This window comes from Tursiops truncatus, chromosome 3 (assembly GCF_011762595.2).
Source record: "Tursiops truncatus isolate mTurTru1 chromosome 3, mTurTru1.mat.Y, whole genome shotgun sequence".
NCBI classification, from domain to species: domain Eukaryota; kingdom Metazoa; phylum Chordata; class Mammalia; order Artiodactyla; family Delphinidae; genus Tursiops; species Tursiops truncatus.
In genome coordinates this window covers 137,516,103-138,605,643 of record NC_047036.1, presented here as the reverse complement: position 1 = coordinate 138,605,643, position 1,089,541 = coordinate 137,516,103, and the positions used below count along the sequence as shown (strand labels likewise).

At 36.9% G+C, this 1,089,541-nt stretch overlaps 2 protein-coding genes, 3 long non-coding RNA genes and 1 other non-coding gene across 9 annotated transcripts; 4 read left to right on the top strand and 2 right to left on the bottom strand.

Moving 5' to 3' along the window:
• The first annotated feature begins 1,039 nt into the window (after nucleotides 1-1,039).
• LOC141278355 (uncharacterized) lies at nucleotides 1,040-46,884 on the top strand. The gene is made up of 7 exons (XR_012330942.1): nucleotides 1,040-1,218; nucleotides 2,339-2,392; nucleotides 2,780-2,863; nucleotides 31,049-31,148; nucleotides 32,876-32,963; nucleotides 33,341-40,057; nucleotides 44,173-46,884. It is a non-coding gene; the product is annotated as an uncharacterized lncRNA (long non-coding RNA).
• Nucleotides 46,885-326,857: 279,973 nt separating this feature from the next.
• Nucleotides 326,858-738,679, top strand: LOC141278354 (uncharacterized). The gene is made up of 10 exons (XR_012330939.1): nucleotides 326,858-326,917; nucleotides 344,672-344,794; nucleotides 356,088-356,209; nucleotides 373,260-373,327; nucleotides 466,015-466,126; nucleotides 587,400-587,469; nucleotides 732,536-732,691; nucleotides 734,251-734,460; nucleotides 736,486-736,652; nucleotides 738,066-738,679. It is a non-coding gene; the product is annotated as an uncharacterized lncRNA (long non-coding RNA).
• On the top strand, nucleotides 497,326-497,489 carry LOC117312009 (U1 spliceosomal RNA). The gene has a single exon (XR_004526187.1). It is a non-coding gene; the product is annotated as a U1 spliceosomal RNA (small nuclear RNA).
• GABRG2 (gamma-aminobutyric acid type A receptor subunit gamma2) lies at nucleotides 732,683-854,902 on the bottom strand. 4 transcript variants are annotated; one of them, XM_033853537.2, is made up of 11 exons: nucleotides 854,796-854,902; nucleotides 826,474-826,625; nucleotides 824,707-824,774; nucleotides 822,200-822,420; nucleotides 819,857-819,939; nucleotides 817,133-817,270; nucleotides 770,239-770,280; nucleotides 743,537-743,689; nucleotides 738,003-738,208; nucleotides 735,949-735,972; nucleotides 732,683-734,520 (listed from the first exon to the last, which is right to left on the bottom strand). In XM_033853537.2, exons 1-11 carry the CDS (start codon nucleotides 854,900-854,902, stop codon nucleotides 734,245-734,247), a joined length of 1,470 nt encoding a protein of 489 aa, XP_033709428.1. In that variant the 3' UTR covers nucleotides 732,683-734,244. The 4 variants fall into 4 exon arrangements, with proteins under 4 accessions (XP_033709428.1, XP_019800927.1, XP_033709430.1 ...); XM_019945368.3 differs by lacking the exon at nucleotides 770,239-770,280; XM_033853539.2 differs by lacking the exon at nucleotides 770,239-770,280 and having other exon boundaries at nucleotides 826,474-826,616.
• Nucleotides 854,903-973,756: 118,854 nt separating this feature from the next.
• Nucleotides 973,757-1,028,914, bottom strand: GABRA1 (gamma-aminobutyric acid type A receptor subunit alpha1). Its single transcript, XM_004310638.4, has 9 exons — nucleotides 1,028,841-1,028,914; nucleotides 1,025,393-1,025,505; nucleotides 1,012,742-1,012,809; nucleotides 1,005,223-1,005,443; nucleotides 1,002,081-1,002,163; nucleotides 994,312-994,455; nucleotides 984,161-984,313; nucleotides 979,073-979,275; nucleotides 973,757-974,090 (listed from the first exon to the last, which is right to left on the bottom strand). The coding sequence occupies exons 1-9, from the start codon at nucleotides 1,028,912-1,028,914 to the stop codon at nucleotides 973,779-973,781; spliced, it is 1,371 nt and encodes a 456-aa protein (XP_004310686.1). The 3' UTR covers nucleotides 973,757-973,778.
• Nucleotides 984,183-1,012,148, top strand: LOC141278225 (uncharacterized). Its single transcript, XR_012330573.1, has 3 exons — nucleotides 984,183-984,242; nucleotides 1,008,958-1,009,054; nucleotides 1,012,068-1,012,148. It is a non-coding gene; the product is annotated as an uncharacterized lncRNA (long non-coding RNA).
• Nucleotides 1,028,915-1,089,541: the final 60,627 nt, after the last annotated feature.

The following is a 1,089,541-nucleotide window of genomic DNA, read 5'->3' as shown; positions in this document are numbered from 1 at the left end:
ATTTAAGTTACATGTAAAAACAGCTCACTTATAGCTCACAGTCTGTGGGTGAGGGAGCTGAAGCCAGAGAGGCCAAGTAACATGTTCACAGTGCTGAGAAGCGGCATCATCGCTTCTCACCGGGAAGAGTATTGCTAAGCTAGGCCTCCTTGTTCATTCTGTCCCACCTACTGTTAGTTCCCCATCCAGCAGTGAGTTTGAACTTAAAAATCTAAGTCAGATGATGACACACACACTTACTCAAACTTCCTAGAGGCTTCCGATCACACTCAGTAACACCCATATCCCGTGAGCCTCTCTCTTGCTGTCTTGCCTACCTCATCCTCTGCATGGCTAATTTAGTCGTTACAATGGTTATCTCTTGTCCCTTAGACCCACCAAGACTGACCCTCTTGAGAACATTTGTGCTGGCTGCTCTCTCTTCTGGGAATACTCTTCTGTTAGGTCTTTAAATGGCTTACTTCCTCATCTTCATTCATTTCTGTCATTCAGATGCTTTCTCCTTGAAGAAGCCTTCCCTAATCACTACATATTATAGTCCCCCCTCTCTCCATCACCCCCCATTTTTTATTTTGGATCTATGTAACTCTTCTTTATAAAAGGAGATACTCTATTCTGTTTGTTTGCCATTTGTTTGTCTGTCTTCCCTAATGGAATGTAAGCCCCGTAAGGGTAGAGATTTTGTCTTGCTTCCTGCTGTACGCCTAGTGCCTAGAAAAATGACTGGCACATAGTATGAGCTCAATAAAATCTGTTGAATAAATGTATCAATAACAGCCCATGCTGTCTCACCTCAAATCACATGCTATTTTTATTATACCTTAATCAGAGTATTTGTATGGTTATAGATCATTTTAGACATGTATCAATTAATTAGTGATTAGAACATGTTTTTCATAATTCTTTCATAATTCTTCATAAAAACTAGAACATCAAACTGTATTTCTTTTTTTCTTTTTTTTTTTTTTTTGCGGTATGCGGGCCTCTCACTGTTGTGGCCTCTCCCGTTGCAGAGCATAGGCTCCAGATGCGCAGGCTCAGCGGCCATGGCTCACGGGCCTAGCCACTCCGCGGCATGTGGGATCTTCCCGGACCGGGGCACGAACCTGTGTCCCCTGCATCGGCAGGCGGACTCTCAACCACTGCGCCACCAGGGAAGCCCCCAAACTGTATTTCTTAAGCAGCTGTACCTCTGGAAAGAAGAAAGTAAAGATTCATGTATGTTAATATTCTAATTATTTTCAGAGTTTACTTCAAGAGGAGGGAACATTATACTGACCAGAAATTCAGTTTAACTTGTCTATGAAGATTTATCACAATTAAGTTTTTCCTACTGCTTAAGCCCTGCTATTAATTAAAACAGGTGATTATGTTATAAACTATTTATAATGTGTTATAGCTATTAATAAGCTGTAAGTATTTAAAGCATCATTAGTATGAAAGTGCTTAGAGATAGAAAAGTTTACTGTGTCATTACAGTAAATTATGCAGTCCTTTAAAGGACTGCATAATTTCAGTGATGTGTTAGTGATTCCTGGGTATAATGTCAAGTGACTGAAATGTTGGTAGGTGGGCAATGAGAAATGAGTTTGAAGCTGATGAGTTATTATCGCTTCATCTTTTGCCCTTTTTTTGGTCTTAATATTCAAAATTCAGTTTGAGTTACCTCCTTAGATAACTGATAAATTTTACCTCCTTTCTCAGTGGTATATATTCCGTTTTCATTATTCTTAAGTTTCAATTCCTAGACTTAATAATTAAAAAATGATAGCTACCATCTAGAGAGCATTTATAATGTGCCAGATATGGTGCCAAGTTCTTTGCACACTCTCACATACAATCCTCTTAGCAAGCTTTTTTTTCCTTTGTTTTTCTTTAGACTTTTAATTTTGAAATATTAGTTTGACTCATTAGAAGTTGTAAAATAATATAGTGAGTTCTTGTGTATCCATCACCCCCTGTCCCTCAGTATAATTGCTTACATAACCATAGTACATTGTCAAAACCAGGAAATTGACATTAATAAACTATTAACTTGAATCCAGACTATATTCAGATTACATCGGTTTTACATGCATTTTTTGGTATACAGTTTTATGAAATTTTACCATATGCATCTATTCATGTAACCATTATCACAATCAAGATACAGAGTTCCATCATTGCAAAGAAATTTCCTCAAGTTATCCCATAATAGTCACACATCCCAACTAAACAATCTGATAACCACTGATCTCTTTTCAATTGCTATAACTTTATTACTTTAAGCATATTATATAATTAGAACTGTCAGCAACCTGTTAAAGCAGGTACTGTTATTTTCTTCATTTTAACCTAGGACACGAAGATGCCAAGAGTCTGGGAGGATGCCGTGTTAAAAATCAGCTGGCCAGTAAGAAACGGGCTGGGATTCTAACACAGGCTTATCTGACTCCAAAGCCTATGCTCTTATCTATGCTGCTCATTTTTCTTCACCTACTTTGTAACTGATAAATGCCTAGGTCCTAATGATATTAAAATTATTATTTACAGGAGTTATAGACAAGTTTCCCTTTGAAAATTTTTGTTATTTTTCCAAGTGAAATAGTCTTTAATGAGTTAGTTTAGATATCTCTATTTGAGTAGAGTAGAACATTATAGAATGTATGGCAGTAAATGGATCTTTCAATGGAATGGAGCTTATCTTGGAGGACGTCTACTCTAGCACATTACCTGGCCCTTTCTTAATGTTGTATGCAAAGGAAATTTTGACCATTTTGATGTTACTTATACCTTCCAGTTGAAAGATTTGCCAAATTGGAGGATTCACAGGGGACCATAAAGGAAAGTAAATCAAAGATGGTTACAAATGCAGCAGCGTTAGGTGAGTCACTAAATACAAATTTTGAAAAATGGAATAGACAAATATCTATACTAGGTAGTTTAAATCAGATTGAAAACTGGTGTATTGTGTATTAAATATGGCCTACAGGTGTTTTTATTTAGTCTGTGTAGTGTTTGAAAAACATCATTTTGAAATAGTTACAAATATCTAAAAATGGAAAGTTTTAATACAAACTCTGAGTTTCTGGCTTCTTTTGGAAAATGAAATAATCTGGGACATTGATTCTGCACTAAAGCTGAAGCTAAGTCATTACTTTCTCCTCTATGTTGGATATATTCTTTTCAGTGTGCTTTAGTCCTGCATTTGAGTTTGTGACATCTGGTCAGGAGACCGAGTGAGGTGATCTCTTGAGATCTCTTCTGGTTCTACAGTTTTAAAATTCTTTTTTTTAAAATTAATTAATTAAGTAAGTAAGTAAGTAATTTTGGCTGTATTGAGTCTTCATTGCTGTGCATCAGCTTTCTCTCTAGTTGTGGTGAGCTGGGGCTACTCTTCGTTGTGGTGCATGGGCTTCTCATTGTGGTGGCTTCTCTTGTTGTGGAGCATGGGCTCTAGGTGCACGGGCTTCAGTAGTTGTGGCACGCAGGCTTAGTTGCTCCACAGCATGTGGGATCTTCCCGGACCAGGGCTCGAACCCGTGTCCCCTGCATTGGCAGGCAGATTCTTAACCACTGTGCTACCAGGGAAGTCCCAACAATTTTAAAATTCTTGAATTAGAATTTTAATTACTCTCCCTAGAAAAGCATTTTCTATACTTTGCTCTGTAGAACAATGCTTCTACAAGATGATAGCAGATGACAAGGACTTGAGGATCAAATAAAATTGGAAATGCTGAGTACTTTATTCCACTTTGGAAATTCATAATCATATTTATATGTTAATAAAGGCTCTGAGAAATTGACAATTATAAGGCCTGTTTAGCCTTGTCTAACTCAGTATTTCCTATATTTATTTGACTATATAAATACCTTGTGTGTATATATATAAATGCATGTCTTATGTATGTATATAGGTATGTGTGTATGTGTTTTTGTATACACACCATCACTTCTTAGAACAACTGTTTTTATTAAAAAGTTCTTTTGGCAACTGCTTATTAAGATTAGAAATGTTTGAGGGCTTTCCTGGTGGCTCAGTGGTTAAGAATCCGCCTGCCAGTGCAGGGGACATGGGTTCAAGCCCTGGTCCGCGAAGATCCCACGTGCTGCGGAGCAACTAAGCCCGTGTGCTACAACTACTGAGCCTGCACTCTGGAGCCCGTGAGCCACGACTACTGAGCCTGGGTGCCCCAACTACTGAAACCTGCACACCTAGAGCCCGTGCTCCTCAACAAGAGAAGCCACTGCAATGAAAAGCCCGTGCACCACAACGAAGAGTAGCCCCCCACTCACTGCAACTAGAGAAAGCCTGCGCACAGCAACAGACACCCAATGCAGTCCAAAATAAATAAATAAAATAAATAAATTTATTAAAAAATGATTAGAAATGTTTGAGCCTTCAGTTAACATCCAAAATAATTGAGTTTTTGGAAATAAAAGTCTTAAATTTTCATTCCACTTCTCTGAAATCAGCATGGCATACCCATTAATGCTGACTGAAACAAACACTCAGTTGAAAATGGGAAAAAGGTTAAAAATAAAATCCAAGATCTTTGAAGACTTGTGAAATTGGAGACATCAATGGAATACTCTATGGTTAGCATATTTCAAATGAGAGAGGAAATAGCATCCTTTTGCAGAAAAACACTGCCAGATTGTGGTTTCAGTTTTTGCTTTATTTACTGTTAGTAGGTTCTGAATTCAGTAGATTATTAGTGGTGATTTGCAAACTGGCCCCCATACATGGAGGGCAAGGAGAGACCAGAGAAAGAGGCAGACCACTCCAGATTGGTAGGTGGCAGTTTCACCGAGCAAGGGGACTTACATACAAAGCTTGTCTTGGGCAGCTGCAAAATGAGACCTTCGCATGCACCCACCAGAATCTTAAGTTTATGTAGAAGCCCTAACGGGATTCATTCATGTATATCGTCCAGATGGTCTCAACAACACATTACTCTCATAAGGCTGTGTCCTTGAAAACAGTTCCTACTTGGGAAGAGTGGGCAAAACATACATTCCAAGGACACAGGAGGGGGTGAGGAGCCTCCAGTTCCCTGAGTCCAGATCAAGGGTCAACTGGAGGTCACATCCTCTTGATGATTTCCTTCAAAAATCAGCCAGGCTGATGTTTGAAGATGCATGCATGATTGTCCAAGGAGGAGCATTTATCACTTCACTGCATCCTTCATTCTTTCAGCAAATATATATCTACAATGTTCGACAGGCTAGGTGTAAATTAGTGAGTAAAACAAAGCCCAGCCCTCACAGAGCTCACAATGTTATGGGGAAAATGAGAAATAAGCTAGTAAACAAGGCAATCAACATCTAATTACCTGTTGCCCCAAGTACTGTGAAGAAAGCAAAGACTAGGCTGCTGAGTAGGGAATAAGGGTGAGGGGAGAAGATGTTTCTCTTCCAGTTGAGTGACTCTGAAGGACTCTTTGAGAAGATGTCATTTATGCTGAGTCCAGAATATGAAAAGGAACAAAAAAGGATAAGCAGAAAGAATAAAATTCCAAGTGAAAGGGACAGCACGTGCAAAAATCCCAAAGTGGGAAAGACCTCAGAATATTTGACCAGCTCCTGACATGGCCCTGTGACTTGGTGACAGTGAGTACATGACAGTGAGTACATGGTGAGTGACGATGTGGGGTAGGTGGGAGAAGTAGGCAGAGCTCAGCCTGCAGGGATTCACCTTTGACCATGAAAAGGGGTTTGGGTTTAATTTGAAGTTCATCTGGAAGCTAGTGAAAGGTTTTAATCAGGTAAATGACACGATGATGTTTATGTTTTTCTAATATTGCTATGGCTACTATTTTTTTTTTTTTTTTTTTTTGCAGTACGCGGGCCTTTCGTTGCTGTGGCCTCTCCCGTTGTGGAGCACAGGCTCCGGACGCGCAGGCCCAGTGGCCATGGCTCATGGGCCCAGCCGCTCCGTGGCATGTGGGATCCTCCCGGACCGGGGCACAAACCCGTGTCCCCTGCATCGGCAGGCGAACTCTCAACCACTGCGCCACCAGGGAAGCCCTATGGCTGCTATTAATTTGGGTAGGGGATGAATTTAGACGCAGGGAGATTAGACAGGGGGTAAGGTAGTTATGCAGAAGAGGATTGATGGTGATTTTGACAGTGCTAGTGGTAGCAGAGTTGGAGACTACTGTATGGATTCCGTTCATATTTTAGATATGATAGCAATAGGATTTGCTGACAAATTCTATGTGAGATGTAAAAGAGTAGGATGACTCTTATGTTTCTGACTTAAGCAGCTGGGTAGCTTGAACACAGTTTAATGTCATAGGGAAACCTAAAGGGTGGACAGCTTTGGAGGAAGAAGGTAGCAATCCATAATCAAATTTTAGAGCATTCTGCGGAATAGCCTAGTGGAAGAGTCAACTGGAGTGGGTATGAACCTGGAAGTCAGAGGAGAGGTAGAAGCTATGGTTTATATTTTGGGGCACCTCTACATTTGTTTCAATGTTTGAGAAACTAACAAACAGAATCTGATCACATATAGGAACCATTTCCTGCGAAGTTTTGGTTTCCTGGAGGCAAGTCCATTTGTACATCTAATTTTACTTATATGTCAGATTTAAAAAACTGTATTTTCCTCATTCATGTCTAGTAGTATTTCCAAAATCTAAAATTTAGGGAGTCTGATTCTTGACATTTCATGGATATAGTCCCAGAAGCAGGGAGAAGAGCCAGTTAATGGTACTCACAACTGGACAGTTCGCCACCCACTCTTGGTTGAAGTCAAGTTACCCTGAATAACTAAAGGCTGATATCGCCTATGGAAGAGATTCACCCTTGGATGTAACTCTGGGACCCCATTTTTTCTTAGTTTCCTTTTTCAATCCATTGATGGGCAGGTGGTGATGACTCAGTAATATTAAAATGTAAGCTTCATCTTTCACTTTTCTTGCTTATTTAGAATAATGACACTTGGATTAATCTACATGATAGAGAAGAGACTCATTTTAATAGAGGAACTCACGGGAGGTAAAAATGAAAAGTGTGGTTTGAGGAAGAGAGTCCTGGTCTAAGACACACTGTGATCCAGATGCCAGAACTGCTATTAACTGTTTATGATTTGGGGATATATTTATTTTCTCCCTTTAGTGTGTGGGGCTTAAACAAACATTTGAGGAAAATCTAAACTGAAGTGAGTTTTAAAATAAGTAGAATTACCTGACGTTCCAGTTTATATGGCTTTGTTTCCAGTGCTGTAAATATCATTGAGCTACTGTTTTTCTGGTTGGTGTATGGTTACAAGATCCCAAAGATCAAATGCTTTTTTGTATATTTATGGCATTGTTAGATGTAAGATAAAAACTATTCATTTGATGTATATGTTCTGTTTCTGTTGAAAAAATTAGAAAGAGGTGTTTTTTCTCTTTGCTTCATCAACCTACAAGTAAGCAGTTGTCTTATTTCTGAGATTCTATTGACAGCTCTGTGCCTTCTTTCCATTTAATTTTATTTGCCATTATGTCCCACTAAGTAATTAACTCTGCATTTTAGAAAATTTAGAGGGTAAAGAGAGCTATTTCAGAACACTGTTGAATAGTTTTCTTATTTATAATAGTTCAAGCTGTGTTAAGCTTTATCACAGGCTTTTAAAATGTGAGACCCACTTGCATGTTTGTGTCTGGATGGAAATTAACATCTGAGAGAAAAACAAAATTATCTCTAAGGGATTGAGAAATCAAGGCAATGGAAAATACAAAACAAAGCAAAAAAGCAACACCAAAAGCTACTGTCTTGACAATTTATTTATATCAAAATAACATGAATATTGACATAAACTTTCAAAGGAGAAATTGTTTTGCAGTTACACATTAGGTTTAATATATGGAAAATCAAGCTCCTCATGGGTCTCTTCTAACAGTAACTTCTCTCCCCAGGCAATCCCAAGTATGGCCAGGGCCTCAGGTAACAAATATATGTGACTATTCCCTTCTGTGAGCTATTGGCTTCCTTTTCCAAACGTTTACTGAGCAGCTCCACTTGAATGTCTCAAATGCATGTCCAAAGTGAAATAATCTTCCCTTATCTATATTTGCTCATTCTCTAATATTTATCTAAAATGTATCCAAATATAACTCTATATAACTCTCTCTGTCTCTGTCTCTCTCTGTCTCTCTCTGTCTCTGTCTCTCTCTGTCTCTCTCTCTGTCTCTCTCTCTCTGTCTCTCTCTCTCTGTCTCTCTCTCTCTCTCTCTCTCTCTCTCTCTATATATATATATATATATAGTTTGTTTGTTTGTTTTTTAACATGTTCTATGGTCCAGAAGTGGAAGGGGCAGTATCTGCATGGATACTCCCTCTCCCGTAGTCATCATCAAATCCTGCCAATTTAAATCAATTCATCTATTTTTTAACTCTGTGTCTAGTGCAAGCTACCATTTTTGCTCCAGTGTGCTATACATGGCCTCAGGGTACTTCTTATACCTACTCTGCACTTTTCTAAACTAATCTCTGCAAGATAGGCATAGTAGTCTTTTCAAAACACACAAAGTTTTCTTGCCACAGATACTCCTTTCTTAAAACCTTTCAATGGATTTTTATTGATCTTATTTATCTATTGAATAAATTCAACATATAACATTGTGTAAATTTAAGGCATACAATGTGCTACTTTGATACATGTATATATATTGTAATGTGATTGCCATTGTGGTATTTCTAGCATTATATAATTATAGTGTAATAATTGTCTATATTTATTACACTGTGCATTAGGTCTCCATGGCTTATTTACTACTGGTTACAAATTTGTACCCTTGAACAACATCAATCTTATTTTAAGGACTACAGGTTATAATATGGCCTTTAAGGCCCAGAATGACCCACCCCCTGCTTGCCTTTTCAGACTTACCTCCTGCTAGTTTTCCCATCTTATGTCTACATTTCAACTCTATTTCCTTTTTTTAATTAATTGAAAGTATTTCTTAGTACATTCTCATTTATCTTTCATTCGTCATCTCAACCTCACTTTTTCTATGAAGCTTATTACCAATCTCCCAGATAAGACCAAATCATCATTTATATCCATTTCTTCTTCCAGAACTTCTTGAAACATGCTCCATATATTTGTTTTGGGTTGGCCAAAAAGTTCGTTCAGTTTTAAGTAAAAATAAAAGATACATTTTTTCATTTTCACCAAGAACTTTATTGAGCAATGTATTCATTAACCGAACGAACTTTTTGGCCAAGCCAATATAATATTTTAGTTAATATCCTTTAACTACACGAGTCTACCAGTTTCAAAATGGGAGAGATTTTAATCTTTTATTTTCAACTTTGTATCTTTTACATTTAGAACAGTGCCTAGCACATAGCAGACACATAGTAGATAAGTATTGGCACTCTAACAGCATGTCATGGACCCATATTGGGATCTGTAGTAGATTCTGTCAGTTGTGTCACCTCAGCATACCCTAGGACAACTGCACATAGATCCCTTATATGCCCAGAGCCTTCTGTGCTTCTTTGCCCAAGGACTTTCTCTGGCTGCAGGAGTATGGCAACCAAGGGGAAGGCCAGAAGTGCTAGAGAGTTAATATCCTGGAGTGACTTTCAACCCAGTGAGGAATGGGAATCTTAGTGTGTGTTCCACAGAGACTCTCAGAGGGTCTTTAGCAGGATTGATATCCAGTTGTCTACAGTAGTAACTTGCTTATTTGTGAACCCTGTATTAACTTTTCCTCCCTTCCCTCTCTCGTTTTTCTGTTCCTTCAAAGTGCTTCCTGGTATCACCTTCTAAATAAACTATTTGCACCCATATCATTGTTTATGGAGACACTCAAGCTAAGACAGGGCCAGCGCGTTGCAAAACTCCAGAGGCGCTGTTCATGTTGTATCCTGTCCTTCAGTGGGTGCCATTTACATTACGGTATCTAAACAACAACTGTGGAAGAAATATTTAAGGAATAGACTTTGATAATAACTAAATCTTAGTTTAAATCTTTCAGCTAGTGTTTATTGGATGCTTTCTGTGTTCTAGGAGTAGAAGAGAGGGAAAGATGGAAGAAAATTAAATGGTATGTCTTTGACTTCATTGAATTTATTGTTTATTGAATACAAAACAGTTTGGAATACAATATGAGACTTTCTATATCCAAGTGCTGATTTTGCCTAAAAGATTTTGATCTGTTCCTAATCACAACATTTGTGACACCAAATGTTACGGGGGTTTTTTCCCCACACCAACCAATTCTCCAACTTTCCAGACACCAACTGAGTGTCTTACAATTCAATTCAATTCTGACACTAACTACCATGTGTTAACACAGACCCCAGAGGTTAAAGGCTCAGTGCTACAAGACTACCTCTTATTTCACATGTCCGTTGCAAGTTCTGGGCCTCCCATCCTTCTGGCCAACTGACTATGAGTTGAGGGTCCCCATGAACCCCTCCTCATGTTCAGTAATTTGCTAGAATGGATCACAGAACTCAGGAAGACGCTCCATTTATTATCACTGGTTTACTATATTAAAAGGATCAGTCATGTTTTGTTTCAAGGAAAATTATACTCAGAGACTGAGATTGTTTTTGCCAACAGTTTATTTAACACAGGTTTACTGTGGAAATTGTAATAATTTCACAAGCCAACAGCATACAGGATAATGTCTCTTAATAAGCCAGTAAAGATGTAACATACTCCAAACCGATGACAGATTAATCACAGTATTGTTCCAGACAAGGGGAGATGAAAGAAATAAAGTTCAGATTTAGTTGAGGTGAACCGTTTCTACAAATTGCTTCTTGGGAGAGTGGGCTTAACCAACCGTGAGCTGACATCCAGCTGCCAGTGAAACAAAGGTCCCCCGTTGCTAGAGCACGTTGCTAGGGAACAATGGCCTTGATGCTGGTGGGCAAGATGATTCTCTTCTTGCAGCTACCGCACTGCCAGTAAAAGAGTCGCCTTTACTCCAGCGGGAGCTGTGCCCCACGGTCTTCGGAGAGCTAATTTAGACCATCAAAGGTTAGCATTGCCTAGATGAACGATCTCGGTTAGTGCTCGTAAACTTTTGGTATTTACAGTCTAAATGTTCCTCCCCATAGTTGCTTCTCCCTATGTTCTTACTAATAAGGCCCCAGCAGGGCCCCTCAGGAGCTGAGCTTCTGAGTGCTTACTGGAAACCACAGATGTGGATAATGACCTCCTGACACACAATTTCACTTTTATATCAAGACAAACACTTCATTCTTAAAAACAACTTTACTCTTAAAAACAACTTCATTTTTGTCATAAACAAGTGGATTTGAAATCCTATCAAAACAATCCACAGCAATCCACATGAACAGGTGTACAGAGTGAGGTCTGGAAGGGTCCTGAGTACAGGAGCTTCTTCCCTGTAGAATTGGGGTGCACCACCACTGTCCCGGCACTGGATGCATTCCCCAACCAAGAAGCTCTCTGAAACCTGTAGTTTAAGGACTTTACAGAAGTCTCTTGACACAGACATGATTGATTAAATCATTGGCCATTGGTGATTAGCTCAAATTCTAGCCTTTCTCCCTATCCCACAGATGGGGAAGGTATGGAAAGTTCCCACCTTCAAATCATGATTGGTCTTTCTGGTGATCAGCCCCCATCCTGAAAGTATCTAGGGGCCCTCAGCACCAGTCATGTCACTAGCACACAAAAGACACATCACTCTGGAGATCCTAAGGCTTCTAGGAGATTTGTGCCAGGAATCTGGGACAAAGACCAAGTGTATATCCCCTGTGGTACCACAGAGATGAATACCTGAGAGACTCAGACCAGAGGTTGGTAGAGTTTGTCTCTTTGAAGCATTGTCTGATGGAACCTGTGAGTAAAGGTGAGGGAGGATTTTGATCAGGTAGGATGTGGAACACCTTAATTCCATTTCATCTTAAGTGACATAAGTAGGAGTATATAATGCAACTTAAAAAAAAAAAATCGGGCTTCCCTGGTGGCGCAGTGGTTGAGAGTCCGCCTGACGATGCAGGGGACACGGGTTCATGCCCCGGTCCGGGAAGATCCCACATTGCCGCGGAGTGGCTGGGCCCGTGAGCCATGGCCGCTGGGCCTGCGCGTCTGGAGCCTGTGCTCCGCAACGGGAGAGGCCACAACAGTGAGAGGCTCGCGTACCACAAAAAAAGAACCCCCCCCCCAAAAAATCGAGGTAACATTGGTTTATAACATTGTATAAGTTTCATAGCCTGCCCATGCACATGAATTTTGTTCTTACCAAAGCAGTGGAGATGCTTCATCAAACTAACTTCACTTCTGGTTATGTGCTCATTCTATCAACACTCTCCCTCTTTCAGATTACTGTTGAGTAAGGAAGGACCAAAAGGAAAAGGAACTATGAGTTACCCCATAGTTCTCTTTTCTTCTGAGTCATTATTTTCAGCATAAGTGGTTGCCTAATACAGGAAAGTAACAGTAAAAAATGAATACAATTGGGTTTTCTGGTCATTTGTGTTTCCTAGAATGCTATTGCTTTTTTCTCCATTGAAGCAAACCTGATTCACGTGGAAAGTGTGGTTTTCAGGGGCCTCAATTACTCAGTTTTAGTAAAAATTCTTAGTGTTTGCTTTTAATCTTCATAACTCTACAGACTGGAATGTTGTATTCATGGGACCTCCAGAATGTGATATACAAATTTTATATGTGAATGGAGTGACCAGGAATGGTGCATATTGTATGTATTTTCTCTGCGCACATGTATATTCTATTGTCTCATGGGCTTTATTTACAAAACACAAATTCAAAGAGAAAGTTATTAGCACTTTGAAACAGAGACTGAAGAGCATTAAACCCAGTGTGAGGCCCTTATAAGTGCAGGGCCCTGTACACCTTCACAGCTCACATGCCTGTAAAGCTGGCCCTGCAAGGGCACGGGAAATACTCTGTTTCAATCTCAGTCACTTGCTTACCACTGGAGTTGTGAGTCATAATCAAAGTAACAGACTCAGAGTGGAAAAGGAAATGATTCTTTAAGAGAAGGGGAGAATGGACTGTGGAAAGATAAATGCAGCAGATGTTCACCATGGGAATAGAAGACAAGGGGGAATTGTCTGTGCTATTTTCTGCATCCATAAAATACCAAAGGGTTGTCCAGCCCAAGGGTAAGTGGAAAGTTTTTTCTCCAGAGTACCTTTTTATTTCTTGCTTGCTTTATGTGAAATTTATCTCTGCTAGGAACACAGAATCTAATCTGTTTACATCTATTTTTAGAACCTATGCTATCCAGTACTTGTGAATAATATTAAGTTGATAATCCCAGGATTGTCTGTAAATGGAGATTACCATGGCTATAATGTGAGACTCCAAAGGAAATTGTCTTCAGAATGTTCCTGATGGCACTTGTTGGGATGGAAAGTTGATTCCATGTGCATGAATTGTTTTATCACATGATTCTGTGAGTGTGTCCCTTTTATCTGTCCAAGCCCAGGATGAGAGGAAATGGTCTACTTATTTGTATTCCTAATAATAATATAAAGAATAATATCTGAAACATAATTCATGCTTACCAAATATTTGCTGACTATTGAATGAGTGCCATTATTACATGGTTGCTATTCTTTAGTTTTTATTCACAGGGCTTGTATTTTCCAGAGTTAAGAGACTATGATATGAAATTCATTTGGACATGCTTCTTTTTTTTTTTAACATCTTTATTGGAGTAAAATTGCTTTACAGTGGTGTGTTAGCTTCTGCTTTATAACAAAGTGAATCAGCTGTACATGTACATATATCCCCATATCTCCCCTCCCTCTTGAGTCTCCCTCGCACCCTCCCTATCCCACCCCTCTAGGTGGTCACAAAGCACCTAGCTGATCTCCCTGTGTGCTGCTTCCCACTAGCTATCTGTTTTACATTTGGTAGTGTATATATGTCCATGCCACTCTCTCACTTCATCCCAGTTTACCCTTCCCCCTCCCCGTGTCCTGTCTTACAACTTGGTAGGATCCCTGTGTTTATTATGCTATTAATTCCCCTTGCTTTTCCAAGAGTTGTTATTGGTAAAATCACAGGGAAAACCTTTAAAGAATCTGTCTAAAGAAGGGGCAGGGAAAGGAAGGGAAGAAGTCTTAAAACTGTATATCAGTCCATGGCAAACTGTGTAGGAAAGTAACCCAAATATAGAAATCAGGGTGGCTCTGGAGGGAGATGGTGGCTCAGTCCTTGGAGTTCTTATGAGATAAAGTTAGGGAAGTGCCTTGAAGCATATACCAGCACAAAATGAATCTTCATTGGACATGCTTCTTTTTTAATGGTATCATGTTGTTCTGAGTAATTTGCCCAGGTCTCCACTGTACAGGGCTCAACTTGCAGCAGTGCCTCAGAGGACTTTCCTGATTTTGGGGAGGTCGTTTTGGGAAAGTCAAAATATTCCATGGTGCACTTACTGCATTGAGTGAAAAAAGGAGTTAGAAAAAAGATTGGCCACGCTGACTTCCTTATACTTCCTCACCCCAGTGTCTTTGCCTTTTTCTTCCCTCTGCCTGGAATTCTCTTTCCCCAAATATGCAAATGGCTTACAACTCACCTCACTGAGATCTTTACTCAAATGTTATCATCTTGGTAAGCCTTTCCCTGACTATTCTATTTAAAATTGAAACTTGCTCCCCACCATGGCAATTCTATGCACCTTCACTGTTTATTATTCTCCAAAGCACTTATCATCGTCTGACACAGAATATATATTATTAATTTTTATGTGTCTGTCTCTGGACACTAGAAAGTAAGCCCAGGAGAGCAAGGGCTTGTTCTATATTATTTACTGCTGTATCCTCAGCATCTAGAATAGTTAATAGCACATATTACATCTAAGGAATGTTTGTTAATGATATTGCCACTGAATTGGAGAAGTTCATGGCCCACTGTAAAGTGTGTGACAGCCCATAAAGGGCCATGGACCACACTTTGAGAATAACTGTCTGATAAGACACCAGTTTATTAGTATATTGAGAAATATTTTTCTGAGGCCCCTTGGATTTGTATCTTTTCCCTCTTTCTTTTAGATTTTGCAAAATCCTCTGTCACTGAAGGTTATCTGATCAGTCATGCTCATGTGGAAGTGTCAGCACATGTGTTGGTCTTGTCAGGTGCACAGTCATTTTTATAATTTAATTAGGACTGAATGGGTAAGCATCTGCTGAAAATAAAAGCAGATTAAAAGATTGAGTTGTGACTGAATAGAGTATTCCTAATCACTTAAAAAGATCATACTTTTCCTTTATAATTCAACTTCAGCGTCAACTTAGTAAGTTTAATTTACTTTCTGATTTGTTCTGGTTTTTCCTTTCAGCATATCTTCACATGTGGTAGGCTGAAATCAGTTTAGCCCTACAGAGCTGGGCTTAGAATAATGACATTGCTGCAAAAGGCACCAATGGGTTAGCTAAGGATAGTTCATGAAGTGGAACAACTCAGGTGGGAGGGGCAATTTCTACCAATAACTAGCAGGTATGGAGCACTTACTCTATACTAAATACCTTGATAAGTGCATGTGTAGACATGTATTTTGTCAGTTAATCCACACAACAATCCTATGATATTACTGTTATTCTCATGTTACTAATGAGAAACGGAGGCACATGGAGGTCAAATTGTTTACAGTTGAAACAGCCGGTGATTACTGAATCTGACATTCAGTTGTGTCTGCTTGGACTCAAAGCTCATGCTCTCACCACTGTCTGCTGGACTGCCTTAGGTAATTTAAACTTTCAAGCAACATAAAGAAGTAGAATTCATTGATTGGTTAATTAATTCTCCAATGGGTGGTTGAAGCTGCCTATATTTACATTTATTGAGTGTTTTGTACTTTTCAAAATGTTTCCATATTCTCTCTTGTGTCTTCATCTCTGTTTCTGTCTCTCTGTCTCTGTCTTTCTTTCTCTGCATCTCTCTCATCTCTCTCTCCTCTACTTTTTCCTTTTTTTTTTTTTTTTTTTTTTTTTTAAACTAGGAGCTACTTGTTTGTTTGGATTTGATGATTGAAAAGACCAGTGTATAATTGCTGTCTGAGATGGAGCTGGAATGAATGGATACTTTTCAGGTCTGTCTCTTTTCTCTCCACAGTAAATTGGTTGAAATGAGACAGCATTACTTTATTAATAAAAATTTGGTGATAATTGGGACAGGAGCTAGGCTATGTTAAAATGAAAAATACCTTTTGATATGCAAATGCTTTCTTTCTTAGGAAAATTAATCACATACATTTGATTTCAGGGGAATATTTAAATGACTTTGGGCAATCGTCCTCAAGGACCTTAAAGCCCTTCACATACTTAGTTAAAAAAGCAGAACATAGGCCCTCACTGAGCATTTGGTTCGACTACTTCGTTTTGCAGATTTGAAAACTGAAGCACCAAAAGCTGACTTCTACAAGATCACAGTTTAAAAATTGGCTGAGTGAGATTTGAATCCAGATTTCCTGGTTTCTTGTCTAGAGATCATTCTTCCAAATCACAAGGATATAAAATACACAAACAATACTTGCAAATCCATATATTGTTCAACAAAATAGCATGACAGCTGAATTGAATTATTGCATCAAATTCTAAAAACTAAGGTAGCGTTTCTCTTATGATTTCCATAATCCAGAACTTCCCCTAATTTGCGTGGTACTTTATCCTTGTTTTGTTTGAAAATGTGGGTATTTAGTTTACTGCCTCTACTCCTCCTCCTGCTGTGGCTATTACTACTACTACCATTACAAGTTATCTTTATTGAGTGCCTACTCTGTGCTAGGCACTGCACTGTGACGAATACTTTATAGGTTTATCAGTCAGGGCAGTCAGGAAAACAGGCATTATTCTAAGTATTTTGTGAAGAGAGGAATTTAATACAGGTGATTAGTTGATTACAAAATTATTGGATGGGCTTGAAGAGTGAAGGTCAGGAAAAGTCACTGACTTTCTGTTGGCTCTAGATTTTTAGAGGATCAAGAGGTTGCTGCTTTTGCCATGTTAGGAAAAGACAACTTGTAGCATGAAGATAGGTAATGCTGAGGTGTGGGTGGGGATGGGGGTGGGAAATATCCAGAGGCCTCTGTGAAGCATTATGTATGCCAGAGGTCACACGATTACCTGCTACTACCAAAGGAAGAGTAATGTACTGTAGCTGTCTTGTCTTCCAAAACTCACCCGAATTGTAGAAACTAAACTATATCTAGAATCACATTGGCAAAGGAGTCTGAGAAATATAGTTCCTAAGATTCTAGCCTCTGTTATAAAGGGAGAAGACTAGAAGAGGGTGAAAAGTCTGCTAAATCTCTACATTTAACTCATAGCAGAATAGTTGTTGTCTCCTTTTATTCTTTAAGGATTATACATGAGGAAACCTGAGACTTGGAAATTTTAAGGAACTTGTGTAAGTAGCCCCTGGATTACATAATAGGCTGACTGACACATGTTTAGTATAGCAGAGATAACCCCTGAAAGATAAAAAGTAATGAAATAATGTGTTATTTGACATTTTAAAAAGAGGCATTGAGGCAGTAATCCAGGGACTTATATATATAATTTTATATATAATTACATATTTTTATAATTTCAGATATATAAATATATGTATATTGATATTTTCTTTCCTTTTTATTTTTGAAATATAAAACTGGTGAGGATGTGGTAAGAAGAACATCGAGCTTAAAGTCACACAGTTAATCAGTGGGAGAAGCAGGATTTAAGGTCTCTGGAAGTCTGACTCCAGAGCCTGCTTCTTTGCAACAAAACCAACTCTGTTGGGCTTTCCTGGTGGCGCAGTGGTTGAGAGTCCGCCTGCCGATGCAGGGGACACGGGTTCGTGCCCCGGTCCGGGAGGATCCCACGTTCCGCGGAGCGGAACAAAAACAAAAACAACTATGTTGAGTCACTGAGGGGAGCTCCACTTAGTATGATTATTTGTTAATTGGCATATACTTTAATAACTTCTCCTTTGCTTGTCCTGGATCTGAAAGATATATTTTACTTACTGTCACCCTATTTTAGAAGGAAAAGAATAAAGGTTGTATTATATTTTAGACCTATTGCTTTAAGCTAGAAAGCAAACAGTCAGGGCTTGTGCTCTATAAGGAAATAAAGATCCCAAAGTAAATAGTCTTGACTTTTAGGGTGAAGAGGAACCAAGAAAACATGAGGATGAGGGAGTGCAGGTTTCTTTGTTATATAAACCTGGCAGCCACCCAGCTCTGAAGAGAGGAAACTGAGGGGGCTGCACGTTATGATGGGAAGAGGTGGCAAGCACTGAGTGAGCAGGCAGTACCCTGGGGTTTTAATCCCAACTACCCTTGTCCCTTCTGGGAGTTAACTCAGATTGTAAGTATAATAAACAAATGTGAAACACAGAATTTCATTTAGGTGGTTGCTGAGATTTCTTTCTGCTCTGAAATTCAGACTTTGCAGTCTGTGAAGCATTATCATAGTATAAAGTTTACTCTTGCTTGCCAGGAACTGCTGACATTTTCCTTACACCTTTGAGATTTTGAAAGTTTAATAAGTTTGAAATTCATGGTCACGTGATGCAATTTTGAGGTAACTTATTTAAGCACAGATTTTTCACATTTCTAAGTATATTTTAGTCAGGCAAATTTGTCATTTTTAAACATTTCTCTATCTGTTGCGTATATTTTTAGTCCCAGGAGACAACTCTCAAGTTATTTAAAGGAAAAGATTTTTGCAGATAATTGCTAAATTTGCAAGTTTATTAGATGCATCTCAGCCTCAGACCGAAGAAAACTAATTAGGATCTACGTTGGAAAAATAGCTATGTCTGCTCAATATCTGATTATTTTGAAGTTCAAAGCTTCAAAGTACTTTTATTTAAACTGAACTGCTTTTGTGTTTTTCTCCATTTTAGTTTAAAAATTGATAGGCTGGAAAACCTAACTGTTTTAACCAACTCCCACTGAAGTGATTAATTTGAGGTATAGATTATTCTCATCCAAATTGAATTAATATAGTAGAAGAAATAGATCACTTTTTTGTTGATTACTTTTAATTGGTTCCAGTTTAATAAGCAAACATTACTTTAATGAAGTTTCTGGGTTTATTATGGTAGGAGGCTGTTCACTCCAGTTCCAGTATTAACTTGTCACCTTAGGGCATAGCTGCTTTATATTAGTACCTTTTCTTGTCTTTTAGGAATGGACTAGAAGTTTACTGTTATCGATTGTGTCAATTCTTATCCTGGGTAGAGGATGCATGGGGTACTGCATAGAGAACTATTTGAGTCTCTGTATATGCTCAATGAGTAAGTGGATTGCGATAGAAAAACCTTTGTCTATCCCAAGAGAAGGGAGAGAATGAGAGTGTACTGGGGAAGCAATGGCTATAAGAAGTAACAGGTAGCAGTCATTCGCTGTCACTGGTGTTATACACTGGGAGAAGCATGGCCCTGGAGACAGAGGGAATTCGGCTCTAGAATCCTGAATCAGCAGCTGCACGTATTTTGTAGGACAAGACACCTCATCTCTCTGCATCTCAGCCTCCTCATGTAAGAAATAAAGGTTTGACCCTGGTGATTTTGCCAGCTCTGAGAGTCCATGATCCTCTTTTGTTCAGTTGATTTGACAATTGACCACTGTCCATTCAGTCTTTGGCAGTTCATTTCAAGCCCATCTTTTTGAAAGTTTTGGTTAGAAAATAAGAACAAGCCTTCCTAGGAATCGAGAGTCATTCAGGGAGACAGTCTTATTCTTTAATAATACCAATTCTGTCCACTTCAGGTTTGTCAAGTCCTCTATTCAGAGGACTATTCAAGTCCTCTGCCCATTTTAAAATCAGATTTTTTTCTTTGCTATTGAGTTATATGAGTTCCTTATATATTTTGGATATTAACCCCTTATCAAATATATGGTTTGCATACATGTGCTCCATTCCATAGGTTGCCTTTTCATTTTGTTGATTGTTTCTTTTGCTGTGCAGAAGCTGTTTAATTTGATATAATCCCACTTGGTGATTTTGCTTTTGTTGCTTGTGCTTTTAGTTTCACATCCAAAAATATCATTGCCAAGACCTATGGCAAGGAGCATTTCGCTGTATTTTCTACCAGGAATTTTACCAGTTCAGACCTTATATTTAAGTCTTTAATGCATTGCATTTTTGTGAATGGTGTAATATAGGGGTCCAGTTTCATTCTCTTGCATGTGACTATCCATTTTTTTCCAACATCATTTATCGAAGAGACTATTCTTTCCCCATCGAGTATTCTTGCTTCCCTTGTCAAAAATTATATGAGCACATGTGCAAGGGTTTCAATCTGCATCCTTGATTCTATTTCATTGGTCTATGTGTCTATTTTTATTCCAGTATCATACTGTTTTGATTACTATAGCTTTATAATATAGTTTGAAATCAGGAAGTATCGTACCTCTAGCTTTGTTTTTTCTCAAGATTACTTTGGCTGTACAGGGTCATTTGTGGTTACATACAATTTTAGAGTTGTTTTTTCCATATCTGTGAAAAATGCTATTGGAAACTTGTTAGGGATTGCACTGAATCTGTAGATTGCTTTGGGTAGTATGGACATTTTAACAATGTTAGTTAGTTCTGACCTATGAAAACAGGATCTCTCTCCATTTATTTGTGGCTTCTTTAATTTCTTCATGAATGTATTATAGTTTTCAGTGTCTAGATCTTTCACTTGGTTAAATTTATTTCTAAGTTTTCATTGTTTTTGACTTTGTTGTAAATGGGATTGTTTTCTTTATCTTTTTTTCAGATAGTTCATTGTTAGTATATACCAATGCAATTGATTTTTTTTTTTTTTTCTTTTAACATCTTTATTGGAGTATAATTGCTTTACAATGGTATGTTAGTTTCAGCTTCACAACAAAATGAATCAGTTATATATATACATATATTCCCATATCTCTTCCCGCTTGCGTCTCCCTCCCTCCCACCCTCCCTATCCCACCCCTCCAGGCGGTCACAAAGCACCGAGCTGATCTCCCTGTGCTATGCGGCTGCTTCCCACTAGCTATCTACCTTACGTTTGGTAGTGTATATATGTCCATGCCTCTTTATCGCTTTGTCACCGTTTACACTTCCCCCTCCCCATAGCCTCAAGTCCATTCTCTAGTAAGTCTGTGTCTTTATTCCTGTTTCACCCCTAGGTTTTTCATGACATTTTTTTTTTTTTTTAATTCCATATATATGTGTTAGCATACGGTATTTGTCTCTCTCTTTCTGACTTACTTCACTCTGTATGACAGACTCTAGGTCTATCCACCTCATTACAAATAGCTCAATTTCGTCTCTTTTTATGGCTGAGTAATATTCCATTGTATATATGTGCCACATCTTCTTTATCCATTCATCCGATGATGGACACTTAGGTTGTTTCCATCTCTGGGCTATTGTAAATAGAGCTGCAATGAACATTTTGGTACATGACTCTTTTTGAATTATGGTTTTCTCAGGGTATATGCCCAGTAGTGGGATTGCTGGGTCATATGGTAGTTCTATTTGTAGCTTTTTAAGGAACCTCCATACTGTTCTCCACAGTGGCTGTATCAATTTACATTCCCACCAACAGTGTAAGAGGGTTCCCTTTTCTCCACACCCTCTCCAGCATTTATTGTTTCTAGATTTTTTGATGATAGCCATTCTGACTGGTGTGAGATGATATCTCATTGTAGTTTTGATTTGCATTTCTCTCATGATTAGTGATGTTGAGCATTCTTTCATGTGTTTGTTGGCAGTCTGTATATCTTCTTTGGAGAAATGTCTATTTAGGTCTTCTGCCCATTTTTGGATTGGGTTGTTTGTTTTTTTGTTATTAAGCTGCATGAGCTGCTTATAAATTTTGGAGATCAATCCTTTGTCAGTTGCTTCATTTGCAAATATTTTCTCCCATTCTGAGGGTTGTCTTTTGGTCTTCTTTATGGTTTCCTTTGCTGCGCAAAAGCTTTTAAGTTTCATTAGGTCCCATTTGTTTACTCTTGTTTTTATTTCCATTACTCTAGGAGGTGGGTCAGAAAGAATCTTGCTGTGATTTATGTCATAGAGTGTTCTGCCTATGTTTTCCTCTAAGAGTTTGATAGTTTCTGGCCTTACATTTAGGTCTTTAATCCATTTAGAGCTTATTTTTGTGTATGGTGTTAGGGAGTGATCTAACTTCATACTTTTACATGTAGCTGTCCAGTTTTCCCAGCACCACTTATTGAAGAGGCTGTCCTTTCTCCACGGTACATTTCTGCCTCCTTTGTCAAAGATAAGGTGACCATATGTGCGTGGGTTTATCTCTGGGCTTTCTATCCTGTTCCATTGATCTATCTTTCTGTTTTTGTGCCAGTACCATACCGTTTTGATAACTGTAGCTTTGTAGTATAGTCTGAAGTCTGGGAGCCTGATTCCTCCAGTTCCTTCTTTCGTTCTCAAGATTGCTTTGGCTATTCGGGGTCTTTTGTGTTTCCATACAAATTGCAAAATTTTTTGTTCTAGTTCTGTGAAAAATGCCAGTGGTAGTTTGATAGGGATTGCATTGAATCTATAGATTGCTTTTGGTAGTAGAGTCATTTTCACAATGTTGATTCTTCCAATCCAAGAACATGGTATATCTCTCCATCTATTTGTATCATCTTTAATTTCTTTCATCAATGTCTTATAATTTTCTGCATACAGATCTTTTGTCTCCTTAGGTAGGTTTATTCCTAGATATTTTATTCTTTTTGTTGCAATGGTAAATGGGAGTGTTTTCTTGATTTCACTTTCAGATTTTTCATCATTAGTATATAGGAATGCCAGAGATTTCTGTGCATTAATTTTGTATCCTGCCACTTTACCAAATTCATTGATTAGCTCTAGTAGTTTTCTGGTAGCATCTTTAGGGTTCTCTATGTATAGGATCATGTCATCTGCAAACAGTGACAGCTTTACTTCTTCTTTTCCGATTTGGATTCCTTTTATTTCCTTTTCTTCTCTGATTGCTGTGGCTAAAACTTCCAAAACTATGTTGAATAAGAGTGGTGAGAGTGGGCAACCTTGTCTTGTTCCTGATCTTAGTGGAAATGCTTTCAGTTTTTCACCATTGAGGATGATGTTTGCTGTGGGCTTGTCATATATGGCCTTTATTATGTTGAGGAAAGTTCCCTCTATGCCTACTTTCTGCAGGGTTTTTATCATAAATGGGTGTTGAATTTTGTCGAAAGCTTTCTCTGCATCTATTGAGATGATCATATGGTTTTTCTCCTTCAGTTTGTTAATATGGTTTATCACATTGATAGATTTGCGTATATTGAAGAATCCTTGCATTCCTGGAATAAACCCCGCTTGATCATGGTGTATGATCCTTTTAATGTGCTGTTGGATTCTATTTGCTAGTATTTTGTTGAGGATTTTTGCATCTATGTTCATCAGTGATATTGGCCTGTAGTTTTCTTTCTTTGTGACATCCTTGTCTGGTTTTGGTATCAAGGTGATGGTGGCCTCGTAGAAGGAGTTTGGGAGTGTTCCTCCCTCTGCTATATTTTGGAAGAGTTTGAGAAGGATAGGTGTTAGCTCTTCTCTAAATGTTTGATAGAATTCGCCTGTGAAGCCATCTGGTCCTGGGCTTTTCTTTGTTGGAAGATTTTTAATCACAGTTTCAATTTCAGTGCTTGTGATTGGTCTGTTCATATTTTCTATTTCTTCCTGATTCAGTCTTGGCAGGTTGTGCATTTCTAAGAATTTGTCCATTTCTTCCAGATTGTCCATTTTATTGGCATAGAGTTGTTTGTAGTAATCTCTCATGATCTCTTTTATTTCTGCAGTGTCAGTTGTTACCTCTCCTTTTTCATTTCTAATTCTATTGATTTGAGTCTTCTCCCTTTTTTTCTTAATGAGTCTGGCTAGTGGTTTATCTATTTTGTTTACCTTCTCAAAGAACCAGCTTTTAGTTTTATTGATCTTTGCTATTGTTTCCTTCATTTCTTTTTCATTTATTTCTGATCTGATTTTTATGATTTCTTTCCTTCTGCTAGCTTTGGGGTTTTCTTGTTCTTCTTTCTCTAATTGCTTGAGGTGCAAGGTTAGGTTGTTTATTCGAGATGTTTCCTGCTTCTTAAGGTGGGCTTGTATTGCTATAAACTTCCCCCTTAGAACTGCTTTTGCTGCATCCCACAGGTTTTGGGTCGTTGTGTCTCCATTGTCATTTGTTTCTAGGTATTTTTTGATTTCCTCTTTGATTTCTTCAGTGATCACTTCATTATTAAGTAGTGTATTGTTTAGCCTCCATGTGTTTGTATTTTTTACAGATCTTTTCCTGTAATTGATATCTAGTCTCATGGCGTTGTGGTCAGAAAAGATACTTGATACAATTTCAATTTTCTTAAATTTACCAAGGCTTGATTTGTGACCCAAGATATGATCTATCCTGGAGAATGTTCCATGAGCACTTGAGAAAAATGTGTATTCTGTTGTTTTTGGATGGAATGTCCTATAAATATCAATTAACTCCATCTCGTTTAATGTATCATTTAAAGCTTGTGTTTCCTTATTTATTTTCATTTTGGATGTTCTGTCCATTGGTGAAAGTGGGGTGTTAAAGTCCCCTACTATGAATGTGTTACTGTCGATTTCCCCTTTTATGGTTGTCAGTATTTGCCTTATGTATTGAGGTGCACCTATGTTGGGTGCATAAATATTTACAATTGTTATATCTTCCTCTTGGATCGATCCCTTGATCATTATGTAGTGTCCTTCTTTGTCTCTTCTAATAGTCTTTGTTTTAAAGTCTATTTTGTCTGATATGAGAATTGCTACTCCAGCTTTCTTTTGGTTTCCATTTGCATGAAATATCTTTTTCCATCCCCTCACTTTCAGTCTGTATGTGTCTCTAGGTCTGAAGTGGGTCTCTTGTAGACAGCAAATATATGGGTCTTGTTTTTGTATCCATTCAGCCAATCTGTGTCTTTGGTGGGAGCATTTAGTCCATTTACATTTAAGGTAATTATCGATACGTGTGTTTCTATTCCCATTTTCTTAATTGTTTTGGGTTCGTTATTGTAGGTCCTTTCCTTCTTTTGTGTTTCTTGCCTAGAGAAGTTCCTTTAGCAGTTGTTGTAGAGCTGGTTTGGTGGTGCTGAACTCTCTCAGCTTTTGCTTGTCTGTAAAGGTTTTAATTTCTCCATCAAATCTGAATGAGATCCTTGCTGGGTAGAGTAATCTTGGTTGCAGGTTTTTCTCCTTCAACACTTTCAATATGTCCTGCCACTCCCTTCTGGCTTGCAGAGTTTCTGCTGAAAGATCAGCTGTTAACCTTATGGGGATTCCCTTGTGTGTTATTTGTTGTTTTTCCCTTGCTGCTTTTAATATGTTTTCTTTGTATTTAATTTTTGACAATTTGATTAATATGTGTCTTGGCGTATTTCTCCTTGGATTTATCCTGTATGGGACTCTCTGTGCTTCCTGGACTTGATTAACGATTTCTTTTCCCATATTAGGGAAGTTTTCAACTATAATCTCTTCAAATATTTTCTCCGTCCCTTTCTTTTTCTCTTCTTCTTCTGGAACCCCTATAATTCGAATGTTGGTGCGTTTAATGTTGTCCCAGAGGTCTCTGAGACTGTCCTCAGTTCTTTTCATTCTTTTTTCTTTATTCTGCTCTGCAGTAGTTATTTCCACTATTTTATCTTCCAGGTTACTTATCCGTTCTTCTGCCTCAGTTATTCTGCTATTGATCCCATCTAGAGTACTTTTAATTTCATTTATTGTGTTGTTCATCGTTGCTTGCTTCATCTTTAGTTCTTCTAGGTCCTTGTTAACTGATTCTTGCAATTTGTCCATTCTATTGTCCATTCTATCTCCAAGATTTCGGATCAACCTTACTATCATTATTCTGAATTCTTTTTCAGGTAGACTGCCTATTTCCTCTTCATTTGTTAGGTCTGGTGGGTTTTTATCTTGCTCCTTCATCTGCTGTGTGTTTTTCTGTCTTTTCATTTTGCTTATCTTACTGTGTTTGGGGTCTCCTTTTTTGCAGGCTGAAGGTTCGTAGTTCCTGTTGTTTTTTGTGTCTGTCCCCAGTGGCTAAGGTTGGTTCGGTGGGTTGTGTAGGCTTCCTGGTGGAGGGTACTAGTGCCTGTGTTCTGGTGTATGAGGCTGGATCTTGTCTTTCTGGTGGGCAGGTCCACGTCTGGTGGTGTGTTTTGGGGTGTCTGTAGACTTACTATGATTTTGGGCAGCCTCTCTGCTAATGGGTGGGGTTGTGTTCCTGTCTTGCTAGTTGTTTGGCATAGGATGTCCAGCACTGTAGGTTGCTGGTCGTTGAGTGAAGCTGGGTGCTGGCGTTGAGATGGAGATCTCTCGGAGATTTTTGCTGTTTGATATTATGTGCAGCTGGGAGGCCTCTTGTGGACCCGTGTCCTGAAGTTGGCTCTCCCACCTCAGAGGCACAGCACTGAGTCCTGGCTGCAGCACCAAGAGCCTTTCATCCACAGGGCTCCTTAATTTGGGATGATTCGTTGTCTATTCAGGTATTCCACAGATGCAGGGTATATCAAGTTGATTGTGGAGCTTTAATCCGCTGCTTCTGAGGCTGCTGGGAGAGATTTCCCTTTCTCTTCTTTGTTCTGACAGTTCCCAGGGGCTCAGCTTTGGATTTGGCCCCGCCTGTGCGTGTAGGTCGCCGGAGGGCGTCTGTTCTTTGCTCAGACAGGACGAGGTTAAAGGAGCTGCTGATTCGGAGGCTCTGGCTCACACAGGCCGGGGGGTAGGGAGGGTCACGGAGTGCGGGGCGGGCCTGCAGCGGCAGAGGCCGGCGTGACGCTGCAGCCTGAGGCGCGCCGTGCGCTCTCCCGGGGAGCCGTCCCTGGATCCCGGGACCCTGGCAGTGGCGGGCTGCACAGGCTCCCCGGAAGGGCGTGTGGCTAGTGACCTGTGTTCGCACACAGGCCTCCTGGCGGCGGCAGCAGCGGCCTTAGCGTCCCATGTCCGTCTCTGGGCTCCGCACTGTTAGCCGCGGCTCGCGCCCGTCCCTGGAGCTCTCTCAGGCAGCGTTCTTAATCCCCTCTCCTCGTGCACCAGGAAACAAAGAGGGACGTAAAAGTCTCTTGCCTCTTCGGCAGGTCCAGACCCCTCCCCGGACTCTCTCCCGGCCAGCCGCGGCGCACCAACGCCCTGCAGGCTGTGTTCACGCCGCCAACCTCAGTCCTCTCCCGGCGCTCCGACAAAAACCGGAGCCTCAGCTCCCAGTCCCGCCGCCCCGGCGGGCGAGCAGACAAGCCTCTCGGCTGGTGAGTGCCGGTCGGCCCGATCCTCTGCGCTGGAATCTGTCCGCTTTGCCCTCCGCACCCCTGTTGCTGTGCTCTCCTCCGCGGCTCCCAAGCTCCCCCACTCCGCCTCCCGAAGTCTCCACCCGCGAAGGGGCTTCCTAGTGTGTGGACACTTTTCCTCCTTCACAGCTCTCTCCCGCTGGTGCAGGACCCGTCCCTATCCTTTTGTCTCTGTTTAGTTTTTTCTTTTGCCCGAACCAGGTACGTGGGGGGTTCCTTGCCTTTTGGGAGGTCTGAGGTCTTCTGCCAGCGTTCAGTAGGTGTTCTGTAGGAGTTGTTCCACGCGTAGATGTATTTCTCGCAATTGATTTTTGTATGTTGATTTTCTATCCTGAAACTTTACTGAATTTGTTTATCAGGTCTAACAGTTTTTTTGGTAGTTTCTATAGCATTTTCTATATACAAGATCATGTCGTTAGCAAACTAAGACAATTTATTTCTTCCTCTCCAGTTTGGATGCCTTTTGCCTTTTATTCTTTTTCTTGCCTAATTGCTCTGGCTAGGACTTTCTGTACTATGTTGAATAGGAGTAGTGAGAGTAGGCACCCTTATCTTGCTCCTGATATTAGAGCAAAAGCTTTCAACCTTTCCCTGTTGAGTATGATGTTAACTGTGGGCTTATCATATAACGACCTTTATTATGTTGAGGTACATTCCTTCTATACCTAATTTGCTGAGAGTTTTTATCATGAAATGATGAATTTTGTCAGATGCTTTCTCTGCATCTATTGAGATCATATGATGTTAATCTTTCATTTTATTAATATGGTGTATCACATTTATTGATTTTTGTATGTTGAGCCACACTTTCATCTCAGGGATAAATCCCACTTGATCATGGCATAAAATTCTTTTATTTATTTTATTTTAATAAATTTATTAATTAATTTATTTTTGGCTGCATTGGGTCTTCGTGGCTGCACGCGGGCTTTTCTCTAGTTGCGGAGAGCGGGGGCTACTCTTTGTTGTGGTGCGTGGGCTTCTCATTGAAGTGGCTTCTCTTCTTGTGGAACATGGGCTCTAGGTGCGTGGGCTTCAGTAGTTGTGGCACGTGGGCTCTAGAGCACAGGCTCAGTAGTTGTGGTGTGTGGACTTAGTTGCTCTGCGTCATGTGGGATCTTCCTGGGCCAGGGCTCGAAACTGTGTTCCCTGCATTGGCAGGCAGATTCTTAACCAATGTGCCACCATGGAAGTCCTAAAATTCTTTTAATGTGATGTTGAATTTGGTTACTTAGTGTTTTTTGGAGAATTTTTGCATCTATATTCATTAGGGATATTGGCCTGTAGTTTTCTTTTCTTGTAGTATCCATATCTGTCTTTTTTTTTTTTTTTTGCAGTATATGGGCCTCTCACTGTCATGGCCTCTCCCGTTGTGGAGCACAGGCTCTGGACATGCAGGCCCAGCGGCCATGGCCCACGGACCCAGCCGCTCCGCGGCATGTGGGATCCTCCCAGACCGGGGTACAAACCCGTGTCCCCTGCATTGGCAGGCGGACCCTCAACCACTGTGCCACCAGGGAAGCCCCATATCTGTCTTTGGTATAAAGTAATGCTAGCCTAGAAAACTGAGATTGGAAATGTTGCCTCCTCTTCAATTTTTTGGAAGAGTTTGAGAATGATTGGCATTCATTCTTATTTAAATGTTTGGTAGAACTTATCGGGGAAACCATCTGGTCCTGGGATATTCCTTGTTGGGAGGTTTTAGATTACTGCTTCAATCTCTTTACTGGTTACTGACCTGTCAGATTTTCTATTTCTTCATGGTTCAGGGTTAGTAGGTTGTTTGTTACTAAAAATTTAATTAATTTCTTCTAGGTTGTCCAATTTGTTGGCATATAATCATTCATAGTAGCCTCTTATGATCCTTTGTGTTTTATCAGTTGTACTGTTGCCTTTTTCATTTATAATTTTACTTGTTTGAGTACTCATTTTTTTCTTGGTGATACTAGCTAAAGGTTTGTCAAATTTGTTTATTTTTTCAAAGAGTCAGCTGTTAGTTTCATTGATCATTTCTTAGTTTCATTGATCATTTCTGTGTTTTTCATTCTCTATTTCATTTATTTTTGTTCTGATCTTTTTTTATGTCCTCCTTCTTCTAACTTTGAGGTTAGTTTATTCTTCTTTATCTAGTTTCTTAAGGTGTAAAGTTAGGTTGTTTGAGATCTTTCTTTTTTCTTAATATAGGCATTTATTGCTATAAACGTCCCTTTTAGCACTGCTTTTGCTTCATCCCATAAGTTTTAGTATATTTTTTCATTTTTATCCATTTCAAGGTATTTTTTGATTTCCCTTTTGATTTCTTGTGACCCATTGGTTGTTCAGTGGCATCTTGTTTAATTTCCACATTTTAATAAATTTTCCCATTTTTCCCCTGTTATTGATGTCTAGTTTCATTCCATTGTGGTCAGAAAATATATTTGGTATAATTTCAGTGTTTTTAAATTTTTTGATATTTGTTTTGTTACCTAACATATGACCTATCCTGGATAATATGCCATGTGTGTTTGAGAAAACTGTATTTTGCTGCTGTTGGATGGAATGTCTGTATATATTTGTAGGGTCTGTTTTGTCTAAAGTATAGTTCAAATTTAATGTTTCCTTATTGATTTTCTGTCTGGATTAATCTATCCATTTTTGAAGTGGGATGTTGAAGTAACCTACTATTATTATTATATTATTGTCTATTACTCCTTCAGATCTGTTAATATTTGCTTAATATATTTAAGTGCTCTGATGTTGGATGCATATATACTTACAATTGTTATATTATCTTAATGAATTGACCCTTTATCATTATATAATGACCTTCTTTGTCTCTTGTTACTATTTTTTACTTGAAGTCTATTAATTTTGTCTGCTATAAGTATAGCTACCCCGCTGTCTTTTGGTATCCATTTGTGTGGGATAACATTTTCCATCCCTTCACTTTGAGCTTATGTGTGTCCTTGAAGCTGAAGTAAGTCTCTTGTGGGCAGCATATGGTTGGGTCTTATTTTGTCTCCATTCAGCCATTTACATTTAAAGTAATTATTGATATGTAAGTACTTACTGTTGCCATCTCATTAATTGTTTTCTTGCTGTTTTGTAATTCCTTTATTCCTTTGTTCCTCTCTTGCTGTCTTCCTTTGTAAATTAATTATTTTCCATGGCAGTATATTTTAATGTCTTTCTCTATCTTGCATGTATTTACTAGAGGTTTTTGCTTTGTGGTTACCCTGAGGCTTACCTCAAATATCTTATAGTTATAACGGTCTGTTTTAAGCTGATAACAGCTAAACTTCAATTGCATATGAAAAGTCTACTGTTTCATTTCCCCCTCCACATTTTATATTTTTGATGTTACACTTTACATCTTTTTATATTGTGTATCCATTAATAAGTTATCGTAACTATAGCTATTTTTATTACTTTTGTTCTTAAACCTTTATATTAGCGTTAAGTGGTTAATATACCACCATATTACAGTATTAGTGTATTCTGAATTTGATTATATATTGCCTTCACTAGTATGCTATTTATTTTCATAAGTTTTCATGTTACTAGTTGGTATCCTTTCATTTCATCTTCAAGAATTGCTTTCAGTGTTTCTTGTGAGGTAGGTGTTAGGAAATTCTTTATCTCATCTTCATTTCTGAAGGATAACTTCGCTGGGTATTCTTGGGATGGCAGTTTTTTTTCTTTCACCACTTTGAATATATCTTCCCATTCTTTCTTGGTCTGTAATGTCTCTGCTGAGAAATCTGCTAATAACCTTATGGAGGTTTCCTTGTATGAAAAAAATTTGATTTTTCTTGCTGCTTTTTAAACTCTCTTTTTGACTTTGATTTTAGGCAATTTTCTTATGCTGTGTCTTGGAGAAGATTATTTTGAATTGAAGTTTTAACATGACCTATATGCTCCATGAACTTGAATATCCGAATCTCTCCTCAGGTTTGGGAAGCTTTCAGCCATTATTTCTTTCTTATCCTTTTCTCTCCTCTCATTTCCCGCTCCCTGCGTGAGATAAAAATGCAATAGTATTTTGGTAAGTCTGTAACTTTTTATATTTTAAATGTACCTCATAGGATGTCACTTCCTGTATCACATTATGATTATTTTTGTTTACATATCTGTATTATTTCCTGCTGGGCTATAAGCTGTTCCTGAGCTGGAAATAAATTGTCATCTCTCTAGTGCCTGATGTGATGTTTGTGTTATACGTAGTGCTAATTAAATGTTTGAATCAATGAATCTTTGAGTTTTATGCGAGCAGAGCAATGCTGTCATAGTGAACTAGGCTTACAGAGCTGGGTTGCCTTCAAACAGAAAGTTAAACTGCCTTTTGGGTGTTTACATGCAACATTTAACCTGATACATAGTGGTGTGATGTCCAGGATAGGGTCTCTGGAATCAGAACGTCTAGCAATGAATCTTGGCTCTACCACTTACAAGTTGTGACCTTGGGAAGGTTATTTAACTTCTTTATCCCTCAGTTTCCTTATCTGTAAAATGTGGGTAATAATAAAATCAAGCTCATAGCGTTCCTGTGGGTTGAATGAGGACATACTTGTAAAAGGACATGGACTATATATATACTGCTTTAAAAAGGTCAGCATTATTACCATTGAATAATTTTAATATAATTTTATTCTTAATTGGCATATTTAAAATATTCCTTCCCTTTTTCCTTTCCTTCTACTAGAATATTTTTAACCTTAGTTCTCAGCCTTAATTTCTATAGATTTGATTATTTTTCTCCTAATATTTGTGTGTGTATGTCTTTTCCCTCAGCAGTGAGCAGAATCATTGTTTCTCAGAGAGCACACTCTTAGCTTGGATCTTGGCTTGAGAAGTAATTATTTTGTCATTACCTCCCATTGCTCTGAATTTGCCATCTGTTGGCAACATCATTGAAATGATCCAAGTCTTCTGTAATCTGGCAGTAGTTAATTAATTAATTATTATTATTATTTTTTTGCTTTAATGCCAGCTTAAGTTCTGTCTCTCAGATGGGGAATTTGGCTAATATTAGAAGTAAGCCTGACTATTTGGCGTTTATATAGAACATCTATAGTTTGCAATTTGGAAAGACAGCTATTTTACTTTTTAAAATCCTATTAAATATGAGAGGAAAGACTAACTTAAAAAGAAAAGAATGGCAGAAAGTTGTTTTAATTTTGGTTTATGCTATTATTTGTATTAACTCAGAACTATGCAAAGAATGGCCCATCTTTGTAATTTCTACATTGGGTATGGCAGTGGTCTTTGAACACTGAGATGTTTTAAAGATAATCTGTGCCTTAGAAACTTTATCATACAGACCATCTAGTTTCAGATTCTAAGCCAATTTCCCCATAGGTCTTCCAATTGCTCGATGTTCTTTTACAACTGTCATTCTCAAGAGCTATTCATCAGGCTGAGTTTGCATCCCCGGAATCACTGTTCCTTGGGGTCTTCCGTGTCACATGAGGAATGTCTTTACCACTGCCACATCCGTCTTTCTTTTGCAATTTGTATTTATCTTTCATGTGGATCTATTCCAAACCTCCCGTAAATCTTAGTAGAGTGCCTCTTAGCCTCTGAATTCTCTTTATCATCATGGAAGCATATTCTTGAAAGGATTCCAGGAGGGCAGTTATAATGAGTGATCCTCTCATTTTTCTCATTCTTTCTTTCAGACCTGCCAGAGAAATTGCTTATTTCACAGAAGGATGGTGCTGGCTGAAACATGCTTTCTTGAAATGGAGGGATTACTGCCTTCCACAGGTTCCCCTGAAGATGTATTTTATTTGCATTTTAATTCTTAGAGCTAAAAGGCACGAGCATGAACTATTGAGGATATTAACTCGGAAACTTTATCTGCATTGTTTCTGTTTGCATGCTGTATAGTGTGTTACATAGGACTCTATCAACAAAAATATATACTCCTGGCTATAAATTAGGTTTGACTATTCATTTGATAAAAGCTACACCTATCCTTTTGATAATAAATAAATACACAATAGATTGATAATGTCTAGTGTTGGTGAAAGTATGGGGAAGCAGTTACAGTCATTCTTACATATAGTGGTGATTGCTGCAACATTTTGGGAAGGTAATCTGGCAGCATGTAGCAATATTTTAAAATCCTTTTTTTCTTTTAGGAATTCATTTAATGAAAACCTATTGAGCACAGACTATGGAGCAGCAACCATTCTAGTTACCGGGGATACGGCAGTGGCAAAATGAAGTCCTTAACCTCATGGATCATGCTTTTATTTGGAGTGGGAATGGAGACAGAAAATAAACAAACAACTAAGTACAAAGTATGTCAGATGGGGACTAATGCTCTGGACAAAATAAAGTAGGGTAAGGGGGAATAAGAATACCTGCTTCTTTTGGGGAGGCGTGTCATTTATTTTATATAAAGTGGTCATGAAAGGCCCCACTGAGAAAGTGACAGTTGAGTAGTAATTTGAAGGAAGTGAGAGAAATAAGGACATCTGGAGACCTGAGCAACAGAGTTCCTAGTAGGGGCAACAGTGAATATAAGAAATTCTAAGGTGGAGGCTTCTTATTGGATCAATGGACTAGTGCTGAGGCCAGTGTGTCTTTTGTAAACATTGATAATGGCATTTTATTATTCAAATTTCTGAAATGTTTATGTTTTCAAATCTATCAGCCTCTTTCTTTACAGTTTTGAACTTTGAAAATATGTTTAGAATGACCTTCCATGTGCTCACAATTATGAAAAAAAATACGGTTGGCCCTCTGTATCTGCAGGTTCTGTATCCATGGATTCGACCAACTGTGGATTAAAAATGTATTGTAAAAAAATTCCAGAAAGTTCCAAAAGCGAAACTTGAGTTTGTACCATGCCTGCAGCTATTTACATAGCATTTACATTTTATTTACAACTATTTACATAGCATTTACATTGCAATAGGTATTATAAGTAATTTAGAGATGATTTAAAGTATATGGGAGTTGTGCGTAGGTTATGTATGAAAATGCTATGCCATTTTATATGCGGGGCTTGAGCACCGTCCAATTTTGGTATCTGTGGGGGATCCTGGAACCAATCCCCCATACATACTGAAGGATGACTGTAGTTTTTTCTTTTAAACTCTACTGATAAGTGTGTTCACACTTAGAACTTTTTGAAACTAGATGTTAACTATGAAAATGATCATGCAGTGATTGTACATCACTACAGTATGTATCCTAAAATCATCTATGTTTATGTTGACAGATTCTTTGCTTGATTGACCAAACTTTAGTTAGGCTCCTGAACCTTCTCCTGGACTCACCTGTATACTTCCTTGTAAAATCCAGTTTTAACAAGAACCCTGCCAAGTCAGTTTAGCAAGAGACCCCCATCCTCAATATCTGATCACCCTCTATATCTGATCAGGTTCTTCATCCTTCACCACCCCCAGATGATGCCTAATTACCCTGGCCTATCTTCAGCAAAGAACCCTGTTAGGTCAGTTTAGGTGAAATTCTCCTTATCCCTGGTGTTCCTCTTAATAATTTTCCATCCACTACCCTCCCTCCCCTTCCACTCCTGGGCTGTATATTCCCACTTGCCCTGTATTTGCAATTAATCCAGGTTTGGTACTGAGTCACTTTTACCTTATTGCGATAGTCCTGAGTAAAACTTGTTTTTGCTGCTTTAACTACTGCCCAGCTCTTGTTTTTATTCGAGAATGTTTAGTCTGCAGTGGAGCATCTGAGTCAGTCTAGAGTTTTGTAGGTTTCTTAATATTAGGAAGATCATTAGCTATTATAAAGTTAGAAATCTTTGTGTGAGTAGGTGACTATGTTTTTCTTTTTGTATTAGTATGAATAAGCATTTAATATGGTTATAATAGCATATAACTCAATGTCTTTTTTTGAGAAAATACTAATCATGAATTATTATGATGGATCAGTGTTGGATGATATTATTTTCTGTGGTTACCTTAAATATATAGTTAAAAATGCCTGTCAATGCAAAAGATCAAATTTGACTATACTCTACCCAGTGATGAATGGCAAATATGCTGAAAACTTAGGTTAACCCAGAATTATTTACTTTCTTCAAGATTCCAGTTATTAAAACTTGCAAATACAACACTAGATTAAACTTTCATTTTTTGTTTCTGGCTTGGTCTAGGTACATATGGAGTCCTCCTTTTGGAATGTAAGTCTTATGTATGACTTGCTTTGAGGAAGAGATGCTCGTTAGTATTAAAATTTGTATATGAACAGTTAAATGTTATACTATTGATGGGTTATATATCTTTTATTGTTACTAATTATATTGCCCTTAGAACCTTTGAAAAATCTGTTGATAACTTCCATTTCTAACAGGAATCATGTTATTCATAGGGCCTCAGCTAAAGGGATACTAATATATATATTAGAGGTGCATTCAGTGTTGGAATTGTGTGACCTCTTATACCATAATCATTAAAACCCAGGACTTCTTCATATACTGCCTTAAACGGGATTCTGGGATCCTTCTATGTATACTGGTCTAATTTCCTCAATGACATTAGAAGTTCCTTGAGGAGATTACACGTGGGAAAATAGCACAACAAGTTTTTAAGTGAAGTAGGGAGGTAAACATTACAATTTTGACCCATAATTTCAGAGTAAAATATGATCATTATCAGCTAGCAGTCATGTTTTTCCATTTCTGGTCAAATTAGGTGTCCACTGTTTCTCTAACATTTGCAGAAAATTGGTTCAATAGTCTGTACATGAATTATTCCCCTTTCTGGTATGAATAAACATGCAATGGAAAATATTAATTAAAGCAAGTCTGGTTATTCAAACAATGCATTATTTAGGAAAGATCTCTAATATTTAATGCTAATTTTCTTTCTTGTATGTGAACAATCTCCACGATTTTTTGTTGTTTAAATTTATAAGTGATTAATCAAAAGCACAAATAGATATAGGAATCTTAAGATCTAATATCCTCATTCATAACAACTCTTTAGTAGTGGTCCCTAAAAGATATCAAATACTTATTGTTTTACAAAGCCTGGTGGTAACATTCTCTGTGTTGCCTAAGGGTAGCAGTTCTTCAACTGAATGTTTTTACTATGACATTTTTTATTTCTTGTTGTGATGTACATTAAGGTTAATATAACTTGTGTTCTTAAAGCGATTCCTTCAAAAGGAAATGTCGTGAGCTAGAAGTTCATCTTCAAACCCAATGGCAAGGACAGCTCTTTAAAGTGATTTTAATGAATTATCAATTTTATTCTGATACACTACAGTGCCTATAAATACCTACATATTTTCTGGGAATGCATGCATGAAACTATACACACGTTGTCCTTTGTTAGAATGCAAAGCATTGATGTCTGTCTTTAAAAACTATTTTCAATTTCATTTGGAGATGGCCAAGTTTTAATTAAATAAAAATGTCAGGAATAATGAATAAAGATGGAAAAATGAGATAAAAATTCATCAACCTGGCAGACCTTGCTGATTTGGCATTAAAGAAGTTGTATTTAAGATCTAGTTTTAACAACATTCTTCAGTAATGTGACACAGTAAAGGAATATTCTTCACGGACTACTTTACTTCTAATTTGCTAAATAATGCATTTCTAATTGCTAAAATAATAGTCAGTGAAGGGACTTCCCTGGTGACGCAGTGGTTAAGAATCCGCCTGCCAATGCAGGGGACACGGGTTCTAGCCTTGGTCCGGGAAGATCCCACATGCCGCAGAGCAACTAAGCCCGTGCGCCACAACTACTGAGCTCTAAAGCCCACGAGCCACAACTACTGAAGCCCACGTGCCACAACTACTGAAGACCGTGTGCCACAACTACTGAAGCCTGCGTACCTGGAACCCATGCCCCGCAACAAGAGAAGCCTCTGCAATGAGAAGCCCTCACACCGCAACGAAGAGTAGCCCCCGCTTACCGCAACTAGAGAAAGCCCGCGAGCAGCAACAAAGACCCAACGGAGCCAAAAAAAAAAAAAAGGTCATTAAATTGTTAAATTGCATTATATTACTGAAGTACAACATATATTTAAAATATAGCTTTTTAACTGAATACTTAAAATTTTTGACTCACAGTAATTGTGGTGGTTTTAAAATGTGTCCCCCAAACCTTTGGCACGCCTGTCTATAAAATGTGGAGCCTAATTTCCCTCCTCTTGACTATGGGCTGTACTTGGTGACTTTCCTCTAATGAATCAAATGTGGTGGAAGTCATGGTGTGTCACTTTCAAGGGTGGTTGTAAAATATACTGAAGCTTCTTTCTTTCTTTTGAATCACTTGGAAAGTGGAAGTTGCCTGTCTTGTGAGGACACTCAAGCAGCCCTAAGGAGAGATCCTTGTAATGAGGAACTGAGTCCTTCTGCCAAGAAACAGTACTGACTTGCCAGCTACTTGAATGAACCACCTTGGGAGGAAATCCTCCAGCCCATTCAAACCTTCAGAAAACTGAGCCGTGGCTAACATCATGGCTGCAACCTCCTGTGACACTCCAAGCCAGGATCACTGGGCTAAGTAGTTCTTACATTTCAATCCATAGAAACTGGGAGGTGATGCATATTTTTTGCTCTTTTAAGCCACTAAGTTTTAAGGTAATTTGTTAGCCTTAACCCTTTAATACTTTGAAATCAGCCTGATAGAGTTTTTGGTTTAACTAGAGTGTCTATAAAGCTGTATTTCAGGATGCTTTTCTTCCAGTAGTTTTAAATTATCCTCTGGACATTTACTTTTAGTAGTAACTTTAGAAACCTTTTGAGTCTCTGTACAATAGGTAATTAAAGGCAAGCAAAAGTAGATACTTTAAGATTAAAAAAAAAACAAACCTTTTGGTCATATTTATTCTTGAAACAATGATTTTTAAAAGTCTTAAATGTTAACCTAGATGTAAACTAGATGTTTGTTAAACAGGCTTTTATTGACCTGTAAGATTTGGAAAAGATTACTTGAAACTTCATTTCATATATAACAGTATGACCACCTCTCCAGGATTTGCATGGTTCCCAAAGGGCTTACTTTCTTAAAATCACTGCTGCCTTTCAAATTCTCCATTAATTAATTAATTCATTCATGCATTCATTCCTTCAACCAACAAATATTTATTAAGCACCTACTACATGCCAGATACTATTTAAGGTCCTTGAGATGAGTGATGAATAAAGTCATCATCTTCTGATGAATAAGGTCAGTTTGGGGATGGTCTGTCCATTCTGCCTCTGTCTCTGTTTCACACCACATGAACCAAGAAGCAGCCTTCTTAGCCTTCCCCCTCACTTTTCACCAAACCATTTATTTAAGGAATTTGTGTCCAGGTTTTCCTGAATTTTTGAGTAGATGGAGAGTTTTACCCTGAAGAAACACATAGAACTTAAAATTCACAGTAAGACATGCCTGTTTTTAGAAGTCCTGTAGCTATTTCCAGAATTTGAGTTTCAGGCTCCCTGGTTGTGTTTCCTCACCCTCTTCGTGCCTCCTTCTCTCTTCTTTGTTCTCACACCTTCCCCACTTTTGATTCTCTGTGTATACGATAGGTAATTAAAGGCAACCAAAAGAGGATACTTTATCTCTTTTTCTCCAGTGCGGAGAATTTTAAATATTTCTTCTGTTGTGCTTGTTTTTGCCAACCTATCACCACTTTCACTTTTCCCGAACTCGCTTTTGTTTCATTGCATTCCCTACACAAACTTGGTTCCCTCCACAAAAAGAAATGTGGTGCTACCTGTTAAAGAAATAATTTTCACACTGCTCCAAGTATTTTTTCCCTGAAGTGAAACATTGATGAATAACATCCAACGAACGGTCGAACTAGTGGTAAAAGTAGTTCAAAGATTATTTGCTGTGCAGCCACATATATACTCTGTAAATCTTTATTTACCAGTGAATTAGGGACACAATGATAATCACGTAGTCCAAGAAGGCTATTATTTCCAGAGAAATAAAAAAAACTTTTTTTCAATCTTTAATTTAAACCCCAAATTGGCTTTTTTCAACCTGTGTTCTGTTGTTTGACACAGCAGTTCCATCCAGACCATAGTTAATCTTAACATTAGGATCATTATTCCATTAAAAGTCTAGGCTATAAATCATACTTTTTTATGTGAGAAAAATACCAGGAAGAATAGTGAGATTGAGAAATGTATGTTTTGGGAAAAGTCATTATAAAATCTTTGCTTATTTTTCTTCTTGCTTTGGATATGCACAGATTCTTTACCTTTTAGAGGGTTTAATTATGGAATATCTTTGAAAGCTATAAAAACACAATGTTTTAACTTTCAAGTTAGGAGTATAGAACACAGGTTTATCATACTACTATTGTTATCCCTAAACAAACAAAAAACTTGTAAAGATGTAGATTTTATAATGGATTTGGTTTCCCTATCAAGTGAAGCATATATATGTATATATTTGTATATGTGTGTATATATATATATAGTATTGTGTTGCATTGTATGGTATGGTATGATATGGCATGGTATGGTATGGTCTGGTATGGTATTGCATTGTATTAGTATAGCATTGCTTACCACTTCTGACAATATTCTGCTATTGATGTTGGCAGAGACAAAATCCGAGAACAATATAATTTTTTTTTTCTAAATCTGAAAACCTTGAAAAAGATTCACCTTTGACAAAATACAAGGTCTAGTAATTAAGCTATTTCTTTCCCTTCCCTTCTCTTCCGTTCCCATCCCCTTTCTCTGTTTCTTCTTCTCTTTTCTCTTTTCATATTATAGGCTGGAGAACTTGAAAATACATCAAGCCAGATGAATTACTATGTGGGACCATAGCATGTGCCCAGGCAGATGTAGAGACTATTATCTATTTCCTCCCTCAAACAGGGATCCATCAGTTGTCTTCTCTTAGAAGTACTTAGAGAATGTAAGTCTGGTTTAAAAATTGCTTTATGTTTTATCAATCTAAATTTTCTCTATAAAGATTGAGGTTTGTTTTGTATCTTTTTTCTAAGCTGCTCAAAGAAAACATAAATATGAGTAGAGAAATATAAACATATAAAATACAATTAACTTTTAAGTTTGATGTTAAGCATGACATTTATGCTATTCAGGAAATATTTTTATTTATCTATCAAATATATATGTTGCATTAGCTGCTCTCTAAGATTTCTTGTAGTTTTTAAGCTGTAAGAGTTTGTGATACTAAGTATCACTTTACTTTGTGTTAAAGTGTGGCATTATTTAAAGTAAAATTATCAGTGAGCATAACTGGTGCAGTCCATGGCTAACTCAACACCCCCTGGTAATAAAACTTACCCTTCAATTCTCCAAAGAAACAAAATTTCAAAACCAGTTTAGTGGACATGTGTTGATATCTTCTTTTATAACCCTCTCCTCAATCCCTTTTGAAAACACTTGCCAGTTTCTCTTGTGGGCATCTAGTGGTGAAGCCAAAAACCTAGGTAAACTAAGCCAGTCAGATCAGTTCATTTCATTGATTGTATGCTTTGGTTCTGGGGTTGCCATCCCATTCTCATGTCACCTTAGTTCTAATAGAAGTGAAATTCAGGGTTTTGCTGAGAATTCAGGAGTAAAGATATTCTCTTTTCCTGCTACATGTGGATAAGGAAGCATGTATACCATGCATTAGCAGCCATCTTGAGATCATAAAATACGCTGGTTTTAGGAATATGTAAACATCTTGGCATGCAGAGTGAGATATGGGACGCACACACACATACATACACACATTCACATGCACACACAACTTTTGTGATACCGTTGAGCCTAAACTTTCTGGGTATTTCTTTTATTGGTGACCAAAGCCAATGTTTAGCTTTTTAAGTGTGCTAGCTAAAGTAAGTTCAGGGAATTAATCACAATTATATGGGGGGAAAGCAACTACATGATGGAACAAAATTAGGAGAGGTCCTTAAATCACTGTGAAGGATCCTCAGCTGGTTAAATAAATGGTGATATAATGTGAAAAGTATGAGCTTTGGAGGAAGGTAAACTTTAGTTTAAATCCTGACTCATTTACTTAGCATTTACTTAGCATTAGCTAACATTTATTGACCATTTACTGTGTACTGAGTGCTTCTTTTTATCTCATGTAATCCTTTTAATGATTCTTTTACAGGTACTATTTTTAATCTCCATTTTACAAATGAGAAAACTGAGGATTAGAGAAGCTAAGGACATAGTTGTTATGTGGCATAGTTCGGTTTCAAACCCAGGTGTGCACTATCCAGAATCTTCATTTTTTTACTTATCCACAGGTGTATTTTATTTGGCCTATGTATTATATTTTTAAATTGTTTGAGCCAGCATTTAAAAATTAAAGGACTTCATGTAAAAATCCAGACTTGCATCTTCCCTTGAAAAATGTGTCCATATCCTAGGGGAACTATCAACTAGAGAGTTACTCTGTCTCCTCCATTTAGTCAAGACATGACCTCTATAGTTTGCCATAATATCTATCCTTCTATATTGTTGTCCTGACTGCAAAGCTGGGACAATAAGCAGTGACCATTTCTTTCACATTGTTGCCTTTCTTATAATAGAGAAAATGTACCTTCAAAAATGAAGGATGGATCTAGAGGGTGGGGATTTTCAAGGAAAAGGAGACAGTGTTCTCTTTTTCTTCTTTCAGATTTATTGAGATATAATTGATATATAACATTGTCTAAGTTTAAGATGTACGTGTTGATTTGATACACTTATATCCTACAAAAGGATTAACACCATAGCATTAGCTAACACCTCCATCATGTCACATAATTACCCTTTCTTTTTTTGTGGTGAGAACATTTAAAATTATAGTCAATAATACTGTATTGTATACTTGAAAGTTGCTGTACTCTTAATTCTAGAGGCAAAGAAAATTTTTCTTGTTTAATATGCAAGTGCCACACCTAATTTATTCGTTTGTCTTACCTGCTTGGCTCCTGTGAACATTTGAGTTTGTGAAACTTGCACTAAACAATACTTTTTTTTTTTCTGTGTAATTTGGGAGTCTCTTCTTCAAGCCTTCTTTTCCTCATTTTAAGAATGGAGATTTTATGACAGGATTAAATGAGATAACCTATTTAAACATCTTAGCTTAATACCGGTTCTGGTGGTTGCTCAGAAAAAGAAGCCTTAGCTTCTCTAATCATTCTTTTTCAGGTATGAATGTGGCCTACATTACTGTAATACAGTTGTTAACACAGTATTTTTTTTTTAACATCTTTATTGGAGTATAGTTGCTTTACAATGGTGTGTTAGTTTCTGCTTTATAACAAAGTGAATCAGTTATACATATACACACATTCCCATATCTCCTCCCTCTTGCATCTCCCTCCCTCCCACCCTCCCTATCCCCCGCCTCTAGGTGGTCACAAAGCACCGAGCTGATCTCTCTGTGCTATGCGGCTGCTTCCCACTAGCTATCTATTTTACGTTTGGTAGTGTATATATGTCCATGCCACTCTCTCACTTTGTCACAGCTTACCCTTCCCCCTCCCCATATCCTCAAATCCATTCTCTAGTAGAAAAACAAATACCGTATGCTAACACATATATATGGAATCTAAGAAAAAAAAAAAAAGGTCATGAAGAACCTAGGGGCAAGACGGGAATAAAAACACAGTATTTTATTTTTTTTACCTTAATGGCTTTGCTGTCTATATCATTTGCAAACTATTATCTACTTGGTCTTTTGCCTCGTGGACCTGTGGATAGTGCCTTTTGAATTTGAGGGCTGTAAAGGGAAAATGAATTAGTGCCATGTGGATGAGATTTCAGTGGGCTGAAACTTCGCATGGTATGAGAGAAATCAAGTAGCGGTGTCTGTTTCCTCAAACTGCTATCCAAGAGAGAAGGTTTATGACAGAAAGAGGCCAAATTGCACATCTAGAATAAAATAGGTACTGACTGTCAAGAAAAAGAGGCACTTTAATTGGTGATGGTACTGTCAAATTTCCCAGAAGCTGTCACCATGGGAGTGACCCCTCCAGAGGAATGTTAGGACAAATGAGGGAAGAAAAATATATCCTTCTCAGTGCCTTGCCCTTTTGGAGCCATTCAGTATGCCAGGTAAAATAAGAGTTTCATGTCAATCCCAATATCTATCTGCCTTTAACTTTGGAGAAAAATAAATATTATTTATAGTCATCAACATATCCTGGAATTTAGCCCATCATTGAAAGGATTGAATTTTAAACATTTAAAGCAATAAAAAGTAATACTGTTTAATTTAACCCTTTTACTGTACAGTGACTTCTCTGAATTTTTCCAGCTGGTTAACTAGATACTGGAAACCAAGTCTTTTAACTTTCAGGGTAGTGGTCTTTTCACTGTACTATGCCTGTGATTGTGGTTCTTTTGTGAGCTGATGCTTAAAGGACACTGTTAACATTCAAAAAAAATATAGTGAGAGTGGATGCCTATCCATGATCCTCTCAGCCCCCTTAACTTATTGAGGTCTGCTTCCTTTTGGGGAGCAGGTAATTGCTCTCTCCACCCACATGGATTAGAGGGAGCTGCTATATTTGTACAATATGACCCTTGCTCTTTAACCACAACCAATTTGTTGAATGGTAGGTCTATAAATCAAAGCAGTCAAATCAATCCTTTCCATGAAAATTTGGAATTGGGACTTTGAAAAAATAAGATTGACCTCTTTTTGATTGGCTGAATTTGTAACATATAAATTCAGTAGCCTGTGGCTACTCTATTAACTAAAAAACAGAAAGCTAGTTGAAATGAAGAAGACATTAAATTAATTGCAGAGGGAAGCAGCAATGAGAGGGGGAGAAGGAGGACTCCTTGCGTTCCCCATTTCCAGTCTTGTGCTCCATGAGATATCACTGTAATCTCCTAGTGGAGTCCCTCTTCTATTTAAAGTAGTTCAAGGGGGTTCTCTCTAAATATCTTTCATTTTTTTATAATCAGAGTCCAAAATTCTCATTTGATATTTTGTATCTTTATATTTGGGGTTTTCTTTTTTTTTTCTTGCGGTACGCGGACCTCTCACTGTTGTGGCCTCTCTCGTTGCAGAGCACAGGTTCCCGGCGCGCAGGCTCCGGACGTGCACGCGCAGGCTCCGGACGCGCACGCGCAGGCTCAGCACGCACACGCGCAGGCTCCGCGGCCGTGGCTCACGGGCCCAGCCGCTCCGCGGCATGTGGGATTTTCCCGGACCGGGGCACGAACCCGTGTCCCGTGCATCGGCAGGCGGACTCTCAACCACTGCGCCACTAGGGAAGCCCTGATATTTGGGGTTTTCTTGATGGCAAGTTGCATCTTGTTTCTTCTTATCAGTGGACGGTATATAATAGTATATACCACTTACAAAGCACTTTGTGTGCCAGGCACCATCGTAGGCACATTATAAACATTATCCCTAAGCCTTAGCCTACAAATAAGGAAATAATATGGACATTTTAGAAGTGCCATTTAGAATGATTAAGTAACTTGCCCAAGATTCCTCATCTCATAAGTGACAGAGCAAACTTTATACCTATTTCTTTATTTATTCCTTGAAAAACATCTCATTAAATGCCTACTATCTTCCAAGTATTCCAAAGGCACCGAATATGCATAAATGAGCCAGACAAGGTCTCAGCTCTCATGGTTCTACATTTTAATGGAAGATGCAGGCAGTAAACAGACAAGTAAGTATAAATATAAAGCAGTGGTAAAGGATATAGTGAATACAATATGAGATGGGGTAAAAATGAGAGAATGGGGACTATTTTACGTTAAAATTGTCAGAAAAGTACCCTTTGAAAAAAGGACCTAAATGGAGAAAAGAGTAAGCCAAGAAAAGACCTGCCGGAAATGCTTTCCAGGTAGAAGCAACAGCAGGTGCAAAAAAACTCTTGCTAATAGATAAATTAATCAATGGAATGTTAGAAATCCTAGAAATATATCCATATATCCAAATATTTCATGTTTATATATGAAAACATTATATTACAGAAGTGCTGTACTGATGATTTGAAAAAAGGTGGGCTTAGCAATAAAAAAGTTAATGGGCACACGTTTGTTTATGTGGAAAGATATGAAATTGAATCCCACTTCTACAGACCCACACACAAACATCAATTCTTGGTGACATTAATTATAAAAGATGTAATTACATATTTTTAGAGAAACATATTCTTTTTTTTTTTTTTTTTGCGGTACGCGGGCCTCTCACTGTCGTGGCCCCTCCCGTTGCGGAGCACAGGCTCCGGACACGCAGGCCCAGCGGCCATGGCTCACGGGTCCACCCGCTCCGCGGCATGTGGGATCTTGCCGGACCGAGGCACGAACCCGCGTCCCCCGCATCGGCAGGCGGACTCTCAACCACTGCGCCACCAGGGAAGCCCGAGAAACATATTCTTTATTATATTCTTAAACACGACACAAACCGTCAAATTATACAGGAGAAAATTACTAACTTTACATTAAAGGTAAGACCTTACATTTATCAAAAGACTAAATCATGAAAGTGCAAACTAAAAACAATGATGTATTTGTAATACTTATGACTCTCATAGGATTAATATCCAGACTGTCTTGTACACGATGTTCTAATGATGAATACATAGGTGATGATGATGATGACACAAAAACATCTTAAATAGTTCTTTCCATATAGTTATTAGATTTTCACACAAAGACACGCACACATACACAACAGATAGGTTTATTAAGTGTACAACATGATGATTATTTACTACATTAAGTAGAAATGGATCATCATAAACGTCTTCATCTTTGTCGCCTTCACGTTTAGTAGGCTAAGGAGGAAGAGAAGGAAGGGTTGGTTTTGCTAAGGAGTCACAGAGGCAGAAGAGGTGGGGGAGGTGAAGGGAGAAAAGAGGGGCAGGCACACTCGGCAAACTTTATGGAAATACACTGTAATTTCTGTCTGACTTTCTAATTTCTCTGAAGTTTTTTATATGGTGCCAATCCTTTGCTGGAATTAAACTCTCCAGCTTTATATACTTTGCCCTCCTTTTGCTTTAAGTTGTCATATATTGACTTCACTTTTTCTCCAATCCTATTAGGGTCTACAGGTATCCTTTCTTATAACAATCCTGCACCCACATAGAAGCTGCATTGTTAATAAGAGATTAAAAGTTATTTTGCAAAATACAAGGTTTTCGTGCCTGCTGGTATAGCTGCAGGGATGGCTTCATGAATTTGCTTTTCTTTTTTTACAATGGTCCTTACACAGGATTCACTTATCTTGAAATGGCGGCAACAACAGCTGCAGACCTCAATTTACGGTACATAGCAAGCAATTCAGACTTTTCCTGTAATGTCATGACCTTTCTCTGCTTCTTCGGAGCACTTCCAGCACCACTAGTAGCACTTTGCATGGGTTTCATGGTGTTATTCAAGGTTTAAGGTATTTCACTAAATACGATGGAAAACACGCGAGAACTGCGAGAGCTCATGTTCCCGCGAGATGAGATTTTACGGGCGAGACGCACGGGCTCAGGTGGAGATGATTGGCGTCTCTGGCGTTTGAAGCTGATGCAGCACTCGAGCTCCCCGCAGTAGCAACAGGAGGTGGCTGTGAAATTATAACAGGACTACGGTATGTACTACCGTTAATTTTATGCAGTTATGACTTAATTCTTCAACTTTACATTTGTTTACATTTTTCTTGTCTGTAAGTGGCGCCATGTACAGTTTGTATACATAAGTTTTGGTAAATTTTAACTTTTTATGATAGATTTCTGTATATTTTATAGTAGTAAATGATAAAATAGACTAGTATCTACATATAATTTATGAATTTATGACGTACCTAACTTTTTCTTAATTTTTTCGATATTTCTAGACTACTAGGTTCATCTGCGAGTTTTTTCAAATTGTTGCAAATCTCCAAAAATTTTCCAGTATGTTTATTTTTAAAAAATCCCTGTATAAGTGGACCCCTGTTGTTCAAGGGTCAACTGTATAATCACGTGGGAAACGTTAGTATTATCTAGGAGAAAAGCAGATGCATGTACCTTAAGAACAGCAATTGTATAAGGTATTGTACGCTCACACCTTGGATAAACTCTTACACATTTCTAAGTGATAAGATACGTGTATTTATCACAGCTTTTTTTCTTAATAGCGGAAACAGTCCAACTTCCATCATTAAAAACAGTAGATAAGCAAATTTGGTTTGTGCCTACAGTGGTTTACTATTTAGTAATGAAACGTAGATGGATTTTAAAAACAATGCGGCTCAATCAATAAATAAAAGTGGTGGAAAGATCTACCTAAACCTTAAAAACATGCATGAGCAAGCTTTTCAACTAGGGACATCTGTTTGTAGGGCAAGTCGAAGGAAAACCAAATGATGATTAAAAGAAATTTAGTACAGCTGTTACCTCTCAGCGGGGTATGGAGGGCCTCTGTTCAGGGAGGAACATGCAGAGATCTTCAAAATACCCATAAGGGTCTCTTCCTTAAGCTAGGTTCTGGGTGCTAGGTGTTGTTTTTATCATTATTTAAACCATACATCTAACAAACTTTAAGCATTATAGGTGCTATTTTCTATGCACAAAATAGTTCACAATTGAAAAATAAATAAAACATAAATACACCATAACACTATACTTCCACAATGCAAACAGAAAGCAATCATTTTCCCATGCTAGTACAATTCAGATTGATTCTCTTTATTTCTTCCTTTAAGCATCCCTAAAATTCTTTCACAGGAAACCAGTTTATTCCTCATTTATCATTTTATACCCTGTTTCTCGGCTTTAAAATTTGGTGAAAGAAATACCAATTTCATGTTTGGATATGGGTAATCAAATGTGCAGTTGAGTAAGTAAAATGTAAATTGTTATTGTCAAATACTGTTTTGCACTTCTTTATGTACCAAAGACAACTTGTTTTCTTATTAGATGCTTTGAAAGCCCTTCAGAACTTTGATAAGTAGCAATCTGTAAAGAAGAGTTTGAGCTTTTAATTTATTTTTTTCTATAGAGATGAACTAGAAAAAAATTCTTACTATAAGTGCATGAAATTGAAGGCTGGAAGAAGAGATGTGTAGTAAAGGAAGACAATAGAAATTTACGTGCATAGTATTCTATTTTCTCCCTAAATATTGTTCTCTGTTCTTCATGGCTGGCTTCTTATTCTTTGATAATACTGCCCAAGCATTTTGATCGATTAAGAAAGAACTTCTGATCCACCTATACAAAGGTAGTAACCTTCAACTAATGCCACTTTTAATTTCCCAGTAATTGTAATTTATAGTTGATATAGGAAGAAGACCAAAGATAAGGACCATTTAGGGAAAAGGCTTATTTTTCTGTCTCTGAAAGGTGCCACATGTAATATAAAGAGTAGTAAAGATTGAAGCTAGTTGGGCTCTAGGAACAAAGTTCCTTCTACTGAGTATCTTTTTTCCCTTATTTCTTACTGTGGCTCAGGTCAGAGTATCTAATTCTTTCCAGTACTAAATCCTCTATTTAAAAATATAATAAAGGGCTTCCCTGGTGGCGCAGTGGTTGAGAGTCCGCCTGCGGATTCAGGGGACACGGGTTCATGCCCCGGTCCAGGATGATCCCATGTGCCGTGGAGCGGCTGGGCCCGTGAGCCATGGCCGCTGAGCCTGCGCGTCCGGAGCCTGTGCTCCGCAACGGGAGAGGCCACAACAGTGAGAGGCCCGCGTACCACAAAAAAAAAAATATATATATATATATATATACATATAAAAAATAAAATTGTACTTTAAAAACAGTGGTATATTGGTTCAAATCTTTAAATTTCCTTCAGTGCATCAGACAGCTAGAATTAAATCATTAAAAATACCTGTATGCCAAGACATGGACATGAACTGCAGAAGCTCTGAGTTATAAATCAAACTTTTGGAACTATGTAGCACTTTTTCTGTAGAGTTAACCTATATTTTTCTTTCAAGAATTGGGGGGGATTATCTTCCCCCCATTTGCTTTAGAAGCACAGCACTCAGGGATGTAGAGGGACTTTGGGGGCTTGTGCATTATCACATTTGGTCTTCGCTCTTCATATCAATTATGGTTCTTTAGTCGAAAGCAAATAAACTCGGATAAGCCTAAGCAAAGTAGATATTTGTTAAAAGGATATAGAGTAGTTCGGAGAATTGTTGAACAATTGTGTAAAGATTGTAAACTTTATAAATGACTACAGTTGCTCTGAAAATTCAGGGAGCAGAAATGGATGGTCCTTATAGGGTACTTCTTTTGGATGAATGAACTTGAACTTTTTAATCTGTGGGTTTTTCTGCTTAAAATTCAAGTTCCAGGAAGAGAGCATCTGGCATCCTGCTCACCCTTGGCCAGGAGTTGAGGGGATCTTGATCTATTTTCCTGCTAAATTTATATTCAAAGAAAAATCAGGGTCCTGTGACACGCGCACACACACACACACACACACACACACACACACACACACACACACAGGAATTGATGCTGGTATAGCAGTAAACTACAAACAAAACAAAACAAATTATGGAAACATATTGCCACAGCATTAATAGTAGGGACACATTGCCTAGCAGAGCTCTTTTGCTTCTCTCCTACTTTTACGATGACATACATCATTTCAGTGGACAACCCATTTACAATATTAGAAATGGGGGATGTTAGTAACTTTCCAACTAAAATAGGCTGCAAAGGAGGCAAAAGTAGAAGAATTACGATCAGTCTGGAAAGCATTAGTGAATATAGCAATCTGGACTAGAGGGATTCTTAGAATTAAATGACTAAGTCTGCAGTTTGTTCTTCAGTAAATGGATGTTTATGCCAAGGGAATGGTGGTTTCACTGTATTTTATTACGCTCTACTATTCTCTCAAATTAATAAAAAGTTCCTTTGCCTTTGTTGACCAGAAAACACACATAATTTGGTGGGCTCAGGTAAAGAATATGCCCTGGGATCCAATGAGGTGACATTAATAGCAGGTTAGGGAACTGAGTTACCCATGTTGTATAAACAAAAGGCTTCCTTAGATTTCTTATCTGGTAGCAGAGAGCTATGTGACCGAGTTTCCAATAACAATAAGGTGTTACCTCTGTCTGGGATTTGGGCTCATAAACCTTCCCCCTGGAGAAATTGGGAATGCATATTGCCCATTTATAGTATAGTGGCTCTACTTTATGATACCATTATCTTCTAAAATATGAGCACTCCTGTTCATTAAATTACTCCTTAATGTTTATTGTCTAATCAAACTGGATGAAATTAAAGTCAAATTGATTTTCATTTTAATTTGTGGGAGGCATTATCAAGATTTTTATGGGAGAGTTTCTTAAAGAAACAATGAGTTGCTCTTGAGTTTGAGGTTTAAATTTGCAGAGTCTCAAGAACCAGTGGATACTCACTTGTGCTGAACATTGTAAATTGTTCAATATTTATCTTCTCTTTCTTCATTAGTAACATTTCCATGAATTGTGGAGATAGGGAAGGGAAGCAATGTGCCCTGCTCAAGAAACGAAAAACAAAACCAAAGTCCTGCAATGCCCAGTCTTCCTGGCAGATAAAAATGACTGATGTGTAAGCAGGAGTCATTTATTTGGTAGAGACTCCAGGAAAAAATTTGTAAAGGGAGCAACTTGGTGACAAGATGCACGCTGTCTGTCCTTCCCCCTTTTCCCATCTTCCACCCTTCTCTGGGAACATTATGGTTGCAGTGGCATATTCTCTGTTTCCATTGAGACAACCTTGAGAATGAAAGGCACATGCTAAAGACGATGTGACAGTAAGATGGAAGAGGCTTAGGACAATGAGAATATTGTCCATCTTTCATATCAGCCCTGGTTGTCCTACTTCTTCTGGGCTTCCATATTGAGAAAATAAAACTGTATCTTGCTCAAACAACTGTTATTTGAGGCCTGTTTTAGCAGCTGAATACAATTCCAAATTCATGTGATGCTTTTAATAGTTTTATGTTCTTGGTCTGCTTTCCAAACTAAACCATTTTAAGCTCATGGGAAGATTGTGGGAAGGCCAAACTAGAGAGAGCAAAAATGAGAAGTAAGAAGGTGTAGAAGTAAACGAGGCAAAGAAATGCAGAGCAAGGGCAGAGATTATAAAAAACAATTAAGAATTTTAAAAGTACCCCCAGGGAGCTTCTACGTTGATTAATACTGTAACCATATGAGTAACTCTGGTAGCACATGTTAAATATACAATACAGTACCGTTAGCTATAGGTACTATGCTCTATATAGTAGATCTCCAGAACTTATTTTGCATGGCTGAAACTTTGTAACCTTTGAGCATCACCTCCTCATTTCCCTTCCCCTCAGCCCCAACAACCACCATTATATTGTCTGCTTCTATGAGTTTGACTATTTTAGATTCCACGTGTAAGTAATATCATGTAGTATTTGTCTTCGTGTCTAACTTCTTTCACTTAGCACAATGTGCTCCAGGGCTACCCATGTAGATCTTATGTTACGTGTTCTTACCAGACACAGAAAATAAAAATAGCAATATTAATAGTAACAAAGGGAGTGAGAAGCAAGTTTGGGAGGTGATGGATATGTCTGTGGCCTTGATGGTGGTGATGGTTCCATGCATGTATTCTTATCTCCAAACTCATAGATTTGTATACATTAAATATGTAGAGATTTTTACATGTTAATCATACCTTAATAAAATCGTTAAAAAAACGAAGCAGATAGGCTTCACTTCTTCATATCTAGGTTGACTCTAGTGTGGAGAACTCATCTCTTTCCGTCATGTGTGGGTTTTTAAATAGCAGATGTTTGTTCTTAAATCCTTCTTAGAACAGGAATGGTGCCAATAAATGTATAAATTAATATCTAAAAAGTAACTAAATGAACATATATAAACTGTCTTGTAAAAGGCATATCTTGTTTCTGCCAGGCCAGTATCTAGTTTCCTGTCTTTTAGTAGCTGCAGCCTGATTTTGAGGAGTACCTGCCCCTACCACAGTCTAAGATTTGGATGAGACTGACCTCTATCTTGGCACCATGGTTAGGCAAACAACCCAGGCGTGGACATATTTCACCCCCTTCCACGATGACTGGTACAGGAATCATCAATGTGACATGAGTCAGACCAGTAGAATGTAATCTAGTAAAGGCTGGGGCAGAGGAGCTTCTGTTTTGCTACCTGTGCAGAACGAGGAATCTTGGAGCAGCCTGTGACATCTCAGGAGAGAGCCTGCCTGAAGATGATGCCAACACAGGAAAGCAGACTTGAGAGACAGAGAGGAACAGATTTCTGACTACATCACTTTCAATAAGTTCTCCAAGTGATTTTGTGCAGGTCGTCCAAGGCTCAACTTTGGAAAACATTGTTTTATGCTTCAGCCTTACTAAAAAGGCTACCTAGAGAAATACCCTAAACAAATCAGAGACCTATTTTCCTAACATCCCTGTTACTTGCTTATTTCTTGTGTATGTTAAACTCATATTTCCATTGCTTGAGATTTATTGTGCTTGTTAATTTCAGGTGTACAGCATAGTGATTCAGTATATTTGCAGATTATACTCCATTATAAGTTATTACAAGATAATTCCCTGTGCTATACAGTATATCCTTGTTGCTTATCTGTTTTATACCTAGTGGTTTGTATCTGTTAATCTCATGCCCCTAATTTGTTCCTCCCTGCTTCCCTTTTCCCTTTGGTAACCACAGGTTTGTTTTCTATGTCTGTGAGTCTGTTTCTGTTTTGCATATACATTTATTTGCATTATTTTTTAGATTCCACATGTAAGTGATATCATACAGTATTTGTCTTTCTCTGTCTGACTCTCCGGTTTCTTTATCACATCGGTCTCGGTGTTGACAACTTTATTTATCTTCTCCTTCTACCTATGGGAAAAGGGCCAAAGCTGATGAGACTGGGAGCTGGAGCTAGTGACTGGGTGAAAAAGACTGAGGATTCATCTTTTCTCAGAATCTGTTACCCTGGTTACTGCACTTTAACCTAGGCATTTGTTCCTAGAAAACAGAAAAAGATTTTGCCACATTCATAGAAGCCCCAAATTCCAAAACACCATCCAGTAATCCCCCAAAGTACTATAACCTATGTTGAACTAACACACAGAAACAATCTCTTTTTCCCTAGATGCACATTCTGTGGCAATATTTTCTCAGAAACTGTACCTTGGTGGGCCATTCTGCTCTGCTACTTTAGCTATTAAGCCTACAGTACGGCTTTGTTAGCACCAAAATATGTTTTCATATTATAATCATTGCTGTAATAAATGGGATAACAGAGAGTATCTATTGAGTAAGGCTTCAGTGGACCCACAGGAGTTGTCTATGATATAAAAAACGAAAATGAATTCAAGACTGTAAAACACAAAACTTCCTTTCCCAGCAGCAGTATGCCAACCTGTAAACTGCAGTCATAGGTGTTTTCCACAATCAAAAGTCTAATGCCAATCCCTGTCGTTATTCCGGCTTCCTAAACGGAAGTATTTCTTCTGTAAACAACCAAAAGTTTGATTCCAAAGATAACCTTTTCTCCTAGAGGGAAATATCACAATCCTATGCTTTCTGAAGAACAGTGTAAAACTTGTATCTTATTTTGTGCTCCCATTTTAAGTCATATATGATTTCTGTTAAGGTACTCTGTCTGACTTTTTAAGAACATATATTTTGTTAATTTAATAGCATTCTGGGTGAGCAGGCTAGTAAAATATTGGGGACCAGAAATTTAAAAAATGTAAGATCACAAAAGTTAAGAAATTGAATTGCCACTTGTTTTCAATTTACTTACCTGAGAAAATAGTATTTGCTATTATCTAGTACAAAATAATATTGCAGACTAAATTTAATATTTCTACATGAAATTATTTGAAGATGTTAGAATATGTTCTCTTAGGAAAAACAACGTGGTAAGTTATGTGAATGGGTAAATCCACATGCAGATATTTTTCTCCTTTCTGCCTTGTGTTTCTTTCAGTTCAAGGAAAATGCCCAGAGTACAAGATAACTCCCAAACCACGCCTAAGTCTTCACTTGCCTTCTGTTTATTCAATCAATCACTCGATTATATAGCAAGTATTTGAAGGACCTCCCTCCTTCCCCTCCTCCCTCCCTCCCTCCATTCTTTCCTTATTTCCTTGAATATTTAAGTTCTATTCTCTTAGCAAATATCAATTATATACTATAGTGTTATCAACTGTAGTCACCATGTTTTACATAAGATCCTCAGACTTCATTTTATAGCTGAAAATCTGTACCCGTTTACTAACCTCCACCTATTTCCTCCACTTTCCGGTCCTTGGCAGCCAGTTTACGCTGTTTCTGTGAGTTTGGCTTTTTTATGTGCCACATGCAAGTGAGGTCATACAGTATTTGTCTTTCTCTGTCTGACATTTCATTTAGCGTAATGTTCTCAAAGTTCATCCAGGTTGCTGCAAACAGCAGGATTTCCTGCTTTCTCTTGGCAGAATAGTATTTCATTGTGTACCTCTTTATCTGTTCATCCATTGACAGATATTTCGGTTAATTCCATATCTTGGCTATTGTGAATAATGCTGTAATGAACATGGGAGTGCAGATATCTCTTTTATATCCTGTTTTCATTTTCTTTGGATAAATTCCCAGAAGTGAAATTGCTGGATTGTGTGGTAGTTCTATTTTTAATTTTTTGAGGAACCTCCATATTATTGTCCATAGTGGCTGCACCAATTATATTCCCATCAAGAGTGCACGAGGGTTCCCTTTTCTCCACATCCTTGGCAATACTTGTTATTTCTTGTCTTTTTTTAAAAAATTTATTTATCGTATTTATTTTATTTTCTTGGCTGTGTTGGGTCTTGCTGCGCGCGGGCTTTCTCTAGTTGCAGTGAGTGGGGGCTGCTCTTCATTGCGGTGCGCGGGCTTCTCATTGTGGTGGCTTCTGTTGTAACAGAGCACGGGCTCTTGGTGCACGGGCTTCAGTTGTTGTGGCATGCGGGCTCAGTAGTTGTGGCTCACGGTCTCTAGAGTGCAGACTCAGTAGTTGTGGTGCACGGGCTTAGTTGCTCCACAGCATATGGGATCTTCCTGGAGCAGGTCTCGAACCCGTGTCCCCTGCATTGGCAGGTGGATTCTTGATCACTGTGCTGCCAGGGAAGCCCTATTTCTTGTCTTTTTGATAATAGCCGTTCTAAAGGGTGTGAGGTGTTATCATATTGTGGTTTTAATTTGCATTTCTTTGATGATGACTGATGTTGAGCACCTTTTCCTGTACCTGCTGGACATTTGTATGTCTTCTTTGGAAATATGTTTATTCAGATCTTCTGCCCATTTTTAATCATTTTGTTGTTGTTGTAAAGTTGTATGAATTCTTTATATACTTTGGATTTATTTATTCCTTACCATATGATTTGCAAATATTTTCTCCCGTTCCATAGGTTGCCTTTTCATTCTGTTGATGGTTTCCTTTGTTGTGCAGAAGCTTTTTTAGTTTGATATAGTCTCACTTGTTGATTTTTGCTTTTGTTGCCTTTGGTTTTGTTGTCAAATCCCAAAAGTCATCACTAAGACCAATGTCAAGGCTTTTACCCCATGTATTTTCTTCCAGGAAGTTTATGGTTTCAGGTCTTATGTTCATGCTTGTTATGCATTTTGAGTTGATTTTTGTGCATCATGCAAGATAGGGGTCCAGTTTCATTCTGTTGCATTGAGGATCTATTTTAGAAGGCATCAGAATCTCCTCAAGTGATTATAAATGAAAATTATCAGGCCTCATTCTCTGAACATCTCTCTCAGTAGATTAAGGATTTGGTATAAAAAAAATTTCAATTTTACCAGGTTTTGCAAGTACTTCTGATTCAGTCCTATAAGCCACACTAAGGAAAATATTGCCTTCCTGTATGCTATGTGTCCTAATGTCAGATGTGGTTGAAATGATCATACTATTTAAATCAGGGCTGGGTGCAGCAAGCAAGGAACCCAAGGTACAAAATTTAGGGAGGCATCCTTGCCATAACCCTGAGCTTGACCTACAGATTCAGGTAACCCAGCACTTTTTGTGAATTGTTGAATCCCCATCCCCACGCTGCGTCCAGGTGGAGGCTTGCATTTCATCATGACTTTGGCTCTCTGCCTTCTCAGAGAGAGCTAATAAAGTTCAGCTGATTGTCACGTAGATGGGCATTATGTAACTCCCTGTAATACCATATTTACTTTCAGATCATCAGTGAGTTAATTGAACAAATGGCAGAGATCCTGCCAAAATCTGAGGCCTTGTCCTCTGCCCTTGCAAGTAGTTTAAGTGTAATTTCATTTAAATAGTCCAAAAGCTTTTAAATAAATACAATTTGGCAGATAAATGATATTTGGGGAAGGTAAGAACAGAAGCTGTATGAAAGGGCCAAATTAAGTGAATAAATATTTCTCATAGAAGTAAGTCATATTAATTTGTGCTTTTCAAAGGTATTACTGTCCATACTTGCATTTACCTGTCAAGATGTTTATATTTATCTAACACATATTCTTTAGGGTATGTTGATCCTAGATGTAAGCAAAACATGACAGTGATGTGGCCTGTAAGCAGAGGGGCTCTGGATGTGACCAAGTGGAATAATGCTGTATTCCTCCTACAGATGACATTGCAGTTATTAATTGCTGAGTGCATTAGAATATACGTGAACCTCATACATCAGGGGTGTTTGTTTTACTCTTGAAGTTTTTCAGTTCAAAAAAGGTCAAAGATCTATTTCCTGACCAAAGAGAGTCAGCCATCTTCAGGTTTGCTCTGTACTATGTATTAAGTTTAAATCTTCCTGTTATAATAAGCTAGTTGGGAACAGACCTACACTCTTAAATCTCTGATGCCGAGACTTTTCTTAACTCTGTTTCTGAGGATGTTGTCGGCCTCTCAGCATTTCAGTTGTTGCTAATCTTATTCAGCATCCCACATAGTTAGAGTTGCTACACATTCTAACTGTTCAGTCATCTCTTCCCTCCTTTTTGAAACATGCTAACAGACTATGAAATGGAGGTGGGCTCCCTGTGCTCTTGCTTTGAGTCTAAAGGAAGTTAAATATAAAAACCCAGGAAGTGTCTGAATACACCTCCCTTTCAATGTGATCTTCAGTTAGTATATTTCCCTTGAGGTTGGCAGAGAAATGTGAATACAATTTTTGTTTAAAACTATCCAATTTCAACTTAAAATTTAAAGTCTTAAAATGTTCCTCTACTGATCCAGTGGGTGCCCTAGATTATAGAGGAATGGAGAGAGAGAGAGAGAGAGGAAGAAAAAACTTGGCTGAATCATTTGCTGTCTTGTGATATTTCATGTCGTATGCTGCTCATCTTACTAGAAACGAATATATGTTAATTCAGATATTCAGATCTAAGAAGAGGGTATGACATGGGACAAACTAAGCTAGGTTGAAGACACCTACAGATATGTTGAGCTTTGGAAAACATCTGGATTTTGGAATGTTGGTCCAAACCTGTTTGCTTTCAGAGGGTCTCTCATAGGTGTGAAGAAAAAAACTTCCATTGTGATTTTTATTATTTTCTAATTTAGCAAAAGAGTAGAATTCATATCCCTAGTTTAACTCAAACCTGGGAATTTGCCTCTAATGCGTAGCCCAGTTTGTGAGCTTGACCTTTTCTAGAGTTTTTGGAAATGCAGGTGAGTAGAGAAGCTTGAGCTTATGAACTCCTGATTGTCAACAGTGTCTTCTTTCTTTTCCTCACATTTGAGAATTTTCTGTAATCAGTTGTGACACTGGCTCCATAAAGCTTCTGTAAAAGTGCAAATAATTTTCCAATAAGGCACTGAACATTAAAACACCTGTCAGTACTTTATATTTGTAGTAGGGACCTAGTTTTAATGGAATATTGATAAAAGTCTCAACATTTGAGAACTTCCAAGAAAGGAGGGAAAACGGCATGCTGTCCAGGGGGGTCCTGGGTAAACTTAGGCACAGGCAGAATTAGGGCATCGAGCTCAGAGACAGGAGGACTGCCTCAGATATTGCTTATTTTAGTTTTCCTTGGGGCTGCCCACACAAAATTTTCGGTTAGTGACTCATCGAATTTCACCTCTCCTAAATGGATGCTATTTTCGCTATCTTAAGAGGTTCAACAAGCCTTTTCCACCAGAGAATATATTTCTGATAAGCAGAAGTCCTTAAGCAATTTTGTACCATGGACCTCTTACGGAACATGGTAAAGCCTGTGGACCTCTTTTTTGAATTATTAAAGGTAAAAAATAGAACACCTACGATTAAAGGAAACCTATTATGTTTAAATACAATCCTCAGAATAAAAACAAACTTGTGACATAGTAACATGTATACTTCTTCAACACAATAATAGGATTTATTATTACCTAATTATTACCATAATTTTGAAGTAGTGGTGAACATTAATATATTGAACTATTTGCAACAACTGCAGTGTAATACAAAAATATCTTGATTTTTCCTGATAGAACCATAGATTCTGCTAACAGTACTGGAATTTGTTGTCTGCATTCATGATTGAAGGAAAAGCTAAATCAGGTACAGGTTAGTGAGAAACGAAGGATATAATTTTTTTTTAACATCTTTATTGGAGTATAATTGCTTTACAATGGTGTGTTAGTTTCTGCTTTATAACAGAGTGAATCAGTGATACATATGTCCCCATATCTCTTCCCTCTTGGCGTCTCCCTCCCTCCCTCCCTACCCCACACCTCTAGGTGGTCACAAAGCACCGAGCTGATCTCCCTGTGCTATATGGCTGCTTCCCAGTAGCTATATGTTTTACATTTGGCAGTGTATATATGTCCATGCCACTGTCTCACTTCACCCAGCTTACCCTTCCCCCTCCCCGTGGACTGCCTGACTTTAATCCATGGTCTCCTTGGTGGCCTGTTGTTCTCCAGGTTAGACATTCTTGTTACATAGGTTAAGAAAAGATATATCAGATGACTTCTTATGTGTCAAATAGTTTTGATGCATTTCTCATGACATAAGTTATAACACTGAAAAATTATCCTTGAAATGATATTTCTGTAGGGAAATTGGGACTAGATTTTGTTCTTTTTGCTTTTTTTATTATTATGAAACGAAGTGTTCCCTTGGCATGCCCATCTCAATTAAATGCATTTAATAAAATCCCTGTGGTATTGGTATACTCTGACATTGCTGGGGAAGGGTGTCTATTTATAAAAATAATGTTGTTAGACTGAAGAACTAAATAAGAGGATCTGATGAATCAGAAATAACAAATTTCTGTGGGAATAGGGATTTTTTTTAAGAGTAGATGAATCAATAGCATTTTACCTTAAGATGTTATTAATCTCTCTCAGTCAAGACCAGAACAGCAAGCCATTGCAAATTGATCACAGGACAAAAATTGGCACCAAGCTCCTTAGCTTCCACTTGAGCATGCTACATGGCTCATTTCATGAGTAATGAAAATAATGATGATAATGTCATCTGTGAGAATACCGTCCAAAATGTAGGAGAGAAAGAAACCAAATGGGGAAAAAACATACTTGTTTCTAACTGTGTTTAAAGTTCTTGGAATTTGAATTTCCATAGTTAAACAAAGCTATCTTCAATAGCAAACCAAGCATAACATTCCTAATATCCAAGTCATGTTTCGTTTCTGTTTTCTGAAAATTTACATTTGCAGGGAACACAAGAAGAAGAAACCAAAGGAAGTCATAATTCCACATCAGGGTTATGACTCAAATGTTGACAGAGGTCAGGCAGGAAACATACAAGCCTATAACAGGCCAGGTACAAAATAGAGGAAGGGCTCATAAGATGACCATAGGTCACAGGGAGTGGGGTTAAGTGAAAAGAAAATTGTGTAGCCAATGAGATTTTCATCTCGAACTATGAGAAAGATGGTCATGCCTGGATTCATAAATTTTTGGGTCTTCCATAGGTACAAACCAATGCCCTTGATTCTTCCCTTTTTCAGTTATGGATTCTTGGAAAGAGGTTTCGGGAGCCAGACACACTGGCCATGGTTTGAAAGAATGGATGGAGAAAGGAAAGTGTACTTTCTTAAAAAAAGCAAAATTCAGTATTCTAATGGTATGCTCCACTGTACTCTGGCAACATTTAATTAATTGATCTTTTGTTTTGGTACATTCTTACCACTGATACTTCTACCTTGACTCATTATGTAACAATAGAGTTTCATGCAATAATTTATTCATTGGTTTATCCCAAAAGATTATGTATATATAGATACGGCTACAAAATAAAGCAAAGATAATAGTTTATTTAGCCTCAAGTCTGTGGAGTTTCTCTGATTTGAACTGGGTTTGGCTGATTTGGCTATCTTGGTTGATGTCAGCTGGGCTCACTGTGTCTCTGCACTCAGAGCAGGTCAGCTGGGTAGCTCTGCTCATCTTGGCTGGCCTCACTCACATGTTTGAGGATCAGCTGCCTATTACCTAATCTAGGATGGCCTTGTCTGGGATGACTTGAGCAACTCAGCTTTGTTCCTCATATTCCCTCTTCCAACAGGCAAGCCTGAGCTTGTTCTTCCCATGTTATTGGCAGAGAGCAAGGCATAAGCATTTTTTTAAAGATTATCATTGAGTTGCTGTGCTAATATTCCATTGACCAAAGTTAGTACCAAAGTCAGATTCAGGAGTAAGGGAATAAATTCAAATCAAAACCACAATGAGATACCATTTCACACTCATTAGTTGCGTTGTAATCAGAAAGGAAGAAAATAACAAGTGTTGGCAAGGAAGTGAGCATAGCTGGCAGGAATGTAAAATGGTGTATCCCCTGGGGAAAATGGTATGGTCATTCCTCAAAAGATTAAATGTAAAATTCCACATCTGGGTCTGTATCCAAAAGAATTGAAGAAAAGACCCCAAACAGATATCTTCATACCCATGTTCATAACAACACTATTCACAGTAGCTCAAAAGTGGAAGCAAGCCAAGTGTCCACTGATAAATGAGTGGATACACAAAATGTGGTATACACACACACATAATGGAATATTATTCTATCTTAAAAGGAAGGAAATTTTGACTATGCTATAAAATGGATGAACTTTTATGATATTAATCTAAGTGAAATAAGTCATAAAAGGACAAATAGATTCCACATATATGAGGTTCCTAGAATCATCAAAATTGTGTAGACAAAATAGAATGATAGTTGCCAGGGGCTGGAGATAGGAATGGGGAATTAGTGTTTAATGGGTACAGAATTTCAGTTTGCGAAGATGAAGAAGTTCTGGAGGTGGATGGTGGTGATAATTGCACAATGTGAATGTACTTAATGTCTTTGAACTGTACACTTAAAAATGGTTATGATGGTAGATTTTATGCTATGTATATTTTACCACAATAAAAAAATATGTAAAAAGAGAGAATAGATTCAATCTCATTAGTAATTATTACTGCAAAGACATGTAGCAAAATAGGCATGGATGCACAGAAAAGCAAATAATTGGGGACATTCAACCAATCAGTCTACTGCCGAGGGGATTTTAAAGGCAGTAACATTTTTTTTCAAAGCACAGTGAATCATTGTAAAACTTAATTTTCTTCAGATGACTTTGACCTTCGTAACAGATTTAAAAAATTGTGGTGAGGTGTTATATTCATCTTAGCAGAGCACTTTGTATGTAACAGGGACTTGAATTTTGGAACTGAGTTCAAGAATATCAGTGACAGGACACCCAGTCTCCTTACCACACAAAATACTAGTTACAGTGACAAACTCGAGCTGTAGGAAAGGAGTCAAACCCCATTTATTATGCTTTGCTCTGCTGCATATAATCAACTAAGCAATCAAAATCTTCTGTATCAAATGGATAACATTAAGATATGTAAAAAAATTAAGTGCCAAACACTTTATTCAACTTCACTTACCTTTCAGCAGTTACATAAAGATAGAAATCTAGAGTTGCTGCCATAGCATTGTTATATGTCATCGTGATTTAAACTTAGAGTATTTCAGTATTAATTAAAATTCTGTGCTATTATTCATTATTTCCTTCATAATCTATGCTATTTCCAATTTTCTGGTAATGGAAATGCATATGGTACCCATCAGCAAGTCATCTATCTGCCCAGTATTTGCACATTAGCATCATTAAGTATTTCCAATTTATTGAAATTCCTGTGCATGTTCTTTTTGAAATATTGGCTAATGACTCCATTCAGAAGGGACATTTGTGTGAGTTCTAATTTCACTTAGAGAAAACTAAACATCACATAGTGTATATTTTTAAAACCACAGTACAAATAATGGTAATAATAGTAGTAGTAGTAGTTACAGTAACAGTAATCCTTTTGAGTGCTTTATGTGTTTATTATTAATTTAGGAGGGATAAAAATCATGAAAGTAAAGTAAGATCAAAGTCATTCCTTATAATGTGAAACACATGTTGAATTACTTTAAAATTTAAGATTTCTTATAACTTCTCAGGGCAGATACAATGGATACTATGCCCATCTCACAGATGACAAAATGAAACTTACAATTTAAGTGACATTTCCAAGGTTACCTTGTTTAGTGATGGAGTCAGAACAAGATTCTAAAATCACTTCCCTCTAGAACTGTGATGTTCATTACAGCAACCACCTGCCACATTTGGCTGTTGAGCACTTGGCATGTGAAAACTCTGAATTGAGATGTGCTTTGAGAGTAAAATAAACACTGGATTTCAAAGACAGTACTAGAGAAGGAACGTAAAATAGCTCAGTAATAATTTTATATTGACAGCACATTGGAGTGGTGAGACTTGGGATATATTGGGTTAAATAAAACGTATTAAAGTAATTTCACTTTTTAAAAATTCTTCTAATATGGCCCCTAGAGAACTTAAACATTTTATATGTGGCTCTCATTCAATTTCTCAAGGACAGTGCTGTCGTAGAACTTTTTTTCTACTGATTTGGGCTAAGCATCTGAGTATGGGGTATGAATTATGTGTCTAAGTTCATATTGTGTGAGTCACAATTTAAGAATCAGGTTTGATATGAGTATTTCTATGTTGGTATAAACATCATTACTGGGTATTGTTCAATGAGTTCATAAATGTCATAATGAAAAAGTTAAATGTATTGCCTAGAACTTATAAGTTCTAATAAATAGGGTTCCTTGCTTTTTATCACAGATTTGTTAAGTTCCTTGAGGTTATGCATTTTAACATCTTCATTTTTGGTCATCATCTTTAATATGCAATGTCTAAGTGTTTAGTAGTAGTCAGAAAGCTTATCTGAGAGGAAAGAGCGTTCTGATTTCTCACCAATTGGGTTTTCTCCAATGCTTAGCTCAAAGCAGTAGAGAAAAATAAAGTTCTAGAATAGCACTGTCCACGAGAAATGTGAAAGCCACATATAAAATTTTAAATTTTCTAGTAAACCATTAAAAGAGTAAAATAAAGTGAAATTAATTTTATAATATATTTTATTTGATGCAGTATATCCAAAGGATATATTCAGTCTTTTAAGAGTAGCAATCTTTTAAGCAAAGCTGTCCATGTCTCCTCACTTCTTGTAACCCACCTATGCCTTTCTACTGTTCTCAGGTTCATTAAAATTCTTACCATGGTAGAGTTCTTGCCATGATTTATCCATCCTATGTGCTCACTCGCTCTCAGTCTCTTGCTCCACTCTGTTCCCACGACCAGGCCTAAGCTGTCTTCGTTCCTGTCCTCCAACACTCTAGCATCCTCTCACTTAGCCCAGGGACCTACCTGTGTGATGCTTCCTCCCTCTGGAACGCTGTTCTCTTTTTGCCTAGTTAATTCCTGTTAATCCTCCAGCTCTCAGAACAAGACTGTCATTTCCTTGTGGACTATTTCCTTGACTTCCAAATGTAGATCAGTCATTTTTCATTATATGCGCTCATAACATTTTGTTTCTTTACTTTGGGTAAATTATTTGAATTTAGAATGATACATCCATTAACATGCCTATTTCATCCATATCTCTATGCCCTGGTGGACTCTGAGATCCTTGAGGGCAGGCTCCATGTCTGTTTATTTTCAGTATTGTATCCCCAAGGCATAGTCCTTAACACATAGTAGGTACTCAATAAATATTAGTTTAATGAAGGAACAAGCAAATGCATATATCAGTAAATGAACTAATAGACAGTCTTTGGTGTATGCATAATGCTCCCTTTATTATACAACTCTTGGTATATAATTTAAAAGAGTCCCTTGACATTTTACTAGCTATTTTATCTTCCCTATTTGCTTTTCAAAGTATTTCAGTTTCCAGCTAAAAATAAGATTCTCTATTATAGTGTATCTTTGAATATTTGAACATTGTCAGTAATATTGCTTAACATTAACCATCATTAGTTACTTGGTTCACACAACATCCTTAAGAAGGAAATACTGATATTTCTACTTTGGGGAAGAAAAATTAAATTATAGGAAGGGTAGATAACTGCTCAAACTTAAGGGGACAATAATAAATATGGAAATGGTGTGTGTGTGTATGTGTGTGGAGAAAGAGAGATTGAGAGAGAATGATCAACCAGGGCTAGATTTTGAAATACTGCCATTTTTGGTGTCAGTTTTCACATGTGTGGGATTTTTATACTTTTTAAATGCTACTGTTGCCTTAAAAAATATAGACAATATAATCTTAACTTTCAATTATAGCAGAATGTTTTTACCCCTATGAAAAGAGGAAAATCATAGGAAAACTTTAATTTTAACTACAGATTACCAAGGAAAACTCTCAGAGACGCTATCCTGGGGTCACAGTAGCATATATGTTGATCATCTATTCTATCTAAAATTCTGAAGAATGAGAACTGATGTCCGAATGATGACTTAATGACCCAGAGGGATCCAGAGAGATCCTTTATTAAAGAAACATTAAATTATGTCTGGTAAGCATTATGAAATAAAAATGTAGACCTTTCCCTTTCAGAAGATTTTTTATCAGAAAGTTAAAAATGTTTGAAATTGTTTATGGTTTTCTAGTTGGTAATAAAATGTACTACACTAGACTAATAATTTTCAAAGTGTGGTACCTGACCAGGAAATGGACATCACTCTGGAACTTGTTAGAAATGCTAATTCTCGAGCCCCAATTCAAATCCACAGAATCAGAAATTCTCAAACCAGGAATTTGTGTTTTAATTTCTCTATATGATTCTGATGCACTTTAATATTTGAGAACAACTGAACTAGACTATTATATTTAAGGAAAATACTTAGTGGCAAAACATTATTGAGCCATGCCATAACAAAGGGAAAATTATAAATATTAGAAAACTTCTCTAAAAAACAGAAGTATGTGAAATTTTTCATTTCAAAAGTCTCTCTTAAATTTCTGTTTCAAGTTCCAAGTCCTCAAACATTTTTATAAGAGTAGAGGTTTTTAACTATAGGAAATATTTGGAACATATATGATTAGGGATAACAAATAGGCAAATTTGTTGGCAAATAAGTTCTCTGAAAAAAGCCCACATTTGTAGTATTTTCTGATTTTCATGGTGTATATTTTCCCAGCATGGCCAATTTCTAGCCTCTAATATAGTGTCACTGAAAATAGAGTTGGGGAGAAATGCTCAGAATAGGCCTTCTATTTCTCTGAACAGAGGGGGAGACTCTTTAGAAAGGTTTATCTTTTCTAGTCCTCTCATTTTTGGAACATTTCTTTTTACTGCATATTCTTTTCTGCCTTGTTAAAAAGAAGACACACAGGTTCTTAGATTCTTGACATTAAGAATTCTTATGTAAGAATAATTTAAAAAAATTTTTTTTAATTTAATTATAACTTGATTATAATATCCTTTTTCACAAGTAATGTGCTGAATTCTCAACAATTTATGCATAGAGGTGTCCTTTACAATGGGAAACGTTTGGAACATATGCAGTCTAGGTCAGATTTTATATAGATATGCCAATTATTCTGTTTTACTTAGGGACTCTTTGGTAACTGGAGTCAATCTTCAATAATTTCATCCTCTAGCAAAACCAAAAACCTTGAGTAATTAAGAATCAACATTTCAATTTTTCAAAACATTATTGAACATAATTATAATTGAAAATGGTGCCAGTGAGTAAAAACAAACATTGAAAGTGAGGACATCTTTTTTCAGAGCTGGTAAGAAACAAATCTGGTGTGTTGTTATTGGTGGTGAGGACTCCGTAAACAAATCTGGCTGGTTATTATTTCTAGTGTAGGCTGCTGTCCTGGATTTCAAAATATTTCAATTCCTCTTTGGGTCTTTCTGCTCTTTTTAAATTCCGTACTCCTGCCAGATTAATCTTAGTAAAAGTCTGTTTTGTGTCTGCTGCTCCTGTGCTCAGAAAGTTTTAATATCTCCCACTGCCTACAATATAAAGCCCAACACTTTAGCTTGGTACTCATGCTCTTTGACTATTTGGTCCCTTCCTAACTTTCCATCTTAATTTTCTAATACCGCTTTACATGAACTCATGTACTTTGCCAACTCTGCAGTATCATGTTTTTCCTGATGCCTGCAATATGTTCTCTTTGTCATGACTGGAAATACTATGTATACTTTATGACCCAGGGCAAATCTCGTATTCTTTCCGAAATTTTGTCATCCTTCCCACTACTGTAGGTGAACAGTGGGGTACAGTAGTTGGAGTCACTGCCTGGGTTTGAACACTTAACAGCTATGTTATCTTGTGCACATCACCCAAAACTCTCAGCATGTCTTCATCTGTAAAGTGAGTTTAATAATAATTATCTTATAGAGTTGCATTATAAGGATTAAATGAGAGAAGACCTGTAAAGCGTTTAGCAAAGTGCCTGGAAAGAAATACTACCTTTGACTTATTTTCTCTTTTGAACTCAAAAGCTATGTCTAACCTCTTGTTTGGTCCTTATGTGCTTTCTTGTAGTATAGATTTTGTGTATACTATTGTACTGCCAATATATTTTAAGAATCTTGGCCATGGGGACCGACCTTTTGACATCTCTGTAGGACCTAACACATGCCTTGCATATAATAGATGCTGAGTAAATAGCTGATGAATCGATAAATGGAAGAGGGCAAGAAAAACTCATTTGGGTACTGGGAAAAGAGGGTCCTGGTCTCAGCTCTGCTTACATACTGTTTATTAACTAATTTTTTTGAGCTTCTGAGTCTTCATTCCAGAGGAAGAACTACTAGATAATCTCCATGGCGTTTTTCAACACCAATGTGTAATTATCTGGGATATGGTTTAAGCCTACTCATGTAAATATAGACCGTTTTTAATAATTATTTATTAATGCCTCTGTTGAAAAAAATGTTTTGTTTTGTTTTTAAGTCCCCAGCAGTGAGATCATCATCAGTTCATGGCACATAGTTATCCTTCATCTGTGGGAAAATCATTTTAGAAATTGTATAACCGGACTCTCCCTTCAGCTTATACACTCTGTGGATTAAAGATTTAAATGTAAAAAATAAAATTGTAAAACCAACAGAAGAAAACATAAGGGACCTTTGTGACATTGGGTGGAATATATTTTTTGATTCGCAAAGGAAAAATCCTAAAGGGAAAAATGATGGATTTAACTATATCACTACTTTATATCTTACTTTTTCCCCCAGGCTATGCAAAAGTATTTAGAGTTAACATGCCCCAAACTGCCCTGAATTCTTCTATCGAATTGTTAATACAAACGAAACAACAACAAAACAAGAACAAGCTTTCCTTGGTATTTCTTTCATCCTCACCTTCAATATCCAATCATTCAAAAGGTTCTGTTGGGCTTCCCTGGTGGCGCAGTGGTTGAGAGTCCGCTTGCCGATGCAGGGGACACGGGTTTGTGCCCCGGTCCGGGAGGATCCCACGTGCTGCGGAGCGGGCTTGCTGAGCCTGTGCGTCCGGAGCCTGTGCTCTGCAATGGGAGAAGCTACAACAGTGAGAGGCCTGTGTACCGCAAAAAAAAATAAAGTAAAAATGTTCTGTTGTTTTTGCCATCAGAAATTTCTCTTGTGCCTTTCCATTTCTAACCATCTCTGCTGATAATACTAGTCAAGGTTACCATCATCTCTCTTTTTTTTTTTTTTTTTTGTGGTACGCGGGCCTCTCACTGTTGTAGCCTCTCCTGTTGCGGAGCACAGGCTCCGGATGCGCAGGCTCAGTGGCCATGGCTCACCGGCCTAGCCGCTCTGCGGCATGTGGGATCTTCCCGGACCGGGGCACGGACCCGTGTCCTCTGCATCGGCAGGCGGCCTCTCCCCATCATCATCTCTCTTTTGTATTATAATCTCAATATTTTCTCCGAACTATTTTTGAGTTTTGAGTTAGGCTCACCCCTTATCAACTTATTTATTTACGTAGCTCAAGCTAGTTTGAAATGTGTTTTGCTACTTGCAATCAGAATATTTCTTATAATAAAAGAATCAGACTTTTGAAAATAGCATCATTCTTAACAGCTGAAATGAATTTTAGAATGGATTTCTTATCCAACCCACTCATTTCATAGAAAATTTCTTATTAGCTGTGATTTCTTTGTGAGTCACTAAGAAGTCACATAACATGTAGGTTCCTTCACACTAAGGGCTTTATTTTTCTCTCTCAGCAACAATGTCTGGGTTTTTTTTTCCCCACCCTTTCTTTCTCAGCAAGGACCAGCATTATTCAATGTACAACTTTCTATAATATCAGTCCAGTTTTTATAATTCTTAATAGTTTTAGTGGACTGTGGGCCAAAAGTAATAAAGTACTTACCATATGCTCTGCAGTAAATGAGCTAGTGATTTCATTTCCTCATTATATCAAATTAATTGGATTATCAAGTGCAGCATAATTTTTTCTGACCCATATTTTTAAAGAATTATTTTTTTCATTAAATCTTAACATCAGAAAGCAAACTAAAGAGTGTAGACCAATACTAGTTGAACTGCTTTCAAAATATGGAATATCTGCACATTTGGAAATGTTTAGGAAATTTAACTTCCAGTTTCCATTTCAATGTCTATGGCAACAAATAATAATTCACCGTATATTACTCCAAAGCATCATCAAGAATAAAACAGCAAAACATGGAGTATTTCTGTAGAATTGCCATCTACATGGAAATATAGGGAATGATATTTTAAATGTGTACTGCTGTTGGAAAGTACTATTTCTACCTCATCTGGTTTACATTATTTTTAGTTAGTTTGTTTAGTCATAGAGAAGCTTCTTTGATTTTCCTTTATGAAGGCATCTGGGAAACCCTCCCAGTAAAAATTCTGAGAGAATTTTTTTGTTTTAGATTTTTTAGAAAAATTCCTGAAATTATTTAGATTTGCCTCTTTAATGTGGTACTTAAATTTTTCCATATTTGTTTGCATTTTGTTTTCAATTAATCATATATTCTTTACGTCAGACATCATGGTCGACAACAATTATAAACACACTGGACCTATAGTCAGAAATCCCAGGTGAAGTCCCAATTCTGTCATTGTCTATATGAACTCGGGTGAGTAGCAACCTCCCTTGGGTCTGTTTTCCAGAGAGCTACTTCACTGTATTATTATGCAGGTTAAATGAAATGTAGTGAAATACCCTTTGCAAGCCATAGAGAAGTATAGAGATGTAAGTTGTGTTTATTTTTCTTCTGCAAATGCCTCAACACAGTGCAGAAAATAGAAAAAGAGATTAGATATTTATTAAAGGAACACAGGATTTTTTGAAGATTGATGAAAATTAGAAAGAAGTGACTGTGTTCTAAAGAATTCATTGAGTTCCTAAAGTACTAAGACATTATTTAAATCAATTAATTTCCCCTATCAGGTGGTCATAGAGCATGGACATTAAGAACAGAATGTGGTTAAGTTTGGGGTATTATCTTCAGAGAATTCCAACATCTGTACCCAAACTCTGTCTAGGTTGTTGTGAAGACTTTATTGAAATATTGGGTAATTCTCACTTCTTTCTCTTCTTACAGGAATATGATTTTAATCTGACATACTGTGGTCTAAACTGAGCACAACACAATATATACAATGTCCCAAGTTTCATGCAAATTAAAAAAATTAGCTATCTGTTCTGAGAAAGCAGATTAATTAAAAGACAATAATTTTCCCAGGACATTTACTCAAAGGCACAAGTCATATCCATTTAAGTACTTATTTATCTTCCTGATTTAAGGAACTCAGCCAAAATAATTTCCATCCAGAGCTCAAAAGGACATCTGCTAACTGAATTTAGAGCTCTATGATAAGAAAGTAGCTAAGTAACAGATAAACAAAAAAGGAAGCTAAGATTATTTTTCTTTTATGGTGAATAATAGTAATGTTAACCATTGGAAATAATTGGAAATGATTCCAACTTCAGAAACCAACTCATTTTAGAACCTAGATAGGGCACACAGAAATAATATACTTAGCAAATTCGGCTTCCTATACCTTCCCATAATGCATTTATAATCTATATATCCCATTTGTTAGGTAATGTTGCAAGTTTCGTTTGAGACTTTATATAGAATAAACCATATTATCCAAGGGAGACAAGTGAAAAGAAATCATCACATTACTTTTATGTAGAACCAAATTTATTAAAAAAAAACACACACACACATACAGTAGGAGTATAGCATATATTTCCTAATACAGAGATGAAATACTTTCTTATTTAAATCTAAACAGATTCAAATTTTGTAAAACAATCAAAATTACTTATTGTCATATTATGGAAAATCTAAACAGTGCTTGCAAAATATCACCTTCTCTAAAGTATGACTCAGTATTGCTTGAGAGATTCGTCAGTCAAAACATGATTTGATTCTGTGCTGGTTTGTGCTCAATGTGATTTCAGAACCTGAAAGTAAATAATTAGAATGTGCCTTATCTCACTAAGCCAGTGGGAGAGGTTCATTATGAATCCAGCAACAGACTTATGGTCCTGTGGTCATGCATCAAAAAGAAGAGCTGAGATTGTGTTCAGACCTTCAGAAAGTTTAGTCATCCATCTTTGTAGTTTCAGCACCGTGAACAGTACACTTTCCTACAGTGGTGAGGGGGAAGGGACTGAAAATTCAGTTAGAGCTATAGTAACCTTAAAGGAACTCTTTTTCTATATTATCAAACTAACTTACTGGAGAGTGAGTGAAAATGTACAAAAATCTATCAGACTAGTAATTAGATATTCGAGATTGCTTTAGGATCTTGATGTAGATTTAGTTTGTAGGCAACTTTTTTACTTAGTAGTCAAAGGATTTGCCCTATACGTTGTCCAACTCTTTTCCACTCTTCCAATTTCCAACAACTTCTGCTAATTTTCTGTTTGTTGGAATGTATAATGTTGAGCAAAAGAAAGATAAAAACAGTCTCCTTTACTGACAGCCATGGGAAAAAAAATCTTCTTCTACATGTATAATTATTGATATAAATGAGCGTTCAGCCATGTATTTATTTTCATCTCTATTTATCATGTGTCCAGAGATAGCATTTCTATTGAAACCGTATTTCTGAGATCAATGAAGGTTAGTGTCAATTCTTATTAAGCTGGCCATTCATTCAGTCATTCAGCAAATATCTGTTGGGCCTAAATTCTGAACTAAACCCTCTTCTATGTACTGGAGTTAAAAGAAGTAAATAAAACTGATGCAATCCCTGCCACTCATGGGCAAGTCTAGTGAAGAGCAGGCATTACAAAAAAAAACTATAGCATACAAATTATACATCTTAAATTGAGATAAATATGATGCAAAAAAAGATACCATTAAAGTACATAGTAGCTGGGGATAAACTCTTTGTCAGGTTTGATATTGGTCAGGGAAGACTCACATGAAAAGATGCCTTGATTTCTTGCCAGAATGTCAAAAATAACCTCTAAAATGGATTTCACACACTCACTCTATTTCCCATCCAAACTGTGTCCCACACTGTAGTCAGAGTTATCTTTGCCATTTGTTAAGATGACCATGCTTGTCTCCTCATTGACTGTCTTCAGTGGTTTCATGGCTTCCCGTTAGTCTTAAGAATAAAATCTTAAGATTAAAATCCTTGCTAGGAATGATCAGGAACTGTAATGACTATCTCTCTTTATATTTGGAATCCCATTTCTTCTATACCCCCTGTATTTCTCAGGCATACTTTCTCCATACTGGGGGCAAAGGTCCCCATGAAGCTCATGTTTATGCCATTCTAATGGTTCTCAATCTCAGTTCCCCAAATTACATGGACTAGGGGAGAGAAATCTTCCAAAAGAAAGAGATGAACAATGGATAAAATAACACGTATTCTCTCTAGTCATATAATTAGAATAAAATTATTCTGCATATAGTATAATTTTCCAGCTGTCAACTAATGTTCTTTTTATTTAAACAAGTATATAAAGCAATTTGCTACAGTAAATTCCCACATAATGAAATAATTTAAAAGTCTCTTGGAGATATTTGGATACAGGTCGAAAGTTTGTGAGGTAAATTATTTTATGCTCTCTGTATTCTGGTTCTAGAAAATGACTGGATTTAAATGTTGATATTTTGAGTTCATTTAGTAATATTAAATATAGTTAACATTATTGATTTCCTACCATTTTCCAGGCACTTTGTTAGTTTGTGGTACCTCTCATAACTTTCTTGCTCCTGTTGTTGTTATTCCTTAATTTTTGATGGGAACCTATGGAGAATTTCATGCTTACTGAGGTAACACAAAAGCACTGCTTTTTAAAGCATGTGAGTTTTTGTTTATTGACAATGGAGTATTGCAACATAAAAGGTGGATTGGGCAAACTCTATCATAAAGCTGCTTTTCTTCTTGTATAGCTTCTGTCTAGTTCTTTTATTAGTGTCCAGGAGGCTCAAAATCCTAGGCCAAAATCATATCTCTAATATCAAGATTATGACATGTGTAACAGATTGGGCATAGGAAAGTGTAAATCATTTGAAGGCTATAGATTTAGCTGCCCACTTGGAACAATAAATTATGTGTATGTACTGGGCCATTGGTGTATAACTGGACAAAGTATGAAGTTGATTTCAAGCTGGAAGGGTTATGAATCAAATGATATTAATGGTATAGCATGGATAGGTACCCTGGGGTAGATATCTTGGGATTATTGAGTAGGTAGTATGTTCTCTATTAGACAAGGTAGGTATGTCCCCTAAGAAATTCTCATTGAGAAGTTGAGAATTTATTCAGTTATTCACCTCTAAATCATATATGGCTAATGTTAAATTGACAATTATGCTAATATTTGTTTTGTTTTATTGTGTTTTGTTTAAGTGCATAAATTTGTAATTTCCAACAGAACTATGTCACTTTTCATGTCTTTATTATCTTTTATTTTTATACTTATTTCTTTTTTTTTTTTTTTTTTTTTTTTTTTTTATACTTATTTCTTTAGGTGAGATCCTGAGATACTTAAATTGGTCATCCAACAATTGAAGTTCTGTAATAGTAAAACTGTGGAAATCCTGTGTAATTATTACTCTATTCTTTGTGACAGGGTTTTTACTTTATATCAACATTAACAAAATACCCTGATTTAGAATCAGCATGAAGTAATGCATAAGCTTTCCCCTGTCTTTCAGTATCTTAGTGGCTTAAATTGATGTCTTACTGAAAGTCAAACTTTCTAAAAGAAGAGACACTTTCAATAGGGAAAATCCCCCAAATTCTCTTCTTTCAATCAAGTTTCATCCTGTGACACTTACCTAGGTTAGCTTGGAACATGTCACTATTATCTACATTTGTAGAGTGTCAGGCTGTTAATGTCCTAAATATTTTGACAAGCACCATCTAGTTTAACTTTCATAATTACCCCCTGAGATAAGTACAATCATTATTTTTAGGTGAGGTATGTGAATCTGGATTCTACAATAGAACAGTTTGTTAAAATGAAGCTGGGACTCAGAATTTCTTCTGTTTGACCAGACTTCACACTCTTAGTACTACATTAGAAATCAAAGAACAACTCATTTTAGGTGGCCCCAGGCTGCTTCTAGATATTACTTTACGGCACTGGCTTTTTATTAAAATTTTGTTTTGGTTGTTCAGTTTCTTTTGCCAAATTGCCAAGTACACAAAATGCCCCATAATGTACTGTATAGTAACTTGGCTTGTCCATTTAAGTATAGATAAAATTCTCAGAGCCTGTCCTAGATACACCTCCAGAATGTCAGTGTGGATTTAGAATTATACTGGAAAGAATGACTGAAGAGTTTTTCTTCCGTAGCCTTTATGAATGTATTCCTGGGATGAAGAACTTAATCAGGTGTCTGAAAAATGGAAAGATTTCAAAGTTTTTGTCAGTTTTCATATTCATTGACTTTTGTGGAGTTTGTAATGAGATCTGAGTATGTTTTTTTGTGACTTTAAGATGTTTCTTTTTGATTTATATCAGGGTTTCTCAACCTCAGTACTACTGACATTTTGGATAGACAATTCTTTATTACGGGAGACTGGCCTCTGCATTGTAGGATGTTTCAAAGCATCCCTGACCTCTGTCCATTAGAGGTCAACATCAGCACCCTGTTGTGGCAAACAGAAATGTCTCTAGGCATTTCCAAATGTTCTGTGAGAGAGGGCAAGATTGCCCCTATTTGATAACCACTGATCTATAGGTATACACTTCGCAGAGATGCAAAACGTCCTTATTTTATGGAATGTAAACAAATGCCAGTGCTTTTTAAAGTAATGAGTATCCTGATTTCATTGTTGTTAAAGGGGGACTCCTAATTGATCACTGTTGTGTGCTTTTTACTTACTGTTAGATACATTGATTGCATTACTCTCAAGCCAATTATTATCATTTAAAATCCTCAGAAAGGTCTTTGCTGTGTAAGTGTTCAAAGATCCCATATGAGGTGAAATGGCAGATCTTTTTATCTGAGCACTCAATAAAGGAAGTATTTCAGAGGAAGTAGCAGCTATATAAGCTATTTTTTCCTATTAAATCTACCGTTTCCTACAATCTCAGACTCTTGAGTTGAGGCAGAGTTGCCAGCTTGTAGTAGCCTCATTTTTCAAAGAAATTTTATTTCCTTGTCTTACCACTGGGCCTCGGTTGAAGCTATTCTGGGCCACTCCTCTAATTTCCAAACATCAGATCTCAAAGATAAGGATTTCAGGTATGACTCCTTTCCCTCCTTCAGGTTCTAGCCTCCTTAGGCATACTAGTCTATTCGTTCTGAGAAACCAACCTGGAATATGAAGGAGTGAAGATTTGCTAAGGTACTCAAGAATGTAACAACTGACTCCCACTTCTTTATACTGGCATAACTAAGTCATTAAAATGACCTTTTGCAGAACCAAAATTCTCTTCAAGGTGACTTTTCCATCCATTTCCATATTTTAAAGTAGATGTCAGCTTCTCTTTCCAAAAGACAAGTGATCTCTTAAGCTAAATGGTAAGGAGTTTTAGTTACCAGTTTTTATACCACACAGTGATGCAGTGTCCTTGCAAAAAAGCAATCTGCTTTTTCGATCAGTTGCAAAATTCAGTGGCCACAAACAGGGAAGGGGGCAGGAAAGAAAACCCCACAGGCATAGTTGTCCTTGTTTGAGGATGCCATTAAGAAGCCTATTCTGGTTCATGGCCAGATACTTCCTGGCTGCCTTTGTGGAAAGCCAATCCACTCGTTTATGTTTGGTGATGCAAAGAGCTATTTTTGTTGTTGAGTGCAGTTGCCTCCACTTAGGAGTACTTAAAATGAGCACACATTCTTTCTGCAAAATTATTCCATTTTCATTTTATTAAATGATTTATTGGATGGCTCCCAAAATGATTACCTAGAAATGTCAGGTAAAGGTTAATTCAATACCATGGAGCAGGGTAGTATAAGACTTGTGTGGCATGAGGTTGATAATACCATTTGTTTCAGGAAAGAAAATGGAATGATTTAGTATAACACCATGGGTACCTGACATTATTTTTCAATTTATCTGTGGTAAATAAATACATTTTGAACGTCTTTTCCATTTCATAAAAAGTGGGAATGTTTTTGAAAGACTGGCCTCACATTGCTATTTGAAAATAAGTGCTAGAATAACTTAGGAATATTTTCATTTCTGCTGAAACATTATCTCCAAATGAAGTTATGATATGGAAGAAAAGTTAGATATGGGGAGGCAGGTGAAGTAAATTTTTGCAGACATATTATTACATAGTATTTTTGAGCATATAGAAGCTCTCAGTCAGAAAATGGGGGCTTGATTCCTGGCTGCAGTACCAGTTTATTGAATATATGATGTTGGGGAAATCACTCAACTTCTTAAGCTTTAGTTTCCTCATTTATAACGTGAATAATGCAGAACACAGTTCTTTGCACACAAGGAACTATTCCTTTATTCTACCTATTCCCTTATTCAAGAACTATTTATGAAGCACCAAATGTGTGCTAGGAATGTTTTTTTCCCCAACTTTATTGAGATATAATTTCATACAACATTGTGTAAGTTTAAGGTGTACAGTGTAATGATTTGCTACTCATATATTGCAAAATGTATATATTGCAAAACCCAACTAACAGTAGGGTCAGTTAGCATCTTCATCACCTCACATAATTACCGTTTCATTTTTGTGTTGAGAATGTTTAGATCTACTTGCTCAGCACATTTCAAGTGTATAATACAGTATTACTAACTATAATCACCATTCTGCATATTAAATTCCAAAATATATTCATCTTAGAACTGGAAATTTGTATCTTTTGACTAACATCTTTCATTTCTCCCACTCCCTAGTCCCTGGCAACCATCATTCTACACTGTTTTTGTGAGTTTATCTTTTTTAGATTCTACATATAAGTGATATCATACAGTATTTGTCTTTCTCTGTCTGACTTATTTCACTTAGCATAATGCCCTCAAGGTCCATCCAAGTTGTCCCAAAGCCATGATCTCCTTCTTTCTTATGGCAGAATTGTATTCCATTATATATATACATTTATATATATATGTAAATATATATATGTACATGTATATAGGTATGTGTATATATATATACACTACCCCTTCTTTATCCATTCATCCATAGATGGATGCTTAGGTTGTTTCCATATCTTGGCTGTGTAGTAATGCTACAGTGAACATAGGAGTGCAGATATGTCTTCAAGAGAGTGATTTCATATTCTTTGGATATATACCCAGAAGTGAAATGCCTGGATCATGTGGTAGTTCTCTTTTAAATTTTGAAGAACCTTCATACTGGTTTTCTTAGTGGCTGTGCCAATTTACATTCCCACCAGTAGTGCATGAATGTTCCCTTTCTCCCCATCTAATACTTGTTATTACTTGTCTTTTTGATAATAGCCATTCTCACAGATGTAACACCCTTGATTAAATTTATTCATAAGTATTTTATTATTTTTGATGCTATTGTGAATAGGATTGTTTCCTTTATTTTTCAGATATTTTGTTGTTAATGCATAGAAACACAACTCATTTCTCTGTGTTGAATTTCTGTCTTCCAACTCTACTCATTTATTTAACAGGTTTTGGTGGAGTCTTTAGGATTTTATATACTATATGATACATCATCAGCAAGCAAACATTTTACTTCTTCCTTTCTGATCTGGAGGCCTTTTATTTCTTTCTCTTGCTTGATCACTCTGGTGAAGGTGAAGACTTTAGTATTATACTGAATAAGAATGGTGAGAGTGGGCATCCTTGTCTTTTTCCTCATCTGAGAGTAAAAATTTTCAACTAAAAGCTTTTGAGTGTCATGTCAGCTATAAGTTTGTCATATGTGCCCTTTATTATGTTGAGGTACATTTCTTTTATACCCACTTTGCTGAGAGTTTTTATCATGAAACGTTGAATTTTGTCAAGTGCTTTTTCTGCATCTATTGAAATGACCATATGATTTTTGTTTTTGTTTCTGTTAATGTGATATATCACATTTATTGATCTGCATATGTTGAACCATCCTTGCATCCCTGGAATCAATCCCACTTGATCATGGTGTGTGATCTATTTAATGCTATGTTGAATTCAGTTTGCTCATATTTTGCTGAGAATGTTTGCATCTGTATTAATCAGGGATATTGACCTGTAGTTTCTTTTTTTTCCTTCTGGTAGCATCCTTATCTGGCTTTGGTATCAAGTAATGCTAGCCTAATAAAATGAGATTGGAAATGTTGCCATCTCTTTAATTTTTTGGAAGAGTTTGAGAAGAATGAGCATTAATTCTTATTTAAATGTTTGGTAAAATTTATTGGGGAAACTATCCTGGAATTTTCTTTGTTGGGAGATTTTTTTTTTTTTGCGGTATGCAGGCCTCTCACTGTTGTGGCCTCTCCCATTGCGGAGCACAGGCTCCGGACGCACAGGCTCAGCGGCCATGGCTCATGGGCCCAGCCGCTCCGTGGCATGTGGGATCTTCCCGGACCGGGGCACGAACCCGTGTTCCCTGCATCGGCAGGCGGACTCTCAACCACTGCGCCACCAGGGAAGCCCTGTTGGGAGATTTTTGATTACTGATTTAATCCTTACTCATTATTTGCTGTTCATATTTTCTGTTTATTCATGATTCAGTTATGGTAGGTTGTACAATTCTAGGAATTTATTCATTTCTTCTAGGTTGCCAAATATGTTGGTGTATAATTGTTTATAGTAAGTCTCTTATGATTCTTTATATTTCTGTGGTATCAGTTGTAATGTCCCTTCTTTCATTTCTGATTTTATTTGGGTCTTTTCATTCTTTTTTCTTGGTGAATCTAGCTAAAGGTTTGTCAGTTTTATCTTTTCAAAAAGCCAGCTGTTACTTTCACTGATCTTTTCTGTTGTCTTTTTTAGTCTCTACTTCATTTCTTTTTGCTCTGATCTTTGTTATTTCTTTCTTCTACTAACTTTGGGTTTCATTTGTTCTTTTTCTAGTTCCTTGAGGTATAAAGTTATTTTGTTTACTTGAAATCTGTCTTGCTTCTTTTGTAGGCGTTTATTACTAAAACTCTCTCAGCACTGCTTTTGCAGCATCCCATGTATTTTGGTATGTTTTGTTTTCATTTTCATTTGTTTCAATATTTCTTTATTTCCCTTTTGATTTTATTCTTTGATTCATTGGTTGTTAAGTGTGTTGTTTAATTTCCACATGTTTGTGAATTTTCCAACTTTCCTCTTGTTATTGATTTTTAGTTTTATTACTATTATGTTTGGAAAACATACTTAGTATGATTTCGGTCTTCTTAAATTGGCCAAGACTTGTTACCTATCACATAACGTATCCTGAAGAATATGTTCCATGTGTGCTTGAGAAGAATGTGTACTCTGCTGCTGTTTGATGCATGTTCTGTACATGCCTGTTAGGTCCGTTTGGTCTAAAGTATAGTTCAAGTCCAAGGTTTCCTTTTGATTTTTTGTTCCTGCTCACCTTTGAAAGTGGGTACTGAAGTCCTCTATTATTGTATTGTTGTCTATGTCTCCCTTCAGATCTGTTAGTATTTGCTTAATATATTTAGATGTTTGGATGTTGGGTACATATATTATTTATGATTGTTATATCTTCTTGATGAATTGACTTCTTTGTCATTATATAGTAACCCTCTTTGTCTCTAGTTATAATTTTTGGTTTAAAATCTACTTTGTCTGAAACATGTATAGCCATCCCTACTCTCTTTTGGTTTCCACTTTCATGGAATATCTTTCTCTGTACCTTCACTTTGAGCCTAAGTGTGTCCTTAAAGCTGAAGTGAGCGTTTTGTAGGCAGCATATAGTTGGGTCTTGTTTTTTAAATCAACCAGCCACTCTATGTGTTTTGTTTGCAGAACTTATTCCATTTACATTAAGATTAATTATTGATAGATAAAGACTGACTAATGCCATCTTATTAATTGTTTTCTGGCGTTTTTATAGTTCCATTCTTCCTTTCTCTCTCCAGCTGCTTTCCTTTGTGAATTGATAATTTTTAATAGTGATATACTTTAATTCCCTTCTATTCTTCTTTTGTGAATCTACTGTAGGTTTTTGTTGTGTGATCATCATGAGGCTTACATTAAACTTCTTATAAATATCTACTTTATGTTGATAACAAGTTAACTATTTTTGCATACAAAACTCTACTTTTTTAATCCTCCTTTCCATTTATGTCTTTGATGCCGTAATTCACCTCTTTTTATATTGTATGTTCAGTAACAAATTATTGTAGCCATAGTTACTTTGAATACTATTGTCCTTTAACCTTTATGCTAGAATTAAGCTGTTAACACATCACAATATCACAGTATAATAGTATTCTGAATTTGACTACATTTTACATTTACCTTTACTGATGTGTTTTATATTTTCATATGTTGTCATGTTACTAGTTAGCATCCTTTCATTTCAGCTTGAAGAATTCCTTTCAGTATTTCTCATAAGGCAGGTCTAGTGGTGATGAACTCCCTTCAGTTTTTATTTGTCTGAGAAAGTCTTCATCTCTTCTTCATTTCTGAAGGACAACTTTGCTGGGTAAAGTATTCTTGTTTGGCAGTTTTTTCTTTTAGCACTTTGAATATATTATCCCACTCTCTCCTGGCTTAAATGGTTTTTGCTGAGAAATCCACTGATAGCCTAATGGGGGTTCCCTTGTAAATTGCAACTTCTTTTCTCTTACTACTTTTAAGAAACTCTCCTTGTCTTTGATATTTGACAGTTTTATTATAACATGTCTTAGAGAAGATCTCTTGTCCTATCTTGTAATTCACAGATCATTTTTTCTGCTTGATCTAGTCTGCTGTTGATTCTGTCTGTTGCATTTTTTATTTTATTCCTTGTGTTCTTCAGCTCCAGAATTGTTGTTTGGTTCTTTTTTATGATTTCTGTCTCTTTGTTAAATTTTTTATTTTGTTCTCATATTGTTTTACTGATTTTGTTGAATTGTCTTTCTGTGTTTTCTTGTAGCTTAGTGATCTTCCTTCAAACAGTTATTTTCAATATCTTATCTCCATATCTTTGAGGTTGGTTACTGGATGATTATTTTGATCTTTTGTTGGTCATATTTTCTTGATTTTTTTCATGTTCCTTGTAGTCTTCTGTTGCTGTCTTATTTACATTTTAGTCACGTCCTCCTCCTGTCTTTACTAAACTGCCCTTGGGAAATAAATATCTTCCATCAGCCCTACTAAGGAAATATGAGGCTTTCTCAGACCTTCTGTGGATATAACTGCTCCATGCTTCTTGTTCCCTCTTGTAGCAGAATATGTAAGAGTGCATGGTTCCTCTCCACCCCAAAAAGCACCAGGCCAAATGCTGACAGCCTTCCTGTTGCTTTCTCAAGGGCCAAACTCAAGCTCAAATTTATGATCTGTCTCTAGCTCACAGATTCAGGTCAGCTTTCTGCATGTGCTCATTAGCCATCTTCCAAACCTGGCTCTGCCATCATCTGGAGCAGGCACAGAGAGCTAGCTGCAGGGTGGGGATATGTGTTGGCAAGGCACCCAGAGCACCGAGGATACCCATGGGTTAATTGGGGGTATCTGTAGGTGAGGCATCCCCAGTGTCTCATGGACAGGCTTCTTGGTGTAGTTTATGATGTAGTTGGTAGGATCTATGTCTCTTTAAAGCCATCTGAGAGTCCTGTCTGCAGCTCTCTCCTTTTTCCCTCTCCTACTCATGCAGCTCATGACCTAGTACCTGGGATGGGGCGAGAGAGAAATGGGATTATGGCAACATCTCATATAGCTGGGAAAGCTGGATACTCACCTACATGTGCTCAGTTTTCCTTGTGGGAGCAATCCTGGGCCTAGGAGGTCTCATTTGGCACACTGAGCTGTGGCACACTGAGCTGTGCCACCCTGGGGGAGGCATGACATGGGTAAAGGGAAACTTTTCCTCCAGTCTTCAATGCATCTAAACTCATTTTTTTTTTTCTCCAACAGTGTGCTGGAACTTTTTCGGAAACTTGGACTTCTTCAAGGACTCTCTTATCTGCATGATTGTCCAAGACAGTGTTCTCCAGGGCCTCCTGGACCATGGCTGAGAGTGGCTGGAGCCAGTTCACACACCCTGCAGTGTCCACAGTCAGGACCAAGGTCTGTATGCCTATTATCTAATGTATGGGTGAGCGAGACTCTTCCTGGGTTCTTTGGTGTATGGTGCTAGATCCCACAGCTCCCCCAAAGGCACTTTTGTCTGTGGATGGATGCCAAATTGTTTTTGTTGATGGGCTGGATACAACGAGGGATGTCTTATTCAGCCATGTTGCTGATGTCACTTGCCCAGGAACGGTTTTAAGTTCTGGGAATAAAGGGGTGAGCCAAGGCACACTCATTCTGCCTTCATGGAACCTATAAGTTGGGGAGTTTGTGAGCTTAGTTGAGAAGACAGCTATGAATTAAATAACTACACAAATATGTGTAACATTTTAACTGTGACAAGTGATATGAAATAAAGCAATACAGTGTTATAGCTCTGAGGTATTTTCTGAGTCTGAAAGAACAGGAAAACTTCCTTGAGAAGTGACATCAGAGTTAGATCTCAAAGATGAGTAGAAGTTAGCTAAGGGAAGATGGGGAGAGAGAGAGGAGAGGTTTCGTCACGTGGAGAGTAAGACGTGCAAAGGCCCTGTGTCAGCAGGGAGCAGGAGGCTTCTGAGGAACGGAGTATAGGCCAGTGTGGCTGGAGCCCAGGGAACAAGAGGGATGAGTGATGTGTGATGAGGCTGGAGACGCTAGCAGGCGTCAGAACATGTAGGGCCTTTTAGACCATGTTACAGAGTCTGATTTCTTTTTTAATTGAGATTTTTGAGAAACTGCAGAAGGGTTTTAAGAAGGATAAGGTGTTGGTGGTGTTGACATGAGTATGTTTGCATTTTGAATTGTGGTCACAGCATGAAGATAGGGGAGGTAGGTGTGGATGCTCAGAGACCTAAGTGAGGAGGCTACTGCTGTCCACCAGGTGAGGGCTGATGGCACCTCGGATTAGAGAGAGGGGAGTGGAGAGGGCAAGAAGTTCGTGACTTGCAAAGCTAAACTCAGTATACATTCGCCATGATGATTGTCGTTGTTATTGCTATGGTTCTTTCGCCATATGATCAGACTACTGACATTCTTCCTTTTGAGTTGGAGCCAATAGCTTTTCCTTGATTAGAAAAACTTGATGATGGTGGGAAGCCCTGTTTTCTAGATGTTTATTCTTTGATGACCGTCACATTTAAGGGAAAGTTTTCATGCAGTCCATTGAACCCATCTGATAGGCTCTGAGAGGTCCAACAGCAGATCTCAGGTTGTTTCTAGCGTCTCCGGATTCTAAGTTTTCCAAAGAACAGTGGACCCCTGCCAGGGAGGACCCTGGGTCAGCCTGTTGGCCTTCCTAACCTTGACATGGTTTAGTTCCCGGTTCCCTATCATTTTTGGTGAAGAAGTGTGGATCTTAAATTTCTCATTTTCTCCTGTGTTACTTGAAGGGTAAAACATTTTATACTCTAAATTTAGCTGTGAACCCAGAACTGCTCTAAAAAGCAAAGTCTAGTATTTAAAAAAATGTATTCCACATAATTGCAATCTGATGGGTGGCAATAACTGTCTCTACTCTGGAATACCTGGCTCCTTTTAATCCTCGTTTTTAGTTCTAACAGTTAGTATGTGAACTTGAACTCATCTCCCCCTGCCCCGGCCCCCCACACTTGTACTCAAGTTTTGGACTAAAAAGTTGAAGATACAAGTATCTAGACACTCATAAAGATATTTTGAGGTTAAAACATTGTATGCATTTCCATAAACATTCAAGTACCAACTATTTATTTATTCAACAAATATGTATTAAGCACATACTAAGTGCTTAGAAATGTTTAGGGATGAAAACACAAAATAGAGTTGTTCTTGTGGAACTTGCATTCTGATTATAGATGGATAGGGATGGGGTTTAGACTGCAATACCTCTCTGAAATTCATACAAGCAGGGCCATGTCCTGGGCCTTACATTAAGAGGATCACACTTTGGCCCTACCCAGCACATCTCTCCATACTGGCCATGGTGTCCGAATGGCCAAGGGAAGCTGCTGACTTGCCTCTCTTTTGAGATCATAAACCAGGTAACTTGGATTCCCTGCCCAAACCACCCTGAGCCGACTTGTAGAGAGTGCACAAGCCTGTTTCAGGAATCCCTTCTAGTATGACACTGTTGTACTCCCTTCTGTCTCAGGAGTGGCCAGGGCCTTGTTACTTGTCTGGGAGGAGGAACTGTAGATGAGACATGGCTGAATGGTGTGTTTTGTCTGTTAATATGAGGCTTTTTTTCTGAGTGGGACAATGTGAAACGGTGGGAAGGGAAAGGGGTTGGGCCATGAGCCAGGGTTTGCCCCCCTCTCCCAGGCTGCATATTCTGACATAGTACATCAAGCAGTCTGAGCATTCTAAATTTGAACTGGGCCTTTCATTATTAAACCTTTTTATCAAAGGTAGGAAGATAGAATATATTTTATTTAGCAGGTTTTTTTTAGCTTGGTTTATAACTTTTAAATGTTTAAACATATGTCAGTGGGTGTTGAAAATCTTAGGGGTGGGCTTGTTGAACAGACGGCTAATCAATAGGTAAGCAAATACTTGAAGACAATATTTTAGACAGTGATAAATGTGTGAAGTAAGAGGGAGTTGAGAGTGAATTCAGGAGTAGCTGCTCCTTTAGATTGGATGTTGACAGTAGGTCTCTTCAAACATGGGGCAGAGAACTGAGTTGAATAAGAAGGTGCTCATTAGAAAAACCTTGGAGTAGTACATTCTGTCAAAGGAAAAGGCCGATGCAAAGGCTCTAAAGAAGAGAGGTACTTGGTGCACCCAAGGAATAGAAAGGCCAGTGTGGTTCACATATAGTAGGTCCAGGTTCCTAGCATGAGTTGGCATTGAAGAGGTCTGCAGGGGCCAGAACCCTATATAAGGCCTTGAAGATCATAGTTTGGAATATGGATTAATTTCCAGTGCAGTGAAAGCAGTGGAACAATTTATACAAGGGAGTGGCATGATCTGATTTAAATTTTACAATAACTCTGGCCACTCAGTGATGAACTTGTAGGAACAGGAATGGAAGCAGGAAAGCCATATAAAAGGCTATTGCAGTGGTCCAGTTTAATACTGATGGTGGCTTGGATAATGTTTCAGACCATGGTAGGCATTCAGTGTGAAAATAATTTGGCAGAACGTGTACTTAGAACTGTTATTTTAAGTTCTATGAAACTTCTAGCAGCTAATCACTTGTTCAGTTCATTTTGTGACAATTCCTTTTGTGATCACTCAGCAAACTCACTTTTTTCAATAGTTCTCCTCTTTAATATGGAACACCTATGATCCTAAGAGCATTGGAAAATCAAAACAAATTATTTTAAACATTTGACAGTGGAACATAGGGAACTGCAGTAGAGGCTTAGGCTGGGTTTTGTGATGGTTCACGTGTTAACAGCTGATAATGGAAAATGATTAGTAAGGAACAGGAAAGGGTATGAGGAAATAGCGCAGTTAAATTTATTCTAATTTCATTGTCAGACAGCATGAAAGCTGAAATACTTGGCTTACTAATAAAACTGTGGTATAACATGCAAGGCCTTTGCATAAGGAATGACTAAGCAATGTTTTCAGCTTTGCTATTGAATTATTAAAACACAGAGTGGAATTTACAAGGCCAGAAAATTTGCTTTATCCAACAAGTAATTCCTGAAAGCTTGCTGTGTGCAGACACTGAACCAGGGGATCTTGAGTAAGCGTTAGGATTTGACTACTAGAAGACCACAGTTTGGTAAAGTCTTTGCATTTTAAATCTTAACCTGTTTTTCCCATATTTAGAAAACTTATAGTTGAAAAAAATTACCCACTCTATCTTATTTAATATTTTTTTCAGATTGCAAACTTTGAGAAAAGGGAGCCTGTGAATTTTACTAGGCTTTTCTTTAACACAGCCCCATTCCATGGATGTCTTTCATAGTTGGTGAAAATGTTCCTAGCCCTGGATTCTTTGTCTTTAGAATAAATTACTCCCTAGGTTATTTTAATGTTCTGGTAATGCAGTTAACCTGCCTCTTGCTTCTCTTTGTCCAAAGTAGCCAGTTACCATTAAATTAGATCTTGATTCTGTGATTGGATGGCAAAGCACTTAGATATAAAGGAATGATGTCTGCCATAGTAGGTGTCATTTTAAAATAACAAAGTATATATATACTTTTTGCACAGTGTCAGTTTCACTGTGCTTATGTATCCTGTTAGAAACTGAGAATCTGTTTGCTTTGAAATCATTTTTTACTCGACTTTTATAGACTTCCACAAAAGTTGCATTTGCAAATTGCTTTTACAAATGCAACTTCCCGAAGCCCACAGTGTCACTAATAATATTAATGATAACTAAGCCTTATTCAGTATTTATTAGTAGGCCAGTGAAGGGATTTATATACATTATTTTATATAATTTTCACAATAACCTATAACATAAGCATAACAAAGGTTTTGTAAAAATATCTTCCTTTTACAAAACTGGCATTGTTTGTTCACTCCCATTTTGAATAATCTCCACGTGAATGTAAACTCTAGGAAGCCAGGGGTTACATCTGCCTGTTTCTCTATTATACGCCAGTAGTTTGCATGACACCTGATCCACAACCAATGATTAATAAATATTTAACTGCCTTCTTTTTTTTTCTTAACATCTTTATTGGAGTATAAATGCTTTACAATGGTGTGTTAGTTTCTGCTTTATAACCAAGTGAATCAGCTATCCATATACATATATCCACGTATCTCCTCCCTCTTGCATCAATGGCAGCCAGAGGTTAAGTGGCTTGCCCAAGGTGTTAAAGCTAGTGTCATCCTATCTTACTCCAAAGAGTGTGTTCTTAGTGTGCTTGATACAGTTTCAAGGAAGAGTTCATTGGCCTGCTGGGTTGGATGTTAGGAATTCCTTACATCATTTAGATTTATCTCACTATGGTACAGCTCAAGGTCTGCTACACTTGGTATTAACGCATTTGGGAAAATTTTATTCTCAGATAAATAGCCTCAGGCTCCTATTATACACTAATGGCATACTTTGAACTTTTTTTTTTTTTTAATTCATTCATTCATTTATTTTGGCTGTGTTGGGTCTTTGTTGCTGTGCGCGGGCTTTCTCTATTTGCGGCAAGCAGTGACTACTCTTTGTTGTGGTGCACGGGCTCTAGGTGCGCAGGCTTCAGTAGTTGTGGCACGCAGGCTCAGCAGTTGTGGCTCACGGGCTCTAGAGCATAGGCTCAGTAGTCGTGGCGCACGGGCTTAGGTGCTCCGCAGCATGTGGGATCTTCCCGGACCAGGGCTTGAACTCATGTCCCCTGCATTGGCAGGCGGATTCTTAACCACTGCGCCACCAGGGAAGTCCAGAAGCTTGTCCTTCTTACCATAGTGATGTTTTCCCATCATGTTCCAATTCAGTTCTAAAGGAAGTAACTGAACAATGAGTGTAAAGTTCCTCTTTCTCATATTACCCATATAAAGTTATTAAGTTTTTCTTAGGCTCTAATTAAAGTCCTCCTGTCCCAACCTCAGTGAGTTTAGAAATAGCAAATTCTCCTTTCCAGGCAAATTATTAATCCTGACGTCATTGTTTAAACAGCAAGTTTTGGGTTGATTTCACATTTCCTGCTGAATTGAATTCCAACTTCTCTGATGGGCTTCCTTTTCTCACACTTTTCCAAACCTTGAAATCCAATTATATCTTCTGGTCTCACTCCCAGAAAATTCTACTGATACTCTATAAGGCAGGGAGACTGGAGGGCTGGCTCTACATTTAACATACTCTGGGATCCTCTAGATCTGTACCTTTGTGTGAACTGGTATTACCACCACCATGCCTTTCTTCCTGCATCTTTGTTTATATGAAGCTTGCTCTCTCCCTTGGGCAGAACAGAGGCAAACTCTCCTTTTGCAACTTGTGTCTTCCTTATGGCTGTCTCCTGTGGACCAGACTGTGAGATACAATACATCCCCTCAAGGTCTGGGCCTTTCATGACAGGAACTGAGGCTCCATCTCTTTGAGGGCCCAAAGCAATGCCCACTTCATAGCGTGAACAGAAGGGTACACGGCAGAGTGTTCTGTTTTCTTCCTCATTCTCCCCCCACACCCTTTGTTCTTTCTTTGAAACCACTTTCTATCCCAAAGGGTCAGGATCCTGAGTATCAGTTGAGGAGGATTTCGATTTTTTTGGATTGGAGCATCTACATAAAAACAAAATTTCTTTTGCTAATATTAAACATCCCTTTACTCTGCCCTAGTGAAGAACTTCCTCCAAGGAAAGGGTCAGGGGGAAGGAGAAAAATGAGTTCTTCAAATGTAAACTCTGTGGTTATTGTTATAATGTGTGAGAGGGTATAGATATAATCCATTACCCAAAAGAAAATGGTACATACTAATTCTTGATTTTTCCATTAAATAATTTGTCAGTACATCTTGACTAGGCACCATGGAGTTCACTTCTTTGTCTGATAGTCTCCCTTTTTTCAGTGTGTTAGTCCTTTTGTTTTCTTCCACCTCCCTGAGGGTCTTAGTTCCATATTGGGGAGGTACTTCCAGGTTTTCCCCCCGTGTGTTGCAGGAGTAGGTTCTTAATAGTCTCTAGGGTGAAACAAAGACAAACACATCGTTCTTTGGATAATAAAGAATTTTTCACAAAATAATTTTGATGAAAGATCTAGAATGTAAGATCCATAAAAATACATGTGCTCTGTGGGCTGGACCTTATTAGCTCATTATGGGATTATCAGTACTTAGTGTTCAGGACTTACTTGTTAAATGTATGAATAAATAAATGTGTTAGAGTTCTAAGACATCTTTGCCCCTCTTCTCTGTTTATAGTACTGAATGAGGGGTGAGAGTGGAGGAGGTTGCAAAACAAGGAAGTCTGGGACAGGGAGAGAAGTCCTCATCCTGCTGCAAATAAAAATGAGAGGAACTGAATTTTTAATGCTTCTTTAGTGTTGCCAAACCCCTCTGTTAGGGACCTCTCTTATTTTTCCTTCAAATAGAGCATGCGGAATTTAACCTGTCACAGTGTCATTTTGAAAGGCTTTACTTCTTGAGGACGAGGAACTCAAGCTTTGCCCCGTCTGTTTTGTTTATGGTAAATTTAATAGCAAGATACAAGCAGTACCACAGAGACTTAACCTACCGGCAGTTTGAACCTCCTGATCACCATCCTTGGTTAATTTTTTATTCAGAGAACTCTCAGTAAAATTTTCCTGTCTTGTGATGAGGTCCATGAAACGTTTTTTCTTTGGGCTTCTTGAAATCATAGCTGAAAGCTCAGCCGATGTAAAACATTTCCATTATCTGATTTGAATTTTTCAGTACCCCACCTGACTTTGCTCTAAACCCCATAGCTCAGATGCTTTAGTGACGAAGTATATTGTATTGTGCATATGTCCCAGGACAGAAAGGGGAACTTTCAAATTGTTCTGAGAACATGTGGAGGGAAACAGAAGTTTGGCCTTCACCAGTAGAAGCTAAGATCAACCAATCCATGTAGCTTCCCATGTATATTCAAAGAGCTTTTGCAAATTTTCCTAATACATTTACCTGTTTCTTTTTGTTGAAGCTATTACATAGTTGAGTTGCAGCTGAAATATTCCTTCCAAGAAATAATGTCTGATCTCATTTTTTTCCTCCTCTGTATCTTATTGTTTTCTCCCTTCTGTGATTTATGCCTTGAACTTGAGAAAATTTCTGTCTATGTTTTATCTTCCCTACTATGTTCCAAGCTACTTAAGAACAGGGAATACTTCTGTTATAGTTTTTAAATGTCTCCAGTACATAGATATATATTGAGGGCCATTATTTTTTTTTTCTGGGCCTAATTTGGGTGACTCAGCACACCAGTGAATGCAGGGCTAGGAGGTGAAAAATTTGCCTTGAGGAGGAGAGTCATAGGTAAGGCTATACATTTACCAGGGTTGGAGATCTGATCCTTTTGGTCCAGGTGCTCTGGACTCAAAGAACGACCTTGCGTAAACTCAGGACTCCCCCGTCCCAAAGCTAATGGGGAGTGTACAATATTCCTTAGTCTGCTCTTTGTCTGAAAGCACAAAGTCTGGTGTGTATGTGTGTGTGTGTGTGTGTATGTGTATGTGAGTGTGTTGTGTTAAAGGACTTGAAACAGCCGTATCTAGGCACGAGTGGGACTCAGAGCTGGCCGTAACCACTAGCCATTAGCTGTCCTTCCCAAACAGGCTATTAATGGCTCTAGAACTCTGCTCTGTACCTGCATTTCAAACTAAAGGCACACTCTCGTGATAGGCCAGAAGGACTTCCATCATTTGGCCCTTATTTTTCACTTTACCTGTTCCTTGGACCAGTTTCGCTTCTACATATAACACCCCAGAAATATTGGCTTGCTTTCTGTTCCCTGGCACGTCGAGGTATTTCCCGCTCTGAATCTTCAGACGGACCTGTGATTTTTTTCCGGTACTGCTACTCATTTCCTCTTCCCCATCCTGTTCATGCTTTACCTGGCTCACTCCTCTGTCTTTTAGATCTCAGTTCAAATGCGATTTCTTAGAGAGGATGTCCTTGCCACCCACATCTAAATCATGCAAATTTTATTCCACCTGTTATTCCTATTTATAGTTTTTCCTTTATTTTACACTCTCACAATGTAAAACTGTGCCAATTCGTTTTAGATAAAATTCCTCACTAAGGTCAAGAACTGAGATTAGCTGCTATATTGACAAAGTCCTGCATGATACTTGGTATGTTGTAAATGTCGCTAAATAGTTTTTTAAGTGTGTGAACTACCAAGGAAGACTAAGGAAAGATTGGAGCCTAAACTATACAGGCCAGAGGAAGGGGTTGTTTGTTCTCGGTATAAAATTTAAATGATGCATCTAAAAGAAATTTATGCAGAGAGTTTTCTCTTGTCTGTAAACATCGATGTATGTTTTTTACAGAGATCGGGTGGAGTAATTTAAAAATGATAAATGTGTCCAGATTTTCTCCGTGCTGCTTATTCACTCTGGTGTGCTATCCCTGCCACTGTCACTTCCTTTTTTACTCCCTTTTCACATTCCCCCTCTTTTAATTTGGTACATTCCGTTTATCTTCTAGATCACAGTTTAAACTTGCATATGCTCAGGGAGACATTCCCTACCCCTAAATTAGGCTAAATCCTTTGCTATATACTCTTAAAGCGCTCTAAAAAGCCCTTGACTGGCTCCTGAGAGATAACATTTAAGCCCTTGGAATATCCTGCCTGATAAGAGTATCTTTGTACACCTGAGGCCTTGGGCCACAGCAGATACTTTATGCTAACAGTGAGATTCACAGGGTGGCCTTGAGCAGTATTGTGTCAGCTTGACCTCTAAAGGGGCAGGAGAGGTCACTGAGTAACCAGTGTCAGTGTTTCCTACCTATGTGATTGACCTCCAATAATAGACCCTGGACAGCAGGCTTAGGTGAGCTCCTTGGTTGGCAATATTTAATGCCTGTTGCCGCACATCATTGCTAGAGAATTAAGTGCTGTTTGTATGACTCCACTGGGAGAGGACCACGAGGAGCTTGTGCCTAATTTCTGCTGAATTCTGCTGTATGAGCCTTTTTCCTTTGCAGGTATCAATCTGTATCCTTTTGCTGTAATAAACCATACCATGAATATAACAGCTTTTCTGAATTCTGAGAGTACTTCTAGTGAATCATTGAAACTGAGAGTGGTATGGGGACCCCAAACATAGTCAGTTACTTGTCTAACATGCCAGACATCTATTAGGGGCAAGATTTACAGTGATGAATGAAGTAGACATGAGTCCTTTCTTCATGGGTGTATCAGCTGATGTTGGAGAACCCAAATTACAAACAAATAAGTGGACAAATAGATAAATACAAATAAAAAGTAAGTCCTATGAACAAACGAGCAGAATAAAATAATAGTGTGGTAGGAGAGTCTGTGCTTTTTTGCCACATACAAACTCTGTAAGAGGGACTGTGTGTGCATTTAAGTTAACCATTTATCTTCAAAGTGTAACAGGTTCCTGGCAGAGAATAGACACTCAATAAATGCTTGTAAACTTAAATCAAATACCTACTCCCTTTCCCACAGCTGTCCTTTTCCTTGCTGAAATTTTCCTGAGCAAAGTAAATTAAATTTAGGATGGTAAAATGTACAGAGCATAGCTAGATTACATAGTAAGCACGGTGTGTGTGTGTGTGTGTGGGTGGGTGGGTGGGTGTTGTGTGTGTGTTTGTGTGTGTGTTTCCTCTTATAGAGAGAAGCCTAAGCTGACTTTTGAGAATGAAAATCTCTAGTTTGCTGATTTGGGTTTTGAAAATTTTGTTGTTACTTCTGACTAATCATAAGTAAATAACTTTATATGGGAAAATCCATTTACTGATTTAAGAATAAATTCAATATGAAGATAACTGCAAGTGTTTCATTGCATGAGTATTATGTAGTGTTAAACATGCAAAATACTTATTGAGCTTTGAAGACTACATAAGGCAACATCAGATTTTCCTTTGAATCCTAATATCTAACATGTACTGTATGTTGAGTAATTTCTACATCTTAAACTCTGTGTTAAGAGATGAAGAGATTTTATGAAATCATCATCTTTCTAACAGGTTGAAACATACCACTTCTTTATTCCTCTAAGATGTTTTTTTCAGCGCTGGGTTCTGGATATTCTCATCTGTGTTTATTGTGCATATTTCAGAGCTGAGGCAAGTGTAAACGCTGATCGTGTTTGTTTATCGATCCTTTCTCAAGGAACTAGGCTATACTGCATTCCTTCAGATATCTTTCTGTGATAGTGGGCCACGTTAGAAGTTACCAAATAAATGGTGCCATGTGGAAATTTAAATACTGTAACAGTAGTGATAGAATGTATTGTTTGGCAGTTGAAATATTATGATGGAACATTCTCCCTGGTTGTGTCGCTTGACCAAAGATGAATTTCTCCTTCCTTTTAGAAGTGCTAACACTAAATGCAAGGATATGTAATGGAGGTGGCAGTGGTGGTCAAGTATGTCTGTGGGTGTGTGTCAAAGGACATTAGTGATGGATTAACCAGAGATACGTGAGAGTTTTTTTTTTTTTTTTTGCGGTACGCGGGCCTCTCACTGTTGTGGCCTCTCCCGTTGTGGAGCACAGGCTCAGCGGCCATGGCTCACGGGCCCAGCCGCTCCGCGGCATGTGGGATCTTCCCGGACCGGGGCACGAACTTCTGCATCAGCAGGCGGACTGTCAACCACTACGCCACCAGGGAAGCCCCTTTTTGTGTGATATTTCAATTACTGATATCTTTACAAGTAAACCTTTGAAGGAAGAGAAATGTAAAGTAAAATTGAAGTATCAGGGGCTAAGTTGAGCCATTGGGTAATGGCTTGTTTCTAGAGGATCACATTAATCAGCCAATTCAGGAAAAGAAAAAAATCCATCAACAATTTGTAGAAATGGTAAGGTGGCTTTTTGAAATGACTGTTCGCGTCCAATAGATATTTAGAAGGCCATACCAGTAGCCTTCTGTCAAGTCAGCACGGTTACGTATGGTGAGTATAATAGTTTTGAGAGTATTATCAAATTAACTGATTTAGCAGTCTCAGGAGTGAATTCTGAACTTTCTGACTATGTTTCTGCAATGAGGAACAAGTTTCTGCAGGCATCCCAGCCTAGGGCATTAGAGAAGCTGGGGCAGGAAGTGAGAGGGTCCCAGTCCAGTTTGGAGGTGAAGGGCCGTGACTCTATCGATGACTGGATTAAGAGGTTAGGCAGAGAGGATTTGAAACAATGCCCAGCATGTCCAGTTCTGATCTTACAGTAATTTTATAGAAAAGAACAGTTTTCCTTCCTCTGTGGCTTGGTGTCAGTTTACCATGAGCAGAGTATCTGCTGACCTTTGACACCAAAGTAGAAATATAAGTTTTCTATTACAAACTGATATACAGTAAGTCCCCTACATATGAATGAGTTCCATTCCAGGAGCGCATTTTTTAAGTCCAATTTGTTTGTTAAGTCCAACGAAGTTAGGCTAGGTACCCAACTAACACAATCGGCTACATAGTACTGTACTGTAATAGGTTTATAATACTTTTCACACAAATAATACATTAAAAAAACAAACACAAAAATAAAACACTTTAAATCTTACAGTACGGTACCTTGAAAAGTACAGTAGTACAGTACAGCAGCTGGCATACAGGGGCTGGCATCAAGTGAACAGGCAAGAAGAGTTACGTCATGGAGGAGGGAGAGGAGGTGGGAGATGGTAGAGCTGAAGGATCGTCAGCAATAGGAGACAGAGGGCAAGCTGCAATGTCACTTACGCCTGACACTGATGGGATGCATGTTCGTACCTTTGAAAGTTTGCAACTTGATGGTTCGTATGTAGGGGACTTAACTGTGTTGCTTTGTTTCTAGAATTTATTCACTAAGCTTCTGAATACTATGAAAAAGACATTCTGGAGGGAGGTAAAACTTAAATGGTTAAAAACATTTTCTTATGTATTTAAGCCAGGAAATACAGAGAATACCATAGTATAGAATTTATTATAGGTGGTGGGGAAAGCTTTAAAATAGAAAAAAACCAAACCAAAACACACATAAATGGATAATTCCTGCTCTTTATACACCAGAATTCTTTTCATTGCAGGACCCAGAAACCCAGAAAAGACTAGTTTAAGGAAGGGAAATATATTGTGTCATATATCTGGGAAATCCAGGATGTAGGATTGATCTACTCGCATTTTAGTCCAACTGCTTAACTAATGTTATTAGTATTTTTCTTTTCCTTCCTCCATCTCTCAGTTTTGATACCTTCTATGTTGGTCACATGCTGTGCTTTTCAAATGGCCTTTCTTTATGTAGCCAGGGAAAATGATGGCCAGCAGCTCTAGCTTCACGTTGGCCTTAATGCTTTTATTTCACATAACATTTATTTTATTTCTTAATAAAACAAAATGTTTACTATTAAAGGTGGACAGATAAGTCCAGCTACAATTTAGTATCTACCAATAAAAATATAGATCATAAGAACTCTTCTTCCACGCTATCCTAGACTTACACCTACGACCTTGAGCATAATGATTGACAGACTTGTGTCACATGAACACTCTGACTTCACAGGTTCATGAAAATCACATGGACTAAAGGAGGGATGTTGAGATAAAACAATATATATGCACTACAGGTGCTGAGCTTTAAGAATTTTAGGCTGTATTAGGAGAGAAAATATATGCCTAGTGAGTATGCTTTGTTCGATTAATGGAAAATTAAGTTCATCTATATGGGAATGAAGTTATATATTGAACTAACCAAGGCTGCGAGGGTTACATTAGGGATGCTTCCTAGAATATCATAAGAATATTAAATATTAAAGTATAAAAAGATGCTACTCTAATGCCTTTATTTTACAACAAAGAACAACTGAGATTCAGAGAAAAGAAGTAACTGTTTCAAGGGTATATATAAAATATTGTTGGCATGCATGTTGAGGAGGGGTGGGAAAGCGTAAAGGGAGGAGCCAGTAAACAGATTTGTGGAAGTGAGTGAGATTAACTTTGCATTTCATGAGGCTCATAAAATGGAGAAGGACTAATTAATAAAATACATACTTGATGCTTAAAATTTACAAAACTTCAGTATCAAGTTTTTGAATTTTTAAAAAATTTAGTTCAAACAATGTTTTTCTCATTGTAGAAGCAGTAAAGACATGCTGTAGAAAGTTATAAATGATATAAATATAAAATATATAAGTATATCATAATTATCCCAGTTGTAGTTAATGAATTATTTATATAGTATATAGTAAATAAAATATGTACAGACACTGAGATATATGCACTATATAAAAATATATTTTCCCACTGAACAGTTTTTTCCCAGTTATTTTACTATTGTGAACAGTATTTCAAGCACACTTCTGTAAGTAAATCTCTGTGTAAGTTCTTAATTATTGCTTAAGAAAATTTTATGAAAGAGTTTCTAAGACAGAGTCTAATTATTTAAGAATCTTGTTTTTATTTTTAAGTAAAATTGGAAGTAAAGTATCTTTATAGCCTTTTTTTTTTTTTTTTTTTTTTTTGCAGAAAAGCAAAGAAAAAGAAAAGCCAGTTCATTTAATTCCTTACTCTTTTAAAAGCAAGACATATCTTTAGCAGCAGTGGTCCTGTAACATTTATGTCTTGTTCAAGGGTAATCAACTGAAATGGATGTCTCTGAAATTAATATCCCATCAAGAGCACATTTCATAGCAGGTCTTAAGGATTTCAGTGCAGCTAATGACCTTTTACATTTGTCAAAATTTATTTATGATTTTGAAAAGTAGAAACAGTTGTATGTTCAACCAGTGAAATAGGAAGTCTAGTATTTAATAGATATTGAATAAGACACTGAAATCTTCTGTAACATGGATTTTTCAGATTGCTATGCAGTAATCAAAATACTGCTCATAGTTACTTCAGTTAATATTTTAAATAATTGTATTTAAGCAATTGCTGGATGTTGGAATGTTTTAAAAATTCAGTGCCTGGCACATTGCTTTATAAATAATAGGTTTTTAATACTTATTTAAATGAATGAGTGAATGAATGAATGTAGTCTTTCCCAATTTTACATTAACAAGTTATGTACATTATATATAATTCTTATTCAAAAGTCATAGGTTGAGGGAGTAAATTCAAATATAATAGGTTTAAAACTATAAATATTGATTATTCTGATAGCAGATAATCAAAGAGGCAATTGACCTATGGTATATCCAAATTTGCTGCTTCTTAGCAGCAAATGTATATGTATACGTATACATATATATGTATATATACATTTTTTGACACATAAAATAACCAAATGAAAGGTGTAGGATCATGCCTACTGAAAAAAGCCATTGGTAACTCATTTTATATTGTCTTTCTGAGTCCTGTTTGAGATAGTCAATTAGGTGCAATGTCAGCAGAGCCTCTTGCTTGGGAATCCGAGAAGTTTTAAAATAATTTTCTTAGGAGCATGAAACTATCAACCACAGAAGGCCATAAAAGTCTGAGAAGGCCATATGGAAAGTGACCTGACCTGTGAGAGTAATCTAATACCAACTCTTACTGTTTGGAAAACAGGCACAATTGTTTTAAGGAGAATGAAAGACCCCTGGAGACGCATGTAAATTTATTTTTTTCATTTGAGTCTATTTTCAGGCCTAATAACTTGTATTTAGAACTGTTTTTAAATGCCAATTAGCTTTATTAAATTGGCATGTGGCTTCTGGGAGTCTGAAATGAGAAACAGTTAAAAATGCCAGTGAGCTTTACCCAGAGAGCTCAAGTTTCAGGACCATGGACAACTCATATCCCCCCTCAACCAGCCTGTTCACAAGTGTCCTCTTGTTGGCAAAAGAGGCGCATAAGGTTGTGTTGCTGGAGTGGTATCAGTGCTCTAAGTGAAGAGAAATGCTTCATGGTTTGTGCTTTGTCCACGTTGGATTGACACAGCCTCTGCATATATATATATATATATATATATACACACACACACACACATATATATATATACACACATATATATACACACACACACTCTTTGGGCAGAACACATTTGAATATTTTGAGACTTTTTAATATGTTTATATTCCACAATGAAAGACATCATTTACTCAACAAATGTTTGTTAAATATCCACTGTATGAAAGGCATGGAGATAAGCAGAGATGAATGAAATAGATGTGGCTTCTTTCATTTCGACTTGGTCACTGAGTACTGTGTTATTCAGATAGTGACTGTTTCTTCTTTCTCTCAAGATACAATATTTCTTAAAGGCAGAGTGTCTGCTCTATAATATTCAGTCCTTTATAATATTTGAATTGTTAGAATGCTCTGTTTTAAAATAGGCTATAAGTATATGAAAGTAATATTGTAGAGTCAAAAGCTCAAGATTTAGAGCCAGACTTGAGTACGAATTAACTAATGCTATTTGGTAATTATGCACTATGTTTGGGAATAACACTTATCCTCTTTGAACCTTAATTTCCTCACCTGTAAAATGAAGATAATGATGCTTATTTTGCGGTGTTGTAAGAAATAGATAACATACCTATGTCTTCTCAATATATGATAATTCCTTGAACTAACTTTATTAATTTGAATGAATAATGTCATATAGATATTTTTACTTTCAGGGGAGGTCTTCTTCTGGGACTTTCAAAATTTTAAGTGTATTTGAGAGATAATATTTCTTTACAGATTTTATAAAAATTAAAACATAAAATAAATACTTTGTAATAATAATAAGGAAAATTACCCATGCTTTTGCAATCCAGTTTAAGGTAACTGATGTTGACAGTTTTGTAAACACTTTTTCATACTTTTTCTAGTATTAAAATAAGGCTGTACATAATTATAGAGGGATTTTGTTCATCTTTTAAATTAGGATTATTCTCTAATTTCCTTTTTCACTTAACAATGTAACTTGGAAAGTTTTCATATTTATATACATAATTTTTTCCATAGCTGCATTATGTACTACAATTATGGAACTTATTCATATGTTCCTCTCTTAGAGAATAAAGGGTTTTCCTTTGCTATTTCAAATGCTGCTGCTATACATCATAATAAGATCATATTAAATACTTTCCCATTTTGTCAAAACAAAATTAAGTCACTAAAGCTGGGAGGAGTGTGAGAAAGTGTCTTTAATGTGCTAATGCTGATGGCCATGATATTAACAACACCCTCATTTTCAGCAATGACCATTAGAGTTAATGATGTTTCTGAATTACAGTGAGTTTTTGGTAGACGAATGCATGCACGAGTAGATAGCGTAATCAGTACCTAGAGTTTATTAATCAAATTCATAGACACTGTTTTAAAAACTAATGACAAGAGTCAGGCTTTTAATTCTTAAGGATATCATTAAGTATGGTTGTTTGGAGTGAGTGTTGATGAATGCTCTTTATTAACTGAGTTTATTTAAGGATACATATGCGCAAGTACATATAATTACTGTCATACTAAGTGATATATAAGTGCCAATTGATATTTTTATGTATTATGTATGCTCTAATATTTTTATTTATCTTGTTTTGCCCTTTAATTTCATAATGTATTATTGAAATTTTTAAGATTTAGCAATAAAGATTTTGTTCGACACCTGTGGCAGACATCTATTTGACAGTCCCGTGGATGTAAAGATGAGACTGGGATAACAAGAGGCTGGATTCAGAGAGCCTCACTCTGACTCTTAGTCTCTACAAGTTACTCATCCTTTATGACTTTACAGACCAGGAAGGAACTTTAGGAATTTTTTTAACAGCTTTATTGACGTACAGTTGACATATGATAAACTATACATATTTAAAGAGCACAGTTTGAGGGCTTCCCTGGTGGCGCAGTGGTTGAGAGTCCGCCTGCTGATGCAGGGGACACGGGTTTGTGCCCCGGTCCGGGAAGATCCCACATGCCGCGGAGCGGCTGGGCCCGTGAGCCATGGCCGCTAAGCCTGTGCGTCCGGAGCCTGTGCTCTGCAACAGGAAAGGCCACGATAGTGAGAGGCCCGCATACTGGGGGAAAAAAAAAAAAAAAAAAGAGACCACAATTTGAGAATGTTCTATATATATATGAAAATATCACTGCAGCAATGATAATGAAAGTTTATTTGTGCATCTCTGTACCGTCTCCCTTACCCACTCCCTGACCCTCTTATCTCAGGTAACCACTAATCCGCTTTCCTTGACTATAGATTAGTTTGCATTACCTATAATTTTATATAAATGAAATAATACAGTATATAATCATTTCATCTGTTTTTTTAAAAATCTGCATAATTATTTTGAGTTTCTTTATCCTTTTCCATGTATCAGGAATTAATTCCTTTATTTTGCTAGGTAGTATTCCATTGTATGCCTGTATCCCAGTTTGTTTATCCTTTCATCTTGTGATGGACAATGGCTTGTTTCCAGCTTTTGGCTGTTACAAATAAATCTGCTGTGATCATCTGCATACTTATCTTTGCATGAATATGTTTTCAATTCTCTTGGATTGGATTGGAATATCTGGATTACATGGTGGACACGTTTCACTTTTCCAGAAACTATCAGATTATTTTGACTAGGTTGACCCATTTTACATTCCCTCCAGTTTTGTATGAGAATTCCAGTTTCTCCACATCCTTGCCAACATTTGATGCTGTCTTTTTAATTTCAGCCAATTTAATAAGTGTGTAGTGATATTTACTGTTGATCAATAATTAAGACCTGCTGGATTCACCACTGAGTTTAAGTTCGATTTAAAGATCAGAATATTCTAATGGCATTTAAAGTAGTCCAAGACATAGATAAAGATGAATTGTTTCCCAATTTATTTTGTGAAAACTAAAATTGCTTTAATAACTATAAATACATAGACATCTCGTATAAAGAAGAAACTAGAGACCACTTTCATTCTAAATGTTGAGCAGAGTTCTTGATAAAATATTAGCAAATGGTTCAGAAATGTGTCAAAGAATAATAGACTGTTAAAAAGTAGTTTATTTAAGGAATGCACGTTTATTTTAATATCTAGAAATATTATTGTACATTGTACTAACACATTAAGGTAGACAATTATATCAGTATGTATGAAATGTATCTGACAAAATTCAATGTTATTTCTTCACATGCAACTCCTATATATAAGTAATTTATCCAAAAAATATACTAATAAAATATGATACAGACCTTTCTTCCAAAGACTAAAGTATGTAGACATTTGCAATTAGATCATGGTAGTTGTTGAGAACAATATATAGTGGGTTTGAGGTGTTTTAATGAATTGAATAATTTTTCACATTTGTCAAATATTTGAAATTCTAAAAAGGTAAAATTTGTAGAGTTTTAATTTAACATTAAATTAATACTGTTAAAAATAAAGCCGTTTGAATTCAATTAGAACAAGATAGGCATGTTTATTATCAACGTTATTATTCATTGACTTAAAAGTTCGTAAAAGTTAGTAACTCTTGCATAAACATTGGAAAAACTAGAATAAAATTCTGTCTTTTTTCTGATGTGTTGTATTTCTATAAAATGCAAGAAACCAAGAAAAAATATAAAAACTTACAGATTTCAACAAAAATTGGGTACTATGAATGGGGAGAAGAAATATCATAAACAAACCCATTTTTTCCTACTGCAGCAATACTTAGAATAATATAGTTAAATCTGCACTGGAAATAATCAACTGCAGCAAAAGTACGCTGAAAAGTACATAGTAATAGATTCAGGAAAAAAATGACATAAGATTTATGTGTGAAAATAATTTTGAAAGTCATAAAACAAAATCTTAGTGAATGGATAAGAAAGTCATTCTTTTTTTAAATTTAATTTTTATTTTATATTGGGATATAGTTGATTTGCAATGTTGTGTTAGTTTCAGTTATACAGCAAAGTAATCCAATTATACATATACATACATACATTCTTTTTCAGATTCTTTTCCCACATAGGTTATTACAGAATATTGAGTAGAGTTCCCTGTGCTATACAGTTGGTCCTTGTTGATTATCTGTTTTACTTTTAGTAGTGTGTATATGTTAATCCCAAACTCTTAATTTATCTCCCACCCACCTTTCCCCTTTAGTAACCATAAGTTTGTCTTCTAAGTCTGTGAATCTGTTTCTGTTTTGTAAATAAGTTCATTTGTATCATCTTTTTAGATTCCCCATATAAGCGATATCATCTGATATTTGTCTGTCTTACTTCACTTAGTATGATAATCTCTAGGTCCATCCATGTTGCTGCAAGTGGCATTATTTCATTAAAATCATATTCTTAACCGGGAAGGCTTCTTATGAAAAGATGAATAGTCCTCAGATTTACATAAATTAAATCCAATTCCTATTAGAGTACCACATGGATTTTTACTGGTATAAGATAATCTTAAAATTTATATGGAACCATAAATGCTGGCAAATACCCAAAGAACAACGAGAGGATAATATAAAGTCACTGCAACCAATTCAGTGTGGTAGTAGTATGTGGAAAAGGCAAATAAATTAGTGGACAAGAATATATCCCAGAATATTTGAGAAAGGAGACATATGATATACATACGATAAACTACCGTATGATATAAATGATAGCTTAACTCACTATGGGAATAGGATAGTGATGATATTGTCAAAACAGCTCTAGAATAAAATGATATTGGACCCTCCATCTCCAACTACATTTAAAAGTGTAGTCTATATGGATTAAAACTTTAAATTTAAACAATTGGACAATAAAAATGTTGCAAGATATATAGGAGACTATATCTATAATCTCACGGTGGAAAAACCTTCTGAATCAAGGGTAAAAATGCAAAACTAAAGAAAAGCAACAGGAAAAAAGGTAAAAAACAATTAAATTATAAAACAAAAATATTTTTGGTATTATAAATACATATAAATATATTGTAGATATGTAACAATAAAATTCAAAATTAAAACCCAAACAAGAACAACTTCTTAAAATCTTAGTAATGGAATGGATATGGGAAGAGGATAGTCTCATACTTTGCTGTTGAAATGTAAAAAGCTACAGCTTTTGTTCTTGGTGATACTTATTTAAATTCAAACATATATAATTTTGACCCAACTCTGTTGATTTTAGAAGTCAGTCTCATTGATTGATGCATATAAATGTATCTTTATGTAAGGACATATGTACAAGGATACAGCAACATTATTCAGAGTGGCAAAGAGTGAAAAAAATAAATGTCCATTAATAGGGTTATGGCTGAAAAAATGTTTGAGTTGTTTAATGCAATATCATACATGATTGACAAAAAGAAACTAAAGCTTTATTGTCTGAATAGAAAAAAAAATCCCTCAAATTATTGTTTCATGAGGAAAAAAAGGTACAGAAATGTGTATTATATGATCTTATTTTAATAGCATAATGACCAACACTTCTCCCTCCCCCATATTTCATGCATACATTTGTATTCATATTTCAGAAACCTGAGTCATTCTTTTTAGAAACATATGTTCAGAGTCTACTATATACCACACATTATTCTAAGGGCTGGGCTGAAGGTAAACTGTACAGGAAAGTCTCTGCTCTTTTAAAGTGTGTATTCAGGGGAGAGAATGACAAAAAAAAAAGAAGATTCAAAGAATAAGGCAGGGATTAGATAAGTGCCTTGTTAGGTAAAGAGTTTGGACTTTATTCTCAATGCAATGTGAAGTCAGTATGGGGTTTTGTTCAGCTTAGTGACACGCAGTGATACTCTGTTTCAGAAGATTACTCTGGCTACTACTTGCAAATGGTCTGGAGAAGGGGCAAGAATAAAGGCAGTGATCTATTTCAGAGACTGCTGCAGTTTGCTGAGCAAGAGATGGTGGTGGTTTGGACTAGCATGGTAACAGTGAAGGTGGAGAGAAGTAGGCACTTCGGAGTTATATTTTACAGGTAGAACAAACAGCTTGCTGGAGGATTGCATGGAGAGAATGAGGGAAGGCAAAGAATCTGGGACAATTTGTAGATTTTAAAATCTGTGCCATAGAGTAGATGGTAGCCCTTTTTTACCCCAATGGAAAAAACAAATTGTTAGAGGAGTTTATTTGACTTTTGGAGGTAATAGTTGACTTTTGGAAGCATGAAGTTTAAAATGTTCATTAGATGCCTATTCAAGTGGAAAGATCAAACTAGCAGTTGAATGAATGGATATGGAGTACAGTGGAGAGCACCAAGCTAGAGAAATAAACTTTAGAGACAATAGTAGCACATAATTGGTATTCAGAGATTTAAGACTGGATGAGAGGACCCAAAGGGAGAGTGTAAATAAAGAAAATGACACATGCCTGAGCTCTCGCTGTTGATACCACATCAAAGTTTGTTAAAACTTTAAGCTTTTATGGTGTTGAATGTGGATGATTCACTATAAAAAGGGGAGTTCAGTTAAAGTGTGTTAAGGGAGGCATATTAATTATTGATAAATTCCATGTAGATGATTACTTGGTCTTCTGAATAATTAAGGACATGGTTCAGGGCATGCAATTCCTTTTAAGGCTAAGACTAATCCTGTCATCCTATGGTATTGTTCTTGGTGTTTATCCATAATGAATGTAATAATTACCTCGTGGTGATAAAAGACCTGCATAAATTTAAAATACTGATACTTCCTAGCATGGAGAAGTTTTAGAGATTGAATTTTTTTCAGGCCATATGACAATTTAGAGAAATTTGGAAAATTGGAAAAATATTTGGAATTTTAGTGAGAAGATTCTCAAAGATAGAAGACATGTTACTTTCAATGGGGAATTGCCCAGAATGAGAAATGAAACATGATTTTTTTCCCCCAGAATAGCTGGACTGATTTTCTTTAGCAGCATGAAAAATACATGGATTTCTTTGCCTCTGGATTGACAGCTCTCTTAGCCTAACTGTTGTGTCAGAGTTAAAGTTGTTGTGCAAACCACACAGAAATTCTTCCCATGGGATCCAGAAAAGGGTTTATTTCGAGATTTAGGGATTTCCAAGCATGGCTGTAATTGGAAAAGCCATGGCTCTGGCTCTTGGGAGAAAAGCAAACATAGGAGACAGGTTTTGAAGATCAGGTAGAAATTTAATTGAGATATAAAATGTTCATCTGAGCAACCTTTGTGAGGAAAGTGTTTTTGAGAACCTGACCTTTCAAAGTGTGGCTATCCTTTTCCCCAAAGTTGTTGCTTTTCTTTTAAATATATTTATTAATAAGTAAGAACTTGAGTGGTAAGATGACTACATGATAATTTATTCTTTACTAATTCAGAAATTCAGAGCCAGTAGTAATTTGAATTTAGCTCAATTTAGGAAACGGTATCTTCCTGAAGGTTACTTGTGGAGATAAGGCTTAATCTTAGAGAACAATTTTGTTCAGAATCTTAAAGCCCTAAATTGGCACATAGTTATCTACTGAAAATTAATAGAATAAATTCCAAGTTATTATTGTTTCTTCACCAAGGAAGTGATAAGACATCTATTAGGTAGTCCTTTTCTATTCTACTTAATAGTAAGCACTACAAATAATAAAACTATTTTTAAAAATTCTACATATGGACATTTTAAAATCAGAACTTTAAAAATGTACTTGAGAGACAATAAAATCTCATCATACTATTAATAGAAATATTTTTTTTAATGGAACAAATTTAGGAACCTTATTCAAAAAAGTATCTCTAGAGATCATGGCATTTGGAAGAGTTATCTCTTCTTGTTTATTTCTTGAATAAATGTTTAGCTGTAAGTCCCTGCTGAAACTTATGGGCAACAAGACTCTTTCCTCCTTAAAGTATTTCAAGATCTTACTTTCATTTTAAATTCTGACATTTTTGGAACATTCAATCCTTTTGCAGTGATGATGCACATTGGATTCTATGTTTCATGTAGCTGTGTAAAAGACCTGATAAGAATCTTAAATGTGGCTAAATTTTGACAGGCCTAGTATATTTCATACCACTCTTCTCCTTGATATTTAACTAAGTTGTGAAGAGTAAGATAAACTGTGTTCCTGATTTGCTAGAAAATACTTAACTGAGAATACAACTGAGATATGGAGATTTAATTTTGCTTAATTTTAATTCAACATATACTTTATATATTTTGCCTATGAATTTCCAGGATTTTGAAATAAAACTTAAAGTAATGTTTTTGATAATGTATTTTATAATTTGAGAAAAAAGGTACCACCCTATGCCCTCCCCCCCCAAAAAAAAATAAATGAGGGAGGTTGATATTTTGGCTAAAAAATTTTATTTCTGAAGTTCTTGAAGACATATATAGAGAAAAGTAGCCATGAATCTTGGATGTTTAGTCTAAGGTTCAGGTAATTTTGAAATCTTAGGATTCAGAATCAATACTTCTAAACCTAGTTCTGATATAAACTGTAAAGCATTCTCCCTCGCCTATGCAGACATTGCTAATCAAGCATGACACTGTGCACCACCTCTAGAACTCCCACAGTCCTTTTGAATGCAGTCCTCCAGGAAGCTACTTTAATATTAGACGTGATACACGAGATTAAATCTGTTTGCCTATTCCTAAGGCACACACATAGAATTTTTTAAACTCATAAAAGTATAAAAATAAAGGTAATGGTTAAAAATGAAAATTACCTCAGTGAAAAGGATTATGAAAGAAGATTTGAAGATAAATTATAGGCTTGATACAATATGACTAACAACTTCCTTAGGTGTCACTGAGAGGCTATGATATAGTTTGCCTACTTCTATTCTGCATTTTTCAGGGTAGAAGAGATTTTACACATTATCTAATGTAATTCTCATTAATTCAAAAGAGGAGAAAACTGGCAGAGAGATGTTAAATGAGTCAGACAGTGTCATAAAGCCAGTTAACAACAAATTTGATTCCAGTACCCAAGTATAAACAGTCAACTGCAGTAATTCCATTCTGCCCATCTTCCTGAAGCCTGGACTACATATCCCTCTTCATTCCTGCCCTCCCTCCCGCTTGAGCACACAACCTAGAAGAACTTGAGAATGAACTAGACATCTAAATAGAACCATAGTGGGAGTGTTGCCCAGACTTTACCAATTCACATACAACTGCATGATTTTTGTCTTATCTGTGCTCTATCCTTCCTCAGACTTAGACTTAAACATAGTTCACAGATGCATTTTGTTTGTTTTAGCGTAATATTTTAGAAACATTTTCAAAACTATAAAAAATCAAAAGATTGGACAGCTTTGAACCTAAATTCTCAAACGCAGTGGTAAGATAGGACTGGGGAATAGCTGACACCTTTGGTGAGATATGGGGTCTTCACTTTGCCAAAGTCCAAATGCTTCCCTCTTGTCTCTGACACTAGCATTGAACATTATTTACCATTCATCATCATATTTGTATAGTATATAAATTTTTACCTTCACTGTATCTCTGTCAAAAGATTGATGACGCCAGGCAGCCGGAGAGACCAGACTCTGCTTCCAGTCTGCAGAGAAGGGGTTAATGCCTTTTACCAGCCTGCTACCTTTGCCAGGGCTGTAACTGCCCACGCTGTGGAGAGAGGAATTGAGAAAGGGAGGCGGGGGCCTTTGTGGTTTCGGCCAGAGCACAGAGTGGGCTGGGTGGTTCTCATCCCCACCAGGCTTCCCAGCCCTGTGGGCATCTTCTAATTGTCTGGGGAGCTTTTACCACACACCACTGCCCACTGGGACAATTGAAATTTGAATGTGGAGGCCAGATTAAATAATAGTTCTGTGTCAGTGTTCAACTTCTCGATTTTGATAACTGCCCTATCCATAGGTAAGAGAAAATTCTTGTTCTTAGGGAGTAATATTTAGGGCTAAAGGGATACCATATCTCTAACTTATTTTCAAAGGGTTCAGAAATACACACACACACATACACATACAAATACACATATAGAGAGAAACAGAACAATAAAACAAGTGAGGTAAAATGTAAATAATTGGTAAATGTGGGCAAAGAGTATGTGGGTATACTTTGGATCTTTCTTCCAACTTTTCTGTAAATTTGAAATAAAATGCTAAAAAAAAAAAAAAAAAGATTGATGACAAAAATGTAGACCAAGATGGCCATGTGCTTTTTCTCCAACTGGGTTCACTTTACTCCTTGACTTTACCTGTATGGACCCTGAAAGACATTTGTGTTTACAATGCTCAGACAGACTATAATACACTCACGTGACTACAGTATGTATTAAAAATTTAGATTTAAAAGTATAAGACTACATGATCTTTCCTAAATTATCAATGTTGAAGTAAATAAATAACAAATTAGTTAGCCATTTCCATTACTCATATTATTGTTGTCAGGTACATAATTATTTTCTGTATAGCATTTGTACACCTAAGAAATGACTAAAAAAATACCTCTTCTTTTGAAGTTCAGTATTTATTATAAATTTGGCAATCTTTGTAACACTGCTAAATGTCACAAGATTTAGAAACACATGGCAAAGTAGTTTCTGAGCAGCAGATGAATTCTATAGCCCAAAGATTAGAATTGCAATTAAGCCTGTGACGATTGGTGATGCAGTTTTTTCCAGCAATATAGGAAATCCTTGGCTAAATCATTTTTCCCTTCTCAGAATGACCTGGCAGGCTGTACTGTGGACATCAGACACCTCTTTCCTCAACTGATTCCATTCATTATGAACATTTTCATATGAATTCTAGACAAACTTGGCAAGTGATGGATTGATATCCCAGCTATGGCTTATTAAAACTGTAGGGAAGCACTCTGTTCTTTCTATTTCCTGACTTCTATGTAACTTTGGTGTTGATTTACACAGCATCTCATTTATTTCCAAGGAAATAATCTGATTAATTGATTCTTTTATGTTTTAAGAGCCAAAGATTTTACCTTTACATCCAAATATGAAGAAATCTAATTACAAAAATGGTCAGTGTCTCTCTTCATCCCTTTTTCATAAATGATAGCATAGCTTATTTCCTTATCTAATCATCCAGCCTTCACTGTGGCACATTTGGGCTATTGTCTAAATTTTTCTCTGACAAAGATTTCTGATATGAACTTCATTAAAGAAATAACAATGCTATAATTCCATCAAAAAAGAGAATCCCAGAAATGTTTTGGAAGTATGCGGATGTTACCAATGAATGTATGAATGAGCCCTCCCCCTCTCCCATTTGGAGCAAAGATGAAAAGATGGCACACATCTTCCTATTTTTTCTTCCTGCTGCTTTTTTTTCTTTTTTCCTACTCAGTGAGTGAGGGAAAAAAAAAAAAAAGCCACAGGAACAATCACATTTTTCAGCTATCTTTTTAGATTCTATTGTCAGCTGTCCTTGGTGGGTTAGAGATCATTCTTTTTAAGAGGTACCCTCCAAAAGCTCATCTCCTGTTTCCTGTGCAGGATGAAATACCGAGCAGAATTCTGTAAAGGACGACTATTGGTTGTGGGACTTTATTATTGCCACTGCCTCCCTTTCTATGTGCTACTTTTACTCTTTTCTCCTCCTTTTGTCCTTTACTCCACAGTCTTTTGTTGTTTGCAACCTAGCTATCTTCTTTAGTCCTTACAGAATTATCACATAATTATGGGTTTTAATCTCAGCCCCTCTGGTTATAGCTCTGTGACCTATTGTAAATTGTTTATTTTCTTTGAGTTCCTGCTTTCTCTTTTGAAAATAGGATGGCTAATAGTTATTTTTATGCTATTATTCACTTTAGCCTAATGCCTGGCATATAATAATTATTCAATTATAATACATAATTATGAAAGTCTTTTATGGATTTCCTGGAATTAAGAGATAGGGGGATTGCTAAATACTGAAGAAATACTTTCACTCCTGTGAGAATTGTACCTAAAAGGGAAGTGTACTTTGTTCAGTTTCATTCCTGAAAAGGATTTTGGTCAGTTGATATATAGTTCTCTAAATTTCTGCTCAGTCCAAATCCACCTTTAATCAGAAATTTGGTGAGCATGGTATTTTCAGAACTAGAAGAAAATAAAATGGGATGACCTAAGGACATGAAATAAATGCCCTAGGGACAGGTAGTACTCTTCTCTGACTTCCTTTATTTCTAAATCTCTTGTACTTCGAGGCTTTTTTTTTTCCCCAAAAACATGAATTTTACAGGAAACACAGAAAGAGATTAAAAATGAGAATAAGTGAGAGATTGGATAACAAGAACTAAATTGTCAAAAAATAAAAATAAAGAGCCAAATTGTCACAGTGATCAATTATGAACTCTACTTAACCTTTTATTTTGTTGGTTTGTATGGTCTCAGTATTTTTGAGCCAACACGTAAAAATCAGTATATTTTACATAGATATTTGCATTTTTGGTTCATCTTCAAAATCAGATCTGTTTTGCCTTCTGAGACTGATATGTGTTGATTTCTAAATTTTAACATAAAGGCTGGCACTGTTATACGTTATAGGTGCTCAGTAGATAGTTAAACGCATTAAGGAGTGATTATACTAAACAAAGAATATGGCGTGATTGTGATTGAGTGAGTCATGCCCATGGGCCTTTAGGTTGCCAACAGAGGATACAGGAGAGAAAGCCAGTGGAATGATCTGTTTTTTTCCATCTTGAAATAGCTTTGCAAAATGATTCATATATACTAATCTTTAAGAAATGCCTGTTAGACATCCTGGACAATTTTTTCCCCAAAACATTACATGGGAACACAATAAGCTCCTGCTGTCTATCATCTTTAACTTCTCTTGCTCTTCTCGAATTGCATTCTTGTAATTTCAAGTGGCAATCAGCTAGTCAAATCCAGTGATATCCTCTTAACTCTTCTGCCCTTTGACTTTTTGCAGTATTTGATACCTTTTGTCCTCCTATTTTTTCGATTCTCCTCACTGGAATTTTGCTAATGTTTATTGAGAATTTACTTTGTCCTGGGCACTATTCTAGCCTTGAATAACTTATTTAACCTTTGTGAAAACCTCATGAAAGTATTTATTATTACCAATTTAAAGATGGGCAAATTTGCCCGTGATCACTCAGCTAGAACATGGGAGAAAAAGAATTTGATTCCAGACACTGAGCTCAGAGCACACCTTCTCATCACTGTTAAGATGATGACAACATAATGACCAGGGTCTTCTCAGACCACTTCTCTGTGTCCCTTTGTCAGTTTGGCTGGCTGGTTCTGTTTTACTATCTGCCCCTTTCCTTAGTAATGATAACAACCACAAAACAAAACAGTGATTGCCCTCGTTCTATTTTATCCTTTCAAATTAGTGTTCTTTGATCACATCCCATGAATTGTGGAACAAAGGGTAATTCTCACTGATTGTTTTTTTTTTTAGCAATTGAGATTATTTACTTCTTGCTTCAAAAGAAGTTTAGGAGAGTGTTTTTAAATATCTGAGGGTCTGGATATAGTTTTTACTTTTGATTTCTGTTGCTTTTTAAAGTTGTAGTTGATTTACAACGTTGTTAGTTTCAGGTGTATAGCAAAGTGATTCAGTTATATATATATATATATTCTTTTTCAGATTCTTTTCCACTATAGGTTATTACAAGATATTGAGTATAGTTCCCTGTGCTGTACAGTAGGTCCTTTTTGTTTATGTATTTTATATATAGTATCTATTAATCCCAAACTCTTTTTTTTTTTTTTTGCGGTACGCTGCCAGCGTCACTGTTGTGGCCTCTCCCGTTGCGGAGCACAGGCTCCAGACACACAGGCTCAGTGCCCATGGCTCACGGGCCCAGCCACTCCACGGCATGTGGGATCTTCCCGGACCGGGGCACGAACCCGTGTCCCCTGCATCAGCAGGCAGACTCTCAACCACTGCGCCACCAGGGAAGCCCCTCCAAACCCTTAATTTATCCTTCCCCCTACGCTTTCCCTTTGGTAACCCTAAATTTGTTTTCAGTGTCTGCGAGTCTGTTTTGTAAATAAGTATCTATTGCTTTTTAAAATTAGATTATAGTCATTGAATGTCATTTGTATGCTTTTCATTTTAAAAAAAATTAATTTTTTCCTTGTGGCCAAACGTATGATCAAAATTTGATTACTATTTCATGGATATTTGAAAAGGAAATGCACTATTTTTTTTCCAGAGTACAGAGTTCAATTCTTATTACTTTTCTTTTATTCATCTCTCTTATGTCACTTTTGATTATTTTATTCACATAAAGAATGAGAACTGTGTTAAAACACCTTGCTACTTATACCTGTTTGTCTCTGCATACCCAGATGTTTTGACCCTAAGTGTTGTGTTACTATAGTAGTTTGCCCATAGGTAAACCACAGTTACATCTTCACTGTATATTGTACTCTTCACCCTTATAAGGATGTGCTCTACTTAATGTGTAATATTAACTGTTATTTCAACTTTTAAAACAATATAGTAACTCCTGCATATTTAACCATGCATCATGTATTATTTAATCCCAGCAGGAAGCCTCAAATGCCTGACACATAGCTGGTACTCTAATATTTGTTGTGTAAAGAAGTGAATACAAATTAGTTTACTGGGTTACATATATGGTTCCTCAGTCTGTTGTTTCACCCAAAGACAGGCACAAGGGCAAAATTATAGAAAAATTCTCTGAAGTTAATTTATAGAAAACATCTCTAACATAGCCCACAGTTTGTCACTAGAAGATTATCTAAACTTTTCAAAAATCAATATTTTGGGTCAGTATTTCTTCTGTTTTCACAAATAATTTTTGTTTGAAGTATAGTTTATTTTATCTTCCCGAATTCAACAGGCTTAAGGTGTTAAAAAAAAATTGGTCTTGCTTTATAATGTGTTAAAAAGTGTCCATTATAGCAGTATTGTCTCAAGTGGGAGGTAAGATCATTATTTATATTGAACTTTACTTCTTTAGATTTCCAGTTTTTTACTATTTAAAACAAAGTTTCAATCAGTATTGCTCTTATATGCAATGTTATTTGTCTAAAGCACTCATATAGTAAGAGTCCATCAAATATGCCTCTTTCCATAAACCTGGGAATATTCTTTATTGATCAGCTTGATCAAGGTATATTGGTATCTCTGGATATTGCTATCAAATGATGAGGTAAGACTTTTAGAAAAGACTCCTTTTACCTCATTTCAAAAGAAAATGAAAAATCTCTTGGGATGTTGTCCCTTCCAGATTTTTGATATCTTTTTAAAAATTTTTATTTTATTTATTTATTTTTTTATACAGCAGGTTCTTATTGGTTATCTATTTTATACATATTAGTGTATATATGTCAACCCAATTTCCCAGTTCATCCCACGACCACCACCACCCCCTTTCCCCCCTTGATGTTGATACATTTGTTCTCTACATCTGTGTCTCTATTTATGCCTTGCAAACCAGTTCATCTTTACCATTTTTCTAGATTCCACATATATGCATTAATATATAATATTTGTTTTTCTCTTTCTGACTTACTTCACTCTGTATGACAGTCTCTAGGTCCATCCACGTCTCTACAAATGACCCAGTTTCGTTCCTTTTTATGGCTGGGTAATATTCCATTGTATATATATACCACATCTTTATCCATTCGTCTGTTACTGGGCATTTAGGTTGCTTCCATGACCTGACTATTGTAAATAGTGCTGCAGTGCACATTGGGATGCATGTGTCTTTTTGAATTATGGTTTTCTCTGGGTATATGCACAGTAGTGGGATTGCTGGGTCATATGGTAATTCTATTTTTAGTTTTTTAAGGAACCTCCATACTGTTCTCCATAGTGGCTCTATCAATTTACATTCCCACCAACAGTGCAAGAGGGTTCCCTTTTCTCCACACCCTCTCCAGCATTTGTTGTTTGTAGATTTTCTGATGATGCCCATTCTAACTGGTGTGAGGCAATACCTCATTGTAGTTTTGATTTGCATTTCTCTAATAATTAGTGATGGTGAGCAGGTTTTCATGTGCCTCTTGGCCATCTGTATGTCTTCTTTGGAGAAATGTCTATTTAGGTCTTCTGCCCAATTTTTGATTGGGTTGTTTTTTTTTTTTTGCAGTACGCGGGCCTCTCACTGTTGTGGCCTCTCCCGTTGTGGAGCACAGGCTCCGGACGCACAGGCTCAGCAGCCATGGCTCACGGGCCCACCTGCTCCGCGGCATGTGGGATCTTCCCGGATTGGGGCATGAACATGTGTCCCCTGCATCAGCAGGTGGACTCTCAACCACTGTGCCACCAGGGAAGCGCAGTTTTTTTTTTTTTTTTTTTTAATATTGAGCTGCATGAGCTGTTTATATATTTTGGAGATTACTCCTTTGTCCATTGATTCATTTGCAAATACTTTCTCCCATTCTGAGGGTTGTCTTTTTGTCTTGTTTATAGTTTCCTTTGCTGTGCAAAAGCTTTGAAGTTTCATTAGGTCCCATTTGTTTATTTTTGTTTTTATTTCCATTACTCTAGGAGGTGGGTCAAAAAACATCTTGCTGTGATTTATGTCAAAGAGTGTTCTTCCTGTGTTTTCCTTTGGTAGTTTTATAGTGTCTGGTCTTACATTTAGGTCTTTAATCCATTTTGAGTTTATTTTTGTGTATAAACTGTTAGGTGTTAGGGAGTGTTCTAATTTCATTCTTTTACATGTAGCTGTCCAGTTTTCTCAGCACCACTTAATGAAGAGACTGTCTTTTCTCCATTGTATATCCTTGCCTCCTTTGTCATAGATTAGTTGACCATAGGTGCATGGGTTTATCTCTGGGCTTTCTATCCTGTTCCATTGATCTATATTTCTGTTCTTGTGCCAGTACCATATTGTCTTGATTACTATAGCTTTGTAGTATAGTCTGAAGTCAGGGAGTCTGATTCCTCCAGCTTTGTCTTTTTCCCTCAAGACCGCTTTGGCTATTCGGAGTCTTTTTCATCTCTGTACAAATTTTAAGATTTTTTGTTCTAGTTCTGTAAAAAATGCCATTGGTAATTTGAGATTTTTGATATCTTGATATGTGTTTTTTCCCTTATGCATGAAATCAAATATTAATTAATGGATATAAATAGCGTTGATTTAAAATGTAATTATAAGTATTACAATTTTCTGATAAATTTGAATATATGTTAAAATAAAACAGAAATCTCCCTCAAGTACTTACAATGGAACAGTTGACCACCACACATATAATTACTTTTATACCTATAGTTATTTTTAGTTTAAAATTATTCCAGTTAATCCAGGGATTGACATACCTACTTTACCACCCAAGAAGATCAGAATGATTATATTAGACTCACTGAGGTTGTGAATGGAACTTAGTAGTGATCGATTTAGTGGATGTGAGATATATGTGGGTCTTCATGGTCCTTCTACTCTAAACACCTGTCAGAGATAGTCTTTCCTTCTTATTTCAAGGACTTTCTAAATCTTACAAGGTTCAAAGAGTTAAATGAGTTCCAGTTTATTTCTAGTCATTTCCCATCAAACTGATATGTGTTCAAATTGCTCACATAGTTGCAATTATTTTTCTTGTGGTAGGAACTTTTAAGATCTACTGTTTTATCAACTTTCTAACATACAATACAGTATTGTTAATTATAGTCACCATGCTGTATCTTACATACCCCAGCCCCCTGCCTTTGGTAACCACCAATCTGTTCCCTGTTTCTATGAGTTTGCTTTTTTTTAGATTTCACATATAAGAGATCATACAGTATGTCTTTCTCTAATTTACTTCGCTTCAAATTGTTTTTAAGTGTCATTATACAACCTTACTTACAAAATTTTGTTATAACTAGGGCCTGGTTTGGTTTGCCTAAACAGGAGGCTTCTGGTCAGTGTGGTTCCCTATGGCCCCATTTTTTGGTGTGTACATTCATTAATGATTAAGAGCCTCAATGTTAGATGTTAGAGAGACATCTCCACACTCTCCTCCTTAATGCCGTTCTAGTGTCACAGCATCTAACTTTTATTTTTATATTTGTAGAAGCATATTATATCTCTAAAATTCCTGCAGACGTAGTTAACACTTTTTTTGGATAAAGTGTGCTCAGTGTGGGCTCAAGGTTGTGATCCAGTGCTGACAATCCGTATTTTTTTCACAAGGACCAAATTCATTTGAGAAAAGAGGATAATCACATTTAGGCCAAATATAATCGTTCAAATGCAGTTTTAATGAAAAGGAGCTGTGGCCCAGTCTCCCCTGACTCAGGCAGTGGAACTATGGGATGAGTTTAAAGATTTACAAAATCTTTTCTATTTGCCTCGCTCTGTCTTTCTCTGTCTCTCTCTGTGTGCACATATGTACATTAATATATGTGTGCATATCTTTATTTATCGCTATATAAATATGCATATATTTATATGTATGTATGTATATATACTTATCTATCTATATATCTAGATATATAAACTTATTTAACATCAAACGTATATAATAGATATATATAGAGAGAGAGATAAATAAAAATTCTGATACCTTCATTGAATGACAGTTTTGTTAAGTAACCCAGGAAGTGAAGCCTGAGTTTGGAGTATTGTAGAGTTAAACAATGCATTTTGCCACTAGTGATTTTTATTATTGGATTCTTATATCTCTTGTATATATTCTTTTCCTTCCCTATAAAATGAACAGGCACATGAAGGAAAGAATCATGCTTAGAGCAAATGCTCAATAAATATGGCTGCTCTTATTATTCCCTGTCTTGTGATATTCTGGAAGGTACCCAGAACATGGAACACAGATTTAAACTCCTCTTCTTCCTTTCAGTATTCTGTTTCTTTGAGCCAGTTTCACCTCAGAATACTCTGGCTTCTGTCACTTTGCGTGACAGTTGAACCAAAGACGATTTACTCTTTGTAAAATAAAAGTAAATTGTCATGTTTTCTCTTTTCCCCTTTTAATTTCACCCCAAATTTATAGCTGAGAGTGTAATAGTGTTTCTAAGGTGATGTTCTCAGTGTGTACTGAGCAAAACTGAATATGCAAACATTCACATTTGTTCTGGTCAGCCCTTCTGTTGGATTTGGAGTGATCATTTTTGCATACAGAAACATCAGACTTGGCATTACTTGATCTCTTACTATAGCTCATTGGTAATTACCTGCTAGTGTTCTGTTGCATACACAGTTAAGAAAGGAATGAAATAAAACTAGCTTGGAAGAAGTAATCATCAGGAGTCCCTCTAACATTTGATTCAAAGCTGTTCAGCCCATACCCATAGGAGGAAAAGATTCCAGGTTTGATTTTAGCACCTTGAAGTGACACTAACATACTGACAACCACACAGGGCAGACACTCACTGTTTTAGCTTTTCCTTGTAGATTTTGTAATGTTAAGCTTAGATATGTAATGTCTGTAAAGTTGTTGGATAAAAGGAAGCTTTTGCAAAAGTATTTGAGCCAATGTTTTAGAAATGCACTGAAATTTTAGATACTCCCATATAATTTATAACATGGTATAAAAATGGATTCTAGTTTTAAACAATTTGTTATGACTAAAATCTGAATACCGGATGATATATTAAACTTACAGCCATGGATGCCTAGTTAACGTGCCATTCTAACAGAACAAAGAGAAATCTACACAGCACTGTTCTCACTAAATTTGAGCCATTAAAGACTGAAAGATTGACAAGAAGTGTGCAGCTCACCTTGTTTGCTTGTTATAATGTAAGCCAGAGCTGTTCGTTGGGTGATATGCTCAGCTGGTTAAGCTGGAGCCATCTTTAGATCTGTATTACACAAAACCTAGAAAGAGCTAAGGTATAATTCTCAAAACCAAGTATACAAAACCTACATTTTAAGCTGCATAAGGGAATTCGGCTTTACAGTATTGACTTCTAATAGACCCCTTGGCACTCAGATTATTATATTGAGATCTTAAAAGCAACATGGCACCTCATTTTAAACAGGCCACTAGCTTGTTCCATACACTGGACATAGAAAGATTCTTTATTTATTTCGGGAAGATATTCAAAATCAGTCTGTCCTCTCTCTATGATAAGTCCTCCTTTAAATTCAATTAACAAGACCTAAATAGCCCATAAATGACTGACATGAGAATTATTAACCACATTTTAATTGCTAAAGGCATCATAGATTTTGGATGGGAACATTTTCAAAGCTGTTATCCAGTGCTTGATGCTCCCATCATATTTTTGGGGGGTTAAGTTAACAATTTTATTCTCTGTAGGAGGAAATTTTCTGAGGTTCACTTACAATGGATCAAGAAACATCTGCAATATGGTGCAGCTAGATTAGTAAACCTGTAATTTAGGACTGAAAATATCGATTTCATTTTTCTCCTCTTGTACTTTCTGCTTTCTTTTTTAATAGTTTCTTACTCATTATTTTTAATTTAGGCAAGGTTACAGACACTGAAGGGTGGAGTAAACTGCTATCTTCAGAGACAGCATTCCAGGGTGAACGTATTTCCTCTCCGCTGCAATTATTTACGTTTAAACAATATTTTGTCCTCCAGAAAGATTTCAAATTCATGCAAAGATAATTAGGAGTTATATGCATTCTGTTTTCTCTGTAAACTTTATCATACAGAGATTTATACTAAACCATTTTTAATTGCTTTGGGCTATAGCACAGCTTTTAAATGTAGTCAAACCACCCAGAGACAATATTTTAAAGATCTTTTAGCTTGAACTAGCAAAACATAAATGAGAAACATTACTGGGTATGATTAGGAGTGCATCTGATTAAAAGAAGGAAAACAGAGAGGGAAAGAAGAAAATAAACGTAATAAAGAGAGAAGAATTCAGTGGTTGAATAAAGCCATATATACAAAAATAAAACACGATTTGACTGGAAATCAGGGGACTTAAAATAACAACCTTACACTAGTGAATTTTCCTGTCTCGGTCTCAGTTTCTTCAGGTGTAAAAGCCCAGATTAGGCAATTTTGTTGGTTACTTCTAGCTTCATTTCTGTGATAACAAAAGGTAACTAGTGCTGGAAGAGGTAGGTGCCCTGGAGGGTCATTTTTGTTCTTAGAGAAAAAGAAAGCTGTTGAGCAAAGACATTTTTTAGAGCCAAAGAAATATAGACCGTTAACCATTCCACTTTTGTATGTAATTTTGATATAGAATACAAAAGAAGAGTTTTTATATGTACTAAATTCTAAGATAGTGGATCTCAAAGTGGAATCCATCTCTTTAAATGTCTCCTGCCACTCCCTTCTGGCTTGCAGAGTTTCTGCTGAAAATCAGGTGTTAACCTTATGGAGATTCCCTTGTATGTTATTTGTTGTTTTTCCCTTGCTGCTTTTATTATGTTTTCTTTGTATTTAATTTTTGATAATTTGATTAATACGTCTTCGCATGTTTTTCCTTGGATTTATCCTGTACGGGACTCTCTGTGCTTCCTGGACCTGATTGACTGTTTCCTCTCCCATGTTAGGGAAGTTTCCAACTATAATTTCTTCAAATATTTTATCAGACCCTTTCTTTTCTCTTCTTCTTCTGGGACCCCTATAATTCAAATGTTGGTGCGTTTAATGTTGTCCCAGAAGTCTCTGAGACTGTCCTCAATTCTTTTCATTCTTTTTTCTTTATTCTGCTGTCAGTTATTTTCACCATTTTATCTTCCAGCTCACTTATCCATTCTTCTGCCTCAGTGATTCTGCTATTGATTCCTTCTAGAGTATTTTTAATTTCAGTTATTGTGTTGTTCATCACTATTTGTTTGCTCTTTAGTTCTTCTAGATCCTTGTTGAATGTTTCTTCTATTTTCTCTATTCTGTTTCCAAGATTTTGGATCATCTTCACTATCATTACCATGAATTCTTTTTCAAGTAGGTTGCCTATTTCATCTTCATTTATTTGGCCTTGTAGGTTTTTACCTTGCTCCTTCATCTGTAACAAATTTTTTTGTCATTTTGTATTATTTTTTTATGGGTGGGGCTGTATTCCTCTCTTACTGGTTGTTTGGCCTGAGGCGTCCCACACTGGAGTTTGCAGGCAGTTGGAAAGAGCCTGGTCTTGGTGCTCAGATGAGGACCTCAGGGACGCCTCACTCCGATTAATATTCCCTGGGGTCTGAGGTTCTCTGTTAGTCCAGAGGTTTGGACTCAGACATCCCACCACAGGAGCTTAGGCCTGACCTCAGGCCTGGGAACCAAGATCCCACAAGCCAAGTGGCATGGCAAAAAAAAAAAAAAAAAAAGGAGCAATATAATTACAAAGAATAAAAAGCAAAATAAAATTAGATAAAAAATATATTAGGAAAAATAAAATAAAATTGAAACAACTACAACCAGATAAAATAAAACCACAAGGGAAAAAAAAAAACTCTTGGCTATAGGGGATGGAGTTTAGGCAGGTGTGGAACTTAGGCAAGGGCGGGGTTTAGGGAGTGGCGGGACCTAGGCGGGTTGGGGGTGACCTCTGAGCATGGGATGGGGCCTAGGTGTGATGACGTTCAAGTGTGGGGCGTTCAAGAGGCCCACTGTGGGCGGGGCCTCTTCTTAGGACCTTTGTGCAGAAGGGTAGAGGCAGCACATCGAAAGGAGGGTCTCCGGAGTATGTAGTTCTGGAGTTTGGAGGTAAGGCCCTGGGTTAGGGTGTGTGGGTGGGGTTTAGGCCTAGCGCAGTTGGAGGGGGTCTCTGAGGGGGCCTCTGAGTGTAGAGTTAGGGCCCTGGGTGGGGGTGTAGCGGCGAGGCTTGGGTTCTGCACGGCAGGGGGGAGGCTCTGAGGTCAGAGGATTAGGCCCAGGAGCCCAACAGTTTCCCCGCTGCCTAAATGGACAGGGAAAGCCCTGGCCACATTCCCTTCCGTTCCATCACGCCCCTCCCCCCACGGTCTCCCACAGGGTCTCCCCTGTCCCCTCTGGACCCCTAGCCATGGGTGGGTCCCGCTGGATGTAGGAATTCCACCGTTCCCCCAGCCACCCCTCAGAGGTGCCAGTCCTGTAGGTCTGGACTTTACTTTTGCTCCCCCTTCCTTCTCTCCCATTCCCTCAGGACCCAGGTGGCTGGAGGGTGCCTCGGTGGACAGAGGACCAAGCCCAGGATCTCATCAGGCTCCCAGGGGCCCAAGTGGGCAGGAGAAACCTGGCCACGCTCCCTTTTGATCCTCTGCCCTCCCAACTGTCCCCCAATTTACCCCTTTGAGCGTGGGATCCCTTCCCCTCCCTGCCAGCTGCCCCTCAGGAGCATCAGTCCCATCCCACCTCCACTCCTTCTCCCTCTTCACTCCTCCCATGCCCCATGTCCTACCCAGTTGCTGGGGTTCCTCCCGTCCCCTTAGGTGTCCATGGTCACCCACCGATGCCTGGTAGGGGCCCTAGTTGTGCGGAGATGCGAATTCTGCGTCCTTCTAGTCTGCCATCTTGACTCCACCCTCCCAACTATGTCCTTAACTGATTTTCTACCTGCTGCATCTGTCCATTTCTGATAGAAGGGTGTTGAAGTCTCCAGCTATGAAAGTGGATTCGTCTTTATATCCTTACAGTTCAACTAGTTTTTGCATCATATAGTTTGGTGCTCTGTTGTTAGGTTTATCTGCATTAAGGATGTTTATGTCTTCTTGGAGAGTTAATCCCTTTATAATTATACAGTGCCCTTCTTTATCCCTGATAATGTTCCTTGCTTTGAAGTCTTTTCCATCTGGAATTAATATAGGCAGACCTTGGAGATATTGTGGGTTCAGTGCCAGTCTACCACAATAAAGTGAGTCACATGAATTTTTTTGGTTTCCCAGTGCATATAAAAGTTATGTTTATACTCTACTGTACTCTATTACGTGGGCAATAGCATTATGACTTTAAAAAGTACATATCTTACTTTAAAAATACTTTATTGCTAAAAAAAAATTGCTAACCATTATCTGACAATGCAGTGTTGCCACAATACTTCAATTTGTAAAAACACGCAATATCCGTGAGGTGCGATAAGGCAAAGGGCAATAAAATAATGTATACCTGTATAGCTACTCCTAGTATTTTTTAATTAGTGTTGGGATTTTATATTTTCCTCCATCTATTTACTTTTAATATTTATGTACCTTTATATTTATAGTCTTGTGGGTTTCTTGTAGACAGTATACAGTTGGTCTTATTTTTTGACCAACTGATAATCTATCTTTTAATTAGTGCATTTAGACCATTGATGTTCAAAGTGACTATTGGTATAGTTGGATTAACATCTACCATATTTGTTACTATTGTCTATTTGTTGCCCTTGTTCTTTGTTCTTATTTTTGTCTTTCACTCTTTTCCTGCCTTTTGTGGTTTTAATTGAACATTTTATGTGATTCCATTTTCACTCTTTCCTTAGCATACCAGTTATACTTCTTTTTTCCTTTGTTTTCCTTAAAGTTTGCCATATACATTTACAACTAGTCTAAATCCACTTTCAAATAACACTGTACCATTTCACAGGTATATAATAACAAAATCATCCTAATTTCTCCCTCCTGTCCCTTATATCATTGCTGTCATTGTTTCTTTCCTCTGGCTTCTTTAGGGACTTTATGTTCGATTTTCTGTAACTTGATAATGATATGTCTATGTGTCATTTGTTTGTTTGTTTGTTTTCAGGGGTAGCATTTACATGCTTGATGTTCTCTGAGCTCCTGGATCAGTGGTTTGGTGTCTGACACTAGTTTGGGGAATTTCTCAGTCATTATTGCTTCAGATATTTCTTCTGTTTCTCTCTCTTTCTTCTTCTGGTATTCTCTTTACATAAATGTTACACCTTTTGTAGTTGTCCCACAGTATTTGAATATTCTGTTCTGTTTTTATCAGTATTTGTTCTCTTTGCTTTTCAGTTTTCAAGGTTTCTAATGACATATCCTCAAACTCAGAGATTCTTTCCTCAGCTGTGTCCAGTCTGTGAATAAACCCATCAAAGGCATTCTTTATTCATGTTATGATGTTTTTGATCTCTAGCATTTCTTTTTCGTTCTTTCTTAAGACTTCCACCTCTCTGCTTACATTGCACATCTGTTCTTGCATGCTGTCTACTTTATCCATTAGAGACCTGAGCATATTAAGCATGGTTGTTTTAAATTCCTGGTCTAATAATTCCAACATCCCTGCCGTATCTGCTTGCTATCTCCTCAAATTGTGGATTTTGCCTTTTAGTATACCTTGTAATTTTTTCTTGCTAGCTGGACATAATGTACCAGGTAAAAGGAACTGCTGTATATAGGCCTTCAGTAATGTGGCAGTAAGGTGCCAGGGCAGGAAAAGAAATTGGTAATGCGATGATTAGGTCTCAGTCTTTTAGTGAGCCAGTGCCTCTGGACTGTGATGACAAGTGTTTCTCGTTTTTCTTTGTTTTGTTTTTTTTTTTTTGATCCCCTCTTAGGTGGGAAAGGATGGCTAGAGTGGCCTGGAATTTGATATTTCCTTTCTTTCACTGTGGAAAGCTTGAGGGGGCTGGAGTTGGGCTTTCCCTTCCCCAGGTCAGTGAGGCCTTGTTAACAAGAAGAGTGCTCTACATATCTCAAAATTATTCCTTTTCCCCTCCCCATGCCTGAAACACAACTAGATTTTTTTTCTGATATTTACTAAGAACCTCTTTGAGTTCCCTGTGGTAAGTCTCACAATATTCCAGGGCCCCTTTATGCCTGGGTTCCCCTGGAGTTCTAACTCTCAGAGTTGTCCACATTGAGCCTCCAGCAGTTCATCAATTACAGTTCAGGTTTCCCTGCCCCAGTTCTACTTTCTGCTCTTGAGTCTCTGTTCCACTAAGCCACTACTCTTTATATTTGCCTGTCTGTCTCTCCATCCTTGGGGCCAGCAGTTTGTTCTGTGTCCTTCCCTCTGTTTGACATCCAAGGAGAGTTGTAGATGTCTTAGTTTGTTGAGCTTCTTACTTGTTGTTAAGATGAGTAGTGACTTCCAAGCTCCTTATATGTGGAATCAGAAGTGTTTTTTTTTAAACCATGAGTAGCTCAGTAAAGAATATAACAACTGCTAGTACAATTTGCTGCCACTGAATTGATTTGTACTAAGGCACCAGCAATTTTACCTGTTATTGCTTTTTGTATAATTATGGCAAATTTCAAACACTAAAATAGCAAATTATGTGTTAGTATTACTATAAAAAGTTTTGACCCTGTGAATTCCTGAAGGAATCTCAGTATTCCCTAGGAGTCCTTGGGAAAGGGAAAAACTTAAAACCAAGATTACTACCCAGCAATGATCTCATTTGGATTTGAAGGAGAAATTAAAACCTTTACAGACAAGCAAAAGCTAAGAGAATTCAGCACCACCAAACCAGCTTTACAAAAAATGCTAAAGGAACTTCTCTAGGCAGGAAACACAAGAAAAGGAAGAGACCTACAATAACAAACCCAAAACAATTAAAAAAATGGGAATAGGAACATACATATTGATAACTACCTTAAATGTAAAGGGATTAAATGCTCCAACCAAAAGACATAGACTGGCTGAATGGATACAAAAGCAAGACCCATATATATGCTGTCTACAAGAGACCCACTTCAGACCTAGGGACATACAGACTGAAAGTGAGGGGATGGAAAAAGATATTCCATGCATATGAATATCAAAAGAAAGCTAGAGCAGCAATTCTCATATCAGACAAAATAGACTTCAAAATAAAGACTATTACAAGAAACAAAGAAGGACACTACATAATGAACAAGGGATCAATCCAAGAAGAAGTTATAACAATTGTAAATATTTATGCACGCAACATAGGAGCACCTCAATGCATAAGGCAAATGGTAACAGCCATAAAAGGCGAAATAGACAGTGACACAATTATAGTGGGGGATTTTAACACCCCACTTACACCAATAGATCATCCAGACAAAAAATAAGGAAACACAAGCTTTACATGACACAATAGACCAGATAGAGTTAACTGATATTTTTAAGACATTCCACCTGAAAGTGGAAGAATACACTTTCTTGTCAAGTGCACATGGAACATTCTCCAGAATAGATCACATTTTGGGTCACAAATCAAGCCTTGGAAAATCTAAGAAAATTGAAATTGTATCAAGCATCTTTTCTGACCATAATGCTATGAGATTAGAAGTCACAGGAAGAAAAGTAAAAAACACAAACACATGGAGGCTAAACAGTGCACTGCTAAATAATCAAGATATCTCTGAAGAAAGAAAAGAGAAAATAAAAAAATATCTAGAAACAAATGACAACGAAAATATGATGATCCAAAACCTATGGGACACAGCTAAAGCAGTTCTAAGAGGGAAATTCATAGCAATTCAAGCTCACCTCAAGAAACAAGAAAAATCTCAAACAGTCTAACCTTACACCTAAAGCAACTAGAAAAAGAACAAAGAAAACCCAAAATTAGTAGAAGGAAAGAAATCATAAAGATCAGAGAAGAAATAAGTGTAATAGAAACAAAGAAAACAATAGCAAAAGATCAATAAAATTAAAACCTGGTTCTTTGAGAAGATAAACAAAATTGATAAACATTTAGTGAGACTCATCAAGAAAAAAAGGGAGAGGATGCAACTCAATAAAATTAGAAATGAAAAAGGGGAGATTATAATCAACACCCCAGAAATACAAAAGATCATAAGAAACTACTACAAGCAACTCTATGCCAATAAAATGGACAATCTGAAAGAAACTGACAAATTCTTGGAAAAGTACAACCTTCCGAGACTGAACCAGGAAGAAATAGAAAATATGAACAGACCAATCACAACCACTGAAATTGAAACTGTAATTAAAAATCTTCCAACAAACAAAAGTCAAAGACCAGATGGCTTCACAGGTGAATTCTATCAAACATTTAGAGAAGAATCAACACCTGTCCTTCTCAAACTCTTCCAAAAAATTGCAGAGGGAGAAACACTCCCAAACTCGTTTTGTGAGGCCACCATCACCCTGATACCAAAACCAGACAATGATATCACACAAAAATAGAAAATTGTAGACCAATATCACTGATGAACATAGATGCAAAAATCGTCAACAAAATACTAGCAGACAGAATCCAACAACACATTAAAAGTATCATACACTGTGATCAAGTGGGATTTATCCCAGGGATGCAAGGGTTCTTCAATATACACAAAACAATCAATGTGATACACAGTATTAACAAATTAAAGTATAAAAACCATATGATCATCTCAATATATGCAGAAAAACCTTTTGACAAAACTCAACACCCATTTATGATAAAAACTCTCCAGAAAGTGGTCATAGAGGGAACCTACCTCAACATAATAAAAGCCATATATGACAAACCTACAGCAAACATCATTCTCGGTGGTGAAAAACTGAAAACATTTCCACTAAGATTAGGAACAAGACAAGGATGTCCACTCTCATCACTATTATTCAACATAATATTGGAAGTCCTAGCCACAGCAATCAGAGAAGAAAAAGAAAGAAAAGGAATACAAATTGGAAAAGAAGAAGTAAAACTGTCACTGTTTGCCAACAACATGACGCCATGCATAGAAAATCCTAAAGATGCCACCAGAAAACTACTAGAACTAATCAGTGAATTTGGTAAGGTTGCAGGATACAAAATTAATGCACAGAAGTCTCTTGCATTCCTATGCAATAACAATGAAATATCAGAAAGAGAAATTAAGGAAAAAATCCCATTTACCATCGCAACAAAGAGAATAAAATACCTAGGAATAAACCTACCTAAGGCGGCAAAAGACCTGTACTCAGAAAAGTATAAAACACTGATGAAAGAAATCAAAGGTAACGTAAACAGATGGGGATATATACCGTGCTTCTGGATTGGAAGAATCAATACTGTGAAAACGACTATACTACCCAAAGCAATTTACAGGTTCAGTGCAATCCCTATCCAATTAGCAATGGCATTTTTTGCCTAATTAGAAGAAGAAATTTACAATTTGTATGGAAACACAAAAGAGTCCGAATAGCCAAAGCAATCTTGAGAAAGAAAAACAGAACTGGAGGAATCAGGCTTCCTGACTTCAAACTATACTAGAAAGCTACAGTAATCAAGACAGTATGGTACTGGCACAAGAACAGAAATATAGATCAATGGAACAAGATAGAAAGCCCAGAGATAAACCCACACACATATGGTCACCTTATCTTTGATAAAGGAGGCAAGAATATACAATGGAGAAAAGACACCTTCTTCAATAAGTGGTGCTGGGAAAAATGGACAGCTACATGTAAAAGAATGAAATTAGAACACACCCTAACACCATACACAAAAATGAACTCAAAATGGATTAAAGACCTAAATGTAAGGCCAGACACTGTAAAACTTTTAGAGGAAAACATAGGCAGAACACTAGATGACATACATCACAGCAAGATACTTTTTGATTCACCTTCTAGAGTAAGGGAAATAAAAACAAAAATAAACAAATGGGACCTAATGAAACTTCAAAGCTTTTGCACAGCAAAGGAAACCATAAACAAGATGAAAAGGCAACCCTCAGAATGGGAGAAAACATTTGCAAATGAAGCAACTGACAAAGGATTTATCTCCAAAATATACAACGGAGTTGGCTCAATTTCACAAAAACAAACAACCCCATCCAAAGATGGGCAGAAGACCTAAATAGACGTTTGTCCAAAGAAGACATACAGATGGCCAACAAATGCATGAAAAGATGCTCAACATCACTAATCATTAACGAGATGCAAATCAAGACCACAGTGAGGTATCACCTCACACAGGTCAGAATGGCCATCATCAAAAAATCGACGAACAATAAATGCTGGAGGGGGTGTGGGGAAAAGGGAACCCTCTTGCACTGTTGGTGGGAATGTAAATTGATACAGCCACTATGGAGAACAGTAGGGAGGTTCTTTAAAAAACTAAAAATATAACTACCATATGACCCAGCAATCCCACTAGTGGGCATATACCCTGAGAAAACCATAATTCAGAGACATGTACCACAGTGTTCATTGCGGCACTATTTACAATAGCCAGGACATGGAAGCAACCTAAATGTCCATCAACAGATGACTGGATAGAGAAGATGTGGCACATACATACAATGCAATATTACTTGGCCATAGAAAGGAATGACATTGACTTATTTGTAGTGAGGTGGATGGACGTAGAATGTGTCATACAGAGTGAAGTAAGTTAGAAGGAGAAAAACAAATACTATATGCCAATGCATATATATGCAATTTAAAAAAGGAGTACTGATGTACCTAGTAGTGGGGCAGGAATAAAGACGCAGATGTAGAGAACAGACTTGAGGGCACAGGGGGGATGGGGAAGCTGGGATGAAGTGAGAGAGTAGCATTGATGTATACTACCAAATGTAAAATGGATGGCTAGTGGTAAGCTGCTGCGTAGCACAGGGAGATCAGCTTGGTGCTTTGTGATGACCTAGAGGGGTGGGATAGGGAGGGTGGGAGGGAGGCTCAAGAGGGAAGGAATATGGGTATATATGTATACATATAGTTGATTCACTTTGTTGTACAGCAGAAACTAACACAACATTGTAAAGCATTTATACTCCAATAAATATGTGGGGAAAAAAAAGGACATAGTTGAACTTTAACGACACCAGCAATGAACTGGATATAATTGACATCTGTAGACTACTTTGTCAAACAACAGCAGAGTGCACATTCTACTCAAACTCATATGGACTGTTCATCAAGTTAGATGAAATTCTGGGCCATAAGACACACGTTAATAAATTTAAAAGAATAGAAATCAGAGAGTATCTGCTCTCAAACTGTAATGGAACAAATTTTTAGTCACTGACTGAAAGATAACCGGAAATTTCTAAAATACATGGAGAGTAAACAACACAGTTCTGAATAACACATGGGTGTCAAAGAAGAAATTTCAAGGAAAAAAGATTTTGAACTAAATGAAAATGAAAACAAACCTTACCAAATTTGTGCGATGCAGTAAAAACAGCACTGAGAGAGAAATTTATGACAGTGAACACATATATTATAAAAGAAGAAAAATCTAGAATCAATAATCTAATTTTCTTCCTTTGGAAACTAGAAGTGGAAAAACAAATTAGATCTAAAGTAAGCAGCAAGCAAGAAAGAAGTGTTTCTACAGAAATGAATGAAATTGAAACCAGAAAACCAATAGAGAAGATAAATGAAGCCAAAAGCTTGTTCTTCACAAAGACCCATAACATGATAAACCTCTAGCCAGGCTAACTAAGAAAAAAGAGAGCAGACACAAATTACTAAGACATGAAAGGAGGAACATCATTATAGCACTTATGAACATTAAAAGGATAATTAAAGGAATACTATGAACAACTCTTTGCTCACATTTTGATAGACTAGCTGAAATGAACCAATTCTTAGAAAACACAATTTGCCAGAACTCACACAAGACAAAATAGACAAACTTAATAAGCCTATCCTATTAAATAAATTAAATCAATAATTAATAACCTTCCAAAATAGCACTGGGCTCAGATGGGTTTACTGGTGAATTCTACTAAACATTCAAGAAAAAAATTATACCAATTCTTTACAATATCGTTCAGAGAATGGAAGCAGGTGGTATACTTCTTAAATCATTCTGTGAGACCCGTTTTAACCTAATACCAAAATCAGGCAAAGACATTATAAGAAAAGAAAATTCCAGACCAGTATCTCTCATGAACGTAAATACAAAACTATGAAAGTAGTAAAAAAGATCGGTGATTTCCAGGGCCTGACTGTGGGAGGAGGGATGTTCGGAGGGACACAGAGGATATTTAGGGCAGTGAAAATACTCTGTATCATACTATAAGAATGGATACATGTCATTACACATAGGTCCATACTCACAGAATGTATTAACACCAAGAGTAAATCCTGGGGTGAACTGTGGACTTTGACTGATTATGATGTATCAGTGTAGTTCATCAATGGTAATAGAAGTGCCACTCTGGTGGAAGATGCTGATAATGGTGGCGGTGCGTAGGGAGCCCTGTGCATGTGTCAGGGAGTATATGGGAAGTCTCATCACCTTCCTCTTAATTATGCTGTGAACCTAAAACTGCTTTAAAAAGTAAAATCTTAAAAAAACAAAGTTCAGTTTACATCCGTAAGGAACCCCCAAAAAAATAATTTTAATAAATCTCAGCCTTGGAGTACACATCTTTTTAACATTCTGTGTGACAAAATCAGATGTGCACATAAAGCACGTCCGCTGTCTTCCGAAGTAGTTGTTTGAGTTGCAGGCAGAACTAGCTGTTTTTCACATGAGGTACCATTTTTCAAACTGTCTTATCTGTGAGAGGCTGAGTTTCCTACACATACTTTAACCATCACAACAAATCACAACAGATTGAATTCAGAGGAAAATAGAACTCTGGTGTCTTCTATCAAGCCAGACATTGATAAGTTTTGCAAAAATGGGAACTAATGATACAGTTCCCACTAAGTTATTTTAAAATTACTTTTATTATTTTTATAAAAATATGCTCTTCATGTGAACATGTTATATAGGTTATTTAAATGAATTAAACAAATATTTTTAAATTTCTCAGTTTTTGTTTTGAAATCTGCTAAATATAAATAGATAAAATCCACATAAGCAAAGGCCTTTAGTGGTCTTCAGTAATTTTTAAGGATGTAGAGGGATTGTGAGACCAAAAAATGTAAGAATAGCTCTTCTATGTCGTCTCCTGAAAATTAATAGCAGCACATCTGATTGCATTTTTTTTTCCTGAAGATGCCTTTTCTGCAGTAAAAGTTTACCAGTTTCTCAGGACAAAATATGAGAAAGAACCATCTTTTGGAAGAGCCATGCCTTAACTTCTGTCAGAGTCCTGGAGCTTCCCAGAAGCCAGTATTTTAGGTTTGAGGACAAGGGAAAATGCTAGAATTATGCCACTGACCTTGGAACACATTTTTGAAACACCCAGAATCTCTAATTCTTCCTTTGGTTTTATTTTTTCATCCTGCTTTAAAATCATGAAAACACCTGGAGGATTTTTAATAGGGTTGTGTATAGTGAAAATGATTAAGGTGGCATATTGGGAGGTAGAGATTATTTCCTTTGGTCCTTCATCAATTCAAAAAAGTTCAAGGAGGCCTTCACAGGAAGTATATGAGCCAGTGGATAAGTTTGCTAAGGCATCAATTCATCTTAGCTCCTGAAATAACATTGAAACAATAATAAAAGGTAAAATCAACCAGTGGAAATAGGTGTAATGGATTGTGTAAATGAAGCATAACATGCATTATTAGAGGTGACTACATGTGAACTGCACTTAGGCCAGACCTTACTGCTAATTTCCCAAGTTATACCGGGGAGTTGAATGAAAGGCAGTAGATTATCAGACTGCTCTGAGCTGGGCAGGACTCTGTGAGTGAATAGTGATTTATTGGTTTGTATGCCATTCCATACCTCCTGGGAGGAAATTCTGGTTGGCAGTACATCACAAATTATAAACTTATCCTCTCCGCAGCCAAATCTTCCTTTCTTCCTCTTCTGTTTTTGCAGAGTACTTTATGATGTGCTAAACTAAACTGCACTGGGTGTTCCCTTGATGGAGCTTGAACAATCCCTCACGGATGTTTCCAGTGTAACTGTGGAAGTAGATAAAAAGTCAATTTGTAATATGCATGGGGTGCTTCTGAATGTCAGGCTCTGAACTAGGCTCTGTGGCGGAGAACGCAAGAAGCCAGAAGAAACTAGTTTCTCCCCGGTAGGGGCTTGCAGCCCACTAGGACATCATTGATGCAGCAAAACATGAGAAAGTCTAGAATTTATAAATTCTTCCAAAGCAGACTACACGACTATCAGAGGGGAAGTCACAGAGTAGTAATTGGTAGCCTGAGTATAACACAAAGACTGCAATGACATGTTTTTAAAAAGCCTTTAAAAATACTATAAAGTATTTTAAATATATTGCTCACACAGTGATGTGGTAGTCCTCTCTGTTATCACTGTGCACATTTAAATGTTAATATTTGGCTTTACTTCCTTCAAAATCTTGTCCCTCTCTGAGCATGTGTTCTTGGTTCTTTTGTAAAAATAGGGTCCTACAGTATGTGATGACACTCTACAATCTCTCAACCCCATACATGGTCCTCTTCATTTCTCTCCCATCTCTGTGAATGCAACACCTTCTACTAGTAGATTCTAGTTATATAAGCAGGACATGGAGTCATTTAAAAAATCTTTTTCCTCTGTCCTCATATCTAGTCCACCCCAATCCTGGTGATTTTATTACTAAAATATCTCTCAGGTCTAGAGAGTTATTTTCAGCTATACTACAACTGTGGCTGTCAATGGTCACCTTACCACCACGTTTCACTCGCGCTGCTACAATGACCTTCCAACTGCTCTAATTCCCATCCACACTTTGCCCTCCAAACTATTCTCTATGACTCTAGTGATCTTTGTGAACTGCACATTTGATCCTTAAACCATGCAGTGGCTTCCCTTTACACTTCAGATGAAGATAAATCTATCATAGATTTAAGACCCTGCAGCATCTTACTTTTTTAGCAACATCTTGCATCAGTCACACTGTGCCTCAAGGCGGCTGTGTGTAGTTGTGTATGTTGCGTACTGTACAGCTCCAGGAAGCATTTGACACATTTTAGTCTGTGTGAAGAAGGCCCCTAGCTTTTGCAGTATCATGGTCCATACATCCATGTGAGGTAGCATTGCTCCCTCCACTCCTTTGGCTCTCCAACTCTACTGGCCCTCTTTTGTGTTCTGCAATGTATCCTCTCTTTCTTTTTTTATCATAAGGCGTTTTTCTCCTGTTCTTACTTCCTCTTAGAATGTTCTTCTATCCCCTCTTTACCAAGTTAACCTCAAGCCATGCTTCAAATCTCTGCTTAGTCTTTGGACCTTCACTTGAGTCATGTATCCTTATTATACTTAGTAATAGGTCCATGTAAGCTGTCCTTTATATCATGTAATTATTTGACTAATATTTGTCACTTTCACCAGCCTGTGAAATGTGGGCAGTGTGTGCCATTTGTTCATCATCATATGACAAATAAGTGACACATAAAAGGAGCCTCTTAAATGTTATCAGTGGGTGAATTTATGATGTTTGTACCTCTCTTTTCCACATATCGATTTATTATATATGCTCTTGTACAGAATGCCTTTGCTAGTTGCATATTAGTTCACAATACACATATTCCATAGCTAGCTAATCTCATTTGTTGGACATATTCATTGTTTCCAGTATTCCAGTATTCACATTCCTTCATTTTATCTTATTAGTCATCAGTTGGATTGGGAGAGAGGGCTTGTGCAGAGATAAGAATGTTTTTTAGATGGAAAGAAAAGCATGTTAAATGATATAGTTAGGAGGTAACAAGAGTTAGTAGGGAGGTGGGCTTGGCAGAGTCAGAAGCAGCTTTGACATGTAATCAAAAGTAAGTTTCTTATGAAGAGGAAATGAGAAAAATTACTATTAGTTGAAAGCCTTGAAGTTTGGAGTGAAGTGTTTGGCTCCTGCCGTATTGCTAAGTTTGACTAAATTGCTTGGTTTGGGATGAGTATAATGAGTGCAGAAGCTCCTTATTTAATAAAAAGAGACAATATTTTTTACCTCTTTTCCCTTTTCCCACACTAATTATGTAATATCATCTTGCTTTTTCACCTCTAATTTCCCATTTTGGCCAATTTAGGGCTACCAAGACATACTGAGAACATCAAAGAAGCAACTGTAGCATACTTAGTCAATATACAAATAAGGTTTGGGATCCTATCAGCCAAACATCAAATGCCAACACTATCATTGGTGAGTGAGAGTATTGATGTGGTGAAGATCAGAGTTGTATCAGTTGGTCAAAGAGAATTCAGAGTATCAGGATTTAATGACCATCTACAAACATTGGATTGATGAAAATAGAGGAAGCAAGACTCCTTGGTGTTTGATGGGAAAATATCAGACGGAGACTCATGCCTCCGTGAAGTGAAAGTTAATAGTGAAAGCTACAGAGGACAGCTTAGGATAGGGAAGTAGTTCTCTTGCCACCAGTTGTTTCAGTCTTTTGAACTTACCTGTGTTATTATAGGAAAGAGTGCTCTGGATAGCAGTGGTAATTAAAAGAATATTCTTTTGAGGGGTGTCTGAATAAATTTGGCTACATGTTGAAAAAACTCAACTACAACTGCTTTAATCAATAAAGAAATTCCTTGCCGTCATAACTAGAAAGTCTGAGGTAAGGTAGTTTGCAGGGGATGTCTGTTCAGTGGCTCAATGATATCATCCAGGACCCTTTCCTTTCCATCTCTCTGTTCTACAATCCCATTTCAAAATGGTGGCAGCAGTTCCACCACATCTAGACAGGATAAGAAGATACAGTATATCTTTCTATGCAGTCAGTAAAAAAAGAGGAGGTATTTCAGAGTCCCATCCAACAGATTCCTACGCATGTATGAAGAGCATTATATGACCAGTCTGTTCTTGAGCCAATTATTGGAAAAGGGATGAGCTTATCATTATTAGCTTAGAGGAATGATTAGGGGTAGAGATGACATGGGATAGTCAAACACAGTAAGCAATATAGCAAGCAGCATATGTTATTGAAGTAATAAAAAGTTGTTAAAGTATTTGAATTCTGATTAATGAAGATGATTTATGGTAGGGTTGATAAGAATTTGTATATCTAGATTTCTTTATTGAAAGAGATGTGGCTTGAATTTTATGAATTTTCATAACATAGGTATTTTGGCAGTGTTATTTATATAATTATTTCCAATTTTTTTTCCTCATAATGTGTTTCTTCAAATATAATCTATTAAATCACTGAGGAAAGATTCTCATTCATTCATTTATTTATTCATTATCGGTTCTGGAGATAGAATACTGTAAAAGACAGAGAAAATTCTGTCTTCTTGGAGTTTATACTTACTGACAAGAGGTGGAAAATTAAAAAGCAAAAAAATATGTAAAAAATATAATTTCCAATATTAATAGTTGTCTTTCAAAACTGAAAAATCTCCGTATCACACAAGACACTCAAGTAACTACTTCTTCTGACAGGCATTTTAGTAAAAGTACATATCAATTGTAATTAAATCAAATTACCACCTTGATCAGCATTTGGTCGTGAAGAACCTGTGGCCCACCAGCACTTCATAGTACATGGATTGAGAACCACTAGCTGGATGACCTTGGGCCAATTATTTAACCTTTCTCTATGGTCCAGTTGCCTTGTCTTTAAGGTAGAGTCATATTCCCTATTTTAAGGCATTTCTGGATGATTAAATGAGATGATGTCTGTAAAAAGTTTAGAACAGTGCCTGGCACATGTAAGTGGAGTGTGTGTATAAAATAAATAAAATTAAATTAATAAAATAAATGCATCTTATGAAACAGGAGGTAAAATGTGCTTCTGCCTTAATTCCTTTCCATCGTATTAGGTGGTTAGAAATGGCTTTAGTGTATTTAGTTCAATATTCTCATATTAAATGAGAGGAAATGAAGCTGAGAGAATGGGCAGTATTTCAGCCAGAATTAGGCCTGAGGTCTTTCTCATGCCTATCCAGTGCTCTTTCCAGTATTTTATTCTGTCATGATTTCCATGCACACATTTGTAAGTATATACATCCTCGGGAATTCAGAAACCTGCCTCTGTCTGAGGGTTACTTCTTCAGGACCTGTAAGCTCCTCTTTCCTGGAGTTGTAGTCACTACTTCACTTTTACCCTGGGGTCTGGATAAGGCGTTCGTTTGGTAAGAAGTGGGTGTTTTCAAAGCCAAGATACTGTGGTTAACTCAATGGGCAGTTCACGTAGTGGTGCTTTTGGTTAAAGTCCTAATTAGCCTTCTGTAGCTAATGAGTTTGGGGGTTATAAATCATTCATAATATAAATCTCATTATTATGAATGATAGGGCCAGTGCTTAAAATTTGCCAGTGTTGCACTAAGACATAATTATTTATGAAGAGGCCTTGCCCCAGAAATGGAAATCATAATAATTAGATTTAACCTTTCTGTGGCTTATGTATTTTTTTTTCCCCCAGGGAAACAGATGTTTAGAGGGTACTAATTACTAGTAGTGGAAAGTTTCCTACCCAGACAAATCAGAAAGTCAGGAGGCTAACTCCACCACTTAGCTGTGAGCCTTCAGAAAAGAAGCAATACCAGAGGCTTTCTGTCTGTTAATGGCAGATTTGTGCTACATAATGTCACCAGCTGAGAATCCTCAGAGCTTTGTTTCTTCAGAAAACAATGGATGTTTTTTTAAGGTGCTTTTCTTTTTTGTTTTTAATTGAAGTATAGTTGATTTACAGTGTTGTGTTAATTTCTGCTGTACAGCAAAGTGATTCAGTTATACATATATATACTTTTTTTTTTTTTTTTTTTTTGCGGTACGCGGGCCTCTCACTGTTATGGCCTCTTCTGTTGCGGAGCACAGGCTCTGGCCGCACAGGCTCAGAGGCCATGGCTCACGGGCCCAGCCACTCTGCGGCATGTGGGATCTTCCTGGACTGGGGAACGAACCTGTGTCCCCTGCATCGGCAGGCAGACTCTCAACCACTGCGCCACCAGGGAAGCCCAATACATTCTTCTTATATGCTTTTCCATTATGGTTTATCAGAGGATATTGAATATAGTTCCCTGTGCTATACAGCAGGACCTTGTTGTTTATCCATTCTGTATGTAATAGTTTCCATCTGCTAACCCCAAGCTTCTAGTCCGTCCCTCCCCTATTCCTCTGCCCCCTCCCCCTTGGCAGCCACAAGTCTGATCTCTATGTCTGTTGAGTCTGTTTATGTTTTATAGATTGGTTCATTTGTGTCATATTTTAGATTCTACATATAAGTGATATGGTATTTGTCTATCTCTTTTTGACTTACTTCACTTAGTATGATACTCTCTAGTTGCATCCATGTTGCTGCAAGTAGCATTATTTTGTCCTTTTTTATGTATTCCATTGTATAAATGTACCACATCTTCTTTATGCATTCATCTGTTGATGGACATTTAGGTTGTTTCCATGTCTTGGCTTTTGTGAATAGTGCTGCTATAAAGATAGGGGTGCATATATCTTTTTGAATTACGGTTTTGTATGGACATATGCCCAGGAGTAGGATTGCTGGATCATGTGGCAACTCTAATTTTAGTTTTTTGAGGGACCTCTTTGCTTTTTTCCAAAGTGGCTGCACCAACTTACATTCCCACCAACAGTACAGGAGGGTTCCCTTTTCTTCACATAAGGTGCTTTTCATAAATGGTAAAATCGATATAACAAACGCATTTCCAAGAGATTATTAATTTGGTTGAAACTGGACCATGAATAATGTTATATCAGGAAAAGAATGTGGAAATTACCCCTTTTGGTCAAGATCCTGAGCTTTATGGTCAAGTATGGGCTGGCCCAAGAGTTCTACAGCTAGTGGCACATCACCAACTGACACATGGGTATTCAATTCCTCAGAGTTATATCCAGTTTTCTTGAATCAAGTAGTATAACATGCATTCATTAAACTTAATGAAAATTTAATTAAAAATCCTGTTTCTAAGATTAAAAGATATTGCTGGGGGTCTTTGTGGCTAAAGATGTTGTTTTTGGATTTTAATATAATAATACAATTAAATTAGAACTGCGATGATTAGAGACTGTCTAAATTAATTTGGTCTAGTGCTAGACCCAACTCTTTATTTTAGATGAGGACACCAAGGTAGTGTGATAGGTTACGTGAGGTGAAATGCTAGATGCTTGTTAGTGGCAGAGCTGAAACTAGGACATAGATCTCCTGGCTTCTAGTTCAGTATGCTTCCAGCTACACCTTAAAGCCATCAGGTTGTCTTCAGCTAGTCAAAATATTCATCCTGCTGCTAATCTCCCACAAACCCTTGCCTCACATCTCCCATCTTCCCTGTAACGCGGCTTTCTCCCCATCTAGCCCAGCTGAGGAAGGATGCACTGGCAATTTTATAGAAACATTTTCAAGTATTAATATTGCCCCTAAAAAAAGAGGTGTGCAATACATAGGTCTTTGTGCTTCTTAGTCACACTGCATGCTTTTATCATTGGTACCCTAGCATGATGGGTGTGAATATGGCTTCTGAAGTCTGACTGCTTAGGTTCAAATCTCACTGCCCTCATTTGTAATCTATGTGACCTTGAGTAAGCAACTCTGCTTCAGTGTTCTCATGTAAAAAAACCCTGAGGTTATTAATGGTAAAAACCTCACATATTTTTGTTAACATTAAGTAAACTGATATTCAGAAAGCATTTAGGAAAGTGCCTGGTACACAGTATGCACTTAGTAAAAGGTAGCTACTATTTTTTATAGTATTAGGCAGAAACAAATCAATGTGTAAAATAATATGGATTAAAAATGCATTAAACTTCCAAGTACAATGCATAAATAAGCCCTTATATTCATTAGTCATCACGACAACCCAAAATTGGACATTAGCCCAATTTTATACACAATAGCACCAAGATCCAGAATGATTATATCACTTGCTCAAAGCTCCACAACTGGTTACTGACGGCGGCTTCCATAACTCAGATTGTTGGTACGTTTGAAGCTCAAGCTTTTGCCTTTCTATTGATCCAGATTCCAGAGGCCAGTGATGGTCCACTAGGTTTTCTGTGAATTTTTTTTAAAGCTTTTTTTCTCTAAAAAAAAATCATAATTGATTGACAAGTAGTGCTAGCTGAGTAGGGTTTCCAGAGGTAAGGCTCAAAAAGGCTAAGGTTGTATTGTGTCAGGTTATAATACAATCCATAAGGTTGTATTATAAGGCTTCAGAGGATTCTCAGCTTCGGAGGATTCTCAGCACTGGAAGACACCTGGCCAAAGGGATGGCAGGAGATAGGTCTGAATTAAAAGGGCAACCACTTCCACCTCCTGACTCAGGCCATTCTTTAAGGTCCACACTGACAGGGTTGCTCACCAATAACGATCACCCACAGAATGACACCATCTGGCAAATGTCAGAGGAGAGGGGACAGGAGGAACAGCTGCTGGACTTCAGCTGCAGTCATCTGCCTGTGTTGCCAGTGACTTGAAAATGATTGGGCAGGGAGGGTTGATGCTTCCAGCTGAGTGAATATGCTGTCATGCCCAGTTCCATCTTTTTTTAGATTTTAATAGAGATACTCACTCCTTCAAAGATTCCTGACATCCTCATGTATTCTTTTGTATGTGGAAGTTAGATTGATGCCTGTAATTCCAGATGTTTTGAAATTGAACACATGGTTTCTTCAGCTCAACCTCTTTACTCCCCAAAATCAGAAGTGTCCCTGTTTCAACAAATAATACTCTAATCTACCAAGGTGGGCAAACCAGAAATATGTGTGTTATCTTTGATACCTTGTCTTCTACCCTTTATGACTCAGACTAAGTTGGGTCCTTTTTTTGTGCTCTCATAATACTGTGTGAATTTTGGTTCATAGAATTTATTGAAGTTTGTGATCATTGATTTATATTGTGACTATTTCATGAATATATATATGTATGTATATATATATATATATATATATATATAACTTCACTGGCCTGAAAGCTCCATGAGAGTAGGAATCATGTCTATGTTTACTCATCAGTGCTTACATACTTGTTTATGCTATAACTCAGTGTTTATTACATAGTAAGGGCTCTAAAATTAATTGCTTAACAAGTCTTGAACAAATCTTCACTTTCCTTGCTTCATTATTTTCAATGCCTTGTCTTTAGAAAAGGATTTGCTAATAATGGCAACAATAAAATGGGAATCAGCCAACCCTGGAAATGGTAAGATCGCCATCACTGGTTTTCACCATCATCTGGATGGTCTTCTGTCATCTTGAATTTAGAGGAGTTTGGATTAGGTGATCTTTAGGTCCACCCCCAACACCGTGGCTTATTATTCCATTGTGCTCACTAAGGCCTTATAGATTGGTATAGTGATACCCTCTTTGCATTGGGGTGTCAAGAAACTTGGATTTCAGTGCAGATCTCAGTGACCTTGAACAACTCACTTCTATTATCTGCAACCCTGTTTCCTCATCTTAAAGTGGAGTGCATTAGTAAGGATGGGTTAAATTATTCAGAAGTAACAAGTAACCATAGTAACTCAAAATTTAATACAGTAAAGTTACCTTTTCACTTATTTTGCATGTCCCATGGGGTTGGACAGAGAGGTCTGCTCCACAGTCACTTGGGCAAGGAGATGGAGGCTTCTCTCTTTTGCAGTTGAGCCATTGTGAACATGCGTCTTCCCCACTTGCCATCTCACCTCATCAATAGAAGAGAGAGAGTTGGGAATTGTGTATGAGCTTGTTACTGCCTCACCCTAGAAGTGATATCTTTCATTGGCAAGGATCAGTCCTTGGTCCCCTCTAACTGTAAGAAAGCTGAGAAATAGAGGAGAACAGATGAAATATTTGGAGTGTGTGACTTTGTCTTTCACATGAGGGGATTTTGATTTTTTGTTTTATTTGCTTAACCAGTGGAAGCATTTCTTTTAATGAAATACATAAATATGTAAAGCAAATAAGAGTGAAACTGTACTAATGGAAGCAGTGCTGGAGAGGCCTGGGTCTCTGCCTGCTTGCCCTGTGCTTTATAAAAACCATTTCATGTAATTATACCCAAAGCACTTCCATTGACCTGCAATGGCTTTGTTGTGCATAGTGTGAAAACTTCCTGGCTGGCTGGCCTCTAAGGTCACCTTTACCTTTTAAAATTCTATTTGTAAATGATGAATTCTTCAAATTTGTTATGCAACTGTATATACATGTTAAAAGCCTGTAGACGATTCTTAAGGATTTTAAACATCTTATTATTTTAATTGAAAACATGGATGTCCTACTACTAAAAAAGATGTCCTCCCATAGTCCCTAACAAAATTATTTTTTATTTGCCTCTAGGTCTTGTCTATATTCCTTATATATATATTACATAGTTGCATTTATGTGGAATTTTTGTATTTTTTTATTTCACATTTTTTCATACATTTATTTCAATTCTATTTGGCCTTTGTAATAATTATTTTTATAAATAGAATATTATTAACTAAAGCAATCCTAAATGCAGTAATGTAAGTCGTTAACTCAGTATATTGAAATGTGTTAGTCCTCAGAAAAATGGCAGTAATAATTAATAACAGGTTGAATTTTTAAGAGGAATTTAGAAGTTAGAAGAGAATTGTCCAAAGGAAATTAGATGAGTAGTACTCACTGTATGAATCAAATGTATTATCTGAGCTAAAATCAGAATTATGTTAATATTGCTGAAAGTATACTATGTATTGTGCATTGTCTAAGCATTGTCCATTAGTTTCTCACTTAATCCTCACAACAACCCCTATGAGCAATAGGTAAAATTTTTTTGTAAGTCATTTTACAGAGGAGAAAACTGTAGCTCAGTTTGTTTAGCAGTCTGTCCTGAGTTAACTGACTAGATAGTGCTTTATCCTGGAGTCCAATCCAGGTCTGTCTCCCAAGCCTAGACCCTTGCCTCCCATTAAATGAGATGTTTAAAGCAATGCTGTATACCTGACACTAATATATTGTAAATCAACTATACTTCAATAAAAATATAAAATAAAACTTTAAAAAAAAGAAGTGAAAAAAAGGCAGTTGTCTATGGTGAGGGCAAATTGGTGAAGAGGTATTGCAATTCTATTGCCGTGGCCTTCCCCAGTCCTACTCATTGTTTTCCTTTTTAAATTATCAGCGTTTAAAATTACATTGAAATTTAGCTTGAAGATTTAAAATATAAATAAAACGTCAAGGAAGACTTTTAATGCAAACCTACTTTAATATAGTTCCATGGTTCATTTTACCATAGGATTAATGAGAATATACAAGTAACAAATTACTCTTCGGGTTAATATTAATTCTGTCTCTTGACCCAGTGAAAAATATCTATTAGATTATATAAATCAAACCCAGTAAGAAAATGACGTATTTAAACTGCCTTCAAACCAGCGTACATAATAGTAATGACTCTAATAGTGTTGCAAAAGAGAGAAAGGTTACAAACAAATGTTGATTATTAATTATTCAAATATTAGCAAAGTCCATTCTGAAGGATCTTGACCTCTATGTAGTACTAACAAATGCATGTAGGAGCAAAGACCAAATATCCATAAAACCAAATATCCATTTTCTTTTTAATGATATTTTTATCTTCATGCCAGTTCACTTAAGAAAGAACATTTTATTTTAAAAGATACAGCACAATATTGGTCTCGTTAGTAACATGTATCTCCTAAAGTAGAGATTACAAATTATGTCCCCAAGTCAAGATGTGGACCACAGACATGTTTTGTCTGGCCCAAGTGGTGTTAGTAATTACTTGTCAACATTTTAAATTTGGGCTTGTGGTAGGCAGAGTAATGGCTCCACAAAGACGTCCATGTCTTATTCCTTAGACTGTGTATATTTCCTTACACAGCATAAGAGACTTTGCAGATATAATTAAGATTATGGACCAGACCTTAAAATAAAGAGTTTAGCCTGGATTGTCCAGGTGAGCCCTATCTAATCACAATAACCCTTAAAAACAAAGAACTTCCTCCAGATGAAAGGCAGAGAGATGTGACAGCAGGGAATACCTGAGGTAGTCAAAGCTTTAGAAAAAACCCTCAACTCATTGCTACAGGAGGGAGGCCACATGGAAAGCACGAGAAAGGATGTGGGCAGCCTCTAGCAGCAAAGACCGGCAAAGAAATAGGGACTTCGCTTCTACAACCACAAGGAATTGAATTTGGCCAAATTTGCATGAGCTTGGAAGCCAATTTATCATTAGAAGCTCTGGAAAGTAACTTAAATTTGCTGACGCCTTGATTGTAGCCTTGAGAAACTCTAAGCAGTGGACCCAGTTGAGTTATGCTATAACTGCATTTCTGACCTCCAGAACTGTGGGATAATAAAAGAGTGTTTTAAGTCCCTAAAATTTGTGGAAATTTTTTATGGCAGTGAAAGGAAACTAATACTGAGATATTTCACATAGAAATTCATGTGTCTAAGTATATTTTTTGGCCACACTGGATTAGAGTTGAGTAGTAGAGGCCCCATTTGGTTGAAACCTGGGACTCTTATTTATACAAGTTATCACCTGGCCCGCTTTACTCATTTGCCCTTTTGACACTTGTGTTTTAAACACTGATCTGTAGGGACTTCCCTGGCAGTCCAGTGGTTAAGACTCCACACTCCCATTGCAGGAGGCATGGGTTTCATCCCTGGTTAGGGAACTAAGATCCCTCATGGTCTAGCCAAAAAAAAAAAAAAAAAAAAAAAAATTGGGAATCAAACACCGATCTGAAAGTTAAAAGGGACACAACTGGATAGGCATGGGTAGCTTGGGGATTTTTCTATCCCTCTTCCAATGACCTTGACTTCAGCAGTCCGAAATTTTGCCTAATATGCTGTTTCACATTAGACACCACTCTGTCCCTCACTTCCATCTCTCTTTGTTTCTTTCTTCATTTTTAATAGAGCTTAGTGGATCCAACAAAGTTGATTGCAGTAGAAACATCATCCTTCGTTTTCACAAATGTTTTTCAGGAACAAATGTCAGCACGTAATTGTTTTATCAAGTTTTACTCGTAGCCTCAGTTGCTGTTGAATTTCCTTCCTCCATTTATTGAACCACATTGGACAGATGTTTTTACTGCAGAATCCAAGTAAAGGCACTGCTCCAATATTTTAAATTTAATTACAGTTGCTACATATAAGGACAGGGCACTAGATTATTTAGAAAGAGTAAATAAATCTTGTTCTTGGTGTAGAATTATTTTGCACTTGAAAGAAACAAGTCTAAACCATGAAACAAACATCTGCTTGAGCAATAGTTAAAGGAATTCCAAGCCCTCCATATTTGTATGCTTCTTGTTCCCATGATTAGAAATTTCAATAAAGCTTGATCATCACTTACATATTCTCATAATACCCCATTATCTCTCTTTTATCACATTCTATAACTGAAATTTAATGTTTATTTATTTAGTAATTTATTTAATCTCCTCTTTTTTTTTTAATTTATTTATTTTTGGCTGCATTGGGTCTTCATCATTGTGCACGGGCTTTCTCTAGTTGCGGTGAGTGGGGGCTACTCTTCTTTGTGGTGTGCGGGCTTCTCACTGGGTGGCTTCTCTTGTTGCGGAGCACAGGCTCTAGATGCGTGGGCTTCAGTAGTTGTGGTGCACAGGCTCAGTAGTTGTGGCTCGTGGGCTTAGTTGCTCTGCAGCAAGTGAGATCTTCCTGGGCCAGGGCTTGAACCCGTGTCCCCTGCATTGGCAGGTGGATTCTTAACGCTGCACCACCAGGGAAGTCCTAGTCTCTCTTTTCTGCTATACATATAAGCTTTCTGATGGCAAAGTCTCTATATCTTTTTTTTTTTTTTTTTTTGCGGTACGCTGGCCTCTCACTGTTGTGGCCTCTTCTGTTGCAGAGCGCAGGCTCCGGACGCACAGGCTCAGTGGTCATGGCTCACGGGCCCAGCCGCTCTGCGGCATGTGGGATTTTCCCAGACCGGGGCACGAACCCGTGTCCCCTGCATCGGCAGGTGGACTCTCAACCACTGCGCCACCAGGGAAGCCCCCAAAGTCTCTATGTCTTGATTCCATTTTATATTATTTTAACCTTTCATTAATTCTTTGTTGAATGAAAGATATATTCGTTAGTTATCATTTGTATGGGTGGAATTGGGTGGGCAGTATCTAATTCTGAATCCTAACATTACAAAGCATTAGAGACAAAACATTTAAGTGTAGCATGATTCAGAAACCATTTGTTCAAGTTGAAAGAATTTAACTTCCCACATCTATCCACATTAGGGTAATGCCTTGCCAGAGAACTGAGTCTGTTCCATATCCTGTTAAATAGTAGCCTGATGGTGTCACGTATAGGATGCCAGGAAAGTAAAGGAATAAAAGTAATTAATGATGGCCTACAAGCTGTCTTGTTGTGGGTGCCAAGTATCCAGTAGTCTCTAAACAGTGCTCCTCAGAATCTTCAAGTAGTCAGTTTGACTGGTAGTTTGGACTCATTTGACGATCTTTCTTGCTGCTGTTTGCAAAAACTTTGGACCTTTTTCCAGCCTCACTGTGTCTCTGCCATCTTAATTTCTATATGCCTTGAATCTCTGTTCATCTCATATTTTATCTACCAATCTGTTTCATTGGGTTGCAGTTTTGTTTCTTATCTTCCACACAATCTGATGTTGCTCATGACCACATATGTCATTTCATTTTCACCTCAGAGTAGAGCAGCCTACAGCTTGAGACAGATGCTTTTCCTCTAACAAGAGTTCTCAAAGTTAATCCTAGAAGAAGTCAATTTCTAGGGCTTGAAGAACTGCTAATATCCCTCTTTTTCAGGATGGAAAGAACAGTTGAAAAAATGTCACCTAAGAGCTTTTCTCTTAAAATTAATATTCACATATTGATACTGATACATTAATTTTCCAATTTAAAAAATAATGCATATTTATTATAAAATTTAAATAATTGAGATTATAGAAAATTGCTTCTTTTCCTCTACTCCTTACTTAATTCTACTCCCCAGATATAACCATTTTTGATGTTTGGCACATTTCAAGCGTGTTTTTCTTATCCAGGCTCTGAATTTGATCTGATCCAGGGTAGAGCTCAAGTTCTACCATTGCCTTACTGAGTGAAGATAAGCAAGTCACTTAATCTTTCTGAGCTTTAGTTTCTTCATTTTTAATTTTAAAATAGAATTTCTAATGGTACCTACTTAATAGGCTTAATATAAGGATTTAGTGAGGTAATGCACATAAAATGCTGAGGTAATGCACATAAAAAGTTTGGTATTCTTCACAGCAACTGGTATTAATGGGGTATTGCTATTCACTTTCTTTACGACATTTTACTAAAACTATGTTAATGGATATCTTTCCATGTCAATACATAAACATCAAAGTCCTCTTTATAAGTGACCTCAGAATATTCTAATAGATGGATGTACCATGATTTTCCTAATGATGAAAAATTCTCTTAATCTATGTTTCTATTCAAGTTGTTTGATTATTTCTTATAAATGTAAGATTGAGGTCATTAAGAAATCTCCCTAGACCAACCCTCAGTACTTAGCTATTGCCACTCAGAGGCTCTGATGTCCATTACCCACCTGACTGAATTAACTGTGATTCCAATTTAGATGATATCTTATTGAACACTAGTACCAAATTAGGGATTTAAAATGCCTATCAATAAACCCCTTTGGTTACTAACAATTATGAAGTCTGAAGGGAAGACAGTTAACTGGCTAAATTAAACATTGCGTGTTATTTGAAAACATTTGATATTTGTTTTATTTGATATAATAAAATAATATATAATAATAATATCAAATAATAATAATATCAAATAATATCATTTGATATTATTCCCCAAGAAAAAAGTAAACAGTTTATATCATCTGCCTTCTCTAAATGTCAGAGTTACCATAAAATTTTATGGCAAATTCACATCCACTTTCTAGAGTAATTGCTGATTAGTAGGTATCCATCCAGTTGAATAGGTTATGTTAATACATGTCAGTTTATACATACTTGAGCTATAAATTTTATTTATTTATTTTTTTTGTGGTACGCGGGCCTCTCACCGTTGTGGTCTTTCCCGTTGCGGAGCACAGGCTCCGGATGCACAGGCTCAGCAGCCATGGCTCACAGGCCCAGCTGCTCCGCGGCATGTGGGATCTTCCCGGACCGGGGCACGAACCCGCGTCCCCTGCATCGGCAGGCAGACTCTCAACCACTGCGCCACTAGGGAAGCCTCTAAATTTTATTTTTTATAAAAATCATTTGAAAGTATGAACTGATATTAGCAGGTTTCTGGTTAGATTTAGACCTAGGTAGTGACATAGTAACAGATCTGAAGACTAGAACGTTTCTGGAATCTGTATAGGATGAAACTTCCCTGAGAAGTCTCTTTGCCTAAGGTCAATAAGTAAATACATTTATAAGCAAGAAATTGTAGAAATAAATTTATAGGTGAGCAATGATGGGATAAGAGAGAATGGAATTTTGAGTGAAGGAAGCTGTAATTTGCCAAAATAGCAGAATAGCTGCATTTTTGTCACCAGTGGTAGTGTCTTGCCTTTCTTTCTCCTATTGCCTACCTACTCTATTCGTGAAATTATAGGGACCTTAGTTCATTTTTATTATACAGATTTTAAAAGGCAACTTAAACTTCTCTGATAAAGATTAGAGAATGAGTAATTTTCATCTTGAGAATATATTATAGATCTCGGCTTCTAAGTTTATCCTAATTTTAAAGTTTAAAGTCAATTTTTGGATAGAGCAGCAGTTCTAATTAGAGAAATAACAAAGAAAGTATTTTAAAGCTTCAACCAGAAATCCCTGTTCTGGATAAAATGTCAATTTGGATGAAAGAAAATTGTCTTTAATGGTCAATGAAATCCTAAGAGTCAGGGTATTGAGGGAAATATTACAGATTCTCAATGGTTCATTGGCTCTAGAGTCACTTGCCACTGATACTTGGATTGCTGGTTTGTAACCAAATAGAGATAGCCTCACTTTCTTGTTGTTTTTTTCCTAAGAAGGCATCTGGAATACTTTCACGGAAAATGTCTCCTAGTATCAAAAATATTACTAACCGACTTTCCGATATCAAAAAGATTACTATAGAATGTAAAGGAATTGTAGAAAAAACCCAACTTTGGCTAACTTAAAGTCTTTAAACTTCCTCATTTTAGAATTTCTTTGTCCAATCACTGCAAGCCAAGTTGTTCCTAGTCTAGGTTTTCCTAGGGCTCTGTATCCTTTCTGGTTCTTTTTGGCTTTTTGTCTTGGTTCAGGCTATGTTTTTCTCCCAGAGACTTAAATTTCTAATGAAGAAAAGTCATGGACTTATCATTTCATTCATTCAGTACATATGTCCTGAATGCCTACCACATACTAGGCACTCTTCTGGGTGTCTGGGAATAAAACAGATAAAGATCCTTATCTTCATGAAGCTTACATTCTTATAACGGAAGAGCAGTAATAAATAATAAACACAATAAATAAATTACATGGCATGTTGGAAGGTGGTAAGCGTCATGGAGACAAAAGGAAAAAGTAGAGCAAGAACTGGGAATTGAGAGTGTGGGAGGCAGGCTGTAACTTCAAATGTGGTGGCTGGGATGGTCCTCCTTGAAAAGGCGACATATGAGCAAAGATGTGAAAAAGGTGTGAGGTTAGCTGTGTAAATATTGGGGAAGAGCATTCCAGGCAGAGGAAACAGCTGATATGAAGATTTTCAGGTGAGAATGTGCCTGCAACATTCAAGAAACAGCACGGAGGCTACCATAGCTGGCAGAGAGTGAAAGAGGAGGAGAGAGAAGGAGGTGAAGTCAGAGGTGAGGTGAGGCTGCTGTGGCTTTGGAGAGGCTGTAGGTGAGCAGATCACAGAAGGCCTTGAAGTTCCCTTTAAGGAGTTTTGCTTGGACTCTGAGTGAGGAGGCACCTTGGCAAGATTTTGAGCAGAGGAATGCCAGGATCTGCCCCCCGTTTCAAAGGGGTCACTCTGGCTGCTGTGCTGAGAATACCTTCTACCTTCTTTTATATCCAGTCTTACGCTGCATTTTAGGATCTAATTTTTTGCATATATCTATAATCAATTTTACCTCTGGGCACTTCACAATATATGGTTAAAAATGTGTTGACTTCTTTATATTTTAAAATAGTGAAGTCAGTCGGAACAATGATAAGTATAATTTCTTATCCCCAAATCCAAATATAAATTGAATAATTTAAGAAAACTTTCTGACTACTTACTACCACTCTTTATTTCAGATGCCTCAGGCAAGTTTTGCAGATTCTACCCTGTTTTTACTGTTCCTAATCAACTCCTACTAAGATTTTAGGAGTTAATTAATTCTTAACAGTTTTCTGCAACTTACTCTGAGTACTAGTTTTAACTGATAGATTTTTTTTAAATGCTAGGTGTTTTTTATTAAGAGAATTCATGTAGTAGAATTTTGTGTGACCCCATCTGCTCTTAATTCAGGTCAAAGTTTTATATAAATCCAATCGCCTGGTTTGAAACCCTGCTGCAAAAAAATATTGATTAAGCAAAGGTAAATAGGTCTATTCACAGGTTCCTTGCTTTGACCAGTAGGTTAATTTTTTTCACTCTTTTTCCCCTCTAGTTTTTAATTTTCAGAAGAATTCTTACAGAAACAGACCCATTGAAAATATAAGATTGTCTAAAATAGGATTATGATAACTTACAAATGTAGATACAACTTTCTTCAAAGCACTACTTAATACAATCTCACTTTTTATTGCTGGAAACATTATCCTTTTGAGTTATAAAAAATCACTTAAGGTTCAAATTAATGCAAACTTAATTTGATTGCACAGTCTCCCTAGAAAACTGATTTTTGTCCTGAAGCAGTAAACTATATGGCATGGTATAAGTGCTGTGGAATGTTGATGGTATGTGGAATACCCCATGAGTACCTCATGGGCAGTATATATGCCCATGAATACCATTTTTAATACCAACCAATTTGTGTTCAAAGTATCCAATAATATTCTCAGAGTTTTCACAGTATAATAGCTTAATCAGCAACTCTGAACTCCAGTAAACTTACTAACAAGGAATACTAAGGATACTAATGTTGTAGTCTTCAGATGTTTTAAGTATAAGATATGGTCTAATATCTAGAAGAAATAGTTTTAAGAAACTTCTGAGTCACGAGAAATAAAATACAAGTTCAAATGAGCAATGTGTTAAGAAGACACATGAACGGCAGTTTCTCAGTTATTTCATTCCAGGTTTCCCCTGCTTTGTGGAATAAAGCTGGCAAAGAAGAAACTAGAGAAAATGACTGTTGTTTCATAATTAGTTTTCATGAGAAAATTTGATGTCTCCTGATAGGTAAATTTCTCAACACACAATGTATTTATTTAACAAATATTTACCATATTCCTGTCATATTCTAGACATTGTATTAAGTACTGAGGAAATGGTGGTGAATGAGATGTTTGTTCACCACCTTCGAGGAGGGAGGAAAAGAGAGATTAAAAATAAAGAGACAGATGAGTTAAATAATTGCACATTCTAGTAAGAGCCATGAAGGAAACAAATAAAGGACTTAGGTGGTGATTAAGGAGAAGCTATTTTTGGTAGGGTGGTGAGGGAAAACTTGTCTTTGTCTGGCATCAAACTAAACCCTACAGGAGGAAAACAAACTGGTTACGTGAAGGGGAATGGGCTAAGATATAAGAAGAGGGAAAGGGAAAAGCATGCCAGGCAGAAGAATTAGAGACAGCCTATGCAAAACCCAAAGGAAAAATGAGATTGGTCTATTGCAGGATCAGGGGCTCCTAGAAAAAACTGATCAAGGAGTAGAGCCAGTCAGGGTGAAGATGGAGAGAAGCCCGTGATAAATCATAAAGGGTTTTGCAGAGTGTGGTAAACAGTGTGCACTGGGAATCCAATGGAGGGTTTAATCGTAATCATGACAATCTTATTCATATTTTTTAAGTTTATTCTGACTGTTGGAGAGAGAGAATGGATTTTGGTTTGGGTGAAAAAGGAATGGAAGCTGTCTACTGGAATAGTCCAGGCAAGAGCTGACATGGACTTTGACTAGAAAGTAGCAGTAATGATGGGGAGAAGTGAATGTATTCAAGACATTTTAGAGGTGGACTGTTATGACTATTAGGGATTGGATGTTGAGGGTGGGTAGAAAGAAAGGAGGAATCGGGAATTTCTGGTTTTAGCACCTGGATGAATTGTGACACTAGAAGAATAACTTTGAGGGGGCAAATCAAGTCACCCTGATTTTGGACATGTTGAGGTTGAAATGGCTGTAAGACATCTAAGTGAAAATAGGCATATAGATCCACACTTCAGAATAAAAGTATGGGCTAGATTTGAAAGTGTTAGTTTAAAAGAAATAATTGGCTGCCTCAATGGAGGACTTAGTTTGGGCTGCCTTAACAAAATGCCACGGACTGTGGGGCTTAAAAAAGAAACATTTATTTATCAGAGTTCTGGAGGCTGGCAAGATCAAGATCAAGGTGCTGGCTGACTTGGTTCCTGGTAAGAGCTCTATTGCAGATAGCTGCTTTCTCGCTGTTTTCTTACACAGTGGGGAGATCTCTCTCTCTCTTTCTCTCTCATTCACACACACCTCTCATCTCTTTTATAAGGGCACTTATCCCACCATGAGGGCTCCACCCTCCAGACCTTATTTCCTCCCAAATGCCCCACATCCAAACATCATTACATTAGGGATTAGGGCTTCAAAAGTGAATTTGGGGGAGCACAAACATTCAGTTTAGAGCAAGGGTTAAGTTGGCATTTACGTACAGAGATTTGCCTCCTTGGAGTGTTGTCTAGCTCCTTCCTGTGACCTTGCAGTTCCAGCTTTACCCTCTAACCTCTCTTCTCTAGGGATCATAGGATTGCTTCCTCCACTGCCCCAAATTCACCTTTGGAGCCGTGACTGACTCAGACCCATACTCTTTGCTTTTACTATACTATTTAATGCTCTGCTTTCTTGAGCCTTCTTTCTTGAGGTAGTGGTGGTATTGAAATATCACATCATTTTCCTATGATATAATAAAAAATGTGGAAAGGTCTTTAAAGACTATTTTATCATAATAACACCCTCACCCCCACCAGCACCCACACCTGTTAATAGATAAGAAAATAAGCAAAGAGAGAGTAAAGCAGTTTCCTCAAGTTCTAATATCTGGTAAGGGTCAAGCAGAGTCTTAAATTCAAGTCAGCTGACACCAGCATCTATATGTTTTTTAAACCTTCAGAATTTTTCTTATTTAGTTTTTGTCTCTGAAATAGGTTTTCACAGATTAATTTAAAATAATGGTTATGTGATATTGAAACAAGTAATCTAAAACATTTGATTTTCTAAGCTCTGCTGTAAGTTAAATTCCTCTTTCCTTTGTATAAGTAAAGGATGCCTTGAGAACTTAAATAAAATCATAATATTTTAGACGTAGAACTCCTTTAGAGATCAATCCTAATTGAGGCCCAGAGAAATTATGTATCTTCCCCAAGGTCATGCAGCTTGCTGGAATAGCCCATGCTGGAAACTTTTCTAAAGTTTAGAGCTTTCCTCCCCAACCTTCTAAAGTAATAAGCAGTAACTTTTATCAAGCTACTCCATGCATAAATTACTGATGATTCATTGTCAGATGTTTAGTCCTATTTTATCAACCTTTTCAGAATATTAATTTTCTTTTCTGTTAGTGACTTGACACAAAGAAGATTTTCAGTTTATATGGCATAAAATGCTCTTTATGCTGGAACATTTGTCAAAATAATTTTGGACTTATTTACTGAACACTTATTCTGTGGACAGTTTGGACAAGAAAATCATTAAACACAAGCTCCTTCCCAAAGGGTTCTTCATAATGGTGAGAGAACATATAGAGAAGAAGAATATGAAAGGTTTTAATTAGTTATTAAATTTGTTCTTACAGATTATAAGCAGTAGTAGAGTATATCAGAGATGAGTTAGATTAACATGAACTAATTAAGACATGAGAGAAAAGTCAGAACTGAAATAGGTTAAGAATTATACTTTTCGGTAAAAGAGGATGATGCCTGTAAATTTAGGTTTGCAGGTATAATTTACATTAATTTTATTCATCTTTAAATGATTGGTTCAGTGCGATGTATGTCCACCTATCACATTTCAGTGATTCCCTGTTGTTCAAATGTTATCAGACTACCTATCTAGTTAATGCAGCTCAGCTTACTCATCAAAATTTACTTGGAATAAAAATAGCTAATTTAAATGTTATCACATCTAAAATGAAAAATTGGAAGTTTTAAATATTGTGTGTAATTATGCAACTCTCTCACTAATCTTTAAATGTTATCGATCCCTGTTTAATCTAAACCTGGTCTGATTTTGAAGCTAGATTCCTCTGGGGCTCTCTGTCCCTTTTCAGAAGTCAGCCTATATATCTATTTTTATACTTGTAAAACAACTGTGGGGTATAATGGAAAGTATGCTGGTTGGAAACACATGGCTTCTCATGCAGATTAAATCACTGACTTCCTGTGTGATGGTGAGCAAGTCTCCCAGCATTTTATATCATTTTATAAAATGAGGGGTTATACTCAATATTCCGTAAGAGCATTTCCATGTCTGCAGATTCATGAATATGATAATACCTTTTTCCAACTACACAACTTTTTGGTTTCAATTGCTTAATTACAAGGGCAAAAACAAAAATGTATTTATGAGGCTCTTATTCTTTCTCTTGTAGGAATTTGACTAGTCGTTATAAGATACGATTCCCTAGCAAAAGCTTGGCAATTATACTAGTTTGAAACAACTTTTAGGAAATGGGCCTATCCATTTCCACAAACCATAACATTCAAAAACAACAGAATGTTTTGTGAATGTCATTTTCCTGGTTTTAATAATGTACTATGACTTGATATTAACATCGGGGGAAACTGAGTGAAGGCTATATAGTAGCCCTCTTGATAGAAAATTTCACATATCGATGTATGGAAAAGTCATTCTGACTTATACATGATTTAACTTAAACTTTATGCTAACTATCAAAAGAACAGCCTGTTTCATGGCTTCTTAAACATGCATTGTACATCTGCTTTAACCATTAAAGAAAAAAATGTATTCAAAATTCTAAATGGTTCAGCTGTGGTTCAGGCACGCAGAATGGAGCTGGGTGGCTACTGTACACATGCTTTCAGACATGTTCCTGCATCACTGAGAACTTGAATTTTCTGAACTCTATTAGACTCAAGGACATCACCAGCTGTTTTCAAAACATTATCTGCTAGCTGCCACTAGCTGCAAACCTATGGTCTCAAGGTCTCCCCTTGAAACGATGCAACCATTTCAGACCCCAACTAATCCTTGCTTAACAAGCACCCCTACTTCTTGCCGGCTCCAGTTAAAATTCTTGACAAACAACTTATGTAATTTTTCAGTTTTTGCCTTTTTAAGCCTCCCGCATTTTGTACTCCGGCAGAACACATTTCAAGTGCTTCTGAATCTGTATCTCCCAGGCTGTAGTCCTCAGTTGGGCTCAAATAAAACTCTTTTCTATTACTATTATAGATTGTTTACTTATTATTTTCAATAATACTCTGTACTGTATTTGCAACTTGTACTGAGTCTAAAATTATTGCCCAAAGGTGTTTTTTTTTTAAACATCTTTATTGGAGTATAGTTGCTTTACAATGGGGTGTTAGTTTCTGCTTTATAACAAAGTGAATCAGTTATACATATACATATGTTCCCATATCTCTTCCCTCTTGCATCTCCCTCCCTCCCACCCTCCCTATCCCACCCCTCCAGGCTGTCACAAAGCACCGAGTGGATCTCCCTGTGCTATGCAGCTGCTTCCCACTAGCTATCTATTTTACGTTTGGTAGTGTGTATATGTCCATGCCACTCTTCCACTTTGTCCCAGCTTACCCTTCCCTCTCCACGTACGCTAAAGTCCATTCTCTAGTAGGTCTGTGTCTTTATTCTCGTCTTGCCCCTAGGTTCTTCATGACATTTTTTTTTAGATTCCATATATATGTGTTAGCATACGGTATTTTTTTTCTCTTTCTGACATACTTCACTCTGTATGACAGACTCTAGGTCCATCCACCTCACTACAAATAACTCAATTTCATTTCTTTTTATGGCTGAGTAATATTCCATTGTATATATGTGCCACACCTTCTTTATCCATTCATCTGTTGATGGACACTTAGGTTGCTTCCATGTCCTGGCTATTGTAACTTGAGCTGCAATGAACATTTTGGTGCATGACTCTTTTTGAATTATGGTTTTCTCAGGGGATATGCCCAGTAGTGGGATTGCTGAGTCGTATGGTCATTCTATTTTTAGTTTTTAAGGAACCTCCATACTGTTCTCCATAGTGTATCAATTTACATTCCCACCAACAGTGCAGGAGGGTTCCCTTTTCTCCACACCCTTTCCAGCATTTATTTTTTCTATTTTTTATTTTATTTTTTGCGGTACACGAGCCTCTCACTATTGTGGCCTCTCTCTCACTGTTGTGGCCTCTCCCATTGCAGAGCACAGGCTCTGGACACGCAGGCTCAGCGGCCATGGCTCACGGGCCCAGCCGCTCCGCAGCATGTGGGATCTTCCCGGACTGGGGCACAAACCCGTGTCCCCTCCATCAGCAGGCGGACTCTCAACCACTGCGCCATCAGGGAAGCCCTCCAGCATTTATGGTTTGTAGATTTTTTGAGGATGGCCGTTCTGACCGGTGTGAGATGATATCTCATTGTAGTTTTGATTTGCATTTCTCTAATGATTAATGATGTTGAGCATTCTTTCATGTGTTTGTTGGCAGTCTGTATATCTTCTTTGGAGAAATGTCTATTTAGGTCTTCTGCCCATTTTTGGATTGGGTTGTTTTTTTTTTTTTTTTTTTTATATTGAGCTGCATGAGCTGCTTGTAAATTTTGGAGATTAATCCTTTGTCATTTGCTTCATTTGCAAATATTTTCTCCCATTCTGAGGGTTGTGTTTTCATCTTGTCTATGGTTTCCTTTACTATGCAAAAGTTTTTAAGTTTCATTAGGTCCCACTTGTTTATTTTTATTTTTATTTCCATTTCTCTAGGAGGTAGGTCAAAAGGATCTTGCTGTGACTTATGTCATAGAGTGTTCTATCTATGTTTTCCTCTAAGAGTTTGATAGTGTCTGGCCTTACATTTAGGTCTTTAATCCATTTTGAGTTTATTTTTGTGTATGGTGTTAGGGAGTGTTCTAATTTCAGTCTTTTACATGTACCTGTCCGGTTTTCCCAGCACCACTTATTGAAGAGGTTGTCTTTTTTCCATCGTATATTCTTGCCTCCTTTATCAAAGATAAGGTGACCATATGTGCGTGTGTTTATCTCTGGGCTTTCTATCTTGTTCCATAGATCTATATTTCTTTTTTTGTGCCAGTACCATACTGTCTTGATTACTGTATATTTGTAGTATAGTCTAAAGTCAGGGAGCCTGATTCCTCCAGCTCCATTTTTTGTTCTCAAGATTGCTTTGGCTATTTGGGGTCTTTTGTGTTTCCATAGAAATTGTGAAATTTTTTGTTCTAGTTCTGTGAAAAATGCCTCTGGTAGTTTGATAGGGATTGCATTGAATCTGTAGAATGATTTGGGTAGTAGAGTCATTTTCACAATGTTGATTCTTCCAATCCAAGAACATGGCATATCTCTCCATCTATTGGTATCATCTTTAATTTCTTTCATCAGTGTCATAACTTTCTGCATACAGCTCTTTCGTCTCCTTAGGTAGGTTTATTCTTAGATATTTTATTATTTTTCTTGCAATGGTAAATGGGAGTGTTTTCTTAATTTCACTTTCAGATTTTTCATCGTTAGTGTATAGGAATGCAAGAGATTTCTGTGCATTAATTTAGTGTCCTGCTACTTTACCAAATTCATTGATTAGCTCTAGTAGTTTTCTGGTAGCATCTTTAGGATTCTCTGTGTATAATATCATGTCATCTACAAACAATGACAGCTTTACTTCTTCTTTTCCAATTTGGATTCCTTTTATTTCTTTTTCTTCTCTGATTGCTGTGGCTAAAACTTCCAAAACTGTGTTTAGTAAGAGTGGTGAGAGTGGGCAACCTTGTCTTGTTCCTCGTCTTAGTGGAAATGGTTTCAGTTTTTCACCATTGAGGACGATGTTGGCTGTGGGTTTGTCATATATGGCCTTTATTATGTTGAGGAAAGTTCCCTCTGTGCCTACTTTCTGGAGGGTTTTATCATAAATGGGTGTTGAATTTTGTCAGAAGCTTTCTCTGAATCTATTGAGACGATCATATGGTTTTTCTCCTTCAGTTTGTTAATATGGTGTATCATATTGATTGATTTGCATATATTGAAGAATCCTTGCATTTCTGGGATAAACTCCACATGATCATGGTATATGATCCTTTTAATGTGCTCTTGGATTCTGTTTGCTAGTATTTTGTTGAGGATTTTTGCATCTCTATTCATCAGTGTTATTGGCCTGTAGTTTTCTTTCTTTGTGACATCTTTGGTTTTGCTATGAGGGTGATGGTGGCCTCGTAGAATGAGTTTGGGTGTGTTCCTCCCTTTGCTGTATTTCGGAAGAGTTTGAGAAGGATAGGTGTTAGCTGTTCTCTAAATGTTTGATAGAATTCGCCTGTGAAGCCATCTGGTCCTGGTCTTTTGTTTGTTGGAAGATTTTTAATCACAGTTTCAATTTCATTGCTTGTGATTGGTTTGTTCCTATTTTCTATTTCTTCCTGGTTCAGTCTCGGAAGGTTGTGCATTTCTAAGAATTTGTCCATTTCTTCCAGGTTGTCCATTTTATTGGCATAAAGTTGCTTGTAGTAATCTGTCACGATCCTTTGTATTTCTGCAGTGTTAGTTGTTACTTCTCCTTTTTCATTTCTAATTGTATTGATTTGAGTCTTCTCCCTTTTTTTCCTGATGAGTCTGGCTAATGGTTTATCAATTTTGTTTATCTTCTCAAAGAACCAGCTTTTAGTTTTATTGATCTCTGCTATCATTTCCTTCATTTCTTTTCATTTATTTCTGATCTGATCTTTATGATTTCTTTACTTCTGCTAACTTTGGGATTTTTTTGTTTTTCTTTCTCTAATTGCTTTAGGTGTCAGCTTAGGTTGTTTATTTGAGGTGTTTTTTGTTTCTTAAAGTAGGATTTTATTGCTATAAACTTCCCTTTTAGAACTGTTCTTGCTGCATCCCATGGGTTTTGAGTCATCGTGTTTTCATTGTCATTTGTTTCTAGGTATTTTTTGATTTTCTCTTTGATTTCTTCAGTGATCTCTTGGTTATTAAGTAGTGTATTGTTTAGCCTCCATGTGTTTTTATTTTTTACAATTTTTTTCCTGTAATTGATATGTAGTCTCATAGTATTGTGGTAGGAAAAGATACTTTATACGATTTCAATTTTGTTAAATTTACCAAGGCTTGATTTGTGACCCAAGATATGATCTATCCTGGAGAATGTTCCATGAGCACTTGAGAAGAATGTGTGTTCTGTTGTTTTTGGATGGAATGTCCTATAAATATCAATTAAGTCCATCTTGTTTAATGTATCATTTAAAACTTACGTTTCCATATTTATTTTCATTTTGGATGATTTCTCCATTGGTGAAAGTGGGGTGTTAAAGTCCTCTACTATGATTGTATTACTGTTGATTTTGCCTTTTATGGCTGTTAGTATTTGCCTTATGTGTTGAGGTGCTGCTATGTTGGGTGCATAAATATTTACAATTGTTATATCTTCTTCTTGGATTGATCCCTTGATCACTGTGTAGTGTCCTTCTTTGTCTCTTGTAATAGTCTTTGTTTTAAAGTCTATATTGTCTGATATGAGAATTGCTATTCCAGCTTTCTTTTGATTTCCATTTGCATGGAATATCTTTTTCCATCCTTTCACTTTCAGTCTGTATGTGTCCCTAGGTCTGAAGTGGGTCTCATGTAGACAGTATATATACTGGTCTTGTTTTTGTATCCATTCAGACAGTCTCTGTCTTTTGGTTGGAGCATTTAATACCTTTACATTTAAGATAATTATCGATATGTATGTTCCTATTACCATTTTGTTAATTGTTTTGGACTTGTTTTAGGTTTTCCAAAGTTTTTTTTTTTTTTTTTTTTAAGAATCATGAATGACAGAGGAATTTAATTTTAAAATTACCTTCAGTAAACTTGACTAGAATTAGTTTTAATCTCACTACTTTCTATATGCTTTTAGTTATTTCATCCCCATCACTTTTATAGAGTAAGGAAACACTAAAACTGAGTTACTAGGATATGAATCTGAGATGTGCTTTCCTTTTCCTTCTGCTCCCAAGTACTTATTGGACATCTACTATGTGGTTGTATGTAGTGAGATGAGGAAAGACTCTGGAATCAGGTGGTTTAGAATTAAACTCTGGTTTGACTGTAATTCAGTTCCCCCTTTTGGAAAAGTTGGTATGATAATAATACACATCTCACAGGGCTGTTGTGCAAATCAAATGAGGCACTACATGTAAAATCCCCTAGGAAAGTGTTTGGCATTTAGCCAGCTGTTTTTACAGTGAGCCAGGCAATACCATGCATATAAAGGAAGGACTTTTCTCAGTCTAGGGAACCAGACTAGACCACACTCTGCATTTAAGTGCTAATCCTTATGCTGCTCTCTGAGGATGAGCATAAAGAGGGAAAAGAAAGATGAAACTAATGCAGTGAGAGTGATCAGTGAAAGTATTATGGGGGAGATTGGATTAAGCAAATGTTATGTAATCTTGACAACAAAACAGATCTCAGTTACTTAAATCTTGCCTATTATCCTTATCCTAATCTACAGAGATAATATCATTTGTAAATTGCCTAAAGTATTTTGATTGTTAAAGTCCTTCTATAGAAAAAGTGCTATCATTGTATTCACAAACTATAGCTAACTCCCAAGTGTTTGAATGGGTGTTTCTGCTAGAAACTCCACACTTAGCTGTGGGAAATTAAAATGACTGATAATTAAATTTATAATAAACCTTGAAGACAGAGATCCACAGTTTGAGCAGTGAGAGAATTTTTCTAACAGCAGAATATTTATTTCTGGTGAAGGAAAGTTGATTCGTCATACTCTACTTATGTGGTTCTTATGTCATTCTTTGAACTTGTAAAGTTGAACTGGAAATTTATAAAAATTTACTTTCAATTCACTCTTTTGCCTTAGATAATTTTTAGGTGGCTGTAGATATATAAAGGAGAAATTAATTTTTCTTTTCAATGGATTTGGATAGCTCTGTTTACAGGAATTCTTTTTAGACTTTTATCTTCATTATGTGGCCCTTATAAAACATACATTTACTTAAATCAGTGATTATTTTTTGACGGAAATGTTCAATTTCATGTAAGTAAATAGGTAGTAATTGTGGTATTAAAAGTACCTGGGTTTGATCTAAGTGTCCCTGTTGTTTTTTGGCTTTCCTATGTAAACTGCTGTAAGTAAAAATAAAGCTATGCTTGGGCATGGAAAGAGAGATGAAGTAATTCACCCTGTGTAGCTGTGAGTTTGATTAATAACAGTGCACAGTCACAAATGAGACTATCAGTTTCATGTGCTCGCTGTCAGAACAATAAACTCCAGGTTATTATTGCTTGTAATTCAAGCAAGATTTCATTTTCAGAGGACATGAATGGATATTTTACAATGGCATTAAAGTAGTTTTTGGTGGTATGAATTTGTTTTTATTGTGCTATGGGACTTCCACTGATATACTTTCTCAGATTACTATACTGAAAATTTTCTTTAGATGCAGCTTAATAGCTATATTTTTATTGAGCCCTTTTTATTTTCCAGACACTGTAATAGTATTTCATGTTCTTGCTTGGGGTCATACAACTACAGTAGGCCCTCCATATCTGCAGTTCCGTATCTGTGGATTCAGCCAACCACAGACCAACAATATTTCTTAAAAATCCAAAAAGTTCCCTAAAGCAACTATTTACATAACATTTACATCCTATTTACAACTGTTTACATAGCATTTACATTGTGTTAAGTATGATAAGTAATCTACAGATGACTTAAAGTATATGGGAAGATGAATGTAGGTTATATATGGGACTTTAGTGTCTGCTCATTTTGGTATTTGGTGGCTGGGGTGCTGGAACTAATCCTCCATGGATACTGAGAGATAACTATAGTAACTGTGGAACTAGAAAATTTGTATTAATACCTAAACTGTAATCCCATGCTATTATTCTGATACTTCAAAGGCAAATAATTAAAGAGTTATATTTTCTGTAAGACCAAAACTAAATCTTTTCAGAGGCATAGTTTATAAGTATTCATATTTTAAGCTACCTTTGAAAATAAATTATGATAAATATATAGTTTTGATCACATTTTATTAAGGAATATGTCAATGTATGTAATTGCACATTATTTAGTTTTTAAAGGATATTTATTTTAAAACTAATAATATGTATTTAGTAGAATGTTCACTATGAAAAAAAGATGAGAAATAGAGGAAAAATAAATAGGAGAGTGGCATTCTCTTAAAATTTTGACATATTTTCTCCATTCCTTTTTTTCTCCCTTCCTCCTTTCTTTCCTTCCAGTTTTAAAAAGTGCACTAAGTTCTTATTTTGTGCCCATGCCTGTACTAAGAGTTGGAGGTTCCAGAAGTAAACAAGACAGAAGTAACCCTTTTCCTCATGGATGGAATAGATGTATGAATACATTTTTAAAATAGTCTGCCACTTAAGTTTCTAGGACATATTTGGGTTTTAGTTTTCTCTTTTATTATTATAGTTTTATATTAAGCAATTCTTTTCATGTGCTGAATAATTGTGTGTCAAGTTGACTGGGCCACAGCGCCCAGATATTTGGTCAAACATTGCAGTTGTTTTTGTGAAGATGTGTTTGGATGAGATTAGCATTGAAATCGGTGGACTTTTGATGACTTTTGCTCTAATAATGTGGATGGGCCTCATGCAATCAGTTGAAGAGGAGTCAGTCCTCCTCTTCCAATCAGTCCCCCGAGGAAGAGGGATTCTGCCAACAGATGGCCTTCAGACTCGAATTGCAACATCAGCTCTTCCCTGGGTCTCTAGCCTGCTGGCTCACCCTGCAGATTGTGGACATGCCAGCATCCATAATTGCATGAGATCTCTATTTCTATATCTGTATCTATATCTACATCCTGCTGGTTCTGTTTCTCTGGAGAACCCTGATGAATACACTTTGTAATTCATTTTTCTTGATTTTGTGTGAGAAAGTACTATCTCACTCTAATATTTAGTAAGTTATCCACTAATAGTTTCTATTTTTCATATTAGGGCTAATTTATTTTTTTTTACATTCATCTATGTTATTGCATTTAAATAATTAATGTAAAATTCATTTGTATGTGTGTGCATACATGCATGTGTATGTAAGAGAGAAAGGGTTTCAACTTCATTTTCTTCCAAATAATTGATTATATCAGGACTACTTATTTTTGAATGCTTAAACACACACACACACACACACACACACACACACACGATCACTTGTAACATTTCTAAGCATACTAAAAAGTACAATAAAGAAAGTTAAAAAGAAATCTCAGTAGCTAAAAACAACTTTCATAACTGTTAGTGAACATTTTAGTAGTTGTTTCTCCTTTGTGCATATTGATCTACCAAAATAGAAGGAAGAGAAGGATGAAAGGGGTAAAACAAAACAAAGAGAACTATAAGGAAAAAAGAAGAAACTATTTTAAATATAATTTAATTATACAGGCCATATTTTTAAATTAAAATTTCATTTTAATTAAATTTTCTTAAAAAAGAATCTGAAGAAAAACAGAATTAGTTCCTGTATCAGTCAGGTGTCTCCAGAGAAGCAGAACCAGTGGTAGATAGATAGGTGAGAGAGAAAAACAGAAACAGATGGGGAGGGGTTTCAAGGAACAGGTTTACACAGTTTTGGGTGCTGGCAGGTCTGGTATCTGTAGGGCAGGTGGGGAGGCTGGAAACTCAGTCAGGAATTGATGTTCCAGGCTTGAGGCAGAATTTCTTTTGTTTTGGGAAATCTCAGTCTTTGCTCATAAGGCCTTCAGTTGATTGGATGAAGGGTCATTGAAGGTAAGCTCCAGATCATTGATGGTATTTTCCTTAAAGTCAGTTGTTTATAGATGTGAACTACATCTATAAAATATTTTCACAGCAACACTGAGATCAGTGTTGTTTAAATAACGAGGTACTATAGTCTATTTAAGTTGACACAGTTGACACTTTAATGTGTTCCTAAAAGATCACACTAAACTTAAGAAAAAGATTATAAAAAGTTATAGGTTGAAATTCTTAGGTATTTGTACTATGTATTTTTATTTAGATATTTTCTGTTCCCTTTCATAAAAGATATTTTATTGTCCCAGTTTCATTTTCCTCATTTCTGCCTAGTCTACTTTCCCTCGATTCATCTTAGTTATATTATTATTATCTTGTTAGGGTTTATATCTATAAATATATATGTTAATGTTTGTAACCATAATTCCCACAGCTTTAAAAACTTGATTCTGTATTCAAATTGACTTATTTTTTTTCAGTTCCTCTATTCCTTAATTATTTATTTTAACCTATGTCTTCGTTGGATTTCATACTCAAGTGAGTTTTTTTGGCTTGTTTTATTTTCTAAGATAGCCTCTGTTTCCTAGTTTCTCGCATACTCATGCATATTTGTCTGGGAATAATATTCTTTCCCTCATCATATCTTATACATTGTGATAGTTTCCTGTGGCTGCTATAACAAATTACCACAAAGTTGATGACAAAATAACAGAGATTTATTCTCTCACAGGTCTGGAGACTAGAAGCCTGAAGTCTAGCAAGGCAGCAATCCCACCGGGGGTTTAGGGAAGAATCTGTTCCTTGCCTCTTTCAGCTTCTGATGGCTGCCTTAGCCTTCTTTGTTTCGTGATTATATCATTCTGCTGCCTGACTCTTGTCGTGGCCTCTGTATGTCTGTGTGAAAGCTCCCTCTGTCTCTGTTTTACAAGGACACTTAAGGATGGCATTTAGAACCCACCTGGATAATCCTGGGTAACCTCATCTCGAAATCTTAATTTAGTCAAATCTTGCAAACACCTTTTTTCTAAACAAGGTAACATTTACAAATTCCAGGGTTTAGAACTTGATATCTTTGGGTGACCATTATTCAACCTACTACACACATTAACTCACTTTATTTTGGCATTGAGCGTTGCCATAGAGTAGTCTGAGGTAAATCAGTTTTTCACTAGTACATTATTCAGTTTTCTTGCTTAGATGCATATGAGATTCATTCCTTATTTTTGATGTTCAGTAATGTCTCAATATATCACTGGAATACTGTATCAATATATGGGATGCTCTTTTAATCTACATCTCATTGTCTTTTCTTTAGTTCAAGGAGAGTTTTATCTCATCCCGAATATTTTTTTCTTTTGCATTTTGGGACTCTTCTTTGGATATGATTTGTGTATTCTCCACATTTATCATTTGCTCTGTGCATTTTCGTGCATACATCTTGTGGTGGTTTGTTTCTGGTTACTGTTTATTCCTTAAGAAGGCTGGCTCCTTCCTAAGAATAAAGTGAGGAGGGGTGTGTGCAAACTGGCACAGTCCATGGCTCTAACATGGTTCTGTTGCCTTATACCATTTATCACCATATCTGTTAACCCTATTATATTTCCCCTAATATTTTGTTGTTGAAGCAAAATCTTTGAAAGATCCCCGATCTATCTGTTGTAGTCCTAGACAACACTTTCTATATCTCCTTAACTGTACTTTTCTTCTTCTAGGAGGCTTGGTTATAGAGTGGAGCTTCCTAAGGTTGTAAAATTCCTTTATCCACCATTGAGATTTTTTTTTTTTTTTTTTTTTTTTTTTTTTTGTGGTATGCGGGCCTCTCACTGCTGTGGCCTCTCCTGTTGTGGAGGACAGGCTCCGGACGCGCAGGCCCAGTGGCCATGGCTCACGGGCCCAGCTGCTCCGTGGCACGTGGGATCCTCCCAGACCGGGGCAGGAACCCGTGTCCCCTGCATCAGCAGGCGGACTCTCAACCACTGCGTCACCAGGGAAACCCCACCATTGAGATTTTAAAAAATCATATTGTCTGCATGAGTTTTACATAGTATTTTTCTTTAGATCAACTTACTTCTGTAATTTAATTAATCTCAGGAAGAGATCTTATACCACTATGGTGAATTAAACTCTAGGATCATTTGCCATAAGGAGTAACAGTAAATTAATACAGTGAAAACACATTGCTTCTAAAGGCCTGCCTACCCTTTGTGAGATGAGTGTAACACATTTTAATGATAAAGAAATATTGTTATCAAACAAAGACAATCTTTGAGCCTACTCGGAAAAATTGAAAAGAATTGAGGGAGGAATAACTATGACTCAACTGGAGCAGTTGCATTGTTTAGCCATTTTATTATATTTTCATGTAAAATTTGAAGACAGGTTTCCTCTACTAAAAAGATTTAAATTCACTATTCTAGATTATACCTACAACTTTGAAAGATGGAAAAATACTGAAGCAAAAGTATGCTAAATTCCTCAGTTTTCCCAAAGATAGTCACTGAATGCTATCTCTTTCTGGCAGTATTTTAAAAATAAAAGTATGTAGAGATATATTTTTTTAAAACCTAAAAGAAACCATCAAATTTCAGAATATATATAAATATAAATACATATATATACATATGCATTTAACTTACTAAAAGTCAAAGATTTTTATTTGAATAAAAAAAGCCATCTGCAATATATTTCATTGTTATATATTATTACTTACAGCAGATATACCTAAAACCAAAATTATGTGAAGTTTAAAAAATAAAAAAATTGTCAAAGTATAATGGGCAAAAACAAATAAAGCAAAGGCATTAAATCCAGCAGTTATGCTTCTATGTGTTTATTCAACTGATTTGAAAACCTGCCCACACAAAAACATACATTCAGGGAACACTGGGGCGAACTGGAAAAACTTCCAATGGAGAAGATGAAACAATTTGAGACAGAAAATAAAGAAGTATTGCATTATAACCCAAAGTATAAATTAAACATCTATGAATCCATACTGATATAATTAATTGATTGAAAAAAATAAATTGGACAGAATACACAAATCCCCTGTGAAGAACTGTTTCAAATAACCTATATGAGAATGCACTCTTAAGGAGTATAACCTCCAACTTTTTACATGTGAGCTATGTATAGTGACTTCCTTCCAAAGGGTATAGTATGGAGATGGCAGAATAAAGAGTCACTTTACAGTGCAGAAACCTGGCAAACAGTGTCTCAACCAGGTGACCAAGGTTAACACCCACAGGTGTAAATCATCTTATAGTATCTATTCTTAATATGATATGGTGAAAATGGCACTTTACCTCTGTAATCTTCTCTAAATTCCATAACTCTACTCCAGTCATGAGAAATATATCAGATAAATCCCAGCTGTAGAACATTCTACAAACTACCTGATCAAAATTACTGAAAACTGTCAAGGTCATCAAAAGGTAAGAAAACTCTTAGCCAAGAGGAGATGAAGAGACATGATGACTTAATCTAATATGGTATCTTAGATGGAATCCTAGAACAGGAAAAGGATATTATGTAGAAACTTAGGAAATATGAATAAAGTATCCAGTTCTTTTTCATCTTTCTACTTGCTGACTACTATATGTATTAGCTTTTTCGCAAGTTGGCTTCCCTCCGTGTTACAAGATAGCCAACAGCAGAATCGGTATAACATACATTCTTGTTTACAAACATCAAGAGAAAGAAAGAGAAGCCTCTTATTCAAGCATGGAATATAAGATTATCCTTTCTGTGGAGTTGGGCAAACCATTAGGAATATGCACATAAATGCTCTCTCAGGCTTTTGACAAAGGATGAAAATAAAAGCAAGGCTTTAGAAAACTTGAAATATGAATTAATAGGCTATATGTGGTATATAAATACAAATTTTTTTGTGTTACAGAGAGTACAGGAATTTTTTTATAAATGTTGACTATTGTTGGGGAGGGGGAAATTTCCCTCTCTACCCTTCTTGAGTTCTTATGGCTGGACTAATAATAACATTGACACAGGACAGATTAACAGGAGAAAAAGAAGCAAATTCATGCCAGTGGAGGTCTTAATAGAAATGGGATCTAAGAAGTGGCCAAAGCAGGCAGTTTTTATACTTTTTAGAAAAAGAAACAATAAATTGGAGAGAAATTGACAGGACAAAGAAACTTAAGTTTGAGTGGTTAATTAGTAAGGAATTTAAGCCAAATTTGGGCTTGGGTAGTAAATTAGTGAAGAAGTAACAAAGTTAGTTTATACAGGCTTCTTGGCCCTGAATTCCCTGTCTCTGGTGATGAGGATGTCTTTCCACCTCTTGTTACAGGAAGGGTACCTTTCACACTGGAGATTTACTTCCTGCTTTCAGGGAGATATAGAGGAGGGTCAGAGTGTCCTCTTGCATCGGCCATTTCTTAAATAGCTATAATTCAAAATAATCAATACTCTGCTGAGGTATTTTTGGGTAGACTGCCCTGGGTCCTAACACTATTCACATTCTAGGTCACCAGAATAAGTTCAATGAATTTTCCAAAGTAGAAGCCATACAGTTTACATTTACCATTATCAATACCATATGCTAAATATGAATTTTTAAATAGAAAGCACTAAGACATTTGAAATTAAAAAAAAAGAATCTAAACACTCAACATAAGGTAGACATAAAGCTCAAATTATATACCATTTAGTAAACAATGTCAAAGAAATCATTATAAAAATTGTATGTCATGCTACAAAAATCAGGTGAATGTACATTCTTAACGCTGTTTATTGTTAAATAAGAAAAAGAAAAGAATTTAATTTTAGAAATTAACAAAACTATAGTAAAATAAACAGAAGATGTTAGTAAATCTAGAAGGAGGAACTTGTAGAAAACAGAAAAGCAATAAATAAATTCCAAATAAAAGGTAAATTCCACATATACACAATTCAACATTAGAAATATGACTAGCAATCCAGAGAAAATTGGAAATTCATGAGAATAGTATATATGTTATATGTATTAAATATTTCAAAAGCTCTGAAATGGACTATTTTCTAGGAAAATTTAAATATAAAAAATAATTCAAGAATAGACTCATGATTATGAAAGGAATTATGAAAAAATTTCACAAAAATTATGTTTTCTACAAAGTCATTAATGGCCTTCACTTTGCTGAATCCATTGGTGAGAGCTTCTAGAATAGCACTATCCAATAGAAATATAAAGTGAGTTACACATGTAATTTAAAACTTTATAATGTGTTAAAAAAAAGTAGAGAAATGAAATTAATTTTAATTATATATTTTATTGAAATCCATGTATCTAAAATATTATTTTAATCCATATAAAATTATTAATAAGATATTTGACACTCCTTTTTCATGTTAAACCATTAAAATCAGTGTTTAATGCAACACATCTCATTTTGGACTGGCCATATTTTAAGTGTTTAATAGATTTATGGCTATTGCACTGGGCTCTGTAGTTCTCATGTTTAAGTAGCATTGCTTTTGCTTAGAGGGAATGTGACCAGATCTTGTGGAAGTGAAGAGTTTTCATTTTTCATTAAGCAGCCTTGGCAAGCATGGTTGCATCTGGCTGTAGTTTTATTTATGTTAAGAGAATGAAACAGATGTACACTATTTTTTTTTAGAAAATTGGATGGTTGAACATAAATGAGGATGATTTTAAGAAACCTGTAACAAATTAGTTGAAGTATGTTTCTAAGTCTCTTTTCATTAGGGAGAGATAGGGAGAGAACTGTTTTCCAGTGTCCACTTTGGCTCTTGGAAACCATGTGACTTTAAGAAAGAAGCATACTTTTTTAATGTCCAGTTCAAAAATTAGAAGACTCTTGCAATGTAAAGTTTGGGCAAGACCAGATTTCAAAATTCTATCACTCTTGCACCAGTTGGGTACCTTATACATAAGTTAATGGTGTAATTTCAATGAATAACAAAATAATATTGAATTCCACTTAGAGATCAAAGGCTCTGAGCTCTTTCTTTGCTAAAAAAACGGTTAGAAAGTTTAAAAGAAGTCTGAAAGACATACTAGTATTGATCTGAACATTTATCCTTGACTAATCAGAAAATAAAGAGAAAGAGAAAGGGAGCATAATACATTTATTTATTAATGCCTGTCAGTTTGTACCACCTATAATTATGTTACACTCCTCAAAACTAACTTTTTTTTCTGTTAATCTACTTATCCTTATAATAATAATTATTTTGTTAATCTGTCTTTTGACCTCTTGCTTGGCTTGTATCTTTGTCCCTTGCTTTTTAAATTTGGACCTTTCAGCTTCGACCAGTATTTTTGTTCTTTAATTGTTTCTTTTTCTATAATATCGTTATTTTTATTCTTTTCCCATCTTTTGTTTCTTCCTTTATTTTTAAAATTTCTTTTCTCCTCTTTCCCCCTCTCTACCACCGTAACCTTCCCTCCCTCCCTACCTCCCTCCCTCCCTTCCTAACTTCTTTCCTTCCTTCCTTCCTCCTTTTTCTTGTTCTATAATTCATCCTAGGAATTACATGTTGTCTAAAACTGAAGGCAGAGTCTGACAACTGAAGTGTGTAAGTGCTTTAGTATTCAATGAATGGGCCACAAATGTGCTTGGGTGACTCAGGAGTGGTCATTGGTGGGAGAGGCTAGGATAGCTGAAAATACTCTTGGTCACTTACCTCAGTGTGCTACATAAAATTACCATTATTTAAGTATACCATGAAATATTTGAGAAGCATTGCCTAAGACTACACCAGTTAAATTTAAATAAATTGTGTCAAAAATCAGAATAAACAACTTCTGTCATGAGTTTTGAAGGTTAGACTATAATATTTTTCAGTGAAAAAGGATATAAAAGATGAATGGTAACAGTAGTTCAGGACAAATGCAGCAACAAAGAATAACTTCCAATTTTCAAGTTTCTTAGATAATTTCCTTAATTTTTTGAAATTTATAACTTACCTTTAAGATTCTGCCAGAGGTAGAATGGCAGTCACATTCTACTTAGTCAAAGTGCAACTGAAAATGGAAATACAATTAATACTGCCACCCAAGTGTTAGCCTATCACTGAGGCATGGAAGCCTACCAATGGGAATTATAATCACACAAGACTAATTATCAGGACTTTGTATTTCTACATAGAGAATGAGGACAATTTTGGGAAAATGCTTTGTTTCTGTTTTTGACTTAGGTTCATGGAAATTGCCATTTTTCCTTCCAGCTGCGTTCTTGGTTCATATTTAAATTTGACCCTTAGTGGCAATATTGAATGTCTCTGGTCTTAGTACCTTATTTCAAATTTATGTCACATATTTTCAAAGTTTTAAACGATACTGGTGTTTTCCCAGCATGACCCTTTGACTCTCTGGAATGTTACATTTATATAAGATTAATAATGGTTTGAAGGAGGTAACTATTTCAGAAGAAGGTGGCACGGAAATTGAATTTAGACATATGTAGACAATGCTGTCTAGAATATATGACGATTTTAAACAGCAATTCTCAAACAGTATTCAATGGCCCTTTCAGAAGGGCAAAGGATACTGCAGACCATATGCTAACTACCTGTATTTACTGATCAGAGTAAAAACAACACCCTCTGAACTGTGAAAACAAATACTGAGAATGATGCTGGTTTTAGCAAAACATCAGTGGGGGGGCTTAACATCTTTTTGTTAAATATTGAAAGTAAGTTATTCAGATCAGAATAGAAAGTGTAAATCTCATTATCCAGAAATCTAGATTATCTAGACAATCCTCATGGACCATTACTCATATAGGAAGGACAGTAGATTTGTTTTTCATTTGTGTTTTTGGACTATCACTGAGCTGGGCTTGGATGTAAAGTGTTGGTCTAGGTTTGAAGATTGGTGATGATGCTAACTCATTAGGATCATGCTGGCTTTTGTTTAATTTAATTTTAATCAGGATCTGAGCATAACCACAGGTATGCAGTAGTTCAGGATATAAACATAGGGAGCTCTGCAAGTAGCCAACACCCTCCTGGTTCCTAGGAGAGATAAGCTTAAAGTTCCGGGACCAGCGCAGCCCATGTGGAGGTAGAAACTCTTCAGGGCAGAGGAGCTCTGAGGCCTGGTTCACTGCAAGGGGAGATGCCAGCATGCAAGAGTCCACTGACTACTGTAGAAGAACATGCTAATGCAGTGGTTCTGAAACTTAACATCAGAATCAACTGGAGGCCTTGTTGAAGCATAGATTACTGGGCCCATAATCTAGAGTTTCTGATTTAGTAGATCTGAGACAGGTCTGAGAACAGCATTTCTGTCAGGTTCTCAGGTAGTGCTCCTATTGCTGGTGCAGGGACTACATACTAAAAACCATAGTTCACGATCGACCTATTTTCATTTTTCTTCCTCGCTTTGTCATCAAATCTACAACCTGAGTATAGCCTACCAGTAGGTACCTGGGAGTAAGCCATAAAAACTGATGTGTACATTCTGGAAAAAGTCATTAGATTTGAATTGGTCCTACCAGAATTAAGCAGAGGATAATTCAGACCCAAGTCCACTTCTCTCTCAATTTCACAAGCAGAGTCAAGCAGTTTGATAAGCAGGATTTAGAAATGCTATTGGCCATGACAGTTTTTAGGAATATAAATAGCAGACTCTTCTAATCTTTGCTCGTGAATATTGATATGCATCAGAAACTTTAGAGGGTCAACCAACTTGTCACTGAATTCATTGTTACAGTGAATCAGTAAAGGTACTTACAGAAGCAGCAGTAATTGCAACATTGAAGATTGCCCAGTTTAGGATTTTTTGTTGTTGTTTATCAAAACAAGGCCTGATCTCATGATCTGCATTTAATATGGTGGTGGTGAAGCCTTAATTCAGTAAGGGGACTGAGTTAAGTTTGTTTAGCCCTAATGTTAAAAATAATTAGCAAATAGTTATTGTGAAAGTTGTTTTTTTTTTTTTTTTTTTTTTGCTGTACGCGGGCCTCTCACTGCTGTGGCCTCTCCCGCCGCGGAGCACAGGCTCCGGACGCGCAGGCCTAGTGGCCATGGCCCGCGGGCCCAGCCGCTCTGCGGCACGTGGGATCCTCCCGGACCGGGACACGAACCCGCGCCCCCTGCATCGGCAGGCGGACTCCCAACCACTGTGCCACTAGGCAAGCACGTGCAAGTATTTTTGATCAAGAGAAAATTCTGTGTAAGGAATTTTAACTGTAGGAAAGCAGTTAAAGATGAACTTTTTCTGAAAGGATTAAAATCTAGTTTAACACATAAATCAAACTTAAACCTCTTTTAAAAAGGTAGACAATGTCTTGACAGTATATTTCAATGAGCAAGGACTTAAGGGTATCTGATAAATCCCTGCAAGATCTAAAATACACAGATTCAGGTATTTCTTTCTAGAGTTCTCAGGGGTGGCTTCTTAAATTCATTTCTAATTAGAATTTTAATTAATCTGAACATATCATGCCCCTTCTTTGAGTTATTCTTAGTATGGATCAAATTAGAAATGCCAGCAATTCCTTGAGATTTCTAATTCCAGTTTCAAGCAAGAGTAGTCTAATCTGTAGAGGTATTCAAAACAATTTGCTAAGAAACAGCCAAACTCTTAGCTATTAATTATTTGAATTAATTCTTTCAAAAGTCATGCCTTTGAAGAAAAACTTGATCAATTGATGATTTAAAAAAATTCTTTAGTGTGCAATTTGATCTATTTTTGTAAAATTTAAGAAATCTTCAAGGAATTTTGAACTCTTATGTAAGTTTCAGGACATGTTTCTCAAATCTTTTTTCTGTTCAGGATCCAATGATATTCCTAAAAATGGACATAAGTTTTTTTTACTAAAATTTGAAAGAAAAAAAGAAACAATCCCATTTACATGTGATACGAGGGGGTTCATTAAAAATGAACTGTATTTTGTATAAGATAATTCCTACAATGAGAAATATAAGTAACTATCAGTAGTTTCATGTTTTATCCCTGTTAGAGCCATTCAGTTTGTGGAATAATGTTGACTGACTTAATGACTCATTTATTTATGAAAAAATATTATTGAGTGTCCATCACTGCCTAAATCTAGGAAGAAGGTACTAAAAGAGATAGACATGGCTCCTCCCCTCATAAAACACAGATCATAGGGGGAAATAACAGCCAATAAGCAAATACAAAAAAGTAAATTAATTAACAGTTACAAATTATGATAAATGCTCTGATGGAAGCAGTGCAGTGGATATCAAAGAGAAAAAATGGAGATCAGCAGTAATTTAGAAAAATGGCTAAAAAAGTCTGCTTTGGAGGATCAAATTCAATGCAGAGAAAAAGAAGAGTATGAATAAAGACAGGAAAAAAAAGTGCTTTAGGCTGTGCTGCATCTTCTTAATCTGAGGTTGTTAAACTTTGCCTCTGATGCTCTGAATTGATTCAAGTTTATCCATTGTGTTCCTCTGCTTTACAGTACTAACATTTGATGTAAAGCTAGCAGAATTAGGGGCCCAAGTCTCTACTACAGTAAACTTTTTCCACCTGAAACACCACAGGTTTCAACAGTTTATATGAGATACATGCTGGTGGAACATGAATCTTACTGTTTACTACCGGATACCACACAAAAGTGAAATCGTAGGCATGAAGCTGATAGTTTACCTTTCTGAGATTCTGCTGCTAGTTCTTTATTCCAAACAGAGCTCCCATGGCTTATCTTGTTTCCTATACTTTTCTACTAAAAGATACAGTTTTCAGGAGTGTAGAGGTTGTATTTATTATTATAAATTATTTTGAAAATTTATAACATTACTACATGCACAGTGCAGAAAGAAAGCCATGCAAGTATATAAATGTTAAAATCTCCCTCTATTATAATATTAATTATATAATTAATATTTATTTACAGTTAATCAGTTATTTTAATCAGTTAAAATTAATAGTTATATAATTATAACTACTAATTAGTTTGTGTTATTCTTCTAGACCAATTATGTTGTGCATATACATACACACTGAAGATATGCATTCAATTATATGTATGTATTCTGTTTTATTTAATTAGATTACACTAAGTCTTGCATTACAGTAAGCACTCCAAAAATTCCCAGTCTTAAAACAGTGGTTTGGTTTTCTTATACACATGACATGTCCAAGATGGGTTGGCAGAGATCTGCTCTTTGTAGCTGCAGAGACCCAAGTTCATGGAGAAGCTACCATGTGGGATCTTGCCAGTTGCAGTGCCAGAAGGGGCGTCCAGGTGGAGAGCAGTAGGGTAAGGGAACCCAGGAGAACTGCTCTGCCACATGGCTCAGAGTCTCATAGAACTCTTAATGTCTCAAACCAGCAATTAAATGCTTTGTCCCAGACGTGACCCATGTCACTTCCACTCACAACTCATTGTCTAGAACTAGTTGTCTGTTTCCACTGAACTGTGAAAGGCCAGGAACTGCAATCATACTCAGTCTAGAAGATGGAGATTAAGAAATATTTCAACAGTTCTAGTGATGACCACAGTTTTCCTTCATTTACTTCTTTCTTTCAAGAATATGCCATGAACATTCTCACTTTTTACATATATATATATACCTATTTTTATACTTAATTTTTCTTAACCTATTAAATCACATTTAGGTAAATACAACATTAAAGGTAGTCACTTCTGTTATTCTTGTTGCCTTTGTTAAGGAAGACATATCTGAAAGAATTTGTGTAATTCTGAAAGCTTAGAGACTGACTCAGACTAGACAAAAAATTTATTTGGTTGTTATGTTGAAAGGAGAAATCAAGGAGGGAGAGTTTCTTCAAATTAAACTGACATTGAATACCAATTTGATACTAACGAACTTTAGATGCTCATTCAGATGTGTATTCAGCTGTCAGCTTAATCAGGTGTTGTCACTTAAGTATGGGTGGCCAAATTCAAAGTATGAGGTAATAAAGGGAAGGTCTGTCTGCTAGTTAGAAAACACAGATTTCACACACTAAGAATTCATCAGGGTTTTATTTCATAATGTAAAACTCTCATTGAAGTATTTACAGATGATGTACAGGCTCACCTTGGTCGTACATGAGAGATTTTAATGGATAGACAATGGTCCCTTGTACTTGACAACTATTCATTGGATACCTACTATATGCTAGGCATTGTTCTAGCCACTGGGGATACAGTTGCAGATTAAAAAAATACCCATTACTTTTATTTTTTTTTTCGCAAAGATATTAAACTCTGAAATACTTAGTTTTGTTATTCATCTTTTGCTGTAGCAAAAACAACCCCAGTACCACGGTGACATATACCAATATGTATTTCTTGTTTATGTTATGTGGCTCTATGAAGGCTTTGATTCTGTTTAGATTGCTTGAGCTCCATATATCTTCTCTAGAATCCAAGCTGAAAGAATAGGTGACCACTGAACATTCAGTTCTCATGGTATTTGTCTCAGAGCAAGAAATTCAACACAAAATGACATAACTGCTGTTCAAGCTTTTGCCCAAGTGCAACAGTAGTCACATCCATTCACATTTCTTTGACTAAAGCAAGTCACATAATTAAGGCTGAGATTGATGGGGCAGGTAACTATAATCTGCCTGCAAGGAAGCATGGGAGGGGTGCAGAGGAAGCAAAAAATTGTGAGCAATTTAATTTGTTTACTGTTTAATACAATTCACCCCGGTAGTAAATATTTTTCTAGTAGTTACTTTTTGTTCTACTTGGTGTCACTATTTCAGCAGTATTATACACATAAACAATAATATAGGAATTCATTTCCACAAATGCTTCTCATTACTTTTTAAAAAGCTTTTTTAAAAAAAGCTTAAAGACCTAAATGTAACCTGAAACCATAAAATTCCTAAGGGGGAACATAGGCAGAACACTCTTTGACATAAGTTGTAGCAATAATTTTTTGATCTGTCTCCTAAGGCAAAAGAAATAAAAGGGAAGATAAACAAAGTGACCTAATTAAACTTAAAAAAAACCTTTTTCATGGCAAAAGAAACGATCAACAAAATGAAAAGACAACCTACAAATGGGAGAAAATATTTGCAAATGATATGACCAGTAAGGGGTTAATATCCAAAATATATAAACAGATCATACAACTTAATTTATATAAAAAAATACCCAAACAACCCAATTGAAAAATGGGCAGAAGACCTGAGTAGACATTTTTCCAAAGAAAATATACAGATGACCAACAGGTACATGAAAAGGTGCTCAACGTTGCCAATCAAGAGAGAAATGCAAATGAAAAGCACAATGAGATATCACCGCACACCTGTCAGAATGGCAATCATCAAAAGACCACAGATAACGTTGGCAAGGATTTGGAGAAAAGGGAACCCGCATACACTCACTGTTGGTGGAAATGTAAATTGGTGCAGCCACGATGGAAAACAGTATGGAGGTTCCTCAGAAAATTAAAAAAAGAACTACTATATGATCCAGCAATCCTACTACTGAGTATATATCCAAAGAAGACAAAAACACTAATTCAAAAAGATACATGCACCCCAAGGTTTGCATTATTTACAGTAGCCAGGATATGGAAGCAACCTAAGGGTCCATCAATGGTAAAGAAGACGTGGTGTATATACATACAATGGAATACTACTCAGCCATAGAAAATAATGAAATTCTGCCATTTGCAACAACATGGATGGACCTAGAGAGTATTATGCTTAGTGAAATAAGTCAGCAGTGAAAGACAAATACTCTGTTACCATTTATATTTGGAATATAAAAAATAAAACGAATGCATATAACTAAACAGAAACTGACCCACAGGTATAGAGAACAAAGTAGTTGTTACCACTGGGGAGAGGCAAGTGGGGGCAAGATAGGGGTATGAGATTAAGACATCCAAACTATGTATAAAATAGATAAGCAGCAAAGATATGTTGTATAGCACTGGGGAATATAGCCATTAGTTTGTAAAAACTTTAAATGGAATATAATCTACAAAAATATTGAATCACTGTGTTGTACACCTGAAACTAAAATGATATTGTAAATCAACCATACTTCAATTTAAAATTTGAGGACATTGAGAGGTCAATTTTAATAGGAACTTTCTCACCACTGATTTATTCACTGATTCAACAAATTTATTGAGTGTCTGCAATGTCCCAAGCATTGTTCTAAGCACTAAGGTTTCAGAAATGAATGAAACAGATAAGCTCATAGGGAGAATATTCTTGTTGGGGAAGAGATACAATTTAAAAAATGAATAATTAAATATATAACAGATGATGATGGATACTATAAGGATAATAAAGATGAATAAGAATTTTGAGAGAGCATGGCTGCAACAGTTTTAGATAGGGTGACCAAGGATATTCTGGTGAAGTGATAGTTGAACAAAGACCTGAATGAAATGAGGGAACAAGACATGTGGCTATCTAGGAGAGGGAATAGCAAGTGTAAAAATCTGGGGGCATGATCATGCTGATAGCGTTTAAGGAGGAACAGAAATGTGTCTGGATTACAGTAAGGGGAGACAAGTCAGATTCTAGGTCTGAGAATAGTGCAATGCAGTATCACAGTGGGCTTTACCAGCCATGGTAAGAAATGGTTGTTTTATTTTGAATAAGATGGGAAATCATTAGGAAGGTTTGAGCAGATCCTGTTGCTCTACTAAATTCAGATGTCATCATTTAGTTTTCTTTCAGTTCAGAATATTTGTTTAGCTTGCAAATGATGTGTTCTCTTTTCAGAACCTTGTTTTGTGCTTTTCTTAAATATGTTGATGTGCTCTTGTGCTCTTTTTAGGTTTGGTCATGTTGTTATCTTTCTCCTTCAGAATCTCTAGTATCTGTAAGGGCTCATTTTGCTTGTCCATTTCCTCTTTCATGCCGATAGAGTGCCACTGAGCTTGTGGTAATTTTCCTTTGTATGCCAGTTGCTTGGTACCTTAAATGTTGGCATCCCATGAGTGAGGTAAGTTGCAGGACTCTGAGGGCTTGGTCTCCAAGGAAAACAGGCCTATTTTGGCAATCTATATCCTGTCTCAGGCCTCTCTGTTGCTGTTCTCCTGGTCCAGAGAGACAGTCCGTCTCCGTGAGGAGGAAGACGAAGTTGTAACCTCACATTTACCCTCCTAGACTCTGCCTACCTTTTCTTCTCAGTAGGGGCTTGTTTAGCAAAAGTGAACAGGTGAGAACTGAGAGGCTAACCAAGGTGGCAGTCATTCAAGCCACCATCTTCCAAGAATCCTTGTGCTGTGGAAATAATTGTATTTCCAAGGAACTTTCCTAACTGCTAGATTAAACTAATACTTCTCAATCATTTGAATATACCAAAAAATTACTTTTAAAATGCCATTTTCATTTTACATGTTTATTTTGTAAACATGAAGAACTCAAGGAGTGGGACTTCCTTGGTGGTCCAGTGGGTAAGACTCCGTGCTCCCAACGCAGGGGGCCCAGGTTCGATCCCTGGTAGGGGAACTAGATCCAGCATGCTGCAATTGAGACCCAGTGCAGCCAAAATAAATAAACAAATAAATATTAAAGGAGTATAATCATTAGTGATTAAAATGTCTGTTAGAACAACGCTATTTGCTTCTAGTTTGATTACTACTGAAAATATACTGTTCAATTTCTTGAAAATAATCAGCTCCATGCTGACTTTGCAAATGTCCAGGCAATGTGTTTCTAGTTAGTTGTGGGTATGACTTCAGAGTGGATTCTTTTTGTAACAGCAAACAGTTATGCCAAATGACTTGCTCAAAATGGGTATGAAAGGATGTAAAACATTTATAACACATCAGGGACAAGGTATTAAGTAAACCTGCCCTAGCTGGAAGCTTATGAAGCATATTTTATGAATTCAGTTTAATTAAAAAGATAGAAACAGTTGTGCAAATAGTGGGAATCATTCTTCTTGAGCTTTTGAAACACCTGAGTGAAGAAATGGCAGGTGAAAACTTTAAAGAGAGAAAAATGTGTAGCTCATTGTGTGACCAATGGAAAAGCATAGATTTTTTTAGTAATTTTTTAATTTCACTGTCAAAAATTTAAAGACAATCAATTATGAAGAAGGTGACAAAACTTATCAACCATAAACTTCTTCGGGAAATAGTACTATTAACAGTTCAGAGGGTTTCTTTCCAGTTTATATATGCCTGTGTACATGTGTGTATATATAAAACATACATAGTTGATTTTTATTCATTTGACATTTTATGTAATATTTTTGTTTTGCATTTCAAATTATATCCTGATTACTTTTTCATAATTACAAATACTTAACCTATAGTAAAATATTAAAACATGGTTGGAGGCCAAATCTGAAGTGTTAGAAAATATGGAGCATGTTGATCTTAGAATTATCTCTCACAAGATTGAATTAGAAAATTCCACCTGCACCGTCATGTATTTAAGAGTAATAGTGTGGCTTGGTGTGTTTGTTTCTTTTGATGTGGTCATTATACAAATGGCTTTTTCTTTGTATTTGAAGGTGAGTCTATCTATACGAATCACTAACTAGATAAGGTGAACACTTAAGGATAGTCAAAATAATGCATTCCCTGAGTCATGAAAGTGTTTATTTTTGAGGTAAATGGAATTCATAAAAGAAGTAATTTCCATGGCACCAGTGAATTAAGATCAGTAAGTCCATACTTATTTTCTTAAAAGGATCATGGTTTACATTTTGTTAATTTATGCCTACTTTTTCAAATAGCACGTTATTATGCAAATTTTATTTTACAGGTGTAATTAAAATATTGAATAATTTATTCTATTTCATTACATGAAAACTTAGGGCATTAATAATATGTTGCGAATATTTATGCTAAAGTATGAAGCTAGACCATATAGTTGTTAGGCTGAAATTTTCCAACTGCATTTTTTTCCCCATTTCAACATGTTTTTCTCTTAATCCCTAAGGGAACTTGTTAAACAAAGTGCAGGTTTTATTGCAAAAATAGCTCCACAGTGACTAAGGATATACTCTTGAACATTCTGGCTAATACTCAATCATTTCTTTCTCAATACAATAAAGATTCTATTACTATACAGATATGTACAGTTCTAATTTGATTAGATGTATTTTACTTTATTTGTGGTTGACAAAAATGAATATATTCAAGTTGTGAATCCATATAAATGGAAGACTGTGATTTTAAAATTATTAATGCTGTGAGGTTGATACAATGACGGTTATTAAGAAGATCTGGAGGGCAAGCTTCTAGACAGGTTTTTTTTTAAAATTTTTTTTTTTTGCGGTACGTGGGCCTCTCACTGTTGTGGCCTCTCCTGTTGTGGAGCACAGGCTCCGGATCGTGCAGGCTCAGCGGCCATGGCTCATGGGCCCAGCCGCTCCACAGCATGTGGGATCTTCCCGGACCGGGGCATGAACCCATGTCCCCTGCATTGGCAGGCGGACTCTCAACCACTGCGCCACCAGGGAAGCCCTAGACAAGTATTCTTAAATGTAGTTATCCAGTTCACTTAATTTTTTTGTGCTAAAACTCAGTTTTAAAAAAGGTAAACCCATGATTCTCTTAAAAATATACAATGAACACATATTCAGAATTTTATTTGCTTCATTAATTAGTGAGGGAACCAATAAGATGTTAAAACCAGTTTAAAAAAAAATTGAAGAACTGATGTGTGTGTGATTCTATGTGTGTGTGTGTACATGCATGCACATACAGGAATGTAAAAATGAAGTTGCTAATAGATGTAAAACTGGTTAACATCATATAGGACGATAAAACAGTGTCATGTTGATCTATTCTACAAGGTATAAATAATTGATTCTCCACCAGATGATCTTCATTTGCATTGTTATGGGTAAGGATAATTTGCATTCCTATCAGATTTCTTCAAGTTATCTTCTGCCACTAGAGAGATGTAAAATAATCTACTCAATAGAAAGTTAGATGTTCAACTAATAGAATCAGATAATTCCCAGAGGGCATGCTAGAAAACATGGACATACTCCTTAAAGACACCCAGTGATCTCTTGCCCATTAATTTCCAAGTTTTGAAAAATTTTTCCTGACATTTGTGATTTAATTGTGCTTTGGAGGAATAAAATTTCAATGACCTAGTTTTCCAGATTTGCTTTTCAAGGTAGAACAACAAAACAATAATGGGTGAGAGAACAATATTTTTTAAAAGGTCATTAAATCCATCTTCAAATTTCTAACCAATAGCTAGGAATTCTTGGTTAAATATGCCCAAAATTTATATAATATATTTTAATTTTAATATATTTAATTTATATAATTAATATTAATGCTTGGTAAATATTTTAAGTATCATGTGACTCAATACAAATGCAACACAATGCTTGATGGTCTTTTAATACCATTGACCAACTTGTATTTCTGATTTGAGAGGCTGTGTTCTGAATTCCTAGCCCAGACACTTTGGCTTTGTTGAGCAACTGTGGAGAAATGAGTTAAATGTATGTGTGCATGTGGGTGTGGTGGGAAGGTTATACACATCTGGTGTAAAAAATGACCCATGTTTCATTGATATTGACCCTCAACTTTTGTCACCTTGTGTATTTTTCAATGTTATAGATTTCACAGCCGTTTTATCTCCATCTTTCTAATCACTAGATTAACAAAATTATTTTTGCTACAGTGTAATTTGTAGTCTTTCCCTTCTGATGTATACCTTTCAGAAGATAAGTGTACATTCCAAAGAAAATAGAATCTATTAGTTTACAACATTTATCACTTTTCTTTTTTCAGTTTCTAAATATACGTAAAAAGAGCCATGTGTCATTATAGCAGTCTTATCTGAGAGTAAGCAGTGCATTTTACCTTTTACCTTAAGATTAAGCCTCTCATCTACTGCAAATTCTTTAGGACTTTGTGCATTCGTCTTTGCCTCTCTATGCAACCCCTTTATTTAAAAGCCCTTTTGTTTAAAGCACACTGTTTGCTCCTCCATCTCTGAACAAAAATAAAATGATACATCAACAAAAAACCTGCCCTCATGCTTATTATTGCTTTCAGCTGCCTCCATTTTGTCACTCCCTTCCATCCTTCTGGAATTTCTAGGTAAAGTCGTATATAATTATTTTTGCCACATCATCACCTCATTTCTACTCTTCAGCCAGCTGACACCTGGCTTGTATTTCTACTACACAGAGAGTCGTGCAAAGTCCAGGGGCTTATTTTCTAATTGCTAAATCCTATGACCTATTTTAGTTTGTCCTTAGACCTTTTCTTCAGTTTTTCTTGACCAAGTCCTCCTGTCTTTCTTCCTTGATGTAATCTTGTCGTGGCTTCAAGAAAACTGTTCTGCTTTGCCATTAGCCACTCCCCTGACCTCCGTGCCCTTAGATTTCCTCTAAAATTTGACCCCTTCTCACTTTCCTTCACTTCTTAGACTTTGACACTCCCTGAAATTTTATCCTTGATTCTCTGCTTTTTCTTCCTCTTCTCCCTGGGTGATAACATTAGCTTCAAGATTTCAAGTACCGTACCATCTAGAGCAGTTAATTTCCAACTACATGATTCCTGCACCTGATCTCTCTCCTGAGATCCACTTCTGTATTTGTAACATAATGTTTGCATTTCCAGTAGATGTTTCTTAGGAAATTCAAACTTGAAATGTCCAAAATAGAATTCACTGTCTTGATATTAATTCCTTATTTCTATTTCCTATCTTGGTTAATGACATTGCTATTAACTTTAAATCTATACAACAAAGACTGCTGTCATTCTTAACTTCTGTCTTTCCATTCATTTCCCAACATAATTAATTATAAAGTTTATTGATTAGGCCCCTTAATGTTATCCCTACTATACTATAACTGTTCAAACTGCTGTCTCTTGTCTGAACCATTGAAAATATCAAAATCTGGTAACAAATCTCTCTTTAGCTCTATTAGCTGCCTCATCCTTTGCATTCTATGCTCTTGTAACATGGAATTTTTCACAGTTCTTATATCACCCATGAGTTTCAAAACTCCAATCCTTTTCTCAGTCTGTGCTCTTTCCATAGATTGTCTTCTCATATTCTCAGTATTGCAAACTTATTCCTCAAGACTAAGTTGAAATGCTACTTTCTCTGTGGACAGTCTCTTGAATGTCCCAGGTAGATCAGGCATGATTCCTCTGAGCATGGTTCTGTTACAGGACTGTGCAATCCGTATGTGTGCCTCGCTTCCCCACTGTGTGAGTGCGGCTTACTTATCCTTGTATTCTCAGCTCCTTTTGCATGTCTTAGCCCGTGGTTGATTCTCATAAATGCCTTTTGACTGAATGGGAAACATTATTTTAGAGTGAAAGATTTGCCATTATTGAGAGATTATGGAATAACTTCTCAGTGTAACTTCCTCTCACTCTTACTCTTAGAAGGGGTCTTGGAGATCTTTTCAAGTGAACAAATGTGTTTTCTGTGTGGGAACATAAAGCTAGTCAAAACTGACTCATTCCTAAGGGTTTGTTCTTCAGAAATGACAGAATGTTCTTTAGGGTCTTGGGTTTTTGTAAACATAAATCATTTCAATGCTTTAGGCCACATGTCCTTTGTGGTTGTGCATAAAATTCCTCGTTGTGAGCTAACACTTGTGCTCTGCTTCACGGTTGCTACATATTTCAAAGTTTGAAAAATATCAGCGCTAATGGCACAGCGTTTCTAAATTTTAATTTTGACTCATCAAATGCTGCCATTGATAATCACAAATACCACATACCTGAAGAAAGCGATTTTAATTTACCATAACTTTTGACAAAAAGTATGAGGATAAGAAATATGACTTGCTTCTTTATGAAACTCTGACATATATACTGTAACAGTTATGGTTTAAATGGTTTTCCTGTGTCCCGTATGACCACATGGTCCACAGGAAAGGTTGGCCATTTGGCAAAACTGACTTGTCAGGAGGAGACATGCATATTTTGATAAGATAATCTTATGATCCAAGGTCAGTGAGCAGTTGATGAGCTATGTGCAAGTTTATATCTCTTTTTATCTTGTAGCTACACATCAGTATTGCATATTTTGGAAATATAATTCTTCACGCAGAAAAATGTTCCATGTGGCAACTTCAAAGACAACCTGCTGAGAAACCAAGAGAATATTTAATAATGTTCATGAGCAATGAGGCATGAATGATCAAATGAAGGTCTTCCTAGTTATCTATTGATTATTCTATCATGGCAGGTAACTTCAAAACCACACACAGTCTTTTGAACATTACCTCCATCTCCTAATATTTCTCCCTATCATTAGAAGAAAATTACTTTTCTTGACCTTCCATAACAGGCAAATGTATTTGGTATAATTTATTGATCTTATAATATAATATTCTAGCGAGGGTAAATGGGACTCATTAGGTTCAAATGAGTTATAATTGTAGGAAACGTAAAGGTAACTCTTTAATCCTCCTATACTTGATACGGAAAAAAAAAATCCATTTCTTATAGAAGGGACTTCCAGAACACTATCAGGACTTAGAGTTTAAATTGAAAGTGAGTTTTTATTTTATACTCTTTAACATCATAAGGGGAGTGTGCCATTTGGCAAATATACCTTAATATACAGGAAACTAGTAAATATATAGGAAACTAGTAGCTAGGTTTCACCTTAGCTTACCAGTCCTCATGGTTACCTCCATTTCCTAATTGACAAAAGAATTCTAAAAATTAGCTTCGAAACAGAAGAGGAAAACATACATGCTCAATAAACCCTATTCACATGTGGTAATAGTCTTCAAAAATGGCAATAGCCATAAAGGCAATAAATAAATGATTTAGTTTGAAATTAGAAGGGACAGCAAAAGCACAATCTACTACCTTGCTAATCCTTGTGGGAAATTATTCCATTTACTGACTGTAGCTATTACATATACACTGAATGAGGTCAATTTAAAATTGTTTAATTTGATAAGGAAAATTTCTATATAAGCCCAAAATAATGAACATGTAATTAAAAATATATTACAAAAAGATGAAGGATATTGTTGTTGTTCCTTGGTGTTCATTTTCCATGTGGGAAATCTGATTATATGCTGGAGCCTTTTTCCATTGTACTAAATTCTGGTCAGTAAACATTTCATGCAATACCCTTAAAATTGTTTAACACCTTGTCTCCCACTGCAGTTGCTTTGTTGAGTTCACAGATATGTACTTGTCTCTTTTTACATCATAAGGCAGCAAAAGCAAAAGCTGCTCTAAGAAATAAAATTGGTTTATTTTCATAGTTAACAATTTAATTAATTAAACTGCTTGTTTATTGCTTATTGGGCTTTAAAGAAAGAGCTGAGTGCTATAGTAGAAAATAAAGAGGACATGTCTTACAAGGCTGAGACTGGACAAGATAACTTATATACATGTGTAAATGAATAGCTGTTATATTGGTTCACAGGGCTTATGATTTATGATATATGCACATTTATAAAATAATAAATCAGTATATAGAAATAGTCTTCTTGTATTTGCTTTGATTCATTGCAACAATGTCTTTATTTTTTTTCACAGCATTTACAAAACATAACCTAGGTGAGAGCTATAAGAATTGTTTCTCTTTTTCTGTAGTACCTTACTTACCCTGAGATTTATCAGTTTTAAAAAGTTAATAAAAATAACCCTTTCTTACATTTATGCTGCATCCTTCTAAAAGCTTTATGATTCACCATTGTGCTCATTTCCATGGCAACCGTTTAAGTCAGGTTTCTCAAAACTAAATATTATAAAGGAAAATAGAAAATCCAGATGAAGCTTTGGAGTTTTCTTACCTGGGAAGATCAGTTATGTCCAACATGTGTTCCAAAGGTCAATACTTTGATGAAACTCTTTTTAGACCAAAGAGACGGTCGATGTTATGTTCTTAGCTTTCTCAAGAAAAATGGTATCTATCTTTCAAAAAACTAAGGTCTGAGGAAAACAACAGTTTCGTGACACTTTCCTAGCCCCTGCCCTATAACCAACTGCTCTTTAGTCATAGGAAATATTTATAAATGTTTGTAGATTCAAGATATTTTCAGAATTTCTTAGTTCAAGCAGGTAAATGAAATTGGGAGATTAATGAGTGTTTATTCATTCTACATATATTTGTTGAGTGCCTATCGTGTCATATACTATTCTTGGCACTGAAGATGAAGCAATGAACAAGAAGGATAGGTTTTCTGTTTCATTGTGGTTATATTTTAGCAGGAGGAGAAAAAAATATTAAAAAGTAACAGTGATAAGACCTATGAAGAAAATGGTACCAGGTAATTTGGTTTGAAGAGGGAACATGAACATTTGGTATTAAGAGAACATGGCATTTCAGAGACATTGAATATAAACTGCAGGTAAAAATTTTCCTAGTGCTTCATGAATTTCTGGAACTGTAAGCAATACCTGTAAGACACAATAAACCCTCTCACCCCTAGGCAACGACTCATCTCCTTTCTGTCTATAAATTTGCCTAATTGGGATTTTTTTTTTTTAAATAAAAAACCTCACATCTGTATACAAAAGTTATGCACTTGTTGAAAATTTAAAGTAATAGTGAAGTACATATATATGTATATGCAGGAAATAGGTGCGTGTGTGTGTGTGTATTCAGGAAATACATATCTGTGGGAAGTATTTATATATCTGTAGGAATCAGGACATTTCCAAATAAACTGGCACATCAACAATTGACAAACATGATTTAGATTTTTTTTTAGTATTGGATTAATGAGTAATTAAAATAATGAAATAAACTATTGAGTTTTTAATAGTAAACACATTTTAAATGTTAAGTAATAATAAATTTAAAGAAAAGTTAATAAAGTTAACTTAGTTCAAGAAACAGTGAGACTTTTATTAGTTTAGTTTGAAAATTACGTTTTCCCCTGAGTGAATTTAAATGAGCTTCATTGGCTGTTAAAAGCCATTAATCAAGCTTTTAGTTGTATTTGGAGAGTATTTGGCATCATTCAGGTAGCCTTTGTGTAAATTATGTAGTTTCTGCATCTGTGCTTTTTCTGTTTTAGCTAATGAAGGCCAGCATTCATGAATAGTGAATTTGAAGGTGATCTACTGTTTTCTCCTAATGAGTTAATATTTGATTTCTCAACATTAATTTTTCTTTAAACCTCAGGTAATTATGGTTAGTGGAAAAAACTCATGTTTTTTCTTTTCTCTTGTGGATCATAAAAAGCAATCCCTGTTACTGTCACTGATATGATTGTTGTTTGCTTGCTGTAATCTGAATTTTGAAGAGACTCTTCACTTTTATCTGCGGAGTGAGATGTGTGAAGTTGTAGGTAACAAGTGGCAGGGATGACACTGAATGAAGGTGCAAATACAGACAAACATAAGAAATCTTTATGATTTGTCCTCCTTTAATTTGATAGTTTTTATAGTGCTTTAGCTGCCCATTTTGATTTTACTGTTTGAGCAAGGGAAAGGTAGTTAACAACCTCAGCAGGCAGAAGAGATGAATAGGGAAACACAATCTCAGTATTTATATTAGGGAATATCCCAAAGAACTTATTATCCTGCTTTCACTAATTCTATTGAGCTGAGAATTACCTTATTATCACTTTATATTGTCACTCAAGGAGAGGCTTTTGTAGAAATTATTCCCAGTCAACTGCCAGTTACCACCCACATGCTAGTCATCCCCTTGCCCTACATATAATGCCTCAGAACAGGTGGTGCCTGCTCTCGGAAACAGACTGACTCCACGGGTTAAATTAAACGTGCCTCAAGATTCCAGTTGTCTCTGCCTGTAATTCAGTAGGTGGCAGTCTTTTCATTTTGACTAAAGCTAGGACCTGAATTACACACAGACTTAGAGAGAGGAGGCAAGGCTGATATTAGGCATAGAGAAAGTGTCCATGGTGGTATGATTTGGGGAATTGAAACATCTTCTTTGCCTGGAAATTGTTTTCTGAACAGGCACTCACATTGCCTGGTCAGTTAGTTGTTGCTCCTGAAGAGCCTTTTAAAAATGGTTCTATTCATTAGAGCCATTGGAATGACTTTGTATCAGAAAAAAAAAAAAAAAAAAGTCAAGTGTGTTTGTGTGTAGAGAGGGAGCATGCAGTGGTGTGAAAGAGGAGAAGAGAAGATTTGGGATTCTGGGTCCTTGTCCTTGGGTAAGGATACCAAGTGATGGTGAAAGTAGGCAATGGAAAGAGGAAATGATCCACATTTTCATGCTTCCTCACACCCATATTGTCTGTGTCTATACCTAAGAAGACACACTCTGCTCATGTTTAGGGAAGAATGAACTTTATTTTAAATATCTGCTCGATGTGTGATCTTTTAATCAGGAGTTCTCGTACCTTCTAATCCTTAGTATATGCTTAAAAAGCAATGTTTGCTCTGTAACTCTAATGTTTATAAATGGTACTAAACTATAACATCTTCCTAAATAACATTTCTGGATTTGTATATTAATAAAGTAACAACTTAGCCTTCCATAGTCATTGCAAAACAATTGTAAAAATTTTTTCTTGTGTGTATTATTTTTTTGTTGCTTAACTTTTAGTCACACACACATCCCACCAACAATAAAAGTATAGCTGAAGACTTACCATGTAGTACGTTGAAATGATAATATTTTTGAGCATGGAAATGATTCTAGGTATTGTCTATTAATATTAGAACATCAAATAAAATATTGAATCTAAAATATTTTTGAGCACTTGAGTTAGAGCTTACAAATTACATATTTCACATTCATGCTTTTGACACACATAAAAAACCTTTTTGAAAAGTGTTAACGAGAACTTCTCTAGGCTGTTATTACTTTGGTAAAATCAGCGTTTTGGGAGTCCAGTCATTTGACCACCTGGAAATATATATAGCCCATCTCAACATCATAAGAATTATGACTGAATGCCTGGCTGCAATCCAGATACATTGTCCATCTATCCATTCAGTCATCCATCCATGCACATATCCATCTATCCAGTTATTCATTCGACATTCATTGAAAGCCTAGTAGCTATACAGAGTGATGAACATGGCAGAAAGGACCCCAGTTCTCCTACAGCCGATATCTTACTGGGAAAAAATGAACAAACTACAAGTAAATAAATACATAAACTAGATAAATTCCATGGTTTCAAAGCGACATATACCTGGATGTATATGGATATATATCTGGATATATGATAGGCATACATGTTGGTATTTTTGGAAGGGCAATCAGGGAATTCTCCCTGTGGAGAAAACCAAGCTGAGATCCAATTGTTGAAAAAGAGCTCCCTTCAAAAAACAATGGGAAAACATTCTAGGCAGAGGGAACAACATGTGAAAAGATGTTGAGGTGGAAATAAGCTAGAAGTCTATTTATTCATTCACTCAACAAATACCTACTACTGCATGCTCAAGATGTGCCAGGCACCCCCATTGTGGGGGACTGCATTTTGCCAATGGCATTTCAATTGTGTCTTTTTCTAACAAAGGTAGATCTAAAGTGCAGATGAGAATCATGCCACGCTAGGTCAAATTCTGACTGCCAATGGTTATTTATACGACTTTGGAGAAGTTACTGATTTATCTAAGTCTCAGTTTCCCCTCTGTAAAATGAGGATACTAATAATTCCTATCCCATAGGATATTTGTGGGGTTAGGTGAGTCAATTTTTATATGAACTATATAGATATAGTTGGAGTAGTGCCTCGCACATAGTGAGTCCTCAGTAAATGTCATCTACTATTTTAGTGCCTACTGATTTAATTTACTTTTTTTTAATGTCTTTATAGGAGTATAATTGCTTTACAATGGTGTGTTAGTTTCTGCTTTATAACAAAATGAATCAGTTATACATATACATGTGTTCCCAAATCTCTTCCCTCTTGTGTCTCCCTCCCTCCCACCCCTCTAGGTGGTCACAAAGCACCGAGCTGATCTCCCTGTGCTATGCGGCTGCTTCCCACTAGCTATCTATTTTACGTTTGGTAGTGTATACCTGTCCATGCCACTCTCTCACTCTGTCACAGCTTACCCTTCCCCCTCCCCATATCCTCAAGTCCGTTCTCTGGTAGGTCTGTATCTTTATTCCCGTCTTGCCCCTAGGTTCTTCATGACCAATTTTTTCTTTTCTTAGTTTCCATATATATGTGTTAGCATACGGTATTTGTTTTTCTCTGTCTGACTTACTGCACTCTGTATGACAGACTCTAGGTCCATCCACCTCTCTACAAATAATTCAGTTTCGTTTTTTTTATGGCTGAGTAATATTCCACTGTATATATGTGCCACATCTTCTTTATCCATTCATCTGTTCATGGACACTTAGGTTTCTTCCATGTCCTGGCTATTGTAAATAGAGCTGCAATGAATATTTTGGTGCATGACTCTTTTTGAACTATGGTTTTCTCAGGGTATATGCCCAGTAGTGGGATTGCTGGATCATATGGTAGTTCTATTTGTAGTTTTTTAAGGAACCTCCGTACTGTTCTCCATAGTGGCTGCACCAGTTCACATTCCCACCAGCAGTGCAAGAGTGTTCCCTTTTCTCCACACCCTCTCCAGCATTTATTGTTCGTAGATTTTTTGATGATGGCCATTCTGACTGGTGTGAGGTGATACCGCATTGTAGTTTTGATTTGCATTTCTCTAATGATTAATGATGTTGAGCATTCTTTCATGTGTTTGTTGGCAGTCTGTATATCTTCTTTGGAGAAATGTTTATTTAGGTCTTCGGCCCATTTTTGGATTGGGTTGTTTGTTTTTTTTGTTATTGAGCTGCATGAGCTACTTGTAAATTTTGGAGATTAATCCTTTGTCAGTTGCTTCATTTGCAAATATTTTCTCCCATTCTGAGGGTTGTCTTCTCTTCTTGTTTATGGTTTCCTTAGCTGTGCAAAAGCTTTGAAGTTTCATTAGGTCCCATTTGTTTATTTTTGTTTTTATTTCCATTTCTCTAGGAGGTGGGTCAAAAAGGATCTTGCTGTGATTGAGGTCATAGAGTGTTCTGCCTATGTTTTCCTCTAAGAGTTAGATAGTTTCTGGCCTTACATTTAGGTCTTTAATCCATTTTGGTTTATTTTTGTGTATGTATGGTGTTAGGGAGTGTTCTAATTTCATACTTTTACATGTAGCTGTCCAGTTTTCCCAGCACCACTTATTGAAGAGGCTGTCTTTTCTGCATTGTATATGCTTGCCTCCTTTATCAAAGATAAGGTGACATATGTGCATGGGTTTATCTCTGAGCTTTCTATCCTGTTCCATTAATCTATATTTCTGTTTTTGTGCTAGTATCATACTGTCTTGATTATTGTAGCTCTGTAGTATAGTCTGAAGTTAGGGAGCCTGATTCCTCCAGCTCCATTTTTCTTTCTCAAGATTGCTTTGGCTATTCAGGGTCTTTTGTGTTTCCATACAAATTGTGAAACTTTTTGTTCCAGTTCTGTGAAAAATGCCATGGGTAGTTAGATAGGGATTGCATTGAATCTGTAGATTGCTTTGGGTAGTAGAGTCATTTTCACAATGTTGATTCTTCCAATCCAAGAACATGGTATATCTCTCCATCTATTTGTATCATCTTTAATTTCTTTCATCAGCATCTTATAATATTCTGCATACAGGTCTTTTTTCTCCTTAGGTAGGTTTATTCCTAGATATTATATTCTTCTTGTTGCAATGGAAATGGGAGTGTTTTCTTAATTTCGCTTTCAGATTTTTCATTATTAGTATATAGGAATTCTAGAGATTTGTGTGCATTAATTTTGTGTCATGATAATTTACCAAGTTCATTGATTAGCTCTAGTACTTTTCTGGTAGCATCTTTAGGATTCCCTATGTATAGTATGTCATCTGCAAACAGTGACAGCTTTACTTCTTTTCCAATTTGGATTTCTTTTATCTATTTTTCTTTTCTGATTGCTATGGCTTAAACTTCCAAAACTATGTTTAATAATAGTGGTGAGAGTGGGCAACCTTGTCTTGTTCCTGATCTTAGTGGAAATGGTTTCAGTTTTTCACCATTGAGGACGATGTTGGCTGTGGGTTTGTCATGTATGGCCTTTATTATGTTGAGGAAAGTTCCCTCTATGCCTACTTTCTGGAGGGTTTTATCATAAATGAGTGTTGAATTTCGTTGAAAGCTTTCTCTGCATCTATTGAGACAATCATATGGTTTTCTCCTTCAATTTGTTAATATAGTGTATCATATTGATTGATTTGCGTATATTGAAGAATCCTTGCATTCCTGGGATAATCCCCACTTGATCATGGTGTATGATCCTTTTAATGAGCTCTTGAATTCTGTTTGCTAGTATTTTGTTGAGGATTTTTGCATCTCTATACATCAGTGATATTGGTCTGTAGTTTTCTTCCTTTGTGACATCCTTGTCTAGTTTGGTATCAAGGTGATGGTGGCCTCGTAGAATGAGTTTGGGAGTGTTCCTCCCTCTGCTATATTTTGGAAGAGTTTAAGAAGGATAGGTGTTAGCTCTTCTCTAAATGTTTGATAGAATTCCCCTGTGAAGCCATCTGGTCCTGGGCTTTTGTTTGTTGGAAGATTTTTAATCACAGTTTCAATTTCAGTGCTTGTGATTGGTCTGTTCATATTTTCTATTTCTTCCTGGATCAGTCTCGGCAGGTTGTGCATTTCTAAGAATTTGTCCATTTCTTCCAGGTTGTCCATTTTATTGGCATAGAGTTGCTTGTAGTAATCTGTCATGATCCTTTGTATTTCTGCAGTGTCAGTTGTTACTTCATCTTTTTCATTTCTAATTGTATTGGTTTGAGTCTTCTCCCTTTTTTTCTTGATGAGTCTGGCTAATGGCTTATCAATTTTGTTTATCTTCTCAAAGAACCAGCTTTTAGTTTTATTGATCTCTGCTATCATTTCCTTCATTTCTTTTCATTTATTTGTGATCTGATCTTTATGATTTCTTTCCTTCTGCTAAATTTGTTTTTTTTTTTTTTGTTTTACTTTCTCTCATTGCTTTAGGTATAAGCTTAGGTTGTGTATTTGAGATGTTTCTTGTTTCTTAAGGTAGGATTGTATTGCTATAAACTTCCCTTTTAGAACTGCTTTTGCTGCATCCTATAGGTTTTGGGTTGTCATGTTTTCATTGTCATTTGTTTCTAGGTATTTTTTGATTTCCTCTTTCATTTCTTGAGTGGTCTCTTGGTTATTAAGTAGTGTATTGTTTAGCCTCCATGTGATTATATTTTTTACAGATTTTGTGCTGTAATTGATATCTAGTCTTATAGTGTTGTGGTCAGAAAAGATAGTTGATATGATTTCAATTTTTAAAAATTTACCAAGGCTTGACTTGTGACCTAAGATATGATCTATCCTGGAGAATGTTCCATGAGCACTTGAGAAGAATGTGTATTGTGTTGTTTTTGGATGGAATGTCCTCTAAATATCAATGACGTCCATCTTGTTTAATATATCATTTAAAGCTTGTGTTTCCTTATTTATTTTCATTTTGGATGATCTGTCCATTGGTGAAAGAAGAATGTTAAAGTCCCCTACAATGATTGTGTTACTGTTGATTTCCCCTTTTCTGGCTGTTAGTATTTGCCTTATGTATTGAGGTACTACTGTGTTGGGTGCATAAGTGTTTACAATTGTTATATCTTCTCCTTGGATCAATCCCTTGGTCATTATATATTGTACTTCTTTGTCTCTTGTCATGGTCTTGATTTTAAAGTCTATTTTGTCTGATATGAGAATTGCTACTTCAGCTTTCTTTTGATTTCCATTTGCATGGAATATCTTTTTCCATCCCTTAACTTTCAGTCTGTATGTATCCCTAGGTCTGAAGTGGGTCTCTTGTAGACAGCATATATATGGGTCTTGTTTTTGTATCCATTCAGCCAGTCTGTGTCTTTTGGTTGGAGCATTTATTCCATTTACATTTAAGGTAATTATCGATATGTATGTTTCTGTGACCATTTTCTTAATTGTTTTGGGTTTGTTATTGTAGATGTTTTCCTTCTCTTGTGTTTCCTGCCTAGAGAAGTTCCTTTGGCATTTTTTGTAAAGCTGGTTTGGTGTGCTGAATTCTCTTACCTTTTGCTTGTCTGTAAAGGTTTTAATTTCTCCATCAAATCTGAATGTGATCCTTGCTTGGTAGAGTAATTTTGGTTGTAGGTTTTTCTCCTTCATCACTTTAAATATGTCCTGCCACTCCCTTCTGGCTTGCAGAGTTTCTGCTGAAAGATCAGCTGTTAACCTTATGGGGGTTCCCTTGTTTGTTATTTTTCCCTTGCTGCTTTTTATATTTATTCTTTGTATTTAATTTTTGATAGTTTGATTAATATGTGTCCTGGCATTTTTTTTCTTGGATTTATCCTGTATGGGACTCTCTGTGCTTCCTGGATTTGACTATTTTCTTTCCCATATTAGGGAAGTTTTCAACTATCCTCTCTTCAAATATTTTGTCAGTCCCTTTCTTTTTCTCTTCTGGGAACCCTATAATTTGAATGTTGGTGTATTTAATGTTTTCCCAGAGGTCTCTGAGACTGCCCTCAATTCTTTTCATTCTTTTTTTTTTATGCTGCTCTGCAGTAGTTATTTCCATTATTTTATATTCCTGGTCACTTATCTGTTCTTCTGCCTCAGTTATTCTAGTATTGATTTCGTCTAGAAAATTTTAAATTTCATTTATTGTGTTGTTCATCACTGTTTGTTTGCTCTTTAGTTCTTCTAGATCCTTGTTAAATGTTTTTTGTATTTTCTCTATTCTGTTTCCAAGATTTGGATCGTCTTTACTATCATTATTCTGAATTCTTTTTTGGGTAGACTGCCTATTTCCTCTTCATTTGTTAGGTCTGGTGGGTTTTTGCATTGCTCCTTTATCTGCTGTGTGTTTCTTTGTCTTCTCATTTTGCTAAATTTACTGTGTTTGGGGTCTGCTTTTCGCAGGCTGCAGGTTCGTAGTTTGCGTTGTTTTTGGTTTTTATCCCCAGTGGCTAAGGTTGGTTCAGTGGGTTGTGTAGGCTACCTGGTGGAGGGGACTAGTGCCTGTGTTCTGGTGGATGAGGCTGGATCTTGTGTTTCTGGTGGGCAGGTCCACATCTGGTGGTGTGTTTTGGGGTGTCTGTGGCCTTATTATGATTTTAGGCTGCCTCTCTGCTAGTGGATGGGGTTGTGTTCCTTTCTTGCTAGTTGTTTGGCATAGGGTGTCCAGCACTGTAGCTTGCTGGTCTTTGAGTGAAGCTGGGTGCTGGTGTTGAGATGGAGATCTCTGGGCGATTTTTGCCGTTTGATATTACGTGGAGCTGGGAGGTCTTTTGTGGACCAGTGTCCTGAACTTTTCCGCCCCCCCACCAGATGCACAGCCCTGACGCATGGCTGGAGTACCAAGAGCAGCGTTTCATCCACAGAGCTCAGAATAAAAGGGAGAAAAAAATAGAAAGAAAGAAAGAAACAAGATAAGGTAAAATAAAATAAAGTAAAATAAAATAAAGTTATTGAACTAAAAAATAATTATTAAGAAAGAAAAATTTTAAAGTAATAAAAAAAAAAACCCAAAATGGACAGACAGAACCCTAGGACAAATGGTAAAAGCAAAGAAAGCTATGCAGACAAAATCACACACAGAAGCATACACATACACACTCAGAAAAAGAGAAAAATGGATAAAAAAATATATATCTTTGCACCCAAAGTCCACCTCCTCAATTTTGGATGATTGGTTGTCTATTCAGGTATTCCACGGATGCAGGGTATATCAAGTTGATTGTGTAGATTTAATCCTGTGCTCCTGAGCTGCTGGGAAAAATTTCCCTTTCTCTTCTTTGTTTGCATAGCCTCTAGGGTCCAGCTTTGGATTTGGCCCCACCTCTGGGTGTAGGTCTCCTGAGGGCGTTTGTTCTTCGCTCAGACAGGACGGGGTTAAAGGAGCCGCTGATTCGGTAGCTCTGGCTTACTCACACTGTGGGGAGGTATGGGTACGGATGAGGGGCGAGCCTGCGGCGGCAGAGGCTGGCGTGACGTTGCAGCAGCCTGAGGCGCGCTGTGCGTTCTCCCCGGGAAGTTGTCCCTGGATCCCAGGACCCTGGCAGTGGCGGTCCGCACAGGCTCCCAGGAGGGGAGGTATGGATAGTGACCTGTGCTTGCACACAGGCTTCTTGGTGGCGGCAACAGCAGGCTTAGCGTCCCATGCCCGTCTTTGAGGTCCGCGCTGATAGCCACGGCTCGCGCCCATCTCTGGAGCTCCTTTAAGCGGCGCTCTTACTGCCCTCTCCTCACGCACCAGGAAACAGAGGCAAGAAAAAGTCTCTTGCCTTTTCAAAGACTCCACATTTTTTTCCGGACTCCCTCCTGGCTAGCTGTGGCGCTCTAGCCCCTTCAGGCTGTGTTCACGCAGCCAACCCCAGTCCTTTCCCTGGGATCCAACCGAAGCCTGAGCCTCAACTCCCAGCCACGCCCATCCCGGAGGGTGAGCAGACAAGCCTCTAAGGCTGGTGAGTGCTGGTGGGCCCTGATCCTCTGTGCGGGAATCTCTCCGCTTTGCCCTCCACACCCCTGTTACTGTGCTCTCCCTGTGGCCCCGAAGCTCCCCCCTCCGCCACCCGTAGTCTCTGCCTGCGAAGCGGCTTCCTAGTGTGTGGAAACCTTTCCTCCTTCACAGCTCCCTCCCACTGGTGCAGGTCCCGTCCCTATTCTTTTGTCTCTGTTTTTAATTTTTTCTTTTGCCCTACCCATGTACGTGGGGAGTTTCTTGCCTTTTGGGAGGTCTGCGGTCTTCTGCCAACGTTCAGTAGGTGTTCTGTAGGAGTTGTTACACATGTAGATGTATTTCTGATGTATATGTGGGGAGGAAGTTGATCTCGGCGTCTTACTCTTCCACCATCTTGAAGCTCCTCCCGTAATTTACTTTTGAAATACTCATACATTTTCTGTATAGTAAATAGCTTAAACATTTTTTTATAGGAGTTCTGTTTTGAAATTTGGCCTTTTTTTTCCCTCTGAAAATAGTCAGAACATTGGACCATATGCAGTTTATTCTGAATTCTCCGTGATTCCCCAAACAGCACCACTAACCTAAACCATGTTTGAAAAGCAGTTCCTCTGTACTTGAAAAATCAAACCACTTAAAAGCAGCTTTCTCTTCACCTTTCCTTACTCCAGTTAATTTTTATATTAACACTGCTCCTTCTAATTCAATTGCAGTTCACGCTGACACGGAGTTGAATATTTCTACTTTCTTTGACAGGTAGGAATCATACCATACCTACCTTACTGTTTTGGGGAATTGAAGAGTTAATGAGATAATAATATGTAATTTTACTGACACATAGAAAACATGTTAACTATTGTTATTTTGTCTCAATATTGTGGTTCTATCTCCTTGTTCTTATTTGGACTTTTAAGCATTCCTGTTTGTACATGCCGAAATAGGTTTTTTGGTTTGGTTGTTTTTTTGATTTTGTAATAACATTTTGGGTATTTTTCTCTCAGTGATTTTCTTAAGCTTGTTCTTGTTCTTCTTTGCTTTTATTGCCCTTGTCCTCATACGTATCTACAACTACATTCTGGAACATGGTAGAGAATGAGTTTATTTTGAATGAATGGATGAATGAATGATACTTTTTGCATCTTTAAAAAACTGGATTTATTAATGAGACCTTTATATAATCCTATTAATTTAATTAGCTTCTTTCTCCTTTTTTAAATCATTTATCTAGTGCCTGGAATAGAGTTGGTGTGTGGTATGTGTTCAATATTTGTTGAAGCAATGAATTAATATGTTATGGTGTTTTCAAAATTTAGTTTTGAATGGAATAGTTTATGAGCTTGTATTCATAAGAGAAAATGCATACAATATTTTAACTTTGAAATGTCTGTTTATCTTAAAACTGGTGACTTTTGTAAAATAACAGAAAGAGTTTGTCTACTGTGGATATGACTCATATTGTATATATAAATGCAAATATGATATGGTTTATATTCCTCTTAGATGCTCATCTTTTTTTTTTTTTTTAAAGAAACCAGAGCTATATTATGTCTTCTGTGATTTCAAAATGCAATCCAGTAGGTGAATTAGCCTTTTTATCGTTTACAAGTTGTTTAATTCAGGGAAGTAAATTTATTAAATTTTAGTAAACAAATATTTATTTATATGACTCTGGAGCCAAATACTCCACCTTTAAATTGTAATTTTGACATTTACTAGCTGTATGACCTTGAGTAATTGGCTTAATTTCTTTGTATATTGATTTCCTTTTTTATAAAGTGGGAATGATATTAGCATAATCTTATTGGTTTGCTGTGTGGGTTAAATGAATTAATCTATGTCATTTGCTGAGAGCAGTGCCTTGTATATAGTTAGCAATATTTAAGCGTGTTAGCACGATTACTAGTATTTCTGTTAATACTGTACACCAAACACTATACTTGGTTCTGGATTCAGGAGATCTTTGGCAAATATGCGTGATAAAACTGTATGCAAGAAGCAGAAAGAAAGCAGTACTTTAATTAGCAAATGTTCCCTTTCAGCTGACAAAGAGGCACAATTCTTCTGTGGTTCTGCTTTGTTTCTCTTAGGTGTGAAAAATAAATGACAGTCCCGCTGAGTCTGATGAGCTGTTTATGATACCTGAAGTCATATGTTGGCTTCTATATGTGATGAAAAGAATTGAATGTTAGTTTATATAAAATTCAGATAATTTTTTTTACTAGAATTCTATAATATTTCAAAGCAGTCTCAAATTTTTAGGAAAGTACAAATAACTTTTTGTCACTCTAACATTTGAGAGGAGGTGATCTGACCTGATGTCTCCTGACCCCCTGCTGGTTTAATGTGTGTATATTGTATTTATTTAATATATTACTTTAGAATTTTTCCTATGATATCTGTGGTTTTGAAATTTGTCCTTTATCCTCTTGAACCAACCAGAATGTTGACCTACATGCAGTACATTCCCAATTCTCTTATAGCATCACAATAAACTACCAAGATCAGGAAACTAACACAGATACATTACCATCATTTAATCCTATTCGAGTTATACCATTGTCCTGATAATATATTTTATAGCAAAATAATCCATTTCAGAACTTTATACTACATATGGTTGTCATGGATCTTTATTCTCCTGAACTATGGAAGTTTTTTTTTTCCAATTTTTATCTTGACATTCAAGACCTTGACCCATTAAAGATAAGCCTAGTTATTTTTTTCAGATGTTCTTCAATTTGTGTTTGTCTTTTGCTTACTCATGATTATATTAAATTCTGCATTTTTAGGAGCAATATTGCAAATTGATTGTATGTCTGATGCATCCTGTCACATGGCACACAGTTTTGATCTGTGGTGTTACTAATGCTGTTTGCTTTGATTACTTAATTAAGGGGGTGTCTACCAGTCACTGTTTTCTCTTTTGAAATTAATAAGTATCTGTGGACCTTACTATTTAACCACTACTTATCAAATTATGGACTCATGGTTTCCTACTTTTGTCAATGCTTTGTAATCCATTAATTTGATTATTTATTTTGATACCCAAGTTTGCTTCAGATCTAGTCAACAAGAGTTCCTCCAAGGTGTTCTTTATGTCCCTTTGACATGGTCTAATCATTTCTTAAATACTTACCTGCTTTAGGCACGCAAAAACTTGTCTTTGGCTCATTCTACTTTTTGTGCCTCAGCTCTGGAAACAGTCATTTCTACAAAGGGTCCTATGTCCTTTTGGTGAAGCATGATATTTGGTGAAGACCTGGGCATTAGGTATATTTATTGCTAGGGTGTCATTCGTCCTAGACCATCGCTTTGAACACAATATGCATTGCACGCATAGGTGTATATACACTTACTTTTATGTTTGTTTGTATATCTATCTGTATATGTTGAAAACCATGAATTCACACCATATTCCCAATTGCAGTCCCCCACCACATGGGTCATAATAGAGTTCTCCTTTTGCGTATTTGTAACTCCATTTTCTGACAGTAGGAAGACTGGCTTGCATCATCCTTATATATTTATTTATATGACCAATACCCTCTATACAGCCAATCTTCTACTACCATTGCCACCCCTTCTGTGTGCTGATGCCCCCTTCACTGTGCTGGGCTCTGACTCCCCACTCCTGGATGCCTGCTCACACTATGTAGCCACCCTTCTTCTCACCCTGCATGGGCTCCCACCATGCTGGACCACACCCTCATGGGGATGCTTTGCTTTCCTTTCATCAAGTGGTGCCATAAACTCCTGACTACACCTTCCCTCCCTCCACTCTATGGATGACATTCCCATCCCACGTGATCCTATGCAGACCCTGGCACTCCGTACCAGGTCGCCCCTTTTCAGATTTGCCTTCCTTGTCTTGCACAGGACAGGCTCTGATACTCTGCCTGAGGTCCCCCATCTATGGCAATACTTCAGCCTGTCCTTCTCTGGACCAACGCATTCTTCCTCTCCCAGTGTGTGAATACCTACTTTGCTTTGCTGTACTTAATGGATATAAGAATTAACTATTAAGGAAGCTAAGAAAATGGAAGGGAAGGGAGAGGGTGGAAAAGGAAGGGAAAGAACAAGCCAGATATAATTAGCCAGATTATAATTAATTATAATGAATCATTTTAGAAGGATGCAAAAGAAACATTGCTTGTGGCTGCAAATGAAAGTTGAATTAGTTTATATTGGTTCTTAATAGCATTGGTTGGTTTACCAACATGCATACCTCCCACTCCCACATCCCTAATTCTCCCTTCTTTGATTAATTTTGTGTTACCTAGAAAGAGAATTAGGTCAGTATCTGTAGTGTCAGGGTGTGTCTTTTGGGGGTCTCAGTTTAGGGTGCATGTAGCTTAGTATAGAAAAAGGAAACTTCAAATAGTAATCAGAAGATCAGGGTTGCCCCTTTCTCTGGGTGGTCTGAAGCAATCATCTCATCTTCCAGTCATAATTCTCCTTACTTATAAAGTGAAACGGGCTGATAATCTTTGAGACCTCATGGAAAACTGGGACTGTATTAATAAATAAGTGTGCAATGTAGTAATTCAATAAATATTTACTGCATGACATTGGGATTGGTTCTTTAATCAATATATTTTATTATTTGATTCCATGTATGTAAAATGTTCAGATGAGAAAGATCAAAGAAATAGTAAACAGATTAGTGGTTTTCAGGGACTGCAGGGAGGGGGCAAAGGGAATAACTGCTAATGTGTATGGGGTTTCTTTTGGGGATGATTGTAATATTCTGGAATTAGATAATGGTAATGGTTGCACAACTTTGTAAAATATACTAAAAAAATCCCAAACTGTAAACTTTAAAAGAGTGAAAGTTATGATATGTAAAGTACATTTCAGTAAATGTGTCATTTAATGTATTCTATAATGGGAAAGTTGTGGTATAACATGGCAGGGTTTGGGCACTAAAACCAGTTATATATATAAGCATCTTTCACACCTTAGAAATATGTGGGTTGAACCATTATATGTTGGTTACTATAAAAAAGCAAAAGTAGCCACAATTGGAATTGAGCCAGTTGTAAAAATTCTGAAATTTTGGAGAAGATGCAATCAAAGGAAATGTAGTTCACATGGCTAAAAAGACCAATAAGGGCAAGAAATATCAGCATCACTTATAACAGTGAACATCAGAAAGAGCTCAGATATTGGCCATTGGAGACATTAGATCAGCTGTGTTACATCAAGTGCTGGAATGCTAAGCAGCCTTAGAGACTAGGAAACGAGACATTGACATGAGAGAAAATGTATGACTATAAATATATTTTGAAAAAAACAACATAAACTGGGTGAAAAATAGCAGTTGTAATAGCCACAATGTAATTCTTCAAATATGTAAATACACACAGAATGAAAATGTTAGGATCTGTATCCTTTGAAATATTGATATATTGCTATCCTTTCTTTTTGGGGTAGTGAGATTATGTATAGTTTTAAACATATATGGTCTTAAATATTTTCCAAGTGATAACATAAATAGCTTTTATGCTTACAGAGATAAAAATGTATGTTTTTGGGAAAAAATGGGATTCTGATAGTGAGATACGGATAATACTAAAATGAAATATTAACTGAAATGCTTCATTTATCAATATGCATTGAAAGTGATCTTGCCATCTCTCTTTACAGGTATTTAGTATTGTTGGCCTTACAGCTAAGTGCTAGTAGCATAGTCATTAAGTATTGTGACAATCAGAAATACTCCCCTCACCACATTTCTGAATACCCTGTGAGAGGGATAGTTACATTCCTATTTAAAAATAACTAGGTAGCCATACGTATTCATTTGGCTACATTTAGGTAGCCATATGTATTCATGGGTATTTTGCCCTCATTTTCCTTCTTCCATCACAGACTTTCTTTTGGGGTCATTTCCTTCTTTTTAAAGTATATTAATAGAAATTTTTGTAGTAAAGTTCTGTAAAATTGATCACATTTTTGTTTATCGAGAAATGTTTTTATTTTACCCTTGTCCTTGAAAACTAGTTTTGCTGGGAATACAGTTTTAGGATGACTTCCCCCCCTCCCCTCCACCTCAGCTGTTTGGACATATTATGCCATTGTATTCTTGTTTTCATTATTGCTCTTAGAAGGTCTGCTGTTACTCTATTTTTGTTCCTGCTCGATTAACCTTTTTTATTCTACTTAAGTTTAATATTTTATTTGTTTTTTGTGCTCTTTAGTGTCACTACAGTAGGTCTAATATTGGATCTCATTTAATTTATACTGTTTAGTTTATAATTTACCTTTATCTCCATCCTCAGTTCTGAAAAATTCGTAGCCATTATTTTTTCAATACCTCTTCCCCTCCACTCTTCTATTCTTTCCTGATAGAACACTGATTATATATGTTTGACCTTATTCTGTTCTATATATTCTCTTAATAACTCCTTCATATTTCTTATCTTGTCTCTCAATGCTTTACTTTGAGTAATTTATTTAAATATATATTTTGTGCAGTTATTTTCTCTTTAGTTGGTTCCTAGTCAACTCTTTGTCCACTTATTGTTTTTTGTTCCAATAATTATATTTTTAAGTGATAGAAATTCCCTTTGAATTTGTATTTTAGATATGACTGGTCATTCTTAATAGCCTCCTGTTGCTTGTCATTCCATCCTCTAAAATATGTTTCTGTATTAGCTATTATCTATTCATTTTGACAATTCTAAAATCTTAAAATCTTGGGAGCGTCTGCCCGTTGTTTATTTTTGGTTTTGGTGTCAATCTCATGCAGACTTTTGTTTTCTTGTACATCATTTTTTAATGTTAGTTTATATGCTGAGGTTAATCTGTGAGAATCCCAAGTGTCTAAACTAGGGACAATTTTTATTTTCAGAGAGGATTCATAATTGTTCTTCTGATTGCCAGGAATTTGTCACACCCTTGGATCACTGTAATTCTCTGAAAGGGAGTCTCTGGGTCTACATCTTTCTCTTGTAGGACTTAAAACTCGGTCTTATATTTGTCCTGGAATTGGCATTGCCTACCTCTTGGCTCTTGCATTATTTATGGCTCTCAGGTATCAGCTTTCTCTTCCTCTCTTCCCCTCCTGCTTGGGAAATGCCTTTAATTTTTTCAAGGGTCTAGTTATATGCTAGTTACAAATCAATTCAGAGAATCTAGTCCATTAAGGTATTGAAAGCAGAAAGCTCCTCATACCTTTATGACTAGAGAAGTTTCTATTTATCCTCCATGTTGCTAATTAAAAATGTTGCATCTTCTTTTCGCTTGAAATCTAAATTCTAAACTGTTGTGGTATAGTTAGCTTTTCTAATTAGTCCTTTTCTTGTCTGTTTCTCTTTTTACATATTTGAATTCAGGAAAAGTTTTTTTTTTTTTTTAATGAATACACTGCTGCTTAAAAAGATTCATATCATTTCCCATAAGTCAAATCTTGCAAATACGATTATGAGAGGGTCATGAATCCCTCTTTCTAACTACTCTCAATTAGTTTGTTATGCATGTTTTTGTTCTGCTGTGATTTTTAAAAAAAAAGCCTTTATTTTTCCCAGTTGACTTGTGAAGAGAATCATTGTTAAAGAAATACAATTCTAATACCTGAAACATGTAGAATAAATGTGAGAAAGCAGAGATTAGTTGGGGTACAATGATGCTTTACTTAGATTTATTTAGGTGAGTGTGGTACTATTGATTAAATTGGTGTCCTTAAATATTATTTACAAGAAGAAAGTAAGCGCTGGAAAGGTCCAGATTAAATGATTAAGTTGATGGCAATATCACCAGCATATGGAGAATTCCACTTTATCTTGAGATGAAATTGCTCTGAAATATTTAAAGCAAAGTATCTGCTCAAATTAATTTGCTTCCATCACACCTTTCTCCTAGCTGCAAAAATAAATGTTAATCTCTGAGCATTTTGCTTCTCATCTGAAGTTTTTATATATATAAAAAAATTAAACAGCCTGCTTAGATTGCATTCTTGCCTTCAGCTGTGATCTCCCAAGAGTACATCTAAAGACCATTGGAAGCCTCAATTCTTTTTGGATTGAGGTTAAAAATAGGTTTTCACATGAGAAAGAAAAAATGGTGGATAGGGTTTAGAAAGGGGACATAAAAATCTTAACTGTTAGGACTTGATTATCCAATCCTAGAAACATCCTCTGAACTGTGAAGGAGGTAGATATAAGAGAAACAAATTGAGATCTTATTTCACGGAGTATATGTCAAATTCTCTGATTTTATTTGTACCCATGTTGTTTCCTCTATTAGACTGGGAGACTTTGTGGGCAGGGGTCTGTTCTTACACATCTTGTCATACACGTCTGCCACAGTACAAAAGGTGTCAAAGACGAATGGATGAAGACGATGTGGCACATATATACAATGCAATGTTACTCAAACAATGCAATGTTACTCAACCGTAAAAAGGAATGAAATTGAGTTATTTGTAGTGAGGTGGATGGACCTAGAGTCTGTCATACAGAGTGAAGTAAGTCAGAAAGGGAAATAAAATACTGTATGCTAACACACATATATGGAATCTAGAAAATTGGTACTGATGAACCTAGGGGCAGGGCAGGAATAAAGATGCAGACGTTGAGAACAGACTTGAGGACACGGAGGGGGAAGGGTAAGCTGGGACGAAGTGAGAGAGTGGCATGGACATATATACACTACCAAATTAAAAATAGATAGCTAGTGGGAAGCAGCCACATAGCACAGGGAGATCTGCTCGGTGCTTTGTGACCACCTAGAGGGGTGGGATAGCGAGGGTGGGAGGGAGACTCAAGAGGGAGGGGATATGGGGATATATGTATACGTATAGCTGATTCACTTTGTTATAAAGCAGAAACTAACACACCATTGCAAAGCAATTATACTCCAATAAAGATGTATTAAAATAATAAATAAACATAGTGGCCAAGTTAAAAAAAAAGCGTCAATATATGTCCATAGAGCTGAGTTGAATTGAAATTGACTTTCTCAGAAGGTTAACTGGGGAAAATGAAGAATTTAGAGGTTTTCCAAAAAAAAGTTATTTGTGGTATCTCTCTAGCAGAGGACTAATGTAAGCCAGGGGCTGCTTTTTGGGAGTCCTATGCTGGTCAAAGTTTGGGTAGTTATCTCTTGTCTATTAAAGTAGCATCCTGATTGGTCTGTTTGCTTCCAGTTTTGATGTGCTACAATTCATTTTATACAGAGCCACCAGAGTTGTAATATTAAAACATAAATCATCCCCAGTTTCAAAACTCTTCAGTGCTTTCTCTTAGCACGATCTGTGGGGGCCCTGCATTGTCTTCTCCCTGCAGTTATAGCTGATGCCACCTGGCTCTCTCTCTCGAACTATATGCCTCAGCCACACTGGCTCCTCGCTGTTCTTTCAACAGCTCCTGTGGACCTACTTTTCCTTCTTACTGTCAAGTTCTCTCCTAGACTTTTCACGTGTTAATAATAGAATAAATGTTCATCTTTTAACTCCTTCAATCTCAGATCCAAATGTAATCTGAGAGAGACCTTTCATATTCTAAAGTAGGCCTAACCCAGATTCTTTCTATACATCACCCTGATTTATTTGCTTTGTAACATTTGTCACAATTTTGATAATTTTGCTCTTACTACATTTTACTTTTTTTTTTTTTTTTTTGTGGTACGCGGGCCTCTCACTGTTGTGGCCTCTCCCGTTGCGGAGCACAGACTCTGGACGCGCAGGCTCAGTGGCCATGGCTCACGGGCCCAGCCGCTCCGCGGCATGTGGGATCCTCCCAGACCAGGGCACGAACCCGCGTCCCCTGCCTCGGCAGGCAGACTCTCAACCACTGAGCCACCAGGAAAGCCCAACATTTTACTTGTTTTGACTTTTTTGTCTCTTGACCCTAGACTAATGTCCCTGATGACAGAGGCTTTATTCTTTGGTTCTTTTGTGCATCTCCAGCACTTACTAAAGTTACCTGAATATAGTAGACACTCAGTAAAAGTTTATGAAGGACTGAATATATGAATAATGTATGTAAGCCTAAGTTCTTAAGTTTAATGTCATAAGGCATTTCCCCCTTGGTTACAATTATGTATGATTCCTTTAACCATCCCACTGGAGCTGCTAGTTAGAAGAGATATGGGTCCTCTTTATACAGTCTTGAAGTCAGGGGCAGATTTTGAAACACACACATGACTAAATGGGATGCAGTGAAATGATAAATGCTAAGTAATGTGGAATTTAGGACCAAAGGGACCTTTTGCTATTGAGTGTCATTACTTCTAGGGCCTCTCAGAAGATAGAGCTAGAAAATACATGTGTGAATACCCACCTGTGTGTGCACACATAACATGTATTTATGTATATAATCATATAGTGCAATGTCCATCTGTATCAATGTTACACTAAACACGAATTCACCCTGATGTCTCTGACTTTTATCCAGTACCACATGGATTATTCTAGTCTTCTTCCCTTGAGTATCTGTAACTTTTCACTCCAACAGTGGGAATCCTAGCTCCTTCTGTCATCCATTTACTTATTTGTTCAATCCCAGTACACTCGTCCTGTGATTTTAGAATTGTTAATCCCTATCCCTATGGGAAACCACTTTAGCAACTGCAGTGCATAGCGTGCTTGCCTGCAATTCCTTTTGTCTTTAGTTTTACAGTCTAACATTGTTTCCCGTGTTACTTAGGGCAGCACTTTTCCTCACACCCACTTCAGAGGTGTGTCATACATTTTTACACAGTTAGATACTTTTGCCAGTGTCCGCATTGCATCTTGGGCTCCTCAATCTCCTAATTGATTTTTTTATATTTGTATATATTAAGGTTCATTCTTTGTGCTGTAAGAATCTATGAGTATTGATAAATGCATAGTGTCATGTATCCAACATTACATTGCTATACAGAATAATTTCACAGCCCTAAAATATCCCTTATTCTTCACCTCTTCAAACACCTGGAAACTACTGACCTTTTTACCATTTCTATAGTTTTGCCTTTCCCAGAGTGCCATACAAATGGAAATGTATAGAATGTAGACTTTTTAGACTGGCTTCTTTCACTTAGCGATATGTATGCAAGATTCGTCATTGTCTTTGCATGGTTGAATAGCTCATTCCTTATTGCTGGAAGCATTCCATTGTATGGACATATCAAGTTTGCCTGTCCTTTCACCTATTGAAGGACATCTTGGTTGCTTCCTATTTTTGATGATTATGAATAAAGCTGCTATAAACATTCATGTGAAAGTTTTGTGTGGACATAAATGTCAACTCATTTGGGTAAATCCTAAAAGCCTGATTGCTAGGTAGTATGGTAAGGCTTTACTTAGCTTTATAAGAAACTGCTAAACTTCCAAAGTGGCTGTACCATTTACGTTCTCACCAGCAATGAATAAGAGTTCCTGTTGCTCCATGCAAATTGGTAGTGTTAGCGTTTTGGATTTTAGTCATTATAATAGGCATGTAGAGGTAACCAGTTATTGTTTTACTTTGCGTTTTCCTAATGACAAATGATGTTGGACATTTTTTTTCATATGCTTATTTACTATCTCTATATCTTCTTTGGGGAAGTGTCTGTTCAGAAATGTTGGGTATTTTTAAATTGTCTTGGCTATTTTAAAGTTTGTTTTATTGTTGAGTTTTACGAGTTCTATGCATATTTTAGATACAAGCCCTTTACCAGATTTGATTTTCAAATATTTTCTCTCAATCTTTGGCTTGTCTTTATATTCTTTCAACAGTGTCTTTCACAGAACAGTGTTCAATTTTAATGAAGTCCAACTTATCAAATATCTTTCAGGAATTATGCCTTGGTGCTCTGCCTAAGAACTCATCACTAAACCTGAGGTCACACACATTTTCTCCTGATGGTTATTTTTCAGAGTACAAATAATTTGTAGTGCAGGAAGCTCCTGTGATAACTATAATAAATGATTTTTTTAAAAAAAATTATCACCCAAATCTTTATGTTTTATTAATAAGCAAGATGATGATTTTTAGTTTTGTACAAGAGATGATCATGAAATACTGCTTACCTAATGTACAGAAATAAAATCAAAGGCATTTAAAGGCATTTGTAAAATATTTCCAATTGCAATGCTAGCCAATTAAGGATTAATTTTCTTTCATTACTCTTAGACCTGCACAGATAATTGGTCAGTTCCTCCTGCTTTGTGTGTAGATAATTCCCTTTATCATTAAGTGGAATTTTATGTGTAAGAAACATTTAAACTTTATAGGGAGAAACCATTATCAGCTATCCAGTAGGCCGAATTCTCTCAACCAGTAGATGTCATTCTCCCTCTATTTTAATGTGAATTTCTAACCGCTACCTTTAGTTATGTGTTTTGACGACAGGTGAGGAAACCCGTTTCATTTTGGTCTGATCATTGTTATATTATAGTTCTCTTGATCATTGTTCCAAGTTAGTATCTTTTCCCTTCCATGATAGGAAGAGTGCCAGAGTGTGAAATTGGGACAGTTTGACAGAAGTGGCAGTTGATAAGCTTCTGTCTTTCAGTCATTTAGCCCTTGGTGTGGAATATTTATCTAGTTATTCATTCAATTCACGGTAAAACGTTGATTAACCTGAAATGGAGAGACATTCTGTTATCTGTCTTTCAGAGTTAGGGCATTCCATGATGTTTTTTGGGGTAAGGATAAACAGGAAATAGCTGTTTATAATTTGAGTAAGGTTCCAAAAAAGCAGTCAGGAAATGCAAGGACCTTGTTTCCTTCGAGTGTTATACAGCCCTTCGGATGCAGACAGCTGTAGATGTTGTCTCTCCCTTGAGAGGACCATGGCTCACCAAGTCCCAGTTAATTGCCTCTGCTTCTCGCTCTCATCACACTCCATAACTACTATAGGGGTGCATGTATAATCCTGCAATATCTATGTCTGTTTACTGTACTCATTAAAGAGTGTTTGGAAGGTGGACACACCACCCCTGCATTAACCCACATTAATTTAATGAGTAAATATTTACGGATATCTGATTGTTTCAAGCACATTTTAGGCCATGGAAACACCATGGTGAATGCCAGAGTGATTGCTTGTAGGACACTGAGGGGCAGGGAGAGTCTGGACAAGAAAATAGCCAATGACTGTCCAAGATAAAAATGTTACAAAAGAACTAAATAGAGAGCATTGTGGAAGCATATGGAAAGGACGTCTTTCACTCTTGGAGCATCAAGTTAGGTTTTCCAGAAAATATAGTGCCTAAGCAGAGTTCTTAAGTATAATCAGAAATAGCCAGGAGGAAGGCGCTAGGGTGGAATAGCAAAAGACAAAACAGAATTTCAGGAAAAGTGCATTTACTTTCTTCATTATTTTATTCCCTGTACTTAGAACCGTAAATGGTAGATACATTATAATTGTATGAATGAGTAGGTAAATTTCAAGAATCCAAGGTTGAGTTGAAGAGGCTAAACTCTCCTAAACATAGAAAAATTAATATGCCTGCTATTTTAAATAGCCTCATAGTCATATTAGCAAGAGAAGAGAAGAAAAAAACACTTTTCCCCAACTACTGGATTCTCTAGAAGACATAATCATTTTGGAGAATATATTTTCAAGATGTATTATTCTCAGTGAATGGCCATAATGGTAAATGTAGTTCTCATGTGCATTTTTAAATTTTGGAAAATATGGAGTCTAAATACATGTACTTTGAAATAAGATTATGTTTGTTAAACCTAAGTCATGCCATTTATTAAGCTTTTAAGCCCCTAATAACGATTCACTTGATTTTCTCTATAACTTACAAAAAACAGGAAAAAATGATTATTTTACTTGAGTACGTATTTTTATACTTCCACTGTTCATAAATGTCATGAATTATCTATCAATTTGGATAGGTATTTAGCATGGTTCACCCCATTTTTGTTGTGTGTCTCCAATCAACTATCTAAAATGAATACCAAACATCCTTAGTGCTAGTAAAATGTATTTTAATAAATGCATACGTTTATAGTTCTCAGATTTCATAAGTTTAAAAGATTTATGTAGGGCTTCCCTGGTGGCGCAGTGGTTGAGAGTCTGCCTGCCAATGCAGGGGACACGGGTTCGTGCCCCGGTCCGGGAAGATCCCACATGCTGCGGAGCGGCTGGGCCCATGAGCCATGGCCGCTGAGCCTGCGCGTCTGGGCCCTGTGCTCCGCAATGGGAGAGGCCACAACAGTGAGAGGCCCACGTACCGCCAAAAAAAAAAATTGTGTAGTTGTTGAAAAGTTTGGAAGAAAATAGGAATTATTTCCTCAAGAAATGGAGTAAAGGGTTTGAGTACAGGTATGCGTCTGAGGTGTTTATGTAGTAGGAAAATTTTAAAGTATGAAACCTTATTCTTTAAAAATAGTGTGATAAAATATCACAGTATATATTGGAATACTTGGAATAATCAGTGACTTTCAAATATATTTTTTACAGCTCTTTCACAAGTGGTCCAGTTACAACGGCAATTTTGACCACCATGAGCTCTCATGCATCTCACCCCTTGATATGGGTGTCCCAAAGTCTTCTCTAATAAAAGAGATCAGAATCCCTTGAAAGGGCAGTGCTGGAAGAAAATAGAGCTAACTTAAAGAGTCTCCATTGGCCAAGAAATCTGAGCACAGTTTCAGTAAAAATGACAGCAGCAAAAACCATCATAGCTATTATGGCTGATTGAAATAATTTTAGTTTGTTAAGGTTACTGTGTTCATAATGATAATTAGAAAAGAAAATACAGAGTATAAAAAAGTTAGTGTTAAAAAGGTTCAATAAGCATGACTTGTGGATGTACCAGCGGTTCTTTAGAGCTGGCATTCATTGTTTTGCAGCTGGCATCTGTTTTGATGAACTGGCATTTGAACTCTTCCAGTTGTTAACTTTTAAATAGCACTCCTTGTTTCAAATTTATATTCATGAGTCAGGATATATACACACACACATGCATAAACACACGTGTGTGTATGTGTGTATATATACATATGTAAAAAAATTATTATATTCATTAGGTATTTGTCTACATATTACATCTAACAAAATTATTTTCTAACTGTATAAGCAGTGAAGCATGAACATAGGGAGTTGTAAATTAAGACAAGTAGTCCTTGAAATCTAAGAACTCTATTGTATGGCAAGGAATGATAAGTTCGTACACAATTATCAAGTAACAAAAGTTATACAGCCTGTTCCTGGATAATAAATTAGCAAATTTCTCAAAAAAGACAGCTAACTACATAGACTCAATCTCTTACTTTCTAGGATATGAAACCTCTACATGGCCCTGCTAATTATAATATTATGTTAATAAGGGATGCATCAACTTTTAAATAATTCTAACAAGTCAGGTCAATATGGCAAACTGACAGAACAATGGATTATGTAATGCAAACTCTATTTTTATTTATTTATTTATTTTTAAAATTAAATTTTATTGGAGTATGGTTCCTTTACAATGTTGTGTTAGCCTCACTGCATGACAAAATGAATCAGCCATACCCATACAGATATCCCCTCCCTTTTGGACTTCCCTCCCATTTAGGTTACCATAGTGCATTAGGTACAGTTCCCTGTGCTATACAGTATGTTCCTATCAGTTGTCTATTTTATACATAGTATCAATAATGTATATGTGTCATGCGAACTTTAAAAGTGGGACTTTAAAAGTTCATCTCACCGTTACAGAAGGCTTTCACAGTCATTTTCCTGATGGACATTTCAAACTAAGCCTATCTATTATTGTAGGGTGACGTAAAACTATTTCAAAATAGTTCACTAATTTCTTAAACCTTTGGTGTTAATTTTAGAATAGATTTGTCTAAGTATAGAGCTAACTTGTATGATACTTGTATTGCTGTGGTTTGTCTGCTTTACATGGTTTGAAGCATCCAAAAGCAGCAGGTACACAGTGGCAGGCAGAATAATGCCACACTCCCCTGACAGTGTCGTTTCCTAATCCTCAGAACCCGTAAATGTGTTACCTTACATGGAAAAGGGGACTTTGCAGATGTGATTAAGGTAAGGACCTTGAGATTGGGGCAATATCCTGGATTATCTGGATGAGCTCAAACTAATCATGAGTCCTTAAGATCAGAGAACATTTTTCTACTGTGGTCAGAGGGACATGTGACCATGTAACAGGAGCCAGAGAGATGCAGTATTGTTGGTTCTGAAGATGACCATGGGACAAGTAATGTGGGGGGCCTCTAAAAGCTGGAAATGGTGAGGAAACAGATTCTCCCTGATAGACTCCAGAGAAGAACACAGAGTTACTGACACATTGATTTTAGCTCAGTGAAACCTGTGTCAGGGTTCTGGCTGTCAAAATGGAAAGAGTATATCTGTGTTGTTTTCAACATTACAGTAATTTGCTGCAGCAAAAAAATATATATCAAATGTGCCATATAGTTTAAATTGTTTAATGGAGTTTATTTAATTATGATTATATCCAATGATAAAATGCTTAGATACAGTTTACCTCTAAAGTTTTAATTTGGTAGATATTTATTATTTAGTGGATACTTATGATTTATTATTAGACATATAATGTGCCTAATTATCATGAGTTCTAGGTGAAGATATTAACAAACAGAATGTTATTAAGTTGTTTGCTTATTATTTTTTGCCTTTAACAAGGAGCTGCAAGAAACAGATAACTCAGAAAATTGTTGGTCATTGTATAAGCATGAATAAAGGGGGAAGGAGAGAGTTTAGAATTTCAGGGTTGGAAGGGGACTGATTGGAAATTGAGTCTCATTTCCATTGGGTAGAAGATAACACAGAGATGGGCTTTGCACTACAAATGCAAGTTAGAACTCATATGGTTTCTTTTGGCCTATGAATTGCGAGGGGAAGGGACATATGCAGTCTGTCAAATTCTCTCCTTCCTGGAGCTGTGATCATGGGAGCCTGTGTCATGATGGTGCTTCCATCAGCCTGAGTCCTGGAAACATGCCATTAGGCAGGGGCCCCTTGCCAATATAGAGCGTGATCTACCCGAACCTGATGGGTAGTCAACTTTGCTAACAGTTCAGGAAAAACTCCTAGAAGTAAGTTTTTATGGTTATAATTGTTATAATATAAGCCATAATTCCATCCTTGAACAAATCACTGCTGTCAAAAGAATAACATATGCTGAGTAGTTTAGGCACAGGTTATGGGACTTGCTGGAAGATGAGGCATGTCATCAGATCACCAAGTTTGGGGTGAAGGAAAGGAGTTGGTTTTCACAAATCTAGCATTTAATGGATGTTCTGTTTATAGAAGTGGTTGAATAGAGAAGGGACAGTAAAATTCATACTTATCTGATCCACTAGTAATTCCACGTCATCAGTGTCATCTATACCTAGCTCCTTGATAGTTCTGTTTTCTTCGGATTTATACCAGTACTCTTCAAACATTTTTTTTTTCTTACATGAGAAAAATTGAATTGACTTTCAGTCACTGTCAATGCGACAAACTAACCCAAGTCAAAACTGAATTCTCAAATTAAAACTCATCAGTTTAGATGATATGCTGTAATAATAAATACTGATGGTTCCCACTATTTCATAAACTCTACAATGTAGAAGAATCTCAGAGAAAGACTGTAGCACTGTACCACCTTCAAAATACAGAATATATATTGGGCTTCTTATAAAATTTCTAAACATTTCAACTACTCCAAAAAGCCAGTTCCTCACCACCTCTTAGTTTATACTAACTCTAAAAACTCCAGTTAGTTTGCATATTATAACTGTGAAAAATACTGTCCTTGGAATTAATTTTCTTATTTACTGTAGTGGTAATTATGGATTGCATGCTCAAACTTCACACTTCTAGAAAAATATTGTACTTAACAAAACCCCCAGGATTAATGTATAAATGCACTTTTTTGATCTATTTCAGCCTGACTCTGAAATTATCTGTGTTTGGAATTTACCTTTGAGATGTTATAATAAGAGCTTCGATGTGACTTTAAAATAAACAAAAGGCTATCCAAACAAGTTGATTTTATTGCATTGGTTTTAGCAGTGAACTGTATAATTTGTTTTCCTGCCAACAATATTTTGTTTGGTTAGGCTTGCTGAAGGAAGAACAGAGTAAAATCCTTTTTTGAGTAGAGGAATATTTAAAGGATCGAGAGGCTTCTTTAACAGCTAACCTTAAATATGGCTTTCATCTGTAACCTGCACAGCCAACTGTACAACTACCTTGCTTTTATAATCCAAAGAGGCCAGAGGATTTGGACAGCTTTGCACCAACGCCTTGGCCGATAGAGAATGGAGTCTAAATGCTCCTGAATTATAGCTGCTCTCCAAACTGTATTTTAAAATGCATCCAGTAGGTTTAAATTTTACACTAGCCTTCTCACTAACAACTTGATCTTCAGTTCTCCCCTGCTTAGCTCCATTCTCTGTATTACAGCTAAAACCAGCATGGCATCGTCACACTTCTGCTTAAAACATTTTGGTGGTTCTTCATTGCCCATGGAATAAAGTTTTAGATCTTTTGGTCTTCTGTGTCCTAGTCTCTATCTACTTCTCAGCCACTTGCTGCTGAAATGATACCACATTATTGTGAATTCTTTACATACCTTGTGTGGTTTCTCTCCTCTGTATTTGCTCCTGCGCCTTCTGTCTGGAATGCCCTTCTCACCCTTTTTTCAATTAGTCTCATTCTAATTCTTCCTTCAAGATTCAGGTCAAATGCCATAACCTCCAAGTATTTCCTCTGAGCCCTTTCTTTGTGCTCTTACAGCAGAAGAACTGTACTTATCGTCTTGTGTTGAGATTATCTATTTGTATTTCCCTCTTTGGATAAACTCCTCGAAGAACCTGACTGTTGAGAGTGTATCCTCTATAACCCAGCTCTGTTCCCCAGCCACTCCTCCTCCTCATGCCCCACTCCTGCCCACAGGCATCTACTCATTTCCTAGCATAGAGCCTGGATATAAAAAGTGCTCAGTGGGGGCTTCCCTGGTGGCAGAGTGGTTGAGAGTCCGCCTGCCGAAGCAGGGGATGCGGGTTCGTTCCCCAGTCCGGGAAGATCCCACGTGCCGCGGAGCGGCTGGGCCCGTGAGCCGTGGCCGCTGAGCCTTCGTGTCCGGAGCCTGTGCTCTGCAACGGGAGAGGCCACAACAGTGAGAGGCCTGCGTACCGCAAAAAAAAAAAAAAAAAAATGTGCTCAGTGGGAATTCCCTGGCAGTCCAGTGGTTAGGACTCTGCACTTTCATTGCCAAGGGAGGGTGCGGGTTCAATCCCTGGTCAGGGAACTAATATCCTGCAAGACGCCACGTGGACAAAAAAAAAAAAAAAAAAAATTGCTCAGTAAATATTTGTTGAACTGAATGAAATAGATTTGCCTTAAAACATCCTAGAAGAGTAAGTAAAGCACTAGAATTCAAGTACTGATTTAGTCAGTTCAAAAAGAAATGCAAGACCAGCATTAATGAAGTTAGACTCATGGATTTGATGCTTATCCAAATCCAGACTCATGGATTTGATGCTTATCCAAATCCATTTTCTAACTGTATCTGGCTGACTGTCTATGTCTTAGAATATTCCTGACCAACAATGTATTTTCAGTTTTCTATAATGGCCAAGCTTCTATTCTTTTAACCCTCAGTTTAAGTATTATCTCTTTGGGAAATCTCACATTCTGCAGTTATCTTTTCACACTTTTTTCTTGCCTTTGTACCTCACTGCGTAAATAACTCTGGTACTTATAATATCATATTGTAATTGCTTATTCATCTGTCTCTCTGCACTTTCTTTAATTCAGTGCTCCTTGAGGGCAGGATTTTCTTTTTTCTTTGTTATCCCCACACCCCCTTCCATCCATTGATTAATACAAGGCTAAAAATTGGATGTTGGATAACCACTTAGTCTCACTGTGCTGGTGTCAGCCACTGTCTCAGAACTGTGCTCCATGGGTGATAAGGAAGATTGAGATTTCGAGCACAACTGACAAGTTACCTCCAGCTAGAGGGACAAAAAGTCTAAGTATATGATGCCTTCAAGGACAGCAAGCATTAGACTCTCACACCAACTTCCAGCACATGCTCTGTAGGGTCTAGAGACCTAGTTTTAAACCTCGCTTCACCACTTTAGTGGCCTTGAGTAATTTATTTGATATGTATTTCTCATCTGTAAAATGGATTTCATTCATAAAGTTTAGTCTGGCCTCTTTTGGCTAGAGGTGTCAGAAATCCAAATCCAACTCCATTGACTAGAAAAGGAATTGACTGGTCACGTAACTGAAACCCAAGTGTAGTTCTGGCTTTAGGCATAGTTTGGTGCGGAGGTTTCAAAAGATGTTGCTGAGACAGTGTTTCTCTTTTCACCTGTTGGCTTGGTTGTTCTTTGCTCAGCTTCGTTTCATACTTTCTCTGGATCAGGCAGGAAGGCCTCTGCCATCTCCACTTACATCTCCACAATAGAAAGCCCAGAGGAATTGCTGCTCACAGAGGCCTTGGCAGATGTGACTGGATCTGCTTGGGTTATGACTGTGGTCAGGCAAATGAAGGCATTCTCGATGGCCAGTTTGGGGTTCGTGCTCCCTCCCTTTGTTTGAAGAAGGTAGGGCAGCGTGACTGAACACACCCAGAGGACAGAGTATAGGAAGGATATTCCACAAGAACTATAGAAAAGGAGGAGCCATGCTACACTGACACTATTTTTTATTCAAACAACTATTCATTATGCTCATCTCTCAAAAAATTGTTATAGGAATTAGAGATAATTGATGTAAAGTGTTCAGCTCACAATTTAGCACATAGCAAACACTCAAAAAAAGGTGACTGTTATTACCATTAGTTAATTGAACCAAAGACATTTTGTTGCATACTTAATAATCCCATACCTGCTATTCATTTACAGTGAAAAATTTCTAAAGGGATGATTGGCAGATTGACTTCTAGACATATCTAGATAATGTAATTGTTTCAAAATACCTTTTACCATTCAGATATGAGGACATTAATCAGCTTTATTTCTTTGAGAACATTAAAATAGCAGCAACAGTAATAACAACAACAAAAATTTTAAAACCTGGTCTTCTCTTTGCACCTAGAAACTTCCAGGTATTATTTTTTACTTCCAGAGCAGTAAAAGAATGAAGCCTCAGTATTTTGATGCAAAAAATGATTTTTAAAAAAAATTAATTTATTTTATTTTTGGCTGCATTGGGTCTTTGTGGCTGTGCAGGCTTTTTCTAGTTGTGGCGAGCAGGGGCTACTCTGTTGCCATGCGCGAGCTTCTCACTGCGGTGGCTTCTCTTGTGGAGCATGAGCTCTAGGCGTGTGGGCTTCAGTAGTTGTGGTGCACGGAGTTCAGTAGTTGTGGCTTGTGGGCTCTAGAGCGCAGGCTCAGTAGTTGTGGCACATGGGCTTAGTTGCTCTGCGGCCTGTGGGATCTTCCCGGACCGGGGCTCAAACCCGTGTCCCCTGTGTTGGCAGGCGGATTCTTAACCACTGCACCACCAGGGAAGCCCTTTGGTGTAAAAATGATTCTTACTATGAAACCCTACCATCTTTGAAGCAACCTCTCCTTATAGTATCCTCACAAGAATTTAATCCTCTGTGGAAAGGTCATATGGCTGAAAATCAAGATGGCAGTCAGTTGTGCCCAAGCATCATGAGAAGATGCTCCTCTGAAGAGGCTTTTGCATTTGTCCCATTGCTGGCTTTAATCAGTGCCCTAGAGATAAAGAAGAATCTGAAAGACCTGCTGGCTTCAATGAAATATAAATTCTGGGACAAGGTGGAGATCTTGGAGCTGGTTCAGAAAGCTCGGGCCCCCTGCCCAACAAAGAAACAACCTACCAGTCAGGAGAGCATATTTTTAAAACGGGCTCCTGCTTCCATCTGTGACTTTGAGCTTGATATTTAACATGTCTGGTTGTTAGTCTCCACATTTCTAAAATGAGACAGGCTAACTACTAGGGTCAGAAAAATAAATAATGCTTTTAAATATGTACTCTGATCTTTCCCTAGAGGCCTTCAGAAAACTCTGGATACCTCTTAAGTAATTCATTCATTAAACAAAGAATTGAAATAATGCTGCATTTTTTGCTTCATAAAGTTAGACAAGGCAGTTGCTACTAGAACTCATAATTCAGAAATCCTAATACAGAGCTAATAATAACAAATTATGAGGAACTTCCTGCCAGGACATTAAAACTTTTTGTCAATTTTAATCAGTGTTTAATCCTTTGAATTGTGTTATAAGTTACAGAGCAGAATCCTGCTCTTCTTTCAGCTTTCTTTTTCCCATGTGCTACACTTCCTGCTCTATCCTTAAAAGAGAAACAGAGAGGATGAGAGTAATAGTTAGAAATTAGACTATATTATAAATGGATGAACAGGAACGTGGGCCCCTTGGGAGACCTTGAAGATATTGGATGTTTTCCTACTGTGCACAGAATGGATCAACGTTAGTAATCTGGATATTGCAGATGGACCCCCAAAGGCCAGAGGACTTTGAGACATCTGGGTTACACTAAGAAGACTTTCTTTTATGACTGATGTATCTATATAAATGGTATTTCATCCCTACTCACTTTGATGCCTCCCTTGACGATTTCCAGGCAACTGTTCTTTGCATCGCTAAAGGATGTGGGACTATTGCTGCAATTTCCTAGAACCTGGGCTTCCTCTGTGGATTTGAGCCCTGTGATTCAGCACTATGGGGGTTTGTGTTATAAGCCTGTCTGGAAGAATATGCCCATTACAAAGTCCTACACCGTATAAACATGCTTGAATGATACTGGCCCCTTATTTTAGCCTTACAAAGGATCACAGCTGAAGGGAGGAAAATCAACCCAAGCAACCCTGTCTTTTGCCTCTTCTCAGACATGTTTCTTACACTGTCTTTTTTTTTTTTCCAGTTCTGGTTTCTGCTGTTCGGTTTGATATTCTGATAAGCACAGACTCAAGAGGGAACAGAACTGTAGGGCTGCTTTCTTTGATGCATATTAAAGTCACCTCTGTGAAAAATATCTAGAAAGCGCTGAGGTACCAGAAAATAGGAAATTATAACACACAACTTACTAAGTCTACCAGCACTATAGTATATCTTTATGGTAAGCTATTGATCGCTTGGTTTTAGAGATACCATGCTGAATCTGTGGCTCAGTTTGTGGCATTGACTAAAAGCAAATCTCCATAAGACACTGAACAGTTGGTTGTTCCAATTGCCATTTTCCCCCTGTATTTTAAAGTACAAAAACATGCCCAGACCTAGTTTGCATTTTTGCCTGGAACCGCTGTTTATAATTCGAGTGATTCAACACAAGTCATTGGAGCTGAATGTGTCATGTCATGCAATAAAAATTAAAATATACCTTATTGTTTTATGGGAACATGCAGTTCCAAAAAAAAAAAAAAAAAAACCTGGGGTAAAAAATACCAATTTATGATTTAAACAACGAGATGCTTATTTAGTGAATAGAACATGTTAGTTCAGGGATCAGTAAAAAGATAGGCAGATGGTGCTGTCAGGGCTTTACGACATTTTGATGGTCTCAGTGCCCATGAAGTTAAAGAGGATTTTATTAATATTGTCCTACTTTTAGTATAGCCATACCATCTCAGTGATGATATCTATAAAGCCCACTTTGAATCAGAAACCTGGTCAAGGGGATCTGATGCCTTTTTTCATTCATTTGGAGACAAATCCTTACCAGCTTCCACAACCATCAAACTAGAGGTACTAGAGATTCATTTTCTTTTCTGACTTTAAACACATATATTCAAGTTTCACTTTTTCTCCCTCCCTGTTTTCCTCAAGGTATTTTCCTTAGGACATTTAGTCTGGGTTGATGTTGTGGTAGTCCATAAAAAACATGATAGAAATGTGAATTAGGGAGATTGAATAGGCACATGATGGGTATTTATACACCTGGAATTTGGATAAAGAGATAAGAGGAAATCAAAGCCGGTTACAAAGTTTTGAGCCCAGGTCCAGTATTTTTCTAATACTAGAAGTACCTCTCAGGCAAAGAACTTGAAATGACTTACAGGGGAAGATAATGAACTTGGTTTTGGATATGTTGCAGTAACCTCTAAAATTAAAACATATGACAAAGAATAATAATGGTAATAGTACCTTATGTACATTTATTTGTACCATAAACTGCTAAGTTCTATGTACATATTAATTAATCATTACAACTTTTATGAGTAGATGATGTTAATTCCATTTAAGAGAACAGGAAACTGAGAATCAGAGAACTTAACTGACTCTCCCAAGCTCACACAGCTAGAAATACACAGAACCTTAGTTTAAATCAGGTCTGTCTGACTATCCTGTTACATACTGTCTCAGTGAAATAGAAGAGCATAAAATAGCATAACTATTTGTTAATAGATCTTTTTTGGAGTATAATTGCTTCACAATACTGTGTTAGTTTCTGTTGTACAACAGAGTGAATCAGTCATATGTATACATATGTCCCCTTATCCCCTCCCTCTTGCATCTCCCTCCCACCCTCCCTATCCCATCTCTCTAGGTCATCGCAAAGCACCGAACTGATCTCCCTGTGCTGTGCTGCTGCTTCCCACTAGCTAACTATTTTATATTCGGTAGTGTGTATATGTTGATACTACTCTCCCTTGACCATTGATCCAAGGTTGAATTTTCAGTTCTCCTGTATAATGCCATTCCAACATTTTGATTCTATCTACTTTTAAATTTGCTCTTTTCCTGATAGATTTACATTGATTTTGAATTAGTGGTCCTTAGAACCTGAACTAGTAATAGTCTGCCTTTGAAATTCTGTTGTCAGTCAAGATGAACTTAGTTGTACTGTTGTTGAGATGCAGACGACTAAGTGACTATCAAAAACACTTTGTCCTTTTCTGTGTCAATAGAAGCATTGTATGGTGGCTGCCCAGACAGGAACTACACTTCCCAGCCCCTTTGGCCTTTCTACAGGGACATGCACCTAGTTTTCATTAATGTGAGTGGACTTGCTGTGTGCCTTTTCTGGTTTATGGCCTTTAAAAAAGCTGGTGTGGGTCTTTATCCCCTTCATCTAGTGGGGTATGGGCACTAACAAGGTTCTGGAGATGTAAGAATGGAAGAACTATGGACCCAGATGACTGTGCAGAGAAGAGCCACCTGCCAACATCACCTGTTTTGCACTGAGGCAGAAATAAGCAGCTACTATGTCTGAGACATTAGAGTTTTGGACCTCTTTTTAGAGTATTCTAGTCTAACATTACTAACATTTCTATTATCAACAAAATGGGTCCTCTTTTATAATAGTAATAGTGGAATATAATTCTATATTATCTTCTATAAGACATGTTCAGACACCTAGTGTCTCTTCCAAGCTACCTGGCATCTTAAGTTCTTTTGTGGCCTGGATTTAGGCTTGGGTTGTGAACTGTGCCCTGCATCCTCAGGTCAGACTTCTTTCTGTTTGAAAGTGCAGAAGAAATTTTGATTGCGCTCTTATTTATCATATAATGGTCCATGGCGTGATGAATGAATGTTTATTGAAGTCTTGACATATGCTTAATCACTGAGCCTGAGATGGGCTTTTTAGTGGATCCATCGGAAGGAAAACACACTTCTTTTTACAAATGTCCCCGAATACTATGCAGCCTATTTTTTCACAACCAGATAATTTTGTTCTATTCAAATTCCTATCAGTCTTTGAAATTTAATTTTTCATATGCAGAAAAGTTATCTTGCCGCTACAGATGTCTCTGAGAGAGAAGCTTATGGTCAGGCAAATCCTGAAAGGAATTCTACAGGAAGACTTGGGTTAGAAAGTCTGTCACTTAGAGGAGTCTGTGGACAATATTCACCCTCTTTTACTTTGTGTACTTCAGAAGGGCAGTCTCTGATTCTGGCATTTTGAATACATGTTAAGAGAAGTATTTTCAAGCAAGTTCTCCAGAGGTCAGGAGAAAACTTTCACTTCAGCTTTTATTTGAATTGTATCATCTCTTCCTTTTTGTTGCTGTTGTCCAGCAGTTACACTCCCCAGTTCTGGCTGTGTGTCTAGGGTCTTCAGTTATTGCCGTCTTCAGGCAATGCCAGAGAGTAGTGTTTGAAGAACAAGCTTTGAAAGCTTAAAAAATTAATCTACCTAAAAGCTGGACCAAAAGCTTTTGCTAGAGAACAACTTTCACTTTAAAAACCAATTACTAAGCTCTCAGAGCAGAGCAGAAGCAAAAAGCAGAGCAGGCAAGAAGGGCAGTTGTTATAAGGAAACCCAGCTCCTTTTCCTTGAGCCTCTGAAGGTTTTCTCATTCATTTCTCTGTCACTTCTTAGCAAGGCAGTCTCACCACTGGACCAGGACCTGGAAAGATTCCACCTATATTTTGCATCAGTATGCTTTATGATTTTATTTTTTCTGTAAGAAGTAGGTGGTTTATTTTTTTTTATGATAACTAGAGTTAGATTAAGTTGGGTTCAAATTCCAGCCCTGAGGTTTTCTAGCTCCATGGTCTTGAGTCTCAGTTGACTCACCTGTAAATTATAGGTAATAATATTTATTACAGTTACTGTGAGAAGTAAATGAGTTGCTGCACGAGAAGGGCTCCACTCAATTTTTTGCTTTTGTAAATGTTGAGTAAATATCAGCCCTTCCTGTGTTCTTCGGGGGTGGTTGTTGATGGTAGAGGTATACCTTTGTGAATTCCCTGTTCCCTTCTGATTAATGCCCTCTTCTCCTTTAGAAGTTGTAATGTATTTAATCCAGTTTTGTACTGAATATCACGGATAACATTTTATATCGTTAGTATGGCTCTCTCAAGCTCTTCTGTGATACATACTGTTTCATAGTTAGCTGGAAGATCCCATTTCCACTCACATCCAAGCTGTTTGGAAGGGGGCATTACTATAATATACATTTGATTGAAAATGATAAATGTTTCTTAAATGGTCGCAATTGAATACCTTGGTTTTCTTCCAATTTTTACAGCAGTTACAGCTGTAAAAGTAGCAAGGAAAGTTCAGTTAAATAAAAATCCTGGTGTATATTTTGTGAGGTAGTTAAAACTTTTACATTACTGAGAGCAAAAATAGTGTGATTGTCCAGGACGTGGTGTGAACCCAGAACCAGACTGTTCTGGATTTTAATCCTGCCTCTGACCATTCATAGTTGTGTGACCTTTTCAGATGACTTGTGATTCTTTGTGACTCCATATTTTCATCTATGAAATGGGCATAAAAATAATATTTACCTCTTAGGACTCTTGTGAGAATGAAATTATTTAATGTATGTAAAGTGCTTAGAATAGTACATGAGTCATAATAAAGTTTTTATGTTTTGGTTGCTGTTTTGTTACTGTTGTTGTTACTGTTGTTCTTTCAGATTTCACTGCTGTATAGCTTGAGGAGGAGTTAGCTACAGTGTTTGTAGAGTCATTTGCTTGTAGTATAAACTTTAAATAATGTGTGTTTCACATGGCATTGGGGCGCCATTTAGTTTTTAAAGGCATAGGGAATAGTGAGATCAGTGATCTCCATTTAAAATATATCACTCTCTTGGGACTTTCCTGGTGGTCCAGTGGTTAAGACTCCACACTTACAATGCAGGGGACCCTGGGTTCGATCCCTGGTCAGGGAACTAGATTGTGCATGCTGCAACTAAAAGAGCCTGCATGCTGCAACTAAAGATCCTACGTGCCACAACTAAGACCCGGTGCAGCCAAATAAATAAATTATTTAAAAAAATAAAAGTAAAATGTATCACTTTCCCTGGGGCAGCCCAGAGTAGGCTCGGGCAGACTTACTAGGAGACTGTCAAAACTCTGAGCATGAAAAAAAGTAGTATGTACTAGGCTAGAGCTGATGAATATGACAAGAGTGGATAGAATGAAAGATATTTAAGTGGTAAAGTTTACATAATTTTGTGATTAAATGGATACAGAGGTCAAAGGAAATGGAGATTTCAAGAATAACATTTAGGTTTCTCAGTAGCACAACAAGATGAGTCAAGAATCCAATGACTGTGTAGAGAAATGAACAAAAATAGGTGTAGAGATGACATGGTCATAAGTTTTATTTTGGACACATAGAGTTTGAGGTGCTCTAGGATATGCAAAGGAAATGTCAAATGATCAGTTGGACACAGTGGGTTGGTTCTCTGAGGAGAGACCTGGGGTTATTGTGAGCTCTCACCATATACATTTCTATTAAAGCCATGGGATCTCTGAGGCATAGAAGCTTGAGTGAAAGGAAGAGGTGAATTAGGACTCTGCCTTGAGAAACACCACCATTCTATGGCCAGGTAGTGAAGAAGAAGAGAGGAAGGGAGAAAGGGAGAGAGGGAGGGAGGAGAGAAAGGGGGGAGAGAGAGAGATTTCCCAGAAAGGAAGGAAAATTGGGAGACTGTTATGCACAGAAGCCAAGGAAGGAGAGGGACTGATGGAAATCAGTTTGGAGTAGAGTAAGGAGTGAAAGGAAAGTGAATAAATGACCCAACAAGAATAGATGTCTCTCCAAGAAACTTGGGTTATGAAGGGGAGAAGAGAGACAGGACAGGGTTCAGACAAATGTAAGGGGCCAGATAAAATTTTTAATTAATTAATTAGTATTCTTAAAAGGGGGTAGCTTGTGTATTTAAAGGCAATGGAAAGAATCTAATTAAAACAGAGAGAGAGTTTAAAGATTTTGGAGAGATGATTATAGAGAGGGTAAGACTCTTGCAAAAAATGTCAGGGGTGAGTACAAGAAATAGGTACAGAAGGGAGTAACTCTAGAGCAGTAGTTATTGACTGTGAGTGATTTAACCCATAACTTCCTCTTCCACCCCTCAGGGCATTTGGGAAATTCTGGATATATCTTTGATTGTCACAAGTGGGAAAGTGGTGCTACTGGCATTTAGTAAGTTGAGGCCATGGATGGTGCTAAACATCCTACAACATACAAGACAGTCCCCACAACAAAGAATTATTCCATTCAAAATGTCAGTAGTGTTGATGATGAGTAAGCATGTTTAGAAGAACAGACCTTCAGTGTAAGAAAAGAGCAGAGGAATAGAGTGGAGCAAGAAGTGGGCATATTTTTACATCCAGTATTTATCACATAGTGACTACCCAATAAATATTAGCCACGGTTAATTAAACTATGTCTCTAGTGATGTCTACTTCCTAGTAACATGGGAATAATGAGCAGTTTTAAAAAATGGAATTAGCTGAATTCATTACAGAGTTACTATAATTTGTTTTTATAATATGAAATGTGAATATTATAGGTGCTCTTGACCCCCGACATTGAATTCTACCTCCTTTTAAATTATAAAATTTTATAGACAACATCTGTGACTAAGTAAATACAATTAAATTTGAGCCACTTGATAGGAATAAATTAGATTCATTTTTCTTAAATATTGCGCAAAGCTGTCTGATGATTTTTATAGAATTATGACATAGTGGATAAAAACTGAGGTCCAAGAAGCCTTAACCACCAGTTCTAAGCATCTACTAGCTAAATGATTCTAAGTACAGTATGTTACTTAACCACTGTGGGCTTTATCATCTTTACCTATACCATGGGAATAGGACCATTCTTCTTACTAGTGGCTGTAGACATCAGTGACTGTTGTCTGCACAGCATCCATCACAGGGCTGAAATAGCAAATTTTAGTGATTGTTGCTGCTGATAATGGTTTCATTTAGGCTTACTAAGCACATAATAAAATAAAATTCATGGAGACTTCCGGGAAGATGGCAGAAGAGTAAGACGCGGAGATCACCTTCCTCTCCACAGATACACCAGAAATACATCTACGCGTGGAGCAACTCCTACAAAACACCTACTGAACGCTGGCAGAAGACCTCAGACCTCCCAAAAGGCAAGGAACCCCCCACGTACCTGGTTAGGGCAAAAGAAAAAACTAAACAGAGACAAAAGGATAGGGACGGGTCCTGCACCAGCGGGAGAGAGCTGTGAAGGAGGAAAAGTGTCCACACACTAGGAAGCCCCTTCGCGGGTGGAGACTTCGGGAGGCGGAGTGGGGGAGCTTGGGAGCCGCGGAGGAGAGCACAGCAACAGGGGTGCGGAGGGCAAAGCGGACAGATTCCAGCGCAGAGGATCGGGCCGACCGGCACTCACCAGCCGAGAGGCTTGTCTGCTCGCCCGCCGGGGCGGGCGGGACTGGGAGCTGAGGCTCCGGCTTTTGTCGGAGCGCCGGGAGAGGACTGAGGTTGGCGGCGTGAACACAGCCTGCAGGGCGTTGGTGCGCCGCGGCTGGCCGGGAGAGAGTCCGGGGAGGGGTCTGGACCTGCCGAAGAGGCAAGAGACTTTTACGTCCCTCTTTGTTTCCTGGTGCACGAGGAGAGGGGATTAAGAACGCTGCTTGAGAGAGCTCCAGGGACGGGCGCGAGCCGCGGCTAAGAGTGCAGAGCCCAGAGACGGACATGGGACGCTAAGGCCGCTGCTGCCGCCGCCAGGAGGCCTGTGTGCGAACACGGGTCGCTGGCCACACGCCCTTCCGGGGAGCCTGTGCAGCCCGCCACTGCCAGGGTCCCGGGATCCAGGGACGGCTCCCCGGGAGAGCGCACGGCGCGCCTCAGGCTGCAGCGTCACGCCGGCCTCTGCCGCTGCAGGCCCGCCCCGCACTCCGTGACCCTCCCTACCCCCCGGCCTGGGTGAGCCAGAGCCTCCGAATCAGCGGCTCCTTTAACCTCGTCCTGTCTGAGCAAAGAACAGACGCCCTCCGGCGACCTACACGCACAGGCGGGGCCAAATCCAAAGCTGAGCCCCTGGGAACTGTCAGAACAAAGAAGAGAAAGGGAAATCTCTCCCAGCAGCCTCAGAAGCAGCGGATTAAAGCTCCACAATCAACTTGATATACCCTGCATCTGTGGAATACCTGAATAGACAACGAATCATCCCAAATTAAGGAGCCCTGTGGATGAAAGGCTCTTGGTGCTGCAGCCAGGACTCAGTGCTGTGCCTCTGAGGTGGGAGAGCCAACTTCAGGACACTGGTCCACAAGAGGCCTCCCAGCTGCACATAATATCAAACAGCAAAAATCTCCGAGAGATCTCCATCTCAACGCCAGCACCCAGCTTCACTCAACGACCAGCAAGCTACAGTGCTGGACATCCTATGCCAAACAACTAGCAAGACAGGAACACAACCCCACCCATTAGCAGAGAGGCTGCCCAAAATCATAGTAAGTCTACAGACACCCCAAAACACACCACCAGACGTGGACCTGCCCACCAGAAAGACAAGATCCAGCCTCATCCACCAGAACACAGGCACTAGTCCCCTCCACCAGGAAGCCTACACAACCCACTGAACCAACCTTAGCCACTGGGGACAGACACCAAAAACAACAGGAACTACGAACCTTCAGCCTGCAAAAAAGGAGACCCCAAACACAGTAAGATAAGCAAAATGAAAAGACAGAAAAACACACAGCAGATGAAGGAGCAAGATAAAAACCCACCAGACCTAACAAATGAAGAGGAAATAGGCAGTCTACCTGAAAAAGAATTCAGAATAATGATAGTAAGGTTGATCCGAAATCTTGGAGATAGAATGGACAATAGAATGGACAAATTGCAAGAATCAGTTAACAAGGACCTAGAAGAACTAAAGATGAAGCAAGCAACGATGAACAACACAATAAATGAAATTAAAAGTACTCTAGATGGGATCAATAGCAGAATAACTGAGGCAGAAGAACGGATAAGTGACCTGGAAGATAAAATAGTGGAAATAACTACTGCAGAGCAGAATAAAGAAAAAAGAATGAAAAGAACTGAGGACAGCCTCAGAGACCTCTGGGACAACATTAAACGCACCAACATTCGAATTATAGGGGTTCCAGAAGAAGAAGAGAAAAAGAAAGGGACTGAGAAAATATTTGAAGAGATTATAGTTGAAAACTTCCCTAATATGGGAAAAGAAATCGTTAATCAAGTCCAGGAAGCACAGAGAGTCCCATACAGGATAAATCCAAGGAGAAATACGCCAAGACACATATTAATCAAACTGTCAAAAATTAAATACAAAGAAAACATATTAAAAGCAGCAAGGGAAAAACAACAAATAACACACAAGGGAATCCCCATAAGGTTAACAGCTGATCTTTCAGCAGAAACTCTGCAAGCCAGAAGGGACTGGCAGGACATATTGAAAGTGTTGAAGGAGAAAAACCTGCAACCAAGATTACTCTACCCAGCAAGGATCTCATTCAGATTTGATGGAGAAATTAAAACCTTTACAGACAAGCAAAAGCTGAGAGAGTTCAGCACCACCAAACCAGCTCTACAACAACTGCTAAAGGAACTTCTCTAGGCAAGAAACACAAAAGAAGGAAAGGACCTACAATAACGAACCCAAAACAATTAAGAAAATGGGAATAGGAACACACATATCAATAATTACCTTAAATGTAAATGGACTAAATGCTCCCACCAAAAGACACAGATTGGCTGAATGGATACAAAAACAAGACCCATATATTTGCTGTCTACAAGAGACCCACTTCAGACCTAGAGACACATACAGACTGAAAGTAAGGGGATGGAAAAAGGTATTTCATGCAAATGGAAACCAAAAGAAAGCTGGAGTAGCAATTCTCATATCAGACAAAATAGACTTTAAAACAAAGACTATTAGAAGAGACAAAGAAGGACACTACATAATGATCAAGGGATCGATCCAAGAGGAAGATATAACAATTGTAAATATTTATGCACCCAACATAGGTGCACCTCAATACATAAGGCAAATACTGACAACCATAAAAGGGGAAATCGACAGTAACACATTCATAGTAGGGGACTTTAACACCCCACTTTCACCAATGGACAGATCATCCAAAATGAAAATAAATAAGGAAACACAAGCTTTAAATGATACATTAAACGAGATGGAGTTAATTGATATTTATAGGACATTCCATCCAAAAACAACAGAATACACATTTTTCTCAAGTGCTCATGGAACATTCTCCAGGATAGATCATATCTTGGGTCACAAATCAAGCCTTGGTAAATTTAAGAAAATTGAAATTGTATCAAGTATCTTTTCTGACCACAACGCCATGAGACTAGATATCAATTACAGGAAAAGATCTGTAAAAAATACAAACACATGGAGGCTAAACAATACACTACTTAATAATGAAGTGATCACTGAAGAAATCAAAGAGGAAATCAAAAAATACCTAGAAACAAATGACAATGGAGACACAACGACCCAAAACCTGTGGGATGCAGCAAAAGCAGTTCTAAGGGGGAAGTTTATAGCAATACAAGCCCACCTTAAGAAGCAGGAAACATCTCGAATAAACAACCTAACCTTGCACCTCAAGCAATTAGAGAAAGAAGAACAAAAAAACCCCAAAGCTAGCAGAAGGAAAGAAATCATAAAAATCAGATCAGAAATAAATGAAAAAGAAATGAAGGAAACAATAGCAAAGATCAATAAAACTAAAAGCTGGTTCTTTGAGAAGATAAACAAAATAGATAAACCACTAGCCAGACTCATTAAGAAAAAAAGGGAGAAGACTCAAATCAATAGAATTAGAAATGAAAAAGGAGAGGTAACAACTGACACTGCAGAAATAAAAGAGATCATGAGAGATTACTACAAGCAACTCTATGCCAATAAAATGGACAATCTGGAAGAAATGGACAAATTCTTAGAAATGCACAACCTGCCAAGACTGAATCAGGAAGAAATAGAAAATATGAACAGACCAATCACAAGCACTGAAATTGAAACTGTGATTAAAAATCTTCCAACAAAGAAAAGCCCAGGACCAGATGGCTTCACAGGCGAATTCTATCAAACATTTAGAGAAGAGCTAACACCTATCCTTCTCAAACTCTTCCAAAATATAGCAGAGGGAGGAACACTCCCAAACTCCTTCTACGAGGCCACCATCACCTTGATACCAAAACCAGACAAGGATGTCACAAAGAAAGAAAACTACAGGCCAATATCACTGATGAACATAGATGCAAAAATCCTCAACAAAATACTAGCAAACAGAATCCAACAGCACATTAAAAGGATCATACACCATGATCAAGTGGGGTTTATTCCAGGAATGCAAGGATTCTTCAATATACGCAAATCTATCAATGTGATAAACCATATTAACAAACTGAAGGAGAAAAACCATATGATCATCTCAATAGATGCAGAGAAAGCTTTTGACAAAATTCAACACCCATTTATGATAAAAACCCTGCAGAAAGTAGGCATAGAGGGAACTTTCCTCAACATAATAAAGGCCATATATGACAAGCCCACAGCAAACATCATCCTCAATGGTGAAAAACTGAAAGCATTTCCACTAAGATCAGGAACAAGACAAGGTTGCCCACTCTCACCACTCTTATTCAACATAGTTTTGGAAGTTTTAGCCACAGCAATCAGAGAAGAAAAGGAAATAAAAGGAATCCAAATCGGAAAAGAAGAAGTAAAGCTGTCACTGTTTGCAGATGACATGATCCTATACATAGAGAACCCTAAAGATGCTACCAGAAAACTACTAGAGCTAATCAATGAATTTGGTAAAGTGGCAGGATACAAAATTAATGCACAGAAATCTCTGGCATTCCTATATACTAATGACGAAAAATCTGAAAGTGAAATCAAGAAAACACTCCCATTTACCATTGCAACAAAAAGAACAAAATATCTAGGAATAAACCTACCTAAGGAGACAAAAGATCTGTATGCAGAAAATTATAAGACACTGATGAAAGAAATTAAAGATGATACAAATAGATGGAGACATATACCATGTTCTTGGATTGGAAGAATCAACATTGTGAAAATGACTCTACTACCGAAAGCAATCTATAGATTCAATGCAATCCCTATCAAACTACCACTGGCATTTTTCACAGAACTAGAACAAAAAATTTTGCAATTTGTATGGAAACACAAAAGACCCCGAATAGCCAAAGCAATCTTGAGAACGAAAGAAGGAACTGGAGGAATCAGGCTCCCAGACTTCAGACTATACTACAAAGCTACAGTTATCAAAACGGTATGGTACTGGCACAAAAACAGAAAGATAGATCAATGGAACAGGATAGAAAGCCCAGAGATAAACCCACGCACATATGGTCAACTTATCTTTGACAAAGGAGGCAGAAATGTACCGTGGAGAAAGGACAGCCTATTCAATAAGTGGTGCTGGGAAAACTGGACAGCTACATGTAAAAGTATGAAGTTAGATCACTCCCTAACACCATACACAAAAATAAGCTCAAAATGGATTAAAGACCTAAATGTAAGGCCAGAAACTATCAAACTCTTAGAGGAAAACATAGGCAGAACACTCTATGACATAAATCACAGCAAGATTCTTTCTGACCCACCTCCTAGAGTAATGGAAATAAAAACAAGAGTAAACAAATGGGACCTAATGAAACTTAAAAGCTTTTGCGCAGCAAAGGAAACCATAAAGAAGACCAAAAGACAACCCTCAGAATGGGAGAAAATATTTGCAAATGAAGCAACTGACAAAGGATTGATCTCCAAAATTTATAAGCAGCTCATGCAGCTTAATAACAAAAAAACAAACAACCCAATCCAAAAATGGGCAGAAGACCTAAATAGACATTTCTCCAAAGAAGATATACAGAGTGCCAACAAACACATGAAAGAATGCTCAACATCACTAATCATGAGAGAAATGCAAATCAAAACTACAATGAGATATCATCTCACACCAGTCAGAATGGCCATCATCAAAAAATCTAGAAACAATAAATGCTGGAGAGGGTGTGGAGAAAAGGGAACCCTCTTACACTGTTGGTGGGAATGTAAATTGATACAGCCACTGTGGAGAACAGTATGGAGGTTCCTTAAAAAGCTACAAATAGAACTACCATATGACCCAGCAATCCCACTACTGGGCATATACCCTGAGAAAACCATAATTCAAAAAGAGTCATGTACCAAAATGTTCATTGCAGCTCTATTTACAATAGCCCAGAGATGGAAACAACCTAAGTGTCCATCATCGGATGAATGGATAAAGAAGATGTGGCACATATATACAATGGAATATTACTCAGCCATAAAAAGAGACGAAATTGAGCTATTTGTAATGAGGTGGATAGACCTAGAGTCTGTCATACAGAGTGAAGTAAGTCAGAAAGAGAGAGACAAATACCGTATGCTAACACATATATATGGAATTTAAAAAAAAAAAAAAAAATGTCATGAAAAACCTAGGGGTGAAACAGGAATAAAGACACAGACTTACTAGAGAATGGACTTGAGGCTATGGGGAGGGGGAAGTGTAAATGGTGACAAAGCGATAAAGAGGCATGGACATATATACACTACCAAACGTAAGGTAGATAGCTAGTGGGAAGCAGCCGCATAGCACAGGGAGATCAGCTCGGTGCTTTGTGACCGCCTGGAGGGGTGGGATAGGGAGGGTGGGAGGGAGGGAGACGCAAGCGGGAAGAGATATGGGAATATATGTATATATATAACTGATTCATTTTGTTGTGAAGCTGAAACTAACATACCATTGTAAAGCAATTATACTCCAATAAAGATGTTAAAAAAAATAAAATAAAATAAAATAAAATTCATCAGTCAAAATGCTCACTGTGCATATTGGGCATGTAAAACTGTTTTTAGGTGTTCTTGGTAAATAAATAAATATTCCCCCAATCCTTATTTCCACATCAAGTTTAAAAGATTGTAAATCTGGGAATTCCCTGATGGTCCAGTGGTTAGGACTCCATACTTCCACCACAGGGGGCATGGGTTTGATCCCTTGTTGGGGAACTAAGATCCTGCAAGCGGCGAGGCCTGGCCAAAAACTAAATAAGTAAAAGATTGTAAATCTGAAAGACAGAAATTGGTTATTCACCTCTGATTTATGTAAAACTAAGTTTTCCTTGTTTTAATACTTCTTCTGTTATGATAAACTCGTATACTGATGTGTAGCAACACCCAGAAACTATTGGCAGTGAGCAGTTATATTTTCTACAAAGTAAAATAAAACAGAACCTCACAGATTTTCAGCTTGATTCCTGTTAAATGGGTCTTGGCAGTTTGTTTGGTTTCCTTTTTGCGATAAGAAGGGCAAAACAACAAGAATCCCCACGTGCAGGCCTGGTCTCAAATCAGTATTGAAAATACACCTGCAGTCAGGCAGCAAGGCTAGAGTCACATAAAGACAAAAACAGAGAGGCATGGGTATAAGCCTGTACTGATGTTCTGGGCCTCTGTTGCAATCTGCCTTTTCAGTCTTATCCTGATCAATGCCTAAATGTGAAGAGCAGTGTAGTGCCTGTTTATTTTATTCCCCTCTCTCCCATTTGATAATAGCATCCCCTTTTCCTTTTGGGGAATCACCTTTGCCCTATGCAGTTTTGTTGGAATTACCAGTTAAAGCATTGTGCCATCTCTGGGCGTAATGTCCCAAATAAGACCAATTGGATGTGTTCCTCTGAGAATTCGAGCAGATTCCCTGAACTGTTGTCCTTTTTTGAGTCTGGCTCACTAGTATTATCTTTGAATCTATACATAACAACCTTCTAGTTAATTTCTTAACGTCTGTAGTTATTCAGTGTTGATTTCTGTTGATTACAACCAACAAAATCCTAACTGACATAGGCAGTACTAATACTGGAGGCTGGATAAACAGTCTTGGGACCAGGAAATGACTGAATAACTATAGTTGTTTAGCAACTAAGGGTCAGTGAGAAGAGCTGTATATCATTCTTATATTCTAGATGAGAATGTCTATGTATGTCTTTAACAAATTCCGGTGTGTGGTTTTATTTCCATTACTGCATGAATATCTTACTTCCTGACAAACCTTTTCCATTTTTCTAAGACTCTTTTGCTTGGATCAGAACATGATTCAATCAAATAAGACACACTTTTGTTGAATGAACACATTTATTCCTAATGCTTTGAGTTTGCAGTTGCCAAAAAGGAAATCAATCCAACCCATTCATACAAATAGATTGGGCTGCATTCTCCCATCTTTCATCATTGTGTTCAAGGTAGAGCTATGCTTTTATTTCAAGAATGAACAAATTTCGAGGAAAGATAACTTGTTACTGAAGAATTCCTATATAATCAGAAGCCTTAGAGGCAAATAATAATTATAATTCGGACTCAAGAGATTGGAGCCACTTCAATAATGGTACTCATCAGATTTTTTGCTTCTCTTCTCTTGACTATTTAGGAGCAACAATTGCTTAATGTCCTGATGGACATACCCAACGTAAACATGGTGATTATTCCTGGCACGATGTCATCCTTGCAGATCACCAGATTGAAGGCTCCAATTGCTTGCCTTGTCTCATCTAAGCAAAAACAAATCTTTCCCAAGATGCAATAACACACGGTTAGGATGTACAAAAAAAAAAAAGTGGGCTGATAGTCTATCTGCAAATTACTTCTAGAAAGCAAAAATGTATTATTCTTTGGTTTGTCCTAACAAACTTTCTTTTATTAATAGCAGACTATGAAGATCCATGCCAGGCTAACTGCAGAGGGGATTATAAAATGGTTTATTGTTCTCTCCAAGGAAATAGGTATGCAAATATAGCAGAACTAGATATGAATAAACAATATGGTAGGCTCAGTTTTTATTGTTAAGTCCACCTCTGAGAATAGAAAATTTTGGTTCTTTGTAACTTGTAAAGGAGGATCACTTTCCTATCGAAACCTAGGTATGTTTATAAGGTTTTTTCACTATATTTTACTTCATGTAGTAGTCTTTTGTTAATAGGAAAAAGCAAAAACAACAGAGAATTAGGATTACTAGAGACATCAATGTACAATTCAACACCATTTTTATATACATGAATATATTTGAAAGGCCAGAATGATAGGATCTGGATATTGGAAAGAGAATCAGTTGTATAATATAAAAGTATACAACCAAGAGACAGAACACTTAGAATCTAGATCTAGCTTTGCCACAACTTAACTATAATGGCTTTAAGTCAATATCCACTGCAGTTTTCTATCTGTAAGATAGCTGAACATTAGACCTGGAATTTCACCTAGTTGACTCGGAGTCAGATCTAGTACAGGCAAATGTTTGTTTCATCATCAGGGAATTTTTATAAATTGAATGTGATGCATTTCGTCAGGGGAGAGTCTGCAGTTCTCCACAAACTCTGTCACTCTCTGATGTCTTATATTTCTATTACCTGCCTGGTCCTTGAAGACAGTTGGTTCTGTGTTCCCTTCAGGAGATGTTCCCTTAGGATAGTTATGTTCTCAAAATCTTATGATTCTGACTCTGTAGGTTTGGAGTGGGTCAACTAGCCCTGTTGGAGCTTACTTAGTATAAGTGAATAGCAAAAAGATTGGGGAGCCAAATTATACATTTAATTTTATCCTATAGTCAAATATGATTTTAGAATGAATTTCTGATTTCCCCAGATATGTCTAAAAAATGTGTTTATTTATATGTAACCTCAGATAAATATATGTGTACTATACATATACAAGAGGTTTTCAGTATAGCTCATGGAAAGTTATGCATTCTGAAAACTGATTTAAATTTATGCCATCAGTTTCAGTCTGAACGGGCTATAGAGTTAAATGAAACAAACAAACTCAAGTCACTAAATATTGAGTCATAACTTATTTCATGAAACAGTTTTCATTTTGATCATATGTCTCAATATTGTTTTCCTAGTATTACCTCTAAATAAAATCAGTTTTTCTCCTTTCAAGTTATTTCTGAGCAGAAAGTTCTTTGCAGTTTATTTTCAAAACAAAAGCAACTCATGCCTCCACTAATAGAAATGATAGGTAAGTTGCATATTCACGTTGAAAAGTATGTTTTTAGTCATGCATTTGACAACAGCATCTAAGTCATAAGCATTCACTGTGAAAATGGTGAATAAGAACTAATTGGTTTTCCCCCTCTCCTTTTACCACTTAGACCCATCATCTTCAGAGTAATGGCATATTAGCATATTACTCAACGATATTTCATTGGAGGAACCTGTTTCTATGAATGACAATGTCTCTCCTTTGCATAATGTTGTTAATTTTAAAGTTACTATTATATTCACTATTTTCTTTTATTGTCAGAACACAAACATTTATTAAGCATGTACTGTTTGCAAATCACCATATACAGTGCTAATAACATGGAGGCATGTGATAGTGATACTGCCCCATGAGTCTTAAAAATATAGTTAGGAAAGCCAGCGTAAAAGTAAAAGCAATAACACAAGTTAGAGAATTCACACAAAATGCTGTAGATACTGTTGCTTATCTAAGTACTGCTTACATTTTCTCTCATGAACAAGGGAGCCAGTCTTCACACTACCATAAAAACGCATCCTTGGATATTTTCCTTTGAGTAACCTTTCTGACTTAGCCATGAAAAAAAATGAAATTTTTGCATATTTTTTGCATTATCTTCTGTTGGAATATTCCTCTTTCTGCCCCCACCCCCAGGACCAGGGTCATTAAAAACAGGGAGGTGCCAGATGCCACTCCCTGGTTCCAAAGGAGGGACACTATGGAAGGGGCATGTTGTGGGCAGTGCAGAGGTCTGTTGTTAATGCTGGAACCTGGTATAGCTCTTTACTCCCAAAATGAGAGCCTGCTGTCACTGGGTCTAGGGAAAGTTCCATCTCATAATAGAGCTGCAGTCGACATTGGTAACCTGACTCACCTCGCAAACTGCTGCATGTGGCTTGTCTCTGAACTCCTGGCACACACCTCCAGTCCTCCTCCTGCCACTTCTCCTTTGCCACTTGTCACATGTATGGAAAAGTGCAAGGTCCTTTAGATCTTCTGATTCAAAACTTCCATCTTCTTAATAAGTACACAATTCCAGCAGGACAACACTGTTGACATTCTATTTCTAACTTTTAATGCGTCCAAATCACAATCCCAGACCTGCATACAGAAGCATAGCATTTTCAGTCTCTTCTGAATGTGCTGATGTCCTGGCAATAACTCTGTTTTTCTTTTCTGGTAGCTCTCAGATGCTGAACTGAAAATAATTTCATGCAGTGGGAAAGAGCACTGGATATATTCACAATTTTTTTTTTTTCTCGTTACGCGGGCCTCTCACTGCTGTGGCCTCTCCCGTTGCGGAGCACAGGCTCCGTACGCACAGGCTCAGCAGCCATGGCTCACGGGCCCAGCCGCTCCGCAGCCTATGGGATCTTCCCGGACCAGAGCACAAACCCGTGTCCCCTGCATCGGCAGGCGGACTCTCAACCGCTGTGACATCAGGGAAGCCCCTATATTCACAATTTTAAAGTAATTAGTTGGAAGAGACTTTGGAGCATATCTAGTACTATCTTCTGTATAGCACACTAACAGTTGATTGATTACCTAACCTATGCCTGAACCCTTCTAGTGACAGAAAGTTCATTACATTGCAGCTTTGTGTTTTCACTTATGGACAGCCCTAATTGCTAGGCATATTTCAACTCAGATTTCTTTTTTTCATGTAGTGTTCTACTGACAACACTTCTGAAACCTTACTTGTCCTGGGTAGTCATCCCTGATTGTTTGAAAGTTTGTTCTTATGACAGATTCCAAACACTTCACTTAATCCTACTTAGGAGACTCTCAATGTTCTGAGCAATGTCTACTTGATGTGACCAGTACAGTGTGTGGTACCCTGTCTGTCCCTTGAGCTAGACAATAGTTGTATTTTGTAGTCTTGGATTTCATTAGCCTTTTAGCAACCAGTTAATTGAGATGTCCCTTCGTAAGCGATTGTAATCTTATTTTAACATTTCTTCTATCCTGTATTTGGACAGTTGATTTATTTTGAGGAATTGACTTTTTGAACTTAAATGCCAAACTTTACATTTACCTACTATCTCATTTTAACCCTACAATGATCTTGGGAGATAGGGAGAAACTATATTAGTTTCATTTTTATTGATAAAAATAGTGTCTCACAAAGAACCTTTCCTAAACTCAAATAGCAAGTTAGTGGTAAAGTTAAGTACCAGAACATATGCGTTTTTGATGTGGTGAGAAAATGTCCAACATTGACTAATGACTTAAAAATGCATTTATGTGGTAACCTCTGTTGGTAACACATAGTTGAGAAAAGAAGTAAAACTTCTGATATTTAATCTATTTCACTCTTTTGATTTCATCCTTATCAGAGATTCCTTCATGTTTCTATGTACCTTCTTAATTATCGGTAGAATTCTTTTCTATCCAATTGCACAAATCAGTCATGTAACAAAAAAGATCTGTATTTGTTCTTGCTTTATCCCATAGAGATATAGGCATTGCATTTTAGATCCGCATGGTTCTTCCCAAATCTACAGCTATAACATGTGCTTGTCTTACTAAACTGAACATTTGCTCAGTTTGAATCTCAATTTCGACTGTTTGTATCCAGTGTTTAAATGAGAATTCTCTGGTGACCAAGCTGGGAATTAATGCACATTTTAGCTTTTACTTAAGAGGCACAATTAGAAGATGAGAAAATAGAGTTTCAGTGACTTGAGAGTAGCACCTCCTTTTTTCCAGAAGAATCCCTAAATATTTTGCTTAGTTGTCTCTTCTGCAGATATTTCTGTATTAAATGGTACATTCCTCTGAGCCATCTGTTTATCACTCTCAAAGCAACAGTGCAGTCACTTTTTTAAGGACATGAAATAGCTGGAAAATGCTTACCTGAAAATATATTCTTTCTTTACACTATCATGTGTAACCCTGATGTGATGGCTTATTACGCATTTCCATATAGAGATTGGTGTGGGCAGGTGTTACTGACACATTTGCCAATTCCAGCCTAGAGCTACAAAATTCCTTGTCCAAGGACACAGAATCGACACTCAGTATTAATGTTCAAAAAATGCCAGAGACAGTTCTGTTCTCTCACTCATTCCATTTGGTCTAATTGAGCTTCGCTAACCTTTTCTCTTTGACAGAACAACTTTGAATGCATGTCAGGAGAGAGCTTTATAAATATTTATAGAATAAAACAGTTTGTTTGGATATGAAATGAGTGTAGAGACAGGAATTAAATCCAGTCAAACTCTAACTTTCCGGTGTGGAAAATGTGTGCTGGGAGAATGCCCAACATCAAATATTAAATAATAACCAATTTTGCTTTTAGTGTTCAACTTAATGTAGTGTTATATTGAACTTGCATTTGCCCATTATTTGTAAAAATTTTCTGGAGGGATAGGTTTTATTTATTATTCACTCATTTACTCATTAATTCACTTATTCATTTGTCTGTATGGTCATTCATTCCTCAAATTTCTAAGAATGATTTAAGGTCATTTAAAGAAATATATATGACATATTTTAAATTGTACTCAAGATATCCAAGCAAAGCAAGAAAAATATGATAAATACAGGGATGGTATCTAAAACAAAATTACACTCTATAAGGCATGAACATTTGCATCAGGAGGATTTTAATATAATAAACGCAAAATCGTTTATTAGAAGAAGCACAACATCTTTCTGGATGTCAGACTAGAGTGAAGGTTTTCCTCTGGGTATTGTAAGATATAAGAAAAAAAAAATCTCTGATAACTCCCACATGATAAACACAACTTATAACTATGCCTTATACTTTTATTATTTATGCATGATAATTGGAGGTGGGGCATCTGTGTACTTTGTGTTTTTTTCAAATGAGTGGTCTGTTTTGGCATTGCTGGTGATAATATATGTCTTCAGTGGTACCTCATCTCCTTGTCGCTGTGCATTTTAAAATGCATGCCCTTGTCCCTTGCCGTTGTTTCCCCCACTCCCTCTTGCACAAGACTTCATCTCCTTACTGTTCCTCTGCACACCTCTTGATAAGATCCACATTGTCCAATCAATGAATGGTAATCTACAAGAAAAATTCCTCCTTTTCCCCAGAACTATCTTTCATCCATTGTTCCTGAAAATGGCTGCATTTTGGCCAGCCTCCTCATGCTAATGCCCTATAACACAAGTTAGATACTCCTTAAAATCCTTCTGCCAGGCATTTTCTAATAAAAGCTCATGCAAATGATTCTGTGTTTGGCTTTCTTCCTTACCTAGAGCAGGGGTGACTGGTGCTTAGTAAATGGTCAAAAATCTTTGTGGAATGAAACAGACCTTTAAAGAATCGGATAAAAATGATTCTAAATCTAAAATGATTTAGATGGTTTAAATCAGCAGCCCATCTGAATACTTTGTTATGTCTATTTTCCAGTCAACTCCAGTAACTAAGAAGAGTTTTTCTCTCATATTCCTAAGTTATCAAGTTTAAAATTCTTTGCCGGTAATTTATTTCTTTTTTACATGTAGATTTGTGTTATGAAGTTGAATGGCTGAATCAAAATATTTCCTTATGAGCGTAGAGTTATTAAATAGGCAAAGGGCTGGCTAGTCAATTTAATTTTCTGGTAAGATACCATATCTCTCTTCCAGTAAATCATGTAGGAGCTAGACTCTAAAAATGTGAAGAGTTTATATATTTTATTGTCCTACTTGACATGGATCAGAATGAGTCATCACAAATCATTCTTTTTATGGTGTTGCATCCTATAAGACATAGACTTCCCAGAACTATATAAAGGTTAAAATACCAAGTCAGAGCTTGCTTGTTATATCATATGGGTATTAATAGATATAGGGGTGAGGAGAGAGGAATAATTTTCTGAGAGTTTAGAGTTGTGAATTTCTGTACTCACTCACTTCCAAAAATTGTTCATTCATTCCTTAGACAGGAGCAGTGATGGGCTTTCGGGGAAGAAGATTTCAGAGTTGAATAGAATATAGTCTCTTGTTTCAAGGGTGTCACAGTGTCATGGGACAGAAAGTATTGTTTCAAGTTCTAAAATCAGGAAGTATACAATATTGTAGGCACATAAATCTATGAGGTGGAGTGCCAATGCCCTCATCGTATTATCTGAGTGTTAAAGATTGACAAGTCATAGTTTACAAGTTAGAGAGAAAGGAAAATAATTCCAGAAATAGGGAAAACAAATTTCAAGGGCACAGAGACATTGAAGAGAATACTACCCTGAAATCTAGTGGTGGGAGAAAGAAATGAGTATTTAAAAATTATAAAAAAAAAACAAAACACAATGGAGCTTACTTAACAGTAATAGTGCACTTTCATGGGCTATATGTTCCATATTACCCAAATGATAATATTTGATGAACTTGACAATTTTATCCTTTCATTAATGTTACAGGTTTAAAGTTTAAAAAATAAAAATATATTTCTTGGAAGGTTAAATAATTTTTCTTCTAAAATGGCCATTGCTTTGCTTAATATTTAATCATGATAATTATTTTGATCTCTCTGTTTTCATCAGATATCATTAATGTAAAGTTTTAGATTGTTCCTCAAATTGGAGGGTTAATAATGGTTGATAAAACCTGAGAAAACCACTTTGCTAAGAATTCATATGTGAGGAATGAGTGGAGTGAATAGGTATAGTGGGAAGAGGCAATTTGCTAGAAAGAGAAGCAGAGGAATCTTTTTTTTTAATGTTTCTTTATTTATCTAGCTGCACCGGGTCTTAGTTGCGGCACGCGGGATCTTTAATTGCAGCATGTGATCTCTTAGTTGCGACATGCCTGTGGGATCTAGTTCCCCGACCAGGGATTGAACCTGGGTCCCCTGCATTGGGCTCGTGGAGTCTTAGCCACTGGACCACCAGGGAAGTCCCCAGAGGAATCATTTATGCTTTAAAATGAATCTTTTGAGTATTCCATTATTTAGAGGTTCATTTTTGTAAATAAAGCCCTTTTAAAAATACAAGAATAGTGAATTCCCTGGCGGTCCAGTGGTTAGGACTCCTTGATTCCACTGCAGGGGGCTCAGGTTCGATCCCTGGTCAGGAAAATAAGATCCTGCATGCCACACAGTGTGGCCAAAAAATAAAAACAAACAAACCAAAAACAAGGGTAACAACATTCTTTTTTTTAAGAAAATAGAGCAGTTAAAATAATAAACTTGGAATCTTGGAGTGAAAATACCCAGATCATATTCTGGCTTCAACATTTACTAATTTCATGGGAGAAGAAGTGCCGTTCTCTCCGAAACATTTTTTTTTTTTTTCTGTTTCCCTAGAGAGAGAAATCTAATTCCTCAGAGTCTGGATCAGTGGTTGGACCACTGTTATTAGTAATTAGGGTCTTTTTTCTACTGCAGCTCTTTTTCCTACTTTCTCCTCCTTATCTAAAGGACCTGTGTGAGACCAAGGCCCACACTACAAGGGAGGGTCAGTTACCCATCCTGTATCTCTGTGCTTCCTCTCAGAGCATTCCTCAAGCATTGGGGAATCATCATCGCTGGGTTCCATTCTTTGACTAGAGAAGGCTGTTTAGGGCTTGGGTGTAAGCTGTGTGTTTGATCTGGGTTACAAGAAAGTCTCACATTTGGGTATCACTGTTAGCCCACCTAATACTAAAGTGATGTTTTGGGTTCCCATTTATTAGTGAAGTACATATTTATCTGCCTTAGCAATTATATAGAAGAAGAGGGTGTTTGGTGGAAAGGAATTGTGGGGCTCTTAGGTTCTTATTCAAATTCCATCAACTAGTACTTCAAACCCTACCTTGATTACTAATATTAGCATTTGAGGATTAGATATCCAGACACTTAAAAAACGACACTATCTAAACTTGGACTTGTTAAATAATTTGTCACATCTTTTAAAAAATATATATTTATTTATTTATTTGGCTGCTCCAGGTCTTAGTTGCAGCATATGGGATCTTTAGTTGCAGCATGAGGGAACTTTAGTTGCGGCATGTGAACTCTTAGTTGTGGCATGAAGGATCTAGTTCCCTGATCAGGGATCGAACCTGGGCCCCCTGCATTGGGAGCACAGAGCCTTAGCCACTGGGCCACCAGAGAAGTCCCTATCACATCTTTAAAATAGGATTAACTCTAGGTCAAAGGGTTTAAGGAGTAAAATGAGCTACTATACTTTGATCATCACCTGTTGGCATATAGTAAGGGCATAATAATTTTTTATTTATTAGACTCTAAGCAATTTGAGGGAAGGAAATTATTCACCATGGTTTCTTCAGTACTTACCATATTGTCAGCTTATTGTGTGTGTGTGAACACTTAAATGTGTGTTTGTATACTTCTTAATGAATATGAGAGTGTTAAATATGAGAGTGTTAAAATTTTTTTACGGTGTCAAGTAATAAGATAATCATCTATTTTACATTCTGGGATATATCTTCTGATTGATATGGGAAGAGAAACAGAAGAGACATTTTATGGAGTAAAACAAAGAGATCTTAGTATTAGAGTACAATTTGACAGCTCTGGGCAGCAAAGGATAATGGGTATCTGAAGAATTTGAGGAGAAGAGTCAAAAGGTAGGATACCCATTTATGACATAGTTTTAGATATAATTTCAATTTAATGTTTTCAACCCACATTTGTGTGCATTTATGTGTGTACATATTATATGTATTATATACTATAAACGTGTATGTTATACAACTGTAAATACCACTTGAAAGTTAAATAATTATCAAATAATAATAACATGATATATTAAAATTATTTTCCCAAATCAGAATGCCAACAGGCTTGATTAGACTAGACTACATAACTGGAGTAATATTTAAAGCATAGTTCATAAAGTACAATCTATAAGTTTATTTTAAATCAGTAGCTATATCTATGGATAAATCATACTCATAAACAGGATATTTACTGTCAGAATCTTTTAGTCTGATCTGTGACTTTTCCAGTGAAGTGGCAGAGTAAACTGTCGCAAACATTCTTTGTCATCTGCTTACAAATTGGTTGCTTGAGCTACTTAATTTTTCTATTCCTAAATGAAAGACAGAAGGAATAAAACAAGTACAGGAGAAAAATTATATGTGATTCTATTTTTAATCTTCATTATTTTTTTGGTCACATTGTCATTAAAGATGCTCCCAGTCAAGAGAGTTTTGCTTCAAATATGTAATTGTGAACAGTAATTGTGAACAAGTAACTCCAAAGATTTTGGAATATTGCTTTATGTACAATTTGATTAAAATTTTAATTATTTCCTTGTTCTTTAAAATGGTCAGTTTAAAATGGTCACTCAGCTATTTCCTTTTCAGAATGCAAATTTTAGGACTTTTTCATTACTTTTTTTTAATTTTTGGTATCCTGAGGCCCCACCTGATAAGTGAGTTATTTGAAAATTTATTCAGCAGCTTCCTCTCTATTAGTCTGTTGTCAAGAGCATTTGCAGTAGTCACCTTTCCAGATTTCTGCGTAGGACATTGACAACTGTGTATATACCTCCTCCCTTCTCCCCCACCAGTGTCGATAAATGATAGGTCATAAATGACCTAAACTAACTCAATCAGATTATTTCTCAAGATAATTTGGAATTACTGTGTAGTGAGAGAACTAACATTAATTTGGAAGCTGTGGGGCTGCTTTGTGACCTTGGAAGCAGGGAAACTAGTTTTAGGGAGAAAAGAATAAAGCAAATGCATGGGGAAAAAAAAGAAGAGAAGCTGTGTAGAGAGAACAAGAAGGTGAAGGAGAATGAGAAAGAGAGAAAGAGAAGCAGACAGGTACCAATGCGTACTAATTAATGAGTCTTCATCTCAAACAAATAATTAGAATGCATTCATTCTTTATTTTCTTCATTTGTTTAACATTTATTTTTGTTACTGTGTGGCAGACACTGTTAAGATTCTGATGATAAAGTGGTAAACATGGGACTCTGAAGTCTCTTTTTCATGGAGATTTTATTCTAGAGAGACTGATCCTTCATGAGTAAACAACATATTAATTTAGGGTTATAGTGAATAATATGAACTGATACAGAGAGTAATGAAGGGTTAACTTGCGGGGAGTGACAAAAGCAAAGTCCTCTGTGATGAGGTGACATTTTTAGAGCCTGGAATAAGCAACTAACACCACTCATTTTCTGTTTTCCCATTTCTTCTCCTAGAGTTTCAAGCTCATTAATGATGTGATCATAGTTACTGTAGGTAGTAGCATGATCACATGTTTTGCTACTGGTAAGAGAGATTAATATCTTTTCAACGTTCAATTTCACTTCCCTGGCTGTCCTAGCACTTGACTCCTAAGCAGATGCCACATGTTTTGCTTTTTGTCTTCGTTAGAGAAGCTCCTGCCCATTCCTGGTACCAATCTTATCAATTTTTAGAGTAATTAACAGATCCCAAAATCATTTCACTGTCTCATGCAGTTTGGGCAGATCTCCAAAGCAACTCTCCTCCAAACGGTGACTGAAGAATCCACATACCTTCCATCTTCTAGCTACTATCTGGAACACGTGGCCTTCAAGGTCACTACAGCAGAGGAAGAGAGAGATGAAGGAGGCACACCAACTCCTAATTATCTTAGACTGGAAGTGATACTGATTATTGCCATTCAAACTTATTTAGCTTGAACTAATTCCATGGTTTCAACCTAACAGCACTGGGACTGGGAATGTGAAGGGGAATGGGGATGTTTATTGAACATTAACAATTACTTCTATAAGGGACATGTTTTGAAAATAGAACTACAGGCCGTAGTGATGAATGGACTATAAGGGTGGGAGAAAAAAGGGTTCAACCTATGTAATTGGGGGAAAGGTAGGGCAGGGTTATTGACAGTACAAACCTGACTTTAACTCAGAAGTGTGCTTTATTTATCTATATCCATAACTGTTACTGCTTGGTAACACTATTTGTACTTGATTTAGTAATATGATGATATATCTGTTTTATAAAGTTATTTTTAGTTCATAAAGTACTTATTTTTTGTACACTGGATTTTCAGCTTCTCAGGTATGTATAACATATGTAACCTCTATATAGAACCTATATATATAACATATATCCAGGGTTGAGAACCTCTGGTATTGGCCCTTACAGACCACTGTAGCAAAAAACGAACAAACAAACAAAACCCAAAAACCAAACAACAACAAGAACAAAACTGGGCTTTTCTTTGAGAAGAGAAATTATGGGATGGTTTTTGGGAGAGGAGTGACATGATTGGTGTTTTAACATAACTGCTTTGGCTGCTTTATTAAAAAACAGATTGCATGGTATCTACAGCAACAAGACTAGTAATATTCGCAAGAGTGTAGGTAATGAAAAGAAGGGAACAGGACTAGAAAGGGAGTCCTGGGGCACACTAGATTAGAGAAATGACAAAAGAGAGTAAGAAATAGTGGCCAATCAAGTAGATGAAAAATCCGCCTATGGTGTCTTATAATCTACGTGAGTAACGTGTTTCAGGGAGTATGAGGAATAAAGTGTGTGTCCCAAAAGAATGGATTCTCTGGCAGACCCACTCTGAGACCAGTTGCAGTATATGCCATGTTTATTAGGGAACGCTGGTAGGAGGAAAACCTGTGGGAGGAAGAGGAAGAAAGCAGCATGGGGCAGAGAGAGAGATGGAGCTGCAGTGATCTGGTGACAGCTTAGCTTGATCCCACAGAAGTAAAATGACTCATCATAGTTGTCCCCTGTTAAATGGAAATTGTTGGACTTTTAATGCCCTACCACAATTAGTCATTAAATACGTGTTTCCCTGGGAAGGGTGTAACCTTGAGCCAGGTGACTCTTTGCAGCTGAGGCAATTCCTTAAGGGTCTGACAACCGCAGGCTGTTGACTGACATCCTTCTTAATGGCTGAGGCAACAAGTCCTTTCTTGAGTGGTGCATCTTTGTGCCCACTATAATCCACTCTTTGCACTCAGATTCCAACTTGGATTTGATCTGAAAGAGTCCACTTATATGCAGAGTTTTTCAGTAAGTACAGTACCAGTATTTTCATTTTACAGATCTTTAAATTAACTAAATATGGGGAAAATTTTGTGTTCGATTAGAGATCACAGTGCATGGAATCAAAAGAACTGGGGTTTGAGTCTTGATTCTATCCATACTGTTTCAGCTTCCTGCCCTTGTGTGTGTCCTTTATCAATTCCTTTGTTTTTGAGGCAGAGATATCAGTACGTGGACTTTTGACTGTGTGTGTGTTGGGTGGGTTGGTGCCTATGTGTGTGTGTGTGTGTGTGTGTGTGTGTATGTATATATTTGCATTTGTTGTTTGTTTTGTTTTACTTTAATTTCAGAGAGCAGATCCTCCATGGTTCTGATTGGTTTTGGGGTCACAATGAATGCTCATTTTCTTTCTCCTCTGCTGTATATTCCAGATTTCTCTCAACAACAGTTAGCATCTCTGGTGATTTCAGGGCTTGTCTGGTAGCATGGCCCAGAGCCTCATTTCTGGTCACCATGCTCTTCTCAAATTGTTACTTCACTTGTTGATTTATCATGAAAACTTGGCAAGAGAGTATCAAGTGGCACCTAAGTGTATCACTGGAGTGCCAGAAATACTCCTTCTTGCCCTCATTGCATAACAGTAACCCTATCAGGATGGTGACTCTTTGATGTCTGGTCTCTGGACATAAGGAGCCCCAAATGCTTAGGCAGCATCTATAGTTTATAATTCAAAGGGACTCTTGCTTGGTCCCCTAGCCTTATTTAGTTACTAAGACCTCTAATTCTGCAGTACCTAGAGTTTTGGGGAGAGAAATTACAAATCCCTCAAGTGACAATTAAATCCTAGGTCTGTTTCTTAACTTTCTCTGGCTTGCTGCAGGAGGTGAGAGCTTAGTTGTATACCACCAAAGAGGCTCTCTGGCTCTCACACTTGGCTTTCAACTGCCTGTTAATTGCTCTTAGCTTTTATTGTCTTTTTCTAGCTCCATCAGTGGAGCTTAGTAATAGCCACTTAATTCCATTATCATTATAGTTACTATTTCCCCATATTTTTCAAATGCCTGATGCAGTGTGTTAGCTCTTGCCTTCCCCTGAACTAGCACATCATTACAATTCACTACCAGTGAAAATTGTAGCAATTGGGACATTTTGTTTTACTAGCGTCTATTTGTGTTATACCTATCACCAATGATGTGACTAGGCAGACAGTGACTAATCCAGCTACAAAAATCCATTCTATTGCCTAATTTTTTTGTACCACTCCTGTTACATACTACTGCATGTTGAACTTTCTGGGAATTGGACCATGAGATGGGTTTAGTGTGCCGGCCATTTATTAGGGTGGGATCCTGGGCAAGGTGGCTTTATACAGCTGAGGCAAACTATGAAGGACTGACCCTTGTAGGACATTTGGTCCTGCCCAAATCATCTATAAGATATTTGGTCCATAAGACATTTGGTCTATGGCAAAAGGTCTTTGAAATTTGGTGCTGTCCAAAACGTCTGTGAGCATATTTAGTTAATGCCACTGGGTTTTGGACAGGACCAAATATTAAGGACCTTTTGGCATGGACCAAATGTCTTATGGACGTTTTGAACATGACCGAATGTCTACTAACTGAACTGACAGATGAAGATGGTGGGCCACCACTACTCCTAGCAGCTGGGGTAAGATCACTCAGCAATGTAGAAATCATTAGCGAATATTGAATATGCTTTTCTGATAATATTTTATTGTCATTCTTTTCAAAAATTCAAATCAAAACCAACTTGACTTCTGTTGGAGTCATATTATATTAGGAAAGATACAGATTAAGTTGCTTTAACTAAGAAACCCTACTATTAAAGTGCCTGGAACTTTATTTCGTTTTCATGTAACAGTCCAGTGCAGTCATCTACCATGTTTGCTTTATGTAACCAAGGAATATCCTTTAATTCTCACCATCCATCAACCTGTAGGAAGGAGCAAAGCCTAGAGGATACACATCCACTCCTTTTAAAGGCAATATCCAGGCATTGCACACTTAATTTCTTCTCATATTCCAATGGCCAGAACTTTAGCATATGGCCACACCCAGATGCAAGGGTTGCTGGGAAATGTAGTTTAGCTGGGTGGCCACATCCTCATCCAAAACTTTATGAGAAGGGGGGAAGTTATTCAGGAACAACTTAAAATCAGTCACACCTGTACCATGCAAAATAATCTCCACAGGTAGAAACTTACATTCAGCCTTCCATGAGCTTTTACCTATTTTAAGAGTAACTCAAAATAAAAATTCTCTGTGATAGACCTCACATTCACACTAAGCAGTCTAACCTAGAGCTTACAGTAACCACTGTGTTACTACTATTCTATAGCAACATTTTGATGGCAGTGTTTGGTTTTCTAAGTTTTCTCCATCTTCTATCCTGAGTTTTATGTATTCCTGGTTATTTCAGATATTTATAGTGTTTGTCTCTGAGTCACCCCTTTATTTCCTCTGATTCCATTGTAAGGCTTTGACACAGTGTAAATGTAAGCAATATTTAGAGATAGGTATATAGACTGAAAGAGTTTGTATTGAAGTTAGTTACCACTTTTGCATTTTTATCAAGTTTAAAGTCCCAGAAAAGTCAAAAACAAGAGACATCTACATATTGGTTTGGCATAGTATCATTGCTATCTGAGCAAAAGATGAGGACAAATAATACCTGAAATAATGTCTGAAGGTTATGTTTGAAAATTTGGTTTAAAAATTCTGGGACAGTCTTTTTTTCCTTCAGATTTTATCTTTTGACGTCTGGGACTAAATTGGCATCAAAGTTAGTGAAAACAGATTCGTCCTGTAAGATATTTTGGCAAAATTTATCAGGCAATTTAAAATGTTTATTCCTTGATTTGGTAATTTCCATTTTGGGAACTTCAAAGATTTGACACTAAACATGAGAAAATCCACGCATAAAAATATTTATATCAATATAGTTTATAATAGTAAAACTGAAAAGAAACTAAATGTTCAATTAGAAGAGAATTGTTGAATAAAAATATTCATTTGATAGAAAATTGACAACTATTAAAAATAACATGAAAAATATTCATAATATTAAGTGAAAAAATCAGGATACTGATTAGCTAGCACATATTCTACATTTACTATATGTTAGGTGCTTTTCTAAGTACATTAAATGTGTTAACTCTGAATTGTCATAAAATCCCTGTGAAGAAGACCCTGATAGTATCCCTATTATGCAGATGAGGAAGTCTAGACACAGAAGGTTTATAGAATCTTGATCAAGGTCATAAAGAAAGTAAATGACAAAGATGAGATTTGAACCCAGGCTCTGAAGCTTCAGAACCCATATTCTTAACTGACAGGAGATGTTGCCTTATATGTAGAATATAGTGACTATGCCTGGTGGGGTAAAATTCTATTTTGTCTGCTTGAGGAAAGCATTGATTGATGTGACTTGAAATTTGTCTTGGAATTAATGGGTTCATTTCCCTAAGGTGCCAGGGAGGTTTTTGAAGAGAAAGAATCAAGACCTAACTCCTTTCTCCTAAACCAGTTGGACTGAGGTGGCCCTGAATGATGCTCTGGGATCAGGGAAGAGCAATTATGACTCCAGAGATAAACTTTGAATAAAAGCAGAAAAGTACAGAATGACCATGTGGGCTCTCCACTGCTCTAAAGCTATAGGTCAAAAGGGAATGGTGTGCTTCTATGGGTGATACAGGGATGAATGATATAGGGATATGCCCTCTGCTAGCCAGGCTTGTGCCCTGCAAAGTGGTTTTTGTGACTGAATCCAGTTATAATCCTGGGATCCAAGACTAATGGTAGTGCAAAGATGTTTATCTTTAGCTCCCATCACACTGATGGAAAGTTCATCCTGTCTCCCATCTTGAAGAAGCCCTGTGATCTGCCTGGAGGGTAATAACTTCTTCAAAAGAAGGCTGAGGGCCAAGCATTAGCGTTGGAAACATACAGGATTATGATGTATTTCAACATCCACAGTGGTGACTCTGCCTTTGTCCACTTTTCAATTCAACCCCAGGCATCTGTTTTGGGAACTGTTTGGACCAGACTAATCAGCTCTGGTCGTTATTCTGGAACCTTTCATCTTCAAGGTAGTACATACATATTCTGGCTCAAGTAAGAAAATGAGGGTAAACAGGACTTGTCCTTTGGATGAGAGAATTGCAGGTGAAGTTGTGTGTGTATGTATGTGTGTAAACATGGCCTGATTCCAGCTTAAGTATTGTGCTTTGGAACCAAACTGTAAAGATAAACAGTATGGTTACAAGAGATGATTGATGCTTTGCAAAACAAACAAAAATTATACATGAGGAGGAAAGATGGGAGGAAGTACAGCAAAACAGTAACATTAATTGTTTTATGATAGTGTTTTTTTTCTTTTTCTCTGTTTTATTGGACATTTTTGAACATAAAAGTAGAGAGAGTAGTGTAATAAACCATGTGTTTCTATTACTCATCCTGAGTGATTTTCAACATTTTGCCATGTTTGGTCATCTTTCTCCCAACTATTGTGGGGAGGATGGTGGATCATTTTAAAGTAAACCCCACACATTCAACTGAGGACATTTCTTTTTTTTTTTTTTTTTTTTTTTGCGGTACGCGGGCCTCTCACTATTGTGGCCTCTCCCGTTGCGGAGCACAGGCTCCGGACGCGCAGGCTCAGCAGCCATGGCTCATGGGCCCAGCCGCTCCGCGGCATGTGGGATCTTTCCAGACCGGGGCAAGAACCCGTGTCCCCTGCATCGGCACGCGGACTCTCAACCACTGTGCCACCAGGGAAGCCCAGGACATTTCTTTTTATGTCTAGCTGTCCCTCACATTTTTATTTGTTAGTTTATATTTTGTACTAAAACTCATTTTTTTGTTTAAGTCCAGTATAATATGTTTACTGTGGAGAGTTTGGAAAATAGAGAAAAGTATTAGGAAAACAAACCATCTGTAACCCAACTTTCAAGACGTAACCACTGCTAACATATGACCATGCTGAATTTATATTTTTATACCCTATTTTTTTCATGTCTTATATCTTCAAAGATATTTTATGGAAATATATGATGGTGGTTCTTGAGGTATTAAAAATGTTGTCTATGTTCAACCTTTTCTTTAAGGAATAAGCGTTACTTTTCTAATGAAAATAAAGGTAACAATTCTTTATCATTTTATCTATAACTATTGTCGGGGAAAGACATGTTTCCTTAGGTTCTCTTCAAACAATTAATATCTCTTAAACATATTTATTTGTTTCAGTGTAACATTTAAAAGCATATGTATAGCTGATTCACTTTGTTATAAAGCAGAAACTAAACATTGTAAAGCAATTATACTCCAGTAAAGATGTTAAAAACAAAAACAAGAAAAAAAGTATTTCTTCATCAATTCATTGTACCTTTTGAAGAAGAATCAACGTTTACGGAAGCAATTTTACTTGCTAACTACATAGAGGGGACATGATTTCAGCATTTCACTTGAATAATGCACTGCCTTCTAAACAGATAACATAAGGACCTTAGGGAGACACCAAGGATATGCATTTACGATCTGTGTACACAGTGAAATCTCAAGGAACTCAGCCCTTTACACACTTCATCTCAAAATGCCCAGATCAACCATGCATTAAAATTGAGTGGTTTAGGGAAATGCTCACCAATGTCATCTTTATAACCTCTTACAGGGAGCAAGGTTAATTCTATAAAGTTGTTCCCTGCATTTTAATACCTCTTTAGTCTGCACTTTGGGCATGTGAAAATTAAATTAAGGGAAACAAATTAAATTGCCGAATTCTATCATATGTTAATTTTTTTTTTTTTTTTTACATTTCTCTAAAACTAAAATGATTTACGTTTTGATTTGAAGGTTGCTTGGGTTGCTTTACTGTAGAAGGTCACCGAGACAAGTTTATTCATCCCGACAGCAGTCCATGACTCCAACCAGCATACTGGTTCCTTTTTAGAGAGGTGTCTTGCAGATGTCAGTAAATGCCTTGCTTTTCCTAATGCTGATTTCATGGGTCTGGGTAAGAATAATAGAAGGCAAGGTGCATGATAAATCTCAGTAAACAAATCAGGGTGTATGTTACCTTTGGGAAGTTCAGATACTTAGTAGTAAACCTCTATTACTCTTTGGAGTGGCCCAATCAGGATAACTGTGTACTGCTGTTCATATGGTACACTCCAAGGGGGTGCCATTCACTGTACTATCTTGTCAATGGCACCTTTTAAAGTTACGTAACACATCAGGAAAAAAATTCTGTCACAGTGGTATCATGGAAAAAACATTGTTCTGAGAGCAGGAAGAGTGCGATTCCTTACCTGACTTTGCTAGTGTTGAGCCATTATCTTGTCAAACATTGTAAAGAATAAAAGCATAATTTCCTCATCTGGCTAATCAATTTATATCAGTAATGGGTGTTATACTTTAGTGACTATTTTTACGTTTTGTTTAAGATCATATTGACAAGAATTAGACACCTAAAATGATAGCAACTGGCATTTTAAAAATAATGTCTTTGTAAATAGTGCTGCTGCAGACACTGGGCCAAGACGTGGAAACAACCTAAATGTCCATAGACAGATGAATGGATAAAGGAGATGTGGTACCTATATACAGTGGAATACTACTCAGCCATAAAAACAATGAAATATTGCCATTTGCAGCAACATGATGGACCTAGAGATTATCACACTAAGTGATGTAAGTCAGAGAAAGACAAATAACATATGCTATCACTTACACGTGGAATGTAAAAAAAAAATGATACAAATAAACTTATTTACAAAACAGAAATAGGCTCACAGATGTAGAAAACAAACTTATGGTTACCAAAGTGGAAAGGGGAGGGATAGATTAGGAATTTGGGATTAACATATACACACAATTATTTATAACTTAGGTAAACAACAAGGACCTACTGTATAGCACAGGGAACTATACTCAGTATCTTGTAGTAACCTATAATGGAAAAGAATCTGGAAAAGAATACGTGTGTGTGTGTGTGTGTGTGTGTGTGTGTGTATATATAGGTAGGTAGATAGATATCTGAATCACTTTCCTGTACACTTGAAACTAATACAACATTGTAAATTAACTATACTTCAATTAAAAAAAGAATACACCAAAGGAATCACAACAGGAAAAAAATAGCTTTGAGATATAATTCAACTATTTAAAGTGGAAAATTCAGTAGTTTTTAACGTATTCACAGAATTGTGCAACAAACAACATGGTTTTAGAACATTTTCATCACCCCAAAAACAAACTTCACATCCATTAGCAGTCAATCCCCATTTCCCTCCAACTTCCCCTATTCCCATATTCTAGTCTTGGGAAACCACTAATGAACTTTTTTGTCGCTATAGATTTGCTTATTCTAGACATTTCATATAAATGGTATCAAGCAATGTGTAGTCTTTTGTGACTGACTTCTTTCATTTAGCATAATATTTTTAAGGTTTGTCCACGTTGTACCAATACTTCATTCCTTTTTATTGCTGAATAATATTTCACTATATGCATATACCACCTTTGCTTATCAAATGGTCAGGTGGACAGGCATTTGGGTTTTCCTCATTCTTTGACTATTATCAATAATGCTGCTGTGAACATTTTTGTGCAAGTTTGTGTGTGTGTGAGAACAGATGTCTTTATTTCATTTGGGTATGTAGCAAGGAGTGGAATTGCTAGGTCAAATGATAAAATCTGTGTTTAACATTTTGAGATTTTAGGTTGTTTTCCAGTGTGGCTGTACCATTTTACAATCGCACCAGCAGTGTATGATGGTTCCAATTTTCCACGTCCTAAGAACAGTTGTTATTATCTGCCTCTTTGATTACAGCTATCCTAGTGGGTGTAGAGTGGCATCTCATTGTGTTTTGATTTGCATTTCCCCAGTGGCTAACGTGCTTATTGGGCAGTTGTATTTCTTCTTTGGAGAAATGTCTATTCAGCAATCCATTTTAATTGAGTGTTTCTCAAATAATAATTTCTTAGTGGAAACTTGAGAGTTCTCAAATTCTTAATAAGTGAGATATACTAGACTTTTTAAATCCTAAGTTTAATCTGTCATTTTGTGTGATGTGTATAATCTGAAGAGGGTACACAGCCCATAGTATCTCTCCCCACCAGACTATATACTCCAAGAAGACAAATACATTCTGTTTTAGTTATTAGCGAGTTTTTAGCAGCTAGTACTGGACTTTTAATATGAGAGATAATAAAATTTATTTGATGGATAAATGAATGGAGACATCTCTTGTTCAAAAACACCAACCTATTCTGCTCACCTGGGCTGGTTTATATGACCTCTTCTATCCCCACTAGGTCAGGTTTATCCTGAAATTATTAAAAGTAACAGTAAAATCTTAATCACCTGCAACTTAAAAATTATTATAATTAACCAAAAATATACTTGATTCAAGAGAATATCACCCCTATGAAGAAAAGAACATGATTCAGATCATATCTTCGGGTCTTTCCAAGTAGGGCATTGTGATATAATAAGAAATATATATTTGATCTTTGTCCTTGGTTCTTAGCACAGAACAACTAATATAATAAAATAAAATAATATTTGCTTTTTTTCCCCTCAGTTCCTGAAATAGCTCCAAAGTGATAAGGTAAAAGGAGCATCTTTTGTTATTCATAACAAGTCCTTTTCAACTACACCTGCACTTATTTTAATGAGATGACTTTTGGAAAGTACCTAGGATAGGAAGCTGATTACTGTGATTAGAGAGCTGGCACTTTTGGCCCCAACCCCCAATCCCTGGGGAGGGGAGAGGAGCTGGAGATTGTTAATCACCAGTGGCCGATAATTTAATCGCTCATGCCTATTTAGTAAAAACTTCATTAAAAACCGTAACCAAAGAGGTTTGAAGAGTTTCTCGGTTAGTGAACAAGAATGTATCCAAGTGCCAGTAGGGTGGTACACTCCAAACTTCATGGGGAAAGAAGCTCCTGTGCTTGGGACCCTTCTGGACCTCATCCTATGTATCTCTTCATCTGGCTGTTCATTTGTATCCATTAATGTATCCTTCATAGTAAATTGGTAATAATGAGTCAGCTGTTTCCCTGGGTTCTGTTAACCATTCCAGAGAATAATTGAACCTGAGGAGAAAGTCATGGGAACCTCCAATTTATAGCTGCTCATGCAGAAGTACAGTAAGTCCCCTACATACGAACCTTCAAGTTGCGAACTTTCAAAGATGCAAACGTGCCTCTGGTTCTAGCATGGAACCAGAACCTGTGCCATCAACGTCAAGCATCAGTGACATTGCAACTTGCCCTCCGTCTCCTATTGCTGATGAACATTCAGCTCCACCATCTCCCCACCTTCTCTCCCTCCTCCAGTCAGTAACTCTTCTTGCCTGTTCACTCGATGCCAGCCCCAGTATCCCAGCTGTTGTACTCTACTACTGTACTTTTCAAGGTACTGTACTGTAAGATTAAAAATGTTTATTTTTTTTGTGTTTGTTTTTTATCTATTATTTGTGTGAAAAGTACTGTAAACCTATTACAATACAGTACTATGTAGCCAATTCTGTTAGTTGGGTACCTAGGCTAACTTTGTTGGACTTACGAACAAATTGGACTTATGAACGTGTTCTCAGAATGGAACTTGTTCGTATGTAGGGGACTCACTGTATCGGTGACAACCAGGGCCTTGCAATTGGCATCTAAAGGTGGGGGCAGTCTTGTGGGCTTGATCCCTTAAACTGTGCTGTCTGTATTAACATCAGAAGGATCCCAAGCACAGTAGCCATTTTGGCAGATGTGAGGTGATATGTCATTGTTGTATTGATTTCATTTCCCTGATGATTAGAGATACTGAGCATCTTTTCATGTGCCTTCCTTCTTTTGTAATATCTTTTCTATATAAAGTTCTAAAATGCTCATATTTAGCATAACAATGGATATAACAGATTTTCTTTCTTCTGGTTCATATATGTTTACTATTTATTTTATATTATCGTGTATTTTTTTTTCCACTTTGTTTTTCATTGGTTGGACCAAGCTGCTTTTTTTTCCCCCAATCTCTTTTGCTATTTTGGAGTTTAATTGTTCTTTCTGTTTCTCTAATATCTACCTACGTTTGTTAATGGCAAAATACATGTATCATTTTATGAAAGTAATTTATAAATAATTCTCATAATAAACTATGTTTTTCAATTCCAAGAAGAGACACTGAGAATAGTCTACATCTGTATCCTACTACATTTTAATGTTTTATTTATTTTTCCTGAGATATCTTAGTACTTTTAGTTCCAGATTATTGTTTTTTATCTTTTTTAAAAAAATATTTTTTAAAATTTATTTTTGGCTGCATTTGGTCTTTGTTGCTGTGCGTGGGCTTACTCTAGTTGCGGCGAGTGGGGGTTACTCTTTGTTGGGCGTGGGTTTCTCATTGCAGTGGCTTCTCTTGTTGCAGAGCATGGGCTCTAGGAGCGTTGGCTCAGTAGTTGTGGCACACGGGCTCAGAAATTGTGGCACGTGTAGGCTCAGTAGTTGGCGCCAGGGTTTAGTTGCTCCACTGCATGTGGAATCTTCTTGGACCAGGGCTTGAACCCGTGTTGCCTGCATTAGCAGGTGGGTTCTTCCTCTATTTTGGGGGGGGGGGAGTTTCACAGTTTGACTTTTAATTTTTTTTTTATATCTTTATTGGAGTATAATTGCTTTACAATGGTGTGTTAGTTTCTGCTTTATAACAAAGTGAATCAGTTATACACATACATATGTTCCCATATCTCTTCCCTCTTGCATCTCCCTCCCTCCCATCCTCCCTATCCCACCCCTATAGGTGGTCACAAAGCACCGAGCTGATCTTCCTGTGCTATGTGGCTGCTTCCCACTAACTATCTGTTTTACCTTTGGTAGTGTATATATGTCCATGCCACTCTCTCGCTTCGTCCCAGCTTACCCTTCCCCCTCCCCATATCCTCAAGTCCATTCTCTAGTAGGTCTGTGTCTTTATTCCTGTCTTACCCCTAGGTTCTTCATGACATTTTTTTCCTTAAATTCCATATATATGTGTTAGCATACAGTATTTGTCTTTCTCTTTCTGACTTACTTCACTCTGTATGACAGACTCTAGGTCCATCCACCTCACTACAAATAGCTCAATTTCGTTTCTTTCTATGGCTGAGTAATATTTCATTGTATATATGTGTCACATCTTCTTTATCAATTCATCCGATGATGGACATTTAGGTTGTTTCCATCTCTGGGCTATTGTAAATAGAGCTGCAATGACCATTTTGGTACATGACTCTTTTTGAATTATGGTTTTCTCAGGGTATATGCCCAGTAGTGGGATTGCTGGGTCATATGGTAGTTGTATTTGTAGTTTTTTAAGGAACCTGTATACTGTTCTCCATAGTGGCTGTACCAATTCACATTCCCACCAGCAGTGCAAGAGTGTTCCCTTTTCTCCACACCCTCTCCAGCATTTATTGTTTCTAGATTTTTTGATGATGGCCATTCTGACTGGTGTGAGATGATATCTCATTGTAGTTTTGATTTGCATTTCTCTAATGATTAATGATGTTGAGCATTCTTTCATGTGTTTGTTGGCAGTCTGTATATCTTCTTTGGAGAAATGTCTGTTTAGGTCTTCTGCCCATTTTTGGATTGGGTTGTTTGTTTTTTTGTTATTGAGCTGCTTGTAAATTTTGGAGATTAATCCCTTGTCAGTTTCGTTTGCAAATATTTTCTCCCATTTTGAGGGTTGTCTTCTCTTCTTGTTTATGGTTTCCTTAGCTGTGCAAAAGCTTTGAAGTTTCATTAGGTCCCATTTGTTTATTTTTGTTTTTATTTCCATTTCTCTAGGAGGTGGGTCAAAAAGGACATTGCTGGGGCTTCCCTGGTGGCGCAGTGGTTGAGAGTCCGCCTGCCGATGCAGGGGACACGGGTTCGTGCCCCAGTCCGGGAAGATCTCACATGACGTGGAGTGGCTAGGCCCGTGAGCCATGGCCGCTGAGCCTGCGTGTCCGGAGCCTGTGCTCCGCAACGGGAGAGGCCACAACAGTGAGAGGCCCGTGTACCGCAAAAAAAAAAAAAAAAAAAAAAGGATCTTGCTGTGATTTATGTCATAGAGTGTTCTAGCAGGTGGATTCTTAACCACTGCGCCACCAGGGAAGTTCCAGATTATTGTTATGTTTTCCCCAGTAGTATTTCTTTTCTATGCCAAGAATCCTTACTTGGCTCTTAAATTACATACCCTCAACCACTATATTATTATCCATTTAGATTCAACTGTGTATACTGCAAAGTTCATTGTTCTATTTTCTTTCAATTTTTTATCTTACTTTGAGGTCTCTGCCCTAACACTTGTATTTTCGGTTATATTTTTTTCCTGAATTTTTCTCAGAAAATTTTCTTTAATTTACTTAATGATATTTTATTCCTGGACTACCTATTATTTTTAGCTAGTACTCTCAGAGTCATCATGCAAGTCTTGCTTCCCATCTCTTCTATTATTATTTTTTGTATTATGTCTTTCTCTTAATCTTACAGACCTCTAAGTTGGATTTCAAAAATGCTTATTCGGTTCCTCATCAATTTGTCCTTGAATTTTAAGTTGTATATCACTTTCTTTCATGTAAGCTTTTTTTGTGCTAATTTTGAATGTCTTTAATTCCTCTTATTGTTTTTTTCTGTTACTCAAGTTACTATCTTTTTCCCCAGTAGTTCTGTTTCACTGAGTCTCTCATTCTGTTTTTTTCTGCTTATGTTTTCCTTATCTAGTGGCCTTTTTTTTTTCCCTCTGTGTTTGCTTCTTGGTGCTGAGGTTGAATTTCTGGAGCATGTTGAGTCCTGACCATCTGCAGTATCTATCCAGTTAGTCTTGGTTGAGCTAGTGAGCCAGGCAGCAACTTGTAAGGCTCCTTCTCGAGTCTAGATCCCTGAGGGAAGCTTCTCTGCTTACCAACTTCATTATTGCTAAAGCTGGTGTTCCTCATCTGTGAGAGAAGAGATGTTTTCATGCAACATTTACTCCTTTTTAGGTCCTCTGATCCAGAGTCACATCCAACTTCCAAGACACATTACTTATGCAGGGGCAGTATGTCAGTATTTCTTCACCATGTTTGGTTAGATACCCATTTTAGAGGTCTCTCCAGACCATTACCAGACTCTCACTTCTTCCTTATCTCTTCTTGAGAACTCAGCATGGCCAGAGGACTTGACTCTTTTCAAAAACCAGCTTAATTTGGGAGATGATCTGTTGGATTACACTTCATGAGCAAGGGAACCAGAGCCAATTTCAGTTTGTCATTTTATAAGAATCTCCTTCTATCCATCAGTTCTTCAGAAGTTATTACCCATATAGGAACTGAAATGTGTTTTCCATTCTTATACTTATTCTTTGTTTCTGAGAACCAGTGAGCTACATCCATCATTAGGTATCTTTTGCAGTGAAAAACAACAGTAAATTTTCTGCTTTTGAGTAGAGTTAAAGTCTGAGAGAAAAGTCTTTTTTTTTTTTTTTCATTTACTTGAAATACCAACATGATTATACTGTTGATAGCATAACCTGTAGTCATTGAAGAGAAAAACTAGCTTCAGAATGGTAAGACACATATAAGTCAGTGTATTCACATGACTACCATATTTATAGAGTAAGTTAGCTACTGAATGTCTGATTTGGATCAGTTCCTATGTCAGAGATGATTGTTTGTAGGTAACACCAGCTGTTGCAAATAAGTAGGTGCTGGAAGGAATTCATCTTCTCGAGAAGCATGAATTTATTGAATACCTGTACAAAGAATTGTATTGTCTTGAGAGATTATGTTGGAGAAGGGATGGGCAAAGAGGAGAGTGAAAGCAGTAAGAGTTTAGACCCTACTCCTGAGGACCTCACACATCTAAGTATATAGAATATATTATATCTGTATAATGAAGATTGTATTAGAAACCTGTACATGAATGGATGATTACAAAAAGACACACTTAAAGATATATATTGAGAGACCATCTATTGAATCCTTGTAGTGTAGAAGAAAGATCAGAAAACTGTGGGCTTAAATGCCAATTTGCCTACTTACTAGATGAGTAATCTTGAGTCTTAAAAATAGGAATATAGTTAGGGAGAAATAAGATGGTTCTGTTTCAGAAATTTAATTTTAGAATTATGTATACCAGAATGCAGAATTAAAGCTGTATAACTTCTATCTTCCTATTCACAATCACTGGAAAGGCACATTAGTTATAACATCACTTAAATAACAAAAATAGCTAACATATATTGAGCCCTAACCATGGATCAAGCATTGTGCTAAATACTTTACATGTATTATCTCATTTTACCCTCACAACAGTCTTATGTGTTACATACTATTATTATCACTGTTTTACACATGGGAAAATTTAGGATTAGACAAGTGAGTGTGTATGAGTGTATGTGCCTGGATATGGGCATGGACAGTAGAGATATGTGTGTGTGTGTGGTTGTATGTTAAATTGTTTTGCAAAGCTTGCCTCAGACACTTTTTCTTTTCTTTTTAAACTAGTTCAGTATGATGAAAATTGACAGTGCAAAAAATCTTGGCTCTTATTGGAATTGGTAAACTGGCTTCCCTTTTGAGTTTTATAGTTGTGTTCACTCTGATGTCAATTTATGATTCTCTTAATGCTAAAGTCAAATCATAGGATATATATCTAAACTTAGCACAACTTGAAAAAGATGAAACTAGAAACTAGTACGTATTACTGATCTCAGGTAAGACAATCAGCACTTGTCTGCCCAGTACTATTGCCTAAAGCCCAGGTTACATTTCATTCCTGCTGCTTTAGGGCCTCCTATATATTTCATTCCAATTAAAGCATCAAAACAAAACAAAACAAAACTAATGAGATGTTGATAAAAAATAGATTCTTGACAGCATTTAAGGGTCACTTAACATTTATGTGATTTATAATCAAATATTAGACTATCTCTTATACTGTTGGTTCCTCACTTTGCAATTTCCTATGTTCCTGTACTAAAGATTACCAAGAACAAGCTTTATGATGCCTAAATAGTGATATAATTGAATTGCCGTGTACACTAATGAAATTAATTTAGAAAAATATTTTCTAACCTTTAGATTTTAAAATAACAAAACACTTTTCAAAAAAATAGCATCTTATTTGGAATTAGCTGGTGGATTTAAAACAAATTCTTCAACACCCTTTCCACCAAAAGGAGGAGTCTAAGTCTTCCTGCTTTGACTGTGGGCTGGCCTTACAGACTCTCTTCTAACAAATAGAATATGGCAATAATGATTGTGAGTAACTAGGTCAAAAATGACATTGGGGTTCTCTTTCTTCTCTATCTCTTGGATCACCACTCTGGGAGAAGTTAACTACTGTGTCATGAAGATGCTCAACAGTGTTATGGAGAGTTCCACACAGTGAGCAACTGAGGCCTCCAGCTAACAGCTGTGTGAATGAGTCATCTTGGAAACATGACTGTAGCATTAGGCAGGAACTTAACTGCAACCTCATGAATGACCCTGAACCATAACCACATAGCTAAGCTAGCTCCCACATTACTGACTCTAAAAACTGTGGGAACACATAAATATTTTTTAAGTAATTACATTTAGGGATAAATTTGTTACACGGCAATGATTAACTAATAAAAGGACCAATATATAAAATAGTTTTAAGTGGGACTGCTACTTTTGAAGATTTTTATTTAGGAACCAGGAGAAACTTGTCTCCCTAGGGCTACTTCTGTTTCTCCAGCTCAGGTCTGTGAAACACCTTAGCATGGATATAATGACTTAACAGAGCATTAGATTGTGGCCCATTGGTATAGAAGCCTCTTCTGTGTTCTTGAGATGATGATTCAATTTGATTTAATTTGCTAAATCAGAAATATCTTCCTATAATGAAAGGAAAGAAGAGGTTTGATCTACAACATCCTAACTTTCCCTAACTCAATACACCAGGATAGAAATTACCTGCAGACTGAAGGTAGATAGTATTCCCTTCCCAGTGTGTGAACATGGAGAAAAGCTCTCTGATATTCTGCATACTGTGTGTGCATATACTAGATGCATGCATGTGTGTGTGTGTGCATATCCTGGAATTATATTTATTTATCCTTAAAACTCTTAGTTATGATCTATGAAGGCTATTTTGGTGTAGCAAGACCAAAATTCAATACTGGGTATGCCACGGTTCAGTCATATGAACTCTGGAAAATTATTCATCTCTTTGGGGCTCAGTTTTCTTAACTGTAAAGTAAGGATAATAGTCATATCTCAAAGAATTTATATTCTTGGTAATATATATGTGTATGTCCTAGTACAGTTCCTATAACAAAGTAGGCACTTAAAAAATGATTCTTGTTTTCCTCTTGTCCACTGCTTTTCACTTTTTCCTTAATGCAGAAATATCAACTTAAATAGCAGTTCATATTCTTCTCTCTCTTCCCTCCCCCAACTTTCTCTCTCCTTCTCTTTCTCTCTCTTCTATTTTGCTATAAAAATAAAGCAGATTAAAGCTCATATAAATTAGAATTATGTATTATACATGTAGAAACCACATTAGCTGAGATTTTTGCCATAAGTTTTCTTTCTTTTCCATGGTTCATTATTTCTATTTCTGTTTTAATGTGCTTTATTGTATATGTGAGATTTTCTTTTTTTGGATAAGCTGACTACAGTCCTTTTTGACAGTAGGCAAGGCATATAAATAAATAATAATGGTTTTTAAAAACTATGGTTTTTTAGGTTGGAAAGGCTGTTATATTAATCAAAAAAAATTGTAACTCAAAAACTCTGAGCATTCAAGATCCTTTTTGCTGTGATGTTTTCTTGAACATACTCACTGGCTGAGAATGGAACTTATGAATGCCTTCCAAGGACTCTCAAGTCTGTAACAGTAATACATTTATATATTTAAAACTTTTTCTTTCTCTAAATATTGAGGACTATACGAAACTTTCTATTGATCTTTTGGTTGATGCTGGGGAAAATATTATAGAAATAAAAATACATAGAAACAGAGATGATGATATTTATGAGAAACAGGTGAATTCAAGGCAAAAGGCATTAGATAAATAAAACAGGAATATTTGACATAGTTTAAGTACAAGTCACTGAAAAGTTATAAAAATGATATATAATCATAATACAAATAATATAACCCTAGTATCAAAGTATATAAAGCATCAGTTGTTAAAGAGAAAAAGATAATTTGATAACATACATTAATTTATTCAGTCATTAAAATATATTCTGAATACTTTGGCTGTTTGTACTAGTCATTGGGGACATAGCAAGAAAAAAAAACAAAAAAAGTCATTGTATTCAAGGAGTTCACATTCTGCTTTATAGAGAATAACCACATACCAAACGTATATCCAGTGGGTCAGATGAGGATATGTAATTTGAAGGAAAATAAGGCATAGTAAAGAGTGATGGGATAGGGCTATTTTATATCAGGTGGTTAGGGAAGACCTCTGCAAAGATTTGATATTTGAGTACAGATCTCAAAGAAGCACACAAGCCATGCTGATATCTCAGGCAATAGCTTTTCAGGAAGAGGACACAGCAAATGAAAATCCCGAAGTAAGAGCAACAGGAGGCCTGATTGATTAGAGTAGATAGAGCCAGTATGAAATCAGAGCAAACAAGAGGCCAGATATCCCACCTTTTATTTCTCTGGGAGAAATAAAATGGAAAAAAAAAAAAAAAATGATGGGCTCCCCTATAATCTCTGTTATAATTTCTTATCAATCAATGAAGTTATTGCTGTTAGCTAAAAGCATGGATCAGTACACTATGGTTTGTTGAGATAACTCAATAAACATAAAGAACATGTTTATAAACATAAATTTATAAACATAAATTGTTCTATATGTTCAATAAACATATAGAACAATTTAACACAAATGTTCAACAAGTACATGCTTAGTAGGATACAAGCTGCAGTAGTTAACTGTTGTTACTCACAACTAATAAGTATATTATTTTGCTTGAGGTAGGAGTATTGACAATATTTAAATATTGACAATATTTGGAAACTTATTGTATAGCTGAAGGTTCTCATGATAATGACAAATGACAGTTATATCACAATTTCCACTCAAAGGTTTTGACACAAAGTATGCCACAAACCTTTTAAATGACATAAATATGTCACACACAAGTAGAAACAGCTACTTATCGTGTAAAAAGCAGGAGGCAACTTGTAAAAGGCCTCAAGAATGTACATATGTAGGAAAGTTCTACACTTAAGAAAATAAATTCGTAAACTTCTTAAATGAAAAAAACATCTTCTCAAAGCCTCTTAGATAGCCTCATCCACCAGAGGGCAGACAGCAGAAATAAGAAGAACTACAGTCCTGCAGCCTGTGGAATGAAAACCACATTCACAGAAAGACAAAATGAAAAGACAGAGGGCTGTGTACCAGATGGAGGAACAAGATAAAACCCCAGAAAAATAATTAAATGAAGTGGAGATAGGCAACCTTCCAGAAAAATAATTCAGAATAATGATAGTGAAGATGATCCAGGACCTCAGAGAAAGAATAGAGGCAAAGATTGAGAAGATGCAAGAAATGTTTAACAAAGACCTAGAAGAATTAAAGAACAAATACCTAGAAGAATGAAAGAAGAAACAGAGATGAACAATACAATAATTGAAATGAAATATACACTAGAAGGAATCAATAGGAGAATAACTGAGGCAAAAGAACAGATAAATGACTGGGAAGACAGAATGGTGGAATTCACTGCCAAGAGAATAAAGAAAAAAGAATGAAAAGAAATGAAGACAATCTAAGAGACCACTGGGACAATATTAAACGCACCAACATTCACATTATAGGGGTCCCAGAAGGAGAAGAGAGAGAGAAAGGACCTGAGAAGAGATTATAGTCAAAAACTTCCCTAACATGGGAAAGGAAATAGCCACCCAAGTCCAGGAAGCGCAGAGAGTCCTAGGCAGGCTAAACCCTAGGAGAAACACGCCGAAACACGTAGTAATCAAATTGACAAAAATTAAAGATAAAGAAAAATTATTAAAAGCAAAAAGGGAAAAATGACAACATACAAGGGGACTCCTGTAAGGTTAACAGCTGGTTTCTCAGCAGAAATTCTACAAGCCAGAGGGAGTGGCACTATATATTTAAAGTGATGAAAGGGAAGAACCTACAACCAAGATAACTCTACCTGGCAAGGATCTCATTCAGATTTGAGGGAGAAATCAAAAGCTTTACAGACAAGCAAAAGCTAAGAGAATTCAGCACCACCAAACCAGTTCTACAACAAATGCTGAAGGAACTCCTTTAGGTGGGAAACACAGGAGAAGGAAAGGACCTACAAAAACAAACTAAAAATAATTAAATTCTAATAGGAACATACATATCGATAATCACCTTAAATATGAATGGATTAAATGCTCCAACCAAAAGACACAGGCTCCCTGAATGGATACAAATACAAGAACTGTATATATTCTGTCTACAAGACACCCACTTCAGACCTAGGAACACATACAGACTGAAAGTGAGGGGATGGAAAAAGCTATTCCATGCATTGAAATCCAAAGAAAGCTGGAGTAGCAATCCTCATATCAGATAAAATAGACTTTAAAATAAGGAATGTTACAAGAGACAAAGAAGGACACTACATAATGATCAAGGGATCAATCCAAGAAGAAGATATAACAATTATAAATATATATGCACCCAACATAGGAGCACCTCAATACATAAGGCAATTGCTAACAGCTATAAAAGAGGAAATCAACAGTAACACGATAATAGTGGGGTTAACACCTCACACCACTGGAAACATCATCTAGACAGAAAATTAATAAGGAAACACAAGCTTTAAATGACACAATAGACCAGATAGATTTAATTGGCATTAATAAGACATTTCATCCAAAAACAGCAGATTACACTTTCTTCTCAAGTGCACATGGAACATTCTCCAGGATAGATCACATCTTGGGTCACAAATCAAGCCTCAGTAAATTTAAGAAAATTGAAATCATATCAAGCATCTTTTCTGACCACAACACTATGAGATTAGAAATCAGTTACAAGGAAAAAAAATGTAAAAAACACAAACACATGGAGGCTAAACAGTGCACTATGAAATAACTAAGATATCACTGAAGAAATCAAAGAGGAAGTCAAAAAATACCTAGAGACAAATGACAATGAAAACATGATGATCTAAAACCTATGGGATGCAGCAAAAGCAGTTCTAAGAGGAAAGTTTATAGCAATACAGTCCTACCTCAAGAAACAAAAAAACATCTCAAATAAACAACCTAACCTTACACCTAAAGAAATTAGAGAAAGAAGGACAAAAAAATTCCCAAAGTTAGCAGAAGGAAAGAAATCATAAAGATCAGAGCAGAAATTAATGAAAAATAAAGAAAGAAATCAATAGCAAGGATCAATAAAACTAAAAGCTGGTTCTTTGAGAAAACTGATAAACCTTTAGCTAGATTCATCAAGAAAAAGAGGGAGAGGACTCAAATCAGTAAAATTAGAAATGAAAAAGGAGAAGTTACAATGGACACCACAGAAATACAAAGCATCATAAGAGACTACTACAGTCAACTCTATGCCAATAAAACGGACAACCTGAAAGAAATGGACAAATTCTTAGAAAGGTATAACCTTCCAAGACTGAACCAGGAAGAAGTAATGAAATTGAAACTGTGATTAAAAATCTTTCAAAAAACAGAAGTCCAGGACCAGATGGCTTCACAGGTGAATTCTACCAAACATTTAGAGAAGAGCTAACACCCAATCTTCTCAAACTATTTCAAAAACTTGCAGAGGAAGGAACACTCCCAAACTCATTCTACGAGACCACCATCAACCTGATACCAAAACCAGACAAATATATTACAAAAAAACAAAATTACAGACCAGTATCACTGATGAATATAGATGCAAAAATCCTGAACAAAATACTAGCAAACAGAAGCCAACAACACTTTAAAAGGATCATACACCATGATCAAGTGGATTTATCCCAGGGATGCAAGTATTCTTCAGTATATGCAAATCAATCACTGTGATACACTATATTAATAAATCGAAGAATAAAAACCATATGATCATCTCAGTAGATGCAGAAAAAGCTTTTGACCAAATTCAACATTGATTTATGATAAAAACTCTTCAGAAAGTGGGCATAGAGGGAACCTACCTCAACATAATAAAGCCCATATATGACAAACCCACAGCAAACATCATCTTAATGGTGAAAAACTGAAAGCATTTCTTCTAAGATCAGGAACAAGACAGTGATGTCCACTGTAACCACTATTATTCAACATAGTTTTGGAAGTTTTAGCCACGGCAATCAGTGAAGAAAAATAAATAAAAGGAATACAAATTGTAAAAGAAGTAAAATTGTTACTGTTTGCAGATGGCATGATACTATACATAGAAAATCCTAAAGATGCCGCCAGAAAACTACTAGAGCTAATCAGTGAATTTGGTAAAGTGGCATGATACAAATTTAATGGCAGAAGTCTCTTGCATTCCTATACACTAACCATGAAAGATCAGAAAGAGAAATTAAGGAAACAATCCCATTCACTATTGCAACAAAAAGAATAAAATACCTAGGAATAAACCTATTTAAGGAGGTAAAAGACCTGTACTCAGAAAACTATGAGGCACTGATGAAAGAAATCAAAGTTGACACAAACAGATGGAGAGATATACCATGTTCTTGGTTTGGAAGAATCAATATTGTGAAAATGACTCTACTACCCAAAGCAATCTACAGATTCAATGCAATCCCTATCAAATTACCAACAGCAATTTTTACAGAAGTAGAACAAAAAATCTTAAAATTTGTATGGAGACACAAAAGACCCCAAATAGCCAAAGCAATCTTGAGGGAAAAAAACAGAGCTGGAGGAATCAGACTCCCTGACTTGGGACTATACTACAAAGATACAGTAATCAAGACAGTATGGTACTGGCACAAAAACAGAAATATAGATCAATGGAACAGAATAAAAACCCCAGAGATAAACCCATGAACCTATGGTCAACTACTCTATGACAGTGGAGGCAATGATATACAATGGAGAAAAGACAGGCTCTTCAGTAAGTGGTGCTGGGAAAACTGTACAGCTACATGTAAAATAATGAAACTAGAAAACCCTTTAATGCCATACACAAAAATAAACCCCAAATTGATTAAAGACCCAAATGTAAGACTGGACTCTAAAACATAGGAAGAATGCTCTTTGACATAAATCACAGCAAAATCTTTTTTGACCCACCTCCTAGAATAATGGAAATAAAAACAAAAATAAACAAATGGGATTTAATTAAACTTAAAAGCTTTTGCACAGCAAAGGAAACTATAAAGAAGACAAAAAGACAACCCTCAGAATGGGAGAAAATATTTGCAAACAAGTCAATGGACAATGGATTAATCTCCAAAATATATAAACAGCTCATGCAGTTCAATATTTAAAAAACAACCCAATCAAAAAATGGGAAGAAGACAGAAATAGGCATTTCTCAAAGAAGACATACAGATGGCCAATAGGCACATGACAACCTGCTCAACATCACTAATTATTAGAGAAATGCAAACTGAAACTACAGTGAGGTATCACCTCACACCAGTTAGAATGGACATCATCAGAAAATCTACAAACAACTATTGCTGGAGAGAGTGTGGCTAAAAGGGAACGGTCTTACCCTGTTGGTGGGCATGTAAATTGATAGAGCCACTGTGGAGAACAATATGGAGGTTCGTTAAAAAATGAAAAATAGAATTACCATATTACCCAGCAATCCAACTACTTGGCGTATATCCAGAGAGAACCATAATTCAAAAAGATACATGCACCCCAATGTTCATTGCGGGACTATTTACAATAGCTAGGTCATGGAAGCAACCAAAATGCCCATCAACAGACAAATGGATAGAGAAGATGTGGTACACGTATACAATGGAATATTACTCAGCCATAAAAAGGAACGAAATTGGGTCATTTGTAGAGACGGGGATGGACCTAGAGACTGTCATACAGAGTGAAGTAAGTAAGATAGAGAAAAACAAATATTGTGTATTAACACATATATTAACAATCTGGAAAAATGGTACAGATGAACCAGTTTGCAAGGCAGAAATAGACACACAGATGTAGAGAACAAACGTAAAGGATACCAAGTGGGTAAAGTGGGGGTGTGGTGGGATGAACTGGGAGATTGAGATTGACATATATACCCTAATATGTATAAAATAGATAACTAATATGAACCTGCTGTATTAAAAAATGAAATAAAATTTAAAAAAAATCATCTTCTGCAAAATGTCATTCAAATCTCCTTAGTTTTTATAACTATAAGTGTTTTGGCCTTATTTAGAAAAGGTCACTAAGGGCTTTTTTTACTTACATTCATCAAATATAAGAATGTCAAATATAATTCTTTGTATAAAAGTAGATATTCAGTAAATTTTTGTTTAGAGAATATGTAAATGGTAATAGGCTTTGGTGTCATGGATCCTTTATATTATCAATTCTTAAACCTTGATGTGTACATCTGCATTATAATCATAAAATAGCCATTGATGATTGTGATAAAGGGACCCTTAAAGGAACTCTTAAAAAAACCTGGAGAACTCTTTATCTAGAATAGTATTTGTCCTTTTCATCTTCCCAATAATTTTTTCTCAATATAAAATTTCTCTTTCCTTAATTATATACTATTCTGAATTAAAGGGGAGAATTACAGAGTTTAGCATTGTGTGCCATGCTATGTGTTGACATAAACAAAGTTTATTGTTTTTTAATTTTAAGTTAGAACAATTTATTAAAAGGGTTATGAAACTTCTTTTGAGGATTCAAAAAGATGGGCCATAATAATAGGACAGTGATTTGTGAGAGTACAGTTTCTGAGTTTTACATGATATACTAAGGTATGAAAGTAAATTGTGAGACTAAGCACAGTTTCTGTTTTAATTGACTGGTATGGAAAAGTTTTAATTTCATGAAGATACTCATTAAATTTAAAAAACACTACAAAATATGATTTTAAAAAGTACTTGCTAGTAACCCCCTAAGTAATCCAGTTTCTCTGCTAAAACAGTATAAACAAATACTGTGTAACTTTCAATAGAAAAGATGATATAAAAGTAATAGGTGTAGCTACTAGGGCACTTGCTACTTCTACCACCTTTTGTCCATTGTATCTTTTTTTTTTGAGATATGTGGGCCTCTCACTGTTGTGGCCTCTCCCGTTGCAGAGCATAGGCTCTGGACACGCAGGCTCAACAGCCATGGCTCAAGGGCCCAGCCGCTCCACGGCATTGGGATCTTCCCGGACTGGGGCACGAACCCGTGTCCCCTGCATCGGCTGGCAGACTCTGAACCACTGCGCCACCAGGGAAGCCCCATTGTATCTTATTGTTAAAAAAGAAAAAGACCAAATCATGTAAGGCTTAATATATCATGGTGAGGCCTTTTGATACTATTCTATGGAATGTGTAAAACCCTGGGATATTTTAAATAGATGGGTCATATAATCTTATTTATACTGTAGAAGAAAGACTAGTCTGCAAGGGGCAAGCACTGAAGTGTGAAGAACAGGTGAGAAATGATAATTTGGACCAGGATGATAGCAATGAAGGTTTGCAGAACTAATAAGATTCTGGGTATATTTTGAAGGATTGTATTTTCTGATGAATTCAGTATGAGATAAGAGAGTAAATTAAACATTAAGAATGATTTGAGGACTTTGGTTTGAGCAAATGAAGGAATGTAGGGCCATTTACTGAGATTGGGGAAAACGTTGGTTTGAGAGAACAGCTTAAGAATTCCACTTATATGATTAGGTTGAGATGTTTATTAGACAATCATATGGAGATGTTGAGTAGTTGGTAGAGTATATGAATCTTGAATTATGGGTGAAGTCTAACTTGGATATGTGAATATTGAGTTGGCAGTGTGCATTATAGTATGTTAAAAGCTGGAAGAGATTGTTTAGGGAATGTAGAAAGAGAATAGGTCTAAAGCCTGACCTTGGACCCTTTAATAGTTACAAGAGGAACTAAAGGAAGGAAGAGCAATGGAGTAGAAGGATAATAAGAGATGAAGTGAAGAAAGTTCTTTAAGAAGGAAGGATTTAGAAAATGCCAAATATTACTGATAAATCAAGTAAGATAAGGATTGATCATTGACCACTGGATTTGTCATTATGGGAGTCTCATAAAGTAATATCCAAAATATCCAGGCTTCAGTAGGAAATAACTTGTCATACCAAGAAGCAGGAAGATTGCACACTGAAGGGGCATAAAAATCAACATATAGAAACACCAAGATGACAGGGATATTAGAACTGTCTGAAAGATTTTAAAGCAGCCATCATAAACATACTTCAGTGAGAAATTATGAACATATTTGAAACAAATGAACAAATAGAAAGTCTCAGCAAAATAAATAGAAAGTCTTAGCAAAGAAATAGTTCTGTCAGAGGAAGTAAACAGATTTTAGAACTGAAAAATACAGCAACCAAAATCAGTCAGTTGATGGGCTCAAGAACAGAGTAGAGGGGGAAAGAAGGAAGAATCAGTGAACAAGAAGATAGAACAATAGAACTTATCCAATTAACAACAGAAAGAAAAAAGAGTGAAAAAAATGAACATAGCCTCAGGAACCTGTTGGACTATAACAAAAGATCTAACTTTTTTGTCTTTGATGTCTCAGTAGAAGAGAAAAAATAGAACTGAGATAAAGAAGTACTTGAAGTACTGAAAAGTACTTGAATGGCTGAAAACTTCCAAAGTATAGCAAGATGTAAACATACAAATTCAAGATTCTAAGCAAACTCTAAATAGAATAACCTTAGGAAATCTACATCATGACATATCATGGTAAAACTTTTGTCAACTAAAGACAAAGAAAAATCTTGAAAGCAGAAAGAGAAAGAAATGATGCCTCGCCTATAGAGGAACATATTCAAATGACAATGAATTTTAATTGAAAACCATAGAGGACAGAAGGAAGTGACCCACCATATTTGAAGTGCTGAAAGAAAATAACTGTCAACCAGGAATCTTATACCAAATGGAAATATCCTTCAGAAATAAAGGGGAAATCAAGACATTTTCAAATAAGGAAAAACAAAAAGAACTTGTTTCCAGCAGACATACCCTAATGAACGGCTAAAAGGAGTTCTCTAAACAAAGTAATGGTAAAAGGTGAAATGTTGAAACATCATTTCAACACGGTAAGCAAAAATATGGAAAAATACTTCTCTTGAATTTTCTAAATTTTTGATGGTTGAAGTGAAAATTATAAAACCATCAGATTTGGTTCTACATGTATGCAGAGGAAATATTTACAAAAATTTTAAATGGAGTTTAAGGGGACTGAAAGGGAGGTAAAGTATATATACTATACTTGTAAAATGTTGACAGTAGTAGTCTGTGATAAACTGTGTAAATGTATAATGTAATATCTAAAGCAAGTTATACAAAGTTATAACTTATACAAAGTTATACAAGTTATACAAGTTACAAAGTTACAAGTTATACAAGTTATACAAGTTACAAAGTTATACAAAGTTATACAAGTTATACAAAGACATACACTCAAAACCAGTGTATAGATATGCTAACGCACATATATGGAATCTAAAAAAATGGTACCAATGAACCTAGTGGCAGGGAAGAAATAAATATGCAGACAGAGAACGGACTTGAGGACACAGGGTGGGAAGGGGAAGCTGGGACGAAGTGAGAGAGTATCATCCAAATATAAAATGGATGACTAGTGGGAAGCTGCTGCATAGCACAGGGAGATCAGCTCAGTGCTTTGTGATGACCTAGAGGGGTGGGAGGGAGGCTTAAGAGGGATATGGGGATATATGTATGCATATAGCTGATTCACTTTGTTGTATAGCAGCAACTAACACAACATTTACTCCAATAAAGATTAAAAAAAACCAGTATAGATCAAAATTGAATTCCAAAGAAATATGTTTAAGTATTCCATAAGATGACGGAAAAAAGAGAAAAATGAAAAATATTGAGATAAAACAAAAGTAAAATGGCATAGTTAAGCCCTAAAATATTAAAATTAAATTAATATAAATGATTTAAAAAATCAGTTAAAATACAAAGATTGAAAGAGTAGACTTAAGAAAACACCACTGCCAACACAACAATAAAAAATAACCCAATTATTTGTTGTCTAGAAGAACCTCACCTTAAATGTAAGGATATAGTCCAGTTGAAAGTAAAGGGATAGAAAAATATACAAAAAGATTCATTAAAATAAAGCAGGATATTAGTATAAGATATTAATATCATATAAAGTAGACTTCAGAACAAAGAGAATTTCCAGAGACATAGAAAGTCATTATATAGTGATAAAAGTGTTAGTCCTTCAGAAGACATAACAATCCTAAATACGTATCCACAAAATAACAAAGCTACAAAATATGTAAAATAAAAACTGAAAGGAGAAATAACTGACCTGAAAGGATAAGTAGACGAATCCATAAATATAGTTGAACTTTAACAGTCTTCTCTCAATAATTGATTAGAGTAATAGAAAATTAGCAGGGATATAGAAAAACTCAAAAGTACTATTAACAAACAGGATCTAATAGATATTTATAAAATATTCCACCCAACAATAGCAGAATACACATTTCTTTCCTAGTGCCAATGGAATGTATACCAATGTGGGCCATATCTTGGTCCTTATAAAAAATCCTGAGCAAATTTTAAAAAATTGAAATCATACAAATTGTACTCTCTGACTAAAATAAAATTAAACTAGAAATCATAATAAAATATATCAGGAAAATCTCCAAACACTTGAAAATTAAACAGTACACCTCTAGACAATCTGTGAGTAAAAGAGGAAGTATCAAATGAAATATAAAAAACATACTTAACTGAATGAAAAGGAAAATACAACATATCAAAATTGATGGGGCTAAATGGCTAAAACAGTGCTGATAGGAAAATTTATAGCACTAAATACATATATTTGAAATGAAGAAAAATCTCAAATCAGTAATTTATGCTTCTATGTCAAAAATCTAGGAAAAGAAGAGCAAATATACCCAAAACAAGCAGAAGGAAGAAAATAATAAACATAAGAGCAGAAAGCAATTAAGTTGAAAACAGAAGCAATAGAGTACACCTATAAGAGATTTAGCTCTGAGAAAAGATCAGTAAAATTGACAAAATTCTAGCCAGACTGACGAAGAAAATATAAGAAAAGAAAGAAAGTACAATTTAGCAATAGCAGAAATGAAATAGGGGGTGTAACTACAGACCTGCAGACAACAAAAAACCTAAACGGGTATGTTGCAAACAACTCTTCACACGGAAATTTGATGACTCAGATGAGATAGGCAAATTTCTCAAAAAGTACAAACTAATACAAATCACCCAGTATGAAGTAGTAATTTGAATAGCCCTATAACTATTAAGGGAATTGAATTTGTAAGTAAAAACTTCCCCAAAAAGAAATCCTCAGGGGCACAAGGTTTCACTGGAGGATTCTACCAAACATTGAAAGAAGAATTAACACGAGTTTTGCACAAATGCTTCCAAAAAATAGACGAGGGAACACTTATTAAGTCATTTTATAAAGCAGTTATTACCCTGATACCAATATCAGAAAAAGACAGTGCAAAAATAGAAATAGAGTATAGACGGATATCCCTCATTAATAAGATGCAGAACTCCAGAACATATTATCAAACAGAACTGAACAATACGTGAAAAGAATTATATACCATTACCAAGTTGGGTTCATTCCAGGGATGCAAGATTGGTTCAGTATTTTAAAAAATCAGTGTAACACATCATAATAACAATCACAGAACAAATCACACAATTTAAGTATTTGAGAAAGTTTAACACTCATTCATCACAAAAATCTCTCAGAAAAATAGGAATAGAGGGGAACTTCCTCAACTTGATAAAGAGCATCTAAAAAACCCCCCACAAAAAACATATATAATATTTTACTTAATGGTGAAAGACTACATACTTTTCACCTAAAGATTGGTAACAAAGCAAATATGTCAGCACTCCCACTCAACATATTGCTGGAAGTTCTAGCCAGTGCAATAGGTGAGAAATGGATATAAAATGCATAGATTGGAAATGAAGATCTCAAACTTCCCCTATTTGCAGATGACATAGTTTTCTACTAGGAAAGCTCCTAGAACTAATAAGTCAATTCATTACGATCACAAGATACAATTTAAAAAATCAATTTAAATACAATTTAATATGTATTTCTATATATTAGCAATGAATTTGAGACACTGAAGTTAAAAACACAGAGCTGCTTATAATCACTCAAAAAATTAAAGTACTTAAATGTAAGCCAGTCAGAACATGTACAAGAATTGTATGCTGCAAACTATAAAATGCTGATAAAAAGAATTCAGAGAAGAATTAAATACATTCACAGATGTACCATGTTCATCAAAAGAAGACTCAACGAATAATGATATCAGTTCTGCCTAAATGGATGTACAGATTTAACACAATTTCTAGCAAATTCTCAGTGGCACTTTTTATATAGACAAAATTATTCTGAAATTTAATAGACAGCAGATGTGGAATAGCTAAAACAATTTTGAAAAAGAATAGAGGGGGAAGCATCAGTCTACTTACTTTCAAAGACTTATGATCCAAACTATACGATATTGGCAGAGATAGACAGAGAGACCAATTGAACAGACTAGAAACAGAGAAATGGACCACACAGATACATCCAACTAACTGTTGACAAGGGAGTAAATTAATTCAGTGGAGAAAAACCTTTTCCACAAATGGTGCTGGAGCACATACGTAGCATAAACAAAAAAGCGAGCTCCAACTTAAGTCTCACACAGTATGCAAACGTTGAGTTAACATTGATCGTGAATTTAAATGTAGCACATAGTGCTGTAAAACTTTTAGAAGAAAAGTTAGGATGAAATCTTCAGGATTTAGAGCTAGTCAAAGTGTTCTATCACTTGACATGATACATAAAATAAAAATTTGGTAAATTGGACTTGATCACAATTAAAAACTTTGGCTCTGTGAAACGCTGTTAAGAAGATGAAAAAGACTAGCTACAGCCTGGGAGAAAATTTGGCAAACTGCATATCTGACAAAGGACTAGAATCTAGAGTATATAAAGTTCTCTCAAAGCTCAGCAGTATTTTTGTTTGATTGTTTTTTATATTACACATACAAGTGAAGTCATACAGTATTTGTCATTCTACATCTGACTTATTTCACTTAGCATAATACCCTCAAGGTCCATCCATGTTATCATAAATGGTAAGATTTCATCTTTTTGATGGCTGAATAGTATATATATGGAACTTATGTTATAAATCAATGTTACCTCAATTAAAAAGCCAGACAGTAAAAAGAAACCCCAAAACATTCCTATTCCAAAATAAGCAAAAGATGTGAAGAAGATATATACAGATGGCAAACAAGTTCATGAAAAGAAAATCAGTATCATTTTTATTAGGAAAATTAAAACCACAATGAGATCTCACTATACACTTAATCAGTATGTCCAAAATAAAAAATAATAACACCACCAAATGCTGGCAAGAACGCTAAGAAACTAGATCACTTATACATCACTTTTCGAAATGTTAAATGGTACACCTATTCTGGAAAACAATTTGACAGTTTCTTGTATAACTAAACAAGCAACTACTATATGACTTATCAGTTGCATTCCTGGGCATTTATCACAGAAAAATGAAAACACATTCACACAGAAGTCTGTATGTGAATATTTATAGTAGCTTTATTCATACTATCTAAAAACTGGAAATAATCCAGTTGTCCTTCAATGAATGAATGGTTAAACACTTGTGGAACAATAACTCAGCAATAAAAAGGAACAAACTCTTGATAAATGCAACAACCTGGATGAATCTCCAGAGAATTATGCTGTGTAAAATAAACCAGTCCCCAAAGATTACATATTGTATGATTCTCTTTATATAACTTTTTTGAAATGACAAAATTACAGACACAGAGTACAGATTAGCAGCTGCCAGGGACTGAAGAGAGGCTAGGACTGTCAATAAAGTGGGTTTGGTTGTAAAAGGTAACATGAGGGATACTTGGTGACATGTTCTGTAACTTTATAGTATCAGTGCCAATATCCTAAATGGGATACTGTACTATAGTTTTACAAGATGTTACCATTGGGTGAAACTGAATAAAGGTACACAGGAGCTTCTTATAGTATTTCTTAACACTATAGTTTGTGGATTAAAATTGCCTCAAAATAAAAGGTTTAATTATAAAACAAACAAAAAATAGTGTATCCTTTCATATTTGCTATAGACTGATGTTTAAATAGTCTTGTGTAGCTCAAAATAAAGTCATCCATCTTCCTAAGTGATAAGTAGGAATTGACTAAATAAATATTTAACAATAATGTGTAAAGCTCAGGCACTTTTTGTAAATCATGCACCAAACTTCAATCTGCTCCACAGCTGTAAGCCTATGTATTACAGCTCCAATCATGGAGTTGAGAACTCAGTGTAGTGCTAAGAGAGATTCTAGTTAGCATGACGACTAAAAGCTAAAAGTGCAGCCACCAAATTGAAGCCACCAAAGTAGCCCTGAAGACATGTTATACTCAATATGCATGACTACTGCTGACTTAAGTAATTATGAATTCTACAGAAATATAGAAAATTTAATGTATATTATTTTGCCTTGAGTAAATGGGATCTGGATTATCAAAGTGTGGTTTCATATTTTTATTTTATAGAAGAGTATTTACGTTTTGTGCTTCCAGTGACGTTGAAGGCAGCACAATAATTTATGCAAAAGGCTTTGGTCATGACTTTTGAAGTTGTATGGATAGAGCCTCCCTGTATTTGTAATCCTGATAATTCATTATTAAGACTGGCAAAATAATTTCTATATAAAGATTTTCTATGAACACGCTTCTTATAGTTATGTTAGGGCTCTCTTGAGTCTTTAGTCACTAATATATTCTGATATATGGTCAGATTCTCAAAAGAGTTATCACTTCTCAAACTTGCATGTCCAGTGGCAGAGCTACCTATTCTGTGTCATATGGGACTTCAGTAATGGCTTGTTGGCTCCTGTGGACTCTGCATCAGCAAAAATTACTTCTTAAAACAGCTTCTCAAACTAAGTAGCAGGTTTGCTAATACCTTGCTTTCCTGCCCAGTATTTTATGTTTTTCAGTGGTGAGATCTTTGCTGCAATTAAATTTCAAATCCTTTTTCCTGCTAAGAGCCTTCCTGGGCACTGACCATTTGGGGTTCCAACTGTCAAGCAACTTCTCTTTTTGTTACACTTTGCTGGCATTATTTGCTCTTGAGTTCACTTGCTAAGCACAAGCCACACCCACCCTAGGCTTCTCTTAGTCTCTTGGGTCTTGCCTGCTCTGTGGCTAATGGCACCTTAGTCTTGACAGAAACTAGGTCTTGACTACCCAAGGCTATGCAGCGTTATTCTTGTTTAGGTGCTGAATCGGGTGGTGCAAGTCAGGCATTGCATATTTTGAGATCAACTGAAATTTTAAGAGGAGGATTAAAGTATACAAATTATAGTGTGTTATATTTATGTTGGAATGAGTGAGGGCTCAATAATTATTTGCTGACTGGAATATTTTTTATATTTTAATATTGACCCAAGAGCTCCACTATACCTATGTCAAATTGTACAAATCAAGTATTGCAAATGAAGGCAGAGGCACAGTATAAAGGATGGATGGGGAAAATCTGACATCCAACCAACCAAAGCCATAACTTTTAATGAATTGCCTTTTTAACAAGCTTCCCTGCTAATTACTGTCACAGAATCATATTAGCATAGAGCAGTCTCTGTTTCTGATTTATTTGTTGTTTTAAGGCCACACATCTTTTGTTTTCCTTGCTTTGGCTTAACTCTGTGACTTCTAATATGATTTATACATTATTATAATCAATAAAATTTTGAAACAGTGGGGGTTATGATCTGAGTGTTTCTACAATAATGATTTTCATTTTAAAGTAAAAAATGCAGGTCCAAGGATAATGAAATATGAAAAAAGTTTTTTATTTCTTTGGAGACTTAGGCAATCATTTTATTTGAAATTGGCAGTTTCAAAAAACAATTTTTGCATCGTTTTGAGTACAGAAGTGCTTTAAGTTAGATTTTTTCCATTTAATTGTATTCTGTTTGATCTAGATATGTCAGCTAAACACAAAAATCCCCATTGGATCCTATTGTTACCATAGCAACCACATTGCAGTTTCCAATATCTGTGTAATGAAGTGCTGACACGTTTTCAGCACAAGGTGTTAAGTGGAGGTTCGTTTCACTAATTAGGTGGCAAAAATAATTAATTCCTTCATGATTAATGATATCACAAATTATGCAGTAGACAAACCTGAAAACTTTCTTAACTAGTACTTTGTTGCTTAGAGGGAAAGGTAAAAATGATAAAAGTCATTTTTCAATTCTTTTGGTTAACTAGTAAGAAAGGCCTAAGTTCCTGGGACCATCTTACTCCCCATTAATAGATATGCTCTGTGCTTTGCTTAGATTTTAAAGTCGTTAGCCTTGTTAACATTTTATATGATTTAGTATCAAAAGAATGACAGTTTGATGTTTGCTTGGATGGTAGAGGACAGAAATGGATTGTAATTGTTTCGTAATCTTATTGCCATCTGAAGTTTACTGGTCTTTCAGAAGCCTGTGCTTTCTCTTATCTAAATGAGCTTCTCTTTATTAAGTATGTTTTCGATGAATGGGACATCTTGGGTAATTGAGTTAATTAGTTAATAGGATGACTACTATACCTCTAGGATGAATCGAATACCATTCTTGTCCTTTAGAGGTTTATAATCAAGGTGAATTCATAAGATATACAGACATGGTGATAGTTTTTCCAAAATCCTTCCAAATATCATATAGACCAAGGCTTCCTAATTCAGAGCAAATGGGAAAAACTACATAACAGTTCCCATACTTGGGCACCCTTAGTTTAGGGACTTACAAGTGACCAGGACTATTGGTTTAGTGGGTTGTCCTTAGATAATGGGTCCTCCATTCTTCAGAAAAATTGGGAGAGTTGTCCTTTCTATGCTACTTCCTGGTCCTCCAGAATGTAAACTTCTTTTTTCTTTGGTTACTCAGAACCCTTCACTCTTTCCGCAAATCCTGCCTTTATAAAAGCACGGAGTCCATGATCTAGAAAGAAAGTAAAAAGAAAGCATAGGGATAAACGCTTTGTCTAGTACTCAAGGGGAGGCACAGTCACTTTCTAGTCAAGAATGTATACTGATGTCAGCATCTTTTTTGAGTCTTTGTTTCTACTTTGGCATAGGCTGGGTAATGCAGAAGGCTGTTGTCAGGATATACCTGAGCTACAACCATGACACACATCTATGAAGCAACCAACATAGCACGTAACACATAATATATAAAGAATAAAAGGTATCTATTGTTAAAAATAATAGTGATCATGATGAAATGATAATAGGACAAGCTATATATGCTGAAATTTTATGCGATTGGCTATGCATAGTGAAATAATAGAGGACAGATCGTGCATAGGCAAATGACACAGGGCAGGTTATACATGGTTTAGGAATTCAGAGAAGGAAGAGATTACTTCAGAATGTACTGATTGCATAAATTGTTATAGAGAAAAGGGGCATTCCTGTGAGTATAGGAGAGCTGAGGAGGATACTTTTGAGGTTGTCATGCCCTGGGAAATTAAAACAGGAATGAGCAATGTTTGTATAAAGGGTAGTATCAAATAAAGCAACAATATGGTTGATCTGGGAGGTTGCATGTGAGGTTGTTTAGGCCATTTCCTTTCCTCTAGATGGCGAAGGGTGAGAGCCTAGAGCAACTTGGCTACAATATCTTCCATCCCAAGATTAAGTTGTACTGCCTATCTAGATGGATGAGATCCTCTTTTATTCCTTCCTAGGAGTCTTACTTGAAGCTGTGGGATTGTATGAAAAAGGATGACCTTACCAAATACAAGAGAACCATTTTTTGGTCAAAGTTTAGTGTCCAGAGCAGACCATGATTACGCCAATGACCCTAAACCTAGTGGAGTTCTTAGGTATTATCGGGTCTGTGAGTTACTTTTCGTGTCCTGAGTCCCTACTGGAAACCACATATTACCCACTGTCAGTTTATAAATGCATAACATTTATAAAACTAAAATCTAACAGTTCTTCACTCTAGCTCATAATGATCTAAATTGTGTGGTGTCATATATGTCCTCATGGTTCAAAAAATTCATAGTACATGGAGTTTGAAAGATATTTTATAAAAATATCCATGATGTAGAAAAGAAATTAAAAGGGAAACATAGTGATACAGTTTGGAGACTTACTGATTTATTAATTCCCTCATTCATTCGAACATTTATTCTGCAAAAAATTTTGAGCCACTACTCTGTGCCAGGCATTTTGCCCACCATTGGGAACTCAATAATAAATAAGGCAAAGGAAGGGCCTTGCTATCAATGAGCTTGGAGTCAGCCTTGCCAGACAAATGACTCATTACTGTATTTTAGAATCATTCAGCTTTATGCATGCTTACCAAGGCTGAAACTGCCATGGATTTATCTCTGAAGGGAAGAGGAATAAATTCATTGAAAACTTTGTGTCAGTAATCATTCGTTTTAGACACAGTGTTAAGCAGCATTAAGATCCATTGTCTGAGTTCCCACTAGATGCTTTATTTACCTAAGAGTTAGCACTTCTGTATTTTCAATGAAAGTATCCCCCAAAGAAATCCAAGTGGGTAGAAATTAAATCTCATTTACTTTAAAGAATTGTCATAAATAATTGTGTGAGTGTGTGTGTGTGTGTGTGTGTGTGTGTGTGTGTGTTTCTGCTTATGCATTCCTGGGCCTCACAGCTGCTTTGACATGGTTACTCTAATAAAAGAGACAGACAATCGCTGGGACAGCGAGGCTACAAAAGCCACACAGAAAATTGCGTAATTAGTCTTCAACTATACAGTGTACCTTGTTGAAAACGGTGCTGTGAACCCATAGGAATCTGCATTAGAGATCAGCAAATTCTTCAGGCTTAAAAAAACTCACCCTCTTTTCTCCTATGCTTTGTCTTCTCTTCTTTTCTCAAAATTAGTGTGACAAGTACTTAGATGTGAACATTTAAAAATACCTTTTATCATTTCATTTAATCTGCTTAATTTCAAGAGCAAGTTTTCAAAAATTTAATTGCCTATTGTTACAGCTCTAACATAGCAAAAAAACAAGGAGACAGTGGACTGCCAGTGCTTTACAAGCCCTTCGGAGAGATTCCTAGTCTTCCCCATGTCACCATGCCGTTGTACTTACCCAAAGAGCTCAGTATTGGTTAGAATGATTTCAAAAACAACTATTGAGCTTCCCTGGTGGCACAGTGGTTGAGAGTCCACCTGCCGATGCAGGGGATGCGGGTTCGTGCCCCGGTCTGGGAAGATCCCACATGCCACGGAGCGGCTGGGCCTGTGAGCCACGGCCACTGAGCCTGTGCGTCCAGAGTCTGTGCTCCGCAACGGGAGAGGCCACAACAGTGAGAGGCCCGCGTACCACAAACAAACAAACAAACAAACAAAAAACTATTTTAAAACTTCATTAGTAGCGGCTTCCATGTTACATGCAGTTATTCTGCTTACATGGTGACAAGTCTGGGGGGAAGTGGTTCCAGGGTTGATGGGTCAGTGGCAGTTGTTGGTGCAGCGTCCCTGTGATTGTCTTGGCCCTTCCTTCTTGATTGGAAGTTGGAGGCAGCAGAGCTCTGCCTGAGGAACTTATAGGACAGATTCTCATGCAGGAAGTAGGATGGGTGGTTGTCAAAGGATTTCTCTTGCGTGCCTCTTTTCAAGGAGGAAAATCTTTCCCTGGAGCACAAAATAGATTCACCCTGCTTGTCATTGGCCAGAATTGAATTAATGTCTATCGCAAGACCAATTGTAGGTAACAGAAATATAATTTTAATGACTTGCTTCAACCAGTTATAATTTATTTCCCAGGGAGAACACCTGGTTGCCCAAACAAAATTGGGATCTGTTAGCAAGGAAGAAAGGGGAAATAGCTTTTGTGGGGACAATTAAGAATGTCTGCTGTTTGGTTCTGATCTAAACAAACGTCTGTCTTTAGTTGTCATATTTTTAATTCTTTACTGTTACGCTACACCATTAGCAAATTATATTTGTACAGTTTCATATCTTTGCAAGGAATTAACATCTGGGTTATGTTGTTTGTTCTTCAAAACCACCCAGAGAGGAAAGAAGTGAGTATCTTTACCAGCGCCTTGTGATGAATAAACTGAAGTTTAGCTGGATGAGGCAACTTGTCCAGAGCTGCAGGGGTTAAAAATAAAAACAACAATAATGAAAAACATGGTCAGAATTTTAATCTAAATCTTCTGCAAGCCTATCCTCCTTTTTAAGCTATTCTGTTGGTTTGTTCTTTAATTGTAACAAAAGTTGCATTGTCTCCACAGTAACTATGCCTGTGTGCCTGTGAATAGCCTAGGAAGTGCTTGGCTTTCTCTTCACCTCATGCTACCAGAGTGTTATGAGATTATAAACAAGGAGATTTATTTTCCCATAAGACCATGAGCCCTTCATTAATTATTTGAGAATAATTCACTAAGCAGCAGCTCTACCAAAAACTGTGTTATGAGGTTAATATAGCAGACAAAACATTCCTTGTCACTGGAATTTGGAATCTGAGAAAGATGACAGAATGTTAAACATGCTTTCACATTAAAGTGTCACGCATGCTCTGAGGGAGGAGTAGACGGTGTGTTGAAAGCACATAGTCAAAGGATCAAATCAAGTCACTGGGAAGGGTAAATACAGTAGTTGCTCAATAAACATTTTAATGCCTTTTTTTTTTTTTTTGCGGCCTCTCACTGCCGTGACCTCTCCCGTTGCAGAGCACAGGCTCCAGACGCGCAGGCTCAGCGGCCATGGCTCACGGGCCCAGCCGCTCCGCGGCATGTGGGATCCTCCCGGACCGGGGCATGAACCCGTGTCCCCTGCATCGGCAGGCTGACTCTCAACCACTGTGCCGCCAGGGAAGCCCTTAATGCCTTTTTTAAAAGAGCTTTATTGAGATATAATTCACATTGCATGCAATTCACCTATTTAAAGTATACAGTTCAGTGATTTTTAATATATTCTCAGAGGTGTACATCCATCACAACAACCAATGTTAGAACATTTTTATTACCTCCCCCAAAACCCCACACCCCTTCGCACACACCCCTGCAATCCTCATATTCCCTCTTCCCCAACCATAGGCAGTTACAAATCTACTTTTTGCTTCTATAGGTATGCTTATTTTGGACGTTTTATATAAATGGAATCATACAATAGGTGCTCCTTTGTAGCTGAATTTTCTTACTTAGCATAAAGTTTCAAAATTCATCCATATAGTAGCATGTATCATTCTTTTTTATTGCCAAATAGTACTCCATTGTGTGGCTATAACACATTTTATTTATCCGTTCATCATTTGATGGATATTTGGTTATTTCCACTTTTTTGGTTATGAATGATGATGCTGTGAACATTCATGCACAAGTCTCTGTGTGGTGTTGAGTTGTAATAGTCCCTTATCATATGCAGGATTTGCAAAATTTTTCTCCTAGTCCATAAGTTGTCTTTTCACTTTCTTTTTGGTGTCCTTTGAAGAAAAACTGTTTTAATTTTGATGATGTCTATTTATCTATTTTATTTTGTTGTTGCTGGTGTATAATTCAAGGTCATGAAGATTTATGCCTACATTTTCTTCTAAGTTTTATTTTTTTATAGCTTCTAAGATTTTTACTGCCTTTTAAAATAGTTCTCACATTTAGGTCTTTGATTACATTTTGAGCTAATTTTTGTATATGATGTGAGTTGAATGCCTTTTGAAAAGTTGAGATTCTTCTTCAGGTTAGTGAGTGTTCTTCAAAATGTGTCTGAGATCCAATAACAGCAGCATCACCTGGAAGCTTGTTAGAAATGCAAATACGCAGGTTTCTACTCCCAACCTATTGAGTCAGAATCTCTGGGGGTATAGCCCCAGAATTTGCATTTTCTCAGATTCTTAGGTGATTCTTACACATTCTAAAGTTTGAAAAGTACTACCTTACAGAGTTGCAAACAACGTTACTATCCAATCGTACTAACCACCTCTTCAGCTTCACCATAGGAAGGTATCACTTTAGTGGAAATCAGCAGTCCTCCTTCCATTTTAAAATGGCAGATAGCAATTTTCTGCATGTCAAACTGTTTCAAAGAAGAAGAGCTCAGAGATCACCTTGTCCAAAAATTACATTTTACATAGGAGAGTGCTAACATGCAAAGTCTGTATTTTCATATGGCTCAAATGTATACTCAAGTAAAACCTTTCTGTGGACTAACAAAAGCCTGTGACCTCTAATTTTGTGGTCTCTGATTTATAACACACACATTCCAGGTTTTAAAAATTTCCTTTCAAATATTTTGGGACATAAACAGAGAAAAATAGTATTCCTTGGTGAAATGTCTGTTTTGAGAAAAACAGTTATTTTATAAATCGTTTTTAATCTGAAAACTACTAACACATGGTAATGCAAAATATATACAGTTCTAGGCCTATCATAGCTTAGCACTAGCTTCTGTAATGTGGTTAGCTATTTATTTTAGGCTTTTCTGATATATTTCTATTTAGCAAGCATCAGAGCAGTAAATCAAACTCAAGAAAGACAATTTCAAGAGTGTAATTTTGGCTGCATACTTTTAAAGGATAAAAATATTCAAAGTATTGAAGAAAATTCAACTAATGCATGAAATACAGAATACATGGGATTCTTTAAATAAGTGATTAAAAATATCCTTTGCTCTGAAGACATATATCATTTGGTGACTCTTAAAATAAATCTGTGAGGCTAGATGGTTCTGAATACTCTCCTTTTTCTCTATGTCCACCATATGCAAACTCCCACACATACTCACATGCATACTAGAAGTAAGCCAAGTGAACCACTCTACTTTCCTGTGTATCTAGGACATATCCCTGGTCCATTATATAATACTACAAAAATACTGAGTCACCAGGTCACTGTTTACAAGTATATTTGGTCTTAATAGTTGGAACTTTCGGACATAAAGATTAATATAACTTCAGGTTAAGCAGAAAGCTCTGAGTAGATTGGTAATCATGTCATGGTCTTTGGGGAAATTTCAAATCTTCTCTACTCTTTTAGAGAGAAATGAAAATCATTAATGCACAAATGGAAAAACTCTGGCGTATGTGAAAGACTTTTCCTCCCACTGCCAAAGATAAATAGCACAGTACAGTTGTTCCTACCAAGCATAGATTTAATCTCAAAATTGTCACTTGTATGATTTACATTTATGATATAAACGTTTGTGACCCTCTATGGGGATGTATTTAAGAATTTGAACTATGTAGCCACATACACCTGTGTTCAAATACTGGCTCTACAATTTACTAGCTGTGCCACTCTGGGCAGGTAACAATTCTTTCTAAGCCTTAGTCATACCATTTGTAAAATTGAAATAACATGGATACCTAAATTATGTTATTTTGAGGACAAAGTGCAATGATGCAAATATAGTGTCTAGCATTTAAATTATTAGTATTAGCGTCTTTGTTCCATGTTTTCCAAGAAAAACAGTTGAGAAGAAGCTTATTTGAGGAAATATAGGAAGTAAAGAGTTGTGGAAATTTTAAAATTTAAACTAGTTTTATTTAACATATATAATTTGATAGAGACACCATTTAAAAGCATTAAGATGCCAAAGAGAAATGAGATATGTTACCATATTTTATGTTGCTTTGTTATTGTTTTTATAGGAAATCTGTTTTGTGGAGATGTTAGATCCAAGGTCAACCAGTTTGTTATGACATACTATTACAGGGCTTAATTTGTTTACTGAATGGAGAATATCAACAAAAAAATTCCCACCTAGAAAAATATAAGAAAAATGTGAACACATGAAGAGTGACATAATATTTGTCAGTGTTTTTGCAGAAAACCATGAATTTATGCATCCAGTTAAGCCAATTAAACACGTGAACCCATATTGTCACTTTAAGGGTAATCATAGAAGATGTAAAGGTGAGGACCTAAAAGATAACCAAGTTTTAAATGAAACCTCCAGAGAACGTATCCCCTCTGATGACTGTATCTTGCTTTTATGGTGCTAGGTGATATGGGGTCCATAATTAATTTCCCATTTGAACCAAATTGAAGATTTCTCTAAGCTACATTTATTTATGTAAATCTGGTCCCAAGTACTCATAGAATTAGTCATTCCTAGGTCACAGTTGACTCCATAGCTCTCAATTGATTTCTATTTTCCAGTGCCTAACCTGTAGAGAATGGCATTAGCTTGGCAGTTAAGACATTTTTTGTCTCTTCTTTCCCTCCTGGATCCTAATGAGAGAAACATCTAGAAATCCCAGGAGAATTGGAGGAAGAGAAGGTCTTTAATGCGGTTTGGCCGATGACTTTCTCTTTTTAAGAGTGCCATTTCCCATGAGCAAAACACAAAAAGAAAATTGTACTTAAAAAATAGTGTTCCATGGGATGTGTGGAAAAGTTTGGAAATCCACTTGGGCCCTGCAGGAAATTAAAGAGCAGGAAAAACTGGACCAAAGAGATTAAGACAATTTTTAGATTACAAACACTTTCTGGGAAAGAATTCAAACCAATTCAAATGAGCAGCACAGAGGAGAACAAGGGAGGATTCAAGGACGACTGGGTAAAACTAAATTGCAAGGTTAGGTTAATTGGTATGGGCAGGAAGGCTTCATATCAGGTTTAAGCAGTGAGTGTGTCTAAATAATGCTGAGAAAATTGAGTTAGAGAGTGTACACACAGCACTTAGGAACCGTGATGATTGCATTTCTGCTTAAACCAGAGATCTAGCTAACAGAAATCATTTCCCTATTTATTTATATGTGCAGGAGGGAAAGGACATCTAGAATTAAATCTGAAGGCAAGCTCATGAGCCTGAGTTTGGTTGTCTGCAACTGTAACAAAATGATGCTAGTTGCAGATCTTTTTTAGAGCTACTTTACTTACTTAGCTTCTCATTTATGTCAAATAAAATGTAAACAGTGAAAGTACATAAGTTCAATTGTAGAAGGGTAGGGATGCAAACATAATGAGTTTTCTAAAATTTTGTATGTAATGGTGATTGCAGTCAAAGTTGATTTTATTAATATTTGTTTAATTTTATTTTTATCTTTTTTAAAGGGTACATATTTGCTAAATGAAAGCTTTAAACTTCACATTTTTTAACCTTAAAAAATGGGATGATCTTACTTGGAAAAGAGAATACTGAGATATTTTCATACAGTCATTCTCATGCTATTAAAAAAGGAGATGGAAAGGCAGGGGGTTTAAGATAATCAATTAGCATTTGCAAACCTAGCATCAATATTCTTTTCCATCCTTTTTACCCACACGTACAATTACTTTTCCTGAATGTCTGTCACTGTATGAGTAGTCAATACCATGCTTTAAATCCAACAGTATAACAGTCAGGGCTCTTGAGTTTTTTAATTTCTTTATTGCAAGCAACTGAAACCATCTCTAGCTGTCCTGAGAGGAAAAAAATATTTAATAAAAAGATCTTTGGAATTCACAGAGGAGAATAAAGGCTGGAGAACCAGGTTTGTAAAGTGTGCATGTGGGCAGGAGGGATAGAAAGAAAGCTGGTTTGACAGTAGGAAGCATATACCATGCTTAAAGAGGCAGGTGCTTGTACTCTTTACCTCACAATCAAGTGAATAAGAGTAGATTTGGGAACTTGTGATTGGTGACCTAGTCCGTGTACTTGCATACAACTGTAAGCAAAGTGGACAGAATAAGGATTAACGATTCTGTAGCTCTCCCCGACCAGCCTTCTACAGAGGGATGTGATGTAAAGTATCCCACCTATTATATTTGCAATGAAGGGTTCCCCTCGAGGAGGAAGGGCATGGAGCGTTGGACACACACACACTCACACACACAGAAATGTACATACATACCCTGAAACAGTTAGTGCTCAGAAAACACTTACTTGTTTATTTATTGCAATTAATATTGGTAAGACTAAATAAATCTAATTTAGCAAAACAGTCATCTGGTATGGTTTACTAATAAAGGTTTGTTAAAGCTAGTCACAGCTTAGGGAGCTTTGGAATCTGTTTTCTATGAATTTTAAATTGGCACAAAATAAATAGTGTTTCTGGTAAAAGCGTCTTTTGAAAAGGCTGGGGAAGAATCATAATTCACAAAAATGTCATGTTTTAAAGAATTTGTTAGTATTAACATGACCTTTAAAACTGTATCTCATAATAAACCAAGTACAAGTATAGAGAACCAAGTCAGTTACACCCACCGTCCAGACTCAGAACCAGGCTTTGTTTTAAGGTAAGATAGAGAATACAAAGGTGTATTCTGGGTAACTTGACTATTTACATTTCTAGCCGATATCTGAAACAAAATGGAAGTAGTATCAACAAACAATAAATATTGATGTGTGACTTTTATGTTCTTTCTCTTTTTCATTGACACTCACTTATAATAGATGTCTGTCTCCAATATTACTCATCATCCAGAGTTTTGGAGGACATTACCACAATTAGATATTTAAGCTCTCTTTAGCTCCATATTATCTATAGCAAAAGAAAGAGTGGGAAATGGAAGAATTAAAAAAATGCATGGTGTGGCCAAATGAATAATTTAGGCTGGATGCAATGTTTAACTTTGACTTTTTGTTGTTTTTGTCGCTCTTGTTTGAAATTACTTTCAAGTCTTCCTTAAGAACATACAGAGTTTAATTTTACTCTTCTAAATGAAAAACTTTATTTTTCATTAAAGGAAAAATATGCATGGTTTTCCATGTAGCTCTGAATTTATTTCACTGGAATGCAATTAAAAATCATTACACTAATTTCTTATGCAAATGTGTCAAAACTGACAATTTTTATTTTGCTTATAACTCATTGAACACTTTAGTCATGTAAATAGAAATAAATAGTGACTTGATAGCAAAACAAAGTATGAATTAAATTGGCAATTTCCAAATGCATAGTTAAATTCTTTCAAATGAAATTCCTTGTATGAATGACAAAACTACATCAGGGGCAAGGCTGTATTCTACCCTCTCAGAATCTAAGCCCTGGATTGCAGTAAATCAGGTCCCCTGTGAAGTGCTCTTAGCTCCTTCAGAGTCTCCATTAGCACATTTGATGTTGTCTGTACTGTTCAGTGTTCTTGGTTGAAAGCAACTAAATCAGACTTTAGCTGAGTAAACAGAAAAAGAATTTATTATAAGGATATTGAGAGTTCATAGAATTGTTGGGGTGCTGGAAAACAAGACTCAAAGGTATGCAGCCAGAAACCATGTCTAAAACGGAACCATAGAGCTTGTTTGTTAATAGAACTGGCAATTTTGATGGGATTTATTATTTTCAGAAACTGTTACTGTCGCTATAAAGAGAGAGATCCTTACCACCCTTGCTGATCCAGTCACTAAGCCTGATGCACTGTTAAGGCTACATCTAGGTTACATGTCTCTGTCATAGCATTGACACCTAGGGAAATGAGTATCCAGTATTTTCCAGCTTTTATGGTTGGAGATACTCATTCATAAAGTGAGGAACTCCCCAAACGTGAGAAAGAAGTTCAGTATTCCAAAAAATGCAATACAGAATTTATCACCCTCAGGGAATTCACAGGAAGACACAAAGTACACTATAACTGTAGACAAAATGTTTTATAGCATGCTTCAAAGAACCTGAAGAAACTTCTCTTATCAGCCTTTCTCATTACCTAAACACCTGGAAGGTGTATATTAAACCCAGATTTGGAAGAAGGACACTACTAAGCTCATATCACCATTAATCTTCAATAAAATGTAAATTCTTTCCCTTAGTTGATAGAATAAAATGTATGACAATTACATATTGAAGGATGGAGAAGTAGAGTAGTCAAAATTCTAAAGATTGCTCACTCCCCAGATAAACATGCCTTAATTTTACAACTAAATATTAATCCAAGTTGTTGAGCGTTTTCATCACTAAAATGTTTTGAATTTTATTGAATAAAATTTATTGAATTTTTCTGCATCTATTAAGATAATTATATGATTTTTATCCTTCATTCTGTTAATGTCTTGTATCACATTTATTGATTTGTGTATGTTGAACCATCCTTGCATCCCACTTGATTATGGTGTATGATCCTCTCTATGTCCTGTTGAATTTGGTTTGCTAGTATTTTGTTGAGGATTTTTGCATTTATATTCATCAGGAATATTGGCCTGTAGTTTTCTTTTCTTTGCCTAGCTTTAGTGTCAGGATAATGCTGACCTTGTAAAATTAGTTTGGAAGTTTCTTTGATTTTTTGGAAGAGTTTGAGAAGGAATGGCATTAATTCTTCTTTAAACGTTTGGTAGACTTCACCAGTGAAACCATCTAGTCCTGGGTGCTTTTTTATTAGGAAGTTTGTTGTTGTTTAAGTTTTATTTCTTTATTTTTTTTAATGTTTATTGAAATATAGTTAATTTACAGTGTTGTATTAGTTTCAGATGTACAGCAAAGTATATATATATATGTGTGTGTGTATATATATATATCTATATATATGTGTATATATAGATAGATATATATTCTTTTTTAGATTCTTTTCCATTATGGGTTATTACAGGAAACTTAGTATAGTTCCCTGTGCTCTACAGCAGGTCCTTGTTGGTTATCTATTTTATATACAGTCGTGTGTATATTTTAATCCCAAACTTCTGTCCCTCCTCCACATTTTCCCTTTGGTAACCATAAGTTTGTTTTCTATGTTTGTGAGTCTGTTTTGTAAATAAGTTCATTTGTATCATTATTTTAGATTCCACATATAAGTGATATCATGTGGTATTGGTCTTTCTCTGTTTGACTTCACTTAGTATGAAAATCTCTAGGCCCATCCATGTTGCTGCAAATGGCATTATTTTATTATTTTTATGGCTGAGTAATATTTCATTGTGTATATGTACCACATCTTCTTTATCTATTTCTCTGTTGATGGACACTTAGGTTGCTTCCATGTCTTAGCTATTGTAAACAGTGCTGCTATGAACATTGGGGTGCATGTATCTTTTCAATTTAGAGTGTTCTCCGGATATATGTCCAGGAGTGGGATTGCAGGATTGATCATACGGTAACTGTATTTTTAGTTTTTTTAAGGAAACTTCATACTGTTTTCCACAGTGTCTGCACCCATTTACATTCTCACCAACAGTGTAGGGGGGTTCCTTTTTCTCCACACCCTCTCCAGCATTTATTATTTGTAGACTTTTTGATGATGGTCCTTTAGATTACTGATTCAGTGTCTGTACTGCTTTTTGATCTGTTCAGATTATTTTCTATTTCTTCATGATTCAGTGTTGGTAGGTTATATGTTTCCAGGAATTTATTCATTTCTTCTATGTTTTCCAATTTGTTGGTGTATAATTGTTCACGGTCTCTTATGATTCTTTGTATTTCTGTGGCATCAGCTGTAATGCTTTCTCTTTCATTTCTAATTTTATTTGAGTTTTCCCTCTTTTTTCTTATGTAGTTTACTTAAAAGTTTGTCAATTTTATTTATCTTTTCAAAAACCGAGTTCTTCCTTTCGTTGATCTTTTCTATTGCTTTTCTAGGTATAGAAGGAATGTATTTCAACATATTAAAGGGCATACATGACAAAGTCACAGCTAACATCACACTCAACAATAAAAAAACTAAAAGACTTTCAAGATTAGAAACAGGACATGGGTGCCCACTCTTGCCACTTCTATTCAACATAGTACTCAGAGTATTAGCCAGAGCAATTAGGCAAGACAGTTAAATAAAAGGCACTCAAATTGGAAAGGAAAAAAATAAAATTGTCTCTTTTTACAGATGACAGACCTTATATGTAGAAAACCCTAAATTTCACCAGATAAACTTAAAACTAATGAATAAATTTGGTAAAGTTACAGAATGGAAAATAAACATACTAAAATCAATTGCTAGTCTCAATACAAACAAGAACCTATCAGAAAAGGAAATTAAGAAAACCATCCATTTAAAATAGCATCAAAAGAATAAAATAGGGGTAAACTTAACCAAGAGGTTAAAAGACTTATACACTGAAAAGTATAAAACATTGATGCAAGAAGTTAAAGAAGGCACAGATAAATGGAAAGACATACCATGTTCATGGATTATGCAAAAGAATGAGACGGGATTTCTATTTTATACCATATACAAAAATCAACTCAGAATGGATTAAACACTTAAACATAAGATCTGCATTGTAAAACTCCTGGAAGAAAATACAGGGAAAAACTTGTTAACACTGGTGTTGGATATAACAACAGACACAAATATAAACAAGTGGGACTATGTCAAGCTAAAAAGTTTCCTAGAGAAAACAATCAACAGAGTGAAAAGACAACCTGTAGAATTTGAGAAAATATCAGATAAAGGGTTAACATCCAAAATATCTAAGTAGCTTCTACAACTCAAAAGCAAAATACAAACAAACAAAAACCCTAACAAGTAATGCAATTAAAAACTGGACAAAGGACCTGATTACACAGTTATCCAAAGAAGACATATAAATGACTACTAGGTATGTGAAAAGCTGCTCCACATAACTAATTATCAGAGAAATGCAAATCAAAACCACAATGTGTACCACCTCACACCTGTTAGGATGGCCATTATCAAAAGTACAAAAGATAACAAGGGTTGGAGAGGATGTGGGGAAATTGGAGCCATTGTACACTATTGGTGGGAATGTAAAAAACTACAGCCACTGAAGAAAACAGTATGGAGGTTCCTCAACAAACTAAAAATAGAATTACCATGTTATCCAGCAATTCTACTTCTGGGTATATATTCAAAAGAATTGAAATCAGGTTATCAAAGGGATATCTGTACTCCCATATTCATTGCAACATTATTCACAATAGCTAAGATATGAAAATAACCCAAATGTCCATTTACAGGTAAATGGATAAAGATAATGTGATATATACATACAGTGAAATATTCACTTTAAAAAAGAAGCAAACCCTTGCCATTATGAACCTGGAGAACATTACACTAGGTAAAGTAAGACAGTCACAGAAGAACAAGTACTACATGATTCCACTTATATGAGGTGTCTAAAATAGACAAACTCATAGAAACAGAATGGTGGAATGGTAGAATGGTGGTTGCCAGGAGCTGAGAGCATCAGGAAATGGAATTTGTTGCTCGATGGTTGTAAAGTTTCAGTTATCTAAGATGAATAAGTTCTAGAGAGCTGCTGTACGATATAGTGCCCATAATAAACAGTATAGTATTGTGTACTTAAAAAAAATTGTTAAGAGGGTAGATCCCGGGTAAAAGTGTTCTTACTACAACAAAAACGAAAACAAAACACAACACAATAGCAAGAAACAACATGGTGACACAAAGAAACTTTTGGAGGTGATGGATATGTTTAGTACCTTGAATGTGGTGATGGTGTCATGGGTGTATGTATATGCCCAAACTCATCAAATTGTATACATTAACTATGTGTAGGTTTTTTGTATATCAGTTATATGTCAATAAAACTATTTTAAAAAGTTATCTAGGTACTGCTGTGAACAAACTTTACAGAAGGAATTTGTCTACTAACCCACTGACCTTAATATAAAGAGATTATCCTGGTGGGCCTGATGCAGTCACATGAATCCGGAAAGCAGAAGAGGAAGGCAGAGAAGAAATGAAGTTAAAGGGTAGGTCAGAGAGATTCAGAGCATGAAAACTAAATGTGCTGTTGGCTTTGAAGATGGAGATAGAGAGCTATGAGCCAAGGAATGGGGATCTGAACCATCAGAAGTTGAGAAGGACCCCCAGACAACAGCTAGTCAGGAAGTGGGGACCTCAGTCATACAATCACAAGGAACTGAATTTGACCAACAGCTGGATAACATTGGAAGCAGATTTATCCCCAGGGGATCCAAAAACTGTCTCAGTCCTGCTCACACATGAATTCAGCCTGGTGAAACGTGGAGCAGAAAACCAGCTGAACCAGGGATAGCCCAGACTTCTGATCTTCAGAACTGTAATATGACAAATTTGTGTTGTTTCAAGCCACTAAGCATATGGTAATTTGTTTTGAAATAGAAAGCTACTACAAGGTAATAAGAAAAGATGAGGATAGAGAGTGATAGCTGGACTTCTGTTACAAAAAAATGAGCCATATGGATAAAGACAGCATCCTAGCATCAAGTGCTAGGATGTGTAGGGATTGAGAGGAATAGGAAACAGAATTTGGAGAGAAAAAGAGGACCATAAAAAGCAATTTGAAGGCTACTGAAGACACATTTGATCTTTGTTTGATTGGCTATTCTTGTTTTTAAGTAGTTTTCACCCTAAACAAGCTTCTCCTGATAGAATAATATTACTATCATTTACAGATCAAAAGATACTTATTTTCTCTCTGCAAGAAGGACCAATAAATGGGGCTTCCCTGGTGGCACAGTGGTTGAGAGTCCACCTGCCGATGCAGGGGACGCGGGTTCGTGCCCTGGTCCGGGAGGATCCCACATGCCGCGGAGCGGCTGGGCCCGTGAGCCATGGCCGCTGGGCCTGCGCGTCCGGAGCCTGTGCTCTGCAACGGGAGAGGCCACAACAGTGAGAGGCCCGCGTACCGCAAAAAAAAAAAAAAAAAAAAGAAAAGGACCAATAAAAATGAAGGACAGTTTGGAATTTCTGCTGATTGGTCTAGGGGATGAAATATGTTGCACTGACCCATAAACCTTAAAATATACTAAGAACTCTTTATTTTTTAGAATTTTTCTCTCAATGAATATGCAGGCATAGGCATAAAAAGTAAGCCAATATCATATATTCAGTATTTACATAGAAAAAAATCCCTCATTTCCCAAAACTGAATTATTTTTTTTAACAATGCCAACATTTGCTTTTCTTTATTCTTCTACAAATACAAACATATGAAGGTTTTGTTTTAAAAACAGAAACAAAATACTTACAGATGGGTGAGTTATTTCCAAATAGACTTTTTTTTTTACTTGTGATAAGAAAATAAAGACTTCTGGGCCAATAAATGTAACACTGTCAAAAGTTTATTGTCCAGTTTAATATATGACTAAATTGAGATTTTGGGATGTTGGGGGTAAGTTAGTTTAGGGTACCTGGGGTTGACAACAGCTAAGCTAGTTGGAACCAGGGAGAGAGGGTCAAGATGTACCAGCTTTGTTCCCACATATTCCTTGGTCTAGAGGTAGGATTTTGGTACAATAATGTATTTTTATTCATATCAGCTTTTGACTCATCACCTGAGGCTGCATGTCAAGGGCTGCAAAACACTAGAAAAACTAGTCACTTAAAATTGATGAACTAGGAACTGTATATGTTAGAAACGAAAACAAATGAACAACAGAAATGGTCCTCTAAACAAACAAACTTGGATACTCTCTTGCAATAATTGAAAATACAAAGTAATTTAAAAAATACAGGGACTTTATTGACTCTCATAATTTGAAAATCTAGGAGTAAATGTGGCCTTAGTTTGTTTTGTATTACTGGTTCTAAGATGTCATCAAGGTCTGAGTTGTCAACCACATATGAAGTCTTGTTTGTCATGATAGAAATATGAATGTAGCAGTCCTAGCTGTCAAACAAACCATATCACACTATTCAAAAAGAGAGACATAACGGCTTCTGGTATCATTTTTCAAAAGTGTAAGGAAAGAAATTTCTATCTCCAGAAAATACCCACTTTTTTTTTCTTTGGCCCCAGCTGAGTCACATTCACATTTCTTGCTTTCTCCCTGGTTTAGGCCTAGGTTAGATGAACCAATAGAATCTCGAACTGGGGGATGGAGTCCATCTCCACAAACCACATGGCTCTCACACAATGGATATTGGAGTCACCATCAATGCCCATCTAGAAATCGTTGATTTTCATCTAGAAATCGTTGACTTCTTCCTTTATCCCTTAGACAAGATTCACTCCCATAATATTTTGTATATCTCTCTTTATAGCAATTATTATACTTTATAGAATTGCTTGTTTTATTTTCTATCTCTTCTACTGAACTTTTCTCTGAAGTTTTACTGTGAAAAATTTCCAGTGTACAGAAAAATGAAACAATTACAGATTGAGCATCTATATTAACTCTACCACCTAGATTTCATAATGAATATTTTGCTATCTTTATGTTAATATATCTATCCAACTCTTCCTCCCTCAATGTATTCATTATTCCAGTTTAGTATCTATGGCTGGATTTTAATACCCTTGAAGGAAAATGAGCTGTTGTCTTGTTCAATATTATAACCTCTACATACTAGTATGGTATCTGAAACATAGAAGGAGCTCCATAAAGACTGAGGAAGGAGAAAGTGAAGGAAGGGAGGGAATAAAAAAAGGAAGAGAGAGAAATAAGGAAGCAAGGAGGAAGAAAGGGTATCTTTTGTGGAAAGAGAGCTTATTTTTGGCTTAACCAGAGCAACTTGTACCACTATAGGACATGACCTAATTTAAGAGTTCACAAAACAGTACCTAATGCCAAAGTCAGCATGAAATTCAAACTGTGTCTTTGGAAATGATTACAAAACTAGAGATGTTAGTATTTTGTCAGTAATGGGGTGTGTGATCAGAATTCTGCATATTTATGTTGGCTGCATGGATTGGTGGCATATGACCATTGAATGTGACTTAAAAGTATTCATATCTGTTTTCTTATAGCCAGGCATTATTCATAACATAGTTCACGAAGTAATTTTGGAGGGATTAAACTTGAAATGTTCATAACTGTATAATTAATTATACTCATCCTTGGTTACATTTGCTAATTAATGTCAATTTATGAGCATGGACGGTACCTGGTGCAGTCAGCCACACAGCAGGAGGTGTGAGAGTGATGGGGGTTTGTGTATGGCATTGAATTCAAGTAGTCTTGTTTGCAGTTTGTTCTGAAAAGCTCAGACAGGCAGCCTATCATGGTCAGTGGGGGTGGCTTTTGGCCTTTAGTTTCCCAGGCTGTAGGTAGAGTAAGAAATCATTTGGGGATAAAGGGTGTGGTCAGTTCAAGTGTGGTAAAACACATGTGGAGAAGTGACAATATCAGCAGGACAGCAGAAGGAGGCTGCATCTGGCAGGGTGCAGAGGTAAACAGCCAATAGCATTTACAGAGGACAACCGTAATACCCTATAAGAAATATGGTAGGGACCATTGGAAAAACACCAATAATCAACTTCAGGGTTAGGATCTGGGACATCTGCTTCTAGAGACTCAGAAATGGCATGGTTCCCAACACATAGGAGATAGACATGCTTAACTTTATCCCTTTTCTTATGTCTCAAGTGGCTGGAAAACTAAGGAGGCATAACTTATACAAGTAAAATGCCTTTTTAAAAAAGAAAGTCACAAAAGATGTTTCTGTTGGGATGGTAAAAACTGATCTATGTGTATGATATAAAGTCAGCATTATGTTGTGAAATAGGTTTTAGTGATTAAAGTAGTCCAGACAATAAAGCTTTGCTATTTATGTGGGTCATGTCTTCCAACTGGTTACATATAAATGCACTGTAATATTATCAATAAAGCTGAGGAGCACACAGAGAATATTTTATTATCCTCATTTTATAGATGAGAACATTGACAACCAGAGAGGAAAAAGTCACAGGTGTTTAGAACCCAGTCTATTGATTCAACTTCACCTTTATGCATTGTCTCTTATTTGACTGTTATCTCCTTGCCTTGTTAGGAAGCTATGTCTTTTAAGTTAATGCTGTACTTTCACAATCAAAAAGAATTATAAATTCTCTTTTGGAGTTAACTCTAGAATAAGTGGATATATTTAACTGTGTTATATTGTGTTCACGTAGAAATTTTGAGGACTAAGGCTAGAAATCCATTTCATACAACTTCTATACTGTGCCTAATTGCCTTCTATCATAGAGAAGAGATGTCCTATAGGAAGATGATTTTTAGTCTGAAATAAATAATCCTCTCAATTTTGCGTGTTGTCACATCTTGGTGAATATTTTTTTCCCTTTGTGTCAAAATATACTAGCAAGACTCTTTTGGGTACAAGTCCTAAAAACTCAGCTCACACAGATTATACAACATAAAAAATTTATAGGCTCAGGAAATAAAAATCTACCTGGAAAGATCAAAACTTCTGGCACAGTTGGACCAAGGAATTTCAAAATGTCTTTACGACTCTTTCTCTACCTTTTCTTGGATCTGCTGTCCTAGAAGTTGACCTTAGTCTCTGGCAAGCTGTCCTGTAAAGTAGGAGAAGGACCACCAGGAGATCCAGGCTCACATTTTACCAGCTTAGTAACTCTATGTGAAAGGTACTCTCTTTCCCAATTCAAACAAACAAAAGAAAGTTCTAGACTTGAGTTCAGTGGCCTGTATCAGGTCATTTGGCCATATTTAAACCTCTGACTAGCCATATGCTAATCTCTCAGTCCTTGGACTAGTCTCAGACCCCTTTAAATCACATTGTCTGAGCATGAGGTGGGATGACCCACTAGAAAAAAAATCAAGGTATCAGTTAGCAGAAAGGAAAAATAGATGCTGGGCATACTCAAACAATGAAGTCGTTCCTTCAAGTTTAAATAAAGTGGTGTGTTTTTTGATGTATTTGTAGGAGAAAAAAAGTAATTTTACAAGATATGCTTCCTTGAGAGATGTAAGTTGATAATACTTACATGATGTTAATGAGCTATTCATATTTGATATGTCAAAATAGAAAAATATTTGTTGAGTAACAGTACCGATCATAGTATTCCAAAGCCTAGTCTTCCTTTAAAGGTTGTAAATAAAGAATAAGTATTAACACACTGGTTAATTAATGTTATGTCCTCGCTTTTATTGGCAAATGAAAAATAAGTTTAAAGGGAAGTTTATTTAAATTCCTGTCTTTTATTTCTGCTGGTCATTATACTTAATTTTCAGAATATATATATTCCTTGCCAAAATATACTCTATAAAGTTCTGGAAGCTTTTGATTTTTTTTTAACATTTCATTTTTCACTTTCACCATGCTGAGAAAACAATTCAGAAAGGACATGTCTGTAAGAGTTGACACCTTGATATTCTGTATTCACAGACTAAAAGTGTTATGCAAACAGAAGAGCTCTGGGTGAAAATTAGTTTCCTACAGTCCAGTCAGGTTGATGGGCCACGCTGAGGCATAATTGAACAGGGGCCATCAAAATTGATGGGTTAGCATTTGTGCCTTAGAATCAAAGAGAATTGGGTTGAGTCACAGCTTCATTATTTACTAGCTGTGTGACCTTGAACAGTTTGCCTCACCAGTCCTCAGTTTCCTCATCTTTGAAGTTAAAATCAAAGGTCTTCTTCCAAAAATTGTCAGGATTATATGAAATTAAGCAACTGAAACATTCATTATAGTTCCTGGTACAAAATAAGTATTCAGTTTGTCATTTTTTATTTTCTTATTGGAACACACTAAGTAATGACTTCTAAACCATAGTGATTCAGGGCATAACCTTTCCAGCTGGCTGTTTGAAACTGTTTTATTTGCTCTGTCAGTGGACTACCTTCTCATTAATGAAGACATTTGGAAATACACCATTCAGTCCTAATTCAAGTGAATTAGATTTTCATCAGCTTCAGTGTGCACATGACTGTAATTAACAAGTAAAATGAACACATACCATTTAAAATTCATTAAAGTGTGGGAGAAAAATTCCATTTGATCACACGTAGAATTCTGTATTCATGTTTACTCACTTAGTGGAAGACATTTGGGGAGAAGCACTTACTTGCTAATGTGTTAGCACATCGCAAATGAAACTGCTTGTAACCTCCTGCTGCCATCATTATGAAATGTAGACAACATTAATTGAAATATCTGAGTGCTTAATGTCACAAACCTGTGAGCCAGGCGTGAAAATCCTTTGTATATTTTATTATTTGTTTTCTCCATTATGACTATTAGAACATTAGGTTTTCATTTATTGCTTGTTCTGTTTTGATAATTATTACAGTAAATGGTTTCTCTAAAATATGCCTAGGAGATACCCATGAAAGAGTTAATATCCCAATCTGTGCCAAGTGAACACAAGGAAATTAGCTGTTTGCAATAAAGGTTCAAAACTAGACAACCTCAACTCCATCTTCAAAGGACTGACATTGTGAGATTGAGTGGAATCCTATAATGTTTTGAAAAAGGGAGGAAGAAAAGGCTGTTCCTTCACTGGGTGTGGGGGAGAGAGGGATTTGCTCATAGTGTTTGGGACAACATGATGCTAATTAGTTTTTGTCACTTACTGAAATGGTGGCTTAAAAAGCCCACAGGGCCTTTTTTGGTAAGTACTTTCCTGAACTCAGCCTTCTTTATTCTGTTTGCCTTGTATTATTTTTTAACATATGCCAAAGAAAGAAAATGAAGGAATATTGCACCGGTACAAAAGCCACTTTGTAAACTCAAATATACAAACTGATTTTGAAGGCCTTGTCACTTAATAAAATAAAATAAAATGATTTAGCAAAATGACTACTGAGCTATTATGCCATCTTTTTATTTTTTCATTAAAAATCACACACAAATATTTATGAGCCTCTGATGAGCTTGTCCCTGTTCTAGTATCTGGAAACCTGGAAAGAAGAGCACCTCTGCCGCAAAGCTGTATACAATCTTCTAGAAGATTATGTTGATTTAATGATTTCTCAACAATAGAAGCATTGGTGTATTAGCAGTATGTTAAAAATTGTTCCTTAAATCCAAAGGCTAGATTACAACCTCATTGATCCATAGGATATAAGAGCTAATAAAGCTTTAATTAAGTAGTCCAAAAGATTCTATAACTTTATTTTTTTATAGTGGAACCCATTTTGACAACATTTTATTAAGAAAATGTTCAAATATAGAGAAAAATTGAAATAACTTCATAGTGAACACCATATTCACACATGTAGATTCTACTATTAAAATTTTAACTATATTTTTATCACATATCTATCAATGTATACAGAAACATACATTTTAAAATTTAATCTTACATGGAACCCCAATATTTCCTAAAATCAACTCAAGGATGCTCTTGTCACACTAGATCTTAACGTCCAGAGGTCCACTTGCTCTAGTTAGCCCTTCCCTGAGGGGACCCCTGTGTCGGTTCCTTTGTACACAATTTGACAACCAATGATCAAGTCAAACCTCATTATTATGCAGATAAAAATCCCCTGAGATGTAGAAACTTGAAGTCTCTAATGTAATGCTACCTTCTAAGCTGTTGCCAGAGCTGGAACTAGAATTTAATTTTCTGTCTTTGCTGCAGATGTAATCATTTTTTTAAAAATCACATCATGTTGTTTAAACAGATGTCAGGATAGTCTAATCAAGCTGTATATTTTATATTCTTGAAGAATGACAACATGTGTGGTGCTGGTTAGAATGAGTGTGGAATAGCTTAGCCCATGTGATGCAGGGACAATAACTATTGTTGAGACATTGGTCAGGATTATATTTAGGCCACAGGGCATTGGTAATGCAGAGAGTCATCAGAAAATTAAATCTTACCATAGACCCAAGTTATTATACAAATCCTCTTAAGTAACATTTCTTTACTTGCTGTTAGACTCATTGCTTTACTCGTGCATTCATTCAGAGAGCTCCTCTTTGGTATTTTTATTCCTTTCAGTTACATAGCATTTGGATATTTCCTTTAATACGGGGCCTTAATATTTGCAGTTTCCTCTACTGGAGTATTTAGCCTCTAGCTTTTTCAGTGGTTAGCTTCTGCTTAGCCTATAGGCATCAAGTTAAATAGCACTTCCCCAGAAATGTCTTCCCAGGCCGACTTAAGGTAGTCTGGATTGCTATAAAACACATCATTGTATATATTTCCCTCACAGCACTTATTATCATATGTAATGATCCGGATTTTTGTCTTGGTTATTTATTTTCTATTAGTTTATTTTCTGCATGAGGGCAGGACCAGAAAAAAAAAAAAAAAGCCTGGCTTATAGTAAATGTTCACTCAAACATTTATTTGAGTATATTTAAACATTCACTATGTGTCAGGCATGGTTTAGACTCCAGAATACTACAATGAAAAAATAGACAAAGTCCTTGCTTTTTAAACTTAATATTTTCATGAGGGAAGACAAATAGTACACAACAATGGGTAGATAAATAAAAGAATCAGGAAAATATAAAATAAAAATTTTAAAATGTAGGAAGTGGATAGAGAGTGATGGAAGGTGCTTTTTTTGATATGGTGGTCAGATAAAGTCTCTTTGGGGAGATGATATTGCAACAGAGATGAATTAAGTGAGGGGGTACGTCATTGAGACGTCTGGGAGAAGAGCCTTCCAGGCAGAAGGTAGAGCATGTACAAGATATCTGAAGTAGTATTGTTTTGGGCATGTACAAATAACAGAAAAAAAAAGTTTAAGCCTGGAGAAAATCATAGGAGATAGGACATTTGGGGACCAGGTAAAACTTACAAATTGTATTTGCAAAGAGAGGCTTTTACTTCTCTTTAGCATGAGGCAGTGATGGGTGATTTGACACATATTGTACAGTAATGACTATGGCTAACATTTGGAGAGGAGAATGATGCTAGGAGTGGAGGTGTCGAACAGGGGAACTAGTTAGAAGGTTGATGCCGTGGCCCAGGTGAGAGGTAATTGTCCCACAGGTTGGAGCAGTAGAATCTGTAGGGGAGGTTGGGGCAGGATGGATTCTGAAGGGAGTAACGGCAAGATTTGCCAAAAGTGAATGCCAGATTTTTATCCTGAGAATTGGAAGAATGTTACTGTCATTTATTGAGGTTGGGAAGATTGAGGAAGAAGCAGGGGAGAAACATCAAGTGTTTGTTTTGGGACATGTTAAATTTGAGGTTCCTATTATGTATTCACAAGGATAAATTAAGGAGGCAGATGGATATAGGAGTCAAGTTCAGAAGAAAGCCAAGCCCGAAGAAATTAAATTGTGAGTCATCAATATAAAGATGGCATATAAACAGTGAGGTCACCGAGAGATTGAGTGTACCTAGGTAAAATAAGATATCCAAGGACAGACCCTTGCGCACTCTATTATTTAGAGTTTGGGAAGAAAATAAAAATTCAGCAAAGAAGACAGTGAGCTAGGAAGTAGGATGAGGTATGAGGAAAGGAAAATACAGGGTATCATATAAATCAAATGACAGTATTTCTAGAAGAAAGGAGTGATCATCTACATTAAATGCTAGTTAATAGATTAATAAAAGAACTAAAAATTGGCCATTGTATTTCTTCACATAGAGGTCATTACTGACCTTCAGAAGAATGGATTGGATGATTGGAGTAGATTGAAAGAATGTGAACAGATAATAAATAGAGACAGCATTTCAAAGAGTTGTGCTGTAAAATGGAGAAGATAAATGGGTGCTAACTAAAAAGGAATGCAGAGTAAGAGCTTATTGTTAAATGCAGAATTATCATAACAAATTTTTTGATGATGGAAATGATCCAGTGAAAAAGATACTAGTGATGAATGAGATAGAGCAGACAACTGGAGAGAAAATGTTCTGTAGTGAGCAAGAGGCATGGTTCAAATAAATGGAGAAAGACCAGTTCATTATCACAGCAAGGAAAGAGTGGGACAAGTGATTGGAGCATTTTGTAAGAGCGTGATTTACATGGTAAATTTGGAATCTAAATTGATTACGGAGGGAAATGCGAATATAAGGGAGAAGGGTCAGCAGATCAGAAGTCTCTATGTGGTTGAGGAACTGGTGATTTCAGCCTATTTGAGGGAAATGAGATTTCAGAGTTACGGTTAATTAAAAAAAAAAAAGATTTCAGAGGCAGGGGAACTATTGGTAATGAGAAAGGTCTAGAGTACAGCTTCTTTCTCAACTCGAACGTATTGTAGAATCCCTCAGGAAATTTGTCTGTTTACTTATTTATTTATCCATCCATTTATGTATTCTTTCCTTGCCTGCCTGCCTGCCTTCATTTCTTTATTTTAAAGCGAACTGTTGCCTGGCCCCATTCCCTGAAATTATGACATTAATTGGTCTGGGCTGTGGAACCAGAACACTGAAATTTAAAAAAGGTTCCCAGGTGCTGTTGATACAGAGAACTACTGGTTTATGACACTGGTTTGCACCCCTAGCTACTCATGGGAATCACTCATTGTCATTTGAAGTGAGCAAATTACGGTATTGGTTGAACTGTTTCTTTGGATTGTGAAATCGCAAATAAAAATGATAGGAATAGAAGATGCAAGAAAGTATTTGAGCAAGGTGCTAAAACCTTGAAGGAATGAGATGGCACCACAGGTTGGGAAGCATGGTGCGCTATGACAGTAAGAACTGGGGGCTCATTAGGGAGAAGGAAGGAATGATGATTTGAATGCAGCAGTGTGAGGCAGGGTGATCAGTTACCCCACCTCTAGGTCTAGGATATGGCAGCTGAAGCAGCCACCAATCGAGAGAACTTCAGGGGACCCCAAGGGAAAGCTCGATACCTGTTACTCCTAGAAGGTGAAGAAGATGTTACTGAAGTGTTTTACGTTTCCTGGGATGTGACAACCAAACCACTGCAGTGTTCAATGAATCTTTGTGAAGTGAAAAAGTTTTTTTTTTTTTTCCGGATCATTGTTGTATGTATACAAGGACCATATGATGCTGGATTAAAAATAATTATTTGGACATCTCTTTACCTTATTTGTTTAATTAGAATTTATATTGTGAAATATCAACAGATGCTTTTATTAGCTCTGGGTTCACGCGAAGGAGTTCATCTAATGGCAGGTCCACATGAAGATGTAGGAGTCCTGTTGTATTGAAAGAATCCTTACATAGAGGTTTTATCCATTAGGAAGTGCTAATACATAGGTCAAGCTATTAGCTTTCATGTAAAAATGTTATTTGAAGTTATAAATATTTACCATGACAAATTTTATTTATAATCTCTGATTAAAAATGTAATGTATTACTTCACAAGTGCATTATGGCTTCAGTGATTCTTCATATTGTGAACCATGGACCAGTGGCATCACCTGAGAACTTGGAAGAAATAAAAATTCTCAGGCCCCATCCCAGATTGACTAAATCAGAAAATTTGGGAATGGGATTGAGAAATTTGTGTTTTAGTAAGTCTTCCAGGTGATTTTGTTGCATACTAAAGTTTGAGATCCTCTGCTCTACGTAATGTTCCCAGTTAATCCATGGAGACTTTCAACAATAACAACACAAAAGAATGTGTGGGGCTTCCCTAGTGGCGCAGTGGTTGAGAGTCCGCCTGCCGATGCAGGGGACATGGGTTTCTTCCCCGGTCCGGGAAGATCCCACATGCCGCGGAGGGGCTGGGCCCGTGAGCCATGGCCGCTGAGCCTGTGTGTCCGGAGCCTGTGCTCCGCAATGGGAGAGGCCACAACAGTGAGAGGCCTGCATACCGCAAAAAAAAAAAAAAAAAAGATTGTGTGATTTACACAGTAAACGCTATTAGGCTTGATTGAAGTTTTATGAAAATTACTAAATATACCAAATATTTTGTTGCCATGGAGATAAGGCAGTCAGAAGAGTTTCTGAATTTGGGGTGAGGGGCAATAGCCTATAAGGGTTGCTACTATTTCTTTCCTAAAGTTTTATGCCTAGTTGGGTAATTCAGTCAATTTACAAAAAAAACTAAGGAAATTGGGTAATATTATAGTTTAGGAACCTTCAGTAGTCCTCAACCCTCTATTTCATCATGAAAAATAGAAAGTCTTGATTCTTTTAGTAGTTACTGTAGTTATCTGCTGTACCTCAGTTTCATAGAGCAGGGATCCCAAACTTGAATGCGTTCACGAACAAGGTTGATAACTTGATTGCAGCCGGTTGAATGGAATCTTCACTTCTATACAGAGAGTTGTTTTCTTCCACTTACACTGGAATAGGCAGGCCTTTCAGTTTATCATGAATTTTGCCACTTTTGACAGACATGGGAACAAATAGTACATCTCATTCTTTCTGATTCTAGGAGAACAGCAATGCAAGCACAGCGATGACTATGAACAGACCCTCCATCTCAGTGTTATGAAGCATAAAGAGAGAAAGGGATTGTGGCAACTTAACTGCTGTATTGTCTTAATGACAGGAAGGGAGCCCAAGAGGTGGGGAGGAGCTTCTGCTCAATACCTACCAAACGTGGCCATATGTGAATGTGAAGTTGACAGCGTTTTAGCTCCTACTCTCCCCACAAAGAGAGACCAGAGATTAAATTTTCCATCTAAAATTTGTTTAAAAAAACATTTTTGTGTGTGGTAAGGGCACGTAATACAAGATCTACCCTGTTAATAAAATTTTAAATGCACAATACCATATTGTTAACTACACGCACACTGCTGTACAGCAGATCTCTAGAACTCGTTCATCTTGTGTAACTGAAACTTTAAACCCAATGAATAGCAACTCCCCATTTCCCTCCTCCCAGCCATAGGCAACCACCGTTCCACTCAATGTTTCTGAGTTTGGCTCTTTTAAATACCTCATATTTGTGGAATCATGCACTATTTGTCCTTTCATGACTCAGTTATTTAACTTAACATAATGTCCTCCAGGCTCATCTATGTTGCTGCAAATGGCAGGATTATCTTCTATTTTAGGGCTGAATAATATTCCATTGTATGTATATACCACATTTTCTTTATCCATTCATTTGTTGACAGGTATTTGTGTTGTGTCCACATTTTGGCTATTATGAATAAGCTGCAATAAGTATAGGAGGGCACATATATCTTTGAGATTCTGATTTCAGTTCTTTTGGAAATATACCCAGAAGGGGGTTGCTGGGTATATTCTGTTTTTTAATTTAAAGTAATAGTAATTCTGTTTTTAATTTAAAGTGGCCCAACAGGACCCACAGTCTTTGGCACTTGGTAAACTCTATGTAGAGACTTTTTTTAAGGTAGAAAGTGAACTCTCAGTATCTTCTTGTTTGTCTTGGAGAAAAGAATGTGGATACAGGAGGTTGAGGAGTTTTTTCCATACCTTGTATATTTCTGAATCAGAACTATCTAATATCCCTAATCACACAAAAATAAGGGGGCATCTTATTCAAGCATGTTAATCTTTCCCTGGTTTCTTAACCAGCTGATTTTAGAGGTTGTATCACTCTAGTACAACCAGAAAATGGTTTTAGTCAACATCTGATTAAGCTTTAAAAGCTTCAAGGTGACACTCAAAAAATCTGGTCTATGTACTTAAAGTAGCTTAATAATGAAAAGCTTTTACAAAATTCTTTTTTTTCCTGTCTTTTATCCTTACTCTCTACCTCCCTTTCTTTTTCATGACAGACATTCATTCTAACATGTTTAATGAGTTTCTTTTGGTTTATTTGTGTTCCTGCTAAATAGGTGGTGTTGCTTTATATGCATTATTTTTGATTCATATAAAAGTAATTGGGGGCTTCCCTGGTGGCACAGTGGCTAGGAGTCCACCTGCCAATGCAGGGGACGCGGGTTCATGCCCCGGTCCGGGAAGATCCCACATGCTGCGGAGTGGCTGGGCCCGTGAGCCATGGCCGCTGAGCCTGCGCATCCGGAGCCTGTGCTCCGCAACGGGAGAGGCCACCACAGTGAGAGGCCCGTGTACCGCATTAAAAAAAAAAAAAAAAAGTAATTGGGTTACATTAAAAAATTTTGGCATTGTAAATTACTGTATTATCTCCAACTATGTTTGTCTATAAAGTGACAAACTGCAGTTATTTAAACAAAAAAAAGATTTCCACCTTATTGAGGTGCAGTGAAGCTTAAACAATTAATCTTTATAAGAAGTTTTGACATTTTTCAATATATTTATGGTCTTTAAAGAAAACTTTAATTTCTTCCATAACTTTCCCTTTCTTCAGAAAAGCATAATTGAATAAGCCCCAAATTTTTAGAAATCAGCTATTTTTCAAGTTTCTCTTTTTTGATTTTAGGGTGAACATGTCTAGACTGCTAAATATATTAAATGCATATATTCAGGGTAAAAAATTCACATAAGGGATTTTTTTCCTTTAAAGTCTCGTAAAATAGGTCACTCAAATATTTGGATCTATGTACTAAAATGACAGGCAATAAGTTTAAAGATAAAGTAGAATTTAAATTTAATGTTCACTTGCTCTTAATTATTAATTTTAGTTCACTCATTCATTTCATAAGTGAAAATACTTAGGTATAAAAATAGACATATTGTCAGACCATGATGCCTAATGGATAATTATTACTCTGGAGGTATAATGAAAGATTTCCCCTGTGTCTTTACATGAACATTTTCTCTCAGTGACAGCACATATTCTGTCTTTAGCATTCCGTTTCTTGACTGTCATTTTTGGTGTCTTTTTTTTCCCCTCTGGTTCTAAAACACTCTGTCAAACGTGGTTTCCCAAAAAAAGGACATGATCTTCTAGAAATAGAGAGGAGTATAGTAAAAAAGGGAAATGAAGCATAATAGGAAATAAGGCAACACTGAAACATAAAATTGTAGAATAAGCTCACTTTTGAATATGGATATAAATATACTGGATGAGTTATTCTCAGAGGGAATTTAACAGTATAAGACACAATTCTTTGTGACTTAGTTGGTTTTACCTCAGGAATGTAAGGTTGGTTTAACATCTGTGTGTTGAATCACATCAATAAACAGAGCAAAATTATCTTGGTGTTACTAAACATCATTAGAGAAAATTAAATACACATTCCTGAAAACACACATAAACATATTAAACTCCCTCTAGAAGGATTTTTAAGGTTAATAAGTTGTTTTCTCTATTAAATCAAATGAAAACATTAAATATAACAAACACTAGAGATATTCCTACAAATATAAGAACTAAATAAAGATCCCTACTATTAACATATTATGCAATATTGTTTTAAAAATGCTAGCCTATATAATGAGACAAGAAAATTAATAAGTAAACATATTGTGAAGGAGCTAAATATCATCTTTTGTGATGATAAAATTAGTGTCAGTGTGATTTTCATCTAGATGAATACATCCTTTCTCAAGTGTATTCCTAAGATGATGACAGGTAAAAGAATGAGGCAATGAAGAAATGGAACTGCATGATTTTTTTTTTTTTTTTTTTTTGAACTGCATGATTTTAACTGCTGAATTGGCCAGGTATACTGGAAAAGATAATTTGATACTACCCCAGGTGCTCACTTTAAATGTTTTTATTTTATTTTAATTAATTTAATTTTTTAGCCTTCTTTCTCTCATAGTCTCACTTTGAGGAACTAATTGTTCCAAATTCTTCCACACAGTCTCCCCCAAGTGATTCTGAATAGATTACATTTGGCTTTGTAACTACTTAATTGCCATGACTCTATGAGGGTGGTGAGTGGGATATTGCAAGGAAATTGTGAGTGTACATGTGCGTCTCAGCCTTAACTGAAAACTTAACCCCATGGTTAACCTCTGTGTCTTCAGCTTTCCTTATTCTTGTGTTTCAAATAGTGCATTGCATTCTAATATTCTGAAGGATTCTCCCTCTTTTATTTTTCCTCAAGATCTTGGTAGCATGCACACAGCCCCCAGATTTCATGGATTTTACGTTCTCTTTCTTCTGCCTATCCCCAAGTACTTTCCATTTGCTTCTAAAACACATTCCTATTTAGATAAATATTTCCCTATCAAGAACAAAGAGACTCAGTGTACTGTATTATCTACCTCCTTCAAGCCCAGAGACTTCACATTACATTTCCTGTTCTTCTAGCTTGATATCATTTCCCTTTGAATATCATGGCTTTGTACAGAATGAATGAAACTATGACTTGACAAAAACACTTAATACAACTCCAGACAATGTGAAATGGAAACTTTTTAGTTGGCATTGTAAATGTATCAATATTATAACATATATTTATTTGTCTAAACATATTGAAATAGGTTTAAATAAACTTTCTGTCCCTTTCTCTGGGGGGAAAATAGAGGAAGGCGGACAAAGAGTACAAACTTCTAGTTATAAGATGAATAAGTTCTGGGGATGTAATGTACAGCATGGTGATTATAGTTAACAGTACTGGGTTGTATATTTGAAAGTTACTAAGAGTATATTTTGAAAGTTCTGACCATAACGCCCCCCCCCCCAAATTTTAACTATGTGAAGTGATGTATGTGTTAACTAACCTTATTGTGGTAACCATTTTACAATATATACATATTTAAAATTACTATATTTGTACACCTTAAACTCACACATTGTTATCTGTCAGCATATCTCAATAAAGCTAGAAAAATGTTGCTGAAATTGGTTAACATGGTAAGCAATGGTAATAAGTAACATCAGATTTAAGAACTTCTTTACGTAGAAATTCAAGACTGATAGTTTTTTTTTTTTTTAATGATAAAGTGAAGAGTGAAAGAGACAGAGGTGGGAATGGTAGATGAATCAAGTTCTAAGAGATAATTGTAAGAGAAGAACACTTCTATTTCTAAACAAGAAGAGAAGTAAAAAGTAGATCTTAAAGGAAGATGTATTAAGAAGAAAGGAGCAATAGGAAGAGTAGCTTGTCAATTCAACTATAATGTTACACAAAAATAGTAGTCGATTTAAGATACACACACACTCATATACACATTTGTACATTCTGAGTTTAGTCATAGATTCAAGCAAGTGATATCATTGTGTTCTCTATAGAGATGTTCAAGGTTCAAGTTGTTCTTTGTTGTACTCTAGGACTCCGTGAATATCCAAAGATGTGCTAGGAAGGAGAGAGAAAGAGAGAGAGAGACAGAGACAGAGAGACAGAAAAGAAAGAAACAGAAGGGTTGAGAGTAAGCGAGTTTTCTCTGCATCAAGAGTAGTTCTTTCTTCTTACACACTGAGTTGCTTGTAGAATAGTTACTTTGAAAATAGTTATCATTTCAAAAAGTGATGGGATAACCATTGTTCATTGTTCTTGGTTAATAGTTTCCAGGAAGGTCATCAGGAGCTGGTAGTTGATTCAGAGGATAAGAAAAAACCCTAATATAATAATATAGAACTATGATAAAGGTTCAGACATGTTATCACTGACAGTTCTTTCTGATACTTGCGGGTCTGGAATAATATGAAATGGAGTCATACGAAGAAATATTTAGAACCCGGTCAAGGAAGATTATTATCATCCTATTATCAGGAATTAAAGGAGAGAGACCAAGAGAAGATCTTAAAAGATGATGCCTCTTTGGCTCATTGTCATGGCATTAGCAAAGAGTGTACTTTTCACCCAATAAGGAGAAATAGCTCAGTTCCTCTGGTCCACAGTGGCCTCCCTACAATGGACTCCATTAAGCCAGTGGTTAATAAAGACCAGAACTGTGATCAGATGCACAGATACTGCCTTTGGTAGCTGTGAAATGATGCAGTATCTCACTGTCTCTAGCACTATTTTACGCTCACATTAGGATCACTGAATAAATGAATTTGGGCAGTCATTCAGGTCCTAAAGCAGAAGTCTTAATCTAGCAGCTCATTAGCTAGGTCTGGCCTGAAAGTTTAGTGTGACACACAAAATATATTTTAAATATGTGAATTCATTACCGGCATTTAAAAGTCAAGAAATTCACAGTCTACATTTTTTTCTTCCTGTGGAAAAAAAATGTCAAAATACTGCAGTACCAGACCCTATTCCTACCTGGCAGGCATCAACTATAGGTTAGAAGTTGCTGTTACCTGTCTGAATCTGCAGACTTTGAAGAGAGTGACCTCTGACTTTATGAGTGGCCCTAGTTGTGTTTCTGTCCTGAGACAGAAGTAAATTGAATCTGAGTATGACTGACTATTTTTCTATACCGGGAAATCTCAAGAAGTGCCCTTGGGCAATTCTGTACTTAGGCAGGAACAATTCTTTGTACAAAAATAAGTTATGACTAGAAGTGCTCACATATGCTTCACTGAGAGAATCAGAAAGTATACTGCATGAAATGTCTCCTGGATTTTTTTTTTTCTTTTTGCTCAAAAACTGCAGTAGCTTTCCTGCAGAGAATAATCACTTAAGTAGCATCGTTGTGATTATGCCTTGACTGTTTTTAATAATTGTATCTCAAGACAGATGAACAAGGGTTTGAAAGTAAGAAAATAGTTGGAAATCCAGTTGTAATGGGATATTAATGTTCTGTGCTGGTGGCCTGAAACTCTGAGAACATTTGTTACCAAGAGATACATTAAAACTAAAACCCTAATAGAAACTGGAAAAAAAGAATAGAGTAGCAATAAAAAGTGCTTCTTACACTAGGCCTTTACTTAGAAAAATTTACAAAGATCACTTTTGTTTAACACAGTGGCATTGGAGTTTTCTGCACTGGTTAGATCTCCTGATGAAGGGCGTTAAGGTGGGAATAAAGCTATTAAGCCATTAATCTTAAATAGCCCAGTGGGACAGCTATCAGAAAATCTAATTACCTGGCCTGAGACCAAATATTAGGGTACGTGCAACTTAGGCTAAATCTACAGCCACAAATTATTTTGACAGATTCAACCAGGTGAGTCAGCTTCATCAAAAACACAGTCAAATCACCTTTCAAGTTGTCTGCTAAAGAGCACCAAACTATTTTGAATGGAAATGGGGAAATAGTGTTGATAATGCTAATAGCCGGTGTTTACTGAAAAATGCGCTAAGCACTTTGCGTATGTTATCTTATTTAATAGTATCAACCACCCAATGACATAGGTTCACCACCCAATGACATAGGTTCTTGTATTATTCCCATTTGAAAGATGAGAAACCAAAGTTTAGAAAAACTAAATAAATTGTCTCAGCTCATGTGGATAGTCAGAAAGAGATAAATCTGATTTCGAACTTATATATAAGTGTATGTGTGTGTGTAATATTTTGCTCTGTCATGTAGACATAGCCTGTGGTACTTACCTACAGTTGAGTTAATAAATTTTAGAATTTTTAAATCATTGCTAATAAAATACTTTTTCCAAGTATGGGTTTTAGTCACCAACCACCATCACACAGAATGTGAAAAAGGTAATGAACTTTGCATGTTTGCTCAGCAAACTTTTAAAGTAACTTTGACTTCTCACCCTAGTAGTAGAAAATAGCTCACCTCATAGCACTGACCTCATCTGCTGTTGCTAACTTATTTTTATCCAAAACAAATGTTAAGATCTTTTCTTATCAATGTAAGCATCTTACTTTTGCTGACACTGAGTTCTTCAATAGGCATTTTGCAAAGTGAGGCTTATTTGCATTCAACCAGACATCACTCTGCAAGGTGTAATTTGAATTTCTGATCATGAGTATAATTTTCCATTTACTTTGTTGCAACATAGAACATAGTACTGATATTACTTTAACTTTAATATAGGGCATAATTTAAAAAACCAATCCAAATTTCTATCTGAGTCTTGTGAACTGCTTTTTTTTTAATAGGCATTCAGTTCTATTATTTACTAGCTGCAGAATTAAAATAATTTATTCTCAAATCAGACAGACTTGTGTTTATACCTCAGTCTTGATACTTACAAAATGTATCACATTAGGCAAGCAACCTAAATATGCTGAACTTCAGATTTCTTATCTGTAGAATAAGCACACTAACGGATTCATAGCAAAGGGATTTTGTGAGGATTAAATGAAATAATACACAAAAAGTACTTTTCCTAATAGTTGGCACATAGAAAATACTGAACACAGTCAGTTTGTTTTCTCTTTTTTTTCAGCTGCAATTTTAATTTTCCTCTTGTTGTCTTGATTATTCAATCATTACTTCTAGTTATTTTCACATTTTATATTAGAGAGGATTATTTTATGGACATAGACATGAATTCTGGAATTGGTCAGGGGACTTTGGCAGAGGAATCAGGTAACAGATCTCCTTGAGCAGGGGAGAGTTCGTGGAGGATAAAAGGGGCAATGGAGCCTCTGATCATCCCCAAGAATTATACCATTTGCACTGGCACTTTCATGGAATATTACTGATAATTGATGATATGGTATATTTCAGTTTACATGTGACTAAAAATTAAAAAACAAAAACAAAAAACAGGAGCTGACCTGGGTATGATGACACTGGTGATTTAGTTCCAGAGCCCATAGTTCTACTAGTGGTGGGTATTACAATGAATGATCATTAGTCAGGGTGGTATTAGTCAGTCAGATGGTCAGGAAGAAAGCACAGAAACTCCCGTATGAACAAATATGAATGTGTTTCAGTTTTGGAAGATATCTAAGTGGACTTCAGAGAAGGTACTTGTCTTGGGTATAGAATTAAGTAGGGTTACTTTGAGGTGCATGAATCTAGAAGAAATTTGCTTTGAGAGACATGAGTCCTGAAAACTAAGTAGTCTGGATAGAAGAAAGATTCATCACAATGAAAGCAGGCTAGGTTCAATACTGGAGTAGATAGGACATGAGAATAAATCTCAGAAACATCTTCTATTGTTTCCTGCTCTTCCATCCATTATAATGTACATGACTTTATGCAATTAATATGACAAAAATAACAAAGTTGTTTGTAAAAGTTGATATTAAGTCTACATCTAGTTTACATAGGAAAACTTGAAAAGTGTTGTTACTACCATTATTGAAAATTATGAGGTAATTAGGAGTGTAGACACTGAAACCCGAATGTCTGAGTTTAAACCTTGTGCCACTACTTACTAGCTATGTGACTTTTAAAAAAAAAAAATTATTTTTTGGCTGCATCAGGTCGTAGTTGTTGCACGCGGGATCTTTCGTTGCGGCGCGCAGGCTTCTCTCTAGTTGTGGCATGCAGGCTTCTCTCTAGTTGTGGCACGTGAACTCCAGAGTGAGTGGGCTCAGTAGTTGCGGTGCGCGGGCTTAGTTGCCCCGTGGCATGTGGAATCTTAGTTCCCTGACCAGGGATCGAATCAGCATCCCTTGCATTGCAAGACGGATTCTTAACCACTGGACCACCAGGGAAGTCCCTTTTTTACTTCTTTGTATCTGTTTCATCTATAACGTAGGGATAATCAGACTACCTACTTCATAGGCTTTCTGAGAGGATTAAGTGAGTTAATACATATAACATGGCTTAGAACAGAACCCAAGTGCCCTGTATTGACTTAATGTTAGCTATTACATCACTAAGTAAAATAGTGGAAGTCATTCTTTATATTGCCATTTTTATTAATGTTATGAGATAATATGTACCATATATTAAAAATTCCCCAGTTATTTATTCCTAAGACTAGAGCTAAGAACATAGCAGAGAGATGCTCAGGATGTGTTGTTTGGGTTAGTTAAGACCCATCTGAATGGTTATAATTTGAATCATACCTAGTAAGGAAATTTAATTTTTTTATTTAATGTGCATCTTATATATAGTCCTATTTATGACAGAATAGTCCATTTTTTGGAGATTTGTGAGATACATTAAAATGAATCTATTCTTCTGGTTTGCTGAGAAGGTCCCGAGTACTAGAAATAATTTTTAAATATACAACTGACAAATTTTGAGCCACATCATCATGATGATCAATCCAATCAGTGTTTCATTCTGATGACAGTGGCAGAGAGGCACTGTGAAGGCAGGTAGCAGAAACCAAAATAAGAAAACAGTATCCTGTGCTGAGCCAGTCAAGTAACTCCAAGTATCACTGAAACTGATTTGATCCCAAATTCACTCCAAAAATGCAGCATGCATTTTTTAAACAGTCATACAAATAACCCATTTGCATACAGTGACCTTTCTGATGGAAATCATATTTAAAATTTGCAATGAAAACATGTCCTTACTTGTCATATTATAGCTTAATTTTAAGATGAAGAGTAGCGTACATTAAAATGTTTGGTGCTTCCTGCCTGTTATCCTACTGTTAGCAGATAAGAAGAGTTATTATGATGATATTTATTGGGTGTTCACCATAGACTAGTCACCATACTAAATCTCACCTGTTATTATTCATTTAAACGTCCCAATAATGCTATAAATTATGCACATTTATTATCTTCAGTTATCCTTAGGAGACTGTGGCTTAAATTAGTTATTTATCCAAGGGTACCCAGCTAATATGTGGCAGACCAGGTTTGAACTCAGGGCTCCATTCTCAACCTCTGTAATCCTGCCCATATATGGTATGATGGATAGTAAGCCTATTCATTGAAATTTAGTGAGAAACATGGTTTTTTCCAACATCTGAATATAAGGTATCATCTAATAGTTCTAAGCATATGGGATGCTCAACTCTGACAATATACGAGAGTTTTAAGTGGTTTAGAGCAGTGGTCCCCAGCCTTTTTGGCACCAGGGACCGGTTTCATGGAAGACAATTTTTCCACATATGGGGGCGGGGGCTGTGTGTGTGTGTGTGTGTGTGTGTGTGTGTGTGTGTGTGTGGCATGGTTAGTTCAGGTGGTGATGGGGAGCGATGGGAAGCAGCAGATGAAGCTTGCTTGCTTGCTTCCTTCCTTCCTCCCTCCCTCCTTCCTACCTTCCTTCATCACCTTGAGGAAAGGGAAAAAATGCTGTCCCTGCATCAGATCTCCTTATGGATTACCATCATGCCAGGCTCCTTTTAAGTCTCATGTCATGTCCCTTGCTCATTGCCTTTTCCTGACATTTTGCAAGCATCAAGGCTGGCCCTTGAGATCATTTACTCTGACTCACCTGGTTTGATTTCCTTCACAGTAGCTCTAAACCCAACAGAATTTCCCTTTCCTGTCTGTTTTTTTTTTTTTTTTCATGCAAAGCCTTACCTTCTTGATCACATTGTGTTCTCTTTTCTTTCATCTTTGCAATGATGAAGCGTCACCGGAAAATGGAGGAGACTGAATAATTGCTGCATAAGCTTCCTAGTGCATGGAAAAACATTGAAGTCATTATTGTAAGGTGCATTGTGAATTTTAAGGACTGTATGATATCTCATTCCTCCTCTAATTATCTCCAGCAAATAGTAACATGGGTAATGAGAATTGGAATTCTGGCCACAGGCAAGATATTAATGTGAACTTGAACTTTCATTTAAATAGTGATTAATAAAATGGTATTCTAAAGGGAAATTAAGCATTTAGTCAATGTAAAAAAGTTAATATACCAAGCAATTTTAAGATGTGTATTTTAATAGATGCCAAATTAAAGTTTGATTTAAAGCTGCCAGAAACATTTCTCTGTGTAAAGATTATTTAAATAAATTCAACAATATGCATTATTTTTTCCACAAAAAAAAGGCACAATAAAGATCACATTTTTTTTTATTTGTAAAGGCAAATTCTTACCATTATGTTTTAAATTTCCATTGCAATTTTTTTTTTCTTGAAAGCTTCTCTGAGGAAAATCTGATGAAGCTGTGATAAAAATTACTGCTTAAATTACACATGAAAGAGTTGGAAACTTTTCAAAATTTGAATAAGAACTATTTTATGATTCTAATACAGTTCTCTGACCTGTATTTTATTTTGTTTCTCTAAGTGATAGCATTTATTCTTATATAATTTCCAAAGCTGTTATCTGATTAGCTCTATTGAAAGTAATGTCTTTATAGATAGTGATGCCTGATTTTTAGGATTTAAGATACATGATGTCAGTTGGAGGAAATAAAAGAGATATGCCTTTGGGATTTAGTATTTATCATCTTTTTGGAAAATTCTCATTGCTCTGCATTAGCCAATGATATGAAACAAAATGTGAAGTGGAAGTCATAAGGTCTGCTGTAGTATTACAGGTTGATTTGTGCTAATTACAGCATAAATGCCACATTGGTTTTCAGCAATTCATTTGCTAGACAGTTCTTCAAGCAGCCCGAGAAAGAAGCTAGAGACAGTTTCGGCAGTGCTGAGACTCTTTAATTAAACTATGGCTGATGCCCCATAACCTCTCTTCAGAGCCTGAGGGAATAATAATGTTTATTTACAAGGCACCTCTTACCCTAAGGCTTTCAGCTCTCCTAGAAAGGAAAACCAGGCATTCCGTTGGAATTTATAACACTTTTGTGCAAGTGTGAATTTCATTGATTAACGTATTCCAGATTCCATTTTGTCTTTGATACCCATCAAAATAATTCTTTCTATAAAAATGTAGTGAGGAAAAAAATAGGACCCTTTCCGTTCCTGACTAGCTCTCACCCAAGCTCTCTTCATATGACTATATAATTACAAATCTGATTTGGTAAACTAAAAATGCTCTTGAGAGAATTTAATTAATTTTCCCTAGTTTTTAATCCCATTTCTTGCATATTCAACTATTTATATGTAACTATATATTTTTTTCTCTCATCCAACTCCCCAAACTTACTTCGTGAATATTCAGTGGCTTATTAGAAGGCATATAATAAAGAATGAATACACTTAAAGCCAGGCTAAAAATTGAGGCAAAATAAGATATAGAAATAACATAGAGCCAGGTATTAAAATACTGTGTAAAATAAATGCTCTTTAACCTCACACACGACTTCACCAGAGAATATACATATATGGCAAATAAGCAGATGAAAAGATATTCAACACCATTAGCCATTAGGGAAGTAAAAATTAAAACCACAATGCAATGCCATTTCATACTCATTAAAACATCTAACATAGCCAATATCCGGTACCTGTGAGAATGTAGAGCAACTGACACTTTCACATGCTGGTGGGAATACAAAATGTCACCAAAAAACAGTTTGGCAGTTTTTTACATAGTTAAACATACACTTTACTTATGACCCAGTGATTCGTTTCTTGGTGTTTACCCTAGACAAATGAGGTTATAATCACACAAAACCCTGTACATGAATGTTTATAGCAGCCCTATTTGTGATTGCCAGAAAATGGAAAAATCCAAATGTTCTTGAATGAGCGAATAGGTAAACTGTGGGATATCCATACAGTGGAATACTATTCAGAAATAAAGAGGATGGACTACTGATGCATACGAAATCATGCGTGTATCTCAAAGGCATTATGCTGAGTGAAAGAAGCCAGTCCTCAAAGGTTCTGTAATGGATGGTTTCGTTTAGACAACTTTCTGGAAGAAAGCAAAACTATAGTGATGGAGAAGAGATTACTGGCTGCTAGAGGCCAGGGTGGAGGTAGAGTATGATTGCAAAGTGAGGTAGCATGAGAAAGGTTTCTGGGTCGTGAAATTGTTCTGTATATTGATTACGGTGATGTTTACACAGATATTTACTTTAAAATACATAGAAATATATGCCAAAAAGTCAATTTTATTACATGATAATTTAATAAATGAAATGATACAAAGAACACTCACACATTTAGAAGAATTAAGCCACAGTTTTCCCTCTGAGTTCTCCCTTGAGCAGAGAATATAATACCTATAGATAAAATCAAGCTAGCTACTCAGGGTCATATTTATTCCTAATAGAATAATATAATACATATATCCAATATAATAAAATGTCTCTTTTACTAACCTGCAGTATAAATCAGCAGTGAATCAAATTATGCCTCCTGCATGTCTGACCATACCTTTTTTGATCTTCTTCATGCCTCTGTTTCCTCTCTTTGCTTTTAAAGTATAGGTATTCTCCAAGTTGTATCTTCATCATAATTTCTTCTAACCCAGCATCACCTCCCATGGAAATCTCTTTCAGTCCAGTTGCTTGACCTAAAAACTCCTTAATGAAGATGACTTCTAGATCTGTACCTGCAGTCCTAATGTCTTTTTATCTCTATTTACAGTTCTTTGTGTAATATCTTCTTTTAAATATCCCACTAGTCCAAAAAAATCAAATCCAAAACAATTTAATTAGTAGCTTTTCTGAAATCTAAGATTCTTCTGAAATCATTGATTGTTAAAGCTAGAAATACTATCTTTTTATCCACCTCCTTATACTCTCCCTCATAAAACTGGTCACTAAATTTATTCTGATTCTTTAAATTATACATTTTTTTCCATCACACAAACCTAAATTAGAGGTTTGATCATGGGTACTTTGCAATGTTACATAGCCTTCTCTATGGTCTCTCTGACTCCCATCTGTTATTTCTGTGATTCATTTTTGTACTTTTGTTAGCATTTGTTGCTTTATAAAACTTTTTAAAATTTTCCTCCTGCACCATCTTGAATAGAAATCTTATTTTCAGAGAAAAGGAAATCCAAATTTCATATGATATTCTTAACTGTCAATAATTTAAATCTCCCTAATTTTTGTAATATCTTCCAGCACTGCTAGTATATCACCACTACTATCTACTTACCCACTGTCCACCTGGAATGTAGCCACATTCTATGTCTTGTTCCTTGAAACCATCGTAGTTCTGATCATCTAGTTCACTTTCTATGGCCAATGCCCAGTATGTGTTTGTCTCCTCTGCCTGTTAGAATTCTGTGATTCCTTCATATCTCTACTCTTACACCATATCTTTCTTTAAAGACTTCCCCAATTCAGCAATTTGGAATTCATCTTAGACTCCTTTGAGCTTTCATAGAATGGTTATTTTGCTTTGTTTTGTTATGCATGCATATAATTGCTATTGAGATGATAACATTCTTAAGAGAAGCAATCATATATTAATCACATTTTCTTGCCTTAAATCCTTTCCGGAATGAGGTGCAGAACATGTACATATATAAAGAAATGGTCTTTGCTTTCTTGTTAGATCTGGAACAGTGCCCCTCACACATAAGATATACGATAGATATTTCCTCTATGAATAAATGGATGAATGAATAGCAGGCAGATTAAGCAGGCTAGGGAGTGTTGGAAATGTTATCCTGTACATTACAATTATAGGAAGATTATCATTAGCAATAACGTATTATTACAAATACCATTCTGCATGATCAGGTAATGTCAACATTTATTTATTGTACACCTGCACATACCACCCAAGGCCAAATTATTTTCATGCTATCATTCAACTGCTCAAAATTCAGTATCTGCCTAGGTACGTTAATGATTGAATTTAAAGGTTTGTACAATAAAGTCTGGAAGTATAGCATCAGATGTCACTAGTGTTTATCTATGAGTATAGGATTTGGGGGTCTTTTGTTCTCTTCCTTGAACGTTTCTATGTTGCACAGTTATATTTAAATGTGTATGTATTATTTTATTGAAATTAATAAGTTAATTTTAATAAATCTTGATAGTATATCATATTGTGTCCTGAAGTATACATGCCAAAATAAAAACTTTTACTAATGGATTTTGGATTTCCAAAGAAAAACTACAAATGTTTTACCTTCCAGAGAATGCTCTAGGTGATCTATAAATATATTGGAGACAGATATATACGATTGCTTTGTAAAAGACATTTCACTCGATTTCACCCTGTTCAAGGACCTTATTATTCAGTTTTTAACAATAGAGGGCAGTAGAATAATGGCTCATAAATTTATTTTAGGCAAGACTAACCAAATCCCTCATTCTAACCTCTAGAAAAATGATCAAAATAGTTCTAACATGTTTATAAAAGAAGAAAAGTTAGTGTCATGATTTATGCTTTTTATTTGCCCAAAATAATGTTTTTCTTTTCTTTCTTTCTTTCTTTCTTTTTTTTTTTTTTTTCTGAGAGAGAGGAAAAGGCAGCGTGGAGGTGTTCAGAACCTGGCAGTCTTTCTTTGACCTTGTGTTAACTTTCCTGGGCTTTGAAGTTTCCATCAGAGCTCTAATAAGCAATATTTATGTGGTCCATTGATGTTGTCACATAGAGTATGTCTATTCACAAACAAGTTTAGAGAAAAAGAAGAACAATCTGCTTAATCTAGCTACTAAGTACTGAATGATTGTTGACAAAGGTAACAACACCTTAAGTGACTGAATTAAACCATTTGTGTTCAAATGTGCTTATTCATATGGGTTATGTAAAAATCAGCTACTGCAAACTAAGTATCCTCAGGTGCTGAGAGTGACAGTGCAAACCCAGGGAAATTCTGATTAAAGAGGCATCTACCGGTGCCATGTGGAGCCGTATGGAGCCTACATTACAAAAAAAAATCAGTATTATGATCCTGTCTTTATTTAGAATTTTGATGTTTTGTCCGTCATGGATTTTCTTATGTTAATTTTAGTTTAAAACATTCACTAAAATATTACTTATTTTGATTAGTGTTTTATTTTTTGGCATCTCCTTGAAATCTGTCCCTAAGGAGGGGATCTCATTCCCCTCATCCTAATCCCAGCCCTGATAGCTACTCAAACCAAAATATTGTTCACTCACATCAACATAAGAAAAATTGGTATGAGGTGGGATGCTAGAAATGGAAATAGAAGTTTCAGAGAAAGTATCATGAGAGTCCTGGTGTGGAGAATTCTTAGTCTGGTACATAATGAAATGTATATCAATAAATTATGCTTCCAGCCTATTTGGAAGGCCTCTCTCACTACTTCAAGAACAAGTATGCACTACTACCTTGATCACGTAATTTCTTTAGATTATGGAGTGCACTGGTTTAATTGCTTATTCCAGAGAGAAAAACAAACTAAAGAGGATCATGTTAGATCTATAAACACAATCCACAATTCATATTTTCCTTTAGTCCTCTTCTCCCCTCTTCAGAACATGGTTCACCGTCTCAGACCATGTCTGTCCTAAGAAAAATGATATTAGTTCTCAAAGTATTGGATCTTCTGGAAAAACTCCAACTACCCTAGCCTCACACAGCCTGGTGCTGTGCCATCTGCCTTTCCCATGTGTTTTCTAAACAGAGCAACATGAGAAATAAAGAAGGGAAGCGGGAAGGGGGAAGGGGGAAGGGAGAAATAGTTATCAACTTAAAATAGTCTTGGCCAGGAGTGGCAGTGGAGTGAATTCTAGCCAGTCTTGGACTTAACAGAAGTCCCTTAGAGTTCAAATTGCACACATCAGAAAGATTATTTTTCAGTGAAGTGAGAGAAAAAATTTCTCTGCTCAAATAAGTTGTGTAACTGCTGTGTCCTCTAGGAGAATCATATTAAAGGCTCAGAAAAGTCCTGCAGATTCTCCCTGAAGGACTAACCCAGCATTTTCCAAGCATGTTTGACACTGAAAGAAACTTCTCTTTTTAAATATAACACTAACACAAAAGTTTCACAGAATTAATATTCTGAGAAGTGCAATTTAGGGAATGTTGACCTATATTCAGAATACAGAGTTATCAATATACCTTGGCACAGGTTTAGGGAATGGTTCTTAATAATGTTAGAAATAGTAATAATAATTAACAGTAACTAACATTTGTAGAGTATTAGTGTTTTTCTCTGGGTTGGGGCCTGTAAAGAACAGACAACTGGTTTACTTTTCCTTCCCTTCATTGTTTGTCAAAATGTTAACATTTTTAAAAATTTGCACATCACAAGTTAGAAAATATTTGACTTATATACCAAAATATATATGTGCAAAATATTTGTGATGGATGCCTGGGGAGTATGTGGGCATTTTAAAGCTAATAGAAATGCCTTCTTCATGACCTAAATTTGTATTGTACTGGACCACTTTCTCTTAGTTCTGAACATTTATATCTTCATATCATAGTTGTTATAAACCTCTTATCTTCCCCACTAGATTTATATAGTTCCATGAAAGCAAGATATTTCTGTTTCAAATGCATTGGATTATTACTACTATATTCCCTGAAGCTCTTCTTAATACCTGATACAATGTAGGCCTGCAGAAAGTACTTATTAAGCAAACAAATTTCTAGAACCTTGTTTCCTAAAATTTTAGACATTATGATATCTTTTAGATGATGATTTGCTTATTCATTAGGTATCCTCGTTGCATTTATTCAAATAGAAACCTGCGATGCAGAAGGATGATTCAATAGATCTAAAAGTCAATTTTACATTTATTAAAAGGAGTTTGTGCAGGAAGAGATTATCTTTTATTGTTTCCCATGCCTCAGAAAGAGATTGGTTTTAACTTTGATAAATAAAACCTAAAGGTATCTATTTTTTTGCAATTTGAGAATCTTAGAGCATATCCCATATTATTGATACAAGTGACCAAGAAGTAGTCAGGCTGTGCGCCAAATGGCAGAATTATCCTTTTACTTGCCTCAGACACAATTTGTTTTTCTGAAAAATCAAGGAATATGAGGTCATAATGTGATTGGTTGAATATTTCAGTATATCTGTCAGACATCAGTTTGTATGTTTAAAGTATGATGGTTGAGTCTTTGGAACCTTCTAGTTGGTGGGACCTTGAAGTTTTATCTGTAGACACTATCTCTGGACCTATGAGAGGGGTCACAAAGATCCTTGCCAATACAGTGACATAATGATTTTGAGATTCTGAAGCTACAACTTTGGAGGCTATTGAGATTTTCCTTTTTTTTTTTTGTACACATTTTAATTTCTCAACTTTATTTTATACAAAGGAACCACTACAAGATGACCTTTGCATTAGATTTTATGTAATATTCACATATCTTTGTCCATTAAAAATTAATGAATTCACTATTCAGAATCTCCCATTCCAAATTGTAGAAAACCTAGACATATGATGTAATTATAAATTATGACTCAGAACTTACTGTCTTAGCTATTGTTCTAAAGCACATGACATTTTGTGGGAACTATCTTTAAGCTCTTTTGTCTTGGTCTCAGAGCCCTGTGATATACACACTTTCAATTTGAAGCACCACAATTGGAGTGCCTCTCCTCTGTCCTGCTCCAAACACCCTCCCTATCTTGCTCCCTCCTAACAGTTTTCTTTGACTGTATTTTTTTTTCATCTTCCAAAATAAGTTGTATTCTCATTTATGTTTGGAAGCATTTTATTACTGAATTCCCCAATGTATTTCACTTCTCAATTAACCAAGACTACTAGCTGTTCTTTTTTGTTTGTTTGTTTCCATAAAGGCCATTTGGGTAAGTGGCTTTACCACCTCAGCACTTCATTCCTCCTTTACCTTCTAGGTACCCTTATGTGGACAGTGCCCAGTGGAGCATTACTTCTGTGGTTTCAGCAATGCTGCAATTATCATGTGTTGATACCTGTGCAAGAGCTTCAGCTTAGCTCATTATTGTGAACATTAATAAGTTGGTGTGTGTGCATGCATGTGTCAAGGTTTTCCTTTTTTAACTCACTATTATCACCAAGTGTCTATCACTTTTGATGATATTTTCTCTTGATGTGAGAAAGTATAAGCCTTGGGGGTTTCGTATGTTTTATTTTTTTTTTTCCTGATAAGTGACCTCATCTCACTCAAGTTAGCTTGGTTGCATGAATACATACATACACACACACACACACACACACACACACACACACTCACTATAAATGTGTGAAATAAACCAGCTCACAATTCCACTCACGGATGTTAACCTACGTTGAATGTTCATTTTTTGAAAATAATTCTTAGTCCTATTTTCAAGAGGCAATTCAGCTGTTTTAATTTATAGTTCATTAAATTTTGCTAGAAAGGAGCAAGAGAGTCATTATAAATATAAACTGCCTCATAACTATATTGACCCAACATCTAACAGCATCTATTGACCTCCTTGCAGTGTAAATTTAATTAAAATAGCATTAGACAGAACAAAGTTAACTTCAGATAATAAACAGAGCAAATGGCTATAATAAATACAATTACCTATTACTGTTGTTTTACGTCATCAAAAGACTTGCATCAATATTTTCTGAAAGATAAGTGCCTATAAAATTCAGGTGTAAAATATTTCCCCATGAACTTTTAATGTTTCCTTATTTTCAAGATAAGAGTTGTGTTTTTAAATTTTTATTTAAAGGCTGAACTTCTTTAGTGTTATTTACAAAAAAGATACTTTAATGATTAAATAAATCTGCATAACAGATGAATAAAAATAGGCCACTTGAGAAGATTTGAATTAAATTCCTTAAATTTGAAAAAGGCAGAAAAATCTGTTTTTAAACTTTCTAACAAGAGAGAATAAAAAATAAATGTAGTTAGCATAGAAAGTATGTGTGGGTATAATCGTTGGGTATGAAATAAATACATTTAACAACTCAGCTAATTTGTGCTCCCTAAGGGCAACACTAAAGCAATTTGACATAGCTGCAACATTACATCAACAAATGAATATAGCCAGAATTTAAGAGAAAAGGGGTATATGGAAAGCTTTTGATGTTGATAAGTTTTGGTGTCTTTACCTTGATGATAGAACATAGCCTTCTGGGGTTATTTTAGTTCTGGGGTTATTTAGTTGCCATAGTTCTTTTAGTTCATAAGCAATTCTGGAAAAATTCCAAAGTAAGTAAATTAAAACATGTATAATGTCACTTCTTCTGGGTTTGAGCATTTCAGACTAGTGCTTTTGCTATTGCATAAAGTTTTGTTTATTTATTTTAGTTGAATATAGATAATTACATATCAGAATGCAAAAAGGTAGGCAGTTTGGCCATTTGGTTGTAACTATTATAGAAGTGAACTAAATTTCACCTTTCAGAACAGAATGCAAAACTCTTAGAGGAAAAGTAGCCTATTAAGTGTCTTAAAACGGTTCTTTTCACAGTTATTTTGGACAGCTGCAAACAGGAGAGATGAGTCATCATGTGGAGCTCTTGAGGTCATGGGAGGATTCCAGATACCCTTATCCAGTACACACTCAAAACATCCCAAGGTAGGGAACATATTCAATTTGGAAACATACTAGTATTATCAAAATATTTCTTTAACTATGTAAATTAAAACAGAAGTTACAGTATTAATCATTACATAGCATTATAAAACTAAAGGTTTCAACATGGTGGAGAGTGGAATAAGAAACCAAGGGTCTCTAGGAGAGGTTGGATCAGTGATAGAAACCTCCCAATGTTAAGAGAAGTCATACTGTCTTCCATAGGTAGTTATGTCTGTTTTAACTGCTGAAAATCCAATGCCTATTATGGTGACTGACACAGAGTAAGCACTCAAAAAATGTTTGCTTTTTGACACCGTAACCTGCCATAATAAAATGGGATCATGGGCTAATGATCTCATGGATTCTCCTCCATGATATTTTGGTCGTGTTCCACATTTGCCAGGAGCAAGCTAAAACAATGGTTGGCAAGGTATAAAAGGAAAAGGCTGGATCCAGAACATGGACCTGGAGAAACTGAAGGAGGAAATAATAGTTAAAACACCTTCAATTTCCAAGTAAAACTCTTTGTCCGGGAGACTGGACCTCTGTTATTTTCTTCTTTTCAGTTCAGAAACAGACCCTGAATAAGCTTCACTTGCTCATTGACAATTAAAACAACAATGATTATTACAAGAACATAGTGAGAATTATCTCTGATTCTAACGCATAATATGTAGAATGAGCTCCTAAATCAGGTGGTATGACATACAGAAATCTTTCTATAATTGGATAGCTTTTTAGGCTTTCCTTCTAACTCCAGCTCCTGGGAAAGAGAACTGAAGAGTGCATAGAGCAGATATGAATAACATTTTGAAAATCTTACACATCTGGAGTTACTACCTTGCAAGCTTCTCAACTGCTTTTATTTACTTTTTTAATGATTGTTTAAAATATCTTATTAAATTTAAAACCCAGCATGTAACTGTTTCTCCATATATTATTCAGATGCTTATTTTTGAAAATATTCTTCATAATATATAATGCACAATAATTATATTCCTTACATTTATTCTGTAATTATTTATTTTATAAAAAAAGTATATAAATTAACTTGTTCGTATCCAAATTTAAAAATAAAATTAATGTAAATGTAATGTGCATGCCAGTAAAATGAGATGTTCTTAGCTGTTAATAGAAAATAAAACCACATGGAAAACGAACTTTTTCACTTAGAAATACATAACATATAGCTCGCTTAGTGGGATGAGTATTTTTCTTCCGTGATGTTCCAAGTCATGTTAGCTGTTTGACCTCACTGGTTTGTTTTGAGCTTTACTGAAAGAAAGAAAGAAGGAGAGAACAGCAAACTCTGAATTTAGATACAGACTCCTCTCAGACATCTCTCCTTTAAAATAGAAAATGGCATGGGATTCTCATGCTTTATTCTACCTAGTTCTAAACTCACTTAGTATACCTTTAAATTGACCTCTCTCTTTTTTTATTATTATTATTATATTGAGGGAATCAACCTTTCACGGGCAATGTGAACTGGAAATTCAAATGAATTCAGTTGAATTCATCCTTAAGCCTTCTCTAACAGTGTTCTTTTAAAGGATCATTACCTGTTTCGAGTGCTTAATGACATCTGAAAGAACGTCCTTTAAAAATGTGCCCAGATTCAAATAGCTTGGAAGATTAGATTATGTCTCAGCTCAGCTACTTACTTGTGCAACTTTAGGCAAGTCAGTTTACTCTTCTCTGCCTTGGTTTCATCATGCAGCTGCGAAATGATTCTTGAGCCACAAGTATGATGGCTAGATGAGACTATATTTTGGAAAGTACTTTCTAAGCTCCGAAGATGTACACATGTATGACAGATACTCTTATTCATCTACTCAACAGACATCCCACCTCTCTTCTTTGCTAAAAGAATTTTAATTATGTTGTGCAAAGCAATGTACCCAGCCCCAGGAAATAACTTCTTATTGATCTAATCTAGTCATGGATAGATACTAATTTCTCAGCCTTGCTTGCACTGAAGGGTTTCCATGTTACTCTCTTCTGGCTGAATAAACAGAACAGGAAGTCTGCTAGCATGGGAAAGATCTTTGCTCTCTAATGTGAGGTGAGAGAAGATAAGGTCCTTACTTTCCTAGTTAACCATTGCTTTCTGTCTTTGAATGAAGACATACAGTCCAAAGTCAATACCCTTACTAAGAAAGGGAGAGAAGTTAGTTGAAAGCGGTTGGGTCTTAGGTGAAGTCATTGAGGACCTGAAGAAAACCCAGCAATTTCCAACATCTACAATTAGTTTTAAGTGAGAAAGACAAAACTATATTAGGTTAATACATATTACTTGAGATTTCTGTTACCTACTGCCAAATGCCTAAGACAGGTATTATTATGAATAGCCTTGTAGCCACTTTGGGAATGAGAAAATGGAAGCAAGATAGGTAGCTAGGGAATTTTAACCAAGAGTGCATGAATCTCTGGGTTCTATGAACTCTGTGGAATTGTGTGCTAACCTGTGTGTGCATATGTATACACTTCAGGAAATTGTTGAATTAATATTCAAATAGGTATGTGATCCAAAATATCTTCTCCCACCTGCTATATTGGTTGTGCCGGCACATGGAAGACACTCAATAAGTATTTGATGACTAAACGAATGAATAAATGAATAATGTCAACATTTTGCCTTTTATGTTCTGGATAGTTGCTAAAACCTTGAGATTTCAGGAGTGCCAACTCATGCTCCCACTCCTCAAAAAGCCTGCATTCTCAAAGAAAAACAAGGAATAGAAAAGATTTCTCTTTTTTGTAGTGGTACTTGATGAGGTAGATTTGTGCAAGGATGCTGTAGAAGCAGGGCCCTGTGCCCCCACAAAAAAAGCACAACATACTTCATATACCCCAGACTTTTTCAGTGGTAAGAGGAAATCCACTCCAGAGAAATGACAAGAGTGTAAATTTTGTTGAACTATGAAGAAGAGTCCAATACACAATGTAGCAGGTTGAATAATGTTCCCCCCAAATTTATGCACATCAGGAATCTCGTAATGTGGCCTTATTTGTAATTAGTTAAGATGAGATCATATTGGGTCCTAGAAGAAGTCGTAATTTCAATGACTGGTGTACTTACAAAGAGAAGAGAGGACACATAGAGAAACACACAGGAAAGAGGGCCATTAGAGAGGCAGGGATCAGAGTAATGCAGCTACAGGCCAAGCAATGCTGAGGATTACTGGCAACTACCAGAGCTAGAAGAGAGGAATAAAACAGATTTTCAAAGGCTCCAGAAGGAACTAACCCTGCTGGTGTCTTGATTTCAGACTTCTTCACTCCTGAACTGTGAAAGAATAAATTTCTGCTGTTTTAGGCCATTTAGTTTGCGGTAATTTGTTATGGCAGCCCTAGGAAACCAATACAGATGTAGAGCCAACAGGAAGGCTCGGTAAAGTCCTCAAAAAGAAAAAAATTATGAGCTCAATTTAGAAAGTATTTCAAGATTTTTATATTACTTCATTCAAATTTAAAACAAAAAAATCCACAATACAGTATCTCAAACCACTTCATATACTCTAGGCTTTTTTAATGGTTATAAGAAATCCACACTAGAGTCAAAACCCAAAAACCAAAACAAATACTGCCAGAGTCTGAGCTTTGTTAAACTACAAGGAAGAGCTGAATACCAAGTGTTTCCATTCTTGCTGTTGAAGTACAAATTCAAGACTCAAGCTGATAACATTTATTAAAAAGCAAATTTTGTGCCTACTGTTGTCTAGAACCAGTCCTCCAGTATAATTTTGACTCTTCTGAGTAGTTCAGCGGTGAGAGGGGGCTTGAAAGATTTGCACTTTTAAAATAAAATAAAATTGGGGCAATAATTATTGATATTTCTAAGCATTTTTCAAGAAATAGATGTATATACATCGCAGTGGATGTTTTTCTTCTGGTCAGCATTCATTACTCTCTCTTCTGGTAACCTCATTTTGATTTCCCTTTGTGGAACCACCATTCTCTCATGTTCACTAGACATGGTTTGGGGAATTCTGGTGTGTGCACATGCAAATAAGACAAATCTGGAACTTTTGCTGGAACTACCAGGAGAGAGACACTATTTTATGCTAAGGTTGCTAAAATTGATGAGCTAGGTGAGGCTAAGGGACAACCTGGCAATTCCTGGAAGTGGAGGAGTAAGAAGAAATGAAAAAGGGGCTCTCTTCTTTATCAAACATCTCTCATATCACAGGCAGTATGTGAAGTGTTTTACACAGAGTGTTTCATGTAATCTCACATAAATCCTGTAAAGCCAATGTTATCTCCCCCGTTTTCAGAGGAGACTTAAAGAGGTTAAGTGACTTGTCTAAGATTACAGAGTGTCAAAGCAAGAATTTGAACTCGGGTCTGTGAGATATGGAAATGGGTTATATTTACCATTTCTTTCCAATCTGAGTATTCTCCTATCTTAAGAGTATACATATAAGTTTATGTACATGTTAAGGTTATCATGATGGGCTGAGATAAAATTACATATTATACAGTGGTTTTATATCATATTTTAGCAACTCCATCAATCCTGATAAGAAATCTGCTCTCTGGTCACAGAATGCTTTTGACCATGGCCAAACTGGTGACCAAGAAATATCTCCCTCTGTGGTGTTGCTGAGCCAAGTGGACACTGCTAGTCATCTTCCATGTAAGATTAATTGTGTAGCATAGAAGCTTATGACAACCACATTTGCGTTAAATGGAAGCACCATCCATTCACTTGCTCAGGCCAAAAATGGGGTTCATCCTTAACCACCCTTCTTCTCTCATTGCCCGTAGCCATTAACAAGTTATGTCTACTTTACATCCAAAATATATCCTGGATCAATATTTCCCCATCTCCTCTGTCACCATTCTAGTCACGTTACCATTTTCTGTTAGTACCACAAAGTTGTTTTCGTGATCTTTTAAAAACAGAAATCAGAAGGTATCACTTGCCTGCTTAAAGTGCTTCAAATGGCTCTGTACTGCAATTAGAATAAATTCCTAGCTTCGTACCATGCCTATGAGACTCTAGTATCTTCCTTCTACCTACACCTAAACTCATTCCCTACTATTGTCCTCTCTCCTGCACTCTAGCAGCCCTAACCTTTACAAAAATATATTATTTCTTAAGCACACTGAGGCTATTTCTGCTTCAGGGATTTTACATACTGTTTTGTCTTCTTGAAATCCTCTACTTCTGTGTCTTTGCACAACTAATGCCTACTCATCATTTAGTTGTCATCTCAGTCACCCCCCCTTACAGAGGACTTTTTGAGCATCCTACCTAAAGTAGCACCTTATGTTAGTCACTTTTCTCCCATTAGCCCGTTTTAATTTCTTCATAGAATTTGTAACTAATTGAAATTATCTTATTTATGCATTTATTTACATTTTTATCTTATCTTCCTTACCTTCCACTTACTCAAGCTCTGTAACTTAAAGCCCCATGAAAGGCAGGGACTGTTTCTGCCTTGTGCATACAATAGTGTCTGGCATGCAGTATGTGCCCAGTAATAATTGTTGAATGAATGAACCAGAGTTGGAATAAAAATTAATGAACCCAGTATGAAAAGTTGTCATAAATCCATTTATTAGTATTTATTTTTCTGCTTTTATGTATTTATTTTTCTGCTTTGGATACAAGTGGGCAACCAGCCAACTGCGGGAGCTGCAAAGCCACTTCTACAAAGTGGACATGTTATTGGATGGGAAAAAGACAATTAACTGTCATACTTGTGTAGTCCTCCCTCCTTGAACCCAAGCATTCAATATGAAAATCAAACAAGAAAGCTTTGTGTTTGAAAATGAATTCCCTGCAGTAGAGGTTAGCATGTTTTTGACATTTGTACCCAAATTCACTTTCCCAGAAATGAACAACCACCAAGGGTGAAGGATAAAGGGTAGTGTAATTTCCATCAATAGCAGACACCATACTTAATTTTATTTTTGGCTCAGAAACTCTGGTCAATTTTAGAACAATGCATCAGATAGAAAGTATACCCTGCCACCAAAAGCGTATATAGAGGAGAGAAATAAATGTTTTATAAAGCCTAATATGCTGGGTTGTACCTTGCTATTTCCATAATGTCAGAGCACAATATTTCTCTATTTGTGGACTACAAATAAAACATTTCTTCCATCAGCAAAATGAGATTATTCATTGTAAACAGGGATCATGTTCATGGAGACAAATAGCTCGAAGTAAATTATAGGTAAATGAATCTGTTATAGGTTAATAAACTACCAGTCTGTTGGTTGTAGTACAATATTTACCCCAACTACTTGTGGAGTTTTCCACAGAAATAATATTCATGAGGCAATTAGATACATGGTTATACCAGTGCTGCCCAGTAGAAGTTTCGGTGATGCTGGAAATGTTCTATATCTGTGTTGTCCAAAATGGCAACCACTACACACATGTGCTTATTGAGCACTTGAAATGTGGCTAGTATGGCTGAGGAACTGAATTTTAAATTTTATTTATCTTTAATTAATTTTAATTTAAATAGCCACATGTAGCTACTGGCTTTCATGTTGGACAGCACGAGTAGATAACAATATCCTTAACGGAACTAACTATACATAGAGATCTGGACAGTATGAATTAAACTATCCAGAGAAATTCAGCGCCTAGCCAAAGATGAGGCAGTTACCTTTCCCATAAAGCATTTTCCTTTTCACTGGTCTTCAAACCATTTTCTACCTTGGTAAGACCTGTGAGATAATCAGGTGCACTGAAGTGGCAGTAGGGAGAGTTTGGGGACAGGAGGTCCTTTTAAGATTAGTGGAGTCATAGACTAGGGTACATTTACATGATGTACTAACTTTAGAATCTAACCTCTCACACGAGCTAATAAATCTCTTAAAATAACTTGAGATAAGGGCGTAATGTTAAAACTGGTTAAACTGATGTGTAAGGACAAACACTTTGCAATCCCCACTCACCCCAGCTTACCTCTACAGATTTCATCATTGCATTTAAAGCAGAGAGGTATATAGAATTTCTTTTGTTCTTTCCTTAGTTCAATGTTTCTCAAATTTTAGTGTGCAATTTTCTGGATTAAATGGGGTACACAGAATTTTGTGTACTGTATTTTCCAGGTAATTTCAGGGCAATTTTTACATAATTGATATTGTCTTCTGTACTGACTTAACTAACTCCCGTGTGACTCGTCTACCTCTCTCAGCGCTTAATCCTAGCTCTTTTATATAAAATTATTTTCACCCAAGGTTGTGAAGCAGATCAATTCAGTATTGCTTCAATTACATTTAAAGCTTTTAAAACATTCATACCTACAGTTGCCTAAATTTTCTAAGTATTTGCAAGCTCAAAGGCCTAATTGCTAAGAGCAGAGTTCGAAACAATCTAATACATTTCAAGCATCTGAATACTGAATGGTAATACCTATTTCTACATTTTTTTCATCTTTTCCAGGCCAACGGAAGCTTTACATTTTTAGAATCTTTTCAGAGTTAGAGTCAACTCATGAAAAAATATTGTTTGAGATTTTAATTATAGGAAACTAAATATTCCCTTTTCCACTCTTAGAATTTTCTAGATAGGTTTCTTAATATCTTCTTACCTCGAAATCATATTAGATAGCTTCAGATTGTCCAACAATTAATGTCTTTATGTAAGTTAGTAAATTCCTGAGTATCATCCTAGAAACTGTTGTGGAAACAAAAAGATATCTAATAGTATTATCAATATGCAGGTATTTTACAACATAGTTGTGGTCACAAGATAATCATAGGTGAAATAAATGTGAGTGAGTAATATTTTAGAGCTTGTTTTATAAGTTACTATTTTACAAGTCAACTTGTGTCAAAGTATTTAAATCAGTGGTTTCTGACAAGCATTGCATGTTGTGTAAAACCTATCACAGGTTGGCAACTAAATTGTGATCAACACATAAAATAGATTTGGTGCTTCTGAAACACACACGCACACACACAGGGTTTATGTTTTTCACGGGGAATGTTTTATTTTTATTCTTAGAGATGGAAGTTTATCAGGAACCTGTATTTAGGAGAAATACCTGGGTAATTTATTAAGCAAGAATAGCCCAAGTCTTACCATCTTTATGAAACCAACAGTAATATTACAGTCCTATGTATTTAACGATGTCGGCATTTGAAAAATTTGACACTGAGTCTTAAATTCTGTAATAGTGCCCTATGCAAATGTGCTCACTGTTTAACAAAAGCAAATCCTTCTTTATGTCTAGCTTCTATGAGACTGTAAGACGGGCAAGAGAAGGGACATAGTTCCTCACGTTCCTGCAGAATTCCAAGAAGAGTGAGCAAGTGATACAAATTGGGTCTTCCGTGTCCTTCTTTAAATTCCTTAGCTACCCTTTCAACTCATTTTCAAATAAAATTGAGTTTGCTCTCCTAATTTCTTAGTTTAGGTCCTTTTCCTGATTGCTTCACAATTCACTTCTGCAACTGTTTATTGAGTACAGCCACCTTGCTGGGTACTTAAAAACAGTCCTTGCCCTGAAAACGTTCATCATGTAGTGAGTAATGTTATCCTCCCACTTATTCTTCTACAGTCTTATTTATCTTCTTTCCAACTTTGAGTTATAAGACTATCATAAATATTTATTGAGCACTTAGTAGAAGCTCAATAAATATTTATTTGAATAAAAGAAAACATAAATGTGCAGGGCACTGTGCTAGGCCCTGCATTTTAAAAGATCAGTGACTGGCTGAGTGTGAAGTGGAAACCTGGAGCTACAAAGCATATTAAGGAGCAAAAAACTAATTTTGTATTTGCTATAATATCAGAAAATATCATTTCCCCCTCCTTCCTAAAAAAGATGTCATCGTAAATCTAATTGAATGGAGCTTGGCTATGCTTTCAACAATCCTACTTTTAGTCAGAAGAGAGGCTATATATCAGGTTATCAGGTTTAGCATCTAGAAATCAGATTGAACAAAATAATCACATCAGCATCTCCCATGTTCTTTTGGCCCAGATAACTGTTGCACAGTAAGGCATCCCTCAGTGTGGCCCTACTTGTGCAGAATTACTGCTCCTTGAGATAGATTTAACCTTGATTGCTGGGATAAGTGCACTGTTCAGCTGTTCCAAGGGAAATGCTCTTCCAAGGGAACAGGAGCAACAATGGCCTCTCTGTTGGCCAAGGTAGTAGAAGATAAAGAGGACTTTATGGATTTTTTATATCTTTGGCATTTTTTTAGGCTAGGGGAAAATCCAGGTTCTCAATGAAAGAGAATGCTGTGGAATACAGACAAGTATGTTTCAGATATACCTACCCTTTTCCTACCTCTAAATAATCCCACAATATTTCATTTCTACAACTGTCCCATACATCTTTATTGAACTGTAATAAGGAGTCAAGCTTTGGGGATACAATCCTTCTTCTCAAGGAGTTCCTATTGTGCATGGAAGAAAATCACATGGAGCAGCATTACTGGTACCATAATTCAGATTCATGTAACTCAAAGGTGGAACTAGGCAACCCCTAGCAACTCTCTCATAGTCATTTGCATCCACTGACTTACATAAGGATAATCACTCAAATTGTGTCAATGACTAGGGTTCAAGCAGAACCCTAGTTTAACTGTTGTACTGTGGACTGGGAAGAGGGGAGACAATGGGATTCATATGGCAGAGGAGACATAAGAGAATATGTGGTCTGACTTAACTAGATTTCACAGCAGAACAGTGTCTTCAGAAGCAAGCAGATTTTTGGACGTGTTATGGTGACTAATACTGCTCTGATCAAGAAAAATGATAAATGTTTTTTCATCTTGTGGGGGAAGTAGAGTTTGTTCATTAAAAGATCTTAATCATTTAGGGACATGTTGGCGCCCTGAGCGCTTCACTGTGGGTAACTCATGGGGAGCATCTTTGTTTAAGTAGAGATTGTTGAATTGTTGTGGAATACAGGAATCGAAGCATGAAGGAGGTGCATTAGCAGCATCAAAATCCAGAAATTATTTTTAAGTGAATATAAGTGCATGGAAACTTCAAAATTACTTTGGACAGATTTTTAAAGGAATTCTGTATCCCGTGAGTAGAAAAGGGGGTTTGGAGCCAATAGAAATTGAGTAGGATGTTCAAGAGCTAATGGGATGTGGGGATGTTAGGATAATATAGGAAAAATAAAGTATGACAGTTAATTGGTTGCATCCTTGTCTTCACGTTCATACCTGTGAGTTCCTTTATTGTGAATTAGGCTCATCTGGGCCACTCAGGCCCCACTGTCTTCATTAGTAGTCTAATGACATTAGACATTCATTTTTGGCAGATGTGCTATAAATAATCTGAATCACTCCTGACCCACACCAAGAAACACAAAATATCCAAACACAGACCAATGGGATAAGACTTCAGATCCTGGAAGAGAATTTGGGGAATAATGAACAGGAAGACAACAGATACAAGTGACAGTGTTATACGAAGGAGAATCATGATAAAGGAAAGAGAGAGAAAGAGAGAGAGAGAACTAAAAAAAGGTTTTCTAAATGAATAATTCACTCGGCTCAGAAAAATTACATCCAGAAAACACCTTGGTCTGATAACAAATTCATGGTAGATGGGAAAAAACCCAACAAGAATAACAAGTAAAAGTTAATATTCTAATTTCTTTCAGTGATAGGATAAATTTACTATTTAACATATTTCACATGTCCTCCAAGAATATAGTGCTTTGTTTTCAAGTAGCATTTTGAGAAATATTTGGAAAATATCTGAAAGTATTAAGAAAAAATAAAAGCGACTATAATATTAAAGAATGTGTTTCTGCTATACAAATTTCTTGGTTCTTGAGGACCTACCAGGTTTTCCCCCAGTGGTCCTAAACTGAGGAATGCTTGTGCTTACTCTATCCTCTGTGGAGATATGGACTTTTTCATCTTTGTATATTAGCCACTTAATGCATCTTGGAAAATTAGTAAGCATTTCTTATTCAACAAACAGTTGATGAGAAAGTTTGCTACTAAAACTTTTTGGTACATCTATGTCTATTATTCTTAGAAACTCAGGGAAAAAATACTTAAATCCCCTTCACTGTAAACTTGAAATTACTACTTTGGATATGTGTGTGTGTGCACACGTGTACTTTCTAGGGTACTGAATCTCAATCCTAGCAGCACATTGGTAGCACCTAGGGGGCTTTGAGATAATACCAGGGTCTGGGGCTTATCTCCAGAAAACCTTAACTTTTTGTTTGTTTGTTTGGGTTGGGGTCTAGGCATGAGTAGTCTTAAAAAGCCTCCTCATTTTTTTCCCCCAAATACAGGACTTTATTAATAAAGTAATCATTATTATGATTTTTGGGAAAAAAAGTTTAAAAATGTTCAGTCTTCATGTTAATGTAGGTTAGGCCACCCAAAAGACAAAGCAAAGATAACATTAAGTCATGGTCCAGGGTTATACTTATGAGAAACAAATACAAGACTTATGGGACTTGATATGTAAAAACAACCAAAGTAAACTGTATTTCAAATTTGTTTATATAAAAACATGTTAAAGATCACTTTAAAATAGTGTCCATCTTTCCTTTAAATGGGAACAGACTAATCTGCAATCATGTACAAATATGATAAACTCAACTAACAGCTTGCTGAAGCTTTTAATACAAATCCTTGCTTCTTTATGCAACTCAACAAAATAATATAAAGTGAAGTCATTAGAAAAATATGGACCTTTCTGAATCTATATTGCATTTTTAATTTAAGTTGGAAAATACAATTCAGATCATATGAAACACGTGAATTTCAGATTTACATATTAGCTGTATCTTACAGAATATTAGATACGGTCTTTATTTTGGCTGAAATGCAAAAATATGGTTAATTTCTCAATAACAGACTAGTTAAAAATACTTTCCATTGACAGCAGTGCTAGTCCTAGAACAAAACGTAAGCAAAACATATTTGTAAGTCATTTGTCTTTTCAGTGCCCCAAATATGCAGATCCTAACACTAAGCCCTTAAAATGCATCTGCTTTAAAGATGACTGAAGGAAAATCTTACATGACTGAAAATCTGAAAATCCTACAAACGGTCAAAATCTGCTTTTAATAGAAATAAAATTCAAGTAAACATTGCATATTTGATTTAAACTAAGTTAAATTGACTTATGGCACGTTGGATCATGACCACTAAATATGTAAAAGGATTTTAAAAAATCATCCATATGCAAAGATGAAACTATACTGTGTAAGCAGTGCAAGTTTAGTGACCACTAAGATGTAGCTGCTCTTTGGTCTGGCACAGTGACAGTGGTCAGAGGCCTCAGGTACTGAATATTCAAGTAAGTTTGTACCCAGGTAAAACCAAGCTTCCTGTGTAATTTGTTTTTAATGGCAATGGCAAGACCTGAAATTCAACTTTATTTTCCTTAAATATTATCACAACTGTTCAAGTGTTTGAAGGAACAAAGACAGTACTAATAAATTTTGACAGGGCTTCATTTTGACCGTTTCTCCCCAAAGGTTGGCAGCACTAATCAATACCAGATGAAATACCAAAGAGGTAGCCTTTCCCTGATTCCCATTACCACTTATAGGCCCTTGCCAAACAGTCTTTAATATGTACGACTAAACTAAGCCAAATAGTATTTAGAACGTGGCAAATGTTGGCCATAAATTAATTAAACCAAAGGTAACTAAATTAAAAGCCTTCAGCTGAAAATTCCTGAAAAGATGTCTACTATGCTATTAAGATGATGTTAACAGATACTGAAAGAACTGAAAAAGACAAAAACACCACAAAAGCACCCATATAGGTTAAAGGGAAAATTAAGTTTCCTCAGTTGTTAATGAGGTGCATGCAAATCCTTTGACCTGAATGTAGAAATACCCACAAGAAGTACCAGGAGGACATTTCTGAAAGCAGTCACTTACGTTTAAACATCTACTATTGAGAAACACTGTTTTAGGGGAAAACAGTTTTCATTTAGCTTGCAATCCTTAAAACTTTCCTAGTGTTGATGAATTATATTTCTCTACACTTTACATTGTCAGAGACAAGGTAGAAAGAAGTCTCTGTATGATGAATGCCTATCTTAAACACATGCTATTTGTATGGAAGAATCTTTAAAGCCTATGAACATGGTCCACACTTAGTTCCCATGGGTCAGTGTCAGAATAGTCCTTAAGTATGTCTGTCTCAATCATTATTACCATGTGTTAGCTTGAAAAGTTATTGGAACGTAAGTTGGTTCCCATGAAATGTATCTTGATTTGACTATATTAAAGATTCATGTTTTAAAAAGTGATATTTCCATTTTATAATCAAGAAACTGAACGTAAAGCATATTGACTAGTGGCTAAATAATTCATCTGTTTAGACCCCACAAGGATTCACTAGAACTGCTTTAAGACCTACTTTGCTGGAGAGGAGCTAGCTTCATAGTGACATAAACCAATAGGGGAGGCTGATACTGGGAGTGAATGTAGAATGTTAAGTAGAAAAGCAGATGGGTAATATAGGTGAGAACAGAAATTAAATGTCACAAAGCAAAACTTTCTAAGTTTAGAAACAGAAGCATTTACATTTAATATGATTTCTGCTTATGATTCTTAAATACTTTCCCTAATCACTTGTCTCTTAATACCTGATTGCACTTGACTTTTTAGTGCACCTTGGCTGATTAGCAAACTGGCTTCATCAGGAGGAAAATATGTGTGTTTTTCCGAGGAGAGGAGTTGCAAGAGCCTCTGAGAAAAAGAAAATATTGTTGCCGTGTTAATTTTCATGATAGAATGGATGAAAAACAGTGTGGACCAACATGGTCAAATTCTTCTTAGGATTCAGTTGCCTCACTCCTTCCTGTTCTGCTGGGATTCCAAAGGTTTCTCAGTGACCTTTTCAATTTATTCTATTGGGATACTAGCCATTTATGAAAAAAACACTTTGAAAGTAGCTTTCTACTGTAGCAGCAGGAATTCTAATCCCACTCAAGGTGTATAAAGTTCATGAAACTCTGCAGAGAAGGAGAGCACTATTTCAGGAGAAGGAAGTCTCCCTGAAGAATCCCAAGCAATCTACCAATGTTTAATGAGCCTTTTACTGTGTTTTAAATAAACTCTGCTACTTTATTACTCTTAATCACAAATATGCATTAAAATTTATTTAAAAAGTCACAGGGGATGCCCTGGATTAGAAGCAAGTTTTGAAGTTTAATAGACTGTGAGTTCCTTTATTGCACTAAAAATATTAAAATATAACATCTTTAAGGATCTAAATATTTGCTCATAGGGTGTAGTCCAGAAATAGATTTTCAAATATTTCATGTGTTTGTAACTACTTTGTTTTTCAAACATTTAGAGGCATTGTGTAGCTGGATTATTTTAGAGAAATCTCTGAAGGTGTATTTATATACGGGAAAAGATATCCCTACACACACCACGCATAAACACACACACACGTACCATGATACCATAGGGAGTTCTTCAATGTCCTGTAAAGTTCAAGAGAGTTGTTTTGTTGTTGTTGTCGTCGTGGTTGTTTTCTCCATGTTTTAGCAGTAAAATGATCTCTTCTGCAGTGGGTAGAGGAATAATCTGACAAATGGGAGGAGTTAGTGCATCAGGAATATTATGACAAAAGAAGGTAGCCAACCTTAAATTTGAGTTTACGGTCAACTCACAAACACTTATCATTGCTTTCCAATGGTGAACTGTCACACTGGCGCCCACGTAACATTTCTCTGCCTAGAGATCTGTTTTCTCTTTCCTGTAGAATATCACAAATTGCTTCATCAAAAATTCCATTAGCCCTGTGCATCTAGCATAGCTCTTATTGTACTGTAAACTTAGTTGCCTTTCCTATTTTTATTAGTAGTGACTTGAGTTGAACAACCTAATTTGATTTAATTTTCAATTCCCAATTTATATTACGTATTATCTGATACATTATAGGCAAGTACAACATAGGCTTACTGGTGTGAAAGCCGATTATTCTGTCTTCGTATTTGCAAGGAAAAGAAACTATGGATGATTTTAGTACAGAATAAATTTATCCAAGGATATCTGTAAGTTACAGGCCAGATATCCAATTATAAATTCTCTCCCTTGCTGCATATCTTCATTACGTATAATCTTTGGGGGACTTTTAAACAAAGTAACCTATGCTCAACCAGCCAAGAGATGGACATGAAACCCAAACTCAGGTTTTTCTCCTGAGAAATTGAATCCTGAGCAGTTCATGGAAGGATGGCCTAAAGTGATTATCCAATTGTTTCTGCTCCCTAGTTCCTCAAGCTTCTCTTGTGCCTGCCCTTTATGAAGTCTGGTGCTTCATATTTTTTTCTTTTTTATAATTCCCTATGTAAGTTTACTTTACCTCGCCAGAGTTGCTTTCTACTCATAGTTACCCAACTACCCTTTCCAAATGTAGATACACTACATAAATATAAACCATGATGAAGAAAAATATCACTGGTTTCTTAATCCCTTTGCTTCAACAAACAAAAAAAATGATAAACAAGTGAATACATGGATTACTTTTGCATGATCACACAAAGCATTTTCATTCTGAAAGGTGACCTTTTATTTGTGAAAAACATAATCTTTTTGTTTTGCTCATCTGTGAATCTGGCTGACCTGATGCTGATGATTTTTTACTTTAGTTGATGTTAACTTTAAGTTCCTGGAAAATTACTACATGGGCTACTGAATTGTACTCTTGATAATCTAGGCCAAGTCTGTTTTTGAACAACTGTCTGATATATGATAAGCTCGGTGAGTCATTTAAAAAGAGGCAGCTGCTTAGAGTAAAACTAAACCAAAATTTGCTACAGTAAGGCCAAGTCTCCACATTCAAAAGCAAAGTGGAAGATCATTACAATAATTTATGTAGTTTATGTAGAACTTATTTTAAAAATATGGGATTGTGCTTTGTTTTCTCTGCCTTAATGTGCCATGAGGGATAAAATAAGACCTGTCACTATATTTCTCTGATTGTGAACGTGGAGGGTTAGATTAACTCAAAATCAAAAGAAACTTTCAGTTTCCAAATTAGTAGAGTTGGCTACTACCATATGTTCTAATTTCCTTTCAAGGAACACATTTCCTGCCATACTGAGTCTCATTTCTCTATTTCTGTGGACAGGTAGTTTCATGTGTATAGTGCCTCCTAGAATCCAGTAACATGAATTAGCATGAAAAGAATGTTGGCTAGTTTGTTTTTTTGTTTTGTTTTGTTTTGTTTTTTGTGGTACACGGGCCTCTCACTGCTGTGGCCTCTTCCGTTGCGGAGTGCAGGCTCAGCGGCCATGGCTCACGGGCCTAGCCGCTCCGCGGCATGTGGGATCTTCCTGGACCGGGGCACAAACCCGTGTCCCCTGCATCGGCAGGTGGACTCTTAACCACTGCGCCACCAGGGAAGCCCTGTTGGCTAGTTTTGTAATGCATTTTACTTTTGTCTGTGAAGCCTGTGAGGTTTAATTTACATTCCCCTCAAAGTAGGTGGAATTGTAGTCATTATACAACGATTTCTGTATCTGTCCTAAGTTTTCTGATTTTCTTTGTGGCTTCCTTGGCTGCCTGAGGCTGGAATATGCCAGATTCATTTTGTTTCTAGGAAATGTCCCAGTCTCTTTCTCTCTCACTCTTCTTGGGAGTTCTTGTTCCTAGACTAGTTGGTGTGTTTGTTTTGTTTGCCCTAGAGCGAAAGCATGATATACTGCATTACCTATCAAACTAATTATACAGTGTTTAAAGCCTTCAGAAGAAATACCTTTAAAATATAGATGAGGACTATTATTAGGCCATTTAAAAAGTCCATTTTCCTGAATGTGAGCCATTATTTAGTCAGTTTGTTAAAGCATGAATTCCAGTATATGGTTGATGGATTGTTAGTGATTGTTTGGCTCTCTTCCATCTGCCCAAAGAAAGATATATGAAGAAAGTGAAAATGTCTGTGATACTTTTAAAAAGTTATTTAAGTGGGAATAGCTTATAAATTTACCAAACTCTAAGGTCATTTTCGGATGGCTGTAAGTCCATGTCATTTTTATTCCATCTGTCATGAAATGTCCTTTGGATTGAATGTGGAAGATACTTATGGCTTTAAGCCATGTAGTAGCAATATCTTCAGTATTCTTTTTGAGCATTGGTTAAGACAGCAATGGAATTAATGAACTTTTCACAAATTAATTGTACATTGTATACTGTATAATTTATTTGTGGATTGGACTATGAGATAGTTGTATAAAGAGCTAATTAATTATCTGCTGAATTTATCTGTGCTTGAATGCTTTAATTCAGAATCCAAATATTTTTCCCTAGAGAGTAAAGTATATTTCTAAAATCAGTCAAATACTTGTATTTACAGAGGACATCTGCCTATTTGTATTGTTAATAGAGTAAGTTCCTCAGATATATTTTTAAGGATCTGTTGAAGGTTTCATTCCTGATTGTCCACTGAAGAAATATTTCCACATATTTATTTTGAATATACTGAATAGAGAGTTAGTGAAGAAACACAAGATACACATAAAATATGGAGGAATTACAGAGTTGAATTTTCTCATCGGAAACAGAAAATAAGTGGGTGAAGAAAGATGGATGATAGTTGGAAAGACAGAGTAGGTAAAAACAGAAAGAGAGAAGGTTTTTGTGTGGTGTGTGTATGTATTTTCATAGTAATTTATAAAGTCAAAAAAATCATGCAATTTGGAACTCTTCCCTACTTCTTTTTCTATAAAAAGATGTGTCTGTGCATAAATTATGAAAGTATGATGAGAAAGTGGCATGTCTGCTTACCTAGATTGTCTTTATTTTCTGTTCTTTTAAGAGAAGAGGTAAAACGATCCAGTGCATAATGTGCCAACATCCGATTCCAGAATCCTTCAGGAATTTTGAAGACAAAGAAGACAAGGAAGGGATGATTACCTGAGCTGAGCTATATAATATTTAGGTATGTGAAGATTTACTATTGCTCGTGGCAATGCCATGCTTTGTATTTTTCAATACAAGGAGAAAGGTAAGCTAGTTTCTGTATATCTCCATCTCGTGTCCTTTGTGCCTAATTATCTATTAGCAATTTTTTTCTCTCTTAGGTCTGAAACCTCTCTTTCTGCCAACTTCTTCCTAAAAGAAAAATTTAAAGGTGCTCACATATCTGTCAACTTAAACAAATACATATTCATATTCATATGTAATTTTCCCAATCTAATACCTCTTATTCACCAAACATTTAACACATGGTAATTTGTCTTCTGTGCTTACCACTCCATTGAAAATGATCTCAAAAACCAAGATATGAACCATTCTCCAAATGTTAAATGCAGTGACCACTTTTCAGGCCTTATTTGACTTCTCTACACTGTTTGTCACTGTTAAGAACAACTACTTCCTCCTTGAAACACATTCTCTTGGCTCCTGTGACACTCGACTTGCTGTTCTTCTATCTCCTGCTGTGGATAATGCTTTGTTTCCTTTGACCCTGTTAGGGCCCTTTGGCCATGTTAGTCTTTCCCTGTAGTCTGCATGAAGCCTGCTTTTCCCCAGTCTCTACACTTTCTAGGAAACTCCTTTACTCTCATGGCCTCAAACTCCAAGATTATGCAGATGATTCACAAATCTTCATCTCTAGGACTCCAGAGCCAAATCCCTAGTATTTACTCTCGGATATCTTTCTCTAAAATTTTACTTCCCTGCTTCCCGAGCCCCTCAAACCTGCTGCTCCTTTCGTATTTTCTCTTTCAGTAAGATTGTCTCATGCATACAGTTGGTGACAACTTGTACACATCCTTTGGTCTTATGTGGTACCTCGTCTTGGAACCTTTGCTGAGCCCCTGAATTTGAGTTATGTGCTCTCCTATGTGCTCCTATACACCCACACCAGCCTTTGCTGTCTAGTCTTATTTATCATGAAGCATGGTCTGCCTACCTCACTAGACATAAAACTGTGTGAGGGTCAGGACTTTATGGTGTTGTTCACAGACTTCTATTACCCATGATAGTGTAAGAACCTACCACATAGTGGACTTCAAATATTTCCTCAATGAATGAATGAAAGAGAAACAAGAGATGGACCATTTACGGCAAGCCAGAAGGAAATCAGTCTTATCAATAGCAATGGGCCTTTTCCAGATGTTGATTGACATGTAGTATGTGAATTTCAGATCCTGCCAAAAAAGCATGGTCATCAAGTATAGTTTTACTTGCCACATTTTCTTAATTGCATACATTGGAACACAAATAAAAGTGACTAAAACTGAAACCAAACTCAATTAAGCAAAATAAGAGGCTTTATTGCCTCTAGTCACTGAAAAACTCCAGGTAGTACAGTAGTAGCTGGATCGAGGGGCTCATGTGATATCAAGAGCCATTTCTCTCTCTGTCTTTTAGCTTCCTTTTGTGTTGGCTTCACACTCAGGCAAATCACTCTCCAAGCTCTAGGTCTAATTTAGAGTCTCTCTTCTTTATGGCAACAAATGTTTTGGAATTGAACTTCATTAGTCTGAGTTGGATTGTTTCTGTACCTGAACTAGGGGATCATTTATGCTCTGATTTACAAGCCTTGGTCACATACTATCTCCTTGAACAAGAGGTACTGTCAGATAAATTAAGTTACATGAACTGAGGGTGGGGGAGATGATTCTCAAATAAAACACATTCTATTACCAGTAGCAGCGGGAATGGATTCTGAGCAGGCAAAACTGGAAAATTAGGTACTTGAAAATGGTGGTACCAGCTATGTTCTTGATTATAATGTCCTATACGGGGGAAATTTTAAAATCTCCTAAAGCTGATGCATACTTTTTTTTTTATACAGCAGGTTCTTATTAGTCATCAATTTTATACACATCAGTGTATACATGTCCATCCCAATCACCCAGTTCATCACACCACCACCCACACCCCCTACCGCTTTCCCTCCTTGGTGTCCATACGTTTGTTCTCTACGTCTTTGTCTCAATTTCTGCCCGGCAAACCGGTTCATCGGTACCATTTTTCTAGGTTCTACATATATGCGCTAATACACGATATTTGTTTTTCTCTTTCTGACTTACTTCACTCTGTATGACAGTCTCTAGATCCATCCACATCTCTACAAATGACCCAATTTTGTTCCTTTTTATGGCTGAGAAATATTCCATTGTATATATGTACCACATCTTCTTTATCCGTTCGTCTGTCGATGGGCATTTAGGTTGCTTCCATGACCTGGCTATTGTAAATAGTGCTGCAACGAACATTGGGGTGCATGTGTCTTTTTACTTTATGGTTTCCTCTGGGTATATGCCCAGTAGTGAGATTGCTGGATCATATCGTAATTCTATTTTTAGTTTTTTAAGGAACCTCCATACTGTTCTCCATATGGCTGTATCAGTTTACATTCCCACCAACAGTGCAAGAGGGTTCCCTTTTCTCCACACCCTCTCCAGCATTTGTTGTTTGTAGATTTTCTGATGATGCCCATTCTAACTGGTGTGAAGTGATATCTCATTGTAGTTTTGATTTGCATTTCTCTAATAATTAGTGATGTTGAGCAGCTTTTCATGTGCTTCATGGCCATCTGTATGACTTCCTTGGAGAAATGTCTATTTAGGTCTTCTGCCCATTTTTGGATTGAGTTGTTTGTTTTTTCAATATTGAGCTGCATGAGCTGTTTATATATTTTGGAGATTAATCAGTTGTCCGTGGATTCATTTGCAAATATTTTCTCCCATTCTGAGGGTGTCTTTTTGTCTTTTTTATGGTTTCCTTTGCTGTGCAAAAGCTTTGAAGTTTGATTAGGTCCCATTTGTTTATTTTTGTTTTTATTTATATTACTCTAAGAGGTGGATCAAAAAAGATCCTGCTGTGATTTATGTCAAAGAGTGTTCTTCCTATGTTTTCCTCTAAGAGTTTATAGTGTCTGGTCTTACATTTAGGTCTCTAATCCATTTTGAGTTTATTTTTGTGTACACTGTTAGGGAGTGTTCTAATTTCATTCTTTTACATGTAGCTGTCCAGTTTTCCCAATACCACCTATTGAAGAGACTGTCTTTTCTCCATTGTATATCCTTGCCTCCTTTGTCATAGATTAGTTGACCATAGGTGCATGGGTTTATCTCTGGGATTTCTATCCTGATCCAGTGATCCATGTTTCTGTTTTTGTGCCAGTACCATATTGTCTTGATTATTGTAGCTTTGTAGTATAGTCTGAAGTCAGGGAGTCTGATTCCTACACCTCTGTTTTTTTCCCTCAAGACTGCTTTGGCTATTTGGGGTCTTTTGTGTCTCCATACAAATTTTAAGATTTTTTGTTCTCGTTCCGTAAAAAAGGCCATTGGTAATTTGATAGGGATTGCATTGAATCTGTAGATTGGTTTGGGTAGTATAGTCATTTTCACAATATTGATTCTTCCAATCCAAGAACATGGTATATCTCTCCATCGGTTGGTATCATCTTTAATTTCTTTCATCAATGTCTTATAGTTTTCTGCATACAGGTCTTTTGTCGCCACAGGTAGGTATATTCTTAGGTATTTTATTCTTTTTGTTGTAGGGGTAAATGGGAGTGTTTCCTTAATTTCTCTTTCAGATTTTTCATCATTAGTGTATAGGAATGCCAGAGATTTCTGTGCATTAATTTTGCATCCTGCAGCTTTACCAAATTCATTGATTAGCTCTAGTAGTTTTCCGGTGGCATCTTTAGGATTTTCTATGTGTAGTATCATGTCATCTGCAAACAGTGACAGTTTTACTTCTTCTTTTCCAATTTGTATTTCTTTTTCTTCTCTGATTGCTGTGGCCAGGACTTCCAAAACTATGTTGAATAATAGTGGTGAGAGTGGACATCCTTGTGTTTTTCCTGATCTTAGAGGAAATGCTTTCAGTTTTTCACCATTGAGAATGATGTTTGCTGTGGGTTTGTCGTATATGGCCTTTATTATGTTGAGGTAGGTTTGCTCTGTGCCCACTTTCTGGAGAGTTTTTATCATAAATGGGTGCTGAATTTTGTCAAAAGCTTTTCCTGCATCTGTTGAGATGATCATATGGTTTTTATTCTTCAGTTTGTTAATATGGTTTATCACATTGATTGATTTGCATATACTGAAGAATCCTTGCATCCCTGGGCTAAATCCCACTTGATCATGGTGTATGATGGTTTTAATGTGTTGTTGCATTCTCTTGCTAGTATTTTGTAGAGGATTTTTGCATCTGTATTCATCAGTGATATTGGTCTGTAATTTTCTTTTTTTGTAGTATCCTTGTCTGGTTTTGGTATCAGGGTGATGGTGGCCTTATAGAATGAGTTTGGGAGTGTTTCTTCCTCTGCAGTTTTTTGAAAGAGTTTGAGAAGAATGGGTGTTAGCTCTTCTCTAAATGTTTGATAGAATTCACTTGTGAAGCCATTTGGTACTGGACTTTTGTTTGTTGGAAGATTTTTAATCAGAGTTTCAATTTCATTACTTATGATTGGTCTGTTCATATTTTCTATTTCTTCCTGGTTCAATCTTGGAAGGATATACCTTTCTAAGAATTTGCCCATTTCTTCCAGGTTGTCCATTTTATTGGCATAGAGTTGCTTGGAGTAGTCTCTTACGACGCTTTTATTTCTGCGGTGTCTGTTGTAACTTTTCCTGTTTCGTTTCTAATTTTGTTGATATGAGTCCTCTCCCTCTTCTTCTTGATGAGTCTGGCTAATGGTTTATCAATATGGTTTATCTTCTCAAAGAACCAGCTTTTACTTTATTGATCTTTGATATTGTTTTCTTTGTTTCTGCTTCATTTATTTCTGCTCTGATCTTTATGATTTCTTTCCTTCTGCTAACTTTGGGTTTTGTTTGTTCTTCTTTCTCTAGCTCCTTTAGGGGTAACGTTATATTGTTTACTTGAGATTTTTCTTGTTTCTTGAGGTAGGCTTGTATAGCTATAAACTTCCCTCTTAGAACTGCTTTTGCTGCATCCCATAGGTTTTGGATCATCGTGTTTTCATTGTCATTTGTCTCTAGGTATTTTTTGATTTACTCTTTGATTTCTTCAGTGATCTCTTGGTTATTTAGTAACGTATTGTTTAGCCTTCATGTGTTTGTGTTTTTTACGTTTTTTTTCCCTGTAATTAATTTCTAATCTCATAGCATTGTGGTCGGTGATTTCAATTTTCTTAACTGTACTGTGGCTTGATTTGTGACCAAAGATGTGATCAATCCTGGAGAATGTTCTGTTTGCACTTGAGAAGAAAGTGTAATCTGCTGTTTTTGGATGGAATGTCCTATAAATACGAATTAAATCTATCTGGTCTATTGTGTCATTTAAAGCGTCTGTTTCCTTATTTATTTTCATTTTGGATGATCTGTCCATTGGTGTAAGTGAGGTGTTAAAGTCCCCCACTGTTATTGTGTTACTGTTGATTTCCCCTTTTATAGCTGTTAGCAGTTGCCTTATGTATTGAGGTGCTCCTATGTTGGGTGTGTATATATTTATAATTGTTATATGTTTTTCTTGGATTGATGCCTTGATCATTATGTAGTGTCCTTCCTTGTCTCTTGTAACATTCTTTATTTTAATGTCTCTTTTATCTGATATGAGTATAGCTGCTCCAGCTTTCTTTTGATTTCCATTTGCATGGAATATCTTTTTCCATCCCCTCATTTTCAGTCTGTATGTGTCCCTAGGTCTGATTGGGTCTCTGTTAGACAGCATATAGATGGGTCTTGTTTTTGTATCCATTCAGCAATCCTGTGTCTTTTGGTTGGAGCATTTAATCCATTCACGTTTAAGGTAATTATTGTTATGTATGTTCCTATGACCATTTTCTTAATTATTTTGGGGTTTTTTTGTAGGTCCTTTTCTTCTCTTGTGTTTCCCACTTAGAGAAGTTCCTTTAGCACTTGTTGTAAAGCTGGTTTGGTGGTGCTGAATTCTCTTAACTTTTGCTTGTCTGTAAAGCTTTTGATATCTCCATCGAATCTGAATGAGATCCTTGCCAGGTAGAGTAATCTTGGTTGTAGGCTCTTCCCTTTCATCACTTTAAGTATATCATGCCACTCCCTTCTGGCTTGTAGAGCTTCTGCTGAGAAATCAGCTGTTAACCTTATGGGAGTTCCCTTGTATGTTGTCATTTTTCCCTTGCTGCTTTCAATAATTTTTCTTTGTCTTTAAGTTTTGCCAGTTTGATTATTATGTGTATTGGCATGTTTCTCCTTGGGTTTATCCTGTATGGGACTCTCTGCATTTCCTGGACTTGGGTGGCTATTTCCTTTCCCATGTTAGGGAAGTTTTCAACTATAATCTCTTCAAATATTTTGTCAGGTCCTTTCTCTCTCTGTTCCCCTTCTGGAACCCCGTATATTGCGAATGTTGTTGCATTTAATGTTGTCCCAGAGTTCTCTTAGTCTGTCTTCATTTCTTTTCATTCCTTTTTCTTTATTCTGTTCCGTGGCAGTGAATTCCACCATTCTGTCTTCCAGGTCACTTATCCGTTCTTCTGCCTCAGTTATTCTGCTATTGATTCCTTCTAGTGTAGTTTTCATTTCAGTTATTGTATTGTTCATCTCTATTTGTTTGTTCTTTAATTCTTCTAGCTCTTTGTTAAACATTTCTTGCATCTTCTCGATCTTTGCCTTCATTCTTTTTCCAAGGTCCTGGATCATCTTCACTATCGTTATTCTGAATTATTTTTCTGGAAGGTTGCCTGTCTCCAATTCATTTAGTTTTTTCTCTGGGGTTTTATGTTGTTCCTTTTTCTGGTACATAGCCCTCTCCCTTTTCATCTTGTCTATCTTTCTGTGAGTGTGTTTTTTGTTCTACCAGCTGCAGTATTGTAGTTCTTCTTGCTTCCACTCTTTGCCCTCTGGTGCTTACCTTTTTATAAACAAAGAAAATATAAGCTTTTGGGTTTTTAATTGTTTTCCCATTGTGTATAACTTTATATTCCAATGCCAGTAAACTCGTCATTTTAATAATGATGGCATCTATAATTTCTATCTGAATGTTTGAAGAAACCAAGTACTATTAATTAAAAGTTAAAAAAAAATTTAATCACTTTTGTAGCTTGCCATGGCCCATAAACCTTGAATTTTCCTCCCTTCTTCCAGTATTTTTCAACTGAGCACTGACATATCTATAAAAAGAATGATCACATTTACAAAGCTACATGCTGAAAGCATAGTGGTACCTGAAGGTCCAGTGTGTAATCATTTCTGAAAGTCACAAAGCACATTAAGTGAAATTTCCCTCCTGGATTGGGGGTGTCTACATATGTAGCTTAGGAAATGTAAAGCCAGCTACAAGGTATTTCTCCCATCTCAAGGCAAAAGCAATTAGTATGCCAAGAAGTACGTGTCCTTCTAGGTCATTTTAGTTGCAAAGCTGTCTTTTTAAAGATAAACTGGGCTTTCTTGTGAAAAGAGACAGCAACATTCCTTTTAGTTTCTGATAGAGACACACACAGGCACACAGATACAGACACACACACAAGCAAACTTGGAAGTTAGAAAAGCAACACAATTCGTAACATTTCTGAATCCCTGGATTATCATTTGTTCTGAGATATCTTTTTCTCACTAACTGTAAATTGATATCTGTGTTTGGAAATGTAATTGTGAAACACCACTATAAAAGTGCACTGTGCTTAGGCTGTAATTTGTAGGACATCTAGGCTAATGAACATGTATCATTCCAGCCTTTGAAAACATGCTGTTTAGAAAAGGAATAGTATCTTCATTTCTTAGACTCTTTATGGTTTCCAAAAAGAGTCAACCCCAGATTGTCTTTGTTACTGTGGATTTATAATAAGGACACAGAGAAAGGAAAGTAGCAGGGGAAACAGCCTTAGTACCTTAACATTTCTTCTGGATCTCACACTTCCCATGTAGCATAGGTGGTCGCATGGAAAGGTGGAAGCTGAGCTCAGCATTATTCAAAGAATTCAGTCTGAGCTCCAGTAACCTGCTTCTTCCTGGGCACCTGGAATTTATACTTCCTGGAGTGTCAATCTTATTAGGGTAATGTGCCATCTCAGAGAGCATCAACTTTCCTCATATCCAGGTCTTCACAGAGTGACTTTGGCTTGGGCACTAGTCACTGTTCCCACCAAAGAAAGCCGGGGATATTTTGTTGATGCTGCACACATGACATGAGCAATACTGTTCAAGAGAAACCACTTGGAACTGCTTTCTTTCAAGAAGCATACTGTGCAAGATTATAAGCTTTGAACTTAACTCAAAATTACTCAACTTTTTCCCAAAATTACAACTTACAATACATTTTGGGGTCTCAGAGTATTAATTAGGGTTGGCTAGGTTATGCTGTGGTAACAAATAAGGCCCCCAAATTTAGTGGTTTAACACAACAAAGATGTATTTCTTGCTCATTTAATCTGATGCAGATCAGTGACTCGAGGGTAGCTTAATGCCACATATAACTCATCTTCCCAGCATGATTCAATCTTGTGACATCATCATCTCAACAGATAGCTTCCAGGGGAAGAAAGAGCTAAGCAAACTCACACCCATTCTAAATATTTGGATTAGCACCAATCAATTCCAAACATAGTCCATGGTCCAGAACTAGTTACATTCCTGTTTCCTACAGGAACATTGGGAATTGTGGAGAAGTGTATTCAGTGAGTATGCAATTTTTCTTTCACACTCAGTTTCTTATCTGTAAAATGGGCATGCTCACAATAATGCATAGGATTATTACAAATTAGTGCTATGTAGTAATCTAGGACTACTGTATAACAAATTAAGTTATAAATCTAATGTGCTTAGCACATGTTTGTTATAGAGCAAGTACTAAAGAAATATTTATCCTCATTGTTATTTTTCTCTCAGAAAAGGAGCTATTGGTGTAGTCATTACTTATATTTTCATAGACTCTTTCTATAGTACAGCTTTCAAGATGACCTCAAAACATTTTCATGAACTTTAGATATGTTTTGTTTTCTTTCCTCTGTCTTGTCTTCTTAGTCACTGAACTGAAACCCCATAGTGAGATTTTGACAGTAGTTTGAAACACTTCAACATTAGATTGAATTATAATAATAACTGAGAACATATTTTTTTCAAGTTGGAACTTACTTTACGACTACAGGTACACACATATTAGGAATGGCTCTAGTTGTTGGGGGTCAGAATACATTTAACCAAAACTTCATGCTCTTTCCACAGATTAAGGAGCCAAATTCGAATTCATTCAAGGCAACATGTTTATTTTGTGCATATAATTGTACTATGGGAGCTAAGGATGACTCAGATATATCTGTGGTTTTACCATCTTAAACTATTGATGAATACATAGAACAAACATATGCATAATCATAATACATGTAGATTAAGCTCTAAGTATCAGCAAGAAAATATAATACCCAGTCAGGCAGCTGGGGAAGGTGACCTGAGAGAGGAAAGGTTTTGAGATGATATCACTGGGTATGGAGTATTTTAGAACGTGGAGATGAGGGGAAAGGCAAAATAGGCAGAAAGAAAAACACAAGCAAGAGGAGAGCAGGTCCTAGTCTGTAAGTAAAGAATGCTGTGAAGGGCACTTTAAAAAATAGATCAAGCTCGTGTATAATACTAGGGGACCTTGAAGGCTGTAATCACAAATACTGTTAACCTACTCAATAAAGTGGATCTGCAAAAGGTTTATTTAATTTTTCCACATTATAGTCAGGTTATAGATAGATAAAATTTTCCCTGCATTCTTTAGTCACTAGGAAATTTTTCTTGAATTGGGCATCTGTTCCAATATAAAAAATATGAAACTTTGTATCTTTAAAAACTTATTTGACCTTGTGTCACTGTCTTTCTTTTTTTTTCACTGTCTTTCTTTTGAATACTTTTTCAATTAACTTTTAATCCATTTGAAACCTGATAAAAGAGATGAAAGAATATTCCCCAATATAGATAGTAACAGCTGATATGTATATAAGTTAATGCAGTAGATTTCCATTCTTAGACTTTTAGGAGCTTTGGAGGAGTGAGAGAAAAAGTCAAATAGAGAATATTTTTTTGAAAACTGTCAAGGTTTTCCACGTAGAAGTTGAAAAATATTTTTTAAAAATTAATAGAAGGCTTGATCCTTTTCATGTGTAAGAAAGTTTTCAGAAAGATTGCTTTACTTGTCGGATCTATCAGAGAGAAAGACTATGTAGATAGTATATTCGGCCTTTATAGTTGGAAAAATGAGGGGATTAAGTAGAACAGGAAAATAGTTTGAAATTATATTTGAATGATGTGTTCAATGTTCACTTGTGGAGAATACCATCACTAGAAACATCTTTGTTAGAACTGGAGAAACGAGGCCACAGAAAGGATGCTTTTCAAAATAACTTTATTTAATTAATATGTTCTCCTTTGTCATTAAGCCACTTGGGAAAAATCAGTTATAGATTCATTTAATAATTACCTTTTTAAAAAATGTTCTGGTTGACTAATGTTTTTAATTAACTATTGATTATTCATAGCAGTGTCCTGCAACAAATCATAAAGTGTGTATTTTTAAAATCAAGTAGTAACATAAATTATAAGAAAGTCTTGTTATATTTGCATCTGCCAAAAAAATAGGCAACTTAGGATAATTGTTGTCCTTTAATCTGTTTACACATGTTTATAGGTGCCTGGAATAAGTGCTCAGATGAAAACATTATATCTAAATGTGTCAGGCTTTACACACTGATACGATGCTGTAGGAACATAAGCAAACAGGATTTTTTGGTTCATTTTTTTGGAGTGGGTTATTTTCTGCTATTTATTTGTCAGAGGCCTATAATAAAATTATATTTTTGGCTTCATTTCAGTACAAAACTAGAAATAGTGATTGCTTCAGAGTCACTTAAAGGCATCTTCCTTAGAAACATCATGCTCTGGCCATTTTGCAAAATTATGTCCGAGAAATGAAATGATTCCCAGCATTCTTGAATATGTGAAGGAATTTCTACTATTTTAAGTTAAACAATGTCAAATTCTATTGGTGACCAGTGTAAATGCAAACCTAAAGATGGTGTGGTTGAGAGAAATCAACCAGCATACTATATATTATTAGGTAGTATCTATGGAATGGCTTTTTTGTAATTTATTTCATGTTCTTAATAATTTTTAAAACTTTATTTTAAGCCAAATGTAGGATGTACCTACAATCTGAGATATTTTATATTAATAATTGTCAACCTGAAGTCAATGCAAACATTTCTTTTTTCTGAAAGTGACTGTGTAATGGGAAAGGGTACATTAATTCCTATCTCTTATTCTTTTCTTTGGTTCTATATCTAGGAAACCAATGCACTTCCCAGACTAGAGACTTGGCTTCCCAGAATGGAGCTTTAAAGAAAGAAGGAAGCCTGAAGAATAAACAGTAAGTGCAGGGGGATGCCATCAAAGATGTGAACTATTTGGTGAGTTCAAGATGTATAGTATCAAAACCAAGATGAAAGAATGGGATAAGGACCCACACACATTTTTATTATGTTTGATATTATTTTTAACAATAGCAGCATATTGAATTTTGCTATGTTTTACTCAATTTCTGATTCTTATAACAATCTATATTAAGTTGAATTGAAACGACTCCTTTATTTTCACATGTTGTTGCTTCTTTTTCTAGAAGTTCTAATTCTTTTCATTAAGTTATAGGTCAATTCTTATTCAGTGCTATACAGTTTAAATTACTGTAGGTTTATAATGTATTTACTTTTCAGTGAATATAGGCTGTAGTGCACTCTCTCTATTTCTTCTCTTCCTTTTCATAGAGCCTCTTTCACTCACCTGCCTATTCCAAAGCCTGATACCCAAGGTATGACAAATCTCTTATATTCACAGTAAGCCACTGTGATACACATTCCCACCCAGACAGCTCCCATTTGAGTGCTGTGAGGAAGCCCCATCTCTCTGACCATCTACACCTTTTCGCTTCATTATTTCTTACACCTGGTCCAACATTGATGCCTCTTCAAACCCTTTCCTTCTCCCATAATTCTCAGCTCAGGATGGGAATGTCTTGTTCCAATAGGTGTGAGTGATTAATTGAGAGGAACAAAAATTCATTAGAAAATTAAGCTAGATGAAGCTAGAAAAGGGGTAGAGAGCAGAAATATTTTATCTAAGTAATAGGGAAGCAAACATGAAAAATGGAACTCAAAGCAGACTAAGTTTCATGTCTGTGTGAATGACATATTTATGACTATGGTCTTCATGCCCAGTAATTATCATAAGGAACAATGTCAGAAAAGTCCTTAAATCTCCTCTTTTCGTGTGTAAATAACAACCTCTGTTTTCATCTAAATGCAATAACCAGTAGATACTCATGAAAACCAGCCAAATATACTTTTCTCTCAGATATCATACACATATATTCCTTTTTCTTCCAAAACAGCATTTTCTTATGAAGCCACATTAGTTGTTGACATAGTCTGTGTAGCATTTCTTCATAGGAAGAAGTTATTTGAAATTTTGCTGGTAGGCTTCCCCAGGTTTGTGCAAAGAATTACCATGCTTGTGCCTGTAGGCAGTTTTTCCTGTCTAATATATTTTATTCAAAACAATGATTTCCAAAAACTTATTTGCATATCAGAATTCTCTAGGGAGTTTTATAAAAGCTGGACAAACAGCTCTCTAAGCCTAGTGAGTCAGAATATCTGGGCTGGGAACTGTAGGTTGCATTTTTACCAAACGGGCAGGTTTATTTCCCTGAATCTGGAAAGCACTGTTTTGAATATTTTCTGGATATGCATACACTGAACATCTTAGATGAACAGATCTTAAATCTGGCCAGTTTTCATAATCACCTTGGGAGCATTTAAACACTTATAGTGACAGGTCCCATCCACAAAAATGTGATTATGTAGATCTTAAGATGGGCAACCAGAATCTATATTTTACAAAAGCACCTCAGATAATTCTTATCAGAGCCATACTTGGGAATGACTTTCTAAAAACACATTAATATCAGCCTCATCTTTAGTATTCTACAGTTTTGGAAATATCTGAATGTTTGCAATCGTCTGATTTTTTTTAAGTCTACCAGAGTTAATATATTTGACTTCTTAAATACCTAAACATGGAACTACCCTTAATTATTTTTAGACTCCTTAAAAATTAAGTTATTAAACTCTAGTTTTTTAAAAAATATGCTAAAGTTTTACTGAGATATTCAGTAAATTTTGGATATTACTCATATGTATATGTATACAAATGAAATATCTAAAGTGGGTCCCCTCCTTAGTTACCATATTGTCTTATTCAATCCCTTATAAAACATCAATTTTAAAAATTTGTTTATTTTATCTTCTGTTAATAGACTGTTAGCTCCACAAAGATAAGAACTCTCTATGCTACATTCACCACTGCACTCCTAGGGCCTAGAATAATGGTTGGTACATAATAGGGGTTCAGTACATATCTGTTTAATAGATAGGGTATTATATACGTATATGCTATTTGTGTATATATTGTTTATGTAAGCCATATGTCCATATGTGAGGTTGACATATTACCCAATTATGTGCACACACAATCCAGGTGTAATATCTTAGATGCTAATAAAAGTGCATTTTATTAGTCATGAAAGTTCTTTTATTCAAAGGCATAGGAATCTCCTCTAAATCCCAAATAAAAAGGGAGTAATAGTCTTGAATAGATAGCCTCATCCCTTTCATTTGAAAGGGACCTGGAGGTTTTGATTTGGATATTCCATTAATATTTCTTTTCAGGAGGGGTCATGCCACTCAGGTGTTGTGAATCACTCTCACTTAATGTAGGTGAAAAGCCGCTGAATCATACTGAAGTCACATTGCCCCATGAGGAATGTGTCAACTATTTGCCTTCATTCACATAATGAAAAGTGTAGTTAATGATATTGTCACATTGAAAAACTTTAGAATCAAGTGGCTAAAAATACTTTCTTACCATATAAGGGAGTGAGGACACTAAAAGCTTACCTTTAAAACTATTTTTAAAGGATGAGGCTATTATAATTGCATCTTTTCTGTCTGGGTAATAGCCTTTTCAAGTGAAGAGTGCATTTCAGAGGTGTTCAACATAGCCGTTGCTTGGATCCTCAGCCAGGCTGTAATGCTGAGTGTGGTGCCTGGGAGTCTGGTGGATGTATGGCATATTCATTATGTTGTTCATTTATACATTCATTCTTTCAACAACATTCAATCTAGTATTCTTTGTATTCCAGGAACTGTGTTAAGTACCCTCTAGAAGGTGAGAGAGAATAATAATGATGGCTTCATAGTACATATGTTACATAGTACATAGTATAATGTTATATATGCTATGATAGTGGTATATATGCAGACTGCTCTGGAAATAAGAACAAGGACATCTACAGGCAGATGTCATCAAGGATAGCTCCCTGGAGTTCCAAGTACTTATGCTGAGTCTGGAGGATGCGTTGCATTTATCCATTCCACAGATATTTATTGAGTGAGTTTTATGGAACTAGGCTACACTCTGAATATACTATGAGGGAACAAGACAGGCATGAACACTGCCAGTCATGAACTCACAGCCTGTGAGGGGAGGCAGACATAAAACAAATAACCTCCAAGTAAAAATACGTGATAAGTGAGGAAAATTTAATAAGACAGCATTGCAGATAGACCAAAATCTTGATAAATTGCTCAGGGAAAACCTCTCTTGGAGAAAATCATATTTGAGATGACATCTTAAGTGGAGTAGAAGTTAGCTAAGCAAAGACAGAGAAGAGCATACCAGGTAGCAAAAGCAAGATTCCCTTTATTTTACTCAAAGAGTTTTGCTCTAAAAAAACCCCCCCAAAACCCCCCAAACAAACAGAAAACTAGAAAAGAATTGTTAAAGCATTACCTTCACTGAACATTTTGCTTGTAGAAAAATTTCAGAATACCGTGCATAGTTACAAAAAAAATGAAGACTAAATTTTTTTGTAACAATGCATGTTGACAGATGTTAACTAGACTTATTGTGACCATTTTGTAACATATACAAATACCAAATCATTCTGTACTATACCTCAAACATAGTGTTATATGTCAATTATTCCTCAATTTAAAAAGGTATAAAAAATTTCAGAACACGACCAAAAGTGATGGTTTGGAAACTCCTAGGAAAAGAGCCTGAAATATCTTTTTCTTTTTTTTCCCTTTTTTGATTTCTTTCTCTTTCAAATTTTTTTCTTGAAAGAGAATAGAAGGTATTTTAGAAATAGTCATCAGAATGTTTGAATTTTATTTTGTTGTTGTTTTTAAGTTATACAGTAACTTCTGATTTCATGGTTTTATTGCTTTTGGGTTTTTTGAATTTTCAAATGTCAGCTTATACTTGGCTCATTGCAGCCGTGGAACACTGTAAAATACACAAAGACCCAATGTGGAGTTACTGCCTTTCTAACTTTTCATTCTCCAACAAACTTTGCTGTTTTTTGCCATCTGGCCATAATAACTCACTCTTGTCAGATTGTATTCCTCTCTGCCCGTCTCCATTTTCAGTACATTTCTATTCTCATTCAATATTGGTTATGCTGCAATATAGCACATTCATGAGATCTCGGCTTCTGGTCTCCAGTGATGCAAATGCTTTCTCATGTGCCATGAGGCAAAGGCTTTCGTTTGGTTTTAATCTAACAGGGCAATGGGTACATCAAAGTCTCAGAACCTTTACTCCAAGACTTCCTTGAGGAACTGACATTTAAATGGAGAATTAATGGAGTTGGTCATGCAATAAGAGTGAGAAAGAGTGAATAAGGGAGAGAGAGGAATTCCACGAAGTAAGAACTGGCATGTACAAAGACTCAGAGAATTAAAACACTGTAATCTATTCAAGGAACTACTCTTAGCTGTGTGAGCTACAGTGAAGTGTAAATATACAGAGGAAAAAGGAAGGTTTTAACAATTTTTTTTATTATTTAGAGAGAGAAAATGGAACAAAGGTAAAGGGAACATTTGTGGCTTTGATCTCTCCAGCACCCCTTCCTGCTTTGCCCAGCGATAGTGTCTTAATCCAGTTTCCAAGGCATTCAGCCTTCCCTTTAGCCCCACTGGTTTGAGTAAGAACTCAATCCACCTCTGGATCTAAGCATGCTTAACAATCTGCTAGTTATATCTCCTTCACCAAAGTGACTGGTTCAGGGATTGACTTATTTACCCAATCAGGGTAAGCAACCTTAATTCTAGAACCTTTGCCCAAACTCTTGGGAAGAGAGTCTCTCTCTTTCAAATGGGATGGGAGGTAGAAACTATAAAGGGTGGCATGGAGAAGGCCAAACATAGTAAATCCAATAGGGAGAAATACAGATCTTAAAGATGAAGAGAAAACTACCAGCACATAAAGACATTGTTTGAACCTCTGGGCACAGTCATATCCCAGGCTACATGCCTTTCAGTTACAGGAGCTACATCAAGTAAGCTTTATATAAAGTAAGCTTGAGTTGGATGTCTGTTGTTGCAATGAAAGCATCCTGAATAATATACAGTTTAATGGGGGAAGCTTTACTTTGCCTGAATCTAAGACATCAGATGATGTTAATCTGGGGCTCCTCAGATTAATTTCAACAGCACTCCACAGGTAGCTTTAGTTGTAATGAACCAAGTTAAGAGTTTTACATTATATTTGACTTACCGTTTTTTTAGTTATAACAGGAAAATACTCCCATTTATCAGCTTCCTAGTATTTTTTTTTCTATCTAGAACTTATGTCACCTCAGAACAAATGTATATCCTATATTGGAATGTCATTTCTGTCCCAAAATAATGTGTAGTAAACTTTTAAAAAATTACTTGCTGGGAAAAAATTTATTTCAGTCACATGCTGTCCCACAATAGGTGTTTTTATTTTTAGCATTATCTTTTTTCGTTATTTTCTAAACATTCTTATGTCCTTCAACTTATATTCCAGAATGTTAAGCAATTTTTGCATCTTTCTAAAGCCATTGGAGATTTAACTCCCTCAAATGATTGCCTAGAGCCTACATAATCTCCCTTAAATCTTCCAGGTTATTTGATCTGCCATTTCAAATGGTTTCATCAGCAATTTTTTTTGTGCTTTATCGGTCTGATAAACTAACTGGAACAGAAATGGAGGTACTAATGTAGTCAAAATAAGGAGGCTTAGTGAAGCAGGGCCTATACTGAGAGTTAATAGACATGTTTAAAGAGATTTTTTGAAAAAGCTTCTGTATTACATTCACAAATGAAACAAACGAATGTTTCTATATATTCACAATCTAATCCAGATACACAATTCATCTCATTTCCCTTAATTCCACACATAGTTTGAGATATACAGGAGAATCCTAAACCCAAATGTTATGTGCATTTCTTAGAGGTACAGTAGAGTTGGTACATTTGAGGTAATGAGAGTTGCTTTGCATACAAGACATGCTAAAACGGGTTGATGAAAAGGGGGACTCTGACACAAAGACCACCCTGTCAAAAGATCCTTGTTTCTTAGAGGGACATTTGGACAAATGGCCAAGACAACAGGCCAAAGTCAGGCTTTGAAAATGACAAGGAAATGTGTCAGTTGATGGGGGAGAATATAGGGTTATTTATTAAGAGACTGTACTTAAAAGAATAAAAAAATTGAAAAGAAAAAAGAGACTGGGCTTAGTTGACAGTCATGTAAATTGAATCTTGACTCCATAACTGAGTGGTCTTGGTCAAGGGATTTCACTTTGAACTTGGACAAGCAACTTCTGAGAGCCTCAATTCTCTTATCCTGGCAAGTGGTTTAACTGCAGGTGTCAGTTTCTTCATGTGTATGAAGACTAATTGATGAAATTAACATTATCGAACTGTTGTGAAATGCAATGAGATAATTCATATAGGGCTCTCAGCAGAGCATCTGACATATAATAATAACTCTGCAAATGTTAAATATTATCATGATTAGGATTAAGATGGTGATAGCTAATTGTGATTTAGAATTCCGAGGGTTAAGAGAATGTGAAGAATGAGACCCTGTTACTCAGGGAAGAACTAGCACTTGCATAAATCTAATTAGACAAAACTTTAGGGCAGGGGCTTAGTCCTAGAAAGACATTATGGTTGTCGAATAGTTCTGCTGTCAGCAAAGTAGGGATAATACAAAGATGCTAGGCCAATATGGATGGGTTTTTGAGAAAGACAAATATTAAAACTTTCTGTGTCTATTCTAGTGCCTACAACAAATTGAGGTTATCAGGAAATTCAAATCAGGCCATCAGTAGATCCAGCTGTGACCACTGGAATTGGCAGAGACAGGGAAATAAAATTAAATAATTCATGTAAAGCACTTGGCACAATGCTCCATAAACAGGATTTGTAATTCTTGTGTTTTCCTTGAAATATTTTCTACTCTTGACATCCCTGATAACAAAGGTTGCCAGATTTAGCAAATAAAAAATAAAGGATTCTCAGTTACATTTGTATTTCAGATAAGTGATGAATAATTTTTAGTATTTCTCCGATAGTGCATATACTTAGGAGCTTTACTAATCGATAATCCACACTTTTTTCCCTGCTATACCTTCTCAGTCTTCTCTGGTGGCTTCTTCTTTTTTTTTTTTTTTATTGGAGTATAATTGCTTTACAATGGTGTGTTAGTTTCAGCTTCACAACCAAATGAATCAGTTATATATATACATATGTTCCCATATCTCTTCCCACTTGCGTCTCCCTCCCTCCCTCTGGTGGCTTCTTGAGTTACATGGACCTTTTATGCTACATGAGAAACTTCTTACTACCTTGTAAGGTTTGCATATTGTATTCTCTTTGCCTAGAAAAGATCATTCTTCTACTGTTGGCCTGGCCATATGATTCTCATCTTTTAAGTCTTGGAACACTCAGATTAAACCCCAGACTAGGTTCAATTCTTTATTGTGCATTTTCGCAATACACTTTGTAATGCATATTACGCTTACATTTAAAGGATGTCTGTTTCCCTTTCTAAACTAAACTCCATGGGTAAAGAATTATATTTGACCAAATCTCTACTGAGCTGCTCAAACACAGCACAGGAAACCCACTCAATAAACATTTGTAGAATATGGAGGGAAAAATAATTGTTGTTATTATTATTTATCTTTTAAAAACAGTTTTATTGAGGTATAATTTACATACAGTAATCAGTAAACTCCATATTTAAAATGTACAGCTGACACATGTACACACCCATTAATCATCACCATAAAGTAGTAAACATATCCATTACCCCAGAAAGTTTTCTCATGCCCTTCTGTAATCCCTCCCTCCTCCCCTTCCCAGTGCCCGAACTCAGCTTCTTTTTACCTATAGATTAGTTTTATTTTCTAGAGTTTTAAGTAAAAGAGATCATCATACAGTATTACTTTTTAAAATCTGATTTCTTTCGCTCAGCATAATTATTTTGAGAGCCATCTGTGTTGTTGTATGTAATATCAGCCTATTTTGGTCAAGAAGGTTCATTTAACTGTTAAAAAAGATGGAAGTTCCAGTGATTCATGATAATTTTCTTCTCCTAACAGGAGAAAGCTCAAAATTGTTCTTTTCTAGAGTATTCCTAGGGAAATATTGCCCAGCACTAAAAAAGAATTAACCATTGATACATACAACAACACAGATGATTCTCAAAATAATTATGCTGAATGAAAGAAGCCAGAGTATGCTAATTTTTAGCAAGCATTAGCCTTTGCTTTGCATGGCAGATCTATTCAGTGTATTTCAAAGACACTAAGAAGCCCCCTCCTATGACACACTAATAAGATACTAATCAACAGTAAATTTGTATTGGGTAGCGGTCAGTTCTAGTTTCTAGTGTAATAACAAACATTTAATGAGCACCTGCAATGTCCCAGGTGTTTTTGAGGTGCTTAAAATATCTAATTTTATCCATAGCCTACTCTAATCATATCAGTACTAGCTCAGAGATTACTAATTAATGATCCAGAATGATAGCTGCTTAATTTTATATTTGGCAGGTTACTGATATTTGGAACAAATTAATTATTAACAAAGGACATCACTCTGTATAGGTAGGACCATTCAAGAATGAAGTAACAAAACAGTTTTTTGGTTTTTTTTAACATCTTTATTAGAGTATAATTGCTTTACAATGGTTTGTTAGTTTCTGCTTTATAACAAAGTGAATCAGTTATACATATGTTCCCATATCTCTTCCCTCTTGCATCTCCTTCCCTCCCACCCTCCCTATCCCACCCTCCCTATCCCACCCCTTTAGGTGGTCACAAAGCACTGAGCTGATCTCCCTGTGCTATGCGGCTGCTTCCCACTAGCTATTTGACATTTGGTAGTGTATATATGTCAATGCCACTCTCTCACTTTGTCCCAGCTTACCCTTCCCGCCCCCCGTATCCTCAAGTCCATTCTCTAGTAGGTCTGCATCTTTATTCCCGTCTTGACCCTAGGTTCTTCTGACCTTTTTTTTTTTCTTTTCTTTTTTTAGATTCCATATATATGTGTTAGCGTACGGTATTTGTTTTTCTCTTTCTGACTTACCTCACTCTGTATGACAGTCTCTAGGTCCATCCACCTCACTACAAATAACTCAGTTTTGTTCCTTTTATGGCTGAGTAATATTCCATTGTATATATGTGCCATATCTTCTTTATCCATTCATCTGTTGATGGACACTTAGGTTGCTTCCATGTCCTGGCTATTGTAGATAGAGCTGCAATGAACATTGCGGTACATGACTCTTTTTGAATTAGGTTTTTCTCAGGGTATATGCCCAGTAGTGGGATTGCTGGGTCATATGGTAGTTCTATTTTCAGTTTTTTAAGGAACCTCCATACTGTTCTCCATAGTGGCTGTATCAATTTATATTCCAACCAACAGTGCAAGAGGGTTCCCTTTTCTCCACACCCTCTCCAGCATTTATTGTTTGTAGATTTTTTGATGAGTAAAGGAAGTTAATGGAAGAACAAAGAGACAATGTCATAAGGCACAAGTATTTGATATTTTCTTTTCCAATATAGGGAGTTAATTTCTGTCTAGCTAATGAATATTACAATTATTAAAATCAAATCATGCTTTTTATTGACTGGAAATTTCTACTTATTATCTTTTGTTTTACTTAGCCATTAAAAAAATGACTGTAATAACTCATCCCACCTGAAATATTACAATTTTCTAAATATTTCTTCCATTTTACATATTTTAAAATGCCAGTATAGGGCTTCCCTGGTGGCGCAGTGGTTGAGAGTCCACCTGCTGATGCAGGGGACACGGGTTCGTGCCCCGGTACGGGAAGATCCCACATGCTGCGGAGCGGCTGGGCCCGTGAGCCATGGCCACTGAGCCTGCGTGTCCGGGGCCTGTGCTCTGCAACGGGAGAGGCCACAACCATGAGAGGCCCGCGTACCGCAAAAAAAAAAAAAAAAAAAAAAAAAATGCCAGTATATATTTAAGAACCGCTGAAGTCTTATAGATAACTTAGATACAAATTATTTGTTGTAAGTAGCTTCCATAATGAGTAATCTAACCCTTGCTATGTGGATTTTTATTCAGTTTCTGCAAGTGATATTTCCTACCCTTGTTTCAAATGCTTGGGATACATCCTTTTTGAGGCTTTCAACTCCCTGTTCACAGATTACAAAGTGTTTTGAATTATTCAAAGACGAGAAATTATTAAATGAAGGTATAGTTAAGACGTTATCATAGTTACTGGACTATTTAACATGCTTTCATAAGAAAATCAAGGCCACACACACACTGTCAAATTTTATATTATTTATTTTATTTTTAATACACTCTTAGTACAAGTTTAATGTATTTACATAAAAGTGTATAAATCACAACTGTATAACTTAAGAATTATCACAGTGTGAACATACTTTTGTAATGTACCCTACAGATCAAAAAGTAAAATATTTCCAACATACCAAAAGATACTCTCAGGTTTCCATATCACTATCTCTACCGTACTCATCAAAGAGGAAAACTTTTCTTGTAACATTTTAGTTTAGTGTGGCTTTATGAATTCCAACGTTTGTTCAAGCCATTATGTGTTTGGTTTCAATATATCGCTGAACAATCTATGTGGCTTTCTAGTTCTGTGTCTTATTCTCTCCATGCCTCTTGCTTCTCATTTCAGCATTAAAAATTGTAACCATCTCTGAAGATCTTCACATGTTTCCTGCTCCACAGAGTCAACCCTTTTTGTCCTTTCCATACAATCATAAATGAAAGTGACCACTCCTATTCTAAAATTCAATGAAGACAGTCTTTCTCTTATGACAGGATTACATTCTAGTTGCATTAAAATTAATTTTATACATGTTTAACCAGCGCTGCTAGCTTGAAAACAACATGAAGGCAGGGACTCTAATTTATTTTGTATTAGCACAATGACTTTTAATTCGTATACAAGCAATACATATTTTCTGAATAAAAAATAATTATTTTATAATTACAATCTCAGGTGAACTCTTTTTACATTCCATGAATAAGGGTTTTTGATCAACTCATCCCTAAAGACAGTTCCTTTAAGAACTGAGCTGACCTCCATGTACTAAGTTGAAATGGCTTCTTAGTATTTTTGGAATACTATAAAACAGAAAACAGAGGTTCAAAATTTGTCAAAGTTAAGAAAAATGGTTGATGTGATTATAGAGCCCCTTCAATTGGAAGGCTATATCAAGGAATTAGTGTCAGCTGGGCTTCTACTCATAAAAGTTCACTCTTCATATTAACCCATCTGTTGATTCACATAGTAGGCTTGCTGTTGATGACATTCTGATTGTGCCATGGGAAAAATCAGTGAAAAAGCTTAAGGTAATTTAAAAGAAACCAGATTTTAGTTGAATCAGCTAAATATCTGTATCTTCTCTCCATGTTCCTCCCCCCACTTCAGAGCATTAAAATATTTTTATTACAGGAAAGTTTTGTGGGAGGGTTATGGGTAACCAAACCAAAGACCAAACCAAAGATGATTTGGTCTTTTGTTAGGTATCTTTAACAAGTCAGAAACTACTGCTCTAAAAGCTTTCATAGATGCTGTTCTTTTTCAGAAAGTGGAGTCTCAGTTCTTAGAACTACCCTTTAGGGTAGCCGCTTTATGTTAAATTATTTAAAAGTAGAGGTTATAGAGTTTCAGTTATGCTGTACAATAAAAATGCCAACATTTCATGAGATTTAGAAGAAGCATCTGTAAATAAATTGGTAAATTTTTATGTAAAACTAAGTGAAAATTGAAAAAAATCTAGCACCTTAAGCATCATTGTGACAGTTACACAGGAGCAAAACAATGACACATGATCTGTGAGGGTATATGCATTCCTAATAGTGTGCTACAGCCAGAAGGTGCAGTGACTGTTAATCTGTGGCTGCTTAGATAATGTTGTTTCCAGTTCTTCAAATTTTGCAAACAAAACTCTCATCCTCCTTTACACAGAGGAAATGTGTAACCTTCCACAGTCACTTAACCTTTCTATGTTTTCTCATCTTGAAAATGATAATGTCATAATCAACACAGCTCCCGTTTGAGGCAATGTATATTTTCTTCCTCACTTTTGAAGACGTTTTATATAAAGCAGTATGAGCTCTGCCAAGCATGCTGTGGTATAATGAGAATTTTTTATTAGAAGTCATAGTGAGAGGCTAGTTGGCTGACTTAGAGCACAAGACATAGAACTTGGATTGAAGGCTGCATTCCTATGTGAGCAGACACATATCCAGTTCTGTGAAACTTGATCTGTTCTCTGATCTCAGAAAGCCTTTTTAAAAATGACTGTCAAGGGTAAAGAAAAAAAATGATGAGGAATGACAGAGATTTTAAAAAGAATACTGAAAGGAAGGTCTTTGAATCACCCTCTACTTTGTCTGCCTAAGCTCTTTGCTTTGTCATATTTCAGAGCTATGCTTATAGAAAATCAATTTGGCGTTAATTACTTATATTTAAAATAATAGTTAAAAAAATCCAAGCTACGACAAAAAAAATCATAATGTGTTTGACTAATAGTTCATCTTTTCTGAGACTTTGAAGCCCTTTATAAATTGCCCTTATAGGAGGGCAGGATTTTAGTGGGATATACCTCTGAAGTTCTTGATATTCATATATAAATCTGAATTTTAAGAAAAACATATTATTTTTATAGATAAAAATTTGAAGAAAACATATGTACTTTCACTTGTTAAACTACTTCTGTTTCAGTTCTAGAAAATGGATCTGAATAAACAATCCTCCCTAAGTTTGATATCAGAGCTAGTTTAATTGGTACTGATTGACAATAAGGGACAGTTGTCAAGAGTGACTTTGAGGTCAGTAGGCCTGAGTGTGAGTTTTGGTTTTACTTACTTGGTACATTACCAAAGCTTCAATGTAATTTTCTGTAAGGTGAGAGTACAGTGGATATCTGTTGTTTTAGTCAGCACAACTCCATTTAGCTCTCTTCCAATGACAGCTTCCTGAGTTTCTTCTGTGAACTAACCTCCCTTAGATTCAATGCTCATGTTTCAGAGGATGCTGAACCTGCGGTGTGGCTTCGAGGTAGGCAGATGATTTAGGCACAATCACAGAATATCAATGAGCAAGCAACATCCCAGGATCTTAGTTGGAATTACTGGAAAATCTACTAGGATGGCAAATCCAGAGGTGTGGTTAAATGTTTTTTTAAAGAATTTGCTTCCAAATAAAGTCAGCAGAATGGAAAACAAAACAACTGGAGAGTAAAGAGAATTCATGCAATATTGTTTGGGCATCTGAATCTTGCTGTGCCGGAAGCCAAATCCCCTCCTTACAATTTCAGTTTCATGAACAAATAAATCTCATTTATTATCATCATTATTATTATTATTATGAAAAGAGTGTGTTGAATACACAGAGTAAGATTTGTAATATTTATATTCTTCTTGTAGGAATTTTGTGCATATAAAGTATGTTTTTGCCATAGTGACTGGCGGGTAGGCACTCAGTGTGATTTGTTTGTGTGTTACCTGAGTCAATCTGAATCAATGGCTGAACCTCACTGACACTATAAACTGAAGATTGAGGGACCATGACAGTCTTCTACAGAATATTCTCCTAGCACTGATGAGCAACTTTGTGAAACAGAACAGACGAGTTTGAAAAAGCTAGAACCAATTATCTTGAGCAACTTCCCTGGGATGCCTTTATGGAGCACATTCCATGTATCAGACATGTATTCATGCTCTTAGCCACCATCCATGCTCCTATCTAAAGTCAGACTCCCCCTTGACAATATCAATACCAAGACTATGGGACAAATGGCATAAAATTCATAAAAGGATATTAACCAATGTAAATAATATATATTTTAAAAAATCTGGATCACACAAGAACTAGAGACACTGAATCACATCTATTTAAAGATTTTCACCTGTATCTTTGGAAGGAGAAACTGAAAAATTATCTAATTTCACTATTTGAGTCCAGCCATTCTTAAAATTTTTTTTAACTTCCATCATTTCCAGAAACTTCTACATTTAGGGTACCTTTAAATTTTATTATATGCAGATCTGGACCAGGAGGCAGAGATCCTATCTGAGTATTTCAGATCACTATTCTGGTTTCCAGAGTGGGCACACCTGAATAAGCAGCACACCTTGAAGAATGTTACCTTAAAATTCTCAGCCATCTGGATCTATTACACTGTAGATATCTGCATGCAGAAAGAGTCTGGGCATCTATCCCAGTGTTCCTGTGCAGTACTCCTTTAACATGGAGAATTTGACTTCAGAAATGGCACAAAAAAATTGCATTCTTAAGAGTCTTATAATAGAGCTGTTAACATATTAGCAATCTGTTAGCAGTCTGGACTGTCATGAGCAAGAACCTACGCACAATATGAGCCATCGTTTATTTTTGACCACAACGAGAATGTACAACATTTATTTTAGTAAACTGAGACATAAAAAAAACAGGTTGAGATGCACCAAATGGGGTACTGAGAGACAACAAAACGTTGTTGGTGCTTTATAAGGACAGAGGACAGACTAGGAGCTTGCAATTTGTTTTTAATTCTCACACATATAGTCAAGCCATTCCCTTGGTCACTCTAGGAGAAATATCAATTACTGTGTTACCTTTTTTTAGTGGTGATTGGTCAACGCCATTATTTACAATCCACAGGAATTGTTTTCCAGAGAGATACTCCATTGGTAACATGCCACAGTATGCTTTTAGCTGGTTGCTAAACACCAAGTTATTTTATTCCTCTTTAGGGATAGGGAGGTATGAGTCTACACGTACTGGTACATGATTCTGGCAAGACATTTTAAATGGGAAACTATTTAGGGTGAATGTATGCGTACCAGGGTGAAAATTGGGATGCTCCTGCAGAATATAACACACATTATCTGACCTCTGGAAGTTAATATTCTGAACGGGAAAAGCCCATAGTCTTATTATACATAATGCACATACAACTATGGAGGTGCTATGTACACTTAATTTTTGAATTTTGGTCTTCCTCTTGGAATCAGAGGAGGAAAATTACTGATTGAAAATCAGAGGCAAAAGAAAACAGAATCAGGGTTTTGGTGTGAAAGCAGAGGCTTGATGTACAGTGCACAGATTGCACTTGCATAAGGATTACATATTTTAAGTGGATTTTTCCAAACTCAAAATATAATGTAATCTTTGCAGAAGAATGTCCATCACAATTGGGAAGCAATTTCAGGCATAGTACCTTACTTGATAGAGAAGTGGGATGAGAGAAAGGGGCATCATTAGTACAACAGAATACTGTGCAAGGTGAGAACTGTAGCAGTAGAGCTGTGATCTTCATGCAGGACAGGTAATTTTCCTGTTCGCTTTTCACTTCATAGCTTAAGTAAGAAAATAAGTTACTCTTTTTCCTTTCTTCTGCAAGTTTCTTTTTTGCAGACGTCCATAGCCCACAACCATACATGACTCTTTTCCTGAGAATCAGCTATTGATCCTCTTCTGTCTGACTGATACGAAACTTGGATAAACTAGCCTTGTTAGGATGAGTCCTGAAGAGACAGGACAGGTAGGGGGAGTGCTGTTGGTTCACAAATGGGCCCCCCATATGCGAGGGCAAGGAGATAGTGAAGAAAGAGGGCGACCACTCCACATTGATAGGTGGCCACGTAAGCCAGCTGCCTGATGCACATAGACGCCAATACTATGGCACAGGCTTTTGAGAGAAGAAAAAGCTTTATTGCAAGGTCGGCTGGCAAGGAGACAGGAAGCAAGGCTCATACCTGTCCAGCTTTTATAAATCAGGGGAGGACAGCTGGTATGCTAGAGTCCTGGTGGTGCAGGTTCTGACTGGAACATGGCCATTTATGAAAAAGCGTGGGAAAAGGGCTTCAGCAGCACAACCTCCTGAACAACGGACCCGTCCTCTTTGAAAGGGTCCCGGCGTTCAGCTTCCGGTCATGCCCTGATTCTTTGGTTCCGTGGGAGGGGGAAGTTTGGTTCCGGGTGTTGAGGTCAAAAGTTTCTCCTCTGCGCATGCTTCGGCGGTGTGAGTTTCGGTTTTGTTCTGTTACCGCTGAAAAACAGCTCAGTATCTTGTTAGAATCAGGACAGGGCCAGTGGCGGGGGCTGGTTCTGCGGTTAGAGCAGGTTTACTAAGCAAGGGAACTTACATATGACGCTTGTTTTGGGCGGCCGCAAAACGAGGACATCTCCGCACCCACCTGGCAGAGTCTTAAAAGTTTATAGAGGCCTGAGTGGAGGTAAGTCGCCTTACTTTCCAGATGGTCCGAACAGCACGTTACTCTCTCAAGGCTACGTCCTTGAAACAGCTCCTTGTGTGGGAATGATGGTCAGAATATACATTCCAAGGACAAGGGAGTGGGTGAGGAGCCTCCAACTAGCTTGAGGGTCAACCAGAGGTCACAGCCTCTCGATAGCCTCCTCCAACAAGTGTTTCTTATGATTGCAAGTTCACTCAGCCTGAGGACAAGTATGCAGTTTCATGGAGTACAGGGGCTAGAGTTCAAAAGAACGTACTTGTGAGTTTTAGAAACATGTAGCAGGTATCTAGACTGCAGTACTGAACTCTGCAGTTATAGAAGAAGGAATGGTGACCTTAAATGGTGAACTGGTGAGTAACTTCTGGCATCGAGACAGTTTTAGCAAGCTGTTTGTTGCGTGAAAGGGATAAGTTAATTTAAAAGGCATAAGGTATAACTGCTTTTAAGAGTGTTAGAAACACAGCTGTGAGTAAGGAAATACCATACTTGCTCGTGGTGCTTACAATCTCAGTCCAGTTCTTATTGATAAGATATTTGTTTCTCTCAGGAAATGATGTGGACGTGAAGTTGATTATAGTGGCACAGGTATCAGGTTAAGTGCTTGTTTTAAATAGGTCAAAGTATAACAATTTGCAGTAAAGGACTTCAGTTTGGTCTTTTCCAAATTTATCATGAAAATACTCTGATCACACGTTTTCAGCAATATGTAGATTTTTAGATTGTATAAAATGATTAATATTCTTGAACTACATTTAATTTTCTGGAGATAAACTGAAAAGATGACTGTTTCAATTGGCAGGACTGGTTGCTCATTCATCTCTCTTGTCAACATTTGGAAAAAAGAAAAAGAAGAAAAGACTCCTAAAGGTACTTTGTAGAAATGGATCTCTCTGCCTCAATATGGTCAGTAGCCACAGGTTTACTTAACTATGGCTATTGACCCAATTAAACCAATTAAACTACCCTTATGGTTCTTGTTTCACTAGGAATTTCTCTCCACTTAATATTTCACCTCTCTGTAGCACCTCTGCTACTTACATTACCTCTATTGACTTGCTTATTTGACTGTTTGCACCTTTGGCAGCTACTAAGATAATTTCCAGAGAGAACCACAATTTTTTATTATAAAAATATAATTCAGAGAAATATTAGTTTTTAAAACATGTAAGAAAATACAATATTTTAAGGAATAAATTTGTTATTAACAATATTAGTTGTAATATCCAGTTTCAGAATATCAAAAACAAGAACTATTCCTGTCATACTAAGTCATGCAGTTCATACAAATAGTGAGTTTTGAAGAGTATGATTTTGCATTTTGCAGCTTGTCAAAAGCATTTCTCAGTCTGTTGGAGAAGCTGGTATTAAACCTTTCAGCAAGAAGACTGTTTCCACTATTGCCCGTTTATATACAACTGCTTAACTGGCTTTCCTTTGTTTAGACGTCTTTGAGAGCCACTGTTTTAGAAGGAACTAAGAGGAATAACTTAGCAATTATGTGAGAAACTGGAATTAGTCCGGTGAACCTTGTGAAAAAACTTATTTAATGGGAGTCCCAGAGGATAGAAAATAGAAATGCCTTGTTCCTAAGTCATATACCAGCTTTTCTTGGTTAAGGCATAGGTATTAATAAGAGTCTCCTCTGAGTATAGGAAACATCCACTTCATTGAACTGATATAATAAGATTCACATCGGGTATGGCTATGGGGAACTATGTATGAATATATCTTACCACTTACCAGCTGCATAATCTTGGTTAAATTACTTAATTTTTTTGTGCTAAAGATGCTTCAACTGGAAAACGGGTATATAAAACGGTATCTACTTAATTGGGTCATTATGCCGATTAAATGAGTTAATATTGTAAAGCACTGAAACACCACCAACATTTTAGAAGCACCTCATTGTTTTTGTGCTGTACAAAAACAATTACAAGGGTACCAGGATGAAACAATACAGTGTCTCAATGCTTAGTGCACACTAGTTTTCATTAAATATCAAATTCCTACTCCCCATTTTCCCATATGGGAAAAGAAATGGAGTAGACAGTTCTCTTCGAAATGAATGAGAAATTTTAGAGTGTGTCATTGGTTGTCACACTCACTGCCTAGGTTCAAATCCTGACGACTGTGTACTTGTTGTGTGATTTTAGGTAAGGGCCTTAAACCACACTGTGCTTCGTTTTTCTCGTTTGTGAAATAACACATGGTACGTACCACATAGAGTTTGCTATGAGGATTAAATAAAATAATGGCTGATAAGGGCTTATCCATTACAATGCCATTGTAAATTTTCAATGATGATGTTTTTATTATTGTTAGTATGTTACATGTAGACAGTTGAATAAAATATTAAATCAATATACTACAGAAGGGTAACATTTTTCACCCAAGTTGGACTGGTTAGTCAATTTTATGTCTTTTGATTTAAGGAATGGTTTCCCAACATTTTTTCCTTATTGGCACACCTATGAATTTAGTGAATAGTGTTGAAAGAATTAAGTAAAACGGATATGAAAATAATCTAATAAGTAAATTATTTCTTCCCTGATCATCTGAAGACTAATATCACTGTATTTAAATATATAAAATTGGGTATTTTATTACCCAGGTGATTTTCCTACTATTTGAAATTTTTACTTGTCCTGATATGAGGTATATCAAAGTGAGATTCTAAAATTTTGCTCTCAGACTGCAGAGCTGGTGAAGAAGAGCTGTGAAAAGAAAAATGGAGCAAGGTAGAGATATTCAAGACATGAAATGTCCCCAGGGGGTCTTAACAGAGTCTGGGCTGGAAAAGGGTTTTGTAGTTCTACTTTCATGAAAAATATGGGTTGGAAAGTAGTAGAAAACCTGTCCTTCCTCCTCCACTGATTTCCATTTCAGTATTGAAGTATCTCAGTTCCCTGGAAAATAAAGTCTGGTTGCAGATGATAGATGGCTTTCCAAAGGCAATATTGCTCTTCAGCACCACCTGAAATAGCAGGTGGGACTTCTATGGTGGTTTTGCCTGAAGGGCAATGCTAAATCCTGAGAAATAGAGAAGCCCTTTGAAGAAAAGCACCCCAGGCTCTATTCCACAAGCTTGCTTTGATGATAGATGAATTATAATGGCAATTACTGTATTTAATTCCAAAACTTAGAGAAACACCTCCTTTCTTTCAAGCTTTGCTATAGTATGCAACGTTTTTTCAAAGATACTCAAACCCATTTGTTGTTTGCCTCAGGTTTTGCATGTATGGCTCACCCTTCTAGAACTCTAAAGTAGGTCTTTCTGATATGCACTCACCTGAGGTATGCAGGTGTGCTTCCTACCACCTAATCGTTCTGTCCTCCAAACCAAAGGGTGTCATCCTTCTCTAATGTTCTGGACCGCTGAAAATTGGATGCTTTATTTTCAAACACAAACGAAATGTGGCTCTTTTTGTATTTCTCTCCACAGGGAGGCCATTTCATTAATGTGTTCAGCTCTTCTGAGGGCTCAGATTGTTTGGGTGGATGCTTTGAAATGTTTGGTCATTATAATTCAGTCACCCAAGGCCTTTCATTTAAAAACTTTATTTATGGAATAGTTTTGATGCCATAGGAACAAAATTAAGCAAGCTGTCTGCTCTCATTGGGAAATATTGCAAATGCTTATTATGCATACTGGGAAGAATCCAGGGGCAAGAAAATGAGCCATACTAGGTCAGAATAATTTATTATGCTGTTGTTAATGTCTTCTTAGTTGTTGAGGGGTTATTAATTTTTATTAAATACCAAGAAATGGGTCGCTGAAATTATTGAATTCCAGTTGTTTTGGTGAAAGATATATAAGATGAAAATTAAATAGTAGCTAACAGTTTTTGACAGCTGATTGTAAGGGAGGAAAAATAAATTTTTGTCTGCTCTTTTGAATTTTTAGCTGAGACCCCTGTAATAAAAGACTTATTAACAAGAGAAAAACAAACAGAAGTTTATTAACATGTATATCTCATGTACATGTGGGAGATACCCAGGGAAAAATTAGTAACTCCCTGAAGTGGCTTAGAATTCATGATTAAATACCATCTTAATAGGGAAAAGGGAGGGGAAATATAGGCCTCTTAGAGGAGAGTGAATGATTTTTAGGAAGGGTTGAATGGGGTCTTACAAGAATAGATGGGAGGTATGACAGTTTGAGACAAAGTTTGGCTGTGGTGTCAATGTCTAGTCTCATCTCTTGTGATAACAGTCTATCTTTCTTGGCTGGTGAAACTCTAGAGGAGGGCATCTGTGACACCTGAGTTTCTTTCGGAGGATATGTCTTTAGGAAGATAAGGGCAGTTCAGAGAAAGCCTCCCCCTGCATTTGCGGCTGAATTGCTAGTGCTTCCAGTTCAAAATAATCAGCATACCAAAGTGGCATATTTTGGGGTAGTATGTCCTGAACTCCTGCAGTCATGTTTTGGGGTTGTATATTCTGCTCCCTTTCACTGATCATTGGTAAGATTCTGTGTTTAGGACTCTATTTAAAATCCTTCATTTAATTTTCACAGTGATCTGTGATCTAGGGTTTTGATGAAGATGCAATGAGATAGTGCCTATAAGGTACTTGGAATTAATGGTTTCTGACACACAGTAATTATGCAATGAATGGTAGTGTTATTCCTTTTATTATTTCTTGCTACTATTATATGAAACTTAAACATACATGAACATAAAATATATGATCATAAATATCTGCAGTAGTTGCAATGACAACCCCCCCCCCAAAAAAAAGTTCAAACACATTTGAATGATGATTGCATTTGAAATAGAAATTGACTGAAGGGAAGTATTTTTGACCAGGACCTTTCAGTTGTATTCACTTATATTCATTATGTACTAATCTGTATGGCTAGAAACTTGAGAACTTTTTTAAAAAGTGGTCTTAAAAAGCATGTAATAGAATTGGGAAGATGTCAAGCTTGCAAAACAATTACAGAATAATAGATAATGTTGTGTGATCAAATGCTAAACAGTAAGATACAGGCGATATGACTGAAAATACAGTTTGGAAAAGTATTCTTGAAGAGAAAAAGCTTGCTTGGGTCTTCAGGTTTGATGAGAATTTAGGTGATTTTATTTTAAAGAGAAAAAAGAAAGAAAATCAAACATGAGTAATACTGAAGTGTTCTTTCTCTCCACGGTGAACAGTGGGATGAGTTCTTTTAGATGCTTAACACTATCTAAAAGTGATTATATAATCTCTCACCAAAAGTACTCTGCAAATGTATGGCCCATCACAAGTATAACTCCATACTTTTCATCTTAGAACCTAACACTCTACATCTTGACTCCAGCCAAAGGCCCTTAGCTAGGCCTAAAACAAGTGTTCCATGCCTAGGCATCAAGAAGGCTGAAGCTGGCCTCTCATTCACACACACACACACACACAAACCTTGAGTATTGGTTGAAGACAACCCACCTTCTAAGAGTTGAACTGATGTGCTGAAACCTCAAGTGAAAGATCAAGGCTGAGATGTTAGGCTGGAGTAAATCTGCTAACTTCAGTAGCATTCGAGGCCTGTCTCTTGCGTTTCTCTCACTCTCCTTCCCTTTCCCTTCCCCTCTGTGTCATAGTTATTTATTTATTAATATTTTATAACTTAGTTTCAAAAATAAATTGAGGCCACCATACAAAAAGTACTCATATGTTCTTGGAATCTTGTCAATAATATGTAACATCTGTAAGATGATGAAACAGGAGGTGGGATTTCTATCCAAGAGTGTTCTCTGGACATAATCTGTGTTTTCCCTTTTTTCTGTGCTTTTCTTCTCATGGATCCCTTTTTCTTTGTCCTAATTCCTGGAACCTATGCATATGCTAGGTTAGCTGGCAAAATGGAATTGAGGTTGCAGATAGAATTAAGTTTGCCAATCAGTTGACCTTAAAATAGGGATAATATCTTGGGTTATCCAGGGGACCCCAATATAATCACAAAGGTAGTTAACTGGAGGAAAGATACAGAAGAAGACAGGCATAGAGAGATGTGACTGTAGAAGAAAGCCATAGAGAGATGCAAAGCTGATGACTTTGAAGGTGGAGGAAGAGATCATGAACCAAGGAATGTGGGCAGCGTCTAGAAGCTGGAATAGGCAAGAAAATGGATTCTCCCCTAGAAAGGCATGCAACCCTAACTACATCTTGAATTTACAGTTGGACTTCTATAGAATTGTAAAATAATCAAATGTTTTAAGCCACTAAATTTGTGATAATTCGTTACAGCAACAATAGGAAACTAATATTCCTTCATAAATTCAAATACATGGTGTAGATTCCATGATGATAGGAGCTCTGTCATGAAGTTCTGTGGCTTTCACAATTGTTGGGACTATGATATATATATAGAAGAAATTTAGTGAATACCTGTTGGGTTGGTAATGAGTAGATGTCTCCCCATGGAAAAATGACAATCTATATGTTATACTGGGTTGAAGGATTATGCTGACCAGTGTATATGCGGACAGGTTGATCTATACTTACTAGGGAATGTTCCTGAGATATATTTGTAAGGAATGGTAGTAGGATATAGCTGAAATCTAGCAAAGAAGGATGAAGGTGGGATCAAGTACTGCTGCAGCAGATTAAGCACTAGACAAGAGGACTGAAGTAGGATCTTCCAAGGCAGAACAAGTGTATTAGAAATAGAGAGCAGGAGAAGAAGAAGGAGGCTGTCTGGTACTGGTAGCTTCCTGGTGGTAGAGGCTATGTATAGGAGTAGTCTTGCTTAAGGTGGGGTGGAAACTGATTGATTTGAACGTGATAGGGGATTCTGAATTACATTCATTCACTGAGATTGCCTTGTTGTTGTTGTGTTAATTGACTAAGGTCTTAAAAGCTTTAATGCATGAACTTCGGAATGAACCAGACTGAGTTCTATTTCTGGGTCTTTTATGTGCTGTTTGAGCCTCAGTTTCCTCCTTTGTAAAATCACGGTAACAATTATAACTATGTGATAAAGTTGTCAGGAGGATGATACAATTTTTACACATGTAAAAATCTTAAGTGTCTGGAATCTAGTAAACATCAATAAATGGTAACTTTCATTATTATGATAATAATTATATAATACTTAAAAATTTGGGAAGACGAAGCCTCTGATGTTTGGCTCACTGATGCTTCTGTCAATTGTGCTAAGAAGTGCCCTATTTTCCTAGAGGTTCTACAGTTGGCAAATACTGCATTTTATTCCAGTGTGGGCTTATAGAGCATTCTACTTAATGTTACAGAAAGATTTGTTAATTGTAGCTGTCACAGCTGGATGTTTATTACATGTAAGCATTTCATCAACAAGAACAGGAATTTCAAAACACATGCAAGCATTCTCTTATATAATTAGGACGTGTAAGTTATTGACATTTCTGTTCCACATGGCTTACAAACTCATGATATTTATGGGTTATATATATTGTATATATGTGTATGTATATGTATATATATGTACGTATATGTACATATAACATCTTACAGAAAAACCCAAACGAACCTTTTGGCCAACCGAATATATATGTATATATATGTACGCACACACACACTAAGTTCTGTAGGGTTCAAAAGTAACATAATGTAACCTATGATAATTAAAAGGCACATGTTCATGTTAGATATATGAAATGATTGTTGAGAACTAGACTATATGTAATAAATTGCTAATTTTGTGCAGTAGAAAATAGCCTGTTAACAACCAAATTCTAATCTTGTGATTGAAAATAATATTAAAGAGAGCTCAGTTAGAGAGGCGGAGGGTGACTAGAATAAGAAGGCTTCATGAGGAGCTGGACTTTATTTGGGCTTTGAAGCACAAATTGGTAGAGAGCAATGGAGGTGGCAGTTTCAGAAAGGAGAAATGATATGAGAAAAGGATTATAGGAAGCATGACAGTATTGAAAAATGGGAGACGATAATAACCATCCGTCTCCAAGGGGAGCTGGGTAGAGGAGACATCTGGAAATGTGTTTAATTCCTGGAAATTTTGTTCCGGCTCCCTAACTACCCCAAATAAGGACAGGGCTGGCATGAAGTAAATGGCCTGCAAAACATAGTGCTATTACCTTTGTCATAACTTTACCTTGGCTTTTTCCTTTGTCTTAAATCTGAAATTTATGGGTACTTTATTTAAACTTGCAGAGAAAAAGAAATGAGAACAAATGAATTAAGATAATTAGGTTTAATCTTAAACCAACTATGCCTTCTCGGATCTTCTCTAAAGATGTTCAGGTTCCTTCTTTACTAATTGGCCCTATTATATATAATTTGACTGTTCAGAGGTTTTTTGTTGGAGAAGGCAAATAAATGAAGAGCAAACTGCAGATGTTCAAGTATCAAGCCTCATTAATTAGATACATGTTAACTAATTCTAAAGACCACGTGCTGTGCCTCAAGGGATTGATGGAGAGGTTAAAGAGGTTTTATTTTATGTCAGTCTATCCTGTTTTCTTAAGTTTTATGCTAGGCCCAAACAATATCATTCTGTAAATATTCCAATGTGGGATGGATAAAACATCACCATTTTCTCAAACTTAGTCATTTGCCTATCCAGTTGAAGTTTTAAAATATACACTTTTTCTTGTATCATCTTAATTATTTTTTGCCATATTTACATGTAAAAAGCTTGTCAGTTATTCAAGATTTCTCCTTAAATAAATTTTTGGTTTATTAAATAAATATCTTAGAGGAGGACTTTATGCCAAGAATAGGAGTGGAAAGCCAGTACTGTTTGCTCTGAATAGAAAATGTGTATTCAGCGGTAAAATAAAGCCAAAATATTATTCAATCCTATATTCAATCCTGTAAATATGGTTGTTCCCTGAAAATTCTGAGTGAGAAGCTGTCACTCTTAGTTAAAAAGCAAGATTTGTAAAAGGAAGAATGACAGTAAGCATGACTTGAATTTCTCATGATGGGATTCAGTATTATTTAATGCTGTGTCCAGGCACTGTGTAAAGCCGTTTGGCTCACCGCTGGCACTGTGAGAGACGGTAGTGAAAAGAGGATGGCCAGAGTGATATGAGCATGTTGTTTCCCAACTGGGCAGCGGCACAGTTCTGTTTTGCATATGCCACAAGCAGTGTAGTGACTTGAAATCCCTGTTTTCCACTCTGACATCGATAGTTTACACTAAGTAATTTTTATAAGATTATTATTATAATATCTCACTATCATTTTAATACTCCATAGCATTTTAACCTTACTAAAACTAGTCCATTCATTTACTCATTGAGACATTAAACAAATATTCCTTGAGTGTCTATCAGGTGCCAGACTCTTTTCTATGTACCAGAGATTCAGTAGATAAACAAAACAGACAAAAAGAAATCCCATAAATAGGTAGGTAGATAAATAGATAGACAGACGTAGATAGTGATCGGTGTTGTAAAGGAATGTAACCTAGGAAAAAGGGGCAGGAAAGGGATCAGTGAAAGGGTGATATTGGATCTAAGGCCTGAATGACATGAAGAGTAGAATTGATACATGGATGTTAAATATCTTGGAGAAGAATATTCCAGGCAGAGAAAGAGTGAACATAAAACCCAGGTATCAAGACACGGCACAGTTGTCAGTGCTGCTAGTGTAGAGTGATAGAGGGAGGAAAGGGGAAGAGATAAAGTCAGAAAGGTTATGAGCGGCTAGATCATGTAGGGTTGTGGAAGGCACTGCATGGATTTTGGCTTTTCCTCTGAGTGAAATAGTAGTTACGTGGCGTTTAGGAGTATTGTCCAAGTTACATTTTAAATGATCTTCAGACTGCTGTGTAACTGAAGATGGGCAAACAATTAGATAGCTGTTGCAATGATTCGGGCAAGAGATACTGTTGATTTGGACCAGAGTGGAACTATCAGTGATGAGTTTTCTGAATATATTGGAAAGTAGAGACAACAGGATTTGCTGGTTGTTTTAAAATCAGGAATAAATCCAAAGGTTTTGGCCTTAGAAACGGAAGGGATGGCATTCCCATTAACTGAGATGGGTAAGATTATGAAAGGAGCATATTTTGGTGGGGTGGTAGGGTGAAATTAGCTTGGAATGTAGTTCTGAAATATCTGTTATTGAACATCTAAGTGGAGAGACGTCAGATAAATAACTAAACATTTAAAAATGAAGTTCATAGAAGGAGTTCGGATTGGAATAATCACTTTGTGAGGAGATATATTATAGATTGGATTTAATACAGTGAGCTTAGATGAAATCAGCAAGATAATGGGCATTGACAAGATTAGAAAAGAAAATTTAGAACTGAGCTTTGCTTAGTGGTTGAGAATATGAGGTGAGAAGAGCAAAGAAGATAGAAGAGTGACAGTAAGGTAGGGAGAAAAGCAGCAGTATGTAGTGTTCTGAAAGCCAAGCAAAGAGAGTTATTTAATAAGGATGGATGAAATGTTAAATGTGCAGAAAGTTCAACAATGATGATGTCTGAGGCTTAAATATTCTCTTTGATAATATGAAGGTCATTGGTCGCTTTGACAACAGCAGTTATAATGGAGGATTGGAGACAGTAGAATGATTTGGTGGAGAGACATAGGATAAAAGGAGTATATAGGACTTTCGGAGAGTTTTGATGTAAATGTGAATGGAATATTGGTGTTACTTGAAAGGGGAAGTGAGGTCAAGAGAGGGCTTGTTTATGTGATGGCAGAAATTGCAATGTGTGTGTAAGCTAAGAGAAACCATCTGCAAGAGAGAGAAGAAATAGTGTCAAGATGATGAGAGGAAATTTCAGGATCTGTGTTCTTGAATAGGCAAAAGAATATGGGATCTAGTGCCTAAATGGAGGGATCAGCTTTTCATAAGAATATGGACAGCTCATCTGTAAAAACAGGAGGGAACAGGAGGAGTATGTGGGCTCAGGTGTTCTTTGTCCCACCATTGTGAGTCATTCTTCCATTTTGTACAAATTCTATAAATTTCAGTGGTCTTTTTATGGTTTCTCTACCCTAGAATACCTTACAAGACACAGATCAATTTTTTTTAGAAGCTTTCTTCAATAACAGTTGCTCATACTTTGTTGAACTCTAATAATATTTAGTAATTAATACAACATATTTCAGTATTTAACATAGAATGCCTTCTTTTGTCTTCTGTTTCTACATTAAAAGCTGAAGATCTCTGTAGTGTATTCACACAGTCACCTTGTAAGCTCATATGCATTTTTTATTCAAATATTATTTTATTGTCGAATTCACAAGGATAAATTTTTGACACGTTTTTAATGACAGAAGATAATGCTGATGAAACAGATAACTTGAAACAGTATTGGTAGTAGTTTATGCCACAGTTGTTCTGGAAAACAATCATGAGCTTTTCTTTAGCATCTTTATTGGAGTATAATTGCTTTACAATGGTGTGTTAGTTTCTGCTTTATAACAAAGTGAATCAGCTTTACATACACATATATCCCCTTATCCCCTCCCACTTGCATCTCCCTCCCACCCTCCCTATCCCACCCCTCTAGGTGGTCACAAAGCACCGAGCTGATCTCCCTGTGCTACGTGGCTGCTTCCCACTAGTTATCTATTTTACATTTGGTAGTGTGTATATGTCCCTGCCACTCTCTTACTTCGTCCCAGCTTACCCTTCCTCCTCCCCATGTCCTCAAGTCTATTCTCTACATCTACGTCCTTATTCCTGTCTTGCCCCTAGGTCCTTCAGAACCTTTTTTTTTTTAAGATTCCATATATATCTGTTAGCATATGGTATTCGTTTTTCTGACTTACTTCACTCTGTATCACAGACTCTAGATCCATCCACCTCACTACAAATAACTCAATTTCGAATCTTTTTATGGCTGAGTAATATTCCATTGTATATATGTGCCACATCTTCTTTACCCATTCATCTGTCGATGGACACTTAGATTGCTGCCATGTCCTGGCTATTGTAAATACAGCTGCAGTGAACATTTTGGTACATGCTTGTTTTTGAATCACGGTTTTCTCAGGGTATATGCCCAGTAGTGAGATTGCTGAGTCGTATGGCAATTCTGTTTTTAGTTTTTGAAGGAACCTCCATACTGTTTTCCATAGTGACTGTATCAATTTACATTCCCACCAACAGTGCAAGAGGGTTCCCTTTTCTCCACACCCTCTCCAGCATTTATTGTGTGTAGATTTTTTGATGATGGCCATTCTGACTGGTGTGAGGTGATATCTCACTGTAGTTTTGATTTGCATTTCTCTAATGATTAGTGATGTTGAGCATCCTTTCATGTGTTTGTTGGCAATCTGTATATCTTTTTTGGAGAAATGTCTATTTAGGTCTTCTGCCCATTTTTGGATTGGGTTGTTTGTTTTTTTGATATTGAGCTGCATGAGCTGCCTGTAAATTTTGGAGATTAATCCTTTGTTAGTTGCATCATTTGCAAATATTTTCTCACATTCTGAGGGTTTTCTTTGCATCTTGCTTATGGTTTTCCTTTGCTATGCAAAAGTCTTTAAGTTTCATTAGGTCCTATTTGTTTATTTTATTTCCATTTCTCTAGCAGGTGGATCAGAAAGGATCTTGCTGTGATTTATGTCATAGAGTTTTCTGGCTATGTTTTCCTCTAAGAGTTTGATAGTGTCTGGCCTTACATTTAGGTCTTTATTCCATGTTGAGTTTATTTTTGTGTATGATATTAGGGAGTGTTCTGATTTCCTTCTTTTACATGTAGCTGTCCAGTTTTCCCAGCACCACTTATTGAAGAGGCTGTCTCCATTGTATATTCTTGCCTCCTTTATCAAAAATAAGGTGACCATAGATGCATGAGTTTATCTCTGGGCTTTCTGTCCTGTTCCATTGATCTATATTTCTGTTTTTGTGCCAGTACCATACTGTCTTGATTACTTTAGCTTTGTAGTATTGTCTGAAATCAGGGAGCCTGATTCCTCCAGCTCCGTTTTTCTTTCTCAAGATTGCTTTGGCCATTCAGAGGCTTTTGCATTTCCATACAAATGGTGAAATATTTTGTTCTAGTTTGTTAGGCATTGCATTGAATCTGTAGATTGCTTTGGGTAGTATAGTCATTTTCACAAGTTGATTCTTCCAATCCAAGAACATGGTATATCTCTCCATCGGTTGGTATCATCTTTAATTTCTTTCATCAGTGTCTTATAGTTTTTTGCATACAGGTCTTTTGTCTCCTTAGGTAGGTTTATTCCTAGATATTTTATTCTTTTTGTTGCAATGGTAAATGGGAGTGTTTTCTTAATTTCTCTTTCAGATTTTTCATCATTAGTAAATAGGAATGCAAGAGATTTCTGTGCATTAATTTTGTATCCTGCTACTTTACCATATTCATTGATTAGCTCTAGTAGTTTTCTGGTAGCATCTTTAGGATTCTCTGTGTATGTACTATGTATGTATGTATCATGTCATCTGCAGGTAGTGAAAGCTTTATTTCTTCTCTTCTGATTTGGATTCCTTTTATTTCTTTTTCTTCTCTGATTTCTGTGGCTAAAACGTGCAAAACTATGTTGAATAATAGTGGTGAGAATGGACAGCCTTGTCTTATTCCTGATCTTAGAGGAAATGGTTTCAGTTTTTCACTATTGAGAATGATTTAGGCTGTGGGTTTGTCATATATGGCCTTTATTATGTTGAGGTAAGTTCCCTCTATGCCTACTTTCTGGAGGGTTTTTATCATAAGCGGGTGTTAAATTTCGTCAAAAGCTTTGAAATCATTTCTTTGTCAATGACAGTGAAAGCTTGTAACATAGAAAATGGTATCAAATGGTGCCTTTAAATATACTACACAGAATACCTAAAAATAAATGAATGCTTTATTGAGTGTATTTAATATATTGACACTAAAGAGAAGTTCTTAAATATGTACATGAGTCACTATGAATGTTTGGAATCTTAGGTTTGAAGAATGAAGGAATTATTTTTACTATGCAGCTGCTTCTGAAGAGAGCCTGGCTGTATTTGAAAAACAGCAGCTTAAACAAGAGATATAGGTGTTCTTAGATGACCTGAATGCTGCCTGTGGAAGGAAGTTTATATTTGTTATGTCTGTTTTGCTAGTTTTTAAAACTTCATAAATGGGGATTTTGTGTATTTCCATGTTGTATCCTTTTTACATAATTATCTCTTTTTTAATTTTCATAATAGGAACACTGCCATAGAAATTCATTCTGGATAAAGGAAAGGATTTCAAATGTTAGGGAAATGGTGGGGTCAGCAGCTGTCATATTAGGACATTTTGTATGCTCTTCTGCTAAGATTTTGCTTGAGATACGGGCATGAAGGGCCCATGAGTTTCTCCTAACTCAAGTATGAGTTGCAAGCATGAGTAGAGAGCCTGCTGCCTAGGAGGCCTCTCTCTCCTGAGAGAGGCTACCATTGTGTGGGGGCAGGGAGTATATGGGAAATCTCTACTTCGCTCTCAATTTTGTAGTAAGCCTAAAATTGATCTTAAAATATACAGTCTTAAAATAAAAAATAAGTTATATATAACAAACTCAAAAGATATACACTAACTCATCTTTCTTTCCTCATCTTCTGTAACAGACATAAAATAATACGTATAACAATATATGTTGGGCTTGTAATATAATTAGACATACTATGTATTGTATAATAGCACAAAAAGAGGGAAGAGAAGGTAGAGCAGTATGGGAGTAATGCTTCTATATTTCACTAGAATTAAGTTAGTATACATTTGAAGTAGATTCTGGTAAGTCTTATAAGATTAGGAACTACTAGAAAACAACTTGAAAAACATAGTGAAAAAGGGGCTTCCCTGGTGGCACAGTGGTTGAGAGCCTGCCTGCCGATGCAGGGGACATGGGTTTGAGCCCTGGTCTGGGAGAATCCCACATGCCACGGAGCAGCTGGGCCCATGCCACAACTACTGAGCCTGTGCGTCTGGAGCCGTGCTCCGCAACGAACGGCTGCAACAGTGAGAGGCCCGTGCAGCGTGATGAAGAGTGGACCCCGCTCGCCACAACTGGAGAAAGCCCTTGCACAGAAACGAAGACCCAACACAGCCAAAAATAAATAAATAAAAATAGTGAAAAAAATCTTTAAAGGAATTAAAATATTACAATCAAAAATATTCACTTAATGCAAAAGAAAGTAATAAAGGAGAAATAGAGGAAGAAAAAAGCAGTAAAACATATGAAAATAAGTAAAAAGGTAATAAAAATTCAAGTATATAAATAGCATTAAATGTGAATGGATTAACTAATATAAGAGGAAGATATTAACAGACTGGATTAAAAAGAAAAAGGAAAACACATTCAACTGTGGGCTATCTAGAGACTAAAAAATATAAATAGGTTGAATGTAAAGGGTGGAAAAGGATATGCAAACTGAAACCCTAAGAATACTGGAGTGCCTATACTAACATTGGTCAAACTTGACTTGAAAAGCTATTTAAAAAAAAAGGTTACCAGTTATAAAAGACAATATTGTGTAATGCAAAACAGGTCAATCTGTCAGTAGGCTGTAATAATTCTCACCATTTATGCAGTAGATAATAGAGTCTCAAAACACGTGAGGAGAATTGAGGAGCGAAATGGACAATTTAACAATAATGGTCAGAGATTTAAATGTCCCACTTTCAATAAAGCATAGTATATCTAGACAGAAAACCAATGAGGAAAGTAAAGGACTTGAACAACATTATACACAAACTAGACCTAACATATAATTCCACCAAACAACAGAATACATATTCTTCTCAAGTCCACGTGGTCCATTCTTTGGGATAGGTCATATGGTAGGCTACAAACAAGTCTTAATAAATTTTAAAATATTGAAATCATAAAAAGGTTGTCTGGGCCACAGTGGAATGACAATAGAAATCAGTAATAGGAAACCTGGAAAGCTCACAAACATGGAAATTATATAACCAATGGGTGAAAGAAGAAATCACGAGGGAAATTAGAAAATACCTTGACACTAATGAAAATAAATACACAATACACCAAAACATATGGGTTGCCCAAAGCAGTGCTTAGAGGGAAACATGGCAGTAAATGCTTAACATTAAAAAAAGAAGAAAAATCTCAAATAAAAAACTGAATTTTCAACCTTAGGATACTGAAAAAAGAAGGGAGAACTAAACCCAAAGCAAGTAGAAGAAATGAAATAATAAGGATTGGAATGAAAATTAATGATGAGAAAAATATAGAGAAAAGTCAACAAAATAAGAAGTTGGTTCTTGGAAAAGATCAACAAAATTGACAGACTTTTAGCTAAACTGAGAAAGGAAAAACTCAAATTGCTAAAATCAGAAGTGAAAGTGGGGGACATTACTACCAACTTCACAGAAGTAAAAATAGTTATAACAGAATATCATGAACAAATGTGGGCCAACAAATTATATAACCTAGATGAAATAGATAAATCCCTAGAAAGATAAAAAATACCAAACCCAAAGAGCAAGTTTCCAGGAGGCCTTTTAGTGTCTGTCTGCCAGTTCTGCAGAATCTTTAAACAGACCACTTAGTGACCAAAGTTCAGTAAATGTATAATTAAATATTACCTCATCAGCAGAGCACGGGCCCCTGATGGCTATTTGCTGGTGCTAATCTAGACCATTGGTGAATGTGTAATAGTGAAAAGAAAGGAGGGTATACTTAAAATGGCCTGAAATATATCAATTGAGTCATCTTCTTTGCCTGATATGTATGGTATTTCTTTTCAACCAAATATATTTTAGCTAATAATGATGGTTTTTAGCTAAGTTGCAAGTGGTTCACATTGTACTATTACTTTTAATAATTTCAGAATAAAACTAGTCTGGGGAGAATAAAAAAGAACAAATAAGCCGCAGGCAAATGGAATAGCGCGGTGTTTTGTGTGTGTATTTTTTTTTTTTTTTACAGAGATGTCTCCATTTCTCCATCAAATAATTTTGAGTATCCACCATATTAAAGGAACTTTATTAGTTACTAACATCGCAATTATGATAAAAACAGACTGTTCTTTTCTTGTTAGATTTTACAGTCTGGTAGGGAGTGATACTGGGGACATATGCCCTCTTCAGGTTACATATATCATAATGATGATAAGATATTAATGATGCAATGAAAAACCTGATATTTCTCAAATTTATTTAGAATTTGGGTACTTTCAGGTTTCTATAAAAATTATCGTTTTGAGAGATGCTTCATTAAATATTGATTTCTCAATAGATATTTTTCTAAAGAATATATACTAATGGCCAATCAATACATGAAAAGTTGCTCAACATCATTAGCCATCATGGAAATGGAAATCAAAATCACAATGAAATATCACTTTAACTGCTAACATGGCTATAATAAAAAAGATAGATAATAACAAGTATTGTTGAGGATGTGAAGAAATTGAAACCATCACATACTACTGGTAGGAATGTGGAATGATACAGTCACATTGGAAAAGAGTCTGACAGTGCTGCAAAATGTTAACTGTAGAGTTACTATTTGACCCAGCAGTTCTACTCCTAGCTATATACTCAAGATAAATAAAAGCATATGTTCACTCAAAAACTTGTATATGAGTTTTAATACCATCATTATTCATAATAGACAAAAAGTGGACACAGCCTGAAGGTCCATCAACTGATGAATAGAAAAAGAAAATGTGGTATATCCATACAATGGAATATTAAGGGATAAAGAGAAATGAAATACTGATGCATGCTACAACGTGGATTAACCTTGAAAACATCCTAAGTTAATTAAATCATTCACAAAGGACCACATACTGTGTGCTTTCATTTATATGAAATGTCCAGAATAGACAAATATATAGAGACAAAGGTAATTAGTGGTTCCTTATGGGTAGAGGAGATGAAAGGATTAAGGGGTAAATGGTAAGGTGTAAAGGGTTTATTTTTGGGGTAATAAAAAGAGTCTAAAATTGGTTGTGATAAAAATCACAAAACTGTGCATTGGACTGGAAGAGTCATTGGGTTGTATATTTTATTTTTATTTTTTAAATTTAATTTTTATTTTATATTGGAGTATAGGTGAGTTATAATGTGTTAGTTTCAAGTATACAGCTAAGTGATTCAGTTATATATACATATATCTATTCCTTTTCAGATTCTTTTCCCATATATATTGTTCCAGAATATTGAGTAGAGTTCCCTGTGCTGTACACTAGGCCCTTGTTGATTATTTTATATAAAATAGTGTGTATATATTAATCCCCAATTCCTAATTTATCCCTCCCACCCACATTTCTTCTTTGGTAACCGTAAGTTTGTTTTCGAAGTCTGTGAGTTTGTTTCTGTTTCGTAAATAAGTTTGTTTGTATCATTTTTTTTAGATTCCATATGTAAGTGATATCATATGGTATTTGTCTTCCTCTGTCTGACTTACTTCACTTATTTTGATAATCTCTAGGTCCATCCATGATGCTACAAATGGCATTATTTCCTTCTTTTATATGGCTGAGTAATATTCCATTGTATATATGTACCACATCTTGTTTATCCATTCCTCTGTCAGTGGAGATTTAAGTTGTCTCTACGTCTCAACTATTGTAAATAGTGCTGCGATGAACACTGGGGTTCACGTGTCTTTTCGAATTGTGGTTTTCTCTGGATATATGCCCAGGAATGGCATTGCTGGATTATATAGTAGTTCTATTTCTACTTTTCAAAGGAAGCTACATACTGTTCTCCAGGATCGTTGTACCAATTTACATTCCCACTGACAGGGTATGAGGGTTCCCTTTTTTCCCACACCCTCTATGTCATTTATTGTTTGTAGACTTTTTGATGATGGCCATTCTGACCTGTGTGAGATGATACCTCATTGTAGTTTTGATTTGCATTTCTCTAATAATTAGTGATGTTGAGCATCTTTTCATGTGCTTCTTGGCCATCTGTATGTCTTCTTTGGAGAAATGTCTATTCAGATCTTTTGATTTGGTTGTTTGGTTTTTTTTGATCTAGAGCTGCATGAGCTGTTTGTGTATTTTGGAGGTTAATCCCTTGTCAGTTGCTTTATTTGCAAATATTTTCTCCCATTCTGTGGGTTGTCTTTTTGTTTTGTTTACGGTTTTCCTTTGCTGTGCAAAAGCTTTTAAGTTTCATTAGGTCCCATTTGTTTATTTTTGTTTTTATTTTTATTACTCTAGGATGTGAATCCAAAAAGGTATTGGTATGATTTATGTCAAAGCGTGTTCTGCCTGTGTTTTCCTCTAAGAGTTTTATAGTATCTGGCCTTACATTTAGGTCTTTAATCCATTTTGGGTTTATTTTTGTGTGTGGTGTTAGGAAGTGTTCTAATTTCATTGTTTTACGTGTAGCTGTCCAGTTTTCCCAGCACCACTTATTGAAGAGGCCGTCTTTTCTCCATTGTATACTCTTCCCTTCTTTATCAAAGATAAGGTTACCATATGTGCGTGGGTTTATCTCTGGGCTTTCTATCCTGTTCCATTGATCTATATTTCTGTTTTTGTGCCCGTACCATATTGTCTTGATTACTGTAGCTTTGTACTGTAGTCTTAAGCCTGGGAGTCTGATTCCTCCATCTCCATTTTTCTTTCTCAAGATTGCTTTGGCTATTCGGGGTCTTTCGTGTTTCCATACAAATTAGAAAATTTTTTGTTCCAGTTCTGTGAAAAATGCCGTTGGTATTTGATAGAGATTGCATTGAATCTGTAGATTGCCTTGGGTAGTATAGTCATTTTGACAATATTGATTCTTCTAATCCAAGAGTATGGTATATCTTTCTATCTGTTTGTGTCATCTTCGACTTATTTCATCAGTGTTTTATAGTTTTCTGCATACAGGTCTTTTGTCTCCTTAGGTAGGTTTATTCCTAGGTATTTTATTCTTTTTGATGTGATGGTAAATGGGATTGTTTGCTTAATTCCTCTTTCTGATCTTTCATTGTTAATGCATAGAAATGCAAGAGATTTCTGTGTATTAATTTTGTGTCTTGCAACCTTACTGAATTCATTGATGAGCTCTAGTAGTTTTCTGGTAGTGCCTTTAGGGTTTTCTATGTATAGTATCATGTTATCTGCAAAGAGTGACAATTTTACTTCTTTTCCAAGATGCATTCCTTTTATTTCTTTTTCTTCTCTGATTACCGTGGCTAGGGCTTCTAAAACTATGTTGAATAAAAGTGGCTAGATTGGACATCCTTGTCTTTTTCCTGATCTTAGAGGAAATACTTTCAGCTTTTCACTGTTGAGAATGATGTTACCTGTGTGTTCGTCATATATGGCCTTTATTATTGAGGTAGGTTCCCTCTATGCCCACTTTCTGGAGAGAGTTTTTATCATAAATGGGTGTTGAATTTTGTCAAAAGCTTTTTCTACATCTATTGAGATGATCACATGTTTTTTATTCTTCATTTTATGAATAAATGTGTATCACACTGATTGATTTGTGAATATTGATAAATCCTTGCATCTCTGGGATAAATCCCACTTGATCATGGTGTATGATCATTTTAATGTATTTTTGGATTTGGTTTTGGGTTGTATCTTTTGAATGGGTGAATTGTGTGGATATGTGAAATATATCCCAATAAAGACATTTTAAAAAATAAGCAAAGAAGAGAAATTTTATATACCAGAAAGAAGAAAGAATTCAAAGCCAGAATCATGAGCAGCAATTGACATTATATAGCCCACCAGAGTAGCAGAAAAATTATTAGATTGCAGGAGTTGAGGCTTCAACAGGCAAATGAAAATAAGAAAGTGGCCTCAGCCTTGTGCATTGCGGGGAACAATTTCTGAGATCCCTGCCTAAGTTGAAAGTTGAAGTACTGTCCATTCTATGAGATAGTTTAGAAAATTTCCTCTCCCTGGGATGGGGATGAGGTACAGAAGGCCACATTTAGAAACAGGACCTCCAATCTTATGTATCATGAGGGTAGCAAGTCAGATTTCAGCACTATTCACATTAAAGCATTGCAGGTGGAGAAATTAACAGGTAAACTCACCCAGAACCGATAATCCCAGGAACCCTGTAGAGACAATGCAGAATCACTTCTCATAAATCTGTTGCCTTCAGATTTCAGCACATGAACAACTTTTGTGTGAAAAAAATCTTTTAAAACTAAATAAATGCCTCTTACTGAACATCACTTTACTGTTAGAAAGTGTAAAACACATGAAAGGTGACAAATTAAGAGGTTCCCAAATGGTTACTGGAGATTTCAAATGCCAACAACCAAAGGTGACGTGTCACATGGAAGTAATATAAAATTCTGTAGTTGTTTTCCTGAAGTGATTTTATGACTTCTTTACCCTATAGGTCATGGGAAATGACCTATTTGATTCACGTGCTCCTGGACGTGGCACAAATTGACCCTTTTTCCATTCTCCACTGCCCTCACTCAGTTCTTCAGCATTTACTATCTAGTCTTGGTTCTTATTTGTTGCCTATAATCTATCACTTCCCTAGAACTTGGCTTAAGTTCTACTTGGTAATTTCCTACATTTTAATAGCTGTCTGATGCTTCCTATTCAACCTTTCAAAGCCTACTTTCTGCTCTCAGCGTTACCTGATCCTTCCAAGAGACATATTTTTTTCCTCTCAGAATGTTATGACTCTTCTGTTACTCATCTGTTACTTAGAACTTACCATAGTGCACTCCCTTTGGAGTCCTATTCATGTCTATCCACTCTGTAAATTACAAATTTCTGAAAGTAGTTCTTAACCATTTTTATATTCTTTTCCACAACTTCTACACCCCATGTACACCATAAAGATCTGCCACAAATCAAGACAAAAACAACATTAAAAGTGTAGGCATGAAAATACAAGTGCTTGAAAAAAGACAGTTTAAAAATTTTATAGTCCTTTATCTAACTAAGGTTCCCCACCATTGTCAGGAAGACTTGTAATATCAACAATGAATACCTTGTTGCGTTTAGCAAACTGAGAGAAATTCGGAAAAATCTGCTGCAGACAGATAACAAAAGCAGTAATAGTAAGCTAACAGACACTGTGCTACGCTTTGTCTCATGTGAATCTCACAGTATTTCAGCTTTCCCTCTTATAAATGAGATTGGTTAGCTAGCTCACCCATGGTTAACTAGCTCACCCATGGTTTTTCAGCTAAACAGGGCTGGGTACCAGATTTGAACCCAGGTCTTTCTGATTTGTAAACTACTTCAGAAAGTCATGATTTTGCTGGCATATTTACCATTGCAGAAAAACCCAGGGTTATGTATGATGTGACGCAAATGTCTGCGTGTGTTTCTGATTCCTTGTCTGGGTCAGTTTACCTTCACAAATCAAAACAGTGATGACTCTCAGATGAGCTCAGTAGCTCAGAATGTATTGTGACATACAGTATTTCTAGATTCTCTCCCCTTCATCTACCTAGGATCACACCAAGTTATTTGATATTGCATTAGCTATCAGAGATTTTGGCAGCTTCATCATTATTATACACATGTCCTTTTATGCAATAATAAGGTGAGAAAATTATGATTACAGGATGTCTTCAGTAATAGACACTTGAAAACTAAGTTGTCTATCAAGTATGTCATATCCCTAATTAAAAATATTCATGGATTTATGGAAGAATGTTTGCTGATAACTAAGACATTCTTCTACCTTCCCTGGCATGTGTTAATCATAACTCCTGGTGTATGTTCAAAAAATAATGGAAAAAGTTATTTTTTTAAAAAAGGCGAATAAAAAGCTAATAGGTGGATAACAAAATGTTTGTCAAAAATATATTTATAAACCATGGAGCATAGTTTAATCCACTCTGTGATATAGTGAGAAGATGTGTACATTGGCACTAGAAAATCAAGTTTAAATTCCAGCTTTAGTAGCTGTGTAATCCAGAGGAAGTCACTCAATTGCCTGAGCTCTCTCTTTTTTTAAATTAATCTATTTAATTAATAGATAATTATATTTGCTTCAGCATGTTTTTCATTGAAATTAAATGAGTTAAATTAAGGAAAAAAACATAGTTCAATATCTGAAGTAATAAATATTAATTACATTTGTTAAAATCTTTGATGGTGTCTTTTTAAGAGTTCATCAGCAAAAATAGCCATTTACTAATATTAATGCTTATGAAATACTTTAAATATATAACATGTAATTTATATATAAGATAAATATCCATATAATGACAAATATATCATTACAAATAACATATATACCCATGTATAATAATAACAGACACACACATACGTAATCACCTTAAAGAGGTAAGGAGACATTTTAATTTAGTTGTTAAATGTACAGCCTTTAGAACCAGACAGTTGGATATAAAAATGGCTCTCCCACCTACCAACTTTGTGACTTTGGGTAAGTCACCCAAACTTTTAAAGGCTTAATTTCCTCCTCTATAAAATGGGCATATTAATAGAACTTGCTTCATTGTGTTTTCCTGAAAAATTGAATGATGTATGTTTAAAATAGTGCTTTGTACATCATGGATACTCAATAGATGTTAGGCATTTCTATTATCTTCAGTTAACCAATGAGAAAACAGAGTTTCAATTAAGTATCCTGCCTATGTCCCCACAGGTATAAATTAGCAGAATCAGAATTTGAATTTGCTTCTGTACAACTCTAAGACTCATAGTCTTTTCTGCAACATGCAACAGTTCCCATTCAGCTGATTTATCTTCCCTGATCATGGAGTTTTCTCTTTGTACCATCATAGTCTGATTCCTACAATGACTATCTTCTAGTACAAAGTATTTTAATTATGGATCACCAATAAAAAAGAAATCCAAAGTAAATCTAAAAAAATCCAACCCAAATCTAAAAATCCAAATATTAGACCAGTATTGCAGAGGTATAAGTGGTAGAGCTGAATTTGAACCCATTGCTGCCTCTCTGTGGGAGTGCACCTTTAGGGCATTGCTGTTATCAAGCCCAAGTACTTTAGGCAAGAAGTAAGTGCTTTGCAACCCAGTCACATCCGGTTTTAATACTGGTGCATTTTTTTCCTCCTAACTGACATTTACTTCAAAAACAAATAGAGAATCAATGGCCTTTGAAATAAAGGGTAGTCATTGTTCTTTACGCTGGACATAATGCTTATTTAATATTGACATAATGGAGACAGAATAATGTAGGGTAGACAGTTGTTATTGCAAAGGATCCAGAGTGTATTTGTGTATGTCAAATGAGGCTTCAACTGTGTGGGCTCCATGTGGCCACTTGGGAATAAGCCTTGACATAAACTGATGAAGTGGGAGGATTGTTTCCGTGTGTTCTCTCCACCTCTAGTGAGAAATGTTTTCATGTCATCACCCAGACTTTATGTGGTGGTTGTTATTTGCATTCCTCACAGAGATATCTTTTCTGTACATCTCTTAAGACCTTAGTAAAAAGTAAATAACAATAAGAAAATAAAACACTGTGTGATATATCCTCAATTCTGAAGATCCAGTGGCATGGAAAAGAAAATATGATTTGCTTCTCAGAACACCAAAGACTCTATCAGACAGCTGACTGGAGATGACTCATAAACTCTGACTATCCCCAAAGGGAAGAAAATCAGTTTGTCAAAATGACAACTAGATAGGCCATGTGCTGTTCTGTGCTATGTTTTCTATGCCATAGCTCTTCAGTTTCCTAATCAAAATCTCTTTGGCTTGTTGCCCTCTGCTCTGAAAATTCTGGTTCTATTCATACCTACAGGTTATCCATTCTGAGACACAGAGCTGATAAAGAAAATGAAGAGTCAGTAGATAAACCAGTGACTGAAAACTCCTGTAAATATCTGGAGGATGAGATAGAATATGGAGGATAGCATAAATATCTTATTCTCACACTTTACAATGTGGGTGCCAAAATATGGGTATTAAAAGTTTAGGCTCTGGATCCTTTTTTTTTTTTCCTCACTAGCTCTGTGTCCATAGACAGCTTAACCTGTTAATTCCTTCAGTTTTCTAATCTCTAAAATTAATAATTAAGATGCATAACCAATCAGGTTTTTTGAGGATTAAATAAAGTAATATATTTAAAATTCTCAAAATAGTTTTTGGTGTTAAAAAGGCCATCAGTGAATGCTAGCTGTTATTTTTTTTTAACATCTTTATTGATGTATAATTGCTTTACAATGGTCTGTTAGTTTCTGATTTATAACAGAGTGAATCAGGTATACATATACATATACCCCCATGTCCTCTCCCTCTTGCGTCTCCCTCCCACCCTCCCTATCCTACCCCTCTAGGTGGTCACAAAGCACCGAGCTGATCTCCCTGTGCTATGTGGCTGTTTTCCACTAGCTAATCTATTTTACATTTGGTAGTGTATATATGTCCGTAATGCTAGCTGTTATAATTATAAATGTATCATTTGACTGCCACAAAAGTCATGTGAGATTGGCACATTAAGCAGCATTAGACCTAATTCATAGATGAAGAAAATACGTCCTAGATGGTCAAATGAACATAGGCTACTTACGGCATGTCAAAATGACATGAGAAGGTTGGCAAACCCTCTTCCTCAAAAGTAAAAATATAGTTGGACAAAATTGCCAGAAACAACCATTTTGGTTCTCTGGGATTCAGCCAAATGCATACAGCAAATGGAAATGCATTTTTTTTTCATGAGGAACTACTAACTTTCAGATAAAGAATAGTGGGTGTCTGCAGCATTCTTGCCTGGAGCTGCTCCCATCTATTGATACCTGCCCTGCAGCTTAGTAGGCAGGGTGATTCTATCAGAAAGGGACAATCTGGGAAATCAGCAGCATTGATGCTGGAGAAGGAGCAATTAATTTAGAGTACAAGGCAAAAACCCTGCATCCAGCAGAGAAAAGCAAAGACCTGAAGATATCCTAGACCGAGATTGCAGTCCCAGTTGGGGTAAGTGGCAGAGCCAAAGACTAAACAGGGATTTAACAGGAAAATCTGGAAGGTGAGATAGCCATAGACAACCTTTATATGCTCTCTAAGTATGCCTGGATTTGAACAGAGGCTGTGCACTTTTGTATCAAACACTGGATATAGTTCAAGATATCAAAATATTGCCAACAGAAGGAGGCTGCACACACATGCAAAGGACACATGAGAGGTTCTAGCAAAAAGAAAATAGGGAGAGATTGAAAAATGTATAACATTGAGTGTGCTACTAAAACTACACACAGACCCATCAATCAATCCTGTATTGCACAATACTGAGAACAAATACCTCCTTAAATTTCCCTCTCAAGGGTCCTTACTGGTCTCACCTTAGTCCTGGCCCTGCAATGCAGAAACACAGGCTACTCCTGCTAGCCATGTTTAAAATAATAATAACAACACCAACAATAATAAAACTTAACTAAGCCAAGATCTCAGCTAACACACATTGTGAGAAAGAAAGATTTTATTAATAATGTCCAACCACATTACTAAATACACAAAAAAGAACAATAACCTTCAGAGGGAGGGGGGAATAAAAATCAGAAACAATAGTTACTACAAGATATTATCTAGAATATCCCTTTCAAAGACTTCCTTTACTATTTCTTATAAACCAAGTCTGTTAGCAGTTGATTCTATTAGTCTTCGGTTATGTATGAATGTCTTTGTTTCACCTTCAATTCCGAAGGGTAATATTGCTAGATACAGAATTCTTTTTTTTTTAAACATCTTTATTGGAGTATAATTGCTTTACAATGGTGTGTTAGTTTCTGCTTTATAACAAAGTGAATCAGTTATACATATACATATGTTCCTATATCTCTTCCCTATTGCGTCTCGCTCCCTCCCACCCTCCCTATCCCACCCCTCTAGGTGGTCACAAAGCACCAAGCTGATCTCCCTGTGCTATGTGGCGGCTTCCCACTAGCTATCTACCTTACGTTTGGTAGTGTATATATGTTCATGCCACTCTCTCACTTTGTCACAGCTTACCCTTCCCCCTCCCCATATCCTCAAGTCCATGCTCTAGTAGGTCTGTGTCTTTATTCCTGTCTTACCCCTAGATTCCATATATATGTGTTAGCATACGGTATTTGTTTTTCCTTTTCTGACTTACTTCACTCTGTATGACAGACTCTAGGTCCATCCACTTCACTACAAATAACTCAATTTCGTTTCTTTTTATGGCTGAGTAATATTCCATTGTATATATGTGCCACATCTTCTTTACCCATTTATCTGTTGATTGCTTCCAAGGTTGCTTCCATGTCCTGGCTATTGTAAATAGAGCTGCAATGAACATTTTGGTACATGACTCTTTTTGAATTATGGTTTTCTCAGGGTATATGCCCAGTAGTGAGATTGCTGGGTCGTATGGTACTTGTATTTGTAGTTTTTTAAGGATCCTCCGTACTGTTCTCCATAGTGGCTATATCAATTTACATTCCCACCAACAGTGCAAGACTGTTCCCTTTTCTCCACACCCTCTCCAGCATTTATTGTTTCTAGATTTTTTGATGATGGCCATTCTGACTGGTGTGAGATGATATCTCATTATAGGTTTTTTTTTTTTTTTTTTTTTTTTTGGTACGTGGGCCTCTCACTGTTGTGGCCTCTCCTGTTGCGGAGCACGGGCTCCGGACGTGCAGGCTCAGCGGCCATGGCTCAAGGGCCTAGCCACTCCGCGGCATGTGGGATCCTCGTGGACCGGGGCACGAATCCGTGTCCCCTGCATTGGCAGGCAGACTCTCAACGACTGCGCCATCAGGGAAGCCCCTCATTGTAGTTTTGATTTGCATTTCTCTAATGATTAATGATGTTGAGCATTCTTTCAGGTGTTTGTTGGCAATCTGTATATCTTCTTTGGAGAAATGTCTGTTTAGGTCTTCTGCCCATTTTTGGATTGGGTTGTTTGTTTTTTAGTTATTGAGCTGCATGAGCTGCTTGTAAATTTTGGAGATTAATCCTTTGTCTGTTGCTTCATTTGCAAATATTTTCTCCCATTCTGAGGGTAGTCTTTTGGTCTTGTTTATGGTTTCCTTTGCTGTGCAAACGCTTTTAAGTTTCATTAGGTCCCATTTGTTTATTTTTGTTTTTATTTCCATTTCTCTAGGAGGTGAGTCCAAAAGGATCTTGCTGTGATTTATGTCATAGAGCGTTCTGCCTATGTTTTCCTCTAAGAGTTTGATAGTGTCTGGTCTTACATTTAGGTCATTATTCCATTTTGAGCTTATTTTTGTGTATGGTGTTAGGGAGTGTTCTAATTTCATACTTTTACATGTACCTGTCCAGTTTTCCCAGCACCACTTATTGAAGAGGCTGTCTTTTTTCCATTGTATATTCGTGCCTCCTTTATCAAAGATAAGGTCACCATATATGCGTGGGTTTAACTCTGGGCTTTCTATCCTATTCCATTGATCTGTATTTCTGTTTGTGTGCCAGTGCCATAGTGTCTTGATTACTGTAGCTTTGTAGTATAGTCTGAAGTCAGGGAGCCTGATTCTTCCAGCTCCATTTTTCGTTCTCAAGATTGCTTTGGCTATTCGGGGTCTTTTGTGTTTCCATACAAATGGTGCAATTTTTTGTTTTAGTTCTATGAAAAATTCCAGTGGTAGCTTGATAGGGATTGCATTGAATCTGTAGATTGCTTTGGGTAGTAGAGTCATTTTCACAGTGTTGATTCTTCCAATCCAAGAACATGGTATATCTCTCCATCTATTTGTATCATCTTTAATTTCTTTCATCAGTGTCTTATAATTTTCTGCATACAGGTCTTTTGTCTCCTTAGGTAGGTTTATTCCTAGATATTTTATTCTTTTTGTTGCAGTGGTAAATGGGAGTGTTTTCTTAATTTCACTTTCAGATTTTTCATCATTAGTGTATAGGAATGCCAGAGATTTCTGTGCATTAATTTTGTATCCTGCTACTTTACCAAATTCATTGATTAGCTCTAGTAGTTTTCTGGTAGCGACTTTAGGATTCTCTATGTATAATATCATGTCATCTGCAAACAGTGACAGCTTTACTTCTTCTTTTCCGACTTGGATTCCTTTTATTTCTTTTTATTCTCTGATTGCTGTGGCTAAAACTTCCAAAACTATGTTGAATAAGAGTGGTGAGAGTGGGCAACCTTGTCTTGTTCCTGATCTTAGTGGAAATGCTTTCAGTTTTTCACCATTGAAGACGATGTTGGCTGTGGGTTTGTCATATATGGCATTTATTACGTTGAGGAAAGTTCCCTCTATGCCTACTTTCTGCAGGGTTTTTATCATAAATGGGTGTTGAATTTTGTCGAAAGCTTTCTCTGCATCTATTGAGATGATCATATGGTTTTTCTCCTTCAATTTGTTAATATAGTGTATCACATTGATTGATTTGAGTATATTGAAGAATCTTTGCATTCCTGGAATAAACCCCACTTGATCATGGTGTATGATCCTTTTAATGTGCTGTTGGATTCTGTATGCTAGTATTTTGTTGAGGATTTTTGCATCTATGTTCATAGTGATATTGGCCTGTTGTTTTCTTTCTTTGTGACATCCTTGTCTGGTTTTGGTATCAGGGTGATGGTGGCCTTGTAGAATGAGTTTGGGAGTGTTCCTCCCTCTGCCATATTTTGGAAGAGTTTGAGAAGGATAGGTGTTAGCTCTTCTCTAAATGTTTGATACAATTCTCCTGTGAAGGCATTTGGTCTTGGGCTTTTGTTTGTTGGAAGATTTTTAATCACAGTTTCAATTTCAGTGCTTGTGATTGGTCTGTTCATATTTTCTATTTCTTCCTGGTTCAGTCTCGGCGGGTTGTGCATTTCTAAGAATTTGTCCATTTCTTCCAGGTTGTCCATTTTATTGGCATAGAGTTGCTTGTAATAATCTCTCATCATCCTTTGTATTTCTGCAGTGTCAGTTTTTACTTCTCCTTTTTCATTTCTAATTCTATTGATTTGAGTCTTCTCCCTTTTTTTCTTGATGAGTCAGGCTAATGGTTTATCAATTTTGTTTATCTTCTCAAAGAACCAGCTTTTAGTTTTATTGATCTTTGCTATCGTTTCCTTCATTTCTTTTTCATTTATTTCTGATCTGATCTTTCTGATTTCTTTCCTTCTGCTAACTTTGGGGTTTTTTTATTCTTCTTTCTCTAATTGCTTTAGGTGCAAGGTTAGGTTGTTTATGCGAGCTGTTTCCTGCTTCTTAAGGTAGGATTGTATTGCTATAAACTTCCCTCTTAGAACTGCTTTTGCTGCATCCCATATGTTTTGGATCGTCGTGTCTCCATTGTCATTTGTTTCTAGGTATTTTTTGATTTCCTCTTTGATTTCTTCAGTGATCATTTCGTTATTAAGTAGTGTATTGTTTAGCCTCCATGTGTTTGTATTTTTTACAGATCTTTTCCTGTAATTGATATCTAGTCTCACAGCATTGTGGTCGGAAAAGATACTTGATACAATTTCAATTTTCTTAAATTTACCAAGGCTTGGTGTGTGACCCAAGATATGATCTATCCTGGAGAATGTTCCATGAACACTTGAGAAAAATGTGTAGTCTGTTGTTTTTGGATGGAATGTCCTATAAATATCAATGTAGTGCATCTTGTTTAATGTATCATTTAAAGCTTGTGTTTCCGTTTTTATTTTCATTTTGGATGATCTATCCATTGGTGAAAGTGGGGTGTTCAGTTCCCCTACTATGATTGTATTACTGTCGATTTCCCATTTTATGGCTGTTAATATTTGCCTTATGTATTGAGGTGCTCCTATGTTGGTTGCATAAATATTTACAATTGTTATATCTTCTTCTTGGATCGATCCCTTGATCATTATGTAGTGTCCTTCTTTGTCTCTTGTAATAGTCTTTATTTTAAAGTCTATTTTGTCTGATGTAAGCATTGCTGCTCTGGCTTTCTTTTGATTTCTATTTGCATGGAATGCAAATAGACCTTTTCTGTTTGCATGGAATGCAAATAGACCTTTTCGATCACCTCACTTTCAGTCTGTATGTGTCTTTAGATCTGAAGTGAGTCTCTTGTAGGCATCATATATATGGTTCTTGTTTTTGTATCCATTTTGCCAGTCTGTGTCTTTTGGTTGGAGCATTTAGTCTATTTACATTTTAGGTAGTAATTGATATGTATCTTCTTATTGCCATTTTGTTAATTGTTTTGGATTTGTTTTTGTAGGTCTTTTTTCCCCTTTCTTCTTCTGTTCTCTTGTGATTTGATGACTATCTTTAGTGTTATGTTTGGATTCCTTTTTCATTCTTGTGTATATATATATCTATTATAGATTTTAAGCTTGCAGGTGCCTTCAGGTTTTTTTATAGGTGTATATATATAGATATATATACATATAAAGTATATCTATATTTTATAGGTATATGTGTGTATATAGGTTTAAGTTGCTGATCTTTTTATTTCAAATGGATATTAAAAACCCTGCATTTGTACTCTTCTCCCCTCACAATTACAGTTTTTGATATCATATTTTACATGTAATTGTTTTATGTACCCCTTGACTGCTTATAATGGATACAGATGATTTTACTGCTTTTGTCTTTTAAGCTCCCTAGTAGCTTTGTGTGTGGATGATTTCCTACCTTTACTGTATGTTTACCTTTACTGGTGAGCTTTTCTGCTTCTCACTCTGTGCATCCATTCTCCTCTAGAGTTCTTGGATCATCTTTAAGATCGCTATCCAGAACTCTTTCTTGGGTAGATTGCCTGCCTCCACTTCACTTAGTTCTTCTTCCAGGGCTTTATGTTGTCCTTTCATCTGGAACATGTTCCTCTTCCAACTCATTTTGTCTAAGTTACTATTTGTATTTTTATGTATGTGGTAGGTTAGTTATGTTTCTTAACATTGGGTAATTGGCCCTCTGTAGGAGGTGTCCTGTGTATCCCAGCAGTATACTCCCCTCTCATCACCCAAGCTATATGCTCTAGATGTTCCCCCTAAGAGGGCTGCATGGGTCCTTCTGTTATGGTGGGAGGACTATGTGGGCAGTGTTGTAGGCTTGGTTGGCCCCTAGTCTCGTTGGTTGCCAGGCCCTGCCTTGTGTGAATGCTACTTCCTGCTGTTTAGGGGGGCCTGGTCCTGAGGCACTGGTTGTGGAATCCTAGAGGGCCCTGGGGCTAGTGCTGGCTCCCTGATGGGTGAAGACAGGGTCCTGAAGACTTGTGTGTGTTGCCCATCCACTGGCAGGTGAAGCCAGATCCTAAGCTCAGTCTCAATATACTGGCAGGCCGTGCTAGTCTCTGGAGTCCAGCTGTAGTATCCAGGAATCCCAGATCTCATTTCAGATTGTTGGTGGTGAGAGGCTTGTTCCTGACACAGTTGGGTATGGGGTCCATGGATTCCTGAAGGTTGTGTTGGCCTGATATTGAGCAGGGCCAGGCCCCAGCTGCTCCCAGGGTAGGGTCTGAACTGTATTGAGGGATCATAGTTTTCTTACTTCTGGTGTCTGTCCCCTGGTGGGTTAGGCTGGTCTAGAGGCTTATGCAGGCTTCCTGGTGAGAGGGGCTGGTGCCTGTCCACCGGTGGGTAGAGCTGGGTCTTGGCCTTCTTGTGGCCTGTGCTGTGTCTAGGGGTGAGTCCAGAGGCGTCTGTGAACTCTTTACTCTTTAGGCCGCCTGTCTGCTGATGGGTTGTGCTGTGTCCCTGCCCAGTTAGTTGTTTGGCCTGAGATATCCCAGCACTGGCGCCTGGGCTTTCAGGTGGTTCCGGGTCTTGGAGCTAATGAGCCAAGATCTCAGTCACCAGCAGCAGCCGTGTTTATGAGGCTGAATGTTCCCTAGTATGTATACCACCAGTGTCTGTGTCCCTAGGGTGAGCCACAGCCTCTACCACCCTGCCTCTCCATGAGACTTTCCATGCCCAGCAGGTAGGTTTGGCCCAGCCTCCTATCACATTACTGTTTTTGCTGTGGGTCCTGGTGCATGTGAACTTTGTGTGCACCCTTTAAGAGTGAAGTCTCTATTTCCCCAAGTCCTGTGGGGCTCCTGCAGTTAAGCCCCACTAGCCTTCAAAGCCAAATGCTCTGGGGGCTCATCTTCCTGTTCCAAACCCTTAGGCTGAGGAGCCTGACATGGGATTCAGAACTCCCACTCCTGTGGGAGAATCTCTGCAATAGAATTACTCTCCAGTTTGTGGATTACCCACCTGGGGGGTATGGGATTTGATTATATCACGAGTCTGCCCCCCTACCTGTCCTATTGTGGTCCCTTCTTTATGTCTTTAGTTGTAGATCTTTTGTGGTAGGTTCCAGTCATTTTCATTGGTGATTGTTCTGCAGATAGTTGTGATTTTGGTGTACACATGAGAGGAGGTGAGCTCTGGGTCTTTCTACTCTGCCAGTTTTGCTGCTCTAACCCATTTTTTGAAAAAATGTAGCTTGTCTTTAAACATTTATTTCAGATGAATAATGGAAGGCAATTACATTTACCCTAAATAAAAATTAAGTAGAAATAAATGTTCTCTTCATAGAAAAATCTGTGGCAAAAGTATGTACTGGAGAAGAGACAGATACTGTCTGTGCCTCACCACCTGCCCTAGGACTGCCTGCATCATCCTTTTAGATCAGTTATAGCCCCACTATTCAAAGTGTCTCCTGTGAACCAATCCCACTCCACCAACTCTGTTAAGAAGTTGCAGCAAATACAGAAATTTAGAAACAATGTTTAGAAACCTTAAAATATTTTGGACATTGCCTTGACATCTATTGCCTGATCAAAAATCTTGTATTTTCTGTGTTTTCCTTTGTATTTTGTTTTACTATTAATTTACTATTAATTCTTAATTATATTAATAATATAACTAATAATTATAATTATTAATATATTAAAATTATATTTCTCAATTCAATCCACATGCAATGAATTGAAAATTAAAAATAAACTGAAAATCACTGATCTTTTATTAGATAATTTGAAAAGTGAGAGAGTGCATGTATAGTAAAAAGTCTTTTTTGTGGCATTAGAAATTCTTTTCCTTTTATTAACAGTACCATGTTTTTTTTAACATATACAATATGCCAAATGTATTATTAGATTGTTTTCAGAACATGAAGAATAGATATGGAACAGATTTATGGAATTATTTATAATTCCTTATGGGATAGATTTGATTACTAATACGTGCTTTGTCATGGTCATTTTTATCTGCTTTGGGAACTATCTGGAAGAGAATCAGACATGAAAGTGTGGAATGAAAACTGTCAATAACATTACCTTGAAATCTCCTCTGGCCAGGCACCTTATCGCCCTCTGCTTCTGACTATCATTTCACAGTACTAGTTTGAAAGGAGGAGCAAATCCGTATCATGTCAGAATGCTTTAAGTCTCTTGACATCCACCTGCCAGGTTTCCATATTGAACACTATATGCAATAGAAATAGAGACAGCTATGTTTCCCAAGAGAGTTTAGAAGTCAAGAGGAGAGAGAGAAAGATGTTCATCCTGGTGGTATAAAGTGTTTTTAAATAATAATAAAATTTAAAAGTACTGTAATAGTAGTATAATTACATATGTCAATATATTCAAGCACCTCTTTTAGGTTTCTAATATGTATAGCAACTGCCCTCCTGCTTTCTGAAAGCCAAATTTCTGAACAGGTTCTTCCTCGTCTGTAATTGTAAAGGCCTTTTAATATGAGATAAGCTAATACACAATATCAAGGAAAGATACCAGGCAAAAAATGTTAAATGATTTGTAAGTTCATCTCATATCTATCTATTCTGAATATAAATGGCACAAAAGACAGATGTGGAGAAAGATACAGAGCAGAAGACAAAATGTTGCTGTTAAAAGCACAAAGACAAAAAGCATAAATAGGAACAAAAATCATTAAGTATCTGACAGTCTATTTTTCTTCTTAAATAGGCGGTAGAATGCTTAATTAAAGACATAGATTCTTGGTGTATGTGCCTTACAGAGAGGGCTTCCATTTCTCTGTCCCTAGACACATAACCACCACTTCTTTACAGAGGACAGTGTATGTCCATAATACAAATGCTGCCAAGCAGAACATTAAAAGAGTTTGTTGAAATATCTGCCAGAAAGATAATTTAGTTTAGGCTTTAAAGTTTTAAGCAGTGCATGAGGTATAACGGTAACAATCTCTACTCCCTTTTAAAACAAAAGTAAGGGGAAAAAACCCCACCTTTTACTGAAACCCTCTAAAGCTACCAGAATTATTTGTAAACTATACAATATGCTGTTGTACTTGTTATGATTGAAAACAAGGAAAAAGAAAGGGGGAAAAATAAGGAAGAAATGCTGTAAACCAAGTCACAACACAACCGCATACTGATTAGAAACCAAAGACTTGTTTCAAACAAACTCCATTTAAATCACCTTCTTATCCTGTGGGGGCTGCTTTCAGTGGGTCATCTTATATGACCCCCAAATTATTACTTGTCAAGAAAAGCAGACAGATGCCTACATATAAGGGTGTCTGATTTCTACTGAGCTTAGCATGGCAATTGAGAGTTAATGTACAACAGTATAAGAAAATAAAAGATGAAATCCATGCTCCATGTTGTTCCGCAGCCGTGAGTTGAGAGAACATCTCCTTACTCCAGTCAGTCACCAGTTCCCCAAAAGGCCAACCAGAAGCATAGGGAAGTTTGGCACATAAATGACAATACTATGGAGACTTTTTCTATAATTACATGTCCTACCCAAAGAATCATGCCACCACATGAGGAAAAGCTTGCCTTTTGCTCAGGAAACAACCATACTTACAGGTGTAATGATAGTAGGTGACACTGATTCACAAACCCATTTTGAATACATTCATAAGAACAATACCGTTGAAATAAGTATGTGGATAAAATTCATACCTTCTTTGTACACTATTCTGGTTATGTAAATTGAGAAAGTTTGGAGTATTGCCTATTTATTGCTGTGTAACACATTATCTGAAATTTGGCATGTTGCAAACAACAAATTTTTTTTTTATTTCACACAGTTTCTTAGGTTCAGGAATCTGAGACCAGCTTAGCTGAGTCATTCTGGCTCAGCTACTCTCATGAGCCTGCAGTTAAGCTGTTCACTGAGGCTGCAGACTCTCTGAAGGGTCTGGGCCACTTCCAAACTCACTTACCTGGTCATTGGCAGGAGGCTTCATTTCTTTACCATGTGGAGCTCTTATTAGGGCTGCTTATAACAAAGCTTCTTCCATAGAATGGAAGAGAGGAAAAGAGGGAGAGAAGGAGAGAGTCGGGGGAGGGGAGAGTAGGTGGGGAGAGAGGTAGGGGAGAGGGAAGGAGAGAGACCACATTTTGGAGGTCATTTGGAATGCTGGTTACCAGAGTCTGCCCTCTGGCTCAAATGGTTCAATTTCCCCCCACATGTAGAATACACTCACACCCTCCCATTCTTCCCCCCATCCCCACCTACATCTCATTCCATCACAGCATCAGATAGACCTCTAGTGTCAACTCATCTAAATCAAGTCCAGGTGTAGATGAGTTTCCTCACATGCAGTTTTTTACTTGCTATTCCTGGAGTAAAGTTCCTTCAGACTTGCAGGCCTGTGGAATAAAGAGACAACTGCCCCTATACATCTAACATACAAGTATGCTTAAGGCAGTGGATGACCACTATAGACATTCCTGTCCCAGAAAAGAGACGATGAGAAACACAAAAGAGTTACAGATTTATAGCAATTCTAAATTCACCCAGGTAAATGCAGGATGTTCTTCCTGGAAATGATTCTACAAAGCCTTCACTCCGCTCTCAGAGCTCTTGGTGCTTTTTGGTAGGTTATGCTTTTGTCCTCCAAATCGCCCTTCTTTGGCCATGAAAGGCAGCACAGGCTTGTAGCTAAGTAGATTCCTCAACCTATTTCTGGCTTTTAAAAGTTTGGAGTTCCAAAGGTTTTTTTTTTTTTTTTTTAATTTTGTAATTTTTTTGTTCCTTTTGCTCTGAGCTGGAGCATCTATGACTCTGCATACATGATTCTCTTAAAGGTTTTATGCATCTCCTGTGACTGTCAGTGGGGTTCATTTCATTAGACAGCAGTCATGCGCACAAATGTCTTCTGGATAAAAACTTCTTTACCTTAACCCTTTTCTAAGGTATAACACCCTTAAGAATCTTAGAAGCCCTGTTGTTTTGTTTAATACTTTTTGAAGTATAGTTTATTTACAGTGTTGTGTTAGTTTAAGGTGTACAGCAAAGTGATTCAGTTATATAGACTTTTTCAGATTCCTTTACATTATAGGTTATTAAAGATGTCGAATATAGTTTCCTGTGCTATATAGTAGGTCTTGTTTATCTATTTTATATATAGTAGTGTGTATCTGTTAATCCCAAATTCTTAATTTATGCCTTCCCAACCCCCTTTCCCCTTTGGTAGCCATAAGATTGTTTTCTATGTCTGTGAGTCTGTCTGTGAGTCTGTTTCTGTTTTGTAAATAAGTTCATTTGTATCACTTTTTTTAGATTCCACAAATAAGTGGTATCATATATTTGTCTTTGTCTGACTTAGTATGATAATCTCTAGGTCCATTCATGTTGCTGCAAATGGCATTATTTCATTCTTTTTTATGGCTGAGTAATATTCCATTGTGTATATGCGCCACATCTTTATCCATTCATCTATTGATGTTCATTTAGGTTGTTAGAAGCCCTGTCTTTGATTGAGAGAATCTGTGAGTCACATCATTAGACAGCATTTTGTAAGACTACAGATCTAAACAAAACTATAAGTAAAACTGGCTTAATATGAAAGAGGACTCCAGCTAACAACTGAAGAATACACATTCCACTTAAATACCCATGGAAGAATTATGAAGACAGACCACACTCTGGGCAATAAAGACAGCCCCAGCAAATTTAGAAGAAGTAAATTCACATGAAGTGGGGACTTCTACTTCAGGATATAGACGCAGTTTTTCCCTACTCCTCCTGCTAAGTACAGGTAAAAAGCCTGGACATTATGGATATAAAGCAATGTAAGAAGACTCTGAAAGGAGGAAAGAAGGCAGACTGACTAGGCCTCCAGTTCAAGGAACTGCCATTCTCTGAGTTTTCCTTTGCTTCAGCATCACAGATTGGAATGCTGGAAAAGACAGCAATCTAGCAATGCCCATGAGTGAGGACAAAAAACTCCAAGAAATGCCTTGTGTCTGCAGCTAAAAGCCAGAAAAGGGTCAGCCTAGCAAGAAAGAAAATAATTAGATAATAATTGCCCTGCTTCAGCCACAGGCCACAGAAAAATCTGCAGCCCCTCTCCCAGTGCTGTCAGTGGGAGCCTAGACCAGCCTTTACCAGACTAAAATGAAGCAGCCCTCTCCTTCCAGCCTGGGTGGTGTCAGAGAAGACTGACAGACTTCAGAAACAGACTTTCTTCCTAGCTTGTGTCCAGATCACAAGGGGAGCCTGGATTTCCACCCCCATGTAGTGGTACATGTCTTCCTCCACATTGTATTGGTGTCAGGGAAGGCCATGAGGGAAGCCAGGACTTTTACAACCTTCCAGGGGTACCAACTCCCTTGACAGGGAGTAGTGAGGGCAGAGTGGGTAGTGAGGGCAGAGTGCTAGTGGGAGTCTGAACCCCCCACCTCTGCCCAGCTGTAATGAGGCAGGAAGAATCCTGAACAGGGTGTGGACAGAGGCCACGTGGGGAACACAGACAGGCTTCAGGTGAGGCTCGATCCAGTGGCTCAAGTAGATTGTCCAGGATGGTTTTCATTCTCCATTTCTTCATTCTACTCTGGTTGGCCCCATTCTTCGTAGGCTTTCACTTTATGACAGTGAACTAGCAACTACCAGCTCCCAGGGCTACATACACTCATATTCAAGCCTGTATCTGGTCAAAAGTAAAAAGCCTACTTCCCAATATTCCCAACAAAGATCATGAGATTGAGTCTTCCTAAGGCATTTTGTATGAACTGAGTCATGAATCACAGTAGGAAAGGAGTGTGAGACATGCTTAAGGACTTAAGCCACTCACTACCCCTGTTATCCAGATAAAATTTAGGATATTGTTGCAAAAGAGACAGTGAGTGGGTACTAGGAAAGCAATTAACAAAACCACACTCAAACATATAAACTCAGTTTTGGAAATAACACATATGATATCTATTTTTTGGGTTTTTTTTTTTTTTTTTTTTGCTGTTTTAAACAAGGTTGCATTAAATATCTTCATGTGTAAAGCTGTTTTAAAGCACAACCCAATTGGAGTTACAATTTCAGTAAAAAGGAAAAAAAAACACTTTCTGTTTGCCTTTAAGAACTCATGGGGGGGGAAGGGAAGCAATTTCAAATATGAAAAAAAATACGTCACCTGATGTTATATGAACAGAACAGATGGTAAGTGTAATGTGTAATTTTAACACATTTCAGGTTTCTGCATCATGTTAGGTATTAAAACGTATCCTCCCATCTTCCTCAAGTGCATTGATTTTAAGCTTCTTAAATTCTCAACCACATAGAGTATGGTTTACAATATAAAATAGAAAAGTTAAGCACTCAGCTTTATCTCTGATTTCAGTGAGATAAAAGCACACACACAGTCACCTCGTCACTGTAAATACTTCAGGCAGTGGGCCTGATACTGCTTAACATTTTCTGATGCTTCTGTTCAATGCTCCAGTTTCCTATTTTGAAATATCCCTGCTAATTTATGAGCTTACCATGGAATGCTACAGAAGTAACAACAACAGATGCTTCAGTATGTCTATTTTGTCAGGAGTATCAGGACCTCCAAAAGGCTATTTACAAACTATATTTTACTTTCATTTCCACAAGAAGATGGCAATTCCTTTTTGTTTTTGTTTTTGTTTTTTTGCGATACGCGGGCCTCTCACTGTTGTGGCCTCTCCCGTTGTGGAGCACAGGCTCCGGACGCGCAGGCTCAGCGGCCATGGCTCGTGGGCCCAGCCGTTCCGCGGCATGTGGGATCTTCCCGGACCGGGGCACGAACCCGTGTCCCCTGCATCGGCAGGCGGACTCTCAACCACTGCGACACCAGGGAAGCCCGGCAATTCCTTTTTAAATGCAAAATACGTATTAAACCAAAAAGGGAGAAAATGGAAGGTTTAGCATCTTAGTTGATGTCATTTTGATTTTCTGATGAAGGATGAACATTTCTGTTGATTCTGTCTACCAATGGTGTTATTTCGCTTTTCTTTCTCTTTAGCCCATGTTAGGTCACTCTTTTGCACCACTTGAGGTTAAAATATTGAGAGTTTTCAATTTATTATTACATTTTAAGATACACTAGTGCCAAGAATGAGAGCACCTTTCCCTCACTGCAAAATTTGTTTAGAAGTTTTTCACAGTGGTTGCAGTTGTTTAAATGTTCAATGTAATTTTTGCCCCATTTAGGAGCTGACCGAAGTAGCATAGCTAATTTGAATAATTATAGTATCCTTCTCTAGATTTTAAGTGGAATCCCACCTACGGTCTCTCTTATCTTCAGGACAACCCTTGGGACAGGGAGTTATAACATCTTCATCTTAACCAGTAGAGAAACTGAGCAGTTTCTGCCTTTGTCTATTCATGTCTCTGGTACTGGTAGAGTGAGATCTAGACTTCAGGCAAGTCCTGTTTTTACTAGATCTGCCTTTGGCTAGTCCATATTTATTTGCATTGATCCTGTATTTTAAATTTTCTTTTCTTACTGTTTTTTTTATTGCATTTCAGAACTTTTTTCCTTTCTTATTAATCCTCCTTCTGGAGTATTTTTTAAAGGAAGTTCATTTAATAAGGGCAGATTTATGGGAAACTCTGTTTTTAGTAATTTGAAGTTGTCCTTATTTTATCCTTATTCTTGAAAGAATTTACCTAAATTGAATATAGAATACTGACAGTTATTTTTTCTCAATAAGTTAAAGTTATTGTTTGATTCTCTTTTTTTAATTTTTTTTTACATCTTTATTAGAGTATAATTGCTTTACAACGATGTGTTAGTTTCTGCTTTATAACAAAGTGAATCAGTTTTACATATGTTCCCATATCTCTTCCGTCTTGCATCTCCCTCCCTCCCACCCTCCCTATCCCACCCCTTTAGGTGGTCACAAAGCACTGAGCTGATCTCCCTGTGCTATGCAGCTGCTTCCCACTAGCTGTCTACCTTACATTTGGTAGTATATATGTCCATGCCTCTCTTTCGCTTTGTCACAGCTTACCCTTCCCCCTCCCAATTGTTTCATTCTCTTTTGACTTAGCTATTGCTATTGGCGAATCAGCCAAATATTGTTCCTTTGCTCTTTTTTTAAATTTGGCAAATTCTTCTATCTGATTCCTTTGGAGAACTTTTTTTATGTGTTTGTGTTTTGCAAAATTCCCTGTAATATGTCTAAGTGTGAAATGTTTTTTTTTTTTTTAATTTAGACTGCTATTCATTGACAATCCAGAATCTATCGGGTTAACTATAGAATAGAATCAGCAAAGGCAAGGGCACGTGGGGTGAAGTCTAGGAGACACCAGACACAAAGATTCTCATCCTAGAGAAGACCCATGGGGATGCACTTAATTCTCTTAGCAAGGATGTGTGACAACATATGCAAAATATTGTCAGCCAGGAAATCTCACCCCAGCCTTGGTTACCAGGGTTTTTATTGAGGGTCAGTATTGTAGGTATCCAGCATCCTCATGTCTGACCAACCTCAAGCTACTCAGACATTAGCTCCCTTAGAGCAAATTCATGTATTCACCATAATCAAACTGTTGGGATAAACTTCAGTGGTCAAATAGGTACATCACGGTCTAATACCTCAGGCATAGAAAAATATTCTTATCAGGCAGCATATTCCAAGGGCTCAGAGATTATCTCCCAGGAGATACTAATGGGTCAAGGGAGGTAGGAGGTTCCAGAAACTTGCTAAGATAGGAGACATTCCACAAGAAAAAATAAGCTGTAGAAAATCCTTATTCATCAGATGGTCACTGTTTTCTTCAGCATGAAATCTTGATTGCACGTATTTCCGGCTGTATTGACATTAAAAATTCCCTAAGGGACCTGTTGGGAGTAACTAAGTGACTATACAGGCCTGGGTGGTTACTACACGTGAATACTGAATGCACACATCCATAGAACACCACATTCACTCTTGAGGCAAGGAAAGTAAAATAATAGGAAGTGTATATGTGATAGGCATTGTTCTAGACAATGAACCCAATGAAGAAAACAAGTTAAAGACCTGTCCTCTTAAGATTTACATGTACCAACGGAAACAACAATATACAAACAAATACAGTCATTTCAGTTGGTGTTAAATGCTTCTAAGAAAAACAGTAATTGAAGCAATAAAGCACTAGGTTTCATATAAGCCATCAAAATTTCTCATTTTAACCTAGTATATGTCTGGAAGGCTTAAGGAAAGGTAGAAAGATTATCAGTTCCTAGAAAAACTTATCTATGAGCTTATTAGTTTCTTGTGCTGTAACATCTAAAATGGGTCTCACTGGACTGAAATGAAGACATGTTCCTTCTGGAGGCTCTAGGGGCCAGTCTGTTTTCTTAGCTTTTGCAGTTTTTAAAGGCTGCCTGCATTCTTTCATATCTAGCTGCTTTCTGTCTTCAAAGCTAGTGATGACCAGTCGAGTCTTTCTCATGCTGAATCACTTTAACACTGGCTCTTCTGTCTCCCTCTTCCACCTTTTCAGACCCTTGGATTACAGAGGACCCACCTAGATAATCCTATTTTAAGGTCAGCTAATTAGCAACCTTAATTCCATCTGCAACCTTAATTCCCCCTTACCAGGTACCATAACATATTTACAGGTTTTGGGGATTCACATATGGATGTCTTTAAGTGGGGGGGGGGGAGGGGGGCGATTGGAGGTGGTGGTCATTATTCTGCATACCACAGTGAGCTACCTTTACTTGAATACAGAAGAAGCACTCTGTCCAAATATCATAATTTTTTTGTATTTGAAAGTTTTTTCCTTTATTTTAACGTGTTAAATTCAACATTGTTGAAATTAAAATTGCCGTCTTTTGGGTGTATATTTTTTAATAGGTAAATACCATTCCTAATGTTAATAATTCACATGAGCATGCAGACAATTTCACAAACCCATGTGGGTTTGCAAAATGTTAACAAATATAGAGAATAAGTAAAGTTCAGAATAGAGTTTGCAAAACCATTGTTTACTATATGCAAGAAATTCATTATGCAAAGCTTTATTATGTATGACTCACATCATAGGTAAAGACAGAAATAAAATGGGAATATCCTCTACTGTGTTATATGCTAAAATAGCTAAGGGAAAAAGGCAGGTAATAAAAGTTGCTTCCATTAGAAGTAGATATTCTAAAGGATACTACTCAGGGGGCAGCGTAGTGAGGGCAAGTCAAATTTGGTTAATTTGTATCTGTGGTCAGGCATATTGGATAGATATAACATTCTACCATGTGCAATAATTTACAGTCATGATTCTTACAGTACATTTTTTTTAACCTTCTAACTGAAATACAAAATCTGTATAATATGCTATTCATCTGATCTATTGGTGGTGGAGTACCCAAGTATCACTTCATGCCAAGCAATTGAGTAAAAGTAAGATTCATCTGGCAAATTTCCAGTGTTCATGGGCAGGTACAGAAGACACATGGAGCACATAAAGAATATAACTTGAGAAAACCAAGGGTAAAACATTTTAAACTGGAAATGAAGTCCTCAGCGATCTCACTTCCTAATCATTCCTGAAAGTGCATATACTACTTATTATGTCATGTGGTTTTTTTTATGGTGATGAAGGTGGGAAAAGATGGTCCGGTTCATTCAGCATGCTAGAGGGTCGTGTATTTTAGTACCTAACACTGGAAATACAAGGCAAGGAATTATTGGTCAAATTTGGCACCTTCAGATCTCTGTTCTGGGGAGAAAATGTCCAGAAAATCTACCTTTTGTTCAGTGGATCCACCCTTGTTTTGTGTCTTGTTTCTTTAATAAAAATAGTTGGGAGCTAACGTTAGATAAGAACCGTGAAAGATTGTGAGGATCAAAATGTATGTTTTTGTGCTAGGGTGAGAATATCTATAGCCTAGCTCTGCAAATGTGACAAGAGTCGTGGTATCAATTCAATCTCAGAAGAAATTAAAACGAGTACTGTCCTCTTGTGTTGCCAGAGGACTCAAGATTTCCCAGGAGAGTCAATGATAGTCATAGCAGGAGTTATTGCTTTGGACATTGTTACAACCATCTAGGATCCATTTCACCTGTGGCTGTGACCTTTAGGTCCTAAGGAACACAGTTTAAGACAAATATTATTTGTCTGGCAGAATATTACGAGGATTTTATTGCTCATATGATGTACTCTGTGTCATTGAAACGAAGCAAAAATCTGGTCTTTGTTTAACTCAAAAGAAATGCATTTGCAGTATTTCATGAACTCTAAAATTACAGTTATGTTTCAGGTCCCCTGAAATCTACTTCATCTCTCTAAACATAATCCCACAACAACCCATATCCTCAGGATGGGGAAGGAGAAATGATGGTTGGGTAGAAGAGAACTTACTAAAGGATATGCTTTTTACTGCAATTTATGTGCTCTTTTATGAAATAACTTGCCTTTTTCTTTAATGTTTCAAACAGGTCAAGGCCAGACGGTTTTGACTGTCCTAATCCAAACAGAAAATATCTTTAATTCTAGGGTTTATACAGACAAAAGAGAAAAAAGTAATTATTTACCATCCTCTATACCCTTGTTTACAAAGGGCTTTTGCTGGGTCTTGGGGATTTTTTTGTTATGGTATTATTCTACCTCAGTTTAGCTGAGAATGAAAAGAACAAAGAGAAGTCATTATCCCAGGGAGATTTTTAAGTTTCCTGAAGTCACTTGAAATACTAATTTAATAGTAAACATAAAGAGTCATTCAGTGCCTGGGAGGACATTTCCAGTAACATCATGGAGGCACTAAGGGGAAAAAGCAGAAGCACTGGACTAGGGTGAGAGGAACAGGATTCCAGCACAGTGCATGCTGGTCATTAAGTTTGCCATAGGCAGTACCTTCTCTTTGGGTCTCAGATTCCTTCTATCCAAAAATAGAGAATTGAAGGCTCAGGGATGACCTAGGAGAGTAGGTGGAGCGTTATATTGATCTGTTTTACAAATTAAGCTTCCATCTGGGAGTGACACTCCTAAACCAAGGCTTGAAAGCTGGATTTCATGATTTTATCTGTTGTCTCTGAAACTGCTTTGGTTTCATGAAGTAAGATTTCTATGCATTAGTTTCACTCATTCATTCATTATTCAACAAATATTTATTGAAAACATACTCTGTGCCAATTAATATTTAGCAATCAAGGAATAAACAATGGTTCTCTTCCATCTGGCTGTGGTGTTGATTTAATTAGGTTCTTGTTTTCTCCCAGTCTCAGGCATTCCTTACATTGAAATGTTGCTGATTATTGATGACTGGCAAATTTTGAATGTAGAAGGAGAGCTAACCTTATGCTTCGGCAGATTAAATTGTGATCTCTGTGGTATGATTTGGGCAGCACAAAGAATTCTGAAATAATCAGCCCACTGCCCTTTTCCTGATGCCTAAAATTTCATCAGTAAAGAGGCATGACCTTTTACTCTTTTCATCTGTAAAAGTGGGAGTTCTAAAGGGAGGAATAACATATAACATCGTAAATATTCAATGCACATTTATTGTAACCTATTTTGGGTTAGGCATAGTTTATTTTTTAACATGACAACAAAGAATTCTGAAGGAGAGAAACTGCAGAAGGGAAGTGAAAAGACATTTATCTACTAATTTAATGCCTTAATATTTTTTGAGAGTGCATTTTATATAAGATACTATATCATGTATTGTGGTCTCTGAGGGGTACTCCTTTTCCCTGGCCAGGTCATGAATAAAATGAGAAATAAAACAAAATATAATATGGATGAAGATGCTTATTTAGAGACTTCGAGCCAAAAGATATGTATTTAATAATATTAAACCATTAAACATTAAAAAAAAACCTGAAAAAAATTATTCATCCTTCACCTAACCCTAATTATAAAGCTTATTCTAGAAAACACTGGGCCAAGAAAATAATTGTAACATGAAATAACTCTGTTTTTGACAGTACAGCAGTCCCAGCCCCCAGATGAAAATTAAGGAAGCTATTAAATTTAATTGAATTTTTATATAATTTAATCAAATATTTGAGAAAAATAATTGGTCAGTATAGAATTATGTAACTAGATAAGTTACCTTTCAAGAATGAAGATGAACTAAAGACATTGTTAGATGAACAAAAATTGAGAATGTTTAACAACATTCTCAGTAAGGGAACTAACACGAAGATGAAAGTGAGAGTTGCATGGAGGAAAAATGTATATAGAAATTGGTGAACATGGGATAAAGATAAACAAATAGTTTTTTGGTGAAACAATATACGCTTACTTCAGAGATATTGCAGGTTTTGTTCCAGACCACTGCAATAAAGTGAATATCACAATACAGCTAGTCATGTGAAATTTTTGGTTTTCCAGTGCATATGAAAGTTGTGATTATGCTATACCGTAGTCTGTTAAATGTGCAATGTGTACATACTTTAATTTAAAAAACAAAAATAAACAATTACAGTAGTAACACCAAAGATCAATAATCACAGATCACCCTTACAAATATAATAATAACAAAAAAGTTTAAAATATTGCAAGAATTACCAAAATGTGGCACAGAGACAGGAAGTGAGCAAATGCTGTTGGAAAATGTGCACCAATAGACTTGTTCGATACAGGGATACCACGGACCTTCAATTTGTAATAAATACAATATCTGTGAAGCACAATAAAGTGAAGCACAATAAAATGAGATATGTCTGTACTTACAATCGTTAATTTGTGGTGTAAACAATGAAGTATTTAAAATATTGGGTGAAAATAACATACAAGTTGGCATAGAGGCAGAGTTAAAGCATTAACTAAATCTCATTTGTATAGAATATAAAGAAACTGAGGAACTTTAGAATTTGTGAAGTATATCTGTAAAGTTTTTGAAGTTAAACACTCAAAAATCCTATTTTAAAACTTCCAAGTTAGTAAAGGATAAAAATGGGAACAAGTTAAAAAATCTATTGAAGGCAAGAAGATTAGGGGAAATATGGAGAAAGTCCAACAACAAAACAGCAACAAAAACCCCCACAAAATATATTAGAAACAAATTGGATCACCCATAATCAAAACAGTTGTAAAGAAAATAGATTCAGTAACTAAAAGAGAAAAATTATCACTTTGGATTAAAAATCAAACTTACGTTGTTTATGAGAGATTCATCTAAAACATAAAGACAGAATACTGAATGTATAAGGATGGAGAAGAAATCTTACAGGAAAATGATAAAGTTTGAATAACTATTAATATAGAAAAAGAAGAAAACTTACCCGGAAAAAAGCATCACTAGAAATGCAAGTAGTCATAACATAATAAAGGTGCAATTCCCAAGGGAAACATAATTTTATCTTGCTTGATCCTAATGAAATAGCTTCAAAAACACAAAGAGAATAGTCAATAAAACTACAGGAATAGTTGAAAAATTGAGAATTGTGATGGGCCATTTTATTACATCACTCAGTTATAGGTCAAGCAAATAAAAAGTGTAAAGATACAGAAAATCTGATCATAAAAAATCTTGACAGAATGTGCATCTATAGAACTCTTAACCCAGCATATATCAGTAGTTCATTCTTTGTAATTACTGAAAAGTATTCCACTATATGAATATAACAACACTTTTGAAATCAATTCTCATTTCCCAGGCTTGACCCTTTTGATATATCATGTTCTCATGATTTTTATTTCTCTTGCAATGTAAAGAGATTCTCAGGGTGTTCTGCTGCATGAGATTGTAGAGAAAGGCCAAAGGGATTCTGCTTCTTCAGATATCCACAGCATCTCCATTGAACCTACCATATCCTTGTGGCATTTTTCAAGGGTATGCAATAATTTCTTAGCAGAGAAGAAGTGTTGATGTTGTTTTTCCTTCCCCATCCATTAAAATACTCATCTTTTATAGCCCTCTACAAAATGAGTCTATTCAGGGTGGTGAAACCTACTCTGTATGATACTATAATGATGGGTTACATGCCATTATACATTTGTCCAAACTTACAGAATGTACATCATCAAGAGTTAACCCTAATGTAAATTATAGACATTGGGTGATTATGATGTGTAAATGTAGGTTCATCAGTTGTAACAAATGTACCACTCTGGTGAGGGTGTTAATAATGGGGGAGGCCATGCATGTATGGGGGTGGGAGGTGTATGGGAAATCTCTGTACCTTCCTCTCTTCTTCTGTGAACCTAAAACTGCTCTGAAAAAATTATGTCTGTTTAAAAGACATTCAGTTTATGCAAAAGATAATGGTTGTCAGTTGTTGCTAGGCATATGTGGTTCCCTCTGAAGTCTCTTTCAGCCTGTATGTATCTCAGTGCTGACAGGATGCTGTGAGGGATGCAGGAAGAAAATCCATCCAGAAGCATTTGCTATTAGACATATGGAGTATTTAGGATTTTTTTCCTCCAAAGACACACAGCAGTGTTAGCACTGTATTTATTTGCCTCTGAAACAGCAATTGAGCACATTGTTCTTCTTTCTTCAGAGACCGTTTAGGTGCACACTGAGTTGTTGGTAATGAGTATCTTAAAACCTTATGGAGTCACATTAGCCCATCTTTACAGAGCAGTAATACTGCATGCTTAATCATGAGAAGCATTTGGACAATGATCTTCACAAAGTGAAATACCCAAACCTGGCATGAGGAGGTGTGTGGTGTTCAAGTTTATTTTGGTTTTTTGTTCAGAATTATGACAACTTAAACACTGTTGTGGTGACCATTTGTGTTTGCTTCTTCTCCAATTTAAAGATTGTTTTTGCAAAGGCAGGGAATGGTAATAGGTGCTAAGGGATGAACTTTTGGGACTGACTTGAGTTCTGGGTTAAAACAGATTCTGTGGGTGGATCCAGACTCAACAGGATTAAATGTTCTATGATCAACTAGTGATGGCTGCTTCTGGTTGGATAAAGATACCTGTGGCATATGTGAGTAATCTTAGTCGCTTTTGTTAGAACCAACTTCTGCTTAAGTCAAAATCAGAACGATCGGAAAAGTCTACAAAATGTTTTTCCGTCTGTTTGAAATTAAATCTCTTGGTTTGAAGACAGGTTACATTATATATTAATTATAATTTTAGAATTGGATTTTTCAATTGTTCTCATTCATTAAAATCAATCATTTTTATGATTTATTCCCTGGCCAGGGGTTAAGACTCCATGCTTCCAAAGCAGGGGGCACAGGTTCGATCCCTGGTTGCGGAGCTAAGATCCCACATGCCACTTGGTGTGGCCAAAAAAAAAAAAAAAAAAAATCAATTATTTAAAAAATAAATTTATTTATTTTTTATTTTTGACTGTGTTGGGTCTCCGTTGCTGTGCACAGGCTTTCTCTAGTTGTGGCGAGCGGGGGCTACTCTTTGTTGTGGAGTGCGGGCTTCTCATTGCGGTGGCTTCTCTTGTTGAGGAGGACGGGCTCTAGGTGCATAGGCTTCAGTAGTTGTGGCATATGGGCTTAGTAGTTGTGGCTCACGGCTCTAGAGTCCAGGCTCAGTAGTGGTGGCGCACTGGCTTAGTTGCTCCGCGGCATGTGGGATCTTCCCGGATCAGGGCTCGAACCCGTGTCCCCTGCACTGGCAGGTGGATTCTTAACCACTGTGCCACCAGGGAAGTCCAAAAAGTCAATCATTTTTACATGTTGAATATAATGTTTCTTGTGGAGGAGTACAAATTTATTATATAGGTGCAAATTTAACTTGAATGTCATGATTTATTTCTAGCAAAACAATATTGTAGCTCAACTGCCTGGAGTTCAAACCTTATTAATAACATGTATCTCAAAATGTGTAATATGCAAAAATCTTTCTCAAAGTCTTTATTTTAATTTCAAGTGACTCTAAATCCAGGAAAGGAAAAAAGACGAGTTGAAACTAAAGCCAAAAGGCAATATTGTCATGGACTATTTTAATGCCCTTACCAAGCTGATAGACTTGTGTTTGAGACTCGCTCTAACAATACCTTATATGCTGTAAACTACATGGGATTTTATTTTTATTTTTTTGTGTGTGTGTTTTTTTGCGGTACGCGGGCCTCTCACTGTTGTGGCCCCTCCCGTTGCGGAGCACAGGCTCGGGATGCACAGGCTCAGCGGCCATGGCTTACGGGCCCAGCCGCTCCGCGGCATGTGGGTTCCTCCCAGACCAGGGCATGAACCCGTGTCCCCTGCATCGGCAGGCGGACTCTCAATCACTGCGCCACCAGGGAAGCCCAGCTACATGGGATTTTATCTATGGATTTGGGAAGACTAATTGACCTTGGAAGTAATTGTCTCACTGGAGGAGAAGGTAGTGAAAACTAAAACTTCAGCCACTTAACCATCCCTTTCAGCTAAGTCCCTTGTTGATCAGTGAGGAAAAATAAAGCGACCTGCTCCATCTCCTAAGAACTATCTTGCTATTGTCAACACTCCAGCGTTTCTCATTTGAGACTCAAATTAATTTAAGTTCCTTACATGCTCTGTGCTATCTGCCTATATTACCATAAATTATTTCCATGAGAAATGTGGAATTGAAAAACAGAAAGCACTGGGTGTTTTCATGCAAAAGAAATGAATCTTACCCAGAGGAAATAATGCCCCCACTTCACTCTGGTGCACAGGCTTGTATATTCAGAATCTTTGTCAACACCTCATGTGGCGGCCATTATATTATTGTGATACAGTTGCTACAAATGATTAAATGCATTGCTAATCTAATATGAAAGCAAAAGGCCTATAGGCCTCCTACCTCAGAGCATTTAACCAACATCTTTTAGTACTAAGCATTTTTTTTCTTTTTTGTTCCATTGAACTTACATACATATACGCTTTTCTCTTTTGTTTGTTTGAGTTTTTGTTTTGTTTTGTTTTCGGCCATGCCACACGGTATGTGGGATCTTAGTTCCCTGATCAGGGATCGAACCCATGGCACCTGCAGTGGAAGCGTGGAGTCTTAACCACTGGACCACCAGGGAAGTCCCAGCATCTGTGCTTTTCTCTCATAATCATCTATAAACACACTGACCTTAAGCTCATCTCCAAATGCGTATGCAAATATTTTGTATTAAATTTCTAATAACTAGTTACTCTGTTAGATGCTTTCCAGCTCAGTAAACTCCTGAGGTTGTTTTCCTCATTTAATTGATGATTAGTTTAGATAAAATAAACACAACCAATTTCCATCATCTACTGAGAACTTGCTATGTGACAGGCTCTATGTGAGGCACATTATGTGCATCATCTCCTTGAAATCTCACAGTGAACTCACATGAGAGATTCTGGTATTATTCCAATATATAATGAAGTAACCTAGATTTTCCAAGGGTCATGCAGCTTGTACTAGTGGAACAAAAAGTTAAACACAGGTTCATCTGAGTCCAACTCTAGCTCCCATTTCTCTTTTACATATTCAGATCTCTCCTATCCTTCAAGACTCAAAATGAATCTCATATCCATCCATAAAGCCTTCCCTAACATTCTGAGGTGGTGTTAGTTCTGGGACTTACAGAGAGCTTACAGCTGGCACTCTGAACCTTATCGTACCACTCCTGGCTTGTTCAGATTTCCATCTTGAATATGTCTGCTTCGGCATGTACCATTAGAAAAGCCCTTCTCACTGCTTTGCCCTTTCTGTCAGAGAATTAAAGTATGTAGCCACTTAGCCTGATTGTCAATACATTCTCCACCTCATTGCCTTTTAAAATCATTTTAATAAACACAACTTGAGGTGGAAAATAATAGCAACCTCATCAAGTTATTATTGCAACTGGAAAAATAATTCCTCCCAACAGGATACCAACTGTTCAGTTTCCCACTTTAGGCATTATCTTTCCTGTTCCAGAAAATATACACGATGTACACTGTGGGTTGTCTTAGTTACCTTTTTTTTTTTTTTTAAGTGGGCATGAAGGACAGTGAAATCCAATTTTATGGAATATTATTTCGGTAGATGAACAAAATGAGAGTGAATGATAGCTAGTAAAGAAAGATGAAATGATCATGAGATTTTTATATAATTTTAGATGATGTTCAGAATATCATCTGAATTAGGTTCAATCATTATTCAAATCTAAAATATTTCTGTGTAAAATTAATAAGTAAATTTCTTTCCTCCCTCCTCTGGGATTTATGAACTAAGAATGAGCCCAGATAATTTATACATTCTGGTAATATTTATTGCTTTCATTCATTCACTCATTCATTCATACTATATTACTGTGTTTCATTAATATATAGATATTGCCACAAAATAAATATACATTGAATTTCAAAACTGTACTGTAGTTAATAAATCTGAATAGTGACATAATTCATGAGTGCATATCTCAGACCCTGATTTTTGGTGTGAGGGAAGTAGCAAATTCCATTATCTTTGTCTGCACACCATTTCACTGACCATGTGAAAAGATGCAAATTCAGACGTCGTGTTTTGTTTTCAAGATTCCATGGAACCAGTTGGATGGATCTTTTGTCTACTGCATTATTTACTATACAAAATTTAGTAACAGAATTAAAATTTAATAGCTCCTTTTGTTAAATTCTTCCTATATGACAGACACCGTGCTGTATGCATTGCATACATTATCTTTTATAATCCTCAAAACAGCTTAATGTGGTAGTTATTGATTTTACATCTGTTTTAAAAATAAGGAACCTAAAAGAGGGTGAGACTACTTTAGCTAAGGTGAAACGTGGCTAAAGAAGGGGTAGAGTTTGTATTTGACTCCACGTCCATTGCACACAGAGGTCAATGATAAATTTACAACGTACTGAGGCATAACTGTGCCTAATTTACTGTAGCTAAACAACCTTTCTGGCTTTGCTTCAGTGAAGCCCTCCTTCTTGCTTTTCTGCCATGGTGCTTACTCAAAAGGCAGAACAATAAATTGTGACTCTGTAGTTTTTGATAGAAGGAGAAGAGATCAATACTCCTCTTGCTTTCTAAATTTTAAGTCATGTTGAGGTCACCATGCTCAGTCACTCTCCTCTCTATTTCCACTTTGAATCTGGTCTAGAAAATAGGACTGTTATTTCTGAAAATCATTAACCTTGCTGTGCTTTCTCCCTTCTTCCCACACCTTTAGGGCTTAACCACAACTATTATGGAAACCAAGGCAAATATTTTCTCATTTATTTTAAAACTCGTAATTAGAAGTACATTAAAAGTTCAGTTATCTATTTTTGGTATTGAAGTTGAAGAGATTAGTTATTGTATTCAACTAAAACTATTTAGGAAGTCAGGAGGTCAGCTTCATAATCTAGAATTAGAATAAATCGATGTCCTTGATGATACACTCTATCGTATTTAGAATTGTTCTGCCTATTAAAGGCACAGGTATTCCTCCAGCAGCGTCAGTGTTGTAGAACTGATAGTTACACAGGCAGAAGTGGTTTCACACACAACTGACTTGGCAAAGAGTTCTGTTCCATATCACAATATACCTTCTAAGAAATGAGTCTGTTTATCTGTTACTGGCTCTGTTACCACACCGATCCAAGCCACTCTCTTGCCTGGGTAATACAGTGGCCTGATTAATGTGCTACCTGTTTCTACCCTTTTCTAACTATTATATTTTCTTGGCTCAGCAGTCTGAGTGATCCTATTAAAATACAAGTCAGGTTAAAGTCAACGTTCAACACAAATTATCCCTTGGCTCCCCATTTCATTCATAGAACAGTCCACATCCACACAGTGACCCACAAGGTCCCTCATCATCTGTCCCTTTAATCCCCCCTCTGATCTCGACTCCTGTGATTCTCTCCTTCTACTCTACTCCTAGAAACTTCTAGGCGATTTCTTCACTAGTACCCAATTCTTCACTATTACCCAATTAGGCCAGACGTGTTTCTGCCTCAGGGCATTTGCATTTTCTGTTCCCTCTGCATGGAATGCTCTTCCTCCAGATATCCACCTGGATAAGCGCAGGACTCCTTGAAGTTTCTGTTCACTTAATATCTTCTCAGAAGTCCCACCTTAACAACCTTCTTTAAAACTGCAAGACCCCCACCACTCCTGACCTCTCACAGCATACTCTAATTTTTCTGCCATAATACTTACCATTTTTATGAATGATGTACGTATAATAATTTACTTGTTAGGTTGTGAGTTCCAGAAGGTAAAATATCTTTTTCATCTGTGTTCATTGATGTATCTTGAGCATTTAGGAAAAGGCATTATACTCAGTATTTGTTGATTCAGTTAATTAAGTTAAGAAAAGTCTTGATAGATCTTAACCAATTTATATAAGATGGCCTGACTTACAACATGTACCATAGCACATACACATGTGCATTTCAGGTGTACCAATCAAAGAGATAAACATTTATTTTTGGATAGCTTTGGTATCCAACCTAGCTACTTTGAATACAGACTACTAGGTTCCAGATGCATAACTTCATATATTTAATTAAGTACAGTTAAAAAGTTTATTAGTATTAAATGAATGTGGTGTATGTATATAAAAAAACACACACACATATGAAGTTAATTATAATTATCCTATGACATTTATCTTTCTCTAAAACATCTGTAATATAGCAATGCTTACTTTACAGGACAATACACCTGTTTAGTAATAGTAAATAGTTAAATTTCATAATGCTAACTAACCAGTGTCCTTTAGGGTACCAATATATCCATAGCATAATTACCATACCCTGGCTTGATTTCTTTCTGGCATCTTGCTGCTGCACAGATGTTAGCAAGGAAGCAACTGTCTTTGGTTGAGGATTCTTGATAAAGTTGATAGTCTTTAAACCTGGAAAAACTCCAAGTCATGCTAGCATCTGCCTTTAGAAATGATATGAATATGGAATCCATTTTACAACATTGTTAACTTCTTTCTGGAAAGCAAAATATTGCCATTCTCTGGCATTTGCTTAATGATAACATAATATTCTCAGGTATCCATAATATCTGTACTACATGTAGCCACCATTTCTTTCTTGATTATAACTTCAAACTACTTCCTTTAAACCCTTGGGTTTCTTAAGCAGTGCAGGGAAGATGAAAACAGAGGCCATTGCAATAACAGCAACAACAAACACAATGACAACAACAAAAGAGGAGAAAAAAAGTGACCATAATGCAGGAGCAAGATAACTATAATAATAATAAAAGATAACTGTGTGAATGCCTAGAGAACATCACTGTTCTTTTCTCAGGCAACCTATTAGAAGTCTTCCCGCTTCCTAACATTTCTGAGGCATCTCTTTGGAGAAGATGGCCTGTTACAGAGAGCACTGTACTCCTAACTGGGCAAACCATTCCATCTATCTGTAATGCTGTACTGATGCTTTATCTTACAAACAACCAAAGATATGAGAACATAAAATAAGATCTGGGAGGAAAAAATATGATAGTATAAAAAAGAGAAGGCACAAAAATACAAGCTGGGCAATTTATTTGGTTCCAAAATATACTCACAATATGAAAAAGCTTTATAATAGACTGGGTTTGGTGGTGGCCCTCAGGCCCTGATAGAAGTAAATGCTCTCCAGAGACCTCACCTTCAACCTTTGCCTTGAAAAATTGTCACAGATTATTTCTAGGGAAAACAAATATTTCTAGGGAAATCGCAATGAAAAAATAATGAAACACATAGGAAAAGGTGCTGGAAGTAAGAAATTACCAAAATAACTGTATTGGTGTCCTACCATTGCTAATTACCACAATCTTGGTAGCTTAAAACAATATACACTTATTATCTTATAGTTGTGGAGGTCAAGCATCCTAAAAATAAAGGGGTCAGTAGGACTGTATTCCTTCAGGAGGCTCTCAAGGAGAATCTCTTTCCTTGCCTTTTCCAACATGTAGAGGCTCGCCCACGTTCATTAGATCACGGACCCCTCCTCATATTACTTCCATCTCTCTCCCATCATTATATCTTCTCTTCTGACTGACCATCCTGCCTTCCCATGATAAGGACCCCTTGTGATTACACTGGGCCCACACCAATAATCCAGGATGATCTCCTCCTCTCAAAACTTTAATCATGTCTGTAAAGTTCCTTTTGTCATATTTGTAAGGCACATATTCACAGTTTCAGGGAAAAGGGTGTGAATATTTTGGGGAGTCCATTACTCTACCTTCTACAATAATATGTGGGGATAACAAACTCTCAGACTTCAGATATTGGGATTACCAAAACAGCTATTATAAAATTAGGCTTTTTTTTTTTATGTTTAAAGAAATAGAAGACAGACTAGAAAAATGTGTGTATGGGACAAGAAACCATAAAAATGACCTGGCACATTTTAAAGAGTATCAAATAGGACTTCTAGAAATGAAATGGAGTAAATTAATGTTTTAAAAGTGGATGAGTTCAATAGCATACATAAAAATATACAGTTAGTAAGATTATTTCAAAATATTTTCTAAAAAATTTCAAATTTTCAAAATGCATAGAGAAGTGTTTCATTTTCTGGATGAAATTATCACAGGTGTTCATTTTACAACGTTCTTTAGAGTCTCCATGTATGATTTTGAGCTATTCTATATGTAAGAAATATGGAATGTTAAAATATATCAGTAAAAGTTTTGTGTAATTGATTAGACCCAAACAGAAGATAAACTTGAATGATGAAGTAGATGAGATCTCACAGTATCAAATAAATAAAAGATAAATTATGAAATTGAGGTGATACAGAATATACATATGGGAGATTTAATATCAGCTAATAGAAGTTCCAGAAGGCCTGAACAAAGTTTAGGGGATTAATATTCTTAGAAACCAAAAGGGACTCAAGTAGTAAATATGGGACAACCGTCTCCAAATACATCTATAAATTTGTTACAATTTTAGGTATAAAATAAATTTACCATAGAGTAAAAGAGAATAGAGTTCAGAAATCTGTACAAATGAGATTGAGTATATGATAAAAGTCATGCTGATCATCAGTGGGTAAAGAATGAACTTTGATAATTACTGTTAGGACATCTAAGTTTTCAATAAAAACATCTTTTAGATTTTCTACTTTATCCAAACTATACTCTATTTGGAGCCAGAATATAAGTGTAAATCAACAGTGATAATTATTATGAAAGAATAATAAGAAAACAAAAGACAATATTTGCTCAATCTTAGGGTACTCACGCCTTGCCAAACTGAGATAAAAATAATGTATTCATAAATATAGCTCTTTTCTGATTTGATAACATAAAACATTGAAAACTTATTTGGAAAAAGTAATCATAAATGATTCAGCAAATATTTTTAGATGCCTAACATGTACAAACTAGTGTTCTAGCTTTTGGAGATACCTAGGGAATAAAAACAGACAAAAATTCCTACTCTTGTGAATCTTAAATTTTAGTAGAAAAGACAGAAAATAAAAAAGAAAGAATATATATGGTCTGTTAGAAGTTCCTAAGTGCTATGATAAAAAAAATAGAGTATAGGAAGCCTGATCTGGCTTGGCTTTGGCAGGAGTGGAAGTGTACTGAAATTATTTACAGTGTTACGTGTAGGCCTTAATAAGAGGTGACATATGAGCTTATGAGCAAAGACCTAGAGAACGTAGAGGGTGAGCATCTAGGGAAAAGCATTGTTGGCAAAGGGAGGAGCCACTTCAAAACCTGTATGTTCAAAGTACATTTAGGAGGCCAGGTGTTTGAAACAAAGCAAGTGTGCGGCGGGGGGAGTAAGAAATGGAATAAAATTAAACAAAGTGAAGAGACAAGTGAGTTGTCGGGGGAAAATATTTGCAACATTTATAGCAAGAAAAGTATTGATAGTTGTAAAAAGAGCTCCAACACATAAATAAGAAAACAGCAAACATCCGATAAGCATATCACTAAAGATGCAAATTAGCCAATAAAAATATTAACCTCTCTGGTGGTGAATGTTATCAGGGAAATAACAATAAAGTAAATAAAAATTATTAGTTATTAATTATGGTTAGGGGCACTTTTCTAAACACTTAATTAACTCATATGCTTCTCATAACAACCTCGTAAAATTGTATCCTCATTTTAGAGATGCGCACATTGCTACACAGAAAAGTAGTCTGACCAAGTTCACACAGTTTGATAGTGATGGATTATTCAGGTATTGTGACTCCAAGACCCACTATCTAAACATAAGATTGGTTTTTACTGTTCATCAGTGAAATGGAAAAACTAAATAAAATTATGTTATCTCCTATTGGTAAAATGTGGAGAAATAGGAAACTTCATCGTGACTGACTTAAAAATGATATATAACTTAGCTTGAACATTTACAGTGAATTGGACATCATATTACTAATCCTAACATCATCTTTATGAAACTTATAAGGTTAAATATCTCTCACAGAGTAACCCAGCTTAACACTGGTGGAGCTTGGATATGAATGACATTGACAACCCCCTTTCTTTTAAACAATATGCTTCAATTCCAATATTGTTGGGAATAGAGATTTTCTATAGTGTTTTTGTAAAGTAATTTCAGAGCACGTATCAAAATTTAATATGTGCATAACCTTTGACCTAGTAATTCTACTTCTAGGAACATTTTAATATATTTGCACAGATAAATAAGAACAAAATGTTTATTTTATTTATATATATATACTTTTTTTTTGGTATAAATGAATAGCAACTAAAAGTCCAGCAGTAAGGGAATTGCTCAATAGTTTATGGTAAATCAGTAATATGTAATACTACAGTGCCAAAAAGGAAAATGAAATAGAGTTGTATATTCTGGAGGGGAAAGTGGAATATGATTATTATGTTTTAAAGTAATTTTCAGGATAATATGCTACATCATAATGCTATTTATGTTAAAATAACCTTTAAATGTGTTAAATTTATAAAATGAATATAAGTTAAATGAATACATACTTAAATTATAAGCATGTGATATGCACAGATATATATGTTTTATATATTATCATTTATTTGCATATATCTAAAATATGGTTAATTAAAATGTATTAAAATACATATTTAGAAACATATTCAGTATTATATGTTATGAACAGATTATTGAGATATTAAATTGCCGTAAAAAATAGTAATTTAAAGTATAAGATTCTGTTTTTAGTATATTCATAGGATTGTGCAACCATCATAACCTGTTTACAGAGCATTTTATCTACCCCAAAAGAAATTCCATACCCAATAGCAGTCATTCCCATAACCCCATTCCCTGTACCACAAACCATGTAGCACAAGGCAACTACTAATCTCCTTTTTTTCCTCTAGATATGCTCATTCTAAACATTTCATGTAAATAGAATCATGTAATTTGTAGCCTTTTGTGACTGGCTTCTTTCATTCAGCATAATTTTAGGGTTCATCCATGTTATAAGATAATTAAGTTCTACATTTTATTTATGATTAATATTAAATTGCATAGATATACAACTATTTATCCATTCATCAATTCATAGACATTTGGGTTATTTCCACCTTCATGAATATTATATAGGTTATTTTTGGCTATTATGAATAAAGCTGCTGTGAACTTGTATACAAGTTTTTGTGTGGGCTAATGATTTATTTCTCTTGGTCATATACTTCAGAGTGGAATTGCTGGGACATACAGTATTTCTATATTTAATAATTTTATAAACTATTTTCCAAAGGGGCTGCACCATTTAAAATTTGACCCGCAACCTATTGTTATTTTTCCACATTCTTGTCAACACTTGCTGTTTTATATCTTAAGTGTAGCCATCCTAGTTTGTATAAAAGATATCTCAGTGTGGTTTTGATTTCATTCTCCTAACGATTAATGATGTTGAACATTGCTTTGTGTGCTTATTGGCATTTCTGTATTGTATCTGGGGAAATGTCCGTTTAGATCCTTTGACCATTTTTAAATTTCATTTTTGTCTGTTTATCATTGAGTTCTAAGACACAAGATCCTTATCAGATACATGATTTGCAAATAGTTTCTTCCATTCTGTGGACTGTTTTTTGCACTTTTTCAATGGTATAGTTTGTAGTGCAAGTTTTTAATTTTGTTAGAGTCTAATCTATCTGTATGTCCTTTTGCCACTTGTGCTTTTGGTGTTGTATCTAAGAAACCATTGCTTAACCTAAAGTAAAAAAAGAGATGTTTACTGTATGTTTTCCTCCAAGATTTATATATTTTAAGCTCTTATTTCAGTCTATGAGCCACTTAAAGTTAATTTTTGCATATAATGTGAGGTGTGGTTTCAGCTTCATTCTTTGGCAAGTGGATATCCAGTTGTTCCAGTACAGTTTATGAAAAGACTATTCTTTCCCCATTTACTTGTCTTGGCCCTCTTGTCTAAAATCAATTAGCCACTGATCTATAAGTCTATCTTTATGCCAGTACTTCATTGTTTTATTATCACAGATTTATAGTAAGTTTCAAAATTGGGAAATGTGAGTCCTCCACCTTCTTTTTCAAGAACGTTTTGATTGTTTTTCACCCCTCACATTTTCATGTGAACTTTAGGATCAACTTGTCAGTGTCTGCAAAAAAGCCAGCTAGGATTTTGTTACCAAGTGTGTTGAATTTGTAGATCAATTTGAATACCATTGCTATCTTAAAATATTGAGTCTTCTGACACAGGAGAGTTTGTAGAGTTTTTTTTTTGTTTTGTTTTTTGTTTTTTTTTTATCATGAAGGGATTCTGGATTTTTGTCAGGTGTTTTCTGTATTTACTGAGATGATCACATAGTTTTTGTCCTTTATTCAGTTGGTATAGTTTGTTATTTTAATTGACTCTGAGTGTAAAACTAGACATACACTATGGAGTTTCCTTAAAAACTAAAAATAGAGCTACCATATTATCCAGCAAACCCACTCCTGGGTATATATCCAGAAAAAAATGAAAACTCTAATTTGAAAAGATACATGCACCCCAGTGTTCATTGTAGCACTGTTTACAGTAGTCAAGACATGGAAGCAACCGAAATGTCCATCAGCAGAGGAATGGATAAGATGATGTGGTACATATATACAATGGAATATTAGCCATAAAAAGGAATGAAATGTTGCCATTTGCAGCAACACGGATGGACCTAGAAAATATTACACCTAGTGAAATAAGTCAGATGTAGAAAGACAAATACTATATGATATCACTTATAAGTGAAATCTGAAAAGTAATTCAAATGAACCTATTTACAAAACAGAAACAGACTCACAGACATGAAAAACAAACTGTGGTTACCAAAGGGGAGAGAGAGGGGCAGAGGGACAAATTAGGAGTATGGGATTAACAGATACAAACTACTAAATCCTATATAACAAGGATTCACTGTTCAGCATAGGAAATTATGGAATATAATCAGTAAAAAAAAGTAACTGAATCACTATGCCGTACACCTAAAACTAATACAATATTGTAAATCAACTATACTCCAATTAAACAAACAAACAAAAAAACCCTAACCATACATTCTTGGGATAAATTCTATTTGGTCTTGATGTATAATTCTTTTTATATATTACTGGATTTATTTTGCAAATTTTTTTGTAGCATCTTTACATCTATACTTACTTTGTCTTTTTTCCTTAAGTTCTTTGAGCATGCTGATAATATGGAGCCCTTCAAGGTTAGATTTTACTGCCTTCTCCCTGTGTATGGGACGTGTTTATGTTCTTTGCATGTCTCTTAACTTTACATTGAAAAGTGTACCTTGTAGATAATGTACTGTAGCAACTATGGATACACATCCCCTACAGGAGGGAGGGAGGGTCATTGTCGCTATTTGACTGGTTATTATTTAAATTTGTTTAGTGACAAATTCTGTGAAGTCTGTTTACCCTGCAGTGTGCAGCCTCCAGTATCCTTGCTCAGGTGTTTTTTTCTTTGCTTTAATCTTTTGGTTTGGCTACTTAGAGGTCAGCCATGATTAGCTTAAGCCATTTATTGGTCACAGACTATGCTTAAGTCCCCTCAGCCAGTAAGATTTTTACCCTTTAATACTGGATATGTGTGTAGTTAATAGGCTACTACCACTGTTCAAGGTGTTTACATTCTTATGACCTGCATTCGGCCTGGAACTAGTAACTTGGTGGTTACCTCTCTAATCAGTCATGGAGAGGGTGAAGCATTGATCATTGATACTTGTCCAGACTGCCAGTAGTAAGTATAATTTATTTTTATACCTGGATTCCTAGGAATCACACTTGGGTCAGAGAAACTTATTTGCCAGCCAGGATCTGGTCAGAAGTTGAATTTAAGCCCTTTGTGCCAATGAGCTATGTTCCCTGGGTTGATGGGTCTGTGTGGGCCTTGGAGAGTGCTTTCAAGTGAGCCCCATGTCCTGCTCTGATCACTCCTGAGTAGGTACAGCTTAGTGCATGAGCACAGACTTCCTGAACCCCAGGGTTGACTGTGATTCCAGAAGTACTCTTCTTGGGTATTTCCTTATGGGGGAGGGGAGATGGTGAATCCTGTGTTCTTGGCTGCACCAGTTTGCAGTGGTGTTTTTGCACGCTGGGTTGGCCGGGGGAGAAAGGGAGTGGATCATGATTCAAATGGTAGACTCTCACTGTTCATACTGAGGTTTTTCTTGTGAATATTTTTTCATTTGCTCTATGCTATTAGGAAAATTTCCATAGACTTTAAATGATTGCTTTTTATAATTTTCAACAATAAAATTTTTGTTTTCCTGGGAAGAATGTCCTCAGAGCTCCACACACTGCCTTTCCAGAGGACCTACCTCCTATATGTCTTTGCATATGCAAGTCATGTGCTGAAATGCTTTTATAATGTATAGGCACCCACATACGTTTACAAATGAATAGGAAAAGATCTGGCAGCCTCCACACACACTAATATGAGCAGAATAGAAAATTGGGTATGGCTGGCTAAGTGCAGACTTTAATCTTTACTTTAACAGTTATTTCTGTTGATATACTTCTGTCACTCTCCTGCTTTATACACCTTAAGTTCCTGCCAGTCAAAATATTAATTACCTAAATGTTGGTATTCTAGGTTCTTCATAGTCTGTCTCCAAATTATTTGCCTGATGTGTCCCTTACTCTCCTATTAAAATCCTACTTATTATTCAGGGCTCATCTGCAATACTCCCCTGCCCATGATTCATTCCTGATCACTCCTCCGTACTCCACATGCGTTTTTATACGACTGTATGGGATAGATACATGGTTCAGTTAACATGTTTTTTCCTGCTAGAGTTTAGTGCCTTCAGAGCAGACACTATGTCTTAATCTTTTGCCCCTATCAATTTACACAGAAACTGTCACATAGTAGGAACTCATTGGAAATATGTCACTGTTTAATGAATATATTTCACCATAATATGTGGCAACAGAAATCTCTTGTTTAAGGCTGTAGTTATGGACATTAAACATTAAGTGTAATTAGGAATTTGTGTTCCATGCGGTACTTGGTGAAAACACATGGCGCTGAAGTCTCTGACTACAGGGCATGAAGTATACGCAACTGAGGATGGGAAAGGAATAATCTAAAGTTCTGGCTCCCAGAAAAGGAAGTACAAGGAGACTAATGTTTTCTGATGGTCTTTTCTGCTCCATGCAGCACACTAAGCACTTCGCATAAATTAACGTACTATTAAAAAAAATAATAACCCTGAGACTTAGGTATTATTCCATTCTATAGGATGACAATTTGGGGCACAGACTTGGTAAATGACTTAGCATTACAAAACCAGTAGCTGCTGGAGCCAGGACTCAAACTCAGGCCTGACCCAGAGCTTGGCATTCCTGAATTTTAATTTCAGTCTTTGTAATAAAACTATTTTAATTATCACATAACTGGCAGTGATCTTTAGCTTCTGTTTTCCCTGTTTGGGGGCATCTTAGAAATCAGTGGCATACTGGACAGACTGCATCTTTCTCTCTCAACAGATACTGTCACACGTGCATGGACACGGTCAGGGGTGTGACCTATAACACCTACTGGCTGTAAGTAAGACCAGCAAGTCAGCCTGTCACTTTCTCCAGAAGCAGCCTTTCAGATGTCTCTGGGTAGGAGAGACAGAGGGTGTTGCCAACTAGCTAATAGGCAGACCGACCTTTGAGAAACCCTGCCGGATAATGATCTCGAAGCCGAAACCATTTGTCCATACTTGCATATTAAGTGCAGCAGGTTATCTCTGAATTTTCCCCTTCCCTCCCTCTACAGTAACAGATAGATGGTGGCTGTTTGGATAGTGCCTCATCTTGTTCATTGCAGCTCCTCAGTTATACTGGATGCTATGAAAAAGCAGTGTTATGCAGGGGGCAAAGTGTATGTAAACTCATTATAAAGATTCCCTGGTAATTGGAAATTACTTGTTCGCTTTCAGCAAGTAACTGGAATTCAGCCTAATAGGCCAGTGGTTTGTTTCTTAGTGCTGGATATCACATAAGCAGTACATCAGCATGCTCTGCAAGGACAGATTTCTAGAGCTGGAATGAGTTCTAATGATCTTCTTCATAGAACTTACATAGCCCAGTTTTACAGACATGTGGCTACTTGGTAAAAAGCCTTGTGGTCAATTCGACCCACTAAGTTTTTTTTCTAAGACTTCTCTAGGGAAATTCCTTTAATATGTGGCTTCCTGTCGTTCCCAGGGCCAACAAATCATGTCCTATCACTGCAGGCAACAGAGTTTTAACATGGGTCTTGGAACCAGGCAAACCTTGACTCAAATCCTGTCTCCCTATTATTAACAGCATGACCTTGGTTACCTTGCTGATGACCTCTAGACTTTGGTGTCCTCGTTCGTAAAATGGGAGTAGTAACAACTAGTTCCTTGGTTTGTCATAGTGATTAGGTGAAATGATGAAGGTAAAAAAAAAAAATTCAAAAACCAGAACACTTGGTTGTGGTGCTATCTGAAGTGCTGTTTTGAGAAACTTCAGAAATGAGTCTTGGGCTTAGCATGGGAGAGACTCCTGTTGATGTTTCTGTGAACATAGGAGGGGGGATGGCAGCACAATTTGCAGTCTCATATTTCTCACCTTTGCGTCTTACTATGTCATTGTCATTAGTTTCTCCAGCCCCAGGTTGGAGAAAAATAATTTGAATAAAATGATATAGTTCTACCAATACAGGATATTTCTTTCTACAGAGGCCGGATTTAAAAAATTATAATTTAGAGTAAAAGAAATATAAATTTATGTAAGCAAGAGATTTCTGATAATTGAATCTATTTGCTCATGGGAATAAAGTCCTGAGAGGTCTAGAATTATTTAGGAATTTTAACAGAATAATAAATATTGAGCCATATCTCTACAGTCTAAGAAATTAGTCTGGGGCAAAAGAAACAGAGCATTGAGTCTAAATTAAAAGGTAAGGAGGGTTTGGGGGGGACATTTTAAGTTATATTTTTATTTCATAGTATAATGCATTTCAGTGAGTTATTTTTATCATTGCTGCAGTTATAATTACTGTTATTTCAGGCAGTTAGTAAGTCAGAAAGGAAATATCTTGGGCACTGAGGATCAGCAAAGAGGGAGCGGGGGACAGAGAGAGAGAGAGAAAGGTAGAGAGAGAGATTTAAGAGAGAGAGAGAGAGAAGTAGGGAGGGAGAGAGAGAGCAGAAAGAAGAAAGAAGGGAGGGAAACAGTTCCTTCAAGGAACTGATAGCCTTGAGGGCCTGCTTTAAAATGTTTTATTTAGGTAATAATTTAAAAATCATTGCAAATAGTAGAGCCATTTTAGATGTGGAAGGCAACTGCCAGTGCACACTATTTGTTTCTTAAAATTTAATCTGCCTACGTATCATCTAGACTTGGTATTAAAATTTGGATTTTGACTTAATGAGTCAGGTTGGGGCCCAGATTATGTATTTCTAACAAGTTTCAAGGTGATATTTGATGCTCCCGGAAGCACACTGGGTGAGTCACGAACATCATATGGGCCCAGCCTTACCAACAATGAAGAGTTCATTCTGAGGCAATTTAGGACCCCGTGGAGACAACTGAGAATATTTACAGTGGCAGTTCTGAAATACGGCTGCACATTGGAATCTTCTAGGGCCGCGGTCCCCAAGCTTTCTGGCACCAGGGACCGGTTTCGTGGAAGACAGTTTTTCCACAGACGGGGGGTGGGGGTGGGAGGATGGTGCAGGTGGTAGTGTGAGCAACGGGGAGCGATGGGGAGCTGCAGATGAAGCTTCGCTCTCTCACCCACCGCTCACCTCCTGCTGTGTGGCCTGGCGCTTGGGGACCCCTGCTTTAGGGAGCTTTAAAATATTATTGATGTCTGGATTTCATCCTACCCCCATCCACATCCCCCAGAGATTTTAATGTAATTGATTGTTGTGGAGTATGATCTGGGCATCAGGATTTTTAAAAGGTCCCCAGATTTATTGTCTCGGTTACTGCTGTGACAAATTACCGCAAGCTTAGCGGCTTAAGAAACACAAATTTACGCATTTATTATCTGACAGTTCTGTAGATCATAAATTTGACAGGGATCTCACTGGGCTAAGATTAAGGTGTCAGAAGGATGCATTCCTTGCTGGAGTCTCCAGGGGAAATCTATTTTTCTGTCATTTCCAGCTTCTGGAGGTTGCTTGCTTTCCATGGCTGGTGGCCCACTTTTAAACTAGTAAAGTGGCCCAAATCTTCCTTTTGCTGCCATCTCTCTGGTTTTCTCTACAAATGATCTTCTGGGTACAGGATCTTATGATTACCTTTGGTCCAGACAGATACTCCAGGATAATCTGTTTTAAGGTTAGCTAATTAGCAATCTTAATTCCATCTTCCACTTTAATATCCCTTTACACGTAAACTCTCATATTCACAGTTTCCAAGGTTTAGTACATAGACATCTTTGGGAGCCATTATTCTGCTTACCACACCATGTGACTCTAATGTGCAGCCGGGGATAGAAACTAAAATAGAACATCTCGTCTCTTAAATCAGACGAGAGAGAAATAAAAATGATCTAGAGGCATTAGAAGGGAGGTAGACTTAACCTTTTACACTTGTCATATATCCCTTGCTTTAATAATATATGTGTATTTCTTCTTGCCTGAAGAAATAAAATCTCCTCTTTAATACATTATCATAGTTCCTGTTAGATATACAGGATATAAGATGAACTGAGGAGGAAAAGATCCTAAGGAAGGAAAATGGGTGATGATGGGAGAATCTTCAAAAAGCAATTTGGTATTTGTGAATTATTCACACACTGTGGATTGAACCTTTCCATGGTATTCTTCACGTTTATGATCTTCACCCTTTTCTATGCCTCTAGCCACTGCCTCGTTTTAGATGTCTGATAAAGATCTTAAATGCCAATATCTGGGCACCGAAGACCACACGATGGCACATAAGCTTTAATGTGACAATTCAAAGGTAAAGGGGATACTAAAAGAGTAGAATCACCTTATTATTAATGTGAACCCCATTATAATGCAAGTATAGTTGTTTTGAGTAATCTTATCCTTCAAAATTCAAAATAGCATGGTTTGACAGTTAAATGTGATAGGAGAAGTAACTACATTATAATGAAAGTAATCAATGTCTCAAATCTGCCTATTTGCATGCCAAATGAATGAATAAAAATCTAGGCTGGGGAAAAGGGAAAAATATTTTAAAATTCCAAATACAAGGGATCAGAATTATTTATGTACAAAGAGTTAAATATCTGATATCACATAATTAGCATATGAATTCCTTCTTTCCAATTCTCATTTTACATTAAGTACAACTTTCTGGAAGCCCAAACAGTAGACCAGGTAATTGGTTATGCTTGACGTGAATATATAAAGATAATACATAAAACACCCAAGGGAAGCAGATTATCACAATAAACCCTAGTTTAGAAAATTACTTTTTTCAGAAATCCTTTCTTACCCCAAGCCTGGGTTAATTGGTTCTCATATATAATTCTGACAGAATCTCTACTGCCTCCATCAAAGCCTTTGTCATTACTATTTGGTAATTGTCTTTATATTAATCTTCATCCCTACCAAATGTTGAGACATAGAAGCATAGAAATCTCATGGGCTTCCTCATCGATATATCTATTATGTTTGGCACATAGAGATCAGTCAATTAAAATTTGAATGAACAAGCAAATTCATATTCCAAAGCTACTTAACTGAAGCCACAGATAAAATCTCCAGACTTAGATTGAAAATAATAACTTTGTTTTAATTCAGAAACATTGTCAAGGGCATATTCTAGTGGCTGGAAATACAAACTGCAGTAAGATCAGATCCTTGCTCTTCAGAAACTCACAATCTCAGGCAAGGGACGGATACCTAGACAGAAAATTATAACATGCTCTGGTAAGTGCTGTGGTAGAGATGAGCACAGCATGCTCTGAATGGAGGAAGGAAGGGACCCAACATATTTTACAGGGGCAAAGAAATACTTCAAGACAGACCTCCTGGAAAAGTTGACTTTAAAGATGAACTCTCAATTCCTATTATAATTATAGTTACAATAGGAGTTAATCATGTGGGTTGAAGGAGTGTATTTCAGACATAGAAGATACAAACCATCTGGAGAGGGGGAAGAATAGATATAGTGAGGGGTACAAATAGGAGATCGGATGCTCTGGAAGGTACTTAGTTTAATGAACTGAACTGGCCTAGGGGGATACCAAGCCAAGCATCTTTTCTGCTGTCAGGGATAGGTCATACTGTACCCATGTATATTGTATTATATCAATAGTTATGTAGCATCCATTATAATGTAGTTATTCCTCTCTCTTATTACACAACTGTCATACTACCCTATTTTGAATTTTGAAAAATAAGACTATTCAAAACAACTATATTTACATCATAATTGGGTCTATAGTAAATTTCACTGAGTGAAATCATATTAAAATATTTTAAATGATTCTTTCAAAGTGTGTGTCCTCAGACCAGGCACAGCAGCAGCATCTGGGAACTTGTTAGAACTGAAATTTCTTGTGACCCATCCCACAGCTACTGAATCAGAGAGTTTAAGGGTAGGGCTGAAAAACTTGTGTTATAATATGTTCTCCGGGTGATTTTTGTACATGCTCAACTTTGACAACCACTGTATTAAATGAACGCTAGAGCAGCTTTGTAGGAAATTTTGCTAATTTGTTGTTATTAATGCTGTTAGTGGTGGTGATGGAGGTGGTAGGTACAGTGTTATGAAAAGGCTCTGTCTTGGTGAATCCTCTTTGGATTTTAGACATTGGTATCTTTAATGTGAGGACTTTTTGTATTTGTTTTCCTGTATTCTTTAGAGAATCCAGGACTTTCTCCTCATATCCTTTTAATCACCTATGTTCTAGAATGATGGAAAGTGAAAGTCTCATAATGTTCTGGGGATAGGAATTGCTCTATTCCAATGTTAGAGAGTTCAAATTAAGACAGTAGTGTAATATTTTCTTAGAATTTGTGAAATCTTCTCCATTGTGACTCTGCAGTTTTGATAAGAAAGGAGAAAACAATTTTGAGCTAGCCTAGATGCATTGGAGATTTATTTTGCTTGCAAATAGAAACTACTTGAATTTTACATTTTAATTATCAGTTAGTTGATAAGTACTTTAATTACCCAGTTGTTATTCAGAACCACCATTGGTTCTTACATTACTAATTAAAGATTAGTTTGGAAACACCTGTCAGTGTCTTCAAACGTCTGAAGAATGAAATAAAATATATATTTTTCTTCGACTTTTATTCTGCTTAGAAGAATTAATCAGAGGCAACTTTCCTTTTTATAAAGCTTCCTACAGACTGTTGACATCACTGCCACTGGTATAGGTAGTGACTTTGAAGATTTGTGGTAGGTGAAGTTCTGGATTTCTAAAACTATATTGGGAACTCTGCTAGCACAACTGTGCACACTGAAACAGAGTTTCAGAGAAAATTCCCTTTATCCCAGCAGGAATCGCCATGCCATGGAAAAGTTTCACTGAATAAACAAGTTAACCAGAAAGTTCTGTTGAACATACACTACATTTTTCAAGCATTGCAGTTAAATGAAATTCTCTAGTGCTTCCTATTTCACACTAAGTGGGAAAGAATGTCAAGTTTGACTATTTTAATCACCTAATTCTTATTAAGACTAGACTGGTACCATCCCATTAGAATATTGTCCAATATTCATTAAAATGGTATGGATTTGCAATATTTCTAAATCATTTCTTTTCAAAGTACATTCTTCAGAACAGTAGTTCTCCGTGTGTGTGTGTGTGTGTGTGTGTGTTGTGGATAGGGGTGCAGAGGTATGGGGATAGTTTTGAGATAGAATACGTTTGGTTAATGCACCATACAATAGATCCCTGTTGGAGATACATAAGAAATAATAACATTTTGAAGACTTTAATACGTTCTGAAATTTGTTTAATAGAAGCATCTAACACTTTTTTGAATATGAGTCCTTTAACTCTAAAAGTAACTGCTATAAGCACATCTTTTAAAATGTCCTTCTAAAAAGTTTTCCATTAAAGTTGATGGGTTTATTTTTATCATTTTGTTTGTTTGTTTTATACTGCAGGTTTTTATTAGTCATCAATTTTATACACATCAGTGTATACATGTCAATCCCAATCGCCCAATTCAGCACACCACCATCCACACCCCACCACGGTTTTCCCCTTTTGATATCCATACATTAGTTCTCTATATCTGTGTCTCAACTTCTGCCCTGCAAACCAGTTCATCAGTACCATTTTTCTAAGTTCCACATACATATGTTAATATACGATATTTGTTTTTCTCTTTCTGACTTACTTCACTCTGTATGACAGTCTCTACATCTATCCACGTCTCAACAAATGACTCAATTTCGTTCCTTTTTATGGCTGAGTATTATTTCATTGTATATATGTACAACATCTTCTTTATCCATTCGTCTGTTGATGGGCATTTAGGTTGCTTCCATGATCTGGCTATTGTAAATAGTGCTGCAATGAACATTGGGGTGCATGTGTCTTTGTAAATTATGGTTTTCTCTGTGTATATGCCCAGTAGTGGGATTGCTATATCATATGGTAATTCTATTTTTAGTTTTTTAAGGAACCTCCATACTGTTCTCCATATGGCTGTATCAATTTACATTCCCACCAACAGTGCAAGAGGGTTCCCTTTTCTCCACACCCTCTCCAGCATTTGTTGTTTGTAGATTTTCTGATGATGCCCATTCTAACTGGTGTGAGGTGATACCTCATTGTAGTTTTGATTTGCATTTCTCTAATAATTAGGGATGTTGAGCAGCTTTTCATGTGCTTCTTGGCCATCTGTATGTCTTCTTTGGAGAAATGTCTATTTAGGTCTTCTTCCCATTTTTGGATTGGGCTGTTTGTTTCTTTAATATTGAGCTGCATGAGCTGTTTCTATATTTTGGAGATTAATCCTTTGTCCTTTGATTTGTTTGCAGATATTTTCTCCCATTTTCAGGGTTGTCTTTTCGTCTTGTTTCCTTTGCTGTACAAAAGCTCTGAAGTTTCATTAGGTCCCATTTGTTTATTTTTGTTTTTATTTCCATTACTCTAGGAGGTGGATCAAAAAAGATCTTGCTGTGATTTATGTCAAATAGTGTTCTTCCTATGTTTTCCTCTAAGAGTTTTATAGTGTCTGGTCATACATTTAGGTCTCAAATCCATTTTGAGTTTATTTTTGTGTATGGTGTTAGGGAGTGTTCTAACTTCATTGTTTTACATGTAGCTGTCCAGTTTTCCCAGCACCACTTATTGAAGAGGCTGTCTTTTCTCCATTGTATATCTTTGCCTCTATGTCATAGATTAGTTGACCATAGGTGCATGGGTTTATCTCTGGGATTTCTATCCTGATCCAGTGATCCATGTTTCTGTTTTTGTGCCAGTACCATATTGTCTTGATTACTGTAGCTTTGTAGTATAGTCTGAAGTCAAGGAGTCTGATTCTTCCAGCTCCATTTTTTTCCCTCAAGACTGCTTTGGCTCTTCGGGGTCTTTTGTGTCTCCATACAAATTTTAAGATGATTTATTCTAGTTCCCTAAAAAATGCCATTGGTAATTTGATAGGGATTGCATTGAATCTGTAGATTGCTTTGGATAGTATAGTCATTTTCACAGTATTCTTCCAATCCAAGAACATGATATATCTCTCCATCTGTTGGTATCATCTTTATTTTCTTTCATCAGAGTCTTATAGTTTTCTGCATACAGGTCTTTTGTCTACCTAGGTAGGTTTATTCCTAAGTATTTTATTCTTTTTCTTGCAATGATAAATGGGAGTGTTTCCATAATTTCTCTTTCAGATTTATCATCATTAGTGTATAGGAATGCAAGAGATTTCTGTGCATTAATTTTGTGTCCTGCAAATTTACCAAATTCATTGACTAGCTCTAGTAGTTTTCTGGTGGCATTTTTAGGATTCTCTATGTATAGTATCATGTCATCTGCAAACAGTGACAGTTTTACTTCTTTCCAATTTGTATTCCTTTTATTTCTTTTTCTTCTGATTGCCGTGGCTAGGACTTCCAAAACTATGTGGAATTATAGTGGTGAGAATGGACATCCTTGTCTCGTTTCTGATCTTAGAAGAAATGCTTTCAGTTTTTCACCATTGAGAATGATGTTTGCTGTGGGTTTGTCGTATATGGCCTTTATTATGTTGAGGTAGGTTCCCTCTATGCCCACTTTCTGGAGAGTTTTTATCATAAATGGGTGCTGAATTTTGTCAAAAGCTTTTTCTTCATCTATTGAGATGAACATATGGTTTTTATTCTTCAGTTTGTTAATATGGTGTATCACATTGATTGATTTGCATATATTGAAGAATCCTTGCATCCCTGGGTTAAATCTCACTTGATCATGGTGTATGATGCTTTTAATGTGTTGTTGGATTCTGTTTGCTAGTATTTTGTTGAGGATTTTTGCATCTATATTCATCAGTGATATTGGCCTATAGTTTTCTTTTTTTGTAGTATCTTTGTCTGGTTTTGGTATCAGGGTGATGGTGGCCTCAGAATGAGTTTGAGAGTGTTCCTTCCTGTGCAATTTTTTGGAAGAGTTTGAGAAGGATGGGTGTTAGCTCTTCTCTAAATGTTGGATAGAATTCCCCTGTGAAGCCATCTGGTCCTGGACTTTTGTTTGTTGGAAGATTTTTAATCACAGTTTCAATTTCATTACTTGTGATTGGTCTGTTCGTATTTTCTGTTTCTTCCTGGTTCAGTCTTGGAAGGTTATACCTTTCCAAGAATTTGTCCATTTCTTCCAGTTTGTCCATTTCATTAGCGTAGAGTTGCTTGTAGTAGTCTCTTAGGATGCTTTGTATTTCTGCGGTGTCTGTTGTAACTTCTCCTTTTTCATTTCTAATTTTATTGATTTGAGTCCTCTCCCTCTTTATGGGCCTGGCTAATGGTTTATCAATTTTCTTTGTCTTCTCAACGAACCAGCTTTTAGTTTTATTGATCTTTGCTATTGTTTTCTTTGTTTCTATTTCATTTATTTCTGCTCTAATCTTTATGATCTTTCCTTCTGCTAACTTTGGGTTTTGTTTGTTCTTCTTTCTCTAGTTCCTTTAGGTGTAAGGTTAGATTGTTTGCTTGAGATTTTTCTTATTTCTTGAGGTAGGCTTGTATAGCTATAAACATCCCTCTTAGAACTGCTTTTGCTGCATCCCATAGGTTTTGGATCATTGTGTTTTCATTGTCCTTTGTCTCTAGTTTTTTTTTGATTTCCTCTTTGATTTCTTCAGTGATCTCTAGGTTATTTAGTAACGTATTGTTTAGCCTCCATGTGTTTGTGTGTTTTACATCTTTTTCCCTGTAATTGATTTCTAATCTCATAGCGTTGTGGTCAGAAAAGATGCTTGATATGATATCAGTTTTCTTAAATTTGCTGAAGCTTGATTTGTGACCCAGGATATGATCTATCCTGGAGAATGTTTCGTGGGCACTTGAGAAGAAAGTGCAATCTGCTGTTTTTGGATGGAATGTCCTTTAAATATGAATTAAATCTATCTGGTCTTTTGTGTCATTTAAAGCTTCCATTATTTATTTTCATTTTGGATGATCTGTCCATTGGTGTAAGTGAGGTGTTAAAGTCCCCCACTGTTATTGTGTTACTGTCGATTTCCTCTTTTATAGCTGTTAGCAGTTGCCATATGTATTGAGGTGCTCCTATGTTGGGTGCATATATATTTATAATTGTTATATCTTCTTCTTGGATCAATCCCTTGATCATTATGTAGTGTCCTTCCTTGTCTCTTGTAACATTCTTTATTTTAAAGTCTATTTTATCTGATATGAGTATTGCTACTCCAGCTTTCTTTTGATTTCCATTTGCATGAAATATCTTTTTCCATCCCCTCACTTTCAGTCTGTATGTGTCCATAGGTCTGAAGTGGGTCTCTTGTAGACAGCATATAGATGGGTCTTGTTTTTGTATCCATTCAGCAAGCCTGTGCCTTTGGGTTGGAGCATGTAATCCATTCACTTTTAAGGTAATTATCGATATGTATGTTCCTATGACCATTTTCTTAATTGTTTTGGGTTTTTTGGTAGGTCCTGTTCTTCTCTTGTGTTTCCCTCTTAGAGAAGTTCCCGTAGCATTTGTTGTAGAGCTCGTTTGGTGGTGCTGAATTCTCTTAGCTTTTGCTTGTCTGTAAAGCTTTTGATTTCTCCATCGAATCTGAATGAGATCCTTGCCTGGTAGAGTAATGTTGGTTTTAGGTTCTTCCCTTTCATCACTTTAAGTGTATCACGCCACTCCCTTCTGGCTTGTAGAGTTTCTCCTGTGAAATCAGCTGTTAACCCTATGGGAGTTCCCTTGTATATTATTTGTTATTTTTCCCTTGCTGCTTTCAATAATTTTTCTTTGTCTTTAATTTTTGCCAATTTGATTACTGTGTGTCTTGGCTTGTTTCTCCTTGGGTTTATCCTGTATTGGACTCACTCCCCTTCCTGGACTTGGGTGGCTATTTTCTTTCCCATGTTAGGGAAGTTTTCGACTATAATCTCTTCAAATATATTCTCGGGTCCTTTCTCTCTCTCTTCTCCTTCTGGGACCCCTATAATGTGAATGTTATTGCGTTTCTTGTTGTTCCGAGGTCTCTTAGGCTGTCTTCATTTCTTTTCATGCTTTTTTCTTTAGTCTGGTCCACAGCAGTGATTTCCAGCATTCTGTGTTCCAGGTCACTTATCCGTTCTTCTGCCTCAGTTATTTTGCTATTGATTCCTTCTAGTGTAGTTTTCATTTCAGTTATTGTATTGTTCATCTCTATTTGTTTGTTCTTTAATTCTTCTAGGTCTTTGTTAAACATTTCTTGCATCTTCTTGATCTTTGCCTCCATTCTTTTTCCAGGGTCCTGGATCATCTTCACTATCATTAGTCTGAATTCTTTTTCTGGAAGATTGCCTATCTCTACTTCATTTAGTTGTTTTTCTGGGGATTTATGTTGTTCCTTCATCTGGTATATAGCCCTCGGCCTTTTCATCTTGTCTATCTTTCTGTGAATGTGGTTTTTGTTCCACAGACTGCAGGATTGTAGTTCTTCTTGCTTCTGCTGTCTGCCCTCTGGTGGATGAGGCTATCTAAGAGGCTTGATGGGAGGGACCGGTGGTGATTTTTTTTTTATCATTATTAATAGAAAAGTCATTTTCAAATTCAGGTCTAAAGACTAATTAGATGAGGTTATCAAGTAGAATAAATATTTTACTTTTCTTCTCCATAAAATTCCTTTAAAATATTTTGATATAAAATATACTGTCCACACCAAAGAACAACTGTTCCCATTCCTATATAAATTTCTGTTTGCCATATACAGCACACTATGTTAGTGTGCTCTTGTATATAAAAGGTAGGATTGTGCCTTGGTCTAAACAGCAGAAACATACATGAGAGATTATCTTGCTGTGAGACCATACTATATTTCAATAATTTTTGAGCCATTATATTTATAGTGTAACACTTACAAACTGGGAAGCATGGCAAAGGACACTGATAATTTAGCAAACATTTATTATCTACTATGTTCCAGCAACTGTACTGGCCCCTGGGTTTACAGTGGTTCTTGCTCTCATGGGGCTTATGGTAGAGCTCTTACTTAATTAAGCTATCTTTCTTAGGGTTGACTAGCTCAGAATTTCCTTTATTTAATCTAATATTAAGAACATAAGGAAGTATAACTGTATTTATTGATCATGTACTTTTATGTCAGAACTAGTTTAATTCCATAAACAATCTTGTGAGATATATAATCCTATTCTACTTATAGCTATGGAAATAAAAGCTATGAGAATTTAAGATATAAATAATCAGAGTAGAAACAGATTTTGAATCCAGGTTGTTCCAGTTTGTAGTTTTCTCCACTAAATTATACTGCTCGTATTGCCAAACACTGTGTAAGTTTTTACTTAGAAAAGAATAGCTATTTCTGAAGGAAAAAAATAGAAATTCTGTGTTATCTGTTCAGGTATCTAAGATAGAGCTCTAGGACCCATAAAGTCAGAATTTGGCTGTGTTTTCACTCTATTCCTAACTTGCTCTGTGACCCAAGGCAGATTTCTTTTATTTCTTTAAATTTTTGTCCCACTTAAAAAACATTATATAAATATGAAAAAAAGGCACAAATCATATGTGTTACAACTTGATGCCCTTTTAGAACATGAACACATCTGTATAAACAACACGCAGATCATTACAAGCCCCTTAGAAGCTCCTCCCACCCAATCTTGTACTCCCCTCTGATTACTGCTCATGCCAAGGATAATTACTCTCCTAACTTATAGCAGCAGAAATTAGATGTCTGTGTAAGTGAAAGCATACAATATGCATTCTTTAGTGTTTGGCATATTTCACTCAACCTTATGCTTGGGAGATACGTCCATAATTTTGTATGTGATGAGATTCATTCTCACTGTTGTAAAGATGCTGTAATTTATTTATCCATCCTGATATTAATGGGTTTTGGGGGTAATTTCTAGTTTGGGTAAATTATGAAGAGTGCTCTTTGAGCCATCTCACGTATGTCTTTTGGAAAATATTTCTGCTGTTATATATTAAAAGAGTGAAATTGTTAGGTCATAGGATTCCATGTATTTGCTTTGGTAAGTATGTTTTTACCAATGTGCACTCCCATCCAAAGTGTTTAAGAACTCTTCTTGTTCCACATCTCCACTGATACTTGGCATTTTCCTTAATATTTTTTTCCTCTTAGTTATTTTAGTGTGCACATACTCATTGTGATTTTCTCATTTAATTTTATTTAATTGGAATTTTCCTCATAAATAATGAAGATAAATCTTTTCCCATCTGTTTGTTACCCCTCTGAATGTGCTTTCTGTGAACTATTTGTCTTTGACTTATATACCCATTGGGCTGTCTTTTTCTTATTGATATTTAGGAAAAATATTTAATATATTTTGAATACAATTATAAATATCTCTCCCACTCTGTACGTACACTCTTTAAATATGAAATAAAGCATCTGTCCTACTTTTTGAGACTAATTTTGAAGGAATACAAAGTACTTGAAATTGAGTCAAAAATCACTTGACAAGGTATTATGAAATAAGTATCAGAGGATTGATGTTACATAGAATTTCATGACTGCCTTGTCAGAAGTCTCTATTGTTTAGAAGTCTAATATTTCATATTGGTCCTCAATAGGCATTTATCACTGAGCATCTCAAATGTCAGGTAGAAATCATGCCTCTCAGAAATTTACCCCAAGTTTGAGCTGCCAGTCACAAGTAATGAGGCCAGCTATTAATTCAACCTTAAAATTCATCTTTAGAACTGAAGCAATTCATTCTTTGATATGAAGTTGCCATAAGGAGTACATTTCACTCCTTATTATCTTTCCATGTTTTAATTTGGAAAGATTGTCTAATGTCTTTTTTTCCCTGTGGTTTAGTTTTCATTTTTGGCATTTTGTTTTCCTGTTAATATCCACTGAATAGGATGATCTACCTGTACGCCCTTGCTACCAGCTTAAGGATTTCACTGGAAACCTATTCTGAAGGAAATATCCTAAGCAAATATATGAAAAGTAACATCGTATTTACTTTACAAGCACAATTTCATATATAACATTATATTAGTTAAGATCAATTAGGAACCTATTTGTTTTATCTCATTACTAGCCTAACACGAGAGTCTTTTTAAAATGTAAGTGCCACCAAGCTATTAATTTCCTTGAATCTGAGTACTATGATGATAAGACAGTGGTGCTGTGGTTGAGATAGTTTTGTGAAACTTTATAAACCTATGCTGTGAGTCTTTCTTTAGAGCCTTCAGATTCTATGGCAGCAAAAATTTTATGTGGATCACATCATTCATTTGCAAATAGCTTTTCTGGAATTACGTGACTCAAACTCAGTAAGATTTTGCTTTCACCTACATGAAAAAAATCTTCATATTTAGCCTAAATCCAGGTAGACTATATATGAGTTACTATTTTAAATGTCTTGTGCATTTTTATTGTTTTAAAAATGTATTAGTTTTAAATGGTCAGGCAACATGCTCAATGTCATGTATCATAAATAATTTTGTCATCTTTGTATGAGGATTTTTTCTCAGATGAACGTTTTCAACAGGGAAATACAAAATCTGGGCGAGTAAAGCTACTTCTCTTTTTTAGAGAAACATATTTTTTAAAATAATATAGAATGAAAGCAGAATATTTGTAAAACAGAAGTTAAAACCTAAGAAAAAATACAAATATCCATAAACTCACATTTAGCAATAACCAGTAATAATATTTTGATTTGTATTTTCCCTTCATTTTTATGTTTATCTAAATTTATACATACCCCCATAGGCACACATATGCATACACAGATACAAGACTTTAAAACAATGTTTAGTGAGTTAAAAAAATGAGTTAATACAGTTATAACTTTAAAACAATTTGGAAAAGTTTACCACTATATCCAATAGTATGCTGAAGCTGGCTTCTAGTGGCTCTTGAGACCCTATAGTTTGCATTTTTTCCCTCCAACTCTGAATTTAGTGATGTCGTGTTGATAGACTGAAATCATGCATGGTGGTAGTGTTTATGCCATGGAAATAGACATGTGCTACAGATGAGAGAGCTGGTTATTAAGCATTCACCATCACATCATACTTCCTCATGTAATCAAGTTTTCTATGACATTTATACTTTTTTTAAAACATCTTTATTGGAGTATAATTGCTTTACAATGGTGTGTTAGTTTCTGCTCCGTAACAAAGTGAATCAGCTATACATACACATATATCCCCATATCCCCTCCCTCTTGCATCACCCTCCCACCCTCCCTATCCCACCCCTCTAGGTGGTCACAAAGCACCGAGATGATCTCCCTGTGCTATGTGGCTGCTTCCCACTAGCTATCTATTTTACATTTGGTAGTGTATATATAGGACATTTATACTTTACTTTCTTCTCTTGTCATAGGAATGGGAGGTAACAATGACAGCATGTGATTAAAGTAGGAGAGAACAAGAAGGGAATTTTGAAATTTTTATGGGAGGAAAATAAACTGAGCAGAAGTCATAAAATGTTGCAGTGAAAAGTCTTTTGAGCCAGTTAATCCTGAGGTTTTTAATGTTCTCTGAGTTTGATCAATAAGAGATTCATACTTTAGCACTTGGTTATCTTTGCTTTCTGCAGTTCTCTCAAAGCTTCATGGCTATTATTTATATCTCACCAAGACTGTAAAGTCTTGGTTCTGCTTATTTTATGTTTCCTTCCTAGCATAATACCCAATATATATTTGTTGCTCTATAAATTTCTGTATGTAAACAAATAGCTTCATTTAAATAAAACCATATTTTATCAAGTGAAAGGTAAGACAACATCAGGAAATGAGGAAAAAAACAGTGCTCTGGAGTTTGATACTTGGTTCAGCTAGCTGGGATCAGATAAATTTTAGGATGCATGACATTGAAAGTAAGAGTAAACCAACATCATGTTCTTAAAAAGTGGAAGTATTTGAGTATTTACTCAATACTCAGAAAAGAGTATTTGGGTATATAGTTATATTTTCTTTTATGCCCCCAAAGATATAAAAGTTCATATGATGTCATAAGTACCTGTTCAATCTCTCATTCTGCCTCTCTTCATATGTAAATGCACTCTCCCTATGGATTTGAAAGATAGTTTTCAGCAGGTTCAAGAAATGACCCATCCCTAGTTAAGATTCAGAATGAAGAGTATCTTACTTGTCCCAATCGCAATAAAAATTTCTAAAATTAAAAATTCATTGTGATCACACTGGCTTACATCCTAATCACACCCTTGAATCAGTTCTGATAGACATGGGGATGAGCCTAGGTTTAGGTCTACATGTAAAGCCCTACTCAGACAACTGGACATAACCCTAAAGGAAGTCTAAAGTTTTAAGAAAGGAGATTGGGTGTAAAATCGAATTGTCTACTCAAGTAATAAGTCCTATAGCTTCTCTGTACTTCAGGTTTCTCATCTTTAAAGTAGAAGTAATGAAACTCAAAAGGATTTTAAAGTGTCTATCTAGCACAGTGGCCAGACCAACGTAGTGGTCAATTAAAATTATTTCTGGGGCTTCCCTGGTGGCGCAGTGGTTGAGAGTCTGGTTGCCGATGCAGGGGACACGGGTTTGTGCCCCGGTCCAGGAAGATCCCACATGCCGCATAGCGGCTAGGCCCGTGAGCCATGGCTGCTGAGCCTGCGCGTCTGGAGCCTGTGCTCTGCAACGGGAGAGGCCAAAAAAGTGAGAGGCCCGCGTACCACAAAAAAAAAAAAAAAAAATTATTTCCATCTCCCAATCAGATGCTGTGTGAAACAACTGTCAAAATTTTACTAATTGATTTAACAAACAGAATATTAAGAAATTGAATCCAGTGAGATAATGATGGAATAATGTATCATGACTAAGTATTTTTTTTTAACTTTTTATTTTATATTGGAGTATAGGTGATTAACAATGTTGTGGGGTATTTTTCACATAATGAAAATTTACAAGTTGGCTGGGCTTAAGCCATGCTGCAGTAACAAACTGCAAAAACCTTAGGGGTATAATACAACAGAAGTGTCTTCATTGCTAAGATCAGTCTGATACAGGTCAAGTGTTTTCTCTCCCAAATAGTAATTCAGAAACCCAAGCTATTTGCATCCTGTGGCCGTAGTTCACCCTGGCTTTATCCGGCCAGCAGTAATAGACATGAAATGTAAGTGTGACTTAGAGATAACCTGGAGGATCAGTTAGTATGTGTTATGACCATGTCTGGAATATTATGAATCATTTATGCCCATAGTCCATTTGCCAGAAATTAGTCATGTGGCCTCAACTGCAAGGAAGGCTGGGAAATAGACTTCCTTGTGTCCAAGAAGAAGAAATGATATGGTGAGTGTCTAGCCAGTCTCTATCATAGTCCCCTGTACATCCTTCTAAATCCTATCCAAACCAAATCCCTTCCTTCCATATATGTAAATAGTTACCCCTTCACAATGATGACAGCTCCAAATTCTACCCAGGCCCTGAACCATGCTGCTCAGTCCTCTTCATAAGGTCTGGGTTTAGTTAGTGGCCTAGGGACTGGTAACCTATGAAATAAAGATAAATAAAAATGAAACTGATCTGCCCTCCACGTCATATATTTCAATATAAAATGGTGAAACTGGGTGAGGATAATGACAATAAATCTTTCCATTCAAAAACTGGAAGAATGAGAAGAATAAAGCAGTCATTGGTCCATGGAAATTTGAATAGCCTAACTCCTGCTCTAGAAGATTAGATACTGAAGGACAGATAACAAAGCCTGCTTAAGTTTCAAATACTCAACGGCTTTTTAAGCTTCAGGTATATAGTTTATCTGGCAATACAGTTCCCTCAACTAGACAGTAGCTTTCCGATATATTTAAATCTACTAAGCTTCATATAAGGAAACTATACCCAGAGATCTTTCCTAGACACAATTCTCATATCCAGTTTATTTCTGTGCTTTCTCACTCCCATGCCTCTCCTCTTTCTCAAATTGAATGGGAAGACACAGTCCCTAATTTGATGTGTTCTCCGAGTCACTGAAACCCCTCAGTCTTTTAATCGCATTCCTTACATTTGTAGTCTGAGAAACTCTCTGTTCCTGTACTCCTCATTCACTTTCATCTCTGTTTGAAAACTGACCCATTCTTTCCTGGGAGTTTTCTTCATTCCTGCAATATCTTCCCAAATGGGCACAATAAAAACTAACACCAAATATTTGCATTCTAGTCTCAGTTCTCTTTGTTTAGAACTGCTCTGTGGGGCAAAGAAGTGTTGATCTGTGGCAACACTTTTACCAAAGCTTTGACTGTGAATACCATTGATGGACATATTTGCAACTTCTGATATTGATTCTTTTAAACGACTGCTGACCAACTGATAAGCAAATGCTATTTAATTCAGGCTTTTCTGAAAGCAACACTACATCTCGTGCCAAATTTTCTGTTAGTCAGAGTAGGCAGTCAGTGGTGGAGTTGTAAATTCTGAAGGCTTAGTGGCTTATCAGGGAGCTTATTTCTTACATTGAAATCTGAGGCAGGCCAGGGGGCTGTCTTCCAAGTGGTGATGCTAGAACCCAAGCTGCTTACGTGTTATGTCTCCATCATGTTGAGGCCCAGGGTCAGCCTCATGTCATCCACCAGGTTGACAGGGCAGGGGGGTGTGGGGATTTGGTGGCGGTGGGAGAGGAATTGGATGAGACCTTCTGCTCCTAGACCTGGAAGCAGCACATTATCACTTCTTTCCATGTTCTCTTGGCCTGAACCAGCCATATAACCTAAGAACAAAAGAGGCTGGGAAATGTGGTCTTTCTCTGTTTCCATGAGACAAAATGGGACCAGTGAGCATCTAGCCAGTCTTTTCAATAACAAGAAAGAAAGACCATTCTCAAAAAATCAGTTCAACTAATACTATTCAATGATAGTATGCCGAATAGGAATTCTAGAACAAGCAAATTTGTGTGTGTGTGCATGTGTATGAGAGTATGCACATGCATATGAGCATTCATGCATCTGAGTAGGTATTGTGGACATTTAATTCCTTGGCAGTTGCTGATCTTGTCACTGGCTACCTCTGCAATGTTGTTATTCCAAAAGAGGAGACTTGATTCCAGCATAGACAAACAGATACGGCTTTCAAAGTTGTTCAGCAGCCACAGGCTAAAGCCTTTAGCTACATAATTTCACAGAGTCATCAGTAATCTTTATGCTTGCCATGCCTGCGATTGTCAAGCAGAACTTCTGAGGGTGAGATAACAGTCTTATTACATGGAAATACCCGGGGATGCAAAGAAAGAAGCAAGGGAATTTCCAATGATGTCTTCAATGCTCCTGGAGCACCTGCTGTTCTTTTTCTGTTTACTGAGTAAGAATTCTCTAGTCTAGGCTATAGGGTTCCTTCTTTGTCCTTTTTGACAGGGCTCAGTCTTTTATTTTTAAAAGTGTGTTTCCTTTTAAAATAAAGAATAAAAGAGATGCATCTCTGGTTTAAAAAGTCATCAGTTAATAAGTGACGATGAAGCGCCTTTGTCACTCAGCTATTAGTCACATATTTTCTCATGTTTAACAAAAATGGAATTTTCCCCATTAGTTATTAGTGACATTTAACAAAAATAATTATCCCCTTATACGGTTGTATTAGCAGTTGAAAGTTCTATTTTAGCCCTTTTCTATGAAACCAGCAGGATGGAGTCTTAATTTCTTAGGATGAACCAGTTTGTCTTAACCTTGCCAAATAGAGCAAACTCGCTTGCGTTTCATTAATAAAGTAAGCACCTGTGTTGTTGAGAGCAGCAGTGTGGTGGTTCTGTCCACCTTTATTTTCTTCTCCATAACACAAAGCTTCCACAGTTCTGAATCATCACATCGGTGCCTGTTCCTAGATAGAGTAACAGTTGGGTAGATCACCCTAAATCAGTTCTCACTTGTCCTAATGGTTCAGAGTTGGCAGACCAGTGATTGAATCCTAGCTCTGTCTCGTACAGGCAGCCAGAATAACCTTGGGTCAATCTCATTACCTCTCTAAGCTAAGGATTTTTCATTTATGAAATGGGGTTAATAACAGTATCACACCTGCAGTATAATAAATACTCAGTGATATTAACTTACATTATTCAACACATGTTTTCCTTCTAATCTCATGTAGTTCAGTGACAGACTTAAGACTTAAGTTTATTTGAAAGAACCAACTACAGATTTATTTGTAAAGTGCTTACTCTTTACCAGCCCTGGAACATGAGAGAAAAACAGTCTCTGCCTTTTAAAAACTTGCAGACCAGTGGAGAAGATGGGTGGGTAACCAGATGATTGCAATATGGTAATTCATGATGTTGAAGTAGAACAAAGGAGTTGATGATTCATCTTGTTAGTGTAGGTCTGAGAAAACGGCAAAGAGGAGGAAGAAAATACATGAGATGTTGAAGGATGAGTAGGGGTTCACTAGGTGACTGAGGCAAGGACATCTTAAGCATTGTGCATGGGGCTTGTGCATGGGGCTGGTGGTATGACAGAGGGAGATGCTGGGGAGTTATAAGTAATTCACTGTAACATTGTCCATAGACTGTGCGTGTGTATCAGAGTAGCAGGAGATGAAACCCCTTGTGCCATTTAATATACCAAAGTGGTAACGTTGAAGGACTTTAACCTTGAGTGAAATCTAATTTGCCGAAGTTTACTGGCAGCTTTTCTTAGGGAAATCTCCCTTATCTTTAATCCAGGTAAGCAGAAAAAACAAGGGGATGACAAAGGCAGAAAGCTAATCTCCAGTCCTCAGAATCTAGTTTTTGGAATGAAACATGCATTGATAGATTTATTTACATAGTAAATATATTTGAGAACATACTGTGGGTGAAAGAATTCACTTAGTACAGTGAAAAACAGGCATCATTCCTGTGCTTGAATACTTCTTATGATCATAGTTTCAATTTTACTATGTACTGTCTTATAACATGTTATAGCCTAATTTTTAAATTATATGTAATATAGTGTATATACAAACATATATTCATATATAAATTACAAATGTGTATATAATATATATAATGTTTATATCCATATACATGTATATAAATATAAATTTCTATCATCTATTTTTTATCTATCTATCTCTCTGACTAGATATTAAGTTCCCCAACAGCAAGGACTGTGTATAACACTCTTTTGCTTGCCCAACAGTAAATATTCCACAAAAATTGTTAAATATATAAATTTATGAGTTGCGAATAATCACATAGTTAGGAGAGAATGTTTGTCTCTTTCAACCCTGCCATGTCTTTTCCTTGGTTTCTGCCCAGGATTTCTTGTATTATATTTTACACTTTCCATTATTATTATCTCCTTGCTGTCTAAGAGTCTAATTATGTTGGGCTCGGGGAAGCATAACGATTTAGTAAACATAATATTGATGATACTAACTTTTACTGAGTGCCAACTATATGTTATATTTCCTTGTTTATTAATTTTACACAATAGTCTTACAAGGAATTATTGCTATCTTTTTATAGATTACATATCTTCAACCCAGAGAGGTATGCAATTTACCCAAGACCACACAGCTAATATGCTGCAGGAACCAGGATTCTAATCTATGATAAACTATCTCAGAAACTTTCTTAGTGTATTATTCCAGAGTTTACAAAGCACTTATGTGCCTTATTTCATTTGAACCTCACAACTTCTTGCTGTGGTATATAGTTACCAGATTTTACAGAGGAAAGAACTGAGACTCAGAGAGGAACAGTGACTTCCTTATGGCATAGAATTGAAAGATGGTAGAAATTTCATTCTATCCACATTTTCTTTTTAGCTACACTCTGGTTATTCCACAAAGCTCTGTTGGATAGACTACTTTACTACTAGAATGTTATAGGCAACTCTGGATATTTGAGTAAATCAAACTGGCCATACAGTTTTAAGGGGAAAAAAATGTAAATAAGTTCTTCACATCAAAACAGAAATTTATATTAAGGTTAAATAGTTTTAATAAAAACATTTTTTATTTTAATAGACTCTTCTCATTTAAATACAAATCCATTATAACCATCCACACAGCCCTTTAATGAGAAGCAAATTAAGTTGTTTGAAAACAAACTCGGTAAGCTGTGTTTTTCCATTGACCAGTGGCAGAAGGAAGAGAAAGTGATTGTGGCCGGCATTTGGCTGACTAAAGCTAATGGCATTCAGTCTTGTGAAATGGATATTAATGATTCTACAGTGTTTAACTTGGTTTGCTCTTGATGGATTTTCCACTTCTGAATTAATGTCTGTCTACTCTTGATTAATTTATAGTGATTGTACTTTGAGGCAGTTAATTAATTTCTTTCTAAAGTCAAATAGCATTCACTGTGATGAAGGCAGTCATTTTGATTTCTCAGAAAAATAGTCCCTAAGTGCCTCAAGTATAGATCTCACAAAGTTAGTAGGAAAAGTTTTTCATTCAGGAAGCCTCCACCAAAGCCAGAGAAGCCTTGTCATAAATCTCATTTAGAATCTTATCCTGTAACTCCACAGACAGAGCTATTTGAGGTATATGTGGTAGTGTCTGAAACCAAAACCTTTCCCTAGCTTGTGTATAAAATATTTTTTAAAATGTCTTCGGAAACCTTCAAGATGGTAGAGGAGTAAGATGTGGAGATCACCTTCCTCCCCACAGATACATCAGAAATACGTCTACACGTGGAACAACTCCTACAGAACACCTACTGAACGCTGGCAGAAGACCTCAGACTTCCCAAAAGGCAAGAAACTCCCCATGTACCTGGGTAGGGCAAAAGAAAAAAGAGAGAACGGAGACAAAAGAATAGAGATGGGACATGCACCTTGGGGAGGGAGCTGTGAAGGAGGAAAAGCTTCCACACGCTAGGAAGACCCTTCACTGGCAGAGATGGTCGGTGGGCAAGGGGGAAGCTTCGGAGCCACGGGGGACAGCACAGCCACAGGGGTGCAGAGGGCAAAGCGGAGAGATTCCCGCACAGAGGATGGGTGCCGACCAGCACTCACCAGCCTGAGAGACTTGTCTGCTTACCCGCCGGGAAGGGTGGGAGCTGGGAGCTGAGGCTCGGACTTCGGTCGGATCGCAGGGAGAGGACTGGGGTTGGCTGCGTGAACACAGCCTGTAGGGCTAGTGTGCCACAACTAGCCGGGACGGAGTCTGGGAAAAATTCTGGACCTGCCTAAGAGGCAAGAGACCGTTGTTTTGGGGTGTGCGAGGAGAGGAGATTCAGAGCACTGCCTAAATGAGCTCCAGACACAGGTGCGAGCCGCGGCTATCAGCATAGACACCGGAGACGGGCGTGAAATGCTAAGGCTGCTGCTGCAGCCAGCAAAAAGCCTGTGTGCAAGCACAGGTCACTATCCACACCTCTCCTCCCGGGAGCCTGTGCAGCCTGCTACTGCCAGGGTCCCGTGATCCAGGGACAACTTTCCCAGGAGAATACACAGTGCACCTCAGGCTGTTGCAATGTCATGATGGCTTCTGCCACCACAGGCTCGCCCTGCATTCCATACCCCTCCCTCCCAGCCACCCCCAGCCTGAGTGAGCCAGAGCCCCCCTAATCAGCTGCTACTTTAACCCTGTCCTGCCAGGGTGGGGAACAGACGCCCTCAGGCAACCTACATGCAGAGGCAGGGCCAAATCCAAAGCTGAACCCCAGGAGCTGTGTGAACAAAGAAGAGAAAGGGAAATCTCTCCCAGCAGCCTCAGGGGCAGCCTGTTAAATCTCCACAGTCAACGTGACGTACCCTGCATCTCTGGAATACCTGAATAGACAATGAGTCATCCCAAAATTGAGGCGGTGGACTTTGGGAGCAACTGTAGAATTGGGGTTTCCCTTCTGCTTCTAATTAGTTTCTGTTTTATTTTGATCTTAGTTTAGTATTCAGAGCTTATTATCATTGGTAGATTTCCTTATTGATTTGGTTGCACTCTTCCTTTCTTTAATATATAAATACTTTTTTTTCCGTTTTCTCTTTTTGTAAGTGTGTATGTGTATGCTTCTTTGTATGACGTTGTCTGTATAGCTTTGCTTTTACAATTTGTCCTAGGGTTCTGTCTGTCCGTTTTTTTTTGTTTCTTTGTTTGTTATCATTGGTGGATTTGTATTTTGGTTTGGTTGCTCTCTTCTTTCTTTTGTTGATTTCTTTTATTATTACTTAAAAATTTTAATTTTAATAATGTTTTTTATGTTTTATTTTAATAACTTTAGGTTTTTATTTTATTTATTTTTCTTTCTTTCTTTTTCTCTCCTTGGTAAATTGTAAGAAAATTGAAATCATATCAAGTATCTTTTCCAACCACAATGCTATGAGACTGCATATCAATTACAGGAAAATATCTGTACAAAATTCAAAGACATGGGGGCTAAACAAATACACTACAAAATAACCAAGAGATCACTAAAGAAATCAAAGAGGAAATCAAAAAATACCTAGAAACAATTGACAATGAAAACACGATGACCCAAAACCCATGGGATGCAGCAAAATCAGTTCTAAGAGGGAAGTTTATAGCAATATAATCCTACCTTAAGAAACAGGAAACATCTTGAATAAACAACCTAACCTTGCACCTAAAGCAATTAGAGAAAGAACAAAACAACCCCAAGGTTAGCAGAAGAAAAGAAATCATAAAATTCAGATCATAAATAAATGAAAAAGAATTGAAGGAAACGATAGCAAAGATCAATAAAACTACAAGGTAGTTCTTTGAGAAGATAAACAAAATTGATAAACTATTAGCCAGACTCATCAAAAAGAAAAGGGAGAAGATTCAAATCAGCAGAATTAGAAATGAAAAAGGAGAAGTTATAACTGGCACTGCATCAATACAAAGGATCATGAGAGATTACTACAAGTAACTATATGCCAACAAAATGGACAACCTGAGAGAAATGAACAAATTCTTAGAAATGCATAACCTTCCAACACTGAACCAGGGAGAAATAGAAAATAAAAACAGATCAATCACAAGCACTGAAATTGTAACTGATTAAAAATCTTCCAAGAAACAAAAGCCCAGGACCAGATGGTTTCACAGGTGAATTCTATCAAACATTTAGAGAAGAGCTACCACCTATTCTCCTCAAACTCTTCCAAAATATAGCAGAGGGAGGAACACTCCCAAACTCATTCTACGAGGCCACCACCACCCTGATACCAAAAGCAGACGAAGATGTCACAAAGAAAGAAAACTAGAGGCCAGTATGTCTGATGAACATAGATGTAAAAATCCTCAACAAAATACTAGCAAACAGAATCCAACAGCACATTAAAAGACTCATACACCACGATCAAGTGAGATTTATCCTAGGAATACAAGGATTCTTCAATATACGCAAATCAATGAATGTGATAAACCATATTAACAAATTGAAGAGGAAAAACCATATGATCATCTCAGTAGATGCAGAAAGAGCTTTCGACAAAATTCAACACCCAGTTATGAGAAAAACCCTCCAGAAAGTAGGCATAGAATGAGCTCACCTCACCGTCAACATAATAAAGGCCACATATAATGACAGCCAATGTCATTCTGAATGGTGAATAACTGAAACCATTTCCTCTAAGATCAGGAACAAGACATGGTTGTCCACTCTTACCACTGTTATTGAACACAATTTTGTAAGTTTTAGCCACAGCAATCAGAGAATAAAAAGAAATAAAAGGTATCCAAATTGGAGAAGAAGAAGTAAAACTGTCACTGTTTGCAGATGATATGATAGTATACGCAGAGAATCCTAAAGATGCTACCAGAGAACTACTAGAGCTAATCAATGACTTTGGTAAAGCAACAGGATACAAAATTAATGCACAGAAATCTCTGGCATTCCTATACACTAATGATGGAAAATCTGAAAGAGAAATTAAGGAAACACTCCCATTTACCACTGCAACGAAATGAATAAAATACCTAGGAATAAACCTACCTAAGGAGACAAAAAACCTATATGCAGAAAACTGTAAGACACTGATGAAAGAAATTAAAGATGATACTAACAGATGGAGAGATATACCATGTTCTTGGATTGGAAGAATCAACATTGTGAAAATGACTGTACTACCCAAAGCAATCTACAGGTTCAATGCAATCCCTGTCAAACTACCAATGACATTTTTCACAGAACTAGAACAAAAAATTGCACCATTTGTATGGAATCACAAAAGACCCTGAATAGCCAAAGCAATCTTGAGAAAGAAAAATGGAGCTGGAGGAATCACAGTCCTGGATTGCAGACTATACTACAAATCTACAGTAATCAAGACAGTATAGTACTGGCACAAAAACAGAAATATAGATCAATGAAACAGGATAGAAAGCCCAGAGATAGTCCTATACACATATGGTCACTTTATTTTTGATAAAGGAGGAAAGAAGATATAATGGAGAAAAGACAGCCTCTTCAATAAGTGACGCTGGGAAAACTGGACAGCTACATGTAAAAGAATGAAATTAGAACACTCCCTAACACCATACACAAAAATAAACTCAGAGTGGATTAAAGACCTAAATGTAAGGCCAGACACTACAAAACTCTTAGTGCAAAACATAGACAGAACACTCTATGACATATATCACAACAAGATCCTTTTTGACCCATCTCCTAAAGAAATGGAAATAAAAATAAACAAATGGGACCTAATGAAACTTAAAAGCTTTTGCACAGCAAAGGAAACCATAAACAAGATCAAAGGACAGCCCTCAGAATGGGAGAAGATATTTGCAAATGAAGCGAGTGTCAAAGGATTAATCTCCAAAATTTACAAACAGCACATGCAGCTCAATATCAAAAAAACAAACCACCCAATCCAAAAATGGGTAGAAGACCTAAATAGACATTTCTCCAAAGAACATATACAGATTGCCAACAAACATATGAAAGGATGCTCAACATCCAGTAATCGTTAGGGAAATGCAAATCAAAACTACGGTGAGGTATCACCTCACACCAGTCAGAATGGCCATCATCAAAAAATCTACAAACAATAAATGCTGGAGAGGGTGTGGAGAAAAGGGAACCCTCTTGCACTGTTGGTGGGAATGTAAATTGATACAGCCAATATGGAGAACAGTATGGAGGTTCCTTAAAAAACTAAACATAGAACTACCCTGTGACCCAGGAATCTCACTACTGTGCATATACCCTGAGAAAACCATAATTCAAAAAGAGTCATGTACCACAATGTTCATTGCATCTCTATTTACAATAGCCAGGACACAGAAACAACCTAAGTGTCCATCGACAGATGAATGGATAAAGAAGACGTGGCACATATATACAGTGGAATATTACTCAGCCATAAAAAGAAACAAAATTGAGTTAATTGTAGTGAGGTGGATGGACCTAGAGTCTGTCATACAGAGTGAAGTAAGTCAGAAAGAGAAAAACAATTACCGTATGCTAACATATATATATGGAATCTAAATATATATATATATATATATATAAAAATATATATATGTATATGGTTGTGAAGAACCTAGGGGCAGGACAGGAATAAAGCAGACATAGAGAATGGACTTGGGGAGGACATGGGGAGGGGGAAGGGTAAGCTGGGACGATATGAGAGAGGGGCATGAACTTATATACACTACGAAATGTAAAATAGATAACTAGTGGGAAGCAGCCACATAGCACAGGGAGATGAGGTCGGTGCTTTGTGACCACCTAGAGGGGTGGGATAGGGAGGGTGAGAGTGAGACGCAAGGGACAGGAAATGTGGGGTTATATGTATATGTATAACTGATTCTCTTTGTTATAGAGCGGAAACTAACACGCCATTGTAAAGCAATTATACTCCAATAAAGATGTTTAAAAATAAAAATAAATAAATAAATAAAAATAAAAAGTGTTGTAAATTGTTTGCTTGAGGACATGACAGTGTAGGTGAAAGTGTTTTAAAGTACTTTAAGATTTTTCCCGGGAGAGAGAAAATAAGATATTATAAAGAGAACAGTGAATGTAAAACCATTTAAGTCCAGATATTTTTTCTAATACTAATTGAGTCTCTGATCTAACCTCTTCTGTAAGTAAAATAGGCATTATATATCTGCCCTACAGATTTAAAATATTTTGCATGAATCATGTGACCTTTAAAGAGTATATTATAAAATTTAGGTGTGCAATATAATTTTCACTATTTTCCTGGGCAACAGTTCTTAACTGTTGAGTTGTGAATATTCCCTTGCTCCTTCCAAAAATCAGTTTATTTGAAGCAGTGTAGGAGTTGAAGGTCATTCCCAGTTCTATCATTCCACTGTTGTGCATGTTATTAGACAATAAGCAAACGATGGATCCTTTCAGATCTTAAGTTCATTGTCTATTAAGAAGATATTAATTTGTCTTTTAAAATTGTAACTTCTCTTGTAAGCGTATTTTCATAGGATTTTAAACAATAAATGCTGACATTCCATTGCTTAGCAAAGCTGTACTGACCAATGATTTAGGACTTCAGATTTGGAGTTCTCCAGACCTAGGATCATATCCGTGGCCCTCTGTTATCATGTGTAAATCCTTGGGCAAATTCCTAAATTTGCTGGGTTTAAGTGTCCTAATCTGTAAAATGTGGCTGGCAATGGTAACTTCCTTGTACCACTGTTGAAAGGATTCAATAAAGTATTGAATGTCAAGGAGCCAGCATAATTCCTTGCCTCACACTGCTCAATTAATGATAATACTTCATATAACACAGTTTCTAAAAATATTTGTTTATTTATTTGGCTGCAGTGGGTCTTAGTTGTGGCACACTGAATCTAGTTTCCTAACCAGGGATCGAACCCAGGCCCCCAGCATTGGGAGCGAGGAGTCTTAACTACTGGGCACCAGGGAAGTCCCAATAGAGTTTATTTTTGTAGAGAATCACTTTTCAGATAATTTCAGTAAACTTAACCCTCCAAGTTGTCTAAAAGCCAGTTGAGGCTCAGCACTCACCGGTTCTGATCACAAAGTAGCTGAAGGCATTGGCCTTGTAGTTCTCACTGTAAGGTGTCTGTGGACTGCACATCCCACTTTCTGATTTGTTGTGTACGTCAAACCTTGTGTCAGATATCACCATCTATATACATTCCATTGGGAGAATTGTGGGGTGTTTTTTCCCCTAGATACCTAAATATGTCTGGCACTGTCCTTGGTACTGTGCAAGGACACAGTATTAAGTTATGTGGGGCATAACTTAATAGTGGCATAATTTTACAAATGGAGAAAGTTAAAGAAGTTAAATGATTGTCCAAGGTCACACAGCTGGTAGGTGGCAGAGTTAGTGTTCAAACCAAAGGCTGTTTATTCCAGCCCTGCACAACTTAACTTGATTGTGCATCTGAAAACAGTCAGTTTCATAAACATATACATTAGATAGCTTTCTGGAAATACGTTTACCCAAATGTTAACTGGGATTATGATATTTTGGAGGTAGGATTTCAAATGAAATTTGGTTTCTTCCTTGTACTTCTAAAATACTTGTAAATGCTTTTTCCAATGAGTATATGTCTACTTTTACAAAATAATAAATTTTAACTGACTAGTTCATAGTGAGATTTCATGTCATTTCAGGTGATCTACAGGAACAGAAAAAGCTATTCACTCATTTGAGACTGGTTTTCAGCCTTACTGTCAAGCTGGGCAGATAACTATTGTTTGTGCAAATAGAATTCTGTTTTTAGAAAGGGTGACTCATTATAAAGCTGCATGATTTGTCTGTCCCCACAGTCTGAAAATAAATGTGGAAGGACAACAATAGAAAGAAGCCACAATGCAACACTTGTTTTGGCTTCAAACTTTGAAAGCTCTCTTGGCTGACATTAACAGTAGTTTCATTTTCTTTTTTAAGTTGACAGAGGTTGCTTTGTAATTAACTTACATACCCAGAAATTTCTAGGGCCCCCAAACTGTGGGCTCTGTGAAAGCAGATGGTGAAAATATGTCTCTTTTTTTTCTTTCTGACAGTAAAGTCTCTGAGATGTCTCCAGTGCTATCCTTCCAAGAAACTGCCCATTTCCAAATTTAGCCTATTGGGGAGCAGCAAAAAGAGAATGGGATTCAGAGTCAGAAGACCCAGGTATGAGTCTTGGCTTTATCACTAATTAGTTGTGCCTTTGGTCATATGTTATAATTTCTCTGCACATCAAATTCTTCATTATTTATTTATTCATTTAACAAATATTTATTGAATTCATGTTACGTGCCAATTATTTTTTACGTGCTGGGGATACAATGCTGATAAAAAAAAATCAGTATAGTTCATGATCTCTTACAGTCTCCATTCTACTGATATAGGAAAGACTTGGTCAAATATTCACAATGAGGAACACAAATCTGCAAAGTATAATAAATTTTCCAAAGAGAACATTCCTATAATGGTACTTGTGGGAGGGGAAGAGTTTGAGGAAGAGTTCTCTGAGAAGGTTATGCTTAGCTGAGATTGCAAGAAAATGAAAACCAACTAGGTAGAAGGGTTGGGGGAGAGGGAAAGGGAGTAGGAGAGGAAAGAGTATTCTCCGCAAAGGTAAAAGGCATGCACATGCCCTGTGGGAGGAGGGAGTGTGGCCTATTGAAGAAACTGTGTATAGCTGAGAGCTCAGTGCAGGTAGAAGAGTGATACAGGTAAGGATGGACAGGTAAGGAGGTGAGGAAGGGACAGTGGTGCTCGTCAAATGTTCATTTACTCACATGTTCCATACCCCTCCTCCCTTTCGGTTGGGTGAGCTGTATGAATAATGTCACATTTGTGCTGAGGGATTAAAGTCCATGCAAAATTACCTCGTTCCTCTTCCCATCCTGTGATGAATGAGGACACCTTGTATTGATATGGCAAAGCCTCCAAAGCTAAACGGCCCGGATGTAACTCACTGTCTGGAGGACAAGTGATCTGGAGGGACGAATAATTTGCAGACTTCGAGTAAATAAAAAATAATAATTTGCTATGTTAGGCCACTGACATTTTGGGGTTGTTTTTTACTGTAGCACACCATAGCCTAACCTGACTATTACAGATGGTCTCTGGCTCCTTGGGGCCTTACAGATCAAATGAATAATTTGGATCACTTTTCTGAGACCAATGGGGAAGTACTGAATTATATTAAAAAGAGCAGAAATTCTTAGGTATTTTTCTTTGAGAAAAATCATTCCATAATAACTACTTGAAGGAATGATGAGGAAAGTGAGGTTAAGAGAGTTCTGATAACTATAAACTAAGAATCATAGCTGATCTTATCCTCGCGAAATATTGAAGAGTCCAAATAAGAAAAATTCAATCTGGAATTCTGCCAAATGTGAACCATCAAACAAATACTTTGGATTTTTGTCTTGAATCTATTGTCTGTGCTGCTGCTTTCCCTTAGCCCTAGAAGCCAGCATCTTTGATCAATTGCTGTTTTCTGTGCGGTTGTAATCCACATACTGAAAAGTAATTCTGTGTAATTGGTTAGGCTGTTCTGCCCTGCCGTCAATAGCAATTTGGTATTTATGGATTTGAGAGTGGAACATTGCTTAATGGGAAAGTCCTTGAATGTTTCAGAATCGAGTTTTCAATCTCCACCTTTGTTGAGATGCCAATATGTGTTACTTTAACTCAATCAGAAATAAGATATTCCCATTTCTTTGTCTTTTGCTAATCGGTGAAAGTTTGGATTGATAAATGTATTTAGAACCTGGCTGAGTAACATAGTAAATTCTAGATAATGAGATTTTATGATATTTGTTTTGACGCTATTTCTACAGAGCAAATAACGAAGAATCTTGATTCTATGCTCTGTGAAGTTAATAAAGACAGAGGGACATTTAATCAACAATGTACAAAAAATAGTACACATTATGTTTTAGATGCTCTGTTGGGGGGAATAGGCTAACTAGAAGCAGACACAGCCCCAATCCTCCCTGAGTTCACAGTCTAGTAAGGAGATTGTACAACTGTAGCTATCTTCTTTGGTCAAATTTGCTTTTATCAATGAGGGAAAGGTAACCTAACTTGTTACTGTTTATTAACCACCTAATAGATAGTAGAGCTTCTACTAGGGCATTTTCAATCATTATTTAAATTTTAATACTTCTCATGTAATTTTTATAATAACAACACAAATTTTCCTCTGTGTGCTAGACAATGTGTTAAGAGTTTTGTATACATTATTTCAGTGACTCCTTACTACAGCCCTGGGAAAAAGGGGTTATTAACCAGAGACATGCCTTGATGACCTCAGTTACATGTGATATGCATCCCATCTCCATGCTCTTCTTCTGCTACCATGCATAGCATCCCTTTAGGATTATCTCCTCCAAAGTAACTAGTTAAGATGACTTTTAGACTTATATCTAAAACTGTATTCAACAGAATGCTGTGTAGCAGAATGTTATTGGTGTTTTGGAAAATAAGCTTCCATAAGTGTACCCAAAAGAAGTCTGGGTACAAGGTACAAAGTTACAAATATCTTTTTACCACATCCCTTTATAGAGATTCTTTTTGTTTTGCGTACTTCCAGAAGAAGATACGGTATGCAGCATTTTCTAAAGTTATCTGATTGAAGTTGTTTGTTTCATGGGGCATCTCATAGATACTGTTTTCTTCAGAAAACACATTAGTGTGTGCTGTCCAGCACACTCTTCTGTCTCCTGAACTTGCTTCATGCTCACCATAAAAGGATCAGAGATCAGAATAGTACTGTCCATTGTAGTTGAGGAGAGGCCAGAAAATCCCTGAGGGGAGAGAAGAGCTCTTTTATTGTTTCCTCCTTGGTCCAGCGTAGTACCTGCGTGACATCTTCCATAGGTGTAAGGGTATTTTAAAACCATCGAAGACTTAACTACTCCCTTTATATCAACTAGGGTTGCAGCAGCAGCAGAAACCATCTATAGCTGCTTAACACAGAAAGCAAATGCACTGAAAGGAACTGAAAGGACATTAAAGAGCTTAGGGAATTACTGAGGAGGCTGAAGAATAAGGTTTGGGACTGTATGTCCTGGGTCAGTGCAGATCTGCGGGAGCACTGTGGTCATGAAATCCTGGTCCCTGAAGCTTGTCATACTGGTCCCCAAGCTCAGCACACTCTGCATTGCCAGCCACATGGCTGTCACTGATTCCTTGGGAAGCCAGTCCCCCTACATTTACCACTGGAACAGCGGAATCCCTCCTGGTTCATGTGGCTCTAGGGTCAGTTCATCCAGTTGGTGAGGTTAGCTCTTGTACCTGATTCATGGCTACAAAAGGAGGCTTCACAAAATAACCGTACCATATTCATCTTTCATAAGGTAGGAGACAGTTTTTGCCTTGCAATGCACACAGTTCAGAAAATAAGACAGCTAAAATGAATGTATTGACAAATTTATCATTTTCTATATAATTTTCCAAATTAAAATACACAGTTATGTTGTCTTAGTGAACTGTACGTGACCTTGTAATTTTTATGCCCATTTTTGAGAGTAACAGGTAAGGGCAGTACTTAGATCAAGATCTGGAGCATGATATGTACTCAATAAACATTTGATAAATGAGTATCCATAAAGTTCAAATACATACCCAGGGCCATATTGTAGTAACAGAGTTGGGATATAAATGTAAGTCTTTTTTCTAGTCTTTGGTTTTTTGATCTCCTCATATAAACACTATTATACTATTTATAAGTAGTATTTTTCTACTACTTACAGAAGAATTAAAGATGCCATTGTGTTCTAGGCATGTGAAAAAATGCTAGAGTTCTCAGTTAGATATGAGCTTATATGGGTAGCATGATTTTTCTTCCCATTTTTATTACTAGCCCCAATTCAACAAGAATGAATGAATCATTTGTTTTATCACATGGTTTGCACAGTTAGTTTTCTGGATGTAGAGGATAGGAAGCAAAGAAACCCTTTGGATTCCATGATAATTAGCACAGAATATCATTTGTTGAACACTGTATGCATAGTATTTGGCTTTTAGATTTAAAGAGTGGCCACACTCTAGGAAAGGTAAGCGTTACCTAGAGGGCTCAGATTGGCATTCCTAACTTAAGCTACCTGAAAAATAAACATAAGTTGGTTGCCCAGAAAGTTTTCTACATTTCAGATTTTAAAAATTTCCTCAAGTTCTTGTAAGTGGCCCTGATGGAAAGTAATCTATAATAAAGAAATTAAAAATAAAAAAACAACTGTGGTATTCTGAATCATTCATCCATGAGGAAAAATTCAAGGCTCTAATTTTAAATGATGCAACAGAAAAAATGCCCATGTGGGAGACATAGTGCAGGTGATAAGGAACGGCTCCGGGACGGCTGGGAAGGCTGGTGGGGAAGGTGACTGGGGGGGTCCCGTCATCCACGGCAGGCCCACCTTCCCTGAGCGTCACAGACCCCGGCATCTTATCATCTCAGCCCACATTTAGTAAATGAAAACCGCAGCAAGGAAACAGCTGGCTCTGTTTGTGAACTCAAATCTCACTGAAACTCAGGAACACTCTCCCTCAGGCTCTTGCTAGCAACTCACCAATATTCCTCTCCCGAAGCCCTCTCCTGAGTCCCAGTGCTGGCATCTGTGAGTCACATCTGAGCGCCAAAGACTTTCTAGGGAGAAAGAAATAACTATTACCAAATTTGATCCAGAGTAACGATGTGGATGAATTAGTATCACTTCAGTTACTCTCAGTTTTCTTTCTTTCTTTTGCTTAACTCTGGATATTGAGTTTTATTTTCCTTGACAATTAAACTTTTAAAAAATTTATATACTTTTTATGTAGTAGGAGCTGGGTTTTATGTGCATTATTTCATTTAATCCATATGATAGCAAAGCAGGTTAGGATTATTATCTTCACTACACAGATAAGGAAACATGCCTGGTGAGTTATAGTGACATAATCTAGGTCACACAGCTAATAAACTCAGAAAGCAGAATTTGAATCCAGCTCCAGGTGCCTCCAAAGGGATTGAACCCAGGTCTGACTAATTTCAGACATCAATTTATACTGTCCCACTGTAATAATAATGACTATTTATTGAGTGATTCTCTATCTATCTAGTTTATTTATATATGTAACTACTGTTGATTGAGAGATGAAGAATGGAAGGGAAAGATAAGGAAGGCTAATCACTAATATGTGTAATATGCTGTTTTCCTGCCTGGGAGGTCCTTCTCACATTCATTGCTGAGTAATTCCTGTTTACCCTTAATGACTCGAAGCTAGATATCACTAACCCTATTTTCAGTAGATGCCCCTTTTCTCTGTACTTCCATTTATTCCAGCACTTATCATAATTAATTGCCATTTAATATATATTAGTTTATAAACTCCTTAAACTATCATCTTCTGGGGAATTATGACTGTATTTCCCCCCTGCCACCCCTTTCTCAGCAAGTGACAAAATACCCAGCCTCTTGAGTAAAGAACAAATTAACTGGTCACAGACTTGGTTATCACACAGGGATTCCAGGATTTGGGTCCCTCATTTTGAGGATGTATTTATATACACTAGTTTGCCACATGAGAAATAGCAATCTCTGGACTGCTATATGGAAATGGCCTTTCGTGTCCCAACCCCCCACCCCTGGCCTGCACCCCCAGACACTGTTATTTTAATTGAATTTTGAAGGTTTAAGTAAGTTCTAATACTCTTTACCATTCTATAATGATTGCAAGCCAACATGCACATTTACGATACTTTCCTAGCCTGTAAGTATTTGAGTCTGCTACTCCTGCTCTAGATATTCCTCCATTAACTTCACTATAAATTTGTGTATTATACATCTAATAGGTTAGCCCCTTTAGTTTAATGAGAATTTGGATTCAGTCCCAGAATCAGTTATTCCATGTCCTTGTGTTATTTTCCTAAACCATCAGTATTATAAATGCATGAATTTCCTCCATACCATTCCATCCTCAATAGTGAAAAATAATAGCAATGACAGAACAAGCAAACATTAACTGAAAGTATCTGCCATACTGACAGTGGCCTCCCCTCTTTAAAGACGCCATTATACTGTTTGAAATTAACTGTCTCCTGAGTAAATATACCCAAGGTTAGATTATCAAAACATATCACTTCTAATGATCAATATTCCTTAGAAATGGGCATGCTGCTTATACTTAATTAAATGAGTTTGACTATGTTTCCTCCAGCTTGCTTGTGAGTTACTAATTAGTGATATTATTCATGTTTCAAAACAATTAAATCAATGTGTTCTTTAGACCAATGCTCAGGATTCTTGTTTTGTTGTTGTTGTTCAAGATCTCCAAAGTATGACTCATGTATAATGTCTTGAATTTTGAAGCATTGTCCAAAATAATCATTATGATTCATGTCATGTAACCAGTAAGGAATGATTATTTCTTCTTCCTCTCTATCACCTAGAGAGGGCAGGCAGATAAAATGTATTACTTCTTTGAAAAACTCATGTATGATGGAATAGAATAATACTGAGGCTGATGTTCATTTACAGCTATGCTTGCAATAGTAACAGATCCTTCAAAAGTCCACATGGGAAGAAATTCTCATTGGACCCCATTTGTTGGGGAAGAGAGACATTGGAAAGATGAAAGAATTGCCCTGTGTTTCTTACTTTTCCTTAGTCATTCTGACTCATTGGTTTATAGTTGGACTGGAACCAGTACATAATATAATATATAAAAATTATATGGTGTATTAAGGCTTAAATAACAACTGGTGGGGGAAAGCATTTACCTAGGCATCTTCAAAGAGGATCATGATGATACAAAGACATTTTAAAATTAACTTTGGGAAATTATGGAATGATTTTAGGACAGTGATAATTGACATAATCACATACTTATTATGTGCCTACTGAATATGAGTTACAGTGTTAACCACTCTAGGCCTCTCTTGGAATAAAACTGGCACTAACACCAAAAGTGCCCTTTCTGGCTTCAAGGAGTTTATAGTAGCTTACCTGTATATATATATTTTATATATTTTGTATATTTCATTAAAATATTGGTTTTATTTGTTTTCTAGTTACAAAAGTAATATGTCTTACAGCACAAACTATTAGTAATTATAAGTGTAGCCCATTTTTATAAGTGTACACTATATTTTATTTATGTGATTCCCCTGTTGTTTGATATGATGTTATCATTAATCTTTCTGTTTTGTTAGAATAAACAATGATGTGATGGACATCCACTGAAAGTAAAAGTGTTGAGTGAAAAACCAAGCATGTTATAAAAATTCTCGTACATATTGGCTAAAGTATGTTCCAACATAGACTCTACCAATTTTAAATTTAAATCTATCTTGAATTCACTTTGGTATTTTTTTTTTGACACAAGGATCTTACTGTTTTTTTAATAGTCAGAAAATTAACCTAGAACCATTAGCAAGTTCATCTTTCCCTTGGCAATCTGAAGTGTCACCTTTATACTAATTTAAATCTTATACTTACTTGAATCTAAATTTTCTATTTTGTTTCATTAATCAACCTGTCTATTCTTGTTGTAGGACCACATTGTTTTAATTATTACAGTTTCAAGACCAGTTAATATTGAATAAATTACTTCATACATTAAAATCACATTTTTAATTTATTTCTTGGTCAGATTCTTATCCAGATGATAGAGGAGGTCAAAAGTGATATGATAAGGACATTTTTAATTCACACCTGCTGTAACACCTTCCAAATATAGCAATCTCACTTCTTGTGAGAATGTCACCCAATACATTCTAAATGTATGCAGACTATTTTTCATAATGTACAGAAACTTTAAGCCTTGGCAAAAAGCTTCCTGTAGTCTATTTCTTGAAGATAATAAAAGTGAGAAGAATAGTAAAATCTTATGCAAGTTTTTATCCAACATCTTTTAATTTTGTTGGAAACACAAAGGCTGTGTGACACAGTAGGTGAGTGGGTAGCAGTTAAGTTTCAGCTTACCAACTTACTAGTGTGTAACTTTGGTTAAACTTCTTAACCTTGTGAAGTTAAGTAAAAGTGGGGATATGAATAGTTTTTAATCTCCTATCATTTTTCCAACTGGGCACTCAAAAAAGGTAGATATTATTGTTATTATTACGTGCATTCGAATTCTCAAGTTGTCACAAATAAGAAAAATACAGGTTAGAGGAAGGCAGCTAGCTTTCTGAATATTTAGGATGGGTTTGATGGTGATAGACTCATATTAGAAGAAAGTCAGAAAGCCATCAACAGAAAGAAAAATAAGGAAATAATTTGTTTTTCAAGCTTTATATATATTTTCTATTTTTAAAAAAATCCATTGTATAAAGCAGTTTTAAGGTTGTGTGTGTTTCTGACTGTGTGTTCTAACAGAAAAAAAAATACTTACAGTGGTTTGATTCTGTGAAAAAAGAACATAATGCTTAAGTGTGGGGAGTGACTATGCCTGAAGTTTAAAGAACATGGAACCGACATTTCTGACACATTTAAGATATGTCGTATTTTTTTATATCAAATTTCAGATTTATTTCTGTATTCCAGAGGTTCCTTCCGTGATGGTGATTCAGCTCTAGTTAAGCTATGGTGCAATATTTTATTTATTTATTTATTTAAGGATATGTCGTATTTTGACCTAAACCTTTACATTTAGAATCCTTTGTGCAACTTTTCCAATAATGTGTGTATTATGTTAAAATGAAAGAAAGAAAGAAGAAGGAAGGAAGGAAGGAAGGAAGAAAGAAAAGAAAGAAAGAGGAGGGAGGGAGGGAAGAAGAAAAGGAGTGTTTGTGTATTTATCTGCCCTGGTGAGTCAGGCTGGCCAGGGTTCCAAGTGCAGGCCTCAGCTCCTGGTCCAGGCTGCTGTATTGACAGGAGCTGAGACTTGGCCACTGCCCTACTTTGTCAAGGAGACTTCAAATCACAGTCCCCTGAGCCTTGCGAGAGTGGAGAAAGCAGCTGAGCAGCATGCTCTGCTTGTGGTGTGAAAAATAAACCCTTGACCAAAGGCACAGGCTGCAAACTCACAAACAACCCCACCCCCAGCTTGGCGGAGCTGCTGTCAGCTCTCATGAGCTCTTCTGACTCTGAGATTCCTGGGCTCTAACGATTGTTCTGTCCCCTCAGTCCTCCCAGCTCCTCCTACAGTTGGCTCCCTTTCCTGTGAGATGAGCTGTCACAGCTGGCCGATCAGACTGCCACCCAATCAGCTACTCCTTTTACTCAGACCCCTGACTGACCTTGTTCTGTCTTTGCCTTTCCCATTCTTCTGATCCTCCGGCAGTTGAATCTCCTACCCCTGCTGTCTGATCCCACCGCTTGTCTAGTCAGCACGTTAGACAGTTTGATTAGCTGCCCCTTCCCCTCACCCTGCCAGCTCTTCCTGCTGCTAGCAGCTGTGCACAGGGCCTGCGAGTAACTCACTATCAGTTCCTTCTGACCCTCCATTAGTGCTGCTGGCTGATCAACTTAATATATTTCTCAGCAACTCTCTGATCTACTGCTGTCTCCCTCTGCTGTAGTCCTCTGATGAGCCTCCTGAAGTCTTCCCTCTCTGTCACCTATGTGATTCTCTTGCTGTTAATTGAACCGTCTCGTGTCCTGTGGCAGGCGCTTTTTCATTAGCCCTTTGAGGCTAGGGTTACCTGGGTGGCTACCTATGGCAAGTAGTAACACTTGAGTGCAGGCAGAGTTCAAGCACCCATGTCACAGCTTCCCCCAAATCCCAACAGCTGGTGTTGCTGTGTTTGACTCCTTGTATCTAGTGAGCTGCATCAGCAGTTCCATCATTCTTCATGGGACAACCTGACTTTTAGGATTTTGCGACTAATTTTTGAGGTGTTTCCTGAGCATCATCTTCTTCCTCATTTTCCCTCTGAGTAATACTTTGTTATAGTCACAGTTCCTGACTGAGAATCTATGAGGATTATTTGAATAAGAGGGGTGATACGATCTGCTTTACATGCTGAAACCATTTTGTTGCTGGATGAAGAACTGTGGAAGCAGGGAAACTAGTTAGAAGGCTATTATCTTGTTCCTAAAAATGAAGGTGGCTTGGATTAGAGGGGAGCTGTAAAAGGGATGAGAGATGGTCAGATTTGGGATATGTTTTGAAAGTAGAGACCGTAGAACTCACTGCTGGATTATGTGTGGTTGTGAAAAAAAGAGGAATCTAGAAAGTGTTTACTAAGTGAATAAATTGAATGAAAATTTGCTGGAGGGACCTTTTCAAGGTTTAGTACAAGTACTTTGCACAGAGCACACTGTCTGGCACATATTAAATTTCCAATAAGTGATAGGAATTATTTTTATTTTTATTATTATCATTACTCTACAAGCACATTTTAAACGCTAAATAGGTGAATGTATCAGGTAGTATTCTTGGTTCTATAATAAATATAAATTTCAGAAAGACAACTTCCCTCATAATGGTTTGTCCATAGGTGATTAGTAGCTCTCCCTTGCTTTTGTCTATGTTTCTTTCTTAATAATTTACATTTTAGCAAACTTACCTCATATGTCTTATCTGTTCCACTTTTGATCTTCATTTTACCCTAGACTTGTTTCTGAATTCACCATCTTCCTTATTTCTGCTCTTTTCATTCACTTTTATTCTTTATGGAAGCTTGAGTCCATATGGAGTCCTCTTCTGCAACATTTTATGTTCTTTCAACCAATTTGATAAATCAGTTATGTTACATTAATTTTGTAAAATATCATAAATCTGTTGAAAAGAATAAAGTGGATTAATGTGGACTAACAACAGTGATTTTCCAAGTTAAAAAAAAGAGCAAGTTATAGAAAAAATACAAAGTAGTGTCAACTGGAAAAAAGTGCACAACCTAGTTGAGAATTATTTTTTATTATTTGGTGGACATACTGAGGACTTAAGCCTGGGAAACAGTCTCTTAGATAGCTCTAAGGGACTGTTCCAAAGAAGTAAGAGAAGAGCCAGGATATGTAGGAGTTTTTGCAAAAGAAACCAGGACTGTTAATTAAAGAAAAACAGACATCTCAGCTTACTGAATTTAGCCCTTTTCTGTATATGGTAAGATGAAAGAGTCTGGGCTCACTGAAATCATTTCTTTCATATGCACTTTAGGTATCTAGGGCCAATATCCTGTTTTCTCCATCCTGAATCCCCTCAAGATGTACCATCTGAGGTAGGGCAGGATGGCTTTATGGCCCCAACATCCTTTGTTTACTGATATGACAGGTGACAATCTTTGTCCATAGTAGCATAAACTTGAATAATATGTTATAAAATAAAAGAATACTATTTTATTTTATGAGAGATATAACTCTCATATCTAAAACAGTAGGCTAGATTACACTTTGCAGATCAACAAACTAGAGATCTCAATAGATTAAAACAAGAATTTAGTTTTCCCTCATGCCTTAAGTCCACCAAAGAGTAGAAGGGAACTCTACTTAATGCTGTCTTCACTACAGGACCCAGGACATTGGGGCCTGGGGTTAATGGAAATGTTCACTTTTAAACTATATACTTTTCCTCAATATGACATTTAACAAGGGATACACAATATTCAGGAACTACTATGTAAATTAAAAAAATATTTCTCTGAGAATGGAGCAAGGATAACATATAAAAGTTATATGAAAAGGCTTTTATATTATGAATAATTTTTCTTCTTTACATTTGTTTTCTTAATTAAAAATTATATTATTTTAGAAGATAATTCAATGCTTTCACATTATGCTGAATGCTTGTGGAACATTAGCTGTTCATGAAGCCTATTTTTTTTTCCCCTATAAAGCTTTTGCCCTTTCATTGAGTAATGGGGAAGAAGGTTGATTGAGTTAGTTTGCAAGCAAGCAAGCATCCCTTCAAAAGAAGGGAAAACATAAAAAAGAATTTTTTTTTAGTATCTAGCAAAAGATTTCTCTACTCCACTTCTTCTGCAAAAGGGCCCTACTATAGATAGCTAAAGCTAATGTCTGTAAAGATGAGAGGAATTATTTTCCAGTGCTTTCTGTTAGTAAAGGCTGTGATGTCTGGAAATTACTAATGGCCAAAGTCTTTGCAGAAATTATTAGCTGTCCAGAAGCATCTGGAAAATATAGGAACCCTGAGAGGGACAGAGTTTATTTTCTGGGAAACTCTGAAAGCCTCATTAAAATGGATCTAAAAGTGCCATGGCAGAAACAAGGTATCACTGGGATTTTCTGTCTTCATCCATTTTTTTCCAAGTCATCCGAGGTAGACTGGCAAAGATGAGAAACTGTATCTTGTTCTGTACTTCTAATTCCCTGTCCCTCCTTTTTTCTTTTTCCTGTTGCCTGACTACATCTATTTGCTCACCTTCTCTCTTAACTCTTTAAAAGCGGAAAGGTAATAATTATCTTATTGTCTCTGAACTTTATTTTCATATTCAGGAGATGCTCCTTGCTGATTATTTACATACTGCTGATTTTTTTTTAAACTTCATAATATTTACTACTTAACAGATGAGAGGGAATTTCATTATGGGTTCTGGGGTAGAAATTGTTTTCTTATTTTAACATATTACCTTTCTTCATATAACCCAGAAGTCCGGCTTATCATTGATTTTTCAGCAAGTTACATGACAATATTTATCTTAGACCAATTAATATTTCAAGAAAAATATATTGAACTGTATGTGCTGTACAATGTTGAGCTAGGTTCTGAGGGCACAAAGAACAATAAGATGGGGCTTCTGAATTTGGAATGATAGCATCTGAGTAGAGAAATATAGAAAATAAACTAAGTGTAAAAAAAATATGGTAAATTTTCAAATAAAGTAGCATGTAATGGAGACATAGAAGGGAGGCCACCTTGTGGAAGTTCAGGTAAGCCTTTTACGTACCTGAACCTAGAACTGGGTGTTAAAAGACAAAAGGGTTTTAGACAGAAAGCATCACCCAGAATTATTGGACCCTAAACCTAAATCTTGACATCTACTTATCTTCCCCAGGTCCACCCACAAACAAACAAAAAAACACTGAATACCTTTCTGACATTTTTTGCCATAATAACTCTCATTACTCCTTTCAAATCTTTACTGTTGACTCTTTCTTCAGAATTAGTTGTTAGAAGCTTCTCACTGTGAAAGCTACTCTAAGAAGTCCAGTTTACATTTATCTTTCAAATTCCATTGGTATTTAGAAAACGTCTTTTTGAAACTTAAAACAATTTCAGAGGGACCAGGAGGAAGCATCTGTTTCACACTTGATTCTTTAACATCACAAGTTCATTGTTAACTCTAGCACACTGACCATTAGAGAAAGTAGGTAAAAAATACACTTTCTACACGGGACTGTAGAGATAAACCTGCTGAGTCTGTGAAAACACAGTGGGAAGCTCTCCATCGATTTAGTCAAGGCTTCTATGTCATAACAGTTATTTGAGGTTGAAAATACCCCACAGAGTTGTGTCAGAAGTGACTCAGAAGGATTCAGTTGGGCAAAGAAATTGGGGAAGTAGTATTTTCCACACATTACAATGTCCTTTTATTGATCAGTCAAGTAGTTCATCAAATAGATATTGATAAACTAAGTGTTGATTTACCAGTATCTGGTCTAAATGCATTGAACCAGAGAGACAAATTCTGGTTCTTATGAGACCTATATGTTAGTCATTGATGCCAATGAGCAAGTTAAACTGACAAAGAACAAGATAAATAAACAAACAAATAAATAAATAAACAAGTAAATAAATAAATGGCATAGCTTTGGAAGATTATTATAAAATGATCTATGTGTAAAATGGAGAAAAGATTTTCTTACTGTCATGTCTAAGTATAGTGAATATTGGCTTTTCAAAAAAGTACCTCTATAGTCTTCACCCCCTTTTTCCTTTAGAGGAGGAATTTGCATTTCAAGTAGCTTTGGTGCAAGGTTGTACTAACATGCTCTAGAACTAAAACTAAAAGGATCAGACTGTCTCTTACCTCACCTGCGAGAACCAGGGCATAGAAATGTGAATTAGCTTAGCTAATTGCATACTCCTGCCCAGAATTTTGAATCTTGATCAAATGATGCAAAGATGCTGTAGGATACTTCTAGAAATCATTCACTGCATCAGCTACAGAGGGGTACCCAAACTTTTCTTTTTAAAAAGAAAAAGTTGGGGGAACCTTCAAGTTGGCAGAGGAGTAAGATGTGGAGATCACCTTCCTCACCACAGATACATCAAAAATACATCTACATGTGGAACAACTCCTACAGCACACCTACTGAACTCTGGCAGAAGATCTCAGACTTCCCAAAAGGCAAGAAATTCCCCATGTACCTGTGTAGGGTAAAAGAAAAAAGGAAAAACAGAGAAAAAAGAATAGGGACAGGACTTGCACCTCTGGGAGGGAGCTGTGAAGGAGGAAAAGTTTCCACACACTAGGAAGCCCCTTCACTGGTGGAGACGGGGGGTGGGCAGGGGAAAGCTTCAGAGCCACGGAGGAGAGCACAGCAAGAGGGGTGCAGAGGGCAAAGCAGAGAGATTCCTGCACAGAAGATTGCTGCCGACCACCACTCACCAGCCTGAGGCTTGTCTGCTCACCTACTGGGGCGGGCAGGGGCTGGGAGCTGAGGCTTGGGCTTCGGAGGTCAAATCCCAGGGAGAGGACTGGGGTTGGCTGCGTGAACACAGCCTGAGGGGGCTAGTGCTCCACAGCTAGCCAGGAGGGAGTCCGGGAAAAAGTCTGGAACTGTCTAAGAGGCAAGAGACCACTGTTTCAGGGTGTGCAAGGCAAGGGGATTCAGTGCACCACCTAAAAGAGCTCCAGAGATGGGTGCGAACCGCGGCTATCAGCATAGACACCAGAGAGGGGCATGAAATGCTAAGGCTGCTGCTGCAACCAGCAAAAAGCCTGTGTGCAAGCACAGGTCACTATCCACACCTCCCCTCACAGGAGCCTGTACAGCCTGCCACTGCCAGGGTCCCATGATCCAAGGACAACTCCCCCGGGAGAACACACAGTGCACCTCAGGCTGTTGCAACGTCACGATGGCCTCTGCCACCACAGAGGCTCGCCCTGTGCTCGCCCTGCATTCCGTACCCCTCTCTCCTACCCGCCCCCAGCCTGAGTGAGCCAGAGCCCCCCTAATCAGCTGCTACTTTAACCCTGGCCTGCCTGGGAACACATGCCCTCAGGTAGCCTACACACAGAGGCAGGACCAAATCCAAAGCTGAACCCCAGGAGCTGTGTGAACAAAGAAGAGAAAGGGAAATCTCTCCCAGCAGCCTCAGGAGCAGAGGATTAAATCTCCACAATCAACTTGATGTACCCTGCATCTGTGGAATACCTGAACAGACAATGAATGCATCATCCCAAAATTGAGGCGGTGGACTTTGGGAGCAACTGTAGAATTGGGGTTTGCTTTCTGCTTCTAATTCGTTTCTGGTTTTATGTTGATCTTAGTTTAGTATTTACAGCTTATTGTCACTGGTAGCATTGTTTACTGATTTGGTTGCCCACTTCCTTTTTTTAAAAAAAATATATATATATATATTTTTTTCCTTTTTCTTTTATTGTGAGTGTGTATGTGTATGCTTCCTTGTGTGATTTTGCCTGTATAGCTTTGCTTTTACATTTGTCCTAGGGTTCTGTCTGGCCATTTTTTTTTTTTTTTTTTTTAAAGTATAGAGTTTAGCACTTGTTATCATTGGTGGATTTGTTTTTTGGTTTGGTTGCTCTCTTCTTTCTTTCCTTCCATTTATTTTTCTTTTTTCTTTTTAATTTTTTATATTTAATAATAATTATTTTATTTTAATAACTATTTTACTTTTTCTTTCTTTCTTTTCTTTTCTCCTTTTTTCCTTTATTTTTTCTTTTTTTTTTTAACATCTTTATTGGGGTATAATTGCTTTACAATGGTGTGTTAGTTTCTGCTTTATAGCAAAGTGAATCAGTTATACATATGTTCCCATATCTCTTCCCTCTTGCGTCTCCCTCCCTCCCACCCCTCCAGCTGGTCACAAAGCACCGAGCTGATAACCCCGTGCCATGCCTCCCTTTTTTTCTGAGTCGTGTGGCTGACAGGGTCTTGGTGCTCTGGCCAGGTGTGAGGCCTAAGCTTATGAGGTGGGAGAGCTGAGTTCAGGACATTGGTCAACCAGAAACCCCCCAGCCCCAGATAATATCAAACATTGACAGCTCTCCCAGAGATGTCCATCTCAATGCTAAGACCCAGCTTCACTCAACGACCAGCGAGCTACAGTGCTGGACACCCTATGCCAAACAACTAGCAAGACAAGAACACAACCCCACCCATTAGCAGAGAGGCTACCTAAAATCATAAAAAGGTCACAGACACCCCAAAACACGCCACTGGATGTGGTTCTGCCCACCAGAAAGGCAAGATCCAACCTCACCAACCAGAACACAGGCACTAGTCCCCTCCACCAGGAAGCCTACAAAACCCCCTTAACCAACCTTACCCACTGGGGGCAGACACCAAAATCAACGTGAACTATGAACTGGCAGCCTGCAAACTGGAGACCCCAAACAAAGTAAGTTAAGCAAAATGAGAAGACAGAGAAATACGCAGCAGATGAAAAAGCAAGTTAAAATCCCACCAGACCAAACAAATGAGGAAATAGGCAGTCTACCTGAAAAAGAATTCAGAGTAATGATAGTAAATATGATCCAAATTCTTGAAAATAGAATGGAGAAAACACAAGAAACATATAACAAGGACCTAGAAAAACTAAAGAGCAAACAAACAATGATGAAGGACGTAATAAATGAAATTAAAAATTAATTGGAAGGAATCAATAGCAGAATAACTGAGGCAGAAGAAGGGATAAGTGACTTGGAAGATAAAACAATGGAAATAACTACTGCAGAGCAGAATAATGAAAAAAGAATGAAAAGAATTGAGGACAGTCTCAGAGACATCTGGGACAACATTAAATGCACCAACATTCGAATTTTAAGGGTCCCAGAAGAAGAGAAAAAAAAAGGGACTGAGGAAATATTTGAAGAGATTATAGTTGAAAACTTCCCTGATAAAGGAAAGGAAATTGTCAGTCAAGTCCAGAAAGCACAGAAAGTCCCATATAGCACAAATCCAAGGAGAAACACACCAAGACACATATTAATCAAACTATCAAAGATTAAATACAAAGAAAAAATATTAAAAGCAGCAAGGGAAAAACAACAAATAACATACAAGGGAATCCCCATAAGGTTAACAGCTGATCTTTCAGCAGAAACTCTGCAAGCCAGAAGGCAGTGGCAGGATGTATTTAAAGTGATGAAAGGGAAAAACCTACAACCAAGATTACCCAGCAAGTATCTCATTCAGATTCGACGGAAAAATTAAAACCTTTACAGACAAGCAAAAGCTAAGAGAATTCAGCACCACCAAACCAGCATTACAACAAATGCTAAAGGAACTTCTCTAGGCAGGAAACACAAGAGAAGGAAAAGACCTACAAAAACAAACCCAAAACAATTAAGAAAATGGTAATAGGAAAATACATATTGATAACTACCTTAAATGTAAATGGATTAAAGGCTCCAGCCAAACAACATAGACTGGCTGAATGAATACAAAAACAAAACCCATATATATGCTGTCTACAAGAGACCCACTTCAGACCTATGGACACATACAGACTGAAAGTGAGGGGATGGAAAAAGATATTCCATGCAAATGGAAATCAAAAGAAAGCTGGAGTAGCAATTCCCATATCAGACAAAATAGACTTTAAAATAAAGACTATTACAAGAGACAAAGAAGTACACTACACAGTGATCAAGGGATCAATCCAAGAAGAGGATATAACAATTGTAAATATTTATGCACCCAACATAGGAGCACCTCAATACATAAGGCAGATACTAACAGCCATAAAAGGGGAAGTTGATGGTAACACAATCATAGTAGGGGACTTTGTAACACCCCACTTCCACCAATGGACAGGTAATCCAAAATGAAAATAAATAAGGAAACACAAGCTTTAAATGATACATTAAACAAGATGGACTTAATTGATATTTATAGGACATTCCATCAAAAAACAACAGAATACACATTCTTCTCAAGTGCTCCTGGAACATTCTCCAGGACAGATCATATCTTGGGTCACAAATCAAGCCTTGGTAAAGTTAAGAAAATTGAAATTGTATCAAGTATCTTTTCTGACCACAATGGTATGAAACTAGATATCAATTACAGGAAAAATGTAAAAAATACAAACACATGGAGGCTAAACAATACACTACTAAATAACCAAGAGATCACTGAAGAAATCAAAGAGGAAATCAGAAAATACCTAGAAACAAATGACAATGAAAACACGACAACCGAATACCTATGGGATGCAGCAAAATCAGTTCTAAGAGAGAAGTTTATAGCAATACAATCCTACCTCAAGAATAAAGAAACGTCTCAAACAACCTAACCTTACACCTAATGCAGTTAGAGAAAGAAGAACAAAAAAAACCCAAAGTTAGTTAGCAGAAGGAAAGAAATTATACAGATCAGATCAGAAATAAATGAAAAATAAATGAAGGAAGTGATAGCAAAAATCAATAAAACTAAAAGCTCATTCTATGAAAAGACAAAATTGATAAACCATTAGCCAGACTCATCAAGAAAAAATGGAGGAAGACTCAATTCAGTAGAATTAGAAATGGAAAAGGAGAGGTAACAACTGACACTGCAGAAATACAAAGGATCATGAGAGATTACCACAAACAACTATATGCCAATAAAATGGACAACCTGGAAGAAATGAACACATTCTTAGAAAAGCAAAACCTTCCAAGACGGAACCAGGAAGAAATAGAAAATATAAACAGACCAATCACAAGGACTGAAATTGAGATTGTGATTAAAAATCTTCCAACAAACAGAAGTTCCAGACCAGATGGCTTCACAGGTGAATTCTATCAAGAATTTCAGAAGAGCTAACACCTATCCTTCTGAAACTCTTCCAGAATTTAGCAGAGGGAGAAACACCCGAAACTCATTCTATGAGGCCACCATCACCCTGATACCAAAACCAGACAAAGATGTCACAAAGAAAGAAAACTACAGGCCAATAATCACTGATGAATATAAATGCAAAACTCCTCCACAAAATACTAGCAAACAGAATCCAACAATACATTAAAAGGATCATACACCATGATCAAGTGGGGTTTATCCCAGAAATGGAAGGATTCTTCAGTATATGCAAATCAATCAATGTGAAAACCATAATTACAAATTGAAGGATAAAAACCATACGATCAACTCAATAGATGCAGAAAAAGCTTTCAACAAAATTCAACACCCATTTTTGATAGAAACCCTGCAGAAAGTAGGCATAGAGGGAACTTACCTCAGCATAGTAAAGGCCATATATGACAACCCCACAGCCAACATCATTCTCAATGGTGAAAAATTGAAACCATTTCCTCTAAGATCAGGAACATGACATGGTTGCCCACTCTCACCACTATTATTCAACATAATTTTGAAAGTTTTAGCTACAGCAATCAGAGAAGGAAAAGAAATAAAAGGTATCCAAACTGGGAAAGAAGAAGTAAAACTGTCACTGTTTGCAGATGACATATTAGTATACATAGAGAATCCTAAAGATGATATCAGAAAACTGCTAGAGCTAATCATTGAATTTGGTAAAGTAGCAGGATACAAAATTAATGCACACAAATCTCTTGCATTCCTATACACTAATGATGAAAAATCTGAAAGAGAAAATAAGGAAACATTCAATTTACCATTGCAACAAAAAACATAAAATACCTAGGCATAAACCTACCTAACGAGACAAAACCTATATGCAGATAACTATAAGACACTGATGAAAGAAATTAAAGTTGATACAAATAGATGGAGAAATATACCATGTTGTTAGATTGGAAGAATCAACATTGTGAAAATGACTATACTACCCAAAGCAATCTACAGATTCATTGCAATCCGTATCAAACTGCCAATGGCATTTTTCACACAACTAGAACGAAAAATTTCACAATTTGTATGGAAACACAAAACACCCCAAATAGCCAAAGCAATCTTGAGAAAGAAAAATGGAGCTGGAGGAATCAGGCTCCCTTACTTCAGACTCTACTACAAAGCTACAGTAATGAACACAGTATGGTACTGGCACAAAAACAGAAATTTAGATTAATGGAACAGGATAGAAAGCCCAGAGATAAACCCACGCACATATGGTCACCTTATCTTTGGTAGAGGAGGCAAGAACATTCAGTGGAGAAAGACAGCCTCTTCAATAAGTGGTGCTGGGAAAACTGTACAGCTACATGTAAAAGAATGAAATTAGAACACTCCCATACACCAAAATAAATGCAAAATGGATTAAAGACTTAAATGTAAGGCCAGACACTATAAAACTCTTAGAGGAAATCATAGGCAGAACGCTTTATGATATAAATCACAGCAAGATCCTTTTTGACCCACCTCCTAGAGAAATGGAAATAAAAACAAAAATAAACAAATGAGACCTAATGAAACTTAAAAGCTTTTGAACAGCAAAGGAAACCATAAACAACACAAAAAGACAGTCCTTGAATGGGAGCAAATATTTGCTAACAAAGCAACTGACAAATGATTAATCTCCAAAATACACAAGCAGCTTATATGGCTCAATATCAAAAAAACAAACAACCCAATCCAACAATGGGAAGAAGACCTAAATAGACATTTCTCCAAAGAATATATGCAGATTGCCAACACACACATGAAATGAAGCTCACCATCACTAATTATTCAAGAAATGCAAATCAAAACTACAATGAGGTATCACCTCACACCAGTCAGAATGGCCATCATTTAAAAATCTACAAGCAGTAGATGCTGGAGAGGGTGTTGGGTAAGGGGAACCCTCTTGCACTTTTGGTGTGAATGCTAATTGATACTGCCACTATGGAGAACAGTATGGAGGTTCCTTAAAAAAACTAGGAATAGAACTACCATATGACCCAGCATTCCCACTACTGGGCATATACCCTGAGAAAACCATAATTCAAAGAGTCATGTACCACAATATTCATTGCCGCTCTATTTACAATAGCCAGGACATGGAAGCAACCTAAGTGTCCATTGACAGATGAATGGATAAAGAAGATGCGGCACATATATACAATGGAATATTACTCAGCCATAAGAAGAAATGAAGTTATTTGTAGTGAGGTGAATGGAGCTAGAGTCTGTCATACAGAGTGAAGTAAATCAGAAAGAGAAAAACAAATACCATATGCTAAAACATATATATGGATTCTGAAAAAAAAATGCTTCTGAAGAACCTAGGGGCAGGACAGGAATAAAATCACAGACATAGAGAATGGACATGAGGACACAGGGAAGGGGAAGGGGAAGCTGGGACGAAGTGAGAGAGTGGCATGGACATATATACACTGCCAAATGTAAAATGGATTGCTAATGGGAAGCAGCCACATAGCACTTTGAGATCAGTTCGGTGCTTTGTATCCACCTAGAAGGGTGGATTAGGGAGTGTGGGAGGGAGACCCAAGAGGGAGGATATATGGGGATATATGTATACATATAGCTGATTCACTTTGTTATATAGCAGAAACTAACACACCATTGTAAAGCAATTATACTCCAATAAAGATGAAAAAAAGAAAAATTAAAGTTTAATATTTTAAAAAATAAATAAACTTTTTAAACAAAGAAAGAAAGAAAAAGCCATGTTTTCTGTTCAGTAGCTGTCCACCCTAACATGAACCTTTGTTTTCTAAGTCTGAGTCTCCAAACTTCCAGTGCTCTATGGAGTCATCGTATTACTCAAATAGATATCCATCCACTTGCTTGCAGCTACCAGAGTTGGTTTCTGTTGCTGACAGTAAATGTAACTTAACTAATAAACTAGGTCATGTACTTCTACCATTTAAAATGTATCTGTCATACAAATATATTTCTGATGGTCTGATGGTTGGAATTACCTCCAGTTAGCTCTGCTGTATTTCACATACCTGTGTCTCCCTCAAAAACCTAGACATTATATCTCCCTCAAAAGCCTATCTTATTTACTGAGAAAAATAATTTAGATAGCAGAGAGTTTTTCACATGGGATCTTGAAGATGTATTTCATTTCCCTCAACGGTCATGATGATAATGCCTTGCTCTTCTTTCTATAATCTATAATTAAGGAGGTAGACATTTTGGGGGTTTCTCTGAGAAGTAACTTGGTTGTTCCTACATCTTCAGCAGTTTTTTAAACTACTTGTAAAGGAACTATGTATATAGAGATGAACAAAAATATATTTAGATGATGTCTTAATATCATCCCATACTTAGAACTTTGGATTTTATATTATACTGTGTGTTATATAGTATCAGTATTTATAATGTATTATATAATATATATTTTATAATTAAAATGGATAATGATTATTTCATATAATTATATTATGTACTTCTATATTAACATTATAATACAAGGCTATACATATTGTCACTATTAAGTAGTTTGTGTTCTGTGGACAATAGAGCCTTTAAATTTTCCTTTATCATATATAGTTAGAAAGCAATTATTGAATGCCACCATTGTATTCCTTGTCTTCAATATAAGTGCTGTAGAAAGAATATAAAAATAAAATAGAAGACCCAAGCAATATGCTTAAGGAATTTAAGTGTTTTTCAATGTGTTTTAGAAAGGAAGAAAGAGAGAAAGAGAGAAGGAAAGAAAGAGAGAGAGAAGGAGGGAGGGAGGAACATCTTGCATGTGAATCTATTAAATGTGTGTGTGTGTACACATACACAATTACATACATGTAATGTATATATTCACATATATATTCAGTGATTTTAAACACTATAATTTAAAAAATTTGTGTTGCTTCTGGACCAACAATCTTTACAGTAGAAAATGTGTTTTGACCTTTTAGAAAACATTTGCAATACCATGATACATACTTTAGTTTGAAGTACTGCAAATGTCATTTTCTTGTGGTTATTTGAAGGAAGGGGGGTAGTTTCTAGAAAAAGAAAGGCATTTTATGAGATTAAGTAGAAAATGAATAGAGTCTCTTTTTTTTAGCTAGAATGCTTACCTTTAATTTCCTGATTCCTTCTCAGTTCGTTCATACACAAAGAAAAAAAGTCATAAATTGAAAATGGATGGTTCATCTGCAGTGAAATGTGGTCTTTGTGATTGTTGATAAATAAGCAAGTTAACTCACAGGATTTCATCCACTATGCTGGAGGAAGTATTATTGAGAGTACAGTGAAATGGAATTTTGTGGGATGGGATATGACTGATATACTCCATTGAGTTTATTTTGATTGAAGCCCAAAGTACTGAATAATTGTTGATCTTTGTCTTGTTTGTAATTTAGAAACAATAATAACAAATGAAGAATTCTTATAAGTATCTGATTAAACAATGATGGCAGTTGCCAAACCCAGTGAATGTCAAATATGATTCCGTTTTGCTCCATCAAGGGCCTACTATGGATAAAACAAAGTGTTTATTCTGGGAATAGACCATTTGAGTCACCCAGTTGACTGATGTAAGATATTCCATTGACTTTAAGAAGTGTTCCCTGGTGGTGCAGTGGTTGAGAGTCCGCCTGCCGATGCAGGGGACACGGGTTCGTGCCCCGGTCCGGGAAGATCCCACATGCTGCAGAGCGGCTGGGCCCGTGAGCCATGGCCGCTGAGCCTGCGCGTCCGGAGCCTGTGCTCCGCAACGGGAGAGGCCACAACAGTGAGAGGCCCACGTACCGCAAAGAAAAAAAAAAAAAAGAAATGTTGGGTATTGCAATTTTATTATTGGTATTCCTGTTGCAGGGCATTTATGATTCTCATTATGTTTTACTTTAATCAGTGTTAGCCCAGTGGCTTTTTCTTTTAGGCTCTAAACAAATATTTGTTTAATGAATTAACCAACGTATATTGAAATTAGTTCCTATTTCCTGAGGACATATCAAGAGGAAACACTGGTAAAAGGAAGAGGCAGCCCTTGAGTAAATGAGAATCTGGGAAAGTTACCCTGGTATAGTGGGATGGTAAAAAAATAGCATGCAACTTGATGAACATATTCTTGAATGCTTGAATTGGTTACCTGATCAAAATATGAATTTCAATTTTACTGTTGGATTCAGTCCTAAGACAGACCTAGACCTTGAATGTTTTAGGGTGTGGAGAGGTGGGTTTTTACTCTGGCTGTATTCTGCTCTTTCCATGTGACATAAAGCCACACGGTAAACTCTCCGATTCTGAGTAATTTTCTATCTTAGGCCTGGTGGAGGGAGAGAAGCATTAAAAATGGTACTTATCAAAGGAGTCATGACTCAAAAGTAATAGTAAAACCAGCCAGCTCATATTGAGAGACTTAAAATGAAATTACTTCCACGGTAGTACCATTCATATACTCAGCATATAATCCCAAAGTGTCCTTTTAACAGCAGAATTATATAGCACAGGCAAGGCACTGCTTATAAGGGAAAATGTTGGAGGGATTTAGTCATGATTCTTTTCTCAAGAGTAAAGAAGTCTATATAAAATATCCATGTAATCGAGAAAATATATTTTGGCAATGTTTTTTTCATAAGATATTTTTTTCATCATATTTTTTTTTCATCATATTTTTTTCATCATATTTTTTCATAAAATATTTTTTCATCATTTTTTTTTCATAAAATAGTAACCAGTGGGCAACATCACCCCACATATGCTAGTTTGAAGGTAAAAACCAAAGATAGCCAAAGCTTTAGAATGATGTGAGGTAGCATATACTGTATATAAGAAAGTACCTACATATAATTTGCATTTTAATATTTGTTTCCTCATTCTTCCTAGCTCATTTTCAGTAGGCATGCCTACAAGTAGGGCTGTACTGATTGTTTGTGGCTGCCCAGTGTCTTCTGATGGTGCTGGTGCCATAACAGTTGCTCAGTTTTTGACTGTCACTTCTGCTGTCTTCCATCCATGCATCTGTTGATGGTTTACTATGTGCACGCAGCATAGTTGGTGCTGGATTTACAGTGGTTAACAAATAGATACCAGACAGAGTCGTAGTCCTCACGGAGCTCATGATATGATGTGACAAAAACTGTACAATTGACAATTTTAGTAGCTTTTGTTTACCGTTCACAGCCCCTCTATTATGTCAGCACAGTGATTTACTTCAGTCTACTACTGAGGATACTAAGGCACTAAAAAGTTTTAAAAACTTAGCCACGGTCACACTTGTTTCTGTTTATTAAAGATTTGCCTATTGCTGAAAATTTTTTAAATAGGACATTAATATTACTTTCTATATTATAATAACCTGATAATCTAATATTGCATTTAGAAGCCTTCCAGATTCAAATCCAAAAGTCTTACTCCAACCGACTTATTCATGGAGGTTATGGTCACCCAGGCTGGCGGGGACAGGGACTGCACCTCTAAATGATGGCTCAGAACCTAATTTCTCTCACCCTTGAGCTCTCAGCTCTCTCTCACTGATCCACACCGAGAGGTTCTTTCCCTGTGATCACATAATGGCAGACAGAGGTACCAGGGCAGAATCTTTCCAACTTCAGCTCCAGAGCAAAGATCTTTTCTGGTATTCTTAGCAAAGATCCTAGTAGTTAATCTGCCCTTTTTAAACTGTCCTGACTTAAACCAGCATGTTCTCACCCTGATTCATGTGAACTGAAAGGATGTGCATGGGGGAGCATCATCCCCATACAAAAACTGAGGATGTTTGTAGAAGCAGAATACCTTCCACATGGGCAAACATAAATGAAACACTACACGCATGATGGACCTGATGTTCATCTGCTCTCCAGCTGGCCTCACTCCCCTTCCAGGCAAGTCCTGTCTAGAAGTCCTGACCAGCTCCCAAGTCTCAAGAGTAGCCAAATCAGGGCAGTAGAGAGGGAAGACACACTTGAAACTTTAGACCACAGGAAGTTATGATCAAGTGCACCATCACTTTAAGTGGCAGGGATTAAAGCAGTGCTGAAGCTTCCTCCTTGTATCCTCTCAGGCATTACCAGTGTCATGCACAATTGCCCTTACTTCCTGCTGAGGATTCTTTCTGGCAGCCAGAGCCTGCTCTCCCCAGGCTGCTGCAAGCTTGAATGGCCAGAGAATTAACGCTTAGCTAGTGATCCCTGATAAGATGACTCTGAGACACGGGTGCCATGCTGGCCCCCAGCTTCATCCTAGTGGGGACTGAGATCCAGTTAGTTGACATGAAAACGTGAACTTTGTGGGCTCTCTTTCCTTCTCTGTCTCATTTCCCTGTTCCTCTGTCAGGGTCTTCCAGGGTCACCTCCCAAATAAACCACCTGTCCTTGAACCGTTGTCTTGGGATCTGCAAATAATCACATAGACAGTGATCACATAGGATCCAGCCTTTTAAATACATTCTCAAAATACTTTTCTTTAATTGTCATAATCTTCTTGTAAAAGTATAAAAAGCAAGGGGGAGAGGGATGCGTAATGTCCTTCCCAGACATCCACTTAAAATGTTTCCTGTAACAAATACAAATGACATACCTTCATTATTGTATATTCTATAGATAGAAAATGTAAATAGTATGATCAGATAAAAATATAAAAATAGAGTTTCCAATCCTGTTTTCCTTTCATAGTTAATTATTGTGATTCCTCCCATAAAAAGGATATAAGGAGAGAGAGAAAAGAGAAAAATAGAGAAAAAGGAGAAATTACAAAAATTTTTATATTGAGCTGGCTACTAAATAAGTGAAATAAGTTTCTTTAAACCCTGCTGCAAACAATAATTCTATCTTTGAGTACTTTTTTTAAGTAACATAACAGGTACTTTATGCACAGGTATTTAAATGATGTCATTTTGGCCACTGATATGCCATGGATTAATTCAATTAACTCACTACTAAAGATCTACTTGAAGTCTGCTTAGTGAGTACTACTGAAATTCTAATCATAACACTCATGGGGATAATTTTATTCTCCAAGTAGCAAAAATGTTTATAAAATGAGCTAAATAAAAAGATAAAAAATGGGCAGCTAATTTTTGAATATTTCTAATTATCAGGTTAAATTTGTATTCAACACGTTTTTCTTAAGTAATGGTATAAAATCTAGAATATGACCGTATAATTAATCATTTGTTCTTTAAATGTAAGCATTATTCAGAAAATTAGTAACTATGATAAAAAATCCAAACCTTTTACTAATTTTAGTGAAAAACAAATTTTAATAAAACAGTATAATATACTAAATATAAAAGCATATAAAAGCTGAATATAGTTTTTGGTATGGTTATTCTTTAGCATTTTTTTCAAAACAAAACATTTGTTTCATTTGATGTTGATAATTAATTTACCTGAATTGTAATTTACTAAGATAAATTGATATATAAGAAAATAGTACCTAAGAAAACTGTTTTCTTAAGCAGAGAGAGAAATTCACACACACACACACACACACACACACACACACACACACACAAAATATTGGAATCAATATATATTTTTTAAATAGGTGAAAAAGCATCCATACATCCTCTGACATTTTCTTCTATGCTCAGATTATCATGGATGACTGTATTATTTATTATGTATTTTTTCTTATCTCATTATTCATTTATTTGAAAAGGTAATAGATGCTCATAGTCTATAATTTGAAAACAAAAAAGTCATTCAATAAAAAAAGAAGTTCCTCTCACATTTTTGCTCCCTGGCCCTCCAGTACCACTATCCACTGACTACTAACTTTCCTAGTTTCTTGAATACCCTGCCAGTAGTCTGTGCATATATATAAGAACATAGAGATACATGGCCTCTAGCATGTAACACAACTGTAACCTACTATAAACATTTTTCTTCACCTTGCTCTTATATATTTTGGCAATTCTGTATCACTCAGTGGAAATTACCTAGTCCTTTTAAGCTACTGCATAGCTTAATGTTGCATGAACATACATTACTTATTTGACTAGGTCCTTGTTTATGAATATTTTTTGTTATTTTCCGTTCTTTTCTATCACCGAGCTACCATATTGAAATTCTTCGATACACATCCATGGGTAAATCTTTTGGATACATTTGTAGGAATAGAATTTCTGATGCAGGCATATGCATTTCAAATTTTTAAAAATGTCATTTAGTTGTGTTCCATGGTGGTTGGAACCATTTATGTTCCATAGTAATCAAAGGTAAATGTGCCTTTTTCACCTATATCCTATCTGATATGGTTATTTATTAAACTTTCTTAGCTTTGTCAATCAGGCAGTTTAAAAATGTCAACTTTTGGATTTCAATTTGGATTTCTTACATTATGAGTAAGGCTGAACATTTTTCTCAAAGGTTTAAAATTACTTACATTACTTTTCTTTGAGCTGTATTCTTGCCATATACTCATTTTTTCCTACTGAATGTTTTATATTTTTATTGTTTTGTAAGAGCAACTTATACATTAAGGAGATAAATCCTTCAATATTTGGTGGAAAATAATTTCTTCCAATTTGTCCAGTGTTTTTGGCTTTTTAGTCTGTATGTCTGTATATATATCTTTTCCCAAGTAGAGAAATGTTTTCCCCGTGTATTCGAGTTTATTGATAACTTTTGAAAGTAGTTTTTGAGCCATATTTAGAAAAACTTTCCCACTCTGAGATGTTTAAGAAAAAAAATATCCAGTGTTTTGTGTTTTTTTCTTTACCTTTAAATCTTTGATTTGACTGATACTGATTTTCATAGAAGGAATGAGGTAAAGAATTAATTTCATACTCTATAGATGGGCTCTTCAGATAGTAAGGTGGGCCTATGATTAATGGGAAGAAATAGCACATTGTCAGAGATGCTCACACAATATAGAAATAAAAAAAGATTCCCTCCCATGTCATGAGTGGACACAGCACTTCTCACAGGAGCCTTCTCTGTCCCTCAGAGTCTTGAAGATGTCAGGCAGCTGTGGGTGATTTCCTGCTCAACTTACTAGGGCCTGCTGGGCCTGGAAAGCTGAGTTATTGCCCTAACAAAGCCACCGTTTACTTGTGGCCTTCATTATCAGTCCAAGAAAATTTATGAAAATATGTAGAGACATCCAAGTTCCTGTATAAGCTCTGTGTCAGGAGGTCCCTATTCTCACCAGGGGGAGAAAAGGGAGTTCAAGTACCCAGGTGTTCTGAAAACTAACTCATCATTCTAAAAATCCACTTTTCAGTTTCCCATCTTCCTCAATGGAATATGTTGACTGTAACTTTTTCCAATTATTTGAAATGACTTGAATCAAATGCAAAATTTCTGTGTATCTTTAAATTGATTGTGAACTCTTTTCTGTTTCTTTTTTTTTTTTTTTAATCTTGTTCTGCTTCCGGACCAGACTACTTTAACTATGGTAGCTTTCTATTATATTTTCCAAACAATATTGCTAGGCTTTCCTCCTTATTCTTCTTTTTTTAGGAGTCTTCATCCTGTGCCTGTATATTTGTGTATGTGTGTAGATTTTTTAAAGATAGACTAAAGATGCTAATCTCAATATTGTATATAAGAAAACTGAATATCAAAGAAAATGACTTACACCAATTCATATAACTGATAAGTGCCAGAACAGGGATTTGAACTCAGTTTGTCTTATTCCCAAATCTAAACAGTGAGTCTTTACATAAATAATAATGCCAGAGATCCTAGGATTTTGAGGGAATTTTCTAAACAAACTTCCTGCAGTGCAGTGAGAGCAGATATGGGGCAGGGCACAAGGTGAAGTTTAAGTTTTTGTGGAGAGCTGACTATGGAGAAGCTTTTATTATGGGAAAGAACTGCCAAAAAAGGAGCTGTCAATCTTGATAAAACCCCATCATATGGGTGAGAAGGTGTGGTGTCCTAGACCAAGGCTCATTAAAATTGGAGGGCAATTGAGGAAGTCAAAGTAAATGATGTAGTGCTTGATTTCAGCAGTTTGTAATCTTAATAATGAAACTGACATTAGTCCAACTCTGTTATATGTATAGTTCACATGTAGACATATGTATGCATGTGTGTGTATAATATATACACACAGTCAAGTGACTTCATTATTTATTTTTGAAAATATTAGAAAGTGAATAGTAGGTTGGGTGAAGTTATAGAATAGAATAGAAAAATCAAGCAACCATTCACAGAGGAAATAACTATGTATGTAATTCAGTACAACCATAAATCCTGCTCTGTGTAATCCCAGGTGATCTCATAAGAAATTGGATTTTGCTATGGAGAAATCCTCACTCACTTTCCACAACACACTGTGTTTAGGTGTGTGGCTTAGAGTAGGATGTAGGAGACTTGAACATTTAAAATGTTAGGGGTGATAAGGACCTGGGAGAGAGGTACCAGCAGGGTAGGCACTCCATGGGTAGATGAGGGGACTTGATAGACCTCAGGGCAGAACACCTCAAAGGACATGGAAGACAAACAGTTACTAAGAGAGGTTGTTAAATTATTTACCATGGGATGTGCTAGCACTACCCTCTTGCTTTGTCACTCTTATGATATATTTAATTGAGGATATATTGCTCAGTCGTGTGTGTGTGTGTTTGTTTTTTTGTGGAAGTGGGGTTTGGGGGTAAACTTCAAGTTGGGACTGGGTTCTATGTCTGGGTTGATCCAAAGAAAGACCAGATTTTGTAGGGCAGCTGGAGTTAAAAGAAGAAATTCTGAGAGTAAAGACATGGAGATGAGCAAAAATTCCTGCAAAAACTCCAGTCTTTGACGACCTTGAAAATGATGGGGTCATTTCCAAGAACTCAAGGAGTAAAGCTGCACCCAGCTAATATTTGGCTGTATGTGGAAGAAACAGTAGATCCTATTAAGGTTCGTAATCCATACTATTGTATCAGATCAGAAAGGTACAATTCTGGCCTCTTTACCGAATCACCTTTCCCTCCTTAGACGCCCTTCTGAGGGTTCAGGAGCAGACTCCATAACCAAGGTTTCCCAGTTCCTTGGAACAAATCATTAAGAAGTTCATGAGGAAGAAGTAATCACAAAGCAGATGCTGCCCACCATGGATAGTACTATTGCTAACCCATACCTGTGGATGCAAAAGGGCAGGTAGTTCTGAGATGGTCCCACTTTGATACTGGCCATAGACTTGCAGAGGCACATCAGACTGGGGAACAGAGGAAACATATTTTTCAGTCCTCTCTCCCTGCACCCAAAATAAAATCTGGCACAGTGTAGCTGAACTACACAGGTGGAGGAAAGATAGGGCACACTCAATAGGCAAGAGTATAAATCCCTAAGTTTTAATTCCTGAGAAAGAGTTAGAGCGCTGATTTAGACCCAAAAGAACAAAAAGGGCTCATATTAGGAAAGCATTCAGAAGTGGATTCTGGGTTGGGGACCTCCCTTGCCAGAGTGAAGTTAAGCTTCACTCTGGTGCCCAGGACAGAGACCTTCTTGAGAAAGACACCTCAGATCCTTCCCCATAAGGAACAGGATCTTCAAAAAAGTAAACCCCATACTTACCTGGCAGGGGAAATACCATGATCACGAAGGTGGTTTTCCCAGGGCAAGGCTTATCCATTGCACTCCGGATGTGCTGACCCCTGTGATTTCCCCAAATGTGGGAAACTCGACTGCATAATTTGTGGTAGTGGGGGACTGCGTTTGCACTTTCCCCTAAGGAAAAAAAAAAAAAAAGTAAACCCAGGCAAAGGATGAGACATTTGTTACAGTGGATTTGTCTCCGGAGAAAGAAAAGTCAATAGGTCACTCAAAACAAACTAGTACCAACCTCTGAGCAGAGCCCAGGCAGGCCCTGATCCAAACAGTCTGGTCTTGCGATAGTGGAGATACTGAAGGCCAGGATCAATGCCAGTCATGAACCTGACCTTACAGAATGGACTGGGTCTAAGTTGTGGACTTCATGTAAGGGAACGTAGTCAACACAAAAAAGTCCTTCAGGCCCAGGTGGGACCCATAGGTAAATATTGCTGTGATTGCAGGCCCCCTTCCTTCCTAACGCAAAGCTGAGAGACAAAGGCCAGTCCTCAGAACTAAACAGGTTCTGCGAGCATGAAAATCCTGAGGGAGCAGCAAGCAGGTCAGATACAAGTGCAGACTTCCTACCAGTGTTGAAGATGTCAAGAACCAGTAACTGTGCCCTTCCATGCCTCCCAGAGAGCCTTGGATGTTAGGTTCCTCAGGTTTCCTATGTCACTGCTCTGGGCAGTGTCTTCTGGGTTGTGTCACATATAGTTTGTCTGTTTTACCCTCCAACAGAAAAAAAATCCTTTCAAAGAGAAAATTTAGACCATAAAAACAAAATATTTTATGCTAGCAAATTCTATAAGAATGGACTTGAGGACACGGGGAAGGGGAAGCTGGGATGAAGTGAGAGAGTGGCATGGACATATACACACTACCAAATGTAAAATAGCTAGCTAGTGGGAAGCAGCCGCATAGCACAGGGAGATCAGCTTGGTGCTTTGTGACCACCTAGAGGGGTGGGATAGGGCGGGTGGGAGGAAGACGCAAGAGGGAGGTGATATGGGGATATATGTATACATATAGCTGATTCACTTTGTTATACAGCAGAAACTAAAACAACATTTTAAAGCGATTATACTCTAATAAAGATGTTAAAATAAAATTTAAAGAAAAAGTGTGGTCCCTGTTTAACCTAACCCCCAATATTTTCCTTTGTAATAGATTTGTTTCTTCTAATAGGAGGATGGTGTCTTCTGTTTCTGCCACACTTTAGGGTTGAAGTTTATGGCATCCAAGTAGCTCAGGCAAAAAGAAGAAAGGTGCTAGTTTCAGCTGCTGTTGAATTTCTGCTTTGGCTGCTAAGAGGAGACGCTGCTCATGGAGGGAGGGTGACAAGGACGTTGAACACCCCACTACCGTGCTGGTTCTATTATTTGCACCTTCTCAGATATCCTATTTTTTTAAAATACATGGTATATTCATAATATATAATTTGTTACTAGTGAAAACATACAAATGGACAAATTACTATAAAAACCTTCAAGTCTTTTGAAATTAAAAAAATAATAAACCTGAGTCCCAGGTCCTGGCTTAAGAATCCCTTCTCCTGTTCCCCGGTTTCTGAACTCTATGTAGCTTCAGATAACAAGATTAAAGTTTAATAGGATGCAACGTTCCCCAAAAAGACTCCTGGAAAACTGAGAGGAAAGTAGCCTCACATATCAGGAAAGGGAACATTGCAAATATAGGAAGGCTAAGAATTGAATTCTGAAGATGGGGGAGAAATTCATGTTCCTGATTCTCTTGGTGGGGATAGCTGGCATCTACACCCAAGGCCTGTCTTCCCTTCCTGAGGAAGGGTTATTCTGAACTGCTGTTAGTTATTTACAATTTACAGGGCTGTACAATAGCTCTAATAGAAACAGAATCCGATAACACAGAAAGATTTGTTTCAGTTGAAGAATAGATGTTTTCCGTTGAAGAATAGATTTTTTCCCTATAGTCTTCTCCCTTATGATAGAAAAAGAAAAACCATAGAAAGATGTTTTTGTTTGGTCACAAAATAAGGCTACCAGCTGTATTGGGTTTAACCTGGTTATTTGCATAAGAGCAGAAAAAGCGCAAACTTACCATGTAGGCCTTCTTAAGCTTGCTATGCCGGATGTTTTCGTGAAGAACCTCATATTGGACTGTAAAATCCTTTAAAAGTTTTTTATTTTTTACTATTTGAAGCTAGGACACAAACTCAAGAAATTCTTTCTTCAGATTTCACCTATTTTATATATATATACATGCATATATATATATATAAATTATTTGGGCACATACCTCTCTTTTGGAGGACCCCAATATCCAGTGTTACTGGCCTGCCTGGAAGTAACCTTGCTTACATCCTGTAAGCCAGATAGATACCAGACCACTTTTCCTGGGCAAGCTTTGTAAGAATTGGTTCCATAAAGCACCTTAAAGCGGCTGGGCAAACCCGATTATATGAGCATCGTTCTTAAACAGGACATTCCAGACAAGTCTTTGGTTGCATAACCAACATTTTCAATTATATCCTGGGAAAAAAGAGGACAGATTTTTAAAGAACCTATGGAAATAACTATACTACCATGAAAAGTAAAGAGATGGCAATTAGAGTTTCTGAATTTCTGGGTGTCAGTGAAAATGTATCTTAATTTTAAAAGTTTCACTTCAGCCTACCAGTGCAGTCTATTAAAATATTAAATCATTAGGACTTACAGATAGCTCCAAATTAAAGGCTTTATATGTGTTTGTATGTATAATAGATAACACAGGATATATATTAAATTTCATATTTGTTAATATATATTAAAATGTCAACAATATTTTTTAAAACCCACCATCATCCCTCATCAATTCATTTAGTCCTATGTAATTAATTCTTGTTGCAATGGATTTGGGTTAGCAGTCTCATGAATTCCATCACTTTTTAACTGCAGAGTTCTGGAAATTCTTATTCAGCATCCTTGTATGGTGTTAATGTTGTCTACAGGATGCCATCAGAAGCCTGTACTCAAAAGTCTATTCTTCCAAGTTCAAAATACCTGGAACAGTCCTTTTTCACAGAACTCTGGGACAGTCCTTTGAGTACAACAGGAACTCTAGCTTATAGCTACAGAACATTCAGAGAAGGATTGAAGTAAAACATATTCTATCTGTAGATGACAAAGATTTTAAATGGCTGGGGTTAGTTTATTACTGATAATTTTCAAAAGTGAAAAGTCTGATGACAGTTCATAACAAGAATAATATATGACAAGGAAATTAGACTGATGCTGTGGCATGTGGGGGGAAAAAAAACCAGATAATCAGGTCAGTCCAAAATAAGTTTTAGACAAAATGTCTTCTAAGCTTAATGATTAAGGATATTTTCAAAGGATTCAAGGAACATTACATCTGTTATAAAAATGAATACACAATTTTTATAAAGAAATATCTTGATACATAACATAATAATTCCAAAAGTTTAAAATATATATGTATACTATATATCAAGTCTTTAGTAAGAATATATCAACACCATATAGCATATAGAGACTATTAAGAAGTTCATTGTATCTGAAGTCTTAATATTGATATTAAACAACAAAACAACAACAGAACTCAATGTTGTTAAAATCGATGTTTATGGTTAACTGAAAATCACTAGAAGATGCTAGAACCAAATTAAAGAAATGAGCTTACAGCCATATAAATATTTTAAATAATAACTTATGCCTGCTAACACCATACTGTTTGCCTAATGTCATCAGGCAAGCCACCACCAGGACTCTGCTACATAGAGGAAAATGTGACAGAACTATTTCTTACTATGTTTTTTCAGTGTTTCTTAGGTTAAAACCTATTATAAAAAGCAAGGACATTGACTAATATCTGGAGATGTCTTATGAAACATGCCATCTCTATAATAGTTATATTGATAACATTTTAACTATATAAATTTAACCTATGGAAGACTGAGCAGCTTTCCCATTTGACGGTGCTTTCGAAGAGACTCATAAATAGTAATAAATCAAAAACACTATTTTTAGAGCTTCTCTTTTCATAAGAAGAAAAAATAAATCTGCTATTTTATAGGGTACCTCTATAGGAAATCTCAAAGATATTTTTAGGTGTAAAAGATAGCCTGAAAATTGTACTTTATTTTACATTTAAGATTTGAATTTAGGAAACTAAAATCAAATTTTTTAGGTGATTTGGAAATTTAATTTAGAACCGTAAGTGCCTGAGAAATTGTAATTGGCTACCCATTTGAAAATAATAATAAAAAAATAAACATATACAGTAATGTGATTGTAAATAATCTTAGGTCCTTCAAAATTGAGGAACCTTTATTTTTCTTAAACAAAAGACAATAAAATCAATATAAATCAAAGAAAATTATTCCAATGCGATACAGAATCTGTGCTATCATGTCAGATTGCAAAGAAAAGGAAAATAACTTTTCATACTGTTGGTTAAGGCAATAAACAGCAAACCAAGGAGGCAAGCCCATAAAAGTTGAGCAAGTTTCCTAAGATTTTAACACATAGATTTTCAGACTCATGTAGTACAGTAAGGCAAATAAAATTAATTTCCCAGTCTTGTCTGTTATTATGCTCTTTTGTATTCTGGAACAAACTTTAACTTAGGGCAGATCTCAGGGTGTGTGTGAGCTCAGAACTAACTTTATAATATCACTAATCTTATTAGTATCAGTAATTTATCATTGCTATCTTCAAATCAATAAATAAGCATTTAGTGAACTTCTTAGTTTCAATTTTCAGTACTAATTGGTAAATATCATTAATTATAACCCACCTACACATAAAAAGAAGAATTCTTTGGGATTCTCAGTAAGTTTGAAAAATGTAAAGAGATTTAGAGGGCAACAACAAAAAATTCTGAACCCAGTGTAGGATTACTTTGTTCAGGGGAAGAGATGAAGTGGATAATTAAGAATGTCTTGTCATACACTTTTATTTTAGAAGGCTTGCAGAGCTAATAAATACATGTAACACAACTTTCTCTATCTACTAACAACTGTATACAACTTCTTAAAATGGCAGAGATGGCAAAATAGCAAAAGAATCAAATATTCAGTAGCAGACTCAAAGATGCCTCTGTATAGTATATAAAAATAAGCAAAAGCGTATAAACAAAATTATACTTAGAGATCAACCTTTTAGTATTCTGTTCTTACTTAGACATGATCTAGGCATCTAATGAATATCCATTCACTTAATTTAATATCAGTTCCAGGTTTAAGTCACCTAAAGATCTTGGAAGTTTTATTCAAGGTGACATACCATAAAAACAATTGCTGTTGAAATAAAGTTTTTTGAATAATGATTTAATTCAGCAAAACACAGATTTACGCCTTTCAGTATCTTCAACATTAATTTGGTGTTATTTTAGCTTATTTGATCTGAAAATCTTTATAAATTTAGAAAAGCATACCTCAGTAGAATGTTTAAAAGTTTGTATCACATTTAACACTGATAACTCAGAGAAGACATAGCTGTTTTATTATACCAAAATTGTTAACTAATCGCATATGCCAAAGATTTACCTAAATTATATGAATTCGGACTCTTTAAATGTTTTTAAAAAATATTTCCTTAATCTAGCATATTTAAAGCATTAGAAATCAAACTTCCTTATTTTCTTGGGAGTTTAGAAATATTTTATTTATATATGTCCTTATTAACCTCTACAAGCCAATTGGTAACAATGCTCTTGTTACTAAAAAGACTTTGTAATGTAATATATTCCTACCATCTAGCAGTAAATGGAATACCTATATTCAATATTTTTATATATAAAATAGAAAGTGTTAAATACCCACAAAATAAGAGACGAAAGCTTTTCTGAATCACTGACATACAGGCATAGAAACAGAGATAAAGAGAGCTTACATCTTTAAATCTAAAATGTCAGCTGTGGGTCAATAGTAAAGACTGGAATACAAAAACTCACTGGTCCAGCTATTAAAGAGCTGTTCTCTTCCTGATGGGCATGAAATTCTCAATCGGTTTGAGCTCAAAACTGACATCTCAGTGGAAGACCTCCAAAGTTGTTAAAAGTGATTTTCAAAAAAAGAGTAAAATTTTGACTGTCATACAAATGTAAAATGAACACACGTTAAAGATTTTATTTCACTCATAGTAAAGGAACCAGACATATGTTATAGCCTATTTAAAGGTGAATTCAAAAGAACAGAAACACTTATAGATCAGGAATATTAAAATAAATGAGCAAATGGACACAATATTATTTTTTCCCCAGGTGTGGGGTACAGGTAGGGAGAATAGGGGGTTGGTCTCTCCACTCTAAACAACTCATTTGCATGTCTACAGACAAGATTTATTTTATATTTTGTATTGTTATCAGTGATCCATAACTTATAGAGTCATAAAATAACTCCTATAGAATCAGAATCAGGAAATGTTGAAGAGTATGCTACAATATATGTATAGTTTTCCACTGAAGCACAATTTTTTTCCTACAACATATTCAAGTAGTACTCAGGTCCCTCTGGCTTGGGCTAGATCTCTGAATCTCTCACTCTTCACAAGACAGTCTATGTGTTAAGGGTTTTGGGAAAGGAGACCCTTTTTCCCCTGAAAATAATTGCTTTTTTTTAACATTTTTAAAGATAGTAGCCAGAATCTTTAGATTCAGAGCTGGGTGATCTTTGGATGAGGTTATGCTTTTGGAAGGTATTGGTATGTGGTACAGGGGTGGCTTAGGTAAAGCATTAAAAAAGGGGAGGCACAGCTTAAGGATCTTTACTAGCTGTGGGAAGAAACTTTAAACTGGACCTTTTTCTGTGGAGTCTCTGTCCAGTGCCTGGCTTTATGACTTTTATCGCAAGGGAAAGGAAACACCCAGACATCAATGTTGGAAATATGTAGCTTGAGGAAATTACTGATGTACAGTAACAAAGAAAAATTGAGACATAATGAGGAAAATGTTATGAGTAGAGTGAGTGAGGAGTTATGAACAAGAATAAGGAGGGGAAACGCTCAACCAGCTGGTTGGAAGGAGCGGGAATGTCCTCATCTTCCCTAATCAATTCTCTCAACTTGGTTCTTCATGAGGTTGATGTAGGCATGATGGGTTCCCTCCAGAGATACCATAGGTGAGCTCTGCACTTTTTGCTGAAGGTACTGTGATTATGGGGCTTGCCTAGGATCCTACTCATCCCTTTGAAGCGACAGCTATCAAAGGCACCAAATGCTATTTCATCTTCATCCAGATCACCTATTGAAGGCCCTACCGTAGTGGTTGCAGACAAAGAAGAATTTAAGAGGGTGGAAACCACCAAAGAAAGGGGCAGAGTTGGTGAAGGGGTCCTCATAAATAGTGTGGTAAAGAAAGACCCTGAAGCCTCCTGGCATACCATTGCCAGTCTTCACGCCTAGAGGGTTGGACAAGTTAGGGGCAGTGTGGCTCATGTTGACTTCATTGCAGTATTTTTACCCTACCCTAGCACCTGAGTGATTGGCTTAGAAAAGTAACGTTGGTTCTAATAACTAAGTATTTGCTTAGTTCTTGTCCCCAAAGTCTTCCTTGTAGTTTAGTTTAAGTAACTTTACTGCTTGTCTTCTGCTCCAAATCTCCTGAACTGTATACCTGTTTTGTCCCATCTGTAATTCCTTTACAAATTCTGGAGTTCTATTTCTAAATAATAACCATAATGATTGGTTCACAACCATCTGTTTCCAGACTTTTCTAATGTGTTGAGCTAGCAAGTGCTGGTACTGGGATTCCAGAGTCTGCATTCTTAAATACAACAATCTGACTATGATATTTCAATCTCCATGCTGTCTACTCTGCAGATAAAAGAGGAGAGAAAACTAGCACAGAATGAGCATCTGTTCTGTAGTTACTATAAGGTTTGATAAAACTTCCTCTAGTTACTGGTATACCTTATGACAGTTGACATTTCCATTTTAAAATACAAATTATTATGAATCAACTTATGTGAGAAACTCTATAACTTTCAATAATTAAAGTATACTGATTTTGCCTCCAGACAGTAGTGATGTATGCTTTTGTCTAAGTCAGTGAAAATATTGTTTTAGTCACTATGTCAGATGATTATTAATAAGAATAATCACCTAACCAAAATAGATTGGCTATAAATATGAAGCATCAAAAAATTCTATGCAAACACCTTTCTGGATTCCACTCCTAAGTTGTCACAGTGCTGCTTTGCTTCCAAATTGCCATCCACAAATTTTACTTAATATATTAAATCATTAGTTAATTAGTTAATCAGTTAACTGGTCACTAACTTCTAATGTGAATAAAAGTTGTACTTTTATTCTGGGAGAAAGGTAAGAGAATAGCCAGTTACTATACTGATAAGTTACCTTTCTAAGTATTAAGTGATGAGTCACAAGATGTTTCAGTTGTTAAAAGTAGAAATGAAGGGTTGGATGTATTTTTCCATTGGAAATGAACACTGAAATTTGATATAACTCACATCAATAATATGTACACATTTTTACACCTGTCTCTGTCAAAATTAATCGTATATAAGATTATTATTGTTGAATTAGGGCTGAAAAAATGAGGTGGGAATAGTCGTAAGGGTTTGGAGTGAGCTTTCTTAGATTACAACTCAGAATAATAGTGTCGTCCAAAGTTTCAGGATACAGAGGTAGGCCAGTATCACAGCACAGGAAAAATTAAGAATTCTATCATTGACTGTTCAGCACTGTCTCAACCACACATGAAACCTAAGATTTCAAATAGCAGGATTCAGGGGAGGATTGAAAGCTCTTTCCCAAGGGAAGCCTGGTCATAGAAAGAGCCCCGTGGAGGCAGCCTGAGACACTGACATTGGATCATGGATAAGTTCACCAGTGGTGGAGAGGCAGTCCAGGCAAAGGGCACCTCAGGGGCAAGAGCAGTGACACAGGAATTAAGGCCGCATGGTCTGCAACATCCAGGAAGCCAGTCGTGCCAAACTGAGGTCAACTTTGCTTAATATATAGAAGTGAGAAGATTACTGCTTTGGGACAGCAAGCATTGGTTTGGGTTCCTGCTCTGTCTCTTTGGGCCAGTGATCTACCTAATTGAGCTTCAGTTTCTTCATTTGTAAAATGAAGATATTGATTGTATGATCCACAAAATGTTGTTTTCAGATTCTATTCAAACATAATCCCCAATTATTTTTCGTACAAAATGTTAATTATAGGGAGAAGAAACAAGCCAGTAGAATTCAGAATGAATTAGAACATATAACCTACTAAAGGTCACGTAAAACAAGGGATTTATCTTAGGATGTCTACTAGTTTTTCTTGCTTCAAGATTCCTACATTACCTATCTTAGTAATTCTTTTATTTCTTCATATATACAATTATAAACATGGCTTAATCTTCAGTTCCTTAAAGTCTCAACTGAAAACTACCTACGTCTCAATGACCTTCCTTGGTTGACCACCTCCTATTAAACAGGGCATCCAACTCTTAGCCTCCTCATTAAGATTTATTTTACTTTATAGTATATGACACCAACTAAAAATTTATGTGTTTGGTTATTGTTCCTCTTATCCCACTAAAATATTAACTCCCTCAGGGGAAAGACTTTCCCTGTTATTTTTCACTGTCACATCCCTTTTGCTTAGTTACTGCCAAATAATAGGGTATTCAAGAAATACTCATTAGTCTCCATGGGTTTGAGAAATCAAATGTTATCATATGGTCCACTTTAGAATAATTGACGTGAACATTCAAAATATGTTTTAATTAATTGAAATGTGCATAGATAAGCTATTTATCCAGTACTAATGGAGACAGCTTCCTCCAAGAAGTATCCTTAAAAATAAATATTTTTTGTGAAAAAGAAAGTTATCACATTTATGAAATTATATACAAGGATTTTATCAGTCCTTTCTTGAAATTCCCTCATTATTTATATAGAAACAGCCTTATCAACCTACTCATCATGTCATTTTTAAACAACAAAAATGATGTTCTTAAACATAAAACCAATTTCACCTTTCCTTAAAGGTAAATATTAATAACAAACATGTATTGGAGACTAAATTATTAAGCTTTTTGGTGTTCTCCCAGTTTTTGCACAAGATAAATTAACTTCTTTTCTCTGTGGAATATTGCTGCCTAGAGTTAGGCATGCTCCTTTCTTTTCCAAGATGGTAAGTATAAATAATGTGCTCTGGCTATACATTTCTCCACTCCCCAATGTTTGTTTGACTTCTACAACTTAATGCGCTTCTCTGCAGTATTTCTAAGTGTAATTTGAAATCAAACTCTTCAGTTTTATTACTTTTCATACAGAATGAATAATTTTTATATTGATGGCATTTCTTTCTTTCTTTTCCTTCCTTCCTTCCTTCTTTCTTCCCTCCATTCCTTCCTTCCTCATTTCTCATGTTGAGTTGGAAGCAAATGAAAAGCAGATTGCAGATATATATAGATATAAATACATAAATGATGTGAAAACCTTTTGGTAAGAAAGAAAAACAAAAAACAGGAGACAATAGAGTGTTCCTGGAAACAGAATTGATCAAGGTAGACAAATATGGATAAGCACTAAGTTTGTGAGAGTGATTGTCCCTGGAGGGAGAGGAAGGGTAATAAGATGACAAGAAGTGCAAACAGGATGTGTATCTCATCTTTAATAATTTATTTTAGATAAACAGGTAAGGAGAGAGGGGGTTGGAGAGGGAGAGAGATAGGGAGATATATGTGAAACAAATGTGAGAAAATATGTACAGTTGATGGTGGTTTCATGTATATTTTTTATTTCTATCCTTTGTACTTCTCTGCAATTTAAATGTCTTTTCTAAGTTAAAAATGGAAGTCATATTTTTATATTTATTGAGATGGAAAGATTAAAGAATAGAGAAAAAGATTTCAGTACTGAAAAATGACTTCTCGCCTTCCCAATCACCTTCTCCTCTCTATCAGTCACTTCGTATCTCCATTTTTTAAAAGTCCATGAAAAAAGAAAAAAAAAAAGTCCAGAAATATTTACCAAAGTATTAATAACATTATTAATGAAACCATGAAATAGTTTCTTTCCCCTATTGTAATTGTCCTCTATAAAATATTTTGGCCATAAAAATGAAAAAAAAAATAAAACTGCCAAAGAATATGAATGCCTTATAAAATTTGAATGCTACACTGCTATGTAGCAGTGTAGTTATTGGTAGGCTTTTATTACATAAGTATATCCTCTGATAACCAAATATTATGTACAGAAACCCTTGGATCTAAACAATGCTTTGATCCTTCCTCATGTGCATTGGTGTCAATTACAAAGAGGTTCCACTCTATTTGTTTTTGTCACATGCACCACAAGAAGTATGACCCATAATCAGGACTTACTGAAGGAAGAAAGATCAGAACTTTGTCCTCTCTTCTTTGAAGGAGTATATGCTTACTAGGTCTTCCATTGCCTTGAAAATCTTTATACCCTGAAGTATGACCCATTACAGTGTCTGGGATGAGACCAACCAGATCAGCACTGTTCCTCTGTAAGGGATTTATTAATTAAACAAAGTCCCCTAGGTGCAGGGATTCAGTGAGGAATAGGATGTATGTGGTCTTTTCCCTGAAGGATTTATATTAAATTGGACCGGAAGAGGGATGAATCCCTTAAATAGGTCAACAAATACATAAGAGTTTCAGATTGTGAAAGTAGCCATAAAGAAAACAGTAATAGGTTAGAGAATGATGGGATGTGGGTAAAAGATAATTCAGGTTTTAATTAGGTTGTTTCTTTAGGTAGTTCGGTCAGAGAAAAAGTTTCTGAGGAGGTGACATTTGAAATTAGAACAGCATGTTAATTAAGAGAGAGTACGCTAACACATATATATGGAATCTAAAAAAAAAAAAGGTTCTGAAGAACCTAGGGGTAGGACAGGAATAAAGACACAAGCGTAGAGAATGGACTTGAGGACATGGGGAGGGGGAAGGGGAAGGTGAGACGAAGTGAGAGAGTGGCATGGACATATATGCACTACCAAACGTAAAATAGATAGCTAGTGGGAAGCAGCTGCATAGCACAGGGAGATCAGCTCGGTGCTCTGTGACCACCTAGAGGGGTGGGATAGGGAGGGTGGGAGGAAGACGCAAGAGGGAGGGTATATGGGGATATATGTATATGTGTAGCCGATTCACTTCGTTATAAAGCAGAAACTAACACACCATTATAAAACAATTATACTTCAGTAAAGATGTTACAAAAATATATATATATATATATATATATATATATATATATATGTTGGTGTAAATGAAAACTCATGCTTTCCCATTTTAATATCCCAAAGATAACTTTGCACATTTATTTTAATAAATCATATTCAGTAACTTGCTTTCTTTATTCAGCAATAAATCATGAGTACCGTTCCATGTTAAAAAAAAAAAAGAGAGAGAGAGTAGAATATTACAGGCAAAGAACATAGCCAAGTGTAAACACCTCACCTGAGCATCAAGCATGGAGATTTTTTTTTTTGCGGTACGCGGGCCTCTCACTGTTGCGGCTTCTCCCGTTGCGGAGCACAGGCTCCGGACGCGCAGGCTCAGCGGCCATGGCTTATGGGCCCAGCCGCTCCGCGGCATGTGGGATCTTCCCGGACCGGGGCACGAACCTGTGTCCCCTGCATCGGCAGGTGGACTCTCAACCATTGCGCCACCAGGGAAGCCCAAGCATGGAGATTTTGAAGAAGAGAAAGAAGGCCAGTATGGATGGGTGTAATGAAGGAGCTGCAGTGGTAACTGATGGGAAATGAGTTCAGTAGGACTGGAACTGATCAGTGGGGCCCTTTAGGGTGTTTGGGTTTCATTCTGAAAGTAATGTGAGGTCTCTGATATATGAAGGACATCTGATTTATGTTTTTGAAAAGATGACTCTGGGTGCTGTGTGAAGAATGGATTTGGAGTGGGTAGAAGGGTGATATAAGCAGAATTAGATAAAAATGACAGAAATAATCTTTATGAGATAGATTGCACTGCACACTCTCATTTCTCTAGTGTAATCAGGAAAACATCTCAAGTTAATTGAAATTATTGACTGGTTGAGAACTTTAATATATTTTAAATGAGTTATTTCTCTTTTACTAAAAAAATTTTGAAAATGAAATTTTATATAGCATTGTAATTAAGTTTTATTGGGTCGAAAGTTACCTTAAAATCTGGTCTTGAAGTTGAATTTCCTGTACAAAGCAGTGAAAAAATTCAGAGTGAAGTGGAAAAATGTCAGTTTTCTGAATGTGAATGGAATTATTATGTTTAAAAAGATCAGTGAGGCATTGCTATTTGAGCGGAGGAATATTTTGAAAAAATGTGATTTCTGTTTAGTAGGTGTGTGAATTGGAGTAGCTTATTATATCTTTTTTGCTTCTCACTGTAAATGAAAAAGTCAGACAAAGAAAACACTGTGCTTTCCAGTTTATGAAAAATACCTAGAAAACAATAAGCATGTCTGTTTGTGTTATATAAGTGCTTATAATGTGTCAGGTCCTGAACTAGGTATATAAGCATGACTTCACCAAATTCTTAGAACAATCCTATGAAAAAATATTGTTTCTCTGCATTAGGAGTGGAAACCTGAAACTTATTGAGTCAAATTAATTTGCTTAAATTCACATAGTTTATGAATGATGGACATAGCTTTATCCTAGGCAGAAAAAAAATTACTATTAAAAGAAAACTTTAAAACAAACTAATTATCAATAATTATAAGCAATTCAATATTTGCCTTAGAATTCATGTCTTTTGATCAGAATTGTATAATTCCAGTAGTCTCTTTTGCTAGTTTGAAGGAAAATAGAGATCAGTTTGGTGTATCTAAAAAAGTAAAGAGCTAAAAAAGACTGATGACTAAAAAAGAAAAGAAAGGCAGAAAGAACAATTGGAAAAAATAGACATAAAAAGACTATAGATATATAAAAGACTAGGTTTTATTCCAAGTGTTTCTGCAAATATTCTACAGTTGCACTGCCCAATTTGGTAACCACCAAATACATGTGACTACTGAACACTTAAAATGTAGCTATTCCAAATTACTTGTGCTGGAAGTGTAAAACACACTGGATTTTAAATACTTAGTTTCCAAAAAAGTAAATATCTTATTAATAGTTTATAGTGATTACATATTGAAATGATATTGTTATATATTGTGCTAGATAAAACATATTATTAAATTTAATTTTACCTGTTTTTTATATATTATTTAATGTGGCTACTAGAAATGTAAAATAACATATGTTGCTCACATTTGTGGCTAACATTATATTTCTGTAGGATAGCACTGGTCTAGAGAATTTACTGTGTTCCATTCAGAGTCTGAGAATCTGGTAATATCAATAGAAAAAATGCTTTTCTCTTACCTTTTCAAAGAGGAGATATTTACTAGGTGAGCTTAAGAAAAAAGTGCTTAAAAAGTTCCAGGGGATTGATTTTCATTTCCTTCATTTCCCATGACACTAAGTAAATTTTATTTTATTTTATTTTTTGAATTTTATTTATTTTTTTTATACAGCAGGTTCTTATTAGTTATCTATTTTATACATATTAGTGTATATATTGTCAGTCCCAATCTTCCAATTCATCCCACCACCAACACCCCTGCTTTCCTCCCTTGGTGTCCATACATTTGTTCTCTACATCTGTGTCTCTGTTTCTGCCTTGCAAACCGGTTCATCTGTACCATTTTTCTAGATTCCACGTATATGCGTTAATATGCAATATTTGTTTTTCTCTTTCTGACTTACTTCACTCTGTATGACAGTCTCTAGGTCCATCCACATCTCTACAAATGACCCAATTTCCTTCCTTTTTGTGGCTGAGTAATATGTATGTTGTACGTATGTACCACATCTTCTTTATCCATTTGTCTGTCAGTGGTCATTTAGGTTGCTTCCATGACCTGGCTATTGTAAATAGTGCTGCAATGAACATTGGGGTGCATATGTCTATTTTTTTTTTAACATCTTTATTGGAGTATAATTGCTTTACAATGTTGTGTTAGTTTCTTCTGTATAGCAAAGTGAATCATCTATATGTATACATATATCCCGATATCCCCTCACTCTTGCATCTCCCTCGCACCCTCCCTATCCCACCCCTCTAGGTGGTCACAAAGCACTGAGCTGATCTCCCTGTGCTATGTGGCTGCTTCCCACTAGCTAGCTGTCTGTTTTACATTTGGTAGTGTATATATGTAAATGCTACTCTCTCACTTCGTCCCAGCTTCCCCTTCCCCGTGTTCTCAAGTCCATTCTCTATGTCTGCCTCTTTATTCCTGTCCTGTCCCTAGGTTCATCAGAACCTTTTTTTTTATTCCATATATATGTGTTAGCGTACAGTATTTGTTTTTCTCTTTCTGACTTACTTCACTCTGTATGACAGACTCTGTATGAGTCCATCCACCTCACTATAAATAACTCAATTTTATTTCTTTTTTATGGCTGAGTAGTACTCCATTGTATATATGTGCCACATCATTTTTATCCATTCATCTGTCAGTGCACACTTAGGTTGCTTCCATGTCCTGGCTATTGTAAATAGTGCTGCATTGAACATTGTGGAACATGCTGCTTTTTGAAGTATGGTTTTCTCAGGGTATATGCCCAGTAGTTGGATTGCTGGGTCATATGGTAATTCAATTTTTAGTTCTTTAAGGAACCTCCATACTGTTCTCCATAGTGGCTGTATCAATTTACATTCCCACCAACAGTGCAAGAGAGTTTCCTTTTCTCCATGCCCTCTCCAGCATTTGTTTTTTCTAGATTTTCTGATGATGCCCATTCTAATTGGTGTGAGGTGATACCTCATTGTAGTTTTGATTTGCATTTCTCTAATAATTAGTGATGTTGAGCAGCTTTTCATGTGCTTCTTGCCATCTGTATGTCTTCTTTGGAGAAATGTCTATTTAGGTCTCTGCCCATTTTTGGATTGGGTTGTTTGTTTTTTAATATTGAGCTGTATGAGCTGTTTATATATTTTGGGGATTAATCCTTTGTCCATTGATTTATCTGCAAATATTTTCTCCCATTCTGAAAGTTGTCTTTTCATCTTGTTTATAGTTTCCTTTGCTGTGCAAAGGCTTTTAAGTTTTACTAGGTCCCATTTGTTCACTTTCCCATGAAACTAAATAAATTGTATTTTAGTAATATCATGAGGCAAAAATGATTTTTATAAGGGTGAATCTTTATGGTATTTAAAGGTGAATGGGTATCCATCCATTTTCACTTCAAGGTCAAAGATCACTCTTGAAAGAGAAAACGTAATTGCTTAGGTTGGAAGAGTTCTCGAGCTTAAGAGCTTAAAAAACTCATTTTGCTGAGAAGTATAGAACTGAGACCTTGAAACACTAAGAAAAAAAACTGAGGGGTTGCCTTTCTCACAACATTGCCAAATTAGAAAATTGATCTTGTTTCTCTTAGGAATTGTATGGAAACTTGGTCAAATAGGGCTCCTTCTAAGTGGTATCTCTATTACCTAACACATTATTTTTTATTCACTGATCAAATCTATATATTGGCGTCAACACCTTTCTTGGTGAACCCAGACTTTGGAGAGAAAAAATTTTAGTTTATGTCTCTGCTTCAGGAAATTAATGTTGTATTTCCAGCAGTGAGGATTACTGAGTTTCAGTAACATTAGAATCTGGTAGTACTTATTCACCATGCCTCATTTCATCTTCAGATCAGTTCAAAGTAGGTTTGCCTTGGAGAAAAATATGTGGAGTCTTTAGGAGTGACAAATATGCTGTTGAGGGATATTAATCAGATGCAATTTAAAAGACATTTGTGTCTGGTCTTAAAGTCTTTGGTCTGGAACAAATGGCAGTCAGAATCACTCAGTCTGAAGTGTTGGAAAATGATAAGGAGTTTGTGTGAGTGACCAGACAGCTGTTGTATGTGAATTTCTTGTGCATCTGTCATTTAAAAGGGGGGCATACTTTTAATTTCTGTTAAATTCACACTTGTATACAGTTTACATTTCAAAGGTGAATTTTTAATCAATGAGAATAAAACACCTCGGCAGCATTTAGACAATTCCAAAACCTTGAAGAATCATATTTTTTTTTCATTTCTCAGTCGTTTACTACACAGTTTTGGATCTTTAGTCTGTTTTTGGCAAACTAAATCTCAGAAATAAAAAAGATCATTATAGAACTAGCCATTCCAACTCCTTCAAATTTTCAGATCATCTGAAAGTTTTATCAAATATTAAACATGAAATAAAAGTTATCCTCTAGGAACTTTGTAGGAGTGGGTAGTTTCAAGATATTTTACTGGTGAAAAGAAGATAGTTGAGGAGTTGGATACAGATTCAGACACACATTTTGTATGTTTTCAGAATTATTCAGTTCAAAACTCTGTTATTAGAACATATTCTAGCTCTTATAAAGTATAAGGTAAGGTATTTTATTCATTATAAATATGTAGAATATTTAAAAGAAAAGATAAAGAGAATAGCTGTGCAATTTGGGGGTTAGCAAAATTTTTTTTTAATTGGATAAAGGTGCTAAAAAGAAAAAAATAGAATACCGTAAATTTAGAAATTTTACTCATCAAGAAACACCACTAAGAGAGGGAAAAATGTAAATTATTTGGTAAGAGAATATGTTTATAACACATATCTCAAATAAAAGATTTGCATCCAGAATACATTTAAAAATCTTAAAAATTAATAACAAAAAGACAGATAACCTCACATAAAATTGGGCAGTTGTCTTGAATAGTCACTTCTCAAAAGAAGATACCCAAATGGCCAGAAAATACGTAAAAGATTCTTCAACTCCACTAGTTATCAGGGAAATGAAAATTAAAATGGCAAAAAATACCACAACACACCACTAGAAGAGCAAAATTTAAAAGGACAAATGCTAAGTTATCTGATGAATTATAGAAACTCAAAGTGCCTGTACAGTGCTGTTTGGACTGTAAAATTACTGAACCATTTGAGAAGCTCTTCTGCATTATCTGCTAAATCAGAACATGTTCATACCATCAAAACCATCAGTTTGACTATGTATCCACTGAAGTGTGTGCATATGTTCACCATGAAACTGGAAGTGACCCAAATGTGTTTCTAAGTAGCATGAATAAATGAATTATAGTATATACATACATTGGCATATTATCCAGCTAAGAGAATGAGTGAATTATAATTACATAATACAACATGGGTAAATCTCATAAGCATTAGATTGAGTGGGAAATGTCAGTCACACATACACAAGAGCCTACCGTATGATATCATTTCATAAGTGGCATATAATAAATTTGATACACAGAAAAATAGATATCTCTATATAAAAATCAATTTTACATGAACTGTGAATCAAATTGTAAAATATTTCTAGAAGGAAGCATAACAGAAAATTTTCATTACCTAGAGATAGACAAATATTTCCTAAGTAGGTCTCCAAAAGTCACGAACATAAAGGAAAAAACATCATAATTGGACTATCTTTTAAGCAAAGAATTCTTGTTAATTAAGAGACATCATGAAGAAAGTGAAAGTCATGAGACTAGTGAGAGAAAAAATTGTGATACTTTTATGCAAGGAAGGACATATATTTGGAAAAATATACCTATATATCCTACAGTCAATAAGAAGGCGGCAAATAATGCAGTAGAATATCTGGACAGACTTGATAGATATTTCAGAGAAGAAGGTATCCAAATATTCAATAAACATATGAAACTGTGCTCAACAGCGTTAGTCATTAGGAAATGCAAATAAAACCATTATGAGATACCCCTACATATTCACCAGATTTCCTAAAATGAAAAGACTGGCAACTGCAAGCATTGGTGAGAATGTGGAATAATTAGGAACTCTCAACACACTAATGGTGGAAGTATCAATTAGTAAGATTAGTACAACCACTCTGGTGATATCTTCTTAAATACAACATATGCGAAGCCTGCAACCTTGCAGTTCTACTCCTACATATGTGCCTAGTAGAAGTACTTTTTAATAATGCTGGAAGTGGCCCTAATGTTCATCATGAGTAGCATGGTACATCAATTTTGATAAATACGTACAGTGAAATACTGCATAGGAATGAGAATTAATATAATATACCTCTATACTACAGCATGATGAAAATCATAAAAAAGTACATTCTGTATGCTTCCATTTACATACATTTTAAATCAGGCAAAATTGTGTGTTAAAAGTCAACTTAGAGGTTATTTTGGGAGTAGGAGTTGAGATTACGAGTGGTATGAAGAGGACTCTGGACTGCAGGTAATGGTAATGTTCTGGTTTTTTAATGTCTTCACAGTTGTGTTCTCTTTGTGAAATTCCATAAGCTATATATCTATTATTTGTGCATGTTTTATTAGGTATGTCATGCTTCAATAAAAATGTACTTAAAATATATGAAATATTCAATAATTTAAGGCAACATATTTCTATAGCAACCAAATTATAACATATAAATTGATGTCTCCAAATGCAAAATTGAGGAAATGAGGTTGATAACTGGGGAGGCTCCACATGAATGGGGGCAGGAGGTATATGGGAAATATCTTTACCTTCTGCTAAAACCGCCCTAAAAGATAAAGTCTATTACAAAATAATAAATACAATGATAAATGTTTGAATTTAAGCACACTTAGAAATCATGGCTAAGATGAGTGTCACTGAGATTATCTGAGTTCATTTACACAGAGGAAAAATTTTCTGAAATTATTGTTTATTCATGTGTTCCTCTGTGATTCCATTAATATCCATATTGATGTAATTATGGCCTTATCTGTCCCAGGCACAGATTATGAAGTGAACTTGGCTCCTCACTAAATGTTCTAGTTTTCTATTGCTGCAAACAAACCTCTCCAAGACAGCAATTGGGTGCTGATTGTTGGCTAGGAACTCAATCATTTCTGGGAGCCAGGAGCCCAGTTTCTCTCCACAAGGGACTCTTCATGTGGCCTGAGATTCCTCATGTTATGATGGCAGAGTTCCAAGGGTGAACATCCTGAGAAAGAACCAGGCAGAAATCCTATCTTTGTATGGTTTGAATGTCATAGAGTCTTACTTCTGCCTTACTCTATTACTCAAGGCAGTCAGAAAGCCCAGCCTAGATTCATGTGAAGGTGAAATGGATGCCGTCTCTTGATGGGGAAAGTGGCACAGTTTTGGAAGAACATGTGAGACAGGCTATTTGTTGTAGTGCTTTTTGGAAAATACAGCTTTGTACAAGGTAGCTTGCAAGGCTTTTATTATCTGGTTCCTGTCTACTTCTTAAACTCATCATTTACTCTGTAATGTCCTTATTTCTGTTTTTATAACTTATCAAAATCAATTTAATCTCAGGGACTTTACACTTGCTATTTTAATACCATTTTTTGTTTGTTTGTTTGTTTGCTTGCTTGGAGGGAGAGCTGTGGGGAGGTGGTATGTTCCATCTCATAGCTCTGACCACCTCATTCTCATAATTCAAATCCTCAAATATCCTCAATTATCAGCAGCTTGAAGTGGTCTACTCTGACCACCCTAGCTAAAAGAGACTCCCAAGCACTCTTTTTAATTGCTCATCATTTTATTTTCTTCATGGATCTTTAAAATTTTTTTTTTTTTTTTTTGCGGTATGCGGGCCTCTCACTGTTGTGGCCTCTCCCGTTGCAGAGCACAGGCTCCGGATGCGCAAGCTCAGCGGCCATGGCTCACGGGCCCAGCCGCTCCACGGCATGTGGGATCTTCCCGGACCGGGGCACGAACCCGTGTCCCCTGCATCGGCAGGCGGACTCTCAACCACTGTGCCACCAGGGAAGCCTGGATCTTTTAAATTTTAATGGAAAATACTTGTTCACTTTTGTGGTATCTGTTTCCCTATAACAAAAACTACCAAGCTTATATTATTCACTACTATATCCTCAGCACTTAGAATAGTGTCTATACACAGTTGGTATCTAATAAGAATTTTTTAATAAAAGATAACTAAATTACTGATGAGTAAGAAATAGTGCTCACCAAAAGCTTGGAGCATGATAAATGACGTAGTCACATAAATAGTTTTAATACAATATGATGAGCTCCATAATGTACCTAAGAACTAAATCTGCGAGATTACAGAGAATAGGCAAAATCACTCTGTCAGAGTGAGTAGGTCAAAGAACTAGAAAGTTCACAAAAAAATAAGCATTTGAGTGGGGTCTTTAAGTGAGTATAGCATTTCAATAGGCTGAGATAGGTAAACATTTTTACTCATAAATTGTTTTCAAACTCATTGATAAAAATAGGATCATGATAAGTTTAACCATCTCTGTTATTCTGGTTCTTAAAATCATTCTATGTTTATTTCAGTTTCAGCATTTCACAAGGTATTTAAATATTAATTATGATCCAGATGTATGTTAGCACAAGGTGAGATATAGGTAATAATATGCTCAACTAAAACAAGCCTGGTATATGGTAGTATACTACCCATATGCTAAATCAGAGATCTGCAAAGTACAGCCTCAAAACCAAATCATACTTACTGCCTGTTTTATAAATAAAGTTTTATTGGAACACAGCTACTTACGTTCAATTACATAATGTCCATGACTGCATCGGTGCTACAACTGCAAAGCTGAGTAGTTGTAACAGAAACTGCACGGCCCACAAAGTCTAAACTATTTACTCACTGGTCCCTTAAGGAAAGGTTGCCAATCCCTGTGTTAAATGAATGATACATGGAGTTATAATGAATAAATATGAGGAATTATCTCTTTAATAGAGAAAATTTTACATTTACACAACCATACTGTCACCCCCTGTCTACTGAATATGAACCTATATGAGGCTTATTCTGGACCCTTGATAATCATGGAATAAAAAAGCTCATAGAACCATCTGGAACCAAAGTTGTGATCTTGGCATCATTTATGATGGACTAAGACACTGAGTTGATACCAGATATCGTATCTAGCAATCATGAATTAGTGTTCTCAATCATGATACCTCTATGTAGTCACTTTATCCATCTTATTATCTTAGCACCTAGACCAAAGCACTGACAATTCTTGCCTTTATTAGAATGTTCTATTTAATGATCTCTTAACTGCTACCCTTCCAATACAATCTCAACACAGAAACCAGAATTTTTTTTTATTACACAAATTGGTAGAAATTAATCCTTTGCCTAAAGCTTGCCAAAGCCTTCCTAAAATTTTTTTAATAAATCTAACTTTCACTGTCAAGGCTATGAATGTGCAGTTAGATCTTTAGCTCTTAGCCTCATTTGATTCCACCTCACTGTTACTAAATCGTAACCACAAAACTCTCTATCCATTCCTTAAAATGCTCAACTTTTTCATGCCCCAGGGTCTAGATTCAGGCTGTTCCCTCTGCCTAGAATAGTCTTACTACCACACAATTACCACAGTTACTGGCTCTATTTTATCCTTCCAATCTTTGCTCAAATGTTACCTCCTCACAGAAACTTCCTGAACTCCTTAAGTAGCCCCAACTTCTATCTTCTGTTACATTATATTATTCATTTCTGATATAAAACTAATCAAAAGGTATGTCTGTCTATTTAATTTTATTGTCTGTCTCCCCTACTAGATGGTTAGCTTTATGAGGGAAGAGACTGTCTGCTTTGCTTATCACTTTATCCCCAGAGTTTAGTACGGATTCTGGAATAATAATCACCCAGTAGATTGAGTAAATAAATGAACACATATACATATAGCCGTTATGTATATGATGGCTATGACAGATAATTATTCTACAAATATGAATAAATTCCCATATACATTTAGCGCCTGTTCATAATATTAAAATAATATACTGACTTTAATTTGAGAGCTGTTATTAAGCAAGTGGGAATCAGAGTAAATTAAAATAGAGATTTAATGGCAGCAACCGCTTCATAGAAAAGACTCTCATGATTTTAGGATACTCTGAATGCCACTTTTTTTAATTTATCCATTAAGCAAACACTAATTTACCCAGGCAGGTTTTGTTCAAGGCTTCAGAGACAGAGGTTACTAAGTCATGGTCCTGGTCCTTGAAAAACTCACAAAAATGTCACAGAAAATGACCTGTATAAAAATCAGATACAAATAAGTATGTCCAATACAATGTGGTAAGAGGTACATACAAAGTACTATTACGGCTCATTAGAAAACACTAACATTTAGGCCATTGGTAATCAGAAAGGGCTTGGCTGTGTATGTGACATTTAAGAAAGGGCTTAAAATATGAGTAGGAGTTTGGTCGATTAAGGAGGAGATAGGCATCCCAAGAAGAGGAAACAATACATGCAAAAAGCAAGATGCTGGTGAAAAAAATGGTATAGGGTAGCTGGGTAATAGTCTTGACTTCATGCAAGACAATGAGTAAGTCTAATTTAAATTAATTTGAGCCTAGAATGTGAAGAGCTTTATACAAGATGCTAATAAATTTGGACAATTTTCTTAAGCTCTCCGAAAGTTTAATAGACCCGTTTCTTTTTTTTTAAATTTTATTGAATATAGGTGATTACAATGTTGTGTTAATTTCTTCTGTACACCAAAGTGACTCAGTTATACTTATATATATACATATATATATACATTCTTTTTCATATTCTTTTCCATTATGGTTTGTCACAAGATATTGACTATAGTTCCCTGTGCTATACAATAGAAACTTGTTGTTTATCCATCCCGTATATAATAGTGTGCCTCTGCTAATCCCAAACTCCAAATCCTTCCCCCCCACCCCCTCCCCCTTGGCAACCACAAGTCTTTTCTCTATGAGCCTATTTTTGTTTCATAGATGTGTGATTTGTGTCATATTTTAGATTCCACATATAAGTGATATCATGTGGTATTTGTCTTTCTCTTTCTGACTTACTTCACTTAGTATGATAATCTCTAGGTCCATTCACATTTGCTGCAAATGGCACTATTTCATTCTTTTTTATGGTTGAGTAATATTCCAGTGTGTGTGTGTGTGTGTGTGTGTGTGTGTGTGTGTGTGTGTGTGTGTACACCACATCTCTTTACACGTTCATCTGTCAGTGGACGTTTAGGTTGTTTCCATTAGACCCACTTCTTTACCCATCATTAGTATTGAAGGTGAATTGATTATGGTGGGACTACAGGAGACCAGTTAAGAAGATGTTGTATTCATTCAGGGAAGTAGTAAGGAACTGGATTAGCTTTGTAGCAGACATAATGGAGAAGGTGAATGAAATAAAGATTTATTTATTTAAGAGGTAGGAGTAACAAGATTTGATGAATAAGAATGTGGTATTGAAACATAGTAAACAGTCTAGACCAAGGATCAAAAATTTTTCTGTATATAGTCAGATGGTAAATATTTTAGGCTTTATGGGACATATGCCCTATTGCAACTATTCAACTCTGCCATTGTGCATGAAAGAAGTAATAAACTATAAGTATAGGAATAGGTATGGCTATGTTCCAGTAAAACTTTATTTACCAAAAAAAAAGGCACCAAGTTGGATTTAGCTTGCTAGAGTAGTTTGTTGACTCCTGGACTAAACAGAGTTTCAGGTTTTGATCTTTGACAACTTATTGGACAATAATGTTAAATTCATAAATATCACTCTTTTACAAGTCTTATGGATATTTGGGTAGAATCATAGCAATTCAGAATTTCAAGTTTTAGAGGACAGAATTATGGATAATATATTCTGGATCCTTATGTGGTGAAGAAAATGGTACAGGGTAGCTGGATAATGGGGTACCTTGAGTTTATGCAAGGTGTTGGAAAGTTTATTTCTTAATAATCATTGTTATGTAAATAAGTTTATTTCTGTTCATCTTATCTGCAAACAGTTAAAACTTTAAAAGAAGTAGATGACTAATATTAATGTACCTTTACTCTAAGAAATATGCAGTCAAAGAGACACCTCATGAAACACAATGCATGCATAAAAGTATTCATCTCTTCCTGCTAGTGGATTCCAAGGGTGTTATCTTAACACAGATCATCTACCATATTGAGAAAAATGTATACAACTATGAATGTCAGATAGTTCCAGGGACCCTGAACACATGGTTTCTACATAGTCAATTAATCTTCAAATGGCCTATTATGTAACACAAATTATTAATAGAAAAATCTCCTGTAGGTGAAAGATTTGCAAGATCACTATTTTAATTATGTTTAAAATCTCTCTTCCCCTTTCACAGTAATAAAGAACCATTGCTCAAAGGAGAGTTTTACCTTCTGGGTTTTCTGGAATTGGAATTTCTGTTAGGGCCCCATACAGTTTTTTTTATCTTTAACAAGTCTAATAAAAAGACGGCCATTATAAATAAGCATTTGCCACCTTCACTTATATCTCCCAGTAAAGTAACAGATGGTTTCATATTCAACAAAACAATTCATGCCAAAGACAAAAACAATGGGCTATCCATTTCATTTCATACCTCAAAACTTAACAGAGGTTAATACTTGCAGATTACACCAAGGTATATTTTTCAGACCATGTTTGTCTGGTTCACAATTAACTGGATGAAAAATTGCTGGTTTTAGCAAGAGCCAGTGCCCATCAGCCCAGTTGAGTAGGACCTAGTGCCATGGTTCAACCCCTAGGGCTTTACTCAGCTCTACAGTCATTTTCTATACCACTGCCTTTAGCAATTTATTGCACCAACAAATGAATCTCATTCTCAATCTGAGACGCCACAACAGCATCAGTGTTCCTCTTAGTAAAAATTAATTTTGTACCTATGTCTCTTTGACTAGGTTGGTATCAACACCTTTGTATATGGAAGGTCTCTGTTGCTATACCTCTACAGTGATTTTATAAAAGCCTCTGGGTCTGTGAGCTATTAGGTGCCTAAAACAGGATCCGACACCTATTAAACATTCAATGAGGAGTTTTGTAATAAATGAATGAGTGACATGAATAAAATCATGTTTCATTTTTTATCTACTTTATGAATAGTATATATACTTTAGTTTGTAGATGTATACACCTCAGTCATAATTCTTCTATAATATAGGAACTGAATTGGAGTCCTCAACTGTGGTTTAAAATCATAGATTCTAGTCCAAGCTCTTTTTATTGATCATACTTCTGCCAACATATTTTTTTCTCCTTCTGGATCTGTTTCTTTAGTTTTAAAAAGAGGTCTAAATCATACTGTTAACAAAAATTCTGGAAGAAAGATTTTGCAGATATTTGCAATCAAATGAATTGAGGGGACTTTAGAAGGTTCAACGTTTGGAACGCTAGTCTTGATTTGTTTTTTATTCTTTTTTAAAAACTTTATTGGAGTATAGTTGATTTATACTTCACTGTACAGTAGAAGCTAACAACATTGTAAAACAACTCTACACCAATTAAAAAAGAAAACAAACATGGTTACCAGGGGTTAAAGAGGTATAAGTTGGAAGATTGGGATTGACATATACACACTACTATATATAAAATAGATAATTAATAAGAACCTGCTGTATAGCACAGGGAACTCTACTCAGTACTCTGTAATGGCCAATATGGGAAAAGAACCTAGTCTTGATTTTAATTATATACTTTTGCAGTTATAAAAAATAGAGGAGAATTTGTTGCAATTTATGTATTATTTTTCATTGTCCAGGGGAATAGCATAGCAAGACTTTTTCTATAAATGGGATTATCAATATGAGCATGGAGAGTCTTGGGAAATAGTGAGTTCTTTGTCCCTGCACTGTATGCAATTACAGGATGGATGAGCATCTGAGAGGTATTCTGTAATGGAGGGTTTTTTTGGGGGTTTTTTTGGTTTTTTTTTTTGCGGTACACTGGCCTCTCACTGTTGTGGCCTCTCCCGTTGCAGAGCACAGGCTCTGGACGCGCAGGCTCAGCGGCCATGACTCACGGGCCTAGCCGCTCCGTGGCATGTGGGATCTTCCCGGACCAGGGCACGAACCTGTGTCCCCTGCATCGGCAGGCGGACTCTCAACCACTGCACCACCAGGGAAGCCCTGTTTTTGACATTGCTCAGTTTTTGACATTGCTCAGTAAATTGACTTTTAAAACCCTTCTAACTCTGATCATATATTTCAGAAACTTGCACAATCCAAAATCTTTATTGGTGCCAAGAAATCTTGATTTTAAAATGGAAAAAAAAATGTTTATCTGTGTTATTTATTTATTTTCATCCTATGAATATATCTTCAAATATGTGAATGTTTAGCACCGTGCAGACAAAATTAAAATGCCATCTCTAAGCATTCAGGCATTTTTTATTGAAATGCATGTAATTTCATCTCTGAAATAGCAAGATGCCAATCCCAAAATAGTTTTAATATTGACTCAGATTTAACACAAATCAAATTTTTTTAAATAAATTTTTCATTTTATTATAGCTGTTTTCCTCTTTTATATAGTTAAAGGTTTAATAGTCAATTTATAATTTTTAAGCTTGACTGCTAAATATTAGTGAAACTTCTTTAGTGTAGCTAGACCTATATTTTGTCTGTATTAAGAAAAATATTTTAACAAATTTAAGAAAAAAAGATGTCATTCATTGTCAGATTCATCACATATGTTGATATTTCAGTACGTGTGAGTGTTATGAGTCATCATTTTACAGTGAAATGTCCAGAAACAAATGGCCCTAATAGTCATTAAGAAGAGAAAGATAGGACTTCCCTGGTGGTGCAGTGATTAGGAATCCGTCTGCCAATGCAGCGGACACGGGTTCGAGCCCTGGTCCCGGAAGATTCCACATGCCACAGAGCAACTAAGCCCGTGTGCCACAACTACTGAGCCTGCGTTCTAGAGCCCGTGAACCACAACTACTGAAACCCATGCACCTAGAGCCCGTGCTCCACAACAAGAGAAGCCACCACGATGAGAAGACCGTGCACTGCAACGAAGAGCCCCTGCTCACCGCAACTAGAGAAAAGCCCACGTGCAGCAACAAAGATTCAATGAAGCCAAAAACAAACAAATAAATAAATAGATTAAAAAAAAGAAGAGAAAGATAGTTGGGCATTATGAGAAAACCAATATAAACTGAAACTTATCTAGAAAGTTCTTAGATAGTTCTTTTGAAAATTGTGTTCATTTTACTATTTTAGTCCTCCGTTGGATTTAGCTCAATCCTTGTTGCTTCTGTATTATAATTTCTAAATTGGAAACAGTCTGTGTAAATAAAATATAAGCCATCTTTTAAGTAATAAATATCACTAAACCTTTCTCTTCCTATCATCTTAAAATATACATTTCAACTGAATGATGATTCATCAATATATAATCCTACAGCAATATTCTCATTTTACATATAGCTAATAATTACTGTTTTTATAGACCCTCCAATGATCTCCACCTTGGGCCAATAACGGAATAGTATTTTCTACCTATTGAAGTGTCAGTGTCCATTGGTATTTCTATCTTCATAAGACCTCCTCTTGGCTTTAGGATCCCAGAGTGCTCAATAATAATGTAGTGTCTAATAAGTACCAGATGCATTCTAAGTACTGAGGACACAGCAATTAACAAGCCAGACAAAATTCTGTCTTCCTTGGCGCTTACATCCATGTGTGTGTATGGCTGGGTATGGGGGTGGGCTGGGTTGGCAAATTCTGTAATAAACCCACACAAACACACAGATCAGATTGTGAAACTTTAAATGAAAACAAAGCCTGATAAAAGGAAGCAATGGGGGTGGAGGAGCTGTGACATTAGAGAGAGTGATTGAGAAGTTCTCTCTTTAAAGATAAAATTTATGCAGAGATCTTGTGGTAGATTGAGTTATGGGTCCCAGTCCCAATTCTTCACTTATCCCTATATCCACACCCTATGTCATATAACTTTGTAGCTCCTGCCACCAAAGGAGGAGGCCACTACCCTGCTTCTTTTAGATTTGGTGATGTGACTTGCTTTGATCAATGGGATGTTAGCAGCTATGAAGAAAACAAAGGCTTGAAATGTGCTTATGCAGTGAAGCATACTGTTTTGTGGCTCTACCATTTGCATGAGAACATTTCTTATAGATAACTATTGTCCCTTCACTACAGAATGGATATATATGAAATGTACATGGGCTCAACCCACAGTGGTACCCTCCAGTCCTGGGGTCCACAGCTTGAAGCAGAAACCACAGACAAGCCCATTTTAGTTCATTTGACCCCCAGAAAATCCACACACACATGATTGAGAATAAAATAATGCTGTTTAAGCCTCTGAGTTTTGCAACAATTTATTATCCAGTAATCACTTTTATATAGATCTGGAAGAAATTGGAGAGGAATAATGCAGGTCACTAGTTAATAATTATCCAGGCAGAAGGAACAGCGAGAACAGAATGTCCTGAGGAGGGGGGTGTGTGAGTTGCATTCAAAGTATCAAGGAGATTCTTTTCCCATATAGGTCATTACAGAGTGTTGAGTAGAGTTCCCTGTGCTATACGGTAGGTTCTTATTAGTTATCTATTTATATATAGTAGTGTGTATACGGCAATCCCAATTTCCCAATCCCACAACATTGTAAATCAACTATACTCCAATAAAAACTAATTTAAAAAATAAGTCTTATGAATAATCTGACAAAAAGACAAAACAAACAAACAAAAAACCCAAATTAACTTACATACAAAACAGAAATAGAATCACAGACATAGAAAACAAAGTTATCGTTACCAAAGGGGAAAAATGGGTGTGTGAGGGATAGATTAGGAGTTTGGGATTAACAGATACACACTATTATATATAAAATAGATCACCAACAGAACCTACTATATAGCACAGGGAAATATACTCAATATTTTTTAATAACACATAAGGGAAAACAATCTGAAAAAGAATATTTATAACTGAATCACTTTGCTGTACACCTGCAACTAACACAATATTTTAAATTAACTATGCTTCAATTTTTAAAAAGTGAAGGGCAGAAAACAAGTAGCAAGGAGGATTGTGGCTGTAGTAAAGTGAGCAATAGATTATTTTTGTTGTTGTTGTTATTATCATCAGTGCCCTCTAGCCAGAGACCTCCAGGAACATACCTGTAGCTGAGGAAGTTGGGCTTATTATTCATTTCAGCAAGGGAGAATACACATCATGGGGAACCGTGCACTAACTGTCTCAGTAAGAGGGTGTTAGAAAGAGCCTGTATAGGATTTGAGCTTTGGTCACGTAACTGGGGGAAGGTCTAAAGTAATGCGAGGTCTCTCTAGATTGGATGCTGCCAGAAACGGAGGGCAATTCTGTGGTTGAATAGCTCAAGTATCATCTATAGTGAGGGAAGACGAGAAAGAGGAAAGGTTGTGACTAGTAAAGAAGTAATGTTTATTTATGGGTGGTCTATAGACATCGTTTTTATTGTGCTTAGACACAATTACTAAGTGGTATCATTTTATCATAGTTTCAGTGTAACCTTGTGAGAGGATGGTATTTTGTGAGAATGTTTGTGTCTGATAGAATAACATGGCCTAGCTGTGCATGTCAGGCCAACTTCTGAATGTCAGAAGCTGCGTTTTTTTTCACTCTCTCTCATCACTATCATTATCAAAGATAGCACCAGGATTCTGACACCAGTCCCATAGGAAAGTCTTTCATAAGAAAGATTAAAACAGTATCAGTTGTCTACTACCACTACAATTAAATACAAAGAGATCAGGCAGCTACACACACACACACACACACACACACACACACACACACACACACGCATGCACGCATACAAACAAAATAAGATGACCTTATCAGTTTTATAGTATCTTGAAATATCTACATATCAAAGAAAATGATTAGATGACCACAAAACAAGCCCCACTTCCTCATGTTCCGTAAACTCTCATTAAATGAAGGTATATGTGAACTATTATCTTTCAGGTGCTGAGTATTCAGTGAATAAAATAAAGGCTTTTCTCATATAGGGTTCAGAGTCTGTTTATACATTAAAATAAATTAGGTACTGTCCTGTGACTGGGAAGCAAGTATCTGTGTTGGTTCACAGTAAATCTGTGTACAAAGAGCATGGGAAATAAAAATTGTATATCAGTGCCATTATTAAGTTATATTTATTTTAATAGAGCATCTCAAATATGGATTACATGCCTCAACAATGGAAACTAATAATTAGCCAGACAAATAATAGAAAAATTCATCAATTTTCCAATATTGCAGTAGTCAATAGCTGTGGGAAAAGCATACACAATAGAAAAAGAAATCTGATTTTTAAATTAAACTGAATGATTAGAATCAAGCCTGTAGGTAAAATACATGGGTTATTTTGTTAATGCACTAGTTAAAATATGACTGCCTCTTTCTCAAAGTAGGAGAGTACTCAGCAGCCATTCCATAAGACTTTGTTTCCTTTAACTCGGAAATGTAGAGGTTATAGTACTCTGTTACATTTATAAGTATTCTTACACAAAATTTTTCAATTCAGATTTTTATTTTCTTCCCATTTTAATTAGCTATAACAATACTAAAACAAGCCAGAACTTATTAAATCATTTGTAATAACAAGAAAATAAATGGGATGAGTGAAGGCAGACTCAGGCAGCTAATTCAGTGGACGTGGCTTCAGATTCCAGTCACAATGCTTTGTACTCAAATCGTCAGCTTTACTATTCAGCTTTGTCTAGGAAAGAATAAATATAAACAAAATGCCCTCCCCGCTACAGAAAGCCAATATACATGTTACCCAACTCATATTTATTTCTGCTAGTAAGTCTTAATCTGTTGGGCTATAGTAAGAATAATAATTAGAACTCTTAGATTTTGAATATAAAATAATTTGTTCTTGAAAACTTCCTGTATGTCTTCAGAAAATGGAGACCTAATTCATATGTATTCCCTACTTGCCAAGTTAACTTTATTGATAGGGATGGTATTACTAGAACTTAGGAACAGGCATAGAGAAAGATACACCCCTGCTCTTTTTTAAATCTGTGAAGATATGCTAAAATCCAATAGCTGGAAGCTTCTTTGAGTTCCTCCCTCCCTCCCTCCCTCCCTTCCTTCCTTCCTTCCTTCCTTCCTTCCTTCCTTTTTCCCTCCCTCCCTCCTTCCCTCCCTTTCTCCATCCCTTTCCTCCTTTAAATTATGCTCAAAATTTTCAGATTGCCTTTTTGACATAGAACTGTTGGATTTCTGGCTTCTCAGGAGGAATTGAAATGTGTCCTTCCCAGACCTGTGTTTCTGCATGGCTACTGTCAGCCAGAGCTGAGTGCCAGCTGCTCCTTCCACTCTTGACAGCTTTGCTCATTTATGTTCCCGTCACTTCTTCCAGATTTCGCTTTTTGATGTCTGATCCCATCTAATACCTTGCCTCAGAGAATTAAATTATTCAAGAGAGATACATGCTTTCTTCATTTTTTCCACCATCTTCTCTTTCCTCAGGGTCTTCAAGTTCCACATCTTCTATAAAGTAAATGCCTTTTGGTAATTTGAGTACATTTTCTCCAAATATGATTTACATGATTATAGAGAATACCATCTGAGTCATAATATCCTTCTTGCATTAAAGACAGATAGATGCTTGGTCACATAATTCCTTTTAAACCTGTGCTTTTTCTTCCCCTTCCTTTAAATGTAGGTAATCATGATTTTACCCATCCTCTAATGGGCTATGGTGTTTAGTGAAATAATAGTGAGTAGGAAGTGTATTGCTGTTCAGCTAAGGGAATTGTTTATTTTAATACCATACGTGGGGAATAGATTAACTTGTTCTACAATGAAGTTTCCAACCCCTTAAAGTTCAGCGAGAGAGTGCACAGGAGTCACTACTCACATGGTAAAGTAGAAAACGTTGCCATAAGTGTTTATATTACAGCTGCTATGATTACCACTAAGAGCCCCAAAAGTCAAGACAAGGTCTAGAAGTAGCAAGAGGGCTTCATGCCCGAGGAAAAATTCAGATGATTCAAAAGTTCCAGGCAAATAGTTAAAATGACAAAAAATCATATCAGAATATGTGGTTAAACATTGCCAGGGCTACTTTCTTTTTTATATTATACATGTAACATATTTATAATTTCTAAGTAAATTTATCAAAGTTATGCTTGCCTATGTTTAAACAAGTCACATAGTTCTAAATTTTTATTTTGGAATTAGTATTCCTCCAACCACTCCTATCCCCATTTTTGACCTCTAGAAAAACATTTTTTTCCTTTTTGTGTGAGAGAGACCATTACGTTTTGAAATAACATATATGTAGGTTGCTTCTTCTTGTTTTTTTCCAGTTAGGGATGTCTTTCTCAGTGCAGAAAATGAATATTTAGCTCCCTTTCTTTCCATCTTCATCTCTACCATACACACATACACTTCTACTTCTCTATTAGTATTACAGTTACACCATCATTTTATTTAGGTCAACATCATTTGTTTAGGTCAATCTCTTACAGACATTTTTCTTGTGCTTTTTATGTGTCAGACATTTTCCACAAACTTTACAAATATTTATTTAATCCTCACAACATTATTTCCTAGTCTAGGAGGTAAGTACTATTTCATGTATATTCTACAGAAGGGAAACTGAGGCACAGAGGGGATGAGTAAGAATAAGTGGTGTTCTGTTCGTCAACTACAGTCTCAAAGATTGAACTTCAGGCCCAAGGAGTTTGGCTTCAGAGGCCATGTTTTAACTACTACGTTATGTTGTCCCTCAGTTGTCAGTGTTTATATTATGGTCAAGAAGCTGTTATTCTCAGCTAACCTATTCAATAAATGAGTATATTTTTTCCCAAACTTAATAACTATTTTCCCTAAATATGAAAATACCTTCTAAGAGTCTTTTCTGGCTTTGGTGTGCATTTCTATTTATTTTTGTCTGCCTTTCATGTTAGATGCTTTCTTTAGCTATCTGGTGATACCTGGTTCATATTTAAGAGTAGGGGAACTAAAACCCCCATTGGAATTTCTGCCATTATGGAAGGAGACGCTTTATGCTTATCAACTGTCATCTTTATTGTAAGTTAGTCTGAATGGGTTATTTCCTTGGAGAACCTCCAATGTCAGTGACTCTTTGGATTGTTTTTATATCCAAAGTGTGTGGGAGAGTAAAGTGATAATCCCTAGTGAAGAGACTGCCAGTCTCCTGCACGATGAGCATCATATCCCCTTCCAGAAGGCTGGCAGTATTCTGCTGGAGAGTGGGAGAACTGATTCCCTATTGCATAGATATGGGCACGGGACTGGGGAGTCAAATTACTTCTTAAACAGATTTTTAAACAGTCTCTTGTTTATAAACCCACTTACCTTATGCAGTCAATGGCTAAGCCATTTAAACTCTTTTATGCAAATTGGGAATGCCTTTCCCATTTCTATTTTAAGATTAAGTTTTTTTGGAACTGCTATTAATAAGTCAGACACTATTGATTTCCAACTTTCTATTGTCTTGTATTCTGCACTGTCTCTGAAGATGTATATACCTTTGTACACATTCTCATGCTCTGTCACTTAGGAAAGAGATCAGATAAACGGCATGTTCACTTTGCCAAATTTAATCAGGTGTCCATTTTTTGTTTCTTTCCAGAAAGATTTGTGGGTGAATGTGACCTAAATTCAGCTCCAAATATGAGTTGTAAGCAATATAGAAAATAATTAGTGCTTGACTAAAATAGCATTCTTTGTTTTCTACTTCTGAATTATATTGGGAGAACATGGCTCAACTTTTGCCATTTATAGGCAAGAAACAGTCTATCTTTGTAGAGAAAACTGCCTTTCAATCTGGAAATAGGCCTTTTAAAAAAGAAATCGCACCCAATTTCTATTTAATAAATCAATAAAATATAGTTGGAGGGTGTATCAGCACAGCAGTGAGAATCATCAATAAAACAAAAATATATTGTACGTGTATCTGGCCACTTTCTTCTGAATTGTACTACTTTTTGGCATTGAACACTCTTTGGCATCCTTGAAAATCGGGTTTCTAATTTTCTCTTGATCTGGTGTAAAATATTGTGTGTGCCTTCTTCCCTTACCTATTAATGTGAGACAGTTATTTAAGAGCATGGATGGTCTTGGGTGTACTGGGCGTCTTTTTTCTGTGTTAAGATATGACCAACACCAAGATCAGAATATATCAGTAAAGGGGAAATTGCTTGAATATTTACAATACAAATTACAATGAGTTGACAGTGATTATCCATGGTATAGCTACTCTCACCTACTTGTGATTTTCAAAAGCCTTTCAGAAAAGGTTAAAACCTTCACAGCCCTGTGTGTTAGTTCCGGCAGCTATAGCAGAATACCATAGACTGGGTGGCTTATAAATAACAGAAATGTATTTCTCACAGTTCTGGAGGCTGGGAAGTCCAAGATCAAGGCACTGACAGATTTTGTGTCTGATGCAGGTCTGCTTCCTGGTTCATAGAAGGCTGTCTTCTTTCTGTGTTTTCACATGACAGAAGGGGCAAGGGAACTCTCTTGGGTATCTTTTATAAGGACACTGATCTCATTTATGAAGTTCCACCCTCATGATTTAATCATCTCCCAAAGGCCCCAGCTCCAACTTTAAGCTCACTGGGGGCTGGGATTTCAACATATGAATTTTGGAGGTACATAAACATTCAATCTATAGTACCTGGAAAATCTTAATGTAAAGACTTAAGAGATAAGGAAGTTCCCTTAGTCCAAACTTCCAGAAAAAAGTTGGAGGTGCCCCATGTTTTGAATCATGTGTTTCACATGTAACTACCAGATTGAAAGTGATTCAAGAAAGCAAACACCCTTTGGCAGGGCCTAGTGAGAGGCAGTAAAATGAATTGGAAAGAGTGCTAGAGATAGTCTATCTTTTCCACTTAGGTGAATCCTTGGGCAAGTTATTTCATGTCCCTAAGCCTCAGGTGTCTTCATTTGTAAATGAAAGACAAAATAAAACAAAACAACAACTGGCCTACTAAATAAAACCACTATAAAGATTAAAAGATATAACAGATACACAGGGGCTCAATTGATATTATCTCTACCTATTGCTCAGATAATCTTTATAAGATTCTCATCAGCCCTACATTATCTAGACAAGGCCGATTAGGATGGAATAAACATATGTATGTTTATATCTCCTTAATACTGAATTTTGGAAAACTGGTATTAATGGTGTTATTATGGCATATGGTCTTTCTTGCATATTGGATCTACCTATCAATCAGTCCATCCACCCATCCATCCATCCTTTATCTATAGATATCTATTTAGCATGAAATTTGTACTGCGTCTATGGTAGGTTCTTTCATAGAAGAATAAATAATAGTATTATTAGCAATAGCTTTTTAAAATTAAATTCCCACAGTATGTCAGAATTTGTGCTGAGTGTTTTATATGAATTTAATTCTCACTACTACCCTATGAGATATGTATTATTATTTTTCCTCATTTTATAATTTCAAGGTTTAATCCTTACAATCAAGAAACTTTCAGTCTGAAACACAACAGATTTTTACGCTAATGCCAACAATAAAGAGTAATAATAAAGTCAAAGAGAAATTATTGAAACACTATGATACTTTGGAGGAGAGAAAAGTTACATGCACATTTTCAAATATAAATTACTCATCTTAAGAGAATTAGAATATTTTAAAATACCAATAGCAACATTCTGCTGACTATAATTTAATCTTTCTGTAATGATTTAGAAGTTACTTCATTTGGCTAGATCATCATTATAAATGGTTCAGACCTAAGAAAAACTTTCAGTTCTTCAGATTCCAGGCTGTTGTCAATGGGACTGATCCAGGACCAGAATAACTACACATTTCAATTGATTATACTTACATCGAATATCCTGTGTTAACAAAAAACAAATTTATTTTGCCTGAACAGAATATACCATGTTCTGATAATATCTAAAGTACTGTTTTTGGAAAGATTAGTTAAGACAATGATCTTATAAACATGTGTAAAATTAATCAGATTCAGTAAAATGTTATCAAACTTGAGAGACAAAGGAAAAACTTGAGATACAGAAAAAAACAAAAGAATGTCATTGCATTCAAAGACCTTAGATTTTTCTTCTAAGAAAATAATACTGTGTTTCATAATTGCCAAATATGTTTGACATTCAAAACTCTTTCTGTAAGGGCTCATAGGAGGGAAAGTTCACCATGAATAGGAATATTACTACAGATTATACAGAAGACATGGGACTTGGACGAAATTAGAAATAAAGGCCAGGCTAAGAAGGAAGAGGCAGTGGCATGCATGGAAAATGAAAAGTCTAAGCAAATGAGCAGGAGGTGAGAACGTTTGACATTTATGTAGTCACTGCACAAGATTACATCAAGGCTCAACTCTATGCCAAGGATATTGTTGTGTGCTAGAGATGGAAATATAGAAATGAAGAAGTCTGTGGTCCCAAGACTTTTGGTTTTAAAGAGAAACTCAATATGCATGCCTAACAAATAACAAAGCAATGTTGTATAGGATGGTACAAAGTGTCACATGAAAGATAAAAGAGGGCCTGGGACTTGAAAGTGACAAGTGGGGAGGGGCAGGGTGGTACATAATAGTTTAAATGGGTGGTTAATGAAAACCATTGTGTCAAAGAGATATTTGAGTTGAGACCAGAAGGAACTGAGGAAATGAGTGAAGACTAAAGTAGATATTCAAGAAAAGATCAGTGCAGGGCTTCCCTGGTGGCGCAGTGGTTGAGAATCCGCCTGCCAGTGCAGGGGACACGGGTTCAATCCCTGGTCCGGGAAGATCCCACATGCAGCAGAGCAACTGAGCCCGTGTGCCACAACTGCTGAGCCCGTGTGCTACAACTACTGAAGCCTGCACACCTAGAGCCCGTGCTCCACAACAAAGAGAAGCCACCGCAATGAAGTGTAGCTCCCACTCGCCACAACTAGAGAAAGCCCATGTGCAGCAATGAAGACCCAACACGGCCAAAACTAACTAAATAAATAAATAAATTTTTTAAAAAAACAAAAAAGAAAAGAGCAGTGCAGGCGAAAAGAACAGTAAATGCAAAGATCCTGAGGTGGAAGTATATTTGGTATATTGAAGAAAACAAAAAGGCCAGTGTGGTTAGTATAGAATAAAGTAGGGTAGAAAGGTAAGTCATGGAGAGGGGGTAGGGAGTGGAGACTGATGACAAAGGGCCTCGTGAGCTATGATAAAGGTAATTTGTTTTTTATGAGTGACAAAGGAAACTATTAGAGGGTTTTGTGCAGAGGAAAGTCATGCTATGGCTTATAATTTTTAAAAAGTCACTTTGATACTGTGTTAAAAATAGATGGTCAGGAAGTAAGAGCAAAGTCGATGTTGAGGCAGAGTGAAGAATAAAGGGCCATCTTGCCTTGAACTGGGTAGGCTTGAGATGTGAGACACGCTTTGAAGGGTAAATTGAAGTCAAATTTTAAAGGCTTTGAATTGTCCATCTAAAGATTTTTCTATTTTATTCTGTAGTCAACTTATTAAATGTTATCACCGAAACATATAACCATATACAGAGGAAGCCAAAGAGACAACATTGATGAGTTTGCAGGAAGGGAGATCACTAGAGACTAGGGTGATGAGGAAAAGACTGACAGATAGCACACAGACACCCTCCAGACCTCAAACTGCATCTGGCTCCTTGAGCAGCTTATTACCATTGCCCACAGTACCCTGAGAAAATGTTGTGGCCAAAGCCCAGAACGCAGCCAGCCTCACTGGTTGGAGAGTTGCTCCACCGTTAATCTTTCTGACTGGGCATGTGCAGAGGATGGATGGTCGCAGAGCCTTAGGAAAGCTGTTCTGAAGAGAGCTGGATCAGAACAACTGCAGGCCAGAAAAGCAGGAGACTTACTTTTGTCATTCCCTAACATTCAATGAAACTGGCTGAGATCCAGGTATGTAAATCTGGGAAATGGTGGGGTCCCAGGACAAGTCTTAGGTACAGGACATAGAAGAGGCTGTTCCTAGGCTAAGACACGGGCAAATCCAAATCTGAAGAGGCAGAATTGTGACTGAAACTACAAGTCAAATTGTCCTGGATACCAGAGCCTACCTGCGTCCAGCAGCCATGTCCTTTTAGGTCCCCTGCATAGTGACATGCACATGAGGGAAGCAAGCAAAAAAAAAAAAAAAAAAAAAAAGTTCGATTTGAAAATCTAATACTATTTTATAAACTTCATGGTGTTCCCCATGTCATAAAAGTCAGGTGATGTCCTGGTATTACCCAGACCCAGGGAAGGAGGCTTCACAGGTTATATAAAACCCAATATTATAATGTTTTCCCACTTTCCTTCTAATTTTGTCACTCCAATACTTGCTTCTTTATAATTAATATCAGACCTCACACATATTAGGCCTCTACCACATTAACTTCTTAATACTCCTCAATTGACAATATTTTATTTTTTCTGTGGTATGAACAAAATGCATTATTCTTTGTATAGACTCAGAGAACATTAGAACTTGTATATTTCAATACTTGTACTCACAGGGAAGATGAGGAGAAAAGGAACCAAAGATCTATTTGGCATCATTATGTAACAGATATATTACAACCCTAAGTGGTGGGAGTTATTTCCATTTTACACAGGAAGGACAGTGAAAATTAGGGATATTAAATAATTATCCAAAGCCATGACATGTTAGAAAATTGGAATTTAAAGAGTGGTTTGATTGTCTTCAAATCCCATACTCCATTTCTCTTTTTCTCTCCTTCCTCCCTCCTTTCCTTCCTTCCTTCCTTCCTTCTCTTAACCATTTAATCAACCAATATTTATTGATGCTCTGCCTTATAGTAGCCATAATATTAAGCATTGGTGATATAATTATGAATAATTTATATCCTCAAGTAGCACAGAATTTTGAAGAGGATACAGAAGGTAAGCAGACATCTAGAATATACTGTGATAAGGGCTACAGTAAGAGAAGAAAAGAGTTCTATGGGGGGGAGAGTCCATCAAGAGCAGCTTTCAAGAGGAAGACATTTCAGCTAAGACTTGAGTGAGGAGTAGAAGATATTAAGAGAAATAGAGTGTGAGGCTGTTTCAGGTAGAGGACACAGCACATGTGAAACTCTGTATACAAGAGAGATAACAGCTGCGGTGGATGCTGTGATGCATGACACACATTCTTGGAGAATGAAGAATTTTGTCCCCTGGCTGCTAGAAATGCTGCCAGCAGACAGATCTCAGCAGACAGCTGTCTTTAGGAAGTGCTTTTATTAGAGAGAACTGCCTTGTTTAAGGTCACACCTTTTTCCTAGACCAGACTGCATGCAGTGACTGATCAACTGGGAATATAATAAGCTAACCACCACTCTCCAACTCAAAGCAATTATGAAGGACAGTCCTATCTTCAGAGCTCTCCATGGGGTTAGCTGCAGCCTTCATTAAGATTGCATTGCAGTTCAATTTATCCATCTGTCCAATCCTGCTTCCTTCCCTTACCTTGCATGGGTATTAATCCCAAGAGATCCAAACAAACCTCTTAACCTCAGAGTCTGCTTTCTAGGGAATTCAGTCTGTGACAGTGGCATCACTGAGGTTTTATAAATAGTTAAATATGACTTGTGCTGGAATTGGATAGGATGAGATTTGGATAAAAGTCGAAAAGAATTACAAGAAATGCAACCAGAAAAGTGATGATGTTTCTGATTTTGAAGAATGATAGTGACTGTGTAACCTCTCAAGGAACAGTACCTACCAACAGCTGACCTCTGGAATGGGAAGCTCTTTGAAACATGACCAAAATTCTCTCCACCACTCTGCAGTCTAATTTTGTGTCACACATTCTTGTCATGCATAGCACTTATCAAAACTACAATTTTTAAGTTGGTAATTGGTAAATAGTTCAGTCAACTGCGAACTCAGTGGGAGCAGGGTATGAGTCCGTCTTGTACACTGCTATAGCCTTCGGGGCTTAGCACAGCATTGGGCATGCTGAAAGAGTTCAATATAAATTTGTTAAATCACTAAATGAATTTTGGCTCACACCCAGCCAAGGGCAGTATATAATTTTGAAAAGAACTCCTTCTTGCCAAGGGTGTGGGACTTCACTCTTGGAGAGTTAAAACATGTAAGCCATCAAGATCATTGAAAACAAATGCCATCTTATATCTGCATTAAAGCAATCAAATTCCACTTTCTCAGTGACAATGCCCTTGTAAAATTCACTGGGTAGCTATATTTTTTACTTGTATCCTGAGAGGCACTGAATAGTTATGTTATTAGGAATTTATCAAAACTGGAAGTTAGTCTATTGAAGGTCCTGGGTTGATGAAGTGTATCTATATTTTGAGGGCCTATGTCTAGCTATCAATATATTTTATTAAAACAGCCTTAAATCCAAGCCTTTCACTCAATAGAAATCATGGGATTTCTAGTAGCAATTGTGGGTTATAAATTCTCTGATCTTGTGAGAAAGTGGAAACCTTATTCTGAAGGTGACACTACAGTTTTTAATTGCAGATAAGATGAACCTGAGAGTACTGACGAATGTTTGCTCTTAGGCTCTGTAGAGTCCATTATTGAAAGTCTGAGTCTCCTAGAAACGTGACTGTTTTGCTGCAAGAAGTTCCTTTAACGCAAGCACTTGGAGCATCTGGAGTGGGCAGGTGATCACCTCAACACTGCGAGTTTATTAGGAAGAGCTAACCTGCCAAAAATGCAGAGAAGACACAAGAATTCTGTCTCAAAAAGAATTTCTCTATCCTCAACATTATTTACGTATTTTTCCCCCTGGGATCACACAGATTCATAATAATTGCCTCAGATAGGCTCTCTGTTAACTGGATTCTTGGTTCATGAAATGAATCTTTGAAAAAGCAAAATCATAAAGCCAGTGAAGATATGTTTCCATGACTTTGTGTAAGAAAGCTGATTTCACAGTGTGAGAATTGAGAATATGGCAGAGGTCAAAAGTAATACAAAAAAGTGTCAATCATTGTGCAGAATATGAGATTTTGCCCTACTTGCCGTCTAACAAGTAAGCCTATCATATTTTTACAGATCATGGCAGAAAACACAAGACTCCTAGGTCAGAGATAAAAGACTATTCCTCATGGCACAGCAGGTGGTATGAGTTTCAATATTGACATCAGTTCCCTTTGTCCCTGCCTCCCTAGTTCCCTTAGAGTGATGCAGAGGAGGACCCAAATGGATGCAGTACATCCAGTGAGTTTGCGTCACTGCTGAGAAACTAAGTTTAGGAAACACCAGTCTTATAAGAGGGCAAACACTGCTGGCAAACGTTCCCAACTTTTGCCACAAAGGGAGATTGCATTTTTATTATTCTGATCTAGAAATACATCTGCCCTCTACTCTGCAAGGAGATACTTTCCCTATGTTTCAGTGCTGTTTTCTGTACAAATACCCTTAAAATAATTTGGAGTGGAAGGTGTCAATGCCTCTTCACATAACATGCAGATCCAAGAGAGACAAGGAGAAGTTTCTCCTAACAAAAGGGCTATAAGCTTAAGTGCCTTCTATTTTTAAAATGAGTATGTATATTTTTTATAGTTTATGTATTATATGTAAGGGTTTCTACTTTATTATATTATTACTGTATTTTAAGAAAGGCATTGGCACTGTTAAACTCAGCTATATCAAATAGGGAAACAAGGAGCTACAGAGAAGAATACAGATAGAATTCAAGAGCCCTAAGTTCTAACATCCCCACTTCACCTTTAATAGTGAAATGATTATGCAAGTAATGGAAATACTACTCCAGTTTGATAAACACTTACCCACTTATGTACTGGGTAAGCATTTACAAGCGCTATGTAATTTAATACAGTAACTATAAGAAATGCAATACTTTATCTGTATTTAAAATAAACAGTGAGTTAATGAGCTCAAAAGTTAAGTACACCATTGATATTTTATGATCGTTTGTCAAGGTTTCAATCTTTTAAACTCACTGCAAGAGACAACATAGATGACATACTTGTATGAGAACATAGAGATAAAATTGTTGTTAAGTTAATAAAAGCTTAATGACAGTTTGTGATGTCCCAGCTCAAAGTCCCTCACCCTCTACCACTCAAGAAAGTGTAACGTAAGGAATTGAAAGTGACTTTCTTATGAAGATAATTTTGAATCCACCTAATTAAGTCATTCACAAAATGTGTTACTTTATAAGAAGTAGCAAATTGTCTCTGGAACACATTAGAACTGAATGTGGTATTATCAGTGAGTTGTAATTTTATAATAATTAAGTCCTTCCCCCAGTGAGTAATGAGGTATAAAATATAATAACATAGAACCATTATTAGGTAGGTACATATGTGTTTATAATTGTTTGGTATACACATTAAATATCATAGGCCTCTCATGAGTAAGGACCTTCTGACAGGGTGGTGTACAAGGCTAACCTTTGATTTAATTGTGGGGGGATAGAAACGAGAAAGAGGTAACAATTCCAGAATACAAAGCTTCCTGTTGATATAAATGCAAACATGCCAGATAGCTCTTCTTCACACATTTTCTCTTATTTCTCTTTCTCTCTTCAACCCTCTTTCTCCTCTTCCATTCCTGGAATTACAATATTATTACGAGGCAGAATTAGTCTTAAAGCCAGTAGTTGCGGCAGAGTGGGGTATTGGAGACTGAGCAGAGGCAGGAGCCTGTCCATGTAGGAGTGCTACACAGTATGAAGTTTTAGTGCCCAAACAGGGTCAGGAGACCATTCAGGCCGGTCCGAGGTGGTGACAGTGATGGGGATGGTTATATACAGGGTTATTTGATTAAATGATATACATGTAGAAGATAATGGAAGCCAGGCTTCTCATTGTCAGAGAATGGAAGTACAAATATGGAAAGGAGAAAAGTGGAACAAACTCTGTTGCGTTGAATTGGAATTTGAGGTATCAGTGTGAATTTATAGTTTTAATAGACAAAATGTAATAAGGAATGGGATATTTACAGAATTTGAAAGTACCTTCCCACGAAATACATAAAAGTCACAAATATAATATTATAGTGCTTTTATAGTGGAAAAATTGTAGCTTTTATAGTAGAAAAGCCTGGCACTATCTTAGTCATATACTCAAAGCATACGTCATCTGTGATGGGGCAAATTAAATTTGTTACTTGATACAGTGCAATGAGAAGAACACAGCATCACTTCTGTGCTAATCTTCACAAAGAGGCAGACTTAATACTGATGAAGAGGAAATATCACGCAGCCTCAAATCAAGAGACACTCTAGAAAACACCTGGTCTGTAATCACCCATAATGACAAATTCATAAAAGTTAATGAAAGATTGGGGATCGACTGCAAAGTAAAGAAGCCTGAAGAGACCTGAAGACGCCTAACAAAAGGCAATCAATGCATGATTCTGAACTGAATTCTTGTGCCACTAAGGGTGGTGTTATTGGGACACTGGCAAAACTTGAATGGGATCTAAGTATTATGGTAGTAATGTATCTGTTATTTTTCTAGGTTGATGGATGTGTGGGGTTGTGAAGGGGGATGTCCTGGTTTGTAGTCAGTACACACTAAAAGGATGATGGAGTGGTATGGCATCAGGTTGACAACTTGATCTTAAATTGTTCAGGGAAAAAAAAATGTACCTTATATTCTACTTGCAACTTTTCTGTACATCAAGTTGTCTTTCTTTTTCAGTTCTGATCACTTAAAAAAATTTTTTTATTGAAGTATAGTTGATTTATAGTTAGTTTCAGATGGACAGCAAAGTGATTCAGCTGTGCATACATATATCTATTTTTTTCAGATTCTCTTCCCTTATACATTATTACAAAATGTTGAGTACAGTTCCCTGTGCTACACAGTAGGTCCTTGTTATCCATTTTGTATATAGTACTGCATATATGTTAATCCCAAACTCCTTATTTATGCCCCTCCCATTCCCCTTTGGTAACCATAAGTTTGTTTTCTATGTCTATGGGTCTGTTTCTGTTTTGTATATAAGTTCATTTGTATATATTTTTCTTTTAAATTTTACATATAAGAGATATTATATGATATTTGTCTTTCTCTCTCTGGCTTACTTCACTCAGCATGATAATCTCTAGGTCCATCCATGTTGCTGCAAATGGTATCATTTCTTTCTTTTTTATGGCTGAGTAGTATTCCATTGTGTAAATATACCACATCAAATACAGTTAAACCTCCTTGAACCACACTGGTTTGAACTATGCAGGTCCACTTATACTTGGAACTTTTTCAGAAAATACGTACCACAGTACTACATGATCCAAGGTTGGTTGAATCTGTGGATGTGGAACCACAGATACAGAGGGCTGACTACAAAGTTATACGTGGACTTTCAACTGTGCAGGCATTGGCACCCCTAACCCACGTGGTGTTCAAGGGTCAAATATATATGTATATAAGTTAACAATAATAAATAAATAAATCAAATAAACATGTGAGATACTGTTCCCACCTATTATGGACTAACAGCAGGAACTATCTGTAGTGGACGCAGACACAGGGTCATTTTAGTCATTAGGCAAAAAAGAGGATGTTTAGGACCTAGGAAAATATCTAAGACCTGAAAAACAGACAAAATTATCGACTTGAAATTTAAGCCATGATATAAAAATTAATGAACGTTTAAGTAAGCATATTATTATGTCAACCTCATTAACTGCTAGATTTAGTATTTATAAAGTTTTCACTACATTTGAAAGCAACTTGCAGGTTCAATTTCTCACAGTGAATGATCCCCCAGGCTTATGCAATAATTGCTAAAAAAGTCAGTCAACCATAAATGAAATGAGTTTCTCAGCGCTAAGCAAATTCAAAAGTAAAAATAACAAAAATCCTTTCAAATTTTCAGAGCAGAAAATAGATTTGATGTGGGATGGAGGTGTATTTTAATAGCTTTCATATTGTATTTGGTAGGGTCTCCAAAGGCAAAAATATGGCCTTCTCAAAACCATATGGAAGACAGTTTGATACCTGTTAATCAGAAAACATGACTGTTGATCAAGAAGGGAAATTCTAACATCTTGCTTTGAAGAACCTGACAAAAATATAAGAGAGATGGGATTTTTAGAATGAACAGTCTCCTTAAAAGAGCAGATAATCCAACACTATCCAGGTGACTGCCACATAAAAATAACTCACTTTCCTTAATCTACTACTTCCTTATCAGCCATCACAATTGTCAGTGCCCTTTGGCCAAAGACCAACAGGAACATGCCTGTAGTTGAATTAGTGGTTTGATTACTTATTGAAACCAGGGAGAATACACACTATAGGGAACCTTTAGGTGTCTAAGTAAGATGATGCTAGAAATAACCTATTAAAGGATTTGGGCTTTGATTGGGTAATATGGGGGAGGGTCTAAAAAAGCAGGGATTTGCTCTAAATTTGGTCTATCAGAAAGTGGGAGAAACTCTATGATTAAACATTTCCAATCCTATTTACAGATAAAGGAGACTAGCAAGAGGACAGGAGATCTAATTGTAAAGAAAGAGCAGTCCCTCATTTTGGCCAAGAGTGAGAGATGTATGATATTGTGAATTGTACAATGACTGTGTTTTTCTATCACTTTATGATGGTCTCAGAATGATCTTCTCTGATGCTGATTTTCTGTGAAACATTTTATGTTCAAGTGGAGAGAAACATGGTCCAGGTGTAAGCATCAGGCCCACTTGTAGTAACACTGGGGCCAACCTGTGAGCATCACACAAGTTTCCAGATGTCAGTCTTTTGTCTCACGATTCTGGGCAGGACTTATTTGTTTCAAAGGTAAATACTTTGCACAGGGAATGTAGGCAATATTTTATAATAACTTTAAATGGATTATAACATAAAAATATTGAATCACTATGTTGTATACCCAAAACGAATGTAACATTGTAAATGAACTATAGTTCAATTTTTTTTTAAAAAGTAAATATTTTATAGCACAAGCTTCCAGTCTCTTCCCTTTTCACTATTCATCTTATCATTACTTCTGCTTTTAGGGACATTTTGGAAGAATTGGAATGCAGTGGACAAAAGCATAGGGTCTGTAGGCATATGACTGTCTTCGTTGGAAATGAGGATCTGCCTCCTCTTGGTTCTATAAATTTGAGCAACTTACTTCACATTGCTAAGCCTCAGGTCCTTTATCTGTGAAATGGGATTTGTAAGATTGCTTAAACGATATTAGGTATGTGAAGTGCTTATCATAGTATCTGACAGTGGATGTAAAGTAAAAGCTCTTACAATCACTCTCGCTGGAAGCTCACTAGTAATTGTGACCCGGATCAACTCCTTCACTGTGTGGTGAATTTATCAGTGTCCTGCTAAACCCCCAATCCAACCTCAACTCAATCATTCAACAAATATCTATTAATCTCCTACTGTTTTAGGCCCTGAGAATATAGTCTTGAATTTTTAGAGACCTTACTTTCTAATTGGGGAGACTAGCTAAGAAATAAGATGTTTGTACAGTAATAAAAGAATGTCTATAGTGGCTGTTTAAGAATATTTGGTCAGGAAAGTCCTTTAGAAGTAGGTGGACATTTAAATAAGCAAAAGTAGGGATAATGGGAAGAAATCAGCTACACAAATATCTAGGGAAACAGCTTGCCAGAGGGAGGAGCTGGCACAAGGGACTTAAGATACCAAAGAGATAGACCTATCAATAATCTCCAAAAATGCTGCCATTTGATCTTGCCTTGCATAAAAATGGAATTTGAACTAGTCATTAAGAGCCTTGAGCAGTGGAATTGATAGCATAACAAGAGATGTACTCAATTCTAGGATTTTATCAGTTGTTCAAGGTATCGCTGATGTAGTAATAGGTTTTCTTAGAAAGAGTAGAATCATGGCTCCAATAATTGTACACATTCATTTATAAGACATTCCACTCAGAGAAACCTCAAAACGTGAGGGGGAAAATTTCTTTGAACCAAAGAATTGCTACCATTTATTGAGTACTTACTGTGTGCCAGTCACTGGGTGAAATGCTTCAGTGTCATTTCATGTAATCCTCACAGCACCAATATGGAATAAGTACTCTTATTATCCTTATTTTTTAGTGAAAAAGCTGAGCCCAGAAAAGTTAAAAAACTTGCCCAAGGTCACACACTTGATGAGTGACAGACAATTCAAACTCAGATTTGTCTCATCTCAAAGTCTTTTCCTTCAAACACTGTGTGACCAGAGCAAGACTTTTACCCTCTCTGGGCTTCAGTTTGCAATCGGTAGGATGAGTCATTTTATTTATTCACACACACACATATACACACAGACACAGACACACACACACACATTTCTATTATTGAAGTATAGTTGTGCAATATTATATGTTACAGGTGTACAATATAGTGATTCATAATTTTTAAAGGTAATACCCCATTTATAGTTATATAAAATATTGGCTGTATTCCCTGTGTTGTACAATATATCCTTGTAGCTTATTTTTTTTTTTTTTTTCAAGCAAACTACATATATATATATATACATATATATATATATAACTTATATGAGAATTGCTACTCCAGCTTTCTTTTGGTTTCCATTTGCATGAAATACCTTTTTCCATCCCCTTACTTTCAGTCTGTATGTGTCTCTAGGTCTGAAGTGGGTCTCTTGTAGACAGCAAATATATGGGTCTTGTTTTTGTATCCATTCAGCCAATCTGTGTCTTTTGGTGGGAGCATTTAGTCCATTTACATTTAAGGTAATTATCGATATGTGTGTTCCCATTCCCATTTTCTTAATTGTTTTGGGTTTGTTATTGTAGGTCTTTTCCTTCTTTTGTGTTTCTTGCCTAGAGAAGTTCCTTTAGCAGTTGTTGTAGAGCTGGTTTGGTGGTGCTGAACTCTCTCAGCTTTTGCTTGTCTGTAAAGGTTTTAATTTCTCCATCAAATCTGAATGAGATCCTTGCTGGGTAGAGTAATCTTGGTTGCAGGTTTTTCTCCTTCAACACTTTCAATATGTCCTGCCACTCCCTTCTGGCTTGCAGAGTTTCTGCTGAAAGATCAGCTGTTAACCTTATGGGGATTCCCTTGTGTGTTATTTGTTGTTTTTCCCTTGCTGCTTTTAATATGTTTTCTTTGTATTTAATTTTTGACAGTTTGATTAATATGTGTCTTGGCGTATTTCTCCTTGGATTTATCCTGTATGGGACTCTCTGTGCTTCCTGGACTTGATTAACTATTTCCTTTCCCATATTAGGGAAGTTTTCAACTATAATCTCTTCAAATATTTTCTCAGTCCCTTTCTTTTTCTCTTCTTCTTCTGGAACCCCTATAATTCGAATGTTGGTGCGTTTAATGTTGTCCCAGAGATCTCTGAGACTGTCCTCAGTTCTTTTCATTCTTTTTTCTTTATTCTGCTCTGCAGTAGTTATTTCCACTATTTTATCTTCCAGGTCACTTATCCGTTCTTCTGCCTCAGTTATTCTGCTACTGATCCCATCTAGAGTACTTTTAATTTCATTTATTGTGTTGTTCATCGTTGCTTGTTTCATCTTTAGTTCTTCTAGGTCCTTGTTAACTGATTCTTGCATTTTGTCCATTCTATTGTCCATTCTATCTCCAAGATTTCGGATCAACCTTACTATCATTATTCTGAATTCTTTTTCCGGTAGACTGCCTATTTCCTCTTCATTTGTTAGGTCTGGTGGGTTTTTATCTTGCTCCTTCATCTGCTGTGTGTTTTTCTGTCTTTTCATTTTGCTTATCTTACTGTGTTTGTGGTCTCCTTTTTTGCAGGCTGAAGGTTCGTAGTTCCTGTTGTTTTTTGTGTCTGTCCCCAGTGGCTAAGGTTGGTTCAGTGGGTTGTGTCGGCTTCCTGGTGGAGGGTACTAGTGCCTGTGTTCTGGTGGATGAGGCTGGATCTTGTCTTTCTGGTGGGCAGGTCCACGTCTGGTGGTGTGTTTTGGGGTGTCTGTAGACTTATGATTTGGGGCAGCCTCTCTGCTAATGGGTGGGGTTGTGTTCCTGTCTTGCTAGTTGTTTGGCATAGGATGTCCAGCACTGTAGCTTGCTGGTCGTTGAGTGAAACTGGGTGCTGGCGTTGAGATGGAGATCTCTCGGAGATTTTTGCTGTTTGATATTATGTGCAGCTGGGAGGCCTCTTGTGGACCAATGTCCTGAAGTTGGCTCTCCCTCCTCAGAGGCACAGCACTGACTCCTGGCTGCTACACCAAGAGCCTTTCATCCACACGGCTCAGAATAAAAGGGAGGAAAAAGTAGAAAGAAAGAATTAGTTGAAGTAGAAAGAGAGAAAGAAAGAAAGGGAGGGAAGGAGGGAGGGGGGAAGGAAGGAAGGAGGGAAGAAAGGTAAAAAGAAAGGAGATAAAGTAAAATAAAATAAAGTAAGATAAAATATAATAAAGTTATTAAAATAAAAATATAATTAAGAGAAAAAAAATTAAACAAAAAAAACACACGGATAGAACCCTAGGACAAATGGTGGAAGCAAAGCTATACAGACAGAATCTCACACAGAAGCATATACATACACACTCACAAAAAGAGGAAAAGGGGAAAAAATCATACATCTTGCTCTCAAAGTCTGCCTCAATTTGGGATGATTCGTTGTCTAAGGAGGGAAGGAAGGAAAGAAAGAAGATAAATTAAAATAAAGTTATTAAAATAAAAAATAATTATTAAGAAAAATTTTTTTAAAAATGGTCAGAACCGTAGGACGAATGGTGGAAGCAAAGCTATACCGACAAAATCTCACACAGAAGCATACACATTTATTATTTTTTCCCCTTTTCCTCTTTTTGTGAGTGTGTACTCACAAAAAGTACACAAAAAGGGAAAAAATAATAAATCTTGCTCTCAAAGTCCACCTCCTTAATTTGGGATGATTCGTTGTCTATTCATGTATGCCACAGCTGCAGGGTACATCAAGTTGATTGTGGAGCTTTAATCCGCTGCTTCTGAGGCTGCTGGGAGAGATTTCCCTTTCTCTTCTTTGTTCTCACAGCTCCCAGGGGCTCAGCTTTGGATTTGGCCCCGCCTGTGCGTGTAGGTCGCCGGAGGGCGTCTGTTCTTTGCTCAGACAGGACGGGGTTAAAGGAGCCGCTGATTCGGAGGCTCTGGCTCACTCAGGCCCGGGGGGTAGGGAGGGTCACGGAGTGTGGGGCGGGCCTGCAGCGGCAGAGGCCGGCGTGACGTTGCAGCCTGAGGCGCGCCGTGCGTTCTCCCGGGGGAGTTGTCCCTGGATCCCGGGACCCTGGCAGTGGCGGGCTGCACAGGCTCCCCGGAAGGGTGTGTGGCTAGTGACCTGTGTTCGCGCACACGCCTCCTGGTGGCGGCAGCAGCGGCCTTAGCGTCTCATGTCTGTCTCTGGGCTCCGCACTTTTAGCCGCGGCTCGCGCCCGTCCCTGGAGCTCTCTCAAGCAGCGTTCTTAATCCCCCCTCCTCGTGCACCAGGAAACAAAGAGGGACGTAAAAGTCTCTTGCCTCTTCGGCAGGTCCAGACTTTTCCCCGGACTCTCTCCCGGCTAGCCGCGGTGCACTAATGCCCTGCAGGCTGTGTTCACGCCGCCAACCTCAGTCCTCTCCCGGCGCTCCGACAAAAACCGGAGCCTCAGCTCCCAGTCCCGCCCGCCCCGGCGGGCGAGCAGACAAGCCTCTCGGCTGGTGAGTTCCGGTCGGCCCGATCCTCTGCGCTGGACTCTGTCCGCTTTGCCCTCCGCACCCCTGTTGCTGTGCTCTCCTCCGCGGCTCCCAAGCTCCCCCACTCCGCCTCCCGAAGTCTCTACCCGCGAAGGGGCTTCCTAGTGTGTGGACACTTTTCCTCCTTCACAGCTCTCTCCCGCTGGTGCAGGACCCGTCCCTATCCTTTTGTCTCTGTTTAGTTTTTTCTTTTGCCCTAACCAGGTACGTGGGGGGTTCCTTGCCTTTTGGGAGGTCTGAGGTCTTCTGCCAGCGTTCAGTAGGTGCTCCGTAGGAGTTGTTCCACGCGTAGATGTATTTCTGGTGTATCTGTGGGGAGGAAGGTGATCTCCGCGTCTTACTCTTCCGCCATCTTCCCGGAAGTCCAGCCTTGTAGCTTATTTTATACCTAGTAGTTTGTACCTCTTACTCCCCTACCACTATATTTTCCCTCCCTCCTTCCCTCTCCCCACGGTAATCGCCAGTTTGTTCTCTATATCTGTGAGTTTGCTTCTTTCATGTTATATTCACTAGTTTGTTGTATTTTTTAGATTCCACATGTGACATCATACAGTATTTGTCTTTCTCTGTCTGACTTATTTCACTTAGCCTAATACCCTCTAAGTCCATCCATATTGTTGCAAATGGCAAAATTTCATTCTTTTTTTGGCTGAGTAGTATTCCATTGTATATATCCTCCACATCTTCTTTACCTATTTATCTGTTGATGGACACTTAGGTTGCTTCCATGTCTTGGCAATGTAAATAATGCTGCAGTGGGCCTTGGGATTGAGGTGCATGTATCTTTTCAAATTAGTGTTTCTGTGTTTTTGTTTTGTTTTGTTTTGTTTTTTAATATACCCAGGCGTGGAATTGCTTGGTCATATGGTAGTTCTGTTTTGGTTTTTTGAACCTCCATATGTTTTTCCAGCGGCTGCACCAATTTACATTCCCACCGACAGTGTACGAGGGTTCCCTTTCTTCCTTACCAACATTTGTTACTTGTGTTAGCATGAATCATATTAAGTAGACATGAAGTCCCTCCAGCATTAATGCCTATGAATGTTTAAAGTATACTAATTCATAGACTGTAACCAACCATCCCTTGGAAAACTCAACAATATTTGCTTGTGAACACCATTTATACAAGTTGATTATTCTCAAACTTTAGCAGTTCTCAAACTGAAGCCTGTATCAGAGCCAGTTGTAGGGCTTCATTCAGTAGGTCTGGAAGGGGGCCTGAGAGTTTTCATGTCTAACTGGTTCCCACTTGATGCTGATGTTGCTGGTCTGGGAACCCACTTTGAGAAGCACTGGTATAAATACACGACCAGCAAACCAGGCGAAATATGTATTTGTCGTTTCAAAAGTGATACATATTTGTTATGTGAATGACCTGTTTGGGATTAAGATTGGAGACTTGTTTTTATTAAAAGTTTCCAGAATAAATGCCCTATTTCTTAGTGTTATTTAAAAACTTACTAAGTTTTTTTTTTACACCTTGTATAATGGGAGAGCCTGGACTCTAAGCTAAATTATCTGACTTGAGAGGAGACCTTTCACCACACGGTTAAGTGTAAATACTGCATTTAATTTTTTTTATGTAATTTTTTTTTCAGCACAGGTCTCATACCCACATTTACTCTTCCCTTAACACTCAGAGTGATCATTCCTTAAAATATGTAACTGTTTTCAAAATATGTAGCTTCTCTGCTTAAAAATGTTTGGTGGCTTCCAATTACCCTTAGGATGAGGTACAAATTTTTTACCATACCTTGAATGATCAATCATTTACTTAATAACCAAGCATCAACTACACAGGATGTCTTTCAAGTTTTAGTCTCGCCAAGGTTCCTTCTTTCTTTGCGCGGACATGTGCACAAAGCTGGCCATTCGGTTAGCCTGTAAAACCCCCCTCCCTTGTCCTCATCACTACTCATTTTTTCCTAGCAAGTTTCTACTGATCCCCCATGTAAGTGTTTAAATGCCCTTTCTGTAGAGAATGATTTTTCTGATAGCCAGTCCTTGCCCTCATGAGGTTAATCTCTCAAAAATCCTTTGTTTCTTCAAAGGACTGAAAGAATCCATAGTCACATATTTCATTGAATAGTTTGTTTCATATAACTGGCTCCCCCTGCAGTTAACTTTTTAAATTCCTCCAGGACATTCAACACATCTGCATCACTCAGTGGTGAAACCCTAGTGTGTAGCATAGTGCCTGGCACACAGGAGACACAAAAATACATATTTCTTGAATGACTAAATGAGTGAACTAATGAACCAAGAAACAAACCATACCTTATGGACATGTGTAAATCCTGGGAACATTCCTTTTGGTTTAACAGAAGCTACAGACCTAACATTTTTAATAATTTTGTTGTGATAATGTGGATTTATATTTAATGCCTTAAGTTTGATTGAATATTGAAATAACATCTGGAGATTTTTGAACTCTTGAGATAGAGCAGTGTCTACACACATTTGTCCTATAAATGAGGCTGTTCTTCAGTCTTCTCCCCAGAGCAGGGTGACATAACAAAGGCATGCTGTCTGGCTGTAGCAAGGTTGCAACATCTACAGAGACTGCTCTATTAAATGCTGTCTCTCCACTAATCAGAAAAAGATGTCCTGAAAGCTTCCAAGATGAATTCCAAATTCCTTCTTTTTCTGTTAGCATGGAGAAGAACTGGTGAAATTGAAGAACAGTCACTTCTTTTAAAGACCTCCCTTATCTCCTTTGGTGAAACAATCAATAGGGACAAGGATCAATGAAACAATGAAAATGTTTACTTGCATAAATGTGTATGTATGTGATCCTTGTTATTAGAAAAAACATTTTAGAGAACATGGACAGGACTGTGACCTGGGTGATTTTGCCTGGACATAACGAACCCAGTGCTCTAGAAAATCTTGGCGTCTGTAGCTTTTGTGACAGAATTCACAATATTATTCTTCCCAGAGATTAGTTGGATGCCACTCAAAGTTGTTGATTTCCATTTGGTGAATAAAATGAACACAAGGTGAGAGGTCTCTGGATACCACAGATGCAGAAAGAATCTAAGGCATTCTTATTAAAAGGTGAAAATCAAAAACCAGTGGGTGGTATTGGCATACTTATTGCTTGAAAGGGGAAAATCTGCTTCTCTTCTCAAATTTGGCTAAGGCAGTTAGTTACCTTGACTGCATCAGGGTTAACATAAGGCAAAACATTTGAATCCGTCCATTGTTTGAGTCCTTCTCATTTTCTAGGTTTTCAACTAAAATAATGGAAGCCCAAAGCCCTGTTTTTCACCTTATCACACTGTACTTTCTTCTGTCTCCTGTCTTGATCACATAGCAAAAATTATTCCCCAGCGTGGCCATTCTTGATGATTCTGTTTATCTCAGCTAAGTCCCCCTTCACCATTATTTTCTGTTTCAACCACTTGTATTTACTTTATGGTATGTATCACAATTTGTTTATTATTTATTTTTCTATTTCTTCTTTTTTTTTAAATCTTATAAGGGTAGGAACCATGTTCATTTTTTTCCCTTCCTCTCTTTATATCTACAATTCCTAAAAGAGTACCAAGCGTTTAAAAGTGCTCAAAAAATATTGGATGAATTGATTATCTGATTAAATGGTTTATTTATTTCTTCATGAATATTGGGTATCTATCATCTGACTGATTAAACATGTTAATTTGATTCTTATTAAACTTGTAGAAAACTGAGACTTAAAGAAATTACATGACTTGCCCACAATCTTTCAGCTAGTAAAGGGACAGAGATAGAATTTGAATCCAGAATTTTTTATTTCACATTACTGTTCTAAAAGTATTTTGCTTACTCTTCCTGGTATCCTGAGGAAGAGTGAAAGAGCAGGAAACTACCATTTCTTGATCCTCTCCAGGGAGTTGTCCACATTATCTTACGTGTTGCTTCAAAGAATCCTGTGAGGAAAGTATTGTTATTCTCCTTTTCTACATCCATTTATTTCAGTTTCAGCTGAGCAACACATTAGCCCATGAGGTTTTTTGTTTTTTGTTTTTAATAGATTTTTATTGGAGTATAATTGCTTCACAATACTGTGTTAGTTTCTGTAGTATACCAAAGTGAATCAGCCATATGCATACATATGTCCCCATATCCCCTCCCTCTTGAACCTCCCTCCCATGCTCCCTGTCCCACCCCTCTAGGTCATCACAAAGCACCAAGCTGATCTCCCTGTGCTGTGCTGCTGCTTCCCACTAGCTAACTATTTTATATTCGGTAGTGTATATATGTCGATGCTACTCTCGCTTCCCTCCAGCTTCTCCCTCCCACCCCGTTTCCTCAAGTCCATTCTCTATGTCTGTTCTTTATTCCTGTCCTGCAACTAGGTTCATCAGCCCATGAGGTTTTAAAACATGCATAAAAATCCTATTTCTCATTTCATAAGCTCTGGTTTGAGACAGTGTCTCTATTTTTTTTTAATTAAACAAATGATTCTAATGTGTAGTTAAGCTTGAAATATTTTTCTGTATGTGAACAAAAGAGGCTATTAGAGATTAAATCATTCAAGGTTACATTAATAAATGGTAAATGTAGCACTTGAATGTCAGCCTCCAAAACCCATCTTTTTTTTCCTGCTACTATAGCATTATGTATTTTCTCTTTCCTATTAAAATTGATTGTAAAGTACCCAATAGTTTCACCCTATAACCAACTCTTTTAGTCCTCTCATAGAATTTTTTTTAACTCTTTATTTTATTTTGGAGTATAGTTGATTAACAATGTTGTGATAGTTTCAGATGTACAGGAAAGTGATTCAATTATACATATACATGTATCTATTATTTTTCAAATTCTTTTCCCATTTACATTGTTACATAATATTGAGCAGAGTTCCCTGTGCTATACAGTAGGTCCTTGTTGGTTATCCATTTTAAATGTAGTAGTGTGTACATGTCAATCCCAAATTCCCTAACTATGCCTTCCCCCTACCCTTCCCCCTGGTAACCATAAGTTCGTTCTCTAAGTCTGTGAGTCTGTTTCTGTTTTGTAAGTAAGTTCATGTGTATCATTTCTTTTTAGATTCTGCTTATAAGCGATATCATATCTTTTTCTCTCTGACTTAACTTCACTCAGTATAACAATCTCTAGGTCCATCCATGTTGCTGCGGATGGCATTATTTCATTCTTTTTAATGGCTGAGTAATATTCCATTGTATATATGTACCACATCTTCTTTATCAATTCATCTGTCGATGGACCTTCAGGTTGCTTCTATGTCTTGGCTATTGTAAAGAGTGCTGCGATGAACATTAGGGTGCATGTATCCTTTCAGACCATGTTTTTCTCTGGATGTATGCCCAGGAGTGGGATTGCAGAAACATAACGTAGCTCTATTTTCAGTTTTTTAAGGAACCTCCATACTGTTCTCCATAGTGGCTATACCAATTTACATTCCCACCAACAGTGTAGGAGGGTTCCCTTCTCTCCACACCCTCTCCAGCATATATCGTTTGTGGATTTTTTGATGATACCCATTTTGACTGGTGTGAGGTGGTAGCATTTCTCTAATAACTGCTGATGTTGAACATCTTTTCATGTGCCTCTTGGCCATCTGTATGTCTTCTTTGGAGAAATGTTTATTTCGGTCTCTGCCCGTTTTTTGAATGGGTTGTTTAAGCTGCATGCCCTGTTTGTAAATTTTGGAGACTAATCCCATGTCGGTCACATCATTTGCAAATATTTTCTCCCAGTCTGTGGGTTGTCTTTTCATTTTGTGTGTGGTTTCCTTTGCTGTGCAAAAGCTTTTGGATTTAATTAGGTCCCATTTGTTTATTTTTGTTTTTCTTTCCATTACTCTGGGAGGCAGATTGAAAACAATATTGCTGTGATTTATGTCAAAGAGTGCCCTGCTTATGTTCTTCTCTAAGAGTTTTATAGTGTCCCATCTTTAATCCATTTGAGCTTATTTTTGGGTCTGGTGTTAAAGAATGTTCTAATTTCATTTTTTTAAAGAGTAACTGTCCAGATTGCCCAGCACCATTTGTTGAAGAGACTGTATTTCCAGCATTGTATAGTCTTGCCTCCTTTGTCATAGAAATTAATTGACCATAGGTGTGTGGGTTCATTTCTGGGCTTTCTGTCCTATTCCATTGATCTTTATGTCTGTTTTTGTGCCAGTACCATACTGTTTTGATGACTACAGCTTTGTACTATAGTCTGAAGTCAGGGAGCCTGACTCCTCCAACTTTGTTTTTCTTTCTCAAGATTCCTTTGGCTATTCAGGGTCTTTTGTGTCTCCATACAAATTTTAAGATATTTTGTCCTAGTTCTGTGAAAAATGCCATTGCTAATTTGATAGGGATTGCATTGAATCTGTAGACTGCCTTGGGTAGTATAGTCATTTTGACAGTATGGATTCTTCCAATCCAAGAACATGGTATGTCTTTAGATCTGTTTGTGTCATCTTCCATTTCTTTCATCAGCATCTTATAGTTTTTGGAATGCCAAGCTTTTGTCTCCTTTGGTAGGTTTATTCCTAGGTATTTTATTCCTTTTGATATGATGGTAAATGGGGTTGTTTCTTGAATTTGTCTTTCTAATCTTTCATTGTTTGTATATAGAAATGAAACAGATTTCTGTGTATTAATTTTGTAACCTGCAACTTTACCAAATTCATTGATGAGTTCAAGTAGTTTTCTGGTATCATCTTAAGGATTTTCTATGTATAGTATCATGCCATCTGCAAACAGTGATAGTTTTACTTCTTCTTTTCCAATTTGGATTCTTTTTATTTCTTTTTCTTCTCTGATGCCATACCTAGGACTTGCAAAACTACATTGAATAAAATGGTGAGAGTGGACATACTGGTTCCTGATCTTAGAGGAAATGCTTTCAGGTTTTGACCATTGAGTATGGTGTTAGGTGTACGTTTGTCATATTTGGCCTTTATTATGTTGAGGTAGGTTCCCTCTATGCCCACTTTCTGTAGAGTTTTTATCATAAATGGGTGTTGTCTTTTATCAAAAGCTTTTTCTGCATCTATTGAGATGATCCTATGGTTTTTATTCTTCAGTTTGTTGATGTGGTGTATCACACTGATTGATTTACAGATATTGAAAAATCCTTGCATTCCTGGGATAAATCCCACTTGGTCATGGTGTATGATCTTCTTAATGTATTGTTGGATTCGGATTGCTGGTATTTTGCTGAGGATTTTTGGATCTATGTTTATTGGTGATATTGGTCTGTGATTTTCTTTTTTTGTGATATCTTTGTCTGGTTTTGGTATCAGGGTGCTGGTGGCCTCCTAGAATGAGTTTGGATGTTTTCCTTCCTCCGAAAGTTTTTGGAATAGTTTCAGAAGGATAGGTGTTAGCTCTTCTCTAAATGATAGAATTCACCTGTGAAACTGTCTGGTCCTGGACTTTTGTTTGTTGGGAGTTTTTTAATCACAGCTTCAAGTTCAGTGCATGTGATTGGTCTGTTCATATTTTCTATTTCTTCCTGGTTTAGTCTTGGGTGATTGTATTGGACAAATTTCTAAGAATTTGTCCATTTCTTCCATGTTGTCCGTTTTATTGGCATATGGTTGTTTGTAGTAATCTCTAATGATCCTTTGTATTTCTGCTGTGTCAGTTGTAACTTCTCTTTTATCATTTCTAATTTTATTGATTTGAGTCCTCTCTCTTTACTTCCTGATAAGTCTGGCTAAAGGTTTATCAATTTTGTTTATCTTTTTTTTCATAGTTAGTTATTATTTTGTTTACTTCTTTTCCAAGAAAGATATATTTCTGTTTCTGTGTAGCATCAGCTTATACATAAACTTGATTCCTAGGTAGACTAAGTAATTGAATAATATTATGCAATCTTTCATAATATTAATAGTTATTGATGAGTGCTTACTAAGGTACTCTGCCAAGTACTTCACGTGCATTAGCCTATTTTATCCTCACAACAACTCTGTGCAGTAAGATTTTATATATATATATCTTTATCGAAGTATAATTGCTTTACAATGTTCTGTTAGTTTCTGCTGTACAACAAAGTGATTCAGCTATATGTGTACATATATCCCCATATCCACTCCCTCTTGAGCATCCCTCCCACCCTCCCTATTCCACCCCTCTAGGTGGTCACAGAGCACCAAGCTGATCTCCCTGTTCTATGCGGCTGCTTCCCACTAGGTGTCTGTTTTACATTTGGTAGTGTATATATGTCCATGCCACTCTCTCACTTTGTCCCAGCTTCCCCTTCCCACCCTGTGTCCTCAAGTCCATTCTCTACGTCTGTGTCTTTATTCCTGCCCTGCCACTAGGTTCATCATTACTGTAGTTTTAGATTCCATATACGTGCGTTAGCATATGGTATTTGTTTTTCTCTTTCTGACTTGTTTCACTCTGTATGACAGACTCTAGGTCCATCCACCTCATTACAAATAACTCAGTTTTGTTTCTTTTTATGGCTGAGTAATATTCCATTGTATATATGTGCCACATCTTCTTTACCCATTCATCTGTCCATGGACACTTAGATTGCTGCCATGTCCTGGCTATTGTAAATACTGTTGCAGTGAACATTGTGGTACCTGTATCTTTTTTTTTTTTAACATCTTTATTGGAGTAAAATTGCTTTACAATGGTGTGTTAGTTTCTGCTTTATAACAAAGTGAATCAGTTATACATATACATATGTTCCCATATCTCTTCCCTCTTGCATCTCCCTCCCTCCCACCCTTCCTAACTAAGTGGTCACAAAGCACCGAGCTGATCTCCCTGTGCTATGCGGCTGCTTCCCACTAGCTATCTATTTTACCTTTGGTAGTGTATATATGTCCATGCCACTCTCTCACTTTGTCACAGCTTACCGTTCCCCCTCCCCATATCCTTAAGTCCATTCTCTAGTAGGTCTGTGTCTTTATTCCCGTCTTACCCCTAGATTCTTCATGACATTTTTTTTTCTTAGATTCCATATATATGTGTTAGCATACGGTATTTGTCTTTCTCTTTCTGACTTACTTCACTCTGTATGACAGACTCTAGGTCCATCCACCTCACTACAAATAACTCAATTTTGTTTCTTTTTATGGCTGAGTAATATTCCATTGTATATATGTGCCACATCTTCTTTATCCATTCATCCGATGATGGACACTTAGGTTGCTTCCATGTCCTTGCTATTGTAAATAGAGCTGCAATGAACATTTTGGTACATGACTCTTTTTGAATTATGGTTTTCTCAGGGTATAGGCCCAGTAGTGGGATTGCTGGGTCATATGGTAGTTCTATTTGTAGTTTTTTAAGGAACCTCCATACTGTTCTCCATAGTGGCTGTACCAATTCACATTCCCACCAGCAGTGCAAGAGTGATCCCTTTTCTCCACACTCTCTCCAGCATTTATCGTTTGTAGATTTTTTTGATGATGGCCATTCTCACTGGTGTGAGGTGATACCTCATTGTCATTTTGATTTGCATTTCTCTAATGATTAGTGATGTTGAGCATCTTTTCACTTGCTTGTTGGCAATATGTATGTCTTCTTGGAAGAAATGTCTATTTAGGTCTTCTGCCCATTTTTCGATTGGTTGTTTGTTTTTTTGGTATTGAGCTGCATGAGCTGCTTGTAAGTTTTGGAATTAACTCTTTGTCAGTTGCTTCACTTACAAATATGTTCTCCCATTCTGAGGGTTGTCTTTTTGTCTTGTTTAAGGTTTCCTTGCTGTGCAAAAGCTTTTAAGCTTCATTAGGTCCCATTTGTTTATTTTTGTTTTTATTTCCATTTCTCTAGGAGGTGGGTCAAAAAGGATCTTGCTGTGATTTATGTCATAGTGTTCTGCCTATGTTTTCCTCTAAGAGTTTTATAGTGTCTGGCCTTACATTTAGGTCTTTAATCCATTTTGAGTTTATTTTTGTGTATGATGTTAGGAAGCGTTCTAATTTGATTCTTTTACATGTAGCTGTTCAGTTTTCCCAGCACCACTTATTGAAGAGGCTGTCTTTTCTCCATTGTATATTTTGCCTCCTTTTTCAAAGATAAGGTGACCATATGTGTGTGGGTTCATCTCTGGGCTTTCTATCCTGTTCCATTGATCTGTATTTCTGTTTTTGTGCCAGTACCATACTGTTTTGATTACTGTAACTTTGTAGTATAGTTGTTTATCTTTTCACAGAAACATCTTATTGTTTCATTGATCTTTGCTATTGTTTTGTTTGTCTCTGTTTCATTTATTTCTGCTCTTCATGATTTCTTTCTTTCTCCTCACTTTAGGTTTTGTTTGCTCTTCTTTCTCTAGTTGCTTTAGGTGTAAGGTTAGGCTGTTTATTTGAGATTTTTCTTGTTTCCTAAGGTAAGATTGTATTGCTGTAAACTTTCCACTTAGTACTGCTTTTGCTGTATCCCATAGGTTTTGGATCATTGTGCTTTTCTTTTCATTTGTCTCTAGGTATTTTTTAATTTCCTCTTTGATTTCTTCAGTGATCCATTCGTTGTTCAGTAGCATATTGTTTAGACTCCATGTGTTTGCGTTTTTACAGTTTTTTTCTTGTACTTGATTTCTAATCTCATAGCGTTGTGATCAGAAAAGATGCTTGATGCAATTTCAATTTTCTTAAATTTACTGAGGCTCACTTTATGGCCCAGCATGTTGTCCATCCTGGAGAATGTTCCATGTGCACTTGAGAAGAATGTGTATTCTGTTGCTTTTGGATGGAATGCTCTATAAATATCAATCAATTTCTTCTTTTATGGCTGTTAGTATTTGCCTTATGTATTCAGGTGCTCCTATGTTGGGTGCATATATATTTGCAAATGTTATATTTTCTTCTTGGATTGACCCCTTGATCATTATGTAGTGTCCTTCTTTTTCTCTTGTAACAGTCTTTATTTTAAAGTCTATTTTGTCTTATATGAGTATTGCTACTCCAGCTTTCTTTTCATTTCCGTTTGCATGGAGTACCTGCTTCCATCCCCTCACTTTCATTCTGTAGGTGTCCCTAGGTCTGAAGTGGGTCTCTTATAGACCCCATATATATGGGTGTTGTTTTTGTATCCATCCAGCCAGTCTGTGCGTTTTGGTTGGAGCATTTAATCCATTCACATTTAAGGTAATTAACGATATGTATTTTCCTATTACCATTTCTTAATTGTTTTGCGTTTGTTTTTGTACGTCTTTTTTCTTCTCTTCCTCTTTTGTTATTTTCTCTTGTGTTTGAAAACCATCTTTAGTGTATTGTTTGGGTTGCTTTTCTTTTTGTGGTTTTTGTGTTTTTGTGTATATATTGTAGTTTTTGTGTTTGCTATTTCCATGATTTTTGGTATAGCATTCTGTATGTGTACAAAGTTGTTTTAAGTTGCTGGTCTCTTCCCCACCTAGAGGAGCTCCTTTTAGCATTTGTTGCAAAGCTGCTCTGGTGGTGCTGAATTCTCTTAGCTTTTGCTTTTCTGTAAAGCTTTTGATTTCTCTATCAGATCTGAATGAGAGCCTTCCTGGTTAGAGTATTCTTGGTTGTAGGTTCTTCCCTTTCATGACTTTAAATATATCATACCCCTCCCTCTGGCTTCCAGAGTTTCTGCTAAGAAATCAGCTGGTAACCTTATGGGAGTTCCCTTGTGTGTTATTTGTTGTTTTTCCCTTGTTGCTTTTAATAATTTTTCTTTGCCTTTAATTTTTGTCAGTTTGATTACTGTGTGTCTTGGCATGTTCCTCCTTGGGTTTATCCTGCCTGGGACTCTCTGCTTTTCCTGGTCTTGGGTGACTGTTTTCTTTCCCGTGTTAGGGAGTTTTTCAGCTATTATCCCTTCAAATATTTTCTCAATCTTTTCTCTCTCTCTTTTCCTTCTGGGACCCCTATTATGAGAATGTTTGTGCATTTAATGTTGTCCCAGAGGTGTCTTAGACTGTCTTCATTTTCTTTTTCATTTTTGTTCTTTATTCTGTTCTGCAGCAGTGATTTCCCCCGTTGTGTCTTTCAGGTCACTTATCCATTCTTTTCCCTCAGATATTCTGCTATTGATTCCTTCTAGCATATTTTTCATTTCAGTTATTACATTGTTCACCTCTGTTTTTTTGTTCTTTAGTTCTTATCGTTCTTTGTTGAACATTTCTTGCATCTTCCCAATCCTGCCTCCATTCTTTCTCTGAGATCCTGGATCATCTTCACTATTATTATTCTGAATTGTTTTCCAGAAGGTTGCCTATTTTCACTTCACTTAGTTGTTTTTCTGGAGTTTTATCTTGTTCCTTCATCTGAGATATAATACTCTGCCTTTTCATTTTGTCTAACTTTCTCTGATTGTGGTTTTCTTTCCCCAGGCTGGAAGATTATAGTTCTTCTTGCTTCTGCTGTCTGTCCTCTGGTGATGAGGCTGTCTAAGAGGCTTGTGCAAGCTTCCTGATGGGAGGGAGTGGTGGTAGATAGAGCTGGGTCTTGTCCCTGTAGTTGGGCACGGCCATGCTCAGTAAAACTTTATTCCACTTGTCTGCTGATGGGTGGGGCTGTGTTCCCTCCCTGTTGGTTGTTTGGCCTGAGGCGACCCTGCACTGGAGCCTACAGGCTGTTTAGTGGGGCTAATGGTGGCCTTTGGGAGGGCTCACACCAAGGAGTACTTCCCAGAACTTCTGCTGCTAGTGTCTGAGTCCCTGCAGTGAGCCACAGCCACCCCCCGCCTCTGCAGGAGACCCTCCAATACTAGCAGGTCAGGTAGGTCTGGACCAGTCTCTTACGGGGCCACTGCTTTTTTCCTCTGGGTCCTGGTATGCATGAGACTTTATGTGCCCTCCAAGAGTAGAGTTTCTGCTTCCCCCAGTCCTGTGGAAGTCGTGCATTCAAATCCTGCTGGCCTTCAAAGCTGGATTCTCTGAGGACTCCTCCTCCTGTTGCTGCACCCTCAGGCTGGGAAGCCCAGTGTGGGGCTCAGAACATTCACTCCGGTGGGAGAACTTCTGTGGTATAATTGTTTTCCAGTTTGTGGGTCACCACCTGGCAGGTTTTGGATTTGATGCTATTGCGATTGCACCCCTCCTGCCATCTTGCTGTGGCCTCTCCTTTGTCTTTGGGTATCTTTTTTGGTATGTTCCAACAGTTTTCCATCGATGGGTGCTCTGCAGTTAGTTGTGATTCCAGTGCTTTCACAAGAAGGGGTGAGCACATGTCCTTCTACTCCACATCTTGAGCTGCTCATAGAATCTTATTTAGAGAAGCAGTTCTTTTGCAGTGATTCTTAACCACACAGGTTTCTGTATTCCATGCGTGGACATGTAAATAAACCCATATTAATAACTTTTGACTTATATGTTCAAATACTCATAAATTCAATTTTCCATGAGAGGATATAAAGCAATTTTTAGTTGATTAGAATGTTCAAATGAGTATTAAAATCTTCAAATTCATATTCCTTTATTCTTTCAATATTTATTTACTGAACATTTATGAATTTCGAGGTAGTGTACTAAGTGCAGAAGGTCTTGAATAGTATAGAGTTATGAATAGTAATGAATAAGATTAACTCTCACCCACTCCTTAAATGGATTTAGTATTATAGTGGAGAGACATGCACATTTAAGTAAAATTGTATTGAGCACTGCAGAGAGATGGAGGGTGCCAAAAGTTATACAGCAAAGGATTCTGGAGAATTACGACAATGTATATGAGCCATTTATTGTATTTACTGGGAGAAGGGATGGAAATGGGAGGAAGGAGAAAGAATTGTGAAAGTGATACCATGATTCAGGTTTCCACAACTGTGTATAGATGGTGGTAATTTACTGAGCTGGGTGACAGTGGAAGAATGCCATATTTCTGTGGCAAAATGGAGAAAATGTTAAGGAGAGATGTGTATATATTGAGTTTAGGATGTCTTTAAGATATCCAAGTGACAATATAAGTAGCCTTCTGGAGTTCCATGATCTAGAGCATAGAGAAAGGGACTGGGATATATAAATGCACAGGTAGTCAACAGAAGTGACAGAAGGAGAAAAGCTCACAGAAGGGCAGAATACTGAGTGATTAAAGTCAAAATCTTCAGACTGGGCTTCCCTGGTGGCGCAGTGGTTGAGAGTCCACCTGCCGAGGCAAGGGATGTGGGTTCGTGCCCCGGTCCGGGAGGATCCCACATGCCACGGAGCGGCTGGGCCCGTGAGCCATGTCCGCTGCACCTGCACGTCTGGAGCCTGTGCTCCGCAACGGGAGAGGCCACAGCAGTGAGAGGCCCGCGTACCGCAAAAAAAAAAAAAAAAATCTTCAGACTAAGCCTTCAGGAATTCCAGAATTAAAAAGCCTGATGGAAGAGGAAGATCCAGGACAAGAGATTGAAGGAATACACATAGAAGTAGGAAGATGAACATGAAAGGATGGTATTGTGATACACAAGGGAAGAATTTTTCAAGATGGTGGAAATTTTCTACTATGTTGAAGTTCTGAGAGTTAAGAAAACGAGAACTGAAAAGTAGAGTAGCAGTTCCTCAGTGATCTTTGTAAGAGCCCTGTGGCTTAGGGGCTGAAAACAAAGCCAAACTGCAATAAGTTGATGAGTGAGTAGCAAGTGAGGAAAGCAGGAAGATACAGAAATCCAGAGTGCAGATGGAATGATTTGCTTTAGATATAAGAGACACGTTCTTTTTTGTAGGAGGAAAAGTTGAGGAGAGATGCCAGATTCATTTTCAGTAATTTGTAAGTATGGGATCAAAAAGAAAATTTCCTGTCTGATGGCTTCTACTTTCTCTGTGTAGAAGGATATGTGATTTTTCTGCGAGTGATGGTGTATTATCAGATAGCTATTGCTGAGTAGCAAACAATCTCAAATCTTTGGGGCTTAAAATGGCAACCATTTATTATTCTTCATGAGTCTATGGAACCTAGCTGATCTGGCTAGGTCCCATTGATTTTGTCTGGGCTTGATCATGTGGCTGCAGTCAATTGCCAGGTTGGCTGCAGGCTAGTTGATCTAGGATGACTTTAGCTGAGACAACTCATTTCCCCTCCATGTTCTCTGATCCTACAGAAGGTTGGTCCAGGCTGTTCTAATGGTGGTAGCAGCATTCTAGGAAAGCATATTGTTATGCACTAAATGTATGTGTCCCCCCAACTCTCCTGGAATTTGTACGTTGGATCCCTAACCCCCAGTGTGACTGTCTTTGCAGATTATAGACATAATTAAGGTTAAATGAGGTCATAAGGTTAGACTATGATATCATAGGATTATAGTGTCCTTATAAGAAAAGATATCAGAGAACTTCTTCTCTCTTTCTTCACTATGTGAAGACACAGCAAAAAGGTGGCTGTCTTCAAGCCAGGAAGAGAGCCTTCAACAGAACCTGATCATGCTGGCATCCTGCTTTCAGACTTCCAGCCTCTAGTACTGTGAGAAATAAAATTTCTTTTGTTTAAGCCACTCAGTCTATGGTATTTTGTTATAGCAACCCAAGCAGTCTAATATAAAAATAAAAAACCCACATATATCCTTTTGCAAGCCTCTGTTTGCTACTACCCCATTGGCCAAAGCAAGTTGTATGCCCACCTCCAGATTCCAAGTGGGAAAGATCCTCAAAATTACAGAGAGGACATTCATTGGAGCCATTATACAACAAATCCAACAGAGAAGGAAAAATGGATATAGATGTTTGAGTAGAATGGGCAGCGTTTAATTCATTCATTGTGGATCACAGAAAAACTTACTGATAAGAGGTATACATTAGTGATTTTTAGTTTGTAATGAGTCATACTAATCAAATTTGTGGTATGACTTTTTTTTTCCAGGAATGCTTAATGACCCAGGTATATTAGTCAGATGGAGCTGCCATTTAAAAAATACCATAAACTGGGTAGCTTAAGCAACAGAAATTTATTTTCTCACAGTTCTGGAGGCTGGAAGTCAGAGATCAGAATGCCAGTGTGATCGAACTCTGGTGAGATCTTTGTCCTAGCTTTCAGACAGCCACCTTCTCATTGTGCGTTCACATGGCCTTTCCTCAGTGTATACACATGGAGAGAGAGAATGTCTCTCTTCCTCTCCTTATGCCAGTCCTGTTGGATAAGGACCCCATGCTTATAACCTCATTTAACCCTAATTGCGTCCTAAAAGCTCCATCTCTAAATGCAATCATGTTGGGGTTAAGGCTTCACCATATGAATTTGGAGGGGAAATGATACAGTCCATAACATCAGAGTACAGAAAATAGAAGACATGTTGTTGTTTATTGTGGGTTTTTTGTTTTTTTCCCAAGGGTTTTTTTCTATGATGGTGAAAGTACAGAGGTACAATGGAATTAATGTTATTGATTAGAGAACATTTAAAATACAAACTGAAAATGGAGGCAGTGGTGGATTAATCAAGCTGAAAAGACCTACAATAGGCTATTAGAATTAATGATTTGAGAAGTAGAGTGGCTTCAGGGATGACAAGACTCAGGGTGTATTCATGGACATGGATCATGGAGGAGTTGAGAAAATACTGGAGATGAGGAGGTAATGGAACTGAGAAGCAAGTATGTGGAAAGGTTGTACATGTGTGTACAGAGATGTACATGTACAGGGTATCATACACCCTGATGGCAGGGACCTGGTGGGAGAAAGCCCATGAGGGATAGCATTGTCTTTAATAAATAAAAGAAATGACTCGTAGGGATGTGGATAACACTGACTAGGACATTTCCCACACCTTAATTTTTCTAGATAATCAATCATGAGATGAACATACTATCTTAAAAATTATTTATGTGAATAATTATCTTACAATTTATAGGGTACAGCTCCCATAGTAGTATCTGTACAGTGCAGCAGAGACAAAATACAAAGGCAGCTCAGTTAGACACTTTTGGTCCTAATTGTTTTCTGAGTAAATGTGTGGTTTTAGAAGTACTCAGAGAAAAGAGATATATCAGCTCTTACCTCCAAATTTAAAGCCACATTCAGATAATCAACCAAAGGAAAAGACAAGATTCAGGTTGCTTGTCTTGCTATTATATCGTTTTTTATAACCTTTCAGCTGACAGATGGCCCCTGAATTTCTTTCCCCCCCCCACCCTTCTGCTTTGCTAAGTCGGTCTTCCATTCTCACATCCCTGAGATCTGGAGGGGCTCAGCTGTCTGAGTTATTTTTTGTGTGTTTATATGGCACCTCTCACTGCAGTCTTTTGGAAGAAGGTTAACCATCTTCAAGAAAGATGTCCTCAGTTTCTTCCCCGGCTGAAAAATGCTAAATACAGGAGCAGCCAAGGATAAGGGTAAAATCCTCTGGCCAGACCTTACCCTACACCCTCTCTATCTTTCTTTTCATATTTTTCAGTTGGAAATTATAGGACTTTTAAGTGACATGGTTTCTGATGGAACTTTCAAGATATTCTACCTCTTTTTATTTCTTTATCTACAGTTGCACAAAGAAAAAAAAGAGGCTGAGGTTCTGGTTACAACATAACATTTCTCTATTTGGGAGGACTTTTCAAAAGGCCTTGGGCAGAAATCAGTGTACCTTCTCCCCATTAATAAAACCATTATGAGGACCTCTGTATAACTCACTGTGTCATACCTGTTTCCTCTACTAGACTATGAGCCCTTTTGGGCAGAGTGCTAATCATCTTAATCTTGAAATGACCCACAATGGCCCAGTACTTGGCAACTCATAATAGTAGGCATTTATCGAATGTTATTATGTTCCAAAAACTATCTAAATACTATTATTCATTCATTTAACTCTCTCTAAAAACAAAAAGATAGGTACTGTATCTCAGTTTCACCAATGCCAAATTTAAGGCATATTGAGGTAGAGCTAACTAATCCACGTGGCACAGCCCTTAAGAAGTAGGACCAGAACTCAAACCCAAAGAGTCTAATTCCAGAATCTATTCTATTCACTACACTATCATTCAACAAATATTTATTTAGCATGAGCCATGTTCTATGTCCTGTGCTAATCACTGAAAATCTTCCAGAATCTTGTGATACTTGTACTTATGGGGTTAGACGTACAAAGTGATTTATGTAAAAGAAAGTACAGATTGATATTGGGAGAGATTATGAGTTAGGACTTTTTTTTCTAGCTGCAAACAATGAGACATCAAATTGACACTAGCTTAATTCCTAAGGATATTTACTGTTTACTTAAGAAGAAATTCAGAAGTAGGTGGTGTCAAGGTTACTTTTTTGGCACAGAGTGTCATCAGTGACCCAGTCTCCTTTGATCTTTCTGTTCTGCCTCCCTTGGTGCAACTGTGATTTTCCTTTCATCGTTTTAAGATGGCACCTCAGCTTTGAATAAACATCACAACTGCAATTACATTCACAGCCAGAAACTAGGAAGGGTATCTTTTTTGTCATTTCCAGCTAATGTTTCCTTTATGTCTCATTAGTTTGGCAACTGATAAAGGGGCTAGCACTTCTGTGATTAGATTAGATAGATCATGATAGGTATCCACAGCAAAACATGGTTGTCTTAATTAGAAAGAAAGGGGAGGGTGGATGTTGAATAGATTCAATCATATTACCATTGAAAAACCCCAAAACCCTAGTTGGATTTAACAATTATTGGAGAGTTGGGAATAGCTTCCTTTGAAAGAAATGACATCTCTCTAAGGTAGTAGAAACTGTTCAGTAAGAATACATGTTGAGGGAGAGAATTCTAGGCAAAAGGATTGTGTAAAAAGCCCAGAGTCAAGAGAAAGCTTAGCATTCTTGAGAGTATTAAGAAGTCTGGAGGTATTAAGAGTGCCTGGACTAAAAACAATTAAAGAGAAGTCATAGGGAAGAGCCTCAATTTGCAGTCAGGTGTCATACTCTAGAGGACCTTATAAGTCACTTTAGGATTGGGAATTTTATATTAAACAGAATGGAAAGCCATTTAAAGTCTCAGAAAATAATTACTGAATAAATGTTGCATAAGTAACTAAAGATAATATTAGTAATATTTATAGTATTTTTTGAGGCATATCATAAGAGATTTCAATATCTGTATTACTATTTTTTTTTCAAAACACGTATTTCTACCAGCCCTCTTAAAACACATTTTATTCTGTGGCCCTTATGTAATATGGTATGATAAACAGTTATAATTTGTAGGGAAATTGTAAAGGAAATTTATGGAGGAAAGAGACCAAGGCTACTTTAAAGGTAGCTCTCTCTCATTTTTTTTTCTGATTTCCTGCTAAAATCCAGTAGTAAAACCTTAATCCATTGGAAAGTTAGAGGGAAAAGGAGCTCTGATGTGGCCCATGCAAGTCAGCCTACTGGGGCAGAGAGCAGGATGGGAAGGATGGGACAGAACTGGAGCTAGATTGAGGACTTGAGACAAGTGTGCCTTAAAACACTTGTGCTCTAGGTGCTTTTCTAATCCCATTCTTGTCCTAGCCCTGGGATTTGAGGGCAAATCTGGATTTTTAGCTACTTGTAGCCAGAAATATCCTCACTAATGGAAACCGTTTAGCATACTTGAGTTTGAATAGTTTATAGTTACATGCCTTCAGTTAAGTTACTCCACCCCCCTATACCTTAACTGTCCTCTTGGATAAAATGCAGTTGCTCTGAAGGGTCATATGGAACAACTTAGGTAAAATGCTTTGGATGGTAGGTAGGTAGAACGCTATCACTGTAATGCTCAGAAAATAGTAGAGAGTATTAGCATTATGCTGATGATGGATTGGAATTCAAGTTTTACTCACACTTGTTATGTCTTTGTCTTCCTTGAAACTTGATGTCTTTCCAAGGGGTGTAGGTCACAATGGGAATTTTAAGCCACTAAAGCAAGTAGTGAGGAGAGATACTTTGGAATTGAGACGATGTTGTATGGGTTTTCATCAGTATTGCCTTGAGATATGACATATCCAGTTTCAGTCAGTATGTATGGAAGCAGTGTTCTGGTTACTTAGAATGATTCAAAGAATATGAACATATTTTCCATCATTGGGAGCTTACAGGCAAATTATAAATACTAAGAATATTATCCTATGAAATAAAGCTGTGTTCTCGGAATTTAAATTTTCTTTGAATTCTTCACAAGGCCAAAATGAGGAGTTGTAAAGCATAAAATGATTAATGTCAGCCTACACCAAAATCAAAGTTCAAGATTTATAACATTTTCCAAATGAATAGGAGAATCTGGGGTTATTTAATGCACAATATAAGATGCAGCCTGTTAAACAATTTTAGAAAAGAAATTAAAGGCTGTACTATAATATACATAAAAATTCCATAATGATCTATCACAGTGCTTTGGCATCAGAAAGAAATCCATGATACTTAAGTTAGCTAAGAGTGCAGAGTTGGTGGAAAATGAACACTGTTACCATGGCAACGAGATTTGAGATTCACAAGGTGGGTTTTAACCTAAGGCTCCTGTCTTCAGAATGAATACATGCAAGTAATTAGATACCTAAATTGCTGAGACAGCATGTGAGAAACACAAGCATATTTAAGGAAAAATATCTCTCCCAAATATAAATCATCATCAGTTGTAAACAGAATCAGAATAATACGAGACTGCACTGAGCAGTGACTTCCATTTTATACTGTTCCATGTTGAGGTGTGGGTTCTTTCTTTTTATCTAGAGCAAAAATATTCCTTTTTGAAATTGTTATTGAACTGCATAAAATGTGACCATACAGAGAGTTTCCTTATCTATATAGTGAAAGCCTTAGAATATATGATGTTTCAGTGTCCTAATTAGAGGGATGCTGTTGGTTTAGAATTCCAGACTTTTTAGCAGTAGTTTGAAGAGGCCTCTTTCATTCTTCCTCAGTAGATTTAAATGTTCTTCCCTCAGTTGTTTGGCATGTGTCTTAGGCGTGGGATAACTTGGGGCAAGTGTGAAATACCTGTTCAAACTAGATTAAGCTAGGAAATAAAATACACTTATTAGAAGAATTCAGCTGTTAGCATATGGATTTCAAGGCAAGGAAGTTCTGTCACATCTTAATTATGGCTGGGATTAGAACTGGAAAGTCATCTGCAACTTTGCAGCCTCTCTCTCTTACCATTATCATGTCTCTTCTCTAGTTTCCTCTCTACGTTTGCTTTATTCTTTTCTCTCTGTTGCCAACTTTTCTTTTTCTGCTCTATATGCATATGGGGCCAACATGGTTGTCCCATACTAAGATCTGCACTACACCCCAATTCAGGTACCCAGTAGATGTTGTCTTGGGCAATGATTTCCAAATATTTCTTTGTGAGATCTGGAGCTATGATTTCCCTGCGTGAGGCCAGACAGCCACAGATAAAAAGAGTTAACCGATCAGCTCTCTTTGTTGCTAGAATACTTGGGCTCCAGGAACCAGCAAAGCACCTCACATACTCCTTAGGCCCAGTGCTGCAGACAAGGCATGCATGTGGCCATTCACTCCTGCTTAGAACACTGGCTACTCTTGCTTGTGGCCACTGCATGTTAAAACAAAATAGAATGACCTGTGGTCAGTGAATTCTATTGATGCAGATCATTCCAGGAACTCCCTAAAAGGATACTGAAATGTAAAAGTGATCTCCTAAGATACCACTCTGCCAAAATAGAAGTCATAGCTGTGTTCAAGAATGGGCAATAAGCTCACCTCCACCCCAGGTTAAGAAAATTATTGACACCCATGATGCTCAACAGTTGTAACTCCATCAGTGAGCTGTTGTTGTGCCTGTAGCTGCATTTAATGAGAACAATTATAAGAATGGAAATAATCAACTCCTGAAAACATCTAGACTATTTTGAATATGTTTTACTATTATTACAGATTTTCTGTGGGGTTTCAGGAGTCAAATGAAACTGCTACTGATAAGCTCAACTGTGTACAGCTCTAAGGAGGGTGCTTCACTGGAGAATATCTACAAGACTGTGTATCTGACCTTTATGGCTGGAGAAGGAGGCTCCCCCTTTTCTGTTGTCATGTGGGTCTCATGGGAGTGTCTCTTATTGACAAATATTAAACCAGAGCCCTATTGGCAAGTAGATCTGAACCACAGGCCCATGCAACTACTCATGCCCTAAGGACCTAATTAAACTGCATTTTAAATATTCCACTTCAACTGGGTGTTACAGTGCTGCTGTGAATTTCTGCCCTATGGCTTATTGATTATGATAGGCAGCTCAGATTGCAGAGTCACGTGATGTTCCACAGTTATAGGTTCACACTATCAAAGTCCAAGAGCAAACCAGAAGCTTTTTTTTTTTGCAAAAGGAAAATAGAAATTTGCAGAACTCATGACTTTGCCTCAATACCTACCAGTGTGTACTGTGTTGTTCTTATTAGAACTTGCCAGAGGGTCTATAGAGCATACACGGTTGTCACCTACACTTGCGGCATCATTGCATTTACTGAGTCTTACAGACAAAGGTGAAGAGCAACTCGTTCTGTAGAGCAGGCCAGCTGCAGGGTCTTTGTTAAAACAAACATGAAAAGAATCACAGGCAAATATGATCAAAAACTAATGTTATTCTAGTGCATTTAAAATTTTAACAAAATGCTTAATTTCCTAGAAAATTTTATAATTTACCAAAACTTACTTCAGAAGTAGAAAGCCCAAAGTAGACCCATTTTAATTAAAGCAATAGAATTATTTGTTTAAAAACAATTTAAGAATATTGAAAAACAAATCAGGTCTATGTCCAGAGGTTTTATAGGTGATCATCTTCTAAATCATTTTCATCTTTTAAAAAATTAATCTATTCAAAGGAGTATTCTAGTTCATTTGTGAAATTATAATATTCTTTATATGAAAACTAGATAAGCATGGCATGATAGAGAAAAGTTATATGGCAATGTCAGATAACATATTGAGAAACACAAAAGCAAAACACTAATAAACAGAATTTAGTAGTGTATTAAAATACACTGGGTAAAGTGATGATTATCCCATAAAAATTTATTAGTAAATTCACTTCATGTGGAACGGCTTCAAGATGTCTTTTCAAATCTGGTCTTTCTTCTATTGACTTGAATTTGTACCTGGGATGTAGCAACTTACCTAGCAACTACACTTCCCAGCCTTCTTGCACTTAAGTGGTCAGTGTTTGCCAGTAGATTATGGGCTGATATGATTGGGCCAAGGTCTGTAGCAAAGTCATAGGGGATGCTGGAGCAAACTTGATTTCAAGAAATCAATGTGTGCAGATGGTTTTGCTAGTCTGGACTGCTTAACTTGGACTATTGCATGATGGAGGAAAATTACTAGTATTGATATGTATGTGACTAGGCACATACACACATATATACATGTATTTACTAAAATAACTTTAAATTATTTAAATCTTAACATATAAGTTTAAGATTTTTTTTAACATTTTATTTTTTAAAATTTTTAACGTCTTTATTGCAGTATAATTGCTTTACAATGGTGTGTTAGTTTCTGCTATACAACAGAGTGAATCAGCTATACATATACATACATCCCCATATCTCCTCCCTCTTCCATCTCCCTCACACCCTCCCTATGCCACCACTCTAGGTGGTCACATAGCGCTGAGCTGATCTCCCTGTGCTATGCAGCTGCTTCCTACTAGCTATCTGTTTTACATCTGGTAGTGTATATATGTCCATGCCACTCTCTCACTTCGTCCCAGCTTACCCTTCCCCCTCCCCGTGTCCTCAAGTCCATTCTCTATGTCTGCGTCTTTATTCCTGTCCTGCCCCTGGGATCTTTGGAACCTTTTTTTTCTTTTTTTTTTAGAGTCCATATATATGTGTTAGCATACGTATTTGTTTTTCTCTTTCTGACTTACTTCATTCTGTATGACAGTCTCTAGGTCCATCCACCTCACTACAAATAACTCAATTTCATTTCTTTTTATGGCTGAGTAATATTCCATTGTATATATGTGCCACATCATCTTTATCCATTCATCTGCCAATGGACACTTAGATTGCTGCTATGTCCTGGCTGCAATGAATATTTTGGTACATGACACTTTTTGAATGATGGTTTTCTCAGGGTATATGCCCAGTAGTGGTATTGCTGGGTCATATGGTAGTTCTATTTGTAGTTTTTTAAGGAACCTCCATACTGTTCTCCATAGTGGCTATATCAATTTACATTCCCACCAACAGGGCAAGAGTGATCTCTTTTCTCCACACCCTCTCCAGCATTTATTGTTTATAGATTTTTTGATGATGGCCATTCTGACTGGTGTGAGGTGATGCCTCATTGTAGTTTTGATTTGCATTTCAATAATGACTAGCGATGTTGGGCATCCTTTCATGTATTTGTTGGCAATCTGTATATCTTCTTTGGAGAAATGTCTATTTAGGTCTTCTGCCCATTTTTGGATTGGGTTGTTTGTTTTTTTGATATTGAGCTGTATGAGCTGCTTGTATATTTTGGTTATTAACCCTTTATCAGTTGCTTCATTTGCAAATATTTTCTCCCATTCTCAGGGTTTTCTTTTCGTCTTTTGGTTTCCTTTGCTGTGCAAAATCTTTTAAGTTTCATTAGGTCCCATTTGTTTATTTTTGTTTTTATTTCCATTTCTCTAGGAGATGGGTCACAAAGGATCTTGCTGTGATTTATGTCAAAGAGTGTTCTGCCTGTTTTCCTTTAAAAGTTTTATAGTGTCTGGCCTTACATTTAAGTCTTTAATCCATTTTGAGTTTATTTTTGTGTATGGTGTTAGGGAGTGTTCTCATTTCATTCTTTTACATGTAGCTCTCCAGTTTTTGCAACACCACTTCTTGAAGAGGCTGTCTTTTCTCCATTGTATATTCGTGCCTCCATTATCGAAAATAAAGTGACCATAGGTGTGTGGGTTTACCTCTGGGCTTTCTATCTTGTTCCACTGATCTGTGTTTCTCTTTTTCTGCCGTACCGTACTGTATTGATTACTGTAGCTTTGTAGTATAATCTGAAGTCAGGGAGCCTGATTCCTCCAGCTCTGTTTTTCTTTCTCAATATTGCTTTGGCTATTCGAGGTCTTTTGTGTTTCCATACAAATTGTGAATTTTTTTGTTCTAGTTCTGTGAAAAATGCCATTGGTAGTTTGATAGGGATTGCATTGAATCTGTAGATTGCTTTGGGTAGTATAGTCATTTTCACAATGTTAATTCTTCCAATACAAGAACATGGTGTATCTCTCCATCTGTTTGTATCATCTTTAATTTCTTTTATCACTGTCTTATAGTTTCCCACATACAGTTCTTTTGTCTCCTTAGGTAGGTTTATTCCTAGGTATTTTATTCTTTTTGTTGCAGTGGTAAACGGGAGTGTTTCCTTAATTTCTCTTTCAGATTTTTCATCATTAGTGTATAGGAATGCAAGAGATGTCTGTGCATTAATTTGGTATCCTGCTACTGTACCAAATTCATTGATTAGCTCTAGTAGTTTTCTGGTAGCATCTTTGGGATTCTCTATGTATAGTGTCATGTCATCTGCAAACAGTGACAGTTTTACTTCTTCTTTTCTGATTTGGATACCTTTTATTTATTTTTCTTCTCTGATTGCTGTGGCTAAAACTTCCAAAACTATGTTGAATAATAGTGGTGAGAGTGGGCAACCTTGTCTTGTTCCTGATCTTACTGGAAATGGTTTCAGTTTTTCACCACTGAGGACAATGTTGGCTGTGCGTTTGTCATATATGGCCTTTATTATGTTGAGGAAAGTTCCCTCTGTGCCTACTTTTGGAGGGTTTTTATCATAAATGGGTGTTGAATTTTGTCAAAAACTTTTTCTGCACCTATTGAGATGATCATATGGTTTTTCTCCTTCAGTTTGTTACTGTGATTTATCACATTGATTGATGTGCATATATTGAGGAATCCTTGCATTCCTGGGATAAACCCCACTTGATCATGGTGTATGATCCTTTTAATGTGCTGTTGGATTCCTTTTGCTAGTATTTTGTTGAGGATTTTTACATCTATGTTCCTCAGTGATATTGGCTTGTAGTTTTCTTTTTTGCTGACATCTTTGTCTGGTTTTGGTATCAGGGTGATGGTGGCCTCATAGAATGAGTTTGGGAGTGTTTCTCCCTCTGCTATATTTTGGAAGAGTTTGAGAAGGATAGGTGTTAGCTCTTCTCTAAATGTTTGATAGAATTCGCCTGTGAAGCCATCTGGTCCTGGGCTTTTGTTTGTTGGAAGATTTTTAATCAGTTACAATTTCAGTGCTTGTGATTGGTCTCTTTATATTTTCTGTTTCTTCCTGGTTCAGTCTCAGAAGGTTGTGGTTTTCTCAGAATTTGTCCATTTCTTCCAGGTTGTCCATTTTATTGGCATATACTTGCTTGTCGTAATCTCTCATGATCCTATGTATTTCTGCAGTGTCAGTTGGTACTTCTCCTTTTTCATTTCTAATTCTATTGATTTGAGTCTTCCTTTTTTTCTTGATGAGTCTGGCTAAAGGTTTTCAATTTTGTTTATCTTTTCAAAGAACCAGCTTTTATTTTTATTGATTTTTGCTATCGTTTCCTTCATTTCCTTTTCATTATTTCTGATCTGATCTTTATGATTTCTCCTAACTTCAGGGGATTTTTTGTTCTTCTTTCTCTAGTTGCCTTAGGTTTACGGTTAGGTTGTTTATCTGAGATTTCTCTTCTTTCTTGAGGTAGGATTGTATTGCTATAATCTTCCCTCTTAGAACTGGTTTTGCTGCATCCCATAGGTTTTGGGTCGTCGTGTTTTCATTGTCGTTTGTTTCTTGGTATTTTTTGATTTCCTCTGATTTCTTCAGTGATCTCTTGGTATTTACTTGTGTATTGTTTAGCCTCCATGTGTTGCTGATTTTTACAGATTTTTTCCTGTAATTGATGTCTAATCTCATAGCGTTGTGCTCAGAAAAGATACTTGATATGATTTCAGTTTTCTTAAATTTACCAAGGCTTGATTTGTGACCCAAGATATGATCTATCCTGGAGAATGTTCCATGAGCAGTTGAGAAGAAAGTGTAATCTGCTGTTTTTGGATGGAATGTGCTATAAATATCAGTTAAGTCCATCTTGTTTATGTGTCATTTAAAGTTTGTGTTTCCATACTTATTTTCATTTTGGATGATCTGTCCATTGGTGATAGTGGGGTGTTAAAGTCCCCTACTGGGATTGTGTTACTGTCCATTTCCCCTTTTATGGCTGTTAGCATTTGCCTTATGTATTGGGGTGCTCCTATGTTGGGTGAATAAATATTTACAATTGTTATATCTTCTTCTTGGATCGATCCCTTGATCATTATGTAGTGTCCTTCTTTGTCTCTTGTAATAGTCTTTATTTTAAAGTCTATTTTGTCTGATATGAGAATTGCTACTCCAGCTTTCTTTTGATTTCCATTTGCATGGAATATCTTTTTCCATCACCTCACTTTCAGTTTGTATGTATCCCTAGGTCTGAAGTGGGTCTGTTGTAGACAGCATGTATACGGGTCTTGTTTTTGTATCCATTCAGCCAGTCTGTGTCTTTTGGTTTGAGCATTTAATCCATTTACATTTAAGGTAATTATCGATATGTATGTTCCTATTCCCATTTTCTTAATTTTTTGGGGTTTGTTATTGTAGGTCTTTTCCTTCTCTTGTGTTTCCTGCCTAGAGAAGTTCTTTTAGCATTTGTTGTAGAGCTGGTTTTGTGGTACTGAATTCTCTTTGCTTTTGCTTTTCTGTAAAGGTTTTAATTTCTCCATTGAATCTAAAAGAGATCCTTGCTGGGTAGAGTAATCTTGGTTGTAGGTTTTTGCCTTTCATCACTTTAAATATGTCCTGCCAGTCCCTTCTGGCTTGCAGAGTTTCTGCTGAAAGATCAGCTGTTAACCTTATGGGGATTCCCTTGTATGTTAATTGTTGCTTTTCCCTTGCTGCTTTTAATATTTTTTTCTTTGTATTTAATTTTTGATAGTTTGATTAATATGTGTCTTGGCATGTTTCTCCTTGGATTTATCCTGTATGTAACTCTCTGCACTTCCTGGACTTTATTGACTATTTCTTAACCCATATTAGGGAAATTTTCAACTATAATCTCTTCACATATTTTCTCAGTCCCTTTTTTTTTCTGGGACCCCTGTAATTCGAATGTTGGTGCATCTAATGTTGTCTCAGAGGTCTCTGAGATTTTCCTCATTTCTTTACATTCTTTTTTGTTTATTCTGCTGTGTGGTACTTATTTATACTATTTAATCTTCCAGGTCACGTATCCGTTCTTCTTCCTCAGTTATTCTGCTATTTTTAATTTCATTTATTGTGTTGTCCATCCTTGTTTGTTTGCTCTTCAGTTCTTCTAGGTCCTTGTTTAAAGTTTCTTGTATTTTCTCCATTCTATTTCCAAGATTTTGGATTACCTTTACTATCATTACTCTGAATTCTTTTTCAGGTAGACTGCCTATTTCCTCTTCATTTGTTTGTTCAGGTGGATTTTTACCTTGTTCCTTCATCTGCTTTGTATTTTTCTGTCTTCTCATTTTGCTTAATTTACTGTGTTTGGGGTTTCTGTTTCACAGGCTTCAGGTTCGTATTTCCCATTGTTTTTGGTGTCTGCTCCCAGTGGGTACGATTGGTTCAGTGGCTTGTGTAGGCTTCCTGTTGAGGGGACTGGTGCCTGTGTTCTGGTGGATGAGGCTGGTTCTTGTCTTTCTGGTGGGCAGGACCACGTCCGCTGGTGTGTTTTGGGGTGTCTGTGACCTTTTTATGATTTTAGGCAGCCTCTCTGCTAATGGGTGGGGTTGTGCTCCTGTCTTGCTAGTTGTTTGGCATAGAGTGTCTAGTGCTGTAGCTTGCTGGTCATTGAGTGGAGCTGGGTCTTAGCGTTGAGATGAAGAATTCTGGGAGAGATTTCGCCATTTGATATTACGTGCAGCCAGGAGATCTCTGGTGAACCAATGTCCTGAACTCAGCTCTCCCACCTCAGAGGGAGAAACACTTAACACAGAGGTAGTTATGGAAAAGTGATAGTCAACAGACCTTTTCAGAAAGATCACCTTTACCAAAGGTCCACATTCAGAAGTTGAGAATCTGGGTATGTATTTTCTCAAAATCATACATGCCTGTATATCCCCTACAAGTCTGTGTATCCTCAGGGGCAACTTCCCCTATTTGAAGATTGACTTCTAGACTAGGGCAGTGCTTCGGGTATTGTGATGTGTAGATCATGTGCCCTAGAAATACCTAGGATGTTTGTTAAAAGTGAAGATATTGGAGATCTAGCTCCAAATTCCATCCATTAATTGTAGAGCTGAGGCCATAGAATCAAGTTTAATGCTGTCCAGGTAATCCTGATACCGGTGGTCTCTTCTAGTCCAAACACAAAAAACCAATATACAAAGAAACCACAATCTCTTTCCTACCTCTCAATACACATAAAAGGAAATTCAGTTCATAACTCCCAGCAATATTTCTCAAACATTCCATTCTTTCTTCCCAACTCCCTCATACTCAGACTAACTCTGTTCCTTTTATTCACCACTGACATCTTCCGCCACCCAGCAATTTCACCAAACAATAAACATACCGGCCCCACCCACCTCCCATTCCTGGTTATGTGGATTGACCTCGCAGTGTCCTTCTCTTTCTCCTCTCAACTCTCTCCATTTTCATCTCTCATTTCTATGATAGTGCATCACAAATGCCCAAGACTCATGAGGACAAAAGTACATTTGCCTCCATGGGCAGACAACATGCAGTCTTTCTGATGCAGAGTGTAGTAGATTTGATGCCTTTCTGCCAGCTCCAGAAACCTCAGTGACTGAGAACAGCATCGTGGAAGAAACCGTTCACAGATTCTCAGAGTGACATGAACCAAAAAATTAATATATGAAAATTCACAGGATCACTATACCTTTCTAACTGCCCTGTATAAGTTAACTCCATGAACTTATGAGAGAGGTGTTTTTTGTTGCTCAAGTTACAAGACTTTCTTCTTTTTGATCAGAGCAATGTGCAGAGAGAAATAAAGGAAATTCAGTTTGGAAAACTGGGTTCATTTCTATGTGAATTGACAGAGCTTTCTCCTGAAGAGGAAAATAGACACACAAAGTCTTGCAGACTGTGTTCTCTAGATTCCATGTCTAGTGTGAGAGGAAAGGAAAGGGGAGAAAGCAGGATGGGGCAAAGGGAGAAAACTAATTCCATGCAGGTCTGACAAGGCCTCAAGGAACCCCACTGGGATGAATCTCTAGGGTATATATGGACAGAGTTATCCCACTTTGGGATGAAGTGTCTGGGGCAGGTCTTTTATATCCCCACTTCTCTCAAACACCAGATGTGAGCTGCCCTGGGAAAGGTGAGAGCTGGGAAGAAGAGATTGCTCTCTAAAGCTGAGGAGTCCCCCGAAAGAGCCTGCAGCTGAAGACTGCCTGCTGACTACCCTCCCCCAACTTGTCGGCAAGCACTTCCATGAAGGGGGATTTGGTCTATGTACCTCCAGGCTCATCTTGAAAAGGATCTGTAGAATGAAAGGAGAGGGACAGAGAGAAAGCCTGGAGTGGTTCTGAAAATGGAGATATGGGAGCAATTTTGAAAAGGGCATGAGAAAAGGAAAAAGTAGCAGTTATGCTGGAATGCCTTTGATTTAGGAAAGATAGATGGTAAAACCGAATGCTGGGATCTTATGGACTCTATTCGATTTAATCTCCCATCAGCATTTTTTTTTTTTTAGAGAGACTTAAGTAAACATTTAAATTCCTTTCAGTTCCTTTTGGATCTGTGATAATGAGCATAGGCTAAATTCTAGCTTTCTATTGGTAACAAATGGATTGTCACTCCCTTGCTTAAAACTCTTCAGTGACTTTTCATGACCCTCATAATGTAATCCCTCCTTCCTAAAATGCCAAACAAGGTCTGTAGTTTTCACCTTTTGTCCGTTTTTACATTCCCTACTTCATTCTCCTTCTCTGTCCTCTCTAGCCATAATGAATGCTTAGCTCGCATTCTCTCTTCCTCCTAGCTTTGCACACATGCCTTTTTTTCTGTTTGAGTCACTTCTCACTTAGTTTCCTCATCTTCCAGGTTTCAACTTAAATCCCACCTCCTCAGGGAGCCTTTCCTGACCCCCAATACCCCAATTATACTCTCCATCACAGCTGTATTTTGTCTTCCAAAACATTCATAATACTCCAAAGTATTTATTTATCTCAGTTCCTACATTCTCTGAGCAGCTGAAAATTTTATGAGGGCAGGGAGGCATCTCTTTTGCTTATCACTTTATCTTAAGTGCTTTATGTGAGAAAGGATGTTTTTTAATGTTAGGGTTTTTAGTCATAAGCAAGTGCACATGGTAGAGGATTCTAAAAAGAACTGCCTGAAGTATTGAAACAGAACTGAATTTTTGGTACTTTAGGTTGGACTGGAATATGAGTAATTACTATTATAATAACTATGATCATAGTTAACACTTCAGTGATGCTTACTCCATGTTAGGTATTATTTTAATTCTCACAACAATCTGAGAGAGTCTGGTTATGTGAAATGATTATAACAATTCATTACATCTATATTTCGTCAGATGCAGGAACTAAACAACAGATTTTTTAATTTCACACACTGTGTAAGTATTACAGGCCAAAGATATGAACCCTGGCTCCCAACCCAATGCTCTTAAGTAATATTCCATTATACCATTTTATATTTGAGTTTGCCATACATAATAACAAGAGAAGGGGACCATATTTCCTCCCTATCAGGATTGTTTTAGTTAAGAAACTAGAGGGTATATATTTCTGTGTTTTTTCCTGCTGAAAAATGGACTCCCCTCTTCATTGCTCTTATATCAGATATCTGAATGTGCATTTAACAGTTACCCTGGTCAGCTGTTAGCTGACCTCCTCTTATTCACAAAGAGAATCTGCAGAGAGTATGGATAATTTAACAATGGCTTTTAAAGTTAGATACTGTCGAGATTGAATGCATGGGCTATAGCAGAGATTGACCTGGGTTCAGCTGTCATCTACTTTTGGGCACAATCTTTTGAACATATTTTCTCAGTTGTAGATAAAGATAATAATAATAGTACTATCACACTTTCAAGGTTACTTGAAGAATAAGCATAGTACTTGTCATTTACTTCAAATGGCAGAGAGAAAAAGCCTGTTTTCTCTACTGTCATCCAAAACGTTTCCATGCTACCTGTTGTAACAGCTTCGAACTGCTTGTTATAATCTAATGGTAGCTAGTTTTATTTATGTATACTCATCTGGATAATGGAATTTGAGCAAAATTTATCTGATTGATCATTTCTATGGTTGTAGTGACTTATAAGTTTATGGTTCAAGATGATGGTAACTAAGCAGCGCAGTTGCTAATACTTTCATGCCCAAGGTAAAAGTAACCAAGGTCATCATAACCCTGCTTGATATTCATACCTAGCTGGATGTAAATTCAGTGTGGAACTTTGGGATTTCACCAGGTCCTGATTAGTGTTTTTAAAATACTTCTGGTATTTTTCTGCTGTAAGCCCTGTGTTGTTTCCTTAGTGCTGATCTAGCCTAAGGCCAGCCAATCTCCAGTCAGAGCCCACAGCACACACTGCTCATCATCAAGTTTCTCTTTCCAGCTGAGCCTTAATGGGTCCTCCAAATCCTCCCAAGCAGCCAAACAACTGATTGGAGTTGGCCAGAAAACTACCTATCATCCCAGGAATGGGAATTCAGAGAAGTGATGTTAGTAAAGGCTAGAAGAATTAGATGAGGCTTATGATGGAGATCAGACTTCAGGCTTGAATTATGAAGACAGGGGATAACGGAAGAATTCATTTCAGTATTCTGATCCTAGTCTGTACCACCATCTAACATTTATGTTTTAAAATACGCCATTCTATTTTCTGGATGCCTATCCACATCTCCAGCAGCAAGTGCATAAGACGTGTTTTATACTAAATTATTATTCGTGTGTTCTCACCCTAGCCAATTCAATTTTATTTTTCATCCCGACCACAGATGGGTTTGCTCATTACCAAGGATGAGAAAAAGAGGGAACGTACATGGCTTGTTCCTACTAATTTCTAGTGGTCTTTCATGCAGCTAGCTCATATTTGCAACACTTGGGAAAAACAGATAAGAGCAGCAAATAAAGAAGTTGACAACATAAGGGACATTGGCAGTGATTAATATTGGAGATTTTAATTCTGTGCTTCTTAATATTTTAAGGGTCTCATTTCTTTTGGAAATGTTCATGAAGGCTATTGATTCTCGTGCCAAGAAAGACATGCCTATTAAGACATTTAAAGTGTGTATATGATCTCACAGACCACTAGGGGCATCCATGGATCATAACATAATAACCTCTGTGTTAGATGGTGGCTTCCCAGAATAAGACATCCTATTACTACTCGCCAGCAGTTGAACAAGGGCGTGATTTTTCCGGAAACATAGCACCTTGTAATGCAGGGGCCCCCAACCCCTGGACCATGGACCTGTACTGGTCCACACCCTTTTAGGAACCAGGCTTCACATCAGGAGATGAGTGGCCGGCAAGTGAGCAAAGCTTTGTCTGCCGCTCCCCATCGCTTGCATTACCGCCTGAAACATCTCTCCCCCAACGCTCCCCCATGCTACTGTCCATGAAAACTTGTCTTCCACAAAACCAGTTCCTGCTGCCAAAAATGTGGGGGACCACTGTTGTAATGCATGTTGGATGTTACATGAGCCAGAGCTTCCTCAAACTTCTATTCATCATTTTAGACCACTGTTCTCCCATTTCAGCTACTTGCATTCTACTTTCATGATTTTACATATATCTGTATAAAATGAAAATTTTAAATAGTTTAATATTTTTCTTTAAATTAATTTTCTAACAAATTATTTTCTGTAAACTTTATATTCCTACAGTGAATGTAAAGTAGATATAACGTCCATATAGATTTTCATTCCCATAATGATCTTAAGAGAAATTATTATCACTGTTTTATAGATGTGGATACTGAGGTCAGAACATTGAAGCAAGTTGGGTAATAAGTGGAACAAGTAAGATTCAGGTACAGATCTAACTGGCTTTAAAGCCTCTGCTCTCAGCCACTGAGTTTATTACTTCTTTTGTTTTCAGTAGGCTATAAGATGAGATGTATAAATGAAGACATTTAAGGAATCTGGACAGATTGCACTAATAATTTGGCTATAAATTGACTTTCCCTCATAAAAAAGTTAGCAAAAGATCTCATAAGCATTTATATAAACACCTGAGCTTACATAAGAATTTTTACTCTTTCTTGCTTTCCTTTCTTATTACAAGAAAAATACTTGTATTGCAAGAAATTTAAAAACCACTCTCCAAAATATTATCTGGAGATAACCACTAATAACATTTTTATTTCACTGGGTTTCTTTTCCATCCATAGAGGGAGCTGCTATAATCCTATTTCATAAATTTGAAGTTCAAATTAGAGTCAAAATGCTTTTTTATTCACATTATAATTATTCTTAGCATTATGCTGTATGACTCCTGCAATCACAAAGGGAAGTTCCATTGCTAAAATGTAAATACATAACTAAGAAGAAAATATAGGTAGAGGAATGACATCAACGAGATGGCAGTATGAGAATTTGTAGAGCTCATCCCCTCTCAGAAACATCAATTTGGACAACTATCCATGCGTGAAGATACCCGTATAAGAGCTAAGGGTTCCAGGTGAGAGATTACAGCATCTAGATGGAGCACAGAAATAGGAAAAGATGCACTGAAGAAGGTAGGAAAGACAGTTTCATATCACCCCCGTTACCCCTCCCACAAGCCTGGACAGCCCAGTATGGAGAGAGACACCTCCTCCATGGGGGAGAGTGAAGTAAGCACCTGACCTCATTGGGGATCCCACACCAGGTCCACGGCAACACCACGCAGACTTGTTGCAGTCCCAGGATCTCAGTCTACTGCAGTACTAGGTTGGCTTTCATGGTGCCTCGCATGGCCCAGGTTCCTGGTGGGGTCCCATGAGCCTAAGATTTCAGTCCAGCACAGCACCAAAGCAGCCCCCCAAACCTAGGCTCCAGGTAGGTTATTTGGAAACAAGCTCCGGGTCCAACCTAGCACCAGGCCAGTTTTTCCATGAGCTTAGCTTCCCAGCCAGATCACATGTACCTAGACCTACAGATAAAAAGATGTTCAGCATCACTAATGATCAGAGAAATGCAAACCAAAACCACAATGAAACATCACCTCGTATTTGTTAAAATGACTGGGGCTTCCCTGGTGGTGCAGTGGTTAAGAATCACCTGCCAAGGCAGGGGACACGGGTTCGAGCCCTGGTCCGGGAATATCCCACATGCCGCAGAGTAACTAAGCCCGTGCACCGCAACTACTGAGCCTGCGCTCTAGAGCCTGCGAGCCACAACTACTGAAGCCCGCACCTAGAGCCCGTGCCCCGCAACAAGAGAAGCCACTGCAATGAGAAGCCTGCGCACCGCAGCGAAGACCCAACACAGCCAAAAATAAATAAAAGTTTTTAAAAAATGGCTATTATCAAAAAGACAAGCCATGACAAATGTCAGTGAGGAGTGGAGAAAAAGGAACTCTTGTACAGTGTTGATGGGAATGTAAATTGGTGCAGACACTATGGCAGACAATATGGAGGTTCCTCAAAAAAAACCAAAAATAGAACTAACATGTAATCCAGAAATTTCACTTCTGGGTATACATCCAAATAAATGAAATCACCACCCTCTTGAAGAGATATCTACACTCCCATGTTCATCGCAACATTATTCACAATAACCAAGACATGAAAACCACCTAAGTATCCATCAGTGGGTGAAGAAGATGTGGTATATGCATACAATGAAATATTATTCAGCCATAAAAATGAAGGAACTTCTGCCTTTTACAACAACATGCATGGACCTTGAGTGCACTGTAGTAAGTAAAGTAGGTTATACAGAGAAAGACAAATACTGTATGATCTCGCTTACATGTAGAAGCCAAAAAAAGAGCTGAATTCATAGAAACAGAGTAGAATGGTGGTTGCCATGTCTTGGGGGGAGGGGTGAGAAAACTGGAGAGATGTTGGGACAAACAAAGGGTATAAACATCCAGTAATAAGATGAAAAGTTCTGCAGATCTAAGGTGTAGCATGGTGACTATAGTTAACAGTACTGTATTTGAAATTTACTAAGAAAGTAAATCTTAAATGTTCTGACCACACACAACAAAAAATTATGTGAGGCATTGCAAGTGCTAAGTAACCTTGTGGTAATCATTTCATAATTATATGTGTATACCTAATTATACAGTGACAATATAATGTGTCAATTATATTTCAGTAAAGCTTGAAAATATATATAAAGATTTGAAAAGAAAAAATGTATACAATAAAATTACTTAATTTTCATATGGTACTTTCTCATCAGTACATTGTCAACTAAACAAAAATTGAATTATACTTTTAACTTTCAGACCCTTAGCCTGTTTTTTTAATTTCATATTTTGTATGGAATTTTTCAGCTTTCTCATAAAATTAACTACTAGATGTAAATCTTGAAAACATCTTTGACTATTTCCCCAGGTTATGACCCAGAGGTCCATTTCTTGATCAAAAGGAATACTTATTTTAAAACCTTTTGATATAAGTGATGGGTCTGTTTGTTTATCTGTTTATTTATTGGCAACAACCTTTTCCTTTGGAATACATTCTTGTGAAAACGTTGGTTAAGGTTTCTTGCTCTGGCTTAGAAAAATAATGGACATGTGACTCAGGGCAGGTCAATCAAATGCTACCTCTTTGAAAATGAAGAGTATAGTCAAAAAAACTAAAAATACTTTGACCTGGTTCATTTCATTTCAGCCTCCCTAAGAGTTATCCATTAGCTCATGCTTCATGTACTTCCTCCCAGTGTTTTTCTACCTCTGTCTGAACCTGCTCCCTTCAGTTCTAAGAACTCTGAGGTATCCTGCTAATGAAGTCCTATCTGCTCCAGTTGGCTAGTCAGTTTCTAATGCCTCAAACAAGAATTCTAAAGAACAACATTCTTGTTTGTAAATTTCTCTCCAAAAAGATCAAACCAATTTCCATTTGCATCAGTAATATATGAAAGTGTTAAGGTAAGATTCTGAAAGAAATGGAGAATACCCAAATGACAAACTGGAACTGACTGTGTTTTCTTTAAAATTTGCTTGATCAGAAGCAACATTCTCTCTTCTTTCATCGAAACTAAGTAATTCCTGTCTTGCAGTTAACATCACAGTGAATGAATGAAATCTCAACCTCAAAATTAGAACTCATTTTGTGATGGGGGCATAGTAGTTTCTTCAACAAACACAAATGTGTTTTGCTGTACTCTGTGGAGACTTTCTTTTTAACAGTATGCTTGAATCTCCTTTGGAGTTACTTTGAAACTTGTCCAGTCTTGCCAACAAGTGATTATCAATTAGATGTTTCTGTGAATAAACATCCAATTTACTGCAGTGATTTGCAGATACAATTTTACCCCTTTCTGTGCATCTGTTTTTATTTAACAGCATATAGCAATAATGAATATATAAGCATAAAAATAGCCAGGTATGTATTATTTTAAGTGGTAATTAGGAAGCAAATCACCTGTGGAACTCATGGGATGATTGTTAGGGTCTATTAGGCTTGCATAATCCCATTTACATTTGGAGTTAAATTTAAACATAGAGCAAAGGATTAAAAGCCAAAAGAAAACACAGGTATTTAAGTATGAAGATGATATGGTTACTTAACTGACACTGAGGCTGAAGACAGTTGTTAAAAACAAATTAAGATATTCCCTTTCTGGAGAATGGAGGCAGAGAAAGAAACCTTTAATTAAGGCGTGGGTGTGGGTGGGGGGAGGGGGGGAGGGATTCTTCAACAGCTGTAAACCCCTAAAAATAAACAAGTTGACTGATTCAACTCAAAACAGAGCAGATGGTGTTCAATAAAGGGAATATATAGTTACAATTATGAAGAGTAGGTATGCTCTCATAATTATCGGTAGAAAAAAAGCGTATATCAGTTTGAAATGTTGGCAGTAATCAGGCAGGAAGAGTTTGCTACCATTTCAGTTGAAAACATTTTGAGCTATGGAATCAATTATCTACTGTGATCATTCCATTGAATGCATTCAATGGAGAAGGACTACGTGAGAAGGGATATGCATGTAGGTTTTGGCCTCAGAATACCTAGGTTCAATTATCAGCAAGTTAGCTAATCATTTCAAGTCTTAGTTTCCTAAAATGTAAAGTGGCAATGAATACAATTGACTTCAGTGTATTTTTGTGAAGTTTAAATGTGCACAGTGGTCTACCATGTAATAAGTAGTCCAGAATGGAAAACTCCCATTATAACAATCATGTACTATTTTCTCTCATGCCATTGTATTTGTATTTGACAAAATTGGATTGCTATGAATTAAAATATATGTTTCAAACCAAGCTATCTACTAATTTATATCAGGGTTTCTTATTAGTGACACTAATGACATTTTGGACAGTTCTTTATTGTGGAAGGTTTATCTTACGCACTTTAAGATGTTTACCAGCATCCCTGGCCTCTATCCACTAGATGCCAGTAACTGCCTCCCCCAAATGCACAGCCATGACAGTCAAAACTGTCTCCAGAAATTGCCAAGTGCCCACTGAATGAGAGCCACTAAACAAAATCAAAATGCTTAGATGATGGTTTCGGGAGAGTATTTCAATGATATTTTTATTTTAATGACCATGTGTATGTGTTCACTACCTTAGATGAATATTTACTAAAATTTACTAGTAAATTAAAGAAACTGACTAAATTATGATATGACAGTAAACACCCATGGACACAATCAGTCATCTTTGAGGTATTGCTGTGTTTGAAGCCAAAGTGGAGAGTCCAAGGTGCACCGTATGCTTAAGTCCTTTCCATTCTCATCTTTCATTACAGCTGAGATAGAACATAGATGAGAACACAGATGAGATGAGCACAGTGAGATGAGCACTAAGAACCAACTGAGGTAAATTTTAAGTGTTTCTATGTGTAAGTGAAATGCTAACTGTCTATCATGGAACCAAAACCAGTGGTTGTTTAGTAACATCATTTTGTATTAATATATTTTCAGTTACTGAACTTCTCTTTCTGGAAGTCACCTCTGCGCCAAGTATTGGGCTAGGGGTTGACAATACAGAGACATATTCACCAAAGTCTTTGATCGATAGTGTAATAAGGGATTCATCTATGTATCTTGCTTCACTATATCCGCAGGTACATTGAGGACTGCAAGACACATTAAATACATGTAAGATATTTATATAATACATAAGTGAATAAGTAAAAAGCAAAAGAAGAATTTCTGTGTCCACCCTTAGTCTGTCTCCTACCTGATCAAAGCATTCTGGCCATCTCTTAAATTCCTGTAATATAGGTTTTCAGATAAAATTTACAATGCCCAGTTAAATTTGATTCCAGATAAACAACGTTTTGTTTTTGTTTTTACTGTATGTCCTGTACAACATATGAAACATACTTATATTGAAAAAAATTATAGTTTATCTGAAGTTCAGGTTTAATTGTGCATCCTTTATTTTTATTTGCCGATACTGGCAACCCTACCTAAAATTCTTCAGTAAATTTTCTCTGTCCTTAAGCTTTCCCTCTTCCTAGAATGTTTTCCCCTTCCATTGCAGCCTTCCTTTTTAAAAATTTACTTTTCCTTGTCATTTCATATTAATCCTTCAAGTCTTAGCATAAATACTGCATACCCAAGAAAATCTTTACTGCCTCACCACACCAAATTGGACTCTCTATATTATATGGCATCATAGCACCTTGTTCTTCATAATATATTTGATAATTATAATCAAATTATTATATGTGCATTTATTGGATTGCTGTGTTTCTTTCTAGCTAGATTTTAAACTCCTTGCCAGCAGGATCAGGATCTGTGTTTTTCAATTATTAGGAGCAGTCTCAGTATCAGTTATTACGAGCTCAAGAAGTATCTGTGGAATAAATAATTAGATGTGTTCATCTGGAAGAGATCTACTATTGGCTTGACATATTTCTATGTCAAGTGCTTATCAGATGTGATGGGGTTTTTTCTCTTCTAGCATCATAGTGAAGGTAGCCAAAATGGAGCTGAAAATCTATGTTGGATGATCAGATGCAAATTTGAAAAGGGAAAGGATACTCAAAAAAATATTTCTCCCTCTTTCATGTCACTCTGTATACATGAGCCAACACCAACAAAAAATAGGAAATATTTATTGAGCATTTATTACATGTGAGGCACTGTTCAAGAAACTGGAGCCATAGTTGTGAACAACAGAGTCAAACTGCCTTTCCTCTCTGGAAGAGACACAGGCATTTAAAGTAGTGCGTGTGTGCACGTGAGGGAGATGATTTCAGGAAGTGATATAAGCAAGAAAGACTATTAGAGTATGATAAAGGTAGATGATGCCTATTTTAAATAGCATGGTCAGGAACAACCTCTCTAGACGTAACACTTGAATAGACTCTTGAATGAATTTCGAAAATGAATGGAGATCTTCTTGCTGAAGAAACAACAAATAAATGTGTTCAGGAATAGGAATAAATTTGACACTTTTGAAGATGAATAGGGAGGCTTATATATCTAAAGTTCAGAGGGAGAGTGAGAGAGTGGTAGGCCATGATGAAGGGGAATTCTGTAGGAGCAGAGCATGTAGGGTCTATAGAGCATGAAAACCAGTCTGATGGTATTTTACAAAGTGACAGGGAGCCATTTGAGTCTTTTGATCACAGAGTCATGGTTGGCCATTTCCTAGTTTCCTGCCTCTTTCCCATTTGACAGAAGACTGTGTGTGATTGTGGGTTGGTGTCTGTCTTGCATTCATTAAGGATATTTAGAGTCTAATTGGATATAAATATGGTTCCACAGTGTTAGTGAACTTCATTTTTTAGCTACACTTGGCAAAAACATAGGAGACAATGCTAAGGTATTTAGAATTTAGAACCAAAGAGGTGTATTTATACCTAAATAGATGACTGGGTAAGTACTCTCCTTCACACCTGGATGTGAGCCTTCCTTATTTTCATAAGAGAAACCAACCAAGATGAGAATGCTGTTACTTCAGGCAGTGCCTTTGTAGACTAAACTTTGTCCTTCAGACACAGTGCTCACGTTAATTAGAACAGAACAGTAGGGAATATTAAAAGCTTAGGATAATGTGTAGGTTTACATCACCAAAATGCATCAAAGTGAATATTTGACAAGTTTCTCTTTATAACTGAATTGTCTTTTTTATTTAAGGGAGCACGTTAAATACAAAGTAAAAGCTCTATTTTTCTAATTTTGTCTACTGAAAATATTAATCTAGATTTTACCAGTCAATATAAAGGAACTTCACCAATTAAAATGAAACTGTTATTGAAGCCCCTGCTATTTGCTTAACTTTGTGCTAAATTTTGAGGAAAATCTTTCCATGCATCCAGCTGTTACTTCTGCCTGGAATTTTCTCTTTCTGATCCCTTCTCTAAGTTTTATCCTAAGAAACTGTATTTGTTTTTTAGGACCCAGATTAAGTATCTATTAATATGACCACACTGGGCAAAATTAATTGCCCATGTTTTATATTTTCACAACTCTTCGTCTGTAGAACTGATTACATCTTCCTGAATTCATCAATTCACAGATCTGTCACCTCCACTTGATTGAGAGCTTCTCTAGAGTTTGGATTTGAATGCATCCTCTCTATATCCTCAAATATTAACCTGGGTTTGGCATGTGATGTATTCTCAGTAAACAGCTGCTCAGTGAAGATCTGTGGAGGTAACACAGTAAAGATATAGTCCTTTTTTTCAAGGAGCTTCTGTCATATCTGAGGATGAAATGCTAATGAAATAATGAGAAAAACAGTAAGGTACCAAACTTCCTGGTTGTAGACCTTCAGAAAAGAGATAATAGTTGTTGCAGAAAAACTTCATGAAGGAAGTCAACTTGAGTGGTGGTCTCAAATATAGAAGGTAGAGGAGATTTAACAAGTACTGGTGAAGCTTGTTGTAATAATTGGTATATACATGCAATGTAACTGAACCAACAAGAAATGGCTCTGGTCCTGGGTAGAATAACAATTCATAGAGAAGGTATCTACTTAATTCAGGGTTCTACTAATTACACAAGGGCTCTTTACAGAATGTGTTGGGGGAAAAAATGGACTCCACAAAACACTGCATAGGTATTCCAACAAATAGTTTAAGTTAGGCTAAATTAATTAAATGGGCACTAGCAGTTATTCAGCAGATTAATTTTTCTTAGTGAACAAAAGCAAAAAAGTCCTTGGAGAGAAAGCTAGTTTCAGAGCAGGACAAAGAAGTGACTTCTTACCATCTGATTCCTTTTCTTTCTTGCATGGTAACAGCCGTGCTTAGGCAGCCTAGATAATACCAGTGTACCAAAAATTAGATAAAGGGCTAAAGAAATCAATTAGTACACATTTATATAATATCTTCTATTCATCTAGATTGGGTCCAGGGTTTTCGATTACTCAAAGCATAATGCTTGTTTCATGTTCACAGAGAATTCCCAGTCTCGGGAGATGAATGAACACACGTGAAGTGAGAACAAGGCAGTGTTTATTATTGTGCTAGTTTGTATACTGACTAAATTGGCTGATCAAATTCTAGACGCTAAAGTTTTCTCAGAACAGATAATATGGATTAGTCTTTTAGAGAATGAGATGATGATGTGTCAGGTGTATGTGGGTTCCTAGAAAAACTAGCTTTGGCTAGAGCTAAGGGTAGATTGTGCTGTGGACATAATTTATATGTACAGGATTGGATTAAATAATGTGGAATGAAATTTTGGATGCTCTTTAAAAATAGGAAGACAAGAACTGATCTCCTTAAATGGCCGATATTACTTTTATACTCATGAAGAAAACTTGATTTGGGGTAGGTATAATTAGATTGGAACATTTTAAAAAATGTTTGAACTAACCATTTGTGGAAGAGAAAAGAGGGAAAATTATTTTTATTGACTTTTTTCTTTCTCCTTTTATTTTTTTTTCTTTTTTATCTCCTGTTTCTTTTTTTCCTGCTTTTTCTTCTTTGCCTCCTCCTAACCCTTCTCCTAGCTTGCTTTACTTTCCTCTGAAAAGTGATGATCAGAGCAAAAATATGTGAGATCTGAATATCAGTCTCAATTGCCTGCATGATAGATTTATATCAAATTACTCAGGTCAAAGATATTTAATGTGCCTTAGACACAGTGGTAAATTAGATTTTGAGCACATTGTATAACATATTGGTAACTGAAAAAATATTTTTGAAGAGCATTTTCTTCTTCAAGAAAATTCACTTTTTGTTTTAATTTGTTATAAAATTGAGAGCTTCGGCATACGGTCACTTCACTACTGTAGCATAGTTGTAAAGTGCATTGCCTTCTTACTGCTCACTTCTCTAGAAGGCTTAGCTGGCAATTGTCAAACAGCCAGAGGAAGAAGATGATTCTCATTACCATAGAAATGGCAACTGGTCAAGAAGAAAGTCTAAATCAGTGTTGTTGCCATGACATGTTGTAGTGAGGATTCATAGGGTGCACTTTTCATGGGCAGATGAATATGTGTCTGCTGAAGACTGGCCCTAAGGATGGCTGACGTCAGTCCAGCACCTGCCCTTCTGCAACATGCTGGGCCCTTTTATTACTGGAAATAACTCCGCTGAGTAGTCTGGGCTTGCTGGGGATAGAGCAGCCACTGTGTTCTTTTCCTCCTTCCCTAAGAACACAAATGACTGTGTTTACGAGAGGGGTCTGAGTGGAAAGCAGATTTCTCACTTTGCTTCTTTTTTCCATTGGGTTACATCCACACAAGAATGTGGGCAAAGTTAGCCCATGATCTACAACACTCTGAAGTGTTTAGTGAATTTAAAGAATTCATTTAGAACTTTAGTACATGAAAATAAAAAGGATGTGGTTGGAGGCACTTGGAATGATACATGTCCTTCCTATTATGGTTCCTGGTAAATCAGTGAGGGTCACCATCATCGAAGCTAATTTTACATGTAAGGTTCAGTGCCTAGGGCCATAGAGCTTTGAAAGGCTTCTGAAAATATTGAAATAATGTATAAAATCTACATACGCATAGATACAAACAGAAAAATTTAAATTAATAACTGCTTAATTGTTTACAAATTGTTTTATGACAACTAGACAACTGCAGTTCATTGCAATTCTTATATAGATATTAAAATAGTGAAGTATAATCAAACCCAATAAGATTCAAATCATAAGAAAAATGAATAATTTATCTTATAATAAAGTCAAAATTATAAAAATTAGAACACTTCAATTTCATTTATTATAATTATTCATGATATTTATTGGGTTTGTGGGTATATTTTAATATGCCTAATACAACACTGGGTATGGACTCCAAAAGAAGAAATATATGAACTATGAAGGTCCTAAAATGGACCTACCATCATCTATTTGCATAGAAATTTTGAGTTTTCTCTTTGCTGTGTCACTCATCTATTGACTTCTTTTCATTCCCATGCCACTTCATCATTATTTATCATCTGAATCACCCCAACTTTTTAGTAATAGTACCTCTTGCCTCCAGTTGTGCCTTTCTCTTATCAATCATGCCCGCTGCAGCTTAGCATCATTCTCCATCCAGCTCTGACCTTGTTCTCCCTTCTCAGTGTCTCCCAGTGCTTGCAGAGTAAAATCCAACTTTTTTAACATGATAAAAAATAACCTCCTGCTGTGATTTATGTCATAGAGCGTTCTGCCTATGTTTTCCTCTAAGAGTTTGATAGTTTCTGGCCTTACATTTAGGTCTTTAATACATTTTGAGCTTATTTTTGTGTATGGTGTTAGGGATTGATCTAATCTCATACTTTTACATGTACCTGTCCAGTTTTCCCAGCACCACTTATTGAAGAGGCTGTCCTTTCTCCACTGTACATTCCTGCCTCCTTTATCAAAGATAAGGTGACCATATGTGCGTGGGTTTATCTCTGGGCTTTCTATCCTGTTCCATTAATCTATCTTTCTGTTTTTGTGCCAGTACCATACTGTCTTGATTACTGTGGCTTTGTAGTATAGTCTGAAGTCAGGGAGCCTGATTCCTCCAGCTCTGTTTTTCACTCTCAAGATTGCTTTGGCTATTTGGGGTCTTTTGTGTTTCCACAGGCACTATGGAGAACAGTATGGAGGTTCCTTAAAAAACTACAAATAGAACTACCATATGACCCAGCAATCCCACTACTGGGCATATACCCTGAGAAAACCATAGTTCAAAAAGAGTCATGCACCAAAATGTTCATTGCAGCTCTATTTACAATAGCCAGGAGATGGAAACAACCTAAGTGTCCATCATCAGATGAATGGATAAAGAAGATGTGGCACATATATACAATGGAATATTGCTCAGCCATAAAAAGAAACGAAATTGAGCTATTTGTAATGAGGTGGATGGACCTAGAGTCTGTCATACAGAGTGAAGTAAGTCAGAAAGAGAAAGACAAATACCGTATGCTAACACATATATATGGAATCTAAGAAAAACAAAAAATGTCATGAAGAACCTAGGGGCAAGACAGGAATAAAGACACAGACCTACTAGAGAATGGACTTGAGGATATGGGGAGGGGAAGGGTAAGCTGTGACAAAGCGAGAGAGTGGCATGGACATATATACACTACCAAAGGTAAAATAGATAGCTAGTGGGAAGCAGCCGCATAGCACAGGGAGATCAGCTTGGTGCTTTGTGACCACCTAGAGGGGTGGGATAGGGAGGGTGGGAGGGAGGGAGACACAAGAGGGAAGAGATATGGGAACATATGTATATGTGTAACTGATTCACTTTGTTATAAAGCAGAAACTAACACACCATTGTAAAGTAATTATACTCCAATAAAGATTAAAAAAAAAAAAAGCTTAAAAAAAAAATAACCTCCTGATTATGGCCCAAATAACTCACCTCCCCAGACTCATGTGTCTCAATCCCAAACATTGTCTTCTCTTCTTTTCCATAGACACTTTACCTTTTATTCATATTGAGTAAATAGTTTCTTATGTAATGAATACTTTTTGTTTTCTTTGGGCTTTTGCATGTATTGTTCTCTCTACTGGAAACTTATCCCTCACCACAATAGTGCACAGTGGATCTCCTCATCATTGACATCTTAGAAATCATTTGTTCTCCTTGTCAAGATAAATTGGGTGGTTATTCTATCAGCTCCCAAATCTCCCTTTTCGCTCCTTGAACCTTCCACTCTCCAGCCATAATACTCTACTGATTTTTCCCTTTCCAAGTTATACTCAGGCCTCCTTCTCTGTGTTCCTTTCACATTGTTTTCCTCTTTGGAATTCCCTAGCTCATTCTTTTACTATTCAACTCATATGCATTCTCCAAGGTCTTTAAACCATACTACCTCCAAGAAGGTGTCTCTGGTTACTACTCCCCACTGTAAAAAATTTCATTCTCAGAACACATAGCATAATTATCTCTTTAATTTACTCAACATTTAGCATATATGTCTCTGAAACATCACTGGTGTCTTGTTATATATGATTATTCAGTTGTAGTATAAATAGTTCTGATATGAAAAGAATCAGTTGCAAGTTCTTTTAGGGCAAAAAGTATATATACGCCCAGTTAGCACCTAGCAGAATAGTCTGTTTACATATCAGAGGCTTGGTAAAAATTAAAATAATTAATTGAATGAATAAGTAGATAAATGACAAAATAATGATTTTGTTGAATGAATAATAGTGGCAAATGGGAAGGGGTGATTTTATCAGTTGAGAAAAAATTGTGAAAAGTTATTTAAAAATCAGATTATACTAGCCTTTAATAAATGTGGCTTTGAGAAATCACTAGTGGTAACTTGCTATGAATTCTTGACCAAAATAAAATTTTGAGAATTTTATTGAGAATCTTCTCAGGGAAGAAGTATTGCATACGTCAGATCAGTGTTCTGTGCACGTCTCCATATTCTCTTAGTTTGCACACTATTTTTATGAGTTTAGACTTCGTTTACATCTAAAACTGAAGGAATTAATATAATGCAACATCTGCTGATAGATTATTTAATTTGCCAGTATTTTAACCTCAGAACAAAATATTGTGGTGATTACCACCTGTTTTTGTGTTTCAGTCTGTAAAATAGTGTTGTAACCTTTAGCCTTCATGTTTTATGAAGATGTTAAATAGCATACTGCTGTGTTAAACATACCAAACCGTTAATTAGCATCTTCTTGATGAGATAGAACATAGTAAATATGGGATAGCGCATAGACATTGTGATTATATATGCTAACTAATATAATTTATTTTGGGGTTAACATTTAAAAATATTAAAAATAATAAGAGAAATTAAGATCTGAGAGGGAAGTCACAAAACTCTGTTGTAGCTCTTATACTAACCCAGCCTGAGGCTGTATTTCCACATGATTTCAAAAAACAACGTGAGCAGTAAGAAACAGAAAACAGAAACAGAACCATAAAAAAGAAAATAGGTCAGCAGGTTTCCATTTCTGTGTTTTTGATGTTTTGTTTTGTCTTCACTACAGAAAAAATAGCTGAGTGCCTGAATTGTTCATTTTGCTGCCAGTTTTGTTGATAAGATGTTCCATAGCTTTTTGAATCTTAGAAATCAGCTTACTGGAGACTTTGTCTACTGTCTGTAAACAGTGTACTGTCTACTATCCAAACAGCAATCAGTAGCTGCCCACCGAACATTCTTACTTATTCCATCCATACTATATGGCTGTGCTGGCATGTGGCTGGTTAGCTAGAAGCTACAATTCCCTGCATCTAGATGGGACCATATGACTAGTTCTTACCAATGGAATATGAGCTGTAGTGATGTGTTTTAATTCTGGACTAAGTTGATTAACAAAATTGGGCATGTCTTCTCCATACTCTTGTTCATCCTCCATCTTATTGCTGGATGCATCTCAAGCTCCTAGAGATGGTGGAGCCATAAGATTGAAGGAGTCCCTGAATTACCCAACTGAGAAAGGCTACTCACTGACCAGGAGTATCTGCACAGGAGTTATGTGAGCAAACGATACACTTACATGTGTAAGTTACTAAAATGTGGCAGTGTATTTGTTACAGTAACTAGAATTATCATGTGACCATTAACAGTAGCATTGAGATCTTGATGGTGCCCTGGCTATTCACGATTAGATTTTTTGCTGCCAAATTTGATTGCATACTCCAAAGAAGTCTTAACAAATGCAATTCTAGAGTTAACATTCTTTTTAATCATCTGTCTATTCCTGTAAAAAAATACATATTCAGTGCTTTTGATGATAAAGTGCTATCAGTGCAGAAGTAAATAATTTAGGCAGTGCATCTGTTTCCAAGGGAAAACAAATATTGCCCAATTATTTACAATTACAGTAATTGCTATAAGGGAAACAAAAAACAGGAGCTATAAACAGGTAAACTCGATGTCCTACTCTAGTCGGGATGGGAGGGGTGATCAGGTAAAGATTCTGAGAAGATGATATTTAAGCTGTTTAGAAGTGGGCCAGTTAAAGAGGGGTAATAGAGAAGGGAGACAAGAGAGAACAGAATGTGAGAAGGCCTTGAAACATGAAAAGGCTTGGTGCTTTGGAATTTTGTGGCCATGCCAAGATATTTTGTGTATTTAAGTAGTATGGTATCCCCTTGTCATAAGCATTATGTTGGCACTCAGTCAGAAAGCAGCTAGTATGTATGAATCTGTTGTTATGGACACAGCCGAATCCTTGGTAGAATAGGGGAGGTAAACATCTATAATGAAGGGTCCTGACACTCAAAGTGATACAGTCTGGCATGGAGTCAGTATGAACACTCACATAACAAAGAATAACACAGATATCACATAATCAGATCAGATTTCCTGTTTATTGCTAGCATACACAAACAGAGCTAAGGTGACTACTCTCCTGGATTTATGTACAGAATCTGGGACAAAAAACATTAAGTTTCTTCCATTGGGGTAACTAAGCGGAAATGCTGTGACCTTTGATTACCCATTGGTTGATGACCATGTAAAAGAGGCCACCACGCAGAGAGAAGCAGAGCGGAGAGTTGGGGGATCAGGAGTGTAGGCAAGATGAGGGTCCTGCGTCAACGCCTGGATCCAGCTGTACCTAATGCGATCTCATCCTTAATTCTCTCCTTCCTTCTCCTCCTTATCCATGTTCCTCTTCCTTTTCTTCATCCTCTTCTTCTTTTGATTTTTTTTTCGGGTGAACTTTATTTATACCTTTTCTTCTTTAATTGGGTTTGAGTGTGTCAACTGAAAGCATACCCAGAAAAATAATGCCAGGTTCCACAGAGACCTATAAATCAGAAGAAGGAGCTTAGTAGTTGCAATTAGGCATAGAAAGTAAAGTTAGTTGCCACCTAAAGTCAAATTTAAGTATAAAATCATGCCATTCAAGGGGATGTTCCTCATATATGAAGTCATTTTAGTGACTGTATCCCAGAAAAAGTTTTAGGATTAATATGACATACTTTATAAAAGTTGCTGAAGCATAGCAATGCATCAAAGAAAAGCTTTGACTTATTAATAGTTACCTAAAACTGTATGTATCTTTCAATTAAAAACTCAGTAAAATATAAGAGCTGAGGCATTTGTTCCATAAAATATAAATGAATTACAGTCAAAAGCTTTCATTCTTTCCCACTTTTTTTAATGACCTACATACTGTAAACCAAAAATATATTCCTCCTGGAACCTAAGTCAAATGGACAGTAGTTTGACCAATTTATGTGGCATTTTACAGCTAACTTTTAATTACGACTCAAGGAGCGGTCCTGAAAGGTTGAAGTCTAATGTATGGAGCCTTAGGCCATACCATAATAGGTTCCTACAGGAAAAGCCACATTTTGCTCAAAGAAAGAATCATAGTGAATAACATTTCACACAAATTCAAACATAAGAATGCAAAATTGAAACACTAATACCTCAAATGTGGGTGATGCCAAGCATTTTTCATAGTATAATCACAGTAACAGGGGAACAAGTTTTCCTGGCTAAATGAGGCTCCTTTTCCTATTGCCTGTGAAGTACTGACTTTCAGAGTTTTCAGTACACTTTACGCTAAATCTCTTTGGGATATAATTCCCATCAAAATCACTCATTCAGAAATTAGATATATTGTGTATCAAAGGTATTACTACAAGAGATTATAGGCTGCTCTACTCAGAAAATTTAGCCCCGTTGGTGAATTTCACTGGAACTACCTCAGCAGCCATAGGATGAAAAACACACTATAAAAGGCTTTATCTTTAGGGAATCTGCCTCACCTCCACATTTCAGCCTTGCCAACAACTCTTTTCTGGACTTATTCCCAAACTTTGGCCTCAGATCTAGATTTTTTTTTTTGCCTGTCTTCTCGGACTTTATCTGTAGAATAAACTTTTCTAAGTCAAGACACCCTCATGTTGTAGGCTTTTTTATATATCTTAGTCCACACTGGATACCCTTCCCCATTCTTGTCTCATAGAACCCTAACTTGGGCCCATATTTTTCAAAGAGGAAAGCTTGAACAATTCTAGATTACTCCTAGAGACAGAAAACAAACCAAAACTGACCTAGGTGAAAAAAATAGGTGACTTGCATAACTTAAGAATACAAGGGCAAAGTAGAGTGATTTTTTCCAGGAAGGTCCAGAATCAGGATCTCAAGTGATGTCACCAGAACTCATTTTCTCTCCGTGTTGTGATTTTCCTTCATTTCGGACCCATTCAGTCAGTCTCTTCCCATGTGGAAAACACCAACACTATCAGACTTACATGTGGTCCTCTGAGTAGTTAGTCCCAGCATAAGAGAAAGTTTCACTTTCCTAAGTTCCAGAAAATCCAAGGATTCCTGGCTGACTTTGGTCATGTTTCCATTCTGCTGTGGCCAGAAGAGAGAACATGCTGATTGGCCAAGGCTGGATAATATACTCATAATTGGAGCCCAAAGACTGATAATAAGAAATGGGTGAATCCAAAAATTAAGGTCAGTGTGCTATTATCAAAGGAAGGAAGGGTAGATGTTGATCAGGCAAACAGATCAAAACAAATGTCCTTTATAGACCCACTGCCATAATATAAGGCACACCTAGCTTCTCCTGTGATCAAGGCGTCATTTCTTTCTAGTACTTACTATATTTGATCCCAACTAGAAATTGCAGTGATTGCAAAGATTACAAATTGCAATGATTTGTAGGGCTCAGTCTTTTTCTTACTGCAGTCTCTATGGACCTGTGATGATTAATCCACGTCCAAATGTATCTCTAAAGGAGTTACGGTGATTGTATAGTCAATCCCAAGAGAAGCATGTCTAGTTTAAACAGCCCAAATAATCACAGTGCCATTTCCCCAAATTCAAGGAGCCTATCCCTCAGCAGTGAACTGAAGCCAAACTCCTCCTGGGAGACTAAATGCAGAAAAGGAATTGCTTTTGTTCGGTTTCTCACAAACATTAATTACCATTCTTTGATGTGCCTCAGATGCTCCTTGACAGTGAGATGATCTACTTGTGTCAAAAAGCCATTCATTTCCATCTGTAATGAAGCTTGTCTTTGTCCTGGGTAAATACAGACTGGTTACGAGGGTCACATTATTTGAAAATGTGTTACCTGCCTTCAAGAGACAGATATTGATATGAAGTGATCTTTCTTTTTTCCTCAGAAGACAATTTGATAAATTTCAGGCATATATTTAGAGCACTTGTTGGCTTCTAATGGAATGAACTGGGGACACAAATTATGGCTTGGACTTCTATTACAGGATGTTAAGGGAACTAGTAGGTACATAATATATGAGTTTCATAAGATGAGCAAGCTGTGTCTTATCCATAATTGTACTTATGATAATAGTGCCTGGCATATAACAGGCACTCACAAAATATTGGTGGGGCTTCCCTGGTGGCACAGTGGTTGAGAGTCCGCCTGCCGATGCAGGGGACACGGGTTCGTGCCCCGGTCCGGGAAGATCCCACATGCCGCGGAGCGGCTGGGCCCGTGAGCCATGGCCGCTGAACCTGCGCGTCCGGAGCCTGTGCTCCGCAACGGGAGAGGCCACAGCAGTGAGAGGCCCGCGTATCGCAAAAAAAAACCAAACAAACAAACAGAAAAAATATTGGTGAACAAATAGATTACAGGATAAAATAAAATTCTGAAGCAGTCCAATTCTAAGTCATATTTAATCTGGTGAAAAATTAATTGAAACTCAATCCTCTTTGAAATTCAGTACAACACGGGAAAAATAAACAGGTCACATAGCTAGAAGATCAATAAGTTGAACCCAGGTACCTTTGATTCCAGAGTCTACTCTTTTTTGTCTTTCATTCACTTTGTCAGCACAGCAGATTTTATGCCTGAGGGGCATGGACTCCAGGAATAAACTCTTGGGTTAATTTCCAGAATTCCACCACTCACTACCATGTGACTTTTGGAGGAGCTGCTTAATCTCTCTGTGTTTCAGTTTCAGCAACTGGAAACTGGGACTATTATGTGACAACTTAAAAACATATTTTTTAGGTGATTAAAAGAGTTCCTGACCGTAGAAAAGTCTACACATTTTCTTGTTAAATAAGTTCCAGAAACAAGTGCAATTTTTAGTCAAAACAAAAAAATTCAACAAAAGCAACCAGTGTTTTAAACAAAGGTCATTTTTATCAGAAGTTACCCCATATTTATTTTATTAGATCATACTCTAAATCAATGTCAAAGCCAAGAATATAGAGAAGACTTCATGATACCTGTAGCCTTATTTATAAACATGCTGGAAATGTCAGAGGGCTTTAGTATACATGGATACACCTGGTCATGAATTCCATCCATTCTGATGATAGCTTATTTCAATTACTTTATAGAGTTCCCTGGGGTGGTTCTCTGCCTTCTTTGCACACTCTTAATTCCAATATAGATCTCTACCACACTTCTTTGATATTGATGGTTTCCTGAGTAGAGCAAAATTTGAGTGCAGTCGTATTATTTCCACAAATATTTGTTGGTTTTGCAAAGCATTTTAAAATTGAAACCAGGTATTCCTATATATAGGGTTCAGTTATCACCAGAAATTTCTCATTGGTCACTCTTCTCTGCTTCTTCCAGCCTTTCTTCGGCTCCTCTTATCCTCAAGATGCCACTCAGATTTTCCAACTTCTCTGTTTTAGCCACTTGCCTGTTCCCATAGTTTCTATGCCGAATAATTTAGATCTTTGTCCCTTACTTGACTTTGGACCTTTCTTTGCATTTTTGAAGATTGATTAATGTACTCACATAAGACAAGGGCAGTGTGCTTTGAATTCTACACTTTATATCTGCAGAGGGTTTGACAGTTCATTCTTTCTTTAGTTTCAAGCAACCCAGGCTGGTTCTGCTTAATTAAATGAATGGAATTTACTGGAAGGATATGAACTAGTTCTATTTTAAAAAAAAATTACAAAATGAAATCTCCAATAGGACAGGATCTGGGAAGTCGGGACTAATGGAGAGTCTCAGCTATCTTCTGTTTTCTATCTCTCCTCCAGGCTCACATTCCATGGAGAGGATATTATTTGTCCTAGTTTACAAGAAGTATTCATTTTTCTCCTGAGAGAAGTACACAGTCTTTGACAGTTCCACCTAGATTGTATCTAATGAGGAAAGTGTGGTTCCCCAGATAAAATCAGAGTTTTCTTATTAGAAGGTGGAGAAATGGAAGCTGGGCAAAAAAGCTGATATGTGCTACACTCTGAGTTTAGTTACTTAACATAAACCATTAACAGTTTTAGGTCACATTATGTTGGATATATTAAAATATGACATTTACTATAATAAAAAATGTATATAGGTTGAATAGATTCAAAATAACTTTTGATTTTTATGGCTCAGGTTTTCTATAAGCCAAACTGAAATTTCTGGAATAAGTACAGGAAAAAAACAAAGATTGCTAAGGAAACAAAAATTCAATATAGCAGATTTACTCTAGATACTTAAAAGCATTAGGAAATTTTAAAAACAGCAATTTTCATTATGTCACATTATTCCTGAGATTCAAATAATAAAAGACCGAAATATTTGAGGATTATCATCTGTAAAAGGAAAGAACAATCCCAATTTTTTTCCCTAGTTTTCTAGTGGAATTGTTATGATGAGAATATCATCCATTTTAAATGATTTCAACTACTTTCCATGGACTGAAAAAACAAAAAACCAAAAATACAACGTAGCATATATATTTTCCCAAAGGCATAAATTAGAGGAGGCTTCATCTAAACATCTGCTGTCTGGTTTATTTTCTGCCTTGACCTAACAAGTAGGTATGAGATTGTTAACTGATTTGGAATGTATATAGTTACCATCTACCATTCCCAAATGACTACAGTATCAATGCTTAGCTGCCATTTCATTGTAGCTTAATGTTTCCACTAATTCAATTAATGAGAAAGTGGTATGTGCTAATCTAAGAGATACAAAGATAAAATACCTATTTTTCCCCAAGGAGTTTATAATTTAACAAAAATATACAGTAAACAAAAATGGCAATATAACATAAGAAATATTCTAATGGGTTGTATAGGTTAAAAGAAAAAAATGTTTATACTTTTTTTTTTATTGGGTACTTAGGGGGAAGAGAACAAAGTTCTATGAGGCAGAGCTGAGGACAGTTTTTAAGAGATTAGACTGGGGATTGGTTAGCATGAGATCAATATAAAATTTTTGCCTATAAAATTAAGCTCAAAGTGATTATTTACACTAAATAATTAAGATAACTCATTGCTCAAAATCTTTGAGTATTTAATCAGAGCTTCACTGTATATAGGAGTTTCTGAAGGAGCAAATACTAAAACAACTGCTTAGTAGGACTAATGATAAGTAATGTGTCTAATTTTAGGCTTAGCGTTTTAGAAAATAAAAATACAAGATATCCAGTTAAATCTGAATTTCAGATATATGATGAATAATTGATTTAGTATAACCATGTGCCATGTAATACTTGGGACATATTTATACTAAAAAATATTCCTAGTTATATTTGAAATGCAAATTTAAGTAGGTATTTTCTAGTATATCTAGCGATCGTAGCCAGGCTGAAAAAAAAAAAAAAAAGAATAGCTTTGAGATGTGAAAATGAAGCAAAGACTGAGAGGAAATGGTAACCAATGTGTATATCTCGGTGGGGGTTGGGGAAGTATTACATAGCCAAGAGATGTTTTTCATCAAAGCAGTATTATTATCTGAAGACTTTATGATTTTTTAGTTACTTAAGTACAATGGGATATTTTATGCCACGCTTTATATAAATACCCTCTGTCTCTGAGAAACTTCAGGAAAAGTAACTTTCTGTCTATAGGTTTGAAAAAACATCCCAACTACGGCTTGGCATTAATCAAAATCCAAACTAACATAAATACCAAATTCTTCTATGACTCTATTGATTGTTTAGTCTTGGAAAGATTGCATTGTTTTATGTGGACTAAAATTCTGGTTGCATTAATTGTAAAACAGTTATGACCTTAGGAATCATATTATAATTCTCATAGAGCTTGAAATTGGTAATCAAAATCCTAAAAGTTTTTTTTTTGATATATTTTGGAAAGTTCATAGACTTGTCATCCTGGTCAGAACAGATTTACTCTTGTACATGATTCCTTAATTTAAACAAGCTTTATACTGATGTCTTCAGTAATGAAATGAATGCAAGGAACTAACAGAAACTCTTCTGTGGCACTTTAATCTATATAGTATCATTCCTTTAGATAGAAATCATAACCTAAGAAACTCCCTCTGATATCCTGAAAATTAATCTGTGCATGGACTATATGAGCAAAGAGGACTGCAGAAAAATAACCATTACATTTGTTTCACCCAATTCTTAACTGAGAAGCTCTTAAAAATCAGGAAAGACTGAAAACATTGTTTTTGTATAAGATTTCTTCTTAAGGGGCGGGAGCCTCCATTTATACATTCTGTTTGGGTAAAGCAGTTCACTTCTACTCGCTTATGTTTAGCCCTTAACAATACTATGGAAGAATGTAAAGGTCATTTTTCATGCCTTGAAAACTGCTGCATAAGATGAAAATATGAAACCATAGAGCATATGAAACATATTTTCATAGAAAATATGAAAAAAAAACTTTCCTAGAAAAATATGAGTATGTAGAATAAGATCTCCTTGCTATCATTTTTATGTATTTCTAAATATTTAAATAGTTCCTTATATACTATTTTAAATCAATACAATAATCACTATAAATGACATACCTCCAAATTCACATCAGAAAACCTTTAGCAAAACAATTATATTACAGTCACCATTGAAAGCAGTAATTATTTTCTTTTTCTTCCATAATTCTTTTAAAGAGAGTATGAGAGAAAGCCAAAGGAAATAAAATCATAAAACAACTTATTGTAGAGCCATGGCATTTTTGAACTAAAAAGAAACTCATGAATAATCCTTCCAGTTCTTCATTCAAAAACATATATTGAGTCCTGTCATAGCTTGAGCTGCTACAGAAAAATACCATAGACTGAGTAACTTTAACAGCAGGCATTTATTGCTCACAGTTCTGGAGGCTGGGGAATCCAAGATCAAGGTGCTGGCAGATTTGATTCTTGGTGAGGGCTCTCTTCCTGTCTTACAAATGGCTGCCATCTTGCTCTGTGCTCACATGACTTCTCAGTGAGCATGTAGAGAGAGACAACAAGATGTCTGGTCTCTTCCTACGAGAGCGCTAGTCCTATTATGAGGATCTCTCCTTATTACCTCATCTAAAACTAATTATCACCCAAAGGACCTACCTCCACATACTATCACATTGTGGGATAGGGCTTCAATATATAAATTTGGGGGGGACTTAGACATTCAGCCCATAATAGGTGCCCACATAAGCAAGGAATTATTCTGTATACTAGATATACAGTACTAAACAAATCAGATAAAAAATTCAGTCCTCTACATACTGTATGATTTCAATTACATGACATTTGGGGAAAGACAAAATTGTAACAGTGATAAAACAATCCCAGTGGTTGCCAGGGCTTTGGAGACAGAGGATTGAATTGATGAAGCACAGGGAATTTTTTAGAGTGTTGAGACTGTTCCATATGATACCGTGATAGTGGAAACATGACATTATGCATTTGCCAAAACCCATAGAAATTTGCAGTACAAGGAGTAAATCTTAATGCATATAAGTTAAAACAAAATCATTTAAGACATTGAGATTTCTCGAATAGAATGTGGAATGTGACCAAATAATCCAACTGTGTTACGTATTTTATGAAACAATCTCACTGTAGAAATTGGAGGGGAGAACAACTACCGACCCAAGTAAATTTAGAAATGACTGAAGTCTGTAAGAATAAAGGCAAAAGAAACTTTACATAAGTACTGTTCTCTAGTTGATGAAATAGTTTCCCATGGGAGTATGAGTTAACAATTGTGATATGGTATACCTGTATACCAGAACTGAACAATTAAATAAATGGATGCCAGAGATTGAGGGGCAGGTTTCTCACTGTTGTAATGGAAGTTTACAGATCAGCATTGGGAAGAGGCTAGAATAATCTATGTGGTAACATATTAGAGAATGCTCCAGTAAGAAGCAGCAAGCTTTACACCCAGATTGTGTTTCTAATACCACTATGCAATAAAAGGAACCACTGTTTCTTAAAGAAGTTGTTGATTCTAAGACTGAGATGGAAGAAATACAGAATGAGCCTGAAACATCTTGTATTGCCAGAAAGCAAAGAAATGCTTTTTCTAAAAAATTGGTAGTATGTTCAAGGGAAGCAGAAGCCAACTAAAAGAGCTACCAATGACAGAAGCTGAGCTAAATAAATAAATAAAGTATTGGATTATAACCCAAAGCATAAAATAAATATCAATGGATCTATGTAGGTATAAATAAGTAATTGAGTAAATAAATAAATGGAGGGGATAGGTGTAGATAAATCTCCTGAGTAGAAGAATCCCAAATAATTTTTGTAGATACTCCACTGAAGGAGGTGGAACATAACTCCTTTCTCCGTAAATGTGGGCCCTGCATAATGACTTCTTTCCCAAGTGTACAGTATGGAAAGGAAGAAAAAAAGTAACTTTGCAATGGAGAAACCTAACAAATGCTACTTGGGCCAGCTGATCAAGGTCAACATCAACAGTGATACGTCATATTAGTAGTATCTACCCATCATATGATATGATGAGAATAGCTTTTACCTGTGATCCTCCTTTCCAAATCCATAACCCTAGTCCAATCAAGAGAAAAATATCAGAAATCTCAACTGAGGGCTATGCAACCAAATACTTTACCAGTATTCCTCAAAAATGTTAAGATTATCAGAGACAAGGAAAGTTTGAGAAACTGTCATAGCCAAGAGGAGCCGAAGGAGACATGAGGGCTAAATGTAATGTGATATTCTGGGTGAGATCTGGAACAGAAAAAGATCATTAGGTAAAAACTAAGACAATTAGAATAAAGTGTGGATTTTAGTTAATAATATGTATTAATATTGATTCATTAATTGTAACAGATGTGCCATATTAATGTTTAATGTTAATAGTAGGAAAATTGGGTGAGGGGTATATGGATGTCTTCTGTACTTACTACCTTTAAAATTTTTCTGTAAACCTTAACTGTTCTAAAAAACAGAATTTATTTTTTTTTAATTTCCGCGCTTGTGAAGGTTATATGTTTGTGGAAAGAGATGGAAACATAAATAAAAATAAAATATATGATATGAGAGTTGGTGATAAATCCTGTAAAGAAAAATAGTGTGACAAGGAACGGAAAATATTGGCCAGAGTGGCAGTGAAGGATTTGCCTCATTGCTTATCCACAGATCTCTGTGGGGATAGAGCCAGGGGTTGAGCGATGACCTGGATATAACAGGCTTCTAGTAGTGAATGATGTAAATAAGATAAGAGGAATGATAAGTCCTGGGAAATCTCAAGGCAAATATTATTAGTGACACTCTAGAAGGGGAAGGAGAAGTAAAAGTCTTTACCAGGAAAATACAGAATCGTCTGGGGACTCCTTCATTCCAGTCGACAATGTGGAACCAAGGGAAGAGGTGATTTGGAGCGTGTAGAGTGTTGAGACTCTTATTTTAAATGGAGAAGATCAGTGCAATTTGCTCCTTTTATAGATGAGAAATCTGAGACTGAAGAACTCAAAATAATCATCTCTTGCTCCCGTACCACGATAGTAACAAATTTTGGACCAGCACCCAAGTTTCTAGATTTCTAAACCAAAACACTTTCTTGTACCCCAGATGCTTCCCCTTGTTGATGATGGTGAAATACACCAGAGGCATTTGCCCTTTGAGAATATTCAAATAAAGGAAATAAATATAAATACTTATAATAAATAAATATAAAATAAATACATTTGTTATGGCATAAATGATCAATAAGATCATACTTTGATTTATGTATTTTACTTGGGTTTCTGTTTTGAATATTAATTATTGAGAAAATTTTTGGTCTGAAGTGGTAAATACAGCCCTGACTTCAACTTATGAGTCTCAACTTGTGGAGTTAGCCAATTTAATTTTTGCTTCCTAGAATTTAACTTTTGCTTCCTAGACCGCTCAGATTCCATTTAGATTGGCTTATTGGTATTTAAAATTAGCTTCTCCATATATGTTAGGTTCTGCCATCCTTATGTAATAGCCACTTGAATATAAATAAACTCAAAAGTAAATAGAAGTTAGCTGATTCAAATGAAAATCATTTAATTGGGATATAGTCAAGATTTAAAAAACATATTGAGAACCTATTTTATGGTTGAGATTGAGTTGCATTCACACATGGCACCACTTTGATCCTTAGCACAAATACTTTACCCATAGTAAACATTGAATTAGTATCTGTTGTAGGAATGAATTGATTTTCTATGACATGTCCTTGTTCTGAAGCCTATTATGTGATAAATAAACCAATCCATTTTGTCAGTTCTAGAGTTCTTTTAGCAAGATGAGTTCCCAAGGGAAAAGTAGAGATGAGTGTGTATATATAACATTTCTGTAAGTATGTTTTATTTTAAATTAGAAAAAGAGAAGGAAATAAAAAAACTTTGGTATGAAAGAAGTCAAAATGAATAGAAGGAAACTGAATGAGGAAGCTTGAAGAATAGAATTATTTGTTTAGATAAGAATAAAGCAGAAGAAAAATATCTGCACCAGCTTTCCTGGTTTTGAAAATGCCATGTAGTGAAATTTACTTAATATTTTATCATGGGCTAAATCTACAATCTTAGATTTATTATTCTGAACATCATTTTCAATTGAATGGAGTATATAAGGTGTAATAGGTATAAAGAAAAAATTATAGAATAGTTTAAAATGCAAGTGAAGATGCCAGGAAAGTTATGCTTTGTGAGTTGTGTGTATGTGTGCTTTCTTATTCATGCTGTATTCACTACTTACCTTGTGTCTGAATTTCCTCTAAAAATAGACTGCCAAAAATCAACTTTCTGTCAGATTTGCAGTCTAGTTTTATGTGACTCAAGTTTTATTGAATATTCATGACAACTTAATAATTAACAAGATATATTTAGAAATCTGTTTTCCTTTTATTTAGATACTCCTTACACACTTATTCCTATAATCCATGAAGAAGAAAACTAAGTTTTTATTACACAAAGTCATGAGGCATGATTAATAACATAGTTGACAATATCAGCATTCAGAAGGTTTCAAATATCTTGAAGAAAAATATTGACCATCTCTTCCCCCAACCCCCCTACCCACAAACAAATGTTAAACAAAAACACACATATAATATTAGATGGGGGAAATTTGGCTTGACAGAAATCCATAGTAATAAAGCACAGGCTTTTAGATGATGATAACCTCAGTAAATATTGACAGTGTGAAATGATTCTGAAAACTCCTAATACAACCTTGGGATGAATAGAATAAACAGAGCAAAAAAGAGGACTATCCCATTGTGCTTCATGCTAATGGACACAGTGTCTAATTTTTTATAAGAGCTCTTTAAAAAGGATGTTGATCAACCAAACTGCTAAGAAAACTGGAGACGTTCTAGTAAAGAATGTCTTTTATTTAGAGGATATTTAGAGGCTAAAACCGTTCTTCAAATCATGGCTGTGTGTTAAGAGAAATTAAATTTTATTAACTACTAAAGCAAATGTGATGGGATACAACAAGAAATTTGGCTTCAACCTAAGAACTTTATGTCATTTTGTTAGTCTTCGGATGGTATAGTTTGCAATATAAATTAATGAGATCCATCACTTAAAGAAGACTCACTGTTAAAAATATTTTCAAGAGTATCTTACTCTGAACAACCCTATATCAACTCGAGCCTTCATGGCTTTTTATACGACTCCTCGCAACAATTGCCTTTATCCCCATGCTCTGAGGAATATATTCCTGAGTGTTCTCATTTATTTTCAAGAGCAATACATGCAGTCTATTCATTCCTAATGTTTTCTCTTGTTTTGGTGGATCAAGTGACCAACTGAATATGGGGCTAATTAAAAAAGCACAATGTATGGACCCCAGGACTAGATTATCAAACCAATGGTAGCATTAAATATGCTTAGTATGGAAGGTAGATTTTAAATTTTAATTAGAAGCAGAGGCTATGGTACCTCTGTTTTCTGACAATTGTCTAAGCTACAATTAAAATAAAAAGTCATTTTACACACGCCTCTTAATAAAAATGTTTGCTGGTCAACACTACCTCCAATTGCTGTATCCCGCTGTTATGAAAATTGAATGTTGTTGTACATGCAGTTTGTCCCAAAGTTTATAATTGTCACCATTTCATCACGGCTGATTATAAACTGCTTGTTGTGCCTAACAGCAGAGTGCAAGGATGACACTAATTAGAGCATTACTTTTAGGGTAGAAACAAGGAAAGAAATCATTGTAATGTAAGGCACAACACACATTTGGTAGCAGAGGGTCATTTCACATTCCTAACAGATGCTGTTTTTTTCTGAATTTCTTAATGCAAGTGAACAGTCCTTTGAAAGTTGTTGCTAGGTTGGAAAAGAAAAGAGGCCTTAAAATAAATCTCTGTGTTATTCAGTAAACCTAAATTCAGCTATGGAAATATAGAAGACTCATCTACATGTTTTACATAACAAAACAACTGCAGCATCAATATGTATGTATATGTATAAAGAGATAGATAGGTAGATAGATAGATAAAGAGTCACAAACCTTTCGTATATTGAATAAGCAGACCACAAGAAATAATAATAATAATATAAGTTAAAACCAAGGCAATAGAGAGACGTGGAAGTGAGGCTTAAAAACATATTTGCAGAGATTATGTTGGGAAAAGCAGTTCTAAAGATAGAAATCTGGAAATTACTTCCTTTGGGAAAAGTACTTAGCACCTTTTGCAAAATATAATAATTCTCTAACTTTTTAATCAAAAGAATTTTCTCTTCTAGCTGACAAAGAATTGTGAGGACTACTACTTCCAGTTCCTAACCAAGGCACAGTGAATTTAATGATTGTCATTCCAATGTAGTGTGATTTTTTTTCTCCTCTGAGAAAAACTGAAATTCTAGGTGTCAACACATCATCAAGTCTGCCTTGCAGGAAACTAGGTGCTGGCCTGAGCTATGCAATAAATAAACAGCTGCCATATTCAATTGATTCTTAAGAGAACCAAAAGAAGACTTTACAAATAAAGATGGCCATGCATGTAAGCGACATCATGAACATAGGGCTATTCACATGAAAAATGGGACCAAAAGCATAAAGGAAAGAACTTTTCCTCTTACTGGTTTAGAAAAAGGACTGAAATTTCTATCTTTGCATGATACCCAGAAATTTATCCTCAGTGGGTCATTAGCTTCTGTAATAATATAAGAATGAAATAAGGGCTTCCCTGGTGGCACAGTGGTTGAGAGCCTGCCTGCCGATGCAGGGGACATGGGTTCGTGCCCCGGTCCAGGAAGATCCCACATGCCGCGGAGCGGCTGGGCCCGTGAGCCATGGCCGCTGAGCCTGCGCGTCCGGAGCCTGTGCTTTGCGACAGGAGAGGCCACAACAGTGACAGGCCCGCGTACCGCAAAAAAAAAAAAAAAAAAAGAATGACATAATTTGGTAGACAGAAAAATACAGCCCAAATATTTTGTGCCTTCTGCAATGCAGAGGTGGATTCAATTTCCCCATGTCGAGTTGGGACTGGTCTTGTGATTTGCTTTAACCAACAGACTATGGCAAAGTGGTATTATGGACCCAATAGTCTAGACCTCAGTTGGTCTAGCATTCAGTTTCATCCTTTTTGGATGTTGCCGTGAGGCACCATATAAAGAAGTTGGTCTAGAATACTGGAGGGTGAAAGGCATGAGGAAGGGACTTGGGTTTCCTTGGTCATCAGCCAGATCAATGCCAGACAAGTCATTGATGCCATCTTGGGTCTTCTAGTCCAGCCAGCTCTTGAGCAGTATGTAGTCACGTGTGTGAGCACAGACAAAATCAGCAGAGAAGCCATCACGCTAAGGAACGAAATACAAAATAATAAAATGTTGTTTTAAGCCACAAGTTTATTACACAGCAATAGATAATTGAAATATAAATGGTTTATAAGATTAAGTTAGAGGTCATTTCAGAATTCTTTGAAAGTGGCTTATCAGATAATTATAACAATATCAGTAATAACAATTTCTCTTTTTTCATAGATATACATTTGATGAACAAAGTTAGATGTGTTGTTTTCTGAGCACACCCAATATGTACTAGTTTGTTGATGCCAGAAAACTGATAATAATAGCAACTGCATTTTTCATTTATTTGCTTTTATTGTATAGATTAACACAGTAAAATTGACCTTTATTTTGGTGAGCAGTTCTATACATTTTAAAATCAGGATACAGAACAGTTCCATTACCCCCCAAATGTCCTTTCTGCTATCCTTTTATACTTAAAACCCCATTCTTTCCCCCTGGAAATCACTGATTTATTTTCAGTTACTATAATTTTGTGTTTTCAGGAATGTCATTTAAATGGACTCATACTCTGTATAAGCTTTTGAGGCAGATTTCTTCCATATTCTGCATGATATTCATCTTTAAGCTCCATCCGAGTTTCTGTGTGTAACAGTCATTCCTTTTTATTCCATTGTATGCATGTACCACAATTTCTTTATCCTTGTACTTGATTAATAACATTTGTGTTATTCCAGTTTTTGATGCTTATGAAAGAGTAGCTATAAGCCTTTGTGTACAGGATGTTCAGTTAACATTAGTTTTTATTTCTCTATGATACATACCCAGGAATGAATTGCTAGGTCATACAGTAAGTGTATTTTTAACTTAATAAGAAACTTCCAAACCATTTTCCAAATTATTTGCGCCATTATCCATCCCCACCAGCAATGTGAGAGAATTCTCAGAGCTTTGCATCCTTGCCAGGATTTGCTATAGTCAATATTATTTCATTTTAGCTATTATAGTCAGTATATAGTGGAATCTAATCATGGTTTTAATTTGTATTACCCTATGGCCAGTGATGTTTAACATCATTCATGTGTTCATTTGCCTAGGTATACTTTCTTCGGTGATTCAAAAACTTTGAGGAATTTCTTCTTGGGTTTTGGGGGGTTTTTTTTCTTCCTTTCATTAGTACTATAGTAAAGTTGCAATGGAGAACACTGTTAGAAGAGCGTGATAACCAGCTTAAAAGATTTCTCCAAAGCCCCCCACCATCTGCTAGTCACACTTTTGGGTGGTTACCTCATAGTGGTTTGTATGACCAATAGCTATAGTTTGCTGACCCCTCATCTTTTTGATTGTTTCCATCTGCACTTGAACAGAAGTTTATTCTGCTTTTGCTGGAGTGTCCTATAAATGTCAATTAAGTCTAATTAATCCATAGTGTTGTTACACTCTTCTATATCCTTGCTGATCTTATGTCTACCAGTTCCCTATAATACTGAGAGGAAAGTGTTGAAGTTTTCTCCTATAATTTTTATTCAAGATGTTTTCTGTTTTGTAAGGTAGGATTGTATTGCTATAAACTTCCCTCTTAGAACTGCTTTTGCTGCATCCCATAGATTTTGGGTCGTCGTGCCTCCATTGTCATTTGTTTCTAGATATTTTTTTATTTACTCTTTGATTTCTTCAGTGATCACTTCGTTATTAAGTAGTGTATTGTTTAGCCTCCATGTGTTTGTATTTTTTACAGATTTTTTCCTGTAATTGATATCTAGCCTCATAGCGTTGTGGTCGGAAAAGATACTTGATACGATTTCAATTTTCTTAAATTTACCAAGGCTTGATTTGTGACCTAAGATACGATCTATCCTGGAGAATGTTCCATGAACACTTGAGAAAAATGTGTATTCTGTTGTTTTTGGATGGAATGTCCTATAAATATCAATTAAGTCCATCTTGTTTAATGTATCATTTAAAGCTTGTGTCTCCTTATTTATTTTCATTTTGGATGATCTGTCCATTGGTGAAAGTGGGGTGTTACAAAGTCCCCTACTATGAATGTGTTACTGTTGATTTCCCCTTTTCTGGCTGTTAGTATTTGCCTTATGTATTGAGGTGCTCCTGTGTTGGGTGCATAAATATTTACAATTGTTATATCTTCTTCTTGGATCGATCCCTTGATCATTATGTAGTGTCCTTCTTTGTCTCTTGTAATAGTCTTTATTTTAAAGTCTATTTTATCTGATATGAGAATTGCTACTCCAGCTTTCTTTTGGTTTCCATTTGCATGAAATATCTTTTTCCATCCCCTCACTTTCAATCTGTATGTGTCTCTAGGTCTGAAGTGGGTCTCTTGTAGACAGCAAATATATGGGTCTTGTTTTTATATCCATTCAGCCAATCTGTGTCTTTTGGTGGGAGCATTTAGTCCATTTACATTTAAGGTAATTATCGATATGTATGTTCCTATTCCCATTTTCTTAATTGTTTTGGGTTCGTTATTGTAGGTGTTTTCCTTCTCTTGTGTTTCTTGCCTAGAGAAGTTCCTTTAGCATTTGTTGTAAAGCTGGTTTGGTGGTGCTGAACTCTCTCAGCTTTTGCTTGTCTGTAAAGGTTTTAATTTCTCCATCAAATCTGAATGAGATCCTTGCTGGGTAGAGTAATCTTGGTTTCAGGTTTTTCTCCTTCATCACTTTAAATATGTCCTGCCAGTCCCTTCTGGCTTGCAGAGTTTCTGCTGAAAGATCAGCTGTTAACCTTATGGGGATTCCCTTGTGTGTTATTTGTTGTTTTTCCCTTGCTGCTTTTAATATGTTTTCTTTGTATTTAATTTTTGACAGTTTGATTAATATGTGTCTTGGCATATTTCTCCTTGGATTTATCCTGTATGGGACTCTCTGTGCTTCCTGGACTTGATTAACTGTTTCCTCTCCCATATTAGGGAAGTTTTCAACGATAATCTCTTCAAATATTTTCTCGGTCCCTTTCTTTTTCTCTTCTTCTTCTGGAACCCCTATAATTTGAATGTTGGTGCATTTGATGTTGTCCCAGAATTCTCTGAGACTGTCCTCAGTTCTTTTCATTCTTTTTTCTTTATTCTGCTCTGCAGTAGTTATTTCCATTATTTTATCTTCCAGGTCACTTATCCGTTCTTCTGCCTCAGTTATTCTGCTGTTGATCCCATCTAGAGTATTTTTAATTTCATTTACTGTGTTGTTCATCATTGTTTGTTTCATCTTTAGTTCTTCTAGGTCCTTGTTAAATGTTTCATGCATTTTCTCCATTCTATTTCCAAGATTTTGGGTCATCTTTACTATCATTATTCTGAATTATTTTTCAGGTAGACTGCCTATTTCCTCTTCATTTGTGAGGTCTGGTGGGTTTTTATCTTGCTCCTTCATCTGCTGTGTGTTTTTCTGTCTTCTCATTTTGCTTATCTTACTGTGTTTGGGGTCTCCTTTTTGCAGCCTGCAGGTTCGTAGTTCCCGTTGTTTTTGGTGTCTGTCCCCAGTGGCTAAGGTTGGTTCAGTGAGTTGTGTAGGCTTCCTGGTGGAGGGGACTAGTGCCTGTGTTCCGCTGGATGAGGCTGGATCTTGTCTTTCTGGTGGGCATGTCCACGTCTGGTGGTGTGTTTTGGGGTGTCTGTGGACTTACTATGATTTTAGGCAGCCTCTCTGCTAATGGGTGGGATTGTGTCCCTGTCTTGCTAGTTGTTTGGCATAGGGACCAGCACTGTAGCTTGCTGGTCGTTGAGTGAAGCTGGTTGTTGGTGTTGAGATGGAGATCCCTGGGAGATTTTCGCCATTTGATATTACGTGGAGCTGGGAGGTCTCTTGTGGACCAGTGTCCTGAAGTTGGCTCTCCCACCTCAGAGGCACAGCACTGACTCCTGGCTGCTACACCAAGAGCCTTTCATCCACACGGCTCAGAATAAAAGGGAGGAAAAAGTAGAAAGAAAGAATTAGTTGAAGTAGAAAGAGAGAAAGAAAGAAAGGAGGGAGGGAAGGAGGGAGGGGGGAAGGAAGGAAGGAGGGAAGAAAGGTAAAAAGAAAGGAGATAAAGTAAAATAAAATAAAGTAAGATAAAATATAATAAAGTTATTAAAATAAAAAAATAATTAAGAGAAAAAAAATTAAACAAAAAAAACACACGGATAGAACCCTAGGACAAATGGTGGAAGCAAAGCTATACAGACAGAATCTCACACAGAAGCATATACATACACACTCACAAAAAGAGGAAAAGGGGAAAAAATCATACATCTTGCTCTCAAAGTCTGCCTCAATTTGGGATGATTCGTTGTCTAAGGAGGGAAGGAAGGAAAGAAAGAAGATAAATTAAAATAAAGTTATTAAAATAAAAAATAATTATTAAGAAAAATTTTTTTAAAAATGGTCAGAACCGTAGGACGAATGGTGGAAGCAAAGCTATACCGACAAAATCTCACACAGAAGCATACACATTTATTATTTTTTCCCCTTTTCCTCTTTTTGTGAGTGTGTACTCACAAAAAGTACACAAAAAGGGAAAAAATAATAAACCTTGCTCTCAAAGTCCACCTCCTTAATTTGGGATGATTCGTTGTCTATTCATGTATGCCACAGCTGCAGGGTACATCAAGTTGATTGTGGAGCTTTAATCCTCTGCTCCTGAGGCTGCTGGGAGAGATTTCCCTTTCTCTTCTTTGTTCTCACAGCTCCCAGGGGCTCAGCTTTGGATTTGGCCCTGCCTCTGCGTGTAGGTCACCGGAGGCGTCTGTTCTTCGCTCAGACAGGATGGGGTTAAAGGAGCCGCTGATGCGGGGGCTCTGGCTCACTCAGGCCGGGGGGAGGGAGGGGCACGGAGTGCGGGGCGAGCCTGTGGAGGCAGAGGCCGTTGTGACGTTGCACCAGCCTGAGGCGCACCGTGTGTTCTCCCGGAGGAGTTGACCCTGGATCCCGTGACCCTGGCAGTGGTGGGCTGCACAGGCTCCCCGGAAGGGAGGTGTGGAGAGTGATCTGTGCTCGCACACAGGCTTTTTGGTGGCGGCAGCAGCAGCCTTAGCGTCTCATGCCCATCTCTGGAGTACGCGCTTTTAGCCGCGGCTCGCGCCCGTCTCTGGAGCTCCTTTAAGCAGCGCTGTTAATCCCCTCTCCTCACATACCAGGAAACAAAGAGGTAAGAAAAAGCCTCTTGCCGCTTCGGCAGGTCCAGACGTTTCCCTGGATTCCCTCCTGGCTAGCCGTGGCACACTAACCCCCTGCAGGCTGTGTTAACACCGCCAACCCCAGTCCTCTCCCGGCGCTCCGACTGAAGCCCCAACCTCAACTCTCAGCCCCTCCCGCCCCGGCGGGTGAGCAGACAAGCCTCTCGGGCTGGTGAGAGCTGGTCGGCCCTGATCCTCTGTGCGGGAATCTCTCCGCTTTGCCCTCCGCACCCCTGTGGCTGTGCCCTCCTCCGCATCTCCGAAGCTTCCCCCTCTGCCACCCGAAGTCTCTGCCCGCGAAGGAGCTTCCTAGTGTGTGGAAACCTTTCCTCCTTCACAGCTCCTTCCCACTGGTGCAGGTCCCGTCCCTATTCTTTTGTCTCTGTTTAATCTTTTTTCTTTTGCCCTACCCAGGTACGTGGGGAGTTTCTTGCCTTTTGGGAGGTCTGAGGTCTTCTGCCAGCGTTCAGTAGGTGTTCTGTAGGAGTTGTTCCACGTGTAGATGTATTTCTGGTGTATCTATGGGGAGGAAGGTGATCTCCGCATCTTACTCTTCGGCCATCTTCTCGGAAGCCTGGCTCTCCTATAATTTTGTGTTTGTATATTTCTTCTTTTAGTCAAACTTTGCTCCGTATATTTTAAAATCCTGTTGTTAGCTGCAATTACATTTAAGGATTTTTTTTTTGGGGGGGTCTTCTTGGTTAATTAACCCTCTTTCCTCTTATCATTGGGTAATATCCCTCTTTATCCCTGGTATTTTTCTTTGCTCTGACAATTACAGTTTGATATCTAGAGTCACTCCAACTTCCTTTTGATTAGTATTTATACAGTATATCTTTTTTCATTCTTTTACCTTTAACTCATTTACATAATTATATTTGAAATGAGTTTCTTGTGAACATAATACTTGAATATTTTAAAATCCATCTCTGTCTTTTAATTGGTATGAATTAACATTTTGTAGTTTAATGAAATTATTGATCCACTGTACTACATGTTATTGTGAACTAAATTGTGTTCTCCTCAAAATTCAGATTTTGAAGCCTTAGTTCCCAATGTGGCTGTATTTGGAGACAGGACCTATAATAGAAGAAGGTAATAAAGGTTAAGTGAGGTCATAAGGGTAAGACTGTAATCCACTAGGGCTAGTGTCTTTATAAGAAGAGGAAGGGACCCCAGATCTCTTTCTCCCTCTCCATGTGAGCACAAAGGAAAGGCCATGTGAGGACACAGCAAGAATGCAGATGTCTACAAGCCAGGAAGAGAGCTCTCAATAGAAGCTGAATTTGCCAGCACTTTGATCATGAACTTCTAGTCCACAAACTGTTAGAAAATAAATGTCTGTTGTTTAAGCCACTCAGTTTGTGGTATTTTGTTATGGCAGCCTAGGGAGACTAAGGTCTACCATTTTATTATTTGTTTCCTCCTGTTTGCTTGTTTTTTAAAAAAAATCCCTGTTTCTTGTTGTTCATCTTCCCTTTGGGTTATTTAAACATCTTTTAGTACTTTATTTTGATGTGTCTGTTGTTTTTTTGACTGAAACTCTTTCTGTATCTTTTTAAGATAGGGATTACAGTATACATATTTTATAGCCTGTCTATGGTGTCAGTGTTTTACAACTTGAAGTTGAATGTAAAAATCACCATATAGGTCTTTTTACACCTCTTTATTTCATGGTTTTCTTATGTGTGAATGTCTATGTACATTAAAAACCCCAACCATTATTCTGACACTGAATGGTGTGCTGCCAGTCAATTCTCATACTAACCACCAGGAGTTAACATCAGACTCCACTGGTTTAAAGACATGATCTCCAATAAGATTGCTTCTACTTCAGAGACCACTACATTTCAGGATTCCCCAGGCCACTGACACTTCTAACGAGCTGTGAATTCAAGGGTTCCCATGACCTCCTCAGGTTAAATAATTCACTAAAATGACTCACAAAATTCAGGAAAGTGCTATACTTAAAATTACAGTGCTATTAGAAAGGGCACAAATTAGAACCAGACAAATGAAGAGACACATAGGGTTAGGTTTGAAAGAGACCCAGGCACAGAGCTTCTATACCCTCTCCCCAGGAAATCAAGGCAAGTTATGCAGTGTGTTCACCAACCAGGAAGCTCCATCAAACTTTGATGTTCAGAGTTTTTATTGATGTTTTATCACATAGGTATAATAGATTGAACCACTGGCCATGTGATTGAACTCAGTCTCCAATATCTTTGCCCTTCCCAGAGGTCAGACTGGCTCAAAGGCTCAATCCTCTAACCACATGGTTGGTCTTTCAGACGTTGCCAGTATAATTCTCAAACTGTCTAGGGGCTTGTCATCTCATTTTCAGAAGCAATGAAAATGTAATCCAAAGGGTAATCCAAAGGGGCTCGTGAATGACAAAGACACTCCTATTACACAGGAAATTCTAAGGGTTTTAGGAGTCTAGTGCCAGGAACCTGGGACAAAGACTAGGCAAATTCTTATACAATAATCTTATATTTTTTGTTTCAACCATCACATATACTGTACAAATCTCAAAAGGAAAAGAATAGGCTAATATATTTACTCAAATATTTACCATTTTTGTTGCTTTTCTTCATTCCTCTCGTTCCAAGTTTGTTTTGTTTTGTTTTTCCTGGTATTATTACCTTTATATCTTAAGACTTTCCTTTAATTATGCTTTACAGCAGTTTCATTGGAAATAAATTATCTTAGTTTTCCTTCATCTGATATGTCTTATTTTGCCATCGTTTGTAAATATTTTTACAATTTTATAATTGCTGTTTCACTATATATAACATGTCCTTTCTCTAGCTGTCTTCAAGAATTGTTCTTTATCTTTGGCTATATGCAGTTTGATTATAAAGTCACAGGAATAGGTTTCTTTGAGTTTATTCTGTTTTGAATGTCTGTGCTTCTTTGGATCTTTGAGTTTATACTGTTTTGAATGTCTGTGCTTCTTTGGATCTGTAAGTTTGTATCTTTCTCCACTGAAGGAGAGTTTTCAGCAGTAATTCTTTAAAATATTATTTCCAGTGCTACACTCTTTCTCCTATCCCTCTGGAACTTTAATGACACATATTTTAGATCTCTTGTTATTGTCCAATAAGTCCTTATTTTTCTTTTAATTTTTCTGTTCCCCAGATAATAATTGAATGATGTTGAATAATTTCTATTGTTCTGTATTAAAATCCACTATAATCTCCATCCTGCAACTGAGTCATCCAGTGAATTTTATGTACTGAGATTTTTATTTCTAAGATTTACTTTTTGTTTTTTTCTTTATATCTTCAAATTTGTTTTGCTCTGATTTTCTACTTTTTAAATTTTGTTTCAATCATGTTCACAGTTCTAGCAAGTTCACAGCTTGCTAGACTATTTTTTCCAGTTTTATTAAGAAATAATTGACATGCATAACTGTATAAGATTAAGGCATAAAGCATGATGGTTTCATCCACATAGATTGTGAAATGATTACCATAACAGGTTCAGCTAACATTCATCTTCTCATATAGGTACAGGAAAAAGTGAAAGCAAAAAAAGGGAACAATTTTTCTCCTTGTGATGAGAACTCTTAGGATTTACTCTCTCAACAACTGTCCCATACAGCTGACAGCTGTGTTCACTGTAGTCATCATGTTGTTCAGAATCCTTCAGTATCCCTAGTACTTATTTATCTTATGGCTGGAAGTTTGTTCCTTTGGACCAAATTCCTTCAATTCCCTCACCCCCACCCCCACCCCCATCTCTAGTAACTACAGTCTGATCTCTTTTTCTATGAGTTTGGGTTTTTTTTAGCTTTTGGTGTTGTTTTTTTTTTTCTTTTTTTTTTTTCAGGTCCCATATACAAGTGAAACCATACAGTATTTGTCTTTTCTGTCTGACTTATTTCAGTTAGCATAATGCCTTCACAGTCCATCATGTTGTTGCAAATGGTAGGATTTCCTCATTTTTTAATGGCTGAATAATATTCCAACGTTTGTGAATGTGTGGGTATATGTGTGTGTGTGTGTGTGACAACTTCTTTATCCATTCACCCATCAGTGGACACTTAAGTTCTTTCAGTGTCTTGGCTATTGTAAATAGTGCTGCTGTGAATGTGGGAGTACTGATATAATTTTGAGTATTTTCATTTCCTTTGGATTGAAGTGGAATTGCTGGATCATTTGGTAGTTCTGTTTTTAATTTTTTGAGTATCCTCCATACTGTTTTCAATAGTGGCTAATTTACAATCCCACCAACAGTGCATAAGGATTCCCTTTTCTCCACATCCATGTCAGCAGTTGTTATCTCTTCTCTTTCTGATGATGGCTCTAATAAGCATGAGGTGATACCCCACTGTGGTTTTAATTTGTATTTCTCTAATGACCAGTGATGTTGAGCGTCTTTTCATGTACCTGTTGGCCCTTTGTATATCTTCTTTAGAGAAATGTCTATTCAGATTATGTGCCTATTTTTTAATTGGGTTATTTGGGGGTTCTTCTCTTGAGTTGTATGAGTTCTTTATATATTTTGGATATTAACTCCTAATCAGATATATGGTTTGCAAATATTTTTTCCTATTCCATAGGTTTTCTTTTGCTGGGTAGAACTCTTTTATTTTGATGTAGTCCCACTTGTTTATTTTTTATTTTGTTGCTTGTGCTTTAGGTATCATATCCAAAAAATCACTACCAAGACCCATGTCAAGAGGCTTTCTTACTGTGTTTTCTTCTAGGAGTTTCAGGTCTCAAATTAGAGTCTTTAATCCATTTTGAGGTAATTTTTGTAAGCGGTGTAAGATATGGATCTAGTTTTATTCTCTTACATGTGAATATCTAATTATCCCAGCACCATTTATTGAAAAAGACTGTCTTTACTGATTATTCTTGGCCCCTTTGTCAAATATTAGCTGACTGTATATCCTTGGGTTTATTTCTGGGCACTTGATTCAGTTCTATTGGTCTATTTGTCTTTTTTTTTAATGCCAGGACCATAGTGTTTTGATGATAAGAGGTTTGTTTTGTAGCTTGAAATCAGGAAGTGTGGTGCCTCCTGCTTTGTTCTTTCTCGGGTTTTCTTTGGCTATTACGGTCTTTCGTGGTTTCATATAAATTTTAGGAGTGTTTTTCTACTTCTTTAAAAATTGTAAAAAATGCCATTGGAATCTTGATAGTAATTGCATTGACTCTATAGATGGCTTTTAATAGTATTGACATTTCAATTTCTTTAAAATATTTGTCAGGTAATTTCAACATTTGTGACATATTATCATTGTTATCTGTTGATTGTCTTTTTCCTTTTGATTTGAGGTTTTTCTAGTTATCTGTATGCCAAGTAAGTTTGGATTAAATACTAAACATGTGGAATATTATCATATGAGACTGAGACTTCACTAATTTCTAAATGTGATATATTTGTTTTAGCAGGTAATAGACCAGTTTAGATTCAACTGTAATTTCCAACTTGTGGTTTTCAAAGCCATTGCAGTACTATTCTGATCTGTCCTGGGCATATATCACCCAGTCACCAGTCTTGGACCTGGGCAGTGGTCTGTTAATTCAGTTCTTAGTATCTTTAGTATGCTAAATAATGTCAGATTTGTGTGTGCAGCTTGGGGTGAGCATAGGAGATGACAGAAACCTTTCTTGGGCTACTTTCCCAAGTTCCTGCCTCTCTTCAACCATCCTAATATTTTCTCTTTCCCTGGGGCTCCTGTTTTTGGTCCTGTGACCAAAAAGCTGAGGCTGTATTTACCTTGTTCCTCCATATACTTTATCAACTGATCTCATGTGGGGGCCAACCAACAGATGAGAGGGAATAAAAGCAACAAAGGATAGACGCCATACTCTTAAAGCCATAACTCTGCTGATCCAAGGGGACAATTTCCCTAAACCAAAGTTTTAGTTTGTGTGGTTACTGCTGTCTACAGCTGTTGAGGGCTGGGTTGTAGGAGAAAAGAGAGCAGGAAAAACCAAAGGGATGTATTTCCACAATCTTCTGAGGGTTAAACTTCCTTTTCCACTATGGAACCAGAGCTAGAGGATTTTAACTAGAGTTTTCTCTCTCTGTGCCTCAGTGCCCACTTCTGGCACATTGAATTCAGGCTGGGGGTTGCCAGAAGGGAAAAAAAAAAGTAGACTCATGGATATGTCAGTTGTATTCAAAATTTGATCTTCCTTTCCAATCTCTCTGCTACTGTCTACTTTCACAGCAGTCAAATAGCTGTTCATGCTTTCTGTCCAGGTTTTATAGCTATATTTAGTGGGAGAAAGAGAATGGAGTAAGCTTATTTTATCTTACTCAGAGCCTGAGCCTAGTCTCCTTGATAACAAATAGAGTGGATTTCATGTGACAGGTCCTATGCTAAGTGATTTATATAGATGATCTCTTTATCTCTGACAGTAGGCCACTGAGGTTGGTTCAGTTTTACCGATGATGAAACTGAGTATTTGAGAGGCCAAATAACTTGCTCATGGTCCCACTGCTACTAAGAGCTCTCTGTGCTCAGACTCCAGGCTTATTGAGTTATAGAGCATAAAGCACTTTCCTGGAATAATTTCATCTGGGGCAATGACCCAAATTGAGGATGGGATCTTGGATATAAAGAAATTTGTGTGAAAGCTCTGAGTAGGACTTGAAGAAAATTACGTAAGTAACATTGAAGACTAATTTGCCTCTTTCATTATTTTACTTGGCTCTAATCCTGCTGTCAAAGTCTTTCCAAGGTTAGAACTGTGGTTTTTCCTTGCAGTGAGAAAATGTGCTCTAAGACTTCTTAAAGCTCGAGAAGGCTGAGGGCAAAAAACCTGCAGCAAAGATTTTTAAAACAGAACATTGAGATGGAGAAAAGCAATGAAAGACCTCCCTGATCACTCTGTCTTTAGCTTTTACAATAGCTACATATTTAAGTCTGAAGAAATGTTACTGACATTTAGCAACCCAGGATCTTGTTCTAGTATGTATATGATGTTTAAAAGCTCTTAAAAAGCATTTTATTCAGTTGATAAAACTTTATCATCTGGAACTTTTTTAGACATCTGAGATTTCCTCAAGGAAGTATTTTGCTAAGAAAATACCGAGGGGAGGCCAGAGGCCCAAGAAATGAAAAGTTAACATAAGTTGAGAGATAATTAAAAGATGAATACGTTTTAAGATAATCTGATCTTGACTTGGGACCTAGGGATATCTGTCATCATTTGACATCATGAAGTATGCAGTTTCAAATATAGTTCTGTGATGTTATTTGTTCAGTGCAGTTCCTTTTTTTTTTTCCTCCTTTGTAAGCAAAGAAACCTGCAAATAACAGCAGCAAACTGAAGCAAAGGAAAAAATTGCCCAGATGCAGCAGCTGTATGGTAGGAACCTGTAAACAACAAGTTTATAATCTAATTCCAAGCTCTCCCACTGGACTGTAGAGTTAGATGTGACTATTTTTGGAGTCCACCTGTTCGCTTTATTCAATTTGTTAGTTCAACAATGTTGTTGAAAGTAAGGTGAAGTCCTGTGACAGAGACTGTGGTCACACAGCAAAAAATGAATTTTCTTAAGCTGTTTGGAAATAGTTACACCTCCTAATTAAAGCTTCCCAAAGCAAGGTCATTGGTATTGGAGCCATTAAATGAGGGAGTATGATGGAAAGATCACCATAGCTCATAAATCAACATCTGTGATTTCTAACTCAGAGATGACTTACGTAGTCAAAATACATTCAACTTTGTTATAACTATTCACACATTTTTAACTGGATGGTAATTGTATTAGTTTGTTAGGGCTACCATAACAAAGTGCCACAGAGTAGATGGCCTAAATGATAGAATTTATATTCTCATAATTCTGGAGAAAATCTGAGATCAAGGTGTCGGCACAGTTGGTTTCTCTGCTGCTCCCACTCTCTTTAGCTTGTGTATGGCTATCTTTTCCCCGTGTCTTCCCCTGGTTTTCTCTCTAAAACCATCTGTGTCCTAATGTCCCCTTCTTATAAAGATACTGGTCATCTCAGACTATGGCCCATTTTAACTTAATTGCACCTTTAAAGACCTTATCTCCAAATACAGTCACATTCTCAGGTACGAGGGTGAGGACTTCAGCATATTAATTTTGAGGAGACACAATTCAGCCCATAAATAGATATTTAGATTTCATAAATTATTGTATATAAATATACACATATTGATAGATATGTAATCATATACACCCATATGTGTATATGTATGCATATGTACATATGTACATATGATATGCACGTGTATGTGTGTGTGTAACTCAGTAGAGAATAAAAAACACTGTACTAAATTGCTTTCTTTTAAAATTGGAAGATGTGGGTACATATAACTTACATTTACACAAAGTAACAATGGGTTAAGTCATTTTTACTTGGTTTTAAAACTTCTCTTAGCTCTAGCCAATTTTTCTCACAAGCTATGGCATTTAGAAAGACAGGTAGAGAAGCCTGTGACTCTGTTGTGCCTGAGGACATCTGCTCCTGTGTCAGCATAGCCTCCACACCCAGATTGCATCAGTTATTTAGGTTTCCTACCTGGCCTTTAGGCAGCTGAGTTTATAACAGATGCTCTGACCACTTACAGACCATGTCACTTCTGCCAACTAGCCTGATTTCAGACTTTCTCTTCCTGGAGGGAATGAATGGTGTTTTTGATTTATTGCCTAACAGAAGTTTCTGAGGGCATGGCTTAGTTAAAATTTATAGCTCAACCTCAAGTAAAAAAGATTCAGTATCCTTGATGTTTGCTTGTTTGGCTAGTTATCCCTGAAAGCATATCTTCACACATAGACTGGATCTAAGTGTTTGATATAGCTGTATCAATGCAGCTGTCAATTAAAACTGCCTATATAAAAACAATTGAAAAGTAAAATTTTAAGCCAAACTCCTGTGGTTTTCTAACTTATATTATACCATTTAATTAGCTATTTCATTTATTTATTTTTAAATAAATTGACCAAAGTTGTATGCATAACTAGCTATGTTTTTGGAAGGAAATGAAAAATACCAGTAAAAGCAGGTTGTTTCTGTGTTACATAATTTTGAAAAAGCTATTTAGGTGATTGAATTTTTTCACTCCTCCCTGAATTGGTACTATGGGATAAATATGACCACAGTTACTTACGCAGTTTACGTTCTGTGAAAGCTGGAAATTCACGAGTACTATGACCAATTATGAACAGATTCAGATAATTCTCAAAAGAAGAGGCTTTCGAAGTTTTAACTCACATGAACAGTCAAATAATAATAAAGGTCCCTCATTTTAACCTCAAAAAATATTTATGATGTTGCTAATTTAGTGGAATTCTAGGTTTGATCTGCCTTGGATGAATTTCATAGAGACAGAATTTATTCGTCAAGTGATTCACACGCCAGGATACATCATTCTAGGGTTCCTCGGGTGGTAAACTACTTGTGCATTTTAAACAGTCAAATGATGCATACACAGCTCAGGTGCTCTCAGAGCTGGTGAAAAATGAAAATATTAAATGATAAATGAGTGTATTACATCAGATATTTTCTTTTCTACCTACCATCTTTCCTTTCTGATTTTAATCTGTTATTGTTATTGTTATTACTTTCTGATAATCTTTCAGCAAATACTAGATGGCCAGTCAGCCCCCGTTCTCCCTTTTATTCGGCATCTGTTGCTAGTATCTAACATTTGCATTTTGACAGAATTATCTGGGAGAAAATCCAGTGGAGATTCTATTTATCCTGCCTGAGCATGGCTTGCATTTTACCAGCATCCACTCCTACTTTTGTTTATTAAGTTTTCTCACCCTAGTCATGCAGATTGGCCTGTGAGATATAGTTAGGCAGGCAGCAAAGCCAAGCCTTTAGTTTGGTTTTCTAGTTGTCACTTCCAGTGGGCCCACAAAATGCTCCAAAGATGCCAGTTTAATTCTGCAATGACCTATGCTGCCTGTCTTATTTGAGGACTCACCTCTCTGAAAACTTCCCATGACTTTGGGATATAGGGATGATTACCATGGCCTAAGATAGCTTCACCTTATGCCTGTACCTCTTGAGCAAGCTGAAAGTCAAGTCTGTTTCCTTTCTTATTGTGCCACTGAGCAGAAAGCTGCCAGTCCACCATGCTACTGTGACTGACTAAAGCCCAGGGCAAGTGTGTTTTGTTAGAAATGGTATCAGGAGATGGGGTATGGAATAAGAACCAGATCTTGTTTGAAAGAAAGCATTTCTTAGTGATGTTGACATGGGCCCAGAGGCTCTGACAAAGAACAGAAACGTGACCTTCATGATTTGGTAGGCAGCCTGGCATCTGTCTTGGCACACTCTAGAAAGATGCCCTGAAGAAGTACAAACCCTAAACTTCCCCCTAGGACTGGCTGGAAATACAAGTCTTCACCACTGACTTTATGCTAGGTGGTCACCCCATTTTATTTTTGCCGATTAATTAACATCCAACTTAATTGCCAACTTGCCATTCCTAAATTCATTCACAACCTTAGACTATTTGATTTTTCCTCCAATCCCCCAGAGTTTTAACCTCCCAATGGCTCCAGCCCCAGATGACAGTTCTTTCTCTCCCTTATCCCTACATTTTTTTGTGTGAAGCTGGTGGTTTGAAATGAAAGGTGATCTTGAAAAGAAAAAACAAGCTTCTTTACAGTCTCAGCAGCATCTCCAGTCAGCTCTTCGGTTCTGATTCAAGGTGACTGCTTTTTGTGTTGCATTTCTTATCTTAACATTCTGTTTCAGGAGCTGCCAGAACATTCATTTCATTTTTAAAATGAATGCAGAAATTCCCAAAGCCTCTACAGGACCATTGAGGCTTACTAATTAGATTCATTAAACAGTACTCAAGAGCAAAGGGAATTTGTCTCTTACTCTGTGTTTCCCCCCTCCCCCCTCAAGATTACCTCTCCCCACCACTTTATTAAATAGTATGTTGTACTTAATGGTCCCTTTGGCTAAAACATCGGTTCACAAAGTGTTGGCTCATTAGACTTTGTGTCAGTGCCACTTGGTTAGTGTCAGTGTTTCTCGTCCTATGGCTGCATCTGGTATGCTGTTATTCAGGGAGTTATAAAGTAGTCAAAAAATATGATTGGCATGATGTCTAATTCTGGAGCTATAAATGTACTAGAGGAAATAGCATAGAAAACCTTCTTGAGGATTCCTTTTATTTTAAACAAGAGTAAAAAATTCTATTACTGTATTGGCTTTTAAAAATTCACGTAAAGTAAAATTCACCTTATTGTACATTTCTGAGTTTTTAACACATCCTAGACTTATGTAACAAAAACACAGTCAGGACACAAAATAATTCCAACTCCTCAAAGAATTCCCTTGTCTCTTGACAAAGTCTGAGTCCAGGAGATCCAATCATAGAGGGACCCCCATGCTTTCTTTAGTTTTACCTCCAGAAACTTTACCAGGTTCTCATAGTGAATGTTGGAAAAAAATCCCCTCATACCTCCATGCTTCTGGCAGGGAGAGAGGAAATCTGACCATTTTGAAATATGCCGAGAATTCTGTTCTTCTTAACAAGGCCTGCCTCAGGAGAAGCTAGTTAGCCAGAGGCTGCGGTGCTTGAGTTTTATCAGAGCCACACCTACCTTGGGGAAGAGAAATACCCAACTCCAGCCCACTCTAACCATCCTGTCCCACCTAAGGTGGAGAGAATTGAAAAAACTGAGAAGCACTGGTGAGCCTCACAGTCCAGGGGCACCGGCCCACCAAACTGAGACCTGATCATGGAACTGTAGAACACTTCCTCTCCCTGGACACCTTACCACTACATTACAAAGGCTTATTTACTGAAGTTCCTTTTACCTAGTACAGCTTTCAACGAAAAATTACAAGACATACTGAAAGGCAAAATATGCAGTTAGAGGAGACAGAGAAAGCATCAGAACCAGATTCCGACATGTCAGGGATGTTGGATTTATCAGAATGAGAATTAAAACAGCTAGGATTAATAATGCTAAGGGTTCTAATAGATAAAGTAGATAGTATGCAAAAACAGATGGTCAATATAAGCAGGGTGATAGAATTCTAAGAAAAAAAAAAAAGAATGCTGGAGATCAAAAAACTCTGTAACAGAAATGAACACTGCTTTTAATGGACTTATTCATAGCCTGAACATGGCTGAGGGAAGAATCTCTGAGCTTGAGGATATGACAATAGAAACTTCCAAAACTGAAAAGCAAAGAGAAGAGTCTTAAAGAAGAAAGAAAGAGCAGAATGTCCAAGGACTATTTGACAGCTACAAAAGATGTAGCATATGCATAATAGGAATATCAGAAGGAGAAAACAGAGAGAAAGGAACAGAAGCAATTTGAAGCAATAATGACTGAGAATTTCCCCAAATTAATGTCTGACATCAAAGCATAGATTCAGGAAACTCAGAGAATACCAACCAGGAAGAAGGCCAATAATAATAATACAGTCAGGTATATCATATTCAAAGTTTAGAAAGCCAAAGAGAGTGAAAAAATCTTGAAAGAAGGAAAGAACATCTTTTCTATAGAGGAGCAAAGATAAGTATTACATCTGACTTCTCAGAAACTATGCAAGCAAGAAGAGAGTGGAATGAAATATTTAAAGTGTTATGATTAATGATCAAACTATTTTCCTGAGTAGCTGTACCATTTTCCTGCCAGCAGTACACTTCCAGTTGCTCCACTTACTAACCAGCATTCGGTATTATCAGTGTTTTTCATTATAGCCATTCTAACAGGTGTGTAACAGTATGGCATTATGGTATTTATTTGCATTTCATTAATGATTAATAATATTCAGCATCTTTTCACATGCTCATTTGCAACCCATATATCTTCTTGTTAAAGTGGCTGTTTAAATCTTTTTGCCCATGTTTTGATTGGGTTGTTTGTTTCCTTATTCTTGATTTGTACAAGTTACTTACATATTCTGAATATCAAGTCCTTTGTTGAACATGTGAGTTGAAATATGTTTAAGAATTTTTTGCCTAACTGAAGGACACATAATCTATTTTTTTCCTACATTTTCTTCTAAGAGTTTTAAAGCCTTACATTTTACAGTTTATTCTACAATCCATTTTGCATCAGGCATGGGTTGTGATACTTTCTTTTCTTTTTTCTTTTTTTTTTTTGTAAACAAATGTCCAAATGTTGAAGCAGTATTTGTTAAAAATACTCTCCTTTCTCTATTGAATTGCCATTCCTCTTTGTTAAAAAATCAATTAATCATATTTATGTAGGTTCCCCCCCCCTAGATTTTCTATTCTGTTCATTGATCTATGTTACTGTTCTTTTTCCAGTAACATACAGTCTTGATTGCTATAGCTTTACAGTAATTTTTTTGGCTGACTCTTTGGCCTTTTCATATAAATATTGAAACTAGTTTGTATATGCCTACAAAAAATCCTGTAGGAATTTTGATTGGGTTTGACATCTTAATTATGTTGAATCTTGCAATCAATGAACACCATATATTTCTTCACATTTTGGATCTTATTTGATCTTTCATCAGCATTTTATAGTTTTCAACATATACTATGCATATGTTGTTAGATTTATACCTAAGTAATTCATTTCGGGGGAACTTATGAACGGAACTCTTAAAAATATCTGTATCTAACTGTTGATAGTATGTAAAAATATTATTGATTTTATTATGTTCACATTATATTCTGTGATTTGCTAAATTCACTTATAAGTAGTAGGAGCTCTTCTACAAATTATTTAGGATTTTCTACATAGAAAATCTTGTCTTTTATGAATAGGGACAGTTTCATTTCTTTCGTTCCATTTCAATGCTTTTTATTTCTTTTCCTTGTTTCACTGTGATTAATAGAATTTCTGCATAATGTTGAATAGGAGTGGTGAGAATGAACATCCTTGCCTTGGTCTTAACCTTAAGGGGAAGCATTCAGTCTTTCACTATTAAGTATAATGTTTTAGGTTTTATGTAGCTGCCATTTATCGAGTAAAGGAAGTTTCCTGCTTTGCTGAATTTTTTTAAAATCATGAATGGATATTGATTTTTGGCAAATGCTTTATTTCATGTACTGTGCTTTTTCTTTTGAAGCCTGTTGATACGGTGGATTATATTGATTGATTTTCCAATATTGATTTTTAATACTGCATTCCTGAGATTAATCTCACTTGGTCATGATGTTTTATGTTTTTTATGTATTGCTAGACTGAACTGCTAATATTTTGTTGAGGATTTTAGTATCTATGTTTATGATTAATACTGTAATGTGATTTTATTTTCTTGTACTGTTTTTGTCTGGTTTTGGTATGAGGACAATCCTGGCATCATAAAATGAGTTAGTGTTTCCTTTTCTGTTTTCTGAAAGATATTATGTAAGATTTGTGTTATTTTTTTCTTTAAACGTCTGGTAGAATTCACCAGTGAAACCATCTAGACTTAACATTTTCTTTCATAATGGGTTCTAACCATGAATTCAATCTCTTTATTAGATTTAGGACTATGTATATTATCTCTGTCTTCTCAAGAGAGTTTTCTCAGTTTATGTTTTTCAAAAAAGTGCTCCATTTTCCTCATTTTGTCTATTTATGTTGATAGTGTTTTCTGTGGAGTGAATGGTTGTATCTCTCCCAACTCTTACACTGAAACCCTAATTCCAGTGTGATAGTATTTGGAGGTGCAGCCTTTGGGAAATAATTAGGTCACGAGGGTAGAACCTTCAGGAATGGAATTATTGCCTTATAAGAAGAGATCATGGAGCTAATTAGCTCTTTCTCCATTATGTGATAAAGCAGCCATCGTAAACTAGAAAGAGGGTCTTTGCCAAGAATCCGACCATACCGGCCCCTGATATGGGACGTCCAGCCTTCAGAACTGTGACAAATAAATGTATGTTGTTGATAAGCTACAAAGTACATTTTTTTTTTTTTTTTTTTTTTTTTTTTGGTGATACGCGGGCCTCTCACTGTTGTGGCCTCTCCCGTTGCGGAGCACAGGCTCTGGACGTGCAGGCTCAGCGGCCATGGCTCACGGGCTCAGCCGCTCCACGGCATGTGGGATCCTCCTGGACCGGGACACAAACACGTGTCCCCTGCATTGGCAGGCGGACTGTCAACCACTGCGCCACCAGGGAAGCCCAAAGTACATATTTTTGATGTTTGATATATTTTATAGCAGCCTGAGTTGACTAAAACAGTGTTATTCATAGTATTCCCTCATTAAATTTTAGTGTCTGTAGAGTTTATAGAGATATTCCTTCTTTCATTCCTGATACTAAAACTTTATGTTTACTAATTTTCTTGGTCACTGGATAGAGTTTCTCAGTTTTATTGGTGTTTACAGAGAATCAACTTTTGACTTCATTTTCTCTATTGTTTTTCTGTTTTCAGTTTCTTTGATATCTGCTCATATCTTTTATTAACTTTTTATACATACTTTGGGTTTATATTGCTCTTTCTTTCCTAGATCCTTGAGGTATAAAATTAGTGATTTGAGACCTTTATTCTTTTTTCCAGTATATGCATTTAATGCTATAAATTTCTATAACTCCTGACTTTGGTGCATTCCACAAATTTTGATATATTTCACTTTCATTCAGTTCAAAATATATTTGAATTTATCCTGAGACTTCCTCCTTAGCCAAGTGATTATTTAGAAGTATGTTGTTTAATTTTCAAGTATGAAGGGGTTGTCCAAATATATTTCTGTTGCTGATTTCTAATTAAATTCCATTATGGTAACAAGATAAAGTTTGCATGATTTCCTTTTTTGGTTAATTTGTTAATATTTTTTTCTGTGACCTAGAACGTGTTCTATTTTGGTGAGTATTTCATATGCATATGAAAAGAATGTGTATTCTCATTTGTTGGGTTGAGGGTTCTATAAATGTCAGTTAGGTCAAGGTAATTGAAGATTAAAGCTTCTAATTCTGATCTCACTTCTGATCACCAACTGAAAGGTTCTGGACCCAATTCCAGCATTTGCAGGGGTGGGTTTTTTTCCCATACCAAACAATTTTCCAGATACCAGCTGGGTGTCCTACAATTCAACTTAATTCTGACACTATCTAACTGAAGATAGTATCAGATCTCCCATGTTAAGAGCTCAGTCCTATGAGACTGCCCCCCACCAACTTCAGATGCCAATTGAAAGTCCAGGTCCAGGTTATAGATTGGAAGTTCCAATGACTTTCTCCTCAGATTCAGTTAATTTGCTAGAGCAGCTTCCAGAACTCAGAGAAACATTTTACTTACTAGATTACTGGTTTATTATGAAAGGATATAACTCAGGAACAGCCAGATGGAAGGAATACATAGGGCAAAGTATGGGGAAAGGGCACTGAGCTTCCATGCCCTCCCTGAGCACACCAGTCTTCCCAAATCTCCATGTGTTTACGCACCGGAAGCTCTGCAGATTCTCTCCTTTTGGTTTTTTAGGAGGCCTCATTGCATAGGCATGATTTGATTAAATCATTGGCTCTTGGCAACTGATTCATTCTCCAGCCCTTCTCACTTCTCCAGAGGTCAGGAGTATGGGACTTAAAGTTCCAACCCACTAATCACATGGTTGGTTCTCCTGGCAGTCAGCCCTCATCCCTAAGTATGGTCTAAAAGTCATCTTATTAATATAAAAAAAGACACTTTTTTTGTATTTATCAACTTTATTCTAATTTTAGAGTCCTGAGAAATTTATGACATTGAAAAATTAGGTGCTCAGGCCACTGTCTCCCACTACCCAGCCCCATTCATCAGAGTGGTAGTTTGTTGTGATTGTTGTTGTTTCTAATTTTATTGGAGTATAGTTGATTTACAATGTTGTGTTAGTTTCAGGTTACAGCAAAGTAATTCAGTTATACATATACATATATTCATCCTTTTTTAGATTCTTTTCTCATATAGGTTATCACAGAATATTGGGTAAAGTTCCCTGTGCTATACAGTAGGTCCCCGTTGGTCATCTGTCTTACATACAGTAGTGTGCATTTGTTTATCCCAAGCTCCTGATTTATCCATCCCCCCAACAATTCCCCTTTGGTAACCATAAGTTTGTTTTCAATATCTATAAGTTTACTTCTGTTTTATAAATAAGTTCATTTGTATCTTTTTAACAAAAGACAATTTTATTGCTCTCAACACTTAGGAAATTCCAAGGGTTTTAGGAGCTCTGTGACAGAACAAGAGACAAAGTCCAAGTATATACTTCTTATTATATATCACAGAGGTATAGTTCAAATCTTCTATTACCTTGATGATTTTCTATCTCTTTGTTCTATCAACTACATTGAAGGGGATGTTGATTTCTCCAATACATACACATGTATTTTGGAATTCTTTTGTTAGGTGCATACAATTTATGATTATTATATTTTCTTGGTGAAATGTTCTTTTTTATTACTAGATAATGTCCCTCTTTATCCCTGGTAACTTTCCTTCCTGTAGCCACTCTAACTTTCTTTTAATTAGTATTTGCATGGTATAACTTTTTCCATTTTTTTTTTTTTACTTTATAACATTATATTTAAACTGAGTTTCAGATAAACAGCATATATTTGGGTATTTTTTAAACCAATCTGATTATCTTTGTCTTTAAATTAGTCATCTTAGATCATTTACATTTAATGTAATATTAATGTTTGGATTTAGACTACCCTTTTATTATTTTTTTCTGTTTGCTTAATCTGTTGTTTCTCTTTTTCTTGCCTTATTTAGATTTTGTGAATAATTAGAATTCCATTTTAATGTATCTATTGAATTCTTCACTATATATTTTTTACATTTATTTTACTGATTGCTGTAGGGTTTTTATAACTTGTCACATTTCACATAGAATCAATATTTTACCTCTTCAAGTGAAATGTGGAGCCCTTAAAACCTTTTAATCCCTTTACTCTACCCTTCTTATGTTGTAATTGTCATATGTATTATATCTGGATAAATTGAAAACCCCACCAGCCAATTTTAAATATATATTTTCACTGTCATGCATACTTTAAATAATTTAAGAGGAGAAAGATGGCTTATTATATTTACATATATATTTACCATTTCTTTTCTCTTATTTCCTATTTTTCAGTTTTTCTTCTGGCATCATTTCCCTTTTGCCTAAAAAGCTGTCTTTAACATTTCCTTGAGAGTAGTGTTGCTAGAGATAACTTATTTTAGTTTTCCTTTATCTGAGAATGTGTTTATTTTATCATCATTCCTCAGTATGTTTGCTGGATACAGAATTTTTGGTTAGCTTTCAAAATTGTTGTTTGTTTTCAGCACTTAAAAAAACATGTTCAACTGTCTGCTGGCTTCCATAGTTTGTAATAAGAAATCAACAGTCCTTAGAGTTACTGTTTCCCTTACATATCACATGTAATTTTTCTGGCCGTTTTAAAGTTTTTTTTTTCTTCATCTTTGATTTTAAGCATTTTAATTAGGATGTGTTTGTAGTTTTCTATGAGAAAACTATCTCGTAGTTTTCTATGAGATTATTGTATTTGCAGCTCATGGAGGTTCTTAAATCTGCAGATATTTTCTATTTCACCAAATTTGGGGAGTTTTTCAGGCATTATTTTTTAATTTCAGGGAGTGACACAAACCTCCCCTATTCTTATGAGACTACAATGACAAGAACATTAGACTTTTGGGTATTATTCCATGGGTCTCTGGGGCTTTGATCATTATTTTTTTCAATTTTTTTTTGCCTCCCTTTTGTTCAGATTGGATTATTTCTCTTAGTTTACATTCAAGTACACTGTTTCCTCTATAATTTTCAATATGTTATTGAGTCCATCCAGTAATTTATTTTTAATTTGATTGTTGTGGTTTTCACTTTTAGAATAACATATTACTCTAATGAAATTGTCAAGGTTTTCATTGGTTTCAAGACTTTGTACTCCTAATTCACAAAGGTTGGTTATAGTAATTGCTTTAAAATCTTCATCTGATCATTCCAAGATATGTCTGTGTGTTTCACATTGACGCGTTCCCATTTTCCTTGAATGCTGTTGAGATGTTCATGTCTCTTTGTATGTTGATTAATTTTGTATTATGACCCAGTTATTTGATATATTATTTTCTGAGTCTCTGGGTCACATTAAAATCCTCTAGAGAATACCGACTTCTTTGTTTTAACAAATAATTAGTCTTACTTGGTTTAGGCTTCACTTCCTCTTCTGTCTTATGTGGGCTTTGGTTCTAATGTCAGTTCAGTTTTTAAAGCCTTTGTTTTTCTATTTGGATCAAGCCTGCTTATGTCATATCCAGGGACATGTCTGGAACCTGGATACTGGCCTACACCATAGGGCAGTTCTCACATCATTAGTTTGGAGATCATTTCCATAGATGCACAGCTACAATTTCACGTATAACACTTCTTCCTTATCTTCTTATCAAACTTTCTCTTCTCCATAATTTCCCCACTTCACTGTCTTTCAGAGCCTACCCTTCTTTTTCTCTGGCCAAAAGGCAAGATTTTAAATCCCCACATTGTTTTAAATCTCCTGAAATGTATTCTTCTCCAGGGCAAATAAATGGACCTAGTTGCTGTGACCAATTCCACAGCCTAGGATTGAAGCTTGGGGACTGAGTTTGGTATCCAGGGAAGGCAGAGCTAGGAGAGAAAAATAAAAAAGAATATATCCACCATTCTCTCTGTTCCAGAGATTTCCTCTCCCACTCCTCTGATCAGAAAAAAAGGGTTTTCCATGGCTACACTCTTTATGCAGTTGCCAATTCATCAAGACTGTGAGTCCAAGAAACATGATAGAGGGATAAAAAGAAGATGAGGGAGCTGGCCACTGTGTCAGCTTTTCTTCACATTTTGATTTTCCTTTCCAATCCACCAGCTATTATTTACTTTTTAGAATCCTTGTTTTTATGGGCTAAATTGTTTTATGCACTTTATCCAATGTTTTAAATTGTATTAGATGGAAGAGATAGGATGTTTACTGTATCTTCACCATACCAGAATCCTGTTGTATTGGCATTTGAAAATATAGTTTAAAAAACAATCTTCTTTTCCTAGAAAGTTTGAGAATTAACTCTAAACTAAGGAGAGAAGCAGAGACAGAGAATGCTTATCTCAGTTACCACATCTATATGAAGATGGGTGGAATTAATTGATCTTAGTTGATCTCAGTGATCTTTTGGTTTTATGTTGTATTTTATATTAATGCTAAATGAGGTTAAGGATCACAGGGTGAGTTGCAAACATAAAATTAAAGTGCCATTACCTGGATTTCAAAGATATCCTTTTACTTCACCACCGGCATAGCCTTATCTCACCACACAGATTATTTCTCCAGTATAGTATAGTATTTCTCACACAGTTTCTTCTGTGTTCAATTCTGAAAGAGAAGGGCCAGTTCCAATAAGTTTTCAAGCAGGAATACCTATTTTCCTACCATGGAAACTAGTCAGCTCTTTTTTTTTCCAGTTTATTGGGACTTCCAGATGAGATTGTGTGAGGGTTGCCAGTTACCAACACAGAAAACACCCCCTAATAATTCCACATTTGAGGGAGCTGCAGGAGGCTGGTGTCCATCTAGCATTTTATATCATAGCATATGTGAATTGCTATGTGGCAGATGTGTGCACATATGAGACTCAATTCAGTAGAACATTTCTACAATTTCCTTCAAGGGGTGAAAAATGAATTTAAAAAAGCAAAGATGCCTAGCAATTGTTAAACCAAGTCTCTAAAAATAGCAACCCAGTTTTTTTCTCCAAATGCTTCCAAATGCTTTAATTGGAAAATCTTACTGAAAATGTTTTAAAGACAGCTTCTCTCCCTTAAAATGTAATATGTATCCTATGCACTTAAGTTAAAAAAATCCTTAGTTATTAATCTATTTAAGTGAAAAATTTTCACTTATGAAAATTAAGTGACTTACAAAGAGTTTGCAAGAAAGATGATCCAAAAAACTTTGGTGTTGAGCTGGAAGCAACCTTGACATTCTTTTCCAGATCATCATGTTATATATTCTATGTGAGATTCACAGAATGACATGGCTTGGTATTCATATTATTAACTTATCGGTATGATCATTTTTAAAAGCAACATTCATGAAGCACTTACCATATGCTGGGAACTGAGTTAACCTTTACGTACATTTAATTCTCACAATAACTATATGTACTACACACTGTCGTTATTTCCATTTTTAAGAAAAGTGAGTGAAGCTTGGAGAAGTAAAGTAAATTGCCCAAAGATTCATAGATAGAAAGCAGCAAAGCCAGGGTGTACATACAGTCCTGCAGAACTTTAATGTGCATACTCTAAACCACTACAGAATACTTTGAATTAATACAACGAGGTTAAAGGCTAATAATATATTTAATTATTGACCTACCAATAAAATGTCTTTGAACTTAAACCAGGTTCTCAGTGCTAAAGGCCTAGAAGGCCTGGACATTGAGAGAATTTTAAGCAGGTTAATAGTTGATATAATTTGAGTTAGAGACATCCTTCAGTAACCTTTATATCATAAATACCAGGCAGTTGACAACTGCACCTATGAATAGGTTCCATCTTGGTACCATTGCTGTGTCAAATCCCCAAAACTGTGTGACATTGCACAAGGAAGCTATCCCAAATCACCATAGTTATTTATATGAATACAAATCGGTAGTACCTGGGTGATTGAGATGATACATATTAAGTCCAGGATTTATCAAAGTGTGAATTATACCTTAGCATTGTGATGATCAGTAAATTCAATTTAGTAGATGGTGCCAACCTTGAAAAATCTAGGGAGAGAGAGAGAGAAAGTAATGAGAGAATAGAAAATATCAACATGCATTGTCAGTTATTGTTTTATAAAATATTTATTTCTATTATAAATACTAGTATTCAGTCAATACACACTAGCATTTGCTGAACCATTTGTTAACAATAATGAAATATTTGTCTATAGTTAGTAAAAAGTCAGGAGCTCTGTGGATCCTGGTGCCCTCTGTCCCAGGGACACAGTAACATTTTGGGTCCTCCCATTAGAACTCTTCAGAGTCCAACAGCTAAAGAGATTTCCTGATGCCTTAGGATCTTCTAGCATTACCACCACTGTCTATTTTGATTGATCAGTGACCATGCCAAAATAATTGTTTAATATTTCATATACATATCCCCTTTTGTGTATATATATATGTATATTTGGGTACTGAGTTGCGATTTGAAATGTATATTTTATTAATGATCATAGCAAAAAATTTAACCCCCCCAAATTAGTCAATATAATCTATGTCAGTAATTTTAAATCAGGAACAATTTTACTCTTGAAGGATATTTGGCAGTGTCTGGAAACATTTTTGAAATATCACAAAAGAAGATGGGAGAGTGGAGGAGAGGAGTCTTATTAGCAGCTAGTGGGTAAAGGACCGACAATGCTGCTAAATATCCTATAATGCAATAAACAGCCTCTCAAAGAATTATCTGGCCCCAAATGTAAATAGGGTCGAGGTTGGGAAATTATAGTCTATCTGGTACCATACAGAGATGAGGTCTTCCATTTTCTTGTATATAACATTCTATAATTGTCATTCTAAACCCATTATCATAAGTAGGTTTTAATTTTCTGTGTGTTCTAAATTATCTCGCTTGAGCAAGCTGTTTACTCTGAGATTTGGAGAATTCTGCTGTTCATTTTCATGTAGTTTTTAATTTTATTTTCTGTTGTATCTGGATTGTAAAATGCCTTTTTTCTTGTTTGAGTTTTGATTTGCAGGATGATTCCCACAAAATTATGGTTATTACAATCTGAATAGTTTCAGAGCGATTTTCATCACCTGGATGAGGAATGAAATTTTGTTTTCCTGATGAGAACTATGAATAACGAAGCCAAGGCCACTCCTTGGTCTATTGCTGGGTTTATAGGCTATGGCTGAATGAACATTCACAAATTGGCAGTAGATTATTTCTTATACTATGCAAATTATAATGGTGGGTTTAGGATAACTGTTGCAAAGCTATTTTATTGAGTTGTACAGTCTCCAATTAAACATGTTTTGTAGTATATTTTTTTCAGAATGTGATTGATGTGAGCAGCAAATTTTAAAAAGAAAATTAATTTCTGATATCTCTATTATTTTTTATATTAGTTTGTATTGCTGACATATTTAACTTAAAAAAATAAAAATAATATATGTGTTTCACCCAAATATGAAATATTTCAGACCTAAAACACTACTAAATTTCTAGGTATTTAATACTCTACCAGTTGAAACATTACACTTATTTTGCAAATATAGGCTTATACTATAAAACATGTTCTGAACCTTACTTTTTGGTAAATAAATCTTAGAGTTTGTTCCATATAAGCATGTATTTTTCTTCCTTTCATATTTTGATCATATCACAATTTAACCATAAGTTGAGGATAGCAGGAATATACTATAATAGATCATAATTTAACTTAATATATCATGTCTCTTATGGTTATTTGGCACTCTCTCGCTCCCTCTGTCTCTCCTATTACAAACAATGATGTCATAAACATCATCTTATTTATTTTTTTTGAATTTTATTTTATTATTGTATACAGCAGGTTCTTACTAGTTACCTATTTTATATATATTAGTGTATGTATGTCAATCCCAGTCTCACAATTCATCCCACTACCATCATCCCCACTACCCCACTTTCCCCCTTTAGTGTCCATACATTTGTTCTCTACATCTGTGTCTCTACTTGTGCCTTGCAAACTGGTTCATCTGTACCATTTTTCTAGATTCCACATAGATGCATTAATAATACGATAGTTGTTTTTCTCATTCTGACTTACTTTACTCTGTATGACAGCCTCTAGGTCCGTCCACGTCTCTACAAATGACCCAGTTTCGTTCCTTTTTATGGCTGAGTAATATTCCATTGTATATATGTACCACATCTTCTTTATCCATTCATCTGTCAATGGGCATTCAGGTTGGTTCCATGATCTGGCTATTATAAATAGTGCTGCAGTGAACACTGGGGTGCATGTGACTTTTTGAATTATGGTTTTCTCTAAGTATATGCCCAGTAGTGGGACTGTTGGCTCATAGGGTAATTCTGTTTTTAGTTTTTGAAGGAACCTCCATACTGTTCTCCATAATGACTGTATCAATTTACATTCCCACCAACAGTGCAGGAGGGTTCGCTTTTCTCCACAGCCTCTGCAGCATTTGTTGTTTGTGGATTTTCTGATGATGCCCATTCTAACCGGTGTGAGGTGATACCTCACTGTAGTTTTGATTTCTCTAATAATTACTGATATTGAGCAGCTTATCATGTGCCTTGTAGCCATCTGTATGTCTTGTTTGAATAAATGTCTATTTAGGTCTTCTGCCCATTTTTGGATTGGGTTGTTTGTTTTTTTAATATTGAGGTGCATGACCTGTTTATATATTTTGGAGATTAATCCTTTGTCCATTGATTCATTTGCAAATATTTTCTCCCATTCTGAGGGTTGTCTTTTTGTCTTGTTTATGGTTTCCTTTGCTGTGCAAAAGCTTTGAAGTTTCATTAGGTCCCATTTGTTTATTTTAGTTTTTATGTCTGCTACTCTAGGAGGTGGATCATAAAATATCGTGCTGTGATTTATGTCAAAGAGTGTTCTTCCTATGTTTTCCTCTAAGAGTTTTATAGTGTCCAGTCTTACATTTAGGTCTTTAATGCATTTTTTTTTTCCCGGTATGTGGGCCTCTCACTGCTGTGGCCTCTCCCGCTGTGGAGCACAGGCTCCCGACGCGCAGGCCCAGCAGGCATGGCTCACGGGCCTAGCCGCTCCATGGCATGTGGGATCCTCCTGTACCGGGTCACGAACATGTGTCCCCTGCATCGGCAGGCAGACTCTTAACCACTGCACCACCAGGGAAGCCCTTAAATGCATTTTGAGTTTATTTTTGTGTATGGTGTTAGGGAGTGTTCTAATTTCATTCTTTTAAATGTAGCTGTCAAGTTTTCCCAACACCACTTATTGAAGGTACTGTCTTTTCTCCATTGTATATCCTTGCCTCTTTGTCATAGATTAGTTGACCACAGGTGTGTGGCTTTCTATTCTGTTCCACTGATCTATATTTCTGTTTCTGTGCCAGTACCATATTGTCTTGATTACTGTAGCTTTGTGGTATAGTCTGAAGTCAGGGAGCCTGATTCCTCCAGCTCCTTTTTTTTCCCCTCAAGATTGCTTTGGCTATTTGGGGTCTTTCGTGTGTCCATACAAATTTTAAGATTTTTTGTTCTAGTTCTATAAAAAATGCCATTGGTAATTTGATAGGGATTGTATTGAATCTCTAGATTTCTTTGGGTAGTATAGTCATTTTCACAGTATTGATTCTTCCAATCCAAGAACATGGTATATCTCTCCATCTCTTTGTGCCATCTTTGATTTCTTTCATCAGTGTCTTATAGTTTTCAGAGTACAGATCTTTTGCCTCTTTAGGCACGACTCTTGTCATGTTCCTGATCTTAGAGGAAATGCTTTCAGGTTTTCACCATTGAGAATGATGTTTGCTGTGAGTTTGTCATATATGGCCTTTATTATGTTGAGGTAGGTTCCCTCTATGCCCACTTTCTGGAGAGTTTTTATCATAAATGGGTGTTGAATTTTGTCAAAAGCTTTTTCTGCGTCTATTGAGATGATCATTTGGTTTTTAGTCTTCAATTTGTTAATATGGTGTATCACGTTGATTGATTTGAGTATATTGAAGAATCCTTGCATCCCTGGGATAAATCCCACTTGATCATGGTGTATGATCTTTTTAATGTGTTGTTGGATTTTGTTTGCTAGTATTTTGTTGAGGATTTTCACACCTATATTCATGAGGCATATTGGTCTGTAATTTTCTTTTTTTGTAGTATCTTTGTGTGGTTTCAGTATCAGGATGATGGTGGCCTCACAAAATGAGTTTGGGAGTGTTCCTTCCTCTGCAATTTTTTGGAAGAGTTTGAGAAGGATGGGTGTTAGCTCTTCTCTGAATGTTTGATAGAATTCACCTGTGAAGCCTTCTAGTCCTGGACTTTTGTTTGTTGGAAGATTTTTAATCACAGTTTCAATTTCATTATTAATGATTGGTATGTTCATATTTTCTTTTTTTTAACAACTTTATTGGAGTATAATTGCTTTACAGTGGTGTGTTGATTTCTGCATTACGTCGTGTTTTCATTGTCATTTGCTTCTATGTATTTTTAGATTTCCTCTTTGATTTCTTCAGTGATCTCTTTGTTATTTATTAGTGTATTGTTTAGCCTCCATTTGTTTGTATTTTTTTACAGATGTTTTCCCATAATTGCTGTCTAGTCTCATAGCACTGTGGTCAGAAATGATACTTGATATGATTTCAATTTTCTTAAATTTACCAAAGCTTGACTTGTGACCCAAGATACGATTTATCCTGGAGAATGTTCCCTGAGCACTTCAGCAGTGTATTCTCTTGTTTTGGGATGGAATGTCCTATAATATCAATTAAGTCCATCTTGTTTAATGTATCATTTAAAGCTTGTGTTTCCTTATTTATTTTCATTTTGGATGATCTGTCCATTGGTGAAAGTTGGTTATTAAATTCCCCTACTATGATTATGTTACGGTCGATTTCCCCTTTTATGGCTGTTAACATTTGCCTTATGTATGGAGGTGCTCCTGTGTTGGGTGCCTATATATTTATAATTGTTGTATCTTCTTTGTGGATTGATCCCTTGATCATTATGTAGTCTCTTTCCTTGTCTCTTGTAACATTCTTTATTTTAAAGTCTGTTTTATCTGATATGAGGATTGGTACTCCAGCTTTCTTTTGATTTCCATTTTCATGGCATATCTTTTTCCATCTCCTCACTTTCAGTCTGTATGTGTCCCTAGGTCTGAAGTTGGTGTCTTGTGACAGAATGTATATGGGTCTTGTTTTTGTATCCATTCAGTGAGCCTGTGTCTTTTGGTTGGAACATTTAGTCCATTCACATTTAAGGTAATTTTGATATTTATGTTTCTATTACCATTTTCTTAATTGTTTTGGTTTTGTTTATGTAGGTCCCTTCTTCTCTTGTGTTTCCCACATAGGGAAGTTCCTTTAGCATTTGTTGTAGAGCTGGCTTGGTGGTGCTGAACTCTCTTAGCTTTTGCTTGTCTGTAAAGGTTTTGGTTTCTCCACTGAATCTGAATGAGATCCTTGCTGGGTAGAGTAATCTTGGTTGTAGGTTCTTCCCTTTCATCACTTTAAATATATCGTGCCATTCCCTTCTGGCTTGCAGAGTTTCTGCTGAGAAGTCAACTGTTAACCTTATGGGAGTTCCCTTGTATGTTATTTGTCATTTTTCCCCTGTTGCTTTTAATAATTTTTCTTTGTCTTTAAGTTTTTTCCATTTGATTAGTATGTGTTTTTGCGTGTTTCTCCTTGGGTTTATCTTGCATGGGACTTTCTGCCCTTCCTTGGACTTGGGTGGTTATTTCCTTTCCCATGTTAGGAAAGTTTTTGACCATAATCTCTTCAGATATTTTCTTGGGTCCTTTCTCTGTCTGTTCTCCTTCTGGGACCCCTCTAATGCGAATGTTGGTGCATTTAATGTTGTCCCTGAGGTCTCTTAGGCTGTCTTCATTTCTCTTCATTCTTTTGTCTTTATTCTGTTCCGTGGCAGTGAATTCCACCATTTTATCTTCCAGGTTACTTATCCGTTCTTCTGCCTCAGTTATTCTATTATTATTTCCTTCTAGTTTATTTTTCATTTCTGTTATTGTATTGTTCATCTCTGTTTGTTTGTTCTCTAATTCTTCCAGGTTTTTTTCTTTAAGCCTTTTACCTCTTTGTTAATCATTTCTTGCATCTTCTCAATCTTTGCCTCTATTCTTTTTCTGAGGTCCTGGATCATCTTCACTATCATTATTCTGAATTCCTTTTCTGGAAGGTTGCCTATCTCCACTTCATTTAGTTGTTTTTCTGGGGTTTTATCTTGTTCCTTCATCTGGTACATAGTCCTCTGCCTTTTCCTTTTGTCTGTCCTTCTGTGAATGTGGTTTTTGTTCCACAGGCTGCAGGATTGTAACTCTTCTTGCTTCTGCTTTTTGCCCTCCGGTGGATGAGGCTATCTGAGAGTCTTGTGCAAGCTTCCTGATGGGAAGGACTGGTGGTGGGTATAAGTGGTTGTTGCTTTGGTGGGCAGAGCTCATTAAAACTCCAATCTGATTGTCTGCTGATGTGTGAGGCTGAGTCTGTCTCTGTTGATTGTTTAGCCTGAGGCAACCCAGTACTGGAGGATACAGGCTCTTTGGTGGGGCTAATGGTGGACTCCATGAGGGCTCATGCCAAACAGTACTTCGCAGAACTTCTGCTGCCAGTGTCCTTGTCCCCACAGTGAACCACACCCACCCCCTACCTCTGCGGGAGACCCTCCAGCACTAGCAGGTAGGTCTGGTTCTGTCTCCTATGAGGTCACTGCTCCTTCACCCTGGGTCCTGACGCACACATCACTTTGTGTGTGCCCTCCAACAGTGGAGTCTCTGTTTCCTGCAGTCCTGTTGAAGTTGTACAATCAAATCCCACTAGCTTTAAAAGTCTGATTCTCTGGGAATTCCTCTTCCCATTGCCAGACTTCCAGGTTGGGAAGCCTGACATGGGGCTCAGAACCTTATTCCAGTGTGTGGACTTCTATGGTATAGTTGTTCTCCAGTCTGTGAGTTACCACCATCCAGTGGTTATGGGATTTGATTTTATTGCGATTGTGCCCCTCCTACCATCTCATTGCGGCTTCTCCTTTGTCTTTGGATGTGGGGTATCTTTTTTGGTGAATTCCAGTGTCTTCCAGTCGATGATTGTTCAGCAGTTAGTTGTGATTCCAGTGCTCTTACAAGAGGGAGTGAGCGCAAGTCCTTTTACTCCTCCATCTTGAACCAATCTCCCCATTAAACATCATTTTACATTTATACTTTCATATTTGTTCAGGTATTTTTGTAGAATTGGTTTTTAATATGTGGAATGGAATATGTATTTTCAATTTGGTTGAAGTTGTCAAACTGATAAAATCTGATTTTTGACACCTAGTTTATTAAAATGTTAATAATACTGAAGAAGAAACAACTGTGTGAGGTTGAGATAAAGAAAAGGTTGACAATAGATTCCTTTCTTTTTAGGTCTAGGAGACAAATTCAGGCTTAGATAGGATAAATAATAGCAGTCGAAAACATAAAATTTCTCTTTAGATGCTTCTTGTTGTTTTAATCTTTAAAATGTTATGATCCTATCGTTTCTAAGTTTTCTAGTGTGTTTTCATTTCTTTAAATCTTGTTCTAACCTGTATTTTCTTTTTGAATAGGTACTTGAGATTTTTGTTCACTATTTCATTAACAATTATTAAGTAGAAAAAGGATAATTTACTATAATGATATGCTAAAAGTTAAGATTCATTTATTTGAAGATAATTTATATTTAAATTCAGCTATCATACCATAACCTGGGCACCACTGTTTTCTAGTTGGCAGCTTGGTCAAATTACATAAATAATATGTAGGAGGGAATAATCTCATGTGTGCCAGAATATTAAGTGATAGCACACAAAATAGTATTTTCTTTTCAAATTTCAGTGGTGCACACAATCTAACAATTTACTTTTGATTTCATCAAATGTTGCTCATTATAATTTTTTTTAAATAAAATTAGTTTTGCAGTTTGGGATGTAGGAGTCATGTTTATTAGAAACTAAACTATGATAACAAGGAAATAAGATTGATGTCTTTTTTTCCCTTCTTATTTGACTCAGATATTTGATAATGTCTTGATAATTATGTTTAGTCCCAATTTGTTAAAAGACTATAAATCTATTGACAAATTTATCAGCCTAAATCAAACATACCAAGCAAGTTGGGGATAAAAGTCAGAGTTGTATTCCTTCTAACCATTAATGAGAGCTACAAATATGTTGAGACACAAGGAAACACAAATTCTCTTTCAAAGCCAAGGGTACTGAAAAATGACTCTCTGATGTTTATCAGAGTGTATTTTATTCATTTTTTTCTTGGTGTCACAGGAGCAGTCTGTTGGTTTTGCAGGATTTGTGAATAACGTTTGGATTGTTTTTTATTGTCCTAAAATTGTTATATTTCTTTTTTAGACATTTTTTTTTCTTTTTCTATAGCATTCTAGTTTTACCTCTGTGCTTTAAGGAGTTGGTTGCTGTTCCTTAGCAGCTCTTTAAAATAATCTGTTTATATTTATTGCAGCAGTCCAAAGTTTTTCTTCTTTATCTTCCAGTACTTCCTTTTGTATTGTTTCTTTGTATTGAAATCCCTCAGAGGGCAACAACTTTGTTGCTCTACTTTTTCTACTTTGCACCTACTCTCCAGTCCTTTGCCAATTGGCACTTCACTAATTGTATTTCCACTGGGCATTATGAACTGTTCACATTTCTAAAAGAGAAAAAGGATAAATTAAGATGTATGACTTCTAAAATTAATGTTGTGAACTGGCACCTTGATGATTCTGAAAATAGAAATTAAGTTAAAACCACAAGGAATATAATATAATTTCTTTAGGAGAGTGTGCTTTTCTTTTTTTTAAAAGACTTTATTTTTTGGAGAAGTTTTAGGTTCAAAGCAAAATTGAGTGGAAGATGGACTTCCCTGGTGGTCCAGTGGTTAAGATTCCAGACTTCTACTGCAGGGGGTGTGGGTTCAATCCCTGGTCGGGGAAGTTCCGCATGCCGTGGGGTGCGGCCAAAAAAAAAAAATTGAGTGGAAGATGCAGAGATCTCCCACACCCTCTGCCCCCACTCAATCATAACCTCCCCGCATTACCAACATCCCCCACATTTGTTACAATTGGTGAACCTACACGGAAACATCATTGTCATCCAAAGTCCACGGTTTACATTACAGTTCATTCTTGGTGTTGTCCAGTCTATGAATTTGGAAAGATATATAATGACATGCATCCATCATTATAGATGGATTCCTCCATGCTAAGCCTACTCCTTCCTCACTCCCCAAAACCCTTAGCAACTACTGATCTTTTTTTTTTTTTAATGTCTCTATGGTTTGTCTTTTCCAGTATGTCATATAGTTGGAATCATACAGTATTGTAGCCTTTTCGTACTGGCTTCCTTCATTTAGCAATATGAATGTAAGTTCCCAGCATGCCTTTTCATGGCTTGATAGCTTATTTCTTTATAGTGGTGAATAATATTCCATTTTCTGGATGTATCACAATTTATTTATCCATTCACCTACTGAAGGGCATCTTGGTTGCTTCCAGGTTTTGGCAGTTATGAAAAAGCTACTATAATTATCTGTGTGCAAGTTTTTATGTGGACATGATGTGCAGCATGTTTTCATATGCTTATTTGCCATATGATACCTTCTTTGATATTTGACCACTTTTTAATTGGTTTGTTTGTTATTTTTGAGTTTTAAAAGTTCATTGTATATTTTGGGTAACAGTCCTTTATCAGATGTGTCTTTTGCAAATATATTCTGCCAGTCTGTGGCTTTCTTTTCCTTTTCTTGATACCACACAGTTTTGATACTGTAGCTTTGTGATAAATTTGAAATCAGGCTTTGTGAGTTCTCCAACTTTGTTCTCCTTTTTCACAATTGATCTGATGTGATTTTTTTAGAAGAGTGTGATTTTTTTAAGGTGATAATTGCAACTTTAATTATTTTACTGTCATATGCAATTAAAATATTGACTATTAAACATGACTTGGACTGTGCAGTTTTCAGTGGAGAAGGACGCTTTGACATAAAGTGGAAAAGAGAGTGGCATAAGGTATATCCTAAATAATAATTAAAATGAAGATGTTTGCTTGCAGAAGCTGTTTACTTTATTTTAATTTTCTGCTAATGTTACTAAAATATTCATAAGGTAGTATTCACTGTAATAAGATAAAGCTCTACTTAATATAACCTTGAGAATTATTAAGATTTTAGCAAACATGAAGTCTTCATTTCTAATAGGAAACATTGATAACTGAAAGAGACAGGTGATTTTATGTAAGAATTGACAAATAGAATATTACCTGAAATTCGCCAGAAGCAAGTGAGAGAATAGGTTAAAAAGAAACAGGCATAGTATAACCTAGTTATTGTTTAGGGAACATTGCTTTTGTCTTGAAAAGAGTTTCTTTTAAGAATCATGCAAGTCACTTATGAAATAAATCTATGTAATCATTGTGTTTAGAGAAACTGTGGTGTTCCCTATTTTTTGCTTTTAGAGGGGATTTTTTTTATAACTCTCTAGGGCAAAGGAAGGAGTCCTGGTGTCAGGCTCAAAACTCAACTCCCCAAGCAGGCTGTAGCTGCAAACAGTGGGTAGAAAAGTGTTCAAGGATAAAGCAAGTGTCAAAAAAATCAAAAGATGCCCAATCAAAGACAACAGCCAGTAGAAGTGAAAAAGATTTTTATGTCAGGAATCTGGAACCCAGGATAGTCAAAGTGAGTGTGGGTTTGAGAGAATGAGCAAGTAGTGCAGGCAGAACACCAAGAAATACACATATCTGTATTTTAGATTCCTCCCTATCTGAGGGCACTTTTCACATGAGATACAAAGCCAGTTCAGACAATAACCCTAGAAGTAAGGCATCGCTTCTAAATTTCACAATTGATCAATCTAGGAATCTTCCATTCTCTGTTAGAATAGAATAATACAAGACGCATGTGAGTCATAGGTCTACCACTTGCCTCTAACTTAAATCTCTTTAACCCCCAGTTTACTCATCTATGAATAGAATCCAAATGGTAGACTCACCTTATGAAGTTTTAGGAAAATTAAATGATAGTATGTTTCCATAGACTTTAGCCTTTCATCTGACGTATAAGAAGCACTTGATGAACTTTAGCTCTTTTGCAGTCCTACCATATGCTTAGCTATGTTCCAAGTGTAACTGCCATGAGTGGGGGAGGGGAGGAAAATCAAAATACATTTATTTATGACCCAATTAATTTAATTGTGGGGCAAGTTTCTACCGTATTCTAGCCTTTAAATATACAAAACTAACCAAAATAAAGTTCCTATTCTCTATGAACTTTGGAGGGTCCCAGATTCTAGTTGGAGAAGGGACAATATTAAGTATGAATGGGATAACCTCTCCTCTCAGTGTGGGCAATCCAATGCCACACCTGTAACATAGTCAATGTTCAGTAAACATTTATCGGCATATAATGAAGAATGCCTGACTAATACATATACAGACACACAACCAATAGCCAAAAAGGTATAGGTAAGCAACATAGGGATAAAAATAACAGAGTATATAGAGCTGAACTGAGTTAGGAAGTAAGAAGAATGAGCCATTCAAGATACGTGATTTGAACTGGCTGTGAAGTAGTATGAAAAATATAAGAAGAGATTATTGTGATCCTGTAATGCCTACAAAACCCTGCTAACTTTGGGGGATAAGAAATTAAGTTAGACAGCAGTTTCTGCCCTTAAGGTGCCTAAAGAGACAGATATAAAAACAAAAATTTGAAATACAGTGGATCAGTGACATATTATACATATCCATTGCTATTTATCTCTCACATTTATTACAATGTCTAGTACATTGTAGATATATAACGATTTTTGATGCATGAATACATAAATTAAGATTTTTTTTTAAAAAACTAACCAAACTAAGTAACTAAAAAGCAGTGAGAAATGCCTAACCCTGCCTGCTAGGATTAGGAAAGAATTCACAAAGGAGGTAATATTTCACCTGGGCTTGGTGATCAGCAGTGACTCCCTGCATACCCTGATGGGTCAGAAGATTGAGTAGTACTGTGTGCTATCTTTCACCTTATCTCTAAGTGGTGGGTTGAGTAAGGTAGGCCACTAAGAAGAAGGCATGATTCCTGCCCCTAAATATCTTACTTAAGATAGGTTTCATTCTCCTTTAAACTTTAAGCAGTTAAGACTTGTAAAATAATCACCTTCTTTCCTGCTAAGATGGAAGATCAGTTTATTGATTGTCTTGGTGTAGCACAGCGTGTTGGTTTGTTTTCTGCTGCTACAGTCTTTCTCCCTGGTTAACTATAATTGAAATTGTAAATTGTCATTTTGCCACCAGGAATCGGAGTTTAATCTCAGAGTTTATTAGGAATCATCTCCTTTAGGCTCCAGGATATATTTAACAATAGGCAGTGGAATCAGTTATTCAGCCTCCACAGAGCTGTGCTTGATAACTTGTCATCCAGCTGAGGCTTTGTGGTTAGGAAGATTTGTGCTTAGGGATGCTCCTGTTTCCAAACCCTGTCCTTTTCTTCAAGTAGATGACTTGGAAGGCTGCCCCTTTCTCAAGTAACATCTCCTGGTTTAGATACTTAATACATTATTCATTTGTCCCTGATTTACTTTATCTGAGTGTCATAATCATAATGTCATAATCCTTGATCATAATCAAATTTTAATTCCCTCATATTCTTACTGATAAACATGTACGACGATTACAAAAGAAAACTTGAGTGCAAAATATACCTTCATTAGGTATGATGACAAAGTTTCTCACCTAAAGACTTTCAACAGGAATACCTCAAACCACTAACAATCTGCACTCTTAGCATTATCCACAATCAGGTTGTGTAATACCAGGTGTTCGTGGATTTATTTTCTCTGTTGAGGATAGTAGGATGAAGTTGCTAGCGCAGAGTCACAAGGATGAGAATCCATGTCCTGAAGATATTATACTGAACCCCCAAACGACTACCAGGCCAGACTCAAACTCACCCAATGCCATACTTTCCAAATTTATGCAACTCATCATTCACAGTTTCCCAGAGCTGGGCTGATTTTGTGTTTCTTGTTATGTCTTTCTGTGCTTGGCTTTTCTAGCCTCTGTATTTAGTTGGAAATTCCTCATGGATCCAGAAGGCTCCTGTTACTGATTCCAACCAGGAAAGATCAAATGGGCCCTGCTTAATCTTTACCTGTCTAGGAATAGCTTAATATCCTGCCTGTCTCTGAAATCCTGACACTATTGGTTGTTGGTGGCATATCAAATGAGTTAATTTGCAGGGATTTGTTGATTGTGGTAGAAGAACGGTGCCAATGACTGTTCCCAAGACAAGGGGCGGGAGAGGGTTTAGAGGCAGCTGAATATCCAATGAAGGGAAAACCCTCTCATTTAATGAAATAAGAAATTTCATCTGTAATTTGTATTTTTAATAAAAAGTTAATTAACATTTGAGGGGAAAAAGTACTTTCAAGAGGTAAATGAGAGTACAGCAAGATGACGATGGAAATGATAATGATGATCCAGATTATGTACTAAGACTTATGGTTTGAGTCAAGGTTTTTTATTTTCCTCCCTCCCTTCCCTCCCATCCTCCCGTCCATCCTTTCTTCCTTCCTTCCTTCTTTTTTAAACTTTGGAGATATATAATATTTCACACACTGTGTGGAAAGGTAGAGAAAGATGTAATCTTAAAAAAAAAAAAAAATCTCCACTCGGGGGGGAAACAACCCTGAATATCTTAAAAGTTCTTCATGGTAAAGTTATTACCTCTTATTATTGCTGATGTATCTGCTGGTCATGTGTCCCTTTAGAAACACTGACCACATTTATCACTTATTTAATTTTCTGAACTGAACTTTTCCCTGCCTCTACTTATACATTATAAGCAACTTAATTTGTATCTTCTCCTAGATACATGTTCCTGAGCTTCTTACATGTTTGTTTAGTATCCCATGGCAGATCTACAAATATTTGAAATATATTTTTGCTAAGAATAATTAAAATTTATATTTTTATTATTTATTATCATGGAATAATAAAAAATTAATGAGGCCCCTCAGTTATCTCAGAAACTCCATTTTCAGTTAGGTAAGATCAATTAATTTGGCTTACTCTTGAGCTGAGTTACTCCTTGTAGGAAAATTATCCAAAATTTGAAAAAAATCAACATGTTGATTATGTGACTCCAATATGGTGCTAGATTATTTTCTAGTAAGCTCATATGAATGATATTTGATGCTCTCAGAAAATATAACTTTGGCTAATGGTCAGAGCTTGGATGTTTTACAGCCCTCTTAAGTTAGCCATTAACTTGTAGAAACTGGTATCAAATGATGATTTTTTTCTCCTATCTAATAGAGATAATAATCCCAAAGATGATGGTTTATTGTTTTGTAGGATATTTTCCAATACAGCAGTCTTATTTGGGCAGTCTTTTCCCCACTAAACACGTATGCCAGTTTCTCAAATCCTTTCTACATGATCTCTTAACATTCTGCTGGTTCTCTCATTAATGACACAAATTAAATTTTGGCATATGCTCACTCGCTGCTTGTATGAAAATTATGTGTTTAACAATTTGAAAATTGTCCTTTCCTCTCTAATATCTTGAGACATTCTGGTTGAGTACACAAAGTTTTTCAAAGAAAATAACCAGTACACATAAAAGACAAAGTCTCCATATTTATATTCTCACATTCACTTGGAGAAGCTATGATAGAGGGGTTAGCATGATTTTTTAAAAGTATTGTTTAGGGCTTCCCTGGTGGCGCAGTGGTTGAGAGTCCGCCTGCCGATGCAGGGCACATGGGTTCGTGCCCTGATCCGGGAAGATCCCACATGCTGCGGAGGGGCTGGGCCCGTGAGCCATGGCCGCTGAGCCTGCGCGTCTGGAGCCTGTGCTCCGCAGCAGGAGAGGCCACAACACTGAGAGGACCGCGTACCGCAAAAAAAAAAAAAAAAAAAAAAAAGTATTGTTTAGTATGAATTTAATATATTGACGGATCTGTTTGTTCAGATCTTTGGTCATATTTAGGTAATTTAGATAAAAATTCTCTGGCTTCTAGATCACTTAGGTCCAGACAGCCGTATGTGCATATTCATATGCACATCTATCACTACCTGGCACCTGTGCATTGTAAATATTTTATAAATATTAGGGTTTTTTAAATTATGAAATAGTGGTAAAAGTAGCTATTGCGTTCTTCTTCTATGATCTCTCAGAAGAACCTTGATTTTAGTTGAGAGAAAGAACAGTTTCTTCCCCTGTTAAAATCTTCCATGTAACAGATCAGAAACAAATGACTTGCTGACTCCCTAATTTGAAGGGCATATAAGTCCCAGTCCTGTGGGACCGGCTGAGTCAAAGGTGTTGGGCACATACAAATCACCTCTTTCTTTGTCTCCCTATAACCATATAGGCCAACCTGTTAAGTCACTTGTGAATTATGAGAGAAATGAGCTCATTAATCATCATTAGACTTTTTTTTATTTAATTTTTATTTTATATTGGAGTATAGTTGACTTACAATGTTGTGTTAGTTTCAGGTATAGAGCAAAGTGATTCAGTTATGCATATACATATATACATTCTTTTTCCGATTCTTTTCCCTTGTAGGTTATTACAGAATACTGACTATAGTTCCCTGTGCTATACAGTAGGTCCTTGTTGGTTATCTGTTTTATATATGGTACTGTGTATATGTTAATCACAACCTCTCCCAGCACTTCTATGGAGAGGATCTGTTGACAGGCACATTCTTGGCTCAGCTAACTCAACCATTGTCATAAACATAGTGTCCCTGATTATAGCTACTGTATCCTGAGGCAGGGGAACCAACTAAAGAAACACCAGCAAGCCATGGTAGCATTGTCAAGGACAGAAAAATTATGTCAAGTGGGCAGTTGAGAGACAAATATTCCTACTTACTTCCAGCGAGTTCCATGGTTATTAGAAGAGTGGCAAGTTTTACTTCTCTTCCTTTCTTCTGTTCACTAATGTTTTCTTTACTTCATTACTCAGGAGTCATTCAATTTTAAATTATATATCTACCTCAAAGCAGTTTAAAGCAAAAAAAAAAAAAAGTTTGTTGTGGTCATTGAACAGTCCAAAGGCAAACTGATCTGACACACCGGGGTTCATGAGTGCAGTGTCAACAAAGTTCTCTCTTTCTTTGTCTCTTAGCTCTGCTTTTTCTGCTTGCTTTAATTCGCAGATACATTCTTTTCATATGTCACTAATGTGCCTACAGGTAGCCAGCAACTTCCATTATCCTTATAGCTCTTTATCTGAAAAAGGTACCATCTTTACTGGTAGCTGGGGAGAAGGTTTCAGGAATAACTCTGATTGGTCCAGTGTGAGAAATGCAGCCATCCTAGAAGCTATAAATGTGGCCAGAGGACTGAGGCTCTCTGATAAGCCAGTACTATATACTTTACCCAGATCATACTTATGGAGAATAAAATTCTAGAAAACAGTCTGTGCAGACTATGATAGATAACACCAAAAAAGATTTCAGTAGTAATTTTTTAACATGTTTATTGCAGTATAATTGCTTTACATTGTTCTGTTAGTTTCTGCTGTATAACAAAGTGAATCAGCTGTGTACTTATATCCTCATTTCTCCTCTCTCTTGCGTCTCCCTCCCACCCCTCAAGGTGGTCACAAAACACCAAGCTGATCTTCCCTGTGCTATGCAGCTGCTTCCCACCAGCTATCTGTTTTACATTTGGTATTGTATATATGTCAGTGCCACTCTCTCACTTCATCCCAGCTTACCCTTCCCCCTCCCTGTGTCCTTAAATTCATTCTCTACGTCTGGGTCTTTATTCCTGTCCTGCCTCTAGGTTTTTCAGAACCTTTTTTTTTTACATTCCATATATATGTGTTACCATACGGTATTTGTTTTTCTCTTTCTGACTTACTTCACAGATCTAGGTCTGACAGATTCTAGGTCCATCCAGCTCACTACAAATAACTCAATTTCATTTGTTTTTATGGCTGAGTAATATTCCATTGTATATATGTGCCACACCTTCTTGATCCATTCATCTGTCATTAGACATTTGGGTTGCTTCCATATCCTGGGTATTGTAAATAGTGCTGCAATGAACATTGGGGTGTATGTGTCTTTTTGATTTATGGTTTTCTCTGGGTATATGCTCAGTAGTGGGATTACTGGATCATATGGTAGTTCTATTTTTAGTTTTTTAAGGAATCACCATACTCTTCTCCATAAGGACTGTATCAATTTACATTCCTACCAACAGTGCAAGAGGGTTCCCTTTTCTCCACACCCTCTCCAGCATTTGTTGTGTGTAGATTTTCTGATGATGCCCATTCTAACTGGTGTGAGGTGATACCTCATTGTACTTTTGATTTGCATTTCTCTAATAATTAGTGATGGTGAGCAGCTTTTCATGTGCTTCTTGGCCATCTGTATGTCTTCTTTGGAGAAATGTCTATTTAGGTCTTCTGCCCATTTTTAGATTGGGTTGTTTGTTTCTTTAATATTGAGCTGCATGAGCTGTTTATATATTTTGGAGATTAATCCTTTGTCAGTTGCTTCTGCTAACTTTGGGTTTTGTTTGTTCTTCTTTCTCTAGTTCCTTTAGGTGTAAGTTTAGATTGTTTATTTGAGATATTTCTTATTTCTTGAGTTAGGCTTGTATAGCTATAAACTTCCCTCTTAGAACTGCTTTCGCTTCATCCCTTAGGTTTTGGATTGTCGTGTTTTCTTTGTCATTTGTCTCTAGGTATTTTTTTATTTCTTTAGTGATCTCTTGGTTATTTAATAACATATTGTTTAGCCTCCATGTGTTTGTGCTTTTTCCGTTTTTTTCCCTGTAATTCATTTCAGTCTCATAGCGTTGTAGTCAGAAAAGATGCTTGATATGATTTCAGTTTTCTGAAATTAACTGAGGCTTGTGTTGTGACCCAAGATGTGATGTATCCTGGAGAATGTTCCATGCACACTTGAGGAGAAAGTGTAATCTGCTGTTTTGGGATGGAATGTCCTATAAATATCAATTAAATCTGGTCTATTGTGTCATTTAAAGCTTCTGTTTCCTTATTTATTTTCATTTTGGATGATCTGACCATTGGTGTAAGTAAGGTGTTAAAGTCCCCCACTATTGTTGTGTTACTGTCGATTTCCTCTTTTATAGCTGTTAGCAGTTGCCTTATTTATTGAGATGCCCCTATGTTGGGTGCATATATATTTATAATTGTTATATCTTCTTCTTGGATTGATCCCTTGATCATTATTTAGTGTCCTTCCTTGTCTCTTGTAACATTCTTTATTTGAAAGTCTATTTTATCTTATATGAGTATTGCTACTCCAGCTTTCTTTTGATTTCCATTTGCATGGAATATCTTTTTCCATCCCCTCACTTTCAGGCTATATGTGTCCCTAGGTCTGAAGTGAGTCTCTTGTAAACGGCATACGTATGGGTCTTGTTTTTGTATCCATTCATCAAGCCTGTGCCTTTGGGTTGGAGTGTTTAATCCATTCATGTTTAAGGTAATTATCAATATGTATGTTCCTATGACCATTTTCTTAGTTGTTTTGGGTTTGATTTTGTAGGTCCTTTTCTTCTCTTGTGTTTCCCACTTAGAGAAGTTCCTTTAGCATTTGTTGTAGAGCTGGTTTGGTGGTGCTGAATTCTCTTAGCTTTTGCTTGTCTGTAAAGCTTGTGATTTCTCCATAGAATCTGAATTAGATCCTTGCCGAGTAGAGTAATCTTGGTTGTAGGTTCTTCCCTTTCATCACTTTAAGTATATCATGCCACTCCCTTCTGGCTTGTAGAGTTTCTGCTGAGAAGTCAGCTGTTAACCTTATGGGAGTTCCCTTGTATGTTATTTGTTCCTTTTCCCTTGCTTGTTTTAATATTTTTTCTTTGTATTTAATTTTTGAGTTTGATTAATATGTGTCTTGGCATGTTCCTCTTTGGATTTATCCTGTATGAGGCTCTGTGTGCTTCCTGGACTTTATTGACTATTTCCTTTCCCATATTAGGGAAGTTTTCAACTATAGTCCCTTCAAATATTTTTCAGTCCCTTTCTTTTTCTCTCCTTCTTCTGGGACCTGTATAATTCGAATGTGGATGCATTTAATCTTGTCCTGGAGGTCTCTGGGACTGTCCTCAATTCTTTTCATTCTTTTTTCTTTATTCTGCTCTGCGGTAGTTATTTCCACTATTTTATCTTCCAGGTCACTTATCCTTTCTTCTGCCTCAGTTATTCTGCTATTGATTCCTTCTAGAGAATTTTTAATTTCATTTATTGTGTTGTTCATTATTGTTTGTTTGCTCTTTATTTCTTCTAGGTCCTTATTAAATGCTTCTTGTATTTTCTCCATTCTATTTCCAAGATTTTGGATCATCTTTACTATCATTACTCTGAACTCTTTTTCAGGTAGACTGCCTATTTCCTCTTCATTTGTTAGGTCTGGTGGGTTTTTACTTTGCTCCTTCATGTGCTATTTCTCTGTCTTCTCATTTTGCTTAACTTACTGCGTTCGGGGTCTCCTTTTTTGCAGGCTGCATGTTCGTAGTTCCCGTTGTTTTTGCTGTCTGCCCCCACTGGCTAAGGTTGGTTCAGTGGGTTGTGTAGGCTTCCTGGTAGATGGGACTGGTGCCTGTGTTCTGGTGGATGACGGTGGATCTTATCTTTCTGGTGGGCAGGACCACATCCAGTGGAGTGTTTTGGGGTGTCTGTGAACTTATTATGATTTTAGTCAGCCTCTCTGCTGATGAGTGGGTTTGTGTTCCTGTCTTGCTAGTTGTTTGGCATGGGGTGTCCAGCACTGGAACTTGCTGGTCATTGAGTGGACCTGGGTGTCAGTGTTGACACGGGAGAGCTCTCGCCGATTGATATTACATGGGTCTCGGAGGTCTCCGGTGGTCCAGTGTCCTGAACTTGGCTGTTCCACCTCAGAGTGTCAGGCTTGACATCTGGCCAGCGCACCAAGATACAGCCACACGGCTCAGAAGACACCAGAGCTACGCGGCTTAGAAGAAAAGGGAAAAAAAAAGAAAGAAAAAATAAATAAATAAAATACAATAAAATAAAGTTATTAAAATAAAAAAATTAAAGTAAAATAAGAAAAATAAAAAAGTAATTAAAATATAAAAGAAGAGAGCAACCAAACCAATAAAGAAATCCACCAATGATAAGTGCTAAAAACTAAACTAAGATAAATATAAAACTCAGAAACTGGTCAGTTGCATACAGCAAACTCCAAGTGTACAGTTGCTCCCAAAGTCCTCCTCCTCAATTTTGGGATGATTCGTTGTATATTCAGGTATTCCACAGATGCAGGGTACATCAAGTTGATTGTGGAGATTTAATCCACTGCTCCTGAGGCTGCTGGGAGAGATTTCCCCTTCTCTTCTTTGTTTGCACAGCTCCCGGGGCTCAGCTTTGGATTTGGCCCTGCCTTTGCATGTAGGTCGCCCTCTGGCATCTGTTCTTAGCCCAGACAGGAGGCAGTCAAAGGAATGGCTGATTCAGGAGCTCTGGCTCACTCAGGCTGGGGGAAGGGTTGGGTATGGAATGGGGGGCTAGCCTGCAGGGGCAGAAGCCGACGTGACGTTGCAACAACCTAGTGCATGTCATGTGTTCTCCGGGGAAGTTGTCCTGGATGACGGGATCCTGGCAGTGGCGGGCTTCACAGGCTCCCAGGAGGGAAGGTGTGGATGGTGACCTGTGCTTGCACTCTGGCTTCTTGGTGGCTGCCACAGCAGCGTTAGCGTTTCATGCCCGTCTCTGGTGTCTGCACTGATAGCCTCGGCTTGCGCCCATCTCTGGAGCTCTTCTAGGCAGTGCTCTGAATCCCCTCTCCTCACGCACCCCGAAACAATGGTCTCTTGCCTCTTAGGCAGGTCCAGACTTTTTCCCGGACTCCCTCCCGGCTAGCTGTGGCGCAGTAGCCCCCTTCAGGCTGTGTTCACAAGCCAACCCCAGTCCTCTCCCTAGGATCTGACCTCTGAAGCCTGAGCCTCAGCTCCCAGCTCCAGCCCGCCCCGGCGGGTGAGCTGACAAGCCTCTCAGGGTGGTGAGTGCCGGTCGGCACCGATCCTCCATGGGGGAATCTCTCCACTTTGCCCTCTGCACCCCTGTGGCTGCGCTCTCCTCCGTGGCTCCGAAGCTTCCCCCACCACCCACCTCCCATCTCTGCCAGTGAAGGGCCTTCCTAGTGTGTGGAAGCTTTTCCTCCTTCACAGTTCCCTCCCAGAGGTGCAGGTCCCATCCCTATTTTTTTGTCTCTGTTTTTTCTTTTTTCTTTTGCCCTACCCAGGTATGTGGGGAGTTTTTTGCCTTTGGGGAAGCCTGAGGTCTTCTGCCAGCCTTCAGTAGGTGTTCTGTAGGAGTTGTTCCACATGTAGATGTATTTCTGATGTATTTGTGGGGAGGAAGGTGATCTCCACATCTTACTCCTCCACCATCTTGAAGCTCTTTGTGGACTGAAATGATGTAGACACTGTTTTTACACTGTCTCAACTACATATGCAAGGCTGCCTCTCACACATACAATGTCTTTGAGAGATTAGGGGGAAAAAAGCCATTTATCTGCCTCTTTAGTGCATATGAATTAGAAAAAGACACTTCGTCTTGGTTTATACAGGCCCATGAAAAATAGGTTGGCCAGGAGTTTGAGGACTGAATTTCATCCCTCATTTGGTTCCTTTTCCATACAATCAGAGAATCTACAAAAGTTTGTGTAAGTGAGTCTGATTGGCTAATAATAATGATACCAAAAACTTGTCCTCTTTGTACCAGTGCTGAATCGAATCTCGGAGACAGAGTTTTGGGTGAAGTAGAAAAGAATAGCTTTATTGCTTTGCCAGGCAAAGAGGGACACAGTGGGCTCCTACCGTCAAAAACTGTGTGTCCCTTGGTACTTCCCTGGTGGCACAGTGGTTGGGAATCTGCCTGCCAATGCAGGGGACATGGGTTCAATCCCTGCTCCGGGAGGATCCCACATGCCACGGAGCAACTAAGCCTGTGCGCCACAACTACTGAGCCTGCACTCTAGAGCCCAGGAGCCACAACTACTGAGCCCAGCTGCCACAACTACTGAAGCCCAGGTTCCTAGAGCCCATGCTCTGCAACAAGAGAAGCCATCACAATGGGAAGCCCACGCACCACAAAAAAGAGTAGCCCCTGCTCACTGCAACGAGAGGAAGCCCACGTGCAGCAACAAAAACCCAATGCAGCCAAAAATAAATAAATTTAAAACAAATAAATTAAAAAAAAGAAAACAACTGTGTGTCCCAACCCAGGGAGCATTTGGTGAGGAGTTTTATAGCAACAGTTCAAGGCTGGGGGGTTGCTGATAAAGCTCAGGGTGTGTGAGGCCACTAATCTGGCCTCAGGTGGTCTCCTGATAAGCCTCTCAGGTTCCCGAGGCTATCAAACTGTGACCTTCTCTGGAATGAAGAATGCTTCATCCAGTAATTAATGTCTTCCATTTGTTGGGGGTTTTAGTTTTGTACAAGAGCTCAAAAATATTATGTATCTCCCTTGATTTGGAACCAGGACCCTGCCCCAAGTCTACACTATTGTTTCTTGACTGCTCCTGGCTTGTCTCTGCATCCCCTCCCTTCTCTGATTAGTAACTGTTTGAACCGGCCCTTTGGAACTCAGGGAAGGTCATGGAAGCTGAAGCCTATTTCCTACAAACAAGAAATGGGGAACAAGGAAAGGCGTCTGTGCCCAGGAGCCCCACAAGGTCCTGCTTAGTTTCAGTAACACATTACTTGTTTGTGTGAAGGATCTATGCCTGTTTGCCCTATTTGATGTCATAAGAATAACAAAACAGTTTTGTGTCGTAAAGAATTTAATCTTAATTCTTTAATCTTAATTCTTTAAAGAATTTAAGAGATATCTGAATTTTGCCCTAAGTTTCTGGGAGGTAATCTCTTAAACCCTTGGAGACTTTTGTTTGCCTGGAGGCAGTGTCATTCCAGATAGTCTAAAGGTGTGATTTAGGGTGGGGGGTTTTGGGTCACATGATATCAGCTCAACCTCTGGAGGGCCTGGAGAATGAGATCAACCATGTCAGAGGTCAATCTTACTTGCATGATGGAGCCCCAGTAAAAATTCTAGACTCCGAGCTCCGGTGAGCATCCCTGGTTGGCAACATAATGTGCATATTGTCACACGTCCATACTTGGAAAGTAATACTATCCATGACTCCATGGGGAAAGAAAAACTAGAGAAGCTCTACATTTGGAACTTCCTTGGAGTGTGTACTGTGGTTCTCTTCTCTTACTAATTTTAATCTGTATCTTTTAGCTGTGATAAATTGTAACTGTGAGCATAACAACTTTGAACCTCAAAGGGTCATCTCTGGGGCTCCCAAACTTGCAAATGGTGTCGAAAATATTGAGTCCTGTGAACTGCACTCTCTCTAACTTAACAGCATTTTACTTAGAAAATGGCCCCACAGGCTTTTTTTTTTTTTTTTTTTGTGGTACGTGGGCCTCTCACCATCGCAGCCTCTCCCGTTGCAGAGCACAGGCACCGGACGCACAGGCTCAGCAGCCATGGCCCACGGGCCCAGCCGCTTCACGGCATGTGGGATCCTCCCGGACTGGGGCACGAACCCGTGTCCCCTGCATCAGCAGATGGACTCCCACCCACTGCGCCACCAGGGAAGCCCACCACAGGCATTTTTGTGGCTTATTTGCTTCAGTCCTTCTCTATCTCTTATGATGCCCCATTCTCTAAACTTCACACACATAGAAGCATACATATATATTTTCTATGAATTAGCTTAATGTTAGCTTTTATAATAAGTAAACCCCCAAATATGTAATGGTTTTAACACATGAGGAGTTTACTTCCCATTTTTTAAAAATTTCAAAATGTTATCAGTGACCTGAATTTTGTCCTTCTTCAGCATGCAGCTTCCTGTAGTATCTCTATGCTCATTTATTGAGGAAGAGGAGTGGGGATATTTGGGAAATTTTTTGTGGTCCAGGCCTGGAAGGAGCACTTGTCACTTCTGATCACGTAACACTGAGCAGAACTTAAGCTGGTGCTCACACCTAACTGGAAGGTAGTCTGGGGCATGAAGAGCATCTGTGTGCCCACAAAAAAGAGGAAGTGGATGGGTGAACAGCTAGCAACTATCTGCCTCACACATTCATATTTTCTCTTCTGCAATCCCCTCAGGTCCCTCAGGCTATCAGTCGTTAATAGGATAAATGGGTTAATGATTATGTGTTAATTGGTGATTATGCCTTAATCCTATATTACACATTGGTAACACTATAATGTCTCAACCCATAGAAGTGAACATTTTTAGAAATTTGGGCCACCCAAGTTTTGTGATCCCTCTGTCTCCAAGCTGAGGACAGTCCTGTCATTCTGCTCATAAGAATGAAACTTTAAATATAAAGAGTATCATCAACATGATGAAAAATGTACAACATGGGAGTTGCGAGTTTAAGATTTTTTCAGGGTCTTACTGAGGACTATAGCCTGGGAGTCAGCCATTCAGCAGCTCTGAATAAACTGCTCTGAAGAGATAGGGGAGGAACCAGTATCTATATGGCCTCTTTTTTGGCTGGGAGATACGTGCAGTCAAGAATACATCTTGGTAAAAAAAATTACTGTTAATCACAAAGAACAGATATCTCAAGTTAATGATTTTAGTGCTTTTCTGTGTATGGCTAGATGCAAGAATCAGGGGTCATTGAAATTCTTCCTGAGATATGCATCTAATTCCTTAGGGGCCCATTTATCTAAAGCACAGAGTACCTCATCCTGTGGTTTTTCATCCTAAAGTCCTTTCAGGACACATTGTCCATAGGCTCTTGCAGTGGATTGCCACTTAACTGTTGTGTAACTGGTTGATGAGTGAGCCTCCTTGCTTATTTGCTTTTGTGTTAACAGTATGGTAATAACTCACTTTCATTGAGTGCCCACAATGGGAAAGGCATTGTTTGAAGAGCTGTGCCTGCATTATTTCATTTAATCTTCACAACAACCCTAAATAATAGGTATTATCTAGGAATTGTTAGGGCTGGAACACCTGTCAGTGTAGTTTGACCCAAAAACCTAGCCACTATAACTATACAATTTATCATTTCATTGTCATTAAGTGGCCTATGGGAACTCAGCTACTCCAACTTTTCTGCAAGTTAGAGAAATTCTGTATTTTTGTTGTGAATGCATACCATAGGGGATCAGATTTTGCCACCCCAAAATATGTCTTTTTGCCATGAGAATTCATTTAGGTTGATTATTTTTAAGACACAAATCAGGAAGTCGTTTATTTTTTTTAAACCTCCCCTTAGCTGCCTAAAGAACTTAGATAAAGGTTCTGTTTCTGGAATAGAGCTATCATCAGAGATATCTGCAAAGAATATTGGCTAGGTATGGTGCAGGAAACTCAGCAGGGCCTAGAAATCAGATTCCACTCTGTGTCCTATTGTCTCTGCACAGCCCAGCAAATCTTTATTTACCAAACATTTGCTTTTCCGTCTCCATGTGCATTGCCTTCCTCCTCTTGGAGGTCCCAAACCACTACCGCTCTTTTGTCTTTAGCTGTAGATGGTGTTTATGTTGAGGGCTTTGGCCATTTTGGTGAGTTACTCAGTTTTCCTGAGTCTCTTCCATGTGTACGTGTTATTAAGTTTTTTGTTTGATTTTCTCCTGTTAATCTGCCTCACATCAATTTAATTCTTAGACCAGCCAGAGGAACCTAGAAGGGTAGAGGAAAATGTCTTCCTCCCCAACAATTAGGCACAGTATCAACTACCGCCTCAGGTTCCATTCCTTTTTATTGTCTTTTCTCTCCTTCATATCCTGAATCCTTTCAGTTCCCCTGCCTCAAGCGCCACCTGCTCTTCTGAAAATGAAATGTGGCATTGACCACTTATATTTGCTATGCTCAGCCGTGTCCTGGAAAACAAATATAAAATGACAGCTCCACTCCACACTATCTCTGAGTTTCACACTTCTGTCTCCTTTTGCAAATCTGGGGACAGTTCAGAATTCCGGTAAGAAAAGTTGTTGATGGAAAATGCTGCTTCCATTTTCTGACCTTTAGAAGACTCCCAAAGTACCTATCTCTTGAGGAACAAAAAATGCAAAATAAAGCAACCACACTGTTCCCTAGAGAGAAAGAAGAATATTATTATGCCTAGTCTATCATCATTATCATCACCCAAATAGTGTTTGCTGAGCTTCCAGAAGCACGAGGCAGTGGGGTGGTTAAATTGGCATCTTCTCCTCCTCCCAAGAGCTTGCAATTTAAATAGAAACAGAGCAGCAAAGGCAAACATATACAAGGTCGGGCTGAGACAAACACCAACACGTTAGCATACTCATTAAAACAGAATAGCACTTATTATAATTCAGTAAGAATGGGAGGTGGCAAGATGCAATATAAAAATGTGCTAAACTAGGAGTCAAGGGGCTTTGCAGCAGGCTGGGGATATGGGTTTGGGCACATCACCTTACCAACCCTAAGGTTGAAATGCTTCTTAGGAAGTCTTGGGAAGGTGAACCAAATACAGACTAACATGGAAGTTTCTAAAATGGAAACTTCTAAAATGGAAGAAACTGAGGTTAGGAAAAGCAAGTTCTTGCTTGGCCATCATTTTTGGTTAGAAAAAGCAGAGGCCAAACAAAACTATGGACATAGGGAATTGTAAGTAATGGAATTACAGAAAGCCTCAGGGAAATGGGAAAGTGAGCAAACTATTCTTCCTGTGTCTTCCTCCCTTAGGTTGTAAGGTTCATCTTTTGACTCATATGTATAATTTAATATGTAAACATATATATTCAGCAAATATTTATTAGAGTGCCTACTATTTGCCAGGCACAGTTTTATGTACTTAGGATCCCATGGTATGCATAAGTATAGTTGGATTTTCTGTTCTTTATAAGTGCCTGACTTAACGCTTTGATTACTGAGACATCCACTTCAAAGATGGCTGTCTCAAACTCATTGCCAGCCATAGCACTAGATAAAGAGCCAGGCCACACACTCCCTCCTTATCCCCTCCCACTCCACCTCTGGCTCTTTCGTTTTAGAGATCTTGGTAGGTTTTGGTAACTAACCATTTGGGCCATCTTTTTTTTTTTCTCTTCCTGCTCTTTAAATTCCACTCTCATGTTTTAAATTCATCAATAGTGAGCCCACAAAACCCTAGGACCCCACTCTCAATTCCAATAAAAGTAGAACCCCAGACTCTCTTTCTCTCTCTCTGTACACATGACCTCGCTATGTGGCCCCAGGTGTGCCATGTATTGATCATTTCCAGGACTTGTAAGTAATAACCCTTTTTTCCAAAGTTTTCTAATGGATTGCTGAAGGGTGTCTTGAAATCATAATAAGAATCACAGGAGCCAGTCCAGCCACAACGTTGGTTACAGATAGGCTGAGAGGGGCACAAAACAATGAGCAGTTAAGTTTCCCCTTTTTGTGGAGCTGCTGTTCTAGGAAATGGGGAGAGACAAATGATAAGCAATTAAACACACAAGAAAATATCAGCTAAAAGGGAGTGTCAAATAGAGAATTAAAGCAGGATGGTGTTATAATGAGTTATTAGATTACTTCTTATATTCAAGGGTCAGGGGCAACCTCTTTGTGCATTTAGTATTTAAGGTAAGAGCTAAATATTAGCTAGGAAGATGTTGAAGATGAGGGAGAAATAGAAATCACCTGGGAATGAAATCCCTGAGATGATAATAGAGTTTCTCATTTCCACAAAGCAACAACCCCTACAGGGACTCTTAGTTTCTGTCCCAGTATACTAGGCCACCTGATTAGCTAATCTGTATCTCACTTCCAAACTAAAAAGAAAAAGAAAAAATTAAAAAGAAGATCTGATTATGCTAGATTGGCTACAGTATAGCTGGGTCTTTGCATTTCCAAATAAACATGTGAAGAACATGTGGCTTCCTACTGTTTATCTGTAACACATTTGTACTTTATCGCAAGCATCCACACCCTAGTTAGTGAGGGGCAGAGGGCAGACTAAAAGACAACTGCGTTTGTACAGCCAATATATTCTCTTTGGTACAATGATTTATATACAGTATTTTAAACAAGACAAGGATCAGTTTTGGAACTAGGCCTGAATTCAGATTAAACACTGACCAGAATAATTGTGCAGTACAATCATCAACAATTTGTAATATTTCCCTACCCCAACTTCTTGAACAAATAATATTACAAGTACGAGCAAATGACATGAGTTCTAGGGTGATACTTTCAGCTCTTGAGAATGTTGAAATGTCCTCAGGTTACGAATTCTTAGTTATTTTGTTTGACCCCCAATTCCAAAAGGTCTTACATGTGTTACTCAAAATCCATCCCTCTATCACCACCAGTGACGCCTTTTGTATCTTCAGTTGCTTGTGGAGATCGTGTTTTTTAACATGACTATGGTATGTGATCAGAATCACTGTCTCTAAGAAACAAAAGGCTCAGAATTCCATCTGTTCTTCTTTCTAAATGTCAGAGCAAAATATTAACTATTTCTTTCATTATTGTGAATATTGCTATAACAATTTATTTTCCTACCATCAACTTGGATGCTTTGGACTCACCAGGAAGAGTGTCAAGCACATGGAAATGTGAAAGAGGAACACACAATAATATATTTTAGAATACCACCCTCTTTATGTAGTAAACTCTTCCTGTTTCTATCAGGAATGGCCTGAGTGGGGGAACTTACTGTTTTAGATTACTCTTTCCAGGCAGTATAAAGGCAGAGCTTTGAAACGGGGATACTTGTGGGGAGAGCATGGGCATATAAAGCTTACTGTGTTTTTTTTATATGGCCTAATGTAGCTGAGTGATTAGAAAATTCATAATCCTAGAAATCATCACATCTTGTGCTAGATTTTGCTATTAAAATTTGAATTCTCCCAAGAAAATTTTATTGACTATGAGAAACCTGGGCTCATCCCTATGTTTATTAATATAAAGTGGTCTCTAACTGGGAGTTGGTAATTAATCAAGAGGTGTCCAGGACAGGATCAGTTTGGAGGGAAAAGAATCCATTGGAGGGGTAGAAGCTGAACAGCTGACATTCAGACATTAAAGGACTCTGCTCACTTCACAATTGGGAACTGAGCCAACCCTGCACCAAACTCGGGAATTCTGAGCAGTAACCTTCCTGTTGGTATGAGAAAGTTATAAGTAGCAAGAGTCTTCCTCCAGAGAAATTAGACTCCAGGGGCCATCTGATAAGAAGTGTAGAATGTAAGTCCCTAGGGTAGGCAGGAGCAGGCCAATTAGCATCTCATTTTCTACCAGGGCTAATTAAGCCATTGCCTGCTGCACTCTGCCTCACCACCCTCTGTCTCAGAACCACGGTGCCTCTTGAGCCTGAGGCTTGAAGATTGTGCTTTACCCTCTGCTTCTCTTCAGCTGGAGTCACTTTCCCCCTTGGAATTAATGGAATGAGACAGGTTCAGTAGTGCTAGGAACTTGTGGGTGAGAGAATCCTTTCCTAAGGGTACTGGTTCCATCAGAGGTGCAGAAATTCAACTGAGAATGGAACAAGAAAGGATACTAAAGGCAAATTTGATGTTTAATTTCAGGAGACCACATCATCCTCTGATGGCAATAATAACTAAGGTTTATTGAATGCTTAATATGAACTAAACACCGCACTGGCGTTTTACGTTCATTATTTTATTTAACCTTCACAACCATCTCATGAGATAGGAATTTCCACCGTTTCACAGATCAGAATGTGTTCACAGAGCTAGAAAATTGTAGCCTGAATTCAAACCCAAATCAGGGGAGCCCAGAGCCAGTGCTCCATCCATTACAGTATAGGATCTTGGAACAGTTATATATTAAAAGCCCTTTCTCTCAATTCTCTTTAATCTCAGAGACATTGGCTCTTTTTTTCCTAATCAGTTTCCAGCTAATGATAAATAGATTAAATTTAGGAACTAGTAAATCCACTCTATCAAGCCCTTTTATATATACATCAAATTATATATAATATATTTGATATAGATCAGGTTATTATTACATATTATATTTTATATATTATGTATTTGATATATCTTGTTGGGGAGGGGGAAGTTTCCCTCTCTACTCTTCTTTAGTTGTTATGGCTGGACTAACAATAAAATTGACACAAGAGAGATTAACAGGAGAAAAAGAGACAAATTTTAATTCATGTGCATGGAGGTCTCTTAGAAATGGGACTTAAGAAGTGACCAAAGCAGGCAGCTTTCATACTTTTTAGACCAAGAAACAGTAAATTTGTGAGGAATTGACAGGACAAAGAAACTTAGGCTTTGTCTGCTTAATTAGTGAAGAATATAAATAGAGTTTGGGCTTGGGGTAGTAAATTAAAGAAGTGACAGAGACTTGTTTATACAAGCCTGTTTGGCTCCTATCTCTGATGATAAGGGTGCCCTTTTTCCCCCAGATGCAGGGAGTGCACTTTTCATGTGAGAGGTTTATTGCCTGTTTTTAAGGGAAACAGAGGAGGCTCAGAGCTTCCTTCTTGCATCACCGCTTCTCAAGCAACTTTAAGTCAAAATAATCATATGCACTAAAAATAACCCCAAATAATCAATATGCCATTGTGGCATATTTTGGGGCTGCCCACCATGAGCCTCAACTATCCCTCTGTATATAGTTATACACACAGACACACCATACACACACACACATATATAGTTTATATATAGGTATGTATAAACTATATATATTATATGTATGTAAATTTTTCCTGTCACTACATTTTTAGGAGTAAGAGGTGAGAAGATCACAGCCACAACAACAAATACAATTTTCAAAATAGGAAAAGTCAGCTCATTTAAGTTCTCACCTATTTCTTTAGGATAATACAGTTCTAACTCATGTTCTTAATGTTGACACTAAGGCCTTCCCAGGTATTTAATCATCAAAGATAATATTAGATTACCTAGAAGAAATTCATTATGAGAAGTCTATGGTTTATAAAGATTTTCAATTATTATTATTGAAAGACATTTATAGCTATCTCGTCAATACTCTTATAATCTAATTACCATACTCCATTTATAAATCGTTCTAGGAAATAAAAGTCTTACTGTATATAATTTGAATGATGTATTTAAAAGTTCTTCCTCTTCCCCTCAATAAAACGTGTGTGAATACACACATACATGCATATATAAATGTGTGTGTAATAATGAACAGCTCTAACTCTAGAGAGCATCAGATCTCAGCATAAATCTCAGCTCTAATACTTACTTGCTATGTAAACTTGAGAAAATTACTGAAACTCTCTAAGCCTCACTTTCCAAAAGCTGTTAGAGTTGCTAGAAGCATCAAATAAAATAACTGTATGCAAAGCACTAAGCCTAGCACATGGCTCACGATAAGCAAACCCTGAGTAGTTGCTGTTATTATTTTAATTTTCTTCTGGAATCACAGCTTGTTCCACTTGTCCATCTTATTCTTGTTACAAGAAGCTGGAAGGGATTACAAAGGTTTCTGACCTTTTTAAAAAAATTTCATTGGTGCTGATATCATTTCTCATTTCTTCCTTTCTTCACCAGCTCTCTGCTTGTAGGGCCAACAACTTTTCGTATTGAGTATAAAGAAAAAAAATTAGGTATGGGTGTATTAACTATGTCTTTCATTTTCTATATTCTGACGCTTTGACATCAGGGGCCTGGTGACGCTGGAGGGACTGTCTGTCCAGGGTCAGCCAATCCCTAGACACAGTAAACCACTCCCCCAAGAGCACACTTCAGACGCACACCAGCTAGTCCAGAGCCGACGTCCTCAACCACCTCTCTCACGGGGCTCTCGCATTCTGCGGCCCTATCCACTTGCCCCTGTCACCCCAGGGTCAGGTACCACAAAACTAGGGACAGCCCCTATGCCCCAGATCCCGCTGAAATTATTCAAGCTAGCCAGTCCTGAGCACGCTTACCCTGCCTCGCCCATTCTTTCCCATAGAAACCACTGTGAAGGCTCGTGCTCACATTTCCCCCTCTCCCTTTCCTCCTGACCAACCCCACTGCTTCCCTAGTGGCACCCACAGAGTGTGACATTTTCATGGGATCTGTGAGTGTAACAAACTCTTTTCTTTTTTTTTTTAATGATTTTTCATTGTGGTAAAAGTCACATCACATAAAACATACTATTTTAACCAGATTTAACTGTACAGTTCAGGGGCACTAACTACATTCACATCATTGTGCAACTCTCACCATCATCCATCTCACAAATTTTTCACCTACTTAAACTGAAACTCTGTCCCCATTAAACACTAACCCCCCATTCCCCCTCCCCGCCACCCCAAACCCCGGGCCCTGGCATTTACCAGTGTACTTTCTGACTCTATGAATTTGACTATTCTAGGTACTTTATATAAGTGGAATCAAACAGTCTTTGTCTGCACGTAATGTATATTGGACTGCATTTTTAAGGTTAACTTAATATATGTCCTGTAAACAGATTATACCTTCTTTTTTTTTCCCCCTGTGCTCTATAGTAGGTCCTCACCAGTGATCCATTTCATACATAGTAGTGTACATACATAAATCTCAACCTCCCAATCCATCCCACCCCCCACTTACCCCCTTGGTCCATACATTTGTTCTCTGTGTCTGTGTTTCTGCTTTGCAAATAGGTTCATCAGTACCATTTTTCTAAATTCCACATATGTGTGTTAATATATGATGTTTGTTTTTCTCTTTCTGACTTACTTCACTCTCTATGACAGTCTCTAGGTCCATCCACATCTCTATAAATGGTACAATTTCATTCCTTTTTATGGCTGAATAATATTCCATTGTATATATGTACCACATCTTGATCCATTCGTCTGTCAGTGGACATTTAGGTTGCTTCCATGTCCTGGCTATTGTAACTAGTGTTGCAGTGAACATTGGGGTGCATTTATCTTTTGGAATTATGGTTTTCTCTGGGTATATGCCCAGGAGTGGGATTGCTGGGTCATATGGTAGTTCTATTTTTAGTTTTTTAAGGAACCTTCACACTGTTCTCCATAGTGACTGTACCAATTTACATTCCTACCAACAGTGTAAGAGGGTCCCCTTTTCTCCACACCCTCTCCAGCATTTATTGTTTGTAAATTTTTTTTAATGATGGCCATTCTGACCTGTGTGAGGTAGTACCTCATTGTAGTTTTGATTTGCATTTCTCTAATAATCAGTGATGTTGAGCATCTTTTCATGTGCCTCTTGGCCATCTGTATGTCTTCTTTGGAGGAAAGTCTATTTAGGTCTTCCACCCATTTTTTGATTGGGTTGTTTGTTTCTTTGATGTTGAGCTGCATGAGCTGTTTGTATATTTTGGAGATTAATCCCTGTCAGTTGCTTCATTTGCATATATTTTCTCCCATTCTATGGTTGTCCTTTCATCTTGTATATGGTTTCCTTTGCTGTGAAAAAGCTTTTAAGTTTCAGTAGGTCCCATTTGTTTATTTTTGTTTTTATTTTCATTACTCTAGGAGGTGGGTCAAAAATATCTTGCTGTGGTTTATGTCAAAGAGTGTTCTTCCTAAGTTTTCCTCTAAGAATTTTACAGTGTTTGGCCTTATATTTAAGTCTTTAATCCATTTTGAGTTTACTTTTGTGTATGGTATTAGGAAATGTTCTAATTTCATTCTTTTACATGTAGCTGCCCAGTTTTCCCAGCACCACTTATTGAAAAGACTGTTCTCCATTGTATATTCTTGCCTCCTTTGTCATAGATTAGGTGACCGTAGGTGTGTGGGTTTATCTCTGGGCTTTCTATCCTGTTCCATTTATCTATATTTCTGTTTTTGTGCCAGTACCATACTGTCTTGATTACTGTAGCTTTGTAGTATAGCCTGAAGTCAGGGAGCTTGATTCCTCCAGCTCCGTTTTTCTTTCTCAAGATTGCTTTGGCTGTTCGGGGTCTTTTATGTTTCCATACAAATTGTGAAATTTTTTATTCTAATTCTGTGAAAATGCTATTGGTAATTTGATAGAGATTGTATTGAATCTGTAGATTGATTTGGATAGTATAGTCATTTTCACAATATTGATTCTTCCATTCCAGGAACATGGTATATCTCTCCATCTGTTTGTGTCTTCTTTGATTTCTTTCTTCATTGTCTTATAGTTTTCTGGGTACAGGTCTTTTGCCTCCTTCAGTAGGTTTATTCCTAGGTATTTTATTCTTTTTGTTGTAATGGTAACTGGGATTGTTTCCTTAAATTCTCTTTCTGTTCTTTCATTGTTACTATATAGGAATGCAAGAGATTTCTGTGCATTAATTTTGTATCCTTCAACTTGACCAAATTCATTGATTAGTTCTAGCAGTCTTCTGGTGGCATCTTTAGGGTTATCTATGTATAGTATCATGTCATTTGCAGTGACAGTTTTATTTCTTCTTTTCCAATTTATATTCCTTTTGTTTCGTTTTCTTCTCTGATTGCTGTGGCTAGGACTTCCAAAACTATGTTGAATAATAGTGGTGAGAGTGGACATCCTTGTCTTGTTCCTGATCTTAGAGGAAATGCTTTCAGGTTTTCACCATTGAGAATGATGTTTGCTGTGAGTTTGTCATATATGGCCTTTATTATGTTGAGGTAGGTTCCCTCTGTGCCCACTTTCTGGAGAGTTTGTATCATAAATCAGGGTTGAATTTTGTCAAAAGCTTTTTCTGCATCTATTGAGCTGATCATATGGTTTTTATTCTTTAATTTGTTAATATGGTGTATCACAATGATTGTTTTGTATATATTGAAGAATCCTTGCATCCCTGGGATAAACCCCACTTGATCATGGTGTATGATCCTTTTAATGTGTTGTTGGATTCTGTTTGCTAGTAGTTCGTTGAGGACTTTTACATCTATGTTCAGCAGTCATATTGGTCTGTAATTTTCTTTTTTTGTGATATCTTTGTGTGGTTTCTGTAGCAGGGTGATGGTGGCCTCGTAGAATGAACTTGGGAGTATTCCTTACTCTGCAATTTTTTGGAAGAGTTTGGGAAGGATGGGTGTTAGCTCTTCTAGAAATGTTTGATAGAATTCACCTGTGAAGCCATCTGGTCCTGGGCTTTTGTTTGTTGGAAGATTGTTAATCACAGTTTCATTACTTGTGATTGGTCTGTTCGTATTTTCTATTTCTTCCTGGTTCAGTCTTGGAAGGTTGTACCTTTCTAAGAATTTGTCCATTTCTTCCATATTATCCATTTTATTGGGATATAGTTGCTTGTAGTAGTCTCATATGATCCTTTGCATTTCTGCTGTGTCATTTGTAATTTCTCCTTTTTCATTTCTAATTTTATTGATTTGAGTCCTCTCCCTCAAACTCTCTTTTCAATGGCAGGCGTCTCTTGATCTCTTGGCCTCACATTACCTAAAAAATGCTAAACCCTATATTTAAAAACAATGATTAATTCCAGATTTAGTAACAAATAAGGCTGTCTCTTTCATTTGACTATAGAGGCCTTGAGAATAGAGACCATGTCTACACCAACCAATTGATGCTTAGGACATATTTGTTACATATATCTAAACATATCTAAAATTCACTGATATATATCTTTATTTGGAGAAAATGTCTGCATTTGTGAAACCTGAATTAATATATACTCATTGTATGTCCCCTAGCTTGTTCCCAACAGGACTTTGTTTGCCATTTAAATGCATATAAACATGCTTATTAGATATACCAATGGGGAAAACATGACCCAGATTTAAAGGACAGTCCTGGGACTTAGGAACAGTGCCTTAATATATTGAAGAAAAGGTTTAAGGTTAGGTGTCCTTAACTTTTTAATGGAGGACAGAAGAGGCATCATATTCTATCAGACACAATGCTCTTGGCAAGCTTCCCTTCTGGAGGCTTCTTTCTACTAAGGCGGTGTGATTTTTTTTTTTTTTTTTTTTTTGCTACAATAATGTGCATGTGATTAGGAAGCCTCTGGCAAGAGGCAAGTATTTCAGATGAATCCGTGGCTCAAGGAATACCAGGGATTTAGGAAGGCAGTGGAATTTGCCTTTTTGGGGTAGCAAACAGTCTGGAAATAGCCTCTATAGAACTTTTTGGGAATTACTGCAACTGGGGATCCTTTGAAATATTAAAGACTAAATCTAAAACATCTTTCTGCTTTATTATCATCTGCTCTGACAGGCTGAAAATAATATCAAATGAACTTATTTTGCCCGTGCTAATTCTGTTTCTGCTTTGAAGTGCTTTATTTACAACCTGTACTCAATAAATACATGTCTAACACATGAATCTAAGTTTAGCTGCATCTTTTCTAGTAAACTCACATAGGAGATGCCTGATTCATTAACCTTTTCTTGCTAAGAAATTGAAACGTTTCTGGAGAAGACAAACATATATATATACATATATATATACACACATATACATACACACATATATGTATATATGCATAGATATTTTAAATTATTTTCTGCAATGCTCAATGCCTTTTACAGATAACATCTTTAATATAGCTTACAGATCCTCATTTACATATTCACACTTAAATAAATTGTTTTTAAAATTTCACATATACATCAGGACATTTCCATAAAACTCTAAACTTCACTTAAAATAAGATTCTATTATAGGGAAAAATTACAAAAGACTGGAAATGGGCCAAAAGATTATTGAGTGTCATGTGTATCATTCCTCTCCAGGTTATCTCTGCTTTTCATTTTTTTTTTTTTTGAGCTGTTTTACAGGTCTATAAGTTGTAGAAAACTGATAATTATGCATAGATTCTTATCTATAACAATGTATATTGTGTCCAGTGGAGATTCAGTTGATTATTGATTATTGCCATGTGCAGATTGACCAGTTGTGCCTGTTCTGCATCTGTTAAGCACATTCATTTCAGCATTCGTGATAGGCCAATACAGTCACCTTCCTATCAGATTTTCTTTTCTTCTGAAAATCTAAAGTAACATCCTACTCATTCTCTCCTTGATTAACGAGTTAAGTGTAAGCTTTGACATGTTCATTTTATATCTATGTGTCTAGACCCTCTTTTGAAAACAGATCTTTGAGCACTAGTACTATAAAAAAAACAAAAATGAAATAAAAATTCCTGGGGAGGAGTTTAGATAAATACAAAGGCATATCCCATAGTACTCATGCCTAGGTAATGGCTAATTTGATAGAGGTGTGACCTCTCCTTAGGCTCAACTCAGGAGTATTTTCTAGTACTAGATAATGAAGCTTTTTCATTCTTCCAAGGGAAGTCTGTTCCCTCAATAGTTTCTTTTTCTAAATGACTTTCTGGAGCTGAGCCCCTACAGCTTCCTTCCAAGGTGGCAGCAGTTTCTTTGATGCCCCTTGAGTTACTTCCTCCCAACCCTCTGAACAATTTCCAAAATTACCTTGCATTTAGAGGATCCAGTCTAGAAAAAGAATACCCTGCCTTGCATTGTCTTGTGCACAACACCCTGATACTTCAGCAGGTAAAGCAAAAATTATGAAATCAGTTCCTCCAGCATATTAGCTTTAGAGATGGAACATCATGGCTTTTGTTTCTTTTTTATGTAATCTTTTAAACTGCTGTTGTATTCCACACAGTTGTGCTGTGAGTGCCTATGACGATCATTAATGCCTTATGAAGTGGTGCACTATTTGTTCAATGAAATTCAAAATGTGTTCTGAACAACTTCAAATGAGAGGTGACTGACTGCCTGGATCCCTGACAAATATCTCTGTCTCTGGCTGGTTAAATGGGCAGTGAACTAGACAGCTATCCCTGGGCAGAATAAACTATATTTCTGTAAAAGAAGATGTACTTTTACCTTAAATAGATTTAAATAATTGAAGGAAATTTAAAACTGAATAGGTTAAGAGGGAGTTGTAACAATGACTGCTGAAATTATGTCCCAAATAATGCAACATATTTATTATATTCTGGAGGGGAAATAGTGGACTTTGTTTGGCATTGGATAATCTTAGATTTAGTTTATAAGCACTCCACTGACTATCTGTGATAGATGGACATGTTTCTAACTACTTTAAGCATCAGATTATTCATCTGTAAAATTAAAATAACAACATTCCTGAAATTCTATGAGGGTGAATTTATATAAGGCATGAAAATGCTTGCTTAACATAGTGTTGACATATACTAAATGTACAATGAACACTAGCTATTTTATTAATTAAAACTTTAGAGCTTAAATTGAAGTCTCTGATTAGGTGCCTCCATTGATTTCCAATGCCCAGTGTGATGCCTTGAATGTAGTAGACACTTAATATCAATAGTACTTTGCTGAATGAATGACTTATTCCATTCCTGAATATAAGAATGAATTCTATTCCTGAGTATTAAAGGGTTAAGCAATGATGGTGAATGACATTGAAAGAAGAAAGGAGGAAAATGAGACAAAGCACAAGTGTGAAAAGCAAACCAATAGGTTCCTATTGAGTCTGGGGGCCGATTTTCCCCAGTTATCCTTTCAGGGTAATTGCATGTGTCAGAAGGAGTCCTTTTAGAGAGAAGATATAAATGGAAGCAAGAAGTGGGTGAAAGAGAAAGGAAGGAGTGAGATACAAAGCAATTTTATTTTCTGGGTGAAATACTAAAACAAACAAAATGACTAAATTATTACAGGCTGTAATTGGAGCAACCTTTGTGACTTACAAGTTCATTGGGTAAAAGTTCTACACATTAGAGCTGACAGAGTTAACTACCTGCAAATTCTTCTTCTGTCTATTGGGTTTGTTCAGTGATAGTCTCATGTTCCAATCCTAATGAGAATACAGGTAGGACTTTAAAAAGAGTGTTATCAAATTAAAAGGCAAAAAAAGCAAATGACTTAAATGTACAGGAATCAGAACCTTGTGTCATGAGTAAAAGTTGACAAAGTAACAGATATTTATTTAGCTTGAAGAAGAAAAGACCCAGGATGATATAACTTTCTCTAAATACTTGAGGTTCTTAAGGAGTAAAACTTGATTGTACTTATTCAATGAGACTCCTGGGAGGTAATTGAGAACCATGGATGCAATTTATGAACAGAGGATTTTCTAAGAATGAACGCTACCTAGTATTGTAATAAGCCTCCTCGGGGCTTAGTAGATTTCTTCTCATCAGAGATTCAAGCAGAAGCTGGACCATCATATCTTAGGGATATTACGGGGTTGGAGTGGATACACTTTGAAGGCCCTTCCAACTCCAAGATTTTGTGTTCTGTGATTGCTTAGTTCCAGCGGATGTCAAAATTCCAGACCCCAGGCTGGTTGTGCGTGCATCAGAAAACTCTGAGACATTCAGAGCCCAGAATTTCTTCTGTTTCCATGAAACAACAGAATATGTGGTCCAAACTTACATTCCTCTCACTTCATTCTTCATGACTTAAATGGGGAGAAAGTATCTATTACACTGTCTGGATTCCTCACTGAGAAACTCTCATCTCACTGGGATACTTTCTGAATAGGAAGCATTGACTTTTCCTTTCTCAGAATCACCCAGAGATTCATTCAGCATGTTCCCATGCTGGCTTTCCCTTTTCCCCATGTATGACATCAGTCAATTTTTACATTTAGACACATTCCAGGCTACACGATAGGAGTTTCTGAGTTCCAGTAACAATAGGAGGTTACAAGGCATTAACTACTGGTGAGTAATGAGACAAATTGGGGGCACATGGTAAAATGCAGAGTGATAGACGCGAGAGAGAGAGCCCTGACTCTAGATATTGAAGGAAACAGCATCAGACACTTCAATTTTCTAAACTTTAGCTTCTTTTTCTGTACCATGGGATTAATTGCCTTTGCCTTGCTTTTCTTTCTTTCCTTTTTAAATTTTTATTGAGTTATAATTTACATACCATACAATTCACTTGCTTTACTCGTACAATTCAATGATTTTTGGTATATTTACAGAGTTCTGTAATTATCACCACAGGCATAGAGGTTTTTTTTTTTTTTTTTTGGGCCCTACAGTATGTGGGATCTCAGCTCCCCAACCAAGGATTGAACCTGCACCCGCCGCACTAGAAGTGCGGAGTCCTAACCGCTGGACCGCCAAGGAAGTTCCTGCCTTGCTTTTCTTAATGAATAGTTTTGATGCTTAAACAAGCCAGTCTATTTGAAAACTTCCTATAAATTATTGCTAAAATATGAAAATTGTCGAATATAATGATGTTTGGAAAATCAAATCAATGAATGAATGCATTCTGTTGAGCACACATATACTGTACCTTAAAGTCATATATGTTTAATATCCTTGTTATTTTTTTTTGAGTTGGGCTTGTTAAGAGGTTTGCGTCAGAACTTCACTCAAATCTAGGCCTGCTTTTCTATGCTGTTAGGAAAATCCCTTAAACTTTCTGAGCCATAGTCTTTTTAAAATAAATTTATTTATTTATTTGTTTATTTCTTTTTGGCTATGTTGAATTGTTGCTGCACGCAGCCTTTCTTTAGTTGAGGAGAGCCAGGGCTACTCTTCGTTGCAGTGCGCAGGCTTCTCATTGCAGTGGCTTCTCCTTGGGGTGGCTTCTCTTGCTGTGGAGCATGGGCTCTAGGCGCGTGGACTTCAGTAGTTGCAGCACACGGGCTCAGTAGTTGTGGTGCACAGGCTTAGTTGCTCTGCGGCATGTGGGATCTTCCTGGACCAGGGATCAAACCTGTGACCCCTGCACTGGCAGGTGGATTCTTAACCACTGCACCACCAGGGAAATCCCTGAGTCATAGTCTTCTTACCTGTAATAAGGAGAGATTTGCTGTTGCTTTATAACACATTCTTAACAGTTAAGAAAGTCAGTAATGTGAAAGCAGTTAGCACAGTGCCTGGCATATTATAAGCCTTCAGACAATAATTGTTAAACTTGAATCTGAGGTTTTAGCAGCAGTACATGTCATTTGTAGCAGTACTTGGCTTAACTCCTTTAAAAAGGCAGTTTTTTCACATCCTCAGAGGCGAGATAAAGCACATTATTACTTTATTCTTCCTAGTGATCACTAAGGTCCTAAGTTTTCAGCTGCTGGCTTTTGTTTAGCAGGTAAATGGTAAGAAGACTTCCTAGAAGCACAATTAATGCACAAGGTAGCTTGTTGTGTTAGCAGTTTTCAGAAGACAGAGAAACTGTCTCTTCTACCTGGCCCCTTGTAGACACAGTGCCATAATTAGTAAAGTAAATAGGTTTCCTCTGTCCCCTTCCCACTTGTGTCTCTTAATATGCATTGTTTTCAGGGAAGACCCTGGCAAGCATCAGGCTTTAGAAAGCAATGATAAAAGGTGACCATAGCAATGAAAATAATGGCAGGAAGTAAAACTGTACTCCATTCTGTTGGTAGAGAGGATGGCTGACCTCTTGTTCCCTCCACTTTGCCTTTTTAAAGAATATTACAGTCTGGCAGGGAGAGAACTTTCACTACTAACAGTAATGGCATTATTGTTCCCTTGAGATGTTTTGGTCCTTTGGAATTCTTCTCTTTCTTTCATGGGGCAGGTAGCCAAATAAAGCAGCCTGCTTGGTTCTCCATTATATGTTCATTGCCCATGACCTGGCCCTAGTAAAAATGCAATTTCTATGGAATGAATGAATGAATGAAATGGAAATGATTTATCTCAAAACACATGCTGCAAGAAGCAGAAAACTTGTTCCAGATGGGCTCCAATAGCTACTGTTCACGATAAGTTCAGTGTTACTGAGTGGAACTTCCTGTGAGATTCTACTACAAAAAAAAAATATGGAACCTATGCAAAGTATATATTACAGCCCACACAAAGAAATACCCTGAAGAATCAGAGAAAAAATTTTGTATCTGAGAAAAATTTTGTGTAAAAACAAGAGGGGATTATAAAAGCTGTCTAATCTATGAAATTAAAGCAAGCAGATGTGAAGTGGGGAAAATCTAAAATTAGAAAAATACATTTGATGAACAACACAATTACTAAATTAAAAATAAAGATAGAGAAAAATCAAACAAGTATAGAGGACAAAAATGAGATATTCACTGAGATCCACAGTATAAAAATAAAGTGATATAATAGTTGAAAGACATTAATATATACAGCACTTGCAGTTTCTATGTATGAGGATGACTCAATTTTGGGGGTAGAGTGGGTGGTGTTGGAAAGAATGCACAGAGAAGAAATATTCAATGAAATGTACAGCATACTCAAAATTTTCCTTAGAGGAAGATTTGAACATACAGATCAATAAAGTTCACAAAGTGTAAAAAATTCGCACCTAGATATGTTATTTTAATTTTATTTAAAATTTAAGAATAAAGAAAATGTAACCTTTAGATATCAAGGGGGAAAATGTTGCCTACATAGGAAAGAAAACGGCTGTCTTAGAATTTTCCTCTATAGCATGAAAGACTCAAAGGCAATGCAATGATGTTGAGGGTTTTGACGAAAAAGAATTTTGGCTTAAAAAGTCTATATTGACTTAAGTTGTCATCTGTATGCAAACAGAGAGATAGATGATAGATAGATGATAGAGAACACATATGTGTGTATGTATTTTCAGAAATCTTGGGGATAAATTAAAAATCTATGTCTGTCATAAATCCTTTATAATGGAAATACACACACATGCATACACAGCCTGAAAATTACATTTAAAAATTTAAGATTAGGTAAGCGACGGTATAAGATAACTAATAATGTTCAATAAAGCAAGTTATTCAAAGTGTAATGTTATAAAACTGAATCTTCTCTGGATACAGTTGTTTTCCATTCAAGAGGGGAATGGAGAAGGAAGGCTCATTTTGACTTCAAGCTTAAGCCACCTTCTCCAATATTCAGAAGCCCTTTGTTTAGTGAGTTAGAGAGTATTGCTCCAGATTAATAAAGTAAAATTCTGTTTCCGATTTGGATATTCATCCTTGATTATATGCTCCCCTAATTTTACAGCCGCAGGGAGCAGAAAGATTGAGTTGTGGCCCCTTTAACCGCTAATACGCAATTGTTATGGGACTGTTCTCTTGAAATCGTTAAGTACAGTGTCATTACTGAGTTAAGCCCCGCTTCATTTCACTTCCAGTGTTAAGAATAAATCACCACCATTTTTTTAAAAAGAGTATTTAATTATGCCTTTTGAAAAGACAGCCTTCTCAGCCTTGCTGAGACTCTAGGGGTCTTGTCACAGGAGAGTCTCCTTTGAAAGGTAAGAGACATTGAAAATTCTATATTGACCCAGCTCTGGGAGCTTTATGGAAAGATCATTAGTGACAAGAGTGACAAGGGTAAAAGGGCTTTAAGCATTTATTTAAAGTAAAAGATTGCTGGGAATTCCCTGAAGGTCCACTGGTTACGACTCCTTGCTTCCACTGCTGGGGGCCTGAGTTCCATCCCTGGTCAGGGAACTAAGATCCCACAAACCGAGTGGTGTGGCCTTAAAAGAATAAAAAAGAAAAGGAAAAGATTACTATGAGAAAGAATTTTTCCACTACTGTATATACTCTTTAACTGGGCTATTTTTAAGAGGTTACAAAACAGCCAGGCAACTTTTCCACGTTTTGCATTCATAGCAATACTATGAATGGCTACAGAGTGCGAGGTTTCAATCTTCCTTGGTTGTGTAAAGAAATTTCTAGTTATATTCAAAGAGCTAAATAAATAGGGAGAGATATACAAATTTCAGACTCCTGAGAAAGCAGTTACTTCTGGGCTTTGAAGAGAATTGCTTTTCGGTGAGGAAGAGAGAAAAGGGGAGGGGAGAGGGAAGAGAAAGGTGGTGGGAAAATAATTGCAAGTCCTATTACTAAAGCTATATGACATACCTTTAATTTACTACCAGTCTATCCTTGGCCAAAATCCAAAATAAATGTTTTAAAGCAGGGTTTTATTTAACACTATGACAACCAAAATTTACCAAACAGAATACACTGGAAAAAAAAAATGTGAATGGAGAATAATTATACTTCATTTTATGTAATTTATCCTGTTAGTTTTAAAGGGGATCCTGAGACTCTTGTACATAAGTTTTCTCATAAACTTGAAGATTACAGCTTCCAGTAATTTAATTTAGCGTCTGCTAGATTTAATTACGGTTGAGCAGTGCTGAACTCCCTGGCAAATGATGATAACACCTTTCAGATGCTGAAATCACTGGCAGAATTGCTCAACTCCTTTAATCAGATGCGTGTCCTCGTTGTTCATCCAGCACCTTGTCATCATCACGCTCTTTGGAGTAACCCCATTCTTCCCTTAATGAGATCAAACTATAGCCATTGTTTAAGGTTCATATCAAGTACTTTTCCTCCATGAAACTGTCTCCTACATCTCCATCCCACATGGACTTTCACATTCTCTTATTTCTTTGTTGTAGATATAATTAAATTGACGTGATTAAACCATTAACTGACTCCTATTAACGCAGGAGGGTTATCCTTGTATCCTGACCTTGAACTTAACCAATGCTACTCGAGAACTACTTTATCTTAGTGATCAATTATTTCCTTTTGTATTCTTTATTACCTGTGTTTTTCTTTGAAATATATATATAATATAAATAAAAAATATGTATACATTTATATTTATATATTGAATTTAGCCCACTACTGGCACAGAAGTTTATAGTTCCCATCTCCTTTTTCCATTCTCCTTTTCCTTTCTTTTGCCCTTAATGAACAAAGTTGCTAATTCATATATTTCAGTTCTGGGTAAATTGGGTTCTTGACAGGCACTTAAAGTATATTTACAGATTAAAAGCTGAATGAAAAAGAGTAATGGTATTCTCTCTAGAACAGTGGATCTTTTTAAAAAAATTCCCTGGGAAAGAATAATTGTTCTATTTTCACGATAGACTTTATTTAAAGAGAAAAACAGAAGAACAAATGGTCAGCCCGAATTAGTATTATAGCTTGTGTCAAGAAGGTAGAGTCTAGAAGGCTATGGCTTTCTTTCTCACTCTGTCAAGCTAAACCATGTAATAAATGCATTTCTATAGGCTAATTTACATCTGTGGTCAAGGGAAATCAATATAGCTAAGAATACACTTTGGAATGTTAAAGAATTAAAATACTTCTGGAGGTTTTTAGTATTACTTTTCCCTTTAATAAATTGTTATGTTTAGATAAAATCTGGAATAGAGACTGTCCTTAGTAACAGGATTCCCTTGTCTCCCCATTGAGCAACCTGCTTTTATGGAACAAATAATTTGTTAAGCTGCTTGTAGTGAGAACAGAGGCCCTGAGTTTGTTCAAGTAATAATGATGGTGGTCACAAAAGTGCCTTTTTTAAAGGGTAAATGGTTACAGGGCTTTGACTTAGTGGGTAAGTCATCAGGGGCTGGAGCAGAGTTGCTTGAAGAGGGGGTTATTGGTTGCAGAGAAAAGAGCTGGCAAGGAGGAAGGGAGACTGTTGTGGCTGAAAGCAAAAGACAGAATTACAAAGTGAACAAACATATCTACTCTGTATTTTTAGTAAGTGGTCAAAAATATAACATATGCATCTTTTAGATAACCTCCTTAACAAACCTTTTCCCGGCTCTGCCTATAATCAGTCTTGGAGGGATTTGAAACTTACATCCAAAGAAGTCTCTGATACAGGAAAACCATGACTCCTGCAGTCTTCTTTATGTCTGTTTTTCTTTTTTTTAATTTTTAAATATTTATTTATCAAACAATCCATACATTGTTAGTATAGACATCGTGCAAGGTTAAAAGATATTCAAACATCAAGATCCACATTCAGGGCTTCCCTGGTGGTGCAGTGGTTGATAGTCCGTCTGCCGATGCAGGGAACGCGGGTTCGTGCCCCGGTCCAGGAGGGTCCCACGTGCCACGGAGCGGCTGGGCCCGTGAGCCATGGCCGCTGGTCCTGTGTGTCCGGAGCCTGTGCTCCGCAGCGGGAGAGCCCACGGCAGTGAGAGGCCCGCGTAAGTTCTAGGGGCTGGAAGTCTGGCGTCAAGGTGCCAGCGTGGTTGGGCTCTGGTGAGAGCTCTCTTCTTGGCTTGCAGCTGGTTGCTTTCTTGTTGTGTCCTCACATAGCAGAGAAAGAGAAAGAGAAAGAGAAAGAGGAAGAGGAGTGTGAGGGAGAGGGGGAGGGGGCGGGGGAGGGGGAGGGGGAGGATGTCTGGTTTTCAAGGATGTAAAAAAATGCTACCACTTCAAGGTCAGTTCAGGCAAAAGCAGAAGCTGACAGTGGGAGCACACCCAATGCTAACAATAGTTTGTCAAGGTTCAAGGCAAAAAGTACAACACAGATGAAAATTTTTATAGGGTATCTTCTCATGAGTACCCCCCGCCCCAGGACTTTTACCTACTCTCCTGCCTTCGTTTCCCTTGTGGAAGATAGATATTTTCTTTATGTTATTATACCACAACGTGGGGTGCTGTCGATGATTATTATAATTACTATTATGGTACTATTACTATGTACTGGGTAGTTTTATAAACATTTTCCATGTATTCAAATAGATCCCTACTATTATTTATATCATCTGGAGTATCCATCCATGGGGTTTGGTCTTACAGCAGGACCTATTCCTCACCCCTCCCCTGTCCACCAGAAAATCTGTGGAACACACACATACACATCAGCAGCAACAGCCACCATCCAGAAATACATTTCCCAAAGACAGAGTCAGGTTATTCATTCCAAAATAATACCATGGCAGGATTCACATAGATACTTAAGTGAGCTTTGGCACCTTAGGTCCTGCAGACAGACGTAGCTATTGAGACAGGCAGCAGACTTTCATTAGTACTACCCAGGAAATTCACAACCTGGAAGTTAATATTGCAGATAGAAATATTACACAAGAGGAAATAAGCTATAAAAATGAATCTTTGTTTTATATCTTAACAGCTGCAATATAACTATATTCCTGTGAAGAGCTAAAATGTAAAATGATTAAAAAGTGAGAGCAAACATCTCCCTGTTTCAAAATTTTGTCCATAATTTTCCTTCCTTGAGTGCTTTCAGTTATTCATTCATTGAATATTTTCTAAATCTTTGCAATAAACACAAATAAATAAAATAAAAGAAAATAATTGAATGTCTTCTAATGGGAGTTCATAGTTAAATGAGGCCTGATCTTATTTAAATCTCCTGAATGATATAGTGGCTTTTCAATAAAGAGAACATCTCTGCCCTAGGATAAGCTTTGCTTACTTTATCATGATAGAAAGGAGATAAGACATGGTAAAGATGTAAGACTACAAGATGAAAAGGATATGAACCTGTTATAACAGTAGATGACATAGAACAAATACAAAGTAAATGTTAATACACTAGGGACAATACATTGAAATCAGCTTATGATCTGGACAGGAACTAAATCCTCAGTGTGGAAAATGGAAAATATTGGCCACCTTCTCTTACAGTAGCTAGAATATCCCTTCAAAGTCAATTCATCTGGTTAATATTTCCTAGAACCAAAGGGGGAGCATCTGACCTGTTCGTTGAAATCTATCATTGACTGTTTAATGTGGGACTGGCAATATGTACCTTGAAACTGGACTAGGAACCAGTGGATGAAAATCAAACTTAGGATCTCAGAGTTATCCAACAGAAAATTACTCCTGGCTCTAGTCCTAGTATTTTCCTTGGCTTCTATTATTCTTCAACCATTGAATATCTCCATTTAAAACTACCTGGCTTTAGTCCTCAAACATAGGTTGTGAATATATAATATCTAGCAATAATATTAGCTATGCTAGATCAGGTTTATAGGGCTATCAAACATTTCCTGATGGTTAATTTTATTGTTTGGTGAAGTCTATGGTATTGTTGCTCTAACATAATTCTACAGAAGAGGGATTAAAATAGACTCGCCTCATCCAATGATACCTCTGGTGGTGATGAATAGGTCAGCTAAGATGCCTGCAGTGTAGTGTAGAGAATTATAAAGGCATAATAGAACCCGCTTCAACACACACACACACACGCACACACACACACACACAGAATTCTTTAATTATTGAAATTCCTTCATAAAATTTTTGGTAAAGAATTTTATAAGCAATGCAGTTTGAAAGGTTGGAAAATAATTAAGTGGATGCATGTTAATTTTTTCCCTTTTTGATTCATGAATTACATGATGCTGGATAGCCTTCTATGTCCTCCAGATCATCTTCCCTATTATATAGCCTGCTTCTCTGCCTCCCAAAGGCTAACCTTTATTTATTCCTTGTTCTCTTCCATTGGATTGCAAATGGAAATATAGATAGAGGGCATTCAGGGTATTTATTCACCCAACTCTGTGGTTTCTCCTTGACCTAGCTGCCTCCTTTAACTAAAGGTCAAATCTCCTCTCCAGGTGGCCATCTCCACATGACACTCTTTAAGAATTTCTATAATTACTCTGTCCACTCACCCCTTCAGGGGTGCAAACAGCCCTGGTATTGACACGGCCGCATCTTTGGAAATAGCCCTTTATTAAACTCCCTTGAGTAATCCAATTCGAATATGCCATCTGTTTCCTGCTGGCACCCTGACTGATATACACATGACCAGATCTCAAAACTTAGTAACACTAGGTAGCTTCTGATGATTGAATAGCTTTATTTTAATAATTCAGAAACTAATTCCAAGAGGTTCTTTCTATTTCACAAGTCACAACCAATAGAGCAAGATCTGCTAAACTTCATGGATTGCTCTTCCCATCAGATACTGTCATCATGTTCCTCTTATTTTGTTTTTACAGGATTTTCCAAAAGTATCTCCCTGTAAAATAAAAAAGAATTGAATAGCCCACTTCAAGCCTTTTGTACCATCCACAGGCCTCAAATACCAACCTTCACAATTGAATTTCTTTCCCTTCCTTCTTTAGAATTGGTTTCAATGTCTTCACCTTTGAGAAGCCATGCCAGATTGTACAGTGTTGAGATCTGTGCCACTTTTCTGTGTTCCTTTAATATTTTATAGTTACTAGGATATAACATATATTAAAAATGTTGAAATTGCTTATATAATTGGTATCTATATCCATATATATAATATGAGATCCTTGAAGACAGGAACCCTGTCTTGTTCATTTGTGCATCCATTACATCTACCCCAGTACCAGCACATAGTAGGCACTCGATACAGCAGTCCTTTCTTGTCTGTGGGGGATATGTTCCAAGATTCCCTGTGGACTCCTGATACCAGGGATAGTATCAAACTCTATATATACACTATTTTTTTTCCTATACATATTATAAAGTTTGATTTATAAGTTAGGCACAGTAAGAGAACATCCAAATTGCCAGAATCAATACTCTTGTGCTTTGTGGCCATTATTAAGTAAAATAAGGGTTACTTGAACACAAGCCTTATGGTACTGTGATAGTAGATCTGATAACCAAGAAGGCTACTAAGTGACTAATAAGTAGAATACTCTAGAGAAAGAAAAGGATGATTCTCATCCCAGGCAGGATGGAGTGGGAGGACTTGAAATATCATCATGTTACTCAAAATGGTGTGCAATTTAAAACTGATAAATTGTTTATTTCTGGAATTTTCCATTAATATTTTTGGACCATGGTTGACTGCAGGTAACTGAAACCACAGAAACTGAAACCACAGATAAGTGGGAACTACAGTACTGTGGGATAGAGCTACGACCATAGTAAAGTTGGATTCGGTTCACCTAGCATTATGCCTACAACCCAAACAACTCCCCTAGATTTGAAAAGACACAATGGGGATTATAGAACAGCCCAATTCTCTGTAATCTTTAACTCCCCATGACTTATATAATGATCACATATTAGGCAGTGTGATGCCTATGTGTTGAGCGCTCAGCGTTAACATTATGAATACAGTTCATTAAGGTGTTGTTGAAGTAACAAGGAAAATACAAAGATTAATATTTTTTAATATGATGATAATTTTATTGTTACTGTTCCAGAAAGTATATCAATACACCTCGATCTTTTCTACACCAGTATTTCATTAGGGACATATTTTATTTTCAAATCTTCACACAATGTATTAGATGCATTTAATCCTTAATGGGATTTCTTCCTTCAGTAGCTCAACAGTTCATTTTGGCATGCACTTGTAAAATCCCTCTCTATTATTCAATTCACTTTACAAGAAAGCTAAAGAGCATGTGCTCTAAAAAATAATATTTTGCATTTATATAATTTATTTTAAGAAATAGTTTATAGTAATTTGGACCTTGAAATTTTTCATGACATAAGTCCTTATGTACCCAAGGAATGGTTAAAAAATACATAAATATATGTATTTTTTTGCAATGAATAAAACGTAAGTGGAATAAATAAAGGAATGAATGAATGAGATTTATAGGTGAAAATTTGAAACAGCCGAATCATAGCAAGTTTACGTCATATAATTTGCCAGGTTATACAGGAACAGAGTGAGACACTGAAATATTCTTCCATGAATGTTTAGACACCTCTTGAGTCTGCTACAGTATAAGCTGTGATAATTCCATACCGTGTAAGTATTTCCAGCTATAAAAATACACTAGAAAAAGCTTAGCATTTTATAGTGTTCTCCAAGACAGTAGATACTATAGTAATGGTATATTCACATTTACAAACATTTAGTAAAGAAAAAATACTGTAGCAGGTACTGTGTGGTACAAAGATAAAATGACACAGTCCTACTGTTAAAGTAGAATAATCATGCCTAACAAATAACAGTGTTTTAATAAATACTTTTTTGAATAAATGAATAAAAATGCAAAGAAATATCATTAATAACTAAAATATATGTCACATCTATGGGCCTAGCATTATACATATATTTGTTTTAATTTTCTTCTTAGAAATTTCTAAAGTAGGTATTATTATTTCAGTTTCACCAATTAGGAGGCTAAAATTGAAGAGGCTATTAATTCTATTCAAGGCATAAAAATTGGAAGCCATAGTACCGTGATCTGAACTCATGTTAATCTGAGCTCAAAGTCTGTGCTTTTTCCATGAAACAAACCACCTGTCGAGTGCTAGAAAGAAACCATATACAATGAGAGAGGTCCTAATACCTACCAAATAATAGATGCAAGTAATTGTTATCCAAAGGACATGTTACGTGCTATTCAACAGTTTGATGGAATAAGAGCTCAGGACTCTGAGGTATAAAAACAAGAATAATGAAAAACAGCAAATTGCCTCTCACTGTCTTACTATCTCCTGGATGTTAGGCTTTCTGATGCCAATTCAGCTTGATCACAGGTATTAAAAATAGAAATAATGATTATTTAACCCCTGCTGTTAGCCATATTGTGTATTCTGTTTATCTCTTTATTTGCATTACCTCATTTTATTTTTAGACATCACATAAGTTAGCTTCTACAGTATCTAAACATGTGATAAGACCATCCATATTTAGGAAAATTAAGTACTAGTACATGGTAATAGCACTCATAAATGGCAGATTAGACTGAAAACCAGGTCCATCGAAGTCCACCGACATACATACACTACCAAATGTAAAATAGTTAGCTAGTGGGAAGCAGCAGCATAGCACAGGGAGATCAGCTCCGTGCTTTGCGAAGACCTAGAGGGGTGGGATGGGTGGGTGGGAGGGAGATGCAAGAGGGAGGGGATATGGGGATATATGTATGCATATGGCTGATTCACTTTGTTGTACAACAGAAACTAACACAGTTATTGTGAAGCAATTATACTCTGATAAAGATCTCTTAAAAATAATAAAAAATAAAATAAATAAAAAGCCAAAAAGAAAAGTCCATCATCATATTTTTATGCTATAATGTTTACTCTCTAGGTTTCTCTGAACAACTCTCTCCTTCACACCATGATAGGCTTGGCTTTGGTTTCTTTCAAACGTCATTTGTTTGTGTACAACTTTCATAATTTTTGTATGTATCATCAATACTGCAACTAGTCAGCACTAACACTTACATAGTGCCTACAATATTCTGTTCTGCACATTTATTTGTATTAACAATTTTAATCCTCCAGTAATCCTATAGGTAAATATTATCATCTGTTTTATACTTAAACAAGTTCATTTCTAAAGAAGTTAAGTGACAGAATTTATATTGTAGTCTGACCTGAGTTTAAGTTCTTAAATGTTATACAATATTACTTCTCAATATTATCAAATTACTAAATAGTTTTCTTAAATAGATTCACTATGCATACATTTATTTTAAAAAATCTTTATTCATTGTCACTATAAATACTAGTTAAATGTTTTCCTAATACTTTTTTTTAAAATTGAAGTACAGTTGATTTACAATATCATGCTAGTTTCAGGTATTCAGCATAGCAATTCAGTCATATATATATTTATATTTATATTTATTCTTCTTCAGATTCTCTTCCCTTATAGGTTCTTGCAAAATATTGAGTAGAGTTCCCTGTGCTCTACAGTAAGTTCTTGCTGGTTATCTGTTTTATATATAGTAGTGTGTTTGTGTTAATCCCAAACTCCTAATTTATCCCTCCCCCACACTCCCCTTTCTCCTTTGGTAACCATAAATTTGTTTTCTTTGTCTGTTAGTCTCTTTCTGTTTTAGAAATAAGTTCATTTATATCATTTATTTTTCGTTCCACATGTAAGTGATATTGTATGATATTTATCTTCCTCTGACTGGCTTACTTCAATTAGTATGATAATCTCCAGGTCCATCCATGTTGCTGCAAATGGCATTATTTCATTTTTTTATGGATAAGTAATATTCCATTGTATATATGTTACCACATCTTCTTTTACACTCATCTGTTGATAGACATTTAGGTTGCTTCCATGTCTTGGCTATTGTAAATAGTGCTGCAGTGAACACTGGGGTGCATGTATCTTTTCAAATTATACTTTTCTCTGGATATATGCCCCGGAGTGGGATTTCAGGATCATATGGTAGCTCTCTTTTTAGTTCTTAAAGGAACCTCCATACTGTTCTCCGTAGTGACTACACCAATTTAAATTCCCACCAACAGTGTAGAAGGGTTCCTTTTTCTCCACATCCTTTCCAGCATTTCTTATTTGTAGGCTTTTTGACGATGAGCATTCCAACCTGTGTGAGGTGATACCTCATTGTAGTTTTGATTTGCGTTTCTCTAATCATTAGTGACGTTGAACATCTTTTCATGTGCCTCCTGGCCATGCTGTATATCTTCTTCGGATAAATATCTATTTAGGTCTTCTGCCCACATTTTGATTGGGTTGTCTTTTTGTTATTGAGCTGTATGAGCTGTTTGTATATTTTGGGTATTACATCCTTGTCAGTCACATCGTTTGCAAATATTTTCTCTCATTTTGTAGGTTGTCTTTTCGTTTTATGTTTTCCTTTGCTGTGCAAAAGCTTATAAGTTTAATTAGGTCCCATTTGTTTATTTTTGTTTTTATTTCCTTTATTCTAGGAGATGGATCCAGAAAGATATTGCTGCAATTTGTGTCAAAGAGTGTCCTGCCTATGTTTTCCTCTAGGAGTTTTATAGTATTCGGTCTTACATTTAGGTCTTTAATCCATTTTGAGTTTATTTTTGTATATGGTGTTAGAGAATGTTCTGATTTCATTGTTTTACATGTAGCTGTCTTGTTTTCCTAGCACCACTTATTGAAGAAACTGTCTTTTCTCCATTGTATATTCTTGCCTCCTTTGTCATGGATTAATTGACCATAGATACTTGGGTTTATCTCTGGGCTTTCTATCCTGTTACATTGATCCATGTGTCTTTTTTTGGTGCCATTCCCGTACAGTTTTGATTACTGTGGTTTTGTAGTGTAGTCTAAAATCAGGGAGCCTGATTCCTCCAGCTCTATTTTTCTTTCTCAAGATTGCTTTGGCTGTTCAGGGTCTTTTGTGTTTCCATACAGATTTAAAAATTTTTTTTTCTAGTTCTGTAAAAACTGCAATTGGTAATTTGATAGGGATTGCACTGAATCAGTAGATCACCTTGGGTAATATAGTCATTTTGACAATATTGTTTCTTCTAATCCAAGAACATTATATATATTGCCATCTGTTTGTGTCATCTTTGACTTATTTCATCAGCATCTTATATAGTTTTCAGAGTACAGGTCCTTGGCTTCCTTAAGTAAGTTTATTCCTAGGTATTTTATTCTTTTTTGATGCTATGGTAAATGGAATTGTTTCCTTAATTTCTCTTTCTGGTCTTTCCTTGTTAGTGTATATAAATGCAGCAGATTTCTGGGAATTCCCTGGCAGTCCAGTGGTTGGGACCCCATGCTTTCACTGCTAAGGGCATGAGTTCAATCCCTGATCAGGGAACTAAGTTCCTGCAAGCCATGCAGTATGGCCAAAAAAAAAAAAAAGCAGAAAAAATGAAACATTTCTGTGTATTAATTTTGTATCTTTTCCAGTTTTTTTTTTTTTTTTTTTTTTTTTTTGCGGTACGTGGGCCTCTCACCACCGCAGCCTCTCCTGCTGCGGAGCACAGGCTCCGGATGCGCAGGCTCAGCGGCCATGGCCCATGGGCTCAGCCGCTCTGCAGCACGTGGGACCACTCCCGGACTGGGGCATGAACCCATGCCCCCCGCATCGGCAGGTGTACTCTCAACCACTGCGCTACCAGGGAAGCCCCTTCTTTTCCAGTTTTGATTCCTTTTATTTCTTTTCCTTCTCTGGTTTCTGTGACTAGGACTTCCTAAATTATGTTGAATAAAACTGGTGAGGGCTTCACTGGTGGCGCAGTGGTTGAGAGTCCTCTTGCCGTTGCAGGGGACACGGGTTCGTGCCCCGGTCCGGGAAGATCCCACATGCCATGGAGCGGCTCGGCCCGTGAGCCATGGCCGTGGAACCTGCGCGTCCGGAGCCTGTGCTCCGCAACGGGAGAGGGCACAACAGCGAGAGGCCCGCGTACCAAGAAAAAAAAAAAAAAAAAAAACTGGTGAGAGTGGACATCCGTGTCTTGTTCCTGATCTTAGAGGAATGCTTTCAGCTTTCCACCATTGAGTATGATATTAGCTGTGGGTTTGTCATCTATGGCCTTTATTATGTTGTTAGGTTCCCTCTATGCCTACTTTCTGGAGAGTTTTTATCATAAATGATATGTTGAATTTTATCAGAGCTTTTTCTGTATCTATTGAGATGATATGGGTTTTGTTCCTCAATTTGTTAATATGGTGTATCACACTGATTGATTTGGAAATACTGGAAAATCCTTGCATCTGGGATAAATCCCACTAGGTCATGGTGTATGATCATTTTAATGTAATGTTGGATTCAGTTTGCTAGTATTTTGTTGAGGATTTTTGTGTCTATTTTCATCACTGATACTGGCCTGTAATTTTCTTTTCTTCTAGTAGCTTTGTCTGGTGTTGATATCAGGTGATGGTGGCTTCATAGAATGAGTTTGAAAGTGTTCCTTTCTCTGCAATTTTTTGGGATAGTTTCAGAAGGATACGTGTTAACTCTTGTCTAAATGTTTGGTAGAATTCACCTGTGAAGCCGTGTGGTCCTGGGCTTTTGTTCATTGGGAGTTTTTTAATCATGGAATCAATTGCAGTATTTGTAAGTGGTCTGTTTGTATTTTCTGTTTCTTCCTGGTTTAGTCTTGTGAAACTGTACCTTTCTAAGAATTTGTCCATTTCTTCTAGGTTGTCCAATTTATTAGCAAGTTGCTTATAGTAGTCTCTTAGTGTGAGTAATTTTTATCATGAGACTCTTGCTTCAACACGTATATAATGACAAATATTTAATTTATATCACCTTTAAATTGAAATTTCATAAATAGATTTTTGTTAAACAGCCATAGAAGCATGAATCCATAAAACTCATCCACCTACCCCTAAGTAGGGTGTTAGTCAACAAAACAGTTATTGGTTTTACCTCTGCTGGATCATCTCAACATGTATGCAATATTAGCTTTCGTTTTCTCTCTACCTCACATATTACTCATGACACAAATTAGATGCTAGAATTATAATTCTGATCTATAACAAGCAACATCAATCTTATGGAATATTTTGTGCTATAGATATGAAGGTACAAATATCATATACCAGTAGACATTAATCAATATAACTGCAGTAACGACTATTTAGATGACAGTTTTCTCCTCATGATTTCTTTCTTAGTCTCATTTACAGCAAGGATAGCAAATGGGTTTCAACTCTTATTTCAATGCTGATTACTTTGTAGGGGGTAAGCTCATTTCCTCTTGTGCATTGCTCCTAAAACCAGTGTTTCCAACTGTGCCCAGAACATGGTGCTCAAGAAACGCTCAGGAAATGCTTATTGAATGGATGAAAGGTGCTAGATAGAGAATTGTCTTGACAAAGATTTTTTTTGCCCATTCTCTAACCTCAGTGTTAAAGAGTGATACTACCTTTTTATACCGGCAGAAATAGTGAAATTTACCTCACACATCTGTCAAGCTTGTAGAGCAATGCTTCTTCAACACATATGTAGAAGCATATTACTTGGGGATCCTATTAAAATGTAGATTCTGAACCAGTAGGCATGGAGCCCCAAATCTGTTGATTTAACAAGTTACCATGGGCTCCCAATGTTGCTGGTTTTCAGGCAACACTTGAGTATCATGGAGCTAGACTGAACAGTAGTCCCTGTTAAAACCCAGATTGTCCCACCCACAGAGATTCTGACTCACTAAATCTTCAGTGGAGCCTGATAATTTGCATTTCTAAGAAGATAGGAGCAGATGCTGATGCTCCTTTTTCCCTTGCTACACTTTGAGAACCACGGATCCAGAATATGTCCGTAAGAAGGGGTGCAATCTCCTCCCCCCACCATCCCCCAATAATGATACATGAACCAACAGGTTTTAAGGCATATTAAGTCTCCTAATTTTATGACTCAACTTGGGTTATTTCCAATTGCTGGTACTTCCTTTCTCAGCATTCCAGAAAGAGCCCTGGACTACCATCCATTTAAAAGATTTCTAAAAAAGCAATAACATTTGCAAAATAACTTCTTGTATATGTGTTGAGGGATGAAGAGAGAAATTATTTTCTCTCTAGCTGACACATTTAGATATTATAGAAATTCTCTGGGGTTTTAAGCTGAACCATCTGTCCCTCTAAAGAGAAAAACAATCTGATATCTATAGATACGTGTCAGTCACAGCTCAAGACTCTTTTCCTCTGCTTAGGGAGCTTTAAATTAAACAAACAGAACAGAGTCATAAGCATGATTGTAACTGGCATTTATCCATAATGAGCTATCTATAGCAGAGTTGAGGAGGTATTGACTTACCTTTTAGAAAGTTTCATTTATCACTCTTCTATGAACTGTGAAATCGTTTTCAGAATTTGGTGCATCTAGCGCTGTGGTTTATCATTTATCATCATGATACTGGGAAAACAAAGACCACATTCTGCCATTTGAGTCCCTAGAGAAAATATTAAAGAGAAAAGAAGAATCTGATGATTTCTGGGAATGTAATTTGCATAGGCCAAGGAGAAAATACTTTAAGTTCAAAGTCCAGGAAGCAAAACGTTCATCATTATTTACACTTTCATGGCTACATTCTGATATCTTCAAAATTTAAGTATTTGTGAATTAAAATGTATTCTTCAACATATCTGTAGGAGAGGAAGGGGAAGAGCCTTTTGCACTTATAATTTGTGGTCTCACAATTAAAATAAGCTGCTGATTAGAATTGCTTGTTAGATGACTGAGAACAATGATAATTTCATGGGTTTTTATCCATGAAATACTTGTTGGTGAAACATTCTCTTGTATTTACAATGCACAGATTTTCATATACTTAATGCCTGTCTTGGTTAACCTTGCCTAGCATCAGAACCAGGGCAAGACCAATTAACAACTTTCCTTTAGAATTCAGTTTTCCTTTCTAGTGCAGAATAACAATTAATTTTTAAACAAATCACACATATTTATTGATCAGTTATGTTCATTTGTACCTGCTCTATTTCTTTTACAGTAAGGATGCAGATTCAGGCAGTGTTTCTTATGCTAATGCCTGTGATACAGTCTAGGGCTTTGCTTATATTCTCAGATAGTACAGGAAAAAAAAAAAAAAATCAATGGTGCTAGATTTTAATCCGAGGTTTGGCAAGTGGTAAGTGTGTAACACTGGGCAAGTCACTTAAAATTTCTGTCTTCACCCATAAAATGGGAGCACCAAAACTTATCTCACAGTGTTGTTGCGAAGACTAAATCCGGTTGTTTATTAATGCCTGTAGCATGGTACTTGACACTTATAAACCCTCACTAAATTATAATTGTTATTGTCGTTGCAACATTATTTTTTCTCATAAAGGCATATACAACTCCAACAGATGAATTCTATAAGAAAAGCACTGTAAAGAAAACTTAATAGAAGCTTTTAGAAACTCAGGGTCTTCAAAACGTTGCTCTGATTTGAAAAGCAACAGGCACTCTTCCCTCACAGCATGTCACAGTGTATTGTTATATTCCTATGCACAAAACTGCATATTTTTCTAAAATCTATTTTGAAGTATGATACATATAAGAAATCAAATGATCTCTTGCTTTCTCTATAGTTTTATTGTGACACAAGACAGGTACTAGTAAGGGACATTACTTTAAAAATACAAGTTTAGATGTAGAACTAATCTCATTGTTTTTAATTATTTTTGAAATGAATGTTTTTTGTGTTTTGTTTTTTTAACATCTTTACTGGAGTATAATTGCTTTACAATGGTGTGTTAGTTTCTGCTTTATAACAAAGTGAATCAGTTATAAATATACATATGTCCCCATATCTCTTCCCTCTTGCATCTCCCCACCTCCCACCCTCCCTATCCCACTCCTCTAGGTGGTCACAAAGCACCAAGCTCATCTCCCTGTGCTATGCGGCTGCTTCCCACTAGCTATCTATTTTACGTTTGGTAGTGTATATATGTCCATGTCACTGTCTCATTTTTCCCCAACTTACCCTTCCCCCTTCCCGTATCCTCAAGTCCATTCTCTAGTAGGTCTGCATCTTTATTCCCGTCTTGCCCCTAGGTTCTTCTGATCATATTTTTCTTTTTTTTTATTAGATTCCATATATATGTGTTAGCATATGGTATTTGTTTTTCTCTTTCTGACTTACTTCACTCTGTATGACAGTGTCTAGGTCCATCCACCTCACTACAAATAACTCAGTTTCGTTTCTTTTTATGGCTGAGTAATATTCCATTGTATATATGTGCCACATCTTCTTCTTCTTTTTTTTTTTTTTTGTGGTGTGCGGGCCTCTCACTGTTGTGGCCTCTCCCATTGCAGAGCACAGGCTCCGGACGCACAGGCCCAGAGGCCATGGCTCACGGGCCTAGCTGCTCCGCAGCATGTGGGATCTTCCTGGACCGGGGCACGAACCCGTGTCCCCTGTATCGGCAGGCGGACTTTCAACCACTGTGCCACCAGGGAAGCCCTGCCACATCTTCTTTATCCATTCATCTGTTGATGGACACTTAAGTTGCTTCCATGTCCTGGCTATTGTAAATAGAGCTGCAATGAACATTTTGGTACATGACTCTTTTTGATGAATGTTTTTTTATTTCAAGATTTCTATGCTTTATTCCATCTTTTATGTTGGATGATTTTATATCTCCTTTTTAGCTGACATAATTAATGGAACATCCTATAATAATAAAGCATAAAGAAATGACATTTTGGGTGGAGTTTCAGAAATAAATCATAAATGTTAGAAGTGAACAACTTATAGAGCACTACTTTGGTCAGTGAAGTTATTTGATAACACCTTAGGTTTTTTCTTTCTTGAATTCCTTGAGATTATTTTCACTGAAAAAGAGAACTTTGAGGAAAATATACCTGTGGTTTTTGAGAAGTGCTTTTCTGATTTTTTTTTCTCTTTGCTCAGAAAAATTGGGTATGGTCTATAATTAATAGTATATTTTATCAAATCTTTCCAAAAGCCTCTTGGAAATGTTGTAGCTTGGAAATCATGAGAACAGCAATTGAAAATGGTGCCCCACTACTTATATAAAATAAAACTGTCTGCCCCTAATACAGATAGATACAGTTTTGTCTATGTGAATTACTTGTAGAAATTTACAGAAGAGAAAGTTAGAAGAAAATATGGATAGCTGAGAAATGTATTAAAATTTTAATATGAACTCTTTTAAAATGAGAACTTATATCAAGAAATACCACAATCCTCTTTAAAATCAACTAGTTTTTCTTGTAAATATGGCTCAGGAAAATAATAACTAATAATTTTAGTTATTATTTGATAAAAATAATAATTAAAATATAAGCCTAATAGTAAATATTTACTTTCCATTAGGATGTTAAAACATTTTAAGAGACTATCTTCCTCATGCTAACAACCACAGCAACAAAACTAGAGAAGCTACAAAGTCATCATTAAAAAAAGAAATCAAAGAACTGAGAATTCAAAACAGCAATAGTAAAAAGGTGTATGAACACAAGTTCAGAACACAAGTTCAGAAAGTGATGAATCCCTCTAAAGAGGGAAGAGCCTGCAGTTGCTTTGATTTCTGGTAGAGAGAGAGGAGGATAAGAAATCTTTCAGAGAGAGGCATGTGGAGAAATCTGCATTTAATAAACATTTAATGGCCATTTGTGGGCTGGTTGGATAGATGAGAATACTGAGGAGTTTCAGCCAGTGAGCTACTTGCATCCTTCAGCTAACTTTCTTTCTACAAGCCACCTCCTTAGTCAAAGGCTGAGGCAGGACAAGAGAGTTAAGGGAGGTCCCTCCACTCCCACCCCGCCCCGCCAAACCCAGAGGTGCTTTTCCAAGTGTAAGGCAGTGGCTTACTGAAGCTGAGCACGGCTGGAGAGCTGAGAACAACCCCCCGGGATGCAGTAGGCTATCATCAAATGCCAGGTATAGCTGCCAAAGGCTGGGAAGAGGGCAGGAAAGCTGAGATAAATCCAAGGCACTCCAAATCTTACCTGAGTGTATTGCTGAAACCCCACTGAACCCCCTGCAATCTTGGTGTTTACTGAGAACGTTGCAGTGGAGCTTTAAAGGGTTACATGTAGGGCAGCCAAGGACGATAGATTCCCAAAGGCAGAAAAACTCCCAGGAATTAACCTGGACATCAAAGAGAATTCCCCTGTGGCCCAAAGAGCTGATAGCCAGACTGAAATCAGGAAGTGATTTTCCACAGTTTGCTGGCATTCAGCTCCCAAGCTTTGATGAAGAAAACATCATTCCTTACTCAGATAGCTGAAGTCACTGGTGAAACAAATAAATCAAACTGCAGCAAAGTCTGGATCGAGATGAAATAAATTTAAACTCAGCTGCATTATTAGAAACCTTACAGAAACAGGGGTGTACCCTTTTCTAGGCTGAATATTACTTTTTTAAATATACTAGGTACTTTTATATCCAATGTCTGATACACAATAAAAGTTACTAGACATGAAGAAACAAGATGTAACCCATGGTGAAGAGAGGAAATAGTAAATTTAAACAGATGCAGAGATGGTCTAGATTTTTGAATTTTCACACAGGGAGTTTTAAAAACTATAATAAATACATTAATGGATTTAATTGAAATTATGTGCAGTGTTTATGAACAAATGGAATATATCATCAAAGAGATGCAAACTATAAAAATAAACCAAATGAAGAAATTGATTGATAGATTTAACAGCACCCCTAGAAGCAATGGGGGAAACAATCAGTGAACTGAGAGGCAAATCTATAGAAATAATCCAACTGAAATACGAGAGGAGTACCAAAAATAAATTTGTGTAATGAAAGAGCTAAAAAACTGGATATTTGATTTTAAAAATGAACCTTAACCCCTTTTCTCTATATATACAAAAAATAATTTGAGTTAGATAATAGACATAAATATAAAACCAGAATAAAATCTCTGAATGAAAATTTGAGAGAATATCTTCACAGTGTTGGAACAAGCATATATTCCTCAGACAGGGCAGAAAAGTATTAACCATACAAGTAAAAGTGATAAATTGTATTCATCAAAATAAAAAAGTCTGCCCATCAAAGGACACCAGTAGGAAAATGAGTAAACAAGCCACACACTGGGAAAAATGTTTGTAATACATACACCTGGCAAAGGACTCACAGTCATATTTTTTAAAAAACTTCAGCATATAAATAATAAAAAGGCAAACAATCCAATTATAAATGGACAGAAGTCTTGGATACTTCTAAAGAAAGATAAACAGATAGCCAATAAACTTGTTCAAGGTGCTCAAAATCATTAATCATTAGGAAAACAAAATTAAGACTACAAAAAGATATTTCACAAACCCTGGAATGGCTAATATAAATACTAAAATACCAAATTTTGACTAGAATGTGGAACAAGTGAAATCCCCATTCTTAATCAGGAATCATTGAGCACAAAATAACAGTAATAATAGCATAGTAGTATGATAATACCATTCGAGTGAACAAGTGGTTTATTTGATGAGCACACTAAGCAACTTTATTGACAGAACAAAAAAATCCAGTCATCACATACAATGACAGGAATTTCTGCTTCTGAGTCTTGCTATGAGACTTCCTAATTCTCCATAGTTTACTTGTAAATCAGCTTTTTCTAGCTTTCATGGCTTATCTGAGCTTCTAAAATTGCTGTTTATGCATGGGTTTGTTCTGACAAGGCACAGATTCTGGCCTATACTGTTCATTGTCTTCTAGTTTAAGCCCACATCATTTAATTTCCTTGGTCCTCTAGTGTCCAGTCTGAAACAGGAGAGAGAATCTGTTGTGCTCTGCTCAGTTGTGGTCAAAGGGATAGGATTATCTCATGTAAGTAAGTGTAATACTGAGGCCCATCTATTCATATGGTAGATGGTAATTTCAAAGAAGGGATCATGAGCTAAACAAGAAAACTTAAATGTATTTATTGCAAATTTTGACCTCATAAAGTTGCTACATGTACTCAATAGGAAAATGTACATAAGATGCAAAGCAGAGTACCTAACACATAGTAAGAAAACAATAGCTCTTTTTATTATCATAGTAATTATTTTAAAATGTAAGAGGGCATATAGCATGGTGTGAACATTTTTAAGTTCACAGTATTTACTTATTCTTTTTTTCCTCTTTCACTAAAATAGAAGGATAACTATACAACGCAAAGAACACTATGTCCTTATGTCAACTTGACCTCTATTTTTTATAGCATCATTTGAAGGGTGGAATATTTCAAAATAGAGCCATATCATTTAATTTAGATATGTCTTACTAATGTCAAATGTGTTGCGTATATAATACAGCAATTAATCTAGAATAAAAAGAAAGTATACGACTCTCTAGAAATATAGTTCTGATCTGTGTTACCATTGTTAAAAGACAACTGAGGCACATTACAAATTTTCAAGAGTTTATTTGAACACACATCAGTCAGAATCTGCCAGTGGCAAACAGAAGATGGTTAGGAGCGTTCCATCTGACAGGAACTAGAGGAGAGGTTTGAAAGAGAAGATGCAGAAGCAAAGCAAGGAAATTATTGATTGGCTATAGCTTAAGCAGTTACCTTATTCGGGAAAGCCTAGGTAGCCATGATTTTGTGATTGGCTGTTCTTTCATTTTCTTGGATTCTGGTGCATTGACTCTGGCTTAGGTTTTGGTTTGCTTAGTAGGCTACCAAGGTATTAGAGCCACCCCAGTCTAATAGGTTCCTCCTTTAATCACTTTAACACCAGCTTCTCTTTGATTTATATGAAACTCATTCTATGTTAATAGTGCATTCATAGCGATGGAGAAGATGGTATATAGCTGGACTGCAGAAAGTATTTTGTCTCTTAGACAATAATTTTCTTGAGGGATGGCATATTTTGATCCTTACTTTATCTCAGCATTTAGTAAAATGCTGGTAGAGTGTAGGTACACATTAACTATTTGTTGTTATATAAATTGAAGACATTGCATTTTCCTTTGTCCTGCTCCACCTATTCTATATATTGGACATTTGAAGAATACCTCATGATATAGAAAGTGTGATTTTGAGAAACTTATGATGAGTTATCTCACACTTGCCCCTATTAGTTTGTGTGGATAAAAATTATTTAATGTATTTTATTCAATGTTAATGGAATAGTAAATGGGAAAAATGAGATTACAAATAGATCTTTTGACTATATACTGAATGTTCTTTTCAGAGTTATAAAGGTGCATGAAAATTAATTAAAATGGTTCCTATTTTCACCAAAAGAAAAGTCTGCCCTGAAATTTTTTTTTTTAATATATTTATTTATTTGACTGTGTTGGATCTTCGTTTCTGTGCGAGGGCTTTCCCTAGTTGCGGCGAGTGGGGGCCACTCTTCATCATGGTGCGCGGGTTTCTCACTGTCGCGGCCTCTCTTGTTGCAGAGCACAGGCTCCAGACGCTCAGGCTCAGTAGTTGTGGCTCATGGGCCCAGTTGCCCCGCGGCATATGGGATCTTCCCAGATTAGGGCTCGAACCCGTGTTCCCTGCATTGGCAGGTAGATTCTCAACCACGGCGCCACCAAGGAAGCCCTGAAATTTTAACTAACTTCCCAAGAGACCCCGTAAAGTGACATTAATTCTAAGAAAACGCATGGGAATAGAAATTCTTTATTTTTGTGCATTTTTTTATTGAAGAACAGTTGATTTACAATGTTGTGTTAGTTTCATGTATACAGCAAAGTGATTCAGTTATGTGTACACACACACACAGATATATATATTCTTTTTCAGATTCTTTTCCATTATAGGTTATTACAAGATATTGAATATAGTTCCCTGTGCTATACAGTAGGTCGTTGTTGGAAGTAGAAATTCTTGATTTGAAACTCTTTATTAATATAAAAATATGCTCACTAAAGGACCAACCCACTGCATGCAACATTTTAGAAGAGCTAAATTAAACATTACTGAGCTGTAGGTTTGCTTTGATAAGTATATATTTACTATTTCTGTCATATATTTTCTCTAATTAGTATAACTGTTACGTCATTCTGCAGATAGCAGGGAAAATGTTCTTTGGAACAGTTTTCACTGAATCATTCCTCTTCTCAGAAGTATTCAGTGACACACTGTCTTAAAAAAGAAAAGAAAAAAAAAACTAACAAATCAAATCATCTCGTGTATTAAGCCCAACATTCAAGGTCCTTCTTCACTTACTCTATTTCTCAACCTGTCTCTTCTCACCTCTTATGATATCCTTTATTCCCACAGAGCTTATATACTTTGACCTACATATTTTGTGAATATACTCTTCTTCCTCTACTCTGTTACATGCTCACTCTTTAACACCTGCTGAAATCTTTCCCAATTTGGCATGAATTTCTTGATTAACCTTTGCAGCAGCCTTCATTGTTTCTACAGCTTAGAATTCTACTCCCTTCTTGGAAAACCTATAATCTGATTGCCAGTGTGGAATTGGGCTCTTTCATATTCTGAATCAACTTATTTCTAGTTAATCTGGTAACACTAAATGTGGTGATTGGGAGTGATACTTAGTCTGAGACCTGAATGATTAAAAAGTATCAGTTCCACAGAGAACTGAAAAGATCATTCCATGCAGAGAAAAAGGCCAGGGCAAAGGCTTAGAGGCAGGAATGGACTTTGCATTTTTGAGCAACTGAAAGAAGACATAGTAGGTGAAGTACAGTGAATGATTGGGGAATGGTGGGAGTTGGGGTTGAAGTTTGCAGGTGAGATCCTAATAGAACCTTATATGCATGTTAAATGTTTGAATTTTATGTTATGGGGGAAGCTATTGGAAGATTTTAGGTAGAAAACGTATATGATCAGCTGTATATGAAAAATATCAATTTGATATTGAGGGGAGAATGTGGTAAAGTGTATTATGGTGTAAGCCTACTCACAGGCCATGAGCAAGCCCTCTCCTGCAATCTTCAGCTGTCAAATGAGGATAACAGCTTCACTAAGTAAGAAATAAATATGGTCTTTTATGAGAAATGTTTAGGCAAGAATGTGATGGAAAAGCAATGATATTAGAAAAGATCTTGGAATTTATAGAAAAAAATCTAAGGTAATGGAAAGAACCTATCTTGTCTAGTCAAGGTATCAAAAGAGTGAAGATTAACAGGAATAAGTTATTCAGAATAACAGGAATAAAGGAACAAAGGAGCAAAATATTTTCTTCTGAGCAAAATTCCTAACTCATGGGTTTCCCTTGTCCTTGTTAAACATTTATGCCAGTGCCCTGGTGACCTTGTACAACACAGGCCACCTGGGTAAGATTCAATCACAAATGACATTAGGTTTATCAGAATGCCCTGTGAGTCTTACGAAACAGGGAGAGATAAGCAGTGTTGTGAGGGGCTAATTCAAGGCAATTTCTCACTGACTTCCGTGTCTTGAGAGAAGCTTTCCCAGGGCAGTTTCTATCTGTCTCCCTAATTCTTATAGGACGAGGGGCTTTCTGCCTTGTCCCCTCGTAGGGTATAGCTGCTGTTGATAAAACGACTTTGTTCCTATGTGGAATTGGTTCCTCAGAAACAGCCTGGTTCCTAACTCGTTTGCGTGTCACCTGGTCCCTTTTGCTTTAATGTCGTCTTGTGACATGGGGAGCTGACATCATTGCTGATCTTGTTCTCACTGTCTATGTAAGTCATAAACTATGTGAATCTATCTGGGCTTCTATTTTCTTTACTTGTCACATCTGTCGGCCTTCTTGACAAATTTGGCTTCCAGTCTTGGGCTGGTAAGGGCATGATGCTCTTTTGGAAGAATGACAACTGGAGTCCTGTGGACTGGCTGGTTAAGTGTGGTAACCTGGTAGGTCGGAGTGGACATGGTTGCTGAAGTGTTCAGTAACAACAGAGACAACTAGTTTTGGATCATCATCCTTGAGATGACTGATGAATTGCCTTCATGGTTAGAATCAGGTATAAAGCAGCAGGATCATGGGAAGCTAAAGAGAGTGTACGGTGGTTGTCAGTCACCATCTGCACCACTGGCAAATGGAGGTCACTTTCCTCCAACTCGTAGTTGTGTCAAAAGATGAAATATTTGGGAATTCCCTGGCAGTCCACTGGTTAAGACTCTGCACTTCCATTGCAGGGGGTACAGGTTTGATCCCTGGTCTGGGAAGTAAGATCCCGCAAGCCATGTGGCTCGGCCAAAAATTTTTTTTAAAAAAAGATGAAATGCTTGCTGGTGATCAAGGGCAATTGGTTACTCACAGAAGGAGAGAAATTAGAGTTCTATCTGGTTAAAAGCCTAATGAGATCATAGAAATGTGACTTATCTGGTTAGCATGTTAGGGAGCTATACAAGGGTTGCTGGATAAGAAGGAATGGAATTCATTTAGGTGGTTAACAATCAACCCGGTGCTCCAAGCCACCCTGGCCACAGTTGCCTTGCTTGATGACATGGGCCCAGGGGAAAGAACATGTAAAGACTGATCAGGACTTACTGCAATGGGTCTTTATATCCATATGAAACAGTGGCCTGGCCAGGATGAGTTTTTAATCTTCTGAAAAGCACCCATGGAAGACTTAGGAGAAGCTCTACCTTCTCTTAGAGACCCTGTAACCCCAACCTGGATTAGTAATGGAGATAATGAGCACCCAGGTGCAAAATAGTCACCTGGGCCAGACAGATCAGTTTCTGCAATCAGCACCACCATGCTGTTGGGGAAAATGAACTGTCCTATTGTGTCCTGGGAATAAGCTCTAGAAAACTGTTCAGCTACTAGGAAATAAGCTACTGGAAAAGCTTGGACAAATGTCAAGAAAAGTGACCTGCAGGCTATGGGAGAGAAAAGGAAATTAATTAAAAGTCCAACCGGTAGGGCCATGTGAATCTGGCTATTACATCAGTCCCTAAGAAGATGAATGATTTGCCCCCAGATGATATCACCCTTCACTTTCAGGCCATGAGAGGGACACACAACTTGAAGATCTGGGCACTAGCAGAGGAGAATCCCTATTTAGTTGTGCCATTTGCTATGGACAAATAAGAGGTGAGCTAGGAGGATCTCAACCCCCTTGCTGAGGTCTCTGCTGTTTGGACTGGTATTGACACAATAACATTGATGCTACCTCTCTACCTAGATTTTACCCTCTTCAGGAACAAACAGGACTAGGGTAGGGACTAAGGTTACCTAAAGAGGACTGGAGGTCTGATTCACTGGTCAGGATGTATTGAGAATTTTACAGCAACCAAGGTTGCCAAAACTTTTCACCCTCTAGTTCTGGGAAGCACCCATGGGTGTGATTTTTTTAAAAAATAACTGGGTTTGGAAAAATTCTCAAATTTAGCAATATACTGATTAAATATCTGGGTGAATCCTTTTGGGCCAGTGTACAATTAGTAACTGCTAATACTGAGTATATTGTGGGATTTAGATGTGTTAAAGATGTTCTCATGAAAACTGTTCTCATTGGGGAAATACCATGATGAGAACAGTGGTAGTAGGAAGATTGCCTAACTGGGAGTCCATCAGTCTTCCTCTGCCTAGTCATGTCTTACTGTGAAGCAGTGTAGGATACTAGAGGGGCAAGGGTAGGAGGACTTCATGGCACTGATCAAGGTGGTAGTGGAGACAGAGTTGCTTAAAGAAATATTATCAGCTTGTAAGAACCTTGTGTGGCCAGTGAAAAAATTCCGTAGTACACGCTGCCTCTCTATGGACTACTGCAAGGTCTATGTGGCAGTAGTCCCTCTTGTCTTTGCAATTCCAGACATAACAGTCTGAGTCCATTGCACTGACTGAAGGTGTTAGTATACAGTGGTACACATTGCTAACACCCTCCTAAGCACCCCAGTACTTAGAGATGATCAAAACCAATTTTGGTTTTCATGGCTTGTGTCACAACATAATGTTACTGTGCTGCTTTAAGGCTATCTAAACTCCCCCATGATTTGTCTCTGGTAGTTAGGCAGAGACTAGGAAGAACTAGGATACTACTGCTACTACTGGTACCATCATATCGATGACACTATTCTGATTGGAAAGACAGACTGCCTTAGATAAGATGTTTCAATATCTGAGTAACTAGGGCTGGAAGACTAACCCTGGCAAATTAGAGTCTGGTCACCCTAACAAAGTTCCTAGGAAACATATGGACTAATATTCAGAGGACAATCCCTGAACCAGTTAAAAAAGACCTGTTGACCTTAAAAATTCACAAACAAAAAGAAGGCACAGCATCTAATAGGCCTATTCGGGTATGGGAGTTATTTTATACGTCACGTGAAGATGCTGCTCAGCCAGTTACATGAGAACACCGGAATGACAGCCGCTTCCGAGAGAGGCTGTGGCCAACACCAGGCCCTAGGATCTGTCCACCAAGCCGTACAGACTCTATTGAGAGTCTGAGATATAAATGTCTGTGACTGATAATTATGTGGATTGCAGCTTATGGCAAAAAGTTGTTCCCACTAAGGCAACGATGCCCCCTGGGTTTTTGGACACAGTAGTTCCTCTGTGCCTGGCAAACCTCATTGGGTGGCAGTTACTGATTTGTTATTGGGTGTTGTTGGACGCTGAGAGACTAACTAAGCAACAGCAGATTGGTAGCTTGATATCCTGTCCTGGGATGGGTCCACATGAAAGCACCAGCAAAAAGGGTATTGACCAGTAAGCATGTTTTTTAAATGGAAATAGTATATCCAGGAAAGAGGTAAACCAAGGATTAAACAAAGCTACATTAGAAAGTGCCTCGTCACCCCCAGATGGGACCATCTCAAATGTGGGGTCCTTTTATTCTCTGTGCATCCTCCTCCACTTCTGTGCCTCTCCTGTATCCCTCCCTGCCTAGGAATTTGGAGGTATCCTTCCGGGCCTGCCTTTGCTGGCCGCCAGTGCCCACAACCCCCATTGAAGTAAATCTCTCCTCTGTCCTATGATCTCAGGGTCCTATTCTTTGTTAACTGGTGTGTTTGCTTAATTCATGTCAATTTTCATGGTAATGGATGTTAAGAAGTCTAACGTATTACCCCATCTTTCAACTTTGTGCCTCATTAGAGCTTTTAGGACGAAAGTAGTTACTAACGTGGTAAATGTTAGACCTAGTGACAAAATAGTAAAGGGAAATTTTTCCTGTCCCACAGAGGGATGGTATCTTTCTCTGTCCCATACATGTTTGCCATGATACAGCTGGGTATGTAGTGATAGAGAGGAAACTGCAGAGAAAGGCAACACCAGCAGAGCCCGGGAAATGCAAATGCATGGTGCTGGGCTCCACCCCACCGCTCCTGAGCCAGAGCACCTGGTACAGAGGCATCTCCCCCCGCCACTCTGTTTTAAAGAACACTTCAGGGGATTCTGATGCTTTTTCAAGGTTGAGAATCCCTGGAATAAATTCATAGACTGATTTGGACAAGGTGTTTCTAACTATTGATAATTTGTTTTTATTTTGTGTTGCTTTTGACTGTAGTCAAGGACTATTTTTCCAGCAAATAGAGGAGAAATTCCAGGAAGAAATGCAAGTTTTAAGGCTCAGAATTTTCCACAGTGCTGTGAGTCACCACGCCTAAAAAATCTTCATAGTTTTTTCTTCTTGTTTCAAATAGGAGTGTTGTGTTCACTTTGAGAGTCAGCTGTGTGGCCTCAGAAGCCTGGTTTCTGGCATGGACTCCAGGTACCTGCCGTGAGATAGTAGTTGCTTCTCATCTCCATCTCCCATTCTCCCTCTCTCCCACATCCCCTTTCAACACTAACCTATTCTAAAATATCTTTAAGGTAGCAGTTATATGACTTGAGTTCACACCAAGCGTCTGTGTGTCCCCACTTACATATACAATGGAAGGGTCAATATTTATTTTACCTCTCGCACAGGTTTTTCAGGAAGGTGAAATAAAATCACATATGTAAGGTTATTTATAAACTGTGAAGTGCTTTGCAATCATAAGATAGGAATAGTAATAGTATGATTCTTAGCTAGACGTTTTTTAACTACCAGAAAGCACAATTCTTGCTTGGTCAATTGTGTAAATTTTGTAAGGAGACTTGATTAAAATAATAGTTTCTACTGTGAATGTTTTCATATTGAGAGAGAGAGAAAGAGGGAAGAAAGGAAGGAAAGAGGAAGAGAGAGGGGGGAATAACGTATTGCAAAAAAAAAAAAAAAAAGGCATTTATTTTCTTATTTAAATAACCTATTTAGTTTCCCCTCTGACTGTGAGAATAGGAGCTAAAGCCTTCACAAGTATTTAACCTGGAAAGGTGTCTCTGGTTTCCATCTCTTCCTACGTACAACATTAATTTCCTCTGGGTTAGTCTAACAAACACCAGTTGGGAAAGGCAAGGATGAACAAATAAAGGACTGAAAAACAATGTCGTACTTTGGGGGTTGCATGATCGTTAGTGAAACCACACAAGAAAATGGAAACTGGTCTCTGTGGACTCTTAAATTCATCTTAGTGCTCACCAGGGTAGGGCCTTTGTACAGGCATACTTGGCTGTTGGGTCAGATATTTCAACACTATTAACTGAGTCAGAATATAACTGATCCTGGCCCTGGCAAGTGGAAGGGTGAGGGACAGTTAGTTACTGCCAGAGCCAAAACTGTGATCCTGACTCCCCCTCGGCCCCCAGAATTGAGCCCATCTGTGATGATTTCAAAAATATGTCATCGAATTCTTTGATACTCCTCCCTTGAATTGGTCTTGACTTAGTGTTTACTTCTAAAAAATAGAATAAAGTGGAATTAATGGTATAAGCCTCTGAGATAAGCCATAAAAGCACTGGGACTTCAGCTCTCTCTCTTTGGATCACTTTCTCTGGGGGAAGCAAGCAGCCATGTTCTAAGCAGCCCAGTAGAAAAGCCCACATGACAGGGAACTAAAACCTCTGGAAAATAGCTGGTGAGAACTGCATGCTTGCCAACAACAAGTTGAGCCACGAGATTTTAAAAATTTGTTATTTTAAACTACTTATTTGGGGAATATTTGTTACACAGCAATAGATAGCTGAGACAATATATCTTGATACAACTAAATGATTGTTTAGGTCTTTTGCTTTTAATTGATCCCCAGATGACTGCGGAGGTATTTCATGTAGGGAATAGGGATGGACACTTGATCATATTCAATTCAAGAGCTTTTTCTACAAAGTGTTTCTACTAAAACATTTGAATCTTCAAAACTAGCTTTTTATTAACCAAGACTTTAAGACGTTATTCTTTTAGAGCAGTTTTAGATTCACAGCCAAATTGAGAGGAAGGTACAGAGATTTCCCATATCCCCCTGCCCCCCACACATGCATAGCCTCCCCCATTATCAGTACCCCCACCAGACTGGTACATTCATTACAATTGATGAACCTCCATTGGCACATCATAATCACCCAAAGTCCATAGTTTAGGGTTCACTCTTGGTGTTGTACGGTCTATGAGTTTGGACAAATGTATAAAGACATGTGTCTGTTATAACAGTATTATCCTAAGTAGTTTCACTGCCTTAAAAATCCTCTGTGCTCTGCCTTTTTATCCTTCCCATAGACCACCACCCTTTTTTACTAGCTCCACTGATATTTTCACTAACTCTGTAGTTTTGTATTTTCCAGAATATCTTAAGTTGGAATCATGCAGTATAGCACTTTCAAATTAGCTTCTTTTACTTGCTAATAATATGCATTTAAGGTTCCTCCATGTCTTTTCTTGGTTTAATAACTCATTTCCTTTTAGCACTGAATAATACTCCATTATCTGTATATACTGCATATTATTTATTCATTCACGTACTGAAAGACATTTTGCTTGCTTCCACATTTTGGCAATTATCAATACAAATAAAGCTGCTATAAACATCCATATGCAGGTTTTCATGTGGATATAACTTTTCAATGCCTTTGACTTTTCAGTACTGTAATTTTTCAATACCAAAGAATATGATTACTAGATCATATAGTAAGAGTGTGTTTAGTTTTGTAAGAAACTACCATACTGTCTTCCAAGGTAGCTGTACCATCTTGCATTTCCACCTGTGATGAATGAGAGCTCCTGTTGCTCTACCTCCTGGCCAGCTTTTGGTGTTGTCAGGATTCTGGATTTTGGCCACACTAATAAGTATGTAGTGGTATCACATTGTTGTTTTAATTTTCATTTCCCTGATGACATATGATATAGAGTATCTTTTCATGTGCTTATTTGGCATCTGTGAATCTTCTCTGGTGAGGTGTCTGTTAAGGTTTTTGTCCCATTTTATAATTGGTTGTTATTTTCTTATTGTTGAGTTTTAAGTGTTCTTTGTATACTTTGGCTAACAGACCTTTATGATGTGTCTTTTGTCAATATTTTTTCTCAGTCTGTGGCTTGTCTTTCCATTTTCTTGAAAACTAAGACTTTAAAAAAAAAGAAAGAATTTCTTGACTCATGTGTCATAGCCAAAACTTGACCCTGGGAGCTCATCCTTACCTTGCTACAGCAAAGATTTTTCTGAGCACTTGTTATGTAGTGGGCATGGTTGTAAGCACTCAGGATTTGACTGAACAATACAGCTACCCTCCTCCATTCAGCATTGGTCATCAGGTCTGATTTTCCTTTACCTGATCACTGAATTCCTAGAATTTTCAAAACTATCCTGGCATAAAATTTGTATCAAATCCCTTCCCAGTTTCCTTTATCCTCCCATTATAAGAAAATAGTCTGCAAGAGAGGAGAGAGGTCATATTTGTGTTAGTTAGGGAATATGGGTATCAGATAATGAGGGAAATTACAAAATTGCTTTCTTGTAAGAATGTTTATTTTTTTCTGGATACAGATGAAATAACACTTATGTGCTTATTTTATTACAAAAGCAATACATATTCCTCTTGAAAAACACAATAAGTACAAAATCAAATATTACGTATAATCACACCAAAGATGGTAATAATTACAAGTTTTTTTCTAACCACTGTCCCTCTGTGTATCTTTCCTTCTCAATGTGTGTGTCTGTGTCATGTATGTGTATGCATAGGTGTAGATTAAATATTCTGGTGAATCCTTGTATTGATGTAGTGCTTTATGTTTTAAACATTGTTTTAAATCATCTCTAATTGCTCAGTAAATAGTTGTTGGACTGTGAAGCCTTTGGAGGCAAAGAATGCATCTTACACATTTTCTATGTCTATCAGGGCACCTAATGTGTATATGGATCTAATAATTGTTGCAAGTATTATTTCCATTTTATATAAAGTAAAATGATTCAAGGAGAAAGCAAAGGGCATATTCAAGTCATACTGTTAACTCTCAGTAGATTCTGGAGCAAGAGCTACTATAACTGCAGTAAAGCTTCCTCTTTTCTTTGAAGGCACATGACTGCCTCTGGGAAGGTAAACTGCTCTCTTGGGAAATGGATTAGTGGGGAGAATAACCAGACCTTGGAGACCAGAGTGCAGTTGCCCTCTGAGCCTGGCTTTCCCTTTAGTTTTGAAAACCACACTGTTTTACCCACAGTTGATCAAAGACCAGGTCCTGCCAGAAGTGAAAGATGATGGGAGAAAGACCACACCATCAGAGTCTGCTAAAAGTGTGGCTTCTGTAAGACTATACTGCTTTTCATTTCCAAAGTGCTGTCCGCAGACAGTATGGAGCAGAACAATTTTGAATTTTTAATGTTTCCTTCACACAAAGCTATTTCGGAAATCGTTTCAATGCTGCTTGCTCATTCATTCACACCAGACAGAAATTCTGTCAGAACTTGTCACTTTTATTTAAGGAAGTCCCTGACATAGAGCAGCTTTATTCTAATCATGCTCACATTCGATTTGACAGTTGCACAATATCTTGTGTGTCCACCGTACGTGCTCAGAGAGATCATTTATCACTAAACATTTCTCTTTTGGCAACTCTGATAGATTCACACCTTCTTTTAGCCCAATATCTGGGGAGTAAAAAAGCCTATATTAAAAATATCATAGTTTTCATGTTCTCTGTAGATAGTGTGAGATGACATATTATAGAAACAAACACAATTTATTTGTTGCAGCTGCGGGAGCAGCGGGGGCAGCGGGATGCCAATGGAAACTAGTAGAAAAGACGTAGTGCTAACAAAGAATTGAATCCTGAACTTTCTGATTTTCTCTTTGAATCCTATTTTCCCAAAGGAATAAATTACGTTCCAATGAAACTAGTTGGTTTCATTGGAGTTTATAAAGCATATTAAAATGCAAGTTTAAATGTTATATTAATACATAAACTGAATCTCCTAGTCATATCTAGCCTTAAAAAGACTCAAGGTCAGAGGTGGACATTACTGAATAATCTGCTTCAATTGGTGCTGCATTAAAAACACTGTCACAGTAATTATTAGTATTTCTCATTTCTTGAATGTGTAGTATGGCTCAAGCATTCTATTTGCTTTATATACATTATTTCATTTAATCTTTGCATGCACTCTATAAGGCATTATTATCTCTATCTTGCAGAAAAGGAGAATGAGCCTCAGAGCAGACAAGTGTTTCATTCAAGGTCATTCTAAAAAAAGGTCATTTCAGGGAGATGGTCATCTACGAATTTTCTATATAGACAATTAGGTAATTCCATAAGTATATTTTGAGAGCTGGGACACAAATGTGTGCCTCGTTATGGGCTAGAGGAGTGATTGGGGAAAATAATCCAAATGGACTTCCACTAGCAGCCTTTCACAAAGTGTCTGTCAGCAACACACTTCAATAGATAAGGAAACTAAAATGAGTGATTCCCCATATATTGCAGCCCCTACTTTGCACATGGTGGTGCATGTGTGTTACCACTCTCGACATCCAAACCAAATTTTGGGTGGGGGTCCATCCTGTCTCTGAGGGAATAACCAGATTATCTTGTATGTTTTTTATTATAAAATGGGGATAATAACATCTCTTTTGAAAAGTTATCAAGAAAGGAAATAGGAGTCTAATGCATTGTCTGAAAGTTCTACTTCTTACTGCAAAGAAACATGGGCACATGCAAGATCCCTGGGGTGCCAGCTGATACTTTCATAAAAATAAATTATAAAGAAACTGGCAAAGGAAATTGAATACTTAAAAACATTAACATGAGAAAATTAGCAGCACATAGTAGGACTCAACAATTACAGACTATTACTATTTCTATGTTAATGCCATAGAATAGTAAAATAGTAAGAATAATAGGCAAGCTTCCAAATTATGTCTACGTATAAATCATTGATAAAGCTTTAACATAAAACTTATTTTCAAACTCTAGTAGTTGATATAGACCTTTCATTAAGTGGAAATGAAATGATTCCAATGATTAAGAATCTACATGAAGCTTTCTTGATAAGAAAACCACTAGAGTGAACTGAAGGAAGAATAACAGAACCAGAATTCCCACAGCTGGAAAACTCAATTCCTATATCTCTCTTATATCTCTTTCTTCACACCCTTGGGAAAATTGTCACAAGCATCTAAATTAAACAATGTCTTTTAATAGTTATCTCTTTGGAAGTAACGTATTAATGGTGTAAGACGTATTAATGGTGCATGATAGTTGACTGAGGAAATTCACATCAATCCATTTAAAAAGTAGGCACTGTAAATTGTGATTTTACAAGGAGTAGTTTGGTAATGTTTACAGATTTCACCCAATGGATCATCCTGTTGTTGTATAGTTTATAATGCCAGGTAATATATTTTATGCTGTATAGCTTTAAAAAGCTAGCAGATAGGCAAGAAAGCAGGTAAACTGTCTTAAGAATTTTAATAACCTTATTTTTATTTCTCTAATTCAGTTAATATGCTCTGGTTTATTTGTGACAGATATATACAAAATCATTGAATATATGGTTAATTAAAAACCAAGAACATTGATTGCACACATCAAAAAGTACCTTGCTTTCCCACACTCTCCTTCTCTGAAATTGCTTTTCTCAATGGAATTACCTTTAATCAATCAATTTGAGGACTTGAATCTTTGGTGTGGCAGTAGTTGGACTGAATGAATGCAATTGTCTTCAAGAAAAGCTAACCCTTGGTGCCATACTTGCAAAATTGAGGGATAGGCCTCTGAAATACGTGGTTTCTTGGAGCTGGTATGCAAAATCCCAAAGTAATCAATCTGTATCTTCTGGAAGTGTCAATTCCACTCAAATAGTTTTGGAAATATTAATAAATAAAAGAGCCACAAGGAGATAAATTCACCAGAATGACTAAAATTAAAAGAAATGACACCAATGGATGTTTCAGTGAGGTGGAACAACTGAACCATTGTTGATGGACTGGTAAATATTGCAGTATATTTGGAAAATGTTCTGGTGATTTCTTATAAAATTAAACAAATATCTACCCTATGAGCTAGCAAGTTCATTATTAGATATTTACCCAAGATAAATGAAAGCATATACCCAAAAGTTACTTGAAAAACAACGTTCATGTTAGCTTTATTTGTAAAGCCTTAAACTAGAAAAGAATATTAATTTTCCATCAGAGAAGAAAGAATAAAGACATTTTACTATATTTGTAGAAGAGGATAGTACTCAGAAATATAAACACCTCTAATGTATGCAATAACATGGATGAATCTTAAAAGCATTATCCACAAGAAAGAAGTCTTACTCAAAAGAATACAGATAGTATGCTTCCATTTTTATGACATTCTAGAACAAGTGAAAGTCAACTAAGGTGGAAAGATTACAATAGTGATTGCCTCTTCGGAGATGACAGATGGAATTTCCTGGGAAGGGATATGAGGGAACTCTCTGTGGGTAATGATAATGTCATATCCTTTTGCACTACATAGGCATAGTCATTTGTCAACAGTCATATAATGGTACACTTGGATTTGTGTATTTCACTGTATAGAAATTTTACTCTTAAAAAAGAGAATGGGTTAAGAAAGTGGCAGACAGATGGATAATATATGAAAAAACAAATACATCAAAATATATACATATTTACACTGTTACATTAACACAGGAAGATAATTGGTCTTTCTAGCGTTAAAAACAAAAAACCTAGGTCGTATGTAAATGCTTATATACAGTTTGATTTTAATGTTGTAACACTGCAAATACTAGATTTTTATGTCGCTTGTATATGAGAACATACTATATTCCTCAGTTGTATAAACCCATTAAATTCTGGTTCTGGCACAGTTCTAGCTACAAACCTCTTAAAATTCTGGATAGCATAAATCACATTATTTTGCAGGCAAGGTTGGACTTACACAAGGAGAGGAAAATCCATAGTGTCAGACATGAAGTGTACACAACACCCAAGTAGCAAGAGGGGAGTAAAGACTATGGTTATCCATCGTTTTCATCTAGGGATTTAGGATTTAACAATGACTCAGGAACAAGAGACAAGTCTTTGGTCTGAATGGGAACTAAGACCCCTGTTTAAAGCCATGTCACATGATGGGTTATTCTTCCTACCTGCTTGGGACCCTGTACAGAAAATGTGTGCATCCCTGAATGATCTTAGATGATCTTCCCCCCTGAGTCTCAGTTTTCTTATTTATAAAATGTGTATTGTAGTTATTAGTTGTTGGGCAGTTTTTATCAAAAGAGGAATCTACTATATTGGAGGACTGAAACACACTAGGTTTGATAGGTAGTCATGGAATAATAAATCAGTACACTCAAGAAAGCTTAGGAAGAGAAACAAAATAAGAGAAGGCTAAATAATATTTGAACCCTTATAACCACAAGAGTGAGGTAAAACAGAGTGCAAACAAAAAGCTGGTTCTTTTGAGTGGCTGACATTTTATAAGCATCCAATCATAGCACCTGCCTCTGTGAGTTTTTTGTTCTCAGATATTTTAGTCTCCTATTTTGTGCCTCTTGAATTTCCTATCGGTTTCTAAAATTATCTTGTTTGTTTATTTATCATTATTTGTTTTCCCCATCCTATCATGCCTGCTAAAACCTGTCAACGAAAGATGAAGGTCCAAAGTCTTTATGGCCTCAAGACCCTTCCTCGTCTAACCAGTGGTTGACTTCCTTCCTTGCTTACTCCCTCCAGCCACACTGCTCCTAAACTAGCCTCAGTCAGGAATTGTGTTCTTTGTTCCCTCTGCTTAAAATACTCTTTCCATGAATATATTGCAAGACTCCCACTCCTGCTCAATTCAGGTTTCTACTCAAATGTCACTCATCAAACAGGACATTCTGCCCACACCAGCTCATATAATATCTCCCTTACCTTTCAGTACAGTTTTCCAAGTTAATACAGCCAATGCATTTGCAAGTGTTCTATTAATCTATGAGAGGAGAAAACTTACCTTTTTTTGTTTTCGCTTGATAAGACCTAATTAACTATGTAGTTCTGGCTCTGGGTATGATTATGGAAACTGATATATGCACATCTAACCATATAGATATTTCCAATTTTTCTGATAATAAAAGACAAATGCTCATTGTCTAATATTAAAACCGTACATACAGGGAGAAAGAATAAAGTGAAAATTCACCTTCTAACTGTTCCTCCTCCCTTCCACTCACCCACCTGCCCTCCCTTCTTCTCCTCTTCCTCTCTCCCACATGCCCTTCCTCTCTTTCTTCCTCATACCCTAAACATGACATGTGCCGAGATCAACAGTCTCAAGAATTTAGTGTAAACCCTTCCATGTTTTTAAAATATGTATTTATGATGCAATGTATCTGTGTATATATGGGCATATATGTGTACACCTTTTTTACATATGGAATATAAGTGCAAAGTGCAACTTTGTGACTTTTATATGTATCTATAAATAGATAGATATAATTTTACAGAGTGCTTTTTCCACTTAGCAATATATTGTGGATTTTTTTATATCAATGAGCTTAGATCCACATCTTTATTTTAGCTGCTGCATAGTAACACATTACATGGAAGTATGATGCTTATAATAATCAGTTTCTTCTTAATGGCTGCTTTCAAGTTTATATTATTAACATAAATGCAGCAATGCATACATTATATATTTATATATCCTTTATAAATTTGTGTGGACATTATGTTATGCTGTGGTAGACCAATAAATAAGACGGATCAGATAGAGATTCTGAAAATATATATGTATTGTGTAGCAGTAATAGCACATATTTTAATGTGGGAAGTAATTGGTTAGTGAATAATTTTTGTTGGATTAAGTAGTTAAGCATATGAATTAAATTAAATCCTTTAAATCATATAAAATAAATTCTAATAGGAATAAATAATTTAAAAATAATTAAAAGTACAGAGCTATTACAATAAAATATATAAATATAGTTTTTATCCACTGTTTAGGGAAGACTTTCTGAAGAAAAAGTACACAAACCTAATTACAATGAATTAAAAACTTCTGTAAGTGATAGACAGCATAAAGTTTAAAAAACAGTGGGCAGACTTGAAAGAAGATACTTAGAACATCTACTCATCTACAGCAAAGGCTAAATATGCAGACCACACACACACAAAAAAAGCCTACAAATGAATAAGATCAAACAAAGAAAAAAGAATGAAAGGAGAGATAGGAAGAAAAATGTATGATGGATGTGAATAGGTGATTTACAAAAGAGATTTGGATGATCCCAAGCACAAGGAAAGATTTTGAACCTCATGAATATAAGAGAAATGCAATTTAAAACAAAGCACAATTTCACACCCAATAGATTAGAAAAACTATTAAAAATTTTAAAGTAATATGTATCAACAGGAGTATGAAAACCATTATTCTCTCATGTTCTTTCTGGTGAAAGTCTAATGATGCAGCTACTTTGGAGAGAAGTGGTAGTAGATAGGACAGCTAGGAACAGGATGAACACAACTACCCAGCATTTCTTTCGAATTATATACACTGAAGGTTCTCCTTTGATTTGTTTGAGTTGAAAAAAAATGCACAGAGGGCTTCCCTGGTGGCACAGTGGTTGAGAATCTGCCTGCCAATGCAGGGGACACGGGTTCGAGCCCTGGTCTGGGAAGATCCCACATGCCACGGAGCAACTAGGCCCATGAGCCACAACTACTGAGCCTGCGCGTCTGGAGCCTGTGCTCCGCAACAAGAGAGGCCACGACAGTGAGAGGCCCGTGCACCGCGATGAAGAATGGCCCCTGCTTGCCACAACTAGAGAAAGCCCTCGCACAGAAACGAAGACCCAACACAGCCAAAAATAAAAAAATAAATAAATTAATTAAAAGAAGGCTCAACGTTAAAAAAAATGCACATAAATTTAGAGTATTTACAGAATCCCTGAAATCTATCCATTAATATTCTAGAGTGTTCATTAACTTCTGTGCCAATGACCCCTGGTATGTAATTTCCTTGTTTGAAAACTAACAGCATCCTATAATAATTATCCAATAACTAACAAAGCCCTTATAGGAGACTGAGAACAATTTAAACATCGTGTATATATATGTATATGTATATATGTGTGTGTGTATGTATATATATATATATATACATACACACACACACACACACACATATATATATATATAAAATCTTCCAATGAAGATGTATGTGAAGCTAACCATGATGGCACAGGAAAGGCATGTGCCGCATCAGGCATATATGATATCAACCCCCATCTCCAATCCCCTTTTCCTTTCTTAGAGCATACAATGCCATGCTCTTAGGTGATTTTTCACGGACATGAATCCTTATCCAATGACATTTCAATGAATCGTTTTTAACTTGCTAAAATTGGCACATGAGGTATGTAGTGGTTTGAATGGACGTTCAATAAGCCTCCAATAAATGTCCATGTTCTGGAACCTGTGAATATGATCATTTTTGGAAAAATGGTCTTTACACATGTAAGTAAATTAGGGATCTCAAGATAAGATTATCTTGGGTTTTCCAGGAGGAACCAAAAATCCAATGCAAATTGTTCTTATAAGAGACACATAGAGAAGAGAAAGCCATGTGAAGACAGAAGCAGAGATTGGAGTTATGCAGCCACAAAATCAAGAAAATCCTGGAGCCACCAGAAGCTGGAAGAGACAAGAAAGAATTCTACCCTAGAGCCTTTGGAGGGAGCATGGACTTGCCGACACCTTGATTTTAGACTTCTGGCCTCATGAACTGTGAGAGAACTAATTTCTGTCATTTTAAGCCAGGAATCTAATACAAGGTGAAAACGATTCAACTTCTCAGGGCTAAGTGCTCCCAGGTACTTAGGTTAAGTGATTGGACAGGAAGTCTGTCTCCTAGATGCTGGTTAACTCTGCTTCAGGCCGTAGTAACTAACCCCATCCAGTCAACTAGCCTTGACAAATTTGAGTACAATGCAAAGCATTTACAACTAGAGAAGATTCTAGAATTTCCATATAAATCAGTGAGTTATTTTGGCAAGCACATTTGCTAGTTATGTTTTAGACCATAATTTACCAATGACTAACTTTGTAACTTTTGTCAAGTTACTTAAATCTGTGGGTCTCCATTTCTTCATCTGTAAAATATAGAGGTGATATAAGGGAGAATAAATTATAGCAGAAATCAAGGAAATTAGAACGTTTATGGAGAAAAATTCACTTTTTTTCTCTGGCTCTGTTTATTCTTCTGTACCAACAAATTTGCTTGGTGAGACCAGAATTATCCTTAGTTATGAGATACCATTCTAAGCAATTATACCTTCCTAAACTATTTAAAAATTAAATTAAATTAAAAAATAAAATCATTTGAGAGGTATGACTTTCAGTTATATAACTGTTTACTTCTACTCACTGGTGATGTTCACAGATCTTCCTGTTTCTCCCAATCATTTACTGGAGAATTAAGCATCTGACTGACAGCCGTGCTCCTCATCCTAAATCTTAAAAAAATCCTCAGTTTCTTCAACATCTGTATGGATCACTCATCCAATAACATAACCTGAGTCCTTCAAACATATAAATTCTCAAGACCTTTGACCTTCAGTCAGTGTCAATAACCTGGACTTTGCTATGATCAGCATCTCTTTCCTCTCATCTCCCTGGTCTATTGTTTCATCTCTTTCTTTGACCTATTCTTTAATGCCAAGTAGGTCACTGCTTCCCAAATGCTTCTTCATGAATTGGAAGTACTTCTATTTCATAAAAATTACTTAGGATGTTGTTAAAAGTATAATGTTAGGTCAAATAATTCAGCGATTCTGATTCTATAGATCTGGATTGGTGTCTGTGAATCTGTGTAATGTAGATTTATTCTGTGACTTTTCACCATCTCCATCAATATTTACTGCATTCGCTCTCCTTCCTGGATCTTATGATACATCAGTTGTATAGTATCTTTTTGACAAGCCACGTTCACACCGCATCACATCTGCACCAATTTTTTTGTTGTTGTTCTTTCTTTAGTCATGAAATTAACGGTGTTTTCCTTCACCTATGCACCAGATCCCATTGTATTCAGTCTCTTTAAGAGTCTGGGTCATTAGTGATACAATTTATTTTCTTAATCTTCAACCTTTTCTTTTCTATGACTCCTTCCCAACAGTATTTAAACCTGTAAAATTCTCTCCCATCTTTAAAAGATAAAGCTTTCCCTTCACCTCTTTTAGACTCCCTGGAGCTATTTTCTTCTCTCTCTTCTTCCCTCCAAAACCCAGTGTCTTAAAGAAGTTGTCTCCAATTGCTATCTCTATTTTTATAGCTTCCATTTGTGCTTCAGACAACTACAGTCTGACTTCTGCCACCTCCACTCAGCTGAAATTGTTGTAGACAAAATCACTGTTGACTTCTTTGCTACTAAATTCAATGGAAACTTCTCAATCCTAGGTTTAGCTAACTTTTGTGCAGAATCCGATCTGTTTGTGAACAGATCACATCACACTGAACTTTAGAGGCGTTGAGGTTCCTGTGACACCGCACCTTTCTTGCTGTGTCCTTCTGGGCCTCCTCACAAGAATTTCCTTTTATTTTCCTCACGGTTACATGTTCTTTTTTTCCCCCTTTTCATTCTAAACCTTTTCCCTCAGTTATCTTCTCCATTTCCTGATCTTCACGTACTGTTTTATATTCTAATAATTTACACTCTATTTTTGGCTCATTTCTTTCTTCTTGGCTCCAATCTAAGTACCTCAGATCCACGTATCTACTACATTATCACCACTCAGATGCTAATACTACTATTAAATGTAAAGGTCATAATAATCGAGAAATAACTACTGAACAGGCTCTCTGCTAAACCCATTTCACAAATTATCTCATTGTAAGATGTTCCCATTTTAAGATGAATAAACTGAGGCTTGGAGATATTTAATAAATTACTCAATGCATACAACTAGAATCCAAATGTGCTCGATTCCTAATTCCATACTGTTAGCCATTTTTAATACTGCTTCTAATGATAAATATGCAAAGGTTTCTCCACAAAAACTCAAACCCAACAGATCCTAAACTGAAATCTTCCATTTGGTTTACTATCGCAATGATTTTCCAATCTCCGTCCATTTACACAAGCAAGAAACAGGACTTTTTACCTTATAGACCATATCTAATAAATCACAAATTTTCTAACTTTTACTTCCTTAATACCTTAAAAATACAGCACATTCTACCTATCCCCATGGTTCAAAACACTATTAACCTTCCCCTGAATCAGCGTAGCGCTTCCTAGCTGGTGTCCCTGCTTCAGGTCATGACCCCTCCAGTCCATTTTTCACAATGCAGTCTGAGTGATTTTCTAAAGTCAAATCCAATCATGTCACTTCCTTGCGTACTTAAAGCCTGTCAATGCCATTCCACTGCCCTCAGGATAAAGTTCACTCTCCTTACTAGGGGTTGCAAGGTCATTTGTGACCTAGTGTCTGTTTAAATCTATTTCTTCTTCTCTATCCAACTACTCACTTTTTTCTAAGCTCCAACCATTGGACACCATTTGTAGATCCCTAAGCGGGCTGCCCTTTCTTTCAGTTCTAAGATTTTAAAAAGATTTTTTTCTCCTGCCTAAAAATTTTATCCTTCCTCCATTCAGTGGGTTAATTGTAACCCATCCTTCATGCTTCAGTCTAGAGAGAGTTTTCTCTTATAAACCAGCTCTCTCCCACCAAGATCTCCCTATGTGCTTCCAGAGTGCATGGTCATTTTACTGATCACACAGTTCATTACACTGCATTGTCATTACCCATTTTCTTACCTGACTTTGTTACTACACTTTATGTCCCTTCAAGAGTAGGTATCATGGGCTTCCCTGGTGGCACAGTGGTTGAGAGTCCGCCTGCCAATGCAGGGGACACGGGTTCGTGCCCCGGTCCGCCATGGCCGCTGAGCCTGAGCGTCCGGAGCCTGTGCTCCGCAGCGGGAGAGGCCACAACAGTGAGAGGCCCGCGTACCGAAAAAAAAAAAAAAAAAAAAGAGTAGGCATCATGACTTTATTTTGGCCAAGCTTTCCCCAGAAGAAGAGCCTGAGAGAAGGATTATTCAAGGGCAGATAATTTTGGAGGTGATATCAGGAAACTGGAGGCAGAGTAAGGAAGTGAAACAGGGAAGGGAAGTAGTCAGTGAAGAGCCCAAGTGCATTACCGCTCTGGGTAAGTGGAGTTTAATATGTCGAGGCATTCTGGGAGCCAGTGTAAAATCTGTGCCTCAGAGTTGTTAGGACAGAGTTGGCATATTCACGTACTATCCAGGTTGTGCTGAAAGTTACACTTTTAGCCCTGGGTAGCCCCTTCATCCCAGACTAGTCAGTCACCCTATCACCAGCTCTCATCAGGTAATGGTTGAAGGCAGCTAAGGGGAGGGCAGGGGACTGGAAGAGAATATATTAACTTCCTGACACTTGTAACCTACTGTGTAGACAGCAAAATTAACTCCAATAACCCAAGGCAAAGAAATTTAGGAGCTGGCAGTTGAAGGTTGGGCAAGTATACATTGGATATGGGTCTCTGCACCACTTGCTGCAGGTTTACTGTTCTAGACCTAATGCTTCACAGTGTCTCATACACAGTAGGTACTCAGAAATATTTATTAAATAAGGGAACAATTTTTTTTCTGAAAAAGGAAGAAGTGAGTTTCTGTGACTTTATTGTTCTACCCTCAGCATGGAACATCATTTCTAGCACTTAGTAAATGCTTAACAAATATTTTGAATGAATGAATGAATGAATAATTGAATAAAAGTCTCACTGTATGAAGGAGATGATCTTGAAGGTCCTTGTAAGGTGTGAGATTCTATAATACTAAAAAACAATCAATATGCATATTCTACCATGTCCTGTAAACATGTCACTTAATTATCTCTGTGTGGGTATTGTGGAAAGCAAAGCACACTATTTAATCATTCCTAACCAGTCCACATTAGGGAAGAGGAATGTTGCAGTATTCTTCCATCAGCCTCACAGCACAGTGGCTGTGATGAATTGGAGGAGGGCCACCGTGACCCAGTTTGGGGGCCCCATCACTGTAGAAACATTTAAAATCACACTGTGGGGTGGTGGAACACAGGTTAACTATTGCCACATGGGCCCCTCTAATGATGGAAATATAAAGAGAACTCTAATCTCCAGAGCTATTACCTTGGTGCTTCCCTTGAGCACTTTCTGTATTTTTCAAAGAGAAAAGAATGAAAGTGGAGGTGCGGGTGTGGGACGGGCTGTCTTCAAATAGTTTCCTGAAATGCCGTCTGAAACAAGAAGGGCTTGGAGGAGAGGACAGGGAATGTGTTTGAGCAATAGCAGAAAGTAAATGCACTCTACTTCTGGTTTTCAGAACATATAACAGTTAAAAAAAAACTTTTTATCTTGTGTATGTGTAATTTGTTTATGTGTGTATGAATAGTGTACGTACCACGGCAGTCTGCTTTGCCAAGTAGAATTCCTTGTTCTCTAAGAAAGTTCTTTTCTAAGCTGACTACATATAATGTACTTTTAAAATCCAGATTTTTATCATAGCAATTTTTAAATTTAAAAACATCCCTTTTCTGATTGTAGGATTAATTCATGTGAACAACTGAGGATTTTAGAAAACTGAGAATGGGATTAAAAAAAAAAACTCCAATGCTCTAAACATCATTTTTTCTTAAAACTTTCTGTCTGTCATCTATCTGTCTTTCTAACAAATTCATAAGTTATCTTTATGATTTTCTCATTTAAAATACACTAGGTGGCCAACTCAAAATTTACTTTGAAGGACCCAGTGTTAGGATCCCAGAGAAGTTGCAGGTCATGATTTGCTTTGAACATGCGTGACTTTCATGGCTCATTCTCAGACGGGTGGCAAAAGACTCGATGATTCTCATGGGACAGCTCTCTCTGAAAGCTGACTCTCAAAGTGACTGAGATTTAGACACAGCTAGAGGGCCATGTGACTCTGGTCAGGGGAGATAAGCCTGCAGGTACTGAGACTGTGAATAGAGAAAACTACTTCAGGTCACGTGTCACAAAGACAATCAATTTTTATGTGCCTAATTCTTGGTTGGCAAATGTATATAGCACAAATCAGGGTGAATAGCATTAAGGATTTCCTCATTTGCTAAGGGTTCATAATCTCAAACTAAGAGATGAAGGCTACTGTATGGATATGGATATACATATAGGTATATTTTCGCAATTGGATTATTTTGTTCATACATCTTATAGCATATTTTTCAACTAAAATATTATTTTAATTTTTTCTACATGTAGTTGTATAGTTAAAATTTGTGACCAATCTAAGAAATGCATTTTGTAAAGTGAACTAGTATAAATCTAAATAAACATAATAACAGGTCTGCTGATACTCAAGAAGCTACATCCATTCGCTTCATTCTTTTTCGAAGGAAGTGTTAGTACTCACGATGTTTATGTGAAATTTCATACATAGCTTATATATTCAATAATATAAGATATAAAAGGTAAACCTGGAGTTCATATGGTCCAAATCCCTCATTAGAAAATTCTGAGCCTGCTATTCCGCCCTCCCACCCCAGGTCATAATGCTTGTTAGTTGTAAAAATAGAGCTGGAATAAAATTGATTTGATTTTCTATCAAGGTCCTTTATATTGTGCCCCATGGCAACTTCCCATATATATATATATAGGATCTGGGATGGGGTAAGAATTCTGTAATCAGATCTTTAGTTATACATTAATAATTCTCACCACCTACTGAATTTCAAATTTAATACTTTTTCGGCATTATACTGTAAACTCTATAAGGACAAGGCCCGTGCCATGATAGCTCCGAAGCACAGTGCAGTGTTTGGCATATGGTAGGTGCTCAGCATACTTACTGAATTGAATCACATGTTCATTACCTTACAAAGGGATCAAGTCGTTTTGGGGAAAAAAAAAAAACAAAGTGAAAGAGTGAAAGGGGAGAGACAAGAGTCAGTAGAGGCTTAGAACAGGAAAGGGACTAAATTGAAGTACCGAGTAGAATTGCCCTATTCTTCTGTTCAGCAGGGTTCAAATCCGGTCCTAATGAGGACTTACTTCTTCCCGTGACTTTCAAAAGAGTGGGGGCACTTCCCTGGGAGGAAATCATAGTCTTGTACTCTGTTGGACACTGGGTTCAAAGCATCTACTGAATTTATCCGTTTGCCAAATGGTTCAGGTGTAATCACTTTCAGTTAAGTTATGCCAGTTAAGTTTTAATTGTCCTATAGTCATTTTGTTTACAGAAATAGGACTCTGGCTTTGCTATTTTTAGCGCCTTGAACCCAGTATAGAATTGTACCCTTGGGTTCCCACTGACTCAGAAGCCTTGTCTCCTTCTAAACTGAGCAATAGTAGATGAGAAATACTGGATCAGAAGGTCCACCCTCTGTTAAAACATCTCCAGGCTGCTTTGGACTGCAAATCACTGCCTGACTTGGCATCCTTGCCATGGGGCTCACCAGAGGGCCATGGCTATTAGCCCACATTAACTCCCAGAAAGCAGTTTTCTGAAGGTGTTTGCTTGACTCTTATAAAGCCAATTGGAAAATTATTTGTGCTGAGTAGAACACATGGTATAAAATATATGGGTCTCTAGAATTCCACTGTGATTCCTTTTAAAGATTACTTTTTTCATAGAATAGGAATCCATTGAAATGACCTAAATTTCACCTTTATCATCAGAGTGTTATGACAGCTAGGATGCAAAGAGGCTGTGCTACATGTGCTAATGTTGGGAGAGATTTGCCGGATAGTTCCCATCCATTTCTCTAGATTCATTCTCCACCATCCTCACTATGTGGTACGCCTACTACATTGACCTCTCTGGCCCGAGCTATCTGGGTGGGTTTCCTTGCCTTCTAATACTATCCATTTGGTTTGACCAATGGGATGCTTTATGAGGAGAAGAGAGAATGCTGGGTAATATCCTCACCCTCCCTCCCTACCTGACCACTATTTGGCAGTGGCTATATCATCTATCTAAATCCACAGCTCCTGTTGGGTGGCTTCTGTTGCACAGTATTTTCTAGGTTCCATTACTGCTCCTCCTTTTTGCACTTTTCAGGACTAGAGGGGTGTAATAGGCAGAATAATTGTCCCCCAAAGATGCTCATGTTCCAATCGTCGGAACCTGTGAATATACCTCACTTAGTAAAAGGGATTTTGCAGGTGTGATTACGTTACGGATCTGGTGATGAATATCCAGGATTATGTGGGTGGGCCCAGTGTAATCCCAATGGTTCGTGTAAGTGGGAGGCCAGAGATAGAATTGGAGATATGATGAAGGAAACAGAGGTTGGACCGATGTGATTGCTGGCTTTGAAGATGGAGGAGGGTCACTAGCCAAGGAATGCAGAAAGCCTCTAGAAACTTGTAAAAGCAAAGAGCAGATTCTCCCTTAGAGCATCCAGCAGAAAGTCAGCTCAGAAGACACTTCTGTTTTAGACAGTTAGACTTCCAACGTTCAGACGTGATGATGAATTTGTGCTGTTTTAAGTCACTAAGTTCGTGGTAATTTGGTACAGTGGCAATAGGACACTAATTCAGGCAATAATGACTTTCCACTGTTGTTAGACCCATGGTACTACATCATCCTTTTATTGGTGGGTCTTAACCTTGCCCACATCTTTGCAACTAACCCCTTCATTAATTTTTCTTCACTTATCCGTCTGAGTGTACCATCTGGTTTCTGCCCGGACTCTGTTAAATGCTTATACCGTTTTATTCATTAAAGCCACTTTTAGGTATTTATTCTATAGAAATGCTGGGAGATATGTACAGTAACTGAGATATATACAGATATTGATTATTTATAACCACAAAAATAAGCAGAATAGGGACTGGCTAAATAAATTATACTATAGCTGTGTGATATAATAGAATGCCAGAAAACATTTTTGTTACATATATTCACACACATGCATAATTGTGTGAAAAATCAGGCTACAAAACATACCTATGTATTTTACCTATGCCTGTATCTGGTCTACACCTTTATCTATGTATCATTTATCTATATATCATCTGCCTGTTTAAATATATAGAGAAAGAAAACTGAAAAAGGAGAAAAAGATAAATGATGCTTTTAGTGGTTAACTGTTGCTAGTGGATAAAGGATAATATTTCTTCTTTGTGCATTTTCATATTTTTCAAATTTTCTACAAGGCTTTCATTAGTAGTCAGAAAGACAGTTTTAAAGCAGTAATGGGTCCTCCTCACATGCGGTAGAATGCTTTGTATTACAGAGGAAATCTTTTCTGGGTCACCCACAGTTAGAACAATTTCTTGTACATACAACTATTTTGTGCAGCTTCATTATAGTTACTTGTATTCTTGTCTGACTCCTCTGTCATATTGTGGGTATTTTGAAGCAGATAATATCCTAAAATGCATGTCTTCCTGCACACTCACAGTGCCCTATGTGAAACTTGCAATATGTGTTTACTGAAAGCTTTATATTGAATTGAATTTATAGATGCTTAATCAAAACTTCTTTGACGGGGGTCTTATTTACAGACCCGTAAAAAATACAAGTAACAGGAAAGAAACCTAGGAGGCAAATTTGTATAGCAAATTTGTATATACAGAGGATAAAAAACCTGATTTAAGATGCAAATGGATAGTGAATTATTTATATCATATTCTTGTCACAGAATGGTTCATTTAAAATTGGTTTACTAAGAGGATTAGATGAATGTAAGTACTTAGCTGAGGTAAACATTAGGATTAGACTATTCAAAAATCAGATCAAGTACTGGAGGAGGTGAAAGAAAATAGCCTATCGTACTTTAGCCACACTGGAAAGACTTCATGGACCAGGTTGAATCCTTAATTGGTGACTCTTCAGTATGTTGAGCGACAAAGGTATTCTAGGAATATGGCACTATTTTGGAGAAGACTCGAGGAAATAGGACAGATGAGTCAAGACAGCTATGTGGCGATATGGAAGAGTTTAGGAGAGCCTGAATGTTAGATGATAATCAATAATATCATACCATAATAAACAGCAGAGGAGTGATAGAATTAAGATATGTCAGAAGGAGAAGAGACTAAACCCTTTCATTCACATGTGAGAGACTGAGTCTCCCAAGATAGGAATATTTGGAAAATCTTCAGATATGACCTAAAGTCTCTATCCCTGGTCCAGTGACATTTTTTTTCTCTTTATATGGGAAGAGTCCTCAGTAACGATTGAGTCCTCATGTTCATTTCATTAAGGATTTTTAACACTTAGCTACAAAATAATGTATTTGACTTAGTTATATTGCAAAAAAATACTATATTAAGATAGAGCTACATATTTATTGATAATGTTTCACATGTTTATTTAGCAATCATCTTATTGGGGATTTTTAAGGGAAATCATCATGTTTAATTTTCAAAAGATATCTACATGTTTATCTTCATGCATACCACGTATAGTGATTTAAATGATACACTGTTCCATTTGGGAATAGTTATTTATTGATACTTAGCTCTATAATTTTCTTTATGTACATGAACTTCCTAAGTATGGTGTGATGCCAGTAAAGATGTTTATTGTACTGCATTCCTACAGTGGAAAAATGTAGTAATTAACTTCATAAATGATAATCGTTATTCTTAAGCAAAGTAGACTATGAGCCTTGTGCCCTTTGTTTTCTGACATTCCGTATCTGTGCTGAAGAAAATGACTGACAATCCAGTAATTCCTTGGTATTGCTTCAGTCATTCCATATAATAAAACTATGGGTTATAAACCATTATTATCCCCATTTTCCAGATGAAGAAACCGAGGCAGAGAAAAGTTGGATAGTAAGTCTTGGCAGGGCCAGGATTTGAACCTGTGTAATCTGGAGTAAGAGCCTCTGCTTTTCCATTTTGTTATACAAACAATAATAAGGAAAAGCCTTTTTTTAAAAAAATCCTGAATAGAGAGAAAGTCACAACTGGATTTTGTAATTGGCCTATGGTTCCTAACCTCAGACCAAGTAATAATAGAGCGTTCCTACCACTTTTCTGATAGAGTTGAAAGAACGAGCCTGTAGAGACTAGCTATAGGAAACTCTGGTTTTCTGTTGCTCCAAGCTCAGAGGGACAAAGGCCAACTCTGGGTCTACAATTTTTCAGATGATTGGAGATCCCTTCTTTGCAACAGAATTCTGAAAGCAGTGGGTAGCACTGAAAAGTGATTGCTCATTACATTAGAGAATAAAATAAATGTAAAATCTATCAACTTATCTCTGTTGCTACATATTTTAAAATTTATCTCATTGCAATTAAAGTGAAGTCAAGATCAGAGAAAGAAGGCGTCTTCAAATTTGGCAGATCCGAAAGAAAAAAGCATTAACAGGAAGATAATAATGTATTCCACAATTTTACTTCCAAATCCTAAAACACTGTGAGGGGCAGTAGAAAGAGTAATACTTGGGTGGCTTCCTGGGTTTGTCATTAACTGGCTGTGTGACCTTTGGCAACTCAGTGAGCATTAAAAATATTTAGCAGAGCTATTGGTCTAGGTCATCCTCTCTTTCTTCTACATGTTTAACAAAAATCCATAGTGACAGTCATAGAGAGAACAATTTTTGACATAATCCCCAATGACCGCATCATTTGGTTAAATTTAATTTGACCTTCATTAGAGACAAAACTTGCTGCTACTAGTCAGAATAATATTGAGACTTTAAAAAAGGATGAAGGCCATCCAATGAATATGTACTTAGCTAAACATAAGGTCAAGGAGTTAGACAGAAGACAAGACCAAAGTGAAAACTAATTTTTTTACGTGTCTGGAAGGTGAGAAATAGATGTTTAAATTGGACGCAGGAAGCCACGAGGGGCCAAGCGAATGACAGCTAGAGGAAGGTTACGGCAGCTGTGTTTGTAAAGGGTTATGCTAACTCTGTTCTTCTGAGAATTTCAAAGGACTTCAAGAAAATAAGATACTGGCTCCCTATATTTTTAATTTTGGGGGCTACAGAGAAGTGTTCTTTGGCTATGAAAATAATCTATGAGACTTCTTTCAATAAGAGATTTGTATTTTCAGCCTATAGTTTAAAGGAAGGTTTGCAATTCAAGTACTCTAAAAATGAAACATCATGCTACAGAGCCACATGTAAGACATATGAAGAGTGCTGGATGCTTTTAGAGAGCTGATCTGATGGGAGTGGGAGGCAGCAGAGTGCTGGTGTTGCCACATGGGGTGGCCTTATTATACCTAATTTACAGCTGGTAAAATGGAGGCTTATAAAGGCTGAATTGACAGTTGTCAAACAACTGGTCAGTGGTAGAGTTGGGATCCCAATGATGTCTGACACCAGTGTCCATATTCTTAACCACGCCGAAGTTTTAGGCACAGAAGTCTTGAGCTTCACCCACTTCATACCTTTTCTGTCTTGTATCTCTACTCCACACCCCAAACACATCTCTTAATTTCTTTGAAGTGAGGAGCATTATCATGCAAAACATGATCACACTGCTCACAGATACAATTCACATAAAGGGAAGGAAGTGTTGGAGAATGAGACAGGGAAGAGGGGGTCACACTCTTCAAGACAAACAAGTCCAACCAGACACTGACCTGACACCATAGATTAGAATGCAGCATTTTTATTGTAAAAGTCCACATATTAAGCAATTCCCTTTGTGAAAAGGTTTTCAAATACATAGACCAGGAGCAGCTGATAATTAAGAATTAGATCATGTATAATATATAGTCATGTTGCCAATACTATGCACACATTGGAAAGCTAGCTTTTTTGAGTGTCCCCATTAACGGAATACATTTCAAGTCGACAATAGTAACATGTTTCTCGTCATTGAAAATTTGCCAACAACTCTCCCAAAGAGTCAACATTTAATATGTTAACAATTCAAAACAAGAAAATAATTCTATTTACATGTGTTTGAGGTTATATACTAGAGCACTGATACAGTAAAGGTTTGTAAAATTGGCAGCTAAATGTATTTCAAGATTCATCCAGATGACTTGATCATGACTTTACATGGTTTTCTATTAACAATGCCACTTTCTCTTCTTTTCTACTCTTTTTAGATTATCTATAGCTATGATTGAATTCTGACTTAGAGCAATGATTGCCAAAAGGAAGAACTTGCAAAGGGTGCTGTTTTAGAAAAATAAGGATTCAGGATGAATACATGAACATGGAGCTCAACTCATTATGTTTGAAGTCTGGGACCACCACTTCATGTGAGTACAATATCCTTGAATGAGGACACAGTCATAGGCTCAACCTCCATGTAAGTCTTTCATTTGTTCTTTCATTTTTTTAAATGTAAACTTCAGTACATTTTGGTTTTCACAGAGCGTAGATTACTCCATTCTGAACACCAGTCAGGTATGACTCCTGCTTATGTCTGTCATGTGTCCTCAGTGAAGGGGTGGATGGGTCAGAGCTGACTCCCCTCCAAACCTGGAACAATAATACACAGGTTCTAATTATGCCCTACTAGACTCATTTCTGTACATAAATGGAGGATGTCAATATTGTTCTAAAAGGAGTATGGACTTTGCCTAAAGTAAATGTTTGATAAGGAACAAAAATAGCCAAAATTCTTTGGATCCTTCTGTTTACTTCTACAAGATCAAAGAGCACTGCCTAATGCCTATGTGAGAAGATGAATCACTGGTTCCAGACCAGCTCAGAGAGATTCACCAGAAGCATATAAAGCCAGTTCACTTCCAACCACATTTATTGAGCGCCAGCTATGTGCCAAGCACTATGCAAGGTGCTGAGGACCCAAAGAGGAAATGACAAGGATTCTGCCCACAAGGCATTCACAGTCACTAGAAGCAGATCTTGAAATGGAGAGTAAGTTCTGTTATGACCTATCATCCTAAAAGGAAGAAACAAAGTAGCAGCGAGCACACACATTTACTTTATTCTCTATGAAACTGGGCATATTTCGAGGTGGCAGATGTCAATCATCCAGTCTGTATTTTACTTAAGGTGTTTCAATATGTCGTACGAGGAAAACATAAGATGTTTGAATCTTCATGCATGAGGGAGAAGGTAGAGAAAATTCCTCCCTCCAATTCCAAACCCTAAACCCTTATAATTACATTCATGATTCTTTTACAGCCCAAAGACACAGAATAAAATACTTTATGATGTTAACTTCAATCCATTTGTTTTGGCTCTAGAGAGATGCATGCATTAAACTTGAAGCATTCTACGTTACTGAAATATTTACATCATTGTACATGTGATGTGGAGGAAATTTTCCTCATATCTTGGGCTGGAGATGAAATCGATTTCTAGTGTAGGCTCCTATATTTAAAGCAGGTTGTGATTTTTCTCAGATAAGGGAGATCTCCTATTGGGATCAAATTTACCACAACTTGACCCCAGATGAACAGAGGATACAGTTTGGGATCTTTTGCATCTAATTGTATTTTGAATTGAGTAAGGATACCACCACTGTAAATAGTCATGGCTTTCACTATTGCAATTCCTGTTGTGGAAAACAAAATCTTGTTTGGTTTCAATGTTCCTGCTCTAATTTCACTTGGCCTTGCAGGTTTGAGACACAGCGAACAGTATAGCTCAAATTACACTTATTTACCACAGGAGAGTTGGGTGCAAACCATATGACATGAATACAATTTACCAGGTTAGAACACAGAAACAAATTCAGAGTATTATAAACCACTCAGGGGATTATATAAGTGGACTTAGAAAGGACATTCTCTCTCCATGAGATTTAGTGAGTAAGACCCACATCAGTAACACCCATACCTCTTCACAGGTAAAGGTAGGAAACCCAGTAAACCAGATTGAACAAGCAGAAGGCAGTGGGGAAGAAGATCCGCGCATAGGAGTCCATCTTGGCGATACGGATGTGTATCCTCCCATGTCTCCAAGCTCCTGTTCGGCAGTCTTCGAAACAGCAGAAAAAACTGGCACAGTCCTTGCCGTCCAGACACTCATACCCATATTCTTCATCTCTCTCTTGAAGGTGTGTGGCATTATTCATTTGAATGGTTGCTGATCGTGGGCGGATATCAATGGTAGGGGCCTGAGATAAGGGTAGGGAAGGAGAGGGATCAGAGTTAGTTATACTTGCTAAATCCTAGACCATTTCTCCACAGTGTCAACCAATGTGAATGATGAATCTGAAAATGAGTACTCAGGGAATTGCTATGACATCATGATCTACAATGGTAAAATTGAACTTAGAAGGATAGCACATTTGCAGAGTTCAAATTTTGAGCTTAAGCAGTGCAGCTGAAAATAATACCACCAAGCTAATAGCTATAGCAAGAAGATTGAACACCAAAAGAACTCAAAGTTTAAAGATTTAAATCACACAGCTACATGGAATCTTATTCTAGTAAATATTAGATGTGAGGTTGGTTACATGAAGGCATTTAATGGTGTTGCACATGAGTAGAACAGAGAAATAAAAACGCGTCAATTTTGAAATCAAATTTTCTGTCATGCTCATCTATATAGGCAAATACTATAACCCCATTACACTGAGCAAATGTATTGAATGCTTTTAATAGAAAATGTCAAGATATATATAAATGTAGAAGTTTCCTGAGTTTATACCACAATGGTATGACTTACTTATGTTTTAATGGAATATATAAGTACTTTGTCTAACGTTCACCATTTAGAAGCTTCAGAATGTCAGCAATATTAACCTACATGTGAGTGAAAAATTCTTTTAAATGTTACTAGCTATCAAACTCTGTCTGGCATGAGAAGAAACTAGTACCAATTAACTAAATGTTAATCTAATCTTTTCTGCTGCACCAATTACAAAATTGCTAGAAAACTCAAACATTTATTTAATGTTAATTTGGATGAGTTAGTTTTAGGGTAATATAAATCCAAATCGTATTGTCTGTGAATCAGCTATCAGAATCCAGCTGAGAATAGAAATCTCATTAAATATTGCATGGTAGAGCCAAAGGCCCCTGGATCACCCTGGAAGGGAGGGATGGGTGTTTTAACTTAAAGCATTTCAGAAAGACTGTATTATTTTTATAGAACTGACAGAGTTCAGGTCAGTGGAGATTATTGCATGTACTTATTGAAAAACAATCCTTTGTTGAATTAGGATTTACAGAGTCAAATTTTAGGGCATACATGGTATATATGGGACATGGTAGGTACAACCAGTGAAACTGGATTCCATTTTTATCTGAGAGGAGAGGGTAAGTCTTGGCTTTGACGTTTAAAGAGGCCCACGTTACTAATGACATCTCATAGAGCTTACAGATATTTTTAGCCTCACGTTAGGTCAAAACCTCTGAATTAATGTAGGGTTGCTGAATCAATTCTAGAAATCTATAGAACTTTCTCCATCTTAAATGTGTTACCTCTAGTGGAATGCTAAAATGTCTGCTCATAAAAAATAAATAAAACACCATGTAAGCATTAATAGTCAAATTCAGCAGTTGCATGCAGTGAATTTCCATTCCAAAAAACATTATACCTTGAAGGAAAACATCCGAAGAAGCTTTGGGTTTGTAGACAGAAAAGAGAATCACATTTTTTTAATGAAAAAAGGAAGAAAAAAAAAAAGAGAGACAAAATAAGATAAATTAAAAATACATTTTGAAAGCATAGCAAGTGAAATGAACTGAAATTGTAAACAAAGAAGGACAGTTCTGAGCTTGGAATAAAGCATATGCCTAAAGTTGGACAATGAAATTTGGTGATTGATTGCTAGTGAAATCTCCAGTAGATTAATCCACAGTGATCTAACTGCAAAGGCCAGTATTGTTCACGTGTGAGGAAGCTTTCTATTGCCCGTTTTCCCTGATCAGAAATACTGATTTCATTTTCTAATTATCATCAAGGAGGCCTTACTAGGAGAGCCCTGACACAATGAACCCAAGGGCATATTAAATGGGAAACTGAAATTTCAGCTTCTCATTCACAGCTTGGGCTCTTGATAGTTCTGATAAATCATCTAATTGGCTTAAAAGGGGGAAATGCATGAAGTTCTCAGGTAATTTCATTTTTGCAGGTTCTTCAATTCCCTTTCTCCTCTGCCTTCTTTTCTTCTGCCATCTCATGACCCTGGCTTAAGGAATCCAAGTGTTTTGTATCTCTGCAACAAAATCCACTCCACAATAGAGAGGACCAGAGGGCTTTGTCCTCAGCCAGTCCTCACATCCCTGTTTCTACTGCCAGGTAATAATGCTGAGTGTCTGTAGAACCATCTTTGGGGGGAAAATGAAATAGCAAGTGAAGGAGGGGAAGAAAACAAAAAACAACACAACAAGGAAAATAAACTAAGGATAGAGAACATGCAAAGGTAAAGAGAGGCAATACAGACAGAGAAAGAAAGGGCTGCATAAAGTATAGTGAATATTTGGGCAATTAAAGATAACAGTTTCTTTTGCATTAATCATCAAGAATAATGATGCTTCTTCACCTGTTATATAATGTCTTACATTCAAATAAACACGTGCAATTTGTAGAATTTCACCTGGGTTTCTGGAGATGCATCAGGATGCAGTCTAGCATTAGCTAGATTCTGTGGTTATAATTCAGCTCCCCAAAGCCTGTGGGTCAGAAAGCTGGCCACTATCATGACCCTCATAGCCCTTAGAGCAGAAGACCAGGAAAGGCTATAAATTCAGGAGTTCCTTTGCCCCCAGTATTGTAAGGAAATGGACTAATTTTCATGGGGCCTCCTATGAACCAAACACTGTGTTTAAGTGGGCAAATGGGTAGCTACATGCTCTTTTCAACATCCATAATAAAAGACAGTTGCTTTAGGCATTTATATTTATGCTTCATCAACTCTATTTAAAGTTAGGTGGCAAGGTGAAGCCATCCTACCTGTTTCCAAGTCACTGAACTCAATCCAGGTTGGTAACTGCGTAAATCATCAACATCAACCACCATCATCAACTATAATTGCAAAGTACTGTGTAATGTTTTTTACATCCATTACCCCATTTATTCCTCACAGCAGCCTCATAAGATATGTCTTTTTTGTAATACTCATTTTATATATGAGAAAATAAAGGGAGGCTAAAAAAATACATTTTAACTATAAAACCAATAGAAGTCCTCTGGCAATGCACACACATACACACACACACACATTATTTGCAGCAGTGTGGTGATCCCTGAAACTTTAAGAACCTTGTGGCTTCCTATTAGAAATCATTGGATGAAAAATTTAAGTTAAAACATCAATAATTTAAAAATATTAGTTAAGAGGCAGAAAGATGAAAATCAATGAAACCTAAAATAACAAGCTACTAGAAGATGAATGCATTGTTCAGCCATGGTTATACTTCCAATGAAATAGAGAGAGCAAGAGTCTGCCTTAGTGAATCAGGTCTCTCCCAAGTAACTGATGACCTTAATGAATCCTTATGGCCTGGCCAAACCCACACAGTCCCTTTTCATCTTGCAGCCCAAAGTGTGGATAGACTGCAGACAGGCTAAGCAAGACCAAACCAAAACAAAACCAGGTGATCTCTGTGCATACAAATGTCAAAGGTCCCAATAAGAAATGATACATACAGGGTTTTTCTTCTTTTTGTCTTTGTCCTTGCTTGGTTTCCGGTTGCTGACAAAATAATGCAGGGTGCCGTACTCCACCAAAGCAGAGAAGACAAAGATGAAGCAAACAGATACGAAGAGATCCATTGCCGTGACATAGGAGACCTTGGGGAGCGACTTCCGGGCAATGGTGCTGAGGGTAGTCATCGTCAAGACAGTGGTAATGCCTGCAGGAAGACACAACAAAACAGATCATGTGACCACACCAGCAAGGGGGATAACTGTCACTAATAAAACCAGACGTGTTTTGTGACTTCTGAGGAGCAACCTCAGTATTGGGAAAGGAGGTGTAACTCAGATTCATTCACTCAGTTCACAGATGTGTATTGCCCGCCTGCTACATATCATCTACCGTATGTGCTGAGAAACGTGCTGAAAATGTGCTGAGAAATAAAATAGACATGGTCCCTGCCCACATGTTCCTCGTATTTCAGCGAAAGACACCACCATGGATCAAGTAAGCAAAGAAAAGTATAATTACAAATTATGGTATGTGCCATGCAGAAGAGCAGGGATGATCAGAACTTACTTAGATGGAAGGCCTCTTTGAGGAGGTGATATTTGAGGCGAAGCTTAAAAAATTAGAAGAAACCAACCTTTTGGCTATTAGCACTAAATAAATTAAAGGGAGGCTCTGAGGAAGGGAAACCTTACCTGTTTTTGAATTTTTAAACTACCTGGCTTCTGGGGATGGGTGGGGAAATCATGGTGATGCTGGGGAAATCGAAGTTCAATCATGCAGAGCATGCACAGGAGTTTGCATTTTATTCAGAGTGCAAGGAGAAGTCATTTAAAAGTATTAAACAGAGGAGGTGCGTTGTGTACGACTGACATGTTCTGATGGATAAATTCTTTAGAGGCTATTTGTGATGAAAATAGGTATCTCAGAAGTAATATCATAACTAATATTTACTGAAAACTTCCTCATGCCAGGCACTCTGATAAGCATTTTATGTGCATTCTCCCTTTGAATCTTTACAGCAGATATTTTCATTTTGATTTTATAGTTGAGGAAAAGGAGGCTAAAGGACCAGTGCCATGCGGTAAAGTAGCAGAAGGATTTAAACACAAAAATTAAATGTCTGATTTCAAAACACTTCTTTTCCCCCTTGTGCAACAGTGCCCAAGCAAACAAGTCCTCCCCCATAACTGTTTAATAACAAAGAACAAAATTAAGACAACCTATATGTATCTACAGGGGAAGGGTCAGGGGCTTACCTTCTGTAACAGCTATGTTAATTATAATAAAGGCAACACAGATTCAGTATCTGCATAGGTTATAGCTCCAGTTATAGGAACTTAAGTCACTTCAACAGTCTAAATTTCTGCATCTGTTAGTGATCGTGGAGTCATCCATCTCCCTGTCTAGTCTATATACTTTGTGACAACAGATAAGAAATATATCTTGATGTCCATTGTAATCCCATAGTGAGTATAGTGCTAGGACTCAATAAATATCAAATGAATAAATAAAACAATTGAAGAATAGTGTATATATGAAAGACTAGAGACTCAACCTACATTTGAAAGTAGGAATCCACATTGATGACTTGGGGGAGATAGATACTGTTCTGTGCAATTAAAACTAACACTTAAGAATCTCTTCCTTTGTCCAAGTACTATGTTAAGTACTTGTATAATTAATTATCCCACAAAATCCTCACAATGACGTAAGCACTGTTATCCTTGTTTTGTTTTGTTTTGTTGCAGGTGAAAAAACCTGAGTACAGAAGGAATAAACTAGTTAAGTGATAGAGATGACATACAAGCCTAGCAAGTCTGACTTTAAACGCAATGCTCTGAACCACATTGTTGTATTTCCTCTCTATAAATAGGTCCATAATATGCAGGATGTTTTTGTTCTTAAGGCAGGTGGGTTAAAACTTTCAAGTGCACATACGAGTTATATACATGCTTACTTTCAAACACTTTCCAATTTTGTTACGGGTTTTCATGGTCTATTTTTGTTCTGGGAGCTATTGTAAATTCCTAATTTGGGATATGATGTAGATATGTGGGTCTTCCATGTTGTCATGACGGAAACGTAAGAATGGGCAAGTTTCTCAATTACAAACTGGGGATGGTAGTGACTGGGGGAGCTCCCTAAGGCTCTTGGGAAGACTCAATTAAATAAGGCACATAGAGTGACAATTCCTAGTAAAGTCTCAATAAATAGAAGGTGTTATTATCATTTATTTTAGAGAAGAAAGATCTGCTTCTCAAACTAAAAAAAAGCTTCACTTAGGTTGTCTATACGTTAATTCATGTAGAAGTTTTTGATTATACCTAATCACAGCTGATGTTTTTGTGGGGGAATTTCAAAACTAAATTGGCACTTTGGTCTTCACATTCAGGCCTCAAACCACATATGACCTATGAGAAGTGAAAAATGTCAGTATTCACAGTAGATACCATGGATAAGTTCACTTAAGACAATATGGCCTGTCTCATATTATTAAGTTCACTTAAGACAGTGTGGCCTGTCTCATATTATTAGGCTACATGGAAGTTCATCACAGCCATGTAAAAGAAGAATCTTAAAAAAATGCTTCAAGATATTTTCAGGTCTGCCTGGAGCCACAGAGAAGAGAACAATGAAGAATAGACAAATGGTAGTTTTAAGTGATTTGCCAACCAACAACAAGATCGCCTGATGTGGTTTTTTCGTTTGTTTTTAATGTGTTTAAGCCTAGTTTTGCTAAGCAAAGAAGTTAGAGTTCTCTTACCTGAGATACATGAAAAAGATCCATAGCTTCTTTCCATTCCTCCAGCTTTGGCATGAAGTAAGCTCTTCAGGCATGTTACCTTACCTCATAACTTGGGTGAAAAATACCAATTCGTATTGTCCTTGTTTCATCCATCATCCTTACATCATGGTTAAACCTCACCAGCTACCACTTGTGTACCAAACTATACTCAAGTGTTGTAAGTTCCAAAACGAATATTCCCCATTCTGTGGTGATCTGAGTTTAGAAAGCAGTCAGTCTCTGAGCCACATGGGTATATTTATCTCACTCATCAAATAACTTGGCTCTCTAACTGTTCAATGGCAATAAACTTGAAGTTCACAGGTGTTTAATGTCATCTGGTTCAACTCTTGATTGTAAACACTGGAAAAGGCAATTGGACTCAGTGAAATCTAGGTCAGTGTTCTTAAACCTGATCACACATTAGAATCACCTGGGAAATTTTGTTTTTCTTTTAATCCTGACACCCAGCCCATGCTGTCAACAAATTAAATAAGCGTCTCTTCAGGTTGGACTATGGCAGCTGTACTCTTGAAGGCCCCCTACTGAGTTAAATGTACAGTTAAATCTAAGAAGCACTGATCTAAAGATGTGAGACAGCAAAGCTAAAACAGAGAAACCAGCTCAGCTCAGCACCCTACCTTTTCCCACGACTGGCCTTCAACAAGGTCTCACCCAGAGCGAATCTAGGTGTCCATCAGCCAAGGTACAGATCTACTATCTACTGGCTGTGTGACCTTGTAAATGTCATTTAACCTTACAGCACCTCTGCTTCCTTAGCTCTAAAAGTGTGATAATAACCTTTATTATCATTACAACTTCTATGTGAGGCTGTTGTGAAGAGTAGAAAAAGCATGGGGACCATGTTGAAGACGCCTGACTTATAGTAAATGATCAACAAATAAGAGGAGCACCTACCTGCTATTTGCTTGGGGACCCGTCCCTTGTTCCTCAGCCCACTCACCTTGATCCCTTCTCCCACCATGGTCTTGTGCCAGTGAGCACTCATTGAATAAGTCGTGGAAATGAGCTACTAGAGTGGTCTTAAGAGGGATTTTGACTAGCAGGAACTAGACTTCAAGGGAATAGATTGATCTAAAATCCTTCCCTTAAAATATTTTTGGAATGGGTAGATTGGAATGCATCAGTGCATTTTTTCCATCCATTCATAAGTGCATACATTCCTTGAATAATCACTGAGGTACCAGCCATGTGCCAGGCACTATACTGGGAGTGAAAAAGACATTTACATTCTGATGTAACAGACATATAAGCATGTAATGCAGTACAATACTCACAATCACAGGTAATAGTCCTTAAGTAATAGACTCAGCACATTTTGGGTTTGTCTTAGCATGTAGCATTAGACAGGACATTATAATTGTTAAGTACAGCCTGTAACATAAAGTACCTCATATAACAGAAAAACTCAAAATAACTTTATTTTGAAACAGATGGGAGACTAAATTAGGTTTGGAGGAGAACAAAAATGCAAATGATGTCTTTTTTTCCCAGTAATCATTTCTGCCCTCAGTTTTAATAACGTGGTACAGATCACTTTGTCAGAAAAGACTATAAATGCTAACATTTCTGAGGCCCTACTATGCCTTGTGAACTTTGCATGGAACACCTAATTTCACCTAATAAAACCCCACAGTTAGGTACGGGAAATGATATATGTTTCACATGTGAGTAAAATGTGATTTGTAGAGACTAAAGGGTATATCCAAGGCCATACCATATGTGTGGGTTGAAATCCAGATTCTCTGGACTTCAAAATCCAAGCTCTTCACTATTACATGATACTGCCTCTCTAGTCAAAGAGTGAGCAAGAAATATGGTTCTAGTTTTCATACAGATGATAAAAGAGGACAGTGGTTTTATAATTCATTTTTCAGTAATTTAAGTCTTTAGGAAATTTTATGTAGTATGAGAATTTTATTCATGGGCCTAGACTCCAATGTCCCTGTGAGTCTGTGGCTTTGTCGTAATCTACGTGAGTCCTCTTTCCTTGTGTGAGGAAAAAGATGTGAAACTCCAAGGCAGATATCACCATATACAAGAGATCGAGCAAACTGCAAATAATATTGAAAGTGGAGAGAGGGGTCCCAGAATTTCACAGGTAATTATGTTTTCCCCAAAATAATCTTTTCAATGGTTCTTCTGTAAGGAGCCAATTACTGTGTATGTGTGTCTTCAAATGTCACAATAATTATGCACGTTGAAATTAATCTGTAGCCAGTGGTGTGCTAGTAAATGTGTAACAATTGATTCTCTAGAGAAAAGGTGCCCCTGAGTTTTAGTGTTTGCCTATTTCCATGTTGTTAATATTTTCACCATGGTTGATTTCACTACCAATGTGGCATCACTGAACACAACGTGGGGAAAAGATAAACACAATCAGCTCTCATGAACTGGTGTGAGCAGCTCTAGTGTACTACTGCCCCGAGATCAAAACAAAAATATCTAGTGAAAAGAAAAGGTTTCTTTTTTCCCCCCGAAGTTAATTTAAATTACTTAAAAACTTACTGAAGAAAGCCTATGGAGGTAATTTAGCAAAACAAAACTAGGAAACTTTATACACTGCTTCTTTTTTGTAATATGCTAGTTTTCTTTAAAATGAAACAAATGGCATTTCTATGTAATTGATGACTGAATTAAAAGCAAGTCAGTTTTTAAAGGGGAATAAAGATTAGTCATATTTGGTACTTACCTTGGGACAGTACAACACAAAGAACTGTGTCTCACCTAAAGAAGTTCTGGCTGGAACAGCATCCTTATTGATCCAGAAAGACACCCAGGATAGGACAACGATGAGTGTGCAGGGGATGTAGGTCTGGATGGTGAAGTATCCCATTCTTCTGCTCAGGTCAAAATAGACAGTCATGACCACGTAATCCCCTGGAACAGAACAAAGATAGACCATGAAAACCCTTAACAAAATTGTAAAGTGTTTGAAAGTAAGCATGTATATAACTCGTATGTGCACTTGAAAGTTTTAACCCACCTGCCTTAAGAACAGAAACAACAAAAAGCAAACCCCAACCTGTACTGAATTCTGATCCTTTTAGAAGCAATGTGATTACTGACGGAAGGAAACATTTTTGAGCACATCGCTCATATTTTCTTCTTTCGTGTGATTTTTGACATTGCCTTCTCTGCCTACTTAATACACACAATGTGAAATTTTTTGTTTGGTGGAGAGGGAAAGAAACAGTGTTTCTGCTCTGTGCCTTTCTCGCCTGCCTGCGGTGAATCCTAAGGTTTGTAACAATTTCCTCTTGCTCTCAGGACCTTTCTCCATACAAACCAGAGAGAAGTATCCTGGTACTTGGTACTAATAAATGACTATTTTACTCAGTTTATAACCACATTTCTGTGCTGAGTCATTTTCTCATATGTCCGTTGAATCCTGTGATTTTCCTTCATAACAGTTAACTTCAGTTTGTAATTTCTTATTCATTCGTGTGGTTATTTTTGTAATATCTGTCCCACCTATTAGACTTTATCTTCATGAGTCCACAGACTGTGCCTCCTCTAGCCCATCATTGCCCTATCAGTACTTAGCATCCTGCTTGATTCCAAATAGGCATTCAACATTTGTTGAGTAAATGATTAAATGAATGAATATATTTAAATATAGAGAAAGAAACAAAAATCAAGAAGTTGTATTCTGGAACATTTGGGTTACGAAGGAGTTTATGTAAATAATACAGAGAGTAATCAAGGAATCCAAGAACGACCGTACAGCTATGCATGAGAACAATGTAATGTGACATAATCCCAAGTCTCTGATTCGTTAAAATCATGATGCATGCATTGTTTTTAAAATTCCATGTCTTTCATTTTGTATGATTCCAAGTGAAATTTTACAAAATTTTAATTTTTGAAGTTAGAAAATATACTATAGAGACATATCCCAGTTACTATATATTTATGCTTCTTTATAGTACTGTTTGAGAACATCAGTTTCAAAGACTATATACGCTCTCCCAATGTGAGGCAAAACATGAGACCACTTTTCAAATGTTGCTTCTTTTTCCTTTACTAAATTGTGATTTGTCCTAAAACGCATGGACAATGAAATCCAAATCATGTGTTTTAGTTGAATTACTTGGCTTCATGTCTGTGTTTCTCTACTTACTTAGATGATTTAGATCTGATTCGAAAATAAGGCGCTTTAGAAGCTTCATGGGGAGAAGACTGACTTAGCTGGGTGAATTTTCACTACCTAGTCCACTTCTTCCTTCCCCCTCTCAAGCTTCACTCCACACCCTTCTAAGCTGCTGAGATAGAAAACCCTTCACTGGGTACTCGTCAAGGGAGTAAAGACTCCTCTAACCCTGCAGTGTTTCCTAAGTGGGGTTATGAATACATCCTAATACTGCCCTTCGGTGGACTGATGGACTGTCACTTGTCTAATTCAGTATCCTGGTTAAGGCAACATTAGTGACCCAGACACTAATTAGGGAATTAGGCTCCCATGGGAATATTGGTTCCCTGTCCAAGAGCAGTGATTAGCCATTATTCAGCAATTATCCCTGAAAAGTTAAAGGTAGGAATTTTCTTATTGAGCATAACTAGATTTTGGTTAGTTCCCTGAGATGATGCTTCTCTGTGTTGATTTATTTGGACTTAAGCTATTTAAAGTCATAGCATTTCATAAATTTGTTTGGTCTTTGTTTTGTTCTAATTTAGAATATAACAGACGCAGGCGATGATTGAGGAATAAAGACATTTAACTTGAGATGATCCCTATTAATATCTATCTTTTTCTTTCCTGTTTCTTTGATCACAATACCAGAGGCGAATTCAAGTTTCTTATTCTACATAGGAAACACAAAGAAAGAGACGTTTTCTTTTTAAATACTAATATTCAGGGGCACTTTTTCTCCCTATTTTCCAAGCCCTTGAGAATACTCTGCGTATTTTAAACATGTTTTTAAATGAAACTTTATGAATTATAGTATTTTAGATAAATCTAGACAATTTTAGTAACTCCTTTTTTACTCCTTATCATGTAAGTGAATGAGAATCTACACTTTGGCATTAATGATCTGACTCTTTTTAAAGGTGAACTTTAATTTTGCCTCAAGTGAACAGATAATTATCTCAATTTAATTCTCCACTTCCCTTCAGGTCAGAATCTAAACTTCTACAGCCTATTTATCTATCAATTTCTATTTTAAGGTAATAGCTTCTGAGCATCTTTCATCTTTGCCAGCAAATCCAAAGCTTTTCTGTCACTAGATTATGGATTCAAACTTGGGAACAGGCCATTTAAAAGCAAGGCAGCTTCACAGTGACAGCCTGATGCCTGTCATATCTAAGGCTCTATCACTTTCTGTATTTTTAAAAACTCTCTGGCTGAGAACCCTATAAAATCAAATCTCTTGAAAGTGCCACATCAGTGATTTCCCCAAGCCCAAAAGGATTAAAGTCAAAGGTGGTTATTTCAGCCACTTCAAATTTATTCTATTGATTTATTCTAACATATGATATTTAAAGTCATAGCATTTTATAAATTAGTTTGGTTCCCTGTTTTTGTCTTAATTTAGAACACACAGAGGCTATGACTGAGTAGAGAAGAGATATAAGTTGAATAACACCCATTAATGTTCAGTTTTTATTTTTTGTAAGATTCTTATGTCTAGTTTTAGGAAGACAGCAACATTAGTGAATAATGAACTTCAGTTATTATTTTTTTAGTTGTGATGTTAACCATTTGAAAGCTTTAAAATTCAGATTTGTTGGAGTGGTTAGGCTCTTATTTCATACATGAAGCTGTCTCCTCTTAAAAACTTAAAGAGTCCATGATAGAGACATCTTCCCCTCCAGTGAATGCCTGAAATAATAACTATTTTCTGTTTACCAGGAAGGAGGACCTACTATGTGCAGACACTGGGCTGTATGGTTTGCAAATATTATCTTTAAACCTCCTAAACGTTTTGTCAGGATGCTGAAAAAACTAAAACTACTTTGTTCCTCTTCCAAGTTTCTTACTCTACTTAAATATAGTTGAATAGAGTATATATTCCCCACCAGGTTAAATTGAAGGCATAATTAGTGTTAATATTCTCTTCCTTACATTCCTTTCTCTAGTTTCTTTTTTATTTGTCAACAAATATTTTAATCATTTTTATGCAAAGAGCACTATGTAAGGTAATGTGGAGATACAGACCGATGGAGTCTCACAGACTGATTCTAAATTAAATGGATTAAATGAGAACAAGATTATTTTGTCTCTTACTACAACTCAGAGAGACAGAGAGAGAGATGTATTGAGACAATGCAATAGATCTTCCTTTATCACTCCTCATTGAATCTGAGGCATAATTCCACAGGGCTGGTTTTGACCACAGGCAGGCAGGAGAGTTTGTTGGCTACAACTTCATTTAGGAAAAGTGTTTTCTGAAATTAGATCTGTACCTCACCTAACACACAACAATAAATTTAAGATCTACTGAAGATTCAGATTTAAGCATGAATATAAATACTACTTAAGGAAAAAATATAATAGAACATCTTCACAACCTTAGTGTGGAAAAGGCTTTGTCAAGTACACCATAAAACAAACATAAAGGAGAAAAAAATTACAGGTTTACCATGTAAAACTTAGAACTTCTGTATTATAGGTATTTTTCCTTTAAATCATTTTAGAAGGCAAAATACCACATTTGAATAAAATATTTCCCAAATAAATAAGAAATCAAAGGCTAATATCACTTATACATAAGTAATGCTCTTAATTATTGAGAAAGAGACCCACATTTTTAGCTAGGCTGAAAAAAATGAATGGACAATTCATAGATACTAAATACAAGAAAAGATTCTCAACTTCAGTAGTGATCAGTGAAATGCAAAGTAAAATCATAGTATTTCATTCTTAGCCTATCATATCAGGGAAAAAAATAAACTGGTAATTTCTAGTACTGACAAAACATGGACAGAGAACAGAGCTACACACTCTTGGTAGGGGTGTACACTGACGTAAGCTGGAAGGTAACCTGGAAGCACATAATATATTTTACTTCTAGATATTTGGAATAAACACTGCAAAAAAAAAAGTTTATTAAATATTGCCTTTCGATTGGCACCAAGTTGTTTTCAAGATTTGCTCCGTGCCCAAAAGTATGAGCAGAATACCCAGTCCTTGGGCAGAATCCCAATCCCTGACCTTATGCACCTAGAGCATTGTGGGAGAGGAAAGGCTTTCAAATTCAATCAGCTGCTAACGTCTACGCATGTCACTCCCAAGTGTTTCTGCATCTGTCACTCACTAACCATTCCCAGTCATGGCTTAGGCTCTCAGCTCTTCTGGAATTACATTCAACGTTTTTCTGGCAACTAGGTCCTTGGAGGTCAAGAGAGGGCAAAATAGCTAAACTGTAATCCTTGCCATGAGGGAGTCCTCAGGCTAAGAAAGACATATGAATATAGTGTCACTACTCCAAGGCACAAGGACTCTAATAAAACACACAGATGCTAATTTATCTTACATACCCTGATTAGATGAAGTTTCTGGCAAGCACATTTTTGAAAGTTCTGCTTAAATGTCAATCTTCCCAAACCTTTAGAGATCCATGCTTCTCTTCACAGAAAGTCCAAACTCCTTAGTGTGGCATGCAAGGCTGTCTGTAATTTGAGTTTAATCTAGGTTTCTCTCCCTCTCATTATTCCCTTCATGTTCTCTAAGCCCTAGACAAAGTAAATATTTTCATTTCATGCTTCTATGATTTTCCTGTCTTTATTCTTCCTGGCATCATATCTCTCCCAGATTCCCAACTTATCTCTTCAATCCTTTTCCTCATTCCAACCTTCCAGCTGCCCCCAACACCAGCACACCCTGCACACATATACCCCGTACTGTGACTAGACCTGTGCTAAGTGGTAGCCATCTTAAGTAAAATTGAAAACTCAAAAAAATTTTAAGTTCTATTTCCTCAGTTGATCAAGCCACACTTCAAGTGCTTAACAGCTATTTATATATTTATATATAAAATTATAAAAGTTACTAAATTATAGAAAGCTCAGTTGGACAGTGCTGGTCTAAGCTAATCCTTCTAGAATGCATTTATGCTCATGCCATTCCCTTCAAGTTTTTCAGAATAAAATCCATTCTACTCAACACGTGATTCTAGTCCATTTTGCCCTGGTCCACAATGAACCATCCCAGCTGTGTCTCACACCATTTATAATCTCTCCACTTTATGCCCACCCAACCTGATTTACCTTCTGCTGTCCCGAGGGGTCCTGTTCATTCTTTTGTCCTCATTTGCCTATGTTGCCTCCAATTTCTGAAATACTTTCCACACCTCCAATCATGTCATATACAAATACCTCCAAACCCTTCCACTATTGTCCACTGATATCAGGACACATTAAAAGTCTTTAACTTGTCCTGTAAGACTTTGTGTCGTCTTTTCCCTGACTATTCTCCAGCTTCATCTTAAATAGTATTTCTTTACACTCCAGCTGGGGTTCTTGCAGTTCCTTAAATGCTCTCTGCTACCTCTCACGTTAGGGTCTTTTCACATGCTGATTCCCTCAGCTCAAAGTCTAATATCCCCATCTCTACTTAACTCCATTCTTTCTTCAGATGCCGATTAATGTATCCCATCATCAGAGAAGCCATTATTCGATCAGATGTTCTCAGTAAGATCTCATAGCACCACATGACTCTCATAGAGCTGATCTTAATTGGAAGTATATGATTGCTATGAATATTGAATTACATTTTAGACTATAATTAACCCATGGGCTCCATGACAGAAGTAGCTATAGCTATTTAGCTCACTATTTCATTCTCAGCATCTAGTACAGTGCCTGGTACACAGAAGGAATTCAACAATTATTTGTTAAATGAATAAATGCTGTAGCTCAGATGGCCATGAAAAAGAATTCCGGATGAACTATACACCCAAAGCATTTAAGACCAAGGCAGAGATCAACATGGGCTTTTAAAATATTAAACGTTACTTTAGAAATTATTGCTTCTGGAAATATTTTTTACTGGATACCTTGCTGAACTTAATCCCCAAAGATGTGGATATAAGGACACAGTGAGCTGTTAGTAGTCTTAGCTGCTTGCCAAGAAGAAAAAAAAGAAAAATCAGCTGCATCAGAGTGGCTACACCATTCTGGCTTATTAAAGAATCGATTGGTGATTTGAGCGTCTCAGCTAGATGCAATTAGGGAAGGAAGAGGACAAGGGCTGAAAAAGCCATCACAGTCTTCCACATTAAGTCTAATACGTGTGCTTTCATTTCAAAACTCCACCATTATTATTTCATCTGTTGTTTATTCAAGCTCATATGGTAATGAAAAAAGAACAAAATAGCAATTGGGGAGAATACAATGAAAAATAAAAAGTGTAATTTATAATTATTTTCCAGGCTAAATCTATCTTTTCAAAACTCCCTGTGACTGTCTGCACTGAGGAAAGGGAGCACAGATTTGTCTTGAAGAACAGGAGCTGCTTCAAGTTAGAAGCCAAGGTGGAGTCCAGAATTCCTGCAAGGGTGACTTGTTGGGGTTTAGCTGTTAGAAAAGGGGGAGTGAGGGAAGCAGGCAAGGGCAGCAGAAAAAAGCTAAGCATGGATTTGCTTCAGCCTGAGGAGGAGAGCTTCCAGGAGGTTCTGGAACAAACTGCGCCAGAGTTAGTCCCACCCTGAGGCCAGAGCAGCAGTCATTTGTACTCCACAGGCTAAGGTGGGGTGGTCTTAATCTCCTAGTTCATATGGCTCTAGGCTGGTCAAAGGCAGTTCTCCAGAGAAGCGGACAGTCATGAACTGCTAGCAGCCAACCCTTGCAGCACCCGAGCAATGGGCGCACCAGCTCAGAAAAGGTAATGGGAAGGAGGGGATATCAAAGTGTCCACTGCAAGGACTGTGGTGTCAGGCTGGGTTCTAAAGGTCTAGTCCTGTCACTCACTGGTTGTATGATTTTAGGCAAGTGCCTTAACTCTCTTCCTTATCTGTAAAGTAGGGATGATAAGAGAATATACCTCATAGGGTTATCATGACCATAAAAAGAGTTAAGATATATGACGTGCCTGGTAAATTCCTGGCACACAGTAAAAGGCCTATTAATGTCAGTTATGATTACAAAGTAGTGTAATCTGTGGAATATAATTAACACCATTCTGGCACATACAAGCATAGAAGTGCTACTAAACATTCAAAAGAGAAAGTTAGAAAGTTAGAAAGTATAAACTTAGCGTTTATACAATCAAGTCTATCCTCTTCAAGGTTCAACAATTGAGACCCATTGAAAAAGAGAGGTGTTTTATCCAAGGACACAGAATGGCAGACCCAAGACTCCCGCCTCCCAAACCAGTACTCTTTTTGTAGTAAACAGCCTGCCCATTTTGAGCCAGTGGTAAGGATCATGGAGAAAAAGCAAAAAAGCAGAGAGTTGAGCAATTACTGAATGGGGTTAATATAGAAAGCTGGTATGGATGACTGGGGGCCCCAATCATAACAAGAAAAATTCCTCTCATTTGTTCTTAAACCTTATATAATAGACCTGTTACTTTTAGGAGGATTGAAATTCATTTGTCTAGAATGCCAGCCTAACAACCATTCTAGAATTTTCCTCTTGGAGAACAGCTCTAGATGAAAGGAAACTCAATATTGGCAAAGCCTCCAGATAGTGGTTTTCTCTAGGTTCAAACAGGACCTAGGTATTTGCTAAGATCTCAGTTCTCTGCACTCTTTTCTAGAACACTCTTTTCTTTTTTTTTTTTTTTTTTTTTTTGCGGTACGTGGGCCTCTCACTGCTGTGGCCTCTCCCACTGCGGAGCACAGGCTCCAGACGTGCAGGCCCAGCGGCCACGGCTCATGGACCCAGCCGCTCCGCGACATGTGGGATCCTCCTGGACCGGGGCACGAACCCGTGTCCCCTGCATCGGCAGGAGGACTCTCAACCACTGCGCCACCAGGGAAACCCTAGAACGCTCTTTGTATTAGTGTAATGGCTTCTCTTCCTTACCCTCTGAAAAAGCCACCACTGATTCTTAGCTCAACGAGGCTTTTGTAATTTTGAGCCCATCATCAAATTCCCACACTGTAGCAAATGAATCCACCTTGGGATTTATATAAATAAAACAACTCTGGCTCAGAAATCTAAAGGTGAAGATACAAATGAATGCATTTGCTACTTTGATCCATTCAAAAGAAACGCAACGTCCCAGTGTATTTAAACTTAACTCTTACAAACATCTGACTAGATACTAAAACGTGTTTTACATAGGGCAGAGTAGTTCACTGTAGTGGAAAATATACAGGATCCAGTCTGAGAATTCAGGTATTAGTGATGTCATTAACAAGGTGCAGGGATTTGGGTAAATTGTTCAAATTCTCCCAGTAAAATAGGGATAATCACACCTATCACTAGGGCTGTGGTGAAAAACCCTATTTTCTAATGGTAGGGAACGTGTTTTGTCACCTTTCAGAGACAGTGTATAGATGAGTGGTACATGCAGCTTCCTGTTCAGTGATTTTTGTTGTTGTTGTTGTTAGCGTCTGTTAAAAGGCTACCTGCAACTGTCAGGAACAATAGTTAAGAAGTCAGCCTTGTTCTTGTTTATATGAACATATCATTTTAATATAGTTCACAAATTTATGTCACAAAAATTGCATATTCTTTTCTGTTCAACTTGGACTCTGAAGTACAGACTAATTACACAGCAACATGGCTTGGTATTGAAAGGTAACAAAATATCCTTTTATGTGTGGTTACTCCTTATGTAGCATATTACAGTGATACCACCAGATCTCACAATGTTGTTCTTTGAGAAGTCTCATTTCAGGTAAAATTTTAAAATGTGAATTCATATTCCACTTAGTTCTCCTGGCTTCAAGTTGCTGACTGGAAATATTTTTAATAGCTCAGAAAAGAGATACCAATAAGAAACACACACCATACTAGAGTAATATCTGTCTGTCAACTTTGATAAGAAAATTAGACTGGCTTAATGGAGGTATCAGTGAAAATCTGAGAAATCCTGAGAAAGATAGCAGTCATTTACTTCCAGTCAACCTGAGGTACATGCTAGCTGGGGAAGGACTTTATGCTCCTTGTAATTAGAAATTTCAATTGATTTGTCACAGTTATCATCCCAGGGCTACAGAAAAGTGACCAATATGTTATATTTTGCCATTCTGGCATAGAAATGATGAGACTGTACTCCTTAGGAGACGAGTAGAAATCCCAAGCATCATCTTTGGAAAGAAGCAAGACTTCCCAGTAGGAAAAGGCATGGTTCATAGTTCAGCCCCCGGAAAATGAAGTCTTTAGGCATAAGCGGCCACAGGTTTTCATCATCTCTCATTTTTTCCTGACCTATTAAATAGGAATTCCCACCCTTTCAGAAGTACCGGATAGAAAACATTGCCTGCTGACTTCTTCCCAATTTATTCATTCTGTGTTATCTGATTGATGAAATTGGCACAGTTAGCCAATTTCCTTTCTTGTGTTTCCTTACTAGATGGATCTGACAGTCACTTGTGTCTGTTCTCCATTTGGTTAGCTCTCCTGAGTCAAACCATGGACTCATTTTTAGAGGTTAATCTAGAGCTTTATCTCACTTAGTCCCTGCTACAGGGACTCAGTGGGAGCCAGCCAGTTAAGCAAGTATGTTGGTCCTGCACACCCAACTCTCCTTTGAGTTGGTTAATACCAAAGATTAGATTTGGATGAGCTACAGTAAGAATCCCAACTCTGACTACAAATTTATCCTCTAAACCAATGCTACCAGCAATGAAGATGATATTTGAACTCTGTTGAATTTATGAATGCATCTCACAAATGGTTTCAAAGTCAGGAGACAAAGAGAAATATTATTAGTAATTGTACCTCAAAACCCAGAAAACTCTTCTGGAGAAATAAGCATATTAGCAAAAATACTTTATTTTCTCATTTTTTTTTCACTCTTTCAATGGGCCTGGCATAACTTTGCCTTTGAAGGCAGACGTGCTTAGTCTAACCCAGGCACTGACATTTGCTTAAAGAAAAGACACCACAGAGGTTGCGAAACCTAATGTTACCAGAACACCAAGCTTTCTAAAGTGACTTTGAAAGCAGCTGGAAAAAGAACATCTGAATTCAGGCAACTGCAGGCAATCATTGCAAAAGGTCAGATCACAAAATGTTCCCAAAGATGTCAAATCACTCCTAGGGATACTCTGCACAATTGTAGGCTTAAAAACTTGATCTCACTTGCTCTTTGCTCTATGCCCAAGCACTCCATTTTAAAGGTTTGTTTTTTGTTTGTTTGTCTTGTTTCATTTTGTTTTCCTTCCTGCTGGAATTCTTTCACCCAGGAAGTTGTGCATTTTGTGATATTCAAGGTAGTTTTTAAGATGTCTCTCAAAAGTCATTACTACCGTAGAATATATCAACTACATCATAAAATATATCTACTACATCATAAATTGTATCTACTACATAGAGTTGGTTCTAGAAAAGCACTGCGACTCACAGTCAGTGCGTGGGTTCTAATTCCTGTCTGGCTATGATCTTGTTGTGTGATCTTGGGTAAACCTCTTTCTCCTCTTTTGTCTTCTTTACAAAATATGACTAATTTAATTAGATAACAGACCTTGTGGAAATCCTATACCAAATGTTAAGTATTATTTTAATATTGAAAAATTATTATTAGTGATGTTATTTAAATCTGCATATTTGAAATATATGTCCAGATTTCACCAATGGGAGTTTTAAAATCTATTAAAAAAAAAAGAAGGAATGAGACATTTAACCAAAAAAAAGAAAAAAACACTAGCTATTTCTTAGTTGGACACTCATTTGCTCCATAACCTTGAGCAGATTATTTAATGTCTGTTGTCTCGGTTTTCTCACATGGAAAAATGCAGATGATAGTCACCCTTACATCACAGAGTTGTGATGAGGATTAAGTAGAATGATTCCTGTAGAGTGTTTATAACATAGACTGAGACACAGTAGGTGCTTAATATGTGTTCCTGAATGTTATGACCATTTTTTTCCTTTTTAAATGTCTTTACATAAGTCAGACATATGTATGACCTTGAGAATTTAGTTGTATATAGAGCTTTTCATATTGATTTATATTTACAATAAATATTTCTGTTTTTCTCCACCTGTCAGAAAATCAAAAGCTTAATCTCATTTTTTCCTCCTCTGGTTTTAAACCTAAAGATTCTATAGCTCTACACCTGACAGGACCTCACCTTTTGCTCTGTAACGGCCACTTGGGGTAAAAGAAAAGAGAGCAGAATAATCCATTCTCTTCCTTCCCCTGAGAAGACTCCATTACAGACAAAAGCATGAGAAGGCCACAGTGCAGCCGTGAGAGCAGAAGCCTCCCTATTTGTGGGCAGCAGGCCTTGTGCTTGAGGTGTGAGTCTTTGCAGACTCAAGAGTCCACCTCAGAGCTGGTGAGACGACATCTGTCCTGCCTCTGCTTCACTGGTAGCACAATCGCTTCCTTCTATCCACCAAAACACCCCTGTAGTGGACTTGCTTGTGTAATAAATGAAAACAATATGAAAACTTGAAAAATGTAGGCAACCACATCCACTTTCAGATTACATTTGGGATTCAGACCTCAGGGCTGTCTTGGTTTTCAATTTATATGTCCAAGAATAAATTCTAGCATCATTGTGTTTGCCACATAGAGTGTTGTGTCTCTTCCATTATGTACAGGACAGTCTAGACCAGGGGGTTGATGCCCAGCATTCTCTGTCCACAGGGAAGATGAGGATTTTGTTTCTGAGCAACATGGGCCTCTATGAGCAGCTGTTCTGCGAGGACGATTGTGTGAGTTGTAGTATGCAGCATTTGCTATCTGACTTCTGCTATGGCAGGAGTGATGTAGGAGATTATCAAAAGCCTTCCAAATCCATGTGTTGTTTTTTTTTTTTTGAGTTGGCACTTGCTTTATTTTCGCAGATGGTATTCTGTGTCTAATCAGCGTCAAGAACAATGGTGTAATGCTCTGCTCACCAAAACTGGAAGTGTCTTTGGCCTCATTACATACGGAGTTTTTAATGCTTTCATTGCTGAATTAGAATTTGGATTTGATCCTACAGTGTCAGAGCTAAAAGAGAGTTTAGAGATCAGGCCAGTTTCTTCATTTTCCAAAAGAGAAAGTGGGGCTCTGGGGAGTACAGGGGCTTCCCAAAGGTCAGGGTTCTCACCATGGAACTTGCACGAGGAGCCACGTCCCTCAATTTACCCTGAGAACCTTTTCGTTTTCATTAATACTGTCATTTAAATAACTATGAGTTGTAAAACTGAACTGTAGTTTTATGCATTAAAGATTTAATTTGATTTTCTCTCTTCTTTCCCTTGCTTGAGTTTCTGAATAAACTTTAGAGTTAACCAATGCTTACTGTGGAGTAACTGCTTTTATGATTTGCAAAGAAACAGAATAAAATAATAATAATCCTTAACTTTAGACAGTTATGTTATTTGCTAAGCACTATTGTTCTCTCAGCATTAAGGAAACAACTTCTCAAGCAGCTGATCAGGAGAGATTTCCCAAGGAGGATTTGGTGTCGGCATTAATGAAATTGTAGCCCACTTGGAATCTGGTGTTTAAATAGTGAGAAAATGGAAGTCCCTTTCTTCCCCTCTACAGCCTTCTCTGTAGGGAGGAAAAATCTCACTGACTCTTTTCAAGCAGTTTCTATAGGATGTGCACTTTGTAGAATTTATTAATGTATAGCTCCTTCACCCCCCCAAAATTCTGTAACAACATACTGATTTTTGTGGCATGGAAGTAGTAATGGGAAACATTTGTAAACTGGTTTGCAAGTATAGGACGTTACAGAATTGAAAATAGCTGCTTTAAGTTAAACGTTAGTATCTTTAACCTTTGCAAAGGTAGGGAAGATACTCTTGGTGATGTTTTAAGACCAAACATTAAAAAGAGAAGATCCCTTCTCTGCAAAAAGAGAAGGTCTCTCTCTTTTCTTCTTTGCCCTGCGTCAGCTTTTTTTTTTTTAACATCTTTATTGGAGTATAATTGCTTTACAATGTTGTGTTAGTTTCTGCTGTATAACATAGTGAATCAGCTATATGCATACGTATATCCCCATATCTCCTCCCTCTTGCATCTCCCTCCCACCCTCCCTATCCCACCCCTCTAGGTGGTCACAAAGTACCGAGCTGATCTCCCTGTGCTAGGCGGCTGCTTCCCACTAGCTATCTATTTTACATTTGGTAGTGTATATATGTCAATGCTACCCTCTCACTTCATCCCAGCTTACCCTTCCCCCTCCCTGTGTCCTCAAGTCCATTCTCTACGTCTGTGTCTTTATTCCTGCCCTGCCCCTAGGTTCATCAGAACCTTTTTTTTTTTTTTTTAGATTCTATATATGTGTTAGCCTACGGTAATTGTTTTTCTCTTTCTGACTTACTTCACTCTGTATGACAGACTCTAGGTCCATCCACCTCACTACAAATAACTCACTTTCGTTTTTTTTATGGCTAATATTCCACTTTATATATGCGCCACATCTTCTTTATCCATGCATCTGTCGATGGATACCTATGTTGCTTCCATGTCCTGGCTATTGTAAATAGAGCTGCAATGAACATTATGGTACATGATTCTTTTTGAATTATGGTTTTCTCAGGGCATATGCCCAGTAGTGGGATTGCTGGGTCGTATGGTAATTCTATTTTCAGGTTTAAGGAATCTCCATACTGTTCTCCATAGTGGCTGTGTCAATTTACATTCCCACCAACAGTGCAAGAGGGTTCTCTTTTCTCCACACCCTCTCAAGCATTTATTGTTTGTAGTTTTTTTTGTTTTTTTAGTTTTTTTCGGTACACGGGCCTCTCACTGTTGTGGAGCACAGGCTCCGGACGCTCAGGCTCAGCGGCCATGACTCACGGGCCCAGCCACTCCGCGGCATGTGGGATCTTCCCAGACCGGGGCACGAACCCGTGTCCCCTGCATCGGCAGACGGACTCTCAACCACTGCGCCACCAGGGAAGCCCTGTTTGTAGATTTTTTGATGATGGCCATTCTGACCAGTGTGAGGTGATACCTTATTGTAGTTTTGATCTGCATTTCTCTAATGATCAGTGATGTTGAGCATCCTTTCTTGTGTTTGTTGGCAATCCGTATATCTTCTTTGGAGAAATGACTATTTAGGTCTTCTGCCCATTTTTGGATTGGGTTGTTTTTTTGATATTGAGCTGCATGAGCTGCTTGTATATTTGGGGGATTAATCCTTTGTCGGTTGCTTCATTTGCAAATATTTTCTCCCACTCTGAGAGTTTTCTTTGCATCTTGTTTATGGTTTCCTTTGCTATTCAAAAAGCATTTAAGTTTCATTAGGTCCCGTGTTTTTGTTTTTGTTTTATTTCCATTTCTCTAGGAGGTGGCTCAAAAAGGATCTTGCTGTGATTTATGTCATGGAGTGTTCTGCCCATGTTTTCCTCTAAGAGTTTTATACATGTGTCAGCTTTAATGGACAATTCATAATCTATGCGAATGTCAAAGTCACCAAGCTTATGTGTAGTTCATCTTTTGTAGATACCAAAAAAATTGTGGTAACCTAAACATTCCCCATATTTCCTCATAGTTCTCTTATATTGTCTAGCCGTTGTTCTTATTAAGAAAAGACACTGGGCTTCCCTGGTGGTGCAGTGGTTATGAATCCGCCTGCCAGTGCAGGGGACACAGATTCGAGCCCTGGTCCAAGAAGATCCCACATGCCGTGGAGCAGCTAAGCCCGTGTGCCACCCATTACTGAGCCTGTGCTCTAGAGCCCGTGAGCCACAACTACTGAGGCCGTGTGTCACACTACTGAAGCCCATGCGCCTAGAGCCTGTGCTCTGAAACAAAGAGAAGCCACCGCAATGAGAAGCCCATGCACCACAACAAAGAGTAGCCCCCACTCATCACAACTAGAGAAAGCCCGCGCCCAGCAACGAAGACCCAATGCAGCCAAAAAATAAAGTAAATAAATTTATAAAAACAAAGAAAAGACACTGATAAAGAATAGAATATAAATAGACCCCCTTTGTTCCTAGTTGTAAAATCATTCCTTTAAACCACTATCACTTTAAAGTAAGTAAAAAATGTATTAAAAGGAAAAGAGATAGCATATAGCTTAGACTATTTAGAATTAGAAGGAATCTCAAGCATCATCTAGTCCAGCTGAAACTTGGAGACTTAAAATTATACCTCCAGGGACACAAAGGATCAGATCTAAAATACAAAATTTCAGTAGCTTGATTCTCAATTTGAAATTTTCTCATGGTGACTTTCCATTAAAAGCATGACACCAATTTTGGGGTGCATGATACTGAAATGATAACACAATAAACCCATAGAAATATGCAATTTTAGACATCAACTTGTTCAGTTCTCTTATCTTAGAAATGAGGAACGTAAGAGAGGCCCCTCACTCCCCAACCTTCCTCCTAGAGAACTGGAAGCTCTCAGTTCATCCTCTGTCATAGGTTACCACACGTAATACTGCAGAAGATGGAGAGGAGAGGAGTGGAAGGAGGTTGGCTTTGGGGGAAATTGATTATCTGCCAGCTGAGAGCTGGGCTTGGAGCAAGAGTATTTTTCAAGTGCTGATGTTTCCTTCCTGTATGTTATGAGAAGGGAAGCCAGGGCAGTTTCTAGCATTGTTCCTTGAAGAGCTGTGACATGCTGTTATGTAAAACAAACCCCGAAAAGGGAAGGGATGCCAACAAACAGTCTCACCACACTTAGTCAACTGTCCTCCATGGAGACACTGACAGTGTGTCTCTGCCTGCACGAGTAAAAGCACACCACTAGCTGAACGTAGGTTGAATGACCCAGATGAAAATCTGAGCTGTAATCAATATACCTCCCCACTGTATCTTAGCCAGGGAAGAAAATTAGGGATAGCTAAGCAGCAGAGATACTTGGCTTGGCAGGTAGCCATATTTGCTAATCCCCGGGGAAGGAAAAGCATTCAGGAAGTCAGACCAGCAGTTATAAGAAAACAGTTTTCCATTTTTCTGCTTAATTCTGAGGATCTAAACAAAAGCATGATAGAGGCTGAAATTATATCTCACGTTTTCCGTTTCTCTGGCCTTTTCCTCTTGATGCTCTCTGTCCTGTGTGACTGAAGATCTCCTTTCCACCCACTGCCCAACTTCACACAGGGCTTTCTGACCTGCTTTCCCTGAACAACACTGTTTCTGAATCATGTTTATGCAATGCAAATAGTGTGGGCTTTGAGATCAAATCTGGATCTGTACCCTGACACGAGTTCTTACTAGGTAGATAACTTTAGATAAGTTACTTAACTCTTTGGACATGTTTCTTCATGTCTACACTTAACTGTGTCACATTCCCTTCCTTCTGGTTGATCTAGGCGAAAGAAGACATGATAGACTAATTGTCTAATGATTGTCTTTCCTAGCAGCATTGCGTTTTACAGGGGAATTCCTGTAGACACAATGCCTTAACTCAATGGACAAGAGTTTTAATGTTGGGATTCCTGGTGTCATAGCACATATGAGTCTAGAATCATATCCAGCTCCATCAAAGCCACACGCTGAGAAGACTGTCTAATCCACCATTAAGTCCAAACCTCGATATTCCTCATGTCTGGAGATTTGTGCTTCCAGGGGTTGGATTACATGATGAATAAGAATATTCCCAACTCTATATAATCTTACAAAAAGCTTAAGTTTAGTCATAAACTCTAAAGCAAATCATATCAGTGTTTAGATAAAGAAGATAGACTAAAACATCCTAATACGAACCTAGAATACTCTCAATTTTTTTAGCATAGTTTTAATTTGGGAGAAAAATCCATTTACCCCAAATATCTAAAGTTTAGGCAATAGTGAAGAGATGAGTCTCACGCCAAAAGAAATGACATTCATATTCAAAACACATAGATTTGTCAGTGTGTGATTTGATGACTTTGCTAAAAACAATCCTTAACATGAATCCAGGAGCTCCAGGCAATTCTGGTCTCTTAATCTCCATTACTTATGTGTCTTAAGATATTTTTACTGTTATCCTTTAAGAGTGCCACTGTTGAATTCTAATGAGGTAGATTTGCAGGGATAATGATGTCTGGGAATTACATCTGGAATTTTGGAATAGTGAAAATAAAAGTTCAGGAAGCTCAGTTACTACTGGGAGTTAAATAGCTTTATAGCAACTGATGTCTATTGATCACCTGCTATAAGCAACTCCCAGCTTCCCTGAGCTGGAAGCTGCCTCATGGACACAACCTTGAGAGAGTAGGTGTTGTTGAGACCATCTGGATAGTATATTAGACTGAACCTAGTTAAAGCCTCTATAGAGAAGTTTCTATAAACACTTATAAGATTCTGGCAGGCAGAAAACGGAACTACTTGTCTCGTGGCCACCCAGGACAAGCCTCGTGAGTGCTTGATGCTTCCTGTGTGGGGAGAGTTCTGCTGTCTAACCAGGTGGCTTCCCTGCCAGTCCTCTGAATTGGAGTCAGAAACATATGGATCCTCTTTTTAATACAAGGGGGAAATCAAAGCACACTGGACTTGGGGTCACAAGGCAGGGAATGAATCCCAACTTTGCAGCTAAGTAGCAGTGCTATGACCCTGGGTCTTAGTACTCCGGCCAGGTGTCAGGCATGATATTCTGAGGTGGGAGAGCCGAGCTCAGGACACTGCTCTACCAGAGACCTCCCAACAGCACGTAATATCAAACAGTGAAAGCTCTCCGAGAGATCTCCATCGCAACGCTAAGACCCAGCTCCACTCAATGACCAGCAAGCTACAGTGCTGGACACCCCATGCCAAACAACTAGCAACACAGGAACACAACACAACCTATTAGTAGAGAGGCTGCCTAAAATCATAATAAGTTCAGAGACACCCCAAAACACACCACCAGACATGGTCCTGCCCACCAGACATGGTCCCGCCCACCAGAAAGAAAGATCCAGCCTCATCCACCAGAACACAGGCACCAGTCCCCTCCACCAGGAAGCCTACACAACCCACGGAACCAACCTTAGCCACTGGGGGAAGGAACCAAAAACAACAGGAACTACAAACCTGTAGCCTGCGAAAAGGAGACCACAAACACAGTAAGTTTGGCAAAATGAGAAGACAGAGAAACACACAGCAGATGAAGGAGCAAGGTAAAAACCCACCAGACCAAACAAATGAAGAGGAAATAGGCAATCTACCTGAAAAAGAATTCAGAGTAATGATAGTAAAGATGATGCAAAATCTTGGAAATAGAATGGAGAAAATACAAGAAACATTTAAAAAGGAACTAGAAGAACGAAAGAGCAAACAATGATGAACAACACGATAAATGAAATTAAAAATTCTCTAGAAAGAATCAATAGCAGAATAACTGAGGCAGAAGAACGGATAAGTGACCTGGAAAATAAAGTAGTGGAAATAACTATCGCAGAGCAGAATAAAGAAAAAAGAATGAAAAGAATTGAGGACAGTCTCAGAGACCTCTGGGACAACATTAAACACACCAACATTCGAATTATAGGGGTCCCAGAAGAAGAACAGAAAAAGAAAGGGACTGAGAAAATATTTGAAGAGATTACAGTTGAACACTTCCTTAATATAGGAAAGGGAATAGTCAAGTCCAGGAAGGGCAGAGAGCTCCATACAGGATAAATTCAAGGAGGAACACGCCAAGACACATATAACCAAACAATCAAAAATTAAATACAAGGAAAAAATATTAAAAGCAGCAATGGAAAAGCAACAAATAACGTACAAGAGAATCCCCATAAGGTTAACAGCTGACCTTTCATCAGAAACTCTGCAAGCCAGAAGGCAGTAGAAGGGCATATTTAAAGTGATAAAAGGGAAAAACCTACAACCAACATTACTCTACCCAGCAAGGATCTCATTCAGATTTGACAGAGTAATTAAAACCTTTACAGACAAGCAAAAGCTAAGAGAATTCAGCACCACCAAACCAGCTCTACAACAAATGCTAAAGGAACTTCTCTAGGCAGGAAACACAAGAGAAGGAAAAGACCTACAATAACAAACCCAAATCAATTAAGAAAATAGTAATAGGAACATGCATATTGATAACTAACTTAAATGTAAATGGATTAAATGCTCCAACCAAAAGACATAGGCCAGCTGAATGGATACAAAACCAAGACCCATATGTATGCTGTCTACAAGAGACCCACTTCAGACCTAAGGACACATACAGACTGAAAGTGATGGGATGGAAAAAGATACCCCATGCAAATGGAAATCACAAGAAAGCTGGAGTAGCAATTCTCATATCAGACAAAACAGACTTTAAAATAAAGACTATTTCAGGAGACAAAGAAGGACACTACATAATGATCAAGGGATCAATCTAAGAAGAAGATACAATAATTGTAAATATTTATGCATTCAAAATAGGAGCACCTCAATACATAAGGTAAATGCTAACAGCCATAAAAGGGGAAATCGACAGTAACACAGTCGTAGTACGGGACTTTAACACCCCACTTTCACCAATGGACAGATCATCCAAAATGAAAATGAATAAGGAAACAGAATCTTTAAATGATACATTAAATAAAATGGACTTAATTGGCATTTATAGGACATTCCATCCAAAAACTACAGAATACACTTTCTTCTCAACTGCTCATGGAACACTCTCCAGGATAGATCATATCTTGGGTCACAAATCAAGCCTTGGTAAATTTAACAAAATTGAAATTGTATCAAGTATCTTTTCCAACAACAACATTGTGAGACTAGATATCAATTACAGGAAAAAAATCTGTGAAAAATACAGACACATGGAGTCTAAACAACACACCACTAAATGACCAAGAGATCACTGAAGAAATCAAAGAGGAAATCAAAAAATACCTAGAAACAAATGACAATGAAAACACAACAACCCAAAACCTATGGGATGCATCAAAGGCAGTTCTAAGAGGGAAGTTTATAGCAATACAATCCTACCTGAAGAAACAAGAAACATCTCAAATAAACAACCTAACCTTACACCTAAAGCCATTAGGCAAAAAAGTACAAAAAGCCCCAAAGTTAGCAGAACGAAAGAGCTCATAAAGATCAGATCAGAAAAAAATGAAAAAGAAATGAAGGACAACAGTGAGAGGCCCGTGTACCACAAAAAAAAAAAAAAAAAAAAAAAAGAAATGAAGGAAATGGTAACAAAGATCAATAAAGCTAAAAGCTGGTTCTTTGAGAAGATAAAATTGATAAACCATTAGCTAGACTCATCAAAAAAAAAAAGGGAGAAGACTCAAATCAATAGAATTAGAAATGAAAAAGGAGAAGTAACAACTTACATTGTAGAAATACAAAGGATCATGAGAGATTACTACAAGCAACTATATGCCAATAAAATGGACAACCTGGAAGAAATGGACAAATTCTTCAAAAAGCACAACCTTCCAACAGTGACGGAAGAAATAGAACATATAAACAGACCAATCACAAGCTCTGAAATTGAGACTGTGATTAAAAATCTTCCAACAAAAGCCCAGGACCAGATGGCCTCACAGGAGAATTCTATCAAACATTTAAAGAAGAGCTAACACCTATCCTTCTCAAACTCTTCCAAAATAGAGCAGAGGGAGGAACACTCCCAAACTCGTTCTATGATGCCACCATCACCCTGATACCAAAACCAAAGATGTCACAAAGAAAGAAAACTACAGGCCAATATCACTGATGAACATAGATGCAAAAATCCTCAACAAAATACTAGCAAACAGAATCCAACAGCACATTAAAAGGATCATACACCATGAGCAAGTGGGGTTTATCCCAGGAATGCAAGGATTCTTTAATATACTCAAATTAATCAGTGTGATAAAACATATTAACAAATTGAAGGAGGAAAACCATATGATCATCTCAATAGATGCAGAAAAAGCTTTTGACAAAATTCAACACACATTTATGATAAAAACCCTGCAGAAAGTGGGCATAGAGGGAACTTACCTCAACATAAGTTGAGGTAAGGCCATATATTACAAACCCACAGCCAACATCGTTCTGAATGGTGAAAAACTGAAACCATTTCCACTAAGATCAGGAACAAGAAAAGGTTGTCCAGTCTCACCACTATTATTCAACATAGTTTTGAAAGTTTTAGGCACAACAATCAGAGAAGAAAAAGGAATACAAGGAATCCAAACTGGAAAAGAAGTAAAGCTGTCACTGTTTGCAGATGACATGATACTATACATAGAGAATCCTAAAGATGCTATGAGAAAACTACTAGAGCTAATCAGTGAATTTGGTAGAATAGCAGGATACACAATTAATGAACTGAAATCTCTTGCATTTCTATACACTAATGATGAAAAATCTGAAAGAGAAATTAAGGAAACACTCCTATTTACCACTGAGACAAAAAGAATAAAGTACCTAGGAATAAGCCTACCTACGGAGACAAGAAACTGTATGCCAAAAACTATAAGACACTGATGAAAGAAACTAAAGATGATACAAACAGATGGAGAGATATAGCAAGTTCTTGGATTGGAAGAATCAACATTGTGAACATGACTATACCACCCAAAGCAATCTACATATTCAGCGCAATCGTTATGAAACTACCAATGGCGTTTGTCACAGAACTAGAACAAAAAATTGCAACATTTGTATGGAAACACAAAAGACCCCAAATAGCCAAAGCAATCTTGAGAAAGAAAAACTGAGCTGGAGGAATCAGGCTCCCTGACTTCAGACTACACTGCAAAGCTACAGTAATCAAGACAATATGGTACTGGCACAAAACCAGAAATATAGATCAATGGAACAGGATAGAAAGCCCAGAGATAAACCCACACACCTGTCTTCAACTTATCTATGACAAACAAGGCAAGGATGTACAATGGAGAAAAGACAGTCTCTTCAGTAAGTGGTGCTGGGAAAACTGAACAGCTACATGTAAAAGAATGAAATTAGAACACCCCCTAACACCATACACAAAAATAAACTCAAAATGGATTAAACACCTAAATGTAAGACCAGACAGCATGAAACTCTTAGAGGAAAACATAGGCAGAACACTCTGTGACATAAATCACAGCAAGATCCTTTTTGACCCACCTCCTAGAGAAATGGAAGTAAAAACAAAAATAAACAAATGGGACCCAATGAAACTTAAAAGCTTTTGCACAGCAAAGGAAACCATAAACAGGATACAAAAAAAACTCTCAGAATGGGAGAAAATATTTGCAAACAAAGCAACTGACAAAGGATTAATCCCCCAAATATACAAGCAGCTCATGCAGCTCAATATCAAAATAGCAAACAACCCAATCCAAAAATGGGCAGAAGACCTAAACAGTCATTTCTCCAAAGATTTACAGATTGCCAACAAACACATGAAAGGTTGCTCAACATCACTAATCATTAGAGTAATGCAAATCAAAGCTACAATGAGATATCACCTCACACCGGTCAGAATGGCCGTCATCAAAAAATCTATAAACGTTAAATGCTGGAGAGTGTGTGCAGAAAAGAGAACGCTCTTGCACTGTTGGTGGGAATGTAAATTGACACAGCTACTATGGAGAACAGTATGGAGGTTCCTTAAAAAACTACAAATAGAACTACCATATGACCCAGAAACCCACTACTGGGCATATACCCTGAGAAAACCATAATTCAAAAAGAGTCATGTAGCACAATGTTCGCTGCAACTCTATTTACAATAGCCAGGACATGGAAGCAACGTAAGTGTCCATCGACAGATGAATGGATAAAGACGATGTGGCGCATATATAAAGTGGAATATTAGCCATAAAAAGAAACGAAAGTGAGTTATTTGTAGTGAGGTGGATGGACCTAGAGTCTGTCATACAGAGTGAAGTAAGTCAGAAAGAGAAAAACAATTACCATATGCTAACACATATATAGAATCTAAAAAAAAAAAAGGTTCTGATGAACCTAGGGGCAGGACAGGAATAAAGACACAGATGTAGAGAATGGACTTGAGGACACAGGGAGGGGGAAGGGTAAGCTGGGATGAAGTGAGAGGGTAGCATTGACATATATACACTACCAAATGTAAAACAGATAGCTGGTGGGAAGCAGCTGCATAGCACAGGGAGATCAGCTAGGTGCTCTGTGACCACCTAGAGGGGTGGGATAGGGAGGGTGGGAGGGAGCTGCAAGAGGGAGGAGATATGGGGATATATGTATACATATAGCTGATTCACTTTGTTATACAGCAGAAACTAACACACCATTTTAAAGCAATTATACTCCAATAAAGATGTTAAAAAATATATTAAAATAAAAAAAGCCACTCCCAGTGGTAAGAACTGCAGATGCAAGGGTAAACAAGAATGTCCCGGCTGAAAAAGGGCCACTCACGTACTTCAGGAAAACTGGCAATTTGTGGTGCCGTTATAAGTGCCCTGAAAGAGGAGAATAAAGGAAGAGAGTTCCAAACATTCTCAGAGGTTGCTTCATGTCAACTCAGTATGAAGGACGAATAGCAGTTGTCAAGTGAAGAATACAAGAAGAACATTCTACAGAGGAAGCAGCAAATGCAAATTCCCTAAGGCCCGTAAGGGCCTGACACGTTTAAAAAGCTATAAACAGTTGTGACTGTGATGTACAGTGTTTGGACTAGGTGAAGGAGAATGTAGAGAAGGAAAGCTTGGAGAAGTAGATATTGAGTTTCATGTATGTCATACTAAGGAAGTTGGAATTAGTCCTAGGGCAATGTGAAGCATGTCCCAGGCCTTCTATCACCATTATCAGGCTGAGTAGGGAAACCCCATGCTAGGATAATATCTGCCTTCCCCAAAAGTGTCAACTTCATTTAAAGGTGTCAAGTGGAATCTCACACTTGGTATAATCCCATCCTCCCCAACATAGGTCAAGAGTGAATCAATGCACTAGTCTAAAACAATGACTCTCTAGGCCTTTCCAGTCATCAGGTGTCAACTACTGTGGTGGGCTGGACCACACACTGGGGAAACCTGTTTCTTCAGAATGTCTTTCCTCATTTATAGGGGAAGATTAAGTTGCAGATAACTCCTCCCCAGGCATATCCTCTACAACCACATCAACACTAGCTACCTTGAATCTACCAAGTCTAATCTTAATATGCCCAGATTTTCTTCCCCTAGTTACTTGAAGATTTTTAACTCCTGGCTCACTGCCACACTCTCTGACATCTCTGATATCAATTCTCAGTTTTCAGTCTACAAAACTCTGTCCCATGAGTTCCCTGAATTCCTCTGGTCTGATGCAGTGATGTTGATCTCAATACTACTTCATTCACCCACTTGTGTGGCATATTCAACACCACGTTTTAAAAAATTAACAATTGCAACTTTTCCATAATCTCTGTTTTATGAATCTTGCCATATGATTAACATCTCATTTGCTTCTAGTTAACTCCCTCAGGTAGTCTGGTCTTCAGAATCTTTTGACCTAACAGGGACCTTTAATCCATTGTTTCTATAACATTTTTACTCTCCCTCACCCCATCAATATTTTCTCTCTCTCCTTACTCTGTGTCAATTCTTTGATCATTACAGACCCTCTTTTATACTGTCTCAACTCTGCTGCCATTCATCAGATTCATCTGGCAAAATCACCACCTTGGTTCAACCCAAATTTTCTTGTGCTTGATGTCTATTCCCAGCCAAAATGACTTTTCTTGCTGTTGCTTAGACAGTGCAGGCATCCTTTTGCCCTAGTGACATTACAGTAATTACCAGTTAGTGTCTAGAAATCTGGGAATCATAACTCTCCAGAAATGTGTCCAGGACCCCAACAAACCTTATATATCAGGACTTAAAGTATAGCTTCTACATACATTTGTACTGAGGACCTGTCAGTGTCCATGTCACCCACAATGTCAGTGGGAAATGGCTTAGTCACTAAAATTTAGACACCACTGATTATTTTATAACTTCATAACAAAATTTTAAATGATTTGTAAAAATAGGCACTAACAACAGAAAGGATACATGAGGAGACAGCAAGGTAACAGCGAATATCCAGAGGATTAAAAAGGACTCCAGTATCAAATATAGTTAGCCAAAAGATTCAACACAAATAAATATAAATTCTAGGAATTAGGAAAAAAAATAGACAATAGATTCCTTTAGTTGTTCCTTTACCAGAAAGTGAAAATCTCTGTCATCTCAGGTTACAGCATATTTATCCCAAAGTCTTAATCATTTCATATTCAATTATTTGAACTACTGAACACAGATGAGGTACAGCTGAAAAGGTAGCATGACCCAAGGTGAGAAACCTTGTCTTCCAAGCACTTTTTCATATGTTTAGGTGAAACTATACACACAAGTCCCTCCATTCCAAAAGGAACAGAGGACAGTGTATCTTATTTCAAGACTGTTCTTATGTTTAGGAGATGCTCTTTTTAGGTCACTTATGAGATCCCTTGAGCCTTTTTGCAGAGGAGTAATTTCAACTCTATTTAATTGCTACAGGAAATATTTAAGAGGAGCAGGAATGAAAGAGTGGATCTCTACCACTGTGTCAGGTAGAAAATTAAGAAAAATAGCCAATTTGGGGGATTTTAGGTATAGATTTTCAATTTGGTCAAGGTGGAGGGATGCTGCATATCTACTCCTGATGTTCCCATCCCTGTGAAGGAGCTCTGCTAGAATAACTGTTAGCCTTTCCACATCCTTTTAGTCCACCCCAGGCGAGATGGAGTTACTGGGATGAGTAGTGAGCTTCAGAAGGATAAACTGGACATTCATTGCCCAACTCCTTCCTGTTCCTCCTCCTTCTTGGGAGTGAGAGCCCTACAGGGCACATGTGTTCTACTCTGCTTTTCCACGCATGGCTAATCTTAATTCTTCTGGGTGGATAATTCTAGTTCTGGGGTTTAATGTTATAATGTCTGCTATCTCACAGGTGTTTATGAGATTTTCCAGTTATCAGCTTTGCTGGTAATAAAGAGGATACTGTGGTCACTTTCTACTTATTCATTTGTGAGATTTTCCAATTGTTTTTGAACACGAGACAAAAATGAGGTGCTCCTAACTGGACTCCTTAAACACTCAACATTCACAGTTGCTTGAATAAGCGTGGTCCTTCTATATCTGAGCCTTTATTTGTGCTATTATCCTTGCCTAAATGCTTCTCCTCTCTCTTCAGCCTATCAGAATCTCACTTCTAGATCTCACTTCTAGCACTCTATTTTCCAGGGGGACCTTCTTTGGTTTACCAAGCATCTCTGTTCCTATACTGGGCATTACTTTAACTCTAGTTAGTCCTAATCTTGATTTGCTGGTTACTACTATATTTTGCTCATGTGGACATAAGAGATTCACTTTTTCCCTAGATTTTTTGATGACTGTAGTTTGAAGACATGGCTTGTATAGTGGGAATTATTTCAAATATTTCACACAAATAAAAGCCTTAGCACAGTTATGAGTACATTCTTTGGAGTGTGGCCCATTTTCAAGTCTTGGCTTTGCCACATTCTAGGTGACCCCAGCCAAGGTTCTTAACCACTCTGTGTCTCAGTTTCTCATCTGTAGAATAATAATTTAATTCTTCATAGTTACTGTAATGATAAAAAGAGCAATGCCATAAGACACTTAGCTTAACTCCTAACACATGGTCAATACCCAATAAATGATAGCTACAGTTAGTCTTTATAAATATCCCTGTGTGTAGAGCACGCACATGCATATATATGTTCCTTTTCATTTTTGATATAACTCCCAAGACATATTGAACTAAACCAGAATTTTTTGTATTTGTCTTGAAAATGTGTAATTATTTTTTTAGTGGTTAATGCCCATCAAATTCCATAGGAAAATACTGTTAAATATAAAGTATTCTATGAAAATCCCATAATCATACAAAATAGTTAAAGGATAAACAGAAGTTTCTTCAATACATAGAAAATCTTGAAAGATTTCAACAAGTATGACTGTATTCCATCCATCAGTAATCCCAGATAAACATACCCTTGACGTTCAATATATGTTTAAAGCAAGATGGAGCAGAATTTAGAAAGGAAGTAATATTAGAAAGATGATTTTCAGACATTGTATCTGTGCCCCATCTTTTCACAAAGACAGTTGCTAAGTCTTTGTAGAATATCCAAACATTTAATTAGTCATCTTTGAACTAAAAGGACTTTGTTTTCAAATATAAATAATTATCATGTTCAATATGTTCTAAGGTGTTTTAATATTGGTACTCTCTTAATTGTGCCAGAATCTACTTGCCGCACAGGTACTGTGAGATAACAGTGGTTTTAAAATGCCTTGACTTTAGACAGATTAAAATGTAAAATAAATATGCACCTTAAAATCAGTAAAGTAAGGTGATTTTTCTCAGTAATATTTATTGAGAATATATGTCAGATTCTATGCCACGGTATAAAACAGATGCCAAAAAAGGCAGTTTTCCTGCCCTAATGAATACCAGGAAAAATTATGTGGGCAATGTATGAAAAATACAGTTAGGGCTTAAAAGCATCAAAGATTTTTATCAAAATTTTTATTCATAGCTAATTTTGACTTAACTGCAATTAAAGAAAAAATTCAAAACTAAAATTTTAATGGATGCTAATAATGGTAAGAGTAAGAAAAATAATCATACTGACTCCTACTTCAAACTATAAAAGGAGGAGCTTATATTTCACCAAACCTCCTGATGAGATAAAACTATAAAAGCTGGATAAAGTTTTTTTTAAAGGAAATGAAAGCATATTGTTTGAAGGCATCAGGAAACAAAGGAGGCATCCAGAATCTCTCTCAAAATGTTAATGAGAAGAAAACTGCAGTAACTCATATTTTTTGATTCAGCAGTTTCATGATGCTATGGTAGTAAAAAACAAAGTTCCAGGACAGACCAGACAGAGGGGTTTTGGAAAACAATCTATGCCATCAGTTGATTTTCTAATTATTGTTTCTAGTATATAGAAATAATTTTCTATTGACATTTGATTTTGTGACCTTGTTAAATTTTTATTCCAGTAGAAAATCTTCCAATATTTTACAATGTATAATGTTTGCTATAGGTTTTTTTTTTTTTTTTTTTTACTATTTATTTATTTATTTATTTATGGCTGCGTCAGGTCTTAGTTGCAGCACGCAGGATCTTTCATTGTGGCACATCGGCTCTTTGTTGCGGCACACGGGCTTCTCTCTAGTTGTGGTGTGTGGGCTTCTCTCTAGTTGTGGCATGCAGGCTCTAGAGCATGCGGGCTCAGTAGTTGCAGCACATGGGCTCTCTAGTTATGGCACACAGGCTCAGTAGTTGTGGTACGCAGGCTTAGTTGCCCCCTGGCATGTGGGATCTTAGTTCCCTGACCAGGGATCGAACCCACGTACCCTGCATTGGAAGGCAGATTCTTAACCACTGCACCACCAGGGAAGTCCCTATATGTTTTTATTTTGGATACCATTTATCATACTAGAGAAATTTCTTTCCATTCTCATTTTACTAATTGTTTTTTATCATTAATGGGAAGTAGGTTTTCCAAATGAATTTTCTGCATCCACAGAGATGATTGCATGCTTTTCCCTTTTTATTCTCTGACTGTGATGAGTCTGACATATATTGTTTGAATTTATATATTAAGCCAGCCCTGCATCCCTGGAATAAAACTCTACTTGGTCATGAAATACCATCCTTTTTATATAACATTGGAGTAGATTTGTCAATGCTTGGATTACAGTTTTACTTCTGAGTTCATGAGCAAGACTGGCCTGCATTTTCTTTTTTCTTGTTCCTCTTCTCACTCTTCTTCTTCTTTTATTTGTTGTTGTTCTTGCTTTTGTTTTTCTTGCTTTTGTTCTTCTTGTTCTTCCTCCTCCTCCACCTCCCTCCTCCTCCACCCCTTTTTCCTTCTCATTCCCTTCTCCTCCCCCTCCTTCTCCTTCTTCCTCTTGCCTTATTATGCCTTTGTCTATTATTATGTCTAATAAAAAATGTGCAGGACCTATACACAAATACATGCATGCATACACACCTGTGGGTGCAGACACAAACTAGAAAGTTTGAGATAAAACTAAAGAAGATCTAAATAAAGAGATGTATGTATATACCTTGTTCATGGAAGGCTCAATATTATAAAGATGTCAGTTATCCATAATCTAATTTGTAGATTCAGTGCAGTGTCAATCATAATTTCAGGTACTTTTAAAATTGATAAGATCTGGGTTTCCCTGGTGGCGCAGTGGTTGAGAGTCCACCTGCCAATGCAGGGGACACGGGTTCGTGCCCCGGTCCGGGAAGATCCCACATGCCACAGAGAGGCTAGGCCCGTGAGCCATGGCCGCTGAGCCTGCGCGTCCAGAACCTGTGCTCTGCAATGGGAGAGGCCACAACAGTGAGAGGCCCACATACTGCAAAAAAAAAAAAAATAAGTTCGTTTTGAAATTTATGTAAAAATCAAAAGAACCAGTGATAGCCAAGAGAAAGAATAAAGCTAAAGAACTGTAAGACTAAATATCAAGGTATTTATAAACAAGAGTAATTGAAACACTGGCACAAAGAATATCAGACTAGATTTCATCTCAGAAACATACATGCAGTAACTCAATTTATTACAGAGTTGCCACTGAAATGCAAATGGAAAGGACTGTCTTCAAAAATTACTGATAGATCTGTTATATATACATTTGGCAAAAGTTGTTTCTTGATTGCTACATTACTCCTTACACAAAAATGATTCCAGATGGATCATGGTCATAAATATTAAAGGTCTAACTGTAAAATGTGAATTCTAGAATACACATAGGAAAATTTCTTCATGACATTGGGGTAGGCAGATATTTCTTAAACAAGGTGCAAAAAAAAAACCTACTACTAAAATTAAAAAAAAAACTATTGCTTTAAAGTAAGAAATTCTGTTCATTAAAGGATATCATAAGTGAGAATGGAAGCTAAAGAATAGGAGAAGATATGTATCTATTTGTTAAAAGACATGTATCCAGAATATATAAAGAAATCCTACAAACCAATAAGAAAAAGATAAAAACGATGGACAAAGTCTTGAGGAGGCACTTCACAAGGAAGAATAGGCAAGTGACCAATAAGCATATGAAAAATTGCTCAACTTCAGCAGTCATCAAGGAAATGTAAGTTAAAACTACAATGAAGTACCACCGTTCGGGGCTTCCCTGGTGGCGCAGTGGTTGGGAGTCTGCCTGCCAGTGCAGGGGACACGGGTTTGTGCCCCAGTCTGGGAGGATCCCACATGCCACGGAGCGACTAGGCCCGTGAGCCATGGCCGCTGAGCCTGCGCGTCCAGAGCCTGTGGTCCGCAATGGGAGAGGCCACAACAGTGAGAGGCCCACGTACCACAAAAAAAAAAAAAAAAAGAAAAAGAAATACCACCATTCATCCATCAGAATGGATAAAAAAAATTTTTAATTAAATTTTTAAAAAGACACTGGAAATCCCAGTATTGCCTAGTATGTAGGCATACTTCATGATTCAGAAATTTCACTCATGGGTATATGTCCATAAAAAAATCTATAAATGTGTATTTATGTCAAACCTAATCTCCCAATTCGTCCCACCCTCCCCTTCCCCCCCATGTCCACGTCTGTTCTCTATGTCTACGTCTCTATTCCTGCCTTACAAATAGGTTCATCTGTACCATTTTTGTAAATTCCACAAATATACGTTAATATACAGTGTTTGTTTTTCTCTTTCTGGCTTACTTTGTATGACAAATTCTAGGTCCATCCACATCTCTGCAAATGACCCAATTTCGTTCCTTTTTATGACTGAGTAATATTCCATTGTATATATGTACCACATCTTCTTTATCCATTCATCTATCATTGGACATTTAGGTTGTTTCCATGTCCTGCCTATTGTAAATAGTGCTGCAATGAACATTTACTCCAATAAAAAAACTAAAAAATTTATATATGCACCAAAAGACATACACATGAATGTTTACAGCAACATTATTTATAGTAGTAAAAACTAAAACAAGTTCATCATGAATAGAATAAATTGTGGTATATTCATGAAATTGCATATTATATATCAGTGAAAATAAATGAACTAATGCTGCTCAAAACATAGATGGATGCACTAAATCTAAGATACCAGATGAAAAGGTATACACACTATATAATCACATTTATGTAAACTTTAAAACTCTGCTAAGAAAATAAAAATCCGAATAGTGATGGGGGTAGTGATAAGTGGGTAATAAAGATTTATTAGGGAGGCTTCTGCGGTGTTAGTAATAATATTCTATATTTTTATCTGGTTAGTGACAACATGGGTGTATTCCCTTTGTTAAAATTCATTGAGCTGGTACAGTAATCAAAACAGCATGCAATTGGCACCAAAACAGAAATATGAATCAATGGAATAGAATAGAGAGCCCAGAAATAAACCCACACCCTACAGTCAATTAATCTTTGACAAAAGAGGCAAAAATATATAATGGAGAAAAGACAGTCTCTTCAGCAAGTGGTGCTGAGAAAGCTGGAGCCACAAGTACATCAATGAAGTTAGAACACACCTTCACACCATATACAAAAGTAAACTCAAAATGGCTTGAAGACTTAAATATAAGACATGACACCATAAAACTCCTAGAACAGAGGCAAAACCTTCTCTGACATAAATCATAGCAATGTTGTTTTAGGTCAGTCTCCCAAGGCAAAAAAATAAAAGCAAAAATAAACAAATGGGTTTTAATCAACTTATAAGCTTTGGCACAGCAAAGAAAACCATAAACAAAACAGAAAGACAACCTATGGACTGGGAGAAAATATTTGCAAACAAGGCAACCGACAAGGGCTTAATTTCCAAAATATACAAACAGCTCATACAACTCAATAACAAAAAAGCAAACAATCAAAAAATGGGCAAAAGACCTAACAGACATTTCTCCAAAGAATACATACAGATGGTCAATAAGCACATGAAAAGATGCTCAACATTACTAATTATTAGAGATATGCAAATCAAAACTATAATGAGGGCTTCCCTGGTGGCGGAGTGGTTGAGAGTCCACCTGCCGATGCAGAGGACATGGGTTCATGCTCTGGTCCGGGAGGATCCCACATGCCGCAGAGCGGCGAGGCCCATGAGCCATGGCCGCTGAGCCTGTGCGTCAGGAGCCTGTGCTCCACAACGGGAGAGGCCATAGCAGTGAGAGGCCCGTGTACCGCAAAAAAAAAAAAAAACAGACTATAATGAGTATCACCTCACACCGGTCAGAATGGCCATCATTAAAAAGTCTACAAATAAATTCTGGAGAGAGTGTGGAGAAAAGAGAACCCTCCTACACTGTTGGTGGGAGTGTAAATTGGTGCAGCCACTACAGAGAACAGTATGGAGATTCCTTAGAAAACTAACAATAGAGTTGCCATATGATCCAGCAGTCCCACTTCTGAGTATATATCTGGAGAAAACTCTAATTCGAAAGGATACATGCACACCAATGTTCACAGCAGCACCATTTACAACAGCTAAGACATGGAAGTAACCTAAATGTCCATCAACAAATGAGTGGCTAAAGAACATGAGATATATGTATATATATAGCTACGTATCCAATATATATATTGGAATATTACCCACAAAAAGAATGAAATAATGCATTTGCGGCAACATGGATAGACCTAGAGAGTATCATACTAAGTGAAGTCAGAGAAAGACAAATATCATATGATATCACTTATATGTGGAATCTGAAATATGATATAAATAAACTTATTTACAAAACAGAAATAGAGTCACAGACGTAGAAAACAAACTTATGGTTACCAAAGGGGAAAGTGGGGAAGGGATAAATTAGGAATTTGGGATTAGAAGAGAGATACTACTATATATATACATATATATATATATACGTAAAATAGATGAACAACAAGGTCCTACTGTATAGCACAGGGAACTACATTCAATATCTTGTAATAAACTGTAATGGAAAAGAAAAATAATTTTTAAGTGACTTCATAAAGCTGAAAAAAACCCCACTGAGCCGAAAACATTGTTTTTGCACTTGGATATCCTTCAATAAAAATGTTCATTAAAGCAAGCAAAATATTGCTGCAGCTAGAAAAGCCATACTAAGCAAAGTTTTAGCCTGTAAGTGGTATCTAGATCTATTTAATTGTTATTTGGCTTTTCTGATTTATACTCCATTCATTTCATGGAACTTCATAGACCCCACAATAAATTGTCAGTATTCTTCCTCCGTTTCATTGGTGGAGCCTGTAATGCCACTAATGTAAATGAGACAAAGTATATGATGAATTATGGACAGAGAAGCAAAGAAGAGACTCATGAAATATTTGAAAAGTCTCTACATGTATGATGAAAGTTTCATCAATGACATGATCCCTATAGTGTGTAGAACACTGGATATCACAGCAATCAAGCCCTGTTGTTTCTAATCTTTGCTCTGCCACTATTAAACCCAGTATTTCAGAAGTGCTGCCTGGCTTCATAAAGCCTCAACTTCCCCATTTCTACTGAACAGATTGGGCTTCCAGTCGAAGAATTCAAAATATATACTGCAGCATGCTTATGGAAGAATGTTAAGACAAAGACACAAATGAGCAACTTTTAGAATTATCTTTGGAATTTCTTTTAAAAGATTCCTATTTTATACTTCTTAGCTCATACTCCTCTATATTTTGCTATACTTGTTGATCTCAGTGGAGTTTACAAATACCCAGCTGGGTGAACAGTTTTATACCTCTTAGCCTATATTTATCTTTGCTTTGCCATTCATGTTGTCACTGACACCCACAGAGGTTACTCAAAACTTACTCAACACACAGTTTCATTTTCTTGGGGCTAGTAACTTCCACTTGTGCTGTGTATGAGGATGCTCACATGTGTATCTTGATTTTCCTGTCTCTCTGCAGCTATTTTGCTAAGAAAATAATTCAATTCTAGAATGACTTGAAGATACTCTTTTGTTACATAAAATACTGAATGCCCACGTGCTATATTTTGCCCCCTATATAATTCATTTATTCCAAGTAAACTCTGAGGTACATATTATTTTCTTCATTTTATAGATGAAGAAACATCCATTTAAAATAAATAATGAGTGACTCACTAAACTGGTCAATTGGGAGTTTGTGGTTTAAAGCTCAATTTTTCCAATTACTTAGCCCACGTTTTCCCCATGCTTGTTTAAAGAGCTGCGGCCAATTGGAAGTTAATGATTCTAAGGTACAAATTAATGTCTACTTAGGTGTTTCCCTTTGAAATATGTGAAGCTCCATAGTACTGTCTGACCACAGAGACGCCTACATTACCAAACAACTCTTAATATATTTGGTCAGATGTTGTAGTAAGAAAGAAACCATGCCTTTGGTTATACTCCTGCCATTTCTAAAAGGAGAACAAGAGTTTCCTTAGTATTCCTTGCTCTCTCTGGATTAATTTTCTGAAGAAGGTTAATGCACTTTCCTTTTCCAGAAGATGTTCAGACACCTCCACTTAGAAAGCCCAGATGCCAACCACTGGCAATAAGAAAGGTACAATTAAATATGCCAGGGCATATCAAATATAATAGAAGGGACTTCAAATGGTACCCCTGGAAGTAGGAATGCAGAATGCGTTATACAGTGTAACATGGGAAGAAATTTGTTGGGGTAAGACGGAATCACTTATGCAAGAGGAAATAAGAAAGCCAGCTTATGCTTAGGATCTGAGGCAGCACTTCTCAAACTTTATTACACCTAAGAATCACCTTGGGACCCTGTTTAAAATGCTGATTCCAAGGCCACACCTCTGGAAATTCTAATTCTGCAGATATGGGGGAGGCAGTCTGGAAATCTATACCTTGATGAAGTAGCTGGAGTGATGCTGGAATATCCATAATGTATTGTGAGAATTCATACTCTAAACAAATCAAAGAGGTAAAGGACTAATTAACAAACATTTGGAATAAAGCAACAGCCGAGTGATTCCAATCCTACTTCTTTTTATTTCAAAGCCCTTTCATTGCCATAAAGGGGAAAAGAGTCAATCGTCTCTCTAAGTCATTTTAATGACTGCCATGAGTGGTAACACAATCATTTGGATCAACTACAGAGATTTAAGTAAAGACTTCATTCTTTATCCCACACCTCTTTGGGGGTAGATATGCTTTGAAGCAATTTTCTAAAAATATTTTACAAAAGTAACACAAGGCATATGACACAGTCATGGAACAATTCAGAAGGGTCTGGGGCAGTAGCCATAATCAAACATATTTATGTTTCTGCAGGAAAAGGTATGGACACTTATACTTTAAATGAGATTAGGTCTATGACAAGCTTCCTGTCTTTTCAGGTTAGTTCTTTCTGTCAAATGAGTTGAGATCAAGTCGTTATTTTTATGATAATGGAAAAACTTTAATTTTCAAATTAGTACTGTAGCTTGAGAGCAAATACTGTGGATAAGATACTATGGACTTTAAAAGCTGTAGTTTATTGAATACTTAATATTTGTCTGGCATTGTAGGTAGTGTTTTATATATGATTTTTTGTTCTTGCTGTTGTCTTCACAGTATTCCTATGAAAAGAAATGTCTTATTAGTCTTACTGTAAAGAAGAGGAAACTGAGGCCCAGAGAGTTAAAGTGATTTGCTCAAGGCCAGGCTAGTGAGTGGCAGAGCCAGGATGAGAACACAGCTGGTCTGACTTTAATGATAATATTTTTATACCATGGTATACTGCCTTACTCCAAAGTCCTCTCTTCACAGCTAAATTAAGAACTAAAATTTGCTTCAGTGATAATATAAATACAACTTTGAAATCTCTTTCCATTAATTCCTAAAATATTTCATTAAATATATGTTATGCTTTTGTATAGTTCTTTGTGCAGTCCACAAGTGTTCCCATTTTCCTTTCTGCCTGGACCATGGTAGAAAACCACTGAATCATCCCCTATGAAGATAGACACGGCCTTGTGATTGCTTTGGTAGCATCATCTCATTGGATTGTTACAGCATTCATAATCTGCTGGTTACCCAGCTTTCTTGCTTTGCATCTATATTATTGGCTTCAGTTTCCATTCCTAATCTATAAAGTGACCAAAGTAAACATCATTTAATAATGTTGTGTAATAATTTTGCTATTGACAATGCCACTGTTTCCAACTCTGGGCCATTTCTACCAACAAAACATCATTAAAGAAATATAAGAAAGGGGCACCATCAAGATGGTGGAGGAGTAAGACATGGAGATCACCTTCCTCCCCACAGATACATCAGAAATACATCTACACGTGGAACAGCTCCTACAGAACACCTAATGAACGCTGGCAGAAGACCTCAGACCTCCCAAAAGGCAAGAAACTCCCCATGTACCTGGAAAGGGCAAAGGAAAAAAGGAAAAACAGAGACAAAAGGATAGGGACGGGACCTGCACCTCTGGGAGGGAGCTGTGAAGGAGGAAAAGTTTCCACACACTGGGAAGCCCCTTCACGGGCGGAGACTGCGGGTGGCAGAGGGGGAAAGCTTTGGAGCCACGGAGGAGAGTGCAGCAACAGGGGTGCGGCGGGCAAAGCAGAGAGATTCCCGCACAGAGGATCAGGGTCGAACGGCACTCACCAGCCCGAGAAGCTTGTCTGCTCACCCGCCGGGGCGGGCAGGGCTGGGAGCTGAGGCTCGGGCTTCAGTCGGAGTGCAGGGAGAGGACTGGGGTTGACGGCGTGAACACAGCCTGAAGGGGCTAGTGCACCACAGCTAGCCGGGAGGGAGTCCAGGAAAAACCCTGGACCTGCCTAAGAGGCAAGAGACCACTGTTTCCGGGTGCCCAAGGAGAGGGGATTCAGAGCACTGCCTAAACGAGCTCCAGAAACGGGCACGAGCCATGGCTATCAGCACAGACCCCAGAGACGGGCATGAGACACTAAGGCTGCTGCTGCAGCCACCAAAAAGCCTGTGTGAAAACACAGGTCACTCTCCACACCTCCCCTCCAGGGAGCCTGTGCAGCCTGCCTCTGACAGGGTCCCGTGATCCAGGGACAACTTCCCCGGGAAAACACCCGTGCGCCTCAGGCTGTTGCAACGTCACAGTGGCCTCTGCCGCCACAGGCTCACCCTGCATTCCATAACCCTCCCTCCCCCAGGCCTGAGTGAGCCAGAGCCCCCGAATCAGCTGCTTCTTTAACCCACTCCTGTCTGGGTGGGCAACAGACATGCTCAGGCAACCTACATGCAGAGGCGGGGCCAAATCCAAAGCTGAGCCCCAGGAGCTGTGCGGACAAAGAAGAGAAAGGGAAATCTCTCCCAGCAGCCTCAGGAGCAGCAGATTACATCTCCACAATCAACTTGATGTACCCTGCATCTGTGGAATACCTGAATACACAACAAATCATCGCAAAATTGAGGCAGTGGACTTTGGGAGCAACTGTAGACTTGTGGTTTGCTTTCTGCATCTAATTTGTTTCTGGTTTTATGTTTATTTTCGTTTAGTATTTAGAGTTTATTATCATTGATAGATTTGTTTATTGATTTGGTTGCTCTCTTCCTTTTTCAATTTATATATATATATATTTGTTTTCTTTTTTCTCTTTTAGTGAGTGTGCATGTTGTGTACGCTTCTTTGGGTGATTTTGTCTGTATAGCTTTGTTTTGCCTTTTTTTTTTTTTTTTTTTTAGCAGTACGCAGGCCTCTCACTGCTGTGGCCTCTCCCATTGTGGAGCACAGGCTCCGGACGCGCAGGCTCAGCGGCCATGGCTCACGGGCCTAGCCACTCTGCGGCATGTGGGATCTTCCCAGACTGGGGCACGAACCCGTGTCCCCTGCATCAGCAGGCGGACTCTCAACCACTGCGCCACCAGGGAAGCCCTATTTTGCCTTTTGTTTTAGGGTTCTGACTGTCCGTTTTTTGTTTTGTTTTGTTTTTTTAGTATAGTTTTTAGTGTTTGTTATCATTGGTGGATTTGTGTTTTGGTTTGGTTGCTTTCTTCTTTCTTTCTCCCTTTTTTTAAATTACTTTTAAACTTTTTTATTTTTAATACTTTTTTTCTATTTTAATGACTTTATTTTATTCATTTTTTTCTTTCTTTCTTTTCTTTTTCCTCCATTTTCTTCTGAGCCATATGGCTAACGGTGTCTTGGCACTCTGGCCAGGTGACAGGCCTGAGTCTCTGAGGTGGGACAGCTGAGTGCAGGACAGTGTTCCACCACAGACCGCCCGGCACCACATAATATCAGACGGCGAAATATATCCCAGATATCTCCATCTCAATGCTAAGACCCAGCTCCACAAAATGACCAGCAAGCCACAGTGCTGGAACCCTGTGCCAAACAACTAGCAAGACAGGAACACACTCCCACCCATTAGAAGAGAGGCTGCGTAAGATCATAATAAGTTCACAGACACCACAAAACACACAACCAGACGTGGTCCTGCCCACCAGAAAAACAAGATCCAGGCTCATCCACCAGAACACAGGCACCAGTCTCCTCCACCAGGAAGCCTGCAAACCCCACTGAACCGCACTTACCCACTGTGGGAAGACACCAAAAACAATGGGAACTACAAGCCTGCAGCCTGCAAAAAGGGGACCCCAAACACAGTAAGTTAAGCAAAATGAGAAGACAGAGAAATACACAGCAGATGAAGGAGCAAGGCAAAAACCCACCAGACCTAACAAATGAAGAGGAAATAGGCAGTCTACCTGAAAAAGAATTCAGAGTAATGATAGTAAAGATGATCCAAAATCTTGGAAACAGAATGGAGAAAATACAAGAAACGTTTAACAAGGACCTAGAAGAACTAAAGAGCAAACAAACAATGATGAACAACACGATAAATGAAAATAAAAATTCTCTAGATGGATTCAATGGCAGAATAACTGAGGCAGAGGAACAGATAAGTGGATTGGAATATAAAATAGTGGAAATAACTACCTCACAGCAGAATAAAGAAAAAAGAATGAAAAGAATTGAGGACAGTCTCAGAAACCTCTGGGACAACATTAAATGCACCATGATTTGAATTATAGGGGTCCGAGCAGAAGAAAGAAAAAAGGGACTGAGAAAATATTTGAAGAGATTATAGTTGAAAACTTCCCTAATATGGGTAAGGAAATAGACAATCAAGTCAAGGAAGTGCAGAGAGTCCCATATAGGGTAAATTGAAGAAGAAGCATGCCAAGACACACATTAATCAAACTATCAAAAATTAAATACAAAGAAAAAAATATTAAAACAGCAAGTGAAAAGCAACAATTAACATACTAGGGAATCCCCATAAGGTTAACAGCTGACCTTTCAGCAGGAACTCTGCAAGCCAGAAGGGAGTGGCAGGACATATTTATAATGATGAAAGGGGAAAACCTACAACCAAGATTACTCTACCCAGCAAGGATCTCATTCATATTCAACAGAGAAATTTAAACCTTTACAGATAAGCAAAAGGTAAGATAATTCAGCACCACCAAACCAGCTCTACAACAAGTGCTATAGGAACTTCTCTAGGCAGGAAACACAAGAGAAGGAAAAAACCTACAATAACAAACCCAAAACAATTAAGAAAATGGTAATAGGAACATGCATATTGATAAATACCTTAAATGTAAATGGATTAAATGCTCCAACCAAAAGATACAGACAAGCTGAACGGATTAAAAAACAAGACCCGGGGCTTCCCTGGTGGCGCAGTGGTTGAGAGTCCGCCTGCCAACACAGGGGACACGGGTTCATGCCCCAGTCCGGGAAGATCCCACGTGCCACGGAGCAGCTGGGCCCATGAGCCATGGCTGCTGGGCCTGCACATCCGGAGCCTGTGTTCCACAATGGGAGAGACCACAACAGTGAGAAGCACGCATACCACAAAAAAAAAAAAAAAAAAAAAACAAGACCCGTACATATGCTGTCTACAAGACACCTACTTCAGACCTAGGGACACACAAACACCAAAAGTGAGGGGATGGAAAAACATATGCCATGAAAATGGAAATCAAAAGAAAGCTGGAGTAGCAATTCTCTTATCAGACAAAACAGACTTTAATATAAAGACTATTTCAAGACACAAAGAACGACAATACATAATGATCAGGGGATCAATCCAAGAAGAAAATGTAACAATTGTAAATATTTATGCACCCAACATAGGAGCACCTCAATACATAAGGCAAATGTTAACAGCCATAAAAGGGGAAATGGACAGTAACACAATCACAGTAGGGGACTTTAACACCCCACTTTCACCAATGGACAGATCATCCAAAATGAAAATAAATAAGGAGACACAAACTTTAAATGACACATCAAACAAGATGGACTTAATTGATATTTATAGGACATTCCATCCCAAAACAGCAGATTACACTTTCTTCTCAAGTGCTCATGGAACATTACCCAGGATAGATTACATCTTGGGTCACAAATCAAACTTTGGCAAATTTAAGAAAATTGAAATCTATCAAGTATCTTTTCTGACCACAATGCTATGGGAATAGATATCAACTACAGGAAAAAATATCTGTGAAAAATAGAAACACATAGAGGCTAAACAATAAACTACTAAAAAACCAAGAGATCACTGAAGAAATCAAAGAGGAAATTTAAAAATACCTAGAAACAAATTACAATGAAAACCCCATGACCCAACACCTATAGGATGCAGCAAAAGCAGTTCTAAGAGGGAAGTTTATAGCAATACAATCCTAGCGCAAGAAACAAGAAACTTCTCAAATAAGTAACCTAAACTTACACCTAAAGCAATCAGAGAAAGAAGAACAGAATACCCCAAAGTTGGCGAAGGAAAGAGATCATAAATATCTGATCAGAAATAAGTGAAAATGAAATGAAGAAAACAATAGCAAAGATCAATAAAACTAAAGGCTGGTTCTTTGAGAAGATGAACAAAATTGATAAACCACTAGCCAGATGCATCAAGAAAAAAGGGAGAAGACTCAAATCAATAGAATTAGAAATGAAAAAGGAGAAGTAACAACTGACACTGCAGAAATACAAAGGATCATGAGAGATTACTACAAGCAACTCTATGCCAATAAAATGGACAACCTGGAAGAAATGGACAAATTCTTAGAAATGCACAAACTTCTGAGACTGAAACAGGAAGAAATAGAAAATATAAACAGACCAGTAACAAGCACTGAAAGTGAGACTGTGATTAAAAATCTTAAAACAAACAAAAGTCCAGGACCAGATGACTTCACAGATGAATTCTATCAAACATTTACAGAAGAGCTAACACCTATCCTTCTCAAACTCTTCCAAAATATAGCAGAGGAAGGAACACTCCCAAACTCGTTCTATGAGGCCACCATCACCCTGATACCAAAACCAAACAAAGATGTCACAAAGAAAGAAAACTACAGGCCAATATCACTGATGAACAGAGATGCAAAAGTCCTCAACAAAACACTAGCAAACAGAATCAACAGCACATTAAAAGGATCATACACCATGATCAAGTGGGGTTTATCCCAGGAATGCAAGGATTCTTCAGTATATGCAAATCAATCAATCTGATACACCATATTAACAAATTGAAGGAGAAAAAACATATGATCATCTCAATAGATGCAGAAAAAGCTTTTGACAAAATTCAACACCCATATATGATAAAAACCCTCCAGAAAGCAGGCATAGAGGGAACATACCTCAACATAATAAAGGCCATATATCACAAAGCCAGAGCCAGCATCATTCTTAATGGTGAAAAACTGAAACCATTTCCACTAAGATCAAGAACAAGACATGGTTGCCCACTCTCACCACTCTTATTCAACATAGCTTTGGAAGTTTTAGCCACAGCAATCAGAGAAGATAAAGAAATAAAAGGGATACAAATCGGAAAAGAAGTAAAGCTGTCACTGTTTGCACATGACATGATACTATACATAGAGAATCCTAAAAATGCTACCATAAAACTACTAGAGCTAATCAATGAATTTGATAGAGTATCAGGATACACAATTGATTCACAGGAATCTCTTGCATTCCTATACACTAATGATGAAAAATCTGAAAGAGAAATTAAGGAAACACTCCCATCTACCACTGCAACAAAAAGAATAAAATACCTAGCAGTAAACCCACCTAATGAGACAAAAGACCTGTATGCAGAAAACTATAAGACACTTATGAAAGAAATTAAAGATGATACAAACAGATAGAGAGATATGCCATGTTCTTGGATTGGAAGAATCAACATTGTGAAAATGACTCTACTACCCAAAGCAATCTACAGATTCAATGCAATCTCTATCAAACTTCCAATGGCATTTATCACAGAACTAGAACAAAAAATTGCACCATTTGTATGGAAACACAAAAGACCCCAAATAGCCAAAGCAATACTGAGAAAGAAAAATGAAGTTGGAGGAATCAGGCTCCCTGACTTCAGACAATACTACAAAGCTACAGTAATCAAGACAGTATGGTACTGGCACAAAAACAGAAAGATAGATCAATGGAACAGGATAGAAAGCCCAGAGATAAACTCACACACCTATGGTCACCTTATCTTTGATAAAGGAGGTAAGAATATAAAATGGAGAAAATACAGCCTCTTCAATAAGTGGTGCTGGGAAAACTGGACAGCTACATGTAAAAGAATAAAATTAGAACACTCCCTAACACCATACACAAAAATAAACTCAAAATGGATTAAAGACCTAAATGTAAGACCAGACACTATAAGCCTCTTAGAGGAAAACAGGCAGAACACTCCATGACATAAAACAGGCAGAACACTCCATGACATAAATCAAGATCCTTTGACCCACCTCCTAGAGAAATGGAAATAAAAACAAAAATAAACAAATGGACCCAATGAAACTTAAAAGCTTTTGCACAGCAAATGAAACCATAAACAAGACCAAAAGACAACCCTCAGAATGGGAGGAAATATTTGCAAATGAAGCAACTGACAAAGGATTAATCTCCAAAATATACAAGCAGCTCATGCAGCTCAATATCAAAAAAACAAACAACCCAATCCAAAAATGGGCAGAAGACCTAAACAGACATTTCTACAAAGAAGATATACAGATTACCAACAAACACATGGAAAGATGCTCAACATCACTAATTATTAGAGAAATGCAAATCAAAACTACAATGAGGTATCACCTCACACAAGTCAGAATGGCCATCATAAAAAAATCTACAAACAATAAATGTTGGAGAGGGTGTGGAGAAAAGGAAACCCTCTTGCACTGTTGGTGGGAATGTAAATTGATACAGCCACTATGGAGAACAGTATGGAGGTTCTTAAAAAAACTAAAAATAGAATTACCATACAACCCAGCAATCTCACTACTGGGCATATACCCTTAGAAAACCATAATTCGACAGGATTCATGTACCACAGTGTTCATTGCAGCTCTATTTACAGTAGCCAGGACATGGAAAAAACCTAAGTGTCTATCAACAGATGAATGGATAAAGAATATGTGGCACATATATACAATGGAATATTACTCAGCCATATAAAGAAATGAAGTTGAGTTATTTGTAGTGAGGTGGATGGACCTAGAGACTGTCATACAGAATGAAGTAAGTCAGAAAGAGAAAAAAAAATACAGTATGCTAACACTTATATATGGAATCTAAAGAAAAAAAATGGTTTTGAAGAACCTAGGGGCAAGACAGGAATAAAGACGCAGATGTAGAAAATGGCCTTGAGGACACGGTGGGGGGGTAAACTGGGACAACGTGAGAAAGTGGCATGGACTTATATATACTACCAAATGTAAAATAGCTAGTGCGAAGCAGCCGCATGGCACAGGAAGATCAGCTCAGTGCTTTGTGTCCACCTAGAGGGTTGGAATAGGGAGGGTGGGAGGGAGACACACGAGGGAGGAGATATGAGCATGTATGTATATGTATAGTTGATTGGCTTTGTTATACAGCAGAAACTAACACACCGTTGTATAGCAATTATACTCCAATAAAGATGTTAAAAAAAAAGAAATGTAAGAAAATATATTCTGCTTATAGTCTGACACCAGAGATTGCTCTTAACCTCTAGGCTTAATATTAAATGAGAAACGGTAAATTTGATGTTAATATATTTTTTAAGTGATATCTCTTTTTATTTATTTTTCTTCCTATTACTGGAATTTCATTCTAATGTTCTGTAGGCTTAAGAAAAACAGCACCAATGTTATGGATCTTTACAAGTCATTTACTCACTAGCCCCTCCCTCCCTTCTTCTTTGACCAAAACACCCTAATTTCCTTTGGAGAATTTCCTGTTCTCCTTCGTCAGTCATTGAATTTGGGTGGTACACACCCGATTCCACATCCTAGGGTGTGGATTTATTTTATTTTATTTTTTTATACAGTAGGTTCTTATTAGTCATCTTTTTTTTTTTTTTTTTTTTTTTTTTTTTTTTTTTTTGCGGTACGCGGGCCTCTCACTGCCGTGGCGTCTCCCGCTGCGGAGCACAGGCTCAGGACGCACAGGCTCAGCGGCCACGGCTCACAGGCCCAGTCGCTCCGCGGCACGCGGGATCCTCCCGGACAGGGGCACGAACCCACACCTGCTGCATCGGCAGGCGGACCCTCAACCACTGCGCCACCAGGGAAGCCCTAGTCATCCATTTTATACACATCAGTGTATACATGTCAATCCCAATCTCCCAGTACGGTGGGGATTAATGTGAGGGTCCTGTTCTCATGCCTAGAGCAATTGGTTTAGTGATGTGAACCTCACCCAATTTAAAGCTAATAGAAGAGAAATACCAAGCACTCCAAGGAGAGAGTATCTTTGACAATGCGGTGGGATGATATAAGGTCTGGTCTCACTGCAGCCATTTTACTACAACAAAGTGAGAATTTGGACCTCCATGGTGGTTTTGTGTAGAGTCTGAGTATGAAACCAACACCATGGATAAAAGATGGGAGACATGGAGAGAAGCCAGATCTTTGATAAACACTTTTTGACTTACTGAATCTGATATTCGTGACTTAAATAATCAGTCTGACACATATTTTGATTCTAAAAGTAAATTTTACTTAGACTACATTGAGACAAAAGCAATATAAGGATCTTTCCATAACTTGAAAAATGTTGACTGTGTTTTCTCAAGAAGACCAAGTGACCAACTAGGCTTTTGACATTTCCCCAAGAATGCCCTGAGCTTCCACCAAAAATCCACTCAAAATCATGCCACAAGAGGTGTCATTTAATACATTTGTGTTTTCAGTGTATTTACAACCCATTTGGAGAGGCAAGAAACATAGGTGCCATAATTAAAGAAACACAAAGTTCTTAGCTGCATGGTGGTGAGTTGTCAGTACAATAAAAATGGTAAAGATAGCAATATATGCAGCAACAGTTGGGGAAAAGGTCACATACAATGTCACTAGATCTTGGGTTTGAAGGTTGTGTGTGATTTAGCCATAGAGAAAAGGACTGAGTGTTGCAAGGAGGGGGAATAGAATAGTAGTGGGATGACAGTGGAGAAACAGAGACTGCTCCATCATTTACTCTGTCAGCTATGGGGCAAGGCCCGTTTCCTACAGTGTGTCCTACAGTGTGTCCCTGTGCATCTCATGATAATCCTGTAATGCAGACAATATTAACACTTGGCCAGTTAGTTTAGTCTTGGTTTGGTTCGATTTGGTTCTTACAGGTATAACATTGCAACAGGTCTAACTCTTACAGTTATTAGGACACAGGATCTATGAATTGCACTTAAATATTCAACTTCCTCCTTAATTTTAACCAATACAACTTCCTTTTGACTCTGAACAATTCAAAATTACTTCAAAGTATACAAGTACATATTTTGTTAGATTTTAAAAGAAGCATATGCATCAGTGTGTTTGTATGTGTGTTTCTTTGTGTGTCTCTCTATGTACCTTATACAGTCAGCAAAATATTTCAAGCTCTAGGCTAATGGAATAAGGAAAGATAGATATTAAACTTGTCTCATTCAATTCCACAAATTGTATTATGCTTCTTTATGTAATTTTAATAATTTCTGAATCTGATTTTCGCCTTCAATAACATGAAGACATTGCAGTGTTAGTGATGGCATTAATTTATCCCTGCATGCATGCATGTTTCTGTATGACCCTTTGATATCTAGCTCTTCCACATTATACAGGCATAGACATTCAAGTGCCAAACTAAGCTTTTTCAGTAAGAACAGGAATTAATTTTCCTGATGTCATACTCTCACTCTCTATTGAAGGCCAACAATTGTGAGAAGTAGAAGCCCAGAAGTGTGAATCATTTTTCTGAGATATGCCTACAAATCTTAATTACATCAAACCTTAATCCCTTACTCTCATGAGGACACGCTGATGTTCTTTCTGCTCTGTCCACGTCTCTAATAAAACCTAATATCTCCCTGTTTTCAAGATTCAGTTCAAATGTTTCTATCTCCATGATTCATTTTGCTAGCTATCTTCCATTCTACAACAGACATTTATTGAGCATCTGCTATGTGTCAGGTCCTGTACTAGCTGCCAAGGAGATAATAATGAAGTTGGACTTTATGGCAGTTTATCTATGTTCAGTCCTATAAAGGAGAAGCCCTCTCATCAAACAGAAAGAGCTTGTGGTAGGTTAGTTAATCAGAAGTGATCTTTTATCAGGTTTTAACAATTTATACAATGTTTTAAAAGGATTTTAACCTAAAAACCTACAAAGTGCACACTTTATCCACCATTAAAATAGGCTCAAGGCTCTTTTTCATTGAACAAGAGTCTGCCAGTTGGTTTTCAAAGTGTCACCTTTCACACATAAATAGACCCTAAATTAATGGACCACACATCTAAATTCATCCAGTTAAGATATATCAAGTGCAAAAATTGTTTTAATATTTGTCATTTTTATAATCATTCTTAACCCACACCTAAATGTATGACTTCATGTAATAGTTAATATATCATTAAAATAGTAGTTCAACATTCATGAACGGATTTGGGCAGAAACCCAACTTGTTTTGGGTAAATATTAAATATGACAGAATTATATGGACATGTAATAGAGTAAACCACGAGCCTAGAGTATTCAAATTGCCAAGGACGTCAGTCAACACTTTCTACAGAGGGAATGGAAAGGGTAGCTGTGTAGACTAGTTTAAGTGAATTAAATAAGGAGAGTAAAGAGAGCGTCTACAGTTTTATAATCATTGAATAAATAACTAAAATAAGTAGGCTTTAAGCTTCTTGAAAGTAAGATTCTTACCTCATATAACTTGAAATCTAATACCTCTTGGTACAGATTTTATTTATCATCTATGCCATGGAATACTAAATGAATAATAAAGAAAGTAACTAACTGAAGAATACCTTGGTTAATGAAAGCAACGTTGGATTTCAGTACCATGTTTCAATGGAAATTTTTCATCTAACCTGGCTGGTTTCCTTCCTGTACAATGCTGTACAAATGATCCAATAGAGTTCAATGATTATATAATGCAATTATATAATATGGTTTACCAAATAGAATATTTCAATTATTATTTTTATAGGCATGGAAACCACGACTCAGGCTAGAAACATGCCCAAGCCTATGATGCTTGCAGAGATGGCATCAGAGCTCAACTTATCTGACTCCTCATCCAAAATTCTCCCAACTCTACCGCTTAGACTAGAAGGCTGCATTATTCAAGTAAAAGCCACAGTGCTGGGGCTTCCCTGGTGGCGCAGTGGTTGAGAGTCCACCTGCCGATGCATGGGACACGGGTTCGTGCCCCGGTCCGGGAGGATCCTACATGCTGCGGAGCGGCTGGGCCCGTGAGCCATGGCCGCTGAGCCTGCGCGTCCGGAGCCTATGCTCCGCAACGGGAGGGGCCGCAACAGTGAGAGGCCCGCGTACCGCAAAAAAAAAAAAAAAGAAAAGAAAAAAAAAAGCTACAGTGCTGGAGTGCTGACTGTAACCTCCTAATATCTCCTTTGTACAGAGAAATCTAGTAGGTATAATTTCATATTTAGACATGAAATTGTACCACTAGAGCAATGGATCTCAAAGAGGTCTCAGTACTGTCCTTGACCATGATCTATTATATTCTCCTAGGCCACAGAAAAGACTCCTGAGGGACGGAGGGTAAATTCAAAGGTTGGATGCAACGTCAAATGATTATCATATCTAGAGCTACAGACACGTTATATTTGTCTAGATGCAAAGCTCATGCTGGTACTTCCATGGACCAAAAATTGAATGTAAAAGACAGGGGAAGACATGCAGAAACCATGCAGCATCTCACTCAACATGAAATTGGCACAGCTATAGAAATGCCACATTGGCTAACGTTTTAGCAAAGGTTTCCCAAGCAATCTCCAGTTCGCTGGGCTGGCAGGTGATCTATACAGACACCTCTCTCCCACCACCTCTGTCTGGGAGGCACCAGGCATTGCATGAATGGGGGTAAGCATCCTAACTGCCAGAAAGAGGGGTGGGTGGAGGTAGGCACCTCTCTAAAATAAGCCCCTGGAGCAGTCACAATTATAAACTACAATAGCCCTTAAACTGGATAATGACTGTACCGAAGCTTTCAAATTATATTCCAAACACATACTAAGGTATTTTCAGAATCTGAGATATTTTAAAGGTAATGGCTTCTTTAGTCAGAAAAAGAAAAAAAAAGTGAGGATGACATGCTATTGAAGCATATGTGCATTAAGGTGTTCTGGTGTAGTAAAAAGTATGGATTTTTGTGTGTGATGCTTTACCAGGCTTGTCACATAGAGAGTAACGTAAAATACTATTTAAAATTCGGTTAGATCCAGCTCATTGTCATTCCATTGGACTGAGAGCTGCTCAAAGGCAAGGACCACGTCTACTTGCTTGTCTTGAACCCTATTAATGATGCTTGGAACATAGGAGCCCTGAATAAATAACCAAGGAGCTCAGCTTAGCTGACCCTAAAGAAAGGAGCTAACCAGAGCTTGGAGCCACTCCTGGGAGAGTTTGGCAGTGTTGCATAGATGTATACAGGCAGGTTTGCAGTCTGGACTGAGTCCGAATTCTGGCTCTTCCACTCACTGGCCATGTGACCTCGAGCAAGTTATTTATCCTTTCTGAACTTCCATTTTTGTAATTTGTAAAATGGCTGTATTAATATTCTCTGCATGGACTAATTGAGAGAATAAATAACATTGCCACTAGGAATCAATAATCTCAATAGCAAAAAAAAATAGTATTCGGGGATTTTTTAAACGTTTTCCTAAAAGGTACATTTTCTTTAAAGCGATGAAAGTCTTGAGTCAGTTAAAAGAAAAAAGTGTGGCAACCATATTTCTATCCAATATGTTTTGAGTGGGTTTACCCACTAATTTGCATGAATTCCCTAATCTACGTTGAGTTTCTATTCCTAGAGTTGGTGAAATTCAGTGGTAAATAAGCCTCTAAGAAATAAGGAAGCTGACACATTCAGGTGCCCAACAGGTGACCTTTACAAAAGAACAGCGCCCTTGAACCTGCCTTTGGCATAACCTAGTATTATTTTGGCAAGTACCTCCTAGGCAAGCTGGTCTCAACTTACAGTGGTTTTTAAATACATTTTAACTACGGAATTCTTTTTCTTCTTCCTCTTCATCCCCTATCCCTCACCAAAGGCATCCTTGGAAAGAATCTTACAGAACAGAAAGTTTAAGAACCTGGGATTTGTGGCATGTTTGATCTGATTTCAACCCCTACTTATCTCATTGGCTGTGAAGACTCAGACTAATTTCCTTGAGTCACAGTTTTCTAATCTCTGAAAAGAGGGTACTCATCATATTTGCTTTGAGGTACTTATGAGGATACTTGAAAGAGATACTTCATAGAAATTTCCATAGGCCCTTTGTTGCACATAGCATGTTTTCAATAAATAAATCTAATTATTACAATACTGGATAATGGTGATGTCTTAAAATACAAAATACAGCAATTATCTTGCTAGAAATGTTCAAGGAGGCCATCAGTTCTCAAGAAATCAACATTTGTTTCTCTCAGTCCCAAACAGAACAGAGACTAGCACTAATGCAGAGTTTTGTAACTTTCCTTGCATCCCTTCCTAGAGGCAAGAGACTGCCCTGAATGCTTTGAAATGAAAGGATAATCCTCCTAAAATTTGTTTCCAAATCTCTACATGAATTCTCATTCCAAAATGTTTTCCATCCTACACTCCTCATCTAACAGTTTAACTTTTGATTCCCAGGAAAGTTAGAGGACTGAATGTAGCTTGCTCGCAAGCTCGCAAACCCCCCACGGACTTCAAAACTGTCAAAGCTACAGCTCCCTTATTGGCTTTGGGTGAAAATGCATTCATCCCAGGGGCCACCCAAATTCCATCCTTCTCTATCTTCCTCTGAGTGTAACTCCCTTCATCCTTTCATTTCCACATTTAGCCTTGATCTTTTAATAGCAGTTTCCCCACCAAGAGTAGCAAGAAAGAAAAAAGAATTTTGCCTTTTATGTTGCTTTAATAATATCCTTGATTGTTATCAGCTTGTCATCCTTATTAAGTTCTGATGACAAAATCTGATCCTAGGAAGCCAGGAGTGAGAAACAGGAAATTGAGTCACATTCCCAGTCCAGCCTTGCTCCTTCTGGAGCTGGGATAAATAATTAATTTTCCTGATGTCTCAGTCTTTACTGGCACAAAGGTGTGTGTGTGTGTGTGTGTGTGTGTGTGTGTGTGTGTGTGTGTGTGTGTGTGTGTGTGTGTGTGTGTGTTCAGCTCTGAGGGGTCCTTATGGATAATAATTAAGGCAATGATGACGATGCTTTGCACGTGCCACACTCCCAACTTGTTGTAAAGCATTTTCACATCCATTCTCTCATTTGATTATCTCCATACATTTTTGAGAAAGGACTCCAGCTAATGTCATGTACATCTTACTGATAAGAAACTGATACACAAAGGGATTTGATCAAGGATATAATGTAGCATGTTAGAGGCAGTCCTGGAAGTAGAACCTGGGTTTTAAGACTCTCTACTCCAGCTTTCCTTTCACCACTCCATAATATTTCAACTAATACTGCATGGTATTCCACCATCAAAAAAGCTAAGCCAATGTAACTTACTCCTCAGAAAGCAACGATTGCCAACATTTTCTAGCAAACACAGAAAGTAGCAGTAGGTCACCTTTTAACTCAGTCATTCTTTCCCTCTTGATTTTTATTTTTCTTCTTTCTATTTTACTTCAATATCTGATGCAAGAGAGAGGAGCTGCCAAAGTAAACTTTTGAGTTATAGAACTTAACAAAGAGGCTTGGATGAGACCTGGAAACCAATGATTAGGTGCTTCATTTCCTATGAAACTAGCTGCGAGACCTTAGGTAAGCCATTTTACTTCTCTGGACTTCATTTCTTTAATCTTGGAAATAAGGTAACTTGACTGGGCAAGTCCAGGGTCTCTTTGACTTGGGTATTTTTGTCTTTGTTACATAACTATGGCATAGAGCAGGGGTCCCCAACCCCCAGGCCGTGGACCACTACTGGTCCGGGGCCTGTTAGGAACTGGGTCGCACGGCAGGAGGTGAGCGGCGGACAAGCAAGCGAAGCTTCATCTGCCGCTCCCCACCGCTCCCATTACTGCCTGAACTACTAACCCCCATCCGTGGAAAAACTGTCTTCCACAAAACCGGTCCCTGGTGCCAAAAATGTTGGGGACTGCTGGTACAGAGTATTGTTAGTAATGCAAAGTGAAAAATAATGAACTCCTCTGATGCATCTAGCAAATGTGTGTGTGTGTTAGACACTCCAAATTACTCAGGGTCAGTCAACAAGTCAGCTTAATATCACTTTCCCAAATCCTCAAGCACTTTTCTTCCAAAGCCACTTTATGGGACAGCTATTAAAAGAGCACTCCCACTCACACTTCTGCTTTTTGCACACAATTCAGCTTTCTCCCTTTTCTTTGGTCTAACTGGAAGGTTACAAAGCAAACAGGAGTGGATCATTGCATCAATCACTACCTTCTACAAACTTTCAATAAATTATAAATACTTTTCTCAGAGTCATTAAATATGCCTGGAATTTTCATGCAGAAACTTTTTTTTTTAATTTCAAGAGTTAGAGAGAGGAAAATATAATTATCTTATGATCATATTGTCATCTATCTCCGAAACTATTCACAATTTCCTAAGCATTTTCAGATACTTACCTCAGTTAAGTCTCATAGCAACTCTGATAGGACAATTATAACTCTTCCATTTTACAGATAAGCAAAGTAAGGTGCAAGAGGTTAAATGATTTGCCCAGATGTATATACCTATTAATAAGGTCTGCTAGGACTTAAGGCCAGACCTTCTCGCTCCTAACCAAATATTTTTTTTCCCTTCAAATTTTACTAAGAGTGATGTTTTACTAATATAATATTGATTTAATTTTATCCAGAGTTTTCCCCGAGTCGTAGATACTATTTCTAGTATCTAGAAAGTATTTTACCGAGCTTTGTTCAACATACTTCTATTACTTCCTCATTCTTATCTTTGTAAGAAGAAAACTGGACCTATCAGGTTAGAGTCAGTTATCAACACTCTGAATATTGCCATCAACTTGAAAAACAAAACATACCAGGTTGTTACAATACGCAAATCACATAAGGTACCTTGAAAACATGTGTCCTTTATTATGTGTTACACATACACACACAACACACACACATCTATTCATGTGAATAGCCTTCTTCCTTAATGAAAAAGAAATCGCTACGTCCTACAAATGAGACCCAACAAAAACTCTATGACCCTCTCTCAGAGCACAGGTTCAAATCCTAGCTCTGCCACTTACCAGCTATGTGATCACAGAAATAACAATAAGATCTACCTTCTAAAGCTGTTGCAGGTTTACATAAATCTTGAAAAGTACTTAGCATAGTGCCCGTTGCATGTGAACTGCTCAGTGAAAGCTGTCTTTAACGTACACATGATCATATCATTATCAACACTATTTATTTCTGTGTAGATTAGTAGTGGCAGATTTTTTAGAACCAAAATATCTCCTACTATTCACTAATACAGTATAGCCAATGAAATGAAAATTTCTTTTTATATTAGCTTAGTCTTAGGTAGTGGCCAGGGTATAGTAGCTTGGGGACATAGATGCCCATTGATTAGTTCTAGTTCCATTATAACTAGTCATGTGGAAATATTTTAAATTATTCATAGCACTATATTTCATGTACTTCATCTATAAAACAGAGGAACAGAATTAATTGTAAGAATGTTTCAGAGAGGAAGTAGTTAAAATTGTAGCACACTATTAAGATTAAATAAAAGAAAGCATTTAAGTTTTACTTGAAACCACTTTGTTTATACTCTTTTCTAACATAGGACTATTAGAAATATTAAGGATTTTTTTCCATGCAAAAAGTTACAGTAATCAAGAAAGCTTGACCTTTTCATTATTTTGTGGCCATTCATTATTAAATCATGTTCAATTATCTCCCCCTCCTGACAAAAGAATGATTCTGGTTTATTGTTTCTTAGAAGTTACCACTGCCTAATATCTGTAAAATTGAATCTAGTATGGGACCAATATTTACAGACTTGTTTTCCATTATAATTAATAAAGCTGTCCCAGCAGTACAGCAAGGGAAATCTTCCCCAGATTTATAAAACTTGACAGTTCCCATCACCTTATGATAATTTTCACGTCAATATTGTGTCTTCTTACCTGCTCCTTCTGAAGCCAATTTTACATAAATCATGGCTCTAGGTCATTGACAAAGTGAAGCAGGCTTGTCAAAAACAAGAGGAGAATTCCTTTTCAAGAGGAGTATTCTCAGAGTAAGAGACATTTTTATGCCTGTGCTCTATTTTCTTTGAGAATAACTCATTCCTTTCCTTTGCTGGGGGTGACTTATCCTGACGTGTGATCTCAAGCTATAGGTACTTACATGGCCAGGTAGGCTGGCTAGGTATAGCATGAAGGATTATACTAATGGGAAATTTTGGTTACAGTTTTGTAGTTTTAAATATTTGCTGTCTTTTTCTACCAAATCCATCCCTACAGAGGCCTTCACTTGTGGCCCTTTGTCTAAGAGAAGCATGCATCCCACCTTATAGACTTCAGGGTTGCTCATGTGACTTGCTTTGGCAAAAACAAACGAATTATGCCTATCAAGCAACAGTAACTTTTTTTTTTCAGTAACTCTACCACTTTATTGACCTTAGCCAACAGCAGAATATCTAATATATTAACAGAAAAGTACTACTGGTTGTTATCAAAATTCTGCCAATACATTGTTTACTTTTATTTTGAATTTCATCTCATTTATTTTTTATACAGCAGCTTGTTATTAGTTATCTATTTTATACATATGAGTGTATACATGTCAATCCTAATCTCCCAATTCATCCCATCACCACCACCACCCCACGCCGCTTTCCCCCCTTGGTGTCCATACATTTGTTCCCTACATCTGTGTCTCTATTTCTGCCCTGCTAACCGGTTCATCTGTACCATTTTTCTAGGTTCCACATATATGGGTTAATATACGATATTTGTTTTTCTCTTTCTGACTTACTTCACTCTGTATGACAGTCTCTAGATCCATCCACGTCTCTACAAATGACCCAATTTCATTCCGTTTTATGGCTGAGTAATATTCCATCGTATATATGTGCCACATTTTATTTATCCATCCATCTGTCAATGGGCATATAGGTTGTTTCCATGAACTGGCTATTGTAAATAGAGCTGCAGTGAACATTGTGATACATGACTCTTTTTGAATTATGGTTTTCTCAGGGTATATGCCCAGTACTGGGATTGCTGGGTCATATGGTAGTTCTATTTGTAGTTTTTTAAGGAACCTCCATACTGTTCTCCAGGGTGGCGATATCAATTTACATTCCCACCAACAATGCAAGAGGGTTCCCTTTTCTCCACACCCTCTCCACCATTTGTTGATTGTAGATTTTTTGATAATGGCCATTCTGACTGGTGTGAGGTGATACCCCATTGTAGTTTTGATTTGCATTTCTCTAATGATTGGTGACACTGAGCATCCTTTCATGTGTTTGTTGGCAATTTGTATATCTTCTTTGGAAAAATGTCTATTCAGATCTTCTGCCAATTTTTGGACTGGGTTGTTTGTTTTTCTGATATTGAGCTGCATGAGTTGCTTGTATATTTTGGAGATTAATCCTTTGTCAGTTGCTTCATTTGCAAATATTTTCTCCCATTCTGAGGGTTGTCTTTTTGTCTTGTTTATGGTTTCCTTTGCTGTGCAAAAGCTTTGAAGTTTCATTAGGTCCCATTTGTTTATTTTTGTTTTTATTTCCATTTCTGTAGGAGGTGGGTCAAAAAGGATCTTGCTGTGATTTATGTCATAGAGTGTTCTAACTAAGTTCTCCTCTAAGAGTTTTACAGTGTCTGGCCTTACATTTAGGTCTTTAATCCATTTTGAGTTTATTTTTCTGTACAGTGTTAGAAGTGTTCTAATTTGATTCTTTTACATGTAGCTGTCTAGTTTTCCCAGCACCACTTATTGAATAGACTGTCTCTTCTCCATTGTTCATCCTTGCCTCGTTTGTCATAGATTAGTTGACCATTGGTGCGTGGGTGTATCTCTGGGCTTTCTATTCTGTTCCATTGATTTATATTTCTATTTTTATGCCAGTACCATACTGTCTTGATTACTATGGCTTTGTACTATAGTCTGAAATCAGGGAGTCTGATTCCTCCAGCTCTGTTGTTTTCCCTCAAGATTATTTTGGCTATTCATGGTCTTTTGTGTCTCCATATAAATTGTGAAATTTTTTGTTCTAGTTCTGTAAAAAATGCCACTGGTAATTTCATAGGGATTACATTGAATCTGTAGATTGCTTTGGGTAGTATAGTCATTTTCACAATATTTATTCGTCCAATCCAAGAACATGGTAAATCTCTCCATCTGTTTGTGTCATCTTTTATTTCTTTCATCAGTGTCTTATACTTTTCTCAGTACAGGTCTTTTACCTGCTTAGGTAGGTTTATTCCCAGGTATTTTATTTTTTTGTTGTTGTTGCAGTAGTGAATGGGATTGTTTCCTTAATTCCTCTTTCTGATCTTTTGTTGTTAGTGTATAGGAATGCAAGAGATTTCTGTGCATTAATTTTGTATCCTCCAATTTTACCAAATTCATTGATTAGCTCTAGTAGTTTTCTGGTGGCAGCTTTAGGATTCTCTATGTGTAGTACCATGTCATCTGCAAACAGTGACAGTTTTACTTCTTCTTTTCCAATTTGTGTTCCTTTTATTTCTTTTCCTTCTCTGATTGTAGTGGCTAGGACTTCCAAACCTATGTTGAATAGTAGTGGCGAGAGTGGACAACCTGGTCTTGTTCCTGATCTTAGAGGAAATGCTTTCAGTTTTTGACCATTGAGAATGATGTTTCCTGTGGGTTTGTCACATATGGCTATTATTATGTTGAGGTAGGTTCCCTCTGAGCCCACTTTCTGGAGAGTTTTTATCATAAATGGGAGTTGAATTTTGTCAAAAGATTTTTCTGCATCTATTGAGATGATCATATGGTTTTTCTCCTTCAATTTGTTAATATGGTGTATCACATTGATTGATTTGTGTATACTGAAGAATCCGTGCATCCCTGGGATAAATCCCACTTGATCATGGTGTATGATCCTTTTCATGTATTCTTGGATTCAGCTTGCTAGTATTTTGTTGAGGATTTTTGTGTCTATTTTCATCACTGATATTGGCCTGTAATTTTCTTTTCTTGTAGTATCTTTGGTTTGGTATCAGGTGATGGTGGCTTCACAGGATGAGTCTGAAAGTGTTCCTTTTTCTGCAATTTTTTGGAATAGTTTCAGAAGGATACGTGTTAACTCTTGTCTAAATGTTTGGTACAATTCACCTGTGAAGCCATCTGGTCCTGGACTTTTGTTTGTTGGAAGATTTTTAATCATAGTTTCAATTTCATTACTTGTGATTGGTCTGTTCATTTTTTCTATTCTTTCCTGGTTCAGTCATGGACTGAAATTCTAAGAATTTGTCCATTTCTTCCAGTTTGTCCATTTTATTAGCATAGAGTGTTTGTAGTAATCTCTTATGATGCTTTGTATTTCTGCAGTGTCCACTGTAACTTCTTTTTCATTTCTAATTTTATTGATTTGAGTCCTCTCCCCTTTTTCTTGATGAGTCTGGCTAAAGGATTATCAATTTTGTTTATCTTCTGAAAGAACAAGCTTTTAGTTTTATTGATCTTTGCTATTGTTTTCTTTGTTTCTGTTTCATTTATTTCTGCTCTGATCATTATGAGCTCTTTCCTTCTGCTAACTTTGGGGCTTTTTGTTCTTTGTCTAATTGGTTTAGGTGTAAGGTTAGGTTGTTTATTTGAGATTTTTCTTGTTTCTTGAGGTAGGATTGTATTGCTATAAATTTCCCTCTTAGAACTGCTTTTGCTGCATCCCATAGATTTTGTATCGTCATGTTTTCATTGTAACTTGTCTCTAGGTATTTTCTGATTTCCTCTTTGATTTCTTCAGTGATCTCTTGCTTATTTAGTAACGTATTGTTTAGTCTCCATGCGTTTGTGTTTTTTTATATTTTTTCTCTGTAACTGATTTCTAATCTCATAGCATTGTGGTTGGAAAAAGATGCTTCATATGATTTCAATTTTCTTTCTTTTTTTTTTTTTTTTCAGCAGCCATGGCTCACGGGCCTAGCTGCTCCATAGCATGTGGGATCTTCCTGGACCGGGGCAGGAACCCGAGTCCCCTGCATCGGCAGGCGGGCTCTCAACCACTGCACCACCAGGGAAGCCTGATTTCAATTTTCTTAAATTTACTGAGGCTTGATTTGTGACCCAAGATGTGACCTATGGAGAATGTTTCCATTCTCCAATGGAGAACATTGGAGAATGTTCCGTGTGCACTTAAGAACAAAGTGTAATCTGCTCTTTTTGGATGGAATGTCCTATAAATATCAATTTAATCGGTCTGTTCTATTGTGTCATTTATAGTTTGTGTCCTTATTAACTTTCTGTCCATTGTTGTAAGTGAGGTGTTAAAATCCCCCACTATTATTGTGTTACTGTTGATTTCCTCTTTTATAGCTGTTAGCACTTGCCTTAGGTATTGAGGTGCTCCTATGTTGGGTGCATAAATATTTATAACTGTTATATGCTCTTCTTGGATTGATCCCTTGATCTTATGTAGTGTCCTTCCTTGTCTCTTGTAACATTCTTTATTTTAAAGTCTATTTTACCTGATGTGAGTATTGCTACTCCAGCTTTTGATTTCCATTAGCATGGAATTCTTTTTCTCTCCCCTCACTTTCTTTCTGTTTGTGTCCCTTGGTCTGAAGTGGGTGTCTTGTAGATAGCATATATATATATGGGTACTGTTTTTGTATCCATTCAGCGAGCCTATGTCTTTTGGTTGGAGCATTTAATCCATTCACGTTTAATGTAACTGTCGATATGTATGTTCCTGTTACCATTTTCTTGATCGTTATGGGTTTGTTTTTGTATGTCCTTTTCTTCTCCTGTGTTTCCCACTTAGAGAAGTTTCTTTAGCATTTGTTGTAGAGCTGGTTTGGTGGTGCTGAATTCTCTTAGCTTTAGCTTGTCAGTAAAGCTTTTGATTTCTCCATCGAATCTGAATGAAATCCTTGCTAGGTAGAGTAATCTTGGATGTAGGTTCTTCCCTTTCATTACTTTAAATATATCATGCCACACCCTTCTGGGAGTTTGCTGAGAAATCCGCTATTAACCTTTTGGGAGTTCCCTTGTATGTTATTTGTCATTTTTCCCTTGCTGCTTTCAATAATTTTTGTCTTTAATTTTTGTCCATTTATTACTATGTGTCTTGGCATGTTTCTCCTTGGGTTTATCCTGCCTGGGACTCTCTGCGCTCCCTGGACTTGATTAACTATTTCCTTTCCCACGTTAGGGAAGTTTTTGACTATAATATCTTCAAATATTTTCTCAGGTCCTTTCTATCTCTCCTCTCCTTCTGGGGCCCCTATTATACGGATGTTGTTGTGTTTAATGTTGTCCCAGAGGTCTCATAGGCTGTCTTAATTTCTTTTCATTCTTTTTTCTTTTTTCTGTCCCATGGCAGTGAATTCCACCATTCTGTGTTCCAGGTCACTTATCCGTTCTTCTTCCTCAGTTATTCTGCTATTGATTCTTTCTAGTGTATTTTTCATTTCAGTTATTGTATTGTTCACCTGTTTGTTTGTTCTTTTTTTTTTAACATCTTTATTGGAGTATAATTGCTTTACAATGGTGTGTTAGTTTCTGCTTTATAACAAAGTGAATCAGTTATACATATATATACATTCCCATATCTCTTTCCTCTTGCGTCTCCCTCCCTTCCACCCTCCCTATCCCACCCCTCTAGGTGGTCACAAAGCACTGAGCTGATCTCCCTGTGCTATGCAGCTGCTTCCCACTAGCTATCTATTTTACATTTGGTAGTGTATATATGTTCATGCCACTCTCTCACTTTGTCACAGCTTACCCTTCCCCCTCCCCATATCCTCAAGTCCGTTCTCTAGTAGGTCTGTGTCTTTATTCCTGTCTTACCCTTAGGTTCTTCAGAACCATTTTTTTTTCTTAGATTCCATATATATGTGTTAGCATACGGTATCTTTCACTTTCTGACTTACTTCACTCTGTATGACAGACTCTAGGTCCATCCACCTCATTACAAATAGCTCAATTTCATTTCTTTTTATGGCTGAGTAATATTCCATTGTATATATGTGCCACATCTTCTTTATCCATTCATCTGATGATGGATACTTAGGTTGTTTCCATCTCCTGGCTATTGTAAATAGAGCTGCAATGAACATTTTGGTACATGACTCTTTTTGAATTATGGTTTTCTCAGGGTATATGCCCAGTAGTGGGATTACTGGGTCATATGGTAGTTCTATTTGTAGTTTTTTAAGGAACCTCCATACTGTTCTCCATAGTGGCTGTACCAATTCACATTCCCACCAGCAGTGCAAGAGGGTTCCCTTTTCTCCACACCCTCTCCAGCATTTATCATTTCTAGATTTTTTGATGATGGCCATTTTGACCGGTGTGAGATGATATCTCATTGTAGTTTTGATTTGTATTTCCCTAATGATTAGTGATGTTGAGCATTCTTTCATGTGTTTGTTGGCAGTCTGTATATCTTCTTTGGAGAAATGTCTATTTAGGTCTTCTGCCCATTTTTGGATTGGGTTGTTTTTTTGTTATTGAGCTGCATGAGCTGCTTGTAAATTTTGGAGATTAATCCTTTGTCAGTTGCTTCATTTGCAAATATTTTCTCCCATTCTGAGGGTTGTCTTTTGGTCTTGTTTATGGTTTCCGTTTGTTCTTTAATTCTTCTAGGTGTTTGTTGTTTAATTATTCTAGGTCTTTGTTAAACATTTCTTGCATCTTCTCCATCTTTGCCTTCATTCTTTTTCCGAGGTCCTGGATCATCGTCAGTATCATTATTCTGAACTCTTTTTCTGGAAGGTTGACTATCTCTACTTCATTTAGTTGTTTTCCTGGGGTTTTATGTTGTTCCTTCATCTGGTACATAGTCTTCTGCCTTTTTATTTTTTCTCTTTCTGTGAATGTGGTTTTCGTTCCACAGGCTGCAGAATTGTAGTTCTTCTTGCTTCTTCAAGCAGAAACTTTAAGAATCATTTTATTCTTTTGTTATTTCACCTTTGACTCTGAGAATGGCATGCCACAGAACGAAAAAGCACAGCGGAAAGAGCAATACAAGAATATGTATAATATTATATATAAATTTTAAACCAATGAGATTTGAGGGTTATTTTCTATCATAGCATAGTCTAGCTTGACCTGACAAATACAGTCTGATTCTACCTTACATGTGTGCAGTCAACTTACATAGATAGATATATGCCATAACAATAAAGAGAAAAGAAATTACACACTAGGCAAAAATATAGCCAAGGACAAGTCTTTCTGCAAACACAAATTCAGAACAGCTCAGTCATCACTGGATTGGAAAACTGGCCTCTCAGCAAACACAGGTATCTGTTTAGTAACTTATTCTATGGTCTTGGGCGAAGTCTCTACCCTTTCTGGATACTTTTCTACAAGATTGCTTGTACATCATGCCACCTGGGTGATGAATATCACCTTATAGAATTACTGTGAAAAGTGAATGAGATGATATATATATATATATAAAGGTCTTACGAATGCTAGCACATTATATTCTTATTATTTTTACAGAGTTGGTAGTATCAGTACTATTTTAATGGACTGCTGATTTATAGCAGCCCAATTTACATAATTAAACACAAAATAATAAATTAAGTTCATACCATGTGCTCTTGATTGCAAGTGTTATTTCTGTTTGAGGAGGCCAGGTGTCTATTCTTTCTCTTCTATGAAAGCCATGTCACAGCCATTGTCCTATCTTCATCCTCTGCAATTTCTCATTCACATGAATTCAATGAAATTCCACCCTCACTATTCACACCCACGGTGGGCCTATTTTTCCCAGGCCAAATTCATTTTTTTCATACCTTACCTAATTTACCAACCATCTCTATGGCAAACCCCGGGCCTCTTCCCCCACAATAGCTCCCAGAGTTCTCTATACTTGACAGATAAACTAGATCTATTAATTGCTGAGTTTTACAGAATAAGAAAACATGAAGAAATTTCTCTTAGGAACTCATGGGAACATGGAAAACCTAAATACCCACCAGACATTTGCTTTATGACAGAGCTGCTAAATATCAGGAAATACAGAACAGCATTTTAGGGGTGAAAAGGACCTTCACATTTAATCTAAATTTTTTATTTTGAGATGAAGATATTGAGGGCTGAAAGAGAAGATGACTTGCTCAGGGCCATTCAACTATATGGTAACACAACCACAAAGGAAACGCTTAAAAGGAATCATAGTTTTTTTTGTGCTATATCCAGTTGCCTTATTTTATCAAAGAAGATGAAGGAAAAAGTGTTCATTGGCTATGCAAGGCTGCTAATCAGTAATGTGCAGGAAAACTGCAACACACGTTTTAGTTGCTTAGATGTAAGCTGAAAGAAAAAAAAGGAAAATAGAGACGACTAGATGCACAGATGTCCATATATAGAACTTCACAACTCTGTTTAAAATCCATTTTCCACGAAAGCAGGTGGTAGAGATAAACTGAATGAACTTAAAATCAATTTACATTGCATATGCTAGATATTTATGATAAATAAACCCATTTGTAGAATGTGAAAAGCAAGTGAGACCTAGGTTGGCTAGGTTCTGACACTTCTCTGCAACTCACTGTCTACTCTCAGGCAAACCTTGGTTGATTAATAGTTTTCACATTCATTTCTTACAGTATCATTTTGTGATAGAAATTCTCTCCGCCTATTAAAAGTAAATGAATATTCTTCATTTCCACAGATACGTATTTGTTCTCATTTGGGAAATGATTATCTTTTATTTCCCCCTATTTCGAGTGAGATATATATAGTTCGAATGAGATGCATATAGCTTTCTAAAATAAGGAAACAGTAGTTCAAGAAGAAAATCATATAGTCCTGAAAATACAACAGGGGGTGTTAGGAATTTTGGTAAAGGAGATTGTGTGCCCACTAGGACAGGTGAGAATTCAACTCTAACCAATCATTTTCAAATGCAAATGACAACCCAGATATTTAAGATGTAAAGATGTTTAAGATTTGCATATGAAATTTCTCAATTGTTCAATGTTGACAGAAATAAATAAAATTTAACTCTGTCCATGTCTAATTATCTGTGCTATAGGCCGTGGTTACACAACTGACTACCAAATTACAAACAGTGACTTTTACCTCTTTGGAGTAATTACCCAAAGTAAAATTACAACTGGCCTTAATTTTTGATATTTAGCCCTAAAATTTTATTTTTCTATCAATCTAATTTTACTCTCAGTCACTAATACTGGTAACAAGAAATCACCAACTTAGAAAATGTAATCAAGTGGTTACAATTAATGTTCGTGATTGCATTATATGTTTAGCAAGGAGGTATTTCACAGCTCATGCATTACACATTGTCTTTTATATTACAAAGCTCTTCACCACTTAGCAGTGAACAGTAGATATGATGAAAATCAAAGTGGATGGTGCTGTAAGTCATACGAGTAAAGGCAGATTAGAAATCATGTTTGGAAACTATTCCAGTAAACTCAGTTATCTACATTGAAGCTTTCGTCTTATTATCAATGTCATTTATTATATTTCAGTATTCACAAATAAAGATACCATCTTATAGAGCTGATAGAGAAATGCTTACGGGCAAAACAATTAGGTTTGTGCAGGGTAGGGGAGAAGAACTAGAGAAAATGCTATTTTTAGTATTTCTTTGACATTATTCTGAGAGATGATGTATAACAAGGAGTAGTTAATTTGGGGGTGGATCAATTCGGAGACAAATGTGAAAAATTAAACATTTATGATGTGGTTTATACGTTAAACATGCAGCACTGTCAGTTTCTTGAATAACAGAGACACCATATATAAAAGTAAACAAGGGGACTTCCCTCGCAGTTGAGTGGTTAAGACTCCATGCTTTCACTGCAGGGGGTGCAGGTTTGATCCCTGGTCAGGGAACTAAAATCCCACATGCCGCAAGGCATGGCCAGGAGAAAAAAAAAAAGAACAAAATAATGCCATTTGCAACAACATGGATGCAACTAGACATTATCATACTAAGGGAAGTCAGAAAGAGAAAGACAAATACCCTATGATATCACTTATATATGGAATCTAAAATATGACACAAATGAACCAATCTATGAAACAGAAAGAGACTCACAGACATAGAGATCAGACTTGTGGCTGCCAAGGGGGAGGGGAAGAGGGAGAGGGATGCACTGGGAGTTTGGGGTTGGTAGATGCAAACTATTATATTTAGAATGGATAAACAAGGTCCTACTGTATAACACAGACAGGGAACTATATTCAAAATCCTGTGATAAACCATAATGGAAAAGAATTAAAAAAATATATATATGCGTATAATTGAGTCACTTTGCTGTACAGCACAGATTGGCACAGCATTGGCATAACTATACTTCAATAAAAAAAATTTTTTTAAGTAAGCAAAAAAATAATATACTTAGTCATGCTTAACATATATGTCAATTCTCTAGTCCTTGGGCTTTTCTGATCTCTTTCTGCCCTGGATTAATAAAACTAACTGTTCTTGATTTCCTAAACGAGATAGACTTCAGGAGTGGCAAATGAGAATAGTGAACAGATTCTGCTCAGCCCCAGCATGTATACCCCAGAAATGCTTTTCCGGGCTATTACACCTGCAGTGTGCTGTGACCTTCATAATAACCTCCTTTTGAAGAAAAGAAAGTTAAGTGTAAAACAAAATTAAAAAAACCAAAGCATTATTTTCCTCACTGCTATTTGATGCCCTTTTGAGTCTCTGACATGCTCAAATTTGCATAGCTGCAATGCTGGATAGCATTATTTTCTGAAAATGCAAAAATAAGATGAAGGAATTATTTGACTGCATCAAATAGAGTGAAAGAAACATTCAGTGAGTCTGTGTACAGGGCACAATGTCTATAGAGTCAGTCTCCACCATCTCACATTTTCATGTTTTAAAAAATTATTTAATGGTTTACATTTATTTGGGGACAGCAGCTGAACAGGAGAGCTCTTTTAGTTGGATCAGTCACATTGATGAACATGTCTTCTAAATGTAGCAAAAGAAGAATTTCGATTGAATTAGGAAACACCATATACTTGGATAAAAATTAATGTTGTCTTGACCTGGTTGGTCTTGATAGACAGTCAAAATAAGATATTAGTCCTCAAAATTACTGTAAATAGTAGTCATGCAATCCTTTTATTATGTTTTCTTTCTGATGAGACTTTTCTGCAAGTAACACTATTATACAAATATACTGGATCCAACAGTTTCTTAGTTAAGGCCAGATTTGCCTGGTGATCCATAGGTTCACTTAGAAGTGAATAATAATATCTTATAAGCAATAAATATGTTTCTGAAAAAGTAAAATATTGTTGCTAAATTGTTTCTCACTTGATTTTATTGCCCCAGGTAAATATAATTGCTATTCCTATAAGTTAACATTTTGTTGATATATGTATATAGTTATCATATTAAATGCTATCACTTCATTGCACTGTCTCCATAAAAGTAGCTATTATCAAGTTTAGAAATAACATTTTTATTTTAATTGATTCATCTCTTTACCTCATGTGTTTGTGAAAGGCAGTGGGGTAAAAACTTGGGATCTGGGTAAATAACTCTATTGAATAGCCTTGAACAAATTATGTAGCTCCTCTAAACTTAAGTTGCTTCATCTGTAAAATGAAAAATATTACTTCTCTGAGAAGCTTGTGAGAAATAAAATGATGTCACGCATGTTTCACAGATGCTAGAAAGTCATAAAACCCACTGTCCCTTCCTAGCATACAACTGAGCTACACTTCCCAGACCCATTTTTATCTCCACAGGAACACACAGCTAGTTCTTGCCCACAGAATGTAAGCAGAAATGAAATTTGTCACCTTGAAAACAAACAATCTTCCTTAGACTTCCTATGACTCGTCTGTGCAGCCCCTCTCCACCTCTGAAGCCCCATTTCCTCACTAGGTACTGTCAGAGCAACCTTGGAATTTAAAATTCCAATGTGGGATTATTATTATTTTTTTTTTTTTGCTGTACGCGGGTCTCTCACTGCTGCGGCCTCTCCCACTGCGGAGCACAGGCTCCGGACGCGCAGGCTCAGGGGCCATGGATCACAGGCCCAGCCGCTCTGCGGCACGTGGGATCTTCCCGGACCGGGGCACGAACCCATATCCCCTGCATCGGCAGGCGGACCCTCAACCACTGCGCCACCAGGGAAGCCCCAATGTGGGATTATTTTTTTAATAGTTAAACCTTTTTTTTTATTTCAAGTATAGTTGATTTACAATATTGTGCTAGTTTCTGCTGGACAGCAAAGTGATTTTGTTAGATATATATATTCTTTTTCATATTCTTTTCCATTATAGGTTATTACAAGATATTGAATATAGTTCCCTATGCTATACAGTAGGACCTTGTTGTTTATCTATTTTATATACAGTAATTTGTATCTGCTAATCCCAAACTCCTAGTTTATCCCTCCCCCACCTTTCACCTTGGTAACCATAAATTTGTTTTCTTTGTCTTCAAGTCTGTTTCTGTTTGTAAATAAGTTCATGTTATCATATTTTAGATTCCACATTTAAGTGATATCATAGGGTATTTGTATTTCTCTTTCTAACTTACTTCACTTAGTATAAATTCTAGGTCCATCCATGTTGCTGCGAATGACATTATTTCATTCTTTTTTTGTGGCTGAGTAATATTCCATTGTATATATGTACCACATCTTCTTTTCCATTCATCTGTTGATAGACATTTAGGTTGCTTCCATGTCTTGGCTACTGTAAATAGTGCTGCAGTGAACACTGGGGTGCATGTATCTTTTCGAATTAGAGTTTTCTCCAGATATATACCCAGAAATGGGATTGCTGGATCATATGGTAACTCTATTTTTAGTTTTTTAAGGAACCTCCATACTGTTTTCCATAATAGTTGTACCAATTTGCATTCCAATGTGGAAGTTTTAAATGTAGTACATGAATATTCCAGTATATATATATACTAATAACAAAACAGATTTTTAAAAAGGAGTGGGAATGTCATCCCTTTTAAGTTAAAAGCCTAAAGGAGTTTATCTTTGCATTTGACTTGCTTTGAAATTGTTGAAAACTTGATGAAGGGAAACATTCTAGGAAATCATTAATTTATAAAGAAAGTTACTCCTACATTGAGACATCTATAGTGTAACCTTGGTTACATCAAAGATTATAAATAAGTCCAAGGACTTTAAAGAAGCATCTAGTCAAATGCATTCTCTTTAGAAATGAGGAATTTTCATCCCAGAAAGGGCAAGTGACTTCTCCATGGCCATTCCTCGCCCAGCTCTTTATGTAATCCATTCATTTTCCTCTCCTGAAACCAAAGTTAATTTTTCTAAATTGAAGCTTAAAAATAAAATAAAAATCTATTACTGTGCAGTCTTTCACACTGATTTCATTTAATATATTAGGTTGCTTCAAGTAGTTTGAAAAGTTTATTATTGACTAAAATGGGCTCACAACTTACTGTGATTCCAAAGTAACCCAAGACTGTAGGACTGGGTTACAGTTGTTTATTTCTCTCCTATCATTTAGGTTTATTAATTTTTTTATTCCAATCTCTTCAATAAAACAATTACCATTAACTTATATATGTTTTCATTTCTCTTTTTATTCCCCCCACAATAGTTTATGTCATGATGAGTATCTTTACCTGTGTTTGCCAAAGACATATAAGTTAAAACACAGCCTAGAAGGTGGAGCTATTTTTTTCTTTTTAAAAAATTAATTTATTTATTTTTGGCTGTGTTGGTCTTCATTGCTGCGCATGGGCTTTCTCTAGTTGCGGTGAGCGGAGGCTCCTCTTCATTGTGGTGCGCGGGCTTCTCATTGCAGTGGCTTCTCTTGTTGCAGAGCACGGGCTCTAGGTGCACGGGCTTCAGTAGTTGTGGTGCACAGGATTAGTTGCTCTGCGGCATGTGGGATCTTCCTGGACCAGGGCTTGAACCCGTGTCCCCTGCATTGACAGGTGGACTCTTAACCACTGTGCCACCAGGGAAGCCCTATTTTTTTTTTCTATTTGGAGAATTATTTGACCAATATGTATACACTGATATAGGCAGAGAAGGTTGAACTTGAGCTTAGTATTAAGAAAAATGAGCACGAAGACGTGAAATAGGTTCAACTTATCCAAAAAACCTCAAGAAAATAAAGGATATGGTGTGAGAGTAATGGGCAATATTTGAAGATATAGGGTAGATTACATATATTTTAGAAATTAAGCAACAAACATGGACTTCATCCACGGAGCTGGTGTTTCTAAAATTGTGGTCTGCATGCCACTGTTGAAAAGTCACATGAACTTAGTGGTACAGAGTTCTTTTTTAAATTTTATTTTAGTATTTATGCATCTCTTGTAATAGAAATCAAGAAAATAAAACTTGCACATGGAATCGAAGCCAAAAAGGTGGGTTAAAGACAAAAAGGAAGTATATAATAGTTAATGTACATGGGAATGCCAAAAAACTATGAAACAATGACGTTTACATTTCTAAGGACGATATGGAAGATTTAATGGTTTTCTAGACTTATCATGGTGACCATTTTGAAATGTATAGAAATATGTTGTGTACCAGGAACTAACATAGTGTTGGAGGTCAATGAGACTTCAAAAACAAACAAACAAACTCATAGGAAAAAAAGATCAGATTTGTGGTTATTAGAAGCGGGGGTGGTGGGAGGGAGAACTGGATGAATGTAGCCAAAAGGTATAAACTTCCAGTTATAAGATAAATAAATACTAGGCATGTAATGTACAACATGACAAATTAACACTGCTATATGTTATATTTATAAGTTAAGAGAGTAAATCCTAACCATCACAAGGAAAACATTTTGTTTTCTATTTTTTTAATTTATTATGTATATGAGATTATTGATGTTCACTAAAGTTATGATGGTAATCATTTCATGATCTATTTACATCAAATCATTATGCTGTATACCTTAAACTTATACAGTTCTGTATGTCAATTATATCTCAATAAAACTGGAAGAAAAAAGATTTAACGTTTTTCTAGTGTAGGAAGTACATGATCTATTTCTTTTTGATTCATAATAATGGCAATGGTGTCCCAAGAAGGTAGGTTCTCCTAAGAAACTCATTTGCCCATTTTTCTAACCCACATCTCAGGATGAGAACATCAGGAACAAAGCTCTGCTTGATACCAAAAATCATGTAGATAATTTGGTGAAATGTCCATGGCAATATGACTAGAAAGAACAGGTCTTCTACTTGAGAGAAAACAATGAGTAATGGAAAAATATATAGAATTCTGCATTTCTTATTTAATTGAGGGAAATTTTATGGTTTTATCAATATAATTGTCACAAGCAATCCATTTTATAATTACCTACTAATCAACAACTCTAAGCAAATCACCAGGCTAATAGCATCATGGATACAAAGATGATTAAAAGAAGGCTTCCACTGGGAAGTCTATGACTAACTGGAATGAGAGGGCAGAAAAGAGGGAATAAAACAACTGATAAAAAAATATAAAGTGGAAATTCTGTTTTCATAAAGTAGGTGAAAATGCCCCGGGGGAGTCTGATGATGATGATGATGGTGCCTTCCATTTACTGAGTCCTTTCTATGTGTTAGGCACAATTTTAAGCATTTTCAGTGCATTATCTTACTTAATCCTGAGAGTAACCCTGTAACATTGGTGATATTGAGCTTAGATATATTCAGTAATGTATACAAATCAGTGTTCAAACCTGAGCTGTCTGGCTCCAAGAGTGCGCATTCTGGCATTAAGGTCTGAAAGGTTTCACTGAAGAGAAGCTGTTTTTTTATGTTTTAAAGTCATAAAGAAGGTAGGGCTGAGTTGATAAGCCATTCAAAAAAGAAAGGAGACTGAAATTCAATGTGTGTATAGGATTAGCTATTTATATTCATAAAAATATTAACAAAGTAGTTCTGTCACAAGCTGAGAAATTATAGAAAACCAAGCTGGAAGGTTCCTGAGATCAGGGGCTTACATATTAGGAACAATAGCTTGTGCTGAATTGAATCTCCTGAATTCTTGGGACATGAGGAAAGCCGTGGTTCAGGAAGACTTACTGGGACACAGTGCGAATAAAAATAGTGCAGTGGTTAAAAGCATGAGTCTGAAAGCAAACCACCTGAATTCATGTCCCAGCTGCCAAATCTGATCCCTGCAAGTAAATGAACCCCTAGAAGTCTGTTTCCTTAACCGCAGTGATACCTTCAGTGTTAATGACATTAAATATGACTATGGTAATGAGAATTAAAGTAGGTCATGTATATAAAGTGTTTGCTATGGTACATGTAGTTAGTGCTCAGTAAGTGCTAGCTTTTATGATTAATGTATAAAGGATAGACTGTAGAAAAGAGAGACTGACAGCAGGGATGTAGTTTAATAGGCTCCCAGCAGAGTCCAGATGAGAACAGACACGATCGTGAACTAGGACAGTGGCAATGGCAACTGAAAAGAGGACAGTTACGCAAGATATTTCAGAGGTATACGTGTCTTCATGATTCATTAGATGTGGGAGGCAGACATGTGACTCTGAGTGTTCACGCCTGGCTCACTGGGACAATGACGGTGCTATTACCACATACAGAGCAATCAGGAAGAGGTGATGGTTTGAAGAGAAATCATGGATCCAGAATCTATCTTGATGTATTGACCAAGAATTAAAGGTATTCTTCAAGTCTTATCAATCTACCACCGAGGAATATTTTTCTCAGGAGTGACACACATATAAATGGTGATAAAGATGTTTCAGGTGGTGTATACAGAATTATCACATAGCCTCGAATTATGTGTAAGAAAATTCCTTCCTGCTTCTTCTACCCTTCTGTTTAAATCAAGGAAGTGTTTTACTTTGGTGCTAGTTACCCTCTTCCTTTTCTCTACTATCTCTTTCTTTCTTTTTCCACATACTCAGAGCCCAGGGAACACCAATATGTGCACTTAAAATTTAAGAACATTTGTTCACTTTTCATTATATTCTTATATCAATTTCTATTTATGTCAAATGCTTCTCATTTTCCAATTATGGTCCTAATGTGAATTTTCCTTTAAAAAAATCATTTTACTAATAGCAAGGAATCAATTTAAAGAACAAATATACTAAGGAACCCACAGTACAGTCACCACTTAGATATAACAAAATCATGAAAGGTGGACTTGAATGAGTGAAGGTTAGCAATCTCCGCAGTAAACTAGGCCTAATTTTAGGCACTACTCTCTCCTAGTTTTGACAGAGGCTTCTCAAAGGGAGATACATTTACTATAAGTCTAAGAGAAAACCACATTGTTGTAATGGTCAAGATTCAAAAAGGCTATAATTTTGATCTTCTGATAACTTCCCAAGAAAGTTGTTAATATAACTTCCTTGTAGATATTAACTAGTTATGGAGCCATGCTTTGAAGATAAGAATGGCATCAGAAATAAAACAAAGATCACACAGAAACTTCCAATCATTACAAAATCAACTCTCACAATAATCAGGCTGCCTGTCGGCATTGGTGTTAACTTTTCAACTCAGCCCTTTCTCTTCCCAGAGGCAACTGGAATGATACCACACACAAAAAACAAACCAGCAAGAGCAGGGAGTGTACAAGAAGACCAAGGTGGAGGCTAACCCCCATATTAAAATTCACAAGGAGTTGATACAATCAATTAAATGATGCTACTCAATATCAAATCTGATATCAATACAGTTTTGCTTTGATTTCTCTAGGAAGAGTGATAGCCTTGTGACACCTTGATAAATTTTCTTGCCATGCTTTAAGTAAATAGAGTATTTTCTTTTGGATGTATCTCTTATTAGACAGTAAATACTCTAGATTATTCTCAGTATGAGACTTTGGGAAGGGGATGATGTCAAAACCTATGATATAAAGCCAACACTTCCCTCACCACTGTTTGGTTTTAACGCCACTCCGGGCTTAAATGACTGAACAAAAGATCTGCTAGTCATAAATTTGTGGGTTCTGTTTTAGGGTGCTGTAATAACTATACAGATATGAATATACAACAGAACTTAATGCCCAATTTCTTATTCTGGAAGCATACAGACTTAGAGGTTATTTTTACATGTGCTGTCTCACAGATGGAAGACCTGTTCTAAGGCAGTCCTGAATCTGTTTTGGGGACCAAAATAAAGACTGTTCTAGTACTTGATGGTCAGTATTTCCAATGAATAAGCGAACATAAGGCCACATTTTAAAAATAAACTAGAGCATTTCTTTGATTTTATTTCAGATTCTTTTTGCAACGTAAGAATTTTTTTTTTTTTGAAGAAATCTGCAAATGCCAAAAACAATGTTAGGTTTTTGATTTAGAGGATGATGCTTATGAAGGTAGAATCTTAAATTTCCATTTCTGTCTAGGTCTGTAATGTGTTTCTCCTTGTACAACAGACCAAGGCCTTTTTCTAAATTAGTCAACACAAAAATATGTCCTATTAATTTCAGGAGGAAGACAATCAGGTATGCATGAATAAATCAATAGAAAACAGCTTAATTCATGGTAACAAATACAAAAAGTATGTCTTAATATGGTAAGCTATGAACACAGTGTTTATATTTGAAATTAGGACATTTAAATTCACGTAACTTTAAAAAGGTGCAGCTGGAATAATCTATATAGAATATGCACTCAGGGGCTCCCCTGGTGGCGCAGTGGTTGAGAATCTGCCTGCCAATGCAGGGGACACGGGTTCGAGCCCTGGCCTGGGAAGATCCCACATGCCTCTGAGCAACTAGGCCTGTGAGCCACAATTACTGAGCCTGCGCATCTGGAGCCTGTGCTCTGCAACAAGAGAGGCCGCGACAGTGAGAGGCCTGCGTGCCGCAATGAGGAGCGGCCCCCGCTTGCCACAACTAGAGAAAGCCCTCGCACAGAAACGAAGACCCAACACAGCCAAAAATAAATAAATTAATTTTTAAAAAAATTTTTAACAAATACGCACTCAGCATTGCAGAGGGTTTGTATTAACCTATAGCCACCCATGAGACAGATCTGGTCTGGAAATATGTTTGACTTACCCCACATGGTTTTTTAAGTCACCTTCAATTAATACCATTAAAAATTATGATATTTGATATAAAAATACTACAGATTTTTAGTTTCTCTTGGAAAAAACTGAAGTCCTGACCACATTAGGTCCCATGCATACTTGATATTTATAACTAATACTATTAGGCACTACTACTTATTGAATGCTAAGTGTTAGGTATCATTCTAAGCATTTTACCTTTTTCTTTTTTTAAATACATACAGTATGACTGTGAGGCAGATCTTTTGTCCACATTGGTTATCTGTGAGAGGTGGTCCCCTGAGAAATTCAGTAATTTCTTAAAATATGTAGCTGGTAAATGATGGAGTTGGGATTTGAACCCAGGCCTGACACCAAAACCCAGTCCCTTATCCACTGATGAAGCCGGTTCAAAATATTTAATTACTGAACATGGAATTAGTCATATCCACTCTGGTCACTTTTCTGCATTTTTGAGAAGTTAATCTTCTCCATGTGATACTTTAAATATGAAATATATTTCTTAAAAGAAACATTATGCCTATTAAGTATTTTCTTCTTTTTAATAACTGTTACTTATTTTTCATAAGGGAATTAAGCAAATAATTTGCTTATCCAATTTGAATCTAATTTGCTTTAAATTGATAAAATCCATTTATATTTATGTATTATACTAGAATACCAGTTATAATTTCCTCTAGTAAATGAAAACACTTCATTTAATTTTCTGAATATCATTTCTAGACAAGTGTTGAGAGCTTCTAAATCATATGCACCAGAATTCAAACTCTGGAAGGGTCACTCAAAATTATTTTCAAGTGCGTCTTACCAGAAGTTGTCTTCACTACTTCAGTGGTATTTCTCAGTCCAACAAATGAAAATTGATAAAGCCTCCAAGATCTTGTGTCCCCCACTTCAACAGAACTACGCTTCCATTGATAGACAATTTCTTCACGTGGATAGCCATCTGCCATGAGATAAGAAAGCACACATTTTAAATGATTAAAAATGAACATATGTGGCAACCACCTTCTATGAACAAGACACTGAGGGAGATACCAAGAGAGATAGTTTTGACTTCGATGAGGATCTTGGACTAAAGAGCATTACCATACGGAAGATCAATACAATTTCCCATATCCTAATGGGAAATTAGATTTAAAAACCATGAGGCCAAAATTACCCATGAAAAGCACTTAAATTGCATAGAAGGTATACTATACATGGTTTTATATATACTATACACATACTTTACATTGTCTGGGGTAAGATATAAAAAGTAGCCAGTATATAGTACATATGCAAGATATTGTTTATGGTGAAACCGAGTCAACAGGGCAAGATTTTGAGAGTCATGCAGAAAACAGAAAATAATGGAAGAAGAGCAGACTCAAATCCCTCCCCAGGGCATGTCCTTGGAATAGAAGATGATTGGGAAAAATTACCTCAGCTATTTACATTATTCTCTCTCTCAATTTGTTGAGGCTTCATTTTAATATACACAGAAATCTGCAACTAAAAGCAGTAAGTAGAAATGCCGAGGGGAAGATACCAATGAGAACTATGTAGATTCCTTACAGCTCAGTTATGTTCAGCCAAAACAACAGAAAGCATTCATGAAAGAAATATTACCCTGATAATATAATGATTATCAGTACCTTTTCCTAGCCATAATATCCCAGAAAGCTTTCTCAATTTTTCTTCTAAATTATTCATTTACTTATGGGGATGATGATCATACTTATTTCATGGAATTGATGGTCAATATATATTTGCTGAATGCATAAACATAATTTTATAAGTAAGCTGCAGAATAAACTCAAGTAAGATAGATAGATAAATGATAAAACTAGAAATCTTCTCAATTGTTTATCTTCTAATAATGCTGTGGAAAGGTAATTTTGATTATGGAGGCTGATTGACTTCTTGGAATAAAATCCCTTGTTTCCTTTTTTTCCTTTCTTTTGGTCCAACTCTTTGTCCACTATATTTTATTAATAAGAAGAAAGAAAAAAGAAAGCCGAATCCCCAGATTGCTATTGAGTGGTGGTAGCACGCTGGTAGGGCTGGATGTGGTGAAAACTGAGAATACGAATGATAATATTAAGGAACTTCCTATGGAGAACATGTTGGTGATTGAACTGTTTTAATAGCAATAAGTAATATTAAGTTGATTTGGGGTTCAGAAGACAATTGTCAATCAGGAATCTGATGGCACAGAAATCACTATTTCTTAAGGTTTAGCTGACTCAGTAGAGGAGCAGTCCCAGTTGGAAAATTAAAAGAAAAGAAATCCAATCTCCTAAACCTTAGGTAAGCTTTCACTAAAAAATATTCTATTCTTGGATGAAGTAGAACATATGAAGTAAGATTTATAATGGAAATTTTTCTCAATATATATAATATACAGTGAAGTTTTCCTTCGGTTCTCTCTGGAAATGATGTTTATTGAAAACAGGTGATTGGTTTTCTCATCTTTTTTCTTTCTTTCTTTTTTTTGAAAGTATTGTTATTATGATTTAGTTGGTTCTTAGGAGTCTCCATCACTCCCTGGCTGGGAGATTATACCTATATTAAAAACTTAAAACTCATAGCCAGTTTTTCATTCTACCCAATATGCACAATTGACAGTCCAAAAATAAGAAGGAGATGAGCAATCTAAATCTAACACAAATGCAGAACAAAGAGTGAGGCAAACGTAGGGGAAACTGAGGCTTCTTTTCGATTCAGACAGAAAATATCTGCGAAGGTTACTAAAGTTTAATTTGTATTACAATCATCATGCTCTTCTTGCTATAGTCTATTATCTGATGATAATAATAATTAATAAAATAATAGAGCTTTTGATTAAATCTTATTATGTGTGAGGTAGTGTACCAACCATTTTACATATATCAACAAAACAATATTGAGGTGAGGCAGGTCTTATAATTTCTATTGGGCACCTGTGTCATGAACTCATTGAGAGATTTAGTAATTTGCTCAAGTCTTTAGTGATGGAGTTGGGAGTTGAATTGGACCCACATGACACCAAAAATCAGCCTTTTGCTCACTGGTAGATAACTAGTTTTAGGTATTACTAGAACTCCAGGTAGAAGAGGTAATTTTCAATTTTGTTATCTTTATAGATATGTCAAAACTGGAATGAACAAACAACATTGTTGGATCTCTGTGTGTCCTGATATGTAAAGGGAGAAAACAACTAGCAAATGTACTGCTACTCTCTTCTGGACCCGCGGAGGGAGTGGAGATGTATAATGCACATTTACCTCTTTCTACTGAGGCCAGGACAAGCTTTACAGTCCTTCTCAACAAAGGGCTCCAGGAAACAACTGCCAGTTTACTAAAAGTTTATGCCTCAATGAAATCTATTCGTAATTCCTGATAAAATAGATCCTTTTTTATGACGAAAGAGATTGTCAAAATCTTCAAAGTCAACAACACTGCTTAATGCAATTTTGCATTCTGTTTAAGTCTCCCAATTAACTGATACTGCAATCAGAAAGACTAAGTGGTGAGAGGGCATGCAGAATATAGAATGAGTATTACTTACAACTGGAGAATTCCAAGGGGCAGGAGTGTTCATCCATTGGAAAATTGTGCAACTGTAATTGGCACTCAGCATCAATTGTCAACCTAAATAGGAAGATATGAAACATGAATAGAAAGATTTTAGACTGTTTTAAAAAATGTACATTAGCACAATTTCTAGTGACCATTTGTTTTTATTCCTGGAGAGTATGTCACACATTCTTATTGATAACAAAAGGTGATCCTCACTGAAGAAATTCACCAAGTCCAGGAGAAAATTGTTTAAGACTTAATGTAGTCCATTTACTTTCAAAGACTAAACAATAGGATCTCGTTGACCTGCAACTCCATTTACTCAATATTTATCATCCCATAATTTTTTTGGCAAATTAATCGCACACATGAGATTGCTCAGTGAATGCACTTAACTTACTGAATAGAACAAACTGTTTTAAGAACTTAAACTCATTCACTGTTTGCATGTAAATGAATGCAGATAATTCTCAGATCTTATCTGCTAATTAAAGCAGAACTTTCTCTTTATAAGTACTTGTTAGCTGTTAGCTTTAAATTACTATATGTGAGTTTAAAAATACCTATGTTTCACAATGGAGTATTATGCATTCTTACAAAGGAACACTATAAAGGCATTATATAGGATGTTAAAGAGTAGAAGAATATCTAATAGCAATCAAGAAATGTTAAACACATATACACAGACATATCAGAAAAATGTTTGCCAATGAGTCTCAATTATTTTGCATCTGAGGTGCTTACTAAACATACAGATTTTCTTTCCCAGTAGAGCCTGGGACTCTAGGAGGGAGAAAATTTAGAGGAGTCCTAGATGTTTTGACCACCTTTGGGGAAGTATGAGTATATTGTTAAATTGTAATGGTGATGGGTTGATGATTTGTTAAATTTCATATTTGTTAGCTATATTTCTTACAATTACAGATATCAATCTTAAAGTAATAAAAGTTGTTTTATAAACATTTTATATTAAAAGTTTAGAATAAATTTTAATTGGGGAGATTTTATTTTTCTATGGTATAACAGAGCAATTACTGATCTTAAGATATAATTAATAATCATTGAGCCCGTAACTGTCTGCATGGCACTGAGTAAGGTGAATTTTTCTCTCATTTAATAAGAGTTATTATGGCTTTATTGTACTTGGACTTGTCCAAAGTCACAAATCTAGTGGCATAGTTGAGATTTGAACCCAAGATTATGTCTCCAAAGCTAGAGGTTTTAATCACTGTCACTCAGTAATTATATGCTCTTCCAAAGAAAAGATTAGTTTTATTCATAAGTGAAATTATAATTAAATTAGATATTTTATTAGTATCATTTCTCCAAATTAAACTGGAATTGTTAAAATTGAAGATAATGTAGATTGCAGATAGGTACATAGATATATATCTATGTGTATACACACATATTCATAACTCATTATAGATAAGCAACTCATTATAAACAACATATTCATAACTCATTACAGATAAGATAATGCTTATCATTATAGATAAGCATTATAGATAAGAATAAAATCATCTCTCTATATAGATTGGCAAACTCATTCAAATCTTGAATGAATCTTATGAGAGATATTTTTGAGCTGGAGTCCATAATTTAATATTGTACAGTGACTCTGCAAGTTAATACAAGTGGAAAAACGACTATAGTATTATGAGAACGATAAAGGAACTTGAGATAGTGTGACTTTACTTAATACTTCAAAAGTTAGACTGAGTTCTTATTTAGCAGACAAAATTTGATTTCCACTAGAGTCTAATTCCAGTCATTACCTTACATCTAATTTAATAAAACCCATGATGAAATCAAAATATATGCAATGAATTTCTTTTGTAATTGTGGCTCTTTTTTCTAGTAACTGATATAACTCTGATGATAAAGGCTTTGGATCCAGTTTAAAGTATTATATTTTATATCTTGAATATTACCTACGGCATAAAATATATGTTAGAAAGGCATTTAACATTAACCATTTTGAAGCTACAAGTTCCTGGATAGTAAGACCTAGAAGAATCATACTATTCATAACTATTATTGAAAATATATACAAATAATTTAACTATCTGTTGTGCTTACTTTTTTATTAGGCTCATGTCCCTGTGAGAAAACAGAGTTCTCACATCAGTCAAAGACAATGTTATACCTATGTCCTTTGAAAAAGTTCATTGATAACAGAAAAAAACCTAATTTTGTATCATCACGTACTATTTTGATCAAGCATGCCAACCCTGATTTAGGCTTGACATCTTTCGTTCTGTTTTAAGAGAACATGATTGATCTTTGCTTTATTCCCAGCAATTACTCCTTTCCTTTTCCAAAAGAATACCTTAAAGTGTAGAGCACTCGACCATCATTCCAAATTCTCAGCATCCTATTGGGGGTGGTTATCCAGTGTGCATCGGCCTTTTTGGAATTTCTGAAGAAAGTGTCTGGAATCCAGATTTTCCCCACCATGTTGCTATTCAATCGGAGGACTTTAATGGTGCTGTTAAATTTCAGACGTCTGTCATACCATGTTTGGGCAAAAAATATATCAATTGTATATTCCTGTTTTAAAGAAAAAGATGAAATGGAACATCTTTTATATAGTAGGATTGTATTGTAGAGCATTTGTGTGTATTTATCACATATGTTCTCATTGCCAAAACAAAGCAAAGCTACTTTGGCTTTGAATCGTCCAAAAGAAAGCAGAAGCTTGGCTAAGGAGACTCACCCATCTTTTGTAGACAATACATTACGAAAAAATAGACCTAAGTGAATTCTGGTAAAAGATCATAGCCCTGACACAGTTGTTTGCATTAGGTATTTATGGAGCAGTTTCTCATGTTATTTTGGGCCAGCTAATTCTTTGTCACGGGGGCTGTCTTGTGTAGTTTAGGATGTTTACTACCATTCCTAGCGTCTACCTACTAGGTGCCAGTAGCACCAAAAACAAACCCCACCCCCAAGTTGTGACAACTAATAATATCTCCAGACATTGCCAATTGTCTCTTGAGGAGATCAGTTACTCAGGTTCAAAAACCACTGCTACAGAGTAAAAGAAAGTCCAGAACCGTTCTCAAAACAGTTCTAAACCAGAGCTCTGGAAGCTAAGCTGCCTCACCTCACAATTAAGTGAGGATCCTAGAGAATCTATCTTGTTAGGCAGTATGAAGATAGAAATGGGGAATACACTATACACAAAAAGCACTTTGTGCCCTGTCTGGCAGACAGCAAACATCCAAAGTAAGGTAACTATTTTTAGTTTTTACTATTACAGTTGTCGTCTTCTTTTTATAAACAAGAGGAAATGCACCAATTAAAAGACAATCTTTACTACTGTACTAATCTCTATCACAGAACATATTTAAAAAGTGCTATGATGACAAGTGACTCTGTAATAATTATACCCTCATGTATGTATATATCACTAAAGTGTCAACTTTAATCAAAGAAAAGAAAGTGTGATGTGAATTAGTCCTGGAATCATAACACCCAAGATCTAATTTGCCTATCATATTTAGATATTATTTAGCATGATTTTATAATTCTATTTTAACCATGTCTGTAAATGAGAAAATTAAAGAACAAACCCTTGGTGTTCTTAGAACATGACCTCCAGTGTTCTTAGAATATGAGAATTGGGGGATGGGAGTCATTCACATTTCCTAGTCTAATCCCCTCAACCCACCACCATGTACGATGAAGAATACAAAAAATCAGGATGAGACTATAATCTTCTTCCTTTGACGAATTTGCATTGTTCTGGATTATATCCTTGCACTCCTGCCCCTGTATCTCACTGTAATTCACTACATTGTCACTGGAGTAAGTCATACCACTTTGTTTACTGGTTAATTGCATATTTGCAGTCCACAAGTAATGAGAGGGGAACTTCTTCTATGAAATTCTTTATCAACTAATCAGTGATGTGGCAATAGGTAGAGTAACTCAATAATTTCTGATCCACATTTTGGCAAACACACACACACAAACAAAAGGTTTAAAATTCTTTAAACCAGCATTTCATAAACTGTGATCCTGGGACAGTAGTTCTGGGCACTAGTATTCCCGAAACTGTAAGTTCTGTGTTTAAATAAACTACATACATAGCTGATTCTTCTTAGATATTTACAACTTACATCAGAATTTTAGTTGTAAAGAAGTAACATGTTAGCATTTGTTTAATAGTTAAACAAGCAAACTTACTTGTATGGAGTATGCAGGTGGTGGTATACTTTTTTTTAATCAGCCCAGTTGAAAGCAATAAATGCTTTTCATCTCTCTGACTCAGCAGAGCGTCCTTATTGCTTGCTTGGCAAACACTATTTTAAAGTTACAGTATCACTATGTTATGTTACGTTATGTTATGTTATATTATGTTATGTTCTACTCTATTCTATATAGGCTCCAATCTAATTTCTTATTTCAGATTTGGATAGAAAGCTTTATAAAAGAACAAAGTTACATCTATTGTTAAATCTAATGCACTATTTCTTCTGAGAAACAATTCTGATTTGAAGCAAACTATGATCTCTTCACACCTTGAATATTCTAAAAAGTAGTAAAGCACTATATTTTATTTTGTAGTAAGCAGGACCTACCAAATAAGCAGTGAGTGTTGAATTTTAAGATTATAGCATTTACCCAAGGTAATTTTATACATATTATCACATTTAATTTTTGTAACAAATCATTTAAAATAATTATCTTTATATTACAAGGGAGAAAAAAGGATCTGAAAGATTCTCTCTCCCTTCCAAATTTTTTTGTTGGTATAGCCCTTGCTATTTCCGTGTTACCACATTTCCTCTCTAATATGTTAATAAAATAGACAAACAATTAGAAACTTACCATATTGATAGCATTCACTGGACCAATGCTATTCACATACATGTCTGTGTGAATTAATGTTGGTTTCACTGTAAAGAGAACCATAGAAATATGTGCATATGGAGAAGCATAATATTTTAATGCTTAGTCCTTGTTATTCTAGAAAGATTTATTTATTTTGCTACATTAGAAGTGATTTATTCACAGCTAACTTGTTGCTAATGACTAATTTGCTACATTTAGCTATTTATTTTCAAAGAAGTATCTTAAGCACATAAATACAACAACAAAGCAGAGCAGAGTTTTGAAACTGATTATCTTTGTAAGACTAGATAAAAATGAATACATAAGAAAACACTGCTCAGATTTTCTTCATCCATCCCTCAGATGTCCTGAATTTTATTATTTTTCCTTTAAGTTCTAGAATTGATTTGGGCATTCTAACTTGACTGGGCCCATATAGAAAAAAATAGCTACTTAGTGATCTAGAAATTAATATGCATTAGAAACATGGAGGCATAAAAAGCAACAAGTATTATGAATTGTTTTTGAAACATTCCTCCCTGTTGATTCCTTTTATGACCACTTTATCCTCATTCACCTCTAGCCAATACAAAATCAATCTTCCTCAATGATTTAAAGAATTCTGTGACTCATCAAATAATATGAGGAAACCATATGGAAACCCAATACACACCACCTATTCGTCAAAGAGGACTGGTATTAAAAATCATGTAGTACTACATCCATGGCCTAATGAATATGCTCCATTTTCATTTAACATTTAATGAACGAGGATTCATAATACCATTCATTCTGGGCTTCAATTCAACAAGTACATTTCTCTCATCTTTATCCATTTTCCTTGAAGTGCCATGCTGTAAGTCTCTGTGATGGATTGGATTCTTCACTCCTCCCTGCATCTGTACCCTTGCCTTCACATCAGTGAGGCTACTTCTCTGCCTCTGAACTTTGAGCCTGACCATCTGAATTGCATTGGCCGATAATATATGGACGAAAGCATTAAGCCTTATGAGTTTCTATTTTCTCTCTTGTTCTTTGCTATTGTCATGAGAAGGATACTTCTAGCTAGTCTGCTGGTCCCAGGAGTGGAATGAGACTACAGCTTTCTTAAATGAGCAGCTCCGACCTGGCTGAGCTTAGATTAGACCACCCCCAGCAAAGTGCTAAATAAATGCTTATTACTGTATACCACTGAAATTGTGTGGTTGTCTGTTACACAGCTGTAGATAAGCAGTATGTCCTTTCTTTCTTTTTTTTAAATTAGTTTTTATTGGAGTATAGTTGATTTACAATGTTGTGTTAGTTTCAGGTGTACAGCAAAGTGAATCAGTTACACATATACATATATCCACTCGTTTTTAGATTCTATTCCCATGTAGTTCATTACAGATTACTGAGTTCCCTATGCTATATAGTAGGTTCTTATTAGTTATCTATTTTATATATAGTAGTATGTGCTTGTTTGTTTTTGATGTTTCTTCAAAAAGAAGTTGGCACTTTTCTTCTATAGTCTTTGTCTGAGATGTCTAGGAAAATTTAAATTTCTATCTCTCAAGCTAACTTGAAAATCATCTTTCTTCATTTTGAACTTATCAGTGCCCTGTCTACCCCCAGACCTGAATGCTGTTTATACATTCTTTATTTTTACAGTATTTAGTAAAAGTATCATTTATATCCTTCTGGTTATTGAAATGGGCTGATGCTTTCTCCTCATGTAGTAGACTTGCTTTTATCTAACACACATCACAAAAGGTTTTAACATACCTCCTATATCAGGTCGAAGTTTATTATCATATCCTTCCAGGAGGTTGTTTAAGATGACAGTGACATCACCCTCCGGAACCTTTGGAGTCAAGACCCATGTTTTGTTAGAAGCATAATCTTCATAGTCATCATCAGATTTTTGGCTAGTGAGGCTAAGAAAACAAAATATTGGTCAAGAAACATACAGACTCCATCCAAGTTGACTTTTACTCACAGACCACTGGTAGGAAAGGAGAAATGAAACAGGATGACAGGAATGCGTTACACTGGATTACAGTGAAGATTCTCAGCTGAGGGTTAGTCTAGCTAATTAAATTTCAAAGATGTAGATTAAAACCTATTAAAGTATACTCTTCAGTTTTCCAGAATGCTCTGTCCTCCCATCTATAAGTATACCATGTTTTACCAGTTACTTTTGCCTTTCCCATAGTTGATGTTCTTCCTGTCCACCTGCCCAACTTTACAAAGGGCTTATAAAAAAACAAACAAACACGGGCTTCCCTGGTGGCGCAGTGGTTGAGAATCTGCCTACTAATGCAGGGGACACGGGTTCGAGCCCTGGTCTGGGAAGATCCCACATGCCGCGGAGCAACTAGGCCCGTGAGCCACATCTACTGAGCCTGCGCGTCTGGAGCCTGTGCTCCGCAACAAGAGAGGCCCGTCCACCGCGATGAAGAGTGGCCCCCGCTTGCCACAACTAGAGAAAGCACTCGCACAGAAACGAAGACCCAACACAGCCAAAAATAAAAATAAATAAATTAAAAGAAGGCTCAACATTAAAAAAAAAACAACAACTCTGGCCTGAATCATGAAAAAAAAAAAAAAGACCACAACTATTTTTGTGAAAGCAATGCTTAAATGATCATAATGTAGTCTAGGAGTTCAGGCATAATGTCTACTTCTTCCTCCTTTGAGAAGTTAACTTGCTCCAACCTATTAATGAAAGTAAGAGACTGGTAATTAGATTCACTCCCACAAACTGCCAGACAAGTCTCTCCCCCCTCAAGTGAACTACTAAGGAGAGGCTCAGTCTTGCTGCCTTTCCTTCCTCCAGGGTGTGTGTACGTGTTTTGTTTTTTTTTTTTCCCCTCACTTGCACTGAAAGCAAGGGCGGTTCATTTATCTTTGATTGTTAAGAACCTGGTACTATGAAGAAAGATGTAACTGTAGACTTTAAACCACTCTTTATTACAGCAAAAGCTCCTGAGCTAGAAACTCACACTAATGGTTAATGTAGTACAATCATAGAAGTGAAATGACCTATTTTGAATAATCAAAAAGTGACATAATAATCTATGATTCAGTTTTCTATGCCAAAACCTGTCAGAAAAGCCACAATGGGACCAGAAACTAAGGCTGATTTTGGAAGGATACTGGAATTCCTATAGTTTGCTTCTCCCCTGCCCCAAACTCCATCCTCCTCCCCTCCACAAACAAAATGATTTTATTTGCCAGATCTAGGGGCAATGTAAAACCTTGCAAAAGCTGCTATTTTAATTTTTATCAATATTCAGTAAATACTGGTTACTTTTGTTGCCTATGGTGAAATAAAAAAATAAAGTTTCTCATCCCATTTCTCATCTTCAGTTTATTTTCTTGAAGATATGATAAGAAAGAATCTTGTCAGAAATCAAATCACTGCCACAGTACCCTGAACATGTATCATATTCTCAAACCATATATTACACTCAATTATACTCATTTGTCAAGATAGATAAATATATACATATATAACATATGTATATGTATAGATAAATAGATAGATGACTAAATATGGTAGGAGAAAGCTGATTATGTGATTAATCTGGTTTGAGAATGAGGATGGGAGATGAAATTTTAAAAGTAATCACTGGCATGAATCAACTTAGTAAGCAAGTAATCTTTTTATTCCTTTAAAGCTTTATGAATAGGAAACATAAAAACTGAATCACACATTTGCATAAAACCTGACATAGCCAGTCTTATATCTTGCACTTCAGTTAACATAAGAACTTTAAACAAAATTTGAATTTCATAGAGCACCCCTAGAGGGTATGTATGATGGGCTGGACAAAGCTTCAACCACCTCTCAAAGAGAATTACTTCAATGCAGGCAGAGAGCAGTTGTCTGATACGAAAATTCCTCTTAAGCCTCAATTCATTATTTCTCTAGAGCACTGATGAACTCTGTGTAATAGAGTTCTAATCCTATGACCTAAATCTTACTGCTTCTTCCTCCTTTGAGAAGTTAGCTTGCTCCAACCTATTAATGAAAGTAAGAGACTGATAATTAGATTCACTCCCACAAACTGCCAGACTGGCATGAATCAACTTAGTAAGCAAGTAATCAATTCATCATTTCTCTAGAGCACTGATGAACTCTGTGTAATAGAGTTCTAATCCTATGACCTAAATCTTACTAGTTGAAGAAGAAAAAAAAAAGTTATCTGACAAAGGAATTTTCAAATCCCCCTGACAACTCATTGAGAAAAGAACGTAGTTGGCCCACTGGATGTTGGATGTCATCATTATGAAATTTTATCGCTATTTAATTTGTTCAGGCAAAAGCGCCTTTTCAAAAATATCTCAACTTCTTCCTTCCTTTCTCTCCGTCTCTGTCCTTCCCCTTCCCCCTTCCCTCGATAAAAGCATCCTATTAAAGTTTCTTCAAGGAAAGGGAATATATATTAAACAGTTTGGTATGCTTGTTCATTGCACTTCCTCATACTAACAAATAAATAATCCAGGTGTGATGGTGCCATGTTACCATTATTACTATTTTCTGGCAGACCAAGAGGGAAAATACATTAAGTGAAAAGAAAAGGGATACTTCTGGGACTTCCCTGTTGGTGCAGTGAATAAGACTCCATGCTCCCAGTGCAGGGGACCCGGGTTTGATCCCTGGTCAGGGAACTAGATCCCACATGCTTGCTGCAACTAAGAGTTTGCATGTCACAACTAAGGAGCCCACATGCCACAACTAAGGCGCTGGCAAGCTGCAACTAATTTCCTACTTTAGTTCTTCTGACTCTGAATCTCTCTGTTGTAAATTAGATTTTTAATTTTCATCTTTACATTTTTATGCATGATTTGAATTTATGCATGATTACAAACATGTAATGAGTTCATGTTTATAATCAGAAACAAAAATCAATTTTATTTAAGAATAAAGAAGCTTTTAAAAACAAACAAATACTGAAGAGATGTACAGTGAGAGGTTGCTCACAATTAGAAGATTTTACTTGAATTTTGGTACATATTTTGGATATTTGTCACTGTGAAGATTAATCATGCAGTTTATACAATTTTAATCCAGGTATTTCATATTTTCACGGATTCAATAAGCTATGAGTTTTGTAGGAAGAAAAATCTAGTCACTGTACTCTCCTAGGGTAGTATAACAACAAACATCTGGGTGAGAAACAAAAACATTTGTCTTTTCATTTGGGTATCTTCAAATCCATTGGTGTTTGGTATCATAAACACAGAATATATATTTTTCTTTCTCTGCCTACCATCTTTTCTTCTCTCCAACTCCTAAACCAATATTGGGCATGGCTTATTCCTTCTAAGTTTTCAATTTTCAACACAAGAATCACCTTCTGAATAGGAGTAGAGGTCATTCCTGTTCTATCTGCCTTTGTCACCCACCTGACCCTTTATATGTTCTAGCCAGTCCTTTGACTGATTCATAGCATTTGTTACAATGTATGTTTACTGACTTGCTTATTGTTTGTTTCCATTACTAAACTATAAATTCCATGAATGCATGGAATTTACAATTAAAATTTGTGAAAAGAATCTTTTTTTTTTTTGCTAACTACTTTTCCTAAGATAAATAATATTACCAACAACGGCTATTGTTAAATATTTACCATGTTCTACAGATAACTTTAAGGACTTCACATACATTCTCCCACTTAATCTTTAAAACACTGATATTCCTACAATTATTTCCACTTCGCAAATGAAGAAAAACGATGATATTTACCAATAGTCATTTTAGTTTGCCAAAACCAAAATGTTTAACCATTATGCTGCTAGGCTTTGAAAAAAGAAATGGGACCAAAGAATCTGTGACTGTACATTCATCAAAAAAATAAGATCATCTAAACCAAATGGTTGCTCAAGCTCATTTTCCCTTAGGACAATAAATTAGTTTATGCCTGAGTTCAATAAAAGTAAGGCACCTTCAGCACAAAGTTAATAACATTCAAATTTCATGAACTTGCCACTGCAGATACCAATGATTTGATCTCCCCACACTGAGGAATAGAAGCAGAGCTTGTAATTTAACTTAATGGATGTGTTCAGCTGCCTCACTTAAACTCTTTCATGACTTGGAAAGCAATGCACACTGCAAGGGTAAGGCATAAGCTAGTTCATTTCAAAGAATGTCTTCCAGGCACAGCAAAAGGTGGACTTTGGCATAAAGTATAGGAACAGCTATGCTAGGTGAGTATATATCCTCGGACGGCACAGGGGACTTACAATCTGATCATGGGAGGAGGAGACTTCCTCTGTACTGTCCTGGAGGACCAGGGATTCCTGAGAAACACTGTGGTTTAGTGAGTAGGAGCACTGGGGCACAAGTTACTCTTTCATACACAGCCTTTAGTGGCCTATGGGATTCTATTATCCCCTATTAAGGACATGTAAGAACCTGTGCAGAACTTGTTGGGAAGGGTGCTCTACGCACAGGTGAGTATGTCAGTGTGTACATGCACAGAGGGTAGAGGGCGGGGGGGTAAATTCTAACTATCGATTCTGGGTTAATTATTCTGCCTACAATGATCCCCTTAGCTCACACCGCGTTCAATTTTTTTTTTTTTTTTTTTTTTTTGCGTTACGCGGGCCTCTCACTGCTGTGGCCTCTCCCGCTGTGGAGCACGGGCTCCGGACACGCAGGCCCAGCGGCCACGGCCCACAGGCCCAGCCGCTCTGCGGCAAGAGGGATCCTCCCAGACCGGGGCACGAACCCGTGTCCCATACATCGGCAGGCGGACTCCCAACCACTGCGCCACGAGGGAAGCCCCCTCGTTCAATTTTTTGATAATTAGGTCAACAGCTGTTGGTAAGTGTGTTTATTTGACTGAGTCAATTATCAGATTATATATTCCTATGTATGAAATGCAAACAGTTTATTAGCAATCGCCAATGACCCATATCAAATCAATTTCTCTGGGGGTTTATTAGCTAAGATGAATTTTTTTTGCAAGTATCAAAACATTCAAACTAAATTGGGAGGGATATATAACTTTAAAGCTTAATGTAGGATAAGCCTCATGGTGCTTTGATTCAGCTTCTCAACTATGTATTTAAAAACTCAGACTCTTGGGCTTCCCTGGTGGCGCAGTGGTTGAGAGTCCGCCCGCCGATGCAGGGGACGCGGGTTCGTGCCCTGGTCCGCGAGGATCCCACATGCCGCGGAGCGGCTGGGCCCGTGAGCCATGGCCGTTGGGCCTGCCGGTCCGGAGCCTGTGCTCCGCAGCGGGAGAGACCACAACAGTGAGAGGTCCACGTATAGCAAAAAAAAAAAAAAACCTCAGACTCTTTCTGTCTCACCCTTCTGTCCACCATGCTATCACCCTCAACCCAAAGATGGCTTGAATGTACAGTCACAAGATGCTAGCAACAACTCCTTACCTCTATGCTTCCTTGTTTATATCCATGAAAACAGAGATAAAATCTTCCAATTTACTTTTCTAAAAGTCCCCAGAGGGTCTCATTTTGTGAATCAGTGGCCTGAATACATATGAATTCATACATATGAAGCCATGTCTATAGCTAGAGGGTGGGACTCTGTTCATTATTTTAGTATAATTATATATCCTACCACTAGTGTCAAAGATGAAATCGACATCCCCAAAAGCATGAGGACTTCACAGAGAGCAAATGAAAACTGGGATATTTAAGATAAGGAGGGAAAATGTGGAGAAGAGAACCACAGCAGTCACTAGGAACAGAGGGTGTAAATAGGAAAAAAACATATCAGGTCATGTTCTAGGCATATCATTGAAGTCCATTTTCCTACAGTTAGTGCCCTCACTGCATTTGCTGTTGCTGTTGTTGTGTATTTGTTTTAACTCACTCATAAATAAAAGAGGGAGAATGTGGAGTGGCTAGCATTCATACACTGCTGGAAGGAAAACATTTTGGCATTATATTCTAATGATGAACACCTGTGTATCCTATTAACCAGCAAGTGCATCCCTAGATTTATTCCGAAAAGAAATGCACGCACACATCTACCCCAAGACATGTACAAGAATGTTCACAGTTGCATTATTGGTAATACAAATCTATATAACCTAAATCAATAGTAGAATGAATAAATAAATTATGGCATATTTACATAATGAAACACTATACAACAATACCAACTAGTGAACTACCACTACGTGCAGCAACATAAATCTGAAAAATAAGCATTTGAGCAAAAGATGCAACACATACACCCAAGACACACACACAGACACTGTGTTTCTGTTTGTATAAAATTTAGTATCAGGTAAAATTCAACTATGGAGGTTCAAGTCAGAACAGTGATTACTTTGAGGGAGAAGAAAGTAGATAGAAATCAGCAGGGAGTTGAGGATGTCTTCTGGGGTGTTGGCAATATTTATTTCCAGAAATGGTGGGTGGTAACATGGTTTTTTATTTCAATTAATGACAATGCACTGGTCCATATTTATGTACTTATGTACTTCGTATACATTTTATTTCACAATAACAACAAAAAGAGTGTTTAAAATTTTGGTTTAGACTTGAATGTTAATAGCAAAATAATAGGCAAGAAATATCTGTCTTCAACAAGAAATATGTCTTCAACAGTGTTGTTTCCCAAAACTTTGCAAGTGTCTGGTGCTTGACAAAACACCCAATGAATACTTTTTCAAAATACTGAATGAATCAGTCAGAGTATAGATTATTTTTAAAGGTTCAATATTTGTGAAAATTAACTTGGTAAAACTCACTCTTTACAAATGTGCGTATGTCACAGTTATAGGTAATATTAAAATGAACTGCCTATATAAAACGCCATCCAGCAATCGTCATCACTCTCTCGTCATTAAATGCCATCGATTCCTTGCATATGAAAACTCAAATAACATATATTGAAAATATTGATATTTAGGGAGGTTAAAAAGGAAAAAAGGCCAAGGTTAACCCAAGAAAGCAATTCTAAAGTCATGTTAACTGTCTATGGCTGTCAGAATAAAAATAAAAGTGTTGATGCTAAACTGTGGTAAGAAAGACATATCAATGGATACAGGAATTCTTATGTCATAAATAATAATACGTTTTGGTAATGACAATAATGATTGTTAAATTGACACATTCTTAATTTATTCCTTTACTTATAAAGCACTTTTATGTGATAATTTACAAAATGATAAAAAATAATAATCTCAGAGAGCAACCAAGATGGCAGAGTAGAAATACCCTGGGCTCACCTCCTCTCACGAGCACACCAAAATCATAACTATCTGCAGAACAACCATCGATGAAAAAGACTGGAACCTACCAGAAAAGACCTTCTCCAACTAAAGACATAAAGAAGGAACCACAATGAGACAGGTCGGGGGGAGGACTGGCAATATAATCAAATCATATACCCCCTAGTTGGGCGACCCACGAAGTGGAGAAAAATTATATTGCAGAGGTTCTTCCACAGAAGTGAGAGTTCTGAGCCCCACGTCAGGCTCCCCAGCCCAGGGGTCTGGTAGCTGGAAGATGAGCCCCCAGAGCATTTGGCTTTGAAAGCCAGCAGGGCTTTGCAGGAGCCCCACAAGACTGGAGGAAACAGAGACTTTACTCTTAAAGGGGCACACTAAACCTGATGCACACTGAGACCCACGACAGAAGCAGTAATTTGAGAGCACTGTGGGCCAGACCTAACCTGCTGGTCTTGGAAAGTCTCCTGGGGGGAAGGGGGTGCTGTGGCTCACCCTGGGGACATAGACACTGACATCAGATGTATTGGGGAACACAGCAGCTGCGACAGCTCATTGGCACCAACACCTGGCCCTATCCAGGAACCTATAAGTGCTAGTGCTGTAACGCCTCAGGCCAAACAACTAACTGGGTGGGAACACAGCCCCACCAGTGGCAGATAGGCTACCTAAAGACTAAAGAGCCCACATCCACCTCTAGACACGCCCCCTAGACATGGGCACAGGTCACTAGAGGGCCAAGACCCAGCTCTACCCACCAGTGGGCAGGCACTGGCACCTCCTGCCAGGAAGCCTGCACAAGCCTCTAGATCAACCTTACCTGCCAGGGGGCAGACACCAGAAGTAAGAAAATTATGATCCTACAATACAGTTCAGACCCTACCCTGGGACCAGCTGGGCCCTGGCTCTGCCCACTAGCAGGCTAACGCAACCTTCAGGACACCCCAGCTGTGTGTGTCAGAAACCGCACCCACTACCAAAGATCTGAAATGAGCTCTGGGACCCCTGGGCCCTGCAGCCAGATTCCAGGAACCAGCTCTGCCTGCCAGAAGTCCAGCACTAACCCCAGGACCTGGCTTCACCTGCCAGTGGGTAGGCAATGGCCCCAGAATCTCTGACACCCTGACTCTGCCTACCAGTGAGCCAGCACTAGCCCTGTGGCCCCCTAGGGTTCCTCAATCAGCCACCACGTGACCAGGCCCCACTAAACAGCAGCCGGCAGCATCCATGCAAGGCAGGGCCTGGCAACCAACCAGACTAGGGACCAACCAAGCCTACAAGACAGCCCACATAGTCAGCCTGCCACAGGAGAAGGACCCAAGCAGCCCTCTTAGGGGGAACCACCAGAGCGTATAGTTTGGGTGCTGAGAGGGGAGTGTACTGCTAGGACTCATAGGACGCCTCCTACAGAAACATAACTAATCTACCACAGACATAAAAATACAAATAGCAACTTAGGCAAAATGAGACATCAGAGGAACATATTCCAGATGAAGGAATAAGACAAAACCCCAGAAGAAGAAGCGAAGTGGAGATAGGCAGTCTACCTGAGAAAGTGTTCAGAGTAATGATCTAAAGATGATCAAAGACAGGTTCCAAAAAATTACACACATTCAAGTTACCAATTCTCAACCTGTCTAAAAACCAAATACCCCTTCAAATAGATACAGTCCACCCTATTCTAGTTAAATATTTTTGTTTTATTTTATAGAAATTATTTTGCTGAATTCACAAACAGAATTTGATTTAAGAAGAACTTTTTGTCCTGTGGTGTGTTTTGGTTACTTTTTTTTTTTTCCTTTTAAGGACTGCATATTAAAGTTAATTCTGTGCATAGCATGCCTAGATACTGAATTCAGGAGTTCAGTCACATTGAGTTTTTGTGCACAGAGAGATGTGACCTTTGGCCCTTTACTAAAGATTTAGGGAAAAACAGGATTCTTAACACTGTAAAAGTTTCCTAACGTAATCAATCTTGTACTTTTTGTATGTTTTTTATATACATGTATATTTAATAAGCACAAGCTTGGTTGTATTTTTTACAGTTCAGTTAATAGGAAAATGGTTTGTTAAAAAGGCTACAGTTGGAATTGAACAAAGCAGAAACGAAACTGAGAACTGTGTTATTTTGTGATTAAAAGGAGCAGGTATCTAAAGAAAAAAAAAAAAGATGATCAAAGAACTCAGGAAGAGAATGGATGCATAGAGCGGGAAGTTAGCTTTTAACAAAGAGTTAGAAAATATGCAGAACAAACAGAGATGAAGACTACAATAACTGAAATGAAAAATACACTAGAAGGAAAAATATTCTCAATTTTTTGCTTGTGTACACTCTGCCACAGGTAGGAAGTGGTAAAGCGTACATGGCTTCAAAATCTGAATTATCCTGGGGAAACTGAGACAACTCATCTTGTACACTGTACACCAAAGGAGAATTTTTAGAAGGCAGTTACCTGAATTGGGGCCCCAAGTATGTTGGTCTCATGCAGTAATTTTTTTTTCTACAAGATAACAGAACTTAGATACTGTACTTGCACTGTTGTGGAACTATTACAACACGGTGACAAACTAGCCAGCACAGCTTTTGGGGCTGCTCTCTCTCACTCTAGAAACACAAATGAAGTTTGCATATCTTGCTATCTATCTATCTATCTATATCTACGTATTTATTTATGGCTGTGTTGGGTCTTCGGTGCTGAGTGCTGGCTTTCTCTAGTTGCGGGCTACACTTTGTTGCAATGCGCAGGCCTCTCATTATGGTGGCCTTTTTTGTTGCCTTCATGGGCTCTAGGTGCACGGGCTTCAGTAGTTGTGGCACATGGGCTCAGTAGCTCTGGCTCGTGGGCTCTAGAGCGCAGGCTCTGTAGCTGTGGCGCACGGGCTTAGTTGCTCCACGGCATGTGGGATCTTTCCGGACCAGGACTCAAACCTGTGTCTCCTGTATTGGCAGATGAATTCTTAACCACTAAGCCATCAGGGAAGCCCTCTTGCTACTTTCTGACTATTGACATCCAAGACCAATTTTAACCACAGAAGATATGCAAAACATAAAGCTACTGTCAGAGAAGAATATAATTATTTACCATCGAGAAATAGTCCAAAAAGGAAATACTTTGAATTTCTTCATTTATATGATTACTATCATTCACTAAGAATGTACAATGTCCAGTACACACTGAATGTCTGATGCTGGATACAGACCAGTTGTTCTTACCCTGGCTGCATGTTAAAATTACCTAGAGGGCTTTTAAAAACTAATAATAATAATACCAGGGCTTCCCTGGTGGCGCAGTGATCGAGAGTCCGCCTGCCGATGCAGGGGACACGGGTTCGTGCCCCAGTCCGGGAGGATCCCACGTGAGAGGCCCGCGTACCACAAAAAAAAAAAAAAATCCAGTGCTGAAGGCTTACCTCTTAAGTTACTAATTTAATTAGACTAGGATTAGACCAAGCCATTGATATTCAGCTAAATCTAAGGTGTAGCCAGGATGAAGAGTTACTGCAAGAAAACATGACTCAGTTGCTTGAACTTTCTTTTCTGAATAAATAACACGTTGGTAACTGCTTTCAAGCGAGTCAAATAAATGTTACTTACTATAGTGTTTCAAGGTATACTGGAAATTCAAATTAGCATCATTTGCAATTAAGAGCCTATGTCCTATTAAGATAACTTCATATCAGTGCTTCCCAAAGTCTGGGACACCTGATGCTAGTACCCAAGACAATTTTAAGTGTCACATATGCATAGCATTAAAACACATTGAAATTCATAATTAGAAAGTTTTTCTCTTTTAAATTTTCTTTCCGCTCATCCAATCATATTAAAGACAAAGTCTTAGTTACAACCATGTTCTCCAATTCGCTAACCTACTTTCTAAAGAAGAACAACAACAAACTTAGCACCTCTGGTAGACAATAATGTATAACTGAAACTTGATAACATTGTTCTGGCTTCACTGTATTTACTTTGCAGTTTTCTTCTGTTATGAAAAATGAAACTGATTTTCTGGGCTTAATTACTTTTAAGTTTATTAAATAAAATAATTAGATTTAAAAGACATTGGCTGGGACTTCCCTGGCAGTCCAGTGGTGAAGACTACTCCATGCTTCCACTGCAGGGGTCATGGGTTCGATCCCTGGCCAGGGAACTAAGATCCCACACATGCTGCATGGCACGGCCAAAAAAACTAATTAATTAAAAAAAAAGACATTGGTTTATGAAAAATATTAAGTAAAAAAATAACCAAGTGTCACTTAGATGTGGCAAAAATCATGAAGGTGGTTGAATCGGGGGAACAATGCCTTGTGAATCTAGATTCCTCATTCCTTCAGTTAATTAGCCTGTATATGAGACTCTTTTGTTCAAGTACAGTTGCAGATGGAAAGATGTGCAAAGTACAATGCTGATATCAAAACACCTCTCATCTATTTGGAGAGACAAACAAATATCTGAATACCTAGAAAAAATGCAACACTTATTAACAGCACAAGGCAATAAGAAAAACATTGTCACATGGTAGAACATGACTCATCTGTTTGCCAGCACCTCCAACTTGATATGAATGAAGGTTATTTCTATCAGCATGCCTCTGTAATCAGTTCCAAAACTCAACTTCTATGGTAAGAATAATATTTTTCTCTAGAGCATAAAATGTTTGGGGGAAATTATAAAACTTTTCATTCCTCTTCGAGCAAAATAGAAGGTAATATATATAAACATGCAAAATTGTCCACTTATTTACAAGGGAGCAACAGGTGGGTAAGAGAACAAACGTGTATTTTCTCATAGTCCATGAACAAGAGGTCAAACTGTTCCAAATTTAGTAGAAAGGTCATCGAGAGCCAGTTTATAAAAATGAAGCCTGATTATATTGCATGCAATATCAACATATATTCAGATGTATATTCAAGTGTATCAAACTCAAGTGAACTTTAGATGTATTGAAAATTCACATCACTATAGTCTATCATAGCAAGAAATGAAATATTCTGATTTTGCTAAAATACAGACGTTTGAAACTATGGAACAAATTTGGTCAGGTGGCTGACTGAATTTTCATTTTCATGTAGGAATTTTATCAATATGTGTCCATCTGAGTGACCATGATTCTGGGAATTTTTCTTTCTCTACATTTTTTCTTTTCTTTTCCCTTGTTTCTTTTCTAGAAGATCATGCTGTAGTCTTTAAGTTCAAGTCATACAAATTGGACATTTGTTCCTGTGGTGTGGCCACTTTTAGAAGATTATTCTTAAGTTTTCATTATTTGACTCTTCCTGGATAAAACATTTTCTGAAAATCAGTGTGTTATCAATCACTTGAAAAAGTAAATCAAGTCTTATGTTTCAGTTTTGTTGCCCTCATTTTTCTTCCTCCTCATTCCCTCTACCTTCATTATATCAATAGTCCATCTTTATCTCTACATAAATTTACGTAACTAAGAATTATGAATACTCCAGATCATAGAAGTTGTGTATTTATTCACTCACTTGTGATTATTCACAGATATCTCCTATGAGCGAAACACCATTCTCAGCACTTGGAATTATTACTTTTTTTTCCTATGAAAATATGGTAGATGTTTTTTAAAAAGTTCTGTGCTGGCAGTGAGCATAAGTAAGTATTCTATGGATGTATTTTAGAAAGTCCAAAATTACTTTTGTTCTTAGAATTCTGGAACAATGTAAAAAAAAAAATCCCAATGGATTTGAAATCATCTTAACTTCACCTGAAGTTTAAGGGTGTTTTAAATCAGCATGCTGGTTTCATAAAAAAAACTAAAAGTTTGTATAATAGAAAAAAGGTCAGTTTGTGTCATTCATATTTTTGCAAATTTAGATCCCTGTCACACGATAGCTTAAATGCTCTAAATGATAAAGAATTCATATTACAAAGAAAATACCTTAAGGGAATAACAACTTACTGTCTTTTCTCAGTAGTATATTTTTACCTTTTTCAAGAGACTGCAAACCTATTGCACAAATTAAAAAAGGAGCTCCCACAGAATCCATGCTTCTCCCTGCATCTTCCCTATCATTATTCTTTCCACTCTTTCCAATATCCTCAGGTACATGATCACAAGTAATATCAAAGCAGATCTCATAACCATTAAGAAACTTCTGATTGGGCTTCCCTGGTGGCGCAGTGGTTGAGAGTCCACCTGCCGATGCAAGGGACGCGGGTTCGTGCCCCGGTCTGGGAAGATCCCACATGCCGCGCGGAGCGGCTGGGCCCGTGAGCCATGGCCGCTGGGCTTGCGCGTCCGGAGCCTGTGCTCCGCAACGGGAGAGGCCACAACAGTGAGAGGCTCGCGTACCGCAAAAAAAAAAAAAAAAAAAAAAAAAAAAAAGAATAAAACTGATGGTATTATATGAAGTATTTCCCAGAATTCAAAATATTCACTATGGCCTCAAAGTTGTACCACAGGAAGCAGCTTTCTGACTCCCAAATCCTATATCCTGACTTTTTCATCCATGATCACTGTCCTCCAGCCATGTGGGCTAATTTTAGTTCCTAAACCACACCAAGTTTTTTCTCCATTCAGGGCCCTTGCAATCTGCTGTTACCTATAATGAGAGAGGTCTTCCCTTCAATCTTTTCATGGCTGAATTTTTTTAATACTCTTATAATCTCAACTTCTTATCCATTACTCAGAGTGGCCTTTCCTGAGTATTCTATCTAAAACAATTTTTTTCTTTTCTCAATCAGAGCACATCTTTTAGTTATTCAACATTTACCACAATTTGAAATTTGTTTGTTTACTATCTGCCTGTCCCTAGACTGCAATGTCTAAGAGGATTAAGATGTCTGTATTTCTTCCTGTTTTATCTCCAGTCCCTAGTACAGTGCCAAACAAGTATTAGGAATGCAATACCTATTTATTTATGGCAGAAAGGCAGGAAGCCTTCATAGGAAATTTGTCTTCCTTCATAGGAAGGAGGAAATTTGTCTACTTTACATTTATTTTCATTCTGCATTTAACATAGTGCTTGAAAGCTCAACAAGAGTCAAATGATATCCCATGTTAGCCAGTTTCAAGGGGAAAATGGACAGAATCACATGGATATGTGGATTTAAAAAATGGTTGAGTGTAAAATGTCTATCTGGTTACACAAATTTACTTAGATCAGAGGCAATAAGTGAAACAAATCAATATATATGTAGGATATTGTCTATAAGAATATATATCACAGTATGGTTATAATATATGATATATATAATGTAGTATTATGTTTTTAAAAGCATGTCTTTATTCTAAAATATACATTCCACAAGTACAAGGACTGTGTTTGCCTTGTTCAATGCTATAGCTTCTGCATGTTGCATAGTGCCAGGAACACAGTCACTGGGGATTAAACAAAATGTGATTCACAAGATAGCAATTCAGAAGGACACTACTGAGGTCACCTGAGTCAGAGTGTATAACTGCTATCTTGAAACTTCTGCTTTATGTACATCTTCATTTTTCTGAAATATTTCATTGATACTTAAACATCTATTAAGAATGTGCTTGGGAGATTACTTATAGTCTGAAGTCAAGGAGAAGGCAGGTGCCTAGAAGGGTGATTAATTGGAAAGGGCAGAAGAAAACCTCCAAGTGTGATAGAAACCAATATATATTGGAAACTAATATATGTATGTATATATACATATGGGTGGTGGTGATACCGGTGTACACATTTGGAAAAGATTTTATCTAACGCTACACTTAAACACTCAACAGTTATTGAATCTAAATTATGTCCTTATTTAGGAAAATATTTGTTAGGAAAAAAGTCTCTCTGCTATGTGGTGAATAAATCAGAAGGTAGCAAAACTGGCATCAGAAAGGTACTTTAGGTGGCTGATGCAGTAACCTAGGTGACAGAGGATGTTGGATTTCACTCTATTATCAGATCCATAAGGCACACACAAAAAATGAAGACTCAGTTATGACCTTGAATAGAAAAATACCAGTTCTCTCTTTTTTTGCATATAGTTAAAGAAGGTGTCTTCGGAAGAAGTCCCATGTGTCACCACATATTTTATTGTTATTGGGACCTAATCCACACGTGTTAGGAATTTTATCAAGTTTTTAGTATTGATCTAAAATGAATGAACAGTATAGTCATTCCAGAAACTTATGGACCTTTATCCAATTTCCTCATCTTACACAAATTAAGACAGGGGACTAGAGAATTACTGAATTTTTATTAAGAAACCCCTCTCCTGTACTTTACCCAAATTTAGCATTTAACAGGGGTGGAGAGACTATTTGTGTCTCTAGGAATATCCCCAGGAAATAAATAATGACCCTGAGGTAGTAACAAAAACAAAAACAACATGTAAGAGAAGTTTACTATGTGCCATGTACTATGTATTATGTCAATTGCTACTCAAAAGTAGCTTTTGAAGAATTATTATCTTCCTTTTTTTTATATGAAGATACTAAGGATGAATGCAGTTAATAAATTTACTGAGGGCCATCAAGTAGTAAATGTCAAGGGTAGAAATATGAATCCTGGTCAAGTATGGCTCCATAGCTTATGCTCTTAAGGACTACACGATTCTGTAGGATTTGTTTGTATTTTTTGTTTTGGTCACCAGCCATATATGCTGAACTTAGAGTGAGGTACTATGGAAAAGATTCTCTTTTCCTTTTTTTAAAAATTTATTTATTTATTTATTTATATTTTTGGGGCTGTGTTGGATCTTCATTGCTGAGCATGGGCTTTCTCTAGTTGCGGCGAGCAGGGGCTACTCTTCATTGCGGTATACAGGCTTCTCATTGTGGTGGCTTGTCTTTGTTGCATAGCACAGGCTCTAGGCGCATGTGCTTCAGTAGTTGCAGCACGTGGGCTCAGTAGTTGTAGCTCGCGGGCTCTAGAGCGCAGGCTCAGTAGTTGTGGCACATGGGCTTAGTTGCTCCACGGCATGTGGGATATTCTCAGACCAGGGCTCGAACCCGTGTCCCCTGCATTGGCAGGCGGATTCTTAACCACTGTGCCACCAGGGAAGTACCTTTTTTTCCTTTTTTAAGAGAAGATAAATTTCAGGGAAAAGGAGATGCAGTTTTTATTATTTAATTAAACAGTAATTATTGAACATCTATTAGAAGCAAGACACTTCTCTAAAAGCCTGGAGTATAACAGTGGAAGAAACAGCATCTCTGCTCTCATTAACCCTGGATTCTAGCTGAAGAAGACAGAAAATAATAAATCAGTAAGCTACATAATAAAAAATTTTCTACTTAATTACTGAAGACTAACGAAAGGTAAAACACAGAAGAGAATAATGGAATTGTGAGTATAGGGTTGAGGGACATTTGCAGTATTACATTGAGTAATCAGTGTAGGCACTGAGAAGGCAATATTTGAGCAAAGATTTGAAGAAGGTGAATTAACTAGTGGATATCAGGAAGAAATGAATTGCACGGGTAACGTAATATTAAATATACTTTCCCCATTGTTATCATAACTGATGTCCCAGCACTGAGAAAAATAAGTGAGAAGTGTTATATTCTCATTTAACACAAATGTGGTAGGCTGCCAAGAGGAGGCAGAACTTGCTAGAGAAGGCCAAAAACCAGTCCTGGGTTCTTTTTCCTTCACCCACTTTGGGGCTGTAAAATAGGAGTCTAAGGATTCAATAAGAGAGCAGTTCTTATGGAAAAAGTTTATTGGCCTAAGTGTAGAAAGAACGGTGCAGTTTCATATCCCCTCCTCACAGTGATACATGTTCCACCTCTACCTCAAGGCAACTAGAAAACAAAGTCAAGAAACCCACTCATTGATGTCTACCATTTAGGGGAGACTAACAGGGGTAACTGCTATCTCTACCCAAAACAGAAAACTTACATATCTGCTTCTTAATGCTGTTTGAACACAGGGTAGATAGAGAATTCTTAGCAAAATTTGGCCTGTGGTCTCTAATTTAAGCAGTCCAAATGACTAACGTAGCCTGACTTTTTCCTGGAAAAGTCTAAAGGTGATAGGCTGGCTTGAACAATCCCAATAGTGAATCTGAGTGAGGAAAGGACCTTCACTTTCTGAAGCTGACAAGCAATTTTCCTGAGTTTGTTTTTCATTCATTCATTCCTCCTGAGCTAAATGGATGCCAGAAAAACAGTCTATTTGGCAAGAAAATGCTAGTAGAAGGTCAGGGTAGATGTGTCTTTAGAGTGGAGCTGAGGGCCTGTCATAAAACATCAAGCCCTCATACAGCATGACCCATGTCAGGGAACAGTGCAATTCTAAAGGTCCCCAGGAGGAGGAAGGAGGAAGAGGGTTAGCTCCACAGAATCCATCCAACCCCCCATGAAAGAATGACTAAACATTTAGGCGTTTTTCACCCAGAGAACAATAAGATCTTTCCGCAAAGGTAACTGCCCTTCCTCCCTCCACTCTAATCTTGAACAAGCCAAAAGCAGCATAATAAAAAGAGAAGAGGAGCCTAACAAAAAAATGAAGAAATAGTGTCAGGCAGGCAGCAGAAATCTTAGGTCAGGGCTGATCAGAGAACAGAAAAAAATTTAAAGTGAGTGAGAGTTTGAAGGATCAATTTAGATGAGACTTTAACACCTGAAAATGAGATCATTATAAACTCTAAAATGAATGGAAAATCCATTGCTTTTACGTTAGGTATTGTCCAGATGTGGGGAAGAGAGATTCAATAGATGACGTTTAAAGAGAATCATAATTTCTAGACCATAGCTATCTATATCCAGCATTTTCAATAAATCAGTTACCGGAAAATTCGGGCATATTTTAAGTATCATTTTATAATAGAAGGCATAAAATTAAAGATTTTTAAATTAACAACATTTAAACATGGCTGTATTTCTGTTATTCACTCTCCACATTTTTAGGGGTGAACATTACATACTACAATATACCAATATCAATTAAATGTCTTACAGATATAAAACAAATGGTGCTTATAGGGTTAAGGGACTTCCCAAAGATAATTTAGTTTATAAATTATACCATACACAAAAATAAACTCCAAATGGATTAAAGACCTAAATGTAAGACTAGATACTATAAAACTCTTAGAGGAAAACACAGGCAGAGCACTCTGACATAAGTTGCAGCAATATCTTTTTCGATCCATCTCCTAGAGTAATGAAAATAAAAACAAAAATAAACAAATGGGACCTAATGAAACTCAAAAACTTTTGCACAGCAAAGGAAACCACAAACAAAATGAAAAGACAACCTACAGAATGCGAGAAAACATTTGCTAATGATGCGACCGACAAGGGATTAATCTCTAAAATATACAAACAGCTCATGCCGCTCAAAATCAAAAAAACAAACAACGCAATAAAAAAAGGGGACAGAAGACCTAAATAGACATTTTTTCCAAAGAAGTCATACAGATGGCCAAGAGGCACATGAAAAATTCTCAACATCGCCAATTATTAGAGAAATGCAAATCAAAACCATCAATACAATGAGATATCACCTCACACGGGTCAGAATGGCCATCATCAAAAAATCAACAAACAATAAATGATCTAGAGGGTGTGGAGAAAAGGGAACCTTCCCACACTGTTGGTGGGAATGTAAGTTGGTGCGGCCACTATGGAGAACAGTATGGAGGTTCCTAAAAACTAAAAACAGAACTACCTTATGATCTAGCAATCCCACTCCTGGGCATGTATCTGGAAAAAACATGGTTTGAAAGGATACGTGCATCCCCGTGTTCACTGCAGCACTGTTTACAATAGCCAAGACACAGAAGCAACTTAAATGTCCATTGACAGATGAATGGATAAAGAAGATGTGGTACGTATATACAATGGAATATTACTCAGCCATTAAAAAAATGAAATAATGGTATTTATAGCAACATATATGGACTTGGAGATTATCATACTAAGCAAAGTAAATCAGACAAAGACAAATATCATATGCTATTACTTATATGCAGAATCTAAAAACAAATGATACAAATGAACTTATTTACAAAAAACAGACTCACAGACTTAGAGAACAAAGTTATGGCTACTAGGGGGGAAGGGGAGGGGGAGGGATAGATAGGGAGTTTGGGATTGACACGTACACACTGCTATATTTAAAATAGATAACCAACAAGGACCTACTGCATGGCACAGGGAACTCTGCTCAATATTCTATAATAACCTAAATGGGAAAAGAATTTGAAGAAGAATAGATACTTACATATGTATAACTAAATCACTTTGCTGTACACCTAAAACATAACATTGTTAATCAATGATACTCCAATATAAAACAAAATAAAAAGTAAAAAATAAAATAATGAAAAATTTACCTGGATGTAGAATAAACTAAAAGTGTCTAAATTTTTATAATTTCTAATAATTTGATTAATAAAGTATGGGTTTATGAAGGTTATGAAGTAATTATTTAAATAATTTAAGTAATTAATTAAATAATTTGTTGTGGAATTTAATGAAGAATAATCAATTTCAAATGTACACTTTTTTAAAATTCAACAATTTTTTTCTGAAAATTGTTGAATTTTAAAATTTAAGAATTTTAAAATTACGAATTAATTTTAAAATAAAGAATGCAGATTTTTATTAATAAAGTTAAGTTAAAAGGAGGTAATTTAGTTAAATGATAATTTTTACCTGGAATCACTGAGATGTTGTTATTGACTTTAAAAATTATCACTTTAAATTTTCCCTCTAAGAAATACTAAGGAAAATTACTTTTCTATTAAAAACAGGAAATATCTGAACACTACCTCAGATTTAAAATACCGTGTTTGTTCTTTCTTTTGGAATAATTTAAGAAGAATATATATTTACTCAATCTCTTTAATATAATGGGAAAAGGATTCTTTTCTGAGATTAAAAAGGGCATTATCCAAAGCTGCAGATTTGTGTGTATGTGTATGAGTATAGGACACTTTGCTTTTAGAATGATGATTAGTTGAAAGGAACTAAATACACACTTGCTAATTCTAAGAATAAGATGAAGGGGGATACTGGAACACAATAGGTAAAATAGATTTAAAAAAAAAGTTGATAATTTATTAACATATAATTACTAGCATCTATTCTCTTGCTGAAAGATTATAATTTATCAATATTGAAAAGTCACTGCGGGAGTTCCCTGGTAGCCTAACAGTTAGGATTCCAAGCTTTCACTGCAGTGGCCCGGGTTCAATCCCTGGTCGGGGAACTGAGATCCCACAAGGTGTCGGGTCTCCTTCTGTACACATTTTTATAGGTCATACACAGTGCATTTTGCATGTAATTCTAAAATCCCCAAAATATTCACTGTATTTTTCTTATCGTATTATATCCAAGTCTGAAATTAACTGACGTTCACAACTGGTATTTATATTTAAGATGGTCATGTGTTTTTTCCCCCTGTTTGATTGTAGTTGACTATTTATATTGGATTGACAAAGAATCAGAGATGTCTCAGCTGGAGGTGGTGGTAGGAAAACAGATCTACTTTTATGCATATATAACTTGAAGACGTACTGGATGGGGGTGAGTGGAGCAAAAGCCCATCAACTGGCCATTGGTTAGTAAATTTAGTTTGTGTTAAAATAATGTCATAAATGATGTGTTACTTTATTTAATTATCCTTAATATAGTTCTTGTCTATTACATAATTTTTTAAATAGTAAAGAAAAATAGTTTTCAGAACATTAAAAAAAATTTTCACCACCTTTCTTCCCCGAAAATACCATTCACTTTTCAAGTGACAACCTCTTCAACCGAGGGCAAAAAATCCAGCAAAGACTATTATAACCAAGAAAAGAATGTTGAAATATTAAAACTGACCAATTAGATGACTGTAGATCAGTTTCAGCTAGTTTGTGGATCTCACTCAGTTTCTCTAGCCTATGCTTTCATCAAGTTAGCTGTTATATTCTCTCATAGCACCATATGACTTTCCTGTGTAGCATTTACCTGAGTTAAAACTTAATAATTATTTGTATATTGGTTTGATCATTGCCTGCCACCCCATGAGACTGCAAACTCCATGATGGCGGACATCAAGACTTTTGCCCCATAAGTATATACCCAGTTCCTAGAACAGACCTGGCTGCAATACTATTCCTTTAATGAATTAAGAATTAATTCATTTCTATAGTTTATATCTAGAGTTTTTTCCCTCACTTATGGTATTTCAAATGTGTTTTCAAAAGCAGTTTATATAAAGGGACTGTTAACCTGCACAAAAGATCATAAATAAGAGTAAGTCATTTATTTCTTCCTACCAAGATAACACTGAAAAGTTATATTCAGTTTGTTTTGGCCATTTTATTTAAATATGCCTAAATAAATTACAGAACTTGATATTTATCTGTCTCACCACATAGACTTTGGTTCTACTACTATACTTGAGTTCATGGCAGGGTTTCAATTATTACAAAGGACTTTTGCTTAAAAAGCATTCTTTATTTTCCTCACTATGTTATTTGGTATTCAGATGGTTTTCTTTATGAATTGGTGGAGAATGTAATATCAGCACTATTTACTTAGCATTTACATGGTACTTTATAGAGTTCCATAATGATTTTTATAATATAGAATTATTACCATATTTTGCCCTCTTATTTCATAATACAGTGGGGATTAATATGATTTTGAGTCAAATTTTATCTAAGCCACGAATGTATAACTTAAAAGGAGGTTTTTATTTCCTTTTAAAAGATGTGTATTCTCTAGAATATGGAAGAAATGAATAGCAAATAACTTTCCCAGTAAAGCAAACTGGAGAAGCCTTTTACACCTCAAAACAATCCAAGTATTTTCTTACTTTTACGAAGAAAAAGGGTGACTATTGTTGAGTGGTGTGGTGTATTGCACTAGGAATATGGCTGGGGAAGTCTCAACCCTTGCTCTACAACCAACATTCAAGAAGACTTGGACAAGGGGCTTCCCTCGTGGCGCAGTGGTTGGGAGTCCGCCTGCCGATGCAGGGGACACGGGTTCATGCCCCAGTCCGGGAGGATCCCACATGCCGCGGAGCGGCTGGGCCCGTGAGCCATGGCCGCTGAGCCTGCGCGTCCGGAGCCTGTGCTCCGCAACGGGAGAGGCCACAACAGTGAGAGGCCCACGTATCACACACACACACACACAAAAAAAAGAATACTTGGACAATATAAAATGTTATCTTCCTTATCTAACTTACAAAGCTATAGAGAGAATAAAAGTGTGCACGAAAACATTCTCAGAAAAAAAAAATAAAGCCTTAATTTGTATAAAGTGTAACTTTTATTCCTCTAGAAATTAAAACTTAAGCACTTTGATATTAAGTTTTCACGTGCCACAGTTAATCGAGCTTTTGCTCGTTTGACTGAGGTGATTAAAAAGGTCAACTTTAAATATCTATATATTGAAGATAGAGCTATGCAGATATTGAAACAGTAACATTATTTCTACTTTAATATTCAGAATGGTTGCCTCAATATAGAATTTCTGTAGGAAAACTATGGAACAACATTGAGCAAATTATCCTATAAATTTTCTCAGTGGAGGACAAATTCTCTTCTTTGAAAATGGGATGACAAGCAGTAGTTAAGTTTCTGGGTCATGACTGAATTGCAGATTAAACTATGCTTTATTTACACATAACCATTAAGAAAATATACTTTCTTAATGTATTTTTCCCCAGGGACTAAATAATATCATTTAACATGTTATTAAACTCATGAAACAACTGAAGAGTGGATTATTTCTAAGCATATCTGTTTAGAGCTTTCAATCAAAATTGTGAGGTAAATTTGAAAATGGAGTGACTGATGGGACTGAGGACCTCAAACCACACTACTATATAGAGTCAACATTTTAATTTATTCAGTGGGCTGATTGGATGCAAGGTATCTATTCTAACTTCTATTATATGAAGGTGAAATCAGATAATTATAAAAACTAAAATTGACTGGTAACTTAATAATCTAGTCTAGTTACTACACTTATGAGCAAACAGTACTGATGAAATGAAACTGATCAAAAAATTCAGAAGGAATAAAACAAAACAGAAAACACAAAATTCAGAAGTCATCAGTGACAGATCTAAAATATAATCAGTTATCATTATCTTGTATGTATACATTTTACAATATTTTTTCAGAGAACAACTCCAAATCATTTTTTATTTATACAGAAAAAGTGTATTTAGCAAAAGATACACTGAGATCAGAGTGGCTATGGCCCAAGAGACAAGGGAGGGAGGTGAAAGGCCTTCTGAGATCCTGCTATGGGAGAAGGGGTCTGGGGCAAAGTGGTGAAAAGTACTGGGTTAAGTGCTGAGTTGGGGGGGAGGGGCGCTACAGAAGGCAGAGAGCTCCAGCTGCATCAACACTGTTGGCAGGTCATGCGTGGAACTCACAGTGACTCACTGCAAACTATGGGGGGGGAGGGGCGGGAGGGGGGGGTCGATTAGTGCTGCTGACTGGAGTGAGAAACATGTCCTGGTTCCTGGAAAGCACCCACCAAGGGACCCAGGAAGGAACCTCAGGATGGTAGGAAGTATATATAAATGTATACACCTATCATTATAGGACTCTATTTCTATCCACATACATAATTATCATTATTTGATGTTACTTCTAATTATCTGTTGCCTTTAAACAAGTCATTTAATCTCTCTATAATCTTGGTTTCCAAGTCTGTCGAATGTGGTTGACAACAACTATGTCGCAGATTTTAGTAAAAATTGTGTGTGTGTGTGTGTATATGTTATGTATAATATAATTATATTTTATGCATTTAAAATATATTATATAACTTTTGTATATGTTAATTAAAATCTATTATATGTTAATATTTATATATTTAAAAAATTTGATTCAGTGTATGTATATACATGACACAAGTAGATTGGAAAATCTGAAAATATTGTATTGTGGCTATCTGGTTTCTGACTTTGAAGATGTCACATGGATCTCTTCTAACCCAGTAGCAGAGGATGAATTCTTTCTTTCACATTTACCTGAATAGGTAATGTGCCCATCCCAAATGAAATCCTGAATTTTTAAATTGTTCTGATACCTGGGTGGTCAAACAATTCCTGAACTGCACTAATTATAACTTTTTACCAATCTTCTGTGATCACTGAATTCAGCAGAAGTACTTTGGATGACCATGTAGGGGAGGAAAAATAATTTTCCTTCTAGTCTTCTACGTTCTTGGTTGAGACATCCTTGTAATAAAAAGATTCACAAGAGGAAAAGAAAAAAAAAAAACAGAAAAGTAATAACATGTATATTTCCTGTATACATGGGAGATACCCAGAAAGCTGAGTAAGTCCTTCAAATGGCCCAAGCCATCATCTTAAATACCATCTCCCGCTAAAGACAAAAGATGTTGGGAAGAGGGGAAGCCAGTTATGGGAGGTTATTAAGTAAAGCACAGTCAACAAGGGGATGGTTGTTAGGCAGATTTAAGCCCCTGCCTTCACCATTGGTAAGTTTCTAGGTATTTAGCCAAACTCTTCTTTCTGGTACAGGGAGGGAGACACCCTTAAACATGGAGATTTCCATTATAAATGTGAATGCCTCTTACAAAAGGGTAACTTCCACTCAGTTTTAAGCTTCACCTGTATCTGCTGTTTCTTAAAAATAATCAGCCTTAAATAATCCTTATGCCAAAGAGGCATATTTTGGGTTGGCAAATTCTGCTCCCCTTCAACAAGTATATGTCATTCCAATAAAACCTACTTGTACTTAAGCTGTGGAAAGTCTGCCTAGGAATGACTACGAAGTTATGATGGTGAGAAGCAGCCACAGCCCTGGTAAAATAATATTTACAACAAAGATAAACTCTCTAAAGTCAGTCTTAACATTCTTCCAGTTTGAGCAGAAATCCTTCATATGAAGCAAATTTTAAAATACGGAGAACAGAGACCTCTACCACTAAATATTCTGTAATTCAATCATTTTGAGATTAGGTATTCTAAACTGAGTCTAGGATATCAGAGACACTTACGTAACGAATTTAAATTAAAAGCTAATTTTTAAATTCCTGCCTACAATCCAGATATTTTGTCTAGAGGGTAGTGGGCAGCTGGATCCTGGGAAATACTGGGTGATAAATATTTTTCTTTTTTTTTCCAGATAGATGTTTGCCTCAGCGTAGACTATTTGAAATGTTATGTCTATAAGCAATTAAATATGCTGAGGAAGTGATTTCATTTTTCTTTTTCTAATAAAACCAAGTGGAGAATTTGGAAGGATAGTAAATAACAAGCTTGTATGGTTCAAGAATCATACAAATTTAGCAAGTTTCCCAGACCATTTCTATGATAGCATTGTATATAAGATATGTGGCAGTTTAGATAGTTTTGAGTTTCAGAAATTAACTGTCCCACATATAAGAAGAGATATTAGCTATTAACATCCTCACTTCAGTGCTTCATATTCCTCTTTGTTTTACTTTTGTACAGATACAAACTAATGAATTTAGTCATTTTAATGAGAGTGAAAAATATTCTTTGGAGTTATGTAAATGAAAAGTCATTTAAATGTTTCTTTTTTTTAAAAAAATTTCCCTTCAAGTTTCTAGGTAGTTCTACTACCACTGTTTACCCAAAAAGCCTTTTTCAAACTGCTACCAGAATCCCACATTTTTCTAGTCACTTATCTTTCTTCAAGATCAGTTTCAGAGATCAAAGCTCCTATTTTCATCCAGCTCTATTCAGCCATTCAAATGGCTTTTTTTTTTTAAATGGGATTGCAGCAAACTGAAACTCTGATCACATTCTCTGCACCAAACTGCAATGACTCCATTCTGTTATTACTGAGAAAATGTGAATATCCTCCTATTGGAGAGTTTATATGACACTTAACTCCCATTATTTAGAGCTGTTTAAAAAGCTCATCTAAGCTACTATGATAAGTGAAAATTAAAATGTATCACTAAGTATTACTTTTTATATGATAATTGGAAAAGAAAAGGTGGGACTGTTGCAATAAGAAGACATCTTAATATGATAGTATTAGGAAAAATAATAAAATTGCACATTTTAGGTTAAAATAAGACCATTGGAGTAAAATATATAAAAATATTCTCATCTATTCAGTTATAAAGTTGTTTACTAAGATGGATGTAAGTGTGTAAGAAGGAAAGACATATTTCCCTATGTCTTGACTAGATTTTAATCCACAGGTTTCATAAATGGTAAGAACATGAGAATGATATTTCCTATCAACAAGTAACTATAAATTCTCTAATGTCTGAAACAAATTAAGAGTTACATACAACATTAAATAGTAAAATATGTGTGCAAATTTTAATTAAAAGAACTGTTTTTCCAGTATTCCACTAAAATGTATTACACATAAACCATTTCCAGTAAAAAGCCTTCTTCTAAGAAAACTACTTAATCTTACACTCTTAAAGAAAATATATTCTATTTTTATAGTAAAGCAGGGAGGTATGAAAAGTGCTGGTAGAATTAAGCAGGCCCCTCTCTCTGCTTGGAAACTCCAAAGACTCCAAAGAGAGACTTTCACTCCTTTTTTGCTTGGGTCTCTTTTTTACTGAAATCTGTACCTCCTCATTACCTACCCTAGAGAATGGAGGACCAGTGAAGTTAACTAGAAATTTTCAATAAAATAAAATAATCTTTTAACCCCCATCCCTTTTATCTTCCGTTGTTACAACTACTACATAAGAGTGTCAACTCCCAGGAAAACCTTAGGGCAATGGCTTGATTTCTTCTATAGCTAGTTTTTCTTTCTTTCTTTCTTTTTGAGCAGATTTGGGGTAATATTTTTACAGCTTTATTTCAAAGTGACAGTATAGAAGAGTGCAAGTAATATAAGTACAATGGACCTCTGGAAATCCTGATGGTACGTGTTGGGCAGGGGGGTTGTTTTGGTGGGTGGATAAATGATGAACTATATGTGAAGGGATAGTTCTTTGATACCTTTGGTGCAGGGAAGTTCAAAAAAATTTAGGTGCAAAACACTTCGCAACACACACCTGCTCAGGATTTTGGGAAACCCACCACCCCCTTTTCCCATCTTTTCTATTCAGTGCAACAAGGCTCTAAGACATTAATGCATAACTTCACAATTTTGGCATCACATTCCCCTGGCTCAGCATATTTTTCAACACTGCAGCAAAGCCAACTCTTTTCCAGACATATATCCCTCCATGCACTGATTAACTACATTCTCTACCCCATGCCCAGCAATGCCCCTCCTATCTCAAGGAGGGGTTAGGGATAATCAGAGCAGGGTCCCCAGATGTCACTAGTGCTCTTCGGCTCCATCGGCCTTCTGTCTATACTATAACGATGTCCTGTGTAGATGTAAAGTTGTCCCGTGGGGTTAGACAAGCCTCGTTCCATTTGGCCCTGACAGGACTGCTGTCCCTGGTGCTGAACCCTGTTAGCCCACCAGGGAGTCTGCTGCCAAGTCAATGGGGCTGGATAGAAAACCTGGCTGGCTGATCTTAAGAATGCCCAGGTGCAGGAGCAAGCAATACTTTGGATACAGGAACAGAACCCATCCACACACACACACACACAAACACACACACGTCTCCCGGGTGTGCGCCAGGACCCCATTTGCAGTTTTCTCCTCCAGACCCGCACCCAAACGCCTCCAACATGGCCTCAAATGCCGGCATGTATCAGCACAGCCCACCTAGACATCAGACTGCAGTACTATCAAAATGCTACTCCCCAAACACAAAGTCTTTATGACGTTAGCATTTCCATTCTAAAACAAATAAAGAAAATCCAATAAATTAATAAATAAATGAAAGTGACCTTTCTCTTTCCTCCCTCCTTTTTCCCGCCCCAAATATTCACATTCCCCTAAATTACAAAGCCCCAAATCCTATAAGAGTCTTTTAAATCTGGGTGGTCTCCCGAGTTCCTCTGTCCCCACCCCTTCCCCCAACCTCTCTGAAACAAAACGACGCCGGAAAGGGCATATCTTACCCCGGGTAGAGCGATAGCAGGAGCAGAATCCACACCGTCATTTTCTGTGAAAATACAGGAGTCGAGTAGACTGAGCTTCCTGTGCTCCATGTATTTGTCGAACTCATCCCTTTTTTTTTTTTTCTCCCCTGCCTCTAGCCTCTAGGTTGCAGAAGAATCCCTCCCCTTTGTATTATTATTATGCTTATGAACTGATGGTGGCTCCCCCCACCTGCCTCTAGTAGGTCCCGTCACTGGGGAGCTGTATTGCTAGCAGCTTCGGGAATTAGGGAATTAATATTCAGGGGGCAGAAATAAGATCAGCACAAACGCTTGCAGATACCATCAAAGCGTCAGCTCAGGGAGCATCTTCCAAGTCCCGGGGAATAATATAATTGAGGCAGGGGGAGGGTACAGGGAGAGACGCACAGGAGACAAATAAGGGAAAGGGAAACGCATGCACACTCGTACACATACTCATGCCCCCCACGCTCACACATACTCCTCCAGGTCCATCAATTGAGGTTTGTTTATTTGATTTGTTTTGATTTTTCTTTTAGAGGGCAGCAGGTGTGTGTGTGTGTGTGTGTGTGTGTGTGTGTGTGTGTGTGTGTTTAAAAGAAATGCACGAGTCTCTGCGTGAGTTAACTATCACGCAGATTAACTATGAGGTCAAAGTGGAAGCAATGCGCGCTGCTGCAGCAGGAATTAACACATGCGTGGTGTCTTTCCAGCGCCTTTTAACCCTTTATTGCCCACAAAAGTATGCAAGGACGGGCTTTCACGGGGACAAGAGGTGCTTAGGAAGACCATATACTATATCACCAACGACAGAAGGTTTCTCTCTTCAGATCTGCCAAGAATCCTTATTTAAAATCATGCAATATTAGAAATCATGGTTACATTGTAGAGGGAGGGGGAGCAGACGGTGGGGGAGGATTGGCTGTTTCTCTGTAAACCATCCCGTAAGAAAACAGATTTGGTGAATTTTCAATTTTAATGAAGGGAGAAAACATTGATAGAATTACAAAACAAGAAGAATCTATGATCCCCAGTATTCACTCCTTTTTCTGCTCTCCATCTTTAGTGAAAATGTACAAATACAAACTTCTTGAAGGTTGAAGAAAATAAATGCATGAAAATAGCTGCCTGAGTAAAGTCTACAGACCACAAAATAGGGGGCTGCTCTTTGAAAGGAGGTTGGACAAAGGGGAAGGTCAAGAGGACATTAACAATATAAAGGGATTTCTGTTTGCTCTATGGGATTTGACTTTTGTTATTGTTGCTCTGCTTGGTGACAATTCTGAAAATTTCTGGGGTGGATGAGTGGTGTTAGTATGCTGCCTTCTTGCCTAGAATGTTACCATGGATACTGATACATGGGAGATATCCCTTTATGCCAACCTAGCTCATCCATCGCAGAGGAAATCCCATTCACTCATCATGGAGAAGAAAGTGGAGGAGTGTTTCAAGGTTCCTGCAAAATTGAGACCACAGCAAAGATGTTCATGTAGAAGTACAAGTGAAGAGGACGGATCAGATCCCTTCCTGGAACATAGCAGGGAGTCATTTCAAAACCAGTGCCTTTTCTACAAGAAAGTCTTCCAGGTGGGGAACTTGAGTAAGGAGTCCAGGAGGCATAGAAATAGAACATGGGATGAGTAGGTGCACACTTCATCTACAATCCTAAAATATACTTAAGGAAAGCAGAGAGAAGTACTGGTGGCTTCCTTGAGGCTGAGGAGACACATTCTGAAGCAAAAAAGCCCTAACAGACACGCCTGGAAACCTGCATGCCTTTAGAACTTAGGCAGTTATTTTACGGCGTTTGAACAAAATCCAGTTAAAACAACAGCATTCACATGCAGTAGCCAATTGACTTCTTTTTTGGTGATTAAATTAGAGGCAGAACAAATGCAAATCCGTTTTTTTTTTCAATTTTCTTATTCCTTACTGCACTGTGAGGAATTTTGGCCTTCCTTATATTTATAATTTTCTTTCTTTTTTTTTTTTTTTTACAGAAAGAGCCTAGGTTGTTAATAGGTGTATACTGTTGTGTTTTCAGTAAAGACATTCTCTCATATTTTGGTAGGCCAACGCTTACATGTTCCCATGCCTACAAAAACCAAGCAAGTGAGATAAGTAAAAGAAAAGGGCTAGTTGTGAAACAGTAAAGTGGTGGAAACCATGCACACCGGGGTGGCCATACCCCATCTGAATGGAGTTGCCACTGCTCTGTTCCAGGCAGTTGCCGGAGGAAATGGGAATGTAACTGTGAGAAATGTCCTAATCTTTAAAATACAAAGGAGGCCAAACCCAACATATATGCAAGGCCACTAGGTTGTAAATAAAAACTGATGTGACAATTCTGCCTTCTACCAAATACAACATTTCCAATTTTCCAATGTAAGTTTTTTCCCCCCCTTGAGTTTAGTGATAAGCATACTGAAGCTGTGAGAATGAATGCTATCACGTTCACAAAGTAGTAATTCAAATTCTGATTCCTTATTGGTATCATAATGATCCCTGTAAATTATAATCTATTTCAATAATGGAATACCTCTCAGCATATTAAGAGAATCCACAGAGGAAATTTTACTGTTTATAGTATCTGGGTACAATTTTAACTGTGCTATTCCTGGCTAGTAAGCTTCAGTTTTCCTCTGTGGAGCTTTCCTATCTGGCGGCTGCTCTCTGAAAAAAAAAAGTATTTTAATAAATTTTCTAAGATTTTGCCACACATATATTCACTGGTATTTATAAGATACTTCATCTAGTAATTTCTTTTGTAATCACATTTTAGCTATTATTTAATCTTGCCCATTTTTAAGAAGATATGTTGTGATACATATTTAAATTCCCATTATTTGATAAATGTGATGTTCATATTTTCATTGCAAACAATATATGTGTATATATGCCTACATTTTATACTAATATTTTTACGTTATTAAAACGTAGAAAGATAAAAACTACCACCTGCAACCTCTTATTCAAACAAGCCCTTGTCAATATATTGGAGAATTGTTTGGCAGGTTAATTTTCTCTGAATGAAGTTTACTTTTACTTTGATATTATTATTATTACTATTACTATTATTATAATTACTACACACAGAAGTGAATTATAAGGTCAAAATTTGGATCAATTTGGTTGTTGACACCAAATCTCTTATCACTTGCAGAATTAAAATACTTAGGTTAATGATGAAGTAGACTAACCATCCTGCAGATAACATTTATAACTGGGCGACAAAACATTAAATAAACAACTATGTAAAGTACTAGAAAGTCACCAAAAGCAGGCTGAAAGTGGTGAAGGTTTGACCATAAAAAGAGGAAACTGAATTGGATGAGATCTAGGATTATGAGGATTTTCCCTGAGGATGCTTAAAAAATGATCAAGTTCTCCCTATTTGCCTGGAACTTCCCTAGTTTTAGCTTGGAAAGTCCCCTATCCCTGGAAAACCCTGAATTGCAGAGGTAAAGGTTGGTTAAAATTATTAGAAGGCAACAATCTTACTGATTTGAGGTTTCAGAGGAGAGTTGCAGCTGCCAGAGCAGCTCAAATTAAGGGCGGGGGGTGGGGTGGGGTGGGAATCATAGAAACAAAGTAACAACAGAAAGGTAAGACTCCAGATCTACATGCAAACTTTGTTTAGATATTTGTTTTTGAATGGAAAGAGCAGAAGGGCACCAAGAAGACTGCAAGAAAGCAAAAACTGAAAGACTGAAAAAGTTGAGCCAGTGTTTCGGCTGCCATTCCCTGTACGAGATACTGAGTTTGGAGTTTGAAGGATTTGCTCTAAGCCTAAGGACAAAACTGAAACTAACCTGAAAACAGTAGAAAACTAATCTTACACAACATTAAAGTGATTTGTCAATAATTTAACTCCGGGAATTCCCTGGTGGAGCATGGTTAAGAATCTGCCTGCCAATGCAGGGGACACGGGTTCGAGCCCTGGTCCGGGAAGATCCCACATGCCACGGAGCAACTAAGCCCGTGCGCCACAACTACTGAGCCTGCACTCTAGAGCCCACAAGCCACAACTACTGAGCCCATGTGCCACAACTACTGAAGCCTGGGCACCTAGAGCCCATGCTCCGAAACAAGAGAAGCCACTACAATGAGAAGCCTGCGCACCACAATGAAGACCCAATGCAGCGAAAAATAAAAACAAATAAATTAAAAAAAATTTTAACTCCTAATAGAACAAAAATCAATATTCTTCAGAGGAGTATTATAATCTGAATGTTGGTAATATATAAAACATCTGAGAACATGGTAAAAAAAAAGTCGTAAGACATACAAAGTACAAAACAATAAGACATATTGTTTTAAAAATTGCATTTAGTACAAACCAACCAAACCTGAGATGCAATGAGCGAATAAGGACATTCAATCAACTGTTTTAAATAGTTCAAGGACTTAAAACAAAACATGGCCATGATGCTTATATGATCAATGAGTGTACCGTAGGGACTCTCAGAAGAGAAATGGAAACTATTTTTTGAAATAAAGCAAAATAGAAAGTTCTAGAACTGAAATTTATAATGCCTGAAAGAAAAAAAATCATGCATGTTTTAATATCAGATTGGCAATTGAAGAATAACAGTAGAAGAAATGATTGGTAAACTTGAAAACATGTCAACAGAAATTATCCAATATGAAAACCAAAGAGAAAACTATTGAAAAAAATTGAACTACTGGAAACTGTGAGACAATATCTAGCCTCCTGATAAAGTAGTGTAGAAGGAGAAGAAAGAGAGAATAAACATAAACATATTTGAAGTAATATTGGCCAAAAACTTTCCCAAAGTTTGTGAAAATATTCCATATAGATCCAAGAAGCTTAGTAGACCCCAAGCAGGGTAAACACAATGAAAACTATACCTGGGAACTTCATAGTCACACACCTAAAATCTAAAGATTAAATGAAAATTTTGAAAGTAGCCAGAGAAAAATGAAACATTACAATTGCTAGAGGTTAATATTACAATGATGGCTGACTGATCAAAACAACAGGTCAGGAAACAGTGGATGATACCTTTAAAGTGCTGAAAATAAATTATACATAGAATTGTATATCCAGTAAATAGGTCCATCAGACGTGAAAGGAAAAAAAAAGACATTTCAAATAAAGGAAGGCTGAGAGAATCTGTCACCAGCAGAGATGAGATGAAAATAATGCTAAGGTAAATTCTTCAGGCTGAGGAAAGTGATGGCAGATGGGAACCCAGATCAATGGCAAGCGCCCTGAAAATGGGTAACATGTGAGGAAACTATATAGTTTTATATATATTTCTTTTAGGTGACACCTGACTTTTTAATGCAAAACTTATAACACTGCATTTTGGAGTTTATAACACATATATGTATAAAATACATGTCAACAACTGCACAAAGTAGCCTAGAGTTGGGGTCAAATAAAATTATACTTTTGTAATTTCTTGTCTATTTCATGAAATGATATAGCAACTGTACACGGGGTTTGGTAAGTTAAAGGTGAATATGATAATCTTTAAAGCACCACTAAAGGTAATATAAAAAGTTGTACCTAAAAATCATTAGAAAATTTAAAATAAAATACCAAAAATTATTTTGTAAATGCAAAAGAAGGTAGAAAGTACCAGAGGGGAAAATAATGGGACAAGCCGAATGCGAATAGCAAAATGGTGGTAGAAAATAAGCATGAACACAAGGAGTATTACAAGAGATAAAGAGGTATTCTTTATGATGACGAAAAGATCAACTCATCAAGAAGACATAAATATAATATTTTACACACCCAGTAACAGAGCTTCAAAATAAATAGAAGCAGAAACGGACAGAACAGGGCTTCCCTGGTGGCGCAGTGGTTGAGAGTCCGCCTGCCGATGCAGGGGACGCTGGTTCGTGCCCCGGTCTGGGAGGATCCCATGTGCCGCGGAGCGGCTGGGCCCGTGAGCCATGGCCGCTGAGCATGCGCATCCGGAGCCTGTGCAACGTGAGAGGCCACAACAGTGAGAGGCCCACATACAGCAAAAAAAAAAAAAAAAACAAACAAAAAACGGACAGAACAGGAAAAATAGACAAATTCCACAATCATAGTTGGATACATTAAAAGTCCTCTGACTTAACATTTGTAGAATAATATACCCAATAATTGCAGAGTAAAGTAAAAAAGGTACATCTTTTTCAACTGTTCATAAAATAAGCCTCAATAAATTTCAAATTTTTGAAAGCTTGTATATTTTCTAACTACAACAGATTTCAATTAGAAATCAAAAATGTAAAATATGTAGGAATGTTTCAAAAAGCTTGAAAATTGAAAAAATAATACTTCTAAATAATATGTGAATCAAAGAAGAAACCACAAGAGAAGTTGGAAATGCTTCAAAATAAATGAAAATGCAACATAACATTTGTTTTGTGAAGCTAAAGCAAGTCTTAGAGGAAAATTTATGCCTGTAAATACACTGAATAAAGAAAACAGTGATCTAAACTTCTGACTTTAGAAGCTAGAAAAAAGAATAAAGAGCTCTATACATATATTCATTTGATTTTCAATAAAGGTGAGGCATTTTGAAGGGGAAAGATGAATGTTTTAAAGTAATGATGTTGGAATAAAGGATTAAATTATTTTAAAGAATAACATGTGCCCTTTATTTTATGTCACATGCAAAAGCTAAAATTATTAATTTTAAGAAAACAGAATATCTTTATCACTTTGGGGTAGGCAAAAATTTCTTAGAGAAGGTATAATGTATTAAATATAAAATATGACTGATAAATTGGTCTTCATAAAAACAAAAAATATCTGTTCATCAAAAGACTACTAAAAGATGAAAAGGCAAGTCACATACAGGGAGAAAATATTCACAATATAAGTGTCTTACAAAGGACTTGTATCCAGAATAAAGAACATAAAGAAATCTTACATCTTAATAGTGAAAATGCAAACAACCCAATAGAAAAAGGTCAAAGTACTTGAACAGACTCTATGAAAAAGTTATAAGTGTATCTAATAAGCACATGAAAAGTTTCTCACCATCAGAATTCATTAAGAAAATTCAAATTGAAACCACAATGATATCTTTCACATGCACTGTAATGGCTAAAATCAGCAAAAGTGACAATGACAAATTTTTTGAGGCTACAGAAAAATCCTCATGCATTTCCTAGAAAGAATATTAAATGGTACAACTATTTGAAAAAGATTATGGCATTTTCTTTCAGTGTTAAACATTCACTTTCCATATGACCAAGACATTCTACTTCAAGATGTATATCAAAGAAAAATAAAAGTATGTTTACCTCAAAAAGCCCTGTGTAAGAATTGTATAGACAAATTTGAAGCAATCCAAATATCAATAGAAGAATGGATAATCAGATTCCAGGGTATATTTAGAAAATGGAAAAACATATTATTCAGGAATAATCTAATGAATAATTTATTCACATATATTAATATATAATATACATATATATACACATACACACACACATATATACATTCAACAACATGGTTGAATCTCAAAAGTACTATGTTAAAAGAAGCCAGGCAAACACCAGTATATATTATATGATGCCATTTATATGACCTTCAAGGGAAGCAAAAGAAATCTATGTGATTAAAATCAGAACAAGGTTGCTTATCATGGTGAGGCACAGGAGAAATTTCTGGGTACAGGAAGTATTCTTGATTAGGAAAGTTATTACGCAGGCTTATACACTGATAAAACTCATAAAATTATGTACTTAAGATCAAATCATTTCACTGTCTATTAATTTCACCTTAATAAAGTTTCTATTGATAAAATAAACATTATCCTTATCAACAGCATAATCTGTGACAGGCAAAGTGCTGTGTGACAGGCCTTATTTGATCCTCATAAAAAAGCCAGAAGGCAGGTAATATTATTGTCAAGTTTTTACACATGGGAAGATTAGTTTAGAGAGGCTAAATTACTTGTCCAAGATAACCCACAGTACCCAGTTTATAGTCTATGGCAGAGCAGATTGTAAACCCAGACAGTCTGATCTAAGAAACTGATCTCTTAAGCATGGTTGTATACAGTTTTCCAATAACATAACTGTGGCAATAAATAACATAGTTACTAATTCACTTCCTTAATCATGAGCTATAATCAAACTTCAGAGGAAACATGATTTAATACAAAGATCATAGAGTCTGGAGTCAGAAATCTTAGTTCTGTCATTAACTCTATGACTTGGGAAATTACTTCATTTCTCTAACGCTTATTTTCTCATCAATAAAGTGATGGATGATACAGGTGATATATAAGGATCTTTTCAGTTCTAAGCATTCAGTGACCTATAATTTGACTAGGATTTCCTTGGGAGTGAGGTGGGAGGAGATATCTACAGCTCCTTCAAGGAAGTTAGCTTAACAGCATGACATTAATAGGGTCAATGTCCTTGTTATTGCACACTAAAATAAACTGGAAAAAAAAAAGTTTGACTCGGTCATCTCAATCTTAGTCTTCTTAAATCTTATGGGAGAGTTAAAGTACCTCATTGCTCAGGATATTAGATGAGTCTGTCAGAGTCTATTTCTCCCGCTCTGAATTTGAGCTGACCTCAAATTCCCTTTGTCCACCGGAATGTACAAATATGTCAGTTCTAAGTCTGGGCCTCAAAGAGCCTCTTTATTTCATTCTTCATCCTCTTATAATGCTCCTGTCATCATGTAAGTACATCAGTTCTTCGCGACAACATTGTATTTGTATACTTGTCAGATCCAGTGCTCTCTCCCCAGCATCTAGAAGAGGGCCTGGTACATACTATAGGCTTATTGACTATTTGTTCAAATCTAAAAGTTGAGTCTTAGAAAGTATCCTCTGGAAACATTGTGTCAGTTTATATTTGCAACAAAAATGTATGAATGCCAATTTGGCCATTCTTTTTGAAGCCATTCTTTTGAAGATATATATATCTCCACACACACATATATATATACACACAGGTTTTGTTTCGTTTTGGTTTTTTTTGTCAAAAGTAAGGCCTGAAAAACTAAGGCATTCTCAACATTGACTCAGAATCGCACATGATATAAGAACTTGATCAACGCTGAGGATTATCTTGTGATGATTTTCAGATGTTCTAGGCAATCATGACACAGTAAAAGACTTTTCTCAGGCTAACGTCTCTCACTGCTAATGATATGCCTTCTAGGGACTTTCTTTTAGACTTTGGAGTCACAGGGGCATCATTCAGTGTGACCATTAGTGGATGGCACTCTTGGGACAGAGAGGCCTGGAACCACAGTATGAATTTCCCCCTCCTGGCTTCAGAATCCCTTCAAGTACCCAATAAAAGAGGATTTTAAACTGCAGGGGAATAAAAAGGACAAAGGAAAATGACAGCAAATGATTATAGTGATAATTTATGGCATTCTTGGAATTCTTTTAATTAATTTCCCTTTTTGGGGGTTCAGTCAAAAGGTGAATCAGTTCTTAAATGACTGATTTCATCTCTTAAAAAATTTAATTATAAAACACAAATATAAATAAAATCATTATTGTAGCCATCACAATTTATTTGGCACAGTTTACAGCAGAAGAAAAAAACATAGAAACTCAGGAAATACAATATGGGCCTACCAAACTATAGTTTAAAACCATCAGACTACTTTATTGAGGAAAAATATTTCAGCACTTCAAATTAATACTTCATAGAAAATATGGTTTCTTTAAACTTACAGAAAATATGTAATAATTTCTATTGCCTTTGTCAAAAAATAAGAGGTTTCAGCAGGAAAAATTAATCCATGTTTTTTTTTTGTTTTATTTTTTTTGCGGTACGCGGGCCTCTCACTGCTGTGGCCTCTCCCGCTGCGGAGCACAGGCTCCGGACGCGCAGGCTCAGCAGCCATGGCTCACGGGCCCAGCTGCTCCGCGGCATGTGGGATCTTCCCGGACTGGGGCACGAACCCGTGTCCCCTGCATCGGCAGGCGGACTCTCAACCACTGCACCACCAGGGAAGCCCTATCCATTTTTTAAGTTTTATTAGAAATTTTATCAGTCACAACTGATAAAGATTTTTTACATTTGTCTCATCTGCATATGAGCAAATAATACTAAGCTCATAGAGCTGTGTGGGTTAAATGAACTAATACATGTAAACAATTTATACAATTTCTGATCCGTATTAAATATTCAATATTATTATTATGTGTTTTTCTATTATCGGACAACATTCACCAAAATTTATTAGTACCTAATAATTACAGGCCTCAATCTAGACATCATTTAAACAAAGTTGCATTAAATACATATTTCCTGCCCTTGAGGAGCTTATAGTTTAGTGACTTAATTTTCTGCCATTCTCACTCTCACTGGAACACAATGTAATAAGTCCTTTCCCAATGCTCTTCTATGTTTCACAAATACATATCCAACTGCCTTGTAGACCCCTTCACTTCAGAGTCTCCTGGAACAACAAGTTCTGTATATCTGAGACATAAGTTTGTAAAAGGTCTTTCTCACAAAACCTCATTTAAAGTCTCTCTGTGGACTCCTCATTTCTTCCACATGAAATCCCAGGCATAGCTTCACAGCTTTCCCTGGCCCTGTAGCTAATAAATTAAGAGGTATTTAACAGGGCTTAACATGTACTGACACAATTCAACTTAAAACTCTAAACACTTTGCAATTTAAAACATTCCTGCTGCACTGAAAAGATTTACTTCAGGATAAGAAATCTGAAAAGAAAAGGGGAAGACTAAATGACATTTCTTATTTTTCTTGGTATACCTTCCCTCACTCTTTCCCTAACACAAACACTCCCACACACCCATATGTGCACGTGTAAACACAAACAGCTACATGCCATATAGCTGCTTTTTAACAAGGAGTGGGGTGAAGGGTAGATATCACTTGACTGGTACATTAAAATCTGGTGACAGAACCGCAGATACACAATTACTCTCTCTCTTTTATGAGGCATTTTTGAGAGTTCTTAAGAGATACCCGCTAAGCTAAGGGCTACCAAGAAGTTTCCTGGTGTAGAAAATGTATTTGAGTGGTGGTGATGATCTCCCTCAGTTGTTGCATCTCTAGGAGATCCCTGTCATTTTGAACAGAAGTCCTTTATGTGAAATATTTCAAGATGGCGCACAGCCAACCCCCTTTCCTGGGAGCCACATATGACTCATGGAAAACACACAATTTTGTTGCCAAGCTCTGAAAGGGCAGAATGTTTCCAATGTACCCAGTCTCTTCCTCTGTTACCAGAAAGCTCTAGCCATAGTCTCTTGCCTTTAGACTGTTATAATTGAGTCATGTACAGATCCCTGTGTCCTCCAGATTCTTCAAGGAACACATGTCATTCCCTTAAGTAGTTTTCTTGAACTCCAAACCTGTGGCTCAAAATGAGGGGTAAATTCACGATAGCTAAAAAGTGGAAGCAAGCCCAGTGTGCATCAAGAGATAAATGGATAAGAAAATTGTGCTACATATGTATGTATGATGGAATATTATTCAGCCTTAGAAAGGAAATTCTCACACATGCACAGAATGTGCATAATGAGGACATTATGTTAAGTGAAATAAGCCAGCCACAACAAACATTGCATGATTCCACTTATATGAGATATTTAGAGTTTTCAAAATCCTAGAGACAGGAAATAGAATGGTTGCCACCATTAGTGGTGAGAGAGGAATGGGAAGTTATGATTAAATGGGTATAGAGTTTCAGTTTTACAAGATGAAATGAGTTTCTGGAGATGGACGGTAGTCATGGTTATACAATATTATGATAATAATTAGGAGAGAGAATTCCTTTGACATTATCTCCTCAATTCACATGAGTAAAGCAGCTATTTACTTATAAAGTTTATTCCTACTTGTTGAAATCCTATTTTGAGGGAAAAAAAATTGAACTTAATTATCCAGAAACCTAGCCAAACCAGTATGCTTTCAAGTCAGTTTATCAAATCATTCATTCATTCACTTAACTAATATTGTTAATTGTCAACTAAGGTGTCAGACACTGTGCCAGGTGCTGGGGCTATAAAGGTGAGTAAGCCATGATTTTTGTCCTCAAGACCCACACAAATTCATGAGGAAGGCACTGTGCATACACTTTGGAAAAATGATTGAAGATGGTGAAATAAATGTTGACATTCTGAGAACTTACACATGGCTGGTTGTGGGGACTTAATACTGAATGGAGTATCAACTAAAACTTTGTGAAATTACTGTAGTTCATTGATGTTATGTTTGTGAAATTAGATAGTTTAACACTTTTATTACTTCAGACATTTCCATTAATCAGTATAAAGTTAATTACTCAGTGAAAAAGTATTGAATGTAATGTAAGGCCTGAAATTGACTTTAGAAAATATGCAACCAAAGCTCCTCTTTGTAATAAAAAGGCAAATTAGGCCCAGAGAAATTTAATGACTGATCCAAAGTTACCGAGCTGATTAATAACAGAGCCAGGATGGGCAATGCAGATTTCCTGACTACTAGGCCTCATCTGCAAGAAAACTACTGACTACTATGACCCCCACCCCCAAGAAGAAAACTTCATTTTGTAGATTAAAACAAAGGTGAAGATTATCACTATAAAGTATTTTTCTTTCAGTTCTTCTTATGGAATACGCTGCAATATGTGAGATTGTTTTCTATTTATTTAATCCAATCTTCAAAGGATGATTTACTTTTTGAGTCCTGATATTTAACTCTTCTGTATAGCAGAACACCATTTGTCATTTATGATACTGGGGATACAGAAGAAAAGTGTCCTAGGGCATGGAGGGGATTCAGTTAGGTAGTTTTCGCTGGCTGAGAGTTTAGTTTAATGATAGAACTTGGTTTGAGCCATTGAGTTGGTGACAGTCTCAACCTCCTATTCTTCCCTTCAGATTGTTTTCCTTTATTTCTTTCTTGGAATCTCAATTCTACCCAGGTACTTACCCAACTGACAACCAACTATTTTATTTTGGTTACTTTTTAAAAAGTACTTATACCTTAGGTCTACAGCAATGTAAGCAGTGATTATACGTTTTATTTCTATTTGAGAAAAATTTGCGTTTTATTTCTATTTGAGAAAAATTTGTTCATTTTAACTACACTAGCATAAGGCTTTTAGTATGAGCAAAGAAAAATGAAAAAAAATGTTCCTTTCTAACATAAGAACTCAGACTTTCAAACATTTTTCATTTTCCTTTAGACCATATTAACCTTGTCATCTCCAGCTGCCTGGGGAAAACCTATTTAGTCATTTATCATTTTATTTCAGACTCTGGGCTTCTGTCTTTAAACAAATGAAAAACTTTTGGAAAATTCAAACTCCAATGTGATATGTAGCTACTTAAAGGGACTATTCTTTTTTTTTTTAAACATACTTAATAAATACATAAGGAATTAGTGAATGCTTTTACCTTAGAAAGTACTGACTGTGCCAATGTTATTTCTGAGAAATGTAAGTCTTTATATTTTTATAATATTCACATGTGGCTAGTTGTAGAAGGAATCCATACTCTAGGTACAATGTTTGGAAAAATACTGAATAAAAATATTTGAAATTCCCCTTTAATGCTATTCCATTGGTCACAACATTCTTTGAAACCCTAATTGTGATGACTAGATAATATTTCATCATTTTTATGTTCCAGTTTTTTAACAAGTCCTCTTTTATTGGGCATCTACACTGTTACCAAATATCCACCATTACAAATAACATAGTAAGGATATTCTTGTATGTAAAGCTTTGATTGTCTCTCTACTTAGTTTCCTGGAATCATTTCTAGACATCCAGTTGCTGAGTCAAAGGACAAGTATTTTTATAGTTCTTGATTTTTTTTTTTATCAATATTGCCAACTTGCTGGAATGTGGCAGCAACCAATTCTTAGAAATGGTCTCTCCAGGGTAATAGCTCCTTTCTTCCACTTGCTCAACTACTGAAGTTTCAATGTTCTCATGTTCTCTTTCCTCATGAGATACCTTCCTACTTCACCCTGTGTTAATTACTTCATTTAACATACGGTATGGAAAACTTATCATGTGCCAAACAATATGCTCTAGATGTCCTGATGGTACACCAGTGAATAAAGCAGGAGGGGGTTTGTCCCTTCTCTGGGTTTGTTTTCTAGTTGGGGAGATAGATATTAAACAGAAAACACATACTAATAAATATGAACTAACAAGTTGTCATAAGCACCACGGAAAAATTAAATAAGTTGCAATGAGACATAGTAACAGGGTGGAGGATGTGACTATATTGAGATGGGACTCAAGGAAGGCCACATGTAGTCCTTAACAAATCCTGCTTTCTAATGTGTCATTTGTTCTAATTAATATGTGCCTAATAGCAACTCTCTCCCCGTTTATCATAATACTTCACATCAAAAGATATCAAAGCCAGTAAGTAAATGCATTAGATTTTACTTCCATAGTCACAGGAAAATATTTTTGTAGCGTATAGCTTCAGACAAAAATCCAGAATCCATAAAGGTGGGTGAGGTGAAGAGAAATCTTCATAACAAAAGTGAACTGTAAAAGTAATCAAAGCCAAACTATAGACTATGAATTTTTTAAAAAAATATTTGACTCTAAAGTTAATATATTATTCTGCAAAGAGCTCCTATAGTTGGTAAGTAATTTTATCCCAACAGAGTAATGAGAAAAGGATCAGACTGGTGCAGCCTCTCCCCCCCAAGATGGAAAATATCCGTGGCAGACATTGATGGTTGCTTAACCACAACCAATTACCACTTTATTTCAAAAAACAATTAATTTTGTCCTCTACCCTTCTCAGCACACACACTCACTGCAGAGTATGCTGGCCCTCGTTCCAATTCCAGGGTTGAATCCTGGTGAGTCATTTGGTTTCCAGTGATTGGCTTAATCGTGAATTTCTGACACAACTCAGGCCAATAAGAGGAGAAATCTGCTGCTAAAATTCTGCAGAAGACTTGCCCACTATTTAAAAAATAGATCAAAAGATCCATTTCTGCCTCTGGATGGTGTCAGGTCTAAAACGGACACCTGGAAGAGATGCAGCTCCTTGTAAGCACCTTGGAGAGCTAGGTGGGGATGGGATAGCGGGGGGGGGGGGGGGGGAGACCTGAAGCCGACTCTCCTCATCCCCCAAATTAGGGTTACACAAGACAATGACTTTTCTTATTTAAATAAACTAAAATTGACACTCTGTTAGTTGCAACTCAAAGTAGACTGATAATATGTCAAACACTGTCAATGGTAACATAAATCATGGTAATATTTTTGGATACTCATCAGCAAACAACTGTAAATAAATTAAGATGTTCACCTCCTATTGTCCTAGCTAGCAATACTAGAAAATCTTAGGCATATGTCCAATTTAAATATAGTATATACCTTGTAACCTTACTTTTAAAAGCAAAATAATAAAAGCCTAAATAAACTTGGTACATTATGGAATATCATAGAGTTCTATGGAGCACTATAAAGCTTTAAAATGTAAAAGGTGGATCTATAATACTTAGGTTGGAAAGTGTTAATGTCAATACAAGTTAATCTATCTATGTACTTATCTATCCATTCATTTATTTATTGTATGGTCCCACTTTACAAAAGAATCATATATGAAACAAGTTTTAACATCATACTCTTAGGCAGAAAGGGAAAATTGTGATGGAATTCTGAACAGCGTTCAATCATCTTAAAGATCATCTACTCCAGCCTTCCCATTATATGAAATGGGAAACAGTTCTGAAAGGGGATGTGACTTGCCTCAGTTCTCACAGACAGAAAACAATCCCAGAATCCTGAATTTTACACTGTATATGGGTAAATTTGTCCCTGATGATGAGATAAATGTGAGAGTGATGCCAAACTGGCCTTATGTAGAGGGGAGATCACAATAATATTATTTCAGGGTTTCAGAAAAGTTCTCTTCTACTGATACATTAACTGACGCTTCTAATTTCTTTAGGGACAGCATGCCATAGTGCTTAAGACATCGAGGGCTAGCTAGAGTCAGAAACATTTAAATTGGAATTCTGAATTTGTCATTTCCAGGTTTTCAATCTCGGTTAGTTGTCTTAATCTGAGAAATGGCTTCTTGTTTTATATAATGGAAATAATCATCAGAGCAATGTGTAAGAACTGTTTCAAAGGCTTAAGAAACACATTAACATCTGAAAAATATTAGAATTTACCATCCTACAGTTTTGTACTGCCAAAGTCCCCCTAATCTTTTTAAGAGGTACACTTTATACCAAAGATTTGCTGAGAACTGAGATTTCCAGTTCTCTGTCAGCAGAGCAGTGCTTCAGCACAAGATAAAGAATGGAGAGGTATCATTCCCCTATATTTTTCTACACATTGGCTGATGCTTCAATTGCAACACCTGATTATCCCATGCTCATGTGTACAAACAATTCATGTGGAAGTTGCAAGAGTCATTAATAAATATAATTGCCAGTTGAAGTTTAGCCAACAGCTGACATTACCACCACAGTTCATTTTCTGAAGGCTTCACAGCATAAGCTTGGACTGATGCTGAATAGTCCACAGACTATTCTGTGGACTGAATAGAATACAGAGGGATCATGATGAGTGATAGTTTTCCAGTTTGACAAAACTATAAACGTCATCCAGTCAATAGACCAGGAACTATGGAATCAAGCAGTCCGTTATCTGCCTTATTTTTTTATTTGTTTAATTTATTTAATCTATCCAGCTTCTGCATGCCATATTATTTTTGTTTATGTCCTAGCAGACAGGATTCCTCCATCCTCTATTATAGATCAAGGGGCTGTAATATCCCTCTCCCCATGCCTAGCCAAGTGGGAAACAAGCAGTGGACTCCCAGTCAGCACATGCTTCCACATTAGACTCAAAGATGAATGGCTGATTTAGAAATTGATCAAGGTGGTAAATGTGGTTAGTATCAAATATCAAAACTATTCCTGACATACAGCCTTGGTTGTATTCCCTGTTGCCATATTTCCCTGATGTTACTGGAAGAAAATTGTGACTAGAAAGAACATTATCATAGGATAGAATTCAACAGAGTTAAATCTGGAATCAACCCTTAATGCCCATTTAATCCAACCCTCTCATTTTATGACAGCAACACTATACTCTGTGACTATATAGGTTACCTAAATTTGCTGTGTCTTGCACATTACTAATCATCACATAAAAACAAAAATAATCATCCTATATATACACAACCTTGAAAAAGTTGTGAAGGAAATTGGTATGTGCAAAGTTACTTTGAAAATTCTGAAAACCATAAGGCATTAATAACAGCACGATAGGTTACTTTTCCCCCAGTTTCACACTTAAATAAAACATAGCTCCCTCTGGAGGGTTAAATAATTTTATTCCATTTCATTCAGAACATTCACCTGACTTCTCTCACCTTTTGGCCTTATCCTTTTATGAGGACTAAGAATCTAAAAACAACCAAGTAGGATGTAGGTCGCATGATATTTGTAGAGAAACTTGATTGAGACATACTTCTATATTTAAAGTGAAAATTCTTTGGCCTGATTAAAGAGAAGATGAATCTACCCAAAGACTCCTTTTTTTTCTTCTTCTTTTGTTTAACTCTAGAGATCAGATTAATATTATAGGGTCTAGATCAGGGGGAAAGAAAGGTACAGCAGGATGAAAAGGAAATATTAAGGACAAAGGGAACTTTTAATAACACCTTGAGAGATCAAAAGATAAAAAGTATGCTTTTAAAAAATACCTTTTTTTCTAATATTTTTATAGAGTGTATATATACATATATATACTCAATTTCACTTCAGTTTGCTTCTTTGCCCATTCTGCCACCCCATAATATATTCTAACAATCTATTTATATAGCCTAAATTCTCTAATTACTATACCTTTTTTAGAAAGGGTAGAGCATAGAATAGAATAAATTTTAGCAACATTTCTCAAAGTCTATTATACAAATCACTAATCCCATGAGATGATCCTCCAAAGGAAAAAAAGCATCATAATCAAATGAATTTGAGGAACAATGTGTGCAATGTCTCCGATTTAGAGGAGAACCAAAAAAGAGTTTAGAGGTTTTACATCCTCTAAAATGTTCTTCCGTAAAGAAACCTATTACCTTTGGCAATATACTTCCCAAACATATTTGCCAGTGAAAACATATTTTGCAGAACTTATGTTAGGTGGAATCAACATTATGGTGGTTAAACATCTGAGCATTGGTGAAACCTGCAGCTGTGGCTAGACATGGGTGTTGAAGGACTGACGTGGACCTTGGGCATCTGACGTGTAACACAGGAAGATGAAATCTGTGTGAGTTGACTTTAATACTTTCTAATTCCCGCAACTCTTTTTTGAAGCCTGATAGCTTGACTTCCCTTGTGATGGACAATTCACAATGGAATAATAGTGATATATCATCTTACAACCAGATTCAATTCATCAGACATACGTCATAGCTCTTGAAAAAGGGTGTCAAATGCATGAAGTATTGACCTGGATTTAGTGTCTGGCTGTGCACGCACGCACACAAACACGTACACACACATGAAAACATACCTCCAAGAAAATGCATACTAAAAACTTGGCTAAGAACCTGGCTTCTGTGAGAGTCAAAATGATACAGTTCTTATCAGTATTTTTTTAAATATAGTATATGCCAAAATTAAGATAGTATATGCCAAAATTAAGATGCAAAGCCTAAGGCCTCACATTAATTACACCACAGATGACAAATAGATAATGACAGTGGCTAATGTCAGGAATTTAAAGTAATACTGTGTGTTTTGTTCCATCTCTTTTTAAATTTTGTTTGGAGTTTTGTTATTTAATCAAAACAATACCTATTTTAAACACATATTAAACAATTTTGTCTCATTCTCATTAAATGATTTTTAAATTAAATATTTAATAGTTGTAAAAGATTACTTATAAAATATATATAAAGTGTAAAGAATAAAGATGCGGTGATCGCCTATGGGCACAACACTCAGTTTAATAAAAAGATTATTATCATTATCCTGAGGTCCTCTGTGTTCTCAATCCTTTCCTCATCTTCTTTACATCCTCAGAATGGCCACTGTATTGAGTTTCTTTGCTTTTCTTTAGCTGTATATGTTTATATCCCTAAAAATACCCTGTTTCATTTGGAATATATGTTAATAAAATTATATTATATATTCTTCAATTATTCTTTTTACTCAGCTCAAATCTTGTGATTCATCCATGTTGTTTAATGTAGCTATAATATAATGATTTTGGCTCTGCTATGGGACAGTTTGTTGAATTAATATATCACAAGTTATTTACCTCTTCTAATGTTGATAGTTATTTGGATTATTCACTGTGTTTTCAGTTACAAACTATTCTTTTATAAACTTTCTTGAATATTTCTTCTGGTGCACATATAGAAGGATAGAGAATAGACGAAGCATATACTTAGAAATGGAATTGGTGGGCCTCGGGTATGTGCAATTTTATAGGGCACTGCTAAATTATTTTTCAAAGTCATAATAACAATTTACTCTCCCACCAGCAATATATTCCAATAGCTTAACACTGTCACTAACATTTAATATTATCTATTCATTTTTTTAAAATTTTTAAAATTTTATTTATTTTTATACAGCAGGTCCTTATTAGTCATCAATTTTATACACATCACTGTATACATGTCAATCCCAATCTCCCAATTCATCACACCACCGCCCCAACCCTCCTGCCGCTTACCCCCTTTGGTGTCCATATGTTTGTTTTCTACATCTGTGTCTCAATTTCTGCCCTGCAAACTGGTTCATCTGTATGATTTTTCTAGGTTCCACATATATGCGTTAATATACGATATTTGTTTCTCTCTTTCTGACTTACTTCACTCTGTATGACAGTCTCTAGATCCATCCTCGTCTCTAAAAATAAACCAGTTTCATTCCTTTTTATGGCTGAGTAATATTCCATTGTATATATGTACCACATCTTCTTTATCTGTTCTTCTGTCGATGGGCATTCAGGTTGTTTCCATGTCCTGGCTACTGTAAATAGTGCTGCAATGAACACTGAGGTGCACGCGTATTTTTGAGTTATGGTTTTCTCTGGGTGTATGCCCAGTAGTGGGATTGCTGGGTCATATCGTAATTCTATTTTTAGTTTTTTAAAGAACCTTCATACTGTTATCCATAGTGGCTATATCATTTTACATTCCCACCAACAGTGCAAGAGGGTTCCCTTTTCTCCACACCCTCTCCAGAATTTGTTGTTTGTAGATTTTCTGATGATTTCCATTTTAACTGGTGTGAGATGATACCTCACTGTAGTTTTGATTTGCATTTCTCTAATAATTAGTGATGTTGAGCAGCTTTTCATGTGCCTCTTGGCCATCTGTATGTCTTCTTTGGCGAAATGACTATTTAGGTCTTCTGCCCATTTTTGGATTGGGTTGATTGTTTTTTTAATATTGAGCTTCATGAACTGTTTATATATTTTGGAGATTAATCCTCTGCCCGTTGATTCATTTGCAAATAATTTCTCCCATTCTGAGGGTTGTCTTTTCGTATTGTTTACAATTTCCTTCGCTGTGCAGAAGCTTTGAAGTTTCATTAGGTCCTATTTGTTTATTTTTGTTTTTATTTCCACTACTCTAAGAGGTGGATCAAAAAAGATCTTGCTGTGATTTATGTCAAAGAGTGTTCTTCCAATGTTTTCCTCTAAGAGTCTTATAGTGTCCGGTCTTACATTTAGGTCTCTAATCCATTTTGAGTTTATTTTTCTGTATGCTGTTAGGGACTGTTCTAATTTCATTCTTTTATATGTAGCTGTCCAGTTTTCCCAGCACCACTTATTGAAGAGACTGTCTTTTCTCCATTGTATATCCTTGCCTCCTTTGTATATCCTTGCCTCCTTTGTCATAGATTAGTTGACCATAGGTACGTGGGTTTATCTCTGGGCTTTCTATCCTGATCCAGTGATCCATGTTTCTGTTTTTGTGCCAGCACCATATTGTCTTGATTACTGTAGCTTTAGAGTATAGTCTGAAGTCAGGGAGTCTGATTCCTACAGCTCCGTTTGTTTCCCTCAAGACTGCTTTGGCTATTTGGGGTCTTTTGTGTCTCCATACAAATGTTAATTTTTTTTTATTTTAGTTCCATAAAAAATGCCATTGGTAATTTGATAGGGATTGCACTGAATCTGTCGATTGCTTTGGGTAGTATAGTCATTTTCACAATATTGATTCTTCCAATCCAAGGACATGGTATATCTTCCGCCTGTTGGTATCATCTTTAATTTCTTTCATCAATGTCTTATAGTTTTCTGCATACGGGTCTTTTGTCTCCCTAGGTAGGTTTATTCCTAGGTATTTTATTCTTTTTGTTGCAATGGTGTTTCCTTAATTTCTCTTTCAGATTTTTCATCATTAGTGTATAGGAATGCAAGAGATTTCTGTGTATTAATTTTGCACCCTGCAACTTTACCAAATGCATTGATTAGCTCTAGTAGTTTTCTGGTAGCATCTTTAGGATTCTCTATGCATAGTATCATGTCATATGCAAACAGTGACAGTTTTACTTCTCCTTTTCCAATCTGTATTCCTTTTATTTCTTTTTCTTCTTTGATTGCCATGTCTAGGACTTCCAAAACTATGTTGAATAATAGTGGTGAGAATTCACATCCTTGTCTTGTTCCTGATCTTAGAGGAAATGCTTTCAGTTTTTCACCATTGAGAATGATGTTTGCTGTGGGTTTGTCGTATATGGCCTTTATTATGTTGAGGTAGGTTCCCTCTATGCCCACTTTCTGGAGAGTTTTTATCATAAATGGGTGTTGAGTTTTGTCAAAAGCTTTTTCTGCATCTATTGACATGATCATATGGTTTTTATTCTTCAATTTGTTAATATGGTTTATCACATTGATTTATGTATATTGAACAATCCTTGCATCCCTGGGATAAATCCCACTTGATCATGGTGTATGACTCTTTTATTGTGTTGTTGCATTCTGTTTGCTAGTATTTTGTTGAGGATTTTTGCATCTATATTCATGAGTAATATTGGTCTGTAATTTTTTTTTTTTGGAGTATCTTTGTCTGGTTTTGGTATCAGGGTGATGGTGGCCTCATCAAATGAGTTTGGGAGTGTTCCTTCCTCCAAAATTTTTTGGAAGAGTTTGAGAAGGATGGGTGTTAGCTCTTCTCTAAATGTTTGGTAGAATTCACCTGTGAAGCCATCTGGTCCTGGACTTTTGTTTGTTGGAAGATTTTTAATCACAGTTTCAATTTCATTACTTGTGATCGGTCTGTTCCTATTTTCTATTTCTTCCTGGTTCAGTTTTGGAAGGTTATACCTTTCTAAGAATTTGTCCATTTCTTCCAGGTTGTCCATTTTATTGGCATAGAGTTGCTTGTAGTACTCTCTTAGGATCCTTTGTATTTCTGTGGTGTCTGTTGTAACTTCTTTTTCATTTCTAATTTTACTGATTTGAGTCCTCTCCCTCTTTTACTTTTCTTTTTTTTTTTTTTTTTTGGCAGTACACGGGCCTCTCGCTGTTGTGGCCTCTCCCATTGTGGAGCACAGGCTCCGGATGCTCAGGCTCAACGGCCATGGCTCACGGGCCTTAGCCGCTCCGCGGCATGTGGTATCTTCCCGGACCAGGGCACGAACATGTGTCCCCTGCATCAGCAGGCAGACTCTCAACCACTGCGCCACCAGGGAAGCCCTCTCCCTCTTTTTCTTGATGAGTCTGGCTAATGGTTTATCAATTTTGTTTATCTACTCAAAGAACCAGCTTTTAGTTTTATTGATCTTTGCTATTGTTTTCTTTGTTTCTATTTCATTTATTTCTGCTCTAATCTTTATGATTTCTTTCCTTCTGCTAACTTTGGGTTTTGTTTGTTCTTCTTTCTCTAGTTCCTTTAGGTGTAAGGTTAGATTGTTTATTTGAGATTTTTCTTGTTTCTTGAGGTAAGCTTGTATAGCTATAAACTTTGCTCTTAGAACTGCTTTTGCTGCATACCATAAGTTTTGGATTGTCGTGTTTTCATTGTCATTTTTCTCTAGATATTTTTTGATTTCCTCTTTGATTTAATCAGTGATCTCTTGGTTATTTAGTAATGTACTGTTTAGCCTCAATGTGTTTGTGTTTTTTACGTTGTTTTTCCCTGTAATGCATTTCTAATCTCATAGTGTTGTGGTCAGAAAAGATGCTTGGTATGATTTCAATCTTCTTAAATTTACTGAGGCTTGATATATGACCCAAGATGTGATCTATCCTGGAGAATGTTCCATGCACAATAGAGAAGGAGGTGTAATCTGCTGTATTTGGATGGAATATCCTATAAATATCAATGAAATCTATCTAGTCTATTGTGTCATTTAAAGCTTCTGTTTCCTTATTTATTTTCATTTTGGATGATCTGTCCATTGGAGTGAAAGTCCCCCACTATCATTGTGTTACTGTCAATTTCCTCTTTTATAGCTGTTAGCAGTTGCCTTATGTATTGAGGTGCTCCTATGTTGGGTGCATATATATTTATAATTGTTATATCTTCTTCTTGGATTGATCTCTTGATCATTATGTAGTGTCCTTCCTTGTCTCTTTTAACATTCTTTATTTTAAAGTCTATTTTATCTGATATAAGTATTGCTACTCCAGCTTTCTTTTGATTTCCATTTACATGGAATATCTTTTGCATCCCCTCATTTTCAGTCTGTATATGTCCCTATGTCCAAAGTGGGTCTCTTGTAGAGAGAATTTAGATGGGCCTTGTTTTTGTATCCATTTAGCAAGACTGTGTCTTTTGGTTGGGGCATTGAATCCATTCACGTTTAAGGTAATTATCGATATGTATGTTCGTATGACCATTTTCTTAATTGTTTTGGATTTGTTTCTATAGGTCTTTTTCTTCTCTTGTGTTTCCCACTTAGAGAAGTTCCTTTAGCATTTGTTGTAGAGCTGGTTTGGTGGTGCTGAATTCTCTTAGCTTTTGCTTGTCTGTAAAGCTTTTGATTTCTCCATCGAATCTGAATGAGATCCTTACAGGGTAGAGTAATCCTGGTTGTAGGTTCTTCCCTTTCATCACTTTAAGTATATCATGCCACTCCCTTCTGGCTTGTAGAGTTTCTGCTGAGAAATCAGCTGTTAACCTTATGGGAGTTCCCTTGTATGTTATTTGTCATTTTTCTCTTTCTTCTTTCAATAATTTTTCTTTGTCTTTAATTTTTGCCAGTTTGATTACTATGTGTCTCGGTGTGTTTCTCCTTGGGTCTATCCTGTATGCGACTCTCTGCCCTTCCTGTACTTGGGTGGCTATTTCCTTTCCCATGTTAGGGTAGTTGTTGACAATAATGTCTTCAAATATTTTCTCTGGTCCTTTCTCTCTCTCTTCTCCTTCTGGGACCCCTTAATGCGAATGTTGTTGCATTTAATGTTGTTCCAGAGGTCTCTTAGGCTGTCTTCAGTTCTTTTCATTCTTTTTTCTTTATTCTGTTCCACAGCAGTGAATTCCACCATTCTGTCTTCCAGGTCACTTATCCATGCTTCTGCCTCAGTTATTCTGCTACTGATTCCTTCTAGTGTAGTTTTCATTTCAGTTATTATGTTGTTCGTTGCTGTTTGTTTGCTCTCTAATTCTTCTAGGTCTTTGTTAAACATTTCTTGCATCTTTTTGATCTTTGCCTCCATTCTTTCTCTGAGGTCCTGGATCATCTTCACTATCACTATTCTGAATTCTTTTTCTGGAAGGTTGCCTATCTCCACTTCATTTAGTTATTTTTCTAGGGTTTTATCTTGTTCCTTCATCTGGTACCTAGCCCTCTGCCTTTTTATCTTGTCCATCTTTCTGTGAATGTGTTTTTTGTTCCACAGGCTGCAGGATTATAGTTCTTCTTGCTTCTGCTGTATGCCCTCTGGTAGATGTGTCTATCTAAAAGGCTTGTGTAAGTTTCTTGATGGGAGGGACTGGTGGTGGGTAGAGCTGACTGTTGTTCTGGTGGGCAGAGCTCAGTAAAATTTAATCCCATTGACTGCTGATGGGTGGGGCTGGGTCCCCTCCCTGTTGGTTGTTTGGCCTGAGGCAACCCAACACTGGAGCCTACCTGGGCTCTTTGGTGGGGCTAATGGCAGACTCTGGGAGGTCTCACACCAAGGAGTACTTCCCAGAACTTCTGCTGCCAGTGTCCTTGTCCCCATGGTGAGCCACAGCCACCATCCGCCTCTGCAGGAGACCCTCTAACAGTAGCAGGTAGGTCTGGTTCAGTTTCCCCCGTGGTCACTACTCCTTCCCCTGGGTCCTGATGCGCACACTACTTTGTGTGTGCCCTCCAAGAGTGGAGTCTCTGTTTCCCCCAGTCCTGTCGAAGTCATGCAATCAAATCCCACTAGCCTTCAAAGTCTGATTCTCTAGGAATTCCTCCTCCCATTGCTGGACACCCAGGTTGGGAACCTGACGTGGGGCTCAGAACCTTCACTCCAGTGGGTGGACTTCTGTGGTATAAGTGTTCTCCAGTCTATGAGTCACCCACCCAGCAGTTATGGGATTTGATTTTACTGTGATTGTGCCTCTCCTACCGTCTCATTGAGGCTTCTCCTTTGTCTTTGGATGTGGGGTATATTTTTTGGTGAGTTCCAATGTCTTCTAGTCGAGGACTGTCCAGCAGCTAGTTGTGATTCTGGTGCTCTCGCAAGAGGGAGTGAGAGAATGTCCTTCTACTCTACCATCTTGGTTCCTAATTATTCATGATTTTTTAAAGAGGTATTAAGATTACCATTTCATAGTCTCTAATCAGTGACTAAGAATATAAACCTCATAGTTCTTAATCAGTGATGAAATTCATAGTCCTTATCCTCTCATCTAGAAAATATTTACATTCATCAATACACATTCCTCACAAAAGATTCATATATACATAGTTGAGAATGCAATGAAGCTAACTTCCTATGACATGGTTCAACCTTTGTTAATTTAATTAATGAATATATTATGTCTAAGGATTGGGATGCTGTCAATTACTTTTCACTAACAATGCCCTAGAATAAAAAGCCAAAATGAAAAATGTAAGTGCAAAGTTAACTAGCATGTATACCTAACACATTGGAAAAAAATCACATAATCTTTCCTTGTTGAAGGAAGGTCCCATCTTGTTAATATAAAACATAATATTTATTCATAATGAATGTACATTTTAAGTTTAGAACTTTCAACCCACATATAAAATTGAGACCAAAGAAATGTAATGTTTTCTGTCCAATGACAGTTGAAAGACCTTGAGTGATGGGAGGTGCGCAAATGGGTATTTATACAACCACCCTTGTGACTCGTTTATTCAAAACATAAATAAATAGATAGATAGATAGATAAAACCTGCCATTTAAAAGTTAAGCTACAATGAATATATATATGAATGCATATATACAATGAATATATATTTCACCTACATTTTGGAAATATTTTAAAGCTTTCTTCTGCATGAATATACCTCAGGCAAATATAGCAATGAATGGCCACCATCAAAAAATCTACGAACAATAAATGCGGGAGAGGGCGTGGAGAAAAGGAACACTCTTGCACTGTTGGTGGGAATGTAAATTGATACAGCCACTATGGAAAACAGTATGGAGGTTCCTTAAAAAACTACAAATAGGGCTTCCCTGGTGGCGCAGTGGTTGAGAGTCCGCCTGCCGATGCAGGGGACATGGGTTCGTGCCCCGGTCCGGGAAGATCCCACATGCCGCGGAGCGGCTGGGCCCGTGAGCCATGGCTGCTGAGCCTGCGCGTCTGGAGCCTGTGCTCTGCAGCGGGAGAGGCCACAACAGTGAGAGGCCCACGTACCGCAAAAAAAAAAAAAAAAAAAAAAAACTACAAATAGAACTACCATATGACCCAGCAATCCCACTACTGGGCATATACCCTGAGAAAACCATAATTCAAAAAGAATCATGTACCAAAATGTTCATTGCAGCTCTATTTACAATAGCCTGGAGATGGAAACAACCTAAGTGCCCATCATCGGATGAATGGATAAAGAAGATGTGACACATATATACAATGGAATATCACTCAGCCATAAAAAGAAACGAAATTGAGCTATTTGTAATGAAGTGGATAGACCTAGAGTCTGTCATACAGAGTGAAGTAAGTCAGAAAGAGAAAGTCAAATACCGTATGCTAACACATATATATGGAATTTAAGGGGAAAAAAATGTCATGAAGAACCTAGGGGTAAGACAGGAATAAAGATACAGACCTACTAGAGAACGGACTTGAGGATATGGGGAGGGGGAAGGGTGAGCTGTGACAAAGCGAGAGAGAGGCATGGACATATATACACTACTAAACGTAAGGTAGATAGCTAGTGGGAAGCAGCCGCATAGCACAGGGAGATCAGTTCGGTGCTTTGTGACTGCCTGGAGGGGTGGGATAGGGAAGGTGGGAGAGAGGGAGACACAAGAGGGAAGAGATATGGGAACATATGTATATATATAACTGATTCACTTTGTTATAAAGCAGAAACTAACACACCATTGTAAAGCAATTATACCTCAATAAAGATGTTAAAAAAAAAAAAGAGGCATGTACCACAATGTTCATTACAGCTCTATTTACAATAGCCAGGACAAGGAAGCAACCTAAGAGTCCATCAACAGATGAATGGACAAAGAAGATGTGGCACATATATAAAATGGAATATTACTCAGCCATAGAAAGAAACGAAACTGAGTTATTTGTAGTGAGGTGGATAGACCTAGAGTCTGTCATACAGAGTGAAGTCAGTCAGAAAGAGAAAAACAAATACCATATGCTAACACATATATATGGAATCAAAAAAAAAATGGTTATGAAGAACCCAGGGGCAAGACAGGAATAAAAAAGCAGACCTACTAGAGAATGGACTTGAGGATATGGGGAGGGGGAAGGGTAAGCTGGGACCAAGTGAGAGAGTGGCATGGACATATATACACTACCAAATGGAAAATAGATAGCTAGTGGGAAGCAGCCGCATAGCACAGGGAGATCAGCTCGGTGCTTTGTGACCACCTAGAGGGGTGGGATAGGGAGGGTGGGAGGGAGGGGGACGCAAGAGGGAAGAGATATGGGGACATATGTATATGTATAATGGATTCACCTTGTTATAAAGCAGAAACTAACACACCATTGTAAAGCAATTTTACTCCAATAAAAATGCTAAAAATATATGCAATGAATGTCTCTCTGTGCCAATTTAGTATTTATTGTAACTTAACTTGAAAGCTATAATTATATATATATATTCATATATATGCATATATATATATATTCATATATATGCATATATATATATAAATATATATATGACTTTATTTCCATAAAATGGACCTTTGGTATTGGTGGTTAGGTCACAGGAGGTGTACCTTTTAAAGTATTTAAAATTACTTGCTTACAATTATCTGGAAAATGTTGCAATGTTTTACATCACCACTAATAGTGTTTGAGATATAGTATGAGGGTACTTGGGGTTGCAAGTTGACAGTGTTGACATCACTTAACTTAAAGAAAATTTATAATTTCTCATAACTGGAAGTCACAGAAAAATACAGGTGCTTTCCCCACAATAATAAAATTATTTAAATTATATTTAAATAAATACCTCAGTTCCAACTATATTTACAGGATTGAGAGTCACAGTGTCTTTGCTTCAATACCATTTGTGAATGTGTGCACAACTTTGTTGCTTTTTTCATGCAAGGTGGAGGGATGTAAGGTCAGGAAAGTAGACAGCGATTCCAGGTCCACTGTGAGGCTGCACACGCACTGAGCTCTCAGCTCTGCCTGTGCCCCACCACAAACACTCCAGTGTCCTCACGTGTTGTGGAAGGTAAGCGGGGGTGTTTCATGTGAGTTATGATAAAATACTGAATAATTCCTGGGATTTAACATGACTGAATAAGTTAACAGGAGTTACCTGGTAGGCAAATGAGGTCACACTTGATTCTCAGAAGATTCGTGGAAAAGAAAGCATCGTTATTTAACACCATCACAAAGAGAGAGCAAGTGGGAGAAAACAGGAAACATTTATGTTTCAAATAACCACCCCTGATGGACCTTATAAAGAAGGTGCTAGAGAAACAGAGGACGGAACATCTATGGAACAAAAATCCAGGAAGGCATAATGACTGTTTACACAAGCTATAAAGGAGTTAACAAAAAAGGAATTTTGGTTCAAATCTTGCCTTCAGCAAAGGTTCATTGTATATGGCACCTGTCACATCTTGTGTCTTTTACACATTTTGAGATTTGTTTTGCAAATACAGCTATTTCAAAACCATGTACACAAGTCAGAGAATTCAGGTTTGCCCATGCTTACACAGTAAGGCTGAAGCTCCAGTGAAGTGAAATTCTTTGCAATAAATCTTCAATAGCACCTTGTCAAAGCTAACACAAAATAACTAAAGGAGGCAAAGAGAGTAGATGGTTCTATTCTTGCCTTTAGAGATTATAACACTTCAATTAACAGGAGGCAAAAAAACACATTGGACCTTTTTGGCAATAAGAATATAAATATTCTTTTAATCATAGTTTGGCCATAGTAAAACAATATGGAAGTACACTTTACCAAGCTATTTCAGAGTTTAATAGTTGCATCAAGCTATCTGTTTGCCTTCATTTGTCCTCCAAATGAAGAATATGCTTAAAGTCAGTGGTACGTTTTCCTCTGTGTAAGGCAAGTTTCTAACTGCCTCTACTTACAGAGCTTTTATTTGATGCTATCAGGAAACATTACAAATGAAAATTTAACTCAGAGGTTACCCTAGTAAAGTTAACGGTCAATAAACATAGCAGTGTATTATCACGGTGGTAAGAATTTTGTGGCTATTGATTTATTAAAAAAATTTTTTTTTGTTCTTCTTTGTCTAATTGCTTTAGGTGCAAGGTTAGGTTGTTTGTTTAAGATGTTTCCTGTTTCTTAACGTAGGATTGTATTGCTATAAAATTCTCTCTTAGAACTGCTTTTGCTGCATCCCATAGGTTTTGGGCCATCATGTCTCCATTGTCATTTGTTTTATTATTTTTATTTATTTATTTTTTTTGCGGTACATGGGCCTCTCACTGTTGTGGCCTCTCTCTTTGCAGAGCACAGGCTCCGGAGGCTCAGGCTTAGCGGCCATGGCTCACGAGCCCAGCTGCTCCGCAGCATGTGGGATCTTCCTGGACCGGGGCACAAACCCGTGTCCCCTGCATTGGCAGGCGGACTCTCAACCACTGCGCCACCAGGGAAGCCCTTTTTTAAGTATTTTTTGATTTCCTCTTTGATTTCTTCAGTGATCACTTCGTTATTAAGTAGTGTATTGTTTAGCCTCCCTGTGTTTGTATTTTTTACAGATCTTTTCCTGTAATTGATATCTCGTCTCATAGCGTTGGAAAGAAATCATAAAGATCAGATCAGAAATAAATGAAAAAGAAATGAAGGAAACAACAGCAAAAAATCAATAAAACTAAAAGCTGGTTCTTTGAGAAGATAAACAAAATTGATAAACCATTAGCCAGACTCATCAAGAAAAAAAGGGGGAAGACTCAAATCAATAGAATTAGAAATGAAAAAGAAGAAGTAACAACTGACACTGCAGAAATACAAAGGATTATGAGAGATTACTACAAGCAAGTCTATGCCAATAAAATGGACAACCTGGAAAAAATGGACAAATTCTTACAAGTGCACAACCTGCCGAGACTGAACCAGGAAGAAATAGAAAATGTGAACAGACCAATCACAAGCACTGAAATTGTAACTGTGATTAAAAAATCTTCCATTAAACAAAAGCCCAGGACCAGATGGCTTCACAGGCGAATTCTATCAAACATTTAGAGAAGAGCTAACACCTATCCTTCTCAAACTCTTCCAAAATATAGCAGAGGGAGGAACACTCCCAAACTCATTCTACGAGGCCACCATCACCCTGATACCAAAACCAGACAAGGATGTCACAAAGAAAGAAAACTACAGGCCAGTATCACTGATGAACACAGATGCAAAAATCCTCAACAAAATACTAGCAAACAGAATCCAACAGCACATTAAAAGGATTATACACCATGATCAAGTGGGGTTTATTCCAGGAATGCAAGGATTCTTCAGTATATACAAATCAATCAACATGATACACCATATTAACAAATAGAAGGAGAAAAACCATATGATCATCTCAATAGATGCAGAGAAAGCTTTCGACAAAATTCAACACCCATTTATGATAAAAACACTGCAGAAAGTAGGCATAGAGGGAACTTTCCTCAACATAATAAAGGCCATATATGAAAAGCCCACAGCCAACATCGTCTTCAATGGTGAAAAACTGATACCATTTCCACTAAGATCTGGAACAAGACAAGGTTGCCCACTCTCACCACTATTATTCAACATAGTTTTGGAAGTTTTAGCCACAGAAATCAGAGAAGAAAAAGAAATAAAAGGCATCCAAATTGGAAAAGAATAAAGCTGTCACTGTTTGCAGATGACATGATACTATACATAGAGAATCCTAAAGATGCCACCAGAAAACTACTAGAGCTAATCAATGAATTTGGTAAAGTAGCAGGATACAAAATTAATGCACAGAAATCTCTGGCATTCCTATACACTAATGATGAAAAATCTGAAAGAGAAATTAAGGAAACACTCCCATTTACAATTGCAAGAAAAAGAAAACTGGACAGGTACATGTAAAAGTATGAAATTAGAACACTCCCTATCACCATACACAAAAATAAGCTCAAAATGGATTAAGGGCCTAAATATAAGGCCAGAAACTATCAAACTCTTAGAGGAAAACATGGGCAGAACTCTCTATGACATAAACCACAGCAAAATCCTTTTTGACCCACTTCCTAGATAAATGGAAATAAAAACAAAATAAACAAATGTGACCTAATGAAACTTCAAAGCTTTTGCACAGCAAAGGAAACCATAAACAAGACCAAAAGACAACCCTCAGAATGGGAGAAAATATTTGCAAATGAAGCAACTGACAAAGAATTAATCTCCAAAATTTACAAGCAGCTCATGCAGCTCAATAACAAAAAAACAAACAACCCAATCCCAAAATGGGCAGAAGACCTGAATAGACACTTCTCCAAAGAAGATATACAGATTGCCAACAAACACATGAAAGAATGCTCAACATCATTAATCATTAGAGAAATGCAAATCAAAACTACAAAGAGATATCATCTCACACCGGTCAGAATGGCCATCATAAAATAATCTAGAAACAATAAATGCTGGAGAGGATGTGGAGAAAAGAAACACTCTTGCACTGTTGGTGGGAATGTAAATTGATAGAGCCACTATGGAGAATAGTATGGAAGTTCCTTAAAAAACTAAAAAGAGAACTACCATACGACCCAGCAATCCCAGTACTGGGCATATACCCTGAGAAAACCATTGTTCAAAAAGAGTCATGTACCACAATGTTCATTGCAGCTCTATTTACAATAGCCAGGACATGGAAGCAATCTAAGTGTCCATCGACAGATGAATGGATAAAGAAGATGTGGCACGTATATAAAATGGAATATTACTCAGCTGTAAAAAGAAACGAAATTGAGTTATTTGTAGTGAGGTGGATGGACCTAGAGTCTGTCATACAGACTGAAGTGAGTCAGAAAGAGAAAAACACATCCCATATGCTAAACCTAGGGGTAAGATGGGAATAAAGACACAGACCTACTAGAGAATGGACTTGAGGATATGGGGAGGGGGAAGTGTAAGCTGTGACAAAGCGAGAGAGTGGCATGGACATATATCTACTACCAAATGGAAAATAGATAGCTAGTGGGAAGCAGCCGCATAGCACAGGGAGATCAGCTCAGAGATTTGTGACCACCTAGAGGGGTGGGATAGGGAGGGTGGGAGGGAGGGAGATGCAAGAGGGATGAGATATGGCAACATATGTATATGTATAACCGATTCACTTTGTTATAAAGCAGAAACTAACACACCATTGTAAAGCAATTATACTCCAATAAAGATGTTAAAAAAATTAAGCCTGAATTGTTTTTTGTTTCATTATAAAGTAAACATTAAGGAAGTGTTTGGTTCATACAAGCTGCAAACAGTTATTTGGTTCAGGAAAACCAACTACACTGCAGTGCCCAAAAGACTACTGCGTATTCTAACTACATTTCTCCCATTCCCCTGGTTGATGACTGCCATTCCTAACATATTAGGGAAGAAAGAAAGTGACTACCAGCTCATGGATTGACACTCCCCTTCCACTAAGGCAGATCACCCTCCTCTCACTATTTGAACCATGCACAACAAGACTAACAATGGCAAAAGAGGCCCTTTGAAATGGTAAGGAACAAGTATTAGAAAAAAATCACTTTTTCTTTGAACTTATACTACTGCAGGAACCAATTATTCTTTAAAGAAAATAAATGTCCTTACTATAAAGTGATATCTGTGATTAAAAAGAACATTAGCAATAGAAGGATTCATCTACATCTGAGGAGCTCAATGACTCTTCCTCTGAAGCAATATTAAAGACATGGAGAACAAATCTGAATTTGAATTAACCAAACTCAAGGCTTGACAGGTATGAAATTCAGGCTTCAAGATGTTGAAGCTGAGTTTTATTAAATTATTATTATTTTATTAAATCCAGTGTTACTTCCACAAAGAAGGGCTCCCCTGACCATGTTAAGTTTCATTCCATTTCTATCATATTTCATAATTTTCATAGAACTTATCACTATGAGAAATTATTTTGTTTTTCTTATTATGCTTACTGTCACTCTTCCTTACTAGAATGTAATTTCCATAAGGCAGGAATTTTGTCTGAGTTGTTTAAATTTCTACTGCTTGGGGGTTGGGGGTGGGGGAAGGCATTTAATAAATATTTGTTAAATGAGTTAACAAATGAGTGAATAATGAAAATGAATACCCCATAGAGGTGGAGGTAGAAGTGGTCTCACTCTCTCTGAACTTGTAATTTAGTTGTCTAGTCAAAAACTTAACTTATTGAGTTAAATTTGCATAACTGTCATATTAGCTCAAAGACAAAATGGCAAAGTCATTGAGATCCCTAGTTCTGGGTCCAGGAAGACATGGGGTAAACTTGGCTTTGACACTGACTAGCTCTCAGAATTGTGACAAATCACCTAACTATCTGGGGTCACAGTTTCATTTGCTACACAATGGGGATAATACTTTATAAAATATTGGGAGAGTTACTACAGATAACCTATGTAAAGTGTTTGACAGTGTATTAGGTACTCAGTAGGTGGTAGTTCTCAGGATTTTTTATTAGCAATCTGTAGGGCTCCTGCATAAAGCAAGTTCATTTGTTCACAGGTCATCAAGTACAACAAAGGTCAGATAAAATTCTCCTCAGTGTCCTTTAATCTTTAATTCTAGATGTCAGAGTTTATATTTAGAATGGCAATATCTATTATATGACAAGTAATGAGTTGACACTAAGGGAGATTTTCAACACTTTCTTCTTAGAGGCAATTTAACCACCTATATTTGGGAAATATTTCAAAGCATGAATATACCTCAGGCAGTTACAGCAAGGAATGTCTCTGTGGCAGTTTAGTTTTCTTTATTTCAAATTGGGTTGAGCTCACTGGAGGTAAATGATAAATCAAGGACATTTACTTGCAATAGGTTTGTAATTTTACAAATGCAATTCTGGTAAATACAAATGACTTGGCTTTATTTTTAACATCCACAAACATCACTTCAGAGTGGAGAGAAGGATGTGAGTTGAATTAAGTTAGAATTTGAACGTCTGCATGACCTTGAGACACAAGCACTGCCTCTAATTAAGCTTTGCGGGGTTTTTTTTTTCCCTTTCTTTCTGCTTAGGAAAAATATCACTTAGTTTTTCTTTGGGTTTCGAAAACACATTCTTGAAGGAAAATAATTTCTATCTTAAGATATTTAAGCTTTAAATTGAAAATTCTGTTAAGTAACTTTTCTTGTCAAGTAACATTATTATTTAAGCCCTAAAACACTGCACTCCCAGTGCATCTTAAATACAGATAATAACAGCAGCTACCGATTGAGTACCTCTTAATTACACATGTTAATGGAAATGGGGAATAGTTCCAAAAATTTCAAACTTCAAGCAAGCTTCAAATTATGTATATGTCCCTGATCAGAGTATATCTAAGATTTAGGGAAGAAAGAGAAATGAGAAATGACTCACCAAATTAAAAGCAAAAACACTTGCGATTCAGTTAAATGTTCACTTTTTGAGACAGAGACAATGTAATTTGGTTTTATATATACATATATATATATATATGTGTGTATATATATACACACACACATATATATGTGTATATATATATATACACACACATATACATATATTTTATATATATATATATATATATATATATATGTTGAAGCAAAGCAACATATAAAGATTCCCCCCACCCCTTTTTTATTTGCCTTCATTCCAAGTCCCCTACCCCCTCACTCTCTAAACTTTATACCTCCCATCTGCCTTTGAGGTCAGCAGAGGAAATTTAGCATTACAATATAAGTGATACTTTCTTTTTTATAATTGAACTATAAACTTCATGTGGAAGTAAGAATAGGAAGAGATGGCTACATATTCTGATAAAGATGGAGTAGCTGTCATTAGACCATCTCACTGTTTAAAAAAAAGGAGAGAGAGAGACTATAAAAGGTGTATAGGATATTTTAAAAAAATCAGTTGTTTGCTGTTTTGTGTATTCTCAAGGGCAGGTAAAATTATTGAGAGAAGGGATGCATAGGAGTTGGACTTCACCTTTACTTTGGCTTTTACCTTGAGAGCATGTTGTAAACATGGGTCAGTAAACTATAGCCACCACCCCCATTAAAATTTTTGTCAATCCCTGTTCTAAAATGTGGTGCAGGGAAATAGGTTTCAAGTAGAGAGCAGTGGTCAGTCAGGCAGAGAACATAGAGTTGGACTCGAGGACTGCCCACACAGCTGAGATTTGGAAAACCTGGCCAGAGAGAAAAGAAAGCAGAGGGGATCTTCAAAAGTCTGTATAAATCACCACATTTCTTCCATGATGCCCAATGCACATTAAATAAAAGTATGTGAGAAAGAAAGAAAAAGAAACAGGTAATCAAGAGAGGAAAAAGGTTCAGCCATAGCATAACCAGATATGACCCAGATACTGATTGTAGACAAAGTCGTCAGCATAACTATATGTTAAAGACCACTGAGAAAAACATGGAAAAATGAAGAAGAATAGAGAATTTCAACAGATAAAAGAAATTTATTTAAAAACAATGAACATTCTAGGACTACAAAACTTAATATTTGAACTTAAGAACTGTTTGGGTGATTTTTAAGAGCAGACTGGAGACAGAAGAAAGCAGGATTTGTGAATTAAAAGACAAATTAACAGAAAAGATCCAAACTGGAGTACAAAGAGATTGAAGAAAGTCTAAGAAACGTGTAAAGCACAGTCAAAATTTATAACATACAATTAGAGTTTCTTAGAAAAGAGAAGAGTAACACTAGAGCATAAATAATATTGCTTAAAGAAATATTATCCAATCATTTTCCTAGTATGATGAAAAAATCAATTCATAGCTTCAAGAAACTCAGCAAATCCTATACAGAATCAATACAATGAAACCACACCTAAGCATATGATAACCAAAAAGTGGACATCTTAAATAAACATAGCTAGATGAAAAATACAAAAACAAAAGGGAGGAAAAATATGACTGATGGCAAACTTTTAACAAAACTTGTGAAAGTACAAAGTGGATCTTTACAGGACTAAAAGAAAAGAAAAATACTGACAACTCAGAATTCTACACAACTAAAATATTTCCTAGTAATACGGTGAAAGACAAAGTTTTGTTTTGTTTTTTTTTAAGATAAAAAACTGTGATATGTTTGAATAGTTTATTGCCAGCAGGGCTAATCCACAGAAACTAGCAAAAAGATGTCTTTAGATTAAAGGAAAATGATCCCAAATGGAAGCATAGAATTTTAAGAAATAAATACAAAACACTAGAAAGGCAAACATGATAGTAAATACAAATGAATATTAGGTATTTAATAAAAGAAAAACATTATCTTGTGAAATTTGAAATTTATAATATATTAAAATCATATTTAGCACAAAGAATAGGAGGTAGTAAATAATGACAAAATGTTTCTTTTGTTCTTTGGGAAATGGTAATGAACCAATTCTAATTCAATCAATAGTGCAATAAATCTAGAATGCATATTTTAATCTATAGAGTAACCACTAAAAGAATAAAATGAACAAAAGTGTTAGTAAAAAGCTAATAAAGACATAAAATGGAATAGTTAAAATACTAAGTTAATCCAAAGATATGTGACAAAAAATAGAGGAAAACACAACTTATGGGAAACAAAAAAAAATAGTATACTTAAGTACAACTATATCAGTTATCATGTTAAATGTATATGACAGGGGAGTTCCAGTTTCAGCTCAATTATATACTGTAAATTATAGGGCATCATTTTTTAAGTATAATTGATACGCTAAGAGAGGAGATAATTGGAACCATATGAAATTTTTAATTAAAAACAGAGAAGGCACAAAAATTTTAAAAAAGCAACAAAGAACAATTATAAGAAACAGAGAACAGTTTCAAACATGGTAGATGTTAATCTAACTAGAACAATAATCACTTTAAATGCAAATGGTATAAAAACAAGAGATGTTAGAGAAGAAGAAAGATCCAATTATACATGGTCTAATAGAAACTCATTTTTAATATAAAGATTTAGCTAGGTTAAAAGTAAAAAGATGGAGGAAGATATACCATGCTGATCATAATCAAAGAGAGCTGAAGTATGTTAGTTTCAGACAAAAACAAAAATGAAATCTACTACGCAACTAAAAAAAATTTTTTTGATTAGCCAAAGCTTCAAACAGGTGCTTCTCAAGGTTATCAACTGAACAGCAAACAAAAAGTGAGCAATGTCATTAATCATCAGAGAATTACAAATCATTAACACAATGTAATACAACTATGCACCCAAGAAAAATGACTAATAATAAAAAGATGGACAATACCAGTGTTGCCAATGTGCTGCATGTTACATTGCTAGGTTGCTAGGAAACTGGTATTGCCACTTGGAAAACTATTTGCCAGTTTCTAAGAAAAAAGTGAAACATATGTATACTCTATGATCCTGGAGTAGTACAACTGAGTATAAATTATAAATTCAACAAAAGTAGTTCTTAGGTCCACTGAAAGACATATACAACATGTTCCAGCAGGTTTATTTTTCCCTGTAACAGTCTAAATTAAAAATAGCTCATATGTCTATCAACAGTAGAGTGGATACATACTGTGTATATATGACTTGTATATACATGCATCTGGGAGTGAAAACATCAAAATGCTAAAAATTATCCTCTGTGAGTGGTGAATTATGAATGATTGTTTAAAAATTAAATTTCTCTTTTCTGTTTCCTAAGCTTTCTGCAATGAGTGTGTATTACTCTTTAAAATTTGAAACACACATACAAACCAAAAGCAAACAAAAAGAAACAGTGAGGTGAAGCTTTCTTCAGAAAACACTTCACGATCAATTTCACAAGAAAACTTCAGTAAACAAGAAATGACACTCAGACATTGAGAGCATTACCTTTACAAATTAGCATATACACTTCCGTTTAGTTTTGGGCAAAATAAAAGACCCTGGAAGGATTTTTACGCAAATTCTTTCAGCCCTTGAGAAGTCTCAAGCCCATTGAACCTTGAGGCATTGATGTCAGGGTGTAGTCATCCTATGTTAATTTAGACCCATACTGATAGATAACTACTAAAATTAGGATCTTTCCTTTGCAGATGACACAATGACAGCCTAAGTGAATTTTGCTCCCTCTTGAGTTAAAGCTAGGAACAAGGTACCATCTGGTAGGTGTATGTACTCATGTCAGTACGTAAGAACTCATCATGTCCTTCTGAGAACAGTAAAGTGGCTGCAAAATCAAAAGTTCACATTTTGAACAGTGTTATTTCACAGGTCTGTTTACTTTATACCTAATGTTCTTCCTAATATTTTCAGGAATAAAGAACAATGGATTACAGAATATATTTCATAACACTGTAATCATGATGATAAATTTGAGCAAAAATCATACACATCTTGAAATATGAAATGGAGTTTCAATATGGGTGACCACACATATTCCCAAATATATTTAATTGACATTTTGTTACAGTAAGATGATGAAGGATGGCATATGACTTTTTAAATGATTTTCTATAGAAAAATAATTATTTTACATAGAAATAATTTAGATAGCATTTGACCATTTATATTTTTCTCTATATATGTTCATCTCTTATCTACTCCAAGCTTCTTTATGAATGTTAGAAATACCCTAACAAAATAATAGCAAACTAAAACCAACAACTTAAAATGAATAATAACGTTACAGGCACCACAGAAGGGGAAGGAGGTAGTTTAACTTTAGAAAATTAATGTATTAATTAAGAGATTAAAATAGAAAATCCCTTTACGTTGCTTCCAGGGATTTTCTATTTTAATCTCTTAATAAATGTCCATTGACAGATGAATGGATAAAGAAGATGTGGTACATATATACAATGGAATATTACTCAGCCATAAGAAGGAATGAAATTGTGCCATTTGCAGAGACAGGGATGGAGCTAGAGACTGTCATACAGAGTGAAATAAGTCAGAAAGAGAAAAATATCATATATTAATGCATGTGGAATCTAGAAAATGGTAGAGATGAACCTATTTGCAAAGCAGAAATAGAGACAAAGACGTAGAGAACAAATGTATGGACCCCAAGGCGGGAAACGGGGGAGCAGGGGTGGGATGAATTGGGAGATTGGGATTGACATATATACACTACTATGTATAAAATAGATAATTAATGAGAACCTACTGTATAGCACAGGGAACTCTACTCAATGCTTTATGGTGACGTAATTGGGAAGGAAATCAAAAAGGAAGGGATATATGTACACGTACAGCTGATTCACTTTGCTGTACAGCAGAAACTAATACAACATTGTAAAGCAACTATATTCCAATAAAAAAGAACAGAAAATCCCCTGATGTTGATAGATTTTTTTTAAAAGTTTGATAAAATTCGGTATATTTGTTTTTAATTTTTAAGTAGCAAACTAGGAAAGTCCTGATGAAATTTGTTTACAAAATTTCTATCAAGATTTCTACTAAATAGAATACATAGTTGCTACAGGCCAAAGCTCTGACTGTATCAACAAGATAAAGCCAAATGTACTACAAATATTGTGTATTTAAGCCACCAGAGGACAAATGCAGTGCAATAAAGACGGGGAAACAATGAGTACAAGTAACATTTCAGAGAGGGGAGAATCTTTCTGAGGTGAGTGGATAACTGCCAGCTGGCCAACTGTTTTTCTTGCTGTCACTGTTGTTTTTCCCTTGGGAGATTTTGTTAATTCTGGGCTTAGGTTGAGGCTCTCATTTATCCCAGGAAGATGGCTTATATTGGTAACTGTAAAAGTTTCAGTGAGAGTACGCAGCTATGATAACAAACTGGAAAACTGTAGACTCTGAAATTCATGGCTGGTTTTCCCCAGGGGACATTTCCTGCATTTGGAGACTGCATGGGAGCCTGAGGATCTAGGACAAAAGCAGGGTGAAACCCCTGGAGTTCTCACTTTGCTTAGGAGACAAAGAACTAATGGAGGCCTGCCTCAGCTCCAGTATGTCTCCCTCTAAAGACATTGGCCAAATGTTGAAGCTTTCTAGGGCAAGAAGCTAAAAAGCTAAGTTCAAAACCCTGGAAGGGCTAAGCGGAGTCTCCTGGATTCTTTTAGTGCCAAAGAGACACAGATGGGCAAGCTCCCAATAAAAAGCCAGTGGGAATAGGAGAGAGTGACACTTGCTCAGAATAAGAATGATTATCACAGAATTCAGTATGGTGATTACCTCCAGGGATAGAAGGATGGTTTGAGTGAAGAAGGGAATCAGGGAATCTTCTAAGAAATTTTCAATATTATATTTTTGACAGTGGTTTAATGAGTTTTCACTCTTTAATTAAATATGAATTATGTAATTACATATTGACACATTTTTATGTGGTCAAAATGTCACAATAAAAAGTAAAGTTTAGGGCTTCCCTGGTGGCACAGTGGTTGAGAGTCCACCTGCCGAGGCAGGGGACACGGGTTCTTGCCCCGGTCCGGGAAGATCCCACATGCCGCAGAGCGGCTGGGCCCATGAGCCATGGCCGCTGAGCCTGTGCGTCCGGAGCCTGTGCTCCGCAACGGGAGAGGCCACAACAGTGAGAGGCCCATGTACCGCAAAAAAAAAAAAAAAAAAAAACCCAAAAAACAAACAAACAAAAAAAAGTAAAGTTTAAACAAATACCATAGGTTACAATAAAAATCAGAAATAGCAATATAATCAACCTCAGGTCACCTATATAACAATCTTAGATAATTTGTAGGTAACATAAAATGATGCTAGAAATTCATGGGAATTCTTTCAATTTCACAGATAAAAATTTGAAATATTCACTTGGTTTGTGGTTTTGCAGTATTCTGGGGGTTTTTCCCCCAAATATGACTTTCAATGAAAAAGACAAATCAAGAACAATATTGTAAGATCACTTAATCATAAACTAGCAAAATAAATATAGAATAATCATTCAGAAGAACAGCTTCTCATTGTTATCAACCTGACCTTAACTTTTAAAAGTAGCCTAAGGTTACTTAGTATTGGCAAGTCTATTCATCTGCTTGAGCTGGCATTACAAAACACCATAAGCTGGGTGTATTTTTTCACAGTTCTGGAGGCTAGAAGGCCCAGATCAAAGTCCAGCAGGGTCAGTTTCTAGGGAGAACTCTCTTTCTTGCTTACAGAGTTCCACTTTGTCCTCACATGGCCTTTCTTTATAAGTGAGCTAGAAGAAAGTGAGCTTTCCTGTCTCTTCTAAGGACATTAATCCTATCATATCTGGGCTCCACCCTTATGACCTCATTTAACCTTAACTACTTTCTTGGAGGTCCCATGTACAAATATGGCCACACTATAGGTTAGGCCTTTTTTTTTTTTTTTTTTTTTCCGCGGTACGCAGGCCTCTCACTGTTGTGGCCTCTCCCGTCGCGGAGCACAGGCTCCAGACGTGCAGACTCGGCGGCCATGGCTCACGGGCCCAGCCGCTCCACAGCACATGGGATCCTCCCGGACCGGGGCACGAACCCGTGTCCCCTGCATCGGCAGGCAGACTCTCAACCACTGAGCCACCAGGGAAGCCCTAGGTTAAGCTTTTAACATATGAATTTGGAAGGTACACAAGCATTCAGTCTGTAACAGCAAGACATATATATATATTTTTTTCTTTTTACAAAAAATGAATATATTGATAAAGATAAAGCATCTGTTTACATTTTATGATGATTGGTTGCATGTCTGTCCTGAGGGAAGATGGGTGATATTCATACTTCTTCTGGTTAAAGTTCACTATTGATTACGCATATTCCTCTCTTGCTTTTTGATAATGTATCTCCATAAATATATTAGGCAGAAACTTGGTTCACAGGAATTAAAAGTACTATAAAAAAGAAGTTGAAATTGGATCTCGTTATAGACCCATAGCTTAAACAATGGAATTGCAGGGTAATAGCGCCTGCCAGAGTCTCGGTTGTGAGGATTTGACAATCATTACTCCCTTCCCACAAGCAAATGCGTTGGTAGCTGTGAGCTCCTTGAACTTCCAGAAAATTGAAGATATCTACTTCCAAGTAGAGATTTAAAAACTGGAAGAGTAATATGTAGAAGTGAAGTGGGCAATTGTAGCTGATTAGGTATAGGGGTCGGGTGAAACTTTTTGTCCACTCTGTAGTATAGAGTCCTGAAATTGCTTCCTCACTATAATTACAGTGAATCCAAGCAAAGTCTAACAGAGCATGGAGGCCTCTTCCCTGTCCAAAAACCTCAATATGAAGGTAGATGCTGAAGGAACCTAAAATTTTAGAATTAATCTTTTCTTTTTTTTTTCAATTTCCGTCCTTCTTTTTATTGTTCAAGATTAATGGCAAGCAAGATTATCAATTTCACGCTGCAGTACTGTGCTTTTATTTCATATCTTGTGGTTTTGCTCAAAGTGAAGGGGGGAAAGAGAGGAAGGTGACTGTGACTTTACCATATGAATGAAAAGTCAACACATTTTTTCCAATCCTCTTTTCCCTTAAGCTTTCAATCATTTTGGAATTTCCAATTCAATCTTTAAACTATGAAAAATGCTTTAGGTAATTTGGGTAGCCCACCAAAACACTGACATTTTCAAATGATGTTTAAAAGGCTCTCTAACTTGAAACTTTAAAAATGAACCATCAATTTTCATCTCACTGTTGTTTCAGAACTGCAATTAAACCTGCCATATGTTAGCTAATCTGCAAATAATACATCTGTGATCATTTGTGGAATTTCCCTCCTCCACACTTCTATTCCAAGCTCCACATAAGCAAAGTGCCTTGTGAGTTACAGTTACCACGCTTTCCTTCCAGGGGCTGAAGATTTTGAAGGCCTCCATGTAGCCATGCATTATCTGAATTTAGCATAAGAGGATTAGGTTCATGGAGGGGAAGGGAGACAGAGGGATGATAGAATTTTTATCACCTTCTCATCAACAGTCAAAACACTAGCCTTTATTAAGTATCTGCAATTCACTAAACAGCTCTGTTAGGAACCGTAAGTGTAATACGCGGTTTTAACCTCAAGAAATGTATCATACGATTGAAGAGACAATGTACAGACAAGCACACACAACCACAGATTGCATCAAGTAATATATTCAGAGGAGAAAACTATGGATTCAAAGAGTTAGGAGAAAGGAAAAAGAATCACATCTTTGCAGCTTATCTTCTCTCCTTCTGGAAACTTCATTTTTCAAGATTCCACTTACCGTCACTTCATCTATACATACTTTTCTGCCCCCCACCCTTGGTCCTACCTGCACCCATAGACAGATAGAAATCATCCTTCTCTGTGTTCTCACAGCACTTAGCACAGATTGCCAAAACTTTCACTTTCTGAGCCCTTCCCTAAACCTTGTACGTGAAGAGGATTACAACTTCACCAAAGATGTTTTGTTGTGTTTCTCTTCCACAGTGTGTAGGAAAGTGTTGTCCCCTTTTTTTAGGTAAATGATTTTGGTCTTGAAGAATCTAGAGCAAAGGAGGATGGGAGAAGGATGAGAGGTCTTTGGACCAAGTTCAGGAGGGAATGCTTATCTCTGCACTTAGAGATTAAAAGGATATATTCACAAATTTTCTAGGCACTTATGAATCAGGCCATCTATAATGGCCTCCAGAACATGTCAGTTGTAAATCATGCTGCAAAACGGCAACAGTCATTAAAGACTAAATCATATGGGTTATGGCTCCATAACCACAGATCCACGGCTTCATGGACATGCAACACAACTATTTCACTTGTCGCAATACATTGAAATAATCTATTTCAATTTATTGTGCAGCAATATTTTGATATACAATAACTACTAGAGATGTCTTTCCCTATCAACTATCCTCCCTGCCCACGCTGCCCCTCTTTTTACATAGCTAGTCACATTAAAATAGATCAGAGTGATGAATCAAAGGTACAGGAAAAAGAAGTAAAAAAACAACAACAAAAACCCTCAAAACAAAAATCAACCTCTTGAAACTTTCTGGAGAGAATTTAACCTTGAAAACAAAAGATTTAGTTTTTTGGGGTTTTTTTTTTTGTTTTTTTGCGGTACGTGGGCCTCTCACTGTTGTGGCCTTTCCCGTTGCGGAGCACAGGCTCCGGACACGCAGGCTCAGCGGCCACGGCTCACGGGCCCAGCCGCTCCGCGCGACATGTGGGATCTTCCCAGACTGGGGCACGAACCCGTGTCCCCTGCATTGGCAGGCGGACTCTCAACCACTGCGCCACTGGGAAGCCCCAAAAGATTTAGTTTTTATGAGCTTGCTAATTTAGAAATCAAAAGGGTAAGCTTTGAAAGGAGTTTATACTATAAAAAATATATTTGAAAGAAAATATAGACAATCAAATCTGCTCTCACCCTTAAAGCCTAGGAATCACACTCAATAAGGTTAGAGTGTTTTGTGGGACTCTATAAAAAGGTAACACACAGTGTGAAGGGACATGTAATGATTGACTGCCCCAGGAGCCAATGGGTATCTGTGGCACACCCACAGACTCATCGTGAGCACCATCTAATGCCTATATGCAGGTTATAGTCCATTCAGAGCTGCTAGCCCAGGTTAACACATTCAGCAGAAAGGAGGTGCAGTCTGCCATTCTCTGTCCAAATTATTCCTTGTAAACAAGGTCCTTCCTTTAGTCAATAGAGCAGAATGCTAAAAACATCAATGCAAACAAAGAAGCAGGCAAAAAAATAGTTATGAAAAACAAGGAGCAGAACTCTAGATGCTTAGAACAGGTGGTAGTTTGAGAGTAGAAACGCTCAGATTGTACACATATGTTGGACTATAAGGGACTGCCTGAAATCTTTTCCTATATTAGTGGTTCTCAACCAGGATGACTTTGTCCTTTCCTTCTGGAGACGCTAGACCATGTCTAGAGATATTATGGGTTGGCACACCTTTGCAAGGGGGATGTACTATGGGCACCTAGTGGGGAGACGCCACAGCAATGCTGCTAAATATTCTACAATGCACAGAACAGCCTTTCTACAAGAATCAGTTATTCAATTATTTGGTCAAAGATGTCAATAGTGCTGAGGTTAAGAAACCATGCCCTAGAGCATGACTTGTAGTAAAACCAAAGTTTGTTATGCTTACCCTGTGTTAGACTATAACCTACTGGAGGGTGCCTAAGAAATCTTACCTTTGTCTAGATATTAAGGACAAGTGGAAGAGAGGAATATTCTCTGTAAGTGGCAGAGAAAACTCCCAAGATGTTTTCTTGAAATTCTTCATAATAAAAACCACCATCATACTGTTTTCTTTTTATTAAAATATAAAATACCTATGAAGAGGTCTCCCTATATATTACAGTAAAATTATTTTTTCTCTGTAACAATTGATACCAAAACTTAATGGCTGAAAACAATAAAGATGTATTTTCTCACAGTTTCTGTGAGTCAGGAATCTGGGAGTAGTTTAGCTGTGCTCCTCGGACTTAAGGTCTCTCATGAGGTTGCAAAGAAGCTGTCAGACAGGTCTGCAAACTTAACTGGGGCTAAAGGATCCATTTCCAAAGTCATTCACATGATTTCCAGGCTTTAGTTTCTTACCGGATGTTGAACTGACAGCCTCAGTTCCTAGTCATACAAAATGAGTCTGTCTGTACTTAGCTCACAACATGGAAGTTGGCTTTCTCAGCAGAAGTGAGCCAAGGAACAGAGAGGGAGGGGAAAAAAGGAAAGGGGGCGGGGGAAGAGATAGAGAGAGAGAGAAAACACAAGATAGAAACCACAGTCTTCTATAACCTAATATCAGAAGGGACATTATATCATTTCTGCACTGTGCTATTCATTAGAAGAGAAGAATTTCAGCTCACACTCAATGGGAGAAATACCCAAGGGTAAAAAGACCAGAAGGTAGAGATCACTGGGGAAACAGCACACCCCCTTTTATTGATTAGGATGCTAAAGATTAAATGAGGTTCAGTGATTTCATATCACTATGAAAGGTGGATCTGGTAGTTGAACCCAGGACTCCCAGGATTATAAGTAGATCTTTCTCTTTAAAAATAATTTATTGAAATCATTTGAGTATATTTATGAGGTCATACGTTTTATTACTTTAAATTTTTAACAATACTGTGATATATTTTCTACCTCCCTCCTTTAGTTAAGTTTAAATTCTGCCAAATAAAAAAATCATATTGATATCTGTCTCATGGAGTTTTGGGAAGAAATAAATTAAAACCACACATAAAGTTTGTAGCATAGATCACCAGACTGGCATGTTGTATATGCCTGACCAGTATTACCTGGTAGCTATTATAGGGCAAATTAACCACCTTATTTTTATTATATGTGAATCATACATTTTTCTAAGTCCTAAAAAATAAAGTACGCAAAGTTCTGCTCTATAAACTAGAAACTAAAGCATAGTATGGCAAAGCAAAATTCCCATGGCAAAATAGCTAGTGGGGGGGAAAACTGAGATTCAAACTCAGATCTGTCCAACTTCAAATTAATTGCTCATTTCAGTATGAAACTACATCTCATATATAGACCGACTTCTAAACTTCTCTATTATTAGCAGTAACTCCTAATCTAGCTATAATTGTAAATTCTTTAAGTAATTGCTTAATATGGCAAGAAAAAATACTAGTTATATAATACTTTATTATTTTCATGTCTGTTACAGGCAAAATAACAGATTTGTTCAGGTTAATAAGTATTTATTAAGTACCTAATATGTCTTAGGTTCTGCACTAGTTTAGAAAATAAGTGAAAATTAAGATAAAATTTACAAATCTCCCAAATTTAAAAAGTCTGATGAATTCAAATATTGGTAGTTATAGCAAAAAATGGTAACCGTTGCTGGGATTATAAATTAGCAAATTAACTTTGGACAGTAATTGGGTGTTATCTACTATAATGGAAAATATTGAATATCTGATTCTACTTTAGGTTCATAAACCAGATATTCATCTGCACATGTGGAAGGAGACATATGGAAAGATATTTACTGCAATATTATTTGCAGCAGAAAAAAAGGTAACACCCTAAAGTTCAATAAGAAGGTGAATGGTAATTCTGGTGTATCTATGCTCTGGAATTGTATAAAGTTGTTACAGAGATGAGGGAGATTCATATCTATTTTTCCAGAAAGAATTATAAGACACTGTGGAGAGAAAAATGTCTCAGAAAAAGTGTGCTAATATTCAAACACACAGAGAAATTTATGTGTATTTCCCCCATTTTGCTAAAGAGGAAGCCATCTGCATAGAGAGCATAAAAAGCTTTCCAAGGCTCATGAAGATCCTTGAATACAAACCTAGAATCTATCTGCTACCTACAGACCATACTATAGACCATACTCTTGCCAGGAGATAGTCTTTTCCATTCACCTGATAAGGCTGCTTGGAACCCAAGAGTCTCCAATTTCTGGAGGGACCAGGCAGAGAGAAAAGAAAAAGCTTTCAATTCTACCCACAGGTGTAGTTTACCAAATTGCTCTAAGTCATAATTAACTTGAGAGGAAGGGCTTCCCTATATCTGGAAAACACAGATCAAAACCAGTCATATTCCAGACAAAAACCATAAAAATTACAACCATATTCACCCATTCACTAGGTAACCAAGCCTTCTGTTAACTTTTTATGAAGCCATCAAGTTTTCCCATAGGATTCTTTAATTTCTTACCCAGTTCAGTGGTATGATCTGAAATTTATCACAGACCTGTACTTATCAAAAGGCCCTTCCTATGAATCTTTTTAAAGATGAAGCACTTTTACGAAAGCATCAGAGTGCAACAACAGTCTATAAATGACAAGAGAACTAAAAAGGCAGTTAAACACCTGATTACAACGTAATCGATAAAGCAACTTGGTTACAATAACTAGAATTCTGACTGATTATAATCAGAACCCTTAAAAACTTTAATATCTGGTAAAAACCAAGAAGCAAGTAACTGTGAATGTTTGTCGTATCAGCATTTCCTGAGCGGAAATCTTATGCTTTAGTCTTTCTCTCCTAAGAAGGCAAAGGTAGGCAAACAGACCCACGCAGCAATTAACGTTACAAGATTTTATCCCATTTGAAATGACCCGGATGGTCAATGAATTCTCTTCATTTAACTTACTTTCACGTAACCAAAATCTAGAGAGGCTACTTTAGATAGACATTCCCAAAACATAATTATTCCTATAGAGTTTACCTACAAGCTCTTACCTCATTTACATTTACTTATAGTTTTATCATATCAAGTTACTTTCCTTGCTGACCAATTTGCAACAGACATAATAAGGTCTTATTTGACTTTTAGTAAACCTAGGTACAACAGAAGTATCATACTTAATACTGATGACTCTAAATTAATCAGACCAACAAGCTTATGTACCTTCAATACCAGCTATCAATTCAGTACTGCTATTTCCCAGATTACATGAACCTGAAATTCATTTGGGACAGAGCCCACATGATCATTTACATCTCAAAGTCACAAGAAGAAGAGAAATACCAATTCCTTCTAGAAAGTTAACTTCCTCTAAGGGCATATGCAAAAAAAACCCAATTTTGTAATATCAAAAGAGCCCCATCTTGGACATTTTCAGGGATTTTTTTTTTTTTTTTCAGTTTCTAAATAGCCAATTCAGTTTCAACAGCTAACAGTAATAGACAATAATACAAATCATTCACTCACATTCACATGCCTCACTTTCAGAGGAACCAGAAGCAGCATTCAAGCAAAGCTTCGCCTCGCTGTCAGCTCTGCCTCTGTGGCCTTTCTTAATGCAAAAAGCAACAGGCAGCCCACAGCTGCGGCCACTTCTTTCTTCCCCTACTGGAAAGACGGCCAATATCTCCCCAACAGCCATAGGGGCGTCTGTGAGTTCTGCCTACTCCCTTGGCGGACCCTGTCCATCAAGGACAGCCACCACAGGGCCCACATTAGTGGACAGCCACCCAGGGTTTCCTCTGCAATTTGGGGGATCACCCCTGGAACTTTCAGGACATTCATGGATGGCCCCCCCTGGGGTTACCACCTGGAACTTTCAGGCCCCACAACTTTCCATCCCTGCCCATCCCGGTCCTTACATCTCGGCGCTTACGGGAGTCTCCTCGGCCTCCTGGCCTGCTCCGCCAATTGCTGGGCTGCACCCCGCAGGCCTACAAGGCCTGTACTTGCCCAGCTTCAAGACCCAGGAAAGAGCCCGGAGTCAGCAACAGAGACATCAGTGGTTTAATGGAAGGGGGAGCTTACCTGTCCGAAGCAAGGTCCTGGAGCGACACCCCAATGTGTGCAGCAGACGCAGGCAGGACGTGACCGCAGTCTTCACTCCTGGGAGGAGGGGAGGTTACCAGTTATAGGGGGAATTGATGTCAGGTGGGCTCATCCGTTACCCGGGAAACTAGCAGAGGGGCACGCCCCTCACCACCACTTTGATACGCTATCAGGTGGAGATGTTCTGATCTGAAGGTTAGGACAATCACCAGCTGGGGCAGGGGCAAGTATGTAGGGAGGTCAGTCGTGTGAGTAGGGTGCAGGTGAAGCAGGCACTGGCTGAGCAGGGGATGTACGGAGAGCAAGAGAACACCCATCTTGGGTGACCTGTTTATATAATACTCCTGGACCAGGAAGAATGAGTTACTAGACATGAAGAGAACCACAGAGATTGTCACATATATACCTAAGGGCCTGAGAGGGACTGTGAAGGTAGTAAGAGGGACTCCCCTTGGCTTTTCCTCTTCCCCGCCACTACTGCCCCTTCCTACTTTAACAGAGCAGCTGTAAATTGTTGTGGGTTTTCATGTGAGAGTTTGATGGGAAAAATTTTTAAAGTGTTTTATGGAAACACCCGTGTGAATCCAAATACCTCAGATTAAAAATAAGGAAACTGGGCTTCCCTGGTGGCGCAGTGGTTGAGAGTCCGCCTGCCGATGCAGGGGACATGGGTTCGTGCCCCGGTCCGGGAGGATCCCACACGCCGCAGAGCGGCTGGGCCCGTGAGCCATGGCCGCTGAGCCTGCGCGTCCGGAGCCTGTGCTCCGCAACGGGAGAGGCCACAACAGTGAGAGGCCCGCGTACCGCAAAAAATAAAAAATAAAAAATAAGGAAACTGAAACCCAGAGAGGCAACCTAGGTTGCCCAGAGTCAGAAAGCAAAGAACCGTAAATCAGAGCTCCGTCCTCCAAGTCCAGAGTGCCTTCTAGGTCACCACGCTGCCTCTCTGTATTCTTAGATCTTAACCTGGGTGCCTCTGAACTATGAGAAAAAGTTCCTACTGGAAAAGGCCGCATGCAGGAAATTATCTTAGGGAGGCACCAAAGACCAAACAAATGGCAGTTGGGCCAAAAGAGGGAAACTAAAGCTGCAGATGGATAAGAAAGCGTGAGGAGAATTGCTTCAAAGCATTTTTGCTTTCAACATACGTTTTCAGAGGTTCTGCTTTTCTCCTGGAGCTGGAATAAATTTTCAAAGGGGACTAATTGCACTTTCTTAGGGGAAAAAAAGAGTAATTGCTTCGCAGTTTAATTGAATGAGGATAGATTAGTTTCCGCCGATGGTTTGTCTCCTTTTAGTAGTGGAGACTCGCTGAAAAAGAACAGCGGATGAGCAGAGGAAACCAGCTCTTAGGGCCCAGACGGATGGGCACCCAGAATATAAACACTGGTCTCATTTTCTCTGTTGAAATTCTGGGGCATATTTGTCTTCTTTCATTCACCCTTCATCATTAGTTCCTGTAGCCTTCACAAGTCACCAAATAGCTCCTAACCCGGAAATACTTTTTCATGATGTTGTATGAAAATATTGGACTAGAAAACAGGACACCTGCCTTAAATAAGCTGGGGAAAATCCCTTTTAACCTCACAGTGTCTCCTTTTTGCCATCTATAATGATAACTAAAGAAAATGAATTCATTCCAAGAGTATGTGTTGATTAGTATTTAGGGAGTAACAAATCTCTCACGCTGCATATTTCCTTCCATATGAAAGGAGATCACTTCATGTACCTATCGGCTTCTCTCTGCCTCTGTACATACTGATCCTCTGGGAAGACAGTGGCCTTATCTGATTAGCTCCTTCCTTTTTTCATTGTAAGCTAGGAATCTGATCTGATTTTCCAGGGGTATATTTTTTTGCATCAGGCCAGTCTGGTATTGCCTGAGATACAGAAGGAGAGTCAACTAATTCTCCAGTTAGTTGACCCATTTGGTTCTCATCCTAGCTTACAGCCAGTAATGTAGATAATGCTTTCACCCTCATCTACCACTCTGGTTCCTTCTCTCTCTCTGTTTTCCTGGAACACATATGGAAAAGATGTGGCCTCTCAGAGAATGTGACACCTTCAATGTGTCAGCTACTCAGCTAGATCTGGGTTGCAGTGGTGACATGGACAGAGAAAGACTCTTCAAATGGAGCTTGCAGTCTAGTGGAAGAGACATAACATAAAAAGGAATAAACACATCTCTAAGATAATCATTTTATAATAATCTTATGAGACAGAGTAATTACCTGAGGGGGGTTACTTCAATTGGGTAGTAGTTACTTCAATGTATGAACTGGGTCTGAATAGAGAGAAATAGGCAGGTGTGTGAAAATTTGGGAAAAGAACATTTAAGGCAATAGGAAGAGCAAGTGAAGAAGATCTTAGCATGTGCAAGGAACAGGGAAAAAAATGCTAATATAACTGGAGAAAGTGATAGATGGGGAAAATGTAGGGATATTAGAACAAAGTGATAGGTAGAAACGTATCTGTTCAAGTTAAAGTAATGCAAGAAACACTATTGGATAAAATATCACAGGCATGCTACTGTTTTTTTTTAGGTGAGTGTAGGGAATAGATATTCAGATCTTAAAGTGAAGTTTGAAAGTTTAGAAGAACAAGGAGTTTGATTACTGAAAGATTTAAATGGATATTTTCTTTGTTTTTTTACTTATTTTTTTCATGCCCAACCCTCATTCTCCATTCTCCATTTTCATTTTCAGATCTTCCTATGAACAAGCACAGAAATGAGGCTGTCTGTGACAATTTTGTTATCTCACTCTGTAACACGCACACACAGACATACAGAAACACACACACACAGTCTGAGAGAGAAAAAAGAACCTATTGGAAGTTTTCAAGAGATAAGTGACTGACAGCTGGAAGTTACAACATCTGGGTTGTTTTAAGGCTATCTCTGCCCTTAATTGTGGATTGACACAAGCCCCCTTGATCTGTTTCTTCATTTAGTAACAGAAGAATCTCAACAATTCCTTTCTCTCAGCTACCCAAAGGACTTAAATCCTTTCACTTCTATCTCTGAAACATTTTTAAAATTATCTCTCTCTTTCATCCCCATGTTAACTAGACAGAATCATTCTGATCTTCCTCTTTTTTTTTCTATACCATTTGCCTCTTCTTCAACTTTCACAATTTATAGAAGTTGAATAATAATGCAACAAAGAAAGCAGAGGGCAAAGAGAAACGATGAAAAGCAAGATTAAAGTACGCAGCTCATTTATCTAACGAATAGCACAAAGCTCCTTTGAATTTATTCATTCTAGTAACAGCAGGTTGAGAAAGGTGGAGTAAACACACTTAATTCTGCAGTGTTGACATTGAGTAGGAGCCAGGGCATTGAGCTATTTAAAAAAGCAGACCGTACATGGATGGCATAAGAAATATCTTGTGTGGCCCACACAGTTGTTTTTTTTTTTAATAGATTAGATGCTCAGATTTAAATTAGAGGAAATTTCACACAACATTCAAATATTCAGCCTCTTTTTAATATTTGGAAGGTCTGGCATATATGGCCTACATTTTTGTACCACAGCAATTATCTGACACTAGTAGAAGCTGTTCCCTCTGGAGAAGATATGAATACTTGTGACTTTGTTCATCTCTACCTTGCTTACTTCATGAATTTATATTGCCTGCCTCACTTCTATAGACAGTGGAATTTATGTCTCAAGACTTAAGCCAAGGAAATGCAGGCTGATGTCCCTAAAATAGCAAGGGACTTAGATTAGGCAGACATGGCTCTGTGTACTTGGTCTTTACTTGTCCTGTGGTCATGCACAAATCCCAGATCAGCTTCAGTTTCCTCATTTGCAATATGAAAATGATAATATTTACCTCACAAGGCTGATATGCAAATGAAGTGTTTCAAATTATTTGAAAGCACAGTGAAAAACAATTTAGAGCTTTCTCATCAAATAGTTATTGCTGAAGAAGATTCGACAGGAATTGTAGGAGCAGTGCCGTAGTAAGAACTAGCGTAAGAACAGCAGTGTATGGGCATCTATTTTGGAATGTTCCAGGCATCCATACAATCGTCTATTAATAGCATGTTGATTTTTTTAAACATCTTTATTGGAGTATAATTGCTTTACAGTGGTGTGTTAGTTTCTGCTGTATAACAAAGTGAATCAGCTATACGTATACATATGTCCCCATATCCCCTCCCTCTTGTGTCTCCCTCCCATCCTCCCTATCCCACCCCTCCAGGCGGTCACAAAGCACCGAGCTGATCTCCCTGTGCTATGCGGCTGCTTCCCACTAGCTATCTGTTTTATATTTGGTAGTGTATGTATGTCCATGCCACTCTCTCACTTCATCCCAGCCTAACCTTCCCCCTTCCTTGTTCCTTGTGTCCTCAAGTCCATTCTCTACATCTGTGTCTTTATTCCTGTCCTGATCCTAGATTCATTAGAACCTTTTTTCTTTTTTTAGATTCCATATGTATGTGTTAGAATACGGTATTTGTTTTTCTCTTTCTGACTTACTTCACTCTGTATGACAGTCTCTAGGTCCATCCACCTCACTACAAATAACTCAATTTCATTTCTTTTATGGCTGAGTAATATTCCATTGTATATATGTGCCACATATTCTTTATCCATTCCTCTGTCGATGGACACTTAGGTTGCTTCCATGTCCTGGCTATTGTACATAGAGCTGCAATGAACATTGTGGTACACAGCATGTTGATTTTTTTTCCACTGGAGAACCAACCCTTCCATAATAACAATCCATTTGATTTGGTTCTGGTGGTATGGAATTCACCTCTGGCTTTAGGAGTAGTTGTGTGACTCAGACAGGACTAATTTAAAGCATTGCAACTGTCTCCCTCTGTCCTCCCTCATACATGGATAGTGATTAGTTCAGGTGTGGGCATTAGCCAAGCCAGAACTAGTGATATAGTTGGGCTAGTCATGGGCTTTTACTGAGATAATTAAAGGAGTATTTTTCTCATGACTTTGGGCTGTCAGGAGCCACCTAGTGGACAGAGTTTGAAAGAAAGCATATATAACAGTCAAGGAAAACTGGCTGAAAAAAAAATGGATAGATAAGAAGCAAAAAGAGAAAAAAGACTTCATGATATTGTTTGAAGAAGGATTAAGTTGTTTCTGAATCTAGCCCTTCACTTTCCAGTAAAATTATTCTCCCCCAATGCCGCTTGGTTTGATGAATATATTCAAAATTTGTTTCTGCTAATTGTAAATAACACACCGTTATTAATCTTTATTGATATCTATTTATCAATCAACTACCTATCGCCTCCAGAAATAGTCTTTTCAACATCATTGTTTTTTTGTTTTTTGTTTTTTTTTTAAGAAGATGTTGGCGGTAGGAGTTTATTAATTAATTTATTTATTTTTACTGTGTTAGGTCTTCGTTTCTGTGCAAGGGCTTTCTCTAGTTGTAGCAAGCGGGAGCCACTCCTCATTGCGGTGTGCGGGCCTCTCACTATCGCGGCCTCTCTTGTTGCGGAGCACAGGCTCCAGACACGCAGGCTCAGTAGTTGTGGCTCACGGGCCTAGTTGCTCCGTGGCATGTGCGATCCTCCCAGACCAGGGCTCGAACCTGTGTCCCCTGCATTGGCAGGCAGATTCTCAACCACTGCACCACCAGGGAAGCCCAACATCATTGTTTATTAAATGGGATCACTTGGAAAGAACCCACATTTCATTTATTTCTCAATATTTTGTATCCCCTTTTTCCCAAGTTAAGAAATAGGAATTTTCACTTTAGTATTCAATTTCATTTTAGACAAGATTGGGCGCATTCAGGGTGGTATGGCCATAGACTGGGATGAAGTGAGAGAGTAGCATTGACATATATACACTAGCAAATGTAAAATGGATGGCTAGTGGGAAGCTGCTGCATAGCCCATGGAGATCAGCTCAGTGCTTTGTGATGACCTAGAGGGGTGGGATAGGGAGCGTGGGAGGGAGACTCAAGAGAGAGGGAATATGGGGATATATGTATGCATATAGCTGATTCACTTTGTTGTACAACAGAAACTAACACAACATTGTAAAGAAATTATACTCCAATAAAGATAGTTTTAAAAAGCTGAAAAAAATTTAATTTTAGCATTTATCTAAACTATTGGGGGAGGGAGGGAGCAAATAATAGATATTAAATAGTCTAGGTCCTTCTAGGAACTTTCAGTGTCTTTGATTCAGAGAACAACATATAAGGTCAAGAATCTTTGAGGACACAGTCTTCGCCACCTCAATGTCAGTGAATTGCGTTACCAGTCAGCCCAGTTTTTGAACAGCTGGGAAAATTTCAATATGAGCTCTACATTTGATGGTATGGAATTATTAATACTATGAGATATAGTAACAGTATGTTCATTAATAGACAAGAATCTTAATTCTTAGGTGGTGCACGTTGGAGTATTTAAAGATGAAGTGTCATAAGGTGTGCAAATTCTTTAATTTTTAAAAAATATATAGATATGCACTGATAATAGTATCTTTTGTTTTGGGAAATTACTTCTCCATCATGGTCAATTCTTATGTTCAGTTTTCCAGATCCAGAAGCACTAGACTCCGACCTGACTGTATATCCTCATCCCCTTGTCCACGGTGATCGGTTCAGGATGGGCCTGAGACTAGAGATCAGTGAGACACATTCTCTGGACTTTGGCTTGCTAAACTTTGAGTCTATGAGTCAGGAGATGTCAACAACAATTTCACCAGTTTATAGTGAGGGCCTCTATGAAAATGAAGCCCACACAGAAAAAAATAATAAAGAAATAGAAACTGATGACTGATAAAACTATTTGATTCCTTGGATCCAGCCATGCCCAGTATCTGCCTTGAATCTTTCATTATACAAGCCAATAAATTCATGTTTTTATTTCATCTAATTTGAGTTGTATATTTCCATTTGTAGGTGGAGTACTTCCTACCAATAGACTACAACATCAACACTTTATATAGCCTTTAGTTTTATAGTCCATTATATTATTCATGAATGACTCACACCAATTAGGCTTCTCTAATTCATCCCAAAATGCAAGTTCTTTAACAGCAGAGGCGATCCATGCCTTATACCCCTAAAATATCTCCCATTGGACCTTTATATATTATTATATAGTTGATACTAAATATATGATGGCTGCTAATACTTATTTGTTGATTGATGAGGAATAATTGTGAATGGTTGCTCTTTGTTAAACACATTTGATCATGAACTAGTGACACAAGAGGAGAAAGCTGCCCCCAGGTTGGGGGGCAGGGGGAGTTAAATACTTTCTATCTTCACCAGTATTATTCAGAAGTCCAATTTGGCTTATTTTATATTTTTTTGTAGTCAAGAAGCACTAACATTCATAATAATTGCCTAAGAATAAAAGTGATACTGATAATACCTAGCTAATGTTAACTGAATACTTTCTATATGCCGGATACTCTGAAGGCTACTTCAAGTGTATCATCATCTAATTTTATCGTATAACAACCCTAGGAGGTATTTAACTTAGTATTGTTCTCATTTTACAGAAGAGGAACTTGGAGATGCTCATGATTAAAGGTTTTTCCTAGTGTCTCATAACGGTGGTGCTAGGACTCAAACCCACGTAGATTCCAAAGACTGTGCTTTGAAGTAAGTCCATAAATATTTTCACAAGAGAACAGGAGTTAAATCACCAAAGATTTATATTTTATCAGGTAAGGAAGATGTACCTTTAAGTCAAATCATTCCAAATGCTCTTTCCTTTCTGATAAAAATCTAACCAGCACTTTTTGCACAGTCTAGTAATAGAGGAATACTTGAACCCATTTTTTATCTGTACAGATTTACTAGGAAAAACTCTAAATAAAACAAGATCTCTCTGGCTTTATATGAGAAGACATAGTTTTTCAGAAAAGAGTGTCTTGGTAAAATTATCCAGACAGCAACTGTTCTTCATGTCTTGAGAGCACCACATTGGCCTCATGTCCTTTACAGGACATGAACTTATACAGAGTGAGAGTTCATTAGTTTTCTGATGAATTAGAAACATCTGTGAGTCTGATAGATTGCTCATTTAGAAAGGACAAAGTAAAATACTATTAATTCTTTATCAAGGAAAAAGAAATAACAACATTTCCAGGAAAACTGATATATTTATCCAGCTAACTGAAGGTTTATATTCACTAAATGTATTGGAAGCTATTCTTTATGTGAGATTTAATTTATGCCACTGTGATTGGCTTTTTAGAAATAAGTAAACATTTTGTTTCACTTATTAACATCTAAGTATACATTCTCTTTTAGGGGAATTTAGTTCAGTTTTCTACTACAATACATATCAGTTACTTAACCTTGAAGAATGAATATATGATATAATGACTATATAAAAATCAACAATGTTTTAAAATTAAAACTAAAAAGAATGAAAATAAAGAGATTTCTAAACCCAGGAAAGTTTACTCTGAAATATTTTAAGAATTAAATCTTACTTTCCTTCAACTTCTTTAAAGAACAGTTGGTTCTTGAAACAGAAAAGTAAAAAGATGGCCTAAAACCTTTTTGAACTTTAAAAGGTCAATCTTGATTATATGGAGTTATTTTTAGCTGTGCTTTGTAATATCTTTAGCGATCAAGAAGACAGAAGATTTATGCTTTTACTCTTTCCTTAGATGATATAAAGATCAAGACCTGGTATTAGATTTTTATTATTCATTATGGTATAATATATATTTATAAAGTTTCTTTTCTAACAATTATTCATAATGAAAATAATTTCCAGAGCCCATATAAAAGAGTCAAAATGAAAAATATTAGAAGAGAAGGATCTATAATCTGTTTAACTTGTTACCATAAATTGACTTCGGTGGTAATACCAAAGCAAATAATTTCTTAATAAAGATTACACAGATTATGGATTCTTTAAGTATGTAATTAAACCTATTTCATAGTCTAAGGTCTGAGTGACAAAGCTATACTCTGGTACAATGTAAGACAGTCAACATTTTATTAAGGATAAAGGCCATAGCAAATCTGATTAAAGGAGGCTTTTAAAACATTGATTTTAAAACTTTATAGGGCATGAAACAAATGCCAAAAGAAGATGAGTCCTGTTCCTGTGAGCCTTGGATAAAAGGATTATGACTTATATGCCACCTGTATTTCTTTTTTGTTTTATAATTGGAGTATGGTTGCTTTGCCACCTGTACTTCTGATTTGGTAGGTATTTATGAATATGAAGAACGATATTATTTCTTTACAAAGAATATGCATTAAAAAGAGATCTGTGCTCTTTCAAAAAAGTTTGTGGCTATCTTCATGAGATGACTATGCTCCAGATTCATTATCTCCATTGTGAATATGAGAAAACCTAACTGGAGGACTAATGGGCAAGGGTGTGGGTCAGATATCCAGGCTAAGAATATGTATACGAGAGCAGGCCTGGGAATTGTCCAGAAGCAAACCAGACAAAACATTGAATCCAATCAGTGGAAAATGATTTTATTTGAATCTTGCAGGGTTTAAATTATTTCAGTCTCTAGGCACACATTTTCTTTTAGTTAAAATGAAACCTAATAGAGCTGGAATCAAAATAGCGAAAGAAATTGATTAAAGTACTTATTTTATAGAATTATTTACCTTTATATTAATAGCTGAATCCTTTAATATCATAATATTAGACTCATAAGTAAACTAAATTTACACACAAAAAAAGTATACACAAATTTTCAGAACCAAGTCTATTACCTAATTAATAGCTGCTAGTAGTGAGCAATGCATATGAGGAAGTCTCTGTTTCAGCACATAACAGGCATTAAATTATACAGTTATCACCGAGTAAAGTGGATACTATTATTTCTCCAACTTATTAAACTAGGCACAGTGAGATTGAGAAACTTAACCAGATATTCCCCTCATAAGTGGCAGGAGTGAGTCTAGCACCCAGACTTGTTCCAGAGCCTATGTTCTTAACCATGACACTTCACTGTCTCTCTCAAAAATGGAAACACTCTTTTTTTTTTTTTTTTAACATTTAAGAGAGTTGCTTCTACCTAGCTGGTATTTGCTAGGAACAAAAATGTGTCATAGTGACCCTTGTAGAATACAAAGAAATTTCATCTTCTCAGGATGACTGTGAAAGTCCAAATTATCTAGATATTTACCATTCCATTCTCTAAATCTCTAATACTTTATGTCCAAAACATCATCATATCTCACCTGGAGAACCTCTTGCAAAATACCTCCAACTGACATTTGCTTTCAATTTCGCTCTCAGATAATCTATTATCCACACAGCAGTAAGAAGGAGGTCTTTTAAAATGTAATTTATATTATGTCATCCCAAGTTTAAAGTTGTCAATGGCTTTTCACTGCACCTTTTACAAGATCTGAGTCAGTTCCCTTTTCCAACACCACCCCATGCCATGTTATTCCTCATTCAACATTGTCCTGGAATACTGGCCTTTCTTTTCCTCAAAGATTCCAAGGCCTCCTCATCCTCCAACTTACTGCTATTCTTTCTGCCTGAAACATTGTTACATTCAAACTAACCCACTTGTCCAACTGATAATCATATTCAAATCCACAAATGACTAGCTCTTTTTCATCTTTCCAATCTAAACTTAGATACTGTCTCCTCAAAGAGGGCTTCATTGTTTTTCACTATCACAGTCTATGCACAATTCATCAAATCAGCAGATGTTTTCACAAAGCGGGGGTCCACGAGCATCTAACATATGGGCCACATAGAGTGGATGGCCAACTCAGGATTTCCCTCGAGGTAGCCCCTTTCCCAAGACTCATTTCTCCAGTCTCCTGGATGGCTTGCCATTCGTTGGTTTGCAATGTTGGTAATTGCTGGGTATAATCGAAAACTATACATGGAGGGCAAGGAGAGACTGAGACAACTCCAGATTGGTAGGTAGCTGTTTGAATAGGCATATGAGGCAACCACAAGCTGAGTGTATCTCCACACCCTTCTGCCAGAATCGTAAAAGTCTGTATATTGGGTGGCCAAAAGCTTCGTTTGTTTTTTCCGTAAGATGGCTCTAGTAGCACTTAGTTGTCTTTAACTTCATTCAAAACAATTTTGTTAGATTGTATGTGACAGCTGTCATATCAGCGTGCATTTAAAAAAAGACTTATCAAAATGGGTGAATTTTTGTGTAGTCATTTTAATATTGAAAATGGAAGAAAAAAAGCAACATTTTCAGCATATTATGCTTTATTATTTCAAGAAAGGTAAAAACACAACTGAAACGCAAAAATAGTTTTGTGCAGTGTGTGGAGAAGGTGCTGTGACCAATCAAACATGTCAAAAGTGATCTGCGAAGTTTTGTGCTGGTGATTCCTCACTGGACAATGTTCCATGGTCGGGTAGACCAGTTGAAGTTGATAGCGATCAAATGGAAACAATAATTGAGAACAACCAACGTTATACCACACGGGAGATAGCCAACATACTCAAAGTATCCAAATCAAGTGCTGAAATCATTTGCACCGGCTTGGTTATGTGAATCATTTTGATGTTTGGGTTCCACATAAGTTAAGCGAAAAAAACCTTCTTGACCATATTTCTGCATGCAATTCTCTACTGAAACGTAATGAAAACGTTCTGTTTTTAAAAGAAATTGTGACGGATGATGAAAAGTGGATACTGTACAAAAAGTGGAATGGAAGAGATCGTGGGGCAAGCAAAATGAACCACCACCAACCACACCAAAGGCTGGTCTTCATCCAACGAATGTGATGTTGTGTAGGATTGGAAGGGAGTCCTAGTATGAGCTCCTTCAGGAAAACCAAACGATTAATTCCAACAAGTACTACTCCCAATTAGACCACCTGAAAGCAGCACTTGATGAAAAGCATCTAGAATTAGTCAACAGAAAACACATAATCTTCCATCAGGATAACACAAGACCATATGTTTCTTTGATGACCAGGCAAAAACTGTTACAGCTTGGCTGGAAGTTCTGATTCATCCACCATATTAGCCAGACATTGCAACTTCGGATTTCCATTTATTTCAGTCTTTACAAAATTCTCTTAATGGGAAAAATTTCAATTCCCTGGAAGACTGTAAAAGGCACCTGGAACAGTTCTTTGCTCAAAAAGATAAAATGTTTGGGGAAGATGGAATTACGAAGTTGCCTGAGAAATGGCAGAAGGTAGTGGAACAAAGGGTGAATACGTTGTTCAATAAAGTTCTTGGCGAAAATGAAAAATGCATCTTTTACTTTCACTTAAAAAACCAAAGGCACTTTTTGGCCCACCCAATAGAAAATTTAACAGAGTTCAGTCATGTACACAGTTCAGATGGCCTCAACAAGACCTTACTCTCTCAAGGCTATGTCCTTGAAACAGCTCCTAGTGTGGGAATGGTGTACAGAACGTACATTCTGAGGACAGGGAAGGGGATGAGGGGCCTTCAACTGCTTAGGTCCAGCTCATGGATCGACTGGCAGTCACATCCTCTGGATGATCTCCTCCAACACAGTAGCACTCCCAGACATTTTTATCAGAAAAGTGAAAACTTCTGTCCACTCAAAAACCTATATAAGATTGTCATAGCAACTTTATGGAATAGTAAAAACATGGAAATGACCAAAATGCCTTCAGCAGGTGAGTATTTAAACAAACTGCACTACATCCATTACTTGGAATATTATTCAGCAAGAAAAGGAACAAATTATTTCACTCATGATGACTGAGAAAAAGATAAAATACTCTATGATTTCATTTATATAATGTTTTCCATATTCTGAAATTATATAGAGGAAAATAGATTAGTGGTTACTATAGTTTAGGGATAGTTAAGTGGAGGAGTTGGGTGTGACCATAAAATGGTACTACCAGGGAGATCTCTGTGGTGCTCAAAGAGTTCCATATCTTAATTTTGGTGGCAGTTACACAAAATACACATGTGATAAAATGATATAGAATTGTATACACACATTGTACATGTAAAATAAATTCCTTGTTTTAATATTGTACTATGATGTGTCCATTAGGGAAAACTGGGTGATAGGGGCACAGCACCTCTCTGTGCTATCTTTCAACTTTCTATGAATCTATACTTATTTCAAAATAAAAAGTTAAAGAATTAGAGTACATGTAGTAGAGGAAAAATGCTGAAAAACTTAAAAGGCAAAATGACAATGTTTTGGGGTACAGGGCATGTAATCCTTATAACTAAGAAGGCTTATGATGTTTTCTAACAAAAACTTCCCAGCGAAAGCAATAAAGAAATGCTTTTTCCAAGATTGTGGTCATGGTGGTATATTTTCTCCTAGGAGGAGAGGTATTGAGGTTTGAACACAGTTATCTTTTTATGTGTATTACTTTTTAATAAATTCAAAAGGCCTACATTTTTCTACCTGATGTTTGATTTTCTAATACATGTCCATTCAACCTCTAAAGTGACTAATATTTAATAAAGATATTCAGTTACACAGCCCTGTTAAATTCAAAGTTAGCATCACAAGGCACACTTAAAGTTACTGACAACTGTGTTATGGTTACTATGCAGCAGGAAATTTTGGTGAAAAAAAAAGATGATAAAAAAGGACGAACTAAGTTATATCAGACAAGAAAAAAGTCTAATTAAAATCCAGTGTACCAGAAAGTAGTTCAATTAATACCAACTTATCTACTGGGGTTTTTAGCTCCAAGTAAATTTCCAATGACATGGAGTAAAGTTTTTACTACACCATTTTTCTAGCTCAGCAACTCTTCCATCTACACTTAAATTTATTATACACATTTGACCATACATCCTCTGGACACTTGAAACTTGGGTTTTTCAGTACGTGACATTTGATACTCACTCAATCTTTAAACTTATATGCATTTACTCATTCAGAACTTCAAATAAGATTTAATGTTCCTACTGAGCATGAAAAGCAGAAGAGTAAATAAAAAAGACTCGGCCCTGCCCTCAAGGGGCTCACAATCTAGTTGGGAAAGACAGAGAGATAAAAAAGGTGATGACAATGCAGTGTGATAAGGACTATGATAGAGAAATACAGGGCACCACAGAGGCACATGGAAGGTCACTTGAAAAATGTTGGCAGTAGGGGAAAACAGGAAGTAATACCTGGACTGATATTGAATGATCAATAAATCTTTCCCTATGGAGACAACTGGAAATCGTATTTCAGGCTTAGAGAAGAGCATGCATGATGGTCCAGAGCCAAAAGCCTTACCATCAATGGGGACTTACTGGAGTGTTCTAACTGTTCTTCCTTTGGAGTTAAGAAACAACAGTTTCTATGGAATTTTGCCTTTCTAATCCAGGCTAGAAAGGATAATAGCAGTGGGAATGGAAAAAAGTGCATGGTCTTGTGAGACGGTTAGGGAAGAATCAGCAGGACATTATGAATGTTTAGATATGACTGAAGAGACTTAAAAGATTTCAAGGATGATGTTCAGGTTTTTGTTACAGCATCTGCTCTGCCCATTGGCTTGAAGGTCAAACCAAGATTATTCATGCAGGATGGAGAGGTAACATTAACCATTTTTGGAAACAAGCAAGCAATTTTGTATGCGTGTATATACACACATATACAGTGGGGAATAAGCAAAATACAGAGATAGAGACAGAGATAAAGATAGAGATACCCGATAGCAAATAGTTGGAACATATGAGGTGCAAATGAGGGCCGTGGGAAGGTCTACAGAAGAACAGCTTTACTGTTTCTAAATGCACTTTTCTTCTCAATAAGCCTAAGTTCTTTTGTCTGAAAATGTTCACTGACTACAAGAATTTGAAGAGTCTGGACACAGAGCAAGCTGGAATTGCTAGGAAGTTAATGCCCCAGGAGTTACCCTCAACTAATGAGGGACAGAGTTGATGGAAAAATAAACCAGCTCCCAACTTCTCTGGTGGTATTAGGACACCTAAGTGTATGCCAAATGCCCGGCACAGACCAAAGATAAATATATAAACATTTATACTACCCAAGAGGAAGCATTAGCTTCTCTTTCCATTTTAAAAATACAGCAGGTATGCCCATGATGGGATTAGTAGAAGTATATGAGTTCTATGTTCCAGGGGCCAGTAACCTAACTTCATACACTCACAGGAACTGAACTCTTTGCGGAGGGTTGCACTTCACTTTTGTTCTGTAGGAATTTTACTTTCCACCACCTGTTTCTTTCATTCTCTTTACCCCGAGGCTTCTAAGATCTGTCTGGTCCTCCTCCAGGAGCAGTACTCTTTCGAGATGGTCATTTCTAGTTCTGACCAATTTCAAGTCCCTTGCTGTTGATTTCCCTGTAGCCAGTGTTCTGACGCCCCAGGGTCTTGGATCTATTATTATTTCCTCCCTCAGGTGGGACTTCCTCTTTTAGGGAGTGCTTTCACCTGTTTCCCACCATCACTGGGCCCTCACTCAGTGTAGGCTCTAGAGCAAGCTGTGCCAAGCCTGGGCATTTAACTTCCTACTTACGTGTAAATCGAGAGTAGTAGTACCCCATGTTTCTTCATTTTACTGTATGCATAAGTTAATAGGTTTTTTGTTTTTGTTTGGAATCTCTTCTTATGGATCTGCTTGTATGGTTATTGAAAAACATATTTTAATTTAATTAGCTGCCATTATCCTATGAATCTGAAAACCCACTATTAGGAATTCTGAAGTACTTAGCTTTAAGGAACCTAAAAATCTGCTCATGGCCAATCTCAGATATCAAAGAATGAGACAATAGTCACTGGAAAAAATAGAAACAGACACCTCTTAGTACCAAAAATGAGAGCAAGAGTAACAGGTTCTTTTTTTCCCTAAGTTCTCTTTATGTTTTCTCATTTGATTATTAGAGTGGGGGAAAAACGACATTGGGAGAGGTCTGGGAAACAAATCTGTTAACATTTTTGAATAATAATTATTGCTATTTGATGAAAGCCAGATTTCTCCCTTTACTATGTAAGCTGGGCAGGTTACATAACTTTCCATTTTAGTTACATCTCAATTATTTAGAAATAAATTAGATAAGTTCTAGCAAATTCATAGAACAGTCCCTGTACATGGTAAGAGTTCAAAATATAGTAGTCATAACTGTATGATAAGAGAATCAGAAATAAATTATTCAATTACATTTGAGTAAGTTGTTTCCTGCTTAACTGGCTTCCAAGTTTCTACAATTTCTTTTGCCTAGCTGTGATTCTGCCAGCACTGTCTCTAAGTGCTCCAGCACCATCTCTAAGTGCTCCAGCAAAACAGACTTGGTTCTTTGTTGTGCCAATATGTTTGAAGAGGCCCTCTTTGCATGTATCAACAGAACTGAAGCAGTGTGTAGATTCTGAGATGCATATATTTAAGAAAAAAAGAGAGAGAGAGAGACACTGTGCTGTTACATAGAGAGGAAAAGGACAGACAATGCACGTGTTCTGGTTTTTAAAGTTCAGTGTGTTTGGAGCACTGTGAAAATGACTGGCTTCTGGGTGTGCCAAGTTAAAGCCAGCTGGGCCAGGTATTGCTAGAGCCCCTCCTAAGGGAGGTAACTGATGAAGGTGGGAGGCTGGTTAGCATGTTCTCCTCATGCCTGTGTGTGTGAGTAACTAGTAAAAACTCAACACTCTTCCAATTTGCAGTTGGTGGAATGGTTTAGAGCAAGACAAATGTTCCTCTTGTAATACTAGGAAAAACGCTTCTAGTTCCAACAATGAGGAAAATGGTCCAGTTATTTCTGTGGATATGGAAACACAACTGCTTTTAACACAAAGAGAGCTGATTGAGTGTCATCTTAAGATAACCATGGACATTTTTCTCAACTAAGTCATTCCATAGCAATTCATGCACAGAATATTCCTTGAAAAATAAAAAAATAAAAAATCTGTATTCAGAAAGCATACACATTCAACTTAAACCATTAAAGACTGCCCTGTTAAATTTAATGTGGGGCTCACAATAAAATTTCAGAATTTCCTGTCCTGCTTCAGGGCTAATGCATGTCACCACTTGTTGCTTCAGTAAGAGGCAAACACAGTCTTAATTTAAGTTGATAAGCTATTTCTTTTTATATATAAATTTATTTTGTTTATTTCTGGCTGCATTGGGTCTTCGTTGCTGCACACGGGCTTTCTCTAGTTGCGGTGAGTGGGGGCTATTCTTCTTTGTGGTGCGCGGGCTTCAGTAGTTGTGGTGCACAGGTTCAGTAGTTGTGGCTCACGGGCTCTAGAGCGCGGGATCAGTAGTTGTGGCTCATGGGCTTAGTTGCTCCGTGGCATATGGGATCTTCCCAGAGCAGGGATTGAACCCGTGTCCCCTGCATTGACAGGCGGATTCTTAACCACTGCACCACCAGGGAAGCCAGATAAACTATTTCCTTTCCAGACAAATATTAAGGGTATTATTTTCAATTAATGAAATGATATATCTAGATTTCCATCTTTGTAGATAAGTATTATTTATCCATCTAATTAATTCAGATGCCTTTATGGTTTTCTTTTTCTTTGAAAAGGAGTCATCTTAAAATACTTTCAAAACAAATTGCTTTAAGGAAATAAATTGCTTTAAGAAAATTTTAAAAAGGGCTTATTATAATCCTATGAAATATTCTTAAATGGCTATTCCTGTCAGATAAGTACAAAAGAACATCAAACAAATAAAAGGTGTTTTATTACATTATATATGATTAATAAATAAGCATTTTATCCAAAATATTATCCTAATTACTTGTTTCTTTTTTCTTTACAAGGGAAAAAATGTTGGCATCAGTGAAGAAATCAGAAAGGATATAATTTAGGAGAAAGGACTTTGAGAAACTATTGAGAAGTGTGTAATGCTAATGTATGCATTTAGTTATATGTAGCCTTAGAAAAGATTTATCTGATTGGTTCTAACTGAGAATGATGTTTTCTTCTCAAGAATAAAACACCTATCCATACAAAACTGGAGACAATCAATCCACTTCACCTTTAACCAAGAATTATATCAATAGTAGATAATGTTTATTGATTCTGGATCAATCCTTTCTGGAGAAAGGCCAAACTACTGATACCACGTTTTTAAATGTCTACTTGTTAACTTGAGAGATACTCTCCATGAAAAAAGGTCAATGGATGTATCTTAATATGCTCCTCTTTCCTTTTAGGGGGGACAAATAATAATTAGAAACTAACTGATAGCAATCAGTAAATAATTTGACTGATTGAATAAACATTGATGCTAAATATTAGGTTAAGTGATAATTTGAATTTTAGAATTATAAAATAACAGAAATATAACTGTTCCTTCAGGGAAGGGACTATTTCTTATTAGCCTGTGTATTGTTGATATCTAACACGTACCTAACACATAGCATATGTTCTATAAAGATTTACTGAATGAGTGGATAGAGGGAAAAATAGATTCAAGTTAGACTGGGCTCCATTCTATGCTTTTAAATTTTGGGAGGCTAGTGACAAAGGCTATCATCATATTCTTCTCTCATTATTAAAAAACATGGTCTTTTTTTATTCTACTTATTGATTTATTTTTCTTGTTTCTTCATAAAATAGACTGAGAGTACATATTTTGTCCATTATATATGACATTCAAACTCACTGTCAGGCACTTGGTAAGTCAATATTGATGATATTTTATAAAATATAATTGGGTTTGAAATATACTTGGCCTGATAGTCTAAGAGATTTAAGTGATACTTAATATAATAAAGTATATTTCTTTGTAGTGTCATCTAGTGACCTTGCTAAATATTTCCTCTAGCATCTCCCAAATTTAAAAGGGAATCCAAGTTCTGCCTGCTTTCTGAATTAAACTTTAGAAGAAACATGCAGAGTCAATAAATCCATAGATCTTTGAATATTTAAGTAACAATGTGGTACACTCTGTTCAGTAGACTTTTTTTAAATGCCTCACATGCCGCAGACACTCAAAAAATCATTTTGAATGAATACAAAATGTGTGAAAGACAAGTTGATGAGGTTATGGGTTGGCTTAGAGAATAAATTACATCTGTCACAATGGTGATGCAAAATTCAGCCAAGTTTAATATTTCATTTTCACTGTAAGTAATTCATCTTATTTTTTTCCATTAAATTTCAGCCTGCTTTTCTGTTGTATTTAATTCTTTAAGGAGTCTTAAAATAAAGAGAAAAGAAAACTAACAACAAAATCAGTTGTAGACATCTTATTGTTGAAATCAACAAATGGTTCACTCATCTGACAGATCATAGTGTTCTAATTGAGGATACTGGCTTCTTCTTGAAAAGAAAGCCACTTCTCTAAAAGGCTCAGCAACAGACACAAGGAATCTCTTTAATTTTCCCATCAGCTAAAACTAATATCTGAATGTCCTAAATCTAACATTCTAATAACAAGAACAACAAAACATATTTTAAAGTAATGATTAATTTAAGATTAAAATGATTAATATTCCAGTCAGGTTCTAGAAAACCACAAGATCAGTTTGCTCATTTAATCTGGTCAGGTGTGGTTTTATAAAACAAATAGAAAGTCATTTTCTTTGAACACACCTCTGTGAAACTCTACTGGATCACGATGAATTATTTCAGAGTCTGTTGTTATTAGGAAGCAGTGTAAAACAACATAATAATACATGATTTTTATTATCAATCATGCTCACTCCTAAAGTATTTCAGAAGAAGTAATTCCTAGCTACAACTAGCTAGTTGGAATGACTAGCTAGGAATACTAGCTAGTAATTCCTAGCTAGTATTCTTAGCAACAACCCTACACAGCAAGCATTTTACTATTGAATTTTTATAGATGAAGAAACTGATGCATAGGAAGGCTAAGAAACTGTTCCAGAGTGACACAGTTAATAAATAGTAGTTAATAGGCAGTAGAGTTGAAATATGAACACTGACAGTCTGGCTTCAGAATGCCCAGAGCTACTCTCCTGTAGTTGTACAACACAGAAGCTAGAGTATGGTAGACAAAGTTCTGGTCCTAGTAGTCTCGGACCAGCTTTTTGACTGAGTTCCTCAATTTCAAAATAGAGACATTATGTATTTCCTATGGCATAATGCAGTATTTGAGAGCATAGATTCTGAAGCTAGACTGGGTTTGAAGACAAGTTCTGCTACTCACCAGCTATATCACTTGAGCAAGTTGTGTAGCCTATTTGTGCCTTGGTTTCCCCATAAATACTAAGGAAATAATAATATCCATACCTCATAGATGTTCTGAGAATTAAATTAATTCCTCTCTCTCTCTCTTTCACTTTCTCGTTCTCTTTCTCTTTCTGTTTGACTTAGAAGAGATTCTGGTAAATGTAAGCACTTTACAGTGCTTGTTAAATATAATTTAAAAATGTAAGGATGAAATTAATTTGAATAAATAATGTGACTGTAAAGCACCAAGTAGAAACCAAATAGAAACCAGGCATCGTTGTCTTCAATAGAGAATAGAGGATATTCAGTAAAGAATATCTCTATTTTATTTTCATGTCCCATCAATCTTATCCTTAGATTCTGTGCTTTATTCTAAACTAATTTTAGTTATTGTAAAATTCCAGTTTTTGTTCTTAATGCCTGGCCACAGTACTTCTTCCTAATATCTGGACAACCTTTCCTCTCTGTATCTTTTCCCTCCTTCCATACTGCTCTCTATTATCATCATAATCATAGTCAGCATCATTAGCACCATGAGGTAGCTTTTAACTTAGCCCTCAGTTTCCCCGGGAAGCCTTCTCTGGCTTGTTCAAGATCAGTATGGGAGCCCTCACGCTATGTTCCCACAGCTCCCTAGGCTGATCCTAACACTCACCACCAGTCTATATGACAATTAATTTTCTACTTGCCTGTCTATTATTTATCCTCAACTAAGCATAGCTTATGAAATTCTCTATCCCTCTAGCACCTACCACACTTCCTGACATGAAGCATTGTTTTGTATGTGTACTGAGCAACCGGAATCTTTCTTTTTCAATTGATGAACAATAAGGTCTAGATCAGTGGTTCCCAAAAGATGGTATGTGGAAATATTTTCTCAGCCAGTGAAAACAAACAAATAAATGTGTGTATGTGGTCACTTTTCATAAAGGTAAATTTAGTTACTTTTTTTTTTAAGTTCTGATATTATGCCCATGATTTTGATAAAAAATATTCTTCATTAAGTGAAAGTAATAATACTTATTTGTAGCCTTTTAGAAAATTAAAAAGCTGGCAAGGGCTTCCCTGGTGGCGCAGTGGTTGAGAGTCCGCCTGCCGATGCAGGGGACGCGGGTTCGTGCCCTGGTCCGGGAAAATCCCACACGCTGCGGAGCGGCTGGGCCCGTGAGCCATGGCCGCTGAGCCTGCGCGTCCGGAGCCTGTGCTCTGCAACGGGAGAGGCCACAACAGTGAGAGGCCCGCGTACTGCAAAAAAAAAAAAAAAAAAAAAAAAAAAAAAAGCTGGCAACTTATTACTCCTGGATCTCTATTTTTTAAAATTTAACTAATCCATGAGATCTAAAATTCTGGTGTAAAGAAATTGAGGCACAGAATATGGACCTAAATGGGTGATGCAGAAAAGTATGATGGTGAAGAGGTTCTAAAAAGGATGTGTGGTATCTTTTTTTCATAATATTGCTTAGAATTAGTGAAAAAATTATTGAGATAGTCATGAATTTTAAACTAGTTATTATAATCTAAGTGAATATTCTATTTATTGTACCTGTTCCAATACCTAGATTTCATAGACTGAAATGACAGAACTACTTCATTTCAGTTAGGCATTTGATAGAGTTCCAAGAAATATTACTATTGGACTAGTTGTAGAAATAGTTCATAGCTAATAATGGAGAGAGGTGAAATCATAGCCTATAAGCCATGGATATATGTCACTGTCAGCTTGGGATGTTATGGCATTTTCTTTGGATCAGACACATTCAAAAATTTATTATTGACTTGGATGAGGACATTGATAGCTTGCCTATTTAATTTTTTTTTTTTTTTTTTTTTGCGGTACGCGGGCCTCTCACCGCTGTGGCCTCTCCCGCCGTGGAGCACAGGCTCCGGACGCTCAGGCCCAGTGGCCATGGCTCACGGACCCAGCCGCTCCGCGGCATGTGGGATCCTCCCAGACCGGGCACGAACCCGCATCCCCCGGCGGACTCCCAACCACTGCGCCACCAGGGAAGCCCGCCTATTTAATTTTGACATGACAGGTATAAGAAACAAACATGATTGATTACAGAATCAGATACAAAAAAGTCCTTGAGAGGTTAAAGTAATTGATCATTTTAAGTAGAAAAAATATTAAGTGACAATACAAATGTATGCTTGTTGCCAAAAGGAAGTTCACAGGAATTTACTCATCAAAATAAAGGTAGAAGAGATGTAGGAATTTTAATTCAATATGAGCTAATAGTAGAAAGTGCCTAAAAATAGTTGTGCTTTCCTTTTGTATTAATAAATTAAAGGATAGAATCTGTATAAGGGAGAAAATTCTTTGCTTTTGAGTAGTGGATAGATACCACATTGCAAGATGGTTTGATAAAGCTACCAAATGTTGAAAAGGATTGACCTGAAAGAAGAGAAGATTTAGAAAAATTTTGTCTGTATCTTCAAATATTTATTTGAGTTAACTTTTTCATTCTGGGGTATGTGTGTATAATGTAAGTGTGAGTGTATGTCTGTGTGTTTATATGTTGTCCAAACTTACAGATTATAGAAAGGTATCCATGAAGAAAAATGTTTTCTCATTTATTTATAAAAATATTTCAGATTATGTCATGTCAAAGTAAGTGATTGTAGAAACTGTCTATTATAGAGGAAGCAATAATGAAGTCATTCTCCTGCAGGTAAAGGTAAAAAATAATAGTATTTTACATCCTCCCAAGCAACTGTTGAGAAATGCAATTACTGTTCAAACTTATTTAAATATTGTGAGTTGTAAAATATACATCCACTGTAATAAACTTGCATTTGATTTTTGAAGATAAGGTCATAAGTGAAGGTGTAAGCCATGTTAAGAGGACGATAAGTCAGATTTAAATATCTTTTATACATTTCTCTCTCTGAAAATGCATTTTATTCATGATAACTAAAGAGAACAAATAATAGAAAGCTGAGAAAATGGCTTTATAAAATATGTTTGGTTAGTGTTGACCAAATATTCTGTCTGGGTACTGAAGAAGAAGGAATGGAGTCAAATATGTCACTCTAGGTGGTTTCTTTCCCCAAATATTGCACTTCCATCTTGTTCCCACTTACTCTAATAGGCCTGTGGGGTGAAATAAGCATGCTGGTAAATTTGGAGTTACTGTAGTAGAGGAATACTCTGTAACTTGAATAAACGGACTTTCTCTCTTCTTCACTACTTTTTTTTTTACTATGGGTGTCATACTTCATTGGTCCAGCCTACGGGTAATGTGTCATCATGATGAATGCCACCCAAGTCTATGAGACAATAGTCTAGTGAAATGGGGATTCCATTATGAGCTGTAGTTCATTTCTGATTATAACACAAATTGGTTGCGTCACCTTGAGTAAATTGGGCCATAGGAGCATATTGGATCTTTCGGCTGCATCTTCGCTTGCCTCATGTATAATGAATGTATTGCATATGGTAACCTTTCAATATGAATAATCAAAGTTATTAAAAAGGTAGTAACAATACTGTAGTATTTTGTAACTAATATTGTTGATTTACTAAATTCATCTCAATAGCTAGTTTCTTTATCGAGACTATGGAATCTTTTTCTATCTGTACATTGTATATTTTTCTTTAAAATATTGAAAAATTATTTTTCTTCATTAAGGTATAATTGACAAATAAAAGTATAAGATGTTTAAAGTATGTACTGTGATAATTTGATGTATGTACACATTGTGAAAGGATTCCCCCCATTGAGTTAATTAACATATCCATCATCTCGCATATTTATGATAACAGTAGAAAGAGGAAATCTTTGATAAGACAATGTGCCATTCTTCTTCAGAAACTCTAACTAAACTAAATAAACTGTAAAAGGGAAACGTTGATAATTTCCAAAGAAGAAAAGAGAATAATGTGAGAGATGTTAGAAACATATAGAAAGCCTAAAACTTAGAGTTGGATTTAGTTGCAAGGCAGTGATGCACAGTACTGTATGACATCACTTATATGTGCGATCTAAAAAACCCAATTTGTGGAAATACAGAGTAGAATGGTGATTACTGTGGGTTGGGGAGTGGGAGAAATGGGGAGATGTTGGTTAAAGAATAAAAACTTCCAGTTAGAAGATGAATAAATTCTGGGGATCTAGTGCACAGCATTGTGATTACAGTTAACAATACTGTATGATATACTTGAAACCTCCTAAGAGTAAATCGTAAATGTTCTCTCCACAGAAAAGAAAAGGTAGTTATATGACAGGATGAAAGTACTAGCTAACACTACAGTGGTAATCATATTGCAACATACAAAGGTATCAAATCAATATACTGTACACCTTAAGCTTACACCATGTTGTATATCTATTATATCTCAATAAAGCAGGATGGGGGGCAACAAGAAGAAAAAACCCTTCTGATTTTCAAAGCTTGACAGAATAAAAAATAAATGCTTTCAATGAAATGGGTTTACAACAGATTATAGATGACATACAAAAAGCACCAAGCACAACACATGATAAATGGTACTGATCATTAACCCTAGATATAACACTAAAGGTAAGAACTTATGTAATTACAAACTCTGTGGTACAGTCTGTAAAAGGCTGGTAATTTAATTATGCCAATATATCCTGTAAGTTTCTGAAAACAAATGTAAGTGTTAGATGATTACATATGCGCCTTTGTATACTGGGTATTTATTGTTTTTGTCATGCACATTCATTCTCCCTTCTTTTGGCAGGGGGTGTTTAGGTGGGTCTGAGCCCACCTTTGTCTTCAAGGTATCATATAATTCAGTCCAGGGCAATCAAAGCATCACGTTCTCTGTCCATAGTTATTACTCTCAAGATAGACACATGGCCCAATCAAAACTTATTCTTGTCTATATGTACAAGGGTTTTTCAAGAGAGAGACATTCTTTTTCCTACAGTCTTAAACTTCTAAATGTAGATACTGTCCGGCAGGCAACTATCTCACTTTCATGGGGAGGCAGAGAACAAAGCCAACATGTCTGAGTACCTGAATTCAATATGTGAATAATAAATCCTTCTCCTTTTTATTTGCTTAAGCTAACCATCCTCTCTGCTTTCCTAAATCTTTTCTTTTTCTTTCTCAATGTCTAGTTCAGATTTGAACAACTCTCTTTACCCAACCTCTTTAAAAAATTTTTTTAACATCTTTTTTGGAATATAATTGCTTTACAATGCTGTGTTAGTAGTTTCTGCTTTATAACAAAGTGAATCACCTTTACATATAAATATATCCCCATATCTCCTCCTTCTTGCATCTTGTAGAATATATTAACATTAATGTATAGCTCCTTCACCCCCCCCCCCAAATTCTGTAAAAACATATTGATTTTTGTGGCATGGAAGTAGTAATGGGAAACATTTGTAAACTGATTTGCAAGTATAGGACATTACAGAATTTTAAAAAGCTGCTTTAAGTTAAAAATTAATGTCTTTAACGTTTGCAAAGGTAGGGAAGATACTCTTGGTGATGTTTTAAGTCCAAACATTAAAAAAGAGAAGATCCCGGACTTCCCTGGTGGCGCAGTGGTTGAGAATCCACCTGCCAATGCAGGGGACACGGGTTTAGGCCCTGGTCTAGGAAGATCCCACATGCCACGGAACAAGCAAGCCCATGCGCCACAACTACTGAGCCTGCACTCTAGAGCCTGTGAGCCACTATTACCCAGCCCACACACCTAGAGCCTGTGCTCCGCCACAAGAGAAGCCACCGCAATGAGAAGCCCTCGCACCACAAAGAGCAGCCCCCACTCGCCGCAACGAGAGCCCATGTGTAGCAATGAAGACCAACACAGTCAAATATAAATAAATAAAACTAAAAAAAACAAAAAAGAGAAGATCTCTTCTCTGCAAAAAGGGAATATCTCTCTCTTTTCTGCCATGTGTCAGCTTTTTTTTTTTTTTTTTTTTGCGGTACGCGGGCCTCTCACTGTTGCGGCCCCTCCCGCCGCGGAGCACAGGCTCCGGACGCGCAGGCCCAGCGGCCACGGCCCACGGGCCCAGCCGCTCCGCGGCATGCGGGACCCTCCCGGACCCGGGCACGAACCCATGTCCCCTGCATCGGCAGGCAGACTCCCAACCACTGCGCCACCAGGGAAGCCCAGCTTTTTCTTTTTTTAACATCTTTATTGGAGTATAATTGCTTTACAATGTTGTGTTAGTTTCTGCTATATAACAAAGTGAATCAGCTATATGCATATGTATATCCCCATATCCACTCCCTCTTGCATCTCCGTCCCACCCTCCCTATTCCACCACTCTAGGTGGTCACAAAGCACCAAGCTGATCTTGCTGTGCTGTGCTGCTACTTCCCACTAGCTAGCTATTTTACATTTGGTAGTGTATATATGTCAGTGCTACTCTCTCAATTCAGCCCAGCTTACCCTCCTCCCTCCCCGAGTCCTCAAGTCCATTCTCTACATCTGTGCCTTTATTCCTGTCCTGCCCTTGGTTCTTCAGAACCATTTTTGCTTTTTAGATTCCATACTGTGTTAGCATACGGTATTTGTTTTTCTCGTTCTGACTTACTTCACTCTGTATGACAGTCTCTAGGTCCATCCACCTCACTACAAATAACTCAATTTCATTCCTTTTTATGGCTGAGTAATATTTCATTCTATATATGTGCCATATCTTCTTTATCGATTCATCTGTTGATGGACACTTAGGTTGCTTCCATGTCCAGGCTACTGTAAAGAGAGCTGCAATGAACATTGTGGTACATGACTCTTTTTGAATTATGGTTTTCTCAGGGTATATGCCCAGTAGTGGGATTGCTGGGTTGTATGGTAGTTCTATTTTTAGTTCTTCAAGGAACCTCCATACTGTTCTCCATAGTGGCTGTATCAACTTACATTCCCACCAACAGTGCAAGGGGGTTCCCTTTTCTCCACACCCTCTCCAGGATTCATTGCTTGTAGACTTTTTGATGATGGCCATTCTGACCAGTGTGAAGTGACACCACATTGTAGCTTTGATTTGCATTTCTCTAATGATTAGTGATGTTGAGCATCCTTTCATGTGTTTTTTGGCAATCTTTATGTCTTCTTTGGAGAAAGGTCTATTTGGGTCTTCTGCCCGTTTTTGGATTGGGATGTTTGTTTTTTAGATATTGAGCTGCATGACCTACTTGTATATTTTAGAGATTAATCCTTTGTCTGTTACTTCGTTTGCAAATATTTTCTCCCATTATGAAGGTTTTCTTTTCGTCTTGTTTACGGTTTCCTTTGCTATGCAAAAGCTTTTAAGTTTCATAAGGTCCCATTGGCTTCTTTTTGTTTTTATTTGAATTCCTCTAGGAGGTGGGTCAAAAAGGATCTTGCTATGAATTATATAGTAGAATGTTCTGCCTATATTTTCCTCCAAGAGTTTTATAGCGTCTGACCTTACATTTAGGTCTCTAATCCATTTTGAGTTTATTTTTGTGTATGGTGTTAGGGAATGTTCTAATTTCATTCTTTCACATGTAGCTGTCCAGTTTTCCCAGCACCACTTATTGAAGAGGCTGTCTTTTCTCCATTGTGTATTCTTGCCTCGTTTATCAAAGATTAGGTAACCATATGTGCATGGGTTTATCTCTGGACTATCTATCCTGGTCCATTGATCTATATTTCTGTTTTTGTGCCAGTACCATACTGTCTTGATGACTGTAACTTTGTAGTATAGTCTGAAGTCAGGGAGCCTGATTCCTCCAGCACCATTTTTCTTTCTCAAGATTGCTTTGGCTATTCGGGCTCTTTTGTGTTTCCATACAAATTGTGAAATTTTTTGTTCTAGTTCTGTGAAAAATGCCATTGATACTTTGATAGGGACTGCATTGAATCTGTAGATTGCTTTGGGTAGTATAATCATTTTCACAATGTTGATTCTTCCAATCCAAGAATATGGTATACCTCTCCATCTGTTTGTATCATCTTTCTTTCATCAGTGTCTTATAGTTTTCTGCATACAGGTCTTTTTGCCCCCTTAGGTAGATTTTTTCCTAGGTTTTTTCTTCTTTTTGTTGCATTGGTAAACGGCAGTGTTTCCTTGATTTCTCTTTCAGATTTTTCATCATTAGTATTAGGAATGCAAGAGATTTCTGTGCATTAATTTTGTATCCTTCTACTTTACCAAATTCACTGATTAGCTCTAGTAGATTCCTGGTAGCATCTTTAGGATTCTCCATGTATAGTATCATGACATCTGCAAACAATGACAGTTTTACTTCTTCTTTTCCATTTTGGATACCTTTTATTTATTTTTCTTCTCTGATTGCTGTGGCTGAAACTTACAAAACTATGTTGAATAATAGTGGTGAGAGTGGGCAACCTTGTCTTATTCTGTGTCTTACTGGAAATGGTTTCTGTTTTTCACCATGCAGAATGATGTTGGCTGTGGGTTTGTCATATATGGCCTTTATTATGTTGAGGTAAGTTCCCTCTACGTCTACATTCTGGAGGGTTTTTATCATAAATAGTGTTGAATTCTGTCAAAAGCTTTTTCTGCATCTATTGAGATGATCATATGGCTTTTATTCTTCAATTTGTTAGTATGGTGTATCACATTGATTGATTTGCATATATTGAATTCTGGGGATAAATCCCACTTGATCATGGTGTATGATCAAGTGAGTTGTTGGATTAATGTGTTTAATGTGTTGTTGGATTCTGTTTGCAAGTATTTTGTTGAGGAGTTTTGCATCTGTATTCATCAGTGATACTGGTCTCTAATTTTCTTTTTTTTGGTAGTATCTTTGGTTTTGGTATCAGGGTGATGGTGGCCTTGTAGAATGAGTTTGGGGGTGTTCCTTCCTCTGCAGTTTTTTGGAAGAGTTTGAGAAGGACAGGTGTTAGCTCTTTTTGAGATGTTTGACAGAATCCACCTGTGAAGCCATTTGGTCCTGGACTTTTGTTTGTGGAAGATTTTTAATCACAGTTTCAATTTCATTACTTGTGATTGATCTGTTCATATTTTCTATTTCTTCCTTGTTCAGTCTTGGAAGATTATACCTTTCTAAGAATTTGTCCATTTCTTCCAGCTTGTCCATTTTATTGGCATAGAGTTTCTTGTAGTAATCTCACATGATCCTTTGTATTTCTGCAGTGTCAGTTATTACTTCTTTTTCATTTCTAATTCTATTGAGTTTTCTCCCTTTTTTTCTTGATTAGTCTGGCTAATGGTTTATCAATTTTGTTTACCTTCTCAAAGAACCAGCTTTTAGTTTTATTGATCTTTGCTATAGTTTCCTTCATTTCTTTTTCATTTATTTCTGATCTGATCTTTATAATTTCTTTCCTTCTGCTAACTTTGGGATTTTTTGTTCATCTTTCTCTAATTGCTTTAGGTGTAAGGTTCAGTTGTTTATTTGGGATGTTTCCTGTTTCCTGAGGTTGGATTGTATTGCTATAAACTTCCCTCTTAGAAATGATTTTGCTACATCCCATAGGTTTGGGGTCATCATGTTTTCATTGTCATTTGTTTCTAGGTATTTTTTGATTTCCTCTTTGACTTCTTCAGTGATATCTTGGTTATTTAATACTGTATTCTTTATCCTCCTTGTTTTTGTATTTTTTACAGATTTTTTTCCTGTAATTGATATCTAGTCTCATAGTATTCTGGTTGGAAAAGATAGTTGATACAATTGCAATTTTCTTAAATTTACCAACACTTGATTTGTGACTCAAGATATGATCTATCCTGGAGAATGCTCCATAAGCATTTGAGAAAAAAGTGTATTCTGTTGTTTTTGGATGGATTGTCCTAGAAATATCAATTAAGTCCATCTTTTTTAATGTATCACTTAAAGCTTGTGTTTCCTTATTTATTTTCATTTTGGATGATCTGTCCATTGGTGACAGTGGGGTGTTAAAGTCCCCTACTATGATTGTGTTACTGTCAATTTCCCCTCTTATGGCTGTTAGCATTTGCCTTATGTACTGAGGTGCTACTATATTGGGTGCATAAATATTTACAATTGTTATATCTCCTTCTTGGATTGATCCCTTGATCATTATGTAATGTCATTCTTTGTCTCTGTAATAGTCTTTATTTTAAATTCTATTTTGTCTGATATGAGAATGTCTACTCCAGCTTTCTTTTGATTTCCATTGGCATGGAATATCTTTTTCTCCATCCCCTCACTTTCAGTCTGTATGTGACCCTAGGTCTGAAGTAGGCCTCTTGTAGACAGCATATATACAGGTCTTGAGCATTTAGTCTATTTACAGTTAAGGTAATTACCAATATATATGTTCCTGTTACCATTTTCTTAAGTGTTTTGGGTTTGTTATTGTACATCTTTTCCTTCTCTTGTGTTTCCTGCCTAGAGAAGTTCCTTTAGCATTTGTTGTAAAGCTGATTTGGTGGTGCTGAATTCTCTTAGCTTTTGCTTGTCTGTAAAGGTTTTAATTTCTCCATCGAATCTGAATGAGATCCTTGCTGGGTAGAGTAATCTTGGTTGTAGTTTTTTCCCTTTCATCACTTTAAATATGTCCTGCCACTCCCTTCTGGTTTGCAGAGTTTCTGCTGAAAGATCAGCTGTTAACCTTGGGGATATTCCCTTGTATGTTATTTGTTGCTTTTCCCTTCCTGCGTTTAATATTCTTCCTTGTATTTAATTTTTCATAGTTTGATTTATATGTGTCTTGGCATGTTTCACCTTGGATTTATCCTGTATGGGAAACTCTATGCTTCCCAGACTTGATTGACTATTTCCTTTCCCATATTAGGGAAGTTTTAAACTATAATCTCTTGAAATATTTTCTCAATCCCTTTCTTTGCCTCTTCTTTTTCTGGGAACCCTATAATTCGAATGTTGGTGCATTTAATGTTGTCCCAAAGGTCTCTGAGACTGTGCTCAATTCTTTTCATTCTTTTTTCTTTATTCTGCTCTGCAGTAGTTATTTCCACTATTTTATCTTCCAGGTCACTTATCTGTTCTTCTGCCTCAGTTATTCTGCTATTGGTCCCTTCTAGAGAATTTTTAATTTCATTTATTGTGTTTTCACTGTTTGTTTGCTCTTTAGTTCTTCTAGGTCCTTGATAAACGTTTCTTGTATTTTCTCCATTCTATTTCCAATATTTTGGATCTTTACTATCATTACTCTGCATTCTTTTTCAGGTGGACTGCCTATTTCCTCTTCACTTGTTTGGTCTGGTGGATTTTTACCTTGCTCCTTCATCTGCTGTGTATTTTTCTGTCTTCTTGTTTTGCTTAACTTACTGTATTTGGGGTCTCCTTTGCACAGGCTTCAGGTTCATAGTTCCCGTTGTTTTTGCTGTCTGCCCCCAGAGGGTAAGGTTGGTTCAATGGGTTGTGTAGGCTTCCTGGTGGAGGGGACTAGTGCCTGTGTTGTGGTGGATGAGGCTGGATCTTGTCTTTCTGTTGGGCAGGACCATGTCCGGTGGTGTGTTTTGGGGTGTCTGTGATCTTATTATGATTTTAGGCAGCCTCTCTGCTAACAGGTGGGGTTGTGTTCCTGTCCTGCTAGTTGTTTGGCATGGCGTGTCCAGCACTGTAGTTTGCTGGTCATTGAGTGTAGCTGGGTCTTAGCCTTCAGATGGCGATCTCTGGGAGATCTTTCGCTGTATGATATTATGTAGGTCCGGGAGGTGTCTGCTGGACCAATGTCCTGAACTCAGCTCTCCCACCTAAGAGGCTCAGGACTGTCAGCTGGCCAGAGCACCAAGACTCTGTCAGCCATATGGCTCAGAAGAAAAGGTAGAAAGAAAAGAAAGAAAGAAAGAAAGAATAAAATAAAATATATTAAAGTTATTAATATAAAAAATAAGAAAAAAATAAAAAGGTATTAAAAAAAAGAAAGAAGAGAGCAACCAAACCAATAAACAAATCCACCAATGATAACAAGTACTGAAAACTATACTAGTAAAAAAAGAAAAAAGAGAGACTGAACCCTAGGATAAATGGTAAAAGCAAAGCTATACAGACAAAATCACACAAACAAGCATACACATACACACTCACAAAAAGAGAAAAAGGAAAATAATAGATACATAAAAATAAAAGGGAAGAGAGCAACCAAATCAATAAACAAATCTACCAAATGATAATAAGCTCTAAATACTAAACTCAGATAAACATAAAACCAGAAACAAATTAGATGCACAAAGAAACCCGAAGTCTACAGCTGCTCCCAAAGTCCACTGACTCAGTTTTGGGATGATTCATTGTCTATACAGGTATTCCACAGATGCAGGATACATCAAGGTGATTGTGGAGATTTAATCCGCTGCTCCTGAGGCTGCTGGCAGAAATTTCCCTTTCTCTTCTTTTTCCGCACAGCCCCTGGGGTTCAGCTTTGGATTTGGCCCCGCCTCCTCATGTAGGTCACCTGAGGGCATCTGTTCCCCACCCAGACAGGACGAGATTAAAGTAGCAGTTGATTAGGGGACTCCGGCTCACTCAGGCCGGGGGGGAGGGAGGGGTACGGACTGGGACAAGCCTGTGGTGGCAGAGGCCAGCGTGACGTTGCAACAGCCTGAGGCGTGCCATGTATTCTCAGGGGGAAGTTGTCCCTGGATCATGGAACCCTGGCAGCGGCGGGCTGCACAGGCTCCCAGGAGGGGAGGTGTGGATAGTGACCTGTGCTTGCACACAGGCTTTTTGGTGGATGCAGCAGCAGCCTTAGCGTCTCATGCCCATCTCTTGTGCCCACACTGATAGCCGTGGCTCGCGCCCATCTCTGGAGCTCGTTTAGGCGTTGCTCTGAATCACCTCTCCTCGCGCACCCCAAAACAATGGTCTGTTGCCTCTTAGGGAGTTCCAGACTTTTTCCTGGACTCCCTCCCGGCTAGCTGTGGTGCACTAGCCCCCTTCAGGCTGTGTTCACGCAGCCAACCCCAGTCCTCTCCCTGGGCTCTGCCCTCCTAAGCCTGAGCCTTAGCTCCCAGCCCCTTCCTGCCCCAGTGGGTGAGCAGACAAGCCTTTCAGGCTGGTGAGTGCTGGTCAGCACTGATCCTCTGTGCGGAATCTCTCTGCTTTGCCCTCTGCACCCCTGTTGCTGTGCTCTCCTCAGTGGCTCTGAAGCTTCTACCCCACCCACACCCTGTCTCCACCAGTGAAGGGAATTCCTAGTGTGTTGAAACTTTTCCTCCATCACAGCTCCCTCCCAGAGGTGCAGGTCCCATCCCTATTCTTTTGTCTCTGTTTTTTCTTTTTTCTTTTGCCCTACCCAGGTATGTGGGAGAGTTTCTGGCCTTTTGGGAAGTCTGAGGTCTTCTGCCAGTGTTCAGTAGGTGTTCTGTAGGAGTTGTTCCACATGTAGATATATTTTTGATGTATTTGTAGGGAGGAAGGTGATCTCCACATCCTACTCCTCTGCCATCTTTAAGGTCCTCCTTACCCACCTTCTTAGTTGAATTCCCAGAGCACATATGGCCAAGATAACACACATTTTGGGCATTTCCTTCTAGTCTACCTTGGATTGCTGCAGCTTAATTTTTCTCATGCCCATATTTTACCATTACCCTCAATGCTCCCCATAACATACAAATGTACATACACATACACACAGTACACTCACACACAAACACACATCTTGGTTAAGAACTCAATCAGTATGGGGAATGTACTTGTACACATTGTATTCCCTACAAGGCTAACACATGTTACTTTTTCCTGACCAGATGCTTAGAAAACACTAATTGATTTACATGTATTTCGCAAAATTTCTTCAAAGTACAAAAAAATAGCCAAAGTGATGAGTTTGATCCCATTGTGACCTTTGAGATATTCAAAAGTCTACATGGTTTTATAAAAGGGAATATGTTCTGATATTATGACTAACTTGACTTGAAGGAATGAGAGTATGTCATTAAATATTATGCCAAATATGATATCCATACATAGAGAGAGATCCCTTGGGCAAAGGCATATGTACAGGCACCAGAGATAATTAGGAAATATTCTTTGAAATGTGTCTGGAGCCAGGGAGATAATTTAGAGCCTGAGAACTTCTTTGGAATTATGCTTCAACTGCAAATATCAAAACAACTGTATTACTTTTATAACTATATTTAATACTTTGAAACTTTAAGTGATTTCTAGATTGAGACTTCTGGAATCAATAAACATGCAAAATGAAGAGGTTGCAAATGGTATATAAACATTTATGTCAGCCAATATATGCAATGTCATTCCATGAAAATCAACTTAAAGATAACAATATTTCAATATTAAATATATTTAGGCTTAAATGTACTATATCTACCAGCTATTTGAAAAGACATTAGCTAGAAAAAAAGTATTTTACTTTCTGTTACTTTTTTTCCCCGTTTCATTGATATTCTACCCAGTAAGAGATAAGCATTGATCGGTAGCACTGATTAGAGCTGTACCTTTATATGAGAGATATTTTTTATTAGATCTGTATATATGATTGATATCTCTTATAGCTACCCAATTTTAGAGGTTGCATTTGAAGATAACCCTGAAAATTGAATATCATTTTTTAGATGATTCTCTGCTACTTTTTCCTTCAAACAATCCTAAAGACAAACCAATTAGAAGTTAAATACCAATTTCTAGTTCATAAAATTTTCATGATAAATACATGTGATTTATCATAAATTGCTGATAAAATACATTTTAACATTATGTCTTTGCATGGGAAGTCCAAATACCACAGAAAATACGATTTTCTTGGTATATTCGTTTAAAATTTTGTATTCTGCCACCTTTTTTCCACTTGATTTTAATCATAGTTTATTTTAGATTATGTAATAATAATTCCTGAATAATTTACCTATTCTGCATTTGGAAATCTTTAAAATGTTATTTTTCAATGTTCCTAATCTACACTTGAAAATATGTGTCATTCTTTTTTGATTAAAGTTATTCTTTAGTGTGAATCTGAGTAAACATAAGCATGATTAAATTTAATTAGATTTAGTTACCATGGAGAATGTATAACATCAAACAAGTAAATAAACAGGAATATCCTTAGCAGTCCAAATATAGGATGGGTATTCTGAGCACACACCTTGATAGTATATCGCTTATTCTTCATACATACGGGTCATAGTATTCACATGCATAAATCTTTTCCCATCAATTGTCTTACAGTGGTATAGAGAATGATATATCAGCATATTGGAGGTTGTATTTTATTCCATTATCACTATCATCTTTTAGAAGACATTTTTCTGTACTGTCTTAAATGGAGCTAACTTTTTTTTTTTTTTTTTTGTGGTACGCGGGCCTCTCACTGTTGTGGCCTCTCCCATTGCGGAGCACAGGCTCTGGACGCGCAGGCTCAGTGGCCATGGCTCAAGGGCCCAGCTGCTCTGCGGCAGGTGGGATCCTCCCAGACCAGGGCACGAATCCGTGCCCCCGGAATCGGCAGGCGGGCTCTCAACCACTGAGCCACCAGGGAAGCCCCAAATGGAGCTAACTTTTTATTAATACATTTTGAAAAAGCTACAAATTATATTACAAATATTATTGTAGCTTTATACAAATAACTCATTATTTGCATGGCCATTTTAGTGCCTTTTATAAAATGTGACTTTAAGTTTTATATTTTATCCTAACCCCTCAGCTGCTTTACTCTTAAGTTTCTAGTTGAAAGCCATTTCAAAGGGAGGGCATTGTATGGATTTAGTAACTAATCTTAATTTTATTAAGGACAACAACAATAGTAATAATGCTACATTTATTACATTATGTACCATATACCAAGTATAGTGCTAAGTAGTTTTATGAATAACCTCCTTGGTTCATACAGCAGCAGAAAGGACATGGTAAGATTATTCCCCCAATTTAAATTGAGGAAAGTTTGAACTATAAGGATTTAGGAATTTAAAAAAGATCCTGCCTAGCTAGTGGGAAGCAGCCACATAGCACAGGGAGATCAGCTCAGTGCTTTGTGACCACCTAGAGGGGTGGGACAGGGAGGGTGGGAGGGAGGGAGACGCAAGAGGGAAGAGATATGGGGACATATGTATATGTATAACTAATTCACTTTGTTATAAAGCAGAAACTAACACACCATTGTAAAGCAATTATACTCCAATAAAGATGTTAAAAATAAATAAATAAATAAATAAAAATTAAAAAGACCCTGCCACTAATAAATGGCAGAGCTAGGCTTGAGCTCAGGTGTGTCTGGAGATTTGAATGGTTATAAATGGAAGAAATGTATCAGGAGTATGATGGAGCTTTTGTTTGTAACAAGTGATGAGAATGTGAGAGGATAAAGGACACATAGAAGTTCAATAACATTTCTTTCTTAAGCCATAAAGGGTCCTTATTTTTTTAAGATAAAACCTATAACAGTATTTTAAATAAAAATCTCCCAGGCTAGAATAGTAAGATTAGAGGTGAAATATATTAGCTGTATAATTGTATTTATTTTAAACTATTTATAATTTTTAATGAACATTGGCAACCAAAGGAAATGTATAGCATGATGTTTTTAATCCAGTGTGAGTGGGAAACAAATAGCACATGGAATTATGACCCCACCATTTTGTTCCTGCTCTTTTGAGCCAGACCTTTTAACTCTCAGTTTATTAGGGAATATTTTAACCCAATTATACCAACATTGATGGATTTTTATCAAAAGTTTTTTTCTGATACTATCCCAGAGAAGCAAATATAATTCTTTGATTTAATATTATGAACAGGACAGTTTAAACATGATTGTAAAGAAGAACAGTTATTTTCTGACACATTTTACAATGAAGATTTGCTTAATTTACTGAATTTTTGTTTATTTTGAATCTTGTTGATTATAGTTTCTGTGGTTTTGTTTCTTTTCATTTCATTGTATTATATTTTCCAAAAATGAAATTGATAAGGCAGCAGTCTCATAAGGAAACAAACCACAGAAAAACAATTTTTTTCAGACATAAGTTTTGTCAGTAAGAATTGATTCTCGTGACAATTTTAGGCAATAAAAAATTTACCAAGCAGTTTTAGAAACTGTAAGTTTTACTCCCTGTTGATTGTGTCTACAAAGTCATTTTTTACTGGGTCAATCAGTGTAACTTTTAAATGGTATTTACATTAATTTTTAAATTTCTGTCAAAGCTCACTGCCTGCAGTGCTAGCTACTCTCTATTTTATTTTAGGTTGATGTTCTTATGCAGTGATATGGCCTATGAACTGAATAAAAGATTTATGATTTGTATTTTATTACTCAGCTAATTTATAAAAATTTACAGCAGATTATCTCATATATTTCAATAGTGAACTATGATTCAAGATGGATAGATATTATCATTGTAATAGTTTTTCTGTATATTTCTCAGCAGTTTAAATCTGTACTTGAAACATCCATGCTATTTTCAAAACAAAAAGCAAATGAGTGATAAGATCAAAATATTTTCTTAGTAAACAGGTTCTTATGACCAAATTAATGTAGATAGGCAAATTCAAGACTTGGCTTTACTGGAAAAGTGCATGCCAAAGTGCTCAAAGTGATTCACCTTGATCTGAGTGGTGCTAGTATGGGTAATTTTATTTTCTTCTTTTTGATAATCTGTCTTTCTATATTTTCTGTAATAAACATGTATTACTTTTGAAATAAGGAAAAGAAATGAAGCAAGAAAGCAAGCAAACAAGCAGAGACAAATGATATACAGACTTAGAAAGGCCTTCTGGGTGTTTTGTAAATGGCAGTCAATACATCACAATTGCAGAGGCAGATTCAGGTTTTGAAAAAGGTAGTAGCTATGTGTGCAAAGTCCCCAAAAATGGACCATTCTGGAGGCTGGGAGCCCAGTTAAGGAGGCTGTCATTGCATTGCGGGTGAGGAATGATGGCGCCTTGAACTGAACAGGGCATAGGGATGGTGCAAAGTTAGCAGATAACAAAGAGCTATGGCAGGAGAAAGATATCACCCAGTAGAAATAAGAAATAATAAATGTCCAAAGGGAATGGGTTTCAGCCTGAGGCTCTCAATTGGCTCTCAATGTCAAGAAATAAAACACACACACACACACACACACACACACACACACACACACACAAAAGAAGAAGAAGAAATATATGGTTATGTGTTAAGAATCCTATAGAAAAATATTCTTAGTGTTTCTGGATATTTTCATTCAAAAACATGGATTTCTCTAGAGAAAAGTTATCCCATCCACCTGGAGTTGGCTGGAAGTGAGGGTTGAGGCTGCCACCCCATGCCTGGATGCCAGCCTTCTGGGAAATGAGCAGAAGAAAGAGGTTGGGGATGTCCCACGGTACAGTACTTTTACTTTATGTAATTTACTATGTTGGTTCATAGGTTTCCCTAGAAAGAGGGTGAGTTTTCCGTCTTCTCTCCCCAACTCTCACTAATTCCATTATCTGATTCGGGAGCATATCAGAGGAAACTGACTATGCTCAGCACCACCCCTTCTTCTCTGTCATTTTGGGAGCCAGCATGCAACCACAAGCAACCTCACGTTCTCTGTGCTCTAAACGTTATGGTGGAGATGTCTACAGGGAAAACCTAAAGCTTCAGAGTTCTGATTTTGATAGAGTATGTAAGTCAATATAATTCTTCAGAGAAAAATTAGGAAGTCTAATTTTGTTTCAGATCTAAAGGCATAGACTACCAAGTGGTCTCTGCTCATCATAAATCTTATATTTTGATTTCCACCTATCAAAAATATGTCTATATCTCAGATGATTCTAAACTCAGACATGAAAGAAGGTTGTTACTTATTAGGACTTCTCAAATCCCCAACCCGCTGTTGTTGGGATGTTGTCACACCTGCTTCTTGGTGCCCTCGTGTGGAGCTCACCAGATTCAATTCATCCAGAGAATGAATCTGCTGTCTGCCATCAGGTTGGAGAGGTGTCTTGTAGCTGCATGCAGATGTAAGTGAGTGGGGGAGAGGCAGGATGTGAGTAAGGAGATCTGGCGTGGAGGGGAGGTCTAAAACTTCTTAAATAGCTTTCCAAGTCGTTCAAGTTTTCAGGTCCCTTCCTCAAGTCCTACGGTCATAACTATCTGGTATTTCCAATGGTGAACTTTTTTTTTAATTGAAGTATAGTTGATTTACCATATTTGTTTCAGGTGTACAATATAGTGACTCAATACTTTTATAGATTATAGTCCATTTAAAGTTACAAAAGAATGGCTATACTTCCCAGTGCTGTACAATATATCCTTGTTGCTTATTTATTTTATACACAGTAGTTTGTGTGTCTTAATCCCATACCTCTATCTCTCCCCTCCCCGCTTCCCTCTCCCTATTATTAACTACTGGTTTGTTCTCTATACCCGTGAGTCTTTCTGTTTTGTTACATATATTTGTTTTATTTTTTAGATTCCACATATAGGTGATAACATAGAGTCTTTCTCTATGTGACATTTAACTTAGCATTATACTCTCTAGCTCCATCCACATTGTTGCAAATGGAAGAATTTCATTGTTTTCTTGGCTGAGTAATATTCGTGTGTGTGTGTGTGTGTGTGTGTGTGTGTGTGTGTGTGCCACATCTTCTTTATCCATTCACGTATTGAAGGGCACTTAGGTTGCTTCTATATCTTGACTATTGTAAATAATGTGTCTATGAACCTTGGGGTGCATGTATCTTTTTAAATTACTGTTTTCATTTCCTTTGGATATATATCCAGCAGTGGAATTGCTGGATCTATTTTTAGTTTTTTGAGGGAACTCCGTATTATTTTCCATAGTGGCTGCACCAATTTAGGTTCCCAACAACCGGGTAAAAGAGTTCCCTTTTCTCCACATCCTCGAGAGCAGCCAAGATGGCAGAGAAAGACACTGAGCTCACCTCCTCTCACAAACACATCAAAATAACATCTGCAGAACACCATCTATGAAAAAGACTGAAACCTACCAGAAAAGACCTTCTCCAACATAAAGAAGGAACCACAATGAGAAGGTAGGAGGAGCAGACGCGCGAAGTAATCAAATCCCATCCCCCGCCCCTCAGGCGGGCGACACACGCGCTGGAGAATAATTATTTTGCAGAAGTTCTCCCACAGCAGTGAGAGTTCTGAGCCCCATGTCATGCTCCCCAGCCCGGGGGTCCTGCACCGGGAAGGCGAGCTCCCAGAGCATTTGGCTTTGAAGGCCAGCGGGGCTTCATTGCAGGAGCCCACAGGACTGAGGGAAACACACTTCACTCTTAAAGGCACACATAAAATCCCAGGGCAAAAGCAGTCATTTGATAGGAGCCTGGGCCAGGCCTACCTGCTGGTCTTGGAGAGATCCCTGGAGAGGCGGGGTGGCTGTCCCTCACCTTGGGGCCGTTCATCCACGTGAACATGGCGGCTGCGTGTTTGCCTCGTTAGCATCGATTCGGCACCTGGTCCCACCCAACAGCCTACAGGTGCCGGAGCTGGGAAACCTCGGGGCCAAACAAGTAACGCGGGAACAGCGCCCTCCCCGTGAGCAGGCAGGCTGCTTAAAGACTGAAGAGCCCTCCGCTGTCTCTACAGTCGCCCCTAGACACGGCCCAGCCCACGTGACGCCAGGGCCCGGCTCCACCCACCAGGGAGCAGACTCCGGCCCCTCCCACCCGGAAGCCCACACAAACCTCTAAAGCAGCCCCACCCACCGGGCGGCAGACACCAGAAGCAAGAAAACTAGGATCAGCAGCCCAGGTCAGACCCTACCCTGGGACCGGCTGGCTGGGCGTTGGCCCTGCCCACTAGCAGGCCAAGCCAGCCTTCGGGGCAGCCCACACCCCATACGCAACTGTGTCAGGAGCCGTCTCCCCACCCCCAGCCCAACCACACCCCTACTCCGGCCTGAGGAACAATCTGAAAAGAGCTCTGGGCTTCTGGGGCCTTGCCGCCAGACGGCAGACCCAGAACCTGGTTCTGCCTGCCAGTGGTCCGGTGCTAACCCCAGGGTCTGGCTTCACCTGCCAGTGGGTGTACAACAGCCCCAGAGAATTCAGAACCCTGACTCTGCCCACCACCACCAGTGAGCCAGCACTGGCCCTGGAGCCCCCCTAGGGTTCCACAACCAGCCATCCACATCCTCGCCAACTTTTGTTATTTGTAGACTTTTTGAAGACAGCCGTTCTGACAGGTGTGAGGTGATACTGCGGGGTTTTTTTGTTTGTTTGTTTTTTTGCGGTACGCGGGCCTCTCACTGTTGTGGCCTCTCCCATTGCGGAGCACAGGCTCCGGGCGCGCAGGCTCAGCGGCCATGGCTCACAGGCCTAGCTGCTCTGCGGCATGTGGGATCCTCCCAGACCGGGGCACGAACCCGTTTCCGTTGCATCGGCAGGCGGACTCTCAACAACTGCGCCACCAGGGAGGCCCCAATACTGCGGTTTTGATTTGCGTTTCCCTGATAGTTAGTGATGTTGAGCGTCTTTTATTGTGCCTGTATGTCATTTTGGGGGAAATGCCTATTCAGGTGCTCAGCCCATTTTCTGATCAGGTTGTTTTTTTTTTCTTTTGATACTGAGCCATATGACTTCTTTGTATTTGTATATTTTGGATATTAACCTCTTATTGGTCATATTATTTGCAAATATTTTCTCCCATTCAGCAGGTTGTCTTTTCCTTTTGTCGATGGTTTTCTTTGCTGTGCAAAAGCTTTTTAGTTTAATTAGGTCCTATTTGTTTATTTTTGCTTTTATTTCCTTTGCCTTAAGAGACAGATCCAAACAAATACTGCTACGATTTAGGTCAAAGACTGTTCTGCCTATGTTCTCTTCTAGGAGTTTTATGGTTTCAGGTCTTGTATTTAGGTCTTTAGCCATCTTGAGTTTATTTTTGTATATGGTATGAGGAAATGTTCTAATCTCATTCATTTACATGTAGCTGTCCAGTAACCATATGGCCTTGTGTGCGTGGCATTGCTTCTTGATGAGAAAAGTCATGGGCATACATGTTCAGCTTTCTCTGCTTTGTCATGTCAATTACCACTTGACCATCTGATTTCTGTCTCGCAATATTCTGTTGACAACTCTATGCAATAGTTGTTTTTCCTCCATGCATTTCATCATTTTAGATATGTGCCTGTGTTATTGGCTTATGGACATTTTAATGGGGGTGTACAGAGGAAGCGGTGTTTATAGCCCAGTGTTGAATTGGCCATATTTTGCCGGCAGTCCTCAAGTGTCATTACCAAGTGGTTAACTAGCCAGAACTGAAGGTATCAAATTCTTCTACAAAGAATCATTAATTAATAACAAATCTTAGCAATCATTTTAAGTACTTTATATCTATAGAAATGGTGGGCAGATGAATTGTTATTTCTTATTTATCACTCTAAACTTACATTCTGAGATGAGTGTTATGACTTATGATGCATTAAAAAAAAGTATTTAAGATAAATAGGAGAAATTTTGTGGAAAGAGGGCTGACCCTGGAGTAAGAAACCCCTGATTCTATCCTGGTGCTATTCACTGACTACTTGTGTAGCTGTGAAATGTTGAACCATAGCTGTGCTGTAAATTGTAAAATGAAGGTGGGAATGTGGTTATAATAGACTGGCTTTGGGCTGACATTTAGTTTTAAATTTCTGTGTTTCCTTCCCTTTTAACATTTTAGTAAACATGCCTAAATCAAAAGTTTGAGTGCAAATTACATGCTTATTAATAAACAAAAGCCGAAATAATATAAAGTAACATTTAGTGCCTACTTATTATGTACTAATTTTCTGTGTGTCTTAGTCTGCTTGGGCTGCAATAATAAAATACCATAGACAACAGATGGTTTAGACAACAGACATTTGTTTCTCAGAGTTCTGGAGTCTTGGATAGTCCAAGATCAGGGTGCCAGCATGGTGGGGTTCTTGATGAAGGCCTTCTTTCTGGCTTGCAGGTGGGTGCCTTCTCCTTGTGTCCTCACATGGTGGGGAGAGGGCAAGCTCTGCTCTCTTTGTCTCTTTGTAAGAATGCTAATCACATTCAGGTGGCTTCGCCGTCATGAAGTCATCTAAACCTAGCTACCACCCAAAAGTCCCACCACCAAATACTATCACATTGGGGGTTGGGGCTTCAACATAAAAATGTTGGGAGGACACATACATTGGGTCCATAACATTATGTGTTCTACATGTATTAATTTGTTAATTCTCTTACCAAAACTATGGGACTAAGAACTTTTAATATCCCCCTTTAGAAGCTGAGGAAATTAAGACACAGAGAAGTATAGTAATTCACCCTAGACCACATAGCTAGAAAAGCTTATACCAAAAAATGCAAATTACAAAACATGTTCTTAACCACGGTGCTGTACAATTGTGATGGATTGTATGTTGTAGCTACTCAGTGAAATAAATTATATCTATATCTTTCTCATTAGGTTTTTGCTTTTTTTCAATGTAATATACCATTTTATTCACTCTAACAGTTAGTTTCAGGGACGGGACTGAAATGATCCTAGGTGTTGAGTATGACATGACAATAAATTCTAATTCTTATTCTAATCTTTGTGCTTTTCTGAAATGTCCAGATAAATTTTTAACAATAAAATTTCCCAAAGTAATATATTTTGTTAGAACATAAACCTCAAAAATGATAAATACAATACCACTAATGCCCCCACATATAAAAAAAATTCTGTAATTGTGCATGAAAAAATACTTAAAAACAAATAAATTCCTAGTAGCTAAAAAGCATTTAATCTGAGTTCATATTTTAGCAAATAGTAACAAACATACTTTTATTTTAAATCTGTCAACAACTATTTGTTCCAGTTTTTTTTGCTGCTTCCATTTTAGTGATGCCTTTAAACTCTCTAAACCTCGGTTTTATGAAAGAGTCAGCACTAGAAGAGGCTGCACTAGGAAAAACTTTTTTTAAAACTAATATTTTATTAGTTTCATTCTATTCTGTCTCTGCCTCCCCCTCCCTCTCCATCCCCCCTCCCCCTTTCTCAAAGAACAATTTTCAATTTTGTTCTATTAATTCCCAGATCATTCAGTCTGACTACTCAATTTACCTTTAAGGAAAATGTTGAAGTTACATGATTCTGTGCATTGATTTTTGGAAAATGCTTCAGAAATGATTTACGATATAATGATAAAATGCGTTTTCAAAACATAACCAATGATGGAATCTGGGGCACTAGGATAGGAATGAAAAGAAGTGGTCAGTTGATGATACAATGAATAATTGGCAAAATCAACATTTAAATTCATATAAAAGAAGTAATTGATCTCCAGATGCTTGAGTGTAGGCGTTCCATTATTAAACCTGACTAAAATAGAAAGGAATTAAGCAAAACAAGTAAGTTTACAAGAAAAGAAGGCAAAATTTTAGTAAAAGAAATTGATGTTAAATACGATTAAAGAACTAAATATTTTATATTAATATTTAAGTAATGCAAATTCAGTTTTAGTATTCATATCTGATAAAACTACAAGGATATGCTATACATGTATGTAAAGTGAGTCTGTAAGTGTGAAATGTTCTTGAAATCTATGCTGAAAATGTCTCATTAATTTAGAGGAGGGACTATAAACATAACTGCTACTGGGGCCAGCAGATAAGATGAGGATTAGTTGTTGTGTAAGAAAAACTAGAAAGTTTTATTTGAAGATAAAACTCCAATGTAGATCTTCCCTGGTAGTGCAGTGGTTGAGAGTCTGCCTGCCGATGCAGGGGACACGGGTTCGTGCCCCGGTCCGGGAGGATCCCACACGCTCTGCGGCTGGGCCCGTGAGCATTGGCCGCTGAGCCTGCGCGTCCGGAGCCTGTGCTCCGCAACAGGAGAGGCCACAACAGTGAGAGGCCCGCGTACCACAAAACAAACAGACAAACAAACAAAACTCCAATATAGTAAACCATTTAAATAACTACACGTGACTCAGCACATGCTTTACAAAATTTAACATGGTCAATTTGCTTTAAATAATTTTCAAAGAAAAAATAAATAAATGTTGAAAGAATTGAAATTCCCTGGGTAACCATCCCAAATCAAACCAGGCATTGTTCTAAGACTTTACATATACTACATATATTAACTGACTAAATGCTCATAACATTTTTATGAAGTAGCTTTAATCATTGTCCTTTTTACAAATAAGGGAATCAAATCAAGACTTTATGATAGTTAGAGGAGAAGGATTTGAACCCCAGCTAGCTAACTGCATGTGACATTGTACACATAGCTTATTGGGGCAAGCACATTCAAAATCTACCAGATGTTGTCCAAAATTGTTGTATTAATTAACACCCCCAAAAGTCAGGTTTGAGAGGTTATGATTTTCCACATTCTTGTCCATAGTTGGTATTCTCAGACATTTTAATTTTTGTCAATTTGATTATGCATTTCCCTAAATCTGAGTAAAGTTGAGTATCTTTTCATATGCTTATTAGCTATATAATGTTTTTCTAGATTTTTCCTTATTACATTTTAATTAACTAAATTAAGGTGTAATTTAAAAATAACAAAAGTCTATAAATTCAACAAATTATGACAAATTATTCAACTGTTTAACCTCAGTGAAGCTCATTTTCTATCATTACCGCACATGCTTGGATCCAGACAAACCTTGACTTGCTTTCTGTCGCTATCAGATTTTTCTTTTCTAGAATCTCATGTAAATAAAAATCATACAGTAGCTAGTCTATTTGGTTTGGCTTCTTTCACTCAACATATTTTTGACTTTCATGTATGATGTTATGTGTATTAGTACTTTCTTCCATTTATTTATAAATAGTGTTCTATTAAATAAATATATTACAAACTGTTTATCCATTCACTTGTTGAAGGACATTTGGATTGCTTCTCACTTTTTTTTTGTTTGTTTTTGTTATATTTTTTGCTATTATGAATAAAGCTTCTATGAGCATCAGGTACAAGTCTTCACGTGGACATATGTTTTCATTTCCCTTGGGCAAATACCTAAGAGGGCAATTGCTAGATCATATGATGAGTCCACATCCTTCAATACTTTTCATTTTAGCCACTTCAATGGGTGATTAGAGCCATTCATTGTGGTTGTAATATGCATTTCCCTGATTAATGATTCTTCTCAGGGAGATTACAATGCTCCATGTAGGATCACCCTCTCTGGACTGTTAGGAAGTTGAATCTAGACAGAAATCTGGGGTGATCACAGGGCTCATCTTATTTGTTTCCCTTTTCTTGGTGATCCCAGTCCTTGCTGTCTTTCCTACGGTGTCTAAAAGCTGCAGACTTTTGTGCTTTTCCAGTTTTCTAGCCGTTTACTATGAGAAGGGAAATTAGATCCCAGTTACTCCATTATGACCAGAAGCTGAAGACTCTTTATTGTTCCTTTTCAAAATAAATACTAATATTTAGTATTAACTACAATTAGTAGTTAATTGAACTTAGTATTGCTAGTGAAATTTGGTTTAATTATAAAGAGTTTAGAAGTTTCTGTTTTTTTCATTATTTATATTCCATATTTCTGGATTCTACATTACTTAATTAGGACTTACTTTTGTAAACTTAATTTGGTGATAAACTCTCACATTCTTTATAAGTCTGAAAATGTCTTTAGTTTTCATCTCACTTTTGAATGATAATTTATGTGCACATTAAATTTTAGTTTATCAGTATTTTTTTTTTTTTTAGTATTTTGAAGATAATAGTTCTCTACCTTCTTGTATTTTTTCTGATGATACCTTCTTATCTGTCTTATCTTTTTCTTGGGTTTTAAGATCATGTTGTTAACCTTAATATTCAGTAGATTGACTGTGAACAGAGAGCAGAATAGAATGTTGGTTACCAGGGGCCAAGAGGTGGGGAAATTGGGGAGATGTTGGCCAAAGGGTACAAACTTGCAACTAGAAAATGAGTTAAGTTCTAGTGATCTAGTGTACAGCATAGTGATTATAGTCAATAACATTGAATTATATACTTCAAAGTTGCTAAGAGACTAGATCTTAAGTGTTCTCACCACACAAAAGAAATGCTAAGGGACTTTATAGAGATATTAATTAACACTATGGCGGTAATCATATTACAATATATAAATGTATCAAATCAGCCATTGTGTGCTTTAAACTTATACTATGTTACATGTTAACTATATCTCAATAATAAGAAAACAGAGAGAGAGAGGGGAGGAGAGACAAAGAGAGGAAGAAAAGGAGAGGTTTACTGGAAGATTGATAGATGATATTCTTTCAAATTTGAAGAGTTCATTTAAATTGCAACAGTATGTCAAAACTGCCCTTACAATCAGATTTCCTCAATCAAGAGTAAGCTTCAGTTGTAAAAATAGCTCATTTTTTCCCCCTTTGAGGTCAGCTTGTTAAAGATGGAACAGCACAGCACAATGTTTATGCTGAAATGGGTTTTTGAGCTGTGCAGGAGCAGAGGTGGTAATACATGGCATGATTACATTTAATTTACATTTCAATTCTATGTCTCTTGAGCCTGGGATCTGCTTTCTCATTTTCCTTTTTTGTGACAGTGGTGCATAGTGTGATAACTATAGATTTCCATGAGTAGCTCCCAAATCCCTCCTCTCATTGGTATGCTACAGCAACCTTCTCTCTAGAATGTTTCTTTTTCTTCTGTTTTGGAAATTTGGTGATTTTCTTTTTACCTTGTTCATCCCTCTCTGTTCCCAAAACACAAAATTATCTGAAATTTGGGCTGCCGTTATACTAACTTAACATATAAATTTATTGAATTAATTTAAATCAGATTATATCAAAATCTGTTAACATCCATGTCTTCCAGTTAATTGCTGTCAAATTCCATGTGCAGAGGAAATTATTTCTATGTTCTCAGAAATGGGTAAAGAGCACTGATGTGTTTGTTATAGTTGGGGAAGAGAGAGAAGCTGAAATCTAAGCTTTGTAAAACTGCTATCGGTACCAAACCTAAATTTTTAGGACATTTATGAAAATTACTCTTACATGTCCACTTAGCAAGGTTTGTTTGTTTTTTTTTTTTTTTTCGGTACGCGGGCCTGTCACTGTTGTGGCCTCTCCCGTTGCGGAGCACAGGCTCTGGACGCGCAGGCCCAGTGGCCATGGCTCACGGGCCCAGCCGCTCTGTGGCATGTGGGATCTTCCCAGACCGGGGCACGAACCCACGTTCCCTGCATTGGCAGGTGGACTCTCAACCACTGCGCCACCAGGGAAGCCCTTACCAAGGTTTTATACCTTCTTAAATTTTAAGCAACACCTGCAAGTTTGGAAACCTTTTTTTTTTTTTTCTACATGTTCCCTTTTCTTCTCAGATGGAGATTCTCTTTGAAATGAAATAATTTCATTCTCCCTATGAACCACTGTGTACTACTTACAATTAGGCAGCGAAACTATAAAATTGTGGAATTGAGTCATACAATAAATGATGTGAAAAAGGAAGAACAAGTTGAAAAAATTCAGATATTGTGATGCACAGAATATATACAAATGTCAAAATGTACTAAGCACCTTCTAAGCCAGATTTCTGCATTTAAGTCTTGTCAATAGATATTTGCTGAGCTCCTGCTTTGTTCATGGAAATACACTGGCTACTGTGATACATATAGTATTCCCTTACCCTTTTCATTCTACAGGACTCATATCTCTTAAACCAATTTTCTTTTCTCTGTCCCTTCTACGACCTCCTTTGTACAAATTTCCATCCATCATCTCACACCTGTATGTCTGCACGCCTCCAGGAAGGTCCACCCCTTAGCCATCCTTCCTTGTACTTTTCCTTAAATACAGACCTGCTCAGAGCATTCTTCCATTCAGTGCCAATCCATTGCCCTCAGTTTAGCATTCAAATGTTTTATCATGACATAGGAGGCATTTCTTGAGTTTGTTGTACTTTATTGCTTACAGCTCCTTTGGCCAACATAGCACCCTCCTGTGCATATGTGTTTTGGCGTACACTGCCCCTCCCATTTCATAGTGTTCTATTAGAACCACCACCAACTGTGTCTCTCCAAGGAGTAAGTACCTGACCCAAACTAGACCGATCAAAATCTTCTAAGAATTGAGCCCAGAGTAGAGTGCCAAAAAAGAACTAAGGTGGTTGTAGTTGAACCAATGCAATGACTGTGCCTTAAAGAAAATACCATAAATTCCTGCTACTGAGTTCCCTGGGAATATTATAGTTCTTATATTTCTTGTGTACTGGCTATATAGCTTTTCCATCAGTTTTGTGATTTAACCATTTCAATAAGTTCTTTCATTTTCTAAAAAGTTATCCATAGTTGATTTTGATTGCTTTCAAGGACATTTATTAGTAGACGCCTTCATAGACCTTCAACCTTATCTCTTAAAATGCCCCACCTTGCATCTTGGACTTACTGAATTCAGTGTTCTTCATTAATTTACCAGCCTTTTTGTCTTATTCTCACAATATACCATGGTTGTTTCTCATCTGGTTCTAGATATTTGCCCCTTATGCCCCCTTTCCATGGAAACCCCCTTCCTCATATCTATACTTCTCTAATTTCTACATACCCTCTAGAACTCAACATTATTTTCTGTATGAAAACTTCCTTCATGTCCCAGATGCTGCTACTGCTACTATGTGTGCCTATATCTTGTTTAACATCTTTTTCAGTTGTTGCTTATCTGCTGTGAAATAGGAAGTTTCATAAGTGTAGTCTATGTCTATCTTATTTATATTTTATTCATAGTACCTAGCTCAGCACCTAGTATGTAAAAACAAATTTTCAAATATTTGTTGAATAATGAGTAAATGAATGAACCTAAGAATAACTTATTTAATTTTATAAAATGTTGTATAATCATGCTCCAAATTAAATATAATCCAAGTTGAGGCAGTAAGGCTTCTGGCAAGATAGAAAGCAAGAAAGGAAGGAAGGAAAGGAGGGAAGGAGGAAGGAAGGACGGTAGGAAGGAAGGAAGGAAGGAAAGAAAGAAAAAGAAAGAAAGAAAGAAAGAAAGAGAAAGAAAGAAAGAAGGGAGATTGGTTCAAAATGGTGGAATAGAAGGACGTGTGCTCATTCCCTCTTGCAAGAGCACAGGAATCACAACTAACTGCTGAACAATCATCTACAGGAAGACACTGGAACTCACCCAAAAAGATACCCCACATCCAAAGACAAAGGAGAAGCTGCAGTAAGATGGTAGGAGGGGTACAATCACAATAAAATCAAATCCCATAACCACTGTGTGGGTAACTCACAAAATGGGGAACAGTTATACCATAGAAGTCCACCCACTGAAGTGAAGGTTCTGAGGCCCACGTCAGGCCTCCCAACCTGGGGGTCTGGCAATGGGAGGAATACACAGATGTAGAGAACCAACTTATGGACACCAAGTGGGTAAAGCAAGGGGGGGGGCGGGTGGTGGGATGAATTGGGAGATTGGGATTGACATATATACACTAATATGTATAAAATAGATAACTAATAAGAACCTGCTGTATAAAATAAATAATAAAATAAAATTCAAAAAAAGAAAGAAAGAAAAAGAAAGGAAAGAAAGAAAGAGAAAGAAAGAAAGTAAGAAAAGAAAGAAAGAAGGAAAAGGTAACAGATGGAAGCAAGGAAGGAAGGAAGGCGAGGAAGGAATGAATTAGTGCTGGTGAGGTTACTAAGGAAGGATGCAGGAAAAACATGGGGCTTGATATGGTCCATGAAGACAGATAGCATCCAAGGAATTGAAAAAAATGAGAACAGTTTGTCCCCAGCATTGCAGACTTGGTACTTCAAAATGGTGTTTGTGAAACCTGCAGCACTTTTCTAGGGTAGCCTTTCATCACTGTGTAGATGTGTTGACAAATAAGTTTTATTTCACATGTCAATTCTGATTTTTAGTGGGATAATGTGGCCAGTGTTGGCATGAATGAGTATGGTGATTGAATAGCAATAGCTCTCTTGGAAGAGGAATGAGGGAGTTTGAACAGGAGTGACAGGTGTTTTCCATTCATGTGCTGGTATAATCCATTATCCTCTAGTTACCTTTTTGAATTAAAATTTCCCATAAATTTCCCACGGAGATGTAGAAAATGCTCATCTGAGAAATGTATTGAGGGCTCATATAAAATCATAGAAACATAGAATTGTTAAGATGTCTCAAACCTATCTATTCATTTTACAAATTTGGAAGTCAAGATTTGGAGAGGATAAGAGGGCTTGCCCAAGAATGCCCTTCCGTTGATCAGCAAGAAATTATTTTTTCTATTTCTTGGTTTGGAGTTTTCAGGTTACATAATCAAATTTAAGTTTTCTTTTAAATTCAAAGACTCTGAATTAACAAAGTTCACTTATTAGTTGTGATGACCTGCCCAATTTATTTTCACTCCTCCATGTTTAAGTAAGTAACAATTTGTCAACAGTTGGATCACACCATATCACATGTAAAGTTATTAGCCCGTACCTGGCACAGAGTAAGAAATTAAGTGCTAGCTGATACTTTCATTGTGATATTTCAGTTCAAACATAATATTTAAGTGACTCAACTTCCAAATTTCTTGAAAGAACTTGGTATCAATTTTCAAGTCTTGGTAAAATCAGCTGTGTTTAAGGGAGTAGGGCCCCATGTTATATATGTTTAAGGGAGTAGGGCTACCCATTCCACTATGACTTCGTTATGAAACCTTTTCCCCTACTTCTTAGAGCACAGAAATGAAGACAGTCTAGGAAAGTGTAGCTAGGACTTGGGTCACGAAAGCAAGTGGTGAAGACAACTGGAGGATAGCAAGTCTGGAGAAAGAGGAAATGTGAACGAGAAACCAGAGTTATGATATTTTAAGCCAGGTTTTCTCTAATTCCATCTCTTTTGTAACCTGGAGTTCCACCTTCAAGCTTAAGTTTTCCTTTTCTCACTATAAATTTTATGGATTATTATACTTTTATTTGTACAAGCAGAGGTGGTGACAGCAGCAGGCATGGCTTTGGAACTCTGTCTAACATTCTGAAGCCAAAGTTATTATCATTAATAAAATAGTCAGTGATAAGCAAAGCTAGCCAATACGGAGTCCTGGTTATAGGCCAGGCACTGAACTAATTGCTTATTTACATTATCATTGTTAATCACCATAGTAACTCTATGAGAAATACTGTCTCCATTTTACGGATAAGGAAAATGAGATTTGCAGCAGTTAACTTGCCCAGAGTCACAAAGGTAACAAGCAAGTATAAAAATACAGAACCGCCGTGTCTCCAAAGTCCATGCTTTGAACCCTCACAGCAGATTGTATGGAGCACATTACCTCCCTCCTCACATTACCTCCCTCCTCGTTCCTTGTGATTTGTACACAGAAGGTAACATCTGAGCCTGCACCGTCCCCACAGCAATCAGGGTGGAACAAAAGGCAGATCCTTGGGAAACCCTCCAGTCCCAGCTCCTGTCCTGCCTGGGTGTGCTCCAGGTGCGTCATTTGGCTGGGCCGTTATGAACCATGTGAAGCCTTGGCACCTGCTGTTCCTTCTGCCGGGAAGATCCCTCCTCCATCTTAACAGCTTGTTATTTCTGTGTCTTGGAAATCTTACCTGACCTCCCAGGTATGAATCAGGTAAACTCTTCAACCCCTCAGCCCCAGGGGCTGCTTACTCCACCTCAGCAGATCCAGGGCCTTTGTACTTACTTTAATCACACTATGTATGATATGGTACTGAATTTGTTAGCTAACTTCCCACTTTCTTCCATAGATAGTGAAATTAGAACAGGAACTCAATTTTATTATACCTTTTTTAAATTGAAATATGGTTGATTTACAATGTTGTGTTAGTTTCAGGTGTACAGCAAACTAATTCAGTTATTTATTTATATTTTCATTCTTTTCCCTTATAGGTTATTATAAAATATTGAGTATAGTTGTCTGTGCTATACAGTAGGTCCTTGTTGGTTATCTATTTCATATATAGTAGTGTGTATATGTTAATTCCAAACTCCTAATTTATCCCTCCCCCCACCTTTTCCCCTTTGGTAACCATAAGTTTGTTTTCTATGTCTGTGGGTCTATTTCTGTTTTGTATGTAAGTTCATTTGTATCAGCTTTTTAGATTCCACATATAAGCAATAGAATATATTTGTCTTTCTCTATCTGACTTACTTCACTTAGTATGATAATCTCTGGGTCCTCCCATGTCCCTGCAAATGGCATTATTTCATTTTTTATGGCTGAGTAATATTCCATTATGTATATTATATATAAATATATATATTATATATATATATAGTATGGTGGTGTGTAGATAGGTAGATAGATAGATAGATAGATACCACATCTTCTTTTTTCATTCATCTTTTGATGGACATTTAGTTTGCTTCCATGTCTTGGCTATTGTAAATAGTGCTGCAATGAACACTGGGGTGCATGTATCTTTCCGAGTTATGGTTTTCTTCAGCTATATGTTCAGGAGTGGGATTGCAGGATCATATGGTAATCCTACGTTTAGGTTTTTAAGGAACCTGAATACTATTTCTCCAGAGTGGCTGCACCAATTTACATTCCCACCAACAGTGCAGGAGGGTTCCTTTTTCTCCACACCCTCTCCAGCATTTATTATTAGTAGACATTTTGATGATGGCCATTCTGACTGGTGTGAGGTGATACCTCATTGTAGTTTTGATTTGCATTTTTCTAATAATTAGTGATGTTGAGCATCTTTTCATGTGCCTTTTGGCCATTTGTATGTCTTCTTTAGAGAAATGTCTATTTAGATCTTCTGCCTATTTTTTGATTGGGTTGTTTGTTTTTTTGATATTGAACTGCATGAACTGTTTGTATATTTTGGAGGTTAATCCCTTGTCAGTCACATCATTTGCAAACATTTTTTTTTCCATTCTGTAGGTTGTCTTTTCATTCTATCCCTAGTGCCCAACACAACAAAGAGAACCTAATAGATTCTCAAAAAAAAGTATCGCATGATTGAAAAATTAATAATAATCATATAATTCCTGAATAATTCTATGTGCTAGGCAATGTACTAAGTTCTTGCATGCATTAACTCATTCAGTTTTTTCAGTCAATCTGGAAGCTAAATAATATTTCCACCCTAAATCAGAAAACATAAGCCTAGGTAGGATATGGGGTTTACCTTTGTTCACACAGACAGAGGAAATTTGGATTTTGTTTTCTCTAAAGTAGAATCCATACTCATAAGCACTGCACTTTATTAGATCCCTTCATGAATGGAAATAACGTAAGCATCAAGACACATGACTTTAGAACATGGTCTTACAATGTAGGCTTCCACTCTTGCTTTCCCATTTTTCTCATCGTTCTCACAGTATGCCCAGGCTGTTTCTAACTTGGCACCTTTGTCCTTGTGCAGTCCTCTTCGTGATGCTCACAACTTCTGTTCTGCTTATTCACACCTAATCTAGCCACTTGGGAAGAAGGAGCATTCTTCCCTGATGTTTTGAGCTCGGATGGGTATACTCACCTCTGAACTCATAGTGCATTTTGTCTCTTCTATTTACTCTTTTTCTTGTGGTTTTAGTGAAATTCTGTTGAGGTTAAGAGGAGAGTCTTTGCAGTCAATCGAAGCTGAGTTTGTAGGTGACTCAAAGCAGACTAGCTTTGCCGTTGGGTTAATACTGATTTTACATGTCGGATCCCTCCATGGTCGGTCTCTGGGCCAGTAAGAGTCTCAGGATCCAGGGACAAGTGGAGGAGTGAGCGGCTAGTGAGGCTGTGGATGCCTGGCAAGGCAAATGAAGGTTGCATTGCTGGTGAAGAGAATAAGGAGAATAACAAAAGGCAGACCTGCAATTAAATGGGAGGAAATAAGAATTAGAAATTGATCTGAAACAAAATTCCTGCCATACAGGTTAGAGAAGACTTTGGGGTGGTGGAGGTGTAACCCATAATGCACATATTTACAGGGAAGTTAGGTTTAGCCCAGGGACCTAACCAAGCCCATGCAGGAGGCAATCCTCTCCAGGGGAGGTAGAGGTGAAAACCACACATTCTATCTGTAATATCTGTAGAAATCTTTGGCTTTGTGGCTCTCTGCCCTTGTCTGCTTCTGACAAACAGGATCTTTTTTTTTTTTTTAATTTTTCCCCTTAGGTTTTTATTTATTTTTTTATTCTTACAAATAAAAAAAAAATGATATTGGACCTGTCCTTAAAAGCAGGTCCCTTTTGCTCCCAAGGACATTTGTACTGAACGAAGAGAAGCCAAATGGAACAGGTGGAAAGGGAGTATTCACTTATTTCTCCCACGTCATACTAGGATGCCCCAATCTCCATGCCACCTGCCTTGTTTAGCAGTCCTCATTAAAGAGAACAGGGCCTGGCAGTCTGTGAAGGCTGCTACCTGGCACTGCCTGGACTGCTGTGGGCTGGTAGCAGCCTTATGGTCTCCAGACAATCTGTCATTTCTGCTTTGTCCCAATAACCTTTGGCAAAACAAAAGCAAACAGGTACCTGAAAGCCAAGGATGCCAATACAGAGAATTTGCCCTTTCTTTATTTTAAAAAGTGCAGGTGTCATTGACCCCACAAGAAGGCATTAGCTCTTCAGAAATTTCATTTAGAATCTAGATCACCTATGTGCTTGTTATATTTCTAGACCAAAAAAATCCCCACATTTGGTTACCATCTTTGTTATACTTTTTACCCTCTCTTCACCAGATTCTGCAAATAGGAGGAAATATGTGGGGAGATAATAACTACATATGTATGTGTGTGTATGTATCTGCGTGTGCCTATGTTTTTATCTGTCTACTTCTGTATTTTTCTCTCTACGTATGGAAAGAGAGAGAGAAAGAGAGGGAAAGGTATAAATAGACACATACTGCATGACACATATATGTACACATACATAGTTATTATTTTCCCAAATATAAGAAAGAGAAAGTTATAAACTAAAATATATGGAGAAGGCACTGCATCAAAAAGTCTAACAGCTCTGTTTCCACTGAGATGTGCAGTGTTGTAGACTAGGTAGGGGCCTCCAAATGCCTACAAAACTGAAAAAAGATAATGTTAATGAATGAAGCTGAGTCTCAATTTCCTACAACCCTCTGATAAGCCCCACTGGTTTTCAAACCAGCCACTCCTCACCCCTTAGGCAGGATTCTTTAGCCTGTGATATCCCGCCTCCTCTTTTGGGTCACCCACCAGGGGTGTGGGTCTAGACTAGACTGTGTCTCCTTCCCTCCTACCAGACTCTCTGTGGTTGTTTCTTTATAACCTTGGTTATAGAAGAGCTGTCGTAGTTCTCAGAGAAAGTGGCTCCATACATGGTGGTAGTTGTTTTTTGGTTTTTTTTTTTAGGGGGAAATGAGCTTTATTTGCTCCTTACAACAATGAAAAGTAGATAGGAAAATGTTAGGAATTACCTTTGTTTGATGGCAATATTTCTAATAGTTTTGATGTGTTTGTGGGGCGAGGTGAGCGCAGCATCTTTCTAGTCCAATATCTTGATCTCACCTCCACAACTGGCCCTTCCTAATTTACTGGTGGCAGTCTTCTTTACTAAAAAAGACAAAGCTTATAACAAATTCCAATCTGTACTTACAATTTTCCATATTTCCATTCCCCTCCCCACCACTTATACCACCCCCTGGCATTAGACAATCAATAGGAAATGAATAAAATTCACATGTTAAAACATACCTAAGCAGAAGACACACTGTTTAAATTATTGTTCCAGGAAAATTAGATTTCGTTGGCAGACCCAATAATCTCATTGTTGGGTTTTTTCAACTATTTTTCCACTTGGAAAAATAGGTTTTTTTCTCATATTTTTTTATTGGCATTCAAAAAATGTGCACTATAATCTTGAATCTACCTTTAACAGGGAGTTTATCCATGATGGCTTTCATTATTTTTTATTTATAAAGTAAAGGAATTAATTTAGAGAAAATTTAAGCCCATTTAAACTCATAAAAAGTGACCTCATTCCAATCCTGTTTCAAATTGTGGTTTGGCATTTTATAGCTACACAGCAGTGGGTTAGTTCATTTATCTTTTTAAACTTCAGTTTTCTCATCTGTAAAATGGGATTGTCATCACAACATCACAGGGATATGAGAATTAAATAATATATGAAAATGATACAGTGTAATCCCTGTCACTAAGAAAGCAGTACATTATTGGGAGCTATAGATTAGTGATGATTATCCCTGTTATATCATACAGTGGTTTATTTTCCTATGGAAAGTTTTGTTTAGGATCCGTAGAATACACAGACACTTTTCGAGGGTGCCCTGGCCAAACTTTGTTGGGGAGAAAAAGTCCCATTTCTTTGGGCCACATAGCACTTTAATCTTACCTTTGAATAATCCTTTGCTCAAGAAAAAGTTTTTGAATCACAAATGTTCCTGAGAATACTACCTAAGGCTTGAATTTAAAAACAGTTTTGTTATTTCTGTTTCTTTCTATTTTTTGCAGTGGCCATGAAGGAAAAAAGCTGAATTTATGTGGACAACTGACCTACCTATGTGTGTATTCAGTTTCCACATGTTAATTCACCAACTCCCAGTGGTGGTCAGTGCAGAAATAGGGCTGCTGAGGAACAGAGACTCACTAATATTAATAAAAACAATTTTAAATGTTTACCTTTTAATAGTTGAATAAGTTTGTTAAAGAAAAATACTCAACAATATTTTGAAGAGACCTTATTGCACCCTTCACCTTGAGATAATTGTGATGACAGAAATCCAAATTATATTCAACAATGTCATTTTGTAACCATGAGTGTTATAAACATCTAGGCAGTGTTTCATTATTTCATGGCAAGCTCTAAAACTAGATCATTCTGAGCATAACCTATACTTCATCTTTCAAGATTATAAAAATTTGTAATAATATCTACAGACTTCTCCCTGATCTTATATTAGTTGAAAATTAGAGCTAGTGGGCAAAATAAAGATAGCTACAAACAGCAGGAACAAATGTTTCTGCTTGACCTACAAATAGCTGTGCTATAATGTAGAGGGGAGAGTATAGTCTTATTTATGATGTCTGAAATTGAATTTCCTCTTTAAAGGACAAAACAATTTAATTTTCAAAAAATATTTGTGTTTTATTATGAAAGAAAAAACCCTCTGATTCAACAGTTCCGTCGAATTTTATTTTTCCATTGAATTTATATTCACTCTTCCATTTATGGAGGGAATTTATTATAGTTACTGGTTTTATACTGAATGAGACAAAATCTCCAAGATTTATTTTAATGAAACTTTTAATTCCTTGTCATTGACAGCAAACTGTCTAGATTTTCCTTAGTAATGCTACACTTTATTGCTTAAATCCCCAGTCATCCCTCCTTCCTCACCCCGCAAGTAGTGTTACTTTAGTTTCTGAAATAAAACCAATGAATCTGTAAACATAGGCTGTGGGTAATGTTGATACAATATGCAAATAATAAAATAAAATCTCCAATCTGCTTCTGAGCTCCTCTAGTAACTTAATCACTTAAATTATCCTTATTTCCAAGTCCAGATTCTCCCTTTAGATTTACTTTTTTAATGATTTCTTCTCTTTATTGAGATTCTGTATTTAATGTATATCATTGCTATAATACTTTTCTTTATTATTTGAACATAACTTTTTTCATCCTTTGAACATGCATATTATACTGATTTGAAATCAGCCCACTACAGATGACTTTTTTTCCTTATCCTCCTGTTAAATTTCCATTTCTTCCTCTTTTGCCAGTCTTTTGTTTGCTTTAATAAGGATTGTAACTTCTGGTTACCTTAAGTATTGGCTTTCCTATTCATTTGCCTACAAGATTACTACTATTTCCATGGGTAAAGAATTTTTGCATACTTTGGTCCAATTTAAGTAAGAGCCCCCATCCCCCCAGTGGTGAAGATGCATATTTATACAGCTTGTGCTTCACTGGTAGCATTATTGCAAAAATGGAGCTGAAGGGGCCATGAGTGCAATTGCAAGTTAAAATGTTACATATGAACATTCTTACAAAAGTTTCAGTAGTGCTTTTTTTTTTTTTAAAATAAATACCCCTTACATTGTTGTTGATTTCTAGAATCTGGAAAGTTTTGCTTTTAGATAACCTGTCAAGTTTTATTATTGCTTTTGGGGAGAGGAATTGTTCAGGTCCTCACTGCGCCACTCTAGAAATGTCTACACTAACTACTATTATTCTTGTTTTCTGCGTAAATGAGGCTCAGAAGGAACTGTGCAATGGGTCAAGTCAATATTTAAAGTGGGGTCTCTGACTCCAGTGGCCATGCTCTTTCTGCTTCAATGGATACCAGAGTGTTTGTGCTGGCCATCCCCATCATCTCTAGTTTGTTTAGGATGACTTTTCCTTTTGACCTGAAATGCCAATTTTTTTCATGTTCTCATACTTTATATGATGATTAAGTTTTCAAATAAAACATAGACCAAGGAGATCCAGTGTAAGATTTTTAAAGATGAGTTTTGAAAGTATCTTTATAATTCAGTACAAATTATTTTTTTAATCTGGCAAAATCACTTACACAGTGTTGTAAACGAATCAATAGCCCTATATGAATTTCTTCTTTTATAACTACTCTATGGTAAGATCAGAGAAGGTAATATGCATAAATTATACTTTGATGGACTATTAATTAGGACATGATCTTTTCTATAATAACATGTTACAGAGAAAGACAGGTGAATTATCAACCAAAACCAAAAAGAATCTTAATATTTTACAATCCTATGGAAACTTTGATCTCTTTTTAGACTATAAATGTTTTATTGAAAAATAATGTGGCTTTTGAAAATGTAGTAAATCAGCATTCTTTCAAATAGAGTTTTGACGTTTGCTAACTAATACAGAGGACAACCTTCCCTTTCTCTGTGAAATAATCTTAACGCCAAACATAGTATAGGTGTTCAATTAATGATTACCCAATGAATGTGTGGATTTGTATAGATATTCTGAAAAACAGAGATCACTAATCAGCTGAATTAGCCAAATTCAACTGGCTGATACATTACATGTGACAAACAATAGTTTCAAAATTGGAGTTAAAAAGAAATTCAGAATCAAGTGTTTGGTTTTTTTTATCCTAACACTGTAATACATAGCAATATGAGGACCCTTTCCCCACATGGCACCAAATAGCTGGAGCTGAGGCTAAAGAGACTGGGGGCATGTACTGTTTTTCACAGTCCCCAAAGCTTCACTTGATGTGATATTGTCTGCTTTACATATACATGTTAGTTCCCTGGCAGTAGACTTTGTGACTGAGTTAAGTTTTAACGTGTTATTATCTTTGAATAAAAAATATGTCCCTTCTCATCAGCAGCCTCCCCAACACTAAAGTGCCGGATAAATGTTGAATCATCTTTCAAAACGTAGCTCAGCCAACACTTTCATCTGAAGACCTCCCTCATACCACTTCCCAAGTATAAATGCCCTGTACTTTGTCCCTTTACATCTTTTTTACTGTTATAACATGTCCCAACTGTTTAGTCAGTGGTTAAATGGCTAACACCTCATAGGTTGGCCTTAAATCCCAAGGCCACTGTCCCGTGGTGCAGGACTACTTCATTTCCTCTTATATTTCAAGTTTCATCTTAGACATTATTAGTTCCTACAGATTCAATAACCTAACCTTATGAAGAGTGGCAAGGAACCCCTGTTATGTGTTTCATAGCATCCTCTACTTTTCTTACAATATTTTTATCATTATTTTTGCCTAATTCTTTGTTTTCCTCCCCAATGATAGCATTGATTTCCAAATGGAAAAAGGCCATGAAATATTTATCTCTACATCCCTATTGACTAGCACAGTACTTAACACAGGGTAGAGACTCAGCAAATGTTAGTAGAATTTAGTTTAATTAAATTAACATTTGGAGTTAATTTATTTGACTAAATCATGGCTATAACATAATCAACTCAGACTGCTCTTGTTGGTCACAAGAGCTAGATGGATGTTAGAAAACTCCAACAGAAGAGATTAACGAACAGGTATAATTAAATTCAAACAGATGGTCAGTTATAATGCCAAGTCCATTCTTATTCTGATTCCTTTGATAATTGTTATGGTTAGCCTTGACATGGATATAGTTTGATAGCCAAAATAATCATCATTCACTACGTTCATTTTTATGAAAGCCAACAAATCAATGAATGTTATGGTTCACCTAGTTTTCATGGGTAGTTTTATTTGGCTTGAATAAGTCATTTCACTGGAGGATTTTAAAAGTATTAATTTTCCTAAGTCCTGAATCATTTTTTTAAGAAGATGCATGTTGTATTGTAGAAATATAATTTACTTTGTTTTCACCTGGCAACCATCTGACATAGAAAGATTTGGCCTCACATGGTCTTGTCTGTAGGAAGCAGGTACAGTTTTGTGCCTATTGTTGAAATTTCTCCGTTGTCTTTCAAGCAATTACAAGTATTTTGAACTTTTATTTTTTACAAAGGTAATTTTTATTTTTTTTAACATCTTTATTGGAGTATAATTGCTTTAGAGTGGTGTGTTAGTTTCTGCTTTATAACAAAGTGAATCAGCTATACAGATACATATATCCCCATATTTCCTCCCTCTTGCATCTCCCTCCCACCCTCACTATCCCATCCCTCTAGGTGAACACAAAGCGCCGAGCTGATCTCCATGTGCTATGCGGCTGCTTTCCAATAGCTATCTACCTTACGTTTGGTAGTGTATATATGTCCATGCCACTCTCTCACTTCATCTCAGCTTCCCCTTCCCCGTCCCTGTGTGCTGAAGACCATTCTCTACATCTGCGTCTTTATTCCTTTCCTGCCCCTAGGTTCTTCAGAATCATTCGTTTGTTTTTTTTTTTTACATTCCATATATATGTGTTAGCATACAGTATTTGTTTTTCTCTTTCTGACTTACTTGGTATGACAGTGCCTAGGTCCATCCACCTCACTACAAATAACTCAAACTCGTTTCTTCTTATGACTGAGTAATATTCCATTGTATATATGTGCGACATCTTCTTTATCCATTCATCTGTCGATGGACACTTAGGTTGCTTCCATGTCCTGGCTGTTATAAATAGAGCTGCAATGAACATTGTGGTACATGACTCTTTTTGAGTTATGGTTTTCTCAGGGTATATGCCCAGTAGTGGGATGGATGGGTTTTATGGTAGTACTATTTTTAGTTTTTTAAGGAACCTCCATATTGTTCTCCATGTGGCTATATCAATTTACATTCCCACCAACAGTATAAGAGGGTTCCCATTTCTCCACACCCTCTCCAGCATTTATTGTTTGTAGATTTTTTGATGATGACCATTGTGACTTGTGTGACGTGATACCTCATTGTAGTTTTGATTTTCATTTCTCTAATGATTAGTGATGTTGAGCATCCTTTCATGTGCTTGTTGGTAATCTGTATGTCTTCTTTGGAGAAATGTCTATTTAGGTCTTCTGCCCGTTTTTGGATTGGGATGTTTGTTTCTTCGATATTGAGCTGCATGAGCTACTTGTATATTTTGGAGAGTAATCCTTTGTCTGTTGCTTCGTTTGCAAATATTTTCTCCCATTCTGAGGGTTTTCTTTTCTTCTTGTTTATGGTCTCCTTTGCTATGCAAATGCTTTTAAGTCTCATTAGGTCCCATTTGTTTATTTTTGTTTTCATTTCCATTTCTCTAGGAGGTGGGTCAAAAAGGATCTTTCTGTGATTTATGTCATAGAGTGTTCTGCCTATGTTTTCCTCTAAGAGTATTATAGTGTCTGGCCTTAGGTTTCTAATCCATTTTGAGTGTATTTTTGTGTATGCTGTTAGAAAGTGTTCTAATTTCATTCTTTTACATGTAGCTGTCCAGTTTTCCCAGCACCACATATTGAAGTGACTGTCTTCTCTCCATTGTATATTCTTGCATCCTTTATCAAAGATAAGATGACCATATGTGTGTGAGTTTATCTCTGGGCTTTCTATCCTGTTCCATTGAGCTATATTTCTGTTTTTGTGCCACTACCATACTGTCTTGATTGCTGTAGCTTTGTAGTATAGTCTAAAGCCAGGCCTGATACCTCCAGCTCCGTTTTTCTTTCTCAAGATTGCTTTGGCTATTCAGGGTCTTTTGTGTTTCCATACAAATTGTGAAATGTTTTGTTCTAGTTCTGTGAAAGATGCCATTGGTAGTTTGATACGGATTGTATTGAATCTGTAGATTGCCTTGGGTAGTATAGTCATTTTCACAATGTTGATTCTTCCAATCCAAGAACATGGTATATCTCTCCATCTGTTTGTATAATCTTTAATTTCTTTCATCAGTGTCTTATATTTTTCTGCATACAGGTCTTTTGTCTCCTTAGGTAGATCTATTCCTAGGTATTTTATTCTTTTGTTGCAATGGTAAATGGGAGTATTTCCTTAATTTCTCTTTCAGATTTTTCATCATTAATGTTTAAGAATGCAAGAGATTTCTGTGCAATAATTTTGTATTCTGCTACTTTACCAAATTCATTGATTTGCTCTAGTAGCTTTCTGGTAGCATCTTTAGGATTCTCTACGTATAGTATCATTTCATCTGCAAACAGGGACAGTTTTTTTTGCCGATTTGGATTCCTTTTATTTCTTTTTCTTCTCTGATTGTTGTGGCTAAAACTTCCAAAACATGTTGAATAATAGTGGTGGGAGTGGGCAACATTGTCTTATTCCTGATCTTAGTGGAAATGGTTTCAGTTTTTCACCATTGAGAATGATGCTGGGGCTTCCCTGGTGGCACAGTGGTTGAGAGTCCACCTGCTGATGCAGGGTACACGGGTTCATGCCCCAGTCTGGGAAGATCCCACATGCCGCGGAGCGGCTGGGCCCATGAGCCATGGCCGCTGAGCCTGCGAATTCGAATGTTGGTGTGTTTAATGTTGCCCTAGAGGTCTCTGAGGCTGTCCTCAATTTTTTTCATCCTTTTTGCTTTATTCTGCTTGCAGTAGTTATTTCCACTATTTTATCTTCCAGGTCATTTATCCGTTCTTTTGCCTCAGTTTTCTGCTATTGATTCCTTCTAGAGGACTTTTAATTTTATTTATTGTGTTGCTCATCATTGTTTGTTTGCTCTTTAATTCTTCTAGGTCCTTGTTAAACTTTTCTTGTATTTTCTCCATTGTATTTTCAAGATTTTGGATCACCTTTACTATCATTACTCTGAATTCTTTTTCAGGTAGACTGCCTATTTCCTATTCATTTGTTTGGCCTTGTGGGTTTTTCCCTTGCTCCTTCATCTGCTGTGTATTTCTGTCTTCTCATTTTCCTTAACTTACTGTGTTTTAGGGTCTCATTTTCACAGGCTGCAGGTTCATAATTCCTGTTGTTTTTGCTCTCTGCCCCCAGTGGCTAAGTTTGGTTTAGTGGGTTGTGTAGGCTTCATGGTGGAGGGGACTGGGGCCTGTGTTCTGGTGAATAAGGCTGAATCTCGTCTTTTTTTGGCAGGATCGCATCTGGTAGTGTGTTGTGGACTGACTGTGGACTTATTTTGATTTTAGGCAAACTCTCTGCTAATGGGTGAGGTTGTATTCCTGTCTTGCTAGTTTTTTTGGCATAGGGTGTCCAGCACTGTAGCTTGCTGGTTGTTGAGTGGAACTGGGTTTTAGCATTGATATGGAGATCTCTGGGAGAGCTTTCGCCATTTGTTATTACATGTCGCTGGGAGTTCTCTGGTGGACCAATGTCCTGAACTCGGCTCTCCCACCTCAGAGGCTCAGGCCTGACACCTGGCCAGAGCACCAAGACCCTGTCAGCCTCATGGCTCAGAACAAAAGGGAGAAAAAAAAGAAAGAAAATAAATAAATAAAATAAAGTTATTAAAATAAAAAAAAAATTGTTAAAAATAGAAAAGTAATAAAAAGAAAAGAAGCAAAGAATGAAGGAAGAGAGCAACCATACCAAAAACCAAATCCACCAATGATAACAAGTGCTAAAAACTATTTAAAAAAAAACCCCAAAAAACAGAAATGGACAGACAGAACCCTAGGACAAATGGTAAAAGCAAAGCCATACAGACAAAATCAAACAAGGAAGCCTACATGTGCATACTCACAGAAAGAGAAAAAGGAAAAAAAAAAAAATATATATATATATATAATCATTTTAAAAAGGAAGAGAACAACCAAATCAATAAACAAATCTACCAATGATAATAAGCTCTAAAGTCTCAACTCAGATAAATATAAAACCAGAAACAAATTAGATGCAGAAAGCAAACCCCAAGTCTACAGTTGCTCCCAAAGTCCACCACCTCAGATTTGGGATGATTCGTAGTCTATTCAGGTATTCCACAGATGCAGGGTACATCAGGTTGATTGTGGAGATTTAATCCGCTGCTCCTGAGACTGCTGGGAGAGAGTTCCCTTTCTCTTCTTTGTTCGCACAGCTCCTGCGGTTCAGCTTTGGATTTGGCCCCACCTCTGTGTTTAGGATGCCTGAGGGCGTCTGTTCTTCACTTAGACACGACGGGGTTAAAGGAGCAGCTGATTAGGGGGCTCCGGCTCACTCAGGCCGGGGAGAGGGAGGGGTACGGAATGTGGGGCGAGCCTGCAGCGGCAGAGGCTGGCATGACGTTGCACCAGCCTGAGGCGCGTCGTGCGTTCTCCCGGGGAAGTTGTCCCTGGATCCTGGGACCCTGGCAGTGGCGGGCTGCACAGGCTCCTCGGAAGGGGGGTGTGGATAGTGACCTGTGCTCGCACACAGGCTTCTTGGTGGCTGCAGCTGCCCGTCTCTGGCATCCACGCTGATAGCCGCGGCTCATGCCTGTCTCTGGAGCTCGTTTAGGTGGTGCTCTGAATCCCCTCTCCTCGCGCACCCCAAAACAATGGTCTGTTGCCTCTTAGGGAGTTCCAGACTTTTTCCTGGACTCCCTCCCAGCTAGCTGTTGTGCTGTTTTCACGCAGCCAACCCCAGTCCTCTCCCTGGCATCTGACCTCCCAATCCTGAGCCTCAGCTCCCATCCCCCACCCACCCCGGCGGGTGAGCAGAGAAGCCTCTTGGGCTGGTGAGGGCCGGTCGGCACCGATCCTCTGTGCGGGAATCTCTCTGCTTTGCCCTCTGCACCCCTGTTGCTGCGCTCTCCTCCGTGGCTCCAAAGCTTCCCCCGCTGCCACCCACTGTCTCCACCAGTGAAGGGGCTTCCTAGTGTGTGGAAACCTTTCCTCCTTCACAGCTCCCTCCCAGAGGTGCAGGTTCCATCCCTATTCTTTTTTCTCTGTTTTTCCTTTTCTCTTTTGCCCTATCCAGATATGTGGGAGTTTCTTGCCTTTTAGGAAGGCTGAGGTCTTCTGCCAGCGTTCAGTAGGTGTTCTGTAGGAGTTGTTCCACATGTAGATGTATTTTTGATGTATTTGTGGGGAGGAAGGTGATCTCCATGTCTTACTCTTCCACCATCTTGAAGGTCCCTCTCAGTGGTTTGTACTTTAACTTTGTGCTTATAGAAACATTAAGGAATGTAATAGATCTGTGGGAGGTTTAAAAACTATAATGCTGAGACTCTTCCTCTAAAACAATTAAACCAGTCTCCCGGGAGTAGATCAGAAAACAAATCTACTGTATTAACAATAGATATGAACAAACTACTATTGTTTCAGTATGTTGACTCTTTTGTATTTATGCTTTACAAATTTTGCGTTGAGGTGCTACTAGCAGCACCAGATACCAGGTGTTTAACAATTCCTCTTTTTGAAAGTGATTCATTTTAAATCATAGTTTAGGATCATACTATTGATACATCTTCAAAACTCTTCTGAGTAGCCTAGATTCTTATTAGCACTTGGCACTTTTAGGTGCTCCTACTTGAAAATATTTTAAAACAAGGCAATGGTAGGTCATATTGATAACATGAAAAGAAAGTCAAGCATTCCATTTTTTACTGAATAATGTTAGCTTTATTATTATAATAGAATACAGTATGACATAAAGTTAAGAGCTTTTGCTAAACTCTGTAAAGCAATACATGCATCTGCCATAAACAATCTCGATTCATGTTAGGTTTTATTGCCACTTCACTGCACTAAGGTGCAATAAACATTCAGTGTCATCTTTAAAAAATTTTTCCTGGGAGTTTACAGGAACTGTCCTCTATAAGAGTGTATCTTTATTTTCAAGGAAGACTTAACTAGTATTACATGGTTTAGCAAAGCACTGTAGAAAAGCTACATAGAATCATTTGTCTTTGATAAGTTGTGCAATCAATTTATACAATAGAATACTGTCCACATATACTAACAAACTAGGAAATGATAGAAATGCAGTCATTGCATAGCAGAAAGCAGACTAATAAGAAATATTCACATCTAATGAGCAAAATACAGACCAAATGTTAGCTATGAGGAGTCTGGAAGATAAAATGCTCTTAATAAACACATTAGATTAACGCCCCAAAATAACAAGATTAACAGCAACACAGAAGTTAGAGCCATATTTTACTTTATTTCTATACATGATATCTACACATGATACCGAAGGATGAAATATCCTGGTTCACACTTTATTGGGCTAGCTCATTGAATTTAGGCAGGACCATATCAAACAATAAAGCACATTTAAAAACAAAACCAGAGTTTGTTTAGGAAAACACAACTGTATTTTCCTGCATCATTGGATAGCAGCTTTTTGAGACAAACATTGCTCAAAACTTGGGTATGGATCCCAACTGTCTTATTTGGTAATTACGATGACAGGTTTATGTCATAGTATTCTAAATGTGGTTAGACCATAACCTGTGGATTCTGGACACTAATTTTAAATATCTCTGAAATTCTGTCAGACAAAAGGAGGCTTCAAAAATACCTTCTGCATAAATATTTATTTCTAAAACATCTGGGAAGTAATGAAACAGACTAGAATTTTCATAGGGAGTATTAATGGACCTCTTGTCATTAAAGCCCTTACGTAGTATGCCTACAAATATATTGCTACAGTATAAATGAAATGTAATATTACTCAATAAAAGCTATTTCCTGTACATTCTTTCATGTATTTTTATATTTAATGCTACATATGGTACAACACTTATTGAAATAGTTGGTATCAGCAAAGATAGCAATAATATACAGTTGATTTTCTAGCTCCCACTAGTGCTTTTCCATTTTCTTTCTATATTACAAGAGTTTAAAATAGGGAAATGTGGGATGACTTGAGCAGATAGCAACTGATTTACTGCTGTACACCGGACAATTACAAGCTTTCTCTCCATAAGTAGATTTTATACCCATATATTGGAACTTCCATCTGATTCCTTCAGGCTGTTCTGGTCTTAAATGCAGGCTCTAAAAGTATTTCCATAGCATTTAACAACATTCTAACAGCTAAGAGCGGTGAGTCCTACACAGTATTTTAAGAACACAACCTTTAAAAAAGTAAAAAAATTTACAATCTCATGCCGTATATTTACATATATAATTTATATATTCTATATTTGTTTACTAGTCATAAATTTCAATCTAAAGCTTTTAATGTACTGTTATATAAAATAATACATTCAACAATTCTAGAGCTTGCAAAATATTTTTGCCCCTCTAAAAACATCTTCAGAATGAAAATCCAGTGATTATTGGATGCATGTGCTATCTGGATATAGACAGGATGGAAAATAAATCTTTTAAAATTGTTCTATTTAAATTTATTATTTCTCTTTTTAGTTTTATTGAGTGTGTATCTGTTAAAATGACTCCTCATTGAGTCTAGTGGTAAAAGCTCAGATGATAGTAAAGCAGCCTATTTAAAGCATTTGTCTCCATTGGATTAAATGTGCTCTACAGTGAGGAACTGCACATTTGCCAATGCAATTTCCATAAATTTTAAAATAGCATTTAACAACAAAATAATGCATTAGGCATTTCTTAAAAGGAGAAAGAGTGGGGATCTTTAGCTTTGGAAACAGAATGTTAAAGCTATACATCGGTTTAAAAAACAAAACAGAAATGTAAGAAGCACATTGTAATTTGTGCAATAAAGACATAGATTTTTTAAAATGCTTCTTCTTTAAACATTTATAATTTATTCTTTTAAACACCTTCACATAAAAATATTTTTGACATATACAGTATCCTTTTCTCTAGAATATTTGGAAATATATATCTACAAATGACCCAGAGTTATAGAGTTAAGTTTGATTTTTCTTCTACTTTTTCTCATGTCTTTGGACCTACTTCCCCCACCTTTCCTCTCTCTTCCCTTCTGTCTCCTTCTGTCGTGATTTTTCTGTCTTGCTCTCTCTTTCAGAATCCTGTCTCAGCTATATGCTCTGCTCTGGACTGCCAGACAGGGGTCTGTTGTTCTTATATGAATTATGGAAATAAGGAAATCTTCAAATTCTTTAAGATAGAGGCAATAAAGCAGATGGGAATTACTGCGTTGAGAACAGAAAGCAATTCCCAGCGCAGAGGACTGAACAACAGAATGTGAATGACAGGACCTATTGATGTGGGGTAGGGGCTTTTAGCTGAGGCTCTCTGTTTAAATATGTAGCCCAATAGACCAAGTTAAAGATTCCGAATAACAGCGGGAAGGCTATTCTTGACAGTCGGTCAATTTTGCTTACACTGTTAAAGGTTTTCTTCGGTTCTGGTGGTTTTGTTTCCGTCTTGACTTCTTTTGGTTCTATGGTTGCACTTTTAGCAATGGTGGCTAAGCCGGGGTCACCCCTGGCCAAATTAGGTGTGTAGCTTGTTGCTGTTGGAGCATAAGTGTTGTTTTTCTTAATGAGAGGATCCTTCATTTTCTTTGGCTGTAGAAGGAAAGAGTAAAAGTATTTTGTTTAGTAAACTGTGGGAAGCATGTTTATAAGTTGCTGAGCAAAGGGACCTTCAGAACTCAAACATGTGCTTTATTTAAAATCTAAGGAACATAATTTACAACTGCATTTTGGGGAGAAATGAAAAACCAGATTGACAAGTGACCTTGCAGGACATTTGTTCCTGTCCAAAATGTCCATAAGACAGTTGGTCCGTAAGACATTTGGTTTACGCCAAGTCCTTGAAATGTGGTCCTATCCAAAATGTCCATGAGCATATCGTGTCCATGCCAAATGGTTTTGGACAGGATGAAATAACAAAGTCCTTTGGTGTGGACCAAACATCTTATGGATGTTTTGGGCAGGACCAACTATGACCACGTATCAGGGACTTTTTGGCATGAGCCTAGGTCAGACTAATAGAAATACCATCAGGTTTTTCCCAGCCCAAAATGCTTGGTCGTTGTTTTAGGTCACTAAGTTTTGGGGTAGTTTGTTTTGCAGTGAAAAACTGCTGAGCTAATTATTATTTGTTCCTTCTCCCCATGTTTCCAATGGGCAAATGGCAAAGCAGGGCTACGTAGTCAGGATACCCTGAATTCAATTCTTGCTCAGTGTTGGCTGCTTATCAACGTTATCTGTGCGGTAATTGACAAGTGCGGTATTTCTTAGAGTTTGTGTTTCTCAAAAATTAAGTGTATCATTGTTTAGAGCTATGTGCTCTGATAGAGTTGCCATCAGTAACTTGTGACTATTGAGCACTTGTAATGTGGCTAGTCTAATTTGAGATGTTCTGGAAGTATAAAGTACACATAGGATTTCGAAGGCTTAGTATGAAAAATAAAAAAAAGTACAGGGCTTCCCCGGTGGCGCAGTGGTTAGGAGTCCGCCTGCCAATGCAGCGGACATGGGTTCGTGCCCCGGTCTGGGAGGATCCCACATGCCGCAGAGCGGCTGGGCCCGTGAGCCATGGCTGCTGGGCCTGCGCGTCTGGAGCCTGTGCTCCGCGGCGGGAGAGGCTGCAGCGGTGAGAGGCCCGCGTACCGCAAAAAAAAAAAAAAAAAAAGTACAATATTTCTCCTAAATAATGTTTAGAATTATTTATACGTAAAGAGGATATTTTTGACATATTGGCTAAAGTATATTATTAAACTTAATTTCACTGGTTTGTACTTTTTAAATAAGGCTACCAGAAATATGTTAATTATATATACGGCTCACATTTATGGCTCACTTATATTCCTGCTGGATAGCACTAGTCTAGAAGAGTGAGCCTTGTTTTTTTGTGCACACTAAATCACCAGTTAAAATTTTTTTAAGTGTAAATGTCTTGGGCACAGTCTTGCATTTTGAATCAGAACTCCTAGGGAGTGAAGCCTGATTATTGACATTGTGAATAAACTACACAGAGAATGTTCATGAGCAGCTAAACTTGACCAACCAGACTCGATATACTCTGGACAATCTGTATTTTTAATATCAAATCAGAATAAACTATTACTTCTAGAAGAGCTGATATTTCTCACTCACAAGGTGCAATTTTAACAGGTTAATTTCTTTATTATCCAACTCCATGACCTATCTGCTACCTTTTCTCCTCTCCAAGTCCTTAAGCATACATTCACTGGGACTTAAAACCAAAAAAACGGCCAGATTTTTTTTTCTCCTAGTAGTACACCATTAAAAGTAAGGCCACTTAGTCCAAGTATACACCCATTTCATAGTGAAGGCAGATTTGCTTAAGCTTTAGGAGGAGTGACAGAAATTTCTATAATTATTTGTACAAAAATAAAATGAGTTAAATTGATTCTCTCTGAATGTGGTCCAAATGACTACAAGTCAAAAAGTGATATGAATTATTTCAACACAAACAGCCAGACTGAACTTGTATTGAGTCCACTGCTTAGAAAATAGCAGATCTAATATTAAAGGATACATTGAAAAGCATGTATGTCCTTTAGATAAAATGTATATGCACTCTGATGTTGAAGAGAGGCAATGGGTTCTAATCTAAACAAAATTTGTTGAGTGACAGACACCTTATTAGATAACCTGAAATGAATAATCTGCCACAGGAAGAATTCTTGGAGAAGAGTTTGTATTATTGGTAGATTTCGTCTCTCCTACTGCCAATTTATCATAATACCCTAATACTAAATTTTCTCAACTTAAGTGTTTTATTTCTTGCTTTCTTTTTGCAGCATCATGTTGAAAAGGATATTTAGAAATATCTGGTTGGCTTCTCAGGAAAAGTATAGTTTTTTTCATTTCTGAAAATATTGAGCTCTCCCATATTCATTAAGAAGTTGGGGGCTTCCCTGATGGCGCAGTGGTTGGGAGTCCGCCTGCCGATGCAGGGGACGCGGGTTTGTGCCCCGGTCCGGGAGGATACCACATGCCACGGAGCGGCTGGGCCCACGAGCCATGGCCACTGAGCCTGCACGTCCGGAGCCTGTGCTCCGCAACGGGAGAGGCCACAACAGTGAGGGGCCGGCGTACCACAAAAAAAAAAAAAAAAAAAGAAGTTGGTATTTCTTTCAACAATTAAACATATGAGGATGGATCTTGAGAAGGCTACTATATGCTTGCTTGAAAACATGATGCCCTATGTGGATTTTCTTTTTTTTTTTTTCAAGTTATACCATGTCAGAGATTGAAATTTTACCTCTCCTGAAAACACTCACCTGGTCACAGGAAAAATATGTTATTTATTCTCTCTGAATGTCAAAATGAGACCTGGATCACACTGTGATCATGCTCCTTATTATAAGCTAATCAAACTGGCAAAGCCCTGGGGAAGATTTTTACAGAGACATAGATAAATTATAAAAAATATTCTCTTTCTCATTAGGATGACAGATATAGGCATTATGTATATGTATCTATCTATCTATCTATATATACATAAAATATATAGATATGACCATACCTATAGCTATATGTGTACACTGAATAACACGGACTGTAGATTGATAGAGATTGAAATATTTTATTTGAGACACAGCACTTGAAAGACTAACATACGGTCAGAAAGAGAGAAATGTAAACTCAACTATGAGCTCACCAATCCCTCAACCCAAATTCTATGCTTTCCAGATCAAGTTCAATTCATCTAACAAGTCATTAACCACTGATACTGATGAGCCACAATCAGAAAGACATTGGCCTCTTGCAGCATGCAAAGAAAGGATTAAGATAGAAAAGCAACTTTTCCCAGTGCTTGCATTTCATTTTTCAGTTGCATATCACCGATGTTTGCATATAATTAATTTTGAAGAACTTTAATAGAATATATGCCAGTGATTCTAAGATGTGCATTTTTTAAATGTCCACATCTATGACTTTGGGCTATGTCTTACAATTGGTAGTGTCTTATGATCACTCATCTTCAGTTTTGGTGCTCTTTCCTTTGGGACTGCCCTTTTGTTCTAGGACAAATGGAGGCCATCAATGGCTAAGGTAAGTATAGGACACAAACTCTGTCTCCACTCTCTCACCCCTTTCTCCAACTGGTAAATGCAGTCCCTTTTGTCTTGTCTCCTCTTTACTGAACCTGAGCCTAGGTCCTTGATTTGAAAATTCAGAGATTTTTTTATACTGGGCAAGGATGTTTCAAGGCAAGGTGAATTTTGAGGACTGGTTCTGGCCCATTTTGGTTGTGATAGTGCATCTGATGCAGAACCGTCTATGCTGTTGCTTGTGTACAAGATCATTGAGGTGTTCAACTGATTCACCTGTGGCTGAAAGGTAAAGCTCAAAGAGCTTTTGCTTGGCAGCATATTTTCTTTCTTATGTATACGCGTATTAGTGGTACATCGTATAAGCAGTAACGCTTTAGATTCTATTAAATGTGGTAGATGTTTCCAACACAAAGGATCCTCTTTTCAAGTATATTTGTGGAGCTATGGGAAAAACATCATTAAATGGATTTCTTTACTATACACCCTCTCAGACTCTTTACTATACTGTGACTTGGTGACAGTATGCAGAATTATTCAAGTGTATTTGACCACAGAACTGTATTTTTAGGGACTGACTCAAGACACTAGAATTCTATATTTGCTGTAGAGTGATTCCTCCTAGATTACTTCTAGATGTCTTAGAATCTCTGTGTCTCTGACTTTGCCCTTCTTTCCACCATCCCAAGGCTCCCTTGCATTTTGACATATTTTTCCTTCAAACCCCAGAAGTAGAAATATCCTCCCCAACTGTGCTTTATTTATTTACTTATTTATTTTGGCTGCATCCTGCAGCATGCAAGACCTTAGTTCCCTGACCAGGGATGGAACCCTCACCACATGAATTGGAAGGAAGAGTCTTAACCACCGGACCGTGGGGGAAGTCCCTCCCAACTATGCTTTAAAATTCACTCTAAAGTAGGTTCTAATTGAGAAGAACAGTGATATTCTTGACTTGATAATTTTCTACAGTGAAGAATTTTTCTGTGAATTCTGTGTGTTATGATTCTTAAAGCAAACCTCTATGTTGGAAAAAGAAAATGTGTTTCCTACCCTTGAGTGAAAATTAGAGATAATGCATTTTGCAAGCTCAATTCAATTGAGCCATTAAAGTAATAACATTTCTGACCAAAGTTATTAGGTTTGGAAAACAACCAGAAGACTATAATTTTCAAGTTACAAAAATTATAATGGCATAATTGCTCCTAATGTAAGGTTTGTTAAAACAGTTCTCACATCAATGGGGACCATAGGAAAGCATATTTGAGGAGAGATGTTTACCTTTGTGTTTCTCCTTTATCACATTCATTCTACTCTGAACATCTATCCACTGAAACAACCTTTGCTTAGCAATAACAAAATTCTCATAGCACTTAATCATTTGTGACATAAGAAACAAAGAATCCTCTTTACCCTTTCTCTGCATTCTTCATCCATTTCCCCAAGTCCAAACATCCCATCCTGTATGTTTAAAAAGACATAATAGTGCTATATCACAGGAAATATTAAAGCATTTACCTTTTCTGGAACCACACTTTTGCCATCCCATGCATAACCTCTTTTGGTGAAATAGTTTACTGTGGCAAACTCAATTAGAGCTGAGAATACAAAGGCATAGCACACTGCAATAAACCAATCCATAGCAGTTGCATAAGCCACCTTAGGGAGGGAATTTCTGGCACTGATACTCAAAGTTGTCATGGTGAGCACAGTTGTTACTCCTGTAAAGAAAGAAAGTGAATTTGTAGGTTCATACTACAAACTGTCATCACTGAGGTCAGCCTACTTATGTAAAGGGAAACACAGACAGAGTGTGTTTTCAAGTTTATCCCATTTTGGTCTGGGATGGATGAGTTTTAATTTAACCCCAGTGTAGTTTGCAGTTCATGGTATGGCAGTATTGATGGAGAGCTCTTGGAGGGATAAACTCCTCTGCTATTGAGAAGCTGTTAATAAGATAGTGAACTCCCGTAAATAGGTGTCTTGAACATGGTGTCCTGGGTAGGAAAGGAAATAATATTCCTTCACTGTCCCCAACTGTAGGAAAAAGAAAGCAGGTATCTTCACTGTCCTTGATCCATAATTAGTCCTGGATCCTCAGCTCTGTTTAATATTCTACCTGTGTACTTTGAATATACAATCCAAGAGACCAATAACTTTTTGATAATTCATCATTGATAGATAATTAAATTATTTTAGGATAATATCTTGTTACATTATTAACTCTTTGGCTTTTATACTATATTTTCCTGATTCTTCAAATAGATACTCTTTTGAAGATGTTCCTGAAATAAGTTGCATGTAACTTGCTTGAGGTCACATAGCTCAGAAGTAGCAAAACCAAATTTGAACCCATTCATCAGATTCAAATGTCCACAGTCTTACTCTCTCTGCTAATGCTGCCCTATCTTCCCTATTCTGTGAATCTATCCCTACTGATTAAAATCACCTACATTCAAAGCAATTTTCACATCAGTTGCTTTTAGTTTACTTAGATTATTATAAGTGTTGGTATGTGAATGATGACATCCATTAATGTTCATTTAACAAATTAATATTATCAATCTACTATATGTAATACACTAAACTAGTTAGAATACTGTAAGTTCCCTTTTAAGCCATTTGAAAATGTATGAAAAAAAATCACAGGAACCCAGTGGGGGTGGCTTAGGTTGCATGATGTTGAAAAAATCTTAACCTCTTCCAGTAACTAGTTCCTCACTACTTAGCTCTATAGCCTTGAGTAAGCGAGTTAACTTCTAGGGCCCTCAGTCTCCATAACTTTAAAAGTGATGATTTAAACTTCATTCTCTTGATTGTTTACATCATTGTTGAAATTCTAAGAGAGGAAAAGTTCTGCACATTTACAAGATTATTTGAGGATTAAATATAATAATATGTGAAAGCATTTTAAAGATAAGTAAATTATTGCCACAGAAGGTATTGTCATCCCGTGTGTCTAAAACTCATACCTATGATTCACCCTTTTGATTAATTTTAGAGATTCAGCAGGGTTACACAGCTGGTCGGTGGCTAATTTTTCTAAGCTGCTTTAAACCATAGAATATTCCCTAGTTTCCATGATTTTCAAGATAGTTGATCTTTAACTCTATTAGAAAGTGATAGGACTAAGAAGAAACACTGAGATTTTTATTAACTCATATTTTTGATACATGGTCACAGTTGTAGGAAATAGACTTACTATGAACATTGGAGGTGTTGCAGAAAGTTCTGGGGCATTAACCATATTATGTAACCAACAAATGGTTTCAGGAATGTTGGTGGGAAAATAGCCCCCAGATTTACATATCAATATTAACCTGAGCAAAGAGCAAGGTAATTAAATGTCAGTATTTGGAAAACAGAACAACCCAGTTTCAAATCCCAGCTCTGTAACTGCTGAGTGACGTTGGGAAAATTGCCTCACGGTTCTGAGCTTCTGGATGTTTTGTAATTATTTCCTTATAAATTAATTTTACTAAGTCTAACTCAGAGGGCTATTGTAAGTATTAAATAAAATAATGTAATAAAGTGTTTAGCACTTAGCCTGATACTTACTAAGGACAAAGTTAATAACATTTTTTTATTGTTTGGCTGTGTTGGGTCTTCACTGCTGCGTGCAGGCTTTCTCTAGTTGCGGTGAGCAGGGGCTGCTCTTCGTTACGGTGCATGGGCTTCTCATTGCGGTGGCTTCTCTTGTTACGGGCTCTAGAGTGCAGGCTCAGTAGTTGTGGCACACGGGCTTAGTTGCTCCGTGGCATGTGGGATCTTCCCGGACCAGGGCTCGAACGCGTGTCCCCTGCATTGGCAGGCGGATTCTTAACCACTGTGCCACCAGGGAAGCCCCAAAGTTAATAACTTATTATGATCAACTTCAGTCCTTTTGGATAAATCCCCGCTAAAGTGAATTCCATTTTTTATTTGAATTTTGGCTTATGTGGGCCACCAACTGTTAAAAGTAATTGGGGAATGGGTGTTCTTAAAAAAAATGTATCCATAAATTAAAAACAGTTAACAATAACATAAAGAGAGGTGTGTGTGTGTGTGTGTGTGTGTGTGTGTGTTGTCTTACAATTCCTGCTATAGGGAAAGGGAAAAAACCAAAAACATGCTGAGTATCTATTAAGTTTCAAGTATTGAGCCCGACAATTTACAAATTTTATTTTATTTTTCTCACTTAATCTTTTAAATGGCACTATTTTATTTTAATTGTACTCTCATTTTATAGGCAACTGACACTTAGAAGACTGAAGATTGAACCTAAGACTTGGGTCTGTCTGGCAGCAAATTTACATGACCACAGCCTCCAAATGAGAAAGAGCATGGAAGGTTAAGAAGATGATGTTTTAAGACATGAAATGGCTCCAGCTTTGTTGCCTTTTGGATGCCATTTACTAAACTGTTATAAGGTACAACTTTTGCTTTATTTTTTCCCTCTGGTATTTTTTCTTTAAATACCCATGACCCTCTCAGGCATTCCCCACAGCTCAGAGGAATGTGCTGAGCACAGACTAGAAAGAATAGAGACGTGTACTAAATAAATGTTAGAAGGCTGAAGGTCTCAGAAAATTGTATTTGTGATTTTATTGAACTTAAAACATTAGAAATATATAACTTGATACACAGAAACACTTGCCAGGGTTGAGTTTACAGATATGCAGTTATGTTTACCAAAAGGGCATGAGTCAGCTGAGATAGCAGACTGTTGAAAATGTTAAGAACAAGGTTTTTGACTTATAAAACATTCCAAAGTGCTTTAGAGGATTTCCAAAAAGGAAGGGTAGGATTTGTTGGGGACCAAGGCGGGGGAAATGAGCATTTTAAAAAATCATTTTCACTACAGTGCTGGGCTCATTCTACAAAAATAAACATAAAGTACATGTCTTTTGTTCTCATTTAAAAAAAATTCAACTGAATAAAGGGCTCAAACTACATACACATATAGAAGTGAGCATCTGACAAGAGTTCAATCTTCAGTTCTAATAAGTGGTGTAAACACTAGTTAATATTTACAAATTGTGTTAAGGGAAAAAAAGAGTTTTAAATGAACTACTCTTTTGCTCTGCAGGTGAAATCATTCTGGGTCTTAACTTAGCTGTTCTCAGGCTAATGTCACAGCAAAGATTTCGTGGTTTCCACCCCAGAAGCACCTTGCTAAGTTCAGAAGAAAAGATGTTTTTCTGTGCCCTTGTAACAGAGTCTTGCTTTTTTTCCTGAGATGACTGATGCCACAGGGGTCTCTGCACAAGAATAATCCTCAGTTTAGAATGTAAGCAGCTGAAGGCTTCTGTTTTGTAGTAAAGGGTTTTAAACATAGCATGTGCCTAGTTGATACTTTTGGAATGAGCCTTGATAATTGTACCTTTCACCAATTAAATATGTGGTTATAATTTCCAGATAAATTATGTTGCCCACGACAACCCCGTTCCATGCCTTGTCATTGCAGCAGGAAGTACATGGGTAGTTGTACCTCATCATCATTAAGTGCACAGACTCTAGAGCTAAGAGTCTGGGTCTTACTCCAGACTTCTTCACCTCATAGCTTCTGAACTTGGGCAAGTTACTTAATATCTCGCTCCTTAGCTTTCTTGTCTATACCACAGGGATAATATTACAGAGGATTCTTTTAGTGTTAAATAAGATAATATAGGGTTGTTTCATAGAACAAAGCCTGATATAAAAGCATTCAATAAGTATTCTGCATGATTTTATTGTTATTCAAATTTTAAGCTCCAGAATTTAACATTCATGAAAAAAATGGTTTATGTTAAGGTAACAGCTACATTCCATGCATAGAACATAGTAGGACCTCATAGTAGATTTCAAAGAAAAAGTCAGTTATTGAATGAGTGAATGAATGAATGAATCAGTAAGTTTTTGGTGATAAAATCTTGTTTTCATCAGCCTGAAAAGTACACTTAAGACAGTGTACTATGACACAGGCAGGAAATGCCTCTTTATATGAAATACAAACTTCTAAAATTATAAATTAGGGAGTGAGTTTTCCTATTAGTAAAACGTTATTACCCTTTAAACATTTTTCCATTAGACTGACTTAAAGCATCTAAGGCATTTAAAATATTTTCATAGAAAAAAATATTTGTACCTCTTCAGAAGTGCACACATTGGGTAAAATGAGATATTCCTGTACTGGTGTCATGGTCATCAATGAGTTCTTTCTACATAAGGACCCCTTGCTCTTATATATGTAAGGAAGTAGTTCTGCTGGTACTATATTTTCTCAGATTCTCAAAAAATACACTGACACATGATTCTAAATGTATGATTTAAGTATTAATGTTTCTATGTGTGTATTTTAATCTATCACAGGCATTTCATACCTGCTTCATTCCATTTTTCTCTTAAAATAGCAAATCACGTGTTCATTAATCCCATCAATTAACATGCACTAAAACAGCTTGCTATTTTAAAAAAAGAATTTTTTTACAATCATGTCATAACGAGAATGGTAATTCCTTGAATATTCCTATTGTATTAACTTCAGATTTTAACGTATTATTACTTTTTTCATTCTATCTGCAATGTCACAGATATGATACAACTTGCCCTCCAGACCCTTGCATGTGCATCTTGATTGGCACTTACCAAAGACAGTCCTTGCTGGTACAGACTCTCTGTTGAGCCAGAACGAGACTTGGGAGAGAATAACCGTCATTATGCATGGCAGGTATGTTTGAATAACAAAATAGCCAATCTTTCTTTTCAGGTGGAAATGAGTGGTCATAACAACATATTCTCCTGGAGGGTAAAACAGACAGTAAGGTGAGCAATTTGACCTTGAAAATAAATTATCTGTGAGTTTTTCCATCAGCAGCAAGAACCTGGAGGTTAGACATAGCCTTTATCCATGTGACATCTGGTTCCTGGAGAGAAAAGCTTTTATCCAGGAAAGAAAAGAGACATTTAAAAAACACACCATAACACATTACTGTATATAAAATAGATAACTAATAAGAACCTGCTCTACAGCACAGGGAACTCTACTCAATACTCTGTAATGGCCTGTATGGGAAAAGAATCTAAAAAAAAAAAAGAGTGGATATATGTATAACTGATTCACTTTGCCGTACACCTGAAACTAACACAACATTGTAAATCAACTATACTCCAATAAAAATTAAAAAAAAAAAAACAAACACCAAAATGGCACTGAGGTTGAGATTGATGTGCCAGAGATCTCATCGATTTTCTTATGTCCTAATCCCGGTACCTGATACATTTAAGAGACAAATCTGAGCATATGTTTACAGATTGGCTTTAATAACCCTGAAGGCAATGTGCTAGATCCTGATGGTGTACACCAGTGGATTAGAAGACACCCGTTTGTCCTCTGCAGAAAAGAGTCAGGCTGTCTAATGGAGCAGCTTTGGTGTCCAAGTCAGGGGAGCTGAATTCCAGCTCTTGCACTTTCTTTCAGTAGCTGTCTGACCTTGGATTTGGCTTACCCTGATTATCAAGGTGAGAAGAGTGTGATAGAACTCTCAGAATTTGTTTTGAGGAACACCTTCATCACCATCACCTGGGAAGGTTTCGAAACATGCAACTCTTCAGGTCCCACCTATTCACACAAACCATTCTTTAAGGTGAGGGCAGAAAAATCCTATTTGTCAGTAGCTTTTGAACTTGTCTCAATTCCTAGACCAGTCTGGGAAATAATGGAGTAGCTAGGCACTCTCCATGGTCTTCATATATGTCAAAGTCTGATTTGATTAGAGGCCCAAAGAAATAAACACACAGCCCAAATTGTAGGAGGTGTTTTCTGTTTTTAGTTGATGTTATTTCTTAATTGCAAGTCTTAGAAGTTTTTAGCTTTACTCACTCTGAATATATACTTAGTTATCTGTGTGTGGGTAGGAGAAAAATAGGTGTATTCTTACTAAGAAAATATTGCTGTCTTTGGTATTCACATTTCTCTAACTTCCTCCTTCCCTTCAACTTCAAACTTTTCCCTCCTCAACCTGTGATTTATGTCTCAGCTCATGGCCATCCAGCTTCAGCCCCTATAATGTGGTTAAAACTGCTCACGATCTCTTAATATCCATAACTGAACATCTCAGTCTTAAAGATCTCAATCTTCAAACCCACTGACCATCTTCTTTGTAGCACTAAAAATTAAGCAATGCTGACTGCCCCTACCATCTTGATAGCACTCTCTAGACTCACATTCTCCTTTTAGCTCTCATTTTCAGTTTCTTTTGCTAACTCACTGGATATTTCAGTCAGAGAGTTATGAGTTCTTCCTGTCTCTTGGGCACTAATCTTCATCTTTCTGCAAAGCAAATGCAGAGGTTCCTGTTATAGTTCTGTCTTTAGCTGTCATCATCTCTATATTTTTTTCTTGACTCTAATAAGGAATTTTCCTTCTCACCCCTGCTCTTAATGTCATTTTTATCCAGATGGCTGCGGGAATCTACATCTCTAAGTGACATTGCTCTCAAAAACCACTGTATTTCCGAATATCTACTAGACATCTCATAGATACTGATTTTTCATTGATATCACCAACTAAATATGTTCAAAAGTGATATTACTTAAACTTTTCCATAAAAAATAATGACTAGCGTATAGCAGGGCTTCTTTTCCACTTAGCATCCATTTCTAAATTCATGGCACTCTCATCTGTCTGTTCACTCAGGCTATTGATAAAAACCTGGAATTAATCCTTGGTTGTTAGTAGGACTTCCAAAAGAGAGAGAAAGGAATCAGTTGATCATCACAATTTTAATTTCACCTGTGCAGTATCTTTCAGTCTATCTCTTATCTCATGGTCATTGCTCTTATCTCCTTTGCAGATTTACAATGTAAATCTACCATAATCTATGAACTGTCTTGTTGGTCTCCAGTCATGTCCTAAACTACACTTTTCCCTAAATTTGAGGTCAGAGTGATTGTTTTAAAGCATACGTACATACCTTAAAACACCTTGATGGACTCCCATTATCCACATCAGGGTTTGTCAACCTCAGTACTACTGACATTTCAGAACGGATAATTGTTTATTGTGGGAGCTGTCTTGTGTAATGTAGGATATTTAGCCACATACCTTGCCTCTTGCCCACTAGATGCCACTTGTAGCCACTCTCCCTTCCCACAATGTGATAATCAACAGTGTCTCCAGTGTTACATACTAACAAGCAAACTCCCTAACCAATCCCCAACACGCTCCACATCCTAGCTCTGACACGTGTTTCAGTATCACATCTCATGTCTCACCACACATTTTCATATCTCAGTAATCTGATCAACAAAATTCCCTACTTGACCTCTTCTATAGCCGAATATTTTGTTCATCTATGGGCTGGGCTCAGTCCATAGTAGAAGAGGAAGAACTGTACTGTATGGGGACACTTTATTAGCTTTAGAAGCAAATGAATTTGGGTTCAAAACCCAGATATGCTATTTTCTTGCTGTGTAGCCTTAAACTCTCTGATCCTCAGTTTCCTCATTATAAAATAGTGATACGTATATTGTGGGGAGGATACAGAATAAGGGCTCTAGTGAAGATCATTCTACATAAGAGTTTTAAAATAAATTTTAGTTGCTTTCTCCATTTCTTTTCTTGTTTCTCCAGTCAGAATTGGTAGAATTATTGGTAGAAGAAATGCTCCCTGTACTCTCTATAGTAGGAAATCATCGATACATTCAGTTATGTTTTCATGATTGTTATTAATGATAACACCTGCCATTTACTGATCAATATTAAGTAACTTCAAATTTATTTACAGCTTCTGTTTACACTTATCAATATATTATATACTTTTAATTTTAGTTATTTATGTACTTATACACCTCCACCAAACCGAAAGCTAATTAAGAAGAGAGAGAGTTCTTTGAGTATAGCATGGCTTTACATATCCTCGATATTCAGCACCTACCTATGGTGAAAAGGGATGAATGAGGCTTAAGAATACTCATTGCAATTAACATCCACTAGCATCTCTTTTTTGAAAGGTGAATAAAATGTTATCTAATTTTTTTCTATTTTCTGTAGATAACTTGGATAATGTCTCCAAGGTCATCTGAAATAAACAAGTGATGCAAATTTGAGAAAAATGCAAAAAAACACATTTTTTTCCTGGGACTCTGCTAAAATGTAGCCTTGGGTAGATATAGTCAGGTTACATCTCACCTCCCAGGAGTACGCATTATCATTCCTAACCATTCATTCAATTGTAGCCTGCAAAATGTCATCAGCTCAAAGAAAAAATTCCATCTGTCACATAATGTCAGAAAGGTGAATGTCTATATATATTCCATTATCATCTTTTGTTGTTCACAATGTGACATTTTGGGAAGATTCTGCAAAGATTATTTTTTTGGAGGAGCTATCATGTGACATTATATTTGTTTTATAAACCACTTCCTCACTAACAAATTAGAAAAAGTAGAGGAAAACTTCAAATCTTTTGACGTCACCTTCCTCAATTAAACAAAATCTAAGAAGTTTTGGTACAAAATGTTGATGGAAGAAATTTTCACATGTTGAGGCATGGGGAAGTCATTCTGGCTTATACATGAATTGCTTGATACTTTTTGCTAACCAGAACAGCCTGTCTTGTGGCCTGTCAAGCATGTATTGTACATCGACTTTAACCATTAAAGAAAAGAATTCATTTAAAAATCTAAATGGAATAACTGAGGTTCAGGCATCCAAAATGGATCTGGGTGGCCACTGTGGATGTGGTTTCAGATATATTCCTGTATCACTGAGAATTTCAATTTTCCGAACTCTACCAGACTCAAGGACACCACCAGCCATTCTCAAAATAATATCTGCTAGCAGCTGCCAGCTGCAACCTTATGGTCTCAATTTCTCCCCATGTAACTATGCATCCATTTCGGACCCCAACCAACCCTTGCTTAATAAACATCCTTACTTCTTGCCAGCTCCATCTATAATTTCTGACAAACAGCTTATGTAATTTTGCAGTTTTTGCCTTTGTAAGCCTCCCCCGTTGTTGTAGTCTGGTAGAGCACAATTTGAGCACTTCTTGAATCTGTGTATAATCCACAGATTGGCGCAAATAAAGCTTTTATCTATTCTTATTGGCGCAGTAAAATAAATAATCCACAGATTGGCGCAAATAAAGCTTTTATCTATTCTTATTCTATATTATTTATTATTTCCATCAATAACATTTAAATAAGGAGAGCAAAAGGCGGCAAAATCAGAATCACATTGTAATCATTTAAAAATGAAAGAAAAAAACCCCAAAAAAGTCATGTAAATTGGATTGAAAGAGTATCTCTAGACATCAAGTGCTTATGTACTAAGCATGTCAAATTATTTCCCTCTGATTTAACAGTCTAGAAGAATTGTAATTCAAATATCCTTTCACATCATGTAACCCTGAGGGAAGCTTGTAAATTAGATGTGACAATATTTCTTATACATCACAATACAAAATTAAAGAGAGAGAAGAAAAGAAGCAGGAATATAATTTTGTAAAGCAGCATTGAGGGTTTCTTTAGATCTGGCTTCCATCCTTTACTTTCTTAAATGTTGGTTACTTAGAGTAAATTCCTTGCTTAACTTTATTTGACTTCAGTTTTCTCATTTATTCAGTAAAAATGATAATGTGCTACTTAACTGTTTCCTGGGATGCTGTGAGGATAATATGAAATAACAGATGTGAAAGTTCTTCTAAAAAAGTCTGAGTCACATGCAGATTTACAGTGTAAAGGTAGAAAGGATAGAAGTGGATTCTCTAGCTCCATTCATTTCTTTAACAAAATTGTAGTGGATACTTATTCCATGTAAAGCTATCACTTTCCTTTCAAGTATTCTAAATTTTATGTTTTCTAAGATGCTACCGTTTTCAAAGGAATGAGGAATAAAAAATGTCATTGAGGGAGGGGCTGGTATTTTAATATCTGCTTCAGAGAATACTGAAATAGAAATAAGGAAACAATGGTTATAGTTCTAGGCCACTTAACCCCTCTGGACCTATCTCCTCATCTGAAATATGATTAGGTTGACCAGATGACTATGTAAGTTTCCCTCTCCATCCTCCCTCCTACAAACCTGTTTTCACGTCTTACAGTTTTATTATTTCTCTGGAGATCATGTATTAGGCTGCAAAAATAGAAGTCCTGAGGCTCCTTTGGTGAATGTCGATCACCACTATTGCTCCCTGGTCAGTGAAAACTGTTGCTTTCCTCATTCATTTCAACCCTGCAGAGTCATCCTTAACTCATCCAGAGAAGACTGTTTCTAGGAAAGAGGATCCTATAATTTTCCCTGGTCATCTGTTCTAAGGATAAACAAAAGTCGTTCACAAAGAAGAGACATTCTTTTTTTTTTTTTTTTTTTTTTTTTTTTTGCAGTACGCAGGCCTCTCACTGCTGTGGCCTCTCCCGTTGCGGAGCACAGGCTTCGGACGCGCAGGCTCAACGGCCATGGCTCACGGGCCCAGCCGCTCCGCGGCATGTGGGATCTTCCCGGACCGGGGCATGAACCCGTGTCCCCTGCATCGGCAGGCGGACTCTCAACCACTGTGCCACCAGGGAAGCCCAAGAAGAGACATTCTTATTAGACAAAACTCACCTACGTTTCCTTTGATCACACCTGTCTATTGACTTAGGCAAATATGATGACTTTCCAGTCATCACTGTGTTTTAAAAAAAGCATTTTATATTACATTCTTCTTATTTTATAGCCGTGATATTATTCTTATACCTAATGCCAAATTTAACAACTTTGCATTTCTGTGTAAGTCACATTGTCATGTCCCTTAATTACAATTATAATTTTTGTGTGGGCTTTCCTTAAAGAATTCCTTAGGAAGCATATTGTGGTATATTAGAATGAGTCAGGGGGCCATGGCTGGGGTCTAGTTTCAAACTGCCTTCCCTTATACTTCAAGAAGAAATGACGTCTTCTTAGGTGTCATCATGTAGCTTTCTTGTACTAACTTCATCATTACTATTAATAGTAATATCTAATATTTATTATATAATTTTTACATGTCAGATACTCTGGTAAGCAGTTTACATGCATTTTTCTCATTTCAATTTCACAGTAACTCATGAAGTAGATCCTCTGATCATCTCCAAGTAGTACAAGAGAAAAGATGAACAGAGAAAGGTCACACAGTTAATAAGTGGTAAAACCAACATTCAAAACCTCACAGTATAACTCCAGAATCCACCCCTTAAGCTCCATGCTATACCACATTGTTGCATTTTCACATGTCTATCTTGCCTATTACTAGTGTGTCATGTGTGAGAGCACACACTCTATAGCTAGACTTCCCAAGTTCAAATCCCAGCTCTGCCACTGCCTAGCTGTGTGACCTTGGAATAATTATTAAACCTCTCTGGGCCTCAATTATGTCCCATCTGTAAAATGGAGATAATGATAATACTTACAACCTCGGCCTGTTGTAAGGATTAGAACAACGCAATGCGTATTAGCTACTTACATCACTCAACCATGAGCTTCTTGAGTGCAGGAACTACGGGTCCTTCACCTCTCTTTTCCAGGCCCGATCACAGTGTCAAACAGAGTAAATGAGCAAATGGTTGAAGGAATAAGCGAATAAATGAATGGATAACAGAGAATTGCATCGGATGTGAAAACTGACTAGACTCATCCTTCTGTGTCCTTGTAACAAGTTTGCTCTGCCAGGTGAATAAGTGCACTTCAAACTAAGTCTCCAACTCATTTTTTCCCCCAAACTGATGGCAGATTCCAATGAAGGGACTGTCCCTCTAATATGTTTGCACTGAGAAAAATCCAAGTATTGGATTGAGCCTCATATCTTCCCTCCTGTGGCACTGAAGTGATCTAGAGGTATTTGACCTGAAAGAGGTCACTGGTAGTGTGTGTGAGTGAGTATTCACACATGTGCTGGTTGCACGCAAGCGGGGAAACACCTTCTAACCTTCTAGAAGGTGACCTGAATTGCTTCTCTCCCCACAGAGAATTTTAAGGTAAGAGAAGATGCTTTTTATCTAATCATTCTCAATGTGTGTGTACTTTTCTGCCACCATTCCTAGTCTTCTGGCAGAAACAGGGAGATAATAGCACTCAATGTCATTTATCTTAATGTTTGCAAGGCTCTGTAGGAGTTGTGAAATATGGGATTGAAGACCTTACAAAAGATCTTTGTTTCTTCTCATAGAAATGTAACAAGGTGGATTTTTGATGAGCTAAAGGAGACCCAGAGGAAGGGTAGTTCAGGGTTTTAGTGTGGAGGGGAAAACATACGTCAAACTGAGCTCCCACATTTGAGAATTTGCTCTTTATTCTCCTCCCCACCTCCCCCCATATCCATTATTGGAATGACAAGGAAAAGCTCTTATTTTGTACAGATAAACTTGCAGCTCTAACACGAAATGATGACTTTTAATGAGCCTAACTTATGAGGTCTAGCCAGCTTGGTGGTGGTGGGTTGGACCACTCTTTCTCTCCTATTGCCCTTTTGGGACTGTATATCTTTTCTGAGTAACAAGAATATAGGTAGGCTGATTTAGGAAACCAAAAGTGAAACAGGTCTCCAAGTTCATAAGACTAAGCCACTCATTTTGCAGACATGGGAACTAGAATATAAAGAGGGATACAGTGACACACCAAGTTCACTAGCGTTAGAAGAGAATGGAAGCACTCCTTCCTCCCAGCAACCGTAGTATATATTTGTTCTATTGCATGCATGCTACTGCACTTGAATTACTATTTCCCTGATATCCTCTAACCTCCATTCTAATGATAGTAGGGAGAGAATTTCTTGAGGGGAAGTTCTTTGTCTATTATTCTGAATGTCCTGGGCCTAGAATAGTGATTACTTGGATCCCAACAAATACAGATTGACAAAATGAAAGTCAACCCCTGCAGCAATCCTTCCTTGACTACCCAGGCTGGATTCATTTATTTTTTATTCATTAATTCAAAATATTTATTTAGTGCCTCCTGTTTCATCTACTGTAGTAAATCATAGGGATACAGAAGACGGACACGTACTTGCCCTCACAAAAATGTTAATCACAACACTTACCACCCATTTTGATAACTATAGTTTGTGTTTGTCTGTCTTCCTTTAGACTTCAGATTTCATGAGAGCGAGAGATGTCTTGTCTATCATTGACTGTAGCACCTGCCACAATATCCAGTTTATAATAGCATTCAAGTTTTAAAAAGTAAGCACTGCTCATTTTAGTATCTTTTCCAACATAACTTGGTGAGGAAGAAAAATTTTCGGTATTTTTCACGTTTGGGGATATTTTCAGGACAATAGCAACAGCTATTGCACACCATTTTGAGCATCTACTGTATAATACTCTGTTTAGCGTTTTATACTATCTCATCTTTAATGCAAAATTACAGACTCGCCAATATTAGAAGAGAACAGAGTTTCTAATTGGATAAATGACCTTCCCAAAGTCACCAGGCTTCTAAGAGGCAGGACTAGGACTTGAGCCCACATCTTTCTCACTGCAAAGCCTAAGACATTCCCACTATGCCATGTGCATTTCTAAGGTAGGCAAAGCTGAGGGAAAATCTTCTCCATTTTTCAAAGCAAGAAATATAAATATTTCAACTTCTATAGTAGCCATGGATGCTATAAAGTAAGCAAAAGACAGATCCTGTTAAGCAGCAATTATCCAATAATCAAAGTAAGATATATTGACCTATTACTTGAATTTAGAATGGTCAGATTATAATGATCATGGTCCTAATATAAAGTCTGAAATGTAAGGAAGAAATTTTCCTGAGAAAAAGAGCAATTCTGCCTTTACATATCACTTAATTGTCTTTTTTTTAGGAATTACAAATCAAAGTGAATGAACTAATTTCAAATTTTAGATACAGTCATAAAATTGTTGATCCTTGCTAAGCTTTCAGTAATTGAACATAATTAAAAATATTGGTATTAAGGGAGTACATTTTCCTAATTGTTAGAATCCAAATTTTATTTATAATTATCTGACCCTATGATCACATATCCCTCAGTCACAAAAGGGATACATGCATAACTAAACTCATCTTATTTCTTGAAGCAACTTCAAAAGTTTAAAATTTTAGATACAGCTGCTTCATAGTATCTGATCTAATTCTGAGTATTTCATTGGTAAAACAGTTACAGTACCAAGAAGGATGGTGGTCCATCTACTTTTAATTCCAGAATGGAGTGATCAGTGTAGATTTTAGCTGTAGAAGATCCCTGGCTAGAGTTACAAATGGATTTGTGGGGAAAAAAAGGCTTTTTGGTATCCTATGCGTAATGATTGCCGCTAGAAATTTACCAAGATTTATTGAATCATGACAATAAATGGGGCCTAGATGATATTAATAGCTAACATTTATTAAGAGTTTTTTATGTGCCAGGAAGTGTGATGATTACTCTTCATGGATTTAATTCATTCCTTCCAACAACCCTGTGAGGTGACCACAATTAACTGGCAAGCTGGAGGAATAAGGATTTAACCCGTATATTCATCTCCAAAAGTTCACATGTCTAAATACAATGCTACCCTGATCACATGGAACTACTTCTTCATTTTGTAAACAAACAAACAACAACAAAACCTCCCAGAGACCAAAAGGCATTAAATGTCAAATTCAAGGTCACAGGTCTATAGAGTTTATACTAGTTCCCAGTCCAACTGTTCCCCAGTTTAGTGCAATTTTCACTCTCTCTACTTGTGTCATTGAGGGACTTAACTGAATTTGCACATTCTTACAAAAACTTTTTCTGGTCCTTCTCCCCTATCTAAAGTAACTAAATGGCACTCACCTGTGCTAGACTGAACAATTCCAGAGTCTACTGTTTGTCCAAGAAGATCGTATTGGTTTAGGCGTGACCCATCTTCTGCTACAACCACTGAGCGTGCCGGCTCTCTGGTCCACTCATAAACAACTTCCGCTCTCGTGTAAGCATCTAAAAGGAAAGAATGGAAGATGGTCCATGTGTTTTGCCGCTTTGCTTCTCCTAGTTAGTTGGTGTGTTCTATCAGTTTCATATTTTCTAACACATGGTTCCAGAGGTCAGCCTAGGAAAGGAGAGCCCATATCCCTTAGTTTAGGAAAACTGACGCATTTTCCTGATTCATTCAGTTATCAGTTCACTCATAACAAATGGTATTTAAGCATCTACAAAGGACTGAGTACCTTGCTGAGGATACAGCAGTGAACATATCAAACACCTGATCTTGTGGAACATGCATTGCAGTAGTGGGGACAAAAGCAGAGAAGCTAATGAATACATAATTCAAGTAGTGTTAAATGCAGTAAAGCCATATACAACAGATATGAGGATAGAGAATGGAGGGGATGGGGCCTATTCTAGGTAAGGGACTCAAAGAGGTTCACTGAGGAAATGACATTTATACAAATACATGACAGAAATGTGAGAGGGAGCAATGTCTTGGGGAAGGGTACTCTGGATAGATGAGCTAACAAGTTTCTTCCTCCAGGGCAGGTAAAAGCTTGACATATTTAACGAAGAACAAGAAGACTAATGTGGCCAGAATGAAGAGTTGAAATGAGGTTAGAGGCAATAGCCTGGGTCCAGATTATATCAGGCCAGGGGAAGGTCATGATAAATGTGATAACACTGGAAATTTTACTAAGCATCCTTTTTTTATTTTGACATCCTTATTGGAATATAATTGCTTTACAATGGTGTGTTAGTTTCTGCTTTATAACAAAGTAAATCAGATATACATATACATATATCCCCATATCTCCTCCCTCTTGCGTCTCCCTCCCACCCTCCCTATCCCACCCCTCTAAGTGGTCACAAAGCACTGAGCTGATCTCCCTGTGCTATGCGGCTGCTTCCCACTAGCTCTCGATTTTACATTTGGTAGTGTATATATGTCCATGCCACTCTCTCACTTCGTCCCAGCTTACCCTTCCCCCTCCCCATGTCCTCAAGTCCACTCTCTACATCTGTGTCTTTATTCCTGTCCTGCCCCTAGGTTCTTCAGAACCTTTTTTTATTTTTGATTCCATATATATGTGTTAGCATATGGTATTTGTTGGTTCTCTTTCTGACTTACTTCACTCTGTATGACAGACTCCATGTCTATCCACCTCACTACAAATAACTCAATTTCATTTCTTTTTATGGCGGAGTAATATTCCATTGTATATATGTGCCACATCATTTTTATCCATTCATCTGTTGATGGACACTTAGGTTGTTTCCATCTCCGGGCTATTGTAAATAGAGCTGCAATGAACGTTTTGGTACATGACTCTTTTTGAATTATGGTTTTCTCAGGGTATATGCCCAGTAGTGGGATTGCTGGGTCATATGGTAGTTCTATTTTTAGTTTTTTAAGGAACCTCCATACTGTTCTCCATAGTGGCTGTATCAATTTACATTCCCACCAACAGTGCAAGAGGGTTCCCTTTCCTCCACACCCTCTCCAGCATTTATTGTTTGTAGATTTTTTGATGATGGCCATGCTGACTGGTGTGAGGTGATATCTCCATTTTTAAAGTGTGTGATTTTACTTTCTTTTTAATTAATTATCCTTCTCATAGATATTTACTCTCATGATGCTGAGGAAGAGGAGGAGGAGGACCGTACAGCTCTTTCTACTTCTCAGTCATTCTTATTTGTCATGTAACACTTTAACCTAGTCATCCTCCTATAGGAGAAGTTAGGTCATAATCCTTATCTTTAATTCAGGAAGGTTAGACGGGAGATGTACAGAGTGAGAGAGACAGAGAAGGAGAAAGAGAAGGAATTCCATAGCTTTTCTGATTTCTAGTCACAGAACACCCACGTCATTTAGGTTGTAATGGTGGTACCTATTCTCCTCTGTTTAGATGTAGAGAGATAAACATTGAAGGGATATCGCAGTAGCAAAAACAGTTTCCAGGGCTTCTGAGTGTGAGATATGATAGCAAAAGTTAGCCTTATGGTGAAAGCTTTACCCCTTGGCCAACTTCTCCATTAGGGACAGTAGGCTCCATACCTAGGAGGCACAGACATGTTTCACTTTCTTTTAAAATCAGAAGAAAAAAATGAATATAATCAAACTTTTTATTAACATCGTATAAAATATAAAAATTTAAAAGAGAAAATAAAAATGAAAATACATTTTTAATATATATGTTTGGAGGAATGGCCCTCAAAGGCAAACATGCCTTTGGCTCAGAAGTCTTAATGAGTCCCTGCTCGACACAACCCTCACCCCATGGTAACCTGGCTTGGATACTTTGTCCAAATTTGTATTTGTCCAAACTACAATACTATGAGATGTAAAATAATGGTGGCCTTTTCACACAAACATGAGGCTGCCTAAAACCAGATGTGAGCCCGTGCCCCTCATTCTCTGAACCACATTCTCTTTAGAGTGACCACTTGTTTCTGGGTGATTGATGCAGAAAAATGTAGCTAGTATTCCCCAGATTTTATGTGGGTATCCTATCTGCTCCAGCATCATTCCTGAACCAACTAGCAATCAGATAGCTTTTTAAACAAATTTTTTCAGAAGTTTGAGAGAATATACAGGAATTAATTTAGTGGTTATGGCTTCTTTCAGAAACATGTAAGAGTGACAGTAGATAATTTTGGAGTTTATCGTCATTGCCTTTTTTATTTTATTAATTGTGGTGGTCCTCACTGAAATTTTTTTAACTGCAGTAGTCTTTTATTTATTAATTTATTTTTAGCTTTATTGAGGTATAATTAACAAATAAAACTGTAAGATATTTGAAGTGTACAACGTGAGGATTTATTATACATTGTGAAAGGATTTCTCCCATTGACTTAACACATCTCATTGACTTAAAAAAAAACAAAAAAAAAATTAAGCATTTCAGAATTGTATATAGTGGCATGATTGCATTTGATAGGAGGGTCTAAAACTTTATTTATTGAAAAAAAAAATCCCTTTGGAGAGGCCAGAGCACACATTTGAAAGGAACCATATCACTTAAAATTTGTAGGTACCTATATTCAGTAAAATGTTTTTCTGGTCATGATAAACTCTTGTTTGTCAAGTGGAAGGGTCTTACCAAAGAGGACATACTGGGTTTATGGTGACCTGGAATCACTGAATGTTAATGGGGAAGAACTTTTAGAGTCACATAGTTTATTTCATTTTACAAATGGCAAGCTGGGGCACAGGTACATTAAATGACTTGTTTAAGGGTGCATAGTTACTTACTGGGAAAACCAAGATAAGAACATAGAATAGCATTCATTCTACTCCACTGCTGTTAGTAAGAATTTTCTAGGCAAAGACTCTCTAATATATGCTCAAAAGCCGAGCAAAGGTAACTGGTGGTCATGTAACTATTGATGAAACCAATTCTAAACCTTGTGTCATTTCGTAAAAATTAGAGTTCTTGCTACTTTATCACACTGTCATTAGCAACAGTGGCTGGACCCTATCTTTTTTTTTTTTTTTTTTTTTTTTTTTTTTCTGCGATACGCGGGCCTCTAACTATTGTGGCCTCTCCCGTTGCGGAGCACAGGCTCTGGACGCGCAGGCTCAGCAGCCATGGCTCACGGGCCTAGCTGCTCCGCGGCATGTGGGATCTTCCCAGACCGGGGCACGAACCCGTGTCCCCTGCATCGGCAGGCGGACTCTCAACCACTGCGCCACCGGGGAAGCCCTGGACCCTATCTTTTTATACCTTGTTATGTGTTGCCAATGGGCTGCTAATTTACTTGTAGAGGGAAAAGAAAAATGTGTTACCATCGACTTCTCATTTCATATAATTCAGGGTCTCATTTCTTGCAATTTTTAGAAACTCCATTGTGTATGAAATCTACTATAAATATGCTGTTGTTGTGAAGGTAGAGATTACTCATTGTTTACATCTCTCAATAGAAATCTTCCAAAATGAAGAGTAAATTCACATGATGAAATTTGCTGTTTTAAATATAGAAGACAGATACACCTAAAAGCTCAACCTAAAGTTCCACAATAGGCGATATATCTTATTATTTCTTTGTTTCCATATCTGGAAAGTAGGTCCTATGAAAACTTTTTTGATTTGACAGTATTTAGCATAAAGAAAAGAAGGTTAGAAAGAGTCTTCAGCTATGTAGTCAAAAACATTAAGCTCAGATTTCAAATAAATCAGTAGATTACTTAAGAAAAAAATTTTTTAAACGACGGCATAGACAGTATCAGGAGAGCATCTGTCACTTCGGTTTTATGGGCCTTTGTTTTTCCATTTGTATGAGGCAGGTACACCAAATAATTTCTAGAATTATTTATTGTTCAGAATTCTTTTGAATTTCTATTTATCCCTTTCTCCTTGTTTATAAGACACTGCTTGATAATCAGTCAGGAAATGATCATTTATTATGTCCTGACTACGTCTAGCACTTGCCTAGACCTTATTGTCAGAATATAATCTGAATCTCTTCTTCTAGAATCAAAGCCTTATTTTGTAAATTCCTCAGAAAGCAGTTAAAAGATGTCAGCTGCCTTATGTATATATACTGTGTTTGAGTTATCTGGCCTTATACAGAGGGTGTTATCCCTAACAAGCAGAAAGTATAATGTAGCACTGACAATCAGAATCTAATGGCGAGTGGTAAGGAAAACATCTGCTTTTCCAGGTTTGGTTCTTATCAACATATGGATGAAGTTGCTTCTGGACCTCATGAACACTTATTACATAGTGCTTTACTAAATTATTGTGAAATCATCTTGCTTATGTTTTCCTTATTTTCTCTGATACTTTGGCAAGGTGTTTGCTTTAAAAGTTGGGTCAAAGCATTTTTATCTCACTTTTGCCCCAGTTTCTTTATCTCTGAAATACACTAGGCCACGTTGGAGAAATGACTATACAATAAATGGACCACTGCTGCATCTTCCCATGCTACTGGCAGGCAACAGTAATTCTCCATGGTGTTCCCTTCCACTGAGCATGTGCCTTCTGAGCCTATTCTTCAATATTAAGTCTTTGATGTTGAGGTTTCATTCCCCACAGTCCTTAAACCCTCTTTTCTGAGGCCATCATTTCTGAGGCTTAAACACTGAAGGGGCGTTTAAAACCTGATTATTATCATCTTTATCCATTCAATAAATATTTATTGAGTGCCTACATTGTATTAGGCTCTGTGCTAGGAAATGTAAAACAGAATAGATTCTGCTGTCATGGTGTTTGCAGTCTCCAGACAATAACAATGTTAACAGAACTAATAATTATTTCTGTGATAAATAGTATAAATAGTATAAAATAATAGTATAAATAGTATAAAATAAAATAATGTGTATATATAGTATAAATATAGTATAAAATAATATAAAAATAGTATAAAATAAAATATAGTATAAAAAAAAATAAAAATAGTATAAAATAAAATAAAATAAATGTGTATTGTGATCAAGAAGACTGATGGGAGCACCTACAAGTTTTGATAAGGGCTTCAAGAAAGGCCCTAGGAACCGATATTTATGCTGAGATGTAGGGGATAAATAAAACCAGCCACGGGGAATTCCCTGGCGGTCCAGTGGTTAGGACTCGGCACTTTCAGTGCCGAGGGCCAGGGTTCGATCCCTGGTTGGGGAACTAAGATCCCACAAGCTGTGAGGCATGGCCAAAAAAATAAATAAATATTTAAAAAATATATATATATATATAAAATAAATATTTAAAAAATAAAACCAGCTATGCTAAAAACCAAGGGGAGAGTAACCCAGGCAGAAAAAAGAGCATGTGCAAAGGCTCTGAGGTGGAAAACAGCTTACTTGTTTTTCTTTAAATTTCAGTTTTCTTATATGAGACATTATTTGTTTTCTCCTCACTGTTGATTTTCTTCAGGATGACAATGTGCCTAGTTAAAAATATTTTTCCCCAGCCTCCTTTGCAGTTAGCATTGGTCATGTGACACAGCTTTAATTAATAAGATGTGAGAAGATACCTGTTAGGTCTTTAGGGAAAGATTTTACTTTTTTGACACAGGCACTACTCTTTTCATCTTTTCCCACTATTCCTCTTCATCTTGAAAGCAGAGGCAATGGCTGGAGTTGCAACAACCATTCTGTCATCAGGAAGAATTTCTAAGGACGTCTTAAGACAGCATCCTTGTTAAGATGCTGAACTAACCAGCAATTAACCAACAGTCACTTACCTTCATATATCTTGTATAAAAATATAAACTCCTCTTTTTTAAGCTATACTCACTGCTTAAAAGTGAGTGAGCTAACTAATATACTAAACATAAAATTAATTGTCTAAAACAATATATTTTTGAAGCCAAAAGGAGGTACTATTAGTTATACCAGGATTTAGTCATGAATCAGTACTGTTTCAGGCAAACTATGATGTATGATATCCCTAACTATAAGATTATTTTGTGGATTAGATGAGCTGATGCATATACAAATATTTAGTACACTGCCTGGCATACAAGTAACACATAATACATAATATTATCGTTAAAAATGGAACCGGTAATCAGAAAAAAATAATAGTTCATGGTATAGAACATACATTAAATTGGGGAAGAAAATGGATAGGAGGGAGTTATCATCAAAGGCCTGTTTAGCTGACAGTTTTTGAAGTAGTCTACCCTTGGGTTTCAGTATAGAATGAGATTTATAAATAGAGAAAGTTGTCTTTCCATGACTAGCGCTGCTAGGAACCCGAAGGCCCTTTGCTATTTTCTTTGCTTGCTGTCTTCCTACACTACCACTATTTTTCTTCTGTGAATCATACCTTCACCAAAATAGTTGCTCAGATTGCCTGTCTAGTGAGAACAGAAAGCTGGTTAGGTTAGTCAAGAGGTTGACTCAGTCCTTATACGTAACTCCCCTGCAGGAAACCAGGAATACATTATTCCTCCTCACTTTATGCATGCACACTATAATCAAAAGCAGAAAAGCAGAGGAAGACAAGAGAACCTAACTCTGCTGACCACCGTTCTCTGGGCTCCTCTAACGTGTGCGCCTGCATATTTTCAAGTAGCAGAAACCCTGAAAGTTATCATAAAGGTGATTTATCTAAGATAGCTTCAAAAGCATTCATATATACATGAACTTCATGAGATATCCAAACATATCTAGAACTGTTTTAAGACTATAATTAGAGTAAATTCTTTTCTAGCATCATCTTTGGGTGTAGGCTTCATTATTAAGAGGACCTAATTATTGTCCTTTGCCACCTACCAATATTTCCATTTGATAAACAAGTCAAATTATTCTTAAGAACAAACCAATGTCAGTAATGATATAAAATAAAAACAGTGACCTCCATTTATTGGAAAGAAGATATTATCTATGAGGTATAAGCATCCAAACTCCATTTGGTTTTTTATGAATACTACTTGAACAAAAATAGAATTTTTCCACTAAATAGTTAAATCCCTTCCTTCTAGTTCAACAGATAGGGAATAACCCCTTCCTGAAAAAATATTAAAAAGTGAAGTCAAAGATTATTACTTATAGAAAGCACTTGCAGTAAATCACTGTTTAAATATTCTTGATGTTCTTTATCTGTCTCTTGAACATTCATAACTAACTGGAGGTTTCTTGCTTAAAGACATGCCTCTCATAAAAATAAAAATAAAATAAATTTACTCACAGCTCCCAAATTTTAGTGGGCAGGCATGGGCATCCATAGGGAAATCCTCCAAATGCATTGGACATTCAGCTCTCACCGTCAGCCTTATCGATTAAGGGAAATATGGGATACAAACAAAAGTCCTATAGATTAGATACTTTCTGATAAATACAAGTGGGATGTTATTAACTATAGCAAATATATTAAGAAAGCAGGAGAGACAAACACAAATGGCAATGCTATACCGAACTGTTAATAATCAAACGATCTAAAAAGAATTATTGGACTTCCCTGGTGGCTCAGTGGTTAAGAATCCACCTGCCAGTGCAGGGGACATAGGTTCGAGCCCTGGTCTGGGAAGATCCCACATGCCGCGGAGCAACTAAGCCTGTGCACCACAACTACTGAGCCTGCGCTCTAGAGCCCACGAGCCACAACTATGGAGCCCATGAGCCACAACTACTGAAGCCCACGCACCTAGAGCCCATGCTCCACAACAAAGACAAGCCACCACAATGAGAAGCCTGAGCACCACAACGAAGAGTAGCCCCTGCTCACCGCGACTAGAGAAAGGCTGTGCGCAGCAACGAAGACCCAATGCAGCCAAAAATAAATAAATAAAATTTAAAAAATAAAATAAAAAATATAAAGAATTATTTACAACAATGACTGGATTCTATCCATTTTTTGGTCTGTTTTGAGAAAATAGGTGACACCTGATTTTGTATGATGGGCCAAAGATTACCAAAGATTACCAAAAGATAATTACCAAAGATTACCAAAGTTTTCCAAAATAGGCATCATCAACTAATCCACCTACCAGAGCAAATCCTTTGAGAATAAAATGGGATGTAAGCAAATAAATACTTGCAATAATACTAATTCATCCTTGGTTGAGAAGACATGGATAACAAGGAAGAGAGGCAAATTTCTCCATTCCTAAGTGCATCTCTCCCCACCCCCTTCCCTAATATAGCACCAAATGCATAAGACAACAAAGGAATAGGTGAGGGAGGAACTGTCCTCAGGTTCTGTGAAGCTGACATTCACTTAAAGTCTCCTTTATAAGTGATTTCACTATATTCCAACCATTTAGTTTTACCTACAAATCTACTGCCTAATTGAAGCCAGTACTCTGCTGAGCTTCTTTTTAGTCCCTATGTTATGGGAATGTGAATGTGAATTCTATTTATGTTTTAAAAAGGGTAGTCAAGAAAGGAATTCACTGAAATATATTTGATGTCATTGGGTGGAACTATGGAAAATTTACACCCAAATTCCTCACATAATTTTCAGGAGATATATTTACCCATATTATTAAGTAACTCTAATGTGGCAAGATGGCTTTATAACAAGTAAAATCATGAAGTGATTACAATATTAATTAAAGTAAATATGAAATGTGTAAATTAATGATTACACTCTTATACTTAAGTCAAACTATTCAGGGAAGTGGTAACACATTAGCAAAGGTGATGAGAAATTTAGGAGAAGGGGGATATAGGTTAGTTACTGAGAAAGAATATTACACATATCAGGAACTATTAACTGATAAACTGCTCAGTATACACAAATCCCTCCTTAGATAATTAGCAGCTGGCAGGAAAGGATACTAGATTTAGGCTCAAAAACAAGTGTAGGGTATTTTACAAGGGGAGAATATTTCAAATTTCAAATATAAATAGATCCTGCTTAGATGATCTGGAAAGTTCTCAACACATCTGTCCACTGATCCTCTACTTTCTCTCTTTTCTGGAATTTTCATTCTTTCAGTCCTATTACACTTTTACTAGTTGAGTCCAACATCTATCTAAAGTGGCTCTTAAAGCAGTTTTTCTTTCATTTGGGTATAAAAAGCTAGGAATTCTGGCAGCTTTCTCCAAAGTCAAAATATCACTCTACTCCCACTCGAAACACAATCCGCCAAGTCTAGGGGTTGCCTTTATTACCTTTTCATACCAAAGGAATAATTGGATGGTCTAAATTACCAAGTGCTGGCCAGATCTATAAAAACAACATTCCAACAAGTCATCTGGATATGAAAAAACTGCATCTCTTCAGAATGAGTCCTAGATAATTTTTTTAATATTTTATTTATTTATGTATTTATTTTATATTTTGGCTGTGTCAGGTCTTAGTTGTGGTACACAGCATCTTCATTGCGGCATGTGGGATCTTTCGCTGCAGTTCGTGGGCTTCTCTCTAGTTGTGGCGTGTGGGCTTTGTAGTTTGCGACACACAGGCTCTCTAGCTGAGGTGTGCGAGCTCAGTAGTTGTGGCGCACTGGTTTAGTGGTCCCGCAGCATGTGCGATGTTAGTTCTCCGACCAGGGATTGAACCCATGTCCCCTGCATTGGAAGGTGGATTCTCTACCACTGGACCACCAGGGAAGTCGCAAGTCCTGGATAATTCTTAATTTCTCATAAAATAGGAATGTTTTTAAACAACTTTTTTTCTAAAAATATTCAAACCTTTATTCAATTCATGTTTCTTTCATTCATCCATAAATGAATGATTGGTATCCAGATTCTGGGCTTACAGTAATCTCAAAATGGGGAAAATGTTTATGGAGCAAAAATATATATGTAGTCTTCAGTTTAAGCAAAATTAAGAATATTTATATTCTCAGTCTAATTAACATCATTGTGAATTAATATACTTCTTCAAAATGTATACTTCCACATGAATTTATATATAAAAATTTTGAACTTCTTCTATTTTCTGGTTTTTTTCTCCTTTTTAAATAGAAACATTTTCAGATATATACCATGAGATAACTTCTAGAAATTTAATCTAGACCTTACTGGAATGCAGGAATCCACGAGGTTAATAGTAGGGAGAAGTCCTCTATTGAATTAGAACATATTGGGGATGGATATATATATATATATATATATATATATATATATATATATATATATATATTGCATTACTTATACATTGTAAATTTTTTTTTCATTTTGTCTAATCATTTTACTTAACGCTTTAATACTTGCATAATATTTCAGCCAGTTTAGTTTTCATAGTAGAATAATTATTAAAGTTGAAAAACAGGGAAAACAGGAAACCAGATGCTCTACAATGGCCCATCAGCGTGTTGACTGCCTACACATGAAAGAGAAGGTCTAGAAAAACTCACGAACGGAAACACAGTCATCCTTACCTCATGGTGTACAACAAGGTCCCATCCTCTGTGATCCGTAGGAGCTTGTTGGGCATGGTCATGTTGTGCGCCACTGATTTCTTTCCATTGTGGAAAAAGGTATCCGGAGTCCAGATTTTACTTGCCATTAGGTTATTTAACCGGAGTACCGTCATGGGTCCTTTAAATTTTAACCTTTCATCCTTCCAGCTTTGACGGAAGAATACATCTATTGTATATTCCTAGGTAATTTTGGAAAATGGCAAAGAGTTCACTGTGCTGTATTTTGCAATGCAAATGGCTTACACAGACGATGCATAATTTTTGCAACTTTAGAAGCAAAATATGACCTAGATGATATTCCTAGAAGTAAACTTGTGGTGGCCTGTACATATTGGTATCAGGTGAATCGTTGGTTGACATAATCACTTGAAAAATATCTAAATGCCTGAATTACTTTTTGGTGAGAAAACTTCTGCTGAGTATCTCCTCAGACATGTGAAAGGAAACTAGCACCCTATTCCCACCACCACCTGCACCACAGCAGTACTCGAAGAGATAGAATATATTGCAAGTGAAAACAAAACTCATGTTACAGATTATTATATACAGGAAAATGTTTAAGTTAGGCAATCCTAGTTATAAAAATAAAGCATTTGGGGGGCCCTCTTATGGTTTCTGAAAACCCCACACCCAGTCCCAAGACATCCTTGGTGCTAATGTGAATGTGATAATCCCATCTTCTTTTTGGCTAAGTGAACATTTTTTTTCCACAAATAATGTATATAGATTTTCAGTTCTACACAGTGAAGAAGATTATGAAAATAAGAAATTGTTTCAGGTAATTTGCATACTTTCCAAGAAAAAAAGAAAAGAATGCAGAATATGCGGGTGTGTGTGAGTGTGTGCTTGTGAGTATATATATGTGTGTGTATGAGACACAGGAGAAATGTGTGAAGCTCATCATCATTCACAGCCAGGGAATCTATTTATTTGAATAAGCACAGCATTCCTCATGGCAATACCCAGAGACAAACATCTGCTAATCTGAAAACAAGCAATGTGATTTACCAGCTCCTAAAATTGAAAGGGGTAATAATATCCATCTTCTTTGCAGGACTTGCTACACTGACACTAAAATTGGAAGTCAATGGTTTGAAATAAAGATTACCACATTCTCCATTAATCTTAGAATGCTCCAAACTGGAAGGAAGACTAACTTGAAAACATCATGCTCTGTTTTCTTAATCCCCTAAACCCTGATGCATCAGAAAGCTGTTTTTTAAAATCTTTTATACGTATCGTCTTTAGCACATGCACAATAGTGTCTGTGTTCAGGCTTTTTGTGCATGAATTTTACGACCTGTCTCTTTCCCGGGGTTAATGCAAGTTTGGGTAAAGACTGAATGAAGATTTTCAAAGCACACATTTGACATTGCTGAGCCCTTACTGATCAGGTAACTAAGAATTATTATTGGTTAGTCTATAATGTACGAGGCATAGTGGTAAGTGCGATTGAGATAGGAAAAAAAAAAAATGTGTAACAGGACACCAGTCTATCTTTGCAGGCAGGAGAAGTTACTTTGTTTGTTTTCTCTGTCTGGAAGTGTCAGATGAGAGGCACTGGGATACCTGGCATAGGAATTTACTTAGACACATTTATTAAGCATCTGTTAAATTCGACAGAGGGAGAAACTGTTTGGACTTGGAAGCTATAGGAAAAACTTGTGGAGGAGTAAACTGGTTTAGAATAGTATTTTTCTTGAGGAGAGAAATGAGGGGGGTGCCTGTGGATTATATCAGGAAAAGATCCAGAGTAGCAGTGCTTGCTAGGGAAGCAGAGCGTATGGGTTTACTCTGGGCTGTGCATGTTCTCTTCTCTGGACAATAGACAAGCTTCTGAGATAGGGCTATGATGATGATGCTATTTCTATTACTCAGGAATCAGCGCTCTATAGTTTATGCAACTGAACAACTTTAGCCTGGTCAGCAGTGGAGGCAACAGTCTCTCGTAAACCAAGGTTCCAAGGATGTCTAAACTGACCATACCCCCATGAATCTGAAACATTTGTTCACTTGTTGCTTGCTCCAAGGAGATTTTTGAATCTAAAATAAATGTTACATATAAAATAAACTTAAACTATATTTATCATCAAGCGTTTGACAAGATATATCCCAAAGGCAAAGATTCCAAAAAATTATGTCAAAACTTGCCAAGGTCCTAAGGTTTACAAGTTTATCATATTTACAGCTAGCTTTATTTACCTGTGATAATGGTGGACAATGAAATCCCCAAATTCATTTAAGATACTCTCTTTTCGAATACCTAGTTACACAAGCATGCGTGTGCACACACACACACACAGACACACACACACACACACACACACACAAGTACAAGGGGCAAAATTAACTGGATTAGCTTTCATTTCCATGATTTCCTCTGTTAGAAGTGGAAATGAAAACTGATATAAAGCAGTTGATCATGATCACCTCTTGCCTAAAAAAGAGTGTATTTGGTCTCCCATATCCTGAGAATGGCCCCTGCAATATTGCCATGGTAGCAGCATGCAGCTCCCAGCAGCTACTTGTATAGTGTGACCTCTCCCCATGGTTGAAATTCATTAGACCAAGCTGGGCCAGAGCCCCTTCTTTAGGAAGTTGGAACAAGAAGGAGAGGGTAGAGCCAGAGCATAATGGTTACACATGTAAATTCTAAGTCTGCTAACTAGAACTGAATCGTCCCTCTGCCAGATGAACGGCCTTAGGTCATTTTCTTATTTTCTCTAATGCCCTAGTTGCCAATTTATAAAGTGGGGATCATGGAAATACTTATTTCACTTTGCTGTTGTGAGAAGTGTCAACACAAGTGAACAGCTTACAAGAATGTCTAGAGCAGCGGTCTCCAACCTTTTTGGCACCCAGGGGCCGGTTTCGTGGAAGACGATGTTTCCATGGACCGGGGCGGTGGGCAGAGGGGTTGGTTCAGGAGGTAATGCGAGTGATGGTTCAGGCGAGAATGGGAGCGATGCGGTGCGGCAGATGAAGCTCCGCTCGCTTGCCCGCTGCTCACCTATGCCGCTTGGTTTCTAACAGGCCACGGACTGGTAGTGGTCCATGGCCCGGGGGTTGGGGACCCCTAGTCTAGAACACAGAAGTTCTCAGTAAACATTAAAAGTTATTGTCTCTCTCTCTCTTTTTTTTTAATCAACACAAATTTATATTAGATTTCTAGGTAGCTGGGAATGGAAAAAGTGCAATTTCTTTGGAAGGGTGGTAGGACAGAAAACCTGAAGAAAGTGAGAAAGTGGTCATAACTAAGCAAAACAAAAAAAGGAGGCAAAACAGAAGACTCCACAGAAAAGTGCCTGAACAAATAAGAAGCTCTGGTGAACACTTTGTTCAGGGTTCAGTGTCCTAGCCCACACCACTTGAGTGAAAATTCTCTCCAAGTTACCCTGTTGAATAGAGTAGGACCCTAGAGAATATGAGCCTTTTTCTGAAGACTGGGACAGAACATCCATTATATTCCTAAATAAATATTGTACTGTAGCGTTCCCGCTTGCACCGTTTATTACTGTCTGCGTGTGCTTTGATTTAATACACTTTAAGCGCTATGGAAAACAGGGCTGTATGATTGTGCTGCCTGGATATTTCTGTCAGAACCTAGTGCCCTGGGAATGTGAGGTTTGATTGCCAATTAATGGTTTTTAAAATAAAGTTAAGGAGTTGTCCTAATTTTGTTTTCTATTCCAGATGAAGTCAAATGCCTTGGGAGCTATGGAGTCTCTAAGGACGGACAGGCTGAGTTCAAGTTGCTACCTAGCTGGGTCACTTTTCTCCTCTGGAAAATGTGGGTAATAATAACACTTAGCTAAAATGTGGGCAGGAGGATTAGAAGAAATATGATCTATAAAACCCTTAGCACAGTGCCTAACATATTGTAGCATTCAATCGTGTTGAATGTTGTTATGGTTATTATTATTAATTAGATATTTTATCAGCGCTCAGTTTAAAAACTACATTTCATGTCTTGAAAAATAGCTTTGTCATTCTGCCTTTTAATTTTGATAGCCTCTAAATCATACTGCTCTTTCTTATGGATAATTCCCCAGTAATGTAGTTTAAATGATTAATCTCAAAGTGGTAAGGTACAGTTTCTGCTTGTCACTTAGGAAACCGGTTGCAGGCCTATGGCTAATTTGATCCCTTGATAGAACAATTCAGATATTGTCTTGTTCAAGAGTTTTAGGCAAAACGGTATCACTGGTTTAGACTCCGTTCCCTTCTTCCTACCTGATATTTGATCAAAGGCCATAAATAAAAAGTGATTCATGATAATCTTAGGGTTAATGGTGTATCCAAAATCCTAGAGTGCATCTTTTGTCTAAGACAAAAGACATCATTGGTTCCTAAGATCATACTTAATCTGAACCAATAACTCAAAGGTATACCAAATATTTTTAAGAGAAAACTTTTTGATTGCATATGGCTTTATCTGGGCACTGTCCCTAACAACTTCTATCGAGCATCTACTCTTTGTGAGACATCATGCTAGGTGCCAGAGATAGAGAGAGAAAAGTTATTTATTATTATTATTAGGAGTAATATCATTATCAGTATGTGCTCTTTGTAATGCTTCATCCCCTCTCTTAGTGTTTCCATCTATGAGAAGAGAGCTTCACCAGTGTAAAACTTCTGAAAGTTCTCCTTTATCTCACACTCTTCTATTTGGGGAGGGGAGAGAGGAGGAATAATTTAATTCGACAGGAGAATTTGCAAGGAGAAATCAATCTTGCCTATCTCAGCCTCTTCCTCTTGTCTTCTGCATTTTGGATGCTGGCTGTCCATTAGACTCACAAATGCAGCTGTGTTCCTCTATGCTAGAAGTTTTACACGGACAGTCTACACCCTCGCAGAGGGAAACCAACTCTGCCTGCTGATGGGGTGGGTTAATCTGACTGGTTGTTTACTCTCTGGAAACTCACTTGTCTGCAGATATAAGCCACCTTTTGCAATACCATCATTATTAGTAATAAAGATGATATTCTCATTTTCCATATCCCTTACACTGCAGCCTTATTTCTCAAAAGGCTCAAGATTCAGGTAAGAAAGAGGGTGTTATTTACTGAGTTTCAGAAGACCTTAATTTTTAAAAGATAATATAGACTCCTCAGCCTTTCACCAAATAAGTAGAAATTCAACAGTTACTGTAAAATAGCAATGCACTGTTACTGTGAGGGATGCAAAACAAGAGTACCTTTATGTTTTTTGGCATCACTTTAGGAAAATAAGATATTTATGTAAGATAAATAACTTTACAAAGCAGTGTGCAAAAGCTAAATTGTACCTTACAGTCAATAAATGTGATTATAATGCAGAAAGGAAAAGTTAACTTGTTATTGGATTAATTAAAAAAAGAAGTTTTCATCAAGCATTTGGGTCCTGATTAGGGCTTTTGTGGAAATACAGAATTTAGATGGGTGGAGAGTAGAGGAAATTTCCACAAAGAGTGCATGGCTTGATAAAGGGTTCAGAGGCAAAATAATAATAGCTACCATTTATTGAGCACCATCAATAGACCATTATTTACATATCTCATTTAAAATTCCTAACAGTCTTACAAGGATAGGTAATTATAATAATATACTCACTTTAGAGACTTTGAGCCTTACAGCCTTAACTGATTTGCCCAAGGTCATGCTGCTGTTAGTGAGGAATTTGAATTCAGCCAGCCTGAATCCTAGAGCCAGTCCTGCTAACCCCCAGTGTTATGCCTCACAGAAAGTAGTACTAACGTGAATGACTAAATAGTAAATATTGGGAACAAGTGAGGTCTAGTGGTAAATCGTGTATGGATTGTATGGGATACAGGCAGAGGAGTTTAAATTTGACCTTAACCTTGACTAGGATCTATTAAATGTTCCTGATTAGAAAAGTAGCATGAGAGAATAGGGTGGTGGGAAGACTGAGTTCCAATATGGGAGAATCACAGTAGGTCCTCAGACCGCAATCAATTTAGCAAAAATAATTGTATCACACAGTATTTCAATAAAGTGGTCTACGGACTGACCACAATGACAAAATGAATTGCCAGAGGAATAAATCCACAATTATGGCTAACTTTTATATTTCTATTTCTTACATAGTAATAATGGCTGACATTTGTTGAGTGCTCATGATACGCCAATGATTTTTAAGTGCTTTTCATGTATTAATTTGTTTAATACTTGTGATAACCCTATGAAGTATTATTATTATTACTCCCATTTTACACATGAAGAAACTGAGGCAGAGACATATTAAGCAACTTCCCCAAGGATACACTCTTATAAATGGAGGAGCTGGGATTATAGACCCAGGCATTCTGGTTCAGAGATCTGTATTCTTACCTAGCACTCTGCTGTCTCTCATATGCTCCACTGACTCTAATTTGTACAGTTGGTGCATTTCATAACCTCTCTTAGGCATAAAGTATCTAATTATCCTAAGCCAGCATTTCCCAATGTATGACTCACAGAATGTCAACAAGTATCACTTGAAGAAAAGGGTTTTGGACAAATATGATTGGAACACACTAGATTAAATGCAGTTAAACAGTTTACCTTACCTCAGGACTGGTCAGAGCTTTAACCCTGCCAAGCTGGATGCCCTGTGAATTTCCACACTTTGGGAAATGCTGGTCTAAATGGATATTTTCTGTAACTTTTATTCTGAATCTTCTGAGTTACTATGAAACCAGAAGACTTTAATGTTAAGGTGGTATCAACAAAAAGGCATTTCAAAAATAGTATTTAATTAATATATCTTCAAAATACCATAACGATGAATCTTCATGGCCTCTTTATGATTTTTTGCTTATACAGGAGCTTGGCTGTTATGAGTTCAGAAATATTATACAATATCTGCAGAGCTCTATGGATTCACCAGCTCCCATCAGATAGAAGAGAAACTCATGTTAGTTCATTTGGGTTGGGAAAAGAGAGAACAGGCATGTATTCATTTTATTCTCACTCTTGGTAATAATTTAACGATTGCCTTTTGCAATGAAGCTGAACCTTTCCCACAGGTGTTATTTCATTCTCTGTCTAATTCTGGTCAAGTATTCACTCAGCTTTTAAACACATTTCTCCTTTTTAACCAAAAATAATTCAGCAATTGCAGTGTTTATGGCTGTTTTATAATAGCACTGGCTATCCAGAAACCTAGCATTCTTCAATCAGTATGTCCTCCTAACTAAAATATAAGGTAATTCACAGTACTTGTCTCGCAGAACATAAGCCAAGGCAAAGGAGTAATTTCAGGGATGGAACAAAAGAAGACTGCAGTGGTTGATAACCATAAATAGGACTGGTCTGGAAAGTAAATGGGTATTTTCTACTACATAAATATTATATGTATTACATATTATGCATACAGAGAGACACGAAGATATAGCCAAGGCATCGCGAGCTGCTTCCTAAATACCTAATCTATATTTTTTCTTTCAAAAGTTAAATTTAGAAAATACCCCAGGAAAACCAAAAATGCAGTCACTTACCATATCATGGTCTGAAACGGGTCCGAAACTGGTGACGAAGATGTCAGTCTTCACTTCAGTTACACGCTCTGATGAAGCAAGAAATTGGGACAGTGAATGTCTATCAACAGCCCTTATTAGATCTCACCACCACAAACTCACACCCAAATGGGAAATTTATAGGCTTTGATTAGCAATTTCTAAAATTGGTCCACTGTGTAGTCCTGATAATTTACTGCTTACACATGAAATTTCACAGTGAATATCTTTCAGTGGAAAAACGGAGCCTAAATATGCCACTTTGGGAGATAGATTTTATGGAGAGGTCAGATGATGCTTAATGAATTCTTTAAGAATGGACACACTTTCCTGAGTGATACCAAGCCATTTCATATTATAATAAAAATATGTTAGCATATGGATATGGTTTGAGCTTAAACAGTCTTATACAGCTCGTCAGATGCTCCAGGTACTTAGGCTACTCTTGGGAGGTATATAGTGTACTGTAGTGAGCTTTATTAACTGTCTAAGGACTCAAGGGTATGTTTTATAAATGATTGCTTTCTGGCACTAAATCATAAGTTAATTATCCAAATTACCCCCTGGGAAAAAAAATCTGACAACCTATATAAGTTTCTTCAGTTTTGAGGATAAGAAGAACATATGACGGTACAGCAAAAGTTCATTTAATAGATTCCATTTCAAGCTCAATGTGATTTTATGTTATTGGTCTCTGAGGCATATATTTCAACCAATAAAACATATGTATTATAGTTTGGTGACAACTCAACACAGATATTTTCAAGGAAATACAGTCACTCACCAAAAAAAAAAAAAAAAAAAAAAAAAGAGAGAAAAATGTTGCCTGTATAAAAGGAAACAGTTTGTTAAGAGGTGAAAATGAAAAAAGATGACTCTGTAATTTTCAACTTTAGCTCTGAGAAATAACAGTCCAGTATTTTAAGCAATTCATTTCATTTATCAGGACATTTGTATCTTTGGTGTAGGACATTAAAAAGGTGATCCAATACATGCAATAAGAATTCTTTTGAAAATCAAAAATTTTATCCCTTAGCAATTCACTTGTAAACAGGTAATACTTTCAGTATAAATTTGGCTCAACAAATGATATAATAATTTTGAGGTGGAGAGAGTCGCCTCAATAACCAATCTAATATTTTTAGGCCATTTCCCCCCCAACAATTTGACTGGCTCCAAAATGCTTAAATGAGCCCCCTGACATAAGAGTTATGTGGGGTACACTGTTTAACGCTTCAAAATAGAGGAGGTAGTTTGAGACAAAGAGAATAGAGATGTGTTTTTAGAACTCATTTCCAACCTCAGCTTTAACATCCAACATCCTGCCACAACTGCGTCGCTTAAGAAGAGCAGCTGTCAGCAATAAGTCTCAGCTGTATTAACCACTTGCCTCTCATACCAGTCCCGCTTCTCACCCCTTCCAGCAATCACTTCTGCAATGTATACGTCTCTCTATTGCACACTCTGTTTCCATATATATATATATATTTTTTTTTATTTTTTAATAGACTGATTCTTTTCTTTTTTTGTTGTTTTTGTTTTTTTTGCGGTACGCGGGCCTCTCACTGTTGCGGCCTCTCCCATTGCGGAGTACAGGCTCCAGACGCGCAGGCTCCGCGGCCATGGCTCACGGGCCTAGCCGCTCCGCGGCATGTGGGATCTTCCTGGACCGGGGCACGAACCCGTTTCCCCTACATTGGCAGGCGGACTCTCAACCACTGCGCCACCAGGGAAGCCCTGATTCTTTTCCTAGTTTAAATATCTGCTATTTCTTATGACTCCATCAAGAGCTCATACTTTATTAGAATGTCAGGAATGACTTTCAATTAAAAACCATAATGAAAAGAAAATATATGCTATCTAGTCACAAAAGCTAGAATCTGTCTTATTAATTGAGCTCACTTTCATCTTTCTCTTTCAAGATTTCCCCTTCTAGATCAAGCAAAAAACCTCATTTTGTTCCCAAGTTTGAGTTTTGGTTCTCTCCAGATTATAAACTATAAGATTTATGGTGAATATCTTACAGATTTGAGTGACACTTATGGAATTAAAATTATGTCCTTTCTTTCATTTTTATTTTTACAGCAGAGATCTGTCATTAAATGCATAATCATTTGGGAAATATATACGAATCTCAGTTTGCACACTTGCAAGTGCTTGGTGGTGTGGGATGGTTCTCTTGGACTCCTTTATCACTATTATCCATTTCGGGGGTGTGAGGAGGGTATAATTTCTACACTTTAAGGTAACTCCCCAAGGTAGCTAGCTTTACACAACTTGGCTTACCAGATATTTTAGGGGCAACCAATCTTTTCTTTTTTTTTTTTTAAATGCTGGAGAGGATGTGAAGAAAAGAGAACCCTCCTACACTGTCGGTGGGAATGTAAATTGGTACAGCCACTATGGAGAACAGTATGGAGGTTCCTTAAAAAAACTAAAAATAGAGCTACCATGTGATCCAGCAGAGAAATCCATAATTCAAAAATATACATGCACCCCAATGTTCATAGCAGCACTATTTACAATAGCCAGGACATGGAAGCAACATAAATGTCCATCAGTAGAGGAATGGATAAAGAAGATGTGGTACATATATACAATGGAATATTACTCAGCCATGAAAAGAATGAAATAATGCCATTTGCAGCAACGTGGATGGACCTACAGATTGTCATACTGAGTGAAGTAAGTCAGACAGAAAAAGACAAATACCATATATCACTTATATGTGGAATCTAAAAAATAGGATTCAAACAAACTTATTTACAAAACAGAAATAGAGTTACAGATGTAGAAAACAAACTTATGGTTACCAGGGGGTAAGATGGGGGAGGGATAAATTGGGAGATTGTGATTGACACATACACACCACAAATCTGTTTTATCTAGCATGATAAAATGGTCTGAAGAAGTGAGCTATCCACTTGCCAAATATATGGACTATTTCCCTCTGCTGATTTTAGATTGTTAGCAAATGATTCCATCTTCAACTTGGGGGGTGTAAGATAATCAGAAGAGAACACTCACTTTCTATATTTTCCCTTCTAATATATTTCCCTTGTCACACATCCAAACAGTTTTCTTTGATTTGTCATCAGCTGTTAGTAAGTATGCAGTGGAGCAAGAAGTTTCCATTGCTGTAAAACTCTGCTTATTATGTATGCCTCCGAAAGATTTGTCTTGCACATTAGCATGCTAATGTCTCTAAGAAACCATGTTTTAAATAAAAACGTGGTCAACATCATCTACCCCTGTGTTTCCCAAACTTACTTGGGAATGCTACTCTAAAACATTACAAAAGCTTTAGGGTAAGCATGAGGCCCATATAACATATTATGTTGTTTATAAAAATTTTTTTAAGTTCATAATATAAGTTTAAAAACTTCAGAAAAATATTTTAAAAAATTTAAATTCCCTGGAATACCACCTTCCACATAAATCCACTGTTAATATCTTGATGTATTCCCTTACATATTTTTTTCTATTCAAATATACACTTAATGATTATCCTCAAACCACATTCTCACTCAGTTGAGTACCATCTCAGAGACAAGGAATAGGATCCTTTGACCAAAGTGTGTCTTTCACTGCAGCTCACCAGGGAGTCCGTGAGTGGCATGTGAAGTCATTCTGCTTTAAGATAGAAAGTTTATAATCTGGAGTGCAAAGGTTCAAGACAGAGGGTTGTTGTGAATCAACTTCAGCCAAACTGTAAATAGAGACATGGTTAACTTGCTTTTTTGACAAAGAAATGGTGGTTTGTAATCAAGTGCTCTTCAGGTGTACCAGGCTTAAATGGAAGATGAGCTCATACCTATGTGCTTTGGCTGAGAGCTAGGGCAACTGCTGAGGAACCTTATTTTTTCCCAATTCGAGAAAAACTTTGTCATCCCCCCATCAACATGAAATCCCTGTTGTAGGGATATATATATATATATATATATATATATATAAAATTTATTGTTTAAGGAACATTGAAACAGAATTTAAATCACGTGCTCTAATACTAGACTTTATTGACTTAGCGTTAGACTCTAAAGTGTTATTAGAAATACCTATAAAGTACTCAAGGCCTTTCTACGGGTCACATGAGGAAAAGTCAACATATTTTTTTGCTTTGATATATTCTATTTAAGAGCATACAGCATGAGTCAGGAACTTCTGATGAAGTTCAGCTAGGAAGATTATACACCTAGCCAAAGTTAAACATGAATGAACCTCTTAGGTAATGAGGAAATTGTATGCAAGTGGAAATCAATTAAAATAACTCAGTTGGAAGAAATGTTCAGAGAGTAGATAATTCAGCAAATAATTTTTTTCAATCAAATATTTTCATCACAATAATCCTTCTCTGTCCAATGTAAAAAAATCAACAGATTCTTTCAAATTAGTATAACTGAATACACATGTTCAAGTTTTCAAAGGATAAAGATAGAATGGAATTATATAAAATGAGATTATGATGATGATGGTTGTTATTGCAGTGCCTAAGAATATCTTAATATAGTACATCAATGTAAATGAAGTTTATGATGATAAATTAATTAAAATCAGTCTTTAAACAAGCACACTCTTCAAAGATATGTTTTACATACAACATATATATATAATTTATAAACATATATGAGCACACACACATATATGTACACAAACACACACATATATGTATACACATATATATACACACTATATTATATCCCCCTATAACAGCTAGACAGCAGTAAATCTGTTTTTTACTGGGGATTTCCTACAATGTTGATATCCTGCTGATAAGTTTTGAAGTAACAGATGTTTTGAAGTGATAATTCAAAAAGATGATTAGTGCTTGAGGCAGAAATGAGAAAAGCAGTGCAGTATAGTGAGTAATAAGCACATTGGATTAAGAGTCAAAACACTTGGATTTTAACTCTGATTTTCCTAGAGAACAAGCTGTGTGACTTTAGGTACAATCCTTTAATGTCCCTGAGACTGTTTTATCACTTCTTTAATGAAGAAATAATACCCGCACAGTCAACTCCATTGCATTAGAGTGAGGGTCAAATAAGATTTTAATGCCGAAAACACTTTGAGATGTATTTACTGGGTACATTAATTTAGTCAACGAATGTTTACTGAGCATTTTCTATGTGCCAGGAAGGCACTGTTCTAGGTAATAATAATATCGATACACTGATGAGCAAAAGTGCAATTGCTCCTTTTCTTCTGTAGCATATCTCACAATCTTAGGTAAAACATATTTTAGGTAAATAGGTTAGAAACATAGATAGGTAGGTAGATAGATAGATAGGAAGAATTACATACGTAGTTGTGTGTGAACACATATGCACAAATTATACTAGTTAATGTCATCATTATAAATGTTCTGAAAGAGTGTCTTTGAAGAGATGACATTTGAACTGCAACCTAAAAGGTGAGAAAAATTCAAGGATGAACAGAGACAGGGAAAGACATTTCAGGGAGAGGAAAGAATAAGGTGAAGAACTGAGGTGAGAATAGATGCGCTTGACTTAAGAAACAGAAAGTCCAGTACATCTGGAGCTTGGTGAAGCTGATGATCACGGTACAAGATGACACTCTAGAGGAAAGAGGGCCACACCTAAAGAGCTTCTTATAGAAGCAGCTGACCTTTGTTCTAATGCAATGTCTTTGGGTAATGAAGTGAAGGAATGTTACTTGCAGTTTAAGAAGACAGCTGATGTGTGAAGAGTGGATTTTAAGAGTGACTGTAATTTTAAAAATAATGGAAGAGGGAATCAATAGTGAAGAATTGTAGGTGGTGTTTCCTTAGGAATCCCTATTACAACAATTTATTTAATATGGCATTGGCCCTATTTTCACTGGAAATGCTGTCTATTGAGGAACTCAGAATAATATTCACTGGGCCCAGTTCTGTGTACTCATAACTTAATGAAGGAGGTTTATTGCCTCCTTCAGGCTACTTTGCTTCTATTAATTCACAGAGGCAGTCACTATATGGAGAATGAATTGGCTAACATTAGTCATCATAATAAAGTATGTCTTAAAACCCCACTTTGAAATGGTCCTGTTTGGAAATTGAAAGTATCCTGAGCTCCCTACATAACCATCAATTTATACTCCTGGATTGGACAATGTTTCAGCTCCCTGCCAATCTGCCTGGGGCAACATTTTTGCTCCTTGTCCTTCACTTCCATTCCCTTAATTCTTCAGAATAGTTGGCAATTTTCCCCTCCCTGATAACGTAGAGCAACTTAATGTTGGTGATATTCAGCTACTAAACCTGGATATGGGGTAGAAAATCACATTTCGAGGTGTCTAACCAATACCTGGTCCTTTGTGTTTTCAGATTCCAAGAACTCAGATGATACAAGAATCTCCCAGGGAAAAAAAGGTAAAGTTTATTACAGGAGACATTTATTTCTTCTCGACTGAGAATTTGCCTCCTTCCCTCCTTACATCATGGCATTTTCTATTGGGAGAGAGCAAAGCTGTAGAGAAGAATGTGATTGCTGTGTTGGAGGAATAGGTTTCTTTTGGTCTGTAGAAGTCTTGATCAAAATTGCCTAACCTGCAGTAGCTTTGAGGTATCCTACTTTCTGTTCCTATTATTGAATTTTAATTATATGAGAATAATAATATAATATCATTATATATTATATATATTATGGAGGGATATGGCGTCCACTTAGGACTTGGTTTTAACTTCTTCAAAATGGCAGAGTCCATGACTATTAACAATAAGATTCTTACTTCAAAAACACTACAAACACTATTTTTCAAATATGGGATTCTTACCTCAGAAACACTACAAACACTATTTTTCAAATAAAGAACTCAAGTTCAGGCTGCAAAAAAAAATCATATACAGGAAAAAAATGTATATTTTTTAATATTTTACATTGGTTCTAGAATCAAGATAGGAAATGGAAACTATATAAAAAGTCCAAAAGTAACTGCACAAAATATAAACTGCAGCTGTTTACTAATAATTTGGCCGTTATAACTTTAGCAAAATCCAAGTGGCTACATTTTATCTTAGGAAATGCTTGGCAAGATGATTTATATACAATAGGAAAAGATGGAAGCAGAAAGTTTCTAAATATGCTAGAACATTCCTCTGGGCATCTCAGTTGGATTCATTAGATGAGCTGGCTTCATGAGCTGACTGGATTTCTCAGCCAGTAAAAGTTAAAAGGTGTTCTCTGTTCATTTTAACAATTCCTCTTGGGTTTTTGGTAACTGCTTTTTCTCTAAAATTCAACTGAATTATAGAATGTCTAAATATAGTATTTCAGTGTAAATAGATTGCATTATGCCAAAGCCTGAGCATCTGTTCCACACCTTGCATTAAAAGCACCAGATACACCTATAGAAAATTCAAAAAGAATTCCAGAGTAGAATTTCAAAAGCTGATACGAAAAGCCATTATCTGGTAAAGAAAATGTAACAACAGCAATAAAAAAATATTGGATAAATCTAACCTTTTTAAATTTGGGGGGGGTATTGTCAGTAATTTAGAATCTTTTTATTTTATTGAAGGTGAACACATTGTGACACGGATATCTTGCCCTCTAAATTTTAGAAATTCTGGCTTTTTAATATAAATACAAAATGTGTGTTTTAAGTTAGGTGAACATGAATAAAATGGTTGCCTCTGATCTCAACATCACACAGGATACAAAAACATAATAAAAGATCACATGAATATCAGATATCATCTTGAGATAGAACAAAGTCTAGTCACCTAAAGTTTAGAGTTGCACAAAATTTCACAAGTTAATCTGATTTTTTTCTCCAGAACACTCTTAGTTTCCCACCTTTACTTATTTTGACCTAAAGAAACATAACCCAATATCCCAAGCTAATTCCCCAAGGAGCCCGTACCACCTTGCCAGTAGCACTCATATCGAACCCAGTCTCCTTGCCTTGTTGGAGATGCTTATATCTTAAAGCTAAGATCTCTGGCAATAATAGGGCTAAATGAAGTCTAAAAGGTCTCATACAGGCATAAAAAATCAAAAATTGGGAAAATTAAGAAGATAAGGAGTAAGTCTGCTTTGAAGCATAGATTGTTTGTTAAATAGTATGTCGTGCTAAAATACCTTGAGGGAAAAATCCCAGCTACATTCCAGTCACAAATACTCACCTAACTGATAGCTTCAATTAAGTAAAATCTAAAACAAACAAAAAAATTCCCCCAAATTCTATAACACTTATAGGAAAAAGAAGAAAATCTTAACTAAATGTGTTAAGCATATAGTAGGAATAAAGCCCATTCTCTACCTCCATTCCTACCTACCTATTTACTTATTTACTTCTCCCCCCATCCATCTGGGTTTGTCACATGATGAGTACACACGTGTACTCTTTCAAAAGAAAGAGAGATGTAGCCTGTATATATGGTGTGGCAGAAAGGAAGGGAAAACTATCACTGGAAGGGCATTACTTCTTAAAAATCTGAAAACTTTCTTCAGAATGTAGTTTTGGATCTATGTTTCTGGATTGTTCTTACTCCCTCTCCCAGAGTGCAGGGAAAGCCAAAACGATGGTGGCTGAAATTTTACCCAGATAGGTGTAATTCAGGGGGAGCATCATTTAATTTTTTCGGAAGTTGGAGAAAATTCAGGCTTCTTTCGTTTATTAGATTCAGAGTCAATAAAGAGAAACCTTGAGGAAATGAATTTTCTCAGAAGGTGATTGGTTTGGTCTTGATTTAAGGCAAAAAGAGGAATCTTGATTAACCAAGGAGCACCTGAGCCTACCCAGCCTCCTACCACACATGCCTTTTCCATTTTCTCTAAGTTGCTCTCCTTCGCCTTCTCCAACCCTCTCACTTTTCTCTGTTCTTGTTTTCAGTACCCTCTTTTGCTCTCCTTTCTTCTGTAACCTTTTCTTTCTTCTCTTGCCATTTTTTTTTTCCTGGATTTTACCTCCTCCCCTCCCTCAACCATTTTATTCTTCTCTAGTGACGATGCTTTAGGCAAGAGCTTTTCAAAAACATTCTTCAGGCCCTGATTGCAAGGAAGAACCAGCCCTCCACGTCCTGTCCTCAAAGAAAGAGATATTAAATGAGAATGAATCCAACAATCACTGACAGTTTCGATTTGTATTTTCTGACTACTGACTATTTCAATTCAAGTCTATTTAAAGCTTTCTTCATTAATTTTATACTTAAAATATGAACTTGCCAACATATTTTTCTCTTTACATCCTTGAATAGAGTATATTATTAGAATTCCACACAGTCTATCCTTTTTAGTTCTTTTATTTTATTTAAAAAGATACGTGTCTTCCAGGATATCTCTAGGTTGCCCTTTTCTTTCTACTTTCTCAGGATTGCTCTTGACCCTGAAAAGATAGCCTTTTGAAATAGTGTTACAAAATCTGCAACTGATTCCTATCATCTCGATGAACCGTGTTATATATCTGTTTTCTTAGTTATTGGATCCAGGGTGTACATCTCCAAAGAATAATGTTACACTTTTGGATTCTGTGTGTGTTTCTGAAAAACAGGTCATGATGAATCTGCATGTACAAGAGTTTCTTACATTAGTCTCAAGTCTTAGCTTATCACATTTCTATATTTTCTCAAGACATTCAGAAATATCCCTGCCTTCTGCACAATGTTGTTATTTTTATAAAACCAGACTTTTATCATAATAAAGAAGAGGGTGGGCTCCTATCTCTTGCGAGAGAAGATTATCCCAGCTGTGATCAATGAACCTACTAAGAAGAAATTTTTACCGCCTTATAAGCTAATGATAATCTTTCAAGTATTGCCTCTACATAGTTTTTACATCTGAAAGCAAATGGATCATGTAAAAAAATCCATTTTTATAATGGCAAGAGAGCTACTGGAATGCATGTCATACTTAGCTTACCAGAAATCTATGATAAAGAAATAAAATTAAATAATTTTGCAGAAATATATATATTAGATAATTTCAATTTATAGCATCCAAAAATCATGGTGTTAACATTTTTCTCTATTCTGTAGCTGATTATGTTTTATAAAATATCTAAAATCTGTGTTTAATATTTAAGATGTTTTCTGAAGACAGATAAAGATTCTCAAAATGTACTTAAACATGTTAAGATGTTTTCTAAAGACAGAAAAACATTCTCAAAATGTATTTAAACGTGTTAATGATTCTGCAGATATATGTAGTAAACACATGCTATATATGTAATAAACACATGCCATTATATCCCTTAAGACTGAAAAAGCATGACAAAAAAATGACAAAAATTTAGTTAGTATTAAAGTTTTTTCATAAATCTCAAATCCATCAGATTTAATTGCAGTATGCTCCAGGATGATAGATAAAATAGAAATAGAGGAAACTATTTGGGCTACTTTTTAATTTGTTTTCATGTCTATCATAATCTCAAAATCACTGTTTCCAGAAATCATAAATATCAGAAAAATCATCTTTAGCAAAAATTAGAGCATATCCATTCTTTTTGATTTTCCTGAGCCCTTGAATTCTCTATTACTGTAACATATTATATCCATTTCAATTAAAAAGAATATATCTTGTCTATATTTAGCCAACTACTATTTCTTTTCTTTAAATATCTATTTTTGTTATTTTGAGGGTATTAAGTAGGTAATAAAGTAGATTCCACCAAAACTGCAGCCTGAATTAATGTAGTTGTTTCTGTTAATAAATCCACCATTATCTTGAGTCTTGAAAATTAGCTTTTTGACCCATTCTTAGTCTATATTATACATCCTCAAGGTCTGTGGCTCTCCAAGACTCAGGTATGCATATGAGGAGTAGGTGAAATGCTTCCTGCTTATACTATATTTGATTAAAGAGTTATTACACATAATTAAATGTAAATGAGCAGTCATGGGCTTGTTATTTGTACTCCAAATAACAATACAACCAAACAGCTGATTATTAAAGAAGGGGTGTGTGTGTGTGTATGTGTAAAATTGTTTAACAAACTGAAAACTATGCACAGAACTTATAGAGGATACTCACATTCACAAGGTAAAGTATTAAATGGGATTTCCTAAACTAGAATGAAGATAAGATTTTCTAGATGTGTTATAAAATTCTGCTGATTTTCTAAGGAGATATCGTGGAGAAGGAAGAATAAGAAGTAAAGAAATCAGATGCATGCCCATTAGTACTTTAAAAGTCTTCTTTTTAAAAGTTATTATCACTGTCCTGAATTTCTTCTTTTTGTACATTCCTCCCCCACCTGCAGTCTTTGTAATTTATTTCAAATTTTATGAACCAAGAACAATTTTCCTGAAACCACTCCAGAGGTTTAGATATACACGGACCTTATATTAATACATCACATACACATTTATGCACTCCATTTTGTGACCAATGCATTTTGTTCCTTAATATTTTTTCAAAGAACTTAGTAAAAGGAAACCAAGTGGAGTACAAACCTGGAGGAATTTGTATAGTGTGTCCTAGAACGAATGCTTGAGATTGATAGGAAAGGACACCTGGTAAGACCTTTGACATATATCCGAGTCATGTCTTCGATAAAGGAGTTTTCCTTAAACCTCTGAGACACTAATGACATTTGGCAGCCTCAAAACAGACCTATGATCCATATCTGTGTCATTACACTGCCCAGAGTATTAACAGGAAGACTAAATCCATGTTACCATTCTGTTTTAAAATCAAAAATTGAATTCTTAACCTTCTTATTCTTTGCATAACTTTGCTGTCTAGATGAAGAGGAGATGAATTTCTTAATATTGTCATTTCATTGTAATTTAAATATTGCTATTAAATAGTTTCAACAAACGCTCTGGAGAGAGTGCAGCATAAGTTACAGTTGGGAGTCATAGATTCTATCCTTGGTTTCCTATGTGACTTTGAACAATAATTTATTTCCTTGCTTCACTTGTTTTACTCTGAGATCAATATTTTGTTTTGGCTTCATTAGTCTTTGTTTAACTAAATAAGATAGGTTGATTATCTTACTCAAGGACTATTTAAATAAGTGTGTAATGCCTTGCACTATTTACTCTTATTGTTATAAATACTGTATTATTAAGTGCTAACTTCTTCCTGAGTAGAAATTCATTAGTAAAACCAATGAACTGGTATACAAAAAAAAAAAAACCAAAACATTTTAACTATAGAAAATTAGGGTTTAAGTTTAAATTCACAGTCAAAACAAAACACACACTATCATCTATCTCATTCACCTTTTATCCTAGAGGTGGGGTAATCTAACACAAAATAGTGGATCAATATGTAATATTCCCAAATAAATGTTTAGAGCAATAGATTCAGAGATACTCTACTTGAATTCAATGCAAACATAGCTATGCCTAATGAAACAGAGATGCAGTATTTGAGCTGGAAGAGATGATATTACCCCCCTTTTTCCCTTGTAAAATCAAATCATACATGGAAAAGATTGATTGTCAAGTAAATGTAACATTTATTTCATGACATTATGAGACGTTTGAATCTGCCTTCTACTACGTACGGGTATGTGCATGGGATGATCGTGGAAAATTGAATTAATATTGAGCAATATACTAAAAATAGGATGTCATTACACTACGTGCTTCCATTCTTATTACTTTAACATGTAGAGGGAAGCAATAATTTAATAGTAGATGTTTAATATTGTTCTGTAAAATAAAAACACGATAATGCTACCCACCTCCCAATCCTGGTCTCAGGCGATTGTCATAACCATCTAGGAGTCGGTCCAAAATCCTAGTGAAGACAGTGGTGTTGTCTTTAAGTTCATCTTGTAATGAGGGTTGTCCATAGCTGAAAAAAATGTAAAGGGAGGCAATATCTAAATTATACATTTCTACTAAAACCTTTTTCCAAATAAAACCTTCCGCAATTTTCCAACTTCCTTTCTATTGAATCTTAATTTGAAAATTTCTTCTGGTAAAGTAAAAAGATGTCATAGTTTAATTCTTACCATTTTCTCGTATTTGTTCTCATAGATGATATGCTCTTTATTCTAATATTTCTAACTATGGAAGGAAAATTACAGGAAATGAGTTGTGTCTTTACATTTATAATTCTCAGCATGTATACAATGTTGTAATGAATGTTTTCTCTGGGCAAGCAAGAACACTAATGCACTTTAGTAAAAAACCTAGATCTGGGAAACTTCTTCCCAAATTAAAAAAAAAATGTATTTCTGAGCTACCAAATTACGTAATAGCTTTGTTTTCATTTAATTTAACATGTAGCATAATCCTAACATTTCACCTACCAACAACCGTCCCTTTATCCACTTCATATATATCTATTTTTGTGTTTTTGTTGTTCTTTCTGGTATTTAGATGAGAAAAATAGATAAAACTTGTTAGGATAATTACATGTTCACATCAGTGTGTAATTTCCATTCTTCTTAAGGTTTATGAACCAATTTTTATAATTTGTCTATTCAAACCTCTAATTAATTGAATTTTGTCATTTCTGGTCTTAGAAGTAAAAGACAGCTTGGAAAAGATATGGTCCAGTATTCTTAATTTATGGTTTTACTAAACTAATGCAGGATTAGCGTTTTAGGAAAACACAGCCATTTGTAGAGTTTGAACTAGAATCCAGCTTTCTTTAACTTTTAGTCTAAAACTTTATTTTCATTCTTCTATATCAGAGTAATTGTTCCTATTTAAGTCTTTCTATGTGAAGGTCTAGTTTTTATCCCTTACCAGTCATTACTAGTCTTTGAATTTGACCACATAATGACTGCAGTTCACATATTATTTATTTATTACATCAATCACATTACTATCTATGCTCCTTGAATCATATTTTATGTAATGATTAGAATGACACCTCCAAAATCCTTTGAGAGAAGAGTATTCTATGTTAGGAGGGATCACACTTACTGATATATTTCAATGATAGCTCTGACCTTGAGCAAAAAGAAAAACAAAAAAAGAATATAGAGTGTGAACTAAAAAACGGACACAAACATATCACTTTCAATTTAATATGCTTTTGGCATCTCTCTTGTGTGTTTATATTACTGATCAATCTAAGAAAAATAATAACATTTGAAACCAGGGTTCACTGATTTGACAGAAGCAAGAAATATAATCAAAGTGTCAATTCAAAAACAAACACTATTATTTGGGTAATAATGTTATACTGGCAAAATGCAAAACTTTTCTGATAAAATTTTAATTTAATAAGCTATTATAACTAAAAGTTATTCATGATATGAAATGTACCTCTATGAAACAGTTCTCCATTCTCCTAAATTCAACATTAATACTGTGCAGATTGAGGGTTTACTCTCCTTTGGCAGAATTAAAGATCTTACTAGTTTTTGAAATCAAATTTTCAACGAGCGCTGTGTCTTCCAGGATGTCTTGCTAGCAGATGACAGCAGTAAAGCAAAAATAGTTTTCTGAATACAATTATTTATAAAAACTCATTGTCACAAAACCTACTGCCATGCATGCATCTTTCAAGGATACTGGAAGGTCATCTTGATAAAGGTGGAAAAGAAATGCTAACACACTTTGAGTTGTGACGAGAGCCTGACCAAGTAGTCTGAGGAAGAATCACTAAAATAAGAAGGGAGAAAAAGATGAGATGGTGTGATATGACAGAGCAAATTAGATTGTTAATATGATTCCCAAAATATGGGGTGATCTACTACCTACACCTGCATTCTCTTTGTTTTCATAGCTTACGTCAAATTCAGGAAATGCTTTTTTTACCCCCTGGTTTTATTTTATAAATGTTGTACTCACCAATTGTTTGCATTGGAGTACAAATGCCAAAAGAGACTTTTCCCTCCCTCCCAGAGAACCAGTTCTGCTCTGCCAATTGGAATGATAATGTTTCTTTTATGTGCTTTTCTTAATCAGGTTATGCTTCATTTTTAATTCTAATTTACTATGTAATTGTCAGACAATGACCCTAGGATAAAGATCAAGATTATTTATTTGCTATTAAATACTCATGCCAATGTAATGTTTCCTAAACTGAATATATAATTTGTAGAGAAATGTCAGTTACAGTACGTGATTTTGATTCCATATGAACCACTATATAATAAAACATTGTGCACTAACTCCATCTACAGGTCATTACAATAGCAACACTTCATACAATTTTTCGAGAGCGGTGAAGAACATTTAACTCCTCAGATTAAGAGTATCTGGCAATAATGCACTTTCTGTTCATCTGGCGGTCATTATTTATCATACACAATAACAAACAATAAAAATAGACAACTTCTCAATTTAAAAAATCCTCCTTAGTCCTTATCTTTCCAGTCTATTCCACCTCTCTGCCTTAACTCATAAGGGTTCACTTTTCATTACATTATGGAGAATCTTAGATTTTTGTAATATGTCTAAGACTTTCTTTGGGGCCACAGGAGTGGACTACACAAAACAATATAAAAGCAGATAAAGGAGAATCTGAAATATTTGGTCATTTGTATCTTTGTTAGTATAATATGTCTATGCATTTGATGGGATCATTAGCAAATATTTTGAATATGGTTAATCATATGATTACATTTTTTTCTCATAACTTGTCTCCACAGTAGTTAAACTTAAATAGAGAAGTTCAGTTTTGTCTAACGTTCTTAAATATGTGTGTAGTATATTCTACTTCTATTGGTTACATAAATAACAGTTTCAAAACATAATGCACATGCATTTATAAAAACTTATGACTTTCAAATTACAAATGTTATTCTAACCTTTCCACTTCCACATAGTTAGAAGTTACTCTATGATCTTTGCAACTGGTTAGAAATTTTCTTGTTGGAAAATCAACTCACATAGTATGCTGACATTAATTGGGGTAACTTTTTCTGTGAATTAGGAAACCACATGTTTTGTTCAGTTACAACTGAGCAGTGAAAAGTTCAATTTAAGAATTAAATGTTGAATTAATACGTTCCTTAACAGAAGCGTGTTAAGCGTATTCTAACCAACATGCAAATAAGTTGATTATTTTTTCATATTGTTCTTCCTTATTAGCTGGAATTTTATTGCAGTTAAGTTTTTTGAATTCCCTTAGTCATGAATTCATCCAAGGACAATTTTCTTCCCCCTGAAAGAATAAATGAAAAGTTACAGAAATTCTCATGCAGATTTAAAATAAAGGGTCCCCACCTTCTTCCAGTCAATGTGCTCAGAAGGAGGGTCCAGCCCCAAATGTAGTCAGAGAGACCCGGACTTTTCTTCATTGCGGGCTTGTGCAGCTGAAAAGTAGAACAAGTAGAGATCAATGTCTCTTGCAAGAAACATCAGGTTATAACCACTAGGGCTGACTGAGGCAGTTCAGATAAATGCTTTGAAGTCAGGAAATGACCTCACTGGGCTATGACACCTCATTGGAAGCAATGGAAACCTGGACCATCCATTCTCCACTTTCACTCCCATTTCTCCATTCAGAAATATCAGTGTCTAAATTTCTCCTGTAAAAGAATACAAGTTGAAATTCTCTCAGGTGACAATATTGCTTAACATAAAAACTGTGAGTTGTTTTTCCTCTAGGTTTTATATTTACAATGTAGTTTGCATTACTCTCTTCTTGTTATCATCTGAAAAATTTGACCTTTCTTATTTGAGTTCCCACAACTGAACTGTGCACTGACAATTTTCAGCTGGTGTCTACAACAGGGAGAGCATGTTTGGAGGCTGTGATGGGGTAGGTTCATATGCTTTGATGACTGAATTTATCTTTGGATTCTGGGTGCACCTTGATTTCAGAAGCAACTGCTATTTATCTTTTTAAAAAAAATAATAAAATCGTAGGAAACACTCAGTTGAATGCCGAAATCATGCTTGTAATTCTCTGCCTGTGATTGCCTCGTTAAATATGCTCGCTAATGCTTCTGTGAGGCTAAAGGACATACTTTATAGTCAAGCCATGTGCTGATCTCTCACATACAAACCACACTCACATAAATGCACACAAGCATGCCCTCACATGTCTTTTAAGCCCTCTCAGATTCTGCCAGGTTGCTGCTAGAAAATGTTTCATCTAAAACAGATGGAAGCTGGAGTGCTTTGCTTTGCATGAAAAAGGGAATCTTTTTTCCCTCTTAGGTAAAGTGCAATCAATCACCCTCTGTTGAATTTAGACTTGGTAGTGGGATGTTGGAGGAATGGAGGAGCATGGAAAGCTTAGAGGATTTTTAAAATTATAATCTATTTGTGTAATTCTTAAAAATCAGAGCACTACCTGGTGAATGAGCAGACATGGTAACACTATTTGAATGTGCTATAACTGATTCCAGTCATAATATGAGAAATGTTCAAGGTAAAATTTGTTAGCACTTCCCTGAATCTGTACTCCTTAGCAGGATCAGTGATTAATGGATTGCAAGTCTTTTAAAGCATATTTTCCATTAGGCACTCTATAGTTTAATGTGGTATGCCTTTAAATACATCTACACAAATGCTTTCCGCACTCTCCAGGATCATTTATATCAGTAAAAAACATTCCAAACAGGCATGTAAGCAATGAAACATAATTAAAGTGTTTAGAGTGAAATGGTCTAGACCTAGAGGTAAGAACTGTGAGCTTCATAGTTTTTCCCTAATTGAGTGACTGCTTTTGACATAGATGATTTGAATACGACAAGAAATATTGGGTAAATATCCTTATGTTAAAATATTGCACCTAAATTGCATAATTATAATTCACCCTTTTATTAACCTTCAACATCCGTTATAAAGGAAAAACAACTTCTCGTACCCTTTTAATATTTGTTGGTCTTTATAAAAAAGGGTAATTCCCAAAGGGGTAAGTGAAACAAAACAAAACCCCAAAGCAAGATAGCATAGCTTTTTGTCCTCCTCTGACATTTTGAAAAGAGAAAAACAAACCTATCATGGCACTTGAGTTGTTGAGTAAGAAAGTTTCTTGCAAATGCAAACCTAATAGTTTAAAAGAAACGCTAAGCTGTCTCCTTACCCCTTTCCACCTTCAACCTCGCCCCATCAAACACACACTCTGAACACCCACATCTATGCCACCCACAGCAAATGATAACTTGAGTTTTTCGTGTTCGGAATGAGAGAGACCCCTACACCAGACGGCATTACGGCAGCGTCCACTGGAAAGGAGAAAAGAAGCATTTTTGCAGCCAGAAAGAGAGAGTGCCTTCCCTACGATGGAACATTGAGATAGGTTTTCTATCCCAGCGTCTTAACTTTAGACGATGCACCCAACGCCCCTCCCCACCTCACCCCAGCTCCGTCTTGCAAAAAAACAAAAAAACCCAAAAAAGACCAAAACAACATGTCACCACCCACCCCGCGGAATACATTCAACTCTGCCTAAGAAAGAGGGAAAGAAGAGAGACGGAGAAAATAATAATAATAATAATGCTCCTAGATCGCTGCGATTTTCACCCTGAAAGAAAAACATTCGTTCTTTCTACCTGCTGCGGGATCAGGCTCTTGTCCTGTTCCCTCCTTCTCTGTTTTCTATTGCATTCCTGTCACTCCAGCAAGGAAAAGGCACGTTCAAAGCTTGTGTGTAGCGGTCCGATGCCGCACTTACCTCGGGCCCCCTCTGGGCAGAGGATCGCTCAAGACCCGAGAAAAGTCTGCGAGAGAAAATCGTGGAGAGCTGGGAGCCAGCGCGAGTCCGCGAGTCCCGGCGCGCCGGCAGCGCAGGGGCGTCCTCGCTCTGCCGCTCACTCACTCGCTCTGAGCGGTCAGAGCCATCATGGACTCTGCGTGCTCCTTTGCTGAAGATTTCACACCCAAATTTGCTTCCCAGTATCCAATCTGCAGCTATACAACAAAAGATTTTTCTTTACCAAGACAGTAGTAATACGTCCCAGGGCAAACCGGATGTGAAATAGGCGGTGACTTCATGCCAGAGAGATTTTATTTTAGAAAGGAAGGTGGTACCAGCCTCTGGATCTGGAGACCAATCCGCCCATTTTTTATAGGCAGCACAATTTAACTTGCACCGCTCTGGCCCTAATCCCCTTCTCTCTAGCTGCAGACTCAAATCCTTCTACAATCTGCTGCAAGCTTTCCTTTTTTGGGGGGAGTAGACATGGGGGAGGGAAGAGTAGAAAGGGTTAGAGACATAGGGACGATACTCAGAATCTTTTCACACTTTCAGTTTATGAACCCTCTATTTTAAGGCGTGCCTATTAAAAATACAACTGATGAGTATAACTATTCCACCTTTGATCAAATATTTAACCACTGCATGCATATGAACGGACGCAAGCTATGAGACAGGGAGATGCAGGGTTCCACATGTGGAAAGCGCACTCTCCTGTCGCCTGTCTCCCTCACACGCACTCCCACACACGTCTGAGTCCCTGTGTCTTGCAGAGTCACGAATGATGAGGGCTGGTGGGGAAGAGTTCTGGCCGGTGGGGAATTGGCCACCGGGTTGAGAGAGTCCTCCGCACTTTCACAGGTTGTGAGCGCTCTCCACCGGCCCTCAGTCTGCAGCTTAGAGGACAGCAAGAACACGCTCCGGAACCGGGTTTTTCATCTTTGGAGGCAACTGTTTGTTTATGTCATGATGGAGAAAACACGGCCTCCTTTAAATATGAATTGTGCTGGGTTCCTAGCACGAGGAGTATTTAACTTTAAATAAATCGCCCAGATCATTTCTAGGTTTGAGAGTCATATCTGCATTTCCGGAATCATTCCCTTGCCTGTAACTCCATCATTCTCGGGATTAGGAAAATGAGAGAGGGGGACGAGAGATTAACAGAAAGCCTTTTAGAAGTCAGGTCAAAACCCGCTTCTACTTTTTTTTTCCCTCTTTCCTCTTCTGTTACCCTCCCTGGTGGCTCTTCACCCACGAATAATTATACACTGAGGGAAGGAGGGTGTGTTTCTACATCAGTCTAACTAAATTTCCAAGGAATCAGGGACGACTGTAGTTCTCTCCTCAGATTTTGTGAATGGGTGTTTGTAGCAGACAGGAGATGGGTGTTGTGTTCCTGGGAGCGCTTACTGAAATGACCTGAGGCTCTGGGAATTGTCCCTTTAGCACTTCCCCCTGGACTAGGTAGCAGGTGCTGAAAAGAAAAGGTGGGTGCCTCCGTGCAGTGCTTCTGGTGAATAAGGGCTGAACTTTGGTGAGCTCCCTAGTCATTTTCCGTGGATTTCTACCAGAGGAGACATTTCAGATAGGGTCAGATCTTGGCTAAGGGAAGAAAAAAACCCAAAATGGCCAGTCCATACCACTCATGCGTTTTTGATTCTGCAAGTGTTCATTGACTTTGTGCTGCAATGCAGTCAGCTAACATGAATAAAACTTAAGACAGGTGAATGAAATAATAAGGAATATATAATTGAAGACCACATTTAGAATTGGACTTGTTTCTTGTGAGTTTTAAAAGGGAAGTGTCATTGGGAAGTTATTTTAGAAATAAATCTTCAAGGAAGGGAGATTTGAAGATCATTTTATAATATCCCTGTTTCGTTGCCTACTCTATTCAGACACAACAAATGTAATGTATTTTTTAAAATAAATTTATTTATTTGTTTTTATATTTGGCTGTGTTGGGTCTTTATTGCTGTGTGCGGGCTTTCTCTTCGTTGGCGAGCGGGGGCTACTCTTCGTTGCAGTGCGTGGGCTTCTCATTGCTATGGCTTCTCTTGTTGTGGAGCATGGTTCTAGGCGCGCGGGCTGCAGTAGTTGTGGCTCGTGTGCTCAGTAGTTGTGGCTCGCAAGCTCTAGAGTGCAGGCTCAGTAGTTGTGGCACCAGGGCTTAGTTGCTCCGGGGCATGTGGAATCTTCCCGGACGCGGGCTTGAACCCATGTCCCCTGCACTGGCAGGCAGATTCCCAACCACTGCGCCACCAGGGAAGCCCATGTAATGTACTCTTAACAATAACCGTTGAAGGAACATCAGAGCTTCCTTATGTGACATTACCCAATTTTTATTTATTTATGTGCTTATCCATTAATTTGCTTATTTATTGAGCAGTTCTGAGAATAAAGCTCACATTGGTAAGGTTTTGAAACCCCGAGTTAATTAGAAAACATTATTTTCTTACCTGGCAATATAAAATGCAATTCCATAGTTTTGTTTTGATTCAACAAAGACTAATAGTCCTAAAAGTGACCTTTTAGACTTTTTTTTCCTCCTGACTAAATTGTCACAGCTCATTTTACTTCCCTTTACAAATTGAGAATGACTTTATATCCTATACCTAATGACATACAACCAAATCACTCTGCTGATTGTTTTTTCGAGCACAATTGCTGAAACTTTATCATTTGAACAATAATCTCTGAAAACAATGCCAGTCACATTTTACTTGAGACTAAAAGTGTTATGTGACTATCCAACAGGATACAATTGCACAGCATTTCCATACATTTTAAAACAAATGAATATTTATAAATAGCTATGGGTTTATCTTAAAGCTATGGTACAAATATGGAAATGGAAATTCCATATTCTGATTCTCTGTTTAAGATACAATATTCACAAGGTAGTTTTTGCTAGATGATGTACCTATAATTTGTTTTGGGACATGTATGTTTTTAATAAATAAATTTAATAAATAAATTGTGGGTGTTTAAAATATGGTAATTTGACTATTCCCAAAACAGCAATTGCAAATCTAAATTATGAGTATGCTTTATTATTTTCCATCTAAGGTATCAGTAACATATGCACATAACACTAGGGAGTAAACCATAAGAAATTAATGGCAAGGAAATCACTTTTTTATATTGTCTTATTAAATTGACTCTTTTATATAATTGTTGAAATTCTTGATAAATCTCTTCAAAGTAAGTGTGCATCTGATTGAATTAAGTTCTTGAAATCACAATAACCATGATGTTTAATATTCTTAAAATATTTACTGAGTGCCAAGTAATGTGCTAACAATTTGCATAAATCATTCCATTTAATTCTCAAAACCAGTCTGTGATAGTCTTATACCCCTCTTTTACAAATCACTAAATCATTTGTGGATTAGAGAGAGCGAGAGATTTGGTCAAGGTTACACAGCAAGTGAGTGTTTATGCTGGCATGCAAACTCGGATCTTCCAACTTCAAAGCTTATTCTCTTAACCATGTTTCTACATTACTTTATTTCCTTACTATGTGGTTGTGAGCTCATGTTAAGATCTGTTTTATTCGTCTTATATCTATGTTCGACTATCTTAATAGCTGTCACATAAAACCTACCTCTGAGTATTTAAAAAAGGTATTTATTCATGATGAGATTCTTCCATTTGATGATCTAGTGCATCCAACTGCAACAGGGTGTCAGGCTGACTTTAGTATTTTGGAGTTTCCTGCTGTTCTCCTTCAGTCTCATGAGGCCAGTTTTGAAGGCCCTTTGAACAGTCACTAGTTTTGGGCAGAAGGGATTTGAGGTCAAACCTGGGACCAGGGATCCTGGGGAGGCCTAACAGCTCTATTTCCAGTGTTGCAGACTGGTACATTTTGCTTTTTCTGTCGATTTTGAATGGCAGGAAGCCCTGACCTAATTGAAGAAGTGTACTGATTCTTTTCAGCAGAAATGTTTTTACTTCATCCAACTAAATGTGAACCAAATGAGAAAAAAATAGCAAGCATGTTCTCATTAATTCAGTGTGGCTTTTTAACATTTACAAAATAATTTGAGATGAGGGAGAAGAGATAAGTAAAATGATAAAATACCAAATAAGCTTCAGCTGAAATCTAGGATAAAGTGGTCTTTTTAAATGTGTTTGCATGGCTCAGATATATACACTGAAAATATATTTTAATGCTAACATTTTAATGGTTATCAATCTGTAACAAGAAATGTACACGTGGCAGTTAAATATGATTTCACCCCCATTTATGTATATATATATATATATATATATATATATATATTTGGATATTTATATGGAATATTTTCACCCACTAAACTAGCTCCCCTTTTTCTAATTTACCTGTATATAATACAGACCATCTTGTTAATGAACTATACACGTGTCCAGAGGGCTAGCCCTTCTCTTATAATTGATATTGAACTACTAGTTCAGTTCATAAAAAGAAAAGAACTGTGATAAGTAATAGAGTAATTTTTGTTCCTGAAGCGAGACTTCTTTGTCATCAGGTTAGTTAGACAAATTCTTTTTCCCAGGCTGGAAGGCTAGTTTGACATCTCAGCATAGTGAGAGACTTAGTGAGTACAGTAAAAAGAAAACCAAACTTTTCTCATACTTAAGTCATAAATGTTTGACATTCTAAAGGAATATAGAGATTGTTTGTTCCAACCTCTTTGACAAATCCAAAAGATTATGTAATTTCCCCCAAGATTTTTGCAGAAGAAGAACCCAGGTTAGGATGGCACCGTGAGTCCTCATACATGGATATAGATCTGAAGTCACTGACCCCTAATAGATGTGTGACCATTGGTATGTTACTCAACTTTTCTGAATCTCATTTTCTGAAGTTTTAAAATGAGGTACTATTATTAGCTGGTTGTGGGATAATATGGGAAAACAAATGCAAATCATATAGTCCTCTTGCATAGCACCTAGTAGGTATCCAGTGAATGCCAGTTTCCTTCTCTCTTTTTTATCTCAACACAAATTCATTATTTATCAAACATTTTAGCGGATTATCTACAGCATGTTCATATAACTCGCAATACTGATTATTTTATCCACATTTTCCATAAGCTTTAACTGAACCATAAAATTCTCAGTTATCAGACAAGCTACTATGGCAAGTAGCTCACATGCCACCTTAAATCCTAGGCGCATATTCTTAATTCTAAGGTATCCCGAGAAAAAGAATGCTTCTCACTGCTCCTGCCCTAGGCATAGAGTATTTTATACGCAATCCAAGCCATACATCTCAGTTCTTCTTATTTTCTCTCTGTTAAAAACTTCTGACTTCCCGCTCTATGCATCCATTCTCCTCTCATGTTCTTTGATCATTTTTGCTATCATTACTCTGAACTTTCTCCGTAGATTGCCTGTCTCCCCATCACTTAGTTCATTTTTTTAAAAATTAATTAATTAATTTATTTTTAGCTGCATTGGGTCTTCGTTGCTGTGCGTAGGCCAGGGCTACTCTTCATTGCGGTGCTGGCTTCTCATTGTGGTGGCTTCTCTTGTTACGGAGCACGGGCTCTAGAGCACGGGCTCAGTAGTTGTGGCTCGTGGGCTTCAGAGCGCAGGCTCAGTAGTTGTGGCGCATGGGCTTAGTTGCTCCGCGGCATGTGGGATCTTCCCGGACTAGGGCTCGAACCTGTGTCCTCCTTCATTGGCAGGCGGACTCTTAATCACTGCGCCAACAGGGAAGTCTCTCACTTAGTTCTTCTTCTGGGGTTTTATCTTATTCCTTCATCTGGAACATGTTCCTCTGCCACCTCATGTTTTCTAAGTTGCTATTTGTATTTTTATGTCTGTGGTAGGTTAGATATGTTTCTCGGCCTTGGAGAAGTGGCCCTCTATAGGAGGCGTTCTATGAGTCCCAGCAGTCACCCAAGCTATATGCTCTGGGGGTTCCCCCTAAGAGGGCTGCACGAGTCCTTCTATTGTGGTGGCTAACTACGTGGGCTGTCTGGTAGGCTTGGTTGGCCCCTAGTCTGGTTCGCTGCCAGGCCCTGCCTTGTGTGGCTGCTGTTTAGTGGGGCCTGGTCACAAGGGGGCCGGTTGAGGAACCCTAGGAGTCCCAGGGCTAGTGCTGGCTCACTGGTGGGCAGAGTTAAGGTCCTGAAGACTCAGGCTGTTGCACACCTAGTGGCAGGTGAAGCCAGGTACGGGGTTACTGCCAGTCTACTGGCAGGCACAGCTGGTTCCTGGAGTCTGGCTGCGGGCTCAGGGATCCCAGAGCTCGATTCAGATAATTGGTGGTGGGAGATGGTTCTCGCACAGTTGGGTAAGGGGTAGGGGGTGTCCCGAAGGTTGCGTTGGTCTGATCGTGGACAGAGCCAGGGCCCAGGTGGTCCCAGGGTAGGGTCTGACCTGGGTTGCTGATCTTAGTTTTCTTGCTTCTGGTGTCTGCCGCCTGGTGGGTGGGGCTGCTTTAGAGGTTTGTGCGGGCTTCCGGGTGGGAGGGGCCGGAGTCTGCCCCCTGGTGGGTGGAGCCGGGCCCTGGCGTCACGTGGGGTGGGCCGTGTCTAGGGGCGACTGTAGAGACAGCGGAGGGCTCTTCAGTCTTTAAGCAGCCTGCCTGCTCACGGGGAGGGCTCTGTTCCCGCGTTACTTGTTTGGCCCCGAGGCTTCCCAGCTCCGGCACGTGTAGGCTGTTGGGTGGGACCAGGTGCCAAATCGGTGCTAACGAGGCAAACACGCAGCCGCCATGTTCACGTGGATGAACGGCCCCAAGGTGAGGGACAGCCACCCCGCCTCTCCAGGGGACTCTCCAAGACCAGCAGGTAGGCCTGGCCCAGGCTCCTATCAAATGACTGCTTTTGCCCTGGGATTTTATGTGTGCCTTTAAGAGTGAAGTGTGTTTCCCTCAGTCCTGTGGGCTCCTGCAATGAAGCCCCGCTGGCCTTCAAAGCCAAATGCTCTGGGAGCTCGCCTTCCCGGTGCAGGACCCCCGGGCTGGGGAGCATGACGTGGGGGAACAGAACTCTCACTGCTGTGGGAGAACTTCTGCAAAATAATTATTCTCCAGCGCGTGTGTCGCCCGCCTGAGGGGCGGGGGATGGGATTTGATTACTTCGCGCGTCTGCTCCTCCTGCCTTCTCATTGTGGTTCCTTCTTTATGTTGGAGAAGGTCTTTTCTGGTAGGTTCCAGTCTTTTTCATTGATGGTTGTTCTGCAGATAGTTGTGATTTTGGTGTGCCTGTGAGAAGAGGTGAGCTCAGAGTCTTTCCCCATCATCCTGGCTGCTCTCCCCCAAACCAGAAAGATTTGAGGAGAATATGGTCCAAGATAGAACCGACCACACACACTCTGCAAGCACGGGCTACTACAGTCAGCCGTAGTTTTGCCCAAAGGTACAGTTAACAACATTATTTTTCCACAAGATTGAAGAAGGACCCAACCAATAACCATCAGGAATAAAATACACATGTGAGAGTCAGATTCTATTTAATAGTCATATAAGTAGGACAGTATCCAATTCTCTTCTGTGGCAGTTTTCAGTTATCAGCAACTCATGTGTAACTTAGGTTCACCCATTTTCTTTGAGTCTTTTCTTTGCATAGATGTCAATCCTATCAATCCAAGCAGGAAGCTGCAGTTTTATTCAAAGTTAAGAGGGATTATAGTATATGCTGATTGTTGAAAGAAATGATTTTCAAATACCATATAAATATCGATAATTTCTAAAACTTTGAACAAGGGTTTTGGACTCTGTAGATTCCATTTGCAACTTGAAGATTGCAGTGTAAGCCAGGAGGGAGGTAAGGAAACATACATAGTTTGTTAAAATACTGTCACAACCCTAGATTCGATATTTTTAAATGTTATATCCTATGTGACTTGCGTGAGGAAACATGCATTCTCTATTTTTATGGCAAAATTAAGGCATTCGCGATGTCTGTGTGTTTCCTTCAGTAAGCTTTGAGTGTGTGCATGCGTGCATATGGTCTCTGTGTAATGTCCTATAAACCATTAGTATGTTCATATATTCCTATTTTTGTTTAAGATAAACATAATGAATAGATAATCAGTATCATTTATTAAGTGCAGCATGGAAAAATAAAGTTCTGAGTCAGGGATCAATTTTCAGATATTAGTTATCAGAAATAATAAAAAAAACATTAGATATGTTGGTGCCAAGAAACTGCATTTAGTTTATGCAGAATCTTCTGGCAGGATTAGGATATGCCTAGTTTGGAATATTCAAAGATTTTTAATGTGTCCTCATTATCCTGTTTGATCACCTGTGTTTACATATTTGTTTGAAATAGTAAAACACAAAAAGTGACATGAACATTAAAGCAGCATTTAAAAAATCATTCATCATGCCCTGAATGGCCATAGGATTTGTGCAAAGGATATGAAATGGAAGGATTTACTAGACCAAAGATCAAGAATTAAGACACTAATGCCCCATCTGTTCAATAGCTCCCAATTCTTGATGTTTATAATAATTGTGTTCTGTACAATGAAATGAAAACGAGTCTGTAGATATGAACGCATTTTTATTAGGTTGTTAATAAATGTATCCAAATGTAACTTATGTCCTTGTATTAAATGTAGAAAATAGAACTAATTAGACTTTTTTTCCTATCGTTTATAAGTAAAGAATCTCAACCTAACCCATTTCCGTTTTGCTTATAATAACAGTCACCAACCTTTTTCTAAGAGAATATTTCAAAACCTCCTTTAATTATATGTATTCTTGTAATATAATATATATTCAGTTATATATATTGTGTTATACATATATTCTTATATATATATTCAATTATATGTATGTATATACACATGTATACATATGAGCTTGGGCAGGGGTAGGGAGGAACTAAAGAGTTTTAAAGGAGAATGATAAACACTTTTGAGTAATTGTATTTATGAAACAAAAAACCCATGCAAATCTTGGAAGTGTAGGCTGTTCACCATGAGAACTAGATACTTGGCCCAGTGAGCATTACTCTTGATGAGTAAAAAGATACATCAGAAATCATAAAGTCCAATACCAACTTAAAGACTCAAGATGACAAATGAAGAAATATTTATCTGTCCTACACTTAAACTGCTTATAAAGATGACAGCTCCTAATTGCCTTTGAAAGAGGTAAAGTGCGATTCTGAAAGCAGTTGAATGGGCTTACTGTTTGTTACTACTCATATTCAGTGTTAGAATTTCGACATAAAGTAGACCTTTCATAAATTTCATTTAAGGAGATGAGAGAATGAGCTCCACAATACTATTCTCTCCCCTCACAATAGAGGTTATCGCCTATTTAGTAGCTATAATATACAAGACACCCTCAACATAATCTTTGCAACTGCATTTTCACAGTAATGCTGTTTACAGATAGAGAACCTAGGTTCAAAAAGAATAAGGGACTTTCCCAGAGACACCTGGGGTATAAATCAGAGCCTGGATTTGAACCGAGGCATAGATTTTGTGGCTTCCAAAAATTCATAATTATAAGGCAATGAAGGTAGGTCCCTTCTGTGTAGCCTGGGGGTAGAACTGCCATGAGAGACTGATGAAAATATTTCTGATCACAAACGTTTGTGATAGTGAAATGTAGTTCTTATGAAGTAAAATGTTTAAATGTTTGCTACAGAGAAGCAGAATAATATATTTAAGAAAGTAGAATTTGGAGTCAGACATTTTCGTTCCCTGTCAATGACTTACTGTTTGGTCACCTAACTTCTCTAAACTTCCGTTTCTTTATTTGTATTGTATTAACGATTAATAACTTTATTTTACATGGAACATCCATGATATAATACCTACAAAATATTTTCAACAATTGGTAGTTGCAGTTAACACAGTCTTTGCAATGTAATAATCTGTGATAACATATGACTTTTCCAGTAACTTAGTTTTTCAAATATTGAAATTAAGGTTTTGCACATGGCAAACAATTAAGTTGAAGCTTTGCAGTTGAACCAATACAGCCAAAGTGTATCAAATACCAGATTGATCATTCAGGCTTTTTCCTCATATAGTTGGAGGCTGTAGTAAGAAACCATTGGCCTTTGCAAGGAAAGTGAATTCATTATTTCAGAGAAATTAGACTCAGCAGGTGGTAGGACATGAGACATAAAATGCTTAAGGCTGAAGCATCTGCAAGACTCAGCCATAACCCCACAACAGGAGATGAAAAATTCTTCCCCATCCAACTTCTGCTCAACTATTTTGCCAGTAAGACAATGTACGTTTAGTGAAAATATAAGATGGCTTAATATTGAAATTAGATGAAACGGAATACAAAATAAATGGGGTGAAAATTAATGAATAAAAGGTTGAGGAAAATTATCTATTCTTGCTATGCTTTACTCTTTTCTGATAACTGGAGTAGATGCTGCTGAGGTAGGAAGCAGTTCAGAAACTCTAGAAGGAAACATTGAAGGACAAGCCATTTATTATGGATTCAGCAGATTCTGAAATTGAAAAGCAACCTTTACTAGACAAATAAGGAATCAGGGAAAACTCTTATGAAGATCTATTTTTATACCATGCTTTTTCTTCTATTTATGTGTGTGGGAATCTTTTAGCAGGGAAGTTCATTCCTTGATGAACCAAGCAAATCATATCGATGTTCTGAAATTCAAGTTAAACACAAATATCAACTATTATTGAATTGAAAATCATGCAAAACATTTTGTTTTGTTTCACAATTTTCAATAGATCCATCTGAATTAAAAGGGTGCTTATATTTCTTCTAAACGAGCCAAGTGCTATAAAGCCAGAACTTAGAAACAGTGTCTGAAAAGCAACTTACTAGACAGAAGTTCTGTTCTTATCCTTCATTATTAGTGCGGTGAACCAGGTTAAAATACTATAGTTACACTTTAGGTGACCTTGAGAGACTCCATACCTCTAGGAAAACTAGCTATTGCAGGGATTGAACTGTCCTAAGTTAGTCTGACAGCCATATGTTTAAATCATGATTTCATTGCCTAGAGAAATTTTTGTCAGGCTCGCAAGCAAGTCAGCGAATTCAGAACTGCCCTGTGGCATTGGAAGAACAGGGCCGGGGAAGGTCAGTCAGGGTTCAGAAAGCCTTTCTCAAAGGCTTAAGGAGGATGCAAATACAAGCCCTGTTCTCAGAGCAGCGTCTGTAGCCCATATATATGCTCATGGGAGGCCCCATAAATTATGAAAAAAATTCCATTACAAACTGTGGCCTCCTCCCCTCACATTTCTCCAAATCAGTGTATAACTTGGCCCTGAGCAATATATAAGAGCAAAGGAAAATAAAAACAGGAGACAGGCTAATACCTTCCTTGAGAAGAGCTTGTGAGGTACCAGGAAAATGTAAGATGAAAAAAAACCAAACATTTTAGGACTAAATTTGTTTAAAGCTTATAGTAGCTCCTCTACCATAATGCAGGGATACAGGTAGAGAAAGTGTTCGTAAAATTTGAAAATGTAGCCCTTTCAAATATCATTCTTACTCTAAAGTTGCTAAAATCCCTTCTCTTTTGAAACGTTGATTAAGACATAAAGATAGGTAAGGTCTTCAGAGCTCAGCACATCAAATATATGGAAAAATAAAATTTTATATAAAAATTTAAAAAATGACACCTGGACAGTATTAAGTAGTGATTTGTTCATGTCATTTTTATTTGAAGAGGCCTCAGTAACCACCCTTTTTACAAATCATAATTTCTATTTAGTTTCCAAATTCAAATTTGAGATTTCTTTATTTAACAGCATACTCTGTTGAAGGACACACCTGCTTAGGACTACTAGTTTCACTCTCTCATGCCCATTTGCAGAATTCAATCTATATATATTACTGCCTTGGACGTTCCAGAGTTTATTTCATATAAAATCTTCACAAATGTACTAAATAGTTAGTCAGATTATTTTTAGAACTGGTGAAGTCAATTCACAAGTTCTTCTGAAGGAGTATATGTGAACAAAATCATCAAGAATTTTTTGGGGGAGAAAAAGTCTAGGCACAGAGATTGTTCTACCACATAGAAAAATATACATGAAAAGCTATAGTAAATAAACTCAAAATTTCTGGCCCAGAAACAGATTCATGCACATATGAGAAATTTTATATGAAAAGGTAGTATTCCTAATCAGTAAAATAATTTATTATTTAATACATGAACAGGATTATGAATCGTACATTAAAATCAAACAAAAACCTTTAAATTAGATTTACACCTCCAACTGTAAATAAAAATGGATTCCTGGTGAAGGAAGGAATCTACAAATCCTCTATATCAATTAAATCAATAATAAAAGACAAACAACTCAGAAAAATGAGTACGGAGGATGAAATGATACATCAGTATGGAAATTCTGCTAATAGAAACATGACAGCAGATATTTAACTGCAATTGTGATCAAGAAAATACAAACTAAAGCAAGATAATGTCTTGGTTATCAGATTAATAAAAATGTTTTAAAGAATTTGATGTTCTTATTTAATGTTCATCTGAAATGTTGCTGGTAATAAAATTGGAAGCATTCTGTTAGTATATATCAAATGATAAATACATATATACAAAATTTAAATAAGTAATACTATTTCTAGGAATTCATTCTTTAGATATTTTAGTGCAAGTGGGAAAGGGTGTATGTAGATGGAAGTTTAATGTAGAATCATCTGTAAATACCTCTGAAATTAGAAGCATCTTAAAAGTTCAAAAATAGGGGAATGGTAGAATAAATTTTGGTGTATTCACATCATGAAATTATATGCAATGTTTAAAAAGACCTAAGTAAATCTTTACCCATTGACACCGAAAGATACTTGCAATGTATAGCTGAATCAAAAAGCAAACATGTAAATAGTATGATTTCTGTTTTGCAAAATACATATAAAAACAAGATAAAATATAGGTCTGAAATGGCACACATTTCAGATACACAAAACCATCAACAGAGATCACACCTTTTTATTTTTTCCTTTCCACATGGTACAATTTTTAAGTAAGTGTGTGCATCTTCTGTAAAATTTTTAATAAAACAATAACCAAAAGAAAAAGGATAAGACAAATGCCTGGATACAGAAGAAATAAATCAACAACACCTGAGTTCACTTAAAACCCCAGAAGTCTGACTCTTATGTGTTTACAGAGACAGGTTTGTTATTATAATTGTCACTCAGAAAGAGTTGGATTCTCAGAATTGCTGAGGTTTCATTCACTTCTCTTAGAAGTGGAGGAGGAAGTGGCAGCCTAGTGCTAGAAGCTCAAACTCACTTTTCCTAATTACCTAGTTATCCAGGAGTAACAGTTCCCTTCAGAAATAAGATAACCTGTTCAGAATCTTAGGCACTGCTCCAAATAATGTGCTTATAGGTTTACTGTAAACTCCATAACAAATGATGGAAAGATAGAGGCTGTCAAACAACTGAACAGACATGGTTGAGTAGGAAAGATGCTGGGGTTCATGCTATAAATACCAGATCAGTTTACAGTATCACCAGTATGGAGACTTACAGCCCCCCAGCCTTTCTTTCTTTTTTTTTTTTTTTTTTGTTTCAGGGTTTCAGGCAGAATTTATTTTGTGCTTGCCTCCTACCCTAGAGAGTATTATGTTTAAATATGTTAGCATCACATTGATGGGAACCAGAGTTCTTTGCCTAGTTCTCTGTCTGCAGACTTTGGAACTCTTCACTAGTATGTAATTCTCATAGGCTTATTGTTAAATAAATCCCCTTTTATCCCTTACTTTGAAAGATGTTTAAGTTTGGTTCTGTGGCTTTGCATAACAGGTATGTAAGTAAACAACTCCAAATCCCTATCAAGCATGTTCCTTTCTCTCATATGGAAGGTTTTATTTTTGTTTTTGTTGTTTTTATTTTCACATAGCCTCAGCAAAGAGAGTAAGCTTTAAAACAGAGAGTAAATTTAAATGTCTCAAGTTTCTTTGTTTTCACTCCTAAAATATGTAGCATCATAGTTCACTTCTTATGGAAATTTAAAAAAAGTTAACCTCATGGTCAAGAGAAAAGTATAATTCTGCTTTGCATCTTTGTACAGGGAAAGAAAACAATTCTTCCATAATGAACATACATTACATTTTGGGCATCTATTTTCTATGGATTGAAAGCATAGCTTTCTGTCTAAAGGATGAAAGGATCAGGCTTAATCATTGATAAATATATCTGCAGGATTTTATTGAAACACTTCTAAGTTAATGAGGATATGGGGAGGGGGAAGGGTGAGCTGTGACAAAGCGAGAGAGAGGCATGGACATATATACACTACCAAACATAAGGTAGATAGCTAGTGGGAAGCAGCCGCATAGCACAGGGAGATCAGCTCGGTGCTTTGTGACCGCCTGGAGGGATGGGATAGGGAGGGTGGGAGGGAGGGAGACACTAGAGGGAAGAGATATGGGAACATATGTATATGTATAACTGATTCACTTTGTTATAAAGCAGAAACTAACACACCATTGTAAAGCAATTATACTCCAATAAAGATGTTAAAAAAAAAAAGATGTTAAAAAAATAAATTAAAAACAAAAAAACCAAAAAAAACCCCCAAACTCTGTTACATTTTACTATTGCATTGTGGTAGATGAGATTAGCATTTCTTATTTCCCACCCAACTTAAATAAATTTGCATTTCAAAAGAGTTTAAGTGAGTAAAGCTTAGCTTGATAGTCAACGTAGCATGATCCAGGAAAGTAAGGCATGCATCAGTCTCCAGACTGGTTATAAAGAGGACTTCCCTTCTGCTCTTAGATGAAGATAGAGTAGAGTTTGCAGGTAGGGGCTAGATGTCCAATCTTGGAAGGGCATAAAGGTGACTTAGAGGTTTTGTTCAAAACAAACTGCATGAAATAAATGTCCAAGTAGAGGTACAGCAGAGCAGTTTCAGGGAAACAGGGGTCATGTCTTGGCTCAGCTAATTACTGAGCTAAATCACTTAACATTTCTGTGTCTCTGATTATTTGCCTGATAATTAGGAATAAGAGCCACTTCAAATTTTTTCCTATGAGGCCTAGATTGGATAGATAAAGTGCTTAGCACAGTGCCTAGCACATAATAAATGCTCAATAAACATTTTAAAAAAGGTAACTGATATTATTTCTATTCTTATTAATATTATTATTATCACTACTATAAGAAACCTTTCTGAGACTCAGTTTCTCTATAGACTGAGATTAATATTTGTTCCTCACAGTGAGGTTAGAAATCAATAATCTGAGGGAAATTTCACCATAGGTACCATTACCGGAGACAGTGACACTAATAAGATTTTTATTTAGGGAACACAGCTGTGTCACCATCACTTGAGAATTTACAAAATAAGCATGCAAATGCCACACATCAATGAACACATGTCTCTGAATGCACTGTACAATTTAGGATTTAATTGATGAATTCAAGATTCCTAGAAGAAGTGATGCTAATGTATATCAGCATGGGCAGTCATTATAGGCTTTAGAGAACCCTATTTTAAAGACTACACTCTAGTGATAAATGTTTAGAAAGATCAAGATCATACGAACACTGGTTAGATCAGTCAGAATGCACAATTACTTCTCCTTGGCTCCATGAATCTGTGCATAACTAAAAGTATGTTAATGTTGCAGTTTTCAAATTGTATATGCCCCCATCCCCTTCTCTACTTTTTGAATTCTAAAGGCTATGTCCCTCATTGCAATTATTAGGCAAGAAGATTGTTTTCCTGTATATCAGCCCATGTATCCCTTATGTATAAGGCAAAAGACCTTACTGAGCATTTTCAAAAACTTGACACTCCGGTATTGGTGCCTAGGCTTCTACTGGACTAAAAACTTCCCTCCCCTAATCCTGTCCTTACAAATATAGACAGATTACATTGCAAACTATGACAGGCATGTTTCCAGCTCCAAAGTATTGGAGCCATACTGATTAGGGATATTCTGATTATTACAAATATCAACAATTCACATGAGGGGATTTTTCTCAGTGCAGTCATTTTTATTTTTTTTAATGAAGCGGTTCTTTTTCGTCATTGTTGTTGTTTTGGATGTGGACCATTCTTAAAGGCTTTATTTAATTTGTTACAATATTGCTTCTGTTTTGGTTTTTTGGCCACAAGGCATGTGGGGTCTTAGCTCCCCAACCAGGGATTGAACCCACACCCCCTGCGTTGGAAGGCAAAGTCCCAACCACTGGACTGCCAGGGAATTCCCTCAGTGCAATCATTCTTAAACTTCTCCTGCCAAGTTTAATATTTCTAAGTGCTTCAGAAGATAGCCAGCCTTCTATTCTCACTGAAAAGCATTACATGACTACTTTTTGTCTAGTATACCTAGGGAGATAGCCCTGAGAAACAGTGGCCGCCACTTCAACTATTTAGGGGGCTGTACTCACGGGGTGGGGTAGGTAATACTGGTTTTGGAGCTGGAAAACCTGGGTTTCCTTACTCACTAATATTAGACTATTCTGCAAAGATGCTTCTGAGAACCAGAAGCATTCAGAGTAGACAAATGGATTGAACAAGTCATATATAAGGTAGAAGCTAGAAGAGCAAAATAGACATTGGGGTGAAACGTGAGTAAGAGTTAGAGGGACTTGTTGGGAGACAATCCTCTGTTGTTTTCTAGCATTTCTGCACATCTTATGAGCAGAGGACAATCGTTGCTTTATTCCAAATTATTTTTTCCTGGATGTTTCTTTAGTAAACATCCTTATAAGAGAGTGTCTCTCTTCAGAGCAAAAAGCATATTTTCTTATAGTCTTGGAAGGTAGAGATATTGTTCCCATCTGGAACAGAGGGCAAGCATGCTCACTTCTCATAGTAAGAGATGTGGGTTCCCTAAGTTGAAAGTTCTTCTCCTATAATGCACCCCATTCAATTTGCAGATGTTACCTGGCCCTGTGCGTGTGACCCTGTGGAAATTGGGGCATGGAGCACTGATGCAAACGTGATGCTCGTGCTGCTTGCTGTGCCTGGAATAATAAAGTCCTTCATCTTTGATTTAGGAGTCTTATGTCTTCTGCCAGCATCCATGAAACTGCAGCAGAATAAAGTGTTAGCTTACAAGTACGATAAAGTATTAGATACTTCATGGTTCTTGACAGAACATAGAAAAATAAAGAGATACGGCATATAAAAGAACTGGATAAAAGAGCAAGGATAAAAGAGCAAACAATACCCTGTGATTCCCTTTCTTCATGCTTAATAAATGTTTACTTAGCATTAGTTCATTGATTCAAGCGTATATCAAGCACATTGCAGGTGACAGGTATTATTCTGGGTACCAGGAATAGAGCACTAGCCATGACTAACAATTTCCCTCCTCTCGCTGCATGCCTACTAGTGAACAGGGACAAATATAAATAGGTGAATAAATAGATTTTAAAATCCCAGATGGTTATAAATGTTATGAAGCTAAATGAAAAGGATAATGTCACTAGGACAGCTTCTTTAATTAGGGAGGTCAGGGAAGGCCTTTCTGAAGTGATAGCATTTAGGATAAGATCTGCCATGTAGAGTTTTGGGGAAAGAACATTCCAGGAGGACAGGGAGAAGGAGAGGGAGAGAGAGTGAGAAGGTGGGAAAAAGAGATAGAGGGAGAGAGCGAGAAGCAGCAAGAGTAAACACTGAAGCTTGAAAAAGAGAAAGAAAGGCAGTGTGGCTGGAATATAATGAGTGATTAGAAAAGGGATACAGGATGAATTTAGCCATTTGTGCAGGAGCCAGATCTTGTTGAAAATTATAGAGTACAATAGGCAGTCAGGTGGGGTAGATGCTGTCTCTGTTCCTTTGTGAAGTTAAATTGACTCACATTCCTCATTATTATTATTATTTTGCGGTACGCGGGCCTCTCACTGTCGTGGCCTCTCCCGTTGAGGAGCACAGGCTCCGGACGCGCAGGCTCAGCGGCCATGGCTCACGGGTGCAGCCGCTCCGCGGCATGTGGGATCTTCCGGGACCGGGGCACGAACCCGTGCCCCCTGCATCGGCAGGCAGACTCTCAACCACTGCGCCACCAGGGAAGCCCCCTCATTACTTTTAAAAAGACACAAAGTCTATTGATGCCATGAGTTTTCTGAAAATAAGGAATACATTTGCACGGTGGAATGCAGGTGTATGGACTGTGAAAAAAATGAGAAAAAACATGCCTTTACCTGAAAATGTTTGTAGAACAGGATGAAGTATATTTGCAACTAACTTTCTATTACTACTAAAACACTAATACTTCTACTGCTACTAAAAATAGCAATCTAAAAATGAGGAAAAGGATGACGAGGGGTAGGGAAGGAATAAGAAGGTAAGGAAAACAACAAATTATGGAGGAACACGTGTGCCAAGAACCATGCTCAACACTTTACTGGCTTTTTTCGAAACCTTGAAATTACTCTGCAAAATGCTTTGATGCTCCTTTCAGAGATGGAAATTCAGGCTCATAGAGGTAAAGCTCTTTGACTGAGATTTTTCCATCTACCCAATGCCTGAGCCAGGATTTGAACCTTTGAACAATTTGGCTCCAGAGCCAGGATCTTTGCAGAATAAGCAGCCTGTATTTTCATGCATCATCTTTTATGCTGCAGATGTTTCTTCCCTTATAAAGCAGGCAGCTTTGTCATCAGTTGATAGAGAATTGTAGTATCCCAACGATTGTTAGGTTCAGTCATGGGACAAGATGATTGGTGGTTTTTATCTGCATTGTTTGAAAAGCCTGGCTCTATACAGCAGCTGAAATACAGCACATAACAGTTTTTCTTCTAGTGGATGCCATAGCAGACAACAGATTGTCTACATAATAAGATGGGCAGAAGTGCCAAAACTGATCATCTAGCATGAGGAAATAGCTGACCCATGCTTTATTCCAGGTGCTTCTAGACTATGGTCCTTTGGAAGAAAGATGATGCGTTTCTGGAAAATATCTCTAAAGAGAAAAGATCATTATCATCCTAGAGAAATGCTTCACAAATGCACAGAGCCAAAGGGAACACAAAAATTTATCTTAACTAAAAAGGCAGGTTTTGATCTAATAGAAGAGTAGAATATCAAATCTGAGGGGATCTGAAATTCACTCCTTGGGTAACTAGTAATTAATGACATGTTTTTACACTGGGAAAAGTGTTTAAAAGAGATTACCTAGACCATTGTTTCCAAAACTGTGTTGCAAAGAATGCACGTTTCTAGAAATGCTAATGTTTTATGAAATTAGGGTTTCATAGTTTGAAACACCTCTAGCAGAATTTATTTATCCACATCTCTTCCTTCTTAGTAACAGAACACCGTTTTTTATGTTTTATTCGGAGAAGGAGTAGAACTAGGGTAATATATATATATATATATATATATATATATAAAATAACCAGGTGACTATATTTCCCAGCCTCTATTTCATTGAGGAGGCCAATGAAATGTAAATCTAATTTCGGATTGTGTTATGAGAAAAGTTCTTTAGAGAGGGCTGTAAGTAAGATTGGAAGGGATCCATTTTGCCATTTTCTTGTTTTACTTTTCTGGTTCGTAGTTATATGTGAAGGCTGGAGTTCCAGTAGTTCACACTCTTGTGACATTGGGTTGTTTTTAGGATAAAATCCAAGAAGTTAGCATGATACCACTGTTTTGTGCCAGTCTCAGCCTACTGATAACCAGGGTTGTGGCTGGACCAGCCCTTGTGGTTCTTATTATGACTGCAAGTGTGCGGGAGGAAAAAACTTTCCTCTGCCCTTCCAGGTTCTTCTGGCTGGTCTAAGAATTTATTTAATTTTTTTTCTTGGGGGGGCGGGTGTACGTGGGCCTCTCATTGTCGTGGCCTCTCCCGTTGTGGAGCACAGGCTCCAGACGCACAGGCTCAGCGGCCATGGCTCACAGGCCCAGCCGCTCTGCGGCATGTGGGATCTTCCCGGACTGGGGCACGAACCCGTGTCCCCTGCATCAGCAGGAGGACTCTAAACCACTGCGCCACCAGGGAAGCCCCTTCTAAGAATTAAATTGACATGAGACAGATTAACAGGAGAAAAATGAGCAAAAAATTTAATAATTTTAATTTAATTTCCTGGGTCTCTCACATGCAAGAGACCCAGGAAAAACAAGTAACTCACTAAAATGGCCCAAACCCTCACCTTAAGCACTATCTATTTACAGCTAAAGACAAAAGGGAACTTTGCGGGTATTGGATTGGGACTTCAAAGGGAAGGAAGGCGATTCACATGGAGATGGAAAAACAAATGTTTGATAAACAAATGTTTGCTGGGCCACACAGAGACAATGGGACACAGACAGGACTTTACCAAGGACTCTCCAGGCCCTGCCAAGTTCCTTTCCCCCACGTAGCCCAGTTCTTGGTAGATACCTTTGGTGATAGTTCCATTCCTGTTGCAGCCCCTTTTATCTAATTCTGTAGGCAGCTTAGGGGGAAGTAAAAAGAAAGACTTCCTGAGTCTTCTTTCTCCTAAAAATAGTCAACCTAAAATAATCCTCATGTCAAAGAGACACACATTGGGGTGCAAATTTTGCTTCCCTACACAAGACACCCCCAGCAATAACCATCAGGAAACTTTAGGGGGAAAAAGAAGGTTTGTTACTTACAAGTCCTGGAAATTACTTGGCACATTTAGGGCCCCGTGGCAGGTCTCAGAGAGAGAGAGAGAGAGAGAGAGAGAGAGCCAGCGCACTTGGAGTTCAGCTTGATTGGGGTCTAGGGTGAGGGCCTATGGTTTCAAAGACTCATTCTGTATTGGTGAATTTAAAACCTAAGTGTGGAAATTTAAGGCACAGGAAGAGAAAAACAATGTCCCAAATAGTCGGTTATTGAAATTAACCAAGATCTCTAAAACAAAGTGGGTAGGGGGGCATGGCCTGGCTCTTTATCTGGCCCTGTGGTTGGCACTGTGTTTATTCCAGACAGCCATCATTGAAGTGGATGCCTAGGCAGATTTTAAATCACGCACTTGCATTACAAAAAGAAAAACTGTCAGAGTTTTTTCTTTTCTACAAAACACTATAAATGAAACTTCAGTTTACTCTGTGGCATTACCACATCAGCCCTACCTCTTATCTTGATTTCAGTGAGAATATAAAACCCTACTGTGTTTAAGCCATTCCAACCAGGTCTGTTACCAGCAATTGGATGCAATTCCTGATACACCCTGTACGTTCCACACTCCTCTTATAGGATTGCAGGCACATTTGTTCATTAAAGATCCTGAAAATTACTGTCATTAACATTACGTACATAAATAAAACAACCATTAAGAAATTACCATGTACTGGCTACTGTGCGAATGTTGAGGATGTGGGAAAAGAGAGAATGTTTGAGTATGTCGTGGAAGTTTTTCCAAAAGAAGCTCACTTAAGTTTTGAGGGTTGAATAGGCATTTTGCAAGTAGAGAAGAAATGGAAATACAAGATGGGTACAAAATGTAGTAAATGAAAAGAGACAGCAGTATGGTGTTTCCCAAGAACTTCAGCATCTTTGCTATAGCTAGAGAATAAAAGTGAGTTGGCTTTTGAGTAGATACATGGTCCTGGGACAGAAGTACACATTTAGAGAGGTAGACAGAGGCAAAACTGTGAAAGACTTTTAATGCAAATCTAGGGAACTTAGGCTTTATATTCTAGGCAATGTGGCACTCTTAAGCAATTTTAGGCAAAAAGAAACATGATCAAATTTGTGTTCTTCAAAGACCTCTCTGACGTCACTGTGAAGAATGCATAAGAGAGGCTGATTTGAGGAGGTGAGTGAGGTGGGGCACGAAACTAGATATTAGAAAGCCAAGTTGGAATCTACTGGAATGGTCCAGAGCAGATATCAAGAGGGGACAAACTGCTGCAATAGTAACTTCTTTGACGGGCTAGTAACAGGCCACTAGTATTTATTCATGGAGCAATGCCAATTCCATGAACCTAACCAACAGTCATAGGAGAAAAAGGCATGCTGACTTATTTTACCGATAGAAATCCCATGTTTGAGGAAACTGATTCTATGAAATAAAAGTTTTTAAAAAAAAATTCCAGGGCTTCCCTGGTGGCACAGTGGTTGAGAGTCCACCCGCCGATGCAGGGGACGCGGGTCCGTGCCCCGGTCCGGAAAGATCCCATATACCGTGGAGCGGCTGGGCCTGTGAGCCATGGCCGCTGAGCCTGCGCATCCGGAGCCTGTGCTCCGCAACGGGAGAGGCCACAATGGTGAGAGGCCCGCGTACCGCAAAAAAAAAAAAAAAATCCATTCTCCAATTTTTTAAAGAACCACTTTTTTAAGAGCACAAAATGCTGATGCTTATTTGATCTAAACTGGTTCTCCCACTAACACTCAGCTTGCTCCATGCTGAAGATGGGTTTGATTTCTCTGCCACTTTGCAGACCTCCCATGATCCCAGGATAGGAGCACAGAATCTACGCATCTCTTCATATCTGTAGTCAAGGAGATTTCCATTTTTCCAGGGCTCACCATTCCTGGTATTGAGAAGATGCTGAGAAACAGGCCACTGTGGCATTTGAGCATTGTGACTGAAGCCAGGGTTCTTTTCACTGAAGTAGTACCATTTAAGCTAATGAACCAGTGACCACAGCATCAACAAAAATCTGCACAGTCCCAATTTCAGAGAAAATGATTATTTCCTTGGGAGACAATAACATTTTTAGGATCCCTTAGCCTTTCTAAAATTAAAACAACGACGTTGCAATTATTTATATCCCATCCACAACTCTCATCACCTCCATCCACCTTGCCAGCTAGATTTCTGGGAGAAATCAGTCAGCATATGAAGAAGTAGAACTCAAGTTCATCAATGCTGCTTTCGCCTACCATCTATCTTCCTTTAAAAAGAGTTCTACCTCTGACATTATTTCCTTAGGAAACTTTTTCCTTTTGAGTTCATGAAATACATACCCTTATGCAAGAGAATGTATCCAAGAACCACTACTCACAAAGCTTTTGGCAGAAAGCAACACTACCTCCATCAGGTTATGGCAGAGGCTGAGTGAGTGGAAAATTGTGTCATGCTGTTGCATACCCAGTGGACTTAATAAATAAATAAATAGTTTGACTACAAAATAATGATTAGGTAGATTAGACATATATTTCAAGAAAGTAGCCTACTTACTGAACATAATATAAGAACATAGTCTACTTATGTTTTGTTTATTTTTATATGGACTCCACCTAGTTCTCAAAGAGAATATGGCATGCCTTGTGGCATTCACTACCTCTGTTTTATTATCGTTATTCTATTAAAAGTTTTACTGATGTCCTAGAGCACAAATTCAGAAGAAGAGGACATTATTGCACACGGTAGAACCTTCTCTTTTATATCAGTTAAATTCATCTGTTTATTTCCATAAGAGAAATATATTCAATGAGAAAAAAAGGCAATAATATTTCGATAATTTGGAAATTAGGAAGATAAAGAGCCAGGAAGCTTAGTGTTTGTTTTTCACAAATGGAAAAGAAAACAGTGAGATAAAAATCATGGAACTGAACCTTTAAAACATTTATAAAACAAGAATTTTCAAGGCTTAAAAGCATTTCCCTGTGTCTGGAAAACATCCTGACTACAGTCTTATAAAATTAGTAAAAATCATGAAATCCCACAGGTCTTGAGATGAATCAGCTTATGCAATGATGATTCTTAGAGAGCATTTAATCCAGTGCCTGAACTTCACAATAAGGAAACAAAGATCCCAGGGCAGTTAAGCAAATTTTCCAATGTCACACAGTAACAGAGGCTAACTGGGGCTTCCTGAACCTTACTTCAAATTTCTTACTATGTGAAGTGCTCCCGGCAACTTATTCTAGGGGGAAAGCCCTGGTCCAGGACTCTAGTTTTGCCCCTTCTACCATGTAGACAGGTGTATGTATGAACTAGGATACATTTATTTTCCTGAAATTTTGATAGAAGATACAATCCTGGTTTAAAAAAAGAAAAAAAAAAAAAACTAACAAAAAACCAACTAAAGAAACAACATTTGAACCAATGTCAGAGATCAAAGACTGAAGTGTCCTCTGTTTAGAAACTAAATGTGACATATTTCAAATCAGATTTTAAAAACCAGGTAGAACACTGTATGTAATTACTTCCCTTAAAGAAGGGAGACATGAGAACACATTCCTTCAAAAAAAAGGCCTTTATTATATTCAGTTAAGCTTCCACCAGTTAAAAGGTTAAAGAGTCTTCCCTAGGTTTCTAGAAGTACTTGGTAATCCAGTTTCATAAGATTCCATTACATCACAGCAGGGTGCATGTTTGAGAGCTCTTGGATGTAAAAGTTTAGCCTAGGGGAAAAGAAAAGCCAATCTAGTGGAAGGAAAGTACTCTCTTTTCTTGAATTTCACCTTTAGTAATTAAATTAATCAAATAGATATTTTTCACTTTCCTTCCATAAAATACCTATTTAGGTACCATTCAAATATAAATTGCTCTCATAATCATGCTAATTGGCTCTCTGGTAATTCAGGAGATGACTTCTTGATGAAGATAATAATGATAAGCTCTCAAAGGAATTTAAGAAAATTCAATTTTTAAGAGCAATCCTACTCATATTTTTTTCAAGTTGTAAATAAGAAGAAACACTTCAGAATAGAAGCTTGAGAAGGGTTCCTTAAAGGTGTAGTAACATTGATATTCATTATCTCTAATCCTCAGGGTTAAAAAAAGGAAATCTCTAAATTTCAATCTCATAAATTGAGTAAGAATCACAGACTATCAGATAATAGGATGAAAGTGTGTGTTCTACTTAGCTCCACCATTATGATTTTCCCAAAATGTAAAAACTTTGCAATTGCTTATATCCTATTATTCTATATGGAAGAGAAAGACCATTTTCCTCCTTTGCAATGAAAAATAAAAGTTTAAAATTTATAAAGCAGAGAAGTAGAAATGTTCCTGGAATCCAGGAGCCTGGCAGTCTCAGTTGGTTGCCCCATCTGCCTATTTCTTTGCTGCAGAATCTCCATTTGATTGGATGTTCCCCTTCATATGACTCAGAAAAGAAAATAGAGGGGAAGAATTCTGATAGGTCTTCTACCCCTTGACAGTCATTAATTAGGCATGAATGAGCGACCCAATCTTGACCAAATGAACAGGCATGTAAATCTGTCAATGTGGCCTCACCATTAAAAGAGAAGCAAGAGTAGAAACATCTCTTTTTCACTAGATCAGGCCAGACATCAATATGATACCAAGAAACTGCTGTAAACATCTTACAACCATGAGTAAAAACATCAACTTGCTAAGGATAACAGAGAACCAAAGTTCTCTGGACCACTGGGTCCATGATGCTATTGCTGACTTGCTAAAGCCATCCTGGAATCAACCTGAAGCTAAAGCCTTGAGAGACAATTTCCCATGGGTCTTCTGCATTTCTGCCTATCTTGCAAGCAGTGGTACTGACAGCCTTTGTGTCTTATTAATTTTTCAAGGATGTTTGTATAATGAACAGGTTTGGAATATAGAAATTGCATCTCCTTCTGCAACAAAGAGCTGGTTTGTTTACTTTTCAGTATGATGAAGATAATATTTACCTGTAAGATAAAGCTTGGGCAAGATTACAGCCTGTTAAAAAAGATTCTGGTTTCCTAAGCTTAGAATTTCTCTCCTGTAATGCAACCAACTTTATGAACAGGCATCACCCAGCCCTTTGATTTTCCCTGTGGAAATGGGACTCATGGGAGTGGTGCAAAAGCTGATACTGTGGCCCGTGTTATTGCTGTGATTAATAAAGCCTTCTATTTCTGACCCAGAGTCTTGTGTTCACTTGCATTCATGAAACTGTTACAGGCCAGTTTTTTTTACAGGTAGAGTAAAATCTCAGACCCTTTACAGTTATTGACAGTAAGCTTCCTGTTGTGTGAAGTAGTATAATCCCCAATGATTACCCCTTATTGGGAAGTTCAGGCATTGGATTAAATGCTCTCTAAGAATCATCATTCCATAAACTGATTCATCTCAGGATCTGTGAGATTTCATGATTCTTACTAATTTTGTAGGTCTGTAGTCAGGATGTTTTCTAGACATGGGATATTTTATTGTTTATGGCTCAAGTCATCCATCAAGATATTATCACAATACTGTGTATTTTTGGAAGAGAGGAGCAGAATACTCTAAGTGTAATTTTATGTTGTCTTAAAGTCAGTTGTGTGGTATAGTGAAAGTGGAAGAATTTGATACTTCTGAGAACTTATAAAACTATTGTTGAATAGTGACAGTAAATATGACCTACCTACATATGGTCTTATATAAGGGCTGTACTTTGCATATAATATATATAGTTGCCTTTATTGAATTAAAATCGTAAGATTTTATGTGAGTATTCTCTATAAAGAAACTTATAATTGTTTATATAATTAGTGTTGCACCACAACCTTTTTTATTCTAATTTCAGGGTTTACAAGTGATAGAGTTCTTGAATTATAAAATAAACACCTTTTAATTTAATTTAATTTTTTCCTCTGGGGATAGAACTGCAAAGGGACAAAGTCTTAGGTACCATTGTAGAATTATTTCTTTAGTTTACTCAAATTTACATATATAACCCCAAAAGCAAACAGAAAGAGCTATGTATTTTTCCCTCTTCTTTCCTTTCTCTTTCTGTTGGTATTCTAGGAATGTACAGTGTGAACTATGATGAATCTCTTGTGAAGTACTCATCAGTGGACAAAAATGCTATTAAAAATTCATGTGTAGTTTTTCTTTTCCTTCTCTTCCCTGTGTAAAGGACAACATATGTCACCTAGCATGTGAGGTGGTGAGGGGACAGGGAGTTGCATAACTGCATGGAGCTGTGGGATTGTAGGATTGATGGTGACCAGGAAGGCAGGGCACTGGAAAAGGGCTAGAGATACACATTGCTCAGCAGACTGGAAGACTTGATGACCAAGAATGGGAGTGATGTGAGAAGGTTGGAGATGACAGAAGAGATGACCTGCATGGCTAGAGTGTGGTTACATTGAGCAAATAAATACATGCATTGAGAATAATATGAAGGCTCTGGAAGCAAAAGAAGATATTAACAAAGAAAAGTAAAGGATGAAAAGAAGCATGAAGTGTTAGACTAAAACTGGAGATTTCAATATGGACTCATGATTTTGTAACACATACATACAACTATACATATAAGTAATTGTAGTTGTATATGGAGTCATATACATATATTTCCAAGCTCTGCCCATTAATTAATAGGGCAACAGCAATCTTATAACAATGAGTACAGTGAGTGCCAAGACATCTAAATGATGTCTTCACTAAAAGGAACCAGGGCTTCCTGGAAAACTAACTATTCCTAGACTAGGCAGGGAAAGGATGAGATAAGCCTTGAACATCATATTGTACCTGAAATTAATGTAATGCTCAGTGAATTTTGGGACTCCTAAAGCACATAGGAGACAGTTTGGGATGATTTTGGCATCAAAATAAATAACAATGATAGATTGCAACCCCAATGAATAAGATGTTAACTCATGATATTATACTGATAGAATATATGAACAAATGAATGAATGAATAGAATTGTGGGTTCTATTATAGATAGCCTATATATTATGCTATAGCTATATAAATAAACCTATGTAGAAATAAAATTCTTCCTTACAATAGATTGCCAACAAATTTTGTAGGGATAATGGAAATAGAGAATTGCCATTTGGCAAACATGAGAAATCATGGTTAATTAAGAAGATGCTGTTAATGGATACCAAAATTATTTGGTGGTGGTTTGATAAGGAATGGGTTTATGGAATTATTTTTAAATACTTTCCTACAATATAATACTAATCAATTAAACTGGGGAAATGATGACTGTAAAGGGGAAGAACTTGGCAGAGGCCAGTATTACTAGGTAGTTAAAGTTAAAGTGACCAAAGGAAGGATTGTTCACATCAAGTGTCCCCTCAAGTGATGCTCCAAGAAGTGTGTAACACCATTTCTGTGGAATTCCTACCAAAAATGCATGACCTCCATCAGGACAAGAAGAATCATCAGATGGACCCAGGTTGAGCGTCATGCTATAGAGTTTAAGACCTGCCCCCTTTAAACCCATGAAAGACAAAAAGACATGAAAATACTGAGGAACTGATTCAGGATGGAGGTATCAGAAGAGACCTGACAGTTTAAGGCACTATGGTGTCTTGGATAAGAATGAGAACCAGAATGGGAAAGGAGTCATAATTGTGGCGGCTGACAAAATTTGAATGGGAATGTGGGCTTGAATTTTGTACCAATTTTAGGTTCCTGATTGAGGAACTTAAATTGAGGGAGGGTTATATGATTTTTATTCGAGAAAGTATCCTTGTTTGGGGAACATAAATACTGTATTGTTTGGAGTGGGGACATTCTGCGTACATCTTACTCTTGAAAAGTTTAGGAGAAGATGAAAGATAATGGCTATATATTTATATATAGATTGGGCGATAGAATAAATGTGGCAAAACTTAACAATCAGAGGATTGGGTAAGAGAAATAGCAGAGCTATTTTCAATAAAAACACTCTCTCAGCAGTAGGAAGAAAATGTTCAGTTGGTGGACCTACAGTGGAGAGATGATGAGTTAAGAAGAAGGTAACAATGGAAATGGGAAGACACAGTCAAGATTTGGTGACAAAGTAGATGTCAGGGATGCGATAAGAACCATTCAACTGATGGGGGGGGGATGGACTGGGAGTTTGGAATTAGCAGATGCAAACTATTATAAATATATAGCATGGATAAACAACAAGGTCATACTGTATAGCACAGGGAGTTCTATTCAATATCCTGTGATAAACCTTAATGGAAAAGAATATGAAAAATAATGTATAAATATATATATAACTGAATCACTTTGCTGTACAGTATAAATTAAGACAACATTGTAAATTAGCTATACTTCAATAAAATAAATTTAAAAAACAAAACAAAAAAATCTTTTAAAAATATATATGTATACATATATATGTATATATTTGCATGACCATTGGAAAGAATAGAGTTATCTCCATTTATATTTAAGTTGGGTATTCAATATATCATTCATTAGTCCAACAAATACCGAGATTCCACTGTGTTTGTTCCACTATTTTAGGTACAGGATCTGCAGGGGGAACAAGATATAAACAAAGATCCCACCCACAAATATCTAGAATCTAGTGGAATTCACATAACCATGTGAGGTCTGTGATGCTTTTTCTGAAGTAATTAATTCATTAGAACATTATTTTTATTTATATTATTTTTAGACATTCCAGTGGCCTTGTGAAAGGAGGCGAGGAAATCTGAGGAAGAAATAACATTCAACAGAAAACTATATCCACCTAAACCTCTTCTTTATGGCAAATGTATTCTCTTTTTTAATTTCTGGGATCTTGAGTCTAGAAAGTATGTTATATTCTATTATTATTACCAGGATTATGGATGGATGAGGTTTTTTGTTTGTTTGTTTGGTTTGGTTGTTTTTTTAACTTTTCCTGTACCTTCACAAGCTCTGATCTCTTTTGTCAGAGTGAAAATCAGCCTGGTTATGCACTGCCACCTCAAATAATAAATAATGATTCCCTCCCAGTTCCTTGAATTTCAAAGGTCAGCAGCATTCTGAACAAAAGAGTAAAGACCAGAAACCTTTATAAATTGTGGTAGAGGCCTTCAGTGGAAACATTATTTTTAAAGTGCTTTAAATCAAAACCATAAAAAGGTGGTAGCCACAGTATATTGACATATTTCTTCCAAGTTCAGTTCTTTTAAACAGTAAAGCTTGTTTTGGACTTTTAATTTATCCATTATTCTTCATTATCTCTTTCATAAATATAGACTTTCAACACCACAAAGAAAAAAAATGCCTAAGAATGTTTGCAGTCTCACTAAGAATTTATGTTGTGTTTCCTTTTGTCAAGTTGCAATACTTTTTTGCAAGGGGGACTGGACAAATGACTAATAATAATTATCCTGGTTTCCACTTTTACTTCATGATCTGAATTTACTTTATTTGCACATGCATAGTAGTTATTCAGAATATCTGTATAGATGAAAAGTAGAATTCAATCTAGAACATATTCCTTGAATGGCCAAACTGCCTCAAGCCCAATGCTGCTAGACACAAGAAGCATAAAACAAATGAAAAGTAATCCCTTAACAGGAAATTCATTCTGGTAATAAATAAATACCAATTTGATAAGTGAATTCATTAATATATCCATAAATAAGGTGTAGAGAAAATTTAGAGAAAAGTATAACTGCCTCCAGTTAAAGGAGTACCAGGGATGGCTTTCTGGGAATATGACAGCAACTGAGCTTTTAAGATTGAATACAAGTTTGTCGAATCAAAAAGCAAACATCCCGAAAGCATGGGAAAAATCATAGAATGCAATGACTATATTCATTACTGCTTCAGCACAAAGTGTGTGTGTATGCATGTTTGTATGTGTGTGGTGGATGAACGGGAATTGCTTATAAAGGTGAGAACAGAGAAAGATACAGGGACCAGATCATGAGGAACTTTTTTTGAAAATTTATTTTACCGAAGTATAGTTGATTTTTAATGTGTTAATTTCTGCTGTACAGCAAAGTGATTTAGTTATACATATATATATTATTGTTCATATTCTTTTCCATTATGGTTTATGACAGGATATTGAATATAGTTTCCTGTGCTACACAGTAGGACCTTGTTGTTTCTCAATTCTAAATATAATAGTTTGCATCTGCTAATCCCAAATTCCCAGTCCGTCCCTTCCCCGCCCACTCCACCCCTTGGCAAACACAAGTCTATTCTCTTCATCTATGAGTCTGTTTCTGTTTTGTAGATAAGTTCATTAGTGTCATATTCTAGATTCTACATATAAGTGATATCATATAGTATTTGCCTTTCTCTGAATTACTTCACTTAGTATGATAATCTCTAGGTCCATCCATGTAGCTGCAGATGGCATATTTCATTCCTTTTTATGGCTGAATATTATTCCATTGTATATATGTGCCACATCTTCTTTATCCATTCATCTGTTGATGGACATTTAGGTTGCCTCCATGTCTCGGCTGTTGTGAATAGTGCTGCTATGAACATTGGGATGCATGTATCTTTTTGAATTATAGTTTTCTCTGGATATATGCTCAGGGGTGGGGTTGTTGGGTCATATGGTAGCTCTATTTTTAGTTTCTTAAGGAACCTCCATACTGTTCTCCATAATGGCTGCACCAATTTACATTCCCAGCAACCGTGTAGGAAGGTTGCCTTTTCCATGAGCAACTTTAAATGCCTGAATTTTATGCTAGAAAATAAAAGAAAACAGAGAGCTGGTAAAAAAAAAAAAAAAATAGAGGTAAGAATTACCCGGCCATAGAAAAAAATTAAAGAAAACCGTTGTTAACAATTGGATAGAATTCAGGAATAAAATGCATCTTAACAATAGAAAACACGTAAGATGTTACACGCTGAATGTTTTGCATATGAAATTATGTCTAGTTTAGTGTTCCATTCATATCAGAGTTGCCATCTGTAGGGTAGGGTCCCATTCCCCGTGAGGTTTCTCATACTGCTGCAGAGGGCAGGCAGCTTGGACAGCGAGGGAGACACACCTATATCTGGTGTTCAGAGACGTGGAATGCTATCATAAACTCCACTGTCACCATGTACCTAATGCTATGCAAAACACTCTCTTTCCCCATCCTTTACCCGCTTCCACAGGTGACATGTGGGGTGTGAAGGTGTGGTGTATGTATGTAGATTTTTCCCATTCTTAGTTCTTTCTCCATGCAATAGCCAGAGTGACTGTTCAGAAATTCACATTAGATCATGTCACTCTTTAACTTAAAACCAGTGGCTTCCTGCTGTGCTTAGAATAAAATCTGAATTCCTTTATATAACCTACAGGACCATGTAGGATCTAGACTTTGCCTACCCTTTAGTCTCATTTCAAACACTTTCCTTGTCAGTCACTCAAATTCCAACTATGTTGGCCTTTTGTCAGTTTCTAGAATAATCTGTACTCTTCCCTGACATATGGGCCCTTGAACTTACTGATTCTTCTGCATAACATAGCCGCCTACCTATTAGCAGAGTGACTCCTTTATATACTTCATGTTATAGATTAAATGGCACTCAACTCAGAAAGGAAATTCCATATGGCTCAAACTACTACTACATTATGCTGCTCTCCACGGACATGGTGACATTAACTGCTGGAAGCAAGATGGAAACAGTTGGCGCAGTGGAAGGCGCACAGGGTTTGGGCTGAAATCTGTAGTTAAAATTCTGGTTGTACAACTTATAAGTTGTGAGTTTCTGGATAAATTCCTTAAAAATATGTTTCTCTTAGCCTCCTTTATTCTGTTTTGCACAGGTTCATTCATTCATTCAGGCACTGTTCTAAATACTGGGGTTTAAGCAGTGCTTGAGACAGACAATACCTCCACATTATTAACGGTGGGAGTTACAGTTTATAAATGTATATTACAATTTCCGGGAGTGATATAACTTGGGTGGAGCCTGTTTTCCACAGTCTGATCAAGAAAATTCTGTCTTTCTTAAGAAATGGCATTTTAGCAAAGTGGCAATGCCATGTTTCTCTTTACACTAGGTGTAAAGTAAAATTAGGGGCAGACAGAATGTCAGCAAGCACCAATCCAGAAACAATACTGGAGTGCTTCCGGATTAAAATGTGCAGTTACTGAGACCATTTTACAACATTGCTGTTTTGGAAATCAAGCGGAGTGTATCATTTGGTCTGCTATTCATTCCTTCTGGTGTGTTTTTTATTTCAGCTATTGAATTCTTCATTTCTGATTGGGTCTTTTTTATTTTCTAGTTTCTTGTTAAAGTGTTCACTGATTACATCACTTATTTCCCCTAATTCAGTTAACATTTTAATTCCCAATGCTTTGAATTATTTATCTGGTAAATTGTTTATTTCTGTTTCATTATTTTTTCCAGGAGTTTTCTCATGCTTATTCAATTGAGAGTAGTTCCTCTGCCTTTTCATTTTGCTTAACTTTCTCTGCATCTATCAATTTGAGTGAAACAGCTACTTACTGTGGTCTTGAATGTGTGTCCTATGTGGGAGTGTCTCTGTACAGACCGTGTGTGCCCAGTGCCTTTGGTGGGAGAGCTGGATTTGATGTGGATGCAAGTCATATCTTGCCTCAGGGTGTGCTAGAGCTATCACCTTGGTAGGAGGGGACGTTGGAGGTGGAGGGGTTAGAGCTGGAGCCAGGTGTGAGGTGGGACTTCCTCTCTGCTCAGTGACAATCACCACCCTATGAGGGTGCGGTCTGAAGCCCAAGCAGGCTCTGTTCCCTTGAACTGTGTGTTTTTCCCTCTCCCAGCACCGGGACCTTTGCCCCAGAGAGGGTAGTGCTGAAGTAACTGGGGCCCCTGCAGGTTCTCGGCTTGTGTCAGACACAGGCAGAGGTTCAGTGTGCAGGCACCGGTGCTTTCTCTCAAATGTATCCTTGGATGCAAGTCCCCTTTGTCCAGCACAGCTGATCGCTCACCCCAGCCTCTGCTGCCCCTGCCCCATTGTAGAGCTGCTTTTCAGTGTGGACAGGGCCCACGTGGACTCTCAGCATGTCTCAGGAGGGGAGCTGTGGTTGTGCGGCCGCCGTCAGAGACCTGGGCTGCTTCTGAGACACTGCTTGAATAAGCACCGACCGTGGCCACTGTCCCACTCAGGCTCTATCTCAGGACCGGGTCACCTCTGTGTTCCATGGTCCAGCCTTTTCCCCTGTCATAGCCACCCCAGATATAGTGCTGCTCTGTGATGTGGAGTAAGTGGGGCCGAAGTGTTTGCTCAGCTCAGACTGGGATACACAGAGAAGTAGTTGCTGGAAATACAGTAGCCTTCAGAATAGACCTCTCTCCACCCTGCCTCGGGGGCAAGCTAGCATGTAGGCACCTCATGAGTGGCGTCCAGGCTTCCCACAGCCCTTCTGTTATGTCCAGTGGTCCACCAGCCAACGGGGATAGTCTCCCTCTCATGGGACCCCAGGATCCGGGTGCCCAGTCTGTGGCTCAAACTGTACACTACCCAGGGTGGGAGTCCGCCCTTGTTATCTCCTTTTTCCTCTGTGTCCCTTCCCAAGGGCACAGGTCCTGACCCGATTGCCTTTCTTCCCTTCCTACTCAATTAGGTGTGTATCTTTCTTACAGCCTTGGTTGTACAGAAGCCCTTCTGACAGATTCCAGTTAGATTTCAGTGAGGATCGTTCCACCTGTAGATGCATTTTTGTTGTGTTCATGGGGGAAAGTGAGCGCCATGCTCCTTTAGCTCCACCATCCTGATCTGAACTGCCTACTACAGGTGTATAGTAAAACTTGAGGTCACGTAGTATCAGTCCTCCAGCTTTGCTCTCCTCCTTCAGTATTGTGTTGACTATTCTGGGTCTTTTGCCACTCCATATAAAGTTTAGAATCCGTTTGTTGAGATCCACAAAATGACTTGCTGAGCCTTTGATGCAGATTGCATTGATCCATGTTAGTATGATGATAAATAGTCTTTACATGTTTTTAAGTGCCATTTCTATCCTGAAGTGTGAAACAAACATCTTTAGATTTGGTTTTAGTCTAGACCTAAGGATAGGAGTGCCATCTGCTGAGTTTTTGCCTATGTTTTCTAGCTGGCCCAGATTAAAATGTGGAGACAGCGAACTCTAGAGTAAGATCATGTGGTACATCCATATTCCATAAAAGTCAAAGGCATGGCGGGTCACTGCCGTTTTTTGAGTGTACAGTTAAGCCACTAAATTTGTCATCTTCACCAAATGTTTCAGTACTTATGGATTTTTAATTATTTTGTGGTGTTTTTCTCTTACAAGTTATCCTCAGACCTTTTCTATCTGGTTCTATATTACCTATAGGTAAAAAAAAATCTACCAAAGAATCTTTTTTTTTTGTACTGTATTTTATATACAGCAGGTTCTTATTAGTTATCTGTTTTATACATATTAGTGTATATATGTCAATCCCAGTCTCCCAATTCATCCTACCACCACCCCCCACCACTTTCCCCACCAAGGAATCTTATGAGAAATCACCTGCTTTAGTTTTGTTGTTGTTTTGTCTGTTTTTAAGTCGTGGTTGTTTTTCCAAATGATAGGTACAATACATACTAAACCAAAAATAGTGAAAAATTTAGAAATTTAAAACATAGAAAAATATGACGATAATCTCATTGTTCAAGTATGTCTACCATTAATATTTTACTTCTCATTCTCTTTAACTTTTGTTGTCCATGGAAAAATAAATACCCACACATAAACATTAGCCTCTTTTCCTCTTCCTAAATGCTGTAAAATAATGAACACTTTTAGAAAGCCAGATTCAAGTTAGTGAACAGTATTAACCTGGCACTAAAGTTAATCCAATATTCCATAAATGGGATGGATTTATGTTTAGGATGGCAGCAATTTAAAGGTTTTATTTAATTAATATTTTCATAATGCCTCTAGATTTTAAGCACATTTTACCAGAACTAGAGTCTTTCAAAAATTTAGTTACTATCATTCATATTACAAATTCATAACATTTTTTCAAGTATGTAAATTTATTTGATTAGTTAACTGTCCCATTTAATACTTTTAAAATGGCGTTTTCAATTCAGATTAATCACTAATTTCTAACTAATTGCCAAGGAAAATACAAATCATTAAGTATTTTTTGATGATGGCCATTCTGACTGATGTGAGATGATATCTCATTGTAGTTTTGATTTGCATTTCTCTAATAATTAATGATGTTGAGCATTCTTTCGTGTGTTTGTTGGCAGTCTGTATATCTTCTTTGGAGAAATGTCTATTTAGGTCTTTTGCCCATTTTTGGATTGGGTTGCTTGTTTCTTTTGTTATTGAGCTGCATGAGCTGCTTATAAAGTTTGGAGATTAATCCTTTGTCAGTTGCTTCATTTGCAAATATTTTCTCCCATTCTGAAGGTTGTCTTTTGGTCTTGTTTATGGTTTCCTTCGCTGTGCAAAAGCTTTTGTTTCATTAGGTCCCATTTGTTTATTTTTGTTTTTATTTCCATTTCTGTAGGAGGTGGGTCAAAAAGTATCTTGCTGTGATTTATGTCTTAGAGTGTTCTGCCTATGTTTTCCTCTAAGAGTTTGATAGTTTCTGGCCTTACATTTAGGTCTTTAATCCATTTTGAGCTTATTTTTGTGTATGGTGGTAGGGAGTGATCTAATCTCATACTTTTATATGTACCTGTCCAGTTTTCCCAGCACCACTTATTGAAGAGGCTGTCCTTTCTCCACTGTACATTCCTGCCTCCTTTATCAAAGATAAGGTGACCATATGTGCGTGGGTCTATCTCTGGGCTTTCTATCCTGTTCCATTGATCTATCTTTCTGTTTTTGTGCCAGTACCACACTGTCTTGATTACTGTAGCTTTGTAGTATAGTCTGAAGTCAGGGAGCCTGATTCCTCCAGCTCCATTTTTCGTACTCAAGATTGATTTGGCTATTTGGGGTCTTTTGTGTTTCCGTACAAATTGGGAAATTTTTTGTAGAACATCATTTTTTTGTATGCTTATCACATTGTGGCTAAAATATATTATTTATATATTAGCCACATATATATATTTATATACGTGTATATTATATATATATATATATATAAAGGGTATATAAGGTCACTGTACCATTACCCTTAAATTCCTGTGCTTACAGAATATGAGCACTCTCAACTTTTACAAATATAGGTAAATGTAAATTCAAGATTCAGTGGCTATTTATGTAAAGGCTTTAGAACAGATCTTTTTTTAAAAATTTAAAAGATAATTTAAATTGTGTTTAATTTTACAAGCATTTTTTCAATTTTAAGTAAAGAGTATTTAAATGAAATTGTTTTTACCAGTAGAGCCACCATGCCGGGAAGAAGGTGGGAGTGAAATCAGAAATGGAACCCACACTGAGGCCATACACTTTCTAATTTATGTTCTGCTGAGGAAACTTTTCCAGCTCTAATTCTTTTAGTTGCAGTAGACTTAAAGGATTTAAAGAAATTCCTAGTTTTGTTAGAAAGAGTTTTTCACAAATAACATATAAATCCACTTCAGTATTGCTGTGACATAGTATTTCTGCTATGGTCACAGTTTTTTTAAAGCATGAGAAGAAACTAAAAAATATAGAATCTTAAGTTTAAGTGCATTTAGTTAAGGAAAACTGTACAAAGTTGTTTTTTAATTGTTTTCTTCCCTGAAGTAGATTTTTAACACATGATCTTATCCCAAAAGTCTTCCATACTATATCACCTTACAATTCCCTTAATATTTGATCCAAGACCACTTCAATAATCAAGAGATTGAGAGAAAGATGAGTTTCATTGAAAAAAGTAAAGGAAAATTCTAAATTGAAAATAATATCTAATAGTAAGTAACAGCTAATAAATGCGATTAGAATTCCATACCGCATTTAACTAGCTCTGTAACTTTGGGCCTGTCACTTCCTCTCTCTGAGCTTCAGTTTCCTGACCAATAAAACAAAGATATTGAACTAGAAGTGATCTGTAAAATGTTTTCTATTTCTTATGTCCAGTTACTCGTAACAGTCTACTTAAGTCAAGTAATCTTCCTGACTTTGGAAGAAATCACATTATACCATTTGCAGCTCCTGCCACCCCCTTCCCACCCTCCAGTCTTTGAGGCAGAATTAACTACTCCCATGACACAATGATTACACCTCCTGAAGAGCACTTATGCTCTCCTGCCTTATTCGATAAAATTGTTTCCATCACATCCTACACTTTCAGACCTTATGACCACTTGTGCACTTCACAGTCCTAGGGATCCCCACGGAGGGAGCAATACTACGAAGGCTCCCAGGGGAGTCGTCAGGGTATCGTCACACACAGCTTGGATTTTCAAGTTGTTATCTCCCATAGCATGTAAGTTGCTTGAAGACCAAGATTGTGTTTTGTTCTTCTTGCAGGTAGCACAAAGCCTAATGTTTTGTACATAGTGGGCTTTTGCTAAATACACACACACATACATGCATACTGAATGAATAAATACAGGATGAATTAATATGTAATCCTTTATTTGGCAATTAATTCCTAGTCAGGCTTAACATGGAAAACAAACTCATACATCAGGTTTGATTGCTAATGTCTCTTTGAAAACAGATCTTATGAAGCTGGACCCACCACCAGTAAATGCAGGCAGATAAACACAGGTGGGAGAGACTGTGCTAAGAGAAAAAAAAGTCCATAGTATGTGAGATTGCAATGTTGTTATTTTCTCAGGATGTAACTTTTGTTTTGTTTTGCTTTTGGTCTTTCTTGTTTTAGTAGTTTTCAGTTAATGATTGAAATTAGGTAAAACTCTATTATAATTTCTTATGGACCCTTTTAAAATGTAAGGAAAAAAGTTCCTCTTTTGTTACTGGGAAAATATTTTGAAAGCAATAATATCCTTTAGGCTAAAATATACCTTGCAAAACAAATTTTGAAAGATTTCAGGAACTGATGCCTAAATCCATGATAAATTATTCCTTTTAAAATTAATGCAGCCTTCTTAATTTTTAAATAATTCCCTAAATATGGAATCATAGTATTATAAGTATTTAGACAAGTATCCTTGATTATTGCTTCTATTAGAGTCCCTGATTACATGTAGTTTACTAAAATGAATCTAAGATATATGTAGTTATATTTATATATTGTTCAAAGTTTCTTGTATTAATAACTTTTACTTAATGCTATATTTGTATATATACAAATATGTGTATATTAGATGTAAGACAGTGTTCTAAGTTCTGATTAGTATTAGTAAAAAAGCAGCTGAAAACCTCTGCCCACATGGAGCTTTCATCCTTGTGGATGGAGATCACGTAAACAACGTAAAAATTATATACTTTCCTATAAGGTGTTAAGTTCTGGAGAGAAAAGTAAAGCAAGGAAGGGGAACAGGAAATATCGATATGGAGGTGACACTTTGAATAGAGTGACCATGGAAGACCTCACTGAGCAGATGATATCTGAACAACATTGTGAAGAAAGGGAGAAAGACCTGAACTGGTTTGAAGACGTATTCTGGACAAACGGAACAGCAGGAGCCAAGTTCTAACGCACGGTGCCGCACAGGTTGAAGGTGCTAGGCTGGCTTGTGAGCAATAAGTGACTTTAAAAATAATTTTAAAGATTATTTACAAATAAGGAAAAAACCTTTCTCTTAAAAGTCTCATACATTGAACTAATACAAAATCAATAAAGCACATGTCTCTCCCCAAATTTTATATCAGAATACCACAGGAACAGAGAACAGTTACTTTCTAATTATAACCACTAATGAAATAGAGCTAGGATAAAGCTCACAGAACCTGTTTGAGAGAAAGCTTTTAAATCAAGGACCAACAAGTATTTTGCTTCAATCTTCCTTCCTTCCGTCTATACTGCATAAAATAATGTGTCTTTATATTAACCCACATAGAAACCAGCCACAGAAATCATATTTGATCCCATATTTTTTCCTGAAACTTCCCCAAAGGCAGTATCCCTGCTTGAAAAATAAAGCCTACCATTATGATGTGATGGGGTTCAGGGGAGGCTGCCCCAGAATGTGCCACTTTGGTAAGTGAGTTATTTCTAGCTGAAGACAATCAGGGCCCAACAGATTCAAGAAGAGGCTAGATCTTTTTTTTTTTTTTTTTTTTAACAGAAGATGTTGGGGGTAGGAGTTTATTAATTTATTAATTTACTTTTGTTGTGCTGGGTCTTTGTTTCTGTGCGAGGGCTTTCTCTAGTTGTGGCAAGCGGAGGCCACTCTTCATCGCGGTGCGCGGGCCTCTCATTATCGCGGCCTCTCTTTTTGCGGAGCACAGGCTCCAGACGCACAGGCTCAGTAGTTGTGGCTCACGGGCCTAGTCACTCCATGGCATGTGGGATCCTCCCAGATCAGGGCTTGAACCCGTGTCCCCTACATTAGCAGGCAGACTCTCAACCACTGTGCCACCAGGGAAGCCCCCGAGGCTAGATCTTATAGTAAGTGCTGTGATCACAAAAAGGGAAAACATATAAACAAACAAGCAAAAAACACAAGGGGGGCAAGAGGAAACTTTTGTAAGTGATGGATACATTGGTTTCAAGAGTGTATACCAATCTCCAAACATCAAGTTGTATAAATTAAATATTTACAGCTTTTTATTTGTTACTCATACCTCAGTAAAGCAGTTAAAATTGTAATTGTTTGCAATTCAAATTTTACAAGGGAAAATGGTATTTTAAATAAATGTCATACTATCCACACATATCATTTAAAACAGCATATCTTGCTTTTGCCCTCAACAAAGAGCAAAATGTATGAATTAAAAAGGAGCAGCTCTTGGGACTTCACTTGTGGCGCAGTGGTTAAGAATCCACCTGCCAGTGCAGGGGACATGGGTTCAATCCCTGGTTGGGGAAGATCCCACATGCCATGGAGCAACTAAGCCCTTGCACCACAACTACTGAGCCTGTGCTCTAGAACCCGTGAGCCACAGCTACTGAAGCCTGCATGCCTAGAGCCCGTGCTCTGCAACAAGAGAAGGCACTGCAATGAGAAGCCCGAGCACCGCAATGAAGAGTAGCCCCTGCTTGCTGCAACTAGAGAAAGCCCACGCACAGCAACAAAGACTCAATGCAGCCATAAATAAATAAATAAATAAATAAATATATTTTAAAAAAAAGGAACAGCTCTTAAAGGTACAAATCCCTAAAATGGAGTTAAACAATCTTACCATCAAATAGTTTCTTTCCAACGTCTATAGCACCAACTAGAGAGATGCAGATGTTGCTAAGATCAGGAAACATGTGAGTGCTATTGTGTGGACTTGTTCCCAAGGGGGTTATTCAGAGGACACTCCGCCTGGTGAACATGGCACACATATGTCCTGTTTTCTTAATCTGTTGCAACACTTAAAATGCATTTGGCAGTCTAAGCACATTGATTCTTTCTGAAGGAGGTTTTCTGCTGAAGGTTATGCCATGCTTTCCTCTAAAATGTAAATCCGTTGGCTGTTTGTTAAGCCTCCTGTTCAGTGAAATCAAAGCAATCATCAGTGGATATGGTTCACTGGAAAATGTAAACTGGCTTCTCTACCCAAGAGAAATGGATTAAGCAATGCAGGAGATCTTGCACGCACACTCTCTACACACAGCATCTCTCTTTGTAGGGAAATTTTTACTGCAGTGCTTCTCATTGCACCTGCCAACTCCCTCTCTTCTCCTGGAAACACAAATTCCCATTCCACATCGAAGAATGAGTAATGCCTGTAAGTGCCCCAAATACGTTTATAATAATTGATATTTCACCCTTTGGTGCCAGGGCTAGACAAATGAAGGGTTTTATGTAAAAGCTCAGGAATGTGCTTTTGTCCCTTTGGTATCCTGCCCAGATTAAATATGCCCACAATCCACACAGGACTAATGGAATGAAGTCCGTAAGAGACAGCATCTCACAGAAAGAGGAGCACTGGAAGCTTGCATTATATGTCAGAGATATCAAAGTTTTCTTTGGGGAGATAAAAATAGGATACAGGAAAATAGGATACAGGAAAACAAGCACTCAATTTTTCTAAGGAAATCAGATCTATATTTATAGAGATAACAGGGCAAGAAATTTAGACTCCGAAGCTTATTACACCTCTAAACTTTGTTTAAATCAAGTATTTCTATTCATTGTTGTAAACTGTCTCTGCTCTTTACTCAAGGAAAAACATTTACCATCACATGAATCTCATCTATTATCTGATGAATATAGTCTTTAATAATTTGAATAAATTTTATTCAGTCATTTAGATTTCTCTTGGATATTTTTTTTAATTGAAATATAGTTGATTTACAATGTTGTGCCAATCTCTGCTGTATAGCAAAATGACTCAGTCATAGACATATAGACATTCTTTTTTTAATATTCTTTTCCATTACGATTTATCCCAGGAGATTGAATATAATTCCCTGTGCTATACAGTAGAACTTTGTTGTTTATCCCTTCTAAATGTAATAGTTTGCATCTACCAACCCCAAATTTGTGAACCATCCCTCTCCTTCCCCTCCTTGGCAACCACAAGTCTGGGCATTTTTCACAGAAATAGAAAAATATTCTAAAATTTGTGTGGAAGCACAGAAGGCCTCTACTAGCCAAAGCAATCCTAAGAAAGAAGAACAAAGCTGGAAGCATCATATTTCCTGATTTCAAACTTATTACAAAGCTATAGTAATTAAAACAGTATGGTACTGGCAAAAAAAATACACAATGAAGCAATTGAACAGAATAGAGAGCCTAGAAATGAACACTTCAACTGATATTTGACAAAGAAGTCAAGAATACTTAATGGAGAAATGATAGTCTGTTCAATAAATGTTGTTGGAAAAACTGGACTACCACCTGCAAAAAATAAATTGGACTCCTATCTTGCACCACTCACAAAAATTATCTCAAAATGAATTAAAGACAAACATAGGATTTGAAACTGTAAAACTCTTTGAAGAAAACAGGGGAAAAATATTCCTTGACATTGGTCTTGGCAGCAATTTCTGGATATGACACAAAAAGTACAAGCAATAAAAGCAAAACTCGATAAGTGGGACTACATCAAACTAAGAAGCTTCTGCAGTTTTTAGTTCTGCAAACTAAAAAGTAAAAGGAACAATCAATACAATATAAAGGCAACATACAGAATGGGAGAAAATATTGGCAAACTGCCTATCTAATAACAGGTTAATACCCCAAATATGTAAGGAACACATACAACTCAATAGCAACAAATCAAACAATCGAACTAAAAATGGGCAGAGGACCTGAAAAGACATTTTTCCAAAGAAGACATACAAATGGCCAATAGGTATATGAAAAGATGCTCAATATCACTAATCCATCAGGGAAATAGAAATCAAAACCACAATGAGATATCACCTCACACCTGTTTGTTATCAGAAAGTTAAAAAATAAGTGTTGGTAAGGATATGGAGAAAAAGGGCCCAGTTGGTAGGAATGTAAATTGGTGCAGCCACTGTGGAAAACAGTATGAAGTTTCCTCAAAAAATTAAAAATAGAACTGCCATGTGAGCCAGCAATCCTGCTTCTGTATATATATTCAAAGGGAATGAAATCAGGATTTCATTTCATTCTCATGTGCATTGCAGAATTATTAACAATAGACCAGATATGGAAACAACCTAAGTGACTGTCTACATATGAATGGATAAAGAAGATGTGATATATATACTCCATTATATTCAGCCATTACTTTTTTTTTTTTTTTTTTTTTTTTTGCGGTATGCGGGCCACTCACTCTTGTGGCTTCTCCCGTTGCGGAGCACAGGCTCCGGACGTGCAGGCTCAGCGGCCATGGCTCACGGGCCCAGCCGCTCCGCGGCATGTGGGATCTTCCCGGACCGGGGCACGAACCCGTGTCCCCTGCATCGGCAGGTGGACTCTCAACCACTGCGCCACCAGGGAAGGCCCATTCAGCCATTAAAGAGAAGGAAATCCTGCCATTTGTGACAACATGGATAGAGCTTGAGGGCATTATACTAAGTGAAATAAGTCATTGAAAGACAAATACTGTATGATCTCACATGTGGAATCTAAAAAAGCCAAACTCACAGAAACAGAGAGTAGAATAGTTGCCAGGGGCTGAGGGTTAGCGGAAATGGGGAGATGGTGGTGCTATCAGAGAGGGATGGGCATGAAGTTGCTGTCACATCAGACGATATGAAAAATGATGGCCAACGTGGGGTACCAGGAAATGTCCTTTAAGATAGGCAGAACATGGCAATGGGAGAATTTGAGAACAAGCATTATATAGATATTAGGACTGGTTTTATTCATCATAAAATTCAATAATTAGATATGTCATTATTGAAGTATTTTTTTGAGAAACATCTTAACAAATGATCACCATCCCATATTTCACACAATTGTGCCCTTTGGAATAGCAATGCTGCTGTCACCAGACCAGCAGTGCCATCTACCACAGGAAATTTTACCCTGCAGATTTTAACCAGAAAGTCTGGATTTTCCATCAGTCTAGATTTTATATAATTTCAGTGGACAAAACTAGCATTGCTTGAAATATTACTCCTCTTACAAGTAATTTTAAATATTAATAGTATTTATTCTTTATTCATTTCAATACAATGACTGATGTTAGCTTTGGGCTATTATTTTATTCATTCATTTTTAAAAATTCATTGTAGGAACAAATATTTGTCAGTTGCTCATTATGTGTCAGGATTATGCTAGTCACTGGTGATACAAAGGTGAATCAAGTTGGTGAGGTTTCTGCTCTCAGGATTCTAACAGTCTAATAAGGGAAACCTTAATCAAATAGACCTTAATCAAATAATCATAGAAAACTTGTGACTGAAAAATTTGCTAAGTCCTATGAATACTAATAATTAACACTGAGGGCTTGTTCTGTGCCAGACATTGGTGTAATACTTAATTACATTTAATGTTAATATTAACTCATTTAATCCTGACCACCACCTTATGAGATATATACTAGTATTATCTCCATTTCACAAGTAAAGTAACAGAAGCCAAAGACATTAAATAATGTGATATCTTAGAACACAAAATACCAAGTGGCAGAATGGACATCGAATATAGGAGTTTGAATTTAGAGCCTGTCTAATACTACCATGCTCTACTTCCTCTTATTTATAAAAAAAAAAAAGTAAACTATGACAGTGAACTACTCAGCTTTCATTACATTATATTCAAATAACATATCTCAAGTCTCTGTGACCTACAACCATAAAGGTTTAATTACTTATTTATTACTCATATTAATGTCCCTTGTGGGTCAGCTGCAACTCTGCTCCATGTCCTATTTTTCTGGAATCCAAGAGAAAAGATCATCTCTTATCTTAGCTATATCAGCCTTGAAGCCGCTTCATGAACATGCCATCAGCACTTTCACTCTCATTTCATTGTATAAAGCAAGCCTCATCGTAAAATCATGCATCAGTGGGAAAGGAAATACACTCCTGCTATAAAAAGCAACACCAGAGAAGGGTCCCACCGAGAATATTTTAAACAAATAATGCAACCCACAATAGACATGTGAAAGAGATCCTCAGCCTAGTTGAGGAGGCAAGGAAAGCCTGAGGGTAGCACTGTCTCAGTGCTGTTCTAACGGATGAGATGTAATTAACTAACTGCAAACTGTGGTCCACAGAGAACATTCCATGCAGTACAAACAGCAAATGGAAATGTTATGAGGTGCAAGTAAGCATGACCTTTTGGAAAAATGAAAGAAATAAAGCTGAAGTAAAGGCAGAGATGGGGAGGTTATCCTGAGATGAGTATGTAGCAGTGAGTAAGGCATTTGTAGCCTCTTTAGAATTTAAACATTTATGTTAATGGGGAGCCACTGAAGTATTTTAAGCAAGGGAGTGATTTCTCTGGTAATATTGGCTGCTTTACAAAAGAATCATTCTAGGTGAGCTTCATTAACCTGGAGATCTCCCCATCCCCCAGATCTTCCTAAGAGTATTGTTTTAACTCTTTAAGAAGAGAAAGTGAGCTATATTTTCTATGAAGTTACCCTAGCAGAGCTCACTATCAGGTACATCCAAATATAGTGATTCAGAAGGAAGTCAGTAACTTCCTCCCTTCCCCTCACAGGGAGCAGTTTATACCTTATCACCTTTATGGTTCACGTTCTCCCCAGTCACAGATATCCTTCTGTATTCCCATCTAGTCTTCCTAATGAGCTGAAAAGGGAGTGAACAGTGACATGGCAAATGTGTGCTGAGGCTTTTTGCCCTTTATAGTAAGGAGTGGAGCTCAGCAGGGAATTGTAGCAGTTTAGGGTATGGAATCTGGGCAGATAACTTCAAAATAGAGCATTCAATTTGGAAAAGGTGCTGCATGTGCTTCAGATATTTTCAACAGAAATAAATGCTACCACCCTGTTGCCGTGGCAACATTACATTCTGATGTGAACTCAGGTCTGCCTCAAGCATTCCATAGAGAATTGTGCCACCCCCAAAAAGATGTACTGCTCATCGTAGCCTTTCTTCCTGCTATTAGTTATATAGGGTTATTTTATTTGTCTCTTCAACTGCTACCATCAACTTCCGGAAGCTGGTCAATTAAGAGGAAAACAAACAAACAAAAGAAAAAGCACCCATCGTATATTTTGCTAGTTTAGTACTTGGAAAACCTATCAGTCAATATTTGCATCTGCTATGGAGAGCACATAGTATTTGTTAGGGTAATACCAGGTTCTGTATCTGTGACCATCAAACTTCCAAATTCCACTCCACATTAAATGATGGCGTTAAATGCTCCATTGTGTCAGTTCACTTTCCAAGATCATTCAGGAAACCAGCATCCTTTCCTCTTGTGAGTTTACAATGCTCTGTGGCCTTTTAGTCCTTTCATTGAACCACTAGATGAGGAAAAAGCATGGAGGAACTCTGGATGGAAGTATTTTATAGAGAAAGTGTGGAAGAGAAGCATGTTAGCTTCCACTCACACCCTGTATTCCATGGGCTACCATCCAGCCATATGGCCACACTAAACTAATAGCACAGCTGGGAAATAAATGATAGCACTAAGTACAAGAAATAGAAGAAACAGATTTGGAGAACAGCGAAGTAGTCTCTACCATGTACATTACATCTTTATTTAACCTTAAAATTTGGGGATAAAATGGTAAATTTTATTTTATATATTTTGCCATAACCACAACAAAAAGTATTGGGGGAATGGGATCTTCAGAAATAGTCAATTTCTGGTTCATTGAAATTTACTAAAAAAAAATCCTTTGGGGTGGTCCCAATCTCATTGTTGAAAGTAACATTCAATTATTTTATTTTCGTGATTTCGTTTAGTATAACATGGTTTGCAATTTCTGACATCCAGATTGAGGGTCCAGAGTCTGATTAAAACTTTTAGTCATCAAAAATGGAATAATTTTAGATAACCACCCAGGACCTACTATATAGCACAGAGAACTATACTCAATATTTTGTAATTACCTATAAGGGAAAAGAATCTGAAGAAGAATATATGTATATCTGAATTACTTTGCTGTATACCTGAAACTAACACAACATTGTAAATAAAGTATACTTTAATTAAAAATAAAAATAAAAAAATAAAAGGTCAACCAAGAAAAAAAATTATTATTGTTCAGTATTAAAATTCTGAAGTTGCAAATATTTAATTCTGGAAATTTATATGAGGTTATATAATCCTATATAATATAATGGACAAAACCTGTGATTGTGTTACATTTAGTGGAGATGGATGCCAATACTGTTAAGTTAAAATTGGTTCTTTACTTAACATTGAACCTTAAAAGATCATTAACTTGAGAACATTGAGAACTTCATTTAATCAAAATTTCATTTTCCTAACTTTCTTACCACAATATTGACCATCAGACTTGCATGTGTGGGAGACTGAAAAAGAATTGGATTTTTTTTCTCTGCACTATGACCCCAGATACTCATCCTTGAAAATCACTTAAAATTGTACTAATTATGAGTGGCTTATAGCATATTTTTTCCTCAAAAACCATCATTTCATTTATTTTTCCAATAAATATTTATTGTGTTTATTATGTTCAGGGACAATGGGAACATAGAGATAAGCAAATGGATAAATCCATGACCTTGTGGAATGTATATCCTGTAGAGGAAGAAGAATATACCACAAGGAAAAAAAAGTTTATTAACAACTATATGATATTCGTTACAAAGAACACGGCCTGTCATGAACATGTAGAACTAGGAAGATAACTGTGATTTGTGTAGCCAGCACCAGCTAGTTGCAAGAGGGGAAATGTATTAGAAAAAGCATTTCTGTCACTGCTAGTACATAGACTCTAGTTGAGAAGAGGTAACAACAGTAGAACAACATGGTTAGGGAGAGAGAAAGGGACATGAGATAATAATGGGGAGTTAGGTAAAGGCAGATTAAGCATGGACTTAAAAAAATTATAGGACTTTGGACTTGCTCCTGAGAGCAATGTGGACCCATTATATTTTTAGAGCAGGACATCAATTACAATTTGGAAAGATGACACTGGTGGTTCTTTAGATAATATAATAGAAAGAGGGGAGACCTTCAAGATGGTGGAGGAGTAAGATGTGGAGATCATCTTCCTCCCCACAAATATATCAGAAATACATCTACATGTGGAACAACTCCTACAGAACACCTACTGAACTCTGGCAGAAGACCTCAGACTTCCCAAAAGGCAAGAAACTCCCCACGTACCTGGGTAGGGCAGAAGAAAAAAGAAAAAATAGAGACAAAAGAATAGGGAGAGGACCTACACCTCAGGGAAGGAGCTGTGAAAGGGGAAAAGTTTCCACACACTAGGAAGTCCCTTCACTGGCGGAGATGGGTGGTGGGGTGGTGGTGGGGAAAGCTTCGGAGCCACAGAGGAGAGCACAGCAACAAGGGTGCGGAGGGCACAGTGGAGAGATTCCTGCACAGAGGATCAGTGCCGACCAGCACTCACCAGTCTGAGGGACTTGTCTGCTCACCCTCCAGGGTGGGTTGTGGCTGGGAGCTGAGGCTCCAACTGGGGTTGGCTGCGTGAGCACAGCCTGAAGGGGGTAGTGCGCCACAGCTAGCCAGGAGGGAGTCCGGGAAAAAGTCTGGAACTGCCTAAGAGGCAAGAGACCATGGTTTTGGGGTGCATGAGGAGAGGGGATTCAGAGTACCGTCTAAATGAGCTGCAGAGATAGGCACGAGCCATGGCTGTCAGCATGGACACCAGAGATGGACATGAAATGCTAAGGCTGCTGCTGCAACCACCAAGAAGCCTGTGTGCAAGCACAGGTCACTATCCACACCTCCCCTCCTGGGAGCCTGTGCAGCCCAGCACTGCCAGGGTCCCATGATCCAGGGACAACTTCCCTAGAAGAACACAGGGTATGCCTCAGGCTGTTGCAATGTCATGTGGGCCTCTGCCGCTACAGGCTCGCCCTGCATTCCGTACCACTCCGTCCCTCTGGCCTGAGTGAGCCAGAGCCCCTGAATCAGCTGCTCCTTTAACCCCATCCTCTCTGGGTGGGGAAGAGACGCCCTCAGGTGACCTACACACAGAGGCGGGGCCAAATCCAAACCTGAACCCAGGGAGCTGTGCGAAAAAGAAGAGAAAGGGAAATCTCTCCCACCAGCCTCAGGAGCAACGGCTTAAATCTCCACAATCAACTTTATGTACCTTGCATCTAGAATACCTGAATAGACTATGAATCACCCCAAAATTGAGGCAGTGGATTTTAGGAGCAAATATAGACTTGGGGTTTGCTTTCTGCATCTAATTTGTTTCTGGTTTAATGTTTATCTTACTTTAGTATTTAGAGTTTATTATGATAGGTAGATTTGTCTACTGATTTGGTTGCTCTCTTCATTTTTTTTCAATATATATATATATTTTTTCCTTCTTTTTCTCTTTTTTTGATTGTGTATGTGTATGCTTCTTTGTGTGAATTTGTCTGTATAGCTTTGCTTTTACCATTTGTCCTAGGGTTCTGTCTGTCTGATTTTTTTGTTTTGTATTGTTTTAGTATAGTTTTTAGTGCATGTTATCATTGGTGGATTTGTTTTTTGGTTTGGTTGCTCTCTTCTTTCTTCAATTACTTAAAATTTTTTTTTATTTCTAATAATTTTTTATTTTAATTATTTTCTTTCTTTCTTTCTTTCTTTTTTTCCCTTTTCTTCTAAGCCATGTGGCTGACAGGGTTTTGGTACTCTGGTCAGGTGTCAAGCCTGTGCCTCTGAGGTGGGAGGGCCAAGTTCAGGACAGTGGTCCACAAGAAACCTCCTGGCTTCATGTAATATCGAACAGTGAAAGCTTTCCCAGAGATCTCCATCTCAATGCTAAGACCCAGCTCCACTCAGTGACTAGCAAGCTACAGTGCTAGACACCCTATGCCAAACAACTAGCAAGACAGGAACACAACCCCACTGATTAGCAGAGAGGCTGCCTAAAATCATAATAAGGTCTCAGACACCCCAAAACACACTACCAGACATGGTCCTGCCCACCAAAAAGAAAAGATCAGTCTCATCCACCTGAACACTGGCATCAGTCCCCTCCACCAGGAAACTACACAACACAGTGAACCAACCTTAGCCATTGGGAGCAGACACCAAAAACAACAGGAACTACAAATGTGCAGCCTGCAAAAAGGAGACCCCAAACACAGTAAGGTAAGCAAATGAGAAGACAGAAAAACACACAGCAGATGAAGGAGCAAGGCAAACCCCACCAGACCAATCAAATGAAGAGGAAATAGGCAGTCTACCTGAAAAATAATTCAGAGTAATGATAGTAAAGATGATCCAAAATATTGGAAATAGAATGGAGAAAATACAAGAAATGTTTAACAAGGACCTAGAAGAGCGAAAGAGCAAACGGACAGTGATGAACAACACAATAAATGAAACTGAAAATTCTCTAGAAGGAATCAATAACAGAATAACTAGGGCAGAAGAATGGATAAATGACCTGGAGGATAAAACAGTGGAAATAACTACTGCAGAGCACAATAAAGAAAAAAGAATGAAAAGAATTGAGGACAGTCTCAGAGACCTCTGGAACAACATTAAACACACCAACATTTGAATTATAGGGGTCCCAGAAGAAGAGAAAAAAAAGGGACTGAAAAAATATTTGAAGAGATTATAGTTGAAAACTTCCCTTTTATGGGAAAGGAAATAATCAAGTCCAGGAAGCGCAGAGAGTCCCATGCAGGATAAATCCAAGGAGAAACACAGCAAGACACATATAAATCAAACTATCAAAAATTAAATACAAAGAAAAAATATTAAAAGCAGCAAGGGAAAAGCAACAAATAACATACAAGGGAATCCCCATAAGGTTAACAGCTGAACTTTCAGCAGAAACTCTGCAAGCCAAAAGGGAGTGGAACGACGTACTGAAAGTGATGAAAGGGAGAAAGCTACAACTAAGATTACCCTACCCAGCAAGGATCTCATTCAGATTCCATGGAGAAATTAAAACCTTTATAGAAAAGAAAAAGCTAAGAGAATTAAGCACCACAAAACCAGCTTTACAACAAATGCTAAAGGAACTTCTCTAGGCAGGAAACACAATAAGAACCCAAAATCAATTAAGAAAATGGTAATAGGAACATACATATTGATAATTACCTTAAATGTAAATGGATTAAATGCTCCAACCAAAAGACATAGACTGGCTGAATGGATCCAAAAACAAGAACTGTAAATTTGCTGTCTACAAGAGTCCCACTTCAGACCTAGGGACACATGCCCACTGAAAGTAAGGGTATGGAAAAAGAAATTCTATGCAAATGGAAATCGAAAGGAAGCTGGATTCTCATATCAGACAAAATAGACTTTAAAATAAAGACTATCATAACAGACAAAGAAGGAAACTACATAATGATCAAGGGATCAACCCAAGAAGAAGATATAGCAATTGTAAATATTTATGCATCCAACATAGGAGCACCTCAATACATAAGGCAAATGCTAACAGCCATAAAAGGGGAAATCGACAGTAACACAATCATAGTAGGGGACTTTAACACCCCACTTTCACCAATGGACAGATCATTCAAAATGAAAATAAATAAGGAAACACAAGCTTTAAATGACACATTAAACGAGATGGATTTAATTGATATTTATAGGACATTCCATCCAAAAAAAAACAGAATACACTTTCTTCTCAAGTGCTCATGGAACACTCTCTGGGATAGATCATATCTTGGGTCATAAACAAGCCTTCATAAATTAACGAAAATTGAAATCTTATCAAGTGTTTTTCTGACCACTACACTATAAGACTAGATATCAATTACAGGAAAAAAAATCTGTAAAAAATACAAACACGTGGAGGCTAAACAATACACTACTAAATAACAAAGAGATCACTGAAGAAATCAAAGAGGAAGTAGAAAAATACCTAGAAACAAATGACAATGAAAACACGATGACCCAAAACCTATGGGATGCAGCAAAAGCAGTTCTAAGAGGCAAGTTTATAGCAACACAATCCTACCTCAAGAAACGAGAAACATCACAAACAACCGAAATTACACCTAAAGCAATTAAAGAAAGAAGAAAAAAAAAAAAACCCCAAAGTTAGCAGAAGGAAGGAAATCATAAAGATCAGATCATAAATAAATGAAAAAGAAATGAAGGAAACAATAGCAAAGATCAATAAAACTATAAGTTGGTTCTTTGAGAAGATAAACAATATTGATAAACCATCAGCCAGACTGATCAAGAAAAAAAGGGAGAAGACTCAAATCAATAGAATTAGAAACAAAAAAGGAGAAGTAACAACTGACACTGCAGAAATACAAAGGATCATGAGAGATTACTAAAAGCAACTCTATGCCAATAAAATGGACAACCTGGAAGAAATGGACAAATTCTTAGAAAAGCACAACCTTCTGAGACTGAACCAAGAAGAAATAGAAAATAGAAACAGACCAGTCACAAGCACTGAAACTGAGACTGTGATTAAAAATCTTCCAACAAACAAAAGCCCAGGAACAGATGGCTTCACAGGTGAATTTATCACACATTTAGAGAAGAGCTAATGCCTATCCTTCTCAAACTCTTCCAAAATATAGCACAGGAGGAATACTCCCAAACCCATTGCAGAAGGCCACCATCACCCTGATAGCAAAACCAGACAAAGATGCCACAAAGAAAGAAAACTACAGGCCAATATCACTGATGAACATAGATGTAAAAATCCTCAGCCACACACGAGCAAACAGAATCCAATAGCACATTAAAAGGATCATACACCATGATCAAGTGGGATTTATCCCAGGATGCAAGGATTCTTCAATATACAAAAATTAATCAATGTGATACACCATATTAACAAATTGTAGGAGAAAAACCATATGACCATCTCAATAGATGCAGAAAAAGTTTTCAACAAAACTGATCACCCATTTATGATAAAAACTCTCCAGAAAGTAGGCATATAGGGAACTTGCCTCAACATAATAAAGGCCATATATGACAAATCCACAACCAACATCATTCTCAATGGTGAAAAACTGAAACTATTTCCTCTACAATCAGGAACAAGAAAAGGTTGTCCACTCTCACCACTGTTATTCAACATAGATTTGGAAGTTATAGCCACAGCAGTCAGAGAAGGTAAAGAAATAAAAGGAATCCAAATGAAAAGAAGAAGTAAAGCTGTCACTGTTTGCGGATGAGATGATACTATACATAGAGAATACTAAAGAAGAAACTGGAAAACTACTAGGACTAACCAGTGAATCTGGTAAAGTAGCAGGATACAAAATTAATGCACAGAAATCTCTTGCATTCCTATACACTAATGATGAAAAATCTGAAAGAGAATTTAAGGAAACACTCCCATTTACCATTGCAACAAAAAGAATAAAATACCTAGGAATAAACCTAACTTAATAGACAAAAGACCTGTATGCAGAAAACTATAAGACACTGATGTAAGAAATTAAAGATGGTACAAACAGATGGAGAGATATACCATGTTCTTGGATTGGAATAATCAACATTGTGAAAATGAGAAAACTACCAAAAGCAATCTGCGGATTTAATGCAATCCCTATCAAACTACCACTGGCATTTTTCACAGAACTAGAACAAAAAATTTCACAATTTGTATGGAAACACAAAAGACCCCAAATAGCCAAAGCAATCTTGAGAAAGAAAAACGGAGCTGGAGGAATCAGGCTCCCTGACTTCAGACTATACTTCAAAGCTACAGTTTTCAAGACAGTATGGTACTACCACAAAAGCAGAAATATAGATCAATGGAATAGAATAGAAAGCCCAGGGATAAACCCACACACTTATTGTCACCTTATTTTTGATAAAGGAAGCAAGAATATGCAATGGAGAAAAGACAGCCTCTTCAGTAAATAGTGCTGGGAAAATTGGACAGCTACATGTAAAAGAATGAAATTAGAACACTCCCTAACATCATACACAAAAATAAACTCCAAATAGATTAAAGACCTAAACGTAAGGCCAGACACTATAAAACTCTTGGAGGAAAACATAGGCAGAACACTGTATTGCATAAATCACAGCAAGATCCTTTCTGACCCATCTCCTAGAGAATTGGAAATAAAAACAAAAATAGACAAATGGGACCTAATGAAACTTAAAACTTTTGCACAGCAAAGGAAACCATAAAAAACATGAGAAGAGGACCCTCAGCATGGGAGAAAATATTTGCAAATGAAGCAACTGACAAAGGATTAATCTCCAAAATTTACAAGCAACTCATGCAGCTCAATATAAAAAAAAACCCAACCCAATCCAAAAATGGACAGAAGACCTAAATAGACATTTCTCCAAAGAAGATATACAGATTGCCAACAAACACATGAAAGGATGCTCAACATCATTAATCATTAGAGAAATGCAAATCAAACTACAATGCAATATCATCTCACACCGGTCAGAATGGCCATCATTAAAAAATGTACAAACAGTAAATGCTGGAGAGGGTGTGGAGACAAGGGAACCCTCATACACTGTTGGTGGGAATTAAATTGATACAGCCACTAAGTAGAACAGTATGGAGGTTCCTTTAAAAACTACAAATAGAACTACCATACGACCCAGCAATCCCACTACTGGGCATATACCCTGAGAAAACCATAATTCAAAAAAAGTCGTGTACCACAATGTTCATTGCATCTCTATTTACAATAGCCAGGACATGGAAGCAACTTAAGTGTCCATTGACAGATGAATGGATAAAGATGTGGCACATATATACAATGGAATATTACTCAGCTATAGAAAGAAACGAAATTGAGTTATTTGTAATGAGGTGGATGGACCATAGCGTCTCTCATACAGAGTGAAGTAAGTCAGAAAGAGAAAAACAAATACCGTATTTTAACACATATATATGGAATCTAAAAAAAAAAAAAAAAAAAAAAAAAAAAGATCATCGAGAACTAGGGCAAGACAGGAATAAAGACGCAGACGTACCAGAGAATGGAGTTGAGGACACGGGGAGTGGGAAGGGTAAGCTGAGACAAAGTGAGAGAGTGGTAGTATATATATATGGACATATATACACTACCAAATGTAAAATAGATAGCTAGTGGGAAGCAGTTGCATAGCATAGGGTGGTCAGCTCAGTGCTTTGTGACCAGCTAGGACGGTGGGATAGGGAGTGTGAGATGGAGAGAGATGCAAGAGCGAAGAGATATGGGGATATATGTATATGAATAACTGATTCACTTTGTTATAAAGCAGAAGCAAACACACCATTGTAAAGCAATTATACTCCAATAAAAATGTTATTAAAAAAAGATATACAGATCAGCAACAAACACATGAAAGGATGCTCAACATCTGTAATCATTAGAGAAATGCACATGAAAACTGCAATGAGGTATCACCTCACACCAGTCAGAATGGCCATCATCAAAAAGTCTACAAACAATAAATGCTGGAAAGGGTGTGGAGAAAAGGGAACTCTCTTGCACTGTTGGTGGGAATGTAAATTGATACAGTCACTATGGAGAACAGTATGGAGGTTCCTTAAAAAGGTAAAAATAGGGGGCTTCCCTGGTGGCGCAGTGGTTGAGAGTCCGCCTGCCGATGCAGGGGACACGGGTTTGTGCCCCGGTCCGGGAGGATCCCACATGCCGCGGAGCGGCTGGGCCCGTGAGCCATGGCCGCTGGGCCTGCGCGTCCGGAGGCTGTGCTCCGCAGCGGGAGAGGCCACAGCAGTGAGAGGCCCGCATACCGCAAAAAAAAAAAAAAAAAAAAAAGGTAAAAATAGAACTACCATATGAGCCAGCAATCCCACTGGTGGGCATATACCCCGAGAAAACCGTAATTCGAAAAGAGTCATGTACCACAATGTTCATTGCAGCTCTATTTACAATAGCCAGGACATGGAAGCAACCTAAGTGTCCATCAACAAATGACTGGATAAAGAAGATGTGACACATATATACAATGGAATATTACTCAGCCATAAAAAGCAACGAAATTAAGTTATTTGTAATGAGGTGGATGGACATAGAGACTGTCATACAGAGTGAAGTTAAGTCAGAAAGAGAAAAACAAATACCGTTTGCTAACACATATATATATGGAATGTGAAAAAAAAAAAAAGGTCTGAAGAACCTAGGGGCAGGATAGGATTAAAGACACAAACATAGAAATGGACTTGAGGACACGGGGAGGGGGAAGGGTAAGCTGGGACACAGTGAGAGAGTGGCATGGACATATATACACTACCAAATGTAAAATTGATAGCTAGTGGGAAGCAGCCACATAGCACAGGGAGATCAGCTTGGTACTTTGTGACCACCTAGCGGGTGTGTGATAGGGAGGGTGGGAGGGAGACACAAGAGGGAGGAGATATGGGGATATATTTATATGTATGGCTGATTCACTTAGTTATAAAGCAGAAACTAACACACCATCGTAAAACAATTATACTCCAATAAAGATGTTAAAAAAAAAATAGAAAGATACCATCTAGGTGGCTGTTATTTTCCTTCAGTTAAAAATAGCCAAAATAAATGCTAAAAGTTTACTATTAAGGAAGGAAGGAAGAAAATTAGGCAGAGAAAATGAGGGGGTGTTAGATTTATGATTATAGAAAATGTAGGAAACACATATAGGAAAGCAGAGGAAGCAGGTGAGTTAAGACAAATATGAAAGGATATTTATCTTTTCTCCCGTATCAGTTTGCTTTTAGAAATCAACTATGCGGTCAAGACCTGTAAATGTGTGTCCAGTTCTCTGCTAAGTTACACAAATGGATGACAAAATAAATCAGTTTTCAATGGCTTCAATAATCTCCCCAGTCTGATGCTCCCAAAACTCACCTACACTGTAAAATGCACTGTATTATGTCTAGTATGTACCAGGAACTGTGTTACGTCCTGAAGATAACTTAAATGAAGAAGATAGTTTCTCCACTCATAGATTTAGTAGCCTATTGGGTTTCCTGGCTGCACCTACTTAGATAATTTTACCCAACTGAATAGTATGCCTTTCTATGGTTTATTTACTTGTTTGTTTGTTTATTGGTGAAATGTCTTTCTACATTTTATTCTAGGCCATGGCCATAGCATTTGAAATTAACAAAGTTCACATTAATGGAATCTGTCAAATGCTTTGGACACACTGACTCTGGTGACAAGTTGAAATCCAGAGGTTTATATCTTTGAATTGGGAATACTCAGTTTATAAACTAAATGTACAATATGAGTACTTAAATTCAACTATATAAAATTTTAAACACATATAGCTGCCAAGATATGGGAGGAACCTAAGTGTCCATGAACGAAGATGTATATGTATTTGTAGACACACACACACACACACACACACAATGGAATACTTAGCTGTGAAAAGGAACAAAATTTTGCCATTTGCAGCAACACGGATGGACTTGGAGGACATTATGCCAAGTGAAATCAGTCAGAGAAAGGCAAATACTGGATGATATCACTTATACGTAGAATCCTAAAAAATGCAACACACTAGTGAATATAACAGTAAAGAAGATATAGAGAATTCACAGATATAGAGAACAAACTAGTGGTTATCAGTGGGGAGAGAGGAGGAGGGGCAGTATAGGGGTGTGGGTGTGGGAGATACAAACCATTGGATGTAAGATAGGCTCAAGGATGTATTATACAACACGGGGAATATAGCCAATATTTTGTAATAAGCGTAAATGAAAAGTAATCTTTAAAAATATTTTAAATTATTTAAAACATATAGCTGTAATATTGAATCAAAATATACTCTAACTTTTGTCATTTTAAGTTAAAGCATTGGGTCTTCAGACTTGCTAGCCTATTTTCATCACTAAATATCCTCTTTTCTTCCTTTATCTTCAAACTCTCCATCCTCAGAGACTTTGCTAATCCATAATTTCATTCCACTATGAAATCTCTTATAACTATGATTATATATAGTCTTTACATCACCATCAAGTTTTTGAGACAGTAGTTTATATTTTATCTAATTCTCACCTACCATTCTTGACTTTTTATACTACAATGTGATTTATACCTCCACAAAAGCCACTGTAAATGGCTCAGGTCAGCAGTGACCTCCCATTACAAAGTATTTTGGGTAATTTTAGCTCTCATTTTACCCAATCTGTCTGCTGTGCTTGACAAAGGTGGCCATTCCCTCTTTTCTGTGCTTCTGAAACACTTATTCTCTTCTAGGATAGCACTGAGTCTCACTGACTCTCAGTCTCCTTTAGCTGCTCCTTTCTTCTGTACAATTGTAAAAACACTCATTGTTCCTAGGGTTCCATTTTATACCCTATATTCTTCTTACCCTTTATACTCTCCCCTGCTTATAATTTCAAATACGATTTATGATCTATGTGCTATTTACTCTCATATTTTAATCATTGTTTTCCACTTCTCTATAGAATTCCAGAT

Coding starts and splice junctions, on each gene's coding strand:
- GABRG2 (XM_033853537.2), bottom strand. CDS start 854,902: ATGAGTTCGACAAATACATGGAGCACAGGAAGCTCAGTCTACTCGACT. Junction 824,775..826,473: donor ACTTCGACCTGATATAGGAG/GTATGTTAAAAC, acceptor TTCTCTTTACAG/TGAAACCAACATTAATTCAC. Junction 770,281..817,132: donor AGTAGTGAAGACAACTTCTG/GTAAGACGCACT, acceptor ATTATTCTACAG/ATGAGAAACTGAGACACAGA.
- GABRA1 (XM_004310638.4), bottom strand. CDS start 1,028,914: ATGAAGAAAAGTCCGGGTCTCTCTGACTACATTTGGGGCTGGACCCTC. Junction 1,012,810..1,025,392: donor CCTGAGACCAGGATTGGGAG/GTGGGTAGCATT, acceptor TTGCTTCATCAG/AGCGTGTAACTGAAGTGAAG. Junction 979,276..984,160: donor ACCAGCAAGGACTGTCTTTG/GTAAGTGCCAAT, acceptor CTTTCTTTACAG/GAGTAACAACTGTGCTCACC.